Source organism: Thermobia domestica, chromosome 3 (genome assembly GCF_964235325.1).
Source record: "Thermobia domestica chromosome 3, izTheDome1.hap1.1, whole genome shotgun sequence".
NCBI lineage: Eukaryota > Metazoa > Arthropoda > Insecta > Zygentoma > Lepismatidae > Thermobia > Thermobia domestica.
This window is the reverse complement of record NC_137456.1, coordinates 251,967,814-252,942,988: the sequence shown is the minus strand read 5'-3', so window position 1 is coordinate 252,942,988 and position 975,175 is coordinate 251,967,814. Positions and strand designations below refer to the sequence as shown.

General features: G+C 36.0%; 7 protein-coding genes and 1 pseudogene across 17 annotated transcripts; 3 read left to right on the top strand and 5 right to left on the bottom strand.

The window, feature by feature from the left end:
* Positions 1-1,637: 1,637 nt before the first annotated feature.
* On the bottom strand, positions 1,638-543,112 carry LOC145681019 (spondin-1). 3 transcript variants are annotated; one of them, XM_081752306.1, is made up of 17 exons: positions 543,018-543,112; positions 459,452-459,638; positions 174,317-174,560; positions 153,775-153,919; positions 149,444-149,656; positions 122,444-122,567; positions 85,584-85,714; positions 79,519-79,735; positions 73,664-73,841; positions 71,891-72,116; positions 62,834-63,032; positions 55,078-55,257; positions 45,073-45,198; positions 43,251-43,450; positions 39,428-39,500; positions 20,891-21,070; positions 1,638-5,553 (listed from the first exon to the last, which is right to left on the bottom strand). In XM_081752306.1, the coding sequence occupies exons 2-16, from the start codon at positions 459,630-459,632 to the stop codon at positions 20,898-20,900; spliced, it is 2,610 nt and encodes an 869-aa protein (XP_081608432.1). In that variant the 5' UTR covers positions 459,633-459,638; positions 543,018-543,112; the 3' UTR covers positions 1,638-5,553; positions 20,891-20,897. The 3 variants fall into 3 exon arrangements, with proteins under 3 accessions (XP_081608432.1, XP_081608433.1, XP_081608434.1); XM_081752307.1 differs by having other exon boundaries at positions 71,891-72,101; XM_081752308.1 differs by lacking the exon at positions 45,073-45,198.
* Positions 179,221-187,743, top strand: LOC145681332 (histone H3-7-like). The gene is given in 4 exon segments (XM_081752987.1): positions 179,221-179,236; positions 186,940-187,012; positions 187,432-187,490; positions 187,493-187,743. Coding segments are annotated over 4 exon segments (399 nt in total).
* A 62,110-nt stretch (positions 543,113-605,222) lies between the features above and the next one.
* Positions 605,223-606,611, bottom strand: LOC145682196 (uncharacterized). The gene has a single exon (XM_081753780.1). It carries the CDS (start codon positions 606,609-606,611, stop codon positions 605,223-605,225), a length of 1,389 nt encoding a protein of 462 aa, XP_081609906.1.
* A 69,677-nt stretch (positions 606,612-676,288) lies between these two features.
* LOC145681016 (uncharacterized) lies at positions 676,289-825,616 on the top strand. 2 transcript variants are annotated; one of them, XM_081752295.1, is made up of 13 exons: positions 676,289-676,455; positions 702,745-702,899; positions 710,746-711,036; positions 716,768-717,651; positions 737,582-737,701; positions 745,677-745,795; positions 751,570-751,700; positions 755,925-756,061; positions 769,255-769,570; positions 773,286-773,357; positions 803,826-804,031; positions 818,182-818,276; positions 824,999-825,616. In XM_081752295.1, exons 1-12 carry the CDS (start codon positions 676,410-676,412, stop codon positions 818,201-818,203), a joined length of 2,499 nt encoding a protein of 832 aa, XP_081608421.1. In that variant the 5' UTR covers positions 676,289-676,409; the 3' UTR covers positions 818,204-818,276; positions 824,999-825,616. The 2 variants fall into 2 exon arrangements, with proteins under 2 accessions (XP_081608421.1, XP_081608422.1); XM_081752296.1 differs by lacking the exon at positions 773,286-773,357.
* A 6,935-nt stretch (positions 825,617-832,551) lies between these two features.
* LOC145681018 (splicing factor YJU2) lies at positions 832,552-886,855 on the bottom strand. Its single transcript, XM_081752305.1, has 7 exons — positions 886,463-886,855; positions 880,449-880,549; positions 871,620-871,731; positions 858,883-859,050; positions 850,874-851,055; positions 847,393-847,504; positions 832,552-832,990 (listed from the first exon to the last, which is right to left on the bottom strand). Exons 1-7 carry the CDS (start codon positions 886,484-886,486, stop codon positions 832,757-832,759), a joined length of 933 nt encoding a protein of 310 aa, XP_081608431.1. The 5' UTR covers positions 886,487-886,855; the 3' UTR covers positions 832,552-832,756.
* Positions 886,856-911,965: 25,110 nt separating this feature from the next.
* LOC145681017 (uncharacterized) lies at positions 911,966-972,957 on the bottom strand. 8 transcript variants are annotated; one of them, XM_081752298.1, is made up of 6 exons: positions 954,288-954,573; positions 947,690-947,789; positions 939,179-939,304; positions 934,561-934,718; positions 928,291-928,487; positions 911,966-915,508 (listed from the first exon to the last, which is right to left on the bottom strand). In XM_081752298.1, the coding sequence occupies exons 2-6, from the start codon at positions 947,754-947,756 to the stop codon at positions 914,434-914,436; spliced, it is 1,623 nt and encodes a 540-aa protein (XP_081608424.1). In that variant the 5' UTR covers positions 947,757-947,789; positions 954,288-954,573; the 3' UTR covers positions 911,966-914,433. The 8 variants fall into 8 exon arrangements, with proteins under 8 accessions (XP_081608424.1, XP_081608427.1, XP_081608428.1 ...); XM_081752301.1 differs by lacking the exons at positions 947,690-947,789; positions 954,288-954,573 and adding an exon at positions 972,876-972,957; XM_081752302.1 differs by lacking the exons at positions 947,690-947,789; positions 954,288-954,573 and adding an exon at positions 961,077-961,159.
* Positions 921,764-927,957, top strand: LOC145681331 (uncharacterized; annotated as a pseudogene).
* LOC145682195 (uncharacterized) lies at positions 961,709-962,338 on the bottom strand. Its single transcript, XM_081753779.1, has one exon. The coding sequence runs from the start codon at positions 962,336-962,338 to the stop codon at positions 961,709-961,711; it is 630 nt and encodes a 209-aa protein (XP_081609905.1).
* Positions 972,958-975,175: the final 2,218 nt, after the last annotated feature.

Below are 975,175 nucleotides of genomic sequence, written 5' to 3'. Positions count from 1 at the left end.
AGAGCAACATATATATATATATATATATATGAGATGTTTTTTTTTAGTTTGCAAATTAAAATGAAATTACTTGTTGCTTTTAGAACGCAGCGATAATAGTGCAGCTTTTTATGTTTCTGTTTCTTTTATTATTTTACTGGAAGAACAACTCAGCTTCCTTATTATTTATATTTCACTTTCTCTTCTGCATGAATAAGTCAATAAATAAATATTTATTTCCAGAAAATGATCAGTATTTGCTTTCATGAGTTACTTAAACTCAAATTTTGGGTACTCAAAAATTTACAGTAGGCACTTTATATTATATCTACGTATTTATAAATCTTGCAGTATGTAAATCTATAAAAGTAGTAAAGCTATGAGAAAACCGTCTTATGCGTATGAAACTGACGAAATCTAATATTGTAAGGTCAACGGTGGATTCTGAGGGAAGAATGCATTGAAGTTTTTGAAACTTTCTTGAAATGAAGAATCGTTAGATTCTCACTTCATGAAACTTTTTAAGACAATATTTATTACCAATAAGTTTTACGGCTAAACAACGATGTAGGAATAAGTGGAGTATGTTTTTATGAATCTGAAAAGTTTCCGTTTCAAAATTTTCCGGAAAATTTTCATCACTGTACAGGATAGACAATTTTTCGATTCATGAAAAATTGTTTCACTTGTTCCTACATAGTATTGAAAATTGAACCATGAAAAATTTCAGATTCCTTAAACGATTTTTCACTTTTTAACATTTCTATACATGAATTAAATCAATTTTATGAATACTGAGGAATTGTTGCTTGATCACTGATATTTGTTAAGAACGGAAAATTTTCCGGAAAAATATAGAAGAAAATTTTCCACCTCACATCACCGCTAAACAACGATGTAGGAATAAGTGGAGTATGTTTTTATGAATCGGAAAATTTTCCGGAAAATTTTTATCACTGATGTGCAGTTAAATATAATGGAAAATTTTCCACCTAACATCACTATACATAATATCCAAAATTGTCCGGCTTACGAAAAGTTTTTTCCGATTCTTGAAAATTCCTTTCACTTCTTTCTACAGAGCAATAAAACTTTCCGATTCACAAAAAGTTGTTTTACTCTTTGCTTTAAAATGATGAAAATTTTCCGGCTCATAACAAGTTCTTCAATTTTTCCATATAAGACAGAAAATATTTCGATTCATGAAAAATTGTTTCACTTGTTCCTACATAGTACTGAAAATTGAACCATGAAAAATTTCAGATTCCTTAAATGATCTTTCACTTTTTAACATTTCTATACATGAATTAAATCAATTTTATGAATACTGAGGAATTGTTGCTTGATCACTGATATTTGTTAAGAACGGAAAATTTTCCGGAAAAGTATAGCGGAAAATTTTCCACCTCACATCACTAGGTACAGTATTGCCAAAATCTAGAAGTGGAAAATTTTAGAATTTTCTTCTTATTTTTTTTCCGTGAAGGTTAAAAAAAACACTAAAGTTTTATACTTCTGGCGTTACTGTGATATAAATGTATTCATTTTGTTGAAATCCTTCTTTTCACTATACTGCATCAATGTAAATACTGTTCCTTGTTGTAGTTTTAAATAAATTAAGAAATAATTACACTAAGGTTCCAAAGTTGCAAATAAATTTATATTTACACACTTGGTATTTTTGTTATTCCAATCTATTACATGTGCATATTTGACAGTTGTTACAGTTCTTTAACCATATAAATTTAAATCATTACAAAGTGGTTTAGTTTGATATCGATATAATCTTGGTACGGGTTAAAAGTTTTTTTCCTGGTTGGTTGCACGCGGAGATAAGTATTTCATTATCATTGTCACTGTTTATTCACGCTCTTCACAATATACTACAGGAATAAGATAATACTACATTTCTCTACGTAACATTGTAAATAATACCACAATTACTCAGTTTGTTATCTGATCGTACGAACAGGGGTGGACTGCCTCCGTGAAAAGGGTGATGGCACAGATATTGGTAGGGCGCTGTACTAATTGGTTGAAGGGGGTGTGTATTTGTTATTATTTTGCTATAGACTTCTAATATTACTGTATGTCAACAACCACATAATGATATTGTAATGCGCCACTATTATGTAGCTGAACCGTCGCATTACATGATATTTGGAAGATGGTGAGAGGGATAAAGGTCTGTATCAGATGATCTTAAAATTAAAATCTAAAAGGAAACAACCTTTTTCGAATCGATAAATATAAACAAACGTTTTAAGTGACAGACGTTTTAATATAAGATAAAATAGAAAATAAATAATTGTTTTATTTGTTGAGAAAGTAAGAAACAAATAATTATAAAGTGATAATTTTAAAATCTATTCGAGGGAGACTTTTTTCTCTCTCCCTATCACATCTGCTACCACATTTTAAAATGAAATTAAATTATTCAAAATTCTATATTTACAATGAAACTCATTCAAAATTATGTCAATATTTTTTGTCTACGATATGCAGTTTTCCAGAAAAAAAAAGTAGTGAGCTATAATTAATGATTTGATTGCGGCTATATTGAGCATTTAATTCTAACTTTTTAAAAGCAGTCCTCCTCGACGGAAACTAATGTTAACGATATGATTAATTATGAATGATTTTAAGAAAATAAATGTATCCTACGATTAATAAGTTATGAAGAATATTTGAATATAATAATACGTAAGGAATATGTTCTAAGTGTAATATATAATTTTATTAAATGCTGTTAAAAGTTTCAGAATTGATCTCGATTAAATGTCATATAAATATTTATATGTTGATCTGCAGGTATTAGTACTGCAAAGTCTAGTTGATGTCTCGTATTATTTCACGCGCTGCTTGACTATATACTCATCATTCTGTATGTATGTTACGAAGGTAAGTTATGTACTTTACCGTGGGAGTTGCTCCATCCGTACACAGAGCCCCCTGTATGAAAACACATTAATCTATATCGTATCACTTACTGTGAGTAGGGTGCATTACAATATCAACTGAATTGTCTTATAGCTATATGGTTAGAATACGTATTTTCGGTGCTGGAGAGCCGAGTTCGACCTTATGTGGTTCAGATGACATATTAAGCTGGAGGTTCACGTCTTATATGGTCTCGATGCTTCAAGGGACGCTAAAATCCAATCAAACCAATCAGTGATTTCAACTGCATGATATGAAGTAACTTTGAAGTGAAAGTACTTCAAACAAAAGTCAATGACTTTTATATTCATTTAACACTTATTAACATTATTATGAAACGAATTACATGAAAAGAAAACGGTAATATAATATTTTAGTTGTTATATATACAGGTAAAGCCTATTATAAATTAACTTAAACTTCAGAAGTCTTCTGAATTCTGTACTTCTCACATTATTTTACGTATAACGATATTGCCGATTTTGTCAAAAGTCTCTTTCTGAATTACTGAGAAATCAAAATTCCAGATGTTCGTCAGTAGTCGTGAACGAAGCCTGGTTTTAATTTAAAACTTGGACTATATGGAACCTAAAAACGCGGCATTTTAATGCCGGCTGATTGTGCCAATGGTTATGCCATTGGATGTTTTCGAGGAAGCGCTAACCGAGCGTTGAGAATAATCAACGCGTCCGGGCGCGGTTAACAACGTGGTGTTGGTACACATATACCAAGTAGAGGAAATTTAGAAATATTCAGTGTTTTCAATAAGAGTAACGGATTATGGGGAGCACCACAATTTAGTAGAATAGTGAGGAAAAGTTATTGTCAACAAGGATTCACAAGATACATTATCTTTGTGTGTGTGTGTGTGTGTATTATTTCAGAAAAATAATGCCCCATTTGCTTGGTTGCTCGGTAGGCGGTCCACCCCTGCCAACGGACTTCCTTTGAAGACGTTGGAAAGTATTAACAGCACAATTAATTCGCTAAGTAATTACGCAGACAGTTTCTAGTGTTTGGATTTTCTTTGATTTGCATATTATTTTGAGATCGTAGAAAAGTAGGGGCAGATTTGAGGAAGACCCTTATAAATAATACAAGCTGATAAAACATATCGATAACAATGAATATCTAAACAAAGTTTTAATGGAAATGGTTGTTTTATTATTATTATTATTATTCCACAAGAATATTAAAATAGTGAATATTTTTACTAACACATTTTAGTAGCAAGTAACATAATTGTCAAGGACTTGTTGTGAAGTCAAAACGATACTATGTTCTGTAGCAGTAATATTTAGTTGGTCTTACGTAGGTTAATGGCTAACAAGGTTAGAAATTGGAAATTACAGAAATACGTTGTCCCAGCGTAGTATGAAATGAAATGTATGTTGGCCAAATACAATTTACCGCCATTTATCCAACAGTAGGCTAATGGCCGGCGTAGTTAGGAATGAGTAACTACAAAAATACATAGCTCTAACGTAGTTTGCTGTGTATGTTGACCAACCAACAATTTACTGCCATTTATCCAGCAGCAGGATAGATCGGCATAATTGAGAATGAGTAACTATTTATTGTCTCAACGTAGGTTGAATACATGTTGGCTAACTTACAATTTACCGCCATTTATCCAACAGTAGGCTAATGGCCAGAATGGTTAAGGATAAGAAACTACAAAAATACTTTGTCCCAACGTAGTTTGAATTGTATGTTTGCCAACCAATAATTTACCTCCAATTGTCCAACGGTAGGTTAATAGTCGGCATAGTTGGGAATGGGTAACTACAAGAATACATTGTCCCAATATAGTTTGAAGTGTACGTCGACCAACCAACAATTTATCGCCATTTATCCAACAGTACGCTAATGGTAGGTATGGCTAGGAATGAGTAACTACAGGAATACTTTGGCCCAACACAATTAGAAGTGTATGTTGACCAACCAAATATTTACCGTCATTTATCCAACAGTTTCAACCTGACAATTTCAATCGCAATTTTACTTCTTTGGCAATTGATTTGGTTGGAAAAGCAAATACAACGAACATAGCGTTGTTGGTTGGTTAGCATATCGTTCCTACTGTTGATTCCATTGTCCGTGCTGCTAGTGTGATTATTCCTCTTCAAGCAGTTTCGTAATAATATTTGATACCAACAATTCTTGATTAAGTTTTGTGTTAAGTAGACCATTAAAACATCTGGTCGTATATACAAGCCAAATAAAAAATCCTAATATTTCAACATTAAAAAATACAGAACACATGTCCACTTCCTATTAGAGCACAATACGAACACAGTTCAAACTCCTTCAATCAAACTCAAAACTATTAATCTATTATAAACTATGATAGTTTACTGATATTTTAATCTTTGAGCTGTACTGTACAACAAATAACAATGTTCAATGAAAACAGTCATTGGCACAACGCGGACATCCTTTGGTGCTGCTCTCGAAATCTTGTTCTCAATAAAAACAAAGTCTGAATCCATACTTCCGCACAACTTCTAATATAAGTTGAGAATCGTGTGATGCCTTCCTTGCATTGTATTTCCTTAAAATATCATGTCATTCTTTCTCCAAGGCATAACTACTAGTCGATACTCCTTTGATTTCTGTGATCACCGAAGTCAGCTGAAAGAGAACAAAATGTTATTACGTTACGGAACTTTCTATTTAAATTACATAATAAAAACCTTAAACTGCAAAGGGCTGTATTTATAGTTCCATTACCAAGGGCTCCAGAAGATAGATGTTGATCAATAGGTGTAATAGGAAGTACTCGTCAAGCCCTATGTAAAGATACTGTTATTTTGGCCCTAAATCCTCAAGAAATTTGTCAAAAAAGGCAGCAAAGGTAAAGGGGTCATTACTGATTTAGAAAAACTGAGAGGAGTTAGGAATGAAATCAATATAGAAATAAGATCAGTATGCAACTGCATTTAGCATATGTGAGAAGCATCCATAGAGGATAGCTGTAATATGCCATTACAGTCTAATGAGATTATGTTTTTAATAGGAGGGTGCCCGAAATTTTTAGCACCGACTGTACTTGACGTTTAACAAAAAATTTCTGGCTGTTCATATAATTCGTAATATTGTTCGTTATTCTATTTCAAATTAACATGGAAAACTGTAAAAAATTCATTAGGAATTATAGTTTTGGGAATCAATATCTTTATTTATATATTAAATTAGTTATAAGTTTTGTATATGGATATGTAAATGGATTATTACAATTCTTACGGTGTCAGTGCTATCTGAAAACATAGGTCCACTATTGGACGGAACTTTCCAGATCAAATAACCAATCTAAAATTCGACAGAATTTTCAGGACCACCCTTCACCTCTCTTTTAGATACCTAGGTCCTAAAATCTAGTTTAATCCAGATTTTACCAAATTTTATTCGTTTCAAAGCCCCACCGCCAAAAATGCTTTGTTTTGATTGGATGATAAACCCACGCTATGATATTAGGGCGCAATTATTTCCATTCCATGCCGGGAAGTCTCACTGAAGACGCCAGATTCGGATCCTCTCGATCAAAAAGTCGAAAAGGAGCTAGAAAAGCTGCAAACAAGGTAACATTTGGATTTTATTAACATCTAAAATCACTGGAAGTCTCGAGGAGCCATGAACTATTAAATTTCATAGTAAAAAACTGAACTAAAAGTTGAAATAGGAAGTGCAATATAGTGACGCCATGATTTCATCTACCGATCGCTATGGACAGGATTCAGAAGTAGTGTGATTTCTGTTTTTCTTTTCCTAAAACCGGTTCTGAAGATCAGTGTTTCCCCTGATATTTTCACCTTCCAATTTTCCTGCTAATTGAGGGTTACAAGACCTGTCCATATATAGATTTGTTTATGTAGGTAGCGAGTGATTTTTTTTAACATACATGGCGGTATTTAATTTCGTTGTAGTTAGGATAGTAATCACAATGCACGTGTAAATTTACAGTAAGGGCTCCTATCTGACTCCCAAATTGGGAGTACGGCTTCCAGCGGGATGAGTTGAACATGTAGTTTGTTCCGGGTTCCTGCCCCTTCAGGGCAGGGGTCCTATTGTTAGCTAATACTTCGATATGTCCCCTCGGGGGCATTAATTAAACACTTAAGAATGTGATTTAGTGAATACAAGGGCCAGTTGGCCCTGTTCCTTTCTTTCCCTTTTCTTTCTTTACCTTTCATAGAGCCGATTTAAAATGGTAAAATATGAATGTTTTCTGTGTATATTTATTAGTATAACATGTATTAATGATAGTGATGATTGGTGTGTATTGGCATGATGTGTCTTGTAGTTTAAGTAGTATGTGTATATTTGTAATGTAGTATCAGTGGTAGTGGTAGTTAAGTGATGAAAGAGTGTGTGAGATAATTAAATATGGACAGTGTAGTATTTACTATGCGATAAATTTTATTATTCCGTCATTAAGTGAACTCATACACAATATTTAAAAGTGAACGTAATATAGTACAATAATTCCGTGTACAAGGTCACATTTAGTTGTTCAAGGGTTGATTATATCGTCGCTAGCCCCTAGTGTCAAAAGTCAGTACTAACCGCCATTCGCATGTCGATGTTCTTAGTGATTTAGTTTCCGTGAAATTGACCTTTCTTTTCGAAATAAAACCTAGAAGGTATAATTCACAGCCCATATGGATGTACAATTAGGTCAAGTGACCCAAAATTAATATATCCTGAAAATTTCAACATTCTGCTTAGTCTAGAAATCGAAATATTTAAGTAAATAAACAATACGTAATTTTTTAACAGAAGTCGGGCGATATGATGCTAGTTCTTCGCTTTGAAATTATATTAAATGTTCATTTTTCTTCGTGGCTGCAGAATTTCATTGTTGCTGCAGAATTTCATAAACATTAAATATTATCGCGGATAATTCTATTTTCAGTGAACATACGTAGGATTTTTTTCGTTCTTAATAAAGCTACCAGGTATTACATAGTATTGTGTGTGTGTGGTGAAAGAGTCTTGAGTTCGATGAGGTTGTCGTGCGGTGATCGGAATGGGAAATGTTTGTAGTGATTATAGATTTTAAAGTGTTATGATGAAATGTGTATATAGGCTGGGCGTAGATAGAGGAAACAGGGTGTTTGTAGAATATAGCGTCGTAGCAAATGAAAAGAATGATGATATGAATATTATATGAATATTAATATGAATATGAATATGAAAGTATATGAATATTGTAGTAAATGAATATAGAAGATAGGACACCCATATAGTTAAATATATAGTAGCCCAGTGAATACTTCGCCACGTGTGGATATATATATATATTGAATAGATTCGTGTAGCTACAAACATCTCGGGTTCTGACCCCTGCACCATAATATCACGCGGACCGGAGGGCGATATATAGTCGGACTATGGTAATACTTTGTAGTTTAATGGGTTATAGTAATAATCAACCATAGTAATACCATCTGATAGAATGGGTAGCATCATATAATCGCTGACTAGACATATTGAATAATAAATTATGAAAAGACAGTAGTAGTTATACATCAGGGCTGTAGTGAATTATATTTTCTGGTCGGTTTTAAAAATAGAATATCCTGCTCCGTGAATTTTTTTTCTTTTCTTCACGTTACCTACTCGAGCTAGCTTACAATGTTCATGGAGGCGACAGCTCTGATAGGGTTACAGAATCAAAACAATTAGTTATTGAAATTTATTATACCGTACCCGGGCATCGACCTCTCCCCCCTCGGATATTTTCGTTTTCTTTTCTTAGTTTTTAAACTAGATAGTGATGGAAATTAATCGATGCCTCAGAATTTAGCGCATTCTGCGAAGGGGAGCTATCGGTGAAGTTTGGCAATAGAAATCACCGATCCAAAATCCAGTTTATTTAATTATTTTTTATTTTGGCAAATCATTAATTAGGGATATCTTAGCTATTACTTTTACTCTAGTTTCATTACTGTCCTAGAACCTCCTTAGTTCTTCTGAGGGGTCGAATGTTTTTTTTTACTTACTTAGAGATTTCAAAATTGGGGACGCAGTTACCTGGTCCCTTCCCCCTCTCCTTTTATCCTGCTGGTCTGGGCCGGATACGGGGCTCGGATTTCAATCTTACAACCAAACTCTTGTGGGATTGGGATCTGATGGACACAGAACTTGCATCCTTGGCAGCAGGGCGCCCCTTGAGTCTACGTATTTGAGTAGACCACCCTTTTGGCATGTTAAGAATATTTTGGCTATGGATTTTGTTGAGAGCGAAATTCGACTTCTATCTTTGTAGCGTTAGTTATTTCTCACTTAAGTCTTTGGCGCCCCTATTCTTCGTCTTCCTTCTTCTCTATCTCTCTCTCTGTCTTCATTTCTTCAAGTTTTTTTTTCAAATTTTCAACCTTCCCCCCCCCCCGATTTTGAATTTGTTGCTTACGATTTATTTAACGTACAACTCTGATCTGAAATTACCAGCTGAGACGTTGCAAGACACGATTCATGGATAAAGTAGATAGTGATTGGGTCCTCCATCACATTTTGACCTATCGCCGAAATGAACAAAGACTTCGTAGTTGACGACACTTCGATTACGTTCTTTCACCGTCGTCCCTCTTAAGTTTTTTTTTAATCCGTTGGTCACTTTCCTTTCTGTTTTGGCTTTCGATTACCTTGTAGTTGATCTGGGCCCAGAAATTGTATTTTGGTTTATCTAGTTATATCTTTAGAAATGCTCTGTGTCACGTGCCTGCCTCACAAAGTTTTTTTTCATTATTTAAGCACGAATTGAATATATAAAAGTTAAAAATTTATAGACGCGCGGTATCAGATAAAAAATTCAATTCTTTTCCAAATGTAATGTTGGAAGTCATTTGTTTTCTTGGACAATGTTGCAACCTTTTCAAAAATTATTGTTGGGGTGATTAATTTAAATGTGTGCGCATTTATTATAAATATATATATATAGAGAGAAATGAATACGTCGAAATGTATATGTACTTAGTATGTGAATATGATTTTAAAGTAAAAGTATGATATTAAATGTATTATATGAATATATGTAAGAGCGCTCGTGTCTGTCCCCCTAGACGTGTATTGGTTGCTATAGTTTACCAGTAAGTTTTCCGACGAATTTAAGAATGTAGATTTTGTCAAGAATACCGCCGTGCACTCAAGTAATTTTCCTTTTCTTTTGAATAAATATAAATGATAACCTCTGTAATTATGTAATGGCATGTATTGAAAAGTAACGGCAGGTCTAAACGTAACCCACATCATAACGAATATTATCCCTGAACTACTAACCTAAAACCATTGTGGAAAGTGCACCTTGAATCCTTCTCACCTGCATATGTATCCTATGACTTGACCAGTTTTTTTTCTATCCTCAATTTGAACCATCATACTCCGTACACCTGTGGAAGATCGTTTTTTTTTAATCCGAACCATGTATAAATATATATGAAAGTTATCCTAAAGGAAAGGTCTCATGACGTGTCCCAGTGTTGAATAAATAACTATCCAATTAATAAGTTTGGAAATGGACTGTCTAAGAGGAGAAACATCCTCTGGCGAAAGTGATATTTTTCGAAATCCCTAGATGGGTATAAACGTAGCAGTGTGCGATTGCAGATATCAACTGTTAAGAGTTACAAACCAAATATAGTCGATGTACAGTTAGGTCAAGTGACCCAAAATTAATATATCCTGAAAATTTCAACATTCTGCTTAGTCTAGAAATCGAAATATTTAAGTAAATAAACAATACGTAATTTTTTAACAGAAGTCGGGCGATATGATGCTAGTTCTTCGCTTTGAAATTATATTAAATGTTCATTTTTCTTCGTGGCTGCAGAATTTCATTGTTGCTGCAGAATTTCATAAACATTAAATATTATCGCGGATAATTCTATTTTCAGTGAACATACGTAGGATTTTTTTTTCGTTCTTAATAAAGCTACCAGGTATTACATAGTATTGTGTGTGTGTGGTGAAAGAGTCTTGAGTTCGATGAGGTTGTCGTGCGGTGATCGGAATGGGAAATGTTTGTAGTGATTATAGATTTTAAAGTGTTATGATGAAATGTGTATATAGGCTGGGCGTAGATAGAGGAAACAGGGTGTTTGTAGAATATAGCGTCGTAGCAAATGAAAAGAATGATGATATGAATATTATATGAATATTAATATGAATATGAATATGAAAGTATATGAATATTGTAGTAAATGAATATAGAATATAGGACACCCATATAGTTAAATATATAGTAGCCCAGTGAATACTTCGCCACGTGTGGATATATATATATATATATTGAATAGATACGTGTAGCTACAAACATCTCGGGTTCTGACCCCTGCACCATAATATCACGCGGACCGGAGGGCGATATATAGTCGGACTATGGTAATACTTTGTAGTTTAATGGGTTATAGTAATAATCAACCATAGTAATACCATTTGATAGAATGGGTAGCATCATATAATCGCTGACTAGACATATTGAATAATAAATTATGAAAAGACAGTAGTAGTTGTACATCAGGGCTGTAGTGAATTATATTTTCTGGTCGGTTTTAAAAATAGAATATCCTGCTCCGTGAATTTTTTTTCTTTTCTTCACGTTACCTACTCGAGCTAGCTCACAATGTTCATGGAGGCGACAGCTCTGATAGGGTTACAGAATCAAAACAATTAGTTATTGAAATTTATTGTACCGTACCCGGGCATCGACCTCTCCCCCCTCGGATATTTTCGTTTTCTTTTCTTAGTTTTTAAACTAGATAGTGATGGAAATTAATCGATGCCTCAGAATTTAGCGCATTCTGCGAAGGGGAGCTATCGGTGAAGTTTGGCAATAGAAATCACCGATCCAAAATCCAGTTTATTTAATTTTTTTTTATTTTGGCAAATCATTAATTAGGGATATCTTAGCTATTACTTTTACTCTAGTTTCATTACTGTCCTAGAACCTCCTTAGTTCTTCTGAGGGGTCGAATGTTTTTTTTTACTTACTTAGAGATTTCAAAATTGGGGACGCAGTTACCTGGTCCCTTCCCCCTCTCCTTTTATCCTGCTGGTCTGGGCCGGATACGGGGCTCGGATTTCAATCTTACAACCAAACTCTTGTGGGATTGGGATCTGATGGACACAGAACTTGCATCCTTGGCAGCAGGGCGCCCCTTGAGTCTACGTATTTGAGTAGACCACCCTTTTGGCATGTTAAGAATATTTTGGCTATGGATTTTGTTGAGAGCGAAATTCGACTTCTATCTTTGTAGCGTTAGTTATTTCTCACTTAAGTCTTTGGCGCCCCTACTCTTCGTCTTCTTTCTTCTCTATCTCTCTCTCTGTCTTCATTTCTTCAAGTTTTTTTTTTCAAATTTTCAACCTCCCCCCCCGATTTTGAATTTGTTGCTTACGATTTATTTAACGTACAACTCTGATCTGAAATTACCAGCTGAGACGTTGCAAGACACGATTCATGGATAAAGTAGATAGTGATTGGGTCCTTCATCACATTTTGACCTATCGCCGAAATGAACAAAGACTTCGTAGTTGACGACACTTCGATTACGTTCTTTCACCGTCGTCCCTCTTAAGTTTTTTTTAATCCGTTGGTCACTTTCCTTTCTGTTTTGGTTTTCGATTACCTTGTAGTTGATCTGGGCCCAGAAATTGTATTTTGGTTTATCTAGTTATATCTTTAGAAATGCTCTGTGTCACGTGCCTGCCTCACAAAGTTTTTTTTTCATTATTTAAGCACGAATTGAATATATAAAAGTTAAAAATTTATAGACGCGCGGTATCAGATAAAAAATTCAATTCTTTTCCAAATGTAATGTTGGAAGTCATTTGTTTTCTTGGACAATGTTGCAACCTTTTCAAAAATTATTGTTGGGGTGATTAATTTAAATGTGTGCGCATTTATTATAAATATATATATAGAGAGAGAAATGAATACGTCGAAATGTATATGTACTTAGTATGTGAATATGATTTTAAAGTAAAAGTATGATATTAAATGTATTATATGAATATATGTAAGAGTGCTCGTGTCTGTCACCCTAAACGTGTATTGGTTGCTATAGTTTACCAGTAAGTTTTCCGACGAATTTAAGAATGTAGATTTTGTCAAGAATACCGCCGTGCACTCAAGTAATTTTCCTTTTCTTTTGAATAAATATAAATGATAACCTCTGTAATTATGTAATGGCATGTATTGAAAAGTAACGGCAGGTCTAAACGTAACCCACATCATAACGAATATTATCCCTGAACTACTAATCTAAAACCATTGTGGAAAGTGAACCTTGAATCCTTCTCACCTGCATATGTATCCTATGACTTGACCAGTTTTTTTTCTATCCTCAATTTGAACCATCATACTCCGTACACCTGTGGAAGATCGTTTTTTTTTTAAATCCGAACCATGTATAAATATATATGAAAGTTATCCTAAAGGAAAGGTCTCATGACGTGTCCCAGTGTTGAATAAATAACTTAAAACTATCCAATTAATAAGTTTGGAAATGGACTGTCTAAGAGGAGAAACATCCTCTGGCGAAAGTGATTTTTTCGAAATCCCTAGATGGGTATAAACGTAGCAGTGTGCGATTGCAGATATCAACTGTTAAGAGTTACAAACCAAATATAGTCGATGAATGGTTTTTGTAAACCAATATATATATATATATATATATATATATATATATATATATATATATATATATATATATATATATATATATATATAAACACAAACTAAGTTAAATGGAGCGAAATGTTTTTGGACACTACGAGTAGTGCGTGATTTGTGATTTGAACGCTCAGAATTATTAATATACTATTGCCCAATGTGAGGTAGAGACTCATATAAGTTCTAATACACCTAAAAGTTTTTTTCTTTTCTTTCCTCTTTGTCCAATTTTTTTTTTTAAAAGTGAAATAAGTGTCTTCTTTGCGTATGTCGCAAATCATCATTTTGCTTTAGCATGCCTAAGATATGATACATGTAATTATTTTTTTTCTTTCCATTTGTCAATATGATTGAATATATAAAAAATTTACTAAAATATAACACTATGTACTCTATTAATATATAACCAAGAACTTGTGCTTTTAATATTTTCTTCATAATTATTTGTTTTGTCTTTTCTTTTCACTATGAATGTAATAAACTATTTGTACCCTTGTAGCTAGTTGATTTTCCTTTAAACATATATACACTGTCCTGAGTGAGTGAGCGTGTGAATGCATGATAGATTTAATTTAAGTAATTTTAGTGATATCATTTGTCATATTAACATCTGTAATATATGTGTCATGTTTTAATAGATGTGTTAAGGTAAATAACCTAGGTCATGAAGGACCGCTACTAATGGTTTAAATCGGCTCTAGGAGTGAAACAAAAATAGCAGGATGAGCCTAAATACGACATCTTTCTTCCAGGAAGTTGAGACTCTTATTGATACGATACATAAATTTATATTGAGTTTATAAGTTTGATTTTTTTCTCTTGGCTAATTCATATGTGTGGTCGATCCTAGAGAACAGAGTTCAGATGCTGGATGGTTATCAATCACCGGTTAGAATAACAGTACAAAGAATGATTTCACTTTTCTCATTTCCAGGTCTAGGTCTGGGCAACCCCACGATCGTGGTGCCTGGAGCTAGGTCTGGGTGGTATGAGAGAACATGTGTCTATTCCGAAGCATTCCAAAATTGATTAGTCGTTAATAACATTTAGAATGATTCATCTTTCAACGACTTTCCCGACCTTTTACTATATTTCCGGAATTATCCAGTAATCTGTTTCTTATTAAAATACCCTATTTCTTTTCTTTCTTCTTTTCCTACCTCCTTCTTTTACCCTTCTACTTTCTTCTCCTTCTTTTCTATTTCTAAATGAAAGAAAACGGAGTCATGATTGAGAGTAGTCGCTATTGGCACGGTCAATAAGTTGTTTAGATGAGTTTTCTTCGGGAGTCCGATATGGAATAATTAACAATAACAAGAAAGTTTATTGGAATTTACTTTATTGGAAAATAATCTGGATTTCAATCAGTAGGTGATGTTTCGTAATCGTCCTCGTTAAAGAGAATTAATTTTAGCGACTCCTCTCCAGTACATTGCACGTTTTTCTTCGTTTACATATTTTATTATTTTTTTTTACGTTTTCTTTCATAGCGCTAAGCTGAGATACTGATATAGGTAATGGGTCGAATTTTTGTGAAACTAGATATCTCGAAACAAAACAAAGCTAGAAGAAAGAAAAGTGTGTCTAGGGTAGAACCTTTCATGAGCTTGTATTTGACATGCAATTTGTTTCAAGGAAACTTGTGGAACACGATGAAACTAGTGAGAGATCATTCTTCAGAAATTGTTCTACGTTGACTAACTGGGAAGCTTGACAAACTAGAAAACTATCAAGTGAAGACTTGGTTAGTGGATTCTTTAAAGGAATTTGAACCTATACTAACCTAGGCAAACAAATATAAACAAACTGCTTTCTAATTGTAGCGACTGTAATAGTCTTTTTTAAGATATAAGTATTTCCTTAAACTATTACTCTCTCTTAGCAAGCAAATTTTAAGTTTGGCACAAAATATCTTCCTGATATTATCAATATAATCCATGGAATTTTCTTTTCTACGAACTTCCAAGCCTCTACATCTAATAGTATCGGAGATCTGGAGAACGGAAAAAATCAAGACCCCTTTACTCCCTTTGTAGGTTGTACTTGCAGGTTGTACTTTCACCCTATCTGGACTGTAGATCATAAGATCATTTGTACTAATTTTCAAAGTTTTATGCCTAATAGTTTCATAGTGTAGAACAACACAAAAATGTTAAGACCCATTTTGTGTTTGGGATGGCATTCCACAAAATCCCGTATTATGAGTATATAAGACCAGTGGCACAGAGTTGAGATTATTTATCGAAAATGTCTAGGTTGTACAGATAATACGTAGTTTCCAAGATTTGGTGCACAAAAAAGAGAACAATTATTAGACTATTAAAAAGACTAAAAATGATTATTAAGCCTGCTTATTTCCTCTTAAGGGTCGAATTTTAAAAACTGCAGCCTTATTTACAATTTAGAATGAAAAGACGATATTTGAACAAAATTTCAACGTTATACGCTTAATAATCTCGGAGATCTGGCGATGAGTGAGTCAGTAAATTTACTCTCTTACACATAGGGTGTTCAGTGCAGAAGGCATTCAAGTTCAATTTTTTAGTCATTTTGGACATATTTCATATTTAGGCTCTATACCTGATGCTCCTTATAATGCTTAAAAGATTTATGCCCAGATTTTGTAAATCACTGTTATGGTATCATAGTATGAGAACCAGAGGAACGTAACTCCATTTTTGTAGGTTTACAAGAGAGAGGGAAAAAGTTTTTTTCATACAAGTGTTATTTTAATAAGATGGTAAACACATTATGGCATAGCAGACACCAATGACAAAGTCAACTTCAATAACACTCAAATAACACAAAGTGAGGCTTTCAGAATTATGTTCATAATTCAAGGACACAAACATTCCATTTTTGAAGTTACGTTCCTTTGGTTTTCATACGACGATATATAGAAAGTCTTTTGGAAATATTATTATTACTACCTGTAATTTATGAAATAATTTAGTAAGGATTTAGTAAAGACTAGCGTTGATTAACTGCTTCTCTGGGTTGAAATAAAACGGCATCGTAAGTGTCATTATTGTTCGTCTCATTGATCCGAAATCTATTGATTCGACACTAATAGCGATCATTTCCAATAATTTATATATATATATATATATATATATATATATATATATATATATATCGTCAAAAAACGCGTAGCGCCGCCACATAACAAGAGGGCCGACAGACAAAATTATCCTAATTCCAAAGAAGAAAATGTAGAAATTAGCAATTATCATTCAAACGACATGAATTACGATATTCCTGCTTCAGAAAACCAATCAGAAAATTTGGCAGATCGGCGTGAAAACATCGCTTTAAAAGACTAAATTAATAGATCAAATCTAGTAATCGATACCAAATTAGGACCACAAAATGCAATAATCTATAAGGGAACATTGTTACAATCTGGCCCTCGGTTAGTCTACCACCTGGAATGGATTTCATTCCAAACGGTAATGAAAGGAGTGTCAGAAAGGAACATTTATTTGAAACAAATAACACTAATAGCATTCAAAATAGGACAAACAACATTCAGCCACTATTTTCGGATAGTTGATAGGTCAATGCTAATCTTTTTGGAATTGATTTGCTTCAACGCACTTATGCCACCATAGATTTAAACAAAATCATAATTTCTTTAAATATCCATGGAAGCTTAGACTACTAGCTGAAAAGAAGGAAGATGCATTATCAATTCTTACAACTCGAGTTATAATGCAACCTCAGCAAGACTATTTATATCTGACTAAAAACATAACACTTCCTCCACGTTTGCATACATTCATTCCTGTTGTAACAAAGAAAAAATACATGACACAGAATCTTTGTACTGTCATTCCTTCCTGGAATATTTGAGAGATATAGATTACGTGGTCTCCACCAGATAATTGACGTGAACAAAATGACAATTTTAATGTCGAATCTCAATAGCAAGAGCATTACTATAAAGAAAAATACACCGTTGGCGGTTCTTGAGGAAGGTCATGAAATTTGTTTTAACGCTTTAAAAACACCAATTTCTCTAGAAAAAACGCATCAATTTACAACAAAAGAAGAAATTGAGGAACGACTAAAATACACGAAAACATTTTTAAAGAAAGAGTTCTTGGATGTCAACCCTAACTTACATAAGACTCAGAAACAAGCCGTTTATCTCTTATTGTTCAATTATAGGAACGTTTTTACATATGCTCCTGATGATATTGTACATTTTAAAGGATATGTTCACAAGATCAGAATTTCAAAGTAGGCTGCATTTCATGATCGTTCACCGCCCATTCCTCTCCAAATACGAGATCAGGTAGATAAACAAATTCAAGAACTCCTGAAAGCGAAGATCATTAGACCCGCAAATAATAGTAACTTTAGTTCTCCACTTTTGATTCTTCTTAAGGCAGATACACAAGAATTTAGGGTTGTCCTCAACTTGCAAAAATGTAATAGTTATACCAAATATCTATCTGTTCCTTTCCAGTCTACAGAAGACGTTTTAAGCCCCCTCAAAGGAAAAACTTTTATAAGTACTTTAGATTCATCGGCCAATTATTTTCAAATTTTGCTTCATCCTAAAGGACGAAAATATATGACTTTCGAGGTCAGTCATAGGAGAAAGTCATATAAATTTTTGAGGTGCTTTATGGGTCACCGAACCTCGAGCCAGGCGTTCAACCGTAACCTGAAGTCGCTACAAGACACCCTGTGGCTGCCATGAGTGAACGGGTTTTCGTATGAAACGTTACCTTGATCATAAAGGAGATTCTGGCCTTTTGAAAACTCAAAACTCAAAGACTAACTTTGTAAAACTCAAAGACTATTTTGTATTTTTATAAATAAATAAATGAAGGGCTAGATTCCTGGCCCATTATTGGCTCTACCTACACAAAATATTACTATATATATATATATACTAAAAGTGGGGCAAACGGACACGTCCTAACATTTCGGTGTATTATCGGAATACGAAAGTAGTAACAATGAAGTGAGTGTAGTTGGCGATTGGAGTTGTGTTTGATAGTTTGATTGTGTCCACAAATCCACTTGAAGTCAGAACAATTGCAGATAGGAAGACATCAAGTGTCCATCTATATATCAGGTGCGAAACGTAAATCTCTATTTATAATAATAACAAGGTCTACCCTAAGGCTCTAAGGTATTACAAGCCGGCGTAAAACCGTGAGAATCAGGTATAGTGTGCACCATGGATTACGCGACGCTGCAACCTAGTCATAGGATAGCACGTGCCATCTTTCGAAAAAAATTGGTGTTTCATTGGAAACCTGTATGTTGGGGCAGACGGACAACGTGTCGTGGAGGCTAACGGACAATGATATACTTTGAGCGACTGTGATAAATAATTAAGTCTAGAAAAATACTATACGAACCCATCGGTAATTGACACAGCGTTTCATTTTCCTTTTAGTCATGGTTCGGTACCGGAAAAGGACAACAAACAGATGCCAGTGGAACGCGGAGTCTATATCATCTGCAGTTAACGCTTAAGGAAAGTGCAATGCCACTATCAACAGCAGCAAGGTCAGTTAACATTCCTCGCAATACGTTGCGGCGTCATGTTCTTTCTGATAGAGACGTCTTCTAAGTTCCACAGCATACCATATTTTCGATTGATGTAAGAATAAAACTAGAAGCCTACCATTAGATCTTGAAGGAATCGGATTTGGTTTGACTATGAGGGAAATTAGCTCTTTGGTGTATTATTTTGCTATGGCAAATAATTACAAGCATCCGTTCAGCAACAACAAACAAATGGCTGATGCTGACTGGATTAGAGGTTTCTGCCTCGTTATAGACTTCTGAGTGTACGAGTGGCTGAAGGAATATCATATGCTAGGGAAAAAAATGAAATGAAATCTTTTACGTCCCACGGTTATGCCGGTTAGGCTAAAGGAGATGGTGATGATGAGAGACGAGTGAAATGGTGGAATGAAGAAAGTGGGAGGAAACGGGAGAACCCCGAGAAAATCCACGAGCACGGTGTTTGTCCACCGCTAGGGGAAAAAACAACCAGAGAGAAGGCTCAAAAATTTTGCTCAAACAGGCGCGAATCCGGAGCATGTGGAATCTGATGCAAATGGGTCTTCATTTGATGGAGAACATCACACAGCTACAGTGCGAGATGAAGGTGATGTACACTCATGTCTAAAATTATTGTCGCATGTCTATAAATATGTTGTTGTAGGAATATAATTTGATAACGAATTCTCCCGGTATTTCTTATAATGTTGGTATGTGTGTAATCAGCAAAGACATGTATGTGGCAAATTTCATGTCAAAAGAGCAATAAATAAGAACAATAAAACGAAAATAAAACTTTCTTGTCCATTTAGCAACATTTTGTTTTTCTCACTCTAATTTTCATATTTATAATTCTTTTCCTATGAAATTTACCACAAATATACATTTCCTGATTATACACATAGTATCAGTATTAAAAGTGCCCTGCTAATTCATTATCAAATTATATTCTTACAAGAAGACAGTTATAGATATGCGACAATCATTTTGGATATGAGTGTATATCTACCAAGAGGAGAAGAAGTTCCGCTTCGTCAGCAACCATAAGCTTTTCGCGCCTAAGTTCTTCGACTACTGCAACGTCATTAGGACAGCATCGTAACAGGAACAGTGCTGGATCAAGAATACTTTCCAGTCTTGATGTCATGGATGTGCTTCGGCGTAAACCTGGAAATAAATCCTCCAATCCAAAAGCTAAGAAGAATTTCTTGCCGCGGATATCTAAAAATAGTGGAGCATCTAATTCATCAACAAAACGACAATTCGATCTGAGTAATGCTTGTTAGAATGTTGAAAGGTATACAAGAAGGGGGAAAATTGGGTTCAGTGTTTGAGATAATTTTTGGTTTCATATTTCATGTGTTTCCAATAGAGATAAGCAGTACTTTGTTTGTGTCCATTATGATGATGATTTTTATGACAGATGCTTTCCAAAGTGCCCATTTTCCCAGTTTGTAGTGTTCTTATGCCCCACTCTCGGGGGCATATGGACACTTTGGCATTATTTTTTTCTTGTGACGTTTTAATGGACTAAATGTAACTACTGCTATTCGTTTACAGCTGTTCCTATTATGTGAAAGTCTGTAGTTTCTAATGCCATGTATATATCTACCTTCCAAATATAACATGTATAAAAATCTACAGTCATACTTCATTAGCATGTCCGTTTCACCCTCTTTTCCCCTATATATATATATATAATTTAATTAAATACTTTCTTCTAAATATTATATCATACAGAAACTTACATCATAGAGAGACACCAACCTAATTACTAAAGCGAGCACCTTGGTAGAGAACAAACTCTTCTTTCTGTGAGGGGTGGACAATGTCTTCGGCTACCTCCGTGTCTTTCTATTGTTCTTATTCTTTCCTGAACGCCATCTAAGCCACAGGTCTTGCTGCAAGAGGACCACCCAGACCACTCGCTTACTACGCACTCTGGTGCTATAATAAACAAATTCAATTTAAAATGTATCTTGTACGCTATTGAAGCAAGAGTTTCAATAAACTGTAAAAAATTATACAGGGTGGTCCAAAAGTAGATATACAATCCTGCATTGATCAAGTGTGACATTTTAATTTATTAAAATAATGAGTTTTCTTTTCTTCCGTCTGTTTCGAGGTTAAAGTATAAGTGTAAAGAAGTTAAGAACAAATAATGAAAGAGATTAAGTCAATATCTGTATGAATAGTAATAAGAAATTATATAAAATGCCATATGCAGATCAGTACGGAACTGTATATCTACTTTTGGGCCACTCTGTATTTACACGTCTAACCAATAATCTAAGAATTTGTCAATTACCGTGAATGAAACATTAGCTAAGTAAATTATTTATATCTAAACAGAGAAAATTACATTTAACCTTTCGACTTTGAAGGAACGCGTCTCTCTCTTATCTGCTGATAAACTTTACAATTGAAGGGCAAGGGAAAAAAGAAGGAATGTCACAAAACTACATTGTCGAGAAAACGGTTTTTATTATTGATAACCGCGCACAAAATGAATAGGGTTGAATTACACCAGCGTTTCCCATTCTTTTTCAACTTGCGGCACACTACAGGTGTAACTTGAATTCTCGCGGCACACTCATATAGATATTATTATTATTTGTAAGTATAAAATATAGTGGTAATTTTTTCTTTGATTACTGATCCCCTTCTCACAGAGAAGAAAACTCGATCACTGATTTTCCCCCGTGGTAAATCGTTACGCTTATTATTTTCATTCTAATTTAAAAATAGAAAACAACTGCAATGAGATATGGGACGAAGGCTTTTAAAAGTACACTTTTTCTTGAAAACTGTATCCAATCTTTCACTAAGAAGGAAGATCACTAAATAACGAATGAACAAACAAATCTCTTATTTTTAAAACACAAATGTAGGTAATTTGTATGCATGTTTGCTTTGTCGAAAGGACTGAATGTATTTTAAAATTTCAAGTTACGAAATAGTCTGCAACAATAAAGAAGCAATAATGATCATAACAATGATAACAAATACTATTTTCAACATTAAAAATGTACAGAAAAGTAACAGTGTGAAACTCAAAATTGTAGATTCATAGTAGAGGTTCATTTTAATGTTAAATACAAATATACATTTTTCCCAATGTCTTGCAATTTGATTGCTATAGAATTAAAAATTTTGTTTCGATTTCGTCGCGACACACTAGCGGCCCATTCGCGTCACACCAGTGTGCCGCGGCACACCGCTTGGGAAACGCTGAATTACACGAACGATCACTTAATAAAGTTAAAGGTTATTATTGTCCATTTGTTATTGTACACAGTGAAATATTGTACTCAGTTGCCAAGAGTCACCAACAAATAGGCCAAAGCACTAGTTAAAGCACACCCATGGACATTTCTTGTTTTATCCCCCTTAACCTTTCAATTATGCTTGGAGTGAAGTTGTCTGTTGTAGACCTTAATGTATGACAAGTGTCTATCATAGAAGTGTCCAGCTTATAATCAGCTTATACCTACATTTTTTATTATTTTATTCACATTTCCATTATTTCCAACTAGAATACCATGCACTTCCAGTGTATTCCTACGCCCATAGGAACATATACTTACATTTACACGGACACAAGGACATAGTGTATTAATGTATTGGTCCAATTAATCAATACTTGATTCTAACACAAAATTCTTAACTAAATTAACAGTTGCGCTTTTCATTTGTCCCACCTGCTTAACACACTTTTTAAGGTAACTATATATTGTTTCAGCATGTTCTTTCTTCTATAAAGGTAACCAAGAAAGTCCTGTCTCTTTTTCACTCACCACCTTCGAAATCAATATGACACCTAAGACGAACCTGGAAGATCAAAAATAGTCCCCATCAGCATTGACAACCTTCTGTCAAGGTTCTGAAAGGCCACGAATTCATCGCTGTAGAACTTAGTGGGCCGTGAAGCGAAATAGGTATCAAGTAAATTTTGCTCCTCTACCAGGGATTTGAAGTGGCGTCCTCTAAGGTGATTGTCCAAGGAATGGAACAGGTGATAATCAGACGGTGAAATGTCCGGGTAATATGGCGAATACAATAGTGTTTCGCATCCAAGGCGTAGAATAGTGTCCCGGGTCATTCCAGATACGTGGAGCTTAGCGTTGTTTTGTAACAGGAGAATTCCTTTGCGCTCCAGAATTTTGAGTTTTTCTTAAACAAAGCTCAGCTGCTGACAGTACACAGTTGCATTGATGCTCTGACCAGCTGGTAGCAGTTCCTGATGCACGATGCCGCGAGCAGTCCACCAAACACACAGGAGAACCTTTTTCTGGTGCAGTGCTGGTTTCAGCTATTTTGGAACCGGTTCATGGGTGCTAACTAATATGACGGCGCCAGGGAGCTTCGTATACAACACACGTCTCATCACATGTGAACCCTATCCTTTATCCAGAAATGGCTTCTTCCTCAGACGAGACAGTAAAGAAACACAGGTGTCTGTTCGCATTACCTTCTGGCCAAGAGTCAAATCATGTGGGAACCGTCGACCCCACTTGTAATGCTTCCCAAATTGATGGAGGTGCTGCCGAATGGTTTCTACACTCACACTGAATTGTAGTCCCAGTTCCTCACATGTCTGGCCATTGTTCGCCTTAAGATCTTCATTTTGTACATGTGTTGGTCTTCCGGCACATAGTGCGTCTTCGAGTGTTTCGTCACCGTCCTTAAACTTGTTAAACCCGCTGCACTGTCCGTGTAGTCACGATTCCCTTACGAAAGACCTGACTTATCTTCCGCCCCGCTGTAGCGGCGTTTGACCCCAATTTGAACTCATACAGCATACATGCCTTTATGACTCTCTGTGGATGTTCCAGGTTCACTCTGTCCTTACACAAGTTCACGGTTTAACTGAACGGGCAGAACCAGGTAATATGTTGGATATATCCACACCAACAACTGACCTTTGCCTTATCTCCATTCGCATTCAACTCACGGTGTGAGGGCCAATTGAATACAGACTTCCACAAAAAGCGATAGAACTTTCTAAGTTATCTTTATATTTTCTCATGAATAAATTCAACCGACTTTGAGAGTTCCACCTCCACTTCTTTATTGTCCTTTTCATTGTCTTGATTTCCTTATGTATAATACAGGCAAAAGTTGATATGCATCTAATAAAGCCGAACATGAATTTATGAGTGATGCAGGAGAATGAACACCACTAATTTCCCTCCGAATATTTATACATGAATCATATTGCCATGTTTAATCAGAATTACGCAATGATTTAACATTCTACTCTTTTAAATTTGCGTATTTAGAATGAAACAGATTAATGCAAGAAGTACGTTTCACTTTCATTTCTATGTCTGACCTGAAGACGCATTTGCGCATTTTCCACAGGTTATTCCTTTTTATAAAACTCAGATAATTTCGATTTTGAGATTGTGGCCCAATAATTCTTAACTTGGGGTTTGCAACACTGATTTTGACTTTCGCTTGCTTGTTTATATTCTTCACGATTTCTAGACACGGTTTACTCATGTTATTTTAGTTCATTTTGTGTAAATACTGAATCCTTATTAATCTACATAATAAGAGTACGTACATGGTTATAATAAACCACATTACATGCACACACTTTGCCGAAAACCCACTTAAATAACAATTTCAGAAGCACAATCATGTATAGATAATCACTCGAACATCATTGCCAACCTACTTCAACTTGCCAACCTATATGGTTAGCGTACTCGCCTTTTGGTGCAAAAGACCCGGTTTAAAGTGCTGATGGGAGCTCGTGTGCTTCGTATTTCACGTTAAGCTATCTATCATATAGCCTCGGTGATGAAAGAAGCCATAAACTCCAAATCAACCAACACTCTCGTTGTCACCGCTCCACTGCTTCTCACATACACTTCAGAACCACATATTGGCAATTTTGTACGGACTAAGATTCGATGTGCCAAAAGATTTGTATTTATGAGCTGTTTTTTTCACACTATTACTGTGAATGTTCAATGATAATCATTACATTATTTTCTAAGAAACAGCAATCACATTTTTTTTTACAGATTATGAATTTTGAATATTGATAATGAAAAATTGAACAAATGTTTCTCTAGAAAGTATCAAAACAGAATTCCATGACTACTTCTTTTATTATCTAGCACCAGTGAATGCTCGATACTATCTGGCAACACCGCACGATTCCATCAGCGTTTAGCATAGCACCACGACGACGTAGTGATCCACCGTAAACTATTCGTAGATTTTTTTTTGTCACAAGCGGATCTGGGAGCAGAATCATACCGGTCAATGTTAAGCAGAAACCTTATTGATCGCTCCTATTCTGAAGTGACAAATCGTCTTCACTTGGATTTTGTATAAGTTATGTACTATTATTCAGGGATAAAAATGAAGGGGAACGCGGAGAAACGGCGTCCTCCCATTTCCAAAAAATATGTGCTGCGTCCCCTCAGTTCCTAAAAATTACAATGGGCAAAGATAAGCAGGGTACGGCGAGACGTCATGCCGCTACCTACTGTCCCCCTACCTTTTCAGATCCACTTTTACCCCTGCTATTATTGAACGTGAAAGTTAGAAATTAACTTTATAAATCAAGAAAATTGGTGGGAATATACGGTTTGAAATTAGGTGTGAAGTGGTGCTGTGGATACTACCTTGAAATTATCAGGTTTTCAGCCCTATTCTGTTGCTCCCTCCACAACAAAGTTGTGCTCAGAAATACAACGTATGAACAGGAGTTATATTAAAAGCATGGACTGTTATTGGAGAGGCTTACACATTATTTACATTTAATTTTATCTCGTGTAACTTAAGGGGTAAGGAGTTATGATACAATATTCGCAACCTCAATAAAACCTTGCTCTGTGAATATTTAATATGATTAATTAAGAGTATGTTAAGTAATATTGTAAGTAATACTGTATTAAGTAATAATCATTTTAAATATCCCCTTCCATCTATTAAGGATTTGCAAGTGTATACTCTCTTCTTGTGATTGTTGAATCAAGTATTTCCAATTGTAATTGAATTCTATCAACAAAAATTAAGTGGTTCTTCTTTTCTCTAATTCGCTTCGCCAAACCATGTTTGCTTAAAGATACAATCTTCCTGTTCTTCGCCCACAGCACTGTTAAAATTTTCATTCTTAAAAAACTCAATTGCAATTTTAAATTTAAAACAACGTTGTCCCGATATTGGTTCTAAAATAAGAAACAAGATTTACAGCAATAATCTAAATTTATAACATTAGTAACGTTAAAAGAGCATCTCATTTTCCAAAATGTCTCTGCTAATGGCAGAGTAACAGGGAGTGTTTTATTTTTTATTTACAAGCGTTTCAGATACAACTAAGTCCAATTTGCACTGAAACTAAATAAGCTTTACAAGTTTTGTAATATTGCAGTTCCAAAGAAAATTTGGTAAAGGGAAAATAATTTACTTCAGTATACTTACAATATTTCGTAAATAATCATAGCTTAAGTTTGAAAATAAAGAACCCCCTCACGCTGGAGACATAGGTCAATCACATAACATCTTAGCTAACGAGGAAGCTTAATCACTTACATTTGAATTCTTTATGTACACGACATTCCATTGTCTAGGAAAGGAGTTTCAATACGTCAAACCTTGTTTAGCCGGAAACCTGTCTTCCTACAGTACGGTAACAAAAAATAAGCTTTGTTAATTAAGTGGAAGGAAAAGTCAGACTACGTAAATAGGTAGAGAAGGCTAGTGTAATGACACAATCATGAAATGTGAGGGTCTGTTTAAGATTGTAGATAAATTATTATCGAGCTGCTCCGGTTACCTAAGATAGTGGTAAATACAAAACATCAAATTTAACTAGCGCCAATGCACTAACAAATAGTCCGACTTTTTAACATTTTAATGATTTTCCCATCAGGATAACTTTCAATTTATAGACATGTGCAATTTGAAAACTCCAAGGACATGAGCAGTAGATTTTGGATTATACATAGTTATACATAAACTATACATAACTAATATTTATTGTTTTATGTATATTTTTTCTATTTTATGCTTAATTATTTTAATGGTACTAAATTTAGTAATTTCATATTCAAGGCAAATATCTGCCCCCATATCATAAGTAATTAACATAAATGACCTGAGCTACGATTGAGTATATAGCAATACGGTTGAAAACTAAATAGAAGCAGTATACTGTATATTAATAATAACATAAAACTATATGTACAGACAATAGTACTTTTTGAGCATGCTGTCTCTTTGGGACAGCAGTAGATTGTCCGAGTGGGAATAAAATTTTAGTATATAAGAATTTCTTATTTTCTTGAAGTAAATTTAATGTTTTTGGTAAATACGAAATATTAAAGATTAAGCATTGCAATTCTAAAATGAATACTTGACAAGAAAAAGCCTAAGGATTGATATCGCAAGTCAAATATTTCTTGTATACATGCCAAAACGGAGAGAGACAATGCAAATTTAAAATATTTTCGTATTTCAAACTTAAAATTCCATACTTTCAACAAAGGACGCTTCCATTATAAAATGTCTGATATCATAATTTACTTACTCATTTTTGAAGAGTGGTTGGTTTACTAGACTCTCTAGCCAACATCTTTATTCGTTTATTTATTGAATTATCAATGTGGGTCTCAAATGATAATTTTGTATAGTATTATTACTTCTTAATCATTTATCGTACTTACAAGTGATAGATCGGTTTCATTTATTGTATTGTATATTGAAGTTATATTGGCTTCTTACATTTTGTAAAACTCATATTTTTTACATTTATCAATATTTACATCTAATAAGTTTTGGACCACTTGATTATTGCATTCATATCTTATTGAAGTTCAGAACAGTCATTCACTGTTTTAACACATCTAAATAGTATAAAGTCATCAGAATATAACAATTCAAGGTTTTTTTTACTCATTCAGAAAACTCGTTTGTACGAATATTACAAATAGTACAGACCCCAAATTTGACTCTAGTGAAACACAAGTAGTTGAAAGTATTCAGCTGATCCTTTTTATATAACAAATTGCCTTCAGTCTCTCAAACAAATAACCTCAAAAATTACCTCTCTGATCTAGTGTGTTTACTATAAAATTGCCAACAACATTCAAAACTTGTCACTGTAGAGATATCTTGGACAAAATCATGATAGTACTTTAACATGAATAGTTTTATATAATTTTAAATAAGTTGATGAAGAATATATTCAAACATATTTGCAAAAGTATTCAATGCCAATATAGGTCTTTTTGTGTGTTTACCAGAAATAAGGCAAACTTTCATTTTCCATTTATTAGAAAATTTACAAATTGAAATAATAACGTCAATTCTGACTAAGAATGTATTTTGTCCTTTTTTTCTGTCAGTGATCTCATTGTAATTTTTGTCTGATAATAGTAACCATTCACCACTCTATGGATGCCCATAGCTTGAGGTCATTTTGAGCAAATGTAGTAATTCATCTATCCAATTTCGGAATGTCATGTGCTCTCATGCAAGTGACATGAATATTCAAGAATATATAATCGTCGTTCTGACAAAAGTCACTAACTCTCTGAATCTGAGGTTTTGTGAATTAATACAGAAAACTAAACATCACAAGAACAATAAAATTATGTGTAGGAGTAAGATCATAATGTAAAAGTATTAAGAGCATAAAACGTATATTGACATTAATATTGCCAAACCAACTTGAGCGATAGTTTCAAACTTAAAATTGACATATCTCAAAACTAATATTCTGGACTTAGTTATTTCTGCTTGAACGACGACGGTATATAGCCTTTAGCGACGTTAGAGAGTAATAGGGGGATGACGCTACTAGAAATCAGAATTGCCATGCCAACATATGTAACTGTAGAATTACAGATTTTTCATAGTATGAAAAACAAGAACTTTTCATATGATCTACAGATATTGCTATTGAAAATTACATCGTCCAATACGCACTGAAACTTCCAATCGACTTTGCTAGAATAATAAAAAACAAGCTGACAAAAACAACTTTTTATTTATTTATTTATTCTTTTTCATTTTAATAAAAATTTGTTTGAAGGGTCGGTTGTACAAGAAAAATTAAGGGCGTTAAGTAGCATACCAGTCCCTCACTTTGACTTTCTCTTTCCTCCTCTCTTGCTTATCACTAGTGGATCATCCTCAAGATTCTAACTAGGTTTCGGGACATCCTTTTCTTCTTTTTCCGTATTTAATACATTAACTGCTAAATGAGTTGATTTTAAGTCACACACTTGTTTTAAGCCTGAGAACTCGTAAATCAAATACAGAGTTTGCCCTGTGAGTAACTCGAATTATTCTGGCGCATCGTGCAGGTGCAGTGGGCGGAAAAACTTGTGGTGAAGGAATGTAGTGGGGTTTCGTAGCAATACTTCGCAACCGACTGAAGTTGGCTCCGAGCAGTGGGGGCGAGTGGATTGTGAATTGAGTGAATCTCTGTGGAAGTAACATGTAACGATAAAACACAATGCTGTTCGGTCGAACAACGTGTGACCATAGGAGACAAATTGTGAGTCTTTGATATGAGTCAGACACAAAATGCCAGTTCCGAGTGGCACACACCACAATCACCTCGTCCGAAGAAGACTAGAATGAGTAAAGCGAGTATATAGTCTAAGTGCTGGCAAGACTGAAAGCGCTTTGTTTGCGCCTGATATCTCCGATAACTGGATCATCCATCATGACAATGCGTCGAACCATACTTCGTTGACGAGGGAGTTTCTGACCAACAACAAAGCGCAATGCTATCACAGACACTCTACAGTCGTGATCAGTCTCCCTACGACTTCTTATTGCTCTGGCTGAAAATAAGTATCAAATAACACCAATTCACGACTGTTGAAACTGTTCAAGAGGTCACGACGAGGGACCAAATGAAGTCGTGAAGACGTACCAACAATGAAGACATTTTTGAGAACACTGAGTGATTGCCCGAGGAGACTTGCATCGTAGTAGAAACTGCTTTGTAACGTTTGTGTACCTCCCACCTGTGTTGATTACTAATCTTGTTCATTAGATGACATCAACAATCATCATATTTCAAGCGATAGTTACAGAAACAAAATGTGGACTGCTTAGTGCCAGGACTCTAGAGAATATTTATGTATGCAAAATTATGTCTATGTACTTACCTTGTAGGATACAATGAAATACATTCCTATAAAAATAAATAATATTTCAAAATACTCGGGTACAAAATTTGGAAATTTGAAATAAATTCCGAAACGAATAATGATATACATGCAACCATATTTCATAATGTAAAATTTATTGATCTTTCAAAATCACAGTTTACATTAGAAAATGTTTACATATTCAAATTTGGGTATATTTTTCTGTTTGTTAGTTATATTTATTTAGTTACATTATTTCAGTCAGTAAACATGAGCTTTTAAGCCTTTGATTATATATATCTTCCTAAAACCTCTGTTGCATTTCTGAGGTTCTCTTTTGAGTCAGATTCACAATTATACATCAGTACAGATTAATAGTACAGTGATATAAAAACAAATATTAGAACTTACATATTTTGATTTTTATGGCTTTGTTATGTTTGCTGTACACATAAGGTACCCCTATAAAGAAACCATACTTGAAAAACAAGAAAAAATATTTACCTTCAGAGGAATTTATATCGTTCAATTAGTAACCAGAGGAAAAAAAATACACTTTATCCGGAGTTTGTGCAGGTTTTCGGAACGCGTCATTAATAGTAAGCATTTGGAAAATACGCGTTACATTTGATGTAATGCATGCTACGTTTCCAACTTCCGACATATCGTGGTAATCTTGAGCTTGGGATAACGGTGAAAAATCAGTGTTCGATAAGTCTGGAAAATGGCTGGTAACTCGTCTATCAGTTCGCACCAATACACTAAATACCTCCACATTTTCAACCATCTTCAACATTTTCGCATTTGAAATGGCTGTACCATTTAAATCTGGATTCTTAATAATGCTGCACCACCAGACACTCACTGTCCGTATCAGCTCGACGTTTCGGGAAAAGATGGATTCAATTGAAAATAAAACTTAATGTTAGAGCTTTGCTCCATTTTGGTGCACGTATTTCGCACAGCGACTTCACGCTACTTTCATCTGTCACAAGGTGACGCATGCCTAACCGAATGAAACCGGTTTGAACGGGCACTAACGAGAAGATTAGACATGCTCTCTTCAGTGACGTCATGTCTATTATGGTAACATTTTTTTTTAGGAGGTTAGTTATTACATATTTTTTTAAAAGTTGGTTTATTTATAGGGGCACCTTGTAATTTGAATTTTCGGCCTTTTTCATTTTTACAAATAAATAAATAAATAAAGTTAGAAAGGATAGTATATATTGTACGCTACCAACGAAGCTCATTCGATCTTGACCAAACTTGACATGATGGAAACTTTGACAAGCTTAGTGAGTATACGAAATGTTATGCTGCTAGGTCTTTAGTTCCTGATTTATACGCCATCAAAATTGTGATTTGGACTTAATATTTTCGAAGAAAAATCTCTAGTTGCTAGTCAGAACAAAAGTACATATGACAGGCCTGTTAACTGTTAATATGAAACATAAGAAATTAAATGATGAAAGGGTTGATTAGCTATGTTGTAAATGAAGGGTGTATCTACTTATAATAAAGATCTGTTTTCAAAAATCAATAAAGAACGAATTCTTTCCGTTTGAGAGTATAATCTACTCTTTCTGGATTTCTTATATTTGTTGGCTAATGATATGTCACACCACAATAATGCAGTAATTCTATCTCGTCTGCTTTTTATTTAGGTCAAATCCTTTCAACTTCGTGAAACTCCAATTTCAAGTGGAAAACGGCAAAACTGAGCCTGTGTTAACCGGTTTCATAAATACGAATAAAGCAAACGGAATGGTGTTAACGAAACGACTAAACAACAAAATTATTGGCTTTGTCAGCTGCAAGCATCAAACTGTAGACGGATTGAGTATAGCCCGTTCCCCCCAGTGATTTGTAACAAATCATTGTGATTCTAACTATTCATATTAGTTCATAATGAATCGGAATCGCATGTTATAAAGTTTTAAGATGTAAATCTTGTGGTAAGGAAGCTTTAGTATAAGTAGTATAAGTAGTAGTAGTAGTAGTAGTAGTAGTAGTAGCAGCAGCAGCAGCAGTAGTAGTAGTAGTAGTAGTAGTAGTAGTGACTCTTCCAGTTCCGGTGACAAAGAACTGGAGTGAGCGGGCTATACACAAGCTCTGTAGACTACAAACACGTTGCACCATTCAGGAAAGTCACATCAGGAGAAGAAAACCCACAGCATTGTAACACATTCAGAATATTTATGATTGGGGTTCTATTATAAATGGAAACAAAATACACCAACTTGCGAAACAAACTAATTACACTTTATTTAACCTCAATTAGGTAATGGACGAAAACAGTTTCTGATGCGACATATGATTAAATAATAGGTGAGGCTCTAAAGACAGATTTACGGAATGCATGACGTAGAACTCATGTTTATATTTATAATTGGTCATCAATTGCCTAAGGAGAATCACATTGTTACGTACTCAGTGCATATAATTAAAGTGGTTATATTATTGTATTTTATATCTTTATTCATTGATTCATCGATTCACTTCATCAAATAAAATCAATTATAATTAATAATCTTCGTCGCGAAATATCTCATAGATGATCTTTGTTAACAGCATGAAGCATATCAGACTATCAGACACAAAATGACATCAGTATAAAGCCAACGCATTATACTATAAAATCAACGCCTTAGTATCGACATAACAACTGTGACTGCTATCGCCATATCTTTGAGCTAATTCGGAATTAAATAGAAAGTTTCTGATGTATATGCAACAAGTGTGAAAATAAGAAAAAACGAATGCATTCCATTCACGGATTCCGGACGTTTAGATGATTTACTATTTTTCTAACATAAAAAGACAAAATTTTAACTGTCACGGAAAGAAGAATTAATTAGGCATTAATTTCACTGACAAGAAATAGGCATTAATTTCACTGACAATTTCGCCAGCATTTCAATGGTGCAGATAAATTTCATGTCGTTTTTTACTTTGAAGATTAGATTGGCATAATTGATTGCTCAAATTCAACATTAATTAGCATAGCATTTAAAATAGGTAATTATGAAGAATAAGGGCGCACACAGACAAAATCACATAAAATACTGTAATGGATCAAACGGTTTCATTACAAGATATTAAATAACAAGAGAACGTAGAATTTGGATTTTACAAAACACACGTGGATGTATTGATGTATTTTCAAGTTCATCAACAAGATTTTCAGTAAACATGATGACTCAGTGTGAGAGTTCTTCCGTTTCTTCTTACATTCTCATTTAACTGAACCATTCACTTAGATCATAGTCTGTTTTAGTCTTCAGGCCATAATCGTAAGACAATTCACCTTCTTTTCATAAGACGACTTTTTGCCATTTAGATTTCAAGCTCAAGGACTTTCTACAATTAATTTATCTTTGGAATTATTAGTTCCACTAACTAACTCTATGGCCTATGGAACCCGGATTAATCCTCAATGCCGCATTCACAAAAACTCTCCACTAACTTCTATCTTTAGCCAAACTGGCTGCAGTTTGTACTTTGTTTCCTATTTCTACGAGATTCATCTTAATATAGTCCTCCTAATGGTCTAGGACTGTGTCTAGGTCTTCCTAATAGTCGTTTCCAGACTAGACTTCCAGTCGAAACTTTGAAAGCGTTCCTGCTTTCTTCCATTATGGCTACATGACCTGCCCATCTGAGACTCCGAGATTTGATGACTCTAACAATGTTTGGTAAATGGTATAAATTATGTAGTTTATCGTTATAAAGTTTCCGCCATTCTCCATTCCCATTTCTCTTGGGTTTGAATATTCATCTAAGGATTTTATTCTCAAATACTTTCAGTCAACGTTCTTCCTTCAGAGTAAGCGACTATGTTTCGCAACCATACAGGACAACAGGCATAATTATCGTTTTATACATTTTAAGCTTTAGATTCCTCGACAGGAATCGCGACGATAAAAGATCTCGAACTGAATAATAACACGAATAGTAACATTTAATTTCTTCGTAAACATGGTTTTCGTCTGTTAATATTGATCCTAGATATTAGAAAGTATCCACTTTGTCAAAAGTATTATTTGATGTAACTGTGAAGAATAAAATTGAAGGTCTGCTCATAATTTTGGAATTCATCCAAAGATTGCTGAATTCTGTCCATGTCTTTATTTGTCCATGCCTTGAATGCTAAAACCTTTTATGTAGTTGATTCGTGTGCGCTACAGTGTGCACTAAACGTCGCTCGACACTAGCAGTTATTCAGTGCTCAGTTTATTAGAGTAGCAATAGATGGTTGACGTAAACATTGCTTGATGGTGTTGGTAGTGATACACTTCATGTTGTGATATAAAGATTTGATATTTTCGTAATTGATAAATAAGTAATTTCAAATTTATTTTTGTCATGTGACTTATGGCGCATCCTGTTTCTTCTTATTTATATATTAATCACCTAGTCTTGAGAGTACCACTGTCGACTACAGTGGAAGCAAAACCTTTAAAGCTGGACCGCAAGGTGTTGTGACTCCCGGTATTAAACGTAAGTGATCCAGAATTCAGCAGCAATGTATCACTATTGTCTGGATATACATCAAGTTCACATTTTATTCTAATAGAGGTAGTGGCAACCACAATCAAGACCTGATTTGTTGAAGTACACGCATCTTAACAACAAAATATTTTTCGTTTACAAATATTGGGCAAGACGTAAGTTTTATTTTGCACCCGAATTTGCTTCTGACAGTGAGAAAGACAAATTTCCTAGAATTCAATGGGTAGAAAACATGGGTCCGAGCTAGAAAACGGCAAAGAAATCAATGAAACTGGAGAGAAGCTTTCTGGTGGTTAATTCTCACTAATGCGACATAAAGGTAATAACTGCACGATCGAAAAAGAACATAAAGAAGTTAAACTCACGAATTTTCCTATTCAACTACAATACAGCATTAAGAATACTAAAGCTACTGATAAGTCGGAAAAGAAAGATATGAAACAGGCTAAAGTACTACAAAATTTAGAGCAACAAGGTAAACTGCAAGAATAATCATTGTGTGCGCAAGACGAATCGTTATCAATTTATAACGAGAAATAGGAACCAATAAAATCTCCTGAATTTGAGACACAGGATGTAAACAGACCCGGTACGAAGATAATCGAGAAGTACGAAAACAGCAATGTTAAATAATTATGTTATGTCTTGTACAGTCATCCAAACCGACGGTGATTGCAGTGATAGTGTTAATTTCATAAGTGATTCTAATTGAGTATGCAAAAGAAGTGTTGATTATGAATTTATATATGAAATTTTCTTATCCTCCAATTCAAATCTTGCAAATAAGTAGTTACTGTTTCTTGGTTGGTAAGTTGGTTGCAGTTTAGGACCCCTTTCAGCACCGAGTCTCTATGAGACGTGGATATTTTTTTTTTTTATGTGGAACCAAAACCACCGCATGCGTTCAAATTTCATAGTTCTCTCTCTAGGTTTTCCCGTAAAACACTAAAGGCACGACCCGTAGCCACTAGACCAGCAAGGAAGGTAAGATCCTGTTTTGTTAGTAAATTCAGATGTAAACAGTTGATTAATTGCAAATTACTTTTAAGCAGATTTGAAACAGGTGCGATTTCTTTCGTATAAAAAGATATTTTCAATTTTGTGATGACAGATAATAGTGTATTAATAATCATGAAAATTTTTTATGTAAATGTAAGTAATCGTTGTATTTCGTACAGAAGAAAGCATAGCTATCGTAACATGAAGGACAATAGTGTACACCTAGAAACAGTGCCTTAAGATGTAAGTCCGAACAGCAACGAGTGCTTTCTCTTCAAGCAGCATCTATGTTATCTGACACACATCCATTTATGCATATGAGATGTATACCTTGTACTGCCAAATTGCTCAAGATGAATCATTGCCAATTTATGGTGAGCAAGAGTAGCCATAGAAATCTCAGAACTTGGGACATAGGATGTAAATAAAACACATGAAGAAAATAATCGAAAAAGTACAGAAACGGTTACCCCATGCCATATATTGTACATATTTCAAAATAACATGGATCGACTTTGAAAACTAGATAAGAAGTTTATTTAGAAGAGGTCATATGTTCAAGTACCTGACCACACGTGTTTGCTAAAACAGGCAAAACCTGTAAAATCCTCAAAATTTATAAAATCTTGACGTAAGTCTGCAAGAAGATAGAAGCTGTCGGATCGACAGTTGCATCCAATGACAAGTGAAAGACGGATGAAATTTCGAAAAGAGCATAAACATATAGATATACATTCAGAAACAGAGAATCAATCTGGGAAGAGCACGTGTCAAGCTTATGCCATCGTATGCGCATATGGTAGGACAGGTACCTAAAAGTTGGAATTGTCCAAGTATCATCATTCAATGACCAATACACAGTAGCTAGAGCCTAGCAGACAAAGTGCATAAAGAAGTAAGAGTATACCTTCAAAACACCACTGGATAATGAGAGAAGCTTTCTTGGTGTCAATTAAAGCTAGCATTCTAGTAACTTAAGGAGTGCTATTAATGAGAAGAAAAAAACTTATGAGACATGAAACTTACTTTGTTATAAAACACAACTGAATAGGAAAAAGTTTGGAAGTGTTCTACAGATACTGGAAACTATATGAAAATTTAATCGAATGTGACTTTCAAATACCGAGCGAAGACCGAACAAAGTTGGATTATGAGTTTTACTTTGTACCTATTAAGTCACAAATATTAGTCAAATTTCACATCCTAACGTACTTTCTTCCAACATTGTTCAATAACATAGTTCTTTTATTCCTTCATTTATCATAGTTACTTTCAGAGACAGCAAAAATTCTGTCTTTGATAATTATTTTAATGTCCTTATCATTACAAAGATATTATGTTTTCAATCATAGATGAAGCATTTATTTTTAGTGTTTTAGAAGTGACTTCTAAGACACAATTGTATTTTAAGATTTTATTATATTATGGGTTTCCTTGTTTCTAATGAAATTTGTGTAGGTGCTATATGTCTAGTAGAGTTAAAGCTTCTTTATTTATTAATTTATCATATTTTTACCAACATAAATGGCCCACCCATTATGGATTTCCATATTCTAAATACATAAATTTATTCTGATAACTCATAAGATTGCTTAACTCGAAATAACATCGCGCGAAGAGGTTTTTCAGAAAAGAGAAAATACAAGTATCTTAACAAATGTCTGTGGCAAAGCTGTTTTGAATCTAAAAGGACTATCCAGAATAACTTTAAATACCGAAAATATTAAGTTTATTTTATGTTAAAAGACCATAATTTAGTTTATTAGATAATTTGGCACTACTAAGTAGATTCTGATAAGATAATATTTCTTCTGTTAGAACCAACATGCATACATACGATTTACAAGGGATCACTTTTCTAGTAATATACATTAAAATAAGAAATGTTTAGGAAGAGCAATGCAATTTCTATTCGATGATTCGTAATACAATTAACTATTGTTTTCTCTTTTGCATGTAATTTGACTTGACAAATATTGGCATATCAACAGATAGTATGTTCGTAAGCTAATATGTATGTACTATGTTTTAATAATGACCTAAATAATTATGAAAAGTGCACGTCTATGAAATAAAATAATTATGAATCAACGTTTCTAGTCTCAAATAAATGTATCTCTTGTACGAAAGATAAACCTAAATTTCTGAACTTTAATCTCCAAAGTTTTATTCAAAATTATGTAGAAAACCATTCTTGTTCTTATATTGTACCTACGAGGTGGTACAAAATATTCTATAGAAATTTTAACTATAATCCACGGATTCTTTATATTATGATTATAAATCATAATAATTCTGTGATATATTTTCCTGTATTTGGGGTTATATAAATTTAAATTATGAAGTATGTCATATTGTTATAATTTGTATAATTTTCTACATGATAATTGTTAGATTGCTGACTCTAAATTTTAAATAATCCAATTTATATTATAGATATAACTATGACCTTATTTATATTGTTATCATCATTAGCATCACTAACTTTTGTAAAGAAAAATAGAATTGAAGGTTACGAACCTTAATATATAACAGAGTTTAAACAGTAAAATATATTTGTGACGTTCACAGAGTAATTAATTCATGTTTTATTCTGACAAAATTTCTCGGATGATTTATACATCATACAGAAATACCATTTTATCAAGGATCTAAACCAATCATGAATTGTGGACCGACTGAAGTTACGACAAGCTATATTTACTATACCTATATTTAACGGTTCAAACTTCTATGTATGAAATAGACCACGTTATTCTTGAACGACTGTCCCAGAAATCGTCCGACATTTTGATTTAGCTTAGCTTGGAAAGCGAACAATTGAAATATGGATTGTTCTTCTCCTTAATATACATTCTTTGCACCTTCTTGTTCAACGTAACTCAAGTTTGTTTCATTATAAGTCAAACTTGAGAATATGAGCAGCACTGAAAACGCTCTATTTGAAAAATATAAAACCAAATAAAATTTATTTTCACAATAGAATAAAGATGGGCAACAATCCATCTGGAGATATAGATTTACAAATTTAAAGAATGTCATTATACCTTCTGCAAATATATTACACTCACCTCGTGTTTCGACTGGCATTGTTAATGATAATTGGACATATTATACAATATTAACAAATCACAAATTCACATATAAACAATGTGGTGGACAATTTGTTCTTTCTAATTTAAGTTCACAGCACATATCACAAGACTTCAAGCACTATTCTAAACTTAAATAATATATTTTCAACTTTGTTGGTGGTTTATAGTTTGAGTAGGAATTGAACAGGTTGAGTGCAATTTCTTTTCTACGTGTAAAACAGAAGCACTACACTAAAACTATGACACTCATACACTCTAAAAGTTGGTTATTAGTTTTAGAAAACACTTCTATAGACGATAACTACAGTATCTATATGTTGATCACTACAGTGGTGAAGCACAACTACATTGGCTGAGCAAGCATCGGTGAAGAGAACTGAAGGAGTCTACTAAAAGCGGAAAAAGGAGTTATAGTTGTCCAAGCGTTTCTGCCTTATCTTGCAGAAGGCACGTTTAATTTTTTTTTTCTTAAAATAGATCAACAGTTCACTTTATTTGTCTTTAATTGATAAACAAAAGCAGGTCATTAGTTCATGCGTTGGTGGTTCACATAATTCCTTACTCACCGCATTTTCTCAGTCTACAACGTCGACGTTTAATTAATCGAGGGCACTCTTTACCACCATTTTCTGGATGCACCTTGAATGGGAAAAGGTTAATTATATTATTAAATTGTCTACAAAAAGCTTCAAATTTGTAATTACTACTAAGTGCACAAAAATATGTAAAGTAATATTTTGTATCTTGTTCTACAAGGTAGTTGTGAATTCAATATCTATTTTGAATAAAGATTATCCTAGAAACTAGCATCAGCTCTAGCTGGAATGTAATACTGTTTACTAATGTGAGGTTTACCATTTTTGATTTCAGAAGTTGATTCAGTGAAAACCGCAAAATGGCTAGTGTATACAGCGTAGAAAATAGAGCTAATATTGCCACTAGGTATGACGTTTCGAGGTCGGTGGTGCAAATACAGAGATGGTGGAGACAAGAGCGAGATAGGAATGCAATGCTTGAAAATAAGCCAATAAAAACTGATGGTGTGGTAGATGCAATTGTTTGTGACAGTTGAGAGGCTTTGAAGAAACGTGGATTCTAATCCTAAAAGATTCCACAAGTATGTGGAAAATGTGGATGCATACGTTGAAATGTAACGTAATAACCAAATGGTACAGTCCGCAGCAAAAAACCTGCAACATGAGCATGTAAGTTTATTGTGAAACTACGCCTAACAGCGCAAGGAATCAACGTAACGCTAAGTGGCACGAACCAAGCCAGGAGAAACCTCGGCGTCCTCAACTGCACACTTATTTTGGAGCAAAAGACTTCATCGTATTACAATAAACTTACATGCTCATGTTGCAGTTTTTTGCTGCGGACTGTACAGTACACCTTAATAATGTATTCAATGGAAATAAAACTGTGGTAGTTTTTCTTTTTGACATATTCATTGTTAGAAATTAGCACTGACTTTACAACCACCCTGTACATTATAAATTCAAGGTTTGTAGAAAAAAGTACAAAACCAATATAGCATTTTATTTTTGGCCCATACACTGGAATTAAAAGTCCAGAATAAAAGTGTGTCTGCATTTTTATAAACTATGGTCTTTATTCTGAGAAATTATAAGAATAATTTATAATATAGTATAAATTAACATGGATATATCTATTTGTTTACATGATTGTAGAATGATACGTCTAAAACGTAGATCCCAAATCCGACATACCTAAAACTCCTACTGAATATTAAGACAAAACTAAAGTAAAACACTGAAAATAAATACCTAGAAACACTTCATTGAATATTCTGTCATTTTAGCTATAATCTTCCACATTTCTGCAAATACCTGGTCTAATACTATATTTGTATAATGGAAGTAATAAGTAATATTAATCTATGTAATCAATTATAAAAATCAAATAAATGTTACTAAAAAATTAACGTCATAGAATCTAAATAATATTGAAATATTTGAAATACTCATAAGTTGTTTGCTTACTATGAACGTTGGTCTATTGTGAACCGGCAATAATCATAGATGTGAAGATTTTTCTCACGTTCACAAGGTATGCACTGAACCCATTTCTCTCCACTGCTGTCTTGCGAATAGAATTTTACAAAATATGTATGCCACAGCATCACCTGTGGTGGGCTGGACACTAAACTCTCATCATATAATAAGCCGTTGTCTGCTGTTCCAAAGTGTAGATTCTTCTCTAGTCTTGAAATGGCTTTACATGATGATCTATTTGTGACCGAGATTGACATTTGTTCCCAGAAAACATCATTCAAAATTTAACTTGCACTCGGCGATTGCATATATCATAGTGAAGTTTGGACATCTGTTGGTTTATAGACCTGTTAATACAGATATGTCGCCTTACGAGACATATACTTCACATAATGTTTTCACGCCAAAAAAGTCGTGAGAAAAAAAAAAACACTTAATTTACTTCAGGTCTTCAAACTTTAAATTATACATGGTGTAATGAAATCAATAACTTACCTCTCATTAGTTACACCACTGCTCTCGTAAAGATAAGTCAACCAAAATTTTTGCACTAAGCAAACACACGTGATATTCCTCACAGAATTATAGCCAATATTAACTGATTGCAACGCTTTCAACTTTCAACTTCACTCACTACCCATAATTGAAGGCATTTGTAATATAATCGCTATGTTTTAGCATCTAACAGTCTAAAAAGTATGTACCCCACCTATGTTGTAGTTTAGGGATGATTCAAAAGAAGTAAAGAGCTGGCAAATGGAAATCATGAAGATCCGCGCTTTATTTACCAATGTAGGCAGCCAATTTATTCTTCCATGAATATATTTGCAAGTCTAGTACTATGTTACTTTTTAATAAAATAATATTTCGGAGATTTATGACATTAACTTTTAAGAAACATAAAAGAGTGCAACGTACCAGACTAATTTGCGGTAGAACCACTTTTCGTCCTCAGACTATCTCTGATGTGATATGAAATGGAGTCGTAGAGGTCGTTAATGGTAGCAAGTGGAACGCGTATCATACGGATACACCATCATGCGTGCAGTTCATCATTCAGTTCCGTACGAGAGAATGGAAGCGAAAATCTGTGCTAGGCTCGTGTCTCCGAAACAAACTGCAGATGTTCAATTACGTTCAGGTCTGGGGATGTGGCGGACGAGGGAAAGTATTCAATGTCATACTCATGTTTCTCAAACCACGCAGCGACAACTCCAGCTGTGTGAAAGGGTGCATTGTCATCCGGAATATAACGTCATTGCACTGAAACATCATCTGGACTATATAATGGACATGGTTTCCTAAACTGGCGATAATCACGGGTAGTGACGGAACAACTAAGCCTCAGCACAAGATCCACTGAAACCATGATTTTGCGGCCCATAACATCACAGAGCCGCCGCCGCTACACAGCAGTTGGTTTCACGGTTTAGCGCAGACACTGATTTGAAATAAAGTGAACAATGACTCATCTGACAATATCACACATTTGCAGTCATCAGTGAGCCATGTTGAGTGTTTGCGCCATCATTGGCTTCGTGCTAAAGTGCTATCAGCGGTTTCATCCGTGCAGCTCGATCTAGCATATCCATGTCATATAACTCGCGGTAAATTGTGATTGTGATTGTGGGAGATGCTGATTGACTTCCTTTGCCATCTGCACCACAATTGCGCAACGGTTCTGCGTGACAATTCGCTTCAATATTCGACGAGACCTGTCACTGAGTGTTTTCTTCGGACCCCGACCACTGCTGCTCTTCGTCAATGAGGCTTTGTCATAAGTTTCGTAGGCCGTCATCACATTAGAAACTACCCTTCGCGACACTACCTAATACACTTGACACTTTCATCAGTTTCATCAATAACCGAACACCAACAATTTCCTTCTTTAGAAATCAGAATGGTCGTCCAATTTGCACTATCATCGTCTGCTCAGTTCTGTGAAACTCCCGTCCTTCTGTTCTTCACATGTACAGAGCTTGGCCTAACACACCATCACTAATAGCTCGGCGAAGTGGTTGCCGCCTGAATGTCGTAAATTCGAACACCTCACATGTTTCTATCTTCTGGTGTCTCCATTTAATTCATAAATGTTTGTAGCTTCCAAGTTATCTAGTCCATAATTGCCTAGTTTGCAATTAGATTACGAACAGAAACACTTATAATTGTGGTAGATTAGTTCGTATAACTCGACTCTTTTATAGTAAACAAACAAACAAAAAGCATTAAGATTCTATTAAAATGTGTAATAGTCACAACTATCTAACCCAATTCATCCTTCATAAGTGCACTAACAGAACAGACAATTAACAAATATTGTTATCAGGGATTGTCAAAAATCAGGAACTTTTAAACATCAAAAATTAGTATTTACCAATATGCTCCTTGTTTTCTCCTTCTTTCCTCTTCCACATGTAGTACTGCATTGAGACCATTCACTCCACTGTGTCACTTGGCAGTCCACCGCTGGAATACCGCTTGTTGTTAGTGACGTTGATACAGAAAATGGGGTTGAAGATTGCAGATAATCAGTGTCAAATTTCCTCAGACGGAAGAACTCTCTCGTATGATTATCTGAAAGAAAGAAGCAATATTATTCTGATGGTGTGTATGTTTGACTTAACTAAATAGCAAAAAGTTGTATCATTAACGAACTGAAAGATATGTACAATATTATGATACATTTTCATGTGATAAGTTTGAATTAAATAATCATTGTTAATAAACAATCGGACTTCGTTATAATAGTTAAATGTATCTTTTAAATGTACTTTCATGTACATCCTATGCGCAATTCTCACAATATGTGTAAGCGAAATAGCTACAGTATCCAACATCTATCAACGAGCTGCTGGGTTATTATAAGTAATTAAATAATAATTAAACATTATAAAGACTCTTTCTTAAAGTATTGCCACGCACATTTTAAGTTCGAATATGTTCAAGACAGAGTAGTGCAACGCCTTTTTAAATTAACGTTTTAATGTAACTTGTGTGACACATACTTAAATATTTTAGCATTACTGTCCATAATGTAAGCATATATTTCACTGTAACTAACCAACTCTATGACCTATGGAACCCGGAGGTTTAATGCTGTGTCCACAAAAGCTCTCCATTGACTTCTGTTCTTAGCCATATATTTCACTGTAATGTTTGGATAAATGTAACTAGAAATTTTACATTCACGACTACACTGTATTTCAAAAATATCGCCGGTACATCGTTAAATTATTAAATTATGCATCTCATGGCTCCTTGGAATTACAGTTTTATGAATATGACGCAATAAGCATGGTTCAATTAATATACCTACTAATTTCCAATCGGCAAGTAAAATAGAAAGCGTACAATTTTGTCAGTGATGTGGGATCTGGTTTGTAGATATAAGTAGTTTTGCTTAAGTAAAAGCGTTTTGTCTAATGCCATTGCTTTATTATTATTATTATTATTATTATTATTATTATTATTATTATTATTATTATTATTATTATTATTAACTTCAATACCATTACTCGCGAATGTATTATTTTACCTAATTTTTAAAAATACGTACATAAAATCGCAAAAATATTTGCACTATAACGTAAAATGGTATATCAACGCATATTATTAAAAGAACAGTAGCTCATAAACAGAGAATTCACTCCAGTACGTACTACCAACTTAAGAAAGTTAAATAACTCCATGGAACCTGACATTTTTAAAGTTTTCTTCACTAATAGCCGATTTCGCAAAGAACTCAGTTTCACTGTGGTTTTGTTTATGTTAAAAAAATATACTTCAGGACATTAATTTTAAGTGTAAAGTTAAAGAAGCACGAGATTAGTAATGAAATTTCCGAAGGTGCTCTAATAGAACACTTACAAAGACGATATGATGAAAACGCGTGGAAAATGTATTAAATAGTTTCTGTGCATAATAGGAATGAAATGTTCTTCGAAATTATGCAATCTATTTACACAACATTAAGTAGAATAATATATGTAACTTAATATTAATACTTTAAACAAATGCTTCTCACAGACTTCTGTATACTTGAATTGAAGAATGGAAGAATTAATACATCTACCAGATAAGAAGTACTCAAGCAAGACACTACACAACTCCCACTGGAAAACAAAAGATTAAAATGCTTAATGTAAACAAATTATTACAACGAAACAAATTTTAACATTTCACATAGAGGTTAGTACCACATAATGGATCCAAGTTGTCCGTTGTTAGAGATCCACTGGAATCTTGTAGCACATATGTCAACACTCCAGAAACACTGACGCCATACTGTTGAAGTCGAGCTGTGCGATTAGCCATCACCTCGTCTGAAACACGCCAATCGGAGATAATCACTCACTTAAAACACTTATTCCATAGAAATATTTTGTTTTCGAATAGGTTTTGGTTCAAATAAATATCGTGGGATATTCTGTGATCGTTATAATTATTTTTGAAAACGTCCAAAAAACATTGAATATAAATATAAACTCACTAATATATATACACCATTTCAAAATTTGCAACGCGAACAACGGGCAATCACTTTTTAAATATCAAAAATCCAATATATCAAAATATTGTACATTGAAGTAATTGTTCAAAATCATCAAAATATACTTTATAGGTAAATTACCTTAATTGCTGATAGTTAACCAAGATTACACTCAAAAATATTGATGTTTATAAATATAATCACATGTAAAATGTTACAATAAGCTTTCGTGGTTATTTTAGAATAATTAACGTTATAATATATATTTAACCCTTTATTTGGTACTGTTGCTCTCAAGCAACTACGCATTCTATTGCGTCATACGCACGAATTATAACTTCAGTGATCATTTAATTGGCATTATTGCTTTCACACAATATTCATACCGGGTGTTCAGAAAGTAACTATGCAGTGCCATGTTGTGGTGTGCTAAGTGATGACTGATTTGATTGTCAATTAGTAATACAACATTTCCCATTGTTTAACATATTTGAATCATATTTGACCAGGTATTTGTATTTTTACACAGGTCCGGTTTCGTTGAAGACCAACGTCTTGTGTGACATCATTGTGATCCAGGTCATCATGCTGAAGATTGAACAAAGAATGTTTCTTGTGGAGCATGTGTTCTGCAATGGAGACAAGTTTATCTCAGTAGGAGCTGCATTTACAGCAAAGTTCCCAGGAGTGAATATGCCTAACCGCAATGCTATACGGAACCTCATCACCAAGTTTCGAAAGACCGGAAGCGTTCATAATGCTCCAAAATCAGGTAGGCCATTCACAGCCACATCCACAGAGAAGGTAGCGGAGGTGCAAGACGTGATGCTGCATAGTCCAAAGAAATCGGTTAGAGGACTAGCTCAACAGGCCCACATGTCCGTGGGTTCATCTTACAAGATTCTCCGGAAGTCACTGTCCATGTATCCGTACAAAATTTCGGTCGTGCATGAACTGAGGGACACCGATCGCACGGCGCGTGTAAACTTTTGCAACTGGTTCCTGTCCTTCCTGCAGGGCAATGGTGAGGGGATTCTTGACAAAACGTTTTTCACGGATGAGGCATGGTTTCACCTTTCCGGTTACGTGAATAGCCAGAATAGTCGTGTGTGAGTACGGAGAATTCGCATGAATTTCATGTGTCCCCATTGCATAATCAAAAGGTTGGTGTTTGGTGCGCCGTGACTCGTAAACGCATCATTGGGCCCATCTTCTTTCAGGACACCATAAATGCAGAACGGTACTGTACCTGCATTCTGGAGCTCTTCCTAGGTGAACTGAATGAGGAAGAAATTGAGAATGCCTGGTTCCAACAGGATGGGGTGACTGCACATACCGTCCACATCTTTGGTGACCGCATCATATATCGGGGACTCTGACCTCCGCGTTCACCCTACTTGACTCCACAGGATTACTTTCTATGGGGTACGTTGAAAGGAAAGGCCTATGAAGGCAATCTGCACACCATACAAGAACTCCAAGCTGCACTGACACGTCACATTCGGAACATCACTCCCGATGTTCTGCAAAACGTCTTCAAGAACATGCAGAAACGTGTGCAACTGTGTGTTCAAGTGCAAGGGGATCACTTCCAGCATCTCTTATAACTTTCATGACATTAAAGTTTAGCTTCCAGTTAATTTAAGTTGTTTAAAGTGGTTTATGGAAAATAAAATATGGCAAGTTATGAACTACATAGTTACTTTCTGGACACCCAGTATATGTACACGATTTGAGGGTCGCTTGTTTAGATACTTCTAATCTTCGTCAACAGGAGACAGCCAAATTTAGTACTGTAGAAGCTTTATCTCCTACGTTCCACGAAAGTTCTTTTATTTTTTTTATTTGCAATACCTTGCTCCGTAAGAAGATATTTCATCGAAACTGCTGCTAATTACTGAAAATATTCTTATGATATTTGACCATAATAGAGCAATGCTGCTCAGTAGCAACACATAAGACCTATTTTATGGCAATGCTTATTTGAAATAAACATACTATATTTGGTAACCAAAGTACAAAAATACTTTAAAAATTACGAAATTATGATCAGGAAGACATGGTACAACCATAACAACAAACTAAATATTTTAATGGTAATGCTATAAATGCTTGCTAATTAAAGGGTTAAAGTAGCTTAGAAGAAATTATTGGATGTAATGGGTAAAGTGTTACTCCTAATACAGGTTAGGGTTACGAATGACGGTTCCAATGCTGTGCAATATATAAGTAAATATGATGTATACTAGACATATAATCCGAAAAATTATAAAAACATATTAACGCAATAAAATAAATTACATATTTTTGAAAAAATAAATGAAATCTTAAGTTTTACGTACCACGTTTATACCGTGTAATTTAAAGGAGACACTGATTATGAGAACGAATGAGAATGGTAGAATGAAGAAAGTGGAAGGAAACGGGGAATTCCGAGAAAACCCACGCACACAATATTTGTCCACCACAAAGCACACATTATTGCTTTCATACAATATTTATATACATGCGAGCTGGGATTAAACTATGGACCCCACGCATAAGAGGTGATAGCTCTATCACTGCCCTTACCTATTTTTTAATGCATACACAGACATACACTTGTCAGCTGAATAAAAATAAGTGTTCAAAACTTCCTTTGAAGCCACTCGAATTGATGAAAAAAATAATAAACACGTTCAGGTTTATAGTTCTTTGGGCTCCAATTTTTGTGTTTAATTTAAACAACTACAACAACTTTACGCAGATTTACCTCATTGTTGTACAAATAAAAAAACTTCTGTTGTAGATAGTAATGATTTGGTATCAAATAACGAGATGAGAAAGAGCAGAATCAAGATTTTACTAAGGACAATCTAAATTTCTGATGAGAATGTCTGAATCCGATTATGTAAAATAATTTTATACAAGATGTGTTGTAGAACTTAAGGTTTACATAAAGATTTGACTTTTAAAAAAAAAATGTTGAAACGAGTGATAGCTTGTAACTGATTGGGAGATGAAAAATGATAAAAACTTTTAAAGATATAAAAGATAATAATAGTAGTTTCCAAAATAAATTATAATATATCAATGTACAAACTTGTAACTTCTGGACTATAATTCCGTATTATACCTTTATCATTATTACCTTGAAGTCATATATTATACCTTCGAGTCATCTCGGTAGAAATTTAAATTTTATGTCACAAGCTAAAGAAAGAAAGTTTATCTAATATACCAATCCTTGTATACAACTTTCTGAAGCTGTATGGAACTTTCTTCTCTGAGTCTATAGCAATGAAATTTAAGTTTTAATTAACCCATTAGCGCCGTGCGTGTTCATATGATCACAGCGGTTAATATTTATGAAAATAAGCCTTGTATAACATACTTTCAGTGGTCTCTTTACGCTTTATGTGTTAGCTACTAGGTGAAAGTTCTGGTAACGATATTCAGACAAAACAAATTCCAAATTGTAGCGTGAATGTAACCTAGAGGTATAGATATCCGCAACGCGCCAGAAATACAAGAAAAATGGCATCGTCCTCGCAGTAAGTATTAAAAAACAATCTTACATCTTATCGTTTCAAATTGTTTTTTGCTGGCTTATGTTTTAGAGATGTCAAAAGTTGTTACAGATTACATTTCACTCATCTGAAAATAATTGGGTCATGATTATTGCCGTTTTCCATCAGTGTGATCGTATGAACACGCAAGGCGTTTAAGTAGCTTTTTCTTTCTTACGTACGTATGTATAGGTGTCGATAATACAGTAAAATTTTGCAGGTATATCAATTTAGAAAAGTTTGTACATGCTTTCAGTCGACTAACTATTATTATTATTATTATTATTATTATTATTATTATTATTATTATTATTATTATTATTATTATTATTATTATTATTATTATTATTGTTATTATTATCATTATTTTAATGACTTTTGCAACTCCTGTTACTGGTAATTGTATGGTTTTCCTTTTTGATACAGAGGTTTTTCACTTCAACAAATTCTTGACATTTTAGAATCGGATGACGTGCAAGACATACAAGACATTCTGAACATCCGAGACCTAACGTCTTTCCGGATGAAGATTCGGGAAAGGGGGATGAAATGGACAACCTTACAGGGCGCCAACTTACCAGTCATGCTGAAGTTGTTTTTTTACAGATAATATTTGACTTGATGAAGATGATGTGACAACTCTGTCGTTACAACTGCATATACTTATAACGGGATTCAGCTTGTCGAGCAAAATTTCCTAAATGAAAAGAGAAAGTACTCGTGCGTGCGAATTCGGAGAATATTAGCAAGCACCTGAAACTTACTGATCAAATGGACCAGGATATCTCATATTATGGAATTATAATCAAGTCCAAAAAGTTGTGGTGGGCGCCTTTCTCTTCGATGATTGATGTATCGCACGAAACGCATGGCTAATGTTGAGAAAAGCCAGAATAGGCATCTCACACTTAGAATTTGAAAGACATATTGTACAAACTTATTTGCAAAATTATAAAGCCATTCTATTAGATGCAGGGCTTACAGCCATTTCTGAGTCCAGCAGTCAACAACACCATGTAAGGGATGACGTTTGTCTTTATGGGAGAAACCACTTAGTGGTTCGGTCTAAGCGTAAACGTTGTGCAAGCACACTGTGTTCAAACACAGTACCTACGAAATGTTTCAAATATAGCATGGGTTTGTATGCCTACTAACTCTTTTTTTCAATTTCCATAGAGTCCCATAGATATTGGGCTCCATAACCTGAAAAATTCCATAGTCCAAATACTGTGTTTATTTTTGTCTTCTAAAGTGTAACAATTTCTAAGACAATAAACGTCTCTTTTTTTTTAGTATGTGTTAATAATTTAACAGGGCATTAACATAATCATGATATACGAAAGTACTTAAACGCCTAGCGTGTTCATATGATCACGGGGCACCCCAGAAAACCGCTTACGTCACCAACTCAAAATTTCACGTAAATGGTCCTTACACCTAAATAACTCATAATTACAAATTTCACCGGGAAGAAAAACAAAAAATAATTTCGGCGTTAATGGGTTAATGTGATTTCCCTGGAAAGCCACTTCTATTTGAAACTATGGCTAACTTGGACATATAAGTATTTTAATAAGCATCTTGTTCAAATACAAAACATTTATTTCAGTCCTTAAAGTTCGTGTTAAATGTAAGATAGATATTTACGATAAAGACTTTAGAAAAATACAAAGCAATAGCTTTGTCAAGTTTTGAAATAAAATAATAATAAGTCTGCAATTGGAAAGTTATTTAAACTAAACAATTATAGAATAAACTGGCAAATATATTTTTTTTAATATTTTACATACTTAGAACTAACGCTATTTTACTTTGGATACCAAATATCTCGTTGTATTAAACAAAATGAGGTTCAGTTTAATTAGTTGATTTGTAAAACTCTTTCTATAGAACCCAAATTCTTACACTGTTATACTTGTATTCAAGAAGTCAAGATAGAAACAATGGAAATATTGTAATTTCTGGAATTTCAACTGCCATTAAATTAATGAAAAACCTTCGTACAAAAAATGTGACCTTCGTACGAAAATATTTATCTTGCTATCTACCAGTAATAATATTACCCAGCGATACAGAAGTTAGGAACCACGACATACCTACAAGAAGCTAAAGATTTGATACATCACATTATTACACTTCTTTAGATCAAGAGCTGCACTAACGATAAAACGTATTTTCTTTCTCTCTTTTTCTTCAATATGCTATAAAGTTCTAGAGAAAAAGAATAATACCTTACTAACTGCATTCAAATTTCCTAAAAATTAGCATGTAAATGTTCATACATTTCGTCAGTAACGTAGCTGGGTTTGTTCTTTTCAACGATAATGTTAACAAATTAATGGGCAAGTCTAGTAACTCCGTCATCTCTGGTAACAACTGAAGTGTAACGTTCCGAAAGATGTTATTGGTTCAAACGTGTCCAGGTAAAGAAAGCATAGGCCGATTTATAATTCACATTTATTTTCTTGCAATATGTTTTTCTTACTTTCCTTACCTTTGATGATCTTATTCTTTAGTTTCTTACTTCGGAAATTTAGACAAATATTTACAATTATATGTATCATTATAATGTTTATAGGTACGCGAAAACATAATTATTGTAAGTTCCATATGTAGGGCATTTCTTGGGAATTCAACAGAATCAAATGAAGCTACAAGTTTTGTCGGAAAGACGTCAAGCTTGATCCATCTATAACGAATCAAGTGTATTTCTCTGCGCTGCTGGACAAAATCGAAAGAAACATTTCGGGATATCCAGAAAGTGTTCATAAGAAGCACACAAATAAGCTGTCAAAAGCTGTAATAGTCCCATATTTGCTAACATTCCTGTCAATTAAGAATTGTTTTTAATTAAGCACTGAAGAAGTAATATGAATAAAGAATATAATATAACTGCAATATTGGTTGCAATGGGTGATATTAATTACAAGTAACCCGAGGTTGTTATGTGCAAATTGGATATCTATGAAACTTCATAGTATTCCGACTTTGGCAAGACAAATTATATTCCTTCAAGATATATGTGAGTACGAATAGAAGTGAATTTTGTGTAATTTGCAACAAATGTTGCATTCATAAAATGCCTATAATCCAATACCTGATCGGTGATCGTACTGTGAGGTAACTTGAGTGACGACCCCTCAACCGTTATTGTCCGTGCATTAGTGAAAACTAACGAGAAAGTCTGCCGTCGATTATAAATGTCACGTTTAGTCTAAATATATTACTTTTGGCACATGGGAAGTAAATAGTGTTGGTTTGACCTACGCAAACACTTTTCCTAATGATCCCTACGGTACTCTGAAACTCATGGCATGGTTTATAATGTGGGATATTTCGACTTTCGACTTGATATTCCTGATTAAAACTAGGTTTATGTCATCTATAGTGTATTTTTTAAAAGAAATCTTTCGCTTTATCGTCGTATGCTAATTTAGGAACGATAAAAAATCTGTTGTTTCTTTCTTTGTCGCATAATTTGAAGCCAGATCAAGGTAATAACATGCTAGCAAAAGTATCTACATCGCCGTATAGGTTACTTCTACGACTTTACTTTCTACTTAAGTAAAACATTGTAGAAAAATATTGATTAACTGCAAATGTACTATTTCTATTCTTGACTACATTTGTTACTTCTCCTTCCATTTCCCTTTCTTTACTCTGTCCTCTTGCTCGTCAGTGTACTACATTTTTATTCTACTATGTATTTTGGTACCTTTCCAGGACATCTCCACTGTTTTCTATTTGTATGTGTACATTATGCTGCTTATCCCTCTTTGACCGTACTCGCTCTCAAGTTACTCATTCTCTCGTTCATTTTTCCTTTATCTCAACATTGTATATCTCGTACATTATCATTCTCAAGTTGTTCATTCTCTTGTGAAATCTTCCCTCTCTGCACATAATCTGATAAGTATATAATTTGATACACTCTGCACATAACATTTATATCCCTTTTTTATTTTCCATCCTGTTTTTCTTCGCTATTTCAAGTATTTTCCACATCCTTTCTAGTATATCTTTATTCCGTCCTCAAAACCTTATTCTCTTTGCTTTATCCATGGTCTCAATAACTACCTTCATGAATCGTAAAGAAAATATTATTGATCTATTGGGAAAATGTTTGAAGATAAAAGTACGTAAGGAAGAAGAAAGGACATACTAAAATTAGAGCAAAACGAAGAACGGCAACTATTGTAAAATAATTGTCTTTTATTGTTTGTTGTCGATTAAACATCATAAGGAAAAGAAGAAGAAACAACAATTCTGGAACATGGATCTACCAGACACTTGAGATTGGGAAGTGCACGTTATGTGTGTATAGTGTTGAAAGAAAATATGGCAATGAAAGTGCACTGGAGTGAATATTATTGTCCTAATTAGTTACATCCGTCTACTTATTTTGCGTATTTCCTTGTGAATTATCTCCTTGGAGATTTTGTTATATTTTACTATTTGCAAACTTCTAATTATATGCTTTAAAGAAGAAACTGAAAATTATAGTAGGAGCAGTAAGAAGAAGACAACAAAGCAAAAGAATAAAAAAAAAACAGTAACATAGTGATTGAGAAGACAAGTGAAAAAACATGCTCATCTTATTATGGTAGATATAAAGATTATGTTGAATATATTCCGCGTGTAAGAAGAAACATGTTGTGAAAATCGTGGATAAGTAGTGGGGTAAAAAAGGGAAGGGAAGATGACATAAAGATGAAGAAAGCTTTGGAGATTTTATGAAGAAATGATTCAAATAAAATGGTATATAAAATTATGAGTGGAAGAAAACAACTAAGCAGTAGGTCGTCTTTGAGACAACATTTAGCAATAACGGTAATAAATCAATGAAAAAAGAAGGAACCAACAAAAATGAAGATAAGTCAAATTATTCTGTAGATAATGTGAGTGATTATCTAGAAACTTGGAGAAGAATAAGAAGACAATTGATGAATTTCTAGCGGCAAGATGGGCAAGAAAAAATACAGTTTAAAATTTAGTGGAGGAAACGCTGCTCAATATAAAACAACAGAAGTTTAATAGCATAACAGAAAGAATCAGGAAGAAAAAATTAATAGTGAAGTCTATATATTTAAAAAGCAAATACGTACAACAGCGATGACTTTTTTTTTAACTACAATATGATGTAGGAAGGAATAAGATAAATTATTGCAAGGAAAACGAATGTGAAGAAAAACTTAAATGAAAGTAAAAAACAAATTGAAGAAGGAGAGTTAATCAAGAAATGACGTAGAAAAGATAACCTAGAAAAAACATTAGAAAATAAGAGTCCTTATGAAGAAGAGTAGGTGTAAAGTGAAGATGACAGAGTATTTCAAATAGAGATAGAGAAGAAGTAGGGAGGAAATATCGGAGTAATATTAAAGGGTAAGTGCAGAGAGTGTGAGATCATATGGATAGGAAAAATAAAGAAAAGAATGGGCGAGAGAATTATAAGTTTAAAGAACGGTAACAACATAATATAAATATAAACGGACAGGTCATGAATAAAGCATGAGAAAATAGCGAAATAAGAAAATAGAACGTCAAGGAGAAAAATAGAAACAAGAACATTAAGAACAAAAAGTGACCAAAAGCAAGGAACGGAACGGAACGGAAACTTGAACAGAGCAGAGGAGAAAGAAAGAAGAATGGAAAGAAGAAATGTCTACGGAAGAAAAAGAACCAACAGGAAAGGAAGCGCTAAGAGGGAAGTACAGATGAACACGTGTGTAAACTTACAGACCAGTAGATGTGGAAGCGAGCATAAGTGTATACCAGAAAGCAAGAAAAAGGAAAGAAAAGAAGACAAAGCAAAACAGAATAAAGTACTCTAAAACATGTACAAAAGAAAAACGATTTGTAGCATTTTAGGCAGAAGGACTACTGGGAAATGTACTGTTATTGTGGTGAAAAGTAACAAGAATATAGTTGGTATTGTAATCGTAAAGCTTGACTCAATGGAATAGTGTCGCATTATTCCTTTTACATTTTGAATTTCTCAATTGTGTTGGAAAATACACGCTACATTAGCTACACTACTCTAACACACTACATTATTAGCTTGATAAATTTAATTCTACGTGTCAATCAGAAATATTCGTGGTTCCTGACTTTTGAATAACTCTGTAGACGTATCAATTTAATTTTTATCAATTTCGTCTGAATACCTTTCAAACTGCCACACAGTCTGTTGCATTCCTGTTCTTCTTTAAAGTTATTTCGGTTTCCACGGCAACCTGAATATAAGAAAGTAGTGCAGACTCCTTTGATGGAATCAAAGTACCATCTAACAATATTGTTTCTGTTGTTGCCACACAGTCCAATATCTCGTTCCAGCATACAAACTTCTGCAATTAATATATAATAAATAAATAAATAATAATAATAAACTTTATTTTAAGTGCTGAGAACCACTGAAATGCAGCAGAAATACAGCACTTTGTTATATTCTGCATTATTTTAACACTATAATATATATAAAAAAGGAGATAAATAATGATTAACATTTTAACAAGAATTGATAATAAGATAAACTCTAACAGTGTAGTTTATGTTAATTCCTAAAACACTGAGACGTCAAAAATTAAAAGTAAAGATAAAAACAACTACTAAGATAAATTTTTAAAAATCTAAAATAAAGTCAGTTTAAGATACGTGTCAATCAGTTTGTTAAAAGTCTACTAGAGATTAAAATATATTTCCTATCATGTGGTTGCAAAAAAGTTTTACCCTTGTACCATATATTGAAACTTAAAAACCCACATTAAAAAGAAAATAGTTCGAATTACATCGGTTGTCAAGCATCTTCTCTATAAATACAGAGTCAATTAAATTTTTCCTGTCAGCCAGTGGTTCCAATTTAAAATATGTTTTTCAGTATTCGTATGTCCTAGAGTAATAATCCAGTTCTAACTTAAAGTATTCTAAGAAAACACTTTGGATCATTTCAAGTTTGTTCACTAGAATATTTGTTAGGCTGTTCCAAATCACCGATGCAAACTCTAGTTTTGATCTTATTAGTAATTACTAACAAAAAGCAGGCCATTGATTAAACATATAACCAATTATTTTTCCTGCTTCATTAGATATGCTCTGTATGTTCTGTACATGATCACTAAAGCGTAATGACTTATCAAATGTTATCTAAATTCTTCATTGGCCTTGTCCTTGAAATTTTTCTTCGTTGAAGCATTCTCAAAATTTAAGGTTCATTCATTTTCCTGTACGTTTTATCTCCCATCAACATAGCATATGCAACTATATGAATTTAGTATCGGAAGTAAGTAAATTTTGTTAACTCTAGCAAGTATTATTGTTCCAGCATTTATATACAGAACCATAACGTAATTCATGCCTAAACTACAAGGAAATTTTAAACTGAAATGTTGTACCCTCTATTTTGAAACATACTTTCTTCCCATTTACAGCTTCCTTTATGATTCTGATAATTATAGTAAATTTACCTCAGATGATGTTAATCTCCAAAAAGTTTCTTCTAAAGAGATCGCAAATACCAGAGGAACAAATGTCATTTTAAACTAAGGAACTTCAATTTAGAAACAAGATTTTCGAGGCAACAGTTTTCTTTTTACCATAGAAATTTTCATATTATTGCAAACAACAATATATTTACACATTTGACGATACTAGACCAAATAACAATTTATAGTGTTAAAATTATAACTTAAAGAATTACATAAACAATCATAATACTGATAAATCTATAAATTCGAATATACTCAAAAATTGTTAAATTGAAGATTAGCGAAACTCCTCCTCCTCTTAATACTACTATTAGTATTATTATAAAGTATTCTATTATAATTGACAAGGCATTTAATATACGTTGAGACCACCCATTCACCTTTAGCTTACCTTTTTGTTTTTACGTATATATTACCCATTTTAGTGCTGTCAATAAATTGCAGTTCTTCCCCTCTTTCATTCTCCTTCCAAAATACCTTCTACAGGATGTCTACTAAAATTCCACAACGAAATTTCGTGACTTTTTTGTGACCTTTTCTTCACCAAATCATAAAATTTCCTAATATTTTCAAGAGCGAATTTGGGTGCGAATTAGGCCGAATTTTCATCCATGCGATACAAACGTACTTTGGTTGCGATTTGGTAGCGCCTAAAGCCGACCATAGACATTTTTGGTGTTGAACGTTGATGTTTTATAGAACAAAATTTTCCAATCTGTACTTACATTTGCACAGTTAAAAAAAATCGTGACCCAAAAGCTAAATTTCGTGACTTTTTCGTGACTTTCATGACCGTTTTCTGATTTCGTGACTTTTTCGTGACATTCGTGACTTTCGTGACCGATAGACACCCTGTTCTATTATGTCCAACAGAAGATAATTTCTTTTCAATCAATGCCCTAATTAGTTTTCTCTTTTTAATTGCCTCTAATACAGAATAAACAAAAGTCTTGAAGAAAACTAAAACTCGATAATGTTGTATATATTGTTTATGAATTAATATAAAGGGTGTAATTTATAACAAGCCTCGGGAGGTGATTCCTGACACCGAGATAGGCAAAAAAAAAAAAAAAAAGATACTGTGAACATAGAGCATATTGGTCATATGGGTAGATTTACTCGGTTCACACGTAGTTGCTCGGTTCACACACACACACAGGTGGCGCTTGTGTTCAAGACGCTACAGTACAGGAATGTGGTCATTGTGCTGCGAGTGTTGAATAGGACTAAAACGTTGTACGTTATTCAAACCGCGAACAAAGCACACTATTCAGGTACGATCGTGCAATGGGCATGAAGCAGCACGATTCTATCAAGAGCGTTTTTCTGATCAACACGAACCATCATACAGGATGTTCTCAGCAATTTATCGACGCCTGTGTGAAACAGGGCGTACTACTTGGTCATGTAGATGCTGGTCGACTCCGTTGTGCACGAACACCTGTTATGGACGAATGTATGTTAGAAGACGTGTACAATGAGCCAAATGCGAATACGAGGGGACTTAGTCGTGAAATGTATGTTAGTCACATGACTGTGTGGTATGTATTACATGAAAATGCATTGTACCCATACCACCTGCAAAGGGTACAAGGACTGACAGAAGCGAACTTTCAACCACGTGAAGCACTTTACTAGTGGTTAATTCAACAGAACATTACCATCATGCTACTTCACTAATGAGGCCACGTTTGGCAGAGATGGTATAGTCAACACGCATAACACATATACGTGAGCAGAAGCACATTCCCATGGTACGGTTGTCACTCATCGTAAACACCAACTTGGGCTCAATGTATGGTGTGGTATTGTCCACGATAAACTGATCGGCTCATCACATGCTACCCTGAAGACTGAATGGAGCACATTATTTGATCTTCCTGCAGGATACACTGCCAAATTGCCGAAAAATGTACCCCTAACGATTCACTGCAGCATATGGTACACGCATGATGGGGTTCCAGTGCATTTCAGTGTGAATATCTACTGGTGGTTCAACAACAACTTCCCAAGACATTAGATCCGGTGTGGCAGTCTAGTGCATTGGCCTGTCTGGTTTTCGGACCTGAATCTACTGGATTTTTTCTGTGGGGACACATTAAAAGTGTGGCGTATGCTACTCCTGTTTACGATGTCAACGACTTGCAACAGTGTATACATAACGCTCATGCAACTGTTCGCCGAGACCCAAGTATCTTCGAACGTGTTTGCCAATCACGATACGGCATTGTCATGCATGTATTGCTGTTCATGGCAAATACTTTGAACATCTCCTGTTACGTGTCTTTCTGCACGTCGATCTACCGCTTCGAACTTACTGTTTCCACGCTTTCAGCCCTCGCTAACTCGGCCAATATGCTCAATATGATATATGTTTATAGAGCCTTTATATATATTTGGTTTAGGTGGAGGAAAGTCGGTTTTGTTCTGGCCACATTACTTAATGACGCTGGTACTGATGATCACATGGTTTAAGATGGCATCTATACAGGAAAAGGCACAGTGTGTGCTGTGGTTTGGAAAAAGTTCCAAGCATCGTATTGAAACGATCCCAGCAGAGATAAGTGTCAAGAGATATGAAAATTCACGGGTACGGGAAATAGGTTAGATTTCCCATGCAGTGGAACGCCAGAAGCAAGTGACGGTGCAATTTAGAGAGTATAGGAACTCATGAGATCTAATGAAATCCCCTAAACGAATATCCTTGGAACTACGGATTCTGAGGTCAACGTTACACAAGATTGTACGCAAGAAGGGCACAACTTGCAAGTTAAAATTTGTAGACCTAATAGACGAAAACTGAAAGTGAAATTTTGTGAATCAATGCTTATTCGTTTACATGGGTTAGGGATGTACAAGCGGAGTAGACCCAAAGTCAATGTGTGGTGCATAGTTTCAGTGATCCACATCATTGGTTATTTTATCTCTGAGTATCTACACTTGCTAGAAGTGTTCATTGTGGCACATATTGAGAGGTTAAGCATCATCAATGAAGTTCACGTGCAGTAAGATGGAGCTCCGCCACATTTTACCGTTGAGGTTCGGTTGGTTTTTAATGAATAATTTCGAAAGAAATGGAATGGTTGGAGAAAGACTTATTCCAGACTTATAACCTTGTATTTACTAGTTATAGGGACATGTAAAGATCAGGTACATACACAGAAATAAGCTAATCTGGACGACCTGAATGAAAATAAGTGGCGTGATTCTAAATAACAAGGACGATCTCGTCCATACGCAGTACTCAGTTTAATATATTAGAATATAAGTTTTTACCATTTGATCAAAACTTTTATGTGAGCTGGCAGAATTACTAATAATATAAAAGTATTAACGTAAATGGTGTCTAGAATTTTTTAAGTGCCACTAACAGCCTGACAACTTGTATTACGTCTCTTACGAGGTACTTACTACAAAAATGTTAGCTTCCCAATTCTGTTAGAGTGCTGGATTCTTCTGACGTTGCTGCGGAATCCCCGGGTCTCACACAGGTTTATCATAAAAAACTACAAATATTTTCCACGTGCAAAATAGCAACTCTGGTTAAATGTTCTTCCTTTCATATATAGCATATGTTATATTAGAGCAAAGTAATGTGATGATAATGATTTTGGTGTAGGAATAATTAATTGAAACTTTGATTTATATGGAAATTGTAAACAGGGCCTACCTTATAGTGAGATTGACGAAAGTATGAGATCACTTCAAAATTTTCTCATAACCACATGCCACGGAAAACAAGATATGCGCCCCTGGACTTTCTTTACGCATGGAATTTTGATTGCTTCCTCCTCTTCAAATTCTTTTGTTCCAATTATATCGTATCCATTTTGAAGATATATTCTATTAAAGTAATGTTGCATCGCGTAGTCATATTACCCAATAATATTTTAGCGAAAATAAACTATTGATATTCATAAGATATTCAGAAAATATATTCTTTCAAAATTTTCAAATATGTTAAAAAGCGCCAAAAATACAAGAATATTTGTTACTTCGCGTTAAGTTACTTATGAGCAAGTTTACGAGGAATCCACTTCCTCTCTTTGCTGGTTCATCCGAGTTCTAACAACGGCCGTTAGATGGAACTAGTGTCTAGACATGCTTTTCCTAAGCACTTATAAAACCATGCTAAAGTCTCAATTCCCTGTGCAAGTTGGAATCTTTGTAAAATTTATAGTAGTATCATTATAACAACTATTCTCACTAGTACTACTACTACTACTACTACTACTACTACTACTACTACTACTACTACTACTACTACTACTAATAATAATAATAATAATAATAATAAATTCGAGCTCTTCTCGCTGGTCTAGTGGCTAGAGACCGCGCCTTAGATGCACATGGTTCTAGCTTCGATTCCCGGTAGAAGAGCATTAAAATTTGAACGCATTACGATGGTTCCAATTACACTATAACCTGTAAGTCCCCGTCTGGCTAACATGTTCAGGTTCAATTCCCGGTGAAACCTTACGTGGGTCGAATACTGACCTAAACTGTGTGGGAAAGGCTCGTATAGTCTCACCACCAAATGGAACTATAAGCTTTAAACCAATAATAATAATAATAATAATAATAATAATAATAATAATAATAATAATAATAATAATAATAATAATAATAATAATAATAATAATAATAATAATATGAAGAAAGGAGAGTGATTTTCTAGTAGCTATTGCATTCAAGATAAGAAATTGAGCTGAACAAATGTATCAGGTAAGTTTAATTTATGTAAACCTCGAATGAATGAATAAATGATTTTTTTAAAGAATGTTTTATGGCTTATTTAAATCACTTTTTAGCATTCGAGAAAGGTGTAAAACTCACTACAACGTTTGTGAACGAATATTTACAAAATCCTTCACTAAAGTTTGCCGTAAATGAGACACTTCTTTTCTGTAAAAAAAAAAAAAAAAAAAAAAAAAAAAAAAAAAGTCATTTGCTAACTATTTTAGATAGATAACCAGTTGCATTAAAGCAAGTGCGTTTTTGGTGTTTTTCATGATTTAAATCAGTGGCTCTCAATTATGTCAGAGTTGTGGACCTTCTTTCTATTTTTAAGGCAAGGTATGGACTCCACACCTTTAAATTTTGGTATCTTACTAGTTGGGAGATACGTAGTTAAATTAACAAAAAATAAACAAATAAATTACAAACTTTTATTTATGTTATAAGCATATAACATAAAAACAAGTAGTCTATGGCAACATTTATATCTTTCACAGATTATGAGATGTATATAATGCCATACAATGCTACGAATCCTCTGAATTCGTTCCACGGACCCCTTGGGGTACAAGAACCGCCAATTGGGAATGATTTTCACTATTTTTTTAAAAAAGAAAAATGGTGGGCCAGCTTAGAGGACACCATAGTATATAGTGATTAGAGCGTTAGACTCATGTCTGCGTGGTCCCGGGTTCGATTCCCGGCCGTTGCTTCTCAATTTTCGGCGTCCATTCAGCGTCATGAGGAGAACTGGGAAGTCACGTGAATAAAACATGTGATGACCATTAGGTTATAGAAAGCACATGATACGCCTATTACAGATAGGAAGAGCGACACAGCGTGCTGACCACGTGTACAGCTGGTCCTAACAGATGATGTTGAAGTGGCTCAGACCCACAAAAAAGTGTTCTTACGCCAAGTGATTTAATATTGCTTTGATTAGTCGATTTCAATCTTCTACGTTCAAAAATAAGCCCGCCAAAAATATATATATACCGACAATGACCCATATTTCCCTATATAGAAGTAAATTTTTCAAAAAATCCCTGAGACGTCCCTAATTACCCTAGAATAATAATTCGACCGCCATTCTCTTCAGAATAGAACGGCCTTTCAGACGGTATGACTCACGTGGTCTTATCTTGTATGTGAGGCGGGAAAATGACGAGAAACGGGATTTTGGGGGTAAAAAATCCCTATTTTTACCCCTTTTCCCCTCTGATTCCCCCCCCCCTGTTTTGGCACTGACATCGGAACAAAAAATCTGGTAAATACTACTCGGTGGACTGAATGTTTGTGCAAAATTTCAATCTTCTACGTAGAAAAATAAGCCCGCCAAAAAATATTGAACATAGGCTTAGAAAATGAGAAAATAAATTTTTGACTTATGACGTCATCACCTCCTATGTCTGGACGCAGGACGGTCTGAAACCATACGTAATGTCTTCTACAAGGCCTCTGGACTTGGAAAACAAAACAAAACAAAAAAAACGGACGAAAAAGCTCAAATAGAAGAGAAATAACGCAATGTACCATGAAAAGTGCATATGGTACAAATTGTACCATAGGATCCCCAAAGGGTTAATATTCCTTCCCAAAGCCGCCCCGAATTGAGACAGACAAAATCGTTTACTAGCGGCCTTACTTTATAATTTGAACTTTAAGATGTAAATTGTGAAAAGACATGTATTTTGAGGATTACCTTTAGCATCTGCCATATCCAGCTCACAAGTAGGCAATTCTGCTTCACACTCCATTTCTTGCATTGTGGTGACGTCACAATCAGCTCTCCAGGACTCTGGAACTGTGTACAGTCGCGTACGCACTTTCCTTCCTTTACCACATGTCGACGTACACGGACTCCAGTCACTCCATTCGGTAACTGCACACCGTGGGTCTACCTTCACAATATAAAATAGTTATTTCGTTACAGAGCTAGACAAAATACTTCTGAAATCAATGAATTACTTACTTCAATATATATTAGAGTTCCATCCGATATGATTTAGAAATTATCTAAGGTGGTATAATTTATGGTAGTATTATCAGTATTTCAAATACTATAATTTATACAACCTTTTCAAAGTTAAATTTCAAATTTAGCTTCAACACATATAATATGCAGTTGGGATGATACGGCCAGTATAGTGTAGTCTAAAAACTAGACGGCAAGATTTCGATCCCCGATGGGGACGAGATTTAATTCATGATTCAAGAGTTCAAGAGCTTAGAGGTTCACCTAGGCTCAAAGATTTAGTGGTTAGAGGAGGTTACATAAGGAGATGTACGCAAGCGGAGCATGGCGCTGTGTACGTCACTTTCTGTGCATAGCGAAGTAATGAAAGTGTGAAGGCTTACCGAATAGAGGATAGTAGTGTCATGGTGTTCAGTAAAGTGCGTTGTCAGTTTTAAAAGGTTGGGAACCACTGTTTTAAACTATAGGTCCGCGTCTCATATAGCCTGGGTGCTGAGAGGGACGCTAAAATCTAATCCAACTAACATATTAATCATTTTTATCTATATAGTTCAAGGGAACACATTGGCCACTTTGTACTGAAATGTGAACAACAGTAATAAAATAATATAAGAATAGAATAGCAACAAATAAGTATCAAATAAATACTAAAAACTTTAACATACAAAGATTCACAACCTAATTTAGCACCCTGCGGATCGGCAATTCTCTAAGGGGTAAAACTATCTATGGTGGGTGGAAGTCTGTTGATTCAATAGAAAAAAAGCCTATATATGAACGACCGCCGGATCAATGTAGGTCTAAGTTTTAGGACATAGAATAGACTTATATATTACGTGTAGTGTACTCGGAAATTACATGTAGAAATAAGAAATTGATACCGTGGAGAGTGTTCACTTTAGTTGTGGAGTCTGGTACGATCGTAGCTCCCACTAAATGGATTTTGTTGTGGACAAACACCACGTGCGTGGGTTTTTTCGGGTTTCTCCTGTTTCCTTTTATTTCCCTTATTCCATCTTTTTTTTTTTTTCATTATCATATTATCATCAGTATCTCCCATAGACTCGGAGCATAATCCTTAGACGTAATAGCCACCCCCGCAAAAAAAAAAAAAAATCTAAGATGAATTTATTTACTATTTTATGAAGGCGAAGCTTTCTTTTTAGATACTATATAGCGACATGTTCCCTATTTTTTATATTTATTTACAACTTAGTACATTTTTCTAATATAAAAATCAATATATATCCATACATTTTTCTACCTTCCTAAGTAAAAATGTGTATTTCTATATTTTGCATTATATTACAGATGCCTGAATTTATGTTTGGTGTCGCTAGGAACACAATTTCTCAGAACAGATATTATCATTATGTAACATATGCCTGAATGTTTTCATAGCATTTATATTAAACAGAATGTTTATATTGTATAATGAATCCTGTGGGGAAAAATCGTTTAATCTATTGTGAACAAAGAACTTTTGACTCCTTTGGCATATTTGAAATGAAAGAAATGGACAAAAAAAAAAAAATCAGAATTTCAATAGAATCGTATAAGTCTGCACAGATCATATTTGATGCAAATGAATGAACGAAATAGAGACACAGCGTTTGGAAAATGAAGGAAAAACGAAATACAAAACTCCATATTGTTTTGGAAATAAATCCTACTAACGTCAATTACCCACTTCGCTGGGTTAAAGTAAGAAACATTAGTAATATGTTCTGTTATCAGCCAATTCTTACTATTACTGAAGCGCTCTCTGATATAGGTCTTTTTCGATGCTTTTTATATATCTCTCCTCCCCAAAGTTGCGGGCTGAATTTGGATTTAAACGACATCGGAAGTGACACTTCCATCTCAGTGACTCCGAAAACTATGAATTCGGCACTAATATCGGTCATTTTCGACCATTTCTATCTATTTCGCTCCCTCCCTCAAGTTCAACCGTCAAACTGATACAAATCCAGGTACGAATCTGATCTATGTTGAAAATTTGATTGAGATCGGTTGGGTGGTGCAAAAGTTGTCATACTTTCATTTTTATATACAGGGTGGTAGGTAACTCCACCGTCAAACTTTGGGAGGTGATTCCTTATATGAAATGAAAGAAAAAAGTTCTTATAAACACGGGTCGAAAACCATCTCATTTCAGAGTTATGAACCGCCGAAAATTCGAAAAATCATGTTTCGAAACGACCTGCCTTAGAAACTATAGGACCTATAACAAGCGGTTTAAGGAATTACACAGGAACTAGTATGCGAACTATCTAAATATCCATGTTTTACCATCCTCCGTTATCGGCGAAACGAACGCGTTATTAGTACTTAAAGGAGTATCCCTATACCTCAATTTCCTTTTAACAGTTCGTTTCGCCGATAACGGAGGATGGTATAACATGGATATTTAGATAGTTCACATACTAGTTCCCTTGTAATTCCTTAAACCACTTGGGATCGGTCCTGTAGTTTCTAAGGCAGAGCGTTTCGAAACGAGAATTTTCGAATTGTCGGCGGTTCATAATTCTGAAATGAGACGTTTTTCGTCCCATGTGTCATATAATAAATAAATTATCACTTAATAATGCATAAAGTTTTTTTATTAACATAAAACAAAATAAACAATTAAAATAATATTTTTCAGTGCAAACAGTCAAAACATCCAAAAATAAAAATAACCTAAAGCCAAGGTTGTGTAAACTGAAAAATAAACTTTCCCATAACAAGCTATAGCGTAACACCTAGCTAACCTCGGTATATGCATCTGTAATCTCACAATTGTTTGCAAAAAAAATTAAAAACAAAATATCTGGTAAACAAATACACGGATTTTCCAAAACTAAACAAAAAAACAAAAATAACCTTTATATTTGTATACATAACAATAGTATTTATCAAAAAACTATTATTTAACTGGTCTAAAATTCAAAAATATAGTAACAACTAATTATAACAAACAAAAACATTTACAAGTATAAAAAATTAAATTTTATAAACCAAAAATCATTCTTTTGAAATCATTCATTCAAAATCCACCATTTCGAATTCATTTCGTTCCATTGAAAGCTTCAATATAAAGTCTCTAAGTAGCTGTCGTCAGGACATTAAGTATAAACTCAAAAAAAAGTATAACTAAAATATGGTATAAATGACAAGTCAAAATTATCTATTAGCAATTTACATGTTTTTGTAGTCATTGTATGCTTCTTTTTTTAGTACCGTAATATATTTGTGCATTTAACTTATGTGTAATTGTTTCTTTTATTCTAAATATTAATTAATTACATTATGCATTCTTCTTATTATTTTTATTCAATCTCTTTTATTTTATTAACTATCTGTCACATCTAAATGAAATGTCATAAATCATTTGGGTAATGGTCTAAATGTTACAGGCAATACACTATAACTATAATACCACTATACTCCCCGTTCCATTATTGTAATATACTAATACACTTTACCCATTACACCGTTAAAAATTAATTTTCTATTTTTTTTAATATATGTTATGGCTCCCCGTGTCATATAATAAATAAATTATCACTTAATAATGCATAAAGTTTTTTTATTAACATAAAACAAAATAAACAATTAAAATATTATTTTTCAGTGCAAACAGTCAAAACATCCAAAAATAAAAATAACCTAAAGCCAAGGTTGTGTAAACTGAAAAATAAACTTTCCCATAACAAGCTATAGCGTAACACCTAGCTAACCTCGGTATATGCATCTGTAATCTCACAATTGTTTGCAAAAAAAATTAAAAACAAAATATCTGGTAAACAAATACACGGATTTTCCAAAACTAAACAAAAAAACAAAAATAACCTTTATATTTGTATACATAACAATAGTATTTATCAAAAAACTATTATTTAACTGGTCTAAAATTCAAAAATATAGTAACAACTAATTATAACAAACAAAAACATTTACAAGTATAAAAAATTAAATTTTATAAACCAAAAATCATTCTTTTGAAATCATTCATTCAAAATCCACCATTTCGAATTCAATTCGTTCCATTGAAAGCTTCAATATAAAGTCTCTAAGTAGCTGTCGTCAGGACATTAAGTATAAACTCAAAAAAAAAGTATAACTAAAATATGGTATAAATGACAAGTCAAAATTATCTATTAGCAATTTACATGTTTTTGTAGTCATTGTATGCTTCTTTTTTTAGTACCGTAATATATTTGTGCATTTAACTTATGTGTAATTGTTTCTTTTATTCTAAATATTAATTAATTACATTATGCATTCTTCTTATTATGTTTATTCAATCTCTTTTATTTTATTAACTATCTGTCACATCTAAATGAAATGTCATAAATCATTTGGGTAATGGTCTCCATGTGACAGGCAATACACTATAACTATAATACCACTATACTCCCCGTTCTATTATTGTAATATACTAATACACTTTACCCATTACACCGTTAAAAATTAATTTTCTATTTTTTTTAAATATATGTTACATGTTTATTAGAACTTTTTTCTTTCATTTCATATAAGGAATCATCTCCCAAAGTTTGTCGGTCGAGTTACCTACCACCCTGTATATATATATACAGGGTGGTAGGTAACTCGACCGACAAACTTTGGGAGATGATTCCTTATATGAAATGAAAGAAAAAAGTTCTAATAAACATGTAACATATATTTAAAAAAAATAGAAAATTAATTTTTAACGGTGTAATGGGTAAAGTGTATTAGTATATTACAATAATAGAACGGGGAGTATAGTGGTATTATAGTTATAGTGTATTGCCTGTCACATGGAGACCATTACCCAAATGATTTATGACATTTCATTTAGATGTGACAGATAGTTAATAATTCCTATAAGGATTCCTAATTCAAACACATTTATTTCTTGCTGAAATGTGAATGAAAATAAATAAATAAATATATATATATATATATATATATATATATATATATATATATATATATATATATATATATATTTTCATTCACATTTCAGCAAGAAATAAATGTGTTTGAATTAGGAATCCTTATAGCATAACTGAGAATCACAATGTGTTTATTTTAGTGCCTTGAATTGAAAACAAAATGAATGATAAAGCAAAATTGCACTCTTTAGTACTTAATATGAAAATAATATGAAAAGAGGAACAATCAAAATATATATATATTTTTTAAAAAAAAGAACAAAGTTGTTTATTGTAAAAAGACGATATTCAATTTAATAATAGAGAGACTTGATTTTATCATTTTGTTTGAAGATGAAGTAGGAACGTGTAAAGAGACAATGCAAACACCAAAATCTAAAAACAATGACAAGAAGAAAGATTTGAAAAGGGAGAGGAGGAATTTCTAAAAGAGCTTCTTCTGACAGTTAAATCGATATCTGAACGAAGCGGACGGTTGGGAAAGCGAAAGGGGATTACCAAGAGATGTGATTTTAAGTGAGAAGGAAAGGTGAAATTAATTCTTTAGATAATTTTCCCTTATAGTCTTTAGCCAATTATAGTGAAACAGCTCCACCTATTTCCTGATAAAGGGGAAGAGAATTACGGAAGGTAATAAAGAATAAAACCAGAAACAGAAAACTTAGGAAAATGAAAGCTTAGGTTTATTCATTAGAACATTATTTTAAAGATTATCATGAAGCAGATAACAAATTCTCAAATCTTTAAGATCTATTTTATGAAAAGATACACGAATACTAATTGACAATACAGACTGCAGCATTAATAAAGTCAAAAAATTATCTTCGAGGTCATTCGCATTTATTTTATTTATTTATTTTCTTCCTTTCTTTTTCATTCTTTATTTTTCCTTCCTCTCTCTCTCTTTTTCTTTCTTTATACTTTTTGATCTCAGTATTTGTTGCCAAATCTAAAACTATTCTTTTCGCTTGGTATATTGTATTTTACGTCTTCACACATACACACAAAAAAGCTGAACCAACGGCTTCTTCAGCCCACAACAGGAATTGTGAGACCTTTAATGTACTATATAATGTTTAATAAAAATAATAACGATAATGTACTCACCTATTTTGAAGTGTCAAGTAATTATATTGATGAATGTGAAAGCGATGTTGGTAAGTGCTTAGCAGAAGGGATCCAGAAGTACGTAAAAATACAAATTTACAGGAAAAATGGAAGATTCAAGTACTTAGACCTAACCTAAACTGAACTAAACTAAACTAACTTAAACTAACCTAATATTAATAAGGTAAATTCTATTATTATTTTTTTCGAAAATTATGCTGAACCCGTACACTCACATAATCTAACAAACTAACCTAAACTAACCTAATGTGAACAGAAACTACCGAAATTATTAGAAAATATTTTTTAGAAAAAAATTGCTGGACCCCTTCTGCTAAACATTGTCCGCGATATTTAGTCCTTTCCACTTACATGCTTCACCATAGCAAAATTAACACCATGAAAGGACTTCCTTGCATTTTTATATAACAAAATCATGCAAATTAATATCCTGCTACGTCTTATATTCAATACTCATTAAATATAGGTTAATTTCGATATTGTACTACTGTTTCTTAATTTATTTTTAAACAACGAAATTTTAGAAAATGAATGTTCACGTCAATAACAATCAGTAACAGAAAAATATGATGCATAAAACAGAGTTAACAATCTCATAAATGAGAGTAATGCAGAACTTATCAACCATATATTAAACAGGAGTTTGAAAAACGACAATCGATAAAACTAAAATAAGACTTTTAACGCAATTTTGAATTGTTTCTTTACAGTATTTTCGTAAGATACTTTGCATCAAGTAATATTGGGCTATTAATCCATGTCGAACACTGAAATTTTGTTTAGTGTCTCTGGTAAATAAAAGTAATAAGAGAACAGGGCTTCTGATAAACCTAATTCTCCATTACCTTAAAACGCCACGCATATACGTAAATTCAATGAACAAGTTTATGCATTTTATGTCTAATACAAGTGAGTTTCGTTTCACTGTGTAAAACTACGGAAGACTCTCAAACTATAGCAATTGAATATTTAAACTTCAAGTAGTAGACCTGTAATGTTTGCAATAAATTAATAAGATAGAACGTCTTCCTCGGACGCTGAATGCATATCGAAAAGCAATTCCACGCTACGCCTTACTGTTTTTGTCCTAGTTGAAAAAGGTTGAAACAAGAAATCGTTAACTTTGACCACTTCCGGCTTGAATAGATGGTTAAGGAAAGAGAGAGAATCTATCCTTGGAAAGCTGAATTGATTACAAAAAACTGCATTTCGATACATTTTACCGTTTTTGTCCTACGGAAATCAGTATTGATAAACTTGAACCATTTCTTGTTTTGGTAGTGTGTTGTGCGTTGTAACGACATTTTCTCTTGACATCCTGAATCGGTTGCAGAAAACAGCTTTTAGCTACCTATTACCATTTTTGTTCTGTTTAAGTTTGTTTTGTTTAAGTTTAGAAACCGGAAATGGTTAATTTGAACCACTTCCAGTTCCAGCAGAGAGTTAATGGAGAACCTATTCTTGGAAAGCTGAATCAATTGCAAGAAATCGCACCTTGAAATTTCTTGCTGTTTTTGTTATGTGGGAATAAGTATTGAAACCGAAATTGGTAATAAATTTCAACCATTTCCGGTTTTGGTAGAGTGTTTCGGGTTGTAATGGAATGTTCTCTTGAGAGCCTGAGTCGTTTGCTGAAAATTGCTTATCACTATCTATCTAATACCAGTTCGTTCTATTTGAATTGAATCACTTCTGGTTTGAATAGAGGAGAAGGCGAAACTTATTCTTGGAAAGCTGAATCAATTACAAAAAAAAAAAAAATCTCGATATCTCTTAACCATGTTTGCTCTATGAAAATTAGTATTGAAAAACCGGAAGTAGTAGCAAATTTCAGCCACTTCTAGTTTTGTTAGAGTGTTCGGGACAGTCATGATACGTTACCTTGAGACGTTAAAGCCGCTCCTCGCTATTTGTTACTGTTTTCGTTCTATGGCGATAAACGTTAAAACCGGAAGTGGCTACTTTCAACCACTTCCTGTTTAAATAGAGGGTTAATAGAGAAGATTGAATCTATTTTTGAGATACTGTATCGCTTCAGAAAGCCAATCTCGATATTTTTTACTGTTTTTGTTATGGGAAATCAGTATTGAAACCGAAGGTAATATTAAACTTGAACTACTTCTGGTTTTGGTAGAATATTAAGAATAGTCCTGATACATTACCTTGGGACGCTAAATCGTTTGCAGGAAACAGCTTCTCGCTAATCTGTTCCCGTTTTTGTTTTATGACGATAAACGTTGAAATCGGAAATGATTAATTTGAACAATTTCAGGCTTGAATACCGAGTTAATGAAAAAGATGGAATTTATCCTTAGGATGTTAAATCGATTCCAAATATTGCATCTCTATATTTCTTGCTATTTTATTACTATTTTTTGTTCCTATGTTGTCCACCAAAAATTTACTTGATCGGGGATCGGACCGGGCACTCTACCACTGATACACCGTGCCTCTATATGCATCAAAAAATGTTTTAAAAGTATCTTAAATACATGACATAATAAACACAAAAGGTAAAAAACAAATAAATATTTATCTGTACTGATTGTGTTAGTATTAAACAAATTGCGTAACATATCAAAATGTGTCTTAATATTTGTTTAGTTAAGCTCATGAGAACATTCGTGTGTCGAATTCCTTTTGTAATTTCGATACATACGTAAAATACTATTAATTTTTCAGAGTTAATTTAAAGTTACATATACATTCAGTCATGAGTATGTATTCTTACCTCTTCTGGATCTTCTTCGCAATTTCCTTGAGAACCAAAACAGATTTTCCTTTCAACTAGTTGGAGACGACATTTCTTCCGCCCTAGCTTATGTTTATACCTACGAGTTCTAGTCTGAGTCCCTGGGCCACATGTTGTAGAGCAGGAAGACCACGATCCCCAATTCGTTACTGCGCACACGGGATCATCTCGCCGGTCATCTCCATACCCACTGTACAAATATGAACTGAAATAGATTTATTTGTTTCTTTATTGAACACGACATGTTATGCTCAATTTTTGTGCTCATCATACTACGTACCAATGATTTCAGCACAAACATTAACAGCTAACTGAGATTACCAAAATTAAGCTCTTCAAATTTATTGTTATCCTATTTTGTATAAGTAATACGGTACTTCCCTTGATTACCTAGAAACATAACCTTTTGTCAGAGTAATTCTCTTGTACGAAGTTGAGATCCATAAATCTATGTGGTTAGCATATCGTCTTCGGTTCGAGAGCTCCGAGTTCGATTTCCGGTGGGTGCTCATATGGTCCAGATCCCAAGTTAGGCTGTAGGTCCATGTCTCATAGTCTCAGTGTTAAACGAGATGCAAATCTCCTAACTAACCAAAGAATCTTGTACGAGATTGTTAGCTATCAATTTTTCAAGTTGTAGAAATACAGGGTTACAAAAATGTATCACAATATGTTGAGAACAAATTCCTCATATCAAAATAAGAAAAAAGAAGTTCATATGGACCTGTGCTCAAAAGGGGATAGTTTCGGAGTTCTAGGGTGCCGATAACGTGAAACAAGTGAATTTTAGGAGTTCATACCTCCTCTACTATGGGACCTATCGTAGTCGAGTCAAGATATCACTAAGGAACTGGTATGTGAACTATCTAAATATCCATATTTAAGAATGATTCAGTACTTGCACACCAATTTTTTAGAGAGGTAGGTGGAGAGTGATCAAGTACTTCCAAACAGCTTCTCTAAAAATTATTGTACAAGTACCGGAGGTTCTGAAAAATGGATATTTGGATAGTTCACACATTAGTTCCTCAGTGATGTCTTGACCCGACTACGATCGGTCCTATAATAGTAGAACTACGAACCTTTAAATTTATTTATTTATTTATTTACTTTTTACCTTTTCTGTATCCTATAACAACGAAACTATGCACTTGCGACCACAAGTCCATATGAACTTTTTTTCTTATTTTGATGTGAGGTAACAAATATGGTAACAAATTTTTGAGTTGAGTTGAGTTGATTTTGAGTTCAACATCCCATTCAGCAGCGAGGCTATATGAGACATGGACCTACTGAGTGACGTGGAATCCGAATCACATGATCTCTCGCCGGGAATCAAACCCAGGTCTCCCACGCCAAAGGCGCGTACGCTAGCCGTTTAGCCACGAAGGAGTTCACAGATTTTTGTAACACCCTGTATACCTAACACGCTGAGCAATGGAACATTGTAACGCGGTAGTATCTTCAATGAAGTTTCGAAGTATTATCAAATTTATTTTAATTTTTTTTTTTTTTTTTTTTGGTCAGTTTATGCATACTGATGGTGGTCAAGCGTATTTACTGCAACGTCAAGCACCAGTAAATACGGTAATCAGTTAGCAATTAACAATGTCTGTAGTTTTTAGAAAACACTCTGTAGTCATAGAAGACAAATCAAACAAAATGTAATACAATATATTAACATACAAGAAATTAGGAGAAACATACTTTTAAATTTAAATTACTTTGTATATCCTACATAATACAACTTACTCGCAATTGGGATGCCTTCCTACACAAGTTTCCTTTGAAATGAGGTTTCTATCACAACGACGCATTTCTGATCTCGGTGGATCAACGTACAGTCTTTGTCTTACTCGAACGCCCTTGCCACAGGAAACACTGCAGTCGCCCCAAGGCAACCACTCCGTCACAGCACAATCTGAATATTCTGCGAAAAAGGATAATATAATTCTATTCGTCAATACTATGAAGTTACTGGAAGACAACAATATCTACATTTTATTCTACATATAAGGAAGATTTTATTTATCTTCTTTTAATAATGCATAACATGTAATATACGATGGTCGTCCAGAAAATAAAGAACGTTTTGACATGATTAAATAAAAGCAAATGATATCAGCACAAAACTTTATTTATAAAGCCATAGGACCTTACTCTACTTTTCTGTGTAATCGTCATAGTTGTTAAGATACTTTGTTATACAACCAGTTTTTCAATGCCGGTGTTATACTCATCTGCCTCCAAAGATTTCGAGTCAGGCTGTCACTGTTTGCTCGAATTCCTTATCGTTTGTGAACTGTCTTCCACCCAAAAAGATTCGTGTAAAGTAAAAGTAAAACGTCGGATTTCCTGAATTCTTACTTTGACTTTTTCCTTCAGTTCTTCCGCAACAAATGGCCTTCCACTCTGATCTTCATCATGCACGCTGGTCCTTCTTAATTAAACATAATGCATCATTTCCTTACTGATGACTCGTTCATTGCACTATCATCATAAACTTTCTTTATTTGTTTATAAATCTCAATTGGTTTAACTTTTTGCGTGTTCAGAAAACGAATGACATTCCGTACTTCATATTTGGCGGGATTTTTGATCGGCGCCGCCATTTTGATTCGCCGCTAAAACAAGTAGCGTGACCACACAGTACTGAGACTCGGCTCACACTGAGATGATGGAAGGAGCTTACTGAAGCGCACGCGATCGAAGTGGTGGGAGGTCGACGCCGCGCGCGATATGCAATCATTCTTTACTTTTTCGACGGCCCTTGTATTTACATACAATATAGTGTTGTTAGCATAGTTCAAGGGAGCACAGTGGCTCAGTGGTAGAGCTCTTACGTCTTGTGTAGGTCCCTGCTTCCATCTCCGGCCAAGTAAGTTTGTGGTGAACAACATCATGTCTGTGGATTTTCTCTGGGTTCTCCCATTTCCTCCTACTTTCTCATTCCACCAATTCTTTCATCGTAATTCACTTGCCTTAATAATCCATCTTTCTTAACCTGAGGGATATAATCGTGGGATGTTAAACTGAAAGAAGTTAACGTAGTTTGAAAATTTAATGAAAAAATTAGCAGTTTAAGATTAAAAATAAAAAAGTAAAGGAAAAATAATTGATTAAATTAAAATCTAATTTCAGATAAAATAGTAAAGTTTCATTAATATTATGCAATTAAATTGTCTTTACGTAAAATTTAATGTTTTTTATGTAAAATTTAATGGATAAAATTAAGTGTATGAGAAAATTAATCCGTAATTATTAAAAGTTGATTTTTCAGTCAAAACTGGAAATTATTAAAAATTTAACAAATGTCATCATATGGAGAAAAAGACTAAATTATGTACTTTTCATATATATCTTTTGTGTATCTGTTAGTTTCACAGTGATACTCATGCTGTATGTACTATTTTGTGGTATGACAAATCATAAATTCTCACTATAATACTTCCTAATATTTCATGCATCCTGGCACAATAGAAAGCTTCCAAAGTCTGATCACACCTTATGACAGAAGTAATGCAGATAAAACATTCATCAAAAGTCACTCTTTTTCACATTTTAGAGATATATGTGTTGAAATTATTATTCCTTGCTCCTTCTGACGGCGGCCTAATTGGCACTTGAAACAAGCGCCCTTTACTACGTTCATAGAGTATGATGTTTGCTTACTACGGACCATGCAAGCGTATCTTAAACCAATTTTTGGTGACTATTTTGGAAATGATTCTATATATTGACACTTGTTTACCACCAAAGTTGTTCCTTTTTTTCAAGATGTATCAAACGAGATATCATTTGACCCAATTTTGTAGTTGGTCCCAAGAGCACTTCGATAGGAGACTTGGAGAAACTTCCTTTTCATAGACTTTTATTAGCTTCTCTGCGCTTTTCAGCTTTCGTCATTATCATTTTGCTCCCTTAAGCATACTTGAAGGGAAATTGCTTTGTAACACTCAACTTTATTCACCCTGTACATCTCTCTCTATATATAAAGAAAGTTCTGAGAGAGTTAGTGCCTAATCAACGCCTACGCCAAACTGCTTAAACAAAGACACTTGAAAGTTTAGCAGTGCACAGGATTTGTGATGTAAGGTGCCACTGAAATAGGATTTTCCTGAAATTCAGCGAGGAAGGGGGAGAAATAAAAGATATCAATTATTGTAGTAAAACATCCATATATCCGAATCTTTGGAAGGTAGAAACATGAAATCTGGAACATGAACTTCATTACCACTTAAAATCATTAAACATATGCTTTAGTATCTATACATTGTTCAGCGTAAGCTCTAAACTCCGATAAACAAAATATTTTTATCCTTCCGCTTGATACAAATACGATTGGCTACTGATGTATCATTCCCACTCCCCACGGGGAGGAGCAATTTATACACGTGCATTTTGACAATCCTGTCTCGTGTTGTCCAGATACTTACAGCAGCAGCGGAAAAGAAAGAAAAAAACTCGAAAGATTAAAAAAAAGTATTTGAATTTCGCTGGTACACAATTGTTGCTTAGTGAGTAAAGGTTTGCCTTGTTCGTGTTTCACCACAATATTCGCGGAACCGGGATTTATGCCAGCCATCTTTCAGACTTTAAAAACAGAACACCCGTCCACAGTTGAGTTGGCGCCATAATTACTGCTCATGCTTAGTGTTTATTTCTATTGTTTCATTAGCCACACTCGATTGCAGTATCATTAGATAATCCGTATTATATTTTTGTCATTTATAATAATGTAGCAGTTTGATATGGAACTTCATAGTAAAAGTAATAATCCAATCACATGAACTATTTTGCAGAGGAGTACAAGCGTCGGTAGGACAGCAGCAAATCAGGGAGATTTAGTTTCACTGGCTTTGTTTATGGCAGTTTAGAGCTTACTCCGAACAATGTTTAGTATTTCCCCTAGAAGGGACGAAAAACGGCGAGAACAGAAAGGATGGGAGTAAAACATATATATGGATGTTTTGTGCGCTTGTGGTTATGGATTTGATTTCCGATGAGGTTAAATATTATACTACAATACTATTAGAAATATTTGAATGTAGACGTTAATGGTTAGTCGAATAGAAATAGGCCATAGGTATTAGTTCTTTTGATTTACATGCTACGAGACGTGTGTTCTGCACAAGAGTGACATAGTTGCAATTCATCTTAGCTCAGAAGGCATGGTTGGTCAAGTCTGGCCTCCGAGTGTATGTTTGGAAGAAACACTGAACTTTGTGAATTCCTGTGCTCCTTTTTCAAATTCATTATCACTATCGTGTATTCTTGTCTGCACAAATACAATTAATGCGTTTTGTACACAAACTGAAACAGAATGAATGTGGAACATTTTGGGACTGCCCATAAAAAAGGTAAACACTAACATAGAATATAATATTTACGTACATTGTGTGTTTAATAAATATTTATCGTAAATTATTAAAATTTTGCAATATTTAAAAGTAATATGGTGAAAGATTTTAATTGAGTCTTTATCTAAACCTTTAAAAACTCCCTCTTAAATGGGTAGATCAGATAGTTCAAAGAAATTAGAAATGAAAGTTATTCATAACATATTAAAAGGGTGAATCACGAATCCATATATAGTGCGAGTGGTCTTGAGTTCAATTCCCTTGTGGGACACATATTTTCCTATGATGATTCATCATCATGGGGGCATAAGGAGCTACTTAAAGGTAAGAAGTATCTTAGCCGGTCTACAGAAAATATGCATAAGGACAATGGAACTCAAAATTTGCTAATTGTACATCTAAATAATAGTAACATTACTGTATTTTTTACCAGAGTTCGTTGACAGAGTAAATCTGGCAGATAGCTTTAATGTGATTACCCGCCATGTTTCTTAATAACTTCAATAACAGAGGAAATTACTTGTATCGTAATGTGTTCAGCAAACGTTTCTTTCATCTTGGCGAAGAGATTGTAATGGCATGGACTGGTATCAGGGAAGTATGGCGAATATTCAAGTACTTCTCATCGATAGTTATGCAGGAATCCTGCACAGTATTAGCTGTATGATATCCGACATTGTCATGCAAGATTATCGTGTTCTTGTCAGCAAATGCTGTCCCTTTCTCTTCATTGTTGGACAAAGATGATGAAGATGATGATTGTAGGTGCTTCGACCGTCTCCTGTGATATACATATGGTGTAGGATTACCTCTCAAAATATAGTACGTCACAAGAACATAACTTTCACATCACTTCCTTGCGCAGAAGGCATTATCTTTGGACCAGAAGAGCGAGAACTTCAAGCATGGTTCATATGAGTAGAGCCAGGTTTCTTCCATAGTGATGATGATCTGTGCAAGAAAGTTATAATATTTTGTCCTGCAGCGGTGCAACAAGTCTTTGCACAGCGCTGTCATTTTCCAGAAAAAAGAAAGGAAGAAAAATGTGGTTGTCAGTTTGAGAACGTCCTAAATGTGGGCTGTCCTGAACGTCATCCATGCCTTTCCGAACTTACCGTTCCATTGTTTGATATCACAACGCTTCGCCAGTCTTGTAAAAAAATCACCACTTTACCAGTCCATGCCATGCCAATGATACCAGTCCATGCCATTTCTATCCACGCTCGTTGCTTCACTTTCGTAAACATCTCATTAAAGCTTTTGAACTCTCAATAGGATATTTTTGTTTCTTCTTCCCTACATTGCAGTAGCCATTCTTTATGTTCTGTACTTTGGATGAACCATAGCCATTCTTTATGTTCTGTATTGGATTTAAGTTATACATTTTGCTAAAACTCAAGAAATGAAACCATACGAAAAATAATACCATATAATAACTAATTAATAACCTTCTGGATGATTTATATAATCAGAAAAAAAAAATACATTCTATTTTCTTAATTTACTGAGGTTCGGTTCGGATTATCCGAAATTTTGATTGGATGAGGTGGTGATTAAGGGGATTCTAATATATTTGAACAAGACGATGCGCATGAATAACTATGCTTGGCGTATGTAACAAAAATAAACTTTTCTAGTAGCATTTTTGTAAAAGTCTACATTAAGTAATATCAACACGTACGCTATATTCTTGTATGTAGAATCTTCAGCGGAAATTTTGGAAGTTGTATAACTTCAAAATGCACATACAATTAAGTTAAAAACGAAACTAAATGTCCAGAATTAATTCTTTCCAGCTCGCGTGTAAACTCGATAAATGCAACTCCGTGTAAAATTAGTCCTGATACAAATAAGTAAGAAAAAAGAAAATAAAAGAAAAGAAAAATAAAGAAGATGAATATACACCTAATTTATCTTACGGCAGTGTCTGATGATGCAAATATGTTCATTAAGTTGGTGAAACTGTTACAAAATTATTATTATTTTTTAAAAATAAACGTTGCTTTATTGAGTAATTAGTAATTTACTCAACAAAGCAATTTCTAGTTTTAGTTATTTAAGGCAGCGAAGCTAATATGAACCGGTTAGTTACCTAATTTATCACTTAAGCAGTGCTCATTCAGTGAAAATTTTCTGAGAATCATTTATTAAAAAAAAAAAAAAAAAAAATCAGTGTAATTTGCTCTAAAACTTCATCTGTATTTATGACATTGAATAGTAATTATTATATTAGAGATTGCTCCTTACGTCGCTTGATGTCTCCAGTGTAGATATCATCATCCCCATCCACGAAAGAGTCATCTGCACAGCTCTTCTCGTAAAGCCTCTGGCGAGTGAGATAGAGGCGAGCGAGGGGCTTCATCTCTACTCCTGAGGGACTGTAGAACGGAGACCGCGTGTCGTTCGGGAAGCTGGAAGTTATACGACGAATTATCTCTCGAGGGGTCGTCGGGGATTTTGGAGACTGAAATGGACAAAGTATAAGAAAAAGAAATTATACTACGCTTAAAGTAATGAAAATTACATTTTAATAAATTATGATGAGAAATTGTTAACTCAAAAGAATTGTTCTAAAACCTTTGTGCTTATTTACACTGTTGGATAACGAAAAATGATTCTTTGAATAGTGACTCAAGTACACGTTTACAAGTATGTCAATCTGACCCTTAGAGAAAAGGGGGACTTCTTATCCTCTCTCGTCACGTTCCAAATTGAATTTGCGCTAATACTTCTCAATACGTACGGGAATAATTTTCATAACTTTTACCAAAGCTTTTACGGTAATTTAGAAGAGTACAGTTGTACAGAGATGGGCATTTTTTCTAAGTCTCATTCACACTCATCCTTAATCAATTTTCTCGTACTCACATCACTCGCTTTCACACTCAAGTATTATTGATGCCCTCACCCTCACTCACACTCATCCTCAATCAACTTACTCACACTCTCACTCACTCGCCCTCACACTCGAATATTACTGATACCCTTATGTCCCTTTCACATTATCCGGCGATTTGCCGGATCCGGTTCAGGCGAATTGCCGGACGAGGTAGAAAGACATTGCAAGCAATGAAGCTTTTCACATATGTGCGGCGGTCACCGGACATTCATCCGGCGAGCAAAAACAGCCGGATCTCCCTGCTAGAATCCGGCGCGGCAAATCGCCGTGTATAGCCAAGCGGAACATTACAAGCAATGGCGCTCTTCACATATACGCGGCAAACTACCGGATGGGTGTTGGGGGAGGAAGCAAGTGTTGCCAGGAAAGAGCAGAAAGTGGCTGCTATAATATGGGAGCGTGTGGTTTTGTGTGTTATGTGAAGTGTGTTTGTGTATGTGGTTATGTTCTAGCCCAGTACATCTGGAGTAATTAACCAAACCTGTATATACAATATATGGGGAAAGATGACATGTAAAATTAATTGAAAACTACCAATACTACCGAAGTGTCGAAATCAATATAAATTATTATTTTTCTATGTAATAAAAGATTGGGAGATGTCCGTGTAGCACTGGACAAATGACCTTCTATAAATTTGTGGTGACCCAAAATTGAAATATACACTATCAAATATTTCAGCAATACAGTCTTTTGCTATATATTTATGTACTATTTTGCTACGCAAAGCAAGAGAGAATTCATGATGTGATATTTGATAAATATACCGTATTTTATATATTTTATATAATTATCTGGCTGTAATTTCTTGAATAGTCCTCTGAATTCAGAGACTAGAGCAGTGCTTTAAAGAGACTTGAGTCAATAGTCGGAACGCTTAAAACAAAAGAATAAACACGAAATAGTATAATAATAATAATAATAATAATAATAATAATAATAATAATAATAATAATAATAATAATAATAAGAAGAAGAAGAAGAAGAAGGATGACCAAAAAACTCCGGATTTCGGAAAAACTCCAGGTTTCGGAAAATCTTTAGAACCACACACTAAATTTGGTCATATCTATTATTTGTCGTAAGAAGAATTCCACTAGTATTATACTGGCAAAGGAAGTACTAGAACTGAAGAACTAATTTTACATTAGCTTTGAATGAAATGACAACACACAATCAAGATGTAGTTTCAAATACATAAAAAAAAAACATATAACTACTGGATTAAGTTTTCTAGTAATAAGGTTCTAAATTTTGTATTACGTCCTATGGTTCTGTTGGCTAGGCTAAAAGAGACGGTGATGATGAGAAATGAATGAAATGATGGAATGAAGAAAGTGGGAGAAAATGGGAGAACCCCGAGAAAACCCACACAAACGTTACTTGTCCAACACAAAAGTTCACTTGGCGCAAGCTGGGATCGAACCAAGCACCCCTGCACCAGAGGTGAATCCTCTGCCACTTACCCACCAGGGTCCCCTCGTTTTATTGAAGTGAAACAATTTAACATTAACTTATTTCTTCACAATTCTTTTAACACAACAAATGTTCGTCGAAAGTTATTCGCGTACTGAATTGAAAGAGAGACAGTATTTAAGACAAAATATTTGATTTGGATTTAAAACTTTAATTTATAACCCCCTTCATCGTGACTTGGTCGTGATAATCGGTCCTGACTCAAAAATATGAATTGTAGGGGGAAAAATATGACCTAAAATGTGTTAAAAGGTCTTTCTAAGAAAATATTCAAAAATTAAAAAAAAAAAAAAAAGAAAAAAAAGGAGGTTGCTACCCGTCTTTCCAATCTGCCTTTTGCAGGTCAATTTACGGTCGAATGTGAGGATCCTGTAGTATTTGCTTACTTTCAACAAGTTTGGACTTTTTTTTTCGATTGGAAACTTATTTTGCCCTCAGGAGTAATTCAAAATGGCCGAGCCTAACATTTCTAACTCAAAAATACGAATTTTGGGAGAAAATTATAATGATCTAAAAATAATAATAATAATAAAATAACAAAATCAAAAATTTAGAATTAAAACAAATTGGATGAATTGGTTCCAAAGTTTTGAATTAGTAGACCTAAGAAAAAAAGTCCCCTTTTCAATGGTCTTTGAAAAAAAGGACTTTTTGGCGTGAAATTATTCCCCTCCTCCTTAGAATTCGAAATTATCACAAGGAAAAAGGGGCCCCGGGAAAAATGTTATAGAAATCTTATACTCTGCCTAGCCATACATTATTATTTTTATTACTAATTTAGTCTAAATTCAGTGGCGTATCTAGAAGGGAAAACATGGGGGGCTGCCAGAACCCAGGCTATCATAGATATATCATGAGTTTACTATAAACTTACAAAAATATATAATATGTTAAATTATTATTGTCACTCAAAAAACTGGGGGGCCTAGGCCCCCCTGGCCCCAGGCTAGATCCGTCACTGGCTACACTATTCTATTGATTACAGAAAGGACCTGGATCCATCACCTTGGAAATTCAGTTGCGAATATATGTAAGGTACTATTGATAAAGGAATTAACTTCTTGTGTTGAGTGTTTCGTCTCGTATATTGTAGTGAAATGTTTTAACATGTTTTTTGTTCAATATCTTATGACTATACGAAATTGACTCAGATCCTTTCTTCAACCATCTATTCAATTACATTAAATTTAACGTTATCTATGTGTATAAAAAATACAAATTATCTTATCTTAATGTTACAGCCAACATTTCTGGAGGTTGAATACAGTTCCTAAATTTTGAATTCTGCCTCTGCAGCTGGGTCCGTACGCGATCCAACAACTCATCAAAAGATGCGATAGACATACGAAAGTAATTAAAGAATTTTACTTCGTCTTCCCTTAAATGTGGAAACAGTATAGAAAAATCTCCTTCAAGTACCGCTTCTCTAAAAAAGGGTGAACCCATATGTGTCTCTGACTTTTTTTTTCTGCCTGTGTCTTAACAAGGCAAGTAGAAAACACATTTTGCGTCTGTCCATTACAACCACCACAACACGACAAGAGTCACTGAGTTTTGTTTCTTCAGTTGCACAGCAACCCTGCTCGCATATTTTTCATCCACGGCAAAACGCCGGATAATATGAAAGGGGCCGAAACCGGATCCGGCAAACAGCCGGAACCGGATCCGGCAAATCGCCGGATAATGTGAAAGAGGCATTACTCTCACTCACACTCACCCTCAATCAACTCGCTCATACTCACCCTCAATCAACTTACACTCACACTCGAATATTACTGATACTCGATTATCCTCACACACATTCACTCTCAATAAACTCATTCATACTTACCCTCAATCAACTTCCTCACAATGACACTCGAATATTACTGATACCTTTACCCACACTCACACTCACCCTCACCCTCAATCAACTCGCTCACACTCACATTCACTGACTCTCACACTCAAACATTATTGATATCCTCACACTCAGCCTCAATCAACTCACACAAATTCGCCCTCAAACTCAAATATTGTTGATGCTCTCACCCTCATCTACCGAAATTAGTATGAGTGAGGGTGAGGGCGGATCTCTTAAGGGAAAACATGAGTGATGTACCCATTTCTGCAGTGATACAGCTTACACCTATGGTGCGAGAAGTTCTCGGTTCGATTCCAGGCCACATAATATCATGGTGGAGAACATCGTGTCCATAAATTTTACTCAAGGTTCTTCTGTTCCCTCTCACATTCAGATTTTATCACTTACTTCATAATAATTCAGTCTAATTAATCATCCTTCTTCTAAATCTAAAAGCAATAATCATGCGAGGCTAAATTTAATAATTTATTTCGTTTCTTACTTTGTTAATTAAGATTCTTTTCTAGTTCCATCACAATCACATACCAATAAACTACCTTCCAGAATATTACTTTTAACAATGTACGGATAAATAATGCTATTATCTATTATCTAACCGTATTTTCTAATTTTAGAGGCCGATGATGTCTAAAAGTTAACAGAAGTACTGTGAAATGGCCGCTTTACCATCTCTCTGTGCTTCTTAAGTGATTACGTCGCTCGATACCGTTGTGTTGTTTCAAGCATTGTATGTTTAAAGTAGGGGACCTTTTTTTGCTTTCTTATAATCCAGAGTTTGGTAACGTTTGAAATAGAATATGGATAATCCAGCTTGTGCAGAGGGGGGCAATAGAAACAATCTCATCTTCCTTGACTTACGACATGTTATGGTAGGATAGGATAAGCTAAGTTATTTGATAGTATTATTTTGAACTTCTATTTGTATGACCTTAGCTAACGGAAAACAAAACTCACTCTGAATCTAAACTACCTACTTCTAAAAAAAAAAAAAAAAAAAAAAAAAAAAAAAAAAAAAAAAAAAAAAAAAAAAAAAAAAACCTTAATCTTTTGCCTACATATGCATGAATTTCCTGCTTGGGTGACACAGAGGTTCAGTAATAGAGTGCTAACTTCTAGTGCGAGGGGTTTCCATCCCAGACCATGTAAGATTGTGCTGAACAACATTGTGTCCGGGGATTTACCTGGGGTTCTTTCGTTTCCCCCGCATTTTCATCCCACCAATTCTTTCGCAATCATTCATTTCCATTAATCACCTGTTTTTCCTAGCCTTAACATATGACTTTAAACTAGAAATTTAATTTCCTACTTTACCAGATTCAGAAGGGAAAGTAGGAAGATATGAGATAATGTCATTAGAATGAGTTTGTGTATATTCATCCTACAATTAATGCTCATAAGAGATATTACTCAGTGTAATATGCAAAAATCTGTTCACAACGGAACTAAAGTCAAGTGTTGATAGATTTCGCTACAAGAACAAGTCGACAAACACGTAAATGAATATGAAATGCAATCTTTGAGTTTTACGTCCCACGATTTACCATGTAGGCTAAAGGAGACGGTGATGATGACAAATGAATAAAATGGTGGAATGAAGAAAGTGTGAGAAGACGAGAGAACCTTGAGAAAACCCACATACATGGTGTTTGTCCACAACAAAGCCTACTTGGCGCGAGCTGGAATCAAATCAGACCCTCAACAGAGACGTATTCCACTGTCAATCTGTACTCTTAATTGAAATATTTTCTTGCTTGTTTAAAATATGTAAACAAACCCCTTTGAATTAAATTGAAACAAATGCTATTACATTAGTGTTTCTCATGGACAGAGGAACAAAATCAAGGCAGACTCTTGAATGTAATTTTCTGATAGCATAAAGTTAGAACACATATGATAAAATTACTGTTCTGTTATAAACTCCAGTTAGTTTTTCAAAGGTTTGTAGTGATTTTATATCAGAAAATGCAAGTGAAACTTGTTGCTACATTCGTTTGAGGTTTTAAGGAGAAAAAGAAGAAAATGAAAATAAGAGAGAGAGAGAAAAAGAAAGAAAGAGAGATTAAAATCACTTACAGTGTAAGTTATCCCGCTGTCGGTTCCTGCATCCCATGGATATAAATTAAGTACCTTGTACTCCACCCAACTGCAATTTCTTCGGCACAGTTCCAAACCAGACACTCCCACAATCCAATCGGGCGAAGGATCTGAGGAGAAAAAGAAAACAAAACCACACAAAAGAAAAAATCAAATAAAAAATATTTTCTTTTCTAACAGGAAAAGATTATGATGCTGTGCAGTTGAAGGAAGTTTTAAAGTTATTGATACTTTCATGAAAATATTGTAAAAAAGGAAAAGCGTGAAACTCAAATTTAATGAAGGGAAAGAAATATTTGTCCAGAACATTTACTTTCTGTTATTTTAACTAACATGGCATTTGGAAACTAAATTTACTTCTTATGGTTTCCTGTACTGGACATTTTCGGGCGTATGAGCAATCTTTGGCTGTCTAATTGCCATGAAATACAGCTGTCAAAGATTACACATAAAAGTTCTTCAATTTCTTGGCCGAACTGCTTAAGCTAGATGTAAAATTGGGATAGTACAGAGGATCTGTGACCTCAAGCAGTGGTTCCCAAATGTTTCTGACATTTTACTAAACACTCACGATACCGCGACGCTCTTGTTTAGCTTTTTTATTGATAATAATATAAATTCTAACAGTGTTAAGTATATACGTTTCTATAAAATCGCTCTGATACTGAAAATTCATTGTCCATGATTACAAATTGCAAAATTTTAAGTCTGATATATTACGTGTCCAAAACTTATACTTATTATTATTATTATTATTATAAAATTCATCGTGTTTGACACGATATTATCACAGTAGTAACTCTATGTAGTACTGGAGGCGTTGACTAGTACACTCTGTCTCAACGTTGATTTTAACTCATTGTTAAATACTCATTATTATTAAATTCTAAATTTTACGACACTTCTTATTGGACTTCGCAACATACCAGTGTGTCACGACACACAGCTTGGGAACCACTAATGTAAGGTACTACTAAGGAATAATTATTGGGAGTTCGATGTGGAAGAGATGGGGATTAGAATCATTATGATAAGATCTCCATATTCGGAAACCTATAATATTAGAGACATGAAATCTGGAATTTGAGCTTTTCAATTATAATAATTGACACAGAAAGAGAGAATAAATGATGGAGACTGTGTCGATCATTTGCCTCGCCGCCAACTTTAAATGCTTGGCTTGGCAAAAGTTTGTCAAGAATTCACGAAGTGGGGTCACGAACAGCCACACATGAGTAGGGCGACCATACGTCCCGTTTTGACCGGTACTGTCGCCCGGCCGTCCCGTCAGTAAATGGGAAAAAAGTAGTACCGGTATTTGTCCCGTTTTATGTAAGTAAAAGAAGTAAATGACCTTTACCTTTACTCCTTTTACAAGTTTTTGGTAAATTAGAAGAGGAAAATATAAAGTTTAATATTCCGGTAAACTTCATTGAGTATTATATCAAAGACTAGTGAAGAACAAAGGTATTCTCAAGAAGATAGGTTCTTCTGAGAAATACTTCTGACATTCTTCAGTTCAAGAGCCAACTTCTCACGCAATGTAATATCAAGGATTCGAGCTAGGGCAAAGGAGCAAATGCAGGTAGCAGCATACCCTACTGTATTGTAAGTTAAATGCTGTTTATATTTTATAGCTTATATACATATGTTATATTACAACATAAATATATTAGGTATTGCGAAGGTAAACAGGAGCAATTTTCCGCACTGACCTATTTCGCATTTCTTATGATTTTTCAAACGGGGGAACCTGTCCCGTTTTCAGCTTAAAAAATTTATGGCCACCCTACACATGAGATGATATAAAATTAGTACAGCAAGACCTCGTAACGGGCTACAACGGGACTTGTCCGGTTACGCTTATAAAATTTTGTCTGCTAATTCGATATAGATGCAATCAGAGGTAAAAGTGCATCTGAAAAGGTAGGGGGACGCATGACGTCAAGCCGCCCCCTTTGCCTATCTTTGCACTTGTAATTTTCTAGGAAGTGGGGGACGCCTTAGATATTTTATAGAAGTGAGGGCACGACGTCCCCTCGCGTTCAACCTCACTTTTACCCCTGCTGCTAATTCGAAACTTATTTCATTATTTCATGATGTTATCTGTAAAAACTGCAGCATGCGAAATTCGTTTTCCCATTATTTTCTGTCTAGCACCCATTACATAACTGAATAAGTAAATAACATAATAATCGTAAACACTTAAAACTAAAACATATTCCCTATCTAGTTTTACTTTTTTCATATTTAAATGTCTGTAAACTCATTTCGGTTAGTGGCATACAACGAACTTGCAACTGAAGTTTATTGGCGCGAGTTACGGTCAAGCAACTTACAAAAGAACTCATGTAATCTTTCTTAGACAATTCTTAGATTTAGGATTTAGGATTTAGATTTCTGGGCTTTCGGCATCTAAGGCCATTTAGTCCGTCACGTTTGAGCACACAATCCGGGGAAAGGGAAGGAAGAAAGGATTGGGGAAGGAAGGAAGTGGCCTGGGACCTATAAGTTAGGTACCACCCCGGCATTTGCCTGCTGTGAACGAGGAAAACCCAGGAAAACTTCATTCAGGATGGCTGGCCTGAAAAAATGTTTTACACTTTTTCGACCGAGTGCCCCCATCGGGAATCGGGCCCGGGACCGCTCGCACCGAAGACGAGAGCGTTAGCTAGACAATTCTTAGAATAAGCTATTGTATGAAGCGGTAGTTCTGAAATTGCCTGCCTGAGGCAAATCAACAAAGAATACAAAACTGTCGTTGTTTCAGTATGAATATGACAAATAAAAATTTCCCGATTCTTCCACACATCTATACTCCGTTTCAGAGATTTCAATTAAATTAAACTGCTTTTCTGTCAGGTAGACTACCAACTCCAGATTCATCGCATTTAACGGCTGACTCTCTCTCTCTCTCTCTCTGCAGAATATCTCGATGCTCAATAGGAAGGTAACAGTTTCCGTGTAAATAGCATCAAGTCTGTCGCCGAAGGACAAAGGGCAACACTCCATCTATCTCTGACTTTCTCGCCAGATTCTCTACGCCATGAACATCTGGTCGTTTGCAGGATAGGAACCTAGTCGCGAAAATTACATTAAAAAGAGCGTCTGTGTAGGAGCTCAATTGTTTCAACCACAAAAGAAGTCCACACGTTTACCACCTACATCGTAACTCTCTCCAATCTCCACGTCTAATCAGTTTCCAGTTCTTGCTAACTTTGCTCCAGGAAATCAGATGGAAGCAAATTCCCCAGCTGACTCATTGGATTTACCATGTAGATAGTATACATTTTCATTTACGACTACCCTAATGCTCTAGCATAAGAGATTGCAGATCTTATCCAGCAAGGATGCCAACTGGTCTCTATATTTACCATCATGAAATATTTTATTAGAGTTAAATATTCCAGTTCATCGGCCTACAACTAGGTGATCAAATTCTGCCAACATAACAAGATGGAAAACGCTACGAACCCTCCGCGCAAAGAATCCGCCTTTAAAGGCTGCCATTAGGAATTTACTTGTTGACACCAAGCCACACGATATCCACGATGTCTTGAAACTCAATGAGTTCCTGGTCATTCAGTGAAGAAAATAGCAAGGAGAGCAGCACTGTCTTTATTCTTCCTCACTTAAAATGACAAGTCAGAGACCACAGATATATTTAAAGAAAACTTGTGGCTTCGTTGTTTCAAGATTAAAATTAATCTTTACCAAGCTCTGGAGTTTCTTCAAGGTTACAAATGCCAGAGGCTTGTCCACTCGTAGGCAGTGTGTCAAGCAAAACCTTACTGTACGAATGTTCCAAGAAAACGCCAGCTATTCCTGCCTATTGCGTCAATTGCATGAGATACCATGCGGCCAATTGCAGAGGCTGTCCGGTCATTCAGCATGGCAGGTAAAATGAAGATAAAGCCCAACACCAGAAATACTAGGAACAAACTATTCCATTCAAGAAGTGCAGTCTTTCTACCTCAAGACTATCACATCTGCCCAGACTCTCAATTCTGACTCTACTACCACATTATTTAAAATCAGGGAGACCCAGGAAACACCTGCTTTCTACATTGAATTGCAGGAATGATTTCAAGTGTTTCAGGACTTATCTTTCTTTATTTATTACGAAGCTCCAAACTCCTCTGTTCAAGCTGAAGTAGACTAAATCTATTCTCCAAGTTCTCAATTTTCGTGCAGATTACATTGGATTGATCGTGATACATATTTATCCCTATGTCTCAAACGTCAAGCAGTTTTAGGAAGGGTGATACCAGCCATTCTTCACCACATGGCGGATCATCACGTCTCGAGGAAGTGCCAAATCATAAAAGAGCAATCATATATAAGATCAGGAGCAATCTGCGAACACATTTATGAGTGTTATTAAGACGAACTATGTAGCCACAATTAATGCCTTCAATGTCAACCTGCAATAGTTGGATCTTGCGTATCACCTAAAATGCAGATAAGACATGATATGACATTTCACCAGCAAGGCATGGGCTCGTCTCAGATTACAACATTCACACTAATCAAGTGTCAAGACAAAGAAAGAAGAAAGATTTCCGGTTAATTGGGTGTCGGTTACGAGAAATCTTGCTATATATATATTTATAAAATCGTATTCTCCCTCTGCGAAGAAGATGTACTTATGCTAGTTGTTAACACAGATATACAGCATTCATTTTCTAAATGGCAAATGTATGACTTGGCACCAAAGCTTTTCTCAAAGAATGAGTAGAAGTAGCATTGGAATCAGAGAACAAATGAAGGCGCGAAGGAAGGCAAGAATATAGCAGTATTGGTAGTACATGAGTAGTCAAGACGAGAGATGTTCAAACCTGGCATGTTCAAACTCGCGAGCCTCGCTCTAGGCTCAATCTACCTCGAGTTCAATAAACGAGTATAAGCCCATGTGGCCACGAACTCTCTTAAGTGGAGTCAGCCAGAGCTCGAATCCGAACTCAATGGAGCTAGTGAGCGCAAGCACAATTGGGTTTATAAGCGCGAGATCGAGCTAGGATGAGCTCCATCGAAGAAAGCAAGCTCGAGCGAGTGCGAAAGCATGAATGTGATTTAGATTAGTGAGTGCGAACCCTAGTTGTCTCTAAAAAACAAACTTCTGTTAGGGTTTGGGTTGTATAAGAAATAGATGATGAAAAATTATTTCTAAATAATTAATTCTATAATTTTATAGCAAACGATAAGCAACAGTAAAAAAAATTATGTCTAAATATTGTATTATAAACGGGTTTCCGGGTCTGTACAAAATTTCAGAGCTGTAGTTATCACTAAAGTGCGTCAAATTTACGTTACAAGATTTTATCTTAACAAACAGGAAAGTAACCTAATAAAAACATTGTAGAAAATCTTGGGAGTTCCATAGTTTGTATAAGTAGTAGTGGTTTAGTCCTAGTAATAGTAAATCAGTTATTTTGAACGTTTAGGCATGTTTATGATTATTTTAATATGTCAAAGTGAATTACAAAAAGTAATTATATTTCTTGCCCTCTCTACAGGATGCAAAACTAACACTTAAACGTTTAATTTATTATTGATGAATAAACCTGAGATACTTGACAACGAAAATCAATAGAATATTATATGACTTTAAAATTTCAATACCCAGGAGTGGAGAATTTTTTTTTGACAAATAGCTCTGATCAAGTTATCGATGGCCAAGAAGAAGTTTTGCAAATTCTGCAAAAGCGTTGGAAATGCTCCCATTTTCAGCCGTGAACGAGGGAATTGTCTGTTTGGCAATTGTCCCAGAGAACTAAGTGAGACAGGATCAAGATGGCGCAGAGAAGGAGAAGGAGGTGGGACTCGGTCGTCTTCTTCAGTCGTGTGAAGCATATGTAATTGGAACATTTAGGTTCACATTTTCCATATTCTCAGTTTCACTTTCACCTCTCCACGGCCTTTAAGTCGCACCACATGTGGCGACACTTTACATAAGAAATTCGTTCCTTTGGTCCGTTCACCCTCCTTCTGTTACCATCTGTGTTTGTGTTAGAATAGGAGAAGGGTGTGTTCAGCAGCAGCAGGTGGGTTTTAAGATCAGTTCGTGTGGTTGAATTTTCAGTACATAAGGGAGACATAGAAGAAATGAGATGAGGGGAGATTTCGTACGACGTCATCTGTGACCGAATCAGCCAGGGTCTGCTGGAACGATTATGGAATTACCAAAACTGAATTTCAGATTGCCTTGCCTTTCCCCGCGCGGCACAGACTAGTGCTGTACAGAAGGGTATCTTATATTGGATTTCGTGTCATGTCTTTATAAAGGAGGCAAGTAATTTTGGTCCTCGGAACATATAATTTTCAAAGCCCATCTACTCGACTGGATTGCTTTCTTGCGTTGAGTTGTCTTGTTCTCTAGTCATTTCTTAATTTATCCAAACTGGGAATGAAATTTTAGATTATGCATATTCATAAATTAGGTCTTGGTTCTTAGAATATTTGACAAATCGTAAATATTTATATGTCGTTCATTTACCGTTGTCTCCAAGAACAAATTAATACATTTCCTCATTTCTATGAACAGAGGTGGACTAGCCCGGGACTGAGGGGAAGAGGCTAGCCACCCACAGTTTTTTGAGTAACAAAATAATTTAAGCTGTTATTTATAAATTTTTGAAAATTTATAGTAAACTCATGATATACCTATCATAGTCTTAGTTCTGGTTGCCCCCATCTCCCAGATTTTACCTTTTAGACCCTGCTCTGCCTATGTATCCCCTAAACCCTCCTTTAAACCATTATAAATTATTATTATTTCCAAATCCAGTCGAAAACTTTTTATTAATGAAAATGTATGTTGGAAGTAGAATAACAAAATAATACAAATCTGAAATATTTACTTTTCAGTTACATTTGTATTAAGGTTTTAAGCGGCTCCGCGTAGCGTAGCCGCTAACGCTCTCGTCTTGGGTACGTGCGGTCATGGGTTAGGTTCCCGGTGGGGACACTTAGTCGAAAAAGTGTAAAAGTTTTTTCGGGCCAACCATCCTGAGTGAGTTTTTCCTGGGTTTTTCTCATCCATACCTGGCAAATGCCTAACATAATACCTAACATAGTGGTCCCATATCGCTTCCTTCCTTCCCTTTCATTGGACAATCTGATCGCCGAGGCACATCATCCCTCATATGTGGGGGGCTAACATGGCGATAGATACCCAAAGCCCAGAAACCTAATTCCTAATCCTAATCCTAAAGAATGTTGAATACTTGAGACATATTTGTATTTTAGCTCATTAATTTATAGGGGAAATTATTATTTTTAATGTGAGATTTCTTTTAACTACACTGAGAAAAATCCATTATCCGGACAGCGGTATATTGTACAAATACAAGGATTCGTTATGTTTACTAAGGAAATCTGTACGGAGCGTACTTTATCCATATACTACACAGGTACTGCCTTTTACCCGCTTAGATATTACATCATTTCGCTGCAGAATGTCTGACATCTAACAATCTTCTGTATTTTACATACATATACGTATGTTAAGTACTTCAGTTATACGTTATATACGTCCATCTGTACGTGAGATCCAGACCGCCTATAGACACTCTTTCTTTCGCCATGGCTGACGTCATTGAACTACCGTCTTTTGCTTGCGAAACGAGGTTGTTACAATCGGAAAAGGAGAGAGGAAGGAAACAAAAACCTGGGTAAGTGCACTAGTTAACTATTACTTTAGTTAAATATTCCATTAATTATATATTCTTTTAGTGTAACTTGCTTTAGTATAGTACTAAGTAAGTAATATAGTTTATGACTACAACTCGTTAATGATTGAGGAGAATGGAATGGGTGAATCTGAATTTTGATAAATCTTTGAATATTAATGTTTTGAAACATTTTACGTTACAAGGTAGCAAAATGAATGTTATGTGTTTATTCATTCCGTTTTATATGTGACGATTTATTACGTGGTGCAGAGTTACTACAGGACTGCTTAACATAATTGCTAAGAAACCGTTTTCAGCGCGAAAATTCCCTTGTGTAGTGAAGATTTAGGCTTTAGGTCTCTGGGCTTTCGGCATCAATGGCCTTGTTAGCCCGTCACATATGAGGGATGACGTCCCTCGATGAGCACACTATCCGGGTAAAGGAAGGGAAGAAAGGATTGGGGAAGGAAGAAAACGGCCTGGGACCTATATGTTAGGTACCACTCCGGCATTTTCCTGCTGTGAATGAGGAAAACCCAAGGAAATCTCATTCAGGATGGCTGGACTTAAAATCTTTTGATACTTTTTCGACTGAGGAAATCGATCCCCAACGGGATCGAACCCGGGACCGTTCGCACCGAAGGCGAGAGCGTTAGCAACTACGCTACGCGGGGCCACTTGTGTAGTCTAGAAAACTCATTTTTATTAGGATATTTGCATTTTTTTTTTTTTTACTTTTAGTTTAACGCCCCATGATTGTACATAAACGTAAGTGAGAAGGTGACGATGAGATACATGATAATGGTGGAATCAAGAAAATGTAAGGAAACTGGAAAGTCTTAAGAATAACCACACCTACAGTGTTCACCAAAAGGCTATTTGTCGGGAGCAGGAATCGAACCAGGGACCTAACAGGTCAGAGGTAAGCGCTCTACTACAGAGCTTTCTTTTGTTTAAAGAGCTTGTTTACATTGAAATATATATATTTGACGAAGATATTGATATATTTTACAGCCTCACTGAAATTTTAAAAAAAAGTAGTCAGGGAGAGCTTACTTGTCAGGTTTTTATTTTTTAAATTTAATTTGATTTGATTTCTATTTATTTATTTTTGCTTGTTATGTTCCCTAGTTAATTAATGTTTGGGTTACTGAGAATTAAAACCTTTTTAGTATTATTGTTATGGCATCACTTTGGAACCAAAAAGTTTGAATTTTTTTTTTCTTGTGTTTTCATATAGGAAGTTGGTAAGTTTGTGCCTTAGCATTGGTTTGGTTTCTACTGTAGAACGTAATTGAAGGTCATGTTGAGTTGAGTCTTGGCGGGTTTGAGTTCGTGAAGTGTCAGGCACTGATTGTGCCCCTGTCTTCTGTCTGTGATGTTTCCTGGTTTTGGGCAGTGACGTATTTATGTTGAGGAGTACCAACGCAGGCCGCGTAACTACAACACAGCTTCAACACCTACGAGTGCCAGGCGTTTGAATTTCACCCTTCGTTCCGGCGTGACTAATGCAGTATAGTACTAGGTTCAAATTCTATGGCTGGTAAAAACGGTATGGTAAGAAACACAACGTAATAGTTATTAGTTTAATTAGTGTTTCTTCATAGTATTGTTTCACTATTTCTAGAAGGAATTAACTATTAACGAAGTAATGAATAAGCAAAAACACACTTTGATTGACGTTTACGATTTCTCATACTCCATTGAGGATGTTTTGATCCTCAGTTGCGCAAACATCCAGTGTGCGTTTTTTTTTTGTTTTTTTTTTAAATTTTTTGTTGCTTACACTGCCTTACAGATGAGGGTTATAGTTAAGGAGCCGTACTTCCCATTTAGGGAAGGACGAGAAACGCCATACTTTCAGGAATTATTCATTGACTATCTAGGACAGCGTTTCCCAACCGGTGCGCCGCGGCACACTGGTGTGCCGTGAATGGGCCGCTAGTGTGCCGCGAGGAAGTCGAAGCAAATTATTAATTCTATAGCAATCAAATTGGAAGACGAAGGAAAAATGTATATTTTTATTTCACATTACTATGAACCTCTACTATGAATCTACAACTTTAAGTTTCATACCGTGTTACTTTTCTGTACATTTTTAATGTTGAAAATATATATTGGTTATCATTGTTGTAACTATTATTGCTTCTTTATTGTTGCAGACTATTTTGTAACTTGAAAATTTAAAATAACATTCAATCCTTTCGACAAATTAAATACATTTGTATTTTAAAAGTAAAAAAGATTTGTTTGTTCGTTCGTTATTTAGTGATCTTACTTCTTAGTGAAAGGTTGGATACAGTTTTCGAACAAGAAAGCTTAGTTTTAAAAACCTGAGTCCAATATTTCATTGCAATTGTTTTATATTTTTAAATTAGAATGAAAAATAAGCATAATAATTTACCACGGGGAAAAAAACAGTGATTGAGCTTTCTTCTCTGTGAGAAGGAGATCAATAATCGCAGAAAAAATACTAGTTTTATATTTACAAATAATAATATCTATGAGTGCGCCGCGAGAATTCAAGTTACATCCGTAGTGTGCCGCAAGTTGAAAAAGGTTAGGAAACGCTGATCTAGGATGTTAAAAAGCAGGTAATAGACTGAGTTCTTGCCCTTGTACTTAGGGTGTTTAGGTAGTGCAACAATAAGATGTATCCTCGTGCACGGGAGATGAGAAGTACCTGTTCTTAACTATTACCCAGATGGGTTCCCTCGTGGCTAAGTGGTTAGTGTACACGCCTTTGGCGTGGGACACCCGGGTTCGATTCCCGGCCGGAGCTTATGTGGTTCGGATTTCACGTTAATCTGTAAGTCCATGTCTCATACAGCCTTGCTGCTGAAAGGAACGTTAAAATCAACTCAGCACTGCTTTACAGATGCAATTGTTCGATTCCGAGTTTGAATGGAGCTTTTTACGGGCAGGGGGTGACTTTTATATATACAATCCAAGCATTTTAGTTATCAGTCAGTGATGTAATATATATATACAGTAATATATACTGTAATATATATATACAGTATATATATATATATTACAAAATTGAAAGTGACTAAGTTTATGACTCTCAATCTCTTAGGGCCGCGGTGGCTCAATGGTAGAGCGTTCACCTTTGGTGCTTGGGGTCCCGGGTTCGATCCCAGCTCCCGCCAAATGAACTTTGTGGTGAACAAACACTGCGTGCGAGGGTTTCCTCGGGATTTTCCCGTTTCCTCCCACTTTCTTCATTCCACCATTTCATTCATTGCTCATCATCACCGTCTCCTTTAGCCTAACCGGCATAACCGTGAGACATAAAACTCAAAGATTTCATTTCATTTTCATTTCCATTGTAGCTCTCCCCGCAACCAGTGTTGCCAAAATGTTGACAATAAGTTTGCGAAACGAGAGGTGGCGACTCGAATTTTGGGTGAAAAGTCGCTTTAAAAAATAATCGAGAAATTCATTGTCTATAAGCATTGTTTTAAAGTTGTAGATGTAAACTAAACAATATGTTCTACTCACTGCCGCAAATCCCGGGGGGGGGATGACGGATACATGTCCCCTTCAATCTTGGAACTGAGGGGGAGTTTTCCCCAATAATCCGATTTGAAATGTGTTTTTTGGGAGAAATTTGATGATTTTTGTCCAATTGCTACAAAGGAACGTGAGATAAAATAGACGTCTCCCAGAATAAGCCTCAAATCTGCAGCTTCCCAATGCTGAAGACAACTCTGATACTCCACAACATTGTTTTTCAACTTCATAACTATTTTGGACATCGCAAAATAAAAAGTATGGTAACGGTCTTACCCTTCCCCCCCAATGTTGAAGACAGATTTGCGCCGCTGGTTCTACTCACATCTTTGTAAACAGGGCGCAACCAATCCTTGAATTCAGGGATCATTTCAGATTGTTTCGGGTACTTTTGTTCATATTGTGGAGTCAAAATAGTTCCGAAATAATTAACACTACAGTACTTACGTTAAGCAATTTTTTGTAAAAGAAAAACTGCAGAATAATTAAAAGACCCCAAAGAACAAATATAACAAACATCCACATCGCCTTTATTCACGCATCTATAGCTAATCTTTTTGCTATCGGTAAAGATGTATTACGTGTGTCTCTCAACGGAAACTGCGAACTAAAGGACATCAAGTTTGTAGTTCTTCTTCGTTAGAGGACAAGGGCAACATAACAATGCAGGATTGTGGGCCAGTGGGTACGCTGTATTTCCAAACTCTTCATCACTTGCGCTGATTAAAACAAACAAACAGAAAAAAGAACAAACAGAAGCATTATTAGTTCAAAAACTGTTTTGAACTAATAATGCTTCTCTACAGATGAAAATTTTGTTTGCAGCAAAAAGTCGCTAAATGTATAAGTAGCTGAATCGTCATTTAAAAATCACCCATAAAAGTCTCCAATCGGAAAAATTATTCGTAGGGCGACCATACGTCCCGTTTTGACCGGGACAGTCCCGTTTTAAGGGCGTTTCCCGGCCTTCCCGTCAGTAGATGGAAAAAAGTAGTATTCGTCCCATTTTATGTAAATGAAAGAAGTAAATAACAAACCCAGTACCTTTACTCCTTTTAAAAGTATTAATAACAACAAAGAGGCAAAAATTGAACTGAAATTCCCTATATTAAACATACTCTATAGTTCGTAGTACTGCTCGAAAGACAGCAGAGATTTAGCAGTTGGTTGTGTGTTGAACAAACTTCAACGTGTCTTTCCTTTTTCATAAGTACCCGCTCAGTAACAAAGAGAGAGAGAGGGGGAACTCTGATATCAAGGCACTGATAAATGAAATGAAATGAAATTTTTGAGTTTTACGTCCCACGGTTATGCCGATTAGGCTAAAGGAGACGGTGATGATGAGAGATTAATGAAATGGTGGAATGAAGAAAGTGGGAGGAAACGGGAGAACCCCGAGAAAACCCACGCACACGGTGTTTGTACACCACAAAGTTCACTTGGCGGGAGCAGGGTTTGAACCCGGAACCCCAAGCACTACCACTGAGCCACCGCGGCCCCAAGGCACTGGTAAGAACAAAGGTAGATCTAAAAGCCAGAACCTATCCCGTTATTAACTGAAAATTTTATGGTCACCCTACGCTATCGTTGAGGTCGAATTCCCCTGATTTAGTGACTTTTCCCAAAATTGGCAACATTGACCCCCACCGAACAACACCAAGTCATCTGTAGCCTAGCAAGCATAATAGTGGGACGTAAAACTTAAAGATTTTATTTCATTTCGAACAACACCCCCAGAAACCTACTGTTATACCATTCCCAAAACACCCTTTTGTACAATTCTAGCTATTCGAAAAAAATTGTAAATAGCAGGGTTCATACATAAATATGGAACTCAATTTCCCTGAATTTTCCAGGTTTTCCAGGTATTAATTTTGCAATTTCCAGGTCTAGTGGAAGAAACTAATAATACGAGAAGACATAAATTTTAAGAATACTATATTTATATATTTGAGAATGGCCACCCTTCTCCCCAATGAACGATTGCAATTAAATATTGAGTCACAAGAAAATAAATAATTAAAATAAATAAAATTTAAGTTGAAAAATATTAAGTTGAGAAGCCTACTAAGGGAATTATATAATACTTTTGTTCCATACTTGAATACATTCAAAATATACAAAAAATATTGGCTTGGGGAAGAAAAAAGGGCCCGCGAGATTTTAACTGATTCTTGTAGTACTCGACGACAGAAATAGATTACTGAAAGAATTTTCAAAATCGGCACAGGCAAACATGAAGAAAATCGCATTTTCAGGTACCGGTTCAAAATGAGAAGAAAAAAGGACCGCGAGATTTTAACTGATTCTTGTAGTACTCGACGAGAGAAATCGATTAGTGAAGGAATGTTCAAAATCGACGCAGGCAAGCATGAAAAAAAAATCCCACTTTCATGTACCGGTTCAAAATGGGGAAGAAAAAAGGGCCCGCGAGATTTTAACTGATTCTTGTAGTACTCGACGACAGAAATAGATTACTGAAAGAATTTTCAAAATCGGCACAGGCAAACATGAAGAAAATCGCATTTTCAGGTACCGGTTCAAAATGAGAAGAAAAAAGGACCGCGAGATTTTAACTGATTCTTGTAGTACTCGTCGAGAGAAATCGACTAGTGAAGGAATTTTCAAAATCGGCGCAGGCAAGCATGAAAAAAAATCGCACTTTCATGTACCGGTTCGAAATGGGGAAGAATAAAGGGCCCGCGAGATTTTAACTGGTTCTTGTAGTACTCAACGGGAGAAATCGATTAGTGAAGGAATTTTCAAAATCGGCGCAGGCAAACATGGAGTAAATGGCATTTTCATGTACCGGTTCAAAATGGGGAAGGAACAAGGTCCCGCGAGTTTGAACCGCTACGATGTATGTTCACGAATGTGCCCGTCTTCTCAAATTTAGTTAATTACTGTGACACTGAAACATGTGACACAGAGTCACATTGTGGATGACTCTGCAATCGGCAACCACTGCACATATACTCCTCCCGCCCCACAGTTTGATTATTTCGATCCATTCCTCACGTGCTAACGGCATGGTTCAACATCTGCAAGAAAGAGGTAAATGTAACGTTCAATTGGCAATAGCTTTTCACCAAATTAAGCTGCATGAAATCTGATTGCATATTTGACATACTGAGAAAATTCTAGCCCGTGGCCATATGTATCACATATCCCACCAGTTCATAAAAATTTTGAACACAAAATTACGGTCGTCCGTGTGACGTACTCCCAAAAGGCCTAATGTGTATCACCCACCTCACATTCAATGAAACCACATCCGTGTAGAATTAAGAAAGGAACCTCTTATGATGTATACAGGATGTCTCAAACGTTCCCTGACATAGGGTAACTCTGTTATTATCAGAGTTACGACAAAATGTAAGAGGAAAAACATCTCGAAATATGACGTTTTCAATCTAAAGTGAACACTTTTTTAAAAAATCGGACAAGATGAATGTGCTGTATACTCTTTATGCACCCAATTTTAAATGAAAATGCAACGTTGTCATTTACCTGGACCCACGACATAAGTGAATGAAGTTACTGTTTGAAACGGGGGCTGGCCATCGACATGTTAGCGTAAAAGACAGTAACTTCACTCACTTCTGTTGTGGGTCCAGGTAAATGGCAACGTTGCATTTTCATTTCACATTGGGCGCATAGAGAGTGTACAGCGCAAACGGGTCATCCGATTTTAAAAATTCCTTCACTTTAGATTGAAAACATCATAATTGGATATGCTTTTCCCTCCTACATTCTGTTGTAACTCTGATAATAACAGAGTTACCCTATGTCAGGGGACTTTTGAGACACCCTGTATACCTTATTTAATGTATGTTTGATGTCACTATAACTGTAGTATAATTTAGTTTGTTTAAATTTACAATTTAATACAAGTAGATTCGGATTTACATGCGTAGGATTTTGTATGCATCTAACTAATGAATTCTTTTATTTTTATGCTTAACTTAGTGACTTGGCTTTGGACTGCAACTGATTATTGTAAACCATTATTGCTTGAGAAGAAACAAGATATCCGAATCTTCATTTGGAGAAATCAAAGGTCTATTGGAAAGCTGGGGATTACAATCATTAATTTCTACATTTCAAGGTGCGTAGTAAATTATATATTGTGTTTATTGTTAAATTACTATTATTGGGTTTAGAATCAATGAAGCACTTCATGATATTTTATGGGGATCAAGATGGGTGCCGGATAGATAAGTATTTGAGCGTCAGGCTCTTATTTCTTTTCAATTTAATATTTAATCAATGATTATTTTTCTCCCTCATTATTCCACCAAATCGTATTCCAAGATCATATATCCATTTTTGTTCGATATATCCATATTTTTGATCTCTTTCATATTTCTACCAGTGGTAGAGCGTTCACCTCCGGTGCTTGGGGTCCCTGGTTCGATCCCAACTCGCGCCGTGTGGACTTTGTGGTGGACAAACACCTTGCTCGTGGGTTTTCTCGGGGTTCTCCCGTTTCCTCCCACTTTGTTCATTCCACCATTTCACTCATTTCTCATTATCACCGTCTCCTTATCCTAACCGGCATAACCGTGGGACGTTAAACTTAAAGATTTCATTTTTTATTAATCTCAGCATTTTATAGTGTATTCTTAAGCTTAAGGTGATGTATAATTAAATTTTGAATTCAGTTAACTTATTTTGTTTCTCAGATTGTTTTTAAAATGTATGTACAATTGTTTATGTTCATTCTCGAGAGTTTAAAGTGACGTATAGTTATTAAACATAGTATTTAATATTGTACTCTTAACGTGGAAGTGATATACAGTTAACTTTTGTATTCAGTTAACATTTTTCTTTCTGAAATTGCTTTAAAAAGTATGTAAAAACGTTTTTATTTTCTTTCTTGAGTGCTAAAAGTGATGCAAAGTTATTAAGCTTACTACTTTATATTGTATTCTCAACCCTAAACTGATACACAGTGCGTTTTTGAATAAATTGTCAAGTTATTTGAGTGATGAACACTGGTAGAAAATCCTGACTACTACTGGAACATTTTGATTTTAAGGTGACGACTACTGGTGCAAGGATTTTAAAATATTGTTTTTCCTTCAAGGGCTACTCCTTTTTGAATTCTGACTACATGGTCACTATAGGAAGGATCAGTGAGTCTTTCCAACTATGGTACAGCTCCGACAGATTCACGATGCTCAGAGAAGAGACAAAATAGTATGTTTTCAAACTTAAAGTGAGAACCACTGGCGTTTTTACCTTGCTATGCAAAAGTAAGTGAGTACTCCAATGGGGTTCCAATGCGGTACCTAATTTCTGCATTTTAGATATATGGAAATACATGTCCCTAAAATGTAAAGAACTGATTTTTTAGGGGGGGGGGAATAAACTATAGGTATGTGGGGCTTGCATACTTGACGCTACAATTCGGAAATTGAATTAAAATATGACTAACGGCTATCAAGATGTTGTCAAATAAAGGGAGGACCAACACAGTTAAGGGGTTTTCGTGTTAGATGCTAAAATTTCCGAAATCGGTCATGGAAAGTTAATAAACACCAGTAGCAATTTCATCTTAAAGTAATTAGATATCTTCATGGGGTGTTAGAACATCATGGAGTCTACCAAAATTAAATTTTAAAAGCTTTTGAAAATATAATCTGACATTTGTAAACAGTATTTGAAATATGTATTTACCCAAAACTTCCAGCTAGTACATCTAACATCTGGAGAAACACTGTGAAATAAAAGCTTGAAATTTCGGAAACCATTATTGGTCGCAACAAAATTAAATAAGATGGTACTTCTATGGGTTAAATCAGTACCTCAGTACAATTTCGATCGAAAGATTAGTTCAGTCCTAGGTTTTCTTCAGGCAATTCCAAGGGTTCATCGAGCTGTGCAAAAGAATGAAAATTCGCTGTCAATATCTAAGATAGTAAATAAGATATAAGGAATTATATATTTTATGACGTGAAAATAGAGATCTTTATGGATTTGTACTTTTGGGTCTTTCCTAAAAGAAAAAAATTCAGAAAACTACTGTATATACCTTAATAGACAATTCAGTGGGCGGGGACACAGTAGCTTAGTGGTAGGGTATTTAACTAATCTTTTTTTTTTTTCAGAAACTATTGGAGTATTCACTTAACCCATAGAAATACGATCATACTTAACTCCCTATTTAATTTTAAAATTAAATAAAAGGAAATATTTCAGTGTAGCGACCCACGATTATGCATTTTAGTCTCAGGGAGATTATGATTAAAGCAAGTGAATGTTGTTGACAGAATTGATGGAATGCAAAGGTGGGAGGAGAGTACCCCGAGAAAACCCACGAATACGATGTCCACTACAAACTGACTTGGCCGTGGATCGAACCAAGAACCCAATACACCAGAGGTAAGCACTCTACCACTAAGCCACTGTGCCCCCGCCCATTTAATTGTCTATTAAGGTATATACGGTTGTTTTCTGAAATTTCTTCTTCTTACAGCAAATACTCAAAAGTACAAATCCATGTGGGTCTCTATTTTTACGACGTCATAAAATACATAATTCCTTATATCTCGCTTGCTATATTAGATATTGACAAAAAATGTTCACTTTATTTCAGAGCCCGATGAACGCTTGGAATTGTCCAAAGAAAATTTAGAGCTGAATTAATCTTTCGATCGAAATTGTACTGACGAGTCTGAGGTTCTCACTTAACCCATATAAGTACCATCTTATTTAACTTTTGTTAGGATCAATAATTGTTTTCTGAAATTTCAAGATCTAATACGCTTTTATTGTATGGTGTCTCTCTAGCTGCTAGATGTACTAGCTGGAACTTTTAGGTAAATACATATTTCTAATACTCTTTACAAATGTCAAAATATATTTTACAAAACTTTTAAAATTTAATCTTGGTAGACCCCATGATGTTCTTAAACTCCATGGAAATACCTAATTATTTTAAGATGAAATTGCTACTGATGCTTATTAACTTTACATGACCGGTTTCGGAAATTTTACCACCTAACACGAAAACCCCATAACTATATGGATCCTCCCTTTATTTGACAATATCTTGATAGTCATATTTTAATTAATTTTCTAAATTGTACTGTCTAATATGCAAGCTCCACGTACCTATGGTGTCGCTTTTTATTTCACCATATTTCGGTAACTGTTAGGCGTACCGACTTGCGGTTTCGGTAAACACACACCTCTAACGTTCTTTAAAACGTTATTAAGACATATTTTAGAATATTTAGAAATGAGAGTTCTGGGAATATCATGGTACCCGAAAACCCCCATCAGGGCGTGTGTGTAGTGTATTTAATTGAAACTACTTTTGAGGTTGTTGTAAGCCCTCGTAATTACGTTTCCGAAACTGCACCATCTAGTACGCAAACTCCACAGTTCTGTAGTGTCGCTCTTTATTTTCCCATATCTCGATATCCATAAGGCTTACCGAGTTGAGGTTTTCGGTAAACAGATGTCAGTTCCTTACATTTTAGAGACATATATTTTCATATATCTAAAAAATACAGACATTAGGTACCCCATGGTAGCCCGAACACCATTGAGGTACCCACTTACTTTTGAATGGTAATACATTTTGAGTTGTTGTTCAGCATCAATAAACACTTCATAGTTTTTCTACGTGCAACCCAAAAGTCCATACCTGACCGAACAGATTTTGTCCATTTAATCTCAAAGATACTTTGTATTGTTAAGTACAACCAAATTAAGCACACTGAATATAACATTTTAAATATTTTCTGATTTTTGTTGCAGGTATTTCGTGCATCAAACCAGGATTCTGCTTGAAAGACAGTCAAAAGAAGCAGTGTAGGTTGTGGCTAAAAGTACGCCCTTTCTGAAGACAGACTCAGTTGTACTTACATTATTTTGTACGAATATATAACCCTAATAAAGATACTGTACTACAAATTATTTCTTTCTTCCATAAATTATAATAAAATATTATCTCTGTTTAAAGAAAATGATTGTTAATGTTAAGTCATTTTAATTCTTTTTCTCTGTAATAAGAACATTATCCCTAGCAATATTTTTTATCTTCGTGCTATTGCGATTGGATGAAGTAAAATTCTATACGAAGCACTATTATTTCAGACATGCATTAATAACTAATGTATTGTTCTGTATGTAAGACAATGTGTATACTGAACATGTCTAGCGAAGGTGTTGTTTTAATACAGAATCTATAACTCAGCTTTTCAGTAGTCAACTTTATTGGGAATCCGAAGAAAGAAGTTAAAAAAAAAAATGTTGGACTTACCAGCGTGTGTGTGTTCGAATTCTGGACTAATCCAAATTATCCAGAGAAATCATTATATATTTCTTTGTTGCTATTTCAGATGTATCCTTTATCCAAGTCGTATGAAACGGAGACTTCATACATCGCTATACTTTGTATGAACTATGTTCCGTATTTACTTAATCACTTTGTAACTTTCTCTAGTGTTGACAAGGCCGCAGGTGTCAATCGAATAGTTTAGTGTTTCACTCATGTCACCTTGTGACTAAGGTACGTCCTGTCGGTATATATATGGTACTGGGTTCAATTAGCGATAAAATACATTTTTAGCGTTAAACAAATGCAAAAATCTACACGAAATGAGATACCGTGATCTCTGACTTACGGATAACACCAAGCAACTAATGGTACTGAGTGTGATTGAGTTTAGTAATTACTATTTGGCTAAAATCAGTGTTCCTTTATCTATAGTTCTTTTCGTGCTTTGAATTGCAAAGTTTGAAACAACCGTTTTAAATTATTGTGTATATATATCTTCCGAGTAATTCTGAGAATCATTGCTCTTTCTTTAAGCAATGTATGAGACTGTTAAATTGCTCTTTCCTTAAAATGTTGCACTAAGAAGGATGCATCCAGGAAAGTCCAAATTTGCAGAATGTCTATAGCAGGGAAGAATAAATATGTTTAGTCGATGGCTGCACAACGCCTCCGCTGTCACCACGTTGTCACACAGCGAATACAGCGAACGTTTAAGAGTATTCTGCACTTACTATTAGGTATCGGCCTGGGAACTTTGGCGCATCTACCCAGTCTCCTTCTTGGTGTTTCATTTTTAATGGCGAGTACTGAGTAGGAATAATATTGTAAGCGAATGCGTTTCCGGCTGACACCACACTTTTAATTATTGCGACATTTAAAAAAAAAAAAAAAACCTGTTAATTAAAATATACAGAGAAGTTATTTCTGGAAAATTCTATTCAGGCCTCTTGTGGTAACAACTGCACTTTAGTAGAAGATACTATTAAGGAAAAGAATGAGGTAAAATAATCTTTATATCGCACAAGCAATGGATGATAACAGCTTAATAAATGATTGTACGTAAATCTTGTTTGAGTTTGAATATAGGATTGTATAAGGCTGTGCATTTTGCATTATTATTGAGGTGCTGCAACTAACTAACTGCAAACCATATGATAAATTCTTACAGTAATATATCACATATTGATTTACTCTGTATGGAAACGAAAATAGTTTAATATATGGTTAACCTCCTTTGTGCCAGGGGCGGATCCAGAGGGGGGCGATCGGGGCGATCGCCCCCCCCCCACAAGAGGAAACTTTCTTATTTTATATATAAATAAACCCATCCATAACAAGTTTGGAGCTCTTAAAAGTAGCAGTATTACCGCCGACCGCCCCCCCCAGAAGTCCGTCCTGGATCCGCCCCTGCTTTGTGCCCATAATTTTAAAATTAACGCTTGTGTCACTTTTCAACACTTGACTTTGCAGTAGCTTTCCAACGAATTAGCAGGAAGCCCAAACTTATAGGACACCCTGCAGGTAAATACATTTCTTTGGACAGTTTCACTGCTCCAAACTAAGATTTGAAAAGTGTAGTATTGTTAATTTTATTATTATTGGCACAAAGGAGATCAACCATATTTTAAGCTATTTTTGTTTTCATACAGAGTAAAACAATATTTGACAACATTACAGTAAGAATGTATCATGCACTTTGCAGTATGTTGCAGCACTTTAATAATGGTGCACTATACGTACACTCTAGATCCTGCATATGTCCGATCCATACATTACAAGAAGGCAATACGTATTCGATACAGGTAAAATCTGTATATTTCATATGGACAACCTATTAGCTATATACATCCAATCTATACATTACATATGGCCAACCTGTACGCGACATACGTATAATCTATATGCTGCATGCAGACAGTCTGTAAGCTACATATATGCACTCTGTATGGTGCATACGGATATTCTGTATGCTGTATCTGGACAAGCTGTGTGCGACATAAGGAAAATCTGTATAATACATACGTACAATACGTATACTGTATCTAGTCGTACGTATGGGGCACAAGTACAATATAGATGCTGTCTCGGGGTTGAACGCAAGAAACATACGTACAGAACGTATATTGCATACTTCTTGAAATCATGCTCCGTCCTGATAGTCAGTGTATGTCGTCATTATTAACCCACATGCTACATACGACCCTGACGTCACAAAGCTAGATATTACCTCCGTATATACTTGTTACTGCAGATAACGTCACACGAATGACGTCATTGCACTTGTGCAGACAGTACGTATAATACATACTTTTTCAGCTATACGTTTGCTGCAGGATGTTATATACGGTTGTACGTTAAGTCCAGAAACTACAGGAATTACGAATGTAACCTACGTTTTTAAGTATGCCACCTACATTTTTTTTTCTCAGTATACTGATTTCTTCTTCAAATCTAATTAAATGTCGCTTGTTTTTTAGAAATAAATGTTTAAGGCAGGGTTTCTCAACCTGGTGGTCACAAGAGGGTTTCATGAGGGTCGCGAAGATAAGCGGAAGATATATATATAATTAGAATCTAATATCACAAAATATTTTTAAATATTCTTTTGAATTTTGTTCCGATAGGCATATTTTTATTTTTATACATACTGTTAAGAACAACAAAAAATAGGTCTACTAAACATTTTCAACAGAGGTACGACATGAAACCAATGAGAACTGGATATTGAAATACAAGGAAAATACAAATGCAACAAAATCTGCATATTGAAATACAATTAAAATTGAAAGCTAATGAGATACTTGAGCATGGTGTGATTTCAGTAGTGCGGCAATGTCTGGTTCAATCTTCGTGATGCACATTATCAAGTCATTTAAAATACTCAATAACTTATTTTAACAACTGTCCAAGTTTTTAAACCAAAATTGGAAATAACTTTATTTTTTCATCATATGACCTAAAATTAAGGGAGTTATGAAATTTTAAAATTTTCAAACGCCTCCATTTTGAAATAGTATAACGGATCGGATTCGATATTTGTAATATGAGTGAACTGACCAAATTTGGTTTTAATCCATTCGCTTGCAGGGAAATTACTGTATCCACTATATATCTACAAGAAATGGTTTCTACTATCATAGAAATAGGTGGATATCGTGAGATCTCCGCAATAGGTATATTAAAAATCCCACACAAACTTATTAGAAACCAGAAATTACAAGAGGGTTGCTGGCAAGAGGATGTGACAAGATGGAAGTCGTGATAGGGATTAGATTGAGAACCCCTGGCTTAAGAGGTTTGGCTTACGAAAACTCTTTTCTGCTTTATCTATTCGTGTGGCAGTTTCTCTGTCCATCTGGGAGATAGAGGAACCTCAAGAACTACCTGTGAATCACCATCATTTTTTGTTAATAATGTAGAAAGTCAAGAATTAGAAATCGAGTTCGTTGAAGGAGGCGAAATTCGAACTGCAAGTGGTAGAAAATCAACCACTTCCGCTTTTAACGTTTATCAATATAGATCCGATATAGATTCCCATTCATTTCAGAAAAAAAAAAAAAAACAGTTAAGGAAACTCCAAGAGGATTGTCAGAACAAACAAAAAGTAATAATCTTTTTGAAATTTATATATAATTGTATTATACTTATTTGATTAAATTCAATAGAAATTATACTTACATATTTGCAACCTGCGTATTAGGAGAGCTATTGAATTACTACATTGATCTGTAAATTTTTATCACCGTATATATAGTGGCCACAGGTTACTATTTGGTACCTAAATATTCACCATCATCTTAGGTATTGATTAACATCAATATGATCTCTCTATGACTTGCAGTGTCCGAGATATGGCTCCTTAAATCACCCGAAATCGGAAGTTTTTTTTTGGTCAATATCTTGGGAACAGTAAAAGTGACACGAGAAATTCCATCACTTTCTCAGATAATTTTTGATGCTCTATCGAATATTTCAATCAACATTGAAATATTCACAAATAACAGACAGACACACACACACATGCAGAGACATAAAGAATTCAGTAATGAACTTTTTAAGTTCGTTGATAATAACTCTTCCTCATATAAATGAATTTGCTCAAAAGCAAATGTGAGGCATTCTACACCCTTAATTTAGTTATGATGTTCGGCTCACCTGTTTAATTTCATTCAAAATAAAATTTAAAAAAACACTTCCCATATCATCTATAAGATTACAGTGGACTCAAAGTTACGAACCTCTCGGTTCGCGAACAATTTGGGCTACAAGCAAGATTTGTGAACTTTTTTTTTTTTTTTTTTTTTTTTTTACCCTCGGCGTACAAGTAATAATTCGGGATATGAACGCACACCGTACTATAATTCCGAGCGCCGAGACGTCTTTTTACGCAGTTGTCGTATAAAGATTAGTTCTGTGTTCAAAAACTGTTTTTCTTTTGTTTTGTTTGCGCTTTTTGTGTTTCTTTTAGCCCTCATATTGTTTTGTTTCATTTAGTATTATGTACTTAGTGTTTAGTCTTAATTTTGTTGTGTCTTGTTATTTTCATTCGACATCCAACATCACAGAAAAATACTTCAAATGTAAAATAAAGAAATAAAATGAAATATCATATTTTTGTCGCTAGAACCGATTAATTGAATTTACATTCATTTCAATGAGAAAAATAATTTCGATTTACGAACATTTTGGCTTATTACGGAACAAAGATTATTACAGAACGGATTAAGTTTGCAACCCGACAATTCACTCTAATAAAATTATTACATATTTTACTTCCCTTGTTCAAGAGATAAAATTTAAGTTTCTCTTAAATGTATAGGATATAACAAACTAATAGACAGTTTTTAAGAAATAGAATGGAGAAAAGTTTAGCATAGATTTATGTAATGTCATTTTTGAATGTTAAACTAATACCTTTAATTTTTTTAAATATATATTTTTTTCTGAATTTCGACCAACACCTTGTCTCCCCAAAGGCTCATTAGCAACAACACATCCATCATTTGGAGACTACCTACTTTTTTCTTCTTTCTGAATGGAGAAATTTCATTCGGAAAATCCTTTTTTATTTGTTTGTATATCTAAGTTTAGATTCATAGAAAATATCGTCAACAGATGTCTCTGTTCTTTTATAAAAGAATTTCTGGGCACTGAAAGTCATAACGGTCATGATATGCTGAGTTAATTATGGTAAAGTGATATATTTATAGACAACCACATATTCTTGAGCGTGATTAAGGTTGCATAACAACACAGGGGTTGTACTGCAAAGTTCAAGAACACTTTCATAGTGCATTGCACTGTCTATGTTGTTCGTAACATTTTAAATAAGTGGGTTAGGTGTGTGAACTCAGTTAAGATTTTAGAAACAGGGTTTTATAGTTATTACTCTATTAAAATATGCTTATTTGTACTCAAAATGTATGAATAGTTAACAAATCTGGCTATGGCTGCAATCACTGAATCTAATAAGATGTTTATCTTTAAAGTGATAAATATGTAGCCAGGATGACAGCTCATTGGATTTATTCGAGGGTAGCTCTTAAATTGCTTCCTGCGCAACTGTTTAAATTCAAACTTTCAACACACGTTATTCACTACTTAGAACCAACACCTATCTACCTCAATATTAACATCATCTGAGAATTTAGTAAATAATGCTCTTCCCTGTAGGTTATATGAAACCAATCAATGCTGGTTGATGACTATCTTCAAAAATAAACGGGTATTCGGCTCAATCAACGTGATTCTGTCATATTGGCAAATTGTAGTATTATACGAGTTGATTTAATGTATAGCAAATATGGTTATGAAATTATAAGAATACTTTTAACATAGTATATTCCCTAAGTATTGAAGAGGAAATCTTGAACTGTGTTATATTCAATCGTGTCATTAAAATCATTTAATAAGTAGTTCTATGATTTGTACATTATTATTATTAATTATTCCTTCTTCTAAAATAGATACTTCTTCTGGTCATTGAAATATAGCAGCAACGTCTGTGTTTGAGAACCAAAACCAAAATATCAGGTACCCAACTTCATATCGATTTACATTTGCACAATGCAAAATTTATATTTCTGTCAGGAAATTAAACATAGATGCGAACTGCATTTGTTGATAAGATATTGTAGATAGAAGATTATAACTGCAGCATTTTTAATTGTCGCTTTGACAGCTGGAAAAGAATATAAATACTCAAAATAGTAGTAGAGAATTATTTGTTTTCTCATTTTATTATTTACTTATTTTGTGAGTAAGGAAGTAAAGGTGGACAGGTAACTTTGGGAACCGGTTCTGGGAATCTGAGAAATTTTAACAACCGGTTAGGGTGAACCGCTGAATTATACACTGATCATTATCTTTGTGGATATTAGTCATTCTCTCTACTAGGGAGTCATATTTTTTAAAAAATCTGACAGAAAAACGAATACACTACACATGAGATATTTGAATCAGACAAAACAGTAGAAAGTCCAAATGAAAGATCACTAAAATTATTATTAGGTTTATAAGGATACACTTAAATTCTCTATCACACTAATTAATGCAGTATGTACTCTTCGAGTTACCCTGCCTTTAACCTGCCTTTAAGCAGTTTAATGAACGATCATGACACTATGAGAAATCCAATTATTACATATTCAAGAGGTATTAATCAATATCCATAAGTAAATATCCTTTCAACTTAGTCATAATTATCCAATTCCTTTATAGAAGGCGTTCCCAACCCTAATTCAGAGTCCGTTCTTTCATTGTAACATTCTCGCTTTCTAGTTTTCATATATATATATATATATATATATATATATATTGTCACAAGTTTGAATATGAATAACACAGACAGTATTAACACCAAGGCAATTTATTTTGGTCATGTTTTACATTGATATGTTGTACACCTGACGCACGAATCATTTTTCGAAATGTCCCTTGATGCAGGCACAAAGTCTGTCCGGCCACTGTTCAATGGTATTACGCACTAGGTCCATGGGAAAATTGTTCACTGCTCGGGCCAAGCAAAGATTGTTCAGACTGTCGACAGATGGATCCCGTTTGTGGCAGACCTTTGCCTGGAGGACTGCCCAAAGTTTGTAGTCCAACGGGTTAAGGTCCGGGCTGCTAGCAGGCCGATCAGCGGTAGAATTCAAGTCTGGGACGTTCCGTGCCAGCCAGTCCTGGGTTATTTTTGCTTTGTGGCCTGGAACGGAATTCTGCTGGAAGGTCCACCTTTCTCCAGGGAACATGGTAGCAAACAGTGGTTTCATTATAGGTGTAGCACTGTGTCCTGGTACACCTTGGCAGATGCTTTAACATCTTGTTCCCAAAAATTCAGTTGGGTTGTGCCTGAGTAGCTCACTCTTCACCAAACCATCACTGAGGCAGGGTGATGTGCCCTCTGAACCCTTGGAGATGCCTCAGCAGCTGCAGTAGTTGACGTGGCATACAAACCGTAATTCCGGCGTTGTAGGCCTGCTCAATTGTGAACACCTTTTCGTCAGTAAACAGAATCTTTCTGTGCAGATTGTTGGAGTAACGCCGCAACAGTCTCTTTGATTTAAGGACCCTGTGCGACAATAATGTTTGGGTCAGAAAGTGACCAGTCCACCTCTTATACGCTCGAAGGTGTAGGTCACTCCTGAGCACACGTGACATGGGATTTCTGCTGATGTTAATCTCAGCAGTCATCACACTTTGTATTCGAACAGGATTACTTCTAATTCTTTCCGCGACTGCTTTCTGAACCTGATGGGTTCGTACCGTTCGTAGTCTGCCACTCCTTGCGCGGTCAGCTGTCCAGTCTCGGCGTATCACTGTATGGCGCGATACACGAATCTCTTGCTGATTTGTAGGGGGTTTCAGGAGGTTGAAAATCTCACTTGCTGTCTTCCCGACCTTGTGTAGTGCAATTACTGCTACACGATTTTCGTAATCGCCCCACTCCATCAGAACTCAGTACAATATAAACGTATGTCATGAACAGTCAAACACACACTACATGCATCTTCCGTTTTATACACTGTGCCACTCCCGATACCTACAGCGCCACTCCAAACTTTGTGACAGTATATTATAATTACTAACAAATACTCTCACGAATTGCTTCGGACATTTTTTTCCGTTCACCCTTCTGTGCCCTTCCTTTTTATGAAATTCGTCTTAACTCAAAGTCTTGCACGAAATTCGTACGCCTTATACAGTGATTTACCCCCACTCTTTTTTTTATTTCATTCTAGGTACATATTTTAGATGAAAATTTCAAACACCAAATTTCGTATCTCTAACTGTAAGGTGTTCCGATAGATTTATGTATCTATCCTATTATAGTAATTGCAACCTCACCTTCTTTTCTTCTCTTTTAGAACAAATATTTAAAAAAATGAAACATATTTAATTATTTCATTTATAAGTCCAAATACCAAATTTCATGTTTCAACCTTAAAGGAATTTCGAACTATTGACTTCTTATAGTTATTTTCCTTCTCACAACCTTTTTTCCCTTCAAAGTCAAATATTTTTAAAAAATCACTGAAACACATGTCTTATTGTTTTAGCCAAAATAGCCAATGTTTATGTCTCTAACCATAAGAGATTCTATTATAATCCCCAACCTGTTTTCTTCCGTCTCATTTTCTTCCCTTCTAGGTAAAATATAAAAACGCTTACCTACATATTTAATTATTCTAAATGAAGAGTTCATATATGATTTCATTCTCTAACCTTAACATATGAACTTTTTATTATAAGAAAAATAAAAGTTTAATAATTAGATTTTTTTGATAATCCTCATCCCTTTCTCTTGTCACACCTTTTCCTTCCCTTCTAAGTCAAATATTAAAAAGAAACACAAACTCAAGTCTTCTTATATTAAACGAAATGTCTGAATACCAAATTTCACATCTCTAAAATAATAAAATAATTGTATAGATAATAATAATAATAATAATAATAATAATAATAATAATAATAATAATAATAATAATAATAATAATTGAAATTTTCACTCCTTTTCCTTCCCATTCTCTTTTCTTCCCTTGTGGATCAAATATTTTAAAAAGCGTTGAAGCACGAAACTAATTCTTTTAGATGAGAAGTTCAAGTCTTGAATTTCATGTCTTTAACCACTCTTACTTTAAAAAATTAAGAACTTCTTATTGTAGTAATTGTAACCCCAACACTTTTTTCCTTCTCACCTATTTTCTTTCTTTCTAGGTAAACCATCAAAAACGCTGAAAGGCGAAAGTTATTTATTTTCAACAAAATGATCAAATACCAAATTTCATGCTTCTAACATTCACAGATTCGGAGGTATGGACACGTTAATATAAAAATTGCCACCCTAACTTCTCCCCTTTCCTCGCAGAATTTTGAAAATTCTTCCTTAGTGGTACCTAACGTCACAATTCCAGTACACTGTCTACATTCCAAGTTTCTAAATTAAGCGATTTGGTCTGGGCGGTGATCAGTCACCGAGTCAGTCATTCGCTCACTAAAGTCTCCTTTTGCGTATAGAAACATGTTGAAATTACCCTTCTTCGCATGAGGAGAATAGACTTATCGAAAGTATTTGACCTCCTCCCCTTTAGGACACTATTTTAATAAAATTATAATAATAAAAATCCTTAAATTATCATTATCGCCACTCCTTATTGCGATCTGTGACGAAATTTGCAACTGTGATCCAGAGGCAATCAGAATCATGATTCACCAAACCTGGTGACCCGTAGGATTTGGAGACGAAAAGTCGACAGACACATGGGGAATACGTGTGAGGCTATGAATGCAATTCTAACAAACATGATTGTTTTGTCTGTCATTGCCTTTTCACCAAATATAATTCTCTTTCTCGTTTGTTCTTTACGTCCATGCGTGTCAAGCACTGCACTGAAAGATAACTACAAGTTTATCAGAGTGCTAACGGGTCAGAATCATCGAAAAAATTAAAAAGTTTCTCTTATGAGGGATCATCAAAGTTTAATCGACCAATAATATTTTTCGTTGAGAATACAAAAGACATCGCTGAGCCCAAGCAATGTTTTGTTAATTCCTTTCGTAAACACTATGTCTAAAAATCGTGTACGAGAAGACGAATAAACGTGAAATGATATATGAAATAGTAAAGACGTCGTATCTTGATTACGTAACGTCACACCGAGAACCAAACAAATGAATATTCCAGCTCAAACGGAGAACACCATTGATGAACTATAAAATTCTGCAGTAATGCCTCAGAGCTGATCTTTCGGCTCCTTGCGAGTCGTCAAATTTGCTCGGATCACCAGGTCGGACTATGTCTCAGACATAGGCGCCGACTTTGGGGGGGCAGAGCACTTTTGGACCCCCCAATATTTAAAGGTGGGGTCCTCGCCCCCCCCAATATAATCCAGTTGAGGAAGAATTACCAAAGAGGAGCAAGAATTTATGTCGTAAATTACGTCGTGCCTTTAATTCAATATTAGGAACAGCCTTCTTATTCGATAAAAAGCACCGTTTTCAAATCGGCGTTTAACCCTTTTAGTATTTCCACTTTTTGAGGTAAATTTTAGACTTTCACTCAAACAGCTACTGCATCCTTACTATTTATCGTAGGATCGTGGTTCAAACCTTGTTGTTCTCAGGACAGCTCATACTTTCCAACGATACCACTCTCTTGTCCGTATTTATACACCAGAATTAAGAAATTTAAAGAAAAAAAACATGAGATTTTCGAAAAAAAAAACGAAATTTTTGTGCCCCTCTGGCCCGGGCCTGGGTTAACGTAGGGATCTGATTCTTTTTAAAAAAATCTTGTTCTATACATAATACGTGCGCAAAATTTCGTTCTTGTATCTTGAAAACTGAGGTCGGGAGAAATTTTTGAAAGTCTGAAGGTGACCCATCTTTTCATATATGTATATAAATAGAGGAAGTTCGGGTAATATGGAATACCTCATTATCTCGCCAGTGATGTGTTGCTTCCAGGCGGAGAGGAAAGAAACTACTACCTCACGTCTCCATGATGCTCTACAATCAGTCCCCATGTGATTGTGACATTCGTTGTGTTGGTAGACGGAAAATCTGATTTCTTATTCAGGAATACTTTTACAGATGAGTGGTTTACAACCTGTATTTTCCTATTGAAATGCAATAGAACAACAATTCTTTACTTACTATGACGTTGGATATACATAGGTAGTTTGATAAGCGTCATTATCCTATACGCCTTCGAATGCGTTTAACAGCTCTTTCGTTTCCAAGGTGGCGTGGAGGGCAATATGGAATACCCGCAAGAAAAGCGTGATATTCCGTGTTCAATCTATCGGTATTGGGCAATTAAACATACATTTATGATGACAACAATACTAAGTGTATTTTTTATTACAGCAGATTTTCTGATGATACAAGGGGTGAGCTTGGCTCCAGCGTTCATCATGTTTAATGTGAGCACACAATGACTGTGCCGATCCTGAAGCAGAGTATTATATTTATGACTTTTGCAAGTAATCACAATCAGTTATGGCTTGGCATTCAGAATTTTCATATATTGCCACTCATGGGCGGCGATTAGGGGGGCAAAGGGGGGCAGTTGCCCCCCCCACTTTTTTGGAGTGACCCAGTAATGAATACAGTTTCATTTGGAAATGTAAAATTTTTGTATGTATTATTGGTTCATAGAAAAAAATAGTTCCATATAATATTTGCCGTTGCGTGAGTTCGTATTGGTTGTCTTCCCGTGGAGTTAAGAAAGCTAAAGGAATTGTGTTTTAATTGCTACAGAAAACAGTCCAAAAATTAACCTATTGGAGCGCAACAATTACAGCGTACTTTCATTTCTTCTTACAAAGATTCGATATGCTAATCAGGCTGTTTGAAACTAACGGAGAGAACATTTCGCAAAAAATAAATAAATAAAATAAAATAAATAAATAAATAAATAAAAATAAACAAAAATAAAAAAAATAAAAAAGGTCTTTCACAAGTTATTCTTTAATTACACAAAAATTGATAGTTCCTAAAATGTCTTTCCTTCTTTCTAATAGTAAGGAATATTGATTACAAAGAGTTGATTTTGAGTTTAACGGCCCTTTCAGCAGCGAGACTATATGAAACAGGACCTCCAAACCACATGAGCTCCCACCGGGAATCGAACTCATGTATCCCATTTCAAATAATTAAAAAGAGAGTAACAAGAAACAACTTTTACCTTTTCCATTGTTTTGCAGTGTAATATATACGAGTGAAGTGGCGTGTTTAGGGGTGTACGAGTGTATATACAATTAAATTTAGTGAATTCGACATAATTCTGAGTTTTAGGATTATTTTGTAAAACTGGAATGTGGAGTGTTTCTAAGTTTTGTTAAGTTTTGATGTATTTCAAGAAAGTGAAAACTGCAACTAATGGCAACGAACATTTTTCGGAAGCTGCAAAAATATTTCTTTAAATGTCGTAGCGTATGCTTGTAGCATTTACTGTCTTTCTAAGAGTAATAACATACATTTAATAGCATGTGTTAAATTAAAGATGTAAGTTGTTCGTTAATCCCTAGTTTAAATATAATTTTGCAAAACAAACCTCATTATTCATTACTATGATTAATATTATTCTTTCTATTTATTTGTTTTGTAATTTATTAAATAATTTGACCACAGAAATTTTCCAGATAGAATTTTAAGATGTTCATGACCAAGGAATCAAATCTCTTCTTACACTTTCGTTGTTTAAGAATACAACGGGATAGTATCTACTTGCGTTGCTCTTGTTCATTTATTTAATAAAATATGAAATACGATATACGGTATTTTAACTGAAAAAGATAGTATCCTATTAGTTATACAACCTTTGGTCAAACAAAGTGTTAGAAACAACCAGGAAAACTAACATTGATATACAAATAGTTGTGTCTTGCCCCCCCCCCACTTTTAACCTCCAATCGCCGCCACTGCCACTGTATTCATTGTATGTTCAACAGAAAACTCATTTCTTTTCTGTATAGCATTTGTATTCCATGCTCGACTATTTCATATTACTCTCCAAAGTGGTTTCTTTACAAATTATAAATTTTACCCACCCCTGTAACGAAACTTCTTTATCAAGATATGCATAAATAAAGCCAAATATGTAAGGCGTATACTTGTTTTCCTTTTTGTTTCAATGTGCAATTATTAACTGAGTTACAAGCGAAACAAAAATTGTATTCCATAATACCCGAACTTCCTCTATATATACCTAGGTATAAAATATTTTAAAAATGTACTGCGTCATTCCTACTTAGCCTAGAGTCGTGGTTCAAACGCCATTCTCTTCAGTATAATAAGTCCTTTCCAACGGTATCATTCACATGTCCTATCATACACCTGAACCAGATAATTAAGGAAAAACTCGGAAGTATTTTAGCAAATCCAACCAAAACATTTTGCCCCTCTGGCCTAGGCCTGGGTTGACGTAGGGATCTGATTTTTTCCCTAAAAATACATTGTTATGTACATAATACGTGTGCAAAATTCCAATATTGTATCTTAAAAACAAAGGGCAGAAAAATTGTTGAAAGTCTGAATTTAGGCTCTCTTTGTACACACACATACGTATATATTTATTATAAAAAAAATACTACGTCATTACTATTTAGCCTAGGGTCGTGGCTTAAACGTTATTTTCTTTAGTATAACAAGCTCTTTCCAACGGTGCCAAACACATGTACGTATCGTATTCCTGAACTGGAAAAATCGGGAAAACTGAATTTTTTTCTGAAAAAATCAGCCCCTCGGAACATTCGCGCCCTTCGTGCCCGAACTCGGCTTCACGTAGAGATCTCAGAAAAATTTGAGAAACATCCAAATGTACATACAATTCCAATCTGATATCGTGAAAACTACAGGCGTGAAAAATTTTTGAAATTTGCCTTAAGGAAAAGTAAAAAGTCACGCCCTTCCGCCCCCACTTGGCGCAGCCAAGTTGACCATCCGGTTCCAAAACGCATCTGGGGTGTTCTTTGGTCTATCCTTGACTTGACTAGTAAAAAGCGACTCAAGTACCTGTTATATAACCTAAATAAGAGGTCAAAGACCATAGTACGCCATGGTAACAAAAGTTACCAAAAATCCTAAAAGGCTTAATAGAGCACTGAAGCTTCAACCAACACTATGGTAACACTGATATGAGAAGTGAAGATCAATGTGGTGCAGTGAAGTTCCCAGAATTTGAACTTGAATTTGTTTTAATGCGTTTACACAAATTTGACTTAGGGCATGAATTTAGCAGGGGAGCGGATGCAGCAGACCAAGATCTGGAGGGAAGGGGGCTTTTATCCAGCAGTTGGTAGAAAACGGCTGAGTATGATTATATATGTATTCATTGTTTTGGCCCCCCCAATATTTTCTTCAAGTCGGCGCCTATGGTCTCAGAAGCAAGACTGAGACTCAGACAAAAGTCGTTACCCAAGTTATCAAGCGAACTATGATGCATCCATCATTAGTCACGTCCTCTCACTCGCCGATGACTTTCCTATGCCGAAAATGCCAAAAGTTGCCAATATAATACTATAAGCTTCTCGGGTAGCTCAAAGTTGATAATTATACCAACTGTCGCATTATAAAATTATTATATATATTATAATTTTATTATATTTTATTATATTTATAAGGGGACGTTAGGTCCTTGAAACTGTAACAAAAAACGTATAGTTATTAATATAATTCATTTTGTTCTGGTCAGAACTGTTTTAAATGTATTGTGATTATCCAGAACCATGGAATTTATATATATATATTAAACCTTAATGACATAGAATCGATAATCCTATACTCATTTACAGCCTCTCCTAGTTATGTCTACAATATATCTGTAGGCACAATGCTTAAACAAGACACACACTATAATGAGGAACAGTAGCTCAGTGGAAGAGTGCTCACTGCTTTGATCCCAGACCATGTGAGTTTATGGTGGACAATTTCGTGCTGTTAGTTTTCTCGTGATTTTCATTTAATTCCACCACTTTCATTAATTATCCGTATCCGTTAGCATAAGGGGCATAGACGAGAGATAAATAAAAGATTTGATTTCAAGATATATGCGAGTTCTGAGATATACAGGGTCTGTCCTGCATGAAACCAGACTAGCTTTGATGTGGCGCCCTCTCGCGTCGCGCAGCGAAACTAACTGCCGGGAGAGGTAGTGGGGTTCTTAGCAACACCACGCACAAGTGTTCAGTCTGCTGCGAGCAATGGTTCGGTGTGTCTCGAGTGTTGAGTGAGACGTTGTGCGAGTGCTTTGGAACAAAGCGAAATGCCGCGGTTGTTTGAGCAGCGTTACGCCATTAAATTTTGTGTTCGGCTAGGGAAATCGGCAACGGAGACACTAGAAATGTTGAAGATAGCGTATGGTGATAAGTGTATGACAAGATCTCAGATTTTGTGTGGTATAAGGCCTTCAAGGAGGGCAGAGAGAACGTCAAGGACGAAGAGAAAGGTTGTCCGCCAACCACAACAAAAACGGAACAAAATGTTTAAAGGGGAAGGGCTCTTTTGAACACCGATCGACGTTTGAGTGTCCGAATGATTGCCGATGACCTCAACTTGGCACGAGATTGTCAAGGACAATCTTGGAATGTGAGAAATTTGTGCGAAATTCGTGCCCAAAGTCCTCACCGACGTCAACAAGGAATTGAGAGTGACGATTTCGACAGACCTTTTAAACCGTTTGGAATATGACCCAAATTTTCTTCAAAATGTCTTCACCGGGGACGATACTTGGGTCTTCGAGTAAACCCTCAAGGCGTCGTCCACAAGGAATTCGGTGAACGCAACTTCCTACTTTCAGGTCCTCGAAAGACTCCCCAGACGGGTTGCCCGCGTTCGAAGAGACATTGCCAACAACTGGATCCTGCACCTCGACAACGCGACCAGTCACATGGCAAGGACTGTGCAGGAGTTTTTGGCCAAGAAAAATATTTCTACGCTTTCACAACCTCCCTACAGCCCTGATCTGTCCCCGTGTGACTTTTTCCTCTTCCACCGGCTAAAACGAGACCTCCGAGGACGTCGATTTGAGTCTATCGAAGCTGTTCAAGCTGCCGTTACAAGGACCCTGAACAGCATTTCACAAGAGGATTTCAAGGGAGCTTATCTACAGTGGCAGAATCGCTAGAAGCGCTGTGTAGATGCCGGTGTGTGTTACTTTGAAGATTATTAGTTCTAGTTTATGTCACTTTCAATACACCCAGTTACACAGTCTTAGTCTGGTTTCATTCAGGACAGACCCTGTATATATACAGGGTGTATCAAAAAGGACTTTACAAATTTGAAAACTCATATTGATTTTTCATTTAGCTTACAGACATGGTTTTGGTGTCATTTTGTGGCAAAATACATCAAGCTTTGACTTAAGTAATACACTTGTTCAGAAATACGCTATCGCAAGTGCTAGAGGCGAAATCATCTTCATCAAACCGATGTAGCTTTTCCACATAAAATTCCTTACGAGCAATTCTATAAGTGTCTTTTAATTCTTGCAGTATTTGTAATTTGTATGGTTTGAGATGCAACAGTTTTCTGAACACACGCCAAACTGTCATGTGTGGGTCGCCCAACTATCGGGAAGCAAACTAGGTTGATTTTGTAGGACTGTACATAAAGCTTTGTCTCACTTACTCCACAACGGGGACGACCTGAAGGTTTGTTGTGTCTTACCGAACACCAGTTTCAATAAAACACTTACGGTACTAATAAACAGTAGGCCTACTGGGAGGATCTTTACCGTATTTTGTACGAAAATCGCGTTGTACAGTTGTCGCAGATTTGGATTCTTCAAACCAAAACACACAGCTAGCAAGCTCGGGACCAGTAAAAAAGCACCCATCTGAGCACCAGCTAATGCTATCGCTTGCGATGGCTTGTTTCTGAACTAGTGTACTACGTGAGTCAAAACTTGATCTATTTTCCTACAAAATGACACCAAAACCTATAAGATAAATGAATCAATCAATAAGAGTTTTCAAAATTGTAAAGTTTTTTGATACACCCTGTATATTTTCATTTATTAATTTAGCAGTTTGTTTTATTTTATGTGGAATACAGTTGTTAATCCATTTGTGTTAAAAAAAAAAACAACTTGATATAAAGCTGTCACAATATGTTTGATTTCCAATATAATTACCTCTGATATTACCATTTTTTTTATTTATTGTCAATATAATTTTTTTCACTCACGCAAATATTTTTAAATGTGGAATATTTGTGTAATTGAAATCAATATATTTTCTTTTTTTCGCTGCGCACAACCCACATCACTTCACATGAAAAATATATATACGGATAAAGTAAACAACAGTATTATATGTAACAGTGATAAAGAATATAAATGAAAATCAATTACTTACACATCATGGAAACAAGAGACATTAGATGGTGTCTTCTATCTACTCTGAACACTGCAAAAGTTTTCCCTGTGACATTTGGATAACTGATCCCACGTGCTTTGATTATTGTGCGAATATGTTCACTCTGTAATAATAAATACCATTTATTTACTATTAATCTTTAGAGATAAACTCCTAAGAAATTATGTACATTTTTAACGATATTGTCAATAATAAATACAATTGAAATGTTATGCAAGATGAGTCAGAAATATGGCTACATCATCATTATCATCATCATCATCATCATCATAGGTATGTTGTCATTATTAGTAGGTCACTTGTCGCAACTGAGAATCTTTCATCCTTCACAGTCTTCCGCTAACCTCTTCGTCTTCACGTATTGTTTTTCTGTTTTGATATCGTCCATTAATTGTAATCTCCGTCGCCGTCTCCCTCTCTTTCCTGCCTCAATACCCTCTAGCACAAGGCGGAAAATTTCCGGAAGCCATTGGCGACTAGAAATTTAGAGCTGGCGACCAGTATTCAGTAGGAATGGTTTCTGCCTAAACTTACAGGGCTATGCAGTTTTTGTTTTGCACAAAAATAATCCTTGAATTTGATGTGGAAGAAATAAAACTGATTTTCAAGTACTTGCAACCAGATTTATACAATGAGAAAGTGGACCTTGTTTTAGCAAAGTGGATAGAATATAAACGTTTGTTTTCTACCTTGACGTTGAATCAGATACTTGAAAAAGATTTACAGTGAAAACTTCATTACGAGATTCCCAAATTAGCTTGCAATTGTCACATTTTGTGCAGTTTTACCTGAGTACTGCCTCGTGTAAGGGAGGCCTCTCATAATTTGCACATGAGAGGTACTGGCGACCATCATCCTTGAATTGGCGAGTGCGTGTGACTTTGAAATTTCGTGCCTTGCTCTAGCATGTCCCTCATTATACACTTCCTTCTTAGCCAATAACTCAACCAGCTTCTCTTCCTCTTCTTATTAATATCTAAAATTGTTGTTGTCCCTCCGTACCCTCTCATTTGTTTTTCGCTCGACCCACATGTTTGAAGTAAGTGTAGTAGTTCTGTATATTGTAGAGATAAATTGTAAGTAGTATAGAAGACTAGACTTGAAACTTCTTCTTTTTTCTTTTAATTTCAGATAAAATTCATGAGCTCGAGCTTTGATCATTAGCCAAGGTGGTGCTTGACGCTGAACATGCAGCACGATATTAAAGTTGTTAAGTAGGCGATTGCATGCAAGAATTACAGTGAGGTCGTGAGACTGGTGAGGTGATCTATACGTAGGGTTGCCATATGTCCGTATTTTGTACGGACTGTTTGTATTTTTGGGCCCGTGTCCGTGTCCGTATCGTACAAAGCATGAAATAGGAAACTGTCGGTATATTTGACAGCTCTTGGAGTTCCCTTAAAATTTCCAAGTCGGGAATCTCTAAAATTTGGGACGTTAGTTATTATTAATAAAGTAGGTTATTTTTTTAAGAAACGTCTCATTTTTCCATTCCAGGGTTCTTTTGATTAGATTTAATACATGTAATTTAATGGCATGATTTATTTTGTGTAATGAAAAAAATATAAAGCAAGTTAGTTTCCAATAGTGTTTTAAGTATTACAGTAAACAATTGTGTGATGACCTAAAAGTTGATTTTTAGGTAAGAAATTTCAAAATATCTGATCTGAGTTTGTTCATCGTATCTTTGATGATTTTAAGGCTTGTCCGTATTTTGGATCAAAAAATTATGGCAACCCTATCTAGACATAATGTTGGTGCCATCGACTGCCGGAAAGTGGAGAAAACAATTACTTACAACGGGAAACACCTAGAAAAGAAACAGTGGGCACGCATCTCAAAACAATGAGAGGTTTCCCAATAAATTGCTAATTATGATTAGATGTAAATAGCATCGCAACTTGAATTGATAAAATGAATCTTATCGGTATCGTTCTTGAATTTGAAAAATTAACGTTACAACAATACTGTCTCACTTCCCGTAGACATAATAGTGTCATCGTACAATGCGATCAAATGTATAGCCACATTTCTGACACACCCTGTGTATTCAAGAAAAAAAAATACATATTGTAAAGGTGCATATTGTAAAAGTGCACTCTAAAACTGCACCGTAAGTGTTCCTTATACTTAAAAGCCCTAAAGTTACGTTTTTACGGTGAGATACTGGCAATTGGAGACACAATATTTCTCCATAAATTTTCCTTTTTATTTTATTTTAATTATTTTTTATTATGTTCGTAAAACCAAAGAAATTGCAGTAATGACGCAGGATAGATTGACTAAATAAATTTCTTTCCGACAAGTCAACTTTTCATGTCCGTCGGGAATTTAAAAAAGAAAACTTGAATCTCTAATAGGATTTCTGATTGTTATCAAGTATTATATTTTATCCATATACGCTTGCAAATAATTCCTTTACACAGAGCTAAGATGCGATTTCCATTCATCATATATAGTATCTTCTAGAAAGTCATATCGTGATTGTCAATGATCTAATGGTGAAGACTTCTATTTTAGGACCCTCTTTTATGTTCTTAATCCCGTATTTTAAGCTAAATAAAAAGATAATCACGGAGAAAAGACGTCTACTTTCTTCAGAGTTGAATTACCAAAGAATTAAACATGTTTATAAAGTAACCATTTATTCTACAGTTTTTCTTTTTACTCAGAAACGTCAATATCAACCTTAAATCCTTTGCAAATTACGTGTGTTTAGGAATACAATTTGTAGTATGACGAGCTGAGTTAATTAATGAAACAATAAAAATTTCTGTATGTTTTTCTTCTGTAAAAATAATGACATTTCACCATATTTGTAAACAAACACTGTAAATGAGCAGAACGCCTGTTGTGTTGTTAGAATAAATAAATAAATAGCATTAAATGTGTTCCAGTGGCGGCGTTCCAGTGTTCCAGTGACTATATCAAGCATTATTCGTCCGGCGCACAATATATTAACTATTTTCCTTAAGACTTTCGAAGAATGTAATTTTCTGATGCACTTCATAACTAATATCATATTGTCTTGTTCTACTGGGTTGAGTTATACCATTTAAACAGGAATTCTTGGGTGCTTTCATTTTGACACATAACTGTTCCCATAAAACACGTTGTCTGTATATCTTGTTAGTATCATTCGAAAGCTTATGTTCGGCACATTGTAGTGCAATATACACTGTTACCAATAACCGTGAAAATAAGTGTCTCCTACCATGAAAAATATACGGTTTACCGTTTTTCTAAAATAATAGTAGGAGACCGTTTTCCTGTCAGATGCTTGTGTTGGGCATGCGTATTGGAGAGAAAAAGCACATGTTCGAAGCGAGAATTGATGGCGCGTAGGTTCGGATGTATTGTGCTTTGTTTTGTTTCATTATTTTGTTTGTTTGTTTGTTTGTTTGTTTAATGTGTGGTTTTCTGGTGTGATATATACAGTACTACTGTTGAAGATATCCTGGAAATTTAACATTAAGCAAGGTAATGTATGGGAAAGCACCATGTTAATATTTGAACTATGTTCGGTGACAAACAAAACTTTAGTTGGCTATCGTGGCAAGCAGATCGCTCCATAGTGCAACGATGCGAAACCAAGAAGCTGCTGGATGTATAAACTAAAGTCTTATGATAATGTAGCCAACTACGAGTGGTGGTGAAGCTAGAATTAGAATCACAATGTTGAAATACTTAAAAAAAGAAAGAAAAAAAACTTTTAGGAAAAGTGCTTCGTAGTTTACCGTACTTAGTACAGCATTACATAAATTGTGTTGCATCAACTGGAATTTTTAATGTTACAGAAATAAAAGTATACTGTCACTCATGTGTGCCCGAAGGAGGGGCAGGGGGTCGCTCCCCTAGCTAATGAAAACGTATTAAATTTCTTAATACAAATAAAAAATACCAAATGTAATAGGGTATATAGTAACCAGGGAGATGAGTCCCCTAGAAAATTTTTATCGGGTGCCCATGCTGTCACTATTTTTTCTGGATAAATGAATTGTTAGGTTTAAAAAATATTTCTGTAAATGTTGTTTTTATCTTTAATTTTGTTCTGAGTACCTGAGAATGTCTTGTTAATACATTTGAGCGTTTAATAAATATGCAAAAGTTCGATACTCTTGAAGTTTTGTGACTTTATATATATATATATATATATATATATATATATATATATATATATATATAGCATTGATACCACTGTTACATAATTATGCAAACACGTATTTATTAATTTGGGATAGCGGATACTGGATACTGTAGGCAGTGTTGTGAGGTCGTACTTCTGGTCATTCTTAGCTATGTTGTCGGGTGCCTACTTGGTTATCTGAAACCTTAATAATGTGACTAATCTAATAAATCGCTGATTACAATATTTGAGGTCTATTAGTCTACTGTTACTCATAGCGAAAATACATGCAATAAAGCTAGTCTTAACACTGCAACAGAATATCAATTTATGAATATCTTAAAAGGACATGGTTCCAACTACATCTTCAAAGTGTGCGAAAACTCAGCTATAAAATTCAAGAAATACAGTTTTTTTTTTTTTTTTTTTTTTTTTGTATGTAATATAGAATCCTCTTCTGGTGTTCTGTTCAATACATGGGAAAATTGGTAATTTTGAAAAGAAACAGCAATGTATGTTCAAGATGATAACAGAACAAGGGTTCGATATTACAAACAAAGAATTAATTTCAACTTTTATTCTTATGGGTATTATGCACGTCGTAGGTGCAACGCTTCTTTCGTTCCCTTTTGTGTTTTCTTTAGTTAAGTAGTCTTTAACACCAGTGGACCAGTGTGCACTCTAGTTGCATCCATCCAGCAAAAATTATTGCTAGCCAGTGTGTGTACTGATACTGTTTCCAGCAATTCGATGAAAATTGCGTCAATATATATTGCCCAGCAAGAATTCTTAGTGGATCTAGCAAGAGGGCATGCTGGACCGGAAAGGACCTCTAAATAGAGAAGCGGTGTGATAATTACCGTAAATCGTGTACGATAATAACACACCTGTGCTTCTTTTTTTTTTAAAAAAAAAAACGACCCCTAAATATTACGGTAAATTACCGTAAAAAATACGTTACCAAATTTGTTTCTAAACACGGTTAATATTATTTTGCTTCTAAATATACGGTCTACCGTTTTTATGAAAAAACACTGGTCCGTAAAATTTAGGATAATCGGATAGCAGCGAGAGTTGACGGTAATTAGTCAGTAAATTTACGGCAAAATTTGTTAAAGTGTAGAAAATATCTGTGTACTTTCGTCTATTTTCGGATCTGAGACATATGCCAAAACACGATTTGTGCAAAATCTACTTCAACGTATTTAAACTCGGTCATAGAGGAACATAAAACAGCTCGAAACATTAATGAATGCGCAGGGTAGATTAAGACAGTGTGAGCGAGTACATAATGGATCATCTCGAAAATTCTATAGTGGAATCTTATTGTTGGAAAATATGAAAGATCATCTTACCTGATGCTGTTGTGATGGCTACGAATTGAAAATGATTAGGTGCGAAACAGATTCAGAGAATGACACGAGAGATTAGAGAGAAAATCAGTGTTAATCATTCGACCATTTGAAGAAATTAGAGAAAGTGAAAAGATTGAAAAAGTGAACGAGCACTAACAAAATCAGCGCTTTGAATTCTGCTATATTCTGTTGTTGCTCCTGTGATCTCAAAGAGATCTACTGTATTCCATACATACTGACACATGCAAGGGAAACTTAATTTTGTTCGGCAACCAACACATTCAATCAGTTGTTGGATCGCGCTTCTGTTTCTAAAACGTTTCCATCGTTTAGTATCGAGTACAGTATCCAGTACAGTAAATGCTCTAATTCACTAGAGCTTATTCAATCTGGAGGAATTCAATGAGGCAGAAAATTGATGAAATGTATAAAAGGCAACAATGATTATGTTCAACATTCGTCAGCAGCAAACGTCTAATCGAGTTGCATTACAATTATATGAATAAGCAGCACTGCAAAAGTTACATGTATTGCAATACGAAACACCTCGCCAACTGGCTTCCACCCTTTCCATCATCTGGAGGTGTTCTTACGGAGAAAGATCTTCGACAACCAAGACATTCGTGATTCCTTCATAGACTTTAACAGCCCAGAACAGCAAAATTTGTATACTGCTGCGGTTAATAAACAAGTCGGTGCCGATTATAGTGTTTAGTTCATTTAATTCCGTATAGTTTCAATTGACTTGCGACAATTTACATTTATGGCTCAAAATCCTACATTGATTTCATAATAACCCAACATAACATGATTTTACAATCTTTTCCAGTCTGAGGTTAGCGGCGCTGATTTCTGTACGACTTTGGAGACGGAGATCGCGTATATAGGTATGTATTATGTCAGACATTAAAGGCAAAGATCGAAACAAATATATCGAGATTCGGGGGGACAAGCAAACTTCGGAAAAGACCGGACCCCTTCGGCCTACTCACGTCGGGATTTCCACGAGCTTCACGGAACCCAGAAGGATAATGAAAATTCTTATGAAATTTTAAATATAAAGCAAAATTTTTGTACTGAGGGAATAAATATAACAAATATATTATATGTGAATAAATATTTCATTTTTCGTAAGCCCCCTCAATAATGATCCATTAAAGTTTTAATTCTAATAATGCGTCAAGCTTTGTCTTCATTTCAATCAAGAACTTAATCTTGTTTCATCTAATTATAGTGAAGAGTGGCATGAGCTTTATCCTAAACTTTTAGAATATTCATTCAAGTTTCGTGCGTTGTAAGCTTACTCCTTACTCACCAGTGGGTCGCGACCATAGGTTGAGAATCGCTAGGATATATATTAATTTGTCGTTTAAATATACAAATATCGTAGATGAACTAGCTCAAAGTAAAGGAATACGTGTCTGTCAAGGAAACTTGTAAATCAAGTTGAAATTCAACTTTAAAATTAAACACCCATGCATTCTACTCACATCAAGTGATTTTACAACCACATATGTAACCAATTAATCCAGATGTGAGTGCTCTTTAAACTACATTCAATGATACACATGTGAAGAGCATAAAATAAAAATAAGATCTATAATTTAAGGAAATCAATTAATCTATAATACAATGATTGACAAATCATAAAATAGCTAGAAAGGCTAAACCGAAGAACAGTAAAATTGTCTTACGGTAGTGACGAGAATTAAACTAGCAACATTGATTTTTTAATAGAAATGGTACCCAATGGCCTTCGTAATGGTACCCAAACTGCAGAGTTGCCAAACCTACGAAGTTAAGTTACGATTCAAATTGTTGTCGTTATCATGACAACTATTCTAAACCTTCCACTACCCAGTTCCACGCAGCGACTGAAATGAATCGCTTATCGTATATTTGGAAAAGTCGAGTCGCTGTTTAGAACTACAGCAGTAGAAGGATCAATGGTGTCAGTACTTAAGGTTTTAACATGATAATGATTGATTTTATGTAATGAGTATTCGATGGCAAGAGAATGGCGAAAATTAACATGAAAACTACTATATGTTTTGAAATCTAGAACATTTAACAATTTAAATACCATATGTAAATAACTTCGTTCTTTCATTCTTTTCAGGAATTGTGTGACACGCCGAGTCAATCGTGTCAATATATGCTCTGAAATTATTGATGCGTTGCACTGTTGTACCCTCATTTTTCTCTCCAATACTTTTCTGATTGTAGAATACTTGATTCAATGTTGGCAGATTGCACCTGAAATGATATTATCTTCGATTGCATCACTTATACAGGGTATTTCAAAACAACACCGACAACGTTTGGGAGGTGATTCCTGACGCCAAGATAAGACAAAAAGTATAGACCAACCTGGGTGCACCAATGCTTCCTTTCGGAGTTACAGGCTGCCGCAAACGTGAAAAAATGAACTTTAAAGGCCCATAGCTCCAAAACTATGGGACCTACCGTAATCGGGTCAAGACTTTACTTAGGAACTAATATGTGTCCTATCCAAAAATATATGTTTCAGAATCCTAAGATACTCTCGCAACTTATAGAGGGGGAGGGAGTTTGGCTACGGACATATAAATTGAAGTACTCAGAAATCACCTCTTTAAAAATGTTGCGGAAGTACCTTAGGATTCAGAAACATGGATATTTGGATAGGACACATATTAGTTCCTAAGTAAAGTCTTGACCCGATTACGGTAGATCCCATATTCTTGGAACAATGAACTTTTCTATTTCAAGTTTTCATGTTTTCGGCAGCCTATAACTCCGGAAAGAAGCGTTTGTGCACCCGGATTGGTCTATAATTTTTGTCTTATTTTGGTGTCAAGAATCACCTCCCAAACGATGTCGGTGTTGTTTTGAAACACCCTGTATATCAAGAGTATTATCCGATCTGTACGAATCTTACGCAAAATCTTGTAGTAAATTCGAAATTACTGCAGATCGTTTTCTTTCTCCTTCAGCAAATAGAAGGACTATTATTGATTCGTTCCAATTCAATTAAATAAATTAAATATGTGAATATCTCAGATTAAGTTAGATTCCAGATATCGACATTTTTCATTATTTTAATGCTGTATTAACAGTGATGATTTAAGAGAGCAGCCTGGGAGGAAACTCTCCTCTCCCTCTCCAGAACTACGAAATTCCACCGTGCAAATCTTCAATTGTGTATAATAAAAATTACCAGTATTTTCGCAGCATTACTTTAACCCCTGAGTACTGAAATCCCCTCAAGAGAGACCATCTGAAATAATCACTGGTTTTAACCTCTGTACGAAACGGTTCCTCAATTAAAGTTTCTGCTTATTGTAGGCTTATACTTATGATAAACATATGTCTGTCTCATCAGAACAAACTATCACATTATAACATTTAATAATAATAATAATTTATATATATATATATATATATATATATATATATATATATATATATATATATATATATATATATATATATATATATATATATATATATATATATATGTCATTGGTTCGAGAATGTCAGTTAACTTGGCAATACATTACGAGAATGATGGTTTTGATCTCCACCCCCTCTCACTACCATAAAAATGCTCAGAGAAATGTTAACATACATTGGAATTGCTATCACATGCAAACATATTTTAAATCTTCCTGCATTTTTCCAGTAACGGAAAATTTATTAATCATTTCTTGCTCCTCTTAGGTCCAAACAGTGGCGTATTTAGGGGGTTACCGGGCTCAAGATTTCCCCCGTAATAAATTTGTTAGTTTTTCGCATTCCACGTACAACAATAATTCTTCTTACCATTTCTAAGAATTTCAATGACTTTCCCTTTTCTTGTGCTCTTTGTTCAGAAATAATAATGTATTTGTCAAATTTCATTGTATGTAAGAACTGCGTTTTTTTTTTCTTTTGTCCATTTTATTCTTGTGTTTCTTTTTCTTAGTTGTTACTTTCTTTCGTTTCTCCTATCATACTTTTGACCGTTGTTAGTTCTGATTCAAATCGGCCGTCGTCAGTAACACCAAAATTAAGAGAAGCTGATAAGCGAAATTCTTACCATTAAAACTCCAATCAGTATATTTCAGCCTCAACTTGTCTGAACGTTTCCTTTCAGATAAAAATGCACGTAGATAAACCTGAATATTTCCATTTTTTCTAAAATGAACTCAGTTTAGTTGAAATGAGATTACAAAGTTTCAATGTGTGTTTATAGCAGCGTCATTTGAGATTTGCCTGGGGGGGGGGGGTTTAAGATCCTTTATCGACATACAAATTTCATGTTTTTTTTAAAGTATAGACTATTAGAATCAGGGCCGTGCCGCGGGGGGTGCGAGCGGGGCGACGGCTCCGGGCGCCGAAGTAATGGGGCGTAAAATTCGGGAGAAAAAGGAAAAAGATAGGAAAAATTGCTTGGGGGCGCCGCCGTATACTCTTGCCCCGGGCGCTAATTTTTCACGGTACCGCCCTGATTAGTAGACAATCGATTAGAACCTCAAACTTAGGTGGGCAATTGCCGCCCTGTTTCCCCAGTGACACCCTTGTGTGTTTAGGTTTTCAAGGGTGAAAAGGAAAAATATAAGTGCTAATTCACGTGTTGTGTTTAGCCCCTCCAAAACAATATCTTAAATACACCACTGGGTCCAACAAACGTTCGTAGTTTGCAATTTAATCGTTATGAACCAGAGAGGATTTGTCAAACGGTGATAACAGACACCCCCCAAATCTGGTTATTGTAGTTTGGTATTTAATTCAGTCTCAGTTATATGTAACAAATTTCATTCTTACATTTCTTCCGAAGTTCAATGTTAAAAAGTTCTAAGTGAAAAACATTGTAGATAAGTGAATTGTGTTGTTGGGTACTCAAAGCACTAGAAACGATGGTAGACGAGGAAAGAGTGAAGCTAGCGTGCAGGACGTATGAAAGAAACCCACAACAATGCTTTGATCCGCTTAAAGAGACTGCCTTGTTCACGCGATCGCGTAGGAGTGGATTGGATAGCCCTTACCTCTCACGTCCACCTTTTCTCTGGAACAGTAGAACTAACAGGCAAGGAACAAAGAAATAGTGGGAAAAGGGAAGAAAAGTCTTCTCTCAAAGCCGTTTCAAGATTTTTCTAATTTTTCTTGTTCCTGGGCTTTCATCATATTACTTTTCGCCTCATCTTACTCAGAATGAAATAGAAACAAACTTGACCAAATGCAGGTTCACTTCATATGGGGTATTAGACTATTTGCATGAATTAGGGAACTCCAGTTGACGACTTTGCAATTTTCTAACTTCTCTTGCATCGACAAGTTTCAGATTAAAGACACTGCAAACTGTAAGTTTAACTTTCCGGTATGAAATTGTATTCATTGATGAAATTTACATTAAAACTTACAGGATCATCCAATTAGTGTTGTTCCACGGTATTCAAACTGCCTAGTTATTTGCGCTTTAGCGGGTAAATGCTAGGCGCGCACATTTTTTTTTTTTTTTTTTTTTTTTTTTTTTTGCGAGGGTCTTGTACTACAACTAATATGTCTATGTAATATTAGACGGATATTTCTTCACACCGGTAAGATAAGTATTTGTAAAATACTTCCACTTACATTTTCAGAAAAAATGATAAAACTATATTGTTTTTATAAGAGAAAAAGTACAGATGAAGTGTAAGATCAAATTTTCATACTACATCAATCATTTTCCTGTTAAACAAGTAAAGTTTTATTGAGAAAGGGTACAAATGTGTGTTGAATTGATTTTAACGTCTCTTTCAGCAGTAAGGTTATACGAGACGGGACCTACTGATGAACATGGAATCTGAACCACATGAGCTCTCGCCAGGAATCGAACCCGACTCCCGGGGCAGTCTCTTTACCCGGAAAATTATGTTCAGTTAGGAAGTTGTTTGGAGGGTGAATGCGTGACTCAGCTTCATACGTGCGCCCCTGGTAGATGCTAATATATTCATACTTTATAGCAAGAATAGTTACTATTAGTAATTACTAGCACTTTTTCAGCGATTCTTATCCTACTAAACCATACAGTCTACATGTGCGAGTGTTGTCTGTGATGGGAGATGCTTGTGTTAACATTTGAATGTAACTTAACTAACAATACAGTACATTCAAATGATACAACACAACTGAGTTGAAATATTTAAAGAAAACTAATAAATATGTTTTTAAGCATGATTTTATATTAAACTAGCAGCGTTCACCCCGCTTCGCTGCGGTCACCCCGGAACGCAATAAACTTTGTTACTTAGATAATTTTTACTTTTTCGCTTTCAAGTGATATGATAAAAACCATAGAAGATTGCAGTAAATGTTAACATTATATCGCCTGTCATTTATGTTAACCCGCCCCGCTTCGCTGCGGTCACCCCGGAACGCAATAAACTTTGTTACTTAGATAATTTTCACTTTTTCGCTTTCAAGTGATTGCAGTAAATGTTAACATTATATCGCCTGTCATTTATGTTAACCCGCCGAGTGACACGGTCATGCGGGTTGCATATAAATACGTTTATTTTTACCTATGATGAATAACTAACAAAGGATTTGTACGTTATGGACACTTGAATGGTCAATTATCTCAAGACACTGGTAATTAAAAATTAAAGTGATATGATAAAAACCATCTAGGGTCCAAATCCTAATAACCCCCCAAAAATAAAAGAAATTGGTTCAGCCGTATTAGCGTGATGAGGGAACAAAGGATTTTGTACGTTCTCTTTTATATATAAGATTATTATGCTAATAGTTTTATGTAAAGTTATTACTGTAAGTCGTGATTCCGTTCCGTTTAAGTGTTTCATTTTAATTTTGGTTGTACTTAACTATATTGATAAAATTGTATTTTATGTACCTAGATATTCTGTGAGTTCGTTATATTAATTCTAAATTTTCGAGTTCCCAGAGAAATGACATTTTTATTGATCAGCGAAAATTAGAGAGCAAAATCTGAAATTTCTACACAAGCATTGTCGTAAAATAGGATATTTTGCTAGGGGTGCTGGTAGTGGACATAGCCCCTTACTTCTGAGAACTGAAAGGATGAATACGTTCCAGCCTGTGGCCCAACGGTGTTTTAGGGAAGGTTGTCCCATGGTGGAAAGACTACAAGGTGGATGCAATGCAGTACTACATTCTTGTCGCTCTGGCGCATGACGTCATCTTGGTCTCAGACGTGACCAGCGAGAGTCGGATGAACTTTTAACAAGCGTTTGCTCGCTGGTATCTTACACGCAAACTTCTCTTCTGTTTATAGTGATCTTCAACGACGTAAAAATTTTAGTACAAACAATAATTATATAAACGTAATGTAATCAATGCTTAAGCTAAGTGAATTCAAAGGAAGATATTTACAATAGCAAAAGAAACAGCAATATCAGTTCATTAAACAACTTTGAAGCTTGAACAAGCCAATATTACTCACTACATTTTCTGCTTTTTCTTTCTTTTCTTTTCTTTCTTTCTTTCTTTTCTTTTTTAAACATCTGAAGTAATACACTCGAGTATGTATAGGCCTGAATAATCTATAACACAGTGTGTCGTTAATGCATTTCATTATTATATATTTATGTATGCTCAAGTATATTTTCGTAACACATCGATTGGGTTTGATTTACTATTATTGTTGTTTTGCTTGAAAGAGAATTCTTTACTGATGACCCCATATAAATTTTGAGAATATTCCAAGGGAGAATTCATTCTTTTCGTAAACAGAAATGCACGTACGTATATTTTCCTTATGCGTGGACAGTTTTTATGTTTTAAGAGGTTGCTCCCATGTAAGTTTCGTCAGAATCCCAGGGAAGATTAAAAACTTTATTGACGCGCGTATTTAATATTTTAAACATCGTTTTTATTTTTGATTTATAAAAATATCATCTTATTTGAAATCGCTGATCGCTTATTTATAGAATTTGTATCTGAACAAAAGGTTTGGTGAAACAGACAGTTCTCTGAATATTAGTGTCAAAATTTACGCCATAACAAACTGTATTATTAAACATTTGTTCGAAATAAAACGTTACATATACTATTGTGTTCTAAAAATATATAGAAATAAATATGTATATACAAAGCACCTCAAACAAAGAAATTGCAACATGACTATTTCAAGCAAGAAACAAAGTACTAGGCGTAGGTGAAGACGATGTAGGGGTGTTACAGCTAGACTATAAAACATGTAAACCATAAAATTACATAATTTTCTTAATTTTCTTTATAAGTTTTCTCTTTTCTGTCCCGTGGACTAAAGAAGACAAAAGATAAATGCAAGTGAATGATTATGTGGAATTTGGTGGAATGAGAATGCGAGTACCCCGAGAAACTCACGGACACGATGTTGTCCACCAGAAACTCACTTGACCGAGAACCGGACTAGTACCCCTTGCACCAGAGGTGAGCCTTCTGCCACTGAGCCACCGTGCTTCCTTGATTGGTTGAGAATCTACCATATTTTAAAATTTACTGCAGTCATTCTTAATTTTGTAATTCTGGAGGAAACCCCTAGATATGTATCCAAAGTTATGATTAAAATGAACAAAAATTTCAAAATCTGAGTGTAAAAATGTCCCGACAATGTCGCCCTGACATGGTAGGTAGATACTTTATTCTCTTGATCTAATACGCTGTTATATATCTTTGTAACCATAATCGTTATTACGAACCTTCCATTCGTTAGTTAATTTGAAGTGCAACGTCCCGTTTTAGCACCGAGGCTACAGGGAATGCAGACCTCCAGAATGAAATGGGACCTGAACTACTTTAACGCGTTCAATGCTCTCCATTTGCATAACTCGAGGGAGGTAAGCCCCTTAGGTCACCGTGCGTCCCTTTTCGAGTTATATGCCTATCTCTGTGAGGAAAATTTTGTCTCAATATCTTATGTAGAAGGAAATGATGATAGAAATGATCACCTCTGTCGCTCCCCCTCCCTCATGATTTTGAACCCGGGTCTTACCTCGAAGTTCGTCTTTTTAAATCGTACTACTGGTTTTTTGTATACAGAATCAACACAAGCTACTGTAGCCCTATATACTACTATTACATACTATTAGTACTAAAAAGAAAGTACATAATGAAATCGTCTTTATAGAATTTCATTTAACATTGCATTTATTTATTATTTTTATGTAAATCTTAACCATATTTTAGGTTTATTTTGTCCTGTCGCCTGCAAGCTAAAATCCATTTCTGGAGACATTCCCTCTCTTCTTGAGGAAATCTAAAGTATTTTATGTTAGTTTCTTTAATTTTTCTGTAATAATTACTACAGCCGTACACTGCACAGTTAAGCATTCTCGATGTCATTTAAAAGAACAAAGTAACAAAGAATTTCCACTTGTCACTTAAAGTCGCGCCGTTTCCCGTTCTCTCGTGCAAACCAGATGACGTCACAGCCACGACAGCGCTCCAGGCGACATGCGCATGCAACCACTTTGTAGTCTTTCCACCATGGGTTGTCCCTCTATGCACTGTCTCTAGTTATGCTTATGACAACAAGATGAAAAATATTAAAGTATCTTAGCCAGAAATGCGTCAGAAATTTAGGATAAATAAGTAATCATGAAGAAATCTAACTGTAAATTTATTGATGAACAATATGAGAAATATTCCATATGAGAAATACGCTGATAGGCTTTCACTTGGACGAAATTAAAGAACACGATACGGTACAAGAGAAGTGAAGAAACGTGTGATGTGTCTGAAGGCAAAGTAGTGGTTGTATGAAGTCTAATGGCACCGAAAGTGAATCTATTCTCAGAAGGTACATTGTAGCGCTCTACATTTATTCCGGCATAGTTAAACAGTGCAATATAACAAGATTTGCTGTTTAACGCTTCACTGTCATGCCACGATGTATCAATATGCATCATAATCGCCGCTGACTGTGCATCACCAAACATAACACCCGAAACGAGCTCTCAGAAATCCCTCGTGTGTATGTGGATAGTGTATGAGCCATTGGCGTAGGAGGCCTAGCTTCGATTCTCGGTGGGAGCTCGTGTGGTTCGGATCCAACGTTGAGGCTGTGTCTAATACCTCGGAAGTGATAGAACTTCCCCATATAATAACATGGTACACATTTCAAAAAGCGTCCCGTTCTGTGTTATAATTAACGTTGGTTTTTAGTTTTTCTTGCTAGAGTAAAATTAGAACGCGTTAGCTAATAATTAATGTTCTTCCATTTGAAAGCTGTTTAAAACGTGCCCTACATTTGGGATCCGCGGCCTGAGGTTTATTTTGTAGCTATAAGGCAAGCTTGTTTGATTCCGTCTCTCCTTGAAGGTCAAAACGCGTGGGTTTTTGGAATAGTAATAGAGCGGAAGTTTATCTTTGGGCTACTCAGGCAGGTTTGCCTAGGAAACAGTGACAAGGAAATGTGTTTGACCGCTTGTTCTTTACTTGTAGAAGCGTTTCTCCATTCAATGTCAGACCCAATGTAGAATGAAGGATTACAAGTCATGACCAGTTTTCATAAGGACAGTGTACCAATCCTCATGCGGTGCAATACTAACCTCCTTCAGCAAAGATGGAGTAGAACGTATCCTCCGGATTCTCAGCTTCAGAACCGACCACAGGTCTCAGCCGTATTTTTATTTATTTATTTATTTATTTATTTCATAAGGACAACACAACAGGCTTAATGCCTAGTTATAGTGTCGTATACAGAATTATTTAACATACACTATTATTCATATACAGATATACGTTATCTAGTTATACATAAGTTATTGCATGATAATTCTTTTGAACTTGTTCTCTGACATACTAAACACATCTATTACATGAAGTCTAATCATTTCATTATATGAAGCACACATTCTCCACAGAGGAGACTTATGTAATATTTTTGTTCTCGCTTTTCTACAATAGAATGTCCCAGCGTTTGCTGTTCTAGTCTTACCTGTTAATAATACTTCTGAAACTAATTCTGGACAATCAATTTTACCATTTAATAATTTATGTAAGAACAACAAATCAAAAACACATCTCCTTTTTTCTAATGTTTGAAAATTAAAACTCCTTACCAAGTCTTCATAGGAGACATACTTTGGATAGAAACCGGTTTTCTTGTATGTAAGCATTTTTAAGAATTTAAATTGTATATTTTCTATTGCATCAGTGTATTTAATGAAATTTGGTGTCCAAACAGTACAACAGTATTCTAATTTTGACCTCACATATGAAAAATATAACCTTATAAATGTTGATTGTTTGCAGAAATCCTGTCCTATCCTATAAATTAAACCTAGGTTTCTATATGCATTACTCGTTATCGCGTCAATGTGTTGAGTAAAGGTTAATTTGCTATCAAATATAACTCCCAGATCTTTGATAGTATTTGGGGTAGACAAGGAAGTACCATTCTGTACCTGCTATTAGGAGTCTATTCGAATTAAACGGTAAGAATAATAAAAGCAGCGAAATTATGGAACAACAACAACAATATTTAACAAAACAAAACCTAGCGCAAATCTAGTGTTGCCACGAGACGAGACGAGACGAGACTTCAGGCTGTCTCGTCTAGTCTCGTGCAAAAGCATGTCTCGTCTCGAAAAAATGCGCTCGTCCCGTCTCGTGTCTCGTCTCGAGAGGTTCTGTCCCGTCTCGTCTCGTCTCGTCTCGTTTGTCTCGTTTTGTCTCGTCTTGTCTCGTAAAAAATATAGCAGCATACCATGGGAACGAAAGTTAAATGTAGCAGGCTGCACCATGCTAATCAAGATACAACTAAGTTACAAGTATTAACCAGAACACAAAGACAAGAAATGTCACGGTAACTACACCGTGAAGCCTTCACCTCTGGTGTATGTGGTAGTCGGTTCGATCTCGGTTAGTGCCATGTGAGCTTTGTGGTGGACAAACATCGAATGTGTGTGGGGGCCGCGGTAGCTCAGTGGTAGAGCGTTCACCTCTGGCGCTTGGGGTCTCGGGTTCGATCCCAGCCCCTGCCAAGTGAACTTCGTTGTGGACAAACACCGTGTGCGTGGGTTTTCTCGGGGTTCTCCCGTTTCATCCCACTTTCTTCATTCCACTATTTCATTCATCACTCATCATCACCGTCTCCTTTAGCCTAACCGGCATTACCGTGGGACGTAAAACTCAAAGATTTCATTTCATTTCATTTCATTTTTCGAATGTGTGTGTTTTCTCGAAGTTGTCTAGTATCCTACCACTTTCTTCATTCCACTAATTTTCCCATCATCATCCATTCGGGGTGGGCCAAAGTTGCCTAAAGGTCTTAAAAATAAATTCAAATAAGCTCACAAGGCAAGGACAAATAATTTACAAGATAATATATCTCTGCTGTTAGTTGTCTGAGGCTTCTCGACCCTGGCTTTTTTTTTTTTTTTTTTTTTTACATTCTGAAACATTGAAATTTGTTTCACCAGTTTCAATACACGAATATACAGTAAAATGCTCATAGGTACGTTGAAGATGAAGACAGTAATGTCAAATAATGTTTACACGACAAGCAAAGTTCGATGTAAAGGTGGTTCAAACATCCACGACACACACACACACACACACACACACACACACACATATATATATATATATATATATATATATATATATATATATATATATATATATATATATATATAGAGAGAGAGAGAGAGAGAGAGAGAGAGAGAGAGACAGACAGAGAGACAGAGAGATGGAAAGATATATAGATAAATAGAGAGATAGATATGTGTGTACACTTTGATTTCATATATTCCAGCCTTTAGGTTTCCATACCAATCCAAAATCTACTTTTCATTTTAGCATGTTTAGATTTGTTGCAATTATTTTTTTTTTTTTTAAAAAAAAGCTCGGAACCAAATAATTTTATTGAGTAATGGAAAGTATTTGATTGAAATTTTATATGTTACTGCACAGTAAGCTCTACTTAAAGTGCCATAGTAATGGGAGCTGAACGACACATCGGACCAAAGAATGCTTGGGGCCAGTCTTCACCTCCATTGTACAAATCTGTTCCCATAACCGCGGGGTGTGTGCGGGTGGTTACCCCGTTTGTGTAACAAACTCATGACAGTACACCCAGATTAGCTAGTGGTCTAAAAAAAGTTGATTTTTGGGTGGCCATTTTGGATTAAAGTTTCTTATATTGTCGTGATCTATTCGCAATCATACAACGTCGAAATGTTGACACATTGGGTACGGGGATTCGAACTTGTAACCGCAGATGATTGTATAATTTATCAATGAGGCATGTTGTGTTAATGCACGAATGATATCTTAATCAATCCATCTTAGTTTTTTCTTGCCATTCATTAGCATATTTACTTGGCCCTGTATAAAACTTTTTCGTAATATATCCACCACCGGTTATTAACCACTTTATTGAAACGATCACAATATTATATTTTAGAACTGGCCTTTGAAATTAATTCTTTATTATATTTGCTTTCCAATTCTTTTAACTTCGTTTGTAAACATATTATTTTGGCTTTGTACAATCCGCGGCAAAAAACCTGCAACATGAAGATGTAAGTTTTTTGTTAAACTACGCCTAAAAGCACAGGGATTGAACATAATGTCTAAGTGGAACGAATCACGCCAGGATAAACCTCGGCCTCCTCCCGTGCACACTTATTTTGGAGCAAAGACTTCGTCATTTCAAAATAAACTTATATGCTCATGTTGCAGGTTTTTTGCCGCGAATTGTACATACTGTTAGACTTCAGTTTTTCGTTCTCTTTACGCAAAAAGGAGAGCTCTTCCTTTGGTTTATGCCCCTCACTCTCCACAAAACAAACGAAAAATAACATAAACAAAGAGTTATTTTTTATTTCAGTCACAATAGTTATTTCATCTGGCTGCACCCCAATGTCTGATTTGTTTTTTCTTTAAACACCTAACTTCCGTACATTTAATTCTTTCATTATTTACATCAACACGTTTCCATATAGTAAAGGTAAGTTTAGTGAAGGCACGTCTTGTTTAAACTTTTTATTGGGTAGAATATTTAGAAGCTCACATTTTAAATTATGTCCATAAGCTTCGGGAATAAAATGATCGGAATAGACGCTGGCGTTTTCAACTTTAAAGATATCTTTCCGACAGCATTTCTTTCGCCAAACTTTCCGCAAAGGAACCGAGGGAAATATATGATAAATAACTTTGGAACCCGTAGTATTTCCACTATAATTGCGACAAATACTTAGTGTAGAATTCGACATGCTTATAGGCCAACACGAGCACTACAGTAATTAATGTTTTCTTAATACAGAAAAGCAAGAATCACTCACTTTCCTGCAAAAATCAAAGAAACAAACAAGGGTGAATGACAAGGACCTTGGGCGAAAGCTGTTTCTGCTCCCGCCGTGACGTCACAATTTTACTGCATCTTCGGTTTTCAAAGAAGGGTAGTTATGACGCGACCTTAAAAGAGGAAAGGAACAGTAGGGTCGGCGAACCTTGGAAGCAGAGGGCAATTTCGCACACTGGTCAGATCAAACATTTCCGCGTAACAAAACGAAGGTCCCCCTGTAAAACCTCTTCATTTAAAGTGTTATTGTTAGTATCATAAATTTGCTGAAAGCAAACAATTTGAAGGGTTCGTCGATAATATCTGCTTTTTTTGTCCTGCGCCCGCCTTCCAAACGAAGAGGTGAATTTTACAACATGACTGCTGTATAATAAGCGAGCGATTGGTAAAATGGTAAAAGTGTATTTTTATGTGTATGTGTGTGTGTGTGAGAGAGAGAGAAGACAAAAATAGTTGCAAGATGACATACTTCAATTGCCGTTTTCGGTTAATTTCGGTTCATATAGCAAAAAGAATACCGCCACCAGAGAATCCGCCATCTCAACCAGAACTTTCAACTACAGCCTGGAATGAGTGTAGACCTTATCCAGTTTTCAAATTGAATAGATGGGGTGGTAGTTCGGTTTCTTGACCTTGTAAAAATCTTCCCTGTCTTTCATTTTGTTTGTCATCATTCCAGCCAGAAATGAAAAAAAAAAAAAGAAATGAGAATTCCTCAGTTTACAGCAAGGGGAATTGGGGACAAGACATTAAGGATGATATTCCTGGAAGCTCATGTATCACGATTGATTCATTCAATAGACAGAGGACACTTTTCTATGAAGACTTTTCAACATGTTTTCTCACAAAGGGGATTTTCCTTTTGCAATCTATATGACCACTGGCAATTTCAATCTTGGCCATTCCCGCCAGCGTTTGCATTTTCGAGACACGAGACGGGACGAGACATTTCACGAGACGTCCCGTCTCGTCTCGTGTCTCGTCTCGTTTTCGAGACGGGACAAGTAGTCTGTCCCGTCTCGTGTCTCGTCTAAAAGGGTTCCGTCTCGTTTCGTGTCTCGTCTCGTTTACGAGACGAGACGAGACGGGACACGAGAAATGTCTCGTCTCGTGGCAACACTACGCAAATCCGACAACACTGTACCCTCAGGGAATGTCATAAAGCACGAGAGACGAGACTGGCAAAATTTCATGGATGGGGGATGACGACCGGAACATACCTTCGTCTTCTATTGACTGGCGAAATCGGTAGTTCTGGGCCAAGCTTCACGATTCGTTGCAATCACTATAGCAGATTCTATCTATTATTGTTTGTCTTTTTCTAGCGGTGATGTACTTACTTCTTTACGAGCATACTCTTGTTAGAATTTTGCATTAAACAACAAAGATTTTATAATATTTCATTTCCAGTTCTTTTCATTCTCGAAAGATTTAAAAGTACTTTTAGCCTAGTTTATGATTATACACCCAAAGATATTTTTTTCTGAAGTTGTGAACAAAATTATAGGTGTGGCGTATATATGCCATACCGTATTTCTTACTGTTATGAAATTATACTTCGTTTATGTTTTTTTGGACGTGGGAAGTGGTAATGATTGGGACTTCTAATTACTAAGTTTAGATTTAAGCAGACATGTTAATTTTTTTTACATACTAAATTAAATAATTATAATTCGAATAAATATATAAAAAAACTAAATAGATTAAAACGTATACCAGTTACTTTTCTTTAGCTTTTTGAGATTTTCATGTTTGTTCTCATAACGAAAATTGATTAGCAAAAGTTTTATTTAAGTACAAGTACGTAATTAATGAAAAATAAAATGGTAAAAACACATATTCAAGAACGGGTAAAGAAATACAGATTACATTTATATCCATAATTTTGATAACTAAGAAATAATTTTAAGCGTATTTGTGAAATTGTATAATTCCAATTTCAAGAAATTTTGGGTATGAAACTTAATTCTCAAAGATTTTTCCCCCTCAAACTGCAGACATTTACGCAGCGAGGGGATGGGAGGACAGAAGTTCAGTCGTTACCTCAGGTGCGTGGGGTCCGTGACTCGATCCTTGACCAAGTAAGTTTGTGGTGGACAACATCGTGCCTGTGACTTTTATTGGGATATTCCTGTTTCCTCGTCCGTTCTCATTCCACCAATTGTTCCATCATTTAATTGCCTTAATCATCGTCTTCTTTAACCTAAAGGGCATAATTGTGGGACATTAGACTGAAAGATTTCGTTTTATTTTCTGTTTTCTTTCTTTGTTTTACGCAGGTACGTGAATACTTGCACAAGTTTAGCCAAATTATACCAGAAATAAGAATAAATAGTTATAAAAATAAGCACAATGACAAATAAATATGGGCAAGTAATAAGTAATTAATTTGTGATATTACAAGATCAACCTCTCTCCAAGAAGCAATCAATGTAGTTTCACCATATGGTGCTATCAATGTATTCTCACAATCAATGCAACCACAACACAATCTGTAATTCTCGTAGCTCCACATGTAAGCCTTGCGAACCGAGCTGAAATCTATGTGTTTATTAAAATGTGACACAATATTACAATCTGCTCACATACGAAACACTTATTTAGTTTTATTTGATATAGAAATGTCACCTAGCTATATATTACCAAAACGAAAGCTTAAAATTTCTTAAATTCTGCAACTTTTTAAAAGTGATTCACAACAACAATCTGAAGCTTAAAGCGAAATATTGTTCTCAGTTCGTAGAAGTGTTCCCTAGGCCAGTGCAATATAATGCCTCAAGAGTGTTCAGTAAATGCAGTGATGACCTGGTCCATTAATTAATATCGAAATGTATTCTTCTTCTTTGACATCGTCAGGAATTTTAATGCTTTGATTTTACTGTTTCCCCCCCCCCAAGTCAGCTAAATCTAAATCTCCCTCGGTTTGTCAAATTATATTTGCATTATAAATAAACCTCATGTTAAATTAGATGTCTTTCTAAGCATTTAGCTCGTCTGCAAATTGTAATAAATAAGAACAAGGTTATAAGGGAATGAAAATTTCAGTTTTTTTAAAGGCTCTATTTCGAAGAATTATCCAGATAAGTACCACATGTAATCGCATAGATCATTTCAGTAGATGTGAAGAATATGATGCCTTTTACAAAAATTTGATATCCCTGTTGTAGAAGTCTCCGAAAAATTTGAACGTTTATGATACTGTAGCACCCATAGTTTGCAACATTGATTGTAAGCATGTAAATTTGAAATATGTAAATAACCTAACGTAATAGCACTTGAAAAAAACTATTTTGGGTTGGCAATACTATTAATCTGGTGGTATTATGGAATATGTGAAACAATGACCGCCTTTGCATGATACAAACCTTCAATGCTTTTTATCTTTTAGTTTAAAAGTTACAAGGACGTAACACGATAAATAGTCCATCCTTTATACATATAAATTAAAAAGCCATGCATAATGAAAACATGTGCTAGCCACAGAAACACATTGAAATAAAACTTCTAGAACTACATTTCATTACAATGTTAAAAGTGCAGAACACACTTTAATAAATGTTCATTCCTACTAATGGGATTGATTCGTGACGAAACTATTAGGATTAGAATTATTGGCTTTGGGTATCTATGACCATATTTGCCCGTTACGTATGAGAGATGACATCCCTCGGGATAATCGATCTCACTATCCGAGGAAAGGGAAGGAAGGAAACTGTCTGGGACCTGTATGTTAGGTACCACCTTGGCATTCGCCTGGCGGGAATAAGGAAAACCCAGGGAAACCAACCTCACTCAGGATGGCTGGCTTGAAAAAGATTTTACACTTTTTCGACCCAGTGTTCTCACCGGGAATCGAATCTGGGACTGTAATGAAACTAATACTTCACTTTTTAATGTACTTTGGAGTGGCAATAGGAGAAATGAAAGTATTATGATTTTAAAAAATCGTGATTTCATCTGATTTTCACGTTTCGTGGTCCCTAAAGCCAAAAGAAAAAAAATGTTTTTTGGATGTCAATCCGTACGCGTTCGTTCGCCTCAGCATAAATGTGTTCGTCCCAAGAGGCAGCGCTGTTCAACGTATCTGCAACAAATTTTATGTGTAAGATTTTTAAAGAATTTTCTCGCAGCTCTCAAAATTAAGGGTAGATTTACAGAAGGGTGAAAATCGAGAAATGCAATTTTCTCGGAAATAGCTAATCCAAATGATTTTGTTTATATTTCACATATATCAATTTTCATTAAGAATTCAATACTGTGGTGTAAGTCATTTCGCTGGAAAAAAATTACGAGGAAAAGTTTATCCGTGGACAAAACTTCTTGTCGGAAGATTTTCACAAAAGCGACTCAGGCGATTTTGTTTATATTTCATAAATACAGGGTGTTCATAAAGTTTGGACGGATTTAATTTGCTTATAATTTTCATAAAAATGCTCATAATGAAATCAAATAAAGTGCAAACTGTAGCGGAAGGATTAAATTTTTAGTTGGCAACACTGTTGGATAAGCGGCAACTCTGAACACGTTGAGAGAGGGAGAGGGAGAGGGAGGGCAAGGGTCAGTTTCTTACCAAATCACCAATTCTGGTGTGTCGAAAGTTCACCAAAGAGTTCAAAAAGCCGGCCCCGACTGAGAGTGCAATCCGAAAGTGGCATGCTAAGTTCTTGGAGACAGGAAGCGTCCTGGACCGTCCTCGAAGTGGGAGGCCGCCAACATCGCCTGCAACAGTGAGCAGGGTAAAGGAAAGCATTATCAACAGCCCACAGAAGTGGACGTAAATGGCGCCCAGTTGGAGGTGTGGCGGTGAATGAACTGAGTTGGTGCAGATTGCATTTAAAAATTTAATCCTTCCGCTACCGTTTGCACTTTATTTGATTTCATTATGAGCATTTTTATGAAAATTATAAGCAAATTAAATCCGTCCAGACTTTATGAAAACCCTGTATTTCAGTAATAGCTCTACAATGTTGTATAAGTTACCTCTTACCAAAAACTCCACAAAATATAATTTACTCTTGACTTGAGTCTTCTTCCGGTGAAGCTTTCCAGGAAAGCTATATTATTTTTTTCGTATCTTTTAAGAAAATGATTCACGAATAATTGCAGCATAACATGATTTAACCCTCGCACTACCTAGGTTTTTTTTTTTTTTTTGGTAATACGGACTACCAATGTGCTCATTTCGTACTCACTTGTTAAGATTAAATATATCTCGTAAAAGAAAGAAATTAGAAACTCTGACGAAAACAATCTATAAGGACTGAAGTGAACTGTACACGGGATAAGACAAGAGCTCCTTCGTGTCATAGCGGTTAGCGTACGAGCCTTTGACGCAGGGAGACCCGGATTTGATTCCCGGCGAGAGCTCATGTGGTTCGGAATCCACGTTAATCAGTAGGTCCTGTCTTATATAGAGAAAGAGACGCTGCTGAAAGAGACGTTAAACTCAAAACCAACTCAACTCAATGGGATAAGACAAATAACAATTTATTATACTGCCATCTAAGACTGACACTTCTAAATGTCCGTCACATGTCCTACCAACGGGGGAGAGCAATACTTTGTGCCTACCAACTGAAAATAGCAAATGTATGAGAAACACTAACGTGAAACTCTCAAAAGGAACATTATCACGGGATAATACTAACCACTAAATTCAGAAAAGGCGGGATAGAGTTATTTATTATACTGCCATCTAGGAGTGACACTTCTAAATGTCGGTCACATCTCGTACCAGCGGGGGAGGGGGATACTTTGTGCCCATCAACTTAAAATAACATATTTATGAGTTACACTAACGTTCAATTTGCACCACCGTAAGTTATACGCTTTAGCTAAATATGTTGAGTAATAACCAGGGCCCGGATTTTGTTGACCTAAAAATTTTTAAAAATTGACCTATAAAATGACACTAAAATTCCTGTAAAATGACCCTAAAAATCACAAAAATTGACCTTAAAACTTACGTTTTCTCAAACTTTTATTTCATTAAACATTGACATTTTTAAATATCCATTGGATTTTTAATTAACATTTCTCACTCATATTCAAAAAGTTATGTTTCAGTTAGTTGCAGTCCATTGATCATTTATTTCTATTGATCAGTCCATTGTACGGCATTGTAAGTATTGAAAGCGTCAATTCACTCCCGAGTTGAAACTAGGAAGCACTCTTAAACAATAAAACTTAGCAAGTTTAGACTACATGAAAATAATAGATAACAACCTGTTTAAAACCCTTGTACGCCTTCTAATGCATTTTTAGTTATTCACGTGATCTTTGTGGTCAATAACCCAAAACTATATGTTTGGCCACCTACCAACCCCCGCCTTTCGTTAACCAGCTACAGTTTAGTTTTCATTAGCTTGTTAAGAATGCAGTTTTTCCACCCCAATAGTCAGGAAGTAAGAAAAGAGATTATTCAACTTCGTCTTTTCCATATCCGTAAACCGTGTTCATTTAAAGATTTCCTTATGTAGAAAAAAGAATAAAAAGACCATAAGTGACTTAAAAGTTACCTTAAAATATTAAAAAATGACCTGAAATTTCAAAACAGCAAAAAGTGACCAAAAGTTGATCCTAAAAAACTATATTTTTAGAACCGGATGGATAACGTTGATGGATAACGTTTTTATTTGAACTTGCCTTGTCCTATGCGTAACAGAAAAAAGTTGACTTGTCAACAAGATCCGGGCCCTGGTAATAAGTTATATTTTTTGCAATTTTAAAGAAACGATTAGAAGAGTAATTACAAAAAAAAAAAAAAAAAAAACTGTATTGGGCACAAAGTACTCACCACCCACCCATGGTAGTGCGAAAGTTAATTTACGGTATATTCGCGAGAAAGTTTACTGCGGTGGCCCGTAACTTTTATTTCCCTCGTATAATTAGGTCACATGAAATATGTGTCTTGTTTCTTAACTCTGCTTCCAAATCATATGCTATGTTTTGCTTTTAATCATAAAGTGAAATATATATGCAATTAATACAGACACAAACACTAGAAACTCAAGTTTTGCCAAATGGTGTTTGTGGTGAACAATTACCATGGATATGGATTTTCTCGGGTGGAACTCAGCCAGTTATTTAATCACAATTCATTTGAATTTATTACCATCCCAACAGTTTTACCCTAAAGAGGATAACTTGAAATAAGCATGTTCTGATATCATTGCTTGCATTTTGTATACAAGAAAAGCGTAATAAATGGTAACACTTACTTCAGCTTTCAGCTCGCTTTCTAACATACGCGTTGAGCCGTTGTCTGCCATCTGGCGTAATCCCTCGGAAGCAACTCCACCATACTCCCAGAAGCGGTAATCAACGGTGTGGGAAGCTCCAATAATGTCACTGAAACGTGTCTGCCTCAGCCACTTATCACTTGGGAAGTCTTTGGGATGGGTATGTCGAGACCAGAGGCCTTCGAAAGTCACCTGTAAACAAATGAATAAAACAATATAATTTCTTTTAGTATTAGAACTCCTTTAAGGGTTATGGCCAGATAGATGATGCCCATTCTAGTAGATGGTCAATTAATCTGCTCAAAATGCTTTCATTTCTGACTTTCCTGACTCAGTTTGCCCATATTTAATTCAAGTAGTCTCCTTACTGCTTCACGAACTCCATCATTAGCTGAGCATAGGCCTACATGCTTGTAGCAGGGGCATCTAGAATCAAGAACGCACCCAGATTTTTTTTTGTTGGAACGGGTCCTGCTTTGAGGAGGGGTCCAATATTAGAATACACAACGGTCTATGTAGTATTGAACGGATAATATTGTGCACAGGCAAAGTACTTCCATGTAGGCCCTATATTTTCAGAAAAAAAAATATAGAATTAGGTTATTTTTATAAGAAGAGAAACAATATAGATTAAGTGCAAGATTAAATCTTCATGCTACATCAATCATTTCCCTGTTAAACAAGTATACTGTGGTTTTATTGAAAAAGTGTATGAATGTATGTTGAGTTGAGAAGTTTCTTGGGTGGTTCGAACCCAGTGCACACCCCCGTCAGTGCGCCCCTGTTGACGAGTAAATCAACTTACTGTGCGTCGTTTTATAAAGGTAACCAAGAAAGTCTTTACGCATTTTCATCCACCACCTTCGAACATCGATATATCACCTAAGACGTACCTGGAAGATAAAAAAAAATAGCCCCCATCAGCATCGACGACCTTCTGCCAACGTTCTGGAAGGCCATGGATTCCATCACGGTAGAACTTGGTGAGCTGTGAAGCGAAGAAGGTATCAAGTGCATTTTGCACCTCTACTAGAAATTTGAACTGACGTTCTCTAAGGTGATTGTTCAAGAAATGGAAAATGTGATAACCGGACGGTGCAATGTTCGGGGAGTATGGCGGATGCAACAGAGTTCCCATCCAAGGCGTAGAATGGTGTCCCGGGTCATAATAGCCACGTGAGGCTTAGTGTTATCCTGTAACAGGATGATCCCTTTGCGATTCAGAAGTGCTGGCTCCAAAATTTTCAGTTTTTCTTGAACACGGCTCAAATGCTGACTGTACACAGTTGCATTGATACTCTGCCAGCCGGTAGCAGTTTCCGATGCACAATGCAGCGAGCAGTTTACAAAACACAGGAGAATCTTCTTCTGGTGCAGTGCTGGTTTCGGCTGTTTTGGAACCGGTTCATGGGATGGTAACCAATGATGGCGGCGCCCTGGAGCTTCGTACAGGACCCACTGCTCATCACATGTCAACACCCTGTCCTCAGACGAGACAGCAAAGAAACACAGATGTCTGCTCGTGTTGCTTTCCGGCCTGGACTCAAATCATGTGGGACCCATCAACCCAACTTGTAGTGCTTCCTAAGTTGATGGAGGTGCTGCCGAATGGTTTCTCCACTCACACTGAATTGTAGTCCCAGTTTTTCACATGTCTGGCCACTGTTCGCCTCAGTTGCTGCTTGAAGATCTTCATTTTGTATATGTGTTGGTCTTTCGGCACATGGTGCGTCTTCGAGTGTTTCGTCACTGTCCTTAAACTTGTTAAACCACCGTTGCACTGTCCGCGTAGTCACGACACCCTCATCAGAGACCTGGCATATCTTCCGTGCCGCTGCAGCGGCGTTTGACTTCAGTTTGAACTCGCACAGCACATACTTCCTTATGACGTTCTGTGGAGGTTCCCTGTTCACTCTATCCTTACGCAAGTTTACTTTGTAACTGAACTGCCACAACCAGATAGAATATTGGATATACCTACACCAACAACTGATCTTCGCCTTATCTCCATTCGCATTCAACTCACGGTGTGAGGGCCAATGGAGCACAGGCCTCCACAAAAAGCAACAGATCTTTTTTGGTTACCTTCATAAGTTTAAAGTGTACAACATCAGATTCAATGTTCACGATTCAATTTCCAGTCTTTCATTTAATTTCGGATAACTAACTTTGATCTTTTAAATATATATATTTTTTTACAGCAGCAACATTTCAAGGAATCACTGTTATTGCAGATTTACTTGTAAGTTCATCAGTTAAATCTTGTCTACAACTGCGGGATTATTGTAAGCAGTTATAAAATGTTCCCGTCGAATATGAATGGTTCCCTAATGTCTGTCACAAAACGTTCACATCAACCACTGCCCTCTAAGTCCACTTTGAAATCATAAAATTCCATCTCCAAACTTCGAAACTGGCACTGCCTTACTTCATGGTCCTAGTAAACATCTGCTTCTTCTTGTTTGAACATTTACATATTTATCCGAATCCTTACAGCAGGTATGTCAAACTCAATATCTCAAGTACGCTTAATAGTTATCAATGTACAATAGTGCGGGTCGGAAAAAATGTCACTTTCATACTTAACGATAAATATATATAAATATATATATATTTACAAATATATATAAATATATATATAGAGAGAGGAAATATATATGGAAATCGGGTTAGTACATGTAGATGGATACCTATTGTTTCTTTCCCGAAATATGTATATATTTTCCCGCAACCTAGTTTCGTATGTGTGGAGACAGGTTACTTTCATTAGCATTTTCAGAAAAGAGCTCAGATAAACGTATTTTCAAAAGTCAGGAAAAATGTTAGCGTTGATACGCTCTGACAGAAATTTATATACTGTATATTTTATAGTGTGTAAAAGCATAAGTAGAAAAACTTCTTTTTCAATTCTAAAACTACAAAATTAATCTAAAGCATTCCTATTGATGATGATGATTTAATGATTTTTACATTCAACATGTTATGTCTGGCTGCCAGGTAATTCCTAATACGTATTCCAGTCTATTGTAAATTCCACTTCGAAAACGACCTTTCTAATATTATATGACTCATTCAAATATACATAGTATCAAATATTAAATATGATTTGAGATTCTCTCTTACCTAATAAATGTTTACTTCTAATTAAAACCCCCAAATATTGGGTAAAAGGCTGGTGTTGTTAATGAAATTTAATCATTAGTTCTGGTCCTTGTTGTTAAGAAGCCAAACATGACTGTTAAAGTGGACCAAAAAAAAAATTCAAGTCATAATACCGCGCAAAAGTTGGAAATTAGGGAGACTAAAAAGAAGTAAAAAAAAAAGTAAGAAAATCACTTTATATCTTCCTGTCGCGCATATACTCTAAAATTTGCCGAAAACATTTAAACTTGTATTCAATACAGAAACCTCGCCTCCCAATAAAAGCAAAACATGTAAGTTATTAGCATTTATCCTCTTGAACTTTGATCTATCTTGTGAATTATTTTCCAAAATTTCATTAAATTTGAAGGCAGCGCGCGATCGGAAGAGGTTGATGGATTTAAATAATATTGAAATAATAAGTTCTGTGGTTACAATATATAAGAAATTCAGCTATTACATTCGAGAAGAAGCTAATTTAAAATGTTAAAACTTATCGTAAAAATGTGAATTTTTCCGAATTTTGACAAAACTTTAGAGCAAATACAAGACCGGAAGATATAAACCGATTTTTATTTCTTTTTTGTACTCCTTCTTTTACAGTATTAAATATCTTCAAGTTTACTTTGAGCCATATTTGAATAACTTAGGAAGAAAGATAAGGATGAAAAAATTACGAAATCTGTTGATTTTTAAAGCTACTTCAACTGCACAGAAAAAGGAAAGAAAATCAACTGAAACTTTCTTTTTTTCGTAAGTCTTCATTTGTATACTGCCATAACATTATTCAATAATAATATATTCTGCCAACTTTAATAATATTCTGCCAACAAGTTTGAGTAGTGAGGTGCCAAATCGAAAGTGATTTATTCAATTCTTATTAATAGTATGATTGTTGTAAGCAGTGGCGTATTTAGGGGGGCTTCCGGGCTTAAGCCCGCCCGAAATCTTACTTACAATAGTCAAGTATATGAAATATCTTGTAGAATTTTCACATTTTCAAGCAAATCCCCCCCTCCGAAAGTTAGCAAACCCCCTCCCGAAACAAAATCGTAAATACGCCACTGGTTGTAAGTCTTGTTGAGTAGACTCCATACCAATAACTCTGCATATGTGAAATAATTGTAAGTAACAGCTTCGAACTATAAGTGAAATTATATTATAATTACCTCATATTTTGCTTCATCGCATGCACAGCAAGGGTCAATGACTTCTGGTTGTTCGTCCTGGTTTTCTCTGATATCTTCACATAGTTCTCGAGTTAAGAGTCCATCGTCCATGTACCACACATCTCTGTGCTCCACAACAGTAGCTCTGTAACAAGAACGGTTATGATTTAGTGAAAAAACTTTTTCTCATCAATAAATTCTTCATGCAAAGGTTGTTCATTTAATTCTCAGATTGTTTTCTTTTCCAAGAAGTATTAACTGTAGCTTCGAATCCCTACTGCACGTACGATCTTGTTCAAAGAATTCTGGCCACTCATCTGTCTTTCAAAATCCCTACACTCTTACCTACAGTTGGAATTAAATCAAACAAATGTTGATTTTCCTTCTCTAATTGAGAACTTTATTGAGAAACAAAGTAATAGCTTTTCCGCCTTACGATTCCCAGAACATAGCCTTTGAAGCAAGCTGGATGGCCAAGATTTTTTAAATAATACTGTACAGTACATGTGGCAATATCTCAAGTATATGTCTCTAACTCTCACACGTAAACATAGGAAAAATGAAAATGAAGTGAAATATTTGGATTTTATGTCATACGATTATGCCGTGTGGGCTAAAAAAAGATAGTAATAATGAGAAATGAATGAAATGGTGGAATGAAGAAAGTGAAATGAAACGGAAGAGCCCGTGAAAAGCCACGCACATGGTGTTTGTCGAGTACAAAGCCCACTTGGAGTGAGTTGGAATCGAACTAGGGACCCCACGCACCAGAAGTGAACGGTCTACCACAGAGCCATTACGTCCCACGAAAACATAGGAAAAGGCGTGTGACAGAGGAGCCTCACACAGGACCACATGGACATTTGTGTCCCGGGACGGAAACTGGGAGAAAAATCCGTCTACAACATAACATTTCTGGTCAGAATCATTGCAGGCGAGGAATCAAGTGTCGAATCTTGTGTGAAAGGCAACTACTTATGAAGTTTTTCTTTTTAAATTAACAGTAGAGTGGATCAGATTTGCCCCACATGCCTAAACTGCCAAGGCTGTGTTACAACGGTTATGCAATCCCGTTCATTGTAAGCGGACGAAAAAAATGAGAATCTGGACAGAGACGTTTGCACCATGACAATGCTCCGTGTCACACTTCAGAATAGGTGTCTCATTTCTTGGCCGAAAGTCACACCTCCGTCATACACCATCCCCCTACTCGCCGGATCTAGATTCATGTTACTATCTCCTCCACGATATTCACGATAACAAGACGAGAGAATTCCTGCGTATCGTAACAGGCTTGCCAGGACCTCTTCCAACTATGACTACAAAATTTGAATTGGTGTAAAGATGCAGTATGAAAGTGCTTTGAAAGAGATAAGCAGGAATAGGTGATAAAGTGTCCGTGATTTTTTACAACACCTGTGTGTCAATTAAATGAACGACCCTTGTATAACTTAATTTCATTTTCCTACTTATCTTTTACTGATTAACATAAGTACAATTTTAAGAATCTTTTTCCTTACTCATCTTAAAACCAAACCAGTAATGTTCTCTTGTCCCCTTTTCCACTTTAAACCCAAACTGAGTAAGTCAATATAATCTCTACTCTTTCTCATCTTAAAACCAAACTACTAAAGCCAGTAAATTAACGTATTCCTTGTTTTCATCTTAAATCTAAACTATAACCAAGTTGACTCTTGACTGAGGTAGCAAGAACAAGAACGCATACCAATTGATTTTAACTCCCATCTAAGGCATGAGTATTTGTTTATCAAGTTTATCATTGATTTTTCATCGTGTATAGGAAATAAACCGTAAAACATTTAAAAAAAGTTAAGTTCATCCTCCTTAACTATCCTCCTTAAATTCCATATTTGTTTCTTCATATAATCTCTTTTCCAAAATTCAAGAAAAATTAAAGTGCTATATTCCTCAAGCCTTATTTATATTTTATTTTTCTTGTTCTCTGAAATTTTGAATTAACTAAAAAGGTGTATTACCAGCGCTGTAACTTTTCTCTGGGGAGGAAAGCATTAATGCTTGTATTTGGCCCCCCTAGAAAAGTTGTGTTTCTAATTCTTGGGCCCCCTCTTTCCATCTCTCTCTAGGGATGCGCTCGAGTCGAAACACACTTTGTAAAATTCGAGACGAGTCGAGACAAACGTGTTTCTCGACTCGAATTTTCGAGTCGAGATACGAGTCGAGTTGAGACGGCTCTTAAAAATCTCGACTCAACTCGAATGTCTCGAAAATCTTTCTATAATTTTTAATATTATTTTGAAGAAAGTATTCACTCAGAAACAGCCTTGAAACCAACTCCAGCTTTTATTCCTTCAGAAAGGTACAGAACGCATAAAATTAATAGTTAATCTTTAAAGATCAAGATTTAATTTTCAGCTCAATTCAGTTAATTAGAACTAATAGTTAATAATGTTGTATTTGGTTGTACTGCAAATATAACGATAATAATAATAATTGATTATCTAGTTTGTATAAAACTATTATCCGTAGTCTAAATATAGTTTGTATAAAACTATTACGATAAAGTGAACTTCATAAATTCTCTGAATGAGCACTTGGTAGTCTATAGTAATTTAGCATAGTTATAATTATTGTGTTTTCGTTCCCATGAACGCAATAGGGTTACGTAACTTCTGGATTATTCGCTTGCCCAACTATTTTGAGGCTTTAATATGTTGCAGCATATCACGAGCTACGGATAATATATAATGTAACATTTGTTGTACATCACATATTATGATACGAGATTATTTTACATAGTATATCTTATCTAATATAAATAAAATAAAGAGTTTGTTTGTGTGTTTGTCTGTCTGTTTGTGTGCGACCTGGGGACCAGACGAGTGGACCGAGAGTTCCCAAAATTTGATCACGGGTATCCTGGTCCAGGCCCCAGATCAAGATGAAGCGTTTTTTTTTAAATTTCGAACCAGGGGGGTCTCGGGTGGGACGTTTACTGGGACCGACCTGGGAGCCAGACAAGTTGACCGAGACTTACCAAATTTTGGTCACTGATACCTTGGTCCAGGTCCCAGTCTAAGGCGAAGCGTTTTTGTCAAAATTGTAATCAGGGGGTCTCAGGGGGGGGGGCGTTTACCGAGACATGTAGTAAAAGTAATCCAAATTGATCGACATTAGTGTCAAATCCATAGTTTTCACGGTCGCTGAGATCAATGGTGACACTTCCATCAGCGATGACTTGCAAATTCAGCTACCACTGTATGCGGGCCGGGTGTCAGCGGGTGAGGAGTACCGAGACATGTATAAATAGCCCATATTGATTGATACTAGTGTCAAATCCATAGTTGTCGCGGTCGCTGAAATGAATGGTGATACTTCCACAGGTGTTGACTTCCAAATACAGCCCCCATGCGAAGAATGGGTATATTAAGCTAGTATTACAATAAATGGACTGCTTGGATGCCAAGAACTAGTACAGATAAGTACCTTTCACTTCTGTAAATAGGTATTTTTTAAAAGGATTTTTGTAAACACTAAATTATAAAACAATGAACTACATACAGTAATTATGGTTTTGGTTCCCAACATAAAAGAAATATGGATTGTTCATGAGATATTGAACTTTAACTTCTGGAAAATTTCAATTTTGGAGTTAGGCCACTTGGCATCAAAGCAGTTCATTGTAAGATAAATACATTCCGCACATTAGTAACATTTGTTCAGGAGTCTTCGATTTCCATCCTCTCAAATGAAAGCTGAACGATTGCTTGATACATGCTGACTATATAGGAGAAATAGTGTATTAAGTTTTCGAGCTTTGGTGCGTATGCGTATTTACACTCTGATATAACTTTAAGTTCACACTCAAATCGAGCTAATTGTTTAATGCATTTCGAAAGCTTTTGTTTTTATGCAGCTCATTAAGGAAAATCTATTTCATAATCGTAACATTTATGTACTAAGAAACTATGAACGGAAAGTGGACTCGACCTAGCCCCGTGGCCACTGTGACTCAGTGGCACAGCTTTCACCCTTGGTGTGTGAGGATTCTGATTCTGTGTGTGTGTGTGAACTCCGTGGCTAGTGTACGCGTCTTTGTCGCGGAAGACTCGGGTTCAATTCCCGGCGCGAGCTCATGTAGTTCGGATTCCACGTCCTCGCTGCTGAAAGAGGCGGTAAAGTCAAAATCAACTCAACAATATATATGTGTGTGTGCTTATGTGAATTTCCTCGTGGCTGTATGGTTAACACATACGCCTTGATCGCGGGAAACTCTGGTTCGATTTACGGTGAAAGCTCATGAAGTTGTTACCGGTATCCCACTTTAAACTGTAGATCCATGTCTCATATAACCATACATATAATATATATGCCTTTGATACACTTATTTTCCGACTTGGAAGCCATCGAGAATTTCCGGACACAGAGTCCCGTAGACCGAAAATGAGAAACATGGCTACAGAGTAAAACTGCCATAGAAGTTTAAGCTTTTTAGGCTAACTTAATCCTTATGTATAATGCAACTAGCTTGGCCAAGTTATAATGGAGGAAATGTTATCATTTGCAACACTGAGAATAGAACATGTTCGCCAGATGTTACTATCCCCCCCTCTCCTGCAGAATGAAAACCCTGACTAAAACTCAATATTATATATATATATATATATATATATATATATATATATATATATATATATATATATATATATATATATATATAACTATTTTGTGTAATGTAACAAACAGTGGCGGATAGTATTCATGTTTTCTTGCAGAGGTCCTTACGAGGGTTTGCTTCCATCTTCCTCTCCCCAAGAACTAAGATAAATTAAAAAATTGCGATTACTTGTTAATCTTGTACAAAGGACGCAATTAAAGTCCCAGTGTAACACCCCTTCACATTTAGATTTTTCCCCTGGAAGAAAACCAGTTATTATTGTTTCTTGATTTCTCAGTCTCACCTACAACAACATACGAATAGAATTAAAGGATAGGACATGTTTAGAGTGCTTGCACGTGACATCTAACTATATTTCTCATCAAATGTGTCACAGATGAAAATGTCCGTTTGCACTGCCTCTATTTTCTGGTACATATGTTTCATTTATGTTATGTTGCTAAAATTCGTTAGGAAACAAGTACAGACTGCGCCTGTGTGCCTGACAAAACGTAAATGTACTGGATAATTATTTCTTCACTTTCTTCAAAAAAAAAAGTACTCATCTCATGTCGACTAACAAAAGGAGGTAGCGGACCAAAGATAGCCGTTGTTTACCTAAGGTTGTTACATAGCAGGGGTTTCATTCAGTCAGAGAAAAAAGAAAAAATAATTTAAAGTTTCTACATTTGTTTTGAACTGCAATATACTTCTTCGTTTTATTTTAAGAACCATTTCCTTGTCATTTGTCTGCATCAGAAAAAAAATGCCAAAAAAGCACTAAAATGTGCCTATTTACCCAAAGTACGTACTAGATCACTAGTTCAATAGTAAAATCACTAAATCTAGTACGAAATCATAAAAGTGGCATCTCTGGGTTGGAGCAAAAGTATTGGTTGGAGTAAAAACTAGTCCGTATTTCTACTGCGTTCTGTTGTTGAATTCACAGAAATGTTCAAAAATAAATTCAAGAAGTAAAACACGATCCTACAAAAGACTGTTTACTTGCTCACTGGTTTTAGTATTGTGAACTGAAACTCAAGTGTGCAGTCATGTTGAATACTTCTGTTCTGTCCCTTTCTACTTTACAACTTGAGGCGGGATGAGGGTCAGGATAGATCTAGTGATATACCGCTAAAGGAAGTGCTTCAGTACAGAGTCGGAAGCGGTATGTATTGTTTATACTACTTACAATGTTACCCCCCATAAAATATAAATTCACCCTTTCTCCCTTCCCCTTTTCGAATACAATAAACCGACTCTTTTGCTGAAGAAAGATGCTAAGAGAAAATTGAAACATCTGTGTCTAAACTTTCTTTGAAGCGCAGTCTTTTGTATTTGTAGGATTTTGCGAGTGTTTTCACATCAATATGAAGAGATAGTTAGCCAAATCTTTTACCATGGACTCCTGCTGCGAACTGACCGTGAGTAAACGCCCGCTCAATTTCTCTCGCACACGTGAAATGGGTTTGTTGTTTCCAAAACAAATGGAAGTTATCTTGTCCTTTTGCATTTCTGCACGCACACAGGTACCATTGCTATGTTTTAATGATCAGAAGAAATATCAAAACCATCCGATATATATGATACGAAACAGCTAACAGAGGGAGACAAAGATTATAGTATACCAAGTTTTCCGCGTGGTACCATTATGGAGAATAAATATTTGATAAAGTCACGTAGATGCGCTTAAACCTATTCCATCTGTCCTTATAACTTTTCTGGTCTCATCAATTTATCAGGAGAATACGTACAACATATGTCCAAATTCCATATATACTCTTTCTAAACTAATGAGTAAACTCATTAAGAACACCAACTGATATCAATAAACAGGAAAGAAAACAATACTTTATACCTCTATCATTTGGTACACATCTCTATGAAGCATAGCTTGTTTCTTTTCGAAATAGTTCCTTCGTGTCACAGCTGTGGTTAGTTTTGCTTTGTGTTAGGATGAAAGAGAGAAATGCAACATTTGCTTCGCGGTGAAGTTATATATATTATTAAGATGAGCGGTGATAAGTGAGGTTTAACAAAGAGTGCCTTTCGGATGCACAATTTAACGGGTAGTTGCAGTCCGTGTTGAGAATCGAACCAAAGCTATGTAAGACATGTTAATATTGAGCTCTTTTGTGGTAAAAGTGAACTTCAGAAACACACAAAAGACTTGAAACATCAAGCTAATGTAAAGCAATTGAAAAATAGCCTACCTATCGCTGCATCTTTTCTGTGGCAAGGAACATGCAGTGCGCAGCAACAAGAACATAACATTCCCTTCCACACCATAAAAGACAATATAATGTTGTTAAAAGAAAGTGCACATAATATTTTTAAATTTTGTTTGTGATCCTATCATGCATAATTATAAATAATGCCTTTCATACTACGAGAATGAGTTCAACTATACGTCATGGCCCCTCTAAAGCGGGGCCGCGGTGGCTCAGTGGTAGATGGTTCACCTCTGGTGCTTCGGGACCCTGGTTCGATCCCAGGTCACACCAAGTGAACTTTGTGGTGGACAAACACCGTGTGCGTAGGTTTCTTCGGGGTTCTTCCGTCCCTCCCACTTTCTTCATTCCACGATTTCGCTAATTTCTCATCATCACCCCTCTCCTTTAGCCTAACCGGCATAAGCGTGGGACATAAAACTCAAAGATTTCACTTCATTTTTCCCTCCAAAGCGATATTTTTGAAAATTATTTATTGTTAGATATTGTAAATTTACGGTATATATTTTAGTGGACGGGAAAATTTTGCATCTAATCGGATAATTTCATTGCTTCTAATAGGAATTCGCAGTTACGAAATTTACATCACTGTCTTTTGAAAGGATGTCTAGAAAAAATACTACTAGAAAATAACTGAAAACACAAAATGGATTTGATAGCCAAATTCACGGCTTCTTGGTGCGTCATCATTTTTCTTTAAATATTTGTATTTAGTATTAGATTAGAGTTTAGTGTTCCTTTCAGCATCAATGCTATATGAGACGTGAACTTACAAATTAACATGGGTTCAGAATCACAGGAGTTCTCATCGGAAATCGAACCTAGGTCTCCCGCACCAAAGACGCGTACGCTAATCATATGGACAAGGGTGTTCAATATTTAGTAATGTGTACATAAAGTTGTGAAATTGCGCTTGTATAATGGAATGCAATTCCTTCTACTGACATAAACCTTCACAATACTCAGCTGGACAAAGTATCTTTAAAAAGAAAATGTCACTCTTTGTTTCAGTTCCTGGTTCGACTGAAGGATGGAACAAATTGCAATGAGCGTTTTTGGATCCTACTTTGTGTAGTTGATTCATCATAAACTTGCTATTTGATACGTATATGAACTAAAAACGTACAAATATAAATTTAAGTCAATCAAATACCTTTAAACAAAAATTGAATATATATATATATATATCGTTCGTGAAAGAGTCACGTTATTTCTTTAATACAAGTACATGAATACAGCTCCTCTTAATCAAAATAAGTGGTGGTTGGTCTTTAAAACTAGTGTGGAAACATTAGTAAAAAATCTGGCATAATTTAGAAAAAATATATGGTAATTCAGGCCCGTGTTTGGCATCATCGATTGTCTCAAGAGTGGCAACCCTGACTTAAAGGTTTCACTTCGAGAATAATGGATTCTCTGGGATATATCAGATATACAACTCGATTTGGAGCAGTATTCTCTATAACAAGCTTTGAAGCAGGCAGCATATCTGTTGAAATAAGTTATTTCTGAGTATATGAGTGGAATTCAGAACTATTTTGCGTCAGTTCGACTTGTTTCTAGTTAAGGCAAGGTAAATCAATCCCCGGATAGAGGAATAGATTACTCTTATGTTATTTCTTAGTAGGGAACATCTAACATTTTCACGGGAGACAGTGTCTTTTTATGGATATTGACATTTCCACGTATATTTAAGATTGCTAGCAATACCTGGTTTCCATAGTAACGGAGCAAGTCGTAGGTATTTTAGAGTGAGAGCCTTATTTGAATTGTGAGCAAGAAGGATGCTTGTTTACGAGGTTCAAAGACTGTTTTTAAACCACAGTCTGACTGTATTCAACTGAGTGTGAACTTAAAGAATACTGGACTAGTTCTCGATGCGAACCTAACCTCAAACGAAGATTCTGCTGAAGGCGCTTCACTTCTCTGGTGAGAGGAATTTTCTTATATTCAACCAACTCAATCCTACAAGTAACAGAATTAGCCTTTTTGATGGAGAGTCTGTTTATAGACCATTCCATGTTTAAGACTTTAGGCCAGACAGCTTTCTGATTATTGAAATTGTCTTTTAGATGTGAGGAAGTATGATGTAAGAAAACACATGTTCTGCTTTCTCATGATAAAAGCACAACTTACAAGAGACATCACCCAATTGTCCGGCTCCGATTTCAATGAAATTTTTATTGCTGATAGAGGACATGTATTCATTACTTGTGATGAAAGAAATTTTTGCCATGGTGCATGTTTTCTATTTTTTAATAATTTTTAAAGGTTGTGATGTGGTTAATAGAGATTACTGCAGAAGTCCCTTACTACCCTTTGCAAACGGAGTGTTAATGAAAGAACAACCATGTAGATACGTATAGGGTCTAGGGAGCAGTCGTATGGTACGTATGACCTTGACGGCAGCCATCTTGAAATCAGCCATTTTGAATTAAGGTCAAGATTTTTAAATGGGAATAGGGTAATGTGATACATAATGTCGGGCTAGAATTTAATCAGAAAGACAATGGTGAAGTTAGTTTTAAGGTGCGCTCATTTGGTGAAAAGTTACAGGCATATTAATTGTTTATACTTACTATATGCATAACTCCATTACCTCCGCTTCTAACCCGCGTATTAATGGTAATAAGTGGATAAAGATTTCGGTAATACATATTATGGCTAGAGGGAAGTGATACGATAAGGGTATCATTGACGGCAGCCATCTTGAAATCCGTCATTTTGAATTAAAGTGAAGTTTTGAAAAATGAAAACCATAGCATGTGGCACCTAATTTTAATAGTAAATTTTCCCCAAAAGCCTATGGTATGCTTATTTTTGTTCTATAGTTAAGTAGTATACATCTTGGTCGGACATACATCATTTAGGGTCAGGCTCTTAAGTATTCTTTTAATAAACAATGCTGGACAAACTAGACAATCGTGTTTTAGGATTGTAGAAAACGACCGTGAATTATGTTCAAACACAATTATTATTATATTTATTTCTCTGACTATTGGATCTTTATATTACAGTGTTAAACAAAAGAGAATAATGGTTGGTATAATAGTATTCAAGAGTTTTCTCATCATGATTAGTTTTGTAAACAATTCAATTACACTTATTTGGTGTTTATTTCTAAATAATAAATCCTAATACAATTTCATAAAGTTGTAATTCTTCTTTAGTTTGTATCACTTTACACAATGAAAAATCCAAAAATGTGTTGTATCGGTGCAGTACCAATTTTTCACGTTTTTCCAAATTTTCCAAAACCCAAAGAATAATCTTTAATTTCTGATATTTTAGTCGTCACAAATTACAATTTTATAATGTAGTCAATATTTATAATTACTGGGCAGTTGGGCGTTTAAACTAATGACATCATAATAAAGTCAAAACCATAATTTTGAGTTGAACTGATTCTGAGTTGAACGTCCCGTTCAGCAGCGAGGCTATGTGAGACGTGGACCTACTGATTAACGTGGAATCCGAACCACATGAACTCCCACCGGGAATCAAGCTCAGGTTTCCCACGCCAAAGGCAAGTATACTAACCGTTAGCCACGAAGGAGCTCCACCATAATTTTAGTGGGCGATAAGAAATATCTCGCCAGTGCTTTTACAATAAATAAATTTTATAAGTATTAAAGAATAGTGGTAAGAGATTATATTATAGCTCTTTTAGTTATGAGATATGAGTATTTAAAAAAAAAAACTAAACAATAGGTTGGCGGAACCACAAAAGACTCGTAAAATAAACTTTCTTATAAATACATACGCACCTTACTCACCTTTTATAATTGCTATGCTTACGTTCTCCATAAAAACAGAAATTCTCTTTTAGTGATACTTTACACAAGATCACGAAATGGATTCCAATTTAATTAAAGGCAAAATACAATACAATAATCCACAAATATTGCCTCAAGTGAGTTTCAAGATTTCTAAACATTAGTGCGAAACCGGGCTCTGCCGTTGCGATCGATTTGTAGGTCTTGAGACGAAAGTAAGAAGGGACTTACGCACATAGTAAGTAAAAACAATTAATATGGCTGTAACTTTCCCCCAAATGGGTGTATCTTAAAACTAACCTCACCATTGTTTTCCTAATTAAATTCTAGCCCGAAATTATGTATCATATTACCCTATTCCCATTTTTAAAATTTGACCTTAGTTCAAAATGGCGGATTTCAAGATGGCTGCCGTCAAGGTCATACCTACTATACGACTTCCCCCCAGGACTTATATATATCCACATGGTTGTTCTTCACTTTTCTTCATTAACGCTCCGTTTACAAAGGGTAGTAAGAGACTTCTGTAGTAATCTCTAATAACCACATCACAACTCTTAAAAGTTATATATATATAAAATAGAAAACATGCACCATGGCAAAAATTTGTCATCACAAGTAATGCATACATGCCTTCTATCAGCAAAAAAAAGTTTCATTGAAATTGGAGCCGGACATTTGAGTGATGTCCCTTGTGGGATGTGATTGAACGTGACGTCAGAACGCATCGCCCCCCTTCCCGGAATTTACGGGAATTAGGTGACCTGAGTGTGCACATGTGGTATCAGCTCTCTCCAGCGACCTATCAAGGATCATTGCGTGTATACCAAGACGTGTCGCCGTTTTTATCCATGCCAAAAGTCGACATACTGACAATTAGGTAGGTAGTCATAATGGTCTGGCTGATATGTGCGTATATTTTAACTCGTACATTTTGTCTCGACTCGAATTTCGAGACGACTCGACTCGAGTCGAGACAGAGACTATCGAGTCGAGACACGAGTCGAGAACAAAACATATTTTCGAGTCGAGAACAAAACATATTTTCGAGTCGAGTCGAGACAGGCTTAAATCTCGACTCGACTCGTGCGCATCCCTATCTCTCTCTTACTCTATATGAGCCCCCCGGAGCCTGTGGGCCCCCCGCACGGCAAGGTCTGCAGGGCAGTTAGTTACGCCCCTGGGCCCGTTACATGACAAATTAATTAAAGGGACAATATTGACAAATCTCAAAGCCATACGAATAAATATTATTTCTAGGGCCCCTAATAGTAGACACGTTTTACTGAAATGGAACCACAACTCATTTTTTGTTTTATTTAACTTTTGTGTTGCTTTGTTTATGTATTGTAGTGAACCTATTCGATGCATCATTTATAAGTTCATGTTCGTATCGTATATGGAGTAAGAAAATTTTGTCTTAAAACGGCGGGGAGCTTCCCTGGGGGCAGTTGCCTCGTGCTCCCCCCCCCACAAGTTACGGCCCTGCGTATTACCCTTCCATTCAAATATATTTATTTAATATACTTTGATTAGGTAATTTTTAACTTTTTTATAATTCATACAACAAGTAGCATAGTTAAAATAAACAAGGCATCTAGCGAAATGAATGGTTTTATTACTAATATAGGTTTGCAATAGTTTTGACAATATATCAATATATTGTCGAAACTTTAACACATTATCTATTAGTAACAAGTGTTTGATTTCCTTAGATTTCAAGTTTATTTAAGCTCTAGAATGAGTAGCATTCAGATGCAAATTATATTTTAACTTGTTTACAAAACAATTCAGCTTTTTAAGAATAAAAGAGATAAAGAATACTTTGAAATTCTCCAAGCAACTGAAATATAAAGCCAAGTTGAGAGTGTCTAAGATCTAATCTAGGTAATGTAGTTAAGAATAGTCAAAATGAAAGAGGATGTAGGTAAGGGGTTATGTTTGTTTTGGAAAATTACAACAAAGAGAAAAGTTTCTAGCCAGGAAAAACTGTGCATGAAATTATAAAAAGTTTGTTTTATGTACCAAACTACTGATTTTTCCTACATCCGTTTGTTTGCATGTGGCAAGGTTTTCTAGCCATTGAACAATCCTAGAACCCACATATCTTATAGTAATACGCGTTAGACGCTATCGTGATGAATGCAATCTTCCAGCGTGTTTCGTTCAACACCATAACGGCCGAACGACAACAGCTAGCACTCCTTAAACTGTCCTGAACAGCCGCCTGATATGCAGCCTTTCGAACACTCGTCACGACCATCCATCGGACTGTGTCAGTGAGTTTAGGGTAGGGATGGCCAGACGGATCCGGATCTCGGATATCCGGATCCTGTAAGATCCGGATCCGGATCCTATAAGATCCGGATCTCGGTTCCGGATCCGAAATTTCGGATCTTGGATCCGGATCCGGATATCCGGTTCCTGGATCCGGATCCGAAATTTCGGATCTTGGATCCGGATCCGGATATCCGGATCTTGGATCCGGATCCGAAGTTTCGGATCTTGGATCCGGATATCCGGATCCGAAGTTTCGGATCTTGGATCCGGATATCCGGATCCGAAGTTTCGGATCTTGGATCCGGATATCCGGATCTTGGATCCGGATCCGAAGTTTCGGATCTTGGATCCGGATATCCGGATCTTGGATCCGGATCCGGAATTTCGGATCTTGGATCCGGATCCGAAATTTCGGATCTTGGATCCGGATCCGGAATTTCGGATCTTGGATCCGGATCTGAAGTTTCGGATCTTGGATCCGGATCCGGAATTTCGGATCTTGGATCCGGTTCCGAAGTTTCGGATCTTGGATCCGGAATTTCGAAGTTCAGATTCGGACTCCTGTTTTGAATATTTTAGGCCTTAGATTGAGACCCAGAACTAAAATATCCATATGTATAAAATTTACTAGGTGAATTTTATCTAACTCAGTGGGAAGACAATTCAATTCAAATGAGAAAAGATTACATCAAAATCTCATTTTCACATTTTTCGGGGTTAGACCACTGTTGCGCACACCCCATCCATCATTTAGTCTTTAGTATATCTTTAAACGTACTACAAGTATGCCACTTTCATCTCAAGTCAGTAGTTGTATAGATCTGCCTTTTGTTATACTATATTAATCAAGTTAGGATTAAAATTCGATTGTTTGTGAGACCTATGATAATATTTTCAGAATGAGTTAAAACGTTGAAAAACTGCATAGTAATGCTGCATATTTTCTTTGTGCCACATTGGAAATTAATGTAGTCTATCTGATACAGTCGGCTTTTATGATTAATCCAATGATCTGAACTCCTGCAGTATTACGCTAAAATCATGGATGTCTTTGAATTTTCATCGTTTCTATTTTTTTTTTTTATTACGAGCAAAATAAATATCATAAGCGGTATTTTACATAATACATATAGACGCAGATCAGTCAGTTGATTGCTTAATGTTTATAGCAAAGCTATTACATTTCTAAGACACTGGCGGCCTTAGAACAAAATCCATGGCTTTCCTATAAAATCTTAAATCTCTCTATATAAAAAGGGCAAAGTCCTGAGTGAGTGACAGATCATCGTACAGGCCAAATCGTTTAAGCTACAAATTTGAAATTTGGACAGTTTATAGGCTTTGTGACGTAGGATACCACTAAGGAAGGACTTTGGGAAATTCGACGAGGAAGGGGGAAAATGGGGTGGAAAATATTGATGATTCTTGACGTTAGATACTTCAAATTTGGTATTTGGGTTTCTCATTGAAAATAATTTGATACTTGTTTAAGTGTTTTTTGATATTTAAATTAGAAGGGACAGAGAAGATGTAGAAAGTAAAAGAAGGGGCAGAGAAGATGTAGAAAGTAAAAGAAGGGGTGGTAATTGCAATTATTGCAATTAGTATAATAATATGTCTATATCTCGGAAACTTAAAGGTTTAGAAACATGGAATTTGATATTTGGACTTTTCACTTAAAATAAATAGATACGTATTTCAACGTTTTTTTTTTTATATGTGCTCCAGAAGGGAAGAAAAAGGGCGAGAAGAAAATTAAGTGGGGATTACAATTATTTTATTAATATGTTCAATCCTTTGAGGTTAGAGACTAGAAATTTGGTATTTATATTTCTCATTGAAAATAATTTGACATGTGTTTCAGTGTTTTTTGACGTTATAGTAAAAAGGAAAAGAAAAGAGATGGAAAAGAAAGAGGGTGGGGATTGTAATTATTATAATAACATGTCGATATCTGGGAACCTCTGAAGGTTAGGAGCATAGAATTTGGTATTTGGACTTTTCATTTGAAATAATTAGGTATGTACTTCAGCGTTTTTTTTTTTTTTTTAATGTATGTCTTAGAAGGGAAGAAAATTGACGGGGAGAAAAGACTTTTATATCTCGGAATCCTGGAATGTTATAGAAATGAAACTTGTTATTTGAACAAAAATTCGTTATGAAATGAAATCCTTGAGTTTTAAGTCCCACGCTTATCCCGGTTAGGCTAAAGGAGACGGTGATTATAAGAAATAAATGAAATGGTGGAATGAAGAAAGTGGGAGGAAACGGGAAAACCCCGAGAAAGCCCACGAGCACGGTGTTTGTCCAAAACAAAGTCCACACGGCGCGAGCTGGGATCGAACCAGGGACCCCCAGCACCGGAGGTGAACGCTCTATCACTGAGCCACCACGCCCCCTTAAAAATTCGTTATGTTTGCAGGCATATGATGTGCGAGGCCGTAGACCGAGCAAATGTGTGGGCTGGGGGGAAAGCCCCCATGTACTCGCACTGAAATTCGGTATATCTCGGGATACCGGATATTACATACAACTTGATATTTGAACTGAGATTCGGTATGGTTGTAGGTTTACGAGATACGAGGTCATAGGCCGATCAAATGAGATATCAGAGGGTCTAAGGGCAAATCCCCAGACATTTCTTTTTAAATTGATTATGATTAGAGGCTTTTGAGGTGCGAGGCCCTAGTAACGGTGGTCTAGTGGCGAAGCCCCCAACTAGCCGAGGTCTATTAAGTATATAAATGTATTTGCGTAATGACTGGAAATTGCATGTATGCCTGTGGACAAAATTGTATAAGTAGCCACGAGAAATGACAATCCTTTAACATGAAAATTTTAAAAAAGCCACCAAAATGTACTCTTGAATGAGTTGTATATTATGTTTACGCAGGGGCGAATCCAGAACGGACTCTTGGAGGGGCCGGATGGATTCTTAGGGGGCGGTTGGGGATGCTAGTAGTGAAAAATTACTTAGATGATCTGAAATTGCCACAAATTACTACTAAAGTACACTGTTAATGGTGGCGCTGGGTAGGGGTGAACGACTTTTCGCCCTCCCCCTGGATCCGCCTATGTGTTTACATGAATGATATAGCTCCTTATACAACCTATGCAGAGTTAATAGTAGTGGATTACTAATTACAAAGATACGTGTTACTGCTCGAGGCTCCATATGGTATTTTGTATACATTAATACATTGATTTTGATACCTTAATTGCCATTTAGAACTTTATTTCTACTATAATTCTTAATTCTATCTGGAGTGGTACGGTCACAGAGAAACGTATTTTTAAAGAAAGAAAAAAAGTTTATCAAGAGCAAGAAAAAGAAGTTGCTCCTTAATTTGATTTGATCTATATTTTATGAGCTGTTCTATTAGCAATGGCCTAGCCCATCACGACTAGGAAATGGCCTCATTCAGTGACCACAATAACTCAGAAAGAATTAGGAAACTAAGCAGCCTGAGCCTAATGAAGAAGCTTGTGCTTGAGACTGTTTCATCCCAGCATTTGACTAGTGTTACAGAAAACAAAGGACAAATTTTTCCACTAGAATCGAATCTGACAATGAAATTGCTCTCACCAAAGTCGACAGTTTTATTCAATCAAATTTGGAGTAATTGTGACATATTAAGGCACGAAAACCAAATATCAACAGAATGAAGAGAACTCAAGGCTGTCACACGATAACATACCAAAAGTGTCTTAAAATCTTATTTTAAGCATAGGAATGAAAATCACTTTGTCAATAATTTCGAAAATTTTGCTTATTCGGAACACCCTAATTTTCTGACACAGAGTTTCGGATCCGGATCCAAGATCCGTTTTTTCGGGTCCGGATCCAAGATCCGTTTTTTCGTATCCGGATCCAAGATCCGTTTTTTCGGATCCGGATCCAAGATCCGTTTTTTCGGATCCGGATCCAAGATCCGAAATTTCGGATCCGGATCCAAGATCCGTTTTTTCGGATCCGGATCCAAGATCCGAAATTTCGGATCCGGATCCAAGATCCGTTTTTTCGGATCCGGATCCAAGATCCGTTTTTTCGGATCCGGATCCAAGATCCGAAATTTCGGATCCGGATCCAAGATCCGTTTTTTCGGATCCGGATCCAAGATCCGTTTTTTCGGATCCGGATCCAAGATCCGGATTTTCGGATCCGGATCCAAGATCCGAAATTTCGGATCCGGATCCAAGATCCGAAATTTCGGATCCGGATCCAGTGTCCGGATATCCGGATACCGGATATCCGGACCCAAGTGGATCCGGATATCCGGATCCAAAAATATCCGGATCTGGCCATCCCTAGTTTAGGGTTACATACAAGCAGCATGGCAAGCAATTCCACTCGAACATTTCCAATGAATATTTGAATCGATGAGTGAGCCATAAGATATTATGGTAGCACGTGAACCCGTCACACCATACTGATTTATCGAGTTAATAAGTGTTGTACTTTTCTAAAACTGTAACTCTTTCTTTATAATAATATAAAGAATCTGTTATATAAATTTCATTTCAATCACATGCCTTCCTTTGTGTTGCAATTTTCAGAAATGTAAAGATCTAACAACCATGCCACTAGTAAAAAGTGTTCTAGCTTGGATACATTTCTAATTGCCCTTCTTATTCTGATTTGGAGATACTGAATCCAACGAATCTAGTTTAAAATATATCAATACATGAGGTCATGAGAAAAGTTATCTTAAAGTTGAGCGACATTGACATAGGCAGGGCCCGAACCGTCTGGGCGAGCGAGGGAATCCTAGTGGTTGACTCTGCCAAGCTGAAGTGAAACCGTGGGATTTGGTAACTTAGGGCTGTGTTTTCAAACAGGGAGAAGAGCTTGCCTTATAAAGCTCGAGTGTCATTTACTACATATAGTGGTAGGTCCCTAGAAGGGTCGTTGAACATAAAGGCTGAGCAAACGACACTGGGGAAATATTAGTATAGGATTTCTTAGGAAGTCCCTTATAAACATTCCATATAAATGCATTCTGTGCAGTAAAATACTGAATAACCATAATCGTAAGGCTATCTTACAAGAAGAACACTCCTTATGGTGTCCATAAAAGAGTGCAGATCGACACTCTCACCAGTTGTCCCCTAGTCAATATGCTGTTAGCGTAAAAGCCGTCAGAAAAAAGGGGAGTTAATTGTAGAGAAGAGCTTCCAATGTACGAGTCATAGTAGACCCATAAACCAATGAACGAGACATGCCCTTAGAACTGCCGGATCTGTCATTAGTATTCTTGTTTGCCCCCGGGTTGCCAGTCTACAAGTTGTAGTGGATTCGTAAGTAATATACCGTTAAAACTAACAAATCTATCATTGGTGTTCTGTTTGCCTGCGAGTTGTCAGTGTACAGGTCATAGTGGATACATAAGTGATGTATCTTAAAACTACGAGATCTGTTATTGATGCTCTTGTTTGTTTGTCTGGGTTTATGTAAGATTGCGCGGTTCTGATTCATTGATCCATATCTTTTCATTTAATTTATTCAGAATAGAAGAATGAAATTATGATGTCGAGTCTACTTGGAACACTTACTGTTTTATTGAAGATAAACATATATGTAAGCTATAAAGAAATTTGTAGACAAACATTGGTTACAGATGAAAAAATGGCCAGAAAAAGTTTCAGGAAACTTGAATAAATCCATAAGTTTGTAACAATATTAAGTTTTGTTGGTAACAAATACGTAGGAGAAGACAAAATGGCGCCCAGATAAGTTCCAGTTTTTAAACTCAATCTTATCCAGTTTTTTTTTTTTTTTTACTCACAATGTATTAGTTGAACGATCTTTACATTAATTGTCTGTTACTGCCATTAATATTTATTAATATTTTGCACAATCAAGTTAATTTAATTTTCAATTTTTGGCAGATTTCAGACTTAGATCTGTGCCATTATAGTTAGTTGCAGCATATGCTGTAGATATTTTTTGTGGTGAATATACTTTTAATTCATAGTAAAAAAGAAAAAATAAAACTCAATGATGTAGAGGACTTGGCCAAAATCGGCTGTCTCAATACAATTGTAACCTATTTAGGTGAAGAATATAAGACCAGACAATACGTATCGTGAACACCTATGTGACCAAGCACGTTAAATCGGACTCAGTAACAACTAAGAATGATAATGATAGTAATGAGGAGAGTATTAAAACAGAAGTAAAAACAGGTACAATTGGGACTGCACGTAGAGTTTTGGAAAATTTAACAGGTTAGACGGGTCAAACATTAATTTATATCCATGTAATTAATAAAACAGTTCCTCTCTATGCTGGTCTAGTGATAGATAGCGCGTCTTTGATCCATGTGGTTTCAGTTTTAATCAGTGTTTGTAGGTTTCTTTAAGAAAATTTCCCTCGACTGACAAAACTTTTCCCTTTTCTTATACATTTTCCCCTAGTATGAAGTATCCAATACCTGTGATATAAGTTATGTGATAAGATTAATTTAGCTATATTCAAGGAAGTGTCAGCCACATTTGTTTTCACCTCTTACTTTTTCCTTCATTTTTTTAAAAAAAATACACATACAAATACACCCAGCTAACAAGGGCTATAACTTATGCTACTTTCAACACACACACACACAAACAATTGCTATTGTATTGGTTTATTCCTGAAGAAGAAAGAAAAGTTTCAAGATTTATAGTGATCGGGAAGCACTAAATGTATTACGGTGCTTTGGATTCCATCTTAAATGTAGGCCCATGTCGCATATTTTCGAAATACACTCAGCCCTAGCCACAAGGCATTAGGTTTGGCAACATCGCACGGAAACAAATGAATGCTGAATTGCATTCTAACCCGTTCCTACTACTATCACTACTACTACTATTATTATTATTATTGTTATTATTATTATTACTTTTGCTATGGATCTGTATAAGTACAAGGGCAATCTTATTTTAATGAAAGAAGTTTAATGAAAATTTTATAAAATAATCGTTAAATCACTTTTTGAATATTATTTTAATCTTATTTTAACGAAAGAAGTATTATAAAAAAATTAAAAATAATAAAAAAACTTCCCTAACGCAGGATTTGAACCCACGCCAACAACGATTTTTCTTACTAGCATGTTGCGCTAGCTCACTCGGCTACTAGGGCCGACAACATTTGACCTCTACTTTGTGCTATATATAGGTCATGACTCGTGATCGCGATATAAACGTCATTTATTTTTCCTACATTGTTGCCAAGCGTAACCCTGTCCACAATGCCTTATGGCTAGAGTTCAGTGTATTTCGAAAATACGCGCCCATGTCTCATTTAGCCACTGTGAGGAAATGGGACACTGAACTTCAACAACAATTAAAGGATAAAGTCATGTGGAGTTTTGTGTTGTGTCAATTACATGCAAGTGTTGCATCATTATTATTTGCATTATTTGGTTAAATTTAAAAATTGCAAAGAAACAGACAACCGAGAAGATAAGTTGTATAAAATTATGTAAAAAAAAAATCCAATGTGGTTTCTAAAGATCATTAAAATACATAGTGGGTATAGGTGTCACAACATCGTTAATGATACAAGATGTCAGCGTTCTGAGATAGCCTCTTTTAGATTATTTTTGAAATGTTAACTTCTACAAAGGTGTTCTTACCTGAAAAGAATACATCCACTTCCAGTTTGTGGAGCCGTCCAGAGAACTTGAATCTCTGTCTTTCCTAGAGATGATGTTTGAGTGACCGCATTAGGACATCTTTCACTGAATTTAGTAAGAGCATCTCCGAACAACTGGAACGTTCCCACTGGACCATCTCTAAAGGCGTCCTTTGTTTCAACAACAAGAAGGAATCCAGTAAATTTATACACAAAATCCTGTGTTCGAGAACCCTGAAGAGTGACTGGAAAGAAAAGAAAAAACGGACATAATATAACCAAGAAATATCGAACAAGAAGTTATTTAAACTATAGTTATGTATAGAAAGCGATATTCGTTAATTAACGCAAGATTATACAATATAACTGACCAGAACAGTCATCAGCATCAGTATATCCCCTCTGACAAATGTAATTCCATTAGTATATTTGCTGGTGTCCCAAACACCTTCCATGTAAGTCTACATGAGATACTAAGGCCCATATAAAGAGACAATTATTAGTTTAGTTAATTTACTTCATCAAATTTTATTTCTTAGGTAATTGATGTTGTAAATCTATTAATGATCTATTATTAACAAACATTCCTACCCTCTATCATTTTACAAATTCAGTCTCTTTTTAATCCCTTACGAGATGTAAAAGAAAACATGACTTGCGTTTATACATTGCAAGAGATGTAACTTTCAACTATTTGTCACCATCTCCGTTGTATCTGACTGTAAACAAAACTTAATGTGGAACAGAAAAGCATTTTACACAAAGTTAAAAGCTAATTTGATGTAACGTAAAAAAATAGTTGAGTGACTTGGTGAATAATTGTTAATCATGTATTCGTGCGTTCAAATCCTAAAATAGGTGATTTTTTTTTTTTTTTTTTTTTGTGCGTGCTCTTAACCGAGAGACTGAGAGCATTTTCTTGAATAATTCTTTGACGACTCCTTTCCTTTGAAATTCAGTTAGGACACAATATTATACGAGTTGTAAATGTAAAATGTCATAGCTCAAAACAAGATATTAAGTATGTCCACTATTCTATTATTATCCTCCCAAGCACGGGAGATAAGGTTTTGATTCCTGGTATGAGCTACTACGATTTGGATCCCACGTTGAATTGTGGGTTCGGGTACACGTCTAATAAGGGTTCGCTGGTGAAATGAACACTTCAACTTTAATTAACCAATTATTATCCTCTGATTCATAACATAAGCAAGTTGGAACCTTTACACATACTTCAATTTTGATTTCAATCCATATTCAACATGCTAAGCAAGATCTGTAGAGAAGGAAAGAGATAGGAGGCTGGCGAGGAATTGGAGAGGTTGAATGATTGAAAACAGAGATTTACAAACTTCTTTCCTTCAGTTGTTCCAGATTTGATATTTTCAGTTTACTTCAACCAGTTTCTATCTCATGTAAGAAGATTTTTTTTTTTTGTTTCTTTTCACATGTTATATGAAGTGAAACAATTCATTATACGCACAAGTTATAATAGTATTGATATAATTTGTTCACGGAACAACACACTCGAAACAATAAAGATTCATATTAGAATAAAGAAAAATGCTTCATGCATCATTAGCTGAACAGTAAAAAGACTTGGTTCAGGTACGTCTGCAAACCCTTTTGTCAGTGAGAAATGTTACATTTAAGTTGGGTTGCATCTGTCAAGGCGTTTATATATGGCCTAATGGCGTTATAACAGATAAAGGGAGAGAGATACTTATACTGGTTACTATACTACATATGAGTATCTCCTTTTGAATCCTTTTGAACATTGCCAATATAAAGTAAAACTTCGACGCTTGGTTTATATGTTTGTGGTCAAGTAAAGTTTATAAGTTTGAGGACAATCCTTTCGATAATGAGATCTCGAAAATCATAAGTGCTAGAAACGTGCCGTTTTCGCTAGTCGATTCCAAATTTTGTGTATATTTTCCAGTTCTCATTTAAATTTTAAAAAAAAGTCTTTATTTTTCTATTCCACATTTTAGGCGTCGTTTTGACCCTATTAGTTTAATATTGTCACTAGGACGTTAACGTTGATACCCTTGTGAAAGGCAATCAGTAGAGAACCTACGTATAGCGGGTTCATGGACATTTCAGGCACTTTGCTTTAAATCCGAATGCAGGGGGACGTCGTTCTCCACTTCCAGGAAATATCTGTGGCGTCCTTCCACTTCCTAAAACATACAATGGGCAAAGATAGGCAAAGAGGGCCACGGCGTGACGTCATGCGTTCCCCACCATTTTTACCCTTGCATCACTCAATTTATTTGAAATGTAATAGAGCAAGATGAAGAGGAAAGTACTGAGTATCAAGAAAATAGGAAATGTGAAAATCTGAAATTTGTAATGAAATTCTAAATTTATAGTGTTAAAATGAATATTAGTTCTCTTCGATAAATAAATGGGAAGAAAATGAAGGAATTAGGTTGATCTAAATATAACGTCCCCTTTCCATCTCCGAGATTATATGACACGTGGAGCTATAGTTTAAAGTAGTGACCGAACCATATAGGTTTCCACCGAATATCGAACCCGAGTCTCGAAAAGGAAGATAAGTTTATCTTTGATATACGATGCTAAGGAGTGAAGTTCTTCCCAAAAACCAAGAGATTCAGGGCATACCATAACTTATATGATTTCACAATTTGCAGGTAAGTGATCCCGCAGAATATTAAATTAATAACGATACAGTATATTCATGATGATGATAAATCTATGCATTTGTTTCCTAGAGACTTCGAAAATGTTATAGTAAACAAGATTCTGTTATTTTAAAAGCCAATACGAAGTTTAACTATCTTGATAAATAACTCTCTTTTCCTAACGGTGAACTTTGTGATCAGTAAACTTTGAAATTCTAGTTGGACTCTGTTTCCGTGGATTGGTTCATAGAACATCTTGTTATGTCAAATTTCTTCTTCGCCCTCATGGGCATGTGCTCTTGGTTGTAAGTGTGTGTGTGTGTGTGTGTGTGTTTGAATCTTTATCTGAATTGAGAAGAACAACCATTATACGCCAAGCAGTTGGTAGTTTCTGCATGAGAGGTAACAATCGTTGCTCATGCGACGGAAGAAGAGTTTCCATGGATACCTCATCTCTTCCGCTGAAATCATTCAACCACAACCCTCGTTCTGACAACGAACAACATAGATAGAGTGTTTCGGATAAAACGTCCGTTGCTTATGAGTCACATGAAACAAAAAGTGACATAGGAAAAATGTCAGAAGGTGAACCGAATGGAGCATTCTGCTTACCCCCACAAGACCCTCTATTATGAAGCCTGTGGGGGGTCAGCCTAATAAGATAAATGATAAGGCATACCATCTAGTGTTTCCTACGAGAATTAAGGTTATGTCATCTCGTCTCACAAATGTTGTAGAACTCTTGTCTCGTCTCGAAAGATTTAGCGGCTCGCTTTCTAAATTTATGTACAAAAATGTATGTCTTGATTGTTTTCATGATTTCGTCGAGAAGTTATCACAATTCCTTTGCGTTACGGGAGGTCCAAGAAAGGTGTGATATAACAATATTTAAACCGTATTTATTATTGGAATGTACTATGATTTGGGTATTTTTAAACATTCATAAATGTTCATCGTTGTATTCGTACAATTATTTTAAAAATTTACAGTTTTTATACGATGACTCATATAACATTAAAATAGTGTTTTAATTCTAAAACTTGAGGAACTATTGTTGCTCACGGGACTCTTGAAATTTCTCGTCTTATCAAGAATTTAAAAATGTAAGTTTCGTTTCATTTTCGAGGCGAAAAAGTGAGCAACACTAATTGTCATCTGATATAGTAAGTTACTGAACAGATCATAAAGAAATAAATAACTTCTGCAGGAAAGAAATTGTAGTGGGGGGCATCGATTAAGAAATGATCATTATTTAAATATGAGTACTTGTACAGCTTTACGACATGAAGCACGAGTGGAAATACCGGAACATGAAAGCAGAAAGAATATATCGAAAATGTAGACGATCATTACCAATAGACATGATACTTTAGAAGAGGTCCAAATGGGGTTGTCACGCATGAGATATTTGGCGTAAACGTAGAAGAACAAATAACTTTTTGTGCAGTGAAAATTTGTTTCTTGTATACCAGAATTAACAAAGACATAGGAGAACCGGAGCTTTGGTTCGTAACACCTTTAGATGAAGCAAGATAACTTTAAAATTCATGTCCATTTTTTTCGCCTATTATTCAGTAGAATTTCTATACCTGAGAGCATGAAGTACGTAAGTCCAACTTTGGCGAAAATGAGTTAAAATCAGTTTTGTATATCTTTCGGAGGTCTGCAATGAATGGCTGGTTGTATTTTGTTCTATACGGGCTGATGACGTAATTAACCAAGTATATAGGGTTTAATGTAGTATCTCCAATATGTATTTAGTGCTTAAGTAATATAAGTGTTTTCTGGAAAACAAGGATTTGTGACTTGCGCACTTCATGCTCTCAGGTATAGATTTATGGCCAAAACTTTAAAGTTAAAATACTAATTTGAAAACTTTAATTTCTTAGATTAAAATGAATAGGAAAAGAAAAAAGTAAAAAGAGAGACAGTTAAAAAAAATCTGTCAATCCCAACCAAGGATCTTATAAAATAGAGGATCTGCCCTTACAACAAAATCTTGAAGCCATACGTCACAGTTTCGCCACCTCTACTCTGCCCACTCCGTCCAATAGGATCGCAATGTCTTAAGCCAACATTCATGGCGGAAACGAAAGTAGCCAATCAGACGATGGCATAAACGAGAGTAGCCAATCAGACGTGCCGATTCTCGGTTGTTTTTTGGCTTCATTGATTTAATAGGATGAAGATACGTATGGGCAGATCCTCTATTTTATAAGATCCTTGATCCCAACGAAATTAAAATTACTCAACAATGGTGGATCTAGAAGGTAAAAACTGAGGGGGCAGCCAGAATCCAGCGTATGATAGGTATATCATGAGTTTACTATAAACTTTCAAAAATATATAAATAATAGCTTAAATTATCTTTATCACTCAAGAACCTGGGAAGTCTATTCCCCTCCGGTCCCAGGCTAGGCCCACTACTGTTACTCAGTTCAGATAAAAGTAGCAGGAGGTATACGGGATTTCAGACAAATAGTGACCATGTAATGTCAAACAAAGAGCTGGAAAAAGTATAGAGTGGAGAAATGTACAATGTAAAATAAGAATATATATATATATATATATATATATATATATATATATATATATATATATATATATTGAAAATGTAAGTGTAAAATACGAAATTTATAAATGTGGTAAATGTATGTAATACATAATTGGATATATATGTAGAGATTCCCATCTGACCCTCCCCTTTCACTCAGCACTACGCGAACACTGTTTCACACAGCGGTTGCTACTGACAAACTCGTGTGTGTTTGACAGTTGGACAGAACTCGTGATGCGTTCGAGGATTGTTGCCAAAGACGCTATAATATAAAGACAGCAAATCTGGCGACAAAGTTAGATCATTTAACAAGTCATGATTTTCTAGTAATATGACAGAACGACTTCTATAATTTTGAAATAACAAAAATAACAGTCCTTGGAATGCTTGATAGAAGATTTAACATTCAACTACTGGTAACAGTGCGGTCCGTGACCTTGGTTGCCTAGATACAGCGTAGAAGAGTGTTGAAATAATTGGCGAACAATCTTTCTTTCATTTTGCTCACAGTCAGACACTAGTTTTCCTTAACCACACAATAGAAACAATAAAGATCCAAACGAATATTAGCAATATGGTTTCCCGAACTTAAACCTTTTCCTGATTTTTTGTTTTTGCTTTTTAGATTTTGTACCACGACAGTAGGGTAATCATAAAAAAAATCGAATTTTAGATTTCAACATTTCATAGACCCTACACACCGAAACAGTAATTTTTCGTTGTCTATTGGTTCATTCGTCCGTTCCGATGTATGCTCGCCTAGATGCCTTACCATTGAACCTATCTGGACCAAATTTTAAATTTAAGGCCGATGGCTAATTGATTGCAGTGTGAGACAGCTAGTCCGAGACAGAGAAAGGCAGAGGGAATACGGAGAGAGAGGCCTACATGCATACATCGCATACTGGAAGTAGTCACTAGGCAGCTGAGAAAAGAGTATTCGTATCTCGCTTGTAAAACCGCACGATGAGCGAAAGTGAAGGAAAAGTAATTTGATATATAGGAAAAATACTCACTGAAAGTTTGTGTGAATCAATTTTTGACATTGAATTTCAGAAATATTTTGTAATTTAGTCGATGAAAACCTTCAATGCCAATAAGCTTTAAAATACTTTGAAGTATATATGTATATAACTAGCGTCAATTACCAGCTTAGCTGTGTTAAAATAAGAAAATAATAATAATAATATGTTCCACTTTTATCACTTTTTAATATTAATAAAGCGCGTTCTGATATCAACCATTTTCGATCGATTTTATGTATCCCTCTTCCCCAAGTTGCGGGAATAAATTTGGATTTAAACGGCGTCGGAAGTGTCATTGTTCATCCCAGCAAGCCCAAAAATGAAGGATTCGACATTAATAACGGTCATTTTCGATCATTTTTATATATCTCCTCCCCTCCGCTCCCCTTCCCCAAGCTGAAAAGTCAAAGTGAAATGGCAAAATTCATTCCAGACCCGAATCTCATCTATGTTGAAAATTTGATTCAGATCGGTTGGGTGATTCAAGAGATATTAAGTCACAAACATAGTCACTTTCAGGAAGCAGAGTAGCCTTCATGTTCCTTTCCAGTCGTTCCAAGTGATGACTATTAGTGATATTGTCTCCAAGTGACAGTTCTGGAGTTATAATATCCTTGGCTTCTTTGCAATTCACATTTGTGTTCACAACAGGTGACTCTGAGTTACACTCCTGTTAGTATCCTTCTACTTCTACAGCCTTGGACTTTTTTTTATGTGTACTTTACCATTAACCTTTTTAACACTTTTGAGCAATGCTGACTCCCTGTTATATTAATGTATATTCATGTACGTAAATTGGCTGTGCACTTAGTTTAGTCTCTGTAATCACAACAACTTTCCAATAACTTATTGGCGTAGTTGGAATTGTTCTGTAGTTTAACTAATTTATCTTATTTGCTGTAACATGTTTTTCAGGTAGTACACCCCAAATCTCATGCTTCCTTATTGAATGTTCCAATTTATAATTTGGATTTAGCCTTTTAGCTAGACATGCTCTTCCAAAGTGCCAAGAAAATAAACATCGGTTGCATTTTTCATTCTTTGCAGGACAAATTTCGTTTGAGTGTACCATTTTACATCTTTTACATACAAGATCTACTGTAGCAAAGCTCGATATCGTAGCAAATTTGTGGATAAATTCTTGATTTACAGTTGAAGCAGACTATTTTCACAGAATTATTTGCTTAAGCAACGGACATTCTGCTTTCAGAAAGACGACCTTCTAATCTCAAGTTCTGATGTTATCCACTTTTCGGTATTCCTATCCAGATGTACTTGTTTTCATGAAGCTGCGACTAGTCCTGAAAACATGTCTTTGTTTACAAGAGAATGCATTATATATATATATATATATATATATATATATATATATATATATATATATATATATATATATATATATATATATATATATATATATAAACATTATTTCCTCTAGCGTTAAGAAGTTATATCTGATTAGGGGAAGAAATCTTATAATCTATTTTTATAAGTCTATCGTTAAATATATAAGTAACCTGTATACCGTAATCACATCTACACTATATAATAAGTATAAATACTCTGACACTTCTACTTTTCTTTTAATTCTTTCTCTATATATTGACTAATTTATATAAATCTTAATTAATCTTTCTAATTAGTACTCAATTTCCTTTCAACATAGTAACTTGTTACAATCTTCATTGTAAAATCATGTCATTACAAAACTACCTATCTTACACTGTTAAAAATATTTTCTTAAGTCTGAGATACTGTTTCTTATCTGTGCACCGAGAATATCTTTTCTTAGAGTTGTGTATAGTGGTTGTATAAAGCAAAACGAGATACCACTGTATTGCCTTTTTAATAAATGAGAATTGCTAAATCTCATTTCTTAAAAAAAAAAAAAAAAGTCTCGCTGCACAGATAAGAAATGGTTTCTCAAATTTAGGAAATTATATTTTACAGTGTAATATTTTCTTATATTTACAGACTAGAAACGGAAAGCAGTTAAGCTGGGTATCTTTATTTTTTTATTTTATTATTATTATTATTATTATTATTATTATTATTATTATTATTATTATTATTATTATTATTATTATTTTTATTTATTTATTTTTTTAGGCATGCACTTTTTGCCCCAATAGTTCTCATATGACTAGTATCATAAAGCACGGGATATACTTTCAGAGCTCCAATCAACAATTCCATTTTGTTTTCTCACTCAAACACATACAGCGCTCCTCTTTGTTGGACAAAGTTACAGGAAACTAACACTCCGTGGGAGGGACCTTCTTCATACTATGCCTGGTCTTGCTTGAAAATGTGACAGGGGCGGATCTAGGGGGGCGATCGGGGCGATCGTTTCTTTCAGAAGAGGAAACTCTTTTATTTTATATATAAATAAAACCCATTCCAGAGTTTGGAGCTCTTAAAAGTAGCTCTAAGTAGCAATATTACAACCCACCGAACCCCCAGAAGTCCGTCCTGAATCCTTCCCTGATGTGCGACACAAAGTTTGATTCCATTGTTGTCAGTTTCCTGTGTGTATTGATTTTCGACTTGGATAGGCTACCCTGGTATCAATTAGCAACCATCCTTAGTTTTGGTTTTATGACAGAGGATTTTCGGATTTTCTCCTAACCCCCACAAATAAGGGTAGCTTACATAAAAGTGAAAATAAAAATTAAGATTTGCTCAAAAATGGGTCTAGCAATTTTGTTTATTTTTCATAAATGAACATTTCATTAATAACCCTATACTACAGTACAAATAATTCCTTGAAAAATTTAGTATTGATAGTTTGCAATTCGGGAGTTGAGGTTTTGTTGGACGATTTCGCAAAAACAGCTAAAGCATTTTCTTCGTATTTCTTGTTTTTTCATTTGAAAGATCGCAAGTGTTAGTTTTGCACGTGGGCTGAGTTTTCTTTGATACAGAGTTGTTCGAAAACATCTACTATAGTCTTCTTCATATATTGTAAGTAAATGGTAATTTTGAGTTATCAGTGCTCAAAAGGAAAGAGAGTGGAAAAGAAGCGAGCTCTATCTGATGGTATTTTCGCATAAACGCAATTAAACTAATTAAACCCTAAATAGCAGAAATACCAGTATTCAAAAGAGGGTGATTTTGATAGAATAACAAATTTTGAAACTCATTTTCTCACAAATGTGTATTTTTGATTGTAACAGTCTTCCACCGGGTGTGCGAAATGTTTCTATAATAACTAAAAAATAATATCGTTTCACGAAATGGCGTAACTGTATTCCTAACAGTTTCTGAGATATATATAAATGTGTATTTTGTGAATAACTATAGTTTAAACGTAAACACATTTTTTTTTTGTTTTGTTTTGTTGTCCTGTAAAGTTGGTTTCTCACAGTCATGTCACATTGTGTTTCGAGATTTGATATGATTCAATTTAAGGAGTCACAGTGAGAAAATTTAGTGCAATGGCCCGGACTCTTTATTCATTTCCTATGTCCTCTTCTATCCAAAGAGTGTGAGTGGAGTTTGAAGAAAACTACTTTTATTCTATCCTCTAGTGTAATTTGATTAAATGAAATATAAAGCACAAGGTAAACTAATAAAATTTGCAATACATATATTTAAAAAAGCGTATGTAGCGTACGTAAAAAAGTAGGTTACATGCATATTTCCTGTAGTTTTTGGACCCCGCAACAAACATACAACTGAAAACATATGTTTCATACGTATTTTCTGTAAAGTGTTGGGAATAAACGTACTTTCCGTACAAAAGAAAGAACTGTATATAGGTGGTCACTATCTCACATACAGATGGATGTATATAACATATAGTTGACATATGTAACATACGTATACGTTGAGTTGAGCCGATTTTGACTTTAACATCCCTTTCAGCAGCGAGGTTATATGAGATGTGGGCCTACTGATTAAAGTGGAATCCGAACAACATGAGCCCCATCCGGGAATCGAAGCCGGGCCCCCCATGATAAACGCGCGTACGCTAACCGATTAGCCACAAAGGAGCTACATACGTATACGTATGTAATATACAGAAACCTGTTAGATATCAAACATCCTGCTGCAGAATGATGTAAAATTTAAGCGGGAAAAGGACAATATGTATGTAATATATGGATAGTGTATATTCCTTACAGATTCCCGTAGTCAACATAAGGATTCCGCATATTTGTTCAACATACTGCTGTCCGGATAACAGATTTATCTCTCTCTCTCTCTCTCTATATATATATATATATATATATATATATATATATATATATATATATATATATATATATATATATATATATATATATATATATATATATATATATATATATATATATATATATATATATAGTTAGTTAGTTAGATAAATAGATAGATTAATTGATTCATAGATTGACATATCTTATGATGGCAGTTTTCATTTTCTTGAATTTTCCGTATATTTTATAATTGTTCTGTAATCTAAATTATTGCGGATAATCACCATTCCAGTATAGATTTTTGAAGAGCACGACGAAAAGTATCTCATTCTGTTAGATGGATGATGTGAAAAATTTCGTACGCTTTTATTTGTAGAAAGATGCCATTTCAGGGATGATTTGTGAGCTCAGGTTTCATGTTGACATAGAAATAACTGTCTACCAGATCCTTGTTTTTTTCTTTCTTTTTTTTTACTTCTTCACGATCTTTCTGGTTCTACCGCAAGTCACTTAATTTGTTTTTCTCCCTCTACCACAACGGCAAAATGTCGTTTGTTGACTCCGCTAATAGTTCCATGATGGGGCTCTTCGCTTCTCGTCTACAGCAAATACAAATATTTGTCTACTCACAGACATGATCACAAATCTCTTCATTTATCACTCGCTCTTAGTATAGGGGTGTTTAAAGCTTAGTTTACATGCAATGGAACAAAGTTGACAGCTGATCATGTTAGTAAAACATGTTCTTCTTATATTTATTAATCAACTGATCATGTTAGTGAAGCACATTCTCCTTATGTCTCTATATAAAAGAAGTCCTGACTCAGCGAATGGTTAATCAACTTCCAGGCCAAACTGCTCAAGCTAGAAAGTTGAAATTTGGATAGGACATAGGATTTTTAATGTTAGGTCCCACTAAGGAAGAATTTGTGTAAACTCAACGAGGTGAGGAGGAAAGAAGCGTGGTAATTATTATCTTAAAATGGCCATATGTCTGAAGGTTATAGACATGAAATTTGGTATATGGACTTTCAATTTAAAATAATTAGATATGTCTATCAGTGCTTTTTTTATATTTTCCCTAGAAGGGAAGAAAAGAGGCAGGTAGAAAACACAAAGGAAGTTAGAGCAGCGCGAGTGCGGCATATTGGCCGCATGCATCGACTTCGTGTGTTATGTTCCATTTATTAACATGGTGTGATAGGCTGGAGCAAGAACCTTAAGACTGTCGGTCTGGCAATTCACCCTTGGCATTCCTTGTCATATTCTCAGCATTCATCGATTTAGTCTTCTCGTAGCTAAGTGGTAAATGGCAGCATTATTAAATTCAGTGCAGGGGAACGCGAGGGGACGTCGTCCTTCCACCTTGGAAAAATATGTACGGCGTCCCCCCAGTTCCTTAAAGATTACAATGGGCAAATATAAGCAGGGGGAACGGCGTAGCGTCATGCCGCTACCTACCGTCCCCCCACTTTTTCAGATCCACTTTTACCCTGGTTCAGTGTAAGATTCACATTCGGTTCCCGATGCGAATTAGTGGTTTGTATTCTTCGTTTACTGTAGATTCACGTTTCGTATTATACGCAGTGTTGATAAAAGGTAGTGTTGTCCACGAAACGAGAAATGTCTCACCTCGTCTCGATTCTTGTCGGATCTCGAAAGTGACACAAGAGTCGAGATGAGAAGTACATTTTTCAAAATCGAGACGAGAAGAAACATTTTTCGAGTCTTCACCAAAGTCTTAGACCTTAAACACTATTTTAGTGTTACATGAGTCATAGTATAACAAGTATTAATAGATAAAGTGATTCTTAGAACACAATGGAAAGAATGTATCAAGGTCTAAAACAATACAAGTCACTACACAATATACTGCAATAATAAATATATTTGGATATTGTTATATCACACCTTTCATGAATCTCCCGTGATGCGGAAGGATTTTGATAAGTTCATATTAAGATAAAAATCAAGGCATAAATAATGTACGTGCATAAACAAAACGGAACGAGAAAAAATTCCGAAAATCGAGACGAGTGTAGAAATAAGTAAGAATCGAGATGAAACAAGATTTCTGTGAAATTCATGAAACCGAGACGAAAAAGCCTTATTTCTCGTCTCGTTGGTAATACTAATAAACTAACAGACGTAAGCTCCGATTTTTAAAAAAAATAATAAGTCGGGACAGTCAGAATGGCACGTACCAACAGTTAGGAAATCTATTGGAGGCAAAGCTCCTAAGAGGCAGCTTGCTACCAAATCTGCAAGAAAGAGTGCTGAAGCTTAGAGGTCTGCACGAGCCAGGAACTTTTAGTCCGGGCCCGGCCCGGCCTGTGAATTTACAATGTGAGGCCCGACCCGAGTCCGAAATATGTTTTAGCATTTAGGCTGAGCTCGTGTGATAATCAAATGTACCCGAAATAAGCCCGAATTACAGAAACTTAATTATTAACTCAAATTTATAATTTTATTTACAGCGATTAGAAGTATAATTTTGCAGTTATGCTTTAGAATTTCTCCAGAAAGAACGGTGTAATATATATCGTTGTACAGTATGTTTACAAAGTTAGGCCCGAGAAATATGGTTGTATATTTAAAAATTTACGGCCTGAGCCCGGTCCGGGCCCAAGTGATATATGATTTGTAAGCCCGATCACGGCCCGCAACGCTCGGGCCAAGCCCGTGCAGACTTCTACTGCAGGTATCGGTAGAGTTAGAAAACCCTATCGTAAGAGTCCTGATGCTGTGCCTCTGCGAGAAACTTTCGTTACCAGAAGAGCACAGAATTGCTCCGAAAGCTGCCTTTTCAACGACTCGTTAGTGAGATTGTAGAAGATTTCAAGACAGATCTTCGTTTCCAAAGCTCAGCTGTCTTGACTTTACAGGAGGCAATTGAAGCTTATCTTACAGGGCTTTTTGAAGATACCAGCCTATGCACTATTCATGCAAAGAGGGTCACAATCATTCCTAAGGACATCCAACTTGTATGCCGTATTCGTGAAGAACGTGAATAAGTTTTAAACTTTGGAAATTATTTTCCATTTTAGATGTTTTTGGTTCACTCTTCTCTATGTTTCTGTGCACGTCTTAACTCTTTCATCTAGTCTCTTGCAGTTTTAAGTTTTCGTAATTCAGAAAACAGCCCTAGACAACATTATATAAATGGTTAAGATCAAACTTTGACGAACAAACCACTTTCTTGGTTTATAAGAAACACGAAACATGCCAATTCGTTGAAATCTTGAACTAAGTCTATTCATAGTCGACATACTTTCTTCTCTTCTATCGTTCTTCTAAAGTAGAAAAAGTAATAAAAAATTACATCTTTAATTTCGAGGCTACTCTATTGAATTGTTTGGAGCTAAAGATCTGTGTTCAGCACTCTTTCTAAAGTTTAAGACAGGAGCCGAATCACTATAATCTTTTAACATTTCAAGGCTTCCTCTATGGGAATCGAACTTAGGAAAAACATGCACGAAAGAGGAGTACGTTAGCTATTAGTCCAACTGAGAGACGACGTTTTATGTTTAAAATGATAAGGGGGCAGTCGGAAAGTTCCCGGAAGTTTGCTGTAGCTCTTTAGTACCGCAATATAAGTATTGTGAAGTAACTGTGTATTAGATGTGAAGGGATCATGAGATAGTTGTGTAAACTCCTAACATAATTCACTAAATTCGATTATTTTATTAAATTACATTATTAACGAAAGAATCATGAACTTTTGAAAATTCATCGGAAGAAAAGTTTGATCAAGATTGTACATTCTCAGACAGCTTTTGTAAACGCATATTTGTTAATAAACTCGACTAGCTTCCTCATTACCTTTCCGCATACCTTCAAGCATAGCCTGATACTTCCCGATTCATTGGACTCTTATATCATCATTCTTCAGCCGAACAAAACCACGAGAGACAACAACAAGGGATATTCGACACACAAATAGGATAGGTGGAGGATCGACGAGAGAAGCGGATCGCACCGTTGGAGAATAGCCAGCTCCATAAGTCAAGAGTACCATTCTGTTGGTTTATCGCCCAGACACTTTTGAGTTCGTCAGCAGAGTAGTGGAATGAAGGTGTAGGAGAACATCATCGTAAAGACGCATTATCGACGCCCCTTGCAGATCAACAGGATAGAGATTCAGATGTTGACTGTCTCCAGCTTATCCAGGCTCTTCCAGGGGAAATCATTCATCGTTCCAGATGACTAGGACGACGCCAGCCTCGTTGGAATTATCAGGCTAGTGCTCATTCCTTTATCTCAGTTAAAACCTTTCTTTTTCTTTTACCTTTCCCACAACTAGTCATTTTTCAACATTAGAAACATTTGAATTTCATTAAATTCAACCATAATTTTACAGTTAAGTACATCAGTTCCATCCCCATTTGGTTGCATTTATTTATTACATATTCTGAGCTACAACTGATGGCACAGCACCGGCACATGGTGGAGATGCTCCAAGGCTTACGCCTTTGTTACGATCCCAAAATTTCTCAATATTTACATTAGCCCACAGGCATGGATGGAGATGCTGTGAGGCTTACGCCTTTGTTACGATCCCAAAATTTCGATCACAGTATACATTTACTTAATCACCTTCAAAGTAGGCAGCTTCGGAACAAACACACTTGCTCCACCGCGCCTGTGATTGCTAGAAACACTGATGAAAGTCCTCTTTTGGTATCTTCCGAAGTTGAGCCGTCACGTTAGTTTTGATCTCTTCTAAGGCGAAAAAACTGGTACCTTGGAGGCCCATTTTTAGCTTTGGGAAGATCCAAACATCCGATGGTGTTAAACGCTATCAAAGACTCTGAAGCAGATTTTTCCGCAATTTGCACACGAACTCTATATTTGAGCGTTGCTCGACCTGTGAAATTGCGCGAACTGATCACTATACACTCCTGCGTTGAACTATACTGTATATGGTGCAACCTAAGGACTATATTGTACATGGTTCATTGTGAATACGTCACAAATGTCAAAACTACAACAACATTAAGGGAACTTTCTCAATTCTTTTTCGCATAAAGATGAGCGTAATAAATAACGAAACAAAAATAATCTTCACATTTAAAAGAAAGTAACGTTTTAGTCAAAGTTTCAAGCCCATATTGAAAGAAGAAAAGTTTTTAACATACGTACTTTTGTTGAAGACTGGGTGAAAGTTTCTTGAGCAACAACATAGGAAGGAGGGAAGTTTTGAAAGAAAGAAAAAAAAAACTATTTTAAAAAACTGTCAGTTTTATGACGTCATGCATTTCAATTAAAAGAGAAAATTAAGTTAGAAGTTTTATCACAACCTGGATTACCTCTTTATGTGTCGTCAGATGGGCGAGCGTTTTCAGATGACGCTGGATCCGGAGGACGCTATTAAAAAGTCTCAAGAATTAATCTCGACAAGAATCTCCCCACAATCTGTAGACCCCGCGAAGATGCTGTTCAAAGGAAAATGTAATTACAAACATGTATAAGGAAATCCTAGTATTATGACATACTGTGTCTAACAATTTTAAATGCTGTTCAAGGGGAAAACTTTCCGCAAGATAGGTCATATTTTGTCGTGTTACATTTTACTTTAGGCTTAAAGGTGCAATAATCAAATATTACGGTAGGAACATCCGTATATTCCTATCCGTCTAATAACAGTAAGTTTGTTTTCGATTTACAACTATTACAGGTAATGTGTCCGTCACTGTTAGGAATGTATGTGTCACTGTGAGGAATATGTGTGTCATTGTTAGGAATATATATGCCACTGATAGGAATATGTGTCGCTGATAGGAATATGTGTGTCACTGGTAGGAATATGTATCACTCTTAGAAATATGGTTCACTATTAGAAATATGTGTGTCACTATTAGAAATATGTTTGATACTGTTAGAAATACGTGTGCCAGTGTTAGAAATATGTGACATTATTAGAAACACGTGTGTCACTGTTTGGAATACGTGTGTCATTGTTAGGAATATGTGCGTCACTATTAGGAATATGTATATAACTGACAGGAATGTGTATCACTGGAAGGAATATGTGTCTCACTATTAAGAGAAGTAAAATAACAGTAGATATAACCTACTAATTAACAGATCATATTTACGTATAGAGTAGATGAATAAACTCTTGTAAAGATAGTAAATAGCATCTACCGAAAAAAAAAGCTAAATGAAATTTTTGCAGCAATGCACAGTTTCTCACGACATTTGTAATATTTGAGAAAACCACTTACTGGTCTCAGTTTCTTTGATCCTGAAGTCCACGCAGCAGTGAAGAAAGACATGGTTACAGTGTTATTGATGGAGGGAAGTGAAGGAGAAGAACACGTGTGCTTAAGATATGAGGAGACCACAAAGACAAAGCGTATTGTAAATGATCTGGCAGAACGAGGAATTGCATTGATTCAAAACTTTAATGGAAAACTGACCAATCACGAAAATCAGGCCCAATTTATTCTAAAAGTTCTACAGCAGCACAGAATGAAATTTCCTCATTCCAAGTAAATTCATTCTCAATCAAAGTATTTTTGTTTGTGGTGTTGAATATACTTTCACAAACATAAATACTGAAAAGATATACTGTACATTTGAAAAACATAAATAATACTAAAGAATATTTCCAAACATATTGAATTTCATATTATTTATTTGTGAATTTTCACATTTTACTGGTTTTAAGCGAACATATTGATGCGTTGAGCGACCACTAAATAGTGTGCAATTGCTTCAAAATTTTTGTAGTAAATATTTGAGATAAAAAGAAATAAAATTTGACCCTGAGACCATTAAAAATGCAAAAGTGAATTTTCGTTGCTACCCTAATAATAACTTGGCCTGTTTCGTATAGAACCTGCATTTTCCTATAATACATTCGTTACTCGTTACTCTGCCGTCTATCTTGTAAGTTGGCCGCATTAAAGCATTGTTAACCTTATAATGATAATGGTAAATTTACCTGCGTATCTTGGCAACGCAAAATACTATTTTCTTATTTTTCTTAACTCTTTCGTATTCCATATGTGAGGCAGTAGTTCGGTATTTGAGACAAAGAAGCGTGGATTCCCACGATTTGTTCTTGGCGATCAATGGCCAGAACACTACCATAATAAAGGGGTGGTGAAAAAAGATGTGAATAAAAAAAAGCATGTACAGGAAATGTTTGTAACTATTTGCTTATCCTGTCTGCTTTGGTAAAACCATTAGCTATATAGCTCCTTCCATCAATGGGGAGCTTTAGTAGTTCCGGAAAATTCTCAAGGTTAATGATAACCATCTCAATTGTCAACTATTAGCACCTGACGGCTTGTCGAAAGGTAGCGGATGTTTTAAGATATGAATTCCCTTAAGATTTTCTGAAAACATCTTTTGCTCCGAGAGAAACACTTCACTTACTTGTAACTCATTAACAAGACGTAGTTAATTACAAAATTAGAATGTGTATATGTGCCAAAAAATCAATAATAATAATAATAATAATAATAATAATAATAATAATAATAATAATAATAATAATAATAATAATAATAATAATAAGAAGAAGAAGAAGAAGAAGAAGAAGAAATACGTCTAGAATGAACCACTATGAATAGAAGACGAGAGTCCATAAGGGGGATGTTTGGCTCTAAGGAGTTAAATATTGTGAGTTGTATATTTATAAAGTAGGATCATTAATATAAAAATATACACAAATTAAAGCCAAATATTTGTAATAACCTAGATGAACATACTGAAAAGCGTAAAACATTGCTGTGGCTTGTACAATAACCAAATAAACTATGTGAAAACCTACGCAGTAGTTAGTCCAACCCTTCGGCACAGCTTTTTGCACTTTCAGACCAGTCAGGAGTCCTTGCATTGCATAGTAGGCCTACCACCATTATCACAGGTGTGTTCTCTCATTAATGGCAGGTTGATTGGCTCAAACTGAGAAACTTCCGTGCATCACAGTCTTCTGCTATAACCTCTTTGTCTTCATGTAGGAAATTTTCTTTTAATGTTGTTTATCAATTGTAGTCTTTTCAGTCCCTTTCATATTTTTTCTTCCACTGTACCTCCTAGTACATCCATCATGATATAATTCCTTCTCAGCCAATGTACCAATCAGTTTCTCTTCCTATTTTTATCCACATCTAAAATTGTTCTTTTGTTCCCTATTATTTCTAATATTTCCCCATTTATTTCCCATTTGACTCAGCTAAAACTCTTCATTATTCTCAACATCCATATTTAGAAAGTCAACAGTCTTTTGTCATTGTTTTCATCTAATACTTATATTGCTCCTCCCATAGAGTGCAACACTCCACACCACACTCTTTATAATTCTTTTTCTTAATTCTGATCAAGGACCCACAAAATAAACTTTTCTCATCACTTTATATGGGTCGTTCTCTATTCCCATCCTCGCTTTTATTTTTCGTTCACACTTGGGAATATTTATTTTTATTCCCGTGGACAACGTAATAAGGAGCTCGTTCTATTGCAATCAATTGTTTGAGATACGACGCATTTCTTTCTATATAGTATTTCGTCTCTTGAAATACAATGCAAAGGTAATATAACGAAATAAGAACATACAAATAGACTACGTTCTTTGTGAGAGCTGTTGGTCACCGTCGAAAGCAAATTAGTTAGTGCCAAGCAGGAAAAGGTTTTCCTTGTTCATTTCTAAACTTGATGGATAAGGTTACATAGTGATAATAACAGGGCACAAACAAGCTTTTTACAGAAAGAAAGAAAAAAAAAAAAGAAAACGGAAGAGAATGAAAGTTTCACAGGGGAAGTGGGTTTGACGAAGGTTGAAGCTCTTCCTGTCCAAGATTTCTTTGTTTTGCGTCATAGCTTTGAAACTAGAGCCGCTTGTGTTGATACAGGTAACAAGGGATAATGTAGCGTGTGAGGAGATACAATTCCATTTGTCAGACTAGATGTGGTCGTCAGCTCTTATGTTTTACATTAGATTTTTCTCTCCGTGACTGGACTGTGAAGCTGTTGTCCAGCATCGAACAATAGTGGTTAGTAGTTTCTGTCTGCATTGACAAATCCTGAGTAATTACAGTAATTATCATCTAATTCTCTTATCTTAGCAAAGATATACATATAACTAATAGAATTCACAATAATAATTCAGACTAATTAACTATTTAACAGACGGTATTTACTATAGAGTTTTCTTAAATTAGAGAACAAAGCGGTATCACGTTATTAAAGTCTAAGAAATAGCTAGTATCTTGAAATTTTAACCTTAAAGTTTAATTTAATTAGTGTTCTTAACATTTTAATACAATGTATTTACGTTTACAGTTACAGTTACAGAAAGCTTGGGCAAGTGGTTAGCACTCTTTCTTCTCAGCAGGGATATCTTCGCACATGGCAGTACTGACTGAGATTTTTTATAATTTCTCAGTTCGACTAAGCAAATGAAGATATAGTATCTTTAAACATGAGCTTGGACCAGTTTTCGTCCATAGCCCTTCCCTTCTTGGGGAAAGTATGAGTAGTTGACAACAGGGTTGTTTTGTTTAAAACAAATGATTAAAACGTGTTTTAAACAATTGATTTTGTTTAAAACAAATTTTGTATACGTTTTAAACATTTTGTTTTAAACACGTGTATTTTTAAGACTTGTTTTAAACATATGTTTATTTTTATTTTATTTTATTTTTGTAAAAAAAATCTGCCAGAGAAAGAAAGTTATCAAAAAATACCTCCCATTCAGAAGACTATTTTCTTCCCATGTGAATGTTTTGCTTTCTTGTGGCTACAGCAGGTCAATGTGGTGATCTACAATTTGTCTTTTTTTTTTTTTTTTCGTACACTCGTATTGTTCAAATGTTTCTCAGTAAACTTGGGAGAAAGTGTCGTAGTCGAAAGTTGGACTACTTGTAGAACTGATATTAAAAGATAAATAAAATAATTATCATGGAAACAAATTTTTGTGTTGTATTCAAAAAGCAAACAAAAGGTTATTTGCTAAATTGCGGTCTGAAATTAAAATAATGCAGACATTCGTTGATACAGTACATGTTGGTTCTCAGTCTCTGTACAACTTGGAATCGTTTAACATGAGTTTTACGGGAAGAAAAAAAGGATATCATTTGGAGCAAATTTATTAAAGTAACTTAAACTCCATTAGATAAGAAAACGACCATACGAGTTCGTTGCAAAATGTGTAAGAAAGAAATAATTGGTTTCGTTTAAAGAATGAAGAACTATTATAAAAAATGCAATGCTGTAAAAAAAAAAAAAAAAAAAACTAGAATCCCAAACAAATGATAAAGGTGTTGATCAGAAAATTGTTTCTGATTATTTTAACGTCAGTGATGTGGTTGACATGAAACTGGGAACTTCAGGTAATAATTAATTTTGTATCAACAATATCCTTTTCATTATATTATGAAAATTTTATTTCATCCCTCTTTCCCACCTCAGTTCTAAATTTTCTTCAAAACTTTACACCTTGGTATAGCTTGTATGAAGGGACCAGGCGAGAAAGCGCAAGGTATGGCAGTCGCTCGCGTAACTATTAAAGCGTGATACTTATTGTAACGTCAGTGTCTGGGACAATTTGATCTCAATTTGTTCGTCTGTCTGTATGTATGCACCATGCTACAGGGCGCAATTTTCGGTCTTTTAACATTAAATTTTGAGAGTAGAAGCACGAGACGTCAGAATTTGCTGTAGTGATTTTAACTGCGATCCGACGCAAAATTTCAAAATTAGTGGTTCGGATTTCACTTTAAACAAAAAAAACTGTCTCATATAGCCTTGGTACTGATACAAGATTGTAAAATGAAATGAAATCTTTGAGTTTTACGTCCCAGGGTTATGCCGGTTAGGCTAAAGGAGACGGTGATGATGATTAATGAATGAAATGGTGGAATGAAGAAAGTGGGCGGAAACGGGAGAACCCCAAGAAAACCCACGCACACGGTGTTTGTCCACCACAAAGTTCACTTGGCGGGGGCTGGGATCGAATCCGGGACCCCAAACACCAGAGGTTGTAAAAGACCTAGTGCGTACGTTATTTAAATTTTGGTATGCAAATATCGTATCAAAATCTTTGCATATCAAAATGGAAATTATATGTAAATGTGTAACCACATATATTTTATATCAATTCATTTAAATATTTAATCATGCATAATTAGATGTTAAAAGCCAACAAGATGTATATGTTTCGTATTAAATTCACATCATTTTCATTAGAAGAGATGGAAGAACTTCAAGTAATGAGGTTTTTTTTTTTTTCTGGAGAGCAGTTCTAAATTTTCAACCTGAAGTTCAGCGAACTCATAGCCTCCAGCGGAACACACACGAACAGCAACTAAGATGGTACAACTGTTTCCAGCTTACTATGAGTTTCCAGACTAGATTTTGGACTATTCAGAGAGTAGTACGCAGAACTACAATTGCATGTCCAAGGCTAGTGGATGAGAGATGGGTTGGCTACTCTCCAATATAGCGCCGTTCAGTCGTGTACATGGCTATTGTATACTAGTCACACAGTAGTGTTGTTTTTTGGGAACAATAAGGTGCTAGAAACTCACTTGATGACGTATTTTGTCACCTTACCCGCCTCCCCCGCCACGGCTCTAGGCCGATAAAAACGAAGCTATCGCCAGCTACGGCGCGGAGTAATATGTTTTTGAAATTGTGATTTGGTTTTGGAAAATTTGATTTTATTCAAATTTAAAAGGTTCTTGGATGCAACCGTTTATATATTATGATTATTTAACACGGTATGTCACATGTCCGACAGTATCACGTACTTTTTCAGTACGTTTTGACAGTACTATTTACAGGCAGTTGTTTGAACTCGTTGGACGGTGTTCGTCTGCAAAGATGGAAGGGGCTTTCTGCCTACCAATGTATCCGGAAGACAAATACATTAATTAACCACCCCTAAGGACAGTAATGTATTATAATGTATTTATATAGTAAATTGTCTAATGTTATTAATCTAAGGTTTGTTTTTGCAGCATATGTGTTCAATAAGCAGGGATGAGTGAAATTAAGTAAAAGTTTGTATTGAGATTACACCCCGCTGCAGACAGTGTTTGGGTATAGATGTCACTACCTGTCACGTGAGTGCTTGATGGAAGGGGGAACATATATTTTTTTTAATATGTTTTGTTTTCTTAATTGTTTAAATAGTCTTCCGGTGCATAACATATGTATTGTTATGTATGAAAATCTTCATAAAAGATCAAAGAATCATGTAAAGTATGTGAAACTCACCAGAGATTGTATATAAACGTAATATTAGGGCATAAAAGTGGTGACCTATTTAGGAATTTCGGTTGTCACCAAAAGAGAGAGAGAACGTTGACCATAAGAAAACCGGTAGACTAAAGGTGAGTCTAGGTTTTTCTAGTTCCAGCGAGCCTAATGACTACGGTCGCGAGAGAGGTCAAGAGACACTTCGTTCTTAGTTTGAACACAGGACACATCGTTCAGTGACACTTCGGTTAGAGCAACAAGACAATTCACGTCGCTCAGTGAGACTTCGCTTGAGTTCTTAGTTTATAGAACACTTCATATAGTGACATTATATTTTCAAGTCTTTGCTAGTGTAATAACAATTACTATGACGTGTATAACATAGTGTTTAGATAGAAAAAGGGGAAATATCTTCTATATATGACCCCATCGGGAGTGTATTTTTTTTTAAGTAACTTGCTACAGTTACATTTGCGTACATATAGTTAGGGGTGTTATTTGTACACCAAGACCAACTAGTACCTGATAACATGTACGTATTGAGAAGAGATTAGTAACGTGTGTTGGTGGACTCACCGTGTGGCTCACTTTTACTCTGAGCACACTTCCAACCAGTTTGTTTTGTGTTTAATACACAGACATGTTAGAAAATCTGTCATCAGCAGAAACATTTATATTTTTTTTTAACCTGTGAAAGTTAAACAGTGGGACTTTTTGCACCACAGCACATAAAATCCAGTAAAGCGTGTCGAGCCTATGTCACCTTTACTGTGATAGTGATGACAGTAACTCTCAACTTTTAACAGAGAGATACCAATGCAGAGATCGACGAAGACAACGTGATCTTCGAGACTGATCATCAAAAACCGTACTATGTGGGATAAAAGTACGTCACGCATATATGGAAGAATGCGTGCAGATTGGAGGATCCAGACAACAGTGAAGACTGGACTCATGCAGGACATTTCTGTGAAAACTACAAACTAAATCACGCGTGGACTAGAACTATTAGTATAAGTAAAACACAGTGGCCACTAAACGAGTATCATTTTTTTTTCTTTTTTCGTGTACAAGTGTTGTTTGTGAAATCGAGTGTAAATAGTTCACTTCAATTCCGCCAAGGATATATTAAATAGTTATGAAAATTTACTTATACGTCTGTTGTATACTACAATTCCCGTACGAATCCTGAAGTTTTACTTGCTGCCTGGTGAGTACAAAAATATATATATATATATAAAATGTTTTGTAACTTCTGTCTTTTTCAGGTGGACTTCGTTCGGCGACTTCATATAACTTACTGCTAATAGTACTCCTTGTTAATGTATTCTGTTGGTATAATTAGACCCAGTCTCATTTTACATGAGCCGCTACTATTTGTGTAGCCCATGAGTCGCTTCGAGAGCGTACAATCAGGGTAGGGAAACATGAACTATGAGACCTGTGTAGATCTCAAAATCGGGATTTTCTTTTAATTTAAAAAGTAGCATAGATCTACATAGGGGCATTTTTGATTATTCTATCAAAATTAAATTTTTGTTTTTTAAAGAGTCTCAACATTTTTTTTTACTCAGTCTCTACCGCAACCAAACAGTTCATAGTTCATGGAACCCACAATGACAGACAGTCTTCTCAGGTGTGACGTAAGACTGCTGTCAAATGTAGAGAGAGAAACACACCTCACCATCACTGGTACGCCTTCCTCTTCTCTCTACCGAGCCTCACCCTAATTTACATGCTTGACACTTCATGTCGTATGCAAATTTCGGCACACCTGTGCTTGAAAATTAAATTCTTAATGTGTCACCGAGCCTGGGGCTCCTCACACCTTATTCAATTGACACCCACCGTTGGGGCTTATACAATTGACTCCCAAGCGTGGGGCTTGATGGACGTAACCGTCCTTATACAATTGGCGCCCGAGCTTTAGGGGCTAAGCATACACTAGCAGCGTAAGCCGAAAAGGGTACCTACCTTGATACACCAACAGAAGTACAAGGGTAGAGCAGTAACTTTTCATTATTTTTTTATTATTATCTCTTATGCCGCGTGATAGTTTGAAACATAGTCCCCATGGTATCCAAGAACCTTGTTACAGTGTGTTATATTTGTTTTTAAGAGTGTTTTATTATGAGTAAGAATTTTGTGTCAGGTGTATTTGCTTAAAATTAGGGGGGAAAGATTTTGTGTGTAAGAACCAATAGGCAAATTAGAGTTTGTTTTGTTTTTGAGTAAATGCCGTAACGAGAGCTCAGACGCGTAAGATGGAAGAGGAATTTAGATCTGACGTGTACGCTCAGCGTATTGAGCTGGAAGTAGATAGAGCTAGTACCGATGTTACCGTCAATAGCATAGAGAATGACAATGAAATAGATAATATACATAGTGAAACAGGCGTAGAAAGAATCACTGAAGATGTAGTAGGTTCAGGAACCGGTGACAGTCACCTACGTTCCGGTGACGTCACTGAGAGAGAAAACAGTGACCCAGCTGATGGACAGTGTGGCCAACCTGTCCAGGAACACACAGCTGAGGCAACACCCAGGGAAAGTGATGTAGTACCTACCGGAAGTCAAGTCGTAGAGACCGGAAGTGGGCAGTCCAGAGCTCAATTCGTAACGACTTCTGACTTATCGAGGCTACTAAGTGGATTTCTAGATACTATTACGGCTAAAATTGAGCAGTCGAGTGCTAGTATCCAATCGAATAGCGAAAAACTTGAAAAGTCTCTAGTAGGGAGAATAGATTCTTTTGTTGAAGAGAACAATAAGAGGTTTGAACAATTGAACGAGTCAATTGCTTCAGTCAATAGGAGACTTGACACCTCCAACATGGAGCTGCAGACACAGCTCGTGAGTACAAGTCAGAGGATACAGGCTTCATTAGAGCAAGTAAGTGACAGGGTACAGTCTAATGAAGTCTCGATAGCATCATGTAGTAGTGAGATCCGAAAAGTTGAACAGTCAGTGAAAGATGCTCAAAGTTCACTGACAGTTCAAATCAGCGATGTCGAGAATCGATCGAAGGACCTCAGTGATAGGTTAGGCGACCTCTCCACCAAACAAACAGACATAGATCATGCAGTAGAGAGCATGCACTTGCGAATGGAGAGAGTCGATCGAAGTATAGATGACATTGTAGGCAGTCAGGCCGAAATTAGAGCTGAACTTCAGACAGTGCAAAGTGAATTTGCACTGAGATCTGAATCCACAGCACAGCTGGGAGACAAAATCAAGGATCTCCGAGACGAAATGTCTCGTGAGATACAGAAAGTAAAACAAAGTTCACGACTCGAGACACTACTAACTGCACGAGACGGGTTGTCGTCTCGTTCTAGCGAGAACGAGACACAACAAACTGAGGAGAGAGTGGTTGTCGACAGTGGTCCCAGCACGAGCTATTTGTTAGCCCCGCCTGTACTGTTGTCGAGTAATAGTAGGGAACCTGTGCCATCAACATCGCATGTGGGAGGACACGGAAGCGTTCACGCAGTTCAAAGTAGTGGCGAAGCTGCCCAACTTGCCACTGCAATGAACTCGTTCTTGCACAGAGACCTGAAACTACCGACATACAATGGGAATGAAGACGAATCAGCTACCCATAATTATCTAGTAGATTTAGATAATTATTTCGAATTAACTGGAGTAGCGCCAGAGCATAGACTGAGCTTCTTGACACGCTCGTTAAGAGGAATCAGTCTACAATGGTACAAAGTGATGCAACACAAGATCACCGATTATACTAGTTTCATAGAGGAATTTAAGAAAAACTACTTAAGCTCCGATCGTTTAGCGTCCTTGCGTGCAACCCTGCTAATGAGTCATTATGACCCTCGAATTTTCAGACAGCCGAGTAAGTACCTTCTCACTCAGCTGCAGAGAAATGCTGTTTTGGACCCTCCCTTGTCCGAACAAAATCTTTTGAAATTACTACCGACACAGCTTCCTCAGTGGATCTGTAGGTGTTTGATTAGTGCAAAGCCACAAAGCATCTCAGAGCTGCTCGCGTTAGTGAATGAAGTACAGTTAACGCACAGGGAGAACGGTAATAACCAGCAGCGTCGAAACATAAACATGATTGAAGTGACAGAAAACAATCAATCAGCAGGGGGAACTTCAAACGGAATACGAGACGTAACAGAACACAGCAGGGGCCGTATACTAGAAATAGTAGGTGCAGGCTAGAACGATCTAATGAGAATTGTGAGCCTAGTAGTAATCCTCGAAATGAATCCCGACAGAATGGGTTCAGAGGGAATGGAACTAGTTCGTACCGAGGTACAAGAGGTAGCAACAGAGGCAATAGGAATAGGCCTAACCACCAGATGAGAAATAGTAGAGACGAACAGATACAAGTTCTTGAAGTGTACGATACACGAGACGAGACTCGGGCAAGTACTTCGAGACAAGTGCAGTCCGACAACAATGGGCGTGTCCTGAATGTTTCTCGTAACTGAGGACATTCGGCACACATTTGGAATCCCATTAGCGTGGAATCTCAGGATAGCGATTACACCCCAATGAGGTCGAATGATGTAACTGAATGTGTGCTGGAAATTTCGAGAAAAGAAATAGATGAAAATGAGACATTGGTCAAAGAAGTAAATGTAAATGCTAGTGATAATTGTAATCAGTGCCAGGAAATTATTGAGAAAAATCATTTTAAGGAAAATTTAGTTAATTTTGATACAAATAGTGAGAAATTAGAATTGAGATTGAGAAATGGAAACGTAATACTGTTGAATCGAACAGAATATGATCAAGCAAATGCTATTTTTGATAGTTTATTAGATACTAGTGATGACCTAGTTGTTAGAAATAACGTGATAACTTTACCAGAAATTGAAGTTATCGTGTTCGCTCAGCCGGTACTTGGCTTGTTGGACTCAGGTTCGAGTATCAACGCGATCAGTAGTGAATTGTGGCAAACAGTACAAAATAGTAACCCCAGACCTGCGTTCCTTAAAACGAATAATATGAAAGTAACGTCAGCATTCAGAAGTAGTGTGGCTAAGATTCTTGGTCAAATTTTATTGCAAGTAACAATCAATGGAGAAGAGTTTGAAACTGTGTCATTAGTAGTGCAAGGGTTGAATAGAAAGTTGATTCTTGGTTCTCAGTTCTTTGCTGAGACTGACGCTGTGTTAGACTATGGGAGAGGGGTGTTCAGTTTGAAGAAGCCAGTAGAAGTAGATGTAAGTTTCAAAGACGTCGAAATATCGAATGAAGATCTAGTGCTAAGAAATATTGAGGAGATTTTTAGTTTTGACGATCTCGAAGGCGGAGATCCAAATAACGGTTATTCACTTGTAAGAGGTAGACAAGTTGGCAATCATAAGATGGGTACGGAGATAGGGAAGAATAGGCTAATTGAGAGCAACCCACCCGTAAAGTCGCAGGTTAGAGTATACCCGACGCCCACAGAATTGGCCAGAACCGTATTTTCACCAGAAGAGTGGAAAAATTTTCAAACACGCGCGAGTGAGCGTGATATTAAAGAGCACGTAGATGGCTACACTGATCTCACTGATTCTCAGAGAGCAGAACTCACCTCCCTCCTCATAAGACATAAACAGCTGTTTGATGAGAGACCCGGTTGCATTAGAGGTTATGAACATGAGATACATCTAACCGACACAAAACCGATTCGTTCAAAAATGTTCCCGTTTGCACATTGTTATCAGAATCAGGTCAGGAATGAGATTAATCGTTTTCTAGCATGGGGAATAGTGAAAAAGGCTGCCACGCCTTATAGCAATTCACTAGTTGTAGTACCGAAGAAGAATGGGAAGTTACGTCTATGTATCGACGGGCGCCCTCTTTCACGGGTCACTTTGGCAGAAACAGACCAACCAATCCCCGCCATTGATGTTTTACAAGAGTTGGGCGACAAAAATATTTTTTCTGTTTTCGATGCAGTCGATTTTTTCTTTCAAGTACGTGTAAAAGAGGAATTTCAGAAGTATCTAGGATTTGTGCACGAAGGCATTTCGTATTGCTTCGTCAGACTACCATTTGGTACGAAGACGTCTCTGTCTTCCTGTATAAGGGCACTTGATTTAGTACTAGGAGATGATGTAAAGAGCTTTTGTCAAACATACGTCGATGACCTAGCGGTAGGCTCGTACAATTTTACACAGCATTTAGACCATCTAGACCAAGTTTTCACTAGGCTGGAAACTGGCGGAATAACGCTCAGATTAAAGAAATGTGTTTTTGCACGCACACATGTCAAACTTTTAGGTTTTGAGTTGTCTTCTGAAGGAATCAGAAAAGACAGGGAAAAGATGGAGAAAGTAGTAAATTTTAGACCTCCAAAGACGGTGAAGGAAGTTAGACAGTTCATAGGTTTCCTCCAACATTATCGTCCATTCAGTAATCGTTATTCTGAGGTACTAATTCCACTATTTGATCTTCTAAAGAAGAATACGAAATTTAAATGGGAAAAAGTGCATGATGACGCCTTGGTAAAAATAAAAGAGATTTTTCAAGAGGAAATGGTTTTAAAGAAACCACTTCCAGATAAAGAATTCATTTTAGAAGTGGATGCCAGTGATAGGAGTTGTAATAGTATCCTATATCAGATAGACGACAATGGTGAAGGCAGAATCATTGGGATGTTTTCAAAAGTCTTCAATAGTGCCCAAAGGGCGTACTCGATTACTGAAAAGGAACTTTTGAGCTTAGTAGAGGGTGTCGCTAAATTCAAATATTATTTGATAGGAAGGAAATTTAGAGTTCGCAGCGATCACTTATCATTGAAGTTCATTTTACATTGTCGATTGACGAATCAACGTATCACACGTTGGGCCTTGGGGCTCGCGAATTTAGATTTTTCATTCGAATTTGTTCGCTCAAGAGACAATAAAGCGGATTATCATTCACGCTACCCAGCACAGACTAGTAACGTGACAAATTTTGACAGTAAGCCTGTGTTACGCGAGACATTAATGTCATTGTTAGAGGAAGTTCCGTGTGAACTTCGAAAGTTAATTGCAGTGTTGCCAGAACTGCAATCGTCAGATGCCTTTTACGGTCCTCTGAAGAAGGCGACACAGAGTGCCGAAACGTCGCAGAAAATCAAAAGTCAGCATCACGAATATATTTTGTTTAGTGGAAGATTATGTAAAAGAGATAAGGATGGTGTAAAGATTTGTATCCCAGAAGTCTTGGTTCGACCACTTCTGGAGTACCACCACGATGAAAGTGGGCACCTATCCGCTTCGAAGCTGATACCACAGCTCGTCGAAACATACACTTGGCCGAAGATGAGAGAGCAGATAAGGAAATACTGCGGGTCATGTGTCATTTGTCAGAAGGCTACTGCCCCACACACCTACATGTGTGGGCCACTAAACTCTATTATTCCTGAGAAGCCTGGTGTGTTCATTGCAGCTGATTTCTGTGGACCACTAGTGCGAGGTATTGGTGGTGTCCAATACATACTTGTATTTGTTGACATTTTCTCCAAATTAATTGGACTTTTTGCATGTCGTCGCGCAACCACACACACGGCCTTACAGAAATTGAAACAGTTTCTCAAACTGTGTCCGCGAGCTGAAATTCTATTGACGGACCACGGTTCTCAATTCTGTAGTAATCAGTGGAAGAGAGAGATTCAGGCCTTAGGACTGAAACATTACATGTCTACTGCCTATTACCCTCAAGCGGAACCTGCAGAGACAGTAGTGAAGAGTCCAACCAGGATGTTGAGAAAGTATTGCCATAACAATCAACGTTATTGGCCAAGACATTTAAGTAAAGTAGAAAGATGCTTGAATAGTGCTAAACATCTTAGTACAGGGTTTTCAGCTTATGAGCTGCATCTGGGAGTTTCGTCCACTGCTGACGTTGCCAGAATATTTGAAATACCCGAAGTTGAACGGCCAGTAGATAAGGATTACTTCGTGGAAGTAGCACACAAGAATTTGAAGAAGAATGCAGCAGCCAGAAAAAAATACTTCGATTCTCATCATACTTTGGTACAATATGATGTAGGACAGCTAGTGCTAGCACGTGTATTCCCGAAATCTGACGCTTTGGCCGGAATTTCGAAAAAAATATTACTGATGTATTCTGGACCCTGGTTGATCCTCTCTAAAACTGACAAGAATGTGTATACTCTCGCTGACCCACAGACTAAAGTGGCAGTGATGAAAAGAAACGCTTACTTGCTTAAGCGGTATAGAGAAAGAGAACCTGAAAGTCAGAGAAAAATTACAGCAGCTGAAGAAGAGAATTCTGAAACACCGAAGAAGAACTGAGCTCTTTGTGTTATATTCATGTAATTTTTTTTACGTGTAACATTAATAGTTTAACTTTTTGTGTATGTATTATGCCATTAGATTATTATGGGAACAAGTTTTTCTTTAAATGTTTTTATTATGTATTAACCATTATTGTTGGGTTAAAGGATTTTCTATTACGTCCGCACTTATTGTATATACTTGTATGTAATGATGTATTTCGATAAGCTTTGATAGCTAAAGCATCTTTACTCTCAAAACATATCGAAAGGGGGGAATTTGTAAAAGACCTAGTGCGTACGTTATTTAAATTTTGGTATGCAAATATCGTATCAAAATCTTTGCATATCAAAATGGAAATTATATGTAAATGTGTAACCACATATATTTTATATCAATTCATTTAAATATTTAATCATGCATAATTAGATGTTAAAAGCCAACAAGATGTATATGTTTCGTATTAAATTCACATCATTTTCATTAGAAGAGATGGAAGAACTTCAAGTACTGAGGTTTTTTTTTTCTGGAGAGCAGTTCTAAATTTTCAACCTGAAGTTCAGCGAACTCATAGCCTCCAGCGGAACACACACGAACAGCAACTAAGATGGTACAACTGTTTCCAGCTTACTATGAGTTTCCAGACTAGATTTTGGACTATTCAGAGAGTAGTACGCAGAACTACAATTGCATGTCCAAGGCTAGTGGATGAGAGATGGGTTGGCTACTCTCCAATATAGCGCCGTTCAGTCGTGTACATGGCTATTGTATACTAGTCACACAGTAGTGTTGTTTTTTGGGAACAATAAGGTGCTAGAAACTCACTTGATGACGTATTTTGTCACCTTACCCGCCTCCCCCGCCACGGCTCTAGGCCGATAAAAACGAAGCTATCGCCAGCTACGGCGCGGAGTAATATGTTTTTGAAATTGTGATTTGGTTTTGGAAAATTTGATTTTATTCAAATTTAAAAGGTTCTTGGATGCAACCGTTTATATATTATGATTATTTAACACGGTATGTCACATGTCCGACAGTATCACGTACTTTTTCAGTACGTTTTGACAGTACTATTTACAGGCAGTTGTTTGAACTCGTTGGACGGTGTTCGTCTGCAAAGATGGAAGGGGCTTTCTGCCTACCAATGTATCCGGAAGACAAATACATTAATTAACCACCCCTAAGGACAGTAATGTATTATAATGTATTTATATAGTAAATTGTCTAATGTTATTAATCTAAGGTTTGTTTTTGCAGCATATGTGTTCAATAAGCAGGGATGAGTGAAATTAAGTAAAAGTTTGTATTGAGATTACACCCCGCTGCAGACAGTGTTTGGGTATAGATGTCACTACCTGTCACGTGAGTGCTTGATGGAAGGGGGAACATGTATTTTTTTAATATGTTTTGTTTTCTTAATTGTTTAAATAGTCTTCCGGTGCATAACATATGTATTGTTATATATGAAAATCTTCATAAAAGATCAAAGAATCATGTAAAGTATGTGAAACTCACCAGAGATTGTATATAAACGTAATATTAGGGCATAAAAGTGGTGACCTATTTAGGAATTTCGGTTGTCACCAAAAGAGAGAGAGAACGTTGACCATAAGAAAACCGGTAGACTAAAGGTGAGTCTAGGTTTTTCTAGTTCCAGCGAGCCTAATGACTACGGTCGCGAGAGAGGTCAAGAGACACTTCGTTCTTAGTTTGAACACAGGACACATCGTTCAGTGACACTTCGGTTAGAGCAACAAGACAATTCACGTCGCTCAGTGAGACTTCGCTTGAGTTCTTAGTTTATAGAACACTTCATATAGTGACATTATATTTTCAAGTCTTTGCTAGTGTAATAACAATTACTATGACGTGTATAACATAGTGTTTAGATAGAAAAAGGGGAAATATCTTCTATATATGACCCCATCGGGAGTGTATTTTTTTTTAAGTAACTTGCTACAGTTACATTTGCGTACATATAGTTAGGGGTGTTATTTGTACACCAAGACCAACTAGTACCTGATAACATGTACGTATTGAGAAGAGATTAGTAACGTGTGTTGGTGGACTCACCGTGTGGCTCACTTTTACTCTGAGCACACTTCCAACCAGTTTGTTTTGTGTTTAATACACAGACATGTTAGAAAATCTGTCATCAGCAGAAACATTTATATTTTTTTTTAACCTGTGAAAGTTAAACAGTGGGACTTTTTGCACCACAGCACATAAAATCCAGTAAAGCGTGTCGAGCCTATGTCACCTTTACTGTGATAGTGATGACAGTAACTCTCAACTTTTAACAGAGAGATACCAATGCAGAGATCGACGAAGACAACGTGATCTTCGAGACTGATCATCAAAAACCGTACTATGTGGGATAAAAGTACGTCACGCATATATGGAAGAATGCGTGCAGATTGGAGGATCCAGACAACAGTGAAGACTGGACTCATGCAGGACATTTCTGTGAAAACTACAAACTAAATCACGCGTGGACTAGAACTATTAGTATAAGTAAAACACAGTGGCCACTAAACGAGTATCATTTTTTTTCTTTTTTCGTGTACAAGTGTTGTTTGTGAAATCGAGTGTAAATAGTTCACTTCAATTCCGCCAAGGATATATTAAATAGTTATGAAAATTTACTTATACGTCTGTTGTATACTACAATTCCCGTACGAATCCTGAAGTTTTATTTGCTGCCTGGTGAGTACAAAAATATATATATATATATAAAATGTTTTGTAACTTCTGTCTTTTTCAGGTGGACTTCGTTCGGCGACTTCATATAACTTACTGCTAATAGTACTCCTTGTTAATGTATTCTGTTGGTATAATTAGACCCAGTCTCATTTTACATGAGCCGCTACTATTTGTGTAGCCCATGAGTCGCTTCGAGAGCGTACAATCAGGGTAGGGAAATATGAACTATGAGACCTGTGTAGATCTCAAAATCGGGATTTTCTTTTAATTTAAAAAGTAGCATAGATCTACATAGGGGCATTTTTGATTATTCTATCAAAATTAAATTTTTGTTTTTTTAAAGAGTCTCAACATTTTTTTTTACTCAGTCTCTACCGCAACCAAACAGTTCATAGTTCATGGAACCCACAATGACAGACAGTCTTCTCAGGTGTGACGTAAGACTGCTGTCAAATGTAGAGAGAGAAACACACCTCACCATCACTGGTACGCCTTCCTCTTCTCTCTACCGAGCCTCACCCTAATTTACATGCTTGACACTTCATGTCGTATGCAAATTTCGGCACACCTGTGCTTGAAAATTAAATTCTTAATGTGTCACCGAGCCTGGGGCTCCTCACACCTTATTCAATTGACACCCACCGTTGGGGCTTATACAAGGTGAACGCTCTACTACTGAGCCACCGCGGCCCATACAAGACTGTAATCAATCAAACTAAACAAACTTGTATTGCGATTCAAACAAACTTGGGTTGCAGGATAAATTTGACTCTAACTCAGCTTTTATAAAATATCTGTAGATATGGAGCATTCAGAGCACAAGAAATCCAAGTCCATTTTCAGAAAGGTTCACTTTTCTTCAGCAAACCTAGTATCTTTGTAGCCAAAGATACAAAATAAATTAAACAAAAAACACGTGAAAGTGTATGGACTCGAGTTTCATACGACAACTGCTGGACAAGGGCATTGATGGTGGTGGAGAAGGGCTAATTATCCCCCTCCTTGCGCCTAAATTTAAGATATCAACATTATATTGTGTATGCTGCAGCGTGGGAATCATTAAGAAGTAAAGCTCCGAATGCTATAGTCAATGATGCATAATTACGTTAAATAAATGCAGGATACGTTCAAAAGAATACACCAACAGAAAACGTAATATTTTCACAACTATGAATCCGAGATGAAAGAAAGAAAAACTACATGACACAATGCAATCTAGAATTTTATATGATTGCCGCTAGAGGAGGGCGTTAGTTTAGAGGCCATCCGCCCCGTACCCTGAATTTCAGATTTTGGGGGCAGTAATACAGATTTAGAAACCTTTTGCTGAGCAAAGTCCAACTTTAAAAAAATTTGAAGTCCTTACACCGAAAAAATACGGATTTTGATCAGTTATAATCCATTTTCATTGGCCGTAAAGAGCTATAGGCAATATTGCTCTCTTGTATATTTTTTGGCATCGTTTACTCATTTTCTCATCGTTCCTCTTTCTTCTTGCTCGTTCGGCACCCTCTTCTATCAGCGCCCGCTCGCCCTCTAGCTACGGCTCTGTTAATATATCATGTAGTATGGTTAATAGAACAACATAATTGCTTATTTCGAATCCAGGTGTGTTCTAGTGGGCCAAAGAACTGCCTCAGCACACTTATATATAGTAGAAATAGTGTATGGTTAACATTTATACAAGAAGAATATCTCATATTTGTGTGGTATTACACTTAAAATTAGATAATATTGCTTTTGATGCAACAAAGAACTGACTCGTAGAATTTGTGTTGGAAAACTTTACTTAGTCCATTTTGTTGTAAAATAATACATCCCTAGTAACAGAGACAGCTTACAAACCGTTTGCTGTAAGCTTCCATTCGAAGTCGACAAATTTACATGGAGCTTGATTGGAAAGCGTACAAGCATGCCGGAAAATGGATTCCCATAACGAAGTAACATGGAGGCATTCAATGTTTCATTCAAGCTTCATGCAAGTGTTTTACGCTGGCGGCAAGTCAATGGCCAATGAACGGTCAGTGAAGGTATGATGCTTTGCAAACGATTTTAAGTATCGCTTGCCAGTGCATCAAAAGGCAAATTGTATGAAAACACGTGTTGAAAGGGCAAGCGTAGAAAGCCAAAAACCCATCACTCGCCAACTGGCCGAAAACTTTCTTGCAATTTGGGATAGATTAAGTTTTCTCCTTTTAGGTAGTAGGTTCATGCATATGTTGACATATTTATTGAAGATTTCGTGCATCTACTTCCCAATTATTTTAACATTTACTTTTGAGAGAATGTTGGTCCATATCGAAGTGCTAGTTATATGAAGTGTTAATTGATAAGTGTTAGGAAATAAGTGTTGCAATAAATACACACATGTCAAAGTGAAAATATTTTAAAGAAGATAAAAATGAGACTGGATTATATGGATTGTTTAGATTCAAATTATATAGTTTTTGCTATGATGTATTGGGTGTTTGTTCATGGTTATATATTTTATAAATATGTTTTTGTTTAGATCAGCTTTTCATTGGAATTATAGATTATATTAAAGTAAACATTCATATTTACATTTTGGCAATGATTGGTTTAGCGGAATGTTATACATGTGTGGAAAAATGTATATGTCTTTTACAGGAGTATATTAAATATTATATTACTAAATTATATATTATATATATGGAAAGTTCTTGTTCAAACATCTACTACAGCACGCATAAATTTTTTTGTGTGTAACTTACTCTCTTACGTTCTACAAGTTATGTTTGACTTGGATAACCTTTTAAGGCTCTTGCATTCTGGTGCAACCAAGTGAAATTACTAACTTATAATAAACAATATCATAAGAAATGTAATCAATGTTACCTTACTACATAATTCCTCGATAGTCTGTTGGCAGTCTATCTATTCTATCGCTATTTTTGGAAACATATATATATATCAATTGGAATATGTTTATTGTTCACAAATCTTCGATAATACAAAGTTATGTCTTTGGAGAAACAGGAAAATAAAATGAAGAGAAAAGTCAATTTTTAACCATTAAAGAAAAAAAACAGTCCATGAACATCAACTCAGTTTCCAGACTTCGAGTTTCCTTTAATCTTCTTCCACGTAATTGTACCTGATAAGTCTGTTATATCCAAGGTGATGAATGACTAAATTTGACACCTGGGGAATAATATGCAGCTCTAGCCAACTTCAGAAAGACGACGCACTAACCCACTCTCAGGGACACAAGACAAGGACGACGTACATAATAGCACCGGCCAAGTATACTGCTTTACATAATTCAATTATCAAATTTGGACATATTAATGATTTTCCTTACACACCTTTGCTTTCTCTGATAAGAGCGTGAAACAATACACCTACAAATTTGCTCTAATTACACAATTAGCAGTAAGAGTGATAACATTTACTTCTTTGCTTTACTATTAATATATCAGCGCAGAAGTCGTGACTTACAATAAATAGTAATATTATCAAAAATTAGTTCCGAACCACTACGAACGGGATTACACTTTTAAAATACAAAACAAGTCAGTATTACTCTGACAGCGGGACGTGCGATTTATTCAGCAACCGTCACCCGAATATATTCACTGGTGATACGTGCAATTTACTCAGCAACCGTCACTCACCTCTCATATATCTGAAATGTAACCTGTGTAGGCGGAACTCCACGGTATTAACGTCTATTTATGCCCATAGCCTTGACGGACTCCACTGTACTCTGATGGTGCACTTTAACAAATTATCAGGTGTGATGGAAATATTTCGTAATGACTTTCCAGATTGAAGTAGGTAGATTAGCCGAAACTGATGGTAAACGCTTACTTTCCTATTTTTGACCAGAGAGTATCGAGATGTACGTTCTTTTTTTCAGAAACCAATTCTGATTAAGATGCACTGAAATACGTAGACAAAACCTGACAAATTATCTGATAAAAAACTGCTCTTCGATATCATCTCCAATAACATAACATACTTTTGTTTACGGAATAGTGCTGATGATAAACACAAAATCAAAAGAACATTATTAACGTAAAAGCGTAAATATTTCGAAGCAAATTATATACTGTATTAAATACCAATAATAGTAAGAAGTACCAATAGACATATAGAAATTTCTTACAATACACAACCAATAAACATCCACAAATTTCTTCCAAATACTTTTGGTTGTTGAATTTTTAATGGTTGAGGACGGACATTTAAGCTAATAGGAATGAAGATTATCGAAGTTGTGGGAGCTCACTGCGGGAAACCACGTTTGTAATTAAGCACTCATTGTAATGTTTTGCCACGAGACTGCTCACATGCAAATAGATCCTTTGTTAAATTACAGTGATTCATGCAATAGATTACCTCAACACACCAATAAGAAGTCGTTGGATTAATATAAAAAAATATCAGCAGTACCCGGACCTTACAATTTTTTTTTTTTTTTTTTTAATCACAAGTCCCCTGAGAGCTGGCTTTTGGTTCAAGAGTTTCCAGGTGATGATATGCACTATAAACTATCACTTTCTGAATATTAGATGATGAATTTCCTTGTTTATACTTCTATGAAGACCACAGTATTTCAAATATAATTAGAAATGTGTTTCCATGCAGTTCGTCCCACTGGTCATGCAGATAAAACGAGTTTCTTCCAAAACATCTTGGATATCAATAGACTTATTATCTAAACTTTACCTGCATATGAAGTAGAAGAGACGGAAAATGTAGAACAAGCCAGCAAGAACTCAAACTCCCACCGATACATCACTTCAGCAATTTATAAACACGTGTGTCTACATGTCGATGTTACACGGCTTTCTATATTTTACGATATTGTTGTAATTATATAAGTAACTTCGTTCCTTCAACACACAATAAACTCAGTATGGCTTGTAATTTCTTTTACCCCATTTGCTGTTTCTTCACGTTAAATCTATTTACCACTAATTCTGCATATTTTTGTTAGTAATATCTCAACAAATACTCATATTGTTACGTCCTCCTTGATCAGCTAGCCTCGCGCCGGGTGCGCTTTCGCAAGTTCTGACTAACGCAAGCTAGCCTCGCGCCGGGTGCTTTCGCACATTCTGAATAACGCAAATCGCAATATTTGCAACGGAATTTACAAGCTTCGGAAATTTCGGTGTAAAAGTTACTGAAATATTTATGCATTCTTCCGTAGAGAACAATAATATATAATTAACTGAGGCGGAAAATCAGTCCGTCTCATGTGTATATCAATATTACAGGTGTAACAATAAGCTTTGGATGAAATCTCCTAAATTTATGCATGTTAACTATAATATAGTACTCTAGTGAATCATTAACATGAAGAAGATGCAAGTGTCCATTACATCACCTCAAAACAAACTTCATGATTATCTTATCCCTAATTCAAGTTAGAAATAGCAAAAAAATGCAATTAAAGTTGAAAATCTATCACTCGCATATGGTGATGGTTTCGTTACGAATATAAAGACATTGAATACTGAAAATCTTAGTGTGAAGTATGAAGTATATTTGGCAAGTAATCTGATAAGTAAAACTTAATCATAAGATGGTCAAAAACAAAAATTCTTATCTTTATAAGGGAAAGAATTTGTTCTTCAACTACAATTCCACTTGACAAACACAGAAATCGGATTCTATAAAATATTTTAGCTTTTCTTTTGCGCTCGTCCCTTTCTGTCCTTCATTTAATTTTTCTAACGAAAGAAAATCACAAGGACAAAGTATCTAGAAATACTTTGTATAACGAGGTTAATTGGTTTCAGAAACGTTCGCGCTATGTAAAAACACACTGTGCGAGATATATTTCCAATTGCTCTAGATTGCATCTGTTATCGCAAAGAAAAAAAAATGTGAGGGGCTCATCAAAAGTAAGTGCCGTTTTTTTTCTAAAGTTCACATTTTTTGTCATTTCAAGAAAGCAACTGCGACGTTGCAGATCTTTATCCTTCGTATCTAAGTATTCCAGGTTTTGTTTCCTAGATGCCAGCAGTTGAGTAGCAGTTGAATTGAACGAGTAAGATGTATTTCTGATACTACCCGAAGGCAAGGAATTTTAGGTTGACGAGCAACAGGTAATTGTGAAATTGCTCATCGTTGTGCATACGATATTTTCCCAAATGAAGGGTTTGTGTGATGATAATGGTTTTGCAAAAAACACTGTTACAAAGTGGGTGCGTGAGTTCAAAGCAGGGCGAACGAGTGTGACAGATGAACAGAGATCTAGACGTTCAGAAACAGCATCAACTGGCGCTAACATTGACCGTGTTGAAAATTTCATCATGAAAGATAGACGCTCACCATGCAGGAAATTTGTGATACACTAGGGCCAACAATGGGAACGGTAGTACAAACGAACTGCTCTAAGGAACGCTTCTTCTCGGTGGGTTCTACAAATGCTTAATGACGATCAAAAAGAGGCAAAGATTCGATGAAGTGTAGGAAATTTGATATGCTTCAGAAGAGATGGACGCAATTTCTTGGAATTGGTGTTTTGACAATGGATGAATCAAAGATTCCATTATTGAACCCAGATAAAAATTCATCGATTTATCACGTAACAAAAAAAAAAAAAAAATCATCAGGTGGAAAACAGCATAGGTACGAATAATTCAAGAACATCAAATGAAGTTCTCAATGCATCAGGAATGAAGTTAACAAAGTTAGTGCTCATTCAGTTCGGAAAATATCATATAAGATAGTGTGATTGGTTTAATCGTTAATACAGAAAAGTGGAGGACATTTTTAATATTTGCTGTGATCAAATATGTCTCGCAAATTTACTATAAACGATTCAGAATTGATTGCATGTATAGTTGCGATTTAAAAGTATATGCGTAAACAATGTGTGTAAGCGTTAAGAGTATCTGTGCGACTATTAGGAATATGTATCTGTCATCGTTAGAACACAAATCACAATAGATACAATTTACTAGAGAAGAATGAAAATTCTCAAGTATTGTTGGCATAGCACGATATATTTTTGAGCGCCATAAATGACTTTTTCTCAATTTTCTCGAAAACTACGCATGAGTGTTTACCCGTAAGCATGTCATTTTGTTTAGCGTGATATATCGATTGATACATGTGACATCTTTGGACACATTATAGTTAAGCACTTAGATTTAATGGTAATTATGAGTTGTGTCTCATTAACCATGCTGAGTATTGTCGCTTTGAAGAGTTTAGTGATAGTATACTTCAGTATTGTTTCAGCTTAATAGATGGCGTGGTTCTTGTACAGCTTCAAATTTTAGTAATGCAACAATTGTTTTTCTAATTTGTTTTCGAAATCTACGCATGAGGTTATAGCACTCACCTATATAATTTTGTTCAATTCAATAAAGGTCTATTATTAATTGGTATATCATATTTGATTTTCTTTTTCGTTAAACGCTTAATATTATAGAATTTCAAGGTTATAAGTCAATCATTTCCAAACTACATGGTGTCCGAAGTCACGTCTGTCCGTTATTCCACACGATAACTCTTGAATCAAAATTAATTTTTGAATTTTACTTTTTCGCGATAGATAGCTAGAAAGATTATCTCGGCCTACTTCGTTAATAAGGTTTATCCGTTAATATCGGCACGGGTAAGCTAACTTTAACGTAGTGTATGGTTTAAAACCATGACTATCTAGCTTCTATGCAACCTGTACAATAGCAAAGAGTTGTTGGTTGCCTATAATATAAGGATGTTTCGTTTTCCCGTAATTTTTTAACCCCTTTCTACATGATTTTTCTTTAATCGAAAAAAATTAATCAGTATTGAAAATCCTCATACGGGGACTTGAAAAATGAATTAAAACTTGCATTTTAGATTTTTCACTTAATTCCGACGAGAAATAAGTAGGTGCCATATATGACACACTTACAACTCACAAAGAACATGCCAGATGACGTCAAAATCTCTTATTCATACACGTCAATATCTCACACAGCAGACAAAACATTCAATGCCTTTGATAAATTACAAAAAAGCTAAAGTGAAAAAAGGGTATATGTCATGTATGGCACGGCATGCAGTAAGGGGTTAATATCAGTAATCAATTTTCTATTTTGATACTGATTGACAGTGGCTGTGGTTTGACTGCTGTTGATTATGATTGAAAGGAACACTATCGCATCAGGGGCGGCTTTAAGATTTTAATTTTGGGTATTCCCGCTCCCTCCTTTAGGGATACATACATACATTTGATTGCTTAATGACAGTAGGAAATTACTTTTACGGTAGTGGTTGATGCTATTTGTTAAACAATTATCTACCATTAATATAAATGGTGGAAAATATATTTACTCTTTATTGTATCTTTGAGGGTTTATACATTTTTCAGAATTTTTGGTTAGGTTCGTGCCTAGTCGGCTTACCCGCTAAAACCGCCACTGCATCGCATTTAACTTAAGTTTAACCATCACATTGGTTCACTACATCACATTGAATTTATATGTAAACTGTATCCTATTTTCTTGGCTCTCTCTCTCTCTCTCTATGTGTGTGTGTGTATATTAGTGTGTGTGTTTGTGTGTTTGTGGGTGTGTGTGTGTGTGAGAGAGAGAGAGAGAGAGGAAACTCTTGTGAAACATTAAAAAAAAGAAGCAAGAAACTTTATGGAATTATAGTTTCTCTTACTATATGTTTTTTATTAAAAGAAATGTGCGTATATGTATATATCTTACCTTTCATCCTAAAGTCGTTACTTTATACAAACTGAATACGTTGATGGTATGGTAAGAAAAGCGAGCGTTGAAAACCCGCGAGGCATAAACGGAAATCCGTTGACTGAAAATCCTTTTTTACTTTATCTGACGAATCAATGGAGCACGCTGGCTGATGGAAGAAACGCCGCAAGCACTTCAACATACATAATTCACGCTGGGACGTTAGGTGACGATGTCTCACGCTAACTGTGTAAGGATGTGTGAATAAAACTAGCAATATCCTCGTCGGTTTGTGCTCTCTTGTGTGTAGAGGGAAGTCAAAGATGTGAAAAAGGAAGTAAACACACAAAAAGATTTTTTATTATGTTTTTTCATATTACATAAAGAGTCCATTTCCAACAAAAGTAGGTACAGGGTTGGCAGGAAGCAATTTCGTAATTTTAAAATTTTGTAGTTCTTAAATATACAAGTTAGAAAACAACATTTTTATTGAATAGTCTTTTGTCCCCTAAAGTTACATCTTAATGTTACCTTTCACATTTAGAACACATTTATCTTTATCTACTATCTCGATCAGGGGCAGATCCAAATCTCCTTCGGAGGTGGTTAGAAGTGTGGCAGAAGGGTGCGAATTACCGGGGGGGATGAGGGGGATTTTCCCCCTCAATCACATTTTGTTCCCCCCCAAAGAAGTCAGCTGAAGTATCCCACCGGGGATGCTCGTTTTCCCCCCCAAACTATGCTCAGCATAACTCCAAATTGCTTCGGAATGATCGATGTAAACTATTCAGATTTGGTCATTTCTACTTACCACCTAATTAACTACTATTTTCAACGTTGTTTAGTTGAACTATATTATTATGACTACGGTTGTTACTTGCAACTGTATCTTCGTACCCTTCAGTACGTACCCTTCGTACCCTTGGCCAAGAAGAAGTAAACAAATAGCTTCTTCCACCATACTTGGCGAAGTTCGGACATGTCATATTCATCCCCTACATTTGTATCGATTATCATCTTATTTTAATTTTTGTTATAACATGTTATTTCATTTTCCAATGTACTCTTTGTTAGCAGATGGTCTTCATTCCCTAGTAGTTTGTGTGTATGCAACTCAAAAGTTGCATTTAATTTGTGATTATTAGCATAGTAATCACTGCCTTTTACAGTTTACCTAAATGAACTTTTAAAACTGTACTCAAAATCTAAGATATAGGTATTCTCTCGTAAGTATATGTTAACGTAGACGCTGGGGATACGCTCCTAGTGAGCAGACAGGTTAGTGGAGGTGATTTCTAAGTGAATAAGGGCATAATTGAAGATTTGTTTCAGCATTTGATAATACGACTGGTTCTCTGTGTCTGTATAAGCATTTCAACTGGAGCGGGTTTTTTAAAGTTAACCCTTCATTTTTCCATTTTACTTTTCGCTGTACAGTTTGCTGTCCACGCTAATAATGTTGTATTTGAATAAAGTAGTCCATAGTGAATCAACTCATCTGCAACTTAACAGTAAAGTAATTGTAAGTGTTGACTTCCTGAGCCTCATCACGAAATCGATATTTGGAGGGAAAAAAGTCGTGAAGAGCGCAGCTTTAGAGGGGAGTAGAAGCACAAGCTCGAAATTTGAATTGAGAGATTTTAAATATTTGGCCTTCGATTTGACCTTGATGTCAGAAATCGGGACCAGTAACAATCCATTTCTTGTTTGATAGGCTAATATCTAGATTTTCTTTTTTCTTTTTTTCTTTTTCTTTTTTTTTTAAAGGTATGTCCGGTTTAACTGATAATTTTAGAGGTTTTCATAAAGATGAAGTATTTTTTTTCTTGCTACCTGTATGTAATTACGCAAAGTGAAAGATTTCAAAATGAGTGGAAAAATTAGCATATGCTTGTGATCATGGCTATCGCTCGGGCCGAATTATTAACTATTTAAACCTTAGAGAGCTACAGGGACAAGAATGAGTATAACATTCAAACACGTTCAGAAAGGTTTGGTTGTCTGTGTGTGTGTGTCAGACAATATATACGTGCATAGTTATTGTTGGTAAATTTATTAAATTAATAAATTTCTGATTTGTTACAGATGTCACACATATATATATACATATATATATATATCTATATATCTATATCTATCTATCTATCTATCTATCTATATATATATATATATATATATATATATATATATATATATATATATATATATATATATATATATATAGATAGATAGATAGATAGATAGATAGATATATAGATATATATATATGGGGTAAGGCATTATTGTCTCATTTTGAAATTTGCACCTTCAGACGTTATGTCTTGTGGGCCTAATTTTATCCCCCCCAATATAGATTATCTAATTCGCACACTGTGTGGCAGTCATAGATTATCAGTTTCTCTTTGACCAGACTTCAGCACATCCGAAAATAATTTCAATGCAAAAGAATGTTGTTACTCAATATACTGCTTAGGCAATTGATCGGAGATCACATGGTCTAACTTGGTCTCAATTTCGAATACGTCTTATCTCAAAACTACACAATAGAACTTGCTTTATACCATGAAAGCACAGTTGCCAAGATACAACTTTGATTCACAAAGATGAACTTCCAGGTTTTGTTAATAGGAGAAGTAGGAATTTCTTACACTCGAATGCTACGAAATTCTTAGTTTTTCTTTGTACAACACTAAGGTTAGTTTATTCGCAAGTTATTGCCAAATTAATATGGAAGTTGTAGACTATATACTTTGTTTACAAGTCCTTTAAAATGTTCTGGAAATAACTTACATAACTTTTGAACAGTGTTTGCCTTAATTTGAACATATGCGTGAAGTAGTTTATTATGAACAGGATAAAATAACTGTTATAGATTAATTACAAGTAATCTGGTTAGAAATACTGTTGTTTGTATTTTAGTTCCAAACCTGTCCGCCCGCACTCGTTCGCCGGTCAGGTAATACATTGCATAAACCAAACAACACACAAAAGGTAAATAAAACAAAAATGAGTCGTGGGCCCATTTCAGTAAAAAAAATGTCTACTATTAGGGGCCCCAGAAATAATATTTATTCGTATAGATTTGAGAATTATCAATATTGTCCCCTTAATAATTAATTTGTCATGTATGGAACAGACCCAGGGAGCGTAACTAATGGCCCCGCAGACCTTACCGTGCGAAAGGGCCCACAGACTCCGGGAGCCCTATAAAGAGTAAGAGAAAGATGAATAGGGGGCCCAATAATTAGAAAAAACTTTTTCTAGGGGCCCCAAATATGCGAATTGATGCTTGTCTCCCCAGAAAAAAATTTAAGTTACGGCGCTGGACCAGTGTAGTGTAATTATTCAAGTTTAGGAATGACATTTCCAAGGGTCCGTCATCATGGTCTTTTATTGAGACTGTCATATATGAGGAATGACGTTCGTCGGCGATTACACTACTCGGGGAAGTGGGGGAAGAAGAAAAAGAATGGGGAAGGAAGACAACGGTCTGGGATCTTTTTGTTAGGTACCATCCAGGCATTTGCGTGGTTTGAATGAGAAAACCCAGGAAAAATTTCACTGAAGATGGCTGGTCTGAAAAGGCTTTTACATATTTCTGACCGAGTGTTCCCACCGGAAATCGATCCTAGTATTGCTCGCACCAAAGTCAAGAACGTTAGTGACACGCTACGTTGGGCCCTTGCGATTTAATGGGGTATGGCAGAAAGTGGTAAGAAAATGTGTATTAGCTGTAATTAAGATATATTGATATCCTTTACTCAATATAATTGTTATTATTGGTGGTATAATGTATTGACATTGGGTTTAAGAATGTACTTAACAAGTAGTGTAATGTTGAGTTAGAGAACGTCTTGCGATACTTTTAGTATGGCTTGGCGTTAGATTACAGAACGTCTGAAGATATTTTGAAAGTTGAGGTAGTGCTTGAAAGCAATATACAAGGTGTGAAGGTCTGTACAGATTTATTCACTTTAATTGTGAGATACTGAATTAGGGCCTACTTCAATATATATATATATATATATATATATATATATATATATATATATATATATATATATATATATATATATATATATATAACTTAAAGTAAATGAAATAAGAAAGTGAAAAATAAAACTTCAGCATGTGTATTCCATATTCCATGTACCCCACTATAAACCATTACTAATTACCACAAACAGCTTATATTCCAACCTGAACTCTATCTCGCCAAAACAGTATTTATGGAACCAACTCTTGCAGTCGTTACACTTGAGCCAATCATTCCCATCAATTACATTGTAATAATAACCGTCATACTTATAGCAATGGTTTTTACTACGTTTTCTTGAGGATTCATAAAATTTTATCAGTGTCTGATGATAGTATTTGAAGTTAGATCATGAAACTCCCCAATAGTTTATATTTAATACTGTGTATGTTCAAGTATAATTCTTAAATATTTTTTATTAAAAAATATTGGTTCACATATGTTTCGTGAACCTACTCATTTTATAGCAAGTTAGTGTTCCCTTTTTAGTTTAAGTATCTAACTAAACTACTGGGGTGACGAAAAAGTTGAACATTTGAGCAAAATTAAAAGAAAATAACCAACTTCAAATTTGCAATAAAGAGCAGAAAATAAACTTTTTTTTTAGCATATCAATAGACTTCAATAAAATCTCTAAAAGGGAAAAAGTAATAAAAGGGGTCAACAGCAGAAAATAATAATAAAATGTTTAAAAGCAGAGAATAATTCATTACTATTATATATATGTAAAAAAAAAAAAAGAATAAGTCTATGCCAAGCCAAATTAATGTCTAATATAAAATTAGTTTGGATTATTATTTTCTTGTTCTTTGGTTCATGTTTAAGCTTATTCTGATGAAGGCATATGTATGAGCAATAAAATTATATTACAGTAGAGCGTCGATTATCCGAAGTAATTGGGGGACATGGGTGTTCGAAAAACTGGTTTGTTCGGATAATCGAACTGTACTGTACTGTACTGTACTGCACTGGACTGGACTGTACTTCTACAGCCAGTGCCAAACCAACAGAAGTGTGCTGATTGTTGAAATCTAGTTTGATTTCACCAGTTCTAGTTTGACTAAATATAGATGAATTTTATCCGACAATGCAATAAATAGCATTTTGAGTCTTTGAATTTAAATCGTACAAATCGATATTTTCTCGGCATGCACTTTTGTTTTAACGTTGTTCTACATCCAATAACTGCAACGTATAAAAATAGATTATTTTGGTAGAGCTTCCTCACAGTTATATTGTTAGAGCACACGCTTCGAATGGTACAGACTTGGGTTTCGAGATTAGGTGGTGCGGATCCCTCCTTAAGCTATAGGTCCACGTCTCACATAGTTTCAGTACTGAAAAGGGATGCTAAAGTCGAAATAAACTAAGATTACTGGGAAAGTCATTTCCATCTGCTCGATGTGTGACGTAAGAGCATGCTTTTTTAACTTAAGAAATACACGTAGAAACATGCTGAGCAAAGGAGAAAAAGCGAGTAAGATAGAACAATGAAATGATTAAATATTTGCAGAGTAATGGTATTTATGAATCCACAAGTACAATGCCTGCAAAATCATCGATTGTGTTATCAGTGTTCTCATTTCCATGTTACCACTAGTTTTTGAGTTGATTTTAGTTTAGCATCCCGTTCAGCAGCGAGGCTATATGAGACGTGGACCTACTGATTAACGTGGAATCCGAACCACATGAGCTCCCACCGGGAATCGAACCCGGGTCTCCCACGCCAAAGGCGCGTACGCTAACCGCTTAGCCACGAGGGAGCTCCCACTAGTTTTTATTAACGCCAGGTTTCTTACCTGCTGCGTCTTGTTTCCGCGTGATTTACTGAGAAGAGAAGCATGAGTTGTGACGTCACATTCCACGTATACACATGAAAGATATATGAAAATAACCACAAACTCACCAAGTTTATGCACTCTTTACAAATGTTTAATATGTGCCCCTTTGATGATACAACACATGTCCAGAAGATACTCGAGCTCATTCCATACATCTTGTAGCATAGTCCTGCCAATTATCTGCACTGCAGCGCTGATGCATTCTTTGAGCTCGACTAAGAATTACGGTGCTAGGGGTAGGAAGAAGTCGCAGGGTCACGAGATCTGGGAGCCCAGGCGCTTTTTCCTTTACACAAGCAACCAGTGACCTTAAATTGCTGATACCACCGCAAAATGCTTTGTTTACATGGCAGTTCTTTTCTATATTTTCTTCTGAAAGCACGTTGCACAGGTATAACAGACGAACATCTGGCATATTCAAGCACGAAAAAGATTTTGCTTGCTTTCCCTCCATTTTCGACAGGTACTAACCTTGTACTACTACATTGCCACATTCACACTGCCACACTCGATCGAAAACATAATGGACTCGTACTGCCGCACAGTTGGTGAGTTCGTGGGTCTTTTCATGCATCTTTGATGAATATAGCCTTTTCAAAACGAATGAATAATTTATCATAACCCTGTATCTTTCTAAAAGGAAAGTTAATACTCATCACATTTGTTATTTTCTTTTTTTACTCTCTTGTAAACTATCTTTGTACAGTTAGCGGTGATTTAGACATACTACACACTAGAAATTTATCCAGAAAGATGTCATTTAAAAATGCATGTATATAGTATTACCAGATTGAGAAAACATAGGCCTCTGCATTATAAAATGAATATCACAAATTAATCGACTTATGGGCTGCACTTCATTACAATTAGAGTAAAACTTCACAAACCTATTGTGAGGTGCTAGGTAGCCAGAGCCGAAACTACTGTTTACCTAAGAACACCAACACAAAATAAATAAAAAAATAAAGGAGAGTGGCTGGGAATATTTTAATTAACTAAAATATTTGCATAGAATGCAAATACAAATTATGAAAAGATTTATTCCCTCTTGGATATAAGTTTCTCTCCTGTAAGGGCCGCCACTCCCTTATGAAGTCGGTAGAGCAATATTATTTATGTTTTGTGGAACAGCAGATCTCAGGGCAATCTGCATAACAGCCATGCTCAAAGATGCTACAATAGTGAGTTAGTTATATATTTCAAATAAGGTTAAAAAAAAATTTAACATTTTAATTTTACAGGTAGCAGCCTGTATTTGAGCTCACTATCTCATGGCTGTTATTTGGTTCCTTGTGCAGAATTCTTCCTGAGCCCCATACAGAGAGGTGGTCAAACATACACAATCAAGGGGAAAATGCCTCCTTGAATCACACTCCTGAAACAAACATATCATTAGCACAGGTACTCACCATACAGCAAATTGAATAGACAGTTGTTCTGGTAAGAGCTGGCAGTTTTATTTTCCAACATGGAATCAGGAACATAAAATAGGATGGATGTGTTGATATCCACACTTTGGTACACTAATACTTATCACCTTTTTCGTAGTGCACTACACACACACACACTTTTTAGATATATAGATATGCTTGATAATTTAACACACTATTTCATACTTATAAAAATAACAAAAAGGAGAAGGTAGGATGAATCTGAAGTTAGAAAGGTCTGTCTGACCTTTAAAAAAAGAAAGAAAAAAATATATATAGAGAGATATTTACAACATTCTTTTTATCTCCTCATAATTTTGAGTTTCTTGTCTCTAACAGTTTTTAGAGGAGAGAGGTATTCCACTGAAACATATTTCAAGATGTGTGTATATAAATACACAGATTGAAGATAAAAATAAACACAATTTAATATACTGGTTCACTGTTCCGCTATTTACTCGCTGTTCACAAGTTCTATGTTGTATGACACAGTGTCCTCCTAGATTCCCATTCCACTGAAATGTAAAATGTTCTGTAGGAGATATGGTAAGCTGAATTTCACACGTTCAATGAAAGAACTTTAGTAGCTCCTATAACCAAGCAAATTATAATTACTGAAACCTTGTACTAAATGTCCAAGGACAGGCACAGCTTAGAGACGTTACTGGCCTAGGTTTTATATCTCTAACTGAGATATCGTAAAGTATGTATTTCTTCCATTTTTAAAAAACTGGGTTTTCCCATATTAAAGTTGGGAGGTGCGACGAGATTCAAATTATGTTGTCTCTATTGAGCGTCCATAGCACTCAGAGAATGAACAATTAGAAACTGATGATCTCAAATTTAATCTTCCATTGTCACTATATGTAATAAGCACCACTGATGACAAACTGCAGATATGTGTAGGTCTTACACATTTTAGTAATATGATTATAGCTTCATAAAAAAAAACTGAGTTCTATGCACTCGCGTATTCAGTTGTTCACAGGACAAATCCAGGGGAGCCGGAAAACAAATTGCTCACACCTCGTCCTGGGTATCGAACACTCTGTCAGAGAAGTCAAGTGACTTCCTTCGAACCGAAAAACTATATCTTGTTGCTTCACGAGTTTAGCTTGAACTACCCCGTTCTCTCAGGAGAACGAGTATATGTTTCTGGTAAAAACAAGGAAACGAAGAAACTCGCTTCCTCAAGCAACCTTTGACAAAAGGTTCTCTGCCCTGAGGCGATTTGCGTGTGGTCCGACCTGCACAATGCACTTGTTCAGCTACCATCCGTAGCCAAATTCACCCTTTCTTGGCTGACACATGCTGCCCCCACTCTAAGGAACGGCCAACACTGAACTTTTTGCTCACAGCAGAAACTATGAAAGTTTTTCGCACACTTTTGTTTTTCTTCACTCGTTACATACAAATAAAATTTAGAAACATATGATATTATACATCAAAATAAAGGTAAACATACAAAGAATACATATTTATACATTTTATGAACTGTCATCTCTCTCAGAAGCAGCAGTACACCCAATTTCTGTGGCTGTCGTTCAAACTGTCTGCTACTAATGCAGCCATGTTTGCTTGGAGAGAGATTGAAGGAAACATCTTTGTTAATCATTTATATTTCACAAATACAAGATCCAAGTGTCTTGTTCGATAAGGGAAACACGCTGTTAAAATAAATCAGAATTTTGTGCGGTATTTCCAAGAACGTGTTTAGCTTAGTACGTAAATATTAATATTAAACACAGAAAATAAGTCAAATCAGAGTATACATTTTCAAATTGGTGTTGCATTTCGGGAACTAACTAAAAGGCTCGCTGGCCAGGTTACTGGTCTCTGGTGAGAAGGGGGGGAGGAAATGACGCTTGAACTCGGTGCATTGGAAATCACACCTATAGAAAGCTAAAATTTCGCATGTAGAAGCGAAAAAGTTTATGGCTTTTGAAACAATACAAACGCTCTGTTTCAACACACTGTATCAAACTCAGTGTAGATTCACCAAGGAAGTTCGTGGGTTACTTCCTGTGTATAAAGATACATTATTTAGCTCCTATTCTGGTAATTTCTTTCCATGTAGAGTTGAGAGAGACCTCACATCTAGTAGTCTAGGCGACAGCAAGTCGGGAAAGAAAAAAAAACTTCTCTCAGCGCTAGCTCTCTTCCAAGCGTTCTGAAAACTCATGTATGATTCCTATAGAATCTTCTCATTTCCTATTAAATTAATCCTTCATCTCTGCTTTTAATATCATTCCTTCCATCATCCCCTGTAAACTATACATTATGCAACGACGCAGTAAATTATGCAACCCATTAATACACTATATAATACCTATAAATGAAATAAACACAAATGAAATAAATACAATATAATACAATATTGTATTAATATTTACGTACTATGCTGGTGTTTCACACTTCATTTCTAATAATATTGAAATAATATGCATAGAATATGCTAATGTTAAGCAAATAATTATACCACAAAATCATTATATTTACATATCCATATGCAAATGTGCCCCTCATCTGCATTTCGATATGCAGATGATGGAGAAGGACATCGGCCTTCTACAGTAGTTTCCCCCCTATGATTCTAGGTACTGTACTTTCTAGTACAGGACATAGATCATATGGAGGGCACATTTTCGTTCCTGAAATATTAGAGGTACACAATACATCCAAGGTTAAAAAAAAAATCAAAGTTAAACACACACAGTAAACATAATACATGAAAAACAATACACAAAAGCTAACTAAAGAGAATTCAGTGTTCCCTGAGTTACGTAAACATAAATGACATCAGTTCCCAATACATACACTTACACTAATACACTAGTTCACTGAAAAATACACTAAACACTAATACTATATACACATTTTGTCAAATCCGGTAAAGTGATGCTTATATGTGTGATCTGTGTCTTCTCTATTGACCAGTACCACTGTGATCCTTCTCTTCTCTAGAAACGTATGGTTTCAATAGAAAAGCATTTCTTGTCATCTTGACTTCTTTAGTCGCTGGATCCCCTAGTGTGTACATGTTAGGACCAGTGGCGGCGACAATCTGCCATGGTCCCGAGTACAAGAGCAAGAGCTTCTTTGACACACCTGCTAGAGCATCCGACTTGGGGAAAACTCTAGTTAGAACAAGATCACCCACTTTGTACTCTACAGTGCGGTGTGACTTGTCGAAGTTACGTTTTCGTGCAGCAGCATTCCTTTTATGGTTCTTTCTTGCAATTTCTACATAGTACTGCACGTCATGGCGCTGATCCACTTCTGGGATTTCAAACAGCCTGGCTATGTCCCTAGACATGGACTGCCCAAAGTGACACTCAAAGGCTGACACGCCAGTGGTCAGGTGTTTGGCCGAATTTAAGCACTTCTCTATTTTCTCCAAGTATTTGGGCCACAATCTCTGGTTATCATGGCACAATTTACGTAGCAAACGTACTGTCGCCTTGACAGCTACCTCTGCCATTTCACCTTGCGGATAATATGGCGTCGACGTGATGTGCCTGATACCAAGATCTGCTAACTCTGTTTTCCAGCGGTTAGACTGGAAAGGTGACCCTCTGTCTGTCAAGACTAGTTCCACACTAGGGTTAACTTTCAGATACTCCTTCAGTTTCCTTATTGCAGTGGTAGTGTTTGCCTTTCTACATGCGTACAAGCCAATTAGCTTGGAAAATGCATCATAAAATACTAATATGTAATGGACTCCTCCAATTCCCTTGGTTAGAGGCCCTAACCAGTCAGCGCAGACCAAGTAGCCTGGCTTCTCCACTACGACGGGATTCAGTGGTCCCGGACGATAACATTGGGGGGGTTGCTTTTCTGGCATAATTCGCAGGAAGCGCAAAAACGCCTCACACTTGCCCTCATCTTCGGCCATACGAAAAATTCTGATAGAAGTGGAAGTAGTTTGCTAGCCGACATGTGCCCTCGATCTGAATGGTAATAATCGAGCAGTGGAACTACTAACACTTCTGGGATGCAAATTCGGACTCCTTCCCGGTCACGCTTGCATAAGCGCCCGTTCAAAACTTCAAAACGGTGACAAGCACCATTCACCTTTGGCGAGTCCGTCTTCTCTTCGACATCTTTCTTGATCTTGCCGTAGACAGGATCTGAAGACTGCATCTCCGGTAGTATGGCTATCATCTTCCTCAACTCACATGGGATTTCCGTCAGGATGGACATCAGCGACTCCTGGAGGATAGGCTTCCGTGCAACACTGAGGTCTTCTTCTGTGTGAGGAGGGTACCTAGAGTGATAATCACTCAGATTCTCATTGGACTTGACAAACTGGAATTCGAAATTGAAATTGGAGAGCAACATCGCCCACCGGGTGATGCGCTGGTATGTAAGTCTACAATAGAGAATAAACTTAAGTGCAAGGTGGTCACTGCGTACTATGAATTTAGTACCAACTAAGTACTGTTTAAACTTAACAACGCCATCTATGAGTCCATAAAATTCCTTCTCCGTTATCGAATAATTTCGTTGCGCGGCATTGAACACACGTGATGTAAACGCAATGACACGAATGTCATCATTGTCATCACGCTGGTACAACAGAGAAGAACACGCAATATCACACGCATCACATTCTAGAATCAATTGCTTGTCAGGCAGGACGGTTTTCAGTACTACTTCCTCCTGGAAGATCTGCTTGATCCTGTCCATCGCTGCCTGATGTACTGGTTCCCATTTGAACCTAACATTCTTCTTTAGCAGTTGGAACAACGGATGGAGAACTTCCGAGTACTTCCTACTAAAGCAACGATAGTATTGGCAGTAGCCAATGAAGGAACGCAGTTCCTTTACGTTCCGTGGTGTCCTAAAATCTAACACCGCCTTCACTTTCGCCGGATCTTTGCCGATACCGGATTGCGAAAGATGGAAACCAAGTATGTTCAGTGATTTTCTCGCAAAATTGCACTTTTTCAGCCTGAGAGTTAGGCCGCCCGCAGTGAGTAAACCCAACACTCTGTCGAGGTGTACTAAGTGATCATCGAAGCTCCTGTCGGCTAGAATTAAATCATCTACATAAGCGCCGCAGTACTCTCTAGCTTCTGATCCAATCAGCATATCTAATGCTCTTACGCAAGAAGCAAGGCTTTGTTTTGTTCCAAACGGGAGTTTTTGAAAAACATACGAAATGCCTTCATGTAGGAACCCAAGATATTTCTGGTCACTTTCTTTCACCTTAATCTGTAAAAACATCTCGGTTGCATCTACACAACTGAACCAAGACTTGTCGCAAATGTCTTGGAGAACAGATAGGGGTGGCATAGGTCTGTCGGAGAGATCCCCTGAAATTTTGGCCAGAGCTCTTCCATCTATACAAACTCGAATGCGTCCGTCACTCTTCGGCGTCACTACCAGAGGGTTTATATAAGCTGTAGGCATCTTCTTAATCACACCCCAGGCTTCCCAACGCGAAATTTCATTCTATACTAAATTCCTGAATTTCTTTGGGTAAGGATACAATTTAGTTTTTATGGGACGTTCGTCCGTTACTCCAACCTCGTGCTCGTAGTTAGCTATGCAACCTGGCTTGATATCAAAAAGCGCCTGGTGCTTTAAAAGAACAGCTTTCAAACTCTCTCTTTGTGAGGCTGAGAGATCTGAGTAGTTCGAGACAAAATCCTCTATATCTGAATGGGAGGCACGTGTGTTCACTTTCAACCACTCTTCTGGTGGGAACACATGAACTGCCATTTCTTGGGCACTTGGGAATCTACCATCATCCAAGTTCGGGGCACGAGCAGCCTTTTCTCTGCAGGTCTTATGATCATTCTGTGCGCTAACCCGTATGGCCTTCCGTCTTTCATCTGACGGGGAAAAATTACATTCAAAAGTATCTAACTCCTCTATGAAACTATATGGTTTCTCGCACTCACCATTCAATTCTAAACAACGAACTACTAGATCCTCAGTCTCGCAATCTACGGATCTAAACTTGACTTCTACATCATGAGGATGTTTGAGATGTAGAAGGCCGGTGTCATAGTCTAACACGGCACGAGATTCTGTAAAGAAGTTGGAACCTAAAATCAAAGATCTATTCAGACCTGAAATAATGATGCCTAATGTATGAAATTCCTTCCCATGTATCTGAATGACTAACAGCGTCTGGCCTATGATCGTCGCTGATTTACTTCCGAAAGCAGACGTAACCCGTATATTCTTAGCACTCAAAAATGCGGGTGTGGGGTGGCTATTTGAGACGGAGTCCCAAATTTCTTTCGAAATGGCGGAGCAAGAAGCCCCTGTATCTAATAAAGAATTAACTTCCTTTCCAAACAAAAGTACATTAATCTCTGGCAGTGAGATGACGTTATTACTGGGTAGTTCTTCATTACTTGAATCAAATAAATTCTTAAAAATGCCATTGGCCTCTTCATATACAGCCCTATCTAAATCGATGTGTTCTCCAGTCCTACTTAACAAGGTTAACTTATTTTCTAACATGCCTTCACTAAAATGCTTCTTTGCCTTAATTTCTAAACAAATTTTACAATTTTCTTCTTCTTTTCCTTCTACGTTTTCAAAAATTTCTTTAACTGCGGTTTCACATGTATTTTCATATAAATGAATATTTTCTACGTTCTCTTCTAAATGACGCACATACTTGGAATTTACATTTGTCAACTCAGATGTACTCGTATTCTCCATAGCCATCTTACCGTTGTTCCAAGCACATGCGGACAATCCTCATTCTCTGGGAGCAGAAGAAGAGGATTGGTTACTCCTGGTAATGTTATGATTTTGGCTGGTAGGAGGAGGCGCCCGGTCATAACGTTCCAACAGCTGGATTTCCTGGTCCTCGTGACGGAAGGAATTTCCCTGTGGTCTATCCGTTTGGCGCATCCCTCCCCTCCTACCGCGGGCTCCACGAACGTTGTTGTTGTGAGAGGAGTGGGAGTTCCCCCCACGTGACCAGCCAGACGACCCACATCCGCTGCTCTGGTGGCGAGGCGGGGATCGCTGGTGGTTGTTTTGATTCGTGTTTTGCTGTCTCTTTCTCTGGTAAGGACGCTGGTTTTCTCTCGTTCTATTCTTTTTACGAGCAGCGTGCTTACCACTGTGGCCAGAGGGGTTATTGTCCTCATTTTCCATGCTCACTTGGAGCATGTTGACCCCTTTCCTCTGGTTACTCTGGAAAAACTGGTCGCGATTCGTCATCGACGACTGCAGTTCCTGTACTAGATTTAAAAGTTCTGCTATTGTCTTTGGGCGAGAAGAGACTATCGCCCTAAATAGCCAGTTCGGGAAATGACGCGGAAGTACCTTCAGTAAAGTAGCATCAGACATTCTTGGCTCCAATATGCTATTCTTGTGTAACAAATCCAGCAGATACTCTGCGGGGGATTTGTGTACACGATTGTCGAAGTGGGAGGTGAGAATAGTAGCCCGTAGATTTGCCAGCCGCTCTTCGCTAAGGTAACACTGTTTGAAGTTTTGCACAAAATCTTCGTAGGTGTGGATTTTGTTCCGGTTAACTTGAAACCACTGGTAACAAGTATTCCGAATTGCTCGCGGTATGAAACTGAGTCTCATCTCGTCCGGTACTCCAGTGACCTCAAAGTACCGGTCGAGATCTTGGAGAAAGTTATATGTTTCGGTTTCCGATTCATTTCCAGCATACACAGGTAAGGTAACGTCCCTGTGTATGAGACCAAAAGCTGTTGCGAGATGCTGTCTCGTCTCATGATTACATGAGCGAGACGTCGACGGGACAGGTTCTGTCTCATGGGAAGTAGCGAGGTTCCCAGGTTGAGAACCAGGCAGATCGCGACTCGAGGTGTCGTGTTGTGACGTAGGATGTTCTTGTGCACCGGAGACAGAGATGCTTGCGAGTCTCCCCTCAATCACCTCGCTTGTCTCCTTTTGTATGGAGCTCTTCCACTCCTCCATTTTCTTCTCGAGTTGTGCACACACGTCTTGAACGGTGTCTTGCATCTGTTGGATGCTACCATTACATTCCGACCTGATATCATCGAGTGGCGTTTCCTGCTCTAGTTCCCCCCGGATCCTGGCTAGTTGGGAAGCGAAATTCACTTCCACTCGCCTGACCTGATTATTCAGAGTAAGTGTGGTCTGTTCTACACGAGACGAGACCTGTCTAACACTCTCAGAAAGCTCTGAGTAATTCTCTTCTAATCTCTTAGTGGTTTCCGTGACACGAGAATTGAGATCTTCCCGAGCGCCTTCAATCTCCCCCCTCAGCTCTACAGTAGTGATTTCAAGTCGCTCCGTCAATTCCCGTTCACTCTGCTCGAGTCTCGAAGTAATGGAATCTAACCGAACTTCAAGACGAGCATTGACTGACTCTATAGCTTTTTCCACACCCTTTGAGTTTTCTTCTAACTTCTTTTCTAACTTTCTTTCTAAACTTTGTGCGTTTTCTACTAATTTACTCTCTAATATTTTCACATTCTCCTCTTGTCTTCTAGTACTTTCCTCTAGTTTTGAGTTAAAATCTTCCCTTATGCTTCTACTATTTTCTTCTAGTTTCTTTTGCCCTTGTAGAAGCTCAAAAAGCATGGCTGCTATATTATCATTGCTGATGTTTCCCACAGAACTACCTACATTAATGGCTGGGCTAACACATCGTTCTGTATTTTCTGTGGTTACCTCCCTGTCCTCCCGCAATGGTACTTCCGGATCTCTACTGGGGACTGGCGGGACTGTATCCACCGCATCAGCGTCTCCCACAACGCTGACCTGACGCTCGCTAGCGCTCTGCACGTCATTAACATTGCTATTCTCTTCGGAGAGCTCCCCAGCTCTCTGAGCGAACTCTTCAAATACAAACTCTGTGTCCATATTTCTTACGCTTCGAGACTGTGCTCGCGTTAACACCATTTACAAATACAAACGGAAAAACAAAGTTTCTTCCCCCCAAAGTTCTAAAAAAAACTGAATTCTCTAAACACAGTAATGGTTAAACAAAAATATTCAAGACACAAATAAATTTCAAACACAAGACACCTACGTTCTTGGAAATTTTTCGGGAAGAGAAACAAACATATACCGAAATTTTAACACAAACTGTATGCTGACCAGCTAGTATTTAAAATATACTTCATGCCCTTTACGCTGATGGCGCCACTTTTATTGGCGCAAAAGCGTGAAGTATCGTGCCCTGCAGCTGGGTAGCCACTTTTATTGTGAGGTGCTAGGTAGCCAGAGCCGAAACTACTGTTTACCTAAGAACACCAACACAAAATAAATAAAAAAATAAAGGAGAGTGGCTGGGAATATTTTAATTAACTAAAATATTTGCATAGAATGCAAATACAAATTATGAAAAGATTAATTCCCTCTTGGATATAAGTTTCTCTCCTGTAAGGGCCGCCACTCCCTTATGAAGTCGGTAGAGCAATATTATTTATGTTTTGTGGAACAGCAGATCTCAGGGCAATCTGCATAACAGCCATGCTCAAAGATGCTACAATAGTGAGTTAGTTATATATTTCAAATAAGGTAAAAAAAATTAACATTTTAATTTTACAGGTAGCAGCCTGTATTTGAGCTCACTATCTCATGGCTGTTATTTGGTTCCTTGTGCAGAATTCTTCCTGAGCCCCATACAGAGAGGTGGTCAAACATACACAATCAAGGGGAAAATGCCTCCTTGAATCACACTCCTGAAACAAACATATCATTAGCACAGGTACTCACCATACAGCAAATTGAATAGACAGTTGTTCTGGTAAGAGCTGGCAGTTTTATTTTCCAACATGGAATCAGGAACATAAAATAGGATGGATGTGTTGATATCCACACTTTGGTACACTAATACTTATCACCTTTTTCGTAGTGCACTACACACACACACACTTTTTAGATATATAGATATGCTTGATAATTTAACACACTATTTCATACTTATAAAAATAACAAAAAGGAGAAGGTAGGATGAATCTGAAGTTAGAAAGGTCTGTCTGACCTTTAAAAAAAGAAAGAAAAAAATATATATAGAGAGATATTTACAACATTCTTTTTATCTCCTCATAATTTTGAGTTTCTTGTCTCTAACAGTTTTTAGAGGAGAGAGGTATTCCACTGAAACATATTTCAAGATGTGTGTATATAAATACACAGATTGAAGATAAAAATAAACACAATTTAATATACTGGTTCACTGTTCCGCTATTTACTCGCTGTTCACAAGTTCTATGTTGTATGACACAGTGTCCTCCTAGATTCCCATTCCACTGAAATGTAAAATGTTCTGTAGGAGATATGGTAAGCTGAATTTCACACGTTCAATGAAAGAACTTTAGTAGCTCCTATAACCAAGCAAATTATAATTACTGAAACCTTGTACTAAATGTCCAAGGACAGGCACAGCTTAGAGACGTTACTGGCCTAGGTTTTATATCTCTAACTGAGATATCGTAAAGTATGTATTTCTTCCATTTTTAAAAAACTGGGTTTTCCCATATTAAAGTTGGGAGGTGCGACGAGATTCAAATTATGTTGTCTCTATTGAGCGTCCATAGCACTCAGAGAATGAACAATTAGAAACTGATGATCTCAAATTTAATCTTCCATTGTCACTATATGTAATAAGCACCACTGATGACAAACTGCAGATATGTGTAGGTCTTACACATTTTAGTAATATGATTATAGCTTCATAAAAAAAAACTGAGTTCTATGCACTCGCGTATTCAGTTGTTCACAGGACAAATCCAGGGGAGCCGGAAAACAAATTGCTCACACCTCGTCCTGGGTATCGAACACTCTGTCAGAGAAGTCAAGTGACTTCCTTCGAACCGAAAAACTATATCTTGTTGCTTCACGAGTTTAGCTTGAACTACCCCGTTCTCTCAGGAGAACGAGTATATGTTTCTGGTAAAAACAAGGAAACGAAGAAACTCGCTTCCTCAAGCAACCTTTGACAAAAGGTTCTCTGCCCTGAGGCGATTTGCGTGTGGTCCGACCTGCACAATGCACTTGTTCAGCTACCATCCGTAGCCAAATTCACCCTTTCTTGGCTGACACATGCTGCCCCCACTCTAAGGAACGGCCAACACTGAACTTTTTGCTCACAGCAGAAACTATGAAAGTTTTTCGCACACTTTTGTTTTTCTTCACTCGTTACATACAAATAAAATTTAGAAACATATGATATTATACATCAAAATAAAGGTAAACATACAAAGAATACATATTTATACATTTTATGAACTGTCATCTCTCTCAGAAGCAGCAGTACACCCAATTTCTGTGGCTGTCGTTCAAACTGTCTGCTACTAATGCAGCCATGTTTGCTTGGAGAGAGATTGAAGGAAACATCTTTTTAATCATTTATATTTCACAAATACAAGATCCAAGTGTCTTGTTCGATAAGGGAAACACGATGTTAAAATAAATCAGAATTTTGTGCGGTATTTCCAAGAACGTGTTTAGCTTAGTACGTAAATATTAATATTAAACACAGAAAATAAGTCAAATCAGAGTATACATTTTCAAATTGGTGTTGCATTTCGGGAACTAACTAAAAGGCTCGCTGGCCAGGTTATTGGTCTCTGGTGAGAAGGGGGGGAGGAAATGACGCTTGAACTCGGTGCATTGGAAATCACACCTATAGAAAGCTAAAATTTCGCATGTAGAAGCGAAAAAGTTTATGGCTTTTGAAACAATACAAATGCTCTGTTTCAATACACTGTATCAAACTCAGTGTAGATTCACCAAGGAAGTTCGTGGGTTACTTCCTGTGTATAAAGATACATTATTTAGCTCCTATTCTGGTAATTTCTTTCCATGTAGAGTTGAGAGAGACCTCACATCTAGTAGTCTAGGCGACAGCAAGTCGGGAAAGAAAAAAAAACTTCTCTCAGCGCTAGCTCTCTTCCAAGCGTTCTGAAAACTCATGTATGATTCCTATAGAATCTTCTCATTTCCTATTAAATTAATCCTTCATCTCTGCTTTTAATATCATTCCTTCCATCATCCCCTGTAAACTATACATTATGCAACGACGCAGTAAATTATGCAACCCATTAATACACTATATAATACCTATAAATGAAATAAACACAAATGAAATAAATACAATATAATACAATATTGTATTAATATTTACGTACTATGCTGGTGTTTCACACTTCATTTCTAATAATATTGAAATAATATGCATAGAATATGCTAATGTTAAGCAAATAATTATACCACAAAATCATTATATTTACATATCCATATGCAAATGTGCCCCTCATCTGCATTTCGATATGCAGATGATGGAGAAGGACATCGGCCTTCTACACTATTGTTTATAATATGATAACCCGTTACAGTAGTAACAGGTCCAATATGTACGAAAGTATGAATGAATCCATTAAGTAATGCAGCTTGAAGCTTTGTATGTGCATCGATAGGTCTTAAAGAAGATTTTTTTACATTACATTCACGGTACTGTTTTATATGAAGCACCGTTGTCATTGAATAGTGGTAGTTCTTGTAGAGAACATTCATCATAAGTGTCCTGTGCAGCCCCTCTGAAGCTTTTTCCTTCCTTGAGTTCTATTCTCTATCCTTATACAAAGACATGACTACTCGTACAGAGAAAGCGCCACTTTTGTCTCTGAAAGCTGGAACGGAAGAGCAAATATTCCAGAATCGTTCATTATTTGCTCAATACTTGGTTCGCTCATCGGCTTCTTCGCTTACTATTGATTCATATTTTGACAACGCAAATATTAGACCTCTGTTCATCAATTCTGCTTTTCATTTCTGCTATCCCACTTCTTGTTAAACATCACTCTCAGCAACCTATGGCGAGTGTTTCTATTTTAAAATGATGTTCTGCGTAGTTCTTCTTTAAGATTCTTTAAGTTTTCTAGCAATTTCCTTATTTTCTTAATTTTACAAGTACGAAAGGAGTTTAACCCTTAACAGGAAACGTTATTTTTTATCGCTTTCAGGAAATGTGTGTCTGTGGGACACGGACATAATAAAGCAATATTTTTTTTAAAAAAAACATATATGTAATGTAGATTAATGAAACACTATATTTTGTACTTCGAGCAAAATATGATAAACAAGAATTACATACATTAATTCGGTTCTATTGACATATAAATTCGGAAAAATTTCAATATCTAAATGAAAATAGTACATAAATTTAAAAACTCACAAATTTTAAGTTAGTATAATTCTATACATTACTACCCTGCAAATATGCTATTTGTCCACATGTAGCTACTCTGCCCAAATGTGCTATTTGTCCAAAAGAGCTTGGAAACATTTGACGGACATGGTAGCTCTAAATAGAAGTCGTCCCAAAGTGTATTGAAAATGGTGAATACATGTCGTCGTATCCTGATTTAGAAATAGAACACAACATTGGGAGAGCAATAAGGGCTTTATTTTCAGATAGGTCAATACATCTGTAGTTTGACTTTATTCTACTTCAAATTTGTTTCGATCTTCTTCCAACGTCATGTTGAAATTTCTTGAATTATATCATCATCACATAAGGTAGACCAAATATCAACTTTGCTCTGATTTTTTCCACAGATTTCTTACGTGGGTGGCTATACCAGGCATCTCTCTTACTATGTTTTGATGAAGAACCCTTCGGTTTCTTAGTGGTTTATTTGAATTCCAAACAAATCTGTTTTTACATCTGTATCTAAAGCTTTCGTTACCACATGAAACTTGAGTAGGGCTGCTCACATTGACACTTCTGTTACTACTTGACCTCACACCTTGCACTGTATCACAATAAGTACCGCCCTCACTGTCAGTAGGTAATTCTTGAATTTCAGGAAAAAATTAGGGATCTTAATCAGAATCTACTGAAGACAACAACATAAAGTCCTCCTCCACTTTCAGCATTTTTGGAATTTTTCGCCGTGAAATAAGGATCTGCTGTATTTACAGTTTCTTTCTTACATTTGTTTCTCGAAGTACTAGGTCTATATTTTGCAAATACATAAAATCTCAAACATATAAAATAGTATGTTTAAAGAGTTCTATAGTTTCTATTTTATGGTAAATAAAAGTCAACCACAAAACCTTTTGAAAGAAAAACTGTCTCTTCAGGAAATGTGTGTCCAATAAACACGCAAAAATATAGACGATAACGGAAATGTGTGTCTCTCAGACACCGTTGGTTTTCTAAAATCATCTATAAATGTTCACTCAGACATTAACGCCAACAATGAACTACTGCAACACACGTACAACTAAATAATAGGAAGGTACTGAGAAAACCGATACATTCAGTGAATCAGTGTTGCCAATCTAATACAAAGAAAAACCATACGTGTCTGACAGACACATATTTCCTGTTAAGGGTTAACAAAGATTTCTCGTAATATAAAGATTTCACTCTGTCCCCGTTTCGTCCACTATTTTTAGCAGAAGCATGATATATTTGAGGGATTGCACGTAAGCACTTCGGGGTACTGCTGGGTATGGTTGGGGTCTACCCATTTTGTAGAATTGGGGTCCACCCGACCATCCTGACTGAGGTTTTCCAGGGTTTCTCTCAGTCCTACCAGGAAAATGCGGGGATGGTATCTACTAAACAGGCCCTGGCCGATACCTTCCCAAATACTTTCCATTGTTGTTGTTGTTGTTGTTGGATATCCAGTGTAATATGGCCTCTGAGCTGTATCTGGTGATTGTTAAATAAATAAATAAAATGCCATATGAAAAATATCATAATGGAACGAGAAAAGTGGATGTCAACCTTTCATAACTATGTTCGTTTCTCTTGAAATGAAATGAGGCCAAGACAACGATAAATGACATATTTAGTGTGTTTATGAATGTTAGGTTGGGTTGGAACTGAAGCACAATATTGACGTGAATAACAAATAGGATGAAGACAATAAGTGGTGAAAACTTTTATAGCTTCAGAACTAGGCTTTCCGTGGGGAGACAAGAATTTTTGTGTCGATATACGATACGAGACATCAATTACATTCTCCTAGGTGAGACATAATTTTCATAACATATTTTTGAGACGAGATAGATTCAATTCTGGTCTCTGCCTAGAGTACGCGAAATAGAGTTTTGAACAAGAGAACTTGGATGTCACGGTCACCTTTAGAAAGTATATACAATGTCTCAGTTTTTATCTGGTGACTTCTTATGATTTCATTGCTACTGAAACATATTAAGCTATGGTTACCGTTTACCACAATATCTGTCATTACAGCCTACGTACTCACTTCTTGGACTTTACTTTGGAATATTATAAACGGGTTAACATTGTGAAAACGTGACGGAGCTCTCCCCCCTCACACACACAATTATTACACTAACTTTGACTTCGTTATCGAGTTTCAAAATTGTTTTCAAAGAATTTTTAATATGGGGTGTTCCATCTTCTTAATGGTGTTTCCATCATTTTCTGACTGCTGCGGATCTGGAATGTGAGCCACCAATGTCCATCCACGTTTGAAATACCGTTGCCAATTTAACGACATAATAGATTTGGTCGTTCGGAGTGGGACATTTGGTTCATATTATGTCAAGGCTTCTAATCCATACACCTTTGTTGTACCCTTGTTATACAATAAATGTTTAATAAAGGAAGCATTAACGGAAGTTGGAGATTTCAAGATTGGAGAGCAGATCGTTAACAAGATCAGAAATGAGGATGACACGGTTATTATAGCTAGAACCTAAGGATTACAGGTGAAGATGGATAAAACAAATTGACAGTGGGAAGCAATATGGAATGTAAATCAGCTTCGAAAAATCAAAAATCATGAAAATATCACATGGATACAAACCTTTACGGATCAGACTAGAAAAAAGAAAGCTTGAAGAGGTCGATCAGTTTAAATATCTGAGAACTCTTTTGATCAGAGATGCTTACTGCACTAAAGAGATTAGGTCAAAAATTGCCATAGCCAAAGATATATTTCACAAGAAAAGATCACTGCTAACTGGTGGACTTAATATTGGACTAAGGAAGAATCTGGTCAAGTGCAATATATGGAGTAGTGCATTATACGGTTTGGAGAATTGGACATTACAGAAATAAGAGAAGAAATATTTATAGAGCTTCAAAATGTGGTTTTTGAGGAAGATGGTGAAGGTAAAATAATTGGAGATAGTAGCAAACGAAGATGTTTTAAGACAGATAGGAGAGAAGAGGACTCTTTTAACCAGCATCCTTTCGTAGGAAAGCTAATTGGATCCTACATACTTATATGATATTTTCACCTGAATGACGATTGTTTTTTTATCAATTTCAATTTATCAATTTAGAAAATGAGACCTACCGATTTTAATAATACTATAGTGTATATGTTCATAGTATCAACCTAGTCAATATCCCTGCTTTCTTCCATAAATACCAAACACTTCCCCAGAAAAGATATCCGTTTTTGGCACTTAAGGAGTTCACAGAAGCAGACAACATTTCACGTAATGGACTAAGATGTGATTCATCATCATCAGTGTGATCATCTACCATCTTTGAAAAATTACTTACGGCAATTGAACAGTTATACGTTAGGTTCTCCGAATCTCTTCGTTTTAATATTAACTTAATTGCATTTCTTTTTTTTATCTCTCTTTCTCTGTTATATTCAACAACTCCTTCTGACATATTTGTTATATAATCTTTTATTTTCAATTAACTTGATACTTACGAGTTTCTTTCGTCCCCTTTTAACCACTACAAATATTGTTCTTTTATTAAATATTTCGCAAACCTTTTCTCATAGATTTCTCGACTTCCTTGCTATGTCTCCATTTTCCCATCCCATTTGAATGCATCACAGTGTGTAGTAACGTTTTTTTTTTTTTTTTTTAAAGAGATATCTCCAGAGCAATGGGTTGTTTATTATGTATTGAAGTACATCTAGAATAGAAGTATTTTCAGATTACACAATTATGGGTTCCATATTTTACCCACTCAATTATGGGTTCGCACTCTCACTGGGTACATGACAATTAAAAATTATTTTAACATGCACAATTATTTATTGGTGTCAAAACGAAAGGTCTGGCCTAGAGGTACTTCAATACATAATACACCAAAAATTACTTTATTGTTAAAACTTTTGACGCATTACTATATATTATTCTATTTAATAGAGAAAAGGTCTATATCTCGGAAGATCTCTTTACGTGGGCTTGGCTGTACAGACATACAATATTGCAAAATAGTGTGAACTTGAGTACGTGTGTACATATGTATTTTTACGTGTATTTGTCTTTCATCTCCAAGTGTTGCACATTATAGAATTAGGGATGTACAGATATATCGGTATTGGTAATATCAGCCACTATTGGGAGTATCGGTATCGGCATTGGCAAATAAACACCGATATATATATATACGATACATTTTTCAAACTATTTTCAGTTTGTTTAATATTAACAGTGGCACTTATATTTCATCGGCTTCTTTTAGAGTTAAAAGTTGTTCTAAATTATTATCAATTGTACAATCAATCGATTTCTTTATGCATGTATACACCTTTGATTTGCACTATTCATACTTAACTGATAGTTTTAGTCCCTCTATGCCAAAATAGTGAAGAAAAGACAAAGGTCCTCAGTCAGGATCATAGGCACCTGAAGAAAATTTTCTAGGGGGAGCCGATTTCAAAGTAAAATAAAGTAAGTTTATTTTACTTCTTCATTTTCATAAATTTCTATGTTTGCATGAAATTCATAATTTAAAATGTTATTTTTCGATATTTTTTCTGCTTATTGGTCCTTTAGATGTTTATTTGAGTTAGAAATTAGAGTAAAACCCCGGGACGTCGTGTGGGTAGAACAGGTGGGGCTGTTGCCCCACGCCTTGCACCACAGAATGGAAGAGTTTGACCGTTGAGGAAAACTGGCAGGTTAACTCTTTCTAATTCATTGTTGAGATTAGTGTTGTCCACGAGACGAGACCAAGGCGAGAAATGTCTCGTCTCGTCTGCAATTCGGGACGAGAAGAATCTTTTAAATTCGTTTAAATTTAAAAATATGGTAGTTCTCGTCTCGTTTTCGAGGCAAGATGAGAAACACTATGAGTCTCATTGGCAACACGAGTTCACCCAAGTATTAAACCTTAAACACTGATTTAGTGTTGCATGGTTCATCGTTTAGAAAAACGAACTATAAATTGATAAAGCGATTGTAAGAACACAATGAAGAGCATTCAAAGATACACAAGTCATTACACAATATACTCCAATAATAAATATGGTTTAACTGTTGTTATTTCTCATCCTTCGTGGATCTCTAGTGACTTTAGGAAGTCAGGACAAATTTTGTACACAAATTTATACAAGAGGCTAGAGAAACTTCGAGGCGAGACAAAAAGAGCTTTTTCCGAAAATCGATTCTACAAGACGAAGAAAATCTAATTTCTCGTCTCGTCTCGATTCGTAACACTAGTTAGCATACAACGTATTTAGATATAAACCAAATAAATTTTTCCGCACTGTGTACTATTAATGTCACGAAGTGCAATCATAGCGTCAACAATGATTACATTAAATACAATTTGTGGTGGATAATCGACATGATGTTTAACACGGATGGGTTCCGTTTTAATAATCATGTGGAGAAGATATGAATTGGCAATTTTAAACTTTAAGCCTGAGTGCCGTATACTAAACAAAATAAATTGCTAAGCATCAAAGGGCTTCCGCAACTGAATGCATCGACGATCTATTATTATTATTATTATTATTATTATTATTATTATTATTATTATTATTATTATTATTATTACCCATGGTTTTAAGTATTTATTGAGATATTCCTATCAGTAATCACAAAGTAATCATTTATGCCGGGTGTGGAACTCACCTTATCATTGGTTCCGCAATTACTTTAACTCCAGGCACCGGAAATTTCAGAGATTGCCCTGGTAAAACACATATTTATCTGCAAGTTTGCTTAAATACATTCACAGCAACATTTCAGATATAAATACATTTAAAATGTAATTATAATTCAACAATTATCTATCTCATCAAAAAATAAATAAATGATCATGCAACACAGGTACATCGTTAATTTTCCATAATATAAATTGCGTTAAGATGTTCTATTTATTGCTGGCTTATTTATTATTTATTTATTTATTTATTAATTTATTTGTAGTTTGTGTGTAGGAGAATGTTGTGACAGCGAAAATGTTATGCATAAAGAAAGAAAAAGACATTCTGGCTGCTTTGTACACCTCTATACCTACTTGCTGCTCCTCGCTGGTGACGTCACGCAAAACGAGGAGCGAAGCGTCTGTGCGTATAGCCCAACCTTTCCTTCTAGTAACCTTGGGTTTTACCTCATTTGCTAATACCCACAAATGTTTACTGTAAATTGTTTTAAGTCTTTATTATTTCTGTTGTTTACATTAGACTTATAGAAAATAGTTTGGTCAAATATTATAGAAATATTTGATCAAATATTACATTTAGACTTATAGAAAACATTGGAAATCGGTCAAACGCTTTGGAAAAAAAAAAATGATGTCAATTTTGAAAATTTGTAGCAGTTGAGGTATTTCTCAATTCTCATGGTTGTTCGAATATATTGTTTTTCTTATTACCCCGACGAAAAATAACCCTAGCATCCAGTTACATACGTTTTTCTTTTTTTAAATATAGTAATGTTGTACAATTATTTTTGTTCTCTAAAATATTATCCTGAACAAACACTTTTAAATACCTTCACTATTTAAGCAATCACAATACCTTTTGTGTTGATTATTTGTTCTAAGACAACATGCTGCACAGCGTTGTTAAAACATCTTGTCAGTCAAATCTCTTTAAAAGGCTGTCTTCGTACAATAGGATGTACAATTTCTCGAATTTTTACATGAAATAAAGTTAGTAATGAGAAAGATAATTTACTTAAGGTTCAAGTTCTTAATTTAATTAAGTTTATAAATAATAGTAGTGAGAGTTGTAGAGACGGGAGAAATCAGAAGTTCTTTAAAACAAAATTGTACATCCGTCTTCTTTCCCTCCTCAGTGTAGATATTCCATTTTATCATATTTAATCTAATACCGACCAATACTTGTCTATTTTCTAAAAACAAAAGGAATGCAGATGACAAAATCCATCTAAAAAAGTACAAAGCTTTTTATCACATGAAACAGTAAGTAATCGGAATTCAGAAAAATTGGTAAAGCACACTTTCAATTATGCCGCTGCGAATAACACAAACAACTAGGAGTCAATAGAAGATTTTAGGTAGGTTTTCAACAAGTGTCGAAAACATTCAAAACAATAACTCGAATATTGTTCTGTGAGTAAAATAAGCAACGAGTAAATTGCAAAAGGTCTTGAAATAGAGCGGCATATCCTGAGGAGCTCATAATCTCGAGTCCCTCCCCCTTCCGTAAGCTTAAGGAGTAAAATCAACTAAATATTAGTAGATGAAAAGAAGTTTATAATATTCTGCTACGCGCTATAGCCTAATGACTAAATGAGACCAGTCATGCAAAATTAAATGTTGAGCGCCTTTGGGTATGTGCTGTAGACTAAGTGAGACCAATCATGCAAAATTAAATGTTTAGTGTCTTGGGGTATGTGCTGTAGGCTAAAAGAAACCAGTCATGCAAACTTAAATATTTAGCGTCTTAGGGTATGTACTGAAGGCTAAAAGAAACCAGTCATGCAAAATTAAATGTTTAGCGTTTTGGGGTATGTTCAGTAGGCTAAATGGTACCAGTCATGCAAAATTAAAGGAGAAGGTTGCATTTAATGTTTAGTATGAATTTTGTTGATCTAATATAGGATTTTGAAAACAACAAACGAGATATTTGAAATTATTACGCCAGAAACTACTTTTGAAGTTGCATGTCTTACAGCAAATACATAAGCTGTGTACAGGAATATCTTGCACAACGCGGTTAATAGGTTGCAAGAAATGTCCGTGCTTTGCGAAACTGCGTTATTTGAGAGCTATTTATAATTGATCTAAATTTCATTTCATCCTCTTATGAACAAGTTCAATAAATGAAAAATATATGTTTGTTAACTACATAATACAGAAAATCTGTTTAGACATATAAAAGACATAAAAGATACAAAAGTGGCCCCACGTAGTGTAGTCGCTAACGCTCTCCCTTCGATGCGAGCGGTCCCGGGTTCGATTACCGGTGGCGCACTTGGTCGAAAAAGTGTGAAACGCTTTTTCAGGCCAACATCCTGAATGAGGGTTTTCTCATTCACACCGGCCACAGGGTAGTACCCGACTTATATGTCCCAGGTCGCTTCCTTTCTTCCTCAATTCTTTCTCCCTTCCCTTTCCCCGAATAGTGTGCTCGCCGAGGGACGTCATCCATCAAACCTGACGGGTTAAATGGCCTTAGATGCCGAAAGTCCAAAAACCTAAATCCTAAAAAACAAAAACAAAAATTATATTTCTTCAATTGTAAACGAAAGATGAAATCTTCAGTTTTACATCCCAGTTTATGTTTTAGACTAGGGATGACCAAAAACGGTTTTATAAAAACCGGAAATCGGTTTTTAGGAAAACCGAAAACCAAAAACCAACATTTATTTCTACAAATTGGTTCGGCATCTTTTACCAAAACCGGTTTCGGATTTCCAAACCAAGCATCCTTTTTCACCGAAACTGGTTTCGGTTTATTTAAAAAACCGGTTTGCCTTTTTACCTAAATCGTTTTCACCTTTCTCTAACGGTTTTGGGTTTTCACTCAAACTACTTTTGTCGAAGTCATTATCTATTGCTGTTCTTGTAGTACTCATTTGCAAACAAGTTAACAAAGGCACAAAAGTTTCTGTTAGGAAATCGAAAAGCTCTTCAAATCAAAACCTGTTTGATGAAAAAAAAAGAAGTGGTTTTAAAACCGAAAACGAACCGGTTGTAAAACACTGTTTTAAAAATAATAATAATAATAAATCGGTTTAGCTCTTTCTAAAAATGGGATTTTGTGGCCACTCTGACTTTAGACTAAAGATGCGGGTGGCTAATGAATGTGAATGATCATCATGAAAAGAATTGAAGGTTTTAGAATGTGGAAGAAAACAGAATAATTCGGAGAAAACCGACGAATACGGTCTTATGAACTACAAACTCACACGAACCCTTACTGTCAGTAATGAGCGCTCTTCCGCTGAGCCACCCTGCTCCCATTCTTCAATTGAAGTTACTATCGCCATATTATAAACTAATAGACTCAACTTGACTCATGGAGTGTTTCCAACTGTACGTACATACGTGGTATTAGAATCACGCAAGTAGGACTTCCTATAATGTTAGTACGTTCATTAGTCCTTAGAATAACTCTTGAAAGGAAGCGATTTTTTGGTAATAGATAAATAGAACAATTACTTCGACCTAGTTTGTTAAGGGCGTCAATCCGCTAACATGTTAACGGATAAGGGTTACTTACCATTGTCCGTTAGTTCACATAGTAACTCTTGAACGAAAGCGAATTATTGAATTGGTTTTCTTTCTTTGTTTGCAAAGATACTAGAAGTTGCATATCTCGCCGTTAGATGACAGCAAATGGCGGGCGACATCTATCGGACAAAATTGAAACTCTAAGAGCGTGATCCTTTTTACTGTCTACAAGAGTTTATTTACTACTTCTATTTGATTATTTTTTAAAATGTTTAAATAGCACAGGTATTGCTAAATTTCAAATATGTGTAATAATAAAAAATCGCGTTAAGCAAAACTCATGTTAATCAATAGCACTTTGGATGTAGTATAGATATGATACAGACGCAGGTCGAAATGCGCCAGATACGATAATGTGCTTCTACATATTTATTACGGAATGTACACAGAGAAAAATCCGTTCTCCGGACAGCGGTATATTGTACAAATATACGGTATCCTTTTGCTTACTATAGAAATCAGTACGAAGCATACGGTATCCGTATGCTACATAGGCACTGCCCTTAGATATTACATCATGCCGTTGCAGGATGTCTGACATCTAACAGTTTTCCGTATATCACATGCATTTACTTATGTTACCTTCGTCAGCTATATTTTATATACGTCTATTTGTATGTGAGATCCTGACCGCCTACATTGTTTCATACGGAAAGTACGTATAGATGGAACACTTATACAGAAAGTATCATAAAACATGCGTTTTCAGTTATATGTCTGCTGTACGTTAAGTCCAAAAACTACAGGAATTACGCATATAACCTATCTTTTTAAGTACACCACCTACATTTTTTTCTCAGTGTAGTCATGTCATAAAGTTAGTATATGTAATACAACTGTCGGAAAGACATTTCTCACATATTGTTTAATGCAAAGTACAGCTTCTTGCTTTGAAAAGACGAAAGATTTTGTAGATGAGAACGTATAGGTACAACTCCTATTACGTCCAAAACTGCTTTGTTAGGAAGAATTCCTATATTACACTTTGCGCGTCCATGAGAATTCCTGGCTTGACATTGGCAGATGTTTTTTTTTTTTCTTTTTTTTCTAAGGTGTCAGTGAGTGTATACGATTGGAAAAGGGTAGCGATGCAGACAGCGATAAGCGATGATCAGGATATTGGGTGAGGAAGGAGGGAGGCCTTCTATCATGGCACGAATCGATTTTACATTATTCACTGATCTGCCTTGGAAATAGCGTTTGGGATTCTGATGATCTTCCAATCCTTCTCCCTCTCTGTTATTTTTTATTACTTTCTTTTCCGTATATATATATATATGTAGTAGGGTCTATGTATAGTGTACAGAACACCATGGCTGTTGACTTTACGGAAAATGTTTAACGGTTACTAGTTGATACTTTCATATAAACGATGGTATAGAAATAATGCAACTTTTATGGAAAGACATATACTTTCAAATAACTAGGGTTAATATTAACAGACGAAAACCATATTCACGAAGAAATTAAATGGGGACTAAAAATAGGGAATTCGTGTTAATATTCAGTTCAAAATACCTTGTCGTGAATTCTGTTGAGGAATTTGAAGCTTAAAATATGAAATACGATAATCATACCATGGTTGCAAACAGGGGCGGATCCAGGATATGATCAAGGGAAGGGCTAAACCATATTTTGCCGTTTTATCCAGTGTAAAGCAGGATTGAAGCCCATTTTATCCAGTGTTTATATCTGAGCCTCAAGGGGGGTGCTATAGCCTATATAGCCCCCCTTGGATCCGCCACTGGTTACAAAACATGGTCGTTTACTCTGAGCGTAGAAGAACGTAGACTAAAAGAATTTGAGAACAAGATCCTGATACGAATAATTATTCTGACTCAAGAGGAACGGGAATGAGGAATGGCGAAATCTTCATAACGATGAAGTGCCGGTACATAATTTATAATTTATAACATTGTTAGGGTCATCAAATCTAGGAGGCTCAGGTGGACAGGTCATGTAGCTAGACTGGAAGAAAGTAGGAACACTTTCAAAGTTTTAACTGGAAGCCTAATCAGAAAACGACATTAGGAAGACCTAGGAGCAGATGAAAGAGCAATATTAAGATGGATCTCACAGAAATAGGATTACAAAGTAAAAACTGTATCCAGTTGTCTAATGATATAAGTCAGTGGAGAACTTTTGTGAACGCAGCATTGATCCTCCGGGTTTCATAGGCCATAGAGTTAGTTTGTTTAGTTTTATGAAAGATATGTGAACAACGAAAAAGGAAATGTTTCCAGATAGGTAGCCATCTCTCATGACGTAAAATAATAATTCCACCGCTGCATTTACTAGCATTTAAGCATTTAACGAAAACCGGCTCGAGCCATCAGCTCAGTTGAGACGAGCCGAGCTGAACTTGTTATAAAAAATCTCTTGGAATCTCGCTATCGAGACGAGACGAGATGCGAGCAGTGTGCCCTCTCGTAAGCAACACTAAAAATATTCCATATTACTGCTTAGCTTACATTTCTCATGGCTTTCGCTTTCCAGTTTAATCAGGCCATGATTTCAAAACGAGTTAAAACGAGCGAGCCATTTATCAAACTCGACTCGATTTGAAACTCGATGCGAAAAACAGTGAATCGGCTCGGAACTCGACTCGAGAATATTACCTTTGACTCGACTCGAAACTCGACTTGAATTCAAGTCGAGTTTTAGCTTGACTCGTGCCCATAACTATGAGTTAGAAAAAAAATGGTTGCTTATTATTATACTGCTAAACTAATTATATAACAACAACAATGTTGTTATGTAAAATTAAAAATACAGAATATAGAGAAACATTACACTACAACCAATAAAATGAGAACACATGAACTGGGGTGAATCAAAACTTGCCAGTAACTCTAAAATCGATACATGCTTTTTAAAGCTAGTTGTTCCAAACTCTATAATCAACGGGACTCTAAGATACGCAAAGTGATCTGAAAGAACTCCAATATTACATATCATCAACAAAATATTTTCTAGTAATGAAGTAGCCTGCTCATCAGAATACAGTTTATTCGTATTAACCCGCTACTGTATGTCGTTAGTTATGACATCCTAGTTGTTGATAAATATTTCCCGCTGGGACACCACTTTACTTTTAAATCCTATCCACCATCATCTTCAGCTTTTAAGAAAATTATTCTTTCAAATGTTCGAACGATAAAATATTTTCGTTCTCCATTTTTATAAAAACAACACCAATCAAAGTAAAATAGATTACCGGTACTATTGTACTTGTAATTCACTCACTGAATGTATTGATTTGGAGCTGTCAAAATCTACGACAAAATGTTCCAGGTGCTTGCAATCAGTGCACGTGATTTGAGTGAGGCTGTCCACATCTTTCAAAAACAACAAGTTGCACTATGATCTTATCTGTTTCTTTGTGTGTAGGTGACTGACTGTCGGTCACCTATATCGTTCATTCTCCATTGCTCCGTTCTGAGAAATTCGCTTACAGGAAAGAAACATTTGTTTCCGAAAAAGAATATATATATATATATATATTGTAGTTACTCATCCGAAATGTAACGCGAAAAACGTAACGCAAACTAGATACGTTACTTAAAAATTTGTAACGCGTTACAGTTACAGTTACTTTGGAAAAAATGCAACGCGTTACTAGGAAACGTTACTTAAAATGTAACGCGTCACTTGCGTTACGTTACTTCTTAAGACTGGTGTTTGGGCATATACGAAGAAGACTTTCGAAATACGTAGCTTACCGAGTGGATGTTATAGAACTGAATAGGAAGCGAGCACGAGGCCAACCAAAAGAATTGGAGAGCTTCCGTGAAGAACAATATGGTAGAGTGTAGTGTCACAGAGATATAACACAAGATACCTTGAAACAGGTGGAAGGCAGCAATCTGAAAAGCCGACTCCAACTAATTGAGGAAAGCGTTTAGAACGGGAATATTCTGACACTGCCAAGACAAAAGTACACTGTACAGTTAATGGGATATAGCCTAAAGTTGTCATTAGTTCTTAAATTTTTATTTCTGTTCAAGTAAAATATTGTCCGAATAAAATATACATTTCAGACGATAGAACATATAAAACCGAAAATCATAAGAAGTTTGCTCATAAATTCTCATGTAAAGCTTTTGAGAAAACTAAAAAAGAAAAAAAACACGAACTTTTGTGGCGATGAAAAGTATGTCGTGTCTCGCGAATAATAATTAATGGTTTTTATTTGTCGGACGAAATTACAAGTAATGCATGTGTAACTATTGTGAATATCTGGGCCGTTGTTATGAATATGTCTCCAATAAGGAATCACAACCAGCAATAGGTAACTTTTACCAGCAATTTACGCTATTAAGAAACAGCGTAATTTTTTTACATATACTGTACAGTAAACAAATAAATAACTAAGTAAATAAACATTATTTTCTAGCAGAATAAAAATTCCGAAACAACATTTCGACGGTACTTTGCAGCCACCTCGTATAAAAAAAACTTGACAAAAGAAGAAATAAAACGTTTGAAAAAGTTAAAGATTAATTAAGTCAGCGACTTTTTGGATGGAGAAGTCAGTTTGTTATCGTAATTGGCTTCTCAATCAGAAAAGTCCCTCACTTTTAACTAATGTCCAACTTTTTCAAACTTTTCTTTCTTCTGTAAAGTAGTGTTTTGTTTTTGAGATACGAGATAGCTGCAAACTACCGTCGATTTACAACAAACGATATTCCTTTCAGCGCCATAAAGATAGTTTATTTCGATTTTTCTCGAAAACTACGCATGGAAATTTTTATTAAAAGCTGTTCCGGTCAATGTCATTTGTTGAGTGATATTTCTATCATTTTTGGACATTGTTTTAGTTCAACAGAAATAAAAAAATTTCAGAGTTAATCATAATTATGGACTGTTTCTCATTAAGGGGCCACGGTTTCTCAGTGGTAGAGCATTCACCTCTCGTGCATGGGGTCCCGGGTTCAAACCCTGCTCCCGCCAAGTGAACTTGTGGTGGACAAATACCGTGTGGGTGGGTTTCCTCGGAGTTCTCCCGTTTCCTCCTACTTTATTCATTCCACCATTTGATTCATTTCTCATCACCGTCTCCTTTAGTCTAACTGGCATAACCGTGGGACGTAAAACTCAAAGATCTCATTTCAATTTCTTTTATTTTTCATTAACTATGCTCACTATTGTCATCTTGCTCGTCTTATAGGTAAGAGATTAATGTGGATATACGGCAGTATCAGTGATTTTCGTGTAGCATCAGTTTTTAGATTAACAAACAAATTATTTTTTTCTCTATTTTCTTAGAAACTACACATGATATTTTACATTTAAAGTTATCATTCTGTTCGGCTTAATGAGATGTATCGACTAGTATACCTATGTGTCTCATCATTGTACACTTTTTTCATCAAAGTCTAATGATATTGTAGAATTTACAAGTAGTGTGTGCGTATTGTCAGGGCCGTAACTTGTGGCCGGCAGAAGGGGCAACTGCCCACTACAGAAAAGCTCCCCGCCATTCGAGAAGGCCCACTTTAAGACAAAATTGTCTTACTCCATATACGATACGAACATGCAATTATAAATGAAGCATCAAACAGGTTCATTACATTACATAAACTAAATAGCACACCAAAGGTCAATAAAACAAAAATGAGGCGTGGGCCCATTTCAGTAAAACATGTCAACTATTAGTTGCCCTAGAAAAAATATATGTTCGTATGGCTTTGAAATTTGTTAATATTGCCTAATTAATTAATTTGTCATGTATGGAACAGCGTTAGGGGCGTGCGGGAGAGCCTACAACGTTTGGGGGCACACAAAGAGTAAGAGAAAGATGGAAAGAAAGGGCCGATTTTCGAATTTTGCGGGAGAACCCAAAACAACTTTTCCTAGGGGGCCCAACTATTAATGCTTTCCCCTCCAGAAAAAATCTAAGTTACGACGCTGCGTTTTGTTGCCCATGAGACAAGACAGAATTTTCGTGACGCAAGACAAGACGAAACTGAGCTCTTCCAATAGAAACAAATATACTTTTCGAGACGAGAAATCACTTTCACTTCAGGTTTTCGAAACGAGACATTCTCGAAATCTAGCCTTGTGGGCAACGCTAAAAATACGGCACTGTTGAAAATGAAATAAAATGTTTCAGTTTTACTAACTAACTAACTCTATGGCCTATGGAACCCGGAGGTTCAATGCCGCGTTCACAAAAGCTCTCCACTGACTTCTATCCTTAGCCAATTGGATCAAGTTTCTACTTTTTACTCCTATCTGTGCGAGATCCATCTTAATATTGTTCTCCCATCTGCGCCTAGGTCTTCCTAATGGTCGTTTTCCGATTGGTCTTCAGTGAAGATTTTGAAAGCGTTTCTACTTTCTTCCATTCTAGCTACATGACCTGCCCACCTAAGCCTCCTAGACTTGACGACCCTAACAATGTTCGGTAAACCGTATAAATTATATAGTTTCTCGTTATGAAGTTTCCGCCATTTCTCATTCCCGTTCCTCTTGGGTCCGAATATTCGTCTCAGTATCTTGTCCTCAAATACTTCCAGTCTATGTTCTTCCCTCAGAGTAAGCAACCATGTTTCGCAACCATACAGAACAACAGGCATGATTATCGTTTTATATATTTTAAGCTTCAAATTCCTCGACGGAATTCGCGACGACAAGAAATTTTGAACCGAATAGTAACACGAATTTCCTGCTTTTAGTCGACATTTAATTTCTTCGTGAATATGATTTTCGTCTGTTAATATTGATCCTAGATATTTAAAAGTATCCACTTTATCAAAAGTATTATTTAATATTTTAACGCATCCATAATTTGCCGTATTACGGTCTCGACGCACTTCCATGAATTTAGTTTTCTCTGCATTTACTTCTAAATCCATGTCCCTGCAAGCGTTTAATAAGATCTCTGCATTTCTTTCTATTGTTCTTCTATCATTCCATATTAAATTTACATCATCAGCATATGCCATAACCTGGTGAATACCGTTCAACTCTAGACCCTGGTTGCTATATTTGATTTTCCTTATAACGTATTCCAGAACAAAGTTAAAGAATAATGGCGACAACGCATCTCCTTGTTTCAGGCCATTTTCGACGTGAAAGCTCATGAACAAAAATTTTCCTAACCGGACTTTACTTTGGGATTAATTTAAACATGTTCTAATTAATCTAATTAGCTTTCTCGGTGTTCCAAATTCTGTAAGAACGTTGTATAATGTTTCTCTCCTAACCGAGTCGTACAACTTTCTAAAATCAATAAATAGTTAATGTACCGGCGTATTGTATTCCCACTTTTTTTTTTTCGAGTATTTGGTGAATGGTAAATATTTGGTCGATAGGTGATCGATTTCGTCTAAATCCGCACTGATAATCTCCAATAATTTCATCTGCGTATGGGGTTAATCTTGCTAACAGAATATTTGAAAGGATTTTATAGGATGTTGATAGAAGAGAAATACCTTACAGTCAGTTTTTTCGCCTTTCTTGTGAATTGGAACAATGATTGATTCTTTCCACTCTTGTGGCAATTCTTCCTTGTTTCAGTTTTTCGTCCCACGTTTATACCGTTTCGGCTAAAGGAGTCGGTGATGATGATAAATGAATGAAATGGTGGACAAGGAAAGTGGAAGGAAACGGGAGAACCTCGAGGAAACCCACGTACATGGTGTTTGTCCACCACAAAGTTCACTTGGATCGAGCTTGGATCGAACGAGGGACCCCAAGCTCTAGAGACAAACGCTGTACCTCTGAGCCACGGTCGTCTCTTACGTCACTTTTGAGAAAAATGAAGCAATAACAGATGCAAAAATGAAATCTTTTAACTTTTACTTCCGATGGTTATGCCGTTTAGGCCAAAGGAGACGGTGATGATGTAAGATGAGTGAAATGGTGGAATCAGAAAGTAGGAGGAAACGGGAGAACCCCGAGAAAAACCACAAGCACGGTGTTTGTCCACCATAAAGTGCACACGGCGCGAGCTGGGATCGAACCAGGGACCCCAAGCACCTAGGTGAACGCTCTACCACTGAGCCACCGCGCCCCCCAATAACAGATGCAATCTGATACTTAAGTGTTCATATTTTTCTTATACGGTACATAAATTAATAATAATAATAATAATAATAATAATAATAATAATAATAATAATAATAATAATAATAATAATAATAATAATCCAGGAGAATAAAATCTATCAACTGCATCAAACTAGCAACAAACGATATACATTTTAAAACTGTAAAAAATATTCGTCTCGATTTTCTCGTATCATTGGATTGATGTTGATGTAATGTATCAGTTGATATGTCTAATCGTTGGACAATTCCATGGTAAAAATAGAATTAAAGTTTTTAAGAGTAGATCATACTTTTGGGCTATATCTCATTAACCATATAGTACACAGTCGTCTTTCCAGACTGATAATGAGAAGCTTGATCAGTGTATACCTCAGGATCATTTTCATCTTAATTAGATGGCATGATTAGTGTACAGCACACATTTGAAATATTTCAGTTGAACGTCAGAAGATTATACTTTATGCTAAGGGAGACGATAATTAAAGCAAATGAATGATGATGGAGGAATTGGTGGAGAATGTGGGATGAAACGGGAGTACCCCTATAAAACCCATGGACACGATGTTGTCCACTAAAAACTTACTTGGCCAGAATCGAATAGTGATTCCACGCACCAGAGGTAAGCACTCTACCACTGTGCCATCGTGCTCCCTACAACATACATTTCTACGTTTACATAAAAATTTTGTTACAGATTTCAACTTTTTTTCGTGAAACGTTAGTAATATAGAATATTGAGTACTTACTGTGCAATGGTTTCAATAATATGGGATTTTTCTTTGCTTTTCAACGTACCAAATACAGGAGCATAAGGCTCCATTTTGTAATTTTACGAAAATATAATTGCTACTGAGAAGCACGCTTCATCATTAGAATCTAAAACTAAAGAATATTTCTACACTACAACTCAGAAATGAGAATAATTTTAGAAAAACACCACATTGGAAAGCAGCTAACTTTTACTTTTATAGAAAATAGCACTAATTTTTATGTTCGGTTACTAGATGAGGTAAAATCTGGATATTCCACGTATAACTGTCTGTTCCGTTACAGAAACTTTCTCCCTGAAATATTACCTCCCAGCTGATATTATTTTTCTTGTTACTGTCATTTTAAAATTATATATTCCCTGTTATATTTTTTCTGTTCAATTGTGTTATTTTGCAGACAGTTCTAGTAATTTATTGCTTTCAGTACACTCTTTATATATTTATGTTGTCATAATGTAAATATATAGGCATTATTAACTTTCGTATATATACTGTATATATATATGAACTAATCAAAATGGTGGATATTATGGAATTCTAACTATCTACATTACGAAATTGTGATCGATCAGTAAACTTTTATCCAGAATCTCCAACAGGTATAGGTTCACTTATAATAGATTATACAAATTCTAATGTCTTGAATTGATGTAGGAGAGACCGGGGCTATTTTTGTAAGTAAAATAATAATAATAATAATAATAATAATAATAATAATAATAATAATAATAATAATAATAATAATAATAATAATAATAGCATTGAAAGTAAGACAACGGTAGAGAAAAATCGATTTGCCTTGACATTAGCACGACGTGTGATTTAATTTGTGAGGTAAAATATTAACAAATTATAATAGGGGAGGCTTTATAATTTTAATTTTGGGTAAACCCGCTCCCTCGCTTATGAATACATATACACATTTGATTGATTAATGACAGTAGGAAATTATTTTTACAGTAGTGGTTGATGCTATTTGTTAAATAATTACCTACCATTAATGTAAAAAGTAGTAAAAGTAGAAAGCGAGTAGAAAATATTTACTCTTTATTGTATCTTTTAGCGTTTATATATTTTTGGGTATGCCTGTGATTACCTGGCCTACTCGATAAAGCCGCCATTGTATAACGGTACATTATATCCCAACTATCTATAAAGCTATATGAACTGATTGACTCACTGACATAAAATAATAGGTACTGGAATGTTGAAATGACGTGGAATGTTGAAATTTGGCATGATTGTAGTATATTTTTTTGGGTTAACCTACAGGAAAATTGCCAAAAGTGAATATTTTTAATTTTTAGAGGAACTAAAGGGGGGATGAAGAAATTCCAAATGTTATTTAAATGTACCTTCTTTTGGATATATAATCTCATGTTTTAGGTACTTGGAATTGGAATAAAAGCTTGAAATTCGGTATGCTAATACGTTTTCAATGGCGTTACCCAAGTAAGTTACCAAAAATAAAGATCTCCGACTTAGGATGGTTTTGTGGGGAACTGAAAAATCTTTCCCGTGTTATTTATAAGGGACATCTACACCCTGAAATGTTTAGGCACTTCCGGCAGGGTTAGAATTATTATATTTAGCATGATTGTAGCTTTTCGGAACCAACTTGCAGGAAAATTGCCAAAAGTGAATATTTTAGTTTTTAAGGGGTCTAAAGGGGGATGAACAAATTCCCTTGTTATTTAAATGAACATTTTCTAGTGATACAACATATTATCTTTTAGGTAGTTGAATTAGGAAAAGAAATTTGAAATTCGATACAATTGTGGGTTTAAGTAGTGCGTGGACGTAGGCCGAGCAAACGCGTGGGTCTGAGCCCCCAGATAGCCAAAGGCTAGTCTGACTACAAAACCGATAGTCAGGTGAAAAATATTAAAGTGAAAATGGCAGAAAATGAATCTTGCAGAAAACACGAGGCTATTTGGATCTCTGAAGGTGCTACTTGAGTCATTACTGTACCGCACTTTTATTTTAATAAAAGAAATTCATATCTAGGTATCATACTACTTACCACATGAGCATAATTATTTTAAATAACTATTTAAACCAAATTAGAAGCTCTTACGCAATAGCAAGGTAGAAAGCAAAATCATCGTATTACGAAGTTATGAACCAAGAGATTTTAAGAGTTGTCAGAAAAATATTAATTTCACGAACCCCTGCCACATACATGTTATTTCCTTCCGAAGCTCTTACACATATCGCATAATACTATTAATTACAAACTTGGCAGGGAATCCAATACTTTCGGACACATTAGTCAGAGATAAACCTAAATATTAACTGCCACGGTTCACATAAATTTTTCTCGGATTCATTTATATCGTAACATTCAGCGTGGCTGTTATTGGTTAGCACAAGTTATCTAAGATTCTTTTTTATTCGTTCTCTTTATCTTAGAGATAGTCTTGCTGTGCTTTCCAATATAATTTGATTATATATATATATATATATATATATATATATATATATATATATATATATATATATATATATATATATATATATATATATATATATATATATATATATATATATATCTGTGGGCACCGTGCGGTAGTAAATATAAATTTGATTTTCATGCTTCTCTCAAAACTCGATTGACTCAAATAGCCTGGTTATTTGCTTCTAGAAATAAGCAAGTGCCACTCACAAGACGTGATGGACAATGGCGACGAAATGGTGGCCAAAGCATACAAATATTACTTCTTAAAACACATACATACATCTCAAAAAATATATACAGTCATACAGATTTGGCACCTTAGGTAGCCCCGTATTGTTTGGGCGCGCCTACCAGGGGAGACACAACTCCTCGGGGCTTGGGGAGACACGGCTCCCAAATGACAATGTCTGCCTTGAGCAAACGGTCTACATCAGTCATTGGCTCTGGTAATGTACGGTGTACCTCTACCGTAATTAGAGGAAGTCCCGTATTGTTCGGACGACCCTACCAGGAGGGGAGTGTTGGACCCTGCCTGCAGTGGGACCAAACGGAAGTGGGGGAGGGGCCAATCCCAGAAATCTGGGTAACGGTTCTGATCCTGCCAAAGGGAGGAAAGACTGTGGGATTGGGCCGGCACCAAACTCAAATGGTGACTCAACACGTACCATTGGGTCCGGGATGAGATACGGGAGTATCTCGACGTGTGCGTGGTACCTCTACACGACAAGGCGGTTGCCAGTTGAACGATAGAGGTAGGCAGGGCCGGGATTGAACAAGCCCCTTCGGGCGTTGCCTGGGGCCCCGGATTGTGTTGGACTCTGCCGGGCTGTGGTCATACCGTGGGATTCGGTAGCTTGTAGGAGCCAATCCCAGGAATCTGGGTAACGGTGAACACGGGCGGGAGGTGAGCTTGCCTTATAACGCTCGGGCGCCATGCCTGCAGAGCATGGTAGGACTGACTCGCTAGCAGTCTGCCTCAACCAGTAGGTCTACTGGTAGGCACTCAGGACTTTGGTCTGGCCGCGCAGTGGGCGTATCCCACTCCCTCAGAGAATGGGGGTGACACACTTAGGTGTCAAGGTTAAGGGCCAAATCTTGTGCACGAGCAATAATAGCGTATATTGTGCAACTACGGGCGGGGTGCATTACATTCTTGCGGAACCCGTCCATTAAATAGACCGAACGGCCGCGGGCATGCTCTCCATGCATGCAATTAAGTGTGGCATAGTAGACCACTAGCTCACAATGTATATACAACATTATATCAGGTCAAGGAAAGATGAATTGCAAATCATTTCGCTAAGAAGATATTCACATTCCCGGCAACTGTTGAATAAGTTGAGAGTAAGTAAAACTACAATCTTTTACAGTATAGCGCTGTCGTGCATATTGAGTGTTTATCTTATTTTGTTTCAAATAGCAATTTAACTCAAATAGCCTCGGTCTCCCCTATTTAACATAAAACATTCTTGATTCTCTTGTTATTTAAAAAAACACACACACAATACTTATTTTCTTCTATTAATACATATACAGAAAAGGGAAATTTTAATTAATATTATTTGAATAACTAGCTGTGTACGTGTAGGCCTGTAACGACGGACATGAGTAGTGTATATAACATTCTGACAAACAAAACTGATCCTCACTTGATAGAAGTTTGAGAAACCCTGTTTTAGACTAAACAGCTCTATGGTAAATAAAGGGTGAATGACGTTGTAAGAATTAGAGGAAGAAAAAAGTGCAGGAACCGATGTTGATGATTGAGCGAACTCTGGCCTAACTTAGGTTTGAAGCAAATTTTTAGCAACGTGAAATGAAGGGTGAGGGGTTTAATGTATAAAAATAAGCGAAAACAACCGATATTACTGTCCAATCAATATCTGAGCATATTTGCATGGTCGCTTTAAAAATAGTCAAAAAACGTCCGATAGAAAACGACTGATGTTAGTGTTTAATCCATAGTTGTCGGGTGTCGCTGAGATAAATAGTCACACTTTTGATGCCGTTTAGGTCCAAATTCATCCCCCTTGCGTCTTCTAAGGGGGAAGGGACTGCAACACTTCCCATAAACGTATTATCTCCGTACAAAGAACAGATGTTTCAGCTAGTTTGATTTATAGAGAGCGCAATCAGTGATGAAAATTTTCTGGAAAATTTTCCGATTCATAGAAACATACTCCACTTATTCCTACATCGTTGTTTAGCAGTGATGTGAGGTGGAAAATTTTCTTCTATATTTTTCCGGAAAATTTTCCGTTCTTAACAAACATCAGTGATTAAGTAACAATTCCTCACAAGTAAGGGACTATGTGGTTGTCGCGCAAATCAGATGCAGACATACGCCATCTGATTGAGCATGAAAAGATATGGAGAACACAGAAATTTAAGGTGCTAAGGGCCATAGGGAGCGAAGCGAGGAAAGAGGAAACATTGAATGTCGGCAAAATTGAAAAAAGTCAGGAATGACGGGAAAAGTTAATTTCGTGCAAACAGGGAAAGAAAGTCAACCAAAAGAGAGAAACTAAACATAACAAGGGCATCAAGGACGAAGAAAGATCATAATCAGGGTTGCCATCCGAACCGCCTGTTCATAACATTGATATGGAAGGTATAGCACATTATAGCAATTCATGCACAAGGAAAAATATTAGTAACACAAAAGGCAATTGAAAAGACTTTGTATATGCGCGTAAAGAGGTTTAACGATAGTCGTGAGTGAAAAATGTACATGAGGGAAGACAAATATAGACATGAAAGTGAAGGGGGTACACATGATAAAACAGAAACGAAAGTGTTTGGGAGCATCGTGTTTTGCTTTTGGTTGACTCCTGTACTCCAAGCAAGGATGACACTCTTTACATCATGACAGTTCCTGACGGTGTTCAGTTCTACAAAAAGCTGATTCCTCCGAAATGTACAGGCCTTATAAACCTGCTGATGTGTTCTTCTTTCGTTCATTCAAAAACATGGTGAAGTTCATCACAGATACATTATTGTTCTCCGTATTAATGTGTGGCAACGTGAGAATTTTCTCCACCTTCAGCCATTTGTTCATTACCAGTTTTCCTCTAGGCGATTCCAAAAGATGATACGCTTTGCGTTTTTCAAATGTGGCTACTCCAATGAACGTCCTGGACAGTTTGAAACACCTTCCGCATATTGCTTTGAAAAAGGACTCACAGACGAATGCTGCAGAGACGAATGTGACCAGCTTGCTTTCATCCGCTGTGCTCACTGCGAGAAATGTTCCCTCCATTTGTATTCATGCGAGTGTAATATTCACTCACGACTACGTTAAACCTTTTTACGCACATGTACAAAGCCTTTTCAATTGTCTTTTGTGTTACTAATATTTTTCCTTGTGCATGAATTGCTATATTGTGCTATATCTTCCATATCAATGTTGTGCAGCGCTGGCAACACTGCGGTCCGGATGGCAACCCAGATTATGATCTTTCTTCGTCCTTGATGCCCTTGTTATGTTTAGTTTCTCTCTTTTGGTTGACTTTCTTTCCCTGTTTGCACGAAATTAACTTTTCCCGTCATTCCTGACTTTCTTAAATTTTGCCGACATTCAATGTTTCCTCTTTCCTCGCTCCGCTCCCTGTGGCCCTTAGCACCTTAAATTTCTGTGCTCTCCATATCTTTTCATGCTCAATCAGATGGCGTATGTCTGCATCTGATTTGCGCGACAACCATATGGTCCCTTACTTGTCAGTATTCATAAAATTCATTGAATTCATGTATAGAAATGTTAAAAAGTGAAAGATCGTTTAAAGAATCTGAAAATTTTCATGGCTTACACAATTTTCTGTACTATGTAGGAACAAGTGAAACAATTTTTCATGAATCGAAAAATTGTCTGTCCTGTACAGTGATGAAAATTTTCCGGAAAATTTTGAAACGGAAAATTTTCCGATTCATAAAAACATACTCCACTTATTCTACATCGTTGTTTAGTCGTGATGTGAAGTGGAAAATTTTCTTCTATATTTTTCCGGAAAATTTTCCGTTCTTAACAAACATCAGTGATCAAGTAACAATTCCTCAGTATTCATAAAATTGATTGAAATAATGTATAGAAATGTTAAAATGTGAAAGATCGTTTAAAGAATCTGAAAATTTTCATGGCTCACACAATTTTCAGTATTATGTAGGAACAAGTGAAATAATTTTTCAAGAATCGAAATATTTTCTGTCTTGTATGGAAAAATTGAAGAACTTTTTATAAGTCGGAAAATTTTCATCATTTTGAAGCAAAAAGTAAAACAACTTTTTGTGAATCGGAAAGTTTTATTTGCTCTGTAGAAACAAGTGAGAGGAATTTTCATTGATCGGACAATTTTCATCACGATGTAGAAACAAGTGGAAAAAAACTTTTCATAATCCGGACAATTTTGGATATTATGTACAGAGATGTTTGGAGGAAAATTTTCCACTATATTTAGCTTCACATTCAGCTATAAAATTAAATTCGTGTAGAGGAAAGTTAGACACAAAAAAATATCATTTTCCAATGCTCTATAATGGTAAAGAAAACTTGGACCATTCCGAAGTTACTAGAAAAAGAAACGGTTCTTTCGGTGAACGATTGCATCCTTCCTAACGTGATGTATGGAGTATGTATGGATGTTGGGAAGCCTCTGGAAGAGTAGACCAAGAAGAATGCGAAATTCAGGATGTTAGGGAAATATGGAATACTAATCCTGATTGGATTTTGTTTGGCATAGGATTGGTTTCACTGGAGAATGTTATGTTCTGAGGCGATAAACTTTACTTTCTTAAGCTATACAGTGAGTGAGTTTTTACAATCCCGCTATTAGGTCTTATAGGACTCTAATAGTGCGTCCGTCCGTTACTTCACACGATAAACGCGAGCGAAAGTTATTTTTTTGAATTATACTTTTTGTCCTAGACAGGTAGAGCAATGGTCCCGACAACTTGTTGCTGAAGTGAACACATCACCATCTTCACAAGCAACGGCGAATATAACGATGGCTATCCATATTCCATACATAGAAATATGTGCAGAAATTCCAATTTTTTGAAGTTGAAAGGTAACAGATTTTTTGGTTAAACCTTATTAAATGATACTCAGTGGTTAAAACCTCTCATACTTGGATATGGAATATATGACAATTGCGACCGCCGACAATTGCGGTTGTGAAAAACCAAGACAAATGCGATCACTTTCTTTCGAAGATAATTAAAAATATATGAGTTCCATCAACTGCAAGTATGTTGTTAATCATCTTACAAGGTTTTACCAAATTTAGGATCAATATTTTATATCGAGTTTGAGAACTAAGCGAAGACTGTTGAGTGAAACAATACTCACATAAAGGTATGAGACACATTCATACCAAGTTAAGAGGATTAGAATATCACAATATTTATTGTACACTCATGTCCAAAATTATTGTCGCATACCTATAACTGTCTTCTTGTAAGAATATAACTTGGTAATGATTTTGCAGGGTACTTTTAATACTTTTACTATGTGTAGAATCGGAAAATGTATACTTGTGGTAAATTTCATAGAAAAAGAATTATAAATACGAAAATTATAATGAGTAACATAAAATGTTGCTTAGTGGGCAAAAAAAAACTATTTTCGTTGCATTGTTCTTATTTACTGCTCTTTTAAGATGAAATTTGCCACATACATGTCTTTGCCGATTATACACATACTAACAGTATAAGAAATACCGGGCGAATTCGTTATCAAATTATATTCCAACAACAACATATTTATAGACATGCGACAATAATTTTGGACATGAGTGTACAATAATTTTCTTACAAAACCAAATGATTAAATCCGATTGATAAAGCCATCAATCTGTGGTCAATAGGATTACGGTATTTGTTTACCTTTGACTAAAAACACAATAATTCTCGGTTCATTGCTATTTAATCTCCTTTATTGGTTACATAAATATAGTTGTATAGTGCAACACTAATACAATTTGAGTTGGCTTATTACATGATTTTCTCTCTTCTGTAGAATTCAAATTCACATGTTTTCATGTATTTTTGCTAGTGGAAATGTCGAGGTATGGAGAATTCATTTTGTTTCTGATAATGTTACGAGTTTCTATAGTGTTACAAGATAATGTTCTCATGAACCTATTATTCGTCCTATATTTCCAAACTATACTATGCATACATTTCGGAAGCCTTATACAACCAATATGTCCGTCTGCCTATTCGTGTGACTGTCGACAGATACGAGAGAAAAGAAGGGTAGGAGATATCGAAAAGCAGTTTTTCGTAATTCATTTAACCCTTTGGGGATCCTATGGTACAATTTTGTACCATACGCGTTTTTCATGGTACATTGCGTTATTTCTCTTCTATTTGAGCTTTTTCGTCCGGTTTTTTTTTCCAAGTCCAGAGGCCTTGAAGAAGACATTACGTATGGTTTCAGACCTTTCTGCATCCAGACACAGGACGTGATGACGTCATAATCAAAAATTTATTTTCTCATTTTCTAAGCCTATGTTCAATATTTTTTGGCGGGCTTATTTTTCTACGTAGAAGATTGAAATTTTGCACAAACATTCAGTCCACCGAGTAGTATTTACCAGATTTTTTGTTCCGATGTCAGTGCTAAAACAGGGGGGGGACCAGAGGGGCAAGGGGGTGAAAATAGGGATATTTTTAAACCCAAAATCCCGTTTCTCGTCATTTTCCCGCCTCACATACGTGATGGGGGCACGTGAGTCATACCGTCTGAAAGGCAGTTCCATTCTGAAGAGAATGACGGTCGAATCATGGTCCTAAGGTAATTAGGGACGTCTCAGGGATTTTTTGAAAAATATACTTCTATATAGGGAAAAATGGGACATTATGGGTATTTTTTTTTTGGCGGGCTTACTTTTGCACCTAGAAGATTGAAATTGTGCACAAACATTCAGCCTACCTAGTAGTATTTATCAGACTTTTTTCAGATCTCTGCGTTAAAACAGGGGGGTCCAGAGGGGGAAAAACTGAAAAAAGGGATTTTTAGACCAAAAAATCCCGTTTTTCAGGATTTTCCCGCCTCACATACATGATGGAGACACGTGAGTCATACCGTCTGAAAGTCAGTTCCATATTGAAGAGAATGACGGTCGAATTATTATTCTAGAGTAATTAGGGACGTCTCAGTGATTTTTTTTCAAAATATACTTCTGTATAGGGTAACATGGGGAAATTTCTGAATTTTTTTTCTGGCGGGCTTATTTTTGCACCTAGAAGATTGAAATTGTGCACAAACATTCAGTCCACCGAGTAGCATTTAACAGATTTTCCTTCAGATTTCTGCGTTAAAACAGGGGGGTCCAGAGGGGCTAAAAGTTGAAAAAAGGGAAATTTAGACCCAAAAAAATCCCTTTTTTCTGCAATTTCCCGCCTTAGGTACATGATGGAGACATGTGAATGGTACCACCTGAAAGGCAGTTCTATTCAGAAGAGAATATGGGCGACACATGACCCTAGGGTAATTAGGGATGTCTCAGGAATTTTTTTCCTGAGATCATAGTGTTTTGTGGTAATTTGGGGCATGGTGGGAAATTTTGATAAAATTTCTCCCTCCATTACTATTCAAGATAGAAACTTGAAATTTGGCACACACATTCAGTATACCAAGTACTATTTCTCAAATTTTTTTTTAGATGGTTACGTTGACACAGGGGGGTCCAGGGAGGCCAAAGTTCGAGAAAAAAAATTCCCTCCGAAACTTTCTTTGACATTTTTTTCCCGCTTCTGGTATATGGTATGAACATGCAAGCAATACCATTTGAAAGCCAGCTCTATTCTGAAGAGAATGAGGTATGAACCATGATCCTAGGATAAATAGTGTCTATACAGTAGCTGATTGACTGAAAGTCTAAAAAATAGCCCAAAAAGCCAGGATCCGGAAAGGGTTAATGTCTCTTCCGCTTCCCTGTTAAATCTCTATTCAAACCGGAAGGAATAAAACATTTCCGGTTTCAACGTGTATCGACATAAAAGAAAAGGGTAATAGATACTGACAACCGTTTTTTTAACCGATTCAGGGTATCAAGAGAACATATTATCACCACCCGGCACACCACACCAAAACCGTAAATGATTCAAATTTACTAATATTTCCAGTTTCAATACTAATTTTCTATAGTAAAAGTGCAACAGATATCGAGATATCGGGACTATATCGAGTAGTAGTATCTTGCAATCGATTCAACGTCCCGGGAATAGGTTCCATCTTCTCCGTTAACCCTCTATTCAACCGGAAGTGGTAGAAATCAACCATTTCTGGTTTCATCGTTGATCGCCATAGAACAAAAATTGTAATAGATAGCGACTATTTTCTTTCTTTTTTTATTTCAATCAATTCAGTGTCTAAAGTAGACATATCACCTGAGAAACTAACGAAACTGAAAGTGATTGAAATTTACTATTAAATTTTACTTCTGGTTTCAATTTTGATCTCTACAGGACAAAAATGGTAATAGACAGGGGTAAAACTGGATCTGAAAAGGTGGGGAGACAGTAGATGGTGGCATGACGCTACGCCGTTCCCCTTGCCTATCTTTGCCCATTGTAACTTTATGAACTGGGGAACGCCGTACATATTTTTTTTCGAGATAGGGGGATGACGTTCCTCCGTGTTTCCCCGCACTTTTACCCTTGGTAATAGATATAGAAAATCTTTCTTCTATTTTTTGCAATCGATTCTGTATCCTAAGAATAGATTCCATCTCCTCCATTAAACATCTATTCAAACCGGAAGTGCTATAAATCAATCGTTTCCGGTTTCAAAGTTGATCACAATAGAACAGAAACGATAATAGATAGCGACAAGGAGTTTCTTGCAATCGATTGAACATCTCAAGAGAATATACCATCACTACACACAATACCTTGCCGAAACCGAAAGTGGTTTAAATTTATTAATAATTCCAGTTTCAATACTTATTTATATTGAGCAAAAGCGGTCAGGGATATCAAGAAGCAGTTTTACGACATAGGTTCAGAGTCCCGAGAATGAGTTTTTTTTTTCAGCTTGCGGTAGATGGTGGATGCATTAACCCCCCCTCCCCTCCCAGCAAAGTTCTCTTAATTTTTGACAGATCCTTAAAGATGTTTGCGATCTAATTAGGGTTGCCAACAGTGTGGTATACGAAACTCTATTCCTTAACCAATTCCGGTCTCTCTCTCTCTCTCTCTCTCTTTTTTTTTTTTTTGTTTCTTTTTAATTTGCTGGGTGTACTTGCACTACTTGTCGACAGTACAGGTTCGCACGTATGGTTCTGCTGGGTAATAGCAACTTGTAATGCATGATAACCTTCCAAGCCCACGAAATGCACAGCATAACCTTCCTGGGCTTCAGTGTGGGCTTTGCTATAGATTGTGGAGCTTCTTGTCGCTTCGACCACATTGTTGTCTTAGGTTATCCATTTTACGTCACTCGTGAGCAAACGCTTTAGAACTATCTTAAGTTCGTTACGTTTCAATTGAGATTCGCAGATAGAAATTCGATCGAGTAAATGTTTTCTTGTTAGAACATGTCACCTAAAGCAGATTCTTTTTATAGCCACCCTTTCTCCAAAATGTTTAACTTTGTGTGGTGATAGATGTTTAGATCATTTGCGACATAGCTGTATACATGTCCGACCGACATGGCTGTTTGCATGTCGGTCTTTATCGACTTTTGCCAGGACATAGTCCACTTTTGCTATAATTGGTCGCCCACTGCGAGGAACATCTTGGACACCGAAGTTTAAAGAATGAGAGCAATTAAACAATCTTTCGGCTGTTGTTTGTGATAACTTATCCTGTCCTTAAACAATTCAATTTTTTTACGGACCTGCGCAGCATTCGCACCTTCATCGAATAAAATTGAAAATGTAGCGCATTCTTAAGAAAAATTCACTCATTTTCACGACTCAATATGTCACGTCTGATTACAAGAATTGCAGTATTTTTCACCCATCTATTAGCCTTGAAAGTCAGCTGTCAAATGACGTTAGAAGTGGTGACCGTGCTCGACTCAAAAAACTAACGCCATCTCCTGCGCAAAGGACTCCATACTTTACAGATCATCTGATATTATACTGCGCCTTCACTACCAGCATAAATTCATTCATAAATATAAATTTACTGTGATTCTCTTTACTGTCATTACCAGAGTTAATTTGTGTTGGAGGTATTTACTTTTGCTGGGTACTCAGTAGTACTATTCTAATTTTTTAACAACCGGTTCTCTCTCTTTCTCTCGCTATATACGATCTCGCTATATATATTGAGAGAGAGGGAGAGAACGAGAGAAGGAAAGAGTAGATGGATAGGTAGGTAGATGGATATAACTCTCTTAGGAAAAAAAAAAACATAGAAGGTAGAGAAAATCATCTTTTTTCACTGAATACCACAAGTGACAAATAGAGACCTACACAGCATCCAAATACAAGGTGGTGTGACGAAATTAGCTAGCACTGCAATTATCTTGGAAACGAATTATCCAAATAGATTGTTGTCAAGAAAAGTATTGCAAAGACCTTAATCCAGTAGTGGATAGACAATTATTGATAATGGTATATATCCGTTTCAAATATAAATACCCCTCACCCCTACACGCATGTGAATCCAGTTCTCATTCTTTATATCTGAGTATTTGAGATTAAAAATAAGCGCTTATATGTTGTTCTGAGAGATCATATGAAAAAAAAAATTCTAAAACCAAGATATTTAAACTAAAATTTACTGATCTTGGGTATAACAGGATAAAATTTACTGTCATGTCTGGGTGTAACAAACGATTCTCCGCACTGGAAATATTTTAACAACGGTTCTAGCGAACCAGTGCGCAGTGACTGAATAGCACTATTGTGGGTACTTAACATATCCCACTATTCGAATATGTTCCTATATAGTAACTATTTTTTAATAGAATAAGTTTTCTTCTTAATTATTTTAATATTTTCTTGACCTAACAATTTTTAAATACACTTGTTAAAAGGCGGCATATTTTACGATTATAATATTTTTGATACAGTGAATACTTTCAGATATCTAGGATCAATATTAACAAACGAAAACTATATTCACGAAGAAATTAAATGTCAACTAATAGCAGGGAATTCGTGTTATTGTTCAGTTCAAAATCTCTTGTGGTCGCGAATTCCGCCAAGGAATTTGAAGCTTAAAATATATAAAACGATAATCATGCCTGTTGTTCTGTATGGTTGGGAAACATGGTCGCCTACTCTGAGGGAAGAACATAGACTGAAAGTATTTGAGAACAAGGTCCTGAGATGAATATTCAGACCCAAGAGGAACGGGAATGGGGAATGGCGGAAACTTCATAACGAGAAACTACGTAATTTATACGGTTTACCAAATATTGTTAGGGTCATCAAGTCTAGGAGGCCCAGGTGGGCAGGTGATGTAGCCAGGATGGAAGAAAGTAGAAACCCTTTCAAAGTCTTAACTGGAAATCAAATCGGCAAACGACCATTAGGAAGACCTATGCCCTGATAGCACGACAATATTAAGATGAGTCTTGCAGAAATAGGAATTCAAAATAGAAACTTAATTCAGTTGGCTAAGGATAGAAATTAATGGAGAGGCTTTGTTAACGCGGCATTGAACCTCCGGATTTCATAGACCATACAGTTAGTAAGTTAGTTATCACATGTTTCTTTTGAACGGTTAGAGGAGGAAAAGTAAACGAAATTCGCGGATATTTGCATTAAAACAGTCATTTGCAAATTGTCAATGCATGGAATCGAAGCATGCCTTTATAATCGGAAAAGCTTCTGTAGAACAAAGAGTGAACTGCCCTAAACATTGAGAAAGGGGAAATTGAAGGGAAAGATTATTTGAATATGAATAATTAATGTTAGCTGATATGCAAGTACGTAAATGAATATGCAAATGTTGGTAGAGCATGAATAACAATTACTATTAAATCATCAATGACAAATGAGAATTTTTAAATTTTGATGAATGCTAACAGTGCATTTGCAAAGGATGTCTCATTATCCAGAACAACATGAAATATTAATCCCATGGTCTTTCCAGTGGTTTCAAACTTCATGGAAACAATACCAATAATGTCAGACTAAACTATCATACTCTGACAGACAGAAGCTATAATTTGCTGATCATCTGCTCCTTTGGTGGTATTGAAAAAAAGAGCATAGAACCAATAATGCAACACATACCTGTGGTGTCTCCTAAGATCTGGATTGGAGAAGAGAGTTTCCATAGGTTTCGGGTAACAAACTTTAATAACAAAACAAAAAGTCCACAAATACTTACTGAACACTGAATACTTTGAGATATTTAGATAATATGTACTCGAGCAGTGTTGTTTTATAGTAGTTATCAGTTCGTGCACTCTCGCTATTCTCTCTTCCAATCCCGCGCTGGTCCCGTTCCTTCATTCACGAGACTGTCATGTTTCTCATCTAACGACGGTATTGCATCTTCCGTTCCGGCAATACTCTCGTTTCTTCAAGTTCACGAGATTCAGCTGAAACTCTCCTTATGATAAGTCGGATGATCTCGCACAACTTGGTATGTCATCCCTACTTTGTAGGAGTCTTTCTCGTAGAGAATGACTAGGCGTTCTTCGAGAAATTAAAGACGTTTCTCGATTTTACTGTATTTAAACTAGCTGCATTATGTATAAAGTATTTCACTAACACAGTCGGTACCTCAAGTCTACCTGCGATGTAATAGATTAATATACAGTATGAAATGGCAGTCTACACATACAATAAGGCATTCTTTGTATATATATATATATATATATATATATATATATATATATATATATATATATATATATATATATATACAGCGTGGTAGGTAACTCCACTGACAAACTTTGAGAAGCGACTCCTTATACGAAATTAAAGAAAAAAGTTCTAATAAACATGGGTCGAAAAATGTCTCCTTTCAGAGTTATGATCCATTGAAAATTCGAAAAATCATTTTTCAAAACTCCCTAACTTAGAAACTATAGGACCTATCCCAAACAGTTAAGGAATTACACAGGAACTGGTATACGCTCTATCTGAATATCCATGTTTCAGAATTCACCGCTACCAGCGAAACGAACGCACCACTAGTACTTAAAGGAGTATTCCTACACTTCAACTTCCTTTTTACAGTTCCTTTCACCGATAACGAAGGATGGTAAAACAGGGATATTTAGATAGAAAACATACTAGTTCCTGTGTAATTCCTTAAACCGCTTGGGATAGGTCCTATAGTTTCTAAGTTAGGGAGTTTTGAAAAAGACTTTTTGAATTTTCAATGGATCATAACTCTGAAAGGAGGCATTTTTCGGCCTATGTTTATTGGAACTTTTTCTTTCATTTCGTATAAGGAATCGCCTCCTAAAGTTTGTTGGTAGAGTTACCTACCACCTTGTATATATATATATATATATATATATATATGAAATAATAATAATAATATGATGCATTATTTACAATGGTACAGTTTCACACATGAAGTACCTTCACTACCTTCAAAGTATATATATGGAGAGGTTTGAGAAAAGTCTTCGGGTCTCATCCTAAACGAAGGGAAAATCCCAACCTACACCTCCTCGCAGGAGAAAGCGGACAACGTCTTTGGCGGCTAACGTAGGTGGGGACCGACCGACTCCCAGGATAAGGAGTGAGCTTCTACCAAGTGCCAACGGCCTTCTCGGAGGGCGAGTGAGCGGGTGGAGGTCAGGGCGTCTTCTTGTCCTTAGGAGAGGAAACTGTCCTAAAAGGTGGATGAATCACTAGATGGTCAACGACATGGAGATGTGGAAAGGAAATGGGAATTCTACCACATTATCTTTTTCCCAGAAGGGACGAAGGAGGAGAGTAAATAAATATGATGGTTCTTCCTGAGGTAAAAAATTCCGGAGGTAAAATAGTCCCTACTTCGGATCTCCGGGTGGGGACTGCTCCGGGAATAATCATCAGAGGACAAAATAATAACTTTGAACCTGGAACGTACGGACTCTACGACGTGAGGGAAAACTTGAAAATTTAAAAGTGGAAATGGACAAATGTAAAGTGGATATAGTGGGCTTGAGTGAAGTGAGATGGCCAGAGAAAGATGAGATAATATCGGGAAATTACAGAATATACTATTCAGGTGGCGATAAGGGCGAGAATGGTGTCGCGATAGCAGGGAAGAACGAAGTAGCAAATAGTGTACCCAAAGTGGAATACTGCAGTGACCGCTTGATGTTTGTAAAACTACATGCGAAACCAGTGGACATTGTGATAATACAAGTGCATATGCCAACAACCGGCCATGATGATAATGAAGTAAAAGTAATGTATGATCAGATTAGTGACATATTGCATCAGGAAGGAAGAGGTAAGGTCAACGCCGTATTAATGGGAGGCTTCAACAGCGTAGTAGGAGAAGGAGCTTAGAATAAGGTAGTGGGAGCGTTTGGACTAGGTAGAAGAAACGAACGAGGTCAAATGCTTATCGATTTTTGTAGGCAACATGATCTGGTGGTCATGAACACGTAGTTTAAGAAAAGAAAAAACAAGCTGTACACGTGGAAAAGTTCAGGAGATACGAAACGTTACCAAATCGATTACATTCTTGTGAAGCAACGTTTCAGGAATAGTATACGAGATTTAAAGACACTGCCAGGAGCGGACACAATCTAATGGTGGCGGAAGTGCAAATCTGGTTAAAGTCAATCAACAAAAATGGGAAGAGAAATCGAAAATGGAACTTGGAGCGACTAAGAAATATTTACGATGATGAGAAAGAAGAAATGGAAGAAAAATTCTGTGCAATGGGCGATGTGGTTGAAAATATAGAGAATAGTTGGGTAAAAGTTAAACAGATTCTACTTGACACACTCCACAATAACATTGGCAGGATGGAAAGAGCACCGAGAAAACCATGGATAACTGAAGCAATGCTTAAGAAGATTGGCGAAAAACACGGACATCAAGAAATACAGAAGGCTGAATAATGAATTGAGAAGAGAGACAGACAAAGCCAAAGAAAAGTACATGGAACAGATATGTGAAGAAATAATGGAACTTCAACGGCGCGGCAGATATGATCTGATGTACCAGAAAGCACAAGAATTAGGAGGGAAAGCTAACAAAAGTATATGAATGTGTGGAATCGAAGATCAATAAGGTCATGTGGTCACTGACCAACAAGGAATCCTTAGAATTTAGGAGGAATACATAAAAAATCTGTATGATCAGAAGAACCACCCCAAAGATATTGCTATCAAAGAAGAGGAAGAGGTGTATGATGATGAAAAAGGACCCAGTATATTGAAAAGTGAAGTAGTACAAGCAATCAAAAACATGCGAAGGAGAAAGGCCACTGGAGAAGACGACATACTGCTCAAGTTATTAGGAGACAATGAAAGTACTGACTTCACTTATTAACAAGATCTACCTGAATGGAGAATGGCCAAAGGATTTTCTTGATGTTACAATGATTGCGTTGCCCAAGAAAAATCAAGCAAAGAAGTGCAGCGATCACACAACCATTAGCCTGATTTTCCATACTGGAAAGATCATTGCACGCATACTGAATAGGCGGCTGGAAAGTAAGATAGATGAGAGGCTAGAAGAAGATCAATTTGGATTCCGGAAAGGAAAAGGCACCAGAGATGCTATTGGATTGATGAGAATTATATCAGAAAGAATTCTTGATGTAAAGGAAGAGTTGTGTTTGTGCTTCATCGACTGGCTAAAAGCTTTCGACCTAGTCAATTGGACGAAACTTCTGAAAATACTTAAAGAAATCGGAGTCAACTGGAGAGATCAACGGCTCATTCAAAACCTGTACACAGGACAACGAGTGAAGCTGCGCTTGAATGAAGGAGAAACCAATAGTGTGGAGATTGGAAGAGAAGTCAGACAAGGATGTAGTTTGTCGCCCCAATTATTCAACACTTACAGTGAATGTTTAATGAAGGAAGTATTAATGGGAATTGGAGATTTCAAGATTGGATGGCAGATCATTAACGAGATCACGTATGCAGCAGATGATACGATTATAATAGCTAAAACCGAAGGAAGACTACAGGAGATGATTGACAAAATAGTTGACACTGGAAAACTGTATGGAATGGAAATTAATATCGACAAGTCGAAAGTCATGAGAATATCCCGTGGAAACACGCCCTTACGGATCAGAGTAGAACAAAGAGAACTTTAAGAAGTCGATAATTTCAAGTATCTGGGAAGTATTTTGACGAGAGACGCTTACTGCATCAAAGAGATCAGGTCAAGAATTGTCATAGCTAAAGAAGCATTCAACAACAAAATATCACTCTTAACTAGCAGGCTCAATATTGGACTTAAGAAGAAGTTGGTCAAGTCCTATATATGGAGCATTGGACTGTATGATTCAGAGACTTGGACAGAGGAAATATTTGGAGAGATTTGAAATGTGGTGTTGGAGGAAAATGGAGAAGATAAAATGGACAGAGAGAGTAACAAACGAAGATGTTTTGAAACGGATAGAAGAAAAGAGGACTTTTCTAGCCACCATCCTTCGTAGAAAGACCAATTGGATTGGACACATCTTGCGAAGAAAGTGTCTTCTTCACACCGCCATAGAAGGAAAGATGGAAGGGAAGCGAGGAATAGGAAGAAGAAGAACACAGCTGATCGATGATTTGAAAGATATGACAGAATATTGGGAGTTAAAAGAGGAAGCTGAAGATCGACAAAAGTGGAAGAAACTTCTGGGCCGAAATCTAAAATTGAAAAAAAATCCTCATTAGTCCCAGGACCTGCCGAAAGGCAGAAAACTTAATAATAATAATAATAATAATAATAATAATAATAATAATAATAATAATAATAATAATAATAATAATAATAATAATAATAATAATAATAATATATAATATGTGTGTGTGTGTGTGTGTGTGTGTGTGTGTGTGTGTGTAATAGCTACTACGCCACGTATTTCCACATTGTTCAAGTATCTGTACCTTTAAAAAAATTTATCTCTTCACTCGACGAACTTATGAGTATATATATTATGATATATTTCTGATGTCCAAGCTAAAACACAAGTTCGCTGCATTACTATCGAAGTTCAAATAAGAACTACCCTCTTGTGAGAAGAGACAAACTTTTCTCACTATCACCAAACTATCCAGAATTAACCTTTTCCACAACCCTCCCATATATCTAGGTATTTAAAACCTATTCAATTCTTTATTTCGGTGAGAATCATATCTAGCTACCCATCTTTCTTATGGAGGGGATGGTGGGGACGGCTGCAAATATTTTGGTGCCATCATGTCTCGTTTATACACTTTGTCCTAATCTTTCACTAGTAAATAATTTACTTTTGATTAATATTTTGTTTTAGTATGTTAGCACTATATTATAAACTTGTACTTTCAAACTGGTACGAGTCATGCTGAGTTCTCTCATTTCAACATATGTTAAGAAAGTTGTTTAAACTATTTACAAAAACAGGACTAGCTCGGGATAGTAATGCTCCCGGAAGTAGAAACGAGAAGCACTGTTCTGATTGGTTGGCGTTATCCACTTCTTGCGACGTTGCATTAAAATAGCAAAAATCAAACGATTGCTGCTGTCGGCCTTGGTGGCCGAGTGGGCTAGCGCTATATGGTAGTACTAAAAGTCTCTTTTGACGCGTGTTCAAACCCGGCCCGAGGAAGGTTTTTTTTAACATTTTTTTTTACATTTTTATAACACTATTAAATTAAAGTAATATGAAAATAATACTTTAAAAAAGTGATTTATTTATTTTTGTGCAGATAAGTAGTTGTAGTACTTATGCCCTTGTACTCCATGATATAGGGCTCGTTTTGTTCCCCTTGTACTTCATGATATAAATTTTGTGACCAACTTAAAACAACTGGCTAGGATAGCGCGTAAAACATCTGGCTAGAGTAGCGCGCGGAAAAAACGTACTTCCGGGAGTATTACTCTCCCGAGCGGGTCGTACAAAAACAACCACTAGCAGACATGTTGACATGTCACATCGTTGTCTAGGAGTCACTGACCTCTGGTGACCAAACATTTAAACTACTCTCAAAATATCTTTCATCGTCTGTCCGTACTAGCAGTGGAATATTTACAGATTACAACGTAAATAATTAAATATAGAACGGATACAACTTACATACATCTTCCTTACACTATTAAGACATATGTGATTATTATAGCATGCCATATCTAAGTATTATACAAAAACGTTCTTTTTCCTTATTTTCTTCTGCTTGGAGAGATCACGTGCTACGGCTTTACACCACCCTGTTCACTTCTTCACAACACCACGTAAGGATAGAAATAAAACCGAAATAAGCTTTCTAAATATATATTGGAAATAAACTGCAACACGAGTAAGCAAGGGTAAGAAATACTAGAATATTCTAGTCATTCAAGAATATTATATTTAAAAACTAGCTGAATGTACCCATTCTTCGCAGGGAGGCAGTATTTGGAAGTCAACGCCTGTAGAAGTATTACCATTCATTTCAGCGACCGCGAAAACCATGGATCTGACACTAATATCGGTCATTTTGGATTATTTTTTACATCTCTCGGCATTCCCCCCTCCCTCCGCTGACTCCCGGCCCGGATATAATGGTACCTGAATTTGCAAATCATCGCTAATGAAAGTGTCACCATTGGTCTCACCGACCGCGAAAACTATGAAATTGACGCTAATATTGACCATTTTGGATTATTTTTACGTCTCGGTATACCTTCTCCTTCGCTGACTCCCGGCCCACATACAATTGTAGCCGAATTTGCAAGTCATCGCCAATGAAAGTGTCACCATTGATCTCAGCGACCGCGAAAACTATGAATAGGACAGTAATATCGGCCATTTTCTATTACTTTTACATGTTCCCGTAAACGCCCCCCTGATACCCCCCTGGTTCGAAATTTAAAAAAAACGCGTTGTCTTGAACTGGGACCTGGGCTAAGGTATCCCTGACCAAAATTTGGTAACTCTCGGTCCACTCGTCTGGTCCCCAGGCCGCACATAGACAGACAGACAAACACACAAACAATCTTTTTATTTTATTCATATTAGAAAATTAGATAGATTCGATAACTTAAGAAAATTACTGTTTTTCGTTTATTTACAAGAGGTGAAGGTCGGCGGACGGAATGTCCTTCGCTCCAACAAATTTGAACGAACAAGGAAGGTAAATGAAAATAATAGGCTCGTTTTTAGAGGAGATGTCTCAGACGTAAACTCAACAGATATTTTTATAAATTGTCAGAACCTTCGTGGTTCACACCTGTTGTTACTGATATTTTTCAACACTGATATGAAAAATTATATTGCTTTGACCACAAAGGAAACTCTGGTCTGGTTGTCGTCAGGACAGACTCAGAGAACATCGTTAGCAACTCGAGAATTTATTTTTATTCTCAAGTCCCTTATTCTCTCTCAGGAAGAAATAAAATAAAGCTTTCCTTTTCGAACAATACCAATGTATTTTAGGTGGCAATGCTGCTGCTGCGCAAATATCTGTGCCAACTCGACTTGAGCGCTGTTTCCAAGGTAACATGAGGGAGCTTGTACTAGAGTGTAAGATAACAATCGACGGAATGTGGGCTAAGCAAATGAAACGAAGGTTGTGAACCGAAGTTGCCGGATAGTAGAGGTGCGTAGCTAACCTAAAGCACTACAATGCAAGCAGGTAAGCAGGTTTGACGGATATCTCCTGTGCTTTAACAAGATAAGTAGCAACACCGCAGCTCTCTCATTGCTAACACAATTTAAAAGAAACTCGAAGCACGCTCCCAAACACCATAAATGCCGTCCTTTAACATAGCTAATATGTAAGTTATCTACCATTATAGCATATGACAGACACTATAATATAACTCTTTCCTATCTTAAAGTAATAAATATTGGCCCTGAAATCTCGCAGTACATATTTCGAAAAGAAAACCATCGCTCGAAAATAAGAATCAAGAAGTTTTAAACCGTCTTAAGCCTTGAAACCATTATACTATTATACTTCTCTATGGAATAAATCCACAATCGCATTTAAGGCACAAACAAAGGAACACAAGCAGATGAAATTTCTGCTTAAGAACTTCGCTTTACTTCACAATAGGAAACGTGAGAACTATAAGAATGCATATAATAGAACGCCATTTGATTTCTAAACATTTTTAATGGGCTTAGGATAAGTGAAAGAAAAGGGAGAATTTCGTATGATGCAACTTTCTGTTATATGTGCACTTTCCATGTCTTTTGCAGGAGATTAATGGCGAAGTTTTCCATGAGAAGAACCTTGTGGCTGTTTCTCACTTTATTTCTTGGTTGTTTTCGGAGATTCAGAGAAGAACAGTGGAGGAGGGGTTGAAGAGATCGAGAGAATAGAGATTCCTGTTCCAAATCCACCGTTTCTAGCGTGACAGACCGCAGTTGTCAAGCACAGGCGCTACTTCAACAAGAACTTCTCCACTACAACTGTCGGCGCCGGAAACGAAAAGCAAAGGAAAGCTGCAAATGTCTCTCATTGATTCATAAATACTTCCTCTAAGCCTCGCTTTATTTCTATTTTCTTTTCCTTTTCTTTTCTTTTCTTTGGGTGAAAATCAAAATCGAGTTGAAATAAGAAATAGGGATGGAGTTGCTGAAAAATGTTGAAAAAATAAAGATCTCATATACAGTGATGATTGCAAAACATTTCCCCCGAGAGAGAGACTTGGGGAAATATATGGAGAGTGTAAAACAATAGTCTTAATATATTAGTAACCCATGCTGAGGATAAATTTATCCTGGGCCAACAGCGTTGCTTTTTAACCGCAAACTTACCTAAAGTAAATCTCAAATTTTCTTCCGGAAAGTAGTTGTTGGACGAAAGAAGTCGAAGTGGAGTTGTTTCGTATAAACCATGGCCGTACTCGGGAATTTTTGTAGGGGCGGATGCAGTACCATTTTCAGGATATTTTTTTCTAGGGGAGTATACCTGAACTTACGTGCTAACTTAATAGAGAATACTAAATGTGTCAATGCAATATTAATTCGGATGGGATCTTCAGTGCTATGTCACCTTGGTATTCCCAAGCTATGGACCAAAGTTATATTTCAAACCATTGTTTGAGATGGGGTCATGCCCTTGGGTCTCTTTTGAGTAGAGCTCTGATATTAACGACAGAATCGTACGACTATTTTGAAAACAAAATAAATTGCATCCAAGTTTCCATTTTCTTTATGATGGGACACAAAATATAGTTTTAATAGTAGGGACAGGTCAAGGAAGGGACGGAAGAAAATTTCCCCAACCGTCAAACAACAGAAACAATAAACATTCTAAACTCTGCCTGTCATAATAATAATAATAATAATAATAAAAACATTTTGGAGATGAGTGTTGCCCATTAGTCCTAAAAGTATTTTAATATTATTTTTCATAAAAAAATGTTCTGTTTTTTCAAATTGGTCCAGTTCATTTTCTTTCTAAAATTACTCTCTTTAGTGAAATTAACCAAAACACCGAATGAATGTGAAACTTCGTCCGCCATTATTACACTATGGTAGCACAAGTTGGGCGAGGTTAAATTTACATTGAAGTTGCACCACCCAATCGTGACGTAATGTCACGTGGTATTAGTCCACTTTCCAATTCCACGTTTCTTGTTTAAAAAAAAATGCGTAATGCGAAACGCACTAGTCTGTGTATGTGCCGTGTTATGTAAATGTCAACCTGAAAAGGTGGAATAAAACGAGTCCTGCGGGACTTCTAACCACCTTCGCTCGTTCACGCTCATTCAGCTAGGTTTTGTAGCGTAAATCACGGAATGGGAATGTAGATTAGTACCACGTGGTAATACGTCATGATTGGGTGGTGTAACTTCAATGTAAATTTAACTTCACCTGCACAAGTCCGATCAACGAGCAATTTTTGTATGTTAATGTGAAAGACAATTACAACAATCCTACTAAGAGAAAGACATTGTTAATCATATCTATGAGAACCATATAAGTGAATTCTAATTTAATTGACCTTTCAAGAATTAATGGAATGAATGAAATAATAGATTAGCGGGTTTTTACGTTACTTTTTAGGACACCTAGACCTTGAGCGTACAAATACCACATACGGCCGTAATTATGTCAATTTTTATCATGCTTCAATAGGGTAGTGTTTTTCTTCATTTTTTTAAGGCAAGGGGAGTAGATGGTATATATATGTATGTATCAGCATTAACGTATTGTACAGACCCTATAATTTAGATTCCTTATCTAAATATACACGATTAAATATTCCACATAGAAGAGATTTGAAAACATTTAAATGAACGAATATCATTAACCTCTTTTGACAAATAAATCGCTATTTATCATGGTCTTTTATTTCGTTCTTTCTTATTGTTAGAGATACGTAGTTTTGATGACAAAATTCAATATTTACACGATGAAAACACATTTACGTGTAAGAAGCACACATGTCATCCTGATATTAATTGAAAGCTGGCTCTATGAAGTCTCATTACTGTATTGTTCTGTTTAATAGTATTCAAACAAACGACGGGTTGCAGAGAAATTACTACATATGCTGAGGTTTCATTAAGTGGATTATTAATAATGTTACCAATTCCCAACTTCCGATCAAAATGTTAACATCATTCGCTTTCTACACAGTTTGATACAGCGCTATATCTAATTTGTTTTCTCTTAATGTGAACTACACGGTGGTCCGGAAGTGGGTGTACCCCCCTTTAGTTTCAACAGTATATTCTCTTTCCAGCCTAAGAAAAAAGTAGATGTAAACAAACCCACCTGACTACCAGTTTGTCGATGACCAGTGATTGGTTGTTGGTCTCAATGCACTAGTATCCTACCGCAATATAATCCCTACTAAAATAATAATTTCAAATAAAATATCTGAATTTATCCTACATTTTGTGATAATAAGCGCACTATATATATTTCAAACTATATATATATATGTTTATTTCAACCTCACCCGTATCTGGATGTATAGTATTTACTGCGCATGCGTATGCGTTCACGCGCTTTCCCCACTTATTTAAAATTATTGTAGAATGCAGAGTTTCACGGTGACGATGTGTGACAATAATCCATTTTCGTCTCGTGTTATAAAACACAAAAAAGGACAACAGGAATAGGGACAATCTCGTTTATATAAGGATTTATATCTTCAACATAGCAGTAGTCAGTGTCAGTCCCTTAATTATTTACCATCAAACTGTAGCCTTATAGTCTGGAAATTATGCGACGACAGTAACTATGCAGACGATCTTGCTGTTCACGTCTCTCGCTGCCGAAGCACATGTGAGCCGCGGAGTAATTCATTTTGCTTTGTTTACGCCTACTTTGTTCTAAGGGTGGAAAGACTTTAGTGTTAGTTATGGTAGAATGTCTGTACACACTTATCTTGAAGTCTTAAGAGTCGTAAACATCGGTAAGATCACCATCCATGTCGTAACACAGCTGAATTCTGCACCAAGTTCTCGCAGATGTTTTGCGGAGATACTGCAGAGTCACAAGGGTGAAGGCGTGTTCCACAGCTGCTCGTAGTTCCTGCGTTGTGCGATATCGAGTGTTTCTTACTTGTTGCTTTATGAAACCCCATACAGCATTGTCTGGTGTCGTCAGATCGGGACTTCTTGGAGGCCAGGCAAAGGGAGCTGGTGAAGATGCACAACCTCTTCCAATCTAGCGGCCAGGAAACGTCTGATTCAGGTAACTGCGTACGTTAAATATTTACAACATTCATTGAAAAACAAATGGACATGGATAGCAATGTTGCCAGTCAAAGCCAAGCAATGTTATCAGACAATGCCACGCAATGTTATCAAAAAAATGTGGATAAAACCTAAAACCGACAGAAAACACCAATTAGGAGTACGCCCACTTCCTGACCATCCTGTACAGTACACAATTTTAAGGAGCTTGGCTTACTAAAATCTTCTTTATACACTTGCTCTCTCTGTCCGTGTGTTCGTCCGTCCAGGATTACCGTTAATTTTAGTCCAGAAAATAAAAGATCAAAAGTTAGGAATCAAGTGGGTTGATAGAGTTGACATTCAAACTGGAATTGCTAGAAAAAAAAACACTTCCAGTTTTAGCATTGCCCACCATAGAGCCAGAAGATACTAGGCGGCGAGAAGCAGTTTTCTTCAAACGATTAAGCGTCCCTAAAATAATCGTAACTGTCCACTAAAACCGGAGGTGATAGAAATTCACTACAACTTTCGGTTTCCATATTAATATACGTAGAGGGAAAAAGAATAAGAGACAACAAGAAGTATTTTTAGAACTCATTTAGCTTTCTAAGAATAGGTGCCATTTTTTTCTCTTCATCCTCTATTTAAACCGGAAATGCCAAAAAATCAACCATTTCCAGTTTTAACGTTGATCGCTACAGAGTAAAAATGGTAATAGATACTAAGAAACAGTTTTCTATAATCAATTAAAAGTTCTAAGAATATCTTCGTTCTCCAATCTAATCAATCTACTAATATCGGAAGTGGTAGAAATTTCTACTGCTTCCAGTTTCAATATTAATTGGGAAAATATTATGGCATTCAAACCATAGCGTTTCATGCAGCGTACACGTGATACTGCTACTTATTCTTACGAGAAATACATACAACACAGAAAATATTAATTAAAAACATTTAAAGTTTAAGGGTTAATTGCCAGTGGCTTCCTCAAGACACGATATAGGATTGCTTAGTTGGCTGCGTCTTCTCGAGTTTGTTCTTCTTGCTCACCAATGACATTTTTTTTTTAGCGTCATAAACAAATAGTTTCTCTCGACAATTATACATAAGATTTTTACCTTCAAGGATATAATTTTGTTCAGATCGTGAGATCTATCGATTGATATATATGTTTGGAATTTTGGACATTTCTTTAATGTGTACACTAATAGTTATGTGTATCACTTTTAGAACTATTCGTCATTGTTAGAACTATGTGTGTTACTGTTAGGACAGTGTGTGTGACTGTGAGGACTATGTGTGTGACTGTTAGGATTGTGTGTGTGACTGTGAGGACTATGTGTGTGACTGTTAGGATTGTGTGTTGCTGTTAAGACTATAGGTGTCACTGTTAGGACTATATGTGTCACTGTGACTAGTATGTGTGTCACTCTTAGGGCTATTGTGTTACTGTTAGGACTATGTGCGTCACTGTGAGGATTATGTGCGTCAATGTTAGGACTATATATGTTACTGTGAGGACTGTGTGTGTCACTCTTGGAACTATATGTGTCACTGTTAGGACTATGTGCGTCATTATGTGAGGACTATGTGCGTCATTGTGAGGACTGTATGTGTTAGGACTATGTGTGTCACTGTTATCACTACATGTGTTACTGTGAGGACTGTGTGTCATTGTGAGGATTGTATGTGTTACTGCTAGGACTATTGTATTACTGTTAGAACCATGTGTGTGTCACTGTTAGAACTATGTGTTACTATTAGAACTGTATGTTTCACTGTTTGGACTATGTGTGCCACTGTTAGGACTATAGGTGTCACTGTTAGAAGTATGTGTGTCACTCTTAGGACTATATGTACTGATGTACGTTTGCTGTCTTTCTTGAGACATTGCCTATATTACCCGGGACGAATTTACACCATCAAACATTGTCCCATAAATCTCCCATTCTCCCTTGATCATTTGCCACAAACCACATGAAAATTTAACTTTAGTCAGAAATTCTATAAAGAAATAAAATCACCCTGTAGAATTGTAGAAAAAGGGAGACCCACAGTTCTATTCCTAGTAGGAGCTCATGTTGATTAAATCCCGCGTTAAGCTCTAGGTAACGCCACACGTATAGCTCCAGTGCTAAAACGGATGTTCAGTTCCAATCCATTGTAGAATATTTACGAAGTTCCATACTATTTTACGCGTCCAAGTAAATAGAAATTATATCACACGATTATGAGCTTTTCTTTAATTTTTGAAAAGGTGAATTTTAATATCTAGAAAATTAATGATAGTAGATACATAAATACTCATAAATGTTATTCAAAAAATCTTCCCTAGACGACTGTTTCATAAAACGCCAACTTCTAGAAATATAGGCTTAGAGGTTGTTCTCCATGATCTTTCTTGTGTCGAGTTTGCTTCTTTGGAGTCCAAGTCTCTTTTCATCATGTGAGCCGTATGTGAAATTGGAAACATTTTTTCCCCACCGGGCATCAAATCCAAGTCTTTCGCAGCAAAGGCGAGAATATACAGTCGAAAGAGAGAACTCCGATAGCTTAACCTGTTCTGCACAATTGATGTAATTGGGTGCTTCTAAACTACTTCCTAATCTGTCCATAAGAGGGGAGGAGACGAGAAATAATGTTTTTCCATCCGGGGTCGTAAAGTATGAACAAATCTCGTCTTGTGAATTACGTACAAATCTTTCTTATAAAATTTGAACAAATCTCGTCTTCCGAATTACGTAAATATTTTCTTATAAATTTTGAACAAATCTCGTCTTGTGAATTACGTACAAATCTTTCTTATACATTTTGAACAAACCTCGTCTTGTGAATGACATACAAATCTTTCTTATACATTTTGAACAAACCTCGTCTTGTGAATGACATACAAATCTTTCTTATAAATTTTGAACAAATCTCGTCTTGTGAATTACGTACAAATCTTTCTTACACATTTTGAACAAATCTCGTTTTGTGAATTACGTACAAATCTTTCTTATAAATTTTGAACAAATCTCGTCTTGTGAATTACGTACAAATCTTTCTTATACATTTTGAACAAATCTCGTCTTGTGAATTACGTACAAATCTTTCTTATAAATTTTGAACAAATCTCGTCTTGTGAATTACGTACAAAACTTTCTTATACATTTTGAACAAATCTCGTCTTGTGAATTATTTACAAATCTTTCTTATATATTTTGAACCGTCGGACGTAAAACTTAAATATTTTATTTCTTTTTTTCATTTTTTTAAATTTTTAAGTCTATTTTAGCTTAAAATAAAGTCTGTATTATTATTCGGATTCCGAAGAAAGTATACCTGCTGGGAATTGAACGCAGGATCACGCGCATAGAAACCACTCGTGTTATTACCTACTTGGCTACGAAAGCATGGACATTTAATTTGTATTATCTTTCTACCGAATGTTCAAAATTCTAGAAACTTCCACGCGTAAACTGCTAAATCCAGTCTGATTTTTATTATCTAATTTTCTTGTGTAAATACTTTGTTGTTCTGTATTTACTACAGTATAATAACTATAAATGCACTCTTCTTTGAGACAACGTATCTAAGTAAAACGAATCTAATAATATCGTTTTTATTCTTTATTATATGAAAAGAGAAGTTCTCTAAATAGAATATACATTTCTGTACTTCCTTATTTTCTTATTTTCTTAGTTGTTGTGTCACGAGCTTTCGGCCTGCTGTACACTATTTAGGTATAATTATTTACATTAAAAACATTATTTATTTACTTATTAGGATTGCGCAGTGAGAGTTATAAAATTAAACTGTTAGCCCTTCCGTCCATTACTCCCTACGATAACTCTTGAATTAAAGTAATTTTTTTTAAAAAAAAATAAGCAGCCAGAGCGATTATCTTGGTCGCGTTCGTTAATGAAGTCAATCCATTAACAGATTCACGAGTTCCAATGACGTAGTAACAATTCATATCATGTGTTAAAATTTGACATTTCCTAGCTTCTATGCAACCTGCACAATCGCAAATAAATGTTGGTTGCCAACGATAATTGGATATGGAATCCTTTTCACTTTCTACTGGACTAAAGATTATTTATTTATTTTTATTATGCTCCCAAACTATTCTACGCATAAGTATCGGAAAAGTTGTAGAACAGGTTTGTTCGTCCTCCCATCTGTCAACAACAGGTATCAGAGGTAAAAACGATAAGATATATCTAGAAGCGTTTTTTCGCAATTGATTCAGCGTTTCAAGAATACGTTCCACCACGTTCATCAATCCTCTACTGGAATCGCAAGTGGTTTAAATTATCCATTTTCGGTTTCAACGTTTATCGCCATAAAACGAAACATTGAAAAGCAGTTTTGGCAAATGATTAAGCGTCTCAAGGTAGCACACCATGACAATCCGTAATACTGTACCAAAAACGGAAGTAGTTCAAATTTACTACTGTTTCCGGTTTCAATACTGATTTCTACAGAGAAAAAAACAGTAGGAGATCTCGAGATGTAGTTTTTTGCAATCGATTCATCATCCCAAGAATAGGTTTCATCTTGTCCGTTAACCCCCTATTTAAACCAAAAAGTGGTCCAAATTAAGAATTTCCGGTTTCAGCGCTTATCCCCATAGAACAAAAGCGTAATAGATAGCGACAAGTTGTTTTGTGCAATCGATTTAGGGTCACAAGAGAGCATGTCATCAACTACCAAAACCACTCTACCAAACTCGGAACTGGTTGAAATTTTCTACTACTGTCGTTTTCAATATTGGCTTCCATTGAGCAAAACGGTAAGAGATGTCGAGAAGTTTTTTTATTGCAATCGATTCAATGTTCCAAGAATAACTTCCATATTTCAAGTACTCTCCTATTCATACCGGAAGTGGCTCGAATTAACCATTTTCGATTTCAACGTTTGTTGACGTAGAACGAAAACGGTAACAGATAGCGAGAAACAGTTTTTTCTTCAAACAATTTAACATCTTTACGCAACATACTATGACTATAAGCTACACTCTACTACAAGCGAAAGTGATTCAAATTTATACTATTACTTCCTCTCTCAATACTGATTTCTACAGAGCAAAAACGATAAGAAATATCGAGACACGGTTTAATTCAAGAGCTATCGTATGGAGTAACAGACAAACAGGCTAACAAGTGCAATTTTATAAGGTTAAGGTAATAGTCATAAGCAAATAAAAAAAAATTGTTAAATGTAAATAATTAGAGCTAAATAGTGTACAGCGGGCCGAAAGTTCGTGACAAGTAAATCGAAATTCTATAGTTCTATAATACTCACATCTCTGAGTTTGATTTCTTAGCCGTTATCACGAAGTTTTTTGGCCACTCTCCTGTTTCATATATTTTATTACGGAGTGGAAGCAAATTCTTTTCTTCCCATGTCTCCTATATTCTTGATGAATTCGATTGGTATATTATTCATGTCTGGTTGCCTTTCCTTTCCCAATCTCGGATATAGCCTCTTCAAACTCATCCCGAAAGAATACTAAGCTTTTTTATCATTCTCGCCTACTTCATTTCCTACTTCAAGATCTCGGCCGCATGGTTTATCCTTACACTCATATAAGTCCTAAGCATATTCACTCCATTATCCTAAGACTTCACTTTTCTTGCTGACTATCTTCTCATTTTTATTGTAGGCACAGTACCACACCTTGAAACTATTTTATGAAGTAAATTTTCTGTGACAAAATTAAAGTTTATACGAGGGCTGTTTAAAAAGTATCCGACCTTTGGCCAGAAAAATAGTTGCGAATACCTGACAGATTTGGTACCCTAATCCCCTTCAAAGTAGGCCCCTTGTGCTTCCACACACTTAGCCCACCGATCCTTCCACTGCTGGAAACACCGCTGGAAGTCTTCTTTTGGAATGTTGTTCAGCTCCGTCGTCGTGTTCCGCATTATGTTTTCTCTACTCTCAAAACGGGATCCCTTCAGAGGCGTCTTCAATTTTGGAAACAACCAGAAGTCACAAGGAGCCAGGTCTGGAGAGTAGGGAGGTTGGCGAACGGTTGTAATTCCATGTTTGGCTAAGAACGTGTGGATCAATTGGGATGGATGTGCTGGGGCGTTGTCATGATGGACGTGCCAGTTCTTCGCTGTCCACATGTCTGGTCTTTTGCGCCGGACTGCGTCACGGAGTCGCCTGAGAACATTTTGATAGTACTCCTTTGTCACTGTTTGTCCTTCCGGTGCGTACTCGTGATGCACAATTCCACGGGCATCGAAGAAAAGAGTCAGCAACACCTTGATTTTGCTTCGCACCTGCCGCGCTTTCTTCGGCCTTGGAGAATCGGGATGCTTCCATTGAGACGATTGTTGTTTTGTTTCCGGGTCGTACCCGTACACCCATGACTCATCTCCAGTTATCACGGAATTCAGATACCCAGGATCAGTGTTGGTGGTGTCCAGAAGGTCCTGTGCAACGTCAAAACGGGTGTCTTTTTGTTCCTGAGACAACAACTTGGGTACAAATTTAGCAGCCACTCGTTTCATGTTCAAATCGTCACGCAAAATTGCATGTGCAGAATCTTTACTCACTCCAACTTCTTCTGCAATCTCCCGCACTGTCAAACGGCGATCTGCCATCACCAAATTTCGCACCCGCTCAACAACAGCTGCATTCCGAGCAGTTTGGGGCCTGCCGCTACGCTGCTCACTCTCGACTGATGTGCGGCCATCTTTGAATCGGTTGAACCATTGTTTAATTTGTGTTACACCCATCGCATCTTCTCCAAACACCTGTTGAATCTTACGAATTGTTTGGCTTTGAGAATCACCCAGCCTTTGACAGAATTTGATGCAGTATCTTTGCTCAATTCGTTCAGTCATCTTGCGAGAAACACTAAATCCGACGAACACTACCAACAGCACCTCACTTCGCGACCACCAGCTCACGACTGGCACACGCGAACGCGGTGAAAAAATTCAAGCATGCGCATTAAGGTTCCTCCTTCCACCGTGCACGGTGGCTCCGCCTGAGAATCACTACTTTGCGTGGAAAAAATTAAGGTCGGATACTTTTTAGACAGGCCTCGTATATATATATATATATATATATATATATATATATATATATATATATATATATATATATATATATATATATATATATATATATATATATATATATATATATACAGGGTGGTAAGGAACTATTTGAACAAACTTCGGGACCTGATTGCTGACAAAGAAACAAATAAAATAGACTTTTGGAACTTTGGTCAGTGAGAGATAGTTTCGGCGATATAAGGTGCCAAAAGCATGGGAAAATGAACTTCAGAGAGCTGTAATTCTAGAACAACGATACTTAGAGAGTGCGGTTTAGAACATGACACTAGAAGTCATACCTGCTCGATTGAAAAATGTTCAATCCTCCATAAGATGTTTTCTATTACATAATGTTTTCAATTACAATATATACGTAAAACACTTATATATTGTCATAGGAAATGGTATTAGACAAATTATATTAGAACTAGAAAATGTTAATAAAATTTATATATATATATATATATATATATATATATATATATATATATATATATATATATATATATATATATATATATATATATATATTACATCAGCTAATGCTTCTGGCAACAAATACTATATTAATATTTATTTGCATATATTGTTATTGTAGACTGTTCACATAATGCCCACCGACTTCGATTTTACAAAATTTGAGAAATAAATTTCACTTTTTATTTAGTGGTCAATTTGAAGGCATTTTGTTATACTACCATTAAGAAACCCATATACATCATATTACGAATCAATCATTATGGAACAATCTCATGTGTGACACGCAGCAGTGCTACCAATCTTTGAAAGTTTCATTTACAACTTTTTTCTTTTTTCTTTTTTAACTGATTTTGTGAGTAATGGTGTATTCAGTATAAAGGTACAACAAGATATTCTCTTTCTCTCTCTCTCTCCCTGTGTGTGTGTGTGTGTGTGTGTGTGTGTGTGTGTGTGTTTGTTTGTTTGTTTCTAGTTTCCGGCGTAAGCGTGTGGATACTACTAGGTATACTTTCGTGTGTACAAATGCTAGTGTGTGTGTGTGTGTGGCGCGGGTATATGAACTATTAATTGGGATCGCGTAGTGGAACTTATCAATATTAGTACGTACATACAAACGGCTGTTACTTCACACGATAACTTTGGACGAATGCGAATTTTTAAATTCTGCTTTTTGCAATAAATAAGTAGAGTGATTCCTCTCGAGGGAGTTCCCCTAAATGGTAGCCCCTACCATGTCCAATTAAATCACAAATTGCCGCAATCGTTTGTACATTGTTTGTACAGAAATGTACAGGCCAAATTTTCGTTTGTACACTATTAGGGGCGCCGCCAGAACGAAAACAAATTGGGGCTGTTTAACTGGTAGCCCCCCCCCCACCAACATGTTCTATTCAATCACTAATTATCGCAATCGTTTGTACTTCGTTTGTACAGAAATGTGCAGGCGAAATTTTCGTTTGTACACAATTAGGGGCGCCGCCAGAACAGAAAAAAATTGGGGGCTGTCTAAGTGGTAGCCCCCGACCATGTCCTATTCAATCACAAATTGTCGCAATCGTTTGTACTTCTTTTGTACAGAAATGTGCACCCGAAATTTTCGTTTGAACATAATTAAGGGCGCCGCCAGAAAAGAAAAAAATGGGGGCTGTCTAAGTGGTAGCCCCCCCACCATGTCCAATTCAATCACAAGTTGTCGCATTCGTTTGTGCATTGTTTGTACAGAAATGTGCAGGCGAAATGTTTGTTTGAACAAACTTAAGGGCGCTGCCAGAACGAAAACAAAGTGGAGAGCTGTCTGAGTGGTAGCTCCCGCCACGATGTCCAATTGAATCACAAAGTATCGCAATCGTTTGTACATTGTTTGTACAGAAATGTGCAGGCCAAATTTTCGTTTGTACACTATTAGGGGCGCCGCCAGAACGAAAACAATGTGAGGGCTGTCTCAATGGTAGCCCCTCCCATTTCCAATTCAATCACAAATTGTCACAATCGTTTCTATATCGTTTGTACAGAAATGTGCAGGCTAAATTATTGTTTGTACATAATTAAGGGCGCCGCCAGAACGAAAACAAAGTGGGGGGCTGTTTGAGTGATAGCCCCCCACCATGTCCAATTCAATCACAAATTGTCGCAATCGTTTGTACATCGTTTGTACAGAAATGTGCATGCAAAATTTTCGTTTGTACATAATTAGGGGCGCCGCCAGAACGAAAAAAATTGGGGGCTGTCTAAGTGGTAGCCCCCGACCATGTCCTACTCAATCACAAATTGTCGCAATCGTTTGTACTTCGTTTGTACAGAAATGTGCACGCGAAATTTTCGTTTGTACATAATTAAGGGCGCCGCCAGAAGAGAAAATAATGGGGGCTGTCTAAGTGGTATTCCCCCCACCATGTCCAATTCAATCACAAGTTGTCGCATTCGTTTGTGCATCGTTTGTACAGAAATGTGCAGGCGAAATGTTTGTTTGAACAATTCTGTTTCGTCTCGTCTCGTCCAACAACTGACCTTCACCTTATATCCATTCGCATTCAACTCACGGTGTGAGGGCCAATTGAACACAGACCTCCACAAAGAGACAGAACTTTCTTGGTCACCTTCAGATTATTATTATTATTATTATTATTATTATTATTATTATTATTATTATTATTATTATTATTATTATTATTATTATTATTATTATTATTATTGCTGGGGTAGTGATTTGACTTTCTCCGCAATAAAATACTTGCTAATTTTATATAACGTTGCAAATATCTTCTAGATAATTTAATCAAGAAAAAATAAAAGGTAATTCCCTACAGAATGATATTTCAGTGCAATTAGTTCCTTATGATTCTATCAGACAGCAACGCTGTTTTTAAATAGAAAAATCGGAATGTTAACGTGATGAAATTGTTGTTTGTTACACAGCAAAAAATATTAAAAGAAGTTCTATATACATTCCTTACTAGAAAATAATGTTGTCTTCAGAACTTTTATTCTTTTAGCCTTCAGAACTTGTCTTCAGAACTCAGTCAAATTTTATTTTGACTTTCGAACTTGATTGCCTAAATTTTAACCTTGGAAATTTGGATGTGGAGTAAAATAAAGAAGGTTAGCAGGGTAGAGAGGAAAACGAATTAGGAAATGCTGAAAAAATGCAAGAGACGAGAGCAATATTAGACGATATAAGGAAGCGAAAAATGGACGGATCACAAGCTTTGATCTTGCTAAGGGATTGCATTCTGAGGGATGTAGTAAAGGGGGTGATATCAGGAGAGCGAGAGTGTGTAAGAAGGTTGGAATTGATAGGAGGGTGGTACTTTATGTTGGGTTGCGAGGCAGATATTAGCGGGAAATCGCAAAAATGGAAGCTTCTTACCTAGTTCACGGAAACTGGCCTGTTTATTAATGGGAGAACACTGAAGAGGAGGAGGAGGATAATTATACTACAAGTAAAAAAAGCCGAAACAATGGTTTATGCATAAGAATTGGTCAGCATTTTTTTTTCTGGTGGCAGTTTTGTAAAGTTCTAGCTCTCTCAAACTGGTTAGATTGTAAGGTCAAGTCACTCGGGTCGGTTGTCGGGTTAAGTCACCTCGGGTTGGTTCACTCGGGTCACTTTGGGTCGGGCCAATCGGGTCAGCTCGGGTCGGGTTGTCGGGTCGGGTCAGTCAATTTGGGTCACGGGTGGGGTCGGGTCGGTCTTCAACACATATAATTTCCACGAAAATTACAATAGACCACGGTTTATACCTCATTGGACTTCCAATAAAACGTTTTCAATGATGTGTACACCATGTCACCATTTTTGTATGAGGGAATGTCTAGAGGGATTTTGTGGGAATTTGATGGAATGTAGATTCCTGTGTGTGTGTGTGTGTGTGTGTGTGTGTGTGTGTGTGTATGTATGTATGTGTGTGATACCTTACAGGATACAAGATGTCGAGGAAGTGTGTAAATAAACCGAACAATTTCTGTTATGTATGTGGGGAGCTGATATTTAAATCACAACGTCGATGTTTTACTCCACTTGTGAGGAAGTGTTATCAGTTATATTTTGGTTGCTGTGTAGGAGACCAGGATAAGAACTGGGTTCCTCACTACATTTGTTGTACTTGCGTGAAACGTCTGACTGGGTGGGCAAATGGTGGACGAAACATGAACTTCGCAGTACCGATGATCTGGAGGGAACCAAAAGATCATTCTTCAGACTGCTACTTTTGTATGACACAGATAAATGAAATAAGCAGTAAATCTAACCACACAGTACAGTACCCTAATTTGCATCAGCAATTAGGCCAGTTCCACACAGTGCAGAATTACCTGTTCCGGTACCTCCTTCTCATCTTACGGTAAATGAGGATTACGTACTTGAGGCAACTATTGAAGTTCCAAATGAAGATGATGATCCTACTTATGTAGGAAGCACATCTACATTGGATTCCCATCTGATAACTCCGGGTGAACTAAATGACCTCATACGGGATTTAAAACTCTCCAATACACAGACAGAACTTCTTGATTCTAAACTTAAGGCTGGAATCTGCTCCATCGTGACACTAAAGTGTGTATTTTTCGAAACCTTCATACAGAGTTTCAAAACTACTATTCTCAAGAAAATGATTTAGTGTATTGTAATAATGTCTGTGCTGTGATGGATAGACTTGGACATGCACATATAAGTACAGAGTGGAGATTGTTTATTGACTTTTTGAAAACTAGTTTTAAGGCTGTCCTTTTGCACAATAGCAACAAATTTCCTTCAGTGCCTTTGGCTTATGCAACTAATATGAAGGAAACCTATGAAAACATCGAAATAGTGTTAGAAAAAATTCAGTATGAGAAATACAAGTGGACCGTTTGCTGTGATTTACAAGTCATTTCTTTGTTAATGGGTTTGCAGCTTGGTTATACGAAATATTGTTGTTTCCTCTGCGAATGGGACAGCAGGAACAAAGCGGAACATTACATCAAGAAGGAATGGCCAACGCATGTATTAACTCCTGGACAGAAGAATGCTGTTTATTCCTCACTGGTGAGCCCTGATTAGATAATTCTACCTCCTCTTCACATAAAGTTGGGGCTCTTCAAAAACTTTGTTAGGACAATGGACAAAAGTAATGCAGGATCTTGTTACCTCAAGGAAAAAAATCCTCGGGTTAGTGACGCTAGGGATTTTTGTAGACCCCCAAATAAGATGTTTGATTCGTGACCAAAAATTTCAGGATCTCTTAACTCTGGTTGAGAAAGCAGCTTGGTGCCCATTTAAATGTTTAACAGAGAATTTTTTAGGAAACAAGAAAGCCCCAAATTATCGTGAAATTGTGAGTGATTTCCGGCAATCATTCAATGAAATGGGTTGCAACATGTCCCTTAAAGTTCACTTTCTAGACTCCCACCTGCATTTCTTTCCTGAAAAGCTTGGTGCTGTTAGTGATGATTATGGGGAACATTTTCATCAGGACATTTCCTCCATGGAGAAGAGGTACCAGTGACAGTGTAGTTCAAAAATGCTAGCTGATTACTGTTGGACACTTAAAAGAGATGTTCCAGAAACCAAACACAGAAGAAAGTCGACAACTAAAACATATTAGTTGAGGTAAGTAAGTGTCCATTTATTAAGAAGATACCACTCACTTCTTTTGTATTATTTATTAAGTAGATATAAAATGGTGACACGGTGTATACATCATTGAAAATATGTTTTATTTCAAATCCAATAAGATATAAACCGTGCTTATATTGTAATTTTCGTGGAAGTTATACGTGATTTTATCTGCACTAATGAATATTGTAAAATGAACAGTACACATAGCATATTTTTTATATAAATATGTTTATTTCTCTAGATAGAATAATGCTATTCTTATGAAACTTAGAGGGCTTACTAAGTATAAATCAGGCTAACATACAATATAATTTGTGCGTTTATATACCTAAGGTACCCAAGCTACAAGTATGAAAATGGTTTAAAAAAAAGAAAAAAAGAAAAAGAACAGAAATTTGAGGGGAAATTTTCCGAAAACACCTCTGTCACGGAAAAACTGAGGGTGATGGAGAAAAACTGATTGCAGATTCGAATTCTGCGTGAAAAGTTCTATTAGAATCAGGCATTTTCTTCCGTGTGCCAGAGAAAAAGATTTTTTTTTTCAACTAGTGCAATAGGAACCATTTTCAAACTCATCAACCGTTATTCAAACCGGTTAATGTTGATCGCAGATATTAAAAATACTCACATCCGTATATTATTTAATACAAACGAAAATTTTACCTGCACATTTCTGCACAAACGATGTATAAACGATCGCGACAATTTCTGGTTCAATCGAACATGGTGGGGCTAGCACTCAGACAACTCCCCTTTTTTTTCGTTCTGTCCACGCATCTGATAGCTTAGAAAAAAAAATTCGCCTGCGCATTACTGCTCAAACGATGTGCAAACAATTGAGATGATTTTCTTTTGAATCGGACGTAGGGGATGCTACCAATTAGGTAGCCTATACTTGTTATCGTTTTGGCGCGCCCGCAATTGTGTACAAACGAAAATTTCGCCTGCAAATTTCTGTACAAAACCGTAACAAACAAGTGCGACAGTTTGTGGTTAAATTCGACGTGATGGGAGGCCTATCAATTAGAGAGCCCATAGTTTGTTATCGTTTTGGCGGGGCCACACTTATGTGCAAACGAAAATTTCAGCTGCACATTTATTATGTACCAAGGCGTACAAACAAGTGCGACAGTTTGTGGTTGAATTGAACATGGTGGGAGGGCTAACATTTAGACAACCCCCACTTTGTTTTCGTTCTGGCGGCGCCCCTAATTGTGTACAAACGAAAATCTCGCCTGCACATTTCTTTATAACTATATTCAAACGATTGCGACAATTTGTGATTCAATTGCACATGGTGGGAGGGCTACCATTTAGACAGACCCCCCCTTTGTTTTCGTTCTGAGGTCGCCCCTAATTGTGTACAAACGAAAATTTTGCCTGCATATTTCTGTACAAACGATGTACAAACGATTGCGACAATTTGTGATTGAATTGAACATGGTGATTGGGCTATCACTTAGAAAGCCCCCCACTTTGTTTTCGCCCTGGCGGCGCCCCTAATTATGTACAAACAAAAATTTTGCATGCACATTTCTGTACAAACGATGTACAAACGATTGCGACAATTTGTGATTGAATTGGACATGGTGGGGGGCTATCACTTAAACAGCCCCCCACTTTGTTTTCGTTCTGGCGGCGCCCTTAATTATGTACAAACAATAATTTAGCCTGCACATTTCTGTACAAACGATATAGAAACGATTGTGACAATTTGTGATTGAATTGGAAATGGGAGGGGCTACCATTGAGACAGCCCTCACATTGTTTTCGTTCTGGCGGCGCCCCTAATAGTGTACAAACGAAAATTTGGCCTGCACATTTCTGTACAAACAATGTACAAACGATTGCGATACTTTGTGATTCAATTGGACATCGTGGGTGGAGCTACCACTCAGACAGCTCTCCACTTTGTTTTCGTTCTGGCGGCGCCCCTAAGTTTGTTCAAACAAACATTTCGCCTGCACATTTCTGTACAAACGATGCACAAACGAATGCGACAACTTGTGATTGAATTGGACATGGTGGGGGGCTACCACTTAGACAGCCCCCATTTTTTTCTGTTCTGGCGGCGCCCTTAATTATGTACAAACGAAAATTTCGCGTGCACATTTCTGTACAAACGAAGTACAAACGATTGCGACAATTTGTGATTCAACTGGACATGGTGGGAGGGGCTACCACTTAGGCATCCCCGACTTTGTTTTCGTTCTGGCGGCGCCCCTAATTGTGTAAAACAAAAATTTCGCCTGCACATTTCTGTACAAACGATGTACAAAACGATTGCGACAATTTGTGATTGAAGTGGACATGGTGGGGGGGGGCTACCATTTGGACAGCCCCCACTTTGGTTTTGTTCTGACGGCGCCCCTAATTGTGTACAAACGAAAATTTCGCCTTCACATTTCTGTAGAAACGATGTACAAATGATTGCGACAATTTGTGCTTGAATAGGACTTGTTGGTGGGGGGCTACCATTTAGACAGCCCCTACTTTGTTTTCGTTCTGACGGCGCCCCTAATTGTGTACAAACGAAAATTTCGCCTTCACATTTCTGTAGAAACAATGTACAAATGATTGCGACAATTTGTGCTTGAATAGGACATGTTGTTGGGGGGCTACCATTTAGACAGCCCCCACTTTGTTTTCGTTCTGACGGCGCCCCTAATTGTCTACAAACGAAAATTTCGCCTGCACATTTGTGTACAAACGATTGAAACCATTTCCGATTGAGTCTGATAAGGGGGGGGGGCTGTCTAAATGGACGTCTCCTTTTCACCTCTACTGTAATTAAATTCTTCCTCGAGAAAATCTGTAATCAACACTGTCAGTAGCTACGTCCTCGACTAATATACCTTAACAAGTACAGCTTTATTTTCGTATATTTTTCAACAGTTAACCAATTTAAAACTATCGCAAACAAGAATATGTAGTCAACTTCTTAAATACTTCGCTCGCCGAAACACGTTCAGCGCGTGCAACAAGCAAAAACAACATGTTTGGCGTCTCACAAATGGAAAAGGGGAAAAAAAGAGAAGGAGAGGCAGCACGGCAGTGCCTTATCGCAGTCAGAGCTGACAACATAGTTTCGGTCGTCACTAACGCGAATAGACCTACTAGCGGTGTACAAGAGTTATACAGTTACAATATACGTCGTGCCACAGTAGCGCTACAGGCGGAATGTGCACGAACTACAAATGAATATGTTCCCTTACAAGCATCAGTCACTGTTGCACCCTCTTTATATTCTACACATCCTTTTTTCTCCCACTTTTTGACCTTGACAAGCAGAAGTACCAGGCTTTCCGAGTTCACAACCATAAACTGTTTGTGTACAGAGTACGTTTTCAGTTCTTCGAATGACTGTGCGCGCGAAGAACAAGGGTGATGATCGGGCTACCGTATACGGAAGTCAGTAACACCCGGTTGCAATAATAAATGTAAAATACAAATATAGAGCCTTGACAATGCCGTGAGGATGAATATATATATATATATATATATATATATATATATATATATATATATATATATATATATATATATACTAGCAGAAGACCGGTTCTCCGCATGGGGACAACACGTTTTATTTTGGACATAAAGAGGTGAATTTGGTTTTAAACGGAAGTGTCACTCTTCGTCTCAGCGACTCCAAAAACTATGAATTCTACACTAATATAGGTCAATTTCGATTATGTACCTCGGCATCGGAAGTATCACTGTTCATCTCAGCGACCCAGAAAAATATGGATTCAACATTAATATTGGTCATTTTCGATTATTTTTAAATATCTCCCCATCTCCTAAGTTACACCGTCAAAGTGAAATGATAAAAACACTCCCAGGCCGAAACCTCATCTATGTTGAAAATTTGACCGAGGACGGTCTGGTGTTTCAAGAGTTATCGTATCACAAAGGTAGTCATGTACATTTCTATAACTCCACTCCTCCCCTTCTCCTAAGTTACACCGCCAAAGTAAAATGATTAAAAAAAACATCCCAGGCGCGAACTTCATTTATGTGGCAAATTTGTTCAAGATCGGTCTCGTTGTTCAATGGTTATTAAGTTTTATTTGGTTTTAAATATCTCTCCCTGCCCTTCCTTTACGTTGTATCGTCAAAGTGAAATGACAAGAACACTTCTAGGCCCGAACCTCATCTATGTTGAAAATTTGACAGAGATGGGTCGGATGGTTCAAGAGATACAAAGTCACAAATATAGTAACTTTTATTTTTATATATTTTATATATTAACTTGTATTATTAAATTCTTTACATACAACTCTACATATATACGTAATTAACTATAAACCAATGCAAATATTAAGAGTTCGCCATTTTTCAAGAGAAAGCAAGGTTAACCTATCGAAATATTGAGTTCATTATTTTAAAAATCATAATTTCTATCTTGTTGGTGCATGAATGAGAATAATAAAAAACAATCTACTTCAAAATATCTGGAAATGTTGTTTGTTAATATCGTCATAGTTGCTGGATTAATGGTTGACAGCTGCTTGTATTCTCATGATGGCTTCACTTTGTGTTGTTGTTTCCCTAACAAAGCATGAAATTTCGCTCAAAATACAACACATGATAGAGTGTGCAAACATTATCTTCAAACTCGGGGGAAGTGACACGTTGTTAACGGAGCGATCACATGTTTGGATTTACATTGGAAATATTCTGATTCTCAAATATTATGTGATAGACAGTATCATAGGATCTCTTGATAAGTAGGCAAATTTCTAACGTCAAAAACAATGTAATCTCCTACTTTCAAATTCACAAAAGCAATGAGTAGACATTGAATGTATTGATTTGTTTGAAGAACTTCATTGTTCATATTCTTGAAATAAAAAAAATGTACGTTCTTTTTACGTTTTGACATTTTCTAGTTCTTTCGTACGGTTACATCAGAATCATAGTTTCTATTACCACATCCATTATAAGAATTTCTTTAATTTATCTAAGTGCCTTCCACCAGCAACAGGCTATTTGCTGGAAATTGAGATGTTTCTATGCATACAGTCTGTTTCTCTTTAACTTTTTTTTTTTTAAAGTAAGAATTTTTCTATTCAATTTTCGCATTTTTCTCTTTTTTCAATTTCAATATTGTTCAACATGTTTTCTTAAACGCAATATATTGTGCCGGTGCTGTGCCATCAGTTGTAGCTCAGAATAATCTCTAAAAATACTCATAGAGTAATGCAACGATTGGGGATGGAACTGATGCATAACACGGTACTTAACAACTAAATTATGATTGAATTTAAATAAAATTCAAATGTTTCAATTTCGAAAAATGACTAGTTATGGGAAACAGGTGTGAAAGAGAAAGGATGAAACTAAGAAATAGGAATGAGCACTAGCTTGATAATTCCAACGAGGCTGGCGTCATCCTGGTCATCTGGAACGATGAAGGGTTTGCCATGAAGGAACCTGGATGTTCTGGTAACAGACAACAACTGGAACACAATCCTGCTGGACTGCTAGGGGCGTCGAACTCTCTCCGTGATGCGTCTCTACAATAATGCGTCTTTAGGATGTCCTTTTACATTTTCATTCCACTAATCTCAACTGACAAAAGTATCTGCGGCGATGAACCGGCAGAATGGTATTCGTCACGAAGTTGAGGAAGGTGCAGGATCATCGGAGACAAACAGATCCCACCATTGGAGGACGACCGACTCCATGTTTAAAGAATATATATATATATATATATATATATATATATATATATATATATATATATATATATATTGAAACCACTGTACTTTGAGTTAATAACCAGTAACACTTTATACGATTCTTACTTCAGATAATTCATGGATAAACCCAGTGGCGTATTTACGATTTTGTTTCGGGAGGGGCTTTGCTAACTTTCGGGGGGGGGGCTTTGCCTGGAAATGTGAAAATTCTGCAAGATATTTCATTTACTTTACTATACTAAGTAAGATTTCGGGGGGGGCTTAAGCCCGGAAGCCACCCCCTAAATACGCCACTGGATAAACCAAATATAAATTTTGCAACTTGAGAAATCAATATAATTGTTAGGTAAAATCAGTTTCTATTTATAGCAACGTTTATCTATCTTACTACAATCAGCAGGTTATGCGCTGGCGGAAAAGAGCATTCCGCTCACCACCAACTCAAAACATTTGTTGGAATACCGAGGGGACGTATTCTTTTGCTGCCTGTATAGTTAGCTTACGATAATAAAAATACTTAACGATAAATTGCATTAATCAATACGTAAAAATTATATTTTTTAAGTTAAATTAACAATTGATTTCTAGTTATACCTCAATAATTTATTTAATTATATTATAAAAGATATATATGTGAGGAAGACTTTTATATTGTTCATCAGAGTTTCTCTCTTGAGGTTCGGAGCACATGTCAAAATCACAAGTAACAGTTCTATCTTTAGTTCCTAAACGAGGAGAATTATTCAAAAGTGGGATGATACTATTGTACTATTTAAGTACAATTACAATTAATTCTGTAATGATTTTATCACCTTATGCTATCGTAGTAACTATGGAAAAAGTAAAAGTAGTTACCACGATAGCATGTAAAGTGATAAAATCATTACTTTATCTTTAAGATCACTCGCCTACACTAAATCCTTTCTATTTCAACTGTGCCCCTACTGGCTCTGCTGTTGATATGTGTTTTCCCGTACTCCCTTGAAAGAGGAGAGATAAGTTGCTGTGGGCGAGATTATTGAATACTTCAAGGCGGACATGGTTGCCACAATGAATTATTTCACTGAGTTCGCTGTGCATTTTTTTTATTAGCCATTCCAAGTAGCCTATGATCTTGGACCAAACCAAACGATTGAATGACGAATTGGCAACAAGGCCGAGGTCATTCACTTCTTTTCCCACAGCAAAGGGAAGGTTTCTTCCGTAAGAGGACTGGTGTTGGTCGGGCCGAAGTATGTTTCACATATTTTCCGAGGCCACACTTGAAATAGAAAGGCTCTAGGTGGTAGTTTCACTTTAGAGAATGTTATTATGTGGTAGTGACTGGGAGGAAAGAACAGATTTAATAGAAAATGAATAGTACTTATTATTTCATTTAATTTTCAGTTTAGCGTTCCTTTTCAGCAGTAAGGCTATATGAGACGTGGACCTACAGCTTAACATGGGATCCGAACCACATTATATCCCGCCGGGAATCAAACCCAGATTTCCCATGCCAAAGACGCGTTCTTTAATCGTTAGTCATGAGGGAGCTTAGCACTTATTACCAACGAAGGATCCGTTAGAGAAAGAGCTAAGGTTCATGGTAGTGGTAAAAAGTGACCACGCTTAAATACATTTTTAATTGCGCTTTTTAAGCTAACTTGAGGACACTTCCAACGGAACTATTTTTAAAAATGCCCGTCAATGGAATCACGAGAACAGTGACCTTAAAATGAGAATCTTTAAAGTACTGTTTATACCAATGGTAATAATGCCTATGCTTGGATAAATTATTAATTGCCCTTTTTGCAATTAATTTAACGATGCTGAATCAATGGAATTATTTTAAAATATATTCGTCCATGGTGCTACGCGAAAAATGATCTCACCTTGGGATCGTTAAGGTACCGGTATTGTCAATAGTGAAAGTGGTCAAGCGTTGATATATATCTAATTGAGCTCTTATACTAATTAGAGAACCTTTAATCCAATGGAATTACTTTAAAACATTCATTAAGAATAAGAACTGACCAACTCCCCCGAAAGTGTGATTTATGAAGGATGAAGTGTTATCTTACAAAACATATACTGAATTGTTAGTGTTCATAAATGGGATCATACATACATACATACATACATACATATATATATATATATATATATATATATATATATATATATATATATATATATATATATATATATATATACAGCGAGTCCATAAAGTCCTGCAGGAAACTAAAACTCCAAAACTTCGAAACCGTTACGTTAAAGTGTATAAATTTTTGGTGTTAGAAGAAGGGAAGTTTTGTTCTGGCCACAATGCTCGATGACGTTTGCGCTGGTAATCACGTGACTTAAGATCGCGTCTATTAAAGAAAAGGCACAATGTGTTTTGTGGTTTGCGGAATCAAAATCTTGCGTTTCAGTGCGGAGAAAGTTCCAAACAACGTATGGAAAAACACCCCCAGCAGAAACAAGTATCAAAAGGTGGTACGAGAAGTTCAAAGAAACGGGAAGTGTGTCAGATTTACCACGCAGTGGAAGGCCAGGAACGAGTGACGATGTGATTCACACGTTGCAGGACAGCGTAGCCAGGAGTCCAATGAAGTCGCTTAAACGTAGGTCATTGGAACTGGGAATACTGAAGTCAACGTTACACAAGATCGTACGCAAGAATTTGAAGGTCCGGCCCTATAAGTTAAAATTTGTGCACGAGATGATAGAGGAAGACTGTGACATGAGAATGGAATTCTGTGAGTCAATGCTTACCCGCTTACAAGAAGATGGTGACCTTCTGTCTTGATTTCTGTTTTTAGATGAAGCCACAATTCATGTGTCGGGAAAAGTGAACAGGCACAACTGCCGAATTTTGGGGGGGGGGAATTCGAGGAGCACAAGCGGGGTAGTCCAAAAGTCAGTGTGTGGTGTGCTATTTCAATGGACAATATTATCGGCCCTTTTCTCTTCGAGAAAGAGACGGTAAGTGGTAACAATTATCTGAACATGCTACAGACATTCCTTTTGCCAGAACTTACTAGGTTAGGCATCCTTAATGAGGTCCACATGCAACAGGATGGGGCACCGCCGCACTATGACCTTCAAGTTCGACAGTTTCTTAACGAAGAATTTAAGGAGAGATGGATTGGCCGAAGAGGACCCACACCTTGGCCTGCAAGATCACCAGATTTGTCACCTTGTGATTACTGGCTGTGGGGACACGTGAAGACCAAGGTGTATTTGCAGAAGCCAGCTAATGTGCACGATCTCAAGAACAAAATAGCTGATGTGATTTTGAACATTCCAGACGAGCACCGCCAACACGCAATTTTTGGCAAGAGTGTTTGAACGTGAATGGTGCACAACTGGATGTTTGGCGATGAACTTGAACTAGCTGAAACAAAACCTTGAACCTTTCTGTAAATACACCAAAAAGTATTTGTTGATACATTACGTAGTTTGCAAGTTATAGAGTTCTACTTTCCTGCAGGACTTTATGGACTCCCTATATATATAGGTAAATAGACAGACAGATGTAGATATTCTCTGAAAAGGTGGAGAGAAGGATTTCATTACTATGCCTCGTTTCTCGATGTAGTTAGTTGTCACAAGAAAAATGGCGAGCTCTCGTATGCATTCCTCAAATTAATTTGGTTCACCTGCATGGGCACTTCACAGATTTTGGATCCAATAGAAACACGGTATTTTTAACAATAAGTGTCCATGGAATTGTGAGACAAGTGACCACAAATTTGAGATTTAAATAAACATAAAAATACCAATTTTGGGGTTATTTTCCTCGTGACACCATGAATGATATGGTTTTGAAAAGTTTCATTCAGGACACTCCAATTAGTATAAAAATTGCAACCATTGGTATAAGCGGTAGTTCGAAAGCTCATAATTTGAAGTAGTTTTTCTCGTAGCTCCATGGATGTTTTAAGTTTTAAAATAGTTCCATCGGTTTCAGCATTGTCAAATTAATGTAAAAAGTGCAATTAGAAATGTATCCTGGTATGAGTACTTTTTACTAGTAGCAATCGCATTTGCTTTTTCTTCCTCCCAATCCATAAAAAGAAGGAAAAAAATACTAAATACTTTCTTCTTCGTAACGTATTTATGAATAGAGCAAGATGTAAAATTAAAAAAAATGAAATTTAAAATGTCCAGACGCTACCCTTTGATTCATAAATGCGCTTGCAAGAGCAGGGGCGAACAAAGGGTCGGGCAACCCGAGCAACTGCCCGGGGCGCCAAAACGAGCTACAAAAAAGTAAATTTTATAACGTTTTCTGTTTATATTCTTGTAAATTAGCGTCAATTACATCATCTTTTTTTTCTTCATTCCACCATGGAAGAAGAGAGTTTCATAGTACTAGGGGGTCTGTATCGATAAATGAAGACATTGCATATAGAAGAAAGAGTGGATGGGGAGTTGATATTATTTATAGCGGGCCATGTTCTTTGTGGACTTTTCCCAGTCAATGAAGGTTATTGGATTTTATATATGTTACTCTTTTAAAGTGGTAGTGGAGAGGGAACAGTATATACAGCACTTACGTTTCATTTCTTAGAAACGATACCGCCGCGCCAAACTGTCGGTCTTTGTTTAGAAGTAGTGTCTAGGACATGTAATTACATTATGTACAGTTCTTGTCAAATCATTCTTTTCGACAGTGTTTGTGAAATTGATCATATCACTCTGCAACAACATAGAAAGGGGTTAGAAGTGGCACTACAAAAAAAAAAAAAAAAAAAAAAAAAAAAAAAAAAAACAGCTACCTTTGAATCATTCCTCCCGCTGCGTAAGACATGTTCAACATATGTAAAATGTATTTATTGGTATTTCACGTTATTAGAATATATTGTTACTTAGTCGGATAGCCTATATGGTAAAATGACTCCTGATCTTATTGATATAACAGAACTATTTACAATATAGCAGTAATCATGTCACCATTAGTAGTATTCAATAAATGCTTTCGATATTGTTTTTGTTTATACATATTGGTACATACATACATAAAAAATAAAAAAATAATGTAATTTATACCATATGTATATTTTTAAGTACTAAATATGCTATATCATGTATTTGAGTATTATGTTTTTTTTTTTTTTTTTTTTTTTTTTTTTTTTTTTTTTTTTTGAAAAATAGGTTTAAAATATTAAAATCACTGTAATAAAATGTAAAATATAGGCTAGGACTAGGGGGGCGCCGAAAAGTCGTTTTGCCCGGGTGAAAACTTTGCCTTGGTTCGCCCCTGTGCAAGAGAGTTGTTCTCTCATGTTACTAATCTCTTACGCTATCTGGAATATCTAAAGTAACAGTTCATTATATGTTTCAGTTACTTCTGAGAGTTTAAGTACAACAATGAGTACTGATTAATCTCCAGTAAAATCACGTTTTCTTTAAGTTTTTGTTCTTAATATCCCGGTTTACTAATTTGCTTTCTGTTACGTTATGTTCCAATATCTAATTTGATCTGAATTGTGACCTTTTGACATCAAATCCAACAATAAAGGATTTTCTTTTTACTTTTCCTCGTCTTTGAGTTGACATGATTGTTGCTGAGTGCGTCGTTCTGAGGACAACAGCTTTATACAGAAGAAAACAGGGAGGCAAAAGTGCTGACAAGAAACAAACATTTTACGCACAAACTCTTACGCTTAGAGCACAAAGAGAAAAGCTATGTCTGGAACTGATTTCTCTGCTTTGCACAACTGAATGTCCAACCTTAGGTTGTTGATTTATGTAACATAACTATTACGACATATAATTATTAATAGCAATTTCTAAATGAATTAAAGGTACCTTTCACGTGCAAGAGGGGTAATTTTATTTTTAGTAATTATTTAAAATCAACGAACTAATTTAAAGGCTCGAAAATTGGTCGGATTTGACTGTTGGATAAGCAAGTTTGGTGATCCACAAAAACTTAGCATTCAATTTAATTGTTCTTTGCAATCGATAATAATCACAATTAAATATATTGATGAATAGTTGAAGCTAAAACGAAACAATTGCTGTGTTCAAAAATATGATTTATTTCTTGAATAGACATTTTATTTTGGTTCCCTGATGAAAACATGACAATAATGAAAAATGAGAACTAAGCTTAACGTTCCAAAGTTATATTCTGTTATATGCTAAAGAGGATGGGAATGAATAAAATAAAGTACAATGGAAGAAGTGATGGAATGAAAAATGGGGAAGAAACGGTTCTAACGGGAAGCCATAAGTCGGGTTAGCCCCCATGCCTACACCTTAAAAACGTGCTGCGAAACCTTACCTAGTAAGTTTGTTTCAACTCTATCTTAGTCCAGCAAATACCTCGCTGAAGCTTCAAAATTAATTTTGTTATCGTTCCGTATGATATCTATTCACCGCCAACAAAATTCAGAATATTTTACTTTTATACAGATCATTATCGAAAAAATCACGGCATTAAATTTTGATACAAATTTGTATAATGTAAGGAGTTTTAACAGAAGGTAAGCCTACCCTATTGGTTGCTGTTGCCTTTGTCTTCAACGTCACTTATGATTTAAAAATTAATGAAACGGTGCCAGTGTAATTTCGACATTTCAATTGTTACAACAGTTACTTCAAGAAATGCATTTACCTTCCTTGATCGTATCCTTCCTCTCAGTGCTTAGTTATATTTTTTTATTTCTCTTCTTTACAATAAATGGTCTTTACTTTCTTATTTTAGGATATTGGAAACTCCAGACAGCATCACTGGATACTACCAATACTTGTAAACTGTATTGATGAAGCACTAAAACAAAAAGAATACTGAATTATTATGACCAAACTTGACGAATTGTTATTTGTCACCGGACTCATAGGTTATTTTCTTTAACCAACAAACTGGGAACCGTATGCTTCAAAAGAACCATTCAGAGACAGACATGACGCACTCCCATAAACTATTTCTGAAGCAGACGTCTGAGAAGTCTTGTGGCCAAGGGGAGGACCCAGCTTCCCAATAGGTCTCTTGAGAGATTTCCAATAAGAATTTTCCATAAGGAACATTTGACACGAATAACTCAGAACCTCAAACTAGTAGAAGAAGTGGAGAGGAAAACAGAAAATAAAACAATTGGCGAAAGTAAGGCAATCGATATAATGTTACAATTCAAGGAACTTGGTTTGCCAAAGCTGGTTATATATTGTGCAGTATCTTACAGTAATGTACGTTACTGCCCTACTGTGTAAAAACTAAAGCAAAATTAATTGGACTGTTTGGGTCATTCTTAAAACCAGATTATAAGATTATTATTAAATTAGCTTCACAAAACTTTTTATCATGAATGTACATTCTCAGAGGAGCATATGTAAGCTACCATATTCACTTTGTCATTGTAAATTAGTCAATAAATGAAAGACTAATGTTCTGTTCTTTATGCAAAACATTCTTTTCCTGATTGAAAAAGCTTCATGGCTGAATGAACGCTAGCATCAATGCTCTCCTTGCGCAAAATCATTGGAAACATGTTTCAAGAGATAGTTGTCGTAGATTATTCGAACTAGAGAACAGCCAGATTCAATTGGAGACAACTCTACTCAGGCCATTCGGATTAGAGGCGACAAGGTTCAATGCCACAGATGCAATCCATGAAGAGTATCCAGATCATCATCCAGTAACTGACAACAAACCACTACGCAATTATATTCATCACCCTTGTCAGACTTGACGAGATTTCGATTCAGATGTCAAATTCATTTGGTTCCTTCTATTTCCAACCAGAAAGTGGGAAAACGCAGAGACGAGTCTATTCCTCATTCTAGGCAACATTAACAGATAAAAGGAATATTTTAGGCTAGTGTTTATTCTCATTTTTTCAGTCAATCACTTCCTCCCTCTTCTACCTTTCTCCTAAGCTAGTCTTTATTTTATCAATTTGAAATAACTTTGTTTTATTAATGCTAAAATGTAATTCTTTAATTACATAAGTTCCATGTGACTTATAAGTTCTCTTTCCCATTTACGACCCTTTGCCATTATATATATATATATATATATATATATATATATATATATATATATATATATATATATATATATATATATATATATATATATATACAGTAACTGAGTAATGAGTTGAATCTAATATCTGAGCTATTAGAACTGATGGCCACACCCGTCACAATATTAAGTCTGTCCGTGTCTGTCTGTAAGTCTTAATAAGAGCTACGATCACTATCAATTTTGTCCATGATATAGAGGGCCAAGAGTTTCGGATTAAGCATTGTTGGTGGAAGTGACATTCAAACTTTAAGTGACAGAAATAAAACATTTTCGGATTTATGTTAGTCACTATAGAGCAAAAGCGATACAAGAGATCGAGAACTGATTTCTTTCAATCAATTAAGCATACCAAGAATACACTTCATTTCCATCCTTTACTCTTTGGTACGTAAAACCACAAGTACTAAAAACCCACTACAACTTCCGGTTTCAATTTTAATCTTCATAGAGCTAAACAGGCAAGGGAAAGCGAGAAGTATTTTTTTTAAATGATTAGTACCATCTTCTCTTTTAACTATATATTTAAGCCGGAAGTGGTAGAAATGAAGCTCTTTCGTTATAACGTTGGCCATAGAGTAAAAACTGTAATACATAATGAGAAGCGGATTTCTGCTATCAATTCAGCATCCCAAGAATATATTTTATCTCTACTCTAATATCTCTATCAAAACCGGAAGTGGCTTAAATCAACCACTTCAGATTTTAATGTTGATCGCTATACAGTAGAAACAATAATAAAATCTCCAATTAACCGTCCAAAGAAAGCATTCCATCTTCACTCTAATCTCTCTACTAAAACTGGAAGTGGCAAAACTCTACTACTATTTCCGGTTTCAGTATTGAGAAAATATCACGCCATACAAACTAATTTCTTTCAGGTGCTGTACACGTGTCATTGCTACTTGTTTATTTAATACTAAGAACGAAAATCTTTATAATCATCTGCCACTTCTTCACTTTTACGTAAGACATATCCTATTTAATAACTTTAGTTTCTGCTTTTTGGTGAACTGAAACAGTGTATTCCTTAATAAATTGTATATAGTTTGTACCTAACTAAGTAACTAACTCTATGGCCTATGGAACCCGGAGGTTCAATGCCGAGTTCACAAAAGCTCTCCACTGACTTCTATCCTTAGCTAACTGCATCCAGTTTCTACTTTGTATTCCAATCTCTGCGAGATCCATCTTAATATTGTCCTCCCATCTGCGCCTAGGTCTTTCTAATGGTCGTTTTCCGATTGGTCTTCCTGTCAAGACTTTGAAAGCGTTTCTACTTTCTTCCATTCTAGCTACATGACCCGCCTACCTAAGCCTCCTAGACTTGACGACCCTAACAATGTTGGGTAAACCATATAAATTATGTAGTTCCTCGTTATGAAGTTTCCGCCATTCCCCCTTCCCGTTCCTCTTGGGTCCGAATATTCGTCTCAGGATCTTGTTCTCAAATACTTTCAGTCTATGTTCTTCCCTCAGAGTAAGTGACCATGTTTCGCAGCCATACAAAACAACAGGCATGATTACCGTTTTGTACCTAATTCATTTTATCAGGAGAGACGAAGGACAAGAAAACATAATGAGAGTTCTAGGCGCTCACCCAAAAAGTTTTGTTGGGAGGGGTCCAAACTTTGTGGGGACAATACTTCAAGCCACTACCTTTATATAGTATTGAACAATATTATTCTGCACCCAGAAAGACGCTAAGTAAATACTTGCACCTATATTTTCAGAAAAAGGATAGAACTATGTTGTTTTTATAAGAGAAGAGTACATATGAAGTGTTAGATCAAATTTTCATGCTACATCAATCATTTTCCTGTTAAACAAATATAGTTATTTACTGAGAAAACATACAAATATATGTTGAGTTAGGAAGTATTTTTGGCGAGGGGTGTCGGGACCCAGTGGACAGTTCTTCCTGTAATAAAATATTCTGTATTTAAAATACTCCCTATCTGTATTTGCCAGTAGGAACTACGTTGGGAAGAATCATCGAAACAGGAAACAATAACTTTTAATTTCAACACAGAAACTTCAAACATATGAGCTTTATGGTGCACGGGTAAACTAGTATGTTTAAAAATGGAAATAGAAAACTACTATAAAGTGAATATAGTGGATATGAGTGGAATGTGATGGTCAGAAAAGGAGTAAATAATGTCGGGAAATTACACAATATTCCACTCGAGTGGTATTAAGGTCAAGAATAGCCGATAGCGCTTTGAACAAAGTAGCAAAAACCGGAATCAAGATGGAATACAACCACCTGATGTTTGTAAAGCTAAGGTCAAAACTTGTGGATACTGTGCTAATACAAGTTCATAAGCGAACAACTCACCATGATGACAACGAAGTAAAAGTAATATATAATGATATTAGTGACATATTGCATCAGTAAGGAAGAGGTAAGCTTAACACCATAGTAATGGAAGACTTCAACAGTATGGTGAAAGAAGAAGCTTATAATAAGGTAGTGGATTCATTTAGATCAATATAAGAAATGCATGAGGCCAGATGCTTATTGACTACTTTAAGCAACGTGATCTGGTAGTAAAAAATATGTATTTTAAGAAAAGGAAAAGGGAGCTGTATATGTTGATAAGTTTAGTAGGTAGAAGACGATACAAAATCGATTGTATTCCTGTCAATCAAATTTTCAGGAACAGTGTACGGAAAGGTAAAACACTATTAGGAACAGACATTGATTCGGAGCACCATCTCCTAATGGTGGAAGTGCAAATCTGGTTAAAGTTAGTCAAGAAAAATTAGAGGAAACATTATTTACAGTTTATCACTATTGTATTTATATATTGTATATGGTTTCTCTTACTGGTATAGGTAACACTTAGTTACATTTCTGTACAGTAAATGGCAGTAGTAATCAGTGCTGCAACATACTTTTGCCATGTAACCAATAGGAAATAAGGAAAACTGAGAGGAAACATTTAGAAAGGTGGTTTCATGCATAACCACTGGAATATAAAGGATTAACATGTATACTAAGCAAGTCGAAGTCTACCTCGATGGCAAGTTTGGTCATGTGCGACATATTTTATATTATAAGCTCAAAACTCAACTCGAGAACCAAAGGTCTGCACATGAAAATATTTCACATGCATATTAGGAAAGTCAAAGTCTAACTCGATGCCAAGTTTGGTCATGTGCGATATATCATATATTGAAAGCTCAAAACTCAACTCGAGAACCAAAGGTCTGCACATGAAAATATTTCACATGCGTATTAAGAAAGTCAAAGTCTACCTCGATGCCAAGTTTGGTCATATGCGATATATCATATATTGAAAGCTCAAAACTCAACTCGAGAACCAAAGGTCTGCACATGAAAATATTTCACATGCATATTAGGAAAGTCAAAGTCTAACTCGATGCCAAGTTTGGTCATGTGCGATATATCATATATTGAAAGCTCAAAACTCAACTCGAGAACCAAAGGTCTGCACATGAAAATATTTCACATGCGTATTAAGAAAGTCAAAGTCTACCTCGATGCCAAGTTTGGTCAAATGCGATATATCATATATTGAAAGCTCAAAACTCAACTCGAGAACCAAAGGTCTGCACATGAAAATATTTCACATGCGTATTAAGAAAGTCTAAGTCTACCTCGATGCCAAGTTTGGTCATATGCGATATATCATATATTGAAAGCTCAAAACTCAACTCGAGAACCAAAGGTCTGCACATGAAAATATTTCATATGCGTATTAAGAAACTCAGGGTCTACCTCCATGCCAAGATAGAATGAGTTCTCTTGATTATGTTAGATACATAGGGCCTTATGCAGAGTAGTTCTGACGTTTGATTAGTGCCATTCTAAAGAGTTCGACTAACATATGTTCCCTGCAGTAGTCAGGCCTCTAGTATGATGCTAATCATACTTCAAAACGACTCTGCATAAGGTGGACACTGTCCTTGTCATTGATCTTCTAAGAAAAAAAAATCAATTGAAGAAAGAAAAACAATGCTAACAATGAAGCGAATGTACTTGTTCCTTAATACAAGGCAGAGTCATAAGTCTTGCAATACTTTGATACACAATGACCTTTACTTAATTCAGTACAATGAAAGCAGGTTAACATTCAAAGCATAGCCCCTAATGTTCGGTTGTCTGCAGCCACCTTCCTGCCAATTCATCGATTCTACGTTGATACCACGTCTTGTGCTTAGATACGAAGGAATTAGTCACTGCTGTATCCACCTTCTGCTAGTTGCTAAAGCATCGTGATTTCAGAAATTACGCCATGGATCGTAATAGGCTGAAATCCGAAGGGGCAATGTCAGGATGGGGCAAGGATATATGTTGGGCGTGGCATCAATTTGACGCCATCATGTTCCTGAATTCTTGTTGCTTTTTTCGAGCCGTGTTGCGTTGTGCGCTATCCTGTCGTAGCAGAGCTCACTTTAGTTACACTATCTATCAATTCATGGAACAGAATTTGTTGGATCTAGATCATACTGCCCATCAATGAATATAAAATGAAGACAATATTTACATATTTCGCAAGCGCTTCACGAAACCGGAAGAAGTCAATCGTTTCGCTATTAGTAGGCTGAATTGAAATTCACGGCAACTTGACACAAGCTTTATGTGCACTTTGTGCAAGAAACAGGTATTTTTAATTCTGCAAGTAGAACATTCTGCACGTAAAGATATAGACTTTTCTTGTCGAGTTTCAAAATAAGAAAACGACTTCCAATCAATTAAGTACTTCACAGTCTCTTTGATTTTTGATCTACAGAAGGATCCGCAACGTGTAATGAAGAGAATTTGGAGAAAAAATTGAAAGATGATTTTAATAGGCCAAAAAACAACACTTCTCTCGGCTTTGAAATGGCGTTAAGTTTCTCATCTATTCGCTAACTAATTAATCTGACCTGTTATATTTTCCAGAGTGTTCGTTTGCTTACATCTCTTCTCATTCACTATTCTTTTTTTTTCTATTTGCCTCTGAAAACATCCTGGTTTTTTAAATCCCTCGTCAGATCTTTTTTTTAAAAAAACTACCCACTTTTTAAAATATTTTTATTAATGCCGTCATTTCCCATCCACTTGTCAGAGGCGCTGTGTTTGTTTAGTCGTGAAATTAAGAGGTAATTAGAGGTTGACAATTTTCAAGCGTCTCCAGTAATTAGAGGAAAACGATATCTGCTGCTGTTTATCTTCCTTGTTTGGCTAAAAAGGAACGAAAAGAAATTTGAGTTGAAGTTATATATTCTCTCTCTTTCTCTTTTCTACCTACATCTGCACACAAACACTTTTAACACATAAAGAAAAATTAAACTAAATTTCTCATTTCGTACAGAATTAAGCGAAGCAGAGAGGAAAATGAAACATCTATCTACTTCTAATGTTTGTCTTTTTAAAACAAAAAAATCTGATACAAATTAGTAGCTAACATTAATAACAGCAGCTTTGGAAATTCAGAAAACGTGCATTTTCAATTTCCAGGAACAGAAGTAATTATTTTCAACTCTTCCTCAATTAATTCTTTGCTTCATTTGCATGTCCATTTGTCTTTGAAGGAAAGACAATTTAATGTATCTATTTCCCTTTAAAACAAAAAAAAATAACATGAAGAAAAAGTCTTATTAAGAGCAAGCGATACGTCGGAATTACTTGAAGCAAACTCTTTCTCGAGAAATATTTGTTTTTCGATAATAACACAAACAATAATTGCACCACGAGAAACTATGCGTAAATATTCAACATACTATCAATGATAACAATATGCTAAATCCACTACTTTGTATTGTTTTCTTAAGAGTTTTAAAGATTTGTTCGTTTTTGTTAAAGTCCTCAAGGATCTACTCAATCAATTTTAAAAAAATGGAAGTGAAAACGCATGCCTATATATAAATTATACTACCACCAGATACGCATATCAAATATGTATGTATGCCTTCATTGTAATATCTTGTAGAAAATGTTCTTAGTTAGATTATTATCAGAAAGGATATGTCTCTATAGATTTACAATGTTATCATCTGATAGATAGGTAAATATGTATGTATGTATGTATGCCTTCAGTGTAATATCTTATAGAAAATGTTCTTAGTTGGATTGTTATCAGTAAGCAATATGTCTCTATAGATGAGTTGTTATTATCTTATAGATAGGTCAATTATGTATGTATGTCATCATTGTAATATCTTGTAGAAAATGTCTTAGTTTGATTATTATCAGTAAGCAATGTCCCTATAAGTTAGTTATCATATGATATACAGGTCAAATACATATGTGAGCCTTTATTAGAATGTCTTGTAGAAAATGTTCTTAGTTTGATTGTTATCAGTAAAGAATATGTCTCTGTAGATTCATTGTGTTATCATCTGATGGATAAGTCAAATATGTATGTTATGCATCATTGTAATATATTGTAGAAAATGTTCTTAATTGGATTGTTATCAGTAAACAATATGTTTCTATAGATTAATTATGTAATCATCTGCTAGATAGGTCAAATATGTATCTATGCCTTCGTTGTAATGTGTTGTAAAAATGTTTTTAATTGTATTATTATCAGTAAAGAATATGCCTCTCTTGTAGAAAACATTCTTAGCTGTATTGTTATCAGAAGAATATATCTCTATATATTAATTATCCTATAATCTCATAGATAGCTCAAGTATGTATGTATGACTTCATTGTAATGTCTTGTAGGAAACGTTTCTAGTTGGTTTATTATCATTAAAAATATATCTCCATAGATTTGTTCTGTTATTATCTGATAGATAGGTCAAATAGGTAAGAATCCCTTCATTGTGACATTTTGTAGAAAATGTTTCTTTGTTGACTGTCATCAGTAAATAATATGTCTCTGTAGATTAATTCTGTTATTATCTAACAGATAGGTCAATATGTATGTATGTTTTCACTGTAACATATTGTACAAAATTTTCTTTAATTGATTGTTACCAGTAAACAATGTCTCTATAGATTAATTAGTCATCATTTGATAGACATGCCAAATATGTATGTATGTCTTCATTGTAATGTTTTGTATAAAATGTTCTTTGTTTGTTATCAGTAGAGAATGATCCTATAAATTAATTATTTTATCAACTGTTAGATAGATCAAATACGTATGTATATATACTATTATTGAGATGTAGAAAATGTTATTTTTGATTCTTATCAGTAAATGATATGTGTCTGTAAATTAATTATATTATCATGTGATCGATAGGGAAATATTACGTATGTCTTCATTGTAATGCTTTTTTTTTTATAAAATGTTCTTTGACTGTTATCAATAAGCAATGTCGCTATAGATTAATTATGTTATCATCTAATAAGTCAAATATATATGTTTCTATTGTAACGTTTTGAAGAAAATGTTCTTTATTTGATTGTTGTAAGTAAGTAATACAACAATATAAGTCTCTATGGATTAATTATACTGTCATCTGATAGACATATCAAATATGTAGGTATGTATTCGTTGTAAATTTTGTAGAAAATGTATTTTGAATGTTATCAGTAATCAATATGTCTTATTAGATTAATTACGTTATGGCCTTACAAATAGATTAAATGTGCATATATGTATTCATTGTAACATTTTGTAGTAAATACATTTTAGTTCCATGTGACTCATAAGTCAATTGGCATTGGCACTAGTAGCTATTAGATTCTGATTTGATTAGAATGGGAGCTACTTGACTAAAGCAGTAGTTCCCACAATTCAGTTTACGGTAGTGAGAAATTAGACTCTTGTTTGTGGTGATTATATTATTTATGTGAGCACTGCTGTTGTTAATGGTAGTTAGTTGATACTAGTTGAGAAGCAATGCACAGAAACTATCTACAGTACAGTGTTTAACTGCAATTGCGGTGAAAATATGGCCATAGTTACAGTGATATTGTTGAGTTGTTTGTAGAATGTTTTGTATACATCGCACCTACATTTTGGAAAGTATTCAGAAACTGAATAAAATATATTAACAGACGTGTCGGTAGGAATCTCATGAAGCCTAAATGATGAAATTCATAATATTCCTAATTCATGCAATTCATAAGGCGTGAATTTTGGATCGAATAGAATGGAATGTACTTTGAGCAGCTTTTGTAAACATGACCTGTATACTTGAGAGCTATCTCTATTGTTTTTTTTTTAAACATCTTATCTGTATCAGCTTTGGTTTGTATTTCACCTGTACACTAGAAATGCAATATTACCAACTTACTTATGGGCATCCGATATTCCTGTTATCAAGTAAAATAAGTAAGCTTCGTCTTAAAAAAATACTTTTTTTCTAGTGCAATTATTGTTGACTCTTAAAAGAAGAAAATAATATACTATTTGAAATATTTGTTCATTCCAAGTCAACTGTGCTTTTAACTGAACTTTCAATTTGATGAGTTTTATAATAAATTCTACATCGTGATTATATGGTTACCGCATACGGATTCAGCACAGAAGACTCGGGTTTGATTAACGCTGGGTGCTCATAAAGTTCGAGTCCTACGTTAAACTGTAGACTCACGTCTCATATGGTATTGGTGGTAAACGGGACGCTGAACTCCAAACCAAACAGTCAATGAACCAATAATATTCAACGTGTGTTTGTGGTAGTCACAAGATAGGTAAAAACTTATAGGTATTTTAATCAAAAGGCTACAATTCTTCGTACATTAGCAAAACAATGTTCAAAGATGAGACATATAGAGAGGTCCATGGAGTTGAATACAAGAAATACATAAGAGTAACTTCTCATACTTAGTTTCCGAGAAAATGAACAGAAACTAAGTTTTTATGGCATTAAGTAACCGTATAACATGTACACCAAGTGAAGGAGTTTGATTTGTATAGTGAGATAATTTCTCAATTAACATTAAAACAGGTAGAGGAAGTGGAGTTATGCCTCTTCTGGTTTTAGTAGAGACATTAGAGTGGAGATAGAACATTAATTGCACGCATAAAACACCTTCTTTCTGTCCGTTTCCGTTTTAAACTCTATCGCGATCAATGTTAAAACCGGAAGTGTTTGATTTCTGTCATTTTCAGTTTGAATAGAGTGTTAAGGGATAAGATGTTACTTATGTTTAGAACGCTTAATCAATTACAAAAAACCGCTTCTTGCTATCTCTTGTCGCTTATTCTCTTTGCAGATAAATATTGTGTGGCAGTCTTAATCTAGGATTTTATTTCAAGTAAAATCTAATTTTCATTTTAGTGGTTTAATTTTGCGAAATATCTGAAAACACGGAACTAAGCTCACTTGTAAATAATAGTATGTGAAGAATTAAAATACAATGTAAACACTCGGTTATACAATATCTCTGTAAATTCATTCTATGTGCTGATGAGAGGATTACTTACTCAACGAAACAACTCATTACGAAACCTGGTACACACATATTTATTTCTTACTAAATTCCGAAATTTTGTTCAGGAACTTCTGGAAACCGGACTCTGCGAAGTTTTCAGACTACACGTGGCTTTATGTCACATCCACGGACATTTAGGTTATCTTCCTCAGTAAATATCATCATACAAAATCTTGGCTAGTTTTAAGGAGGACGTCCAAGAGTGGCGGCTGATGTTAGTGTTGCAGCGTGCGCAACGACCAAAGGTTTTCAAGAAAAAATATTATTAGCAGTAGTAGTAAAGAAGTGAAGCATTTTACTTTCTATCACTTCCTTACATATCGTAAGATAGGGTTACTTTGTACATCAAGTGGTTACTTTGCGCAAAACATGAAAAGAGTTACACTCTTCAGTCAGTAAATCCATGAACTGTAAAGAGAAAGTTTAACTGTATTTTGGCTCAGTGTTGCCACAGTCCTAGCTCTGGAGTGGGCTGAAAAATAGTACCAAATTAAAACAAAAAGGGCTGAATTCATTATTTTATATTAGTGTAATACATGGCTCTATAACACGAAACTAAAAGAGGTAAAGTTCTAGAACGCTCCCCCCACCTCTTCCGAGAGTCCAAAGCAAGAAAGTGCTCTTTTTAAAAATTACATTTTGAAAACATCCAAATAGGAGGACTCCAAACAACCGTGGGAATAGATGAAACTTTTCTCGCAAGTGGGAAGTATAACCGAGGCCGCAAATTAAAAGGAAAAACAGTTATCATCTTCGTTATGTATAGTAAGGAAATCAAACGCAGTTTTTTTTAATGATTTCAAGCTAAAAGTTCCACCACACTACTTCTTTCTCGTCTCCTTCATGTCTGGCGAGGATGTACCTATCTAGCATCATTTGTTTCCCGATATAGCGAATTACAAATTTTCCACACAAGGTTCGTAGCGTTTTGCGGTGCAACGTCACAGAATTAATGTTCAACAGCATTTTTAAGAGTTAACACAGTATGAGTAACGTGAGATGTAGAAAAGTCTTACTGACACTTTTGAAAATGTGACAAGTATTTGTTAGATAGTGCTGAATTGGGTAGAATTGTACCAATTTTTTCATTGGGGCTGAAAATGCCAGCGTGGTACCAACGGGCCGATGAAAGACAAAAAGGGCTGAATTTGGTACAATAGTACCAAGTGTGGCAACACTGTTTTGGCTATAATATTGGCAGCTAACTTCAGTTCTTATTATCGGGAGGGTTTGTTGTTGTAGAAGTATGGAAAGTAGTCACTGTAAAAGCCGACCAAATTTGAAAGATATCACCTACAAGAATTTTCGTCAAAGTTAAGTTAGTTTCGTAGAATAATACTGTGTATAATGTGACTTTGAAACAACAATTGAAATTGAAGTTTGAAACGTTTCAAAGTCATAAAAAAGATAAAACTGGAAGAAGGCGGTTTCAGCCCCTAATCGGGGTTACTTTGCGCCGGTCTAAAGACTCCCTTACATAGGAAACTACTACTGCTGGTATCTCCTGCCTTCTAATTTTAGGGAACTTTCCTATTTAGGTAGATGTCGTGATGGATTTCTTGTTAGAAAATAAATTACGAACAGTGACGGATCCAGAAAATCAGTTTGAGAGGGGGTTCATTCAAACAAGCTTAGTTTGTTTAGAAATTACTAGGCTTTTGGAGGGAGGGGGGCTTGAAGCTTATACGCATATGAATGACTAACATTAGATTAAAAAAGAAATAATGCAATTTGGGTGGGCTTCAGCCTGAAAGTCCCAAACCCCGTAAATATTCCACTGATTACGTTTGGGATGATATTCTCGAACATAACGAGCAACCAAGACAAATCAGTTTACGAAGATTTTTTTTTCTGTTTCAGAGTTGGCATTTTGTGGGCCACATGCTAAACTATCAGAATGTGGTTCCTGTGCCAGTACCAGAAAATACATAATTTTCTTTACAAATATCGATAATTCATACTGTGTTTGTTCTAATTCTGTGACTTCCAAAATCTGAATGAATTCTACAACATGAAATCTGTAAATAATTCCAAATGAAGCCATTTTCCCAAGTCTCCACTGGTAAAAAAAAAAACTTGCAATTAAGGAACTTGGAAGGCCATTGCCAGACTTAGACATTGCGCAGAGCATCAAAACAGATAAAAATTAATTCAAGAGAGTATTCAAAAAGATATATACAATAATAATAAATGGTTGTATAGATACGAAGTAAAGAATACAGTTTTGCTTTCCGAATCTATTGTTTGGTAGTGAAGAATCGTGGACAAAATTAGGCATAACAGATTTAAAACATTCATACTCAAACATAAAATAAAAACATTTTAAAAATACAAATCTTCGACTTCACATTTAAGAAGTGTTTTAAAATACACACTTTTAAGAAACGTAAATATCGCTTTCAGTTGGACAGTGCTTATAGGAGAGAACTTGAACACAATGAAAAAGTCACACAGAACATGCGCGTACTGAATATTGTCATGAACTAAGTTATCGAGGCGTTTTAAAGTATTTAGAAAAGACTGATACAGACGTTTAAAGGTACGTCCAAAATGATTCAGAATGAGCTTCTATAAATAATACTTGAAGTTTGTCAGGAAGAAATAGCATACGAATTAATGAAGCTGATTTCCTGGCTATTATAGCCAATGAAACAAATAATATCTCACACATCACATTGATTTTCGACGTTATTGTTCTTTGGCACGTAGTAAAGAGCAAACGAGTAGAACGTTTTTGAAATTTTCATTCCCCATCAAAGCATGATGGTAGGCATTAGGTTTTTACTTACTTGCAGAACTGAAAAATTAAAAGTTAGATAGATCTTCATGAAAATTTACCCAAAGTAATTGCATAAATCTATGACGGAGTTTCTGTTACGTCTGGTTCCTCTGGGGAAGGGAGAGAATGCAAGTAATAATTAAATAAGCTTTTCCTAATGCCGAATATATACATTGTTATGATCATGAAGTCAATTTGGTTATGAGCAAAGCTCCATAAATAGAAATATAGGAGTTTTCTTTAATAATTTACATGGCATTTTCACATTTTTTCTGACAACCCACAAAGAACAGCAGTTTTGGATTCGTAATTTAGAACCGGTTACCTCAGGCAAGTAGAAATCGTTAGAATATTATACCTAGTAGTGTGAACACTGTATTTAATCATGAAAAAGATCACCCAGTGCATGAATAAGATACTAACGAAGCGTGAGATTAAAAAATCCAAATATAACTCACCAGACTGATGTTCCCCAAAGAAAGTTCTTATCAGACACCATTTCAATTTTTGATTTTCTTTTTTCAGCAAAATAACGTCACTTGTATAATTTTTTGAGGCAGCTTCAAAAGAAAGCAACTAATTTGCCTTCTGCACAAAAGACAATTTTAAAAACTATGAAAGGAACAATAATACAATAAGAAATCAAATGTATGATGACAGGAGCAAGGGAATGGAATCTACAGAGTGACACAAGAGAATCTACAGAGTGAATCTACAGGAACACACAAAGAGTGACAGCACATAATGGAAAAGAGAAGCAAAAGAAGTGTGCGATGTTATAATTTGCGAAGCTAAAACCTGGTTTAAATTCATAGAATATCTCATGGCAGCAATAAAGTTTGTACCAGATATGCTTCCACAGTACGCTTTAAATTTTCCTACATAAAATATGAATAGTTGTACCTATGGCATCAACAGAAAGAGGAAGTATTTTTCCACATTGAATAGAATTAAGACATTTTTAAAGAATTCGATGTTCCAAGAAAGGTTATCAGCATTGACACTAATCGAAAAAGACCTGATAATGGAAACACCAGACTTCAACTAGCGTGTAATAAACAAATTGCTGTAGTCAAACAAAAAAAAAAAAAAAAAACATTTGACCCAATTTCTGTTTAAATAAGATGAGTTATTAAATAAAATGTTCTGTTGTTTAGTTTTTTTTTTTTTACCATAAGTTTATTTATTTTAACACGTCACATAGTATTTGCGTTTAAAGTTACGTTGATTAGTTAATGAGGCGAGTTTGTATATTCTGTCTTCGATCGTTCGTACGACAACACCCGAGATCACAATCCACCGGCCGCTGTAACGGTATCATTTTACCCCCGGGACAGGTTTACCCCCGGTAAAACTGTACTAGGGGGTAAAGATATCCCGGCTATAACGCGGGACCAGATTACCCCCGGGATCAGATTACCCCCCAAATAAAACACAAGATAATGAAGTAATACTCGAAATATTGTACCATATTTAAGTTAAACACCTTACAACACTAATTAGTTGCCCCACCACTTTAGTCCTTTCTCTAATTATACCCCTCCCACAAGAAAAGCGGCAAAATAGCACTCACAAAGGAAACATCGACGCTATTAATGCTGGTTTCACTTAAAGCGTATCTACGGCATTAGTACATATACCTCAATACTAACAATTGTCAGAACACGAAATTCATCAATTAACATAGGAAATAATGGAGCGGGGTAATCGTGTCCCGGGATCAGATTACCCCCCTAGAAAACAAGCAAATCAAGCGATATACGATATGTTGTTCCATATTTAAGTCAAACACCTTACAACACTAACTAGTTGTCCCACCACTTTAGTCCTTTCTCTAATTATACCCCTCCCACAAGAAAAGCGGCAAAATAGCACTCACAAAGGAAAAATCGTCGCTATTAATGCTGGTTTCACTTAAAGCGTATCTACGGCATTAGTACATATACCTCAATACTAACAATTGTCAGAACACGAAATTCATCAATTAACATAGGAAATAATGGAGGGGGGTAATCGTGTCCCGGGATCAGATTACCCCCCTAGAAAACAAGCAAATCAAGTGATATACGAAATGTTGTTCCATATTTAAGTCAAACACCTCACAACACTAACTAGTTGCCCCACCACTTTAGTCCTTTCTCTAATTATACCCCTCCCACAAGAAAAGCGGCAAAATAGCACTCACAAAGGAAAAATCGTCGCTATTAATGCTGGTTTCACTTAAAGCGTATCTACGGCATTAGTACATATACCTCAATACTAACAATTGTCAGAACACGAAATTCATCAATTAACATAGGAAATAATGGAGAGGGGTAATCGTGTCCCGGGATCAGATTACCCCCCTAGAAAACAAGCAAATCAAGTGATATACGAAATGTTGTTCCATATTTAAGTCAAACACCTTACAACACTAACTAGTTGCCCCACCACTTTAGTCCTTTCTCTAATTATACCCCTCCCACAAGAAAAGCGGCAAAATAGCACTTACAAAGGAAAAATCGTCGCTATTAATGCTGGTTTCACTTAAAGCGTATCTACGGCATTAGTACATATACCTCAATACTAACAATTGTCAGAACACGAAATTCATCAATTAACATAGGAAATAATGGAGCGGGGTAATCGTGTCCCGGGATCAGATTACCCCCCTAGAAAACAAGCAAATCAAGTGATATACGAAATGTTGTTCCATATTTAAGTCAAACACCTCACAACACTAACTAGTTGCCCCACCACTTTAGTCCTTTCTCTAATTATACCCCTCCCACAAGAAAAGCGGCAAAATAGCACTCACAAAGGAAAAATCGACGCTATTAATGCTGGTTTCACTTAAAGCGTATCTACGGCATTAGTACATATACCTCAATACTAACAATTGTCAGAACACGAAATTCATCAATTAACATAGGAAATAATGGAGGGGGGTAATCGTGTCCCGGGATCAGATTACCCCCCTAGAAAACAAGCAAATCAAGTGATATACGATATGTTGTTCCATATTTAAGTCAAACACCTTACAACACTAACTAGTTGCCCCACCACTTTAGTCCTTTCTCTAATTATACCCCTCCCACAAGAAAAGCGGCAAAATAGCACTCACAAAGGAAAAATCGACGCTATTAATGCTGGTTTCACTTAAAGCGTATCTACGGCATTAGTACATATACCTCAATACTAACAATTGTCAGAAGACGAAATTCATCAATTAACATAGGAAATAATGGAGCGGGGTAATCGTGTCCCGGGATCAGATTACCCCCCTAGAAAACAAGCAAATCAAGTGATATACGATATGTTGTTCCATATTTAAGTCAAACACCTCACAACACTAACTAGTTGCCCCACCACTTTAGTCCTTTCTCTAATTATACCCCTCCCACAAGAAAAGCGGCAAAATAGCACTCACAAAGGAAAAATCGACGCTATTAATGCTGGTTTCACTTAAAGCGTATCTACGGCATTAGTACATATACCTCAATACTAACAATTGTCAGAACACGAAATTCATCAATTAACATAGGAAATAATGGAGGGGGGTAATCGTGTCCCGGGATCAGATTACCCCCCTAGAAAACAAGCAAATCAAGTGATATACGATATGTTGTTCCATATTTAAGTCAAACACCTTACAACACTAACTAGTTGCCCCACCACTTTAGTCCTTTCTCTAATTATACCCCTCCCACAAGAAAAGCGGCAAAATAGCACTCACAAAGGAAAAATCGACGCTATTAATGCTGGTTTCACTTAAAGCGTATCTACGGCATTAGTACATATACCTCAATACTAACAATTGTCAGAAGACGAAATTCATCAATTAACATAGGAAATAATGGAGGGGGGTAATCGTGTCCCGGGATCAGATTACCCCCCTAGAAAACAAGCAAATCAAGTGATATACGATATGTTGTTCCATATTTAAGTCAAACACCTTACAACACTAACTAGTTGCCCCACCACTTTAGTCCTTTCTCTAATTATACCCCTCCCACAAGAAAAGCGGCAAAATAGCACTCACAAAGGAAAAATCGTCGCTATTAATGCTGGTTTCACTTAAAGCGTATCTACGGCATTAGTACATATACCTCAATACTAACAATTGTCAGAACACGAAATTCATCAATTAACATAGGAAATAATGGAGAGGGGTAATCGTGTCCCGGGATCAGATTACCCCCCTAGAAAACAAGCAAATCAAGTGATATACGAAATGTTGTTCCATATTTAAGTCAAACACCTTACAACACTAACTAGTTGCCCCACCACTTTAGTCCTTTCTCTAATTATACCCCTCCCACAAGAAAAGCGGCAAAATAGCACTCACAAAGTCAAAATCAACGCTATTAATGCTGGTTTCACTTAAAGCGTATCTATGGCATTAGTACATATACCTCTATACTAAAAATTATCAGAAGACGAAATTCAGCAATTAACATAGGAAATAATGCAGGGGGGTAATCGTGTCCCGGGATCAGATTACCCCCCCCTAAAAACAAGTAAATTAAGTGATATACGAAATGTTGTTCCATATTTAAGTCAAACACCTTACAACACTAACTAGTTGCCCCACCACTTTAGTCCTTTCTCTAATTATACCCCTCCCACAAGAAAAGCGGCAAAATAGCACTCACAAAGGAAAAATCAACGCTATTAATGCTGGTTTCACTTAAACCATATCTAAGACACTAGTACATACACGTCTATACTAACAATTGTCACAAGACGAGATTCAGCAATTAACTTAGGAAATAATGGAGGGGGGTAATCGTGTCCCGGGATCAGATTACCCCCCCTAAAAAACAAGCAAATAAAGTGATATTCGAAATGTTGTTCCATATTTTAGTTAAACACCTTACAACACTAACTTGTTGCCCCACCACTTTAGTCCTTACTCTAATTATACCCCTCCCACAAGAAAAGCGGCAAAATAGCACTCACAAAGGAAAAATCAACGCTATTAATGCTGGTTTCACTTAAAGCGTATCTATGGCATTAGTACATATACCTCTATACTAAAAATTATCAGAAGACGAAATTCAGCAATTAACTAGGAAATAATGCAGGGGGGTAATCGTGTCTCGGGATCAGATTACCCCCCCTAAAAAAACAAGTAAATCAAGTGATATTCGAAATGTTGTTCTATATTTAGTTAAACACCTTACAACACTAACTAGTTACCCCGCCACTTTAGTCCTTTCTCTTATTATACCCCTCCCACAAGAAAAAGCGGCAAAACAGCACTCACAAAGGAAAAATCAACGCTATTAATGCTGGTTTCACTTAAAGCATATCTTCGTCATTGGTACACATACCTGTATATTAACCCTAGGAACACCAAGGTACTTTTGGGTTACGTGGATAAGCAACGGAAAGTGGGAGTCTCTGATTCCTACAGCATAGAAGTTATTATTTGTCACGAAAAGTAATTTATTTTGACTGATGCGAATTTGAGATGTGTAAGACTTCATATATTTTTATTCTCTATTATTACGAGGTTTCTAAGTACAGTGTTGCAAACTGTATATTTGGAATTGTTTTAGTTACCAATTTTTATTTATGTCGGTAAGTATGACCTACTTACTTTACTTGTTTTTGTAGAAAAAGTATCACAGATCAATAGGAACTTAGTACAGTGTAGTGTTTGTACAAAGGCGGCTTCTAAAAGCAATTTGGTGGTGGTGCAGAAAAGTGGGGAAGAAGGGGGAAGAGTGGGGAATACTTCAGTATTCCAATGAATTCAGGATTAATCTTTTATAATTCCATCCCGATTATCCTTGAAATGGCGATTTTTTTCAAATTTTGTTTCCGCGAAAAGATAGACATTGTGAGGAACGTTTATTGGACACTATAGGGAATCTCACCAGTAAAGCAGTGTTGCCAACACAATAATTGTTACAGTTTTTCTAGTAGCACAACGTCAGGGTTTTGCACCTATGGAATGAATATGTAAAACGTAAGCAAACAAGCTACGACTTCTCTGTCAGGTTTGTAAACTAACACACTACATCATGAATATTACAAGGGATACATTGCAAGAAACGTACCACTGATTCCATTTGTTCAATTTGCATTATAAAATATAATGTTCAAATCACTGTCCTAAGCATCAAAATCAGAAAGTGTTATTTCCACCTTGCTATATTCGAGCTAGTGATGGGCGAAAAACCGGAAAAATATCTTTAGGTTTTTCCCTGAGTTTAAAGCCGGTTTTCCCCCATTTCGGGAAAATATAGGGTTTTTTATATAACGACGAGAAAAAAAATATTTTTATCTATAATTATTTTTGTTTATAAGTGTAGCTATCTCTCTTGACATAGAGAAAATTGCATGTTCTCTCGCAATATAATAATACAGTTCTCATAAGTTTTACTATTATATGAGGTGGTACATGAGTTTTTATGTCTGATGTTACCCCAACATGTTTTGCATTAGTTCTTAAGAAAATCCGTAGATATTTGTGCAGAAATGAAGAATATGTTTCCTTTTCTGGTCATCTCCGACAATCCAAACTTACAGACAACTTGAAGATGTCTGAAGAAAAGATTAACAGAAGAAAGAGATTAAAAAGAGTGGATACTACTAGATAGGCAAATAAAAACGATGCTTTAAGAACTGTGTTGTCCTGTTTTAATGTGATACAAATTCTTTACAATCCGAGTATAGACATAGATCCATATGGCGATACTAAAGCTACATGTAAAGGTTTGCTCAAACAACTTATTATGATATTGTTGGTGCAGTGCATATCTCTGGTTTGTCTTCAAGGCACAACAGTTGATTATAGAATAGTTTATTCAGTGATTGATGGAATGAAAAAGAAGCTTAGATCACTAAGTAATAATGAATCGTGGAATAATATATGTTCAAAAATAGATACATTTGGTGATTGTATCTATCATTTGGCATTGGTACTGTATATTAACAACTGTCGGAATACTAAATTCAGTAATAAACATAAGAAGTAATGAAGGGGGTAATCGTGTCCCTGGATCAGATTACCCCCATATAAAAAAAACAAGCAAATCAAGTGATATTCGAAACGTTGTTCCGTATAAAGTTAAATACCTCAGAACAGTAATTAGTTCGTCCACCGGTTTAGTCCTTTCTCTTACTATAACCCTCCCCCAAACAAGAAGGGGCATAATAGCACTCACAAGGGAAAAATCAACGTGATTAGTGAAGGGTTCTTTTAACGCATATATCCAACATTAGTGCTCATAAATGTATACTAACAATGCGGAAGAGTAAATTCGGTAATCAGCATAGGAAATAATGAAGTTGGGTTTCCTGGTCCCGGGATCGAATTATGCCACACAAAACGTAATCAAATAAAGTGATATTCGAAATGTTGTTCTCTGCTAAGTTAAACACCTCGAGACAGTAATCAGTTTACCCGACGCTTTATTCCTTTGTCTCCTTATACTCCTCTGAAGGAAAGCCAGTAAAGGAACCCTGAGGCGATTACTATCCACCATAATGTGTTATTCTGCATTGCTGCTCACTTCTTTCAGATACTGATATTTGTAATAATGTATAGGTACGTTCTTTTAAGGGGAGTTTAAAGTAGATTCCCCAAGAGATGACTGGAAATTTTCCCAAGTATTAGAGTATATTTTTGTAGAAAGATATATTATTAAAAATAAGTCAAACAGGTTCAACAGATCAATATTAAAACTTTGCTCATAACCAATTGAATCTCCAATAAGAATAATTCGTGCAGTAATCTGATAGTTCGTTTCTTTTCTTTGTCAAAGAGGTAAATTTTTAATAAAGTATACGGACCACCACACTAAACGTCCTCGCTCCAATTTCTTAAAATAAGTGGTGATATTGTGGAGATGTTTAACATTTATTTGGAAAATAGAATAAAAGAATATATTTGTGCAGAACTTCATTTGAGGAAATTTTCCGTCCCAAAACTTTTTCCATATTGTATATTAGAGTTAGTTATGAAATATTACTAGGGTAACTGAAAGTAAGTTCACCATTGAAATGCAATTTATTTCTAAAGAGTTTGGTTTACAAAAGTAACTCATTTATATATTTACTATGTCCGTGTGTGTATGTATGTATGTGTGTCCGTCTGGGAGACAAAAATCTCAAGAACTCATGGATCAGAAACAATTTTGGCCAAAATATAAAGGATCAAAAATTATGAGACTAGTTTGTTATTTTCTCAACTATCTACTCAAATCGGAAGTGCTTCAAGTATACCATTTTCAGTTTTACTGTTGATCACCCTATAACAAAAACGGTAAATAGATAATGAGATGTGGTTTTCTGCAATCGATTAAGCGCCTCAAGAACATACTTCAGGTCCATCCACATGTTTCTACTAAAACCGAAAGTGGTTCAAATTCCCTATAATTTCCGGTTTCAATAAAAATGGAATTACATAGAGCAGAAACGGTAAAACAAAGAAGCGTTTTTCTCCAGTCCATTAAGCGTCTCAAGGAATAGCTTTCATCTAATTCGTTAATCTTGAACTAAAACTGGAAGTGGTAGAAATTAACCCCAATTCTGGTTTCAATACTTATCTCAAAACAATAGAAATTGTAACATATAGCAAGAACACATCTCGAGAGCTACTTGATGGATCATTACCAATTTTATCTTAAATATAAAGGATCAAATGTTAAAACTCGTTTGTTATCAGAACCATGTATTCAAGCCGGAAGTGGTTCAAACAAACCATCTCCGGTTTTAACATTGATCGCCATAGAACAAAAACGGTAATAGAGAGAGAGAAGTAGTTTTCTCCAACCAATTAAGCGCCTCAAGAATATATTTCAATTTCACCCGCAACTTTCTACTAAAACCAAAAGTGGTTCAAATTCACTACAACCTCCGGTTTCAATAAAAGGTGGTTTCAGGTTTACTCCGGGGAAAGACTTACAATTCCGGAGGATGAAAACAGTACTGTAAAAGTACTGGATACCTACCTGATGGACCTATTTCTAATGACCAAGCTGCTATGAACAAGGTAACAGAATTAAATCTTGTTGGCGCTAGTGGCGTTCACTTATATTTCAACAATGCAGAGGATTGCAATATAGCAGCTATATTGGATTTCAAGTATGGATGGAAAAATATTTTTACAATCACTACATGATAGTCTTCATAATGATTATTGTTTATAGCTGACACAAATAGTCATATATATACAAAACCCTTCATTTGGTTAGGGGGTTTGCCTCCAGACGCCTATAATTTTGCTCGACCTACCGCTTCGCCCCTCATTGAAATACCAACTTTCATGTCTCTAACCTTTCGGAATTCTACAATATACCAAATTTTAACTCATGTACATTCATGTCCAAACTGATTGTCGCATATCTATAACTGTCTTCTTGTAAGAATACAATTTGATAATGATTTAGCAGAGTACTTTTGATACTATTACTATGTTTATAATCGGGAAATGTATATTTTTGGTAAAGTTCATAGGAAAAGAATTATAAATACGAAAATTAGAATGAGTAATACAAAATATTGGTAAATGGACAAGAAAGTTTTATTTTCGTTTTATTGTTCTTATTTACTATTCTTTTGACATGCAATTTGCCACATACATGTCTTTTCCGATTATACGCATACTAACATCGTAAGAAATACCGGGCGAATTCCTTATCAAATAATATTCCCACAACAACATATTTATAGAGACATGCGACAATAATTTTGGACATGAGTGTACCAGGGACCGGCGTAGGTGAGCCATCGACTCGAGAGGGCTCAGTTGAAACGAATCCATCCACTCGCTTCAACTGAGCCGATGGCTCCAGTGGGCTCGGTTAGGGTGAGGCATGAACTCCGTTCGGTTACACTCAGTTGAGCCATCGGCTCTAGCCGGATCAATTGGGATGAGCCATCGGCTCGAGCCACCTCGGCTGGGATGAGCTGTTGGCTAGGGTCACTTCTCGGTAAGGATGTGCATGAGTCGAGTCGAGTCGAGATTTAAGACTGTCTCCACTCGTCTCGAGAAAACGCTGTCTCGAGTCCAAAATGTATTCCTGTCTCGACTCGACTCGAAATTCGAAACGAGACGTCTCGAATTTCGAGTTGAGACAAAATGTACGAGGTAATATATACAGTATAGTAATAAATCAAATGCAGGATATTGGCAACATTTTAATTACCCTGCAGCAAATGTCATAAGTAACTGACACTTGGACAACTGATAGATGATGAGCCAATATTTTTCCGGGTTAGAGTTGTCCAACTTTCAGTGCAAGAAATATATATATATATTGCCTTGTGAAATTTTGATGTTTTGATGCTTACATGTCGCGCCACCATTTTTTTCGAAACATATCGAAATTCAAAATTAATACTAAAATTTATTTGCCAATTTTCGATGAATTTAATGTATACATGTCTTGTGGAATTGCATATGTGTATATGTTGTTTGAACCAGACATATAAACAAGAGTTTCCTGAACAATGAAATTGTAAATGTAATGTTTTTACATTACTTGATCAATTCCAAGATTAGTGAGGAGGTTGGAAATACAAATTTTCGCATCCCCTTTTGAATTCTCATGGTTTGATGTAACTAAATATGCTCGCCTTTTGTGATTTGCCGGTAAAGGAGAAAAACCTCTTATAGTACAGCCCAGTTCCAGTTTCCTCTTATTATACAGAGAATTATCTATAGTTTTTGTGTAATCCTTAAGAACAGTGCGAACATTTGTGACAAAACCCATTATAATGCAAAAAGATTGAGCACTTATAGTTTTCCAGCTATGGTAGAGATTTCGCGATTAGGGAGTTTTTAAAAAATGATGTTACATTCTGGTATTAACATGGAAAAGTTGGACAAATAAACATACACATATACCGGTTGAGTTGATTTTGAGTTTAACGTCCCTTTCAGCAGCAAGGCTATGTGAGACGGGACCTACTGATTAATGTGGAATCCAAACCACATGAACTCCCGCCGGAAATCGAACCCGGGTCTCCTACGCCATACACATATACCAGTTGAGTCGAATGGTAGAACCTTACTACACTCGCTTGAACTATCTCTTTTTCTCTGTTAATTTTAGTTCTTTCTTTAGGCCACATTCAAAGTCTTAGTCGCACAGTACATGTGACAAGTTCTCTTATCCTTTAAGGTGAGTCGTCACTGAGCTCAACGAAGCTGGAGATAAGTTTAGGCAAACAGCATACAAAATATGAAGATTTTTACTAAATATGAAAATATTATCAAATATGAAATATTAAAACACACCATTTCGATTCAACACACCATGAGACATTAGAACTATTGTTCTTATTATTGTGTGCGGCATGGTTTAAAAATTGAAATTTCATATTTTGCTCTGCTTATAAAAAATGATGGTTGTTTTCATATGATAATTTAGGAAAGTAGGCGGTTTAAATGTTATACAATAATACTAAATAAACTGAGCAGTGCTTCTTCCAGTTTTGCGGGAGCACTACTTCGTGGAGTTCTGAGCTTGCCCCCCCCCCCTGGAGGAAACCGAAATAATACGTCTGTATTATAATAATAAATAAAATTGTACCGTGTAAAAATAATGTGTCCCTCTGAATACTAAGTGTGCCCCCGGAACGTTTTTCTGAAAGAAACACTGTTACAGAGGTCGGCATTCAATTTGTTTTTAGTATTCAGATACAAACCGACTATTTTTCATGTTTATGCACGGTGTTCTTATGATAACAACAATAATAATAATTTGTAGTATTAGTAGTAACTTGGTAATTATATTTTCTATGTAGGATAATTGAAAAGAGTACTTGAAACTATACACAAATTTTTTCCAGCCGAGTTCTCGAGTCGAGTTAAAAGATATCTGTTACGAGTCTTGTCGAGTTTCAAAGAAAACTCGCTTGAACTCGCTCGTGCCCATCCCTACCTGTCAGCGTGTAAAGATGTAATATATATGCCTATTTAGATTATTGTTTAAAACAAAATAAACATTTTAAGCATGATTTTTGTTTAAAACAAAGTACAAGCAAACATAAAAAACGTTCTTTTTTTAAAAAAAAAATTGTTTCTTTTCAACCACGGTATTAAGACAGTTGTTAATATACAGATATGAGTACCAATGCCGGAGACATGATTTAAGTGAAACCAGCATTAATAGCGTTGAATTTTCCTTTGTGAGTGCTATTTTGCCGCTTTTTCTTTTAGGGGGGGGTATAATTAAAGAAAGGACTAAAGTGGTGGAGCAACTAATTAGTGTTGTAAGATGTTTAACTTAATATAGGACAACATTTCGAATATCACTTGATTTGCTTGTATTTTTATATGGAGTAATTTGATCCCGGGACACGATTACCCCCCTCCATTATTTCCTACGTTAATTGCTGAATTTCGTCTTCTGATAATTGTTAGTATAGACGTGTATGTACTAGTGTCTTAGATATGGTTTAAGTGAAACCAGCATTAATAGCGTTGATTTTTCCTTTGTGAGTGCTATTTTGCCGCTTTTCTTGTGGGAGGGGTATAATAAGAGAAAGGACTAAAGTGGTGGGGCAACTAGTTAGTGTTGTAAGATGTTTAACTTAATATAGGACAACATTTCGAATATCACATCATTTGGTTGTGGTGTATATGGGGGTAATCTGATCCCGGAACACGATTACCCCCCTGCATTATTTCCTATGTTAATCGATGAATTTCCTGTTCTGACAATTTTTAGTATTGTGGTATATGTACTAATGCCGTAGATACGCTTTAAGTGAAACCAGCATTAATAGCGTTGATTTTTCCTTTGTGAGTGATATTTTTCCGCTTTTCTTGTGGGAGGGGTATAATAAGAGAAAGGACTAAAGTGGTGGGGCAACTAGTTAGTGTTGTAAGGTGGTTAACTTAAATATGGAACAACATTTCGTATATCACTTGATTTGCTTGTTTTCTAGGGGGGTAATCTGATCCCGGGACACGATTACCCCCTTCATTATTTCCTATGTTAATTGATGGATTTCGTGTTCTGACAATTGTTAGTATTGAGGTATATATACTAATGTCTTAGATGTGCTTTAAGTAAAACCAGCATTAATAGCGTCGATTTTTCCTTTGTGAGTGCTATTTTGCCGCTTTTCTTGTGGGAGGGGTATAATTAGAGAAAGGACTAAAGTGGTGGGGCAACTAATTAGTGTTGTAAGATGTTTAACTTAATATAGAACAACATTTCGAATATCACTTGATTTGCTTGTTTTTTTATATGGGGGTAATCTGATCCCGGGACACGATTACCCCCCTCCATTATTTCCTAAGTTAATTGCTGAATCTCGTCTTGTGACAATTGTTAGTATAAACGTGTATGTACTAGTGTCTTAGATATGGTTTAAGTGAAACCAGCATTAATAGCGTTGATTTTTCCTTTGTGAGTGCTATTTTGCCGCTTCTCTTGTGGGAGGGGTATAATAAGAGAAAGGACTAAAGTGGTGGGGCAACTAATTAGTGTTGTAAGATGTTTAACTTAATATAGAACAACATATCGTATATCACTTGATTTGCTTGTTTTTTTATATGGGGGTAATCTGATCCCGGGACACGATTACCCCCCTCCATTATTTCCTAAGTTAATTGCTGAATCTCGTCTTGTGACAATTGTTAGTATAGACGTGTATGTACTGGTGTCTTAGATATGGTTTAAGTGACACCAGCATTAATAGCGTTGATTTTTCCTTTGTGAGTGCTATTTTGCCGCTTTTCTTGTGGGAGGGGTATAATAAGAGAAAGGACTAAAGTGGTGGGGCAACTAGTTAATGTTGTAAGGTGGTTAACTTAAATATGGAACAACATTTCGTATATCACTTGATTTGCTTGTTTTCTAGGGGGGTAATCTTCTCCCGGGACACGATTACCCCCCTCCATTATTTCCTATGTTAATTGATGAATTTCGTGTTCTGACAATTGTTAGTATTGTGGTATATGTACTAATGCCGTAGATATGCTTTAAGTGAAACCAGCATTAATAGCGTCGATTTTTCCTTTGTGAGTGCTATTTTGCCGCTTTTCTTGTGGGAGGGGTATAATTAGAGAAAGGACTAAAGTGGTGGGGCAACTAGTTAGTGTTGTAAGATGTTTAACTTAATATAGGACAACATTTCGAATATCACATCATTTTGTTGTGGTGTATATGGGGGTAATCTGATCCCGGGACACGATTACCCCCCTGCATTATTTCCTATGTTAATTGATGAATTTCGTGTTCTGACAATTGTTAGTATTGTGGTATATGTACTAATGCCGTAGATACGCTTTAAGTGAAACCAGCATTAATAGCGTCGATTTTTCCTTTGTGAGTGCTATTTTGCCGCTTTTCTTGTGGGAGGGGTATAATTAGAGAAAGGACTAAAGTGGTGGGGCAACTAGTTAGTGTTGTAAGGTGGTTAACTTAAATATGGAACAACATTTCGTATATCACTTGATTTGCTTGTTTTCTAGGGGGGTAATCTGATCCCGGGACACGATTACCCCCCTCCATTATTTCCTATGTTAATTGATGAATTTCGTGTTCTGACAATTGTTAGTATTGTGGTATATGTACTAATGTCTTAGATGTGCTTTAAGTGAAACCAGCATTAATAGCGTCGATTTTTCCTTTGTGAGTGCTATTTTGCCGCTTTTCTTGTGGGAGGGGTATAATTAGAGAAAGGACTAAAGTGGTGGGGCAACTAGTTAGTGTTGTAAGGTGTTTGACTTAAATATGGAACAACATTTCGTATATCACTTGATTTGCTTGTTTTTAGGGGGGGGGGGGTAATCTGATCCCGGGACAGGATTACCCCCCTCCATTATTTCCTATGTTAATTGATGAATTTCGTGTTCTGACAATTGCTAGTGTTGAGGTATTTGTACTAATGTCTTAGATGTGCTTTAAGTGAAACCAGCATTAATAGCGTCGATTTTTCCTTTGTGAGTGCTATTTTGCCGCTTTTCTTGTGGGAGGGGTATAATTAGAGAAAGGACTAAAGTGGTGGGGCAACTAGTTAGTGTTGTAAGGTGTTTAACTTAAATATGGAACAACATTTCGAATATCACTTGATTTGTTTGTTTTTTAAGGGGGGTAATCTGATCCCGGGACACGATTACCCCCCTCCATTATTTTCTATGTTAATTGATGAATTTCGTGTTCTGACAATTGTTAGTATTGAGGTATATGTACTAATGCCGTAGATACGCTTTAAGTGAAACCAGCATTAATAGCGTCGATTTTTCCTTTGTGAGTGCTATTTTGCCGCTTTTCTTGTGGGAGGGGTATAATTAGAGAAAGGACTAAAGTGGTGGGGCAACTAGTTAGTGTTGTAAGGTGTTTGACTTAAATATGGAACAACATTTCGTATATCACTTGATTTGCTTGTTTTTTAGGGGGGGGTAATCTGATCCCGGGACACGATTACCCCCTCCATTATTTCCTATGTTAATTGATGAATTTCGTGTTCTGACAATTGTTAGTATTGAGGTATATGTACTAATGCCGTAGATACGCTTTGAGTGAAACCAGCATTAATAGCGTCGATGTTTCCTTTGTGAGTGCTATTTTGCCGCTTTTCTTGTGGGAGGGGTATAATTAGAGAAAGGACTAAAGTGGTGGGGCAACTAATTATTGTTGTAAGGTGTTTAACTTAAATATGGTACAATATTTCGAGTATTACTTCATTTTCTTGTGTTTTATTTGGGGGGTAATCTGATCCCGGGGGTAATCTGGTCCCGCGTTATAGCCGGGATATCTTTACCCCCTAGTACAGTTTTACCGGGGGTAAACCTGTCCCGGGGGTAAAATGATACCGTTACACCGCCACTGGCATCCAGTGCCATTCAGAACTCAGACGACGCTCGATCTATGTTGATTATAATCATGGATAGAGCTTAAATTCAATATTCTGCGTTTAACAGACTTCATGTTAAGCTAAAGCAGAGATAGACTGATATCATTCATAAGTGCAACAATATTCGTCGATTGTTCATTATCGCCGACCCATGGGTGATCATCTTGGTTTACAAAGGACCAAAAGGAGTACTAGCCCATCATTACTTCATCTCCACAATAATTAAGCGCTACCGATCAAGCCTATGAGGTTTGGAGCTACATGATAATTTATAGCAGAAACCGGAATATTTATCTTCAGCAGGATCTAACAGGTATATGTCAGAGAAATCTGTGCTAGACTTAAATTAATGCAGTGCATATGAAAATTCACCAGCAGACACTTAAATTCACACTTTAAATTAAATTCTATAAAACCTTTTTATGTTTGTGAGATTTCATTCTTGAACCTCTTGCTAACCACCCCCAAGTTAGAAATTAGAACTAGTGTAAATCTCATATTTCAATATGGTGGAGGGCTTCGGTTTTCGATTCCAAAGTTAGAGAGAAAAGTAGTATTAATCTAGACTATTTCAACAGAGACCCGAACCAACCCCACTTTGATTGGTGGTTAAATAATTTCATGCGAATTTAGAATTTTTTAGCCCGAAGATACAAGATATTGAGAGAATTCTAATCATTTACTAGTAACAAGAAGTAAGTTAGATCAAAACTGCACTATGAATACTATTAAAAGTCTATATATATTATGCAATTATGAGAAGTAACAGTAAACAAGCGAGACTTGAATAAAAAGTCAGGTTTTAAGCTGCATAATTGCATACTCGCTACTTCTATGACGTATTCTGCAAAGTACAACAATTCGGTCGGAAACGAAATAAGGGAAATTTATTTAGCAGAACTAAGTAGTTTGTAGACGACCCGCTCGGGAGAGTAATACTCCCGGAAGTACGTTTTTCCGCTCGCTACTCTAGCCAGCTGTTGTACGCGCTATCGTAGCCAGTTGTTTTAACTTAAAACTTTTAAGTTGGTCACAAAATTTATATCATGAAGTACAAGGGGAACAAAACGAGCCCTATATCATGGAGTACAAGGGCATAAGTACTACAACTACTTATCTGCACAAAAATAAATAAATCACTTTTTAAAGTATTATTTTCATATTATTTTAATTTAATATGTGAAATAAAAATGTAAAAAAATGTAAAAAAAACTTTCCTCGGGCCGGGTTGGAAATCGCGCCAAAAGAGACTTTTATTACTAGCAGCTAGCGCTAGCCCACTCGGCCACGAAGGCCGACAGCAGCAAGTGTTTGTTTCCTGCTATTTTAATACAACGTGGCAAGAAGTGGATAACGCCAACCAATCAGAACTGTGTTTCTCGTTTCTACTTCCGGGAGCATTACTCTCCCGAGCTAGTCCTGTTTGTAGTTGAAATTACACCTACAGGTAGAGATATTACAACCAAATTTGATCGCAAAGTAAAATTTCGAGCAATATTGACAAATCTTGTAAGAGCACGTAGAATTTTCGAGCCCGCTACAATGTTTTCCAATAAAGAAAAAGACAGTATTGGTACTATTTTTAGTGCTAGAGTAGACAAGAGTGCGTTAGATAAGTGGTTTCAGATAAATAACTAGAGATTCCATTCGATCTATCAGAGATCAGATGGCAGTTTATCAGTTTATCCACATATCCTTAAGAAAAAATCATTCTTGGATGTTTTCTTAAAATAAAGTCACAACTAAAAACTAAAATTATAAACCTAGGAACGTTACAGTGTATAATGTATACAGTGTAGTTATCGAATATTTTGTTATTTTTATTTCATTTCATTATTACTTAGACGTAGTTTTAAAAATTGATTGTACACAAGAAATACTTTTTTCCAGTATACCTGATAATAGCAGCTTTATCGTAAATTCATCTATTTAAAATTGGAGTTACAAGACAAGAAATGTACGATTTAGGCATAGTTTCTTTCAAAAAATACAGGAAAAGAAAGCAAACATATCAGTTCAGCTGAAATTTTTCTTTATATCTTTGTGGCATGCAATATAGAGAGGAAAAAGAAAATTTGCTTAATTTCATAAATGACATAGAGAGAAGCTACGAACAGAAATATATCTTGTGTTTGAAACCTTACAGCTTGACGTCCCACAAAATACCGGCTAGTCTAAATGAGACGCTAATAAGAAACGAATGGAATGGTGGAATGAAGAAAGTGGGAGAAAACGGGAGAACCCCGAGAAAACCCACGCACACGATGTTTGTGGACCACAAAATTCACTTGGCGCGGGCTAGGATCAAACCAGGAACCTTATGCAGCAGAAGTGAACACTAGGTCATAAAGATAGATTTATGCATTTTAAAACATGAATAAAAAGAATTAGTTCATTACGAGTAGGATAGATATACTGTATATGTTAACTAGGAATGTTTCGCAATTAACAATGATATATTGACCAAGGTTATGAAGAACATAAACTATGTTGCTGCGTTTTGATTCGACCGACCGAAACAAGGAAGCTGTTTTCAATAAAAGCTCCATCAAGATTAGATTTAATCCTAATCTCTCTCCATTTTTTAAAATCAAAACGTAAAGATACCAGGCGCGACTTAACAATGAAAATATTCATTAGTCGAATATTCAAAATGCTAAAGAAAATTAAAACCTGGACAAAGGAGACAAACATTTTTCACAGAGAATGCTAGTTAAAAAGGAAACAAGTTTTTATTTATTTATTTATTTATTTTTTTGTAAGCAAACAACAGGAAATAAGAGTTCGATAGGCCATTTCCGATTACTTTGCTGGAACACATTTATTTATCAAAACATAGTCAGACTTCGGCGACAAACGTAATGAGGCTTCCAAAGACACCCGAGGACATAGGATAAAACCCTCCTTTGATCGCTCATAAAGCATGGAACTTTTTATTGTCCATTTAATACTATGATTTCTAACGAAATAGTATCTACATAATTTTATTTTAATTTTATTAATAGAAATAATTTTGTATCTACATAAATACAAAATTAATTATTGACGAACAAATTGTTTATATCTAAGGATTCATCTTCAAAGAAACAGAATAACAATATTAGTTTATTTTTCTTTCATAATAAAATAAATAAATGCGAACTTTAAGCAAGTACTCACGTACTGCAGACACACATATAATTCGACAATGAATCATAGACGCAGAAAAGCACTTACCTAAAAAAGAGAGAAGCATAGTTACAAGATTAGACAAAAAAATGTTTGAATTATACTACATTATAACCTAGTACATAAGATATTTATTCCTACGAGAGTATGGTAATCAATACAGTAATATACTAGTGCACGAATATAGGAATACTACATATATAAATGAACGTACGAATATATACGTATATAAAATATTGAATATAAGTGCGCATGCAATTTTGATATAATGATACTAATATAATGTTGATTAAGATAATGACTGCATATACGATATAGTAATAACTTTAAATGCCTAAGGAAGAATTAAAACTACTTAAAGAGAATCGTAGGTATGTGTCAGGAAAAAAAGTATTTTTGGGTCTTAAAGAAATTTTCGTTAAGGTATTCCAATTTGCCGCACAGTTAGTTAAAGTAAGCTATGATTTAATATGGTCTGGCGCAAAGCGCCGGCTCAGGATGTCATATTGTAACTGAATTTTAATAATATCAATAGTAGGGAAGACTATTTTAATATTTGATAAGTGATTATTTTTTCACAATTTTTACAAAGATTTCCACTAGTATAAATAATATTATACTTCTAATTGACTTAGATGCTCAAATACAAGAAAACTAATATAACTATATATTGACAAGTGTTACTTGAATTGACTGTTAGGATTCTAAACTATGATAGATGTATACATATTATGAAAAAGATACTACTAGGTTAAATACTATTAAATACTTAATAACTATGACAATTTTAACTGTACAGAACCTATGACAAAGCTGTAATTACCTAGGTACTTTGACAGATACATAACTAGATTATGATCGTAAAAAGTACTCAAATATGAGTAGTAAATCTATTTCTTATTATGTAAGAAATAGTTCGCGGAGTATCAGACAATACAAAACTTAAGTTCATTTGTAAATAATTGTATGTAAAGAATTAAAACGTGATGTTAACATTCTGTTATATAATCACGTCTGTGAATTCATCCTATGCGCTGATGAGAGCTTTACTCAACACAAAAAGTTATTGCGAATGTTGGTACAGACATATTTCCTTCTTTCTTCCTAAACTCCGAAATTTTGTTTTGGAACTTATGGAATCCGAACTCCGAGAAGTTTTCAGAGAGCACGTAGCTTTACGTAACGTCCACGAGCATTTAGGTTATCTACCTCTGTAAAGATACTCATATAAAATCTTACGTAATTTTAAAGAGGGTGTCCAGTGCTATTTAGACGACGCTCGATCTGTGTTGGTTATCGTCATGGATGTAACTTAAGTTCAACAGTCTGCGTTTAACAGACTTAGTTTTTAAACTGTAGCAAAGATAGACTGATATCTTTCATAAGTAAAACAGTAATCGTCGATCTCATTATCGCCGACACAATGAGTGATCGGCGTAATTTACAAAGGACTAGTAGAGAAGTACTAGCCCATCATTATTTCGTCCCCACAGTAATTGACCGCCATAGATCAAGACTTTACGAAGATTGGAGCTGAAAGAAATCTATAGCAGAAAATGGAATGTTGATCATGAGGATCTATCAGGTATGTGTCAGAAAAGTCTGTTTGGGCTAGATTTAATTTAATTCAGTGCATAAGAATATTCACCAGCAGAACATAAATTCACACTCTGCATTAAACTCTATTAAAATTTTTCTAACTTTGACTTACGAGATTTGATTGTTGTATTTCTCGCTCAACTTGTGTAGAACTAGTGTAAATCTCATATTTCAACAACTGAAACCGGACGATTTTAGTGGATTTCTATTACTTCCGATTTCAGTAGAGAGATAAGGTGAGGATGAAATGTATTCTTCGGATGTCCAATGGATTTCAGGTTACCGCTTTTTTCTATCTATTACCGTTTTAGTTTTATGGTGTTCAATGTAAACACTAAAAATGGTTTATTTCTAACATTCCGGACTTGAATATAGCCTCTATCAACGCCCCCGATTTCTAACTTTGATCTTTTGTTTTCTGGCCAAAATTAATGGTGATCCATCAACAAGTTCTTGAGATTTTTGTCTCCCGGAGGGGCAGACATGCGGGAAGAGTAAATATATAAAGACATTTGGTAAATGAAACTAGTTTAAAATAAGGCATTCTTGCAGTGGCGCCAATTTAAGTTTTACCAGGGGGTAGGGAGCAGTCGTTCTTTCAGAAAAAATGTTCCGGGGAGCACACTTAGTATTCCGGGGGGACACTGCTGGTACTATTCTATTTCTTATTATATTATAAAGGTATTATTTTGGTCTCCTACGGGGACACTCTCAGAGCTCCGAGGGGGGCCAATGCCCCCCAAAAAAACATGTCTGGAAGAAACACCATTGGGGAGGACCAAGATTGTTGTCCACTAACATGAGTTTCACGTCTTATATTAGTATGGAATTTATAAAAAGTATGTGCCGGTATTTCTCAAACTCTGGGCGGAATTTTCTCCCATGCGGAATTTTCCCCCTGTCACTGCATTCTTGTCCACACTTTTCAACTAAAGTTTTTTTTTTTTTTTTTTTTTTAGTTAAACATTAGATCAAGGACCTGTAAAAATATCTGACAATAACCTAAAATTTAAATAAGTGCTTTTTTAGCTGTTCAGTTGTTCCATACGTTCTTGCAACGCTTACAAAAATAATTAAAAGCATTTTTAAAAAGCATTTAAAATGTTATTTATGTTATCTGCAAAACGTTTTGTTTAAGCATAACACGTATATAAGTATTCAAATATCCAATATTTTCCTACTTACATTGAAATTGGAAGAGGAAGCTTGTCGACGCATACTCGCTATCACATACACCGTATGCTTAGTATTTTGTCATCATTAGCAGATTTCACGCCGCAATTTGAGTAATCAGCAAGAACTGCTCTCTCCTGTAACCTTTTCGTTTTTGAGTACAATTTGATCTCTTAAATTGCTCTCCATACGGATTGTCAGGGAGTGGGCCGCGGTGGCTCAATGGTAGAGCGTTTACTTCTGATGCATGGGGTCGTTTGTTCGATCCCAGCTTGCGCTAAGTGATCTTTGTGGTGGACAAACACCGTCTGCATGGGCTTTCACGGGGTTCTCCAGTTTCTTCTAACTTTCTTCATTCCACCATTTCATTTTTTCCCTCATCATCACCGTCTCCTTTAGTCTATCCGCTATACCCGTGGTACGTTAAACTGAAATATTTCATTTTTTAAAAAGAATGTCAGGGAATTTCTTATACGAGGGACGATCAGACACTAAGGTTACAAAGGCGATGTTATTGCAGTTTCGTCTGTTATAGAAAAATGAGGAGTGTGCGGTAATTTTAATACCTAGGTACATGAAGTTGGCAACTGTGCAGAGTTTCAGCCACCCACAAGCTATGGCGCTAATTGTAGGTTAACATAAATGGCGACTCGTTTGGAAAATTGGTCTCGCGAAGAAGTCCGCTCAGTTATTCTGTGAGCGAAGAATGAAACCGCGGCTGAAATTCACGGGCAGCTGGTAGAGATTTACAGAGAGACTGTAATGTCTCGTCAGCATATTGCCGAATGGTTACGAAAGTTTGAGGCTGGTAGAGAAAACGTTACCGACGAGGAGCGCAGCGGCCGACTCTGCACGGCATCAATAGATTTGAACACAGATCGCGTGGAGTTGCTGATTCAGAACAACAGGAGATCATGTTACGCCATCTGATGGCAGAATTGGGAATGTAGGAGCATCTAGGAGGCCGTCGCTTCACTTCAGACGAGGAGATTAAACACTTTGTGACAATGTGGCTGAACAGTAGAGGACAGGATTTTTTACTAGAAGGGAATCTTCAAACCCATCCTGTTATGCAGCAAGTTCCTCACCCGATATGGAGACTAGTCGAAAAATAACCTAATATATGTACTCTCTGTTGGTTGCATTGGTTGTATGAAATAATATATACACTTTTCACTGCACGCTTTTTAACCTTACTTTCTCGTCACCCCTCGTACCTTACTAGTTTCTTAGCGAACCATATTATATTCATTAGTAACATTAATGCAATTATTAATTTATTTGTTGATGTTGGTGTATTTTATTTCTTATTGTTATTGCTATTGATATAATTTTTCAATTTTTGGTAGTTTCAGTTCGCCTTATCAATCATTCTGTGAGTTGAAATAACAGACACAAGTTCGCTTTCTGTTGAGAGGTTAGTCACGAGTGTGTGTTCACGAGTGTGTGTCAAAGCTGTAAGAAACTGGTTAGCCTCAGCTGGTTTCGATTTTACAAGCGCAGCATGTAGGCATCGTTGGCAAAAGTTCATTACAAATGGTGCGAACTATGTGAGAAAAATGGCAGTCTATGGCTGAAGTATTGCTCTGTTTAGCTGTGCTGTTGTTATTTATGTATCTCCATTAGTTTCCATGATTAAAGAAATAGGACACATTACTTTCGGAACGATCCTCGTACTATAATCATATTGAAATTTAAACTTTTGTGAACATATATGATTACATTTAGATCCAGTTCAGAATTTTGCTTCAGTTCCGGATTCGATTCCTAGTAGAATTTCATGAAGTTTCGATTCTACGTTGAGGAGAGAAAGCCAGCGAACCCGTGGCTGGAAAGTATCCAGACAGAAAGACCTGAGTGTCTCAGTTACAACGTTGGAAAGGCCTTTGTCTAGGATGTTTTCGAGTGAATAGGCGGTACGAGAAGGCTTTATTACATTGCTCACAGTGCTGACCTATTCTCTAGTCAATACACGGCCGGCTTTACGTTGCTCATAGTGCTGTCCTATCCTCTGGTCTATACACGTCCGGCCTTACATTGTTCACAGTGCTGTCCTATCCTCTGCTCAATACACGGCCGGCCTTACATTGCTTACAGTGCTGTCCTATCCTGTAGTCAGTACACGGCCAGCCTTACATTGCTTACAGTGCTGTCCTATCCTCTGCTCAATACACGGCCGGCCTAAGCTTTAAATTAGCATCTTAATGAGATCGCTTCAGTAAGGTGACCAATTTGAATAAATGAATTAAGTGAATTGCAATTAAGAATTTTCACTTAGAAAACAGTGAGTAAAATTTGTTTTGTGTGTTCCGAAGGGTAAATTGTTCGTTATGTATTAACAAAAGAACACAAGGGAGAGTGTATTTATCTACATTCACAATTACTGCACACACAATACAGAACTGAAAAATAGTGATCAAATACTTGAATATCCAAAGATACTTGCACAGAGAAAAATCCGTTCTCCGGACAGCGGTATATTGTACAAATATACGGTATCCTCTTGCTTACTATAGAAATCAGTACGGAGCATACGTTATCCGCATGCTACATAGGCACTGCCCTTAGATGTTACATCATGGCTTTGCAGGATGTTTGGCATCTAACAGTTTTCCGTATATCACATGCATATACTTATGTTACCTTCGTTAGCTATATGTTATTTACGTCCATTTGTATGTGAGATCCTGACCGCCTACATTGTTTCATACAGAAAGTACGTATAGATTGAACACTTATACAGAAAGTATTATAAAACATGCGTTTTCAGTTATACGTCTGCTGTACGTTAAGTCCAAAAACTACAGGAATTACGCATGTATCCTATCTTTTTAAGTACGCCACCTACAATTTTTTTTCTCAGTGTGTGAGCATATTCCTGTTGGAAAGTTGAAGATACCTTTACAAATATACCTTTACACAATGTTCGTGTAATAACTATGAGATATATCTGCTATCCAATGATATTATTTTTATTTAAAATATGTTGATGAATCTAAATATTTTTCCCTCTCATTTCATAATACAAATGGCCCACGTGCTTCTACCATCGGAAGTTCAAGTTCAATTGGCAGAACACCAGCTGGCATAACTCAACAAAACACTACATTAGTTCTAGAAAAAAAAGTAAAATCATACACAAACAAAAGCTAAACGAATTCTTTCTGACTGATGAACACACGTGTCTTCCTTTAGGTGACTTATCCACGTGTTGTACGTGAATATAGCAATGCGTTGTTATAGTAGAAAAAAATCGAAAAGATAGCCAAGTTTCTGAGGAATAGTTTACTTTTACTTTCTTCTCCTTTTTTCTTACAGGTATCTTAATGTGGAGATATTTATACAAGTATAAGGTTGTTTATTGCAACAAATACTAGGAAAGGTCCGACGATTTGGAGCGCGTTATCGGCAAATTGAAAATCTAACCAGCTCATAATTTTGTGTAAAGTTTGGCACAATTTTGTACATCTTTAATTTTTTTTAATGTGTATTTTTGTATTTCAAGGAAATTGCTCCTAAATTATGCACTTTAAATTTACGTTTTAGTGTGAAACTTAACCAATAATTTTCTTGAAAACCAAAGATGTACAAAACTAACTTGAAAGGAGTACAAAATTGTACAAACTTTACGGGATATTTTTAGCTACTTAGTTCTTTGGTCTACTTACTACACATTCAAACATCAACTTGCAATGCGTAATTTTGAAAGCGAAATTCTCGAAGTACAGAGATATACAAAATTATGAGAAGGTTATATGTTCTATTTGCTGATTACGCACCCTAAGTTGACGGATTTAACTGTAAGTTGCAGTAAAGCGTAACTTAATTATTTTTAAAAAGTAACTATATGGGAAAATAAAAAAAATATTTTGTCAAAATAATGAGAAAATATTGTAAAATGACATTATTAGAGTGAAAGGAACGGTATCAATTAAAAATTGTTGTGTGCCGCACTTACAGACAAAAATTATTAATCAAACATTTATTAGTAGGTCTGAGAAGAAAGATAATATATATATTAAACTTCATACTATTTTAAAACTTCGGGGGGACACGTCTATGTGTGTCTCTGTCTCTCTCTCTTTTTTTTTTTTTTTTTTTCGAAATATGATACAGCACTTAAACATGTACTTACATAGTCATCAAGAAGGTTTCTACAGGTATTACAATATTTAAATATATTTGTGTAAACGTAAAATACATTTACTAGACTAAATCATGCTAAGTTCTACGGACACAAGAACAAATCCAAGTACATTGAAATGATCGTAAAACATGATTAGGTGATGAAAACAAACATCCCTCAGTTCCAAGAACATAAAAGATAAGAAATAATATTAGTCTATGGGTGAGTCGTTACTCAGCTATTCAAAACGTGGTTCTCCTTCTGTACGAATTTTAAATGGAAGTTTTCACATGCTCATTCACGTCAACTTCATCGAGTATGACCTTATACACACGACATAATACCACAGTGTTCAAGCGCCCTTGGGACCTTGTACTCGAAGATAGATCCTGAGGCTCTGCAAAGTCATGAAAATATCCTCAGCTTTGTGAAAAGAAACAGATAACAGTTATAGTTACTAGTAGAAAAACCGATCCATCAAATTCGTTAAATAGTAGTCGTACCTGTAAAATAGCGTAGATTCACATAAAGAAGTATTTTAAAGTAAATTAAATAACTAATTTTAATACTAATTTTAAATAAATAATTTTAATAATAAAACAAGTATATTGGAATATTTAAAAGTTATTTTACATACCGTATGGCATGAAAAAAAAGAAAAATAAACTAAAAGAAAAAATCACGAATATCAAGCAAAATCATTTTTGCTAGTTTTCTTGTTGTATCCGCGGTGGCTCAGTGGTAGAGCGTTCACCTCTGGAGCATGGGGTCCCTGATTCAATCCCTGGCCCCGCCAAGTGAACTTTGTGGTGGACAAACATCGTATGCGTGGGTTTACTCGGGGTTCTCCAGTTTCCTCCCACTTTCTTCATTCCACCATTTCATTCATTTCTCACCATCACCGTCTCCTCGCGGCATTATCGTGGGACGTAAAATTCAAAGATTTCATTTTCGTTTTCTTGTGATGTTGTGTCCTAACTCAAGCATAGTTAAATAAGAGATTTGTCTTGCAGTAAATTTGCTGTGTATTGTAATTGCACAGTTTTATAAAGTTAGATATACGAAAAATTAGAAAACGTATTTTACAACTAGGTATAAAGCGCAGAATAGAGTGATTTCAGTATTATTATTACGTACGAAACGATACTACGTCGATTTACTATACGTGAATAAATGGCGTTGAAATGAAGTAGACGAACTAGAGAACTGGAAATAAAAGAGTAAAATTATGATCTTTTGACTCAAACTATTTGAAGACTATTGCGAGGGGAAGTTATTTTAAGTTTACATTCATTCATATTTTAAGAATCGATTCTTTCAATAATCGATATTAATCGAAATTATCAGGAAATCAGATACTATTTAGTCTTAATTCATGTCACACTGTGAGAAAAGTATCGAATATATAACCTTAATTTTAAGTAGAACATTTACATTATAACCAATAATGTATAGGTCAAAGAGCCCCGGATATAGAGTGGTAAATTTTGGAGGGCGACAAACTGCGACTCACGACTGCTGCACTGCTCTTAGATAAACATACATATCTTTCTTCATTGTAAGTTTAAACTATAAGCATATTAGCATAGAAGTCGACCATCTTGGCAAATCTTCAAATGGAAACTGATACTTCGGAGGCTACGATAATATGATAAACGCTTTCACCGAACAAGGAGTAAGCTATAGAGTATTCTAGGATATTTTAGATTACTCATAATGCAGGTATAATTTTTCAGAGATTTACAGGTTATACATACAAATTATGGTCACGTAATCAGTATCTGTAAGGTTCTGCTGGGCACTGCCAATAACAACGCACTGTCTGATGAAATAAACAATTCGTGTAGGTTTACATCTCTGAATTGAAACTCTAAGAAAAGAAGAGCTTCACAGCTGATGAGTGAAGTCTGCTCCCATTTCCACGCAAACTTTGTTCCATCTACAAAAATGCAAGAAATTGTTGAATTCTGAATTGATGAATTGAAGAATCTGTATCCCCGGATGTAACACACCTACTAGAAGAATATTTTCACACATGAACACTACGTGGATAGGAAGGAAAGCACAACTCAGTGTCCAAACACTGGAAGCAATATTTACTGTGAAATATAACACCAAAACTCCATGTATAAATCTTTTCGACTCTCATGCAGTGCACATATCTTCTGAGGAAAATTCATTAATCTCACAAATATTCGTGATCAACTGTGGTTCCAAGCACATCACAATCTGCTACCCAGCAGTTGTAAAACCTGTAGACAAGAGTGAACACAAATAAGGCAGGCAGATTTTGCAAAGAAAGCAAAAGCATTTTATTATGAAAATCTCTTAACTAATCACCCTTATCGACATGAAATATACAATAATACGTTTAATAATTTAGATTTTAATATCGTAAGGCGTATAAGCTTAAATACTTTAAGCCGAATAATGGCAAACATTTAAATGCCCGGAACCGGCGATTATGAAAACCGTCCCGGTAATTTCTTTAATCAGGCACAATTTGTTCTGATATCTACCAGATTCGTAAAGGTCTACCGTAATCTTGTGCAGCAAGGGGATGTTAGTTCTATAGCTCAGGTAAGAAACACTAAATTTTGGGGATTTAAGTCAACAAACCCAACCTAGCAAACATTTGGATGACAAACATTTGGAACTGAGGTACTGAAATCAAGACTTGGATTGCTATATAAAATAACATCCAACACATTATTAGAAAACAGGTTATGACGTAAAAATGATGAGGAAAGATGAAAGAAAAGCGCTTAAAGTGAGGAAAGGTAACTTAGATCTACATTGTACCTTAATGCATCAATGCCGATGGACCTTCAATGATGCTCATCTTTGCGTGGTGATGTCGGTCAGCTGGAGAAATGCGATAAGGGCTATGACAAGCCGAAAATCTTACAATGGTGACTTAAATGGCAGACGGCCAAAATAACCAGAAAATAAAGCTTGGTGCTGTGCAAAATAAAATGGTATTTCGAATAACGAACTCATAGTCGCCTCCAAAGATATGTACTTGCGACATTAGACTTATCTTGAGGCAAAATTCTCAAGACGAAGAAATAGTGAAATACGGGGACTTCCGTACATATCCAAGGAACGGGATAATTCTCGTCGTCCATATGCCTCCCTCAGTTTTGTTAATCGACGTTGGTCAATGAATTCCCAGTTCATTGATTCGATTATGAGCTTATGAAATCCTACTGTGCAGGGGCGGATCCAGGACGGACTTCTTGGGGGGGTAGGTTGTAATACTGCTACTTAGAGCTACTTTTAAGAGCTCCAAACTCTGGGATGGGTTTAATTTATATATAAAATAAAAAAAACTTTCCTCTTCTGGGGGGGGGAGCGATCGCCCCCTGGATCCGCCACTGCTACTGTGTGTAGATATATGATGACAGGTAATATTGGGAATGTGAAAAAGAGGAGTAAACAACCTTTCGGTTCATTCATATGACAAAACGGAGAGAGAAAAGATTTAATTAACATAGCAAAGAAATTATTCTCTTCGGGAAATGGAAAAAAATATTCATTGTTTTATGAAATAAAATTAAATCTTCGAGTTTAAGGTCCAACGATTATGTCCCTTAGGCTAAGGAGACGATGATTAAGGCAAGTGAATGATGATGAAAGTATTGGTGAAATGAAAATGTGGGAGGAAACAGGAGTACCCTGAGAAAACCCACGTACATAATGTTGTCTAGCAGAAACTTACTTGGCCGGGGATCGAACCAAGAATCCCACGCACCAGAGGTAAGAGCTCTACCACTGAACCACCATGCACCCTTTCATTGCTTTAAAGAAAGTGAAAGTTTAAGATAAACTGATTCTGATGAAATTTTGATATCTTAATATCTATCAATTTATTACATGAGCTCCTTCGTGGTTAAGCGGTTAACGTAGGGAGACTCGGGTTCGATGCCCGGCGGAGCTCGTGGTTCGGACCTGGCCTGGTAGCCAGCCCAAAAATATTGGGGGGGGGGCGGCTGAAGTTAGGGAGGGACCCAATCCAACCATATTATAGTTCATCACCATATTATACATGTAGTTCACTTGCCAGCCTACCGTGAACATTTTAGGGGGCAGACAAAATTTTGGGAGGTCCCGCCACCCCTGGATACGGGCCTGTTTCGTACTGCATGTTAATCAGTAGGTAGGTAGTAATCTCATATAGCCTCGCTGCTGAAAGGGACGTTAAACTCAAGATTAACTCAACTCGATCAATTCAAATTAATAATGTTTATAATTTTCAAGTAAGTTTTACCAAATATGTAACGAATCGAAATCAGATTAATGTTATCGTTATTGTTATTATTAATAATACATAGTTCACATCTTCTGTGTGTGTGCATCATGTAATATTGAAATCTCATTAAATTATGAAGTCAAATATCTACCTTCAATTGTGAAAGTTATTTACAAAACTTTACTACGAAAAATTAGCAAGATTTTACAGAAGTTCCTTATTACTGAGTAGCAGTCTGTCAACTAATTGTGATTATACATGACGTGAAATGCACTCCTCAACAATAAGCCGGTATTCTTCAATAATAGGGAAGTACTTCACTTTAATTTTAACACCTCAAGATGAAAAGATCTTTCTTCGACTTTCACAATTGATGGAAGACCTCTTTTTTCTATTCTTCAAGGAAGCCAGCTCTATTCTTCAAGGAAGCGGCTTTATTTCATATATTTACAGTTTCAAACTGACATTTAACATTTTTATTATTTATTTAATTATTCTATAAAAATTCGAAAAAATGGCTATATTATAGCTATTGTACGAAATCAATCAAATTCATTTGATCTCGAACAAACTTTGCATAGAGAGCTCCTCGTGGCTAAGTTGTTAGTTTACGCGCCTTTGGCGTGGAAGACATGGGTTTAATTCCCGGCGGGAGTTCATGTGGTTCGAATTCCACGTTAACCAATAGGTCCCGTCTCATACAGCCTTGACGCTGAAAGGAATGTTAAACTCAAAATCAACTCAACTCAACTCAAATTTTGCATGGAAGTAAACCTTGAGGAGCCTAAACCTTTGATGATCTGGACACGTAAGAAGACCTTCGAGATAATCTAGAGCTGGATGCTATAGAACGGAATGGGAAACGAGCGCGAGGACGACCAAAGAAGTAAAGATAGAAACAAGATATCAAGATAAAAACAAGTGGAGAACAAATATGCGATAAGTAAACCCCAGCTAACTGGGAAAAAAAGCAGTTTTACACTAATAGTAAGTTTTCCTAACAAAAATCGTGTTATGTTGATTTTTAAAGGAGTTTAGTGCACCAAAACTCCTTTATACGAGGGTCATCCAGAAAATAAAGGCCATTTAGTTATACAAATTGGAAAACACAATATTTATTGAAAAGAAACAATTCTGTTATATACCTGAAGCTTTATTCAGTACATAATCATCCACCTTATTTGTCATATCAGTTCAGAAGCTTCAGAATTTCCATGTTATACTCTTCTGCCGCCGCGCCAGTTCATTGAGCCAGCTGGTCACTACATTCGAACAAAAGACCGCTGGAACATTTGAGCCGTGCAGATTACTTTTCTTACTTCTAGTGATTTCCACCTTTTCCCTTGAGCTGAAAGAGCTTCTGGGTGTTAAACGTTTTGGAAGTGATTATGAGTTGGCGACAGCAGTGACCGTCTGGCTTAATGAACTGACGGCAGAAGTGTATAACATGGGAATTCTGAACCTCTTGAAAAATACGACTAGGGATGCGCACGAGTCGAGACACACATTGCAAAATTCGAGAGGAGTCGAGACAAACGTATTTCTCGACTCGAATTTTCGAGTCGAGACATCTGGTAAAAATCTCGACTCGACTCGAATGTCTCGAAAATTTTTCTATAATTTTTAATATTATTTTGAAGAAAGTACTCACTCGACAAGAGAATTTCGGAAACTGCAGGACTTGTCAGGTGTTCGAGGAGTGCTGTGGTGATTGTCTTCAACAAGTGGCGAAACCAAGGGAAAAAGACGTCCAAATGTCATTACAGATGTCGGACTTCGGACGCTGGATAATGCACCATGTCACAAGACCAAGAGTGTGATGCAGTGGTTCGAGGAACACAGGAGCGAGTTCCAAGTGATGTGCTGGCCCCCAAACTCTCTGTATCTGAACCCAATCTATCACATCTGGGATGTGATTGAACGTGACGTGAGGACGCATCACCTCCTCCCCGGAATCTACGGGAATTAGATGACCTGTGTGTGCATATGTGGTGCCAACTCTCTCCAGCGCCCCCACCGAGGAACATTGTGACTATGCCAAGACGCGTCGCCGTAGTTATCCGTGCCAAAAGGTGGACATACTAACAATTAGGTAGGTCGTTATAATGGCCTGGCTGATGTGTGTGTGTGTATATTTTAACCCGTATATTTTGTCTCGACTCGAATTCGAGTCGAGTCGAGACAGAGACTGTCGAGTCGAGACAACATTTTCTCGAGACGAGTCGAGACAGGCTTAAATCTCGACTCGACTCGACTCGTGCTTATCCCTAAATACGACCAAATGTTTTAATGAAGGTAGTAATTATATAAAGAAGTGACAGAATTGTTTTTTTTCAATGAATATTGTGTTTTTAATTTTGTATAACAAAACAAATTTTATTTTCTGGACGACCCTCGTCTACCTAGGTATTTACTCTTTCCGTCCGTGTGTTCGTTCGGAAGATACAAAATCTACTTGATAGATTGTCATCTATTTTGGCCAGGATATAAAAAGGTCAGAAATGCGGAGAATTGTTGAAGGGCAGATTGCGGAAGTAGGACTTCCATTTTTCAGCCTTTAAAAAAAATAAAACTTTAATTTTCACATGGTTAATGCTTTGGAAAATAAAGCTCGTTCATGGATCGTACACTCTCACACTACTAGCTTAGTAAATCTTTGTTATAAGTATATATTGGTTTATCAGCATAGTTAACCATCCGTAGAGGTGAAAAAGAAAAAAAGAGAAGAAAAGAAAGAAAGAAAAAGGAAAGAAAAAGAAAAAAGCATTCATTTTTGGGATGGAAGTTTTCCCATAAAAGGCCGGCTTTTTAAAAAAAATCGCTTTTTTGACTTTTTAGTAACTTTCTTGTTTAAGTACCTATTTTCTTTTCTGTACTGGGTTCTACAATTAAGAAAGTGTGTTTACAACACCCAATACTTGTGAATCCTATGTTAAGCTCGGGCCTATCTGTGTTCGTTAGTTTTCAAACTGGCATTTTAGTTGTTATCAGCACGTGTAAGGTTGCCTAACCATCTTACCATGGAAGTTATAAATTTTGATATATGTGTTTACTGGTTGCCTAAATTCAATCTGGCATGCAAGAGAAAAGTACCATAAATCAAGAAACAGATACAAAATCATTTTTGTTTTGGTATTAAATCTTGTTTATGCAGTGCGTTCAATTTAAAAGCGGTATGGGTCACAAATATGCAATACCCTTCCATTCCGCTCCAATAAATTTTCCTGTAACAATAGGCACAATAACAACAAAAGCAAGATTCAAATAAGCTTACGTGCCGCTTTTAAATTGAACGCACTGTATCTCATTCTTTGTTCGAGAAACATTTTAATCTGAGCTTCATAGAATTCAATTTACAAGACCCTAAAGTACTCGCGCGGGGTGTTCACAGCCCCCAACCAGTTAACTTTTGTGTTGCTAGCCAGAAGTCCTGATGAAAAAATATTTAAAAATGTCTCAAAACAGTTCAAACAATCTGATTGCAGCAAATACTTTTAAAAACATGTCTAGAGTTACACTACATTGTCTTAATTAATAAGAAAATATATTTTTATTGTAATAAAACAAATATCAATTTGGGGGTCTACTGGACCCCCGCGCGAGTACTAGTGTTACAAAAAGGGCGCGAGTACTTACGGTTAAAGCTATAACTTACTATTTTGTCAGAATTATTTCGTGCTTTACAGTTATATCGTGTCAACGTTTAATACAAGTCCCTCGCATTTTAGCGTTCTCAACAAATGCCATACAGTTATAATTATGTTTTAGTTTAATCATAATTTTTATTTCAACAAAATCAAATACATTTTGCAGACCAGAATACTGCAAACATTATTAAACGTTTTACTAAAACATTTTTGTCGTTGAACATTAATCTAATAGGACTTTAATCAAATTGTTGGACTGAGTCCACAGATTTGCACTATTTCTTTCCTATGGAATGACCGATTGTGTTAGATTCTGGATTTTCTCAGGATTTTCTCTTCAAAATGCAGTAACTATTTTTTTTGTTCTCGTGTTACAATGGGAAAACAAAGGTAGAACGTTAGTATAGTTCTTCTATTTTAAGACAAAAATCTGCATAACAAAATTTTAAAATTATTCTAATTTTTCTTTCTAATAAAACTTTCAAACATTTAGAATTTTTTATTTTTTTTTTTCTTTAGAAATGCTCAAAATTTTCATGTTAATGTTTTGTTCGATGCTTTAAAAACAGACACGAGCTTGGACGTTTTCTCTGATCGAAGCCTATTTCTAATTCTGGAATTCACGAACCCAAATGATGAGAAAAGAAGCTTGATACCTGATGACAATGCAACTGCGGTATGGAGCTGAAGAATTACGTCTGTCATTTCATTACTTAAGGTACTTTTTAGTGCAATCCACCATGTGAGAGGTTTTACTGATTGACCTTCATGATCTGAAAACAAATATTGCCGAAAAGTGGAAAAATGGAGACTCGATAACAGGAGATTTCAGGCATAATTGTTTGATGATAGGATGGTCCTAAGGACTCCATCGCACTATCAAGTTGTTCCTGTGATAAACGGTTTTCTCTATAGCGGGGTCTAGCAAGTTAGACAGGAAGTTAGCCGGAGTCATAGCCATTTCGAGAAGTTTTTTGCAGTGTTGCAGCTCCTCAGGCTGCGAATCTTCTTCGAACTCATTCAATAATTGCAACCATACTTCTGATGCCTCTCCAATTGTGCAGTTATCCGTTTGGATCTTATCCAGAGCAACAGCTATCTCCTTTAGTTTAAGTAATCTTCTCCTTACATCTTTACGTTAATGTTGAGTATCTTTAAAAGATATGTTTTTGTCAATAGAAGCTCTGTCTTCAGTATATACTTTTGACATGATGTGCCAGTTTTGAATACACGATTCCAGGCAGTCTGAGAATGTGTTCTAACGTACATCTTGAGACCTGCCATCTCTGTCTTACATTTTCTACACTTTGCTCTTGTTGCTTTGTGTATTGTAGAGGGAGACATTTCAGTAAAAATGTGCCCATATTGTATGTTTTTCTTTCTACTAGTAGAACTCATGGTAACTTAAATACTCCAAATTCTTCGGAATTGAATATTTGGACGGATCGAGATTGAGTAAGTCCCCGAAGTTTGATCTAGCAGTTGAATATAGATAACAAACAATACACGTGCGCATGTAAAATTGTGCTTTCTAGCGCCCAGTTTTGGAATCACATCTGTGAAATATTTACCGAGATAGACATCAAGATTAGCTTTTATTTCCTGCCCATAAGTCAAGTGTGATTTTTGAGTTATGTCTTTCTTAAAATGACCAGGCGATATCAGTGGCATATTTAGGGAGCTTTTGGGTTTAAGCCCTCTCTCGAAATTGTATTTACTATATTAAAGTAAATGAAGTGTTTAGCAAACTTTTCACATTTCCAGGAACAAAGTTAGCAAAGTAACACCGAAACAAAATCATAAATACGCCATTGGGCGATATATATATATATATATATATATATAATGCCCACTTAGATTATTCTTTTCAACGAAATAAAAATTTTAATCGTGTCTTTTGTTTAAAACAAAGTAATTTGTTTTAAACATTAAAAATGTTTTAAACTAAAAACTTTCTTTTTGATTTCTAGCAACGTGTTTTTTTTTTTTTTTTTTTTTAACCCTGCTATGAATCATGTAAGAGTAAATCAGTGTTTGAGATCTAAAACTTGGGTGAACTTGATGCTCACGAGATTCAACAAAATTTCTTGTCTTGTCTCGTTCTCAATATAAAAATTGTTTCTCGTCCCGTCTCGAATTTGAAAATATACTTCTCTCGTCTCACTTTCGAGACGAGAAATTTTTCGTTTCGTGAGAACACTAACCATAATGTTCATTGTTCTCCCACCGGGAATCGAATTCAGGATGACGTGCACGAAAATACACGTGCGCTAGCCACCAGACCAGCGACTAGAACTTGATTCGTCCTATAAAACTTCTTGTACTAAGCACAACATAATTTTAAAAGTCTGAAAATTAGCTTCACTCTGAATGCGATAAACGCTTATTTTTAATTGAGTTTTCACGAAAAATATAGCACATTTAAATGAATAGCTCTCGGGTTTTTATAACCATTATAATACATTAAATGGAAAATATACAGTTTTTTTTTTTTAATTTGTAAATACCTTACCATTCGCTTTGTTTATTTTCCAACATATGCATCGTTCTCCGAAATATGTGTGATTGCTTTTTTATTGTTCAAATACGCAGGAAATAAATTATTCGCTATTGTTCCAATTTAAAAAAAAGAACACCAAACAACAATCTATTCTGATTATATGTGCATTCTCTTTTTTCTTTCTTTACTCTTTTGTCTCTAAAAAAATGTTTTCATAAGTGGATGGATGCTACTACAAAACAATAGGCGAGTCCATTCCATGTAGATGTGGTTCGCTGTGTGACGTCACGTTCATGAACACATGACAACTTACAAGGATGGGGGAATGTTTTATCCCTACAATTAATGCCAATTCCCAACAACAGTTGCCTCGTTCAAACACGTGACTACAGTGAACATGTGGGATGAAGTTGGTTTTCTGGTTAACATTAAATCAGGAGATACAAAATATGGGAATATAAAGCTTTCTGAAATTAATAGTTCAACATAATAGACATAAAAGTTTTTTTTTTAAGTTATATGGCGATCTAACTCATAAAATGTTTCTGGTAACACGAGCAAAAGTTCACTGTAAAAATCGTAAAATAGGAGGCCTGAAGGAAATATTAAAATGTAAAACAATCCATAATTCAATTATTGGGAAATAAACAATACAGGTCAATCGCACTACATTTTACGTTCGAAGGCACGTTTGAGCGCTTACCTCTGGTGCATGGGGTCCCTGGTACAATCCCCGCACAAGTAAGTTTGTGGTGGACAACACTGGGGTAATTCTGTTTCCTCCCACTTTCTCAATTCCATCAATTCTTCCATCATCATTCACTTCCTTTAATATCGTCGGCCTTAGCCTAACATGCAAAATCGTGGTAAGTTAAACTCAAAGATTTCATTTACTAATAATTTCACTAAATTTTACGTTCAACACAGTGGTTGATTACTGAATTCAATTTAACAAATTAATAAATAAAAATCGTGCAGATAAGATCCCAATTGAACCACCGATTATTAAATTGATTAGAAACGCGTAATTATATATGATCCGATAAATCTTCTTTTACCTTATTTCTAACAACAGGCCATGTTTATGTATAGCGGATTCCCAAAAAAGACTTATGCTTACCAACTGTCTCTTTCCTACTGTGAAACATGGTGGCACCCCTGTGGTCCTGAGAGCCGCAATATTCTGATATTCCGTGAGTACTATGACTACGTTTACAAGACGCATTACTGCCACCAATTGCGAACATTTTAGGTGATAATGTTTATTCTGTGATTCAGATGTTTGTTTCCAACGTATAGAATAAATTTCGAATATGACAATGCGCCAATTCACATCGCTATAGCTGTTAATGAGCTGTTTCATGAACATGATTATGAACATCTACCCTGGCCCATCGAATCTCCAGACCTCAAGATTGTTAAATATACGTAGACAGTGGTGCCAATCTCTCCCACGTGCTTAGGCCCAATCTCTCCAAATTTACCGTTCTCTCCCTCCCCTCCCGAAAAAGTAGTTGTTTCGGAAATATTTTTGTCGTTCTTGAAATGATGATTATGTTATAAAAATTTGAGTGTCCCATTTTCAGCGAAAAGTTCTTCTAAAAAAAATATCTTGGGAGAAACTTGAATCCTAAAACCCATCTTTGAGCACCCCTGTCTATAGGCAGATCTGGAAGTTTACCTTCGAGGTAGATATTCTCCTTTATTTTCTCTGACAAAACTAAGTGCTACAGAGGCAGCAGTGGGTCAGTGGTACAGCGCTAACCTCTGGTGCATGAGATTCCTAGTTCGACTATGGTTTGTGAAAAGTCTGCAAAGAAAGAAACGTATGTGGTGTACGTAAAACATAGGTTACATACGTAAATTCTGTAGTTTTTGAATTTAACGCACGACTATAGGTAACATCGTACAGTAAATGTATAACTGAAAAGTACGTTTTATAATACTTTTCGTATAAGCGTTCCATCTATATACATACTTTACGTATGAAACAAAGAAAGGCGGTTAGGATCTCACATACAGATGGACGTATATAACATATAGCTGACGTAAGTAACATAACTACACGTATGTAATATACGGAAGACTGTTAGATGCCAGACATCCTGCAGCAGCATGAAGTAATATTTAACTGGGAAAAAGGTAGTACGTATGAAGCATATGGATAGTGTATGTTCCTTACAGATTTCAGTAGCAAACATAAGGATTCCGTATATTTGTACAATATACCACTGTTCGGATAACGGATTTTTTTTCTCAGTGTCTGCTTTGTAGTAAACAAACGCCGTGCACGTGGATTTTCTGAGGATTCTCCTGTTTCTTCTCTGTTTTTCAATTCATTGTTATCATCAACGTATTCCTCATCGTCGGTGCATAATGATGGTACGTCAAACTAGAAGTTTAATTTCAGTTCATTTCTGAGTACTGCACTGCACGAGAATGATATATCCTTTTCAAACCTCTGTTTCATGACTTATATACCTCAATTTCATGACAAATCAGTAGTGTTCTCCAGGTTAACGGTGGCCCCACGTCATATTACTGTAAAACAGGTAAGTTACATTTTGTTCAAGTGTTTCCATTATTTTGATAACCATATGTACGCACATCATTCTTTTATACAAACAATTGTATTATTGTATTATTTTCAATTATTAGTATTATTATTGCCGTAAGCAAGTTAGGTAAACTCTAATTAACGTAGACAAATGCAATGTGAAGAATAATTTGTTGTTTACATTAGGGTACATACGGTTATCCTAAACCGTATATTACATATAAACAAGTAACTGGCTGTGTATCCAATTATTACTGTCAACGTCAAAATTAATTATATTTATGGATTCGATATCAAATATGAAATTACATAAAATCAACTGGAGACTAAAAACATCATTAATTTAGGATTAAAGTCAGTACGTAATTGATTTCCACAAGTTAATTAAAGTTCATATATACAAAATACCTGTAAATTAAACAACTGTATTGCGGTTGTCTGTTCAATTCCTTTTTTTGTTCTACGGTTTAGTTACAACGAGGAATTTGTAATATTAACCCTATTTTTTTTCCAAAGCGTTGACCTTTCCGCTGTTCTAGTGGCAAGCGTGCACGCTTATAACGCACATGGTTCCTGGTTGGATTCTCGATGGCAGAGCATTGAATGCATTGCGATGGTCCGGGTTCCCCCTTAAACTATAGGTTCATGTCTCATATACCTTCGGTACTGAAAAGTGACGCTAAACGTCAACAAATAAATAATTAATAGAGCCCGGATTTCCATGCACAAACAAACTCCGATAAATGAATGCAAATATGCACAAAAAATATAAAAAGTAAGCACTAAAATACGCATTTAAAAACTTAACCATGCACTGAAATACGCACTAAGAAAATAAAATTTCAATTTCTCACAAAAATATCTGACTTTAATGACCTCTGCTGCAATGAACTATGAACATCTTCCTTAGGTTTTCTTCTGTAAACCCTGTAAGATGCGTTTTGTAGATCGAAAAGTTCTTTTCTACATCAGCAGAAGTCACTGGTGCATGTGAAAAATACCAATGTCTTCCTGTGTTAGGTATTCTTACAACCAATTCCATGTTTTAACCATTAAGTACCTTTACAATGTCACAGATTGTTTTGTACCCGCGATTTTTGCCTAATGTTGGCAAAGTATATCTGACGCAGTCTTACCTGCAATCAAAAGTGAATTTATCTAGGATTATGAGCGACAAACTCAGCGTTTTTTTTTAAAAAAAAAATCTACATCTGCGTTTAGAAACAGATTCAGTTCACTTTAAAAATAAAATACTTTCTTGTGATATACTCTTAAATATGCTAGTATGCAGCAATAAAATTCGGAAATATGCAGCATCCTGCAAAGTTTACGAATTATGCAACCACATCGAAATTCACTCAAAATATGCACTTACATGCGTTATCATATGCGTCTCAAACGATACCTTACGAGCCCATCGGAAAGACACAAAAGTACAGTACTTTCCACACATTTATGAACGTCATTGTAAACATGCATTTTGCATACAAATCCGGGCTGTAATAATTAGAAAATGCGTTGTACACTGAGTGGCAACATGGTATGCTACTGGGATCAGGGTCCTTTTCTCCCTAATTTACTGAGAAATAAACATGTGTGGCTTAAGTAAAAACGTAGATTACATGCATATATTCAGTAATTTTTGGACTTAACATACAACCCTATGTAACATGCGGCAGCAAACGTATAACTGAAAACGTATGTTTTACATGTACTTTCTGTATAAGTGTTCCAAATAAACTTACTTTCCTACGAAAGAAAGAACTCTATATAGGCGGTTAGGATCTCACATACAGATGAACGTATACAACATATAGCTGACGTGTTAAACATACGTATATGTATGTAATATATGGAAGACTGTTAGATGTCAGATATCCTGCAGTGGAATGATGTAACATCTATGCGGGAAAAGGGCACTACGTATTAGTATATGGATAACATATGCTACGTACAGATTTCCGTAGTAAACATAAGGAATCCGTAGCCCTATATTTGTAGAATATACTGCTATCCGGATAACGGATTTTTCTCGGTGTTTCTTTCGGATTTTTGACATCCCTTCTCTACTTATGAATGACTGGAGGTTGACATTCGTTTTCAGTAGTGACCCTGTATGAGACAGACTCTACTGCATAAGTGGATTCAAACCAGTGGTGGGCACAAAAACCGGTTTTTCGGTTTTCGGTTTCCAGAAAAACCGGTTCGGTTTTCTCCGAAACCGGTTATCGGTTTTCTCCAAAACCGGTTCGGGTTTTCACCAGATCCGGTTTCGATTTTCTTCAAAACCGATTCCGTTTTTTTTTCAAAATTTGTTCTATTTCTGACCAGAATGGTGTTTCGTTGTTCTCCGGAAACCGAATCCATTTCCACAGAAATAGTCTAATGTGTTTTCGAAAAGTTTTCACCGAAACCAGTTTCGGTGAAAACCGAACCGGTTTTGGAGAAAACCGAAATGTCGGTTTTTCGGATTTCGGTTTTTATAGAAACCGGTTTTCGGTTTTTATAAAAACCGGTTTTGCCCATCCCTAATTCAAACCCATCCTCGGGACTAGTTTAACTACAGCCGGTACCACACGCACAGAAAGTACACTGGTATGGGGGACTTATTTACTTGGAAGTGATTTTAATTATTTCTAGGATTATATGAGATGAAAACATATCATATCATATGAGATTACTCATTGATAACTCAAAGTTAATTATTGCCAGGTCCATTATTAAAAACAAATGTGTTCAGATGTTTGTTGGTTTTTCCTTTCGACTTCGACCTATTGGAACCAAATTTTTTGAATCGTATCATTAGATCGTCACTTATGTATATATCATAACACAAATTTTGGATCCAATTGAACAATCATTTTTGAGTATTAAACAGCGTTGTTACGTGTACACTACGTGAAGAAGTTTGGTTTGTATTGTATGATTTTCGTTAATTAATATTGAAACCGGAAGTAAAAATAATTTTCTATTACTTCCGATTTTAGTGTAGAGAGAGAGATTGGAGTCGAGATTGTATATATTATTGGGACATTTAATCGATTGCAGAAAACCGCTTTTCGCTATCTATCATCGTTTTTGTAGAAAAGATAGTACTTACTGTTAGAACCCTAAATCGACTTCAAAAAAACCGCTTTTCACTGTCTCTTGTCATTTTTGTTCTATTAGATCAATATTGAAACCGGAAGCTGTAGTGAATTTCTAACATTCACAGTTTTGTTAGTTAAGGATGGAGATAAAATGTATTCTTGGCACCGCTGGAAATCACTTCTCGCTATTACCGTTTTTATTCTACAGTGATCAACACTAAAACCGGAAATGATTGATTCTTACTTCTTCCGGTTTCTATATCACTTCTATCAAAGCACTCGGTTCCTAACTTTTGATTCTCTACATCCAGATCAAAATTGATGACCATAAATAGTTTTGAGATTTTTTTTTTGTCTCTCCAGACGGTGGAGCACACATAGAGAGACCGGAATTTTGGTCAACCACTGAACTCATCGACTACAAGAATCGAGTTACGAAGTCAGAACTGATTTGACTTCAATTTCAAGAAGTGGCCGTGAAGTTGACTGCGCGGGAGTTCCAAATCGTGATAATTAGATCCAAATGATATTATGAGTATGAAATTGAGTGAATGTAATGTTGTCTGATTGATGCAAGTATGATGTTAAGTTCATGATATGAGAGTGATGTCGAAATGATATTATGAGTGTGATGTTGAGTAAAGCTGATGCTGTCCGATTGATGTTAGTGTGATGTTAGGTTCATGATGTGAGCGTGAGCTCGAAATGGTGTGAGTGTGAAGTCGATTGAACATGATGGCAAGTGAAGAGGCAACTAGATTGGAATGTTATCCAGTTACCTGTAAGTCATGAAAGCAAATATTAAGTTGATTAGTTCAAAAAGTTTTGGTTTTGTAATAATTTAGAGCTATTGCATCATGACTATTTACCCTAGAATCATGGTTCGTACCTCATTCTCTTCAGAATAAAGCAATCTTACAAACGGTACCATTCAAATGTCCGTATTACATATCTAAAAAAAGCAATTCAAAGAAAAGCGGGAACTTTTTCTGGAAAAATCCCTATTTTTAGAAGAACAGTGTCTTTTAACTCGAAATAAACAATAATAAAAAATACAGGGAGGGGAGAGAAGGAGGAGGAAAGAAGCCATAACACTTGTCTGTCTGATAGTAATGTCGACGACATACTATATATATATATATATATATATATATATATATATATATATATATATATATATATATATATATATATATATATATATATATATATATATATCCTTGAATCCCATACATCTACTTTTTACACAGTATTTGTGAGAGAACAAAATGATGCTCTTGAAGGTAAAACAGATGATGTTGTGACCCCCACCAACTTGACGAGCTCTTTCTCAAAACGCGTGTGACCTGTTTTGCAATGCATGAACGACTGAACAATAAAAACCCAGCAGTAATAGATATTATATGAGCGTTTTAAAACAGTACACACGTATGGTATATATATATATATATATTACGGATGGCCAAAATTTTCCGGAATCCGGATTCCGGAAATTTTGTTTTCCGGAATCGGAAAATTTACTTTCCGGAATTCGGAAAAATTCCGGAATTCGGAAAAATTCCGGAATTCGGAAAAATTCCGGAATTCAGAAAAATTCCGGAATTCGGAAAAATTCCGGATTTCGGAAAAATTCCGGAATTCGGAAAAATTCCGGAATTCGGAAAAATTCCGGATTTCGGAAAAATTCCGACATTCGGAAAAAATCCGGAATTTAGAAAAATTCCGGAATTCGGAAAAATTCCGGAATTCAGAAAAATTCCGGATTTCGGAAAAAATCCGGATTTCGGAAAAATTCCGACATTCGGAAAAATTCCGGATTTCGGAAAAATTCCGACATTCGGAAAAAATCCGGAATTTAGAAAAATTCCGGAATTCGGAAAAATTCCGGAATTCAGAAAAAATCCGGAATTTTTCCGAGATCCGGAATTTTTCCGATTTTACTTTCCGGATTCCGGAAAGTAAAAATTCTGGAATTGGTCATCCTTAGCTAGTAGTTGTTAAAAGAGAAACACAATAATGAATAGGCTATATATACTGTATTAATTTCTTGTAGTTGGATATGTCTTTATCATTTACGTAGACAATTGCTACTGCAGTTATTTACTACTTTATGAGAAAGATCTTATTTTCACACACAAAAAAGTCGCCGGTATGTCTCAAACATTATCGCGTTCCCACCTGCAGCTGCTCCAAAGCACTGCAAACTACTTTTTAATCAGGCGAAAGGCAGTGAAGGAAAATAAATCTCAACAAATATTCTAATAACATTCGCTTATTGTCAACATACCTACAGTGAGCGCAGAAAGTGTTCGTACACCGTGCATAGTTTATATTGAAAACAGCTAGCATGAGAACGGGAGGTGGAAAAATATATATATAACCAGAATTAAGACTACACATTCATACATTTTATTTCTATATACAAGAGAAAGGCCAAACAAACACAATCACTGTTTTGTTCAGAAGAAAAGAGAGAATTCCTTTTTTGTAAACGCAAAAAGTCACCGTACACTTATGCTTGAATTAATGCTTATAAAGTATATTACGTTATTTAATATTTTGTGGGATTACCCTGTGCGTTAATGATTGTCTGTAATCTTCGTGGCATTGATTTCACCTGTAGTAGTTCGTAGTTCTGTAGCTTCGGGACTGATTATGTCCCATTCTTCTTGAATAGCTTTTCTTAGGCCTTCTTTAGTAGACAAGCTGTGCCTTCTGATTCTTGTCTCCAGAACAGATCATAGATGTTCTATGGGGTTCATGTCTGGGGATTGGGGAGGTGTGCGAAGCTGTTTCAAGGTATTATAGAGTCAGGGGCGGGTCCAGAGGGGGCAATCGCCCCCCCCCCCACAAGAGGAAACTCTTATTTTATACATAAATAAACCCATCCATAACAAGTTTGGAGCTCTTAAAAGTAGCAGTATTACCGCCGACCGCCCCCCCCCAGAAGTCCGTCCTGGATCCGCCCCTGGCAAACCTTGCAGACAGGCCTTGTTCAACAGTACAAACAATAATTGCGATGTATAATGTTTCTATCACTGTGCGAAACCATAAAAAAAATAATAAAAAAAGAACTCGAAGACCAAGAGTGTTGAGTGAACAAGTTAAACGTTACATTATTAGGGAAAGAAAAAAGGTTCCAAAAAGTAGTGCTGTGCAATTGGCAACGGATCTGGAAACACGCGGTGTTAAAGTATCAGCCAGTACAGTGCGGAATATTTGCAGGGTATCATGGTCGGATAGCCAGGAAAATGTTCTGGGTGAACAAGACAAATCGTATAAAGAGACTAAAGTTTGAAAAAGAGTATAAAGATAAGGGATCAGGCTTCTTTCTGGAATAGGGTCATATTTTCGGACGAAAATAAATTTAATTTTATCGAGTCCAATGGGAGGCGTATGGTATGGCGCAAGGTGAATACAGAGATGAATCCTCAAAATCTCGTCTCTAAAGTAAGACACGGAGGAGGGTCCGTGCTCGTCTGGGGTTGTATGAGTGCCTCAGGAGTGGGTCGTCTCCACCTTATCGATGGAGTGATGATCTACAAAGTGTATATTAACATATTAAAGGAATATCTCCATACTAGTGGGCAGAAGATGGTTCTTGAAAACAATTTATTGTTCAGCAAGACAACGACTCCAAACATACAGCGGAAAATACTCGATTGTGGCTACTCTATACAGGGGCGGATCCAGGACGGACTTCTGGGGAAGGGGCGGTCGGCAGTAATACTGCTACTTTTAAGAGCTCCAAACTTGTTATGGATGGGTTTATTTATATATAAAATAAGAAAGTTTCCTCATGTGGGGGGGGGCGATGGCCCCGATCGCCCCCCTCTGGATCTGCCCCTGAGGTTTGCTATCTTTCTCAAAGACTTACCCTTCTTATGCACTTTAATAATTACTTTTCTTGTCTCCTCATTTGTTTCTGTTCGGTTGCTTCCCATTTCGACAGCCCACCGTGCAGTTTTTTCACTCCTATTCACAACTAAACTCATTCTGTTACTCGTCATGCTATACAGAGGTGTATACTCAGGTGAATACTAGTGAACCCCAGTTGTGGTATCTTTGTTTCGTATTCGTACGTCAGGTGTACGATCACTTTTTGCGTCTACTCTATATATTTTCTACGGAATTTATTTACTTTCTGACCATTAAACTTGTCTTTGTGGTTCTTTATTGATATATTCATAAAGCTTAGTTTTCATTATTCATATTGTGTGTGTTATTACACTTCTTAAATTTTCTGTTTCTTTTTCGCAGGCATTTTCGTTTCAATAGCATAGGTGTACGAACACTTTCTGCGCTCACTGTATGTACAGTAAATACAAATTGACTTTACGAAGTATACAATGTAATTGTTCAATAATTAACATAAGCAGGCATTCATTAATTTATATTAATATAATAGTTAACAAAACTAATAAGCGGGTGATTGATGACTCAGTGGTAGTTTTCATCTATGGTATTCTAACCCAGGACATGTGGGTTTTCGATGGCTAATTTTGTGTTCGAAAATTTTCCCGGTGGTACTCTTGGTTCCCTTTCTTATATTTGTTCCATCATCACTCATTAACGAATTTAGTTTATCAAAACTCTATAGCCATATATTCATTCTGTCCGTCAGTGAAACAAACAGTCTCAAGAACTATCTGATGGATTACCAATCAATTTTGGCCATGATGTACAGAGTCAATAGTTAAGAATCGAGTTCCCTGATGAATGTAATATTCAAACCGGAAGCGGTACAAATCAACCATTTCCGGTTTTAACGTTAATCATTATATAGTAAATATGGTAATAGATAGCGAGAAGCGGTTTCCAGTAATCGACATATATAACATTCATGTAGATAGCATGTTACCCAGTTTGTGCATCTGCTGAAAATAATGAGCTTAGGTATTTAGAGAGCATTTTCCGCTTTAGAAAATGTGTGCTTGGTAAAGAATGTAGAGATTTAGCTGAGTCAGGCACGTAGCTAGAATATGGTAATAGGAAGGGGGGGGGGTCTGTCACGAAATACTATGGTTATTTACCAGGGGCTCAATCATTCTAAACTATTTTATTGGCAACATATATTGATTCGTTTAGCCAAGATTTCTAATGGGGGCATGATACTGTGGTTACACACCAGAGGCTCGATCAATCTAAATATTTTACTGACAACATACCCATATTGATTGGTTAGGACAATAAAATGAGGATATATTAGTAAGTATTTTAATAAGAAGCTATGAAGAAATCTCGAGTAAAAAATTATAAAAAAGTATTGAAAAAGATATAGTCTTCCGAGGTCATTCGAACGGTGTCGAGAATTTTGCGTCTGGGAAATTTGCGTCCTACCTCAAGAACAGGGAAAATTGCGCCTGCGATGTACCTCCACCGGGAAGTTTGAGACCTGCGAAATAAAAGAACCTATTGGAGCTTACGCATTTCCTCGGAGGGGCTGACATTACAGCATAAACAATCCTCCCCCCACAACCATGCCATTTGTGATTTATTTTCATTGTGGCTATATAAGGGGAGAATAAACTTCAATATAAGCCAAAAGAACACAACGGATCAACGCAATCACTGCTTCTTCCAGAGATGAATTTGTTGGAACACTGGCCTCCCCAGAGCTGTCAGAGTGCCCCCTCGGAGGAGACCAAAATAATACGTCTATAATATAATAATAAATAGAATAGTACCAGCAGTGACCCCCCTCCGGAATACTAAATGTGCCCCCCGGAACATTTTTCCTGAAAGAACGACTGAACGCAATTGTGTGTTTGAAGTGTAATTCCAGCAAGTAAACACACTGTACATAGTTTTCTTGATAATATTACTGAACTGATTTTACATTCACTTTACATTTTCTTTTCTATATTTTGTGTCCTGAAAAGCCAAACAACTCTCAAGGATTGTGAACAGAGATATCTGGGTAGAGCCAAACAGCCTTTTGTAGATTAAATTATACTCTTTGATTATATTAATAAATAATTATATATCAGTCATTTATACGTTTATTGTAAATTTTGTAGTATAATGAAAAATTGTATTTGTATGGATTGCCCTTTAGTGAACTAAAATTGTATTTTTTTTCATTTGTTCGGAATATTATAACGGATGGAGTAACTCACTGAGACGATGAGAGGCAAGCCTAGTTCAAGTGCGAGTGGAAGTTACTTTACACAATACAATAATAAGTTGAATTGTAGGGCGCTAACATCCCAGTGCAAATATATAGCCGGCGCATTTTCCCCTCTTTTTGGGGTAGGGCGCAAACATTCCAGTGCAAATATATTGCGAGTGCATTTTTTCCTATTTTTGTGGTAGGGCGCAAAATTCTCGCATTCAAGGAAAATATAATGTCCGTGAAGTTGACAAGCCACTTATGTCAGACTCCAATTTCGACTTTAAACGTCGCTAGTGCTACGTTAGTGTTCGATAGTGACGCAAATCGTTAGTACTCCAACTGCATGCCAACACGCCCACTTCTAAGAATCATCTCAAAAGTGAGGTTAACCATTAGAGCAAGTAAGTGCTCATTGGTGCCATTAACATTAACGTTAAAGCCTCCATCGTACGGCCCTTTGAGTAATAATAACACCACGTTTTTTGCTAGTCTCAATGCGTCCCTATATTCTCGCGAATATTCTGACGTGCCCAAGTTAGTTACTTTTTTTTTGGGACTATTGTTTATGTTATTGTTTATTGTTTATTGCTAGTCTGCAGAGTAGTCCTTACATTAATATGCCATTGTCCTTGATAATCATTGCGTATTTACAAGCAATTTGTTATTACTGTTAGAAGATATCAAAAAACAAGATAAAATATACTACTTAACGGTTCATATTTTTCTTTTACAGTACATAAACGATTAATAATAATAATAATAATAATAATAATAATAATAATAATAATAATAATAATAATAATAATAATAATAATAATAATAATAATAAGAAGAAGAAGAAGAAGAAGAAGAAGACTATTCCAGCATAAAAGTTATCAATTGCATTACACTGGCAACAAGCGACGCATATTTTAACTTCATAAAAAATCGTTTCTCACGATTTTCTGGAAAACTACGTATGATAACATCTTCATTATGTCAAGTTGTTTATCTCAGTGTAATATATGTCTTACCTCTGGACAATATCACAGTAAAACAAAAATTAAATATTAGGAGTACATCGTACTTTTGGACTACATCTCATTAACCATGGGAAGATTGAGTAGTGTATACTTTAAGATATAAGTTTCAGCTTAACTTGCATCATACATTCTTAGGATTACAAAAAGGAAATTTGTTCGTTTGCATTTGAACAAAATTCTTAGGATTACAAAAAGAAAAAATAATTTTTCCGAATTCCGGAATTTTTCCGAAATCCGGATTTTTTCCGAAATCCGGAATTTTTCCGAATTCCGGATTTTTTCCGAAATCCGGAATTTTTCCGAATTCCGGAATTTTTCCGAAATACGGATTTTTTCCGAATTCCGGAATTTTTCCGAAATCCGGATTTTTTCCGAATTCCGGAATTTTTCCGAATTCCGGATTTTTTCTGAATTCCGGAATTTTTCCGAATTCCGGAATTTTTCCGAATTCCGGAATTTCTCCGAATTCCGGAATTTTTCCGAATTCCGGAATTTTTCCGAAATACGGATTTTTTCCGAATTCCGGAATTTTTCCGAAATCCGGATTTTTTCCGAAATCCGGAATTTTTCCGAATTCCGGAATTTTTCCGAAATCCGGAATTTTCCGATTTTACTTTCCGGATTCCGGAAAGTAAAAATTCCGGAATTGGCCATCCCTAATATATATATATATATATATATACCAAAAATGCCTAAAGGGGTAAGACTATTTTTAAAGTAAAAGTATCTGAATGCGGAAATACGCAAAAAGTAAGAAACATACAAAGTTTTAGAGTTTTGCCTGCATGCTTGTGTTTCTGTCATTCTTCATTACGAAAGAAACTGAGACAATGTAAGGTCACTTGAAAGCCCCTAAGAGGCATGTTTCAAGGGAAATGCTTTCAACTCGACAAACTTTCTACCAGTATACATATACTAATATATTGCTTCACATTCCTATGTGACAGAACTCTATTATGGTCATTTTAAGCTTATAGTGAATCTACAGCCAAAAACTACGTAAAGAATTTTAATATGATGTCATCTTACTTCCATAACAAAGTCAAAAGCATGCTTGTTCTCTCTTACACTTTAAATTGCTCACTACAAAACTAGTTCTTAATGAGTAAATAATAACATTAAGACTTCCGAATGGTGTAAAAATTACAAGAATAGAATTTTACTTGTAACTTGCAAACACCTTACGTACGTACATGGTTTTGCATCTAGAAAGCACATGAAACAAACAATTTGTTAAAAAAAAGTTAATGAAATATCTTCTTAAGTGTAACATAATTATATTCTTTCTTAGTTGATATTTATCAGCTTTATTTTCATTAGCCCAAAATTTACAAACATTATTTAATTGAAGGGTTAAAGAAATAAACCGCTTGTTCTTTTCACGGGACGAATAAGTTGATGGAAAATATTTTAACTTTTGTTGCTCATGAGACGGGATTTGGAACTGTGTCTCGAAAACGTACCCTGAGTTGCTGTTTCGTCTCGAAAAGTATATCCGTTTCTATCGGAAGAGTTCTGTGAGATTACAAGGCCGATATTTCTGGAGTTTTGTCTGTTATAGAGGAAGAAGAAATGTGAGGTAATTTTAATACATGATGTTCGCAACTGTGCAGAGTTTTAGCTATCCACGGCACTAGTTGTAGGTAAACACAAATGGAGACTTGTTTGGAAAATTAATGTCGCGAAGAAGTCCGCTCACTTATTCGACTTCTGTAAGCGAAACATGTAACCGCGGCCAAGGGCGCCGATCCTGGAGGGCCAGGGGGCCGGGCTCAACAAAAGTCCATGTGGGCCCCCCCTCATTGTATTTGTGAATATACAATATTTGGTATAATTTGAATGTAATTTGTCTTAAAATCCTCATATATATATGCCGTCTGCATCAGAATGCACCCCCCCCCAAATTTACAGAGAAATCGGCGCCCTTGACCGCGGCTGAAATTCACCGGAAGCTGGCAAAGGTTTATGGAGAGATTGTAATGTCTTGTCAGTATGTTGCGGAATGGTGTCGAATGTTTGACGCTCGTAGAGAAAATATCCCTGACGAGTAGCACAATGGCCGAGGTGAAACATTCTGCTTCGCTTCAAATGAGGAGATGAAACATTTTGTTACAACGTGGATGAACACGCAAGGACAGAATTTTTACCAGAGAGAAACTTCAAACTCATCCCACGACACAAGTTCCTCGATCGATATGAAGGCTATGTCGAAAAAATAATTTAATGTAAGTAGTATCTGTTGACTGTATTGGTTGTATGAAATTATACACATTTCACTGCAGACTCTGTAACCTTACTCTCTGATCACCCCTAGATTAAACTTATAGATTTTAAAAGACACAGTTTAATATCTTTAATTTTTTTGTAAGTAGTCTCGTCTCGGATTCCAGATATATTCCACAACACAAGTCCCTATCACTATAGAAGTTTCAGGAAACGTTTACATTGAAATATGTTTTAAACAATCACTGCATCGTATCAAAAACACAAGTGTAAAGTTTTCAGAGACTATTCAGAAAATAATAAATGGGGAGATTTGAAGACCCAAGAACTTGTCTTTTATCCTCTGTTCTTCATTTGAGTATTCTGAATTACTTATTAGTATCAGCCAGCAATCTTTCGTCTCTGCCTTTCTGTGATCGATATGAATGCTTCCAGGTACCATTGGAAATACGCTGAGAAAAATCCGCTATTCGGAAAGCAGTATGTTGTATAAATGTTCGGAATCCTTATATTTGCTACGGAAATCTGCAAAGAGGATACATTATCCATATGCTAATACCTACTGCCCATTTCCCGCTTAGATGTTACATCATGCGGCTGCAGGATGTCTTTCGTATATTACATACTTATACATATGTTACATACGTCAGCTATATGTTATATTCGTTCATGAGTATATGGGATCCTGACCGCCTATATACAATTATTTCTTTCGTACGGAAAGTATGTTTATTCGGAACACATACGGAAAGTACGAATAAAATATACGTCTTCAGTTATACGTATGCTGCAAAATATTACATAGGGTTGTACATTAAGTCCAAAAACTACAGGAAACACGCATGTAACCTATGATTTTTCGTACGCTACATACGTTTCTTCACTGTAATGTGGTTAAAATCTAAATAATCGAATAATAGATTCTTCGAATATTCGTTATTCGAATAATCTAATAAAATTCCTTATTCGAATAATGCATAAATATTCGAACACTTATTCGGATAGTGAATAATTATCCCAATATTGTTTTTTCGAAAATAGAAAATGAATAACCCGATATTCAATATTCAAATAACAGTAGATACGAGGAAGGATCAGAAACTAAGGTTACAAGGCTGATATTTTTGGAATATCGCCTGCTATAGAGGAATGAGGAGTATAATACATTGAGTTGCCAACTTTGCAGAGTTTCACCGCCACCTACAGCGCTAGTTGTAAGTAAACACAAATGGCGACTCGTTTGGAAAACTGGTCTTATGAAGGAGTCCGCTCATTTATTCAATTTCTGTTACCATGGATCAAATTCACCGGCAGCTGGTAGAGGAAATGGTTAGCACTTCTCACCGAGGATGTCATCTTCCTTCGCGACAACACGCGCCCGCGTACAGTCTGGAAGACCACCATAGTGTTGAAGCAGTTTCGCTAGAACATCGTCAATGACCTTTCCTAAAATTCGGACCTCGCTCCAAGAGACTTTCACCTGTTCCAACACTTTAAGGAGCAGCTAGGAGGCCGTTGTTTCGTTTCAGACGAGGAGGTGAAATAATTCTTGACATCACTGAACACACAAGGACAGAATTTTTACCAGGAGGGAATCTTCAAACTCATCCCACGATGCGATAAGTGCCTCAACCGATATGGAGACTATGTCGAAAAATAACCTAATGTATGTACTATCTGTTAACTGTATTGGTTATATATATAGGGTGATTTTTTAAAACACGGATTTTATTTGGGTCTAGAATTTCTAACCGAAGTCACATTCTCATGCGGTTTGTGGCAAATGATCAAGGAAGAATGGGAGATTTATGACACTATGTTTACTGGTTTAAATTCATCCGGGGTAATATCCACCATTCCTCAAGAAGAATAGCAAATATTCCCCAGTGTACCTTGCAATTGGAATGAGGTTGTCGATTTTTAAAACGAAATTGCTAAATACAAATTAAGTATTAGTGAGAATATAAATGAAGCGTTAGTGGTAACACCCATAAATCGCATGTTGAATAACTATAAACGGTTTCTTGCGACAAACGACAGAGAGATTTCTTGGGTGACCTAAAGAGTCGATAATTGACATCTTTCACAACACCCACCTACGGGGTCCGATGCTTCCTGTCTTACTTAGATCCTGGTTTCTTCCAATTCATTCACTAATGACCATATTATGTTCCTGTCTGGGTCAGAACGTGAGGAAAAATTTTGTTTTTAAATGCCCTTTGCGTAGCAACAACAGATTCCATTCTCCAAAAACTTTTAACGATAAACTCATGTTGGTCTAAAGAGTATACTATTCTCACTGTGTCCTGATCATACTCACGAAGTAGCACAGAACTGTACAGCACAATTCGCAGTACAACGGCCCAGTTTCCTGTTTCTTATTAACATTGGTGAGGTTGCCATGTAAGGAAGAGAACTTAAACCTCCACATCGCACTGCTTGTAATTCCAATTGTAATGTACACTGGGGAACATTTGCTGTTTTTCTTGATGTGTGACCGGTATTATCATGGATGAATTAAACCAGTAAACATGGTTCCATAAATCTTCCATCTCTCCTTGATCATTTGCCACAAACCGCATGATATATTACACACACACACACACACACATATATATATCTATATCTATATATATATATATATATATATATATATATATATATATATATATATATATATATATATATATATATATATATATATATATATATATATCACTGCAAGCTTTGTAACCTTACTTTATGATCGCTCCTTGTAAATTTCCAACAATTATTTAAATATCGAATTCTCGAATAATAATTGAAATAATCCTAACAGCAACCGTTGCCAACACCAATTAGTAGCCACCCAATAACAGTGTGGTATCAAAAAGAGAAAAAAAATACATGACAAAAGATGCCAATTGCACTTCAGAGAAAGAGAGAGGGAGGGAGCGATATACAAAAGATCTGCACCTCTGATGTTTAAGTTACATTTTCTCGATGGTGTCAAGGAAACAAATTCATATTGTCGCAATGGTCGAGGAGAGAAAAATGTAAGAAAGTAAAAATGAAATGAAATCTTTGAGTTTTACGTCCTACAGTTATGCCGGTTAGGCTAAAGGAGACAGTGATGATGAGTAATGAATGAAATGGTGGAATGAAGAAAGTGGGAGGAAACGGGAGAACCCCGAGGAAAAACACGCACACGGTGTTTGTCCACCACAAAATTCACTTGGTGGGGGCAAATGTAAGAAAGTAGAACAGCAATAGACGTTCTTATAGAAGACGGTGCAATGAGACAAAACACAGTTGCTGCATCGCGGCTGAGATTTTAGAGTTTGTCTCTACGACTTAGCCTCTCTTATACTACAAGCAACAAGCAAGAAGCACAAGAATTATCAGACATAATAAATAAAAGTGGTAATTTGAAAGTGACATAATTTGATAATTGCAATACATTGCGATCCAAAAAAATATTCAAATTTCAATTCAAACTATCGAACTCTCAATATGAAAGAAAATAGTGATGCTCTACATTTTGCAGTAAACACATTTTGCTTTCGTTTCAACTATAAACAGAGGCGAATCTATAAGATAAACACTGAGGGGGGGCAGTCAGAATCCAGATTATGATAAGTATATCATGCGTTTACTATAAACTTCCAAAAGTATATAAATAATAGCTTAAATTGTTCTTGACACTCAGATAACTGGGAGGTCACTCTCCTGACCCCCGACCTGATCCGCCCGGGCTAAATCTGCCACTGATACCTTTACGAAGTATCTTCGAAATATTCTCTATTAACCTTAAGAGTCAAAGAGACTCGGTAACACATGCTCTATCCAACTTATTTCTATGAATTACTTGCGTTATCACTCACTGCTATCATTATATGGTATCACATATCTTGGAACGTCATGGAGTTATTGTGGTACACAATGTTCTACAAGTAATTGTACAATTAAATGTTTGGTGAACACAAATCGTATGAGCGAAAGGAGCACAGATCTGACGTATGAATCTTCGCCTCAAGCTTGGAACCAACAATACCATTCAAATTCCTCAAGCATAGCCAAGATCTGAGCGATAATATTAGCACATACGAGTATATCTGACTTTATAGTAGGATGAGAAATATTGGCCTTCTAATTCGAAATTGTCTGCAGCTTTTAGAACGTTTCGCGTTTTACAATTATTACATTATAAGCTCAGAGTTCCATTATACAAATTAGACCAGTGGCTTTGCCTCTCCAATGAATACAGAGGACATTCAACTTCTAGCCATCGTGTAAGTTTATAACAATAAAGAGCAAGTTAAAATGGTAGACCCGATTTCAGAATTTATTTTGTGAAAGGTAATAAACATATGTCATTGTGAAGAAAGGTAAACTGTCAAAGTTTGCTTCAAATATATCACAGGAGTTCTATGTGGGTACTTCTCGTAACACGACACACATGAAGCCGATAGTCCATCTCCTGCAAACCCTTTGTACCATGTTGCGGTCAACATCACCAATGGATCCTGTGATGCACCGCCTGATTCTATGAAATGTTCATAGCACTTACAAATAGCCTTCCCCGTAGGTGAGTCTCGCCGATATAACTAACTAACTAACTCTATGGCCTATGGAACCCGGAGGTTCAATGCAGCGTTCACAAAAGCTCTCCACTGACTTCTATCCTTAGCCAATTGGATCCAGTTTCTACTTTGCATTTCTATCTCTGCAAGATCCATCCCATATGCGCATAGGTTTTCCTAATGGTCGTTTTACTATTGGTCTTCCAGTCAAGACTTTGAAAGCGTTTCTACTTTCTTTCATTCTAGCTACATGACCTGCCCACGTAAGCCTCCTAGACTTGACGACCCTAACAATGTTGGGTAAACCGTATAAATTATGTAGTTCCTCGTTATGAAGTTTCCGCCATTCCTCATTCCCGTTTCTTTCGGGTCCGAATATTGGTCTCAGGATCTTGTTCTCAAATACTTTCAGTCTATCTTCCTCCCTCAGAGTAAGCGACCATGTTTCGCAACCATACAGAACAACAGGCATAATTATCGTTTTATATATTTTAAGCTTCAAATTCCTTGACAGAATTCGCGACGACTAGAGATTTAATTTCTTCGTGAATATGATTTTCGTCCGTTAATATTGATCCTAAATATTTGAAAGTATCCAATTTATCAAAAGTATTATTTAATATTTTAACCCATCCACAATTTGCCGTATTACGGTCCCGACGCACTCCTATGTATTTAGTTTTCTCTGCATTTACTTCTAAACCCATGTCCCTGCAAGCGTTTAATAAGACTTGTGCATTTCTTTCTGTTGTCCTCCTATCATCCCTTATTAAATTTACATCATCAGCATATGCCATAACCTGGTAAATACCGTTCACTCTAGACCCTGGTTGCTATCTTTGATTTTCCTTATGGCGTATTACAGCACAAAGTTAAATAATAATGGCGACAACGCATCTTCTTGTTTCAGTTCATTTTCGACGCGAAACCTCGTGGACAAAAATTTTCCTACCCGGACTTAACTTTGGGATTCATTTAAACATATCTTAATTAATCTAATTAGCTTTCTCGGTATTCCAAGTTCTGTAAGAACGTTGTATTCTCTCCTAACCGAGTCGTACGCCTTTCTAAAATCAATAAATAATTGATGTACCGGGGTATTGTATTCCCACTTTTTTTCGAGTATCGAGTAAGCTCCGGCAGTTAGACACTGGGTCTTGCCAATATTTGGTACGGAAATGCCGTTGCATGCTAATTACAGACTGGTTTACATGATAATCAAGCACACAGAAAGATTCCTGTTCTCCGTTTAATGTTATTTTTCTTAACTGCTCAGTGATAACTGTTAGCGATAGAAAGTGAAAACATTGCGTGGAAACTAAACGTTGAAACTTAACCTTTCTAAGCTAATGCCTCACAACAACATATGTTTATTATATTTTACAGAATTTCTGAAAGTGAGTTCATCATTTTGACTTGCCCTGTATAATTTTTGGTTTTAATGACGTATAGTCTGATATTTGGTTCATGTGGTTCTTATTAATAGGTGTAATTGTTAGAGGTATGCGTGTTTCTGTTACGAGAAACTAAATAATGTTAGACACAATCTTATACTTAACACTGCATATTTTTTATACACATTACATAAATAACCTGTTCACCAGAAGAAACATTATCAACCGAATCAGATTGGTAATAGGGGACAAACTTTTCAACGACTTAAAAATTTATTTCTTTTCACGATCTTTCTCGAAACCTCCGCGTGGGAATGTACGTTCAACCATGCCATTTTGTTCATGTAGTTGCGATCTACCGATTGATATATAATATACAGGGTGTTTCAAAACAACATCGACAAAGTTTGGCAGATGATTCCTCACACCAAAATAATACAAAAAGTGTAGACCAACCTGGGTGGAGGAATCCGTCATTTCAGAGTTATAGGCTGCCGGTGTAACATGAAAAAATAAGTTTAAAAAGGTTCATAGCTCCAATACTATGGGACCTACCATAGTCGGGTCAAGACTTCACTTAGGAATTAGTATGTGCCCTATCCAAATATCCAAGTTTCAGAATCTTGCGGTACTTCCGCAAAAATTTTTATAGAGGTAGTTGTCAGTACTTCAAACTGTATGCCCGTAGCCAAACTCCCTGTAAAATTTGTTGAATGAGTACCTTAGGATTCTGAAACATGTATTTTTGGATAGCGCAAATATTAGTTTCTAAATGAAATCTTGACACGACTACGGTAGGTCCAATAGTATTGGAGATAAGGACCTTTAAAGTTCATTTTTTACGCTTTCGGCAGCCTATAACTCCGAAATTTCGTATTTCTTCACTCAGATCGGTCTATACCTTTTGTCTTGTCCTGGAGTCAAGAATTACTTCCCAAACGTTGTCGGTGATGATTTGAAACACCCTTTATATTTGAATAATTTTATAAACAAAAAAAGTTTAGGAGTTAATACAAATTTTAGAATATAACTCATTAACAATATTCTCTACTATCATCCTGCTAGTATCATAATCAAAAGCTTGTTTGGATGTACCTAAGAATACTTCAGCTTAAGTTTCACCTTAACATGTATCCTGGTTATCATACAGGGTCATACTTTAGGTTTAGAAAAAAAGTTCGATTTTCTCAAAAACTACGCATAAGAATTTACATTTATGCATATCATTTTGTTCAGCTCAACGAGATGTATCGATTGGTTACGTCACACTTTGGACAACAGATACTGAGAGGATGGTAGACGACCCGCGTAGAAAGATTCACCTTCAACGGTGATTTCTGAATGTTTATTGTGTTATTTACTATTGTTATTGTTAAATATTTTATCTATTGTTACTATTGACAATATTTATTATTAATGTTATAAATTTATATTTATTGTTATTGTTATATATTTGTTATTTTCATACATTTATTATTCCCTTTTATTTTGGTTCTTTATTGTGAAACAGTTTTTTCTTATGTTTTAATATATTCGTTTTTTTTAATGTTATTTAGGTTAATCCGTATTTTTAAGCAGTGGTGTTGATAGTGACGGGGACAAAGTCTCGTTACTGACGTCCCCATTAAAACTTAAAAAATCAATCAGTCAACATCTTTGAACAGTTTCGTCCATCAACGTAAATAATATTGTGGAATATGTATAGTGTGTTTCATCCTAAACAAAGATCCATAATTCTTTCAAATAACAGTTTTTTTTCGCTCATTCTTAACCCAGTATCTAAATTCTAAACCAAAATTAGCAATGTATATCTAAAATAGCATTATAGTGTCTACAATTAAGCACTCTATTGAAGCATTATACCATTCAATTCTATACCTACTTACATTGTTCGTAGATGGATGTAAATGCATTTCCTCTTACCTTTTTCGCTTCTGTAGCTACTGCATATGTGTAACTTTAAAAAAATGAGCGCTCCCAACGCATAAGCACATATGATTCCCCTCGCATGACACTGACTGAGAGTAAACCAATTCCGAGGCTACATGACATGTCGCTAATTGATGCTGGGGAATTACATATTCCAAAGTTCTGCCTCACACATAAAAATAAAGTACAGCTGGATAAAATATAGACGTCAAACTTACCAGAAAAGGGCATTTTAATTTGGGGGTCCAGCTGCGCCGCTGCAAAGACGGAGATTTACTGCGACCAACTGTCATGTCCAGAGCCAGTCAATAAATCGTATCTCAAATATTAGTTATCCACACATTTTTCGTGTTTGCAAATCCATGCATTTGCATCGCATGTGTGGGAGAAATATTCGCACTATTTTCATTTAAAATAGAAAATACTTTCATCTTATAAATAACTGGCTTTATAATTGGATCCGGGTATGGAAGTTTTATTGAAAAATACCACTCACACTTCTTTGTGCAATAATGAATATTCTCCAATAAATCATATTTTAAAAAGTGAATTTATTACAAAACGAATAAATGAAATATTCACCATATTTGAGGACCACCAAAGGAATCTCAAATATTCTGCTTTGTAGTTTCATCTATAAATCACATTTGACTTATTGTCATATAATGTTGACCTAAATTTACTTCGGTGTCACTTATATCTATATAAGGGAATAGTCCTTATTTACTGCGTGATTGAATAACACTGTTCAACAACGAAAATGTAAATTGAACAAAATCAGCTAATTCTTATTGATTTTGTGGTGCTGATCACGAATTTGAAAGTTATTTTCGAATATTAGCTCTACTGTTCGTTTTACAGGCATGTCTAATAATAACGCTTTAAAAATAAATATATTCACTTCGTTTGGGGTAAAATGTTACACTGATCCGGCAACACTGGAGAAACTATATGAACGCTTGGTTTCATTGTGTTCCTTATCTCAGTAGTGTTCTGCTATTGTTAGAAAAGACAGGTTTAGTGCAGTTATCAGCGTTTTGGGTGTGACGTTTGTGTAGTGCAGAACATAAAAACACAACTACAAGTACGCAAAAATACTGGTATTTCGAATGTATATTTTTAAATAGTTGTCGGAACTATTTCAAGTGACATTTTGAGGATTTCAATGAACAAAAATGCCGCGAAATTGTGTAAACAGTGCGGATAGCTTCTGCTACGTGTGTGGAGAAGTGACATTTTCCTCACAAAAGCAGACTATAGCACTACTAATAAGAAAAGCCTATCAATATTACTTTGGTTGTAAAATTGGAGACCAAGATAAATCTTGGACACCCCACATTGTGTGTAACACTTGTGCCAGCAATCTAAGAAATTGGATTAATGGGAAGGGGCGCTCAATGCCTTTTGCAGTGCCCATGATTTGGAGGGAGCCAAGCGACCACATCAGAGACTGTTATTTTTGTATGGTTCCTTCCGTCAAGAAGGGAATTTTCACGAAGAAGAAGCAGGCCTTGATCTATCCTAACATTCCTTCCGCAATGCGCCCTGTTCCACATGGAGAAGGACTACCTGTTCCTGACCCACCAAAAGAATACGATCTTTTTTTCTGATGATGATCAACAAGTTGAAGCTCCTGAATCAAGTACTTCGAAGGACCCTACGTTTGTTGTAGAAGAACCTCCATGTGAACCACATAGAGGAACTAAGTGATCTAATCAGAGACTTGGACCTCTCGAAAAGCAAAGCCGAAATTTTTAGCGTCACGCTTAAAGCAATGGAATTTATTGCAGGAAAAAGTAAATATTTCAGTGTATCGGAATAGGGAGAAGACGTTCACTTCATTTTTTACTATGGAAGATACACTTGTGGCATGTACAGATGTAAATGGTTTCATGAGGGCACTTAAAATTAATTACGAACCTATGGAGTGGAGGCTCTTTATAGATTCGTCCAAGGTGAGTTTAAAGGCAGTGCTTTTACATATTGGAAATGCACTTCCTTCAATTCCTGTAGGTTACGCAGTTCATATGAAGGAATCTTATGAAAACTTGAAACGTTTACTTCAAGCCATTAAATATTACGATTTTCAGTGGCTCATTTGTGGTGACCATAAAGTAATAACACTGTTGCTAGGTATGCAGTTAGGATATACAAAGTATTGTTGCTTTATATGTGAATGGGACAGTAGAGATCGTGGATCTCATTACCGCAAAAGTGATTGGAGTACCAGACAAACTCTTCAGCCGGGAGTGAAAAATGTGCAGCATGAACCACTGGTAGATCGTAACCGAATTTTGCTTTCCCCTCTACATATTAAATTAGGTCTTATGAAAAGTTTTGTTAAGAGCATGAACCAAGAGGATAAGGCCTATAAGTACCTAAGAGGACAATTCCCTCGATTAAGTGATGCCAAAGTTAAAAAGGGTGTTTTCATAGGGCCACAGATTAGACAACTATTCAAAGATCACAAGTTCGACGAAATTCTCCAAGGTGAGGAGAAAGTTGCGTGGGAAAGCTTGAAGAGTGTTTGTTCACAGTTCTTGGGAAGACACCGAGAAACAAATTACAAACAACTGGTAGCAAAGTTGTTATTGTGCTACGAAAATCTTGGTTGCAATATGTCTCTGAAACTCCACTTTCTTCATTCACATCTAGACTTCTTTCCGGAAGATTGTGGAGCAGTAAGTGACAAACATGGTGAGCGTTTCCATCAAGATATTGCAGCCATGGAGAAGAGATATCAGGAAAGTGGAGTTCTAACATATTGGCCGACTACTGTTGGACTATTGCAAGGGATGCTCCAGATGTAACCTACAAAAGGCAAGCCAAGCAAAGACACTCAAAATAAAATAAACATAATCCTGTACAAGGGATCACTTGAAACTTTTGTCTACATTGCAGTGTAGTTCTTGCACAAAAAGGTATTTGTACATATTTTTCATGTTTTGATGTTAATACTGATTTTTATTACGGAATTGTTAATGTTTAACTTGACCACGGTTACTTTATTTTCTGTATCGCTGTGAAACTGGTATTTGCGCAATTTTGAAAAAGGAAGTACAAGGGTATAGAAAGCTATAGGTTAGGGTACTTCTTAACTCCCCAGCTTATCATATCACAGTGAAATAGATAAAAAAAAAGTGAAATGTAGGTTTTTACAAGGATTTTGCTTAAATGTTCTATAAATATTAATACATTTGTATGTATACAGCTACTGTTGTGCAAGGGCGTTTTTTTTTCACAACCTGAGCTAAGAAAATTCTTTTATTATCATTTCCTTTCATATTACGCTTAAATGAATGTAAAAATCGCAATTTCAAAGAATTTACATACTTTCGATCAAAATTTGTTGAACAGTGTGCTACTTTAGCTACAAACTTGAAATTTGGACAACTCATAGGACTTTTGACGTAAGGTACAATTAAGGAAGGACTTTTTTTTAATTCAACATAGAAGTGGAAAGGGGTACCAAATATTACAAGATGACCATATCTCAGAATTTGTTAAGTTTAGAGATTTGAAATTTGCCATTTAGACTTCTCATTTAACATATTTCAACATGTATTTCATATTTATCATAGAAAGAAAGAAACGGGATGGAGGATCTATCAAAGTTCTGTAAGTTAAGGAACATGAAATTTAGTACTTGAATTATTTTATTTAAAATAATTAACAATGTGTTTCTTAATATTAGATCTACAATGAAAGAAAAGAGATGGGAAGAAAAATGGGAAGCGGATTACAATTCTTACAATAATATATACATATCTCAGAATCTCTTACGGTTAGAGGGACGAAATTTGGTATTTAGACATCTCATTTAAAATAATTAAACACTGTTTCTGCGTTTTCTGATGTTTCACCTAAAATAGAAGAAAAAAACAGGTGGGAGAAAGTTTACTAGGATGCCCATCGAGACCTTTGAATCTCGTGCGAAACGTCGAATTCGGACGAATTATATACAAAAAGAGCCAAAGGAAGAAGCAAAATATTGCCCGCAGTTACACATGAAGGAATTTTCTTACACAATAACGCCACAGATCTGTATTATTAACAAAATCTTCGTGATTTGAGATGGAGGATTTATGTAGAAGATGACAGGTAGCGAAGAGCAATCTTTCTGATTGAAATATTTCTATTTTTTTTTTCAAAGGTAGCATAATCCAACGAATTAGTTGGCCAATCCAAAAGGTTATGTGTTCAATCTAACAACAGGTGTGTAGGAGTCAGGAAATTGTAAAGATACCTTCAGTTGGGTATCCTCATAGGGATTGGCAGCTCCGAAAAGTGCGATAAGATCCCTTAAGTACAACTGCAGAAAGAAACTATAGTTTCTTTTTTTTTTTAAAAAAAAAAAAAAGTCAAGGTTATTGAAACATTTTGTAACGGAATCTTTATTTCGTTCCTTCAGAAAAATGTATTAATTACACAAAATTAAAGTTATTAAATTTAAAAAAAAAATCACTTCTTTCAATTACACGGAGCAAGATATTCTTAAATATATACCTGTATAAAACTACATGAGCTGACATAAATTATTGACCACTTCCCGTAGGGCTACAATGATTAAATTTGGCATGATTGTAGCTTTCCGGAACTAACCGACAGGGAAATTGCCAAAAGTGAATATTTTTAATTTTTAGGGGTATAAAGAGGGGATGAAGAATAAAGAGCCATGTTATTTAAATGGGCTCTCTTTTGGGACCTATAATCTCATGTTTTAGGTACTTAGAATTGAAATAAAAACTTGAAATTCGGTATGCTTGTACGTTTTCGTTAGCACTACCTAAGTAAATCAACAAAAATAAAAAAATCAACTTTAGAGTGGTTTTATAGGGAACTGAAAAATCTTCCCCATGTTATTTATATGGGACACCTTTTACACCCCCAAATTATTGAGCGCTTCGTATAGGGATACAATGATTAAATTTGACATGATTGTAGGTTTTCGAGACAAACCCGCAGGAAAATTCCCAAAAGTGAATATTTTAAATTTTTTTTAGGGGTCTAAGGGGGGATGAAGAAATTCCCGTGCTATTTAAATGGGCGTTTTCTTGGGATACAAAATCTTATCTTTTAGATAGTTGAAATAGGAAAAGAAACGATAGAATTGTGGGTTCAAGAGGTGCGAGGCCGTAGGTCGAGCAAAGACAGTGTGTGGGGGCGAAGCCCCCGGCCGGGCAGATTCAGCAAATATGAAGAGCAAGTTCACGAAATTCACTGTTGATGCAAAGGCCGATAGATAAGATATGCGAGGCCGTAGGTCGAGGATACTCGGGGATCTGGGGTCTGGCCAAAGGCTAGTTTTCATATACAGAGACACCTTAAACTTTTAGAACAATCTTTTTAAACCTTATTCAATTGTTGGCACACTAAATGTATAATTAAAATCCTATGGGACAATATAAAATTTAATGACGCTACTATTATTTTCATACTTAATGGCAACTATTTTTGATGTTAAAAAGAACATTACAGTATACAAAATAAATGAAATTTAATAACTGAAAACATTATTTTAGAAAACGAAATATTCAGTTATAAAGATTTGCACTGAAAAAAATTGTAGGTGGCGTACTTAAAAAGATAGGCTACATGCGTAATTCCTGTAGTTTTTAGTAACATACAGTAGACGTATAACTGAAAACACATGTTTTATAATACTTTCTGTATGTGTTCCATCTATACGTACTTTACGTATGAAGCAATGTAGGCGGTCAGGATCTCACATACAAATGGACGTATATAACATATAGCTGACGAAGGTAACATAAGTATAAGCATGTGACATACGGAAAACTGTTAGATGTCAGACATCCTGCAACGGCATGATCTAACATTTAAGGGCAGTGCCTATGTACCATACGGATAAAGTATGCTCCGTACTGATTTCTATAGGAAGTAGAAGGATACCGTATATTTGTACAATATACCGCTGTCCGGAGAACGGATTTTTCTCTGTGTGCATCATTAATTACTTTCAATATCCCGGTACAGAGTGTTTTGGTCGTGGCTTACAAGTGTGCCGGGACACACGTTTGAAAATGGCTGTTCTAGATTTTTAACATTTAGATCATACTAACTTAACGATGATTTTTGTATATATGACATTCTCAAGGTCAAGAACCATGTCTTGAATTCAGAATTTAAACGATTTCCAATCCGTTCGTACTGCTTAGAAGTACGAAGGTGTTACAAGTCATCGACCAGTGATATATTGCTAGAAGTTTTGGTAAATATGCACACCCTTATACTCTCAATTACATTCCTGATTTGAAGTGAATATACACTGAACTATAAAATTATTAAATGTATATATACACTATATAACCTCGTATATACTCCGTTATATCCATGGCAGCGTCCAATTGCCTGAACGGTGTAGAATGCTCAATTATTATATTATTAAAAATTCTGAATTTTGGCTGGTCCTGAGACTAACTATTTTTTAAGGTTTGGAACTGGAAGTGTTTCTTCCACGTTTCTCAGTCTTCAACTTCCTCTTTTAACTCCCAATATTTTTTTCTATTCTTCGAATCATCAATCAGTTGTGGTCTTCTTCTTCTCCTTCCTCGCTTTCCTTCCATCTTTTCTTATATGGTGGTATGAAGAAGACAATTTCTTCTCAAGATGTGTCAAATCCAATTGGTTTTCCTACGAAGGATGCATCCTCTTCTCCCCTATCACTTTAAAAAGATCTTCGTTTGTTACTCTCCCTCTCTCTGTCCATTTTATCTCCTCCAAATTGTCCCAACACCACATTTCGAAGCTCTCTAAATATTTCTTCTCTAATTTTCGTAATATCCAAGTCTCTGAACCATACAGTTCAATACTCCATATATAGCACTTGACTAATTTTCTCCTTAGTCCAATATGAAGCCTGCTTGTTGAGAGTGATCATTTCTTGTTGAATGCTTCTTTGTTTATGGCAATTCTTGACTTGATCTCTTTGGTAAAAGACTCAATCCTTCAATAAATTATTTATTTAATTTAAAATCGTTACCACGTTCGGGTTAACAAGGTCAAACAGTACGATCGCTACCGTACACAGAATAGGGGACTGAAACCTATATCAGAGGACTTAAGATCTGCAAGCAAATCGCAGGTTCTGGTACTAATATAGCTGTCAGGTATACCAGTAGCGTCATTTTAGTTTTCGCCTGTGGAAAAGACTCCGGTATAAGTAAAGTTTAATATTTTTCATTAATACATGTTAATTTAGCCTCGTTAAAGTGCTACGTTTTGTATGTTTGTGCTAAGAAAAATTTGTTATCCGAGCAGCAGTATATTGTATAATTACAAGGATTCCATAAGTTTACTATGGAAATCTGTACGGAACATGCGTTATCCGTATACTACACACGTACTGCAATTTTCTCGCTTAGATATTACATCATCCCGCTGCAGGATGTCTGGCATCTAACCGTCTTTCGTATATTATATACTTATTGTATGTTACATACGTCAGCTATATGTTATATACGTCCATCTGTATGTGTGATCCTGACCGCCTATATATCGTTCTTTCTTCCATACGGAAAGTACGTATGAGTGGAACACTTATACGGAAAGTATTATAAAACGTACGTTTTCAGTTATACAGTTACTCTACGATGTTACCTGTAATCGTACGTTAAGTTCAAAAACTACAGGATTTACGCATGAAACTTACATTCTTACGTACGCTGCATATGTTTTATTATCTCTGTGTGGCCAAATTCCTTTCGACAACGAGATCTCAGAAACCACAAGTTCTAAGACCACACCGTTTTCGCTGATCGATTCCAAAGTTTCGGTAAACTTTCAGTTCTCATTGAAATTTTCTTTAAAAAAAAAAAAAAGAAAAAAAACCGTTATTTTTCTATTCAACGTTTTAGGGGTCGTTTTGAGCTTATAATATTATCATTGTTGCTATGCTGTTCCTAAGGTAAAGAATTATCACAGCGGAAAACCACATTTTTTTTTTTCTTTCAAACGATTCTTTCTCCAATTGGAAAGGGCTAGGGTGTGGGTATTGGTTATTTCTATATATATATATATATATATATATATATATATATATATATATATATATATATATATATATATATATATATATATATATATATATATATATATATATATACTTCTGATCACGATAAATATGTGAATTTCTCCAAAACTTGCTGTTAATCACGAAAAATCCATGCGGTTCTGGAGCACCTCCGTAATGACGTAATCTCTATCCTGGTGGACTTTTATTAAAAATTTTGTTTCAGAAAAAGATATCCGTGGGAAAGTCTTAGACAGAATATTGAAAATAAATCACTGATATCTTTCTTATTTAAGGAGTTATTTGTCCTGTATTTCAAGTAAGCATCTGGGGCAGGAAGGTAATTATCTTTTTATACACATAACAAGGAAAACATCACGAAACTAATTTTTGTCTTCTTATCTTTAATAACATTAGTTCTTATTTAAACCGCAGAATTTATTCGTTTGTCGTATCTTGTTTTATGACATACCGGTATATGTTCTCCATCTCGGTATACTAAGCCACAACAGCATTTATAAAAGATTAGTTCCGTTTAACGCTATTAGAAGGCTTTGCTACGTCACAATAATGTTTTGCTTACAGTTTAGCATGATTATATTAGAATGGTGTGTTGTGTAAAGAATAGCAACTTCATCTAGACTGTTGGCAAAAATGTATAAATACAGTATGTCGTATATATCGAACTCAAAGGAGCAGTCGCCCTCACCCTGAAGCTCCAAATAACGTCCCCGAGGTATAAATTAGCAGCATTTTAGGGTCAAATATGATTGAAAATAGTTATTAGCTCCTTCACCCACTTCTATGAAGTACGAACAGCTACTACTTTGCAAAGACAAGGTATAAATGTAAAGCAATATTTAGAAGCTTAAAAAATTGGTTTGCACACATTAACAGATATCATGTGAAACCCTTATAGAAGTATAACGACCTTAAACAGTTGTTGTGATGAGACCTAAACTGTATAACCCAGCGTGTGAATAGTGTGAATTGAAACCCATTTTTGGGTCTTATAGCAATCAACCTGTTAACCAGTGAAGTTGTTATAGCACAAAGACATTATTTAGATGTATATAAGGAAGTTAATTCTAGAATATTCAAATGCCATTATGACGTTCCATTTGTGCCAGTGTCCACTTATGTACAGTACAGGCCCGTGCTGGCCCACCGGGACATGTCCCGGTGCGCCCTCCGAAACATCTCATTATAAATAAAGGTACAACTTTTATATATATATATATATATATATATATATATATATATATATATATATATATAATAAATTCTTACATTTGTTATTATTAAAGAACTGCTTGTGAATACAGCGCGCTCTTTACATAAGGCGCCCTCGCGAACCACATCAAAAGTAAACAGTTTTATTTATTCTTCTGTATGGTACAGTTCTGTACAATTAATACATACTGTTACTGTTGGTAAAAAACCCATGGAAGTTACAGTGCGCCCTATACGTAAGGCGCCCTTGTGAAACCAAATCAAAGATAAACGGTTTAATTTATTCTTTGGTATGGCAGTTCTATACAATAAATACTTACTGTTACTGTGGGTAAAGAAACCGTGAAGAGAACAGTGCGCCCTTTACGTAAGGTACCCTTGCAAAACATCAAAGATAAAAGTTTGATTTATTCTTCTGTACATTGGCGGATCCACGACCACGTGGGGGCGGAGGGGGCGACCGCTCCCCCCAAGGTCTTTTACTTCCAGTTTATTTCCGGAAATAAAAATATTGCCTTTTCAATCTGGCCGATCCAATCTGTGTGACAAGCCTAGCAGGGTCTAATCAAAATGTATGGTACTTAATACAGACATATTTGAATTGTGAATACTTCTGTTCCTAGTTCCTTGAGATTGTCACCATAAGCCGCAAACGAGCTAGAATGATTTATTCGTTGAACGAACAGCTGTAGGAAAAAGGAAAGATGGCTCACTCTTTGAACTACAAATGTATATTTTAAAATTATATCCTAGAAAAAAAAATGATGTGCGGATGGAATTCGAAACCCGAAACTTCAATTACCTTTACCTTGAATAAAGAGAAATATAGAATATTCAGCGCTCCTTATCGAAAAGCTCTCTGAATCTGAGACGAGACTTTTCGGTTGGTTGATTGATTGATATGTATTTACGTCGTTTGTCAAAAGCGATGCTTTACAGAACGAGAACTAGAGTTTAAAGTTGGATCTGAACCACTATAGTGCGTTCTAAGCTCATTCACCGGGAATCAAATTACAGAACCTCATGCATCAATTATCAAAGGTACGTCCGCTAGCTACTACATCAACAAAGAACTGTGACTTTTGGGGTTCAACACGGAAACATTCATTGCGACTTTTAATGGCATTTCATCTTTTCTTGGGAAATAATAGAAGCTGTTATTGTAATCTATTATATAAAAGAGAACGCACAAATCCTTTGTTAGCTCATCACGCTAATACGGCTGAACCAATTTCTTTCATTTTTGGGGGGTTATTAGGATTTGGACCCTAGATGGTTTTTATCATATCACTTTAATTTTTAATTACCAGTGTCTTGAGATAATTGACCATTCAAGTGTCCATAACGTACAAATCCTTTGTTAGTTCATCATAGGTATAAAAATAAACGTATTTATATGCAACCCGCATGACCGTGTCACTCGGCGGGTTAACATAAATGACAGGCGATATAATGTTAACATTTACTGCAATCTACTATGGTTTTTATCATATCACTTGAAAGCGAAAAAGTAAAAATTATCTAAGTAACAAGGTTTATTGCGTTCCGGGGTGACCCCAGCGAAGCGGGGTGAACGCTGCTAGTCATATATAAAAGAAGTCGTCCTGATCTTCGCACAGGCCAAACCGCTTAAGCTAGAAATTTGAAATTCGAACAGTAGATAAGATTTGTGATCTAAGGTATCACTAAATAAGGACTTTAGGGAATTTCAAAAAAGGAAGGGGGAATGGGGTGGAAATTATTTTAATAAGATGATCATCTCTCCGAATCCCTTAAGGTTAGAACGTTGAAATTTGGATTTTGATTTCTCATTTAAGATAACGCGTTTCAACATTTTTGATACTTCAGTAAACTGGGGAAAAGAGGTGTAAAGAAAAGGGGGCGGGGATTGCAATTATCATAATAAGATATCAATATCTAAGAATCTTAGAAGGTTAGAAACATGGAATTAGGTATATGGACTTCTCACTTAAAACAATTCAATATGTATTTTAGCGTTTTTGTATTATCATCATCATCATCATCATTATTATTATTATTATTATTATTATTATTATTATTATTATTATTATTATTATTATTATTATTATTATTATTATTATTATTATAAGGTGCCTATATCTCGGGATCCCTTACGGCTAGAGACATGAAAGTTGCTAGTTTGATTATTCATTTAAAGTAATGAAACATGTATTTGAGCATTTTTTGCCACTTAATGTATTGTAGAAGAGAAAAAAAAAAAAACAGGTGGGGGTTGACTAAAATGCCTTGCGAGGTGTTTGAATTTAGCGACAGCGTTTTAGCTCAATTCAATTCTATATGAAAGACACACAATGGAGAACGTGAAATATTGTGCCACAGTACACGTAGAAGCATTTTCTACATTGTGCGAAGTCGTATTCCGAACGAATTAGGGGTCTGGGAACGAAATCCTACCTAGGCGAAGGCTACTATAATATAATTTTATTGTTGTTGTAGGGATAACTATAATTATATATATATATATATATATATATATATATATATATATATATATATATATATATATATATATATATATATATATATATATATATATATGTGTGTGTGTGTGTGTGTGTGTGTGTGTGTGTGTGTTTCTAAATGCTGCTTTTAAGAAAGTGCCTAATAGAGCCAATTTCCAACCCCCTCTTCCTCGTCTAGTCTAATGCCTTTTTTTTTTACATACTCAATTATACCACTGCAAAAGCAGAGTATTCGGACAAAATACTCTATACGGTGCTTATAGTCCCCGGTTTGATTGCCGGTGAGAGTACATTTCAACGAAAAAGGTGGTTCGGGTTCCATTACAATCAATAAGTGCACGTCTCCTTTAGCCGTCATGTGACTACCATGAAACGTTAAGCTCAAGCAACAAATCAAAATACCCTATGTATAGAGGTCTACACTTTTGTAATAGTGTCCTATATTTGTCTTCTTGCTCTCTCCTGTTTAAGTTAAAAATTTCTGAATGTACCAGAAACTGAATTCCTTACACATTCATCTTTAAATGCATCAATTGATTACAGTTGGGAGCTTTTCTTGAGAAATGAACTATTCCATGCACACATAACATCAAGTCTTATCAGTGACTCCCCAACTCCTGGTGAATCCTGGGTTCTATACCAATCATAGAAATGTTTTCTTCACCTTTGATACATCAGATTTTGGTACGATTTATGTAGCCGCAATCTTAACGCGAACTTAAGAAAATGTCAACAATGTTGATGAACTGAAATTATGGTAAAATATTGAGTTTCAAAAAACGAAACGTAACGGAAATCCAGCATCTTGGCCTCAGGAAATGTTCTTTCCATAGCGCCATAGATCAAAGATAATGACCCTCTCATAGAGAGAGTGAAAAAAATGTCATGGATAGGGGTCGACGAACGGAACATACCCTCAAGGCATTCTACTGGATAATGAAATTGATACGTAAACTGAACATTCTACGTATTTGTTGTTTTTAAAGTGACTGTTTTAAAAGTGACTGTAATTGCAACAACAATTGCGCGATTTTAGATTTGGTACTATTAATCGGGAGGCAGAACAGGTGATTATTTGGTTTCGTTCAACCCGAGAGAGTAAAAGCAACTGGTGGTCCTAAATCATCAAGTCCACTATAATGATCATTTCTAGACAGCCGGTCGCTTGATGCGAGCGGAACTTTCCCCCGTACACACCCTCCCCCCTCTAATGAAGCTAAAAAATTAGCGTTTCAAACAAAAGGCCATATCTCCGAAACTAATCATACCTGTATTAATGAATTTCTTTTTCCGGTTTTATCTGTAAGATGTGCTTTACGATTTTGTCTATTCATGCTTTGGATAGACCCAACGCGTCTTCGGAAAATTTAACTAAAATATTAAAAACTAACTTATTTTGTCCTTAATATTTTCGTTTTTGCTCTGTATCTCCCCAATGAGTTGAGATATGGAAAGAACATTCCTAATTAAATTTGTAGAGCATTGAATTATCATTGCAACGGTACCAATATTGTTAGGTTTACTTTCAAAAGTAGCCGTACAGCGTGGTAAGTTTGAAGGAAAGTGCACTTTGATTCGAATGCTAATGCTCCGAATGGCACCACTGAATTTCATTCTTTATTTTAGAAATACCTTTCAGGTGTACAACGATGTGATCAATCACTCTATATATCACCTGTAAATGGTGTTTGCCCTCACTTAAGACATCTTTACATATATTCTTACATTATTTATATTTTCTCCTGTTTCATTACGGGAAGATAAACATTTTTGTTAAAGAAATAAGGAATTATTTTCATGGACCAGTGGAAATACCGCACACAAATAGAATTGAAAATTCGGAATCATCCTGAATATCAACTAATTTTAACACTATAAAAGTCATCTGTACTTGTCTTAAAATTTTGCGATCCTTTACGCATGGTCGTATCAAGGGACCTGAGATCTAGAAATGATCATAACAGTGCAGGAGAGCCCAAGAGAGAAGGGTGATAATCGTTCTTCAAATATTGGAAAAAAATAAACTTTTATCTCGGAAACAAAAACCTTTATTGACTGACGTGAGCTGAAATTCAGTTGTACCATTGGGAGCATTAGCATTCGAATCAAAGTGCACTTTCCTTCAAATTTACCTCGCTGTACGTCTACTTTTGGAAGTAAACTAACAATATTGGTACCGTTGGAAAGATAATTTAATGCTCTACAAATTTAATTAGGAATGTTCTTTCCATATCTCAACTCATTTGGGAGATACAGAGCAAAAAAGAAAATATTAAGGACAAAATAAGTTAGTTTTTAATATTTTAGTTAAATTTTCCAAAAAAAAACGTTGGGTCTATCCAAAGCATGAATAGACAAAATTGTAACGCATACTTTACATATAAAACCTAAAAAAGAAATTCATTAATATCTTGATTAGTTTCGGAGATATGGTCTTTTATTAGAAACGCTCATTTTTTAGCTTCAGTAGAGGGGGAGGGGGTTGTACGGGGAAAAGTTCCGCTCGCATGAAGCGACCGACTGTCTAGAAATGATCAGGATAGTGGACTTGATGATTTAGGACCACCAGTTGCTTTTACTCTCTCGGGTTGATTCAACTCCTTATTTTGGAGGCTTTTCCAGATTCTGTCTTTCGACTATATAATATAGATAAGAAATTTCAGACAAACAGATGTAAGTATTTAATAAAACGCCCAGTAGATGTCGCGGAGTTCGGTAAACAAGGTTGCAGTACAGTCAAATGAATCTTTGGCTACAAGGAATGAATATTTTCTCGACATCTCGTTTCAGTACGTGCTGATAATGTAGGTCTAGGTGGCTTAACAGATCTGTTCCTTTGTGATCTTTTTTCTTTAGGAATACCTGATAGCCTAAGTCTTTAACAATAGGTCACAGACACAGAAATATTCTACGAGGATCAGTCAAAAAGTTCTCCGAATTCTGTTGTAGCTCTATATTACCACTAAATAAATACAGATTTACTTAATCGCCTTCAAAGTTGGCACCTTCGGAACACACACACACACTTTTGTACCATCGCTCCTGCGATTGGTGGAAACACCGACGAAAGGTCTCTTTTGGTATCTTCCAAAGTTGAGCTGTCGCGTTACTTTTGATCTCTTCTACGTTGGCGAAACGGAAAAGGTCTACTTTTAGCTTTGGAAAGAACCAAACATTCGATGATGCGAAACTGTTTTTAAGGCTATCAAAATCTCTGAATCAGATTTTCCCAAATTTGCACATGAACTTGATGTTTGCGCGTGACTCAATCTGTGAAATTGCGCCGATTGATCACTACACACTCCTGCGTTCAGCTACACTACTCGTACACTGCCATTACGACCTGTTCACACTTATCAATTTAATAATTAGGCAATCTAAGGACTGTATAAGATTCGTTGCGATTGCATCACAAATGTCAAAACTACAAGAGCATTCCGGGAACTTTTTGACTGCTTCTCCTATTTGTAATGAGACTGCAGAAATACAATGATATTATATTTGAAAAATGTAATGACAAAATGGTAAAAGGTGTTTCGTGTGAATGGTAAAATAAAATTTACAACAACATATATTTTTCCCTTTTTAAATTATGATTTAAAACAGGATTATATTTGTGCCAGACCCTGTATTTACTATTGTAAGGAGAAACCTTGTATTCATTCCACAACAAGTAAGCCCAAAACAAGAAATCTAAATAAAGCACTCATATAACAAATTCTGAAAACCACATATTAGATATTCTAGAAGTAAATATGTCATAGACATAATTTTGCACTTCTAAATTAATACTTTCTAAGGCTCTAATGTCTTGCCTAATTTGTTAGTATCGTAAAATTAATTGTTGTATTTCATCATGATATATTACAATTAATGTTTAAAGACATCCAATATTCAATGACTAGCAAATGAAGCAGGCGTTGTCTGTCTCCAGGGAGGGGAAAAACAAAAGATTGCTAGTGAGTATGTATTTTACTTGTCAATGCACTGATTTCAATAAACAGTTAACATTCTACAACAGAACACGACAATCTGTTTCAAATGAAAATTTGATTTGTTTTAGTGTTAATATATTTATAAAGTTCCTTTGACAGACGGAAGCTGTTTTAGAAATTGTGTTAATTAGCGATTGATTTGATCACACTGAATCAAAGAGATAAATTTATTTGTGTGCAGTCGGGTGAAAACAACGGGGATGCTGAACGAAATTACCCATTGACTTTCCCACCTTAACAAGATTCTGGGGAACCATGGAATCGATTTTAATCGTGTGAAGCATTCGTTGAAAGCTAACGCGTGGCGGAGAGAGATACAGAAAATGGATCTATGTATCATGAATAATTGGCAACCTCTACAAAGGCTATTTATTAGTGTCGGTTCTCAACATGCATCTCACATATGTTTCAACATACAAGTGCTATTCACAAACACCTACAATACATGAGAATATACTGAAAAATAGAATGGATTTTGGTTATTGCTAAACAGAAAATTTTTCCTCGTACGGAATTCTAAATGAATGGGATAAGTGTTCAGGCAGAAGCGAGTTAACCAGTAGTACGAATGTGCGTAAAAAATGTGTCTGTCAGCTTTAGGAAAAAAATACTTTTCTATTCAACAGTGTGTTTTGCTACATACGCAGTAACTATAAAAAGATGAAATGAAATTTTTAAGTTTTACGTTCCACGGTTATGCCAGCTAAGCTAAAGGAGACGGTGATGATGAAACATGAATGAATGGCGGAATGAAGAAAGTAGGAGGAAACGGGAGAACTAAGAGAAAACCCACTCACGCGGTGTTTGTCCACCACAATGTTCACTCAGCGCGAGCTGAGATCGAACCAAGGACACCATGCAGCAGAGGTGAACGCTCTATAACTGAGCCACCGCGACCCTGCAGTAACTAAAAAAAATCAATCTTCTATATAGCAGTGTATTTTTCTACATACGCAGTAACTAAATAAATAACAATTTCTTTCAGCAAACCTAAAAGTGTCCATTATAAGTGGCAACGAATGACTTTTTTTTGGCACCATGGAATTTCATTTTTCGATTTTCTCGAAACCTACACATGAGAATTTACTATCAATCATGCTATCTTGTACATCTCAATGTGTTCTATACGACTTACATTTGTACAATATTTAAGTTAAACAAAAATTAAAATTTTAAAAGTAAATAAAAATTTTAACTTGTATCTTATGTACCATATTGTGTACTGACATCTATTAGTACCCTAATGAAAAACTTCATGAGGATATGTTTTAACATCAATTTAGCCTGGATAAGTGGTGTACTTTTCGTACAGCATCAACTTTCTATATTTACAAAAGAATTACTTTTCTTCATTTTCTCAGAAACTACAGGATGGAAATATCTGGGGTAGGAAACACGTTAGATGTCTGGATCTAACTACGTACTACGTAATAAAGAGTAGAACAGTAGTGTACTAGTTAAAATTTTCATGTTATCCCATGGAGCCTTATGGGTCAAACAGAACACTCCATTCGATGCATCCTATATTTTCCTACCTCTCGTTTTATTTCTAACTGTATGTGATTTATAAGCACTGCACCCCTGAAACACTCAGTATACTGATTAAAAGTATAGCAATATATTAATGAATAGAGACTAGATGTTACGCAAAATGCCTATTCTTTAATATTAAAGATATGATCAAATATAACGTTTTAAAGTTTATATGGGAGTTATAGTTTCAATTTAAGCCAATTTTATTTTGCCTACTTTCCCTATTTCGCCCATTCCTGTCTAAATAATCGCTTTAGTGCCTAATGTTGCCTATTCTATGTATAAGACTTCATTGGTGAAAATATATAATTTAGTAGTTCAAGAAAGGTTTCTGCCTCTTTCGAGAGATATAATTGTTGTTTGTAGTGATAAGATGTCTCAAAAATTTTGGCCTGCTATGTACACTGATAAAGTGCTGTAAAACTTTGGACTGGTGTATGCACTGATAAAATATATAAAATTTGAACTGTTATGTGTAGTCATAAAGTGATGTGGAGAAAGTATATACCACATATACATGGAATACATGTCAAGCATCGTTTTTATATATACAATAAAAGACGATATTAACAAACAGGTATATTTCTATATTTTTTTGAACATTATAATTTGAATTTATTTTGTATTGGCTTGAGAATTTACCTTCATTATTTCGAGTTACACTTTAGTGCCTATTTTACTGCCTATTTTTTAAATTTTAAGTGCCTATTTGCCTGCCTATATTCCAGATTTTTAATGCCTAAACATCCTGTCTCTATTAATAAGAGACGTGAAGCTCTGCTTACATCGGTGGAAAATCTTGTTCTAAGCAAAACTGGAAATGACATTCCTGAATATATTTTACTCTTCTTTATAAACATGTTGCAGAAATACTTATAATTAATTTTCATACTTTTTTTAAGGTGATGAAGCGTATACCTCATGCTATACAACATTCTACTTAAACTATTGGACTAGTGTTTCTCTTAACTTTTATACTTTTGTTCTTGCAACAGAAAGTAGTTGAATGTTGTCCAATCCAGTATCAACAGCGACATATCTGGAAACCTTTTCATTGGATGACGCATACGTTCCTACAGTAATAGACAGACTGCCGTTCAATCGTTCTGACTAGCGAGCTTTAAAACATATCGAGTGGAATCAAAGCGCCCATGTTGAAATTTCAGAAACTCAAGAGACAGTTACGAACGCATGATTTACTTGTTTAGCAACGTCATCTGCTGCCATAGTTTTCCATCCTTGGTTTCCCTTGTCGTCTATATCTTCAAGTCCTTTAAATTCTGCAGCAGCCGTGCACACCGCCATCACCTATGAGCTTCCCTTCTTTGAACACTCTAGAGCAGTCGTCCACACAGCCATCACTTATAAAGTTCTCTTTTTTTTAAAACATATATCACTTATAAAATTTCCGACGTAAACCTATTCATTCGGCGACGAATGACTGCTGCATTATATCCTTTAGCCTGGAGGAATCGAGTTACGTCATGAAGTTTATATTTGGTAGGTGCTTCGAGTGCACTCGAAATGTTTTCAAGCTTGCTATTCCACAACGATTGAATGGAAGAACCTGTCCAACCGACAGGGAGGAGAACGACATCCAATGAAAGCTTTGTCATATTCCAGTTTCGTCATCTCACGTGGTTCTCCTTTGATGGATTGATAGAGATTGAAAATATTATAGCCCTCAAGCAAAGTATATATTACTTTCATCTATTCAACTTCAAAAAGTACTAGAGAATAGCATAATATAGTCGTAAGTAATCATAACGTCTGAACTATTAAATGTTGTATTTTCTTTAATCAAACTCATCCTCTTCATTCATACATTTTTTTTTCAAAATAACAAATTACAGGACTCTTATTTAATTTTACCATCTTCCCTGAGAAACAGATATATACAAACAATTAACATAATTTATTTTTCTATGATTTGTGCCTCTAATTTACAAATTTTCTAATCATTGGACTGGAGATAAAATGTCATGAGATAGGAGCAATTTTAGTATTGGAAAAAATGAAATGAAATCTTTAAGTTTTACGTCCCACGATTATGCCGGTTAGGCTAAAGGAGACGGTGATGATGAGAGATGAATGAAATGGTGGAATGAAGAAAGTGGGAGGAAATAGAAGAACCTCGAGAAAACCCACAAGCACGGTGTTTGTCCACCACAAAGTCCACGCGACACGAGCTGGGATCGAATCAGGGACCCCAAGCACCAGAGGTGAACGCTCTAACACTGAGCCACCACGCCCCTCAATTTTAGTATTGGGCCTTTGCCTTACATTAAATACAATTTTCTGCAATGTCTCCAAAATAGTCTTTGACTTTAATGCTTCTCCAGCAGATAATATTACTAAAACCATGAGCTTTGGTCGAACATGCACGCGCTAAGCTTAATACATTCTAAGATGATAAATTTATGAGAGTTATACGGTGTAATACGATCACAAATGATATAACACAGAATAAAATAAGTATATGAAAATGATACTGTGTTTGATATTTGCTGATAACGTTCGTTAGGGTCGTTCGATTATCTCTCGAACTAAATGTTTTCAAAGAAGTATCTAAAAGTTATAAAGCTGGAATAGGCAGAAAACATGGTTGTTTGAAAAGAAGGGGAATGAGCTCCTTCGTGGCTAAACGGTTAGCGTACGCGCCTTTGGTGTGGGAGAACCGGGTACGATTCCAGGCGGGAGCTCATGTGGTTCGGATTCCACGTTAATCAGTAAGTCCCGTCTCATATAGCCTCACTGCTGAAAGGGACGTTAAACTCAAAATCAACTAAATTCAATTAAAAAGAAGAGAAATATTGATGTTTTGTAAAAGCGAAATTTTCATACCTGCTGACGGAAGATGAAACCTTGTGTCATTGTGCTTTTCTTCCGAAGTTCGTGGCGATGACGCCACGTTTGTCTCGAAAAGATTATTAGATGCATGGTTCACTTCTTTTCTCAAAACAGAAGAAAACAAGAAAGGAAAAGTACTTTGTGCCCATAAATAAGCTATAGCATATCATATATGAATATAAGCTTAATTATTTTAGTATGATCATGTGACAAGTCCGTAACTAAGTGATCAAAAATATAAATTGGGCTAAAGTTAGCCCTACAGAAATTCTTTTGGCCTCCTGTCTTAGTATTCTGGTTCTCGCCCCCTCTCATGAGAACATAATGCTTCTTTAATAACATAAGGAAACACGTAATTAAAAAGAAAAACTTGATAGTAATAATATTGGAAAGTAAAATAGCAATGATGTAAACTTGTTTAACTCTCTACAGCAGATAATCCTCCTCCTCCTCCTTACCATCACTACTACTGCCACTGTCTCCTAATAGTATAAGAAATTCATTGACATTTTTTCTAAAGTTCCAGCCTCCCTTCAAACATTCGTGTTACGTTCCGTGTTTACATCACTACACTCCCCCACAATAAATTACTCACTTTGACTATTATATCACTAACCAGTATCTCAAAATCCTTTAGTAAAAAAGGTGTTTTTTTTTCTCTATAAACCTTCACAAATGCCTACATCTCAATTGCATTGAAATGAGAGTGATGAGGTAGCAGTCTCAGTTTTTGATCTCTCTCTTTCATAAAGTTCGTTTATAACGTATTTATGTATTGTTCTCTTCTTGACTTCATAACATCCAAGTATTTGGCTTGCTTGATATCTGGAGTAATTCTTGCAATATCGTTTTCCTGTAACCAATAGAGAGTATCTTCTTTTCTGTTACTGCTTGTAGGGACATTATTCACCTGTGTGTCATGATAAGTGGCGTCCTTTAACACTATTATTGAGCTATTTTTAATGTCGACCAAAAGAGAATTTTGAAACCATAGAATGAACTTTTGTGCCAATGCACGTTTCTTCATGAAGTATTCACTACTTCTTTGGGAAGTAAACAACTTAGCCTCTAGAACTAATTCGTTTGCAATACTTGCTTGTATCTTTTTTGTTCCCTATTAAGATATTCATTGTTCTTACTTTGGTCCATCTATCCAAATTTTATTCTTTGAATGTCCAGCCGTATTAACCAGTCTCGTCTACCCATACAATTTTAGAAGTATTAAGCGTTTTTTCTTCTGTCCCTTTTATACAGAATTCGTCTAAGTACGACAGGGCCGCGGTGGCTCGGTAGTAGAGCGTTCGCCTCTGGTACATGGGGTCTCGGGTTCAAACCCTGCCAAGTGAACTTTGTGGTGAACAAATACTGGTGCGTGGGTTTCCTCGGGGTTCTCCCGTTTCCTCCCACTTTCTTCATCCCACTATTTCATTCATTTCTCATCATCACCATCTCCTTTAGCCTATCCGGCATAACCATGGGACGTAAAACTCCAAGATTTCATTTCATTTTTTTTCCGTCTAAGTACGAAGTCTCAAACGAAATTTGAACGCTTTGTAGAACCATGTTAGTGAACTAATTTCATATTTTTTTAAGATCAAATTTCTTAAAATGGTAAAACGATGTATATTTAATTACTTTAAATGAAAAGTGTAAATATCAAGTTGTATGTCTCTAACTTTAAGAGATTTCGAGATCTGAACATTTTATTATAGCAATTGCAACCACAGCCCTTTTCGTTTCCTCTCCGTTTTCTTCCTTCCTTTAAATGCGTGTCTAATTAATTTAATTAGAAGTCCAAATATCAAATTTCGTTTCGTATCTCTAACCACTGAGATTCCGAACTTCGGACATTTTAGTATAATAACTGTCATCTCTATTTTCCACTTTCCTCGTCTAATTTCCAAAAATCCTTCCTTCGTAGTACCTTACGTGACAAATCTTACATCTTGTCTAAAGTTCAAGTTTCTAGATTAAGCGGTTTGGCTTGATCTAAGCGTTGATCGACCAGTCTCTCACCTATTCAGGACAACTTCTTCTATTATTCATAAAAATTTTCTGAAACAACTTACATCTCCTTGACACGATATGTTATTTTTTTCAATAGCACTTATCTACCTGACATGTGAGTATTTTGTACCCCTAAAACCCAAATCTTTCAACATTTTCCTTAAACTTTTCTATCACTGTCAGAAACATCACTTCCCCTTAGAAAGAGTAATAAATTTCTGTAGGTAGGATTCCTTTCGCTGATGATTTTAAATGTGACAACGAATACATTTTTATGGCATTCATTTCATTTTTTTTTTTCGTTTTTTACCCCAGATGACTATGCTGATAGTGTATTTACATTGTCGGGACATTTCTCCTTCGTAATGTACATAACTTAGTTTTTTTTTCCTATCTGCAAAGCATTATACGTCCTCTCTACTTTGCAATTGCTAATAACGGGCCACCATTTTTTCTTTCTCAAAGTAGGCTCTCACATTGAATACCCTTGTCTCTACTTTGATTTCTGATCTTAGTACCACGCTAAAACCTTTTAAAAAGAGCCTTTGTATTCACTAATCATAGTTTTAATGAACCATATTACAAGTGAATGTACAGTCAGTTATTAAACTAAAGCAATAGCAGAGGGTATATCAGAATATTCTGGCATTAAAAAACAACTTGTACTCAACTAATAAGACAAAAAGAGTGAACACATGTAAAACTTTAAACTAGTTTTATATTGTAAATCACAAGAATTAAATTTTATATCCATCACCAACATAATGTTAAGTGATATTGAGGGAAAACAAACTCTCATGTTCCGAATTTTTTAGGTTTAAGTATAAAAGGAAGAGGGAAACTTCCCACACATGTCTTGATCAACAGAACTTATGGCATATTTCTGCTGTTCCAATGCTAGCAGGCTGAATTTCGTAACATTCCATTCGTTTTAAAACGGCATGGTTTACTCATCCTTCGGCACATGATATTTCCCATTTTTGGCGAGGTTCGTTCTTTGATTAACTTTTATATAGCATATAAATTTGTAGCATTTTATTATACATAAGTCTGTAACAATAGTGAGTTTTCTTTTCGTTTATCATTTTGAAGACTTTGATAATTTATGCATGAAAATATTATATTATTATTTTGAGAACTAAAATGAACGAATATATCAAAGAAATGTGGTTCATGTTCTAATTTAAGGGATATATATTTTTGAGTGTGAATGTTTGGATTAATTGAATAAATGTCTATTAATCAATACCAGTAATTTGATTTTTTAAAGAAAAATGTATCACAGCTCACGTAGCCTTGGTGCTACCAAAGGAAGTTATCCAATGAAGAACTTACGTTAGTTATACAACACAGCGAATCACTATGTTATGTGTGTTGCCTATCACTACGGCGTATAAGGAATTATCAAAATTAATTGTTGAAATTTAACGTCCCTCCATGGGTAGTTAACATGATGCGGGACATACTCTTCAAAATGGGATAGAAGCTACTACTCGGGTTTGTATAGAAAGTATTTACAGTGCTATAGATTGAAAAATATTTTATGGTGTAAACTATTGTCAATTACCAATACCACTTTTCGTTTGCTTTTTTTTAAACTTTCTTGCTGATCCTTTATTTATTTTTGTGTCAGGTAACAACACTATTCACAGTAATTCAGAAATAGATGTTAAAGACATGCATGTCTAAGTACAAATAGAACTAAATCAGATAATTATTCACGCTCATGTTTAATATTGTTTCGCTCATTATTAAGAGGATTTAATTATTAGAGTCGTGTTAGCTAAGTATAAAATAAACTTTTATCAACAATGAACGAAACAAACAAAACAAAAACATGGGTTATAATTAAACGATTTATTGGTCTTCAACCAATACATGACGTAGCTTCCGTGAGAGATGAATTTACAGCTAAAGTCCATGAACATATTAGAAGGTGGTTCGTAAATTCAAAGTTAGTAATCTTCGAAATAATTCAAACGTTTTATCACTTTCTTAGCTGATTTTTAATATTCAATCATGAGAAGCGTACATAATCCACTTTTTCATATTTAACAAGATGTCTACGTACATACCCTTATTTTACTACGTTTCCATAGCAACAACTCTTTTTCTAGTTAACGATTACAAAATAATCTCTCGATATCTCTGTATGTCTTTCTTTTCTTTATATATGATACTGCTCAAATAATTCGCCTCTGATCTCTTTTTATAAGCTGGCACAGATTGCTAATACTATATACAACGTTATCGTTGTAGATGTCGTCCGGACGGGACTTCCGTAATAGTTCTGCTATGAAGGAAAGAACCCTGAATTGAAGATTATAAAGTACCTACCTTTTGAATAGCCCTCGTATATACTTTAATATCACTTTTAATACAAATATTTTACTTTTCCATATATATATAACATATTATAACATTACCCATTTTTATATTTATCAATATATCAATATACTAAGAACGTCGATTTATAATTATCGTCGATGAGGCTATTCAAAAATTAAACCTAACTGATATTTTCTTCAAGGGTACAAATTAACTATTCCTTCATGTAAAAACAATGTTAATTACAAACAAAGATCTTTATAGTATTAAATATTGGTAGGATCAGAAGGCAACAAAATTAGAACATATAAACACATTGAGGATTATCATTTAATACATTAATAAACTCTGAAAAATTAAGATATTCGATGTTCATTATTCTTATTCTTTCCATATAATAAGTTGCATCTATTTTATATATCTGTCATAACCTTCACACGTTTACATTAAAATTATGATCTTTTATTCTTGAATATTCGTATGAAATTCGAATAGAATAAAAACACGAAAACAAGAGTAGCTTAAATACGTATTTCCTGGAGGGAATATAAATTGTCAAATTCAGTATATTCTCCTATTACAATAAAGCTTTTAAATAATTTCTTAGCATGAAACACAAATTAACATTTCCTCAATTAATGCTATAAAAGGAAATTGCAACAAATCTATAAGGAACAAATTCAATAGTATTTTCAGTTGATTGCCATAATTTAATTTCATCACTATTTCGAACTATTTGAGAATTGCATATATTTTTAACATACATTTTAATAATAAATTAAATGAAGAACACATTAACCATAGACGTAGGCAAAGGTCAATTTAATACAAATCCATCGGACGCCTTTTTGATAGTTCAAGTTATACGTTCGAAGGGCTCATTTAAGCAACATTGTATAGCACAATCTTGTGTATATTCTTGTCTTTCATGGGATGTTACCATATTTTGATTCCTATTTACAGAATTCCTGCCATCTGCAAATTCATTTTGTGAGAATCGGCGATAATTATTACTTCTACTGAAATTCCTGTTGTTATTTCTAAAATTCCTAACTCCATTTCTGTAATTAGGTTGCGTTTGATTACCGGTGCCATTATTACTATTCTTCCTACTATCAAAACTATGGACATTGGCATTATTTTCAGGTTGTATATTAACATTACGAACAGAAGCAAATTGTGTCTGATTACGTCCTGAATTACCCTGACCTCTATCTTGCACTCTATTGTTATTCTGTATTGCCGACTGACTTTCATAATTCTGAATAAGCATAATTAGATGATTAAAGCTAATGCACTGCGCTGACATTAACAACTGTTGTAATCGAAATGGCAATAAGATTCTAATGGAAGCTATAATTCGGGATTCCGGATGATTTGGATTTAGTGATCTTAACTCATTATATGTAGATACTACAAATTCTGTAATACTCCTGTGTAATTTTGGATTGAAATGTTTCGTTCGCAAGACGGCATCTCTATTCGCTATCATAAAGTCATTTTCATAATTTGATAGCTTGAAATCTGAATATGTATGAAGACTCCCCCTGATAGCTTTGAACCATGTTAAACAGGGTGGTAATAATATATGCGGCAATAATTTTAAAAATTGAGACTCATCTACACCCATGAGTTCGCATTCATCCTCAAACGTTTCAAGAAATCCCCTAGCGGGTATATCTTCCGGCACACCACTAAATTTGGTAAGCGACTTAACTTCGCTGAATCGTAACGGTTTACCTGTATTTGTCTTCATACATCGGTTGGAGTTGTGTTTCCGCCGGGATGATGGCCTCACTCTTCTTTCTCTATCAGTACTCTCTTCACAGCTCGACGATTCATTGACTTCCAAAGTTGGTCTGGGATGGCGAGTAGGTTCACAACCAATAGATGTAGGATGCACCACATTCATGTATCCACTTGTCATGATCCATTCATGTATCATGTTGTCCTGAAATACACTTTCGGGAATACATTTCTCCTTGATAAAGTTCACCTCATCTTGTAATCTTTTAATGTGATTGGCGTAAGCATTTACCGTTGACTCTAGCCATCTACTGAATCTTGAACTTCCGTGAATCTTTGTGTGACTTTTTCCATTTTTTCGTCGTACTGTTCAAATTTTTCTACTATGTGTTGGTTGGCCTGACTCAGTTGACGTTGAATAAGATCCCATCTGCTTTCATCACATTGTTCTAATCCCGCTATCTTTTCATCAAAATCCTTAGTTAGCTGGTCTATCTTCTGATCCAATTTTTCATCAAAGTGTTGACCTTGTTCCCTAATTTGTTGTGCTATTTCATCACTTTTTCGAACGTGAGCATTAATTTGCTCAGATTGGTTCCTAATTTGCTGAGCTAAGTCTCTTAAAATGTCAGTCAAATTTTCATTAGGATTCATTTCTGGATTCACACTCTGATCACCAGTTATGTCACTATCTGTTGCACTCATAGCAAAACTTCGGTGTATCACCTTACCGCTTCTCAATATGGTAACACTAATGTCACGTTGAAAGCTTGCCGTTTTTACTATTCTTCAAAACGACACTTTTATATTTCCCGTGAGGCACCAATTTTTAGAAGGTGGTTCGTAAATTCAAAGTTAGTAATCTTCGAAATAATTCAAACGTTTTATCACTTTCTTAGCTGATTTTTAATATTCAACCATGAGAAGCGTACATAATCCACTTTTTCATATTTAACAAGATGTCTACGTACATACCCTTATTTTACTACGTTTCCATAGCAACAACTCTTTTTCTAGTTAACGATTACAAAATAATCTCTCGATATCTCTGTATGTCTTTCGTTTCTTTATATATGATACTGCTCAAATAATTCGCCTCTGATCCCTTTTTATAAGCTGGCACAGATTGCTAATACTATATACAACGTTATCGTTGTAATATCCTGATTTGTTATAAATGTAAATAAATTTTCATGTCAACACACAGGGATATATACCAAGTATTTCTGTATACGTAGGTAGAAAGTCAGTTTCTATATGGTTTCCAAAAGTGAATGAGGTATTGCGATATTTTAGCGTATTTTTGCTTATAAGTGACAGTAATTTCAAGGAGACCAGTTTATTTAGTTCGAATTTTCTGTTTTATTTTGGATCAAATTTTGCTATCAATGTTTGACACTCTTCTACTCCGATCCAATTCTTTTAATATGTTATATTCATGCTATCTCTGCTAAGAATTTAAAACGCTTCATCACATCCAACATAGACCAGGAACGTTATTCACAAATACGATTACAGTTGCCAGATTTTACGTTTATGACGTAAATTGTACGTTCTTCTGACACATTTTACGTTATACATTTTTATTTCCCCCTAAAAGAATCCTTCCGTTTTTTAATAAATAAACGAATATCTTGAAAATACTTTTAAAAAGATAACGTTACGAAAGTAATTAAAGAAAATGATCTCTGACACTTTGTTAACGACATAACCCAATGGTGTAAACTTAGCATTCCGAGAGAAAATGCAACAAGCTACATTTTATATATCCTATTTAATTGGCATTCCGGGCCGCGGTGGCTCAGTGGTAAAGCTTCACCTCTGGTGCTTGGGGTTCCGGGTTCGATCCCAGCCACCGCCAAGTGGACTTCGTGGTGGACAAACACCGTGTGCGTGGGTTTCTTAGCTTTCATCTGTCAACACTGTCTTGATCATATCGTAGTTTCGATCGATTGTGATATATTGATGCCACGAACAGAAGCTACTGTGAACTAATAAAAGTAGAAGCAGAACCAGTGGCGTATTTAAGAGGGGCTTCCAGGCTTAAGATCCCCCGAAAGTTTATTTACTATAAATATATTAAAGAAAATGAAATATCTTGCAGAATTTTCACATTTCCAGGAGCAAAGCCCCCCGAAACAATATCTTAAATACGCTACTGAGCAGAACCCTAAGTGGTTGTATACATTGATGTCCTGCATGAACATAAGATAAGAAAATATTAGATTGTTAAGAAATGCAGTCTTCATTAAAATACAATTGAAAGGCAACAAAAATTTGTGAAACATTCCTTTGTTGTTTGAATTTGAGTTTAGTGTCTCTTTTGTCACGGATTATTTTTGGTGTATATTCCAATTATTTTCAATGAAACTGACCCAATTTGCATTTCAAATTATTCTACGTTACTATGTGAAATCATATATGTGTTTGTTAGATGTAAATTCTGAGTATTACATACTTTCCATCCTAAAAATCGGCAAATCTTCCTTTCCACTCCCCTAAAAATCGGAAATTTTTCCTTTCCACTTCCCTAAAAATCGGCAATTCTTCCTTTTCACTTCCATATAAATTGGAAATCTTCCTTTCTACTCCCCTCAAAGTCAGAAAATCTTCCTTTCCACTCCCTTAAAGATCAGAAAATCTTCCTTTCCACTCCCCTAAAAATAGAAAATTCTTCTTTTCCACTTCCCTAAAAATCGGAAATCGTCCTTTCCACTTCCCTAAAAATCGCAAAATCTTCCTTTCCACTTCCTTAAAAACCAAAACTCTTCCTTTCTACTCCCCTAAAAGTCAGGAAAAACTTCCTTTCCACTAATCTAAAAGTCGGAGAAACTTCCTTTCCAGTAACTAAAAATCAGCAAAACTTCCTTTTCACTTCCCTAAAATTTGGAAAAACTTGCTTGTCACTCCCCTAAAAATCGGAAAAACTTCCTTTCCACTCCTCTAAAAAATCGGAAGAGCTTCTTTTTTGCTCCCTGAAAATCTAACAAACATAAATAAAACTGTCCACGAAACTAGAAGCGACATAATTTTTGTTGCAAGATAAAATACCAGACAGAGCTGCTCCAATACAAAAAATATACACTTTCCGGAACGATACGTCAATTTCCCGACACATTTTGGAAATGAAATTGCCTGATCTCTTGTATTATACGTGACCTTACTTCCGACAAAATTAAATTTTTAAGAACTAAATACAATAGTACACTAAAAACATTCCAGATCTAAGAGTGATATTATCGATATATCCAGAACATATGTCGTATATCTTGAGAAGTGGACCTTGTTGATATGCCTACACGTTGTATAAGCAAAACTTAAAGCAGCGTTCATTTTGTTTTCATCTGCTGCTACTGTTTCACTTGGTATAATAGGAAATATTGAAGAGCTGTCACCATCAAAGTAGTTAGGGTGATCATTTGTTGTTTGTAAATAATAGCTTTGTGGATCGAAGATTAGTACGTCAGTTATGCACAGTGAAAAGGAAAAGTTATTCCAAAATGGGAAACAAATCTCAATATTACATTTTGAGATTTCTAACACAAATTTCTTTAAATACAAGTAAGATGAAATGTTAGATTCGAAATTGACCAATTTTCTTTACACTTGTTAAAAATTTAAAATACATTTGTTTCTACTTGTTTATCTTTTAAGTGACCCATACAAGGATACACATGTATGAAGAAACCTTCTAACATGCATGAAAAATGATAAAACCACAGAGTTGACCGTGTAGGTCTCGTTCATGCATGTTGAAAGTTTTCAAAATCTGCTGTAAACTTTCGGGATGTTTTTTACCGTTCTTCATACATGTTTACCGTCTATGTGCTCGCTCATGCAAGTTGGTTGTTTTATATTTAGGTCCCCCAATCACGACAACAGAAGAAATCACGTGACTCTTTCCTCCGATTCATTCTTCTAGTAAGTTGGGCAGAAAGTTGGTACGTGCGGGGACAAAAAATTCTTCCAACATGCATGATGAAACAAGTCTTTCATGCATGTTTGTCATGCAATTGTGTGCGTCTATGGCTCCCAATACATGAAATTTCTATTTGAGACGTATTTTAAAGAAGGTAAATTAAAAAAAAACATATTATCTTTCGATAACTTGCATTTTTATCAGTATATGGCTTTAAATTTACGATTCTTTCAACTTTACTTCCTTTTTTTTTTTTTTTTTTTGCTTTGAAAAGTCAAATAAAACGAAAATTCCCATATCATTGGTTGTTATTTGTCAAACAACAAACAAACGATATAAAAGCAGATTTTCACAGTACATTTTTAAAATTTCTCTCTCTGGATTTCCCTCCCACTGTTTCTTGTTCTGTTTCTCTCTATTTCTCTGCTTCCCTCTGTTTTGTAATCGATGCTAGTTCTAATTTTGAGTAGTTAGAAAAAGAGAGTCAAAGAGCGAGACTCCAGACGGAAGGGAGTCTTGTTCCTTCCTCCAACGGCACAGGAGAGAGAGTGTGTCAAGAGATTTACTTTGTCGAAGAGCGAGGAAAGAACGACAGAGAGAGAGAGAGAGAGACATGGCCACTCTGGCGTAAGCTCACTTCACAAGCCGTTAGTGGTTTTTGTTGTTAAAGCGAGCAGCTGTTCGGTAACTATGGAAACCGCAGAGAAGTGTCAAAGACTACCCCCTTTCCTCCTTTTGCACCCTACTAGTTCGTTCCCTCCATAGCCACGATTCGCCACTACTTCCAGCCCAGTTAAAGAGGTTGACTATGTATATATGAAGATTTAAACATCTACAGATCTTTTTTTTTTTTTTTAGTCTCTAACTTCCACGAAGAAACAAAAATGACAGTAAAAAATGCTGTTTTCTTCTGTTGCTATGAGATGATGTCAATAACTTATGGTACGATGCATTTAAAGTAGCAAAAGACTTCCTGCACTTCTCAGAAACGTTTCTAGTAAATAGTAAAAACTGAATTATAATTAGATTTCCAAACTATCCTACGCATAAGTGTCGGAAGTATTCTAGAACGCCTTTTCCTGTCCGTCTCTTTGTCTGTCGATAGGTATCAGAGCAAAAAAGTAAAAGTATACCGGGAAGCGGTTGTTTGTAATCGGCCAACGCCCAAAGAGTAGATTTTAACTTCCTCGTTAACCCTTAATTCAAACCGGAAGTGGTTGAAATTTACCATTTCCAGTTTCAACGTTTTCCACCATAGAACCAAAATGGCAATAGATAACGACAAAACTATCTTTTGCAATCGATTCAACGTCTTAAGGAAATGTTCGTAACCAACCATAACACCCTATCAAAACCAGAGTGGTTGAAATTTATTAATATTCCCGGTTCCAATACTGATTTTTATATATCAAAAATGATAAATGATAGTGAGAAGCGCGGTCGAATCGGCATTCCAATGATAGCTTCTATCTCCTTCGTTAACTGTCTCTTGAAACCAGAAGTGGTTGAAATCAACCATTTTCGGTTTCAAAGTTCATTGTTATAGATAAGGAACGATAAAAATATCGACAAGCGTTAATTTTGGAATCGATCCAGCTTCTTAAGAGAACATACCATCACCATCAGCAATACTCTACGGAAGCCGGAAGTGGTTGACATTTACTAGTATTTCCGGTGTTCAATATTGATTTCTATAGAGTAAATCGGTAAGAGGATATCGAGATGCGATTTTCTGCAATCTGTTTAGCGTCCCAAGAATAGATATCTCCTCCATTAACCCTCTGTTCAAAAACTATAAGCGGTAGGGATCAATCGTTTTCTATTTTAAAATTGATTGCTATAGAAAAGACTGTAGTAGACACTGACAAGCAGTTTTCAGTGATCGATTCAACGTTTCAGAAAACACACTGCCAGCACTCACAATACTCTACCATAACCAGAAGTAGATGAAATTGAATAATACTTCCGATTTCAGTAGGGGATATCAGAAAGCTGTTCGTTAACCGTAGATTCAGAATCTTAAGAATGAATTTTTTCTTGACTTTTACATAACTGTTGAGATCGGAGGTGTTGAAAATGTACGATTTTTAGGTTACAATACTGATCGCATAATAGATAAAACAAAAAAAGCGAGAACCATTTTTTAAAATATAGATTCAGTATCAAGAATGTTTCACCTCTGATTCCATTCCTATATTGCAACCGAAAGTGATATCAATCACAATTTCTATTTTTAATGTTAATCTCTATAGAGCAAAGAAAGTAACAGCGAATAATGGCTTTTTGATATAGATTCAGCGTCGAAGGAACAAGTTCAATCTTTGATCTTATTCCTTTATCAGAACCAGTAGTTATAGAAGTACTACTTCAAGTTTGAGCATTGAATTCGTATAGTTTGGAAGATTATGTAGTTTCATACTGTGAAACGAAACTCACCTATTATATTATTATTATTATTATTATTATTATTATTATTATTATTATTATTATTATTATTATTATTATTATTATTATTATTATTATTATTATTACTCGCGTTAATTAACCGCTTTTCAATAAGAAAAAATAATAATATGTTCCGTTAGTCAGTCACTTTCGACGAGTACCGAAGTGTTCTCGATATCGGTCACTTTCGATCATTTTAAAATACTCGTATCTCCCCTTTCCTAAAGTTAAACAGTCAAAATGAAGTGAAAGAAACCATCCCAGGCCCGAACCTCATCTATGTTGAAAATTTGTTAGAGATCGGTCAGGTCAGGTGGTTCAAGAGTTATTAAGTCACAACATAGTCAATTTCATTTTAAATACACGGGGCGCGGTGACTCAGTGGTAGAGTGTTCACCTCCGGTGCTTGGGGTCCTTGGTTCGATCCCAGCTCGCGCCGTGTGGACTTTGTGGTGGACAAACATCATGCTCGTAGGTTTTCTCGGGGTTCTCCCGTTTCCTCCTACTTTCTTCATTCCAGCATTTCACTCATCTCTCATTATCACAGTCTCCTTTAGCCTAACCGGCCTAACCGTGGGACGTAAAACTTAAAGATTTCATTTCATTTTTTTCATTTTAAATACAGAGTGCGGAAAAAGTCGAGGAATGGTGCAATATTTCGCCAATATACAGATAAGCAAAACAATCAAAAATGCATGTTAAATAGTTTTCAAAAAGCTGTGCAATGATACCAAACGCAACCTTTTATCCTCATTCGTTTCAGAAGAATGGAGGTAACTTTAAAATTTGAAATAGGAAACCCCATTTCTTGTTGCATATTTGGATTCTTCAGAAAAAGGGACCGTGACCGCGTATTGAAAACAGTGCCTTCACCGATGTCGCTTGAATCGACACACAAACCAAGAGGGGTACCAATAAGTTATGAAAATGAGAATTGTCAGTCTCGCACTCTGTGGTCATAAGGTTAGCGTATTGGACTGCGAAGTCAGAGATCCTGAATTCGATTCCCGCGCAGAGTAACATTTATGTGTATTTTTGTACCTAAACAAGGAATTCATACATTTTAACTTCAATAAAAATAATGTATTTGTCCATAATTTATTAACTTTTAAGAAAATACAAATTGCGTCAAGTGGTTTTGTTTTTGTTGTAAATAACCCTATGAACTCTAACCCTAATACCCTATTACTAACAGAACCTCTTCATAAAGCTACTTTGTAAAACAATTATGGAAATTTGTATTATATGAACTTGAATAAAGGAATAATTGAAGTTAAAACGTATGGACTTATTATTTGGGGAAACAACAAAAGAAAAAATTTGCTTTGAGAGGGGATGGAACTCAGGACCTCTGATTCCGCAGTCCAGTACGCTAACCGTATGATCACAGAGTACGGGACTGTCATTTCGCATTTTTAAATGTTTTCCTACTCCCATTTATTTTATTTTATTTTATTTTATTTTACTTTATTTTTGGTGCGTGTGTGTGTGTGTGTCGATTCGAACGCCATCCGTGAAGGCACTGTTTTCAATTCAGTATCAAATCACTGTTCCTCTTTCTGGAGAATCCAAATATGCAATAAGAAATGGAGTTTCCCATTTAAAATTTTAAAACTACCGCCGTACGCTCGAAAGGGGTGGGAATAGGGAGTTGCGTGCGATATCATTGGACAGCTCTTATCAAAACTATTTAACATGTATTTTTGTTCGTTTAGCTGATCTGTATATTTCGCGAGATATTGGATCATCCAGGACTTTTTCCTCAACATGTATATAGATTATAAGAGGAGCATGATGCTTCAGTCGTAGTGTTCATCACTGGTGCGAGGGCCCTATTTTACCAAAGTAAAGAAACGCAATTTACTCTCGAATGCGTCTTGCTGTTAGCGGATATTATACCGACACACCGAGTAGTAGAAACACTTCATTTGTGAAATAATATTTTTACGAATCTTTATCACACCCACCATATTCGCCCGGTCTGGTTGCATTCGGTTACTTATCTTCCTAAATATAAAGACACATTTGCAGATTGGGCGTTCAGTGGATGATAATAAGACCATTAATGCGATAGAAACCTGATTTTCCTCTAACTACCTAAACTTTTATGAAGTAGATAATAATGAAATGATCCACATGTGATAAATGTAAGGCAGTATAATGTAAATATGTAAGGAAGGACGCATCGCTGTTCCAAATTGCAGATTCCTGGCTCATCGCTATCATGGTAAGGACAAAAACTTTCTGTTTTCCGTCGTATATCGTGTTCGGAGTTCGATTATTAAAACTAAACCTCTCATACTTTTAGTTATACGCGTATGTCATGTTCAAAAATTACGTAAAAATGTTTTCCTATATTGCACAATATCTAAGACGTTTTAGTCAATTTTGCTTATAATTACATGCAGATAATTAAGCACATACGGAGCACGATTACTGAATGATTGAGTTGATTTTGAGTTTAACGTCCCTTTTCAGCAGCGAGACTATATGAGACGTGGACCTACTGATTAACGTAGAATCCGAACCATATGAGCTCCTGCTGGTATTCGAACCCGGGTCTCCCGCGCCAAAGGTTCGTACGTTAACCGCTTAGCCACGGATGAGCTTCTGCTGAATGGTTGAGCTCCCACTTCTGGTGCGCAGGTATCCTGTCCTGGTTTGACCCCCAGGTGAGTTTGTGGTGGACAAAATTGTGATAGATATATTTATTTTTTTTAAGATTTTATATCCTTTAACATTCGTATTCCACAAATTATTTCGTAATGATTCACTTTGAATAATCATAAGTCTTCTTTGGTCTGCAGGGCATTTTCGTGGGACGTAAAACATAAATATTTCGTTTCGCTTTCTTTATAAACATTTTAGTGTCAATTACGCGTTTCGTTTTGTTAAAGTAAGGAAAATTAGTACTATTCCGTTATTCAGTCACTTTTTACAATTGCTAAAGCGCTCTCTGATATCGGTAATTTTCGATCATTTTATAAATATCTTCACCTTCCTCTCCCCTAAGTTGCACCGTCAAAGTGAAATGATAACAGCAATCCCAGGTCCCGAACCTCATCTATGTTTAAAAAAATTGATAGAGTTCCGTCGGGTAGTTCAATAGTTATTAAGACACAAACATAGTCAGTTTCATTTTTATTTATACAGATAGGTAAAGCATAATTGTCATAAAAGCTTGTAATAAAACAGAATAATTGCTGTAGAGTAATTGGGCCTTCTTTGTCCTTATTATCGTGATTTGAATGAAATCAAGGAAAATAACCAGTAGTTTGATTTGATTAAACTCGGATGTAAAAGCACAGCGATTAAATTTTAATATGACTTTAGCTGCACTATTAATACTTCCAGCAAATACATTGGACGTAAATGTGGTGATTTATTTAACACTAATAGTATATGTATATATTATTGAAGATTTATGAGAATAAAGTTTAGTAGCGTTATTTTACTTTAAAAAAAACAACAGAAAACTCGCACACTAAATTAATTTCGCCTTGCATACGCTTCTTTCTGTTCCCTTTCATTACATGCAGACTACGGAAGCGGTCAATATGACATTTGTTTCACCACTAACAACCCATAAAAGTGCTGCATTATTTTCCAACGACCTTTTCCAAATGAATCAATTTTCAACGTCCTTCCGTACTTTTGTACAGAAGTCTGTCATGTATGATTTATACTCAGATTAGAATGTGAAAAATGCACATGATGTATGATCCATACGATTGTACCTAGGTATAGTGTACATGAGGGTTCTGCGAACAAGAATTTTGTAACATTAATATTGCCGACCACCAATATAGAAATGCGAGACAATAACATGTTGAATACACATTACTTTCACATGCTTATTGATTCTGTTCTACAATTAGTATTGAAAAAAGACAGGTGCCTTGATGTCATGCACACTAAAATGCAGTACACATTCATTTCAATCTTATATCTCATATATAAATCTGAATGTTTGTTTGTGGGTTTGTATGTTTGTTTCTTTTACAAATTCACATCATTCTAAATTCTATAATACTTCTAACTGGGACACATTTATAGGTAAGCGTAAGGAAGAATTCCTATGCTATTTAGCATTTTGTATCATAAAAGCAGTGAGAAGGTTCAAACTTTATGCCAAAAATAGAGTAGAGTTTTGAATATACGTATATATGCAAAAATAACGGGGAAACAAAAAGCAGGTCAACGGTTCGAAATGAATTATTGAACATAGCAATTGGATCAAGCCAAAATTTTATCATATCACTTTGATTAAGCAGCATTTATCCCAGTGAGGAAGGGACTCAAAATATATATAGAATATCAAAAATAAAGTGTCTTACGACCATCTTACGACCTTACTAAAAAATAATACAAAATTTACCATTTTTCTTTTGCTTGTTTATTCATCAGTGAAAGGAGATAATGAAATGCAAGTCACCACAATCATAGATAATGCTATTCTACAACAGAAAATATGAACCTGAAGAATGTTCAGTGTTGCCATCCATAGAAATTACAGTGTTGCCAGGAAAACAATTTCCCTAAAATCTAAGTTTAGGCAGCGAGTAGAGGAACAAATTCAATTGCATTTGGTTACGTATCATATTGTTTCCTGTGAACTAGTTTTTAATTAATAGTTGTCTTTAGTTTGTAATAAGCAAAAGAGTTTTAACATACAGTTGTTAAATTAAATAATAATGTTAATTAAAAAGTAGTTCCCAAGAAACCAAAACAACATGATACGTAATCAAATGCAGTTGAGTTCAATCCTCTACTCTTTGTCTTAACTTAGATTTTAGGGAAATTGCTTTTCTGGCAACACTGTAATTTCTATGGATGGCAACACTGAACATTCTTCAGGTTTATATTTTCTGTTGTAGAGTAGCATTATCTATGATTGTGGTGACTTGCATTTCATTATCTACTTTCACTGATGAATAATCAAGCAAAAGAAAAATGGTAAATTTCGTATTATTTTTAGTAAGGCAGGCTCTTAAGTTAGACAGATGAAACTCGGTGTGTATTGACTCCTGAATAAAAATAACCTAATACATCTTCAAGTGTTTTCAAAAATTCGGATTCTAAAACAAGGGGGCTCTTATTCAAAGTTACGTTCACTGTCTCATCATCACGGGAAAACTACTGAATCGTTTCAAATTAATTCTGGAACATAATTAGTACGTCACCTTCATTAAAAATGCATCTCCAGTGGGAAGGGAGAAGAATGTTTCGCAAAGAATAAAGACTGGAGTACTTGAGATGAGTTTTCGAATATAGCACTTGGATCAAGCTGACAAGGAACGGACATGAACGTATCATCCGGACATCCGAATCAAACCTAGTCCTTTTGATAAACATAACAAAGATATACAACGGAGTAAGTCCCTGAGGCCCATTAATCCTGTTAGTATAAATAAAATCGTAGACTCGCAGTAAAATAGCTATTGCATTAACACTGTTTATTAGAAACTCATGGTTCATGTTCATTCTCTTCAGCACGAAACAAGCTTTCCAAAGGTGCTATGTATTGGGGTCCATAACGTAGTTGAACAGGGAAAATTGGGAGAATGTCGGGAAAATTTCCTCATAAAATCCCTCCCATGAACTTAGGACCTCTGGAGTGGCCCCATGTAAAAGCACACAATCCAAATGTATCTCGAAAAATACTATAGGGAATAAGAAATGGCAGTACTAAGTTTTGTATTGATAGACGGAATAAATATGAGGAAAACGCTTATATACCAATACACGCTTTCCCTCATACCCTCGTTATATTTTTTGGGTCAGAAAATTTGGTTGATTAATTTTGTTGTGCCAACCAAATCTTAATTTCTTTTGTGACCAAAATTTTTAGTTACAAAATCTACTTGACTTCTGGGTAATCATGGCAAGCAAATGGCTGGTTGACTAGTGGAACAGTTAATGTGTAAAGGAACAAAAAAAAAAAAAGTATGACACAGCAAAAGTGAGCATTTGTTTGGCTATAGATAACTGACCTGTTACCGCAGCTAATCGACCTGTTCCGCTAACACTTTACTTCATCATGTCTTTCTTATAGAATACTATGTGTATTATTTTCACTTTAGTACCTGTAGCCAAAGTATTTGGTAATTGCTAACAAATGTTTTAGTAAATCAAGTTTGGTATACGACATTTGGTTGAATTTACTAAATGCAAGTTCAGTATTTACAATAAAACTATTTAGTTCCAAGAATCAAACCTATATTATTTCAACCAAATATTTTGGTATTCCCAACACAACCAATGCATATTTGATACTGGTAACCAAATACTAGATTGTTGCAACCAAACAAATCGTAACCACATGATTTCGTGTTTGTGACCAAACGTTTGGTTGGTGATATATTAACCAAACGATTTGGTCACCAGTACCAATTTTTTAGTTCAATCTTAACAAACTTTTTTTTCAGTGTATAAAACTAGATATAATGTACGCGTGCATGTTTGTTCACTATAAAAATCTTTCTCGCTGAGCCGCTTCAAATGAATTTTCTAACATAATTAATACCTAACTCGAAGTACGGGTTCATCATTTCAATTTAATTAAACTGTGTCTTTTAAGGGCAGAGGGGCCAAAATGTGTGTCAAAAATTGAGTATCTTCGAACCAAGTTAGGGAGATGAAACTCGGTATATAAGCTATTCATATAAAAAGTGGAAATGTGTACCAGCATTTTCGAAAATTCTGCTCCTAAGAAGAGAGGGGTAAAGTTCTATTATAATTTTATTTCACATTTATATACGCATAATTGTACTTGTAATGATTTGTAGTATCCTAATTCAAGGTAAACATATATGATTCGAGCAATTCTTTGTACTCATTTTCATGTGCTATTTGCTGGGGATGTGTATTCATCCAACTACCTACATGTAATGTTTACATATGTGTTCATCTTCCATTTGCATATTTCAGAATTTCTTGCTCCGTTTCCATTTTCGTAATACATATATATTTCTCATAATTTTAGTGACCCTCGTATACTATTGTCTCCAAACAATGAGCACGCAGCAATTGTAATTATAGGTTACTCCGATGAAAGTCACTAGTATTTTTTGAGTACAGTCTCAAACAGTCATCGTTATTCTATACTAGTATGGTAATCATATAGATCAAGAAGATTATTTAAATTATATGTGAATATTCATTTCAATTAGCTGCGAAAACCGAAAAAGTAGTTTTATTTTGCTTCTAACATTTCATAGTGAAAAGAGAATAAAAGTTGTCGTATGTTCGATCTCAAATGTTGGTATTTTTTCTGTGATACCTAAATAAAATTTAAAAACTCAATTTTTATTTTTAGTTTTGAAAGTCACCTTTGTGTTACTGTAGATATGAGAAAGAAGACATTACCAACTCACACCTTTCAATTTCGGGGTCGCCGTGGTTGAGTCAATTAGTCGCCGCGCTGAAGGTCGTCTCTGGCGTCAAACGCTCATCTATCTTAATATTGGGAGATCAACCACTAGGAACATGGAACAGTGAGGCGTGTCACACTAACTTAATTACACCAAGTAATTAGGTAAACCACTCAAGCTGACAGGCACATCATAGCTGGTTAGATTATGCGAACGAGTGTCAAAAACTTTAGGGGTTAAATTAATGACCTGTTTAGTAGGATTGGCTACGGGAGTAAATACCTTGCAATGGAGTTGTATCCATCTACTTAAAGGAGTTAATATTTTAGATGTTATAAAATAATTCTTGGAAGATTAAAATAAGCTCTCGTCAAGACAATAAAGGGGATCAAGCGAAACTTATATTTAATTATAAATTTACACTAAGCAGCCCGAGCATTATGATTATCTTGCTAGTATCTTGTATGTCCACCTTTGGCTCTCAGAACAGTAGCAATGCTGTTTGGCATTGAAGCTATAAACTTTTGGTAGGATGCTGAAGGGATGGCGCATCATATCTGCACATACAAGTCGCTTAACTCCTGTAAATTCTGCGGAGGGAAATGATAAACTCGGATCTGACGTTCAATAACATTTCAAAGATTCTGAATTGGGTTAAGATCGAGTGAGATTGGGAATCATTGCAGCAATTGAAATTCATTCCTCTGCTTCCCGAACCAATAGAGCAGAACGATGTCTTGTGACAAAAAGTGTCGTACTGCTGAAAGATGGTATTCCCAGCTGGAGATACGAGTACCTGATAAGTAGAGCAACCCATATTATGCTTTATTTTTTTGCTTAATTATGCTTTATATTTTTCCAAATTATGCTCTATTATGGTTTATTGTTAATTTCAATCATTGTTTACATTAAGCATGTATAATGTATAATATTTAGTATACATTATATTCTAAATATTTTGATCTATTTATTAATATCTTATGCAACCAGTTTCTTTCATGTTTAATGAACTTTCTTCTTAATGCGCTGTAAAGAGACATGCTTTACTCCTGTCAGTTTTTTCTATCATTTATGTGCGCCTTAGAGGAGGGAGGGAAAGTAAAAGATGTCACTAAAAAGTGCAGAAAGTGATCAAGTTCAAGAGGTACACATAACAATATAGTGTGGAGCTCTTGTGTACTATTCATTGTTGGCGGAAAGTTTTCTTCTTGTTTTCCTTGTTTCTTTTCTCCGCATCAAAGGATTACACCGAAAAGTGTACAGAAATAAAAATAAGCTTTTCATTGTAGCATTGTTGTGTTCTCAATGATTTTCCATTGTAAATATTGGTTTTAAAAATATTAACACAGTATGTTAAACCTGCAATTAAACAGAATTTCCAAGAATTGTGCTATATATTTTAAATTATGCTTCATGCTTTATTTTATAAAATTAAGCTCTATTATGCTTTTAAAATTAGTTTCTTCTGGACTCTTAGACAACCACAACCAGGTACCAATCATATGTGTAAATTGCTGTTATGCTTTTATGCTTTTGGGTTGCCCTACTGATAAGTAATGATCTGTCTATAGCTGGGAGAAGTCATGATGCCATTTACATGCACTATCGGACCCTTGGATGACCATGTGAACGGTCCCCAAATCATAATGGAGCTACCACACCGGCTTGTCTACTAGGCACGTCTCGAGCAACTCTTCCCCTCCCCTCGAGGGCAATGAATTCTGACTATGATAAAGGCAGTATTGTGATTCATTTTGGACCACGCAATGTTGTGCCATTCGTATTTGGACCAATCTCGATTGGCCCGTGCCCATTCTAGTAGTTATCGATAATGCCGTGAGGTTAATATGGGAATACGTATGGAACATCAGTTTCGGAGGCTCATATCTAACAATGTACGGTGAACTGTGCACTCAGGTACACGTGTGCTTTATTAATTGTTAAAGTATGTTAACGTCTACTGTTAATCGTCCCACAGTTTGCGCCCTATCCTGTGTACCAACCTCGACAGTTTCGACGTCCGACATCTTTAATGAGATTTTGCTCGCCCCATGTCTTGTAGTTTGGTGCTGGTTGATCGTTCTTTTCCCTCCTTTGAAAACACTTACCACAGCGGCTCGCAAATACCCGACAAGTCTTGCTGTTTTCGAGATCCTCATTACCAATTGTACGCACAAGCACCACACTGACAGACTAAGATCTCTATCTGCTGGCAAGCGGTTCTATTGTGCCCCTTGCCTGTTAGGTAAGTCCAACGATTTCCTTCAAGAAGTATTGGTTGGTTATAATGTTTTGCCTGATCAGTCCACAATAGTAGTTAAAATGGTCAGTATTATACGTACATTCTCTCATACCTCAAGTGTATGAGGCGTAAGCGTCACCATTACTTTTAGAGGTTCACCCAAAAGAAACCCTCTGGGAAGCACACCTGTACGTCATCAGTTACAACAACAACAATACTCTAGGCTTTCTATACTCTCCAACCCGTCAAGTATGTGAGGTTTTAGCCTTGCCTAATTTTTTTAGGTTTAACCGGAAAATTTAACCTCAAAAATATTTTTAACCTGAAAAAACTTTTAACCTCTAAAAAAACATTAACTTTTTGCCTGAAAAATCTAACAGCACATATTTCAACATAAGGAGTATGGAATGCGAGTACTCCCATTACACATGAAGATGTTAACGAATTATCTCCGTTAGCGAACTCGGCTGAGATATCACTCTAGCTGTCTATTGCAAGAAATAAAATTCAAAAGTTCACCTTCATTCAAAGAGTTATCTTGTGAGGTAATGGACAGAGAGATGGACATTCTAATATTACCAGCTTATAATGAGGATGGGCAAAACCGGTTTAAAAAACAGAAACCGGTTACTAGAAAAAACGAAATTCGAAGAAAAACGATATTTCGGTTTTCACCAAAAACCGGTTTGATTTTCTCCAAAACCGACTTCGGTTTTCATCGAAACTGGGTTCGGTGAAAACTTGGAAAACACATAAAACTATTTCTGTGAAAACGGAATCGGTTTCCGGAGAACAACGAAACATTATTCTGGTCAGAAATAGAACTAATTTTGAAAAACAACCGGAACCGGTTTTGAAGAAAACCGACAACCGGTTTCGGTGAAAGCTGTTTTTTGAAAATTTTCAAAAACCGGTTTCGGTTTTCCTAAAAACAGAAAAACCGGTTTTTGAGCCCACTACTAGTTTATAACTTCTACTAGCGTAAAGGTAGTAAGTCGATCATTCAGAAAGCAATAAGCAAATCAATACAAAACCGGTTTAAAAAACAGAAACCGGAATCAATTGTAGAAAAGAACGTAGCCTCAAGATTTTGATCACTTATGCACACATTAAAAGTTTCTGAACGTTTCATTTATTATATTTAAAAATCGACCTCCTTGGTATTGCAAAATATAACTAAAGGGCTAAAGAGAATACATTTTTGGTTCCTGGCGGTGCAACGGGACTCAAACTTTGTATGGTTCGTGATCGTAATCAGTTCATGATCATGATCGTGACCAGAATTGTGATCCACCACACAGTCACCCGTTTTCGTGATGGTAATCAATTTTCTTCCTTCCTGCTCCTTTCCATATTTACATCGTTAATATCAAGATCGTGTCGAAGAATGTATTTAATTGTAGAATATTATCGCTGTTTAACCGAAAAATTGACCAAAGACGACACACTAAACAGTAGATATTATTGGGCATTACTCAAGCAGACATTTCTACCAAATTTTGACAGATTTCTTTCTCTTTCAGGTTAGGGTGGGTTAGGTTCGTTAGCACATCACCCTAGCAAACAGACCTTTAAATTTTCTATTCGGTAGAACCGTCTGCTCGAGTAAACCCATTCTATGTTGTACCGCTGCAAGACTGTAAACTTCTGTCGTAGTGATGTGGTAAGCTTGTTCAGTGTTGCTAACTACTGAAAATTGACAATTGTGCTTATAGTCGCCAGCGTATTCTTATCCCCCTTTACCCTATATTTTTCAATATTTCTGTATTCTGTATTTTTCTCTACTTCTAAATTTTCAAAATTTTTGATATTTCGATACGGCGATCGAGTTACGATATTTTATTCATATTGATGTTCAGTGTTGAAATCCGGATATCGCACAGCCGTACAGAACAACATTGATGCACAACGTATAAAGATGACCAAGAAAATTGTGTCACTTTTTTTGTGGAGGTCTGTGTTCCATTGGCCCTTACACTGTAAGTTGAATGCGAATGGAGATAAGGCGAAGGTCAGTTATTGGTGTGGGTATATTCAACATACTACCTGATTTTTGCAGTTCAGTTACACAGTTAATTTGCGTAAGGACACTGAACATGGGACCTCCAAAGAGCATCATAAGGGCGTCTATGCTGCATGAACTCAAACTGGGCCCAAAGGTCGCTACAGCGTGGCAGAAGATATGTCAGGCCTTTGGTGTGAGTGTCGTGACTACACGGACAGAGCAGCGGTGGTTTAACAAGTTTAAAGGACGGTGACGAAACACTCGAAGACGCACCAGATGCAGAAAGACCACACATGTACAAAGTGAAGATCTTCAGGCAGCAACTGAGGTGAACAGTAGCGAGACATGTGAGGAACTGGAACTACAATTCAATGTGAATGGAGAAACCATTCGGCAGAACCTCCATCAACTTGGGAAGCACTACAAGTTGGGTCGATGGGTTCAACATGATTTGACTCCGGGCTAGAACGCAACGCGAGCAGACACCTGTGTTTCTTTGCTGTCTCGTCTGAGATTGGAGCTATTTGTTAACATGTGATGAGAATTGGGTCCGGTACGAAGCTCCACAGTTTCATCATCATTCGTTAGCATCCTATGAACCGGTTCCAAAACAGCCGAAACCAGCACTGCATCAGAAGAAGGTCCTCCTGTATGTTTGGTGGACTGCTCGCGGCATATAAAGCTAAAATATCGCTGTACCAAGTGCATCAATCGTAACTGAGAATATGTTAAACAACTGTAATTTCATCTGTCTAGATCTACAACACTATTTCTGAGCAAAACCAAGGACTTTTCAGCATTGCTTGGAATTCTTTGTACGGTATGTAGAATTTATTGAAAATTTGAGTGACAGCATCGATACTATATGGGATGATATCTCGAAATTTGATCCACAGTTTACTTCCCTGTTGAGAATTGAACCCAATAACACGTGCTTCAAAACGTGCACATTACCCACTTGACCACAAACATGTACGTAGATTAGTAGTAGTAATTTTCAGAATCAGGTAATAGATCCCCTTTCTATTCAAATAAAATGTTTTTTTTTTAATTAGATAGGTTCTTTTTTTAAATCCCAAAATGACTGTACATGAATACTGCGAAGACTATAAATCGACCTGTGAGTATTCTGATATGTAGCTGCATTCGCACACGCAAAATCAAAGTGCGTTTCCATGTTGTGGAATGTGATGTCAATCTAACAACGGAAACAACAAGGGAAAGAGATAAAAAGAGAGAAAGAACAGAAAAGTAAGGGACATAGCACACATATACACAAACACAGTGAAAGAAAGACACACACACAGAGAGAGAGAGAGAGAGAGAGAGAAGGGAAAACAAATCGAGAGACGTGAAAGAGCATTTGTTATTTTGTGAACCCACTCTAAACAAATTCTGATATTTGCTTCTGGGGAGATTATCCCTTCTTGAAGGTTTAATTTTTTTTTTCATTTTTTTTTACCCAAAGTGGTGATGTGGAATTCCCAGGAATTGAGTTAAGCACTTATTTCACGAATATATATATATAGAGAGAGACGGGGTAGAAGGATTAAATCTCCCATTCTATTTTTTTATTCCTGCGGCAACACCGAGTACGTGTCGGGTTGAAAATCCCGCAGATTTGCTTTTGTTTTGTGGTAAGTGGTTTGGAAGGGTCTTTTTTTTTTTTTTTTTAAATAAAGATTTGGAAATACGTGGAGAAGGAAATTCAATCATCACAATAAAAGAATAAAAGAGACGGTAAATTAAGTCATGGAAAAATCTGTCAAATTATAAATTCTATATATATATATATATATATTTTTTTTTAAATAATATCGGGGTGTGTAGTAGGATTTTCCAGCAAAGTACTTCTCTTCATTACTGGAAAATATTTCTTGAATTAAGTTTGTTTTCAGAATTGCATATCGTCTCTTAAATATCTTTCTATTTGGTTCATAATAAGCTTACAAAATGCTATAAGTTAAACTGCTAAGATTGCTTCTTACGACGTTATCAATTAAGGAAATTAAAATCTCCCTTTATTGATTTTAGCAAAATTTTGTTGTAAGTAGAATATTGAATTGACAGAGTAGTTATCATAACTAATTTTCGTGAGGATAAAAGTGTGTCATTATCCACCTTGAGTTGCATTTGTGTGCACGCACAACGTTGATAAAAAAAAAAAATTAATAGTTTACCTCAATATCTTACGTCATTATTTGGATCGTCTACAAAAGGAAAGAAAACAGTATATACAGTGAAACCTGTCAACTTGGCCACCTCTCTAAGTTGGCCACCTGCTTATCTTGGCCTAGTTCGTCTTGAACCTGCATTTTCCCATAAGACATTCGTTACTTACTACTCTATAAGTTGGCCACCTGTCTATCTTGGAAGTTGGCCACACTGAAGCAATGTTTCCCCTATGATGATAATGATAAATTTACCTGCGTATCTTGGCCACGAAAAATACAGTTTTGTTATTTTTCTTAACTCTTTCGAATTCACATATGAGAGGTAGATGTTCTGTATTTTTGACTGGACACAAAGAAGCATAGATTCGCACGATTTGTTCTTGGAGGTCAATGGCCACAACACTACCCTCATAAAAGGGTGGGGAAGGAAGGGGTGAATAAGGGTGGGGTGAATAAGAATAAGCACGTACAGGAATTCAGGAAATGGTTGTACGTATTTGTTTACCCTGTCTCTTTTGGTAAAACCATTAGCTATATAGACTCCTTTCATCAGTGGGAAGCTTTAGTAATTCTCGAAAATTGTCAAGGTTAAAGCTCAATTGTCATTTATTGGCACCTGACTGGATGTCAAAAGGTAGCGGAGGTTTTGAGATATGAATTCCCTCAAGATTTTCTGAAAACATCTTTTGCTCCGAGGGAAACACTTCTAGCTCATTAACAAGAGGTAGTTAACTACAATATTAGAATGTGTATATCTGACAAAAGGAATAAAGCAAAGTAACAGCTGAAAAGAAGTCATATCAATTGCATATGAATTTCTCAATTTATAACTTAGCTTTTCTTGTTTTCAATCTGAATAACTCAGTGTGCTATAATATCAATTTCAATAAACTGCGTACATACACTTCTATTTCATGGCCGTTTGTGTTATTGTGTTTCCAATCCGAATAATCCAATGTACCAGACTAGTTTTCAGGAAGAGAAAGGCATGCATATATATTAGACATACTATCAAGAGCGCCGATCCTGGGGGGACCGAGCGGGCCCGGGCCCTCAAAGCTCATGTGGTCCCTATTTTATTTATGAGTATACAATATTTGGTATAATTTGAGTGCAATTTGTCTTAAAATCTTCATATATACAGCTTCTGCATCTGAATGCCCCCCCCCCAAATTTACAGAAAAATCGGCGCTCTTACATACTACAGTAATATTTTCTAGCACTGTATATTTTTATGATTACTCTATATACATTATTTATAAGTAGCTGTCGTGCCACTGCTTATCAAAATTTTACAATCAAGTAATACTAGAAATCCTATTCTAAAAATACACAAATCACACTTATTTTCTGTAAATTGGCCACCTGTCTAAGTTGGCCACTTTTCGATGGAACCGATGGTGGCCAACATAGACAGGTTTCACTGTAACAGATTTGTTTCATGTTACTTTCCACTAATTCTTATTGTAATTAACAATTAGTAGTTTCTTTTTAAAACAGCTAATTCCAAACCCTAAATTTGATAGCTTGTGATTCGGAAACCAAAGATTACAAGAAAATATATTGCATGTGTACAGTGGCGTATTTACGATTTTGTTTCGGGGGAGGAGGCTTTGCTAACTTTATTCCTCCAAATGTGAAAATTCTGCAGGATATGTAATTTACTTTAATATAGTAAATAAAATTTCGGGCGGGCTTAAGCCCGGAAGGCCCGCCTTAAATACGCCACTGCATGTGTACTAAACATGTCAAGATCTACCTGCATGCTAAGTTTGGTTCACATTGGATGAGTTCTAAAGAGCACATGCGATACTGTTCACGTATATTTTTAAAAAAATATTTTGTCTTCGTCTTTTTCCCTGTTTATGAGAGATTGCTGTTTCCGTCTTTAGTGGATTTTTAGCACTTCCGGTTTATTAGACGAATAAGAGCATCTATTTTTGGGACACAGAATCGATTCAACAAAACGGTTCTCTCATCTATTACTGATCCTGCTTGATGTTGATCAACTTTGAAACCGGAAATAGTTGATTTCTATCACTTCCGGTTTCAATAGAGGGTAAAGCGGGAAGATGGAAACCTATTCTTTAGTCGCTGAATCAATTTCACAGAATTGTTTTTCGCTGTATCTTATTGTTTTTGCTTATGTAACACTATCTGTCAACAAACGGATGGACATAAGTTGTTCCATAACATTTCCCATACAAATAAATGCATAGCATAGTTTAAAGTCTCAAAAGATATAAATATGTTTTTAGTATAACATGTACATATAGTTGTATATTAGGTCCAGTTTTCCTTTCTCCTAATTTATTAATTCCTTCCATTGAAGCATAAAACATATATTTACTTTGTACTAATGCTGCTTTATAATATATTAACATATATCTAAAATAACAAAAGCATTTGGATTTAATCGATCATACATGTGTGTTTGTATATTAGTCAACATATAAGAAAAACACAACCTAAGTGGAAAATTAATTAATTAATTGCAGCTACAATCAAATGTTATTTTAAGGAATAATATCAATTAATATCTCCACTAAATAAACACTATAAATTAAATATTAAATAATCATCACGATCGTGCTTTCGTAGGCGTCTATCAGTGAGCAAATAAATACATTTTACTTATAAATAAACAAAGAGCATGCCAGTGATAGTAGGTATTGATATTCATTGCTCTATACTTAAAACAGAACGTGTAGATGAGACAAAAGTAGAGTTATATATACATACATACATATATATATATATATATATATATATATATATATATATATATATATATATATATATATATATGAAGTCCTATGTCGTAAATTGTTTCTATCAGTTTTTGTCGTCCTCATAAACTATGTCGTACATGAAACAAGTTATGGATTAGTAAAGGAATAACTTTCCACTGGCAAAGTGCGTATGAAATTCTCCTACGCAACATCGATGAATTGTTCGAACACTTTAGCACTGAGATATTAAATACATTATTATCAACGAGCCTATCATAAAACAGTTTAGAAACTGACATTTCACTTCGATCCCAGTATTGGCTGAACATTTAAAGCGAGATAGAACATTACTCTGTAACATGATTACATGTGCTTAATATGTAGGGAAGATTTAGACTATTTCTATAGGGCAGCGTTTCCCAACCTTTTTTCAACGTGTGGCACACATGGATGTTACTTGGATTTTCGCGGCACACTTATAAGCATTATTTGTAAATATAAAACACAGTGGTATTTTTTCTGTGATTATTGATCTCACAGAGAAGAAAGCTCTTTCACTGTTTTTCCCCCTTGGTAAATCATTATGCTTATTTTTCATTCTAATTAAAAATAAAAAACAATTGCAATGAAATATTGGACTCATGTTTTTAAAAATGCGCTTTCTTTTTTAAAAATGTATCCAACCTTTTACTAAGAAGGAAGATAACTAAATAACGAACGAACAAACAAATCTCTTTTACTTTTAAAACACAAATGTAGGTAATCTGCCGAAAGGATTGAATGATATTTTAAATTTTCAAGTTACGAAATAGTCTACAACAATAAAGAAGCAATAATGGTCATAACAATTATAACAAATACTTTTTTCAACATAGAAATGTACGGAACAGTAACTCGGTATCAAACTTAAAATTGTAGATTCATAGTGGAAATTCATAGTAATGTGAAATACAAATATACATTTTCCCCTACGTTTTGCAATTTGATTGCTATAAAATTAATAATTTTGTTTCGATTCCTCGCGGCACACCAGCAGCCCATTCACGGCACACCAGTGTGCCGCGGCACACCGGTTGGGAAACGCTGCTATAGGTCAAAGTAAAGCTAATTCACTCACAAGTCAACAAATTTGCATAAAATAGTCACTATTGTAACAATATTGTTAATGGGGCCGCGGTGGCTCACTGGTAGAGCGTTCACCTCTGGTGCTTGGGGTCCCGGGTTCGATCCCAGCCCCCGCCAAGTGAACTTTGTGGTGGACAAACACCGTGTGCGTGGGTTTTCTCGGGGTTCTCCCGTTTCCTCCCACTTTCTTCATTCCACCATTTCATTCATTACTCATCATCACCGTCTCCTTTAGCCTAACCGGCATAACCGTGGGACGTAAAACTCAAAGATTTCATTTCATTTCAACAATATTGTAAAGAGTGACGTAGTGTATATTTGGATATCTTGTGTACAATACGAGACGCACAATCTTTGTTAAAAGTGGTTGTTCTTGGTGATGTCTTCTTGTCTTCTCTCGAAACCCTATTTTTCGCAATCTCTCCTACAGGGATAAGAAAAGATTGCACACTACGGTAATACTACAGAAATAACCTCGTATGATGAAAAGTTATTAAATGTGTTTTAGAAGCACGACACAACCAGTGGCGGATCTAGCCTATGAGAGGGAGGACCTAGAGGGCCTAGACCCCTCCAGGATTTTAAGCGACAACAATAGTTGAAGCTACTATTTATATATTTTTGAAAGTTTATAGTAAACGTTGCCTTTTATTTTTTATTGAAACATTCTTGAAACGACATATATATATATATATATATATATATGGTGGGGAGCATGACTTAGAATTTATACCTCATGCATAGGACCTACATTTCAACAAACATCTGAAAATTTCAGGAGGCTAAAGGTAGCCGTAGGGGCATCTTAGTCACCTAACCACCCACTAGCTACGGGTCTGATGCATCTACAGTAAACAGTTATTGCATAGTTTCTCATTATTCTCTCGAGTACGACGTTCGCAAACAATGTTATTTATTCCGCATGCGCAACCATGTCTACTATTACGTTCAGTGAAAGTCTGCGCTGTCTCCTACTTCATGATTACCCGAACTGTCCTATTTGGAATAGGGTATAATGAACCCTCATAGCTTGGGTGAAATTTTCTAGACTGGTAGTAAACTACGTACAGCTATAAGCTACCTCAATAAGCGACAATAAGCTAACTCAAATTTGCATCACTTTTTGATTATTTGACACCAGAACCTTCTTATAAATTTATGCCGAAGGTTTACGAAAATGACGCAATAACTTTACATCATTCACGTAAAACATGCAATAAATTTCTCAACGAACTGCTCCTATTCACACATGAATTTAAGTGACGAACTCTATTTGTAAAGTTGCCAATTCCCCGTTCGTTACAATTCGCTAACCCCCCTTATATCATTTCCCCCAATCTGGTCCCCGTGACTGCGTGATCTGTCCTGATTTTACCCTAGTATCTAAAATTCCATACTACTAGAGTATAACGCGATGTTCCAATTATGAGACATGTCAACAGATAGGTGTCATAAGCTGAATATAATAATGTGGGTGATTACAGATATGCATGTAAAGGCTTCGAGAAAAACGAATTAGTATTTTTGTTAACATAAAAAATTAATGTCGTGCGTTAATCACGCCACTTATTAAGACGAAACAAATACTGATAATATAGTTTCTATTTTTAATGTCCCTGCGACACATTGTTCATACACGTATTTACGTAAACAAAGACAATGTTATATCTGTTACTAATATCGACAATTGTATAGAAATTTAATACATATTACCATGATAAACAGATGCACTTAACAAGTAATTAAAATTATTGGACATTGAAGCAATTGTCTGAATTTTAGTACAAAGCAAGGAATTGATATCTTGGAGGGGGTACGCAAGGAAGGAAGTGAAAAAATATTAGAACCATACGAATACGTAGAACAGGAAAACTTCTTCTCGTTGTATTCAATTCAATTTCTGCCCTTTACACAGAGGATATCTAAAGTGGATCTACCCCAACGCATTAAGCATGTCAAAGAACGAAGGTGAAAGCATATTAAGTTCTTAAGGCGCTATTCCACGGAAGCAACATTGAGGCAATTGAACCATGCATGTGGCATTCAATGTTCAACCAAGAAAACATGGTGCGTTATGTAGCATGCGACAGTGTGGCATGCCACATGTTTTAACTTGTCGGGCCCACAAACTTGGCGCATCCTACAGAAGTCTCCTTATCGAACAGTGTCAACCCAGATCCAGCAAAACGTGGATCAGTGCGGCAATTTTCATTTGATAAACAGAATGATCCATTGAAAAAACAGTTTATAAACTCTAAATTCCGACAACACTCCGAAATTATGGAATGTTACTGTGATTGATTATGAAAACAATAGAGTGAAGACAACACGTTGAAACGGCTAGCCAGTAAATATTATTATAATGCTGAGAATCTGAAGAAGAAAATTTAAAAAATTGCGTTCAGCGTTCCATTGACAGCGCAATAAAATTCACAAAAGTAAAACTGCTGCTGTTACTCCAATGGAAGGAGTGTCCCCCCCCCCCGTAGCGTAGTTACTAACGCTCTCGCCTTTCATTCGGGTTCGATTCTTTAAGTTTAACGTCCCACAGTTATGCCGGTTAGGCTAAAGGAGACGGTGATAATGAGAAATGAGTGATGTGGTGGAATGAAGAAAGTGGGAGGAAACGGGGGAACCCCGAGAAAACCCACGAGCACGGTGTTTGTCCACCACAAAGTCCACACGGCGCGAGCTGGGATCGAACCAGGGACCCCAAGCACCGGAGGTGAACGCTCTACCACTGAGCCACCGCGCCCCCAGGGTTCGATTCTCGTTGTGATACTCGGTTAGAAAGGTGTAAAAGCCTTTTAAGGCAAGTCATCCTAAGTGATATTTTCCCGCGTTTTTCTCACTCAGACCAGGCAAGTGCCGGGACGGTTGGCTAAAATGACCATAGATACCGAAAGGTTAAAAATATAATTCTTAATTCCAATGAAAGGAGAAGTGTGGTTTAAGTATGATTTACTGACCTTTCTGCTTGACATAGGGGTTTAAGTGCGAGCAGTCCTGGTTCGATTCCTGGTGGGGACACTCGGTCGAAAAAGTGTAAAAGGTTTTTCATGCCAACCATCCTGGTGAAGTTTTCCTGGGTTTTCCTCATTCACACCAGGCAAAAGCCGGAATGGTATCTAACATATAGTTCCCAGGAGGTTCCTTTCCTTCCCTTTCCTAGGATGGTGGGATCGCCGAGGACGTCATCCCTCATACGTGGTGCCTAACATAGCCATAGGTGCCGAAAGCCCATAAATCTAAATCTAAATCTAATTTTTAAATAGAGGTAGTTGATTTTAAATGATTACATTAAGCATTTACTACCATTTATGAAACCATATTTTATTTAATACTTTTTTTATGGTTTACTAACTATTCGTGAACCATGAACGGGGTGGGGTACATTGGGACATTCACCATTTTAAAAAATATAATTATTATTAACCAATATATTTGTCGATCTTAACCACAAAACATTTGCCTTAGTTGAATTAAGTTCTTTGGTTTGCCACAAGTTTCCTCAGTGGTGCATGCCACATGTAGAATGCTACACGCTCTTTGTCACCTTGCCAACAAGGCGCATGCACGGATATCAACATCTGATGCCTTTTGCATGCTACATGTCGGCTATTGCCGTACCTGTGTAATAACGCTTTTAAGGATTATCCTTATATGCCACGAATTACTAGCAGTATTCGTAGGTTTCCTTAAGAAAATTTCCCTCAACTGACAAAATTTTCCCATCTTGTCAAATTTCTCCTAGTTTGTTGAGTATCCAATTCCTATGACAAAAAGTATGTGCTTTGAACATACACATGCACACATACACAAACACAACACACACAAACACACACACACACACACACACACACACACATTGCTACTGTATTGGTTTATTTGTGAAGAACAAAGAAAAATTTAAGCATTTATGTTGGTCAATTAGGCAGCACGAGAATTTCCCTAGATTTTCACGTTTTATCGAAAAAATCCCTTTTTGCTAAATTTACCTACGATATTTCCCTAAACTAGGGAAGTTTCCCTCAAACTACGAACACTGATTACTAGTAGTAACTTTTGCAGATTGCTTTCGTGTTCTGCACTGTTTTCACCAATCACCGTTAACATGCGTTGTATTGCGCATAGTGAAGTTTCCAGAAGACCACTGAAACAACTTTAGAAAACATATATGAGATGCACACATATTACAATGTGCTTCTTCGCGGAGATAGCTAAACTGAATAAAGAATTTAGCTTCGTTAACTCGATGACGTCCCAGCACATCAACGCGCAGCGTAGCGAGAAACAATTCCATTTTAGGAAAATCTACTTACTTGGAAACAAGGAATGACACAAAGAGAGACCTGTTAAGTTAATATAGCTAGTTTAAACGAAAAATAATGAGACTTTTCTTCCACGACAAAATGCGTGTGAAATTTTAAACACAGCTGGACTGTGAAGGCAATGGCTGTTCTGCATCTACCGCTTGGTTCTTTTGTTCAGTTATCGTAGAGAACAAAAAGAAAGAAAGAAAAAGAAACAAAGAAAAAAGAAAATTGATCTTTTTTTTAGAATCCTAACGTAGGTACAGGGTGGGCATAAATTCACCAACAAATATTAAGAAATCTGTGAGCCTGCAGTTTTCTTTAAACATTTCGAAAGGTATAACATGATTGCATTCCTTTAGTCCAAATCTATCTATCCATATAAATAAAAATGAAAGCGATTATGTTTGTGACTTAATAACTCTTGAACCACCCGACCCATCTTGTTCAAATTTTCCTTATAGATGAAGTTCGGGTCTAAGATGGCTTTTATCATTTCACTTTAACGCTGCAGCTTAGAGGAGTGGAAGATATATAAAATGATCGAAAATGACCGATATTAGTGTAGAATTCTTAGTTTTCGGGATCGCCGAGATGAACAAAGAGACTTCTGATGCCGTTTAAATCCAAATTCAGCCTCGCGACTTGGGGGAAGGGGTATATATATATTAGGGTGGCAACCAGCTATATGGGGAAACTTCGAAATTTATTCTAACAGAGTCTCAAGCCCTAAATTTCTTCCTTTTGGTTACTTAAGCATGCGTGCAAACTTTCATGAAAGTATTTTCATATTTAAAGATTTATGAAGATTATTTAAAGATTTATTTAATATTTATGAAGGTATTTTAATATTGGGAGATTCTAGGACTAATGAGATTGTTTTATGCTTGGGCCTGGAAATCTTTCTTCCACGTTTCTTGATCTTCAGTTTTCTCTTTCAACTTCCAAGGATGCTGGCTAAAAGTGTTCTCTTCTCTCTTATCCGTTTTAAAAATCTTTATTTTTCTCTCACTGTCCATTTTATCTTCTCCATCTTCCTCCAACACCACATTTCAAAGCTCTCTAAATATTTCTTCTCTAATGTCCAAGTCTCTGAACCATACAGTGCAATACTCCATATGTAATACTCGATCAGCTTCTTTCTTAGTAAAATATTAAACTTGCTAGTCGAAAGTGATCTTTCCTTGTTGAATGCTTCTTTGGCTATGGCAACCCATGACCTGATCTCTTTCTTCCCTTAGAGCTCCTCCGTGGCTAAGCGGTTAGCGTACGCGCCTATGGCGTGGGAGACCCGGGTTCGATTCCCAGCGGGAGCTCATGTGGTTCGGATTCCACGTTAATCAGTAGATCCACGTCTCATATAACCTCGCTGCTGAACGGGACGTTAAACTCAAAATCCATCCATCCATCTTTCTTCCCTTAACAGTCCCCTTAACCCTTGACCGTCTTTCGTCAAAATACTTCCAAGATACTTGCAATTACCAACTTTTTAAAGAAATTTTTTTTCTACTCAGACTCACAAGGGTGCGTTTCCACGTGATATTCTCATGACTTTCGATTTTGATTTCCATTCCATATAGTTGTCCGGTGTCAACTACTTTATCCGTCATCTCTTGTAGTCCATCTTCGGTTCTAGCTATAATAACAATATCATCTGCATATCTGATCTTGTTAATGATCTGCCTTCCAATCTTGAAATTTCCCATTTCCATTAATGCTTCCTTCATTAAACATTACTATAATTGTTGACTAGTTGGAGCGACATACTAGATCCTTGTCTGACTTCTCTTCCAATCTACACACTATTGGTTTCTCCTTCATTCAAGCGAAACATCACTCGTTGTCTTAAGTACAGGTCGCGAATCAGTCGTCGATCTTTCCAGTAACCCCGAAATCTTTAAGATTTTCAGAAGTTTGGTCCAATTGACCCAGTCGAAAGTTTTTTGCCAGTCAATAAAGAACAAACCCAACTCTTTCTTTACGTCAAAGAACTCTTTCTGATATAATTCTCATAAGCCTAATAGCCTCTTCCTTTCTGGAACCCAAATTGATCTTTTCCACCATCTGTTCTATCTTACCTTTGGTTCTATGATCGCTGCACTTCTTTGCTTGCTTTTTCTTGGGTAATGTAATCATTCTAACAACAAGAAAATCTTTTGGACATTCTCCACTCAGGTAGATCTTGATAATAAGTGAAGTCAAAACTTTCATTGCATTGTCCTCTAATCCCTTCAGCAAATCTGCTGGTATGTCGTCGTCTCCAGTGGAGTTCCTCCTTCGCATGTCTTTGATTGCTTGTACTACTTCACTTTTCAATATACTGGATCCTTTTTCATCATCACCTACCTCTTCCTCTGCTTAGATCTCAATATCTTTGGTGTAGTTCTTTTGATCATACAGATTTTTTATGCGTTCCTCCCAAATTCTAAGGATTCCTTGATGGTCAGTGACTACTGACTTTGTTGATCTTTGGTTCCAAACGTGCATATATTTCTGTTAGCTTTCCCTCCTAATTCTTGTGCTTTCTGATACATCAGATCATATTTGCCGCGCCGTTAAAGTTTCACTATTTCTTCAGATATCTGTTCCATGTGCTTTACTTTGGCTTTGTTCGTCTCTCTTCTCACTCTATTATTTAACTTTCTGTATTTATTGATGTCCGTGTTTTATGCCCTTCTGCGTTCCTCCATCTTCTTGAACATCGCTTCAAAATTCCATGGTTTTCCATGGTTTTCTCGGTGCTCTTTCCATCCTGCCATTGTTATTGTAGAGTGTGTTAAGTAGAATCTGTTTAACTTTTCCCCAACTATTTTCTTCATTGCATACCATATCGCCCATTGCACAGAATTTTCTTTAATCTCTTCTTTCACATTACTGTCTTAGTCGCTTTAAGTTCCATTTCCGATTTCTCCTCCCATGTTGGTCGATTGACTTTAACCAAGTTTGTATTTCCGCCACTAAGAGATTGTTATCCGAATTAATGTCCGCCCAGGTAGCGTCCACGTCTCGTACACAACTGATGAAACGATGCTTGACGAGAATATAATCGATTTGGTAGCGTTTCATATTTCCTGAACTTTTCCACGTGTACAGCTTGGTTTTTCTTTCCTTAAACCATTTTTCGTCACCACTACATCATGTTGCCTGCCAAAGTCGATAAGCATATGGCCCCGTCTCATGTCTTATAAGAATTATATGCGTCATTATTAGGAGAAATAATTAATAGATGTAATTTCCTAATTAATCTGCGTAAAGCACGGGACAAGAATAAACTACCATAAATGACATTAGTTTTAATGGCATGTTTGGTTTACATAAAAATAAACAGTCTATTTCAGCAGATTAAACACTGCATCAGATTTGCAACGAATTACATAAATTTTGCCAATAGAAAATTTTTCTTGAAACCAACACATAAAAGTTTATTTTCAAGAATGCCATTTTATTTATGTGATCTATTGGCTGACATGTATTTCATCTTTGGAAAAAGTATTATTTCAACAAAAATTAAAGCTTAAGATTTATTTATATAATTCTATAGCTCATTAACCATACTACGTATTGTAGTCTTCATTCATTTACCATCACCTTTATTCGTGTTTTATATAAGTGCATCAGACATGTCCCTGTACTACAAATATAAATTACATATAAATGTTAAGTAGACTTTGTTGAAAAAGTTTTAAAGTATATAATAAAAGTTTAACATTAATTGTTCCTAATCTCAAATTTACGATAAATTCTAATTATTTCATGTGCTATGCTATTGTCTTTCTAAGAAATTAGATGTGTTAGCTGTCGCCATTTTCATATATTGAAAAGAATTGACATATTGAAAATTAATTCATAATTGGGATTATCACATTTCTTTGACACAGTACATTGAGTATTCTCACGGATAAAAAGTCGTATTGCCTGAATTATTTACAAGTTATTGAATAATACTACTACTAATAATAAGTTAAATTGAATTGTATATAAATTGTAAAATAATTAGTTTTGGAAATGATAATGAGTGATCTAGACATCTTACTTCAGTGGATTATACATTTTATTTCAGTAGATTATATGCCCATTTTTAACTGTTCACAATAAACTTGAATGTTTTTCACTATTAATCCATTTTTCGCTGACGTTGCATATATGCAGTACTTAATATGATTTGTCTTTTTTTACTCAATTTTAATGTATCTTTTAAAAATATGTTATTGGTGGTTCAGGTAGTGTTTTAACCTTACGTTCTTGAAGTAAACAATTTTTAATATATGACAATGTCTTTGGAATTGTTCTTTGTAAAATAGTAATTTTGAGATCAGCGTCCAGTAAATTTTGTATTTCGTGTCTGGCAACACTGTCTACGTATGAATACAAGTGACTCGTGTTAGTCAGTTCTTCAGTTGGTATTATATTCGTAGTAAACTGAAATGTGCACTTCACGTTAACCATGTTGATGGCATACGCAAAATATTTGTGATGTACCATATATGCAACGTCAGGGAAATATGGTATATGAAGTTCAGTGTAGTTCGCAATATGGGAGGAGTCGATATACTTGACAATGTGGTATCAACCTATAGAATACGCGTTCGCGGGGGAAAATGGTAGTGGCCAATTTTTGTGAACTTCATTGATGTAGCAGTGGTAAATGGGTGGAAGCTTTGGTAGATACGAATACATGAAGGTGAAACGACGTCGGTACTGCTTTCGCCGATCAACTTGACTTGCTGAACTCAACAATTCGCATGCCTGGCAGTGCTACTGCGAGACTAAGCTGGTTCAGTTCTGTATGTTCGCTACCTGGCTTTGTTCAATATTTTTGAGGAAAACTGACAAGAAGATTTCCGATGTCCATAATCAGTAAGTGGATGGTTCTTAGTTCGTGGAATTACCTTCATAATAATAGATGTATCCATTCTTGAGATGTATCTACTTACGTAATAAATGTTTTGAACAATATTGAGTAGAGCATTACGTAAAGAAGATCCAGAAACGTTCACGCTATAAGGGATAAAAGTTAAGGAGAACGCAGAGGAACGTCATTCCCTCACTTCCTAAAATTACTACAATGGGCAAAGATAGATGTAACGTCAAGATTGTGTGCATTTGCTTTCATAACTGTATTTCAAATATCAATACACACGTTTAATAAAATCAGTAAATTTTACTACCTCATTACGCTAACGTTGCATATATGCAACACCCCATTTTTCGTATCACCCTTGTATACTGATGATTTGTTTTTCCATTTCTCTAATATATAAGTCTATAGCAACAATATATGTAAAATTCAGCCAGTTTTCAAAGTGGATAAAATTTCGGCGAAAAATGGGTTAATTGAATTTCTATACTCATTTAACCAAATGTGAGAAATACTCATTAAAGTACGTGTAAAATGTTCCAAAACCAGGCACACTAAACAAAATATTTCTAAACACATACATGCCATCTTTCCTATTGTAAGTCTTGCTAGCTTCATACTGAAGAGGTTGATGAAGATATATTTCAATGTCAGTTTCACCTTAAAAAGTGGCTCGGGTCCGGTACAACGTCAATTTTTAAGTTCTAACAACATTTGTTTTTCTCGATTTTATCGAAAACTATGCCTAAGTTCGTATATTGATATGTATAAAACTTTATTCAGCTTAATAATATGTATCGATTGGTGGGTGTCTCGTCTTTGGACAATTATTTTCCTTTAAATGTTAATAATATTGTAGTCATGCTGTACAACATTTTTGTAATCTTAATATACTGTTATGAACAGAATGTAAAATACACGTTTGAGGTCATGGATACGGATTTAATAGGTAATAAACACCATACTATTATATGCATTTGCTTCAAAGAAATAAAAAAAGAATTTAATGGTAGGTGTTTTCCAGCTTTTTAAGTGTCACTCGTTCATTACAACTTGACATTAAAGACTGGTGAAGCACCAATGGATTCACGTCATCAATCGTCGTCCTGATCATCCAACAGAAAAAGAGAACGCGATTCTAATTTGGCGGAAACCCTTCGTATTCATCCCTTCTTCTACACACACACATTGCTCAGACACACACCCACGCACACAGAGAGAGAGAGAGAGAGAGAGACAGAGAGTGAGGGAAAGGCCAGTATACAATGTGTCTGCAATGAAAGATTACGAGTGAAAGGGGACATCGGCAATCACTGCTGCAGACACTGCAATGTGTGCTTCCAATCATCATTGACCGTAGGAAATAGCTCTTCCATTGGAAGTCTCGACAATGCGGAAATAAAGGAACGAGGAAAATGTGCCTCTCTCATTCCACCAAATGCTACGATTCCACGTATCTCCACTTAGGATCTTTTTCATTAGTACGATGCCCTCTGTAACCTTAGTTCAAAGACTCACAAGCCTTTTTGATCCTCCGTGATTGTACAACAGAAGAATTGTAGAAATTGAAATCCCAGGAAACAGACATACGTACATAGAACTTTGCCGTAGGTACGACAGAGAAAAGTTGCTAGAAGTCACTACTCGCGTTACTCTTACAGCACGTACACGTAGAATCTTAAAAACCTTGACATCTGTTCACTCTCACATAGTGTTTCCTAGAATATTACAAACGTAATCAGAGATAACAATGTTTACACAAAAATATTCCAATATACACTGTGTATATTTGCAAGTTTAGTTACTCTACGAGGGAAATCCAAAAATAATAGTTCTATGGTCAAATTGAATATTATTAAATTGCAAGCCACACAAAAATGTCAACATAAAACGGGCACAACCGCCATTCTTTTATGCAGTGTGTGCAGTCGCAATACACTCTTATCCTCATTAGAAGAACTCTGAAATTCAGGAGGAAAACAATGACTACCGTCCAGATTCGCGGTAGCGGTTCCTAACTACATTGAGTTAAACGGGTCCCCTTATCCACGATGGAACGGGATCTCCAACTGCTGCATCTGAAAATCCGACCACTGGCAACGATTCGAGGCAGTTGGGCGGTTTTTATTTACGTTGTATCATATGAGATCTTTTATCCACAGCGGTTCGGATAACGCCGAAGATTCACTTGATTCAATATAATTAAAAAAAACGCAGCAGTACAGCAACTGCGTGGATGACAGGCAACAAGAGCACTAGCGAACCCGCGACGGTCCAGCAACCGCTACCGTGATCACAAGGATAAAAGGACCTTTAAAGTGTGTTTCATGTTGAAAAGTGTACATTTCGAGATACGAAACGATTTCTGAAAACTATATACAGTAATTTATTACTCGTTTGTTTGCGTCTGTCTGTGTCAGAGAATAACACTGAAAGATAAGCACAAGGTTTATCACAGTAGAAACGCTTGAGAATCACAGAAAAGAGCATCGTCAAAGTTTAATTGAGCGAACATGCAAAACTTGTATTTAGAACATAAAGTAGGCCATTGTGCTCAAAACATGTTTCGTTATATCATTCTGTGTAGTCTATGTTCAAAAACCTGCATACTATTTTTCAGTATGAGAAGATGAGTAAACATCAAATCATATTTGAAATATTCAAGACATTCTAGCTTAATTAAGAAATATCAAATGGTAATCAAACAAATGAATGTTCAAGCTTAGAGGTAAAACATTCTTAATCAACGACATAAAATTCTGCAGTAACACTGCAGAGCTTTCATTTCGGCAGTTCCCAAGTCTGTACGGATCACCAATTTGTCTAAGTTACTGGGTCCGTATGGATCAGTGTTCGTAGTTTGAAGAAAATTTCCCTAATATAGGAAAATATTATAGATAAACGTAACAAAAAGGAAATGTTTACATAAAACGTTAAAATCCAGGGAAATTCTCTCCTTAACTGACTGATCAATATAAATGTCTAAATTGTTGTTCGTTCTTCAGAAATAATTAATACAATGACAATTTATATATATATATATATATATATGTGTGTGTGTGTGTGTGTGTGTGTGAGCATGTAATGTACTTGTGTGTATTTTCTTTTGTAAAAATAAAGTTAAGGAAAAGTTAAAAATAGAAGCAAAATAAAACAAATGTGTTTGTGGGTGGTAATATACCTAAATTAATTTTGTCACATAACTTCTGTCATCATACGAATTGAATACTCAACAAACAGGGGAAAACTTGATAAGAGAAAATTTTTTGTCAGTCGAATAAAATTTTCTTAAGAAAACTTACGAACACTGGTATGGATCACAGGATCTGTCCGGCAGCACAGGATCTGTCTGGATCTGCAGATCACAGGATCAGATCGGGTTGAAAAGCAAATCCAAACCAAGATGACTCGGGGAAAAAGTCGTGATTTAAGTGACCCAAGGCACATTTCAACATTATTATGTATTATTTAGATAGGAATATAAAAATAGTATAACTTTATACCGGAGGGTGTAAAAGAAGATTTTAAAAAGTTGTTGTTTTTTCATTTGATTTTATTTCGCTTTATCAGCTGCTCATATGAACCATTATAAACTTTTGTGAGTACAACGGTATTTGAATATATGTTCTTAACCTAATCCAGATCGTTAGACTTATACCAAACATTTTTTTTCGCATAGCAATAAAGAATAAATGATTAATCCGCACACATGAAAAAATCCTATTGTTATTGGCATATTACACATTGATCGGGTTGCATACAATACTTTAAACACTGCTTATTACTAACATACGTACATAAATACAAAAACAATTTGATTAAATAAATGTAAATTGAGCCTTACTTTACCTTGCTGAGAAGAGTCAAATGCCTACTAAGGGACACCAGAAAGGAGAAGGAGATGTTGTTGTTTGCAAGGAGAATCCGCTTACAATATAGCTTCAGAAATCTGAAATTCTGTTGATTTTGTTTTTCGTCACTTTTTCCTGTTGATGCTTACAGGTTTTACTTCCACTAAAAGTATATCCAAAAATTTTTTCAACTTTCTCCTCAGTATGTTTCGGAATTGTGACATTATTTGGACACTCCAAACAATGCTAATACGGTTTGTTGAGCTTTGTTATAGTATTATTCTTTGCATTTTTTTTTTTACATCCATCCATTTGGCAAGGATTCCCTTGATGCATAAAGCTCGGTTTCACTTTAGCCCATACAGGTTCAACGAATCGATTTGTATTCTTTTGAAATGTGCTGAGTGGTATCCTGTAGCTCTTCATGTAAAACAGGTGAACTAGAAGATGCAGAAGCGATGAGTGTTAATTTGTTTTCAAGCTTCTTGATGTGGAATTCGCTTAAAGACTGATATGTTTGTTAGGTATACTTGGGATATATTTTGCTTGGTTAGTGTGTGCTCAGTGCTTCTTGCAATAACTGGATCTGCAAAGGAGCAGAAGTTCTTTGCAGTCACTGTATTAGTGTTGGAACTATTGTCAGAGTGTATGATATTATCTTATGTGATATGTTTGCTGCGAGAAGACTGTCCTCTGGAGTGCTGTTGCCGTGAAACAATATTTTCAGTGTCTCTATATAACACAAGTAGCACAACAGTTCGTATTGATAGGTCAGTCACAGAGTGTTAAACTTACAGGGCCACGCCTTAAAAAATCATCTTTACTCTTGTATTAAGTATGATTGATGTCTATATTGGCACCACATCCAACAAGATGTTGATATGGGTGCATTCTTAGACGGTGACTCCTTAAAATTCAGTTCATCCAGGATGTGGCCAGAAGAGATTAATTCACTAACTTGATGTGGATTATGCGAGAAAAATCGCACAAAAGAGGTGGGCCTTTTTGATGAGCGATTTTTTATTGATTTTCAAAGTCGATGTCTAGTACTTTCTAGGCGTTGCCTTAGAAAATCCAGTTATTGTCCAGAAAATGTTGTAAGTGTCAATTCCGTCGATTATACAGGTAAATGTCACTAAAACTGGTTTAATTTCTTCTTTGCACGTTCTCCTTAATAGTAATGGTAGATTTTTCTTCTTGCGATTGTGTCTGTTAATCTGCTGGCACATTCTTCTTAGACATGGGTGGTGCATTGTTTTCATTTTTCAATGTTGGTTTCACTAGGTGTGAATTTACTTCACTCTTCTTATTGACATTAGCAGAAGTGTGAGGATTATTCATCTCGGTATGGACTAAAACCTCTATCGTAATGTGAATCGTGAAGAACAGCTGATTTCTCTACTTTTGTCATATTCTTCCCAGTTTCCTTATTAGGTTCCCGGAGACAATTTTCCTTTTTTCCCATTTAGCTATGCGCGTCGCTGAGATACATCTTTCTTCTTCGACAGATTTGCCTTTATCAGAAAAAGGGACACATTATTATTTACATACTTGCAGAGTGCCAGGAAGCACGTTTGTCTCTAACGGTTTGTTTACTCAGAATGACCCGAGAATATGACGTTAAGCTGTGGATCACGTCTTATATAGCCAAGCTGCAGAACGGGACGCTAAACTCCAAGTAAATCAATTAACTGTTAAATATAAAACGTTAGTTCCTCAGGACATACTTAAAACTAAAAAATAATTTTAAAAATCGTCTACTGAGCTAGGCAATGAACGCAGATTTTTCTGTCGTCAAATGAAATATTGAGGTTTGAAAATGGATCAGTCAATATCGGACGGATGGGTTATCAAAGGATGATCTCAATTGTCGTTTACATTTCTGTGAAATACCATTAATGAAGAATGAGAAGATAGTGATATTCGATACTTGCTTCGATAAAGCAAACTTTAAACTGTCAAACAACGTTAGTAGGAAGAAACGTATCTATTTGTCACCATGATGACTTCAAGTGAATGTTTTAAAGCAGTTCAATCAATAGGATGCCACAGATTGGACAGGTCTTTTGTGAAAAGAAATTTTCAAAATTGTCGTCACTGCAACATAACTGTATACCAATACATATATCTTGAGATGTTAAGGGCTACTGTTATGCAAGATTTATGACTACAACACGATAATAATCAAATCACGGTTGGGATTCCGCCCATTATGCTCGAATTTTGCGGACATACTTTACTTAAAAGGTTTCAATAGATGGATAGGATGACGAGGGTCAATTGAATTGACACCAAGATCTCCAGATTTCATGGGTAGTGATTTCTTCTCTCAGGGTTTTATTAAAAATAAAGAATTTTCAAGAAAACCTCACACTTACCAATATTTAATTCAGTTTATACGAGAAACATAATAGGAAACTTTATATTAGATCTAAAATGTAAACTACAGAAGTGTGTTATTGTTGAAGGAAAACAATTTGAGTGTTCAAGAGATTGTTCTTACTTGCTGTTTGTACATTACATGCTGTTTGCATTCTACATTCTTACCATAGAATTAGTCAAAAGTCAAATAACAGAAATTTCTCCTTTTCTCTTTTCAGACCATTATGTACAGCTCTGTGAATGGAAAAAGTTGGAGACGTTGGCATCAGTTTAAAACACAGAAGAGTGGAGGTAATTTTCCTGGTTGGAATTCGTAGATACACAAGATGTAACAGAGGAATTTAACAATTGCAATGACAAAATTGGTACTGTAATTTAAGTAAACTAGCGACGTATACAACAAATCACGGAGTGCGAGAACGGAGGCAGCCACAGATGAATGGATGTCAACCAATATGTTAGCAGGTGTCTGTAGAACTTAATGAAGAGCACTCGACGTCTATCGATGGAACACGGCAAGTGTCACATTCTGCACAAATGCACCCGTACAAGATCCAAATATTAGAAAACATCAGTAGGGATGAGCCTGGCTACAGCCTACAATTCTGTGAGTGCACACATGACCACATCAATACGAACACTGGCTTTGCAATAAATGCTATGCCAAATGACAAGGCGTTATTTTACATTAATGGGGAAGTTGAAAAACAGAGCTTGAAGTATTGGGCTGAAATAAATCCTCATTAAACAAATGCTTCGAAAATGTACAAAGGAAAGATCATGATGTAATGGGCGAATTGTTAACGTAGGGTACTCATCTTACTTTTCATCGAAGGTGCTCCTACCGCAGAGTATTACAAATACCTTCTTGAACAAGACGCGCTCCCGAAAATGTTAAACAAAGTTGACAATCTTCCTGCAATTTTTCAATAGAACAGTGCTCCTCTTCATTACTGGTTAATTGCCCGAGAATGGTGGTATGTTCAGTTCCCTGACGCATGGATCGGTCATCGTGGTACCGTAGAGCGCTCATCGTAGTCTCCAGAGTTGACACCTATCGCTTTCCATAGTTCTTGAATCATTTAATGCGGGGATCTACTCAGTTATCGTTCAGATTACATATCATATGGAGGAATGCTTTCTGCAATGTATAAGAGATGGCCAGAACTAGATCTCGAAATACCCGAATCCCGGATAATAATGCTTACTTAACTATCGGACTCTCTTTTTTTCCTTTGATCAGTAGTTTGATTTACAAGATTTAAAAAATAATGTATGGTAAAACTAAGTAAAGCGTGACAGCTTATCACATTTGGATCTCACGGTGTTGTATGGAAAGATCCATCCATAAATCCATAGCATTCATTCAGAAACATTCTTCTACTAAGGACGGTGTTTTTCATTACTTCTTCTAAGCCTTTTTCCCCAGTTAGCTGGAGTCGGATTTTCGGATCTCTGTCCTTCACTTGCTTCTATTTTGTGTCATATCCACTATGTCTCGACACACATGTTGTTAGCTGATTTTAGCATAGGAGAGAAGAAAGGAGGAGAGAGAGGGGGTCTCGATTATGGATACCTGACACGATTATGGAATAAGATGTATATTGGGTGGCCTAACTGCAGGGCGTTAGCTGTCGCAATTTTTTGATGCGGAGTGTACAACCGCTGCTGATGTCTACTGTTTACATTTGCTATGCCTGTATTTTCATGCAATATTGATAATAAGTGCTTAAAATTCCTCGTCATTACCACTTCGTCAAGTCGTATTCTTGTATTATCGATTCCGTTTTTCCTGAAAGAACAATGTAAATATTCTCTTTGGTTTTATTTATTCTAAGATCCTTGCCCTCCAATGCTCCTCTCCAGGTATCTGATTTCTCTTGTAGTGCTGCCTTGATGTCACACATGAACATAACATTGTTCCCAAATAGCGTATTCCAAGGTGCTAACTCTTGGATATTCTTTGTAAGCTCGCCCACCACAACTGCAAAAATGTTTGGGCTAAGACAAGATCCGAGATGTTTGGGAGTAGTAGTAGTAGTCGTAGGAACGGGTTAGAAACCCCGCAGGGGTTTGTTGAGTTCTGTTGTCGACATAAAATGGGCAAATTAAAGACTTCCTCAAATTTTTCCGTACATTTTACAATCTGTGGATCCGTATAGTATAACTGCACCGTTATATTTATGTGTGTGTGTGGGGGGGGAGTAAAGTATTATTGTTTCATTTTGAAATATTGCACCTTCAAACTTTACGTCCTGTTGGCGTAATTTTATCCTCCCCAATAAAGATTGTCTAATTCGCACACTGCCCTATAGTAAAAGAGATAGGGATCCTGTGGGGAATAGTAGAAGGTAAAAGAAAATTATATGCACTTTCTGGCAGACAAGTAATGAAATATCAATACCACAAACGAGCACATTGCTTATTTCTTTCCTCATAGGAATTATGGTAGAGAACTCCACTTACAATGGTATACTAACACAACAGCAGCAGCTGTTACCCATGAGACGAGAAATAGTTTTACGATCTCGTCTCGTTTTTTTCCAATACTCGTGTCGCTTCGATTCTGGAGGACTTATTTTTCGTCTCGTCTCGATTTTCGGAAAGCTTTTCTCATTTCGACGCGAAAGTTTTCTCGCCTTATTCTGTAAATTCGTGTTGAAATTTTATGATCTGACTTTTTGATTAATTTCATCTTGAAGCTACTATAATACTTCCGCATTACGAGAGGTCCACGAAGGATATCATATAACAACATTAAAATCATATATATTAGTGAAGTATATTTTGTAATGACTCACATGTCTTTAAATCTTGACAAATGCTCTTTCTAGTGTTCGCACAATCACTTTATTTATTTACAAATTTTATACTGTGAATCATGTAACAAATAGTGTATGAGTCCTAAGACTTGGCTGAAGTACCGTTGCAGACGAGATTTGACAATATTCTTGTCTCGTCTCGGAAACATGAGGAGAATTGTGATGTTTCTAGTCTCGTCTCAAATTTGAAAATGCCTTTCTCGACTCGTTTTCGAGACGAGTCGAAACATTTCTCGTATCATTAGCAACATTATGTATCAAAAATCATGGTCAATGCATGCGATTAGCTCCCACTATTCTCATTTAACTGGAGTTTACTCTGTATCCTTTGCTTTGCAACGTCAATTTTAGCGGAGCACTGTCAGCTAAACAGGTGCGTTTTCAAATTTGCATTTCTTCTTTGAAGTATTAACACCTTTCGCAATATCAGTCCTCGGTTTCGGACACCCAATTCTCGCTTTAAGACCTGAGTATTGATTCTTGGTTCTGGAACCGAATACCCGATACTTTGATTTGATTCGGGCACTCGATTCTTGGTTCTGAATCCTATTACTCGACTATTGATTCTGGAATCGGGTACCTGATTCTTAGTTTTGGATCCAGGTTCTTACTGGATCCGGAACCGAGTATTTTTGGATCTAGATATCCCGGATTGAAATTTTCTCGCTGCCCCTGCAATTATATAAACAGGGAGCAAGGTGGCTCAATGGTAGAACGCTTACCTTTGGTTCATGGAGTCCCTGGTTCGATCCCCGGCTAAGTAAGTTTGTGATGGACAACATCGTACCCTTGAGTTTTCAGGATACTTCCGTTTCCTCTCACCTTCTCATTCCACCAATTCTTCCATCACCATTCACTTGTCTTAATCATCATTTTCCTTAGCCTAAAGAGGAAACGTAGGACGTTAAACTGAAAGATTCCATTTTCAGTTCAAAATAAAGTAACTGCAGGTATATACGCCAGTGCATCTAAATATGCCAAATGTTCAGCGCTGGGTTGTTTCCGCTAAATCCGCTAAAATGGGCCTCCAATATGTACCACCGTCTTGGACAAGTCCAACTTGACGAATACTCCGAGAGAGCGCTGAGATCGCCACGCTGTGCAGTGTTGTTTGCTTCGGGAAGGTTCCGTGGAAGGACGTTATTATTTCAATAGAGGTAAGAATCCGTTATTAGTACCGTGCTAGCTCAGAATATTACTGCTTGTTTACAGCAATGTACACCTCATTTCGTGTCTGTCTAAGAACACTTTGTTTTGTAAGTGTAACTTCAGTATTTATGATTCCATAGCTACTAAATCAATACCAAGCATGGTGAAACGAAATAAGCCAAGCCTTGTGCAGGACTGACTACGGAAGACAAAGATGTTTTTATTTGTCCCACATGTTCCATGTAATATTAGTGTATCTTTTTAAAGTCACAGCACAGTGACATTGTTTTTTTATCTTCTTTGGACTAAAATTTTCAGTTTGGAACTTCATTTCATCTTTGGAGATTATCGTTTCTACACTTTATCTTTTTATCTTCATCTTGCACTGTGATTATTCTTTGTTTCCACCATGTTGTGTATTAATATTTGAGTTCGTATAATACAGACGATGTAGCCAGTTGCAAGATTTATTACAGGTTTCTGGTAGTACCCTAGACTTGGTGTAATTACCTGCACGTGTTGGTAAATACGCCATTTTGTAACACTTTTTTCTTTTACCTTGGGTACGAAATAGAAGTGAGTCGCATCATTGCCACACTTTTCTCTACACGCCGTAAAGGCTACTCTGCAACGCATATGTCTTGTTCTCTGTGTTTCATGAAAATAGAGGCCATAAAAATACAACACCCTTAACATAGCGTATTTACCTGCACCTACCTTATAAACATAGTTATGTCGGGTGTTCTGTTAAAGTTTGTGGAGAATTGGAAATATCGCTTATATACATGCATTGATTTTGAAGGAATACACATTGAACATATACTGTATAAATCCTTATATAATCTCACTTTTGACTCGCCCTGCACATAGCATTGCAAGTTAGTTTTCATTTGCAGTTTCGTAATTGCATACCAACAGGATACAGGCAGGATAAAATGAGTTTCTTAATATAAAGGAATGGTTTGTAAATAGAGGGATTGTATAAAGAAAGAAAATCTGTTAGGTCTTAGACTAAGAAATCAACAATAATCCTTCAAGACAGTTTTAATTAATCATTTCAGCATTACTATGATAGTATGCAGAAATTCAGAAGCTATTTCTAACCTTTCATTCTCTATTCAATGAACAGATTTAAACTATCATTCTACAAGTTTATTTATATAGCATGATCCCTCTTTGATAGAGTAGTAAGTAAGTAGTATTATATATAGAGAGAGAAGAAGTGGAATCTATTGACAAGAGAGATTTATTAAGAACTCCCTCGCCGTAGGTTAATAGACAGCCCTGCAAACGAGCCACGCAACTTCAAGTGATCATGTCTTGATCCGATTGTGGCAGGGGCTTTTCTACATCCGAGAAAGTCTTCCAGAGACTAATTTGAAGGATTCAGCGGATGCGACTTCCAATTGGCCACTGAAGGAGCTTTCAGTCGTCAAGAACAAAAGGAATCAGTTTCCCTCCTTTGTTTCTAGTACTTCTCCCTGCCTTCCAACCCTCTCTTCAATTTCTTCAAGTTGAATAATGTTGAAAGAAATATCCTCTTTTTCTTTCTTTCTTTCTTTTCTTTCTTGCCGTCTTGATTTAGATTCTAAACTAACTACGATATTTTTCATTCAGAAATTTGAGACATTGAAAGAAAAATAGATAATCAGTTTTAGAAAATATGAAAAAATCATATTCTTACTATATATTTTTTTATTAATTTTAACAGAATACGTCTGCATAAAGTAGACGATTATTATGTAGACTTTGATAGTATCTAGACTCGAGTTTCAAAGCCATTCATGCTGGACTAGTGGATATCGCGCGCGTCTTTGATTCAATATTTATTACGAGAGCATTTAAATTTGATAATTACGATGGTCGTAATACTCAGTGGGTGATCTAGCCCAGCCCCAAGTTTTTTTTTGAGTTAGATAAATAATTGAAGTATTATTTCTGTACAGTAAACGCTGCATTTTATTCTTTATTGGAAAATGTTTGAAACATTAGATATTCCTAGTTCCTGTTAAAGAAAGTGTGTAATCGGATTTCAAATTAAAATGAATTGCGTAAACTCTTGATATAACTATTGTAGTCTGGGTTCTGGTTACCCCCTAGTTTTTACTTCCTAGATCTGCCACTGCTAATCAGGGTTGTTTTGTTTAAAACAAATGATTAAAACTTGTTCAAAACAAATTTCGTTTAAAACAAATTTTATATACGTTTTAAATATTTGGTTTTAAACACATATATATTTTTAAAACTTAGTTTTAAATATATGTTTATTTTTATTTGACTGACAGAAAGAAAATTGTCGGAAAGTGTTTCCCATTCAGAAGACTATTTTGTTCCCGTGTGAATGTTTCGATTTCTCGTGGTTTCGGCAGATCAATGTGATGATCTAAAACGTATTTTGTGTCTTTTTTCTTCTTGTTTTTAACGTTTATTGTATTGTTTAAATGCTTATCAGTTAACTTGCGAGAAAGTGTCGTAGTCGAAGGTTGGACTACTTGTAGAACATATTAAAAAATAAATAAAAGAATTATCATGGAAACAATTTTTTGTGTTGTATTCAGAAAACAAACAAAGGGTTCTTTGCTAAATTGTGGTTCTGAAATTACAATATCACAGGCATTCGCTGATACAGTACATGTTGGTTCTCAGTCTCCGTATAACTTGGAATCGTTTAACATGAGTTTTACGGGAAGAAAAAAAAATACACCGTTTGGTGCAAATTTATTAAAGTAACTCGAACTCCATCAGATAAGTAAACGACCATACGAGCTCGTTGTAAAACGTGTAAGAAAGAATAAAGAATCTTTGAACTAAAATGCAATGCTGTCAAAAAACTGGAAAGCCAAACAGATGGCAGAAGTATTGACCCGAAAATTGCTTCTGATTATTCTAACGTCAGTGATATGGTTGAGATGCACTGGGAACTGTAGGTAAAAATTAATTTTGTATCACCAATATATTTTCCATTATATTATGAAAATTTTAAATTTGTCCCTCTCCCCCACCTCCGTTCTAAATTTTCCTAAAACCTTTACACCGTGTCTTAGTTTATATGAAGGGACCTGGCGTGAAAGGGCAAGGTATGACAGTCACACGCGTAATTAACCATTAAGGCGTGATACTTATTGTCACACTGTTGGGAGATTAGAAAGATGTGTTAATTGGATTAATACTGTACGTATCAAATCATTGCAATGTAAAATTGTTGTTAAAAGAAAAGGAATGATATAGAATGTGCTTGTTTATATTGTAGTTTTTGAAGTTTTACAGAGTTCTAAAATATGTTGGTTCTGACATTTAGATTCAGTATATACGTTATAATTTATATCAGTTTGTGTGGAATACAAAATGGTATTAAAGTGAATTGTCGTCGCGAATTTTGTCGAGGAATTTGAAGCTTAAAATATATAAAACGATAATCATGCCTGTTGTTCTGTATGGTTGCGAAACATGGTCGCTTACTCTGAGGGAAGAACATAGACTGAAAGTATTTGAGAACAAGATCCTGAGAAGAATATTCGGACCCAAGAGGAACGGGAATGGTGAATGGCGGAAACTTCATAACGAGGAACTACATAATTTATACGGTTTACCCAACATTGTGAGGGTCGTCAAATCTAGGAGGCTTAGGTGAGCAGGTCATGTAGCTTGAATAGAAGAAAGTAGAAACGCTTTCAAAGTCTTGACTGGAAGACCAATCGGAAAACGACCATTAGGAAGACTTAGGCGCAGATGGGAGGACAATATTAAGATAGATCTCGCAGAGATAGGAATACAAAGTAGAAACTGGATCCAATTAGCTAAGGATAGAAGTCAGTGGAGAGCTTTTGTGAACGCGGCATTGAACCTCCGGGTTCCATAGGCCATAGAGTTAGTTAGTTATTAAAGTGCATATCTAGTATTTGCTTATTGGTATTGATTTGTTTAGTATATTTTTTATATATGATAAAGTTTAGGTGTTGTTAGGCCTAAAAAATAAGCCTAATGTTATAAATGGATGATACTGCATAAATAACAATTAAGAACAGTAACTCAATCATATTTTCAACATACTAACAAATGGCGCAGTCTTACTTAAAACGGACCAACGCTATAAAAATTTTATGATTGGCTCATGACTATTGATATGATGGTGCAAGTTTGAGGTACACAAACTTAGATTCGGTGAAGGTGAAAATGGAATGGTAAAGAGCATAAGTAAAGTTATAGATGGAAAAGTGAGCTTAGTGCTCAAAAGTGCTCAGAGAGCTTAGTGCTCAACAGGAGCTGTGTGCTCGAAAATGTAATTGGAGCTGTGTGCTCAGGGAGCTTAGTGCTCAACAGGAGTTATATGCTCAGAAGTAGTGGGAGCTTAGTCCTCAGAATTAGTATGGCAAGGTATTTGATCAAGAAGGAAGATAGTGCAGAGGTCGGCGATCAATTTGGTCCAAGGAGGAAAGAAAGGAGGTGGTACAAAACATTGTCTTGCGGAGACCGAGGGAAGATGTTGGCAGATTAGAAAGATGTGTTAATTGGATTAATACTGTACGTACCAGATCATTGCAATGTAAAATTGTTGTTAAAAGAAGAAAAAGAATGATATAGAATGTGCTTGTTTATATTGTAGTTTTTGAAGGGATATAGTATACATGAAGCTGCATCAGTTCCCGAAGGAGCATGACGCTCATACTTTTAGGGATTATTCATTGAGTATGTACGAACTTACAAAGGGGGTAACAAAGCGACTTTTATTTACTTATCGACTGATACGAAAATAAAAAATAACGTACCTGTACTTTATATCTGCATGTGTAGTGCCCTTGTACTTTATCTATGACTATGTGTGTATGTATGGGGGGAAGATTTAACGCATATCCATGTGTCTTGTGCACATGGATACTTCTTACTATTGCACTACGTAGAAAAGTTATGGTATTTCATGTAGAAGTGGTAATAGAGCACAGAAGAAACGCAGAACAGGGGGTTCTCATGTATACTATTACCTTTTGAAGTTTCACAGAGTTCTAAAATGTATTGGTTCTGATATTTAGATTCAGTATATACGTTATAATTTATATCAGTTTATGCGGAATACAAAATGGTATTAAAGTGCATATCTAGTATTTGCTAATTGGTATTGATTTGTTTAGTATAAATTGTTTATATATGATAAAGTTTAGGTGTTCTTAGGCCTAAAAAATAAGCCTAATGTTATAAATGGATAATATTGCATAAATAACAATTAGGAACAGTAACTCAATATTTTCAACATACTAACACACACCACTGCTGAACGTCAGTGAGGCTCCTGGAATGACTTGATCTACATTTGTTCATCTGTCTGTATCTATGCACCACACTACCTCTACAAGTGATTTATAGAAGAGAGAAATTTCTGCCCGACGGGTTCCCCATTTCTTGAATGTTGAACACAAACAAAAACATCTGACATGCAACAGTGCTGAAACAAAGATTCAACGTTGAAGGTGAGGACTTTCTGCGTTGCCAGAGGTTTTGGCTGAAGTTGAAATCACAATCCAACGAGTGGAGAGCTCCGTCTTCTCCAAGACCAAAAAAGTGTCGCCGATCTCAATCAAAGGTAACGATTTTTGTTCACGATCACCAAAGCATTATCATGACGGACAGAGTTCCATGTGGAAGAGGTGTCACAGCAATGTATTGTGAATTCCTGCTGAAACTGCGCAGAAAATGCATAAAACTCGACCACAGTTGCTCAGGGTGGGTCCACTGATTCTCCACGACAACGATCGTCCGCACACAGCTAATATTGTGTATACAAAGCTTCGTAAATACGGTTGGGAAATGCTATCTCATGCTACCTACAGTTCGGACATGAGTTCTCCAGAATGCTACCTGTTCCCAAAGTTGAAAAAACGTATGTGTGGACGTTGGTTTCCATGTCTGGAAGAGTTTTCTGCACCTGTTACCCCAACCATTGATTGCTTCAGAAAACTTACATCCTTAATAGAATAGAAAATCTATTCGGACGTTGGGATTTTGTCATTCCCAGGCAGGGAGATTATATTGAAGACCTTTAAGAGATCCTCTACAAACAATAATCGTGTAAGTCACAAACAATTAGTGTGCATTATTTATGAAACGAACCTCATATGGCAGTAATAGGATTAAGTACATACGGTAGCAATTTCCTGATCATGGTTATTGAAATGACATATCTATTGATTAAGGCTTAAGATTTAATTCTTTGGATTGCTTTTAATATATGTATAGACCGTATATAGAAAAACGAAAACTATGAAATACATGAACATAAATTTTGAATTTGTTTTATAAACGATGTCCATCCTCAACCAAAACGAACATATTGGTTATTTGTGGAAAATACTGTCGAATCGTACCCTTTGCATATTTTGAATGTATTCAAAATGTAAAAATTAGTAACCAAGTGTTCAAGGATTGGGAAATATAGTGACCCTAGATAATGTTAACTTCTTAAAGCTAAGAATATTCTATCAGTATAACACATTACGTACATTCTTACTTTATATTTTATATAAACAAACCAATATAGGAAATACTTATTACCTAGAATAGAATGGCAGGAATATAATATAATTTAAATTTGCTGTATGATTTCATTTCCTCCTACGAATAGTAATTTAGAATAAGCGTTAAGGAACTGAGAGTGACATTTAGTATTTGCATCTATCGGAAATCAATGTTGCTTGTTGATGCAAGTTGGCTAATTAAAATGTAAAGTAACCAAAGATGAAGAAGAGAGAATCCCTTTCTACTAGCGACTCCACCTTCCAACGGATGACGTCAATTGATAAAACCATCATCCTTCACGTCAGTTACATTTGCAACCTCTCTCTTCCGGGTATTCGCTATGCTGAATAGAACATAGCTATTCAGAGCTAAATGACAATAACTTATCAAAGAAAACAACGAAGATTCATTATTATTGTCGGTTCTAAGATCCTAGATACAATTTTTGAGACTAATTTTAAATAGAATCATTACAATAACAGGAGCAATGGGGAAAAAGTGGAAGAAAATTTACCGGTCTGATAGCACACGTTTAACTGAATAATGTGTTATCAGAACGCAATTTACGTGAGCTTCCACTACTGGTTTTATAGTTTTAAATATGCTTCTTCTTAATTCAATTAGATTCTCAATTTCCTCATGATGATTTCCTCCGTGGAGAGGATTTCAAGACACTGGGAGTGAAAAGTACTACGAAAATACTAGGAATCTACATGAGGGCAATAAAGTATGGTCCTTCGGTGAATTTTGTAGCTCCGGGAGAGGGACTTTGCCTCCGAGTCACTTTTTCAAATCATCACTGCTCACTACGTTGGGTGAAGACAGAGATAAGACATTTCCTTTCTTACCGAAGTTTTAGTTTAATGATTCCATTGTGTAGAATTAGTCTTCATACATGATAAAAATTTCGGAAAAATATTCCTTATTCACGACGATGGAAAGCTTCAAACAACGCAAAAATGCACTGCTTAGAAACAGGTTATTTTGGGTAACGTCACATACCGGGTCCTCTCTCTAAAAAGCATTCAATACAGGGGACGGGATGGATAAGTGGTGAAATGCTCACTTCTGGTATTAGGGTCCCTGGGTCGATTCCAAGACGTAAGTTTATAGTAGACAACATCGTGCTCATGAGTTTTATCGCAGTTTTGGTCTTTCCTCTCACATGGCCATTCCACCAATTATTTTATAATCATTTAGTTTCATTAATTATACGTCTCTCTTACCTTATAGGCTGTGAACATGGAACGTGAAAATAGAAATTTCATTTTGTGCGATGCAGTAATCAGCCAGATGGAACTAGTTTGTTATCATTACTGTGTTACTATATCTGTTTATTAATTAGTTTAAATGTTAACTTATGTGTTCAAAACACTTCAGTTGGTCTCTATATTTTAACATGGACCACTGCTTACCAAACTCAATCAATATCAGTTATTTACATTTCATGGACTAATATAATCAGTTACCGATTTATGTTCCATTGGCTAGAAAAACGGCTGTGGAATAATATTTTTAATTTGTAAAATAATTCGATAATAGTGCTCATTCAAATGATTATCATAGTATGTTTGTACGTGCGTTCAATAGAGAATTTATATTATTTTTACTTGGAGAATGTTTTCTCCGGGCGAAATTTCCTCGGTCTCCTCTCTAAATGCATCCTTCATCGAATCTGTGAGAAACTTTCATACTAGAAATTAACACTACTATCAAATCATCGTGCTTGGATATGGTTAAGTTTTTTTCTTAAGTGCGAATAAGATTTTGCTTCGTAAGGTCGGTTGGTGACCCAAATATGAGAACATTAATTAGTGTATTAGCTCAGGTTTCAAGCAATGTCCATTTACGTAAATGTACTAAATGCAAACTATCACAATAGCCTTTGTGTGCTTTTACGTGTAGGTTGTATTACAGCTTTTAAAAGAACTGAATGAGTATGTATGTTAATAGGGTCTAATTGTTCTGTGCATATATTTAGGTGATTTAGTAAATTAAACGCATTGATTTTATTACTGAGGAACAAGTACACTTTTGTGCATAATATTGCAAACTAGCTATACCCATTCTTCGCATGACAGCAGTATTTGAAAGTCAACGCCTGTCGGAGTATCACTATTCATTTCAGCGACCGCGAAAACCATGAATTTGACACTAACATCGATGATTTTGGGCTATTTTTACATGTCTCGGTACCCCCTTCCACCGCTGACACCCGGCTCGCATACAATGGTAGCTTAATTTGCAAGTCATCGCTAATGGAAGTGTCACCATTCATCTCAGCGACTGTGAAAACTATGGATTTGACACTAATATCGGTCATTTTGGATTACTTTTGCATGTCTCGGTATCCCCTCCTGGTGACCCCCGGCCCGTAGCGGAATAGGGTGAATTTGGAAGTTAATACGATCAGACTTTCAGCATTGATCTCAGCGACCGCAAAAACTATGAATTCGACACTAATATTGGTCATTTTCTACTACTTTTACATGTCCAGGTAAAAGCTCCCCTGACCCCCCCCCCCCTGGTTGGAATTTTGAAAAAACCCTTCGCCTTGGTCTGGGTCCTGGACCAAGGTATCTGTGACCAAAATTTGGTAATTCTCGGTCAACTTGTCTGGTCCCCAGACTGGGTCCAGTAAACGCTCCCCCTGAGAACCCTGGCTCGAAATTTTTAAAGAAAAAACGCTTCGTCTTAGTCTGGAGCCTGGACCAAGGTATCCGTGATCCAAATTTGGTAACTGTCCGTCAACTCGTCTGGTTCCCAGGCCGCACACAGACAGAAAGACAGACACACACACACACACACACACACACACAAACTTTATTTTATTTATATAGATTACTACACTACAACTTTGTTCTTAGATATTCAAGTATATTCCAATAGTTGGTAGTAAGTAAATAACAAATAATTTACTACTTAATGAAGCCTTAAATTTTGTTACTTCCATTGTATTCTTTTTTAAAAATTATTATTTGCAATGTCATACACACTTGAAAAGCATGCATCATGTCTGTCTTTCTTTAACCCTTTCGTTACTGAGCGGCTCAGGCAGTTTTTTTTTTTTTTTTTTTGAACTGATAGATGACGTACAAACATCGTGGTTATTTTCTTAAAGCGCAGAAGTAACAGACCGAATTGCAAATTTTGGCTAGTTACAATCATCACATGAGCGAAAGGAAGTACAGTAAAACCTGTCAACTTGGCCACCTCTCTAAGTTGGGCACCTGCTCATCTTGGCCTGGTTCGTCTTGAACCTGTATTTTCCCATAAGACAATCATTACTTATTACTGTGTAATTTGACCACCTGTCTATCTTGGAAGTTAACAAGATTGAAGAAATATTTACCCTATGATGATAATGGTAAATTTACCTGCGTATCTTGGCCACGCAAAATACCGTTCTCTTATATTTATTAACTCTTTCGTATTCCCATATGATAGGCAGATGTCCTGTATTTGTGACTGGAGACAAAGAAGCATGGATTCCCATGATTTGTTCTTGAAAGTCAATGGCCAGAATACTATCGTGATAAAGGGGCGGTGAAGGAAGATGTGAATAAGAAAAATCACGTATAGAAAAATCAGGAAATAGTTGTACGTTCACCCTGTCTCTTTTGGTAAAACCATTAGCTTTATCGGCTCCTTTCATCAATGGGGAGCTTTAGTAATTCCGAAAAATTCTCAAGGTTAAAGTTAACCATCTCAATTGTCAACTATTGGCACCTGACGGTTTGTCGAAAAGTAGTATAGCTTTTTAAGGTATGAATTCCCTTAATATTTTCTCAAAACGTTTTTGTTCTGAGGGAAACACCTGTAGCTCATTAACAAGAGATCATTAACAAATAGCTCATTAACAAGAGATACTATACAAGAACTACAAAAGTAGCTGTCGTGCCATTGCTTATTAACTAACTAACTAACTCTATGGCCTATGGAACCCGAAGGTTCAATGCCGCGTTCACAAAAGCTCTCCACTGATTTCTATCCTTAGCTAACTGCATCCAGTTTCTACTTTGTATTCCAATGTCTGCGAGATCCATCTTAATATTATCCTCCCATCTGCGCCTAGATCTTCCTAATGGTCGTTTTCCGATTGGTTTTCCAGTCAAGATTTTGAACATTGCTTATTAAGATTTTACCATAAAGTAACATTAGAAATTCTATTCTAAAAATACCAATCACACTTTTTTCTGTAAGTTGGCCACTTAACATTTTAAGTTGGCCATTTTTTAATGGAACCGATGGTGGCCAACATAATCACTGTATTTAACATAATCAGCTAGCTTTGAAGCATTTTATAATGCGATGAGAAAATTCTGTATAAATGTCCATTGAACCCACGATAAAATACTCTAAAGGCTTGCACGGTATACGTGAGTACTTAAAAGAAAACAATAAAAATGATCACAAATTTTGGATCAGAGTCATGCAGGATCCTACCTGTATAAACTTCCCCCGGCACATATTTCTCTGGGTTGCCGCTAATGTTGATCCTGAACCTGTTGTCTGCAGGTGATTTCGGTGAAACTCGTCCCTCTGGTTCGCGGTTACAGCGCCCTGATGACACAGGTATTAACCGCGTCCCCGTCACAAGTAAAAACAGCATTGAGATATTCCGCATGTTGCACTGGAAAGAGAAGAATAAATACATTATATCACATTCTTACTCTTACAGACATTAATTTAAAAGAAAACCACTATGTATGAAACATATTGGTGGTAAAGTTAACAGCAGATTGCTAGAGGGGTGAGGTAGAACCACGATAGACTAGGGCTGTGCGATATGTCGATATATCGATATCGTCGATAATCGATATCGCAAAAATATCGACGTCGATAAATCGATATCGTCGATATTCGATATCGATATCCGATATCGTCGATATTCGATATCGATATCCGTTATCGTCGATATTCGATATCGATATCCGATATTGTCGATATTCGATATCGATATCCGATATCGTCGATATTCGATATCGATATCCGATATCGTCGATATCGATATTCGATATTGGTGTCTCACACTTCCTCGAAAAAATTGCGGCGGGTTTTGCTTTATATATATATATATATATATATATATATATATATATATATATATATATATATATATATATATATATAACGCTTTTGGCTCGCGATAGTAGCTGCATTTGCATTTCTTAACCGAATTAAACCAAACTGCACGATACTCGTGTGAGGCAGAAAAACGCCCCGTTTCATGAGTCAAATTAATGTAGGGCTTGGGGACTATGCTTCCCAACATTCCATGTTAATATTTAATTTTCTCTTTTGACTTCATTTCTTAACAGAATGAAGCCAAATTTACAGAGGATTAGTATGGGTTAAAAATTTGGTTCCTTTTGAAGATGGTCCAAATCGGCTGCGGTGGGGTAGGGATGTTTCTACGTCTACTTAATCCACCTAAATATTGTGCATTTAACTTATATTATCGGCTACACTTCTTCACCGAATCAAACCAAACTTTGTGCAAAAATTGTATTGGGCAGAAATGATGTTCCTTTCGAAGAAAAAAGCCAAAACCAGTGCAGAGCCGGGGAGCTATGCCCTCCAAAATATTTCTCATCATTAACATGGCTGTATTCCTTAACAAGTCAACTTGATATCCTAACTACCATTAATGTTTGTGCTGTATTTCCATTGCGAGTGAAAAATCAAATGCCTGTGTTAAAATTTGCTTAAATCTAAACAGACAGGGAAACAAAAATTTACTATTTTTTGTGCAAAGTAGTAATTTTCCGTTTATTTGTATGTGGTTACTAGATGTAAGTTGAGCCACATAACTCAGCCCACTAAAACAAAAGCCTCCATTCTGTTATTTCACTACACAGACCTACATATTCTGTTTAGGTAATATTAACACTTCCCTATTTCTTTGGATTTGCTTAAGTATTAGAATATGCATTATTAGGTGCACTGTTATTAGGAATGAATTAGAACCTTTCTAAATTGATTTCATAAGCAGTACTGAATAATGGTATAAGATGTAAGGTTTAGCCTAAATTTAATGAAAACATGAACACTTTTAGATATGAGTTTGCACAAAACCAATAACAAGAAACCTCTTAAGTTCATGTGGGAGATGTCAGGTCTTTGCGTAAAGCTCTTTAATACAAAAAGATTACCAATTTAATAATAACATGAAAGAGATCTAGATTGATCGCGTGTTTTCTTAAAATTTGATATTAAAATAGAGTCCAAGTGTTAAATTTGTAAAGCCAACGGATTAACTTAGAAGAACACAAACACACACATCACACATACAGAGAAAAATGAACAATAACTGTCTTGTTTAAAAATATGCCTATTAGCACTGAGTATTCAACTAGAAATGTATGATGCATTGAAGTTCATGACACTGCTATTTAGGAACGAGCTCTTTTGTTTATGGAAAGAAAATCAGTTGTTTCACATGTTCTGCACTAACTGTAAGTGAAGTATGAGCATCAGTTACGATATTGCATCCACAACTAAATACTCTTTCCGATAGAACGCTGGTACCTACACAAATACTTACGAGCCAGAACAGCTAATTTTGGAAATTCATTGTCATGAGATTTCCTCCAGTGAAGGAGGTTTTCTTCCATATCTGTAGGCAGTGGTGCTATTCTAATTTTTGGTGGACGTAAAACTCAAAAATTTAATTTCATTTCAGATATGGACGAATGACGTACCCGATCAACAAAAGCAAAATCAGGGAATCCCCGTTTCTCTTTTGTGCTAATCATTTGATGCCTCACTGCAACAGAAAATCGATGCATATCTTTCAGTGCCATCTACAGACAGTGGTGCTATTCAGCCGGTTCGCTAGAACCGGTTGTTAATATATTTCGAGTTTGCTAAACCGTTTGTTATACCCAGGCATAACAGTAAATTTTATTCAGTTATACCCAAGAACGAGTAAGTTTCAGTTTATTTAGCTTTGTTCTTAGAAATTCTTACAGCTACAGGGTTAGATATATGATCTCTCAGAATAAGGTATTTGGTCTAGGAATTAATTCGTGCGGTTGGTACGCACACATTGAAGCTGTAGTACAAACACAAAATACATAAATACCTTAAGAAAAATATTGTCCATCGCTAGCCACCACTTTCGCCCATCTGTCAGGCAATGTACGGATTCCGTGGCGAAAGAAGTCCTCATCCTTGGAAGCGATCCAGTCAGAGACCCATGTTTCGATATCTTCTGAAGAAGTAAACCGCTGTCCAATCAAATCGTTGTTCATGCAATCGAACAAGTAGTAGTCCGAAGGAGCAACGTCTGGTGAATACGGCGGGTGGGGTAAAACTTCCCATCCGACATTTTCTAAATAGGTTTTGACCGGTTTTGCGACATGTGGGCGAGCGTTATCATGTTGAACAATAAGTTTATCATGTCTGTTCTCCCATTCTGGTCGTGTTCTGGCCAGAGCTTGCTTCAAACGCATTAAGTGTCGTCGATAACGTTCTCCATTCATAGTTTCACCCGGTTGCAGCAGCTCATAGTACACCACACCTTTCATATCCCACCATATGCACAGCATAACCTTTGCACAGTGAATATCTCGTTTTGGTTGTGATGGACCTGGTTCACCTGGTTTCACCCAGGCCTTTTTTCGTTTAGGGTTCTCGTAATGGATCCACTTCTCATCACCCGTAATAATTCGATGCAGAAACCCCTTTCTGCTCTGTCGTTGAAGCAGCAATTCGCAAATGGTTTTTCGTCTTTCAACGTCTCTGTCTTTCAATTCATGTGGAACCCAATGTGACATCTTTTGAATCATTCCCATGGCTTTCAAGCGTTTGGAGACTGTTGTTTGATCAACGCCTAATGCTGCTGCAAGTTGTTCCTGCGTTTGACACGAATCCTGCTCGAGCAATTCTGTCAATTCTTCGTCTTGAAATTTTTTTGGCTGTCCAGCTCGCTCTTGGTCTGCCAAGCCGAAATCACCACTTCTAAACCGTGCAAACCACTTCTGACACGTTCGCTCAGCTAGAGCATGGTCACCATACACTTCCACCAAAATACGATGACTTTCAGTCGCACTTTTCTGCATGTTAAAGTAATGCAGCAGGACACCCCGCAAAAACACTTTATCAGGCACAAATTGCGCCATGTTCACTTAACTACAAACTGGTGTTGACGCTTTAATCCACTGCCCTATACTACGAACGATACGCGATGACAGGGGTTTGCAACACATGTGTGGATACACGGAACTGTGGGACGCTCCGTTCGTTGCGCCATCTCTTGTCCACCCGCACGAATTAATTCCTAGACCAAATATAAGCGATTTTTCTTAATTTAAATGGGCTGGTTAGATATCAAGAATGAAAACTGGGATCACATGAGTGCAGTGGTGAGGGTTATGTACATTTGAAATGCATACATACCATTATCAATAATTGTTGATCCATTGCTGGGTTAAGGTGTTTCCAATACTTCTTGACAAACATCTATTTTGGATAATTCGTTTCCAAGATAATCGCAGTGCTACCTAATTTCGTCACAACACCTTATATTGGGTTGCTGTGTGGGTCTCTACTTGTCATTTGTGGCACCCAGTGAAAAATTTGCCTTTGTCTATTTGTATGATTTGCTTTCTAAGAGAGAGGGAGAGAGACAGGGGCGTAAATAAGGGCCCCGCAGACCCTGCATTGCGGGGGGCCCAGGCCATCACGGGGACCCCACATTCTGATGTAGGACGTAGAAAAGGGGCCCAATTCCACTTTGTCTGCGGGGTGGCCCCCAAGCCCTTAGTTACGCCACTGGAGAGAGGTATCTTTCTATGTATCCATCTACTATCTCTCTCTCATATATATATAACCAGTCGATGTCAGTATTGGATGTTGCCGATATCGATACTCGATATTGTCGATATCGATATTCGATATTGTCGATATCCGATATCGATGTTGTCGATATCGATATCCGATATTGTCGATATCGATATATCTATTCGATGTCGATATCAGAAAAATATTGAATGTCGATATCGAAATTTCGATATCGCACAGCCCTACGATAGAGAGTTCAGTGCAAAAAGGGGTCAAAACAAGGATACCATAGAAAAGCAGAAAAGAAAATATTTGAGAACTCCCGAATTTACACCGCATTCTTATTCCTACACTTGTACACAGGTTTACACTTCATACGATAAAAAGGAAAGAAAACAACAGTAGAACACGAGCAGAGCTAGTGTGGCGTACACAAAGAGGACATATTAATTACTGGTGTTAAACGTGATGTACATAGGTAGATGAACCTTTCAAAAATGGGGAAGAGTAAACAGCTCGGAGAGAAAGTCAAAGAGACAATTATAAAGCTAGCATTAAGGAAATAGTCGTTAACAAAAATAGGACAATTTATACGAAAAAGGCACACAACAGTTGAACATGTAGTAAACAACTTTAAGTATAGTGGTTCAGTGAAAAATAAACCAAAAAGTTCCAAGAAGAAGAAATTAAGTAAGCAGGACGAGAGAGAGAGATTGTGAAACAGGTGAAAGCAAATCCCTGACCAAATGCTCCAAAAGTCCAAAAGATAATAGAATGTGCTGCAGGTAAAAAAGTAAGCACTGAGACGATTCATCGAGTGTTACACAAATACGACTAGCATGGACGAATACCTCGAAAGAGGACATTCATAAGTCGTAAGAATACTAAGGTACAGTTTCAGTTTGCAAAAGAGCATGTTAACAAGAGCCAGGAATTATGTAGCAATGTCAGCAAAAGGAGTTGGTGAAATTCAGTTTTCTGATGGTACAATAGACAAGGTTAAATACCTTAAATTCTTCGGAACAATGTTAATTAAAGTGCAGAAAAATTGTGCATGCTAACAATTTATATGTTCCAACATGATCACGATCCCAATCATACAGCAGGTATAAATATGGAGTGGTTGATTTCGATTCTACACAAACAATTCAACACCCCTCCCAAATCCGCTGATCTTAACCCTATTGAACATAGGGTGTATCGAAAAAACGTTTTTGTTTTGAAATCTTGTTACTCTTAGTGGCCATTTTTGGCCAAATGTGGTTAATAAAACAGAAAAATTTCGTATCGATACTTCAATTTTATCAGGTGCCGCCATCGGCTTGAAATATTTAAAAATATGATGAAATCGTAGATTTTTAAAGACAATAAATGAAAAAGTTATAACTTTATACTATGTTCCAATTACATAGTAATAATTGTTCTCCAGACAGCATCAATATAATAATGTTCCACATTCCATTCAAAACTCCAATTTTTTTGAGTTTCCGCCATTCCTCTGAACTGTGTGTGTGGGAGGGAAATCAATGATCTTGTATATTAATGTATATATATTTGTAAAAATTCCGCAAACAATATTTACATATTACTGGTCCTCAAATGTTGTAATTTATTTAGGTTCAGTTATTCATTTTTAATTTGTATTCTGATTTCTTTGTGAACTGTGGTATCCGCTCCCGAGATTTTAAAGTAGCCAAAATACGTCCATGACGAGTGTCTGCACCAGACACACAGAACTGGCTGCTTCTGTCACTAATTTTATCATGCTCTCTACTGCTTGAGTGTGGCAAGGAAAATTTATTTCTTCACTTGCAAGTACGTCAATTTTTATATTATGTTTCAGCTAATCTTTGGTTAGGTATTGTGTTAGTGGTGGCTATGTCAAGACACACTCAGACCAGTTTATAATATCAATGTAGTTTTTGCGTCTAATTTGACCTCAGGAACTTTGAATTCTCTCACACTGACAGATAAGGATAATGTTCTTGTTTTCAAAATTCTTCTCCAACCGAACCTTCTTATGTTCGCGTCTGTGTCCGATATCATTATCAGAAGTAAATTCTCGGGATGAATAAACCATGCATTTCACATTATCACTGGATCTATGATTGATTGAGAATCTGAATCCATAGATTTAGAAAATGACATAAATTTCCATAAATGTTAGCTGCTTATGTGTACGATGATTCGCTTTTAGTATAGAACCATACAATAGCACAAACATTCATTATATAGGAAACCATAATCTTGAGCTCTGTTGACGGATTTTCCGTTCCGATGTAAAGGCGCAAATTTCTACTAGCAGTTGTCACCCACCTCGCCTGATGTAGCTTTCCAGGATTTTGACAAGCCAATCTTGCAGAACAATGGTCCAACGAAACAGCTTGTAAGATATTCAGAAGATATTTTTAATCCGTACTTAAATCCAAAGCACTGAAGTTCCAGTGAACAGCTACAGGTTCAAAATCAACTAGTGATAAGGACTCGCAGTTTTGTAAAGTCATTCAAATTTGTCCTTGGTATGAATTTGGCCCCGTAGTCTTACCATCGATTTCACGGATTAAATGTCTGTGGAAGTTCATTTGTATGCAACAGACAAATTATTCTTTGAAGTGACTTTCCTAAATAATTTTCAATATTGGCCATTATTCCATTTTTCATCCAGTATTAACTGGCGTTAAATCACAGTCTGGAACAACAAGTTTTGACATGTCAAGTATTGGTCACTGAAAAATTGAGTAATGGTTAATTTGATGCTGTCTTCTTTCCCTGACAATGGACATACGTACCCGATATGCTTAGATTGTGGCTCTTGAACTAAACCTACATGTTCTTCTTTCTTCACTATCGTTGCGTTGGTAGTTTAACTCTGATTTGCTTGGCTGATGGAATCGTATCTTTTTCAATTCTTGGAGATGGACGGAATTCTTTATCCGAACCCGAACATTCTAAATCAGGTGTGTGCAACTTGGAACAGTGGGTGGGCCAATCACAGAGCACTAATTGATGTCGCGGGCCACACTGTTGGTATATCATTATTAAGACAACTTAATAGTATTGCATTCAATGATGGGACATGTTCACCGTAATCTACGTCACAATAATATAAAACAACTGTTATATTGGTTAAAAAAATTATTTACCCACTAAAGAGGAGCAGAATATTGTGTTTGCTTATAACAATTTTAGTGGGAAATTTTACCCCTCATGTCCTGAATCTATCACTCAGTGTTAAGTTATAACTAGATGTTCCAACATGGAGACAGTTTTCAAGATAGACATCTGTTATCGTTGATTTCCTCTTGAAGTTGAGCCGCTTCATGCGCGAAAAGAGTTGCTCGCATAGGTATGTGCTGCCAAACAATGTCATGGTCGTCATGTTGAAAAGAGCTAAGTTGGGGTACTTGTTGAATAGAAAGTGTTTGTGACAAAAATCTTGGTAGCAGGTGTCCTGAAATATCCCTTTCAAAGCAACATCTTTCTTTAAAAAAAAAAAAAAATCTTCATCTGCAAAATGTCAGAAGTACTACTAACGTCAACGCTTAATGATGATGAGAAAATACTGAATTTAAATTTCTCCTTACTGAAGTCTCTAAATCGGACATGAAATTCTTCAAATAAATCTGCCAATGAGTTTGCGTAGAAAGGAAAGTTACAGAATGATTTATTACGCTGCAACAGGGTGGGAAAGTGGGAAGCACTTTTATTCCACATTTCATTTTCAAACAGTTTCCTCTTCCTTTGAATGGATTTGACTTGTCCGTAAAGTTCATGAGCCAAGTGACAGTTAATATGCACAAGGAATGCAATGTCACACAACCACTTTTCATTGTTTAACTGGGACATGGGTTTTCTTTTCATGTCCAACAGAAGTGCCCCCTCTTTCATCAGATTATAAAAACGCTCTAGCATCTTTCCCTTGTTCAATCAACGTGCTTCAGAATAGTAGATCAATTTTCATTCCCCGCTTCCAGTTCATCCAGAAAGGCTTTTAAATTGGCTGTGATTGAGGCCTTTCGACTTTATGTATTTCTTACAAGAAACCATGGGCAAATTTTAACATGTTGGCACAAAGATTCGCCTGATGTAAAATACAATGGAAAAAACACAAGTTACTGATATCAATTCTCTTTCAACTAATAATTCCTTTATTTTTGTTACAGCCCCTACAGTTATCTAACACTGCCGCACACACAAGTAAGTCGTTAGGAGTGAGCAAATACATATATCAATGTATGAACAAAAGAATCCAACTGCCGTGGCCATGAACCGTCATCTTTCTGGAGAGCCGAGCTCTAGGTCGGTGTTGTCAACTCAAGATGTCTTTACATCTAGCAATCCTTATACCGAGGGAAATTGTCCTCGAACTACCCGCTGTTGTCAAATGTTTGTCTTCACGGAGCTGCCAAGTTTTCACTGCGTGATCGATGGAAACTTTCTAATTCAGTCTTAACAAATTTTGCTAAAAGCAAAAGTTATAATAATTATCGTTTTCAATAATTGACCAGCGGGCCGCAAGATAGTGTTAGGCGGGCCGGCTGTTGCACATGGCTGTTGTAAATCATGGTCACTGTTAGACAGATTTGCGTCCTCGTTTAAAGTTTGTTCAGCTTGTTTTAAATGTTCATTTCCATGGTTTTTTTGGCTCTTTCATACCGCTTCACAAGCTGTTTTAGATTCACTTTTGTCTATTTCTCCTATAATCGTTTCCCGTTCTCTGGTCAAGAAGAAATGGCACTTCTAACTTTGGCACTTGTCTTTCTTTATCACATTTACAATAAATTAGTGGATTAGCGCATTTACACCAAGCAATATCAATAAGGTTTCTCAGGAACATTTTTGAAATTGTACTATTTTAGCATCACCTGTAGAGTTTGATTTTTCACCGATTTTAGAAGCTGACTAACTTCTTCGTGGTATTGAAGAATTAAGGCAACAATTTGTTGTTGACTTAAAGTAGCTTTTCCACATATAGAAGACTTCTTCCAAACTTGAAAGCAACTATGTGAGCAATGTCCTTGGTTAGCGGATCTTTTCTAGAACCGGAATTCCTCTTTTTTGTTTCCCTTTTCCACACTTTGTATTGTTCATATGTAGGCAGTTGAACACAACTAAACTCTTCTGGAAAACCCAATAACTTGTGAATAATGTTTTTTTATATCCTCTGACCGTAATCGAGTCTTATTCTTCAATGCCATGTTGATACAAGCAAACAATTGCATACTCAGTGGCGTAGGGAAGGGGGGGAGGCCCCCCCCAAAGAGGTCCGACAATGTACTTTGGTACTTTGATGTTTGTAATTTTTTTTATATATTTTTATGTTTATATATTTTTTGTTTGTAATTTTTCTATATGTAGACCCTACCTATAACAGCACTTGGGCCCGCCCCAAACACACATCCTGGCTACGCTACTGTGCACACTCACAAACATATATGGATAAAACGACAGTCTTATAACAATAGAATCAAACAAGAAAACAGCATCACGCGTCAACGCTACCAAACTAGTAGAAGCACAACACTCAATTGTGATAATTCACCTCAAACTGCTTGTTACGTCTGAGCAAGGCAAGTCCATTTGTTTCGATAATTGAGTTGGAGGGAGGGCAGCTGCCACACACAAATGTTATAAGCAGGGCCCGGATCTTGTTGACCTAAAATTTCCTAAAAAGTGACCTATAAAATGACACTAAAATTCCTGTAAAATGACCCTAAAATTAACAAAAATTGACCTTAAAACTTTCGTTTTTAAAACGTTTATTGCGTTAAACTGACATTTTTTGACTATCTATTGTATTTTAATTACCATTTCTCACTTATTTTCAAAAAAAAATTTTTTCAGTTAGTTGTAGTCCATTGATCATTTGTGTCTGGTATAAAAAGCAATAATATTAAAACTAAACTTTGCTCAATTAAGTAAATACTTAAGCATTTCTTTGCATTGCAGATATATAGGGCTGTATCCAGTTAAGCAAAATATAAATATTTTGTAAGCTGTGACACAACAAACTAACTCAGGAACTTACCTTGTAATCGTCACAAAATTTAGTTCACATCTTATTCAGCATTACAGTAGATAACTGTAAACATGCGCAAGTTTCTTGAGTGAATGAGCGCCTGTTGTCCGCTAACACACTCTTATGTTCGGAAAAAACTCATTTCAACGTCAACAGAAGCTATGGAAGCATACTTGAAATGATTTTTGTCATTGCGGCTTAAATCTTCAACTTTCGAGGATAACACTTCACCTTGCAGTACACTTGACATTGCACACAAAATATTGTATCCATTGTTTCTTTCCAGCACACGTTTCAATTTACGCAAAACACTGTTGCCAATATCACCTGACACTTTTTCCAACGCCGCTTTTGTTTCTTGAACTACAAGTAAGGATTCGGTAAGAGAAGCACATTTATCCTGAAGACGCATGATGGATGTAGGCAGGAAACCGAAATTCGATTTTTTATATGCCAATTGACACTCTAATTCACTATCGGAAAACAGATCCTGGGTATACTGGATTGCCTTTGCATCTTGTAATTCAAATGAGTTAACAACAACATGTTTTACTACGTCAAAATTATCGCAGTAATAAACACTAACGTTGATCCAGGTTCCCCACCTCGTAGTGTTGTAAATAGAAAAAAAAACCGTTCGTTTTTTTTTCAGAAATGTACGTTTTTTTTAGAAAAAAAACATTGCCTCTCGTTTTTTTTCTAAATTTCGTTTTTTTTCAAATAGTCATTTCTAATGCATCTTACGTCTATTTAAGTATTAAATATTTTTATGTAGGTATAATCACCGTAAAATGCAACATAAATTAAACGCTAGATACTGATACGCTACAAATATTTTACAATTTACATGAATACCATACCTATAGACAATTCGGGTTTCAGCAGTTTTCATCAATATCAACTAAGAAATAAAAGTAGAAATGAAATTTTCTTTTTTCGTGAAAGCAGGCCTTTAATAAGTACGAAAATAATGTCACGAACAGTATAAAATTCATATAACTTGTCTAAAGATAAAAACTAATACTAATTTGCCTAATAGTATTTTTCTAAATGTCATATATAAATAATTTGTCGACTAGATACATATGATATGCAGAGCCGGCTCTACCATATATGCAACACGTGCATTTGCATGGAGTGGCAAGTTTGGATGGTCCGGCAAAATCTGTCATAAGTATATTATTTAAATTAAATATTTCTTGTTGGAAACAGACTTTATGATGATGGTAGTTACATTTACTAAGCTGACCTTCTATTTGAATACTACATTGATAAATTAAGTTTAGGATGCATTAGTTTAAGGCCACATGGACAATGCTAAAGCAAATAGTCGAATAAATCCGAGCACAAATTGCTTGATTGTTGCCAAATGCAAGAATTCAATTCTGGAATAGTAGTGAATATCTGTTCCATTTAGTAAGTTATCACAGTTTTGATATGACAACTAGTCTTGTTTTTGTCAGAAACAAGTTCCTTATCATTGAAGATAGAAACAAGTTTTTTTTAGAAAATGTTAACAGATATAGAAGAGAAATCAAGAAATAAAAGTAAAAGAACTAGTTGCACTGGAATTGCAAACTGATACATTCAGATTGAAGCTCGATAGTGAATTCTATAAAAAGGATTACCATCTATTCTCTGCAGGTGTGTTTGCTTTATGTTTCACTAACATAATAGATTAATATTTAAAAAAAACACACACACACAACGGGATTGCATTTTTAGTGAGTATTTAACCCTTATCCGGGCAACCGGGGCCTCCCAGGCCCAGTAGCTTCATTTTTCTAAAATTTCTCAATAACCATACATATTTCGAAGACATAAAATACTGAATTCTTCTATCTTTCGTCGAAGTTAAAACCATGAACATATCGAGTTGGTAAAGCTTTTTTTTTTTTTAATTTGAAAATCTTTTCCTGACGTAACCGGGCAACCGGGGCCTAGGAGGCCCCGTATAACTTTAGTGAAATTCCTGTCAAATATTAGATCAAATTGTCACATAATTATATATTGAACACGTGACTATTGTAACCTTTAGTCGGAACAGTATGCGGCAACAGACATTGAATTTTGAGTGTTCTGCACTTAAAATATATACTGGGCCTGACAGGCCCCGGTTGCCCGTTTACGTTACAAAAATGTCTGGACCGGATTTGCTATTCTGCTTGGTCGGCTTACAAAAGCGTGACACGAAGTTTCGCTACTTGACAAAAATATATACCGGTACATTCTAGACTAGTCTGAACAGTAAGTGACAATAGGCATTGATTTTGTGTATTCTGCACTTAAAATATATACTGGGCCTCACAGGCCCCGGTTGCCCGTTTACGTTACAAAAATGTCTTGCCCGGATAAGGGTTAAGCCTTTCTGAGTGCAACTGCACTTCCCTCACCTTTGTTGTTCATGCTGGAGTAGTATACTTAAAATTATGACTTTTAAGATTTGTTCTTTCTGGAGAAAGGGGGAGGCGGCAAATTATGCCATTGCATGGGGCGACAAATTGACTAGGACCGGCCCTGATGATATGTGTATAAAAGACACGAATATAGGATGACTCAAATTGAAGTAATGCAGGATGTTTCAAAATTAATATTAGGGTTTTGAAACTTTGTAGTATCTATTACAATTAGCTTACAATTATAAATATTATATCAAATGAAAGAGCAACTCAAACAGTTTTGTACGCACGCATGTACATACATTGTTTCTTCTATCTGCCGTTAGAAACAGCAAGCAGCAAAGATGTAAACTGGAGAGCAAAAAGTTTTTTTGTGTTTTAATAAAGACTGAATCTGTACAGTGCAACGGTCTGTGTGAAGAATATTAAGGAGACGCTTGCAACTACGTCCTTATCGTTTGCAGTTGCTACAGGTCTAAAGTCTACAGACTACGGTTTACATGCCAATTTCGCAAGTGAAATATTGCTGCATAACAATGAAGATTTTCTGGATCGTGTCGTCTTCAGTGGTAAATCGACATTTCACCTAAGAGCTAACGTGAACACTTATAATGTTTGTATCTGGCAGTCAGCAAATCCTCAGGAGATGGTACACTTGAAACGAGACTCTCCTAAATTGAATGTGTTTTGTGCCATATGGCGGAAAGTTTATGGGCCTTTCTCGCCTATCGACTAGATGTGTGCCGTGTGACGAATGAATCTCACATTGAACACTTGTAGCAAAGACTGTTTGAGGTGCTCTTTTACTTGATGCATTGTTTATAATTGTACTTAAAATGTAATAAGTACTACGAAGACTTAAAACCCCAAAATTTATTTTGAAACACCCTGCATTTCTCACCAACAGTGTTGGAACTAAGATGTAAAAAGGAGAAAATTTTCCTTATAAAGTTATTTTTTACAACTACGATAGTATTATTAGTCGAGACTATAACTGCAACAACAACATGAGTTAGTAGTAAAACAAAATGTAATCAAATGTATACTCAGTGGCCCAGGTAGCCAAAGTGGCACACACGGGTGTGTTATTTGTTTAATCCACTCCTGTGTGGACACTAATTAAGATATCGGGATATTATTCTTGCAAAATATGGTTGGACTATAGTTTATTATATTAATTTTTTTCTTCTGGTGTCGAATTTCCTTCTCAAATTTCACCCCAGTCAAAAATGCGAGAATTTTCTGATTACGAATTTCCTCTACTACTTTTTTCCCTGTAGCTTCCTTCGTTGTAGAAAGACCTCCTTAAGACTTGCCAAGTAGATACCTCGGATGGATACCTAACTGATGACATCAATTGGATGGGCCTGCGCGCAGTGTTGCCAATTAGGGAAATTAAAATTTTACTAAATTTGGGCAAAAATTAGAAATTTTTATTTATAAATCCGTACCTATACGTCCGAGTGCAAGTCAACTTACGCCAATCGAACATTTGTCCTTACTTAAGAAACGCAAGTTCAGATCGTTACAATGGGGTAATTAGGGAACGCACGAAGAATTCATATTTAGGTTCTAACCCTGGATTTTTCTAGTTTTTCCCTACTTTTCTGTTTGCCGTAATATATTTTTGGTAATTACAAGTTTTGTTCCTTAAATATCGTCATAACACTTGTAGAATATATTAGTGGTGTACCAATGTTTAATTTAAGATAGTTTACGTCTGTCTGGTAGCAGTATTACCAGATACAGAAAATTTTAATTCCAGATTTTAGGGGGAACTTTTGGAAAAAATATCTGTTTTGTCTCTATTATTTCCCTCTTGTTGGCTATATCGGACCAAACGTACCAGTATCTGGAAGTCTCGTCTTTGCTCTACACAACGCACTATAGAAAGTTTCAATAGGATAATTAGGGGAAGTACAGTTGAGGTTTACAGTAGACCTTGTTCTCTAATTGGGAATATAACTGTGATTTTTTTAAAGGTAGAATGAGATATTTTTTATTGACATGCTTACTTTATTAGATATCGTCATACTACTTGTAGGATATATTAGGGGGATACCAAATCTTATTTTAAGATAGTTTGTGTGTGTCTGATAGCAGTGTTGCCAGATACAGAAAATTTTAATTCCAGATTTTAGGGGCAAATTTTGGAAAAAAATCCCTTTTTTATTTCTATTGTTTCCTTATTATTGGCTACATTCGAACAAACGTAGCAGTGTCTAGGAGCCTCATTCTTAGCCTAAGCAGCGCACCACAAAAAGTTTCACTAGAATAATTAGGGAAAGTACAGTTGAGGTTTATAATAAACCATGTTCTGTAAGTGGTAAGAAAATGATGGATTTCTGAGGTAGAATGAGATTTTTTTAAAATTTCATGCTTACTTTGTTATATATCGCCATGATACTTGTAGGATATATTCTTGGAGTACTAATGTTTATTTTTAGATAGTTTTCGTCTGTCTGATGGCAGTGTTTCCAGCCAAAACAATTAATTCCCGCTTTTAGGTGAAAAATTCGGAAAAAATTCCCTTTTCCCCTCTAATATTACCCTCTTACTGGCTACATTGAAACAAACGTACCACTACCTGAAAGCTTCCTCTTTGCCCTACAGAACGCATCATAAAATGTTTCAATAGGATAATTAGAGAAGTTGTAACCCCGGCATATTTGATTTTTGCTTGTGAGGCCTAAAAAGTGTCAAAATTTCATGTGTATGACAGAATTTTTTCTTTCTCTCTTTGGATGGAAGCAAGCGACTACAGGATTTCACTGTACCTTGTCAACACACCAAAGATTCTTTTAGGTGATTTGAACCCATATAGTAGGAGTGGTACTAGATACAAAAAAAAAAAAATGAAATTCGGTTAGGGATTTTTTTGTAAATTTTCACCCCTACATTTCCCTCAATAATTTCCCACCCATTAGCAACACTGCAATGCAACTTACACCAAAAAATAGTCACATCTATTTTCTAAAAAGCAAGGCCTTAACCATATCAATCGAATGAATGGTTTTTGAGCAATAAGTCACTAACTGGAAATGTAGGAAAACGCCAAAAATGACCTGGGGCCGAAAGGAATAATCACACAATTTTGCTAGTATATACGTACAAAGAAACAAAAGATTTGTAAGTTACGAGGGCTTCGACTCAACTTCTGTTGATTATTTCAATAATCTGCAACGTAAATCAATAAATAATAGTTGCCAGAAAAAAAACAGACATTTGAAAAAAAACATGAAAAAGAACGATGTTTTTTATTGAAAAAAAACTTCACAGAAAAAAAACGTTTTTTTACAACACTACCACCTCGTAACAACAGGTTGTGGTGACAAAGGAATGTTTGGTGCGGCAGATTTGAATGCCCTTGTGCGGGGTGAGACCTTCACAAATATCTTCTTGACATTCGAAACCAAGGAATCGATTTTAGGAAAAAATGCCCGTAGTTCTTCTGTCACTCAGTGTAAACCATGAGCTAAGCACGTTACATGGATCATTTTTGGATAAAACGATTTTATTGAATTTCCAGCCTTAATTATATACGGAGCAGCATCTGTTACAAAAAGAACATGGTCATGTTGGATATCTTCAGGCCAAAGTAGGGACATAAATTTATCGAAAAGCCTACATATTACAAAATGTTTGACAGATTCCAACACTTCACTAGTTAGCAAAAATATTTTGCTAGGTTCGGCGACTATCATTGACGCAACAATAACATTAACTATATATCGTCCCTCCACATAGTCTCGTCTGTAGAAACAAAAATTTTCTGATTCCAAATTTCCTCTCTTATTTTCTTATTATGTCCTCGTAACACTCTGACATGTAATTTTTCCTAAGAGTCGATTTGTCTGGAATGCAACGACCTGTATGACGTTCCAGAAAATCCCGCACTTTCACATTGTTGAGTTTTCAAAGAGAAATGTTTGAAGACACAAAAACTTCACACAACTCTTTTGAAAACTCTGAGGATTTGCCTTTACTATTCGAAGCACTCTCCACAAGTAACAACTGCGAACACTTCTTTGTAAGTTTTTCTACTGCGCGTAAATGTTTCTTGCAGTTGATATGCTTTTGTACAGTGTATCTTTTCTCTGCTGCCACTTCACATACCTTGCAAAACAATATTGCACAGTCAGTACTAAAAACATCCTCACGAAATTCAGAAACATCTGTCTTCAATGGGAAGCTGTAGATGGTTTAGGTCTCGGCATTGTACGTACTGAAAAAGTCAATTCACTCTTGAGTTTTAACTAGGAAGCACACTTAAAGCACACATAAAAGTTCGCAAGTGAAAACTGTATACACGAGAACAATAAATAAAAACCCTGTTTAAAATCTTTGCATGTCTTCTATTTTTAGTTATTCACATGTTTCGTTTGTGGTCAACGACCCAAAACCCATCTGCTTTGGCTACCTACCAACCCCGATCACTCGTCAACCAGCTACAGGTTAGTGTTCATTAGCTTGTTAGGAATGCAGTTTTTCCACTCCAATAATCAGGAAATAGGAAAAAAGATTATTTACCTTCGTGTTTTTCAAATCAATAAACAGTTTTCATTTTAAGATTTCTTTATGTAGAAGAAAATAATAAAAGGACCATAAGTGACCTAAAACTTACCTTAAAATATTAAAAAGTGACCTGAAACTTCAAAATGGGAAAAAGTGACCAAAAGTTGACCCTAAAAAGAAACATTTTTAGACCCTAGAGTTGATGGATAATGTTTTTATTTGAACTTGCCTTGTCCTATACGTAACAGAAAAAAGTTGACTTGTCAACAAGATCCGGGCCCTGGTTATAAGTTTATCGATTTCCCCCTAAGTCAAAGCGATGGCGGCACCTGATAAAAAAAAAGAGCTTACTTGGACTATTTAGAAAAAAAATATTATTAAGGGTAATACTGTATAAAGTAATAAATATTTTACTTATTGTTTTAAAAACTACGATTTCATCATTCTTTTTTCGAATTTCAAGCCAATGGCGGCACCTCAAAAAATTGGGGATTCGATTTGAATTTTTTCTGTTATATTAAGCACATTTGGCCAATAATGGCCACTAAGGGTAACATTTCAAAAAAAAAAAATTCTTTCGATACACACTATTGAACATACATGGGCTTAACTGAAACCTAGGGTTCACGTGTCGTCAAATGAAGACTTAAAATGGTTGGTGACGGAAGAGTGGGTCAAGATCAGCTATGCCACGTTGTACTACTTTTGTCAATTCTCTGCAGCGCCGATGTATAGCAGTTATTCAAGCAAAAGACTACATGCAAAGTATTAGTTATTTTGTTCTTTCATAAAATTCTTTCTTACGTGCAATGTCTATATCTAACTGTACGAATAACAATGTGGCGAAATATTGCATGTTTTAATTTAGTTATGCAACATTTTATATTATATCAATATGTACGGTGTACATTGTTTCTTTAGTTTGGGTACAAAACCTCGCGGCCAGAACCTGGCGGACCAAAACCTCGCCTCCCAAAACCTCGCGACCCAAAATCTCGCGGGACAAAATCTCGTCTGGCCAAAACCCCGCCTAGCCAAAACCTCGCCGCCCAAAACGTCGCGGGCCAAAATCTCGCCGGGCGAAAACCTCGCGCACCAAAATGTCGCCATACCCAAAATCTCGCCTGAACAAAACCTCGTTATAATGATCTCGCGACACAGAATCTCGCCTGGTCTAAATTAAGCGAGACTTTGTGTCGCCTGGGAAGATATGTCGTCAGGATAAAACCTCTTCACGACGATTTCTTCCATGTAGAATGTTCTATATATTACTATATGTATATATTTAGTAATAACACATAATTACATTAAAATAATGACAAGAAAAATTCTAATGGATGATTTGGAAATCTATATATATATATATAAATTAAATGACTATGTTTTTTACATTATACCTCTTGAGCCATCCTACCGATCTCAATCAAATTTTCAACATAGATGAGGTTCGAGCCTAGGATGTCTTTTATAATTTCACTTTGTCGGCACAACAAAAGGGAGGGGGAGTGGGATATATATATATAAAATATATATATACAGAGCCGTAGCTAGAGATTTCGGCGCCTGGGGCGAAGTAGAATTCGGCGCCCCTACTCTCACCACACCATGCTCTTCCTTCCTTTTTTTCTTTTTACTTCTAAGAAAAGCTGCAGATATTGTTATACTACACTGAATTTTTATTAAATTGCAGGCGAAATTTTGGCCCACGAGGTTTTGGCGGCGAGGTTTTGGCCCGGCGAGATTTTGGGCAGCGAGGTTTTGGCCCGGCGAGATTTTGTCCCGCGAGGTTTTGGGCGGCGAGGTTTTGGCCACGCGAGGTTTTGGGCGGTAAGGTTTTGGTCACGCGAGGTTTTGGCCCTCGAGATTTTGGGCGGCGATGTTTCGGCCGCGGGATTTTGTCCGTATCCCGTTTCTTTGTATCTGTAACAACAAACAAGTGTTTCAGAAGTATTATGTTCAAGCAGAAATGCATTTCCTTCATTTGTTTACGCGTACCGCTCTACTTTCTCTACAATTACCATTTGTACGAATACGAATGTTACATAATGTATATTCACATCACATTTTATCAACTATTCTGTAGTGTCCAGGCCATATAATTCGATAACTAGGAAAAAGGTTCAAAGTTAACAGCAGATCTGCCAACCTGGGATGAATTTTAGGCGAGAGACTTCCTCAAAATATAAGCTATAAGAGTAGCAGCCGTCGTTGGACGGATAGACTATATTTGCCTCGCACTCATTCTCTCTCTTTCTTTCTTTTCTCTCTCTCTCTCTCTCTCTCTCTCTCTCTCTCTGACACACACACACACACACACACACATACACATACACACACACACGTGTAAACACAGCTCGGCCCTAAATTCGATGCGTTAGTTCGTTAGTTTCAACTGTGAGTGACCAACACAAAATTGTCTAATGATGGGGAACATTTGCCTATGGATGGGGAAGGTACCCAATATTATTGTAGTTCAATGTATACTTTATTTCAGCCGCAAAATAAATTAGGTGAAATTTCAACGGCATTTTTTTTTAAAAAAAGAAAAGGTATGTTAAGCCTTTACTTTCCCCCTTCCCCATTTCGACTATGCGGGAGTTTGCTAGTTCGTTGCGGGAGAGCGGGAGTGAATGTCGAAATGCAGGAGACTCCCGCATGATGCGGGAGAGTTGGTAGGTCTGTAAGAGACTAACAGAAATAATAGTTAACAGACATTCTGAACTTCACGGAAACTGTTCTCCGCAAGCATGTTGGCTTACATGATTTTAAATATGAAACATGCATCACGTTAACTAGTACGAGACCACAAACCTTCGTGATAAGTAGTTTGAACGAAATATCACCTGAAAAGAATCAACGATCATGTTACTGATTAAAAGTGCTCTCGCTTAGATAAATTTCTAATTGCGCTTTCTACGGTAATTTGAGCATGTTTGAATCAAACTGAAATTATTTGTAAACACATCCGTTCATGGGGTCTTGAAAAAAATGACCTCAAACTTGTGGTCTTTGAAGTACCGCTTATATTAATAGTAAAAGTATATTTCCAAATGTACTTCTTAAACATACACGTCCATGGGGTTCCTAGAAAAGCTATGTCAAATGTAAAATATAAATAAATGTAAATATTTTGACTTTGAGGCCATTTTTCTAGTGACACCATATTTGAAAATAGTTCCATTCGATTCAGCATCCTCAAACTAGCATTAAAAGTCCAATTAAAAATTATCGAAGCGTGGGCACTTTTACTATTGGTATAAGTTCTGCGTCAACACCTCAACTTTGAGGTCATTTTTCTAGGGACGCCATAGACAAATCATGTTTGAAAATAGTTCCATTCGATTCAGCATCCTCGAATTAGCATTAAAAGTCCAATTAGAAATGTATTGAAATGTGGGAACTAATAGGTATCTAATATAAATAAAATAAAGAGTTTGTGTGTGTGTGTGTCTGTCTGTCTGTCTGTGTGCGGTCTGGTGACTAGACGAGTGAACCGAGAGTTACCAAATTTGGGTCACGGGTACCTTGGTTTAGGCCCCAGACCAAGACGAAGCTTTTTTTTTTCAAATTTCGAACCAGGGGGTCTCAGGGGTGGGGCGTTTACTGGGACCGGCCTGGGGACCAGACAAGTTGACCGAGAGTTACCAAAGTTTGGTCACGGATACCTTGGTCCAGGCCCCAGACCACGGAGAAGCGTTTTTTTATTCGAACCAGGTGTGCTCAGGGGGCGTTTACCTGAATATGTAAAAGTAGTAAAAAATGACCGATATTAGTGTCGAATTCATAGTTTTCACGGTCGCTGAAATCTATGGCGAAACTCTGATCGCATTAACTTCCAAATTGGCCCTATTCCGCTGCGGGCCAGGGATCACCGGGGGGGAAGGAAACCTTGACATGTAAAAATAAACCAAAATGACCGATATTAGTGTCAAATCCATAGTTTTCGCGGTCGCTGAAATGAATAGTGATACTCCCACAGGCGTTGACTTCCAAATACAGTTACCATGCAAAGAATGAGTGTACTCAGCTAGTATATAATACTTCAAAACCTCAACTTTGAGATCATTATTCTAGTGACTCCATAAACAGATATGTTTGAAAATATTTCCGTTATATTCAGCATCCTCAAATCAGAATTTGAAATCCAATTAGAAATGTATCTAAACATGGGAACTTTCCCTATTAGTATATGTTGTACCTCAAAATCTCAAATTTGAGATATTATTCTCGTGACACCATGAACAGATATGTTTGAAAATAGTGCCACTGGTTTCAAAATCCTCAAATTAACATAAAAAGATTAATTATAAAGTCAACCAAGAAAGTTCTGTCGCTCTTTTTTTTGTTGAGGTCTGTGTTCAATTGGCCTTCACATCGTGAGTTGAATGCGAATTGAGATAAGGGGAAGGTCAGTTGTTGGTGTAGGTACTACCATGAGCAAAATAAATGACGCGTCTCTTTATTTTGAAGTTTTTTGAAAATATCTCCGTTTTCTTTATATGTTCGAAATTTCGGAAGGTTTCCCCAGCAGGACAGGTTAATAACAAACCCGTTTTTAATATTTGTGTTAGATATTAGCTTAAAATAAAGAAATTAGAAGCAAAAAACATTAAATCGACAGAAATCTCGAGAATTACCAACTCTGCTAAAGTGGGAAATTTTCATGAACACGAGAGAATTCTGCATTTCAACACGAAGCAGCGACATCTATGTCATTGAGAGAAATGTGGATTAAATCTACAAACTAAACTTTGAACGAATATTTCTAGTATGTCTTATTATATGCATTATCTGCAAACTCCAAATATATGAATATATGCTAAGTATTAACATAAAGATAGAGCAAATAGTGGAAATTATCTATGGAAAAGGACGAATTGGTAGGACGATCGTAATGAAATATCGTCTTTACCGGAACAGGCTCAGTTCACGTAAAAAAACAAATAGCTCAGTTAGTTAAAGCAATGAGTCTGTATGCTGAAGGTAGCGGGTTCGATCCCATGGAAGTGCCGTTGTCATTTTTATCTCTACACTACGGTTATTTTATTTATTTTTTTATGTGGGAAAGAATTAAATTGTAACGTATGTGTAAAACTCATGACGATACCAAAAAAGAAAAAAATGCCGTTGTCGCACTTGCATTAGCGTCCCTAATTTTGTTTGCAAACAGTTTCGTAATTATTTCCCCTGTGCTCACTGTTCACCATATGCTCGCTGGCGCATAACGAATGTTTCTCAGTAAATGTTAATTCTAATTTGGAGAATTTTATAAAGTTTTACAATATTTTTCACTAGATACTCTTCTATCTACGTGTTTGGATATTTTGATAACAGATGTCCCTATTAAATGTTTAATTTTCCCTAGATGTTTAATTACGGAAAAGTTTTACAATGTATTTGTATTGAATTGAAATTGTTTTGAATTTACTACATAAGGTAAGTAGACCGAAGGAGGAGAACTCAAGTAATTGATATTCTACGTAAAAGCAACCTATTGTAGAATGATGATGCTTCTTACCTTCAGCACATAATCTTTACGTTAGAGAGTCAGACAGAGAAAAATCCTGGTTTTTCCTCCTCTATGACCACCCATCTTAAACCTCTACATATCATTGTTCGTCTCACAAAATTTCGGTGCTCCAAAAACATTCAAATAATAATAATAATAATAATAATAATAATAATAATAATAATAATAATAATAATAATAATAATAATAATAATAATAATCCTGAATATGCCATCCTTACATAATGTAAGGATATCTTAGTTTCCTAGTTTAAATCTTAAATATCTTAGTTTAAAATGCTTTCTTTAGTACTTATTTAAGCAACCATGTAGGAGGGGGTACGACTTTTTATTTTGCCCCTCTCATTTCAGTACCCTTCCAACAGAAAGTAATTTTTGATAAGCAGGACAGACAAAATGAATAAGAAATATATTTACAGCATCCTCTCCCCTTTCATGATTGGAATATCACGTAATATTTTTTATTCTACGAAAGATGGCCCTGTGCGGTTAGGGGTAGGTAACTAAAAAAATACCTAATATATAGCGCACCTTGATTGTAATATTACCGCTTCTTTATTTGTACGAGGGAGCCCCCACACAATCAAGGGTGACAAAAAGAATAGGAAGAGTGTCTATTGATTCCAGTGGTGGATCCAGCACGAACTCCTGGGGGAGGGGAGTTGAAGTGAAACATTCTTTTGATGATGTGAAGCTGTCACAAATTACCACTTAACTAAACTAAACAATAGTGGGGGGAACCGGAACCCAGTCAGTTTAAATTGATGTAAAAGTTTAATTTTTGGCTTCATATTAAAAGTTGTGGTTTCAAATGAGAATTTCAGTCCAAGTGGTCAATCATCAAATCTCGTGGGGCTCTTCAGTGTAGGCTAATACGGCCCCCTTATGAGAAAAGGCAAAATTATTAACATGTTTATAACTTTCGAATTTTTCGTCTATTTTAAAGAAATATTTTGCTTCGTATTAAAGTGTTGGTTCCAAATGACAAATTCAGTCCGAGTGGACAATGATCAAATCTCCGGGGGGGGGGGGCTCTTCAGTATAGGGGGCTACGGCTCCCTTATAAGAAAAGGCAAAAATATGAAAATGCTTATAACTTCCGAATTTTCCGTCTATTTTAAAGAAATTATTGGCTTCATATTGACAATTTCAGTCCGTGTGGACAATGATCAAATCTCGGAGGGCTCTTCGGTGTAGGGGTTTCGGCTTCTTTATGGGACAAGATTCACGTAGTTGATATTGCAAAATTGTTTTGTATATATAAGTGGAAACTTGCACCATTTGGTTAATTTTACCTCTTATGTTTTGCAGATTCATATTCCAAGCAATAGTTACTTCGCAGAGCTAAAAGAAGGCACTTACTAGTTTCATTAAAATGAAATGTCTTTTATGAGAAGTTCTCATGGAGCCGACGAACGAATAGGCATCCAAACGTTGATTAAGTCGAACGGTTGAAACCCGTTGAGCTCGCTACAATTATTATTATTATTATTATTATTATTATTATTATTATTATTATTATTATTATTATTATTATTAATATTAATATTATTAATAATAATAATAATAATAATAATAATAATAATAATAATAGAGCATTCACCTTTGGTGCATGGGGTCCGTGGCTCGATTCCACTTCGCGCCAAGTGAAATTTGAGGTGGACAAATACCGTGTGCATGGTTATGTGTTTTCTTGAGATTTTCCATTTTCCTCCCACTTTCTTCATTTCACCATTTCATTCATCATCATTCTCCCTTAGCGTAGGTGCACAATCGACCAACGTTAAACTAGATATTGCAATTTCAATAATAATAATAATAATAATTAATTCAACTGAAAGGACTGTAATTTATGTGGACAGCAATTATCATAAATATGCAACCATTATAAAAATAATGCTTTGAGTATAAAGATAATCCTTTCCAAGTGTTAACGAATGCGCACGAGATAAGACATGTCTCGAGAAAGAGACAAGACGCGCTTTGTGACATCCAAGATAATACGAGGCAAATGTTTTGGACACGAGATAGCTTGTAAAATGTCTCGTCTTGTCTGGAATGTCTCGAAAACAAAAGTCTAAGTTTTAATATTATCTTTCAAGATCTATTCTCTCAGAAGTAGTTCTCTGCCTTAAAATTAATAACGACATTTGTGATTTAAAAAAAGATAAACAATGCCTAAAGTTAATAGTTAACTTTTCGAAAAGAAGCTTCATTAAGGGTGAACCTGAAAGATGTCCACAAACTTCGGGAGGTGATTCGTGACATCAAAAGGAGACAAATGGTCCTCTTGCAGTTTTCGAATTCAGCTTCGTTGTCGAGATACAGGGTTGCCAACTGGTCGTGTTTGAGAAACTCACTGAGAATAAATTCAAGTCCAAGAATAAACGACTACTCATATATTTTTCAGGTCAATTGACTTATACCATGTTGTAAGGTCAAATATTTATTTATGAAGTGTGTACAAAATTCGCCAGGGTCTTTTCTGAGAAAATCGTCGAGAAAAAGTCACCTCCAAGAATAAACTACCCCTTGTAAATTTTTCTAAGAGAAATATCTGATACTGCAATATAGGGTTGTTAATTAAATATTGATTAATGAAAAATAAACAAAATTGTTAAAACCATTTTTGAGAAAATAGCGTTTTTCGATTTTCGGCTGTTTGTAAACCACACTTATTTTAGGTGGTAGGAAAAAATGGAAAAGCTCCTGTAAGAATACTAAGTAAACCCTAAGTTTAAAATTTGGTGTAGATAAGTTGAACGGTATGGCCTCTAGGCGAGTGCATATAAAAGTGTGCCGAACGGACGGACCGGAAGGACGGTTGTCGAAAAGTCACATTTTCGGTATGTAGACGCCATGAAATATGTAAATCCGTTGAAATCTGAATTTGATATTATTTTCACAATCACTATATTTTCTTCTCTCTTTTGTCGTTCGAAAAAGAAAAGCCTAAGTTTACCACAAAAAGCTAGGGAGTTTCTCAAAAAATATTCAATTACAGGGCCACCGCACTAAACTTTTTCAATTCAATTTCTTAACTGTGTTAGGCCGCAGTTGTTACTGAAGTGTGTATTTGGATAATACGAATAAAGTTATCGTATTATTCAAATACATCGAATGTCAGATTATCGAATAAAAAACTTCGATATCGATAAAATATAGGCTACTACTAGGGGAAGGGCGCCAAAAAGTCACTTGGCCCGTGTGAAAATTTGGCCTGCTCCGCCCCGGCGTACTTTCTGTATATTTTTTGGCCTTGCAGCTTGTGCGGTCCCCACGCCACATTGTTGCGGGGGCGCTATTTACGCCTAGCTTTCGAACGTAATTCAATAACTGTTTAAGAAATTCTACCATCAGCGTGGAAACGGGAATATATTTTTCTAATAGTCCCATAGAACTTTCACTCAGAACGCCAGATGCAATTTTTCAGAGTGGGCTCTGGCTCATATTCAGGAATAATAATAATAATAATAATAATAATAATAATAATAATAATAATAATAATAATAATAATAATAATAATAATAATAATAATAAATATGAATGTCTTTGGAGAGCCGAAATTATGTGACACGAATCATTATAGATAGAGCTTTAAGATGAGTGGTCATAGGGGAGGAAAAACAGGATTTTTCTCTCTCTGACTCTCTAACGTTAAGATTATGTGCTGAAGGTAAGAAGCATCATCATTCTACAATAGGTTGCTTTTACGTAGAATATCTATTACTTGAGCTCTCCTCCTTCGGGCAACTTTGCTTATGTAGTAAATTCAAAACAATTTCAATTTAAGACAAATATTTATAGAGAAAATTAAACATTTAATAGGGAAATCTGTTATCAAAATATCCAAACTTTTTTTTGGGGGGGTATCGTCATGAGTTTTACACATATGTTACATTTTGATTCTTTCCCAAATAAAAAATAAATAAAATAACCTTAGTGATAAAAATGACAACAGTACTTCCACGGGATTCGAACCGTCCACCTTCGGTATACAAACTCGTTGCTTTATCTAACTGAGCTATTTTTTTTTTTTTTTTAAAGATCAACCGATCATACCTCAGTTTCCTGAGCAACCCGGGTTTCCCCGTATACAAGGCCTCTTCGACCTTTACCATATGCGACAGGGACACGAACACATACATATCCAGGACAGTTAAAATTCCGACCTTGCTCTTCAGAGGGATTCGAACCCCCAGTGGATTGCGCCTCATGATCCGAAGCCGAACGCCCGAGACCACTCGGCTATTGCCACCGGCTCTATTTGCTTTCTTACGTAAGCTGAACCTGTTCTACAGTAAAGACGATTTTTCATTACGATTGGGCTAACAATTCGTCTTTTTCCATAGGTAATTTCCACTATTTGCACTATCTATACGTTAATACTTAGCATAGATTCATATATTTGGAGTTCGCTGATAATGCATATAATAAGACATACTAGAAATATTTCGTTAAAATTTTCGTTTGTAGATCTAATCCACGCTTCTCTCAATGACATAGATGTCGCTGCTTCGTGTTGAACTGCAGAATTCCCTCGCGTTCTTGAAAATTTCCCACTTTAGCAGAGTTGGTAATTCTCGAGATTTCTGTCGATTTAATGTTTTTTGCTTCTAATTTCTTTATTTTAAGCTAATATCTAACACAAATATTAAAAACGGGTTTGTTATTAACCTGTCCTGCTGGGGAAACCTTCCGAAATTTCGAACATATAAAGAAAACGGAGATATTTTCAAAAAACTTCAAAATAAAGAGACGCGTCATTTATTTTGCTCATAGTAGTACATCCAACATACTAGCTGGTTGTGGCCATTTAGTTACAAAGTGAACTTGCGTATAACCCAAGAATTTTAGGCCAAAAAAGTCGAATAACCTAACAAATTACAAGGAGGTACAATTGGTATACTTGTCTATTAACTCATACTAATGAAAATGCTAAAATTCCTCTAGAATCCAACTTGTGCTCCGGCCGCATCTAGGAAAGTGGCGGCCAAATTTATGTTTTTTGGGGGGGGAATTACTTGAAAACCGTTATGGATATTAAAAAAATTCTTAGACAAAAAATATTCTTCATGATAAAACAAATAGTTTTATATGCAGGACTTTTCTGTAGGATCATAATACACATCATAACACAGAATTGGGAAAATTTCGTCAGTTAAGATATTCCAAAGACTTTCTGCAATATGTAAGCTGGTTACGAGAAAATAATCCATTTAGTCAATCCACAAGACACTTGATGAATCTTTCAAATGGGCTGGTAGCATACTCATCAATCACATGCGATAGGGCACTGGAGATTGGGACAAACACAATGAAATCACTTGTAGGGAGTAACTTTTGCGATGTCCGTATGTAACGAAAGAAGAAAATAGTCCCTTTATTGAAACTGACATCAAGTGCAATAAAAATAAGTCATGAGACCGTTATATTGAAATCCCCACAAGAATTCTTCCACAGAATAGTATATCTGGACAAAAGCAAAACAGAACGGTAAGCATATTTTGAGTATGAACTGACAAGCATACCTTAATTATTTACCATCCATTTGATTTACCACTGTTACCAAAGGGCAACAAATCTTTCATTGTAAATGCTTTTCATGCACAAAGTGAGACCCCAACTTTACTATGCAATTCCTTCTATGTTTTGATGGAGGAAATATTCTACATTGTGTGGTTTGGCCAAAACCAGCTACGTTTGATAAAATATTTGAATTCTATATAACATATATTGGGCGCCATTATGGTAAAAAAATTGTACAGTGGTGTTTGATGGCTATCCAGATAAAGAAACAATAAAACAGCTAAACGATCTTCTCGAGACATCATTTTTGATGAACATACATCAATCACTATATCACAGACAGATTTTCTTGCAAACAGAAGCAATAAACGAGCTCTCACTCCATTTCTGATGCATGCCTTGAAAGTCAAAAGCTACACTTTTCTAGAGGCAGAGAGTGATGCAGATACTCTCATTGTTAGGACTGCTCTGAATCAAGTCCATAGTTGAGCTCATCCGTGGCTAAGCGGTTTTCGTACGCGCCTTTGGCGTGGGTGACCTGGATTCGATTCCCTGCGGGAGCTCATGTGGTTCGGATTCCACATTAATCAGTAGGTCCCGTTTCATATAGCCCCGCTGCTGAAAGGGATGTTAAACTCAAAATCAACTCAACTCAAGTAAATAGTAAAAAGATGCAGTTGTTGGACAGGATACAGTTCCATTTGTCCTTTTAATTGCTTTAGCACCTGAAGATTTTAAAGAACTATGGATTCTCAAGAAAGGAAAATCCAACAGCTTACCAAGAATCTTGAACATCTCAATATAGAAGAAGAAAATTGGGGAGGCTTGTGTAGTTTTACTGTTTGCCCATGCCATGACTGGATGCGACACAACATCACCAATATACAGGTATAATAAAGCTCAAGTTAGAGGGCTCAGACTTCTTCAAAAGCATGAAGAATTAAGAAAAGACAAGAAAATATTCAACGAAGGGAATGCCAAAAAATTCCTCCGGACGAAATTCCTAAAATTTCTCGACTATAAGGACAGAGTGAACATGGAACCTCAACAGAGCGTCATAAGGGCGTGTAGGCTGTACGAGTTCAAACTGGAGTCAAACGACGCTGCAGTGGTGTGGAAGACATACCAGGCATTTTGGTGAGGGTGTCATGACTACCCAGACAGTGCAGCGGTGGTTTAACAAGTTTAAGGACGGTGACGAAACAATCGAAGACGGACCACGTGCAGGAAGACCAACACATGTACAAAATGAAGATATTAAGAGAGCAATTGAGGCGAACAGTGGCCAGATATATGAGAAACTGGGACTACAATTCGGTGTGAGTGGAGAAACCATTCGGCAGCACCTCCATAAACTTGGGATGCACTAGAAGTTGAGTCGATGGGTCCCACATGATTTGACTCCGGGCCAGAAGCAACACGAGCAGACATTTGTATTTCTTTGCCGTCTCGTCTAAGGAAGGAGCTATTTCTGGACAGGGTGTTGACATGTTATGAGAAGTGGGTCATGTACGAAGCTCCACGGCGCTGTGATCATTGGTTAGCATCCCATGAACCGGTTCCAGAACAGCCGAAACCATCACTGCACTAGAAAGAAGATCTTCCTGTATGTTTGGTGGACTGCTCGCAGTATCGTGCATCGGGAACTGCTACTAGCTGGTCAGAGTATCAATGCAACTGTACTGTCAGCAGTTGAGCCGTGTTAAAGAAAAACTTAAATCTGAATCGCAAAGTGGTCCTCCTGTTACAGGGCAACGCTAAGCAAACGTGGCTAGGATGATCCGGTACACCATTCTACGCCTTGGATAGGAAACATTATTGCATCCGCCATACTCTCCGGACTTTGCACCGTTCGATTATCTGTTTGCGCCATCCTTTCTATTCCTTGTACAGTCACCTTTGAGGACACCAGTTCAAATACCTAGTAGAGGTCCAAAATGCACTTGATACCTTCTTCGCTTCACGGCCCACCAAGTTCTACCACGATGGAATCTATGGCCTTCCAGAACAGTGGCACAAGGTCGTCGATGCTGGTGAGGATTATTTTTGATCTTCCAGATACGTCTTAGGCGACATATCGATGTTCGAAGGTGGTGAGTGAAAAAGCGACAGAACTCTCTTGGTTACCTTTATAGAAATATATCAAAGTAGAGCGCTTTTACTATTGGAGTAAATAATACCATAAAACCACAACTTTGAAGTCAACGTGACTCCATGGACACATGTATTAAAACTAGTTTTTTTTTTTCATTGGATTGAGCATCCCCAAATAAAAGCTCAATTAGAAATTTATCAAAGCGTGAGAACTCTTTACTGGCAGCATTAGCGTTATTTCTTCGTTTCTTATTTTCTTACCTTTAAAAGAACTGCAAAACAAAAGTATTTCTGCAACATATCCAGGTACGAATCTCCATTCACGGTCTCCTCTGTAAAAAAGAACGGTCCAATCAGATGATCATAGGACACAGCGCACCAAACGTTCATTTTAGGGCTATCTCTCTCATGTGTATCAAATTCCTTTGGGTTTTCCGTGCCCTAAACGCGACAGTTGTGTCGGTTAACCTTCCCGGAGACATGGAAGGTTGCCTCATCTGAGAACATGATGGCTGAAAGGAGAACGTCGCCATGTTCCAACTGCTTGAGCATGGCGTCACAGAAGTTGAACCGGATGTCCAAATCTTCATCATGCAGATCCTGGACTATCTTGATTTTGTAACCTTTGGCCTTGATCGTCTTCTTGGCTATCTTAAACACGGTTGTCTGTGGAATTCCGAGTTCCATGGACCGTCTAGGAATCGACTTCTGTGGGCTGTTGATGATGCTTTCCCTTACCCTGCTCACTGTTGCAGGCGATGTTGGCGGCCTCCCACTGCGAGGACGGTCCAGGACGCTTCCTGTCTCCAAGAACTTACCATGCCACTTTCGGATTGCACTCTTAGTCGGTGCCGGCTTTTTGAACTCTTTGGTGAACTTTCGACACACCAGAATTGGTGATTTTAGCTCTGCGTACCACAGAACACATTGCGCTTTCTCTTTCACCGACGCCATCTTTGATACGGTAAAAAAAATAGTCTTCTCAGAGGAGTTTTTCATTTATTTATTTCTTTAAAAGATACATACACCAATACAGCTTACAACTTACTTTTAACAGTCAACATTGAAACAACAATGAAAACAACAATTGATGGAATTTGGTAAGAAACTGACCCTTCTAACAGTGTTGCCAACTAAAATTTAATCCTTCCGCTACCGTTTGCACTTTATTTGATTTCATTATGAGCATTTTTATGAAAATTATAAGCAAATTAAATCCGTCCCGACTTTATGAAAACCCTGTATATATATATATATATATATATATATATATATATATATATATATATATATATATATATATATGTGTGTGTGTGTGTGTGTGTGTGTGTGTGTGTGTAGGGATTTATCTTAATACAGCTTTTAGATCTTGATTAAAGAGAACCTTTTTAGTGGTGTCGGGAGATACTGCAGTGCTTAAGTGAACGAAGGACCGAGTTAGTTAGCAATGGGAGTCATTTCTATCCAGTATGCAGTGACGGCTTGTGTGTGTATTCGTAGACATAAAAATAAGTAGCTAATTCAGTAAGTTTTCGCACTAGCCATACAGAAGCTGTACCTGACATTCTCATGATGACATAATAAACTACTCGCCCTGCTCGTCCCTGATCTTCATTCAGAGGAGAATAACGTGTGCGCCTTATATTTGTGATGTCCTCTGATCACATCTGAACACTTTGCTCCATATTCTAGCTGATCAATTAAAAGTTCCCATACCACCAGGGCAATCCAGCGTATCGGCTATTCAATATAAAATGTTACGTTGGACTACCTTGGACTACTAGGTTTTCAGACTTAAGCTCTATCGAGTAGAGATGGAGTGACATGGTGGAATGGAGCAGTCCAGTCTTGTCAATATCTACAGATGGCGCGCTACACACATACATTCAATATTCGTAGTACCATGGCTATCTGTTCGAACAGCTGATATATGTGTGATTACAAATGTTATTCAGATTAGTATTGTATATTTTTGAGTAAGTCGGAAAATTATTACATGAATGCCAAGTTTAGATCACTACTACCTATTACGTTCTTTTTGTGTGCGAACTGAGTCTGAATCTTGAACTATTATTGAGTGTTCTTAACTGAATTTCCAGTGAAGCAATCTCTTTTTAATTCGAAGTCCTACAGAACAAGAAATATCCCAAAAAGGTGTATTTTTAAATACTTAAAATCAAGCAAACAAAACTACTGTACTCTCATATGGCGTCGGGGCTGAACGGGATGTTAAAATCAAAATCAAATCAAAATTACTATATCTACATAAAAATAAACTCTTTAAGACTTTAAATTAGCATATTATTTGGATGACACAATCCCACAAACAAAATGTATTTTCTCGAACATAAATTAAATCGCACACACAATGGGAAACACATCTTGGTACAGTACCCTCATACATTTAATTATCACACAAAACCACATACACAAGTACCAATCTGAAGAGTGAGCTCGTACGTAAGAAAGTTCGTGTTTTTCATTTTGTTGTTTACACAGGGTTCAATTTCAATTATTAATAAAATAATTGAAATTGAAATAAGTGATTAACCCTAGAAATCTCATGGTTGCTCCTCAAACTCACAAGGTAATTTTTTTAATCCACTAGAATATTATTATCAGCCACTCGTTCTTTTTTTAGTTTTTTCTTATACTTAGACAATTTGCTATAGTGATGTAAAAAAATATAGTTCATAAGTAGCTTAGAAAATAGGGTACTGGGTCCAAAGATAGACCCCCTCCCCGTTCGGAATACCTGGAATCATTTCATTTGAAAATCATAACGAATTCAATCTAAGTACAAAACTATTATCTGACCAGAATATCAAAGGTAATTTCACCTCCCATGTCTCCGAATTAAATAAGGTATTATGTATCTGACCACATTGTCCAAACAGGCATGTTTTATAATATTGGCGAGAGATGTTGTTTCTATACACTTTCTTGTCAGCTGCAGTGATGGGCAGTGGGAATATTCCCGGTGGAAAGGGATTTAAAAAATGGGAATATTCCCGGTTTTTTTCCCTGGCCTGTAAGTTCCCGGATTTTTTTCCCTGGCCTATAAATTCCCGGGGAGGAATTTATTTCCATTTCTTTACTTTATCTTCCAAATTATAAGAGCCATATGACTAATTACTTTATTTTAATATATTATGATTTACTTCTAGGTTTTAAAGAATTTGGAGGTTAAAAAATTTAAAATTATTTGACGGTACTTTATATAACTAATAATATAATTTCTTAAGTTCCATTTCCATTTGCACTAAAAAGTAAGGTAATTGTTTAGTATTGGAGGGCCAAATCTTGCAAAAAGTAGGATGATTTACGGAAGAAATTAGTTGATAGTGATGTTCAAGTTGTCAAGAAAGTATCGAACACAATTTTTTTAGTGCAGTAGGGGATTTATTCAAAACGGAAACATAAGTGGAAGTGATTTATGTGAGAAAAGAAAGTGAATTGTTGGTAATGAATATAGAAAACAACGTGCCATGTGGGGCTCTAACCCGCCTTCATTCGCTAACACTCGCTCTGCAATGCTGTCTGAATTTAATGTTGGTAACGTAATTTAACGTATGAAACCATAAAACAACCGCATTATAAATTTAATGTGTTCATAATATCAGTAATAGAGTCAAGTTAAGCAAATCCACTTACATATAAATTTAAAGTGTTACTATATAATTTTTTCACACATATTTAATTGATAGAACATATTGTAAATAAATATACATTTATGCGTACTCTCTAAACATAATAAAGTGTTAATAAAGTAACATAGTACCGTTCAGAATATACATTTTAAAGAATCCTCTCTGAACAAAAGTAATAATATGCCGTGATATAAAAATTAATTCAACTTTGAAATCATAATATAGTAATAGAATGCAATTTTCTTTCTGATTGAACATAAATTCCCGGATAAATTCCCATTTTAGGAATCTTCCCGGGAATCTTCCCAGGGAATATTCCCGAAAAATATCTTTCCGGGAATTTACCCATCACTAGTCAGCTGGACATCAACAAAGAATACTGCAGCTTCCTATAGAGAATACAAAATAAGTCTTTATGTGATCTATGTACGATAGTACATAGATGCTTATGGACTAACAAAATTTAAAATATCTCCTTTAGCTTTAACTATATTGGAATGCTCTGTAGGTCGAGTCTAATAAATGTATACGGAATTTCAAACCTTCACCTTTTTATTATAAAAAGAATATCTTATATTTTGTATAAAGTTCTTGTAAATCCTTTCTCTAAATCCTTTAAATGTTTCCAGTGTAGTATAAAGTTTCTCGGCACATAATGTGGCGTCGGAATAAAGGATATTTGTCAGCCCACAGTGGCTTTAGACGAGATCGGTTATTCTCTATAGCTCATAGCCCCGGGAGTAGATACTATAGGATATCTCCGTCACTCATAGCAGCCTCAGAAGATGTATTTTAAAGGAATATACTCTATAGCTCACAGTAGTGATAGAAGTAGTATTAAAGGAAGTCCCCGTAGGCTATGGCGGCCTCGGGAGAAGGTTTTGGTAGGTTATGGATCAGCACTGGCATTGATAACTTGTTGGTTCCTTCGTACTCTTTTATAGCCATCTTCTTGGAGGGACAACCCATAGAGGGGCAGTCGGGTTTCTTCGTAGCGCTCTGAATCTTCTTCGTTTCTTTCTGGAGGTGTAGTATCCTTCCGTCATCTGCCATTGTTTATTTATAATTGTAAAAACACGTGTTTGTAGTGAGAACATGTGGTTTGCAGTGCGTGTGGGTATATGGATATTGACAATATAAAAGAATTTACTGATGGGTTCGAGCAGCCCTCCTTTGGGATGACCTGATCTAAATTAGCTTGAGATTTATAAGGTAATAACTATTGATTTACATTCAATAAATTTCGAACTATCTAGGAAATTTTAGATGAGCTTGACAAATCCTGTTCTTTACTTCATTACCTATCTTGGGACCGCAGAGGCCCAGTGGTGTCCCGGGTTCGATCCCAGCTCACGCCATGTGAACTTTGTAATGCAGAAACACCGTGTGCGTGGGTTTCCTCGGGATACTCCCGTTTCCTCCCACTTTCTTCACTTCATTCATTTCTCATCAACACCGTCTCCTTTAGTCTAGCCGGCATAAGTGTGGGACGTAAAACTCAAAGATTTCATTTCATGTTTTTATCACCTAACTCGTCTTCACCTTTTATTTGTATCATCAAATGGATTGCGTTTTTGCGTCACACTTCCCCTGCAGCTGACTCTGTGTAGACAGAAAACCAGTACTCAAGAGTAATAAAATTTTATTCGAATAATACAAGAATTGGATCTATACAAGTTTGAATTAACAGAAGCCCGCCGTATATGCATTTAAAAAAATGACAGGAGACCTGAATTCCGTACCCAGTAGAGTTAATGTAATTCGAATCTCACGTTACGATGTAGACCGCGTCTTATATACTTTCAGTGTCGAAAGAGGGATATTATATCCAAATCAAGCAAACAAGAAAGTCGATCTGTTCAAATAAACTTTCTTTTTTACATTTTCGCTGTTTTCAAGTGGTCAAGCAATCAATGCTGAAGCACTTGAAATCGATCTACCCTTATATTTGTATTAAACAGATTAAGGTCTTGTACGTACTACTTTTGATACAGATTGGACGAGTCCCTTCAAGGAACGTAGGATTTTCTACTATCCATTCACTGATTACATTGGAAAACAAACAAATTAAACCTGTTTTCCTCTCCACTTTATCTACTGCAATTGCTTGATCAAATTCAGCATCATTTATGTTGCTTCTCTAGCGACCGCTCGCATTTAATGTTCACTTTACGCACCACAAAACAAGAATACACTGTGTGATATTTATTGTTCATCTGCAAGTCACAAATTTATTTTTCGTTGTTTCTCTTCTGTTTACCAGGGACAATTACGCCGTTTCTTGGGTAGTGTTTTCTTGGGTGGGAGAAATTAATATTATCCTTGTTGATAAAATAATCACCTCGAAAATAATCATCGTTATAGGTAGGTATTTTGCTATTATTGGCAGATCACGAGCAGGAAACTGAAAATCTTCTGTACACCACAGTATTCATCTAACCTTTTGACTACGGATTCTGTTGACTACGGATTTTCTTTTTTGATACCGCTTCTTTAGCCTTTTCCTCTTTTTCTCGTCACCATATCTTCTAGCACGATCTTCTCAGTCAATATCCCAAACAAGTTTTCCTCTTTCTAAATATATCTCACATGGTTCTTCTCTCCCTCATTATTTCTAACATCTTCTCATTTTTCGCCGTTTGACCATTCTTCTCCACACTCATATTTCGAAAGATTCCAGGTTTTCTTCATTGCTTTTGCATAGTGTCCATATGTCTGCCCCTTCGAGTACAATATTACATACGAAACATTTTATAAGACTTTTCCTTAACTTTACCCAAGATAGGCATAACAAAAAAGTGAAACATTTTAGGTTAACGTCCCACGATTATGCCCATTAGACTAAGGCAGACAGATGATAAGGCAAGTGAGTGATGATGAAATAATTGGAGGCATGAAAATGTAGGAGGAAACGAGAGTACCCCGAGCAACCTAGGACACGATGTTGAAGATAGACATAATAAGAATATAAATTTAATAAAGATGCAGAAAAATTGCATATAGTAATACAGTATGTAAACATACTAAGTGAAATCAGTCTTTGCACGGGGAAAATAAGTTTATAGAAAGTATTTGAGCCTCTTCTGCCTTTAGGATAGGCATGGATGATGAACATGGTATTAAGCAGTACCGTGAGGGACACTATTCATATCAGCAACCTCAATATTATGGTTTGGACACTAATACCGGTCGTTTTCGATTGTTACTTTAACATGCCACTCCCCTCAACACTTCATCCTATTACCAAAAAAAAAAAAAAATGCTAAATTAGGTCAGGGTACACTCATGTATCAAAAAGTGTCAAATTCGGTGCAGATTTCTAGGAGAAGTTAGCCGTCATACATCATCATCATCATCATAGGTGCATTCAATTTTTACCGTTGTAAGCATACAATACCTCCAGGCGTATAAATGGGGGTGTCCCTTATTTAGGATAATTTCGTGTTGCCCTAAATATATATATATATATATATATATATATATATATATATATATATATATATATATATATATATATATATATGAGGTGGGAGTGTGTAGTATTTTATTTTTCGGTAACTACTGGCCGAATCTCAAGCATATATCCCATCGTATAAGAATTAAGTATCACTATGTTTGGTGGCCAAACTAGACCAGAGACAAATTCAGCTCGACTAGGTTTGTTTGTGGTACAGTAGACTTCCGAGTATCCATCTTGCGACTATCCGGCCTAGTTTTCTTTTATCCTAATTAAATGAGGAAGGCAAGGCGTTGCATTGGCAACATTGATAAAACATTGGAAGCGGGCGTCTGCTACGATCTTCCTACGTGTCGTGTGCAAAATACAAATTTAAGAAGAAAAGAGCAGCGTTCTGCTCCTTGTTCACTGTTTTGTCAGTGTGTAACGGACCTCAATACAGTATACTTTCCGCTTACAACGATAACGTTGTTATGATGTATATAGTATTGGCAATCTGTGCCAGCTTATAAAAAGGGCGATCAGAGGCGAATTAGTGGAGCAGTATTATGTGAAAAGAAAAGAAAGATACAGAGAGATATCAAGAGATTATTCTTTGGTAATTGTAAATTAGAAAAAAAGGAGTTGTTGCTATGGATACATAATAAATAGGTGTGTGTAGAGATAGACATCTTGTTATGTACGCTTCTTATGAGTGGATATTAAACTCAGTTAAGAAAGTGATCAAACGTATATAAGTAGTATTATTTATGAAGTTTATTCTTCTAAAATTGGTGCCTTAAACCCGGAAAATAAGTTTCTCGTTTTGAAGTACAGTAAAAACGGCCAACATTATAAGTGACCTTAGTGCGACCACTCTAAGAAGCGGAAAAGTGATACGCCGAAATAGTATCATGAGTGTCACGGATAGAAATACAACTGGAGAGCAGAATACTCATCTAGAGATTAATCCCAATGAAAATCTTACTGACATCTTAAAAGATATAGCACAACAAATTAGGAATCTTGACGAAAAGATTCAAGATCAAGCTCGAAAAAGTGAAGAAATTGCACAGCAAATTAGGAACCTTGACGAAAAAGAAGCTCGAAAAAATGAAGAAATAGCACAACAAATTAGGAATCTTGAAGAAAACCTAGACCGGAAAATAAGCCAACAAACGAAGGATTTTGAAGAAAAGCTAGAACAGTTAGAACAATGCAACGAAAACAAGTGGGAAGTTATCCAACGTCAACTTACACAGATGAACCAGCATATTGTAGTCAAATTTGAGCAATATGACGAAAAGATGGAGAGAGTATCACAGATAGTCACGGAATTTCAAAACTCTGTAGATCTCATACAGGCAACATTAAACGCCCACGATACCCACATCAAGCTATTACAGCAGGAGGTTAATCTTATAAAAGAAAATTGTGTTTCCGAGAGTGCAACGCAAGACGGTGGATATAGGAGCATGGTGGGTCCTGTATTTAATACTCGTGAACCTAGTCGCCATCCTAGGACGATGCTGGAAGCTAATGAACCTTCAAGTTGTGGAGAGGAAAGTATCGATAGGGAAAGAAGAGTGAGGCAGTCATCCCGGCGAAGCTCCAACAGGTATATGAAGACTACAACAGGTAAACCCATACGATTCAGTGAAGTTAAATCACTTACCAAATTCAGTGGCATACCGGAAGATGTACCCGCTAGGGAGTTTCTTGAAAAATTTGAGGATGAATGCAAGCTTGTAGGTGTAGATGAGTCGCAGTATTTAAAATTATTGCCGCATATATTGTTACCACCCTGTTTAACATGGTTTAAGGCTATCAGGGGTAGTCTTCATACATACTCTGATTTTAAGAATGCTCTATTACCCAATTACGAAAATGATTTCATGACAGCGAATAGAGATGCCATCTTGAGAACAAAGCATTTTAATCCAAAATTGCATAGGAGTATTACGGAATTTGTAGTATCTACATATAATGAGTTGAGATCACTAAATTCAAATCATTCGGTGTAACCATACGGTTCAGCTCAGTCAATTTTAAGAAGAAAATTTTAACTTTTTAAATGAACTTCGCATAAAAGTGCTCACAAGAATTTTTCTCTCAGCCAACAAACGAATATGCATATATGTATGTGCGTCTTGTCTGCGACGGAGATCGTAGACTTCCTCTCTCCTTCCCATATAAGGAGCTAAAATCCAGCACAATGGACAAACGTCGTCTCTAAAAATTCTAATGCATGGATTGTCATAGTTATTTTTAGCTTCCGACATCACCTAACTGCGAAGCAAAGCGCACTATTGCCTAGCAACAAGACGAGACGAAAAGAAAGAGAAGTTAGTGTTACTGAGACACCCGAAGAAGCCACCACGAATGGATTAGCTGGTGCGAAAATACAGCAATAATGAAAAGTTAAACAAATACGTTTAGTGAAATTAGCATGAGAAACTAGAACGAATCATCGAAATGAACGAGCAACGTAAATAATATCTTTAACAAGTGTGAATAAAGTTGTTTTGGCAGTATGGAGCTGGAGAACGGCATACAATTCAATTCACCGCAAGAAAGATGAGAGGAGAGCAACCCGCAACCTACAGGACATCACCCCTGAATATCCAATACAGTCCCCCTTCCAGTGTCAAAGTAAGTGAACAGTGCTAGTGAAGGTGTAAAATCAGCAATGTAACGAAACATAACCAATAATTCGTGGCGACCGCGTCAACCGCGTCTTCGATAATTAACGGGCCTAAATTAAATTAAATCTATATATATATATATATCACAGCGATCAGTCATCCATTTGAAGTGCCATAAAAGTGATGTATTATTTGTTCATAAAGTTTTAGTGTTGTGAATTAAAAGCAAAGATAGAAATTCGAGTATCCTTTCAATATAATAATTATGGTTTAAATTTACATATGTTTACTTTAAGAAATAACCTAAATCATTTTTCCTTACAGCATGAGTGATTAGCGCCTATGCAACTTAGTAATACATACATTAATAAATTGCATTAGCGCTAAAGAATACAATTAGAGTTGGTTTTGTGCCGGTTTCCCGTAACGTTCTGACCGAACTCTGAACCTGTTGTCCAGCGGCAATATGGTCAGTTTTAATGGTCGATCCAACCCGATAGTAAATGTCAAAGAAGACATTCGAACGGTAGAGAATCGAACCCAGACCATGGAAAAGCGCAAGCCCACATTGGGACCGTAGGACACGAACCTCATACAGTAACAAAAGGGTTTATCCCGATAGGGAGTGAGACGTACCTGGATCGAACCCAGTACAGTTATATATGGTTTTCCTTCATAGAAACGTTTTAGGTCTCGAACCCAGGACTGCAATAAATGGCTTTGCCGAACAGGAAAAGACGAGAATCGAATCCTTTACTGTAATAAATGGCCAAGCCCTTCACAGAGACAGAAACCCTTTACTGTAATAAAATGGCGCCCGAACAGGGACGTTCGGTAAAACCGCATAAAGGCGACGTTAATTGTATTTTCTCGATTAAGGTAAATTGTAGTGCCTCATTAGTGCTATTTAATTTTGTTGTTCTGGCATTAGTAAATTAATCATCATGTCCGTAAACAGAGAAATAATTCCTGTCTTGCATGAAATGCGAAAAATATGGAAAGAAACAGAATACTTAATAGTAGAAAGTCAGTTCAGATATAGAAAAGAACCTTTTACATTGTTAGAAGTCGAAAATGCCTTAAAGGTAGAACAGGAAGTATAGTGAAATTGGTGCACAGCGAAAATTATTACAAATGAAAAGTAATTGCAACTCAAGTAGTGATAAGTTAGTCAATTTCTTGTGTCATGCAGCAGTTATACATATTGAGAAACCATTTATGCTAGTTGTTTATTGGCAAATGAAACCTTTGAAAATTGTTTTTTTGTTGAAAAAGCCTCGAGTAGGTGTAGGATAAACGAAACTTCGTTAAGCTGGACTGCTTGTACTGTATGAAACCGGCACTTGCAATGGTTTTGATATTTCAAAAAAAATCTTGATATTTCAAGCATACTTAATACGAAATTACTTGTAATAGTATATATTTTTTTTCGTTAATGCTTCACCACGAAATTTAATTTTTTGAATCATAGAAAATATAGTATTTCTTTTCGAAGTGCAAGAGTGAATTTGTAATGTACCATTACAGTTGAAAGTAATGGCAATTTTTTTTACACACCCTGTACCTAGTAATTTTTTTTTATTCAATTTCGGTTTAGCTACACAATTTATTTACTCTCTCTACTTCGAATTAAATATAATGAACCCAAAGGTTTCGTTAGTAACCATATTCCCACTGTATAATATATTTATTTACATTTTGATTAAGTGTAAATCCCATTTTCTGATATATAAGTTGAAAAGTTTCCAGGTTTACCATTCTGACGTCATACCGAAACATAGTTCTGTCATTGGATATAAATTTTCTTAATTTCAGACCAATGTAGAATTTAGTCAGGTACCTAATTTTTCCCTCACCCCCTCTCAGTAGTCCATAGTCACTTTCAGATCCGGTTATATCTGGATTTACCAAATTTCCATTCGCTTTGTAATTTCCGCGGCTAAAGTTTTCTTTCTGATTGGAGGAATTCTCCTACCTCTGGCTTTTTCGGCGCAATGTTATTAGAATAATAGAAGACACCTTACGAGACGCAGCTTATATTTTCGCCTACCTATCTGCGTTAAAAGGACTAGGATTTTAATAGAATTCAGGTAAAAATATGATTTAATTTCATAATTGAACACTGAAGGCTGTGTAGGAGCCCCCAAAACAGTGAAAAAAGCTACATTTTCCGTAAAGAAACAATAAGTTAGTGAAGCATCCAGTTCTGTTTTTCTAGGAAGCCATGTTTGCTGCCCAGCTATAATAGCAGAAGTGAAAGAGTGACTTTATTTTTTTTTGTTATTCCAAATTCAATTAGGGATTAGGGACATTACGACCTGATTAGTGCATGTTGGTCGTGTATACAGTAAATGTGATTTATCATTATTTATTTCGTAATTGCATGTATGTAGTAGGTTTGATAGTACTGTAAATAATCATAATGGCAGCTTAAGTTAGTTCAAAAGGGGCTCCTATCCCCTTTTCCAAATTGAACCAGTTCTAGCGGGGGAATGGGTTAGTTATTGTTCGTTTTAGGGCCTTTTCCCCTTTCAGGGGAAGGGTCCCTCCATAAACCTCGTTAAGGTGCCCCCAGGGCATCAATTTTTGGCAATCATTATGTAAACAATTGGTCAGGTCAATTAGACCTAGTGTTACTTTTCTCATTTTTGACCCCTTTTAAATTAAATAGAGCCGACTGTATATATCGACGAGGGAGTAATGTATTTTAAATTTAATGTGTTAGGTTATTTTCGTCAACATGCATGTAACTAAATGGTGCATGTTTAGTTTAGTTAGTTGTCTTTATGTATAGTACTAACAGTGGTGTATGTAGTTAGTAGTTTTGTGTGAGTGTGTGAATTTTCGATTTGGACAGTGTATAAATATGCTTTAATTTAGTACCATTTTGCTAACATAAATAAACCAGAGTAAATATTAAATTTCTGATTAATGAGTACAAGTATACATTTCAGTACACGGTAAATTATGCCTCCACTACAGCGCTATAGCGTAAGTTTTCGGTAGTCAATTGTTTGTTGACAGTACGACATCGCATGACTTAGTGATTTAGATTGTTTGATTTTGGACAGTTATTCTCAAATTACTTCCCGTGGACATGGTTTTCGGTTCGGATGAGTATACCTTCGTATAAAATAGCATGAGATCTTACTGTACTGAAAATTTCAGCTTGCTAGGTCCAGTAGTTAATGAATAATCCGCTGAAATAAAGAACACCTATTTTCTTAATAGAAGTAAAGTCCATATGCTGTTACTGTTCGTTTAAAAATGTAGTATTAAATTCTCTTTTCCCGTAGCTGTAGAAAATTCCATTGTTGCTTCAGTTTTATCAACAAATCAGAAATAGATTAATCGTTGACAATTTAACTTTCCGTAAATACATGTATGATTTTTTTTTAAAACCTGCAAGGTAAATACAATTTGGGTGCTTCGAAATAAAGAGTACGTGGTTCGATGAATGTGATCGTGTGGTGGTTTGAGCGTGATAGATTGTGATAGTTATATATATATATATTTATTACTGCGTAATGTAAATATGTGTATGGCCTGCGTGTAAAATGTACGAAATAGGGTGTTTATAAAATATTACTTCGTGTGGAAATTAGTAGATAATGAATGAATGTAATGATATGTTAATAATATGATATATAATATGAATGAAATGATGACCCCTATATTTAAATGGATAGGCCTAGTGAATTTTATATAGTGAAAATACGAATATGTTTACGAAGAAAGAAAGAGAAAAAAAAATCTCTCGCGTTTTGACTTCCACACCAGTGCATTCATCCAACCGAGTTTGCTACTTGGATAGTAAATTATAGTTGGGAATTGTGTGTTACTTTGCATTTATGTACCTCCTAACAACAGCCCCAGATCTTAAGCCTTTCAATAGATAGAGTAGCATCATGTGGGAATTACTTCTAAAGGTTGACAGAAATGATAATTAAGAAAACCAACTGCTATATCCTGTGATCATCGAAAAGTACAGGTTTCGGTCATTTGTACCTTTAGCATTCATTGCCTCTCCGAGATTTTTTTTTTGTTGCTTACCTTATTTATTTATTGTGCAGTGTTCATATAACTCAGTTCGGACTATCCGATTAAATTAACTGCTACTAAATTAATATTCATGGATAGCGTACCCGGACGTCGACCCCTAGTCCCCTTAAGTATTTTTCATGTCTTTTCTTAGTTTAATTAGATGAGGGAAATTAACGACGTCCCAGACGGTGGCATGTCTGCGCTGGGTAGCCATCGGTGATGTTTCGGTAATTGAAATCACCGATCCAAAATTCAGTTTATTTATTTAATTTTTTTTTATTTTTGGCGAATTACTAATTAGGGATACCTTAACTATTACTCTAATTTCATCCCTATTCTGGAATCTTCTAGTTTCCAAGAGGTCGGATGATTTTTTTTTCTTTTCTTGAAATTCTAAATTAGCGCCTTCTCTAACCTTCCGGACGATTTCCGGGAACCTGCTGGTTTGGGCCGGATACGGGGATCGGATTTCAATCTTACAACCAAATTCTTGTGGGATTGGGATCTGATGGACACAGAACTTGCATCCTTGGCAGCAGGGCGTTCCTTGAGTCTACGTATTTGAGTAGACCACCCTTTTGGCATGTTAAGAATATTTTGGCTATGGATTTTGTTGAGAGCGAAATTCGATTTCTGTCTTTGTAGCGTTAGTTATTTCCCACTTAAGTCTTTGGCGCCACTATTTCTTCGTCTTCCTTCTTCTCTATCTCTCTCTGTCTTCATTACTTCGAGATTTTTTTTTACTTTTTCAACCTTCCCCCCCCCCGGTTTCTGAAACTCATAAAACATACAATATTCATTTCACTTATTTCGATCGTATGTACTAACTGAGACATCGAGGGATGCAATTCGTGGAGGTATTGCAGCACAACTCAGGACCATTTTCGCGATATTCAATCCACCACGGGAGAAATTGACGGGAAGGTACACTATGCTTTCAGATTCCTAGAAACCTTCGTTATTCATTGATCATACAACTTATATCAATTGATTACTGATTTCTGGTTTTTATTTCTATTGATTGGTCATATAGTGTGTATGTATTAGTAGTCTGGGCCCACTAGTTTCCAATAACATTGATTTTTTTTTATATACATCTATATATGTGCTTACATAGTTTTAAAAGTTACGTGCCTGCTCATTTTGTTGCATTTCCACCTCTTATGTCATTAAATAACACCAACTATTTTTTATATATCTACGCGGATCTTTAGTAAGTTGAAAATGATTATTGATTATCGGGTTTATACATATAAATTACAATGTTGCAACCTTATGAGGGAAAAAAGGTGAATTTTTGATAGTCAAGGTTTTTGTTTTGTCTTTGAGCCAATAAAATATAAATATTTATAAAATATGAATATTTGTCGAATATGAACGGTTATGTAGAATTTAAACGTCGACAAAATACTACGATGGATATTAAAGTGAAATTTATTGTATTGAATAATATGAATATATATATATACGAGTATGTATGTAATGGGCTCGGTATTTACCCTGGTTTTGTTTAGGTTGCCATAGGTTTTTGACACCCGACCTTTACCAACTATTTGTGACATATAGTGTTACCGCGTATATTGTAATAAATTACATTTTGTTGAGTGGTTACTGATGTTTGTAACTATTAAAGTTGAATATAATGTTAAATACCGCATGTAAGTAAAACGAGTAGCAGGTCGTAAGATAAGTAAAATAACCCTAATCCTCATCCAAATTTATTCGCAAGATCAAAGTGAAATTAATAACCTACAAAACAGTGTGCCCCACCAACGAATCTTCTATCAGTAGACTCTGAAACAAATCCTTCTCCTACGATCAGAAATTTAACTATTCAGTGTCTAGAATCTTTTGACTACAAGATCTATACTATAAAGAAAATTACTGGTCTTAAATTTAATGAAGAGAAATTTAGTTGATAACTTAATGTGAATACCGGAATATGGAAATATGTTCTCAATGTCTGTGACTGGATTCAAAATTTTTTTTAACCTTGATAAACTTTGAAATTTTATATTGAGTGCGTCGAGTGACAAAATGAGAAATATAAATATATATGTGATATGAAGCGACTATTTGTCTATAGCTAAAACAAAAACAATTAAACACTCTCATGGACACAAACCACAGTGCAAAAGAGAGTTGGGAAAAGGAGCTATTATCGATGTGAGAACAAAGACTCATAAAATCGTCGAAATGTCTCCTCTTGGGACAGAGACCTAATAAAATGCTATTAAAGTATTTTTTTTTTAGAATGATTAACCAATTATATATATATATATATTTTTTTTTAAATTTATTTTTTTCTTTCGTTTTCCGCAATGATATATATATATTCATTACAATGAATCCTAAATGTATTGATCTGTGAATCTCCTTATTTTTGTTTTTTTCATTTTTTTTTTGTCAAATTCTCTTTCATGTAATTCAACTTTTAATATATATATAGGAAGAGAAATGTGTTATTTGATCTTGTTGCAAGTAGCGAATTTCTATGCATGTTAATGAAACATTCTTTCCATGTATTAAATTTTTCCATGTTATGTCCAACTAATTTTTCTTCTATTGAAATGTAATAAATGTATATAGTAATGTAGTTAGGTTAGTTTAATTTAACTAAATACAACCCGAAGTATACATTGTCCTGTATGAATGTGTGTGTGAGTGAAATGTAGGTTTAGTATTAAGTGCATCCATTATTTTGACATATATGTGTGATTTATTATAATTAATGGTAGTTATCAATTAAACTCATTGAATGTTAATACTAACTTAAGTTGGCTCTATGAAGGAAGTAAAAAGGACTGAAGTAGCCTGAACGAATGATCAGCATGGGAGAACTGTGAAAGTCAAAATCTTCTACGAATATGTAATACTATGATTTTTTTTTTTCCTTTGTGGTCGATTCTAACATGCCATCAACTTCGTCCTTTATTTTTCAAGTATTGGATATTAGTCTAGAACTTCTGGAAATATTGAATAAACTGTAAACTTAAACTTTCTCGTCTATCTCAGATCTAGATCGGGATAATTTGGTAGTTGGGGTTAAATGGATCTAGATCGGGGATGTATGGGTTAACATGTGTCTACCCTTAATCACCTGAATACCAAATATTAACCCAATAGCTATTGGAATTCGATAATTATTCACTTTCTTTACCATATTTTTCAAAATATGCAGTAACAGTTTCCTTTTTATTACCTTCTTACTTTACCTCTTTCCTCTTCTATTTTCCTTTTTTTTCATCTTCTTCTTCTATATTTTTATTTTTTAATAAAACTGAAAAGGGGGGTCGTGACTGGGAATCCTAGAGATAATAAACACGGTCATGTATTTAGTTATTTTATTTCATTCTCTTTAGAAGTCCGATAAAAAGTTTTTTCGTTTCGATCGAATCTAGTATGTTCAAAATTAAGAAACGGCTAATATATTCCAACGTAATTAGACATAAGCTGATAGCTTCATGAACATCCCCACCAGGGGTGAAGGATTCCCACTTACGACTTATTCTTTTCTTCAAACAGTTTTAGACTGACAAGCAGTGACAGGATTCGTTGTTATGGAAACGTTTGTTTCTATGGCAACGACGACTCTCCCTTTTACAGTTTTAGAATGGCGAACGTGACAAGATTGTTGCCATGGTAACCATGTTTACTGTGGTAACGGATCTGAAAATGCTTATTGAATAATACCAGTTATCATGCCAATTAGTTTGAATTGGTGAACCGCGACAAGAATGTTTGTCATGGCAACGTTTGTTCCCATGGCAACGGATCTCCGTTTAAATGGCGACCGATAGATTTGAAAATTTTTTTAGAATGTCAGAGAGTGAGGTTGAAGGCATGTTGAATTGATTACAACATTGAAATTAATACGAGAAATTTTATAGTCAAGTGAAACAAGTAGAGTCGTTGGCTACTTTGTCATTTTTGTTTCCTTTTCTAAGGGGGAAAAAGAGAAGGAGTGTCAAAATTTTTCTAAAATAGAACTAAACGCTAGAAGGGTTTCAAGGAAGGAAAGAGAATGGGAGTCCTTTAATTTATGAATAGTACTTGTTTGGATAGCGAATAAGTATTTTATAGTATATGTGTATTTTTGATATATATCTTGTCTTTTGTAAAGTGTAAAGTGTCTCAAAGCTATGGCAACAAAAAAGGTTGTTGTGTCACAGGACGAGTGTGAAGTCACGTGCACTCAATGCACGTTAGACGAAAAAGAGAAAAGATCTCGCGCCCCGCGGAGACTTATAAGATGTACCGGTTGTGGACTAAAATGGATCCACTTTGCTTGCTCCAATTTGGACGATACTGCTGAAAATGCAGAAAAAGTTCAAACCGGCGAAATAATGAAATATTGTGAGGAGTGTGAAAAGGACCGAGGCCAAATATCTCCAGCGGAGATATCTGACCTCGATGATGAGGAAAAGAATGGAGATCACAATGATTCTCGTGATCAGACGGCAAACCCGAAGGAAGGAATGTCATCTGGAGGGTCTGACACGTCTGCATTAATTCGCCAAATGATGCAAATGATGAACAACAAATTTGATGAATTGAAACAGAACGGTGCAGACCTGAGGCGTGAGATAAATGAGAAGTTAGATCAGAATAGTGTAGATCTGAGGCGTGAGAATGCAGAAATGAGACGTGAAATAAATGAAAAGTTTGATACCTCGAAACGAGAGACCGACGCTCGATTCGAGGTATTAAACAATAAATTTGACCAGATTTGTTTAGACTTTGCTTCTTCGATGAGCAAATTGAAAGAGCAAACGTCTACGGAACTAGAGCAGGTTAGATACCGGGCCCAACAGTCTACCGAGCAGCTCAGAGACGAAACAAATAAAAAATTAAACGAAGTAGATGTAAGGTTTGAGAGTACGAACAAAAGATTTGGTGACATCGAACAAAAAGTTGAACAGCAGCAGGCTGAAATAAGTAGATTGAATGTTGTAATATCCGACCTATCAATAGAAACTAAACTAGAGTCGGTTGATCAAAGAATTAGTCGAATTCAAACCGAAGTAGACAGTATTAAGGGGAATATTACTAAATTGCAAATCGCCAAGTCTGATATCTCCTATCCTTTTCCTGATGGCGATTCTCCAGGGAAAATTTTCCCAGAAACAAGTAATGTCCTCCCGGGTAAGAGTCAAGTGTTGCCTGATGCACGGGACACAGCAATGTATTGCTCCCCGCATCAGCCAACCTCGAAATCATGGTTGAGTAATTTCGATGTACCGATGCAGTCGAGTGTTGTGACTACAACAGTCACTAGCGTAAATGCTCACTCTACCTTTGGAATGGTACAATCGTACAGCGTGCTGCCAGGAGGGGAAAGGAGATGTGCCGGACCGTCGGTTACTACCGTGGTGGGTCCTAAGTTTGAACCTTACATGGTCAATACTAATTATAAAACCTCTCTTGGTCATATGGGAGCGTTCAGTTCAGTGACCACTTCGTCGGTGGCAAATCCGGTGACAACCCCAACCGCTCAGGATAATGCGTTGATTCCACTAGATTCTTTTCCTGCCCCGTATAGTATGAGCTCTAAAGTTTCCCTCCGGGATATTGAACGTTTTCCCACTTTCGATGGGAACATTACTAACGGGTTACCTCGAGTTTTTCTGCGAAGATTGCAGCAATATCTAGACATGTACAAACTTACTGATGGAGAACGCCTACAAATAGTTGAAAAATGTTTGATCGCCGCTTCGGGCGCATGGTTTGCCTCGGTTAAATACCAAATCCGGACGTTCGGTGATTTTTTGATTCTTTTTAAAGAAGAATATTGTAATGAGCACATCGAACGACTCCAAAAAAGAAACTTACAATCACTCCGGTATGATCGCTCCAAGTATGGATCCCTCTTGGACTATGCTTGGAAAATTATCGAACTATATTATCAGATAGCTGAACATCCCTCTCAGGCCGAACTGGTAGATATTATAGTTAACGCTCTTCCACCCGATGAGTCCCGGGCCATAGCGTCCCACTTGTGCCAAACGGTACGAGAAGTCACCTCACGTTTAGCTGCCTTGTGCGGTAAGGAAGTTGGTGGTCCACCAAAACGATACTTCGCCCGACAGGCAAAAATTCTAAAACCGACGAAGACGAAGGTAACGGCAAGTTGCCAGACAGATTTCCTGAGTTATACCCAAGCTGGATCTCGTTATCCTAGTGGGTATGGCTCAGAAAACAACAATAATGGCCGGCGACTATTTAGGAATCGGCCCATGTTCAACAATCGCCGGAGTTATCGTCCCTATGACCGTACCAACATGGAATCGAACCCGGGTAGGGGCGATAACACCAGGAGGAATTTTAACAGGGCGTACGGAAGAGGGGAGAACGGTAATAGTCAGAATAATAGTAACAATAATGTAAATCGACCCCAGAATTCAGTCCCTTCGCAGGTGCGTGGTAACGGTGAGCCTAGAACAATATTAAATGGGAGTGATAGTCGCGAACGCCGCAGTTACCTGATGGAATGGGGGAGGATAACTGCGGGTACATACACCCCATTAACTACAAAATGCAATATTCTAATAATAGTAAATCCGAGTTTCAGATACAAGAATACCCCTCACCAAATTCCTTAGAATTTATAATAAAATTCGTAATCGATGAAGAGCCATTTGCGGTGGGGGAAGAACGTTATTTCTCGGCATCTCCCAGCCTAAAAGGAAGTATCGGTGGCGTTGAACTTGTTGCTACCATTGATAGTGGTTCGGAGCTCTGCCTAATGGACTGGGAGGTGTGGAGAAGATTGAAACAGCGCTTCCCTTCTGCAAAATTAAGGCCGTACACGGGTCTTACACTGGGTGCATTTGCTGGGAAGGAAAGTTTTTCAGTTCAAGGGGTTCAAAATTTCAATCTTAATATTCAAGACCATATTTTTGAAATAGCTATTTTTGTTATTAAGTACTTGCGAACGGATTTAATCTTGGGTTGCCCATTCTTAGATAAGTTCCATTGTATCATCGACCGTGAAAAGAAAGAAATTCGTATGAAAGATAGTCTCGGGAATGCAGTTACTGTTTCAACTGATAAACCAAATGTAATGTTAGTGGGAATACCGGAAAGAGAGATTGCAATCGGTGAGTCAGGGCGGCCAGTGATGGATCAGCCCATGCTTGACCCCAGGTTTATCTGTCAAGCTGCCTGTGCAGTGACACCTCTCAATGGGGGAGAGGTTAACAGGGACGATCAGCTGGATCCATTCCTGAACGCCGAATGCAATGTCTCTCCACAAGACATCGACACTTACATTACTACTCGGGATGACTTACCACCACCAATTAGATCAGGTCTCCGTAAACTATTATTACAGTACAGATCTCTCTTCTCCGAGTACCCACGTCGTGTTAATGCGCCTCCATACAAAATTCAACTAAAAGATAACGAACCAGTTGTAGGACCTTGCTATTCTGTCCCACAAGCAATGCAACCCGAGTTTGAGGCCGAATTAAATAAGTGGTTACGGTTAGGAATTGCTATAGAACAGATGTCCCCATACAGAAATCCTATTCATGTTGTCAGAAAGGCCTCTGGGGGCGTACGTCCCGTTTTGGACCTCAGGGCTACCAACTCAAAAATTATTTCTCCACAAGCACAGGTTGAACCAATAGACGATTTATTACATCGTGTTTCACAAGCCACTTGGTTCTCATCTTTTGATGCATCTAGTGCCTATTATGGGATCAGTTTACACAAAGAATCATATCAGTGTACTAGCTTTGTGTATAAAGGAAGGCAATATTGCCTTACCGTTCTGCCACAGGGATTGAAGAGCAGTCCTGCTGTTTTTCAATCCGTTATGACTAATTTTTTCAACGACTCAACTCGTTCTTTTGTAGTTTTATACCTTGATGATGTTATGGTAAAATCGGTCACGGAAGAAGAACACTTATCTCATTTAGAAAGAACCTTTGAAATTTTCAAGAGGGCAAATTTTTCCTTAAATTTTCAAAAATGTAAGTTCTTCGCACGGGAGATAAAATTTTTAGGTCATATCATTAGTGGCAAAACGATAAGAGTCGACCCTAAATTAAACGAACCCATTCGTTGTTTTCCGGTTCCGAAATCAAAGAAGGCATTACAAAAGTTCCTAGGTCTCATAGGGTGGAGGAGAAAGTTCGTACCAAACTTTTCTGGACTTACCGCTAAATTATATCAACTACTAAAAAAGGATCAAAAATTCACATGGAACGAGGAAACATTGGAAACTTTCCATAAGTTAAAAGAGCTTATTAGCAATCCGCCTGCTCTAAGTCAGCCAGATTTCTCCCTGCCATTTCACATACACAGTGATGCGTGTATGGAAAATCTGGCTGGCTATCTTGCACAATATCCAGCAGGTCAAGAAGATCCTAATGTCATCGGATATGCTAGTCGACGGGTAAAGCCTTACGAATTGTCTCTGTCGATCTCTCAGTTGGAACTACTGTCCGTTCTGTTCCTATGTGAGCACTTTGAACAATATATTATGGGTCGTATCACGTATGTTCATACCGACAATGCAGCAGTTACTCATGCTTTCACTCAGAAGAACCTTGAACCAAGAACCACCAGGATCTTACTTAAATTACAAAAATTTGACTTAACATTTCAGCACTGTCCAGGCCGCGAGAACTTTATCGCCGATACACTTAGTAGGTATCCGCCCGAGGTATTGCTTGAACCCGAAACCCATTATGTGCATTTCCTAACGAAAACACAATATGCTGACATTGATTTAAATCATATCAAGAAAAATCAAGAAACTGATGAATTATGTCAAACGTTCTTAAGGCAATTTGAAAATAGTGGTAATCGGAATAGAATCGCAATGCATTGTGGGTTAATGTACATAAAACCGTTGCGAGTTCAAAAATGGCTTTTAGTAATACCTCAGGCTTGTATTCACCAAATTATCAGTATTGTTCACTCCACAGGTCATTTTGGAGTTCAAAAATGTTATCGCTTTTGTCGCGCAATCTTTTATTGGAAAAATCAAAAAGCTACCATAAAAAATTTCATCCGAAACTGTATCCAATGTGCGGAAACAAAGTTCACAAACCGAACCATAGCTCAGCAAGAATATCACATAAGAGCAAATGTACCCCATGAGACTCTGGGGGTGGACCTTATCGGGAAATTACCACCTAGCCAGGGATACTATTATATTTTATCATTAATAGATATTTACTCTCGTTTTGTTACTTTTCTTCCGCTCAGAAAAGCTCATACCAAAGAAATAATAACGGTACTAGAGAGAAGATACTTTCACCTTTTACCATACCCTCAAGAATTCTTAAGTGACAGGGGACCACAGTTCCAGTCCAAACTGTGGCAGGATTTCTGTGCTAAGTATAAAATTAAACACAAGAAAACAGCTAGCTATTCTCCTCAGGGTAACAGCATAACAGAACGCAGCCACAAAGAGCTCAATAGGTTAGTTCGGTTATGGTGTAATGAAGATCAAACCACCTGGAATAGATATCTTGTAAAAATACAGGACCTTCTTAATAATTCTTATTGCTCAAGTATTGGTTGCACGCCGGCGGAACGCTTTCTGAGTTACTCTGCTGTTGACAACTACCGGAAGGTGTTCCCATGGCCAAAACAATTAGATTCCGTTGAAAATAGGTTTAAATTTACTGAGATAGATATAAATTCGCGAAACTCTAGTAAACGATCAACACATTCTGTTACTCTGGAAGAAGGTCATCTAGTAATGCTGAAATTACACAACTTATCGTCAATAATAAAGCAGGAATCCGCCAAATGGATGAAAATTTTCACTGGCCCGTTTGTCGTGAAAAAATTGTTAAAAAACTGCGCTGTTTTGCATAATCTCAAAGGCGAAAGTATCGGAACTCACAATTTTCGAAATTTAAAGATTTTCAATTGTACAGAAGATAAACGTAATGAATTACTCGCGCAATACCCCAAGTAGATATAATATACTGTCCTAGTGTGACTGGTAATGTTTGAATGAGATGAATGAGTGTGTTAATTTAACAAGCATCAGTAGTTAGTATTCCCAATTAGAAAAATTTTCTTATTCTAACAAAATTTTGTTAATGGGCCGGGGAAAACTGTAATGTACCATTACAGTTGAAAGTAATGGCAATTTTTTTTTACACACCCTGTACCTAGTAATTTTTTTTTATTCAATTTCGGTTTAGCTACACAATTTATTTACTCTCTCTACTTCGAATTAAATATAATGAACCCAAAGGTTTCGTTAGTAACCATATTCCCACTGTATAATATATTTATTTACATTTTGATTAAGTGTAAATCCCATTTTCTGATATATAAGTTGAAAAGTTTCCAGGTTTACCATTCTGACGTCATACCGAAACATAGTTCTGTCATTGGATATAAATTTTCTTAATTTCAGACCAATGTAGAATTTAGTCAGGTACCTAATTTTTCCCTCACCCCCTCTCAGTAGTCCATAGTCACTTTCAGATCCGGTTATATCTGGATTTACCAAATTTCCATTCGCTTTGTAATTTCCGCGGCTAAAGTTTTCTTTCTGATTGGAGGAATTCTCCTACCTCTGGCTTTTTCGGCGCAATGTTATTAGAATAATAGAAGACACCTTACGAGACGCAGCTTATATTTTCGCCTACCTATCTGCGTTAAAAGGACTAGGATTTTAATAGAATTCAGGTAAAAATATGATTTAATTTCATAATTGAACACTGAAGGCTGTGTAGGAGCCCCCAAAACAGTGAAAAAAGCTACATTTTCCGTAAAGAAACAATAAGTTAGTGAAGCATCCAGTTCTGTTTTTCTAGGAAGCCATGTTTGCTGCCCAGCTATAATAGCAGAAGTGAAAGAGTGACTTTATTTTTTTTTGTTATTCCAAATTCAATTAGGGATTAGGGACATTACGACCTGATTAGTGCATGTTGGTCGTGTATACAGTAAATGTGATTTATCATTATTTATTTCGTAATTGCATGTATGTAGTAGGTTTGATAGTACTGTAAATAATCATAATGGCAGCTTAAGTTAGTTCAAAAGGGGCTCCTATCCCCTTTTCCAAATTGAACCAGTTCTAGCGGGGGAATGGGTTAGTTATTGTTCGTTTTAGGGCCTTTTCCCCTTTCAGGGGAAGGGTCCCTCCATAAACCTCGTTAAGGTGCCCCCAGGGCATCAATTTTTGGCAATCATTATGTAAACAATTGGTCAGGTCAATTAGACCTAGTGTTACTTTTCTCATTTTTGACCCCTTTTAAATTAAATAGAGCCGACTGTATATATCGACGAGGGAGTAATGTATTTTAAATTTAATGTGTTAGGTTATTTTCGTCAACATGCATGTAACTAAATGGTGCATGTTTAGTTTAGTTAGTTGTCTTTATGTATAGTACTAACAGTGGTGTATGTAGTTAGTAGTTTTGTGTGAGTGTGTGAATTTTCGATTTGGACAGTGTATAAATATGCTTTAATTTAGTACCATTTTGCTAACATAAATAAACCAGAGTAAATATTAAATTTCTGATTAATGAGTACAAGTATACATTTCAGTACACGGTAAATTATGCCTCCACTACAGCGCTATAGCGTCAGTTTTCGGTAGTCAATTGTTTGTTGACAGTACGACATCGCATGACTTAGTGATTTAGATTGTTTGATTTTGGACAGTTATTCTCAAATTACTTCCCGTGGACATGGTTTTCGGTTCGGATGAGTATACCTTCGTATAAAATAGCATGAGATCTTACTGTACTGAAAATTTCAGCTTGCTAGGTCCAGTAGTTAATGAATAATCCGCTGAAATAAAGAACACCTATTTTCTTAATAGAAGTAAAGTCCATATGCTGTTACTGTTCGTTTAAAAATGTAGTATTAAATTCTCTTTTCCCGTAGCTGTAGAAAATTCCATTGTTGCTTCAGTTTTATCAACAAATCAGAAATAGATTAATCGTTGACAATTTAACTTTCCGTAAATACATGTATGATTTTTTTTTTAAACCTGCAAGGTAAATACAATTTGGGTGCTTCGAAATAAAGAGTACGTGGTTCGATGAATGTGATCGTGTGGTGGTTTGAGCGTGATAGATTGTGATAGTTATATATATATATATTTATTACTGCGTAATGTAAATATGTGTATGGCCTGCGTGTAAAATGTACGAAATAGGGTGTTTATAAAATATTACTTCGTGTGGAAATTAGTAGATAATGAATGAATGTAATGATATGTTAATAATATGATATATAATATGAATGAAATGATGACCCCTATATTTAAATGGATAGGCCTAGTGAATTTTATATAGTGAAAATACGAATATGTTTACGAAGAAAGAAAGAGAAAAAAAAAATCTCTCGCGTTTTGACTTCCACACCAGTGCATTCATCCAACCGAGTTTGCTACTTGGATAGTAAATTATAGTTGGGAATTGTGTGTTACTTTGCATTTATGTACCTCCTAACAACAGCCCCAGATCTTAAGCCTTTCAATAGATAGAGTAGCATCATGTGGGAATTACTTCTAAAGGTTGACAGAAATGATAATTAAGAAAACCAACTGCTATATCCTGTGATCATCGAAAAGTACAGGTTTCGGTCATTTGTACCTTTAGCATTCATTGCCTCTCCGAGATTTTTTTTTTGTTGCTTACCTTATTTATTTATTGTGCAGTGTTCATATAACTCAGTTCGGACTATCCGATTAAATTAACTGCTACTAAATTAATATTCATGGATAGCGTACCCGGACGTCGACCCCTAGTCCCCTTAAGTATTTTTCATGTCTTTTCTTAGTTTAATTAGATGAGGGAAATTAACGACGTCCCAGACGGTGGCATGTCTGCGCTGGGTAGCCATCGGTGATGTTTCGGTAATTGAAATCACCGATCCAAAATTCAGTTTATTTATTTAATTTTTTTTTATTTTTGGCGAATTACTAATTAGGGATACCTTAACTATTACTCTAATTTCATCCCTATTCTGGAATCTTCTAGTTTCCAAGAGGTCGGATGATTTTTTTTTCTTTTCTTGAAATTCTAAATTAGCGCCTTCTCTAACCTTCCGGACGATTTCCGGGAACCTGCTGGTTTGGGCCGGATACGGGGATCGGATTTCAATCTTACAACCAAATTCTTGTGGGATTGGGATCTGATGGACACAGAACTTGCATCCTTGGCAGCAGGGCGTTCCTTGAGTCTACGTATTTGAGTAGACCACCCTTTTGGCATGTTAAGAATATTTTGGCTATGGATTTTGTTGAGAGCGAAATTCGATTTCTGTCTTTGTAGCGTTAGTTATTTCCCACTTAAGTCTTTGGCGCCACTATTTCTTCGTCTTCCTTCTTCTCTATCTCTCTCTGTCTTCATTACTTCGAGATTTTTTTTTTTACTTTTTCAACCTTCCCCCCCCCCCCCGGTTTCTGAAACTCATAAAACATACAATATTCATTTCACTTATTTCGATCGTATGTACTAACTGAGACATCGAGGGATGCAATTCGTGGAGGTATTGCAGCACAACTCAGGACCATTTTCGCGATATTCAATCCACCACGGGAGAAATTGACGGGAAGGTACACTATGCTTTCAGATTCCTAGAAACCTTCGTTATTCATTGATCATACAACTTATATCAATTGATTACTGATTTCTGGTTTTTATTTCTATTGATTGGTCATATAGTGTGTATGTATTAGTAGTCTGGGCCCACTAGTTTCCAATAACATTGATTTTTTTTTATATACATCTATATATGTGCTTACATAGTTTTAAAAGTTACGTGCCTGCTCATTTTGTTGCATTTCCACCTCTTATGTCATTAAATAACACCAACTATTTTTTATATATCTACGCGGATCTTTAGTAAGTTGAAAATGATTATTGATTATCGGGTTTATACATATAAATTACAATGTTGCAACCTTATGAGGGAAAAAAGGTGAATTTTTGATAGTCAGGGTTTTTGTTTTGTCTTTGAGCCAATAAAATATAAATATTTATAAAATATGAATATTTGTCGAATATGAACGGTTATGTAGAATTTAAACGTCGACAAAATACTACGATGGATATTAAAGTGAAATTTATTGTATTGAATAATATGAATATATATATATACGAGTATGTATGTAATGGGCTCGGTATTTACCCTGGTTTTGTTTAGGTTGCCATAGGTTTTTGACACCCGACCTTTACCAACTATTTGTGACATATAGTGTTACCGCGTATATTGTAATAAATTACATTTTGTTGAGTGGTTACTGATGTTTGTAACTATTAAAGTTGAATATAATGTTAAATACCGCATGTAAGTAAAACGAGTAGCAGGTCGTAAGATAAGTAAAATAACCCTAATCCTCATCCAAATTTATTCGCAAGATCAAAGTGAAATTAATAACCTACAAAACAGTGTGCCCCACCAACGAATCTTCTATCAGTAGACTCTGAAACAAATCCTTCTCCTACGATCAGAAATTTAACTATTCAGTGTCTAGAATCTTTTGACTACAAGATCTATACTATAAAGAAAATTACTGGTCTTAAATTTAATGAAGAGAAATTTAGTTGATAACTTAATGTGAATACCGGAATATGGAAATATGTTCTCAATGTCTGTGACTGGATTCAAAATTTTTTTTAACCTTGATAAACTTTGAAATTTTATATTGAGTGCGTCGAGTGACAAAATGAGAAATATAAATATATATGTGATATGAAGCGACTATTTGTCTATAGCTAAAACAAAAACAATTAAACACTCTCATGGACACAAACCACAGTGCAAAAGAGAGTTGGGAAAAGGAGCTATTATCGATGTGAGAACAAAGACTCATAAAATCGTCGAAATGTCTCCTCTTGGGACAGAGACCTAATAAAATGCTATTAAAGTATTTTTTTTTTTTTTAGAATGATTAACCAATTATATATATATATATTTTTTTTAATTTATTTTTTTCTTTCGTTTTCCGCAATGATATATATATATTCATTACAATGAATCCTAAATGTATTGATCTGTGAATCTCCTTATTTTTGTTTTTTTCATTTTTTTTTTGTCAAATTCTCTTTCATGTAATTCAACTTTTAATATATATATAGGAAGAGAAATGTGTTATTTGATCTTGTTGCAAGTAGCGAATTTCTATGCATGTTAATGAAACATTCTTTCCATGTATTAAATTTTTCCATGTTATGTCCAACTAATTTTTCTTCTATTGAAATGTAATAAATGTATATAGTAATGTAGTTAGGTTAGTTTAATTTAACTAAATACAACCCGAAGTATACATTGTCCTGTATGAATGTGTGTGTGAGTGAAATGTAGGTTTAGTATTAAGTGCATCCATTATTTTGACATATATGTGTGATTTATTATAATTAATGGTAGTTATCAATTAAACTCATTGAATGTTAATACTAACTTAAGTTGGCTCTATGAAGGAAGTAAAAAGGACTGAAGTAGCCTGAACGAATGATCAGCATGGGAGAACTGTGAAAGTCAAAATCTTCTACGAATATGTAATACTATGATTTTTTTTTTTTCCTTTGTGGTCGATTCTAACATGCCATCAACTTCGTCCTTTATTTTTCAAGTATTGGATATTAGTCTAGAACTTCTGGAAATATTGAATAAACTGTAAACTTAAACTTTCTCGTCTATCTCAGATCTAGATCGGGATAATTTGGTAGTTGGGGTTAAATGGATCTAGATCGGGGATGTATGGGTTAACATGTGTCTACCCTTAATCACCTGAATACCAAATATTAACCCAATAGCTATTGGAATTCGATAATTATTCACTTTCTTTACCATATTTTTCAAAATATGCAGTAACAGTTTCCTTTTTATTACCTTCTTACTTTACCTCTTTCCTCTTCTATTTTCCTTTTTTTTCATCTTCTTCTTCTATATTTTTATTTTTTAATAAAACTGAAAAGGGGGGTCGTGACTGGGAATCCTAGAGATAATAAACACGGTCATGTATTTAGTTATTTTATTTCATTCTCTTTAGAAGTCCGATAAAAAGTTTTTTCGTTTCGATCGAATCTAGTATGTTCAAAATTAAGAAACGGCTAATATATTCCAACGTAATTAGACATAAGCTGATAGCTTCATGAACATCCCCACCAGGGGTGAAGGATTCCCACTTACGACTTATTCTTTTCTTCAAACAGTTTTAGACTGACAAGCAGTGACAGGATTCGTTGTTATGGAAACGTTTGTTTCTATGGCAACGACGACTCTCCCTTTTACAGTTTTAAATTTGCGCAATGAAAATTTTCAAATATAGTGAAAGAAATAAATTTAAATTGTGAAGATGTAGAAAATTTATATTGAATATTTCATCACAGTGTTGCAATTTTACAAAATTAAAATGTTTTGAATCACAAATTTAAATATTTTGGTGAGAAATCATTTGGTAATAAACCTAAATAAGCATATTTTAAATTTATGAGTTAAATCTCTGAATTTTTAAATAACAAACATGCGTCCATTAATAATAATGTATACTTACGATGTGTTACGTTAAGATACTTCGTTTTACCTAATCAGTATGCCTCTGGGATTACTAATCAGCTGAGGATACTTGAAGTTTGGTGTGGTAAGTTATGGTAGTTACATGTACCCACTTTCATGGCGCGTTGTTTAGTTGAAAAGAAAATATAATTATACATCCTATTATAAATGAGGATCAAGTAAGTTGTGTATGTGATAATTATTAGCAACTATTGTTGCATTCACTTTGTATTAATCTTTTCGTTGAATACGAAAATATTTCAAGTTTTAACTTGAAGACATGGAAGCAAAGGACCCTCCAATGTTATGGGTTATACATATTATGTAATGCCCGGAGTAGGCAATTTTCTTATTAGTCCCCTCTATATTATTTTTAAATTTTATCCAAATATCCTATCTTTTCACTTTGCTTCGGGGATGGAAATAAATGACATTTTAATGTGGGTAGGTATCTTCGAAATTTCGGAGGGCAGACACTTTGAAAAGTGTAATGGTTTGACAAACCATCCACTGCTCAGTCCATTCTTGGTTAATTTCTAACCGGAATGTAATAATTGTAAATATCATGATATTGAGTGTTATCGTAGAATTAAGTCATAATTTTCATACTGTAACCAATATTTCGAAAATATTTATGTGTGCTCGTACTTGAATTTAATTTGTGTCTTATATGTTTGTTTCATAGTAGTAATGATAATTGAAATAATACTACTAGTAATAATAACAATAAATGAAAACAGATATACAGTTATTGCGTTAGTTTTCAAGAATATTAGAAGTTGTTTTCAATGAAAGTAAATATTGAAAATGAATGCTTTGTGATAATAGTAAGAAAATTAATTCATGTTATATTTAAAAGTACAAGGCACTACATTAGTAAATATTTTAGGTTACAATTATTACTTAATATACTTGTAATATTTTTGTGTTCAATGGTAAACAATACTAGTAATTGGTTATTCAATTATTAAATGTGATATTTTGAAAGAGAGTAACAATAACTTTGTTTATGTCTAGTTGTGTTTGAAATTGTGGCACTTAAGTGTTTTAAAACGACAAATATTAATATAATAAAAGACATTGATAAACTTTATTTGAATTATGGCCCAACCGTAATCCGAATTCGTTTCGTATGGCCCCCGTGTGCGTTACCGTATTTCCGAATGAACTTTAAAAATTTTTCGTTATATCATCTCAAGAAGACTTAAGTGATGTTAACCCTTTGAAGACCAGTGGAAGAAATTTGGTGACACTAGTGAAGTGATCAGGGTTGCAGGGTTCTATTTGTTTTTCTCTCTCCCTCAAAACAAATGTCCTGCCGAGCGCCAATGTAACCATACGGTTCAGCTCAGTCAATTTTAAGAAGAAAATTTTAACTTTTTAAATGAACTTCGCATAAAAGTGCTCACAAGAATTTTTCTCTCAGCCAACAAACGAATATGCATATATGTATGTGCGTCTTGTCTGCGACGGAGATCGTAGACTTCCTCTCTCCTTCCCATATAAGGAGCTAAAATCCAGCACAATGGACAAACGTCGTCTCTAAAAATTCCAATGCATGGATTGTCATAGTTATTTTTAGCTTCCGACATCACCTAACTGCGAAGCAAAGCGCACTATTGCCTAGCAACAAGACGAGACGAAAAGAAAGAGAAGTTAGTGTTACTGAGACACCCGAAGAAGCCACCACGAATGGATTAGCTGGTGCGAAAATACAGCAATAATGAAAAGTTAAACAAATACGTTTAGTGAAATTAGCATGAGAAACTAGAACGAATCATCGAAATGAACGAGCAACGTAAATAATATCTTTAACAAGTGTGAATAAAGTTGTTTTGGCAGTATGGAGCTGGAGAACGGCATACAATTCAATTCACCGCAAGAAAGATGAGAGGAGAGCAACCCGCAACCTACAGGACATCACCCCTGAATATCCAATACAGTCCCCCTTCCAGTGTCAAAGTAAGTGAACAGTGCTAGTGAAGGTGTAAAATCAGCAATGTAACGAAACATAACCAATAATTCGTGGCGACCGCGTCAACCGCGTCTTCGATAATTAACGGGCCTAAATTAAATTAAATCTATATATATATATATCACTGCGATCAGTCATCCATTTGAAGTGCCATAAAAGTGATGTATTATTTGTTCATAAAGTTTTAGTGTTGTGAATTAAAAGCAAAGATAGAAATTCGAGTATCCTTTCAATATAATAATTATGGTTTAAATTTACATATGTTTACTTTAAGAAATAACCTAAATCATTTTTCCTTACAGCATGAGTGATTAGCGCCTATGCAACTTAGTAATACATACATTAATAAATTGCATTAGCGCTGAAGAATACAATTAGAGTTGGTTTTGTGCCGGTTTCCAATAACGTTCTGACCGAACTCTGAACCTGTTGTCCAGCGGCAATATGGTCAGTTTTAATGGTCGATCCAACCCGATAGTAAATGTCAAAGAAGACATTCGAACGGTAGAGAATCGAACCCAGACCATGGAAAAGCGCAAGCCCACATTGGGACCATAGGACACGAACCTCATACAGTAACAAAAGGGTTTATCCCGATAGGGAGTGAGACGTACCTGGATCGAACCCAGTACAGTTATATATGGTTTTCCTTCATAGAAACGTTTTAGGTCTCGAACCCAGGACTGCAATAAATGGCTTTGCCGAACAGGAAAAGACGAGAATCGAATCCTTTACTGTAATAAATGGCCAAGCCCTTCACAGGGACAGAAACCCTTTACTGTAATACCGGAATCTCGTATTATAGCTTCCATTAGAATCTTGTTGGCATTCCGATTACAACAACTGTTAATGTCGGCACAATTCATCAACTTTAACCATTTAATTATGCTTATTCAAAGTTATGAAAGTCAGTCAGCAATACAGAATAAGAGAATACAAGATAGAGGTCAGGGTAATTCTGGACGTAATCAGCCACAATATGCTTCTGTTCGTAATGTAAATGTACAACCTGAAAATAATTCCAGTATGCCTAGTTTTAATAATAGAATAAATACTTATAATCGTACCGGTAATCAAACACAACCCAATCACAGAAATGGTGTTAGGAATTTTAGAAACAGCAACAGAAATTTCAGCAGAAATAACAATTATCACAGATTTTCACAAAATCAATTTGTAGATGGCAGGGATTCTGTAAATAGGAATCAAAATATGATATCAACCTATGAAAGACAAGAATGTACACAAGATTGTGCTATACAATGTTGCTTAAATGAACCCTTCGAACGTATAACTTGAACTATCAAAAGGGCGTCCGATGAATTTGTATCAAATTGACCTTTGCTTACGTCTATGGTTAATATGTTCTTCATTCGATTTATTATTAAAATGTATGTTAAAAATATATGCAATTGGGAAATAGTTCGTAAAAGTGATGAAATTAAGTTATGGTAGTTAACTGAAAATATTACTGAATTTGTTCCTTATAGTTTTGTTGCAATTTCCTTTTATAGTATTAACTGAGGAAATGTTAATTTGTGTTCCATGCTAAGAAATTATCTAAAAGCTTTATTGTAAGACGCTACTCTTGTTTTCGTGTTTTTATTCTATGCGAATTTCATGCGAATATTATAAAAATTCAAAAATAAAAGATCATAATTTTAATGTAAACGCATCAAGGTAATGACAGATATATAAAACAGATGCAACTTATGGAAAGAATATGAATAATGAATATCGAATCTCTTAATTTTCCATATGTTTATATGTTCTAATGCTTTCTGATCCTACTGGTACTTAATATTTTAAAGATGTGATTAATGTTGTTTGAACATGAAGGAAACTATTAGTTAGATTTAAATTTTGAATAGGCCCATTGATGATAATTGTAAATCGACGTATAAATAAATATGAAAAAAGAGAGTGTAATGTTATAAGATATTATATATTCGAAGAGTAAAATATTTGTATTAAAAATGATATTGATTATATACGAGGGCTATTCAAATGGTAGGTGTTTCATGATCTTTAACCCAGGGTTCTTTCCTTCATAGTAAAACTATTACAGAAGTCCCGTTCGGACGACATTCTACAACGATAACGTTGTTATGATGTTGTATATAGTATTGGCAATCTGTGCCAGCTTATAAAAAGGGCGATCAGAGGCGAATTAGTGGAGCAGTATTATGTGAAAAGAAAAGAAAGATGCAGAGAGATATCAAGAGATTATTCTTTGGTAATTGTAAATTAGAAAAAAAAGGAGTTGTTGCTATGGATACATAATAAATAGGTGTGTGTAGAGATAGACATCTTGTTATGTACACTTCTTATGAGTGGATATTAAACTCAGTTAAGAAAGTGACCAAACGTATATTAGTAGTGTTATTTATGAAGTATGAAAGTTTTATTCTTCTACGCTGTTCTTGATTATAACTGTACGGTATATACAATTCGGTATTCGCAAGTTGTTCTTGGGGTATGCTTAATGTTCATAAAGAAATGAATTCATAGAACTCCGGTCTCTCCGGCCTTTTTGTTATCTGGCATGCCCTTAGGCCACAAAGGCCGGAAACTCGAGAGTCTACTGTATTTTATTTTACACTTTCTATGGGAATTAATGCGAAATGGGTATAAGGAGCAACGGAGACTGCGTTTCACAGCTTTGCACGCTGAGAGTTTCTAAGTTTGGGTTCAGTTCCGCTTGTTATTTAGATAGATTACATTATAAACAGAATAATTTTGCAGAAAGCGTGAGAAAATTGAACAGAAACTAAGTGTAAGAATTAACACTATAATGGTTATGTACTATCCATGAAATTTGATGAAATTCTAGGACCAGCATTACCAACTACCCAGTATACAAAGCATGCTCTTGCCAACAGATTAATGGCAGAGAGAAAGACGATAGCAAAAGAGAGGAGGGGAACATGGTAGAAGAAGCGTATAAATAATTAAGCAACCACACACACACACACACATAAATAAAAGTACCATGCAGCAGACCCCAGTATATGGATCGATGTATTTTGTTACACAGAATCTAAATTTTGAAGCCCCAGAACGATTAATCGTGTCAACTTTGATTCATGGACGAAAATTTTGTGTTCTTCCTATCCAAAATCGCTAAAATGTTTCGCCCATAAAAAAAATTGACACGATCAATCATCCTGGGGTTTCGAAATTTGGATTCTGGGTAACAAAATACATCAAATCATACTAGGGAGCTGGTGCACAGTTTTTTTTATTTATTAATTTATTATTATTATTATTATTATTATTTGTTTGTGTGCTTCTGTTGTTGGCAGTGCGCGTGTAGTAGAGACCTGCACGGGCCGGGCCTGGCCCGAGGCCCGGCCGTGCTTGGGCGGGCCGACTCTGTTATTTCTTTGGGCCGGGCCGGGCTTGGGCGGGCCGACACTGTTATTTCTTTGGGCCGGGCCGGGCTTGGGCTGGCCGACACTGATTTATCTTCAGGTCGGGCTGGGCTGGGGCCGATCAATTGCAATTCTTTAATAATTATTGACTTTCGTTAAACGATAATTGGAATAAAGCCAAACGTTGAAGAAGTGTGTCCGTGAAAATGTTACAAAGAGTGCAATAACTATTTACAGTTTGTATTGCTTAGCGGCTCCACTTTCACTATAGAGGATTGCAGGCAATATGCGGTAAATTGAGCTCTGACCTTGACATTCACTGAACTCAAAATATAACAAGAAGGGGTGGGAATGTTTTGCGTGTCGCTATACAATATTGCCATCTTCACTTTATGCTAAAAATCAATTAAGTTAGATTTTTGTTACAGGGAATGGAGTTTTTGTTCTCTCGATGACAGGCAAAGTTCTAGGAGGCAATGATACAATTCGGGAGGCAAACGACAGATTGTGAACTAGTTTTGAAAATGTTTCTGAAGGTTAGGTCAAATTTAGTACTAAATTTTGAGGAAGATTGGGGCTCGAGCTAATTTTTTTAAAACTTTATCGGACCGGGGTCGGACCAAAAACTTTTAAAATTTATCAGGCCCGGGCCGGGCTTGGGCCAAGAATTTTATAAAACTTATCGGGCCGGGCCGGGCTCGGGCCGAAAATCTCCAAAACTTTTCGGGCCCGGGCTGGGCCGGGCCTAGGTACGTTCGGGCTGGATTGGGCTCGGGCCGAAAAATTTGGCCCGTGCAGGTCTCTAGCGTGTAGTCTTTCATCTACGTGTAGTATGCCTAAAAAAAAAAAAAACATTGGCTACGCTATCTTGCACGTCATCATTGCTTTCTGCCAATGCCAGATTTCCTGTTTGCTCCTCCTCTCAACGCAAAAAGGAAAGTAGGAAAGTAACGTTACAGAACGTTCGGTTGAAAATGATTGTTTTAGGATGCAATTCAAAAATAATCAAAGGTTAGTAGCGATATTGAATTGAACGTAAAATTGAATTTGTTGTGAAAAAAAATTCTGCTAACATAACGTACTGTATATCACACGAAAAGATCTACCATTTAGTTATTTTATTTTAATTTATTTTGTATCGTTTCAAATAGATTGGAAATAAAGTTTTGCGCCTCAACAGTAGAAGTAGTAAAGTTTGGAGAAACAATTGAATAACCAAAGGAAGCCTAACTCATGACGCAGTCGCTAGAGGAGTAGTGTTGCAAAGAAGGCTAACAAAAGGAGATTACAACGGAGCTGCGATTATCAATTGTATATTTATTTCGTGAAACAAAAAGTATTGTTGTAACTGAAAGTCATTCCATACCCTATGAGCTTCTTAATTAAAACCATCCACAGACTATATGAAAAATCCGTGCATGAAGGAACAATACTGGAACCGACGCATTCTTGACGGAAGCCTGTGCGTTTGCCGCAGCATATCGAAGCGGTAATACAGAGGAATTACGGCAAATCGGCTTAGCTCTTTCTGGACAAGCCATAGGTCCAGAAAGAGGTCCGCATTAGGCCCGTCGTAGGTCTAATATCCAGTAGGACGAATGATGGGCATAGCCCGCCCTTTGCTGTATATTTTTATTAGAATGTACTACTGGCTATATTCGCAGCGCGTATTATATGTGTACATTTATTGACATGAATTGGTTCAAATTTGAGCTGAATCATATTGAGCTGAAAATCATAACAAGCTGAAATTTTGTACATATTTTGGGAAGGCGTATATAACAACATACTAAAACTCCGGAAAAATCCGGTGACGGGTTTGGAAGCCATGTTGTAAAACGGCTGCCAAACCGTGCTTTATAAAGATGGTTCTCACTTTAACTGGTTCTCACTTTAATAGCTATAACCCAAGTTGTATATGCACTATTGATATCATTTTTACTTCATTCAAATAACAAAGGATTAGGCTTGCAGACAATGCATCACACTTACCAGTTTACTGCACATGTAGAACAAAGAGACGGATTAATATGTTCTTTAAAAAAAAACACCCAAATTCCCCCTCTCCCGGTTAGTTTTCTTATACATTAACCCAGAAAAAATCATAACAAGCTAAAATTTTGCACATACCTTGGGAAAAAATATATATATAACAACATATTAAAAGTCCTGAAATACCCGGTGACGGGTTTGGAAGCCATATTAGACAATGGCCGCCAAACCGTTATTTTAAAGGTAATAACTGGTTCTCACTTTAATAGCTATAACTCACGTTGCATTTGCACTATTGATGTTATTTTTACTTCATTTGAATAATAAATGAATGCGATTACAGACACTTACCAGTCTACTACACATAGGGAAAGTAACGGAAGGATTTTTTTTTTTAAATCCCCAAACTTCATTTTTTCCGATTACTTTCTCGTAATCAGTTGACAATCTCGTCCCCTGAGAGTAGCAATTAAACTTATATTAAATACAACATAATACGCAAAATATAGCTTCAAAGTTTCATGGGATCATAATGATAGAAAAGAAATAACAAATATTTATAAAATTGTTGTATCAGGGTTCTATCAGAGACCAAATTCTCTCTAATTTATTAGTAGTAACACTTAGAAGGAAGTAACAGCACAGTCTACAATAGTTCATATTAAAGGGACTTTTACAATGTTTTGATGTAGCCGAAAAGAAAGGCAATCATAATTGTAGAATTTGTTAAGAACAGAGTGCCTTTTTCAGTACAATGTTTCAAAATGCAGTCTCGATTTTCAATAACGGTTATAAAGTTACAATAGTGTCCACATTCGTATTTTCATTGGGATTGACTTCCTCACAATAGGAATTGGTGCAATCACTGCCAGTACAATGTACAGTGGGAAAAATAAATTATTGAGGTACAAAATCCGTGAGTTAGGCAACTAAACTAACGGCCGCTCCAAGATTAATTACGCCTGGTAGAGCTAGAACAGCAGCATGAAGTTGTCCCCAACCTGTTAAAAGAACAAATCGTAAAGAGTGCTTTTGTACAGGAGTGAGGCAAAACGTTGGTTTACGAAATGACAAAAAGGAGTCTTTGGATACTTATACTCACAGTACACAGCACAGTACCAGAAAAAATATACGGACACCAGAGGCACAGATGAAAAGATAACAAGATAACATTCGGGGGACTTAAATAATCTTATAATTAACTAATATCATGGATTATATAAACAAGGTAACTTACTTCAAATGACTATACATATATGCGTATCAAATAATATACAGATAGATTATGTGGTATGTGTATTAGTTTATTTTTTAAAGTAAACACAGAGCCTTATGCTGAGTTTTAAAAATAGTAGCAGTAGTCATACCTGCAAATCAATTAAAATATGGATTGATCATTCAGGGGAAGAACCAACCCCAAATGAAAATTTTCGGGATCTAACACGGCCTGACCTCCTAGGTTCCGGCGCCACTGATTGGTACGTAATGTTACTTCGAAAGAAGAACTTGTCTGATTTCATTATTCTTTAAATGAATTTTTAAAACGCTAAATATTGCTATGCAGCAATTTATTTCTAAATATTAAAAATGCAAAATTAGATAACACTTAGAGAACTTATCCGTACTAAGCGTATTTCCCTCTTAGGTTGCAAAGATAATTGAGGGTTCGTGATTTAATGTTTGTACAAATTTACACATTGAGACACAAAGAGAAAAGAGGAGAATGTAGTGTCAATAAACATCAATTTAAAAATGCACGAAATTAACGATTAATATCAAATATAGAACCATTAACAGAATGAACTCTGTAGCTCGTTTCCTCCATTCATTTTTCTTCGTTTATTTTCAGAATTACATCAACCCTGAATTTCTCCACTGGAGATTATCTTTCATTCAGCAGCATCCAACTGGAGCTAAACCTTGTAAATGAAACATTTTAAAAAGTGTAAACGACGAAGACGAGAATCGAACACGGATTGCTGGATTACGAAACTACAACACTAATCACTTATCTAAAGCGCTACTTCTTCCAACTCACCTGAATAAAGCACATTTTCTGTTCGCTCAAAACAGTAGCTTGTTAATAGATTGATTGGCAAAACACAATAACATGTAATTGAGGACTCGGAGGGCATTATATCACTGCATTCACTGAATTATCAACATTACAGATTTTTTAGAAACAAAATACAAAACTCCTTTATTTTGAATCAAATACACCGTGTGTATTATACTAGTAAACAAACTAAAGACTAATTAATTGCTGCGTAGTAATCGTGGTTAAGTGGTCAGGCGCTCGACCAGTAATCTGAAGGTAGTCGAATCGAATCGGATTCACGAGCGACCAGTACTTTTTTTTACTTTAGAATTTTTCGTGTCGATTGGTCGGCGATGACACAAGTTTTATTATCTTCAGATATTTGAATACTCGGATGTTTCAGTACTTGAACTATCAAATCTTCAGGAATAATAATAGTAATAATAATAATAATAAACTAATAATAATTATTATTATCTCATAGAAGATTAGAAGTTAGGAGCTTATGATCGCTCAGGGCGTAACATTACAACCAGAAATGCAACATTTGGCAAGACTATTTCGGTTTTGTTTAGTGTTACTCACGAGAAGAGGAATTTCTCATCTCGTTTCTGAAACAAAACAAACAAAATTGAGACGAGAGTTAACATTTTAATTCAAGACGGACAAGGCTAACTCAAATTATCGTCTCGCTTTGGAGATGGAAATCGAGACAAGACGAAAAGTATCGTAAATATTTCTCGTTTTATCTCGATTTTCGAAATAGTGTATGTCTATTCTTTAAGTAACAATTGCTTTGTAGACTGAATCTTATACGCTATTTTGTTACTTTGTATTTCGGAGCTCATTGAATTTATTATGGTCTGTTTAGGTATTTTTGTAGCAAAGTTTTTATAATTACTTCTGCATATCCTAAAAGTTAGTTTATTATATGCCTTACTGTTCAGTGATATTCAGATATTTTTATTAGAGTTATTTTCCTCAAAACGTAGAGTAGAATACTTTTCTACATGAAACTTTAGTGGAACGCTTTGGTTCAAAACTTTGGTAGTTGAAGAGGTGTGTCCTGGAGGTCCAGACACCCTTTCGAAATCCTGACTTATCTCTAAGTTTAGCCTAATTTTAGGGCAACAACTTTAAACATTTTAAGAGCATTATTATTATTATTATTATTATTATTATTATTATTATTATTATTATTATTACTGAAAACTTAAGACCTCAATATTACATCTTATTGCAATGTAATTAAGCATACTGAAATTGATAGGAAAAGAAAAAAGGATAAGAGATACTTTCGAGGAATTAGTGTCCGAAAGGAAACGAGAGGGGAGAGAGAAGGTGTCAGTTCCTGGACAATATTAATATCGAAACTTCGGATACCTAAACAGAAATTAAGAAAGATTTGTCTTCACCATGATACATATTTTAACAAAATGCACATACCAATATAAAAAATAGTTCCTATTTACAAATCTTGGTTGTAAGGATATATAGAATGTGTTGAAAATGGCGAACAAAATATTACTATTTCTAGGAGTAGGGGTAATAGTGGAAGACGTTCGGAATAATTGCTTGGAAACAATATCGTTTCAGACACATTTATGACTCATACTAGGCTCTAAAATGACCTTTACGGGTCGTATTTTTTGCTAAACACGTTACGTATTCACACAGTACGTATTAAAGTCGCAGACAGACATTTGACGTCATTTTGCTAGTATGAAGTCCCCTGTGAAGAAAGCCGTCTGCACTCTAACTTGTAAGACCGTGGAGTACTAACGCCCCCCCCCCCATACTAACTTGTAACAAATTGAGTATTTTTCATTTTATTACACATCAGAAGTATGAATATTGTAGTTATAGTAGAAAATAAACTAATCTATCCGTATATAATTTGATACGCATATATGTATAATCATTTGAAGTAAATTAATTTGAAATGATTATATAATCCATGATTTGATTTAATTATAAGATTATTTAAGTCTCATCGGCGCATCTGGTGTCCGTATATTTTTTCTGGTACTGTGCTGTGTACTGTGAGTACAAGTAGGCAAAGACTCCCTTTTGTCATTTCGTCAGCCAGCGTTTAGCCTTATTCCTGCACAAAAAGACTCTTTACGATTTGCTCTCTTAACAGGTGGAGGCATCTTTATGCTGTTGTTCTAGCTGCTCTACCAGACGTAATTAATCTTGAAGCAGGCGTTAGTTGGGTTGCCTAACTCACGGATGTTGTATCTCAAGAAATGAAAAAATGAAATCTTTGAGTTTTACGTCCCACGGTTATGCCGGTTAGGAATGGTGATGATGAGTAATGAATAAAATGGTGGAATGAAGAAAGTGGGAGAACCTCGAGGAAATCCATACATCCGGTGTTTGTCCAACACAAAGTTCACTTGGCCGGGGCTGGGATCGAACCCGGGACCCCAAGCACCAGAGGTGAACGCTCTAATGATGTATCGCACCTGTGACAGCATATAAAAATATTAAATGTCTTCATAATTCCCAGATTTTCTTGTAATTTTCTTGAGCTGAAGACTTTAGAAGGGACTTTCCCCCTGCCAGATTTAATTGATGTAATATCTATAAAGGTAACTAAGAGAGTTCTGTCGCTTCTTTGCCCACCATCTTCGAACATTGATATGTCACCTAAGACGTACCTCGAAGATCAAAAATAGTTCCCATCAGCATCGACAACTTTCTGCCAATGTTCTGAAAGCCATGAATTCTATCGTGGTAGAACTTGGTGGGTCTAGAAGCGATGAAAATATCAAATGCATTTTGTATCTCTGCTAGGGATTTGAACTGGAATCCTCTAAGGTGATTGTCCAAGGAATGGAACAGGTGATAATCGGACGTTGCAATGTCCGGGGAGTATGGTGAATGCAATAATGTTTCCCATTCAAGGCATAGAATAGTGTCCCGCGTCATCCTAACCACATGAGGCTTAGCGTGTCCTGTAACAGGATGACCTCTTTGCAATTCAGAAGTGTTGGCTCCAGAGTTTTGAGTTTTTTTTTTTAATACGGCTCAACTGCTGACATTACACAGTTGCGCTGATCCTCTGACCAGCTGGTGGCAGTTCCCGATGCACAATGCTGCGAGCAGTCCACCAAACACACAGAAAGACATTCTTCTGATGCAGGCTGGTTTTGGCTGTTTTGGAACCAGTAAAGGAATGCTAACCAATGATGACGGCGCCGTGGAGCTTCGTACAGGACCCACTTCTCATCACATATCAACACCCTGTCTAGAAGTGTCTCCTGCCTCAGACGAGACAACAAAACAAATACCACAGGTGTCTGCTCGCGTTGCCTTCTGGCCTAGAGTCAAATTATGTGGGTAAACGGACTCAACTTCTAGTGCATCCCAAATTGACGGCGGAGCTGTCGAATGGTTTCTCGACTCACACTGAATTGTAGTCCTAGCTCCTCACACTGATTTGTAGTCTCATTTCTAGCCACTGTTTGTCTCAGTTGCTGCCTGAAGATCTTCATTTTGTACATGTGGCACGTGGTGCGTCTTCGAGTGTTTCGTCCTTAAACTTGTAAAACCACCGCTGCACTGTCCGCGTAGTCACGATAAACTCACCAAGGGCTTGGCATATTTTCCACCTCACTGCAGCGGCGTTTGACCCCAGTTCGAACTCGTATAGCATACACGCCCTTATGGCGCTTTATGGAGGTCCCGTGTTCACCCTGTCCTTACGCAAGTTCAAGGTGTAATTGAACTGACACAACCAGGATATACCCACACCAACCATTGACCTTCACCTCGTCTTCATTTGCTTTCAACTCACGGTATGAGAATAAATTGAACACAAAACTTCACAAAATACGAGACAACTTTCTTGGTTATTTTTATAGTTCCTCACTTGCTAATGGGGCCAAAAGTTCAAGTAGATCAATATCTTCCTCAATAATTGTTACTGGATGTGACTATTTGAGAGAGAGTTCTATTGTTGTACACACAATCTGGGTATCTTCATTTCCAAAGGCTTGAAGAACACTGGTGCCTGCAGCTATGAAATGCTTACAAAGTGTTTTAATAAGTCTAGATTTGTTCGTCAGATTTGCAAGGGAGTTCGATTGAGATGTGAAAACTAGCCTTGAAGAAGTAAACATAACTGTTGGGGAATGTAACTTGACGGAACGCCTTATTCGCTTTATACATAGTCAAGGAGTAGTACTCAACTTATTTGTTATTCCGATTCTATCACTATGATTTCAATGAAACTTGGATGTTATATTGTGTGTATTATGATATACGTATTTAATGTAAGTTTAATTGCTACGACGAGATTGTCAATTGATTAAGAAAAAGTAATAGGAAGAAGGGAAAGTTTGGAGATATTGAAAAAATACCTAGTTACTTACCCCGTGTGTAATAGACTGGTAAGTGTCTGAAAGCGTAGTCTTTTGTTATTCGAATGAAGTAAGAGTAACATCAATAGTGCAAATACAACGTGACTTATAGCTATTAAAGGGAGAACCAGTTATAACCTTTAAAAACCACTATTAAGCGGCCATTTTCTAATAAGGCGTCCCAAAGGTATGTGCAAAATTTCAGCTTGTTATGATTTTCTTTTTCAATGTAGAAGAAAACTAATCTTAAGAAGGAAAATTTTGATAATTTTTAAAAAGAAATTCGTACGTTATTTCCCGAGTGTGGAATAAACTGGTAAGTGTGATGCATGGTTTGTAATCCTAATCCTTTGTCATTCGAATGAAGTAAAAATAACATTAATAGGGTCAATATTACATGAGTTATAGCTATCAAAGTGAGAACCAGTTATTACCTTTAAAAATACTATTTAGCGGTCATTTTCCAATAAAGCGTCCAACCTCGTCACAGATATTTCAGGTCTTTTAGTATGTTGTTATGTACACCTTCTCAAAGGTATATGCAAAATTTCAGCTTGTTGTGACTTGTCTGGGTTAATATATAAGGAAACTCTTTGCAAAAAGGGAAATTTTGGGGATTTTTAAAAGCAAATCCCTCCGTTACTTCCCGCATGTGAAGTAACCTGCTAAATGTGATATAGGGATAGTAGCGTAGTCCTTTATTATTCGAATGAAGTAAAAATAACACCAATACTGCCAATACTACACGAGTTACAGCTATTAAAGTGAGAACCAGTTATTATCTTAAGCGCAGTCCTATCTTGAACACTTTGGCGGCCATTTTCCAGTATCGCGGTCTAATCCTTCATCGGATTTTTCATGTCTTTCAGTATGTTGTTATATACACCTTCTCAAAGGTATATGCAAAATTTCACCTTGTTGTGACTTTTTTCTGGGTTAATATATAAGGAAACTATTTGCAAAAAGGAAAATTATGGGGACTTTTAAAAGCAAATCCTCCGTTACTTCCCGCATGTGAAGTAAACTAATAAGTGTGATATATGGACAGTAAGCGTAGTCCTCTGTTATTCGAATGAAGTAAAAATAACATCAATAGTGCAAATACTACATGAGTTATGGCTATTAAAGTAAGAACCAGTTATACTTTGGCGGCCATTTTCCAGTATGGCGGCCAAACCCTTCATCGTATTTTTCGTGATTTTTAGTATATTGTTATACACACTTTGGCAAAGGTATGTGCAAAATTTCAGGTTGTTATGATTTTTTCTGGGCTAATATACAAGAAAACTAATTGAAAGAAGGTAAATTGTGGGGATTTTTGAAACTAAATCCCTCCGTTACTTCCCACATGTGAAGTAAACTGGTAAGTGTGATGCATAGTCTGTAAGCGTAGTCCTCTTTTAATCCTAATGGAGTGAAAATAACATCAATAGTGCAAATACAATGTGAGATATAGCTATTAAAGTGAGAACCAGTTATTATCTTGAAAAGCCACACTTTGGCGGCCATTTTCCAATATGGCGGCGAAACCCTTCACCGGATTTTTCCGGACTTTTAGTATGTTGTTATATGTACCTTCCCAAAGGTATCTGCAAATTTTCAGCTTCTTATGATTTTTAGGGTTTTTTTTTTTTTTTTTTTTGTCTAATTTGACTGGACTACATGTAATGTTCATGTTTATACTGTTGAAAATACAATCAAGGAATTTAGGTGATTAGATTTTGGGACTTTTCATGAAGATTCCGTTGTGGTAATTATCTCATAAACAGTGAACAATATATTAAATTTTTAAGATATTTCCCCCAACTGGTTATACAATTGTTTATTGTTAATAACTATACAATAAGTACTATTACAATTATGTATTTTTTCCTTTCTCAAAAAAGCGTTAACGAAAAAAAAAAAACAAATGTTACAGCAAGTTATTGCAAGTATGACAAGTTATATATATTTTGAAAAAGTAAGCTTAGTAGTTTCATAAAGCATTTTAAAATAAAAGTAACTTAAACCAACTATTTTATTCGAATTTTTGAAAAACATCAAATATCCTTCGTCTGTTGGGGGAAAATACGGTACTTAAAAGTCCGTCCGGAAAAAATTTTTAAAAAATAACAGTGCTACTGGGATTATCCTGAAGTTCTGTTCAACGGATTCTGAAAACGGGCCTCAAAATGTACCCATATGTGATCACCGTTGCTCACGAACTCATGTATGACCACAGGCAGGAGATTAATTAATGTTCATACGTTGGACGAAAGTAAGCAACAAACTCTTATCAACGTTTCGTTTTCTGATGAAGCTTAGTTCCATTCGAATGGTATGGCTAATATACAAATTATGCAATGCTAGGCTAACGAAATTCCACGATTTCTTTACGAAAAGCAGCATTATCTTCGAGGATTACGGTGTGGGTCGCAGCTTCCAACCATGGACTGATTGGACCTTTCTTCGAAATAATGGTAAAGAATAAGCGGTACTTGACCATGCTACGCAATAACTTCGTTCCACAGCTGCTTCCTAATGCCTTGTCCATCAACACCCAGTGATACATACACCTTGGGGCAAGACCATATACTACAAACATTGTGTTGAATTTCTTACACAAGAAAAATAAATATTTAACGCCCCACTATTATGCCTTTAGGCTAAGGGAGACGATGATTAAAGCAAGTGAATGATGATGGAAGAATTAATGGAATGAAAAATTGAAAGGAATTGGGAGTATCCCAAGAACATTCTCGGACACAATGTTGTCCACCACAAACTTACTTGGCCGGAGACAAGATTTCTAACATGCTGGTCATTTCAGGTAAGTTTTCAGACCAGTTTCATAACGGACAATCTTCGCACCTCATAGTCCAGATCTAAACCAAAGTGACAAGATGCATCAGGTAAAATATATTTTCGGGTACATTTCCAAAGTTTAATGGAGATCTAAAGGCTTATTGTTCAAACATAGAAAGAAATTACGGAAAACACGTGCCGTCGGGTAATTAATAACATTAATATTGTTTTGAAAATGAGTTTAAAATAAAAATGGTGGTCATATTGAACATGTTCTGCATTTTAACATTTCTTCACAGTGTTTTTTTTTTTTCGGTTTCATTATCGCAATATTCTTACTAATAACAATTTAATTTAAATAATTGTTTCATTTTGTATGTCAGCCTGTACATGTAACTGCAATATATATATATATATATATATATATATATATATATATATATATATATGCTTATATTTAACAGCACTTTAAAAAGCAAACAAAGTTAGCTCTGATTTTGATTTGTTAATTTAATGTATGTATTTGACCTAATTTACTTAAAAAATCAATAAAATTTTCAATTACAATAAACTTGATATTCAGTGCGAGTTCACTCTTTAGTTACAGCTTGCAGTGGCAGCTGCTGTCAGGATTCTTTTTCTTTGATTTCATCTTTGTAGGAGATGGTAGAAATTCTTATTATAGTTACACAAAATACACCTTTCTATAACTAAATCAGCGGCGTTATCTTGAATACCTGTACATGTTTACCGCAATTTAATGTATGATAACAGTTAAATATACAACAACACTTTTCACTATATGTCATATTTTGATACTTAAGAACACATAGTCTTGACATGAAGGACCCTAGTTAGGTTATGGTATCGCAGGCTTGTGATGGACTACATTGCATTCGTGGGATTTGACGAGGTTCTCCTGTTTCCTCCCACATTATCACGCCAACGTTTATTTCATTATCATTCAATTTTGTTAATCATACATCTCCTTTAGCCTAAAGGGCACAAACGTGGGACGTAAAACTGGAAATTTCATTTCGTTTCATTTTTATATCATATTTACAAACACTGTTCTTTCCAATTTTTATTCATAATATCTAAGTTAATGACATATTAATAAGATATAAAGTTATTGTTATGCCAAAATTGGTAAATTAAGCTTGTTTTCTACTTACCGTATTCTGTAAAGGCTGAAGCCAGGAAACAGTGTCAGGCTTTGGATGCGCGGAGTGTCTTATTAAAATTATATAGTATTATCAACGTTTAACGGAGAATTATTAAAATTATACAATATTATCAAAGTTTAACGGGGAATTATTACAATTATACAATACTATCAACGTTTAAGTGAGAATTATTAAAATTATACAATATTATCAACCTTTAACGGGGTATTATTAAAAATTATACAATATTATCAACGTTTAACGGGGAATTATTAAAATTATACAATATTATCAACGTTTAACGAGGAATTATTAAAATCATACAATATTATCAACATTTCACAGGAACCTGTACAAACATACAGTACGTACCAATTAACAGATTTTGCGTTAGTGTAAAACCCCATGCGTAATTCTTTTGAAAATTGAGAAAAACTTTTTCTTAAAATTTCACACTTGATGATGTACAATAACCATTCTACCTGTTAAGACAAAACTGATACTAAAATATACATTCACCAAACCAGTGATGCCAATCCATGGGATAAATCCCATTTTGTGGGATTTTTTGAAATTTTTTAAAGGGAGATAAAAGGGATTTTTGTCACAATTAGCAGCATGTATGGGATCTCTCATGTATATACTTCATCGATAGCAACCAAATTCTCTATGGATGGGAAGAAGACTAACGAGTCCTCAATAATATTGAAAGTAATGTCAATTATATATGAATTTTACAGTTTGTCGGTATAGTTCATTAACACCCTGTATATATATATATATATATATATATATATATATATATATATATATATATATATATATATATATATATATATATATATATATATATATATATATATATATATATATATATTGTTTAAAGAGAGTATTATTGCGTATCTATAAATTATTATACTGTGCCCATATCTCCACAATATACATTTGTGCTTTTGATCTGTTATTACTCCAATATTATCTTGTATAATAACATCCTCAAGCCAGTTCGAGGAATGCTTGTGGGGATTAAAATAAAGTTTGTCACTTTGTGTGTGGGATGCTGGAAAGAATGCCACAATGTCATCGTCTTTCTTCATACTGATGCAATTCTTAGTAACATGTATTAAAAAGCTCAATTTCCCCATATTTTACCTCATTTTCGTAAAACCCCACATTTTCCAGTCTATAAAAAATTCTTTGCTAAATCTCCCTACGCCGCGGAAAATTTCCCTCAAACTAGCATCACTGCTCGGATGTCCTTCCTTCTGGTAAATGTGCGTCGAGTTATAGGCCTACAGGAGGTGCACCCGTGCAGTAACCAGGTAACTGCCACGCGAGTGCATCCTACTCTACATGGCGCTATCGAAAAGAAAACTATCTAATGAAAAAACAAATGAATAAATTTTCCCTGAAATGTTTACGTTGTTTCTATGGAATAATACACAAAATAATGTATAGTAATTTGTTGCTAATAACTTTTCAATTTATTGTAACGCTGGGTAACCTGAAATTACAACTATATTGCCGGCCGTCCCGGATATTTTCTTTAATCGTTCAAGAAACTAAAACAGCACTTTCATACGAAGTGTCATTATTTCATAATTATTTTTTTTTTTAATTTTTTATAGTTATAGTGAAAATCCTATCTCTTATCGACATAATGTGAAATGTCTACAAGTGACAAATATCTATAGCAGCATAATTGACTTAAGGGTTCTTGTTATTTCTGATCATATTTTTCGCATTTTTCATAATATCATACGTATTTCAAAACATTATCAGTTTTACCGCCCAGCTAACTAGCATTTAATTACAAAACACTACGATCGCCATAATAACTGGTGCAAATCCCGGGGGGATGAGGGAGACATGTCTCCTCCAATCTTGGAGTTGGGGGACTCCCCCCCCCCCAATAATTCGATTTGAAATGTGATTTTTGGGGAGAAATGTGACGATTTGTGTCCGATTGTTACAAAGGAAAGTGAGATGAAATTGATGTTTTCCAGAATAAGCCTCCCAATGTTGATGACAACTCTGCTTCCTGACCCTCAACAGCATTGTTTTTCAACTTCATAAATATGGGAACGATCTTACCCTTTCCCCCAATGTTCAAGACAGATTTGCGCCGCTGACCATAATTAATGATTTTGATATGTTTAGCCCTTGAGTAGTGATACCACATGAATTGAATTATAACGTTATATATTTTGAAGGACAAGTTTTCGAAAATCTTTCTATATCTATAATGTTCACAATCATTATATTCAATAGCATAACATTTGTATGTTCAATAAAAATATGAAAATAATCTTAGATTTTGAAATATTTCGAAAATTACGTTCAAAGACGACTTTGTGAACAATATTGAACATTTAGGGCATAGGTATCGCCAGAAATTTCCATATGTGTGTGCACAAATGTAACTAAAATCCACCCACCTCACAATAATATTCTCACGCGCTCATTGTATTGAGTTTTAGAAGTATTAAAAAATCACCCCATGTTGTAAACGTCGCCAACACCTAGTGGCTCACTTGCTGGTAAATGTCGATCAGCGATGTAGCGACGCGTCGAAGGATTGCTATTAGTATGCCACTGGCAGCAGGGTTTCATCGAGTCGAAACAGATATCTAGAGTCGCGGTGTTGAAGTTACCACCGCGTAACAGCGAGAACTTCGTTTTGGTTCCCGCTTCTTCAATTCGATGTGGAGAATCGTAAAGATACCAACACGAACTATTGCCAGTCATGTGCATGCGGTTATTATTATATATTATTTTTTTCCGACGAATTGTTCCTAAAGTGAGCTCCAGGGGTCAAGAGTAACCCCTGCCTTTACAATATGAAGTGAAAAATCCTGAGGTGAGTGCGTATAATTGTATGGATTTAGATGGCAACTGACGCAAATCATTAGAAAGTGAATACGGGAGATCTTTGAAATAAAATAAATAGACGTGCGACATTTTGTTATACAATTACATGGTGAACGCATTTTATTATTAACGAATATACACGATTAAAGGAGTACTCTGACTGGCCAAATTAAAAAGAACTCAATGATTTATCCCTCTACAAGAGAGGCTATCTTCATCGCCTCCGCGTCGAGGTCGGAAGAACAAGCCGCTAGTAATCATAAGGTTAATGGTTCGCGCTTATTCTGCAGTACTTTTTTCTTTGTTTTTTAAGACTCACCTTGATGTAAACGAATCACGCATATATGCGATTTAATTATCTCACAAATATTTTGGGAGAATGTTTTTGTGTTTCATTGGCATTTCATCCCGTCTCGACCCCTGGCGGTATAATTTTCAAAACGGAAGTGGGGCCACCGCGGATCATCGCTGCGGGGCCGTCAATTTTTGGCGAAATGTCGCTAGTTGACCATTGGTGGCCTACCGACGCTTACGGCAAGGAGAACAGAGTCTCGTTTACAACTCGTGAAGATATTTGATCAGTATGGCGTGATATTTTTCTTAATTAAACAATTGAAACCGGAAGTGTAAGTAGATTTATAGCACTTTTAGTTTCAGTCGAGAGATTTGAGTGGAGAAGTAAGACGTTTAATTGATTACAGAAAACCGCTTCTCACTGTCTATTAGTTTTTACTCTATAGCCATCAATAATAAAACCGGAAATGAATGATTTCAACAACATCCTGTTTCAACAGAGAGTTAAGAGAGAAGACAGTACTTATTCTTACAATGTTAAGTCGATTCCAAAACAAATCGTTTTAGTTATCTATTATCGTTTCTTCTCTATGTTGATCAATGTTGAAACCGGAAAATGCAGTAGATTTCCATCACTTCCGGTTTTAGTAGAGAGTTAAGGATAGAAATGAAATCTGTTAATGGGACGTTTAATCGACTGCAGGAAACTACTTTACACTACCTATTACCATTTTTGCTGTTCAGGGATCAACGCTAAAACCAGAAAAGATTGATTTCTGTCACTTCTTGTGGACGAATAACATCTCTGAACGAACTCGTTTCCTAACTTTTGGGCCTCTGTAGTCTGTCCAAAATTTACGGTAATCCATCAAGTAGTTCTTGGGAGTTTCTTTCTGTCTCCCGGACGGACAAACACACGGACAGACAGACTAAAAAGAGCTTTGGTATAAAAAAGCACTTCTTAAAAAAGCATTAACAAACATTTTGTGAGGGTTTGCACGCCGCAGCCACATGTATGATCTGTGAATACTGGCTTCATGATTGATGTACAGTTCCATTATCTCGATTACTGGGAAGGAATTGTAACGTTTCCTTTCGACTTGTGAAATTTTAGAAATTACTTGAATAGTGCTTATTCTAGCGTTGGCTATATGAGACGGATGATTTATAGAAGTGAATGATTTTTAAAGAATTGGAGGAAGATAATGTGAGAGGAAACGAGAGAATCACGAGAAAACCCATGGATAAGATGTTGTTCACCACAAACTTACTTGATCTGGGATCGAACTAGGTAACCCTAGCACCAGATGTGAAAACTCTATATTGAGCCACCATGCCTTCAAGTTTGGTTTGCTTTATGTATTGAAGCTTAGAGTCCATTTTTAACACCGAGACTATACGAGAAGTGGTCCCAGTTTAAGGTGGGATCCGAACCACCAAAATGCATTGATAGACCCTATGTTTAGTGGTCTCCCACCAGGAATCAAATCACCGGAGCCACGTGTACTAAGGTGCCACTAGATGAGCAGAGAGCGTTCGAGTCGAAATTACTTCTGCAATAACGTGGTGTTTAACAATAGTTGCTCCAGAATAGGGATAAAATTCAAACTAACAGTACTCCACGCTAGTCTAATAATCAGTATGTGTGTGTTTGGGCAATGAGGTCATGGGTTCGACTTCCGGTAGGAGAATATTAGACGCACTACAGTAGTTCAGCTCTCCTTGTTTTACATTATCTAGCTACTAGAAAAGGACATAGGTGTAATCCAATCAAATTCAAACTAACCATTAACAAGGTTTCCGATATTAAAAAGAAAATTAAAAATAATTATTTTTTTTAAAAAAATATACGTAAGTCATTAGCTTACAAGTACACAAATTGGATTTTACTTGTCTCTCTGATTTTCGTGACTTTATTTAAAATATATGTAGAAACTAAGATTTACCTGATAATTTGTTAATAATTGCAAAAAAAATCGAAATCGTTGTTCGCGACTTGTTTGTACTCACCTGACAACTCCCGCGAAGCTTCCGCCAGAGGAGCAGGTATACAGTAACCACACTGAGCCGCGAATCAGACTGATAAGCCACCCGTGTTAACGCGCCAAAACAGTGACCAATAAGCATGCGCGAAAAATAAATCACAGAAGTTGCGCGTTTCGAGTTCTCTCTCTCTCTTGTCTGTGTCGGTCGGCAGAAGTTTCTGTACGGCCTGAAAATGATTTCTCTGTGACATTATTTACTTGCAAAGTTTCCCACCTAGAGTGAAATGAAACGGATTAAAAATAATGTAATAGAAATCAGTGTCAGGAACGTCAGAAGCATCAAACTTATAATTAACATTTAGTGTATAGTAAGAAAAGCTTTGGAAGAAATGACAAGTGCCTCAGTGACGCTGAGTGTAGTTGAGCGGCTTCTGATGATTATAAGGTGAACCTATCCTGGGTTCGAGTTGAGTTGAGTTGATTTTGAGTTTAACGTACCGTTCAGAGCGAGGCTATATGAGACTTGTACCTACTGATAAACATGGAACCCGAACCGCATGAGCTCCCGCTGGGAATCAAACCCGGATTTGGGGGGCAAAGGCGCGTACGCTAACCACTTAGCCACGAATGAGCTCTTATCCTGGGTTCGAAACCAACTGAAGGATATGGGTGTTTTTAACTGTCCTCGATATATATATATATATATATATATATATATATATATATATATATATATATATATATATATGTGTGTGTGTGTGTGTGTGTGTGTGTGTGTGTGTGCCTTTCTAAAACTCCCACGTTTCCTGGTGGTTGCTCATGTGGTTCGTATCCCACGTTAATCTGTAGATTCACGTCTCATATAGCATCGCTACTGAACGGGACGCTAAACTCAAATCCAACGCAACCCAATCCAATCTAAAACTCTCACATTGATTTACCGAAGTTAAAGATGACGGGAATAATGAGATAGATGATAATGTTGGAATGAGGGCCGGATTAAAGGGGGCTTAGGGGGGCTATAGCCCCGGGCTTCAAGGTAAACAGGGACCTCCACTCTGATCAAAATCTCAACTGGCTATCTAAAAAGAATCATGAAGATACAAACATCATCATAAAATACAATACGACCAAAAATACGAAACATGTTCCCTTAACATTCCTACTGTACTTTCACAGAAAGGTATTAGGTGAAGTCAGAAGGGGCTACATACTTTTTCTAGCTCCGGACCTCTAGATGGGTTAATCCAGCCCTGGGTGGAATAATAGAAATAAGGAAAAACAAGGGAATCCCTAGGAAACCATGGACATAGTGTTTGTCCACCACAAAGATCATCTAGTGGAAGCTGGGATAGAACAAGGCACTCCACGTACGCAAGAAGTAAGCAATTTACCACTAAGCCATCGCGGCCCCAAGTACATGTTTCTTGTTCGTATTCAATTAGGTAAGTGTCAAATCCCGGAATGAAGAATCTCAAGTGCTCAGAAGTTTAAGAGTGATCAGTTAATTATCTTCGGAGGACAAAGTGATAATTATTGGTGGTCATGAGATGAAAAATTGCTCGTCTTCGAACCGAGACAAAAAGCACATTTTCAAATTCGGGACAGGACGAGAAGTTTTACTAATCTCCTGGGCAACACTGATTCACCAAATGAAGTCGGACGAAAGCCACAACGAGAAGCTCCGCGATAGGCAAAAGCCACGGAACCATATAATCCTTTTTCAGAAGGCTACTACAATGAATTATGAAGTAACAACACGATGAAATTTAACGACATATGTAAGGGAGCCACCAAATTCATGTTAGGCTTAACTTACTGCCCTAAATCCCATTGTTCAATAATTAGCTTGTTATGGTTAAAGAAATATTGAAACAAGTTAATATTTTAGTATTTTGAAGATGGAATGAGAAAGGCTGACAATCTATGGTTATGATTTTATTAGTGGTTATGATTTTATGGTTATGGCAATTCTAATATCTGATTACAGGTCTTGAATATCTTGAAGGATGAAGAATCAGTCATCTCTGGAACGAAGAATAAAATAAGATAATTAATAGGTAGGAAATATATTAAAATGAATATAGTATAATTGTAGAGAGTTATATCTGCTCATATAATTGCAGATATTAAGTAATATGGAAAGATATACAGGGTGTTTCAAAACAACGCCGACAATATTTGGGAGGAAATTCCTGGCACCAAGAAAAGATAAAAAAAATATAGAACAACTTGGGTGCACAAACGCTTCCTTTCGGAGTTATAGGCTGCCGAAAACTTGAACAAATGAACTTTAAAGGTCCATAGGTCCAGAACTATGGGACCTACAGTAGTCGGATCAAGACTTCACTTAGGAAATAGTATGTGCCCTATCCAAATATCCAAGTTTCAAAAGCCTGCGGTACTTCCTGAACAATTTTTATAGAGGTAGTTGGTGAGTACTTAAAATTATATGCCCATAACCAAACTTCCTCTATAAAAACTTTTGCGTGAGTACTTTAGGATTCTAAAACATGTATTTCTGGATAGCGCACATATTACGTCCTAAGTGAAGTCTTGGCCCGACTATGGTAGATCCCATATTTTCGGAGCTATGGTCCTTTAAAGTTCATGTTTTCGGCAGCCTGTAACTCCGAGTGGAAGCATTTGTACACCTAAGTTGGTCTAATTTTTTTTATCTTGGTGTCAGGAATCACCTCCCAAACGTTGTCGGTGTTGTTTTGAAACACGCTGTATATACAATAGATTCCCTATTAATTGATCACCATGGAACCGGGACCTGGTCAGTTAATACGAAGGCAGTTGAAACGAAAATCACGGTTTCACAGACCCTAAGTTGTCTATCACCTCTACAGTGACTAAAAAGAAAGAAAAAAAGTATCATAATTCTATAAATTTAACTTAAACCCATAGTTCTACTACCTAAAAGTAGGATTCTTTTCCTATTTCAAAAGTCTTTTCCTATTTCGACTACCTAAAAGGTAAGATTTTGTATCCCCCCCCCCAAAAAAAAAAGAAAGAAAAACAAACACCTATTTAAGTAACATAGGGATTTCTTTATTCTCCTTTAGGCCACCTAAAACTTAAAAATATTTACTTTTGGCAATTTTCCTGTAGGTTAGTCCCGAAAAGCTACAATCATGCCAAATTTCAACTTTCCACGTGAACTGGAAGTACCCCTTTAATGTATGTCAGTTCATGTAGTTTTATATATAGTTAGGACTTATTAAACGAAGAAAGACATATTTCGGTTTGTTGTACGGAATATTATTGTAGAGCACCGAGCACAGCAGGTAACGAAAATTGTTTATTTCTTGGAAGATGGGCGGTTAAGAAAGGGCGGATAAGAGGGAGTTCACTGTATGTTAAATAATGAACAAAGTTGAAGATCGAAGATAAATATGAATTGAAATAATAATTAAATGATACGCTTGAGAAGTAATAAAAGGCATGATGCACTGAGAGAAAAACGTATGTGGTAAACGAAAAAACGTAGGTTATATGTGTAAATCCTGTAGTTTTTGGACTTAACGTACAACAAACGTATAACTGAAACCTTTGCAGTTAGTTAAGTAATATGGCGAGGTACGAGCTATATAAATTCGCAAATGGGGTGAAATACGTTTCTCTGTAAACAAGATAACTTTTTATGTATAGCAGTTACGGGGCTCAAATTTGGTTTATAGGTACCTTAGGTCGATACCGAGATCCAATAACCGAACCAGCCATCTAGGGTCACTCTCAAGGTCAAAACGTCAAATATTTTTTTTAAAATTTTCTAAAATCTATAGAAAGAAACCTATACGTTACAGTGACCTTTAAAAGGATATGTGTAAGCAGATCATGCACACTTACCTGCACACAAATTACAAACACCTATGGGTCACATTGAAGAGTAGGAAAATCATTTTTTCTAGAACATCACTATTAGTACTTAAAAAGTTTTTTTTATTTAGTGACAAATATTAATAACAGTTTGCAATAACATAAAGACAACGGATGATTTTCAATTTAACAAATATTTTATGCATTCACTAAGGAATATAGAAGCATCACGCTAACAGCTGTATGGTCCCACTATAATTTGTGTCATTATTTGGAGACGATATTGATACATCTGGTTATTATTTAGTAAGAAAGATATTTCGCGACCAGTAGTTAAAAAGTTGCGAAAAGGACACAATATATCCCACAATCTATTGCGTTATATTGCCATCTTTGCTCGTATAAGAGCTCACTGAGTTGAGAGATAGGTACTCCAGGTTTTGCTCTGTGATACAATTTATGAATTAGTTGCTTCAATCTTTCGATGCGTGTGTTGTCTGCTATACCATACCAGTCGATTATTCCAACTCTGTCGTCGGCATAGAAGAAGATCAACTGTAACTGGAGAATCCTTTCATCACAATATTGATGTATGTCACCGAACTCGGATGTCGAAACATTGTACAGCTTCATCAGCAAAACTTCGTCGAAGACAGAATAAATATTATAGGGCAGATTGAGAACGGTCGGCCAATTATTCGAATGTCGGTTATCGTTTATGTATCCGATCAACATATAAAAATAAATATCGATCACAGAAGTTGACAAGTCCCGGGTTGGATCCAGGAAAGGTAAAACCTCTGACATTGAAGAAGACATTCTTACGTCATCATAAAATTTGAATTCTCTGGCGGATGTAATTGCTGTGAGGGTTGAGTCGTATTGAGCAGTTGTCCGGCGTGTTGTTCGGATGCCGGTGTAACGGGCAATTTTTACCCTAGCAAATTATTACCCTAGAGGGTAAAATTTGCCCGGGAAAATTTGACGTCAACAATAGGGGTACAAATATTATCGTGAAAATATTACCCTACATGTCAATCAAATATATTGTTGAAAGGAGGGTAAAAATTGACCGGGAAAAAATGACTTCACACGTAAGAGGGTAATAATATCCCGGGCAAATTGTACCCTATAGCTAAACTCGCTTGAACTACACAGTAAATTTCTCCTAAAGAGGGTAATAATTGACCAGGAAAAAATGACTTCTCACGAAAGAGGGTAATAATTTCCCGGGCAAATTGTACCCTATAGCTAAACTCGCTTGAACTACACAGTAAATTTCTCCTAAAGAGGGTAATAATTGACCAGGAAAAAATGACTTCTCACGAAAGAGGGTAATAATATCCCGGGCAAATAGTACCCCCTTGCTAAACTCTACAGAATTATAGTATACATTTCTCCTAAAAAGGGTAATAATTGACCAGGAAAAAATGACTTCTCACGAAAGAGGGTAATAATATCCCGGGCAAATTGTACCCTATAGCTAAACTCGCTTGAAATACACAGTAAATTTCTCCTAAAGAGGGTAATAATTGACCAGGAAAAAATGACTTCTCACGAAAGAGGGTAATAATTTCCCGGGCAAATAGTACCCTCTTGCTAAACTTTATAGAATTACAGTATACATTTCTCCTAAGAAGGGTAATAATTGACCAGGAAAAAATGACTTCTCACGAAAGAGGGTAATAATTTCCCGGGCAAATTGTACCCTATAGCTAAACTCGCTTGAACTACACAGTAAATTTCTCCTAAAGAGGGTAATAATTGACCAGGAAAAAATGACTTCTCACGAAAGAGGGTAATAATATCCCGGGCAAATAGTACCCTCTTGCTAAACTCTACAGAATAACAGTATACATTTCTCCTAAAAAGGGTAATAATTGACCAGGAAAAAATGACTTCTCACGAAAGAGGGTAATAATATCCCGGGCAAATTGTACCCTATAGCTAAACTCGCTTGAAATACACAGTAAATTTCTCCTAAAGAGGGTAATAACTGACCAGGAAAAAATGACTTCTCACGAAAGAGGGTAATAATTTCCCGGGCAAATAGTACCCTCTTGCTAAACTTTATAGAATTACAGTATACATTTCTCTTAAGAAGGGTAATAATTGACCAGGAAAAAATGACTTCTCACGAAAGAGGGTAATAATTTCCCGGGCAAATTGTACCCTATAGCTAAACTCGCTTGAACTACACAGTAAATTTCTCCTAAAGAGGGTAATAATTGACCAGGAAAAAATGACTTCTCACGAAAGAGGGTAATAATATCCCGGGCAAATAGTACACTCTTGCTAAACTCTATAGAATTACAGTATACATTTCTCCTAAAAAGGGTAATAATTGACCAGGAAAAAATGACTTCTCACGAAAGAGGGTAATAATTTCCCGGGCAAATTGTACCCTATAGCTAAACTCGCTTGAACTACACAGTAAATTTCTCCTAAAGAGGGTAATAATTGACCAGGAAAAAATGACTTCTCACGAAAGAGGGTAATAATATCCCTGGCAAATAGTACCCTCTTGCTAAACTCTACAGAATAACAGTATACATTTCTCCTAAAAAGGGTAATAATTGACCAGGAAAAAATGACTTCTCACGAAAGAGGGTAATAATATCCCGAGCAAATAGTACCCTCTTGCTAAACTCTACCGAATTACAGTATACATTTCTCCTAAAAAGGGTAATAATTGACCAGGAAAAAATGACTTCTCACGAAAGAGGGTAATAATATCCCGGGCAAATTGTACCCTATAGCTAAACTCGCTTGAAATACACAGTAAATTTCTCCTAAAGAGGGTAACAACTGACCAGGAAAAAATGACATCTCACGAAAGAGGGTAATAATTTCCCGGGCAAATAGTACCCTCTTGCTAAACTTTATAGAATTACAGTATACTTTTCTCTTAAGAAGGGTAATAATTGACCAGGAAAAAATGACTTCTCACGAAAGAGGGTAATAATTTCCCGGGCAAATTGTACCCTATAGCTAAACTCGCTTGAAATACACAGTAAATTTCTCCTAAAGAGGGTAATAATTGACCAGGAAAAAATGACTTCTCACGAAAGAGAGTAATAATTTCCCGGGCAAATTGTACCCTATAGCTAAACTCGCTTGAACTACACAGTAAATTTCTCCTAAAGAGGGTAATAATTGACCAGGAAAAAATGACTTCTCACGAAAGAGGGTAATAAATTCCCGGGCAAATTGTACCCTATAGCTAAACTCGCTTGAACTACACAGTAAATTTCTCCTAAAGAGGGTAATAATTGACCAGGAAAAAATGACTTCTCACGAAAGAGGGTAATAATTTCCCGGGCAAATAGTACCCTCTTGCTAAACTCTACAGAATTACGGTATACATTTCTCCTAAAAAGGGTAATAATTGACCAGGAAAAAATGACTTCTCACGAAAGAGGGTAATAATATCCCGGGCAAATTGTACCCTATAGCTAAACTCGCTTGAAATACACAGTAAATTTCTCCTAAAGAGGGTAATAATTGACCAGGAAAAAATGACTTCTCACGAAAGAGGGTAATAATTTCCCGGGCAAATAGTACCCTCTTGCTAAACTCTATAGAATTACAGTATACATTTCTCCTAAAAAGGGTAATAATTGACCAGGAAAAAATGACTTCTCACGAAAGAGGGTAATAATTTCCCGGGCAAATTGTACCCTATAGCTAAACTCGCTCGAACTACACATTAAATTTCTCCTAAAGAGGGTAATAATTGACCAGGAAAAAATGACTTCTCACGAAAGAGGGTAATAATATCCCGGGCAAATAGTACCCTCTTGCTAAACTCTACAGAATAACAGTATACATTTCTCCTAAAAAGGGTAATAATTGACCAGGAAAAAATGACTTCTCACGAAAGAGGGTAATAATATCCCGAGCAAATAGTACCCTCTTGCTAAACTCTACAGAATTACAGTATACATTTCTCCTAAAAAGGGTAATAATTGACCAGGAAAAAATGACTTCTCACGAAAGAGGGTAATAATATCCCGGGCAAATTGTACCCTATAGCTAAACTCGCTTGAAATACACAGTAAATTTCTCCTAAAGAGGGTAACAACTGACCAGGAAAAAATGACATCTCACGAAAGAGGGTAATAATTTCCCGGGCAAATAGTACCCTCTTGCTAAACTTTATAGAATTACAGTATACTTTTCTCTTAAGAAGGGTAATAATTGACCAGGAAAAAATGACTTCTCACGAAAGAGGGTAATAATTTCCCGGGCAAATTGTACCCTATAGCTAAACTCGCTTGAAATACACAGTAAATTTCTCCTAAAGAGGGTAATAATTGACCAGAAAAAAATGACTTCTCACGAAAGAGAGTAATAATTTCCCGGGCAAATTGTACCCTATAGCTAAACTCGCTTGAACTACACAGTAAATGTCTCCTAAAGAGGGTAATAATTGACCAGGAAAAAATGACTTCTCACGAAAGAGGGTAATAATTTCCCGGGCAAATTGTACCCTATAGCTAAACTCGCTTGAACTACACAGTAAATTTCTCCTAAAGAGGGTAATAATTGACCAGGAAAAAATGACTTCTCACGAAAGAGGGTAATAATTTCCCGGGCAAATAGTACCCTCTTGCTAAACTCTACAGAATTACGGTATACATTTCTCCTAAAAAGGGTAATAATTGACCAGGAAAAAATGACTTCTCACGAAAGAGGGTAATAATATCCCGGGCAAATTGTACCCTATAGCTAAACTCGCTTGATATACACAGTAAATTTCTCCTAAAGAGGGTAATAATTGACCAGGAAAAAATGACTTCTCACGAAAGAGGGTAATAATTTCCCGGGCAAATAGTACCCTCTTGCTAAACTCTATAGAATTACAGTACACATTTCTCCTAAAAAGGGTAATAATTGACCAGGAAAAAATGACTGCTCACGAAAGAGGGTAATAATTTCCCGGGCAAATTGTACCCTATAGCTAAACTCGCTCGAACTACACATTAAATTTCTCCTAAAGAGGGTAATAATTGACCAGGAAAAAATGACTTCTCACGAAAGAGGGTAATAATATCCCGGGCAAATAGTACCCTCTTGCTAAACTCTACAGAATAACAGAATACATTTCTCCTAAAAAGGGTAATAATTGACCAGGAAAAAATGACTTCTCACGAACGAGGGTAATAATATCCCGGGCAAATAGTACCCTCTTATTAAACTCTACAGAATTACAGTATACATTTCTCCTAAAAGGGTAATAATTGACCAGGAAAAAATGACTTCTCACGAAAGAGGGTAATAATATCTCCGGCAAATTGTACCCTATAGCTAAACTTGCTTGAAATAAACATTAAATTTCTCCTAAAGAGGGTAATAACTGACCAGGAAAAAATGACTTCTCACGAAAGAGGGTAATAATATCCCGGGCAACTAGTACCCTCTTGCTAAACTTTATAGAATTACACTATACATTTCTCTTAAGAAGGATAATAATTGACCAGGAAAAAATGACTTCTCACGAAAGAGGGTAATAATTTCCCGGGCAAATTGTACCCTATAGCTAAACTCGCTTGAACTACACAGTAAATTTCTCCTAAAGAGGGTACTAATTGACCAGGAAAAAATGACTTCTCACGAAAGAGGGTAATAATTTCCCGGGCTAATTGTACCCTATAGCTAAACTCGCTTGAACTACACAGTAAATTTCTAATAAAGAGGGTAATAATTGACCAGGAAAAATGACTTCTCACGAAGGAGGGTAATAATATCCCGGGCAAATAGTACCCTCTTGCTAAACTCTATAGAATTACAGTATACATTTCTCCTAAGAAGGGCAATAATTGCCCAGGAAAAAATGACTTCTCACGAAAGATTGTAATAATATCCCGGGCAAATAGTACCCTCTTGCTAAACTCTACAGAATTACAGTATACATTTCTCCTAAAAAGGGTAATAATTGACCAGGAAAAAATGACTTCTCACGAAAGAGGGTAATAATATCCCGGGCAAATTCTACCCTATAGCTAAACTCGCTTGAACTACACAGTAAATTTCTCCTAAAGAGGGTAATAATTGACCAGGAAAAAATGACTTCTCACGAAAGAGGGTAATAATATCCCGGGCAAATAGTACCCCCTTGCTAAACTCTACAGAATTACAGTATACATTTCTCCTAAAAAGGGTAATAATTGACCAGGAAAAAATGACTTCTCACGAAACAGGGTAATAATATCCCGGGCAAATTGTACCCTATAGCTAAACTCGCTTGAACTACACAGTAAATTTCTCCTAAAGAGGGTAATAACTGACCAGGAAAAAATGACTTCTCACGAAAGAGGGTAATAATTTCCCGGGCAAATAGTACCCTCTTGCTAAACTTTATAGAATTACAGTATACATTTCTCTTAAGAAGGGTAATAATTGACCAGGAAAAAATGACTTCTCACGAAAGAGGGTAATAATTTCCCGGGCAAATTGTACCTTATAGCTAAACTCGCTTGAACTACACAGTAAATTTCTCCTAAAGAGGGTAAAAATTGACCAGGAAAAAATGACTTCTCACGAAAGAGGGTAATAATTTCCCGGGCAAATTGTACCCTATAGCTAAACTCGCTTGAACTACACAGTAAATTTCTCCTAAAGAGGGTAATAATTGACCAGGAAAAAATGACTTATCACGAAAGAGGGTAATAATATCCCGGGCAAATTGTACCCTATAGCTAAACTCGCTTGAAATACACAGTAAATTTCTCCTAAAGAGGGTAATAATTGACCAGGAAAAAATGACTTCTCACGAAAGAGGGTAATAATATCCCGGGCAAATAGTACCCCCTTGCTAAACTCTACAGAATTATAGTATACATTTCTCCTAAAAAGGGTAATAATTGACCAGGAAAAAATGACTTCTCACGAAAGAGGGTAATAATATCCCGGGCAAATTGTACCCTATAGCTAAACTCGCTTGAAATACACAGTAAATTTCTCCTAAATTGACCAGGAAAAAATGACTTCTCACGAAAGAGGGTAATAATTTCCCGGGCAAATAGTACCCTCTTGCTAAACTTTATAGAATTACAGTATACATTTCTCCTAAGAAGGGTAATAATTGACCAGGAAAAAATGACTTCTCACGAAAGAGGGTAATAATTTCCCGGGCAAATTGTACCCTATAGCTAAACTCGCTTGAACTACACAGTAAATTTCTCCTAAAGAGGGTAATAATTGACCAGGAAAAAATGACTTCTCACGAAAGAGGGTAATAATATCCCGGGCAAATAGTACCCTCTTGCTAAACTCTACAGAATAACAGTATACATTTCTCCTAAAAAGGGTAATAATTGACCAGGAAAAAATGACTTCTCACGAAAGAGGGTAATAATATCCCGGGCAAATTGTACCCTATAGCTAAACTCGCTTGAAATACACAGTAAATTTCTCCTAAAGAGGGTAATAACTGACCAGGAAAAAATGACTTCTCACGAAAGAGGGTAATAATTTCCCGGGCAAATAGTACCCTCTTGCTAAACTTTATAGAATTACAGTATACATTTCTCTTAAGAAGGGTAATAATTGACCAGGAAAAAATGACTTCTCACGAAAGAGGGTAATAATTTCCCGGGCAAATAGTACCCTCTTGCTAAACTCAGCAGAATTCCAGTATACATTTCTCCTAAAAAGGGTAATAATTGACCAGGAAAAAATGACTTCTCACGAAAGAGGGTAATAATATCCCGGGCAAATTGTACCCTATAGCTAAACTCGCTTGAACTACACAGTAAATTTCTCCTAAAGAGGGTAATAATTGACCAGGAAAAAATGACTTCTCACGAAAGAGGGTAATAATATCCCGGGCAAATAGTACACTCTTGCTAAACTCTATAGAATTACAGTATACATTTCTCCTAAAAAGGGTAATAATTGACCAGGAAAAAATGACTTCTCACGAAAGAGGGTAATAATTTCCCGGGCAAATTGTACCCTATAGCTAAACTCGCTTGAACTACACAGTAAATTTCTCCTAAAGAGGGTAATAATTGACCAGGAAAAAATGACTTCTCACGAAAGAGGGTAATAATATCCCGGGCAAATAGTACCCTCTTGCTAAACTCTACAGAATAACAGTATACATTTCTCCTAAAAAGGGTAATAATTGACCAGGAAAAAATGACTTCTCACGAAAGAGGGTAATAATATCCCGAGCAAATAGTACCCTCTTGCTAAACTCTACAGAATTACAGTATACATTTCTCCTAAAAAGTGTAATAATTGACCAGGAAAAAATGACTTCTCACGAAAGAGGGTAATAATATCCCGGGCAAATTGTACCCTATAGCTAAACTCGCTTGAAATACACAGTAAATTTCTCCTAAAGAGGGTAACAACTGACCAGGAAAAAATGACATCTCACGAAAGAGGGTAATAATTTCCCGGGCAAATAGTACCCTCTTGCTAAACTTTATAGAATTACAGTATACTTTTCTCTTAAGAAGGGTAATAATTGACCAGGAAAAAATGACTTCTCACGAAAGAGGGTAATAATTTCCCGGGCAAATTGTACCCTATAGCTAAACTCGCTTGAAATACACAGTAAATTTCTCCTAAAGAGGGTAATAATTGACCAGGAAAAAATGACTTCTCACGAAAGAGAGTAATAATTTCCCGGGCAAATTGTACCCTATAGCTAAACTCGCTTGAACTACACAGTAAATTTCTCCTAAAGAGGGTAATAATTGACCAGGAAAAAATGACTTCTCACGAAAGAGGGTAATAATTTCCCGGGCAAATTGTACCCTATAGCTAAACTCGCTTGAACTACACAGTAAATTTCTCCTAAAGAGGGTAATAATTGACCAGGAAAAAATGACTTCTCACGAAAGAGGGTAATAATTTCCCGGGCAAATAGTACCCTCTTGCTAAACTCTACAGAATTACGGTATACATTTCTCCTAAAAAGGGTAATAATTGACCAGGAAAAAATGACTTCTCACGAAAGAGGGTAATAATATCCCGGGCAAATTGTACCCTATAGCTAAACTCGCTTGATATACACAGTAAATTTCTCCTAAAGAGGGTAATAATTGACCAGGAAAAAATGACTTCTCACGAAAGAGGGTAATAATTTCCCGGGCAAATAGTACCCTCTTGCTAAACTCTATAGAATTACAGTATACATTTCTCCTATAAAGGGTAATAATTGACCAGGAAAAAATGACTGCTCACGAAAGAGGGTAATAATTTCCCGGGCAAATTGTACCCTATAGCTAAACTCGCTCGAACTACACATTAAATTTCTCCTAAAGAGGGTAATAATTGACCAGGAAAAAATGACTTCTCACGAAAGAGGGTAATAATATCCCGGGCAAATAGTACCCTCTTGCTAAACTCTACAGAATAACAGTATACATTTCTCCTAAAAAGGGTAATAATTGACCAGGAAAAATTGACTTCTCTCGAACGAGGGTAATAATATCCCGGGCAAATAGTACCCTCTTATTAAACTCTACAGAATTACAGTATACATTTCTCCTAAAAAGGGTAATAATTGACCAGGAAAAAATGACTTCTCACGAAAGAGGGTAATAATATCTCCGGCAAATTGTACCCTATAGCTAAACTTGCTTGAAATAAACATTAAATTTCTCCTAAAGAGGGTAATAACTGACCAGGAAAAAATGACTTCTCACGAAAGAGGGTAATAATATCCCGGGCAACTAGTACCCTCTTGCTAAACTTTATAGAATTACACTATACATTTCTCTTAAGAAGGATAATAATTGACCAGGAAAAAATGACTTCTCACGAAAGAGGGTAATAATTTCCCGGGCAAATTGTACCCTATAGCTAAACTCGCTTGAAATACACAGTAAATTTCTCCTAAAGAGGGTAATAATTGACCAGGAAAAAATGACTTCTCACGAAAGAGGGTAATAATATCCCGGGCAAATAGTACCCTCTTGCTAAACTCTACACAATTACAGTATACATTTCTCCTAAAAAGGGTAATAATTGACCAGGAAAAAATGACTTCTCACGAAAGAGGGTAATAATTTCCCGGGCAAATTGTACCCTATAGCTAAACTCGCTTGAACTTCACAGTAAATTTCTCCTAAAGAGGGTAATAATTGACCAGGAAAAAATGACTTCTCACGAAAGAGGGTAATAATATCCCGGGCAAATAGTACACTCTTGCTAAACTCTACAGAATTACAGTATACATTTCTCCTAAAAAGGGTAATAATTGACCAGGAAAAAATGACTTCTCACGAAAGAGGGTAATAATATCCCGGGCAAATAGTACCCTCTTGCTAAATTCTGCAGAATTACAGTATACATTTCTCCTAAAAAGGGTAATAATTGACCAGGTAAAAATGACTTCTCACGAAAGAGGGTAATAATTTCCCGGGCAAATTGTACCCTATAGCTAAACTCGCTTCAACTACAGAGTAAATTTCTCCTAAAGAGGGTACTAATTGACCAGGAAAAAATGACTTCTCACGAAAGAGGGTAATAATTTCCCGGGCTAATTGTACCCTATAGCTAAACTCGCTTGAACTACACAGTAAATTTCTCCTAAAGAGGGTAATAATTGACCAGGAAAAATGACTTCTCACGAAGGAGGGTAATAATATCCCGGGCAAATAGTACCCTCTTGCTAAACTCTATAGAATTACAGTATACATTTCTCCTAAGAAGGGCAATAATTGCCCAGGAAAAAATGACTTCTCACGAAAGATTGTAATAATATCCCGGGCAAATAGTACCCTCTTGCTAAACTCTACAGAATTACAGTATACATTTCTCCTAAAAAGGGTTATAATTGACCAGGAAAAAATGACTTCTCACGAAAGAGGGTAATAATATCCCGGGCAAATTCTACCCTATAGCTAAACTCGCTTGAACTACACAGTAAATTTCTCCTAAAGAGGGTAATAATTGACCAGGAAAAAATGACTTCTCACGAAAGAGGGTAATAATATCCCGGGCAAATAGTACCCCCTTGCTAAACTCTACAGAATTACAGTATACATTTCTCCTAAAAAGGGTAATAATTGACCAGGAAAAAATGACTTCTCACGAAACAGGGTAATAATTTCCCGGGCATATTGTACCCTATAGCTAAACTCGCTTGAACTACACATTAAATTTCTCCTAAAGAGGGTAATAATTGACCAGGAAAAAATGACTTCTCACGAAAGAGGGTAATAATATCCCGGGCAAATAGTACCCTCTTGCTAAACTCTACAGAATTACAGTATACATTTCTCCTAAAAAGGGTAATAATTGACCAGGAAAAAATGACTTCTCACGAAAGAGGGTAATAATATCCCGGGCAAATTGTACCCTATAGCTAAACTCGCTTGAACTACACAGTAAATTTCTCCTAAAGAGGGTAATAACTGACCAGGAAAAAATGACTTCTCACGAAAGAGGGTAATAATTTCCCGGGCAAATAGTACCCTCTTGCTAAACTTTATAGAATTACAGTATACATTTCTCTTAAGAAGGGTAATAATTGACCAGGAAAAAATGACTTCTCACGAAAGAGGGTAATAATTTCCCGGGCAAATTGTACCCTATAGCTAAACTCGCTTGAACTACACAGTAAATTTCTCCTAAAGAGGGTAAAAATTGACCAGGAAAAAATGACTTCTCACGAAAGAGGGTAATAATTTCCCGGGCAAATTGTACCCTATAGCTAAACTCGCTTGAACTACACAGTAAATTTCTCCTAAAGAGGGTAATTATTGACCAGGAAAAAATGACTTATCACGAAAGAGGGTAATAATATCCCGGGCAAATAGTATCCTCTTGCTAAACTCTATAGAATTACAGTATACATTTCTCCTAAAAAGGGTAATAATTGACCAGGAAAAAATGACTTCTCACGAAAGAGGGTAATAATTTCCCGGGCAAATTGTACCCTATAGCTAAACTCGCTTGAAATACACAGTAAATTTCTCCTAAAGAGGGTAATAATTGACCAGGAAAAAATGACTTCTCACGAAAGAGGGTAATAATATCCCGGGCAAATAGTACCCTCTTACTAAACTCTACAGAATTACAGTATACATTTCTCCTAAAAAGGGTAATAATTGACCAGGAAAAAATGACTTCTCACGAAAGAGGGTAATAATATCCCGGGCAAATTGTACCCTATAGCTAAACTCGCTTGAAATACACAGTAAATTTCTCCTAAAGAGGGTAATAATTGACCAGGAAAAAATGACTTCTCACGAAAGAGGGTAATAATTTCCCGGGCAAATAGTACCCTCTTGCTAAACTTTATAGAATTACAGTATACATTTCTCCTAAGAAGGGTAATAATTGACCAGGAAAAAATGACTTCTCACGAAGAGGGTAATAATTTCCCGGGCAAATTGTACCCTATAGCTAAACTCGCTTGAACTACACAGTAAATTTCTCCTAAACAGGGTAATAATTGACCAGGAAAAAATGACTTCTCACGAAAGAGGGTAATAATATCCCGGGCAAATAGTACCCTCTTGCTAAACTCTACAGAATTACAGTATACATTTCTCCTAAAAAGGGTAATAATTGACCAGGAAAAAATGACTTCTCACGAAAGAGGGTAATAATATCCCGGGCAAATAGTACCCTCTTGCTAAAATTTATAGAATTACAGTATACATTTCTCCTAAGAAGGGTAATAATTGACCAGGAAAAAATGACTTCTCACGAAAGAGGGTAACAATTTCCCGGGCAAATTGTACCCTATAGCTAAACTCGCTTGAACTACACAGTAAATTTTTCCTAAACAGGGTAATAATTGACCAGGAAAAAATGACTTCTCACGAAAGAGGGTAATAATATCCCGGGCAAATAGTACCCTCTTGCTAAACTCTATAGAATTACAGTATACATTTCTCCTAAAAAGTGTAATAATTGACCAGGAAAAAATGACTTCTCACGAAAGAGGGTAATAATTTCCCGGGCAAATTGTACCCTATAGCTAAACTCGCTTGAACTACACAGTAAATTTCTCCTAAAGAGGGTAATAATTGACCAGGAAAGAATGACTTCTCACGAAAGAGGGTAATAATTTCCCGGGCAAATTGTACCCTATAGCTAAACTCGCTTGAACTACACAGTAAATTTCTCCTAAAGAGGGTAATAATTGACCAGGAAAAAATGGCTTCTCACGAAAGAGGGTAATAATATCCCGGGCAAATAGTACCCCCTTGCTAAACTCTACAGAATTATAGTATACATTTCTCCTTAAAAAGGTAATAATTGACCAGGAAAAAATGACTTCTCACGAAAGAGGGTAATAATATCCCGGGCAAATTGTACCCTATAGCTAAACTCGCTTGAAATACACAGTAAATTTCTCCTAAAGAGGGTAATAATTGACCAGGAAAAAATGACTTCTCACGAAAGAGGGTAATAATTTCCCGGGCAAATAGTACCCTCTTGCTAAACTTTATAGAATTACAGTATACATTTCTCCTAAGAAGGGTAATAATTGACCAGGAAAAAATGACTTCTCACGAAAGAGGGTAATAATTTCCCGGGCGAATTGTACCCTATAGCTAAACTCGCTTGAACTACACAGTAAATTTCTCCTAAAGAGGGTAATAATTGACCAGGAAAAAATGACTTCTCACGAAAGAGGGTAATAATATCCCGGGCAAATAGTAGCCTCTTGCTAAACTCTACAGAATTACAGTATACATTTCTCCTAAAAAGGGTAATAATTGACCAGGAAAAAATGACTTCTCACGAAAGAGGGTAATAATATCCCGGGCAAATTGTACCCTATAGCTAAACTCGCTTGAAATACACAGTAAATTTCTCCTAAAGAGGGTAATAATTGACCAGGAAAAAATGACTTCTCACGAAAGAGGGTAATAATTTCCCGGGCATATTGTACCCTATAGCTAAACTCTATAGAATTACAGTATACATTTCTTTTAAAAAGGGTAATAATTGACCAGGAAAAAATGACTTCTCACGAAAGAGGGTAATAATTTCCCGGGCAAATTGTACCCTATAGCTAAACTCGCTTGAACTACACATTAAATTTCTCCTAAAGAGGGTAATAATTGACCAGGAAGAAATGACTTCTCACGAAAGAGGGTAATAATATCCCGGGCAAATAGTACCCTCTTGCTAAACTCTACAGAATAACAGTATACATTTCTCCTAAAAAGGGTAATAATTGACCAGAAAAAATGACTTCTCACGAAAGAGGGTAATAATATCCCGGGCAAATAGTACCCTCTTGCTAATCTCTACAGAATTACAGTATACATTTCTCTTAAGAAGGATAATAATTGACCAGGAAAAAATGACTTCTCACGAAAGAGGGTAATAATTTCCCGGGCAAATAGTACCCTCTTGCTAAACTCTGCAGAATTATAGTATACATTTCTCCTAAAAAGAGTAATAATTGACCAGGAAAAAATGACTTCTCACGAAAGAGGGTAATAATATCCCGGGCAAATTGTACCCTATAGCTAAACTCGCTTGAAATACACAGTAAATTTCTCCTAAAGAGGGTAATAATTGACCAGGAAAAAATGACTTCTCACGAAAGAGGGTAATAATTTCGAGGGCAAATAGTACCCTCTTGCTAAACTTTATAGAATTACACTATACATTTCTCCTAAGAAGGGTAATAATTGACCAGGAAAAAATGACTTCTCACGAAAGAGGGTAATAATTTCCCGGGCAAATTGTACCCTATAGCTAAACTCGCTTGAACTACACAGTAAATTTCTCCTAAAGAGGGTAATAATTGACCAGGAAAAAATGACTTCTCACGAAAGAGGGTAATAATATCCCGGGCAAATAGTACCCTCTTGCTAAACTCTACAGAATTACAGTATACATTTCTCCTAAAAAAAAGTAATAATTGACCAGGAAAAAATGACTTCTCACGAAAGAGGGTAATAATATCCCGGGCAAATTGTACCCTATAGCTAAACTCGCTTGAAATACACAGTAAATTTATCCTAAAGAGGGTAATAATTGACCAGGAAAAAATGACTTCTCACGAAAGAGGGTAATAATTTCCAGGGCAAATTTTACCCTATAGCTAAACTCTACACAATTACAGTATACATTTCTCCTAAAAAGGGTAATAATTGACCAGGAAAAAATGACTTCTCACGAAAGAGGGTAATAATTTCCCGGGCAAATTGTACCCTATAGCTAAACTCGCTTGAACTACACAGTAAATTTCTCCTAAAGGGGGTAATAATTGACCAGGAAAAAATGACTTCTCACGAAAGAGGGTAATAATATCCCGGGCAAATAGTACCCTCTTGCTAAACTCTACAGAATTACAGTATACATTTCTCCTAAAAAGGGTAATAATTGACCAGGAAAAAATGACTTCTCACGAAAGAGGGTAATAATTTCGAGGGCAAATAGTACCCTCTTGCTAAACTTTATAGAATTACACTATACATTTCTCTTAAGAAGGGTAATAATTGACCAGGAAAAAATGACTTCTCACGAAAGAGGGTAATAATTTCCCGGGCAAATTGTACCCTATAGCTAAACTCGCTTGAACTACACAGTAAATTTTTTCCTAAAGAGGGTAATAATTGACCAGGAAAAAATGACTTCTCACGAAAGAGGGTAATAATATCCCGGGCAAATAGTACCCTCTTGCTAAACTCTACAGAATTACACTATACATTTCTCCTAAAAATGGTAATAATTGACCAGGAAAAAATGACTTCTCACGAAAGAGGGTAATAATATCCCGGGCAAATAGTACCCTCTTGCTAAACTTTATAGAATTACAGTATACATTTCTCCTAAGAACGGTAATAATTGACCAGGAAAAAATGACTTCTCACGAAAGAGGGTAATAATATCCCGGGCAAATTGTTCCTGCTATCTAAACTCTGTTCAACTACATAGCATACTACATTTTTCCAAAGGTTGGTAATAATTAAGCAAAAAAATTATTTAGCAAGAAGGTGTTAATGATAATTGTTATTTTTATGTATTCTTTATTTTAGGCATATGCTGGGACTAATGAGGTTTTTTTTTCAATTTTTTATTTAGGCTTAGATGTGGTTCTTCCAGTTTTTTCGATGTTAATCTTATTATTTTAACTTCCGATAATTTTTCCTTTCCTTCAAATCATGGGTCAGTCATGTCCTTTTTCTTCCTATTCCTCACTTCCACTCTATCTTTCCTTCCTATCAGTGTGAAGAAGGCAGTTTCTTCGCAAGGTGTGTCCAATCCAGTTCGCATTTTTAGGAAGGAAGGTGCCTAGATGTGTCTTCTTCTATCCCTTTCAAAACTTGGTCATTTGTTGTCCTCTCGTCCATTTTATCTGCTCAATCTTCCTCCAACACCACTTTTCGAAGCTCTTTAAATATTTCTTCTCTAACTTCCGTAATGTCCAAGTCTCTGAGCCATACAGTCCAATGCTCCATATATATAGCACTTGTCCAACTTCTTTTTAAATCCAATATTGAGCCTGCTAGTTAAGATTGATCTTTTCTTTTTGAATGCTTCTTTGGCTATGGCAATTCTTGACCTGAGTTCTTTGGTGTAGTAAGTGTCTCTTGTCAAAATACTTCCCAGATGCTTGAAATTGTCTACCTCCTCAAGTTCTCATTGTTGTACACTGATCCGTAAGCCGTGTTTCCACGGGATTTTCTCATGACTTTCGACTTTTCGATGTTAATTTCCATTCCATACAATTTTCCAGAGTCAACTATTTTGTCAATCTTCTCCTGTATTCCTCCTTTGGTGTTAGCTATTATCACCGTATCATCTGCATACCTGATCTTGTGAATGATCGTCCTCCAATCTTGAAATCTCCAATTAACATTAATGCTTCTTTCTTTAAACTCTATGTAAATATTCAATAATTGGGGTGACAAACTACATCCTTGTGTGACCCCTCTTTCAATCTTCATACTGTTTCTTTCTCTTTCATTCAAGCGCAGCTTCATTCGTTGTCGTGTGTACAGGTTTTGAATGAGTCGTCGATTTCTCCAGTTGACTGCGCTTTCTTTAAGTATTTTCAGAAGCTTTCAGGCAGTCGAAGAATCACAAACAAACTTCTTTCTTTACATCAAATATTCTTTGGGGTAACAATATCCCTGATAAATTGTACCGACTAGCTGAATTTCATTAAACTGTTTATATTAGTTCTATATATATGTGTGTAAATTTTGAAAAGGCTTCACAAAATAAGTTGTAATAATATTCCTTGAAAATTTTACACCTTGGTAAATTTAATCAAACTGTGTAGTAAATGACTCTAGAATTAGGTAGATTTTGACCAAAAAATGGAATCTCAGGAAATAGCTGTAAAATTTCACTAAAAGTTTAGTATATTTTTCGAAGTGAGAGTAAATATTGACAAAGGGAAATGACTTCACAATATAAGAGGTTACTATACCTGGTACAAATTGTACATCAAATAGATTCTAAATAAGTAGTTTGTAAATTTTTGTGAAGGTGCGGTATATAACAAAAGATTATACTTAACATTAAAAAGTTTTTCCTTTCCCATGAAAATTGTACTGTAGATCTTAATTTGATTAAGATATCTATAAAGTACATTGTTTTGAATTCATATAGTTTTTTTCTTATAATTTCTTCCCACGAGGTGTGTTAGCAATGCAAAAAGTATACCATCTCAACGTGCCATTGTAAGAAGTTAATGCATTTCTAAATGTGTGTGTTGTTGTCTGTACCACATAACTACGAGGGTGGGCTGATAAGTTCTCGGCCCGACCCAGAAGGACTTGAACTGCAGGCATGAAAGTTTGAGGCTATTCAACATAGTCCCCTCGAAGGTAAAAACACTTGACACTTCGATTCTGCAACTTCTCCAACCCCTCAAAAAAAATAAAATAAAATAAAAATAAAACAAGATTTCTCAAGTTCTGCAAAAAACTGTTCCACAGCTGTAATCACCCCTTCATCACTGTGAAATTTCTGTCCTTTCACTGTTCTTTTGAGTTTCGGAAAAAGATAATAATCAGAAGAAGCCAGATCTGGCGAGTAAGGTGGGTGGTCAATGCACTGTACCCCTAGGTCCCTCAGAATATCCATTGTTCAGCTAGCCTTGTGGAAGGAAGCATTGTCCTGAAAAAACAAAACACCTCGTGTCAACTTTCAGGGGTCTTTTCATTAATAGCGTCCTTTACCTTAGCCAGCAGACTGCAGTAATAATCTGCAGTTATGATTTGGCCCATTGGAAGGTAGTCTGAGAGCAAAGCATCATCCTTATTTCAGAATATTAAGGCAAGCACGTTTCCTGCGGACTTTTGTGCTTTTGAATATATTCGGCCTTGGAGATCCTGAGTGGTGCCACTCGCATGACTCCTCTTCGGCTTTCGTATCAAAGTGATGAAACCACATTTCATCCTGGGTCACAAGCTGATTCAAAAAATCGTCCTTGGAGTTTCCAAATGCAGTAAAATCACATGCCGCAACTTGCACGGGATATTATTACAACCTTTCGTCAGAAGTAATTTTTAACTAGTCAATTATTACCCTCCTTAGGTGAAATTTACTGTTTAGTTCAATGGAGTTTAGCTATAAAGTAAAATTTGAATCAGATTTTATTATCCCATTTAGTGCGAAATCATTTTTTCCTGGTCAATTATTACCAACTTTAGCGGAAATTTACTGTGTAGTTTAATGGAGTTTAGCAATAGCGTACAATTTGCCCGGGATATTATTACCCTCTTTCGTGAGAAGTCATTTTTTCCTGGTCAATTATTACCCTCTTTAGGAGAAATTTACTGAGTAGTTCAAGCGAGTTTAGCTATAGGGTACAATTTGCCCGGAAAATCATTACCCTCTTTCGTGAGAAGTCATTTTTTCCTGGTCAATTATTACCCTCTTATGGAGAAATTTACTGTGTAGTTCAAGCGAGTTTAGCTATACGGTACAATTTGCCCGGGAAATTATTACCCTCTTAGGAGAGAAGTCATTTTTTCCTGGTCAATTATTATCCTTTTTAGGAGAAATGTATACTGTAATTCTATACAGTTTAGCAAGAGGGTACTATTTGCCCGGGATATTATTACCCTCTTTCGTGAGAAGTCATTTTTTCCTGGTCAATTATTACCCTGTTTAGGAGAAATTTACTGTGTAGTTCAAGCGAGTTTAGCTATAGCGTACAATTTGCCAGGGAAATTATTACCCTCTTTCGTGAGAAGTCATTTTTTCCTGGTCAATTATTACCATCTTTAGGAGAAATGTATACTGTAATTCTGCAGAGTTTAGCAAGAGGGTACTATTTGCCCGGGATATTATTACCCTCTTTCGTGAGAGGTCATTTTTTCCTGGTCAATTATTACCCTTTTTAGGAGAAATGTATACTGTAATTCTGTAGAGTTTAGCAAGAGGATACTATTTGCCCGGGATATTATTACCCTCTTTCGTGAGAAGTCATTTTTTCCTGGTCAATTATTACCTTCTTTAGGAGAAATTTACTGTGTAGTTCAAGCGAGTTTAGCTATAGGGTACAATTTGCCCGGGAAATTATTACCCTCTTTCGTGAGAAGTCATTTTTTCCTGGTCAATTATTACCCTTCTTAAGAGAAATGTATAGTGTAATTCTATAAAGTTTAGCAAGAGGGTACCATTTGCCCGGGAAATTATTACCCTCTTTCGTGAGAAGTCATTTTGTCCTGGTCAATTATTACCCTTTTTAGGAGAAATGTATAGTGTAATTCTGTAGAGTTTAGCAAGAGGGTACTATTTGCCCGGGATATTATTACCCTCTTTCGTGAGAAGTCATTTTTTCCTGGTCAATTATTACCCTCTTTAGGAGAAATTTACTGTGTAGTTCAAGCGAGTTTAGCTATAGGGTACAATTTGCCCGGGAAATTATTACCCTCTTTCGTGAGAAGTCATTTTTTCCTGGTCAATTATTACCCTTCTTAAGAGAAATGTATAGTGTAATTCTATAAAGTTTAGCAAGAGGGTACTATTTGCCCGGGAAATTATTACCCTCTTTTCGTGAGAAGTCATTTTTTCCTGGTCAATTATTACCCTTTTTAGGAGAAATGTATACTGTAATTCTGTAGAGTTTAGCAAGAGGGTACTATTTGCCCGGGATATTATTACCCTCTTTCGTGAGAAGTCATTTTTTCCTGGTCAATTATTACCCTCTTTAGGAGAAATTTACTGTGTAGTTCAGGCGACTTTAGCTATAGGGTACAATTTGCAAGGGAAATTATTACCCTCTTTCGTGAGAAGTCATTTTTCCTGGTCAATTATTACCCTCTTTAGGAGAAATTTACTGTGTAGTTCAAGCGAGTTTAGCTATAGGGTACAATTTGCCCGGGAAATTATTACCCTCTTTCGTGAGAAGTCATTTTTTCCTGGTCAATTATTACCCTTGTTAGGAAAATGTATACTGTAATTCTATAGAGTTTAGCAAGAGGGTACTATTTGCCCGGGATATTATTACCCTCCTTCGTGAGAAGTCATTTTTCCTGGTCAATTATTACCCTCTTTAGGAGAAATTTACTATGTAGTTCAAGCGAGTTTAGCTATAGGGTACAATTTGCCCGGGAAATTATTACCCTCTTTCGTGAGAAGTCATTTTTTCCTGGTCAATTATTACCCTCTTTAGGAGAAATTTACTGTGTAGTTCAAGCGAGTTTAGCTATAGGGTACAATTTGCCCGGGAAATTATTACCCTCTTTCGTGAGAAGTCATTTTTTCCTGGTCAATTATTACCCTTTTTAGGAGAAATGTATACTTAATTGTGTAGAGTTTAGCAAGAGGGTACTATTTGCCCGGGATATTATTACCCTCTTTCGTGAGAAGTCATTTTTTCCTGGTCAATTATTACCCTTTTTAGGAGAAATGTATACTGTAATTCTGTAGAGTTTAGCAAGAGGGTACTATTTGCTCGGGATATTATTACCCTCTTTCGTGAGAAGTCATTTTTTCCTGGTCAATTATTACCCTTTTTAGGAGAAATGTATACTGTAATTCTGTAGAGTTTAGCAAGAGGGTACTATTTGCCCGGGATATTATTACCCTCTTTCGTGAGAAGTCATTTTTTCCTGGTCAGTTATTACCCTCTTTAGGAGAAATTTACTGTGTAGTTCAAGCGAGTTTAGCTATAGGGTACAATTTGCCCGGGAAATTATTACCCTCTTTCGTGAGAAGTCATTTTTTCCTGGTCAATTATTACCCTTTTTAGGAGAAATGTATACTGTAATTGTGCAGAGTTTAGCAAGAGGGTACGATTTGCCCGGGATATTATTACCCTCTTTCGTGAGAAGTCATTTTTTCCTGGTCAATTATTACCCTTTTTAGGAGAAATGTATACTGTTATTGTGTAGAGTTTAGAAAGAGGGTACTATTTGCCCGGGATATTATTACCCTCTTTCGTGAGAAGTCATTTTTTCCTGGTCAATTATTACCCTTTTTAGGAGAAATTTATACTGTAATTCTGTAGAGTTTAGCAACAGGGTACTATTTGCCCGGGATATTATTACCGTCTTTCGTGAGAAGTCATTTTTTCCTGGTCAATTATTACCCTCTTTAGGAGAAATTTACTGTGTATTTCAAGCGAGTTTAGCTATAGGGTACAATTTGCCCGGGAAATTATTACCCTCTTTCGTGAGAAGTCATTTTTCTTTGTCAATTATTACCCTTCTTAGGAGAAATGTATACTGTAATTCTATAGAGTTTAGCAAGAGGGTACTATTTGCCCGGGATATTATTACCCTCTTTCGTGAGAAGTCATTTTTTCCTGGTCAATTATTACCCTCTTTAGGAGAAATTTACTGTGTAGTTCAAGCGAGTTTAGCTATAGGGTACAATTTGCCCGGGAAATTATTACCCTCTTTCGTGACAAGTCATTTTTTCCTGGTCAATTATTACCCTTTTTAGGAGAAATGTATACTGTAATTGTGTAGAGTTTAGCAAGAGGGTACTATTTGCCCGGGATATTATTACCCTCTTTCGTGAGAAGTCATTTTTTCCTGGTCAATTATTACCCTTTTTAGGAGAAATGTATACTATAATTCTGTAGAGTTTAGCAAGAGGGTACTATTTGCCCGGGATATTATTACCCTCTTTCGTGAGAAGTCATTTTTTCCTGGTCAATTATTACCCTCTTTAGGAGAAATTTACTGTGTATTTCAAGCGAGTTTAGCTATACGGTACAATTTGCCCGGGAAATTATTACCCTCTTTCGTGAGAAGTCATTTTTCTTTGTCAATTATTACCCTTCTTAGGAGAAATGTATACTGTAATTCTATAGAGTTTAGCAAGAGGGTACTATTTGCCCGGGATATTATTACCCTCTTTCGTGAGAAGTCATTTTTTCCTGGTCAATTATTACCCTCTTTAGGAGAAATTTACTGTGTAGTTCAAGCGAGTTTAGCTATAGGGTACAATTTGCCCGGGAAATTATTACCCTCTTTCGTGAGAAGTCATTTTTTCCTGGTCAATTATTACCCTTTTTAGGAGAAATGTATACTGTAATTCTGCAGAGTTTAGCAAGAGGGTACTATTTGCCCGGGATATTATTACCCTCTTTCGTGAGAAGTCATTTTTTCCTGGTCAATTATTACCCTTTTTAGGAGAAATGTATAGTGTAATTCTGTAGAGTTTAGCAAGAGGGTACTATTTGCCCGGGATATTATTACCCTCTTTCGTGAGAAGTCATTTTTTCCTGGTCAATTATTACCCTCTTTAGGAGAAATTTACTGTGTAGTTCAAGCGAGTTTAGCTACAGGGTACAATCTGCCCGGGAAATTATTTCCCTCTTTCGTGAGAAGTCATTCTTTCCTGGTCAATTATTACCCTCTTTAGGAGAAATTTACTGTGTAGTTCAAGCGAGTTTAGCTATAGGGTACAATTTGCCCGGGAAATTATTACCCTCTTTCGTGAGAAGTCATTTTTTCCTGGTCAATTATTACCCTTCATAAGAGAAATGTATACTGTAATTCTATAAAGTTTAGCAAGAGGGTACTATTTGCCCGGGAAATTATTACCCTCTTTCGTGAGAAGTCATTTTTTCCTGGTCAATTATTACCCTCTTTAGGAGAAATTTACTGTGTAGTTCAAGCGAGTTTAGCTATAGGGTACAATTTGCCCGGGAAATTATTACCCTCTTTCGTGAGAAGTCATTTTTTCCTGGTCAATTATTACCCTTCTTAAGAGAAATGTATACTGTAATTCTATAAAGTTTAGCAAGAGGGTACTATTTGCCCGGGAAATTATTACCCTCTTTCGTGAGAAGTCATTTTTTCCTGGTCAATTATTACCCTCTTTAGGAGAAATTTACTGTGTAGTTCAAGCGAGTTTAGCTATAGGGTACAATTTGCCCGGGAAATTATTACCCTCTTTCTTGAGAAGTCATTTTTTCCTGGTCAATTATTACCCTTCTTAGGAGATATGTATACTGTAATTCTATAGAGTTTAGCAAGAGGGTACTATTTGCCCGGGATATTATTACCCTCTTTCGTGAGAAGTCATTTTTTCCTGGTCAATTATTACCCTCTTTAGGAGAAATTTACTGTGTAGTTCAAGCGAGTTTAGCTACAGGGTACAATCTGCCCGGGAAATTATTACCCTCTTTCGTGAGAAGTCATTTTTTCCTGGTCAATTATTACCCTTTTTAGGAGAAATGTATACTGTAATTCTGCAGAGTTTAGCAAGAGGGTACTATTTGCCCGGGATATTATTACCCTCTTTCGTGAGACGTCATTTTTTCCTGGTCAATTATTACCCTTTTTAGAAGAAATGTATACTGTAATTCTGTAGAGTTTAGCAAGAGGCTACTATTTGCCCGGGATATTATTACCCTCTTTCGTGAGAAGTCATTTTTTCCTGGTCAATTATTACCCTCTTTAGGAGAAATTTACTGTGTAGTTCAAGCGAGTTTAGCTATAGGGTACAATTTGCCCGGGAAATTATTACCCTCTTTCGTGAGAAGTCATTTTTTCCTGGTCAATTATTACCCTTCTTAAGAGAAATGTATAGTGTAATTCTATAAAGTTTAGCAAGAGGGTACTATTTGCCCGGGAAATTATTACCCTCTTTCGTGAGAAGTCATTTTTTCCTGGTCAATTATTACCCTCTTTAGGAGAAATTTACTGTGTATTTCAAGCGAGTTTAGCTATAGGGTACAATTTGCCCGGGATATTATTACCCTCTTTCGTGAGAAGTCATTTTTTCCTGGTCAATTATTACCCTTTTTTAGGAGAAATGTATACTATAATTCTGTAGAGTTTAGCAAGAGGGTACTATTTGCCCGGGAAATTATTACCCTCTTTCGTGAGAAGTCATTTTTTCCTGGTCAATTATTACCCTCTTTAGGAGAAATTTACTGTGTAGTTCAAGCGAGTTTAGCTATAGGGTACAATTTGCCCGGGAAATTATTACCCTCTTTCGTGAGAAGTCATTTTTTCCTGGTCAATTATTACGCTTTTTAGGAGAAATGTATACTGTAATTCTGCTGAGTTTAGCAAGAGGGTACTATTTGCCCGGGATATTATTACCCTCTTTCGTGAGAAGTCATTTTTTCCTGGTCAATTATTACCCTTTTTAGGAGAAATGTATACTGTTATTCTGTAGAGTTTAGCAAGAGGGTACTATTTGCCCGGGATATTATTACCCTCTTTCGTGAGAAGTCATTTTTTCCTGGTCAATTATTACCCTCTTTAGGAAAAAATTTACTGTGTAGTTCAAGCGAGTTTAGCTATAGGGTACAATTTGCCCGGGAAATTATTACCCTCTTTCGTGAGAAGTCATTTTTTCCTGGTCAATTATTACCCTTCTTAAGAGAAATGTATAGTGTAATTCTATAAAGTTTAGCAAGAGGGTACTATTTGCCCTCGAAATTATTACCCTCTTTCGTGAGAAGTCATTTTTTCAATGTCAATTATTACCCTTTTTAGGAGAAATGTATACTGTAATTCTGTAGAGTTTAGCAAGAGGGTACTATTTGCCCGGGATATTATTACCCTCTTTCGTGAGAAGTCATTTTTTCCTGGTCAATTATTACCCTCTCTAGGAGAAATTTACTGTGTAGTTCAAGCGAGTTTAGTTATAGTGTACAATTTGCCCGGGAAATTATTACCCTCTTTCGTGAGAAGTCATTTTTTCCTGGTCAATTATTACCCTTCTTAAGAAAAATGTATAGTGTAATTCTATAAAGTTTAGCAAGAGGGTACTATTTGCACGGGAAATTATTACCCTCTTTCGTGAGAAGTCATTTTTTCCTGGTGAATTATTACCCTTCTTAAGAAAAATGTATAGTGTATTTCTATAAAGTTTAGCAAGAGGGTACTATTTGCCCGGGAAATTATTACCCTCTTTCGTGAGAAGTCATTTTTCCTGGTCAATTATTACCCTTTTTAGGAGAAATGTATACTGTAATTCTGTAGAGTTTAGCAAGAGGGTACTATTTGCCCGGGATATTATTACCCTCTTTCGTGAGAAGTAATTTTTTCCTGGTCAATTATTACCCTTTTTAGGAGAAATGTATAGTGTAATTCTGTAGAGTTTAGCAAGAGGGTACTATTTGCCCGGGATATTATTACCCTCTTTCGTGAGAAGTCATTTTTTCCTGGTCAATTATTACCCTCTCTAGGAGAAATTTACTGTGTAGTTCAAGCGAGTTTAGCTATAGGGTACAATTTGCCCGGGAAATTATTACCCTCCTTCGTGAGAAGTCATTTTTTCCTGGTCAATTATTACCCTCTTTAGGAGAAATTTACTGTGTATTTCAAGCGAGTTTAGCTATAGGGTACAATTTGCCCGGGAAATTATTACCCTGTTTCGTGAGAAGTCATTTTTTCCTGGTCAATTATTACCCTTCTTAAGAGAAATGTATACTGTAATTCTATAAAGTTTAGCAAGGGGGTACTATTTGCCCGGGAAATTATTACCCTCTTTCGTGAGAAGTCATTTTTTCCTGGTCAATTATTACCCTCTTTAGGAGAAATTTACTGTGTAGTTCAAGCGAGTTTAGTTATAGGGTACAATTTGCCCGGGAAATTATTACCCTCTTTCGTGAGAAGTCATTTTTTCCTGGTCAATTATTACCCTTCTTAAGAGAAATGTATACTGTAAGTAGTAGTGGTCGACGTATATTGAGCCGAGTCAGCAAAAATTTTTGTGACGTCATAGGTCAAAGGTCAATGACCTTGGCCCAGGGTCAATGACCTAGGGGTACTTAGGACCACCCCCTCTAAATTTTGGCAGGGGTACCTTGGCCCACCCCCCTTAAATTTTGGAAATTGCCAAATCTAAAAATTGGGTGTGGTAGCCTAGGACAATAGTATGTACCTCTATCAGTATTGGGTGTCTATGTCGTTCCCTTTCATGGGTAAAAAATTGCCAAAAATTCAAATTTCGGGGGTTTTTGACCTAATTTATCCCCTTTGATGAGGTGTTATTACCCTATATAGTTATATGGACGTATACAGGGGTCCATTACCTTTCATAAGGCATGGGAATATTAATGCACCCCTTTAAAAATTTGGGAGGGGTACCTTGGCCCACCCCCTTCAATTTTGGAAATTGCCCAATTTCAACATTGGGTATTATAGTACAGGACCCTAATATGTATTAGGTTAAATTTGGGTGGTCCACCTCATTCCCTTCTAGGGGTACAAAATTGCCAAATCTATAAACGTAAGCAATACGTTGTACCACGTGTTTGGTTTTCGACCTAATTTATCTCCTTGGATGAGGTCCTATTACCTTATATGATTATATGGTCATGTATAGGGGTCCATTACCTATCATAAGACATGGGTACATTGGTGCACCCCTTTAAATTTTTGGGAGGAGTACCTTGGCCCACCCCCTTAAATTTTGGAAATTGCCCAATTTCAACATTTGGTATTATAGTACTGGACCCTAATATGTATTATGATAAATTTGGGTGGTCCACCTCGTTCCCTTTTAGGGGGTACAAAATTGCCAAAATTTTAGTACAACCACGTGTTTGGTTTTTGGTCGATTTTATCCCCTTTGATGAGGTGTTATTACCCTATATAGTTATATGGTCATGTATAGGGGTCCATTCCCTTTCATAAGACATAGGTACATTGGTGCACCCCGGGAGGGGTACCTTGGCCCACCCCTTAAATTTTGGAAATTGCCCAATTTCAACATTTGGTATTATAGTACTGGACCCTAACATGTATTATGATAAATTTGGATGGTCCACATCGTTCCCTTGTAGGGGTACAAAAATTGCCAAAATATAAACGTTGTACCACGTGTTTGTTTTTTTGGTCCATTTTATCCCCTTTGATGAGATTCTATGATTACAGGGGTTCATTTCTTATTATAAGACATGGGCACCCTTCTTAAATTTTGGCAATGGGGGTCCACTGAAATTGTCCAATTGAAGCATAGTACAGGACCTCAATATGTTTCGGTGGTCCTATTACCAAATTTGTTTAGTACAACCACTTGTTCGGTTACTGACTCAATTAAGGTTATAAGGTATGGACGGGTATCCCCTTTCAATTTGGTAGGACCCTTCGGGTGTAGTACAGTCACGTGATCGATGATTTGGTTTTGATGCGTGACGAGGTCCCTGGTCAATGTTCTCTAGGAATTAGGTGGAAACTTTGTCCAGGGTTCTCGTCTTATATCACACAGTTCTTTAGGAGAATCTGATAACGTTGTATATGGAATGGACAATAAAAACACATAAATAAGCATAAATTGTACTTTATTCATATTTTTGGTTTCTTCTTTTTCTTTCTTATTGACAATGTTTGTATAATCAGCTGGGTTTCTTCATTAGACCGCCTCCTCTTCTTGATTGTAATGATTTGTTTCCATGTTTTGCAGCATAGCACCCGTTTGCAAAGCTTCGTATTGTGAATTCTGTAAAAAAGAACGAGGAAAAAGATGATTAGTATAGAAATAGATGATGATAAACAAATACACTTACAATGATAAATATGATAAAATTACCTGGAAGGTATATTGCAGCAGTCTACGATCATTAACCGTGGGTACTGTTGTGAACAAATATTGAATTTCACGCAGAGATTTTCCTTGGGCTTTACAGCACAAATAAAAATAAGCATAATAGCCACATACGGATGAACCAAGACTTTGCATTTGGCTATTATTATATTTATAGTATATACAATGAAGTTTTAAGAATGCAACATGTTGTGGTACATAAGGAGGAAGGCCATAGCTGTCAAAATATTCTCCAACACCGCGATGATCAATATAAATTGCAATCCAATGGCTTCCTAGTTTTGTGGATGGATCTGTATTTACAATCATTGCCAGAGGAAGAGAAATCCGTGAGGGCAACTCATCGCTTGCAAATACCCCAGTAAAATGATTTCTGAATAATGGACTCCCGTTTAAAGCACTAGCTAATTGTAATGTATTCAACATCGTGAATGGAAATGATATATAACGTATACGTACCTTGTAATTTAAAAGTCCAGGATAATGTTGCGCTGGTGGTATATCTCTAGGAGTGAGGAAAACTCTCCATACACAATACAGTTTGCAGGTGCTGCTAATTTCTCTTGGAAATGAACTTCCAATCGGATGGCTCCATGTCGTTGTAAATTCCAATAGTGACAATCTCCAGCAGAAGAATCGGGAGTTAGGTCAAATACAAACAGTGTATATCCATTCTTGTAGTCGGCTCTTGAAATTGTATTTCCAGTATTGGTAAAATGTATGCCAGAGCCTGAGAACAATGTGTGGTACGATGAAATGTAGAGATTTTCTTCAAAGTTGGGTTGCAATGGTTTTGAAGGTACAGCTTTTCCATCCACCTACAATGTAAAGAAATTAATGTTTAGATGTTGAAATTCAAATGGATTGGTGGTAATAGTTCCACTGGATGCTTCATTCGATGTAAATCCTACAATAATACGATTTGGCAATGTTCCCATAAACAGGTTATCAATAGTTTTGGATTGTATATCCTTCGGGATGGTAAATGATTTCATTTGAACTCTTGTCAGAGGATACTTTGCCGGTGTAGATTGTAAAATTTTATTGTGTGCCAATTTGACACTAGGGCTGATGCTGACTTTTTTCACCTGCAACGATGCATCTAGAATATTGATTTTTGCACTGACACCACTTTCACCGGCCATGAGACAAAAGTTTGGCTTTGCAGGAATAAGTTTCACACGTAATTCCACTCCATGAATTAAAAATTTATCTTGATTAAAAATGTCACAATGAAGATGTCCAATCATATCGAATTTCATACTTTGTTTTGTCAGTTCATAGCGTTGTTGAAATCCTTTGTTCTCACTTGTGGTTGCGTTCATATGACCAGCCGTATCTTGAAACCACATTGCTGTTTGTAAATGTGTATTTTTAGCTCCATCACTATAATTGAGTAGTTTTTCCATGTACGAACGATATGGATGATTATGTGACGGAAATGAAATCAGTTTATTGTTCAAGTAGATTTGTACTTCACTAAACATAGCATTTAGAAAATCATTGACAGGTGCAATTGCTTTATCCGTATTGATGAAGGAGGAACCATCTGGTTTCACAATTTGTGCTTGGATGTATAATAAGGTTTGTGGTAAATCAATATATTCATCACTGCTACCACTCACTACAAATTCTATTGGTGAATTTTCAGCTATTGAACTAATTGGTTTGTAGCCTATAATACGATTGTCCAGAACACTGGTTTGCGTGGGCAACGTTGAAAAAATGTCCAATTCACTTTTTACACATTCACAGGATTGATGATGTAAGAAAGCCATCGTTGAATTAATCAAAAATATCTGGTGACGATGCCAATGATCTCTTCTTCTTCTTATGTGATAATTTACGTCTCTTTGTAGGATTGATGGTGTTGTTGATCGTTGGAAGGTCAACCTCAAACTGAGAGCAGTCATCCCATTTTCGTTTATGATATCCACTTCCCAGCATAGTTTTCAACTTGTTTTTAGCTTTTTCTTGTAAATTCGATTTTGCCTCTTGCATACGTTGATGAAACGATTCTTCCAGCGGTTGATTCGAGATCACAACATCATTAATCATATTGGCACCTGATTTTAATAATTCTTTTCCCACAGTTTTAGCGCCTTGCTTCACAAGTGGTAACACTGAACGAAATAAGCCACCAAGGAAACTTCCAATGCCATGTCCTGCTTGATAGGGACTTCCCACATAGACGTTGCCGATACCGGATAACGCTTGTTTTTGGTAGTATTGCAAATACGGATCAGTCATGACGACGACGACGGAAATGTAGTTTTGTACACACCGTTCCAAAGGTGAATGGCATCCGATGACCTGTGCTATCCCTTATATCGATTTGTATTTGCTCAAAATTCATTTTTTCCACCGGAACATAATGTGCAGGATTAAAGATTTGTACTGCATGACTTCCAAAAGTATGATTCACAGGATCCATGTTGACAATTCGTAGCAAGGGTACCATTGTATCTCCAACAATGACAGATTCAATAATGTCACAATAGACGTACATTTGTGATGGTAAGCCTAATCGTACATCCGGTGTATATTGTCCCTTTTCCATATCTTTTAAATCACTTTTCGGGTCAAATCCAAGCATTAAACTAACACTTGGTGACAATTGTACAGAAGTATGGATTTCCTTTTTGGGATGTCTTATGAGGCATATATTATTAGTTGCGTCATGAGATATAAATAAATTGGTTTCTTTATGATGTATATTAATTGCATGAATAAGATCCCGTATATTGTTATAATAGCGTACAGGGATCGTTACAACCTTCCACGGTTCCTGATCATTACTACTTGATGATTTGTAATATATTTTATTGTTTTTACTGTTAATGTTCAGCAAAGAATGTGGATAATGAATCTCTACAATTGCCACATCCCATTTCTGGCGAAACTCTACACGTCGTTGTAATTTCGTAATATATGAAGTCAATGTATTTTCTGGAAAATAATCCATGGAACTATTACTGGGAAGTGTAACGTAAAAATCTTGATCAGGTTCCATTCTTCTTCTTCTTCAATGAAGTTGCAGGGATCCACGAATTGAATGAGGAAGGATATCCTTTCCACTGGACGAGATACTCCTTTCTGCGACCTTTTGTTCTTGTACGTAATATTTTATCGATGAGGAACGTCGAAGGGAGCGGTACTGGTTGTAATTCTTCTCTGTAGAAAACACCATCGATAAGTTGATGATTTAAATCCTCTAGTCGATACACTGGTGGGTTTCTTGGTACAATGGCTTTTACTCTGAATATTTCCCAAGTCCAGTTCTCGAGGTAACCCTTGTCAAAGATACGTTTTGTTTTACTTATACGAACAGTATCACCAACAGATAAATCCGTATCTTGTTTTGAACGTTGTAGCTTTTTGTCGTATAAGTTATGCCACACCTCCAGTAAATTGTCCTGAGAAACGTTTGCAGGTGCCATTTTAATACTGGAATGCCGACTTTCATTGTATGCTTTTACAAGTAAAGGCAATACTTTGATGTAATTGTATGTTTGATATTTGGTAAAGTATTTCCACATACGATGTTTCAATGTCTGATTAAATCTTTCTGCGATGCTGGCTTTAATATCTGGATCCTTTGTTGTAACATGTTGCACGTTGTGTTTTCTGAGAAACTTTTGTACTGTCTTGTTAGTAAATTCAGTTCCTTGATCACTACGTAGTACAATTGGTTTCCTCTCCTGGAAAATCATTTCAAATGCATTCACTATATCCTCGGCACTTTTTGATTTTAGTGGTACAGCCCACCCGTACCGACTAAACACATCAATCACTGTAAGAATATAGCGGTAATTGTCATTATAGTTTTGAAGTGATTGTAAATCATTTAAATCACATTCCCATTGATCATCAATATTGTTGACAAGATAAAAATCTCTTCGGAAACGACGACGTACAGGACGATGTAACGTGTAGGTAGGTTGTTTGTTTAACCAAAGTTTTATTTTGGTTAGAGGTATAGATTTTCCTGTGGCTTGCCATAATTTCTTTGCAGTAGAAAACGATGCAGGATGTGCTGGATTGTAATAAATGGATTTCAACTTTTTGTTCATGGTTTGTACGTTGACCATTGTGGAATGATACGTTTTCTTTTTGGTCGGACTTCTAAAATATCATCATCGTCTTCTTCTTCTTCTTCTTCTCCGGAAGAAAATAATTCAGGTGCCGGTTTTGGTGGTGCAGATCCTTCAGATGCTGTTGTACTATTATGCTTGACAATATAGTTTAATCTTCGTGGATTACCAATCAATTCTTGAGGTGTGTTTGACGATGCAAGGTAGTTGCAAAACAATTCCCAGCCTTGAGGATTAGAATGTTTCCTCGGTCGAGTCACATCGCACATTAAATCTACAATATTGGATCCATGTAGTTTATTATCGTTGATGTACACTGTTCCTTTATGATCCCACGTAATTGCGTCATCTTGTTTTAAACGACGGAATAGTAGTTCGGCTTTCTTACGATACATTTGTGGTATTGCGGCTAAAATTTCTTGTTTCGTGCTATCGTCAACATTCGGGACGTCACCATCAGGTTTCATTGATGTAATTGTAAGTGGTATTGGTTCTTCTTGTTTACGTATCACATAAAGATATTTCTGTAATATTCTATTGTACTGATTCCATTTTTCTTCATCACTTGGATACGATGTATTCAATATGGATTGCATTTCACGATCGAGATTAGATTCTCGATTTTCACTCACACGGGATGATGATGCATGCATTCGTTGAAGCATTTCTGGTGGCACTAAAATCATCTTCTTGCTATGTTCCATGAAGTTTATTGTTTAAACAAAATACTGGATAACACACTTCCTACAATAGGTGCAAGTAATGCAGGTAAGAATCCTCCTTGTTGTACGGCTAAATGTTTCTTCTTTTTATCCAATGATTTTGTATTGTCTACGAGATAGCGGAGCGTGTTCTTGTAACGCTTTAATCTTGACTTCTGCGCACTTGTCAGTGGAACATTGCCTTTTAAGACATTATAACAACATTCACAAATACTATGAATTAATGAAGCGTCTGCATTGGCAATAATAGCTTTACGCAATCTTGGTTTAGCTTTGTGCAGAGCACGTAGCAGATCAGCGTGTTTCACTGTAGGAGACATCGTGACAGACTAAGTCATTTTTTCACATGCACAATAATTTAAACATGTTTTGTTGGTACGTAAACATAATGATGCAAATCGTCGGGAAAAATATTTGTACGAAATCGCATTTCATCGGGTGTATCTTGTTTAAGATCCATCAGTAAATAACCATGTGGATTTCTTGTTGCGTCTGCATAACTTTCTTGTAGAAACAGTGGATGCTCAGGCATGATTTGATAACTCATATGCTTGATTTGTGACTTGTCACGTGGATTTTTAAACAACACCAAATACGAACAATTTAAACTCATATTTCTATTTGCTTTACTTTGATGAAATACATTTTGTGTTATAAAAATCACACTAATATTTCGATGATGTGATCCTTTTGTGAACATATCAACAATATCACTATTCACTTCTCGCATATGGTCATCAATAATAATCAAATGTGGTCCATCGTGAGGCTGAAAATCTTTCATTCGTGGAAGTCCTTCGTGAAATTCGACTGGAACTGGCATTGTTGCATACACGTCTTGCCATTCTGCATAATACCAATATATCTTACGAAATTTTGCATTGATCATGGTTGGGAGATGTGACAGTAATCGCTTCACAAAATACGTTTTTCCACACCCACTAGGCCCTGCGAGAATACAGGTAAATGGATGTTTCCACTGTGTATCCATGATGAACACTAACACCTTGTTTCAAAAATGATGCGTATTTAAAGCGAGTACAACAATTCTTGCACTCACTGGTGTGAAAAGGAAAAAAACAGTTCATCTGTTTATCGAATAGTTGAAAACCGTTTATTTGTTAATCGAATAGTTAAAAACCGGATAAAGTTTAACGGTTAACCGTGAAACCTGATCACTGTTTGATTTAAATTCTATTTGAAAATTTTTTGTTTCAAATTTGTTTTGAAATTTTTGTTTCAAAAATTTTGTTTAAAAATTTTTTGTTTCAAAGTTTTTGTTTCAAATTTTGTTTAAAAATTTTTTCGTTTCCAAATATTTTTTGTTTAAAATTTGTTTTGAAATTTTTGTTTGTAAATTTATTGTTTCAAAATTTTTTGTTTGAAAATTTTTCGTTTCAATTTTTTTTTTGGTTGAAAATTTTTCGTTTCAAAATTTTTGTTTCAACTTTTTTCGTTTCAAAATTTTTCGTTTCAAATTTTTGTTTTGAAAAATTTTTTAGTTTCAAGATTTTTGTTTAAAAGTTTTCGTTTCAATTTTTGTTTTGATTTTTTAAGTTTGAAAAGTTGAAAAAAAAAGTTTTAAATGCCAAGAATCTTGTTCAAAGTTTCCACCTAATTCCTAGAGAACATTGACCAGGGACCTCGTCACGCATCAAAACCAAATCATCGATCACGTGACTGTACTACGCCCGAAGGGTCCTACCAAATTGAAAGGGGATACCCGTCCATACCTTATAACCTTAATTGAGTCAGTAACCGAACAAGTGGTTGTACTAAACAAATTTGGTAATAGGACCACCGAAACATATTGAGGTCCTGTACTATGCTTCAATTGGACAATTTCAGTGGACCCCCATTGCCAAAATTTAAGAAGGGTGCCCATGTCTTATAATAAGAAATGAACCCCTGTAATCATAGAATCTCATCAAAGGGGATAAAATGGACCAAAAAAACAAACACGTGGTACAACGTTTATATTTTGGCAATTTTTGTACCCCTACAAGGGAACGATGTGGACCATCCAAATTTATCATAATACATGTTAGGGTCCAGTACTATAATACCAAATGTTGAAATTGGGCAATTTCCAAAATTTAAGGGGTGGGCCAAGGTACCCCTCCCGGGGTGCACCAATGTACCTATGTCTTATGAAAGGGAATGGACCCCTATACATGACCATATAACTATATAGGGTAATAACACCTCATCAAAGGGGATAAAATCGACCAAAAACCAAACACGTGGTTGTACTAAAATTTTGGCAATTTTGTACCCCCTAAAAGGGAACGAGGTGGACCACCCAAATTTATCATAATACATATTAGGGTCCAGTACTATAATACCAAATGTTGAAATTGGGCAATTTCCAAAATTTAAGGGGGTGGGCCAAGGTACTCCTCCCAAAAATTTAAAGGGGTGCACCAATGTACCCATGTCTTATGATAGGTAATGGACCCCTATACATGACCATATAATCATATAAGGTAATAGGACCTCATCCAAGGAGATAAATTAGGTCGAAAACCAAACACGTGGTACAACGTATTGCTTACGTTTATAGTTTTGGCAATTTTGTACCCCTAGAAGGGAATGAGGTGGACCACCCAAATTTAACCTAATACATATTAGGGTCCTGTACTATAATACCCAATGTTGAAATTGGGCAATTTCCAAAATTGAAGGGGGGTGGGCCAAGGTACCCCTCCCAAATTTTTAAAGGGGTGCATTAATATTCCCATGTCTTATGAAAGGTAATGGACCCCTGTATACGTCCATATAACTATATAGGGTAATAACACCTCATCAAAGGGGATAAACTAGGTCAAAAACCCCCGAAATTTGAATTTTTGGCAATTTTTTACCCATGAAAGGGAACGACATAGACACCCAATACTGATAGAGGTACATACTATTGTCCTAGGCTACCACACCCAATTTTTAGATTTGGCAATTTCCAAAATTTAAGGGGGGTGGTCCTATGTACCCCTGCCAAAATTTAGGGGGTGGGCCAAGGTACCCCTGCCAAAATTTAGAGGGGGTGGTCCTAAGTACCACTAGGTCATTGACCCTGGGCCTAGGTCATTGACCTTTGACCTATGACGTCACAAAAATTTTTGCTGACTCGGCTCAATATACGTCGACCACTACTCTGTAATTCTATAAAGTTTAGCAAGAGGGTACTATTTGCCCGGGAAATTATTACCCTCTTTCGTGAGAAGTCATTTTTTCCTGGTCAATTATTACCCTCTTTAGGAGAAATTTACTGTGTAGTTCAAGCGAGTTTAGCTATAGGGTACAATTTGCCCGGGAAATTATTACCCTCTTTCGTGAGAAGTCATTTTTTTCTGGACAATTATTACCCTTCTTAGGAGATATGTATACTGTAATTCTATAGAGTTTAGCAAGAGGGTACTATTTGCCCGGGATATTATTACCCTCTTTCGTGAGAAGTCATTTTTTCCTGGTCAATTATTACCCTCTTTAGGAGAAATTTACTGTGTAGTTCAAGCGAGTTTAGCTACAGGGTACAATCTGCCCGGGAAATTATTACCCTCTTTCGTGAGAAGTCATTTTTTCCTGGTCAATTATTACACTCTTTAGGAGAAATTTACTGTGTAGTTCAAGCGAGTTTAGCTATAGTGTACAATTTGCCCTGGAAATTATTACCCTCTTTCGTGAGAAGTCATTTTTTCCTGGTCAATTATTACCCTTTTTAGGAGAAATGTATATTGTAATTGTGTAGAGTTTAGCAAGAGAGTACTATTTGCCCGGGATATTATTACCCTCTTTCGTGAGAAGTCATTTTTTCCTAGTCAATTATTACCCTCTTTAGGAGAAATTTACTGTGTAGTTCAAGCGAGTTTAGCTATAGGGTACAATTTGCCCGGGAAATTATTACCCTCTTTCGTGGGGTCATTTTTTCCTGGTCAATTATTACCCTTTTTAGGAGAAATGTATACTGTAATTCTGCAGAGTTTAGCAAGAGGGTACTATTTGCCCGGGATATTATTACCCTCTTTCGTCAGAAGTCATTTTTTCCTGGTCAATTATTACCCTTTTTAGAAGAAATGTATACTGTAATTCTGTAGATTTTAGCAAGAGGCTACTATTTGCCCGGGATATTATTACCCTCTTTCGTGAGAAGTCATTTTTTCCTGGTCAATTATTACCCTCTTTAGGAGAAATTTACTGTGTAGTTCAAGCGAGTTTAGCTATAGGGTACAATTTGCCCGGGAAATTATTACCCTCTTTCGTGAGAAGTCATTTTTTCCTGGTCAATTATTACCCTTCTTAAGAGAAATGTATAGTGTAATTCTATAAAGTTTAGCAAGAGGGTACTATTTGCCCGGGAAATTATTACCCTCTTTCGTGAGAAGTCATTTTTTCCTGGTCAATTATTACCCTTTTTAGGAGAAATGTATACTGCAATTCTGTAGAGTTTAGCAAGAGGGTACTATTTGCCCGGGATATTATTACCCTCTTTCGTGAGAAGTCATTTTTTCCTGGTCAATTATTACCCTCTTTAGGAGAAATTTACTGTGTAGTTCAAGCGAGTTTAGCTATAGGGTACAATTTGCCCGGGAAATTATTACCCTCTTTCGTGAGAAGTCATTTTTTCCTGGTCAATTATTACCCTTCTTAGGAGAAATGTATACTGTAATTCTATAGAGTTTAGCAAGAGGGTACGATTTGCCCGGGATATTATTACCCTCTTTCGTGAGAAGTCATTTTTTCCTGGTCAATTAATACCCTCTTTAGGAGAAATTTACTTTGTAGTTCAAGCGAGTTTAGCTATAGGGTACAATTTGCCCGGGAAATTATTACCCTCTTTCGTGAGAAGTCATTTTTTCCTGGTCAATTATTACCCTTCTTAAGAGAAATGTATACTGCAATTCTGTAGAGTTTAGCAAGAGGGTACTATTTGCCCGGGATATTATTACCCTCTTTCGTGAGAAGTCATTTTTTCCTGGTCAATTATTACCCTCTTTAGGAGAAATTTACTGTGTATTTCAAGCGAGTTTAGCTATAGGGTACAATTTGCCCGGGAAATTATTACCCTCTTTCGTGAGAAGTCATTTTTTCCTGGTCAATTATTACCCTTCTTAGGAGAAATGTATACTGTAATTCTATAGAGTTTAGCAAGAGGGTACGATTTGCCCGGGATATTATTACCCTCTTTCGTGAGAAGTCATTTTTTCCTGGTCAATTAATACCCTCTTTAGGAGAAATTTACTTTGTAATTCAAGCGAGTTTAGCTATAGGGTACAATTTGCCCGGGAAATTATTACCCTCCTTCGTGAGAAGTCATTTTTTCCTGGTCAATTATTACCCTCTCTAGGAGAAATTTACTGTGTAGTTCAAGCGAGTTTAGCTATAGGGTACGATTTGCCCGGGAAATTATTACCCTCTTTCGTGAGAAGTCATTTTTTCCTGGTCAATTATTACCCTCCTTAGGAGAAGTTTACTGTTTATTTCAAGCGAGTTTAGCTATAGGGTACAATTTGCCCGGGATATTATTACCCTCTTTCGTGAGAAGTCATTTTTTCCTGGTCAATTATTACCCTTTTTAGGAGAAATGTATACTATAATTCTGTAGAGTTTAGCAAGAGGGTACTATTTGCCCGGGAAATTATTACCCTCTTTCGTGAGAAGTCATTTTTTCCTGGTCAATTATTACCCTCTTTAGGAGAAATTTACTCTGTAGTTCAAGCGAGTTTAGCTATAGGGTACAATTTGCCCGGGAAATTATTACCCTCTTTCGTGAGAAGTCATTTTTTCCTGGTCAATTATTACCCTTTTTAGGAGAAATGTATACTGTAATTCTGCTGAGTTTAGCAAGAGGGTACTATTTGCCCGGGATATTATTACCCTCTTTCGTGAGAAGTCATTTTTTCCTGGTCAATTATTACCCTTTTTAGGAGAAATGTATACTGTAATTCTGTAGAGTTTCGCAAGAGGGTACTATTTGCCCGGGATATTATTACCCTCTTTCGTGAGAAGTCATTTTTTCCTGGTCAATTATTACCCTCTTTAGGAGAAATTTACTGTGTAGTTCAAGCGAGTTTAGCTATAGGGTACAATTTGCCCGGGAAATTATTACCCTCTTTCGTGAGAAGTCATTTTTTCCTGGTCAATTATTACCCTTCTTAAGAGAAATGTATACTGTAATTCTATAAAGTTTAGCAAGAGGGTACTATTTGCCCGGGAAATTATTACCCTCTTTCGTGAGAAGTCATTTTTTCCTGGTCAATTATTACCCTCTTTAGGAGAAATTTACTGTGTAGTTCAAGCGAGTTTAGCTATAGGGTACAATTTGCCCGGGAAATTATTACCCTCTTTCGTGAGAAGTCATTTTTTCCTGGTCAATTATTACCCTTCTTAGGAGATATGTATACTGTAATTCTATAGAGTTTAGCAAGAGGGTACTATTTGCCCGGGATATTATTACCCTCTTTCGTGAGAAGTCATTTTTTCCTGGTCAATTATTACCCTCTTTAGGAGAAATTTACTGTGTAGTTCAAGCGAGTTTAGCTACAGGGTACAATCTGCCCGGGAAATTATTTCCCTCTTTCGTGAGAAGTCATTCTTTCCTGGTCAATTATTACCCTCTTTAGGAGAAATTTACTGTGTAGTTCAAGCGAGTTTAGCTATAGGGTACAATTTGCCCGGGAAATTATTACCCTCTTTCGTGAGAAGTCATTTTTTCCTGGTCAATTATTACCCTTCTTAAGAGAAATGTATACTGTAATTCTATAAAGTTTAGCAAGAGGGTACTATTTGCCCGGGAAATTATTACCCTCTTTCGTGAGAAGTCATTTTTTCCTGGTCAATTATTACCCTCTTTAGGAGAAATTTACTGTGTAGTTCAAGCGAGTTTAGCTATAGGGTACAATTTGCCCGGGAAATTATTACCCTCTTTCGTGAGAAGTCATTTTTTCCTGGTCAATTATTACCCTTCTTAAGAGAAATGTATACTGTAATTCTATAAAGTTTAGCAAGAGGGTACTATTTGCCCGGGAAATTATTACCCTCTTTCGTGAGAAGTCATTTTTTCCTGGTCAATTATTACCCTCTTTAGGAGAAATTTACTGTGTAGTTCAAGCGAGTTTAGCTATAGGGTACAATTTGCCCGGGAAATTATTACCCTCTTTCTTGAGAAGTCATTTTTTACTGGTCAATTATTACCCTTCTTAGGAGATATGTATACTGTAATTCTATAGAGTTTAGCAAGAGGGTACTATTTGCCCGGGATATTATTACCCTCTTTCGTGAGAAGTCATTTTTTCCTGGTCAATTATTACCCTCTTTAGGAGAAATTTACTGTGTAGTTCAAGCGAGTTTAGCTATAGGGTACAATTTGCCCGGGAAATTATTACCCTCTTTCGTGAGAAGTCATTTTTTCCTGGTCAATTATTACCCTTCTTAAGAGAAATGTATACTGTAATTCTATAAAGTTTAGCAAGAGGGTACTATTTGCCCGGGAAATTATTACCCTCTTTCGTGAGAAGTCATTTTTTCCTGGTCAATTATTACCCTCTTTAGGAGAAATTTACTATGTAGTTCAAGCGAGTTTAGCTATAGGGTACAATTTGCCCGGGAAATTATTACCCTCTTTCGTGAGAAGTCATTTTTTCCTGGTCAATTATTACCCTTCTTAGGAGATATGTATACTGTAATTCTATAGAGTTTAGCAAGAGGGTACTATTTGCCCGGGATATTATTACCCTCTTTCGTGAGAAGTCATTTTTTCCTGGTCAATTATTACCCTCTTTAGGAGAAATTTACTGTGTAGTTCAAGCGAGTTTAGCTACAGGGTACAATCTGCCCGGGAAATTATTACCCTCTTTCGTGAGAAGTCATTTTTTCCTGGTCAATTATTACCCTCTTTAGGAGAAATTTACTGTGTAGTTCAAGCGAGTTTAGCTATAGGGTACAATTTGCCCGGGAAATTATTACCCTCTTTCGTGAGAAGTCATTTTTTCCTGGTCAATTATTACCCTTTTTAGGAGAAATGTATATTGTAATTGTGTAGAGTTTAGCAAGAGAGTACTATTTGCCCGGGATATTATTACCCTCTTTCGTGAGAAGTCATTTTTTCCTAGTCAATTATTACCCTCTTTAGGAGAAATTTACTGTGTAGTTCAAGCGAGTTTAGCTATAGGGTACAATTTGCCCGGGAAATTATTACCCTCTTTCGTGAGGTCATTTTTTCCTGGTCAATTATTACCCTTTTTAGGAGAAATGTATACTGTAATTCTGCAGAGTTTAGCAAGAGGGTACTATTTGCCCGGGATATTATTACCCTCTTTCGTGAGAAGTCATTTTTTCCTGGTCAATTATTACCCTTTTTAGAAGAAATGTATACTGTAATTTGTAGAGTTTAGCAAGAGGCTACTATTTGCCCGGGATATTATTACCCTCTTTCGTGAGAAGTCATTTTTTTCCTGGTCAATTATTACCCTCTTTAGGAGAAATTTACTGTGTAGTTCAAGCGAGTTTAGCTATAGGGTACAATTTGCCCGGGAAATTATTACCCTCTTTCGTGAGAAGTCATTTTTTCCTGGTCAATTATTACCCTTCTTAAGAGAAATGTATAGTGTAATTCTATAAAGTTTAGCAAGAGGGTACTATTTGCCCGGGAAATTATTACCCTCTTTCGTGAGAAGTCATTTTTTCCTGGTCAATTATTACCCTTTTTAGGAGAAATGTATACTGCAATTCTGTAGAGTTTAGCAAGAGGGTACTATTTGCCCGGGATATTATTACCCTCTTTCGTGAGAAGTCATTTTTTCCTGGTTAATTATTACCCTCTTTAGGAGAAATTTACTGTGTAGTTCAAGCGAGTTTAGCTATAGGGTACAATTTGCCCGGGAAATTATTACCCTCTTTCGTGAGAAGTCATTTTTTCCTGGTCAATTATTACCCTTCTTAGGAGAAATGTATACTGTAATTCTATAGAGTTTAGCAAGAGGGTACGATTTGCCCGGGATATTATTACCCTCTTTCGTGAGAAGTCATTTTTTCCTGGTCAATTAATACCCTCTTTAGGAGAAATTTACTTTGTAGTTCAAGCGAGTTTAGCTATAGGGTACAATTTGCCCGGGAAATTATTACCCACTTTCGTGAGAAGTCATTTTTTCCTGGTCAATTATTACCCTTCTTAAGAGAAATGTATACTGCAATTCTGTAGAGTTTAGCAAGAGGGTACTATTTGCCCGGGATATTATTACCCTCTTTCGTGAGAAGTCATTTTTTCCTGGTCAATTATTACCCTCTTTAGGAGAAATTTACTGTGTATTTCAAGCGAGTTTAGCTATAGGGTACAATTTGCCCGGGAAATTATTACCCTCTTTCGTGAGAAGTCATTTTTTCCTGGTCAATTATTACCCTTCTTAAGAGAAATGTATAGTGTAATTCTATAAAGTTTAGCAAGAGGGTACTATTTGCCCGGGAAATTATTACCCTCTTTCGTGAGAAGTCATTTTTTTTTGGTCAATTATTACCCTTTTTAGGAGAAATGTATACTGCAATTCTGTAGAGTTTAGCAAGAGGGTACTATTTGCCCGGGATATTATTACCCTCTTTCGTGAGAAGTCATTTTTTCCTGGTCAATTATTACCTTCTTTAGGAGAAATTTACTGTGTAGTTCAAGCGAGTTTAGCTATAGGGTACAATTTGCCCGGGAAATTATTACCCTCTTTCGTGAGAAGTCATTTTTTCCTGGTCAATTATTACCCTTCTTAGGAGAAATGTATACAGTAATTCTATAGAGTTTAGCAAGTGGGTACGATTTGCCCGGGATATTATTACCCTCTTTCGTGAGAAGTCATTTTTTCCTGGTCAATTATTACCCTCTTTAGGAGAAATTTACTGTGTAGTTCAAGCGAGTTTAGCTATAGGGTACAATTTGCCCGGGAAATTATTACCCTCTTTCGTGAGAAGTCATTTTTTTCTGGTCAATTATTACCCTTTTTAGGAGAAATGTATACTGTAATTCTGCACAGTTTAGCAAGAGGGTACTATTTGCCCGGGATATTATTACCCTCTTTCGTGAGAAGTCATTTTTTCCTGGTCAATTATTACCCTTTTTAGAAGAAATGTATGCTGTAATTCTGTAGAGTTTAGCAAGAGGGTACTATTTGCCCGGGAAATTATTACCCTCTTTCGTGAGAAGTCTTTTTTTCCTGGTCAATTATTACCCTCTTTAGGAGAAATTTACTGTGTAGTTCAAGCGAGTTTAGCTATAGGGTACAATTTGCCCGGGAAATTATTACCCTCTTTCGTGAGAAGTCATTTTTTCCTGGTGAATTATTACCCTTTTTAGGAGAAATGTATACTGGAATTCTGCAGAGTTTAGCAAGAGGGTACTATTTGCCCGGGATATTATTACCCTCTTTCGTGAGAAGTCATTTTTTCCTGGTCAATTATTACCCTTTTTAGGAGAAATGTATACTGTAATTCTGTAGAGTTTCGCAAGAGGGTACTATTTGCCCGGGATATTATTACCCTCTTTCGTGAGAAGTCATTTTTTCCTGGTCAATTATTACCCTCTTTAGGAGAAATTTACTGTGTAGTTCAAGCGAGTTTAGCTATAGGGTACAATTTGCCCGGGAAATTATTACCCTCTTTCGTGAGAAGTCATTTTTTCCTGGTCAATTATTACCCTTCTTAAGAGAAATGTATAGTGTAATTCTATAAAGTTTAGCAAGAGGGTACTATTTGCCCGGGAAATTATTACCCTCTTTCGTGAGAAGTCATTTTTTCCTGGTCAATTATTACCCTTTTTAGGAGAAATGTATACTGCAATTCTGTAGAGTTTAGCAAGAGGGTACTATTTGCCCGGGATATTATTACCCTCTTTCGTGAGAAGTCATTTTTTCCTGGTCAATTATTACCTTCTTTAGGAGAAATTTACTGTGTAGTTCAAGCGAGTTTAGCTATAGGGTACAATTTGCCCGGGAAATTATTACCCTCTTTCGTGAGAAGTCATTTTTTCCTGGTCAATTATTACCCTTTTTAGGAGAAATGTATACTATAATTCTGTAGAGTTTAGCAAGAGGGTACTATTTGCCCGGGAAATTATTACCCTCTTTCGTGAGAAGTCATTTTTTCCTGGTCAATTATTACCCTCTTTAGGAGAAATTTACTCTGTAGTTCAAGCGAGTTTAGCTATAGGGTACAATTTGCCCGGGAAATTATTACCCTCTTTCGTGAGAAGTCATTTTTTCCTGGTCAATTATTACCCTTTTTAGGAGAAATGTATACTGGAATTCTGCTGAGTTTAGCAAGAGGGTACTATTTGCCCGGGATATTATTACCCTCTTTCGTGAGAAGTCATTTTTTCCTGGTCAATTATTACCCTTTTTAGGAGAAATGTATACTGTAATTCTGTAGAGTTTCGCAAGAGGGTACTATTTGCCCGGGATATTATTACCCTCTTTCGTGAGAAGTCATTTTTTCCTGGTCAATTATTACCCTCTTTAGGAGAAATTTACTGTGTAGTTCAAGCGAGTTTAGCTATAGGGTACAATTTGCCCGGGAAATTATTACCCTCTTTCGTGAGAAGTCATTTTTTCCTGGTCAATTATTACCCTTCTTAGGAGATATGTATACTGTAATTCTATAGAGTTTAGTAAGAGGGTACTATTTGCCCGGGATATTATTACCCTCTTTCGTGAGAAGTCATTTTTTCCTGGTCAATTATTACCCTCTTTAGGAGAAATTTACTGTGTAGTTCAAGCGAGTTTAGCTACAGGGTACAATCTGCCCGGGAAATTATTTCCCTCTTTCGTGAGAAGTCATTCTTTCCTGGTCAATTATTACCCTCTTTAGGAGAAATTTACTGTGTAGTTCAAGCGAGTTTAGCTATAGGGTACAATTTGCCCGGGAAATTATTACCCTCTTTCGTGAGAAGTCATTTTTTCCTGGTCAATTATTACCCTTCTTAAGAGAAATGTATACTGTAATTCTATAAAGTTTAGCAAGAGGGTACTATTTGCCCGGGAAATTATTACCCTCTTTCGTGAGAAGTCATTTTTTCCTGGTCAATTATTACCCTCTTTAGGAGAAATTTACTGTGTAGTTCAAGCGAGTTTAGCTATAGGGTACAATTTGCCCGGGAAATTATTACCCTCTTTCGTGAGAAGTCATTTTTTCCTGGTCAATTATTACCCTTCTTAAGAGAAATGTATACTGTAATTCTATAAAGTTTAGCAAGAGGGTACTATTTGCCCGGGAAATTATTACCCTCTTTCGTGAGAAGTCATTTTTTCCTGGTCAATTATTACCCTCTTTAGGAGAAATTTACTGTGTAGTTCAAGCGAGTTTAGCTATAGGGTACAATTTGCCCGGGAAATTATTACCCTCTTTCTTGAGAAGTCATTTTTTACTGGTCAATTATTACCCTTCTTAGCAGATATGTATACTGTAATTCTATAGAGTTTAGCAAGAGGGTACTATTTGCCCGGGATATTATTACCCTCTTTCGTGAGAAGTCATTTTTTCCTGGTCAATTATTACCCTCTTTAGGAGAAATTTACTGTGTAGTTCAAGCGAGTTTAGCTATAGGGTACAATTTGCCCGGGAAATTATTACCCTCTTTCGTGAGAAGTCATTTTTTCCTGGTCAATTATTACCCTTCTTAAGAGAAATGTATACTGTAATTCTATAAAGTTTAGCAAGAGGGTACTATTTGCCCGGGAAATTATTACCCTCTTTCGTGAGAAGTCATTTTTTCCTGGTCAATTATTACCCTCTTTAGGAGAAATTTACTGTGTAGTTCAAGCGAGTTTAGCTATAGGGTACAATTTGCCCGGGAAATTATTACCCTCTTTCGTGAGAAGTCATTTTTTCCTGGTCAATTATTACCCTTCTTAGGAGATATGTATACTGTAATTCTATAGAGTTTAGCAAGAGGGTACTATTTGCCCGGGATATTATTACCCTCTTTCGTGAGAAGTCATTTTTTCCTGGTCAATTATTACCCTCTTTAGGAGAAATTTACTGTGTAGTTCAAGCGAGTTTAGCTACAGGGTACAATCTGCCCGGGAAATTATTACCCTCTTTCGTGAGAAGTCATTTTTTCCTGGTCAATTATTACCCTCTTTAGGAGAAATTTACTGTGTAGTTCAAGCGAGTTTAGCTATAGGGTACAATTTGCCCGGGAAATTATTACCCTCTTTCGTGAGAAGTCATTTTTTCCTGGTCAATTATTACCCTTTTTAGGAGAAATGTATATTGTAATTGTGTAGAGTTTAGCAAGAGAGTACTATTTGCCCGGGATATTATTACCCTCTTTCGTGAGAAGTCATTTTTTCCTAGTCAATTATTACCCTCTTTAGGAGAAATTTACTGTGTAGTTCAAGCGAGTTTAGCTATAGGGTACAATTTGCCCGGGAAATTATTACCCTCTTTCGTGAGGTCATTTTTTCCTGGTCAATTATTACCCTTTTTAGGAGAAATGTATACTGTAATTCTGCAGAGTTTAGCAAGAGGGTACTATTTGCCCGGGATATTATTACCCTCTTTCGTGAGAAGTCATTTTTTCCTGGTCAATTATTACCCTTTTTAGAAGAAATGTATACTGTAATTCTGTAGAGTTTAGCAAGAGGCTACTATTTGCCCGGGATATTATTACCCTCTTTCGTGAGAAGTCATTTTTTTCCTGGTCAATTATTACCCTCTTTAGGAGAAATTTACTGTGTAGTTCAAGCGAGTTTAGCTATAGGGTACAATTTGCCCGGGAAATTATTACCCTCTTTCGTGAGAAGTCATTTTTTCCTGGTCAATTATTACCCTTCTTAAGAGAAATGTATAGTGTAATTCTATAAAGTTTAGCAAGAGGGTACTATTTGCCCGGGAAATTATTACCCTCTTTCGTGAGAAGTCATTTTTTCCTGGTCAATTATTACCCTTTTTAGGAGAAATGTATACTGCAATTCTGTAGAGTTTAGCAAGAGGGTACTATTTGCCCGGGATATTATTACCCTCTTTCGTGAGAAGTCATTTTTTCCTGGTCAATTATTACCCTCTTTAGGAGAAATTTACTGTGTAGTTCAAGCGAGTTTAGCTATAGGGTACAATTTGCCCGGGAAATTATTACCCTCTTTCGTGAGAAGTCATTTTTTCCTGGTCAATTATTACCCTTCTTAGGAGAAATGTATACTGTAATTCTATAGAGTTTAGCAAGAGGGTACGATTTGCCCGGGATATTATTACCCTCTTTCGTGAGAAGTCATTTTTTCCTGGTCAATTAATACCCTCTTTAGGAGAAATTTACTTTGTAGTTCAAGCGAGTTTAGCTATAGGGTACAATTTGCCCGGGAAATTATTACCCACTTTCGTGAGAAGTCATTTTTTCCTGGTCAATTATTACCCTTCTTAAGAGAAATGTATACTGCAATTCTGTAGAGTTTAGCAAGAGGGTACTATTTGCCCGGGATATTATTACCCTCTTTCGTGAGAAGTCATTTTTTCCTGGTCAATTATTACCCTCTTTAGGAGAAATTTACTGTGTAGTTCAAGCGAGTTTAGCTATAGGGTACAATTTGCCCGGGAAATTATTACCCTCTTTCGTGAGAAGTCATTTTTTCCTGGTCAATTATTACCCTTCTTAAGAGAAATGTATAGTGTAATTCTATAAAGTTTAGCAAGAGGGTACTATTTGCCCGGGAAATTATTACCCTCTTTCGTGAGAAGTCATTTTTTTTTGGTCAATTATTACCCTTTTTAGGAGAAATGTATACTGCAATTCTGTAGAGTTTAGCAAGAGGGTACTATTTGCCCGGGATATTATTACCCTCTTTCGTGAGAAGTCATTTTTTCCTGGTCAATTATTACCTTCTTTAGGAGAAATTTACTGTGTAGTTCAAGCGAGTTTAGCTATAGGGTACAATTTGCCCGGGAAATTATTACCCTCTTTCGTGAGAAGTCATTTTTTCCTGGTCAATTATTACCCTTCTTAGGAGAAATGTATACAGTAATTCTATAGAGTTTAGCAAGTGGGTACGATTTTCCCGGGATATTATTACCCTCTTTCGTGAGAAGTCATTTTTTCCTGGTCAATTATTACCCTCTTTAGGAGAAATTTACTGTGTAGTTCAAGCGAGTTTAGCTATAGGGTACAATTTGCCCGGGAAATTATTACCCTCTTTCGTGAGAAGTCATTTTTTTCTGGTCAATTATTACCCTTTTTAGGAGAAATGTATACTGTAATTCTGCACAGTTTAGCAAGAGGGTACTATTTGCCCGGGATATTATTACCCTCTTTCGTGAGAAGTCATTTTTTCCTGGTCAATTATTACCCTTTTTAGAAGAAATGTATGCTGTAATTCTGTAGAGTTTAGCAAGAGGGTACTATTTGCCCGGGATATTATTACCCTCTTTCGTAAGAAGTCATTTTTTCCTGGTCAATTATTACCCTCTTTAGGAGAAATTTACTGTGTAGTTCAAGCGAGTTTAGTTATAGGGTACAATTTGCCCGGGAAATTATTACCCTTTTTCGTGAGAAGTCATTTTTTCCTGGTCAATTATTACCCTTCTTAAGAGAAATGTATACTGTAATTCTATAAAGTTTAGCAAGAGGGTACTATTTGCCCGGGAAATTATTACCCTCTTTCGTAAGAAGTCATATTTCCTGGTCAATTATTACCCTCTTTAGGAGAAATTTACTGTGTATTTCAAGCGAGTTTAGCTATAGGGTACAATTTGCCCGGGATATTATTACCCTCTTTCGTGAGAAGTCATTTTTTCCTGGTCAATTATTACCCTTTTTAGGAGAAATGTATACTATAATTCTGTAGAGTTTAGCAAGAGGGTACTATTTGCCCGGGAAATTATTACCCTCTTTCGTGAGAAGTCTTTTTTTCCTGGTCAATTATTACCCTCTTTAGGAGAAATTTACTGTGTAGTTCAAGCGAGTTTAGCTATAGGGTACAATTTGCCCGGGAAATTATTACCCTCTTTCGTGAGAAGTCATTTTTTCCTGGTGAATTATTACCCTTTTTAGGAGAAATGTATACTGTAATTCTGCAGAGTTTAGCAAGAGGGTACTATTTGCCCGGGATATTATTACCCTCTTTCGTGAGAAGTCATTTTTTCCTGGTCAATTATTACCCTTTTTAGGAGAAATGTATACTGTAATTCTGTAGAGTTTCGCAAGAGGGTACTATTTGCCCGGGATATTATTACCCTCTTTCGTGAGAAGTCATTTTTTCCTGGTCAATTATTACCCTCTTTAGGAGAAATTTACTGTGTAGTTCAAGCGAGTTTAGCTATAGGGTACAATTTGCCCGGGAAATTATTACCCTCTTTCGTGAGAAGTCATTTTTTCCTGGTCAATTATTACCCTTCTTAAGAGAAATGTATAGTGTAATTCTATAAAGTTTAGCAAGAGGGTACTATTTGCCCGGGAAATTATTACCCTCTTTCGTGAGAAGTCATTTTTTCCTTTTCAATTATTACCCTTTTTAGGAGAAATGTATACTGCAATTCTGTAGAGTTTAGCAAGAGGGTACTATTTGCCCGGGATATTATTACCCTCTTTCGTGAGAAGTCATTTTTTCCTGGTCAATTATTACCTTCTTTAGGAGAAATTTACTGTGTAGTTCAAGCGAGTTTAGCTATAGGGTACAATTTGCCCGGGAAATTATTACCCTCTTTCGTGAGAAGTCATTTTTTCCTGGTCAATTATTACCCTTCTTAGGAGAAATGTATACTGTAATTCTATAGAGTTTAGCAAGAGGGTACGATTTGCCCGGGATATTATTACCCTCTTTCGTGAGAAGTCATTTTTTCCTGGTCAATTATTACCCTCTTTAGGAGAAATTTACTCTGTAGTTCAAGCGAGTTTAGCTATAGGGTACAATTTGCCCGGGAAATTATTACCCTCTTTCGTGAGAAGTCATTTTTTTCTGGTCAATTATTACCCTTTTTAGGAGAAATGTATACTGTAATTCTGCAGTTTAGCAAGAGGGTACTATTTGCCCGGGATATTATTACCCTCTTTCGTGAGAAGTCATTTTTTCCTGGTCAATTATTACCCTTTTTAGAAGAAATGTATGCTGTAATTCTGTAGAGTTTAGCAAGAGGGTACTATTTGCCCGGGATATTATTACCCTCTTTCGTAAGAAGTCATTTTTTCCTGGTCAATTATTACCCTCTTTAGGAGAAATTTACTGTGTAGTTCAAGCGAGTTTAGTTATAGGGTACAATTTGCCCGGGAAATTATTACCCTCTTTCGTGAGAAGTCATTTTTTCCTGGTCAATTATTACCCTTCTTAAGAGAAATGTATACTGTAATTCTATAAAGTTTAGCAAGAGGGTACTATTTGCCCGGGAAATTATTACCCTCTTTCGTAAGAAGTCATTTTTTCCTGGTCAATTATTACCCTCTTTAGGAGAAATTTACTGTGTATTTCAAGCGAGTTTAGCTATAGGGTACAATTTGCCCGGGATATTATTACCCTCTTTCGTGAGAAGTCATTTTTTCCTGGTCAATTATTACCCTTTTTAGGAGAAATGTATACTATAATTCTGTAGAGTTTAGCAAGAGGGTACTATTTGCCCGGGAAATTATTACCCTCTTTCGTGAGAAGTCTTTTTTTCCTGGTCAATTATTTCCCTCTTTAGGAGAAATTTACTGTGTAGTTCAAGCGAGTTTAGCTATAGGGTACAATTTGCCCGGGAAATTATTACCCTCTTTCGTGAGAAGTCATTTTTTCCTGGTGAATTATTACCCTTTTTAGGAGAAATGTATACTGTAATTCTGCAGAGTTTAGCAAGAGGGTACTATTTGCCCGGGTTATTATTACCCTCTTTCGTGAGAAGTCATTTTTTCCTGGTCAATTATTACCCTTTTTAGAAGAAATGTATGCTGTAATTCTGTAGAGTTTAGCAAGAGGATACTATTTGCCCGGGATATTATTACCCTCTTTCGTGAGAAGTCATTTTTTCCTGGTCAATTATTACCCTCTTTAGGAGAAATTTACTGTGTAGTTCAAGCGAGTTTAGTTATAGGGTACAATTTGCCCGGGAAATTATTACCCTCTTTCGTGAGAAGTCATTTTTTCCTGGTTAATTATTACCCTTTTTAGGAGAAATGTATACTATAATTCTGTAGAGTTTAGCAAGAGGGTACCATTTGCCCGGGAAATTTTTACCCTCTTTCGTGAGAAGTCTTTTTTTCCTGGTCAATTATTACCCTCTTTAGGAGAAATTTACTGTGTAGTTCAAGCGAGTTTAGCTATAGGGTACAATTTGCCCGGGAAATAATTACCCTCTTTCGTGAGAAGTCATTTTTTCCTGGTCAATTATTACCCTTTTTAGGAGAAATGTATACTGGAATTCTGCTGAGTTTAGCAAGAGGGTACTATTTGCTTGTGATATTATTACCCTCTTTCGTGAGAAGTCATTTTTTCCTTGTCAATTATTACCCTTTTTAGGAGAAATGTATACTGTTATTCTGTAGAGTTTAGCAAGAGGGTACTATTTGCCCGGGATATTATTACCCTCTTTCGTGAGAAGTCATTTTTTCCTGGTCAATTATTACCCTCTTTAGGAGAAATTTACTGTGTAGTTCAAGCGAGTTTAGCTATAGGGTACAATTTGCCCGGGAAATTATTACCCTCTTTCGTTAGAAGTCATTTTTTCCTGGTCAATTATTACCCTTCTTAAGAGAAATGTATACTGTAATTCTATAAAGTTTAGCAAGAGGGTACTATTTGCCCGGGAAATTATTACCCTCTTTCGTGAGAAGTCATTTTTTCCTGGTCAATTATTACCCTCTTTAGGAGAAATTTACTGTGTAGTTCAAGCGAGTTTAGCTATAGGGTACAATTTGCCCGGGAAATTATTACCCTCTTTCGTGAGAAGTCATTTTTTCCTGGTCAATTATTACCCTTCTTAAGAGAAGTGTATACTGTAATTCTATAAAGTTTAGCAAGAGGGTACTATTTGCCCGGGAAATTATTACCCTCTTTCGTGAGAAGTCATTTTTTCCTGGTCAATTATTACCCTCTTTAGGAGAAATTTACTGTGTAGTTTAAGCGAGTTTAGCTATAGGGAACAATTTGCCCGGGATATTATTACCCTCTTACGTGAGAAGTCATTTTTTCCCGGTCAATTTTTACCCTCCTTTCAACAATATATTTGATTGACATGTAGGGTAATATTTTCACGATAATATTTGTACCCCTATTGTTGACGTCAAATTTTCCCGGGCAAATTTTACCCTCTAGAGTAATAATTTGCTAGGGTAAAAATTGCCCGTTACACCGGCCTTTTCTAGATAAGAGTAGAAATCTTGTACTAATTTATGTCGACGTAATATTCATTAGTAATACCATTTTTTCATAGTTCTTAAGTCTATATTTTTCTCAATTAGTTTAACTTTTTTACTGGTTGTAGTGCATGTTTTGTCTGTATTTGTCTGTATTTTTCTTGGTTTTGAAGGTGTTTGTCACGATGCCTGCACCAGAACTCATATCTATCAGTCGGATATCAGAGATTTATAATCCTAAACTTTCTTCATATTTCCGACATTGTAGAAATGCAGGTAAATATTTTTTTATTAGAGTTCAGTGAACATTGGGTCGAACATGATGCCGGATAATGTTTTGCATCTATTTATTGCAATGTTAAACCCAGACTAGCTTTTCTGTTATCAATGTCTATTATAGCTCTGTCATGTGTGATGCCTTGTGCTTTGTGGATTGTGAAAGTATAAGCTGGCTGAAGAGGAATCTGGGTGCATGAGAATGATACACTATTATCCTCCCAATTCTTAGTAACAGGTGGTACAGGCAGTGATGTAATGCTAATTTTTTAGGTGGGTATACGCTCCATCCGTTGTTGGACACACACACACAACACACACACACACACACATATATATATATATATATATATATATATATATATATATATATATACGGGGTGTTTCATAATTCCTATTACAGGGCATAGAGGTTGAAAGTAGACACGAAAACAAAAAAATCTAAAAAAATCTTATTGCACCGTAGTTGAAATAAAGCGTTTTTCCCGAGTTATAAGCACGGGGAAGTGCAAACAATTGAACTCTGATGATTAATAGCACAAATACTAATAGGTTAGAAGAAATAGTATGGTGAATTTCTCTCTGGAAGAACGCAGGTTTCAACTTCGGTGTAATAAACTTTTTTGCTTGTTATTGTGTCTGTTGGTGGCTTCTATCTTTGGAGCATTCTTTTTACAAAAGCATTTTAAATAAACGTTTCTTTTGCAGAAAGTAATTGAGAACACAGTTTTCAAATGAAGAAATAAAGCATTATGCTTTATACTTTATTTTGGAACATTACGCTTTACAGTGTTCTTAAAGATATCAAACTTGCATCTATAATCAAACTTGATAACATAAGTAACTGCCACAACTAGAAATAAGGTACAAACCATGACTGAACTATTCTGTTATGCTTTTTAAAGTTTTATGGTTGCCCTACCAACCAGTATTTCTTCATTTAATACTAATGAAAAATCTGTCCTTATAGTTATCAGATAGTTATAGAATATTCTTGCTTATAGGCAACTCGCATTGGCTTTCTGCGCGTATCGGTTGCATAACAACCTGGAATGGTGTATGAGGTAACAAGAAGAAAAATCTTGATGGAGAGAGCTGCATTTTGGAGAATAGTTACCGAACAACTTAACCTATCAACCAGAAACTAAGTAAAAGAATATCTTCTGTATTATAGATTAATTTAAGACCTTATTTGGCTTTCTGCGTCAAGCAGGCCAGGCTGTAGAAGTAGTTGTACTTCTAAATCGACGAAATTTTATGGCTGAATTAAGCCCTGGTGGAAAGTTAGAATCTGTTAGTATCGGTATTCCCATCTAAAACTTTAGTCCAATAATTTCTTTCGATTCCAGGCTTAGGTTTCCCGTCAGCAACAATTCAAAAAGAAAAAAAATCACAAACGACAATCTTACGGAGCGAAGTAGCTCAACTGGTAGAATTTGGCTTCATATTCGGGAGTTAGTTGGTTCGATTCCCACTGCCGACCATCCTGACCGGGGTTTTACAGGGTTTGCCTTAGTCATACCAGACAAATGCCGGGATAGTTCCTACTAAAAAGGCTGGCCGATTCCTTTCCAAATCCTGGGGCCGCGATGGCTAAATGGTAGGACGTTTACCTCTGGTTCGTGGGTTCTTGGTTCGATCTCAGCTTGCGCCAAGTGAACTTTGAGAAAGACAAACACCGTGTATGTAGTTTTTCGGGGTTCTCCGTTTCCTCCCACCTTCTTCTACAACGGTACATTGTATATTTGGACCATAAGATATTCTAAATATGTACTAGGCTGGCTGATTTTAATATCAGAAGAAGAGAAAGAAAAAGAAATAGCATGTAGATATAATGTTAATATATAATGAGATTCAAATGTTTTAAAATAATAAGATTTTGGCATTTCGTTGTCAAGACAACAATATAAATAAATGGACTTAACACAAAAACGGAGTGTGTGTTATTTAATGGCTCAATTTACATAAAAAGAACCAGTGATTATCGTCTTAGATGGTGCCGGAAACCAGGGAAAGAAAAAGTAATTGTATCGTTTTGGAAGTATAGTAAAAAGCGATCAATATTGAGCCATATGTTGTTGAATGTTACTGATAGTGAAACGATTGACAACCAAGTAATAAATTGGAAGCTTTAAACATGTTGGTAGCTTTAAAAGAAAGATCACGGCAAATCAAGGACCAAGCTCGACGTAGTGATGAGGAATTTGAGAAGATTGATGGCATACAACAGCAACTATAACAGATGAATCAACAAATTGTAGCCAAATTCGAACATTACGATGAAATGGAAAAGATATTACAAAGATGCACCGAAGTACAGGACTCTGTTGGCATTACAGAAACCACGGAGAAAGCAAACTTTGAATCTACGTTCGTGGAATTTACGGAGTTTTCACAAAAGCATACTGCCGTATTGGTTGAAACAGACTATCCTAACTTTTCCTTACAGTCGCATTCTTTTGATTGTCTTATGGATGCTGCGTGTAATGATGATTTCGGCATGCATCAAAGTGTGAAAAGGTACGATCGTTGTCGTCTAGTGAATGCTATTGATTACTTGAACGATCAGTATCATGTTGAGTATCTATTATGTCTCAATACTAATCTTAAAGATGAAGCAATGGTTATGGAATCATCTAATGGCATATACATGACAGTACCTCATGTAGCAAGAAGAAAGTTGAATCCAGTATTTGTGAAATTCAGAAAGAAGACGTGTGTTCCTATCCGTGTTTGTATTGATTGCCCGATTGAGTTGAATCAGTTGGACTGTGCATTTAATGACAAGACTAATATGATAATAGTGAGCAATCCGATGATGCCTTTACAAAACATGACACAGTGCGTTGATGTCAGTCATCTAAACATGACTTTGCGAGATTTCGAAAATCCCTCAATCGTACAATGTAGTGACAACTTGAACCAAACTAACATTAATCGGAACCAAGTTCGAAGTATCCATGTGAGACTAAACTGTGATCCCTATGTAAAAGGTGAGTTAAATCCATATGTACCGGTAATGTAACCGAGCCTAACTACAGAAGAAACAGAAACCATGGCAGGTCAGACCATCGTGGATGTCATGTAAAGGACAAATATAGAATCATTAGGAGGCACAATATTTCACCTACAGTGAAACGAAGAAGAACGGAACCTAGCGTTACCGGTAAGATAACCGAACCTAACCTTAGTAGTGACGGTAAATGTGATTGTGTGACTCAACCTAATCCTAGTGTAGTACGATTACGTTCACCTAAGAATCATGTAAGCATTAGATCTAATCACGTTCGATGGAGATTTCGTAGAAATTCCATAGATGACGAAAATTCTCAAAGTAAGAAACAAAGAACTGTAGATGTAAATAACGCGCAAGATTGTATTCCGGTTTATGACTTTCAATGCAACAAATTCATTGGTCATGTAACTTAACCTAATGTAGGGACGTCCGAAAGAATATATCAAATTGTTTCTTAATATGGCCACATATGTCTTAATGTTATGTGTTTTCTTTGATATTTGTGTTTCATACTATTTATGTGTTTTCCTATGATTGCCAAAATGCTATATCAATTACATTATTCATGTTATGATGTTAATAAGACGTTAATTATTATGCGATCTATATCTTATCTATATCAATTTTATCGATCTATATCAATCTTAATCTATATCTTGTTTAACTATATTTTATATTCGATCATGTTGTGTTCAAAGAACAACTATATAAATATCACATACATCTTTCTCGGAATATTCTTCATGAAGCCTAAGTAAATAATTAATAGCTTGTATCCAGCATTTAATGGACCCGAAAAAGGACTTAAAATCAAACAACTTTCAATCAAATTTCGAATGTGCCTTATCGTCGTTGAAATGTATAAATAAATGAAGATGATGATAAAAGTTTAAAATAAATATGATATTCAATATGATAATAATATTGTTTTAAAATTTAATATTATATATATATATATATATATATATATATATATATATATATATATGAATTGTAATTTTCAAGTATACGAGGTAGACGGTCCAGAATTCTCTTTCTTTTTATTAAATAAAATGAATAAAAAGAAAAGTCCGTCGGGCGCCATAATATACAACGATACATTGTATATTTGGACCATAAGATATTCTAAATATGTACTAGCCTGTTTGATTTTAATGTCAGAAGAAGAGAAAGAAAAAGAAATAGTATGTAGATATAATGTAAATATATAATAAGATATTCAAATGTTTTAAAATAATAAGATTTTGGTATTTCGTTGTCAAGACAACAATATAAATAAATGGAATTAACACAAAAACGGAGTATGTGTTATTTAATGGCTCAAATTATATAAAAAGAACCAGTGATTATCGTCTTACTTCATTCCACAATTTTCATTCACTTTTCATCATCACTGTCTCCTTTAGCCTAGTCGGCACAATCGTGGGACGTAAAAATTAAAGATTTCGTTTTTTTCCTTCCCAAATCCTTTCCATTGTTTTTGTTGTTAGATATTCAGTATAAATGGCCTCTGAGCGGTATGTGGTCGTGTTAAGTAAATAAAATAAATACACACCGTGGAAAAAAGAAAAAATAGATAGTAGATAAAGACAAAAAATGCTCTCCTCCTAAAAGTCTTTTCTGAAAGAAATAGAAGTTGTAAACTAAAAAAATGGGAGCTTTTTCACTTTACAAATTTAAATTTGAATTTTTAAGTTAGTTCCTTTTTATTATTAAAACCGTGTAAGCAAATATGAAAATACGCAAGTCTTGCTCCTCTAGGTAGCGATGGGCACGAGCGAGTTTTCACTGAAACTCGACTCAACTCGAAACAGACATCTTTGAGCTCGACTCGAGAACTCGGCTCGAAAAATTTCATCCAACTAGACTCGAGTTTCGAGTCGAATCGAGCCAAATCGAGCCAAATGCTGTGTGTAGTTTCAAGTATTTTCTTTATGTATCCTACATAGACAATATAATTATTACCAATGATACTACTATTACTATAACATTATTATTATTATTATTATTATTATTATTATTATTATTATTATTATTATTATTATTATTATTATTATAACACCGTGTATAAACATGAAAGATAGGTGTTTTTTATCTGAATACTAAAAACTAGTTGACTGCTGACCTCGGTAGTCGTGAAGTCTAGGAGGCAAGGACATCGTTCATGAGGTTCTGGGTTTGAGTTCCGGAGGATCAAGTATCCGGACTCGAACCAAAAATCATCAAAAGTTAGAGGGTGCCGGGCATATATGTTCAAAACTGCTTGGTCCGGGTTTAGGGTTCTCAATGGCTCCAGTGGCTAAGCTCACAGCTTATTCACTATGGAGCTGAGCCAACAGCTCACCCACCCAAACTGACACGAGCCGAAATAAACCGAGCAGATGGCTCATCCCAACCGAGCCGGCTCGAGACAATGGCTCACCTGAGCCAAGTCGGTGCCTCATCTCAACCAAGCCGGCTCGAGTTGTTCACTCAGTTGAACCGAACTAAGCCGATTAACATCCTTACACGGGTTGGGCTTCTGCTTCGGCTCAAAACTTTCACCGTGCAGGTCTCAGCCTTGGTGGTGAGAACTACAGTATATACTTATGTTAGTGCTCACGACATTTGAGGCTGTCTCGTTATAAAAATCCATTGTCGTCTTGTTAATCGATTGATTGATTGATTGAAAGGGTTTATATGGGCGCGTCAACATCGAGGTCTTTTGCACCCTTCTCTGACAGTAAAATGAAGTACCCAACAACAAAAAAGCATAGTATCACAGACATAATAAAGTAAAAGCAAAGTCTGGAGTAAGTAAAAGGTGTTCGGTCATTTATGAATTAAAATGTCATAGCATTCAAGAAATGTGCAAACTCGATACACAAACACAAGGACGGGTTAGTACACAACAGCATGTTAATCTTCTCTGCCGGGGCAGCTCGGCAATAGGTGCACACACGTGGGGCAGCCCATAATTAGTAATGAATATGACAGTGCAGTAAAGAAGATAAAAGCAAGGAAATGCTATGACAAGCATAAAACCACCATGAAGAAACACAAACGGTAGATAAAAGCAGAAATAAATTAATTAAAAGAAATGTGAGAAATGCACTCACAGATCACGCAAGACGTGCAAAAGCTGCAAGTACGTGAAAAGTTTCTGGAGCATCTGGACATCGTCTCCGAGCAAGGTAGACAGATCAGCTGGTAAGCCAAGGCGGGCTCGCTCAGGAGCAAGAGGAACACATTCCACAAGAAGGTGGCGGATGGTCAGGAATGCACCACACTGGGTGCAGGAAGGCGGGTTCTGACGACGTAACAGGTAGCCATGGGTCAGATGGCTGTGCCCGATACGTAAGCGTGCCAATCGTCGTTCTTCCAGTCTTGAAGGACGAGAACTCGTGGCCCAAACACCAAGTCGCGGCTTGACAGCATGCAATTTATTCTGAAGTTGCTCATCCCAGTTTGTCTGCCAGCGCTGAAGGAGAAGACGGTTGATTACAGGGCGAATATCAAAGCTGGGAAGCGGTGACGGATACTCAGGTTCTGTAAGGGCAGCTTCTCTGGCAACACGATCAGCACGCTCGTTCCCTGGAATACCAACATGGCCAGGCACCCAACAAAATTGGACATCGCAACCTGCAAGTCGTAAGGAATGGCAAGAGAGTAGAATTTGCTGAACTATAGGGTGCACAGTTGACACATCCGTGAGACTATGTAAAGCGCTGCTGGAGTCAGAGCACAGGAGAACATGTCGGAGATGGCGTCGACGAATATAATGCAGAGTCTCCAGGATAGCAACCAATTCAGCAGTGAACACAATGGAAGTAGGATGGAGCTTCAAGCCAGCGCTATGATCATCCGTGACGAAGGCACAACCAACAGAATCTTCATGCTTCGAACCATCCGTGTAGAAGACAGTGTAGGTACGGTACGCATCCAGAAAAGAGAAGAACTCCTGACAAAATTGTTGATTGCTGGTAACAGACTTCTTAAATTGCGTTAGATGGAAGCTGACAACTGGTGGAAGAACTGTCCATGGAGGAATGGGCAGGAGACCCAATGGATAGATGGCAGGGACATCGAGTCCAAGAGAAGCCCCAAGGTCTATAGCACGAATGCCAAAAGGCCGGGTAGCAGTAGGTCGTGCTTGATATCTGTCATAGCGAGCACCAGCCTCAAGGGCAAAGACCGAAGGATGGTCAGGTACGGCACGGATATGAATATAATAGCGCAGGAGCAGGCTGTCCCGACGGTGGGAAAGAGATGGTTCATGAGCCTCGACATAGAGACTAGGAATAGGGCTAGTTCGGAAAGCTCCAAGCGCCAAACGGAGGCCAAGATGAACAGAATCCAGATGACGTAGGATGGAAGGTCGAGCAGAACCATATGCAACACAGCCATAATCCAATTGGGAGCGGATGAGGCTACGATATAGTCGCAACATCACCACACGGTCAGCACCCCACGAAAGATGGGACACCAAACGTAGTAAGTTCATGGAGCGGAGACAGCGGTACTTCAGGTCTCGAACGTGAACAGCCCAGGTAAGTCGTCAGTCAAACTCCAAGCCCAGAAAACGAACATGATCCACATAGGACAATCGAGAACAGCCAAGGAACAGCTCAGGATCATAGGTACAGTGGCGAAGGCGGCAAAAATGTACGCAGTGTGTTTTGGTGAGAGAAAAGCTGAAACCAGTAGTGGTAGACCATCGGTGAAGGCGGTTGAGCGCTAACTGCAACTGGCGAGTAACTGTACGGAGATCACGTGAGCGACAGTAGATAGTAAAGTCATCCACATAAAGCAGCCCATGAACAGAAGGGGAGTGCTGCGACATCACACTGTTCACTGCGACAACAAACAATGTGACACTCAACACACTACCCTGTGGAACGCCATTCTCTTGTGCAGAAAGAGTAGCTCCAAGCTTGACTCTGAAAGAACGTTGTTATAGAAAATTCTGGATGAAGAGAGCCAAGTGGCCACGTAAGCCCCAGAGATGGAGTTGCCTCAAAATGCCATATCGCCAAGCGGTGTCATAGGCCTTTTCAAGGTCAAAGAAGATGGCTATCAGATGTTCTTGATGACGAAATGCATCCTGAATAGCACTTTCAAGATGCGCCAAATGATCAGTAGTGGAACGGAAGCGCCGAAAGCCACACTGAAGATTGGAAATGAGGCCATGGTGTTCAAGAAACCAGACTAAGCGGACATTGATCATCTTCTCCAAAAGTTTACACAGACAGCTAGTCAAGGCGATCGGCCGGTAGCTTCCACTGGACGTGACAGGTTTAGCAGGCTTCAAAATAGGAATAATGTATGCTTCACGCCATTCGTCGGGGAAGGAGTCTTCAAGCCAGATGCGATTGTACAGGTCAAGAAGATGTTGCTTTCCATCGTCAGGCAGGTGCCGGAGCATAGCATAACAGATGCCATCAGGACCAGGTGCCGTGTCCTTCATAGAATCCAAAACAGCAGCAAGTTCAGCAGTAGTAAAAGGCAGATTATAAGCTTCAGCGGTTGCAGAGTGGAACTGAAGTGGCGTACGTTCGGTGCGTTGTTTATAAGTGAGGAATCCAGCGGAGTAGTGAGTAGAACTGGAGACATCCGCAAAATGACGACCGAATGCAGCAGCAATTCAGTCCTGATCAGTGACCATTACACCATCGATAATAAGGGATGGAACCGCAACGGAGGAAACATGTCCCTGTAGACGACGAATTTGCGACCAGACCGCTGTCATGGAGCTGCCCGCAGTAAGAGAAGAAACATAAGTGCGCCAGCTGTGACGCTTAGCTTGCTTAATCAGATAGCGGGCTCGAGCACGAAGAAGACGAAATTGAGCCAAATTATCAGCTGTAGGAGCACGATGAAAAGTACGGAGTGCTCGACGTCGGGCCAGAATAGCGTCACGAATCTCCTCAGACCACCAAGGAACGGTGCGTTTACACCGGGAACCAGCATAGATAGGAATAGAGTCGTGTGCAGCTGCCAGGATACTCTGCTCAAAGGCCTCACAATGACCATCAACAGTAAAACGAGGTTCTAAAGTGAAATGAAAAGTGGCGGAAAAATGATCCCAGTCTGCTCGACGTAGATTGTAGGCAGTGAACGGAGCAGAATGGATGAGCGGAAGACCATGCACAAGAATAGGAAAGTGGTCACTGCCACAGAGATCATCATGCACGCGCCAAGTAAGATGGGCACCAAGTTGAGGACTGCAAATGGAGAGGTCCAAATAAGAGTAGGTACCAGTAGCAGTAGTAAAATGTGCGGGACTGCCATCATTGAGGAGCAATGAGTTAGTGTTGTCAAGGAAAGTGGAAATCTCTTGACCTCGCGGCTCAGTACGAGGAGAGCCCCACAGTCCATGGTAGGAGTTAAAGTCACCCACAAACAGAAATGGGGATGGAAGCTGTCGGTCAATCTGTTCAAGATCGACAGCAGTAAAGACGTCATGACGCGTAAGGTAGATACAACAAAAGGTAACAGGTTGTCTTAAGAAGACACGAACAGCTATAAGCTGGAAAGCACTATTCACATGGATGAGAGCAGAATGGTAAGCATCAGAGACCCCAATTGCTACACCACCTGCTGCACGACCTGCAGTAAGCTGATCATGACGATATACAGTGTAACCAGAGAGAACTGAGTTGCTAGTAGAGGTAAAATGCGTTTCCTGAAGACAGAATATGGTAGGATGAAACAATGTCAATAACTGCTTAAATTCCTCGTAGTGAGTGGAATAGCCATTTAAATTCCATTGAAGAAGAGACATGTTCAACAAGCATCGAGAACAAGAAGCGAGGTACTGCGCTTGCCTTTTTCACGGCCTTCCACAAGGGTAAAATCATCGAGCTCCTCCTCCACCATATCATCCATAAGAGACTCGTCATCACTAGGTGGACTACGTGACGTATGCTTCTGTTTCTTCGCCCCAGGTGGGCTAGAAGACTGGGTGCGTGAAGATTTCTTCGATGCCTTGGTAGAAGAAGCAGTGGAAGAGGGAGAGACAACTTTGGAAGCTTGAGCCTGGAGCTGTTTTTTTCGTTCCTTCTTAGTGAGGGGTTGGTAGGAGGCTGGTTGTTTGACTGCTTCAAAAACTGAGTTATGGAGTGAGTAGGAGCAGACGAGATAGAGCCAGCTGCCGGAGCGGCAGAAGGCTGAGAAGCAGGAATGGGCTTAACAATTTGTGGAGGCGAACGATCTGTCAATGGAAGCTTAGGCTGCGAAGCGGATGATGATCGGTGCTTCGTGCGGGATAGTCCTGGGTTCACAGAAGAAGCAGTGGTACGGGACGCCTTGGAAGAGACTGGCGCACTGGGAACCGCAACGTCAGTTTGGGTAGCAGAATTGACTGTCTGAGTACCTTGGGATCTGCTGGTCTTTAGAAGGGAGGAGAAACTGGTGCCGAAGTTGACTTTTGGCTGTAGTCTTCGTTTAGCCTCAGCGGCGGAGATCTTCTCGATTACCATCAATTCACGGATCTTCTTCTCAGCCATAAAATTAGGACAGTCACGTGACCAAGCTGGGTGGTCACCTTTACAATTAGTGCACTTCGATGGGGCCACACATGGGGCCGGACCATGAGCTGCAGAACTACAATTGCCACAGATGACAGAGGCATGGCAAGAAGGGGCTGAGTGGTCAAAATGTTGGCAGTTGAAGCACCGTAAGGGTAGTGGTATGTACGGGCGGACCTTCAATCGGTGGTAAGCAACGTTCAAATGCGTTGGAAGGTCAGGTAAAGCGAAAGTAATGACATACGAATCCGTGGGCTGTATTGTACCATTTTTCTTCGTAGTAATTCGATGGACGTCTGTCACATGGCTATCCTTAAGTTCGGCACATATTTCCGCCTCTGGTAACTCTCTCAAATCAAAGCAAGTGATGACTCCTTTGCTAGTGTTTAGTTGTCGATGAGGCTCAACCAGAATAGGAACAGGTCCTAACTGCGTACTCGCTAGAAGTAATTGTGACTGTTTTTCTGTGGTCGTTTGAACAAGGAGCGTCCCATTCCGTAATTTGCGAATATGGCCAGGAGGAAACGTTCCTGTGGCAATGTGATGAAGTTGACGATGAACGATGAACGGTGACAATTTACTTACTGCTCCAACGGTATCACTTGATCTATCTTTAATAATTAAATATCTTGGTGCAAGACCAAGCTTTTCCTCTCTCTCTCTGTCCTGGGTGGGTGGTTGATGCGTAGCCATAACTATAGAAAGCCCAAAATCCTCTCAGCTTCCCCGTCATGGGTCGAAGCGGCCAACGAGGCTGGCAGGTCCTACCTGCATGACCCTTGTCAGCAAGCTAAGCTGTGACACCAAGTCAAAATGACAAGGAGGCAGAGCCACTTGCACCGCCGACTGATGGGTACTTTTGAGAGGACCCACGTCCCACCGTGTAAGGGGAGGAACCAATGGTTCATTGGAGATTCCCGCACCACAGACTCCCAGCATTCCCTTTCAGGGCATCACTCCTTCCGGTCCTGCTGGGTGCGCATGCGCTGCACTCCTCCGTCCCACGGCCCCGGGTCCAGCGTCATCCAAGAAAATCCAAAAGCAAAACCAGTCCATTGTAAGGTTGTATTCTAAAAGAGCAGTCCACATCCGAGGCTTATATTTTTAACTATGCTCGATCGCATGTTTTAAATGCCGGGTGATCGGCCCGGCACAACCCCCAACCTGGAGGACCAGTGGCTGATTGCAGTTCCGAAGAACTGGGCGATGGGGGCGCCACATCCCGACGCCGTAGTCTTGTTAATCGAGACGAAGCGAGATGAGCAACACTAAAAATATTCCACATTACTGCTTACATTTCTCATAGCTTTCGCTTTCCAGTCTAATCAGGCAATGATTTCAAAACGAGTTAAAACGAGCTAAACGACTGAGCCATTTTTCAAACTCGACTCGACTCGGAACTCGACCTCAAAATGGTGACTCGGCTCGGAACTCGTCCCCAGAAAACTACCTTTGACTCGACTCGAATTCGTTTCGAGTTTCGAGTCGAGTCAAGTTTTAGCTCGACTCGTGCCCATCCCAACCACTAGGTAGATATCAATTTCCGTGATCAGACATTTTCTCAGATATTGAAAGGTGTTTCATCCACGCTCATTAAATTATTAAAGCTTGAGTGTACTGTCCGACACTCCCTGGACTTATAAGCTGATGCACTATTCCAGCATTCACTTAATCTGTCAAAGAAAAGCTTGGAAAAACCAGTGCGGATGGATGGCTACCGATTATTTAAAAATAGAATTACTCGAACAGTTTTTTCCTGCGAAATTTAAACCTAGGTCCGTTCACACAGATGTAAATTTCAATAATAATAATAATAATAATAATAATAATAATAATAATAATAATAATAATAATAATAATTGGTCAGGAAAGTGTGAAAAAACCTTTGCAGATCAGTTATCCTAAGATAAATTTTTCTTCATTCACACCAGACAATATGTCGGAATGGTACCTAAATTATATGCCCCAAGTAGTCTCATTTCCAATGCCTTTAACGAAGGACGTTATCTCTGTGATATCTTCGTCATCAAGCTGGAGATGCCATAACAGCCTTTATAATGTGAAATAAATAAATAAAAGTATTTCGTCTTTTGGCAAATTAACATGTTATTTAGATTTTTCTTCGCTATTTCTCGATGTCTCTGCTTTTACATTTTCGTCAACGGAATTTACACAACTATTGTCTCTTCGTTTTTAACCAATCTCTTCGTTTTACAAATTGAGAAGCAACTCTTAATTCATCAACTCACACTATTAAGCAAATATTTTCGAAGTGACGGTTGCACTGAAATCATCAGGGATTGCTGTGACATGCTCATACGCTACAAATCTTTCCTGACTTTTGTTTTCTACCCTCTTCTATTAACAATTTTTCTTCAAATATTTTTTTCTGAACGAAAACGAAACAACAAAGAAAAATGTTTATTTTACCCCTCCTTTTTTGCCTAGTAGTTTGCAGGAAAACTACTACTACTAATACTAGCTGCTGAGTATCGAAATCAATCGCTCCTTTCTTTTTGATGACAATTGCGGCTACAAATGAGCCGTACTAATCCGAGGTTCGCTGTTGTAGTTGATGTGATATTGTTAACGATGGTGAATGCTTCAAACTAGGTCGACGACAGGTCACGTATTTTGTTATTCTTGGAGATCAACGATTTCTTGGCGAAAATATATCTATTTAATTTTCTCTTAACTCTTGAACTAAAGTAAAGAACACATTTTTTCGGAATCTCCTTCCGCGCTTAGCAAAGAACTGGCTGCATCCTGTATTACCTCGCTGAAACTGTATAAAATTAGTAAACTTTGAATTTGGATCAAAAAGGGGTGAAAAGTGTGGTCACCGCTATGTCAAAACAGAACAACTTCAATGTCATCACAGGAATATAGGTCCTACTCCTCACTCTATTCACCGCTCAACCTTATCTCCCACTGATCTTTAGAAACAAGAGAGTTTCCAATAAAACATTTGGAAACACCTTGGTTTTATTTTATTATAATACTAGAGGTCAGCTTTCAGAAGGTAGGAACAGAGCATGTGACATCTTGAGGAAAAAACATTGCAGGTTCAGAGTGCTGTTTTCCATTATAGAAGGGATTCTCGGAAAACTCGATTCCCACACCTCGGAAACGCAAACATTTTAAAAGAATTTAGACATCATTCGTGACAACCTGACGACAAGATTTTTTGCTTTGAAGTACAATACGTGAAAAGCAGTTATTGTTTCCTCCAATGAAGTGAGTGTACCGTGGATCGAATGTAGCGTATACCAGCGTACTTCCTAAATTTTAGGTGGCTATACGATAGTTTCTCAAAATTAGAGGTGTGTATACGCCGTATATCCGCGTATACCCTCCATTACATCCCTGGGTATAGGTACTGATTTCTCATGTTCATTTAAAGTCAGTCTTTTATAGTTATTAAAGCAAACCATGACGATTAATGGCTGATGTGCAGGAGGACCTTCTCCACATTTATAAAGACCTAAAGAGTATGCGAATATTGCCTTGACCGTGGTGTAGGACAAAATGATTGCCTCCAACGAACTGACTCAACTATACTGTTGAAACTTGTAACCGCTTTCCGTAGTCCCCCATCAGGAATTCGCGGTCGGCAGGAGAGATTACCGCCGTCGACGGTGGCAGGCCGCCGGTGGGCAGCCGGCACCCATCCGCGGCGGCACGACGATCTACTTCTTCAAAGTTGCCAACCTTTTGCCGAGGCGGCAAGCGGTCGAAAATCGTTTAAAAATGCCCTTTGTCAACTCTTTGCTGACTGTTGCCCACCGTCAGAGTCGACAAAACAGTCGGAAAGGCCTCTTTCCGACCCTCTCCCCGACCCCTTATGCCGACCTCTTTTCGACGGCGGCGCCGGCGCATTTACTGAGCTTTTACGGCTGTTTGCCGACTGCTCGGCAAGGCCTTCTTTCAACGGCCGCGCTGGCGCTTTTAATGCTCATTTCCGACTGTTTGCCAACTGCTCGGCAAGGCAACTTTACGACGACGGCGCCGACGCAATTAATGCTCATTCCCGGCTGTTTGCCGAATGCTCGGAAAGGCTACTTTCCAGAGGCGGCGCCGGTGCATTTTATGCACCTTTCCGGCTGTTTACCAACTGCTCGAAAGGACATCTTTTTAATGTCGGCTTCCCGATTCTCTCACAGGCCGCATCCGACCCCTTGCCGCCGTCGAAAAGTGGCTCTTTGCCGACTGGAAATCAACCCTTCACGAAGGCAAAATTTTCATTACCTTTTACATTAGTCTTGCCTAAGTCTTCCCCCATGCTGTTTTCTCGACAAGGAGCACCCTTGCAAGTTCTCGAAGTACAATACTTGCATTTTTGTGTGTCCCAATATAAAATTTCTTCCTTTTTGCTTTTTTGCAGCACTCTAACCCAAAAAAGGAAGAAATTGAATGGGACATGCAAGTATTGTATACTTTCAGAACTAGCAATTGTGCCCTTGCCGAGAAATCATAGCACGGAGGCAGACTTAGGCAAAACTACTGTAAAAGGTGGTGAAACGTTTGCCTTCCTGAAGGGTTGATTTCCAGTCTGCAAAAGGCCACTTTTCGACGGCGGCAAGAGGTCTGATGCCGTCTGTGGGAGAATTGGGAAGCTGACATCGAAAAGAGATCCTTTCGAGCAGTCGGCAAACAGCCGGAAAGACGCATAAAATGCGCTGGCGCCGCCGCTGGAAAGTAGCTTTTCTGAGCAGTCTGCAAACAGCACAAAAGCTGCGTAGCAATGCAATTAAAATCATGGCGAGTAATGTTGCACTCGGTACATACGCTGTACATTTCTACAATTCTCAGTACGATATAAGTGCCATATAGAGGGAAAGTATCTGGGAATGACTTACAAATGCTTGAAAGCGACCTAAAAATAACAAGTAAGCAGCTAATAATGCCCGTTAAGAATAATTCAATTAACACGTCTGTGGGCCTAATGTGAAAAACTTTTAACAGTCAGTACATTTTCCCCCTGAAAGCACATTTTTCACTATCAGGACCACTAGGAACAACAGTGTTCTATGCATTCAAAATTTGCTCGTTGCGAACGCTTTCTTCGGAGGAAACAAAAGCCGCAGCAATCCGTTGGAATACAGACTTTTCAGGCTGTCGTTTTCCCATCAACTATTTGAAAAAGGATTTTAAACGTCAATGATTTTCTAAATTTTTTTAAAGTACAAGGATCACGCTCCAGGTACGTGGTGGCGGAGAGATTCAAACCGGGCCTACCAATCACCGCGCTGACATGTTTCCCCTGGAGTACGGATTTCTGCTTGGAAATAGCGTTTTTCTGTGTTGAATAGGTTGCTTGGTAATGGTTTGCGGCTGTATATCCTCTGCGTCCAGGTAAACTTTGTATAATCCAAGGATGTTATAAAGATGAAAGATCAGCCTATGTGTATCTTCATGCTATGAATTCGATGAAGCCAAAAAACAACCGAGTATCGGTACTCTCGGCCCGTATGATTGGCTACTTCGTTTCCGCCAAGAATTGTGGCTCAAAACATTGTGATTTTAGTGGAGGAGAGGGGAAGTTTGGCATGGCAAAGCTGTGACGTATGGCTTCACGATTTAGTTGTAAAGGCAGATCCTCTATGTTATAACATTCTTGGTGTAATCGATGCAATTATGGACCAAAGTATTTAAACATTCTGATGCAAAATTTGGTACAAAGTGCTGAAACATTGGGAATAAAAGAGAACTTCCAGTACTACCAGGATAACAATCCCAAGCACAAAGCACTCAATGTGCGTTTGTGGCTCCTGTATAATTGTCCGCATGTGCTGGAAACATCTCCGCAATCTTCTGATATTAACGTTATTAAGCACTAATGGGTTCATTTGGAAAACCTGTTTAAAAACCTCATATTATTAGAACAAAGGAAGACTTGGAAATCAGCACGTCACACTGTGTAATATACCATTACAGTCTAATGTGATGATGTTTTTAATAGGAGGGTGCCCGAAATTTTTGCACCGACTGTACTTGATGTTTAACAAAAAATTTCTGGCTGTTCATATAATTCGTAATTTTGTTTGTTATTCTATTTCAAATTAACATGGAAAACTGTAAAACTTCATTAGGAATTATAGTTTTGGGAATCGATATCTTTATTTATATATTAAATTAGTTATAAGTCTTGTATATGGATATGTAAATGGATTATTACAAGTCTTACGGTGTCAGTGCTATCTGAAAATATAGGTCCACCATTGGACGGAAATTTTCGAATAAATAACCAATCTAAAATTCGGCAGAATTTTCTGGACCACCCTTCACCTTTCTTTTAGATCTCTATGTCCTTCTGATATCTAGTTCAATCCAGATTTTACCAAAATTTATTCGTTTCAAAGCCCCACCGCCAAAAATGCTTTGTTTTGATTGGAGGATTCACCCACGCTATGATGTTAGAGCGCGATTATTCCCATTCCCTGCCTAGAATTTTGCTGAAGACAGCAGACCCAGATCTTCCCAGCTCAGAAAAGGGTAGAAATTAGCTAGAAAAGCTGCATTAACAAGGTAAATCTAGTTTGATAATTGAATAAATACCATCCAGGAAGCTACGGAGCCATAATTTACTAAATTTCATAGTAAAAAACCGGACTGAAGAACTGAAATAGGAAGTGTAATTCAGTGACGCCATGTTTTGCAGCTATAATTAGTGATGGACAGGTTCTACCAAGTGAAGTGCATCAGTTTGTTAGTTGTTCTTAAAGATCCATAAACAGTTTCGGAAGAGTAGTGTTTTCTCCCTTAAAATATTTTTATCCTGAAAATTATTCCTTTTAGAGTTACGTAAGGCCTGCCCCACTGCCGTTTGTGTTCGTGTATGTAGTGAATGTGATTTCTTTTTTGTACTTATCTAGTAGTAACATGGCGGTATTTAATTTCGTTGTAGTTAGGATAGTGATCATAATGCGCGTGTAAAGTTTCAAGAGGGCTCCTGTTTACTCCCAACTTGGGGGTACAGCTTCCAGCAGGGATGGGTTGAACGTATAGTTATCATAAGGTTCTTTTCCCTTCAGGAAAGGGGCCCATATATTTTTTCAATAAATAGTTTGGGTATTAACTAAACAGGTTGAATTAAGAATGTGATTTAGTGAATACAAGGGCCAATTGGCCCTGTTCCTTTCTTTCTCTTTCCTTTCGTAAACCGATAGAGCCGATTTTAAAGAAAATGGTAAAATCTGAATGTTGTTTATGTGAGTAAATAGTAATGATTAATATGTATTATAACATGTATTAATGTAGTTTGTAATTATGGATGTGGCATGTATGTGTTTGTAATGTAGTATCAGTAGTAGCAATTGTAGTTAAGTGATGAAAGAGTGTGTGAAATAATGAAGTATGGACAGTGTATCATTCGTATTCGATCAATAGCTAAACGCAACATATCAATCCATAGTAATATCAGAAAATGAGAGTGTCATAGTATCAAAATTCCGTGTACAAGGTCACATTCAGTGGTTCAAGGGTTGATCATATCGTCGCTAGCCCCCTAGTGTCAAAATTCAGTACTAACCGTCATCCTTATGTCGATGTTCTTAGTGATTTAGTTTCCATGGAATTGACCTTTCTTTTCGAAATAAAACCTAGTACATATAATTCCCAGCCCAAATGCATATACAGTTAGGTTAGGTGATCCAAAATTAATATTTTCTGAAAATTACAACATTCTACTTAGTCTAGAAATCGAAATATTTAAGTAAATAAACAATACGTAAATTCTTAACAGAAGTCGGGCGATATGATGCTAGTTTTTCGCTTTGAAATTATATTAAATGTTCATTTTTTTCCTCTGTGGCTGCAGAATAATTTCATTGTTGTCAGAATTTTATAAAATTGAATAATATCGCGAAGAACTCTACTTTGTGTGAACATACATAAATATTTTTTTTACATGAAGCTACGAAGTATAACATAGTATTGTTTGCGTGGTAAGGGAGTCTTGAGTTCGAGGGATTTTTTGTGTGGTGGCCGGAACATGAAACGTTGGCAATGATTTATAGATTTAGAAGTATATGACAAAGTGTGCATATAGTCTGGGTGTAGTTAAAGAAATAGGGTGGTTATGAAATACAACGTCGTAATAAATGAATAAAATGATAGTATGAATATATTGTGAAACGAAATGAATGAGAGGACACCCATATACATAGATATACATATAGATATATATAAGCCCAGTTTATGATTAGTCACGTTTCGGTAAAAGAATATATATATATATATTTAAGGATCATGTATAGCTAGCAACATCTCGGGTTCTGGCCCCTACACCGGAGCATCCTGCGAACATGTGGGTGAGATATTGCCGGACTATGTTAGTGCTTAATAGCTTAATTTGTTATTGCAGTCATATTCGTTCATAATAATCTCGTTTAATAATATTTGTAGCATCATATAATCGCTGACTGGACATATTTAATAATCAATTATGGAAAGACAATAGTTGTTACACAACGGGGCTGTAGTGAATTATATTTTTTATTTTTTTGGGTCGGTCTTAAAATAGAATATCCTGCTTCGTGAGATTTTTTTTCTTTCTTCACGTTACCTACTCGGGCTAGGTTACAATATTCATGGAGGCGACAGCTCTGACAGGGTTACAGAATCAAAACAATTATTTATTGAAATTTATTTTCGCGTACCCGGATGTCGACCCCTAGTCCCCTTAAGTATTTTCATTTCTTTTCTTAGTTCAATTAGATGAGGGAAATTAACGACATCCCAGACTGTGGCATGTCTGCGCAGGGTAGCTATCGGTGATGTTTTGGTAATTGAAATCACCGATCCAAAAGTCAGTTTATTTATTTTTTTTATTTTGGTAAATTACTAATTAGGGACATCTTAGCTATTTTTTTCCTCTAATTTCATTACTATTCTGGATTCTCTTACTTTCCGAGAGGTCGGATGATTTTTTTTTTTCCTTTTTGAAATTCTAAATTAACGCCTTCTCTAACCTTCCGGTGGATTTCCGGGATCTCCAAGGACTCAACCGGATACAGCGAGGAGGGGAATTTCCTTAAAGCTTTCGTCTTTCTGAAAATTCCCTTGCGGACACAGACTAGTTGTGTGTTTGGAGATAACTTTTGAGTTTACGTATTTAAGTAAACCAACCCTTTTTGGCACAAAAGAGAATATTTGGTTATAGTATGTTGTATACGTAAATTCGACCACTTATCTTTCTTAGTTGTAGTGTTCTGTCTCCTCTCTCTTTACCTATACTTCTACTTCTTCTCTAGAGTTTTTTTTTAAATTTTCAACCTTCCCCCCCCCCCGATTTTGAACTTGTCTCTTACAATTTATTCAACGTACAACTCTGATCTGAAATTACCAGCTGAGACGTTGCAAGACAATTCATGGATAGAGTAGATAGTGATTAGGTTCTCCATCACATTTTGACCTATTGCCAAAATGAATAATGACTTTATATTTGACGACACTCCAATTACGTTCTTTCACCGTCGTCCCTCTAAGTTTTTTTTAATCCATCGGTCACTTTCCTTCCGTTTTGGTTTTCATTTATCTTGTAGTTAACCTGGGCCCAGAAATTGTATTTTGGTTTATCTATTTATATCTTTAGGAATGTTCTGTGTTACGTGCCTGCCTCACAAAGTTTTTTTTTACGATTCATGCACGAATTGACTATATGAAAGTTGAAATTTATAGACGTGCGGTATTAGGTAAAAAAATCAATTCTTTTTTCATATGTAATGTCGGAAGTCATTTGTTTTTCTTGTACAATGTTTGCAACCTTTTCTGAAATTATTGTTGGGGTTATTACTTTAAATGTGTGCGCATTTATTAAATATAAATATATATATATATAGAGAGAGAGAGAGATAAATGAATACGTCGAAATGTACATGTGCTTAGTATGTGAATATGATGTTAAAGTAAAAGTATGATATTAAATGTATTACATGGATATATGTAAGAGCGCTCGTGTCTGTCCCCCCAAACGTGTATTGGTTGCTATAGTTTACAAGTAAGTTTCCGATGAATATAATAATATAGATTTTTGTCAAGAATACCGCCGTGCACTCAAATAATTTTCCTTTCTTCTGAATAGATGTAAATCATAACCTATGTAATCATTATTTAATGGCATGTATTAAGAAGTAACGGCAGGTCTAAATGTAACCCACATCATAATGAATATTATTCCTGAGCTACCAACCTAAAACCATTGTGGAAAGTGTACCTTTAATCCCTCTCACCTGCATATGTATCCTATGACTTGACCAGTGTTTTTCCTTAATTTAAATCATTATACTCCTTACACCTGTGGAAGATCATCTCAAATCCGAACTATATATTGTTACACAGTTGTGCCTCGTAGTCCTAAGCCGGACTTCAAATTATAGGGCGAGACGCCCGCGCTTTTCAAATTGTGTGTGCAGTAAAGAAAAAGAGAGATAGGGAGAACGGAGTCAGGTGAGGTCCAGATTGAATTATCAACCTGATGCCTCATTGACACCAAACCACACGCATGTAATAGTGGTATGACCCTGGCTTTGATTTTACTCAGGTCACAGAGCCGGGTCCTAGATGTAATATTTAGGGAATACCACGCAAGTGATAAATACATGCAATCTATTGTGTAGTTAGAGTTAGGTATAAAATAAAACTATAAAAATAAATGTAAAATAGGAATTTCAATCCCGGCGTGATAGAGAAAAATCATAGAAAACCCTAGAAGTCTTAACCACTATTGAGCATGCGCGTGAAGAAGTCTCTCCCATGCTCGATGAGGCTCGTGACGTTGCCTTCGAGCTACGTCAGAAAAGGCAGAAATGCGTGGGACGAAGCGCCTATATAAGCGAGACTTGTCTGCCGCACTGGGGGGATTCTACGGACGGACGGCTAACAGTGAACTTCGCTCTGGTTAGGGACGCTCTTCATAAGAATCAGGTATGTGCTAATTTTTTCTAAGTTCCCCCTCCACACGGGAAGAGCACTTTGAGTTTGTTTAGTGATCAATATGAGTTTTATTTTCAAGTTCCATCAATCTGAGACCACATTCCCTCTTCGAGAGTTAACATTTCTTCCTTTCGGGCCAATGCAAGTTGCGATGTACAAAGTTCACACTTTACTATTTTCAATAACTCGCGGTTTAGCATAAAAACCTTCTAGCACCCATTGAGTATTAAGGGGTTGTGCTCCCACTTGAATAATGTAGAAAAACTTCCAAGTTGTAACTCCAAGTAACCGAGTTTGTTAAGTTGATCTGTATTCTTATTTTTATTTTTTTTAATAAAAAGTAAAGTGAAATGGTCTCTTTGATTCAGTCAAGCTATCCCACCTAGTTAGATTCAACTCACAGTCTTCAAGTGTTACCTGGGTTTCGATTTCTAGTACCAAGCTCTACCACTTTAGTGCATTTTCTCATCATCTTCGAACCAGTAAGCCGACGACGTTTTCGAAACCGAGGCTAAAAGGGAGTTGGACTCCGAACCAACTTTGTAATACTGGGTGGAGAGTGAAGAAGTGATCTCAATTACGATTTCACAAGAGAAAGTGTACATAATTGCTACGCCAACCTCAGAACAACAAAAACATCATCACATCATAACATTTTATGGTGTTCGGTGTTCGCCGGGTAACCAACTGTGTGTTCTTGAAACGCTAAACAAATCTCTGGTGCTCATTCACTTTATAGGGGAACCTGCTATCTCAGTTGTCCTAAAACGCGATTTTAGCAAATCGGGAGTGATTTTTTTTACCGAAGAGCTTTCAATAGACAAAAGTGAAACGTGTACGCGAAAGTTTTCTTTTGACTAGTCAAGTGGTGAATCGATACTATGTAAAGGCATTAAAGTTCAGTGGCGTACTTAGCCTAGGCGGTGTTCAGCCTATGACTCTGATATACTAATATAATTTTTTTGCCGCTCTAAATAGTGCATTTCACATGTAGTAAAGTGGCGACGAAAATTTTTTTTGTTATTCTCAACTTCTCTCGCTTTAAGTTGTTATAAGTCAGCGGAATAGCTGCTAGGTTCCGCAGAACAAGACTCAGTTCACCTCACGACGTTTTTTTTGTGCAGTAAGGGAAATGGAAAATTGGGACGCGAGTGTTAATACAGAATTCAGCTCTTGTCTCATGTACTTGCAAAACCCTAAGTCTGCTTATGCTTCGGCTCGCTTTGGTGGGGTCACAGTCAGTTTTATCGCTGGTCAACAGAACCTCCCGTTTTACGGGATGAAAGTTCGACTAGTTTGTCCGGCGATAAGTGGCTAATACCTTTACCACTTATTTGGGGAGGATCACAGGCAGTTTATCTCTAAGACAGCAGAACCGCCCGTATTACGGGATGAAAGTTCGACTAGTCTGTCTGGCGATAAGTGTCTAAAATCCTTTCCCGTGCAACGCTTGGGGGTCACAGGTATCTTATTCTCTAGGTCCAGCAGGGCCCCTCTGTAATAGGGGTGCAAGCCCGACGGCTGCCTGGGAATAACTGCCTAAAACTCACCTTTATGCAAATGCAATACCTAAAATTAAAATGCAAGTACATGAACCAATGGTTGGATGATCGAAGTCCCCCTTGTGAATTTAAAAGCAAAATGTTTTGTAGTTAAAAAAAAATGAAGTTAAAAAAAAAAAGTTAAAGAATAGAAGTAAAAAGTAAAACTTCTCATAAGTGAACAAATAGGTATTATCTGTTCAAAACAGCTGTCTAGTCACTTTCCGTTTCCCGTTCTAAAAAGTAAAGCAAAATTTATAAAGAAAGGGAAGTTGAGCATTCAAGTTCAAAGGAAGCTAAATAAAGATATTGAAATAATAATAAGTCTCATAATACGTAAGAAATTTTGACGTAGCATTTCCGAGGGAAGTAGCTATCAGTGATTAAATATTTACCATATCAGAGGAAATAGGTTGATTACCCACTGCCCTGGTTTAAGAGGCCACTGACTTGAAAGAAAAACAGATTTATTGTCAAAATGAGTTTCGCACAGAAAATAAAAGAAAAGCTATTAGATTTAGGGCAATCTCATTGTCCTAAGACGCCCACGGGCAAGCACCGTTATATTTTAGATCGGTGGAATAATTACTATTGTATTGAGTGCAATAAAATAAAAGTACACGGGCATTCTCCTCCTGAATTTGGCCGTTGGAAAAAGAATCCATTACCGAGATACTTGGATACCTGGAGTCAGCCCAGATATCGTGAACCAACGACCGCTAGTCCTCATACTCCAGATGCCCCGGCGAGTGGCTGCGATCTAACGCCGCTGGCCGCGTCTAGCCCTATCCCGACTAGAAAGGATATAGAAATACAAAGTGCTGGTTCAAGTGAAAAACCAATGCCAGCTCCTAGGACGATATATGTAAATTCAGATACGGACGAGACCCCACCGGGGGTAGATCCGAAAACTCTAGTGAATGATGTAAATTTAAAAGATGAACTAGAGATAGCTGAACTAATAACTGCAGGTCAGGAATGGCCTCAGGCAACAATTGAGATAGAAACAACAGCAGGTGTAATACCTGATGTCCCCTCGAACCAAAGTCCCTTAGATAATAATATGTTAGCTGATAAGGAAAATAGATTAAGTGACTTAGTGTTAAGTTCAGAAAATAAAGATATTGGTGTATCTAAAGGACCGGATAGCCCAGTAGCGCTATATTTTCCTATAAAATACGAACTGTCAGATCCTAGAACGCCGTTAGAAATGCAAAGACCCACCTTTCAATCTTTTTACGCTGGTAGTAGTGATGAAACGGTTTATGCCGAGATCGGTCCTAGAACCATGTATGCTAATCTAGATACTGAATCACGAATTTCAGCGAGTAAAGAGCCAATTTATGAAAATATTGGTCACGAACCCAAGGCTTCCATGAATAAAGAGCCAATTTATGCAAATATAGGAAACGAACCAAAGGAAACGAAAATCGAGAACCCTGACGAGAATAATGAAAATGAATTGCGCTCTCTGACACAAACTAACGATGAAGCGTTAATAGACCAGATTAGGCATTCATTACAAACGGAACTGTCCCCGGCAGTAGGAAACTTAATTAGACCGTTGGCTAAACAACTACGAAACAAGAAAGTACAGGTCACAGTTGTTCGTCGCCAAGGTGACGAAGAAGAGAAATTAGGTATTTTATTTCAAGCGGACCCCTCAGTCCCCTTTGAAGATTTATTACCTGAGGAAAATGTAGTTGGAAATTTTGATATGGAAATACAGACTGACGATTTTCAAAAGAAAGATGTTAGTGTTCAGACCGAATATAAGTTTCCTAAAATGATCCGAATTGATACAGACCGTGAACTTAAGGTTCTTCGGACAACAGCTACCCAAACCAATCCTGTCATGTTTGAAGATAACCTTACTCTCCAAGAGAAACTGCAATATTTGGACAGTATAGATAACGTACTCAGTGTAGTTAGTAAAGTTAGGTGGTCAAACGGAGATGTTAGTAGTGCCGACTCAGATGGGGGTGAATCGTTGAAAGACGATTGGTTAGGTTACGAACTAGAGAAATTACAACAAAACGAAGAAATAGCGAAATTACAAGACGACAACCCGGAGTCTTCTCCTGCGTCATCCCTGGAGGATGAGTCAAAACCTTCGTGGAACTCCGAAGAAGAACTCCGATATGACCATTGGGATCCTCCCACGGTCTCTACTCCCCGAGTAACGAACCAAGACCCTCCCAAAGAGGACGCTGACCAGAGAAATGACCTCGTCGCCCCTGCTCCAGTTGAGAGGAGGTTAGGCGAAGAGACGAAAAGTGATGATGCTTTTCCCTCAGTTTGCTCTGACCACCAGAAGCAAATTGAGAAAGAAGAAAAAGAAAATAGCGATTCCTGGTCTGAAAGTAGAATAAACGAAAACATTGGTAAAATCTTTGATTACGCGGAATTTGGTGCGTCAATAATTTGTTTAGATGAAGTAGAAAATAGAGACGATCCCTCAACCTCTCCAACCCAAAGTGAGTCTAACAAACAAACTGATAGTGATAAGAATAGTGGTTTACAACCGTCAGCTAGTACTAGTTCTAAATTGAGTTCCTATAATGAACCTAGTGAATCACCTGCGACTAAAGAAATGAAAAAGTACCAACAAGAGGAAAAGTTAAATCCCTTACAGATAGTGTTCATTTCGCCACCTAGTAGCGTAGCTACACCCATGGCCCCCATGGAGAAATTAGAGTTTAGCGAAGGGGAAAAGGCCGAAAAATCAGCATTCAGCGAACAAGATAGATCTTATACCTCAGAATTTAGTTCAGAACAAACCTCTAAGTTTGAAAATAGAAGCGTAACTGATACCGACTATAGGTCCGTTTCTGAAAATTTCAACACCTCGGTTTCGTTAGACAGGTCCTTAGATCTGAAAGATGAGCCCGTCTCACACTCATCCAGTGAAGATAAGACCTCTGATAAGCAAAAATCAAATTTTTCGCCCTTTTTGAAAGTAAATCCAGAGGATAAGCCTCGTATAAATTTAAAATCTGAGCAAGAAATTAAGACTAGTCCGGTTACAGAACCATCAATACCATATAGTTTTGAGAAACCTAAATTTACGGATACAGTAGTAACAGGCAAAGTTAGCAACCCTCCTCCCGAGGGTGACAATAATTATACTATTGGTGCTAAACCACAAGCATTCAAGATCTATCCAAATGTTGAAATTCCCTCCTTCTCTGGTAATAGACATGAGTGTGTGGAACTTTTCCTGCAAGAATATGAATTAGTGGCTAGCATATATGAATGGTCAACCCTAGAGATAGGAAATTACCTTCCTTATTGTCTGAAAGGGGAAGCTTTCTCCTTCTATTTAGTAGACCTAGCAAACATTTTACCTTTAAACTATAGCGAGATGAAGGAAAAACTTAAAAAGGCTTTTCCTAGTATTGAGTATACTGCAAGATTAGAATATGACGTTGATACAAGAAAACAACAACCCAATGAAAGCACTTTAGCATTCATTTATAAGTTAATAAAGGATTTGAAATTCTTGCGAGGTTGGGTTAATGAAAGTGAATTGATGAGTAAACTTAGAATGAGTTTGTTGCCAGACATCCTAAATAAGCTGATGCTTGAAGTGGATGATTGCGATGATCTTGAACAGTGCTTACTATATCTTAGAAAATTTCACACAGCGCAAAGATTAGTTAGTCAAAGGAATGGTTATGACATAATATGGGAAAATGACCGCTTGGATTGGTCTAGCATTAAAGAACAACACCAACCAGAATTCGTACAGATTAGTTCTTGTTACACAGATGAAGTAGTAGCAGAACCGGGTTACAAAACGTATAGGAACACTCACCAAAATACCTATGGCCTTGGCCATGGGCAGGCACAGCTTTGTACAGTTAAGATAAAAATAGGAGACCGCTGGGCGCAAGCTCTTATAGATTCTGGCTCTGAAATTTCGATAGCTTCGAAAACCCTCTTACCTCCAAAATTTCCACTAACGGAAAGACTGAAGGGTTATGTGAAACTTCGCGGCGTCGGTGCTCAGCCCACAGATTACATTCCTGTGGTGAGAATAGCGTGTTACTTTAAGGATCACTTGAAAACAACCAAACGAAGATTCCTAGACGTAGCTATAGTTGACCCACAGTTTTGCGCCTATGACGTTATTTTGGGGATAGATTTTCTGCACAAGTATGTCACCACCATTCATTCCAAATATATGGAATTAGCAGATAAAGACGGGAATCATGTTGAAGACCTATGGTTCACAGTCCCAAAAAGTACATATGGAAATCGTCATGGTGTGATTCATACCTTAGATTTAAAACATGTTAAACGATACCCACCATCAGTAGGAAAAAGATCGTTTAATGATTCCCAATCAAGACAGAACGGTAATGCTGGACAAACGGCTTACTCTGTCCCCCCTCATGGAAGCAAACCAATTTATAGGAAACGGAACCTCTCATATAAGAGAAAGGATCCGTCTCCAGAATTGGTCACCAGAAATCACATAAATCCTGTTGTTAGCGTACCCGATGAGAGACAAAAACTTCATACTGAAGAAATTACGTCCCGCGTATTCGTGTGTTCCAGGGAAACTACAAATTTTCCCTCGGAGCCTGCGAATAAAACGAATGGGAAAGTCAATAGATGTAGGAATGCGAAACGTAAACGAACTAAGAAAAGCAAGGTGTCTTCCAGTGCTCCTGAGCTGGAACTTACAAATTCGCCTGACTTAGAGACAGAGGAAAAGAACCTATCCAACTTTGACCCTCAACCAGGCCCTAGTGGAACTTCTGCAGTTAGTTCCACAGATAGTTCGGATACAGAGATTATACCGAGAAAGAAAGAGAATGCGTCTTACGCGACAAGATATAACACAAAGAACCAACACTCTGTAAAGCCACCCCTGGCCTCCCAGGCGCTTCGTGAGCCTGTAGAGGAAAAATCAGACAGTGATCAGTTAGAGCCATTAGAAAAACAATTGATAACGCAAGGACTTGAAAATGATCCAGCAACTCTCCCTGACCTAGAGTGTTCTGCCCAGGATCATAGTCCGAAAAAGGTCGTGCCAAACCCCTTGGGGTTAGGCGACGAACTTTTTGATATCTATCCGTACACTACCTACAAAGTACACCTTCCGACAAATGTCCGCGTGCCGTCCAAGGCTTCATATGACATAGAAATTACCGCACCGACCGGGAACGTGCATATTTGGGAATTCTTACCGTCCAAAGGAATTAGATATTGGCACTCCTGTTTGATCCCGAGAGGTCCAGTTTTTACTGACAATGGAAATATTACTCTGACTATTTTCAATAGTTCAGATCGAACCAGATCTTTGTCTAAAAACCTTTATCTAGGGAAACTTGTACCCCAGGCCGAGTCCTTAACTGACGAAACGGAGGATAACGTACAGGCCGTTAATCAGATCATACACCTTACTAACAAAGATGAAACAGATGACGTGGAAGTCCCTGAACAACCCCAGAAAGTCCCCCAAACAAAGGAAGAATTAGCTCAAGCACTAAATATTGGCCCAAACTTAAACCCCGAAGAAAGAAACCAATTACTGGACTTATTGATGGAATTTAGGGACGTTGTAGCCTGGGACAAGTCTCGTCTGACTGCGGCTACCGATAAATTTATGTGTCCCCTAGAGGTCATTACAGATATACCTGTTTCTCACCCCCCATATAGAGAAACACCAAAACAGAGAGAGATAGTCGCGGCAGAGATCCAAAGAATGTTAGATAGCAATATTATCCGAGAAAGTCAAAGCCCATATTCTGCACCAATTGTGATAGTAACTAAAAAAGATGGCTCCCCGCGTATATGTGTCGACTTCAGAAAACTGAACTTAATATTAAGGCCCAATTATACGCCAGTGCCGCGTTTAGATGATATATTAGCATTTCTGAATGGTACCAAATACATAAATACGCTCGATTTGCAAAATGGTTATAACCAATTATTAATCCGTCCGTGTGATATAGAGAAGACTGCATTCATCTGCAGCCGTGGAAAATTCGAATTTTTGAGACTACCATTCGGACTAAGCACGGCCCCGGCTCTTTTTCAAAATATGATGAACGTTATCTTTGGTGACATTATGTGGAAGTATGTAATTTGTTATTTAGACGATTTGGTTTGTCCTGGTCCTTCTTTCTCAGATTTAATAGAAAGAACGAGAATTATTTTATCTCGACTCCGGGAGGCCAACCTAAAACTCAACCCTAAGAAATGTTACTTTGGTTACGAAGAAGCCTCTGTGCTTGGTCACATCGTCGGTAGACGAGGAATTTGTGTAGATCCCGCAAAAACGGAAGCTATAGCAAAGGTACCATACCCTACTACAGTCAAAGAAATACGTAGTTTTATTGGACTTTGTTCATTCTACAGAGCTTTTGTCCAAGGGTTTTCTACTATTGCCAAACCACTCATTTCATTGACAAAAAAGAATGCCAAATTCGAGTTTGGAGAAACAGAGAAACAAGCATGGGATACTTTGAAATCTTGTCTTATATCTGCTCCGGTCCTTGCCCACTTTGACCCGAATCAGGACGCCATAGTCTATTCGGATGCCTGTCGAGACGGAATAGGCGGATACGTTGCACAAATTAAAGAAGATAACAAAGAACACCCAATAGCCTATTTTTCAAAATCTTTGTCCCCAGCGGAGCTCAACTACTCTACGGTTGAGCTTGAAGCGCTAGGTGTTACTAAGACAATTTTGCATTTCCACTTCCTATTGGCTGACCGTCCCTTTATTGTGCGGACTGATGCTCACGGTATATGTTACCTAAGAAACAATAAGATGCTAAATTCTCGCTTTATGCGTTGGGCAATTCGTTTACAACCCTATCTATTCACAATCGAACACATCAAGGGCCGCAATAACGTGACCGCCGACTTTTTGTCAAGATGTCCGCTAAAGGATGAGTTACCCTCCAAATTTGGTCAAGAAGAAGATTGTGCAGAAGTGTGCAACCTAGTATTATGTCCCAAAATAGATATCAAGACGATGCAAAAAGAGGACGATAAAATTAGAGAATTAATACAAAAGAAAAAAGATAACCCTACTGATCGTGCTCTAAAACCCTATGTTGTGGTTGACGATGTGTTATATCGAGTCATGAACAAAGATAAGAAACTAGTGATACCAGAAAAGGCGATCCCCGACATTTTACAAGAGGCCCATTCGTCTCCGCTGTGTGGAGGCCATACGGGATTTTCTCGCACTTACTCTAAAGTGAACGAACGTTACTATTTTCCGAACATGGGGAAAATAGTTAAGGACTACGTACGCTCTTGTGACGAATGTCAGAGGGTGAACATCCCTAGAGAAAAGAAACAAGGTTTTCTTCACCCTTTGCCGGTAGAAGAGGAATTGTTTTCCCGCTGGAGTTTAGATATTTTTGGCCCGCTACATAGTAGCGCAGGCTACAGCTATATCCTGGTTATGATAGAATATCTCAGCCATTTCGCAATATTAGTACCGCTACGAAATATTAAAGCCCCGACAGTGGCTAGGGCCATGTTGGACGAGTTAATCACACGTTTTGGCCCTCCTAAAGAGGTACTGACGGATAGAGGAAGTAATTTTTTATCAACGATAATGGCCGAATTGAATGACTTGTTTGACATTAAACATGTTCGAACCGCAGCATTTAAACCGTCAACGAACGGGCTGTGTGAGCAATTCAACTCTGTCATTGCAAGTTTCCTTACTAAGTACACGGCTAAACAGCCTACTAAGTGGGCGGAATACGTCCGCTTGTGTGCGTATACTTATAATATATCAACCTCCCCTATTAGGAAATATTCCCCATATGAGATTGTCTTTGGTCAAAAGGCCAGATTTCCCACTCAATTGGACACCCCGTATCAATTCACGAAAATACAGGAACATCAGAAACAATTAAAGTTAATCCGTAAACTAGCCCAGAAGGCTATGACACATGCACAGCAGCAGACTAAATTACGCGTTGATCGCACTAGACAACCTATTAAATTAAAGGTTGGTGACTTAGTATTATGTAGAGATTATTTGCCTAAGAAGGATATTTCTCCAAAGTTAACACCCAAGTATATGGGACCGTATTACTTAAGGAGTATTTCTCCCACAAATGCTTGTAAAATTGAACTCGTAGCAAATCCTAACCACACTCAGATTGTAACTATTGAAAGATTAAAGAAGTATTTTCCCCGAGACAACTTACGCGAGCAGGAAGACTCTAGCGATAGTGAGGACGATGAATGTTAAGCGTAATATATAGGTCGCTCAGGAGACCTGGTCGCCTCAATTGAGACGGATTTAAAAAAAAAAAAAAAAAGAAGAAGAAAAAGAAAGGACTAGACGTATAATAACTAGTGCGTGTATAGAATGTTTCATATAGCAGAGCTTGTCTCATAAGGCTTATAAACCTCTAAAAAGGTGGAGTACACGTAGTCATGCAAGACCCCTGGCATACCGGAACACTTGCATACAGGGCTATGGATAGAGCCTGAAAAGAATACATTGTGACATCGAAACAAACAAAAAGTTATAATATACTATTCATCAATCGGAAAACCATAAGTTACTTTCTGGAATCCATTCTCCTCTCCCCTCACTGCTGTAGACGGCATTAGACACCCATGGCCTACCATGAGTAATAGGCAAGCATCTTAGTTGGCGGCGCTAAAAATTGATCTGAGGAGCAAATAAGTCGTTTTTAGAATCAGGAAAAAGTTAGACGCGTCACAGAAAAAGTTATGTCGAGTTGATACCGAAATGAATGTGTTGCCACCATATTGGGATAAGTATTTTTTTTTTTTTTTTTTTGTTCTTTGTGTGAATGTGGCCGGCCACGAATGAGTTACCCTTCTTCTTTTACTATAAGACTCCCAATATGCTGCCAAACACAGAAAACCTATAAGGAAAATAAGTGTTGACATAAGCTGAAAAGTAAAATATTATTAGTAGCTACTAACATTAATAGGGACACGTGTCTTTTATTGTATACTCAACTACGAATTTAAATAAACGTCGTGCAGATAAAACCTCCTCAGTCACAGTACAGGATTCCATCCGTTGCCGCCGCCTGATTATTTCATTTCTCTCTTTTGAGAAACTCGCCGCTCTCCCTCTTCTTGTCTAGGAAAGCGTTAACCTAGAAAATAAAGCAAAGTCAATATTGCCTGATCTGGGATGTTCCGCTACAAACTTATGCCTACTTATGATACACGCGTGCTTACGGGTTGCTTTCTTGTGAAAAAAAAAAAGAGGAAAAGGGAAGCTGGATTCCCCCCCACCAGATAGTTACATAGGTTACTCCACTACCTACCCCATTTGTTTTTCCTTGAGCAATTATTATTTTTATTTATTTTTTTTTTTTCGCGTAGTTCGGGCGGGAAGCATATTGGTTAAATTAAAAAAAAAAAATAAAATAAAACAAAATAAAATAAAATAGAAAATGAAATAAGGAGAAATGCGCCTTAGTCTCTGACATGTTGTTCTCTGCTGCTGCTGCTCCATAGATATGAGTGAAATTTTGAACACAAGTGAACACAAGTGACCTTATGCTGAGGTAAAGATGACCAATCTCTTAGCAAGGACCAAGTTATTGGCAAACTACTGCAGTGTACTGGCATACTGCGCATATTGTACATAATGTAACATTATGTCTACCATTTTCTTAAAAGAATGTAAATAGCTACTTGTGTACTATACTTGCTACATTTAGTCAGTAAGATTACATTACCTTTAAGTTATGTTCAGTTAATGTTGAATTATGATCAAGTATTAACAGTTAAGCTTATTAAAGCTGATGCTCATTCTAGAATAATGTTTTCAATTATAAGGGCATTAATAATATTTCTCGAAATACTAGATAGTATCCTGTTGTATCATTATTTCATTGTGGCAAGATAAACTTAAGTTAGTGTTAAGGCTACCATATGTATTTCGTAAGAACATTTGGGGGTAGATTGATCCCCCCCCCATTTTTTTTTTCCTGTCCTCCCATCATTGGGTAATGGGCTAGAAACCGCTCATTGTACCTAACTTGATTATATTACTATCACCATGTTATGTACAGTCACGGTTACAAAAAGGACATCATTGTGGGCTATAGTGTTATTCAAGATGTTGTCCTACCACTACACCACTATACTCGTGTTTTTCAATCATCCTTGTGTAACTGCCTTCATTCAAGTTAAAATCTTGGCTTGGCTTGATTAAAAGGCACACAACGCTATTCCTATACCGCAGAATGGTAATAAACCACGCCATCAATAATAATAATAATAATAATAATAATAATAATAATAATAATAAAACACTGAAGGAGAATCATTACTCGTACAGCAGGTCGTATTGAAATCCATACTCGAATAATAGAATCCTTCATACTTTACATGACACATAGTAAGGATACACGAGCTCTGTCAAATTGTTTTAAATAAATTTGGTATAAAATAACTTAATTCTGTTTAGAATTACACTTATGATTATGCCCGCCAAAAGATTTACAACTATAAGTCGGGAGACTTTCAAAATTTGGTGGCCCCCTTCATAAGCGGCCCTGTTTAATAGATGGATAAACGCTGCTTCACAACAGCGCATGGCGCACACGAACTTTAGGATATAAATTTAAAACGAAACGTGATGGTAATTATCACTTTGAATGAAATAAATTGTGAAAATAAACAAATAAAAAGGGTATTCTTTAAAAATTAAAAGTTAATCGAATGGCATTTTGTTGATGCAACTTCTTAAAATGTTCACGGATACTGTCTCAACATTTGTCTTTCATTCTGCCTTAAAACTAAAAGCAAATCACCTCTTATCGGGTGACGGAAGTGAGTCCAGCTGTTAACAAGGACTCAGGATGTTGTTGCGTGTAGCTTCTATACACACCAACATTTCTAACGGGAAAATAGATAAGTAAGAAAATAGGGAAATGACGTCACAACGAAATGAATAATAATAATAAGGTTACCTCATAAATCACCACGATTGGGATAACCCATAGTCTCAGATAAACAATTGATTCTTAGCGATTCCTGGTTCGATCCCCTAATGGATCAGTTCTTTTATCCTATATCTACATTATCGCTCCTCACGAGCGCAAGTTTATAGCTGAATTGGTTATGAGAAAGTAGGTTCGAATCTATTACTTTCAATAGACACTTAGTGGATCACATATCATCACTACCTACACTAGAGGTCCTGAGTTCGAGCCCCGAAATATTTAATTCAAACTTAATATCGTTGTAAACATGGTCTCAATTACCGGAAATTATTGGCAGTTACGCAATTGTATCTCACGTTGAAAGGAAACAGATAAGTCGGAGATCGAGTCCCGACTCACGCACTTTTTGGTATGAGTGACACACACTAAGCAACGATTTTGTTTATCCTTAGGGAATCACTTACAAAAATCACAGGTAATGCAAGCCGCACTTCGTATAATCACTGTTACCTTGTAACTTAGGTCACTCTCGTTCATTATGATCTCTTGTTTTTCTCAATTAATTCAGTAGTAATAAAATCAGTATGGGATACTCCCAGGATATGAACTGTGATTTCGTTGCACTCGAGTTAGCACTCAACTATGTAACACTCACTAGTAAAACCAATTGGTAGCCTGACGGGAAGAAATTGAAATGCATGCTTCCAAAATAACACACTAACCAGTCAAGGAGTTAGTACTTACCCTGTACCAAGAAACCTCCCCTACGTGAGTCTTCCCTTCTCCTTCTTTTGCGTTTTCCGAGCAACAGATAATACGTATACTCCAACAAGCTGAAAAAAATATGAACCACAAAGTTAAGTTCTTACTTAAACTCGTTGGTTATCATACTTAATAATTAACACAGTGCAATAATTAGCTACCAAGTTCGTCAAATTCGACTAATAATTAGCCGGGACGCTACACTCAACTTCAGGTCCCCGCGTCCAGCCTATAATACTATGTGTGTGTGTGAGCATTTTTCGTTTCAGGTTCTTCCTTTCAGAGCCGAAGTAGCAGAACCTGCCCAGAAATAAGGGGTAAGGGTGAAAGCAGTGAAAGGACCCACTCCTTGGAAATAACTGAGTATTCATTTTCCTTTTTATATTTTTGTTAAAAGATAGTTATTTTTAATCACTTGATTGTCAATTCACTTTGACAAGGGAATTTAACATTTTCCTTTATTATTCTTCCTAAGTTACTTACAAAAAAAAAGGATGCAATATAATGGATAAATCACCATGTGCCCAAGATAAGACGGCCTCCTCTGAGGGACTCGTTTATCTTAATTAACCTTATAGAATTAAAAACCCTACAGTATTATTTGAAGAAACCTATAACGATTGAGACAACGAATTATTAGAGACTTAGCGAGACACTACAATTGTGAAAAAATAATATGCACGTTAACTGAGCATTTCTCAAGTGCTGGATTGCCCCATTGTGAGATACGTCTTATCTTGAACACTATGGATACACACAGTTGTAATAATGTGTAAAAATACAAATCAGTCAGTCATAGCAGTCTGATTAATCTAATTGAAAATTTTCAATAAAGAACTAAAAAGAGGTATAAAGTGTAAACCTAGAAATGCAGTTCAATTATGAAATCCTGCATGCTTAAGTTATATCCGTTTTTCTTGATTGTGTTTTAGTTCAATTAGTTGCCAGAAACTTTTATTAGTCTGCTTTAGATAAGTTACAATTTTTGTTTTTAATTAAATTCATTAACAAATTTTGATGATACTTTGCAACTAATTTTCTTAACTAGCATATTTGCAATGGTATAATTAAATTTAATTAAATCTTGTTGAATCTCAACTCTGTTTAATAGCTCTGGGGTTTCCGAAGTAACCTCGATTCAAAACTCACAATCTTTGTTATAGTTAATTAAAAAAAAAAAATAAAGAAAAGGTAGATAATATTAACATTTCAAGGTATAAAAGATTGTATACAATAGACTTCTTGTATTCATGCATGAAAATCTGAACGACTGACCACTTCCTGTCCTCTAAATTAGAAAAACAATGCAAATATACTTATCTGACAATGCTGAGATGTCACTGGTCTGAAGCTGGCTTCTGTAACGGTATACTAGATGACTTCTCTCAGTTGCGATGCAAAACCCCCTTCTTCCCCTCTCTCTCTCCGAACATTCGTCAGCTGAGCTGATAATTTACCAAGCCACTTGTCAGTATACCAAGCTGTATAATTAGCTCACTTCCGCCACGCTGGCTAAATTCAAACTTCCTTTTAATACTCTAGTTCTCAACCTGACTACAGCTGAAACAAAAGATACGGCAAATGTATGTCAATATGGCCATTACGTCCTGACGTGTCATAACACACTAGGTATTGACCCATCTTGTAAAGTACCTTGGATTTACTCACCATATGATTCATCACCCATTAATCATAACAGTAAGTGGAAAGAATATTTAACAATGCAGTTTCCTCCATCATTATCATTCCACTCACAACGAAACAAGCCGAGTTAGGTACATCAATCAATTTGAGAACTTGTCTTACCGTGACATTGTTCGATCTTCATCCACAGTCACAGCTTGAACACAAGAGGCATCCTAACAATAATGTGTGGTCAGCGCACATACACTCAATTCTAGGCTTCTGGTTTATTTGTTCAATGATACAAAATTGATTCTTGTAATATTACTACAATCACATAAAATAGTTAAACAGGTTTCTATACCTAGATGCTGACGATGTGTGGTCAGCACCTTCAGGACATCTGGAGGAAAAACATTCTGTATTCGAATCTCATCTTCGAATGGCCTCATTTTTTGGGTAACCCCTGCAGGTTCCATTGATTACTATATCTTTCTTAGATTTGATGTGTGGTCAGCCCCGTTGAATAAATATATATAATAAACAATTAAAAAAGGAATTCGGTGGACTTCCTATGTAAACAAGTACTTCGCATAAGACAAGGATATTATGTAACGCATTAATGATTATGTAGTCTAATAGTCTCTCTGATTGCAGAGCCATATCCATTGCCTACCCAGTGTGATGTCTAGAGTAAGGCCCCCCCCCTGGTATCTGGAGGTACCCAAGGATCCAGATTGCAGCCTGTCAGCCCCCTCCAGGGCTGATCCAGAGGGACGATATGGAAATTGATTTTTATTATTGTCACTCCCTCACTGTTATTAGTGGACAACAGTGATCTAAAATCTGAAATTCCATCCGGATCCAGAACTTTCTTTGTGCTACAAAATCTTATAAAATCCTGCAGTGACAAGGAAATCTCGTTTATCTATGGACAGACTTCCATTGACTTACCTCAGTTCATTGCTTACAGGTGAAAAACTCTCCTCGTATCAGTACAAACACAAAAAATGGACAAGTGATAAGACTCAAAACTAAAAGGAATATAAACTCCTTTCAAATCAGCGTTGTGAAAAATCATAAGAAGATTGTAAGCAAGGTTCAGAGACTTTAAAACGTTCTTAATATATGAAACAACCAAATTTCATTGTAATAACCACGATCTAGCGTACAAAAACAAAACCATGGAAAGTTATTGTTTAAATTTAAAATTAAATGTCTATTGTTGGTCATGTAAAAACACAGGTTGGTTTGTTTTTAGACATTTAAAGAAGCCTATATGTGAGTATAGTAATCGAGTTTACACATTCTCATTCCACCATGTTAAAGACCGTAAGTTTTGGAACCCTCTGTATAGCTATCTTTTGGCAAACACCGAAGCGAAAAAAGACAAGGAAATAATTTATTAAATTCTCCATTGCACATTGTATTTAACTGTGCTCAACAACAGTTCACCGTGACGTCATCATATAGAATTATTCTCCGCATAACTAAATCCCTTACACTAGGCATTTAAGATTTAAAACAGAAAAGTTCACCACAACGGAAACCGAGGCCGGTTATCAGTCAAGGCTAGTAGAATTAAAAGAAAGAACGGAACATACTTCCGGTGTGTTTTAAAACCATATCAATCATAGCTTATGTTGTGGTTAACTTTTGCGTGTAAAATCTATCCTATAAATCAACAAGATTCACTAACATGATGAAACATGATGTAATTTCACTTCGTAAACTTTCCTTTGTAACCGCAAAGAAATCCCTCTCGATTTCGGTGTGTATATTAAAAAAAAAAAAAAAAAAAAAGGAGACATAAAATATGTTAATATTATCTATAATAATAAGAATAGGAATACTAACAATACTAACCTATAAACCCCCCCTAACATTCCCCCATTATTATAAAGAAATGTTATGTAGTCCCCTGTAAAAACATGTACTCTGCTATAGCAAATGTAACTGCATCCCTGATTATTAGACTTTGTATCTGTTATTACCATAGGCCATTAGGGCATAAGCTAACACACTAACCATAGGGTCAGTATGTTAACCATTCAGACTCCCCCTCTGCTAACAGAACCACTCAGGGAAAAAGGAAACTAAAGTAATGGCATATAAATCTCTAGGTGCGCTAAATCGCACCAATCATTTGTAATGTCTGTATATTGTCAGTATACGTAAAAGTAATCAATGTGTATAGTGTATTGCATACCACACAGGATGAGAGAAACCAAATCGAGGTCGAAATAGCAATCAAGCTGAGTAGAAATTTAGAAAAATACATGTACATACTATGATTACCCTGTATAAACAGAGCTATACAGTAAGTTTGAAATATATTACATTTTTATTGCATTATCAATATAAAGAGCAATAACTAATAATGTAAGATGCATTTTTTGATAACAATAGGATGAGTTTAAGATAAAATGCGTATAGACGCATTTTTAACATTTATTAAGCATTCAGCAACTGTTGTAATCGCTAGTTGTTAATTACTCAAGTTATTTTACATAGGCGATTTAATCATTTAGTATGCAATCACTTCTATGTTACAAGTAAATATATTACCAAGTATATTACCAAATATGTAATGGAGTATTCAAATATCTTCAAAGGTTTACTTAAGGGAGTACTCCAATACTTTCAATACATTACAGGTTATAAAATCTTCATTTGATTCTGGAAAGTAGAGTATAGCCTATGATCGATAAAGTATAACTGGTATATAGAAACAACGTAAGAAATGTTGTTCATAAACTGTAAAGCACAACCCCGCATTAATTAAAAAAAAAAAAATCAGGCAACACAATTGAGTATACTAGTCTACATCATTACATGTTATCCCATTTGGCTTATACTATAAACAATGAGAATTACTCTTGTAATTTTATCGTTCATCACAGTCAAACTTTAAAGCGCTTCACGCTATTTTTTTTTGTGTTTGAGTGTATATAATGTCAAAAATTCCTGCGCCAAGCACATTTAACACGTATAACTATACTTGTACTCAGTACCGTAAATACAATGGTAATTAGCAAATTATTGGATTCACAAAATCTTACTTTTCTTTATACTATTAGAAGTTGTACTCATAATCGGTTCGAAGTCATGCTTAATAATATGGGTAGGAATTGGTTTAACAAAACAAAGATACTATTGTGAGTTCACACGAAACCTTTTGATAATTATCAGCTAGAAGGCTTCCCAGATTGTAAGGTTTCATCCTACATATTTTAATCTACTAGTTTATTAATGGAATTGAGTAACATTAAAAAGTACTCTAGTTAGTTAAGACGCATGAAATCTTACAATCCCGCTCTCTTGCAGTTTAGTCGTGCATACTCCCTCAATCCCTCAAGACAGTTTGTTTTTAGTTTCCTAGCGCCTAACGTAAGGCCAATTCTATATTAACCCTTTAACTCCCAGCAACTTGCCTTGGACGACCGTTGTTGTAAATGAATATAGATGCTAGAAAGATAACTTTCGACATTTTTTTTTATCTTTTTTTTTTACCGAGGTCGGCGGATAACTGTTACACAGTTGTGCCTCGTAGTCCTAAGCCGGACTTCAAATTATAGGGCGAGACGCCCGCGCTTTTCAAATTGTGTGTGCAGTAAAGAAAAAGAGAGATAGGGAGAACGGAGTCAGGTGAGGTCCAGATTGAATTATCAACCTGATGCCTCATTGACACCAAACCACACGCATGTAATAGTGGTATGACCCTGGCTTTGATTTTACTCAGGTCACAGAGCCGGGTCCTAGATGTAATATTTAGGGAATACCACGCAAGTGATAAATACATGCAATCTATTGTGTAGTTAGAGTTAGGTATAAAATAAAACTATAAAAATAAATGTAAAATAGGAATTTCAATCCCGGCGTGATAGAGAAAAATCATAGAAAACCCTAGAAGTCTTAACCACTATTGAGCATGCGCGTGAAGAAGTCTCTCCCATGCTCGATGAGGCTCGTGACGTTGCCTTCGAGCTACGTCAGAAAAGGCAGAAATGCGTGGGACGAAGCGCCTATATAAGCGAGACTTGTCTGCCGCACTGGGGGGATTCTACGGACGGACGGCTAACAGTGAACTTCGCTCTGGTTAGGGACGCTCTTCATAAGAATCAGGTATGTGCTAATTTTTTCTAAGTTCCCCCTCCACACGGGAAGAGCACTTTGAGTTTGTTTAGTGATCAATATGAGTTTTATTTTCAAGTTCCATCAATCTGAGACCACATTCCCTCTTCGAGAGTTAACATTTCTTCCTTTCGGGCCAATGCAAGTTGCGATGTACAAAGTTCACACTTTACTATTTTCAATAACTCGCGGTTTAGCATAAAAACCTTCTAGCACCCATTGAGTATTAAGGGGTTGTGCTCCCACTTGAATAATGTAGAAAAACTTCCAAGTTGTAACTCCAAGTAACCGAGTTTGTTAAGTTGATCTGTATTCTTATTTTTATTTTTTTTAATAAAAAGTAAAGTGAAATGGTCTCTTTGATTCAGTCAAGCTATCCCACCTAGTTAGATTCAACTCACAGTCTTCAAGTGTTACCTGGGTTTCGATTTCTAGTACCAAGCTCTACCACTTTAGTGCATTTTCTCATCATCTTCGAACCAGTAAGCCGACGACGTTTTCGAAACCGAGGCTAAAAGGGAGTTGGACTCCGAACCAACTTTGTAATACTGGGTGGAGAGTGAAGAAGTGATCTCAATTACGATTTCACAAGAGAAAGTGTACATAATTGCTACGCCAACCTCAGAACAACAAAAACATCATCACATCATAACAATATATACATACACAAAAGTGATCCTGGATAAATGAAAGGTCTCATGACGTGTCTCAGTGATGATCAAGTAACTTAAAATTATCTGATTAATAAATTTGTAAATGGACTGACTAAGAGGAGAAGCATCCTCTGGCGGAAAGTGATTTTCAAAATCCCTAGATGGGTATAAATGTCGCAGTATGCGAGTGCAGATATAAACTGCTAATAGTCACAAACTAAATATAGTTGATGAATGGTTTTTATAAACCAATAGTTATATATATATATATATATATATATATATATATATATATATATATATATATATATATATATATATATATATATATATAACACAAACTAAGTTAAATGGAGGGAAATATTTTGGACGCTACGAGTAGTGCGCGATTTGTGATTTGAACGCTCGGAATTATTAATATTTTATTGCTCAATGTGAAGTAGAGACTCATAAGTTGTATTACACCCAAAAGTTTTTTTCTTTTCTTTTCTTTGTCCATTTTTTAAAGTAAAATAAGTGTCTTCTTTGCGTATGTCGCAAATCACAATTTCGCTTTAGCATGCCTAAGATATAATATATGTAATTTTTTTTCTTTTCTTTCCATTTGTCAATATGATCAAATGTATAGAGAAATACTAAAGTATAACCCTATGTATTCTATTGATATATAACCAAGAACTTGTGCTTTTAATATTTTTTTATAATTAATTCTTTTTCTTTTCACTATGAATGTAATAAACTATTTGTACCTTTGTTGTTAGTTGGTTTCCTTTAAACACATATACACTGTCCTGAGTGAGTGAGCGAGTGAATGCATGATAAATTTAATTTAAGTAATTTTAGTAATATCATTTGTCATATTAACGTCTATAATATATGTGTCATGTTTTAATATATGTGTTAAGGTAAATAACCTAGGTCATGAAGGACCGCTACTAACGGTTTAAATCGGCTCTAGGAGTGAGACGAAAATAGCAGGATGAGCCTAAATACGACATCTTTCTTCTAGGAAGTTGAAACCCTTATTGATACGATACATAAATTTATATTGAGTTTATAACTTTGATTTTTTTTTCCTTGGCTAATTCATATGTGTGGTCGATCCTAGAGATACTGGATGGTTATCAATCATCGTTTGGAATAACTTTACCAAGAATAATTTCGATTTTCTCCTTTCCTGGTCTAGGTCTGGGCAACCCCACGAACGTGGTGCCTGGAGCTAGGTCGGGGTGGTATGGAGGAACATGTGTCTATTCCGAAGCATTCTAAAATTGATTAGTCGTTAATAACGCTTAAAATGATTCATCTTTCAACGACTTTCCCGACTTCTTACTATATTCCCGGAATTATCCAGTAATCTATTTCTTATTAAAATACTCTATTTGTTTTTTTCTTTTTCCTCCCTTTTCCTACCTCCTTCTTTTAACCTTCTACTTCCTTCTTTTCTTTTCTATTTCTGAATGAAAGAAAACGGAGTAATGACTGAGAGTAGTCGCTATTGGCACGGTCAATAAGTTGTTTCGATGAGTTTCTTCGGAAGTCCGATATGGGATAATTAACCATGAGATGAGTATGCATTGAGGGACGAACAATAACAAGAAAGTTTATTGAATTTTACTTTATTGGAAAATAATCATGATTTCAATTAGTAGGTGATGTTTCGTAATCGTCCTCGTTAAAAAATAATTTTAGCGACTCCTCTACACTACATGCAGTTCTTCTTCGTTAACTACTACAGTTTTTTTGTTTTTTGGTAATTTTTTTGTTGTTTCTCTTTTTTTTTTTTTTTTGCCGTTTTCTTTCAACTGAATGGGCAAAAATTAATCCTTCCTTCTTAAAAAAAATGTAAAATCCAAGCCCGAAAGATTGAAAGCCGTAGTGAAAAATAAAGGATTGCCAACAAAATATTAAAACTATCTAGTAAATTCTAAAATATGTTACAAATTAAGTATCCTAGTTGTTTTTTGACACGGACTTACGCCATGTTTACAGTTTTTGTATTTTTTACAGTATGAAATAGAGTTTTGTCATCGATGTTTCTACTTTTCTTAAGTAAATAATATTGAGTAATTAAAATATACTTTTTGTTCTCTGAAGCGTACTCTTGGAATGTTTATTCTCCTGGAATGTGTGAGTATGTATGTGTCCGACTTTTTTATTGACCCACTGTAATTTTAAAGGCTGAGGAAACGATTTCTTCAATGGAAGGTAGAACAAAATTACGGTATGTTTATATGATTACAGTGAGTGACGTATTTAGGGAAGGTGGCTATCAGGCTCAAGCACCTCCTGAAATAAATTTGTTATATGCATAACTTCATTAAAATTTTCGTCACCCAAAAGGGAAAATATAAGTGCTTATTCATGTGTTGTGCATAGTCCTTCAGAAACAAAACTAAATACGCCACTGATTACAGTTAACTTTTGACCAAGCAATTCTCTGTGACGGAAATTCAGAAGATAATACTATTGACCAATGGCAACTAGCAGTTACTCCTCAGAATCTAAAATTGGACATTACACTGGTGATATATTAATTTATTATGATCATAGCTCTGAATATGTACGAGCTTCATGTATATTTTCCTAATGTCTATGCCCATTTGCTACTATAGACATCCACTAGACTATATTTTTGAAGGTGTATATGCATTCGTTTAATTACAAATTTCAATTAAATAAGGAATATTTTGCTAGTCCTTTCTTCCTATTATTTAATCAATGTAAATTAGTTTACAAAACCGATAATTTCACAAAACATATAACAGAAAAGTCAGGTATAACTTCTGAAAGATTTGAAATTGCGACCTTTGATTTAATAGCATTTAGAAATACAAAACTTGGATATTTAATATATATATATATTTAGTTAAGATAAAACTCTATGTTGTAGAGACTGTTTTTCTGAAGATTCACTTCAGCGCGGGAAAAAATGTTGGGGCGGCAGCGTCAGTTATTGACACAACCTCCATCCAATATATTCCAAACTATTTTTTGGTAGTACATCCAGTGGTCGAAGTGAGACGGTATGCGGTGGTACGCAATACTGCCTCTGGTTTTTCCGTGATGAAGACATACCACCTCAGTTTTTTCAGTGATCAAGACATACCATCACTGGAGAGTAGATGCTAAATACCTTTAATAGTTAAATCCACTTTTATATACAGTAATTGACGAATAGCTTTGCACGTTAAAATAACTTATTTATTATAGAAGAAATTTCTGACAACATCGACATTTTTATCATTTTCCTATCTTTTGTTTTTTTAAAATGAGGTGTGGTCAAAGAAGTTAATTTACTTTATAGTTTGATGTGCCGTATTGAACTGTTTCTTTCTTATGTATGTGTGTGTCTTCTTGCCTTAATGCATATAAATATCGGTTTTGAGCATGGGTGGATTTTCCGGGGGTTTAGAATGCCCCTCAGTTGAGTAGGGTGTCCGGCAGTTTTTCCGCAGGAAATTATTAATATTAAAACTCGGTTTTTGAGTTTTCTCGTCAATAATTCTCTATACTGCAACATAAAGGGATATTTTTTATATAATTGTTTCAGAGTTGTTGGTGGGGGATCAAAGTCTTTCCAAGTTCCTCCCTCCCGTAACTACAGAGAAACCCTCCAATGATTTTTGTCATTATGTAAATAGAAATGCAATCTTTTAGGCAACATACCCTCACTGTATTTCAACATTTAGATAGTCGGTATGTCGAGTCAAAATCTAAATAAAACATACCACCTCTGTTTTTTTTCCCACTTCGAACACTAAGTACACCTGCACAACATATCCAAACCGCAGCGAAGTTTTCATGTGTTATATTGTTCTATATATATTACTTTGTTATTAATAGCTACAATAGTTTTTAATTGTTACAATTACATGAGGGGTGTAGACGCAAAAGTGGCAATCTCCACTCGGCCGAATTTTTCAGGACGAGCGATTAATTGATATCTCGTAAACCCCATAAGATTTTAACGTACAGATTTTTTGGCATAGTAGATCGTAGCAATATTAGAGGGTTGAACATAAATTTTCCCCAGAGAAAGTCCCTCATTTTTTGTAATTACTGTTCAAAATTGGAGATTGCAAGTTTTGAAAATGAACGTGGACTAGTGAACTAGTACAGATTTGTTGACTCATTGCAAACTAGTGAGGAAGTTTGGAACGATTCCAGGCAAGCGACACGGTCGCCATGGCAACGCCTGACGCCAGCGGGCCTCTGATTGGCTGAAATGGAGATTGTCACTTTTGAACCACACCGGATAGTGGAGATTACAAGTTTTGCAAACATTGTGATATTCGCCTTCAGTTTTTACTGGGAGGATATAGGTTGTGATCCAAACAGACTTCACCGCTCGGTCGGGGATACTTAAAACAATACAGTCCCACCTCTAACTCAATTTCTCAAAAAATTGGAGATTGCCACTTTTGCATCTACACCCCTCACTAAGTATCTAAAAATCTAGTTCTGTGACCGCTAGCCCTATGACAAAAATTTTGCCGTCTAAGGGAACGTTGTGTGTTCTGTCGGCTCAGTTCGTTATTCCTAGCGAATATCAGGAAATTTACGAGGAATCAGTGATAAATTTTCGGTAACGATATACTATAGGAGTTCATACATTCGTAAAATTTACAGGAGAGATATGTAGTACAGTATTAATTTGATAAAACACTATGTAAGTAATGTATATACAGTTTGTGGGAATCTTATCTGCGGACACGTGGTTACTGAGAAAAAAGGACGGAAATGATTGTGGCAAAGGTTGAGGAGAGACAGCGTAGACAGCATCTACCCCTTAGAGGTTTACCTATAGGTATATGCACTAAGTTTAGGCGTTTTCCTAACTTAAAATTTCATACAATTTCTTGTTCGGCTTAAGTTTAGAGGTGCCACTCCAGTTTCAAACCTATAAAAAAGCAGTTATAACATTAAAAATTGTTATGTTAGGCTAAGTTTGGTTAGTTTAGGTTAGGTTACCCGGTATGACTTTAGTTAGACTAGAACAGTGACTGAAACCAGTTCTCATCATAAAAGCTGATTCGACATTCTATACGACTACTATGTTCCAGAATCATCGAAACCTTCCACGTCTTGCAAATAATACCCATTTCTTCATATCTTTTCTCGTACAAACATAACATTACTGCTAAACTTACACACCTAAACATCACATAAGAACTCCAAATCGTCATTTCTTTCTCCTGTAAATTTTCCTAATTTTTATAGAAATAAACGGGGGGAACTGTAAACTTAACTCTCCTGTTCTTGTTTCACATTGAAACTAAATAATTTTTCTAGTAGACAGGTAAATAGACAGATCGATCAGCGGAAGCTTGAACATTATCGCTCTGTTGCATGCATATTCTTGCATCAACCTATAGAAGCGCAGGAGTACACTGCAGTGACAACACAAGTTTTAATTTCTGGGGGGGCGAAAGAACAGAGTCATTTTTGGGGAACAGCTAATTTTTTATACCAATAATAGCAGTTTCATATTATTTACCTACATTACAATACAATATGTCTGGGACTGTGGGGAGCACATGGTCTTGGTTCCCGAAATTTAGTGCGCTCTCCAAGTGAAACATCTACACAAATTGCCTGGCATGTTTTATAAAAGTTTTATTAGTTTACAAATATCGCTCCTCGATCGGTGCTAGTTTTCGTCATTTCAGGGCTCAAATAAAGCAAAGGTTGAAGTAATTGGGGGTGTGCGGGATACAAAATGATCATAATCTAAATCAGAGTGACTTCTAACCTAATCTCAACATTATCTACTGTATAAAGTTGCCCCCCCCCCAAATGTTTGGCCTACATAAGATCTTTATGGGATCAGAGAGTACTTCCTTTGGGCTGTTTGAGCTAATAACAGCGTTTAGGCTACTCTTGTAACAAAGCTACAGCTTCACAAAATTTGGCGAGGCAACTTCACCTTAGCCCCAAAGTGTTTTGGCCGGATGAGATTTTTATTGGATTGGAAAGTACTCCCTGTGGGCTAATTGGGTTAGGAACTTTATGCGTTTGTGCTATTATAGTTTCCGAGATATGGGCTATTATATTTATTAAAAAGTGATTTACTGGCTCCTTCGTCAGGGCTAACTTCACTAATATGATCGGTCTGACAAATGTGTTTATTGGAATTAGCAGTATTTTGTGTCGACTGACAGTGTAGCAAGAATGAAGATTTGGGCTACATTTGAAACTGAGTCACATTACCACAAAGTTGGGGGCCTAACTTCACGTTACCTAAAAAACGCTAAAATTCACCTGATATTTTAGCCAAATCGGAGGAAAATTTGAATTACAACTTAAAGTTTTGGGAAGAGAAGTTGACAATTAGAAACTCAAAAGTAAAGAAGATAAAAAAAGGACACCAAATCAAACTTAAGAACGAAAGAATAGAACAAGTGGATAACTTCAAATACTTAGAAATTTTGGAGACAGCAGACTTTGGTAAATGAACTTCGGGACCATCTTTCGCGAGGTAGTAGTGCACATTTAAAGTGTTAGTATTACAAACTGGGAGAGCGCAATAGCCAAAAATAGAGGGAAAAAAGCGTCTTAAAATTTCCGACTCGCCACATATAATACGACGCGTAAAGTTACCAACTGACTGTGTGGTAGAGTAAGGAGCATCTACGGCTTACGTGCAAAGGGGCCCGGGTTCAATTCCCGCTCGGGTCAATTTTTGTTTGTTTTTTACTTTAGCCAATAAAGTAGCCATTTGTAACTACAGGTAAAATATTAATTCACAATATGTTTATAATGCATAAAACAAGGGAAATGCTCAAATCAGTTGTAAAACCTTTCAATATTCCATGTTAACTAGCAACAAAATGTAACCTAATTGTAAATATATTGATATCACGAGTTATATTATTGTTGCCACAGTCGTTGTGTAAAAAATGTTCGTGTTCATATCTGTGGTCAATGTGCGAATTACAAGCGAAATGAGGGGGAAATTCCCTTTGGTAATACTGGATGTATGCTATAATACGGGACCATTTGTATGTAAGCCGTAGATGCGCCTCACTCTACCACACCGTCACTTGGTAACTTTAAGCGTTGTATGATATATATGGCACGACGGAAACTTTAAGACGCTTTATCTTCGCTTTTTTGGCTATTGCCCTCTACCAGTTTGTAATATTAACATTTTAAATGTGCACTATTACCTCGCGAAAGATAATCCCGAAGTTCATTTACCGATGTCTACTTTCTCCTTGTTAGATAAATAAAGAAGCTAGTAATAGATACAGAACTTACTAGTAGAAAAGCAAGAGGAGGGAGATGTTTTAATGGATGTATGGATTGTGTTGTTCAAGAATTTTACTTCTCGTGAACAAAACAGAAATTTCAAAAAGAACGAAAATAACTGTTTCAAAATTGTGTATAACCCAATATTAACATACTCCTGTAAGCTCTAGATTTTAATATAAACCAACGAAAGAAACTACAGCAAAACAGATAAGGTGTTTTAGAAAGTAGAAGGCAAAATGAGAAAACACATGATAATAAGGAATGTCAAAAAATAAATCTTTCAAGTAACTCCATTAGAGGATGAAATACAGTTGAGATGGTTCATTCATTTGATAAGAATGAAAGAAAAGAAAATAGTAAAACAGGTGTATATAAGACAAACGTTAAAGGAAAGCAACTGAAGGGAAGACCGAAGAAAACATGGCAAAAAAGTATGCAAGAAATAGTGTAGAATAAGAAGGTTCCATGGAAAAAGGTGGAGACAGCAATACAAAATAGAGATTAATGAAAATCTCCCTGGAAGCTGCTTTACACGAAAAATGGGAAAAGAAGATTTAAGATAGTACTTTGAATTGTAGTTGATTACAAGTATTAGATTATCTGAAGTTATATAGGTTACCAGAAGTATTAGTTGTTTAGCATAGACTCGAGTTATTTTTCCAATGTTGGTGTGTATTTTGTTAATACATTTGAGAAGATTATTTAGAACTCACACGTGTCTTGACATATTGAACCTACAGTGTCTGTTGCAATTCTAAAGAAAAAAAAGAAATAGACGGGAACTGAAAGCAACTATAAAAAGGGAAAGAAAATTGACTTGCAGATTCAGAACATTCAGAAATTAAGAAAATACGAACGGAATCTTAAATGAAATGGAGCTCATTTGACTTGCAACAAGGGAATTTCAGACGGAAAAGAAGTACAAAGAAAATGGAAATTCCTAGAAATTAGGGAGTAATGAATCGTTTTCTCGTCGAATGTAATACGAAATTTCCAACATTAATGAGAAAATAATTTTCTAGTACAAATAATAAGCAAAGGAATTTTGCAAAAAACAATATTTTTCAGTAAGGACATATAAGCATATCTTACATGACCGATAGTGAATACTCATATTTCCATTACCACATGAATTTCTTGATACGTTGACAAGTCTAAAATATAAAACAACTCCAAATGTTTACAACCAGTATTAATTGAGCACTCTCGCTTGTTTTTTGTTGAAGTTTAGCGTACCTTTAGCCGTTAGGTCCTGAAACGTGAACCTACTATTTAAGGTGATGTTCGAACTACCGTAATGTATTCAATGCTCTCCCACCGAAAATCGAACCTGGGACCTCGTGTAGTTATCAAAGGCACACCAGGTCCCGGGTTCGATTCCCAGTGGAAGATCATTGGAACATGTACTTCGTCGTAGGTTCGATTTCCAGTAGGTTCATATCTTTTGTGTCCTACTTTAAGCTGTAACTTTACATTTCACATAGCCTAGGAACTGAAAGAGAAACTAAACTCCATTCGAACCAACCACAACACTCACTACAGAGACAAAAACAAAATCATAATATTTACTTTGATTTTGCGGAAGCATTTGACAAACTAAATCATTATATTTTGCTGAATAATCTATGAAATTTCGGGAATGAATACTCATTTGTAAAACTAATTATATCATATTTTTAAGTAGAAAGCAGTATCCAATATATAATTAATTTAAATTCTATGTCTATAACGTTAACTCTGGAGTTCCACAAGGTTCGGATCTAGGACCTTTTTTTAATAATATGTATATGAACGACTTACCATGAATGACTTACATTATACAAAATGTCTAACTTATGCAGATGATCTAGATTTATAAAGAAGTTCAAAATAATGCGGATGTAAGCAAATTTCAAGCAAAATTAATATCACTAATTAGAAAATAATCAGCTTTCAATAACGAAGAAATTTAATATAGAGAAATTGGAGGAGGGTCAGGAGAAAGAGGAGAATACCAGATTGAAGTATGGAATAGATTATCGGTTTTAAAAGGTACAAAATGCACTATTGTTGAGGGTACTTCAGTCAAAATTTGAAATACCATTAAAATTTCGACAAAGAGAAAAAATAGAAGCACACGGAAGAACAAAGGAGCAAATTATAGTTCTACCAGGAATGCACTAAACTAGCAGAGAAGATAAAACAGGCAAAACTGCATGTGACTACAAAATTCGTACGACAGAACCTCACAAACTTTATTGACATCATGCGGGAAATATTCAAAACTTTTAGAACAGAAAAAAGTTATTTTTTTGAAAGCTAAAGTTATTATGCTTGAAAATAACAGTAAAATCAAAAATGTTCGGGATGTGTATAAAAGAATCAACGAATCTATCAAGCATCTATCAAGTTCGCACTTATGTATTAAAAAGACCAAACGAAAAAAATCTCATGGATGCAGATAATATTTTGAATGGATGAATAGATTTCTTTGACAATTTGATTTATAATAATAATAATAATAATAAATAATAATAATAATAATAATAACAATAATAATAATAATAATAATAATAATAATGTTTGTAGTGAAAAGAAATGCATAGGAATAAAAAAGAAATATATTCCAGAGCCGAACCCAACAGAAATAGAAATAACTATAAAGGAACTAAAGAAACATAAATATCTGGTTGTGAACGAAAATTTCCTTTGAGTTAAATGTAAATGAAGCGGGAAAATTGTGAAATGAATAAACATAAACCCATTCTCCTCGTCTGAAACAAAGTAGAATTGTCATAAGAGTGGAAAGAATCAATCATTGTTACAATTCACATAAAAGAAGCAACAAAACTGATTGTAAAAATTATCAACGTATCTCTCGTTTGTCAGCAAAGTACAAAATTCTCTCAAACACTCTGTTAGCAAAACTGATCCCTTACGCAGATGAAATTATTGCAGATTATCAGTGCCGATTTAGGCAAAATCGATCATTTATTGACCAGATATTTACAATTAGTCAAACACTCGAAAAGAAATAGGAATACAACACTCCGATACATCAATTATTTACTGATTTCAGAAAGATGTAAGACTCGGTTAGGAGGTAAAATATCGTACAAAACTCTTACCGAATTCAACATACGAAAAGTTAATTGCATTAATACGGATGTGTTTAAATAAATCCCAAAGTAAAATGCAAGTACGAAAATATTTGTTCACGATTTTTCACGTCAAGAATGACTTGAAACAATGAGATGCGTTGTCACCATTATTGCTCAACTGTGTGCCTGAAATACACTGTAAGAAAAATTAACGGTAACAACCAGAGCCTACAGCTGAATAGCATTCACCAGTTATGGTATATGCCAGGGATAAATGACTTACACTAGAAAAAATGTCTAATATATGCAGATGATCTACATTTATAAAGAAATTCAAAATGATGCACATGTAAGCAAATTTCAAGAAGGTATAAATAAGCAAAAGTAAAATCACTAATTAGGAAATAGTCAGCTTCCAATAACGAATAAATTTAATTTAAAGAAACTGGAGGAAGGTGAGGAGAGAGAGGATAATACCAGCTTGAAGTGTCGAATAGATTACCAGTTTTAAAAGGTTCAAAATGCACTATTATTGAAGGTACATTGGTTAAAATTTGGAATAACATTAAAATTTAAGCAAAATAGGCATACGGTTAGGGCATCAAGGCAAGGGGGCACCACAGAAATTTTCCATTGCTAAACTTAACATGCTCCATGAACCATATGGTGCAATACTGAAAATGGTGAAGCTGAATCAGAATCCACGAAAGCACTCTCCCTACCACACATACTAAATGAATACTTACAGATGAGAGTATTCAGAAAGTGCAGACCTCCGCCAAGGATCATAAAAATTCTCAAAATAAATAAAAGCTGAAAAATTTTCCATGCAGTCTATGAAATATACTTTCTTCTTTCTTTTACTTTCTGTAATACTGACTTCCTGTAGAACGTCAGTGAAAAGAAACACACACACACACACACCGACAAAAAACATAACCTACCTGGCGGAAGTAAAAAATAATGGAAGTAGTAATGATAGAGGTTAATGAATGAACTGAACTGAAGCAATTTCATTCAGGGAAGTAAGTGGGCATATACTAAAGCAGGGCGCAAAATGCACAGTCAAACGCCAAAAATGATTGTCGCCAGTATCTCTCACGTACAAATTATGAGAATCCTTCCCCCCAGGCCTTTGGTTTGACAAAGATAGAGATTACATCAGGGCATAAAATTTCAAATCCAGACAATTAATTAGATTCAGGATAATCAGAAGACTTCACATTCCGTGTTTTCACTCATTCAGTGACAATTATTTTCGTGCGAAACAGGAACTGCGCAGCTCTGTGAGTTTAGGCAGAAAACCGTTCCTACTAAACACTGGTCGCCAGCTCTAAATTTGTAGTCGCCATTGGCGACCTGGCGACTGGAAATTTTCTGCCCTGTAATAACCCCATGCCGTAAACTTCGCCAGCACCTAGCCGCCCACTTGCTGGTAAATATCGATCGTTGCTATAGCGACGCGTCGAACGACTGCCGCTAGTGTGCCATTTGCGGTAGGGTTTTGTCGAGTCGAAAGAGATACCTAGAGTCGCAGTATTTAAGTTACCACCGCGTAGCAGCGAGGACTTCATTTTGGTCCGCGCTTCTTCGATTCGTCGCGGAGAATCGCGAGCACTCTGATTACCTAAATTAGAAATACCTCAACGATTTATGACTCTACATGCGAAATTCTCCTATCGCCTCTGTGGCCAACTCGGAAGAGCACGCGCCTAGTAATCCAAAGGTTGGTGGTTCGCGCCTACTCTGGTGCACGTATCTTTTTACTTTTTTAAAAATGTTTCTTAGACTCTCCTTAATGTAACAAATTACGCATATAGGCGATTTAACATAACTTCCGGTAGTAATTTTGTTGTTCATTGGAGTTTCGTCGTGTCTCTGACGCTGGTGGTATAATTTTCAAAACGGAAGTGGGGTCACCGCGGATCGTCGCTGCGGGGCCACCAATTTTTGGCGAGATATCTCTAGTTGCCCGTCGGTGGTCCCCCGACGCTTACGGCATGGGAAAAGCATACGGCGTACATTCACTTGAAATTATTATAGCTCAGCATGTATTTACTTTAGATTTTTGAAAGAATGAGTGTATATTAGGTACAACGGTAAAAATATCCACTGGTTCTTTATATAATATTATTTTATTATTGAGCCTTTAAAATGACGAACTCATCTACCATAATCCTTCCATTTTATTTTTTTTATCTTGTTTATATATAGTTGCCCTGCCAACCACGTATTAACAATCTCATTATTTAAAAACACTTGAATATCTTTTTTCTTTATACATTAACATTATAATTAACATATCTTTTCTTTTTCTTCTTCTAATAGTACAAACAACCAGCAAGCCTAGTAAATATTTAAAATATCTTATAACCCAGAATTACAAGACAGTACAGATTTACAATACGAATATACAACGTACCGTTGTATATTATGGCGTCCGACGGACTTTTCTTTTTATTTATTAACTTTATAAAAAGAAAAAGAATTCCGGACCGTTTACATATACCTGTTTATCATTCGAGTTTTCGAATGCACCTCGTATATTTAGAAATTACAATTCATATATAAATATACATATATATCATATTTAACTCTATAACAATACTATTATCATATTTATTTTAAACTTTATCATCATTTTCATTTATTTATACATTTCAACGACGATAAGGCACATTCGAAATTATATTTACAAGAGTCCAAGGGTCCTTTTCTGGGTCCATTAAATGCTGGTTACAAGCTATTAATTATTTATTTAAGCACCATGAAGGTTTTGAAAAAGATGTATGTGATATTCATATAGTCGTTCTTTGAACACAAAAATGATCGAATATAACATAATAATTAACGTCTTCTTATTAACATCATAACATGAATAATAAGATTGATATTATATGTTGGCAATCATAAGAAAAACACATAACATTACGATATTTGTGGACATAATTTGAGTAATTGCAATCATATACATGAATTCAAGATACGAACAACACATGAAATCATAATGACATTTGGAGCACAATCTATTGAGTACGGTTCCCTCAGAGGCCGTAATTCCAATCTAAGTTACATGTTCAACGAATTCCTTACGGAAAACAAAACTTATTAACTTCAATACATATCCTCGCATTACAAAGATGTTTTTAAATATACTTCAATAACATGAAACACGAACGATACTATTAATATTGCGTTTTGCAATCATAGTAAAACACATAAATAATATGGAGCACAAATATTAACGAAAACACAACACTAAGACATATGGTGATATAAACTGAATAATAACGATCATAGACATGAAGTTCAAGATTAAATAACATAAAATAAGATACAATAAACCGATTCACATATCCATAAAGTATGTTCATTTTTCCTCAACGCGGATTCAATCCATTTCACATCAACACAATCTATCCCAGGTCACGGTGTCTCATAGCTTCAATTAGATCACATCGTATTCCACATTCTTGGGTACTTTCTTGGCGATTATGCATTGTTAGAGCACTCGGATTCCTATGTGTGTAATTACTGCCATCTTTAAATCTCCTATCAATGCTATTTCTGCCATTTGTACCTCGATTTTGCATAAATGAGCGACGATTGTTGTTCCTGCTGAAATTCCGGTTGTTATTCCTAAAATTCCTGTTTACGTTTCCATGGTTCGGTTGCGTCTGATTACCGGTAACATTGTAAAGATTTCTTCTATTATTAAAATTGTTTTCAGATTGCATACTTAAGTTGCGAATGGGAACTTGTTGTTTATGATTACGACCAGAATTGCCCTGACCTCTGTCTTGTTCTCTATAGTTTTGTACTACAAATTGGCTTTCATAATTCTGGACGAGCATTATTAGATGGTTAAAGTTAACACATTGCGCAGACATTAGTAGCTGTTGTAATCTGAAAGGCAATAATATCCGGATAGAAGCAATAATTCGTGATTCTGGATGACCCGGATTTAACGCTCTTAGCTCGTTAAACGTCGAAACTACAAATTCTGTAATACTTCTATGCAACTTGGGATTGAAGGGCTTCGTTCTTAGCAAAGCACCTCTATTTGCTATCATAAAGTCATTTTCATAGTTAGCTAACAATGCGGTTTTAAAGTCAGAATAGGTACGGAGATTATTCCTAATGGCCTTAAACCAGGTTAGACACGGTGGCAATAATACATGGGGTAGTAGCTTTAAATATTGAGATTCGTCTACTCCCATTAGTTCACACTCGTTCTCGAACTTTTCGAGAAATCCCCTCGCAGTTATGTCTTCAGGTACACAACAAAATTTTGTAAGTGATTTTTCATCACTAAACTTTAACGATTTACCTGTGCTTGTTCTCAAGTACCTGTAGTATTTACGCTTCTGATGGGATGATCGCTTCATTCTTCTCTCTCCTTCTGTACTATCTTCTTTACAGCTCGAGGATTGGTTATCTTCAAGAATTGTTCTAGGATGACGTGTAGATTCCCAATCGACAGATGTAGGATGTACAGGATTCATGTGCCCACCATCTTGCACTGCACCTTCTTGAATACACTTTTCTTTAAGAAAATCCACTTCATCCCTAACTGTTTGATTTGATTTGCCTGCTCATTTACCGTCGATTCTATAATATCTACTGTGTCCTGAACTTCTGAGCATCTCTGTACTATTTTTTCCATATTTTCGTCATAATGTCCGAATTTACCAGCAATATGCTGATTCACTTGGTTCAATTGTTCCTGAATCTGTTCCCATTTGTTGTCGTTGCATCGCTGCAATTGTTCCAATTTTTGATCAAAACGCTGATTCATTTTTGTAAACTGTTCGGTTTGGTGATCCTTAATTTGTCGGGACATTTCTTGTAACATCTCCAACATGGAAGAATTCATGGCTGGAGTGTCCATCGTTCCATTATCCGCGACACTCATGGTATTTCTGTATATAACACGGCCACTTCTTAAAATTGTATAGTTAGTATTGGGCTCAATATTGATCGTTTTTTTCTTTATTATTCTTCAAAAAAACGATACTAATTATTTTTCACTTTCGGGTTTCCGGCACCATTTACAACGATAAAAATATCCACTGGTTCTTTATATAATATTATTTTATTATTGAGCCTTTAAAATGACGAACTCATCTACCATAATCCTTCCTTTTATTTTTTTATCTTGTTTATATACAGTTGTCCTGCCAACCACGTATTAACAATCTCATTATTTCAAAACACTTGAATATCTTTTTCTTTATACATTAACATTATAATTAACATATCTTTTCTTTTTCTTCTTCTAATAGTACAAACAACCAGCAAGCCTAGTAAATATTTAAAATATCTTATAACCCAGAATTACAAGACAGTACAGATTTACAATACGAATATACAACGTACCGTTGTATAGGATGGACATATGATGCTTTTTCGAAAATGATTGAGCGTATACACACTAAAAACTCTAACATTACATCACTGTTTTCATTCATATGCATCATAAATTAAGTGCAATAAAAAATGTAAAAAAATAAGATTTAGTCAAACAATATTTACAGAAGACAATGCTGAGCGATTCCTTTCCAAATATAGATATTGGCTTTGGTATAACTTTTAACAATAATGGTAACAAATTATGCAGCTGAGCATTCATTTTTTAGTTTAATTATATTAAAACGTTCGCTCCTATATCTAATCTTTGTCGGATTTGAATTGCAATGTATAGCCTATCACATCCGACTAAAGTGAATTCATACTAAATCATAATCTAACAATATATTAAAAATTTTATGTTTTCTGACTTATAATATAGAAGTAAAACAGTTTTAGTTGAAGGAAGTTTTAATCAGTAATGAAAGCCTAGATATTTAAATACCTTGTTTAACTTTTGTTAGCAGAGTGTTAAAAATTCCATCAGAATAAATATGCAATAAGGCAAGATGTCTTATCTCTATTAAGTATAATATCAGATGTCTCACGTAAGATCAGTTTTGAGAATCTGATCAAAGACTTTGCAATTCCAAAAAGTAGAACATATTTTTTTCAAATATCAATAAAGTTGAAATATACAAGAATAAATTTCATTCTACTTCTAACTGTAAGCTTGTTTAATTTGGAAAATAAAATTTTATCCTATGGTTTATTATTGTTTATATTTTGGGTAATTTTTAATTATACATATTTTTGTGTATTACCAGTATCTATGGCCTTAAGCTCTTTATGTAGGAGGGATGACATACCTAGGAGAATTGCATATATATAGGGATAATAAAATCTTTTAAGTGCTTACGGTTTCTAAGAGTTTTAATCCGGCTTTGACATATGCTGATGATATCAATCTAATACAATATTATATGAGAACGCCTGTAGAGACATGAGTTTAGGAGTAAATGCAAAGAAAATTAAATACATGTTTAGGACAATCTTACTAAACTATTTATCATATTTAGATAATCTTAGAATGTCGTTATCCAACATCTCTGCCATATAGGACTATTTTACGATTGACAGATCATCATCAGCATTCAGAACTATATTCTACATGAGGTTAAAGAATCCAGTGAAAATTAACAGGGAGATAGGGAATAAGTTCCCTACCTCAACAAAAATGTAGCTAGTAGACAAGGTAGAGCATTGAACTCAGAGCGCTATGCATGTGGAGAAGATAGGGTGTAAATCTACAATGAGCAGAAATAAGACTCAACAGTCAAGTTGCGAGAATGTGGAGAAAATCAGAGATTACGTAAACGAAATGTTGTGTGAAGGCAGCGGATGAAAAGGATTGCGTGATACTTGCCGGGCTCCAAAGTCACTACATCTGTTGGAGGGCCCAGAACGTAGACATCACGAATCTTCTCTAAACCTGACACAGAGATCAAGGTGCCGGTCTAGTAGAGCCAGGACTCGATGTTAGAACAATAGGGTCGCTTCCTCGTGGGACACGGTCTCCTTGTTTGGTTTTACTTGCAGGCAAATGTGTTCTTTACTGACAAAAAGCAGACTCCCAGGTCTCCTCTGGTCCTTGGACTGCTGGTTGGATATTCGGTCCTCTACCACAGAAGTCAGATGCTCTTAATCAGGGATTACAAGCAAATTGACATGTGATGGTTACCATCAGTGTCTGATCATCGACCAGAGGTGAAAAACAAACGCCGCAATACAACTGATAATAAAAAAAATAGGACAAAGACCCATTGACCTTTGTGACTTCTGTATTTAAGAGACAATTCTGTGGGCGTCACGATGACATGATTTAGGTCGCTCCTCCCAGAGGGTATCCTTTCTGGTAATGACGAAGTATCAGGGCATGCTGACAATGAGGAAAATTTGGAACGGTATTGACAAAGTGATGATTTTCAGAAAAATAGTTTTGTTTTTTGGCGGTATGGATAGGAAGAGTTATACTGATTTTATTATTTTTATTCGAGTTCATAAACTTACATAACATGAATTCATCGACTAAATAGAATTATTTATGTAAGCAATAAAATGTTGAAGCTTACTCTTCTACTGTAAGACGATAACTTTTCGAGTCACGGTTCGATAACGGGTATAATACCAACTAACTAGAGTTTTCACACATGGAAATTTGCCGTGACCGTAATACTGCAAATTATGTATACGTTAAAATATCAAATATTAGTTCCGACAAATTGGACACTTTCAAATATCTAGGATTAGCATTTAGAGGCCAAACCAATATCCACTAAGATAATAAATGTCAACTTAAAGCAAGGAATTCTTGTTATTATTCAGTAAAAAACCATTTGTCTTTTGTCGGAAAATTTGAAACTTAATATAAATAAAATGATTACACTGGTCAACATAATTACGTTGCAAAAGAAGTGGATGCTGAGTCTGATGCAGTTCGTCTTCCTGAATTCAAAAATGTAATAAAAATCTTTCCATCAGATAAGGTTTTGTTGTAACAGTTAGTTTATTTTCATCCTTTTACGCGAAATGGACCTATTTTCTTAAAACATACGTGTTTGGAGCAGCATAGGTCACCTAATTATTTACGTAGAAGGGTGACTTAAGTACCAAATTACCTGTTATGGAGTTCGTCGTCATCGATCTCATAAGAGATGGGGGTCATTGACTTTCGGTAAAATATTGAGGAAATTGTATATTTTAAAATAATTGAACAATTCCCCCCCCCCCGTCCTTGCCGCGCCTTTTTAACAGGTGACAAAATTATAAAGTTAGACAGCTTATGGGACACATATGTCATATAGGTTTTTGTTTTCCCAAAGGTATCCTTGATCAATAGTAAACAAAATGGAAATTGATGGCTAAAAATTTGTTCTTTTGTTTGGAATAGGCTTAACTCCTCTGTAAATCAAGATGAATGAGAGATGTATTTAGCAAGCAGCTAGTTTTGATCATGTAGTGAGCCCGTCAGGTTTTGTTTCTGATGTGTAAGTGGAATGTTTTTGTTTCATTACTCGTGTTGTGAAAAAACTTCATAATGCCAAGAAATTTTTTGAATCATCCAGACTATTTCTGCTGCACTATGGTGAACTAACTTTTAAATCCCAGAGGCGAAATTTTACGCCACTTGTAAAAAGATGTTATAAGCTTTACTTTTGCTGTAAAGCTGGTGATTTTGATAAAGCATGGGCTCCGAATACAACGGAGCTAGTATTCGGAGTATATGCACAATATATGCAGTGTTCCATTATACGGCTTCTCACAGAATGGAAAAGTGGCACACATCATATGCTTTCTACAATTTCAATGACTTGGAGGGAACGAAGGGGTCATTCCAGTGGTTGCTACGTTTGTTTAACAAATATAAAAGGAATCATATTTAAAAGTAAACAAACAGTTACAAATCTAAATTTGACCTGCAATAAGTCTTGTATTACATAGTGTCGAGTATCCTGTGCGAAAGTGTCCAGATTTTGTGACCTTAATTGTTGACTCTGACTCCGACACAATGCATAGAGTGGAAGAAAGCAAGATAGAAGCTTCTGCATTCAACACTTCTTCATTAGAATCCCATCTATTAACTTAAGTTGATCTCGATGATCTCGTTCAGGATTTACAGGATTTACAATCTTAAGAACAAGCCGAAATTTTAGGTTCGAAGCTCAAGGATTGAAATCTATTACAGAATGATGCAACGATATGCATGTATGGTAGACGTAATAGTGATTTCAATTTTTGACAGAGTATGATGTAATAATGAAATAATGTAATATGTTTTTTATTTATTTATTTATTTTTTTTTTTGTAATAATGTTAATGCAATTCCGGAGGCTCTTGGATGAACACCAGGCATATAGACAATTGTTCATAGACTCTTCGAAAATTAGTTTGAAGGCGATATTTATGCATCACGGCAATAGATAACTCAGGTAGATCTCGATGTCGAAATATTTTCCATGTTTACAAGTGACATATTCCATATGACGGGATTCCCTGAGCTATTATTTTTACACGAGACTTCCAACATGTGTAGTTTTTCAAGAAAATAAAAAATAAATATGCTGAACTGAATAATACTTGTATGAGAGCAGTCGTGTACATACTTTAAGTCGTTTTACCTTGAATACATAAAACTTCAACATGGGTTCAAACATTCAACCAAGTAGATGGCTGCTAACTCACAAGATACTAAAAAAATATATTAACTTAATACATCTAGAACACCGATGGAGCCAGAAAAACATCATAGGGCTAACAATTGCCATGTCGAAGAAGCGCACAGTCAAATTTATACCATAAATAGAAACTGATGTACTTACCACGTATCACCGGCTGAAATGTTCGCCATGTGGTTCGCCAGAGTCTTTCATAGACTCTTAGAACACATGTATTCAAACTTTATTCAGTATACAACGGTGAGGTGAATTGCAGAAGATAAGGATAATAAAGTATCCACATTCTTTTTAGTCTTCTTCAGTTACACGGAAATGAAATGGAATGATAATTCTGGATTTATCTTCCATTTTAAGTGTCTTTAGGTTAAATGAGACGGATAATTAATGAAAGTGAATGATAATAATGAAATATTTGGTGGTATGATAATGTGGAAGAAAACGAGATAACCCCAAGGAAAGCCACGAACACGATGTTGTCCACCAAAAACTCACTTGACTCAGGATCGAATCACGGACCCAAGCAATAGAAGAAAGCTCTCTACCACTGAAGCACCGTGCCCACCTTTAGTTCCAGCGGTTTGAAATACTGATGAAATTAGCTAATAAATAGAAGAAAGTACTACACTCCTTGGGACAACAGTACATGAGGAGCTACGGATGGTAAAATCAAGGATGTTATAAAATAGAGGATCTGTCCATACAATAAAATCATGAAGCCATACGTCACAGCCTCTCCACACCTAGTCTGCCCACTCCGCGCCACTAAGATCGCAATGTTTCGAGCCAACAATCATGGCGGAAACGAGAGTAGCCAATCAGACGTGCTGGCTCAGACGATGATCGGTTGTTTCTTGGCTTCATTGAGTTCATATGATGAAGATACGTATGGGCAGATCCTCTATTTTATAACATCCTTGGGTAAAGTGTAGCACGTTCAACTGGGTGATACGTGGATAGTGCATCGGCTCGCAGGCGCCATTATTTCTCAGTTTCTGGATCAAAGTTTGCTATCTCTTAATTCATATAGCTCCTAATTGCCTCATGGGATAGGTCAACGCTGGAAAATGTTAGTGCTTTCTCCGAAGTCTCGTGTGCTAACAATTTGGCTAAGCAAAAGCTCTAGACTTGTGCGAGCACATTTAAATTCTCTCTTGCAAAGTACACTGTGTCATAAGATGGACATTCCTCACCACATTATATGAATTGGATTCAACTTTAGCGTCTCTTTCAGCACTGAGGTTATGTAATACGTGAAACTTCAGCTTAATGTGGGATCCGAACCACATGAGCTCCCACCGGGAACCAAACCCTGGCTCACTATACACAGCGGTCATCTCTTCTTGTATCATTTGTGTCGATTCTCCTTGAAGATCGAGAAACCTAGTGTTTTTTTTTAATCCAACACCCTGCCCCCGTCTATTTTCATGTCTATAATGTCAATTAAACAGAACCTATAAAAACACAAATTAGTACACATACGAGTATTTATGAGATGTTAACATATTTTCTTAAAACATTACTAGCACATCTCTATTACGTTGAGAGTAGGAACTCTCCGGCCTCTTCTTGTACTCCTTTAAAAACTTTCCATTTTTATTGTCATTTGTTTGCTCTTCGTAAACCATCAGTTTCGAAATGAGAATGGCTTATGAGAATTCGTTTTGATGAATCATAAGGTTCTTCAACCTGCTTACGAGAGGAAAATCCGTAATCAAAATGGTAACAATAATACACATGCTTCTGAACTTTCTCTTCAAATGGATCAATGTGAACGAAATGGAAATTGAGAAGGGAAAAAAAAATCTTATTCCCAGGCAGCCAATGCTTTCGAAGAAAAGAACTTATTCCAAAATTTTTCCCATTTGTCAATTATGACAATTGGATGCCACCATTTGGGTCGGACGTGAAACACAAGTCAAGGATGGGGAAAGAGGCGGCTAAAACGAGAATCAATGACCCCCATCTTTCCCTTGGTTTGGCTCATTCCACTGAGACCTTGCCATCTGCGCCTCCCTCAACTTTAAGCGAAAGATGATAGGACACTGAAACTGGTAAACGGAAATCTAATGCACACAAGAGGCATGGAAAAATTCTTTATTTTCCATTTAATTTCTTACGTTATTTTTTGCAAAACAATGGCGGTCTTAAAACACATAACGGGAGGTTAAAATTAACCATTTTGTTCTCATTATAAGTTTTAGATGCTGGACTACTACACAGACGAAAATTATTTTATTTTTCCGTCATTTTGAGAGTTGTAAACAGAAGGAGAGAATGAAAAATCGATAAGACCCTGAATAAATTAACATGTAGAATTCGTTTTGGAGAGAAAAGTCCTGCCATTTTTATTTCTTGATTATGTGTTATTATAGTTCTTGCCATCAGGGTGGAACACACTATGAAATTTGGCTTACACAATAGCTCGTTTACTTTAACTCAAATTCACTTGTCGAGAAATATGACAAGCTTGGAAAGATGTATACTATTTTCTAAACCACTGTTATGAGTGGAATAATTTTCGAATATTCTATGTTCTTTCCAGAGCTTCCAAGAGTGTTGGAGGTACTACAAAATGAAATGAAATCTTTCAATTTTACCTCTCGTGGTTATCCCTTTTAGCTAGAGGAGACGGATGATTAATCATGATCATCATAGGTATTCTGCCATTATCGACAGGTCACTTGCCATAACTGAGAAAAGTTAACAATTATGAAAGAGTGTAGCAGGGAACAAGAGAATCGCGAGAAAACTCAGACATGATATTGTGCATCACAAACTCACGTACCCTGGAATCCAATAAGGGACTCTTCACACTAGAGATGAGCACTGGTGTACTAGTGGACCACCATGTTTTCATATGGAGCACTATGCAGTAAAAAAAAAGTGCTGTGTTAAGTGTACACAATCGTCAACACAATGGTTTTGTGTTATCCGAATTGTATTAAATTTTGACACATGTCTGGTGCTAGTGCAACTCCATCGCGCTTTGGTTCAGTTTGGTTTGATTTAGTTTAAAGTCTCACAGTCCTTAACAGCACAATTACATAGCAGGCATATGCCTATCATGTTCCCTAAGGTACATGGGAATGTGTCCAGTATGTGCCTTATGTACCTCTAAGAGAAATCACATGGATGGCAAGTGATAGTCACAGCCTATGTCCGCCCCTAGACATATGCCTTTCATGTACCTGGGAAATGTGCCTAATATGTTTAAGGTATGTTCCCCATGCCGTAAGCGTCAATGAACCACAAAATTACCCTTCCCCCATCAAATATGTTAAATCGCCTATATGTGTAATGTGTTTACATTAAGGTGAGTCTAAAAACAATTTAAACAAATAAAAAAAATGTACTCCAAGGTGAGTACGGAGCAGCAACCTTTGGATTACTAACCGCGTGCTAGGGGCGTCATTTAGGGGGGCAGGAAAGGGCAATTGCCACCCCTGAATTTGATATTTACATAGATTTTATCAATAGAATAGTAGTAAGCGAAAAACGCGAAAATTTTGCTTATATCAAGAGGTCTTGCATCCCCCCCCCCAGGCACAATCTGAAATGACGCTCCTGAATTCGGCTAATCAGAGTGCTCCTTTAACCGCGTATCTTCGACGATAATCTTTTGGATCAGATAAAATCTGCTCGCCATGTAATTTTATAACAAAATGACTAGTGTCTCTTTACTTTATTTCATGGTTCTTTCAAAACTCGTCCGTGGCTAAGCGGTTAGCGTACGCGCCTCTGACGTGGGAGACCCGCGTTCGATTTCCGGTGAGAACTCACGTGGTTCGGATTCCACGTTAATCAGTAGGTCCCGTCTCTTATTGCTTCGCTGCTAAAAAGGGATGATAAACTCAAAATCAAATCAAATCAAATCATGGTTCTTCCATATTCACTTTCAAATGACCGGCGACAGTTACCATCTAATAAAGTTGATACGTTTGTTACTGCTAGTACACAATTGCTTAGGAAAAGAAGCAACAAATGCATCAAATGTGGGAGATGCATTTAGAACACCTAAATGGCGTATGCCAAGCACATCTTGTGCTGTTAGGGTATCTGAAACGTTATGTACCTACGGTAAAGGACGTACCTAGAACATGACAGATATATGTTCCAACCCTAACAGCACAATATATGCTAGGCATGTGCCATTTAGGTGTCCCAGCTACTTTTTAGGTACCCGACACTTGGTACATATGATATTCATGTGCTAAGTATGTTCTTCAGCTACCTAAAGTTTTAGGTGCTTGTTACACCTAATTGATATTTGCGATTATGTACCACAAATGTAGCATTTATGTACCTGGCTCAGTTTCGCACTGTGATAGTCATTTGTTTTTCTGTCGTCACTCGGGACATATATCTTTCATGTTCGAGATACTTCCTTCAGGTGCATACGTTTTCAGATACTTATGACACATAACTGATATCTGCAGCGACGCACGAATGACAGTCAGCTTTTTGCATTTGCTCATGCGCAGTAACATTCTCGCGCTTTCTGCTCCAATTTCTGTCCTTCTAGTACACAATCGCTTAGAAAAAAAGAAGCATCAAATTTGGGAGATGAATTTAGAAGAAAGAGATGGCATAACTGATGAATAAAAATTAAGATGATTCTTTCATACATACAGTATGAGAACGGTTAATTATGATGAATAATACAGTTATTAATTTTAGTATAACAACTGCTTTCGTTCACCATGCTAGTTAGGATGTTATTAATAACTCATGGTGTAAATAGAAAGATTATCGTAGTACCGTTTCTATTTGCACGTTCCTTCGTTCATTCGACTAGTCCTGTAATCACGCTCAATGCCATCTCTGTGTCAAATCGTTAACACCAGATCTGTGTTGCCCTGCAACACTGGACCATTCGTGTTGAAAACACTCTATAGTAAGAGTCATGCTGGAATTGTGTTGCTGAAACACAGGTGCGCACTGCCACGATGCTACTGAGAGCGCTAGAGAAGTTCCGCTGGCGCACGAGCCATGCTAAGACCTTACTCTCTCATGTGTACGCAGTCGCCTCGGACAACATACAGTTTCCTAGCTATGAGACATGTGGGAAAGTTCTGGATGCGCCTCGTAGTATTGTAGGGCTATTATTCTGTACCTGATAAGTAATTGTAAAATACTTCCATCTACATTAAAATAAAAAAGCTAGAACTAGATTGTTTGTGTAAGAGTACAGATGAAGTGTAAACTCAAATGTTCATTCTACATAAATCATTTCCCTATTAAGCAAGTACAGTTTTATTAAGAGAGTGTATACATGTATATTGAGTTAAAAAGTTTTGGAGGAGTCCGGACCCGGTGGACCCTCTTCTCTGCGGGTGAGCTCATGCTCAGACCTGTGGTCTCTGTTGAAATTGAGTTGTATTAAGACTCTTTCGTGTGTGTGTGTGTGTGTGTGTGTGTGTGTGTGTGTGTGTGTGTGTGTGTGTGTGTAGGGAATTATTAGCAGAGAAAATGTAAAATAAACTTTAAAAATACTGTATAAACATTATTTAATGATTGTATTTCATAGTCTGAGTTTTACATCCGTTTGCTGCATTCAAAGTGCTGCTCTTGCAAAGATTCATTCCAATAAAAAAGGGACACTTTCTTAAAAAATAATAATAATAAAAATGTGTTAATTGAACATGCGAGACCCACTGTCGATCGGATACTATCTTTTCTCAAGATTGGAATTACAAGTTAGAAACGAAACAAGAAGTATTTTTTTAAAAAGATGCCTAATATATCAATCAAAAATAAGTTGTTTTGAAATCGGTCTAGGTATTTGGTTAGTTTTCCTTTTTCCACTATCAAAATCATCATATAATTTTATTTGAAATTTGATTTTCTGTCATAATGAGCAATTTATCTGTAAAATTTGTTTCGTTGCATCGAGGAGCACCCTGTTCATATAAGTCGGTTAGTAAAGAATAAAACAGCCCGAGAACAAAAGTATACTAGTTGATAAACGGGGACACTGAACCAACGCTAAACATTCCTTGCAGTTTATCTTCCCTACAATACCACATCAAGAGGAAAAAAGAAGAAACACATACCAGAAAATCCTTTTACTTAAACCTATTTGATCCTAGCGTTGAAGAGGTGACTTTCCATCCGAAAAAGACCAACCATCAAATACCAGGTCACGACGCAGTCATTCCTCAGCAACAAGACAAGCATCTTAATATATATTTCTTTTCCTCCCTTCCTTACACTTTTTTCAACAAAACTCTCGCCTATACAGGGATGGCGCTAGGAAGTTTTCGCGGGGTGAGCAACGGACGGACAAATAGTCAAATTTTGGGGTGGAAGAATATAGAAAATTTAAATGAAATCTTTTCTTTTAAAATCTATTTAAGTGTCTTTGAGTTGATTTTGAGTTTAACGTCCCTTTTCAGCAGCGAGGCTATATGAGACGTGGACCTATTGATTAACGTGGAATCCGAACCACATGAGCTCCCGCCGGGGTAAGTGTCTTTCACTTTCTGAAAATTCAATTCTGAATTTTTGTTTTAATAGTAATAGTAATACAAAATACCTAATTTATGTAATATTATATATCTGTAGTTTTTAGAAAAAGAGGAACAAATACAAAAACTTAATTTTCAGCTACACGTTAAAGATATTTACTCATTTTGCTAGTGGCTTGTGCTGACAATACAATATTTTTCAATATTTATATTTCAAATATTGATGTGGGTTTTCTCGGGATATTCCCGTTTCCTCCCACTTTCTCATTCCAATAATTCTTCCATGATCATTTACTTGACTTAATCATCCGTCTCCCTTAGCCTAAACAAGAAATTTTAAAAAATTAAGTTATTAAAATTACCGTTCATTTCAAAGAAAAAAAGAGCAATACTTCCTATGTAAATCAATGGGTTAGTAAACTAGAATTATCAACACTTTTGTTCTTTATAGTAAACAAGTGGATACTTTTAACAAGTAGCAGTGTCACGTATACACCACGTGAAGAAGTTTGGTTTGTGTGGTGTGATATTTTCTCAATTAATATTGAAATCGGAGGAGGTAGCAAATTTTTACTACTTCCGTTTTTGGTAGAGAGATTAGAGTTTCAGTAGAGAGCTGAAATATTTTCTTGAGACTCTTAATCGATTGCAGGAAACGGCTTCTCGTTATGTATTAGTTTTCTTCTTTACACCGTGGCTATTCATAGCGTTCGCAAAGCGTTTTTATTGCTCATGTGTACGCTTAGAATACGCTGACTCTGTATTTAAATGTGGATGGCTAATCACAATGCGCTGTAAACGCAGAGGAAACGTCGGCTCGAGCGTATTTGGTGCGTTTCTGAACAATAGACCTCCTGCTGTTTAAAAGATGTCTAAACGAATAAAAAAGGAAAGACGTGTTGCCAGGCAAGGTGATTTTAGCAACAAATATCTCTCTGCAAGATGCTTTGTGTAGTATTGTAACTTAACTATTATAGACCTGGACCTGGCAAAAATACCTGGAAACCCTGACTGGTTCTCACTATGATTTATAACTCTAGCGAAAGTAAAATTACCGAAAGGCCACCTAGACCGCGTTCGCTGCAGGGGATAACGCATCAAAAACGCATTCTCAAATAGCCATACGCTTAGTGATCAACACAAAAACCGGGTATTATCGATTTTTGCTAATTCCGGTGTTAATATACCCTCCACCGAACTCGAATCCTACCTTTGATCGTTTATATCCTGGTGAAATTGATAGTGATCCATGATCCATGAAGTAGTTTTGAAAATTTTTTTGTCTCCCGAACAGGAGTTTTGGTAAAGCAACGACCCTGTTTCCAGAAATGAATGTTATTTTATCATAAAAATTCACATGCATTAGAAGTCAGAAACAAAAAGGATATTTTTGATCACATGGAGTTGTATTCGCAAACCTCTATTGAAATGGTGAAGCATTCACAAAAGTAAAGTATCTGCCACCAAGGGCGCCGATTTCTCTGTAACTTTGGGGAGAACCATTCAAAAAAATACACATAACAATACAAATAACATTTTAAAAAATACATATAAAAATACATATTCATAATAATACATACAGGCTCACATGAGCTTTGGGGGGCCCGAGCTTCCCTGCCCCTCCCAGGATCGGCGCCCTTGGATGCCACTGAAACAAAATATCAGTAAACCCCGTTTTCGTAGGTGATACTTCTAAACTTACAATTGTCATTTATAGATACAACCTGTCTTACAATTACCATTACTAATTCTATACTTACAATTGTCATCTATTGCTAAACAGAAGAGTAGATAATCTTGAATTTTAGGGTGAATAAATTTTAATTCAAAAATTGAAGGTCGATGTCAAAAATATGTCCAAAACCATAAGTCTTTCAGAAAACGAAAATCCTGTCTTTGGCATTATTTTGCAAGAACATTATTATTATTATTATTATTATTATTATTATTATTATTATTATTATTATTATTATTATTATTATTATTATTATTATTATTATTATTATTATTATTATTATTTAGCAGGTTCTGGGACTAATGAGTTTTTCTTTTCTTCTTAATTTTTAATTTGAGCCTGGAAATGTTTCTTCCATATTTCTCGATTTTCATCTTCCTCTTTTAACTCCCAATATTTTCTTCTATTTTTCAAATCATCCATCAATTGTGTTCTTCTTCTCCCTACTCCTCGCTTTCCTTTCATCTTTCCTTCTATAGCGGTATAAAGAACATAATTTCTTCACGAGGTGTGTCCGATCCAATTGGCCTTTCTACGAAGGATGGTGGATAGAAGCGTCCTCTTCTCTCCTATCCGTTTTAAAACGTCTTCGTTTGTTACTCTTTCTGTCCATGTTATTTTCTCCATCTTTCTCCAACACCACATTTCGAAGCTCTCTAAATATTTCTTCTCTAACTTCCGTAATGTCCAAGTCTTTGAACCATAAAGTTCAATGCTCCATATACAAGGTGGCCCAAAAGTAGGTATACACCCCTGCATTGATCTAGTATAACATTCTAGTTTATGAGTTTATTTGCTTCGGCTGTTCCGAGCTTAAGGTATAAGTAAAAGTACATTAAGAACAAACAATAAAGAAACTAAGTCTACCTGATGGATACCGTCAAATGGGGTGAATAGAAAAATGGGGGTGAATAGAAACAAAACTCCCAGATTAGTTTTGGATTTATCTGGACGATAAATTAATCAAGAAAACTGAAATTTCTTAACATAGTCTTATACGGCTAAAGTGTCCAGGGCAGAGACAAAATGTTTTACTGAGTTGGGAACACTGAGGTAGACGGCAGTAGCATTAATGTGTTACTGAAATCTTACACGGTATTTTAGCGCTCCTTAAACTTTCTTGGTAAGTATGACATTTTCATATTTGTTGCATTTGAACATATGCCTATTTTGTAGTTTGTTGTTTCATTTACTGACGTTCATAGTAAAAGTTTTCCTTTTGTAAATTATTTTTAATCAAAATTTAACTTTACTGGGTTATTGTTATGATTTTTAATTAGTGGGGTGAATAGAAACACTTCTTGGGAAATTCTTGAAATTCCTCAAGGAGTGGAAAATTCTTGAGGAGCAGAAAAAAGGACCTGATAGGAATGTATCAACCATCTCTAAGAACAAATTTCCAAGTCTTCTGAAAAAAAAAAGTGTGAAACTGAAGGAGGAAAATATCAGGGCTGGATTTGAAAAGTGTGGAATTTTTCCCCTTTGTCGAGACCAAATACTGAGGATGTTGCCAAGAAAAGACAATGAACGAGAAGAAACAGAACAGCAAAAGTCATCTCAGACTGTAAACCGTTCCCTTATGGATCTTCTCAGGAGCATGAGAGAAGATGAAAAAATTAAATAAGGGAAGAAGAGAGTACGAATAGATGTTTCTGGTAAGAGTTTTGATTTGTTTTCTGAAAATGATACATTTTCATCAAATCACAACGAAACTCAACATACCTTTGTATTGTCGGAAGAGGAGAAAGACAACACTCCAGAAGACAACATTCCAGACGATCACGAACTAGATGATGGTTTTCTAAAGCTGGTGATTTTGCTGTGGTAAAATGAGAAGCTAAAACTCGATGAGACTATTCAGCACCCAAGTGCGAAAATGGGAACATGATGCATATGTGTCAGTGTTTTATAAGAGAGCACGTAAACAATGAAATTTTCAGAACGAAACTGTTGGGTTTTATTAGGAGTTCGTCAGCACGCTTTAAGTATATGATAACTTTCGGGCCCCTTCGTGGCTAAGCGGTTAGCGTACGCGCCTTTGGCGTGGGAGACCCGGGTTCGATTCCCGGCGGGAGCTCATGTAGTTCTGATTCTACGTTAAAACAGTAGGTCCACGTCTCATATAGCCTCGCTGCTGAACGGGACGTAAACCTCAAAATCAACTCAACTCATGATAAGTTTCCCTGATGATTTCAGTGGTTTAAATCTTATTCAAATATCATCAAAACTATATGGTCGTTTATACCTATATTGTGCATTGTATTGTTTTATAAATTTGTAACTTATGTAATACTGGTCTTATTGAACTAATATCTTGCAGGTATCAAATAAATAGTTCGTTTCAACAATACGCTGTTTCTTTTTTACCTTTCCAATAGTATAAAAGAAACAACAATGAAAATAAAGTAATTGTTTCTATTCACCCCATGGGTAGGGGTGAATAGAAACATTAAGAAAAATCAAGGTGAAGAAAAGTGGAGTTGATAATTTAATATGACGTTTACTGAAATTCATTAGCATATTAAGACCTTTCTTTTGGAATAATCTGATACGCGAAATCTTTAACATTACCAGACTTATATTCTCATATAGCCAAAAATGTGTTTCTATTCACCCCATTTGACGGTAACAATAAGAAATGATATAAAATGCAACGAGCTGATCAGTACGGTACTGCCACCTACTTTTCAGCCACCCTGTATAACACTTGATTAATTTCTTCCTTAGTCCAATATTAAGGTTGCTAGTTAAAAGTGACGATCCAAGAACATAATAATTTCAAACTATAACTTCAATAAGACAGAATCTGCTTATATTTATAATAGACACAGCTTGATTTGAATGTATAAGTAAGTAGATTTTGGTTTGCTGGTTAGAGTTCAGAGTTCCTTTCCACTAAAGCTATACGGGATATGGATTTACATTCTAAGGTGAGACTCAGACCATAGTAATGCAATCAAATTTCAAGGCTGTCTCGTCGAAAATCGAAACCAGAACCAAAGTCGTGTGGGCTAGATTCTAGACCAACGTGAAGTGGCCTATAGAAATATTTAGAAAAGTTTTATTTCTGAAAGTGAATTTTATATCAAGCCTCCAATGGCTTCTACTTTTAATACAGATAAATTAAAGATATTACTCGTAACTGTCTTCTTATTTTATGTTGGAGCCGCGATAGTTCAGTGGTAAAGCGTTCACATCTGGTGCATTGGGTCCTTAGTTCGATTCCAGTTCGCGCTAAATGAGCTTTGTGGTGGACAAATGTGGGTTTTCTCGGGGTTCTCCCTTTCCTCCCACTTTCTTCATTCCAACATTTTATTCATTTCTCATCATTATCGTCTCCTTTAGTCTGGCAGGCATAAATGTTGGACGTAAAACTTAAAAATTGTATTTCTTATTCTATGTTTTACAAGTTACGTTTATGTGTGTATATCTTAAGTTGTTATGCAACACACGGATATGATGCAACAACTACTAACGTGGGATATAAATCACGTGGGACCAAGCAAAGTCAGCCCGCCTAGTATAGAAAGCTCTCTACCACAATATTCCCATCCAAGAGAATATAGAGCCATGAATTTAGAAGTTGTTTTTCAGCTTCTATTATATCAATACTCGAATCTTCTTTTTGAAAGTAAAATATAACCTGAATTTAAAAGTGAAACATTTTTTATTACCATGGTCAAGCTTGTAGCTCAATTCTTCTAAAGAAGGAACATATAATTGATGGTTACAGTACCAACCATGAGAAAGCAACATTTGCTTACTCAGATATAGGGATGGGCACGAGCCGAGCTAAAACTCGACTCGACTCGAAACTCAAAGTGAATTCGAGTAGAGTTTCGAGTCGAGTCAAAGGTAATTTTCTCGAGTCAAGTTCCGAGTCGAGTCACTGTTTTGAGGTCGAGTCGAGTTTGAAAACTGGCTCGCTTGTTTACCTCGTTTTAACTCGTTTTGAAATCATTGCCTGATTAGACTAGAAAACGAAAGCTATGAGAAATGTAAGCAGTAATGTGGAATATTTTTAGTGTTGCTCACGAGGTGAGACACTGCTCGCATCTCGCCTCGTCTCGATTAACAAGACGACAATGGATTTTTATAACGAGACAGCCTCAAATGTCGTGAGCACTAACATAAGTATATACTGTAGTTATCAGCACCAAAGCTGAGACCTGCACGGTGAAAGTTTTGAGCCGAAGCAGAAGCCCAACCCGTGTAGGAATATTAGCCGGCTTAGCTCGGTTCACTAAGCGAACAGCTCGAGCCGGCTTGGTTGATGAGGCACCGACTGGTCTCAGGTAAGCCATCGTCTCAAGCCGGCTCGGTTGGGGTGAGCCATCAGCTCGGTTTGTTTCGGCTCGTATCGGTTTGGGTGGGTGAGCTATTGGCTCGGCTCGATTGGAAATGAGCTGTGAGCCGAGCCGCTCGAGCCGTTGAAAACCCTAAACCCGGGCCAAGCAGTTTTGAACATGTGTGGCCGGCCCCCTCTAACTTTTAACGATTTTTGGTTCGAGCCTGGATACTTGCTCCTCCGAAACTCAAACACAGAACCTCGTGAACGATGTCCTTGCCTTCTAGTCTTCACGACTACCAAGGTCAGCAGTCAAATAGTTTTTAGTATTCAGATACAAACCATCTATCTTTCATGTTTATACACGGTGTTGTTATAATAATAATAATAATAATAATAATAATAATAATAATAATAATAATAATAATAATAATAATAATAATAATAATAATAATAATAATAATAATAATGTTATAGTAGTAGTAGTATCATTGATAATAATTATATTGTCTCTGTAGGATACTTTAAAAAGTACTTAAAACTACACATAGTATTTGGCTCGATTTGGCTCGTTTTGGCTCGTCTCGACTCGAAACTGGAGTCAAATTCGAGTCGACTTCCGAGTCGAGTTGGAGGAAATTTTTCGAGCCGAGTTCTCGAGTCGAGTCGAGTTTCAATGAGAAACTCGCTCGGACTCGCTCGTGCCCATTCCTACTCAGATTCCAACATCAAAGTTTTAAGGCAAACCTAAGTACCTAACATAACGTCAGTGCTGAGAGAGACGTTTAAACAACCAAATAATCCATCTCCACACGGAATGTTCCAAGTAAACTAAACTTAAGCCTAATTGGTATATTATACCGTATACCATTGACATACACAGAATTTTATCATGGGTTAGTTCGGTCACCCAAGTCAATATAGATAATATTTTAATAATAATAATAATAATAATAATAATAATAATAATAATAATAGGCCTAATATTTAAACCTGTCTTATTATGCATGTTCCTTTGTCTACTCTCTTAATTAATAAATATCGGTATTGGTATTGGATCTAAGACCTCTTTCTTTCGAAATAATTTTAAAAATTAGACTGTTTTTCTCGAAATATTGGAGACCGTTTCGTGTCTCCTTTCGAATCCTAAAAAGCATGTCTCGTTGTTGAGACAAGACTTCTCATGCAAAACCTATAGGGTAATAATATAGTATAAGAAGTTTCAGCTGCTCTTCCCGCTGAAACTGTGGAGACTGGTGGCGCCGCCACTCAAGGAAGTTAGGTAACACGAATTACGAACTACGTACCAAGAACGAATCAGATTATTCAGAGCACTTGAGTTTGATAGAGAATTAGCCAATGATACACTTAGCAGACGATGCAGTTAGTTGCAACTCTAGCCCTTAGTGTTGCAGAGTCACTTTCGTTGCAATGTGGGGACGGTTTGAATTTCCATTAGGAATATAGGCAGTGGTTCATCAGGGTAATCAGTGTGCAAAACTCTAAAAACACAGTTTCTATCCAAGGACGTCATTGGAATAAGAGATAGAAGAATTATCGGCGAAGGAAGGAAGGCCCATGAATATATCTTCAATTTATCGAAGGAACTTATTCATTGATTTCTAGGATTCCTTTAAGTTATCGGAGTATCTAGCGTTAACAATTTAATTTCAAACAAATAGGCTACATTAGTTGTGTTATAATAAAACTCTTTTATACATCTTGATATTTGTTTTCTATGCAACAAAAAGAACCTAACCTATTATTTATCTATATTTATCAAAATCAAAATATGGCAACTCAGCATTGTCACTTGTGGAATATTTTATATGGAATAAACGCACTTTCTCCTTCTTGTGCACTAGTGAATTGCATCCAGTAGCACATACAGTTAGTAGACTGAAAGCGTTGAGGTGAACATTATTTTAAGTTAATTGAAGTGCCTATAGGGTGTTAGAAAGTTTATACTTTCGGTAAACGCTTTCTTTGGAAAAGATTACATGGTAATAATGCTAGCAGTAATCAAGTTAGCCCTTTAAAGGGCAAGCATTGATAACATTACAACATATTTAGCTTGCTTTTATGGTTGAACCATGTCTTCCTGATTATACTTTCGTAATTTTTAAAGTATTTTTGTACTTTGGTGACAAAATACAGGGTGTTTATTTCAAAGCAACATTGCCATAAAATAGGTCTTATGTGTAGCTACTGTGTAGCATTGCCCTATTATGGTAAAATATCATAAGAATACTCTCGGTAATTACCAACAGTTTCGTTGAAATATTTTCCTGCAGAGCAAGAAACCAAAAATAAAAATAATAATAATAAAAAAAAACTTTCGCGGAACGTAGGAGATAAAGCTTCTACAATACTAAATTTGACTGTTCCCTGTTGATGAAGATTAGAAGTATCTAAAGAAGTGGACCGCAAATCATGTATATGAATATTGTATGAAAGCAATAATGCCAATTAAATTATCATTGAAGTTATAATTCGTGCGGATAATGCAATAGAATGCGATGTTGCTTGAGAGCAACACTTTCCATTAAAGGGTTAATTCTAAATTATTACTTTAGTTAGGAGCAGTGGCGTATTTACAATATTGTTTTCTTTTGGGGGGGGCTTTGCTAACTTTATCCCTAGAATGTGAAAATTCTGCAAGATATTTCATTTACTTTAAAATAGTAAATAAAATTTCGGAGGACTTAATAATGGAAGCCCCCCTTAAATACGCCACTGGTTAGTGGTATAATAGGAAATGCGTTAGTATGTTCCGTAGATATTACTCTTTCTTTGTATTTATTCATATATTTTTCGTATTGGCACCCTATTCTTAATCTGTACTAAAATGGGATATCATAATACTTTACGTAAAATATATGGTGCGTCTAGTTTATGAGACCATAGATTTGTAGTTTACAGAAGAAACATTCTAATGTTACTTCAAAAGAGGAACGTATAAGTAGTCAAAATATATGGAGATCTTATGTCTAACATTCATAATAATATTCAAAAGCGTAATCCTTTTAACCATTTGTAGTCCACACAGAAGTAATGATGAACTGAATTGCTATGTGAATATAGTATGCTACGTCATGATTCGTAACGATACAAATGTCCAAAAGCTATCCCGCAGATAAAGGCATCTAATAACATGAGAAACGAGGTTTCCACTATCTTTGTCTACGCTCATACTCACCGTCACTGACACATCTACTTTCTACGTGCGAACTACGTGTGGCAACACGGGCCACCAGTTTCGCTCTACCCTTATTCGGGTTAAATACAATTGTTGGTTTTAGTCACCACCTCGGACACGTTGGTTGTTTTTTAAACTGTCGTCTTTTTATGGTTTATATTCGCACGCTGTTTTATATCATAGCGCTTAAGGCATCCTAAAGTGAATCTGTACCCAGGAATGAAGTTTCTCCGATAAGAAATAATGTATAAAGTGTTAGGAGTCGATTTCCTAATTAAAAATATACATAACTCATGAATATATGGTTTCAAATATACTGTAAAATGAGCACTTCCTTCAGAACAGAAACTAGTAAACTATGACATCTCCATCAATAGCAAGCTTATAACTTCAGAACCAAATGGGATAGGAAGTGCTACACAACATAGTCGATGCTTGTTTGCATCGCGATAGGATGTGGCATAAAGTTTGTTGCTATAGTAAACCCTAATTCGCATCGTTCCTTTGTTTTGATGGATTATCTAAATCATAGGTAACAAAATTTTCGTGAGTGCCTAAAGTTTAATTTTGTTAAAAATTGACACATCATGCCAATTAGCAGGCCAAAGGCCCAAAATTCCAGTGAACCTCCAGGTAAATAAATATATTAATATGTAATGGGTTATATTTAGTGAGTGATTACTATACCTGTTCTTCATTCCTCTATTCATATTATCCCCTTACACACACTACTTCACAATAAGGTAAACTGTGTCTCAAAACTTGGTTTGAAATTATTGTTATATAATAGAATAACAATGCTTTAATTGAGACCGCATTTTTCGGAATACTAGTTATTTTTTTTTATTTTTATGTTGTGCTGAGTTACATATTTACGTTTGCTGGTTGGATTCACACAGTATATTATAAATAACAGACAATACCACTATCACTGAGCATTTAAAGTTGCTTATACAGGATATTTCAAAACAACATCGACAACGTTTGGGAGGTGATTCCTGACATCAAGATAAGACAAAAAGTATAGACCAACCTGGGTGCACAAATGCTTCCTTTCGGAGTTATAAGCTGCCGGAACTTTAAAGGTCCATAGCTCCAAAACTATGGGGCCTACCGTAGTCGGGTCAAAACTTTACTAAGGAACTAGTATGTGCTCTATCCAAAAAATACATGCTTCAGAATCCTGCAGTACTACCGCAACAGTTTTTATAGAGGTAATTGATGAGTACTTCAGATTATATGCCCGTACTTAAACTGACTGTACAAAAATTGTTGCGTGAGTACCTTAGGATTATTCTTATCGTCTTGTTTTGGTGTCAGGAATCACCTTCCAAACGTTGTAGGTGTTGTTTTGAAACACCCTGTAGAATCCTACAATAAGGAATATATTAGAATTACCGGTAATATAGGAACCGCCTTCACGGAAGTTAAGAGACTTATCTTAATGTATAATAAAGTGGAAGTAGAACTAAAGTTTAGTCTATTAATCCAGTGACGAATCTAGCCCGGGGCCCTGGGCCTTCGCCTCCCTCCCAGTTTTCTAAGTGACAAAAATTATTGGAACTATTTATAAATTTTTGAAAATTTTATTGTAAATATTGCGTTTTATTTTTTATTGGAAAATTTTTGAAACATTAGATATAATTTCAGTTGCAGTTTTTATGTTTTGCAATGTGTAAAACAGTACCGTTCTTTGAGGTCTACAATGTCAACGTCCAACCTAGTCATAATATCCATCGGGAGAGAGTTAAGTTCGACACTTCTGCAGGACTTTTGTATGAAAAATTGTCTAGTTCTGGCTGCCCCCTCCAGTTCTTACCTTCTATATCCGCCACTGTATTAATTCCAGTTTCGATTTCAGATAAAATAAACATTGTTCCAATTTCTTGATATTTGAATTAATAGCATTGCAAACTTTTGATTATCTTCTATTGGAGTATTTATTTTGTAGATCCATGTAAATTTTTTTTGTTTCCTTTCTATTGTGTTATGCACACAGTTATTATTTATTGCGTGTTTTGTTATGACAGGAAAATGTTACTGAGTACTTTCACTCAGGAAACAAACAGATGAAGAGCAGTGATATTGTGCTTGTTTGTAAGTAATCTTCGTATGTCGATTTGTTTTCCTAAAGCTGGATGCGGAAGGCTTTCTAATTTTGTGATATAGATGTCGTGTGAGCTGGTAAATACCTCTTTATGAATTATGGGCTTGTTTATTACAGGGTTTTCTTATTTAAATATATTACAGCGTTTAAAATAGTGCTTCCCAACCTTGGTTACCTGTTGCCTACCTCTTGCTCATAGGTGGAACTATCGGGGGTATCCCCCTAAAAGCAATGCTGGTCAACCCCAGAATTTTTTTACTGGATGAAAATAATGTGATAAGTTTATCTCGATTTGAGTCAAGTGCAGATAACCGGAATTGGTAATTGTAGACCGAAGGTGAACCTTTATGGTGTGCGTCAGGTGAACGGCCGCCATCTTGCTGTCGTTTTGATCTCGCTCAAAAAGTTCAAATACAGTGAGTCCAGAAAGTATTCGTACACCTCGATATTTTGTAAATATTGCGCCAGTGCAGCGCTAATTCGCATGGAATTCATGAAAAAGATAACGCTCTTGCTGTAGTATGACACATGTCATTTATTCAATACAAAAAATCCACAACAAAAATAAAATTTCTGGTAGAAAAAAATAACAAAACAAAAATAAATCAGTTTTAAGATCACAAACAAGTATTCGTACAGTCATAGTTTTTTTTCCCCAGAGATCATCACTATCACAGCCGTTTTCACTATTCTAATATCTGGTGGGGTAACCGTTAGCCTTGATAACTGCTTGCAGCCTCTTGGGAACGGTTTTAACACACTTAGCAGTTACTGAGGAGGGAATTTTATCCCACACCTCTGCCAAAGCATTTTTCAGGTCAGACGCATTAGAAATTACTCTTTTTTTTATAATCTGTTTCTCAAGATAACTCCACAAATGTTCAATTGGGTTCATGTCAGGAGATTGGGGAAGTATATGTAGTTGTTTAGGGCAATTGTACAGAAGCCACAGTTTAGTAGTTTGAGCTGCGTGCTTGGGGTCATTGTCCTGTTGAAATACATAATTTTTGCCTAGTCCTAGTTTTGCAGCACTAGCATCCAAATTTTGTTTCAATATGTCTATATATATTTTGTGGTCCATTATTCCATCAATGAAGTGTAGGTCTCCAACCCCAGCGGCACTCATGCACCCCCACACAAGCACACTACCACCACCATACTTCACTGTTGGCAACAGATTGCGAGGTTCAAGTTATGCATTTTTTTGCCGCCACACTTTCTGGCTACCGTCTGATCCAAAAATGTTAAATTTACTTTCATCCGAGAAGATAACGCGCTCCCACTGCTCTGGAGTATCTGTCAAGTGTTCCTTCGCGAAAGCGAGGCGTTTCTTCCGGTTCTTCTTGTTCACCCAAAACTTTCTACGGGGAGTCCGTCCATTGTACCCCACGACCCGTAGCTGTTTGCGGACTGTTTCGTTGCACACCATGGTACCGAGTCGCTCCAGCTCTGCAGGGGCACTAGTTCGGGTTTTTTTCTTGATCGCGCGGACTATGACACGCTTGTCTTGCTCTCTAAGTACTAGGCTAGTCGACAAAGCGTTACCCCCCACAGTGAACGCGGCCTAAGTGGCTACACGGTAATTTTAGTTTCACCAAAGTTGTAAATCATACTATGAGCCAGTCAGGGTTTCCAGGTCTTTTCTTTTCATTTCCCGCGCCAGAAGTGGTAGACCTGGATTCGATTCTAGGCAGGAGCTTATGTGGCTAGGGTCCCACGTTGAGCTGTAGTTCACGTCTGATGTAGTCTCGCTGATATAGTCGAAAGAAACGGAGCAAGAGGCATTTGTTTTTAAAGATATCCTCTGTATCGAAAACAAATATTAGACCCCAATCAATAAATTCCAACATTTACACTACTTTATACTTTACTAGCTATGCACGTGCCTTTGGAGAATGGGGTTCCGGATTCGAATCCTGTGGGAGATCATTGAAAAGTTTCAGCGCATAAAGGTAGTTTAGATTCCACCTTAAACTGTAGGTTCACATCTTGTATAGCTTCGGTGCTGAAAGGACCGCTAAATTCCAAGCCACCAACTATAAAATTTACATCATGATATTTTTAACCAATTCTCTGGTTTAATCTTTTAATTTTTTTCCTCTCATGATTTTGGCTTCTTCTGAAATTCCTACTCTCTACCAATTTTAGCACCTTATTTTCAGTTTCAGAACAAAGTTGATAAAACACGAGCAGTTACAGTTAAAATAAATAAATAAAATAAAATAAACATATCTCTCCCAGGAATATTTCTAAGCTGCATGGAAAGAAATGTCTGGAAACTGAAACATTATGTGTTTGTTTTACAAAACTAAGTTTCGAAATAATTAGGCAACGTAGTTTTTCGGTCATTTCAAAGACTGGAAAGAGAATAAGATGTATTGAATCCCATTTAAAATTATGGTCTTTGCTGTTTAAAACATTTTCAATATACCTAAGTACCAAACTATTAGAGGTGGCATTTTCCGCCTTTCTAGTGTGCACACATCTATGGCTTAGACCATCTAAGGACAATTGTTCCATCATCTAACATATCCACCCCATAAAATGACGCATAGCCGACCCTGGCCCTTTCGAGCTGTTGCGCCTTAAGGTTTGGTATATATTAGGTATATTGGAAGTTGGCACAACTTTAACAAAGTATTATTATTATTATTATTATTATTATTATTATTATTATTATTATTATTATTATTATTATTATTATTATTATTATTATTATTATTATTCATAGTGAACATACAATTTGGCTCGATGTTTCTTCATTCTGAGAATTCTGTTCCATTCCCTCCCAGTCTGGAACAAATATCGCAGCCACTTCTCTCCACATTTTTATTTTTAAGTCACGATTCATGTAGTTCGGATCTCTTAAATCATATACGCATGGCCTATTTTGTATTTCGATTATAAACGCCTCTGTGTTAAACACACTAACCATGACTGGATATGTACACAGGACACGTTTTCAAACACAACTGAAAATTTCTCTTTGTGATTACACTTGTGGTTGTCTGTTTGGGGGTGGAGTTCGAGCTTCGGAGATAGGGGCTCAAATTCAAGTTATTTCGTTGTGTCATCTTTTGCCTAAAGTCAAATATTTTGCTTATAGATTACTATGGCACCAGCTAAGTGTCAATCAAGTGTATCACGAGAAATCACCCTATTGTGTTACATAGATTTTTCTGTGAATAGCTAATTTTCGGAATTTCCTTCTATTTTTGTGAATTTTCTTTTGTTATACACACACATACTTTATAACAGCAGAGTTCCAATCTCTGCACAAAGCGTCTTCCAAGCAGCTGTTTCTTGCTACAATCCCCTTGCCTGGCAACACGTCTTTCCTTTCTGTCATTCCTTTTGAAATCTTTTAAACAGCAGGCGGTCTATTGTTCCGACCCGCACCAAATACGCTGGAGCCGGCGTTTTCTCAGCAATTTTATTGCTTTCGCGTTCATGTTTAGCCGCTCAGATTTAAATACATGGTCAGCGTATTTCAAGCTTACGCATGAGCAATAAATGCGCTTTGCGATCGCTACAAATAGCCGGGGTCTAAGAGAGGGGGGTCGTCCAGTCCTCCTCCTATTGCGCAGAGATTTTGTCACACAGAAACGGTCTATCACACTTTGTACCGTTGACCATGGCCTATCCACTAGCTCCGATATCTCCCGCAGCGATTTGCACTTGTTGTGGAGGCGTAGAATGAGCCTCCGCTCCTCCAGTGACGTTTCCTTTCCTTTGCGGCCCATGTTGACAGGGTTGACTGTAGTACTCGCTCAGCAGTTCAGTGAGTGCACCAAGATCGTTGTGGCCGAAGTGACGAGACATTTATCGTCACTCACACCTACCCTTTCCTTCTCTGCGTAGCCAGCGAACCGAAATTCGTCCAAAAACAAACGCACTTCCAAGGAAACGCAGCTTGTACGAATACTTGTTTGGGACCTTAAAATTGTTTATTGTTATTGTTATTTTATATTTTTTCTAGCAAATGTTATACCTTTGTTGTGGATTTTTTGTGTGGAATAAATTGCGTGGGTCATACTGCAGCAACAGTGTTATTTTCTGCAGGTATTCCATATGAAATAGCGCTTCACTGGCGCGATTTTTACAAAATTACGAGGTATACGAATACTTTATGGATTCACTGTACTACTGCTTACCTCTCTTCATGTTTGATGTGGACAAATACTGTGTGCGTAGGTTTTATCGAGGTTCTCCCATTTCCTCCCACTCTCTTCATTCTACTATTTCATTCATTTCTAATCATCACCGTCTCCTTTAGCCTAGCCAGCCCAACCAACGTAAAACGTAAAGATTTCATTTCATTTCATTTCATATTTCTTTATGTTTGGTTGGTACAAAATTTCAGTTTTCTCTTTCAAATAGTTTAGAAGTTATGATGTATGACCACTTTTAATGGTTCACCTTGTGTATCCGAAACTGGGAGGAAATTTCCCCTGAAACCCCAAATGATGCCACTGACTGGAGCTATTCAAAACCAAAGTCTTAACTTGCCTGTTGCTAGCGGAAACGCGACCGATGTTGAAAATTGGGAAGTTGAAACACAGCTAGTCAAGAAAGGACGTCTGAACGTCCAAGTGACATTAATGAGCCTGAAAGAACGTGAATCTAAGAAGAAACCTAGATTGTATCTTGTTAAGAACCAATTTAAACTTAATTAGCATTATCTACCTTTTGCATCCCAATAAGTGGGCTTTGTGGTGAATAAAAGCAGTGTGTTTAAGTTTTCTCGGGGTTCTTCCATTTCCTTTTACTTCATTCATCATCACCATCTCATATATCGTCGGTGCATAAGAGTGGCTCGTTAAACTCAAAAACAATAATATCAGCCATCTACGGTCATGCTTTATATTACACTATCATTTTCTTTTTGGTTTATCCAAAGGCTTTTTTTTCCTTAGGTATTTCGACTTATACTGTTGTAGTTTGTTTGTTGTTCTCTATGATATTTTTATTTGTTTGTTTTTATATGTTCTTCTATGTCTATAGTTTTAAAACGTCTTTGGCGCCGGAGACCCACATTCGATTTCCGGCGGAGTTCACATGATTTAGATTTCACGTTGAGCTATAGGCCCACGTCGTATATAGCCTCACTGCTGACAGAGACAACAAACTCTAATCTAACCAACTGTGACTTCAAAGTTACTACTCATATATTCTTCCTTCCTGCCCCTGGAAGTGCAAGTAGCTTGATCTTTTCTATTCTCATATCTTTCCTTGTTTCAAGCTATAGGCCAGCCATGAGCAACACCCGGCCCCTGGGCCTGCTCCGGCCCACTAAACTCTTTCATCTGGCCCGACTGACCCAGTGTTTAAAATGTATTTCTTACATATTCTCTTCAACTAAATTTATTTTTTTCTAACTTTCGACCGCATACCGTGAAACTTATCTCTCGCAACCTGGCAACGATGAGAAAACAACACAGAAACCAACATTTATCTACCAGAGATGGGCATTTTTCCTTACCTTCACTCACATTCACCCTCAATCGACTTCCTCGCCCTCACACTCAAATATTGATCATACCCTCACCCTCAGCCACACTTACCATCAATCAATTCCTTCACTCTCACACACTAACATTATTGATACCCTCACACTCACCCTCAATCAAGTCTTTCACACTCACACTCAAGTATTGTTGATATCCTTACCCTTACTCACTTTCACACCCATCTACCAAAATGAAGGTAAGTGGGAGTGACCCTCTTAAGGGTAAGAATGAATGAGGATGCCCATCTCTGTTCTCTCACCTCCATCCTTTCCTCTGATCTTTGGGCTTCGAACCTCGTCAAAAGTAAGAAAATAAGTACTAGATTTTTCCTTTTTACCTCTAGTAAAATATTTTGGTTACTATTTTTAGGTTCCTGTGATGTTAGTGTATGATGAACCAGTGGTGGATCTAGCCCAAGGACGGAAGGGCCTAGACCCCCCATTTTTTTCGTGTCAAAAATAATGTAACCTATTATTTATATATTTTTTGAAGTTTATAGTAATCTTATGATATACCTACCATAGTTTGGATTCTGGCTGCCCCCACTACCACCACCAGGTTTTACCTTCTAGATTCGCATCAGCGATGAACGAGTTTTTCCACTGAATATGACTATTCAATTTTTATGAAAACGTTATACATTGTCTAGTACGGCCCTTGACGCCAGTTAAGTCCTCTGTGATTGGTTCACATTCTGTTCCAACTTGTACATACCTGCTTTAGGCTCTGAATTCATTGTATTTTTGATCGTTTATTGATTTTCTCATTCCTAATCCAACCGTGGCTTACTTTCTTCATTCTTACATATCCTGTGTTTCTGTTTACTGCTTTTTCCACATTACTATATATAGTTTTCAAGAGGTGTCTCGTAAGGAAAAAATCTTACATCGGTACAAATTAAAGATTTATCGCATCAAACTCAGGAAAGGAAAATTATATACAAGAATTAATACATAGGGTAATTTATCTTTGATTACTTTAAAGCAATAAAACTTTAATTTTTAGCGATGTGACTTTCCTCATGAGTTGCTCCTAAGCTCTCTCTGTTGATCTAATGGCTAACGCGTGTGACTTCGGTCCGCCTGGTCTCGGCTTCGATTTTCGGTGGGAGAGCATTAAAATTTGAACACATTGCAATGGTTCTGATTCCATCTTCAACTGTCGGTCCAAGTTTCATCTAGCTTCAGTGGTAAAAAGATACGCTGATCTTCAATAAGCAAATAAACGACCGACCTTTGAACGTTTTGTTTGTTAATATCTTCGTTAATTTCATTGTTAGTTTCATATTGTTCATGATTTACATTGTTAGAGCTCTCAGCTCGGATACAAAGGGTCACTGGTTTGATCCCTGACCATGTGAATAGGTATTGGACAATATCATGTTCGTGAGGTTTCTTGGAATTGTATTGTTTCCTCCTACATTCCAATAGTTCACTCCTTTAGCCTTAAACGGCATTCCGTGGAAAACGACAAATTCCATGTGGTTTCATTTCTTCATGATTTACGAGCTGCAAAATTCTAAATCTATCATGAAAAATAATCTTCCGGACGATCAAGGCGTGTAGTATGCCCCGAAATATATCCAATGTTGTGTCACTACTTTTGGGCTCTTCATACTCTCATACCCTCGATAAGACTAAAAAAAGTAACTGAAAACATGGTAAATGGAAACCAATCTGTCTGATTCACATTTTCACTCATACTATTATATACTAGCAGCGTTCACCCCGCTTCGCTGCGGTCACCCCGGAACGCAATAAACTTTGTTACTTAGATAATTTTTACTTTTTCGCTTTCAAATTGCAAGCGCCTGTCATTTATGTTAACCCGCCGAGTCACGTGGTCATGCGGGTTGCATATACATACGTTTATTTTTACCTATGATGAACTATGGAGACTTGAATGGTCCATTATCTCAAGACACTGGTAATTAAAAATTAAAGTGATATGATAAAAACCATCTAGGGTCCAAATCCTAACAACCCCCCAAAAATGAAAGAAATCGGTTCAGCCGTATTAGCGTGATGAGTTCACAAAGGATTTGTACGTTCTCTTTTATATATATAGATTGTCGATAGATTAATGTAAATAGTTTTCTCATTCTACTATTACATGTATGGTTCGTTAGAGGTCTGCACGGGCCCGGGCCGAGCCCGCGGGCCGGACTCGGGCCTACAATATCTAAATTCGGGCCCGGACCGGGCTCGGACCGTAAATTTTCAAATATATAATCATATTTCTCGGGCCTTTTCTGGCCTAACTTTGTAAATATATTGTACAACGATATTTATTGGACCGTTCTATCTGGAGAACTTTTAAAGCATAACTGCAAAATTATACCTCTACACGGATTAAATAAAAATACAATTTTGCGTTAATTATTAAGTTTCAGTTATTCGGGCTTATTTCGGGCTCATTTGTTTATCACACGAGCTCGGGCCTAAATGCTAGAACATATTTCGGACTCGGGTCGGGCCTTACATTATAAATTCACGGGCCGGGTCGAGGTCGAGCTAAAAATTCCGGCCCGTGCAGACCTCTATGGTTCGTCGTGGAGCTTTATTTTTCTGTAACATTTTACAAACCTTATTGTTTATATTTTCCAGTAAGCCTTTCTGTGGATTACTTCTTGAATAGCTACATATTCATGTTATTCTTGTTTGTATATGGGTAAAAGGATAACGTCAGAACTTAAAAGTCAAAATTAAGTAGATTCTCTTCTGAGAATTGATAAACTGTAAACGGAACACTTCACATGAATTAGTTCGTTAAAATGCAGACGTTAATAGACTATATTATTTTATTGTGTTGCTTAGTTTTATTCAGATCACCTTGCCCCTTAAATCAAACTGTGACCATTATTACTATTCATTGTTATTCTACGTTTCTACTATTTATTGTTCTATCTTATTATTTAGTGTTGTTTAATATTTACCATTTATTGTTATTGTTACATATTTGTTTTCTCATGTATTTGTTATCTTATATCTTCTTTTATGTTTTATCTCTCTTTTTCAGCAGTATTTTTGTCTGTTGATTTTTTTTTTACTTTTATTTTTGGCATGTGTGTTTATATTGTGACGGGAATAAATAGCCTCGTTGCTGACGTCAACATTAAATCCAAATCAATCAATCAAATCAAAACTGAAAAATCAGAATTAAGATGTTTATTCCATAAAGTGTATTGTATGTAGACTCGTATTTAAGTACTTTACGCCAGAGATGTTCACCCTCGCCCTCAAGTTCCCTCGCCCACAGTGACGCGAGGGCGAGGGAACGCGAGGGCGAGGACAAGTTTTGGCCGCGAGGGCGAGGGTGCGCGAGGGCGAGGACAAGCTTCGATGGCGAGGGTGAGGGTGCGCGAGGGCGAGGACAAGCTTCCATGACGAGGGTGAGGATGCGCGAGAGCGAGGAAAAGCTTCGACGAAGAGGGTGAGGGTGCGCGAGGGCGAGGACAAGCTTCGACGAAGAGAGTGAGGGTGCGCGAGGGCGAGGACAAGCTTCGACGAAGAGGGTGAGGGTGCGCGAGGGCGAGGACAAGTTTCGGCCGCGAGGGCGAGGATGCGCGAGGGCGAGGACAAGCTTCGATGACGAGGGTGAGGGTGCGCGAGGGCGAGGAAAAGCTTCGACGAAGAGGGTGAGGGTGCGCGAGGGCGAGGACAAGTTTCGGCAGCGAGGGCGATGGTGAGCGAGGGCGAGGACAAGCTTCGATGGCGAGGGTGAGGGTGCGCGAGGGCGAGGACAAGTTTCGGCAGCGAGGGTGAGGATGCGCGAGGGCGAGGAAAAGCTTCGATGGCGGGGGTGAGGGTGCGCGAGGGCGAGGACAAGCTTCGATGGCGAGGGTGAGGGTGCGCGAGGGCGAGGACAAGCTTCGATGACGAGGGTGAGGGTGCGCGAGGGCGAGGAAGAGCTTCGAGGAAGAGGGTGAGGGTGCGCGAGGGCGAGGACAAGTTTCGGCAGCGAGGGCGAGGGTGCGCGAGGGCGAGGACAAGCTTCGATGGCGAGGGTGAGGGTGCGCGAGGGCGAGGACAAGCTTCCATGACGAGGGTGAGGATGCGCGAGGGCGATGACAAGTTTCGGCAGCGAGGGCGAGGGTGCGCGAGGGCGAGGACAAGCTTCGATGGCGAGGGTGAGAGTGCGCGAGGGCGAGGAAAAGCTTCGACGAAGAGGGCTAGGGTGCGCGAGGGCGAGGACAAGTTTCGGCAGCGAGGGCGATGGTGCGCGAGGGCGAGGACAAGCTTCGATGGCGAGGGTGAGGGTGCGCGAGGGCGAGGAAAAGCTTCGACGAAGAGGGCAAGGGTGCGCGAGGGCGAGGACAAGTTTCGGCAGCGAGGGTGAGGATGTGCGAGGGCGAGGACAAGCTTCGATGGCGGGGGTGAGGGTGCGCGAGGGCGAAGAATTCAATAACGAACTTTTTAAATGAATTAAATGTAGACACCGTAAATTGATAACACTTAGTGTAATCCACTTCATCAAAGTCAGTTATTAGTTGATCAATAATTTTAATTGATCTTAAATTAGGATTATCTTATAAATCAGTACTGTTAATGGTTTAATTGAATTGTCAATTTTGTAAATAAAATCTCATTCTAAGATAATTACGTTAAGTGTAGATCGCAACTATCTAGGCCAGCCCACAAACTGTTTTTAATTGAAATCCTATCCGTTTTCCAAGTACCCAGTTACAAAACTATTAAGTCAATACTGAAAACTAAAAACGAAAATATTTATTGCAATTAAACGATTAACACGATTGGTATTATTGGACGGGAGCACGTTGGCTCAGTGCTACAGCCAATCTCTGGTTTCAGGTGTCACTCGTTCGATCCCAGGCCAAGTGAGTTCGTGGAGGACGATAGCGTATACTTGGGTTTTCTCGGGATTTTCCCGTTTCCTCTCGTTTTCTCATTCCACCTATTCTTTCATCATCATTCACTTGCAATTCCATCAGTCTCCTTTAGCCATCGATGGCATAACCGTTGGATGTTAAACTAAAGATTTATTTATTTTATTTTATTTATTTTTTTTTAAGATTGGTATCTTTGAAAGCGTTTTTAATATAGTGTAAGAATATGCAGCGCACAGTCTTGAAAAGGGAGACTATTTTGGGCGTCCAGTAGGCTTCTTTCTGTGATCTGTTACCCTTCATTATCGACGTTTTTATTATTATTTTTTTCGCTAAATAGGATATTAAAATAGAATGATTTGGTTCTATATCGCAAGTTTTAAAGCTCCCTGACACCTGATATTTAGTCAGCAAGGAAAACTTAGAAATAAAGAAGCAAAACTACTTGAAGTATTCGGCTATGGTTCATCTAATCATGGGCGTCGTAACGAGGGGCTTGGGTGGTCGCGTTCCTCCCAGATTTTCGTCACACGTATGTAAGCAGACTAAGAAAATAAAAGCATATATTCAGGGGTGTAGTCGAGAGTATACGAAGGTGTATTGCTCAATCTTAGTCATTTGCGCATACTTTCTGCTTCAAGGCGTGTAGTACTATATTCAAAACTAGCATATATAACCTGTGAAATTTTTAAGACTAGCGTATACTCTGTGAAAATTTTAAGACTATGGTGTACGTCATGTGAAATTTTAGGACTTGAGCAGGAAGTTTTTGATAGTCTATTATTGCAAACAGCCCCTGCCCGCTGCAGCCCCTAGTTATTCGCCACTACTTTCTAAACATTTTCTATATATTTTACATCCCTGTAGTTGGTGGCCCCGCATCGTGGAGGTTGTGGGGACATTATCTAAGCCTTTGGTCAAGTGACCTTACATTTGGACCTGTCAAGTGACCTTACATTTACATAGATTACTATTGAGATAAGTGGGTAAAACTGCATTCAGGTTTACACCTATAATTTCATGATTCTTAGTGTTCATCCTCCCGAAGGGGAATTTTCGAAGATGTCCTCAATTCTAACTATAGAGAAACGTTCTCACACAACAGAATAAACATAATTTCAAACCGTTCATGATCTATATTAAGAAAAAATAGCACACTACTAACGTAATTTGCTGTTTTGGAAAATATAAGTTTTACTTATGAATATCTGGGAATCAGTCGATCTGTCTGTATTCTGACGTATTAGAGTTAATGTCCCTTTATAATTCATCACCGATGCCGATGCTAAATGGTACGTGAATCTATAGTTTATGGTAGGATCCAAAACAACCATAATGCGTTCAAACTTCACTCAAGGGAATCGAACCTGAGACTTGCTGCAAAGCAGACATGCTTGCTAGACACTATACTAACTTCCTTTGTATATTTCAATATCATTAACTTTCAGTAATCACCGGTAATCGACCTATAACCAGAGCCGAAGTCTAAGAGGGAGTTATTGAAAATGTTTAATTAACCTAATTTTTATGTAAATATTTCACTTTAGAATATTAGCGTTTAAATACTCCTCTCCCCCATACAACCATTACACACGCTAATACTATGTAACAAGCAGTAACGACTACATATTATCAGGTGCAACATTTAATCAATCAACATATAACATATAAAGCTTATAAAATTTTAATTAGTCAGCTGGATTACATCTTATGAAAAAAGTTGAATAATTTCCACCTTATATGTTAGTTGTTTGACGTAACGTAAGCATGAAGGTAAGCTTAGATCTTTGTTCGAAATTCACATTGAAACGATATTCGCAAAGAATCTTCAGTGGGCTGAATCTCTTTCGTTCCAGGTTGGCTACAAGACTGCGATAATCGTAGGACGTAAAAATGATTTTATTCCCCAGTCAGAATTTTTAAACTATCCTATCTCTTCCAGTCAATAATTGTCTGTTTTGCATTATTACTTTTCAACTACAGAGCAAAACAATTCAGTCACTCTACTCCTGTTTTAATGATGTATGGCAGCGTGTAACAAATTGTTGCGAGGTCCTGGGCAAGAAAAGTTTGTGATCGCCCTTTCAGTTTTTAATTGCTAATTATAATAAAATTTCTGGAAATCAATTAATCTACACATTTAATTATTTGTGCTAAAGAAAATAAAGGTTTGTTCTCTTACTTTCTCGTTCCACCATTTCTTTCATCATCATTCACTTGCAACTTCATCCATCTCCTTTAGCAGTTACATAACTCTGGGGCGCTAAACTAAAGATTTAATCTTTTCTTTCATTACTACAATCTTAAAGTTTGACGTATTCAAGTTTGCACGACATTATTAATTGTTGAATTGGTGGATTTATAAAAGTCAGTGCTAAATCATTTTAGGCTCGATAATCTTTCCAAGGCCCCTGGAGGCGCTAAGCTCTGAGCGTGCCATTTAGGGAGGAACGGTGGCTCAACGATAGAGAAATTACCTTTGTTCGAAGGGTCGCATGTTCGATTCCCGTCCAAGTAAGTTCGTGGTGGAGGACATCGTGTTCGTGGGTTTTCTGGGGATTCTCCAGTTTCCTATCACATTCTCATTCAACTATTTCTTTCATCATTCACTTCTGTCTCCTTTAGCATTTAGCTTGCATAATCGTGGGATCTTAAACTAAAGATTTCATTTTTCATTTGCCTTTACGTATTTGTAGTGTAAGGAATCCCTGAGACAACGTTTGAAAGATATCATTTCATAATTGTGGGAATTACTGAAAATAAACTTTCCAATAATGATAGCTGCCAAAAATGAACCAAGACCAAAGTGATAAAGTGCACAAATTGGCCCCTAGGGTAGTTTCTTAAGACAAAGTTTCATATTTATGGCAATTATTGAAAAAAAAAATTAAAAATTTTAACATTGTTAAGGTAGGACAAATGTATCTCTATTACTGGTGAATATTAACAATATTTGAGCATCGAAATTAACCTTACAAGCACATTGACACATTTCAGTTTATATTTTAAAATACCAATTAACTTAGATTCACATTGAAATCAATGAAGTCATTCATGTTATAGGTTAGAGTGGGTATATATTTCCGAGTGATAATTCAACAATAGTGTTTTGAAGTACCGGTATTTTATTTGTTTGCTGACGGAGTTTCAAAATTAAGCTCTTTAGATCTTTCCCTTTGAATTTGTTCAAATTCCTCAGTAACGCTACATACATCAGGGATGGCCAACGTGTTGACTGTCAAATTCTGACAGATAGTCCGCAGCAGTCACTCTACCGCCACTCATCAAACCTTGATTTCACCCTCACCCTCATGAGAGCCGCCCTTGCGTGGCTGAATACTTATGCTTGCATAGTAGTTCAAGGAACATTTTGAAGTAAAGGCATTGGATACTGTTGATAAATGATGTAAACGTCACTATCGACCGAGATCTCCATTGTAACAGTTGTTCCATTTTAGGTGTTCCACGGTAAGTTATACGATGATATGTTTAGTTTCCTTTCTTTAGGACGTATGTTAAGCAAGGGCGGATCCAGGACGGACTTCTGGTGGGGGTGGTGGGTTGTAATACTGCTACTTAGAGCTACTTTTAAGAGCTCCAAACTCTGGGATGCGTTTTATTTGTATATATAAAATAAAGAAGTTTCCTCTTCTGGGGGGAGAGCGATCGCCCCCCTGGATCCGCCACTGACGATAAGGAAATAATTCAACAAATAGGTTGAATAATTGATGCTCTGATCCTCACGAAGGAGGCCCTCTCGAGGCCTCCTCACCCTCAATTACCCTCGCCCTCAATGATATGAGGGCGAGGGTGCGCGAGGGCGAGGAAAAGTTTTGAGCACGAAGGCGAGGGAGAACGAGTATAATGGACAACTCCTATCGCGAGGGCGAGGGTACGCGAGGGCGAGGACAAACTTCGATGGCGAGGGTAAGGGTGCGCGAGGGCGAGGACAAACTTCGATGGCGAGGGTGAGGGTGCGCGAAGGCGAGGAAAAGCTTCGACGAAAAGGGCGAGGGTGTGCGAGGGCGAGGAGAAGCTTCCACAGCGAGGGTGAGGGTGCGCGAGGGCGAGGACAAGCTTCCATGGCGAGGGCGAGGGTGCGAGAGGGCGAGAAAAAGCTTCGACGGCGAGGACGAGGGTGCGCGAGGGCGAGGACAAGTTTCGGCAGCGAGGGTGAGGGCGCGCGAGGGCGATGGACAATTCCATTCGCGAGGGCGAGGGTAAACGAGGGCGAGGGTAAACGAGGGCGAGGGCCAACTGCTACTGCGAGGGCGAGGGTGAGTGAGGTCGAAGTAAAATGAACATCTATGCTTTACGCCAGTGATGATTTCAAGTGTTGGTCCAGGGAGAAGTTCCCCCCGGAACTACGAAATGTCTTCCCCTTCGGGTCCATTATTTTATCGTAGGCCCCATGTAGGGGGAAAACCAGCTACTTTGAATAACTCCTGAGTGCAGGGGTAAAAGTTGATCTGAAAAGGTAGGGGGACGGTAGGTAGAAGCATGACGTCACACCATCCCTTTGTCTATCTTTGAACATTGTAAGAACTGGAGGGACGCCGTATGTATTTTTTGGAAGTGGGGAGACGGCGTCCCCCGCGTTCCCCCACATTTTTACCCCTGCCTGAGAGAATATACCTAAATTAAACAAGTTATCACTAATAGAAACACATAATTGTACATAGAAACTTCTTACTCAATGTTAAAGAAATCAGCACGTATTAGCACTGAAAGATGCCTTCAACGATAAAACTAAACTCCCAGAGGCGAGCCTTCGCACCTTCCCAAGAACGTGTGCAATCCCCAGCGATACTAGCTTCACTCCCTAATGGGGCGTTTACACTTGGTCGATTTAGTCGCACGGCTAAATCGACTCGCTGCATTTGCGACTAAATCGAAGCAACTAGACCGAATGAGATCGATGGATGTGTTCAATTGTTTCAACCGAAATTGAGCGCTCCTTGTCGACTCGCTCTCCTCTGGTCGATTCGAAATCGACTGGCAATTTTAAAGATGTCCAAGCAAAAAGTAATTGGTACAATTTGCGATGTTATAGCAGAAGAAAATAGAATCGACCACAGAAAATAGAACGTCTTTCAATTCAGTTGCTAGTCGATTAGTCGCTTTCGATCAACAAGCGATTAATGGGGCGTTTACACTTAGTCGATTTGCGTTCGATTCAGTTGAATTGACGTCACTTTCAACTTAATCGACCGCGTAAACAGGACTTCAACTTAATCGCTTGTTGATCGAAAGCGACTAATCGACTAGCAACTGAATTGAAAGACGTTCTATTTTCTGTGGTCGATTCTATTTTCTTCTGCTATAACACCGCAAATTGTACCAATTACTTTTTGCTTGGATATCTTTAAAATTGCCAGTCGATTTCGAATCGACCGGAGAAGAGCGAGTCGACAAGCAGCATTCAATTTCGGTTGAAACAATTGAACACATCCATCGATCTCATTCGGTCTAGTTGCTTCGATTTAGTCGCAAATGCAGCGAGTCGATTTAGCCGTGCGACTAAATCGACCAAGTGTAAACGCCGCATAAGCAGCATAGCCCGTAAGCCTGTGTAGCGAGCTGGTGAGGCTTAGACGGGTCTCCAAGTGTTTCCAACCCACTATTTTTTACCGAAAAACCCGAAATGTTGAAGTATTGACTTGATTTTCTAAGAAATCAAAGGTAAAGAAAATATACAGTAGAAAACAGGGTAGGCCGGTCTCAGCACCTCATAGTACGCTTCGCCACTGCTATCCACCCCCCAGTATTTTGAAATTCTCCGCGAAGAAATTCTTCTGAAACCGTCACTGCTTTACTTCTCTGGGCTCAACGCGGTGGCACAGTGGTAGAGCGTTCAACCCTGGTGCGTGGGGTCTCTGATTCGATCCCAGTTCTCGCCAAGTGATCTTTGGTGGACAAACGCCGTCTGCGTGAGTTTTCTCGGTGTTCTCCCATTTCCTCCCACTTTCTTCTTTCCACCATTTCATTCATTCTCACCATCATCGTCTTCTTAAGCCTATATGGCATAACCGTGGGACGTAAAACTGAAAGATTTCATTTTCATTTTGCTCTGGGCTCAAGAAATCTTAGCGCCTCTTCTCTCCTTATTTGTTCGTATTCATTTATGTGCAAGTGAAGCATTCAGTCACGGAACATGAATTATTATTAAGTATTCTGCCTTTCGGGACTTTTTTTTTTTCAATTTTAGATTTGGGCCTGAAAATGTTTCTTCCACTTTTCTCGATCTTCTGCTTCCTCTTTTAACTCTCAATATTTTCTCTTATCTTCCAAATCACCGATTAGCTGTGTTCTTCTTCTTCCTATTCCTCGCTTCCCTTCCATCTTTCCTTCTATGGCGGTGTGAAGAAGACCATTTCTCCGCAAGATGTGTCCGATCTAATTGGTCTTTGTACGAAGGATGGTTGCTAGAAGTGCCCTCTTCTCTTATCTGTTTTAAAACATCTTCATTTGTTGCTCTCTCTGTCCATTTTTTCTTCTCCATCTTCCTCCAACACCACATTTCAAAGCTCTCCAAATATTTCTTCTCTAACTTCCGTAAAGTCCAAGTCTCTGAACCATACAGTCCAATGCTCCATATATAGCACTTGACCAACTTCTTCTTAAGTCCAATATTAAGCCTGCTAGCTAGAGTGATCGTTTCTTGTTGAATGCTTCTTTAGTTATGGCAATTCTTGACCTGATCTCTTTGGTGCAGAGCGTCGCTCATCAAAATACTTCCCAGATACTTGAAATTATCGTCCTCTTTAAGTTCTCTTTGTTCTACTCTGATCCGTAAGGGTGTGTTTTCACGGGATATTCTTATGACTTTCGACTTTTCGATGTTAATTTCCATTCCATACAGTTTTTCAGTGTCAACTATTTTGTCAACCCTCTCCTGTAGTCCTCCTTCGGTTTTAGCTATTATAACCGTATCATCTGAATACCTGATCTTGTTAAATGATTTGCCCTCCAATCTTGAAATATCCAATTTCCATTAATGCTTCCTTCATTAAACGTTCATTGTAAGTGTTGAATAATTGGGGCGACAAACTACATCCTTGTCTGACTCCTCGTGCAATCTCCACACTATTGGTTTCTCCTTCATTCAAGCGCATCTTCACTCGTTGTCCTATGTACAGGTTTTGAATGGGTCGTCGATCTCTCCAGTTGACTCCGATTTCTTTAAGTATTTTCACAAGTTTCGTCCAATTGACCGGTCGAAAGCTTTTCGCCAGTCGGTGAAGCACAAACACAACTCTTCCTTTACATCAAGAATTCTTTCTGATATAATTCTCATGAATCCAATAGCATCTCTGGTGCCTTTTCCTTTCCGGAATCCAAATTGGTCTTCTAACCTCTCATCTATCTTACTTTTCAGCCGCCTGTTCAGTATGCGGAAACATGAATAGTAATCGAATATAAGTTTAAACAGTACAGCCACTCACATTGAGCCACCCGCAACGGGATGGGGTATACAGAACCAAATAGACCTATTACGCTGGAACTGGATAAGCAGCAGAGTGCCAACTGAGAGAACAATATTATCGATTTTTCGCCTTAAATTTATCGTATGTGACCAAAAAATCGTATATTCATGTTGTAATTTGTAGAAACAAGTATAATACTACTATAGTAAGACTATTCATGGCTTTGGATTGATTATTTTAACAAAAGATACACTGACCAAAGCTTAAAACCCACTTTATTTTAAATTATAATTTGTAACTGTTTCGGATATCTAGCATATCCTTCTTCAGACACTATCGAAAATAAATGAAAATACAGATATATATATAAATATTGTTATGACAAAGTTTAAATAAATGAAGAAGGATATGCTAGATATCCGAAACAGTTACAAATTATAATTTAAAATAAAGTGGGTTTTAAGCTTTGGTCAGTGTATCTTTTGTTAAAATAATACTACTAATAATACCAATAATATATAATACACTTATCTAGTAATTTTCAGTTTCGAACTAAAATCAGCGTTTGTCTTCACCATTAAAAAAAAAAATCCTTATTAACACCACTTTGAACAACAAGAATAGTTCCAAACTCTCGTAAACGTAATAGAATTTAAAGAAGGATGCAGGGTTGCCACCTGTTAATACTCGAATCATTATTGATTTATTTTTAGTGGGAATGGCTGTTTAAAACCTCAGTGTGTGTGTTGCATAATTATTTAATGCACATCTACAATTTATTTGCACATTCAAAAACTGCAAAAAGTGTGCTTCTAAAATTATCGTATATCACGATAAGTTATAGTAAAATCGCTCGAACCATCCCCAGGCGGCTACAAAGGAAGCGGAACACAATTGAAGGAAACCGCGTGTTTCTTTGTTACATGGGAGGGATAATTGAACATGTCTTTCCAGTTGAGGGTGGCCTGCCAGTTGACCTGCTGAAAAAGAAAGCGATGTTGCAATTTTCACCCTCTTGCTTACTGATTCTTCAGTAGTCTTCACAGAAAGACATATTTATCTAGTTTTTTCGTTACTTTTGTTTTCATTGCATCCTCCTCCTTCCGCCTCCTTTAGCTTGTGGGACATTGAAATATTTCATTTAATTTGAATTCAATTTGGATATGTTGTAATGAAGAGAAAAAAGAAATCAATCATTAGTTTCATGATATGGGCTTATATTACTCTTAAATATAGCATATTGTTAATATTATGTAACTTCCATAACGATAACGCTTTACGAACCAAACATGTTAAGTAGTTCGCCCCTGTCCTCGCCCCCCCGCAAGGCAGTGCCGCAAAAGCCTGATGAGAAAAAAATACAATCTTTATTTGTCGCTCCCAGAAATCCGTCCTTGACCGCCCATGTCCATACTATTATACTGAATTCCTTTGATGATTGTTGTGTTTTATTATTATTATTATTATTATTATTATTATTATTATTATTATTATTATTATTATTATTATTATTATTATTATTATATAATGTATCCATCAATAATAAAAATTTAGCGATGGCAACAACGTATTACTTCGACACCGAACACGTGCCTTTTATGGCTTATTTGGAGTGTTATTTATGAGGGCGGTTAGGGCAAATTTTCCGCTCGAGTTCAAAGGAAGCCGGTTGGGGACCAATAGAACGTCTCGACTATATCGTATGGATGAGCAATAGCCTCAGCTACTTCTAGTGCCAGTAGTGTCGGAACTAGAAAACTCAGTCGCGCTGTAATATATACATTATATATATATATATATATATATATATATATATATATATATATATATAGATAGATAGATAGATAGATAGATAGATAGATAGATAGATAGATATAGATATAGATCTTTCTCAAATTTCTCTCTCGTGAACAGCTTCCTTTTTCCACAACACACTTAAAATTTCGTTTTTTTTTTTTGTTTTTTTTTTTTTTTTTTTTTTTTTTTTTTTTTAAATACAAGGTTTCTCATATGCCTCCCTAGGCTCAGGTCTCCGTGTCTTGTGCATAAATGCGCGTCTGATCGTATGACAAACAACAGCACGCCAGTTATGAGTTTGTCGCTTTATGTTACGTACACAGCAGTACATCCTCAACTCAGCATAGTTTTTCAGCTTGTTAAAACTGAAATTATAGATTGTTTATCATGAAACATTGTATGAAGAGTAAAATTAAAGAAATTGAGTCTAACGCTTTAAATGGTAATGAGTGTAATGCTTATTGAGTCTGATACATTTAAGTCTAATGTTTTATCAATTCGTTAAATTATCAGTTCCAATTGGAAAATAGAACTTCTCAAAAAAAGAAGAAAAGAAAGAAAATAAAAGAAAGAACAGGAAAATGGAAAAAGAAAGAAAAAGGTTAAAAGAACTGTAATGGAGATAACTAAAAAGAAAAAAAGGGTTAAAAGACTGAAATAAAATTCCATTTTGAGGGCTGTGATAGAAGGTGGTGGGAGTAAAAGCGAAAAGGGCAAGTGAGATTATAATTTATGAACCTTATTAAAGGAGATGTCCAGACAAAGAAAATGGCGTAAAATAGAAATGCACGGAAATCTTCACTTACAACATGTGACATATATATTACTAGTAGTGACATTAAGCCAACTGGTCATCTCAAGTGAGTGGTAACCCTGGTTCAACTCCTGCTCTTGCCCAGTGCTTTTGTAATGGACAAACAGCATATGCGTGGGTTTCCTCGGGGTTCTACCGTTTTCTTCCATTTCCTTCATTCCACTATTTCATTCATCATTGTCCCCTTTAGCATCTGAGTATAATCATGGAACATTAAAATCAATAAATAAGTAAATAAACAAGCCGGTTTCCATATTAGACAAGCGACATAAGGCTGGCGATCACAAGACTTGTCCATTGCAGTTTCAAGTCCTACTTAAGGCATGAGTTTTATGGATTATCCTTTTACCATTTTTACGTTAACATCACCTTCATTAACTCAAATTGCAGAACTGCAGGATGTATCAGAAAACTCAAAATAAATAAAATATAATAAGAAAGATGATGGTTTAATTTTCAGATCTTTTTTTCTTCTCTACTTCAACTTAGCAACATGGACCGTAGGCCCAGCAATGGGAAACGATAAGCCAGCCAACTGCCAACATTGACCCTGCGCTGAAACTGGGCACGTTGCTGAGCATTTGCCAATCAATTCTATTGTGAGCAAAGCCTCCACGAAAGAAGTAAACCTGCAAGTAAGAGTGGGAGGTTCAAACTATTGGATAAATGACGGGAAATTGTTAGTTGGCCAATAATTTCCAATAATACCAACCATTAGCCTAGTGTTGGATAAATGTCAGTAAAATTTTGATTGGCTAATATGCAGACATTTTAATATTAATTTTAAATTTCGCAATGATCTGAAAAGTGAGAAATAAATGGAGGCGCGACTGATGAGTACCAAAGCATCAACATGTCACAAGGCATGAAATATTTGTTTACCTCAAAGTCAGATAGAAAACCAGAAGAAAATATGATCTCATCAACTTCCGTTGTTTTATCCAAGTATCAGTTCCTTCTTGTTATAACTTGTGGGATTTGCTGCATGTTAATCAGAATGTTGCAAATTTCCTACATTTTTAATTTTTAATTATATGTTTTACCTCGTATATTTTGTGTCGTATTGAAATTCGAGACATCTCGAATCGAATTTCGAGACGAGTCGAGACAACATTTTCTTGAGACGAGTTAAGATAGTCTTAAATTTCGACTCGACTCGTATTGTGTGCATCCCTAGTGATAAACACGAATAGTTTCATATATGTTATTGTTTGAAGCGACATCCTCAGACACAGATCGTCCAGAGCGCGATCTCCTAAAATAAAATAAAACTAAATGTGATAAAGAGGATATATGGTTTGTTCCTTTAAAAAGCAGTTATAAGAAAAAGGTTGAACTGTGGGAAAAATTTTAGAAATCAACAGAAGTAGAATATACGAGGAGTGACTGAAAAGTTTTGAGCCTTGAGGAAACCATAAGAAGTACAGATTTGTAATACCTTTATTTTTCAACATAATCCCGTTGGACAGCAACACACCTGCTCCAACGGTGCTGCAGTCCTCTTATCCCAGTAGAAAAAATCCTTAGGTTGTGACCACAGAAACTCCTCCACGGCTGTTATGACGTCATTATCGCTTGCAAAACGTTGTCCTGCTATAGCCTTTCCTTAGATTAGGGAACAAGTGGAAGTGATGGGGCTAGATCTGGAGAATAGGGTGGATGAGGAAAGAGCTCAAAGCCGCATTCGTGAATAGTAGCCATGGCAACTGCTTATGTGTGGCCGGGAGCATTGTCATCAGGGGCGGCTTGTCTGTAAGTGCTGCAGAACTGTAGAACTACCAGCTATTTCAGTAGAATAAATGTTTTTTTTTCAATTGTGTTGAATTGTGTTTAATTTAACATGTAATAACATGTAATGATGATATTTGGTTTAACAGTGTCCTGAAATTGTACTGCTGGATATGCTACATAGCGTAGAATTACTGGAACCACCTTCTGAGACTTAATAATATTGCAAGAGCTGTGCACGGATTGCCCTATGCTTTAGCATTGAAACCAAAATCTTCACCAGCCGCGCTGTATTACGTTTTCCTTGTTTGTTAAATAGGATTTACTAGAGCTGCACTTCCAGCAGCTTAGAACTCACGAATACTTCCGAAGAAACCCAAGACACACGACGTAATATACATGAGGCGCCATTCTCTTGTTTTTGATAAAGTTGTTCAGTATAATTATGCGCTTTAAAAATAATAGTATACCATGTTCGAGTTTGTGCAAATTTTCTGAACAAATACAATTTGTGTGACAGTTTTAAGGAAACTATAGAACTTTGGAAAATTCTTCTAATTACCCCAATAACAATAACTGAAGCAGAGCGTTACTTCTCTAATTTAAAAATAGTTAAAACATTTTTGAGAAGCACAATATGCAAGGAAAGACTCAATGCTTTGACTGCCTTATAAATCGAGTGTGATTTCATATCCACCATACCGAACTTTCATGATAGAGTAATAGAATATTTTGTACAGCAGAAGACACGTCGGATGGACTTCATTAGAAACGATAAAACATCTACAGTATAATTCAGTAGTATTAATAAAATTTCTGCCTGTATACATTACGTAAATCCAAAATTTTTATGGTATCTGAAAAACAGTACGTTTCTCACGATATGAATATGATATTTTTAGTTTGTTACACGCAACAGTGGCGTATTTAGAGGGGTGCTATCAGGCTCAAGCTCCCCCGAAATTCATTAAAACTTGTAGGCATCCAAAAGGAAAATTAAGTGCTTATTTATATGCTGTGTATAGCTCCTCCCGAAACAAAATCCTAAATACGCCACTGATACCCAATAATTACAACAATAGTGTTTTGGTTGCATGACACATTAAAGTTGTATAGGCCTATATATTTGTTAATTTCAATTATAATTGGCGTTTATAACGATTACAGTGGTAAAAAATTATGGTGGTTGGTGTACATTTTATAAGTAATTACTACAAACGGGAAATATACAAAAAACAAACTGAGCAGAACTACCTCAGATTATGGTGTCGAGCCGCTATTGATTGTCATGATGGTAGAGAATACCTCTTGACATCATTTGTGGCATTTTTTTTCTTGAATTTGCACTCGAAATTTTTTCAAAAGGTCCCTATAGTATTCGGCTGTGGTTGTATGACCCCTTTGCAGGTAATCAATGAATATCACATCTTGGGAATCCCAAAAAACAGAGGCCTTCACTTTGCCAGCGGAGGGGATCACCTTTGCCTTTCATTGTTTGGATTGTTGTTTTGTTCCTGGCTGGTAATGGTGTACCCAGCACTCGTCCATAATGATGAATCGACAGAGAAAATCGTCCATCACGTTCTAACAGTTTCAAATTGTCCACGGATAGGAGGAACCGAGTGCGTTTTTATTCGGGAGTCAGAATACGTGGGACCCATCGAGCAGAACTTTTAACCAAGCTCATTCTTCAGAATATGATCTGCTCGCTCCTGTGATATGTCCAGCCTATCTGCTATCTGTCGTGTTGACAATCGGCGATCTTTCATGATCATATCAAGTACCAGGCCAATGTTTTCCGTAGTGGTAGCACTTGATGATCTTCCAGATCTCGGCTCATCTTCAACACTCTGCCTTCCACGCTTGAATTCCTGCACCCATCTTTTGATAGTGACATGAAGGGGCAAATTCACCTACGGTATTGACCTATCCTGGTGGATCTCAGACACCGACATTCTTTTTAATTGCAGATACTTGATGACTGACCTGTACTCGATTTTTTTTTTCCATTTTCTCAACTTCTGCCATCTCACTCCTTCAAGAGCCTATAAAAGGCAAAAGAAATTACTTAGAACCAAAAGCTTGATACATATTAATATCAAAGGTTGTACTATTCTAATGCATATAATTAGTCTATTCTATTCTCATTTTCTATGTTAGGCTGGTATACATACAGAAGTATATTGAAGATCCATTGTGGACAAATAAAATAGGATATGTGCAGGTAATATTTTCTTTTATTTAAAAGTGCTTTAGATACTTCAATCTCAGGCTATTCAACACTGATCATTTTGAAGGGCCCCTCTTTCCACTAGAACTTTTTTGTTGCGAAATCATCTTTTGACCCGGGCATTTCTAGCATGAATAGTTTTCATTCAATCCCGCATGATGCAGGTCTATTTTGGCGCGTTCTTTTAATGTGGTATCGTTTAGACCAGGGCCCTTCCTTCTTGGACTCTTCTGTACGAGTCCTTGGAGTGCTACTATAAACCTTGCGAGGCTATCAAAACTGAACCTAATAAAAAGCATTAAATGTCTGGAAATATTAATTAACAAAAGACTGAATAACATACAGTAGAAATAAATCACTTAGAAAGTACAATAGGTATGTATGTTTCAAAATTGTCTTAATTCACATTGCATTGTATATTCAGTTAAAGCATTACTGATCACAGTACTTTTTTTTTTTTCAGGTCGTCCCCTTTCTGCATCCAAATCTAGCGCCACAGATGTTAAAGCAGCTATCACTCCGGTGGAGAAAAGTCGGCGCCGATCTCCAAGCGTTTCCAATCGCAGCCGAATCGCCGATCACAGCCCAAGCGTGACAAGTCATCTACGGCGTCCTCTAGTAAGTTCCTTACTCAGTCAACTTTATTTTGTACAGATTGCATTGAAATCTATTTATTTGAAATATTCAAAAACATTTTTCGTGAAATGTGAGCCATGTTTATGGTCTTGAAAGACATGAATTCTCACCCTGCATTCTGCTGCATTATAGCGCAAAGTAATGTGAAGAAGGTAACGTTGTCCATAGGATGATCGAAATGGTTGCACTCTCAGTCTGACTCATGTATTTAACACAGTACTCGGACTACCTATTCAACATATTTTAGCGATAAAAAGAAGTATAATTCTGTGAATAATGAAATTTTATTACTCCAAACTAACATCATATTCAAAACTGCAGTTAATAAATTTTGTTTTGCAAACTGAGCTTCTATTAGGTTCTAATGGAACATCTGAAGCTCACATCAGAATTTTCCAACGAGAATGAAATGTAAGCAAAATCTGCACCAAAGCAAAAAATGGTTTAGTAAATTTTATTTATATTTTTTCTTACATGCCATTTGAATTTCGACAACTGGTAAAAACAATGACATGATGTATAACTTTCAGGCACTTAAAAGATGGTTGGACAACCAAATTGACACCTGCGATATGTTGAGTTGCCTAACTTACTCTTGCTGGCAACCAAGGAAACCCCAGTTTGAAAGTCGATGCCCATTCCCGCACTGAACATAGAACTCACAAGTAGAGAATTTTCTAAAGACAGTTCTGTAATTGCACAATTCACTACATGAAAACAAAGGTAGTGTAGATTCCTTGAAACTAAAATGAAACACTGAAAATTCAGTGAAAAGAAAAATACAAAAGAGCTTCTGCAACCATGGAAGAAAAAACAGAAAGAATGAAAGAAATAGATATTTTCGTTCATATTCCGCACAACTGTATATCCTTTAAAATATAGATCTACCTTTTGACAATATTCAGATTTTTTTGAAACATCGCAAATTATGTGTATTTTTAATATTAATGAACAAAGCAGGTAAGGATGTCATATAACCAGTAAGGAATAAACTATACAATATCAACATGAGTGATAAAATTATTTTTCTCTCATCTCAAATAAAATATAAAGCTCTGTATAATAATATATATACGATTGTTTTCGATTATGGAGTACTTATTGCTTTGCTTCAGTTGAAGATTAAGAAAAGATACATTCAAATAATCCCTAATTTTGTTTGTCTTAGGTTGTTTTGTTCCTGAATCAGATATATCTAAGGATTTCTTCACATTTAGACTCTCACTCATGACTTTAAGAAAATAGCCACGAGTAGGAAACCGTTAAGGGCAAAAGCCATGAAGCCAAAAGCCACGCAAATATACTTCTCGTTTCTTATACAGTTAAACCCAGTGATGCAACCAGATATGAGCTCGGGGGACCAAGTCCCCCCCCCCTCGAATCTAACTTGGCCTGTCTTACACAGCAGCACTGCAGACAAATTTCGGTGAAATTATCAAAAAATCATTATTGTTTGGTAGTCTTACCCATTCCGAAATAAAATCCTGGTTGTGCCACTGGTTACACCATTTGTTAAAATCTATATTATTGTTAACGTTTAGCGGGAAAAATATACAAAGATCAGACATAAAACAATCTATAGATCTTTCTGAGATGAACAAAATGCCATTCTGAGAGATGGAATGGGTCAGTGGATCGTGGATCAACAAGGACGTGACCCACAGCAAACCACTATCCATCCCAAGGATGTTATAAAATAGAGGATCTACCCGTATGTATCTTCATCCTATTACCTCAATGAAGCCGAAAGACAACCGAGCATCGGTACAACAACCGATTCTGATTGGTCATTCTCATTTCCGCCATGAATGTTGGCTAAAAATATTGCGATCTTATTGGAGCTGAGCGGGCAGAGTATGAGTGGCGAGTATGTGACGTTTGGCTTCACGATTTTGTCGTATGGGCAGATCCTTTATTTTATAACATCCTTGACCCGTCCTGACCCCCGACCCACAACGACCCACTCTACTCGGTGCACTGTAGATAATATCTTCTGAACATTGGTGATGGTGAATTTGTCTACGTTTTGCTTTCAAGGCCTCCATTTTCCTTTCTTTTTCATTTGTTTCTATTTACCTACCTGAGGTGAGTACATCTAAATGAATAAAAAAACACTTCAAGCACTTTTGGATACTGACATTTGTAATTGTAATAATATCAATAGGATTTCTTGCTTGCCTTTCGAGACACAGTCGAAATTTGCAGGGTTTTTTCCCCTTTACTTTGGCCTACTTTACCTAATTTGAGACTTTCAAATTTCATCCTATTTTCCACTGAAAAGCATATGTAATTCAACAAGTAAATAATTATATATGATAATTACATGGAAGTTCAGCGTAATAAAACCCATGACAAACACTTTACCATTTTATATCGTAAAGGTCAGATCCTCCGGTATTGTAACAGAGCGGTCCTTGAGCGATTGACCCCGTAGTGATAATTTAACTAGTGATAGTAATAGTAATTCCGATTAGTGATAATTTCAGTCTTGTTTTATTACAAGTGTACACTTCATTAGTCAGTGGAGAGCAGGGCATGGGTCGTGGGTCAGAGTCGATGACGATGGGTTTTGGTGGGTGATGGGCCAGAGTGGGTCATGGTAGGTCAGAATGGATCAAAGTGTGGTGGGTCATGGATCAAGTTTTCATTGACCAATGCCATCTCTGGACTAAGGATGGGCAAAACCGGTTTTATAAAAACCGAAATCCGAAAAACCGACATTTCGGTTTTCTACAAAACCGGTTCGGTTTCTCGCCGGAACCAGTTTCGATTTTCTCCAAAAACCTGTTCGTTTTTTCACCGAAACTGATTTCGGTGAAAACCCTTTTCGAAAAAACACAAAACTATTTCTGTGGAAACGGAATCGGTTTCCAGAGAGCAACGAAACACTATTCTGGTCAGAAATAAAACCAATTTTGAAAAAACCGGAACCGGTTTTGAAGAAAACCGAAACCGGATCCGATGAAAAACCGAACTGGTTTTGGAGAAAACCGGTTACGGTGAAAAATAGTTTTTTTTAAAGTTTAAAAAAACGGTTTCGGTTTTCCTAAAAACCGAAAAACCGGTTTTGTGCTTACCACTACTCTGGACATGCTTGCATATGCGTAGTTCGAGGTCACCCTGGCTCAGCGGTAGAGCTCTCACCTCTGGTGTGAGGAGTCTCTGATTCCATCCCAGACCATGTAAATAGTAAACAACGTCGTGTTTTTGGTTTTTCTTGAAGTCCTCCCATTTCCTCCCACCTCATCATTCCACCAGTTATTTAATAATCCTTCACTGTCATTAATTATCCGTCTCCTTTACGGATGACAACGGTGTACAACGGTGAAACGTTAAACTACCAATTTCATTTCATGGACATTTTTTGAAAATAAACGAACTTCTATGGCGATAAAAAAAAAAGTAAGTTGTTCATTGACAATAATTTTTATTCTGCTGATACAAATTGTTTACAATATATTAGGTAAACCGCCTGAATATCGGGTACTCTTTAAAATGATTATAATTAACCAACTGAAAATTATCCAAATTGCATACAGTAATTCTTGCTATGAGTGCTTTATCTCATACATTCTATTTAATGTATTTTAATGTTCCGTAATGTTAAACTTTGTGATTTTCAGCAATACACTCAAAAAATAAGAGATTTGAGAAGTTTAAAAAATCCATTTTAACATCGGGTAGAGTATATACATAGAATATATATTTATAACTTTTTTCTGTAATTTTGTGGAGTTGATTCGGTGCCAGATGGGAACTTAACGTGGCATTTCAATAAAATTACATGCATTGCAAAACGGTTATTTATTTTTACAATATTTTACATATTACCTAGGTATTATCGTTATACACTGTAGTAGTTACAAAATAGCTATCTATTTCACCCACAGTTACAAATCATACCTTATTTCTTACAAATATCACACACATATATGTATAACACTGTCAGCACATAATTTATATGTTCGTCGGAGGCAATGAGTGCGTCGAATCCACTGCTCACGGAATCAATTCCACAAAATTATAGAAAAAAGTTATAAATTTTGCCTAATATTGGGTATCTCATATTTGGTATGCCTAACTATTCGACAGTAGGACGGCGGGTATAAAAATGAAATGAAATCTTTCAGTTTAACGTCCCACAATTATGCCCTTTTAAACTAAAGGAGACGATGAATGATGATGCAAGAAGAATTCGTGGAATGAGAAAATTGGAGGAAACAAAAGTACTCTGAAAAATCTCACGGACATAATGTTGTCCACCACAAACTTACGTGACCGGGGACCGAACCAGGGACCCCATACACTAGAGGTAAGCGCTCTACCACCTTTTTTCTAAAAAAAACGTTAACTTATTTAACGAACCTTCCTCATACCAAATTATCACTATATTTTCACTCGTTTTTTCAGTAACCCATAACGACAGGGACACGAACACACAAACATCGACGACAGTTAAAATTCCAAAGACTCTTCCACGGGAGTCGAAGCCGGGACCCCGTACACCAAAGTCTGAGCCACCGTGCTCCCGTACGGCAGGTATAGCGTCGGAAAGATAGCTGTATTAATAAAATAAACTCATTTAACGAAACGTTACTATCGTTCTAGATTACTTAGCTATCTTTCTACAATTACTAACCTTATCCGTACCTTCGATGTAAAAAAAAAAAAAAAAAAAACATTATTAAGCTGCTCTCTCTCTCTCTCTCTCTCTCTCTATATATATATATATATATATATATATATATATATATATATATATATATACAGGGTGGTAGGTAACTCCACCGACAAACTTTGGGAGGTGATAACTTATATGAAATGAAAGAAAAAAGTTCTAATAGATATAGGACGAAAAACGTCTCCTTTCAGAGTTATGAACCGCCAAAAATTCGAAAATTCACGTTTCGGAACGCTCTGCCTTAGAAACTATAGGACCTATAACAAGCGGTTTAAGTAATTACACAGGAACTAGTATGTGAACTATCTAAATATCCATGTTTTACCATCCTCCGTTATCGGGGAAACGAATGCGTTATTAGTACTTAAAGGAGTATCCCTATACCTCAATTTCCTTTTTACAGTTCATTTCGCCCATAATGGAGGATGGTAAAACATAAATATTTAGATAGTTTGCATACTAGTTCCTTTGTAATTCCTTAAACCGCTTGGGATCGGTCCTGTAGTTTCTAAGACAGAGCGTTTTGAAACGTAAATTTTCGAATTTTAGGCGGTTCATAACTCTGCAAGGAGACGTTTTTCGTCCCATGTTTATTAGAACTTTTTCCTTCATTTCATATAAGGAATCACCTCCCAAAGTTTGTCGGTGGAGTTACCTACCACCCTGTATATATATTAGGCGGGCCAAAAAAAAATTTTCTTGGAATTTCGATTGGCCGGGCTGCGGAAAAGTTGCTTCGTGTTAGTGGTAGTCAGCACACAAAATTTGGATTTTTTCTGTCAACCCCTTTCTTTGCCTCATTTGACTTGAACATTTTTATAGCTGCGACTATACAACCCGCACGACACTGCGAAGAAACTGGTGCTGCACAGCTTTTTTGGTTTTGATTTTCGATTGGCCAGGTCGCGGAAAAGTTGCCTCGTGTTAGTGGTAGTCAACACACAAAATTTGGATTTTTTTGGTCAACCCCTTCCTTTGCCTCTGCGACTTGAATATTTTTACAGCTGCGACTATGCAACCCGCACAACACTACGAAGAAAATTGTACTGCCCAGCTATAACTTTTGGTTCTTTTTCACACTGAAGCATTCTGAGCCTAAAAATAAAACGCAAAATAAAAGAGATGCGATATTATTCCTATGTGGTTAAAAATTATAATCAATTAGACGAAAAATTGTATTTTTATGTTTGAATTCATGTTCATATATAGCGTGAAAAATATGTTGTCAACCTTACATTGCAGCTTTTTTGACGTATATAGTGAACAATTTCTTTTATACCTGTTTATATTATAAATAAAATTTTAATCAAGTAATCTGATATCAAGTAATTTTGAAATCGGCTGGGCAATAAAGGAAAATATATATTTACCTACAACATACACGACTATAATAATAATACGTAAAGCATTGTTTTATAAGAAGTTGGAAACATTATAATTTTATACACAGTCCAGCGGTCTGGGTCTTTCGCTGATGGTCTGACCTGACAGAACGGTAATAAAATATTTCAGTAACAATCAGCAACACCTTTTCAACATTTGCCGAGCCGTTTCAGAAGGTTTGTGTCCACCAGACGTTCTGAAGGAAAAGAATGCAAAAAATGTCATGTCCCAATGGTTGACAGCTTCTCGCATTCTCCGATTATATATTTTCACTGAAAATTCTGATGAAGCACTTCGTTGTTTTGCACAGTATGTCAGCAAAGTATTTGCACAAGTTTGGTTTGAAATAAAGCGAAATTATTCTCTCAGCAACGGGACGCGACACTTATGGCTACTCGCTCAATCTGCATCCTTTCTTCCAGAGGAATTAAGAATACTGTATATTGTGATTAGCTCCAACGCTTACTTTGCCCACCCGGAAAACTTGTTGTTGGACATGATCACCGACAGGAACCAGGACATCCGAGCTTTAGTATGGTGAAAAATAAAAAAGTGTCAACAGAGAAACAGATTAGTCTACGTGAATTTGTTGTTCCGAAAGTAAACTTAGACGCAAGTAAATATCATGAGATGATCAATTGCTTCTCAACGGACGTCACCGAGCCACCTTTAACAAGAGAACTTTCTTCGAGCCAGATAGAAGAAAATATTAGAACGACCGCTACAGCTTCTGAGGAAATTAGAGGTTTTCGTGCCAAACGCAAGAGGAAATTAGATGTTTTCGTTGCAAACGCAAGAGGAAATTAGATGTTTTCGTTGCAAACGCAAGAGGAAATTAGATGTTTTCGTTGCAAACGCAAGCAGTGAAGAGGATGATAAAAGTAGTTACAGAAGTGTCAACATTAGTGTGTGGAGCGGGTCGAAGAGATAGCTTTATCAGGGCAAAATTAGAACCTCGAAAAAAATGCAAAGTTGGACTCCCAGCAGAACTATCAAATGTAAATGAGCTAAAAAAAAAAAAAAAAAAAAAAAAAAAGGAAGCAAGTGGGTAGCCGGGTGGAACTCGATTTGCAGCCAACTCCTCGTGGTGGGTGCTGGGGAGTTTCAGAGTGTATGTGCCAAGACGAGATAAGAACTGCAAGGGAAGGTTTATCAACAATTTTTCATGACCTATATTCATATTTGAAAATATCAACAATTTCTTCGTCTAATTGATTATAATTTTTAACCACATAGGAATAATATTGCATCTCAATTTTATCTTCCTTTTTATTTTCAGCCTCAGAATATTTCAGTGTGAAAAAGAACCAAAAGTTATAGCTGGGCAGTATAATTTTCTCCGCAGTGTTGTGCGGGTTGCATTGTCGCAGCTATAAAAATGTTCAAGTCAAATGAGGCAAAGGAAGGGGTTGACCAAAAAAACCCAAATTTTGTGTGTTGACTACCACTAACACGAGGCAACTTTTCTGCAACCCGGCCAATCGAAATTCCAAAAAAAAAAAAAAGTTTTTTTTCGGTCCACCCTAATATATATATAATCACAATGAAACTCTGACGATATCCGATATTCGGAATCAGCCGTATCATTGCTGAATACGTCAAGAAAACACAATATTAACTAGCGGATTGTATCCATGACTATTTCTTTTCTTCTGATAGTGACAAACATACTATTAACAGTGACAACCACCATTACTTGTGAAACAATTTCATTTATCGAGAACACATTCTTAATAGTGTCTCTACTATTCTATTTCATTTCAGAAAAATGAAGTCTCTACACCTAAACCTGCACCTGAGCAGCCCAAGCCTGCTCTTACAAAAAGTCAGCCTCCTTCTCAGCAAGACAAGGTGACACGCAAACCTAGAGAAGCCAGAACTTTAAGCTCTAGCAGAATTTCATCTTCGTCCTCCACCTCCATTACTAGCAGAAGAGTCGGCCTTTCCCCTATGAAAAAAATCACGTTGGAAGCTCAAGTGAAAACCATTGAAGGTCAGTTCCAATTTAAACTGAAGAAATTAGAACAGACGAATAAGGAGATAGACGAGAAGCAGGTAAGTTTTATGCGTGTACAGTATTTTTTTGTTTCATACAAACTATCATGAAGATACATTTTGGTTATAAAATTTAACCTAATATTTTCCTTCTTCTCTCTAAGCAGTTCAACAAAGCATACTTAAAATAGGATAAGATTTACATTTTTTATTATTAAAATGAGAGAATTATAATTTTTAAAACTGTTAATCACTACATTATATAAGATAAGAACAGGTAGGTTCTTCTCTACCTAGCAGAGGTCAATAATAATCTATATATATTTATTTTTACATAGTGTAGCACACCTTGAGAAGGACATCTTAAGATACTAGTCATTAGGGCTGTATGATGTTTTCATATATTGATCGATAACTCGATATTTTTCAAGTATGAAGATAGCAAAAATATTACTGATTGGTACACGTCTACAGACCAATTAAAAATTCTAGAAAAATTTGCTAAAATGCATATCTAGGGATGGGGGGAAGCAACTACCAATCTCTATAAAGAAAAATTCTTACAACAGTTTCAAGAAGACAGATATTAGAATTTATTGCCATTTAACTATAACATAAACATGTTAAAGTTAAATGTTGATTTCGTATCTTTATTGTTCACAAGAAGCATGCAAGAAATAATAAGACATCATTATTGACTGGTCTATTGTTGCAACTGAGTCTCTATCGAAAGGTGTTCTTTGCATAGTTTTTCATCATGTCTGTTCATTCGAGTTACCTACGGACAGTTAGATATCTAATGTTATATAAAGTGTGTGACTATTATTGTCACGTCCAGAATTACTCTATTACTAAAAACACAATATCGTTATTTGACTTCTTTATTCTATATCTGAGCCGTTCCTATAATCTCGAGTCTTCACATCAATCGTATCTCAAAAAAATTATCTAACTTACATCATAATCTTAATCTTCTTGATTAACTTTTATAATCTTCCATGACTCTTGTCTGAAACATCCATTTATCTTTTTGTTTTCACATGCTATATGCTACCTTCAACTTCTCATCAGTGTGTGTAACATTTAAAAGTACTTTGTGCCACTCTCAATATCCAACATTCTCCCTTTACAAAATCAAAGCTATGACAAAATAAATGAAACAACACGTTTTTAATATTTACGTTCTATCAACCAGAACTAGATTCGCTATACTGCCAATCCACGAACTTCTGCTGATTCAATCTGGCCATCAAAAAATTGATCTGCGCTTGCATTGCATTTTGGTTCTCTATAAGCCGTGAAATAATTTGCTCTCGATCTTGCATGTGTTTAGGCACTGTGATAGTCTTCGGCACCGTATAACCTCTATTTTCATCGACTTGCTTCGGCCTAGTACCACTCTTAGCATTCCCTCGTTCACTTCTTTTTCTTCTTCGGTTGACAAACCACTTTGTGAATACCAGTTTAAATCGTTTTGGAGGAGGAGGAACAATCGTAACTTGAGGAGTTTCAATTGTTCCCATCAATGGGTTACATACTTGTTTTTCTTCCATGGAATCAGAAGTAGACAATTGCTCACATCCCACATTTGACTCGTCTGTGTCTTTCTTGCACTTTGTCATTTTCTTTTCACTTTGATCATAAAATAAAATGTCAGCTTAACCATTGTCTGTACCCGTATCGTGTAATGATATTTCTTCTTCCTTTCCACAAGATAAGGTGTCTAAATGCATTAATCTGGCCAAATTGATCAACTCTTTCTGTTCTGGTTGACTGTCGTTATTATTCTGTGACTGCATTTCATCTATTGTAAGAGCTTGCTGTTTAATTTCTTGTGTCACAAAACTGTTGTATTGGCATGCTAATGCGAAATGGTTGTTTCTTCTGCATTTGAGACAAGTCTTCCCCAAGCAGGACAAGTTCCTTTCTTATATGTTAATCTGCAATAGTTACAACTTCACTTGGATTTCGGAGATGCTCTAGGTGATGATGAACTGGAACTAGATGCCCGTTTATCTGTGAAGTTTGAAAAACGACTTATCACGGTTTGAATTGTATTCACATTATGGTCAGTGTCAGGCTTGAATAAACGCAATTGCTGTTCTGTGCTTTCCATCGTTAGTGCAATTTGAGTAGCTTTTTGAAAAGTCAAATCTCTGGTGTTTAATAGTTTACGCCTTGTCCCTTCATCCGCCACACCAAAGACAAACTGATCTCGTAAATTCTCTTCCAAACAACATGTATATTCACAGTACGAGAATTGCGTTTTCAGGTCTAAAACAAAACTAGTTATTGGTTGGTACAGTTTTTGCTTCATCGTGTGAAATCGATAATGTTCCGAAATCACATTTACTTTAGTGGCATAATATCCTTTCATTGCTTCCTTGATTTCTGTGTACGATTTTTCTGCAGGTGAAACTGGCCAACAGATATTGCACAGCTGTGCATATGCTTCTGTAGCCATCACTGTAAACAAAGTTGACACTTTTCTCTCCTCAGATATTTGTCCTGCTATGCATAAATGCTCAAACCGATCTAAGTATGATTGTAAACGGTCTGATTCAATGTTGAGGGGTGGAAAAGTAGGAATTGATGACATTGTGGTAACGTAGATTTCTTCCAAAAACGACTGCGCCAATGTTAGATATCTAATGTTACATAAAGTGTGTGACTATTACTGTCACGTCCAGAATTACTCTATTACTAAAAACACAATATCGTTATTTGACCTCTTTATTCTATATCTGAGCCGTTTCTATCATCTCGAGTCTTCACATCAATCGTATCTCAAAAAACTATCTAACTTACATCATAATCTTAATCTTCTTAATTAACTTTTATAATCTTTTATGACTCTTATCTGAAACATCCATTTATCTTTTTATTTTCACATGCTATATGCTACCTTCAACTTCTCAACAAAATGTGTGTAACATTTAAAAGCACTTTGTGCCACTCTCAATATCCAACATGGACTTGACGACTTTAGCACAAAAGACATATCAATAGCCTAAAACCAAAAAGTCTAAATATGTGTGTAACTTACTACGTGAGATTTCACATATCCTGATATTTTCGACTGAAAGTACTAATATTTTTCAAATTTTCTTATTAATCTAATGACTGTATGTGCTTTCGAGGCTGCGTTTGATGAACGTATATTGTTTTTAGAAGCCGGCCCGCATTAGACATTGACTTTGTCACTTAGGTAACTGGAAATTTCTTTTATAGTCTTATTATCACATGAATTTGCGCTCACGGTTGGACAATATCATCTTCTTGACGTCATCACGTCATTGCTGTTCGAATATTTGTCTACAAAAGGCTACTGAGAGCTACTGTATTCATGCCTATTATTTTCCTATGATCTTTCTACATCTTTTTAAATTCTATTTGAGTTATTTCATATGACTGGCCTATAGTATCAGTTATTCTATTGTTTAATCACATAGTATCAATTAATATCTCAAACTATCATAGTATTTTCGTGTATTGAGCTACAGACGTCTTCAGTAGCGTATTGTATAAGATTATGTCTCGGAGAAATTTAACACATTTTAGCAAATCGACTAAATATATAAAACAAGTAAAAAGTTAGTTTAGGAGACTGATAATTATTAACTAAAGTCAACAAAATGAAGTTTGTTTTATTTGCAAAATGGATTCTAAACCTTTCTTCTAATTTCATTTAATCTTCGATCGTTTTAAAACTACTATTGCTCTTGTGCTGAGAGGAATTTTTTTTAATTCTTGAATTACATGTCGGCAAGAGTTATTGTGTATTTTATTATTATTATTATTATTATTATTATTATTATTATTATTATTATTATTATTATTATTATTATTATTATTATTATTATTATTATTATTATTAATGAATTTTATTCCATTCTTACCCAAATTACTTGAATTTGTGTTTAGTTTTGATTTTCTATTTTTATGAAAATTATCCTGTCTTTCAGCTGGGGATGTAGATTTTTCTACTACTTTAGTAGGATACTTCCTTTACTACATACAAGTTATTTTAAATATACACAAAATTCAAGCGTAATTGCACAAATCATGTAAGATTTTCTGCTTACTTCAACAGTTTATTTGCCATTGCCTTTCTGCTTGTCTTGTCAACTTCAAGTTTTTACAAATGTTTCGGTGACCAACTGTTGTTTTCTTCCGTACAAACAGTTCCAGCTCTCGGTGCATCGGCAGTAGTTATCGTTGTTTCAAATTTCTTGTTCAGTTTCCACAGCTATTGTCATATTGGTGAAAGCACATTAGAAAACTTAGTAAGAGAATCTTTCAGAACCTTGGTTGTATTCGTGTTTCCACCATACCTGAAGCCTTTGGCACCGTACCTGTGACATTGGAAATCGCAATGGCACATAAGTACACAACAAACATTGTGTACTTATGTGCCATTGCGATTTCCAATGTCACAGAACGGAACACAAGCTTGAACACAACAAACTCAGCATACTACAATAAATCTGAGCCTCTACTGTTGATAAAAGAATAACAAATGCACTAGCCAAGGTTGCACGATAATGTTATCACTACGCACGAAGTGTAATTATATCATAATACAAATGTCATTTTGGGGGCAAAACTGGTTTACTCTAAGGATCCCCACCTTTCAGTTCGAGCATATGTTATCCATATAACATGTGCTATTGTTTACAAACATTAATACAGCAGACGATACACATAAAGTAATCAGGAAGACACGAAGCCAGCACGCCGGAACCCAAGGAGAAACGAGGCACCCAGAAATCACCTATAAAAATGGACTCGGAAGAGGAAAGAAGTATCAGTTGATCACTGATTGCTTAACCTACACCTGCTCCAGAGGTCGCCCTGGACGAAGGAGTATTACCTTGCCTATATCTCTGGAGGCTCCCATGAGCTAAGAGGATTCCTAACCACAACCTAAACCTCTGGAGTCTGCCATGAGCTAAGGGGTTTACCAAAGTTCCGTATCCTGAAGCCGCTACAGACGCCGTGGAGGCTGCTATGGGCTAAAAGGTTCCCGTGTAGAACTTTTCCTTCCTTCACCTCACTTGTTATAAGGAAGATTCTGATATATTTTCTTTGTAAGATACAAATACAGTTTTGTAATATTTTATAATATAAATTAACTGAGGGGCTAAATCCCTGCATTGTCTCTACCCCATAGAATCACTTTAATGTTCTTTAATGATGAGATACAAGTCTTTTGGTCAACAGCTCAACAGCTGAAAATATTAGGTGATTTCTGATAGTAAAATGTTTTACTTGTGCATTTTGTAGTACCTTCAAAGCTATAGATACTGCCTAAATTTAAGTAGATGCTTCCCGTGTTTTAAAAGACATGTTGCCCTTTACATTTTTATTATTTTTTTAATTACTTGAAATAACTTGTAGTCACTATCAATCACACTATTTACACGTGTCAACACCAATGCTGAAGTTTAACCACATGATTTATTTTGCTACATTTAGAAACTACAAATTCATTTTATAATGCAAATACAAACCACATATTGTTCATATCTTCTACTTCTTTAAAATAATAGTCCTAAGTCCAAATCATTTCCGAGCACACCTTACAACCTCCTATTTCAAGTTAAAGGCTACTGATTTAAGATGTTGTTTATTACGTACTTTTAGATCGCTGTACACAAAAGAGTATTTTCAAGTAATTTCTAAATAATATTAGATTCAAATGTTTAAGATCTTTTAAATATCTTAAAAATAGTTAATGTTACTGTTTATACAGATGATTATAGCATTTTGGATTAATTTATCATTTCAGAAAAACTATAACACTTTGCTGACGAACATAAATGAGTTGCGAGAGAAGTATCAGAATCTTACAGGAAAGAGTTTAGGGACACAACAAGACCTATTAAGACTGGAAACTTTACATCATGGTGGACCCAAGAACTCTAATAAGAAGGACGATGCATCAATTGAAGAAGAGACATTCAGTGCAGCAGCGGTTGAGAAAGCCGAGAGTGTAAAACGAGATTTGGTCGATATCACAGAAAACATCCTTCAAGTATTCAACTGTAATACTCCCGATCGTGAAGATCTGTGGAAGCATTTACTTGAAAGCGTAGAATTGAATCAAATGCCAGAACATAGTATTATTACAAAATTTTATAATGAAGATACGATTGCAATACAGAAATTAGACAAGCTTAGGGATTTGTGTATTCAGAACATTAAAAAACTGGAGAATAGTATGCGATCTCTTGTTGTCGATTGGCAGGCTTTCCGTCAAGAGAAAGAAGTTTATGAAAAAGACCACGCTAAGATGATGGCTGACAAAAAGAACCTTGAAGTGAAATTGAATAATATTATAAGTGAAAATAATGATATGAGTATAAAACTTAAAAAGTTTGGAGATGAATTACAAGCCGAAAGAGACAAAGTAAACTCATTGAAGGACAAGAAGGTGCAAGCTGATACTCAACTGAAACTTACCCGTCAAAAATTGAAAGATCTAGAGCTCAAACTTACTAATGAAGATACTAAAATGTCAACTATGCTGAGTCACGTAAAGTCGCTTGAATCCCAAGTTAAACTTAAAGACCAAAACGTAGAGAGGAAGCTTACTGATCTTCAGAAAGCTCTTAAATCAAGTACGAAAACCACTCAGGAATTAGAGCACCAGAAGAAAGAAGTAGAACATCGGTAATGTTTCTATTTACAATATTTGTAGGATTAAGCAAAAATATCCCGCTGTCGTACTATTAGACTTCACCAAAGAGATAGAAAGTAGGTTGTACGGACAAGTAAACAGGTTAAATTGAACCTTCAGCTTTGGACATAAAAAACCAAACTGGTTCCCAAAATATTATTTGCAAAAGGAGATAATTGTTAGCAGTATTATTACGTAGAAAAACAAAGTTAAGAAAAAGAAGAAAGAAAAATCTTACCTTGCAAGCTTTCCTCAAATACGAGTTATAATCTTACTTATACCTATAACCAGGGGGTAAAAGTGAAAGGAAATGCGAGGAGATAGCGTTCCCCGACCTCGAAAAAATATGTACGGCGTCCCCCAGTTCCTAAAATGGTTAAAATGGGCAAAGATAGACAGGGGGACGGCGTGACGTCATGCCGCTTCCTACCGTCCCCTACTTTTTCAGATCCATTTTTATCCCTGCCTATAATCACTTCCAACCTTTTGGCATTCCCTGGAGTCTTGCTTACGCAGTACGAAAACAGATGTAAAAGTAATAGAAACGTCAAAGTAATATAGAGGAACGGACTCACCAGCGTAGAGCAGTGCAGGAACACTTTGTGGATGATTGCTACCAGTTACACTCAAAAATTCAATGTATGCTGCACTATCGTTTGATGTGGTGTTGGCAGCGGTCAACAAGGTGTTTCTGCATTGTTCTAACCTGATGAGTCCATTCTTTTATACGTCCTTGATCTTTTATTACTTTTCATCCTTTTTCTTTATCCTCCGCGAAGAAGGCATAAGGGGAAAGCCGATAGCTTGAAAGTAAAAGAAATTATCAAGAATCAGAATTTCAATAATAATAATAATAATAATAATAATAATAATAATAATAATAATAATAATAATAATAATAATAATAATAATAATAATAATAATATACACTGGCGTATTTAGGGGTATATCAGGCTCAAGCCCTCTGAGATAAATTTATTAGTTTTTCTCATTCCATGTTTAACAATAATCCTTCTTACCATTTCCAAGAATTTCATTGACTTCCATTTTCTTATACTCTTTGTTTAGAAATAATATTGTATTTGTCAAATTTCATCTTATGCAAGATCTGCATTCTTTTTTTTTTTTTTCGTCCGTTCTACTCTTCTGTTTCTTTTTCTTAAGTGTTGCTTTCTTTCATTTGTCCTATCATACTTTCAACCGTTGTTAGTTGTGATTCAAGTCGGCCGTCATCAGTAACACCAAAACTAAGAGGAGCTGATAAGCAAAACGTGTTCACACCAACTTGCACGGATATCAACATAACGGGACTTTAGTTATTTAGCAAAAAATATTTACATCGTTTAGTCATAAAGAAAGATAAATGTTTGAATTAAAGAAAATCAAGATGGGAGAATAAGTAAGCTGGGAAATTAGGTAGGCCAAGAGGATGCTTCCTTTTTCTTCTATGAATAGCATAAAGGATTAGATTCAGTGCTAAATTTTTGTGTGTATCATATCACATAAGATTCACCAGCATGCAATTCTTGCCATTAAAACTGCAATCAGTATATTTCAGCTTCAACTAGTCTCAACATTTCCTTTCAGGTAAAAAAAAGTACACAGATAAAACTGAATATTTCCATTTTTTTCTAACGAAATCAGTTTAGTTGAAATGAGATTACAAAATTTCAACCTGTGTTTGCAGGACAAGCGACTAAAATATATTTAAATCTCAAACTCTGGTGGGTAATCCCCCCCTTGCTTCCTCGTGTTGTGCATAGCTCCCCGAAACAAAATCCTAAATACGCCACTGTATATACAATTGTGAAAAATCTCAACAAAAGCTTCCTTTTTATATATTTGTTTTTGCTCATGAATATGTTTTTAACATCTTTTCATCACATAGAAGGATTCATGTAAGATAAGATACGAAATTTAAAAGCTAAACCTTTTGTGTTTGAAGAAAGCTTGTGAGTGACTTCGTTAGCATTCAGATAATTAATTTGTACATTTTAATTCAATACTCTGATAATTGAATTCGGTAATTCTACATCCAAATGCAGAAAATTGTTCTATGGTAATCTCTCCACTCTGATTGTTTTTCATTTTTCTTCTTTTTCATGAGTTTACCTACGAAGTGGATTAATATTTGTCACTGCATATACATTATCTCTCATGAAGTCTAATATAGTATTATACTTGTAAGGTATACTCATACATTTCAGCTGAGAAAAGAAATCTGTGGAAAAAAAGAATAGAGTGAAAGTTTTCGACTGTCACAACTCTTCCCAAGTAATACAAAAAAGAATTAAAAAGAACAGAATTATTCTCATTTTACGAAGATAACTCAATATAAAAGTTGCAAAATTGTATAGAAAGAAAAGTACAAAGAGTTACCTAGTGAAAGTTTTTTTTTTCTCCATGTAATCACCATGTAAATTTAGGCATTTGTTCCAAGCGTTTCACGAGTCCCTCAAAGCCAGCCTCCTGATAACCTCATTACGGACCTCTGCCATATCCTAGAACCGGTGACCAGCCAGGGATTCTTCAGTGGTCTGAAGAGTTGGGAAGTCTAATGGTGCCAAATCCGGACTGTATGGCAGATGTTGCAATCGTTCCCAATTTAAGGACCGTACTGGCACTGTATAAACGAGCACTGTCATCCAACAGAACACCTTGACGTATGCTGCGAACGGTTGACTGTAACTTCGTTAGGGGTCGGCGATACGTGGCTGCAGTGGCCTGGGAGTAGAAAGTCCATCAGTTACACTTTAAGTGTCTCAAAAGAAGGCAACTACCACATCCCGTCCTAACTTGGTGACCTTACGTTAAACTTCGTTTTGGCTTATAAGGGATGTTTCCACTCCATACTGGCGTGCTTTGTTCCTAGTTCAAACTGATGATTTCGTCACCAGTGACGATGTGGTTCAGAAACTCACTATTCTCTCTTGCGTATCTCATGAGATGCTGTAATTACATGCCATTCTGGTTTCTATTTATTAGTCAGTGAGCTGACGAGGAACCCATCGCTCGCACACTTCGTGAATATTCACTTTGCCAAGCACAATGGTGTACGCTGTTCCACGTGAGCAATTTAACTGTAAAACCATTTCGTCAATAGTCAGAAGTCGATCCGGATCATATATTCTACTTGCCTCAGGGTAGTGTCACAGTGAAATTCTGTCGGACTACTAAGATGATAACTATCACTGCTGCCAGTTTGATTTCGCTTGAAACGTTCCACCTAATTGTAAACAGATTTCCTGGAGAAACATTTGTTACCGTAAATAGGTACCATTTTCTCCTCCACTTCCTCAGCAAATTTACCCTGGGCCGACAGAAATCGAATTACGACCCGTTGCTTGACACGCGTAAAATCAGCTAACAGATCTACCATCTTACTTACTCGACACTCGAATGACTTTTCTCCGCACGAGACATTAATCACTAGCGCCGTCTATGATAAATAGTGGTACTGCCACACTTACACCTACACTTGGGGAAAGGATCAGAGCTACGAGTGATATTCATACATAATTTCACATTGAATAAGTACGAAGATATTTCATTTTGCATTTTATATATTGACTTATCCTCGTTCATATTGCTTTCGCCCTTTCGTTTAGTTGTTGGAAGTTTTGGTGAGCAACATGAGCGAAAAATGTTAGTTTTATGGTAGCAACTAGTAAGTCAAGTTGTGGGCCACTGTGGCTCAATGGTGCCCTTGAGGTATAGTCGAATGGTCTGTTGCTTTAGGACGGCAATCATCAGGAAAGACCTATCTCAGTTCCTCCGCACAGCATGGGCGTTTTTTAACTGTCCTGGAGGTTTCTCTATTCGTGTCTCTGTCGAATTCGGTAGATATCAAGAAGTTTCGATCCCAGGCGATGTGAGCATGCGGTGGGCAACATCGTGCCCGTGGGTTTTCTCGAGATACTAAGTTTCATTATTATTCTGACTCCTATAGTCTAAATGGCATAACCATGTGACGTAAAAGTAAATATTTAATTTATTTTTGAGTTCAGTCGAGGCTAAGCGGTTGCGTACGCTCCTTTGGTGTGGGAGACTGGGGTTCGGTTTCCGAATGAAGCTCATGTGGTTCGGATACCATGTTAAACTGTAGATCCAAGGCTCATATTGCCTCGCTGCTGAACGGGGCGCTAAAATCAAATCAAAATCATTTCATTCTTCGTGATAAATTTTTAAAATAGGAAATCCTATTGCGTTCCTAGCACATTATCTTTTTTGAGTCCTTCAGCTGAGTGCAGAGATTCTTTTAAATGTTTAGGGTGAGCCAAAAGTTGCATTACTCCCTGTATATTACGAATATAGGTGTTAATGAGCTGAAGTGAACATAATATGATAAGATAATAATAATATATAATATATAATAAGATAACAAGATATATATGTTATCTGAGGAGGCTATAGACAACATTTTATTCCAGTGTGTTTATATGTATGTCATTATTTCGTATAACAGAATCATTCGCTTCCAAATACGGTGTAAAATTCTCCGCAGCATTGCCATTTGTTTTAAAATAAAAGCTTTCTTCATTGCAAAATCATTTGTTTAGATGGAGAGGCTTGTAAAACTTTGCAGCAAAATTCCTTTGGATGTTTGTCATTCATTTGTCTGCATGATGGGGTTAATCATGAGCACTAATATTCTTTACAATCCAATCCTATACAGTACGCGGTGATTCGTTGGTCATAGATCCTACTATCTGTAGAAATAATAAAATACGCAAATAAAAATAATACAGTCAAAAAAAATAATAAGAGGAACTTAGACTTAGATCGCTATCTGTAAAGAAACATGTAGGATAAATGCTTATATGTACAAACATAGGGGATACTGAACTTTTCGGCTCACTCTACACATCCTTTAGCTGCGTATTTGAACAAATCTCCACGTGCAAATATGTTCAAGAATTACTATATACGAAGCGCATGTAAATAAAAAAAGAGGCCGATATTTAAAAAAATACAAGAAAATTATAGAAGAAATTTATTGTGATTGATATAAAAGTATATACCTTGGTTACTTTTCGACATAGTCACCACGAACCTCCAGACATTTCTGGTAGCGTGGCACAAGCTTCCGTTTATTCTCTGTGTAAAAATCTGCCGTCTAAGAGTGTAGCCACTCCATAACTGATGTCTTGAGCATTTCACTGTCGTTGAAACGTTTCGATGCAGGACACTTTTTCAATGAAGAAAACGCCGGAGGCATGTCGGAGCTGTAAGGGGGATGACTGAATAGTTCCAATCGAAATCTTTGAATTGCTTCAACAGTACGAGCAGCTGTATGTGGATGGCGTTGTCAAGGACCAGAAGAATTCCAGAGCGTAGCATTCCACTCCGCTAGTTTTGGATGGTACGTCACAGATTATTTCGTGTGTGGCAAAATATATATATATATATATATATATATATATATATATATATATATATATATATATATATATATATATATATATATATATATATATACATCTGCCGTAATTGTTCGCCCTGGTTCCAAGAATTTCACAACAATCACTCTTTTAGTCCTAAAACAAAGTTGCCTGATTTTCTGAACTAATGGTGTTTGTTTAAATTTCTTCGCTTTAGGAAAACCATAGTGCCGCCATTGCATTGACTGCTGCTTCGACTCCCCAGTGGCGTACTATAAGGTTTGAGGTAGACATTTAGAATAAAAAGATGGGACCTTCTGGAATTTCTTCGTGATCTCTTCCTCATTAACTTCCAGAAAATTCCAAAATATCCAGTTGTGGTTTTTCGGCATTTTGAATAAATAGTCTGTCATCTTGGATTTATCACATGCACTTAGTTTGTCACCTAAACTAATTAACGTAGAAGGAATATTCTTTCTTTATTATACTTCTAATATTATAGGCAATGTGACGGGGCCATATTCTTTTCATTGCCTCATACAACTTAACAGAGTAGAAATATAAAAAAATGTTCGAATAAAAGTTGTTGGAAATTTCGTAAGCTTTAAAACGATGTATATATTGTCAATATATACAATGTCGGGTATGTGTAATGAAGCTTTAAACGTTATCGGACTGCGCACAATTTCTGTAGAAACATATGAATGAATCATTTAACATGCAGAAAAAGAGTGACTATTTAGTGATTTGAGACAGCTTTTCATTGCAATTTCCGGTAAGTATCAACAAATTTGGAAGTTCGGCTAGTTTAATAAATAGTTAGTAAACAGTGATGTCGCCAGGGGGTGAGCAAGAACCCTGAAAGAACACTTTCGCACGAACATTCTGTATGTAGGCTTATGTGTTATTTCTGGTTTCGAAGAGGGGTTCCGGACCATCCGGATCTCCGGGATACATGTCTGCGGATTACCAAAAATTCAGTGCACCTTAAACTTTTATCTGTTAGCGCTTGAAAATATAAATTTAGGAAAAAATAGAAATGGTGATTTAAACAAGGGATTAATTATTAAAAATGAAGGAAAATATACTTACTGAAATTATTTGAGGTGAATTTTGTATCCAGTTTACAGCAAATACCATCATATACCGTTTCATGATTCTAACTATTTCACTATACGTACTAGCTTTTATAATTGTGCTTAGATTCTTCTGAGTATCTATTAAACTGCTAAACTTAAAAGTATTTTAGTTATAAAAAAGAAGACAATATACACTGATCACTAGTTGAATTATAGACACCTGCCTAATAGCGTGTTACACCACCTTTCGCTTTGATAACGACAGTTACCCGCCGCGGCAAGGACTCCACGAAGTACCTGAAGTGTTGTTGTAGAATCTCAATCCTTATCTGTTGCAAAGTCTTTCACTGAGCTTGCAGGTTAGTTGGAAGAGGGACCACAGCCAAAGGCGTCATTCCATGGTGTCCCAGATGTGTTAGATCGGATTGAGGTCCGATGACCGCGTTGCCAAGGAAGTGTTATCAGATCAGAGGAGTCCTCATCAAACCAGTTTGCTGCCATCCTAGAGCGGTGAGCCGGCCCATTGTCCTGCTGCAAGATGAGGCAAGATGTAGCAGCTGAGCAAATGGCATGACATGGTCGTCCAGAATATCGCGATAGCGTTTACCTATGAGGGACTGTGTTACACGTGTAAGGAGACCCATTTTAGTCCAGCTAAACATGCCCCAGATGAGAATACCATCACAACCGGCCTGCACAGTTCCTTGCTTTGTCACTATGGATTCATTTCCTCTTGCGGTTGGCGACGCACCCTTACCGGCTCATCGGTATGTACCAATGTGAAACTGTTCAGGCAACTTTTTCCACATTTCCACGATCCAGAGATAGTGTACCTTTACCCTGTTGTTTGCTGTGTTGTGTTGTTAGAAGGGATTTTCGCGTGGGTCGATGGCTTCTGTACCCCATGCAGAGCAAGTGATTGCGAGTTGTGTGGCTGTTGACACAGCGTTGTCGTCTTGCATTGAACCTCTCCGCGATTTGACGCACTATGGACCGTCTATCGGCTGTTACGATGCGGGCCACTCGGCGTCCACCCCTGTCGTCGACACTCCCCTGACCGCGATAGTTTGCTCGTGTGGCTTCGGTTTTACCTACGATACACCCTTAACACAGTTGCCTTTGAATATTCGAGTGCTGCAGCCACTTCCGAAATCGAGTCGCCCAACCGTCTGGCACCTGTGATTTGACCACGGTCAAATGCACTCAGGTCTTTCGTCTTGTCCATCACACACTGCACTGACACGAATATCGAGAGAAGAAGTACACGGCAGCAGCACCTTTGCGATGCATTTCATTCACATGCACTGGTGAAGCCTCTGCAAGGCGGTTTCTGCAACTGTCCTGGTGTCTCTAATTCAACTGCTGATTAGTGTATATGGCACCGCAAAAAGACTTGCGATGATAAATGAACTTAAACAAAAGTTCTAAGTATACCATGAGACTTACTTTTTTCGATTGCGTTTTGCAGTTGAATGTCCAGTATTCGTTAACTTCCCTCTCAAAGAAGTTGGTTTTGGTGACAGCTTCATCATCACTTCCTTCATCTGCATCTTCAATTAAAGTAGTGCTATTACCACATCCGTGTCCACTACTCTGCCCACAAAATGAACAATCTTGCTCTCTTCTTTTGCACCCACAGTTGTTTCCGCAGTTCGCCTGGCAGTTGCATGCTATAAACTTTAATAAATTTTCTGGATCAGGTTGTTCAAATGTTGTCACAGGAAGAAGACAATCACCACAAATTCTCCAGCCCCATTCATTTGGAGTCATCTTTTGATTTTTTCACTGCTAAACTCAGTACCATGACGTGAGGTGGTGAGCGGGGCGACAGACCCGGGCGCCGAAGTAAGGGGCGCAAAATTCGGGAGAAAAAGGAAAAAGAGGAAAAATTACTTTTAATATATGTATGAGGGCGCCGTCGTATACTCTCACCCCGAGCGCTGATTTTCCATGGCACGGCACTGGCTGAACTTGAAGGACACATGGACACTATGCTGATTTCCAGCAGCTGTTGTTGGAGATAATACTGCTAAGTTGAAAGTGCCACTCATGCGTTGTTTGGATACAATCTTTTTGTAAATGCAGAATCTCGTACAATCCAGATTTTCTTTCTCTGCACATCTATATAACGCTAAGAATATTTTTCTCCAGCAGCTGCCACATCATCAGCACATGATGTTGGGTTCTTGAAAACATCCATTTCTCGACGCAGTTCATTTTTTTCCCAGTATTTTGTACGCAACTTTCTTCCCTTTACTGTGTGGAGCAGCAGTTGTATCACAACCAGTGAAGGCATGCAGAAATAAAATGCAGTTCATATCTCCCAATACTCTCTGAAGCTTGGTACTGCTGTACATGTGGCTTCGAGCCAGGAATAAACATGTAAGTCTCAGCTGTTTCGAGTGCTGCCATCAGAACCAAAATATCTGAATCTTATCCCACTATTACAGACTAGCTAGATTTTGCAAGATTTGTTGCGATTAACACTATTGTGTCTGCATCTCCAGGTGACTGGTGTACGGTACAACCAGATTTCTCGATGTATTTCGTCATACGTGATATCAATTCGGATTTGTTCTTTGTGTTAGAAAGAAATTCCTGTTAAGATAAACAAACAACATGGATGTTGTCCTGAACGATCACGCGTATTCATGGTTTCTTTGATCATGTCCAGTGTTTTATATCCTTTACGCTAAGTCCACCATCATAATCATCAATAGGTACAGTACAATACATTATTTACCTTAGTGTTTTGTGATAAACCTCACATATCGCTCATACAATTGGCCGCATAAATTATGGAAAACCAACTAGAGTTTTGGGACTGTTTTAGTTTATCAATACATTTAGCATATTCTAACAGGTTTAATCTTTTAAAAAATCTTAAGTTGAATCGATTTTTGTCGTAATTGCACTGGACTACGGCTATTTATTCAAAAAGGCGGAAAACTCGCAACTGGAGTTTTTTTTTTTTTTTTTTTTTCAGGATAACAACATCACTAAAACATATTTCAATAGATTTCACCTTCTTCGTAAAACGTTTATCTTAAATACTAATTTCAATGGATACATAGGCCTACATAAAGAATGCTCGTGCGAAAGTGTTCTTTCAGGGTTCTTGCGTACCCCCTGGCGACATCACTGATTACTAACTATTTATTAAAATAGCTGGACTTCCAAATTTGTTGATACTTACCGGAAATTGCAATGAAAAGCTGTCTCAAATCACTAAATATCTTTTTCTTCATATTAAATGATTCATTCATATGTTTCTACAGAAATTGTGCGCAGTCCGATGACGTTTAAAGCCTCATTGTGCATCTCTGACATTGTATATAATGATTATATATATAGGGGAGAGTTGTATAAAACGGGGACGGCAGTTCAAAGGGGGACATGCTGTTTCTACATGATTGGCGCTGCTTACAGCGGCAAGGCTATGCATTATTGTTCAAGACAACAATTACACCATTTTGGGCAGGAATATAAACATCACTGTACATTTTGGGTGGAGTGTATTGCTTTGAAGGTTTTTTTTTTTTTTTTTTTTTTTTTTTTTTTGCGAAATAGGTTTCGATGTGTCGCCTTTCTCCTATTTGACTTACTCCCTGATTACATGTAGAAATAAATTTGGCAAATACACTAATGCATTCATTACATTTAAGCTATTGTTTACATGTTTCACTTATTAGGATATCTAACCTATGAACATAGCAAGCCATGTTTTTCCATGTATGTCACATTCTGCCAAAACTGGGACATAGAAGGTAGTACAAATTGGGGACGTCCCCATTTTAGACGACATGTAACATCATTATAATTTACTTATAGCTCGAGTATTAGTCTGCGTAAGGCTGCGTATTACAGTCCAGCACATACTAACACTAGAAGAAAGACTTTTTGGCCTGACACTAACCGATTTACGTTCTCTTGCGTTTGAGTTAACTGAAGTGAACCGTATTTCCTACTCGTTTAACAGGGACAAGAAGATTGTTGGAAAATGCTGGCTGTACGGTTTTCTCTCTAGGCATCCTAACCTTTCTTTGCTTTATCCTGAGAAGACATCAATGGCTAGAGCAAACGGATTTAATCGCGAGACTGTTAAAAAATATTTGATCTATTGGAGTATTTTTTAAACAATATCATTTGTCTCCGAATGATATTTATAATGTTAACGAGACAGGCATCATGATGATACCCAATAAGCCGTCTAAAGTGCTTGCGTTCTTTGTGAAAAAAAAAAAAAAACAAGTAGATGCTTTAACATCATCAGAAAAGGGGGTTTTAGTGACTACAAAAATATGTATAAACGCGGCTGGTCCGTTTTGTACGTTATGGTTGTGTCCGCCATATTTGTTTTAGCCAGGAAAGCGGAAAATCCTATGTTGATGGATGATGCACCTCGGTTTATTTGTTGTGTATCACGAGAGTGGCTGGATAAATAAGGAAAGTTTTTGGTTTGGTTTAATACGTAAATATTTAGAGTTCGCAAATCCTACTTCTGAGAAACCTGTACTACTTCTATTAGACTATCACAATTAACAAGAGTGTAAGTCTAATGTGAAGGGGATAATTCTCTGCGTACAGTATATACGATTAGTTGCTGAAAGATATAAGTAAAAATTAAAGCACTCGTACATATTACCCACAAAGGAAAGTGACAGAGTGAAATAACATAGAAATACTTCAATAGGTTACAACAAACAGTTCACAACGTTCTACTGTATCAAACTTGTGAACTTACTCTACGCAAAGCAAGAAAGATCCAGACAAAACCTTACAAGATTAAGGTTATATATTAATGTGCCCACTCATATTTTCAAAAGCTTTGTAAAATAATATTCAGAGGTATAGTCACAGAGGAGCAGATTCCCATATTGAGGTTTCTCTTCGTTCTTTTTGAAGAACTGTGTCATTGAGCAGTAGTGGCCAGAGAGCAGTCCCTATAGGTGAAAAAGAATCCTAGGTAAACATCAGAAATTACGTACTTATTTTGAGTAGTGCGCGAGCTACGTTTTTTATTTATTTATTTATGAAATGGAATGTTGATGTACTACAGGAAGAGTGAGAATTATTAAAATGTGCAATGTATTCTGATGACCGACCGAAATACGTGGCAGAAACAGAAATGTATGAGGTTTGTTCTTTCGGTTGCCAAGCACATAACATCGAAATCTACGTATTGTAATTTCATGTTGCATCTTTCAGTATAGCATTTGCCACAAGTCAATATTACTTGCGGCAACCTGTTCGCGCCGCCTTATGATAGTTGAGCTTTATCAACATTGGTATGTATAATCTGTTTCTAGTACTAATAACTGGCTCGCTTTGTAATGGAAAATTAAACACTGTAACGGAAGAAGTTGAACATTGCCAAAATAATGAAATACTAAAGTTGCTTGGAAGTTTTCAGTTTTCGAAAACAATGCATTTCACCAAGTGGATTAGTCATGGATAACCTTTTGCCTCTTTTGGCTAACCTAGTTCTGAGCACTTTTAAAAATAATATCTTTAGATTCATCCTAGCTTAAAATTTATCCTGGAACATGAAAAGGAGGGTAACTTAGATTTTAGATCTTAAAGTTAGACGATATAATTACAAGTTTGTCAGTAATATTCATCATAAACCCATTCTAGACATGTAGTATATTCACTATAGATCCGCGCATTCATTAGTTATCAAAACGAACTTATGAAGAAACTTTATTCTGCGAACTATAAGGCTTAACCAAATTTAAGGAAGGACATTGATTAATTTCTTAAGGATGGGTAGAGTTCTTCTATCTAGCTTATTAAATTAGTAAAATTAGTTTAAAAGGAATTTAGGATTTGACCCCGCGGAACCGAGATTATTGTTAAGAAATGGATTGGACTACATATATTTTCTAGATAGATAACTATTGATTTTTTTTTTTTTTAAAAAAGTCGATTTACGCATAGCATTAATCTTACTCTAGAAAAGACCTTCGGAGAAATATGCCAAACAATTTAAGAGCTTTACACATGTTTTAATGAAAAAAAAACCAGAGGTGTATAAAATAAAATACAGACTACATAGGTATGACTCAAAAAAAATTACAACTGCGTGTCAAAGAACAAAACACTTGAAAAAACATCTATCTGAATCTTTTCAAACTTTGATTACTTAATAAACGCAAAAATTGCAATACAACATAATATTGTAAATTTCGGATTTGGAGCCAAAAATGATACTCAAAGACTGTTTTTCGAAACATTTACTGTAAAAACTTAACGTAGATAAGAGTTTATTGAATAATGAATGTAAAACTGTAACTAAAACAATGTTTTGAGCGCTTGTACAATGAAAGCATCAGCATTAGTTGGCATCCATTTCCTTCCAGAAAAAGGAAGACACAATTTGACCTCACTGTTTCACAATGAGCCACACTGCCACTTGAGGAATGAACCGTAACAGATTTCATAAAATGTATCTACATTAATCTTCGACGGTGAATTCATTCTTTAATATTTCATTGGCGTTTTTAGTTTTCTCACTCCTATTTTTAATCTTCGTGAACAAAGCTCCAGGAGAGAACCAGAAGCTAGAAAATACAATAATCAATCAGAAATTAGAATTTGAAGTAAGATATGAGGCGCATGCTAAAAAAATGGCCGATATTTTACACGGATTTCGCAACACTGATGAAGTTGAGCATCCGAAGGAGCATACCTTAGGATTCTGTGCTTGCACCAGAGATAGAATCGCCCAAGTGAAATCGCGTACCTGCGAATAGCAATAAGATGAAATGGCTGCCGAAATACAAACGCCGCAAGATGTGAAATGAGATATGTCATAAGATTTCTCAACGCCATAGGATAGAATGTAACCAACATCCATCTGGGAGTTATGTGCATTTACAGACCGACAATAATGAGTAAAGGGAAGGCCAGGGATTGGTACACAGAATTTTGGGAAAGGTTTCCAATGTTCATGACGATGAGCGTAGCGGAAAGCCTAGTGTTCAAAAGGACGATCTGGTAGAACGCATTAACGAGAAAGTCCGATTCAGTTGCCAATTCACAATAACTAATTTCGCTAAAGAGTTTCCAGAAGTGTGTGTGAAATCAATGCATCGAATTGTAACTGACAAGCTGGGTTATCACGAACTGTGTGCGAGGTGGTGTCAAAAATCTAGTAGATACTCACAAAGAGCAAAGAATGACATCTGCTGAAATGACAGCTCTTTTGGCCCGCTGGAGGAAGGAAGGGGGATAACATCTTTTCTCACACGGTGACGAGGTATGAAACCTGGATATCGTACACCACTGAAGAGTCGAAGCAGCAGTCAATGCAATGGTAACACTATAAAGAAAAGAAATTTAAACATCATCAGCTCACAAAATCATAGCAACCGTGTTTTGGGGCCAAAAGGTGTGATTCTTGTAGAATTCTTGGAACCAGAACGAAAAATTACGCAGATATGTATTGCCAAACACTGAATAATCTGTAACGTGTCATCCAAAATCGGTGGAGAGGAATGCTACGATCTAGAATTATTCTGATCCATGACAATTCATGCCCACACACAGTTGCTCGTATTGAGACAATTTAAAGATTTCGATGGAAACTATTCAATTATCCCTCTTAAAGCCCCGACCTTGCCCCAAGCGTTTTATTTTTCTTCACTTGAAAAAGTAGCTTACATCAATGTGTTTTAACGATAGTGAAGTGCTCAAGACATCAGTTGTGGACTAGCTGCACTCTCAGGCGGCACATCTTTACACAGAGGGTATACGAAAGCTTGTACCGCACTACCAGCAATGTCTGAAGGTTCATGGTGACTAGATATATACTTGTATATCAATCACAATAATTTTTTTTCTTTTTTTTTTTTTTTTTTTTTAGTTTTAGTAGTCTTTTAGTTTCTTCACAGCTTTTCCTCAAATTCCAATCCAGCTTTGGCACATTCTGGTTCTGCTAGACTTAATTTGAAATTCTGCAAGAGCTATATCTGCGAAGCAAATATGCTTAACTAGTCTATCCTGAATAAATCCTCTACATAGATATTGAATAATGCTGATGAAACCCAATATCTAAATTCCCGATCTAATTGAACTTTTTCTGCCCTTTAATACAACTCTTAAAATTGATTTATATTTAAAGTTCTTATGACGCTTCAATTCCTCTATTCTAACTCAACCTTCGTTAGCATTTCCATTAAAATATCCTAGTTCAGTTGGTCAAAGACCGTTTTAAATTTTATTTCCTTTCCTTGTTTTATAATCTTTCACTGATTACTCTAAAGGAAATAACTCTTGATCACTTATAATTTTTAAGTTCAAATTGTTTCTCATGAATTTTCTTATTTGTTCTAATTTATAGTATCCTGTTCAACATTTGCAATACAGCTTTAACAACATGTAATGTTATGTTAATTGTTCATTTTGTCTGGCAATTCTTGCGTACGTCAGAGAATTGCTATTTGCATGTTGTTAATGCTAGCTGTAGCTAGTAATTTTGCTGAGTTCAATTCTGCATTTTAAATACAAATATTGCATAATTAAACAGTGCGTTTTAAAATTCTAAACGTCAAGTTTAACATTCATAATACAAAATAAAAACATTTTAAAAAAAGTTATATTAGAAATTTTAAAAACGTACGTAAGATTCTTAAACTTCTGCATAAATTATCGTAAATGGAGGATATTATCATGTTATTTAACTTGGATGTCCCATGACCTTAAGTTTTCATAGAAAATTTAGTAATTATACCTCTAAAATTTTTAAAATGGAATTTATATGTCTCAAAATATACTGAAGTTTCTTCTAATGTCTGGTATGGATTAAAGTCGTGTTAATCATTGATCTTCTTCTTTTCATTGTAACAATTTTTAACATCTTAATTTGCTATTAAAATGCTAATATTTATTTTTCATGGATAAATTTCTAAAAATGTATTTTTTTACTGTTATATCACTGAGAGAAGTTTTTTATATAAAATATTTTATTAAAGTTTCAAAATTCATTAAAACTTGTCACTGTATCAGCAATCTAGGTAACAAAATTTAGCGACAATTATATCAACAATTCACAATAACTTACAGAAAACTATTTTACAATAAAGTACTTATGCAGATAATTCAGTGCAAGAAAATTAAAATTGATCTAGCATGTTGTACAGAGATTGATTCATTTATATTGAGCCAAATTTGAATGTGCCACTTACCTAGGAAATGGCATGTTTCCACCACCAGTTGTGTTCGATCTGCAGATCATCTCTTCTGACTATTGCCCGGTATCGGAGTTTCCATTCCACAGACCAGAGACGGTGCGAACTCGACGATAAGACAGGCGCCGCTTGAGGAGTCTTAAAGCACAAGATCATTGGGCTGGCGTCTAGATTTTTGACAGGGATGTCAGAGAAGGGAATTAGCGAAATTCCAGTTTCATGTTCCATATCGGCGATAGAATTCCAGCGATGTTTTCGCCGTGTGGCTGAATACCTTGTCTTGGTGCAGTTCAACTTGGTTCACGTCTTATTCGTACAATGTTAGGATTTCTTGCTAGTCCATTGCAGTCATGACATGAGATTGGTAGTAGGCAGCATTGATTTTAATATTTCGCTCCACTTTTCGGAGACGCTGTTTGCACCTGTACGAGAAACAGTCCACAATCATGATCCTTTTTGGGAAACGGTTCTAGCTGCTCGTGTGGGCGTGGTGGGTCCAGAACTTTGTGCCGCATATTTCCGTATAACACAATTCACAGTGGCACAGCCTACACGAAAATTACACACTTGACACATTTCTACGATGTGCGATTCCGTGAATTTAGCGTTGGAAAGGACCACAATGAACCTGTCCCAGAATCTGTTTAGTTTCGGCAGCATCAGACTATGCTTGATCACACTGCTCTACTGTGTGACTAACAAGATACTGTTGCTTGCATCGTGGCAATCTCACGGCGTTGGGTCGTACATGCGCGGTACAGTTGCACATTGATTTCGGTTCAATATAAAATTCAGCCTCTGTATAGTAAGTACATCGAATACATTTTCTTAATGATTTAAATGAGAAAGAGATGAAAATCTGAGACGATTTATATATTTTTCAAGGAGAAAGTAAAATCATAAACAAAGAGTATGATAAATTAGGATATAATGGACAATTCAAAACATGAAAAGCAGTTAAATAAGATTTAGATGACTCATTTCATGGAGATAACCTACATTATCCAAAACTAAGAAGTAACTTCAACGTCAGAAAGCTTGATTTTTAGATTATAATTGAGTTCTAATAAAATATTCTCGCACTTGTCGCATTCTCTGATCACTAGCCCGAGTCCTAATTGTAAGTTAGCAAAACCCGTCTGGACAGATGAATTGGTATACAATATCGAACCTAAAGGTGACTTGAAACAATACTATATATATTTTGAGACTTTACAAATGAGCGATCCAATTATTTCCTGCAGTTTTTCGAAGTGAAAATACCATAAATAAAGATCGTTTGCATCTGCAACCACACTTTTCACAAATACGTAAATTTACTATTATCTTAGCAAAACCAAAAGAGTATATAAAATATAACTTTTTATTGGGAAAGGAATCTGTTTCTATAACGACGACAGACAAAGAAGAGTTTGTACTTTAATATTAATTAATTGCAAGTTGAATCTTTAAAAAAAAAAGTAATAATTCTACACATTTCATATTCATCCTTAACATAACGAAAGAGGAAGCAACATTATAGACGTAATTCAACTTTTCAAATTCATTTAAACCTTTCAGCATTAATTTCTTATGTAACTGAATAGCAAACACTAACCAATTAGTAACTAGTCTGAATTTAAATGATTGATTTAGGATTAATTTATTACTGTCTGTTTTATATTAAACAGGTACACTTCCAGAACAGCAAATTTCGTAAGTCTATTCTACACTACTTATACAATTAATAAAAATCAATTTTGAAACTTACTGTAACATTATGTCCCTCTTTTATATAATCTGACTTAAATCAACAAGCATTTATTAAATGTCTTTCTCGATTACAAAAGGTATGTTTATATTTAAGCTGTTAAACAAATTACGACCGCTATTTAAACCAACACGGTTTCCCAAGAAATGTACATGTCACGACTGATTTTAGTTTCACTTTACTGAGCAACAAAACTATCCAATAGAGGAAAATTTAACACGCTATTAATATGTGCAATAGAAAGTTAAATAAGTTAATAGAACAAATTTATTAAACACACTCGCAACTTTTAGCACTATTAGAAACAATAATAGCACAGTTAATTAAAGCACAAGTACTTACGTAGTTTGAGGCCTCCCGGACGAAACCTTCTCCCAGCACTCGTGATGTTATGTCACAACTCCCCATCAGTCGAGTTACGTCTCGTACTGTGTGATGTTCATCCTTTAACCTTGACTTTAAAACAACAACCAATAGATTTAGACTATCTATTTACAAACCTTTCCCTTTTTCTGTTCCTTAAAAAAAAAAAAAAAAAAAAAAAAAAAAAAAAAAAAAAAAAAAAAAAACTGGCAACCAATATATCATAGTAAACAAATATTCCAGTAAATATAAATACTGAATATTTTTACATCCCCGTGGATGCGCATGTAACACCCTGAGTTAATACGATATTGTTTCATAGAAACAACAACATTGTTGAAAGCTCTTACAGAACAACAATGGTGTTATTCTAATTTCTTAGCAACCGGTTATATATATGTATATATCAGGTACACATACATGTAGAGAGAGAGAGTAGATGGAAGCAAATATTTTACTGGATATCACAAGTGACAAGTAGAGGCCTATACAGCATCCTAATACAAGGTGATGTGACGAAATTACGTAGTATTATGAATATCTTGGAAACGGATTATTCAAGATAGATGATTGTGAAAAATTATTGGAAAGACCTTAATTCAACAATGGATCAACAATTGTTGATTATGGTATGTATGTGTTTCAAATATAAATCACCCTCGCCACTACATTCACGTGATCTCACTTCTCATTCTTGATATCTGAGCATTTGAGATTAAGAAATAAACCTTATACTTTAATCTTAGAGATCATGGGCCTTATGCAGAGTCGTTCTGCCGATTTATTAGTGCCATACTAAAGAGTTCGACTAACATATGTTTCCTACAGTAGTCAGGCCTTTAGTGTCATGCTAAACATACGTCAAAACGACTCTGAATAAGGCCTCAATGTGTTTAACTCTGTAGCTGTAAGAATTTCTAAACACAAAGATATTAACTAAAAACTAAGTTTACTGTTCCTGGGTATAACTGGGTAAAATTTACTGTTCCTGCGTATAACTAAGTGAAATTTAGTGTTATGTCTGGGTATAACAAGCGGTTCTACGAACTAAAAATATTTTAACAACCGACCGGCTTCAAACAGGTGCGAACCGGCTTAATAGCACCACTGAACACAAATATTGACGAATACTTGGCAATATTGTTAGTATAGTGACAGGAAGTTCAAGAGAATAGAATTAAATATCCTGCGAAATAAAGACATTAGGTAGAGTTTAAAGTATCTTTTCTTTATATATTAACAAGTAAGTATTTAAAAATCATGACGACTGTTGGTCTTAGACATTTTGTTAGTTTCCGCGACGAATTCTGATTTATTATATGATCACTCATGTTTGAAAACTTTTGGATATCTTTAGCAGTTATATGCAGGGTGTTTCAAAACAACACCGACGTCGTTTGGGAGGTGATTCTGACACCAAGATAAGACAAAAAGTATAGACCAACCTGGGTGCAGAAATTCGTCATTTTGGAATTATAGGCTGCCGAAAACATAAAAAAAAAATAACTTTAGAGGTCCATAGTCCAATACTATGAAACTTACATTAGTTGGATGAAGACTTCTCTTAGGAACTAATATGTGCGCTATCCCAAGGTACTCACGCAACAATTTTTATAGAGGGAGTTTTTGTATGAGCATATACTCAGCAACTATCTCTATAAAAATTGTTGCGGAAGTACCACAAGATTCTGAAACTCGGATATTTGGATAGGGCACATACTAGTTCCTAAATGAAGTCTTGACCCGACTACGGTAGGTCCCGTAGTATTGGAGCTATGCATCTTTAAAGTTCATTTTTTTCATGTTTTCGACAGCCTATATCTCCGAAATGACGGATTTCTGGACCCAGGTTGGTCTATACGTTTTGTCATACTTTGATGTCGGGAACCCCCTCCCCCCATACGTTGTCGGTGTTGTTTTGAAACACCCTGTACATTCAGCCGTAGGTACAATTGCAAAAACAAAGGCATTTATTTTATATAAAATTCAAAACTTTTCTCATAAGCCTACGTATCAAAATATCCTACTTGTGGGTGTTAGAAGAGAATTTCCTTAGATGAAAGTTAGATTTTTTTCCTTTTCTCGTTTTCACATGACTATACATTTTTGGTCATTTATGACTAACACTTGTATTTCTTTATATCTTTCGATTCTCCAAGGTTCAACGAGTTTACTGAAGAGCAAGCAAAGAAGGAAAAAGAAGCTAAAGCAATAATAGAACATCTTCATTGTGAATTGGATCAAACGAAAAGTAAACTGAACGAAGAAATCAAAGATAAGTACGTGTCATGTACATACATATGCTATAATTAATTTTTAGTAAAGTAGTAATTGAATACGTTATTCGCTTTGAACATTTTCACACAATTATCTCGATAAAGTTATTTAAGTTGTATCACGTTGTAATGCAGGAAAAATAGACTAAATAGAACTTTAAATTAATAGAACTTTAAATAATAGAGCAATGTGAGAAGAATGTTTGGCATATGCAAAAGTATAAGAAGACGAGGATTAGATAATCTGCGATAAATGTGTAACTACACAAAACACTAATATATACTTAATATCATATAGTACTTACCCTATGATATATTAGCGGTGCATCTTTTTCGATTTAACTATAAGATGGAGTAGAAATAAAAATATTTTCAATATTGTACATATCTTTCAGAAAATAATAATAATAATAATAATAATAATAATAATAATAATAACAATAATAATAATAATAATAATAATAATAATAATAATAATAATAATAATAATAATAATAATAAATTTTACATCTTAAGCTTGTGTGCTATAATCTAAAGAGAATTATGAAAATGGGTTATCACGATGGAATAAATACTGAAGTGATAACAAAAACCCATACTTTCGAACTATTAATTGATATCTTATGCGTACTTAGAGTTCCAGACAAATTGACAGTTGCAATAATTAATATATATATATGGTATTAATGAACTATACCGATAAACCGTAAGAGGTGCCAAAGTAAGATAAAAGAGTTCATATGGATTTTTGGGAAAAAGGAAAAGAATTAACGGGCGTTCCCTAACATTTTCGACTTCCCGCCGACGAATTACGTATTTACTGCTGTCAAGGCTTAGACCACTTTAAATCACAACATATATAATAATCATGTCCTGTATGGAATCCTTTGTGCATATTACAGAAAGTATTTTTTGATAGCGCGTGGATGACTTCCTTTAAGCTAATGTTGACCACCACTCCACGATTTCTCGTATTTGAAATAACATGTTGCAATGTAGTTTTTCCTCGCTTTTTGATGACCCTAACTCTAGAAATACGTATTTTTTTCCACAAGTCCTTATTAACTTATTTTCTTATTTTGATGTAAAGAATCGGCTCTTGCACTATATATGTCAGTGGTATTACATCTTTAATAAGAGTACGAATCAATGTGTTGAAAGAGATTTTATTACTTACTTCATATTTTCTCGTTAATTTTGAAATGAATTCTTATTATCACTACACAAAAGTAGTGATATTTAAAATATCCAGACTTTTTTTGAAAGTTTCTTAATCGGGTATGAACTTATTATTTTATGAAACCTCATTAACTTCAAACTAGTGAGATGATGAAAAATAATTATCCAGTTCTATTTATTTATAATGTAGAACATGAAAGACACTATAAAGTAGAAATATAATGTAGTACTTGTTTTATAAAGTAGAAATATAACTAGAGCCATTTTTTGAAGAATGTGATCATAAAACAAGGCAATAAACTTAAATCGTGAATTTAAATGACTTGAATGCATGCTGTATGAGTGAATATAGATTTTTCTTAGAAATTAATTACTAGTGAACCACTTTGATTTTTTTCTCATCAATATTCACAAGATAATTTCCATAACTCGTTCCTAGGTCAATTATTATCAAATCTAATATATCTCTAATGAAATGAAACAGTATTTCAGGATTGTAAAGACATGGCCACTAATTTATAAAATAGAGTACAAAATAAAGAAAACAAAGTATTTATCCTTTGTTTTAGCCAAATAAGAACTAACTTTTTTTCAATTTGTTAGTATAGTTTATAGGAAGTGACTTTTTAGTTGAAAAAATAATTTAATTTCGCATATACTATATTAAGAGACTATATTAGCAATAAATTATCCACACCTCTTTTCTACATAAGTACTTACTTTTTTGTGATATTTTGTAAAAAGAAAAACATATTTTCCGCAGCAATTTCGGGATCTAATGAATTGATGATATTTGGACGTACAATAGGAAGAGCTGTAAAAATAAAAGAAATTATATTTAGTACCTCGTACTATAATTATTTCTCTCTCTCAAAGTGAACTGGTACTTTTTTCTAAAATTATGTTACTGTAGATATTAATATATATATATATATATTATGTTTGAAATAATATATATATATTACCATAGTTATTGTTAACACTTAGACTGTTTTTTTAAAATATGCTTCCATTGTCATTATTATTTTGGAATTAAAAGATAAAAACATTGTTATTTGGTACATTTGAAATGCATTCACCATATTATCATTATTATTATTATTATTATTATTATTATTATTATTATTATTATTATTATTATTATTATTATTATTATTATTATTATTATTATTATTATTTTCGGTATTACTCAAAAACGGCAATATTCTTACTTTCTTCTCCTGCTAATATATGAAGTGGTATTAATAAGTTTCTTAGCTAACATGTAAATATGCAATATATGTTTATTTATTTCGTATGGGTACATTTAAAATTATATACTGAATGCAATTTATCTTTTAACTTCTCAGAATTAAGCCTCTATCTTGCTCTAAAATCGATTCTTCAAAGTCACTATCTTTCTGATGTAATATCATAGAATAATATGGTTTTGATCACAGGATTAATAAGATATAACCAGTAATTTTGATTGCATCAGAGATCACAATTTGTCAAGTGACATTGCTTATTTCAAAAGAGAAACAGTTCAACGGTGTCTAAGATACTCCTTACTCCTTTACTCTTTCTTGTAACATTATCTGTTATTAGATGTGCCAATTTATTCTATACATTTCAATAGATTTGGAACACCATATTCTTTATTAATTAAACAAGAATGAACTAATAACTTCAACACTATACGTTAGGTGTATTTGAGATCTTCCTATAACAAACATGTATATTGTTTCTAATTAAAGCTAAGACATTGGCACACTTAGTTTTTTAGAGTGATATAATAACAACATCCTAGTAAATTCTAATTAGCTGAAAGTTATTAATCAGTAGTTTAGTTGGTATTCTACATGATTATGATTTAACCAAATACAATTTTTAAATAATCCTGTTGAACAATCTAATTATCGAAATTCGAAGAATGAAAATTTTTCCCTTACATCAATTATATTTCCACGGGATTTTCTAAATAATTTATTATTAGTGGAAGATCTTTATTTATTTTTTTTTCAAAATTCATATTCACAAAATAATTTTAAATTATAACTACTTGTTGATAATAAATCAGGTAATCAAATGTATCGTGATTAGATATAACTAATAGCTTTTGCATTTATTGTAAGGGATTAAACATCCAAACAGACAATTACTAACTTATAAAATACAGAGTAAAAGAATTAGGACTTTTCTCATCAACTGAAGTATTTCTTTCTATAGAACATATCGAAATATCAATCTCGTAATAAATTATTCGGCTTATGTTTAGAGGTGCCCCTCCAGTTTCAAATCCACAAAAAATCAATTAACTAATTAATTCTATGGCCTATGGAACCCGTAGGTTCAATTCCGCGTTCACAAAAGCTGTCCACTGACTACAAAAAATCAGTTAAAACATTAAAAATTCGTAGGTTAGGCTAGATTAGGATAGGCTATTTTAAGTTAGGTTTGGTTAGTTTAGGTTAGGTTAAGAAACCCGATAAGACTAGTTAGACTAGAAGAGCGACTAGACCCGATTCTCATAGAAGCTTCAATTATCACTTAAATTCAGTAATTCGTGGTCCTCATAAAAAGATTCGATTCGCTTCATTATCATAGATAATGATTCGCTTATTTAATAGATTCGTTTCATTATCTATGTAATTCTGTAAAACTCAATGCGGAAATATCATATTCAACGCACCGATTCGCTATCCTATACGACTACCTTGCTGTTGAATCATCGAAACCTTCTGAATATTGTAGTACCCACTTCTACATATCTTTTCTTGTATTAAACATAAATTTACTGCCAAACTTACACACCTAAACATCACATAAGAACTCCAAATCATTATTTCTTACCTCATTTCTCCTTTAAATTTTCCTAATTTTTATTTTTTAAAAAATGGAGGGGCATTCCTAAACTTAACACAATCATTCATATCACATATCGTTTCACCATACTTACTTTTGTGTGAGATTTTGTAAAAGAAAAGCACATATTTTTTGCAGAAGTTGTGATAAATCGGCGTGTATATCCCCCAATTTGAAAAACAAACAAAAAAATAACCTATAAGTAAATAGGAACAAAAAAATAAAAGAAATTATATTTCACACAGTAATTGTAACTCTCAAAATGGTGTGATATTATTATTCCTATTCAGTTACTATAGATGTTAACACATTGTTAAATGTTTCAAATTCTACAATATTGTTAGCTTTAACAAAAGAGACACTGACCAAAGCTTAAAACTTTACTCTATTTTAAATTATAATTTGTAACTGTTTCGGATATCTAGCATATCCTTCTTCAGACAATATCGAAATTAATGAAAATACAGACATATATATAAATGTTGTTATAACAAAGTTTAAATTCTTTAACCGTCATATATATAGTCATTGTTATAAAAAAGTTTAAATTCTTTTAACAGACATATATATAGTCATTGTTGTACTTTTTTAAATTTATTTTTCTTATTTACTGAGGCCTTCAGCCAATCCTATAAGTCTTCGTGTTAACTTTCCAATTAATCACGTTCCTTCATATTTGGCTCTTATAAGGGCCTTTTTTTTTCTTTATTTTTATTTTTCTTTTTTCTCTATGTTATTCAAACTTCCTTGCCATAATTCATTAATTGGTAAGCCTCCTGTCCAGTTCATCAGTTTATCTCTTCCTACCTTCTTTATCCAATCCGCTTCTTTCCACTTCCTTATTATCATTCTTTTCTCCATCTCCAATACTTCCGTCTTATCCCAATTAATTCCATGGTTGGTCAGTGTCTCTTTTGTTAAAACAATTAATCCAAAGCCATGAATAGTCTTAATATTGTTAGCGTTTAACGGGAAAAAATGTCCAAAAATGAGAGATATACCAATCGGTAGCACTTACTAAGCTGAACAAAGTGGTATATGTCAGTATAAAAGCTCATCCGTAGTTTACGAGCCAATTGAGAATAATAAATTACCTTGTAAACCTAAAAAGTGATTGATTATATGAGGTTTAATGGGGACGTCGGCATTGTGGCTATTTGTCCCCGTCCTGATCAGCTCGACTGTACCAACAAGGACTGCCCAAAAAAAGACAACAATGAACAGAAGAGCAGAACAATAATAAATAGTAAAGGTGGAACAACAACAAATAGGAAACAAGAACAATACAGAGTAAAGACAATAATAAAAATCAATTGAAAAAGATAGAACAGTAACAAGAAATACAACCAATATTGACAATATGAAAGACGCATAGCAAGAACAAATAGAGAAAAAACAAGAAGTCAGAATAAAAAATAATCTTTTACTGTTGTTTACTTTTGTTGCATTTTCATTAGATTGTAATGAGGACGGTGGCATCGAGGCCACTAGTACCCGCCACGACAAACTGTACTGCACGAACACCAACTACTACAAGCAAAACATACCCAAAAACATCACCCACAACATAAATCTCACTATAACATGTTTATCCTGGTGTCATCACTTGCCAGAGCCTCGTTAGCTTGCATTACAATGAATGCAGTTTCCAGCCTAAAAATTGATACTGAACGAAATCCTCATCACCTACTAAGGCGAGACTAGTACTCAGGGATATTATCATGAAGCTCTTCGTTATAATACTAAGAAGAGGACAGTATGTAGTATGTGGTTAGTGAGATATAGCCCAAAATTACTATTAACATTTAAACGTTATTTTATATTTAACTAAAATACTGTCCAAAATTAAAAAATATATTAGTTTTGATAGATCACATCGAACTTAACACAATAACATGCTTAACGATAAATTATCGTGCGTAGTTTCCGAGAAAATCGATAAAAACAAACGTTTATGGTGGTTAAAAGTAAATTGTTCGTTGCCAATAATAATTCATAGTTCTGCTGGAACATATTGTTTATAATTAGATTTATATACTGCATATGTTAGAAAAAATACTTTGTTAAATATCAGATCGTTTCTGCTCCTAACAATGGTACACATACCATAACAGTTATAAATATACTACTTTAATATCTTGCAACATTTTTTCTTTAATTCGGTTTTCAACAATGTTCGTGTATCTTTCCAAACCTAGAAATAATGGATAAAAAATTCCAGAGTAATCAGAATTTCGTAAAATAGGTAGTTAGAATTTCATAATATTAACCATTTTGATTAGTTCAAAAGTACATAGTTTAAAATTAATATACACTTTGAAAATAGACTTCCTCATACCAGATGTGATTATTCTCGGTGGCGTATCTAAGAACGGAGTTGGTGTGGGTTGTACTTTCTTCCATTGAGTCTTTCGTGTACTAATGAAGTGGGAAGGATTTCAGTTTTCCTAAACCTTGGCACTCTAACAATCTTTGTGTGTGGAGGAGGGTTAATTCATACGTATGAAGATACATCACCACCAAATATTTAATGGTGATGAGATAAGAATGGGCATACTATATAGTTATCCAGAGAGAGAGCAAGGGGACGAAGGGATTTTTTGTTGAAACTAAAGATATTCATATATTTTTTCTAGCAATTTGGGTGTTTTCTTTAATCGTGCAAAGCTAACGGAAACTGGAAGAAAATGTGTGTAAACGATTGTTTGAAGACTGCATCATAATTTCGTTGGACGGGAGCCCGGGCTGAGGTTCTTGATTGTAATACATACATTTTCAGGCTTTCCCGGAGAATAGTACTGTGTCCTACAATACGGTATGTGTAAAGGATAAAAAGTTTAAATACTTTATTATATTGATGTAAAGAAGGAAGACTATCTTCAACTGATGCATTCTAATGTAATGAACAAACATTGGAGAGGTGAAATACCAGTTTCCTGTATTTGGAATGCGAACATGTAAGAGTATAAATATTTCCAGCTACGCCTTTGATTATATTTCTCAGTTTATCCATTTCTACTTCAAATCTTTTAAATTAACACAAAATCCCTAAAATCAATTTTGAATTATAACTGGTACTAGAAAGATTAAACAATTTTTGTTATTGCAGAAGCCTATTCAGATTCTTCAATGTTGGCAAATCATAAAACTAAATAATATTACATGGACAGCAAAATTGTGTGTAGCTCTTTTAATTATAGAAATTAAACTTGTAAAAGTGCGAAGATTGTTTTTTGTTTTTAATTAATAGAGCTGTATAGAATGGTCTAATCTTTGTTCACATTTCCTCTGTCCCTATTAAGATCTGGATCAGTAACTATAAATAATCTTTTATTAATGAAAACAAAAAATTAATCTTGATAATTTGTAGTTTTAAAACATCGTTTTTATTACTAAAAGGGCGAAAAATATTTTCAGTTTTGTGATTTTTCCCACACATACACAAAACAGACATAAACAACATAAAAGTGTTTTACCAGCACTAGTAACAATTAAAATGAGGTTTGGGTGAGCTTGTGCTTTATTAAAAGATATAAAACACTAGTTAAATTAAAAATTATAATCATATTTGGTAGGAGCTTGTATCTATCCTTTTTCATTTATAGAGTGGTAGTAAATATTCTTTAAGCCATTCTTACATTGCATCTAAAGAAAATTGCAGCTCAAGAATTGAAATTATTGCAAAGATTTCAAGGATTGGAACAGAAATGTGCTCCTTCATTTCAATTACCAATATTTTTTTATTAGTACCCAAGCGACTATTATACAAGCTGTACACTTCCAGTTACGCGCAAGGAATTTTGCCAGTTTTGAACATAATTGTAAACTGATGCTTTACCAAACCCAATTCTATTTAGACATACAATATTTAAGTTAACAAAGCATTACATATGTAATGGTAAGTACTATTTGGCAATAATTTCTTGTAATGTAAAATATTAATTCATATTTATAGATATCTAATCCAAACTGAACTAAATTCAATGCACAAGAAGTACGACAGCTTAAAATCTAAGACTATACAAGTGGCTGAGATGGTCGAAAGAACACGAGGATTGTGTATATCTGGTGAAGGTATTGCTCAACTAAATATAGTTTGCTATATATGTTAGTACAAATACACATATCACAAGAATATAATTTTTATTATTAAGAAAGCTAGTATTTAATCTCTTCAATCTTAAGATCTTTTTCGTGACAGAAAAAAATACATTTCGTTGATATGTAACTATTAATGTTTTCCCAACAAAAATTCAACTAATTTATATGAAAATTAATTTCCATAAGAAACGAAAGCGTTCACCAGTTGATTATGCATAGAGATCTAAATTGAATTAAATAACTATGATTTTTAGTATATTTTGCTCCAGTAAACAATAGCAATGCGCAATTTAGACGTTTGCTACTGTTTTTGATACGTAAAAAGTCATTATATAAACAAGGAAGTTTCGTTGAACTGTGTGAAACTGCTGTAAAGTTCAAAACTATAGGAGTAAATATTCTCAGTTCCAGTTTCCATAGATGGATAAAGGCAAAATGGAACCTTTTCTTTGGATATTCTATCAATGTAAAAACAACTATTTCTTGCCATTCCTTATCATTTTTTTTTTTTCGGGATCCATCATTGAAATTGGAAATAATAAACACTCTGGGTTTCATAGGGGGCAATAAAGACGGAGATAGAAGCTACTCGTGGAGCGTTGAATCCACTGCAAAATAGCATTTCTTGATATTTCTTGCCTGTTTGTTCTATGCGGTTCCAATGTTGAAACCGGAAGTAGTAAAAGGCGGAAATGTAACTTGGCATGTCTAATCTAGTTTAAAATCGATTCGTGCTATCCCTGTTTGTTTCTGATGTATAAGATGACCAGACATCCCGTCTTTAATCGTCCGGTGTTCCGAGCGAAATACAAACGGGAAGAAAAAATGTCTGTTTTTGTATCAAAATTACGTAATATGTGTTTCTAAACTCCATAGTTCAGTCTTCATTCGGAAAGATTTCAAAATTTTGTAAAAGAGTTACATATTTTTCGAACAGATGGCTCCGTAGCAAACTCCATGTTTCGATATTCGATAACCTTCCGCTAGATCAATAATCGAAGGTTACCCGTAAATACGATACTTTCGGTTTCAGGCTTCCATTGTATTCTTTACTATACTTAGCTGGATTGTCAAATTATGTGAAGCCAATACTGAAACCGGAACTCAACCCTGCCGGTTTCAATAAACTGATAAGCATGAATGTTGAATCCACTTTTAAAAGAAATCCGCTATCTCTTATCGTTGAATCCATATCTTGAACTGTTTCCGTTTTAACCATGTTGGGATCCAATACTAAAATCGCAAATGGTACAAAGTGAAGATGGGTGTCTATTCTTGGGAGGTTTAATTTAGTTTTTTTAAGAAAATTCTCGATATCTCATTGCGTCTTGCTGTATAGATATTCAAAACTGAAAGCGGAAGTGGTTAGGACTACTACTTCCTGTTTCAATATAATGACAAGTACGGAGATCGGACCTAGTTTTGAAACGTTAAATTGACTTTAAAAAAAATCTCGTTCTCTGTTACCATTCTTGATCTATGATGATCAATATTAAAACCGATAATAAATATTAGCCATTTCCGGTTTCAGAGGTTGAATCTATTTTTGAGACATTAAATTGGAAATCTAAAAATTTAATATTGCTCTGCTTTTATATCAATATTGAGTAAACCTCTAATGTACCAGGGTATCACTAAATATTTTTTTAAAATATGTTGAAGTGTGTAACTGACGAATGCTGTCGAATAAAGAAAATGAACTTACCCAAAAATTGGTGTTCTGTACCAAAAATAAAGTTATGATATTAATACACAAATTTGGGACGTGAAAAGCTTTTAGAAAGTTTTCTTTCTTTCTTTACACCAAGGAAGATAGGAGTTTCCATAGAAAGCAGTATTGGAATTGATGATGTCTGCTTTTGAAAAAGATGCAGATAATATCGCCATCTGCAACTTCCTTTATATTGTATGCGGTTAAGTTTTAGTTGTGTTGTGTATGGTGGGCCATTCTATATTTGTAGGAGTTTAAAATGATTTAGCTTTTAAAGTTTCCATATACTAGTAATTATTATTTTGTGAAGTGTTGGTGACATTCTTTTATCAGGTCGATCTACTCAAGTCTAAATCTATATTGGATGATTCTGCCACGAGACCTAATGAAAATCTAAACTGTTCCGAAATAAAACAAGAATCACAGTTTACTTCCTAGAGACACTTACACTCTATTACCATGAATTTCTTCTCGGAAAGATATTATTTTATTTTATTTCCCTTCATTTCTAAATGTTTTCTCAAATTTTGGTTTGTTTGACCTTTTCCCTTACACAATATAATTCCTTCACATAACGATCTCTATCTAGAAAGTAATTACATAGGAAAATTGCTGTAAACACATCAAAACACATGTTTTTTACTTTATCAGGCCAAGTGTTGTTTATTATGTGGCAAACTTTTAGTTAGTTTCAGTTTAGAAACCACTTCTGAGCCACATACATTTTGATTATTTCCTGAAATAGCGCTGTGCTCTGATAAATTTGTGAGTCTTGTATTAACTCATATTTCACAGTGAGTTTATTTTTTTAAAATCAACTACACTAGAGTTAGAATGAGCATACAGTCGTACTATACTTTCCGGAGTAAATAATCATCATCTCATCTTTGCACTACCTTTTGATCTTAAATGTCACCCACTGTCTATTGTCTCGATATTTGTGTTAAAATTATCAATATAATTAATCGTCGTTTCTGCTCAATTCTATGTTGTCCAGTAAGTAGAAAATACCTCATTCATATCAAATAGAAAACAAACAAGATTGGGGTTAGAGTATAATTTAAATTTTTTAATGAATAGTATGGGAAGAGAAAGCTGAATGAAGACAGATAAAACAACAGACATTTTGTTAAATCCACATAAATTTTAAATATTGGGAGACAGTGATCTATATAACTCTTATCGTGATCTATATAACTAATATCGACTATAAGTCTCTGAAGATTGTGTATTTAATGAAGAAACAAAATAAATTATATTTGTAAAATCTTAAGTTCAACAACAGTATGACTGGAACCAAAAGATGGATCCAATCATCAATTTTGTTTGGTACATGAAGTTATCCAACTCATAAATGAAAATACAAAATTATATTAGAGTCAGGCTCGTATTTAGGTAAGTGCTATTCTGTGCTCAAGCACAGGGCGGCAAATTTTGGATTGTTAGGATTCACAAAAATAAATATTTAAAACTATCAACCCGCAGAGTCCCGCGCAAGCGCGAGAAAATATGTTAATGTGTTTAATTCGCTCTAATTACAGACTAATTCGCTATGCTTATCTGATTATTTTTAAAAAGTCATCCTCTCCCACCTCCACCCCAAGGGGTGAGGATGTACTTGAACATCATGAAAACTGATACTTTTAAACTCAGCGACCAGGAAAACTATGAATTCAACACTAATATCTGTCGTTTTCGATTACTCTTAAAATCTCGCCCCCTCCCTGGGGAATGGAATATGACCTTGAAGTTGTTGGATTAAAACTGTCACTATTCATCTCAGCGATCCCAAAAACTGTAAATTCAACTCTAATATTGGTAGTTTTCGGTGGGGGGAGCAGCAAATTTTGGGCGGCAAATTATTTAGAGCACAGGGGCGCACAATATATAAATACGGGCCTGACAGTCCTTCATAAACCATGAAAAATTATATTTAAAATAAAAAAGAAATTAGGAGAATAAAGCGAAGAATAAACTCAAATGCATTCTGCTACATTCCTGTTATTTCCTGCTACATTCCTGCTACATTCCAACCAGGACATCGTGGAATTCAACATTGACATCTGTGGTTCAATTTTGAAAGTTTGAAGTTTCCAAATTATGAAAGAGTAGGTAAATCATGGTACATGGGTCAAATTTTGTAATCAAACAGCGACTCATATAAAGCAGAGGTTAACAGAGAACACGACATATTAGATAAAAATTTGAGACCCTTTACCCAAGTTCTCTATTAAAAAACACTAGTGATAAAATAGGAGTAGTAATGATAATAGCTATACTATAGAAACAGTAGTGATACAATAGAAACAGTAGTGTTAAAATAAAAATAGTAATGATAAAATAGAAACACTATTGATAAAAACAGAAATAATTATAATAAAATAAAAAACAAAAGTTCTTCATTAAAGAAATATAGCCGGTCAGTAATTTCCACAACTTTCTACATATCCCAATGTAATTTCGAAATTAATCTTGGGAGAATGTTTATTATAGTACCTATTTGCATTTTTTCACTTTCCTGCTTGCCTTTTTTTTTTTAGTTTTAACTTTACGTGACAGGCTTCGAAGCTAGCATTGTAATAGAACGTTTATTGTATAGTTTTTCTCCGTCTGGAAGCTTTAAAACTGAGTTCGATTTGCCTCTTCCAATGGCTTCTCTAAGCAGCGACAGTAGTCATTTAGTGAAGGTTTTTGTATGAAAAATTCGAAGTATTAAGCTTAACGATCTTTGTGAAACTGTATGTGAACGTATTACATATTTCAATGCAACTTTAGTTAAAATTAGATAGTTTAAATAGCAATACACGCATATGTAAAAATTCAGGTGAGTTTTAAAATAATGAGGTTTAAACTAGTCTAACTTTTGCAAAGTATTTCATAAGCTAACTTTTCCAAAGTATTTCATCACGTATTTCCACCATCATTCTAGAAGATTAATACAATTTATATGAGAGAAACAAGGAGCAAAATCATCTCAATATTATATTCATATTTTTTCTCCTTGTTTCCACATATGTTGTAACAAAATGTAGGCAGAAACAACACAATGCAAAATGAAACAAAATGAAAAAAAGAAAAACATATAGATAGTTCTATTAAATTAGTACATTTTTTATTATTAAAATGTTAAAATTTCTACATTTATGTATCAATTTACATTATAATGTTATTGATTATTACAACGCATGTTGGAAATACAGTAACCTTCACTAAAACTACGTTGATAACCTGCAATTCCCAAGTAAAAGTAATGTTCAAGTGGTTTGTCATTTGATATCCATCCGACTAAAACACATAGATAAAGAAGGAGAGACAGACAGAAAGAAGCCGGGTGACGAACACGACAACCATTCGCAGATTTGTGATTCGGACTTTGGAGTTGTGTAGAATAGAGTTTCACATTTACATTAATCAATGTATGTTGTCTCTAGTCCATTCTAGGTGAGAAAACCCTTTCCAGCGTGGGAATTTCTTCATAACTATATGGTTAGCTTACGCACTTTTGGAGCAGGGGATTCGGATTTAATTAAGAATGAAATCTTACGTGGTTCGGCCCTCACTTAAGCTGTATGTCCAAGTCCATATTATCTTCGGAGCTCTGCTGCTCGGAATGCTGGGCTCAATCCTGAAAAGGAATGTTAAATTCTGAACAAAATAAACGACCACTATTTCCCACTTGAAGCAGAGTTCGAAGTTTAGCTTTCCTCAGAGAGAATATTTATTGTCTACCTTACATCACCTGTGCGCGTAGTTTCGTTACAACTGTGAATTCGGTCTAAGATTTCAGAATGATATCAATGCAATTTCGTAGGACTCGTCCTAATAATTTTACAAACGGACACTATTAACAATATTATGCTTCTTACAGATTTTTTTTTTAAAAATTAGCTTCTTCGAAGCATTTTGCTTAACTATAGGATGGCCCTCAAATCCTACCTTGAAAAAAATATTCCTGATTATAACAACTTAATAGCATATCGAATTTTAGAATTGGCTTAAGATTTTGCATTATCTCACTCGTTATTTGAATTCATAGGATCTAACCACACTAATCATGAGGAAGAATTATTGGTTCAGTTGAATGCTACTCGACTCAGTCTTAGTGCTACGAAAGAAGTGATGGAACAACTGAAGTTGGAGAAACAACAATTAATGAAAGCTTTCGAGGTATGTTAGAAATTATGCTAAAAGAGCCTAGAGATTTCGGTCGAATTACATATTGTAACTAATTCTCATTTTTCCATGTTTTAAAAATTCACTCTATTATTATCTCTAGAAGCAACACTTTCGGCACAATAGTGGTTACAGCACGTGAGTCAATGCGATTATAATCTCTTCGCCAAGATGAAAGAACCACTTCGTGGGAAATTTAAATTATCCATCACTGAATACAGGAGCGAGTCGTGTATTTTGTGATGTGGAAGATATAAATACAACATAGAAAAGGAGCTTAGCTACCTTTACTGTTATTGCTTCCTTAAAATAAAAACTACAGAAGAGTTGTAATTCGATAATAGAAAACTGAAAGCTTATTTATAAATACTTTTTTTCCATATCTTCTTGGCATTATTGTATTCGAACTACACATGAGAATTTAAAAATCCACAGTGTAAAAATAAGGGGTGACGAGTACTATAAGCCCGTAATCGAAAATACTCAATATTTCTTCTTGAGAAGGCGAAGCAAATTGATTAGCTATTTCTTTTTACAAGATTATGGGAATTTCAGCAACAGGATGGGTCAGTGAAATTTGTAGAAATATCTATCAATTCGCATTGGAGGTAAATTTGGACTCTCATAATGGAACGGAGTCAAAATATCTGGGATCAACGGAAACAAGTGGATCAGAGATACATGAAAAAACATTCGAAATTCCTATATTTAGCAGTTAATTACTCAACGAATGCTAGTTTTTGAGTAAAGGACTTCTTTACGCAGAAAGTAGGATTAGATAGTGTAGTTACCAATTAACGCAGGTATTTAAGATGCAGGTCTACACAGTTTTGAATCAGTGTACATCCTTTGCTACGAAACCTTACTTAGCACGCTGAACACATTGAAGTTTGAGCTAGACTCGAGCGACGTAAAATGCTCGTGCGTCCCATGTTTGAGTATAATTCGGGTATCCTCCAAAATATCCTTGAGAAATCTACTTTCAGAATATAACAAGTGTTTTACATGTAGTACCTATGTAGTTACATTATGCCAAAAATTATTAACAATATGCCTAAAAACTCTGGATTTTTAGACCCGACTAGTGAACAAACATTTAAGTCTCGGATGTTAATTAGACGGGTTCACTTGAGGATTGGAGGACGAATTCAAGCCAACCTCAATTTAATTTGTCAAAATCCTTTCAAGAAGTCTCTTCAATTATATAACTTACAGAATTTTTTTTCTCAATATCGATATGAATTTGTTTAAGTTTGGAATAATCTTCAAAATCTACATTGAAAAATAGCTTTTAATTGAAGTGTACCAATTTCAAGTTTGTATTTTACCTCTAAATTGACTCAATTATTTAAAAAATAGTATATGGTGATAAAGCACAGAAAAGTTACAATTTATAGGTAGTTCAAGTTTTCCTGTCGAAGCCTTGCTGCAACGAAGATGAGTAGGGGCTTTAGGAGTAATGGGTTGCAACTTCCATATTAATTTGTCTTATTTTTTTCGTTTCTTTGATGTTTGACTCAAAACATATCAAACGCCGGTAGGTAGGGTTGCCAACTTTTCCGCATTAAACTAAAGATCCCGCATTTGGCACAATTTTTAAACTTTCTCCTGCCTCCCTATTTGACTTGATTCTGGAGCTCATATTTCTCGTCTTGGAAAAAGAAAATGACAGCAAAATGTTATTTAAAATTGTAACACCTATAGATCAATAAAAAGTAACTAGTTTAAAGCACATTGCTCACTTTGTGAGCACGAATTTTTCATATTGCATGGCGATAATGTAGATAGCGTGCAGCAATCTCATACTGAAGTACACATTTAAAAAAATGGAAGACCCCAAAGACAAAATGTAAATAAATATAGTTTTAAATAAAAACCACTGTACTCTGCAGTAATTTTATAAACGTTTTGTATAATAAAATGTTTTAAATCAGTCTTTTAATCATTCATGTCATACAGTAGTAACCGTCTCCCTTATTTTTACCAAAAAAAGAAGAAAAAAGTTGGCAACTCTATCGGTAACAGATAATAGGAGTAAATAATAATTGGAAATATTAATACAATATTTTTAGGAAAGAAACTCTTCTGTTTAAATTAACAACTGAAAGTTAAAATGTTAATAACATGACTTCGTGAAAAAGATATCTATTATAAGAACTGTTTCGAAAGTGCTTAAGGACCATATGCAAGGTCGTTTAGTAACGTGATTAGTGCCATACTAAAGAGTTCGACTAACATATGTTTCCTGCAGTAGTCAAACCTTTAGAATGACGCTAATAATGCGTCAAAACGACTCTGCATAAGGCGGTAAAACTTTAAACGTTTCGCTGATTTTTATTTTTATTTTTATTTATTTTATTTGTATTTTTATTTTTATGTTTACTTTATTTTATTTTATTTTATTTATTTTTTGTTTCATAGAAAATTCTTCGACACGCTATTTCAATTTCATCTTCAAAAGAAAAGGAAAAAATAAACTGTAGCTATGTAGAACAGGTTACAGGTTAGAGAACATATTATTGGATTTAATTAGAAGTATTTCGTATATAGCTAATACAATTGCTTTAGCAGTTGTTGTTGTTGTTTAAAATTTAGCTTCCCTTTTCAATACCGAGACTGTATGAGACACAGATCTGCATTTTAAGATGAAAATGCATTTAAATTTCGGTGGCCTGCCACCCGAATCGAATCCGAGGATCACGTTCTTAAGAAATATATACAGAAAAATACAAAATATAAGTGTTTCGTAAATTTAAAATTAAATTAAGTCCGCAGGTATAAAGCTATGTGATAATAAATAACTATTTTAAGTGCTATAGTTTTTCCCTTGTCCGACCAATTTTAATTTTACATGTATGATGAAATCTTCATCTTCATATTACAATCTTGGTATGTATTTTGCTTTGAGCAAGGGAAATTTAGTATCATTTCGTCAACATTTATTTCATCTTCAAAACTCTTTCCTCGATAATTTGATGCCATCATGCATTTAATGCTGATCCTGGTTTAAAATCATTAGAACTAATGGTTTTAAAAGTAAACTCGAACTTATATTTTTATTTCACATACCTGAACTATATTACACACATTCTTTTTTAAGATGTGTAATAGAGAAAATGTAATTTATTTACTTGTGTTCGTTGATTGTTGACAACAGTGACGCAACTAGGCTAGTTGATGCTTGGAGCAAGAACTCACCTTAGCGCCCCCCGACCGACCAAACCAAAACGCTCCCGACTACATCTGATATTAGCATCACACAATAATTTTCCTATTCCATTTTTTCTGCAAGTGATGAAACTTGATTTCAAAATTGCAGTATATAATTTAATGTTTAGTACAAGATAAAACACCAAACTAAAAGTATTTGCCAAATAATCTGAGAGTAGCATGCTTGACCTTTTCTTATAATCTTCTCATAATAACTGCAAATCACAATGTTTTTGAAATTAAATCGGGATGTGCATATGTGTAGAATGAGTCAACAGTCTGTTGCTTTAAAATAGAATATTTAATTATGACAAACAGTCAAGCTGTTGTCTCGAGTATTGTACTCGAACATTTTACAAATTTATTAAATCAACGTAAGTTAAATGAAAATAAAAAAGGGGAGAACTAAAATTAAATTTTGCGGGCTCATTTTGCTTCAAAAGCTTCTACAATGTTCTCAAAAGATAGCTTTGAAGCCAACTTATGCTCAATGGATATGATCCAAAAATTGGTGAGTCGTTGTCCTGTTAAGTTTCTGAAGTAATTTTTTATGGCCTTTAGTTTGCTAAAACTCTTTTCCTTGCCTTATAGTTAAAATAAATATTTGACCAGTTTTCCGCCCCCCAATCTGGCGCCCGGGGCAAAAGAGCCGATTGTCCCCTCCCCCTTCTAGTTACGTTACTGGTTGACAACAAGAAAACGTAAGAATTCTTTTGTTTACTTCTACATATTCAAGATAAAACCGAAGTCAAGACGTACATCATGGTATGCGGAATAAAAATAGTAGTTCGAATCATCTAAAACCATCAGTCCTGATGATGATTTTAGCATGCATGTGAATTTGAAATTTATCGAAAGAGAAAAACAAAACTAAACGCACTTAAGGTATTTTTTTATTATTACATAATAGCATGCGTGTGCGTTACAGCAATATGCAAACAATATGTGAAGCATTTTATATATGAAGCTATTACTTCAGAGCATCTAAATTTATTTCCTCTGACTTAGGAAGCAGGCAAAGGAAACGGCCAACCCATAACAGCCCGTGAAGAAGTACTTAAGAATGAGTTAGCAGTGAAAGACGAGATAATAAATCAACTGAAAAAGGAACTAAGCCGTGTTGTTCCCGAGAGTATGTCAGTAAAGTATGTTTTGCTTTGTTCGTTTTCTTTTGTAATAGTGTTTACGATTATAGAGTTAGTTTTTAAGTTAAATTTAATAAATGAATTAGTTTAAGGTTTTTAGACAATACCGATAATACTGAATACAAAATAAATAAATAAATAAATAAATAAAATAACTATTTTGAATGATACTTAAATTACTTAACTAGTACGTCAGTGGCAGTTATTAAGAGAAGTTACATCGATAAAATTGAAACTTTTGAAACTACAAACTAAGGAAAGAAGCTCTACTAATTCTTGTATACAAAAATTAGTACATCAGGTAAACTTTTTTCATTTAGTTTGTAGCAATAAAAATTTTTTTTAACGATCTTACTTTCCTGGAGAGAGATCATGGAAAGTTTTTTTTTTTTAATATCAACTTAAGATGAAATTACATACAAAATTAGATGACATTATGGGAAGATTTCTAGTTAGAATATATATAATTTTTGTTCGCAATTTTACTGTAAAACCATTTACAAATTCTAAGCAAGTCTGAAACATTCAACTGTATAAAATTAAACAATGCAAAACAACGCTCAGGAATTCTAACTCCCATCCTACTTACAGATCTCTGTAATTCCTGAATTTGCTTTAAGCTTCTAAGCTTCTAAGCTTCCTGGAATCTTGGTCATGGAGGTTAAAGACAGGAAGATAAAGAAGAGTAAAATCAAGGAATAAAAATGGAACGGACTTACAAAGTCAAGAGCTGCGTTGTGCGGAAACAAGTTGTCAAGTACGTCAGTGATCAATACATAACAATAAAACTATCATGACAGTATTTTTATTGTCAATGACCATGACAATAAAAGTAATGAAATGAGTTGACAACCTTCCAATAAGGTATAAGAAAGGCGCACAAATTGACTCCGCCATATTTTTGTTTGCATCATCTTCATCTGTTGATCACTGACGTACTTGACAACGTGTTTCCGTACAAAACAGCTCTTCCCTTTGTAAGTCCGTTCCATTTTTATTCCTTCATGTTTCTCTTCTTTTTCTTCCTGTTTTTAACCTCCGTGGCCAAGACTCCAAGGGAAAGTCGAAAACTTGGAAGCTTAAAGAAAATTCAGGAAATACAGAAATCTGTAAGTAGATTGATGTGTAAAATTAACTTATTCCACAGCAAAGTATTTAGGAATCCTATTTTTGATCATTTTTTAAGAGGGCAGGGGGAGTCCTTTATTGAATAGCATGTGTCAGTCATTGATATTTGCTTGATGGGAACTAAGAGCCTCACTGCTGAGGTCCTCTTTTAAACATATATAATTAATCAATCGAGGTATTGTAACAGATTTTGATCTGTTGTATGTTAGAATACGAAGTCAAAGCAATAAATTATTACTGAAACTGTAAAACCAAGCATTAGAAATGGTCTTCAAAATGTTTCTTCCGATAATTTCATGCCACCGTGCATTTAATGCTGAACCTGGTTTTTCTATTGATTCCATAATTTCAAATGTTAACAATCTCTAAAATAATTGTCGATTTTTCTTGGATGAAGCAGCCTAATTCGTTTTGACCTTTAACGCACAAAAACATTGAATAAAGACCTTAAAATGCTTATGGATAATAAGAATAGCAAATACGCTCAAAATGAAATGGTCTAGAAATAGTGAAATACAAACAACTTTTTTAAATATCCCACAAGTTAGCGAATCAGAAAATTTAAATATTTATCGGATGACAACACAATAATAACAATAAGACGTTCGAAAACATCTTATAAGTAAAATGTATGAGTTATGGCTCGCAAACATCATTCAATTACTACATATAAATTAATTATAAAATTTTCTTACCGATAACTGGTTTGTTAAGTATTTCTAATCTGACCACATAAGCAGCGACGTCATTTTCCTCGCATGTGGAAGGTGCACATGAAATAAACACTATAAATTTTACAATTTAAATAAAACACTACATATTTTCTTTGGAATTCATAAGTCAAATAAGAGCAGCAGTTGGACAATATCAGATTATGTATCGCTTGTATGGCGATTGTCGTCCAGAAAAACGATGCAAGATATGTAAAATTATAAAATTTTGTTGCTGTGTAATATGCAGTTGATAATTGCTGTAACAATAGTTGAATGTGAATATGAAAATTCTTTGTTACTCACTATTTTAATTGTTGATAATGAATCATCCTTCAGTATGTACATATTTATTTCATAATCCAAATGATTTGTCAGTGCAATGTAGCATATGGAATTTTTAACGATTCATGTAAGTAGTACTAGGGCCAGTTAATTGCTCTTTTGTGCCCCTGGCTACTTACCCATATAATCATATAACATGTTAAAGGCACATAAAATAACGTAAATTATGTCAATAATCGACAACGTGACAATACTAGTATTTGCCAATTTTATACCCATAAAAGGGAACAAAATGAACCACCCAAATTTATAGTGGTATATATTTGAGTCCTAGAGAATGTTTACCAAATTTTATTTTTTTGGCAATTCCCAAGTTTAAGGGCTGAGCCAATGTATCCTTTCCAAAAATTTACGAAAAAAGATACACTAGGTCTAAAACCTCCAAATTTTAAATTTTTGGCAATTTTATATCCATGTAAAGGAGCGAGATGGACCACCCAAATTTGCGCTGTATATATTAGGGTCCTAGAGAACATTTACCAATTATTGATTTTTGACAATTCCCAAATTTAAGAGGTAGTCCTAGGTACCCCTTCCAAAATTTAAGAGGGGAGCGTCAAAATGTACCCCGCGTCCTATGAAAGGGAATGAACTCCTGCACACATTCATATAACCATATAAGGTAATAATGTATCATCAAAGAGAATAAAATAAATCAAAAACCTCCTAAAGTTTTCATTTTTAGCAATTTTTTACCCATAGAAAGGAACGAGATGGATCACCTAAACTTACAGAGGTACATACACCGGTTCTGTGCTACCATACTAAATTTTTAGTTGTAACAATATCCAAAATTTAAGAAGGGTAATCCTAGGTACCTCTCCCGAACTTTAGAAGCGGGCCAAGTTACCCCTTGCAAATTTAGAATGGGTGGTTCTAAGCACCCCTGGCCATATTTCCTGAGCCAGGGACTCGAGGACACAAAAGTGCATCAACTGGTACTAGTATTATTACGCGTGTTAGAATAAGAATTATTATGCGCGTTTCTTCCAGAAAATGTTGTCTGAGGTTAGGAGTGGAGTGGCAAAATCAAAATGTAAAAATGACACTATTTGCTAAAGAATAATTCTTGCAGAAGAGTGTTATGTAGTTGCAATTTATCTTATTTCCGCTGGAATTATGCCTAGAGTAAATATAGTATTACTGGAGAAGAGGTTGCAGATGCTATAAACATCAGCCCCATGTGAATGAATATAGAGATAATGCGCTACTTACCACAAAAATAGTGAGAACTTGATCACATACAGTAGAAGGCGTAAAACAGTCCAGGTGTCCCTGTCTGGATCATGGTTACTTAATAAAATAGAGAATTACACAAGGTCTCTTTATTTTGATTTCTTATCGTAAAGGTTATTTATATGTGTAAAATCCAGTCGTAATTTTCATCATATTTTCCCTGTAATCCATTCATGTAGCAAATTTTCCGATTATGTTTGCATTGCAATTTGTTGTATAATCATCATGGCAAGCGTGCTAGCCACTAGGCCAAGCGGGGGTCACAGTATAGATTTGTATTGGTCATTCGTGTGTTACCTCATAAGAAAGGTCTGCTTCGTACATTAAGAAAATATATATTAAATGGTAAGTTAGGAATGAAAATGAAATGTTAATAAAACTTATTACAAGAATTTGTAAACGTATGAATTATTGACATTTTAGATGAATTCCTTTGTTCCGTAAAGTAGTTGTCTCATGTGAAAGAACTATCAATCATTACTGACTCTGTTGCCGAGATTAGTTTAATACTGTGATATATATGTTTAATGATGTTTAATCTGTTATATATAGATATATACTATTGACAATTATCATGATGGAGATTGTGTCTTAACCATATCAGTCCCGGCGTCTCCCACAGGGGACATAAAATATGACGACATTATAATGTCTTTACAACTTTAAAATCAGACTGGTAACATTTAAAACTGTTTACAAGGGATGTGTAAAGGCATAATAATGTCGTCATATTTTATGTCCCCTGTGGGGGACGCCGGGACCGACATGGTTAAGTATCTGAGTTCAGTTGAGTTGATTTTAACGTCCCGTTCAACAGCAAGGCTATATGAGACGTGGACCTACTTATTAACGTGGAATCCGAACCACATGAGCTCCCGCCGGGAATCGAACCCGGGTCTTCCACGCCAAAAGGGTTAAGTATCTGAATAAAAGACATTTGTAAATGACAGCATATTAATCAATATATAACGTAATTAAAATTCATTGCAAGATGTGCACTGTACCGCGTTGGTTGAATATCACACGAACGTTGCTGCCTATCTTACCCAATGCCTACTTGCTATTCTGAAAATTATCTTATATTAGCTCACTTTTGATTCTCTTGTTAATCAATAGCATCTGATAGTAAACAGACCCAGAATTATAATTATGAGAGAAAGACTAAAATTCATTAGAAACAATGTCTGCCTACCAATTGATAACAGTGGGAGTGGGAGGTTTCAGGTACACTATGTACTTTCGCTAAATACTTCATTAGATAGCAAAGCGATAAAGAAGAAAGAAAAGCAAATAAAAACACAAACATAAGTACCAAGCACTCAAATCGGCAGATTGCTCAAATAGGTTACGTAGCAGCATTGATAGGCTTAAACTTAGTGAAAGTAGAGAGAGTTTACTGAAAGGAGAGAAAAATGTCGGAAGAGTGGCTCAGCAAGAGTACAGAAGAAAGAAAAAAATAATAAATAAAGAGACAAAATTATCTATGTATGATATGAAATAAGAATTTAAAAAGGCAATATAAAATAATGCAAAAAAATAGAAAAAAATGCCAAGATTAGCAAAACGTAATATTGAAGATAATAGGAGATAACAATGAAAATTATGTAGGAAAAATAATAGTACAAAGCAAAAAAGAAGTCGGCAAAGATGAACACATGTATTATCTCTGTGAACTATTTTAAAATCAGCGTAAGTGAAAAAAAAATATATAAATTTACAGAACTTGACAGATACATATAATATGAATATATGTACTGTGAACTCAATAAGTAATTTAGTTACACCGTATCTTAAAAATATTAAAATTTAGTTAATTAGAATAATTTTCGTATCTGATTTAGCAGCCTTGTTGTAAAACGTGTCCGTACGCACTCAAACAGAAAACTAATAGATCTTTCTTTTCCTTACTGGTAGATTATGACTATTTTATCGCCACAATATATTACGACAGCCCAGTTATAATTAAATTTTTGGTTTATGAATTTACATATATATTGAGAGAGAGAAGGAAAATTTGTTATCCAAATGAGGAAATGTTCATATGTGAAAGTAAACTTTTAATTTCAACAGTGTTGCAGTGTTTAAAGTCATATTATTATTATAATCTAATATTACGCAAATATTATAAGGAAAGATGACTTAATCCACTAGTTAATGTAGCTTTACACTTTATTTTTAGTTACGTGACAATAATTGGCACAACCAAATATAAACTACAGAAAACTAAATAATTCAGATGTAATTCTGTTAAAATTACAATACTTTAGTATCCAAGAACTCAAATAAAATGATGAATTAATTATATAAGTAAATAATTTTATCAATAACAAATATTCCAATAATAAACAGAATTATTCAACATAGTTCGGATCATAAGAAAACCTGAAATTATTCTGTCCTTGCTAGAGAAAGCGGAAAAGGGACACTGAAAAGCATTACCTTTATAGTTGTCAGTGCTATATGGGTATAATTTTATTATTTGTTCGTGCACTTTTCATTTTTATAGCTTGGTGTAGCTAATCCTGTCTATAGACAAAATACTATTTTTGTGTCGTGAACCAGCTGAAATATTCTCACGGAAATAAGTAAAATCATCGGTTAATAGCGCACAATATCCATGATAGTTATTTCAGTTCATTTTGTAGCGAGATGATAAGTTAGAGAAATGAATCTGAAATGAACTTTTCCCGTTGTTGTTGTTTTCTTCGATCAAAGTAACTAAGATTAATGGGTTACGTTTTATTTTTTCTGAAACGCAGCTGGTTTTTGGATTTTATTCTGCACTGATTTTAATATCTGTTTTCTTTGAACTAACAATTGTGTTGTCCTTGTGTCTAAACAGTTCAAATGTGAGATGTTTAGATATGTTCACGTATGTTCAGGTATATCTACAATTTTCAAGATATGAAATTACTCTTATAATAGATTCCTTATATGAAAATTTGGATGCTTGAGTGTGCCATCTTCACTTCTAAAAAAATCACAAATCAAAGGCTAGAGCTTCTCTCCATGTTGCGAATATATTGCGTTCATTTTAAAATGACCTAAGACAAATTCCTAGAGGTTCGAAATATTCACAGATGATAAACAATGCTAAAATACACTAAAAAAACTGTATCATCTCACGTGGAAATAGAGATTCTAGTTCTCATGTTCCATTCTAGTTCTCAAATGATCATATTACAAATATACAGGGTGGTAAGACAATGGATTGACAAACTGAAGGATGTGTCCGTAGATATGAAATTGAGCAAAAAATGTTTAAGGAACATGGGTCCAAATCGGCATCGTTTTACCAAGAGAGGCACTCAAAAAGCGGCAAGGTGCTGATATAATGACTAATGTATCATGAACGCGGAAATATATCGCTAACGGGTCAAAAGATTGCACAAGAAGTTGCACCTGACAAATGTACAGTACAAATAGGAGCGCAGCCGTTTCTGCGCCACAGGGATTCCCACAGACTGGGGGAGAATCCTCAATAAAATAAATATTATCAGACAAAGAAAGCCAGAACAAGGGCGACACAAAGGGTGGTCAGGTCCACAAATAGCGCACGAACGTAGCACCGACACATGCGCAAAAAAAGACTCTGAGAGGCAGTGCAATCACCCAGAGACAAAAAGATGGATCGGTCATGATACTTAGACAGGAGATGCTACCACCCATGAACAACCAATAGACTTCACAAGAGCAATATAACGCTGGCATATCACGATAAATAGGTAGCTAGTGTTGCCGCATATATGAAGCTCGTAGCTCTGTATCATGTGGTAAAATCGCGTAACGAATAGGATTTCTTCTAGAAAAAATTATCTAGAAAGGGGGTAAAATCAAAATATGAGGAGGATGCACTGAGATACTGTTTTGCTAAAGAAGGTGCTTTGCACAAAAATGACATGAACTGTATTTTAATTCACCTTACCATGGGGGTTGCAATAGAGCTAAGGGAGTTATGCTTAATTTACCTTCCCCTAAAGTGTGCCTGAAAAAATCTGGTGCACTGATAAAAGGAGCGTGAGGCATAGGACACATCGCTGTGCTGCAGCAACTGATGGAAGAGCCGATGCGCGCAAGTTTTACTTCAGGTCTTGCCTCTATTTCAGTACATTCGTAAGCAGGAAGTCAGACATGACACAGTAGTAGTATGGTTGTGAAAGTAGTTGAAGAAGGGGGGTTGTAACGTATGTACGTTGGCAAATAACGCATTTCAGTTTTCGTGAAGAGGTGGACATGTTTCTCATGTATGTCCGAGCGAACGCTAATGCAGCGGGACAGGGAAGGGGCTCTATAATGAAGTCACAAAGTCACGTTCCTTCATAATTAATACGAAGAAAACTAATTAAGAAAAGAAACATAAGACATTTATTCCTGGATACGAACTGGGAACGACCAAACAAAAAAATAGTTTTCATATGGTGTCTGCAACCCTGATTGATGTCTGTGCGAGATTTGGCAACATAGTGTAAGTCACAATGCTTGATGTTACTGTCAGTTCTGTGTCTGGCTTGGCTTCTTTTAGCGACCGTCTGCCTCACAGAACAACCCTTTAAAGGCTTGTCCTTACGTATAATGTAATCACACGTTTTTCGAGACCGAGAAAAGAATTCATTTCGGTTGACAGCAGAGCCGTGTAAAAAGATGAAATAGGCCAGAGAAGAGGAAAAGGACGGGAAGGGTAGCCGTGCTGATGTGCTCAACAGAAGTGAAATTTGACGGATTTGTTCCGCTTCTCGCGCGCACACACACACACACACACATACTCTACACAAAAGAAGACTCTTAAATCAGAGACGCGAGGAATTTACATTGGAATTTCGAATTATTGTTTGTTTGCGAAGCTGATATTCAAATTATTATCAAGAAAAAAATTCAAAACACTTTCTTAGTGTTTTGAAACTGAAGTACAATTTTGTAGTTCAATATTACCTGAGGTATGGTTTTGTTTGTTTGTTTGTTTGCTTCAAGCATTTAGGGAACGGCTCAAATTCTTGAACTACATTTTAAGTTGATTTACCACTGAAATGTTACTGTGAAAGCGAGCATGTGAAACCACAGACAAATATGTAAATGGTACACTTTCTTTCAAGTAAATATGTAATTTTGTAGAGTAGAATTATAGGGGCGCATGAGAGAATGATTCAAATTAACAACAAATTGGCTACTTACCAATAAATCTTATGAAGAGCTGAAAAAACTGGAAAAGTCAGGGAATTTTAAATACAGATTTTCACTTCTCAGAAACTATTCTCTTTTTGCCTGACCCGGCTATTTGGTAGTGGATATTTTATAAAATCAATTTGTTTTGCAAAATTGTACACACACACACACACTATATATATATATATATATATATATATATATATATATATATATATATATATATATTAGGTGAGAAATGCCCTAGTCGGTACACAGTCGCCAAATAAGTAAGAAGTCTGCTAATGCATGTTCAACGCGTGTGCAAATTGAATCTTCGAAAGTGCACATCAGTCATGTGACGTATCGATGAATGGAAAACATTTCGAACATTTGCTGTGATATGCGTTTTTTCTTTTTTCTTTTTGTGTGTGTGTGTGTGTGTGTGTGTGTGTGTGCAGTTGGCAACATTGGTTAATGTTCCTCGCGGCATGTCAGTGTTGTTTTGCTTCTGTGACGTCTGTTGGTTGTTCAGGAGTGGTACAACTCGTGTGTCATCTTTTTTTGTCCTTGGGTGATTCTGCGCTGCCCCTGCGAATCCCTCTTTGCTCATGTGTTAGGAGATTCTATTTGTACATTGTAGGCATTTGTGGATCTGACCACGCTTTGCGTAACTTTTTTTGGTGCTTCTGGGGATTTCTTTTCGTTAAGGATTACTTATCTGTCTGTGGAGGTTCTCGTGGCGCTGCGAGCGCTCCGCTTCTCTTTGTACATTATTGGGTGCAACTTTTTATGTAATCTTTTGACCCAACCCAATATCTTGCCACCTTCGTGGGATATTCATCATTATATCAGCTCCTTCGCTGCCTTTTAACGCCTTTCACGATAAAACAGTATTGTTTTCGATTCATGTACCTCTTTCAGTTTGTCGGTGTAATATCTTATCACCCTGTATGCACAGTCTGAAACTAGCAGTTTGTTTTTGTACTACTGTGTATTTGATATATGTTTGAAAAACAAAATAAAATAAACAAACTTGAAAAATATGTTCCAAGTTGATATATTGGTTTGAAGTTCTTTATTATGTCTATGTTTTATTTAAATTGTAATAATACCGCATCATTTTTCCGCTTATTATTATACAAACATAGTTATGTAGTATTAAAATAAGCTATCTTACTTGAGATATTTCTCTTGTCTGGAATAAATATTATTTTAGTATTATGTATCAGATGAAAATTATCATATTATTTCAGAACAAGTAAACTTTAAAAAAAAAAGCCTCTTGCGTTAGAAATTCTTTATAAGTCTATATTATTACAATTTTGTTATTTTTTCTGTATTTACATTATGGTTGGTTATTTTTTGTACGATTTTATGTACAGGGTGGTCCATAAGTCCTAGTACAGTGGATTATTTTCGAAAGAAACATGATTAAAGCAAATCTGACTAGCAGAGGGTGGACTTGGGTAAAGGAGCTATCGATTGATGTATGCGTGGTGAATGGCGGCCATCTTGGATCCAGTTTTTTTTTTTTTTTTTTCAAATAGGAAGATAGGCATGTGACACATCAATTAACACTGCTTTTTTCAGGGGATGTAGTCCCGCAAGCAGAAATGCGTTATCATGCCCCGTTCCAAAGTTATGACGCCACAAAGTCCCACCTACAGGATGTGCTCCACATGTTGCCCGTCCATTGCAACACATAACCAGAGTCTCTTAATCCAGTCTTCCTGAACCCGTAACAACACAGCGGGGGTGATGCTATCACAGGTATCCTGAATATATCCCTGTAGGTGTGCAACATCCCGAATCTTCTCCTGATACACCAGGTGTTTTAAGTGTCCCCATAAAAAAAAATCCAAGGGAGTGAGATCCGGCGACCGGGCTGCCCATTCTACAGGGCCTCGGCGACCGATCCAACGTCCAGGAAAATGCAGATCCAAGCATTCCCGCACAGGCAGCGCATAGTGCGGTGGGGGACCATCTTGCTGGAAATATCGCGGCAAGGTGGCATCAGGGCGGAGAACCTACGGAAACACCAACTCCTGTAACATGTCCATATATCGGACACCATTTAGGGTACCAGGAATGAATAAGGGTCCAATGATTGATGTTTTCCATATGCCACACCACACCATGATATGAGCAAGGATAACCCTCTTGCAGGGATTGATCGCATGTGGGTTTGCATCCGACCAATATCGCATGTTCTGGCGATTCACTTCCCCATCCAAATAAAAGTTTGCCTCGTCTCTGAAGAGAATGCTGGCTGGGAAATACAGATATCGGTTATATTGTGACAAAGCCCAATTGGCGAATTCCATGCGCTGGTCTGGATCATCCTCTGAAAGGTTGTGGACAAGCTGTAACTTGAAGGGATACCACTTGTTCGTATGGAGAATCCTCATCACGGAAGCACGTGGTACGTCTGTTATCGCTAATAGTTGTCTTGTGCTGCGCTTCGGACTTTTCACACTCGTACCAAACACCATTGTGGATGACTCCTCATCTGTCGCGGTTTGTGGGGGGCCTGACCGTGGTCTGTCAGCAACATTAGCAGTTACACTGAATTTCCTAATGAGGTAGCTAACGGTGTTGTGGCTTATTGCAGGTTTTTCGGGATGGCGCGCGTTGAAGTCTTGGGCAATCACACGGCTGGTTCTTTCCCCAGACATTAGGATAATTTCAATTTTTTTCCTGCTTCGTCAGTGCCATCTCGCTCTACTTTCAACGAAAAGAAAACCTGTCAAATTTGGGGCGTCGCGTCTTTCTTGCAACGTTAGTGCCATGTCGCTCTCCCTACAAGGAAACAAAAAAACGTCAAATTTGGGGCGTCATAACTTTGGAACGGGACATGATAATGCATTTCTGCTTGCGGGACTGCGTCCCCTGCAAAAAGCAATGTTAATTGGTGTGCCACATGCCTATCTACCTATTTGAAAAAAAATAATCTGAATTCAAAATGGCCGCCATTCACCACGCGTGCATCAATCAGTAGCTCCTTTACCCAAGTCCGCCCTCCTCTAGTCAGATTTGCTTTAATCATGTTTGTTTCCAAAATAATCCACTGTACTAAGACTTATGGGCCACCCTGTATTGTTAAAATGAACATTTTAACATTAAATATTTTAACTTTTATTAGTGCCAGGTAGGCTTTGGGGTGAACAAACACCGTGTACATGGGTTCTCCCGTTTCTTTCCACTATCTTCATTCTGCCATTTCATTCATTATCATTATCATTGTTTCTCTAAACCTTAGTGCATAATCGTGAAACGTTAAGATTTAAAAAAAAAACTTTTATTAAGAAATGCCATGAATTTTCAAATATGGTCATGTGTTTAAGAGTTTTTATTTGATATATATAATTTCTTCTAACTTAAATTCTGTTTACGCCAGTTGCGGATCTTGAGGGAAATCATACTAATAGAAATTAAAATGTTATCGCTACAAACTTAGGAAAGAAAACTACCTTATGTACCTACGTAATGTATATAAGAATCAGTATATTAAATACGAGGGGTGATCAGAAAGTAAGGTTACAAAGCCTGCAGTGAAACGTGTATATATCATTTCATACAACCAATGCGCCAACAGATAATACATACATTAGGTTATTTTCCGACATAGTCTCGTATTGGTTAAAGCACTTGTCGCATCGTAGGATGAGTTTGAAGATTTCCCCCTTGTAAAAATTCTGTTCTTACGTGTTCAGCCACGTTCTCATTAATGTTTCAACTCCGAACGTGACGAACGCTTCCAAACAACATTAGCAATTCTGCCATCAGATGCCGTAACGTGATCCTTCTGTTGTTCTAAATCAGCTCCTCCCCACGCGAGCAATGTTCAAATCTGTTGATGCTGTGCTGGGTTGGCCACTGCACTCCTCGTTGGTGACATTTTCTCTAATAGCTGCAAACTTTCGACACCATTCTGCGACACGCTTGCGAGACATTACAGTCTCCCCGTAAACCTCTACGTGCTGTTGGTGAATCTCAGCCATGGTTACATGTTTCGCCCACAAAAATCGAATCACTGAGCGGATTTCTTCGCGAGGCCGGTTTTTCAAATGAGTCGCCATTTCTGTTTACCTACAACTAGCACTGTGTTTGAAACTCTGCACAGTTGCTAACTCCATGTATTAAAATTACCGCAGACTCCTCATTTCTCTATAACAGAAACTCCAGAAATATCGGCTTTATAACCTTCTTTCTGATCACTCCTCGTATGCTGTTTTCTTATTTTGTAGCGACAAAATTTTAATTTGTACCCATGTGACATTTCTCAAGACCCGCCATTGGTTGATGAATTTACAATTAAACTTCCAGATGCAGATTTACAGCTATTTACGCTGAAAATAATGAAAGATAACAATGCATTCCGGATTTAAATGAACCAAGGCCTTTAGATACAAGGTGATAATTCAATATTCGTCTGGTAGGACTGACGAAAGCTCTGAAAATAAAGTAAAATGGACGGTCTCAGAATTCGAGATTGAGACCTGCAGACTATTGTGCAAAAATAAAAACTATTCATCTTTGCCTAATTTGTTCTACTTATTCTTTCTAAATCTGAGATATTTCAAATGTGTTGTGGAAATTCATTCACAAAGTATACATTTTCTTTCATTGCAGAGAGCAATGTCGACTCTACAAAAGACAACTGAGCGAATTTCGTTCAGAAATGAATAATGAAGATGGTGAAAAGTCACTACAGATTAATGAATTACAACAGCAAATTGTGGATCTTCAGACCGCTCTAGCAGAAGCTGTAAACAAAAATGAGAATTTGGAAAAGGCATTGATCCAAACACAGTTAGAACTTGAACAAAGAGATCGTGTGATGAAATCACAAGGTTTAGCCATATATTGCAAGAATCAACTTATGAATTGTCTGAGGCGATATGAAAAGGGAGAGAATGGATGCGCTGAACCAGGAAACGAAGACGAGGTAGGGGAAATAATTGCTGATGGATGCCATAGGATAGAATATAGGATGATGAATAACGAGTATGGATCAGCAACTATGCTATGCATAACATAATAAATAAGTCAAATATAATCAGTCTTTGTTTGTATCACAAAGTAATTGTATTTCAATCAAACGGTTTCAGTAGGCGCTGACACCTTTGTCAATGACTTCCCAATCTTGCTAAACTAAACCCATATAGTGGACTAAGAAAAATAAAGTTCACATCTTTTTCATATACCTATAAATTGTGGATCGTACTTTTTCATGAAGCCAAGTTCGATACAGTTTTGACAAGTTAGTTTCTTTACTTTATCTCTCAGGAAGGTTACACATGAAGATAGGAATCTTCACTGCATATTGATCCAGTTACCGGCTCATTAACAAATGTGTCAGAGCGCAGTAAAACCGTTATACGTACAATTCATTCGTGATACACGGTAAGACTGTTCATATTTGAGGTAGGACAAAATTTGTCAGTATTTTAAAATATAAATAAGATTATCTTGATTCAATATTCATTGACCTGAATGTAAACACAGCTCTTGTGGGGTTAATTAGGATTTTCTGTAGATGGAATATCAGATGGAAATAGCTGAAATAATCATTACTAAAGAACTAAAGCTAATATCACTAGTAAAAAGTGACCACGCTTGAACAAATTTCTTGCTACACTTTTGTTAATACTAATTTGAGGATGCTGAAACCAATTGAACTGTTTTTAAGTACATCCGTACATGGAGTCACGAGAAAAAAAATGACCTCAAAGTAGTTACATTAATTTATATCCCAAATTTACCTTGCATCCTCAAATTAGTAGAAAAAGTAATTATAAACGTATCCAAGCATGGGCATTTTTACTCTTGGCATAAGTGGTACTTCAAATGATGATCACAAATTTGACTTCAAATGATCACAAATTTGAAGTCATTTTCCCGTAGTCTCTTGGAAATGTTTAAAAATAGCTTCAATGGATTCAACCCTCTGAAGTTAATATAAAATGTGCGGCTGAAAATTTATTCAAGCGTGAGCACTTTTTATTAGTGGCATGAACGTTACTTCCTTGAATTGATTATATCATTAAAAAACTTGGTAAAAGATACTTTGTTGTAACTAATTTCAGAGAGATTGTGTAATTTTGCCTAATGATCCACCCTAAATGGGATGGATCTACTCTTTTCAAGAGAGAGAGAGGAGAGAGAGAGAGAGAGAGAGAGAGAGAGAGAGAGAGAGAGAGAGAGAGAGAAAACGATTAATTTTGTCTTGACTTTTGGAAAATTATTTAGGGCGACTTTGATGGGGTTTCGAAATTGGCCATTCACCCAGGAACCTCTCTTCCAAAAGGAGAAAATACATTAGGACAAACGCTCATCCAGGAGCAACTTTAAGATTTTATATATATATATAACAAAGGTACACAAAGTTAAACCTCTGTTGTTAGGCATGCAATTTTTCTTTCTTTCTTTTTGCCTTTTTTAGTGTATGTGTGTTTGTTTAGCAACTTTAGAAATTTACACATTGTTGGAAGAAGACATGAATAGAGCCACAATGCTTCTGAAGTGGTACTATATAAAATTTAGTACAGTTCCAAGGATAATTTTCAATAAGAGATCAATATAAGATTGATGCAGAAAATTGGAAATGTAAATTGATATTGTGTATGGCAAGAGAAAAAAACGGATTTGTTATTTTCCTTCCTCATTTTCTTTTAAGTTTAGCATGGACTTTTATTTCATAGAAACAACGAATGTCGAGATTCCAGTGATTGCAAGATCTATATTAGATTAGATTTTGTTAGAGGATACGATTATAGACTATATTCTCATTTGCAACATTCATAATATTTTCGGGACTATCCAGGAATATGGGTTGTATTTCTAGACAATATTAGCTGAATTTAAATCAAAAATTAAAAAAAAATTGTAGCTGCAATGCAAATACACTAACGGAACTTTTTCAAAACCTTAAAATCTTACCAATACAAGTTGAGACCCAAATCAACGTTTTACTTCCCACAATATTCCCTATAGGTTAAAGGAGACAGATGAACAATGAAAGTGAATGGTTGTGAAAGAATTAGTGGAACAAAAATGTGGGAGGAAACGGAAGAACTTGAGAAAATCTACCACAAACTCGTCTGGCCTGAGATCGAACCTGGAATACCTACACCAGACTTGGGCGCACTTTAAGCAGTTGGTCCCTATTAAAATCTTTAGGGATCATAATACCAAAAAGTGTAAGATGTTTCTCTCTTCTTTGTCAGGGATTGCGTTCTTTTCTCAGAGATCGTCTGAAATATTATCTGGTCTCGGTCAAGAATTTAGAGAGAAATTTGCTTGTGTCGCACACAGGCGTATAATCATAACAGTAGACTTTCCAAAGGAATATAAGTCCCATTTAATGTCTATTTGAAAACATGGTAGAAAATAGATATGAATAACATAGTGAAAAAATCATATAAAGAAAATCAATATGGTAAAAGCATCATATGAAAAAAGTCAATATGATTCTGTATAAGATCGTGACTTTCTGTTCCATGTTCTCGTTGACAAATCAGATAATCAAGAACTGAAAGAAAGTCTACTTTTTTTTTTTTTTTTTTTTTTTTGTCACACCGAGAATGAGAAGTTAATATTAGAATATAGTTGTATCTATCTATATAGGTCTATATTATTATATATATAAAAATGAAAGTGACTATGTTTGTGACTTAATAACTCTTGAACCACCCGGCCGATCTTGATCAAATTTTCAACATAGATGAGCTTTGGGCCCGGGGTGGTTTTTATCATTTCATTTTGACGGTGCAATTTAGGGGAGAGGAGGGATATATATATATAAATGATCGAAGACGACTGATATTAGTGTCCAATCCATGGTTTTCAAGGTTGCTGAGACGAACAGTGACATTTCCGATCCCGTTTAAATCTAAATTCAACCCCCATTAGCACTCCTAAGGGGGATGGTGACATGTAAACATAATTGAAGATTGTCGATATTAGTGTCGAATTCATAGTTTTTGTTGTCCCTAAGTTGATTAGTGACAATTTTGGTGTCTTTTATGTCCAAAATGAAACGTATTCTCCTCGTGCGAAGAACGGGTGTTCTGCTAGTTCGAAAATAATTGGTTCAACAAGATCAATTCATTTATTGTCCCCTCAGAAGAAAGGATCATCAAGAAGACTATCAACTCTACGGACGTTTGCAGGTTGAAGCTCTTAAATCTATGGAGACATATATTTGTGTCTTCTTCACGTTCACTCTGTTAACTTTTTCCTTTTTCTTTCTTTTCCTTTTTTTTTATTGTCTAAACAGTGATTTCAAAACTTGTTTTGATGTATAGTCAGCAACAAAAGTTCTTTCCGTTTCGTAAGATTTATTTTAGCAATAAAAGTGGTATGACCGTAAAGAAAGTTACATTCTTTTTAATTTACTGAAAACTATACTCAAATTGTCCTTTCATTTTGAATTTATTTACGAAATTAATTTCATCAAACGGAAAGAACTTTTGTCGCTGACCGTACAAGGTATATTAGAAGTTCTAGTAGTGTATGTTATTTGCTCTTACTATTTAAAAAAAAAATCATAGCGTAACTCTTCAAGAACAACAGGAAAATTGAAAATTGATACAGATATACATTAATATATATTTTTATATCATTTAGTGCAAATTTATAGATTCATCTTTCTCCTACAGGATAACTGTTTACCAGAACTCTCAGATTTCATTGACAGTCTCCAAAATACAAAGTCAGATTACGATGATAATGTAAGTATGACTTTGTAATTGATATCTTAATCACTATGTTTGCACAACGTACCGTGTAAAGTAATGTAGTTATAGCTGCATAGTTTATGAAAAGCGAAAAGAAAAGAAACATAAGGGAAGAACTACCTAGGTATTCATAAAAAATTGATGAATAATTTCATATTCAGTATATTAAGTAAAGCAATTTTCTTTTTCTAACTTTCTTTTCAATGCTTTGTTGAATTCTCTTATCAGAGGGATTTTGTGCTCTAAATGCTTTACCTGTTAATATATTATCGATTAAATGCTTATTAAAAAACTACCAGACTCAATGCTGTGGCTTCAGAGCTCTTAGAACAAAGCATGTATATCAGTTTCTATAAATATTATACATTCAGCAGCTAAAACTCATATCATCTTTGCAACTCTGAAATAGATGAAACTATTAATTTCATGTTTATTTATTTACTAGCAGAATACCTGTTCTTAAAACGGGAAGAATACGTTTCATTTTGGACATAAAGGGGTAAATTTGGATTTAAACAGCATCGGAAGTTTCGCTGTTCGTCTCAGCGACCTCGAAAACTATGGATTCTACACTAATATCGGTCATTTTGGATCATGTTTAAATATCTCCCCCTCCCCGTCTCCTAAGTTGCACCGTCAAAGTGAAATAATAAAAATCCATCCCAGGCCCGAACCTCATCTATGTTAAAAATTTGATCGAGATTGGTCTCTTGGTTCAAGAGTTATTAATTCACAATCGTAGCCACTTTCATTTTTACTTCCCCTTCCGTAAGTTGCAACGTCAAAGTGAAACGATAAAAACTATCGTGGCTCAAGAGTTATTTAGTTTTATTTATTTTTATATATCTCCCTTATCCCTCTCCCCTACGTTGTACCGTCAAAGTGAAATGATAAAAACGCTTCCAGGCTCAAACCTCATCTATGTTGAAAATTTGATCGAGAGTGGTCGTGTGGTTCAAGAGTTAAGTCACATAGTGACTTTCATTTTTATATATAGAGATTACCCTGTGTCACATATAATTAAGATTATACCCGAGTACACGTACAGCTGTCAAAATTACAAAATAATGATATACTTTTAGAACAAACTCTTACAGGTTCAGAATGATCTTAACAAAATGGCTCATCAAACATACATACATTCATAACATAATTAATGTAAGTGATGCGTAAATCGTAAAAGATGATTTAGTTGTCTTCATAGCTCATTAGTAAAGTAATTCCATTTACTCACTAACAAGTTATAGAGTTCCGACTTAGAATATGTTACATTTTGTTTTAGAAACTCAGGTAACTTATTGAAATTTTTCATACAGTTTATATGTATACTTTTTGAACAAGACAAGAAATTTTGCGGAATAACATGTAGATTATTATTAAGGTACCGAATATTGTAATTACATACGTTATTATTTTCTTTAAACAAGTGTTTATTACTTAGGCAAACAAAGTAATTTTATATAAATACACACAAGGAAGAAAAAAAAATTGTTCTTGAAAGATAAGTTTGCAAGAAGTCTTTGGCGAGAATCCAAACATAACCCTTAGTACCTTCTTTTGTTCTCAAAAAGTTTTAATACGTTCACTGGAGTGGCTCCAGAAAATAATATTGTAACTTAATAATGATTGGAATGTTGCATAATAGAGTGAAAATAAAGCTTGTGTTGTGACACTACCTTTCAGTCTACAAAAATCAAAACAAATACTACTAAATTTTTTTGTTAAGTTGGAAAATATGCTCATTCCCATTTGAAGTGAAACTAATGTTAACATCAAGAAGCTGAGTTGAACTGGAAACGGTAATCTTCGCAATTTAATAGAATAGTACATTCTTTAGATGTCATGGTTCAGTCTTCATAATTTCATAATGAATGCATCTTAATAATAGATTTAGAATTCAATTTTTAGGTATATAAGTACCGTAATGTTGTTGTTGTTTGTTGTTAGTCGTAATGTTGTTTGAAATAATTTTTGAGGGAGTTTGCATGCGACAATGTGGACTTTTGCTTTCCTATTTAATACCGATTCTCCATAATATAATGGAGTTTTTTTCCCGCCAGTTTGACATAAAGAAGGAAAATGTAAATAAGCTAATAAAAATTGAAGTTACACACATTTTTTCATTGAGCTGTAGTATGACTTAAATATCTCAACAAAATTTTCTTTTTGATAGTGACTGCAGAACTGGAAGGGGAACAATACCTTAACTACTAATTATCAGTGGCGTATTTAGGATTTTGTTTCAGGGGGGCTATGCACAACATGTAAATAAGCACTTATATTTTTCCTTTTGGGTGCCGACAAATTTTAATGAAGTTTTGCGTATAACAAATTTATTTCGGGGGGGGGGGGATTGAGCCCGTCAGCCACCCCCTAAATACGCCATTGCTAATTATACTCATGTCTCATAGAACCACAGTACTTTGAAGTCAATCTGGAAATTCTTATCTTTTCCTTGAGTTTCGAGTATAAACTATTGTTTTCTTAAATGTCCCATCATTTTGTTTCTTAACGTGATACCAGCAAGACAGATAAAGATATACCAAGGAATATTTTGCCACCAATTGAATTAACGTGTAGAAGTGCTTGCTACCCTATTTCCCTATTACAATCTATCCTTCTTCTGATGTTTCTGCTCCTTGGCTATAGCTATCACACGATTCACATACATTCGCAAATATTATATTTATACTCTTTTTTTTTTCTTAAAACAATAAACAAGTGCGATTGATCGTATGATTTTTTTTTACTGATCACTGTTAAGGAAATTGTCAGGTATTGATATTCATTTGTGTATTTGTGTAATTGTGAACCCGCAAATTATCCTTGAATTAAAAATGTTCAACACACAGTACATAAAATTAATTAAATTAATATATGAATTGAAACTATTTGTTATGATTTTTACTATTTTTATTTTTACAAAAGTTAACGTATTACTGAAGTTATAAACATTTTACTAAAATTATACATAATTTTCAATTGGGTTTCAAACCTGGTCTTCAAAATTTGTTGACATAAGTTTACATGAATTCTCTGATTATAATTATTTTCGGTTCTCCACATTATGAATGGGGAGTAAAGAGAATACTGTTTTCTTGCTCCAGAAAGTATTAATGTAGGCCCTCTTCGTTTTACAAAGTATTCAAGGAAACAGTATCTGCCAAAATAAATTAATGTCCTTCTCATGAAAATCTTTTATATACGGATAAATATTAAGTATTCGAATTACATCAAAAAATGGAATATGTTGCCATTAAATTAATATTTTCATTGGTTTGTTATACCAGAAAACTTCAATGGCGGTATTTTAAAAAAATCACGCACTTCGAACATACAATGTCTGTACAAACACAAATGACTTTGTAGAAGAGAACTATCAAACGTTGAGTTGCCAGATTGAATTGAAGTAAGGACGGAAACCAGCATTTTGTGTAATTTAGGACACTAAAAGATTTTTGAAACTGAAGAATTTTTTTTTCATGTTATTACCACAGTTATTTCTAGGACTTATAACTACTATAACTAACAACTAACATCACCATTACTACTAAAGAAACGTATACTCTACCAAACAAAATGAAAATAACATAAAACAGAAGTGATTATAGACGCTTACCTTATTATTCATGCTGCTGTAGAAGAATTATATATTCCATTAACATTTGTTGAAAATTTGATGGGCCATTTCCAAGTTCAACTTGCTCTGCCCGCTGGTCTAATAACTGGTGCGTGTGTCTTTGGTGCACCGGGTTCCAAGTTCGAATCCCGGTGAAAGAATTTGGAAGTTAGAACGGATTTCACCTTAAATTGTAGATCCAGATCTCATATAGGTCTAGTCTCGATGCTGAAAGGGGCGCTAACTGACAATCAAGTTCATCTTAATAAAAAATTTCAGCCACCAGAAATTTCTGTGATATTCTACCATTTGATTACAAAACTTTGATTACACCAAACATCCGTACGACACGTGAATTACTGATTGTTATAGGGAGTATATATTGCATTATTTCGACAATGTTTGATGCATCTGCTTTCTCGAGAAACGCATTTCATCATCTTCCACTAATATTATATCATTCCTATCAAGTGTTGATATTATAGATTTCAAAACAGAAAACTCAATGTGCAGTCCATTTCCATAGAAATTAATTCTAAGTTTCATCCCTCCTCTGTCAAATTATTAAATGAAAACGATGTTGTTGCCACGCAATAATGCAAGCACAACAATGGAGAGAATTTAAACTAAGCCCTGTGGTACAATAAAAATAGAATCCTTGTAAATAACTAAGAACTAGTGGCGGATCTAGAAGGTAAAAACTGGGGAGGGGGCAGCCAGTACCCAGACTATGATGGGTATATATAAACTTTCAAAAATATATAAATAATAGCTTAAATTATTTTGTCGCTGAAAAAATGGGGGGCTAGGCCCTCCCGGCCCTGGCCTAGATCCGCCACTACTAAGAACAACTAAGTGAACACACAGATGCTTACCAATTTAATGGAAACACCTTTAAAAAGTGCTATTTATCAGATTAATATGGCACTGGACTATCTTTTCCTCTCAGAATAGATCTGATCCGACATGGAATGAAACAGAGGTCATGAATGGTAGCGATTGAAATAGTATATTATTCCGCGTGTAGTGCCTCACTCAGATCTGTGAGAGAGGATGCAGGCGGAAATCTGCACCAGATTTGTGTCTTCGAAACGGACTACAGATGTTGTACAGAGTGTTCATAAAGAAATGCAACCCAGACTTTGATCGAGTACATTTTTTGAAGTAAGAATAATAGAGACATGATTTTTGAGACAAAAGTTATCGTTGTCTACGGAGATATTTTGAGAATAAAACCAACGAGACAAAATCGTAACGTTTAAGTTTAGTAATTGTTTAAATTAGTGTTATTCAACCGGGGGTACCCCACCGAAGATATTTGTGGGGTACGTAAAGAGTACAAGGAAATTAGTGACAGTGCTATTTCACAATTTCTTTCATTTCCATCAATATATTTGTGTGAACAGGGTTTCTCTGTATCAGTCTTGGGAAGTAACTTAACGCAAGTAACGTGTTACGTTTTAAGTAACGATTCATAGTAACGCGTTACAGCTTTTTCCAAACTAACTGTAATGGTAACGTCTTACAAATTTTTAAGTAACATACCTACTTTGCGTTACATTTCGGATGAGTAACTATAATATATGTATATTTTTCGAAAAAAAAAAAAAAATTCCTGTAGCAAATTTCTCAGAATGGAGCAATGGAGCATGAACTGTCAGTGACCGATAGTTAATCACCAATACACAGAGAAACAGATAAGATATTAGTGCGACTTGCTGTTTTTAGAAGGTAAGTATAACCTCAGGGAAATCACGTGTACTGATTGCAAGCACCTGGAAAATTTTGTCATAGATTTTGACAGCTCCAAATCGATTCATTCAGTGAGTGAACTGCGAGTGGAGGACGAAAATATTTTACCTTTCGAACATTTGAAGAAATACTTTTTCTTAAAATCTGAGGATGATGGTGGACAGAATTTAAAAGTAAAGTGCCTGAAGTGCCCGGCGGGAAATATTTATCAGCAGTCAGGAGTTCGTCCATAAATTTGAGGAAGCATCTACGGTAGTTTTTTTTTTTTTTATTTTATTTTTTTTTTTAAGTTAAATTTCTAGAGTAGACCGAAAGAGCGCACAAAACATTTGGGATCAAGCTATTATCCAAATGTTAATAATTTGTTTACATGTGCTCTTACTAATATAATATTATTTTCTTCAATACTTCAATCTTGTTTAGTGCTATTCTATTTATACTTACGGAGACTTTAGAAGTTGCAATTTCTTCGAAAAAAAAGTTTCAATTGCAGCAGAATAAGAAAAAATAAGATTTCATTTTCCCAAGAGACTAAATAAAGAAATGTATATTGAGTGTAAGTGAAGTAGGAGGGGTAATATATTGATTAGTTATCGTGACAATGATATAGTGATTTTCTACGATATACTCTTTCAACTTGCAGTAGGTTTTAAATTAGTTAGCGAAACGTCAAAACTTCGATGTAAAAAGTATAATAAATTATTTTATAGGATATGACTATCCTTGTAAACCAATAATTAAGAATCACAGTTGATATATATATATATAATATTTTTTGTCAACAAACATGTTTACAATATTACAGTTTACGCGTATAAAAAGAGAACAATTATTTACAGTTCCAACAATAGCGCATTGTTTATAATTTGCTATTACTATGGATATGTTTGATGGGTGCCATAACTAACGATATACAATAAGGGGTTAATATGAATATACTGTGACTGATGAGCAGGTCTTCATTATTACTAGTTCGCATGAAAGGATATAGCAGCGCTGTTGTTATCAATTTACAGTTCTAAACATTTACGAGATTGGGGAAAATCAGAATGTGTAATATTAATAAAAATAATTGTAGTAGTGCTAGTAGTAGTAGCAGTAGTAGAGAAAATAGAAATCATAAGATTTTTTTTTTTTTTAATTTATACATATTCAAAGTTTCGGACCTAAAAGTAACAGTTACTTTTCTGGGGCAAGTAACGAGTTACATTTTAAGGTAAAGTAAAGTAACTTGTAACGCGTTACATTTTTACAAGTAACTTACCCAACACTGCTCTGTATTAACATCAATAAAAACCAAGCACAAAAATCGCTTGAATTCAGAATAAGCTCTGATTCTTGCATTCTCACACATTCGACCAAGAATCGAGGAGTTGGCATCCCGGAAACACGCGCAGTCGTCTCATTAACAGGTTAATTCTCAAGTTACTTTTAGTTTTTGAATTTTTAACATTGTCCTCAGTGTGCGAGTTATCAGGGAGAATTAGTGGAAAATAATCCCCAGTAAAACTGGATGTTTCCCATGTTTTGAAATTTCCCGTGTTACTTTTTTCGGCTGTACACTTTATCCCCCTGTAAATAGTATTTTCATTGGCACACTGATTGTACTTTTGTTGAGTCTCTATTTGTCCCCCTTTTAAATCAACAGAACATGTGTATTAAGTTTAGTAAGTTCATTTCGATTTAATTTCTTTTAAACAGCTTCCGGGGCACACAATTGGGTGGCGAACTGTGTCTAGGGTTACGCTAGAAAAAAGTTGAATAGCACTGGTATAAATGACCAGAAGTGTAATTCAAAAAATTTGCAAATTGCTTATAATCAATTGTGAGGAACAGGAAAACAATTAATTGCGGTAATTCTTAATGTAAATGTTTAGTATGCATCAATATATTTAACGGATGGGAAAAAAACTGCATGTTGTTTTGCAGCGTTGTCAGTTGTAAAGGCTATTTTTTACGTATTCAGAAAAAACACATTTTTTACATAAAATACTTCATTCTGGCAACAATGGTTCAGCAAAAATACTACTACAGGTGTAACTCACCCTCGCATCTCCTCATGGCCCCATCACATAACCGAGCGCAAACAATTTGCCCTCTTTGGGAATCAGGGAGATCGCCCATTTTACACTTTGAACGTGTGCTCAGATCACTATACATTGATGTTCTACTGCTCCTCACGTTATGCGGAGTTAACCCTAACATATCATTACCAATAGCCTGACACATGAGAACCGAGACATGTGATGTTTCCATTAAATTGATAAGTATCTGTATATTATAGGGTGTATTGACATAGATATTTAATTATATAATGGGTGTATTGACATAGATAGTTAATTATATATTACATCCGTAGATTTAGTTAGTTGGCTCGTAGAATGTAATTCAAACCCGGGCACTCCGAGCAGTGCTCGAAGATCTGGCAACCGTAATCAAACAAACAAAAAAACAAAAAAAGGGGGGGGGGGACAAAAAGACTAATTGTATAAAGAAAATATGCTCTACATTGTTGTATGTTTATTTTTATTTATCTGTATATTTGCAATTAGTTTGCCCCCAGGTAGGGTTCTCATTTTGGCCTGGTTCTGAGCATATTAAAAAATAGGTCATCACTGTCCTACACAAAATGTTACATTGACTTTAATTTTTGCGTTATGGTGTTTTCTGTCCACTCTATTGAATTAAAATGTGATGCTGGATACTGAAGAGCCACTCTTGAAATTATGATGAGTCTTTCAATACCTCACTCATCAAGTTCTATTAAATTATTTAAGTCCTTATGGGGATTAGCGTCTTAGGAAGATGGTATTTAGCGCCTTCATATTGATTTTTATCTGATGCCATATACTCCTGAGAATGATGACAAATCTATTAATATGTCATTCATCAAATTCTACAAATATATTTAGTTACCTGTGAAAATAAAGAAACCTGAAAACATTATCCTCCTTTCCCCAGTGAGGTAAAAAAAAGTGATTAATTAGAACGACTTTCCTAATTTCGACTTCCATTATTAATGGGAAGATAAGTAATGATATGATTTCTTGAAATGAGAGAAAAATGCTATTGTAAAACTTCAACTCGACACTACAACTTTTGTCCAGAAAGTTCAGTAAAAGTATATCTAAATTTCGAATAGATTGTTGTCTTATGCATCAGTTACTGTCCTTCGAAGTAATCCCCGTTCATAGTAATGCACTTCTAGAAACGATTGCATAAGGCCTGGAAGCTTCTGGCGTACTCATCTTAAGGGATGGCCTCCAGCTGGGTCGTAACATTACATTGAATGTCCGAAAATCACTGACCTTCAGGGATAATTTCAATTTGGGAAGCAAGGAAAAATCCGGTGGAGACAAGTCTTGGAAGTAGGGTGAGTGATTGAGTGACAACTTTTCTGTTAGCAAGAAACTGCTGCACCAGAAAGGCAGTGTATGTGACCAGCATTGCCGTGCAGAAGGGTCCAGTCGCATTGCTTGGCGAACTACGGACGTACCCACCTGATCTGTCGCAACAGACGTTTCAATATTTTCACGTATGTAGCAGGATTAATATGGTACCCTCAAGGAGGATTTTTTAAATGAATGAAGCCCTCAGAGTCGAAGAACACCATGAACATTGTCTTAATGCGAAATCTCTTACTTTGCACTTTCCTGCTTTTCAGCTACCCTGGACCCCGATACTCCATACTTTGACACTTTCCTTCGAGGCCGTACCTTAGACACCAGTTCTCATCGCCCGTGACGATAGTTCTCAGGAAATTTGGGTGTCGTTCCGCCATGGGATGAGGTCTCCACAGGCGTCAAGCCAAAGTTGCCTTTATTCCGGAATCAAAGCGTGGGGCACAAGTCGGGAGCAAAGCTTGTATTTATCCAAATCCTGGATCACTATGAGGTAGGCAGTCTCACGATCAATTCCCACTTTCTCCGCTATCATTCGCACTGTCACATGACGACCCTGGGCCAAGAGTTACTTTTACTTTCTGTACGTTGTCGGGGTTGCGTGCAGTCAGGTACGTAGCCAGGATTTCGTAAAATGGGGGGGGGGGGGTCCGTGACCTATATGAAATTCTGTGTCATCACACCAGGGCTCGATCATTCTACACTATTTTACTAGCAACATATAGGTCTATTGGTTCGTTTAGCGAGGATTTCGTAATGGGGGGGGACAAATACTGTGGTTATCACACCAGGAGCTTGATCAGTCTAGACCATTTTACTGGCAACATATATTGGTTTGTTAGAAAATGAGGATATGTTAATAAGTATTTAAATAACAAACTATGAAGAAATCTCGAGTAAAAGAACATTTAAAAGTATTGAAAAAAATTTAGAATATCTATGTTTGTTCTCTTTTCTTTCTCTGTGTACTATATAAGAGTTGAGTATTATTATTATCCAAATTTAGAAAGAAATCGCTTTATTGATCACGAATTTCAAATTTGATTGTGATTTTTACTAATTATACTTATTAACATGTTATTTATTTATGTTGAAAAGAAGTACACAGTATGCATGAAATTATATTATACTCCCTTTCCCGCCCTCTTGCCGTTCAAAATACATTTCAAACGATTGTTTTCAGATTATCACAATGGAATACATCGTAACAAAACGTGATGTATATATTAGTACAATACAGTAAACTTGATTCGAGTTCATTGAAAACTTCTCATCGAAAAGTATAAGCTTCCAGAGCCAAAGTACAAAGATTATTATAAACAACCAAACTTTTCATTGAAACCATGACATGCAATATTGTACCAAATTTATTATTTCTCACATTTTCTTACTACCATTTTCAGACGCACGACTCTGAAAATTTTGTTTGAGCTTTTCGTACTTTTTTATTGGTTTGTCAACCCCATCATTCTTGCTTCTGCTTGCAGCTAAGTGGTTTCTACAAACTACATCTTAAAATTCAAACACGAAATGAACGTTTGCCTTAGAAGTTAAATATACATTACTCTTCAAATTACGAATGACGATTAAAGAGAAACTCTCTCATTTGTCTACGTTAAGCTAATTATAAACGTAAAGTTGGAAAGTAATTTGTGAATCTAGTATCTAAAACTTCAACAGTAAAACTTATCTCTCAAGAAATGGCCATAATGCCTTATTCATGATTTGTCATTTTAGTTTCTACTCTCGAATCTCTAGTCCTTTTAGATCATTCAAAAAGCTTGAAGTAAATTGAAACCTTATAGTTACGAAGAAACTTTGTTGCATTGATGGAAATAAAGATGAACATGTGATCGCCGTTAGATCTGTGTTAACTCAGACAAACAATTTAACATTGCAACATACACGGCATTCTAAATAGAAGATAATTGACAATACTCAATCAAACTATTTTGGATTATAAAATATGCGCATTCGACTACTTCCTGTAAAAGTTTCGTCCTAGCTTCAAAGAATAAGAGAAGCTTTTCTTCGTTCCTTTTCTTTTCTTTTCTTTTCTTTTCTTTTCTTTTCTTTTCTTTTCTTTTCTTTCTTTCTTTCTTTCTTTCTTTCTTTCTTTCTTTCTTTCTTTATTTATTTATACAATGTGTGAAACTGTAACACATTGTAAGTATAGTTTTTAATATATTTCATTCTGCTCTGGTCAGAACTGTGTTTTATTTGTTATTTATTTATTTATTTATTTATTTATTTATTTTTGGATCAAAAAGATCCAATATATCAAACATTTTTTGTAGACCTTATATCAGGAGAACTACATATAGTCTAGCCAAACCCAAACTATCATTTAACTCAGTATGATGCTGATTCCGTACAAAATACGAAAACTCGATTTAGGAGTCGTTCAAAAAGTTTGTTGCTCCCGATCCAAAAACTAATTATTGGCCAAGATCGCAATATTTTGATCCTTCTTTTTATCATTCCTAAAATCCTTGTTTAGAAATTCGTCAAACTTAAATTCTGTGACATAATAATAAATGAAAAGGGCGTTTCATATATCTTAAAACAAACACTGTCATGTTTGGCGAACATCACATAAGTAACGAAAACACTATGAGCAAGAATCACAATACTGGAAATTTCCTATGGTATTGCTATCAATTATTCGAAAAGTTGCCAATGTTAACTACAGTTTTTATTGAGACTGTCATGGACTAAAGTCATTATATGTTTAAGTGTTTCATATAATATTATACAAAAGTGTATCGTTCAATTCATCTTATTCTGATAAAAAAAAATGTTTCTTGAGCCCTTAATGGAATTCTTTATTCTGATTTTAGCAATTCTTTTTGTCATGAAAATGTTCTTTTTCTTTTTTTCATCATTACACTCACAGGTGGCCTTATAAATTCCAGTAATTAAATTATTATATATCTACCTGCCTGATTTGATAGTGAACGTCCCATTTTTTTTCTTGAAGTTCTCTCTGATACTATCATAGTGAATAAAACCATTTAGTGGCGTTAATTTAGTTCCCAAAATTCTGCAACATATGCTGGTATTGAATTTAGAAAGTGTCCAAAAGAAACTGTTTCATACGTAAAGAGTGTATGTTATTATTAGGGCTGGGATTTCTATGACCTAAAAACTTCGAAATATGCATATATTTACCCTAACAATGGAAATGGCAATATATGACTTAAAATGTAAAAATAAATAAATAAATAATAAAATAACCGTCAATAAAAAAATAAAAATTCCTAAGAATAGCAATTTATTAAGAAGTTTAGAAATTTATTTTGTTCTGAATGAATATCTTTAATAAGAGCAATAAGTGAAACTCACTTAAAATATGAACAACAACAACAATGCTTTCATGTCACTTCGGGTTCAAATATGACCTAAAGTTAAAATATAGTTCAAACATGCATTTATATCACCAATAAAAGTCATATTTTCGTGTTCACATGTGTCAGGAAAGTTTTTATCTGTAATTAAACCATGTACAAAAGATGTCGGAATAAAAATATGATATATCATAGAAATTCAAGCCTTAGTTGTTATTATAGTGTAATACTATTGTTTATATTAACTCCCGCGTATTAAGGTAACTAAATAAAAATGATGTATACCTAACCCGTCGTTATTCGGCAGGGCATAACAACCTAGCACACCCCCACATTTAATTCCTTTTAAGAAGGTTGATTTCATAAGTAATAATGATTTTTTTTAAATATTGATCTATTCTGAACAAATATTACACCGATAATTGTAAAAATAACCTCATAAATGCAAATACTTGCAAAGAAATACCAATAATTGCATTCTTACTGTAATGGAACTATATTTGATTATTCTTCGAAGCATCAAATGCGGAAGATGATAACATTCCCATAAATTGTTTCAAAACTCATATATATAATCAAATATATCTCCAAAAACATATATTTATATATATATTTATATTGAATTTACAAACAAATCACTGAATATTAGTCTGAACACAACTAAATATATGAATATTAAAGTCCAATAATAAATGCAAAAAAATCAGCTTACCAAGTCACAGACGACTTTCCACATACCACATTCAACTAGTAGTAACAGATTTCCAATTATGTTCGTTCAATAGTCACATAACCGGAATAAATCTATCTCACTAACTTTACAAAATTATCAATATATAATACACAATGAAATTGACTTTTATTCGACACCATGTACAATTTTACTCACTCGATATAATCAGAATTTGATATTGCCGGGCAGATAACCAATGTAAAAGTGAAGTTGGCTATTACCTTTTGATACAGATAGCTAACTAGTTCTTATAATTGCCACACCTGGCGCTACTGGTCTGTACAGCGTTACAAGTAGTTGACTTTTTTAAAAAATTCTCCTCAACTCATTCCAAAGACCATTGAATGGTATTAATAGGTACTATTTAACACTACCACGAACGAATTATATTATTAAAAGTAACTGACAATTCAGATGGTTTGTATTACTTGAGTACGCCATCAACAATAAGCAGAATATTGAGGATATTCATAAAGACAAAGTACATTAAAATTAAGTTTTGATGAGAATAGATCTTAAAGTAATAGTTTTAATTGAGAATTTTAACTTAGGATTATTATGTTTAGATTAGATCAGATTTTATTGACGTTCAAATATATCGTACGAAGGTACAAATAGAGCAGAACGAAGAACGTCATATTTATTTTTCTCTCATTGATTTACATGGAAAATCAATTTCCCATTTTTCTTTGAAATCAATTGGAATTTTAATGATTTGATTTTATTGACTTTTCAACTGAAGTAATTCATTCATTCATTCTTTCTTTCTTTCTTTCATTCGTTCATTCTTTCTTTTATTCTTTGATTTTTCTATATTTTTATTCATTCTTTCTTTCATTCTCTTTCTTTCTTATCTATCTATCAATATATTGATCTCTATCTTTCTATCAATCTATTGATCTATCTATTTATGTATGACATTAAAATTATATAACATAAAAGTTAAATTTCACGAAATAAGGGACACTGAAATACAATTGAAGAAGAATACCAACAAACGCTGGTAAAAACAGTAAAGAGGATTGTGCAACACTTAAAGGTATGGGATATGGATGGCCACCGTCAAAGTCCCCATTATCCGTTATGATGTTAACGGATTGACTTCATTAACGAACTTAGCTGAGATAGGCGCTCTAGTTATTTGTTAAAAAACATAATTCTGAAATTCGCTTACATGTGTGGGATATAGGTTGCCTCCGTTAAAGTACCGTTGCCTGTTAACGGATTGATTCAGCTAACGAAGTCGCCTGAGGTAATTGATCTAGTCACCTACTGCGGAAAACAGAATTAAAGATTTGCTTTCGTTCAAGAGTTATCATGCGGACTAACGGACATACTAACAACACAATCTTAAAAGCTCCACTTCGTCATCCTAATAAATAATATTAAAATCCCAGATTATTTGGAAAATATAAGGATAATTTTTCATGTAAATCAATTGGATAAAAACGAAGATGGCACAGATACTCAACAGCGTTAAGGTTGTAGTGCAATAAACATACAAAAGATACAAAAGTATAATATGGGGCAAGGATACGAATTCCAATTGTACACTCCTACAACTAACGAAAAATATACATAGTAAAAAAATAAGTGATAGAGGATATACATAATAATAGAGGACCAAAACTTAAGAGGCATGCAATGAAACTCTGGGAGAGAGAGATAGAAGCAAAATTGAGAGAAGAGACCACTGACATCTCTGGCATGTAAAATTTTGGGGGGGGGGCATCAAAGAAAGAGATTTAAATGCTATTACCTGGCACGAACTGCTTATTATCTTCGATATCATTTGTTACCTTTCAGCTTACCTTCACGGACCCCTGAGATATATCAAGAATCCTAGTATATCCATTTCACAGCCTGAATATTATATTCCAAATAAATATTATTATTTATGTTATTCTGTCGTTGGTAAATAAATTAAATTAGAATAAAATATTGAATATTTTGTACTTAAAAATATTGGGGGACGCGTCCTCTTCGTCCCCCCGCCAGTAACGCCCGTGGAAGAGACCAAAATTACAAAGAACCAATCTGGTTTTATGACAGGGCGATCGACAATGGATGCAATATTTGCACCTAGGATGCTAATGCAATTCTAAAGTGCTGAGAATACCAGAAGGACCTTCATAAGGTTTTCGTTGACCTAGAGAAAGCGTATGATAGAATGCCACTGGATCTTATGTAGTAGGTACTCAAGAAAAAGTGTGTTCCGAACACATGTAAGAAGAAGACCTTTGAAATACATAGCTCACTGATAGATGGTATAGAAGTGAGTGGGAAACGTGCTCGAAGCCAGCAAAGAAAAAAGTGGAGAGATTATGTTAAGAACGATATGATGCAGTGTGATGTCACAGAGCATATGACACAAGATACAAGAAAGAGTTGGAGGACATCGATCCGAAAAGCCGACCCCAGCTAACTGTGAAAAAAGGTTTACAACGAGAAGAAGATAATACACTCTAAAGATAAAGTACAAAATTACATACACAAAATTAAGAACTTCGTGATAATCATTATCATTACAAACATATTAATTTAAGTGAATAAAGGTTGTTGTTGAATAGAAATTTATAGTTTTTCTTTTCCTAAACGCATTAATTATCTAAACACATTTTATCCTACAGAACTTATGTCCATGTAATATGTTGGTAATACTCTCTTATAAGCAAATTGTACGAGTAACATTTTTAACTTCTAGTTCTCCCTCCGCTAGAGGTATAGTAGCTAGCGCATGATTGTTGGTTCGATTTCGGGTTGGAGAACACAAAAAAATTGAATTTCACAATCATTCATTTTTATTAATCGTCTCCTTAAACCTAAAGGGCATAACAGTAGGATGATAGGTTTTGTACACGAAAAAGACTTGCCGCGCTTTGATAAGATAAGTAATCTACTGTTTGAATATGGATAAGGTTGATACGTAGTGTGCTTGACAATCAGGAAGCTGATGAAAGAGGATGATGAAATTGTGTTAGGGTAGGAGAAGGTTTTTTTTTTCCTGGAGGTAGTTGAATGACCTTTGTGGTCAAAGCATAGACCTTGAAGAGTGCCCCTGCTTATGTAACTTTTATTGTTTGGTAATATGGCCCCTGATTTCCAGGAACAAACCAGATGACCACCATGACCCTTCTCTGCTTTTTTTAATGGTCCCCAATGTCCAGCTTATGTAATCGTTCGTAACTTTTATTCTTTCGTAATATGTAATTTTAATTCCTTACATGTATGATTTTGATGTACTAAAAGCTTGAACACAATGGATGGCCCCTCACCTTGGCCCCTCCAGGGACCAGCTATAGAAAAATGACCTCCTACTCCCCAATGAATTAAAAAATGAAATTATATTGATGTGACATGCAACCCCACCTATACAGATACGAACATGGTGTGAACTCAGAAAAACTGTACACATGAATCGAACCCGGGAACCCTTTACTAGGTAAACTCCTAAGAGAGATAGGATAAGGATATGGAGTGGAAATAAATTTATTTTATTTTAATGCATCATTTACTTTGTAAATTCCGTAGGAAACTTGTAAAAATCCCAAGGCATACTCGGTGAGCGTACTAAAGCCGGAACGTGGTTCTCATACGTCTTTCGCTGGTGAACTCAAGACACGAACTGAAGTTTTTGCGCGCTTTTGGAACCCCGATGAAATGACCTTAGTACCATTAGATAAATTTGTTGACACCGCGATAAGTAATCATGACCGTTGATACATAACTAAACAACATGTGACCATTAGAGAAATCTGTTGACACCACGATGAGTAATCATGATCGTTGACACGTGACTAAACAACATGTGACCATTAGAGAAATCTGTTGATTTTACATGATGTGAACACGTGATGGGTATTAAAATACTTTAAATACAGATCATAAGAGATAAAATATATAAAAATACACTTTTACATATTTACTATATAGTAATGCTTTAAGAACACTGCACCTATATTGTCCAAAACGATGTTTATTATGTGCACACTTGTGAACGTGAAAACTTAATGCGGTATACTTCGGACAGTCTATTTCTTCCAAATTTGTAACATTTCTTTGCAGAATCTCTTCAAGAAAACACTTCCTAGTTATTCCATACGGGTATCGGTCCACATTTTGACTATTACAACAACAGTCTAAACTCCAAAATTTTGATGTTGGTGATGAAGATGGGGCTTTTGAAACTGTTAGCACTAGTGAATCTACTGCGTCAATATCAAATTCTTCATCTGAAGATGATTCATATAATTCTGTTTCAGCATCAGATGATGATGCTTCAATATTACTATCGCAGTGATCCTTCTTCTCATACGACTGCATGATGTATCTTTATATATTTTATCTCTTATGACCTGTATTTAAAGTATTTTAATGACCATCACGTGTTCACATCATGTAAAATCAACAGATTTCTCTAATGGTCACATATTGTTTAGTCATGTGTCAACGGTCATGATTACTCATCGTGGCGCCAACAGATTTCTCTAATGGTCACATGTTGTTTAGTTATGTATCAACGGTCATGATTACTTATCGTGGTGTCAACAAATTTATCTAATGGTACTAAGGTCATTTCATCGGGGTTCCAAAAGCGCGCAAAAACTTCAGTTCGTGTCTTGAGTTCACCAGCGAAAGACGTACGAGAACCACGTTTCGGCTTTAGTACGCTCACCGAGTATGCCTTGGGATTTTTACAAGTTTCCTACGGAATTTACAAAGTAAATGATGCATTAAAATAAAATAAAGTTATTTCCACTCCATATCCTTGTCCTATCCCTCTTAGGAGTTTGCCTAGTAAAGGGTTCCCGGGTTCGATTCATGTGTACAGTTTTTCTGAGTTCACACCATGTTCGTATCTGTATAGGTGGGGTTGCATGTCACATCAATATAATTTCATTTTTTAATTCATTGGGGAGTAGGAAGTCATTTTTCTATAGCTGGTCCCTGGAGGGGCCAAGGTGAGGGGCCATCCATTGTGTTCAAGCTTTTAGTACATCAAAATCATACATGTAAGGAATTAAAATTACATATTACGAAAAAATAAAAGTTACGAACGATTACATAAGCTGGATATTGGGGACCATTAAAAAAAGCAGAGAAGGGTCATGGTGGTCATCTGGTTTGTTCCTGGAAATCAGGGGCCATATTACCAAACAATAAAAGTTACATAAGCAGGGGCACTCTTCAAGGTCTATGCTTTGACCACAAAGGTCATTCAACTACCTCCAGGAAAAAAACCTTCTCCTACCCTAACACAATTCCATCATCCTCTTTCATCAGCTTCCTGATTGTGAAACACAGAAACACACTACGTATCAACCTTATCCATATTCAAACAGTAGATTACTTATCTTATCAAAGCACGGCAAGTCTTTTTCGTGTACAAAAACCTATCATCCTACTCGTAAGTGTAGGATGTTAAACTTAAAAAAAGAAAATTCCGAGAGAAATTATAAACTTTCAATTTTGAGTAACTAAGGTTCATGTCCCTTCGCTGAAATACTAATTTTATTCAAATTTTTTAACAAATCATATTTCCTAATTTTCTTCTTCATGTGCTCTATTCTGTAAATTAGGTGAAGAGGTACATTTTAAAATGATTTTGTTGTTATAACTAATTACTACCATTGATTTGAACAATGTAGTAGTTGAATGTGGTTCCAAACGCTTTGATGATTATTGAACCTTGGGCGTCTAATCTCTATATATAAAATTGAAAATCACTATGTTTGTGACTCTAAATCTCCTGAACCGCCCGACCGATCTCGATCAAATTTGTAACATGGATGAGGTTCGAGGCTGGGCTGATTTTAGGCTATTCACTTTGATGGTAGAACTAAGGGGGGGGGGGTTGGGGTAGGGATATAAAAATAAATAAAACTTAATAACTCCTGAACCACTCGACCGATCTTGATCAAATTCTCAATATAGATGAGGTTCAATCCTGGGATCGTTTTTGTAATTTTAATTTGACGGAGCAACGTAGGAGAGGAGAAGGAGGGGGAGATATATAAAAATCAATTTATATAAGACTGAAAGTGACTATTTTTGAAACTTAATAACTCTTGAACTATCCGACCGATCTCAATCAAATTTTCAAGATACATGAGGTTGGAATCTGGAAACATTTTTGTAACTTCACTTGAACGGTAGATCTTAGGGGAGGGGGAGGAGGGGGACGTATAAATAAAAAACTAATAAACCCTAATAACTTTTGTACCCCCCAAATCAATCTCGATCAAATTTTCAACATATATGAGGATCGGACTTTGGATGTTTTCTGTCGTTTCACTTTGACGAGCCAACCTAGGGAACGGGGAGGGGGAGATATATGTAAGAAAATTAAAATTAAAGTGACTGCTTTGTGACTTCATCACTCTTGAACCACCTGACCGATCTCAATCAAATTTTCCACATACATGAGTTTAGGGGCAGGGATTGCTTTAGGCTATTCACTTTGACGATGCAACGTAGGGTTGCGGGAAGGGGAGATAAATTTAAAAATGATCAAAAATGTCCGATATTAGTGTTGAATCCATAGTTTTCGAGGTCGATGAGGGAAACAGTGACACTTCTGATGCTGTTTCAATCAAAGTTCAGCCCTGATCGTTGGGAAGGGAGAGGGTAAAGGTAGGGGTGGGAGATAAACATTTAAAAATGATCGAAAATGACTAATATTAGTGTCGAATCCATAGTTTTAGGAGTAGCTGAGATTAACAGACATTTTGATGCCGTGTGCCGCCGTACAGAGGAGGGGAAAGGGGAGCTGTGCATACCTAAAGGGAGGGGGAGAGGGAAAGAAATTTAAAAATTATGAAAAATGATCGATATTAGTGTTGAATCCATAGTTTTCGGGGTCGATGAGAGAAACAGTGACACTTTTGATGCTGTTTCAATCCAAGTTCAACCCTGATAGTTGGAGAGGAGGAGAGTAAACGTAGGGGAGGGGGATAAACATTTTAAATGATTGAAAATGACTAATATTAGTGTCGAATCCATAGTTTTAGGAGTAGCTGAGATTAACAGTGACATTTTGATGCCGTATGCCGCAGCATGGAGGAGGGGAGGGGAGCTATATACAATAATAATAATAATAATAATAATAATAATAATAATAATAATAATAATAATAATAATAATATTAATAATAATAATAATAATAATAATAATAATAATCGAAAATGACCAATATTATGTCTAATCCATAGTTTTCGTAATCATTCAGATTAACACTGACATTTCCGATCCTTTTTAAATCCAAAATCAGCCCCGCCACTTGGGGTAGAGGGAGAAAGACATATGGCCAGTGTCGAATTTATAGTTTTCTGGGTCACTTAGATGAACAGTGATACTTTCGATCCCGTTTAAATTCAAATTCAACCCCGCAACTTGGGGGAGGGGGAGGAAGAGATATTTAAAAATGATCGAAAATGACCAATATTAGTGCTGAATGCACTTTTTGGGTGGCTGAGATAACGGTGACACTTCCGATGCCATGGCGCGCAATATGGGAGAGCGGTATATATATATATAGGTGGAGGTCGGACAAAACCGGGACCCAAAATGGTTTTGCTTGTTCCTCAGCATCTATGTGGATAGTATAGCTTGAATTAGTTTCCAAATGCTGAATAGATTTGTTATTGACACAAAAATGTTTATTTCAGTGGAAAAAGCTGGTACGTAAATTTTGAAAGCAAAAGCAATTTTTAAAGGGTAATCAAAAACCCGGTTTTAAGAAAAATATGTAATTACTCCAAGAACCAGTACAGTAAGAATCAATACAACTGAAAAAAAAACATGTGATCTTAAAAAGTACGAAAAATATAGAGGGCTAGACTATATTAGACCAATAACGTAGAAAAAATAACTTCGGTCACGATTTTGTTAAATCTAAGAACAAAAAATCACAAATAAAAGTTTCATCATATGATATTCGTTCACATTGCTACAAACTTGTGTGCCCATTCTTTACAGTTAAGACACTGTATCTAACCTTCTCAGCTTTACACTGTACTACCCTGTTCTGTCCAACTGCTGATGTCCCGGTTTTATCCGACTACGCCATTAATCAGAACTACAGGCCTAGCGTCTCTCAAAGAGCACAAAAATCCTGATTCAAGACATGAAATAACAGCACGAAGAGTTATTATTATATGTCGTATACTTACATAAGTCAATCTTCCAGTGGTTAGGAACTGCAGCATATTATCGATGGGAGACAAATTAAAACTTTTCTACCCAAATTCTTCAACACATGGCCAACAACAAAGGAGCCACTTACTCAGCTTTCTCTTCAACCAAGAATGACATGGCAGCTGTTTGCAACTAATTTTATGCTTTGGCCGACAGATAGTGTCACTCAGTGTTGGGCAAATTTCAATTGAATTAACAATTAACAATTAATCTGTAAATTTAATTGTTAATTGCAATTAACAATTGAAATAAGTAATGGTTAATTGTTAATTGCAGTTGGCCATTGAAAAAGGAGAATCAATTGCAATTGATCAATTGGTTGAAAGTAATTGCAGTGGAAAGTAATTGCAATTGAATTCTGTAATACAATTGCAATTGAAATTAATTGGCAATTGATTCAATTGCAATTGATTTCCACAGCAATTACTTTCAATTGATTGATCAATTGCAATTGATTTTCACTGATTAATTTTCAACACTGTAGTTCAGAGAGGGCGTGGGGCAATGAAAACTTTAGCCACGACCAATTGACTCACCACCCGTCGTGACCCACGACCCACCGTGACCCACTCTGACCCACCACGTACCATGAATCACTCTCACCCACTGTGACCCACAGACCCACCAAACCCTATTGTCATCAATTCTGACCCATGATTCACGCCCTCCTCTCTACTGACTAAAGAGTTTAAACTTGTAATAAAACAAGCCTATAAAATTATCACTCATCGAAGTTTGAATTTCTACGATCAATCGCTCAAGCACCGCACTAATACAATAACGGTGGATCTGACCTTTCTAATATAAATAAAACAGAGTTTGTTCGTGTGTCTGTCTGTCTATCTTTGTGCGGCCTGTAGACGAGACGAGTGGACCGAAACTTTTCAAAATTTGGTCACGGGTAGCTTGGTCTAGGCCCCAGACCAAGACGAAGAGGTTTTTTTTAATTCCTTGCTAGGGGGTCTCCAGGGGACGTTTACCGGGACCGGCCTGGGGACCAGAAAAGTCGACCGAGAGTTACCAAATTTTGGTCAAAGATACCTTGGTCCAGGTCCCACACCAAGGCAAAGCGTTTTCAACAAAATTCGAACCAGGGGTTCTCACGGGGGCGTTTACCGGGACATGTAAAAGTAAAACGATATCAGTGTCGATTTCATAGTTTTCGCGGTCGCTGAGATCAATGGTGAAACTCCGATCGCATTAACTTCCAAATTCACCGTATTCGGCTGCGGGCCGTGGGTCAACGAGGGGGGGGGGAGATAACGAAACGTAAAAGTAATCCAAAATGACCGATATTAGTGTCAAATCCATAGTTTTCGCGGTTGCTGATATCAATGGCGACACTACCATTAGCGATGACTTTCAAATTCATCCACCGTTGTATGCGGGCCTTGGGTCATCAGAGGGGGGAATTCCGAGACATGTAAAAATAATCGAAAAGGCGGAACAAGTTAATGCTGTTCCGTCAGGAACGATTTCGAGGTCGTTTCCTTCACATCATCTTGTGCGTGTTTCCTGCCGTTTTGTAAGCCTATTTCCACGTTTTGTGAATCAATGGTAGTGGGTCAAAATGGGCATTCAATGTGGGAAGAAAAATGATCCACTCTCCCACCAGTATCGAATTTCAAGGTCGCTTTTTCGCATTGTTTAGTGCATGTTTTTACCGTTTCTGCGCATATTTTCACGTTTTGTAGGCCAAAGAAAGTGGGTTAAAGACGACCTACAAATGTGGCAGAAAAAGACATATTCATTCCACTTTCAAGGTCCATTTTGACCCTCTCCCACTGATGCACAAAGCGACACAAATCATGCATAAAAAATGTGAAGAAAATGACCTCGACATTCGATGGTGACGGAACAGCATTAAGTTATTCCGCTATACTTGTAGGCCATTTTGACCCATTTTCGTTGTCGCACTAAAGTGGAAGTAGGAGCACAAAACAGTACAAAGCAGGCACTATACGATGCGAAAGAAACAACCTCCAAATTCGATAGTGGCGGAACAATGGCTGTATTTCCTCACACATTGATGGACCATTTTGACGCATTTCTGGTGATGCTCAAAACGTGGAAGTAGGCGAACAGAACGGTACAAAATACACACTTAACGATGCGAAAGAACCAACCCCAAAATTCGATAGTGGCGGAACAGTGAGCCATTTAACTCCCACTTTAAAGTCCCGATTAACTCACCTCGGGTGATGCACAAGACGAGAAATAGGCGCAGAAAACTTTTTAAAAAGGGGGGGCACTAAACGATGCGAAAGTAATGATCTAGAAATTCGATAGTGTCGGAACACCTTGGAGGCTCATCTTGACACACTTCTGGTGACTAACAAAACGTGGAAATAGGGGCACAAAACGTAACAAAACAGGCACTATTCAATGCGAAAGGAAGGACCTCGAAATTCGGTAGTGGCGGAGGAGTGAGTCATTTTCGTCACACTTTGGAGGCCCATTTTGACACACTTATGGTGACGCGCAAAACGTGCAAATAAGGGCACGAAACGGCACGAAACATTCACTAGTCGATGCGAAAGGAAGGACCACGAAATTCGGTAGTGACGGAGAAGTGGGTCATTTTCGTCGCACTTTGGAAGCCCATTTTGACACACTTCTGATGACGCACAAAACGTACAAAACAGGCACTAAACGATGAGAAAGAACTGACCCCGAAATTCGATAGTGGCGGAACAGTGAGCCATTTAACTCCCACTTTAAAGATCTGTTTAACTCACTTCCGGTGACGCACAAGACGAGGAAGTAGGTGAAGAAAACTTTTTAAAAAATAGGCACTAAACGATGCGAAAGAAACGACCTAGAAATTCGATAGTGTCGAAACAATGGGTCATTTTCGTCACACTTTGGAGGCCCATTTTGACACACTTCTGGTGACGCGCAAAACGTAGAAATAAGGGCACGAAACGGCACGGAACATTCACTAGTCGATGCGAAAGGAAGGACCACGAAATTTGGTAGTGGCGGAGCATGGGTCATTTTCGTCCCACATTCGAGGCCCATTTTGACCGTCTTCCAGTGACGCACAAAACGTCGAAATACGCACACAAAAGGGTACGCGATGTGAAATTAACGACCTCGAAATTCGATAATGGCGAAACAGGGGGTCATTTTCGTCCCATCTTGGAAGCCCATTTTGACCCACTTCCGGTGACGCACAAAACGTGGAAATGGGGGCACGAAACAGCACGAAAATTCAGTAGTCGATGCAAACGGAAGGACCTCGAAATTCGGTAGTGGCGGAGAAGTGGGTCATTTTCGTCCCACCTTCGAGGCCCATTTTGACCGTCCTCCAGTGACGCACAAAACGTCGAAATAGGCGCACAAAAGGGTACGCGGTGTGAAATTAACGACCTCGAAATTCGATAGTAGCGGAACTCTTGGTCATTTTCGTCCCATCTTGGAAGCCCATTTTGACCCACTTCCGGTGACGCACAAAACGTGGAAATAAGGGCACGAAACGGCACGAAACATTCACTAGTCGATGCGAAAGGAAGAAACTTAAAATTCGGTAATGGCGTAGCAGTGGGTCAATTTCGTCCCACCTTTGAGGCCATGGGGGCGCGGTGGCTCAGTGGTAGAGCGTTCACCTCCGGTGCTTGGGGTCCTTGGTTCGATCCCAGCTCGCGCCGTGTGGACTTTGTGGTGGACAAACACCGTGCTCGTGGGTTTTCTCGGGGTTCTCCTGTTTCCTCCCACTTTCTTCATTCCACCATTTCACTCATCTCTCATCATCACCGTCTCCTTTAGCCTAACCGGCATAACCGTGGGACGTAAAACTCAAAGATTTTCCACCTTTGAGGCCCATTTTGACCGTCTTCCAGTGACGCACAAAACGTCGTAATAGACGCACAAAAGGGTACGCGATGTGAAACTAACGACCTCGAGATTTAATAGTGGTGGAACTCTTGGTCATTTTCGTTCCACCTTGGGGACTCATTTTAACCCACTTTCCATGACGCACAAAACGGAAGTAGCCGCACAAAACGGCACAAAACGATGTGAAGGAAACGACCTCGAAATTCATTGGTGGCGGAAGACCAATAATTTGTTCCGCCATATTTGTAGGCCCATTTTAACCCACTTTCTGGTGATGCACAAAATGTGGGAATAGGCGCACAAAGCGACACAAAACACGCACAAAAGATGCAAAACAAATTACCTCGAAATTCGTTGGTGGTGGAACAAGTTAATGACGCCGTGAGCACCAATATAAGTATATACTGTAGTTCTTACCAGGGGGCGCGGTGGGTCAGAGGTAGAGCGTTCACCTCCGGTGCTTGAGGTCCCTGGTTCCATCCCAGCTCGCGCAGTTTGGACTTTGTGGTGAACAAACACCGTGCTCGTGGATTTTCTCGGGGTTCTCCCATTTCCTCCCACTTTCTTCATTTCATTCATTTCCCATCATCACCGTCTCCTTTAGCCTAACCGGCATAATCGTGGGACGTAAAACTAAAGATTTCATATCATTTTTTTGTAGTTCTTACCATCAAGGCTGAGAACTGCACGGTCCAATTTTTTAGCCAAAGTAGAAGCCCAACCGGAATAGTGATGTCAACCGGTCCGGCTCGGTTCAACTGAGCGTACAGCTTGAGCTGGCTTGGTTGGGATTACCCATCGACTGGGCTCAATTGAGCCAATAGCTTGAACCGGCTCGGTAAAGACGATTTATCGACTCGGCTCGATTGGAGACAATGGCTCGAACCAGCTCCGTTGAAACGAGTCCATAGGCTGGGTTCGAGTTAGCTTAACTGAGCCAATGGCTCGAACCGGCCCGGTTGGGGTAAGCAATCAACTCGGTTCGGTTCAGCTCGTGTGAGCCTTAGGCTCGAGCTGGCTCGGTTGGATGAGCTGTTGGCTCGGCTCACTTCTCGGTTCGGCTCGATAAGTGAATGAGCTGTGAGCGAGCCGCTTGAGTCGTTGACAACCCTAAACCCGGGTCGAGCAGTTTTAAACATGTTTGGCTGAAGTCCCATAACTTCTAACAATTTTTGGCTCGAGCCCGAATACTTGTTCCTCCTGAACTCAAACCAAGAACCTCGTGACCGATATCCTTGCCTCCTGAAGATTTCTTCACTACCGAGATCGACAGTTAACTAATTTTTAGTATTCCGATACAAACCGCCTATATTCCATGTTTATACAGGTACACGGTGTTATAATAATAATTAGTTATAGTAGTAGTATTATTATCATTGATAATTATATTGTCTATGTAGGATACTTGAAGATAGTAGTACTTGGAACTACACAAAGGATTTAGCTCGAATTGGCTCGACTCGACTGGAAACTCGATCCGAATTCGAGTTGAGTTGGGGGAAATTTTTCGAGCCGAGATCTCGAGTCGAACTCAAAGATGTCTGCTTCGAGTCGAGTCGAGTTTTAAAGAAAACTCGCTCGAACTCGCTCGTGCTCATTCCTGTTGTATGCATGACGGGCATATAGAGTTCTTTCAAAGGGGATAGAACCATAAACATAATATATTTAAAAAATACTTAGTTTCACGGCTTTCTTCCCAGGGGGGAAAAGGATGGTAGGTATCCAGCATTTCTTATAAGAACCTTAATTGAAATATGTAAAACAGTAACAAGTGGACAATACAATATACACACATCTTCTTATCTTCAGTTTTAATTGCTGGTTTCAATTGCAATTAACAATTACAATTAACAATTACAAGTTTCAATTGTCAATTGCAATTAACAATTGAATGTTTCAATTGCACCCTTTGCAATTGGCAATTAACAATTAAAAGTTTCAATTGCCTGGTGACCAATTAACAATTAACAATTGACGAAAATTTAATTGCAAATTTTATGATTGAATTCAATTGCAATTGAAATTAATTGTCAATTACAAATTGAAATCAATTGCAATTGAAATCAATTGCAATTGATTTTCAGAGCAATTACTTTCAATTGATTGATCAATTGCAATTGATTTCAATTGATTTTGCCCAACACTGGTGTCACTAATATAGCCCGAAAACCCATTTTACGGTTTTATCCACCTACTCGGTTTTATCCGACTTTCTTCTATAAACGATCAAAAATGACCAATATTAGTGTCGAATCCATGGTTTTCGGGGTCGCCGAAATGATCAATGATCTTTCCGATGCTGCTTAAATCTATGCTATTAAAAACGAAAGCAACATATTTCACGGGTACTAAATGCGGAGTTGTGCATTTAAATTTTCATTTCAACCCGTATGTGCAAGTGATGAATAAAATTGATAAGTTACATCATCTATGTGCTATCAAAATTATCTTTCGATTGTTCAGATTTAAATATGTATTGTAACAGAAAATCTCAGAAAACCAGTCTATCTTGGTCTATAAACGCACATTTCACAGTTTATATCAAGAACAATTAGAAACAAACAAGAATTAAAAGTTAAGGAAATTGTCCGTTCCTCGAATTTGTAAACTGTTATACTTTCTTGATAGGGTCTTGTTTCTATTCTCTATTGGGTATATTAAAGAAATTCCGAATAAAAAATTAAAGAAGTACATTTTTTTTTAATTTTTCACCTGAATAATATCAAATGATGTTTTCAATTTGACTCCACAGTATACTACAAAATAAATTTGAAGTGCTGAACTTAACTGAAACGAACTTCTATCATTCGACTCAACAGGCATTTTATTTTGTCTGTCCGTCTGTCTATTCCACGGTAACTCTTGTAGAACTCACACTATTTTAATGAATGAGGGACTGAATTTAACTTGTGACTTAAGAAACATGTCTCACTTCAACTCTCGTAAAAGTAATGAATATAGTGTATATGTTCTACGAGATTTGTCCAAAGTCCCTACTGCTTGCGGTTATAAGTCTCCCTTGAATAATATGATTTTACGCAAAAAAAAAAAAAAAAAAAAAAAAAAAAACTTTAAAAATGCCTGCTTTTTTATGAAACATAGTGAAATTAGTAAGGAATAAGGCGATGGAAAACTACGTGAAAAAAACTTTCGTTTGCTTCAACAATGTATGCTATCAATACTTATTAGCTTTTCAAAACAAAATCCAATCGTAAGTCCTGTTAAATAACTGGCCTCCTCCTCTCTCAAATATCCTATTCTCCTAATCGTATGTAGGATAAATTTTAGTAAATTTACTTTAAATACATATACATAAGCTTTTAAAGAGAGAGATAAGTGCCCTGGATTTTTCGAACAAGACTGCATACATGTAATCAGTCTGTAAGCGAGTCCCGCGATCAGTCATTCCATGATTTCCTTACTCTTCCTGACGAAAGCCGACGTGGTATCTCTATAGGTCGGGACTACTTCCTTATGTACATTCCACCCTTCATTTAATGAGATTGGCTTTCTAGCTGTATCTGGAACTTTCTTAATAAATAAATAAATAGTACCGTAATTTTAATAATATGGAGTAAATTGTAGTCAGTTGTATTTTAAATGAAGTAGAATTTGATGTTTCAAACAAGTTACTAAGTACAGGTGAGTCAAAAGTCCCTTACAATTTGTTATAAAGTAAAAGCGAATGTGGATAGTCGGAATTGGTAATTGCAGGCATACATTAAGCCAAAGGGAATATTTATGGTGCGTGTCAGCTGAAACACAGGACAATGCCTCAAATGTGATTTGTGTATATGAATCCTGTATTCGTTGCTCCAAATGATCAAGATCCGTAATTTTTTCGCCATATACCATTGCCTTTAGGCGATCCCACAGATAAGTCCAATGGTGATAAATCATGTGATCTGGCAGGCCATTCCACTAGTCCACGTCGACCAATCCATCGACCAGAAAATGATGAATCTGTAATCTATAATGAAGTGGCGTCTTATCATATTGGTGAAATAAAGGAAAGTTTCCATTCGGGACCGACAACTGGGGGAAGAATGAGTTGTTCTAACATGTTCAAGTAACGCACTGCAGATAAGGTGTCAAGAATAATCAATGGATCAATGATACGTGTCCACTAGATCCCTGTCTACACCATAATTTTCCCTACACCAACCATTTCACACGGACCTGTCCGCTTGGGATTATCTGGAGACCAGTAACATGATTTTGTTTGTTTAACTCTCCTGTAACATAAACATTTGCTTCATCGGTGTGTAAAATTTGAGATCTTGCCGCAATTGCTTCACTACCCACTCAAAAAATTGCACTCTCCGATCTAGGTCATCCATAGAAAGATATTGCTGCAGCTCCAGCTTGTAAAGATGCCACTTATGCGTCTCTAACACCCTGCAAATGGATGTTTGGCTGATGTGGCATTTCGGTGATAATCGACTTGTGCTGCACTTTGGAAACTTAACAAACGACACGAGCACTGACGTAGCTGTGTCTTTGTTAATTATAGTTCTGGGTCTATTTGTTAGTGGCCTGTGCTTGACTGTACCTGTCTCTTCGAACTTGGTCAGTAAATATGTCACTTCAGCGTACGAAGTTGGAGCATGTTGAGGATGTCATTCATTAAATCAGGAGCTACAGCACGGGCACTTCTACCACCTCACATTTTATCAATCTCGATACGGTAGGCTTTGACTAATGGCATGATTCAGCACCTAGAAATAAGAGTTGAATGTGATTATAACTTCAAAGTTATTACATTTATGTTAAATCTGATTACCCCACTGAAATTCCCTTAAAATTCTAGCCCCGTTTCATACATCAGGTAACCCCGTTCCTATTTAAATGTTTTGAGCGAGATTCAAGACACATTAGACAGCAAGATGGCGGTTGTTCACCTGACACACATACCATAAAGTTTCCTCTCGGCCTAATGTGTCCCTAAAATGACTAATTTTGGGTATCTACACTCGCTTTCATTTTGAAAGGGATGAAAAGGGACTTTTGAGCCACTCTGTATATTGCAAATTACAAATATGTTATTTCATTAGATCGTAGTTTTTAAGACTGTACTTAATGTAGAAGACATTTGATATTTTTAAGAGTGTAGGAGTTTATTTGGGTGCTTATTTTTTATTAACTGTTTTCATTTTATCCTTAATTATACTGAGAATGAAAGACTAGAACGAAGTGACTGAAAATGTTCACTTATTTATTAATATAGCAAGGCTAGTTAAAAATATGGCCTTAAATTTTAGAACTTTTGTGGGGGTATTTGTAATCAAGCATCTTCGCAAAAGCAAACCGATAGCATAATTTGATTTTTAAAGATATTTTTCAAAAAAGACGTTTTAAGAAAATAATTTTCCATATACTAATAACGTTTAGTGAGTGGGAAGCTAAATCGAAATTAATGAAACAGAGATTTAAAAAAGCGGCGAAATCAGTAAAGATTATGTAATGAAAATAAGAATGCTTTTTAATTTTTTTGTAATGTTCTTTTTTATATGGAAAAAGAATATATTAACATTTCCTCATAAAGAAAAATCTTACGTATATTTCATATGGATATAGGTCAAGAAAAACTATGCTGAGAAGTCCAACCACATGGCGGAGCTGTATAATATTCTGACAGTAAAACAAAAGAAAATAAACGAAATGACAGAGGTGATAAGAAAACAGGAAGAAGAACAAGAGAGACAACAAGCACAACGTACAAGACAAGAAGCTCGCATTGCAGAGTTAGAAAAGGCACTCAATGAAGTTATGAAAAGAGTAAGGTAAATAACTTCTTTTTTAAATATATATAGACCCTATATATATATATATATATATATATATATATATATATGTTGTTTTAAATTATCTATGAACAGTAGAAAGTAAGTATTATTTCAATGGAAAGATCGTACGAAGATAAAATTCAGAATGAAACATCGTCTCATTTAACAACTTTAAAAAAAATGTCTTAAAAGTTACTGGTTGGTTCTAAAAATTTTAAAATAATTTTGAGATTATTAACTTCTTCCTTTTTGTATATATTTATTTATTATGAAAATTCCAGATACAGTCCGTAGAGTCAAGGATGATATATTTTCCCAGTACTTCCGGCATAATTTGTTTCCGGTAGGTTCCAAAAATTTGAACTATATGTGGAGCTTACAATGGTTATGTTTTGCGTTTACTTCTAAATATTATAATGAAAGATGGAATTTCAATTTTTGTTTTTATTTGCGAAAGAAGAAACTTCAAAGAGAAAATGGCTGTAAGATCTGCATGAACATAAAATGAGACAAACACATCGACCTATGCTTTCTTTTCCCTCGCAAACGCATTGTTCGGAACTGACAATATGACTTTTAGAACCCTGCACTTAGGTCGACAACAAAAGTGACAAAATTATTTGAGTAGAATGTACTAGAATGTACAATAGCACTAGAATTTATTATAGTCAAACAACTATAATAGTATACAATGATAGTTATAACAAACAAACAAGCGAAGTAAGAATAAGTAGCATAGTGAAGTTGACCAAAATGCTACTCCAGGATTACGTGTGTACTATTCACATGCATGAACTCATTGTATTATTTAGATTCGTAGTCTTTAATATAGTGGACGTTCCGCGACAGGAAGCCAAGAACAAAATGTGTGGAGGACTTATGTGTTATGGTTGCGTCTGAACGGGACTAGTATATAAAAGATTGCTGCAAATGGAATATCCGTCCCAGGCAGGGGCGGACTGTCTCACCCAGATACTGTGGCGATCCTGGGTTCAGTACTTGTTGGTTCTTGTTTGGGAAAGCCAATTTGTGGCGGTATTTTGTTTATTACACACTGATGTATTTTGCTACTTTATTGTTAAAATATAAGTGGGTGGGCGAGTGATAATACAGTGCTTTTGCTGCAGTGGTTAGGAACATTGTTAGGAATGCAGAGGGAGTAAATTTTATAACCATATTTGTAGAAACGAAAGGAGTTTCTGCGTTGCAAAGACGCACACATACATATACACTTTTGTCTGTTTGCGAAGAGAAATTTCTCAGAGCTGCCTTTGTACGAGGTTTACTTAGAAAGTTATTATATATATTTTTTAAACTAATAATAAATGAGTTATCCTTTAATGTTATAATACTCGCAATTGCCAGGTGAGCCAACATGATAAAGACGAATGTACCTATTTCTAGGAACAATATTTTGTTTGAAATTTGTACCATCATTAATGCTAGATAGATGCTTTTACCATTACCTAGTGCTATACTTCGTGTAATTTTTCCATGAATACTGTTCGAAAAATCAACGGAAAGGGTACTTTGATTATATCGGAAATGCTACCAGTTCATGTATATTATGTAAGAATAAGATGATAATGGTACATTCTATGAAAAAGGACAAATTTTATTATGAAATTTTACAAATTAATTAGGAAACATTTATTTGTGTCCCTGAACATTCTCCATTCTAGTGGTTTTATAGAACATGCATGCTATTGAAAATTTGAGTCATGATCGCCACACTACGAACGTGTAAATTCAATATTGATGTTGCATTGAAAACAAATAAAATAATAGGTTAATTGTATATAGTTTTACATCCACAGATAAAATTACTCTGCATTTTGGTTATAGTGCATTCAAAAAGTAAGGTCTGAAAACATATAAAGAGACAAATTGAACGAATAAATTTTATAACAACAAAGTTATCGACTAGTTAAGAAATTGATTATTTTGTGCCATAATGAAAAACTGGTTTCACGTATTTTAATGAAGCTTCATCTTATTTAACACTGTAATGAGATATGTTAAATAACTGTAGAACATGCGTATTCAATTCAATAAGTCTGAATGAAATTTCGTAACAAACGTTAAGTTATGTAATGTAACAAATGTTACACTTGATGAGGTAGCTTTTATTATATTCAAAATAAGCAGAGAAGCTACAGTATATTTACATAAGATCTATATTTTGAAATCCCTTCCTTCTTCATAAACAAACGAAAGAGAAACGGACGCGTGGAAAAGTCTTCACCAATAATGCAAATCTTAGCCACTTGAAGCGCTATGTAACAGTATCTGTCTGATTCCTTAACCCGTAAGTACTATGGACCGTCTCTCAGACCGCTGCAACTTTTCGTATCATTATATCTTCCACAGTCTCACTACTACAAGTAGATCTTTTCGTCTACCTTCCTGTCTAGCAAATGGTTACACATTGTGAAGTTCGTGTTATAATTGATCCCCTGTGCGCGGCGCTGGAGGGGTCGAGCGGTCTCAGATGTACCATAGTAGTTACGTGAGTATTTTTCTGTTCAGTTGTCTTTCGTTATCTACTGATTATCAGCAGTTTTGTGTCTTAACGTGTGGCACGGGTTGCACCACACATCAAATAATGACCCAAAGACTGGAAAACCTAAAATAATCATATTTTATAACATGAGTAAAAGTGGAATGGATACTCTAAACAAAAAATGTAAAGATTACACATCAAGTCGTCAAACAAGACGATAGCCATTGACAATTTTCTTTATGCTGGTGGATGTTGCGTGTGATGTCAATGCGTATGTCTTGCATCAAGTCTACGCTAAGTCCGCAGTGATGACAAGACTTGATTTCATGAAAACGTTGGCAAAAGGACTTGTTAGGGCTCACATAGAACGTAGATTGTTCATCGGACATCTGCTACGAGAACTGAGTTTTTCAACCAAGAGCATACTACAGATTGAAAGTGAGTTTCCCACCGTTGCGCACAAGGAGTTGAAGACGAAAACATAATCTTCTCTCCACTGAGTTGTAAGAGGAAAGCAAAGATATTCGTGTCAGCGGTGTGGGCCGCGGTACAAATTTCCTTGCAGTGCAGAAAAAAAAAAAATAATGTGTCTACCACAAGAAATAGCAAGCTGTCAGAAAAGTTAGTGCGATACTTTCTTTACCGGCAAAAGGTATTTTCTTTACTTTCGACATCATATAAGAACTTAAAATATGTTTTATTCATTACCTTTTCACTACAAAAAATGTAACAGTACAACTATAACAGTACTTTCTTGTAAGTTTTACAAAGCTAAATTTCCATGTTTTTCTCCGTTTTTACTGTATTTTTTATTCTCAGTGCATCTATAAGAACACTGTACTTTAAATTAGTGTTACTTTGACTACATAGTAACGAAGAAAAAAATTGAATATTTCAACAATTACAATTTTAGAATAACAATGAAAGCATTGTTGCAAATTTTGACTATCTTCTCCTTCTCATTGTTTTAAAAATATGAAGCTTTTTTTCCATCGCGAAATTACTATGTTTTATTTTTCTATATGCAACTAAGATATGTAGGATAGCATTTTAAAAAAATATGCAATAAAACTACTATTCAGAAAATGTGAAACAACAATGCGGTCTGACAGACCGTTCCATAGTAGTTACGTGATTATTTTCGTCCATAGTACTTAAGGGTTAAGTCTCTCTGGCAGTGCAGTCACTTAATTACTTACACAGACTGTCTTTAATGTGCGGTAGCAACCCCAATCAGTTGCTCAAGAAATGCTCTAGCTGCGACAAATCAGGAGAGACTTGCTAAATGTCGTAACATCATAAAAAGAATCTCAAGCGTCTGAAATCTGCATTGATAGCTGCTCAGCATTTCAAAAACCGAAAAGTTGTCATACATGTATACAGTCTCAAAAATATTAGGGTGTCATGTTGAATATAATCCTGAATCATATTACGGAAAAAATCCACATGACAGGGTCAATGCTACTCGTAAACGTAATGTATGGAAGTGGGTTTTACAGCGTCATGCTGGTGTAACAAATGCGGAGCAGTTTTACCGAGTTGTAAATTTTGTTTTGAAGATGTTCAAGTGGTTTGTTAAGTACGAAGAGAAATAGGAAATGGCACTATCTGATCCAGGAATCCAACCAAACCGACGAGTGAAAATCGGTCCATCATATTCAGTGAAATTATTCGCAAATGCTGGTGATGTAAAACTGAAACAACACAGACCCTAACATGATATTAAGAAAACTCTTACAGGTCTGATACAACTTATTCTCGAGAAATTGCAGTTGGTGACTATATTCTTGTTAGATATTCACAGAACAGACATTTTATTGTGCAAATCAACCTATGAAGAACATCCATATAATATTGTGTGCAATTCATACAAAAGCGAAAGAAAGAAAAAAACATGTACTCATACTTAAAAACTCTCTTGCACGTATGCTCATCGAATGATGGGTAGGTGATATACTGTTAGATCTAATATATTAGATTGCTGAAATCTCTGTACGTCAGTGAAAAATTATTGTTAACACAAAGCTTGCAGTGTTAGTTGATTTCTTCAGCCAAAATTGAAGACACCAGTGCAAACATTGAATCTATGCTAGTTCAATAATAATTATTAAATTGAGCATACTATTTCGGTTGTTATTAAAGACGAATCGTGTTGCAAGTGTAGAAAGTCCACGATTACTTTCGTTTTTAATATATTAGAGTTGCTAGGGTTTAATTTATTAAAATATTTGTTGCTTGGGAAAGAGTGCTCGAAAAATTAAGTTGTCTCGCATCACCAGAATTATCTTTAATTGTGAATAAAAGTATTGCAAGTAACTTGGTAACGTCTGTTACGATATTGAACGTTTCTTATGAATATGTTTTTATTTTTCTATAGAAAAAGTGTTTACAATCAAAGAAAAACTTCTGTGTTCGTTAGTTCTCTAGCATCTTTACATAACAAAAATATTATGCTTACTTTAGGCGGTAAAGCAGTTGAGTAGAAATATTACTTTCTGTATTTGATACTGGAGATTTCATGTTTGTGCATGTGACGTTTGTTACTATGTTTCAACTTCGATATATCAATAAAATGAGATACTAGAAACATGGACATTTTTCAGTTTTAAACTTTAAACTAGCATTTATTACTATACACGTCTCAAAAATCTGCCTTCTTCAAATGTTTGTTTCGATAGAATAATTCTATTTTTTTATAATTGATATATTTGTATTAGTATTGTATTGGAACATTTTTGGGCCATTCAGAACATTTTTGTGAAAAGTTTTAAATTCATATAGTTGACATTATTGCTTTGTCAAAAGACAAAGTTTGACTTCTAGAGGAAAGCATGAGGAAGCTGCTGCAGATTGTGAACAAAAGTGATAATCATGGTAATTTCCTGAAGTTAGTCTTGTTGGTGAGAAAACATGACCAAATTCTGAATAGTGATGTGATTGTGGTTGTACAAAAGCAAGAGAGAAGAGCATCACAGAAGAAATGACTTGAAATAAAACTGTAAATCAAGTGAAGGGAAGAGATTCATTGATTACATGTTTGTCCAAAATATTCATAAGGAAGGTAATAGCTCATCTCACTCACCAAATTCAGATTGATATTATTTTTGAAATTAATACAATATTCAGGCGGGCTTATTCAATGTTGAGGTTGAGTACACACAAGATATAGCAGAAATTTCTAAGCTAGCGTTATGTGTTTGTTATACACTGAATGGTGAAGTAAAAGATCTGTAATGCTCCGCGTTATAAAAATATTTTTCTTATAACGCCTGTTTATATACATATATTGTACAACTTACTTCTATTCCATTTTTTATGCAATAAAACGAACAAATCCACATTTTGTGTCATCAACGACATAGAACAATGTTGAAATTCTTCTTTGGTGCAGCTTTCCCATCTCTCAGTTACCCCGAATAACTGAACTTGTCTAACGCCGTCATCTCGACATTCGAAATCGAGAAGAAAATTGGTTAAGTTGGTTCGTGACAAGACATACAAGACCGCATGGGATTCACCATTTCAATGCAATGTAGAAATTTTAGAAGAGACATGCAATAAGCTTCTAGCAAGATTAAAGTCTTCTACTCCAATGCTACGCAGGGTACCTCGAGGGGCTAGAGCTACAGTGGCAGACTCTCTGTGCGAGGTATTGCAACAGATTGTACGTAAAAACGACTCAGAAACTTGGATGGATCTCTTCTTTTTTTCCTTACGTTACACTGTGCGTCCCATCAAAAGCTGACAAAGTGAATAATTTAACATCATGGGTTAAACAAAGAGTGCGATGTTGGTCTGATTCTCATTGCGAAGCCCTTCCTAACTACAGTAAAAAATCCTTCAAAGCTCGACGATCAGTAAATTCCACTTTTAACATTAAGAATCGAGAACAAATTATTAGATGGTGATGTCCGCAACGCAGTACGGCTTCTCATCTCAGAAGATACTATAGCTTCTCCGAATGGATCTGTATTAGAAGCATTAAAAGAGAAACATCCAGCTCACAGTCACCCTTTTGAACCTCCCGATCTCATTGAACCCAGTATTGTAGCGCCTAGAGTATCAGCTGACGAGTTTAAGAAGACACTTAAATCATTTCCTTCTGGGTCATCAGGAGGTATGGACAGTCTCCGTCCTTCAATATTAAAGGACTTCCTACTCTCCCAAGCCTGCAAAACTAAAGACCACCTGACTAACGCCATCTGCGATTTTCTCCACCTGATTATTTCCGGTGATGTGCCCACGGAAATTAGACCTATTTTCTTTGGAGCATCACTAATAGCTTTGAGATAGAAAAGTGGCGGCATTCGTCCTATCGCAATAGGCAATGTGTGGAGGAGATTATCAGCCAAAATCATTTGCCATAGAATTAGAGAACCTCTAACACATTTTCTATCCCCACACCAACTGGGAGTTTGCGTCTCACATGGAGCAGAAGCAGCAGTCCAAGCTGCTCGCATGTACTACTCTTTACCACACCAGCAGGAGAAGGTGTTTCTGAAAATAGACTTCAGAAACGCATTTAACAAGTTGAATCATGACTCTATGCTCATACAGGTAAAAAACAGTTTTCCATCAATTTATCGATACGTCCATCAGTGCTACTCGCAACCGAGCAACTTATACTTAGGAGATGAAATAATCCTCTCTCAGCGTGGCGTACAACAAGGCGAACCTCTTGGCCCTGGTTTGTTTGCACTAACTTGACAATCCATCGTTAACAGTATCAATACAGAACTGAACATATGGTATTTGGATGACGGGACTATAGCTGGAGACAAGGAGACAAGGATACAGTACTAGAGACATTAGAAATGATACGTAGACGGGCTAAGGAGATCGGATTGCAAATGAATTTCTCCAAATGTGAGGTCAGCTTTCTCGGAGTTTCCAATGAGCAGTCTAATAATCTCTTCAAGCTGTTTGACGAAGCCGCGCCTGGGATTCAAAGAATTTCGACAGATGACGCCAGCTTATTAGGAGCAGCATTATCTAATGAGGCAAGACGAACAATATTTTTTTTTTAAAAAAAGTTCTAAATTAGAATTCTTCTTTACACGTCTTTCCTTGATTTCAGCTCACTCTGCCTTTTACCTACTACGTGCCTCATTGTCCATGCCAAGGCTGCTATACTTTCTTCGCTGTGCTCCTTCTTGGCGGGATGCTGATCTACTGGAATGCTATGACAACACCTTGAAAACCGGTCTAGAATCTATCTGAATTGTTCACTCAACAATAACTCTTGGTTGCAGGCGTCCCTTCATGTTAACCACGGAGGTCTCGGCATTCGCCGCGCCATGGATTTGGCTATTTCATCCTTTCTGTCTTCATTCTATGGCGCTAAGCCATTGATCGAGACCATTCTCCAACAAGATCTTAGCCTAGTATCGGATTCGGATGTCAACGATAGCATTGCTAAGTGGTCATCTATAGTGGGATCAGATCCCCCTGATCTTAATAAGAGAGGACTACAATCCTCTTGGGACGATCCTCTTATAAATCATCACTTTTCAGCTCGACTTAAGTCATCCGATAACCCAGAAGATAAAGCCAGACTCCTAGCTACATCATCTCCAGAAGCAAGCGCTTGGCTCCATGCTATCCCATCACCTTCTTTAAGATTACACCTTCCCAATGACAGTTTTCGAATTGCCAGTGCACTGCGTTTGGGAGCAGATGTTTGCGAGCAATGCAGATGTCCTGCCTGTAGAAGTGTCGTAAACAAGAAGGGCCTTCATGGACTCTCCTGTACCAATAGTGCGGGCAGACATTCACACCACTCCAGCGTCAACGACATTATCATGAGGGCACTAATTTCAGCAAGCGTTCCTTCTATATGTGAACCGTTGGGATGCAGTCGTGCAGACGGCAAGAGGCCAGATGGTATGACCGTAATAACGTGGAAGAAAGGAAAAGCACTTCTATGGGATTTAACTTGTTCCGACACCTTCGCCCCTTCAAATCTACATTCTTCCTCAGCACAAGCTGGCAACGTGGCTGCTCGCCGAGAAACAGAAAAACGCAAGAAGTATGGCAATTTACTCGACAAATATCATTTTGTCGCTATAGCTATCGAATTGGGTGGTTCATAGGGTCCCGAAGGCCTTAACTTTATAAAAGAAGTTGGTCACCGCATTTATTTATCGTCAGGAGGCACTAGAGCAACATCTTTTCTACTGCAACGCATCAGTATGGCAGTACAAAGAGGGAACGTTGCATCAGTTTTGGGAACGCTACCCTCTGGTAAGGAACTGGAGGAGATCTTTTTTCTGTAATCTCGGCGAAAGTTTGAAAATGCTGTTGCAAAGCTTATCACAATAATGTATATTATTAAATAATTATATATACGTAACAATTTGTACAACAATTTCCTAAATCTGCACAATTTTAACAATTATATATTTTTGTTGATAAAATTAATTTATTATTGAAGTTGTTTATCATAAAAATTAACAGAATTGACATGTAAACAGTACTTTTACCGTAAAAGGATATATTATACTATATCTAAAACATGCAAGCGAACAATTATTTTTACAAATATTAGTACAATAATATTTAAACCTTCGAGTGAACTTTCATATTTCCATAACCAGTGGTCGAAGTGAGGCGGTATGCGGTGGTACGCCATACCGCCTCTGGTCTTTCAGTAATGAGGACATACCGTCTCTAATTTTTCAGTGATCAAGACAATATTTAAATAGCCGGTATGTTGAGTCAAAATCATAATAAAACATACCGTCTCTGCTTTTTTTCCACTTAATGGGTGTTGACAAACTAAATAACTCACTGAAAATTGATGCAAGAAGTATATTCTGAAATTTACATCAATTCTTAGACAAATACTTAGCCTTGAAAGTAGCTTTTGCTTTAAAATTCCTGATGTTAGCAATATTAGTCAGGCATTGAAGCAGCGCTAAGAACTCTTTACTGTCTTATATAGATAGTGCTTTTTTTCCACTTCGAACACTGTCCATAACTGAATGTCGTTGCGTACAATCATGCTCACGGATACAAAATTTCGATTTCCTAAGCTCAGGTAAGTGTTAATATATCAGTCAAGAAAAGTAGTAATGTTATTATATTAGGTTAGGCTTCTAAAGATAAATATGGTAAGTTCCAGAGAATTTCAAGTAAGTATTCTAGATTTCCAGACGATAAGTGTTATAGCAAAGTTATCTCAAAAAAGTAAATGTTTCCATGGATTCTCAAGTAAGTATGTTAGAAGAGTAAATATTTCCATAGGTTTCATGTAAGGTAGGTATTTCAATAGGTTATTCGGTTATGCTTAATTTGTATTCATATACATTAGTGTTGGAAAACAGATTTTAAGTTACGTACTTAAGCAATTGCTTATGTATTCAATGAATTGTATAACTAACTGTAGTTTCAGTATGTTAGTAGAGTGACTTTATTATGCATACATTTCTTTTGGTTGTTGCTAATATTTTTTTTCAGGTTATGAAAATCAAGACACGTCGTAGTGATGCAGACGTTAACGGAATGATCTAGGTAAGTCTTAATAATTCTCCTTCCCTGCATCGAAAACCTCAATCACATAACTTTAATTACTTATATAAACTTACATCACCTTAATTCTTATTCATATATTTACTCTTTATTCTTTTATTTGACTTTTACAATCTTTCAATTACGTAGCTTCTTATAGTCATTTTATTTTTACACGCATTAATTATAAAAAAAAATTCTCTTTACAGGGAATTGCAATTGTTCATTGCGTATCATGGATTATCCGCTGGAGTTAATGGTGTCTTCCTACAGGAGAGTGAAGAATTTGCTGCATAGCTCTACATAAACGCCGCACCAGATAAAGATATTTTTCTTGAAATGTCAGAACAGATGAAAATATATTGTCAAACAATTACTATATTTACGAACCCGTCACTGCATTATATGAATGTCTTGCTATTGGCATCCGTTATCAGAATAGCCTATGTGATTTTAAGATCGATAATCATATCCAATGAATATCAAAAATTTTGAATTGCTTTACCAATCGTTAATTACTTAAATTTTATCATTACTTTAAACATATCATTAGGTGGAACAGGAATATTGGGTAAGATTAGGTTCCCGAGCAAAGATTACTTAGCTCATAGCCATGGTCTTCTATTTTCCAGCTTGAAAATAAACAATAACTTTTTCATACAGTAATTATCACGTTACCTGTTACAGCTTCTTCTTCAGAGACGATTTTATTCTGTTATTTCGCTTATATCAAACGTAATAACTGAGAATTCTTCAAAATTACCTTAAGTACATTTATTTATCGCTTATTTCGACGCTCCATACTTTTAGTTATATATAAGCACAGATACCATTTAATAGAACAACGTATCTTCTTCTTTTAATACTTATTTGTTTCTTCGGATGATTTCAATCGTAAAGCTCGTTAACTACATCTTCTGAACATAACAAGGACATGAAATTAACAAAATTTAACTTGCAAATTTAACTTCATAAAATAAACAAAAACAGGATTTCAAAACAATACTATTAATTAGAAATAATGTAAGTAAAAGGCTAATAGTCACCGCAAGAAACAAACCACATCCTTACTTACATTATTTCTAATTGTTATCACCGCTCGCAATACAGTGATAATAATATTATTAATGTTTGTAATGCATGGTATTAATTGAGAATGCCGGAGCATTAGAATTGGTTGATATTGAAAAGACGATTGAACAAGATCTGAATAAGTAATTAAACATTGATTTGGTCAAGTTTGGATTTTCGAATTCACAAATCATAGGCTCTTCTTTCGATGGTGCTATAAATAAAAGCGCGCAGTACAATGATGTACAAACACATCTGAAAAAAGATAGTTCAGATTTTCAACATGTGCATTGCGTGGCATATGTTCTAAACTTAGTCAATGAATGTTTCAGTAGAATGTTGCAAAATTGGGAAAGACTTCCTTGGATTGCTTCAAACTACGGCCAATCATTCATTTCATTCACGATTCACATAAAGGAATGCAAGTGTGGACAAAAGTGAACAGAAAATGTACAAATGGAACACGACTTCTTCGGTGATTGCAAAAGATCACCAAAAACTCAAACTCTCAATAGCGTGTTCGACGACTTTTCCACACCTATATAAGACAGTAAAGAGTTCTTAGCGCTGCTTCAACGCCTGACTAATACTGCTAACAGGAATTTTAAAGCAGAAGCTACTTTCAAGGCTAAGTATTTGTCTAAGAATTGGTGTAAATTTCAGAATATACTTCTTGCATCAATTTTCAGTGAGTTATTTAGTTTGTCAACACCCATTTCGAAATAGTTGTAGAAAATAAGTTTGATAATTTTATAGTAACTCAAAAACTTCAAATCTTAGCACTGGAATTGCATGATCACCTCGCATGATCACTTCCACCATAGAACGCCATATCAGTAATAATACGTTTTGTGGATGGAGAAATGGTTTAGAAAACCTTCGTGAACTTGACCACGATCCACTCGTTGTCTTGACCGTTTATGATTGTTACAGCAAATGCATCTTTTTCATCTGAAGTGTCAATCCGATGCAGGAAACTTTCCCGGTTATTCCTTACACTCAAGAGCTGTACAGCTCCACAGAGGGCAATTCTTGTTGACCGGTATCAATTCAAGTGGCACCCGTAAGTCCATCTTTTTTATCTTACCGATTGTACGCAGCCGCCGAATAGTAGTGGTACGGTGTATGCCTAACTCGTCTGCAATGGCTTCCAGTGTTCCTGAGCAACTCATCCGAACATGATGTTGGCCGGTGCCTACGGGGCACATTTTGGAATGCCGTCACTGGAACAAAATTTGACAAACCAACGTCGAATAGTGCGTTCATTCACCACTCCTGGCTCAAATGCACTTTTAATATTCTGTGCGGCTTGCTGTGTAGAATATTCCAGTTTGAATTCGTAAAGTAAAGTAACTAGCAATTGTGAGTTCTCCATGATGCATTTTCCAACGAACCTGTTCAACAACGCAATCTTTCCTGACTGTCTGAGTACCTCAGCCTGTTTGCTGGATGTGTATAGAGTCTGTGACGTTAGAGCTGTGCCTTTAGTATATTTCTGTATTGAGGAAAGTTTCTCACCAGATTTTCCTCTAAAAACTATATGATACGTTAGTTTAAGAAGTTACTGATGTCGTTCTGAAGCATATTAAGATCTATTTGATTTTTTACTTTTCTGGAAAGTTCGCAGCTATCAGCAACGCATTGTATTACAATAAAAAAGTAGAATTAAAAGCAAAATAATTTATATGTCATACAAACAAAAGAAGCCTCAGTACAGTTATCCATACGAATAAATGGGATGAAATTGATACAAGCAAAGCTAGTTGCTAATGTAGTCTTCAGGATAATTGACATTATTATTATTATTATTATTATTATTATTATTATTATTATTATTATTATTATTATTGACTCTTATGGAATATGTACAAAAGATGAGAATGACTTGTTGAATCAAAATGTGTGCATAAATCGGAACATGTTCGTTTAATTATGTGATATGAGAGGAAGACCTAATTTTATATATCAATACTTGTATATTATGGATTCGACACATAGAATCGAAACTACATTAAATGTGTTAATGAAACAAAACTTAATTTTAAAAAAGTAGTTCTTTGCATGTTCATCTGCTGTAGCAGAATTCAGCAGACTAAAGTAAAAAGAAATTGAGCCTGAAGTCCAGGCAATCAAAGAGCAGTAAACAGTGGTGACCACATATAAATATTAGTAACCAGTTTTCTACCTTCATACTAACCTTGAGGTGGCTTGCAACAAGATCAGCGAGACGATCGTTTTTCCAGAATTAAAACACACAACGTATTATCTGAAAACTATAGTTGCCTTCTCATTTAAAATGACTAACCATGTCCTATGTGTCCGTTGATCAGAGGGTTCACTATATAACTATTGTGGATATGTTTGGTATAATGGGGAGTTTTTGAAAAAGTCTTCTGTAATGTGTTCAATTTTGTCTTTTTTTTTTTTTTTTTTTTTTAAATGATATTATTCACTGTAGCGTTTCATGTTTCAGATCATGAAACTAAGATACATTACAGATTATCGCTTAAGGAATAAGTTTCGCTGTATAGTTAAAACATCGCCAAATTTTCAAATACAGGAGAACGTAATTTTCCGGTTACGTGGATTCTCTCCAAAGACGCGGTATTTTTAAACAAAGTGACGCATTATACAGTATATATATATATATATATATATATATATATATATATATATATATATATATATATATATATATACAGTATATATAAAATGGGCAATTGAAAAAGAAAAAACTTTCATCCTGTTACACTGGACGTTTATAAAAAAGGATTAAGTACAATTTTGATATCCACAGGGCAACTGAAAGATCGCATCGAAGCATGCTGACATTTTTTTTTAACTCCTGCTGCCGAATGCAAATGCACATGTATGATGATTTATTCCAGAAAAGACGTCTTGTTACCCTAACATGTCTTTTGAATTCACGGAACTGTAGGATTTTGTACTCTGTAGTGACCGACCGTAATTTTCTTCTATACCTATGTAAATGCAACATGTATTCTTAGGTTAAATGTTGAATGGTAACTTTAATAAAATTGTGATATTCTCTTGCTCTTTACAGTTATAATGAAATCCAGTATTGATCCTGGCTTCCTGAAACATTTCGTACATACGTTTTATTTCTTCCGAACATTCTTCGGATTCTAATTTGTAATTGTAAGTCTAAATTTCTTTCTTCTTTTTTGAGTAAAAGTTCATAGGCGTTACTAATATAAAAATTTTCATTGTTGCTTACTAAAATTAACTGTAATCTACGGAATAATCAACGAAAGAAACGAATTGCATTAAGATATTGGGAGTCATGTATAAAATGTTTTAAAGAGGTTGATTATTCACCATGCATTAAACAAGCAAAGAGTAAATGCTTTCGGGAATAACGTTAGTTTTCATGTATTTTATCTTCATACACATTTTGAGTAGTGCGTAAGTGAAAGTTAACTTAAAATATTTTACTTTTTGAATAACGGTCTCTACTGTTAGCAGAATATGTTACGAATTATTGCCGAATTAAACAGAGGTTGTCAGGGCAATAGTGTGTCAACTGCAAAGAAAAACAAGACACTTTTTTAAGATTGAATATAAGACGTCATTTGGGACAAAGTAATAAGATGTAAAATCTTTTGATATTGTAGGATTAGCTCAATATTATAAGAGAGATCTGCAACAAAGAATAAACAATTAAACCGAGATTAACTAGTTATAAGAATAAGTGTTTTATTATTTACTACTTTGTAATAGTCGTGAGTTCTTGTGACCTTGTGACCTCTTACCTATTTAAGATAGTACTTAAAACTTTTATAAAGATATATATATAATTTTTTCAACAAATAACAACTACCTAAGAGATTCTTTACAAAAAATTATAATTTTGTTTATCTTTAATGCAAGTTGCTTCTCTAAATTGCTTCACTTATACTTCTTATGTTTTCTTTGTATCTTGTCCATGATAATTTAATGAAATTGTATGTATATTTGTTTTGTGTCTATGAAGTAGTATCGGTAAAATTAAAGTTTATCACTACAAGCTAAAGGAAGAAAAACCTAGTGTCCTACTCGCTACAAGCTAAAGGAAGAAAATTTACCTAATGTCCTATCGCTACAAGCTAAAGGAAGAAAATTTACCCAATGTCCTATCGCTACAAGCTAAAGGAAGAAAATTTACCTAATGTCCTATTGCTACAAGCTAAAGGAAGAGAATTTACCTAATGTCCTAATCACTACAAACTAAAGGAAGAAAAATTACCTAATGTTCTAATTTTTGTATACAACAGTTAGTATATTAGCTAACTGTAAGGTTTCTTCCTTTAGCTTGTAGCGATAAAATTTTAATTTTTACTGATATGACATCCCTCAAGATCCCATCGTTTCTATAAATAATAAATCAAAAAGAAAAGAGACGTTAGAAAGAAGCAATGTAACCTTATTTTACTGTGTTCCAGAGATTTATTTCCCATTTGCTGTTTAATATTGCAGTTATTCTCGTAAATAAAATGTCAAATCTATCTTACTTCTTCAAAATGACACGGAAGAATTTATTTGCAATTCACAGAAATTGGACATTAAGTGCAGAAAAAAGTTAGTAGTCAATTACCACAGATATCTATATAAGCCACCATATTTTCTTTCCCATGAATGCAGTGTGTCAATGCAAAGTTGTGTCTAATTAGAATGACCAAGCGATCTAAGACATTAAACTGGAGATCGCAGTGAGCTGAGTGGCATTCCACTCAGGACAAGGGTCTTATGTGTTGTCTTTTTACCAATTATTTCAATATTATAATTCATTTTTCATCGTCTTCTTTAGCCAAAAGGGCAGAACCATGGGGTGTAAAAGTAAAAGTAAAAGTAAAAAAAAAAAATCATAATCTAAATTGGAGTTTTCCAGCATACTGCCAGCATATTACAATATTATCGGTTTAAAATCATTAATTTCTGAACTAGTTATAGTAAGGTGATTTGTTTGATATTTATTCTGGAAGTGAATGCACATAAAATGTAGTTGCTGAATACTTAGCCGAAAATGCAATTCAGTAACATGTTCGAAACAAGTTACGGCATGCATCAACGTGAACTTTCAATGGACTATTTGAAATTTTAATATTTATTCCCTGAACATGAACATTCAAGCAATTAATAACATTTTAGTATACAATTACCAACTTATCTACTAAATTCATTATTTTCAAATTCTCTGTACAACATAAGAGCATTTCTGACTTCCGACTTCTTCTCTATAGCCTAATAAAATATTTCAACATTTACACCACATTCATAATCATCACAAAAATTGTTAAGGGCTACGACACGCAAAAGTAAATTAGTTCACATTCATATTCTTTATTTAATGGTAACAACATACAGCTCCTCCATTTCTTTTCTTGTGCATGCTAATTAACGCAAATGATGTAAGTTGAAAATTATCAGTATATTTCATTATTGTCAGTTTCAAACCAATCATTTCTGAACTAGTTATAGTAAGTTAATTTGTTTAATATTTATTTGGGGAGTGCTAATGAAAATGCACATAAAATTGCAGTTGTTGAATAATTACACAAAAGCGTTGAACAAGTTACGGCACGCCTCAATGTGAACTTTAAGGGACTATTTATGATTTTAGTACTTATTCTCTGAACATGAAAACTGAAGCAGGTTGTGGTATACGTTTCCCGTTTAAAAATTTAATCAGTCATTATTATTGAATACTGAAACAGCTTTCGTATCACGCGTATAAATATTAATACCAGGACAGTCAATAAGTTCCCGGAATGTTGTAGTTCTGGCATTTTGATGCAATCACAATTACTCTTGTACAGTACAGTCCTTAGCTTGTCTAATTATGGGTTTGAGAAGTGTGAACAAGTCATAACAGGCAGCATACAAATAGTGTAGCTGGACGGAGGAGTGTGTGGTGATCAGTTGACGCCAACAGCGCCGACTTTCCAAACTTTATGTGGGTGTATATCAATGGTAGGACATGTTAGTCTATATATCTTCAGGGAAGTCTCGATATTTGATTGATTTTCTTTTAGTTAAAATCTTTTATGAACACTGTCATAAAGGTCTGTGTTGTGATAAAGTAAAACATACCGGTATTATAAGAATAAGTTGGAGCTGCCCTAGCTCAGTCGGAACAAGGCTGATTTAAACGAAAGAGAAACGGGTTCAAATCCGGGTCCAAACTAAAAATCTTGTGGGTTCCGAAGCCCAGGAGCACCCATGTAGTCGGCGCAATGTCGCAGTTCAAGCAACGCGCAAACATCAAGTTCATATGCAAATTGGGGAAATCTGCTTTTACGGTGACAATGTTTTAAGCAAAAATTGGCCTCAAAAGTGTCCGTTTCATCATCGTGGAAGACGATCAAAACCAACCTGACCGCTGAACTTCGGAAGATATGAAAAGAGGACTTTCGTCCATGTTTCCAGCATGGCAGGAGCAGTTGAGCAAGTGTATGTGTTTCGAAGTCTACTTGGAAGGTGATCAAGTATATCTGTACTTACATTGTAGCAATAAAGAGTAGCAACAAAATTCTGGGAACTTTTTGACTACCCTTGTAATTACAGGGCTAATCTAAAACTGAAAGCTCCTCTTTTATCGTAGAACTCAAAATTAACAAAATTAAAAAGAACTACAAACTATAGTTGAAAAAGATAATTAAATATTAATGTTTTGAGTAATTTATATATATATATATAAACGTCTCAAAAGCATTTTTCTTTTAATCAGGTCAACTAATTCATTTATATCATAGTCTATTGCTAATTTAGTTAACTTGAAAACACAGTTGCTAAATATTATGATATGGCAACAGTTAATTTTAGAACTGTACGACAGACAACAATAATAATTAGAAAGAGTAATATAAACAAACATATATCTGATTCATTTCTAATTATTTAGTTAATTAATTTTACGAGTTTCTTGTATTTTTATAAACTAATTTATTCATAAAGCAAACCTATTTTATGTAGTGAAAGACAGGGAAGTCCTTCGAAAATTTGCTGTTTGCAAGAAAAAAGTATGAATAGCTGACTATATAGTCTGGATCCGAGGCGCATTACTCCGCAGAATCTAAGCAGGAAAATAAGCGAATTTCATTTCATTTCATTTTATTTTAATCCATAAGTCATACATGAAGCTCGAAGGAAGACGAGCGTATGAATCGGACACGTCAATAAATAGATACAAAGAAATAATTTTTACATACTAAAAAAACAATAATGCTATAGTGTTATATGAGACAATCAAAATGTGCCAAAACGCTTATTACAGTGATCAGAAAAAACAAACAAATTTGAATTGTTCCCCATTCAGTTCGATAATATATATATATATATATATATATATATATATATATGTCACAATTCCATTATGACTTTCCATTATACATTTCCATTAACAATTATATATTTTTTGAACCAATTTTCAACTTACAGATTTCATCTTCTTTAACCTTACCTGCCTCTCCACCCCACGATGCTAAGCCGAGATTTGTAGTATTCTTGTTTCTTTCCTACGGGATAACGTGCTTTCCGTTCAATTATTGCCTGAACTAATGCTTGTATTATAACACTATAATTGGCAACATCACTATTTCAATTACCATTGGGGCGACTATCAGTGTAGATCCGAAACTATTGCTCCGATTTGGAAAAATTATATATTTTACATTGGAAACCTATCATTTCCAGCAACTTTGTTCTCTTTACTATTTTCCATATCTGCACTCATAACAAAGTTGGCCAAGACACTTTGGTTTATATGTGCAAAGACACTTTTATTACACCCTGTATATAGAAAATTACTTAAATGTTGAATAAATTTGAAAGGTTCTTTTTTATATATTTATTCGTGGATTTTGTTTCTTTCCTTATAAATAATTACATAAATATAACATTTTTAAGGAAAATATTAAATTTCAAAAATGGATTTTAAAAGCAGAAAAATACATTATTATTATTATTATTATTATTATTATTATTATTATTATTCAAAAATTTGAAGCCTGTACCAAGTTAAACAAAATGTTGCTCAATATGAAATATCGTTTCAATAGTAATTTTATGAAGCATTAATTTGTTCGGCTTGATATGGACTTCAAACATTTTTAAAGATAATAATAATGAGTTATTTTCTGCCTTTTTATGAAGTGGATTAACTTCTTTGTTTTATACATATTTTTAAAGCTTATATTTTCCGTTTTTCTTTTTCTAGTGATTTTTGAAGTCGATTATTTTCTTTTAAGTTTGTTTACCTTTAACACTTTTTCCGTAACTCCGTAGTTTAAGTAGGTAGGTTAGTGAGACAACGCGTCCTCGCCATGGGAAACACGGAATGAGCTCATGACATCGAATCCCACGTTAAAGTGTAGATCCACGTCTCATATAGCCTCGGTTCTGAAAGGGACACTGAACTTCAATTCAACCAGCGATAGGATACTAACTTCCTATAGAATTGATCGGTCTACGAAATATGAATAAATAAATATTTTTTTTAAAATAAAAAAGTTGATCCATGCATTGTGGAATTATGTATGAATATACACCAATTTCGGTGCTAACACTGTCAGCAAATGAAGAGTTTCATGATCTAGCTCCAAATATTCTCATCAGGTCCTCGTGGAATTTACCAGGAACTTCCATAGAAGTACACTGTTTCAAACAAAAGAAGAAACATTAACATCGGCGCATCCATATCGGAGTTATGCGTGAATATACACTCAATAACAGTATTAACACTGTCAGTCATTGATGAGTTTCATGGTCTAGCTCCAAATATTGTTATTAGAATCTGATGACATTTACGTAGAACCACCATGGAAGTACATCGTTTAGTTTTAGCTCTGAGCTAGAAGACAATCGTGAGATCTCTCTCGAAATCTACATATGACAACTGGGGAGGCATATTCTTTCAAACAAAACAGAATAATCAAAATCGGTGCACTTATGTCAAAGTATGCGTGAACATACACACAACACACGGTCGAATTGAAATCATCTTTTTGAAGTCGATTATAATTAATTATCGAAATTTTCCAATACGTAAGAACCTATCTTAGGAATAGCTGATTCGATTAGTGAAAACCGCATCGAAATACGATAACTAACTAACTAACCACTGGCGTGACATCCCTTTGTAGGCATGATCAACTCCAGCACCATCTATTAGCGACCGTCTGAACTACTTCCGGCTTAGCGATGAACACGTGATGAGCGCGCGGCGTTGCCCTGTCTGTAAGAAGCATATCAGGAGCTTTCTAGACCTCATAGCCGTCATATCTTTTATTCACGTGACTCCTCAGTTTGCCTCACGACGCTGGGTGGATATCGAAACTTGACACCGGCCGGTAATCGAATCCGGGACCACGCGGACGTGAATCCAACGCTTTAACCACTAGACTACGGAGTCCCCATAAATGTGACCAACAGTTCTCGATATAATCGCGAACAACCGTACATACGTACATAAACATAGGTCAAACTGAGAACCACCTTTTTTTGAAGTCAGTTATGAATAAAATAATATCCCACATAGTTTTTTTAATGAATTTATAATTTTAATTTCTACAAATGCCAGTTTTGAATTTGAATTTGATAAATGTCCTCACGTTTTGAAAATAGCTAATTAAAATTTAGAATGTTACAATATTTGTACTTTTTTAGATTTATGTTGGAAAGCAATTTCATGAGGCTTCAGCTCGCCTTATCTTGTACTTACGTGAATCTTGATAGCTTTTATAAATTAAATCTTAAGTATAAATGTCTTACCGTTATGTCCTGCGGGCTAAATAAATTTTCTAAATATAATGCAAAAAAATTATTTTTAAAAAAATATAAAATTACTATCAACATAATTATAATTTTATTTTGTTTCATTTTAGGTAAAATTACTGAGACGGTTAAGAAGTAATCATAAAAAAATAAATAAAAACAAATTCAATGGAAACAAAGCCTTGGGACTTTCTTAGCAGGCTCATATAATCATTTGAATGATATTTTTATTCTTTTTTTTCTTCAGTCATTTGGAGCCAAAAACTGTCATAATTTATCATATTTACTAAATAAAAATGTTACGGAAAATTATAAGTTATTTTCATTGTAGAACTATAAGAAATGTCATCTTGAAGCAGACGATTCAAAAAATATACTTTTCATTTTACAAAATTTCAAGTAATTTACCTGTAACTCTAACAGTTACGTGATTAAAACAATGCGAGGTGTGGCAGTTACTTGAAAATTTTATGAAAGATGACACAAATAACACTTCTATGGAATGAAATTATGTTAAATGTTTTTAAGATATTATTCATAATCGATATATTGCGCTGTTTTGAATTTACATACTGAATTAAGTTTTCTTGCATGCTGTTTAATTCTGGGACAAATGAAAACATATAATATAGTTTTACAGAATATGCGTACAGTACATGTTTATTTTGCATAACCTTTACTATAAAGCAGACTATGATAACGAAACATAGTCGCCGACAAAACTAAATTTTTCTTGTACTTAATACAGGGTGTGTTACAAAAATGTGTCACAATATTTTGAAAACAGATTCCTGACATCAAAATAAGAAAAAAAGCTTCTATGGCTCAAAAGTGGAAAGTTACGGAGTTAACCCTTTCGTGCATGAATTATGTTCTCATTGACATATTATGTTTTTTTTTTTTTCTTACAAAGTGTTCTTGATGTACTATGACATGTAAAATCGAAAGTTTTGAAATTTGATATTTTCTTAGCAGAATTTAATCATTATCTTATCTGTCCACTTGATTGGACCTCATGCATTTTGGGTAAGATAATCATTTTTGAATTGTGGCACATAAAGTTTGCAAAATTATACTAAAAATAAATGGAGTAAACGTTATATTGTAAAAAAAATTCCAATGTGATTTTGGTACAAACAATAAGATTTAAAATTCAATATATTCATCAAAATCGTACATGTAACCACTTCTCCATGCTCTTACCCAAATTTTCACCACCAAGCTTTCGGCTTTGTGGGTGTATATTCTTTTATGATAAGTCTACCCTTGAATGGCATGATTTGTCCTTCAATACATTCATACTCTTCATCATTCACAGCAAATTCGAATCTCTTCTTCAGTTTATTCAGTTCGTATCGTAACTTATCTCCATATGAGGTCAAACCGGTTTACTGGCATTACGTGAGCTACAACTTTACAACATCAAACTTCATCTGAAGACCAATCCTGTCGCCTTCTTGGGTAACAGATAAGTCAATACAAGATTTATTTCAAGAAACACTTTGATTTTACCTGAGTCAATCCAAAATGTTTTGGTTTGCACACGTATCGGTCTGAAACAATGTCATTTACAAGGTCGTCTGTAAATAACTGTGAAAACAAATTAATTCGTTTATTTCCTGTAATATTTACGTATTTCCAAGAAATGGAGAAAGGTTTTGGGAAATTTATTGCCACATTTTGACCAACTCACTTTTGCTTGTTGAGTCAGAGAAGGATCTTCAATTTCTTTTCTTTTTTATTCGCTGATGCTGGTTCACTTCTGTCATCCTCAACATACTGAGTAACATATGTTCATGGCACTTTGTGTGTACAAGACTAAGTGTTCCTGATTTCAGTTTGATTTCAGGAAAGATGATCTTTTTGAGAGGTGTTCTGCACATACCAATTTTGTCTACCATAACGTGTTGGAGTCAAGTGTGGTAACATCAACTGAAAATCGAACCCAGATTTCACACATATATTAGAAGTTTTGATGAGACTCATTGGTTTCCACAGAGGCTCCAATTATATTTTTGTAAGTGGCAAGCAACACTTTTTGCACAAACAATCATATCTCCAATAGATGCATGAAGTCCACTACAGTGGACAGATTGTTGAAAACAAATGTGCTTCAAATGTATGCTGTCCATTACATGGAACATGTCTGTTTGGATGATTTCTGTACATACAAGAACAAAACCTGATAATATCATGATGACAGCTTGTTTCAGACATCGTAACAAAGAAAAGAAAAAATATCACTTGCTTGGCAAGGCCTCCGTAGATGTCAGCAGATATTCCAGAAGTCACCACTCGTCTTTCTTGCCTGTTCCAAGCATGCACCGATGACGTCTCATCCCTGCTTTCAGAGTTTCAAGCTAGGTGGCAGAAAAATTCAGATCATCAGGCCACCCAAGGAACTTCTATTGAAAAAGAATACATTTGGGTTGCGGGTGGAGAGTTCCGACAGAACACAATCGTAACCAATCAGCAGTGTCCACTCCAGTGGACGTTATGCACGGAAGGGTTAACTCCGAAAGTGTATAAGCGTATAACTCTAAAACTACCCATTTTTGAGCACAGATCATATGAACATTTTTCCCTATTTTGATGTGAGGAATCTGTTCCCAAAATATTGACACATTTTGTAACACCCTGTATATACTAGCTGAAATGCCCGTTCTTTGAACGGGTAGAATAGGTTTATGGAAAGTAATTGAACCCCTTCCTCCTCTCAGGATACCTATTTCAACGAAAACGTAATGATAAAAATTCGTGAGATAAAATTTATTTTTAATGTAAATGTTTGAACAATACACGCACTTAAGATACGCCCTTTAATCAAAATGGCAATAGAAGTCCAATTTGAGTAGGTACTATGTTCCAAAGTTCATTACAAACGCGTCAGCCGTATTTCTGTGATGCGATCACAAGCGTCGATTTTAGACACATTATTTTTCAACCCTCACCCTCATGGTGGCCGGGGATGAACTTAAATTGTACTATTTCATCTTCGCGACCTGAGTTATGGATTGAATATCGGTCGTTTCCAATTATTTTTACATGCGATTCATTTCCTACCCCATTCCTAGGAGTTTGAAACATAAGAATGCAGCTTGAGGTAGGTAGGTAATAACTATGTTCCAAAATTCATTTCAAACAGATCAGCCGTTTTCCCGTGAAGCGATCCAAACAATAGATAACGTCATTTTGGACACTATTTCTCACCCCAATGCCGATGGGGATTAAATTTGGGCTTAAACGGCATCGGGAGTGTCCCTGTTCATCTCAGCGACGCGGAAGTTTAGGGACTGTATATAATATCGGTTATTTTCGATTATTTTTATGTCACCACTTCTTTCATCCCTTGGACTTAAATGATATTGGAAATGTCACTATTTATCTCAGGGAACCCGAAAACTAAAGACTGGACACTAATATAGGTCTTTTTAGTTATTTTTTCAAAGAGCAGATCATATTGCATCTTGTCTAATGTAACTTAGATGAACTACTATCCTTTATTAGTAACATGTATCAAAAATTTAAGAACGTTAGAGTAACTTTAAACTAATAAACTATAATTATTTTGAGTTCTCAATTATTACTATCACTCTTTTGTATATCGAAAATTAATATTTTCTTTATCATCTTCGACTTGCACTAAAACGTTATGTAGCAAAAATGTAATTAATGTTTTTATAATAGTAATTATAATGTACGTTGAATTCTTTGTTCTATAGTGCATTACGGAACGATTTTGGAAACGTAAACTTGACTATACAAGCTGGAATAGATGACTTTATATTCAAGATTGCCACTCGGTTGCTGCGAAATGTTTAATGTGCGTCTATTTTATAACTCAGTCTATCATGTTTGATGCAGCTATTTTGTTCTCATGTAACTACAATACTCCAACTATGTTTGGAAGAGAGAAATTCCCTGATAGTTTAAGGCAGTAATGGCCAGTTACCAATTCAGTGCGGGCCAAGACAAAATGAGAACTATACTTGGCCATCATTTTCCGTTCAATTCTCTTCCTAAGGCGCCGATTTACAAATTGCGTGTAAATAGAACATTTTGTGTATCTTTGTTATATTCTGCGTTTCCTGCCTCTAAGCCAATTAGTGGCTGACCTACAAACGTGTGAAAGTGACTCTCACTCAATGTCCATTTCTCTGAAAATCGGGCCTATACTAAAGGCTTTGGTAATCAAGGGCCCCATTCCGTAAGTTTGCGTCAACGCAACGCAAAATCCAAGTTAGTTTGTGATAACAGTTATAGCAATAATATTTTGTTTTTACAAATTTTTCGTTGCGTTACGTCCTGCAATTATTGTGAAGGTTGATACAGAATAAGATCCCAAAAGGTAAAAACAACCTTTTGTAGCGGAGTGAGATACATTATGATTGGCAGCCACACACTTCTTATTATGCACAGTATTAAATAAAAGAAACAACTCATGTCTTTTTCAATTTTTATGTATAAAGTATATTCGCGGGGTCCATTCTTTTTTTAATATTACAAGCTTTTATGAAGCCTACTCAGTATAGATGCTACTGCTCGGAAAAAAGCGGCTTAAAAAATATATAGCTTTTCTTGCATGGGAAATTACGGGCTTTTTGTAGAATAGAGTAATATTCAACAACAAAAATGTTTCACTAAAAAGTTGGTGTTCTGAAAAATGGAATAATTTCGTGGAACATTATCGCTTACAATTTATGCATAAACTAATACTTCAGTTAGTGACGTTCTATGAGCTAAAAACACATTTTATGTCAAGACCTTATTTATAAGGGCTGCTGAAAAGTTTGTAACTCAACCCAGGCATGCAAATCTAATGAATAAATCTTATAGTTATTCTGTATACTCCCCCGAATGTTAATACACTTCCTTGCACGGTGCTCCAATTTTTGCAGATCAGTTAAAAAAATATCTGAAGACCCTCGCACTGCTATTCTGTAGTACTAATCACCTTATCTGATCCAAAATGCGTCGTTTCAAGTATTGTTTCAGTTTAGTGAATAAGAAATAGTCTGACGAAGCTAAATTAAGGGAATAAGGATAATGATCTAGACACTGAAATCGTAGATTATACATCAATTGTGCTTGCAATGCTCGATGGACAAAAGCATTGTCGTGAAGGTTTTTTTTTTTTTTTTTTTCCGCGGCGTTGGACTTTCAATTTGTCTTTTAGAACGATTCCATCCTTATCCCAGAAGAATGTTGGAAACACTTTTCCAACCGACTTCTGTTTCTTGAACTTCTTGGGACAAGGGGAACTTGAGTGTTGCCACTACATTAACTGTTATTTCGTTTCAAGATCCTAGTTGTATAATCATGTTTTATCCATGGTTACTATTCGTAACGGAAATCGGTCAGCATTGTATCCAAATGAAAGATGACATTCCTTGATGTCCTCACTCTTCCACGTTTTTGATCTATCTTCATTTTTGGGAACCCATTTTACCGAGAGCTTGCACCTGCCCAAATCGTCATGAATTATGCCACCGACTGTTCCCGAGAAATGCCCGAAATATCTGCCACATGTTTTACTGAGATTCTGCGATTTTCAAGAATAATGTCATGAATTTCATCCATGATTTTGGGGACAGTCAATGTTTTTGGTCTTTCTGTGCGTGGAGCATCATCTGTTGAGAAATCGCCACGTTTAAATTGTACCACCCACTTCATCACTGCATATGACGGAGTAGTCTCTCGCAGTATTTCACTTATTCCCTTACGAAATTGCTTTGGTGACTTTCCTTGGTGAAACAAAAGTTTGACGACAGCTCTGATCTCGGTATTTGTGAAATTCGCTAGGTGGGCACACATGGTCACTTCAAAGGCATAAAAACTAAGAAATATGCTATTTATGTGAAGGTCAGTTATTGGTTTAAGTATATCCAACATACTACCTGGTTATGGCAGTTCAATTACCCTGTGAACTTGCGTAAGGACAAAGTCAACATGGGGTCAAACGCCGCTGCAGCGGGGTGGAAGATATGCCAGGCCTTTGGTGAGGGTGGTGTGATTACGCAGACAGTACAGCGATGGTTTAACAAGTTTAAGGACGGTGACGAAACACTCGAAGCAGACACCTGTGTTTCTTTGCTGTCTCGTCTGAGGAAGGAGCCATTTCTGGACAAGGTGTTAACATGTGATGAGAAGTAGGTCCTGTACGAAGCTTCACGGCGCCGTCATCATTGGTTAGCATCCCATGAACCGCTTCCAAAACAGCCGAAACCTGCACTGTACCAGAAGAAGGTCCTGTGCGTTTGGTGGAGTGCTCGCGGCATCATGCATCGGGAACTGCTACCAGCTCGTCAGAGTATCAATACAACTGTGTACTCTCAGCAATTAACCTTGTTCAAGAAAAGTTCAAAACTCTGGAGCCAGCACTTCTGAATCGCAAAGGGGTCCTCCTGATACAGGACAACGCTAAGTCCCACGTGGCTAGGATGGCCAGGGACACCATTCCACGTCTTTGAAGGGAAACATTATTGCATCCGCCATACTCCCCGTACATTGCACCGTCCGATTATCACCTGTTCCACTCCTTGGGCAGAACATCTTAGAGGATGCCAGTTCAAATCCTTAGTAAAGGTGCAAAATGCACTTGATATCTTCTTCGCTTCACGACCCACCAAGTTCTACCGCGATGAAATAAATGGCCTTCCAGAACGTTGGCATAAGGTCATCGATGCTGATGGGGACTATTTTTGATCTTCCAGGTACGTCTTAGGTGATATATCGATGTTTGAAGGTGGTGGGTGAAAAAGCGGCAGAACTTTCTTGGTTACTTTATATTTCGCACAGTTCACTGTTTGCCTCCAGATTACTTCTGAATCTGGTTCGAAATCGGAGAAAACTGAAGAATCCAGAGAAAATCTACGTACGTCCACCACAAATCCCACCTGGCAGAAGCTGGGATTGAACTGGGGACCCCACGAACCAAAAAAGTGAGCTCTACGAATTAGCCACCATGGTGGCAATGGGAAACGTGACCACGAGGAAAATAAGAGAATCCCAAAATAAAGAACGGGCACGTTGCTGTCCTCCACAAAAGCACATGGTTTGAGGTCGAACCAGAGACATCTCGTACCAGAGTTGAGCACTCTACCAATAAACCATATTGCATTTCAAGAAGAGGTTCACATGTGAAAGTCAAATCTTTTGAAAAATATAGTAGGAGATGATGGAAATGTAAGGTTTGATATTTTCGCGGTGCAATTAGGGTAAGTATTTGATCATTTAACCTTACATTGATATTTCTTAAGTCCCTCTGTTATTCCCGACAGATACGAGTATCGGCATTTGGAATTTACTTAGGAATAAAACGATGTATAAATCATTATTCAATGTTATTCACAGTAAGAATTAATGTATTGGCTGGATGGTTGGAGTTTAGCGTTCCTTTTCAGCAATGAGGCTATATGACACGTGGATCTACAGTTTAAAATGGAATTCAATCCACCATAATCATTCAAATTTGAAGGCTCTCCCACTGGGAATCCCCGTGCATCAAAGCCGAGCGTGTGCTAGCTACTAGACCAGAATTAGAGTGGGTTTAAATAAAAGTCAGTGAAAAATATTTCTGAAAATGTTAAAACATTTACGTACTATAAAATTGATTTTATATTGTACTAATCATTTTAATAGGATAAATTATGCTACTGACATATTCGTATTTTTACATTATTGATTTATTGTGTAATGTACTCATTTAAAGTGTTTCTACAAATAATTGGACATAAAAATACATCAAAATATTTCACTGAATATTATTTACAATATACTCTTTAATAACAAGAAAACGGCGTAGCATTGGTCAATTATATTCTTTATTTTTACTGGCTCCTTTTTACTTAGAACTGCACTATCAAAAATCAATCCGAGCCACTATCACTATCCGAATACGATCCTAATAAGCTCAACGCTGATGATTTGTTAGCACAATTCGTTTTATTGCTAACTGTTTCTTCCGTTTTATTCTCCGTTGTCGCATTATTTGATTGCTGGTCTGTCTTTGCTTTCACACGAACTAGTCCACCTAATGCAGGCTTACGACTTAAAACACCAACACTCTTGTTCCATGAATTACTCACTTTCGATGATGAACTCTGTAAAAATAAATAAATAAGTAATCAATTAACATGCATTATAAGATAAGTAATTGTACTACAGAGTGGTTTGTAAATGACCCATCTATGAATAAATTACAAAATATAAATGTGAACTTAACCACCATTGAAACTACGGACATATTGCCAGCTTAAGTGGAATGCAGTGCACGTCATGTCCGGGCGAAATGGACAACTATGCATGAATGAAATGGAAGTCTCACACTTTTTTTTTAATCCTCTCTTTACAGGAAACACATTTTGATAACTACGCGTGAAACTGTAGAGGAAGCTGTTGCGGTGGGACTAAATCAAAGGTACAATACATGAAATCTGGAAAGTTGTTTGCGAGCCCGAAGAAATCCACACAAACATGCAATCGATGTTCCTCAAACAATCATTCTATCTGCACAGAAGATCAAGCAACAGGTCCAGAAACACAAAACGTGGACTCAGGAGGAAAGATCGAGTGGACGATCTATTTTTTATTTTATTATTTATTTATTTATTTATTTTTTTTTTATTATCACTAGCATAACGTACTCGGCAATGTTAAGTGACGTGTTAATGAACAATTTTTATATCACTGGTTTACAGTCGCAGTGGTTCATGCAGTAAGGGGCATTCCTATTGCGGCATGACGGTGCATTACTGGGCTTACGATACTTCATCCAAAATCACCTAACTTAAATCTGATTAATTTTGCTGTATGGTTCAAAACGCACACTGAATTTGAAATCCACAGTACAGGCTGTGAAGTTCAGAGACAGAGGCCACCTGGGTAAGCGAATTTTTGCGGACTGCTACAACATTTCGTCGTGCATTAAATACTGTATACAGGTATGTGCCAGTGTTCTACGATTATTTTAGCATGGTGGAGCTCAAATCAAACACACAAATATCTTGTAACTTACACATTCGTATGGGAATCCTGATCATCCCATACGTTCCAAACTAAAAATAATTCGTAAAACTTCACTTGAAAACAATAGTTACATTTATATTCTGATCCAATACAGTGGATCTTGCAAATAATGATTCTCACATAAACCCTTTTCATTGCATTTAAACATGTCACTATAGAAAGTTTATACGTTGATTCTTGATATATAATACAAACACAATTTACTTCCAGAAGCTGTCATTATATTTTCTGCAAATTTGCTAAGATATTTACATTTCTGTGACACAAAAACTTTTTTCTTTTAATTTATGCGAAGCGTTTATTAAAATAATTAAAAATATTTTTTTTATAGAGCTTATTTCTGTAAAATTCCTTCTACTCAATTTATAGAAGAGGCTTAAAGGGTTTGGTTTTCCATAATAATATAAGCACAGGGTTTTTATACGTTTCTGAAAAAGATGAGTAAAGAGGAGTATTGCAGTAAGTTTAGAGCAAGCAAAGGGACAAGACTATGACACTTTTATGACGTTTGTATACTGACTGATCACTGAACAATGAAGAGCTCATCCCTACTCTAGTGGTTAGAACGTGCGCCTTTGATGCACGAGGTTCCGGATGATTCAACTCACGGTGGAAGAGTATAGAACCACTATAGTGCTTCAGATCCTACGTTAAGCTGTAAAGCCACCCCTCACGTAGCCTCGATGCTGAAAAGGGATGCTTAACTCTAATACAAACAACAAAGATTCTATTTTAAACTGTAGGTTTTGTCCTATATAGCCTCGCAGCTGACGAAGGACTGCATTATGATTAACCATCCGAATACTAAATTCGCCTTCTTACCACTTCAGTTTCGTGACGATGAAGCGCAATCTCAGTAATTCATAGGTAGGTAGTGACACGTCACGTGTAATGGATCAACACTAAGATTTATCAGTGTTTTCATGACGATCAGATGTGAAATTTCAAAGAGTTGGTGCTTCGATCGCGCACACGGCTGTATTAGTGTTAGCAAGTACCCGGTAGTCAAAAGAAATTGATGTTAACATGTCCATCAAAATCTGCATAAGAATTTATGGAAATCAATTTGATTAATGCTTTGTAAGTCGAAAAATGTGATCTTGTGGGCCTGGAAAATGGTATCTTTCAGCTGAACGTACCAGGATTACGTCCTTTAGGCTAAGGGAGACCAATGAATAAGGCAAGTGAAGAATGATCGAAAAAATTGGTGGAATGAGAATGTGGGAGTGAACGGAAGTATCCCGAAAAATGTCACAGACACGATGTTGTCCACCACAAACTTACTTGGTCGGGGATGCAACCAGGGACTCGCGCACCACAGCTAAGCGCTATACCATTGAGCCACCACGTTTCCCTCTTGCAGACTTGTTCTAAATCTATGCTACTGGATGATGAAAAATCACGGCTTTTTCTTTAAAAATATTACAGTAAATATATGAAAAAAAAACTACGGGGGAAATTCATTAATTGAACACTTGTTTAACTGCTGTGAATTATTGGCACTAATTGTTCAACTAACATCAACCGTCTGCTATTCACTACTCAAATACTGGAGATAGGATGAACTTCGTGTTTTGTTAGAAAAATTTACAGTATTTGTTGCGAGCAGAAGATATTAACCTGCATTCACAGCGTTAAAACCGCCTAGAAATTCCACAACGTTCCCTCGACCTTCTCTAACTTAGAAAAAAAATCAGAATGACTGAACAGGAACGAAGTTCCATTGCATTTCCCCTTAAAAATTTCATTTAAGCAAAAGAAACATTTTTGCCATTGGCATTTTAAAGAGTCAGGTATAATCTCCCAGTTAGAAACCAGTAGACTCAATTGCTGGGAATTTTTTCAAGAATAAGATAGTTTTATATTGGACTTGATTTGTGTAACGAGCGGAAAGCTATGGAAGAACTTTAGAAGCAAATTGTGAAACCTAAAATACTTGGATAATTTTAGTATTAATACTAAATTAATTTTAGTATTTTAGTAGTATTAGCTTATGCTTATGTTACTAAAACTTTTAGAATAGATTTGTTGCATGTTATCATTGTGTTCTAAAATAAGCATAATCATTCTAAGCTCCTTCTAGGGTAGTGGATCTCTTGTGATTAACAGACGATTTATCTTCTATAATACTGGGTACCTGAGCTATGCAAATCTTAAGTCATTTTTGCGCAAAAATTGCTCTCATACATTTTTTTTTTTTTTTTTTTTTTTTTTTAAATGGTGACTGAGCTCTCAAACACACTACAATTTGGGATAATAAAAGCCAACACACAACAGAGTACCAAGATTGGTATTAACACAGGCAAGTGACGAACCATCAACGAAACTACCGAGGATGGAGCATGGCTGATTCTCGGTTAACCATCACATTAAGCGCTTGTCGGGACTCACACGCAAAGCACGAAGGATGAACTAACTCTCCAACACAACTCTAGAGAACATGAAAACATATTGTATGACCTTGCGCGTACACGAATAAATACGGTTTATTCCTAACTGACACACAATCATAGTGAACGTCTTGCGAATAAAATCAGAAATATAAACACACTGCTGAACAAGACTGCACTTATTTAATATAAAAACACATTTACACGTGACGTTTCGATCTTCTAGCCAAGATCCTCATCAGACGTACACTCTGATGAGGTTTATTCCTGCACACTCCTCCGACAAATTGATTTCTCAGCCAAATTTAGCTACGCAAATGATTCGCCTGGTGCAACGGACATCAGAATTGGACAGTATGTTTGTAGGGGACTGCAAGAAGGTCTGTTAGTTTGATGAATCGTAATTTTTATCCCAGTCAGTGGGTGGACCTGTGTGTTTGGTAGGAACCCCATGAAGTACTGGAGTCCTTGTGCATGTGCAAACAGTACAGGCTGGTCGTATTATTTAGTATACAGTGTAAAATATATTTTCATGACAAAAACTAAAGTCCCTAATGGTAGTAGACGAACGCATAGTGGATACATCCCACCACGTTGCAACTCTACCTTTCAAGACGATCATATCTTCCAATGCACTTAACTATTATGAACGTCCTGTGAAGGAATGGATTGAGAAACACAGTGTAGACTTCCAACATCTTTCATGGCCTCCAGAACTCTCCATATCTTAATCCCATTGAGCATCAATGGAACACCATGGAGCGACTTGTCCGGTCTTTCGAGACACTCCCCGCCTCATTTCGGCATTGGGAGACGCACCAGACGCAGCTTGGTTGGTAATACTAGTGGTGGACTATCAATATTTCATTACAAACCTGTAATGCCTGGTGTGCGAAGGGCAATAGAACCCATACGCTTTAACGTAAGTGGTAATAATTCAGTGATCGGTGGACATGTGCGTATTAAGTAACAGCAAATAAACGCTATGAATCACCGCACCATTTTCAAATTGAATAATTAATAATGCCACATCGTAGAGTAAGTGAAATACACAGTGGCCATAAAAGCCCTTCACACCTGCAATTATTTCATCCTTACATTAATAATACTTAATAATATTTGCAGTTATTTGTCCAAAACGTCTAGATGTGAACTTACATTATCCCGGCACAGTTTCATACGTGTCCATGTCCTACTCATCTGCTTCAGTACTTGCGGTGTCACAAGCTGGAAAGCCTTAAATATACTTGCCCGCAGACTATTATTGTCCACGTACCGCTACTTCCACATGTGTGATTTGATGATACCTCACAGGACACTGTCCGGACTTCAAAGCGGCCATGGATAAGGGGATGTTGATCCTACGTCCTATTCACCAGTCAGAGAAAAGTGCGTTCAGGCGTTCACGAACAGCAGTGAGAAGTAGGCGGGAGCTCCATCATTTCGGCAAACAACCGTGTTGTCGATGCCCGGATTCTACAGCTGTGGAAGAAGCTAGTCATTCAACATCTCCAGATGAGTAGTATGGATCAGGGAACCCTTAGTGTTGTTCAGTCACTTCTGCCCAAAGCCTGACTTACGGAGAATTGTTCTCAATTTCTTGATAAAAGTATGTTTTCCTTTGCCCATATGAAGACGTTTCTATCCCGCGAACTCCGATAAATGGCGCTTCATCAGAGAAAAAAACTCCCAAGCAGGAATGGTAGGGGAAGACCAACAAGATCCTGCATGCTTCCTGCCAGCGGAAGCACTGTCATCATCGGTTAGTCATTGAAGGCCTAAGTCTATTTTCATGTATAGCTGCATTGTGCTCCTTGCAATTCTAAGTCCTGGAGAACGCTTTTTGCTCGACTTGCAGGGTGAACGCATCACTGACGCACTAACGACCAGAACGAGGGGCACCCAAAACACTTCGTAGGTGAAAAGCTTTCTTCTCTCACGTGATCAAAGTCTGACGGTTGGCTCATTATCGAACCGTTCACGAACCCACACACTTGCCACTAAGCACTTCTTCAAACACGGAAAAGTGGCACAATGAGCTGGTCAATGCACAGATATTCTTTTTCTCCCTCCACGGGCAGTTACGTACCAATTACGCGGCAATCACGTTGTAATTCAGGAGAGCAGAACTGCTGCCATATCAATGATCAGGATGGGAAATACAAATCTTAAATATCTTAACATTTTACATTGTTAAACGCATTTAGTTAAAAGAAACTTTCTGACCACACTGTGTTTGAGGTAGAGACCTGCACGGGCCGAATGTTTCGGCCCGAGCCCGATAAATTTTCGAAGTTTCATTTTGTAACATTTTTCACGGGCACACTTCTTCGTTTACCTTTATTGCAATTATCGTTAAACGAATGCCAGTAATTATTAAAGAATTGCAATTAATCGGCCCCAGCCCGGCCCGACCTGAAGAGAAATCAGTGTCGGCCCGCGGGCCTGGACGGGCTTCGAGCCAGGCCCGGCCCGTGCAGGTCTCTAGTTTGAGGATTGTAAGAATAACGCGATTACTGATTGGCCGTGGGCCCATATTACGAAAATGTGTATGAATTTTCCTAATTTGAGTATTTGTCTCATAATGGATTGGTGTATGAGAGGGCTAAGTGAAAGTAAACGGGAGATCCCAGAGAAAATTTGCGCACACTGTGTTTATCCACCACAAAGGCCACTTGGCGCGAGCTGGGATCGAACCAGAAACCCCATGCACCATAGATGAGCGCTCTATCACTGAGCCACTGCGCCTCTGAGCTTGTTTGAAGACAATCGTTATCTTTGATAATTAAATCTTGAAATTATAAGGCATAAAATAAAAAAAAGAATGGTACTAACATGACAGATATGAATAAAAGCAATATTAAAAGGCACGTATTGTTTCACAGTATGAAAGTAAGACTTCCAAATATGCGAATTCAATACTCAAACTCGAAGTAGTTCACCTGTAAGTAACGGTTGGAATAGAAATGAATGAAATCTTTGAGCGTTACGTCCCACGGTTATGCCGACTAGGCTAAAGGAGACTGTGATCATGTGAAATAAATGAAATGGTGGAATGAAGGAAGTGGAAGGAAGCGGAAGCCCCGAGGAAACCCACGCACACGGTGTTTGTTCACCACAAAGTTTACTTGGTGAAGGCTGGAATCGAACCGGGACCCCAAGCACCAAAGATGAACGCTCTACCACTGGGCCAGCGCGGCCCCACGGTTGGAATAGAGTAACAATATCAAAGATGCAACCTGTTCCTTGAACGCTGATTCCATATCAAAACTCATTACTCGCTATCCCTTACTGCTTTTCTTCTATGGGAATAAGAGTTAAAACGAAAAACAGTTTATTTCAACAACTTTCGGTTTGAATACAGGGTTAACGGAGCAGATGAAATATATTCTTGGAACAATCATGCGATTGCAAAAAACTCATCTTGATAGGATTTAGCGCTTTTACTCTACGAAAATCAGTACTGAAACCGGAAGTAGTAGTAAATTTGAACCACTTCTGTTTTCGGCAGAATGTTGTGGATAGTCATGATATGCTGTCTTCAGACGCTGATTCATTCGCAGAAAACCGCTTTTTGCTATCTGTTAACGTTTTCATTCTATGGCGATAAACGTTGAAACCGGAAATGGCTAATTTGAATCACTTCCGGTTTGAATACAAAGTGGAGCCGATGGAACCTATTCTTGGGACGATGAATCGATTACAAAAAATAGAATCTTGGTAACATTTACTGCTTTTGCTTTACGGAAATCAGTACTGAAACCAGAATGGTAAATTTAACACAGTGTGTTGTTGATAGTCATGATATGTTGCCTTGAGACGCTGAAGTATTAGTAAATTTGAACCACTTTCGGTTTTGGTAGAGTGTTGTGGACAGTCATGTTGAGTTGTCTTGAGACTAAATCGTCTGCAAAAAACCGCTTATCGCTATTTCCGTTTTCTTTCTATAACGATAAATGTTGAATTCGGAAATTGTTCTGAACTACTGAATCACCACTTTCTGAACCACTTAGTTACCGGAGGATATGGAAGCAATTCTTGAGACGCTGAATCGGTTGCAAAAAACCGCATCTCGATAGCTCTTACCGTTTTTGCTTTGTTACCAGTCGACAGACAGACGAACGGACAAAGTCGTTCTTGTAAGATTTCCGACATTTATATATAGCATAGTTTGAAAGTCTAAAAAGGTAGACAGCGCTATCAAACTGTGCAGACTGTCATGTCATCCTTAGTTTTTACGAAGGAAAAAAAGAAAAAAAATGTTCAGTGAGGAGTCATAGTTGGGAACTTTTGAAGTAATATCAGAATGTAAGACGAAAGTGTATACCCAGGTGGACACTTAAGTGAGTATCCAGAGAGAATAAGCACTAGAGGCGGCACTACTCGCAGGAAGTTTTTGGAGAAATTTATGGACGTCAGTGGCGTACCCAATGGGATCTTCCGAGTTTTAACACACCCTTCAACAAAATATGACGGAAAATGAACACTTACCACATTAAAATATATTGTACAAACCACAAACCATGCATGTCCTTAAACGGTACAAGCTTAAGTGCTAGAACACGGCCTTGATGAAATTCTGTGTACAACTAGTGGATGAAGTACCTATAATGTGAAACTATTGAAAGAGGGCTGAAACTGAGAAAGGCAACGAAAACTGAAAGCAATAAATAAATAAATAAATAAAAATACTTTTAAAGAAGTAAGCTATATGGAATGAAAATCAGTAATGCTGCAGGATAAAAAGTAAGAAAATAGTCCGCTGCTGATGATTCTGTGGTTTTGGTGGGAGATTGGAGAAATCGCTATATTTTTTGTAAGGTGCAGCACCGCAGTAATAATCCTTTTTCCCATGTGTGATGGTGTCATTATAAGGTATACTTTTAATAATACGATGTGTTAATATCAATATATGTATATTTATTTGTTATAATGTTTCTTTTCAGCTATCATCTTATTTGAAGGGTAAAGAAAATAATGTTCGATATTCGAGACCCATTTCGTAATGCCGTTCGATAAAAGAGGTTCCTTTAAGGAAAAGTGTTCTCTTGTATCGAAGATTATTGTAATTGGAAGGGCTATTGGTGATTTATATATTAATTTAACTAAGTTGTTGAATTCTTTTGCATGAATACCGAGTTTTGCATTGAATTGTAAGCCATCCACCTTGTATCTGATAGTTCTTGGGTTCAAACCGTTATAAAAATATTTAGATTTACAATTTTTAGTAGTGTTTCGTCAAAAAGAGCCTATCTAATCGAGGTCTTAAGTCGTGTTGATCGCATTATTTCACACTTCTGACCCGGGCTTTTCTCCTTAATGTATAGACTAGTAACTCAGTTGAAGTTAATCATAAATAATTGTTTACATTTTTGTTGAGTATCCTTAACTACTGCTCAGGATGGGCAAAATTAAGAAACCCAACAAGGAAGGTGTCTCCAAAATCAGAATCAAACCTGTCAGAAAATGAAACCATTCCATTATTCGTTATCTGCCTTGACAAGCTGTTCAGCAGGTGAGGTCCAATATGATGTCTCAAAAGCAGGCATCGAGAACCTTCCAGGTTCTTATCACAACTTTAAACGATAAATTATTTGGGCGTCAGAAGACAGATTGCTCTTGGCCGGAAGTCGTTCCTGAGCCCATAAGAAGAATAGGGAATTTCTGAATGGGTAATGAACATGGCAAAGACAGGATTTCCGTTTAAGGAAAGTAATTTACTGGACACTGTTCAGGAAATTGTACAGTCTTTAGGAGGAAGCACATCGTTCAAGCATGGAAGACCAGGGAAATTTTGATTTAGGTGTTTTATGGGAAGACATCCTTGTCTGTCTCAGGAGAAGGTTGAAACTACTAGGAAGGGCAGGGCTGCGGTTTTGGAAGAGAGAATGCGCGGATGGTTTGCTGAACTTTAGAGCTATCTTGAATCTGAGGGATTAAGTGCAATAATGGAAGACCCAAGAAGGAACCTCAACGCATCATCTTCTGTAACCAGCAGATATAGGCGTATTTTCACCCTTGAAACGAGCATTGAAGACTGCTCTTTAGGACGAGAAAATCAAAACTCTCGGTAACGAAGGTAAATTTTGCACCCCAATTGAAGAAAATTTGTAATGATGCCGTTAACAAAAAATTGTGAAAAGCGAATTTCGTAAGTGTGGTCTTTATCCATTGAGTCCTGCTGCTGTGGATTATACCAAGTGTGTTGACGATATTCGGAAGATCCTAGTGGGAAAACCACAGCAAGAGAATGACTAGAGTACCCCTTCATCTTCTCAACAAAAGTTCCTTACTCCACATCAAAAACCGAAGTTCGTGCTTGATGATCTGGAAGAATTCATGCCTCCTCGTGTTCTTAATATGTTCCGTGACAAACTAAGATGCGACGAAAAGGAACAGAGTGATGGTTATTCAGATTTGGATGCTCATTGGAAAAGTGTTAAAACCCGGTTCAGTGTGACACTTGAAACTAAATTGGATGATAAAAACTAAATAACAAATGATTGAAGCTCAGAAGAAGAAAATGAAGAGTAAGAAAGTGGTAATGGTGAATTCACATGCCATAATGAACGCTTAAATTTGTACGCACTTTCACCCAAGAAGGATCTTCTAGGTTCCATCATTTCGAAAACTGGAGTAAAAATTCACAAGTCAAAATATTGCATCAAGATTAGATTGCTTCAAAATTATTATATTCGCCTTCCTCAAGTAGTAGTGACGATTTTTCAAAGAGTTTCTCAAACTTCCTGAAGCCACGGAGAAACTCCAACAATTTAAGCTGAAGAAAGTGTATGCAATATCTTCCAAGGAATACCGAAAAGAACCGAAGAAGAAGAAGAAGAAAGGCAACTAAAAGGATTAACGTAAGATGCTTCTCTCTGTGCTGAATAGTGACGATATGAAACAAACATTTTGTAGCTTAGAATATTTTAATATGTATTTCTTTTTGCGTCTGCTATCTTAGTTTATATTTTAGAATTATTGCAATGTGTTTACAATGAAACTATATCCGTATTGCCCTTAAAGTGGACTTGTTTTAAAAATAAAATATTCTGTTTCTATATTTAAACCCCGCTCTTCAATATATAAAACAGCCTGTTCGATAATTAAAACCTCATTGATCGATATATAACACAACCCGTTCGATACATGAAGTAATACAACTTTGCTATTTAAATGTTTTTCAAATTTCAAAATTGTTAATTATAATTGTCATAAAGGGTTGGTTTCAACCAATAAATAACACCTTTACAGTTTTATCGCTAAAACAGTGCCCTGTTCCTCATTGATAGAAAATAATGATTAAATATTCATAGGAATGTCCTTAAGTGTTCGATATATACTGCCATAACCCTATATAAGACGTGGGCCTACAGTTTAACGTGGAATCCGAACCACGGTAATGTGTTTTAATGCTATTCCACAGGGACAGAACCGGCAACCACTTGCATCGATGGTACACGTGCTATCTACTAAACAAGAAGGAAAAGCTACGGTGAATTCTATATTCTATAATTCGATAGAAAGATTAAGTTTATGTGAAAATAGGGCCGTTATTCGTTAAGCTGGAGCAGAAGAAAAAGTCTTGTGTTCCTGGCGCTCAGGTGAGAATTTGAAAAATGAAACAGATTTGGTGTTTCTGCTCTGAATGGGGACAAAATTAATATTGTGTAATAGGGCTAGAAGTGCGTGGTGCGGTAACTGAAGTTTTACCTTGTTTAAACCTTCTCTTTAAACAGCACAGTTCTTTGTGGAAAGGGTACATTATTACCCTGATGGTATCACAGGGTATGTCAAACAATGTCCACCTCTTTGTATTTGCACTCAGTTTCAGCATTTTGTACTCATTCGTTTATAGGTTACAAGGGCGAATTAAGATAAATGGCCCACTGGAATAAAGGAATCTCAACGCGGGCATGGCAAACAAATTACCAGAAAACAGTGAAAACTTTATCACACAATTCCATTCCGATAAAAAGTACACTATGATTCTATTGTTAAACGCTTCATCGTTAGAGGAGGAGAAAAATACGAAGAGAGAAATCACAGGACAGAAAAGTAGCTATGACACATCCTGGGGAAGCCAAACTGGAATACTGTCGCAAATCAGCAAGCGTTCCATTAGTTATATAATCCTCCACTACACGCTCTCTATTTTCAACCTCGCAACACTATCATTTGACTTTATACCAATACTGAGCCCATACGAACGCTTCTATATAACTTCTCTGTTTTCTCTTTTTTTTTTTCCCCTTCCTAAATCTTATGCTCCCTATCTGATGAAACATTTAGCCAAGTAACTTATAATATAATTGAGTAATAATATTAATACGAAATTGTTATTTACTTAAATGGGTAATTATATTTAATAACACATTTCGTCTTCCTATATTCTGCGGACATTGTCAGACTGGTTTCCCAGTATTTTACTCAACTACTTCTATTGGCTGATATTTTAGTGTATTAATACTTCTTGTCTCACATTTAAGATTTACCATTTCCAATTTCGTCTTTCAAAATTAGAGATATACTTTTGTGAAGATAAAGAAATCAGAAAGATGTAAATAGAAGTAGTTCAGTAAAATTGTGAGAAATCAGCCCGACATATCCGCGGAAAAAGAGGACGACAAAATACATAGCTGAGTACAAATAAAATTACGCATTTCAGGTAAATAACAATTTTAATATATAATTCCTTAGAAAGATGCAAAAATGCGTAGTTTTAGCTTATGATGTGCTTTTTTAGTGTTGGAACATGTTATCACTATCTTCTGGTAAACAATTAACATACATATATACATACAATTATCTTTTTTTAGTGTTCTGTGATAATGCTTTCATTATATTTATATACAGGGTGTCTATAAAGTCCTTTCCACCGCTAAAACTCGGAAACGGTGAAATATATGTCGAAATGAGAAAACACGTTACCACGTATTGAGAGAAACAAAGTTGCCCCAGGGTCCCTCGGACGGTCCCAGACGGGATCCAACTCAAAATTTTCAAATGGCAAAGGAAGTCAAATAGTATATCGTTTAAAAGGTATTTTCAAAAGAAAGACGATGGAATAAGTTCCAATGCTCTATAGTAAACCTGTACAAAATGGCGGCAGATTAAATGTTAACACAGTTTGCATTGAAAGTCTTTGGCCACCCCTAGAAATCTGAAATGGCTCAACAGATATCAAAACTGAAAAACACGTATTTCATCATTTGAAAAGTACCACGTATTGAGGGAAACAAAGTTGCCCCAGGGTCCCTCGGACGATCCCAGACGGGGTCCAACTCAAAATTTTCAAATGGCAAGGGGTGTCAAGTAGTATATCGTTTGAAAGTCACTGTTAAAAAAAGAAAGACGGAACAGGTCTTATGTTTCAATACCAATCCTGCGTGAAATGGCGCGTGGATTAAAATGTTAACACGGCCTTCATCGAAAAGTCCATGTCACTTCTAATGATCCGAAAGGTAAAACATAATATGTCAAAATGTTAAAAGGAGTGGTTCCTTATTTGTCAAGTACAGCTTTTCGATGTGCAAATATTTGTCCCAGAATCCTTGCAGATTCCCAAGTGAGGCCCAGCTTAACATTTGCGAATAGGAAAAGGGTCAAGTACCATATTGTTTGAAACTTATTGGTAAAAGAATAAAGATGGTACTAGTTCGGAACGGCTATGCAAACCGTGTCCGAAAGAACAGGGATTGGGTGAACTGAGAGAAATGTAAACAGTCACATCTATTGAAAGATTTAATTAACAGTGTCATGTTTGCATTACTAATTAAGACAATACTATTTCAAATAGAAGTGTGCCTACTACTACTTCTGACACATTACTAATATTCCTATTATAAGTAGTAGTACTATTATTAGTATTACTAAAATTTGCTTTACAAGGCTATGTTAACATTTTCAGTCCCCCACCATTTCACACAGGGTTAGTACACCTACAAGACTTGTTCCATCTTGCTTAACAACTGCTTTCAAACGACCATTTACAACTTTTGCGTTGAACCCCTCTGGGACCCTATAAGGTAGCCAGGGGCAACTTTGTTTCCCTCAATACGCGGTACTTCCGAAATGATGAAATACGTGTTTCTCAGTTTTGATATCTGTCGAGCTATTTCAGATTTATAGTGGTAGCCAGACTTTTCAATGCAAACCGTATTAACATTTTAAACTGCCGCCATTTTGTACAGGTTTACTATAGAGTATCGAAACTTGTTCTATCGTCTACCTTTCAAACGATATATTACTTGACCCCTTTGCTATTTGAAAATTTTGAGTTGGGCCCCGTCTGGGACTCCGAGGGACCCTGGGGCAACTTTTTTCCCCTCAATACGTGGTACTTTTGAAATGAAATACGTGTTTTCTCGTTTCGACATATATTTCACCGTATCCGAGCTTTAGGGGTGGCAAAGGACTTTATGGACACCCTGTATATATTTTAAGTAATTCATATATACAGAGTGTCTCAAAAGTCCCCTAACATAGGGCAACTCTGTTATTATCAGAGTTAGAACCAAATGTAAGAGAGGAAACCGTCTTCAAACATGATGGTTTCAATCTAAACTGAAGGAATTCTTTAAATCGGACGAGCCGTTTGGGCTGTACACTCTTTATGCGCCTAATGTTGAATGAAAATGCAACGTTGTCATTTACCTGGACCCACGACATAAATGAATGAAGTTACTGTTTGAAATAGGGGCTGGCCATCGACATTTTAGCGTAAAAGACTAACTTCATTCACGTATGTTGCGGGTCCAGGTAAATGGCAACGTTGTAATTTCATTTAACATTGGGCACATGAAGAGTTTGCAATTCAAACGCTCGTCACTTTAGATTGAAAGCATCATATTTGGAGATGTTTTTTTTCCTCTTACATTTTGTTGTAACTCTGATAATAACAGATGTACCCTATGTCCGGGGATTTTTGAGGCACCCTAACACCTTATATCTATCTATCTATCTATGTATATATATATATATAAACATGACATTAACGAAGTTACAAAAATACTTCTTGTTATTGGAATCTAGTTGTGAATAAAAAGAAAAAGTGAAACGAAACCAGTAATAACGACTGTACTAACTGTTTCATTAGGAACATCATCTGTCCTTGTAATCTTCATCACGGGCTGGACTTCCTCAATAATTTCTTCCTCCAACACTCGCTTTCCTTCGCCCTTTCGTCCAAAAACAGATCTGTAAACAATTTCATATAAAAAAAAATAATAATACATGCTAGTATAAGAAAAATGTCTATCCCGATCACTTATCAACTTTAAATACAATTTCTCATAGACCTTAAGAGCAATAAAAGGCTTACCATTGATATGCAGGATTCCTATCTCGACCCCACGCTATGTGAATTTGTGGTAAACAACATCCAAGTCCATGGCTTTACTTGGAATTTTTCCATTTGTTTCCAGTTGCTCGTTCTACCACTTCGTTCGGTATTACTTATTTACTTTATCATCAATTCCTTCTTAGCTACAGGACAACACTGATAAGCATTAAACTACTTATTTCGTTAATTCTATTACAGTACTTCGTCGCAAGAAAGTATTTCTGTATATTTGTTGTTATCAACCAAGCAATTATAATGAAAAAATAAGTAGCTATGTTCGCCGGGAAAGCCATAACATATATGTAAAAAAATAATTAATATAAAATAATTTTTAACGGTGTAATGGGTAAAGTGTAATAGTATATTACAATAATGGAACGGGTAGTATAGTGGGCTTATAGTTATAGTGTATTGCCTGTCACATGGAAACCATTACCCAAATGATTTATGACATTTCATTTAAATGTGACAAATAGTAAAATAAAAAGGATTGAATAAAAATAATAAAAATGCACAATGTAATTAATTAATATTTAGAATAAAAGAAACAATTACACATAAGTTAAATACACAAATAAAACACGAAAAAAAAGAAGCATATAGTAACTACAAAAGCATGTAAACTGCTAATAAATAATTTTAACTTGTTATACTATATTATATATTAGTTATACTTTCTTTTTGAGTTTATACTTAATGTCCTGACGACAGCTACTCAGACTTCATGTTGAAGCTCTGAATGGAACGAAGTAAATCCAAAATAGTGGAAGCCATATAAATAATCGTTGAAATGATCCCAAAAGAATGTATGCTTGGTTTATAAAATCTGTTTTTTTATACTTGTAAATGTTTTTGTTTGTCACAACTAATTGGCACTATATTTTTAAATTTTAAACCAGTCAAAAAATAGTTTTTTAATAAATATTATTGTTATGTATACAAATATAAAAGTTATTTTTGTTTTTCCGTTCAGTTTTGGAAAATCCGTGTATTTGTCCACTAAAACATCGCCAGATATTTTGTTTTTAACTTTTCTTACAAACAATTGTAAAATCACAGATGCACATATTGAGGTCAACTAGGTGTTACTCTATAGCTTGTTATGAAAAAGTTTATTTTTTAGTTTACCCAACCTTGACCTCAGGTTATTTTTATTTTTGGATGCTTTGACTATTTGCACTAAAAAATATTATTTTAATTGTTTATTTTATTCTATGTTAATAAAAAAAAACTTTATGCACTACTGATAATTCGCTTATTATATGATACAATGAAAAATATTGCTCTTCTCACACTGGTGGAAATGAACTTAAGAACAGCTCACGTACATCGCTCAATTCAATAGAAATTCTCCATAGAGGAGAATTTTCCATAAATGTGTTGTGTGTAATTACAGTGTGTCAATAATCACAGGAAAACAACATTGAACGCCTATTGTGCAATGTATTAATTCGGAATGTGGCTGTACAGTGGTGATTCAAGAGGTAGCATGGTATTTCTCCAGAATTATCACTTACGTGAGTCTCAGAGTATCAGTGTTCTAACCGATGGTGTACACGATGAGGAGAATTTTCCATAAATGTGTTGTGTGTAATTACAGTGTGTCAATAATCACAGGAAAACAACATTGAACGCCTATTGTGCAATGTATTAATTCGGAATGTGGCTGTACAGTGGTGATTCAAGAGGTAGCATGGTATTTCTCCAGAATTATCACTTACGTGAGTCTCAGAGTATCAGTGTTCTAACCGATGGTGTACACGATGAGAGGCCTAGGATTTCCTCAGTAGGCGTGCTTCCAATGCTTTATGTAGCACCTGGACAGATCATTCGGACCACCCTAACTGATATTAAAAGACTAGCAGTGCAGTCAGAGCCACGGTGGCCCCATATGTGACAACACTAATACTAAACAATAGACTAACAGAGGTACTTTTACATTCCGATGTTCCTATTATACGATTACTCCAGACACTTATTCATCGCCGAGAACTTACTGGTGGTATCGGGAGGGATTGTAGTGGCGAGACGAAGGAAAGGCGATGATATTTAGCGATAAAAATAATTTTGTCTTGAACACACAGACGTCCGCTGGGAAAATTTAGCGTGTTTGAAATTGCCATGCAGGACCTACATCTGACATTCTGGTACGAGGTCAATAAGATAAACGTCCCGCTCTCCTCTGGTCTTTATTCAGGCGTTTAGTCAGAGAGTATAGCTAGTGCGTGACGTCATCAATTCTATCCTCTGATATTATCTGAACACTAGCGGGACTTCATCTTTCAGCAAAATAATACGTTTCTCGTATGCGTGACTACCAAATTTACATAATTATATTCCCTGTTCTTTTCCCTGATTCTTTTTTTTTTATAACACATAAAATAACGTATATATCAAGTGTACTGTAAGTTTCCATAATTGTTTACATGGTTATACATTACACTGCAAATGTACACATTTATTAACTCATTTATCTATAATTTAAATTACCTACTACAAAATCATTAACAACATTCCCAACATAAAAGTTCTCGGTAAAGATTTTTTCCTTACACAATAAAATTCCCCGACTTTCCCTGACCGGTAGACACCCAGCAGGGAAACTCAAGAGTGCTCTAATCGGTTTCGCCTTCTACTTTAGTCTGCTATATCGCCAGACCTAACCCCTATCAAACACATGCGGCAAATGGTGTGAAGGCGAGTGACTACCAGCCGGGCTCCAGGAACGTTCCTCGCTCAGCTACGGCACAATGTACTGCAAGCACGAGATACAATATATCAGACAGCAGTGTGCATCTGTACGACTAGCTATCTGCCTGTATTGATGCTTGTAGGACCGCTTAGGTTAGATATAAGCTATGGGTAAAAACTGCTTTTTGAACATCGTACATAACATGTTTGGTATGTCTCAGGGGCGTCATATTGGGATCTTCTTATGTACCAAATATTGGCCAGATTAGTGAATGTCCACTGGGTGTTCATAAATGTATCTCCACCAGTGAATTTAAGAGAAACTGAACAACTCAAACTACGATAGCTAAAGAAAATAAAAATATTAGTGGCACACTGAAAATGTGCATAATGAAATTCCTTTTCGATAGTTCCGTCCAGTGATTCTGCAACTGACAATGTGATCCGTTTATGGTTGTCTACGCAACTGACAAGAGTTGGGTAGAAACAACATGAACACTTCCTTCTTAATATTGTATTAATGGATTAATTACCTAATGAACTTTTCATCTTCTTCCTCTTGATTTCCTGCCTGAACTTTCCTCTCATCGTCATACTGAGCCAGCATAGTGTCATAGTCCACCGATCGCTGTCGACGATTTAGGTCACGAAGTTCTTCAAGGGATTCCAGTAATTCCAACTCTTGCTTTGAAGCTTTCGTTCTGTTTTCTAGCAACTAGAAAAACGAAGAAAAAATAACATGGCAGATTTCTAATATTACTGAACTGAACTAATATTAATAGTACTCTCATAAGACTTCATTAAACAAAAGCACATCTAGCCCATCTGACTGACTTCTTACGACTATATATAGGAAGGTCCTATTTACTTGTTCTATCATAATATTCTTTTGTTTCTAATTGAACTTCCCTTATTAGTATTGGAATTCAAATTTCCCCTACTTGTATTACTACTACGATTTAAGAGAAGTGTTTAACTTCTTCTTTAAGAAAAAAATAACTTGACTGCTCAAATTATATGAAACTCAATTGGTATTTTAGCCCCGCACCTAAAATAATAAGATATTAAACACGCATATACTTACGACCTTCACAGGCAAAGAATGAAAACATACAATTTTATGCAGAGACGGAAGAAAAACAAATAGTCCAGAAAAAATCTCTTGGTTGGTTGGATTAGTTTATCACCGAGTCTACATGAGACATGCACCTCTGCAACTTAATGTGGGATCCGTACACGAACTTCCACCAGAAATCGAACTCGGGTTTTCCTCGTCAAAAGCAAGAATGCTAACCATATAGCCATAAGGGAGTTCCTTTGCCAATGTACTTATCTTCGTCTTCCATATCTTGCTACGTATTCATTAAAAAAAAAAAAAAAAAAAAAAAAAAAATCGCTCTCTAGTGTCAGCACTGTCATAACATCAGACAGTAAAACTTCAAGTTCTTTAAATAGGTTACATTAACAATTATTCTTGCCCTTACCATTTTTTTTTTTTTTTTTTTTTTGGGAAACTACTACTACATTTCACACCTGTACGGAGTTCTTCATCAGGTTTTTGAAGGACTAAAGGAGAAAAAGGAACTTAAGATTAAAATTGAAAGGAAATAATGTATGAATCCACCCTATGCACAAAGCACTTTACAGAAGTACAATATCGCAAAGACTTTGTCTTCCAGCTTCCTATATCTATCATTTTACACGACTTCAGAGTTGACAGAACCCCTCCTGCATTCCGAAAACACATCCAGAACTGTGGCCCAGCTCTAATCCAGTTGATTACCGTCCAAACTTAATTTTAGACTTTTTATTTAAATAAAAAGAATCACTAACTAAATCTTTGTATTATTACGTACTGAAATTAAATACAGTAATATTATTGGTTCACTAATGTCATGTTAATTATTGTATTTTAAATGCTCCGAGAGTCCAGAAGTTGGACGATCCTCTTCCGTATCTTTTGTATTTTCTTTAATTCTGATTGATATGTTTCTTTTTTGTGGCATCTATTAAGTTGGCGCAAATGTAATGTCCGACGATGTGTAAAAGTCTGGAGTCTGTGATGCGGCAAAGAAGTCCTCAACCGCATGTTGCACGCCCACTATTAGGGAAGGTCTTCCTTTCCATGAAGTGCTCGAGATGCCGGAAGAGACAGTAGTCAGTGGGACACACGTCACGGTGGATGAGGAAGGGTTTTATAGTGCAGTTCATGAAGACTCTGCGAAGTAGTTTAAGCGACATTTGCGCTCTCTCCTCCATTTTTCTGATGCAGGAAAATTTCCGGTTATTCCACTCAGAAAACTGCACACCTCCAGACAACGATTCTTGTCGACCGGTACTAACTCATGTAGCACCTGTGAAAACAACTTTTTCACCTCACAGACTGCACGGAACAGTCGAATGAAAGTAGTATGGTGAATGCCTAACTCATCTGCAATGGCATGAACACTTTCCTTAGAACCGCTTCCACGCTGTTCCTTACCTCACCCGAACATGATGCAGGTCGGTGCCCACAGGACTCCTTTTGCAATTCAAATTTGACAAACCAATCGTGAATGTTGTGTTCAAGTGCCATTTCTAGCCTAAATGCACTGTAATGTATTTTTGCGACTTGCTTTGCAGAATTATCACTCGCAATTTTATTTTCTCCACGATGCGCTTTCATACGAGCCTGTCCAACACTGCATTGCCCTCTGACACCTGGGTACCACAGTCTATCTGCTGGACGTGTAACGAGTTTGTGACGATAGACATGTGATCCTAGTTTCTTTCTATGTTAAATTCCCATCAAAGTAGAAATTTCATTGGCATCAACATAAAATATATGTTCTTCGCAGGAACAAGACATTTGAAAAAAAATTGTACGTAAAATAACTTTCATAATTAGTGTTTCTTAACATTTCTATCTGTTTTTAGACCTATTTAAATAGATAGAAAAAATGGCTTGCTACGTACGTATATATGTAGTACATTTTCAATTACTGCAAACAATGAAAATGAAAGCAAACACTTGAAAAGAGTTCTTCTAAGGAAGTTTTTCATTGTCTTAAAAAAAAAAAAAAAAATGAAAAATGACAAAATGAAAAGTTGTTACACTACTAAAGCTACTTAAGAAATTGTTAATAGAGATTAGGAAAATAAATCCCAAATATTGTTAGTGGGGCAATAATCCCCAAAAAATAAGTAGAAAAAAAGTTGCCGAACTTTCAGCTTGTAAATAATAAACTAAAAAAGACGTCGATATAATTCAGTTTAAAATAGACAGTAAAACCGGACAGAAATTAAGAAAAATTCAGTTTAAAATAGACAGTAAAACCAGGCAGAAATTAAGAAAAAACACTTAAGGGAATACATAAAAATTATTTTACGGACAGTTTACAAACCAATAGTGTTCATCGAATTTCTTGATTCTATGAGAAGATATACAATTAACATGCGCTAACGCAACAAAAGTGGACTTGACTCGAGTAATAATGTGATATGCTTTTATAAGAGAAAGAGAGAGAAAGCTTATTTGTAAATTATATTTAGTAATACCTGTAAATGAATGCATATCTTAAGGTAGTATAGTGTTGGTATTTTTATTTACCTTATTAGATACATGGAAAGAAAAATTATATTCATTGCTCATTATTTATTTATGAGTAATTTAATGTGACAAGATGCAGACTTCAGATATGAAAGGAAATATGCTTAACAAGACAAAAGAGTACTTTAAATTGGTTTGCATGATTACTAGTCATTTCAAAATTTCAAAGTAATTTAAATACATATTAAGGTAAGCCTTGAGAGACCACCAATTGAGATACAAATTTTAAAAAGACATATTAATAAAGTAAAGGTAAAAAGAAAACTTACAATGTGAATAGCGGTTTCTACAGTTCTCTCATATCTCTGAATATTTTAAGTCCTACGAAAACTTATTACGAGAGAAACGTCCATGTATGTGTCCACGCAGACGACGATTGAGGAGTATCAGATTAACTGAATAACTGAATCCCTGAATGTGTGTGAATGTTAAATGTATATTTTTCAGAGTATTTATATGATTCTACTTTTTTTGTGAAAAACATGTTTGTCTTGAGAAAATCTAAGAGTTTAGCTACGTCACTGTTATTTTTGTAAAGTATTTGCATCCTTGGATTTTCCATTCACTTTGTTAAAATAAACTTATTTTTCTGTCTGAGTACATACTCAGGAAAAAGTTCGGATTTACATACATGGTAAAAATTTTAATATTCCAACTAAATGGAATAATTAGTCTTTTGATTATACAACACACAGCCAGCTCTTCTTTTCGAAGAAGTTCTCTTATTTGTATAATACTTTATCAAATTATATGGAAAGAAAAATTATATTCATTGCTCATTATTTATTTATAAGTAATTTAATGTAACAAGATGCAGACTTCAGATATGAAAGGAAATATGCTTAACAAGACAAAAGAGTACTTTAAATTGGTTTGCATAATTACTAGTCATTTCAAAATTTCAAAGTAATTTAAATACATATTAAGGTAAGCCTTGAGAAACCACCAATTGAAATACAAATTTTAAAAAGACATATTAAAAAAGTAAAGGTAAAAAGAAAACTTACAATGTAAATAGCGGTTTCTACAGTTCTCTCATATCTCTGAATATTTTAAGTCCTACAAAAACTTATTACGAGAAAAACGTCCATGTATGTGTCCACGCAAACGACAATTAAGGAGTATCAGATTAACTAAATAACTGAATCCCTGAATGTGTGTGAATGTTAAATGTATATTTTTCAAAGTATTTATATAATTCTACTTTTTTTGTGAAAAACATGTTTGTCTTAAAAAAATCTAAGAGTTTAGCTACGTCACTGTTATTTTTGTAAAGTATTTGCATCCTTGGATTTTCCATTCACTTTGTTAAAATAAACTTATTTTTCTGTCTGAGTACATACTCAGAAAAAAGTTCGGATTTACATACATGGTAAAAATTTTAATATTCCAACTAAATGGAATAATTAGTCTTTTGATTATACAACACAATAATAAGAAGAACAGGTTAGGTTTGGATTTTTTTAAAAAAATAAACTAAAAGTGAAAACTGGAGTAAATTTGGGCATTGATCAACTAAACTAGAACTGTACCACAATTCTACAATCCGGCTGCAACCTTCTGATTTAAGGCGTGTCCTCCTTTTCACAACACCAAATGCAAGTTGCGTCGATGTTGTCTAACACGGTCTTCACTCGATGCTTCGGAGAAGTATTGTTTGTGCTCAAAAAAGGTGTTCGTGAGAGGATGTTACAGTAAGTTCAGGAGAAACAAAACCATTTCTAAACACCTAAAAAATAAATTAATTAAAGAAAGAAAAAAGCGAAATTCTACGTCCAGTGGTTAACACTACTGTAAATGTTCCTTCATAGAGAAGTGATTCGAAAACAGTGTTTATTCTCCCGTCACCTTTGTTCGAAACGTTTGCTTCGTTCTACTATCTGTGTTTTATGTGTAAACAAAACGTTCAATGAACAGATCATGTTTATAACATTTTACTTTTCAATGACACAAAAGGAACAACAAATCTCGTTTAGTTCGAGTTCAGGGCATATATATATATCGCTCTCTTAGGCAATACATTTGTTTCGTTCAGTGTTCGTGTATAGTTTGTAGCTGCATTTAAAAAAAAAAAAAAAAGTCGCTTAGTAATCTCAGCATAAGTGCTAGTTGTCATTCGAATGGATGTAGTGTAAAGTGAAAAGAATGGTGTTCAGTGTATATTCTTTTGTCGAAAAGTACACGTCTGAAGAAAGCAGAGAAAAACAATTCAAAGAAGTAAATTTCCATTAAGAAAAATCAATATCAAAGGTATGTATTTATCATATATATCACTGTAGGAATGTAAATTTGTAATTATGAAATTGTTTTTCAATATCTTAATTTTTCGCGTTTTGTTGTACACGAAAGGAAACGACATACAACAACACTTGCAGGCCACTGGCCTTCGGCAGAGGTCAAGAGGTTTGAGGGAGATTGTAGGTATGTTTTCGAAATATAAGAGTGTTTTACTAATTCTAAAGCCAAGTACTATGGCAGCACCCTAGACGTTTTCGTGAGATCTTTTTTCTATGAAATAAAAAGACGGATTCATATACGATTTTTTTCCCTTTTTAATCTCAATTTTAGTTTCTATTCCTCCTTTATTCCACCAAAAACCTGTTGATAAATCATACAGCTACTTCGATCCCAGGCCAGGTGATTTTGAGGTAGATAATATCGTATCAGTGGGTTTTCTAATTTTCTAATGTTTCCGGTTCTAATGTTTCCTACCACATTCTCATTATGATTCATTTTCATTGATCATCCGTCTCCTTTAATCTACAGGACATGACTGAGGAACGTAAAGAATACATTGAAGCGTAGTGTTTGCGGAAAGACTTGAATGACAAGTACAAAGGTAATTTAAGTTTCACTGATTGATAAGTGCAACGGTAGTTCTACAGTTCTTTATTAAACTCACTCATATATAATATATTAAAAACAAAATGCAAAGAATTCACTGACTACGGTGGTCTTCGTTTGGAAAACCCACTGATACTGAACTAGTCTACTCATAGTCATTTTTACATATAATCACCTCCATTGTCTAAGAACTGTTTCATTTGAAAACAAGGTTCTGTATTCCAAAGTTGTAGAAGTCTGCTGACATTCATCAAAGCCCACAGTTCGTGAGACCATGAAACTGCTTCGGAAAAATATTAAAAGGAAGGATAGTTCTATACTAAAAGGAAGCGTAGCCCTACTGATACAACCTCTGTGTTGTTTCGAGGCAATATGCATTTCTATACAGCAGTTCATAATGTTTTATAGTAAATGAGTTCGTAAACTGTTTCATAGTGTTTTATACGTTCAGATACGTTAGTCCTGTTTTACTGAACGGCTTCAAATAGGAAGTATAGGACCATTCATCAACATTTTTTGTATCTTCACTTTAATTTATTACATACAAAGAATAAATATGAGTGACGAATGAAGCGAAACTTCAAAGAGGAGCTGAGAATTACAAGCTAGTAGTTCGATATTAAGACAACAGAGGTGATTATGTGCAAAGATAGTCATAGCATATATATTCAATTTCCTCATATCACGAGCAAAATTCAAGAAAAATAATGATTAAAAAATTTAATTCCAGAAGACTAGAAATATACAAGTAATTATATCTAGACTAGAAATATATGTAGACTAGAAATATACAAGTATCTTTTTAATATATTACATTCATTATATACACAACTAATATGTAATTCTCAGGTACAAAGACAAAAGAGTATGTTCACAGAATTTATATAATTTTGTTACTTATTTCGTAATGAATCAGTCAATTTAAAGACATTTTTCTATAATGCAGAGGATTTTTTTTTTCCTGTATGTTACTGAAGATTGTTCTCAAATCGAATATTTATAATATTTATATACTCAGATTACTAAAACAAGTTGGATTGTCCAGTCAGATGTTTCGCTCAAGAAGACAGTAGTAATACCAATCTCGCTGAAGAGCTGTTGTTTATATGTTGAAATTTAGCACTCCTTTTTAGCACCAAAGAAATGTGAAATATGGATCTTAAGTTTAAGGTGGAATTCGAATCACAGTAATGCATTCAAATTTTTCATATCTTCCCATTAAAATCGAATCCGGGATAACGTGCATTACAGGCGCATGTGTTAGTTATTACACCACCAAGAAGGGCAGCTAAGTACTGTTGGACGTACTTCAATATGCATGAAAGCCGACAAACTTTAGCAAACTTTTATTAACGTTCCTAGAAAAATGCCAAAGAGTACTTTTCTGCCTTCCAACATCCTTGCATAAACTAATTTTAAAATTTCCTACTATACTAAGGTTCCTAGCACCATACTCAATGACGATTATGATTGGCCACATAACACTCTTCATGAGTGATGCATGATTATGCTAGCTAGGCTAAACCAGACGGTGATGATGAGAAATTAATGAAATAGTGGAGTGAAGAAAGTGGGAAAAAAACGGGAGAACCACGAAAAAACCCACGCACACGGTGTTTGTCCACCACAAAGCTCACTTGGCGGGAACTGGGATTGAACGAAGCATTCCATGTACCAGAGGTGAACGTTCTACCACTGAGCCACCAAGCCCCATTATTTTTTGTTTTCTACATCGGAATTTCGTATCTCTTAAATCAAGAAAATCTGTAACTCCTAAAATGTTCAGTGAACGCAAAAAATTTTATTCTTCTACTGGAAATCGAACTTGCGATGGCGAATGACACATTATACACCTTTCCCACTGCTCTAGTGGGTAGCACGCATGTCTTTGTTATATATGGTCCCGAGTCCAGATGAGAAAGCATTGACATTTGAATGTATTCACGTGATTCAGATTCCACCTTAAACTATCCACACCTCATATAGTCTTGGTGCTGAAGAGACGCTAAGCTTGAATAAATAAACAAATCCACTACACGAAAGGGCGGGTTTTAAAATTTCTTCCTATCCTTACAAAAATAAACCTTTTTGTTGAGATAAAAACTGTACCTTCATTGGGTTAGTTGCCTCCTCTTCCTTTCGTTCTTCTTCTTCTCGTTGAGCTGCTTCCTCAGCTAATTTCAAGGCCATGAAATTCCTCGTGGCTCCAGCTTCTATTTCATAGTCTGTATTCTGAGGATCAGTCTTGAATGAGATCTCCGATAAACATCTTGTGCACTGTGCAGGAAGAATAAGCAAATTTGCATTTTCTTGCCTACGAAAAGACATCCACATATGTACTATATATTGTATTTTTATGTAAAGAATAATGATCATAAAATTACTTTGTCAATATTGTAGTATAACAAACATGAAATGAAGAAACCGATCGAGGCATTTTTTAAAATTAAATAATATAACTACTCCCCCTGCTTTCATCATCGGTTCCTCAATGGACGAAAAACAAAGGACTCACATACTTATTAGCCCACTAGCAAATGCCCCACGTTTTACTGCAGATAATTACAAAACTAGCTTTAGCAGTTTGCCCCAAGCTTCATAAACCACTTCAGACAGTCAGTCCATTAGGATTTCTTCTTTATATATACACAGACAAACAAACAGTTTATAAACACAAATCATGTCTAAATGAATGGCGACTCACAGGAACTAAATTTAGTATACGATGGGCAATAAAAAAAAAATCCGGAATATCGTTGTAACTATTTATTACCACAACATAGACACACATTCACTCAATCGCCTTCAAAATACACTCCTTGAGAATACATACACCTGTTCCATTGCTCCTGCCATTACTGGAAACTAGAGAAGCAAAAAAGCCGGCTTTTTTGAATCGATGTTTTTTTTTTTTTTTTTTACATAAAAAGCCGGCTTTTTTGAAAAAAAAAACCGAGAATTTTGGAAATTTTGGCTTTTTTCATTTTCATGATTTTTCTATCCAAATAGCTTTCTTATAGTATATTCTATAGTTAGATAAGAATTCCATAACCTAAATGCCATATTTAGCTCTGTAATTCACCATCAAGATGGATGGAGCACGTGTTTTACGAATTAAAGTTAACATGAAGAATGTAGTATTTGAGGGCAATTTTACAGTCTATTTAACTTTATTTTAACTTTTGAGTTATCGACATTTTTTTCCTTCTCTAGATCATTTTAGTTTGTCATCTGTTTTCATTTCTAAGAGCTTAGTACTCTAGCTTCTAGCACAAAAGTTAAACTTATGTTTTTCTATATATCCGTCAAAGCATACGTTTTTCAATATGTCCGTCAAACCATACTTCCACATTTCTGTTATACTGTAGTTGTGCAATGATTTAGCAATAATTTTCCGCATACAACCTTGAATACCAATTTATACAAATAATCAGTAGCGGATTTAGAAAAGTACTCTCGGAGGGGTTTCTCTGATTGTTTCGTTTTCTAAAAAGTCCTAATTTTATTTGGGAGGTGCTTGAAGTTTATAAGTACAGGCATAACTAATATTTCGTTTATATGTTTAGCAATAATCATCCGGATACAACCTTGAAGATCATTTTATACTGAGTATCAGTTGCGAATTTAGAAAAGTATTTTGGGAAGAATTTTCTTACTACTAATGTTTAGTTTTTCTAAACATTCGTTATTTATTTTTTCGGGAGCTCAAAGTTTATGAGTAAAGGTATAACTAATAGATATTTCGTTCGTTTTTAGACATTCCGCAACTTTGGGGAACAGGCTTCAGTCCGAAAGACCGACCCCCTAACCTTCGCAAAACCGTCACTGCTAGTAATTAGTAATAATGACGATTTAAAAACAATAAGAAAGGAAGTCGGCCAACTTCTACACTCCTAGTCGGCCAGTACGCGCACTATTTCTACATTCACAGATGGAATGAAGGAAAGCTTTGTCAGAATGGTCAAATGCTGGGTTGAATCCCGTACTTCCCGATAGAAGCGCAAAAGCCAACCACTCAGTCATGTTTGTTGTGCAGTTGTATTTAGCTTAATTTAAATATATTCCGTAGTCCTTTTTTTTTTGGGGGGGGGGGTGAAGGTCAGTAATGATATGTTGAATCCCTCTTGTTAAAAATTCAGAAAATTTTAGGACTGGGTAAACCGTGATGGTGGTCAAGGGCGCCCATGTTGTGGTTTCCAAGGCGGTGCAAGTATAAGCGACGTTTCAAAAATAGTTTCAAATTTTGCTGTAACTAGTGTAAAAATTCTATTGGATTTTCGGTATTCTGAAGTACATTGTCCTCTAGGGGGGGGGGCGAGCACCCCCTTGCCCCCCTGATGGTGGTTATAAAAAACTTAACTGTAGAATTTCAAGAATATACAGAACCAAAAGTTCCAGATGTGCAGCCTTTAATTGTATCATACTCGTATAAATCTAAGTATTTCTCTTATGTTTTATTTTAATTTTATTTTGTTTTAAAAAGAGGGTATGGAATATTTTGAAGTAAAAATACTACATACAATTTTGCTAGTTATTTGTATATTTTTTAAAAAGAAGTTTTTACTTTTAGGGTTGGCTCGTTTACACCAGCTGTTTTTTTTAATTGGTTTAAAAAAAATGCGAATCGTGTGAACTTCATGGTGACGTTTCCACATGTCAAACCATCTGTATTAGTCTTATTTCCTTTTCACCTTTTAATCAAGGTGTCCCATGTTCAATTCTCGGTCGAACCACAACCCTTCTTTCATGTGTAAACCAAGTAGCGGTTCGGATGTCACTTTAAGTGAAAGTCTTCTCCTTGATAACCTCGGTATTAAGTAAGGATGTTAAGCCTAAACATACAAAACGAAACCAGATTATATATTTCTGCATGCCTGTTGTTTTATAAAGAAGCCAAGGTTGCTTAAATATATTGGTTGAAATTGGTAAAATTTATCGATTGCCTACGTAGCTTCCAACATTAGCTTGGATTGGACTTTCAATGATAACTACATACTAAATTTGTAATTTAATACCTCAGTTTTAGCGTACTGATTATAATACGTTGACCTTTAAATTTTACATGGAAAGCAATAACAGGATTTTCCCATTATTGTTTTACATTTAAAATAATGACGGGATTTTCCCGATGGCTAGGGCGGGAGTTTCTCAATTTAAGAAATTTACTGACCGGACTTCTTTAAGCTTATGGGACCTCTTCCAGCATAACCCCGTTATTGCATAATAACACCAAGGCGAAACAAACTTATTTCTATGAATATGTAATATAAATACATAAAGCAAAATATCTAAATCCAAAAAACTGGTTTAAACCCCAAAAAAGCCTGGTTTAAACTGCCCCCAAAAAGCAGGTTTTTGGCATTTTCAGAAACAACCATGGTTCTTGCCAACTCTGCTTACTTTTGTATATAGGAGGTTAAAAATTTTTTTATTATATACATTGGTTAATCCTTTGGAAATCATAATGTAAAAATATTGAAGTAAAATTCTTTATCTTAATCTTAAAATATCTTTTCGAAATTCATGGTTTATTTTCGAGGTTTTATATTATTATCGGCATCAACCACTAATTAAATGACTTTTTGTGTTATAGAGAAGCGAAACAAAGTCTGCTTTATCAATTTAAAGCAGAATTTTGAAAAAAGCCCAAAATTTCCCAAGCAAAAAAGCGAAGCAGAAAAAACCGAGTTCTTTCCAAAAAAGCCGGTTTTTTTCCGAGCCCTTGCATCTCTACTGGAAACAACGCTGAAAGTTGTTTTGGTATGTTCCGAAGTTCAGCCGTCGCATTGGTTTGAATGTCTTCTACGGCGGCAAAACGGTTACCTTTGAGCCCCTTTTTGATCTTGAGAAAGAGCCAGAAATCCACCTCTCTACTCATCAGATTTAGCACCAGCGGATTTATGGCTCTTGTGCAACGTAAGAAATGCAGCAAGATATAATAAATTGTCTATAATGTAATCGTAGTATCAAGTGACCCAACCAAATTTTTCAAAGGATTACAACAGTATCTTTAACTGTTTAACTTGCACAGAATAAGAATAAGGTCACCAATTCCAAGGTACACTTTAACACATAAGGGTTACCGTATATAGCAAGGAGTGCAAAGGTCAGTGCATACTATTATAAACGTAATGCAATGAAAATTGGTTAATCAACGAACAAACTATCCTATTACTCACGTGTACTGAAGTAAGACAGAAACTTATTAATCGTAACGATCAAAAAATGCATTAACTTTCAATATATCTCCTCACAGAATAAGATTAGTTATGGACTAGTACGTTAAGTATGTGGGTCTGTGACTTCACTGCTTTTCGTACATTGAGTAACAAAGAATAAGATCAGCAGTGCTTCACCAAATCATATCGCTGGAACAAATACATTGCTATTATCAGGTTAGTCATGTTACTCTACTTAGTTACTATAAATATAATAAACAGTTTTAAAAAGAAACCAACCATAAAATAAATATAATATTTGGTACTGGACACACTGATTTATTAAATGTGATTCTTTTATTAATTTTCCTTAAAATTGTTATTCTTTGAACTATTTTCAATTTATTTTCCTTATTCCTTTACATTCGATTATGTGAGCATTATCCTCATTCTATAGAACTGTAAATACTATATTTTAATTATTTTCACTTTTTCATTAAAATACAGTTAAGATATATATACACACTGTTGTTTACGAAAATTGCACCACCAACAAACAAATATGTGAGTTCAATTAAATTTATACCGTAGACTAGATTAAATGCCCGTTCTTCGCACGGGTAAAATGTGTTTAACAAACATTTCAGTAAAAGTGTAATGAAAAAATCAGCAAGATAATTTATTTTTGGCATAAATGTTTAAACTCATTTCTAATACGCCCTGTAATCAAAGTGAAAGAATAAGAATCCAGTTTGAGGTACACTGTAATTATGTTACTAAATTTATTTGAAACGAATCAGCAGGTTCCACGTGATGCGATCACAAACAATAAATAACGTCGATTATGGACATTATTTTTTCACCCTTTCTCATCCTCAAGGTGCCAACATCATTCCATATCGGTCAATCCATCTGAAATGGTTCAAAGATAGTGAAAGTGGTTATTCGACTATCTCCGAAAATTAGAGTGTGATGAACCTTATGTATGAGAAGGTCAACAACACTAATCATCTTCTCGTACGTACACTCATGCCCAAAATGACTGTCGCATATCTATAACTGTCTTCTTGTAACAATATAATTTGATAATGATTTTGGAAGGCACTTTTAATATTGATACTATGTGTATTATCGGGAAATGTATATTTGTGGTAAATTTCATAGGAAAATAATTATAAATACGAAAATTAGAATGAGTAAAACAAAATGTTGCTAAATGGACAAGACAGTTTCATTTTCGTTTTATTGTTCTTATTTACTGCTCTTTTGACATAAAATTTACCACGTATATGTCATTGCCGATTATACACATGGTAACATTATAAGAAATACCGGGCGATTTCGTTATCAAATTATATTCCTACAACAACATATTTATAGACATGCGACAATAATTTTGGACATGAGTGTACAAGTGTTCCTGAATGGCGGCTATCATTGTTGTCAGTGCAGTGCCAATTTTTGCATTTGCAAGCGTGTACGAAAACTATAGTTACTCAGAACGTACAACTCAGACGAACACCAAACAAAAACGAATGTTTAGAGGAGAGACTGAGGTACACGGAGAATATATACTCTTGCTTCTAAATAAATATGCAGGATTGCAAACCGATATATAAAATCACCATAAAAACTACAGAAAATTACACTTTTAAGAGGGCTTAATGTTGGGAATAAAATGGGGGGTGCTGAAACGTATTGCTTGTAAAGTGTCTGCAAAAATACCCACTGCTATGATGCTACTGGCACCGTAGATTTATGGGGTCCAAAAGTTGAAGTTTGTAATTTTCATGCCATTTTGGGGGCGTAATATCTCAGGAAGGCAAAATGCTAAAAATTGATGCTTAAGCCACAAAATAATTCAGTATGTGAACAAACTATTGCCAAAAAAACAGGACTGAAATTACATGGGAAAAAAGGGAGGACATGGTCAAAACGCGAAGAAAGCACGTACGTGACGATGGTCGTAGCCCGGAAAAATTTAAATGTTTGGATATTTTTCATGCCAGATCTCAAAAACTACGCATAATTCAGCAATTAGGCCCGCTTTCGTTTGCGTTCAGTTGTGCAAAAGCTTGCAAGTGGCGTTTATTTCGCTCTTCTATCTCCATGATCATTATCACGTCTATATGGAAGAGGGTGTTAGCTTCTCCTTGCACCCACAACACCCATCATCTAGCTGGACGGCGGTATTAAGGCACTCAATATATCAGCAAAGTGTTATTGAAATCCAATCTCAGTTATTTGGTCTAGGAATTAATTCGTGCGGTTGGTACGCACACATTGAAGCTGTAGTACAAACACAAAATACATAAATACCTTAAGAAAAATATTGTCCATCGCTAGCCACCACTTTCGCCCATCTGTCAGGCAATGTACGGATTCCGTGGCGAAAGAAGTCCTCATCCTTGGAAGCGATCCAGTCAGAGACCCATGTTTCGATATCTTCTGAAGAAGTAAACCGCTGTCCAATCAAATCGTTGTTCATGCAATCGAACAAGTAGTAGTCCGAAGGAGCAACGTCTGGTGAATACGGCGGGTGGGGTAAAACTTCCCATCCGACATTTTCTAAATAGGTTTTTGACCGGTTTTGCGACATGTGGGCGAGCGTTATCATGTTGAACAATAAGTTTATCATGTCTGTTCTCCCATTCTGGTCGTGTTCTGGCCAGAGCTTGCTTCAAACGCATTAATTGTCGTCGATAACGTTCTCCATTCATAGTTTCACCCGGTTGCAGCAGCTCATAGTACACCACATCTTTCATATCCCACCATATGCACAGCATAACCTTTGCACAGTGAATATCTCGTTTTGGTTGTGATGGACCTGGTTCACCTGGTTTCACCCAGGCCTTTTTTCGTTTAGGGTTCTCGTAATGGATCCACTTCTCATCACCCGTAATAATTCGATGCAGAAACCCCTTTCTGCTCTGTCGTTGAAGCAGCAATTCGCAAATGGTTTTTCGTCTTTCGACGTCTCTGTCTTTCAATTCATGTGGAACCCAATGTGACATCTTTTGAATCATTCCCATGGCTTTCAAGCGTTTGGAGACTGTTGTTTGATCAACGCCTAATGCTGCTGCAAGTTGTTCCTGCGTTTGACACGAATCCTGCTCGAGCAATGCTGTCAATTCTTCGTCTTGAAATTTTTTTGGCTGTCCAGCTCGCTCTTGGTCTGCCAAGCCGAAATCACCACTTCTAAACCGTGCAAACCACTTCTGACACGTTCGCTCAGCTAGAGCATGGTCACCATACACTTCCGCCAAAATACGATGACTTTCAGTCGCACTTTTCTGCATGTTAAAGTAATGCAGCAGGACACCCCGCAAAAACACTTTATCAGGCACAAATTGCGCCATGTTCACTTAACTACAAACTGGTGTTGTTGACGCTTTAATCCACTGCCCTATACTACGAACGATACGCGATGACAGGGGTTTGCAACACATGTGTGGATACACGGAACTGTGGGACGCTCCGTTCGTTGCGCCATCTCTTGTCCACCCGCACGAATTAATTCCTAGACCAAATAAGAAAGTTAATATGTTCTATACATTCTATATAACACCCTTGTCCCATATAAACGTGGTAATGATCATGGAGCTAGAAAGACGGAATAAACGCCACTCGCAAGCTTTTGCACAACTGAACGCAAACGAAAGCGGGCCTAATTGCTGAACCATGCGTAGTTTTAGAGATCTAGCATGAAAAATACCCAAACATTTAAATTTTTCCGGGCTACGATCATTGTCACGTACGTGCTTTCTTCGCGTTTTTACCATGTCCTCACTTTTTTCTCCATGTCATATCAGTCCTGATTTTTTTGCAGTAGTTTATTCACATACAGAATTACTTTGTGGCCTACGTAGCAATTTTTAGCACTTTGCTCTCGTGAGATTCTACGACGATATCATATTTAATTGTATACAATTTTCTACCAGGAATCTAGGGATGAAGCAAAAGCAGTTTTTCAACATTTTTTAAACCCTCCTGAGGTACCATGGGATCAAATATAAGCCCAACGTAATTTTCAGTGCTGTTATCTTTCAAGATATGCGAAATAGCTTCAAGCTCTTTTCTGCATTTTCACTTGATTTCTCACAACCATGATTCTTAGTACAAGTTCGTCTTCGGATTTTCCTAATTAAATGTTTATCTGATTCTGAGGTCAGGATTGACCCTATGGCACCTCTTGTGTTCAAAGTTATGTAATCTATTAAATTTATTTTTATAGCCTATCCTTTGTGTATTACATACTCATATTGAAGTACATTATACAAATATTATGTTATAATCGTGAAGTTAACAGTTCTTATTGTCTAATATATTTTCGTGGAATATGGAATAATTTTCTGCCAAACATGGCAACATTTCATTCTCTAGGGTTGGCAACGCTACCAAAAGAGAGACTTTGTTTCCAAGCAATTGTTAACAAATCGAAATAATGGCAAGACGTCACAAGTTATCCGTGCAGGAAACGCTGGTCTATTTGGAAGAGCTAAACAGTGATAAAAAAAGACAAATTCAGGATGCTTTGAGGTGATTGAGAATGACGGAAGATGTCCACGAAGCAGTTGATTCATATATTGAGGAAAGTGCACGAGGTCTCCGTCCGAGGGAGAAAACGGAAGTGACGAGACACTTGGGAAGGATGGTACGTCTGGGCAGCAAAAGCCAAAACAATCTAGGACACAAGCGAGAAACTTGGTACGTAGAAAATCAGGTCGTAAAGGACCTAGAAGTGAAGCTAACGCTCCCCTGAAAACATTTGAGTTATTCACGTCTTTCCCAATGATTCTGTGATTGTGAAATAAACCAATCAAAAAACTGAAGTAGTGAGAAGCAAGTACAAGAGCAGATGTAGATTCACCTACGGCACAAACACGGAAGAACTCTTTTGGGAGTACTGTTCTTTCTCGGTGCAACTAAAAGTTCCAAGGAAAGTGTGTGGGCAAAGGATGGTACTGGAAAATAACTCTGCTTTGCTACCATGAGTCAGAAGCTGTTTTCGTTTCTCCTCAACTGATTGAAATAGGAAGACAGAACCACGCGAAACCTACGTAGGACTGCTGATAAAGTGGTACTACTCAGAGAAGTTTTTGAGATGTTTGTGAATTCATGCAAGGCGAACTACATGCCTGGGAGTGGATGTACTGTGAATGAGTCTCTGTTGGGGTTCCGAGGCACATACAGCTTCAAACAATATATTCGAAAGAAGTCAGGTAAACATAGGACAACTGTCTACGTGGTAACTGACAACACGCTTTCTATTTGTTGTGTTCCAAAGTGCACATCGGTAAAGATACTCACGAACCTGATCTGCCAGTTCCTCCTCATGCTGAACTCGACTTGATAAAGAATAGTTGGGAGTACAAATCGGAACATCGCAACGGACAAATACTACACGCCAATCCCCTTGGCAAATCGGCTCAATCACGGGGCCTGACACTGGTCGGAATCATGAAAAAACAAGAGACGCATATCACCCTCCTTTCTTCCAAGGTAAGAAGAACGGAAAGTGTAGTACACATTTGATAAAGCTAATGGTTTTATGTTGTCAATTACAACAAAGAGAAACAAAAAGATGATTATCTTGTCTACAATGCATCCGCACAACGGAAGAGATAAGGAAAGTAGGAAAGAAGAGATCAACCACTTCTACAAGACCAAAGGAGAGCTGACGGTCACGACCAGATGTGTCCTCTCTACACAACCTCGAGAAAGACAAACCGATGGCCCATTCGCGTTTTCTATGAGATTCTGGACAGCACCGCTTTCACTGCGAGTATAATCTTCACGGAAAACGTTCCTGACTCTGCAATAAGAAGAAAAGACAAAAGATGCATTTTCCTCAAAGAACTGTCTCTCCCCAAACGCAAGGAAAGACTTGTTGTCCAGCAAACTCCCACATGAAGTGAAGAAAGTATTCGAGTGCTGCGATACGAGGATAACAAAAGATCTTGTACAGCCAAGTAGCACAAAACGACAGGGAAAGCGTGGGCAACGCTACCTCTATAAACGTACAAAAGACTACAAACACACAACATTCTGCATCAAGTGCAACAACTTTGTGTGCAAACAACATAGCAAATTACTCGTAAACTGCGATGTCTGCTAGGGCAACTAAAAATAAAATACAAGGGACAATTACTCAAATAACAAATACAATGTGCAATGTGCTAAGACATTTATAATAAGATAATATGAAAAGGAAATTGAAACCCAATTTGTTGTTCACACTCTTTTAATAAAGATGTTGGAACACAAAAAATATTATTATTGAGGTAATACTACTTGTATAGTTGTGTGCCTGTATACTTGTAAAGTTGTGGTTATGATTTGGGTCGAATTTCACCCCGTGATACCTTTAGTTTTTTTTTAGTTTTCAGGTTACCTGACAAGAGTTAATAATATTCGTAAGTTTGATAAAGTTAACCTATAAATAGAAAGTATTAATTAATATTAACAAACAGTGCGCTTTTAAGTTATTTAAAAATTAATTGGAACTAAAAATACTGTATGTAAGACACTTTCTATAGATAACTTCCGTTATTTATTTAACTACTGGAGCACATATATTTTTTATGAATGATTAATTGCCTCTGAAGTACAATAGCCTAGTATGCGATTAGTCAAATGTCTAACAAAATTTAAGCTGTTAAAAAAAAAAAAGGCAATTCAGACTTTTACCTGAAATATCGATGAGCATTTGAAGATTTATAAAAATATCATCACAGAACATCCAAGTTAGTGTAATAATAATCCTACCAGGGATCTTTTCACAGACTATGGATTCGGAATCAGTTGAGAGTGCAATGACATGAACATGACAAATTTTAAATTCAACGCTTCGTTCTCTTGCAGAGAATATCAAAGTAAAGGGAGGAAAAACGCGAGAAAAGAACAGAACAACGAGTTCGAAGATTGGTGAATACCTGTCTTCGAGCTGAATTTTGTCCGGTGTGTAAAACATTATTATTTTTTTTAAAAAGAATCATTTTTGTTAATTTTTTGACTTAAATCAAATTTTTCTCCTCGTATAATACGAGTCGCGAATTGAAGAAAAAACATTAGAAATTAGTATTAAATATTAATTATGCCATTTAAGTGGAAGTATTGGGGTTGAATTTTGAATTAATCCCCAATCCTTAACCAATTTCAATTCCAAACAATGTTTCTTAAGCATTAAGAAAAAGGTACAGCAACGATTATCAACATGACACTTTTTTTTTCCACAAAAGTTACTGATATTTGGCAGGAGCATATCTTTAAAAAATCGGAACTAGCTTGCGGCATGAAATAGATATAAAATACATAAATTTTGCCTAAAGTTATAAACCAACTAACTAACATACTCTATAGCCTATGGAACCAAAAGGTTCAATGTCGCGTTCACAAAAGCTCTCCATAGACTTCTATCCGTAGCCAACTGGGTCCAGTTTCTACACTGTATTCTTATTTCTGAGAGGTCCATCTTAATATTGTCCTCCCATCCGCGCCTAGGTTTCCTAATGGTCGTTTTCCGATTGGTCTTCCAGTTAAGACTCTAAAAGCGTTCCTACTTTCTTCCGAGCCTCCTAAGTTTGATGACTAACAATGTTTGATAAACCGTATAAATTATGTAGTTCCCCGTTATGAAGTTTCCGCCATTCCCCATTCCCGTTCCTCTTGGGTATGAATATTCGTCTCAGAATCTTGTTCTCATATACTTTCAGTCTACGTTCTTCCCTCAGAGTAAGTGACCATGTTTCGCACCATACAGAACAACAAGCATGATTATCATTTTATATATTTTAAGCTTCAAAGTCCTCGACAAAATTCGCAACGACGAGAGATTTTGAACTGAATAACACGAATTCCCTGCTTTTAACCGACATTTAATTTCTTCGTGAATATGCTTTTGGTCTGTCAATATTGGTTCTAGATATCTGAAAGAATCCACTTTATCAAAAGCATTATTTGACATTTTCACGCATCCATAGTTTGCCGTATTACGATCCCGACGAACTTCCACGTATTTAGTTTTCTCTGCATTTACTTCTAAACCCATGTCCCTGCAATCGTTTAATAAGACCTTTGCATTTCTTTCTATTGTTCTCCTGTCATCCCTTATTAAATTTACATCAGCATACGCCATATCCTGGTGAATACCATTCAACTCTAGGCCCTGGTTGCTATCTTTAATTTTCCTTATAGTCATAAAATCTATATATAGAGTTATAAAATAAAGAATAAAACGTTTCGGAGGATGATCGGTTCCCTCTAAATACGCCCCTATTATCTAGAAACAAATAAACAGACGCGTGCACACAGAATTTTCGACTTAAATGTCCACAGTGATTTCCCCTTGGGATAGTTAAGGATTTAAAAACCCTATGTTCCGAAGACAAGAAAGCAAGATTGCCCCCTACATTCAAATCGGAATTTGTGCTAATCATCCTCTGCATGATATTCGCTTTTATACTGTGCTGTATGTGCTTTCGAGTCTCATTGTATTATGATTACTATCTTCCATAATCGAAATAACAGAACAGAAACGGTATTTTATTTACTTTCACTTTAAATTAATTTATTTCGGAATTTGATTTAAATACGATTTTTATTAAAAAAAATCAAATGATTTAAATCAATCCACCCTGATTTTATCTGCTTTAGATCAATATATTTTTTCAACACTGAATAGCTCACCTTTATATAGAATCTGTAAATACGAATTCCCAAATAATCCTCTCCTTCGACATCTTCCTTTCGAGCATTGAACTTCTTGCCTTTGTATATATATTCTCCACAGGTTTTGCACCTGAAAGCGGAAATGAAATGAAGTCTTTGAGTTTTACGTCCCACGATTATGCCGGTTAGGCTAAAGAAACCATAATGGTGGAATGAACGGTGATAATGAGTAATGAATGAAATGGTGGAATGAAGAAAGTGGGAGGAAACGGGAGAACCCCGAGAAAACCCACGCACACGGTGTTTGTCCACCACAAAGTTCACTTGGCAGGGGCTGGGATCGAACCCGGGACCCCAAGCACCAGAGGTGAACGCTCTACCACTGAGCCACCGCGGCCCCTGCACCTGAAAGTGAAAAAAAAAGTTATTTTATAATATTTACACATAAATTGTTAAATAAATTATTTTCAAATTTTTATAGATATACCTTATGCACAGTTACAAAGTTCAGATTATCTTTTAATCTTGCTGTTGTAAGGGTGATGTGATTCAACTTACCTATTCAGAGCGGGAAAAAAGTTTTTATTCTTTCCTAACCGCATAAATCTGGCCATCTTTTTGCACAATTTGTAGTGCAAATATCTTACTACTGCTGTAGTTATGCCATTAAGAAATTCAGTCATTCCATAAGGAAGACACTATACAGACACCTTCTCTTATTATACGCCTGACAACGAAAGAAAAACATGGGTAACATTGGAACTGCCTTTTTTCGAGTATGTGTGTCACACTTCCTATGTAATGAAATGGAATGCCAACTCAATCCACACTGATACCTTACAGAGAATAGAAATAGCCAAAATATGGCTATCAAGCGTTGTACAGCTGAAACAAATATATATATATATATATATATATATATATATAAGCTCTTTAGTGCTAAGCATATAGTAATCAAAGGTAAACTATTAGACCCAATATTTTGTATTTTTTAAAATCTATTTCAAATCATTTCAAAATAGGATTCTTTGGTTACCAGATTACACAGGCTGTTTTGCGCACATGTAACCAAATTATACTTCACAAACAGTTACAAGAAGGTATGGTTTCCATTACAGTAGTCTTTTTCATATCCTGGTAAAATTCAAGGGATGACTTTGAGGTGTGTGTGATGATTCTTTGTCTCGGTGGATGTGGACCATGTTGATCTCATTTTTGGTAGTTCCTGTTTACAGACCGGCCTCAGAATCTCCTCCTGGTAGTAGTGCAATTTGATTTTCCCGATCTCCTTCACCCTGCAAATCTCTGAATGTTCGGATCGACTTTGTGAAGCGCTTCACGTCTGTCTTTGTCTATGTAAATGATAGCTCTTGGTTTGGGGCAAGCGGAAAGGTACACGCACGCCTCACCCAATGTAGTGACGTACCACTACATTTAGTTTACTAGGCGCAGCTCGTACAGCTTCCGAGCGTTATATTTGCCTTTCCGTCGGTGAGTATCGGTAAGGTGATGACCGCTGGCCTTGAACGCCTTTTTAACATTCAGTCGTTGGAGCAGGGTATGGTTGGCTGATTCCAAAGATACACTTGAACGATTCACCATGCGTTCTTGTGCCGCAAGATTCATTTACATCGACATTCTGCGACGTTTCACTTGCATATTGACAATGTCTTTGGTGTTCGGCCATATTCTCATTCCCTTATTGTAGAACCGACCGAAATCTTTATACTTACTAATCATATTCTTGATCAAAGACAAATTGAAGTTACAACCTTTGCTCTTACACTGTTTTTGGTCATTGAAATGCTTAACTCTGCGTTGCAGAATCCGAACCACATAAGCTCCTACCATGAAACGAACCTGAGTCAACCGCGCAGAAGGCATGTACGCTAATCATGTAGTCATCATAACAGGGTTCTTACAGAATGTTTCGTGTGAAGTTTGTAGTCTACGGAACAGAATCATGAAAACTACAGAAAGGCTTTAGAAACAGAAATGACTATAATATGTAATTTTTATGAATATGTCCTTCAGCCAAAGGAGAGGGAGTGAAGAATTGGTGAAGTGAGAATGTGAAAACTCTGAGAAACCCTAGGGTCACGATGTTGTCCCTCATAAATTCACATTGCCTGGGCCAACCGTGCGCCCTACAGGTTATATTAACGTGAAGGAGAATGGAGAACATAGCTGAATCGAATAGGAAAATGCTAGGAATAACAGAAGAGAAAATAATTAATTTTAAATGTTATTATTTAAAAAAAAATAAAATAAAAGAGAGAGAAACTGGTTGTGACATTTGCTGAGAAGGAACTGTATCACAAGTGTTAAAACGGACAAATGCTACATCATAACAAAGAGGCTGGTTGAACGCCTTGGTATATGGAAGTTGGGGAGTTCGGAGACTATGACCTGTCAATAGAGATGCAAAAAAGCCAGCTTTTTTAATCGATGGTTTTTTGCACGTAAAAAGCCGGGTTTTTTGGGGAAAAATACGAGAATTTTGGAAATTTGGGCTTTTTTCATTTTCATGATTTTTCTATTTAAATAGCTTCTTATAGTATACACTAAAGTTAAATAAGATTTCATGACCTAAATCCTATATTTCGCTCTGGAATTCACCATCATGATGGATGGAATACGCGTTTTATGAATTAAAGTAAACATAAAGTACGTAGTATTTAAGGGCAACTGTAGAAGATATTTAACTTTATTTTAACTTCTGAGTTATCGACATTTTTTTTTCTTTTCTACATCATTTCTTTTTAGTTATCCGTGTTTCATGTCCTAGAGATTAGCAGGCCTACTCTAGCTTCTAGCACATAAGTTAAACTTTTGTTTTTTAATATATAATTCAGAGCGTATGTTTGTCAGTATATCTGTCAAAGCGTACTTCTACATTCTTGTTATACTGTAGCTGTGCAATGATTTAGCAATAATCTTCCGGATACAAACTTGAATACCAATTTATACAAATAGTCAGTGGCGGATTTACAAAAGTATTTTGGGAAGGGTTTTCCTTATTAATGTTTAGTTTTTTCTAAAAATACCTAATTTTTATTTGAGAAGAGCTTGAAGTTTATGAGTAAAGGCATAACAAATATTTCGTTTGTTTTAGAAATTCTGTAATTTCGGGGTACAAGCTTCACCCGTAAAACATCACTACCCTAACCCCCTTCGCAAATCCGTCACTGCTGGTAATTAGTAATAACGATTTAAAAACGATAAGAAAGGAAGTCGGCCAGAACTCACAGTACACGCATTATCTCTACATTCACAGATACAATTAAGAAAAACTTCAAAATGGTCGAATGCGGAGTTGAATCCCGGACTTCCCGATAGAAGCGCAAAAGCTAACCACTCACTCATGGTTGTTGTGCAGTTGTGCTTAACTTAAATATATTCTCTCTCTCTCTATGGCCTATGGAATCCGAAGGTTCAATGTAGTGTTCGCAAAAGCTCTCCACTGACTTCAATCCTTAGCCAACTGGATCCAGTTTTTACTTTGTATTCTTATTTCTGCGAGATCCAATTTAATATTGTCCTCCCATCTGCACCTAAGTCTTCCTAATGGACGTTTTCCGATTGGATTTCCAATTAAAACTTTGAAAGCGTTCCTACCTTCTTCCATTCTGGCTACATGACCTGCCCAGCTGAGCCTCCTAGACTTGATGACCGTAACGATGTTTGGTAAACCGTATAAATTATGCAATTCTTCATTATGAAGTTTTCCTCATTCCTGTTCCTCTTGGGTCCGAATATTCGTCTCAGGATTTTATTTTCAAAATACTTTCAGTCTGCGTTCTTCCCTCAAGCGAACATGTTTCAAAATCATAAAACACAACAGGCATGATTATCGTTTTAGGTATATATTTTAAGATTTAAATTTCTCGACAGAATTCGCGACGACAAAATACTTTGAACTGAATAATAACACGAATTTCCTGATTTCAGTCGACATTTAATTTCTTTGTGGATATGATTTTAGTCTGGTGATATTGATCCCAGATATTTGAAAGTATCCACTTTGTCGGAAGTATTATTTGATATTTTAACGCATCCATAATTTGCCATATTACGATCCCGGTGAACTTCCGTGTATTTAGTTTTCTCTGGATTTACTTCTAAACCAATGTCGCTGCAAGCGTTTAATAAGGACACTGCATTTCTTTCTATTGTTCTTCTATCATCCCCTATTAAATTTACATAATCAGCATACACCGTAGCCTGGTGAATACAATTCAGCTCTAGGGCCTGGTTACTATCTTTAATTTTCCTTATAACGTACTCCGGAACAAAGATGAACAATAATGGCGATAACGCATCTCCTTGTTTCAGTCCATTCTCGACGTGGAAGCTCATGGACAAGAATTTTTCTGCTCTCACTTTACTCTGGGATTCATTGAACACATTTTAATTAATCTAACTAGCTTTTTCGGTATTCCGAATTCTGTAAGAATGTTGTACAATGTTTTCCTCCTATCCGAGTCGTAAACCTTTTTAAAACCAATAAACAGCTGATGTACTGGGTAATATATTCCCATTTCTTTTCGAGCATTTATCGAATAGTAAATATCTGGTCGATAGTTGATCGATTTCCCTAAATCCACACTGATAATCGCCAATAATTTCATCTGCGTATGGAATCAATCTTGTTAATAGAATGTTAAGAGAAATGCCCCGATAATTATTACATTCAGTTTTGTCGCCTTTCTTGTGAATTGGAACAGTGAATGATTCTTTCCACTCTTCTTAAATGTATCCCATAGTGTATATATATATATAAAGTTTCGTAATATGTTGAATTCCTGTCGTTAAAAATTCAGAAACCTTCAGGACTGGGTAACCACCTTCAGGTGGTTAGAAGTCTAGGAAACCACACGATCAGATGAACAGCCTATTAAACATATGATCCATTAACAGAAAATTTGGTACTTTCCCGATTCTAAACAAGCTTAAGGAACAGTCAGTGCATTATAGAATTCGGAATTTTACCGATTTTGCAGATTCCAAGCACCTGGTAGGTGGTAACATTATTACGTATGTGATCAATGAATGAAAAATTTGTTCGAAATATTCATACAATGTATATGAAAGTTAAAACTTTAAAATTTCAAGAATGTCCAGAACCACGCGAAACCAAGCTCTTGATGTGCAGCCTTTAAGATTATCATATAAATGTATTTCTCTCATGTTTTATTTATTTATTTTTTTCAAAAAGAGGGTGTGTGATATTTTGAAGTAAAAATACTACATACAATTTTGCTAGTTGTTTGTGTATCTTTTTTTTTTTAAAAAGAAAGTACTTATTTTTGTGTATAAGAAGTTAAATAATTATTTTATATATATTGGTTAATCCTTTCGAATTCATAATTTAAATATGTTAAGAATTATAAAAAAATCTTTTCGAAATTCATGATTTATTTTAGAGGTTCTATATTATTATCTATATCAACCACTAATCAAATGAGTTTTTGTGCTGTAGAGAAGCTAAACAAAGTCTGCTTTATCAATTTAAAGCAAAATTTTGAAAAAAGCCCAAAATTTCCCAAGCAAAAAAGCGAAGCAGAAAAAACCGAGTTTTTTTCAAAAAAGACGGTTTTTTTCCGAGCCCTTGCATCTCTATCTGTCAATGATGATAAATTACTACTATGATAATATTAATTTCATTTCCCATCGCTTCTTTAATCTACAGAACATAAAACACCGGGGGCAATATTTAGAAAAGAAGTAAATAGCAATTCAAATACTATGGCCACCTTGAATATCATTTTAATAGTAGGCTCAATCCTTCATTACCTTCGATGCTACACAAAGATAATCACGACACATTATAAGGATAATTAATGTGAGCATAATAGAGAATAAAACCATTGAAGTTCTCATATAATTACGTTCATGAATCTCAATGTAAGCCTCTGTATATATAAACCCGTATAGTGAAAAAACTGTGAGAATAAACGCTCTTATGATTTATAAATGTGCAGGTATGTAGCTACTGGTTTCTAAGAAAGGAAAACTGCATGATGTTGATACAGTTGTGCAATATCCGGATCTGGATATCGAAATTCGATATAAATACAATATCGAATAACGAATTACCAAAAAAAAAAAAAAAAAAAAAAAATATATATATATATATATATAAAAATCAGATATCAAACTATCGAAAAAATCGTAATAGCGATGGATTGATCTACTTCAACATTGCACGCTCTACTAGTAATTGTGATGCTTTACTTCAATCTGGCTTAAGACGCTCGGTGTATACAGATGTCCTCTACAGCGAAAGATCATTTGAGTTAAAAAAATAAATAAATAAATAAAAATCAGAGAGGATATACATACCAGTAAAGAAGCCAAGATTTTAAGTAAGCTAACAAATGCTCCCCAGTGCACTGGAAGACTAGAACTTGATGGGTGTAATTAAAACAGAAATACAGAGGAATTTTAAAAGTTATACTAACTTTATGAATTAAGAAACGCATATGTTAATCTAAGAGATTTTATCACCTTGGCCGATAATCTTTAATGAAGTAAATTGTTATTTTAAAATGCCTGTCCTAGATAACCTTGAAGTAAAAAGCAATTGGTGAATTAATGTGTTCTAAAAGTAAAAATCTCATTATAACCGCATTACATTCTCATTACACAAAGAAACAAATATTAACATCTAAAATAGGGGTAAATAAATAAATAAATAAAAGATGTTTTTGTTTTTAGGAGTTAAATTGATACTCTGATTACCATCGCTCTTGTATTTGTTTTATTTGCATACTACGGGAGGTTAAATTCTGCATTACTATTTACAACTAAAGGGAATACAGATTTTGGAGTAATCTATGGGTTAGTATTGATTTTTCAGTGCTTTTTGACATATACTTATTATGAAATTTCAAATTAAATGTATATTATTATAAACAATTTATTAAACTATATTTTTGATTTTTGTTATTGTAAAATATGACCAATATTATTAAAACATGAATTAATACATTTTAATGATATATTAATTATCAGGAATTACATTCCCTGGCTGGTGAGTTTCTTTTTCCACTTGGCAAAAAAGGACATAAGAGAGGAAATAACGTTCATGTCAACTTTAAGGGAGGTCCATCAGTTTGTTTTGTACAAGTTTTATTCTCGGATGATGTGATCTAATTTTCTATATTTTCTTTAAATAAAAATACAGTACTGTATCCCAAACTAAAGTTTCATCATTTATTTCCAAAGACATGATGGAGAGACTAAAAGTTTTGCAAGTATTATATAGATAATTGACCTGGGATAGCGATTATGCTGGCATCATTGAGAAATTCTAGGTTTAATCCTAGGATAAGGCAATCAGAAGTAAGGATTTTCAGAAGCAAGCTACAGAAATTTGGTCAAATATTGGAAAGTATAGGATCTTGCCCGCGATTAGTCATCTAGGCTAAGGAAGACTGAGTTAAATGGTGAAATGAAGAAAGTGGGAGAACATAGGAAAACCCCGAAAAAAGCTACGGACACGGTATTTGTCCATTAGAAAACCCACTTGGCGCGAGCTGGGATCGAAGCAGACAGAATTTTATTGTCTGTTGTAATTTATGATGTAGTTCCATTACTTGTCTCGGCATCCAAATTAAATTTTGGGTTCTTGGCCTGATTTGTCACAAACTTGTCTTTCTATAGGTGAGAAAGATTTGGTAAAATGTTTGTTTGATAATATACTTGGATACACTTAGGTGCTTAAATATTCTGAGACCGATTGATTTTGGTCTCTAGTCTCTTTTATGTTCCTTGATACTAGTTTCAAAGTTTCTCTTTAGTCATTCCTATGTAGTTACATAGGTTTTGTCAGAATTACAAGGGTCGTTCAAGGTTGACCGGAATTTTCGTACGTAAATAATCGATGAATAGCCGAATCATGATGAAACGTAATGTATTCCTTCTCGAGTAACTAGCGCCCGGCATGACGTATTTGGCGCATACGCAGCAGTTGCAGCGAACATGGCGGCAAGCAGTGTGTCTGTGGCTGTGGTGCAGCGGTGTGTAATCAAATTTTTTGTGAAGGAGAAATTTAAACCAGATGAGATTTTCAGAAGATTGCAAGCACAGTATGGTGAACAAACGATGTCACGGACAAGAGTGTACGAATGGTGTGAACAGTTTCGCGAAGGACGGGAGCTGGTGACAAATGAAGCGCATGGACACATTCGTCCGACTGCAGTCGCACCAGTGAATATCGCAAGTGCTGAGCAAATGATTCTTGAGAACCGGCGAGTAACAGTGCGGGATATTGCTGCCGAGGTGAATATCAGTGTCGGGAGTGTTGAGACAGTCATTCACGACCACCTACGCTTCCGCAAAATATGTGCAAGGTGGGTTAAACGCCAGCTGACATTTGATCAGAACTGGACCGCATGACGGTCTGTGGACAGCCGAAATGCTCTGGGAAGTTCTGTCCCATCCCCAATACAGTCCAGATTTAGTCCCCAGTGATTATCATTTGTTTGCATCCCTTAAAGACCATCTGGGAAGGAAGAAATTCACGACAGATAAAGCACTGGGGAACGATGTCCTCTAGTGGCTACGATAACAACCAAGTTCTTTCTACGCCAAAGGAGTCAGGGAGCTGCCACAACGATGGCAACGGTGCCTCGACGCGCACGGAGAATACTTTGAAAAGCTGACATAGTTTGGTGCTTCTTGTGCTATCTGTTTCCTCAGAAGAAATAAAAGTCCCGGTCAACCTTGAACTACCCTTGTATATACAACTTAGAAGATACCAGTCAGCAAAAAGTAACTTCTACTTTCATATAATTTAATTAAACTAAGAAATCTATAAACTAAGTTAATTTTAGATCATACCTCATGTTGAACGGAGCCATGAGACGAACAGTATATTGCCTATTCCTAGGCAATTTCATACGAGGAATTTTAGACGGATCGAAATCCGGTGGATAATATTTCTGAAAAAATACAAAGAAGTATGTAACCAATTTTAAAAATACATAAAATGTTGGATTTTTTAAAATTAAATTCAGGTTTCGCAAAAAGCAATACTATCAAACATCATCAGAAAGAGAATCTTTGTTAAATTCGTTGAGACATTTTTTTTTTTTTTAGAACAGTGATCAAAAAAACACAATATGCCGAAATTGCCACAAATAATACTATAAGTACTTAAGTTCGAAAAATACGGTGCATTGCTAAAGTGGTTGCAGAAATAGCACAGAAAAATTAGTCAGTGATGTAATAGAATGAATATTAGTTATTTAGAAAAAAAATATTCATCAAAACACTCACATAAAAATCGACTCTTGCGTATTGGGTATTCTTTATTAGAACGATATCTAAAACTACCAAATACGTGAAAAATAAAAAGTCGCTGCTCGTAGATGTATAATTTGTTCAGCGGAATATTTAAGTTTAGAGCACAAAATATATTTTTTGTACTCACTGCCACAACTTTAGTTGAATACATGTAAGGTGCAAAACAACACTGACTTAAGAAGTTCCACCTAAGGATCCAGTGGGATATTCGTGCCGGTTTTTCATATCAATTGAAATGAACGTGTGTGCTGGGCACAGTTTTAAGGTACAGACTTTTAATGGAAGTCACTAACAAGAAATTTTGAGTATCACAGATTTTGGAAGCAACCATCAGTGAGTCAATAGGATGTCCGTACCGGTTCTTCATATCACGTAACGGTATTAACAAAGTAACAGCACTGTTCAGATATTTAATTTACAGGCATCTTTTACCGGACAAAAGAAATCTGAAACACAGTAATTCAAGATCTACTAACACTATTTGTACAATGGAGGAAATTATTAAATCAGAAACTACGAAGTTCTATAAACAGCATGATATCTTAAGGAATAGACATTGATGATAACAATTGATCGTTGAAATATAAGAGTTGATTAGTTTCTCTCGTAAATTAATGCAAGACCTACCTAAATACCATTGTTTCAAAACGTATCGGCAGGGTACGCCGAAGATCCCGGTCCAGTCACTCATGTTTTCACTCTTGGTATATCACTCTGAGGTGCCTACTTCCGGCTTTTAGAAACGTAAGCTAATATACTACTAAGCTTCAACACTTTTTGATTTAACAAAGGCAACTGCAATGGTAGAAAAGTTATCACATTAAGTTAAAAAACTGGACTCATTAGATGAGTAAAACATTTTTATTGGAAGCTAAGATTTCCTTTGCTGTTCGCCGTACCACAGGCATCGCACGGTTTCTAAACATGACTATTTTGATAGAACGTACAGTAGTTTCTGCATAATTTCCCGAACCACTTCAGGTAGAAGACTTACTATCATACTAAGGTACTTCGAAATCGGGGTTTCCCAAAATTTCAGCTTATTGCTTTGAAAGTTACAATTGATAAAACTTTATCCTCTTTCGTCTAACACATAAAAATGAAACATCTTATGTGTGATCGAATCGTGGGAAAACGGATACACCGTTTGAAATATCTTTCTTCAAAATATAGTTATCACCTACCTCGAACCAGGTTTTATAATGTTATTTTGATTAAAATGTATATCCTAATGGGGCTGCGAGGGGTCATAAATTATGCGAAAAATTATCTCACGAGAACGTCAAGTTAGGAAAATGAAACTCACTAAAAACAAGTGGAAACATATTCCAGCGTTTTTCAAAATTCTCGTTTTAAGGGGACAAGGGGGGTGGGATTTTTATATATATTTACGGAACACACTCAAAACGATGTTGTATGTGATTGCATGATCCCGTGAAAACGGGCTGAATAGTTTGAAATACAGTTAGCACGTAGCTCAAGCTAGGTTTTTATCATGTCACTTTGATTCGAAAATGAAATGAAATGAAATTTTGAGTTTTACGTCCCACGGTTATGCCGGTTAGGCTAAAGGAGACGGTGATAATGAGTAATGAATGAAATGGTGGAATGAAGAAAGTGGGAGGAAACGGGAGAACCCCGAGAAAACCCACGCACACGGTGTTTGTCCACCACAAAGTTCACTTGGCGGGAGCAGGGTTTGAACCCGAGACCCCTAGCACCAGAGGTGAACGCTCTACCACTGAGCCACCGCGGCCCTTCACTTTGATTCGAGGGTGTATACTAAAGGAGTATGAGGAGATCAAAATGTATGCGAAAAACTTAGTATCTCGCGAGCTTCTCAAGCTAAGAACATGAAATATGATATATAAGCTCCTCATTAAAAATAAGCGGAAACATGTCTTAGTATATTTTAAATTTTGCGTATTAAATATATATATATATATATATTATTTTTTTATTTTTTCGACATTAAAAGTTGCGTCGTCTGCTACATGTGAACGCCTCGGAAGTCTGAAATAAATTTTGTGAAATAATTATACCTACTTCGAGATTCGTTTTTAACATCTCACTTTGGTTCAAGGGCGTATCATAACGGTGGGGAGAGGGTTGCGGGCATCAAAGTCAAAAACAATGTATCTCACCTCACAAGCACCTCAAGTTAAAACGATAAAATTTGACAAACAAATTCTACATTAAAAAAAAAAAAAGCGCGTTCTACTGTTTCCAAATTACAGTTTTAAGGAGAAAGATGAACAATTTGTATGATCGTTTTCGCCACCCTGAAATCAACATTGTCTTTATTATTAACGGGTAAACGGCTGCTTTACTTGAAATAAAATTTGTAACATTGTTCATATTTGCCTTAAGCTAAATTTTTATCATGTCATTCGATTAAAGGGTTACTTCTACCGACACGGATATCTTATGATGTGCAAAGGTTGAAAGAGCAATAAATAAGTAATTGGTGATCTCATCTCTGACATTCCTAATGATGTTTAAAATCCAATCTGTATGCCTCTAGCCAGGTAATACTCAATAAGGAAGTCATGATGAACTGAATTTGTATGTCAACGCAGTGTGTTTCCCAAATCATGATCCGTTAAGACGTAAGTCATCTAGAAACATGATCACAACGTATTCTCATTACCCTCGTTTACGAGCATACCAACCGTCGCTCGCGCCCCTTCCAAGCGTATGCACCCCCGCGCCAGCCTTGCCTTTTGTCATTAGGTTAGACGCATGATTTTATTTGCACTTTGGTTGGCTTATATTTTGATATTGTAGCTTACATGGTATATGACGAAATGACTGTAGTTTCTATGGCATATGTCCCGACGCTGTAATATATCCATAAAAGTTAAAATCTCTTAAACTCAAATCTGAACCCAAAAATGCAACTCATTCCATAAATAATACTCTATAAAGTACTAGGAGTACGCTTCCTGATTCAAATATATCTATATCATTCATGAATGACCTTTAAAAATTCCCCATTCATAGTTCCGCAATTCTCTCTTCCTTAACCTTTGCGCGTAAACAAGGAAACACACTCGCATTCTCCGCTTCGGAAGCTATACTTCTCAGTGGATCCCGAAAGAAAAACAATCATGCATATACAGTATATCAAGCCAAAAGGAATGCAAACTTTACGGTAATAAGTGGAAACTATTGCGAAGATCTATCGACTATCTTGCTTGTGGTGGCCTGCCTCAGGGTTTGCTCAAGTGGGCCCAGCCCGAAAAAACTCACTGGGTTTTTTCAGGTTGGACCCATCTGAAAAAAAAAAAAAAACATCTTAAAACCCACCTGGGTTTTTGAGCTTTTTGTTAGTATATTATTGGTATAACTAAAGTAACCACATTGCAAGTAATTTTTATCAGATTTTGGACTTCTCTTGGGCGAATTAGATGCTTCCACTTTAAGGGATACAACAACAACATTTAACATAAGATTTTTATAAAGTTCTGAATGCACTGATTGAATACAACAATCTTACATTAGCTTGAGATAATTATAGAACAAATTAATGTATGGATTATGCTTGTAGCCTATTTGAAGTAAAATATGCAGTTCTATATTTTAGAAAATACTTCCCGTGAATAGTGTGCTCACCGACTTAACGATGCCGAGAGACGTTACCTCTCATACAATTGACGGGTTCAATGCCATAGTGCAGGTACTAGCAGTAAATATGTAGTGCATTCGTAAAACTATTAGCATCATTTTTCATTACCAGTAAAATTTGGTTTACCAACAACAGTTTAGTTTAGTTATTTGTTACTACTCTTCAAATAAGCATTCTGTAAAATCAACAACAGCAATACGTAAAAATTCTTGTCAAATTTCAAGAAGTTTAATGCTCGTAGTTCCGAAAACTACCTAACGCTTACTATTTCAAGTGCTGAATTCGAACTTCGTGCTTGTGGAAGTTTCAGTGTCCAGTGTAGAAAGCTGCATTTTCGAAAAAATCGTGAAAAAAGTACTCGGAAAATTCCCGCAACTGAACGCACAAAGCATTAGAACTGAACGCTTCAATGAATTTATTTTACGCTGGAAGATATTTAATTTCATTTAAGACATTTTGAAACATTTACTTCATAAAATATGAAATATATCTTAACTTTCTGGAAAGAACCGCCTTGCTACAAGTGCTCGCGAAATTCCCCTAATTGAACGCGCAAAGTATCGGAAGTGGACTTCAACAATAAAACCATTTATTTTATAAAACATGAATCATATCTTTGTTTTAAATTACTATATTTGGTGATCATGTTTGGAAAACGCCACTGAGGCTCGTGGGATGATTCCATCTACATTTGTGGGTTCGTTTCCCTGTACCACACATACTACAGGATACCACTTTCCATCTTTTAAGTTTAAACTTTCAGGGTACAAGTACGAGCCACTAAGTTTGCTGTATACATTTTGGTGGCGATTCAACGTAAAATTTCAAAAAGGCGGCCTTCTCTTCCAAACACCAGTGAATATAAAATTGTTGCAAGTTGCGACAATGATAATCTTGAAATATACATCACAGTTTAATACTTTTATCCCAAAGATATTGAAATATTAAAATACATAAAGGCATTTATTCCGAAGTTGGGCGTCCGCTTTCGCCAAGTTTTTTCGCTGTTATCACTTTTGCACACTTTCTGCAATTTGTTAACTAGGTTCATTAATCCGTGCTCTTCACAAACTTTTAGATCTTGTTCGTTATCAACGTATTGCTTCACAAATGTTAAAACTATTACTTCATTGCCCTTGTACATTCGCCATGTTGATAACATATATGATCGTTTCTTTCCCACAATGCAACTACTTTGTTTCCTTGCGCCAAATAGTTCCCTCCGCTCGCCGTATAGTCCCATGTTTACAACCGCTTATATATAACAAATAAACAGATTTTTGGAGACACTTATATATTATCAAGCACACAAACGATCAAATTATCCATATCTTTCCTGTAAATTTTAAAAATTTTGCTGGAAACGGACGCCCAACTTTGGAATTTAACCCTAAATAAATAAACCCGAAAAAACCTAGCCCAGGTGGGTTGTGCTTTTTTTTTTTTTTTTTTTTAATCTTTTTCAAACCCTAGCCTGCCTGGGAAGGTTCTAGAACATAGTCCCTGCAATCAGCACCATATAGATTAATAGCCTGTGTGTTTCCTTTCTGTACTAAAGTTTAATATCTAACTCACATAGTATTGCCGAGTGAGCGTTAGCGAGTGAAGGCGGATTAGAACCCCGCAAGGCACGTTTTTTGTTTTTATTACAGCTTAATGGAAAGGGGACCTGTGTTCTAGAACCTTGCCGAATTGCCTCAATATCATTTATGTTGAGCCCTAGTAAAAGAAAAGATAAAGCATTTCAAGAGTGCGAGAATTAGGCGTAACCTCATTTCGCATCCTATAATCACAATATAGTATCTTCTGCAAAAGAATGATTATAAGTGGAAAATATAATTTTTGAAAAATTACTTCTAGCAGTTTTTTACTTCTGATTTTTTATTTATTTACTTTTTTCGAATTAGAAGTAAACACTTACATTTAAAACTTTTCTCTCCGACATCTTTCAACTAAATAGCTCGTCAATGAACAAAATGGATCAACGTAGAAAAAATGGAATTTTCACAATCCAGTTAAACTTAAACAAATGTAAAACACATAAAAGTCTTTGTAACTCTTGCTAAATAATTATCATACAAGAGTTACACAAAATACCCCAGATAATATTCGCACACACTACTACTGTCCATGTTTCATAAAAACAGAGTTGCCAGGTGTGAAATATTTTCCAATAAATGTCCAAATATTCACTATAATCGGGTTCGCCACTATACTAATTTTAGAGGCTTTCGAGAAATAACTATTTCTAGTGCGACGCAGATAAGGTTGGACGACGAAAAGCCTAGACACTTAATTTTGGTCGCTCCCGACAAGGTTGAACGACAAGCTTGGACACTTCTCAATTTATCCTTTTGCGTCAGACTCGAACCAATTCCTGAGGTGCTCAAGCTTGTCGTGGTCGATCCCGACAAGCCTAGACACATCTCATTTTCGGTCGCTGACGACAACGTTGGTAGACGACAAGCCTGGACACATTCCTAATGATGTTCAGGTTTACAAACCTGGACACATCTCATTTTGGGTCGTTGACGACAAGGTCGGCCAACGACAAGCTTGGACACAAAAAGTGTCCAGGCTTGGCGTCGTCCAACCTTGGCGCGGTCCCTTCCTAGTTGGCCTTATTTCTAGTTGGCCTTGACTAATATTCAAGGCTTGGCCTTGACTAATTATAAAAGTTGTCGTCAGCGCAATGCAAATTAGCGATAGTGAGAAAGTAATTACTATTATTTCTTGCATTATTTGCGATGCGTTGCGAACTTCAAAATTTGATAAACGGTTGCGAAATGAAGCCCTCAGTGTGAAGAAAATAATAATATTGTTCTTTTGAAAACCTCCTTCCCTAGGTACTTGAATTACACACGGACTTTGAGTCTTCGGTGCTTATGCTGTAATGATTTCAGCTAATATATACCCCTATATATTAGGGTGTCCCTATATATTAGGATGTCCCATATTTAAGGGCGCCGATTCTGGGGGCGGGGGACCCGCTGACCCCTATTGATTTGGGCCCCCTATTGTATTTATACAATATACAATATTTGGCATAATTTGAATGCAATTTGTCTTAAAATCCTCATATATATACCATCTGCATCTGAATTCCCCCCCAAATCAGCCCCTTTGCCCTTATTAAGGGTAATTTCGTGTTATTACGATACACACACCTGCTAAATGTACTCTATGTGACCGTAAACACGCATTAGTGAAGTAGCAGGTCGCTACGAGAACGTTAACTCGTGCCGACTTGACGACAAAGTCATAAGATGACGTTTCCACATTATAATATAATTTAGAATATCCTACCAGGATAACGGAGAAACTAAAAGAGACAGAGAAACGAAATTTTGCACGAAGCAAGTAGAGAAAGTAAGACATCTGCCCGCGCATTGAAGAACAGGATGAACAGTGTTGCTAACCCAAGAGAAAGTCGTGTTTTTGTAAATCGAATTAACTAAATTGGAGATTATTATTGGAAGCAATAATGAAAATAAAGACAAAAGAGATGGTAAACGCAGATCAACGTTGCAAACTTTTCGAGGAATAAGTGAAACATGTGGTAAATGCAAACGCCGTGGCACACACAGGGAATGAGGTTCTAACGTTTTGTAGACCTTTCTTTCACAACTTTCTTTTGGGCTGGCAACACTATTCATTCCGTGCTGTTCATCACGAGCAGATGCTCTCCTTTCTCTACTAGCTTCGTGCAAAGTTTCGCTTCTCTGTCTCTTTTAGTATTTGCGTTAAAATGGTTGAATATTCTAAATTATATTATAATGTGGGAACGTCATTTCCTGACTTTGTCGTCAAGTCGGCACGGGTTAACGTTCTCATACGGACCTGCTATTTCACTAATGCGTTTTTAAGGTTACATAGAATACATTTAGCGGGTGTGCATATCGTAATAACACGAAATTACCTTAAATAAGAGACACACTAACTGTGGCGAAGCGTGCCGTAAAAACTGCGTAGACAGACAGACAGGCACACACACACACACACATATATATATATATATATATATATATATATATATATATATATATATATATATATATATATATATATATATATATACAGCGGCGAAGCGTACTATGAGGATCGGAGGCCGGGCCTACCCTGTTTTGTACCGTATATTTTCTTTACCTTTAGTTTCTTATAAAATAAAGTCAGTGCTTCAACATTTCGTTTTTTCGGTAAGAAAATAGTGGGCTGGAAACACTTGGGAGGCCATCCGTCTGAGCCTCACCAGTTCGGCGGCACGCTTACGGACTATGTTGCTCAGACGCATTGTTGGGAAGGTGAGTAGGATCGCCTCTGGGAGTTTTGTTTTAGCATTGAAGGCATCTTTCAATGCTACTATGTTATAAAATGATTTCCTTGACACAGAGTAAGATGTTTGTGTGAACAATTATGTGTTTCTATTAGTGATAATTTGTTAAATTTAGGTATATACCAGTAGAAGAGGACGAAGAAGTCAAGGAAATTCGTATGAAGACCGTAAGCGATTGCGGTAAAATTTTCAAGACTGTTGAAGATGTGTCTTACGTGCATTTCGATCAAATAATACCTTTGATACCAGCAGTGCTGTGCCCGGGGGGAGGGGGGCGAGCGTGGTTACGGCCCCGGGCGTCAAAGTAAGGGGGCGCAAAATTCAGGAGGAAAAAATAATATATATATATATAAAAAATGGAAGGAAAACAGTATTAAAAAGTGCTCAAAATCAAGGAAAAGCAGAGTTTATTTTTGAAAATTTTCTTACGCATCGCGCCAACCATGGTGCCGCTTTGCGGCTGGTCTGTCGATCTCACTCATATTTACGGGGGCGCCGTCGCGACGTGTCGTATACTCTCGTCCCGGGCGCTGATTTTCCACGGCACGGGCACTGGATACCAGCACCTATTTTATGTACTCTTAGACAGTGTTTTGTACGAATTTCCCTACAAGGTGGGTGTAAATGGGCAAATAAAACCATTTCCTAAAGTGTAGGTGGTGAGAAATAAGTGTACGGCATATTATTATTTTTATGTGGTAAAAGCGAGCCTCAACTAAGGTAAATATAATTATTTATGTAAAATGCTATAACAGAACAGCAGAAATTAACTTATTTTCCATTTTATTTCATTTTTGAAATCATTCTTATTGAGATGTTGTGTGTTGATTCACACGGTGTCCTGCCCGTGACAAACATGTGTCCTGCCCGTGACACAGTAAAGTTTAGTTTATTCATTATATAAATAATTGGCAAATTTCTATTATGTGAAGTTTGTTTAAAAATTTCATCATTTATACATTTCCGTTTAAATAAAAACATTTTGAGCTAAGAATTCACAGAGTTTTGTAACATTCACCTGGTGTGTCGAAAGTCACTTCTCTTTTTTGTCCCCACCCGTGACAGACACTTAGGAATTAATATTTTCTAAACAGAAAAAAAAAAAATACTGAAAACATCAGCTACATATACTCCTAAGACTGTACTGCTCATATATCATACAATTAGCAGAATTTATGTTGTACTTTTAGAAATATACAACTTTAAAGCATCAAAAATGTAGTGTAAATGTCCTGCCCGTGACGATGGAATGGCCCGTTAATTAAAATTAAGTTCCTTCTGAGCATTAACATTTCTAGTTAAGTCATTAGCACGTGATGCGAGTAACAATTTCTTATCCAAGAAATTTGACAGTTAACCGTAAGAATGTACTTACATTTTGCTCCCCCTTCATGTTCAAATATGCAGGAATTGAAAACAGCAAATGAGGAGGAAATTCCCCTCATCTCCTCTGCAAATCCCAGACAGAAGAAAATATGAACTGCACTTCAAAATATTTGTAGTGGATCTAAATGGGAATATTCTATTAATACACATTGCGTGTTTTCCTCTGTAAATATTTGTTTAATAATAATAATAATAATAATAATAATAATAATAATAATAATAATAATAATAATAACACTATTTAAACATGCGCGTCAATTTAACTCTAAACAGTGTTAGAAACATAGCTAACAAAATTCTTTAAAATAAATAATTTGGTAGTTTCACTTGTGTAACACAGTAAGAAAATAGAATTTTAACTATAATGTTAAACATTTAATGATACATTAAATGTTATTTGTGTTATTAGTTTATCGGGCCTACTCTACTTGTGGGATTACGCTTCGCCACTGTATACATATACAGGGTGGCCCATTTTAATCTTTCCACGAATATATCTCGAAAACTTTTGAACACAAATGAACCAAACAAAAACTCATATAGGAAATGCCATATGGCACATCGAAATCTTTTTTTCATTCCATAGTTTCTAAGCTACTCCAACTATACAAACTGAAACCTAACGACAGAAAATCTATACGTATGAGTTATGAGTCAATTTACGTGTCTTGTAAAAAAAAAAAAAAAAAAAAAAAAAAAAATGATTTACACTTGTTACATCTGGCAACACTGTGTGGTTCCTAGTGTACTTCAATCGTTGTTTCGTAGTTTAAAAATTTATGCATGAACAAGGCTTCATTTTGGTAAAACCATTATTTGTGTACCGCTTCCGATTTAAAAGTTTTACTATCCCAAACTCCGGGTTGCATTGTATATTGGACACCATATTATATATATGTTGCATTTTAATTTCGATAATTATCGTAGGAGTTATAAATGTTGTCATTATTGGTATTTATGCTACGCTTACGCTTCGTAGATCCTACGAAAGTTGAAACAGTGTAATGTCTTTCCGTTTCTGGTCCTTAAGAGCATCAGCAATGATAAGTGACTTTTATCTCAATTTGATAAATCTTTACTGGGTTTAATGCTGTCTTAAATAGTATTATATGGAATAAAATAGTTTTTTTTGCCAAAATGTAACTCTTTCCCCTGAATTCTCTTCCGTAGTACCCCATGTACACTCAGCAACAAAAGTTCAGTTTAATAACATTTATTTTGGGAATAATGGTAGTATGGTGTGAACGTACAAAAAATTACGTCCTTTTTAATTTACTGAGAATTGTACTGAAATTGTTTTTAAATAAATTGTAAAATTATTTTCGAAACTAATTGCATCAGATGGGATTTTCGTTGCTGACTGTACTTGTAATAGTGTCCAGTTTGTGATCGATTTGACTTTTTCCAGTTGAAGGTGTTTTGTTTTTGTAGTTCTTTTGTGAGGTATTTATAATCGTAAAATAGAATTTTAATTAGAAATATGAATACTATTCCCATATATTTTGCCTCTTTCGCTAAAATATCGACCATGGCACTTTTATATATACAGATGGTGATCAGAATAATGGAAACACCTGAACGAAATTGCAGCTTACCAGATTAATATGGTGTCGGGCCACCTTTCGCCTTCAGAACAGCCTTTATGCGACGTGGGATGGAGGCATAAAGGTCTGAATGGTAGCAAGTGGAATTTTACACCATTCCTCGTGCAGGGCATCGGCCAGTTCTGTGAGAGAGGATGAAGGTGGAAATCGTCACCGGAGTCGTGTTTCCAAGACGGACCACTGATGTTCAATTATGTTGAGATCTGGGGATTGGGCGGGCCAGGGGAGGTGTTGAACTTCATCCCGATGTTCCTCAAACCACGCTGCAACAACGCCAACTGTGTGAATGGGTGCATTATCATCCTGGAAGATGGTGTCATTGTCCGGGAACAACATCCGGACCATAGGATGCAAGTGGTCTCCTAAAATTGCGACATAATCGTTGGCAGTGATTCGTCCGCTAAGTGTGACCACAGGACCCAATGAAAACCATCATATGACGGCCCACAGCATCAACGAGCCGCAGCCATGTTTCACAGTTGGACGGAGACACTGCAGATCATAAGCTTCTTTGGGCGTTCTCCACACATAAACACGGCCCGTGGTTGGGAATAGGGTGAAGGATGACTCATCCGACCATATCACACGTTTCCAGTCCTCAACGATCCAAGTTCCATAGTCGCGGCACTATTTGCGGCGTGCGAAAGCGTTATGGTCCCTGATGAGCGGTTTGGCCCGTGCAACACGAGCCCTTAAGTTCATGTCATGTAATTCGCGGCGGACAGTGACTGTCGAAGCAGGGTGGGGAGGTGCTGATTGAGTTCCTCCGTCACTTGCTCCGCAGTGGCACGACGGTTCTGCGTGACAATGCGCTTTAATACCCGGCGTGACCTGTCACTCATGATTTTCTTCCGCCCACTGCTCCGCTTCCCCGATGTGGTTTTCCCGTGTGTTGTGTAGGCCGTCATCACCTTCGACACTGTCCCACGCGACACACCTAACACAGTAGCCACTGCCGTCACTCACTCCACATAACCGCGCACCAACAATTTGCACTCTTTGAAAATCTGAGAGGTCTCCCATTTTACACTACCTCCGTCTGCTGCAGCCACTGGACACTGCGCCTGACGTAGTATGGAGACGGACCTAACACACCACCACCAGCGGTCCGGCGCTGCGGGCGCCACGACACCACTGCCAAGCCATACATCTGACGTGTTGCCAACTATACGTGTTTTCATTTTTCTGATCACTATCTGTATATATCCATGCTCTCTTCCCAAAGTCTTTGGAACTTCAAAGAATCTGTACATATAAGTGCAGTAAAGCTGTCTATCTTGAAAATTGAACGTGTCTAGCATAACTTACAGAATAACGTGTTTACAATGAATGATCATTTTTGGATATTACAATATTTTATAACGCATCTATAATTACTGTTTTCGAAATAATCATTTATTTATATATTACAAAAAAAAAAAAAAAAAACTAAACCAACTTTTCTCTTGAAAGTGTATTATTACAGTAATATCATACACCTCATCATAGTTCTAGTATTCGTAGTTTTTGCACTAAAATAATTCAGAGATACGTATATTAGGGTAGCTATTGTGTGTTTCAAATGACAAGCGGCATAGCTTTGAGTTGGCTTCACGCGGCGTCCAATTGGCTTTCAGTGATGTTGAAAATTCGCGACAAGCAGTTCTGCACGCTGACTTCTAGTGCTACTGCGAATCTTGACAATACCAGAGGCGCTTATTAGAAATATTGTATTAGCACATCAACTGCTCACTTTACGAAGTAGAGAAAAGAAACACATACGTGAAAACTACATCTTTTTATCTGAACTGGTTGTTATGATATACGGTTTGACAAGTTGCTTGCAATTATGACTTTGATGTTTTATAGTTGTTTGTATTCCGCATTCTCATTAAGTAAGCGTCTATTTATCAACTCGTTATTTTGAATGGAAGCACCTCACTCTAAGTTCCGGTAACATCTCTCTTTCTCTCTCTCTCACTCTCCCTCTTTCCGTTTCAGAGGTGATGATAGACAAAAGGGCAAAATTGCATAGAAATTTTACGGCATTTCTGGCAAGATGGTCTCTGCAATAGGCACATTTCTGGAGAAATTTGCCTATCGTAGACACTCACATGTGCGAAATTCGAGAAAATCTGCAGTTTTTGAGATTACCACCCTCTGATACAACCCCTGATTAAATATAGCTGCTTCATCGTTTTCATTGTTTCACTTCTCTAATACATTTCACCGAAATTTTAAAATCTTTTTCACTTAACGTATTAAACGGATAATACGCTCTCTTTCACCACCTCTCATGTGCTCTATGCATTATTTTTTAAAAAACTAAAAAAAATATATACTCCTTGGAGCAATTCGAACCGCCATCCTTTGGATTTGTAATCTAGCGCCTTAACCACTACACGAAGATCGTTGCTTGGTAAACGTTTAGTTGTTGAAATATATGTTCGCATTTGTATTTTGTGTTCCCACTTCGACAATTTCTACTGTCTTTTTCTCCGCTTTTTCTGTATTGATTTAATTCTAGATATAATTCTGGTTAGAGCGCAGGAATGTAGTGGCTAAGACGCTATATTGAAAATACAAAGGACGTAATTTCGAATCCACTACAAGTAGAATGATGTGTTTATAATGCATACAGCACGTGAGAGGTGGTAAAAGAGAGCGTATTACCCGTTTGAGATGTTAAGTGAAAACTTGCTAAAAATTCCATACAATGAAAAATGAAGAAGCAAGTATATCTAATCGGGGGTATGAATCAGAGGGCGGTGATCGATAAAACGAAATTTTTCCGAATTTCACACATGTGAGTCTCTACAATAGGCAAACTTCTTCAGAAATGTGCCTATTACAGAGACCATCATATTCCACCGATTGCGCTAGCCAAAGTTAGTTTAACAATAACAAATGATGTAGTGTTTTTTCCCTTAGAACGATAAATTAAAAACTGCATACTGCAGATGAACGAAGTGTTTCGAACGTCCTAGTAATTTCCTTGTCCTTTCCCAATTAGCATGCGTAAATCGTCTGTATCATGATAAAAGTGTTGGCGTCCACTTTCTTAAGGATTGTTCATTTAGTATGAGAAGTCACTCTTTGATTCTTCACGATTGCTTTGAAAATAAAATAACTTGAAAAGGATTTGAAGCTATATTGATTAGCTGTAATTTTAGTGCATCTTGTGGGGAAATTTTAGTGTATCTCGTCTCGTCTAGATAACGAGAGGACAAGAGTTTTTTTTATTATTATTACGAGACAGCCTCAAATGTCGTAATCACCAATATAAGTATATACTGTAGTTCTTGAAATCAAGGCTGAGACATACACGGTCAAATTCTTGAGCCCAAGCATAAGACCAACCCGGGTAGTGATAACAACCGGCTCGGCTCGTATCAACTGAGCGAACAGCTCGAGTCTGCTCGGTTGGAATAAGCCGTCGGCTCGGCCCAATTGAGCCGATGACCTGAGCCGGCTCAGTTGAACGAGCCATCGACTCAGCTCAATTGAGCCGATCGCTCGAGCTTTCTCGGTTGGGATGGGTCACCTACTCGGTTCGAGCCAGCTAAGTTGTAACTAGTCCATCGGCACGGTTCGACTCAGCTCAACTAAGCCGATGGCTCAAATCAGCTCGGTTGGGGGAGCTGTTGGCTCAGCTCACTTCTCGGTTCAGTTCGGTAGTTAATGATCTGTAAGCCGAGCCGCGCGAGCCGTTGACAAGCCTAAACCCGGTCCCAGCTGTTTTGAACATGTTTGGCTGAAGCCTGTAACTTTTAACAATTTTTGGCTCGAGCCCGAATACTTGCCCCTTCCGAACTCAAACCCAAAACGTGACCGATATTCTTGCCTCCTGAAGACTTCTCGACGACCGAGATCGACAGTCAATTAGCTTTCATTATTCAGATACAAACCGCATATCTTTTAAAGATTATACACGGTGTTGATATAATAATAATAATGGGATTAAAAGTTATAAATTTGCCCTAAAATTTGGCAAAACTTACTTAAAAGTAGAGATTTCGGGGAAAGGATTCCGTACCCTCAAGACACATCTCTGCAACTACCAAAATTTTAAATTAGAGCGTTCCACTGAAGTTTCATGTATAAAGTATACTACTGTATGTTTCAAGGAAAATAACTGTAATAAAAATAACTGAATATCACGCAACAGTAAGGCATATAATAAACTAATAATTAGGATATGCAAAGGTAAATATAAAAGCTTTGCTACAAAAATTCCTACACAGACCCTAATTCAATGAGCTCTGAAATACAATGTAACGAAATAGCCTATGAGATTCAGTCTACAGAAGAATTGTTACTTAACGAATGGACATACACTATTTCGAGAATCGAGACAAGACGCGAAATGTTTACGATACTTTTCGTCTCGTCTCGATTCTCATCTTCAAAGCGAGACGAAAATTTTGAGTTAGCCTTGTCCCGTCTCGAATGTAAAATGTTAATTCTCATGTTATTTTGTTTGTTTTAGAAACGAGATGAGAAATTCCTCTTCTCGTGGGCAACATTAAACCAAACCGAAATATTTTTTTCCAAATGTCACGTTTCTGCTTGTAATAGTATGACCTGAGGGATAATTAGCTCCTAGCCTTTAATCTTCTACGAGATAATAATTATTATTAGTTTATTATTATTTCTGAAGATTTGATAGTTCAAGTATTGGAACATCCGAGTATTCAAATATCTGAATATAATAAAACGTATGTCATCGTCGATCAATCGCCATCAACAATCGTAAAAAAATGTGCGAGGTGGATTCGAACAAGCACCTTAACAACCGAACCGCGATCGCTACGCGGTAAACGATTCGTCTTTAGTCTGGTTACGTTAGGTTTCTTTGTCTCCGCTTGCAAAGTTGTATGTTATATTTCTTCGATTCGAAACGTCTTTCGTATTTCTTTTGTGAATAATCTTTGCCAAACTTTATATTAATAACTTGAGTTGTTCTTAAACCTTTGGTTCACAAGTTTGTTTTTTCTCCACACGAAACTACAGATACACAGATTTAATTCTCATACTTTGCATTTGTTTGAAAGCAGTAGCCATTACCTGGTTAAAGACTTAAGTCTGCCATGTTACAGATTAACCAACAGAAATTCATTTTCTGGAAGCGGAAGTTTCACTTTCCGGATTTCGGAAAATTATGGAATTCGGTAAAATTCCGGAATTCAGAAAAATTCCGGAACTCGGAAAAATCCGGAATTTAGAAAATTCCGAAATTCAGAAAAATCAAGGAATTCGGAAAAATTCCGGATTTTTCCGAATTTCGGAATGCTTACGAAATCAGAAATTCCTAAATTCCTGAATTTTTCCAAAATCGGGTTTTTTCGAATTCCGGAATTTGTCCGGTTTTACTCTCAGGAGTCCGGAAAGTAAAAATTCCGGAATTGGCCATCCCTAGTTTATATACAACCTTTCAGAACACTAAACTAATTGCTGTTTACAAAGAAGTAATGCAAAGTATTTTGTATCCTGCAATACGTCATGTATTAAAATCTGACAGCAGTTTGAGTGTCTAACCAGAAATTGAATATATCTAGCTACTGGAAGTTGAGATATGAAGAATTGTATTGTGTCTTATACAACCCTGCAAACCACTGAATGTCTAAACGGCGTTCGTTAAATTCAAGTTGTAGTATTCGCAGTTACATCCATTTGTGTCTATATGATCGGGTTAGTAAAGCTTTCTATATGATAGGGTTAGTAAGTCTTTCTCTGCTCTCCCGTAAAGTTGTGATACGATCTACTACAGGATACAGAACTAATTATCAATTTAACCAAAGTTGTATTACTACACATCTGCTTCCGCCTCTGTCAACTCTGGTCGATCTCGTTGACGCAACATGTTTGCTTTCTATACCCCTTTCTTCATTTACTGAACTAAACAGTAACTATTCTGAATTATATTGCTGTGCATGCCTCGTAGATAAATGTTTCTGATGCCAATAGTTTCCGTTTTGTCCAAGGAATGTTTGTTTTCTTATTCCCAGCATGACCCTTTTATTACATTATATGAAAAGCATGTAGGTCTAAATACCTCATGTATTACATAGCATGTAGGTTTAACTACTACATGTAAGAACATTGTCGACTTCCAGCAAAGAAGTAACATATGATCATATTATACAACCCACGGAAGTGATAGCTGTTAATGCAGTGCTTGTAATCCCTAACGACACAGTGGGTGAGTGGACCCAAAGCACTGGCTTTTCGCGCCGTCCACCCGAATTCGAATCTATCTTGGTTAATTTTTTATCCGTTTGAGATGAAGTGTTGTTTCTTTTCGCTACAGGTAGTCACTCTTTTCGTATTTTTCGTCGTCCTTCACAGTTAAAGTAACTGTCTATTCTTATTCTTTCTACGAATGATGGATCTTCTCTTTCGTTTCGTGTCAAACATGCACAAGTAATGAAAAGACACTGTTGATAATAGTAATGAAATATTACTACCTAATTCGTGCGTATATTTCGCACCATATAATTTTATATTATCATGTGGATATAAGTAAGGCTGGCTGGCGCCCCCCCATAATTTTTTCGATGCGCCTTATGGGTCCACGGTGTCCAACGTTGGTCTCATCCCACTATCACCTTCTGTTCTCTCGATATGTTAACGACATTTTGCCTAAAGAGGGCTCTGCCGTGGCCCCATGACAATGCTTCTTCGTTCTTTGTTCATTGAAATCGCTTATTTTTCTGAGTACTATGAGTGCATACTGTCCAACGTTGCTCCCATCACTCTCTTACTACTCAACGTAGAAACGTGGTCGAGATGTTTAAGGCATGTAGTGATTGTATTTTTAATAACCATGAGTATGGGTTTCGAACCCCTCCACCTCCATTTTTTTTTACTTTTTGCAGCTACGTCGGAACGTTCAATTTTTATTCTTTACAAATTGCAAATGGCGTTTACATTCAAAATAAGAGGACTTTTGACGGCATTTGTTCGGATATTCTTCTCTTTCGAAATGAAGACAAGAATAAAAGCAATACGCAAAGACAAAAAGTATTACCAGTACTAAACATTAGCAATCATAATTGTTACAAAAGACTAAATACGATCACTTTTACTATCTCTCATGAGCTGTGTGCATTAACAAAAATTAAAAAAACTTCTTGCAGGGGATTCGAACTGACGTCCTTTGCATTTGTAATCTTGCACCTTAACCACTATACCAAGTTCATTGCTTGGTAAACGTTTAGTTGTCGGTGTATTTGTCGTATTTTTATTTTATGTTCCCATTTTGACAAGCTTTACTTGTTTTCTCCGTTTAACAGCTGTTTCTGGCTTTCTCCTTCGGCGTCGTTCTTTATTTACACTATGCAATGTTCGTATTCACAGCTTGTGCCCCTCTGCAATGTCTTATTGAGATTAGACTTTTCTTCTTGCCCCTCACTAAACATTTGATTGATTTAATTCTCATATTCTCCATGGCTGGAGCGCAGGAATGCCAGACTCAAAAATCAGATATAGATTTACTTTCCTGACAGGCAGTACTAGCAACAGTAGTGAAATGAATAGGACTGTCAAAGTTTAAGAGCAATAAGGTAGCATTTTCAAGGAAAGTGGCAACCTCTGCACCTCGAGGTTCATTACGAGGAGAGCCCCACAGTGTATGGTAAGAATTAAAATCAACCACAAACGGAAATGACGGAAACTGACGGGGAACCATTTCACGATCTGCAGGAGTGAAGACGTCACGCTGATTAAGGTAGGCACAACAGGTAGTAACAGGTTCCCTAAAAAGACACGGACTGCTAGAAGCTGCAAATCACTGTTCACATGTAAGAGATCAGAGTAGTAGGCATCAGACACACCAATTGCCACACCACCTGCTGGACGACCAGCAGTAAGCTGATCATGACAATAAAAAGTGTAGCCTGAGACCTCTGAGTTCCTGGTAGCAGTGAAATGAGGTTCCTAAAGACAGAACATGGTAGGATAGAACCATATCAACAACTGTTTACATTCTTCATAGTGTGTAGAATAACCATTCAGACCCATTGAAGGAGAGACATATTCAACAAGCGTAGAAAACAAGAATCGGAGAGCTGCGCTTTATTTTGTGACGGCCTTCCACAAGAGTTAAATTATTGAGTTCCTCCTCCACCATACCTTCCATGAGAGATTCGTCATCACTGGGGAGACTGCATGATGAATGTTTCCGTTTCTTTGCTCCAGACGGGCTAGAAGGCTAGGTGCGTGGAGATTTCTTCTTTTGCTGGTTAGAAGAAGCAGCTGTGGAAGATATGAAGACTAAACCTGAGCCTGAAGCTGTTTTGTGACTTGAATCTTGAACAATTGTTTAGTAGGAGTCTGGTTGTTCGACTACTTCAACAACTGGTCTATCGATGAACGAACAGCATGGGCAGTCGAGGTGGAGCCAGCACCCGGAGCGGCAGGTAGCTGCGAGGCAGCAATTTGCTTATCTGTCCGAGGAGAGGAAGCATCATCCTGTGAAAGAGTAAGCTGCGAGGTTGAAGACGACCTGTGCTTCGAGTGAGAGATGCATGATTTGACAGAGGAAACAGAGGCATGGAACTTCTTGGAAGAGACGGGGCACACTAGGAACATCAAGATCAGTCTGGGTGGAAGTGGTAACTGTTTGGGTACCTTGAGACCGAGTTGTCTTCAAAAGTGAGAAGAAACTGGTGCCAAAATTAAACCTTCGGTTGAAGTGTGCGTTTAGCCTTAACAGCAGAAATCTTCTCAAGGACTATAAGTTCACGGATCTTCTTTTCAGCCAGAAATTTGGCACATTCACGTGACCAGGGAGGATGAGCACCTTTACAGTTAATACAGAGTTGGGACCTGGAATACATGGAGCTGGTGTACCAGTTTCCACAGATGGCAGAAGCATGATGGGGCTGAGTGACCAAAATGCTGACAGTTGAAGCATTGTAATGGCAAGGCGGTTGGACCTTTAAACGATGGTAAGCAACATTTAAGGGTGTTGGAAGGATAGACAAATCAAATGTAAGGACGTAGGAGTACGTTGGCTGCAATGTACCGTTCTTCTTGATAGAAATCCGATGCACAGCAGTGATATAACTCCTTGAGTTCTTCAGAGATTTCGACTTCCGGTAAATCTTTGAGGTTAAAACATGTAATGACACCCTTGCTTGTATTACGTTGACAATGAGGCTCAACGATGATAGGAACAGGTCCTAATTGAGTACAAGAGCAATCAGAATTGTGTGTCCGAGACAGTTTGTACTAGGAATGTTCCACTTCTCAATTTTCGGATATGTCGAAGTGGAAAGTATCTTTTGCAATATGTTCTAATTGCTGATGTACAATAAATGGTGACAGAACACTCAAGGCACCAGCAATGTCAGTAGATTTATCTTTGATAATTAAATATCTTGGTGAAAGACCAAGCTTTTCCTCTTTGCTGCGGATAGTGCCAGTATACATGTAGGGTGTATGATACGAATCCATAATTTATGAAAGCCCAAAATCCTCCCTTCTTCCCCGTATTTGTTGAAGCGGCCAATGAGACTGGTAGGTCCTACCTGATTGACCCTTCTCAGCAAGCTGAACTATGACTCCAAATCGAAGTGAATAGGAGGCAGAGCCACTTACATGGCCGACTGACGGGTACTGACGAGAGGATCTACTCACACCGTGTAAGGAGAGGGGCCAATAGTTCTTTGGAGATTCCTTCAGCGCAGACTCCCAGGATTTCCTTTCTGGGCAACACTCCATCCGGTCTTTCTTGGTGCGTATGCAATTCATTCCTCCGTCCCATAGCCCCAGGTCCAGGCGTCATCAAAAAAAAACAGTTACCATAAATAAGGCCATAGCGAGGTTGTCGTCCAGGGAGAGCAGTCTACATCCAAGGCTTATTTTTAAACTATGCTCGATCGTGGGTTTTAAATGCCGGGGATCGGCCCGACGGAACCCCCAACCTGGAGGACCAATGGCTGAGTGCAGTTCCGAAGAACTGGGCGATGGGGCGCCACATTCCGACGCCAGGCTGCGATATTGGAGTCCGGACGCTTATTTCTAGGTTATATCATACGTGCATACAGGATATAGGTGATAAAGCTTTTGGCTCTTGACATGAAATTCCTTTTACAAGAAAGCAGAAAAGCAAGAAAGATGTTCACAAGAAAACAGAAAAACATTTCCCTCTCAGCATGAATAACATGAAATTAAACGACTTCGGTTCAATAATTCCTTCTCTGCAAGGAATAAGAATCACAAACGTAAAGTAGCTTTGGTCACTACGAAACGAAAACTACATATAACAACTTAAACGTTTTTTTCTATAACCCATAGAAATTGGAACAAAATTAGAAAACGATCATATCCGTTGCATGGTGTAAATAAAAATTATTAATATCTTGTATAATTGCCGTCTGCTGCTATTACGGCACGCAGTCGCTCCGGCATACTTGCAACAAGCGTAGAACAGTGACCAGGTCTACGCCTGTAATACTGCCATACCTCCATCACATGGGCCTCTAGAACTTCCTGATTCCTATCTTGCCGCCTTTCCTCCCACTCTCGCACCATGAAAGCCCACAGATGTTCAATTGGGTTGAGATCAAGAGACCGTGGAGGCCAATCCATGCAGATGAGCTCTGGATGTTTTTGTAGCCACGTGTGGGTTTGCCGTGACTTATGCACAGCGCTGTTGTCATGCATGAATATGAACTAATCTTGGTCTGGAAAATTGGCACGAAGAGAAGGTAGTAAAGTATTCTCCAGAATGCCAATATATACCTGACTGGTCATTCGCCCAGGAATAGGAATTAGCTCTTCTCGGCCACTAACTGTCATGTAGCCCCAGAAATGTACCGATATCCATCCGGAATGCTGGGTCTGCACCATATATGGAGGTTCATATCTTGTTCCTCGTGGTCTATACAGCATAAGTCGCCCTTTCTGGTCGGAACGGAATACCTTCTCGTCAGTCCAGATCGTTAAGTCCAAGTACCCCTGTGGAAGGTCAAGATTCCATTGTGCCCATTCTAATCTTCTCGCCTTGTGAGCGTTGATGAGAAGAGTTGTGAAGGCAGGACGAAAATGCTTTAGGCCAGCTGTCTTGAGTCTGTCCCTTATGGTCTCATAGGAACAGCCGTACTCTGCAGCCTTGTCCCGCAAGACGGATCTATGTCGCAGCGGATATTTACGAACATCTACAAGCGCTTCGTCTTGTGCAGCAGTTGTTGCTCTAGGTCTCCTACTCTATGTCGCGATTTGGTCCATTGAACACCGTCCTCCTCGCTCCGATCGAGCCATTTGCGGATAGTTCGTCGATCACACGCAAGTTCCCTGGCAATCCGCGATGTATTCTGGCCTTGTGAAGCACGACCCACAATTTCACCTGGAAGCAAAGAAAGAAACATATTTTATTTATTCCAATACCTGTGCCGTGTTATACATATCTACACACAATTTTGTGCATAAAAGGAAGTGATTGAGTTCTTGTAAGTTTGTGTAAACGGATAGATCTTTGTAAGATCATTGTATTCCTATATAAACTGTCTCTGCATTTAATTGGGTTGCAGAGGTTATTTTTGTGTTACTCGAACACCCAATTAGATCATATTTTGGTTCAGCGGATTCCTGCTGACTTTGTGAACAAAAAGTCAAAACGTATGAGGAGAAGAGGGAACACAAAGACGGTTTATTCTCGAAAAAACAAAACGTACAAACTAATAGCAGGAGGGAGTCAGGAAAAGATACAATTACTATATTATTTAGTATTTATTATCACTTGGTAAGATTGCACCTGTTGTTATTCAATTCCAACTCTTGAAATCAATCCTTCCTTTAAGCTCTAAATACATACTCCCTTCTCTTCTTACAAACTCTCATTCACTTGTTTCCTTTTATCCTCTTAAGTCTAACTTCTCAGTCTCACTGGGTTCCTAAATGGTTCTCCGTAATAATTATTTAATACAAGTACTCGAACAATTTCAGATACTGTTCCGAGAAAACCTCTCAATAGAGGACTTCCTTTTTTTTTTCTTTAACATCTGCTGTTAAAATCCAGCTGCTGGACCTAACCTCTTAATTCTAAAACGTTTCAAATAGCTTTAATGTTGGGCCCAGCAAGATTGCGGCACGCTAGAAATAGCAAGGATTCCGAAATCTGATACAGATTACGATCTTCTTTTAGCTTCATTAGGTCTGAGGTGAGGTTCAGCCTAACCGCCTTCCTGGAGAAAGATTTTCCTAGCTTATGCTTCCGTAGGAACACTTTGGAAATAAACGTGGTATACTTTCATAGCCAAGAATAGAAAAAAACTAAAGTGCCAATAAAATACTTCACGCGGCTTCAGGGCTGGATTAAACCATCTGCAGGCCCGGTATTAGAAAACATATGTGGCCCCTGCTAACTTCACCTAATACATTTCTGTGAAAGTACCGTAGGAAAGTTAAGGGAATATGTTTCATATTTTTGGTCATATTTTATTTCATGATGATGATTGTATCTTCATGATTCTTTTTAGATAGCCAGTTGAGATTTTGAACAGAGTGGAGGCCCCTGTTCACCTGGAGGCCTGGGGCTATAGTCCCCGTAAGCCCCACCTTTAATCCTGCCCCGCGCGGTTTCAAAGTAGTTGCTTTACCCGTCGATGGCAGAAGAATCTCCCTCTCTTTTGCATGATTTTTTTTTCACCAAAAATCAACATTGCTCTAGACAGTTCGAACATGCAGATCAAGATCTTTTCAAGCTTTTAAAGGGCTTGATCGTGTCATTTTGTATTGTGTACTTTCTTCATGGTTGAAATAGCTTAATTGATTCACTGAACACGTAAACCTTCAACAATAAACCTATCAGTGGCGCCGCCTTGTGCAGTACGCGAGAGTACGTGAACCACCACATATCGTGTGCTGTTTGTTGCTCCTTATGATATTTAATATTATTTAGAATATTATTATTAATTTCTACTCTCAGCTTGCTTTATCCTTGTGTATATGCATTACATCATGACACGATGTTCGCAACAGAGCAGCGAGCGTGATAGACTGCTCTGTATGTAGTTCAGAATGGAAGCGCAGGTAACTGAGGAGAGGAACTCGGTTTCCTGACGTTCAAATCAAGATTTGAACGAGTAGTGTTGACAGCTGTTGTTGAATAATTTCAGTAATGTGGCGCTTCAAACAGAATCAAGGACTGAACTGCAATTTAAAATAGAAGAATATAGTAGCATATATTCATTCTTTCAATCAGTTATCTACATTTCTCTTTATCTCAATTTCTTGTAATGAAAATAAAACCAATGGAAAAACAAACTCATGGCTTTACGAGGTCGTACCGAGCGGAAAGGGAGGTTTAGAGCCCCCAGAGATTAGTAATTTAACGCAGAACAAAATTAAATTTTATTAAAAAAAAACACACACACATTTTTAAATACGTACAATCTCTGATTTTTCTTTAGGTTACGGTTTCCCTGCCTAAATAAACAAAACGTTTGTAAGAAAAGAGAATAGCTTATCAAATCCTACTCTACTTGGTAACATTGCTACAATGGTAAAATCGTACCTTCTGTATTGTGGGAACCTGAAGAAACTTTTGGAATTGATTTTTCTATTTTAACATTCATCTTTAATACGTGCAATATAGAAAAAGATTAGTATTTTTATTTGCAGTAACAAACGTTCAGATATAACGCTTCTTTCTTTGGGATGGGTGGATGGCAAAACATACTACGGAGATTTCACTTTATGTGCAGAAACATTCTTTCAGTGTATTTCAAAGTAGCGAAAGTGAAAACGTGTTGTATACTGATTGATTTATAAATGTGTTTGGTAGTATTTATTATTTATTTTTCCATAATTTCCATCAGCTATGTACTGCTAGAATTTTTGGAAGGTATACTCTCGACCGTTTTCGAAACTATAGCTTATATCCATCATTATACCTCCATGCTGAAACATATATATAAAATGTGTGGATATATTTCATACACTCTCGTATACCTTCTCAATAGGTTTGTAGTGTTAGGTTTTCCTAAAATACTTTCTCTATACTAGAGAATCTAAGACCTGTTTGATACGGAAGCACTTTTCGGAAGATTTCTTATAGTAACAATTTTTTCATTACCCTATTTTGTAGAGGATTCTGTTGAGGGATTGCAAACTACTGTATATCTCTTAGTGCACTGACGGATTGTGAAAGTTTAGGAAGAAGTTAGAACATATGACCAAAGTGAACTATCATCTGGAGCTGAAAACTAAACTGTGTCGAAATTGCAAAGTTAATTTAAAAAAAAAATGGCTGATAGATTATGAAATGAAAATATCATTGTTTTGCTTTTTTCGCGTCTTATATCAAGGGAATTAACAGTGGACTTGAATTGTGTAATATATTTGCCAGATCTGATTGAAAAAGTAAAGAAGTATGAGAACTGGAATAAACACATTAAAACTATGCTGAATTTAACTGTGAGCACCAGGGTCGCACCCACACGGAGAATCTACCGGATTCGGATCCCCTCAAAACTTAACTCGACATTCGCTTGTATACTTTCATAATAAAACTATAACTGTTTAGTAGAGAAATGACTGATGAAACCTAAAGATCTCATGTTACACTTCATCTGTACTCTTTCTTTTCCAAAAACATCTAATTCTACATTTTTTTCTTAGAATATAGATGGCGGAACTTAATAATCAGATATCGTTTCTCGGCTGTAGAATTACATCGGATCAATCGTACATAGATCTTATAGTATTGGACCCCCATCCAAACTTTGGACTCATTCAACAAAATTTTCTGGGTGTGCGCCTGGTAAGTACGTCAAATATTCTATCACGATTCGATCGCATGATCATTTATATTAAGCTCGTAATAATCTTGTAGAAAAAGAAGTCACATTCGTTCACTTTTAATTGGTTACATCAGATTTTGGGGTGTTTTGAATATGCTGTATGTCTCTATTAGGAGTCCGAAGATTCTAGTGGCTCTGGTGTTTTCCGTGCTTTGGTTGATTTCATGAAATATCGTGCCCTCCTCATTTCTATAGTCACTAGTGTATGTTTTTGGTGGACAGGCCCTGGATTCAATTCCAAGTGGGAGAGAATCAAACACATTACACTAATTTTCCTTTTAAACTGTACCTATACAGGGTGTCCCGACTTTTCGTCTTATACAAGGTGTCCCAAAAGTAATGGTAAAGAATGAAATCACCTGGCACCAAAACAAGCGAAAAAGTTTATATGACATATAGTCCGAAAATGGATACGGGCGAAGCTAGACAGTTCCGAAAGTGGAGAAAAGAAATTTCACACCTGCCTACCGGAATAATGGTAGGAGCTAGGAAATGCGTTCATAAATAAATAAAAACCATATCGGCTTGACCTGTTAACCGCATGTTACATAACTGCGCTACAGATTCTTCATACGTCATGTAGGAATTCACCGAATATCTGTATTGTAAGCAACTACAGCCACTTCTATTATCTCTGTGAGCCACATTCCATTTACCCTGAGGAGTGTAAGAATTGCCAGAGGGATGAGAGATAAACTGATTCACTCGCATAGCTATACTCATCGTGTTGTTCAATGACGTTCAAACTACTAGCATCATATACTCTATGATATTGTGATCAGTCTGCTTTCTACGATGGCCGGTGTGCTGGGGTCTTTAAATTAAGATCAGCATACCCTCTACAAACAGACATTCTGTGATGCGAATTTCGTTTAACTCAGATAGTGTATACGGAATTTTGTATTTTGCGATTCATGTTGGCTTGTGAAACCCTTTCTTTGAAATAAATTTCAAGTATTTTGATTCGTATTTTAGTGGTGGTTTCTTGAGGGCAGTCTCATCGGTAAAAATTAAAATTTTATGGTTACAACATACGGAATGGAAGGTTATCCAGTGTACTAATTCTTGTATATAGATTTCTGAAGATGCACAAAAGGTTTCTTTTCTTAGCTTGTAAAAGTTAACTTCTTTCTGCCAATGTGACTTCCTTTAAGAGCCTCCAGTGATTTTACCGTAGCAGTTTCTAGGAGAGGTCTATTTTTGTGATCGTTCTCATAAATTCGATTATCTTTGGATGAGTTTGATTCACCTCTTTGGTTTCTTAAATTCTGATAACTATCTCCACTTTCAACACAGAATAATTTTCTATTACATTGGCATGTTACTGCGCTTGCCTGACATTTGTGAATATTAAATGTTGTTTGCATAATTAGTACTTCTCACAAATTACAAAAGCAAGTGAACCCTTTAAGTCATTATGTAAATTAAAGGGTTATTCAAAAAGCGCTCCGGTTTTGGATCGTCTGGCGAATTTTTGTTTCTCGGTTGCCGATATTGTTTTGTATTGTTGCTCTACCCACAAACATTCCGATTGTCGCCTCAGTCTGAATTTCTCGCATTTCTTCAGTCTGTTTCTAGCAATGGAGCAGTTTACTATAGCGCAACGTGTGCTAATTGTGAGCAGCAACCCCTGTCAGGAGACTTCGCGCGGTTCTAGGGCGAAATGAGGCACAAAATGAATCAACAATTCACAGACTTACGAAAATGTCCTGGGCGTCGTCGTGGTGGTCATCCTGAGCAAAACATTGCAGTGGTTCGTGAAAGTGTGGCTGTTAGTCAGGCAGCCATAGTGAATTTCATGAACAGTTATTGCATGCCAGCGCAATAAAGGAGGTCATATGCCCGACGTCATTCACCGTGTGATGAACATGTTTACGAATTTTGTAAGTATGTTTTGAAAAATAAAACTCATAATTTGATGTAAGAAAACCGACGCGCTTATTGAATAACTCTATAGATTATAAAAGAGGTGTTTCTATATTTTTGCATAATGAAATTCTGGTAAATGAAACAAAAACAGCAATAAACGAGAATAAAAAGAACAAAATTTAATGAATAAAAAAATAAAAACAATTCTATTTGTAAACTGCAAGTCACAAACTATCTTATCCTTTTATGATGATTTATGATAAATATCATACTTAACTGGTAAACAAAACAATACTATGTTGCATAATAACAACTCAGGATAACAAAAATCTATATAACAATTTATACGTATACGCCATGAACATAAATTTGCGTGTTACGATTTGGAGAACAACCTGACTTCTCCAGGTTTTTCAGGTCACGATTTACACATTTCCAGATCTACATATGATGTAAAAAAGCAACTACATTTTTCCCACCTAAGGGGTTCCTTATCTACTATACATGTACATGTTATATAATGTCAGGGCTGTAGTCGAGGGTATACGGCGTCTGCTTAATCTTAGTTATTAGAGTGTACCTTCTGCTTCAAAGCGCATAGTACTTAGCTATGCTGTCAAAAAAGTTACAATCACAAGAGATAACGCTGCCAAGAGCTGATCATCTAGTGAAACGAATCATTATGATGATCGAAAGTTTATAAAAGAGGAGCCAGGTGAGCATATGCAATTAGCCTTGCAGGCTGTAAAGAATGGTATGTTTCAAAATATAATTCTTGAACACATCAAGAAATAGTTCCAATAAACGCTCGTCAGTTCATTCAAAGTATGGCAAACAGAATGAGATTCAGATTGTTCTGACGCCGACTTGGAAAATAACCAATTGTTGTGGGACATTTCAGTACTCGATTCTGCTAACATAAGTAAGGGAAACATACATTATGGAGAACATGAATTAAAAAGAATCTGCAGGCGTTTCCATCGTGATGGAACTGCCAACGATTAAGGGACTTGGTACACAACCCTACAGTCGAAAATATTCCAACAAATATATTAACACTGATGAGAACAATTTCCAGATTGCCATGTTTCACAGTGGAGTGTGAGCGAGGATATAGCCTGATAAATAACATTATACAGACTTGAGATCCCCATTGCTGATTAGCCATGTCTCTAGTCTTATGTTCATTAAACCAGATGGATGATCAGTTCATGACTCAGAAATATGTGAACACATGGCATCAAAATCATTGTGCTGCCAATGACAGTAAATTAAGAGTTTGTGCAAAACGCGCTAGTGACACTTGTTATGAAGAATCAAAAGAAGCACTTTGGAGTGTTTTTAAGTAAACCGGTACAAATAGTTCTAAGAGATAACTCTAGTGTTGAAGATAAATAATAAGATCTTTAACGTAAAGTCTTTTGTTCAAGTTTTTAAAAATCTTTTACCAGTGTTATTTAATTAAGAGTTTTCATCTGATAAGTGTGCAGTAGGTTTGAGTTAAGAGATATGAATAGCTCCAGAGGAAGAATTTATTATTCCAGAGGAAGTTAATGGTAGGTGTTCAAACTACTTTGTTCAAGCTTTCTATGTTTCCTGTTATTATTAGAGCCTTTCTATCTCAACTATGGCGCTGCTGTCGATATGTGATTTCGCGTACCTACCTCGAAAGAGGAGGGACAAGTTGTTGCGGCCGAGATCTTTCAATTGTTGGATGCGGAAGCGTTGTCACAATGAATTATTTCACGGACTTTACTGTCCTCTGTCTTGTTAGTCGTTCTAAGTGGCCTACGATCTTCACTCGTCAAGACCAAACGACTGAATGACAAATTAGCAACACAGCAGACATCATTTACTTCTTTTCCGTAGGAAAGGGAGGGTTTCCTCCATCAGAGAGTGTTGGGGGTGGGGCCGAAGTATAGTTCGCAGTTTCCAAGGGCACAGGTGGAATAGACGGACTCTAGTGATATTTAAGGTAATAAAAAAAAAAAGTGTTCTAGTGACAAATGTAAGGACAATTAAAAGTTGCACTTTCGAGTTTTATTGAGCAAACGGACGCAAGTAGCTTCTGGAGAAGACTCTATCAAGATTAGTAAAAAAAATGAAATCTTTGAGTTTTACGTCCCACGTTTATGCCGGTTAGGCTAAAGGAGACGGTGATGATGAGTAATGAATGAAATGGTGGAATGAAGAAAGTGGGAGGAAACGGGAGAGCCCCGAGAAAACCCACGCACACGGTGTTTGTCCACAACAAAGTTCACTTACTATCAAGATTAGTGTCACGTCTTCTATTTTATCGAAGATTTTCATTGTTACTGTTATTACTAGCTACTTTTATTTGGATGTAATTATAAGGAAGGAACCAAAACACAAAATTGTTAGTTTTAGAATAAGGGGATAGCTCGGTGCAAAATGGTACTTTTTTGTTCTGAGAAGATATCCAAGCGTTTGGAATGTCGATGGTTGATATTTCAGTTGCTTAAAACCTTGTTCTCTGCTGAAGAGAACGAAACTTGTTCGATATCTTTAAACTAAGGCATAACTATTTTCAATATTATGCCAATATTGATATATAACTTTCAGCAATACAAAACCCATTAATTGAAAAAAAAACATTTCATGCCTTAATGATTTTATACAAATTATATTTGGGCGTGATGAAAATTTTGAAACGGAGAATTTTCCGATTCATAAAAACATACTCCACTTATTCCTACATCGTTGTTTAGTCGAGATGTGAGGTGGAAAATTTTCTTCTATATTTTCCCGGAAAATTTTCCGTTCTTAACAAATATCAGTGATTAAGTAACAATTCGTCAGTATTCATAAAATTGATTGAATTCATATATAGAAACGTTAAAAAGTCAAAGATCGTTGAAAGGATCTGAAAATTTTCATGGCTCAGACAATTTTCAGTACGATGTAAGAACTAGTGGAACAATTTTCCATGAATCGAAAAATTGTTTGTCCTGTACAATGAAAATTACGAATTTAGAAAGGCTTACGACTCGGTTAGGAGAGAAACATTATACAACGTTCTTACAGAGCTTGGAATACCGAGAAAGCTAATTAGATTAATTAAGATATGTTTAAGTGAATCCCAAAGTAAAGTCCGGGTAGGAAAATTTTTGTCCACGAGCTTCCACGTCGAAAATGGCCTGAAACAAGGAGATGCGTTGTCGCCATTATTATTTAACTTTGTGCTGGAATACGCCATAAGGAAAATCAAAGATAGCAACCAGGGCCTAGAGTTGAACGGCATTCACCAGGTTATGGCATATGCTGATGATGTAAATTTAATAGGGGATGATAGGAGAACAGTAGAAATAAATGCAGAGATATTATTAAACGCTTGCAGGGACATGGGTTTAGAAGTAAATGCAGAGAAAACTAAATACATGGAAGTGCGTCGGGACCGTAATACGGCAAATTGTGGAGGCGTTAAAATATTAAATAATACTTTTGATAAAGTGGATACTTTCAAATATTTAGGATCAATATTAACAGACGAAAATCATATTCACGAAGAAATTAAATGTCGACTAAAAGCAGGGAATTCGTGTTACTATTCGGTTCAAAATCTCTTGTCGTCGCGAATTCTGTCGAGGAATTTGAAGCTTAAAATATATAAAACGATAATCATGCCTGTTGTTCTGTATGGTTGCGAAACATGGTCGCTTACTCTGAGGGAAGAACATAGACTGAAAGTATTTGAGAACGGGATCCTTAGAAGAATATTCGGACCCAAGAGGAACGAGAATGGGGAATGGCGGAAGCTTCATAACGAGGAACTACATAGTTTATACGGTTTACCCAACATTGTTAGGGTCGTCAAGTCTAGGAGGCTTAGGTGGGCAGGTCATGTAGCTAGAATGGAAGAAAGTAGAAACGCTTTCAAAGTCTTTACTGGTAGACCCATAGGAAAACGACCATTAGGAAGACCTAGGCGCAGATGGGAGGATAATATTAAGATGGATTTCGCAGAGATAGGAATACAAAGTAGAAACTGGATGCAATTAGCTAAGGATAGAAGTCAGTAGAGAGCTTTTGTGAACGCGGCACTGAACCTCCGGGTTCCATAGGCCATAGAGTTAGTTAGTTAGTTAGTTAGTATAATGAAAATTTTCCGATTCATAAAAACATACTCCACTTATTCCTACATCGTTGTCTAGTTAAGATGTGAGGTGGAAATTTTTCTTCTATATTTTTCCGGAAATTTTTCCGTTCTTAACAAATATCAGTGATTAAGTAACAATTCGTCAGTATTCATAAAATTGATTGAATTCATATATAGAAATGTTAAAAAGTGAAAGATCGTTTAAAGAATCTAAAAACTTTCATGGCTTAGACAATTTTCAGTATTATGTAGGAACAAGTGGAACAATTTTTCATGAATCGAAAAATTGTGTCCTATACAGTGATGAAAATTTTCCGGGAAATTTTGAAACGGAAAATTTTCCGATTCGTAAAAATATACTCCACTTATTCCTACATCGTTGTTTAGCCGTGATGTGAGGTGGAGAATTTTCTTCTATATTTTTCCGGAAATTTTTCCGTTCTTAACAAATATCAATGATCAAGTAACAATTCGTCAGTATTTATAAAATTGATTGAATTCATATATAGAAATGTTAAAAAGTGAAAGATCGTTTAAAGAATCTGAAAATTTTCATGGTTTAAATAATTTTCAGTACTATGTAGGAACAAGTGGAAGAATTTTCCATGAATCGAAAAATTGTCTGTCCTGTACAGTGATTAAAATTTTCCGATTCGTAAAAGAATAGTCCACTTATTCCTACATCGTTGTTTAACCGTGATGTGAGGTGAAAAATTTTCTTCTATATATAGAGAGAAACACTGTGTAAAATTTTATTTCCCACCTTGAAATACAAAATTTTCCGGTTCCCGAAAGCTAATTGGAAAATTATAATTTGTTGCTGACTAACTTTCCTCTACTGAAATTCAATTTTGTAGCTCTATGTGCAGTCAAATATAGTGGAAAATTTTCCACCTAACTTCACTATACATAATATCCAAAATTGTCAGGCATATGAAAAGTGTTTTCCATTTGTTTCTACATCGTGATGAAAATTTTCCGATCTATGAAAACTTTCCGACTCATAAAAAAAATCTTCAATTTTTCCATATAAGGCAGAAAATATTTCGATTCATGAAAAATTGTTTAACTTGTTCCTACATAGTACTGAAAATTGTCTGAGCCATGAAAATTTTCAGATTCTTTAAACGATCTTTCAGTTTTTAACATTTTATACATGAATTCAATCAATTTCATGATTGCTGAGGAATTGATACTTGATTACTGATATTTTTTTAGAACGGAAAGTTTTCCGGAAAAATATAGCGGAAAATTTTCCGCCTCACATCACTAATTTGGGCACAATTTTCTCATTTCTGGCACATCCGGTGCGACGTTTTCTGTTCTTTCTCGAAGTGAGTGTGATTTAAGTAAGTAGTATCATCAAGAAAATAGCATAAAATACTTTTAGACTATAAAACAGTAATGCTTCCTTTATACCGTATTTTAATTCAATTAATTAATACATGCGTTTTACAATGTTCATTAAAAAATGCCTTCTATGTCTTTCATGACAATCATAGACAATAACAAAACAGCGTATACCCTCTGAAAATTTTAGGACTACAGCGCTGTATAATGTGTGTATGTAGAGAAGCTTAGCAAAACAAATTAATTTATTTTATACAATAACCCATATCCCCTAACAAATAGTGGATAAGGCAGAAAGAGAAATGGATTCTGAGAGGTAAAAACCTGTACTTAAAATTCCTTGACTTTTCTAGTTGTTTTCAGCTTTCACGAAATTCCCTGATTTTTACAGGTTTTCCAGGTCGGCGCGAACCCTGAGAACATTCTAAAGGATTATCTCAATTTTCACGGATAAGTTAACGTCCAATCAGATGATGACACTACGATCATTATATCTAAATTTTCTTTCAATGCTCTATCAATTACGTTAGTACCCTTTTCCATTGCTATGGGAAAATGGCAATCCATAGAAGAATGCCATTCACAGGGAGAATGCCATTCCACATATAGTGCTCTGAGTAATTTCTTTTCAGTTAACAACATTTCTACACATTCTGGTGTGATATAGAAGTGATCTATCAGACACATTATCTCCAATTTCTGTAAAATATTATGTTCTAACAGTAAATGTCCTAAATTATCAGTTGAAATTTCACTGCCAACAAGTAATACTTCTTGTAACATTGGGCTTGATAATAAAAACTTGTAACAAGTCACAGGGAAGTCGCATTCTAGATTTATGTTCTGCAGATGCAAGGTCTTTAAATGGTTCATTGGTGGTACACAATTCATAGTTTCTACTACGATACACTCTTCGAGTTCCAGCCACTCTATATTTGGGCAGAAACGGGCAATTTCGTTGATATCAATGAACGAAATCGCTTGCAAACGCAGTAACTTTATTATAGGTCCATTTTGCCTTAAAAGAGGTACAATACTATCATCAAAGATATTCTCTGTTCCCATTGGACATATGGATAATAAACTCAGACTCTCAAGTGCCTTTAGCTCTAACAATGGCACTAGGTCCTTACATGACGGTCCGTAGTAATACTCTATTTCTATACTTTTCAAGAAAGGGCATAGGCACGCAACTGCTTCTACGCTAATACTCACATAATTACCCACAAGTTCTTTTTCATAACTCACGTCTAACGAGTCTTTCAACTTCCTTTCTAGAAGTTCAATTTTGACCAAAGCGTAACTGGGAAGATTGCTGCTACGTTCCTGTCTAATTCTACGTAACGCTACAGGAACACGAGGGTGTTTCAATATTTGTAGGTGCGGCAAATTGTCCAAAACAGTGCAAAGACAATATACTGACACATCAAGGCTGTAAATATCCAGTATTTGAATCCAGTGGTTCTGGTTTGCAACACACTGGGTGAACAACCTTGCGTTGAATTTGTTGAGCAATAAGCTACAAAATAAAAAAGAACAATATGGTAAAAATATCGTTAACATAAAAAGGAGATTATTAATTCAAATATAGATAGAGCTCTTTAAGAAAGGTACAATGTAATTTAAAAAAAACATTACATGGCATATGAATGAATATTATTCCAATAATATTAGCAAAAAAAAAAAAAAAAAAAAAAGCCTGAGTGTTTAGAATTACACATCCTTTTCAGTATAATGATTATTAGACGTAGATCTATGGTTTAATATGAAACCAAAACCATTTACGTGGTCTGTTAGGAAAGTATCCGATCTTACTTTTTCTCTTCCAAAAACCTGATGGAGTTGAAGCAAGCACGCTTGTGTAAGTCGACCTTGAACCTTCGTGCGCAGGCGTGAATTTTCCGCTTCTCGATAGCGTCAATTGGTGGCAAGCAGCATTTCAGTGAGGTATTGTGTAGTGCTCGCATCGGTTTTTCGATGCAAGTGACATGACGGAACGACTGGAGCAGCGCTACTGCATCAAATTTTGCCAAAAACTGGGCAACAGGCAGGTGGAAACCATATGGGAGATAAAATTCAGACGGCTTTCAGGGGCGGTGCCATGGCGTCACAGAGATTAAGAAGTGGTACAACCGGTTTAAAGACGGCTGAACATTGGTAGAGAGCGAGCCACGCTCCGGTTGCCCATCAACATGCCGAAATGACCAGGTCATTGCCAACGTGAACGCTGTGGTGATGCAAGCGTCGTCGTGTAACTATCCGAGAAATAGTGAAAGAAAATGAAATTATATCCTTAAGTTTTACGTCCCACGGATATGCCGGTTAGGCTAAAAGAGACGGTGATGAGAGATGAGTGAAATGGTGGAATGAAGAAAGTGGGAGGAAATGGGAGAACCCCGAGAAAACCCACAAGCACGGTGTTTGTCCACCACAAAGTCCACACGGCGCGAGGTGGGATCGAACCAGGGACCAACGCACCGGAGGTGAACGCTCTACTACTGAGCCACCGCGCCCCCAAAATAGTTAAAGAAGTGGGCATAAGCACTCTTTCGGCACATTCCATTTTGACCCAAGATTTTGCCATGAAGAGAGTAGCGACGAAATTCGTGCCGAAGCTGCTAATGGCGGGGCAAAAGCAACTTTGTGTTTAAGTCGCACAGGACATGCTGGACACCGCTTACAGTGACTCCGACTTCATCAATAAACACCATCATCACTGGTAACGAGTCCTGGGTGTGGGGGTATGACCCGGAAACCAAATCCCAGTCGTCACAGTGGAAGCATTCCCCGTCACCACGACCAAAGAAGGCGCGCTAAATGCGCAGCAACATCAAAGTGATGCTGACTGCTTTCTTTAACTCCCGTGGTGTGGTACATCATGAGTACGCACCACATGGTCAAACAATCACTAAGCAGTACTACAGGGATATCCTCCGTATCCTACGTGATGCTGTGCGGCGCAAGAGATTGGACTTGTGGTCAACAGGTGTTTGGCGGCTCCATCACGACAATGCTCCAGCACATTCCTCGCATTGATTCAGACTATTTTTTGGCGAAACACGAAACTCCTGTGCTTCGACAGGCTCTTTACTCTCCTGATATGGACCCCTGCGACTTCTGGATGTTCTCCAAACTCAAGAGGCCATTGAAAGAAACGTGATTTCAGACCATAGAGGACATTATGGCAGCAACGAAAGAGGAGTTCAACTCCACTCCGAAAGAGGCCTTTTCCGCATGCTTCCAACAACGTTAACACTAGGAAGGGGAAGAAAGTAAGAGAAAGTAAAAAAGTTCGGTGTTCGATGCGGTCGCCCACTCATCGCGTGCAATGTGATTGAGTTGAATATAGTAAGACTTGAATAGTTGCTCATGTAATTTGTGAATGAAGCACATGTAATGCAATTATATCTACAACAAAATATAAAGTAGACGAACGGATTATGACTATTAAATCTACATCTTGGAAATAGGTAGACTATTAAATCTATCAAGGAAATAATACGATGTAAAACATTAAATATACATTTGTAAATTCAATTTCTAATGCCTTTGTCGCTTTAGGTTGGGGCCTATGTTTTAAGATCACAATTTGTTAAAACGCAAAATCTTTCCATTTTATACTTAAGGGAAAGATGAAAAACAGTAAAAATCAAAATGGAAAAGTAAAGAAAGAAAATAAAATGGTCAGTGCGAAAAGGAAAACAAAATGAATTGATTGAAATTACTGTTCAATACTAATTCTAAAAGAACGAAATATCATTCTTTCTTTCCCTCTCGTTAGTAAACCGAAATTCAGGTGACAATCAGCTTGTCTATTAGAGTCATGATTGGTTTTGATTGGGCCAGTTGTTTCTGGCTGAAGGAGACTGGCTTGGCTCGCTTTGTTTCGTGCCTCGTGCACTCCTATTTGTTCGTCATTGACAAGCAATAAGTTGCAGAAGGCAATGTGTGCCTTCGGTAGCTAAAAAAAAGACTCCAATGGATACCAAAGTAATGTTATTTTCTTTCGTTTTGCATTAAATTTAAAAATAACAAGATGTAATTAAAATATTAATTCATTTTTGCATAATATAACCGAAATAATTAGTAAAATATGCAGAACGTAAAGGCATGTGGTGCAGTAAAGATAAGAAATAATATTCGCGTTAAAATTAATTTGTGTAAATGAAGAATTATAGTTACAGTGAATGAATTTGTTAAAGAGCAAACATCTTTTGAAGAATTAAAATACTAAAATTAAGAGGTGCTTAGTGACAAAAGTTAATATTAAATAGCGCTAAATTTTGCTCCTAAAAATGCATGTGAACAATAGAGTGTAATTTTGTTTAAATTTGAAGTGGGAATCATAATCTGTTAGAAAGGGAACAGTTTCTTAAATTGATTTAATTCAAATTGATTATAATTACAGGTCATGTGTTAATGTGTATAAAACTATTAATAAACGTAAAATAATCAATTAAATCGAAATTACATTATACAATACTACTTCAAGTTTTTGTTTCAAAACGATAATTAAAAGTGAGATGTTGATCTGGTGTTGCCCAAGGGGCAACTTTGACTTACATTTAAATAGGTTGTTTTCTGGGCTATTAGTAGTTCGTTGAGCTAAATTCCTTGTAGTGAATTAAATTAACAATCATTTGTATTAAAATCCCTCATAAATAATTTTGTGCTGTTAGAAAACCTTTTCTTTTGAGTAATTAAAATATGCGCTGGTTTAGAAGGCACTTAAATTTCACTAATTTGTCGACCAGTATTAATTTTGTTTCTTAAATCGTAAGGAACTAACTCATTCATCATCAACAATGCAGTCGACAATTTTGGTCAGTCAGAACCGTATCCTGGAGCTTCTTTTGGAAGACGTAAAATGATCTTCTCTGTCTTAATCTCTTATTTTGGAGAATTGGTTAAGTACCTTGCACGTGGTAAGTATCTGTATAATAGAAGAAGAATTTGTGTCATTGGTTTCGGACTTTTATTTTCGAACAAAAAATCAGAAATTTACTATTAATATAATCTAAAAGAAATTTCTTGATATTACAGTTAAAGGTAAACCATAAAAAAACGGCGATTCAAATAATCTTTGTGATTATTGAAACTCGTTTAAAAAAACATATAGTAATGTAACATTTGAAATAAGTAATCAAATACTAAGCTCCCCTCCATCCAGATTTGAAGAATTGCACTTACAGTACTAGAATGCTACTTTCCATATATTCTTATATTCTCAATAAGTTTTTTTTTTTTTTCCAGATATCTTGAAGAGCCTACTACCAAAAAATGAAGAGCAGAATAAAGGAGCGGCAAGACAAGCAGCGCAAGGACCGTTTGTGTTACAGAAAATATAAAGGACTTCGTGGGGAACAAAACCAATTAAAAGAAATTCACGCTAGCTCTAAGATCACCTTTTAAGTCATGGATTGAGGGTAATAGCAGCGGAAGATGATGCGATATAGACATTGCAATGATAGCCACAAACCAAATTTAACACTTGTTGTGACGTTCTAGTTGAGGTTTCCGATACAGATTGAACTGAATTGTTAATTACCCTGTCTCCTGAACGAAAAAAGTATATATTGTTTTGTCGAGAAAGATGTTATTTTTTCAACGCTCACATACAAGATAGAAACATTACCTGAAAAGTACAAGAATTTCCGACAACTTCTACTATTTACCAATGCATTGAACGGGTGTGACACCACTTTTTTTTTTTTTTTTTCTTTATGGCACTGGAAAAATAAAAACATTGGAAATCCTTCAAGTCACCGGGAGACTCCTAGTTGGGCAGAGATCTTTCTGGATGCTATCACATCGAAAGAAGAACTGTTGGCTGCAGAAGATAAATCTGTGCTGTATTTGTATGGGTTGAGAACAATTCTATGTTGAACAAGGCCTGAAATTACCGATTTCTGGCTTTGACAAAGAAAGGTACACCAAGATCTAAATTTGACCTGGCAACACTGCGTACCGCGGATGAGTGTCATCAACACTTAGCTTCTTTAATAATACAAATTCAGAGGTGATTAGGGAACGAACTTCCCGCCACAGAACGGGGATAGACAATTGAAACTAGAAAATGCAATGAAAGTTTCCAAAGAACACTGAAACAAGTTACAACATCCAAATTGTTTGCTCCAGATGATACGTTGCATGAACTACCTTGTGCTTGCAAATAAAGGATATGGCAGTTACTGTGAATGCAGAAAAGCCAGATTGGCCTGTTCACCAATGGGTGAGCATTGTAGTAAATTATCATGTTTCAATATACCCATTTATTCCGAGGAAGATACTGTGGATCCATCTACTGTAACATAAATCTGTATACATACGGTAAACTGAAACGATTGAATATGTAATAGAAACAAAAAGTGTAAATAAAACGTAAACTTAATAAAACAATATTTTTTTAAATGCTGTCTTTAAAAAAATTAATAAATCGTATTCAAAAGTTAAAAAAAAAAAAAGAAAATAAAAGAAAAAATCTGCTTTCGAGAAAATTACTTTATGTATGACTAAAAAGAAAAGCATGAGGAGTGCTCTCAAATACAATCAATCTTAATTTAATAGGGTGTCTGCTACAATTCCAAAATGAAATTTTGTGACTTTTTCGAACTTTTCAAAGAGCGAATTTGGGTGCGAATTAGGCCGAATTTTCATGCATACGATAGAAGCGTGTTGAGCTCCGGCCGCCCCTCTCCGCACTACAACTTGACGATGCAAGTAAAATATATATAGGAATGTTCTCTTTATGTTGGCAACAAAATGTAGTAGCAGTATCTTTATAGAGTACATACAACGTAATTACAACGTCCTCCCTGCTTAATGAATATACGCCACTGATCAGAAATGAATTGTTACAGTAAAATGTCTTACTTATCTTTGCTCCAAGCCGTTTTCTTTGAATGCGCAAAAGTTGGATGTTCATGTGTCACGGTACTTTATAGGCCATACATCGGTATAAGGAAGGTCTTTTTTTTGGGTAGGTCTGCACTATGCATATCTTCCCTGTTCGTCTTTACGTTCAGAGAAGAGTTTCGTTCCACGAACCTCGTACCTTAGCGCCGAACTTCTAGTATTACTAGTGACTCCTTGAACTGCTCGACGAGGTGTACGCTCTCCGCTAGCCTCCAGAAGGCCAAAGAAATCTATTCGCGAAATTTCAGATGTTTCTCCTTGGGATGAAATTTCTTGTAAAGTAGGTAAGCATTGAGGACCCACTGAGAGAGTAGATAGAAGAAAAGTTTTGCTGTCCATTTCATGGTCTTACGGTCAAAGTTGTACGAATTCGCTATGTGTTCTGACAAGTCAACATAACCCATGTGAGTATTGTATTCACATACAATGCTTGATCTGAGAGCATTGGATTTGTCGTCTGAGAAATTTCCCTCAGCTGGTGTCTGACGCAAATTGAAAATAATATACACCTCTCTTTTGTCTCGCCAGCAAATTAGAGTCAAATCTTCAACTCGCACACATGGGTCTCCTTTCTTCAGTCTCAAGACTTTCTTTGAAAAGTTTGGTGGAAGTCCTTGACGTCTGGGGTTGATGGTCTTGCAGCACTAGATAGATTTCGTTGTTAGATCATCAAACAAGTCAGGTGAGGTGAAGTAGTTGTTCATAAAGAGTTTATGGCCAATGACTTGCACCTTCCTAGAGAAGAGCTTCAACTTCAGAATCAGAAAGAACGCGTTCACAACACTCAGTTCAAGCAGACTCACAACACAAATGAAAAGAGGAAGAACGATCTCTACATCTTACAAAACAAGGGGCTGTACGAGGTCAGAAACTCAAACAAATTCTCTTTATCACTCTGCACGTGCTATGTTGTTACCACGTATAGAAATAAATCTTCCTTTCTGTCAGGCCAACACCTCTCCCCCACCCCCTGTATTCCTAATGACGTCAATGGCGCCAAGATTGGAAGGGAAACGTATCCTGACTGTTCATGTACGAAAAAAAGAAAAAAACTCTTTTTTTTCCTTTTAATTGGTGAAATACTTGTATTTTTCAGGATATGAACCTGAAATATTTGGTTATTATGAATATATTTTTCCTTTACCCCTGTTTCGTATTAGTTGCATGTTTTACCAGAAAAATCTCTCTACTTTTTGATTATGGTTACACTGGGGAATCAGGAAGTAATGTCGCTTTTTCGCATGTCGATATTTGTTGATCATTTAGCAGCTCATTGTGTATTTCAAAGTTGTGCCAATTACATTTGACGGTTAGAGTGACTTGTTTACTCGTAAATATCTTATTTGTTTTTTAGCAGTTGATGGTGAATTCGCCAGGCAAATATCAGAAGAGATCCATACCCGACATTGTATACTGTTTGCGTTTCACAAGGATAGTAATGCAACAGTTGCTACCAAGAACATTTGCGTTGTGTACTCAAGTGCATTAGACATTCGTAAATTTCAACGGTGGTTTGCGAGGTTCAAAACCTGTAATTTTGATCTTTCCGACTCGCCTTGATCAGGAAGACCAACAACTTTCGACAACGACATGTACAGGGCGGAAGTGGAGGCAAATCCATGTCAGACAATCGAAAAATTGTCACACACTCTTAACCAATCTTGGGCAATAACATTTCCAGCAGATTGGAAGTTAAGCAGAGCGGATGTTTGAGTCCAGCATAATCTGTTCCGAGAAAACAAAGCTAACCGGTCAACACATGCAACTTATTGCTTCAACGGCACAATCCAGAATCGTTTTTTTGATCATTTGATCACCGGAGATATATATATATATATATATATATATATATATATATATATATATATATATATATATATATATATATATATATATATATATATATATATATATAAACCGTATAATAATCCGAAACGCAAAAGGCTCTCTCCGAATGAATCGCGACGCAGTACAGCTAGGCCAGGATTATAACTCAAAAAGTGCTTTTTAGTGTTTGATGGAATATTCGCGGGGTCGTTCATTTTGAAGTACTGCAACTTGGACAAACTGTCAATGTAGACCTTTACTGTGAACAATTGGATCACGTACACCAACCTTTAATTGAAAAGTGGCCAGCGATTGTCAACAGAAAAGGTATTATTCTGCACGATAATGTAAGACCGCACTGCGAAAGATGATCCCTGGAAAAAGTTAATGACCTGGGTGGGAGGTATTGCCTTACTTACCATATTCGCTCGATCTTGGGCTCTCGGATTTTCATTTATTCCGATCGCTACATTTTCTCAGTGGCAAAAACTTTGAAACCGTGGATGATGTCCAAAATGCCCTCTCCAGCTATTTTAATCAAAAAAGAATTGAGTTTTATCGATCCGGCATTGAAAATTTGCACACTAGATGGCAAAAGGTTGTTGATAACGAAGGTAATTACATCATTGATTGAAAATAAAAACTTATTCACAATTTATCTGCTTGCATTACTGTCAAAAAACGATATTACTTTCCGCCCCCCCCCCTCCCCAATATATAATTATATCCCAGGGTATACAGGATGTGCACAGCCGTGTAATTCCACCACTAATTACCTTCATTATTGTGCGTCAAGCGTTGGGGAGCGCAGTAGTTTTTTAGTTTCTGTGTGGACTCTGCTCAACCGTTACCCGTTCAGTTGTAAGTGCTATGGTATTGTTTTGGTATATCATTATGTCTGGCTGTACAGACTTTCAAAGAGGTAGATTGTTGATATCCCTTAGTTGCACATGTAGTAGCAAGTGTTCTCAGGAACTGGAATGCCAAGGAACAAAAACACACGAATGTGGTTAGATTAAGCCATCCATATTAACAAGCGCGAAACGGGTGTAAGTTTGGCAAGCATTGTTAGAAATCTGCTAAATAGACCGCCAATCTTGCTCAGACTTGTACTTGATAGAGCTTGGGCTAGGGATGGCCAAAAATTTTCGGATCCGGACCTAGATCCGGATCTCGGATTTGGATCCGAAATTTGAATCTCAGATCTTGATTCGTATCCAAACCTGCATTTGAAATTGTGATGATAAAATTGAATATCTAAAATTCGTTAAAACTTTTTTTAGGATTCACTGATACAGTAGGTTGCTGTGCTTTTAAATGTTTCTATAACACGTTTGTGTTACCTTTATTCTTTATTTTATTTTAACCTTGCAATATTTACATATTGCACTTTCTGTCGAAGTCTCTTTAGTAAAATGTTTCCCAGTTTGATTTCTTCTCATTTCAGAGTATAGTGAACTGTCTGAAAACTGATGTAAATGGTAACAAATTCTTCTGTTTAGCTCCTCTTCGAAACTTAATGTTAGCTTCATATTGAAAATATTTATTTTATTCTTAGAAAATAAACTTTCTTCTTTTCTCATATACAAATGAAATATCTTTTAGATAAGGCCCTTCTAATCGCAGGGATAGTAAACAAAACAAACTCTTTATTAATAGTAGTTTCTGACTCACGAGTCCAACCTCCAACAAATGTAATAATGAATATCTTTCACTTCGAAGGTATATACAACAAAAAATATAGACTGGTTGGCGTGAAACAACAGTAGATTTTTAAACATACACACGAGAATTTCAGGAGAGCGATATGGTTGTGTTCGTTGTATGACTTTGTTACCTAACTTATGGCTTGCCCTTCTGAGGTCAGGAGTTTGTTGAAGGAGTAAATATAAAAGAGATTTCTGTTATTTTTTCTTCATCCTCCTGGCTTCTTTAATCATACATTGCAGGACGTAACCAAAACATATCCATGCATCGTATCATTGAAGCGTTTTGTATATTAAAGTGTTCAAAAATATTTAACATATTCGCATTTGTTCATGTGATCTCAGGTTCAATTCTCGGTGGCAACATACATGAGAAAATTGAAAGCTGAATCAATACGAAAATAGTATATAAAAGTCAGGAAATTGATATTAAAACTTTAGCTATCTATTGGGACTGTAAGGCTGTAGTTAAATTAACCCACACGTTTCGTGAAGATATATTAAGTCGTTATTGTTTACTTACTATAAGCTACCAGATACATCCTCAGAGGCCATTTTACACTGTAGTAATCAACAGATGAAAACATTGGAAAAGGAATGAAAGGAAGGTCTCCAGAGCCTTAGATCAAAGTACTAACCTAGCATTTGCCCAGTATAACTGAGGAAAATCCGCAGTCAGGATGGCTGGTCTCCGAATTCGAACCCAGTATTATCCAATTGCGAAGCAAGAATCCTAACAAGTAGCCTGAGCTCGCTCCGTATTATTATTATTATTATTTAATTAACGTAATGTTTTAAAATTAGTGCAAATTAAACCGTACTTTCTTTATTGCTGATGTCATAGTTAATAAGCCTACATGAGACATCAGTCCCCCATTAAGAAAGAATACTAGAACTGGAATTCAGGAAGCGAGGATGAAGAGATTAATAAGGATGAGGAAACTATGTACGATGCAAAAACTGAGTAATTATGACTTCGTCACAGATATATTCACTTACATACGTCAATTAATATTTCTCTGATACAGTGCACTCTTACTTTCTATAGTGGCAGAAAAATGGCCCGCTTTTTTAAACGAACACACTAAGCACGTGCGTATAGGCGCAATGTCCGTGCAAAGAAACATACGTAAAACTAGAAAAAAGAATAGGGTAAGCGAGGGGAAAATGATAAACCGCCCTTCAACTTGAAAAAAAAAGAAAACTAAAAATAACTAAACTTAGAGCTACGAAAGACGCGAGGCGAATTTTATTGAAAAGATTGTTTTTCCTTAGTGATTAGTTGTGCTAACTATGAACATGAATTAAAAAGAAAACAAGTAGCTAACTCTGAGTTTCACAAACTAGTTGAAAAGAAAATATTGGATAAAATTTAATAATAAAGAAGCCATTTATGATAATTAAAACAAACTAAATTCTTGGCACGACAGTCCTTTGGTTCCTACCAGCGGGCTTACGTTGAAAGTGGGGATGTGTAGTCAACGCATCGACACCCGATGTCCCTAATGCCGGCTTTCTAGACTGCAGTCCGCTACCTCTTACTTAAGATAACTCCCCAATTGTCCTCACGATACTGGGTCAACATCGAAATTGTTGAGTACCTCTCCGGGAATTGAACCCATGATCGCGGGCACCTAAGGCACGCTCTCTGTCTTCTGTAGACGAAAAGCTATAGTTACCCACATAGTCTAATACAGAAATAAGTTCTGATTCTCTAATACCTGCTGATGGTGATAGTCAAGGTTCACCGAAGCATGATCCCAAACCCAAACTGAGATATTGATGTCACTGGAATGCCTGAAAAGTCATTGTGGGTAAGTGAATTGCCCACTTGTCAGGATGAAGGGCGATGGTGATTTGAAATGCGGGGCTATCAGAGGTACTACTTATGATAATTGGATTTATAATATTCTATGTTGCCATAAACCCTCTTCAGGAACAAAACTGTTAATCTTAGCTTTGAAAATGTTACATATGGAGTTTTATTGCTATCATTAGGTTGCATTAGGAATTATCGGATTTATTTTAACGCTGAACTGTTACATCTCTTCTGATTTACGAATATTTAAATCGCGATTATCCCCTTAAGGTCAATTAGTGATATTTTAAATCATTTCGAACCAACTTTATATATGGTTAGTCTTGTTATATGGGAATAATTGAGACCAGAAGCAGTCTACAGGCTAAGTCCAAAAGAATCTTGGCTGACCTCCTGATAAACCACGTATTTCAGCAAGGTGAATTGTGGCAATCCGATACCCACATGAGGAAATCTTCGGTTCAGTATGAAAGCTTCCATAAGAACCAGCACTCTAATCAGTGAAATGTGCTTTGATATTTTTATTCAATGTGAAAGTACCTAACTTTATTGCCAGAAAAGAAAAGGCATTTATTTCAAACAAGTCGCCATTACAGTTTTCGTATTTGAACACAACACTCATGAAAAGTCATGTTAAAGCGCAACTTGCCCCTGCAATATTTATCTGTTTTTAGTTTCTCGTGTTCCCCAAAGTACCGGTACATGCGGAATTAGTGCTCTCCTTCCGCTCGCATTACCTAGGTAAAACGGCTACGATCTTGGTACTAGCACTTGTTTCGGTGTCCAGATCTCAAATATTTATCTTTCAGCCTGATTCTATGTATGAATCCGAAATTTCAAATCTAGATAAGGGGCACCAAAATTCATAGTTTATTATCGGTGCTCATATTGTGATTTACTAAATAATTATTAAATCTAATTGTAAGGTATACATTTGATATTTAGAGCAGACTGAGCAAGATAAATATACGTAAAAACTAGTCAATACTTGTCTTAACTGTTGGTTTTCTTAACTGTCAAAGAAACAGGTGTATTGAGGAATTTTAAATATTCGAGTTTTGTATTCCGGTTTCAAATATAAATATGTGTGTATTTCATCTCGGTCCTGCAACCGGGTGGACCTAGATTCGACAATCGAATTCTCATCCGGGTCAAATCAGATTATTTTTTAGTAAGGCAAGCATTTGATCTTTAGTGTAGAATGAAGGAGACAAATAGACTTGTCAATATCCGTCTTAATTTTCTGTTTTCTTCTTCACTGTCAGGACTTCGTGAAATTACTTTCGGTGAATTTTTGATATTCAAGTTTATCACAATTTGGGTGGGATGTGGGTTCGGATAAGAATCAAGATCTGAGATCCGGATTTCGGATGCAGATCCGAGATCCGAATCCAGATCCGAGATCCGAATCCAGATCCGAGATCCGAATCCAGATCCGAGATCCGGATCCAGATCCAAAATCCGGATCCAGATCCGAGATCCGGATCTTCGGATCCGACCAGATCCGGATTCGGCCATCCCTAGCTTGGGCACGCTATCCCAAAAAAGACTCGCATTAAGTCGATTTTACGCTCACTCTTCTCAAAAGAGCTTCAATTTGCTCGTGCTCCTGAGAACCAACCTTGCAACATCTCTGCTCTAGTTTTGAAAATCAATTGGAACCAGCCCAAATCCCCTGAGTTTCACAATGACCGCATTTGAACAGAATTGTGGGCTGTTTTGGTAAACAAAAACATCACGTTTCCCTCCACTATCACCTCTTAAGGAACTAGAGTTTTACATACATAATGGTACAAACGGTACAACGTACCACTAACATGATCATTCGATTTCGTGAAAATCTGCACGCTGCTATTCCAAAGCGGATTGAGGCTCTTGTGTGTGCCAAAAGTGGTCTCCTTCCACGCTATGAGGTATTCCATTCCCTCTGTTATTAGATTTTCATATTATTTAGCCTACCCGTATATGTACAAGATTGCTAAACTGAAGATCACTAAAATCTCGAGTTTCATCATCCACACATACTAGCTATACCTTATTAATTTCCAATCAAAATCCTGGGAATCAGACTTCATAATGCTTCTTAATTTGTGCTGGAAATAGTCCTCAAACTGTAACAAAAACCGCTCTCGACAATCAACATCATCATATTTCTTTTTTAATTCAATAAGCATGCCTACTATGTCACCTGCGGTTTCAGTATTTACGTCCAGGATAAGGCACTTCAAGTTCTGAAATAAATAAATAAATAAATAAATGAAAACAAAAAATGGTGTGTTACAGTCATTTCATACTTCTATTATGCTACTACTTACAACTGCAAAATTTCTTCTTCCGAAACAAATTGTATAACAAATAAACAAATGTTAGTATACGTCGTTAGCGTTACGTCAACGTCACCAATTTGCAATTTTCACTAAAGACACATACTCTGAATACGGAATATAACTGCATATTATAAATATAAATTATACAAAGCTAATGTAAGTTGGATATTTTATTACTATTGAACAGACTTATGATTTCAGATGCGAGTATCTACGAAGCCTTTAAATCTACAACAAGGAAAAAGATGCCGTATTTACTCGAATATAATGTGCACCAGGATTTCCAACATCTCGCAACTAGAAAAGTCTTTGAAGCTAGTGAATTTAATAAGCAGATGGATAATTTGTTTTATACAGTAAGTTTATATAACATAAGATGAATTTGTCTTGATTCTGATACATACTCTAATTTTGAAGACAAAATCTAGCCCCGAAAAGACTGGACATTAGTTTTGACTAAAAATGGCATTTCCGGAGTGGAACTCTAAGCTACGGGAACTTTTATTGGTCTATTATGCATGAGTGTTAAAGAAAATGAAAACCAACTTTTCTTTAGAAAGTCATATTCTTATTAGTACACATAGGAAAATTAGTATTGTGACTTTAAATAAAGATCTTATATAGCCAAACAAGAATCATAACGGTTTCAATTACTTTTGTTTATGGATCAGAATAAGATTATTTTAAAAAGAGGAGTATTATAAACAAGGTTAGTTTGAGTAAGACTATTCTTTTTGAAGTTCTGGATACAATCCCGTGTGTCCCTGTTCGGGTATAGGCAATATTTGAGCGTGTGTTAAATCTCAACGTTGATTCGGAGCCACCAATACGTGCGAACGATATAGCTACTGGACTAAACGATTCGGAGAACAAAGTTCGGGTCAGAACATTTGGGCAATATATGCTAAAGACAGATTCTAATTGTGCCGCTAGTGCCGATACAGCTCAATAATATAAATATTGTTGAGTTGGATGAGCAAATTTAAAAATGCTAAAATGGAAAGACAGAATTATTATATTTTCATTTCTTAAAATATAAATTTATATTACCATGTTATATTGTGTAATTAAATAATTTCGAAAGAATACGGAAAACTTGTATTTTTATATTTTAACTTACATCAATTTGGAATCAATACACACTTCACTGAACACTTTAACCCTTATTTTTTAGGCCAATCCCCAAATTTTGGCATTTATTCATAAGAAAAGGAAAGCCTTAGAATCGAAACCAAACGTTGCACAAATATTCCCTGTCACACAGTATGCAAATTATCTAATTTGTTACGCTACTGACACATTCGATTGTCAGTGTTGCCAACCTATTTACGACAGTATGTAAAACATTATTTATTAGAGAATGTCATATTTTCTTCACGCAGGTGTAGGTAACTTGACAAAAATATCACTACAAGAACTGAGAAAGGTATATTTTTGCCCCCGATCTCTCCGCGCATCCCGATTGTCAGTGTTGCCATCCTATTATAATATTTTCCTCTTGTTTTGATATTTTCTAGATACATTTTGTTATTATTGATTCTCGCTATGGAATATTCTGTATCATCAGTTCGACTCAAGTCGAACATCGCAACGAAGTAGGAACAAAAATAGATATTGCGGGCTAAAGTCGAATTTCACAGCCAAAGATAAATGCCATTAGTTCGACTAAAGTCGAATTTCGCAGTGAAAGGGTTAAATTATAAATTGGAATATATATCTCTTCGCATATGAATTTGATTGTCTTTGACGTAATGAATCACTTTTTGTAACAGACTCAATAATTACGTCTTGAGTGTCACTCGCAGAAGACGCGGTTGACCGATTTATAGTCACTGTTTCATTAGTGATAACTAATTATTCCATTTTTCCAAATAACATGTAGTGTAATTTATCTGGATTTCTTGGCATTTTAAATGATATATAATTATTCTTCTGAAGGAAATAACATTAACAACGTACCACTTATGTCGTAACATTCAGTTTCAAACATTATTCTCTATCAAGTGGATAAATTAAATAACTTTTGTTTATGGGATTTTTCTCACAATAATATCACTCATATTAATAAACTGTCATAAATAGTTTTAGTTTCTGTGCCTATTTTGGGGACGCAATCTATAGGACTATATTGCACTGACTGTTAATCGCCCGGTCATTGCAGGCAGAATGGCTCTTTCTTCCAGAGATTGTGTGTTGTCTTGCTTCTATCAAAGGGACATCCCCGACATGTGACCTGAATAACTGAATCACTGATGTAATTGTTAAATTTAGCTATGATTTCACCAATTGAGATGCGATATTGAGGTTCTTTCTTTCTTTATTACCAAACAAGGAAAAATTAAGGAGTCCATCACAATGTAAAACGAAGCCAACAGCTCTCACTGTCAAACGTATATGTACCGTATTTTACGGACTATAAGATGCACTTTTTTCTTCGAAAAATTTCCTCCAAAATTCAGGTGCGTCTTATACTTGAAATTAATACAAAAAATGTCCAGTGATTGATTTAAAATTTCCGCCAGTCTTAACAATGGATATATATTCGATGCCGCGGGAAACCTATCTCTATCTGACAACATTGGATTTAAGTGGCACCAACAGTGGACCGATGCGACGAACATGAGTTGTGGAGATTCATAAGCTTGCTAACATTGTTTCCCTCCCGCCCCGCTATCTAATAATAAAAATGATAAAAATGTTACGGTATTTTTAAAAAATGCTTAAAATGCGTCTTATAGTCCGTAAAATACGGTATGTATAATTGAAAAGAGGAAATTTCCAGATTTTTTTTTTTTAATACAAGGGCTCACCAGAAAGTTGTTAAAATGAAACGTATCGACGTGTTATAACTTCACAAGATAATTTCCAGTACTTAGTTTGTGTAACCACTTTCAAGAACCAGCAATTATCTAAACGCAAGAGAGAGAATTTCGAGAAAATAAAATTAATGTAAGTCACTACTCTGCTGCACCAAGTTATTGGGATTTCCTTAAAACTTGGATTTGAAGTTTGGTATCCTTGGCGTAGCGCTGACGATAAAAAGATGTAAATTCTATTTGAAGTTCAACTTTCTTGTTTCACTGATGGAATAAACTTCGAATATCGCAATGAATATGAGCCAACAACTTCCTAAATAAATCAAATATTTTCTTTCACTTGATGAAACACCATAGCAAACCTATGTACAACGGTAACGGAAACCATACTATCATTTCATACTTATACAGTAGAGCGTCGATTATCCGAAGTAATTGGGGGACATGGGTGTTCGGAAAACTGGTTTGTTCGGATAATCGAACTGTACATGTTTATTTGCCAAAAAGAAGTACTGTACAGTAAATTTATTCATAAAAAGAGGTGTGCTGATTGTTGAAACACAGCAACTGGCGGCTTGGTCGGTCAGCAGCGCCTTATGAAGGCCCCATTAGAAGCAATGTTCCGCCAGCGGTGGCTCAGTGCGGCGACTACTGTGGGAAACTTGGTTTGGGAGTGAGGGGGATGATGGACGGTAGGGTGGGAGAGTAACAGGTGCGAGCGAGTACACAGTTCGGTTAAGTGGTCGTTCGGTTGACCGACGTTCGGATAATCGACGCTCTACTGTATTTCGATACTTTTTACAGTTCCATTTTTTTCTTTCTTTCGAAGCGAATTTATTTTGTATTACCTAGAATACGTCGTCAGCGTTACTCTAATTGTCAATAGGTTGCAATTTAGATCACTTTTATTGAAGTGCATATTCTAAATTGGGAATAAAAACTGTACACTGTAAATATAAACAACATTGTCATATATTGGATTGGGTGTTTTAGAAGGAAGAGGTTACAATAAATTAGATCATATTAGATAAAAACAACTTGGTAAGAATGTAGCCAATTTCAAAGGCGTGGGAGATGCAGATAAATAGAATTAGAATGAACAAGTCAGAACGGTAATGTAAGTAAATAAATCTGTGATGGATTCCATATTACAATATACGTTAGAACATATCTCAATTAACCTTGATAAACTTAGAACATCTTGTGCTCCTCATTAGATATTTTACTGTTCCTTAACAGAAACTGAATGACTTAAATACAAACTCCTTATTCTTTCCTATTTTCTGCTTGCCTTCTGTATACCTCTCCCGATATATTTTGTTACATAGAATCCGAGTTTCGAAACCTCAGGACGATCGATCGTGTCATGTTTTTGTTATAGGCGAAAACCTTTAGCGATTTTGGATATGGAAGATACATGTAACAAAATCATTTAAAAAAAAAAAAAAAAAATCTGTGCAGCTGATATCAGGGTATGGATTCAATTATTATGTTATACAGAATCCAAATTTTGAACCTCTACGACGATTCAAGGTGTCAACTTTGTTTTATGAGCGAAAAACGTGTGTCCTATCCAAAATCGCTAAAATGTTTCGTCCATAAAAAGGAATTGACACGGTCAATCATCCTGGGGTTTCGAAATTTGGATTCTGTGTAACAAAACACATCGATCCATATCTTGGGATCCGCTACACAGAACTTTGTTTTCTTACAAACCATGTTACATGTATCTTCCCTATCCAAAATCGCTCAAATTTTCGTCCATAACAAAGAATTGACACGGTATCTTGTCCTGGGGTTTCGAAATTTGGATTCTGTGTAAGAAAATACATCGAATCCATATTCTGGGGTTCGATGCACAGAACTTTTATTTATTTTATTTTATTTTTTATTTATTTATTTATTTTGTGTGTGGGGGGGGGGGGGGCTGCGTAATTTATTGGGCGGAAAGTATTCAGAAAGTAGTAAGTAATCTTGAAAAGGCTGAATTAAGAAAATATGCTAGTTAAGCTTAATATTGAATATAAAAATATTTGAGAGATTATTACCATTGCGAAAGAGTATTTACGTAATAATTGTGATTAAGGAAAACTAAATATAAAAGTTATAAATACAAGAGTCATTGAATAAAGTATTTGACAAATACAGAACTTTGTCATTGTTTGTTTATATTACACAATAGATCTAAATGCTCACCTAAGGATAGTTAAGCTTTATTATAATTAATATTAATACTCGGTTTTGGTCAACATGAACCACAAGGACCAGGATATAGTGTTAACTGTGGTCTGTACTGGCTGCGATATTTCGTGGCTTCCGTATTGAAATTACACACAATTCTAGAGTCACAGAAGTATATTTCCAAACATTTAAGTAATATCCTGAAGGGTTACGGATCTAGTATGTTAGAATATTCCATCGTTGGGTCGGATTCATCGCAATGCCTATATATGAAATTTTTCACATAGACAGATTCTTTTTCCCCCCTAGACCCCTAACGCGAGAGTTACTTGATTTGTGTTTCTTATAAATAATGATCATAACTTTTAATGGCTAGTATCATGTCTATATCTTACAATTAATATATGTTGTTCGTGCATGACTTAGACGAAAATAATCAGAAGCATGTATTCAGGGCGATAAGATGCATACAGTGACATGCAATATATAGCCAATAATACGTACTAGAGAGACTGCAGCGTAAACTAAATATTAATTCAACAGAAGTACATTTTAAAGCCATGTCTGTATTCTTGTCTACCGCTTCTGAATACTTCTTCATTACTATCATTAATATAATCCCCAGCTTCCAAATAATATGTACGAGTATTAAGAGAAAATGAATACTAGAAACGAAACGAAAAGAGACCTGTCACTGAATGTACTTACGCAAGTTACTTGTTTACTTAATTACATCACCGGATTTTCTAACAACTAATGTGGTAATGATTGTAAAAGAAGAAAGAGAATGGGAATGTGGATTTGATGAATAAAGTTGAACTATTAATTCAGCACAATAAATGATTTCTTCTCGCTGCCAAAAATGTTGTACAGAACTTATAAACTATATAAATTGAAATATCCGAGTTGGCAGCTTGTTACGCAAAAACTAAAATCTAACATACCGCTGACATGTAATCAAGATTAAAATTAGAACATACTGTGCAGGTTTTATCCACAAAGTTGAGAAGATCTTCGTCGAACTTTATGAACGCCCACCGTATATTTGGGGTTAAAAACACTTTGAATTCATCTATCCATTTCAACTCCCTTTGTAAGCACAGAGCAAGCATAAAAAGTTCTTCTACAATTACACCAGCTGAAAAAAAGAATGAAAAACATTAATTATTATATGTGTTTTATAGCGTTTTACACCATTTTTGCAAAAGGAAATATTTGAACTAATATTACACAGTTCAGTAAATACAATGAACTTAACATATTCATTTTCCAATTTCACTTCACTCACAAATATTTCTTCACATCCGATAAAATATCTCAAGTAGAGAAATTGATACGAAGAGGGGTAAAACAAAACGTACAATAGGACATAACCCAATGCGAAACATAGTTACGCAAAAAATGCACATTAAACCAATTATTGTGGACTCTTCACATATTTAATTTGGCATTTGTTTTCAGTTCCAACAAAGTTCTCATTTGTCTGTTATCGAAAGGAAATTATTGATATATTAACAGTCATAACAAAAGCAAAAATTTCCGATCTGGGAAACAGAGCTATTTTCTCTATTAGAGCCGCGGTGGCGTGGTCAGTAAGTCGTCTGACTGCCAACCAGATGGGCCGGGTGCGATCCCCGATGGGGAGGGATTTATTTCCCATTCTACATTCGCTCCAAAGCGGATCATGGTTCACCTATTTATAGGGTTTTAAGGCGACTCGAGAGTGATCACTGGAATAAGCAGAAGTCAGAAAGATTTTGAGCATTATCTCAAATGAGCCGTGGGCCAACTCGCCCATTCATAAATGGGGGCACCATTATTTACCCTCTTTCATGTTTCATAACATACATCGAACTTTTCTTATATTCTTACCACAAGCTTGTATTATCTACTCCAATTGCATTCGCATTCCTCATGTGGCGAAGAGGTGGTTGAAATTCGTTCATCAAGATTATAAACTTTTCTTGTATTGATTTATTTCCTTTTCATACACAACATTAGGACTAGAGTCAATTCGTACTTCCGCATAATTCTCCATATTCTTTCCATCTATTTAAAATTTCCTTCTTCTCGCTATCACTCCATTCTTATTTTATAATGTATTTGGCCTTCTCCTTAGCTATTTCAATTGATTAAATTTCCTAATAAATTTGTTCATATTTCACTCCTTTTTTCTGGATCTATCCATTTTTAACTTCTACAATGTGCTTTCTTGGCTCTTTGTAATGCAACTTCTGAGCATGTTTTACCTTTCCCTGGTACTACCTTATTTTCCTACCTTCTGCACCCTAGTTTTCTGTAAAATTCCCTCAATAATCCATAATAACTTAGCCCTGTTCTGATCCCTTTATTTTCCTCTGCTTAAGTGATTGATGTACAAACACTTATGTTGCTCCCACCGCTAATTGGAACCTATGCCCTTTCCTTATGGATTTAAATAATCCATATTTTCATAAATAATTTATACTTCCAGTTTTCCACTTTGCAACTGAAGAGTTTGGCTAGGAAAAGACTGATATGAGATATCTGTCTCAATCAGAGCTTCAGCGTGCTTTCAATTTTCCGGAACTTCTCCTGTGTCATGACATGATTTCTGCAGTACACATTTCCACTTAGTATTGGAGAATCTAGGTACATCTACTTATCTTGTAGATTGAATCAATTGTCTCATATTACTAAGATTTCTCTACAAAAATTTAGTGATCTTTTCTTGTCTTACTCCTTTTTCCTAGAGTTAGTTACGCACGTAGGTAGTGTTGCTTTTCCCTAGGTTCGTACGTTTCCTTACTATTCGTTCTACCATCCTGATTGCCCCACACAATAAATATCATTCAAATCTTGGTTTTAGTTTACAATGACAGAAAAATAATTTCTAGATTCCTCAGTTAGTGGTGGAGAACCATACTTTATTGATCATGTTCATATCTCTGGAATGTGGTGTTCCCCAATGGCATCTGCAAGTAGCATGCATGATTCGAGATACAAAAATGTGGTGGAATTGAGCAATATCTGGACGTATTCATATGCATCCCATATTGTCAGATACTTATCTTGGCAGCTATAAAGATATAAATCACTCCTGGCAGTTATGAAGACACAAGTGAATACACAGACGAAAAATGTGAAACGTTGGAGATAGCTTTTGACACAAAAATCCACAAATCCTGCAACGGCTAAAGGTTTACTAATTTACAAATACTAGAAGAGATGTGTGAGAGAGAAGATAAAGTTCCAGTAGCCATACCAGTGTATTTCAGAAATTCAGAGTGAAAACCACCCTAGAAGTTCTAAATTTCTCTCTTTTGCCTCCATAATACAGAAACAGTACAATTTAGTTTAGTTACTAGAGTCTGTCTCACGAATCTCTGCCGCGATTGACACCAACGAAGAATTTCCTCCAATACAGATACTATTGTAGTAATTTAAGTATAGCTTAGCTCACGAATCTCTTGCTGCGATTGACGCCAACGAAGAATTTCTTCCAAGACAGATACTACTGAAGTAACTTACGTATCTATCTTGGAGAAAATTCTTCGTTACTATTAAAGTAGATTGGAATGCCATGTTCAGAGCATTGAAGAAGCTGAGAGTAGATTACAGAGACGGCAAAATAATATACCAACTTTATAGGAACCAGACAGCTGTTATAGGAAGAGATCAGAAGGAAGCAAGAATAAGTAAAGGAGTGAGGCACGGATGTGGACTTTCACCTCTCCTGTTCAACGTCTATATAGAAGAGGCTATGAAAGAATTCTTGGATAAAAACGAGAAAGGCGTAAAAGTAAATTGTCAGGTTTTCAGCACAATAAGGTTTGCTGATGGCATAGCATTGATAGCGGACAACGATGAGGACATGCAGGAAGCACTTTCAAAGTTGAACGACCAACTGGAAAAAACATGCAAAATGGATATAAAAAAGAAGAAAACAAAAGTGATAAAGTGCACAAGAGCAGGACAGGAAGGGGCAAACGTATGACTAGAAGGGGAGAAAATCGAAGACGTTAAGACGTTTTCCTATTTAGGAAGTCTAATATCCTCGGACGGAAGAAGTGAAAAAGACGTAAGTTCCAGAATAGCACGGACTAAACAAGCATTCAATAGGAAAAAAGGACTACTAACATCAAGAAATGTGTCGCTGGACGTTCGTAAACGATTTATTAAGACACTGGTATGGATTTATTAAGACTTACCCTCTTTCTTCTTCTTCTTCTTTTTTTAAGCTTGCTAATTTGTATACGGAATTTTTCACTTTTGTTTTAAAAGAATTGAAATTTTAATTATTTATTTTCACTGACTTTATATTGCAACTTATTTAAGTTTCCGTTACTTTGTGAAAGTAAAATTCTGTATTGCATATTTATAGACCAAATCTATTTCAAGTAATATTACATTTATATACACTACAAGTTCTACGAACCAGGAACATTAAACTACACGTGAGGAAGAAATCAGTGGAATCACATCATTAAAATTTTATTTCATTTCAAAGAAAGAAAACAATAACTTCTCATATAAATCAATGGACTGAAAGATGAAGATCGTGCGGACACTCAACAGAATTAAGTATGAACTTTGTTTTTCTTATGTTAGATATTAATGTATATTGAAATATTTTATGGCTAATACTAATATTAATGACAATAAAATATTCGTCATCAGTTACTTACGAATGAGAAACCAAATTAACAAGTAACTGGAAATTTGAAATAGTTGATTATTAAACTGTTAAGAATTGTGCTGAATTTTTAGTTCATATTTTGGGGTTCACTCCAGCAAACGGTTCTATCTAATAGAAAATTTATGGATAAATTGCGATGTGAAACATTTTTCGTGAAAGAATGAGAGTGTGAATATAAGCAATTTCTGTCAGTACACAGCATACTGGAAAGAAATCTGTCAAAATTTGGTAAACAGTTAAACCGTTTTGAAGGTAATAAATGTTACCAGTATTTTCAAAGCTCTAACCTAACTTGAAAATGTAAGAAATCTGTCAGGATTTGATACAACCGTCTGCTCGAACAATGCCATATTTTGGAACATTTTAAAATATTTCGGTTATGTTTTACTACTTTAAAACATATTTTGTTCTTTTCTAGATGCATAAATAAATAAATAATAAAATAACGAACAGCAATATACTTGCACAGCGGTAAATCTACGAGTTCTGCAGCACTGTGCAGTGTTTACCAAAAAACACAAGAAATAGTGCGTGTATGTTGCCAATTAACAGAGAACCACTACATTTTGTGATTAACATTTCATCACAGATGAATTAGAATGTTACATTGTGTTCTTATAAAAGATTGCGTTTCTTAGTCTTAACAAGTTCGCAATAATAGTTCCAATTTTTAAACTTTCATGGCCTGAAGCAAAATTTGATTCCTTTTCACGACATTCAATATCAAACACTGAAACTCACGAATCTTCATGACCGGAAGACAGCACATTAAATAAACTAATTTATCGTGAATGGGTATGGCATAATAAAATAGTTTCAACTCCACTGTCAAGAACACAGCAACAAAAATCTTTAACCTTTTGTACCATTCACTAAAACCGTTCGCAAAACAACACAGGATACGAAACAAAGTAACTTACGTAACTGGTATAAAGGGTTATCCTCAATGTTTGTAAATGTACGCTGTAAAACGTATTTGGTTAATTTCTTTCCAGCAAGATTTCTAAGCGTAGAAGGTGACTTGGGCAAAGGCATTTTCATATATCCTGAAAATAAAAATAATAATAAATAATAATAATGATAATGTAACTTATCGTAAACAAAACCACAGCAAATGTTGAAAGGTATTATAATATCCATAAGTATCAAAATTATTATATGCTAGTTTGTATAGTCTAGTTTGTATTATTATCTATAGAGTAACGCCTTTCATGCATATGGTTTCAGGATTCTTTAGTATGTGGTTAATAATAAAAGGCTTTATTACGAAACATTTGTGTTTCTATTGCCTCGTTTCATGGATGGCGTGGGAGACCCGGGTTCGATTCCCGGCGGAAGCTCGTGTGGTTCGGATTCCACGTTAATCAGTAGGTCCCGTCTCATATACCCTCGCTGCTGAAAGGAACGTTAAACTCAAAATCAACTTAACTCGTTCCGTGGAAACCACTGGAACTAGCTGTCCAAAGATTTAAATTTACCATCACAGCATTATAGTTGAGTTAGCTTTCCTTACATTTATTTAGTTTACCACAGGTGGAAGAAAACGAAAAGCTCGTTTTTACGGGTCAGTTCCAAGTGAAGAAAATAGTATTAAATTTCAGTTTATTTTCTCAGTATGTTGCTTATTTGAAAGATTTTTGATATTTGTATACAACATGACGATGCGATGAAAACAATTGCATTTTTGAATAAATGTAATGACTGATCATTACGGAACTAACGACTCTCGTTCCTGCAATAATCAAGATAATAGTAGGGTAGATTAATAATTTGATTTGATTTTCATTTTTAGCACGAGGCTATATAGGGGGAATGCGATTTATAGCTTAAAGTGGATTCTGAAAAACTACTTGAGTGTTCATTCTACGTGCGCACCTATTATTAGCCATTCGTTAAGGAGGAACACGTTCTTGTTGTTGTATACTTCCAAGACAGGCCACAGTGCTTTTATCCTATTGTATTTTAGTTTTAATTTTATTGGGCCTTATGCAGAGTCGTTTTGAAGCGCTATTAGTGCCATACTAAAGAGTTCGACTAACATAAGTATCCTGCAGTAGTCAGTGTTTTAATATGATGCTAATCGTACGTCGAAACGACTCTGCATAAGGCGGATTAAGTCTTGCACATGTGAAGATTATTTTATTTTCTCTACCAAGTACGGCAAAAGATGGCAGCTAACAGGAGAATCCTAGGTTTAATCTTCCGTACTGGCTTTATACAACTTTTTTCTTCTTTAATGCAGCTCCAAACCTATCACTATTGTTGGTATATTTGTGGATTGAACTAAAAAGCACAACGGCTTAGAGATTAGCGATACTCCAATGACGGCTATAAAGGGCTTTACATATTCCATGGTGTACGAATCGGAATCCATGAGAATGGTCTCTGCACACTATTTAAACGATAACAGCCTCAGAAAAATACTCTGAGCCTGCTTTACAAATTTTATCAATATAATTACAGCTAATAATAGTAATTACACAAAAGTTGGACAATTTCGTTAAAGTAGATACGTACCAAGGAAGTTAAGTGTTCGTAGTCATTGAACTGTTTGTACAAATTGCAGTTTGACTGCGTTACAAAATAGCGCAGCCAAAGCTAAAATCGCGTTTCTATATTAAGTTTTCCAGCAGTTATAACACTAATATTCAGGCGCTGAATGTAATTATATAAACGCACATCTAAAATAAAATCACTTCAAAAAAATAAATGAATCAAAATGTCAACTATTTCTAAGTAAAAATTTATTTTATAAACAGTTGTTTCGATAATGTGTTGACGTAGCGCCACGTTGTTTATCATCTTGACAATTTAATTTTACATTTCATTTGTTATAAAGGAAGTACTGCAGGAGTATATCTACAAGGACAGGTTCTTACCGTCCATAATGGTATTTTAGTTATTTAGATCTTTTACTTCAAATATCCAGCGGGCTTGCCCAAAGTTAAGTTTAATTTGTTGTTTGGTTTGTTTTCCTTAACATAATTTTATTGTATAGGTTGAACCTTCATTTAAATTCGTAAATATTAAAACCTTTGGATATGCTACTAATGTTCTTGGCAGTTTGGAAAAACGGATTCACATGAATCTTATACCCAACTGAGAGGCATGGGCGGTGATTAGGGGGGCAGTTCCACCTCCCACATTTTTGAAGTAATCCATTAAGTTTCATTTGGAAATGTAAAGTTTTTGTATGTATTACTGGTTCATAGAAATATGGTGCCATATAATATTTGCCGTTGCGTATGTATTGGTTGTTTTCCCGTGGAGTTAAGAAAGCTACAGGAATTGCGTTTTAATTGTCACGCAAAATAACCCAAAAATTAACCTTTGGAGCATACCAATTCACTTCTTACAAGGACTCGATATGTTACTCAGCCGCTTTAAACTAATTGAGAGCACATTTCGAAAAAAAGGAAAAAGAAAAAAGTCTTTTACAAGATATTCTTTAATTGCAAATAAATTGACAGTTCTTAAACTGTCTTTCTAATAGTAAGGAACATTGATTAAAAAGAGAGTAATAAGAAACAACTTCTATCTTTTCCACTGTTTTGCAGTGTAATATAGAGTGAGATGGTGTGTTTAGGGGTGTACAAGTGTATATACAATTAAATTTAGTAAATTCAACATAATTCTAGGTTTTAGGATTATTTTGTACACTGGAGTGTGGAGTGATTCTAAGTATTGTGTTTTGATGTGTTCCAAGAAAGTGAAAACTGCACCTAATGGCAACGAACATGTTTCGGGAAGCTGCAAAAGCAAATATTTCTTTAAATGTCGTAGCATATGCCTGTAGTATTTGCTATCTTTCATTTTCTAAGAGTAACATACATTTAACAGCATGTGTGGAATTAAAAATTAAGTTGTTCATTAATCCCCAGTTTCAATAAAACTTCTGCAAAACAAGCCTTATTATTCATTACTATGATGAATATTATCCTTTCTATGTACTTGTTTTGTAAATTTGGTATTAAATAATCTGTCACAATTTTTCAGATAGAATTTTAAGATGTTCATGAGCAAGAAATGAAATCTCTTCTTACATCTTCATTGTTTAGGAGTACAAAAGGCTAGTACCTACTTCTTTTGGTCTTGTCAATTTACTTAATAAAATATGAAATACGATATACGGTATTTTAACCGAAAAATACACCTAATGGCAACGATAGGATACACCTAATGGTTGTATCCTATTAGTTATCAGGGTTGGCAAAAACCATGGTTTCTATTAAAAAAACAAAAAAACAGTTTTTTTAAACCCGTTTTTTTTTTTTTTGGTTTAAACCCGGTTTTTTTGGTTTAAATAATTTGCTCTATGTATTTATATCACATATGGACAGAAATAAGTTTGTTTCGCCTTGGTGTTATTATGCAACAAGTGGGTTATGTTGGAAGGGGTCACATACGCTTAAAGCGGAATCCAACCGCTTCTCGGCTTACATCCAAGAGAAACTGTCCTTCATTTGGACTCGAAACTGGGACTAATTGGCCACAACTGCAATACGTCTGTCGACTCACTCACGGACTCCTGATAAAAATACGTTGTACTGATCTTTACATACTTGTTAATATAATTATGAAGAGTCATTTCAGAAGGACAAAAAGATAAATAGTTGCAGAAGTGAAACCATTATACAGATTTACATATGGAGAATTTCAAGATACTGCAGAGTACAGAAGAACTAATTTAGTCCAAGTTAGTTCACTACAACTTTTATTATTCCAAGTTAAAGAAATACGACGACTTAATTTGCGTATCAGTACGAAAAGTGAATAAAAATACAAATTATTTAAGTCCACTTTGACCCATTTATACATAAATAGATAACAAAGATACTTCGGATTTCAATAAATGCCTCTCGTGCGGTTTGTATGACCCCCCCCCCTCGCCAAAAGTACGGCATTTCGATGTATTTTATCAATAGAAAACATTATTAGAACGAAACAATATTTAGAATTTTTCTTTGATTGCAACTGCATAATAACAATAATAAACTATAAAAAAAATCACATAAGAAACATTCATAAACTTATAAAAAAAAATAAAAGTTGCTTTTGTAGTATAATTCCTTTGAGTAATGAATGAGGAATTTAGGTCTGAATATAATACGAATAATATACGGGAGTGAAACGTGATAACCCACAAATGTGTGTCCATCATGATTTTATGAACACTTACACTTTTACGAACATTTTTCGCTTTTTGGTTTAAACCAGCCAACCCTGTGTTAGAAACAACTAGGGAAACTAAGATTGATGTACAAATATTTTGAACTGATATACTAATACTAAAGTTTTGCCTTGTAATTTAATAGGTTCTTTTAACTTTTTTCTAATATTTATATACATGTTAAACGTAAGTATATATACTACCAGCGGCAGCTCTGTAATGCAGTCATAAGACACGTGCTTTCACAATTAATATAACAAAATTATTTTGAAAAATTAAAAAAAAAAAAAAATCAAACACTTATTTTTGTATACGAAAGAGGAACTGCTGAACAAGAATTCTGATTATTTTAATATGGAGCCTGCAACCTTGATTTGGCTCTTTCTAGCGTTTGTCCACCTTACAGAACAGACCTTTGAACACCTAGTGTTACGTACAATGTAATCACACTTTTATCGTGACTGAAAACAAATCTCCCTGCGGCAGGCAGGAAAGAAGGAAATAAGGCGGAGCCTCTAAGCTCTGTGTTGACGCGTGATCCGAGAGATTTTCTGATTCTTGCAGGAAAAAAGACAGACACACATGTTGCTTCAAGGGCACGAGGGACTCTGAAATGGATTTGTATCATTGAAACGCTCATATATAAATGATTGTGCAGGAAAAAAACATAATACTTTTAAAATATAATTTACAATTTCGGAATTTAATTGTACCTGATGTATATTTATATAGTTTTCTTCCTTGCAGCCATTTGAGAAAGGAGTGAAAATTCTTGAGCTACAATTTAAATATATATAGTCGTACTTCTGAAACGTTACTATGAAAGAAAGCATGAGAAGTCAGACAAGTATGTAAATGTCACACTTGTAACTCAAATAAATAATTATAAACTAGTTGAGAATGCTCCAAGAGTATTGCCAGAACGAACTTAAAAACAATCACTTTTTCTTATTAACTTCTACAGGCTTTATACCAATTGTTCTATGTACTTTATTATTATACTTATTAAACAATTCTTGTAATATATCTATCAATTTATAATTTCCTTGTGTACGGCTCCTTAAATCTCCCGAAATCCGAAGGCTCAAAATTAAGGGAAAAAAAAAGTAAGAGAGACACAAATACACAGACAGAGAATTCAGTAACGAACTTTTTAAGTTCGTTGATAAAATATCAATACAAAATAATCACCTCTCTAGTTATAGAGGACAGATTTAAGGCGAGGAACATTATGGGGTTCATTAGATTCGGTTCCCCCTAGACTTGAGCAACATTACGCATATTTGGGAGGATCACTGGCTACAAGGTTAACTAACGTACGTTCAGCATGGAATAACAATGATCGATTCCCAGTAAGAGAAGTGTGATTCAGATTCTACGTTAAAATAGGTCAATGTCTTGATGCTGAAAAAGAATGGTCGCATGAACAATTCATTTACTTCAGAAATGATAGAGATCGAATGAACACTCTAATTTCAATGCATCACGGCAATATTATCGTGTCCCTATTTTAGAAAAAATGAACATATGGGAAATGAAACTAGTTATTTTTTAAAATTTTTTCTTACCTATATCTTAATAGTTAAGTAATTGAAAGATCTTTACATAATCGGATGAGAAATGTAAATGAAAGAAATATACGTATTCAGTAATGTTGGGAACATCAATTATTTTCTACTTCTTGAATTTCAAGAATGCCTTCAGTTAAGAATCACTGGGTGCTCAAAGTCAGCAGGGTAGCGAGGAGATGAGGTCGGTTTCACTACCATTGCCAATGTGGTTCATCTCTTGTGTGTCATGTAATTACAAAACAAATGAAAAGTTTATTTTTTAAAACATTTTGCATTGCAAAAGTACTTTTAATGAGAATACAAGGACAAACCTGCTGAGACTACCAAAATATTAAGTATAAACGGATATTTTATTACGAAAAGGACAGTCAAAGACAGAATTGACATTATTTACGTGTATCATAAACAACTATCGAATTATACTAAATGTATATAAACTCAAGACGTTTCTTAACAATTTACTTCATATCTTGGATTCGACGACACTATGAGAAACACTGCTAAACAGAACTATAATTCGGTCAGCTAGAGTAGGCATTTTGTATCGCAGTGCTTCCACTTAACTGGCTTTGAATAACAACTTAAAACAGGAAATAAGAATGAAAAAGAACCCATTTTGTAAGTGTTAAATTTTCATTGACCTTTTTGCGTTAATGTACAATGCTCTAACTATGCTTTACCTCGCTATTGGGCAAAGTTTTTTCCATGTATCAGACACATCAACATTTATCATGTATAATCTAAGCGGTTAGCGTACACGCCTTTGGCGTGGGAGATCCGGGTTTGATTTCCGGCGGAAGCTCATGTGATTCGGATTCTACGTTAATCAGTAGGTCCACATCTCATATATATATATATATATATATATATATATATATATATATATCTTTGCTGCTGAACGAGACGTTAAACTCAAAATCAACTCAACTCGTTTCGTGGAAACCACTGGAACTAGCTGTTCAAAGATTTAAATTTACAATCATAGCACTATAGTTGAGTCAGCTTCCCTTATATTTACTTAGTTTCCCACACGTGTGACTCTTGAACCAGTTCGGATCTGACATGTTTTTTTTTTTATCATATCACTCTGATGGTGCAACTTAGGGGAGGGGGAGATATATAAAAATAAATAAAACTTCGTAACTCTTGAACCACGCTCCCATTTCAATCAAATTTTCAACATAGATGAGGTTTGGGTCTGGGATGATTTTTATTATATCATTTTAACGGTGCAACTTAGCAGAACGAAGCGGAGGGGGTGGCCAATATTAGTGTCGAATCTACTTTTCGGGGCTGCTGGGTTGAACAGTGACACTTTCGATCCCGTTTACGTACAAATTCAGCCCCGCAACTTGGAGGAGGGGGGAGATACATAAAAATGATTAACATTAGTATCGAGTCCATAGTTTTTGAGCTCGCTGAGATGAACAGGGACACGTCTGATCCCATTTAAATCCAAATTCAGCACCACAACCTGGGGGAGAGGAAGGAAATTATATATATATATATATATATATATATATATATATATATATATATATATATATAAATGATCGAAAATGACCAATATCAGTGTCGAATCCATGGTTTTCGCTGTCACTGAGATAAACAGTGACACTTCCGATGCAGTTTAAACCTAAATTCAGCCACGCAACATGGGGGAGACGGAGGGGACAGAAATATGAAAACGATGAAAAATAACCGATATCAGAGAGCATTTTAGTAGTAGTAGAAAGTGATTGACTAACGGAACATATAACTATTTTTTCTTAATCTAACCCAGGGAAGCGGGTAATTTATGCTAGTAAGAAATATTTGTGATTAGCAGTGAATAGTGAAGGCCTGAAATTCAGTAGTGGTATTTGTACGTTAGATATCTGAAAGCAGGAACAGATAATTGGTAATATGTGGGTGTTATCCAGAGCCGCCATCTGCGGCAGTTTAGCCATTCCGGTAGGTAATGAGTTTGGACAATTCTTTGGAAAAGTAGTGTCTGGGATTTATCCATATATATTGTTGTTAACTTCATAAAGTGTTTCTAAATACGGAAATTAGCACCATGCTTCAGTCAAACTCTTAATATGACGCTGAAACCAACTCTGCATAGGCTTGGTGTGTTTTCACTATCCTCATTTACCGGTATGCTCATATGCATCGCCAATGATGCATTTTCACCCTACAAATGCATTTCCGTGCTGACCCACCAGCTTTCTTTGCCCTGGCTTGGTTAGACACCAATTGTCCTCCTTAGTGGTCATCCAGCATAAGTTGGCTTGTGTTAGCTGCCCTGTAGTATTTATAGATATGTCCGGTTGCTTTGTCAATATGCAAATCGTGAAAGAATTTCTCAACAATTATTTCTAGTCACCCCCTTTAATTTTATCTAAGCTAGGTGGGATATTGTCATATCACCCAGCACAAAAAAAGGGGGGGGGGTATGTCGGACAGATAAAGCCAAAATTAGGTAAAAACATAATGTGTACAGGAGAAATCATTCCATGTTACGAAAAGGTAATTGAAGTGTGAGTAATCTGTGATCGTAATGATTAATGGCAATGAGTGTGTGCAATCGGGGAGGGGCGGTGAAATATATAATAGGCATAAATAAAGAAGCAAACATAACCTAACCTAACGTATCCTAATGTAACCTAACCAAAATTAACCTGTTTAAAAAGGTACTGAAAATTTACCAGGAAGTAATAAATGCTGCCCAAAGGAATTTTTGGTAATAAATGCTGGCCTCCATCTGTCCGACATATGCCAAAAATTTTCAAGGACAATGCTAAAATTCTGAAATTGTAAAATTTGCTCAATTATTTCGAGTGGTGTTTTTTAACTTAACCTGGACACAAATTAATTTTACAAAAGTAGGACAACAATTTTGGGCCCATGTTCCGTTAAGGGGGTACAAAACTACACTGGACCCCCTTAACCTAAGCTAACCTAACCTAAATTTACCTAACTTAATAGAACCTAATATAACGTTACATTATGTAATCAAACGAAAATCAATAGAAAGAAGTGGTGTCAGAGACACTGGACCCCCTTAACGGAACATTGACCAAATTTTGTATGGAGAAGAAAAAGTTCATAGTAAACACATACTCTTTTAAAACGATGTAATCTTTTTTTCTGTTATTTCGAGAGCTCTCAAACAAAAATTACAATCAAAACAGTACTCTCACTATTCAACTGATCTATTTCTATATACACATATTGAACATAAAACGATAAACTCATAAACGAAAACAATCTGTTCTTGTTCCATTCCATTCCATTCGGCATCTGTAAAATGCCGTGTAGTTCGGCCCAAACATAGGTTCAAATGGCCTGTTCCCTATAAATGTCCAAAATGAGATTGTATTAATGGTATTGTATCAAATTTGAATGCTGGAGGAAAAAACTGGGAGTTTAAACGTGTTTTTTTTTTTTTTTTTTTTTTTTTTTTTTTTTTTGTTGTTGTTGTTGAAGCGTTCAAGTTAGTTCTTCAATTTCTCATGATCATGCTGTTACAAATTGATTATAGTGGCAATAGTTATTTCCCAGACTTTCCAAGTGTTTGAAGTGATTTATATATGTCTATGTAACACCTTATACGTCATTTCATTTAATTTATTTATTTGTATTTATAGATTTAAGTTATTGTCCTGTATAAACTGTAAGAGTCTTTTAATAAGTATCCAATTTCTTGAGGTGATTATCATTTCAACTGTGATTGGGAACGTGTAGAGGCTATTCAATACATGTATTATAAACTCTTTTCTTTTGTTCTGTAATAGTTCACAGTAGAATATTAGATGATTTAGATTGCCAATTTCTTTTCCGCACCAACAAATATTTGTATCTTTTTTCTTTATACAGAACAGTTTTTTTGGAGTTAAAGCTGTGTTGAATATTATTCGGTAAAATAGCACAATTTTCGATCTGGACCACATACTTAATACTTTCCAATTGTTAAATTCCAAATTATCCGCTAATCTCCAGTAGTACTTGCCAGGACCTTCTCTATTTTTCTTTTTCCATTGGGTAGTTAATGTTTCTATTTTGTTTTTGATAATATTTTTGAAATTATAGTAAGGAATTTGTATGTTAGTTTTGATGCCTGAATTAGCTGCAGCTTTACTTAATTGGTCTACTGATTCATTAAATTCTATGTTTACATGAGCTTTGGTGTACATTAAAATAGTATTGAATTCATTGGATTGTAATGATTGAAATAATTTTTTAATTAATAAAATATTCCAAGAAGTTTGAATATTCCATCTTGTATTATTCAATGCAGTAATAACACTCAAAGCATCCGTACATATACATGCATGTTTAAGATTGAGTTTTTTGATAAGTAAAAATGCTTGTCTTATGGCGAAGGCTTCGCCTTCAAATACAGACATGTTACAAGGTAGTTTGTATAGTTTTTGTATACATAATTGCGGAATCAATAAGGCTGCGCCGACTTGTTTATTTTTTTGTTTTGATGCATCAGTAAATATAAGTATATATTCTTTAGGAAGAGAATCTATATAAAATTGCCAAATATTTTTATATATATTATGTAAATTTTCAAATTTATGATATTGTATATATTGAGGAATTACAGCTGGAATTTTTATTAAGTTTATATTGTAGCTGAATAAGTATGCTGGTATACTTGGAGCTTTTGCTATGCTATTTTGCAATTCTTTTATGTTCTTAAAAACAGTATAGATCCATGGCAATGATTTTTGGTAAGGAAGTTTTTTACTTTGATTTATAATTTCCATGTTTCCTAGTTTCTTAATTATAATTGAAGAAGTTTTTGCCATCCGAGAAAGTAAAAAATTTGCCGTCTGTTGGAATATTTTTATTTCTATCGGTATATTCATTGTAGCTTCTAAGATAGCATTCCTTGGACAAAAAGCTGGTTGAGATAATATTGTCTTAATCACATCATAATGAATTTGTTGAATTTTTGTGTAAAACATTGTGTAATTAGTGTTATAAAACATGGAACCATATAAAATTCTGGCAGTTAATGTTTGTTGATTAATCATATTCAACACATGAGGTTGTATACCCCATTTTTTAGCACTCAAACTTTTCAATATATTATGATATTTAGTTGCTTCTTTGGTTAAATATTGAAGATGCGACTTCCAGGATAAGGTAGTATCAAGATTAAGTCCTAAATATTTCCAATTTTTCATAAATTTTAGTTGTTTGCCATTAATTCTTATTTGTGGTAAAATTTTTATACGTTTCTTTGTGAAAATTGTAAATGATGATTTTTCCCAATTTATATCCAATCCATTTTTAAAACTCCATTGGTGTATATTTTGCATATTGTGTTGTATTTTTTCCACTCCAATTTTTAGATTTTCCACTATTTCGTATGTAACCAGGTCATCAGCATACAAGAAGGTATTTGTAGTTTTATTCAACACATTAATAAGATCTAACATGAAAAGATTAAAAAGAGTTGGACTTAGTTTACTACCTTGTAACAGACCAGTAGAGGTACGTCTAGATTTTGAATAAGAATTGTTCAACTTGATATGTACATGTCTATCATATAATAGATTGTAAATAAGTAATATGAACTGTTGCGGAATATGTAGTTTAAATAATTTGGAAATTAATAAATTTAGATTTATAGAGTCATAAGCTTTTTGAAAATCCACACTAATCAAGATAAGATATTTCTTTTGTTGGAAAGCTCTCCATATATCAATAATCAGAGGGCCGATAGAGTCAAAAGTTGAACTACTTTTACGAAATCCTGTGATATTGTCTGGTAACAAGTGGTTATACTCTATGTACCATTGTAAACGATTTAACATCAGTTGTTCGAAAATTTTAAGACTGCAAGAGAGTAGAGCTATTGGTCTATAGTTTGTAGCAATATGACTTGGTTTATTAGGTTTAAGAATTGGCACGATGATCGATTTTTTCCATATTTCAGGTATGTTACCTGTTTTCCAAATTGAATTTAAAGAATTTAGGAATATTCTTTTTGCTTCTAACGGTAGGTTTATGTAATGGACATATGGAAATCCATCTATACCTGGAGAGCTGTTCTTCTTGGTAGTTTTAAGCACCACTTCCAATTCTTCTAATTTAAAAAGCTCTTCATTATTAAGTTCTTGCTTATTTTGTAAGTTAGCTATTATTAAATTATTTGAATTAACAAAATCAGGAGTTAACATAGCATGAAATTGATGTATCCAATCGTTTTTTTGTTGAGTTCCAAGTACTTGTTACAGATTTTATAGAGCTTTTAATGAGTTGAGAATGTAAAAATTTCCAAATTTTCGTTCTAGGCGTTTGAAATGATAAATTATCACAAAATTCTTTCCAGTGCTTTCTTTTAATTTTATTTAAGATGATTTTTGTTACTGCCTTACTATTGAGATAAAGTCTAAAGTCTTGAGGAGTTTTTGTACTAATAAATTGCAAAAAAGCCGCTTTTCTTTTATTAATTGCTTGTTGTGCTTCACGGTTCCACCAACTAGGTTTGGCTTGTGGTATAGATTTAAAGGAATTTTTCAGTTTGTGACTCTGTATCAATTCTTCATTTTTTGATCTCGCTACAGCTTGCGTTAATATTTGGTTTAACTTAGATATCGAGTAATTGTAATTATTAGATTTATTTAAGTTTTCTGAAATAAAATGTTGATACTTATTCCAATTAATTTCTTTACTAATTTTATTTATTTTGGATGTGAAATCATTATTATTTGAATTCTGATTAGAAGATGCTTTTTCTAGAAAAGGGTGAGTGATCGTCAGAATAGGGCGATGATCACTTCCTAATGGATCAAAGTAGACAGACCAGTGTGTTAAAATGTAATATTGAATTCTACAGATAGTTATGTCAGGAACACTATTACCTTCCATAGTAATACGAGTTGCAGTACCATCATTTAGACAAAGATAAGGATATTCAGTTAAGGTTTGGTTAAGTATTTTACCAGCAGTATTTCCTTTGGATGCTCCCCATACTGAGGATTGGGTGTTACAATCTCCCATCAAATAGTCAATCTTGTTATTTATTAACAGTTCTTTCCAGAATTGTGGTTGCGGTGTAATATCAGGCGGTATATAAATATTAACAAATTTAGTATTATTTATCTCAAAACCAGTTATTTGTATATCACTATATGAATTACTTAAAGCTATATTGAAAGTACGAAAAGGAATATTTTTCTTGATACATGTAGCTAAACCACCATATCCATCATCCCTTAAGTGTTCAATGATATTGTAGTTATGTAATTTCAAAGAAAATTTTGGTTTTGCCCAAGTTTCCTGTAAAAGTAAGATGTCCGGAGAAAAATATTTTATTAAATGTAGAATTGCATATTTTTTATTGTAAATACTCTGACAGTTCCACTGTAGAATTTTCAAACTTTGTTTATGCTCCATAATTAAATTTTTAAAAAAAAAAAAAAAAAAAATTTTTTTTTTTTTTTTTTTTTTTTTCCGGCACGTGAATTAGTTTGAAAGTATTGAATTGAATAGCAGATAAAATTGCTGCGATAATTGTTCCATATGTTCAGTAGTTACATTACAATTTAAAGACATTAGTATATTACCTAGTAACTGTTTAATTGCAAATAATGTTTTTGAGTTTACCAAATCTATATCGGTTTTCTTTTCCGTATTTTCCGTAGATTTTTGAGAATTATATTTACTTGATTTTTGAATTGGAACCACTGCTGTATTCAAACATTGCTCAAAGGACGTAGAATTGCATTGATTTTGAGTTACATACAAAGGGAATTTTTCTGGGCAACGTGGGTTATTATCGTTAGTAATACTTTTCAATTCACATAATTGTTGAGAATTTTGATCCATCATTGTATGTCTGTTTCTATAATCAGTTACCACTGATTCCAATTGTCCGCTCGTACTAGCTGATGAAAAATCGTAACCCTTGCGTTCACAGTATTTCCCATTATAACCAGTAAATTTACCACTAGTTTCTTCCGTACTTTTCCTCCTTTTCCAGGGAGGAGTTTCTTGTTCAGTTAGTTTAGGTTTTTTTCTGTAGTTTGGAATGTTTACAGTATTTGTATCTTTATTTTGTGTTGTTTGAGCTGAAGCTCTGTTCTGAGAGTGGATGATGACATTTTCCGATGCTTTGATAGTTATGTTACTTGCATTCCATTTCCTTGAATCTGAATTTAATTTACCAACTTGCATATTTGCTTCATTGAATGAAATATGTTGTGTAGCCATTATTGACATGATTTGTTTTTGACGAGCCCTTTCCGGACACTCAACATTATCCGCTTCGTGCGGTAGACCACAGTGAAAACATTTTATTACATTAGAGCATTGTGATGATGCATGAGATTGAGCACAAGTTTTGCAAATGGAATTTTTAGCTTTACAAGTACGGGAAGTGTGACCGTATCGTAGGCATAGATGACATTGTCTTATGGCCGGTATATACGTTTCCACTTGCAATCTTAAGAAGAAAACTTTAATGTGGAGTGGTAGTTGTTGCGAATTGAAAGTTATTATTATTGTAGAAGTTGGGATTTTTTTACCTTCATGTGACCTGTATATGCGTTTAATTGAGATTATTGGAACATCAGAAACTATTTCTTGTAGCAGTTCCTCTACCGGTACTTCCGGATCAACCTCTTTTACTACCCCCGTTGTATAAATTGCAAAATTTGGAATATATGCCATCCAATTTTGTGATTTTAATATTGGGTGAGTTAGAAAAGCATTTGCTGCTTTCGCAGAATTAAAAGAGACTTTTAATAAATTTTTTCCGATTTTTTTGAAAGTAGTAATACCTTCTACTGAAGCTAAATAGAGTTTACGGCTAATTGCCATTACATGTTTCGTTCCCAGATCCTCTTGATTCGATTTTATGAAAACATAATAAGGTGCTACATGTTCTTCCGTGTAACGATTTTCTAAAGAAGTGTTTGTATTTACAAAATCACCATAAGACTTTAAATGATCCATCTCATTATATTCTTTCTTGTCTAAACTTACTTTTTTTAGCTTTGAAATGGTTTGGTTATTTGCATTATCAGTAATTTCCATTTCTGATGGATTGTCGGATATTTCTTTGTCTTTGGATTGTGTTGGTTCTAAGTTCATAGTATCTTTAAATTGGTTATCCGCCATCTTAGTAATTACTTACAAGAATTACAGATTATACACTTAAAATACACAATCAATGTCACTTAAACTCTTAACCCTAAACACTAAAAGGAAATTAAACTATTGCCACCATAAATACCAAATCAACATGCACATAAGAACGTAAAAGTATTGCTGAGATCTCACCCGAATGCAAAATTCAGGATTCCTGTTAGGCTTATGCAGTCACTATTAGGAATCCTCACAGTTTTGGGTTTCACAACTTCACTTTTACACCCTCCCCACTTCCACTTCAGTTTCTGGGTGTGTAGGTGAACTTCAGATCACTTAATATTGTATATTGAGATAATTAACTACCCTAAATAATAAATATGGCAATATATTCGCTACGTTATATAATAGTTTGATTTCACGTTCGCCATCTTGTGTCTTTTTTCGATCTGTTCTTGTTCTGGTAACAGTAACATAAAGATTAGATACCATTTTAAATAAACCCGGAAAACTTTCTCTCTCTTTAGATACTCCAATCGAGATGTTCGATGAGCATACCACACCACGCAGAAGAAAATTCTCTCCCTCCTTTATGTTCCAGCTGTAAATTTATTTATTTATTTATTTATTTATTTGCCTGTTTTGCATACAAATGAGAGTATTCTCGAGCACGCATACAGTTGTCAAAATTACAAAGTAATTACATATATGGTATAGAAAAAAACTTAGATAAAATAATACATACATAACTATGACTTTTATAAGCTTATACAATCATAATATAATTTACAAAGGAAAAAAAAAAACATTTATACATTATCTTCAAAAAACTCATTTACCGAGTAGTAACATTTATCTACTAAGAACTCGTGAAGATCCGATTTAAACATAGAATATGATTTGTTTAGTTTTAGAAAGTCAGGTAACTTATTGAAAATTTTTGTACAGTTAATATATACATTTTTTTGAAAAAACGAGAAATTTTGGGGGATAGCATGCAAATTATTAACGAATCGAGTATTGTATTTATGGACGTTACTGTTTTCAATAAATAAGTGTTTGTTACTTACGGTAAACAAGATAACTTTATATAGATACGCACAAGGTAATGGTAATATTTTTTGTCCTCGAAAGATGGGCTTGCAAGAAGATTTTGGTGACAATCCAAACACAACCCTTAGTGCTTTCTTTTGTAAGCGAAACGTGCTAATACATTCAGTAGAATAACCCCAAAAAATAATACCGTAAGTTATTAAAGAATGGAATTTTGCATAGTACACCGAAACTAAGGCCTCTGTTGTGACATTACCTCTTAGTCTACGGAGGCCGAAACAAATACTACTTAATTTTTTGTTGAGTTGAGAAATATGCTCATTCCAAGTTAGTTTCGAACTTATGGTGACACCAAGAAATTTAGTTGAAATAGAAAAGTCGACTTTTTTGTTATTTACCATTACGTGAGGAATAAATTTATTTTGAAGAGGATAATAAAAATTTAGCAAGGAAGTTTTATTATTGTTTAGAACTAACTTATTGTTACTTAACCAGTTACTTAATCGTGAAAACGCAGTGTTTAGATTATATATCAATATCATGTCGTGAGTTACCTGTAATAATAACATTGGTGTCATCAGCAAATAAAACACATTTATTAGGCAACATTTCATATGTCAAATCATTGATGTAAATAAGAAAGAGCAATGGACCAAGCACTGATCCTTGAGGAACACCAGTTAGTATTGTACCTTTATAACTACTAAACTTACGCATTTCGCCATTATTTTCGTTCGTAATTTGAACTATCTGATACCTATCCTTGAAGTAAGACTCGATCCATTTATTGGCAGTTCCTCTTATACCATAAAAGCTTAATTTTTTGAGTAAGAGATCATGATTTACAGTATCAAATGCTTTAGTAAGATCAACAAAGAGTCCAATTGCCCATTTTTTATTATTTATTGCATGCATAACAGTACTAAGAAAATCGAAAATCGCAGAATCAGTTGATTTGCCAGTTAAAAACCCATGTTGAGATAATGATATTAGATTATTGGAACGTAAGTAATTCCTTATCCTATTTGACATTACCGTCTCAAAAATTTTTGAAAAGACAGATAAAACTGAGATAGGGCGATAATTCTTAGTATCGTAACGATTGCCTTTTTTGAACAAGGGAATCACTTTAGCCACTTTTAACCGTTGTGGGAAAATGCCTGATTGAAGGGAAAAATTTATTACATGAGTCAGGTGAGGAGCAATTATCGAAGCAGATTGTTTTATAATAGTGGACGGTACTTCATCAAGACCTGCAGAACTGCTATTTCTCATCTTTCCTATAATTGCTAATATTTCATCAATAGTTACCGGGGCAACAAAAATACATTTTGGATAAGAAGGCATATTTGAAGAACCACTTGTACCAGCTTGGTGGGATAGAGCACCAAGAGCTACCTGAGGAGAAGTTATAAAATAATTATTAAATTTATTTGCAATTTCAGCAGGGTTTGTAATTCTTTTATTGTCAAAAATGACGTGATTCAAATTAGCAATATTACCCTTCTTTGCATGTAGTCCTACCGACTGGTGAATAATATTCCACATAGTTTTATTTTTATTTCTGGAGTTATTAATCATTTTCGAATTATGCATTCGCTTTGCTGTCTTAATAACTTTCTTATATGTTATCTTATATTTTTTAACGTAATTTCTGAATACATCAGAAACATTTGTATCATTAAGCAGTTTAGCATACTTAATTAAATTTCGTTTGGAATTACGAATACCAGTTGTAATCCAACTCTTCTTAATTTTATTACATTTACTAATTGGCATGAGAGGAAAAGCTACATTAAAACAGTGCAAGTATACATCTAAGAAGGAGTTAAATTTTTCGTCCATAGTGGAAGCTGAATAGATTCCATCCCATGTCTCAAGAGCCAACAAATAACAAAAGTAACTAATGTTACTCGGTGAAAATAACCTTTTTTCAATTCTGGTAGTATTTTGCAACACTGGTAAGTTAGATGATGGAAGCGATAAGCTAACTAATTGCGCATCATGATCTGAATAACCTGGGTTGAATATTTCAAGTTTGTGGTTATGACACTCTCTGCTTACTATTACTTGATCAAGTGCTGATTTGCCAAATCTGGTAGGCGTATTAACAATAGCTTTGAGATTAAATGAAGTTAATAGGTTTTGTAAATCAGTTTTAACTTTAGTGTTAACCATCCAATTTATACTTATGTCACCACACAAAATGATAATACTGTATTTTTTGCACAGATGGTCAATAAGAAGTTCAAGATTTCTAAAAAATACCCGTAAGTTGCCCGAATTAGATCTATAAATACTACATATACACACTTTATGAGCAAGACTTATTGCAACTACTTCAAAGTGAAGTTCCAGATTGAACATCGATACATCAACTTCATCAGCATTTAACTTATTATGAACGAATATACAAACTCCTCCATGAATCAAGTTAACTCTTGAATAATGACTTACCAAATCAAAACCTTTTAATTTTACAGATTTAATATCAGTACAGCTTAACCAATGCTCCGTGATGCAAATAACATGTGCAGTTGACAACACTGTCTCAACTAACACATCCATAAAGTCCAGCTTATTGCCAAGACCCTGCACATTGTGATGAAATACTTTAAGCTGATTTACTTTACAGTGTTTCACTGTATTGATATCTGTACCGGGTTTTATGTTTCCAAGGTTATTCCTGAGTTCAACGATAAAAAATTGTCGTCTCCTACCTTAGTTTCCTTGGTATGTACCAATCTATCCCAATACAACGGTATTGCAATGTTATCTTTACTACACCCCATCTCACACACAAACTTTATTATTTCAGCACAAACATATTTCTTGCCAAACCTATTTAGGTGTAGTCCGTGAGAAGTGTGTAATTTCCTATCTAGCATACCTATGTCCACAACACAAACGTTTTTGAAGTGTTTTGCTAGTTTATATACTTCTTTGTTTACACGTTCCACTTCTTTATTCACACATGACCACCTGGCCAAATCATATCTCTGGCCAAATCAAAGCTTTGAACATGGGGAGTACTAAGAAACGTAATTACAAGGGGGATTACAAAGTAGTTTAGCTTAGAGTAGGAAGTCATGTGGCGCAGCTGAAGATAGCTGGGGCTGCTGTCGGAAATTACAGATCAAGATTATTGAGAAGTTGAAGGAGATGATAAATAACAGTGACGTTGTTAATGGAGAGAATGATGCACACTGGAAAGGGTCTGTAACCAAGCAAGGAATGCCAGTCAATAGTGCTATATGCAGTGGCGTATTTAGAGGGGGGGCTTCCGGGCTTAAGCCCCCCCGAAATCTTAATTACTATAGTAAAGTATATGAAATATCTTGCAGAATTTTCACATTTTCAGGCAAAGCCCCCCCCCCAAAGTTAGCAAAGCCCCACCCGAAACAAAATCGTAAATACGCCACTGAATGTATGGATAAATATAGATTAGGTGATTGAAAGCACATCTTTCTGGCAGTAGCACATCGCAATATTCCGAAGGGTCTGACAATATTTTTGTATAGACATCTCTGCTGTGTTGTGTCAAAGACACCTGTACAAGGCTTGGTGAGCATGAGTCCAGGTAGGATGGTAAATCCAAGAACATATAGTGGAGTTAGGTTCTGTTCGCCAGTAATGTTTACCTGGTCCACCTCGAGCCTGGTGTTGATAGTCTGCCATTCAATTAACTGTTGAGTGCCAAGAGTTGGGATGAATGAAGTAGCCGGTAACTTCACTGTGATGGGCGATAAAAGGGCTCCTTGTTTACACACTCGGTTAGCCTCACAATTACCAAATATCTGTTTGTGTGCAGAGACAAAAACGAACAATCCTTTGCGTTGGATTTAACGTACCTGTTATTGAATACTTACCAGAATCCTGTTGGAATAAACAGGTTGTACTGTAGGAGGAAGACGACGAAGAACACTCTATCACTACAAATACAGGCAACAGGTGGTTTGAAGCATAACACATGTTGCTATTCGGCTCGTATGGCGAGCGCTTCAGCCATGTTGATTGACGTGTAGCCAGGCAGTGTCTGAGTAAAGCTCAGATTTTAATGAAGTAAATGAAAACCAATGCCCATCTTATTCGTCCGACCTTTACCTGTTTAGAGGCATCCGTGTAAATAAGTACAGCTTCTGAATTATGTTGGTTAATATAATCCTTCCTTCCATAGATGCATTGTTATGGAGTGGGGAACGTTGCGTAGCCAGTAAGCCGAGAGAGATGTAACGATGACGGTAACGGTGGAGGGTATTAGTGATTAAAATATGAAAAAAAAATTTAATAACCTCCAGTTATCCGGAATCTCGGTAGCAGGAGCGCACGCTCCGAAAACAGTGTATCAAGAAATAGTGAACTCAAATAAGAATACTAATATTAATACTACAACACTCTTGGGTCGTAATAGACAACTTACCATTCGAGCCTTCAATATAACTCTCCACACTGATGTTATTCACGAAGTTGTAAGACGTAGCGTGGACGTAGAGAGATGATGCAATCTAGACTCAGAATTCTCAGAATACAATTGCGTAAACTTGTTATTAAAAACCATACGTATTTATTTACTATATTTGTTTCTATAATACCACATTCTATCACAAAATAGCATTCATATACACAACAGATAATACTTGCCACAAATAAACAATCTTTTGACGTAAATAGTCGCTTCAATAATGACTTGGTAACGTCACTCACTTTAATTATTGATACCGTTCAACATAAAACTGAGATTGATAAGTAATTAAAAGAAGCATGATATTTAGAACAATGAAACACACAAAATACTATATGCAACAAAAATAATAATAATACATGCAATAAGGTTTCTCTACTACATTTCTAAAAGTCTTTTCAGAGTAAATTAAAGTCCAGACGACAGTAGCAAATTATATTATTTCAAATGTCTAGAAAGAAGTTTGATCTCTTATTTATATTTGTATTTATTATTCATTTATTATTTTTAATTATTTCCTTTTTACGGATGCAATGAACTATTATATTATACTTGCCACTTGATATAATTGTTTCTATCTTCAGTTCTGTCTTTGTCCGAACAGATGATTCACTAGTGAAATACTAATTTGAATGCAAAGTGACTAACTAACTGACACTTGATAGTCGCGGCTGGCGAACTTTTATTTAAATTGAATTTAACTTAGTATTGATACTTTAAACATTCTTCACAGGTAAATATGTTAGCTAGCACAGTTTTCAGAAATAATACAGTTATGTAACGATGTTATATTAATACAGTGGTTGTTAGATATTTTTATAGCTATAATTTGAAGTAATATTCCGCTATTATATAGGCCTATATCAAATATAGATTGATTTTCTTTCAAGCGCTTTTTATGGGTATATGTTTCAATCTTGAGCTTAAGGTTAAAAGAATTCAATGCAAAGTAATGCGTTCATATTGTGCGCTCATTATATGTACGACGTTCTATATTTACTGATCCTTTAGAGTGTATACAAATTATCAACCTCTACTAATATTGACTGGCGCAAGAAACTTTATATTTACTTTTTGTAGCACTGATATGCAGTATCCAATAAAATAGATTAGGTTATGAGTGAGGTATTTGAAATGAATAATATTATATCGGCTTACATAAATAATGTATCAATATTGTAATTTACCTTTTAAATGCGCATATGTTTTTACGGTAATATCAAAAGAATTCTATAATGTTACGAATGCTAAGCATGCTTTAGTGTGTCGTATACCGTATACACATATCACTTGTTTTATTTCTTTTCGTTGACATTAGTACGTGACATGCGATGTTTACTTGCAGTGGCTGGCTTCTTCACGAATATGGCTTACTTGTTATTTTCGAGCACATTCAATTTTCTTACCTTTACCGACAGGTTAAAACAAAACAAGTCCTTTAACAATTCTTGTTCTATTAATTCACTTACAAATAATTCTTCATAGTTGCATTCTTCTTTTATTATTCTCCTTCAACCTGCCCACTTGCTGTCGATTCACAATGCTGCTCCCTGATCATGTGTTGACAATGTTGCAAGTGAAGTTTAGACAACAGTGGTGTTCAGAAGGTAACTGAGCGGAGCGCTCAGTCACACCGCTCGAAGTGAGCGAAACACAAAACTACGAAAACAACACGTATACAAATGATGATGGGGCAGCGTGTCCTGTCACATATGGCGTCCGAATAGGTTGATCCCTGCGCCGTCACTAAGCATTCACAGATTAACTTTCACTTAGTTCCACAGATACTTATAAGAACAAGATAATTCACAAACAAATGAAACCTGACATATACATATATACACAATATTTCGAAACATGTACAACCCGCAATCTATTCGCAGTATTCATCAGGCAAGTCCTTCAAAAGTTGACTGGCACAATTCTCCTCTGCCTTCTTCCGCCATTTCCAATATTATTCTTTAGTGTGCTTCCACAATTTACACTGGTGTTCGGATCGGTGTCCTATCGATTTCCCATTGTTCGGATCAATCAGCTCCACAACCTTAAGAGTTGGCTTACGAACACATAAGTACTGTCCTGAGTACAGATCGAACATCTTTTATATCTGCTGTGCTGCTGCATCACTGATGAGATGTGCCCTGAGGAATATAAGATCGCCTACATTAGCATGCCGATCCGATGTCATTTTTTCGTTTCTACGTTGATTCTTCTTCGCCATCTGAGATTTCTTACGGTGTGCAATCATAAGTAGCCGGTTGTCCCACGAATTCCCGTCTTCATCAGTCTCCTCTTGGAACAGTCGTTTCATCACAGGCGTTACATCTTTCACGTTTAGATGTGCTTGGACAGGAGCAACGTTCAGATTCTCCACAATAGTATAATTCAGTAACATAACGATATTCCGCAAGTGCATACTCCAATCCACATGTTGTCCAGCACAATACAACCTCCAGAGCCTATTCATTTCTCTATACATCCTCTCCACGGGATTTGCTTGAGGATGGTATGGTGTGGTGTGATACACTTTAACTCCTTTACTAGCCATTGATCCTAAGAACTTACTAGATACAAAACATGGACCGTTGGCATATATAATGGCGTCCGGAATACCTAAATGCATAAAATACAAATCCAGGCACATCAGAATTGCAGCAGTTGTAGCTCGTCTCATTGGGTACGCTACTAGATGTCTGGTAAACACATCCATGCACGTGCATACATATGACATGTTTGACTTGCTGGTTGGAAGCTTCTCTACCACATCAACTGATAGTAACTCTCGGGCTCTCGAAACGGTGACCGACTGTAACTTCCTTCAGAGAGGATGAGGATCAGCTTTGTGTCTCATACACAATACACAATTGCGGATGTATTGTCGCACATCAGTATACATGTCTTCCAAAACGAAATTTTCTAGAAGCATCGTGTGTGTTTTCGCATATCCAAAATGACCCCTGTCATCATGGTAACATCTCAGTACTCTCTTTACTAAACTTTTGGGTACAACTATCCTCCATTTATCTTTCAAATGAAAATCACGTTTTAACAGCACACCTTGTTGGGTCTTATAATACAGCCGTACTGATTTACCCCAACTTATTTGTGGCACATTGGTTTGATCTTGCTCCAGAGCATCAATATACTTCATTAATTGTGGATCTTCAAGCTGGTATTGCTTCCAATCTTCACTGGTCATATTTGCTAAATCTCCTTGAAGTACATGAAAATTCAAAATTGTAACAATTCTAGGTGATTGGCATACGGTACTACGAGACAAAGCATCCGCTGCTACATTGGTTACTCCAGGTATGTATTGGATTTCCAACTCTACATCTTGCATTTTAATACACCACCGATACAGCCTGGTATTCCAAAATTTTATGCTCTTAAAATGCACCAAAGCTTGATGGTCAGTTTGTACGATCACATGATGCCCTATCAATATATTACGCCATTTTCTTATAGCTTTCACAACACCCAAAATCTCTATTTCGGTAATGGTATAACGAGATTCGCAAAGCTTAAGTATGTGTCCAGTGAAACCAATAACTCGTTTCCCATCTTCATAATCTTGTGTCAAAATAGCAGCAGTCCCAATAGTTGAGCCGTCGACTATGATAATGAAGTCTTTTGACATATCTGGATGCACCAAAAGTATGTTTTTACAGATCTCATGTTTTATTTCTCGAAACAATTCGCATGTTCAGGCAACCAGGTCCATTTCTTTCCTTGTTTAAGCAGCTGGTATAAAGGTGCTGACTTACGAGCAAAATCATTTATAAACTTGGAGCACCACTGAAAAAATCCTAAGGTCCTTTGTAATGTTTTTATAGTTGTTGGCCTTGGCAATGATTTAACTATATCCACGTACTCTGGATTTTTCGCTATTCCTACCGGTGTTACCACAAAACCTAAGATACTAGTAGAAGGAGTGTTCCCAGATTGTCTTAAGATTGCGGTTACTATTCCCATACATAAAAAAGGGGACAAAAACTGTCCCAGCAACCACAGACCAGTATCTCTCGTACCAATTGTATCAAAAATTATTGAACATTGCATGAAAGAACAACTAACTCTGTACTTTGAAAATAACAATCTCATTAACTGTGCACAATATGGGTTTCGGAAAGGTATGTCCACAACTAAAGCTGTTGAAAAAGTTGTATCTGAGGTAATTGATGCCTTTGAAAACAATTCATTCGCTTGCGCAACATTATGAGATTTAAGTAAGGCTTTTGATACTGTTTCACATGAAATATTGATTCAGAAATTACAGTATTATGGGATCAGAGGAACTGAGCTCTTATTGATCAGGTCTTATCTAGAAAGTAGAAAACAAATTGTGTGTGTACAAAATAAACAGTCAAACGTACTTGAAATATTAACAGGAGTGCCACAGGGAAGTGTCATTGGACCTTTTCTATTTCTGGTATACATTAACGATTTACCTGACTACTTATTAGAAACCACTGTTATGTATGCCGATGACACTACATTTATAACGAAAGATAATAATATAAACGCAATACACACGAAAAATAATAAAGCAATAGATAAATCTACTGATTGGCTGTTTCACAATAAATTAAATTTGAACCATTCTAAAACAGATAAGTTATACTTTCATCTCAGCAGCTCCACAACTGATACAAAAGAATGCTCCTCAGTTAATCTATTAGGGATATACTTAGATACGAAATTAAACTGGAATGTGCATACTATGCAACTTTGTAAAAAATTATCAAGGGCAGTATATGTGTTACGTAAATTGAAAATATCTGTAAGTAAAAGTCTATTAATCACTGCATATTATGCTTTCTTTCACTCTCATCTGTCGTATGGCATACTATTATGGGGTAATTCTTCCGGAGCACAAACAGTATTTAAGTGGCAAAAAAGAGCGATAAGAACGATAACAGGAATTCCAGAGAGAGAATCATGTAGACATTTTTTCAAAGATTTTGAAATAATGACCATCCCGTCCATGTACATATTATCGTGCCTTATTTATATCAAAGAAAACTGTACAAATTATGTTACTCGAAGTAGTGTTCACTCACACAATACAAGGCGCAAAAATGAAATAAATATTCCCCATGTACGGCTGTGCAAAACTCAAAATAGTTATAAATATATAGGGATGAAATTGTATAATCTATTGCCACCTAGAGTGAGAGAAATGAAGATTAAAAATTTTAAATGTTTTTGTAAAAAGTGGCTCTTGGAAAAGTGTATATATAGTATTTCAGAATTTACGGAAGAAATTTCAGTATTAGAATAGAAAAGTAGTACTAGGTAAAATATAAAATATTGTATTGATTAATTAAAATTGTAAATATTATATGTACGCAAACTTAAATTTTGACGTTGTCTATTACAACATCATGTTGTTTAACGACAATAAATAATTCTTATTCTTATTCTTAAATTTGCCTCAGATACCATAAATGTGCATTTCTTTAAATTGACTGTCATATTTACTTCCTCCAACTTATACAATACTTGATCTAACAACTCAATATGAGCTACTGGATCAGTCCCGGGAATTAAAATATCATCTATATACAGTAAGATCTTTTCAAGAATAGCAACTCCCAACACTCTTTGCAACGCAGCCATTAAACAAGCTCCACCATTCTTGTAACCAAAGGGTACTCTGCAATGCCGATACATCTGACCTTCAAAAAAGAATGCTACAAGATCCCTACAGTCTTCAGTTAACTCGATCTGGCAGTAGGAATGCATTAAATCAAGGGACGTTGCACAGGTCATCCCATTAAATCCTGCAAAGAGATCATCGAGGCGTTCGACCTTCAGATTTGTCAAAGATACGAATTTATTAAGTTGGACCAGATCAAGACAGACTCTAACCTCATCTGAGCTCTTCTTTCTGACTATTACCAGGGGATGGTGATGTTTTGACACTGCAGGCTCAATGATACCTTGACGCAACCATTTTTGGATCTGCTCCCTCGCCTTATCTCGATAACACAGTGGAATTGGGTAAGATCGTTTCACAATTGGATCTTCAGTGGTAACCTGGATTGTATACTTAAACTTGTTACAGTTTCCTGGGAAATGGACGAAAACTTTTCTCCTCTTCATCAGCACATTGAACAACATTTTCTTGTGTTCCGGAGCAATAGGAGTTTTCTCCACCACTTCTCTCACTTCTTCTGGGGTAGCGTACAGACTCTTTTCAGTCTCTTTCTCCCTGAGTTCCATGACTTCCACTCTCTTTGGACAGCAAGCCGAACATTGAATCTCCTGAACAAGTGGGTCATACAAAGATTTCACAAGAGCTTGATCCTTTATTTGTGCCAGCGTAATTCGTCTCAGGTTGCAATCATCTCTTTGCCTTGACCTAGCTTCATCATACGAATCTTCTTGTTGCATCAATACGCTGTTCCACTGAATTAGAACTTCTTTCAGATCTTCATGATCGCATCCACATACCTGTGAGCTGCATACTTCCTCTGGATGGCATTCGCATTCACTCCATACTTCTACGACATTTACAGGTTGATGGTAATCCACACTCAACTCATTAATCATATTATTACATGTCGTATTTTCTTCCTCCTTCGCTTGAACCATGGGTACTACGACTTCTTGTTCCCCAGTTTGAATGGTTACCATACCATTTCCAAAATTCATTCTGACTTGAAACTTGCTCATGTAATCACGACCCAGTAGAAGATCTTGGTTGAGCCCGTCGACCACAAAAGCTCGAACATCCGTTTGTATTCCCTTAATTGTCACAGGAAGATATACTTCTCCTTTCACCATTTTCTTCCTGGTTCCACTATAATCGACAAGAACTACGTGGGGTGCTGGTTTCAATTTCGAATGTGATATAATCTTCGTAACCTTTCTCCACAACTCTAGACTACACAACGTCACCTCCGCACCGCTATCAACAAGTGCTTGCACAACTTCATCCAACACACTTACTCGTATGATACCAGACCATTCTTTTAGTCGTTCAAAGTCAGTCTTCACGTCATCAATATTCTCACAATCTGTTTTATACTCTCAATCTTGTCCAGATATACATTGAAATTTAACTCGAAAAATATTTACCTCATTCCTACACTCAAACTCACGTACACAGAAAGGACTATATACACCACTATACACTTCCTCAGGTATATCTTCACTTACACTTTTCTCATGGGTCTTCTCACAACACAAATCGTACCTACCTCCGACCCGCGAGGTGGATACTTCATTTAGTTTTTTGAATCTGGACTTCCCCGAGGATCCCAACGGTGTTGAATATCCTCTTGGGAGGATCTCGGGTCATCCCTTTCATATTCTTCGTGTGTGTACCATTTCCTTCCTGGCCTTCTACTTCCCCTCCAAGAACGTCCACGACCACCTCGTCTGCCGCGTCAATAGTTCCCGCGTCCTCGTGCACCATCTTGTGCTTCGTACGGTCATTCTTTTCTTGTGTTCGCAGGCTCTGTCTTGTTATCCTCCTGGTCCTTCGATATAGCTCCTACTTTAGCTTTACGAGTAATCACCTCTTCACCGTCCTCCCATCTTCTAGCGCCATCTCTTCCTGTCTTCCCTCTTGCTTCCCATGTGTCGTGAATCAGTTCAAGTCGTCGGACTGTTTCAAGAATTTCTGCTAACTCCTGGCCTCGTGATGAAACCAACTGTCTCTGATACTGAATTGGTAGTAAAGTTATGATAGTGTTGCAAATCTGGGCTTCACTGCTCTGTGAATCCAAGTCCCTAATCTGACAGAATCTATTTGTAACAAAACGTTCAACACTCCCATCAACCTTAGGGTTGAATGGTACAGTCTTAAGGCGCGTTAGCCTAGCAAATGTCACGTCTTCGGAATGATAATGTCTTAAGAACATTTGCTTGAAGTCGGCACACGTGAGGAATTTGTTCACATTCGAATAATACCATGATAGCACTGCGTCTCTTAGTACGAACGGTAATACCTTAAGCGCCTGTCTAGGTCGCACACCCATTAGAGCACACTCTCGTTCAAACTGTATGATAAATGCTTGAGCTGACAAATCACCTCTCTCTGGTGGATAGTGCGTGAACGATTTTATATCCGTCAATCGCAATTTCAGTTCCTCTTCGTCTTCTTCCTTTTCCATTTCCTCCCTGTAGTCCTGAGCTGCTTTCGAATAGGCTCCGCGACGGTTCGTTAGTCTTCTGGCGTTTCCATTCTCGTTGCCATTAGAAGGAAGCTGTCTTCTTTGTCGGTTCCTTCTTCTTTCCGTCTTCGGGGTCCATCCATCTTCTTCTGAATACCCGCTTTCATCAGACGAACTGGTCTTGATCCGTCTCCTTCGTCTTCTTCGATAACTTGGGTGCACCTCAGTTTCCTTGCTCCTGAGAAGCCACCGTACTATTGAGGGCACTTCTTCCACAGCAGGTACCCCAGGAATCATTTCTATTGCGCCTTCCATCTAAACTTGGAGATTGAGCAAGATTGTATGGCCGCTTCACGTCTGTTTCCTCTTCTACGCCTGAACTATGTCTTCGCCATTCCTCCTCGATCCTTTGTTGAAGTGACGCGATTGCTACCTCCTGACAAGCCAACTTTTCTTGTACTTTCCACAGTTCCGAAGTGTTTTGCCACATGACAGCCTTCGACTGACTCTCTTCCGCGTGACAGTCTTGCAGTTGATTATTTATCACCGCGTTGGCTCTAATGATTCTTCCAGAAACCTCTTCCATCACCTTTCTACATTCATCAGTCTTCTGCATGACTTTTAACTCTTCTTTGCCCAAACGATCTTCTATCTGTGCCGTAGTCATCTGTAACACCTCATGCTTCACATCTGCAATCTCATCCTGCATCCTGTCCTGACATTGTGCCATACCTGACACCAGGGTTGGGTAATTACGCGTAAAAAAAGGTTTTCTACGTGACGTGTAAAATACGCGTAAAAACGCTTAATTTACGTAAAATACGTAAAGTACGTAAAAAATTAACAACAGGTCTACAAATTAAAAGAAAACGTTCTACGCGCTGAGCTTTAAAAAATTCTTCCTAAAATTGTATGGAATCTAGCTGGATTTTGCAAAACTTAATCAGTAAGCATAAACTGGGAATTTTGTATTGGCTTTGTAAAGTAGCATTGTATAATACGGTTTGCATGCGTGACTGTTCAAAACCCATTTCATCAAGTTTCATGTTTTAAACCCTCTGTAATCGAGAAAAGTTTTATGCCAGAGAAGCCATGGAAGAAACTATTGTGCAATATAACAACAATGGTAAGCCTTCGTGGTCTCCATTTGTGACGACTTTCTGCAATGTCTGAGAAAAGCACCACGAACAAGTAGAGGAGTTTCTGTTGGAAAACCTCGGCCCTTCAGGAATAACTAGCTACCAGCAATATCGGGGAAAATGTGGAAATTTTGAAGAACTTATGAAGAAGGGAATTACAACACCACGCACATTCTGGTATTTCGCTACTCGGCAACATAAGGAGTTGTCGGAATTTGCTATGAAGTTACTGAACATCCTAGCATCTTCAGCGCAAATTGAAAGACTTTTTCTCAAATTGGTCCTTTGTCCATAACGTCACAAGAAACCGGCTCAGCTTCGAACGTTCGAAGAAACTACTTCAAATATACTACACCCTCAAATTACAAGACCACTCAAGTTATGAATATTAGTGTGATTAAGAGTATTGTGTTCGAATTGTACTAAACTATAATGGAAATGGCATGTAACTTGTTTTTTAGAATTAAAATAATAGCTAAGTTTTAAATGAAATGATATACGCAGTTTTATTGGAACCAAGTGAAACATATTCAGTATTCGAACTAGGAAGAAGGACAAATTGTTTCTTTCGACACACACACACACAAAAAAAAAACGAAGAAACAAGTAGTTCAATATTCTGTTGAGTATTTTCTTCAGTTTTGTCAATTTATTATGAGCATGAAAAATGTCTACATTAAATGTTTGAATGATAGTCAAGTGCTAAGGGAAGTAATATATTTAGTGTTGTTGGACTTGGAAGAAAAGAGCAAAATAAATGAGTTCATTCCGAAAAATTTAGTATAATGTTCTGTTGGGTGCTTTTATATTTTTTTCAGTTTTGTGTGTTTAAAATGAGAATCTAATAACTTTTACATCGAAAATTCAATATGTCCCAGTGCTAAGTGAAGTGGTATATATAGTATCGTTGAGACGTGAAAGAAAAACAAATCAGTTTATTCTAAAATTTCATTATTTCAATATTCTGATCAGTATTTTTCGTATCAGTTATGTGTGTTTTAGTGTGTAATATGAAGGTGAAATGAGCCTAACAGTCAATCTCTCTTTCTTTTCTAATAGAAGTTTCAAAGTATACTGAAAAGTTTCGCGTTTTATATTAAAAGCTGCAAAGGTATAACAATAAATTGTTATAATCAAAAGGTTACTTGATACTTTCAAACATATCCGAACCTACACATATTTTTAATGTGTGTGCTTATATGTTGGGTGGTTGTGCTTGTGTGTGCGCTAATAGGTGGAAAGTAGTAGAGGCTATCCAAAATTATGTTTTATTACTATGATTTGGCATGAAATCATTACTTTTAAATATAATGTTTAGAAGATAATAATGTTTTAATGCTTAAATAAGAAAACTAAGCTTACAATATAACCGACTATTCAAAATTATCTTAGTTTTAATGAAAGAAATATAGTTTTCTACGTCTGCGTATAAAACTGGTTTTCTACATGACGTATATTACTAGTAAATTACGCGTAATTTACGTAAAATACGTAACAAGTAAATTACCTTGCCAACTCTGCCTGCCACACAGCTCTTCGATACCTGATCGATTCTTCTATTTACTTCTTCAAATTGCTGACTCACCGTTTTCTCTGTTAGTATTGCCACTCCCTCTAGTTTACAGACAGTATTCTTCAAATCTTAAATCTCCTGCTGGGTTCCGTCCATCTTTCGTGATAATTCATTTACCTGATGAGTTAACGAAGCGCTCGTCCTGTCACACTTCTTGCTAACTTCTTCAATCTTGTTATCCAATTGCTCTCTACTATCCCGTAAATCCCCTTGAATAACATTCATCTCCATCTGAAAATCTTCCTTGATTTTTTATCTCAACTCACATTGTCCCTTTTCATTATACTTCTCAAACATACGGATAAGCATCTGCTCCATCGCATACAAAGACAGACATCGTTCTCCTTTCTCTATCATCTTATGTGGTTTGCCCTGTCCGCACTTCCATAATGCTTCAATGGGTGCATCATCCTCGAGTTCATTTTGAGCATGCCATTCTTCCTCTGTTATTTGACTACACACGCGGTGATACCAGCGATCACACAGACAACATTGTACATGATACTCATCTCTAGCTGGATCCTCACAACACACTACTTTGTCTGAGTCTGACATGACCGCACCACCAGATGCACTCGCACTTGCACTGTCTCTTTGTCGATTACGCCGATTTCCACCCATGTTCACTTTTTTTACGACGAAGTAAACTACACAACTAGCGGCCCACGAAATTCACACTCTTGATTGCAAATATTTTTCACAAGCGTCTGAGTCTCATAATCTAAAATGTAACGGTGACGGTAACGGTGGAGGGTATTAGTGATTAAAATATGAAACAAAATTTTAATAACCTCCCGTTATCCGGAATCTTGGTAGCAGGAGCGCACGCTCCGAAAACAGTGTATCAAGAAATAATGAACTCAAATAAGAATACTAATATTAATACTACAACACTCTTGGGTCGTAATAGACAACTTACCATTCGAGCCTTCAATATAACTCTCCACACTGATGTTATTCACGAAGTTGTAAAACGTAGCGTGGACGTAGAGAGATGATGCAATCTAGACTCAGAATTCTCAGAATACAATTGCGTAAACTTGTTATTAAAAACCATACGTATTTATTTACTATATTTGTTTCTATAATACCACATTCTATCACAAAATAGCATTCATATACAAAACAGATAATACTTGCCACAAATAAACAATTTTTTGATGTAAATAGTCGCTTCAATAATGACTTGGTAACGTCACTCACTTTAATTATTGATACCGTTCAACATAAAACTGAGATTGATAAGTAATTAAAAGAAGCATGATATTTAGAACAATGAAACACACAAAATACTATATGCAACAAAAATAATAATAATACATGCAATAAGGTTTCTCTACTACATTTCTAAAAGTCTTTTCAGAGTAAATTAAAGTCCAGACGACAGTAGCAAATTATATTATTTCAAATGTCTAGAAAGAAGTTTGATCTCTTATTTATATTTGTATTTATTATTCATTTATTATTTTTAATTATTTCCTTTTTACGGATGCAATGAACTATTATATTATACTTGCCACTTGATATAATTGTTTCTATCTTCAGTTCTGTCTTTGTCCGAACAGATGATTCACTAGTGAAATACTAATTTGAATGCAAAGTGACTAACTAACTGACACTTGATAGTCGCGGCTGGCGAACTTTTATTTAAATTGAATTTAACTTAGTACTGATACTTTAAACATTCTTCACAGATAAATATGTTAGCTAGCACAGTTTTCAGAAATAATACAGTTATGTAACGATGTTATATTAATACAGAGGTTGTTAGATACTTTTATAGCTATAATTTGAAGTAATATTCCGCTATTATATAGGCCTATATCAAATATAGATTGATTTTCTTTCAAGCGCTTTTTATGGGTATATGTTTCAATCTTGAGCTTAAGGTTAAAAGAATTCAATGCAAAGTAATGCGTTCATATTGTGCGCTCATTATATGTACGACGTTCTATATTTACTGATCCTTTAGAGTGTATACAAATTATCAACCTCTACTAATATTGACTGGCGCAAGAAACTTTATATTTACTTTTTGTAGCACTGATATGCAGTATCCAATAAAATAGATTAGGTTATGAGTGAGGTATTTGAAATGAATAATATTATATCGGCTTACATAAATAATGTGTCAATATTGTAATTTACCTTTTAAATTCGCATATGTTTTTACGGTAATATCAAAAGAATTCTATAATGTTACGAATGCTAAGCATGCTTTAGTGTGTCGTATACCGTATACACATATCACTTGTTTTAATTCTTTTCGTTGACATTAGTACGTGACATGCGATGTTTACTTGCAGTGGCTGGCTTCTTCACGAATATGGCTTACTTGTTATTTTCGAGCACATTCAATTTTCTTATCTTTACCGACAGGTTAAAACAAAACAAGTCCTTTAACAATTCTTGTTCTATTAATTCACTTACAAATGATTCTTCATAGTTGCATTCTTCTTTTATTATTCTCCTTCAACCTGCCCACTTGCTGTCGATTCACAATGCTGTTCCCTGATCATGTGTTGACAATGTTGCCAGTGAAGTTTAGACAACAGTGGTGTTCAGAAGGTAACTGAGCGGAGCGCTCAGTCACACCGCTCGAAGTGAGCGAAACACAAAACTACGAAAACAACACGTATACAAATGATGATGGGGCAGCGTGTCCTGTCACAGAGATGAAAATTCCACTTGCGTAGAAGTTATGTACGTGGAGTAAGATGATTGGTAGTAAGGGAATTTAGGCGTGGGGTAAATAAAATTCATCCGTTGTTTAACCCAAAAATAAGCAAAGTAAGTCCAAGGTTATTGTTGACGTTAAATTAGTTTTGCTATGATTATTAGAATAAAGTAATTGTGATTTAGGGATGATGTTATAGTTGCCATTCATTCAAGATAAACATTTTTTCCATATGAAATGCTCGGATAAGGAATGATACCAGCTTCTTCCAGGAGTACCCTCTTCGTAGAATTTCGAGGCTATTGAAGTGAGGATCGAATTTCTTCGTAATTGTAATCGGACACACAGGTCACTGAGCCTTCTGAGTAGAGAAGAGAGCTGGGTCGTCATAAAAGCGCCGGGATTCCAAGCATTGGGGGAAAATGCACAACTGTGCCTTTATATCTATTCCCCATGTTAAGTGCTGAGTCCACTGATAAGATTGAGAACAAGTTGCACTTTCGTAGTAAGAGAAGCAAGGTGTGCATTCCGAAGTAGTCGAAATTCCAGGGTCATGCCGAGAAATTAAGAGGGCACTGGCGAGAATTGGACATCCTTATGTACTAGTGCCGGAGTGACTGCATGTTTTCCGGGTAAAGACGATGTATTGGCTTCTACACCTTTTGACGGAAAGAGATGGTGGATATAGTAGACGTAAGACAGCATCAGTTCCAGAAGGAGCTGGACGCTCATACTTTTAGGGATTATTCATTGAGTATCTACGAACTTAAAAAGGGGGTAACAAACCCACTGTCATTTACTTCGCGAGTGATAGGAAAATAAAAAAGAACGTACCTGTTTGTTGTTCTTCTGCCTTTATTTACATTAGGCGTTCGGTTTTTGTGCAAAGAACGGAATGTTGGGGCTTATTCCGTACAGGTTCGTGAAGGGAATGCAACGCGAAGCTTGCTTTTTCATGTTTACTTTGTTTTTGGTAATTTACATGCGAAGTATAATGCTTAGAATTACGAGTATAAATTGAGTAAAATTCCTAGCTGATCGTATTACATCTTGGAACTCTTAAGTATAGGTGTGTTTTCCGGGCAGATGGCATTCCTAGTTTTGGGTCTGCGCACATTGACGGTAGGTGTTCTTCCGGTAAAGACAGAAGACGATGGAGGTTGAAGAGGTATGTAATTTCGTATTTTAACAATCTTTGTTTTAGTTGCATCATCTATTAAAAATAAGTAGAAAATAAAAAAAATAGTGAAGTGCGCTTTTTGCACGTGTAAGTCGCGTTATGTATGTGGTAGGGATGCGGTTTTTGAGAATAAAAGAAAATTTCGGAGGACATGTGGAATCCTTTCTTTTTAAGAAAAAGTATCCCCTACAAACGTGGTTTCATAACTTTCTCTTCGAAGTAGCTCAAATATATCCTCCTAGTATTTGATTGTGATTCGGTATGGTGCTTTCTGCTCCTTATTGTCTTTTTACTTTCGTTCCTCACATTTGCCCTTGACTTTATATCTGCATGTGTAGTGCCCTTGTACTTTATCTATGAGTGTGTGTGTGGGGGGGATTTAACGCATATCGCATGTCTTGTGCTCCTTCTGCTCCTTATTGTCTTTTTACTTTTATTCCTCACATTTGCCCTTGTACTTCATATCTGCATGTGTAGTGCCCTTGTACTTTATATATGACCTCTGTGGGGGGATTTAACGCATATCGCATGTCTTGTGCTCCAGGATACTTCTTACTCTTGCATTACGTAGGGAAATGGTATTTCATGTGGAAGTGGTAATAGAACACAGAAGAAACGCAGATCAGGTTGTATTCACACTTTATATTGGGGTGTGAATACAAGATGATCTGGGTTTCCTATGTGTTTTGTTACCACTTGCACATGAAATAACATCATTTCCCTACGTAATGCAAGAGTAAGAAGTATCCTGGAGCACCGAAAACAAGGGCGGTCTCCCAAGAGGGCACATTAGGTTTCGGAACTACAACTGCAAGGTGATATTTCCAGGAAGTCGGCACATGTCAAATATTAAGAAGTGTTATACAGTTGACG

Bases quoted from the DNA above. Each gene is read 5' to 3' on its own strand.
- LOC145682196 (XM_081753780.1), bottom strand. From the start codon at position 606,611: ATGAACTTACTACGTTTGGTGTCCCATCTTTCGTGGGGTGCTGACCGT.
- LOC145682195 (XM_081753779.1), bottom strand. From the start codon at position 962,338: ATGTCATATGTATGCACGTGCATGGATGTGTTTACCAGACATCTAGTA.
- LOC145681018 (XM_081752305.1), bottom strand. From the start codon at position 886,486: ATGTCGGAGAGAAAAGTTTTAAAT. The intron at 880,550-886,462 runs GTAAGTGTTTAC...GTATTTTTTCAG, and splicing joins CGGAGAGAAAAGTTTTAAAT to AAATATTATCCACCGGATTT. The intron at 851,056-858,882 runs GTACAGTTTTTA...TCGTTTTTCTAG, and splicing joins AGGCAACTAACCCAATGAAG to TTGCTAGAAAACAGAACGAA.
- LOC145681019 (XM_081752306.1), bottom strand. From the start codon at position 459,632: ATGCGGAATATCTCAATGCTGTTTTTACTTGTGACGGGGACGCGGTTA. The intron at 122,568-149,443 runs GTAAGTGTTACC...TTATTATTACAG, and splicing joins AAAGCGAGCTGAAAGCTGAA to AGTGAACATATTCGCACAAT. The intron at 45,199-55,077 runs GTATTCAGACGA...GGCGTGTTTCAG, and splicing joins ACTGTGTGGCAGTTTGAAAG to ACGAGGTGATGGCTAATCGC.
- LOC145681017 (XM_081752297.1), bottom strand. From the start codon at position 959,117: ATGTGTTATGCTTCAAACCACCTGTTGCCTGTATTTGTAGTGATAGAG. The intron at 934,719-939,178 runs GTAAGTTACTTT...TCTTTTTTTCAG, and splicing joins TAACCCTTTATACCAGTTAC to CTGGTGTAATTGTAGAAGAA. The intron at 928,488-934,560 runs GTATGTTCTAAT...TATTTATTTCAG, and splicing joins TTGTGGATAAAACCTGCACA to AACTTGAAGTGCCTTATCCT.
- LOC145681016 (XM_081752295.1), top strand. From the start codon at position 676,410: ATGCCAATTAGCAGGCCAAAGGCCCAAAATTCCAGTGAACCTCCAG. The intron at 717,652-737,581 runs GTAATGTTTCTA...CGATTCTCCAAG, and splicing joins AAGAAAGAAGTAGAACATCG to GTTCAACGAGTTTACTGAAG. The intron at 773,358-803,825 runs GTAAGTATGACT...ATATGGATATAG, and splicing joins AGTCAGATTACGATGATAAT to GTCAAGAAAAACTATGCTGA.